The following is a 1,153,433-nucleotide window of genomic DNA, read 5'->3' on the forward strand; positions in this document are numbered from 1 at the left end:
AACTCACAGTACCTTTCTTCTCCGGGTCAGCATGATTATGATACCACATTTACATAGTTATTTTTGTGTTTTAATCTGGAAAAAAATAAAAACTTTGGAAAACATACATTTTTTTCTTTCATTGCCATATTTTGACCCCCATAACTTTTTTATAGTTATATCTATGGAACTCATTTTTTTGCATGAAGATCTGTAGTTTTTATTGATAGTATTCTGAAGTGTGTATGACTTTTTGATCACCTTTTTTTAATTTTTTGGGGGAGGCGAAGTGATGACGAAATATTGTATTTTTTTTCCATTATGCCGTTTGCTGCATGGGATAAATATTTTTATATTTTAATAGGGTGTTTTTGGACACACCAATGCCGATGATGTTTATTTATTTATTTACTTTTTTTAAGTCACCCTAGGTGACTATAACATGCAATCATTAGATTGCATCTTGTATTCTGCAATGAATATTAATCTATTACAGAATTCTGAATTCAGTATATTCCAATGCTGTGCTGCCACCTGCAGGCCTGCATTGGAAATGTACTAGTAATTGGCCTGGAAGCCTTGTATGGGCTCAGGCCTATTACTAGTATGGGACTCCTTCTCCAATCTTATCCAGGGAAAGGCAGCCCGGGCTCCCAGTTCTAACGCTCCCAGATGCTGTGATCACATTTTACCACAGTATCTGAGGGGTTAAATAGCTGCGGCTGGCATTACTGCTGATCGCAGGCATTAGCAATGTGTAAAACAGGAGAAACTTGACTGTTAACTTTAATGGCCAGACATTCGCCGCACATTTACGGCAGAGGTTCGGAAAGGTTTAAGTACGGTATCAGGCAAAAGTAAACATTGTATGGAACTGTGTACCAATCCTACCTCTGCACAACACAACTGATGGTCTCAAACACGTTATGAAGTTTAATGGTAAAGGAGGGTCACTGAAGATAAGGAAAAGGCAGAGTTACTAAATGGGTTTTTTAAGGTTTTTTTTTTAGTCTCCAGAAACGTCAAAGCTTCTTTACTGTAAGAACTGTGAATCTGTGGAATAGACTTCCTCAGGATGTGGTCACAGCAGGAACAGTGGACAGTTTTAAAAAGGGTTTAGAAGAGTTCTTAAAGTAAATTACATTAATACTTATGGAAATGTGTAGAAATCGAAGTCTCACTTCCTTTTGAGATTCGCGTCCCTACCTATCCCTTGGTTGAACTTGATGGACTTATGTCTTTTATCAACCGTATTAACTATGTAACTATGTAAGGCAAGTAATACCAAAAATGTACTCTTGACAATGCATTCCTGTTCATTCAGAACTGTTCCAGGTGACTACCATATGAAACGGATTGAAAGAATGGCAAGAGTGTGCAAAGCTGTCAAAGCAAAAATGTCTCTATGGAATCATTAAAACTAAAAGCATGATAAAATTATTGTAAAGTAATTGACACCTAAACCCAGACAAATAAACTCCAGACTATCCTTACTAGGTGTGATTATTAAAATCATAAAACACCTACAGGCACAATTTCACTAGTAATATAATACAGTTGTGTCCTTCCTTGCCTTTGATCTTTGTTCCCCGTATCCCAATATACTGTATATGACACAAGGTCACCAACTTGGAAAAATACATATACAATACTGTGTCATGAGATGTCTATCTTATATAAGTCTGTGTGGGCCACCCAGCGCTTGTGGTTGCTTGTTGCGATATTGTATTAAATTTATTCTGTAGGAAACCAAAGTTCTTAACCAAATTCAAGAAATTGTGAAGTTGGATATATCATTCTGTAGGTATAAGGATTGATTTGTTTTATTTCCCATGTTTGTACACTGTATTTATATTGTTAGTTTTTTAATTTGATATTTTATACTAAACAGGATTTAACAAATATGTAACATCCAAAAATCATTATTTTCAAATAAAATTGCATTAGTCAAAAATCAGCCTAGACCTTATTAATGCTGCCAATGGCCACATTAGGCTACTTTCACACTTGCGTTCGGGGCTCCGCTTGTGAGTTCCGTTTGAAGGCTCTCACAAGCGGCCCTGAACGGATCCGTCCAGCCCTAATGCATTCTGAGTGGATGCGGATCCGCTCAGAATGCATCAGTCTGGCACCGTCTGTCCGCCTGGCCGTGCGGAGGCAAACGGATCCGTCCAGAGTTACAATGGAAGTCAATGGGGGCGGATCCGTTCGAAGGTGAAACAATATGGTGCATTTTTCAAACGGATCCGGCCCCCATTGACTTTCAATGTAAAGTCTGGACGGATCCGTCTGAATACAAATTGTACTTAGACTTCTTTAGTAAAATATAATGCAGACGGTTCTGTCTGAACGGATACCATCGTTTGCATTATAGGAGTGGATCCGTCTGTACAAATACCAGACGGATCCGCTCCGAACGCAAGTGTGAAAGTAGCCTTAGACATACAAAAACCCAATTTTGGCAATCACTAATCGATTGTCTCTTATATAAACTACTCCTAGATGATCATGTAGAAAAGTCACGTGCAGTTATCTTAGTTTAGCTCAAAATCATTGTGCTGTTTTAAAGGTGTTTTCAGGATTTTAATATTGATGACCTATACTCAGGACAGGTCAACAGGTCCATTGTAATGAATGGAACAGCTTGTAGTTACCCCTGCTTATCACTGCGCTGTTGATGGCAAGCAGGTAAATAAACAAGGTAAGCTTGGCGGGGGTGCCGGGTGTCGGACACAAGCCGATCTGATATTGATGGCAGATTCTGAGGATAGGTCATCAATATTAAAATCCCGGAAAACCTCTTTAAGGAAGAAAACTGCTTTCTCTGGGCCACTTAAAAGGTTTTTTTTAATCCTTTAATTTTAATGAAAACATAGATCCTTGGAGTACCTCATGGCATCTCTCAAAAACGCAGTGGAACGATTCCAAGCGACCTGGCTACCCTGGGACTCCCGCCCGACATACTCCTAGAGGTCTCTTTCTTCCTCCTCCCTCCTTCTCTTCCCCTTGTTTTCCTCTACCTGCGCCTCCCCCCCCATGTTTTGTCGGTTGTCTTGTCTTTTGTCCTAGGTGCTTGTATTAGACTATTGATCATAAATAAAGAAAACCACAGAAATAAGATAATAATGCTAGTAAAGTAGATGCAAGCACTATATATGGACAAAATCCTCACTCTGATATGATAATATCTGAGACACTTAGTCAATATATTTTGATCAAAACACATCTAAGCCCGCCTACCGAACACCAAGGTGGTCTCAGGTCAGACGGGTCCTACGCTAAACCTACCTAAGCCGTTGGGCTTCTATGTTCAGGAGCGCAGACGCCGCACATATGGTGTGCCCTCCTAGTCACCTCCATGTGCATCAAGCAACCAATGGGAGGAGGAGCAAGCACAGCCATATGTACCACCTAATTAAGGCGCTCTATTGGATAGGGGAGGGAGCAAAAGTGCAGAGGAATGCTACTCCCAAGATAATAGGTGCGCATTCACACTTGAAGGTGCCACTCCCTCAAGCAAATACTCCCCTCCCCTATCCAATAGAGTGCCTTAATTAGGTGGTACATATGGCTGTGCTTGCTCCTCCTCCCATTGGTTGCTTGATGCACATGGAGATGACTAGGAGCAGCACACCATATGTGCGACGTCTGCGCTCCTGAACATAGAAGCCCAACGGCTTAGGTAGGTTTAGCTTAGGACCCGCCTGACCTGAGACCACCTTGGCGTTCGGTAGGCGGGCTTAGATGTGTTTTGATCAAAATATATTGACTAAGTGTCTCAGATATTATCATATCAGAGTGAGGACTTGATCCATATATAGTGCTTGCATCTACTTTACTAAGTGCATTATTATCTTATTTCTGTGGTTTTCTTCAATAATATGGCCGTGCAGGATGTTTTTAATTTAGTTTTTTCTGTGGAATTTTATTGATCATAAATAGGAAATTGTACTCTTCCCCATCTCAGTGGCCCTCTGAGTGCACGTGCATTGATGTACCATTCTTTGTTCTGTATTATTAAAAATATGTACATTTGTACTAATAAAAAAATAATAATAATAATGTAAAGATTGGCAGCATGAAATCCCAGGTTTCTCAACTAGAGTTTTATATGCCAGCAGTGGCGTACATATAGGGGTCATAGGGGTCGCAGTTGCGACCAGGCCCGGCACCCCAGGGGGCACGGCCGCCTGCGGACCCCTGGCCCTGCCCCCTGCAGCTGGGCATGCGCTAAGTAGTTCAGAGCCATCCGAATGAATCTCTCTTCTTGCGGGCAAGAGCGAGCACGGCGTCGGCGTCAATCCCGCGAGACCTGTGAACTCCTGCGGCAGGTCTCGCGGGAACAGGCGCGCACGCCTGAAATCACTCAGTGACGCAGCAGACGGGACCCGGACGGGAGAGCGAGAGGAGACAGTTCCCTTCCCCTAGTGCAGCGCCGCAGACCACAGCAGCCCCGTTAAGGAGGAGTAAGGCCTGAAGTTGAAGTAGTGAGGAGCGGGCCCTGGCAGATGACCAGGGGGGGGTTGAGCTGGCGGATCAGACCTCAGATGATCAGATCCCTCAGCACTGACTGGAGTAGTGAGGGCCCTGGCCTGCAATGACCAGCCCGGTTGGGGGGGCTGAATTTATTGATGGGATTGGGGTCTTTGGGGACTGGGCTGATGCTGATCTGAGGGGTCTTTGGGCTGATGATTGATCTTGTGGCTGATGGGGGGTCTTCTGGCTAATCTGAGGTCTGATGGGCATGGGGGATGACCGGGGGGGTCTTTGGGCTGATGATTGATATGGTGGCTGAGTTGGGGGGTCTGATGGGGGGTCTTTGGGCTGATCTGAGGTCTGATGGGCATGGGTGATGACTGGGGGGTCTTTGGGATGATGATCTGGTGGCTGAGTTGGGGGGTCTGATGGGTGTCTTTAGGCTGATCTGAGGTCTGATGGGCATGGGAGCTGAGTGGGGGTCTTTGGGCTGATCTGAGGTCTGATGGGGGTTGACTGGGGGTCTGATGGGGGCTTCGGGCTGATCTGAGGTCTGATGGGGGTTGCCTGGCGGTCTGATGGGGGCTTTGGGCTGATCTGAGGTCTGATGAGGGCTGACTGGGGGTCTGATGGGGGTCTGGGATGATCTGAGGTCTGATGGGGGCTGACTGGGGGTCTGATGGGGGTAGGAAACTAAGATGTCTTTCTGTCTGTCTGTCAAACTCTGCAGAGATGAGAGATGGCTGAAAGAAATCATCATGGTGGTCCGGTCTGAAAGGAGAAGATGAAGAAAGAGAACATCTACTGTACATCAAAGGAGACATCCCTGGATGCAAGAGGTATGGGCGCGATATATAGGTAGGGCTGTGCGTGGGTGTGGCTTGAGGGTGGGCGACTGGGCGGGGACACAGGGGCCCCATAATCTCCTATTGCCCGGGAAAGTGCCCCTCCCGAGACCAGGCTCTGGATCCACCACTGGGGGGGCGGCGACGCGGGGGGCCCATGGATCAGTTTCCTCACAGGGGCCCCATGGATTGTGTGTACGCCACTGGTTCTCTCTGAAGCCCATCACTTACTTATTGAACATTCCTCACATACCCTTGAAGAAACACTTCCTGCTGCTGATGCTTCATGTTCTGACGGCAGCTAGGCGCTTAATAGCCAGTTTCTGGAAACGCACAAATTCCTCCTCACAAAATGATCTTATAGCCAGCATAATGGAGGTCAGGAGAATGGAATACCTTTCCTCTACCCTGCTTAACCAGATTGATAGATTCGACCATACTTGGAAAACCTGGGATTTGGTATTTGGTGTCCCAGCCTAAATTGGGCTTTGTTCCTTAGCATCATGTTTCACAATGGAAAAATACCGTCTGTGCTACTGTTGTAATTGTGTCTGTGTCTGAAACTTTAATAAACAGACAATTGAAAAAAAAAAAGACAAAAAATCGGTGTACAGTACATGTACCCCCATAGTGTTGATACATCCCAGGCACAGTGAGAATTTTCTGCTTGGTGGTTCCTCTCCAGCTTCTTCCAGCCCTGCTTGCTCATGCAGCACAGTGAGTGTGGACCCATTGTGCCACTCAACACATTTGACTTGGGGCAAATCCTGAGGTCGTTGTCAAGGTGGTCCCCTGGTGTTCACCCTTTCCAACCTATATGGGAGTTTGAACTACACTGCAGGGGCAATCAGGCCATTACCTACAGAAGTAGTCTCCATTCAGGTGGGTCAAAAGACACCAGTGCATGGCACAAAGGTGACAGGCAGAAGCTTGTTCAGAGGACAAACTGAGGTCAGGACAGGCAGAGTTCATGTAATATGGTAAGCAGACAATAGATCATGGGAGGCGGCACAGAATACACATTAAACACACCTTTGCTCAAGCACCTTTGTATAGGGCAAGGCACCATATATTCCTCAGTAAATGCTACCCTAGGGAAGGGATAGATTAGCTTAAGTACGTGCTGGCATTTTAAAAGTCGAACTGCATGAGCCTTATGGGATTGTGCATCAGTCAGAGCAGGATGGAGGAGTTGGAGGGTAAGGCTGTGAATGACTTGGAGTATGATATCAAGAGAGGGATGAGGATTCTGGTGGCCATGCCCATTGGGAGAAAGAAAATGCCGGCAGATACAGACTGTCAGTATTACAGTTTGATTGACAAGTGTCTCCCTATATGAGAATAGGTAAAGATCTGTCAATCCAGCCCAGCCAGGTGGGGCTAAACCAGAGGGAAGCTTCCAAGCAGAAACTCCTACCCGTGCCCAGTTTGTCATTAAAACAAAGGGGGAATTTATAAACATATTTACAGTGTCAGTATCAACAGTAAATTGGCATTTAAAAGTCTCATATTTTGCACTGAAATTTGCCACTTTCACTCCTTTCATCACTTTTGAAGTGTAAAAAATGTTGGGATGGAAAGGGTGGGCCAGCCAGTTTCAAACAGATTTTTATCCTTTTTAAAGACAAAAGTGCTGCAAATTGTAGCTCAGATCTAGGCCTGCAGCCAAAGATTTCATTTTCTGGCTTTAAAACAGTCCAAAAAGCGCCAAATTTATTAAGAGGCATGTGTCTCATCATAGATTTGGCTCAATTCAAGCAACAAATTTCAGTTTAAGACTTCTCTATGAAATGCCAGTCTTAATAAATCTTCCCCTATGTTTTCTCTGAAACGTTGCAGCAATTCAGAGTAAAAAAACTGTTTATTGTAATAACAGAGCTTGTCAGGATTTCATGCTGCCTGTGGTTTAGCCACTCTATGGAACAAATTGCCAAAATAGATAATATAGAATAAGTCCAAACGGTGTTACAACAACGGTGAACGGTCTAAAAGGCTATGTACACTGTTGGGAACTTTTTCTCTTATTGCATTGCACTTATTTTGAGCTAAAAATTAGGGTTGAGCGAACCTGAACTGTAAAGTTCGGGTTCATATCGAACTTTAGGATTTTTGGACCCCGGACCTCAACCCGAACTTAAGTAAAAGTTTGGGTTCGGTGATTTAATGGCACTTTTTGAAAGGTTGCAGAGCAGCCAATCAACAAGCGTTTAACTTGTGTGCCCTTAGAAGCCATCACAGCCATGCCTACTAATGGCATGGCTGTGATTGGCCAGTGCAGCATGTGACCCAGCCTCTATATAAGCTGGTGTCACGTAGCGCTGCACGTCACTCTGCTCTGATTAGTGTAGGGACAGGATTCTGCTGCTGTGAGGGAGAGAATAGGACAGAATCTTTATTCTAAAGTGCTTGTTTACTTAGCGATCTACCTAGATTTTGTTTTGTGGGTGTAGTGCACAATCTTTTTACCCTGCCCTGCAATTATATTCTGGGTTTAAAAAAATCGCCCATTTTTGGCAAGACCCTACATCTGTGGCCTTTGCAGCATTTGTCAGTGTGCAATTTAACCACCTCAGCCCCCCTAAAGACCAGACCACTTTTTACAATTCTGCACTACACTAGTTTCACCGTTTATTGCTCGGTCATGCAACGTACCACCCAAATAAATTTTACCTCCTTTTCTTCTCACTAATAGAGCTTTCATTTGGTGGTATTTCATTGCTGCTGACATTTTTACTTTTTTTGTTATTAATCGAAATTTAACGAAATTTTTGCAAAAAAATGAAATTTTTCACTTTCAGTTGTAAAATTTTTCAAAAAAAAACGACATCTATATATAAATTTTTCTCTAAATTTATTGTTCTACATGTCTTTGATAAAAAAGAAAATGTTTGGGTAAAAGTTATAGTTATGGTACAAAAATGTGAATTTCCACTTTTTGAAGCAGCTCTGACTTTCTGAGCACCTGTCATGTTTCCTGAGGTTCTACAATGCCCAGACAGTAGAAAAACCCCACAAATGACCCCATTTCGGAAAGTAGACACCCTAAGGTATTCGCTGATGGGCATAGTGAGTTCATAGAACTTTTTATTTTTTGTCACAAGTTAGCGGAAAATGATGATTGTTTTTTTCTTACAAAGTTTCATGATCCACTAACTTGTGACAAAAAATAAAAACTTCCATGAACTCACTATGCCCATCACGAAATACCTTGGGGTGTCTTCTTTCCAAAATGGGGTCACTTGTGAGGTAGTTATACTGCCCTGGCTTTTTAGGGGCCCTAATGCGTGAGAAGTAGTTTGAAATCAAAATGTGCAAATAAATGCCCTGTGAAATCCTAAAGGTGCTCTTTGGAATGTGGGCCCCTTTGCCCACCTTGGCTGCAAAAAAGTGTCACACATGTGGTATCGCCGTACTCAGGAGAAGTTGGGAAATGTGTTTTGGGGTGTCATTTTACATATACCCATGCTGGGTGAGATAAATATCTCGGCAAAAGACAACTTGCCCCATTTTTTTATACAAAGTTGGCATTTGACCAAGATATTTATCTTACCCAGCATGGGTATATGTAAAAAGACACCCCAAAACACATTGCCCAACTTCTCCTGAGTACGGCGATACCACATGTGTGACACTTTTTTGCAGCCTACATGTGCAAAGGTGCCCAAATTCCTTTTAGGAGGGCATTTTTAGACATTTGGATTCTAGACTTCTTCTCACGCTTTAGGGCCCCTCTAAAATGGCAGGGCAGTATAAATACCCCACATGTGACCCCATTTTGGAAAGAAGACACCCCAAGGTATTCAATGAGGGGCATGGCGAGTTCATAGAAGATTTTTTTTTGGGGTACAAGTTAGCAGAAATTGTTTTTTTTTTTTTGTTTTCTCACAAAGTCTCCCTTTCCGCTAACTTGGGACAAAAAGTTAAATCTTTCATGGACTCAATATGCCCCTCAGCGAATACCTTTGGGTGTCTTCTTTCCGAAATGGGGTCACATGTGGGGTATTTATACTGCCCTGGCATTTTAGGGGCCCTAAAGCGTGAGAAGAAGTCTGGAATATAAATGTCTAAAAAATTTTACGCAATTGGATTCTGTGAGGGGTATGTGAGTTCATGTGAGATTTTATTTTTTGACACAAGTTAGTGGAATATGAGACTTTGTAAGAAAAAACTAAAAAAATCAATTTCCGCTAACTTGTGCCGAAAAAATGTCTAAATGGAGCCTTACAGGGGGATGATCAATGATGGGGGGGTGATCAGGGAGTCTATGTGAACGCGCCTGTGTGCACGCGTTCACAGGAAATCTCGCGTCTCGCGAGATGACGCATATATGCGTCACTGTGCCTGGGACAGCCGCCTCCGGACCGCGATCCTGCGTTAGGCGGTCCGGAGGCGGTTAAGCTTGAAATACAGCAATAATTTTCTGGGTTTAAAAAAAGCACCCATTTTGGCAATACCCTCCATCTACAGCCTATGCAGCATTTGTCAGTGTGCAATTCTAGCTTGAAATACTGCAATAATTTTCTGGGTTTTAAAAAACATCCATTTTGGGCAAAATACTAAATTTTACAGCCCTTGCTGCATTTGTCAGTGTGAAATACAAGCGTTATATACTGCTGTCATATTCTGTTATTAAAAAAACACCCATTTATTGAAAAATACTAAATTTGCAGCCCTTACTGCATTTGTCAGTGTGAAATACAAGCGTTATATACTGCTGTCATATTGCGTTATTAAAAAAACACACCCATTTAGGGCAAAATCCAAAATCTGTCATTGTTAAATGCAAGCCTAAAATACAGCAATAATTTTCTGGGTTTAAAAAAGCACCCATTTTTGGCAATTCCCTCCATCTGGGGCCTATGCAGGTTTTGTCAGTGTGCAATGTAAGCTTGAAATACTGCAATCATTTTCTGGATTTTATAAAACACAATTTTTGGGCAAAATACAAAATTTTACAGCCCTTGCTGCATCTGTCAGTGTGAAATACAAGCGTTATATACTGCTGTCATATTCTGTTTTTAAAAAAACACTCATGTATTGAAAAATACCAAATTTGCAGCCTTTGCTGCATCTGTCAGTGTGAAATACACGTGTTAGATACTGCTTTTATTTTCTGTTATTAAAAAACATCCATTTTGGGCAAGATCCTAAATTTGCAGAGAATGAGGAGAGCGTTGAATAAGGAATGTGGCCCCGGTCGTGGTGCTGCTGGTGGAGCTCCTGTTGCATGGAACAGAACAAGTACAGGTGATAGTAGATTGGGTGGCTGACAGTGCCTCTAGTTCCTTCACACTGTCTCCCACCCAGTCTGCAGCCGATGTCCATCAGTCTTTCACCTCACCCCCTTGCAAATCAGCCAAGCAGTCTGAGCCCCAAGTCATGCAGCAGTTTCTTCTGCTTTTTGATGACTCTGCTAGCAGGGTTTCCCAGGGCCATCCACATAGCCCTGCCCCAGAAGTGGAAGAGATTGAGTGCACAGATGCCCAGCCACTTATGTTTCAAGATGAGTACATGAGAGGACCACCGCAGCACGTCTCAGATGATGATGAAACACAGGTGCCAACTGCTGTGGCTTTCGAAGATGTGCAGACCGACAAGGAGGACAGGGGTGAAGACTGGGTGGAAGATGATGTGGAGGATGATGAGGTCCTCGACCCCAAATGGAATCAAGGTCATGCGAGTGACCTGTGTAGTTCGGAGGAAGAGGCGGGGGTCGCACAGAGCCACCAACACAGCAGTAGGAGCAGGGTGCAAAAGCGGAGCTGCCGTCCCCTAGACAGTAAGCCTGCTACTGCCCAACGCAGCAAGGGACCGAGCACACCAAAGCCAGCTCCAAGGAGTTCCCTGGCGTGGCAGTTATTTAGACAATGTGCTGACGACGATATGCAAGTGTTTTGCACGCTGTGCAATCAGAGCATGAAGCGAGGCATAAACGTTCTCAACCTGAGCACAACCTGCATGACCAGGCATCTAAATGCAAAGCACGAGCTGCAGTGGAGTAGGCACATGAAAAACCAAGAAAGGTCTCTGGCTCCTCCTGCTGTCTCGGCCTCTTCGTCCACCTCCTCAACCTCCTAATCAATATGGACCTCCACCTCATACATCAAGATAATTTTTTTTAATTTGTAAGTATTTTATTTTATCTTATGTCATTTCACTAATTTGTCTGTTACATTTTCGGGTGAAATTCACAAATTTTGGGCTGTGATATACCCCTGCTCTACCTAGTAGACAGGTTGATACATTTCACTAATTTTTCTGTTGCACTGTCGGGTGACATTCACCAATTTTTGGCTGTGATATACCCCTGCTCTACCTAGTAGACATGTTAATAAATTTTCCGTTCGATTCTTGGGTAACATTTTACCATTTTTGCCGTGAATATGCACTGCATAGGTGACAGGGACCAAAATTTTTAAAAATCATCTGTTACATTGGTGGGTGACATTAACCCATTTCTGGCGATAAAAAACCCCTGCTCTGCATAGGTGACAGGGACTCAAATTTCTAAAATTCGACTTTAATTGGCCCTTTCATTCGATCCTCCTGCTTTAATAACTTCTATCACATTTCAGCTTTATCACATTGCAGCCATTGACCTCCCTTGGATGTGGTCTCCCTTTCTCACACTACCTCTCCGGCGTGGAACCCTGATTCGCCGCTAACCGTGATCAACATTGTAGGTGCAGAAAAGATCACCGAAAGTAGATAGAGCAGATATCCAATTGGATTGTGGACATCACTGGGACGTGCGACATGGTGGAGCAGTATGTGTGCATACGCCTACACGTACTGACTGATGGGTCTGCCCCCTTTAACTTCTGGGTCTCCAAATTGGGCATATGGCCTGAGCTTGTCCTTTATGCCTTGTAGGTGCTGGCCTGCCCTGCAGCCAGTGTATTGTCCGAACATTTGTTTAGCACGACTGGAGGGGGTTATAACAGGTTATATTTCCAAATGTTTTGGGGTGTACCCTAATTTAAACATCCTCCACCGCAGCTTCCACCTACACCACCACATCCACCGCCTCCTCCACCTCCTACTCCATATGGACCTCGTCCTCCAAGTTCACGATTATATATATTTTTTTTAATGTATTTTATGTTATTTTAGGTCATTTCCCTATCCACACTTGCCATGCTCTTAACCACATTTTGATGCTATTTGCAGCCCTCTAGCCCTTTCCATTACTTTTTTACAGCCATTTTAGTGCTCAAAAGTTCGGGTCCCTATTGACTTCAATGGGGTTCGGGGTCAAGTTTGGGTCCCGAACTCAAACTTTTTTGTGAAGTTCGGCCAAACCCGTTGAACTTGAACATCCAGGTGTCCGCATAACTTTACTGAAAATGGGAACCACTGCGTTCCTGCAATTTGACGTAATAGTATATCATAGTGATCATGTGGGCACCGGAACGGTGTGCGCGATCACTGAAGGGGCCCTGCAGTCCGTGGTAGCCGGGCCCCTGCTGTATCTGCCGGCATCGCTGTAAAAGCCAATGCCGGCGGATTAACCCCTTCTATGCCGTGGTCCACACTGACCGCGTCATAGAAGGGGTTTGTGTCGGGTGAATGATTGCATCGAGTCCCCACGCTGCTATGGGGGGGACCTGATGCGACACAAGCATCGGGAACTGCATAGGCCTTGCACAGCATCGGGAACTGCCTTCTATGGGTGCCGAAGAGATCCAGCCTCAGGCTGGGTCTCCTAGGCAACCTGTTAGTGTATGACTCAGTGTCATACACTAACAGGCAATGTATTACAATACAAATGTATTGTAATGCACTGCAGAAGGGATCAGACCCCCAAAAGAGAATGTCATAAATAAAGTTAAAAGTAAAAAAAAGTGTTTTTAATAAAATTAATAAAGTAATAAAAATAATAAAGTTAAAAATAAAAAACGCCCCTTTCCCCTTATTTTATAATAAAAAACTGAAAAAACAAAACCACACATATTAGGTATCGCCCCATCCGTAATGACCGGCTCTATAAATATATCACATGATCCACCATGTCTGATAAACACCATAAAAAAATAAAAATAAAAACTGTTAAAAAAAAAGCCATCTTTGTCACCTTACATCACAAAAATTGCAATACCAAGCGATCAAAAAGGCGTATTTCCCACAAAATGGCATCAATAAAACCGTCACCTCAGTGAGCCCCTACCTAAGACAATTGCCCAAAAAATAAACAATAAACTATAGCTCTCAGAACATGGAGACACTAAAACATCATTTTTTTGTTTCAAAACTACTATTATTGTGCTAAAGTGAAATACATAAAAATAAAGCATACATATTAGGTATTGCCACGTCCTTAACAACAAGCTCTATAAGAATATCACATGACCTAACCCCTCAGGTGAATATCGTAAAAAAAAAATTGTAAAAAAAAAGCCATTTTTGTCACATTATATCACAAAAATTGCAACAGCAAGTGATAAAAAATAGTACCAATCAGACTGTGACCTCATCCCGCAAAAAATGAGACCCTACCTAAGAGAATCGGTCAAAAATTAAAAAAGCTATGGCTCTCAGACTATGGAGACACTAAAATATCATTATTTCGGTTTAAAAAATGCTATTGTTGTGTACAACTTAAATAAATAAGAAAAAGTAGACATATTAGGTATTGCCACGTGCGTAATGATCTTCTCTATAAAAAAGTCACATGACCTAACCCCTCAGGTAAACAAACACTGTAAAAATAAAAAATAAAAACGGTGTCAAACCATAAATTTTTTGGTTACCTTGCCTCACAAAAAACTTAATATAGAGCAATTAAAAATCATATGTACCCCAAAACAGTACCAATAAAACTGGAACCTTATCCCGTAGTTCCCAAAATGTGGTCACTTTTTGGAGTTTCTACTGAAGGGGTGCATCAGGGGGGCTTCAAATGGGACATGGCATCTAAAAAACAGTTCAGCTAAATTTGCCTTCCAAAAACCATATGGCGTTCCTTTTCTACTGCACCCTGCCGTGTTCCCGTACAGCAGTTTACGATCACTTGTGGGGTGTTTCTGTAAACCGCAGAATCAGAGTAATAAATATTGAGTTTTATTTGGCTGTTAACCCTTGCTTTGCTACTGGAAAAAATGGATTAAAATGTAAAATCTGCCAAAAAAGGGAAATTCTGAAATGTAATCTCCGTTTTCCATTAATTCTTGTGGAACACCTAAAGGGTTAACAAAGTTAGTAAAATCAGTTTTGTACACCTTGAGGGGTATAGTTTCTAAAATTGGGTCATTTTGGGGTGGTTTCTATTATGTAAGCCTCATAAAGTGACTTCAGACCTGAACTGGTCCTTAAAAAGTGGGTTTTAGAAATTTTCCAAAACATTTCAAGATTTGCTTCCAAACTTCTTTTAACGTCCCCAAAAAATAAAATGCAATTTTCAAAATGATCCAAACATGAAGTAGACATATTGGGAATGTAAAGTAATTACTATTTTTGGAGGTATAACTATCTTTTATGAAAGTACAGAAATAGAAATTTGGAAATTTGCTAATCTTTCCAAATTTTTGGTAAATTTTGTTTTTTTTATGAATAAAAATGATTATTTTGTACTCATTTTTACCACTGTCATGAGGTACGATATGTGACGAGAAAACAATCTCAGAATGGCCTGTATAAGTAAAAGCGTTTTTAAAGTTATCACCACATAAAGTGACACGTCAGATTTGCAAATAATGGCCTGGGCAGGAAGGTAAAAACAGGCCCGGGTTTGTGAGGGAATTCTGAACTAAAGGTCATGACTAAGGTCAGAAAATGCTTATGTCTGCCAGCCCTCTGCTCTGGTGAAATCTTGCGCCCCCTGCTCCTAGAGGCTAGTTAGCATATTATAAAAGTTAGTTACAGTAACTGGGGCATAGATAAAAGCAGGAATAGGCTAGTTAGGTTTAGCTGGCATTAACACATCGATAATGTCAGCTAGCTTAATAGGGTTAAATCTGATGACAAATTCCCTTTAAACAACTCTAATCTGTTTTTTATATGCTATATTGTGGCCAATTTCAGGCATTTCTTTGGAAAACCTGATATTATTCTTTTAGAACGTAATAGTTCCCCTACTAGTATGTTGTGGATAGCATGTTGTAGGTGGCACGAGCTGGCATATAAGGCATGAGCTGGCATATAATGTGGCATTGCCAGCTATAGGTTTGCTGTAAGTGCAAGTATGAATACAGTCTTTAACAGAGTCTGCAGTCAACATTCAGTCCCAAAAAAGAAATAGCATTTTTTGGAAAGAAAAAGTGTATGTCAGACCAAACAGATTTTTGTTTAGATAGTCTATTAAAGGCTGGTATGGCTACTACAGCAGAAGACCACAAAAAAAAAGTAGGTCATCAATGTAGCGGCCATAACGTGCCAGACTATGCATAAAAGGATTGCTGTCATAGTATGCATAAATATCTTCATATCAGGAGACAAAAAGATTAGCTACAGAGGGTGAAGATTTAGCCCCCATAGATGCCCCTTTTAGCTGTTTGTAAAAATATTATTAAAAAGAAAATAATTCAGACACTAAATACTGGAGAGCAGCAGTTAATAAAAACTGTACAAGATCATCAGAATAGCCAGAGTATGTGTGCAAATAAAATTCTACTGCCTTGATGGCTAGACTGTGGGGAAAGTAGGTGTATAGGCCGTAGATGTCTGCCATTATCCAATAGTAATGGTTATGCCAGTGAAAAGATAACAATAATGTGAGTACGTGTTTCATATCCCTCAACTAGCTAGGGTATCTCACAACCAATGGTTGGAGATGATAGTCAAGACATTCATACAGGCCTTCATTAACAGGGTTCTCTGGGAATTAAGAAAATAAAAATACTTAAATATCACTTTATTATTAGTGATGAGCGGCATAGGCGATATTCGTTTCTTGCATAATATTCGCAATAAATTAGCGAATTCTAGAATTCGTGATCTCGTCATAGTAGAAGTCTATGGGCTGCATAACAGATCCATCCCGTTTCCATTATGCTGGAGTCCTCTACTGCATAACGGAAACTGGATGGATCTGTTATGCAGCCAATAGACTTCTATTAAGACGGAATGAATAACGGAATGCCTCTAAACGCATTCCCTTATGCATTCAGTCATGGAATTGCGCTATGGTCCGTGGTAACGGAATCCATAATGCAATTCAGTAAATACCACAACACGAAGTGAAAACGAATTTCAAAATATGAAATTCGCTCATCCCTAGTGGCGACCCTAACAGCAACCCCACTCAGGATGTCTATAGGTCACTCATTGCAGCAAGCTAAGCCTCATCGTAAAAAATTATTTTTTTTCTTTTCATAGCAATATTCTGACCCTCATAACTTTTTTTTAGAGTTATGTCTACGGAGATGTGTGGGGGCTCATTTTTTGCGGGACGATCTGTCGTTTTTGACAATACCATTGTTGGGGTGTGTATGACTTGATCACTTTTTATTCAATTTTCTTGAGAGATAAAGATATGAAAACACGAATCTGTCTCTTTTTAAAAAAAATTATGTTGCGCCATTCACCATATGGGCTAACTTTTTAAAATATTTTAATACTATGGGCATTTTTTTTTTCTTTCGGGAATGTGGGGGATTTTAATTTTTAAGTATTTTTTTATATTGTCAAAACTTTTTTGTTTAATTTATTATATATTTTTTTGTTAACTCCCCCAAGTGGACCACAACTTATAATTTTGAGATGTAAATTGCTCCATTAGTCTGTGAAGAAATCACTATATCACAGTTCAATGCTGTCATACAGTGGTCTAAAGAGGACCTTTCACTGGATTTTTATAAATTGCCTGTACTTGCGGGGTACCACCCGCTGATGCAGCCACCCTGCCTGTTTTGTTAAAATAGTGTTCCTACGCCGCACTGTGCCCCCCGGTATTTTTCCCGCTCAAGAGCAATGGGGAGGAGACGCAGCTATTCTCTGTGGGCGTCTCCTTCTCCCCTGGCTGTTGCCCTGTCCAATCGCAGCACAGAGAAAAAACCTACCTTGCTGTGACGCTCTCCGATGCGATTGGATGGACAGCGCTACAGCCAGGGGAGGAGACGCCCACAGAGAAAGACTGCATCTCCTCACAATTGCTCTGATGCTCAGTATTTGCATACTGAGCTGGGAAAATACCGGGGGGCACAGCACGGCGTAGGAACACTATTTTAAATAAACAGGCAAGGTGGTAGCATCACAATTAATAAAATTGAAATGTCCTCTTTAACTGGGAATTATTAACAATGAGCCTGGAAGCCTAGTACAGGCTGTGGCTTATTTATAGAACAGGGTGCTTTCCCCAATCTCCGCTGGGGGAAAGCGTGCCTGCAGAGGAATCCCACACTTTTTAACACTCTCAGATGCCCTGATTGAGGGGAACTCATTGCTGGGAGGGAGCATGTGGCGTATTCTGGGGCCAGGAGGGTGCAGATCTGTGATGGGGGGGGCTTTATGGGGTGTAAATCTGTGAGGGAGGCTGGAATCGACAGAATGTAAGTGTGTTGTTAGTACATTATTACAAGATTTAGGGCCCCACTTTTGATTTTGCCCAGGGCCTGCATGGTCTGGTTGCCACCTCTGGCTTAGAGGAAGACAGGGAAACTGATAACATGATCAACACTTTTAAAGATGTAAAAGGGTTAAATAAGGTTCAGAAAGGAAGTGTTTTTAATAAGAAACTAAAAACGATACCAACCTAAAAGTAGTTTAGGGGAGATCAAATGCAGTGTCAGAAAATATTATTTTACTGAAAGAATAGTTGAGGCTTGAAAAAAACTTCCAGCAGATGTGGGAAATCTACAGTAAGTGAATGTAAACCGACCTGAGATTATTATAAGAGAAAAATTAAAATCAAATAATATAAGGGCAGACGAGATAGACCACAGTCTTTTTCTTCCTTCATTCTTCTATGGTTCTATGAATCTAAAGACATTTCACAAAGGGGTGTACTACTCACTTAACAAAACAGCAGAAGCTGGCTCTATTGATATATAGAAAGAGAAGTGGGAGCCCCCCGTACACAAGTGAGGCTGAGTTCAAACTTCAGTTATTTGATCAGTTATTTCCATCAGTTATTGTGAGTCAAAACTAGGTGGGGGTGAAAAACACAGAAGAAGTGCAGATCGTTCCATTATACCTGATCTCGGAGTAAGCTTTACTACTGGTTTTGGCTCACAATAACTGATGGAAATCACTGATCAAATAACTGAAATGTGAACTCGGCCTTAGCAAGAAGATGATAGATGGAAATATGACTGTAGAATCAGACTACAAAGGTTTTATTTGTAGTCTGTTACCACAGAGACACATATTACACTGTTAAAAACATGTACAAATATCTTTAATAAGGCATCTGCAAATCTTAATAAAATATTGGATTTATTACAAACATGACTTTAGTCAGCTTTGCAGAAAAAGCAAACATAGTGTCTGCATGTAAAAATAGAGGTTTTCACATTCTTTAAGTGACTGTAGGAACTACATTTTTCTTCAAGGCAATTACTCATGATTGACACTATATCACTCAGATGCTGAATAATTTTCACTGTTCATTTCATCTAAAGATAGGAGCTTGCATCTTAATGCCCACTCCATCACAGCCCATCATCTGCACGTCTGGAATAATTATTTGCCTCAGCAGGTAGTTTACGGTTAACAACTGATATATAGAAAATCTCAGATCATTTTCTCCTAGTTATAAAGTTACTGTAACATAATCGTGTAATAATAAAATCAAAAGACACTTTGCACAGGCTGCATATAATAAAAAAAAAAAAGTAAGCCAGTTAAACATTATTGTATGTCAATTGAGATGTGATCTCCTGCAAAGCATACATCTTTTATGCAATAACACATACAGTAAATTTAGGGGGTTTGGCATTTCTGGGTTCCCAAACAAAGTTAAAGAAAAGCACTGCCCCATAGCCCCACTCTCAACTTAGTAGTGCAGCCTGGGCACTTTTAGTACTGCTCTAAATCTGGGAGGCCCTCTCGCCCTGGGGGCCCTTTGCAGTCTATTTAGTCATTTTTTTCTACCAATCGTTTGTGGGCATTTGCTTGGTTTGTGTGTTGCCAAAGTCTGCTTCTAGAAGTGCTAAACTAATACTATGGACATGAGTGTAACGGCGCAGTGTGGTAAATACACTCCACACTGAGCAGAAGGGAAGGGAAAATGTATTAGGCCTGGAACCTAGGGAAAGGGAAATGGTCACACCTAGTGAGTCCCTACGCCGAGCCCTGACTGCTATCAGTATGAACTGACCTTGATAGTAGGAATGTTCATACGCAGTAACCTAAGCCCAAACTCACCCTAACAGGGCCCTGCAGATAGTATCAGGACACGGATGGCCTATTGCTTCCCAGATGAAGGAAATAGGAGACCCCCTCATGCCTAATATCAGGAGGTAGGGGAAAACAATAAACAACAAAGTAGATACACTTAACTTCCAGAAGTATGCGGACGAGCAGGAACTCAGAGAGAACCAACACCAGGACTTCCACAAACAAGTAGCTATCAATCGTATAGCATGATGTGTGAGGCCACACTAAATAGAGGAGAAGGAATGACCACTTAAAGTTATTTTTTTGTTCTTTCTATGTTCCTAACTAAGCAAATGTAACAGCTTTCCAATTAACTCACTTTATCTGCAGTGGCTGGTTTCTCAGCTTCTCTCCTTGCTCTGATAAAGGTCGTTTACAAGCATTTAAACAAGACGTCGCTGTGCAGGCCATGCCCCCCCTTCACTGCCGTCTACTCTCTGCTAGGATTCTTAACCCCTTCAGCTGCACAGACTGGGTAACTCTGCAGGCAGTGAGGAGACAATGCTGGGCACTGGAGCTGACATACTAGAGAGAGCATTGCACAAGAAGGTAGGGGGAAGATCCTGTGTGTATAAGCAGTGTCATTATACAAGTGGGACTTGTAGTTCTATACTTACAAGTTGCTGTTGATTCTCCCAGCACTCAGGGCAGCTCTTGTATCCACTCCCCTAGCAGTGTCATTATACAGCTTGGACTTGTAGTCCTACACATACAACGTGCTGCAGAGTCTCCCAGCAGACAGACATGTCACTCAGGGCAGCTCTTGTATTCACTCCCTTAGCAGAGCAGGGGAGGGGCAGAGATTGTTTTTATTGCATGTAAACAAAGGGCCAGATAAGAACCAGGAAAATGAGGAAATATATATATATTTTTTTTACATAAAACTTGCTTAGCTCAGTAATATATCAGATTTTCAGTGCTATATAATTTTTTTTCATAACTCGGACAACCCCTTTAAGTTACACCTGAGACAAGAGGTGTGGTTATCCCCAGCAACAACATAGAAAGGCGAAACCAGAGAGGCTGTCAATCACGTGCAGCCAGTCTCCTCGATCTTCTAGTCCCTGTCACAGGCGGGACCGTGACTGTACCACCCCTTCTACGGGTGGCCTCTGGACACCCAGGACCGGCTTTATCCGGATAAGCCCTGTGATTAGCATTAACGTTGGCTGCTGGAAATCACATCCTCCCCTTTGGTCAGTAAGGCCTCTTTCACACTTGCGTTGTCCGGATCCGGCGTGTACTCCATTTGCCGGAATTACACGCCGGATCCGGAAAAACGCAAGTAAACTGAAAGCATTTGAAGACGGATCCGTCTTCAAAATGCGTTCAGTGTTACTATGGCAGCCAGGACGCTATTAAAGTCCTGGTTGCCATAGTAGTAGTGGGGAGCGGGGGAGCTGTATACTTACAGTCCGTGCGGCTTCCGGGCCGCTCCAGAATGACGTCAGAGCGCCCCATGCGCATGGATGACGTGCCATGCGATCACGTCATCCATGCGCGTGGGGCGCCCTGACGTCACTCTGGAGCGCCCCGGGAGCCGCACGGACGGTAAGTATACTGCTCCCCCGCTCCCCACTACACTTTACCATGGCTGCCAGGACTTTAGCGTCCCGGCAGCCATGGTAACCATTCAGAAAAAGCTAAACGTCGGATCCGGCAATGCGCCGAAACGACGTTTAGCTTAAGGCCGTATCCGGATCAATGCCTTTCAATGGGCATTAATTCCGGATCCGGCCTTGTGGCAAGTGTTCAGGATTTTTGGCCGGAGCAAAAAGCGCAGCACGCTGCAGTATTTTCTCCGGCCAAAAAACTTTCCGGTCCTGAACTGAAGACATCCTGATGCATCCTGAACGGATTTCTCTCCATTCAGAATGCATTGGATTCTTCCGGCATAGAGCCCCGACGACGGAACTCTATGCCGGAAGAAAAGAACGCAGGTGTGAAAGAGTCCTAACCCTTCCAGTGGACAAGATACTGGAGGGATCTACGGAGAATTCAGGAGTCCACTATTCTGGGTATTTGAATTCTAGATGACAGGCGGGGGAGGCAAAGAGGACAATTCAACAGGTTCGACATATCTCTTCAACAACGACTTATGGAACACATTATGAATCTTCAAAGCCTGAGGAAGTTCAAGACGAAAGGCAACCGGGTTAACAATGGCAATGATTTTATATGGACCAATAAACCTTGGACCCAACTTCCAAGAGGGTACTTTCAACTTAAAATTTCTTGTGGACAGCCACACAGAATCACCCACTCTCAGGTCCGGACCATTCATACGTCTCTTGTCAGCCATACGTTTATACTTATTGCCTATTTTTTTTTTTTAGATTATTTTGAATCTTCCGCCAAATAGATGACAAAGAAGAGGAAAATCATTCCTCTTGTTTTATACTAGAAGTTTCCGTAACAGAAAATGTGCCACATTGCGGGTGGTACCCATATGCCCCAAAAAAACTGTGACTTATCAGTGGACTCCTGACTACGGTTATTTATGGCAAATTTGGCTTTACGCTGACTGATCTCATCGAAACTTGTTCCCAAAGTTTTCAATAATTGGAAAAGGGATATACCAGACCTTAATACCTCGGTAGAATTATTAGAGGGATGGGAAAGAGTGTGTTCAGCAACAACAAATTAAATTTGGAGAGAAACCCATTTCCGTATCATACATAGAGCCATATATGACTTTCCTGCTAGGAAAAACATGACGGACAGAATAACCAGTTGCCCCAAGTGCCATATGGAGGATACAAACCTCTATCATGGACTTTGGCAATGTCCTAAGGTGAGAGATTTATGGGAAGAGATACAGTACAGACCAAAAGTTTGGACACACCTTCTCATTCAAAGAGTTTTCTTTATTTTCATGACTGTGAAAATTGTAGATTCACACTGAAGGCTTCAAAACAATTAATTAACACATGTGGAATTATATACATAACAAAAAGGTGTGAAACAACTGAAAATATGTCATATTCTAGGTTCTTCAAAGTAGCCACCTTTTGCTTTGATTACTGCTTTGCACACTCTTGGCATTCTCTTGATGAGCTTCAAGAGGTAGTCACCTCAAATGGTTTTCACTTTACAGGTGTGCCCTCAGGGCCGGTGCAAGGATTTTTGCCAACACAAGCGAAGCTACATTTTGGCGCCCCCCCCCCCCCACATCTCATATGGCCCTGGTCCCATCTGCAGCAGCTGGCCTCTGTGTGGTCCTGGAATCTTCTCTCTGCTTCAGACAATCGCTGGTTTGAGGACCGTATTTTTCGCCCTCTAAGACGCACCTAGGTTTTAGAGGAGGATAATAAGAAAAAAATATTTTCCATTACACTTCAGGTCAGACCAGCAATCAGACCCCCAATGTTAATCAGACCTCAGATAACAGCCCCAATCAGACCCCCAATGTTAATCAGACCTCAGATTAGACCCCCATGTCAGACATCAACCCCCATCCATCAGCCCCCCATGTAAGCCGTCATGCCCCCATGTAAGCCGTCATGCCCCCCATGTAAGCCATCATGCCCCCATGTCAGCCATCAGCCCCCATGTCACATTTCTCCCCCTCCATGTCAAATCACCCCCCTTTGTCACATCAGCCCCACCATGTCACATTTCTCCCCCTCCATGTCAAATCACCCCCCTTTGTCACATCAACCCCCCATGTCACATTTCTCCCCCTCCATGTCACATTTTTCCGCCCTTCCCCATTGTGCGCCCTAAGGCAGCCGCTTGGTCTGCCTTATGGTAGCACCGGCCCTGTGTGCCCTGTCAGGTTTAATAAGTGGGATTTCTTGCCTTATAAATGGGGTTGGGACCATCAGTTGCGTTGTGGAGAAGTCAGGTGGATACACAGCTGATAGTCCTACTGAATAGACTGTTAGAATTTGTATTATGGCAAGAAAAAAGCAGTTAAGTAAAGAAAAACGAGTGGCCATCATTACTTTAAGAAATAAAGGTCAGTCAGTCTGAAAAATTGGGAAAACTTTGAAAGTGTCCCCAAGTGCAGTCACAAAAACCATCAAGCGCTACAAAGAAACTGGCTCACATGCGGACCGCCCCAGGAAAGGAAGACCAAGAGTCACCTCTGCTGCGGAGGATAAGTTCATCCGAGTCACCAGCCTCAGAAATCGCAGGTTAACAGCAGCTCAGATTAGAGACCAGGTCAATGCCACACAGAGTTCTAGCAGCAGACACATCTCTAGAACAACTGTTAAGAGGAGACTGTGTGAATCAGGCCTTCATGGTAGAATATCTGCTAGGAAACCACTGCTAAGGACAGGCAACAAGCAGAAGAGACTTGTTTGGGCTAAAGAACACAAGGAATACACATTAGACCAGTGGAAATCTGTGCTTTGGTCTGATGAGTCCAAATTTGAGATCTTTGGTTCCAACCACCGTGTGTCACGGCGGACTTACACCCAGTATCAAAGACAACACACCAACCAGGCTCTGTACAAGAGACAGGGGAAGGGTCACCTCCTAGCTTATTCCTGACCTCTTTCCCTGCACTGCTCAGCCCACAGTAGACCTTGAAGTTAGGTGTACTAGTGTCCTCCAGCCTGGGCTAACAAAAACCCTGGACTCCCTAAGATGGTGAAGTGGGGAGATAGGAGCAGTCTGCTCGCACAGAACCTGGATGAACAAGAAGACACAAACAACCGAACAAGCAATGACACTCATCTCTGAGAGCAGGAACAGACAGCCAACCTTCTCTCCAAACTTCCCAGACAGAATGAACAGTATAATCCGCTCAGGGCACTGGGCTGGTGTGCTATTCAACCTAAAGACCCCACCCAGTGCACCTGAGAGAGGCGGATCCAGCACGGCTCCAAAGCAATCACTAAACTCGTGCTGCTATCCTGGCTGACCTCCGCACATGGTCAGAGTGGGGCATGACACCGTGTCTTTGTGCGACGCAGAAAAGGTGAACGGATGGACTCTACATGCTTGGTTTCCACCGTGAAGCATGGAGGAGGAGGTGTGATGGTGCTTTGCTGGTGACACTGTTGGGGATTTATTCAAAACTGAAGGCATACTGAACCAGCATGGCTACCACAGTATCTTGCAGCGGCATGCGATTCCATCCGGTTTGCGTTTAGTTGGACCATCATTTATTTTTCAACAGGACAATGACCCCAAACACACCTACAGGCTGTGTAAGGGCTGTTTGCCCATGAAGGAGAGTGATGGGGTGCTGCGCCAGATGACCTGGCCTCCACAGTCACCGGACCTGAACCCAATCGAGATGGTTTGGGGTGAGCTGGACCGCAGAGTGAAGGCAAAAGGGCCAACAAGTGCTAAGCATCTCTGGGAACTCCTTCAAGACTGTTGGAAGACCATTTCAGGTGACTACCTCTTGAAGCTCATCAAGAGAATGCCAAAAGTGTGCAAAGCAGTAATCAAAGCAAAAGGTGGCTACTTTGAAGAACCTAGAATATGACATATTTTCAGTTGTTTCACACTTTTTTGTTATGTATATAATTCCACATGTGTTAATTCATAGTTTTGATGCCTTCAGTGTGAATCTACAATTTTCACAGTCATGAAAATAAAGAAAACTCTTTGAATGAGAAGGTGTGTCCAAACTTTTGGTCTGTACTGTACGTAAGATGATATCTGCCAAGATGCATGTAGTCATTCCAGATTCCCCAAATCAATGTTTTTTTCAGTATACTGATAAACAAAATAGTATGCCGCTGATTATACATCTTTTTATACTGGCTGCTGAAAGAAGTCTATTAGCACACTGGCTGAAACCGGAATGCCCACAACCCGAGGAGATAAGACCACATCTTAAAAAATGCTTACTTTTAGAGAAAATTGAAGTAGAAAATAATAAAACAAGACTGACAAGTAAGTTTTTCAAAAAATGGAAAACTTTTATTGAAAGTTTTGCTTCTACAGAAGAAATTCATTGTATCTCCTGGAAAATGATGCCAGCAGATTAGGTAGACTCCTAATAGATACCTAAATGGATATATTGTTAAGATAAGAAAAGGGGAAAAGTGACAACCTAGATACAGCCTGACCAAGAGGAAGACAGGATTACATAAAATAATAAAACAATATAAAACAATATTTACTATGAGCTGATAAATGTATTATGGGAAAGATGAATACATATAGAAGAGATGATTTTTGTGCTGAGAGATGAAAGGGGGGGGGGGGGGAATCCAGGAAATAGGATGGGGGGATTTTATTGCAAATTTTTTTACATCATAAATATTGTGTAAACGGAATAATATGAATGAGTGTAATATTGAGACATATGTTATGTACAAGATCATTGTAATTTGCTGCTTTATTCAATTGCTATATTGAAAATAAAAATTATCTTTACAAAAAAAATAAAAAAACACGAATAGGATTCCTGATGAAAATCACCCACCCTTAAATGGATGTCCTGCACCATCTGTGACAAAAATTTCTGAGTAAGTGGTGCGGAGTCTATTGCGAACACCGAAATATTTTTCTCTAATGCACTTGTTGTCAACCCATGCATATAGATGAACTGACCATCAACTAGGTTAACCCTTGCCCCACTGTCAATAAACACCTAAATTCCCACAGTTTTGGACTCTAGCGCCACCTTGGCAGACAGGAGAAATCGGGTAATACTAGTAAATGGCAAAAGTAAGTTATCTGACTCCCCACCCACACCACTAAGAGTGAGATGGGAAAACGTTTTCTTATTGTTTTCACCTTGACGCAGAACATAAGGACAAACATTAACAAAATGTCCCCTTTTCCCACAGAAAAAAACATACTCCCTTCTTATCACTAGAACTCTTGCAAGCAGGCCCAGGGGTAGATCCCCTTAACTGCATGAGTTCGTTACCAGGCATAAACTCAGGAGTCTCTCCTTCCAAGGTGTCAGAGGAAGAAGCCATGTTATATGATAGTTCGTCCTGAGAGTGAGGGACCTTTGATCTCTTTCAGACATCTATCCATATGTATGCCAAGGGACGTAACCGCTTCCAGTGACTCAGGATTTTCGTGAAATCCTGAGTCACTGGAAAGGCCAAGGCATCGTTTAGCCTCTCAGACATTCCCTGACAGAATTGACTACGGAGAGTAGGATCATTCCACTCCGTATCCAAAGACCATCTCTTAAATTCAGAGCAATAGATCTCTGCAGAACGCTCACCCTGTCGTAAACAATGTAACTTGGTCTCGGCCAGGAAGATCCGATCCGGTCATCGTAGATGAGACACAGAGCTCTGAAAAATTCATCTACCAACCGGAGGTACTGTGAGCCAGTCGGCAGAGAAAAAGCCAGAGATGAGCGTCCCCTTTAAGCAACAAAATAATAATACCAACTCTTTGACTCTCATTCTCAGATGAGAGCGGGCGTAACTTAAAGTACAAATTACACAACTCTCTGAACCAAATTAAGTTGTCACTCCCTCCAAAAAACCTGTCTGGAAGTGCAACCTTAGGTTCAGGACAGGCCTGGTAAGTACTAATGCCACCAGCAGCCTGTGATCCCTGGATCTGCATGTGGAGATCGGCTACCTCCAAAGACAGACCTTGAAATTGTCCAGCCAGTGCAGCTATAGGATCCATAGCTTCACTGACACAGGCAAAAAAATGATGGTTTGCGGCGATTGATAATGTCACGGCGCAGTGTGATAAATATACTCCACGCTGAGCACAGAAGGGAAGGGAAAACATAGGGAAAGGGAAATGGTCGCACCTAGCGAGTCCCTACGCTGAGCCCTGACTGCTATCAGTATGAAAAGACCTTGATAGTAGGAATGTTAATACGCAGGAACCTAAGCCCAAACTCACCCTAACAGGGCGCTGCAGATAGTGTCAGGTCATGGATGGCCTATTCCGTACCAGATGAAGGAAATAGGAGACCCCCTCAGGTCTAATATCAGGAGGTAGGGGAAAACAACAAAGTAGATACAGGTAACTTCCAGAAATACTGTATGCGGACGAGCAGGAACTCGGAGATAACTAGCACCAGGACTTCCACAAACAAGAAGCTATCAACCGCATAGCATGATGGGTGAGGCCAGACTAAATAGAGGAGAGGGAATAACCACTTAAGCTACACACGAGACAAGAGGTTTGGTCGTCCTCAGCAACAACACAGAAAAGTGAAACCATAGAGGCTGTCAATCACGTGCAACCAGTCTCCACAATCTTCTAGTTCCTGTCATAGGCGGGACCATGACAGTAACCTGGGATTTTTCCATATCTTGTAGTGAAGGGGTGTTTTAGGCTTGTATCAGTGAGTATGGCCTTCTTCATTAATAGGCATTTTGAAGTACTTTTTTAGTGAATTGCTGAAAATCACATCTGTGATTTACAGGAAAATCTTCTTGATTAAAGTTATTTTATTACCTGTGACATGGTCAATTATGGCCAAAAATAAAAATAAGAAACAGTCCCAGATAATCCCTTTAATATTAGGCCTCTTTCACACAGGCGAGATTTCCGCACGGGTGAAATGCGTGAGGTAAACGCATTGTACCCGCACTGAATCCGGACCCATTCATTTCTATGGGGCTGTGCACATGAGCGGTGATTTTCATGCACCACTTGTGCGCTGCGTAAAAATCGCAGCATGCTCTATTTTGTGCTTTTTTCATGCAACGCAGGCCCCATAGAAGTGAATGGGGCTGATTGAAAATCGCAAGCAAGTGCAGATGCGGTGCGATTTTCACGCACGGTTGCTAGGAGATGATCGGGATGGGGACCCGATCTTTATTATTTTCCCTTATAACATGGTTATAAGGGAAAATAATAGCATTCTTAATACAAACCGGATTCCAAAAAAGTAGGAACACTAAACAAATTATGAATAAAAACTGAATGCAATGATGTGGAGATGGCAAATGTCAATATTTTATTTGTAATAGAACGTAGATGACAGATCAAACGTTTAATCCGAGTAAATGTATAATTTTAAAGGAAAAATACGTTGATTCAAATTTTCACGGTGTCAACAAATCCTAAAAAAGTTGGGACAAGTAGCAATAAGAGGCTGGAAAAAGTAAATTTGAGCATAACGAAGAGCTGGAAGACCACTTAAGACTAATTAGGTCAATTGGCAACATGATTGGGTATAAAAAGAGCTTCTCAGAGTGGCAGTGTCTCTCAGAAGCCAAGATGGGTAGAGGATCGCCAATTCCCACAATGTTGCGCAGAAAGATAGTGGAGCAATATCAGAAAGGTGTTACCCAGCGAAAAATTGAAAAGACTTTGCATCTATCATCATCAACTGTGCATAACATCATCCGAAGATTCAGAGAATCTGGAACAATCTCTGTGCGTAAAATCAAGGCCGTAAAACCATACCGGGTGCCCGTGATCTCCGGGCCCTTAAACGACACTGCACCACAAACAGGAATGCTACTGTAAAGGAAATCACAGAATGGGCTCAGGAATACTTCCAGAAACCATTGTCAGTGAACACAATCCACCGTGCCATCCGCCGTTGCCAGCTGAAACTCTACAGTGCAAAGAAGAAGCCATTTCTAAGCAAGATCCACAAGCTCAGGTGTTTTCACTGGGCCAGGGATCATTTAAAATGGAGTGTGGCAAAATGGAAGACTGTTCTGTGGTCAGACGAGTCACGATTCGAAGTTCTTTTTGGAAATCTGGGACGCCATGTCATCCGGACCAAAGAGGACAAGGACAACCCAAGTTGTTATCAACGCTCAGTTCAGAAGCCTGCATCTCTGATGGAATGGGGTTGCATGAGTGCGTGTGGCATGGGCAGCTTGCATGTCTTGAAAGGCACCATCAATGCAGAAAAATATATTCAGGTTCTAGAACAACATATGCTCCCATCCAGACGTCATCTCTTTCAGGGAAGACCCTGCATTTTTCAACAAGATAATGCCAGACCACATTCTGCATCAATCACAACATCATGGCTGCGTAGGAGAAGGATCCGGGTACTGAAATGGCCAGTCTGCAGTCCAGATCTTTCACCTATAGAGAACATTTGGCGCATCATAAAGAGGAAGGTGCAACAAAGAAGGCCCAAGACGATTGAACAGTTAGAGGCCTGTATTAGACAAGAATGGGAGAGCATTCCTATTTCTAAACTTGAGAAACTGGTCTCCTCGGTCCCCAGACGTCTGTTGAGTGTTGTAAGAAGAAGGGAAGATGCCACACAGTGGTGAAAATGGCCTTGTCCCAACTTTTTTGGGATTTGTTGACACCATGTTGACACCATATTTTGTTCCGTGATTTATGTTCTATTCTGAATAAAATATTAGAAGTTGGCACCTCCACATCATTGCATTCAGTTTTTATTCACGATTTGTATAGTGTCCCAACTTTTTTGGAATGCAGTTTGTACAGAATGCTTAGTAAAATAGGGCTGGAGGGGTTATAAAAAATAAAAAATTATTGAACTCACCTCATCTACTTTTTCGCGCAGCCCGGCTTCTCTTCTTTATTCTTCTTTGAGGAAAAGGACCTGTGGTGATGTCACTGCACTCGTCACATGGTCCGTCACATGATCCATCACCATGGTGATGGATCCTGTGATGGACCATGTGATGAGCGCAGTGATGTCATCAAAGGTCTTTTACCCAGGTCCTGAAGAAAGAAGAAGATGAGAAGCCGTGTTGTGCGAACAAGTGGATTAAGGTGAGTTAAATTATTTTAATTTTTTTTTAACCCCTCCAGCCCTATTTTACTAAGTATTCTGTATTAAGAATGCTATTATTTTCCCTTATAACCATGTTATAAGGGAAAATAATTACATCTACACAACCTTGAACCCAAACCTGAACTTCAATGAAGAAGTTCGGGTCTGGGTACCACATTCAGTTTTTCATTACGCGTCTGCAAAACGCATTGCACCCGCGCGATAAAAACTTAACAACGGAACGCAATCACAGTCAAAACTGACTGAAATTGCGTACCTACTCGCACGGGTTTGCCGCAATGCACCCGGGACGCCTCCTGAGCCAAAACGTGACGCCCATGTGAAAGAGGCCTTAATTATGAATTTCCCTCATATTACACAGGGATAGTGCAATTTTTATCTCCTCATCTCTACTTGCTTCCTACCACATATACAGATTTTATCATTTGAAACCTGAGTAAATACTTTCATGCAATCAAATGGTAATCTGAATTGTAGATACAATGTAACAAGCGCAGTACATTTATATCTAATAACATTATAGCAGAAATACTAGCACTTCATCTAATAAACCAAATATTGCCACAACTGTGGAATACACCATCCCTAACTGGTCACTCTCATCAGACAGTACACAGCTAAGCCTTTGGTAGACCACTAAATATTACACCTATAAATCACTATCAGACTCCTTGTAATAAAACATAAATTTATTGCATGATTCCAAAGAACATATATAACATACATATTAAAATGGTAAGAAGAGAATACAAGTGCAGGGAAAAATGGCAACGCCTGGAGGGAGACCACATCAGATAAACAGTTCATACAAATGTCCATATGCTCAGTAACAAAGTGCAAGTGTATAAAGAACATACAAGAATCAATTAGACAAAGAACAGTTACCCATGTTGTGCTCCCTCCAGGATGGAATCATGCAATAAATTGATGTTTTATTACAAGCGGTCTGGTAGTGATTTATAGGTGTAGCACTTCACCTAGTGGGAATATTACATTCCACCCATCAGATAATCAATATGATCATCAATCAATATAATACCATTTGCTTATCAAGTAGAACGGTTCAGTAACCTCTTCTCACCCCAATAAACTGAATTAAAAATGAAGCATTTCTCAAGATCTATTTGGGTCCTTCAGTATCTAATTAACTGTTGTAAAGTCCTGAACCAAAAATATTCTAAAATACTGGTTACAGGGTTCTCACCCAAAAAAAGGCCATATATTGGTAAATCAAGTCAGAGAACAATTAGGTACAGTGTATAACTGATAGATCCCAGGCCTCCACTCCAGTTGTCCTTGCTGCAGCGGTGATATCATAAGTCAATGGTGATGGATCCGTTTTCTCTGACACAAAAGAAAACGGATCCGTCCCCCATTGACTTATAATGGTTTTAGAGACAAATCCAGTCATGGCTATTTTAGAGATAATACAACCGGATCCGTTCATAAGGGATGCAGACGGTTGTATTATCATGACGGAAGCGTTTTTGGTGATCCATGAAGGATCCAGCAAAAACGCAGATGTGAAAGTAGTCTTGGTACTTACTTACTGTATCTATTCTTCATTTCAGTTAAGTTCTGGGGGTTCTCTGGCTTCTTCCTGGAACCGGACAAGCCATTTAAGGTAAGTCTGGAGGTGAGTTAGCAGGTACTTATGTCATTGCAGACAAGTGAATATCATTACTGAAATTTATACCAGATATAAATGGTCAAACCTAAAAGATCTAAATTGGTTCACATATGCCTATGTGCATTACATGTTCTAGTAATACATGATATTTGGTAAAGATTAGTACTGATATGTAGAGATTGATGATGCTTTGTGATAGATGCCACATCCAAATTTTTATGAAGCACCATATTCTTCTTCTAAGACGCCCTCCTTATACCACCCTCAGACTGATAAGTATGAAGAGCACACACTGCTGTTAAAGGGGTAATTATGTATGAGATTTAAAGGGGTTGTGTCACTTCAGCAAACAGCATTTATTATGTAGAGAAAGTTAACACAAGCAACTTACTAATGTATTGTTATTGTCCATATTACCTCCTTTGCTGGCTGGATTCAGTTTTCCATCACATTATATACTGCTTATTTCACCCTACAATCCATCAGCGGTGGTCGTGCTTGCACACTATAGGAAAAAGTGCCGGCCTGTGGTCACTCCCATGGTCCCGGTCACCACTGATGGATTGCAGGGTGAAATGAGCAGTGTATAATGTGATGGAAAAATGAATCAACCTTGAGTTTTCCTAAGGTCAGAGGTGTAGCTAGGTTTTCCAGCAGCCGGGGCAAGTATTTAGCATGTTGCAACACACATACACACTTGCCACCCAACTTTATTAGATCAGAAAGAGGGACAATATCAGTGTCAAAATTCTTTTTTTATGCTAAGCCATGCCTCTAACTCTGCCTAGTGCATAACTATACTCACCCAATCCCACCCAATCACCTTAGAGTTATGGGTGAATAGCTTAAAATATAACTTTAAAATAATATCCTTAGGGCTCATGCACACTTGAATGGGTCTAAAATCCGGGAACAGAAGCACAGATTGGAAGCCCACGGAAGCACTACGGAGTGCTTCCATGGTGTTTCTGTCGGTACCCCCGCACCGCAAAAAAATGTTCTATTTTTTTACAGTGCGGATCGATCATGGACCCATTCAAGTTAAATGGGTCTCGATCCGCCCTGGCCGCCACACAGATGTTGCCTATGCTTAGAACGGCCGCACAACGGCCGTGTGCATGATCCCTTACAAATATTTTTACTCCTGTTTTAGGAGTAAAAATAGTTGCAAGCCCCTTTTTGCAGCCCCGACACATTTACTATCTTTTATGCCTAAAAATAGGTGTAAAAGAGGAGTAAAAACTACTCCTGTCAGTGGCCCAGTAGTTTTTACTCCAGGAGCACGGTCTGCCTGAGATGCACCTAATTCATAAATTAAGCTAATCCTCCTGCAGTGTAGAGGGAGAATATAGATCGGCGCAAAAAGTCAGTCTTTGTAAATGACCCTCAATATGTTACCTGGTAAAATCTGTCATAGAATACACAGCAGTACCACTACACCTTGTGATAAATAAAAGAACCAACTGGTCCTACTGCATCAAGGGTTTTGCTGGTGTATTATCATGATGTCCACTGCAATTGGAACAAGGTTGCTGTGGTCATAGAGCATAGACTAATCACATAATGCTAACCCTCCCTGTTAAATCCTTAACAGGGGGTACTGTGCTGGCTCTGTAAGACCTAGCCACCCCAATGTATAACAGGGTAATCTAGGGCATTGCGTTCCCCTTAGTGCTACCAGTACTAATTGCTACATTGTGCCCCCTCACAGTAGTTATGCCCACATTGTGCTCCCTCACATCAGTAATTTTTAAATTGTGTCCCCTAAAAGGACTAATGCACACATTGTGCCCCCTCACAGTAGTAATATCAACATTGTGCACTCTCACAGTAATAATGCCAACATTATGTCCCCTCACAGTAGTAATGCCCACCCTGTGCCCCCTCACAGTAGTTATGCCCACACTGTGCCTCCTTCACATCAGTAATGCACACATTGGGTCCCCCTCACAATAGTAATGCCCACACTGTGCCCCCTAATTCTGGTTATGCCCACACTGTGCCCTATCACAGTAGTTATGCCCACACTGTGCCTCCTTCACATCAGTGAGGCCCACATTGGGTCCTCCTCACAGTAGTAATGTCTACATTGTTGCCCGTCACAGAAGTTATGTCCACATTGTAGCCCCTCACAGACGTTATGCCCACAATTTAGCCCCTCTCTATAGTAGTGCCCACATTGTGGCCCCTCAGTGTAGTAATGCCCACATTGTGCACTGATAATAGTAGTTATGTTTACCTTATGCCCCCCTCGCAGCAGTAATGCCAACATATTGGCTCTTTCAGTAGTGCCCCCTCCAGCTCTGTTAAAAAATAAAATAGAAATACTCACCTGTTACCCTGATAAGCTGATCTCATCTGGCATTCCCAGATAATTATAATTAATATGAACTCTTAAATATCTTGCTTCCTTTTAAACCAATATTTTTGATATTTTATAAAAAATTTTTATCCTTATCATAATCATGACCAATTATAATTTGTAGAGATGAGCGAAGTTGAAAAAAAATTTATTTGGCTGCTTCGCCGAATTTTACAAAAAAATTTGCTTTGTGTAAATAGCGGGTGCAATGCAATGAACCCTTCAGGTGCCGCGTTCATCTCTGATTGCGACATCTGAGATTAATATTAAGGCTTTTCAGGGGTTGATCAACAAAAAAAATGTTAATCATACTTACCTCATAAATTTGAGTGCAAAGACGCTGCCGCGACCATTTTGCTTGAAAATCCATTGCGAAGTCTCGCAAGATGTCATCATCTGTTGGCTGGCATGGTAATGTCATACATCACAGTGCATGAGATGTAGCGTTGTATCTTCGCGCTCAAATGGATGAGGTAAGTACATTTTTTTTATATTTTTACTGCCATTCCAGGGAAAATCGATTCGTTAACACGAAGCACAAGGAAATTCGGCTTTGTGGCAAATTTAATTTTTCCTGAAATTCGGAACGAACTCCACTTTGTGAACTTTGATTCGCTCAAAACAAATTATCTGCACTAAAACATTATAAGCTACATAATGTTCAATTGCTTTTTATCCTCCTATATATGAAAATGATAAATAGGAAAAGATAAATACAGTAAAAAATCTATAGTAAAAATGCTTGAATATGTTAAAGTTCAAGTAAGAGGTATAGAGGATCAATTCAACCCCCACTATCTGCTACTCATCTCTAAAATTAAAATTGTGACACACATATTAATACTTAAAGTGTAACTAACTTTTCAATATACTCTGCATTAATTAATTATACCATGGGTGCAGATTTGCTGCCATCCATTGCAAACATATCCTAGAGGGGAATCCGCTTCACAACCTTATTTTACTCACCCAGAAGCAGCCCCAGGATCGTAAAGGCATATTTTAAACAGGAAACAGGAAACAAGGAGGTGGGGGGGGAGGCGGGGGAACAAACAGCTAATAACATGAGAACTAGATAGTTTTCTCTGAAAATACATATTAGAAAATTTCTTGTGGTACTATTAATCTATGTAAAGTTCTGTGAAAAGTTAGTGACCAACTAAATATTGTATTATGCCATACCTTGTAAATAACGCATTCATTGGGGAACTATGATTTTTGTAATATTCTTGCAACATAATAATCCGCCATAAATCTGTCCTTGGAAGCCTTGGAAGGCTTCTTGTCTTCTAAATAATTAGCATCGAACTATAGGAATGAATACTCCAGTAAGAACTATGGGGGTCATTTATTATACTGAAATACATCTATATTAGGCATATTTCAGGCACAGATGGTGGTGCAATGGTTAGTTATGCCACCATCTGTGATTTTTCCCCACTCATGTCAGGTCTAAAATTGTGGGCGTGGCATAGGCAGGGAAGAGTACGGGCCAGCAGGCCCATCTCATTGTTTCAGGGGTAGAAAAAGGTCTAAATGTAAGACAGTTCGGAAGCTGTCTTACATTTAGAACTGGCACTCTTCATAACTTTGGTGGAACCAGCTTAGGGCTTTATTAAGACCGTCATCTAAAATGATGAACAGTGAAGCATACTACAATTTTTTCTTGGCAACAGAAGACCTAGATATTTCTTTCTGAAAATATATATTACAAAGTTTTTCATGGTTTCAGAAAAATAAATAAAAAGCACTGACAAAATTACAAGTGTACACAAAAATTGTACCAATAAAAACTACCACTTGTTTCACAAAAAACACCCCTCGCACTGTTCAGTCAACAAAAGAATAAAAAAGTTATGGCTTTTAAAAACCATTTAAGCAATTGCCATGCTAGAAAATTCAGATGCTGCTCCTTCCCTTCTGAGCACTGCCATTTCCACAAACAGCCGTTTACAACCACATATGGGGTATTTTTGTGCTCAACAGAAATTGTATAATAAATTATGTCTCCTTTTAGCACCTGCATAAATGAAAAAAATAGGGCCAAAGCAACATACTATTGGAAAAGTTTTAGTTTTTTATTTTCATGGCCCAATGATAATAAACTCTATGAAACACCTGTAGGGTCAAAGCCATCATTATACCCCTAGCTGAATTCCTTGGGTGTTTAGTTTCAAAAATTGGGTTATTTCTTTGGGCTTCCACTGTTCTGGTACCTCACAGTTGATGCAAGTTCAACATGCCACCCAAACCAATTCCAGTAAAATCTGTTTTTCAAAAGCCAAATGACACTCCTTCACTTCTGAGCCCTGCTGTGTCTTCAAACATTTATTATTTCTACTAGAAGTTATGAATGAAATGCTAGCAGTCTGCAGTAAGGGTACGAGAGGGGTGTTTACCAGTTGGGGGTGTGTACCTGCACAGACTCACTCTATCCAATCAGATGAACACGGCATCTGAGGGATTTAATGATGGGGGGCGGCGCAATTGTTATACCCCGTCACTGCACCCACTACTTACAAAGAAATGCGCTTACAAAGTAATCTTTCACAAAGCAAATCTCTTTGTTAAATTCAACAAAGCAGCCGGATCGATCTTTTGTAAACTGCACTCAACCCTAGTTATGACCTTCAAGCAGTTTATATTGTGAACCTTGTACAGTATATTCATAATATATTTATCAAGAGTTCTGCCCCTGCCCAGCCATGGTAAAGCATGGTAGAACTGAGTACCAGTGTATTGGATTGGTCAAGGTCATCACTGAACATGTCAATGGGCTCCACCTGATAGACTCGGAGGGGCAGAAGTGCTCGACTGAGTGCCTAGTCCTCCAGCTCTAAACACAGATTGATGTACATGCTTATAGACCATCTATATCCCATAAACAGGTAACCTAGCCTCACCCAAAAGAGCAGTAATATGTCAACCAGAGCTAAACAATCGGACACCCACCAATAAATCTTTAGACATACTGTATCTATGACATGAAAGCAGTCTTTTTTCATTTAGAGGTAGTCCTTAAAATGTTTCCGCCTTCTGACTGGCCATAAATTCAAGTTCAACTATGTGTGATGACATCAACCTGTAAAAGAGATGTACACCCATCATTCACAACATTAAAAGCACATGCCTAATATTTTTTAGCTCCCTCTTAGCTGCCATCAAACAATGGACGCCACAAGTCTTCTGAATATGTCCTATGGCATCTGGTGCTAAGACATCAACAGCAAATCCTTTAAAGGGGTTGTTCAGAAATACTGATGTTTTAAGTGATGCCAGCAGCCTGCCACTATTGAAAAATACATACTTACCTGTTCCTCAGTGCTCAAGTCTTCTGTCTTACTTCCTTCCTCCCCAGTATGTTTCATCTGATCAGGTCCCATTGCTCACTGGTTCAGTTCTGATGCTCACGTCATGTAAGCGCAATCTTTATTTGTCCTCAAACTGATTCTATGTCCTCCTGACATGAGACAAAATCTACTAGCCGTTCAGGAAGGAGCAGTCATCAGGAGGACATACTGTAGAAACAGTTTGAGGACAAATAATGATTGCGCTTATATGAGAACAGGGTCCTATGATTTACTTCTCCAGCGACAATAGATGTTAGGAAAGGAAAACAAAGACATTGAATTGTGTTCATTATGACATAATAAAATTTCAGCCTGAGTTTCTCAGCTCCGGCAAGCACTGATTAAAGCAGAAACTGTGTTTTGTACTCCTTAGGTGACAGCTGACATTCTCATTGTCAGGGAATAGGTGAAGGAGTGGGAGATCGGTGCTGAATTACTCATTTCATGTTAGGATTGAAATGTCTCAGTAATAAAAGCATTAGTGCCAGCGACAGGAATACAAATTCAGTGTCGTGGAGGCCCTGCCCAACTCCTCAGCAGAGTAAAGTAACATAAACTGGTGGTGACAACAAGAATGAAAATGGCAGGAACTCAGACTCCATCTGTCAGGCAGTTCATGGATTCTTCCAGTTCTCATTTTTAAATATAGGTGCAGGTCCGACCTCTAGGTCCTGCTCCTTACTCCAGAACAGGGACCACGAAGTGAGAAGGAGAGCATACCATGCACGCACAGTGTCCTCTCCATTCACTGTTATGGAACTCTCAAAAATAGCTAACAGTATCTTTGGAAGTCCCATAGCAAAAAATGGAGACCAAGCCATGCAGGCACAGCCACCTCTCTAATTACTGTTATGGGACTGCTGGAAATAGCCAAGCCAGTGCTCGACTATTTTCAGAATTCCCACAGCAGTGAATGGAGGGTGGTTGCACTTGTGCCGCTGCTTTTCCTTCACTTCTGGAGATAGGAGCAGGCCCTAGAGGAGCACAATAAAATTAACATTTTATTTATCCTACACGCATGGTCAATTCTAGCTTTTCTGCCACTTGAGGTGAAAGTTGAAATGGCACACCTCTTCCCTGTACCAAATTATCAATATAATCCCTCCCCCCCAAGTCCTACATACAGTGGCATGCAAAAGCTTGGGCACCCCTGGTCAAAATGACTGTTAATGTGAAGAGTTAAGCAAGCCAAAGATGAAATGATCTCCTAAAAGCATAAAGTTAAAGATGAAACAGACTTTTCAACAGTTTAAGCAATATCAGTGTATTATTTTGGTTTTGTACAATTTTAGAGTGAAAAAAGGAAATGAGTACCTTGGGAACCCAAGGAGATTTAAGCACTCAGATAACTTTGACCGAGGTCTCAGACCTGAAACCCTTCAAGACAGAGCCATTTTTCACCTTACCGCCCAGGACATTTTTTTTAAATCTGTGTCACTTTATGTGGTAATAAATTTGGAACGTTTTTACTTATCCAAGCCATTCTGAGATGGTTTTCTCGTGACACATTGTACGTCATGACAGTAGTAAATTTTAGTCGATATATGTCACATTTATTTATTTAAAAAAATCTAAATTTACCAAAAATTTTGAAAAATTCTCAATTATAAAAATGTCAATTTCTCTGCTTTTAAACAGATAGTAATACCTCATAAAATAGTTATTACTTTACATTTCACATCTGAGGTATGCCTACTTTATGTTTGCATTATTTTGTGAATGTCATTTTATTTTTTTAGGATGTTGGAAGGCTTAGAATTTTACAAGCAAATCTTACAATTTTGAAGACATTTTCCAAAACTCACTTTTTAAGGACCAGTTCAGTTATATAGTCACTTTGTTGGGCTTACATAAACGCCCCCATTTTAGAGACTACCCCCTCAAGTTATTCAAAATTTATTTTATAAACTTTGTTAACCCTTTAGGTGTTCCACAAGAATCAAAGGAAAATGGAGATGAAATTTCAAATTTTTATTGCCAGATTTTCCATTTTTTTCTGTAACACAGCAAGGGTTAACAGCCAAACAAAACTCAAAATATATTACCCTGATTTTTTTGTTTATAGAAACACCCCATATGTGGTTGTAAACCACTGTATGGGCACACGGCAGGACGCAGAAGGAAAAAGGCGCCATATGGTTTTGGAAGGGCAGATTTTGGTGGACTGGTTTTTAGACACCATGTCACATTTGAAGACCCCCTCAGCCCTACAGTAGAAACTCCCAAAAAGTTTCCCCATTTTGGAAACTACAGGATAAAGATGCACATGACTGTTGTGATGCACATGACTGTTGTGTGTTTTGCGGTCCACAAATTGTGGATCCGCAAAACACGGATGGCGTCCGTGTGCATTCCGCAATTTGCGAAACGGCATGGACAGCCATTGATATAACTGCCTATTCTTGTCTGCAAAACGGACAAGAATAGGACAGGTTATATTTGTTTTTGCGGACTGTTCCGAGCAACGGATACCAAGTAAAAAAGGGGGTTGGGTGCGCTCACCTGCTGGTATATCATAGTTGAAGCACGGATTGTTGTCAGGAACCGGACGGAAACTTTTTCAATATAGAACAAAGGAAGGATCATCCAGCTTCATATGAAAAGTGGCAGCTTTATTGTTCAAAATAGTGCATTAAAATCCAGAGAAAAAGTTCATGTCAATGCATTTCGGATCCCCTTAATACTGATCCTTAATCATGACCACAAGAAGACTGTGTTCACAATTCGCAAGAGGAGATAGAATCGACTGCGTAACAGTTGCAATCTATCCAGTGCCCAGGGAATGAAGTGACAACAGATTTATCATACAGTGAAACCATACCATCATTATGTTTAACAAATCTTTTTTTCAGGAAATTGCTAATATTTCATGTATGCAAGAATCCCGCACTGCTCCAGACGTTGATCCATCTAAAGATTTTGCTTTCGATTTTATTACAAAAAATCACGATTTTTATCCAATTCAATCACGTACTCCGATTTTGGATCGATTTCAGGAACAGGTGGAGCGGGATCTCTTTAATCTGAAAAACATCCAATGTAAACATGCTCTTATGCAATCTTACATTTTTGGAACAACAGGCCTTACGGGACCCGGAGAGTATGGAAGATGTTGTAATTAAAAGGGCTGACAAGGGAAGAGCAGTGGTGGTCCTGGACAAGTTAATTTACAAGAAACAAAACATATTAACGTTGAATGATTCAAACACCTATTTACAACTTGCCCAGGACCCCACTCCCCTCTACCAGCAACGGCTCTTGTCTATCCTCTCTTTAGGTCTTGATAGAGGGTATTTAAACCAAAAACAAATAGATTTCATATTTGTACCCCATCCAATAACGCCTATTTTCCATTCATTGCCAAAATTGCATAAGGGGGGGGGGGTTTCCACCGCAGATGCGGCCAATTGTTTCGGGGATTGGTTCCTTCACTGAGAAACTATCAGCTTGGGTAGATAGTATTTTGCAATCTATGGTCCAAACTATTCCCATTTTTTTGTTGGACACAAAAACAGTATTCAAATTTTCGAGTTCCCCTGGAGGCCGGAGTATTGTTTCATCACAGGTGACGTCACTTCATTGTATACAGTGATACCTCATAATCTAGCAATTACTGCCCTAAAATGGTTTCTCAGTGTTTATTCTGACCACTGTTTTTCGGGACTACGTATGTGAAGTAGTATTGTTTTTGTTGCAACATAATGCATTTACATTCAATCAACAACTATACCTCCAGCGTACTGGAGTGTCAATGGGCGCTAAATTTTCCCCTTCAATGGCAAATGTATACATGGCCTGGTGGGAACACAAGTACTTATTCTCTGATGATAATGTGTGGGGTTCCTCGATCCGATGGTACGGCCGTTACATCGACGACCTACTTTTTGTGTGGTCGGGCGATGTGGTGTCTTGGAGATTACCTCAATTGTAACAGTGGTAATCTTAATTTTACATTGAATCATAACTACAGTATTCCCTTTCTTGACCTCATGCTTAAGGGTAATATTGAAAGCTCCATGGTTGACAATTGTACCTACCGGAAAAAAACATCAGGCAATACCACCCTTCTTGCTACATCTTGTCATCCTCGTCATGTCATCAAAAATATACCCAAAGGAGAATTTATACGCGTTTGTCGCATCTGTTCAGATGATGCAACATGTAGCAAGGAAATGGAGAATGTTGCCAGTAGATTAATAAATAGGGGATATGAAGAATACTCTTTGAACACGGCTAAGGAGGCAGCTCTCACTAAGGCCAGGGCAGAACTAATGCACTCGAATAAAAACAAGTATAGTAAAAAACATGTACCTAGTTATTCTTCTGCCCCAGCCTTTGTAATAAGCTATAGCCTGGAGTATTCGAAAATATGTTGAATTATTAAAAAACATCTCTCCATTTTAGAATATGATGAACAGTGGAAGGACATTGCTTGTTTGGGTATCAAGTGCTTTGCACGTAGAGCAACAACAATAGCCCAAAAAGTTAGGCCTTCACTTTTTCTGGACACTAAATTAAGTCCACACACTTGGTTAACATACAAAAGAAATTTTAAATGTGGACACAAAATTTGCACGTGCTGTAAAGTGATGTTAAAAGGTAGTCATATTCTCTCATATGCCAACAATAAATCGTATACCCTGAAACAATATATTAATTGTAACACAACATTTGTGGTATATTGCATTGCTGTAACGGTCGCGTGCACACACACACAGGGGGGAGGATAGTGACCACTGCGCTCCACCCTCACCCCTGGCCCTGCCTACTTGCCTCACGAGTCCTGAAGACAGGGGACAACTGGAAGGCAGTCCCTAACTTAGAATACTGCGGGAAGGACAGACAAGACAAATAACGGATAGTGAACGGACCGGGTCAAAACCAAGAGGACAACGCAGTACAGAGGGATAAGCAAAGAAAGGTCAGGAGAAGCCGGGGTCATAAATACCAGGAGAGTCGAGAAGTACCAAAGGAGTTCGCAAAGAATAGTCAGGTGGAAGCCGAGGTCAATATACCAGGAAGGATGCGCAGTACAGGAGGAGCAGGCAAAGTATTGTCAGGGAACAGGATCAGGTAAGTACACAGGTATACAACAACTGCCAGGAACCTAAATTAACAGGCAACCTGTGGCCAGCAGGCTGCCTGCATTTATAGTGGGGAGTGAGGATCATGTGACGTGGCCAGCGTCACATGACCGACAGACCGACCAGTCGAGCACCGATTGATCAGCTCGGCGCTCAAGGCAACCTAGGAGCTGGGAGCCTCCCAGCTAGCAAAGCTGCCCTGGGAACGAGGTCAAACACAGATCCTCGCTCCTGAAGCTAAGCAGCAGGTCTGCGGCTGATGGGAGACCGAGTGCGCCTTCGGCACCCCGTTACAATTGCATGCTCTATATGTCGCCTCCAATATGTTGGATGCACTACTAATAGGTTAAAAACTAGAATATGTAGACACATTTCGAACATTCCTCATGTCAAAACTAGAAATGTCTCTGCAGTCAGTGCACATTATGCGGTAGTGCATAGAAGCGACATAACGGACATGCAAGTTCAGGGATTAGAAAGGATTAATTCCCCAATACGAGGTGGAGACCACAGAAGGAAGGTTCTAAATAGGGAATCATATTGGATATTTTGTATGGAATCTAGTATACTGAAAGGTCTTAATCAAAGACATGATTTGATTCTTCATTACTGACGCAGTACACATGTATTTATTCGATTTTTTTGTTGTTATTTTTTAGCTATTTATATAAGATCGAATGTTTCTGCAAACTAGAGGATTGGATAATTGTGGCCACCTGCAGCTATCCATTAGGTAATCAAAAACTCTATGTGAACACAGTCTTCTTGTGGTCATGATTAATCAGTATTAAGGGGATCCGAAATGCATTGACATGAACTGTTTGTCTGGATTTTAATGCACTACTTTAAACAATAAAGCTGCCATGTTTGATATGAAGCTGGATGATCCTTCCTTTGTTCTATAGAGCAACGGATACGGACAGCACACAGAGTGCTGTCCGCATCTTTTGAGGCCCCATTAAAGTGAATGGGTCCGCATACAAGCCACAAAAACTGCGGCTCGGATGTGGACCAAAACAACGGTCGTGTGCATGAGGCCTAAGGTGAGAGTTTTGTTGGTACTTTTTGGGGTACATATGATTTTTGATTGCTCTACATTATGCTTTTTTGAGGCAAGGTAATAAAAAAAATTGCTGTGTTGGCACAGTTTTTATTTTTTGGTTTTTTACAATGTTCACTTGACAGGTTAGATTAATATTTTTGTTTCATTTTTACATAAAGCATTTTTGAAAAAAAATCATGTTTTTCTGTCTCAATTTTTTCAAAGCTATATTGTTTTTTTGCTGATTGTCTTCTGTAGGGGCTCATTTTTTGCAGGAAGAGTTGACATTTATATTGGTACCTTTATGGGTACATATGATTTTTTTCATTCAATATTACACTTCATGGGGCCAGGTGACAAAAAAATTGGCTGTTTTAGCACAGTTTTTATGTATTTTTTATGGCATTCAAAGTAGGGGGTAAATTTTATAGAACAGGTTGTTACGGACATGACGATAAATAATATGTCTACGTTTTTTTCATTTATTTTACAGGGAGTGCAGAATTATTAGGCAAGTTGTATTTTTGAGGATTCATTTTATTATTGAACAACAACCATGTTCTCAATGAACCCAGAAAACTCATTAATATCAAAGCTGAATATTTTTGGAAGTAGTTTTTAGTTTGTTTTTAGTTTTAGCTATTTTAGGGGGATATCTGTGTGTGCAGGTGACTATTACTGTGCATAATTATTAGGCAACTAAAACAAATATATACCCATTATAATTATTTATTTTTACCAGTGAAACCAATATAACATCTCAACATTCACAAATATACATTTCTGACATTCAAAAACAAAACAAAAACAAATCAGTGACCAATATAGCCACCTTTCTTTGCAAGGACACTGAAAAGCCTGCCATCCATGGATTCTGTCAGTGTTTTGATCTGTTCACCGTCAACATTGCGTGCAGCAGCAACCACAGCCTCCCAGACACTGTTCAGAGAGGTGTACTGTTTTCCCTCCTTGTAAATCTCACATTTGATGATGGACCACAGGTTCTCAATGGGGTTCAGATCAGGTGAACAAGGAGGCCATGTCATTAGATTTTCTTCTTTTATACCCTTTCTTGCCAGCCACGCTGTGGAGTACTTGGACGCGTGTGATGGAGCATTGTCCTGCATGAAAATCATGTTTTTCTTGAAGGATGCAGACTTCTTCCTGTACCACTGCTTGAAGAAGGTGTCTTCCAGAAACTGGCAGTAGGATTGGGAGTTGAGCTTGACTCCATCCTCAACCCGAAAAGGCCCCACAAGCTCATCTTTGATGATACCAGCCCAAACCAGTACTCCACCTCCACCTTGCTGGCATCTGAGTCGGACTGGAGCTCTCTGCCCTTTACCAATCCAGCCATGGGCCCATCCATCTGGCCCATCAAGACTCACTCTCATTTCATCAGTCCATAAAACCTTAGAAAAATCAGTCTTGAGATATTTCTTGGCCCAGTCTTGACGTTTCAGCTTGTGTGTCTTGTTCAGTGGTGGTCGTCTTTCAGCCTTTCTTACCTTGGCCATGTCTCTGAGTATTGCACACCTTGTGCTTTTGGGCACTCCAGTGATGTTGCAGCTCTGAAATATGGCCAAACTGGTGGCAAGTGGCATCTTGGCAGCTGCACGCTTGACTTTTCTCAGTTCATGGGCAGTTATTTTGCGCCTTGGTTTTTCCACACGCTTCTTGCGACCCTGTTGACTATTTTGAATGAAACACTTGATTGTTCGATGATCACGCTTCAGAAGCTTTGCAATTTTAAGAGTGCTGCATCCCTCTGCAAGATATCTCACTATTTTTGACTTTTCTGAGCCTGTCAAGTCCTTCTTTTGACCCATTTTGCCAAAGGAAAGGAAGTTGCCTAATAATTATGCACACCTGATATAGGGTGTTGATGTCATTAGACCACACCCCTTCTCATTACAGAAATGCACATCACCTAATATGCTTAATTGGTAGTAGGCTTTCGAGCCTATACAGCTTGGAGTAAGACAACATGCATAAAGAGGATGATGTGGTCAAAATACTCATTTGCCTAATGATTCTGCACTCCCTGTACACAATAAAAGCATTCTTGCAAAAAAAATCATGTTTTTGTGTCTCCATTTTTGGGCGATTGTCTTATGTAGGAGCTCATTTGTTGTTGGATGAGGTGATGGTTTGATTGGTACTATTTTGGAGTACACATGACTATTTGATCGCTTGGTATTACACTTTTTGTAGCGTAAAGTGACAAAAAGAGCAGATTGTTACGGACCTAATATGTCTACTTTTTTCAATGCATTTCAGTTTTACACAATAAAAGCATTCTTGAAAAAAAAAATCATGTTTTTGTGTCTCCATTTTCCAAAAGCCATATTTTTTTATTGTTTGGCCGATTATTTTATGTAGTGCCTCATTTTTTGCGGGTAGAGGTGACGGTTTGATTGGTACTATTTTGGAGTACATATGACTTTTTCATCGCTTGGTATTACACTATTTGTGATGTAAGGTACAAAAAATGGCTTTTTGGCATAGGTTTTATTTGTCAGTAATAGCCGGATTCCTGCACTGAACGGGCAACCACCGATCCAGTGGCCGCCCCCATCAGCATGATGTACTATTACGTCAAATTGTGGGAAGTCACTACTCGCTATGACATGATAGTACGTCATATGTCTATAAAGGCTTAAATAGCCTGTTAGGGTTAAGGCTTGTTTACAATTATCGTTATGAAAGGCCAGGTGACGCAAATTTTGAATCTTTATAAATACCCAGACTTCTTTAACCTTGTCCCAAAAAACTGCAGCCATAGGTTCTTCTAAGCAGCTACCTAACACTCTGAAAATGAAAATGGTCGAGGCCCACAAAGCATGAGAAGGCTATGAGATAGAAAAGCTTTTTCAGGTTGCCACTTCAAAATGTAATTAAGAAATGGTAGTTAACAGGAACAGTGGAGGTCAAGAAAGAATATGGAAAGCTATGAACATTTTCAAACACAGCTGCTCATAGGATTTGCTATAAAGGCAAATCAGAACCCCCGCTTGACTAAAAAAGATCTTCAGAAAGGTTTAGCTGACTCTGGAGGTATCACGTCTAATATGGCAGGTAACAGACGTGTGGCGCAGAGGGGAGGGAAGGAGAGTACCCTTTCACTAGGGAGAGGGAGATGTGGTGACCCCTAACTCACCTAGCACTGGCACCTGGCTGCCCTGATGTCCCTAGATGGGCTACTAACCACGTACGCCGATCATGTGCCTTGTCCCTGGCTTACCCTGATCTAAGCCCTAGGTAGTGAATAGGGCGGTGGAAGCACTAGTCCTCACTACTGACACCTAGGGTAACAACAGGGAAAGGACAAACAACCCAAACAATCCCCAAAGGGAGACAACAAACAGGAGACAACAGCAGGAGTGGACCAAAGATCCAACAGCTCCAGTTCCAAGACCTCCATACAGTGGCATAGCGTGGGTTGCCAGCACTCGGGGAAGCCAAAAATTGCGCCCCCTCTACCCCGGGCATGCCCCTTTTTAACACATACTGTAGTAGATCACTAGCAGTCCTATGTAACACCACAGATAACAGTGATAGCTCTCCGTGTTCAGATAATGTAAAAGATGTTCCCTGCAGTCCTATGTAACACCTCAGATAACACAGTGATAACTCTCTGAGTACAGATAATGTAGTAGATGTCACCTGCAGTCCTATGTTACACCACATAAAACAGTTATAACTCTATGAGTACAGATAATGTAATTGATGTCAACTACAGTCCTATGTAACACCACAGATAACAGAAATAACTATCTGAGTACAGATAGTCTAGGGGCGTGGCCAAAAATCGGAAGCACAATTGAGGGCCAGCCATCAGTAAGATAGGAAGGCTTCAGCCAACACACAAGCTTTCAATCAACATACAGACCTTGCAACAATATAGGAAGCTACAGAAAATTCTTATAATATCCTCAGTGGATCTCAACCTCCCCATCCTCCACACCCTGTACAGGTCAGTGCCCCCGAAATAGCACTCACAGTTCTCCAGCAACTCTGGCAAATGCCACCAATTCCGTACACAGGCGAACCACAACACCACCTGACAGCTTTTTCCTGGTCTGTCAAAGACAATACTCTATTGGCTGGGAAGTCTGCTGTGATACACAATTTCTGCTCCAAATTGAAAGCTTTGTTGGTAGCAGAGAATGCTGACACTCAGGTGGATGTTTGCAGAATGTGGAGCTAGCATACAGGTAATAAAATGTGGGCTGCCAAGAGAATATATATATATATATATATATATATACACCTTTATTAGACTCTATGGGTGGCATATACGATACAGGCTCTATAGGAGACAGGCAAATATGGGTTAATGGTGTACAGTAAGCAGCAAACTTTGAAAAAAAAACAACAACATTATTATAATATTATAACCTATGTATATTTATTTTACCCATGTTCTAAAATGGTGTTACTGAGTATTTGTTAACATGTTGATACACAGGACAAAAAAACTCCACTAGGGATTCAGTCTGATGTTACATCAACACATTCCACTAAATCATCTTCTGCATTTATTTGTTCTGTGTGTGTTGCCCCTGTACTTAGCCCTGCCATGGAATCACTTGAACTCTGTGGATAATGACTGAACATATCCGTAATTTTACCACATTTCTGACCATCGAGTTTCAAAGACTTTTTCTGCCTGATTTTTTCTGCTCCTCACTTTTGTTTTTTTGGAGACATGTTTTTATTGCCTAAGTAAAAGAATACAAATAATGTAATGCTTCGAACCTATCTTATGCTTTCCTAAGTTAACATGTAATTATTGAAACAGCATGCCCATGATATATCTGTTTAGACTAGGGCTTTATCTGCTGTTGAAAAGTCCACCAGGTTGTTTTGGAGGCTAGCTTAACCTTTGTATTCATGGTATTTATTTATTATTGAATTAGTTAAAAAGATGACAGGATGAATTATACTTTATTAATTCAACAAACTTACTGTCCGATTGACACAGTCAGCAGGAGGATACAGGCTGAAGAAATGGACCCCAGAAAGACTGGTAACAGGGTAGGGTTGGCTAGAGCAATCAGCAGCACTGTTCGTTCGTGCATAAGAAGAAAAAAAAAGAATTTGACTACGCACTTTGCATAGTATACTACATACCATGCTTATCAGAGGCAGAGCAGACAGATGTAAACGAGCGCCGGTCTGTCAGGTACTAGTGCAGTATGCATCAGCCTGCTCAGATGACCAACGCTCGTTTACATCTGCCTGCTCGTCCTCTGAGCAGGGCAATGACAGGGAGGAGCTACCTCAACATGTGCATCGGGCATAACGGCCGTGCCCGGGAAATGGAATAGCGGCCGTGCCCGGGAATAGCGGCCGTGCCCAGCCGAACACAATCAGGCTAACCAGGGGTCAAGTCCTGGGAAAAAAAGTGTGGGAACTCACCCAAGTGCCTCCGCGTGATGTCACAGCGCGCTGCGTTCGCAAAGGGCAGGGGAGGTCGGCTGAAGCAAGAAAGTACTGTACTTTTTGCCCTATTAGACGCACCGGCCCATAAGACGCACCTAGGTTTTAGAGGGGGACAATAAGAAAAAAATATTTTTCATTACACCTCAGGTACGACCACCAATCAGACCCCCAATGTTAATCAGTCCTCAGCTTACAGCCCCAATAAGATCCCCAATGTTAATAAGACCCCAATAAGACCTCAGATCAGACCCCAATATGAATGACCCCCAATCAGACCTCAGATAATAGCCCCATTCCTCATAGCAGCCCCCAGTAGACTCATAGCAGCCCCCAGTGCCTCTCCATCAGCCCCCCTGTGCCTCTCATCAGCCCCCCAGTGCTTCTCATCGGCCCCCCAGTCAGTGCCTCTCATCAGCCCCCAGTGCCTCTGATCAGCCCCCCTGTGCCTCTCAACAGCCCCCCAGTGCCTCTCATCAGCCCCCCAGTCAGTGCCTCTCATCAGCCCCCCAGTGCCTTTCATCAGCCCCCCAGTCAGTGCCTCTCATCAGCCCTCCTGTGCCTCTCATCAGCCCCCCTGTGCCTCTCATCAGCCCCCCAGTCAGTGCCTCTCATCAGCCCCCCAGTGCATCTCATCAGCCCCCAGTGCATCTCATCAGCCCCCCAGTCAGTGCCTCTCATCAGCCCCCCAGTGCCTCTCATCATCCCCCAGTGCCTCTCATCAGCCCCCCTGTGCCTCTCATCAGCACCCCAGTCAATGCTCTCATCAGCCCCCCAGTGCCTCTCATCAGCCCACTGCCCATAATATATAAAAAAAGAAATTAAAAACCACTTACCTCTCCTGCTCCTGGATGCAGACGCTCCTCTTCTCCTGACTCCTGCTGTCGGCTGTGCTGTGAAGACTGCGCACTGACAGCGTGACGTCACAGAGCGACTCACTGTGTGCAGCCTGCAGAGCCGACAGCCGAGGACCAGGAAGCGCCGGTGAGTACAAAGCATTCACCAATCACCGCTTCCTGGTCCTTTTGCCCTGAAACTTTGGGAACGGCGTTCCTGCCATGAAAAAAGTGCAGTTCAGGAACGCCGTTCCCACCCGTTCCCCCTCGACTCGAGCCCTGAGGCGGCCCAGCCCACCGGGCAAATGCCCTGCCCCCTGTATATTATAATGAACCCCTCTGTATTATTATTATTATTAATATAATGGCCCCCTCTTTATCATTAATGTAATGGCCCCCTCTTTATTATTAATATAATGGCCCCCTCTTTATTATTAATGTAATGTTCCTCTCTTTGTTATTAATGTAATGGCCCCCTCTTTATTAATATTGTAATGGCCCCCTCTTTATTATTAATGTATTGGCCCCCTCTTTATTATTAATATAGTGGCCACTCCACTCTTATTAGTATGATGTCCTCAGTGGTCCTCCTCTTTCTGCTCCTCCCCCACCCCCATAGTGCCCCTAGTACCTCTGCAATTAAGGTAGGGCACATAAAAAAAAACAATTATACTTGCCTCTCTCCATCACAGCTTATGGCATCCCGATGCAGGTGTTCACGCCTCACTGTAACTTTCCACGCCACGTCATCTCTCGAGATCCGACGCAGGAGGTCACAGTGAGGTAATCGAATCGCCATAGGCTCCTGTGGCTCTCATTGAAATTTCTGCTGCCTGGCGCCCCCTGCAAATAGGCGCCTGGGGCAACGGCCCCCACCACACGCAATGCCACTGCCTCCATAGCAACTCCAACTGCACCAGAGGTCAGAATAGAAGATCTGGAAAGAAGGTCTATATATGGCAACAAGAGAAGCAGAAAAGGAGAATATATACAGTTGAAACTCGAAAAATTTGAATATTATGCAAAGTTCATTTATTTCAGTAATGCAACTTAAAAGGTGAAACTAACATATGAGACAGACTCATTACATGCAAAGCGAGATATTTCAAGCCTTTATTTTTTATAATTTGGATGATTATAGCTTACAGTTTATGAAACCCCAAAGTCACAATTTTAAGATACCCTTTGCTCAGGGGGTATGGGATTAATTAGCTGACTGGAGTCTGACTCTTTGACCCTAGAATATTGAACCTTTCACAAAATTCTAATTTTAAGCTGCATTAATGCAATTCCTTTTCATTTGCATTACTCAAATAAATGGACTTTTGCACAATATTTTAATTTTTCGAGTTTCACCTGTAGTAGCTGTGAGCGGCTGACAGAGAACAGCTGAAAGGAAATGCTACAGATTCCTAAATGGTCTCCCCCCAAAAAGACATGAACTAGCAACCTGCTGTTTGTGGGATTCCCCTGAGGAAGCTGGCAAGCGAAAAGTACGTCGGGGCTGGAGGCACTTTGGTCTGTATTACACTATTAATTTGGGGCTATGCTTTGTTTACATAACATGTGATCCTTTGTATCTTTTTATCTTGCTACCTCTACCATCTATCATTTGTTTTGGGACTAGCACTATGCACTTTATATGTACCATTATATATGTATAAGATCCCTTGATAGATTTGGATGTTTTAGTAAGATTGATTAAGCCCAATACAGTCATGTAACTTCAGTACCATTGTACCCTCCTTTTTTGTATATGTATGCTACTGTCATAATTAATTTTATATGTTTACTATTTTGCACAAATAATAAAGTTATTTAATATTAGCATTTGTTAGTTATTTAATAGTGGGGAGGGTATTCATTTGATTTGGTGTATAAGATTCCTGGGACAAAAAGGATCGCAAACCTAAGCAGGAAAACCTGGACCGGAATCCATTCCCACCATTAGGTCATGGAGCAATCGCTTGGTGGTGAGTAGCCACCTGCTGCGACCTTCTGACCCCAGGCACAACAGGGTCAACGATAGATCGTGACATCCTCGTGACAGGTGGTTAAGTTTGCCTAGCTGTGTGAATCATACTTTCACTTTCTGCCAGTCATCTAATAAAGAATAATCAGTAAGATAAGAATTGAGCTATAATGATTGTTTGTAGGGTAAGAAATCAAAGATAAGGAGTTGTCAGCTGAGCTGTCTGACAGAAAACAGTAAAAATACAGAGCCTGCTACTTGAGAATCCCAAGGCTATGCAGAGAAAGGGGCTAATTTTTTTTTAATAAAGACCAATTGAAAAAAATATTTTTAGCTCTAAACGAGTACATTGCCATAAATAAAATAAAAATTGCCCCCAAAGGTGTCCATAGCCTTTAAAGGTGTTCCGGGTTTACAGATATGCTTACCTCATGTGCATCTTCTCCATGTTTTTTTTTTCAATTCAGACTCCACTGACCTGTTTTTACAATTACTCTGGTGTATTTCCATCTTGACTGTAGTCACGGATGAAGTTGCAGATAGCTGGAATTTATAAATAAACGACCGACTGGCTTGATCCCAAACTAAGGAGCATATGGGTGAGCCCTATAAAACCCTAAGAGCTCTCGTTGACTGCTATGCACATACAAGGGTCTCAATGGTCGACGATTGCATGCCCACGTACCTAACAATGTGCGACACCCGAAAACCCTATAATAGTGAGGGGACACGACCACTGGCTCCCTGCACTTAATACGGACGGAGTCAGGGTCACCTAGAATCAAGCCAGCAAGGAAACACAATAAAGGAAAAGACCTATCTTGAGCAAACAGCAGCAGCAGCCTCCAGCAGTGAACACTTCATCCAGGAAGTAGTATAAACCGCAAAGTGAGGCAGTATGGGAGGGAATATAAAGGAAGACGATTAGTCTAAATAAGTGACACCTGGCAGAAGGAAAGGAGATGACAAAGTGAAACCAAAACAAAGAACGTCATACAAGAGGTAGAGAAGAACGTCTGCCAGACCTTTATCACAGAACTGGCGGTGACACCAACCAAATGCATGATGCACTTCTCCTTTCTCTGCCACACAATCACGATTCTATAGGGATAGTGCAGCCCTAAACTCCACCCACTCCACTATCCCTACCTACTTGCATGGTCCATCCTAACCTAAGTGCGCAACTGGACGGCAGTCCCTAGCTTAAGTATGTGCAGGGGTCCACAGGGAGGGAACAAGGTGGGAGAAAACAAAAGACTAAGACAGAAATGTAAGTTACCAGGCTGGGTAGTAACCAAACAAGAAAATAACCACCCATAAGCAAAACCAGAATAAAATGGAAGCTGAGGTCAAGTACCAGGAGGTCACGTCAGTACAAAGGAATAACACAGGATCAAGGTCAAATACAAGCCAAGGTCAGGAGCCAGGAGATCACGTCCGTACAAAAGGATTACACAGGATTGAGGTCAAAATACAAGTCAATGTCAGGAGCTAGGAGGTCACGTTAGTACAAAGGGATTATACAGGATCAAGAGTCAAATACAAGCCGAAGTCAAGTTCACAAAATCACACATGCAGGAAAACGCTAGTGGAGTAGTAAGACCAATCACAGGCAACTTGTGGCCAGCAAGTTGAGTGTTAAATAGGCCAGGCTGAATGATCACATGATGTGGCCAGTCTCCCGTAACCATGCGTCAGCCCCAGCCAAAACCCTGAGCGTCAACGCCTGAGCGCCGTCGGCGCTCGTTCATGCCCCTGCTCGTTGCCTAGGAGATGGAGGACCTCCCCACCCCCTTGTTGCCAGGGAGATGAGGACGCCAGCCACGTCCGATGCTGGCTCTTCCTCTCTCTTTATCAGTGCAACACCGGCGGTGCTGCAAGGAGGGAGCGCAACGCCGGTTCCCTGTTACACACACCTCCAGCACCACCGCTAACAACGCCCAGCTGGTTCATAGCTCCTCCCTCCCAGCTACTTACATAAACATTCCCCTAGCACTGCCTCTGTTGGTGCTTTGACACACTCAGTAAAATAACCTAACAGGAAATAAGAAAGAGCTGCATGGACATAGTCATATGATCACAGCCCAGAATGGAAGATAGGAGCAATAAAGGGAAAAAGAAATACATTACAAAATTACAGCGACCTTCATAAATGGTTATTTTAAAGGATGGTGATACGAAATGGAAAATTTTTAAGTATAATGTTGAGTAACTATTTATCATGCTAGGGTGAGCCCTGTATGTAATTACGATTAAGAATCTGCACTTTGCATTTTTTATCACTGTAATTAAGGATAGATTGCCTGACTCCTAACCGTATGAGCCAACCCAGATGGTAGGAGGGCTCATACTCCGGAACCTCGGGGCCCTACTAACCCTCAGGAAATCCCTGGATTAGGAGCAGGGTAAAGACGGCCTGTTCCTCCACAACACGGATGAACAGGAGTCTCCACTGGCCAAGCTGCAAGGAGAGGGGAACACATACAGCATATGGGGATGGCAGGTAAGCGAAACCAATAACAAACTTACCTGCCACAGACACACTGACTGGAACCCGTGCACTAGTGCTGCAGTCCACATCAACATAGGACACAGCACACACCACAAACACACAGGGACCCAGGACACCCATAGCTGCAATAAACATAAGACAGGGGAATGTCTAGCCAAACATGCTGGACACCAAACACAACCAGACATGAAACACCAAACTAAACATACCAACACCCCGAACATAACCCACTCCATACAAATAAGGACAGGAAGGGAATGAGACACTGGGATAACATTGAACATCTATGACCACAGGGGTGGCTGTCACTGGACAGATGGAACAAGCCAGGAACCGTGAACCACCAGCATACACCAAGGCTGGAGAAACCCAGAGCTTCAGGCATCCAGCAGAGGCTAAATAGCCCAAGCAGCCACACCCACACACACACATAAACCCAGTGTTCACAAAACACTAGAAAGGGAGTTAACCTGTCCAACACCAGACAAGGGAAGGAAGCCACTTAAAGGGGAAGTGCACACACAAGCATACTAATCCACATGTTACCACCGGCAACAGCATGGGTGGCAATCATGTCCCGGCAATCACCCAGAAGGCCGAGACACTGCCACCGCATGCTCTCACAGCAACACATTGCCGCGGGCAACCGCAAGTGTGGCAACAGTGTCACAGCGCAAACCAATGGCCGTGACATATATACAGTATATATGTGGATCAAAACTTCCTCCGGGGGAAACTTCCTTTTTCCTTTGTTTGTTTTCTGCCATAGGGGCCTTCTCTCCTAGGATGTGCATGGGCATAATGGCCTTTGCCAGAGCACATTCACCAGTCCGGTTACCTTCTACCCGGGTTCTGATTTTCATGTCCCCACAGATCCAATAGATGTCACCAAGGGATTGCATCTGATTCTGTGTCTCTTTCCTGTCAGGTCACTATAGGTGCAACAGTACCCTAATGTGAAGTTCCCTAGGACCCTTTCCCTTTCCCATAGTTTGTGTAGCAGGTGTAATCACCAGGGTATATGGTCAGACCTTCACCGGGCTTCGGGGTTTTGGTAACTATGGGGTATTTAGCCTTCCAATCCTCACAAGTAGAGTGATTGGTTGAGGTGTTTGTGTAAAGACTCAGAAAGCAGCTTCCTATGTCCTTGGGAAAGTTCAGGGGGTACGGTACCTAGGTGGGGTACATAGCAGTTGGATTGGTTGTGTAAATTCGCACTATATTTCATCCACTCCAACCACAGGTTGATATCTGATTACCCTGTTTCTGAGTCCATAGTGTCCTCAAAGATGGGATCTGCTATGGCTATCATATCTTTGAAAGTGGAGACGTGAGGTTCTAGGGAATTAACAGGTGCACTTGTTGCCACGGGTTGCCAGTCTGAAGTTTTGTACATATCTTTTATCTGAAACTTCCCTTGTCTGACTCTAGTTCCCCCTGCCATCCAAACATCAAGAATATATGTACCTGCGTCGCCAGGACTGGGGTTTTCCATGTTTAGTGTAAGGTTCATGATCGTCCCAGTCCTTGATTTAGCTGAATGTTTCTGTGGGGGCTTCTTAGTGCGACCTGGATTGCATTTTGCACATATGGCACATGACTTGCAGTATCTGTCTGTTACTGAAGTTATCCCAGGGACCACATAAAGTTTGTTGATCAAGTCATTCATCAATCCCTTAGATAGGTGTGTAGCCCCATGTGCCCACTGGACCACTGCCGGGTAAAATGTCTGGGGGAGGCAAAGTCTCTTCCCTATCCTCCATATTTCTGTCTTCTTGTGCATAGGGGGAGTAGGGGGCCATTGTGGAATTTGTATTCCTGCCTTCCAAGGCTAAATCCCCCTCTTGTGTAAGTACAGGTTAAACATAGATATAAAATGAATAAGTATACAAAATAGACGCATTATAATTTCCCTCACCAGGAGGTGGCGGCAACAGCAGTAGCAGCATCAGGAGAAGGCCACCGAGTGGCACAATGACAGAGTGTGGAGGTAGCAGCAGCATGAGGAGGCCACTAAGTAGCACAATGACAAAGTCTGGAGGTGGAGGCAGCAGTGGCATCAGTAGGAGGCCACAGAGTAGCACAATGACAAAGTCTGGAGGTGGCGGCAGCATGAGGAAGCCACAGAGTGGCAAGGTGGCATAGTGTGGAGGTGGCAACAGCATGAGGAGGCCACAGAGTGGCATGCCAACAAGAGATTGCGGAGTTTGAGGCAGCATGAGGGGGCCACAGAGTGGCACGACGATGAGAGATTGCGGAGGTGGCAGCTAGTGATGAGCGGCAGGGGCAATATTCAAATTCACGATATTTCCCGAATATGTGGTAGAATATTCGTCATATATTTGCAAATATTTGTATTTGAGATTAAATCTGCAATGTTAGCGGTTTTTGTCACAAGTTAGCGGAAAATTATGATTTTTTTTTTTTCTCTTTTTTCCTTACAAAGTCTCATATTCCACTAACTTGCGACAAAAAATAAAAAATTCTAGGAACTCGCCATGCCCCTCACGGAATACCTTGGGGTGTCTTCTTTCCAAAATGGGGTCACTTGTGGCGTAGTTATACTGCCCTGGCAATTTAGGGGCCCATATGTGTGAGAAGTACTTTGCAATCAAAATCTGTAAAAAATGACCGGTGAAATCCGAAAGGTGCACTTTGGAATATGTGCCCCTTTGCCCACCTTGGCATCAAAAAAGTGTCACACATCTGGTATCGCCGTACTCAGGAGAAGTTGGGGAATGTGTTGTGGGGTGTCATTTTACATATACCCATGCTGGGTGAGAGAAATATCTTGGCAAAAGACAACTTTTCCCATTTTTTTATACAAAGTTGGCATTTGACCAAGATATTTTTCTCACCCAGCATGGGTATATGTAAAATGACACCCCGAAACACATTCCCCAACTTCTCCTGAGTACGGCGATACCAGATGTGTGACACTTTTTTGCAGCCTAGATGCGCAAAGGGGCCCAAATTCCTTTTAGGAGGGCATTTTTAGACATTTGGATCCCAGACTTCTTCTCACGCTTTAGGGCCCCTAAAAAGCCAGGGCAGTATAAATACCCCACATGTGACCCCACTTTGGAAAGAAGACACCCCAAGGTATCCAATGAGGGGCCTGGCAAGTTCATATAATTTTTTTTTTTTTTTGCATAAGTTAGCGGAAATTGTTTTTTTTTTTTTTTCTCACAAAGTCTCACTTTCCGCTAACTTAGGACAAAAATTTAAATCTTTCATGGACTCAATATGCCCCTCAGCAAATACCTTGGGGTGTCTTCTTTCCAAAATGGGGTCAGTTGTGGGGTGTTTGTACTGCCCTGGCATTTGAGGGTCTCCGCAATCATTACATGTATGGCCAGCATTAGGAGTTTCTGCTATTCTCCTTATATTGAGCATACAGGTAATGAGATTTTTTTTTCCGTTCAGCCTCTGGGCTGAAAGAAAAAAATGAACGGCACAGATTTCTTCATTCGCATCGATCAATGTGGATGAAAAAATCTCTGCCAAAAAAAAAAAAATGGAGGGGAAAGGCGTCTGCCAGGACATAGGAGCTCCGCCCTACATCCATACCCACTTAGCTCGTATGCCCTGGCAAACCAGATTTCTCCATTCACATCAATCGATGTGGATGAATAAATCATTGCCGGGATTTTTTTTATTTTTTTTTTATATATATATATATATATACAAAGTGCTTGCCAAAGCATAGGAACGCCGCCTCCTCCTCAGCTCGTATGCCTCGGCAAACGTATCTGTCACTGCAGAGGAGAAAATCCCGTCTTGCAGCGCCGCATACACCGACTTGCGTGTAATCTGACAGCAGCGCAATGCTTCTGTCAGAATGCACATCAGTGCTGCAGCTAATCGATCGGTTGGTCCACCTGGAAGGTAAAAAAAGAAAAAACCAGGCCGCAACGCAATAATTTTATTAACTTTGCAACAGAACATATAAACTTTAACTTTTTTAACTGAACATTAACGTGTTTGCTTACTGGTGTGTTTTTTTTTTGTTTTTTTTTGTTTTTTTACCTTTATAGAACAAACCTCTCCTTCCCCATGGGTCAATGTGCAAAGCGCAAATCGCCCAAAGATGTGGCGAAGTGCGTTATGCACTTTGTCCCATGTGAAAGGAGACGTTTGCAGCAGCAGTGAGTGAATGGGCCCTAATAGCCCTGTGTGCCTGTCCTGGTGAGATGATCCCTATGCTAATAGTGTACCTGTGAGTGGTACTTCCGGAAACACTCTCCAAAGCATAGGGCAGGGTGGTCCGGACAGTCAGGACAGAAATAGCGGGTGTCACGCCTTATTCCACTCCTGCTACAGACACGACATCTTTTTCGGGGTGACTGTTGGGTTGAGGTACCAGGAACGACATTGGGGAAATGTCGCTCGTGTAGACGGCTAACTACACTGGTGGTTTGGGCCACGGAACCTCCTGGATACAGGAGGTTCTCGATGATCTCTTCCTGAAATTTGAGGAAGGATCCAGTTCTCCCAGCCTTACTGTAGAGAACAAAACTATTGTACAGAGCCAATTGAATTAAATATACAGACACCTTCTTATACCAGCGTCTGGTGCGTCGGGAAACTAAATACGGAGACAACATCTGGTCATTGAAGTCGACCCCTCCCATGTGGAGGTTATAGTCGTGGACTGAGAGGGGCTTTTCAATGACACGGGTTGCTCGCTCAATTTGTATTGTCGTGTCTGCGTGAATGGAGGAGAGCATGTAAACGTCACGCTTGTCTCTCCATTTCACCGCGAGCAGTTCTTCGTTACACAGTGCGGCCCTCTGCCCCCTTGCAAGACGGGTGGTAACGAGCCGTTGGGGGAAGCCCGCGCGACTAGTTCGCGCGGTACCACAGGCGCCAATCCGTTCTAGAAACAAATGCCTAAAGAGGGCCACACTTGTGTAAAAATTGTCCACATAAAGATGGTACCCCTTGCCGAATAAGGGTGACACCAAGTCCCAAACTGTCTTCCCACTGCTCCCCAGGTAGTCAGGGCAACCGACCGGCTCCAGGGTCTGATCTTTTCCCTCATAGACCCGAAATTTGTGGGTATAGCCTGTGGCCCTTTCACAGAGCTTATACAATTTGACCCCATACCGGGCGCGCTTGCTTGGGATGTATTGTTTGAAGCCAAGGCGCCCGGTAAAATGTATCAGGGACTCGTCTATGCAGATGTTTTGCTCTGGGGTATAAATATCTGCAAATTTCTGGTTGAAATGGTCTATGAGGGGCCGAATTTTGTGGAGCCGGTCAAAAGCAGGGTGGCCCCTGGGACGGGAGGCGGTGTTGTCACTAAAGTGCAGGAACCGCAGGATGGCCTCAAAACGTGCCCTGGACATGGCAGCAGAGAACATGGGCATGTGATGAATCGGGTTCGTGGACCAATATGACCGCAATTCATGCTTTTTTGTCAGGCCCATGTTGAGGAGGAGGCCCAGAAAAGTTTTAAGTTCGGAAACTTGGACTGGTTTCCACCGGAAAGGCTGGGCATAAAAGCTTCCCGGGTTAGCGGTGATAAATTGTGTGGCATACCTGTTTGTTTCGGCCACAACTATGTCTAAAAGCTCCGCAGTCAAGAACAGCTCAAAAAATCCCAGGGCCGAACCGATCTGAGCCGTCTCAACCCGAACTCCAGACTGGGCAGTGAAAGGGAAAACTACAGGTGCGGCTGAAGTTGGGGACTGCCAATCAGGTTTTGCCAGCACCTCTGGGATTCTAGGGGCTCTACGGGCACGTCTTTGCGGTGGCTGCGACGGGGTCACTACTGCACGTGCCACCGTACCAGCTTCAACTGCCATTCTGGTGCTCGCTACTTCACCAGGTTGTACGGCAGTGCTGGTACTAGGTCCAGGGAGGGCTGGGCTGCTGGTGTATGCCTCACCACGTAATCCGACAGCACCAGCCCCACTCTGCTGCTCTTGAAGCGGATCCTGCGCAACCTGCGGTCTAGCGACACGGGGCCGGGTACGCCTGGTGGTATCAGGGACCTCAGCCTCCTCGTCCGAACTTTGGGTCAGAGAGCCACTGCTTTCTACAGGTTCGTATTCTGACCCGCTGGATTCATCAGATGAGGGTTCCCACTCCTCATCCGACTGGGTCAGAAGCCCGTAGGCCTCTTCAGAGGAATACCCCCTGTTAGACATGTGGGCAACTAAATTTAGGGGTATTCCCTGAGACTACCCAAGAAAAAAAAAGCAAGCCTGTCTTACAAAGGGGAGGCTAGCGAAGTACCGGAGGCCGCTGCGGTTGCTAAAAAATATCAAAACTGATTTTTTTATCGCCGCAGTGCGTGTAAAGTGAATGTGCAGTGATCAAAAAAAAAATTTTTTTTTGTCACTACGGTGGGGCGGGTGTGGGCGAACGCACGTGTGGGCGACCGATCAGGCCTGATCGGGCAAACACTGCGTTTTGGGTGGAGGGCGAACTAAAGTGACACTAATACAATTATAGATCTGACCGTGATCAATTTTGATCACTTCCAGATACTATAAAAGTACAAATGCTGATTAGCGATACGCTAATCAGCGAATAACGGACTGCGGTGCGGTGGGCTGGGCGCTAACTGATCGCTAACTACCTAACCAAGGGACCTAAACTATACCTAAAACCTAACGGTCAATAACAGTGAAAAAAAAAAGTGACAGTTTGCACTGATCACTTTTTTCTTTTCACTTGTGATTGACAGGGGTGATCAAAGGGTTAATTGGGGTTCAGGGGGGTGATCTGGGGCTAAGTGTGTAGTGTTGGTGTACTCACTGTGAAGCCTGCTCCTCTGCTGGATCCAACCGACGAAAAGAACCAGCAGAGGAGCAGGCAGCCATATAACAGATCATATTTACTAATATGATCTGCTATATGGCTCTGTGATTGGATTTTTAAAAAATCAGCAACCTGCCAGCCACGATCATTGGCTGGCAGGTTGCTGACGAAATACTGCTGTGTGAAATGCCGGCGCGAACTGCGCATGCGCGCGCGCATATTCGCGTCATCTCGCGTCTCGCGAGATGACGCGTATATGCGTGACTGTGCGCAGCGCTGCCACCTCCGGAACGCACATGCGCGTTAGGCGGTCCGGAGGTGGTTAAGGGCCCGGAGATCACGGGCATCCAGTATGGTTTTACGGCCTTGACCCTTACGCACAGAGATTGTTCCAGATTCTCTGAATCTTCGGATGATGTTATGCACAGTTGATGATGATAGATGCAAAGTCTTTGCAATTTTTCGCTGGGTAACACCTTTCTGATATTGCTCCACTATCTTTCTGCACAACATTGTGGGAATTGGTTATGCTCAAATTTACTTTTTCCAGCCTCTTATTGCTACTTGTCCCAACTTTTTGGGGATTTGTTGACACCGTGAAAATTTTAATCAACGTATTTTTCCTTTAAAATGATACATTTACTCGGATTAAACATTTGATCTGTCATCTACGTTCTTTTACAATTAAAATATTGACATTTGCCATCTCCACATCATTGCATTCAGTTTTTATTCACAATTTGTTTAGTGTCCCAACTTTTTGGGAATCCGGTTTGTATATAGCACTATAGAATATAGTGCTATATATTCTTTTTTTTTTTTTATATTCGTCATATTTTTTCCATCTGAAGTGAACAGTCATTGGCCCTCAAGCAACTTAAGAAGGAAGGAATCATGACTTCAGATGGAAAAAATGACGAATATTCTAAAAAACTAATTGAATATTGAATATAGTGCTATATATTATTATTTTTTGAATATTCAGCAATGACGAATATTCTAAAAAACTAATACCGTATTTTTCGCTTTATAAGACAAAAAGATAAAAAATATTTTGAACCAAAAGGTGTGCTTTTGGTGGATTTTGAACTAATGGTGGTCTGGGGATGACATTGTTATGGGGGACCTGTGGAAAACAAGCAAAAATTATACAGCACCAGCTTATATAACAAAACCTTGTATACATCACATGTAAATATCTAAGACTATGAGGAAAGGAACATAATAAAAAAGGGGGAGGATGGAAAAGGGAACAGAAAAAAAAACTGTTCTCTCCGGTATATAAATGAAGATCAGTATGGTGAGGATCCCAAAGGCCATTGTATGTGAAGTAAACCAAAAGGAGAAGAAACTGGAACTGCTTAAAACTTTTGTTTTGGGCGCTGCTCGGCTAGATATATCACGCAGGTGGTGGAATAAAAAGTAGTATTTTTAATTTGTCTACGCGTTTCGAGGGAATTGGACCCTCTTCTTCAGGACAATAAATAATGCAGTACAACACAATTTGAATTTATTTATACACTTATTATACACTTTTTGGCACCTTACCTCGATTGTAGGGGGCGTGGCTATGGGCGGAGTTAATTTAAAACCAGGTTGGACACACCTCCCCCAGACGTCCGGTAACCACTGGGGAGGAAGATATACACAGGTTATTAATAATGTATATAGGAGATGAGCGCTGAAGAGCGCTCAGCTCTCGGGACGGGTAGCTATGCCCCGCCCACCTTTGTGACGCAACGCTAAAGGGGGGGGAGTAGCTTGGTTTTGCTAATTGATGGAGCGCTGGGAAGCGCTAAGCTGTCCGGAGTGGTGGGACACGCCCCACCTCCTGACACGTAAGCTAATGGGGCGGGCCTAAGGAGATGCCGCTGGGTCCTATCTGACAATGAGGGAATGATAGAGAAGGCTACAGGGAACTGGGGGAAAGGGGGGGGGAGGGGGGGAAATGATGCTGCGCTCCCGGACGCTTTTAAGTGTCAGTGCGTTTAGAGTGAGCGTATATATGTGACATTAAACAAGAGCCTGTATGGCAGAAATAATATGCATAAAACACACGATTTTTGATAAAAAAAGGAGCCAGAAGGATATCTTGGCAATCGAACGTTATGTAGAAAAAATCAAATACACAAAATAAAAAGAAAATGACAAGAAAATAACATGTAGATAAAGGAACTAGCATAAAAAGTATATATAATATATAAAATATAAGGCATAGGCAGTGGCATATGCTATTGGATTAAAGTACTGTTTCGCTCAGTTCATTGAGACCATGGGGTGTTAGCGTATCTAATTGGTATATCCAGAAAACCTCCCGTTTCTGTAAGATGTCAAACCGATTAAAAGGGTTTTCGGGTATATGTTCTATGGGGGTGATTTTTTTGGGGTGTTTTTGCTTTTCTGTGGTTGCCGCACAGTGTCTTGACAAACTGTGTTTCTGATATAAGCGTCGTATATATATTATGTCTATGTTGATTTAATCAACAGTGTAGCTCCTGTGTCGTGCGCCCCACATACTGCAGGCCGCAACTACACTTAATTAGATATATAACATAGGAAGACTGGCACGTCATATATTGTTTTATGGGGAAGGGTGTTTTGTTACGGTTTGACATGAATGTGGCTTGATTATGAGTAATTGTTTTACAACATAGGCATCGCTTGGACCGGCATTTGTAGCTGCCCGCATTCTGTGCCGCAGTTTTACTGGGTTTGTTTTGTGGTTCATTATGTTGTCTAGGTTTGCTAGGGGCCAATATGCTTTTTATCGTTGGGGCTCGTCTATATGTAATAATTGGTTTGGGGGCTAGGTGTTTTGAGAGGTATGGATCTTGGAGTAGTATATGCCAATGTTTGGCTAGAATATTCTTAATATGCCCATTTGACGTGCTGTACTGGGTGATAAAATTAAGACGGTCTTGTTTTTCTTGTTTTTTGGAGGTTGTGGTTAGACATTCCTCCTGGGACACAATGGAGCTTTTTTTCAAAGCATTTTTTATCAGTTTAGCTGGATATTTTTTTGCCGAAAAACGTTTACGGATGGTGTCTGTTTGTTGTATGAAGTCTTCTTTGTATGTGTAATTACGTCTTATTCGTTTGAACTGGCTATATGGTATATTCTGTAGCCATTTTTTTATGGTGAAAACTAGAATAGTGGATATAACTGTTGCTATCTACCGGTTTGAAGTATGTTTTGGTGGATATGGTGTTGTTGTAACTCTGGATGATAATGTCTAGGAATTCGATTTCCGTTCTATTGAAGTTGAGAGTGAAAGTAATGCCCCAATCTGTTTCGTTAAGGGATTGGCAGAAGGTTTTGGCAGAGAGTTCGTCCCCATCCCATATAATGAATATATCATCGATATATCTCCTGAAAAAAATGATTTTGTTTTTATAGGTTGAGTGCTTGGTTATGTGTAGCTCTTCGAACTCCCCCATAAATAAATTAGCAAAAGGCAGCGCTACTCGTGTCCCCATAGTGGTCCCCTTACACAGGTGGTAGATGTCTCCATTATATATGAAATAGTTGTTCTCTAGTATGAACTGTAAACTTTGTAGCAAAAAAGAGACTTGGGATGATTTTAGGCTGATATCCCTTTCTAGCACTGATTGAATGCACCGGAGGCCTAGCTCGTGCTTAATGTTCGTATATAATGACGTGACATTCAAAGTAAGAAAAGCATATGTTTCTGCCCAGTTTATAATTTTTAATTCACGGATGAGCTGACTGGAGTCGTGTAGGTAAGTGGGCAAATTCTTGACATATGGCTGTAAATGAAGATCCATATATTGGGATAGGTTGCTTGTCGCACATTTGGTGTTGGAGACAATGGGCCTGCCTGGGGGGTTATCTTTATTCTTATGATTTTTTGGGAGGTGATAAAAATAGGGGTTGCACGGGATTTTGGGTAAAAGGAAGTTATTTTCTTTTTTTATTTATATAACCCTTACTATGAGCCTCTTTCACTAGGTTGGTTTGCCTAGTGTTTACATCTGTAAAGGGATTATGGAATATTTTTGAGTAATATTCGTTATCGCTTAGAATCCTTTGGGCCTCGTTTTCGTACTAGGTGTAGTTCTGGATAACTATTGCCCCCCCCCCCCCCCCCCCCCCCCCTTGTCAGCAGGGCGGATAATTATATCTCGGTTGTTTTTAAGCGTGTTTAAGGCTATTTGTTCCGATTTTGTTAAATTGCCATTATAATTATAAGTCACTGGTTCGATGGTTATCATCTTCAGATCAGCCGAAATTAAGTCGAAAAAAGTGGGTATGCAGTGCCCTTGACTATATGACGGGAAAAAATTTGATTTCGGGTGTACATCTATATATCTGTACCCCTGATCTGTTGGATTAATGTAATTCTTCTGTGGTATGGGGTTTTCTCTTGTGAAGTGTATTTTTATTGTTAGATTCCTTCTGAACTTCTGAATATCGATGAAAAGCTCAAAGGGGTTGACTTTGTTGTGTGGGCAAAAGGAGAGTCCTTTTTGCAGTAGGCCGGTCTCCTGCTTATTAAATTGGTATGTGGATAGATTGAATATTTTAATGGTTGTATTTAAAAGCGGTATTGTCTTCTTCTTTTTAGTTACTTTAATTTTCCTTTTTTGGACTCCTCCTCTCTTTCCTCTCCGTCTAGTTTTCTTTTTTATTGGTGTTGGTCTGAAGTATTTGGTTATTTGTTGGTGTTTTTTTTTGAATGGCACCTGTGCTCCTTGTTACCCCTAAAAAAGGAGAGTGGGAAATGCGGGGGGTTTGGTTCACCTGCTTTTATCGGTAGTGTGGCAGGATTTAAAAAAGGTGCAAGGCCCCCTTTATTGGGATCTGTATTATCAATTATTACATGACTTGTAGGGGTCTCAGTGGTAGGGTCAGGTGATAAATGCAGGGAAAAATTAAGTTCGGCCATTGTATAAAACCTGGGTTTTTAAGTCTGTTTGTTTGTCTTGATGAAAGGCTAAGGCCTCTTTCACACTTGCGTTGTCCGGATCCGGCGTGTACTCCACTTGCCGGAATTACACGCCGGATCCGGAAAAACGCAAGTGTACTGAAAGCATTTTAAGACGGATCCGTCTTCAAAATGCTTTCAGTGTTACTATGGCACCCAGGATGCTATTAAAGTCCTGGTTGCCATAGTAGTAGTGGGGAGCGGGGGAGCAGTATACTTACAGTCCGTGCGGCTCCCGGGGCGCTCCAGAGTGACGTCAGAGCGCCCCATGCGCATGGATCATGTGATCCATGCGATCACGTCATCCATGCGCTTGGGGCGCCCTGACGTCACTCTGGAGCGCCCCGGGAGCCGCACGGATGGTAAGTATGCTGCTCCCCACTCCCCACTACACTTTACCATGGCTGCCAGGACTTTAGCGTCCCGGCAGCCATGGTAACCATTGAGAAAAAGCTAAACGTCGCATCCGGCAATGCGCCGAAACGATGTTTAGCTTAAGGCCGGATCCAGATCAATGCCTTTCAATGGGCATTCATTCCGGATCCAGCCTTGCGGCAAGTGTTCCGGATTTTTGGCCGAAGCAAAAAGCGCAGCATGCTGCGCTATTTGCTGCGGCCAAAAAACGTTCCGTTCCGGAACGGAAGACATCCTGATTAGGGATGAGCGAACTCGAACTGTATAGTTCGGGTTCGTACCGAATTTTGGGGTGTCCGTGACACGGACCCGAACCCGGACATTTTCGTAAAAGTCCGGGTTCGGGTTCGGTGTTCGTCGCTTTCTTGGCGCTTTTGTGACGCTTTCTTGGCGCTTTTTGAAAGGCTGCAAAGCAGCCAATCAACAAGCGTCATACTACTTGCCCCAAGAGGCCATCACAGCCATGCCTACTATTGGCATGGCTGTGATTGGCCAGAGCACCATGTGACCCAGCCTCTATTTAAGCTGGAGTCACATAGCGCCGCCCGTCACTCTGCTCTGATTAGCGTAGGGAGAGGTTGCGGCTGCGACAGTAGGGCGAGATTAGGCAGATTAACTCCTCCAAAGGACTTGATTAACTGATCGATCTGCAGCTGTGGATCATTGAGCTGCTGATCCTCAATTGCTCACTGTTTTTAGGCTGCACAGACCGTTTGTCAGTCTCATTTTTCTGGGGTGATCGGCGGCCATTTTGTGTCTTGTGGTGCGCCAGCACAAGCTGCGACCAAGTGCATTTAACCCTCAATGGTGTGGTTGTTTTTTGGCTAAAGCCTACATCAGGGTGAAGCTGTCACACCAAGTGCATTTAACCAGCAATAGTCTGTTCATTTTTTGGCCATATACAAAATCAGGGGCAAGCTGCGCCTGTCACCAAGTGCATTTAACCCTCAATGGTGTGGTTGTTTTTTGGCTAAAGCCTACATCAGGGTGAAGCTGTGACACCAAGTGCATTTAACCAGCAATAGTCTGTTCATTTTTTGGCCATATACAAAATCAGGGGCAAGCTGCGCCTGTCACCAAGTGCATTTAACCCTCAATGGTGTGGTTGTTTTTTGGCTAAAGCCTACATCAGGGTGAAGCTGTCACACCAAGTGCATTTAACCAGCAATAGTCTGTTCATTTTTTGGCCATATACAAAATCAGGGGCAAGCTGCGCCTGTCACCAAGTGCATTTAACCCTCAATGGTGTGGTTGTTTTTTGGCTAAAGCCTACATCAGGGTGAAGCTGTCACACCAAGTGCATTTAACCAGCAATAGTCTGTTTATTTTTTGGCCATATCCCAGTCTAATTCTGTCACTAAATCCATACCGGTCACCCAGCGCCTAAATACTAGGCCTCAAATTTATATCCAGCTAAATCTGTCCCTAGTGCTGTAGCTGGGCGAGTTATTTAGTGTCCGTTCAAGCACATTTCTTGTTCTGGGTTGAAATACAATTCCCAATTTAGCAATTTCATAATTTAGTGGTTCCTGCTATATCAGAGCTATTTGAAATCTATCCCAAAAAGGGTATATAATATTGAAGGTGCACATTGGGTCATTCAGAATAACTTCACACACACCCGCTACTGTGTATTTCCAAGTCTAATTCTGTCACTAAACCCATACCTGTCACCCAGCGCCTAAATACTAGGCCTCAAATTTAAATCCCTCTAAATCTCTCGTTACCGCTGTACTGTTGTTGCTGGGCAAGATATTTAGTGTCCGTCAAAGCACATTTTTTGTTCTGGGTTGAAGTACAATTCCCAATTTAGCAATTTCATAATTTAGTGGTTTCTGCTATATCAGAGCTATTTGAAATCTATCCCTAAAAGGGTATATAATATTGAAGGTGCACATTGGGTCATTCAGAATAACTTCACACACACGCTTCTGTGCATTTCCAAGTCTAATTCTGTCACTAAATCCATACCGGTGACCCAGCGCCTAAATACTAGGCCTCAAATTTAAATCCCTCTAAATCTCTCGTTACCCACCGCTGTACTGTTGTTGCTGGGCAAGATATTTAGTGTCCGTCAAAGCACATTTTTTGTTCTGGGTTGAAGTACAATTCCCAATTTAGCAATTTCATAATTTAGTGGTTTCTGCTATATCAGAGCTATTTGAAATCTATCCCTAAAAGGGTATATAATATTGAAGGTGCACATAGGGTCATTCAGAATAACTTCACACACACCCGCTACTGTGTATTTCCAAGTCTAATTCTGTCACTAAACCCATACCTGTCACCCAGCGCCTAAATACTAGGCCTCAAATTTAAATCCCTCTAAATCTCTCGTTACCGCTGTACTGTTGTTGCTGGGCAAGATATTTAGTGTCCGTCAAAGCACATTTTTTGTTCTGGGTTGAAGTACAATTCCCAATTTAGCAATTTCATAATTTAGTGGTTTCTGCTATATCAGAGCTATTTGAAATCTATCCCTAAAAGGGTATATAATATTGAAGGTGCACATTGGGTCATTCAGAATAACTTCACACACACGCTTCTGTGCATTTCCAAGTCTAATTCTGTCACTAAATCCATACCGGTGACCCAGCGCCTAAATACTAGGCCTCAAATTTAAATCCCTCTAAATCTCTCGTTACCCACCGCTGTACTGTTGTTGCTGGGCAAGATATTTAGTGTCCGTCAAAGCACATTTTTTGTTCTGGGTTGAAGTACAATTCCCAATTTAGCAATTTCATAATTTAGTGGTTTCTGCTATATCAGAGCTATTTGAAATCTATCCCTAAAAGGGTATATAATATTGAAGGTGCACATAGGGTCATTCAGAATAACTTCACACACACGCTTCTGTGCATTTCCAAGTCTAATTCTGTCACTAAATCCATACCGGTGACCCAGCGCCTAAAAACTAGGCCTCAAATTTAAATCCCTCTAAATCTCTCGTTACCCACCGCTGTACTGTTGTTGCTGGGCAAGATATTTAGTGTCCGTCAAAGCACATTTTTTGTTCTGGGTTGAAGTACAATTCCCAATTTAGCAATTTCATAATTTAGTGGTTTCTGCTATATCAGAGCTATTTGAAATCTATCCCTAAAAGGGTATATAATATTGAAGGTGCACATAGGGTCATTCAGAATAACTTCACACACACCCGCTACTGTGTATTTCCAAGTCTAATTCTGTCACTAAACCCATACCTGTCACCCAGCGCCTAAATACTAGGCCTCAAATTTAAATCCCTCTAAATCTCTCGTTACCGCTGTACTGTTGTTGCTGGGCAAGATATTTAGTGTCCGTCAAAGCACATTTTTTGTTCTGGGTTGAAGTACAATTCCCAATTTAGCAATTTCATAATTTAGTGGTTTCTGCTATATCAGAGCTATTTGAAATCTATCCCTAAAAGGGTATATAATATTGAAGGTGCACATTGGGTCATTCAGAATAACTTCACACACACGCTTCTGTGCATTTCCAAGTCTAATTCTGTCACTAAATCCATACCGGTGACCCAGCGCCTAAATACTAGGCCTCAAATTTAAATCCCTCTAAATCTCTCGTTACCCACCGCTGTACTGTTGTTGCTGGGCAAGATATTTAGTGTCCGTCAAAGCACATTTTTTGTTCTGGGTTGAAGTACAATTCCCAATTTAGCAATTTCATAATTTAGTGGTTTCTGCTATATCAGAGCTATTTGAAATCTATCCCTAAAAGGGTATATAATATTGAAGGTGCACATAGGGTCATTCAGAATAACTTCACACACACGCTTCTGTGCATTTCCAAGTCTAATTCTGTCACTAAATCCATACCGGTGACCCAGCGCCTAAATACTAGGCCTCAAATTTAAATCCCTCTAAATCTCTCGTTACCCACCGCTGTACTGTTGTTGCTGGGCAAGATATTTAGTGTCCGTCAAAGCACATTTTTTGTTCTGGGTTGAAGTACAATTCCCAATTTAGCAATTTCATAATTTAGTGGTTTCTGCTATATCAGAGCTATTTGAAATCTATCCCTAAAAGGGTATATAATATTGAAGGTGCACATAGGGTCATTCAGAATAACTTCACACACACGCTTCTGTGCATTTCCAAGTCTAATTCTGTCACTAAATCCATACCGGTGACCCAGCGCCTAAATACTAGGCCTCAAATTTAAATCCCTCTAAATCTCTTGTTACCCACCGCTGTACTGTTGTTGCTGGGCAAGATATTTAGTGTCCGTCAAAGCACATTTTTTGTTCTGGGTTGAAGTACAATTCCCAATTTAGCAATTTCATAATTTAGTGGTTTCTGCTATATCAGAGCTATTTGAAATCTATCCCTAAAAGGGTATATAATATTGAAGGTGCACATAGGGTCATTCAGAATAACTTCACACACACGCTTCTGTGCATTTCCAAGTCTAATTCTGTCACTAAATCCATACCGGTGACCCAGCGCCTAAATACTAGGCCTCAAATTTATATCCCGCTAAATCTCTCGTTACCGCTGTACTGTTGTTGCTGGGCAAGATATTTAGTGTCCGTCAAAGCACATTTTTTGTTCTGGGTTGAAGTACAATTCCCAATTTAGCAATTTCATAATTTAGTGGTTCCTGCTATATCAGAGCTATTTGAAATCTATCCCAAAAAGGGTATATAATATTGAAGGTGCACATTGGGTCATTCAGAATAACTTCACACACACCCGCTACTGTGTATTTCCAAGTCTAATTCTGTCACTAAACCCATACCTGTCACCCAGCGCCTAAATACTAGGCCTCAAATTTAAATCCCTCTAAATCTCTCGTTACCGCTGTCCTGTTGTAGCTGGGAAAGTTATTTAGTGCCCGTCAAAGCACATTTTTTGTTCTGGGTTGAAGTACAATTCCCAATTTAGCAATTTCATAATTTAGTGGTTCCTGCTATATCAGAGCTATTTGAAATCTATCCCAAAAAGGGTATATAATATTCAAGGTGCACATTGGGTCATTCAGAATAACTTCACACACACGCTTCTGTGCATTTCCAAGTCTAATTCTGTCACTAAATCCATACCGGTCACCCAGCGCCTAAATACTAGGCCTCAAATTTATATCCCGCTGAATTTGAATACAATACATTGGGCCAAATAATATATTTGTTGTTGTGGTGAACCATAACAATGAGAAAAACATCTAGTAAGGGACGCGGACGTGGACATGGTCGTGGTGGTGTTAGTGGACCCTCTGGTGCTGGGAGAGGACGTGGCCGTTCTGCCACATCCACACGTCCTAGTGTACCAACTACCTCAGGTCCCAGTAGCCGCCAGAATTTACAGCGATATATGGTGGGGCCCAATGCCGTTCTAAGGATGGTAAGGCCTGAGCAGGTACAGGCATTAGTCAATTGGGTGGCCGACAGTGGATCCAGCACGTTCACATTATCTCCCACCCAGTCTTCTGCAGAAAGCGCACAGATGGCGCCTGAAAACCAACCCCATCAGTCTGTCACATCACCCCCATGCATACCAGGGAAACTGTCTCAGCCTCAAGTTATGCAGCAGTCTCTTATGCTGTTTGAAGACTCCGCTGGCAGGGTTTCCCAAGGGCATCCACCTAGCCCTTCCCCAGCGGTGAAAGACATAGAATGCACTGACGCACAACCACTTATGTTTCCTGATGATGAGGACATGGGAATACCACCTCAGTATGTCTCTGATGATGACGAAACACAGGTGCCAACTGCTGCGTCTTTCTGCAGTGTGCAGACTGAACAGGAGGTCAGGGATCAAGACTGGGTGGAAGACGATGCAGGGGACGATGAGGTCCTAGACCCCACATGGAATGAAGGTCGTGCCACTGACTTTCACAGTTCGGAGGAAGAGGCAGTGGTGAGACCGAGCCAACAGCGTAGCAAAAGAGGGAGCAGTGGGCAAAAGCAGAACACCCGCCGCCAAGAGACTCCGCCTGCTACTGACCGCCGCCATCTGGGACCGAGCACCCCAAAGGCAGCTTCAAGGAGTTCCCTGGCATGGCACTTCTTCAAACAATGTGCTGACGACAAGACCCGAGTGGTTTGCACGCTGTGCCATCAGAGCCTGAAGCGAGGCATTAACGTTCTGAACCTGAGCACAACCTGCATGACCAGGCACCTGCATGCAAAGCATGAACTGCAGTGGAGTAAACACCTTAAAACCAAGGAAGTCACTCAGGCTCCCCCTGCTACCTCTTCTGCTGCTGCCGCCTCGGCCTATTCTGCTGCTGCCGCCTCGGCCTCTTCCTCCGCCTCTGGAGGAACGTTGGCACCTGCCGCCCAGCAAACAGGGGATGTACCACCAACACCACCACCACCACCTCCGTCACCAAGCGTCTCAACCATGTCACACGCCAGCGTTCAGCTCTCCATCTCACAAACATTTGATAGAAAGCGTAAATTCCCACCTAGCCACCCTCGATCCCTGGCCCTGAATGCCAGCATTTCTAAACTACTGGCCTATGAAATGCTGTCATTTAGGCTGGTGGACACAGACAGCTTCAAACAGCTCATGTCGCTTGCTGTCCCACAGTATGTTGTTCCCAGCCGGCACTACTTCTCCAAGAGAGCCGTGCCTTCCCTGCACAACCAAGTATCCGATAAAATCAAGTGTGCACTGCGCAACGCCATCTGTAGCAAGGTCCACCTAACCACAGATACGTGGACCAGTAAGCACGGCCAGGGACGCTATATCTCCCTAACTGCACACTGGGTAAATGTAGTGGCAGCTGGGCCCCAGGCGGAGAGCTGTTTGGCGCACGTCCTGCCGCCGCCAAGGATCGCAGGGCAACATTCTTTGCCTCCTGTTGCCACCTCCTCCTTCTCGGCTTCCTCCTCCTCTTCTTCCACCTGCTCATCCAGTCAGCCACACACCTTCACCACCAACTTCAGCACAGCCCGGGGTAAACGTCAGCAGGCCATTCTGAAACTCATATGTTTGGGGGACAGGCCCCACACCGCACAGGAGTTGTGGCGGGGTATTGAACAACAGACCGACGAGTGGTTGCTGCCGGTGAGCCTCAAGCCCGGCCTGGTGGTGTGTGATAATGGGCGAAATCTCGTTGCAGCTCTGGGACTAGCCAATTTGACGCACATCCCTTGCTTGGCGCATGTGCTGAATTTGGTGGTGCAGAAGTTCATTCACAACTACCCCGACATGTCAGAGCTGCTGCATAAAGTGCGGGCCGTCTGTTCGCGCTTCCGGCGTTCACATCCTGCCGCTGCTCGCCTGTCTGCGCTACAGCGTAACTTCGGCCTTCCCGCTCACCGCCTCATATGCGACGTGCCCACCAGGTGGAACTCCACCTTGCACATGCTGGACAGACTGTGCGAGCAGCAGCAGGCCATAGTGGAGTTTCAGCTGCAGCACGCACGGGTCAGTCGCACTACAGAACAGCACCACTTCACCACCAATGACTGGGCCTCCATGCGAGACCTGTGTGCCCTGTTGCGCTGTTTCGAGTACTCCACCAACATGGCCAGTGGCGATGACACCGTTATCAGCGTTACAATACCACTTCTATGTCTCCTTGAGAAAACACTTAGGGCGATGATGGAACAGGAGGTGGCCCAGGAGGAGGAGGAGGAGGATGAGGAAGAGGGGTCATTTTTAGCACTTTCAGGCCAGTCTCTTCGAAGTGACTCAGAGGGAGGTTTTTTGCAACAGCAGAGGCCAGGTACAAATGTGGCCAGCCAGGGCCCACTACTGGAGGACGAGGAGGACGAGGATGAGGAGGAGGTGGAGGAGGATGAGGATGAAGCATGGTCACAGCGGGGTGGCACCCAACGCAGCTCGGGTCCATCACTGGTGCGTGGCTGGGGGGAAAGGCAGGACGATGACGATACGCCTCCCACAGAGGACAGCTTGTCCTTACCCCTGGGCAGCCTGGCACACATGAGCGACTACATGCTGCAGTGCCTGCGCAACGACAGCAGAGTTGCCCACATTTTAACCTGTGCGGACTACTGGGTTGCCACCCTGCTGGATCCACGCTACAAAGACAATGTGCCCACCTTACTTCCTGCACTGGAGCGTGATAGGAAGATGCGCGAGTACAAGCGCACGTTGGTAGACGCGCTACTGAGAGCATTCCCAAATGTCACAGGGGAACAAGTGGAAGCCCAAGGCCAAGGCAGAGGAGGAGCAAGAGGTCGCCAAGGCAGCTGTGTCACGGCCAGCTCCTCTGAGGGCAGGGTTAGCATGGCAGAGATGTGGAAAACTTTTGTCAACACGCCACAGCTAACTGCACCACCACCTGATACGCAACGTGTTAGCAGGAGGCAACATTTCACTAACATGGTGGAACAGTACGTGTGCACACCCCTCCACGTACTGACTGATGGTTCGGCCCCATTCAACTTCTGGGTCTCTAAATTGTCCACGTGGCCAGAGCTAGCCTTTTATGCCTTGGAGGTGCTGGCCTGCCCGGCAGCCAGCGTTTTGTCTGAACGTGTATTCAGCACGGCAGGGGGCGTCATTACAGACAAACGCAGCCGCCTGTCTACAGCCAATGTGGACAAGCTGACGTTCATAAAAATGAACCAGGCATGGATCCCGCAGGACCTGTCCGTCCCTTGTCCAGATTAGACATTAACTACCTCCCCATAACCATATATTATTGGACTCCAGGGCACTTCCTCATTCAATCCTATTTTTATTTTCATTTTACCATTATATTGCGATGCTACCCAAAGTTGAATGAACCTCTCCTCTGCCTGTGTGCTAGGCCTAAATATATGCCAATGGACTGTTGCAGTGGTGGCTGACATGAAGCCTGATTCTCTGCTATGACATGCAGACTAATTCTCTGCTGACATGAAGCCAGATTGTCTGTTACGGGACCTCTCTCCTCTGCCTGGGTGCTGGGCCTAAATTTATGACAATGGACTGTTGCAGTGGTGGCTGACGTGAAGCCTGATTCTCTGCTATGACATGCAGACTGATTCTCTGCTGACATGAAGCCAGATCCTCTGTTACGGGACCTCTCTCCTCTGCCTGGGTGCTGGGCCTAAATTTATGACAATGGACTGTTGCAGTGGTGGCTGACGTGAAGCCTGATTCTCTGCTATGACATGCAGACTGATTCTCTGCTGACATGAAGCCAGATCCTCTTTTACGGGACCTCTCTCCTCTGCCTGGGTGCTGGGCCTAAATTTATGACAATGGACTGTTGCAGTGGTGGCTGACGTGAAGCCTGATTCTCTGCTATGACATGCAGACTGATTCTCTGCTGACATGAAGCCAGATCCTCTTTTACGGGACCTCTCTCCTCTGCCTGGGTGCTGGGCCTAAATTTATGACAATGGACTGTTGCAGTGGTGGCTGACGTGAAGCCTCATTCTCTGCTATGACATGCAGACTGATTCTCTGCTGACATGAAGCCAGATCCTCTGTTACGGGACCTCTCTCCTCTGCCTGGGTGCTGGGCCTGAATATATGCCAATGGACTGTTGCAGTGGTGGGTGACGTGAAGCCTCATTCTCTGCTATGACATGCAGACTAATTCTCTGCTGACATGAAGCCAGATTGTCTGTTACGGGACCTCTCTCCTCTGCCTGTGTGTGTGCTGGGCCTAAATATATGCCAATGGACTGTTGCAGTGGTGGCTGACGTGAAGCCTCATTCTCTGCTATGACATGCAGACTGATTCTCTGCTGACATGAAGCCAGATCCTCTGTTACGGGACCTCTCTCCTCTGCCTGGGTGCTGGGCCTAAATTTATGACAATGGACTGTTGCAGTGGTGGCTGACGTGAAGCCTGATTCTCTGCTATGACATGCAGACTGATTCTCTGCTGTCATGAAGCCAGATTGTCTGTTACGGGACCTTTCTCCTCTACCTGGGTTCTGGGCCTAAATTTATGAAAATTGACTCTTACAGTGGTGGGTGACGTGAAGCCTGATTCTCTGCTATGATATGAAGACTGATTCTCTGCTGACATGAAGCCAGATTGTCTGTTACGGGACCTTTCTCCTCTGCCTGGGTTCTGGGCCTAAATTTATGAAAATTGACTCTTACAGTGGTGGGTGACGTGAAGCCTGATTCTCTGCTATGATATGAAGACTGATTCTCTGCTGACATGAAGCCAGATTGTCTGTTACGGGACCTTTCTCCTCTGCCTGGGTTCTGGGCCTAAATTTATGAAAATTGACTCTTACAGTGGTGGGTGACGTGAAGCCTGATTCTCTGCTATGATATGAAGACTGATTCTCTGCTGACATGAAGCCAGATTGTCTGTTACGGGACCTTTCTCCTCTGCCTGGGTTCTGGGCCTAAATTTATGAAAATTGACTCTTACAGTGGTGGGTGACGTGAAGCCTGATTCTCTGCTATGATATGAAGACTGATTCTCTGCTGACATGAAGCCAGATTGTCTGTTACGGGACCTTTCTCCTCTGCCTGGGTTCTGGGCCTAAATTTATGAAAATTGACTCTTACAGTGGTGGGTGACGTGAAGCCTGATTCTCTGCTATGATATGAAGACTGATTCTCTGCTGACATGAAGCCAGATTGTCTGTTACGGGACCTTTCTCCTCTGCCTGGGTTCTGGGCCTAAATTTATGAAAATTGACTCTTACAGTGGTGGGTGACGTGAAGCCTGATTCTCTGCTATGATATGAAGACTGATTCTCTGCTGACATGAAGCCAGATTCTCTGTTACGGGACCTCTCTCCTCTGCCTGGGTGCTGGGCCTAAATTTATGACAATGGACTGTTGCAGTGGTGGCTGACGTGAAGCCTGATTCTCTGCTATGACATGCAGACTGATTCTCTGCTGACATGAAGCCAGATTCTCTGTTACGGGACCTCTCTCCTCTGCCTGTGTGTGTGCTGGGCCTAAATATATGCCAATGGACTGTTGCAGTGGTGGCTGACGTGAAGCCTCATTCTCTGCTATGACATGCAGACTAATTCTCTGCTGACATGAAGACAGATTCTCTGTTACGGGACCTCTCTCCTCTGCCTGGGTGCCGGGGCCTAAATATCTGAGAATGGACTGTTCCAGTGGTGGGTGACGGGAAGCCAGATTCTCTGCTATGGAACCTCTCTCCAATTGATTTTGGTTAATTTTTATTTATTTAATTTTTATTTTAATTCATTTCCCTATCCACATTTGTTTGCAGGGGATTTACCTACATGTTGCTGCCTTTTGCAGCCCTCTAGCTCTTTCCTGGGCTGTTTTACAGCCTTTTTAGTGCCGAAAAGTTCGGGTCCCCATTGACTTCAATGGGGTTCGGGTTCGGGACGAAGTTCGGATCGGGTTCGGATCCCGAACCCGAACATTTCCGGGATGTTCGGCCGAACTTCTCGAACCCGAACATCCAGGTGTTCGCTCAACTCTAATCCTGATGCATCCTGAAGGACGGACTGTCCATTCAGAATGCATTAGGATAATCCTGATCAGTATTCTTCCGGCATAGAGCCCCGACGATGGAACTCTATGCCGGAAGAAAAGAACGCAGATGTGAAAGAGCCCTAAGATGTAATAGCCCGAAACGCGTCACAGCAATTTGTCCTGTTTGATGTCTGGATTTTATGGAAGTCGATTCAAAGCATATTTTATGTGGAGCTGTATTTCATTAGTTTTTTTGCAGTTCGTACCCGACCGAGTCCAGGTCTGATTTTCCGTGCTCCATTTGTGAGGTTGCAGGTGAGAGCTGCAGTGATTTTCCTTCACTACACCCCCAAAATAGTATCAATGACAAGTACAGATGCCCCACAAAAGAGAGCCATCACACAGCTCCGTGCACAGAATCACAAAAACCGTATAAGGGGTCAGGATATGGTGATGGAAAGAAAAAAAATAACTTTTTTCAAGTTTTTATTTTTTTTCAGTATTAAAACACAAGAAAGACTATAGAAATGTGATATCGCTTTAAACGTACTGACATGGCCATAAAAACAAACCCAGAAAACTGGCAGATTTGCATTTTTTTTCCAATTCCACCCCATTTTAAGAAAAATTCCAACTCCCCACTACATTGTATGCAATATTAAATGGAGGCATTAAAAGTACAACCTCAAAAAAAAAATCCTTACACAGCTATGTGAACCAAAAAATAACAAAGTTATGGCCCTGGACATGAAAAATCCTCAGGAGGTGAAGGGGTTAAATAGTGATGGTTTCTAACAGTGTAAGAGGGTATTTAGTACTATTATTTAGTACTAAATTGTACTTAGTATCTCCACTCAACACCCCTGATTCTTTTAGTTGCCATTTCTGTCCAAGGCTTGCGTATTCAAACTATTTTAAGACATCTATAAATCTTTGGGTCTCTATAGTTGTACTGTTTGTAATAATTAACAAATTTTTCATGAAGAGCAAAGTTTGTGTCACACTTACAATATTGATTTTACTGGTTCATAGTGGTTAACTTCAATAAACCAGAATCTGTGAGTACATACTTCCATATTTTGTCCTTAAAGGGGGTTCTCCGGGAATTAGGAATTAAGAAAATGAAAATACGTAAATATTACTTTATTATATATATATATATATATATATATATATATATTCCCAAATACCTTTCATTAGTTATAATGGCTTGTTTTGTCTAGGGAACAGTGATTAGGAGAAACAAAATGGCCGTTGTCCTATTAGTGCACACAAAGCCTGTCCTAGTCACACAACAGGATAAGTTACTTCACAACAATGAGGTAAAGAGCTGTCTCATCCTATTATTGTCAGGGATTATGATCCTGAATACAGATGAGAAGATCTTCAGCTGAATCTGTGTAGGAATGGAGTTCATGAGGAGACATGAAGTACAGAGAGGATGGACAGGACAGACTGTGGTAATGTGGGGCTATGGTAATCAAAACTATATAAGTGCTGCTGCTCATTAGCCACATCTGCTTATGAACTTCATTCCTACAGAGATTCAGCTGATGACCGTATTAAACTGTATTCAGGATAATAATCCCTGACAAGTACAGCGGACAGGAGGATAAGGCAGCTCTTTAGCTCAGCCCCTCTAAAAAAAAAAAAATATCATCTGTCATTGTAGGTGCCCAGATTCACAACCCAGCTTCATTCTCCACTGCTTTCAGTCCCTGCAGGTGAAGGTTTCTGGTCTTCAGTTATATAAAAAAGGAAAAATATTAAAACTGAGAGTGCTGGTTCTTTAAGTAGTGATGAGGAAGGGGTTGAGGATGAGGAGAAGGCAGATTTTTTTAAATCTTTTTTCTCCACTGTATTTACATAGGAAGATGAAATGAAGAGGGAAAAGGTATATTTCCCATTAGATAAGAAGAATGAGAAGGTTCCCCCTTTTCTACCTGTGATTTCCATATTTGCCTATAATAGAACTGCTATAACAGATGGGAGAAGCTACTTAATATACTGGAATCTGCTAGACCAGGGATGCTCAACCTGCGGCCCTCCAACTGTTGCAAAACTACAATTCCCAGCATGCCCTAATAGATGTAGTCTGTCCAGGCATACTGGGAGTTATAGTTTTGCAACAGCTGGAGGGCCACAGGTTGAGCATCCCTGTGCTAGACTGTCCTAATTAAAATTCTAAAAATGGACACTTTGGTTGTCTAAAGTTTAGAGCTTCATTTACAGGTTTTATAGCTCAGATATTTGTAAACTTCCATTATTCCCATACATCTACACACAATATGGGGCAGATATATCACAGTATTCGTACCTAGAATCCGTCAGCCATTGTGCCAGTTCTGGCACACATCCCTTGCATGGCATATACATATTAATGTGAGCTGCCTGTTGTTTCCAGTGAAATTTCCTTATGCTGTTTTCTATAATTAATATAACAATATTGTCAACCAAACATCTCAGCTCCTCTCTGCAGTGGGCTACAAATTGCACAATTGCCTGTGACATGAATGCTGCTGCATAAGGCACAGTCTGTAGCCTATTGTTTCCTTTCCTGTGCATCCGACCTGCATCTATCGCACCTGATCACTATTGGAATGATCTATATATCTTCCTTCGAATAGGTGTCATCTGATCATATCTTCCTATGTGATGCCTGGAAAAGGTGATTTCTATAGGCTGGACACTAAAAATGTTCTATTTGGGGTAGGTTAGGAGGGGGTGTTAAGAATGATTTCAAGTGTCTGCTGGAGACATACTCCAACAAATTATTGTTATTCAAACATTGAAAAATAATTGTTCTCCTCTGCAAGTTAAGTCTGATTATCTCAAAATTGCCGCTTTAAACCATCATAGCCAAATTGGGTTTAAAAATGGAAGAAGACAACTAGGACTGTCTTGCTCAAAGGGTGGTTGGTCCTACAAACAAGATATGGTATGGTCCAAAATTCCAGGAATTCTGCATCATTTTTTGTAATAAGTGGTTTTGAGATTATTTCTAAATAACTACAGAGCAGGGATTTCAGCATTATATGAAATATTGATTGGGTTCACATTTGACCAGAAATTCATTATTGTGATTTCTCCTGTAACACTTGGGTCAGCTGGGCCGCTGCCATGGTCAGTATTAATATGAAATTTCAGGTGTCTCAGACAGTGAAATTAATATTTTCAATAAGAGGTTAGTTGATCTGTTCGTCGATCTGTAATTCCAGCAGTCATGTCAAATCGTTTCATTTCACTCACCATACAAGTGCTTGTAATTTTCCTTTCCCCTCGGCTTTATGTTCTTGTTCCGTCCAGATAGATTTTTCCATTTAGAGGGAATTTGCCTTCTACGAGTATTTTGCTCATATCAGACATTTTGCTAATTCTTACAACTTCTGCAGTTACATCTGTGCTTTTCGCCTCTCACAAGTAGGTATCTGGTAATAGGTCAGGAAGGATATTGTTCTATTAGTTGGTCCTGCTCCAGATGCTCACACACTGTAGTTAGGAGCAGACATTTTAGCTGCCATTACACATGTGGCTGCTCCAAGAACTACAACTGACGAGTTGCAAAAACATAGTTTTACCAATATCTAAGTAGTGAGACCCCTAGAGGCCATACACAGCATATCAAATATTGCTGCATCCTTTCCTTTTTAAATGAAAGAACAATGAAATATAACTAAGGGTACTTTTACACAAGCGTTGTTGGTCTCCGGCAGTCAGTTCCATTGCTGGAAATGCCTGCGGGATCCGTCAAACCGCATGCAAACGGATAGTTTTTTCCACCCCGGATCCGTTAGTCTGTTGCCAGAAATACCTGCCAGATCCGGCAAACCATATGTAAACAGAGATCTTTTTCACAGGATCCATCCATTATCATCTGGTTTCAGACAAAATAACGGATCCGGTATTTACATTTTCAAACATCAAAAGAACCAATTTCACATGCAAATTATACAGTGGCTATAAAAGAAGGTCACATACCCCTCAGATGCGACCTCATAAGATAGCAAAGATGATGCCGGATCACATTCGGTTTGGATTTCAGGCTCTAATCCTTGTTTCCCGCTGGAGAAGACGCGATAGGGCTGGGGTGCGGTGTTGAACTTGCCACAAGACGCAGTCCACTTGTTTTCTGGCCTCAAACAGTTGGTCCGGCATAAACTGTTCCATCACGGGGAGTAACGATATCCACCGGACTCATTTGCGACGTCAACACCGCCCCTTCCTGAAGACGCCGCAAATTATCCTCTAAAGTGGCAACTCTATTTGTGAATCCCATCAAGGACTCGTAAACAAGTCTTGTGAGATCCTCGTAGTCTGCCTGACAGCTCCTACCAGTCCTCTGGTGACGCATGAGGGCCTCAAATAGTAGAGCTAATCGGGTCATCGTTGCGTTGCCAGAGGGCACAGGTAGGGGAACATTGAAGTCCCGACCAGTTGCTTGAGCTGGACGAGAGGGACCCACAGTGGTCGGTTCATCAGGGACCGCCTCCTGGGGAACTTTGGGCGCCCGAGTACTGCTTGATGTTCTGTAAAGCAAAGAATAAAAAAACACACTAAGCAATTGTATTTCAGTGGAGAACCTCTGGATAGAGGTGAGCAAAGCGATTTTTTTTTTATAGTTGAACTTTACTCAAGACAACAGACCAACGTAAATATTACTTACTTGTCATTTTTGAAAATGGAATGAAGGTGGGCGGGCTGTGTACAAGGTCGGAGGGCTGTCTGGCAGGCGGGCTGACAGGTGGGTGGGATGTCAGGTGGGCGGTCGTGCTGTGTGACCAGATGGCGGGCTGTCTGCAAGTTCAGTTTTTTTCTTCTAAAAAGTTAAGAAAAGGAGTGGTAGTCATATCCTTGTACGTATGACTACTACTCCTGGCATCCACTATGTACTTATACTACCTGCAGTCCCTATGTAGTTTTGCATAGGGACTGCAGGTAGTATAAGTACATAGTGGATGCTAGGAGTAGTAGTCCTAGGTACTGCTACTCCTAGCATCCACTATGTAATTATACTGCCTGCAGGCCCTATGAAAAAGTACATAGTGGATGCTAGGAGTAGCAGTACCTAGGACTACTACTTCTAGCATCCACTATGTACTTATACTACATGCAGTCCCTATGCATAGGGACTGCAGGTAGTATAAGTACATAGGCGATGCTAGTAGGAGTAGTACCTAGGACTACTACTCCTAGCATCCACTATGTACTTATACTACCTGCAGTTTCCATGCAAAAGTGCATAGGTACTGCAGATAGTATAAGTACATAGTGGATGCTAAGAGTAGTCCTAGGTACTACTACTCCTAGCATCCTCTATGTACTTGTAACATACAGCTCCTATATATGAGTACATAGGAGCTGCTTATATTTCATTTTTCTTTTGTTGCACACCAAAAAAACAACAACTTTATACTCACCTTCAATGGCGTGCTGCCTCCTCCCTCGCAGGCTGGAGCAAAGAGGCAAACAGGAAGCTGCGCAACCAGCTCCTCCTGTATCCCGGCGCAGAATGGAAAACCGGATCCGCCAATGCGGAAATTTCCAGAACACTTGGTACCAGATCCAGCATTAATACATTTCAATGGAGATTCTGGCAAGTGTTCCGGAATTTTGGCCAGAGAAAAAAACGCAGCATGCTGCAGTATTTTCTCCAGCCAAATATCGTAAAGAGACGGAACGGAAGACAACCTGATGCATACTGAACGGATTAAATTCAGAATGCATTAGGACAAACCGTTTTTTTTTCCCCGGTATTGAGCCCCTATGACGGAACTCAATACCGGAAAACTTTAACGCAAGTGTGAACGTACCCTAACACAAAATGGTGAACATAAACAAGTAGAACATAGCTATAAGTTAGATAAAATCCTTGAGGTAAGTTGGCTTTCTGATTGTTCTGCCAGCTCACGTAACATTTGAGGTTTCTTCACACAAATCTTGGTGTTCTTCTGATTCTGACAGTCTACTTTCTGGGACTGGCTGTCTCTGACCAGAAACTTCCCATGCTCCTCAGCAGTCTCTGTTTCTTTGTTGCCTATATTCATAGTCTCATTGCTTTGAGTGCCCATATACTGTTCCATAGGCCCTGTGCCATCTCTTTCTTGTGTTTTTCTCAGATGTCTCAGATTTTTCCTCAATCTTCTTCCTTCCTCTATTATAATTTCATAGGACCGTGGTCCCAATTTCTGGACGACCTTCGACTTTTGCAGTGTTTGTCATCTTTGACTATTGGCTGAATCCGTACATTTTCATTGCTCAAGAGAATAGGCAGATCTTTTGCAGATTTATTATAATAGAAAGCTTGCCTATCTTGATTCTTCGTCAGCTTAGCTTTAAAGTGTTTCTACCATCAGAAATACTGCTAATGTCAGCACTACATAACAGTATGTTTTTTACCTTTCTCACTGCAGCCATTCTGATAAAATATGCACTTTTATAATATGCTAATGAGCCTCTAGGTGCTATGTGGGCGTAGATTCAGCAACTAGAGGCATCTACTCACCCTTTATCCCGCCCAGGTCCCCTGTTCTGCCCGCCCCGCTCCTCTTGATTGATGTCACGGTTCGCAGAATCGCTCACGAAATCCTGCGCCTGCGCCGTTTACTTCTGTATTCGGTGCTCTGCTTAGGGCATCTGCAATCAGTAAATCCTTCCCAGGACAGTAACAAATGTAAAATCATATTTCTGAAACCTTAAAAGCATACACTGTAATCTTTTTGGGGCATTCAGTAGTGGCTTCTTTGTAATACTTTCTAAAGGCGTGTGATCCGAATGCACCACTACTTGTCGACCGTAGGTGTACTGGTGTAATTTCTCCAACCCAAATACTACAGCTAGTTCCTTCTCGATTTGAGCTTATCCTTGCTCTGTTAGCGTTAAAGCTCTCCTTGCATATGTGGTTGGCTGTTTATCCTGCATTAGTGTGGCCCAAAGGCCTGTTTCTGAGGCATCACATTGTACTACCACTGTTTGATCTGGATCAAAATATTTTAGGGTTGCTTTGTCTGCAATAGCATTTTTCACTGACTAAAAAGCAGTTTCATGGCTTTCTGTCCATTCCCAGAGTTCACATCAACGTTCAGCCTTTCCGTTCTTCTGTTCCGTTATAGGAGCAGGAGAACGGAAAGGAAGGATTGGGCACATAACTGAGCCGAACGGAGCCTATGGACCCCATGGAGTATAATGGAGTCCGTTAGGTTTCCGCTCAGAACTTTTGTCTCCGCTCCAAAATCATCTTCTGAGCGGAAACCTAAAGGACCCTATTATAATATCAGCCTTAGCTGTCTCAGTGGCTCACACATGTCTGATAAATGCTTGCAAAATTTAGAAAGATAATTCACCATGCCCAGGAATCGTTGTACTCCACGTATATCTGTAGGTGTAGGCATGTCCTGTATTGTCGTCACCTTTTCTGAATCCACTTTAACACTATTTGAGGTTAGAAGTAGTGTTGAGCGCGAATATTGGCATTGCGAATTTTTATCACAAATATCGGCTCTTTGAGAATTCGCGAATATTTAGAAAATTGCGATATATATTCGTAATCGTGAATATTCTATATTTTTTTTTCAACAACACACATAATCCCTCTCTGCTTCTTGCTCGTGGGCCAATGAGAAGGCTGCAATATCTTTGTCAGAGCTTAGCAACATCCCTAGCCACCAGTAGGAAAGGTCCCTTCCCCTTACAAGTGTTGATCGCGAATATTCTAATAGCAAATTTTTATCGTAAATTTTCCAATTGCCGATTTTCGCAATCAAGAAAATAATGACGAGATCACGAATTCTTGAATTGGCGAATATATGACGAATATTCGTGAATTCGAATTTGCCCCTGCCCGCTCATCACTGGTTAGAAGATGTCCAATATATGGTACTTCTGTCTTTTTCAATTAGAATTTTTCCAGGTTCAGTTTGATTAGTTTTTTTCTACATCTGTCCAAGAATTGTATCATCTTTTTATCGTGATTCTTTGTTGCCGATTCTAGATCATCACCTTCTCCAACTATTAGTATATAGTCTGCTATTATTTTTACTCCAGACAGTCCTTCCAAAGCTTGCATCAATTTTTGTTGGAGCACTTCTGGAGCTAGGCTTAATCCCATGGGCATTCTAAGCCACTTATAGTGTCCAAATGGGGAAGAAAATGCTGTCAATAAACTTGATTATCCAGTTCCACATGCCAGAACCCATTTTTCACATCACACACCGAAAATATTTTAGCCTTTGAGAGATCTGGGAGAATATCTTCTATTGTAGGCATTGGATAGTGATTTATTTTTGGGGGCTTGTTCAGTGGCTTAGGATCAATGCATATTCTTAACTTGCCTGATGTATTTTTCACTACCACCAAACTGATTATCCAGTCTGTGCTTTCGGGCTCATGTACACAATAGTATTTTGCATTCAGCATACTGGCCGTTTTTTTAGTTCAGTATGCGGTACATATACTGAACCATTTATTTAAATGGTTCAGCAAAAAAAAACTGAAGTGTCTCCGTGTGCATTCCGTTTCAGTATTTCCGTACCGTGAAAAGATAGAACATGTTCTATTCTTGTCCGCAAATCACAGTGCTTAACTCCATTCAAGTCAATGGGTCCACAAAAAAAACAGAACACATACGGAAATGCATCAGTATGTCTTCTGTATCCGTTCCGCTTTTGCAGAACCATCTATTGAAAATGTTATGCCCAGCTCAATTTTTTCTATGTAATTACTGTATAGTGTATATGGCATACGGAAAAACGGACCGGAAAAACAGAAAGGAAACGGAAACACAGCGGAAACAAAAAAACAGAACAACTGATCCATAAAATGGACCGCAAAACACTGAAAAGAGGGGGGGGGGGGGAAGGGTGGCATTGGATCTTGGGTGAGTTCCTACACTTTTTTCCCCAGGACTTGACCCCTGCCTATTAGGGAATATGGACTTCATAGTGGTATAGGAGCCTAGGGGGAAGAGCTGCTCCCAAATAGTGGTTCTCACCCTGGCAGGCTTCACCTATCCATATTACATGGTTGTTCATTAATGACCAGAGATGGCTTGCCCAGCTATAGCATCTGAATGCTGGGGATTTCTGAAGCCAGACCTACACTGATCACAGAGCCAGCCTCTGTTAATGGTTTTTTTTTTAGGCCAAAAACCCCTGTTGAGATGGTTGGACAGGGTGCAAAAGTTAAAGGGGTAGTCCAGGATTAGATAAACATGGCTGCTTTCTTTCAAATACATAGCCAAACTTGTCCACAGGCTGTGTGTGGTGTTGCAGCTCAGCCCCATTTTAATAGAGTTGCGCTGCAACATCGGATTCAATCCATGGACAAGAATGGGACTTTTTTGGAAGAAAGCAGCCATGGTTTTCAAATCTTGCACAACCCTTTTAAAAACAACTCTCACCTATCGCAGGTTCTGCAAGTCTAGCACCTATCTTCCTTCTCCTCTGCTTTCAGTCCTTGCACTTGAGACTTTTTTTTTTACTTTAGCACCCTACACGGCCATCTCAATAGGGTTCCTGGTCTTGGAGAAAAATGGTTAGTCTTCATGAGACATAATTACAAATATATGGCACTTACCCCTGATAATTGTACGCTAATTGGTGCATTTGATGAACAGTATATTACATATCCAGCATAACGGGACGGATCTGTTATTCAGGTCATAGACTTCTATTATGACGGAAAGAATAACGGAATGCCTTTAATGGTATGCATTCCGTCATGGAATTGCGTTATGGTCTGTGGTAACGGAATCCATAACGCAATTCAGTAAATACCACAACACGAACCCGCACACGAACTTCAAAATATGAACTCCGCTCATCCCTAGTAGTAGAGTCCGTGAGCAGAGATTACAGAACTGACTGCATATTATGAGCAGCAACGGACAGGGGGTGGAGTGGGTGACAGGGACCAACCTCTGGATTTTATACTGCTATATGCACTCCCCCCTTCCCCCAAAAAAGTTAGGAAAATACATATAAAGTGAATAAAATCAATAGGTGAATTAAACCATAGTATAAACCATAATCCAATGCTCAAATAAAAAAAGTTGCTAGTAATCATCACTGGTCCTATTCCAGCACATATCTCCAGAGGACCTCAATATGTGCTCATATAAAAAGAGGCAGCTCTGCTCGTGAACCTGTCACTGCTGGTATATTAGTATTGTATGCCCTGCTAATTCAATATAATTAAACTGTCCTGACGAGTCTCCCCATCGCTTGTCTGTCAAGGGGCTGTAACCAGGGGGCTGAGAAGAATGAAGACTGGGCAGATTTGTTTGCTGTTGGTGCCTGAAAGTCTTACTTATGTACATGGCACAAGACCGCTAAGGACAGTGACTGGCTGCAATAGTCACGTGCCATATACCATCATGTCACTGCTGCAACCTTGTATACAGTGAGATGAGGACTGGAGCTGCAGTGCAGAGAAACATGTGAGTATAGGTTTTTTTATGGCATGGGACCCCTTTTTAGTTACCATGGACATCATCCTTAGTGCTTTCACAGTTTAAGTGATATTTCTTATTTATTGCAAACCAGTATATATATTGGGGTGTGTTCTAAGTGGAACATCAATTAGCCAGACCTGAGAGCTGCCACAAAGAGCAGATCTCACTCTGCAGGACATCGTGCAACTATGTAGTTCATGGATGCCCATTAGTTTTAGTGGGTACCACACAATAAATACCCCCTTGTTGTGTTGGGCTTTACTATTCCTCTTGTTAATACAAGGCACTTACTAATGTATTGTTATTATCCATATTGTGTCCTCTGCTGGCTGGATTCATTTTTCCATCACAGTATACACTGCTCATTTCCATGGTTATGACCTCCCTGCAATCCATCAGCGGTGGTCGTGCTTGCACACTATAGGAAAAAAGTGGTGACCTCTCTGGTAGCCGGGACCGTGGGAGTGCACATAGGTGTAATGACCGGTGTCACGCACAGGGAGGAAAACAGGGAGAGCCCTGCCTAAGGGAGAGGGAAAGGTGGTGACCCCTAACTCACCTTGCGGCTGGCACCTGACTGCCCTGACGTCCCTAGACGGGTTCCTCACCCGTGCGGCGATCACGTGCCTAAACCCTGGCTTTCCCTGAAATGAGCCCTAGATAGTGAACGGGCCGGTGGGATCGCTAGTCCTCACCACTGCACTAAGAGGGAAACACCAGGGAGAGGACAGACAGACACAGACAAACACAAACACCCAGGTGGACGACAACAACTGTCCACAAAGGTCCAACAGGGATCGGGAGGGTAGCGTTCTGAATCAACAGACAGAGAACGCAGCAACACAGCTCCAGTGGGTCAGGATAGATGTCCAGGCAGGAAGCTCTATCTCTGGCAACCAGAGAAGTGTGAGAGAGGAATATAAGGAGGTTTGGGAGTGCTGGACAAGGAACAGCTGAGGAGAAGGAGCTACGGATCCCTGAGTGAGCCAAAAGGGTTTGCAAAGCAAACCCAGAAAGCTACCATAAGGAAAACAGCCCTATCTTAAATAGAGCGTGCAGCCAACCGCTGCGACTTCCTGACCCCGGGTATAACGGAGTCAGGCGTGGTTCTCGATACCCTCGTGACAGTACCCCCCTCTCTACGAGGGGCCTTCGGACACTCAGGACCAGGTCTCTCAGGATGAGAGGCATGAAAAACCCGAACTAACCTGTCGGCGTTTACCTCAGACGCAGGAACCCACATTCTTTCCTCGGGACCGTAACCTCTCCAATGCACCAGATATTGAAGAGAGCGGCGGACCCGACGAGAATTAACAATTTTGGATATCTGAAATTCTAGATTACCATCCACGACAACAGGAGGGGGTGGCAGCGGTGATGGTTCTAGAGGTGGAACATATTTTTTGAGTAACAACTTATGAAAAACATTATGAATTTTAAAAGTCTGAGGTAACTCCAGGCGAAAAGCCATGGGGTTGATGATGGCTACAATTTTGTAAGGGCCAATAAACCTAGGACCGAGTTTCCAAGAGGGAACCTTCAATTTAATATTCCTAGTAGACAACCACACATAGTCATTCACTCCTAGGTCCGGACCTGGCGACCGTCTCTTATCAGCCATGCATTTGTATTTACTTCCCATATTTTTCAAGTTAGCTTGCACCTTCTGCCATACCGATGAAAGAGATGACGAAAAATGTTCCTCTTCGGGAACCCCAGAAGACCCCCCCTCTTTGAAAGTACAGAATTGGGGATGAAAACCATATGCACCAAGAAATGGTGACTTGCCAGTGGATTCCTGACGACGATTATTTATGGCAAACTCAGCTAACGGTAAATATGATGACCACAACTCTTGGTTTTCAGACACAAAACATCTTAGATATGTCTCAAGGTTTTGGTTGGTTCTCTCAGTCTGTCCATTTGACTGAGGATGGAAAGCTGAGGAAAAGGACAAGTGTACCCCCAAACGGGAACAAAAAGCTTTCCAAAATTTAGAAATAAATTGGGTACCCCGATCCGAAACAACATCGGAGGGGACCCCGTGAAGCTTCACGATTTCACTGACGAATACCTGAGCAAGAGTCTTAGCATTAGGTAGTGCGGGTAACGCAATGAAGTGTACCATTTTGCTAAACCTGTCCACTACTACCAAAATCACTGTTTTACCCGCAGACAAAGGTAAGTCAGTGATAAAATCCATTGACAGATGTGTCCACGGTCTATTGGGAATGACGAGTGGTAATAGAGACCCTGCAGGACGTGTATGTGAAACTTTTGCGCGCGCACAGGTAGAACAAGAAGACACAAAATCCAATACATCCTGACGCAACCTTGGCCACCAAAAACGACGAGACAATAGCTCCAAGGTTGCTTTACTACCCGGGTGCCCAGCAAGTGCCGAATTATGATGTTCCTTTAATAATTCGAAACGTAGGTTCAACGGTACAAACAATTTCTCTGAGGGGCAAGAGACCGGGGCGTCCCCCTGGGCCTCTAACACCTTCCCCTCCAAAACAGAGTGTACCGCAGAGACAACCACTCCTCTTTGTAGAATGGGCACCGGATCACTCACATTACCCCCTCCAGGGAAACAACGAGATAGTGCATCAGCCTTGGTGTTCTTTGCCCCAGGACGATAGGTAATAACAAAGTTAAACCTGGTAAAAAAAAAGCGACCACCTAGCCTGTCTAGGGGTGAGACGCTTAGCTGATTCGAGGTACAGGAGATTTTTGTGGTCCGTAATCACAGTGACGGGGTGGACTGCCCCCTCTAAGAAGTGGCGCAACTCCTCAAACGCAAGTTTAATAGCTAATAGTTCCCTATTGCCAATATCGTAGTTCTTTTCTGCTGCAGATAGTTTTTTCGAAAAGAAAGCACAAGGACGCCATTTGCCAGGAGACGGACCCTGAGACAGCACCGCCCCCACTCCCACCTCTGACGCATCGACTTCAACAATAAAAGGCTGAGAGACATCAGGTTGGACTAGTACAGGTGCTGAGGTAAACCTCTCTTTTAGAGAGGAAAAAGCAACTTTAGCGGCGTCAGACCATTTAGAAAAATCAGTCCCCTTCCTAGTCATGTCAGTAAGCGGTTTTACAATAAGTGAATAATTTTTAATGTATTTCCTATAGAAATTCGCGAAGCCCAAGAACCGTTGTAGTGCTTTGAGGTTCTCAGGAAGATCCCAATCTAAAATTGCCTGGACCTTCCTAGGACCCATACGGAAACCTGAAGCAGATAAAAAATAACCAAGGAATTGTATTTCCTGAACGGCGAAGACACATTTTTCAATCTTAGCATATAATTCATTCGTCCGTAGGACCTGCAGTACTTGTCTGACATGCTCCTCATGTGTTCTCAGATCAGACGAATAAATTAAAATATCATCTAGGTATATTACCACAAACCTGCCGATTAGATGACTAAAAATGTCGTTAACGAAATGTTGAAAGACGGCAGGAGCATTGGTCAGACCGAAAGGCATAACTAGATTTTCATAATGCCCCTCAGGGGTGTTAAACGCTGTCTTCCACTCATCCCCCTCCTTAATACGAATCAGATTGTAGGCCCCCCTAAGATCAAGTTTGGAAAACCACCTAGCACCCGCAATCTGATTAAACAGGTCAGGAATGAGAGGAAGAGGGTATGGGTCTCGGATAGTTATCCGATTTAATTCGCGAAAATCTAAGCAAGGACGCAGGCCCCCATCTTTCTTTTTAATGAAGAAAAACCCTGCAGCCACGGGTGAAGAAGAGGGCCTGATGTGTCCCTTAGCCAAGCTCTCGGAGATATAATCTTTCATGGCTTGTCTCTCTGGACCCGAAAGATTATATAACCTGGTCTTGGGTAATTTTGCGCCGGGAATAAGGTTAACCGGGCAATCATAAGGACGATGAGGTGGTAACTTCTGACAACCCTTTTCAGAAAAAACATCCTCAAAATCTGAAATAAATGTAGGTAGGGTAGTTATGGAGGCGACTAAGCAATTGCTATTTAAGCAATTTTCTCTGCACTGCTCACTCCACTCCAATATCTCCCTGGCCTGCCAATCCACTACTGGATTGTGCGCTACCAACCAGGGAATACCCAGCACCACCGGAGTGGGAAGCCCCTCCAGAACATAACCTGAAAGCATCTCGTTATGGTTGTCCCCTACCCGAAGGTGTATATTATGAACAATGTGGGTGAGGTTTCTCTGAGACAGGGGAGCAGAATCAATAGCGAATATGGGAATGGGTCTCTGTAACGTACAGAGAGACAAACCCAAAGTGCGGGCAAAATGGGCATCTATCAAATTTACCCCTGCTCCACTGTCTAAAAAGAAAGAAATAGTCTCCGTCTTATCACCAAAAACAATAATCGCTGGCAAATTGCGATGTACGTATGGAGGAGACGTATACCCCCCGGCTGACATCCTCCACACAGCCTGGGGTTAGTAGTTTCTCCGACGGTCTTTTGTTTCTGAGGAAAGAAGGACAGACATTAATGAAATGACCCCTCTCCCCACAAAAAAAACAAACCCCACGCCTACGGCGAGCCTCAGGAGGACGGACCTGACGAGTAGTTCCTCCTAGCTGCATAGGCTCGTCTAAGTCCGTACAGACTAACTGCTGCTTGAGAGGAGTTACCAATTTCTCCGGTTCTTTCAACCTGTCCCTAAGGCGTCTCTCTATACGGATAGAAAGGGACATAACCGCATCAAGGGAAAAGGGGGTCTCATATAATGCAAGCGCATCCTTAACCCTTTCGGATAACCCAGAGCAGAACTGACTCCTGAGAGCCGGGTCGTTCCATTGGGTATCCGTAGCCCACCTACGGAGTTCAGAGCAATACTCCTCTACCGGCCGTTCTCCTTGTAAGAGTCTCCGTAATCTTGATTCAGCCAGTGCTACTCGGTCAGGGTCATCATATATGAGACCCAAGGCCCTGAAAAACTCATCCACTGACCGAAGAGCCTGGGAATCAGTAGGTAAAGAGAACGCCCAGGACTGCGGGTCCCCCTGCAGCAGGGAAATAACAACCCCCACCCGCTGATCTTCATTACCAGAGGAGTGAGGGCGCAGTTTAAAATATAACTTACAGGCCTCACGGAATGCCAAAAACTTGTCCCTTCCCCCAGAAAATCTGTCAGGGAGAGGGACCTTGGGTTCCGCAACAACCTGGTTACCAGTAGCAACCGCTGGGCTTGCGGTCAGTTGTAATTGCTGCTGTTGCTGGAGGACCGACGCCTTCAATCCTACCACCTCCAAAGACAGGCCATGAAATTGTTTGGACAGAGCAGCAATTTGATCCATACTGGATTCTAAGTAGGTAAAAAAATAATAATAATAATATAAATATATATATATATTTTTTTTTTTACCTACACAAAATAAGGGCCAGAGATAATGTAATGACCGGTGTCACGCACAGGGAGGAAAACAGGGAGAGCCCTGCCTAAGGGAGAGGGAAAGGTGGTGACCCCTAACTCACCTTGCGGCTGGCACCTGACTGCCCTGACGTCCCTAGACAGGTTCCTCACCCGTGCGGCGATCACGTGCCTAAACCCTGGCTTTCCCTGAAATGAGCCCTAGATAATGAACGGGCCGGTGGGATCGCTAGTCCTCACCACTGACACTAAGAGGGAAACACCAGGGAGAGGACAGACAAACACAGACAAACACAAACACCCAGGTGGACGACAACAACTGTCCACAAAGGTCCAACAGGGATCCGGAGGGTAGCGTTCTGAATCAACAGACAGAGAACGCAGCAACACAGCTCCAGTGGGTCAGGATAGATGTCCAGGCAGGAAGCTCTATCTCTGGCAACCAGAGAAGTGTGAGAGAGGAATATAAGGAGGTTTGGGAGTGCTGGACAAGGAACAGCTGAGGAGAAGGAGCTACGGATCCCTGAGTGAGCCAAAAGGGTTTGCAAAGCAAACCCAGAAAGCTACCATAAGGAAAACAGCCCTATCTTAAATAGAGCGTGCAGCCAACCGCTGCAACCTCCTGACCCCAGGTATAACGGAGTCAGGCGTGGTTCTCGATACCCTCGTGACAATAGGCTGGTGCTTTTTCCTATAGTGTGCAAGCACAACCACCACTGATGGATTGCAGGATGTTCTGTAACCATGGAAATGAGCAGTGAATAATGTGATGGTAAAATTAATCCAGCTAGCAAAGGAAGCAATATGGATAATAACAATGCATTAGTAAGTGGATTGTATTAACTTTGTCTACATGATAAATGCCATTTGCCTAAAGTGAGACAACCCTTTTAAGGTGATAAATCTGGTGCAGGTCTAGACAGCCTGGTCATGCCACCTTTACAATTAGTAAATTTGGGCAATTGTGATTTTTATGTAGTGACTTTCAAAAAAATGTGGTTCAATACATTAAAATAAATTTTTATTTTCTGGGGGGGAGGGGGGTTAATTTATTTGGGAACATTCACCATCATCTTTCTAATCTGTCTATAAACTAGCATATTTTGTTCAATCATCCAACAAGTTTCCAGAAAACATTGGGGATATCCAATGAGGAAGAGAATATTTTCGTAGACTAGAGTGCTATTAGCATAACGTTTAAGAATAATAATGTAGGGTGTGCAATTATACACAGGAACTGACCTCGTTCTGCACTGATTTAAAATATGCACCGTCAAAGTGATGCCAACTAAAAACTGCTAAGTGTACAAAGGTCATTACAATACACTGAGCCAGAAATCGTTAGCATATTAGCCAAATGGTTAGTTAGGAGATAATTGAAAGGAAGAAATCTACTGTACATCCAGTGTAGTGGAGAATAAAAGGGCTTGATCAGCATCAAAATAGAACAAGAATCAGCAGGAATCAGAAAGAAGTGCTGTGACATGACTTTCTTCTAAGCGAATGTAGACAATTCAAGCCTACCCCCGGCCCTGAATGAAAATCTGACACCTCAAAACTATTTGTTTCTATTTCTTTTATACCCATGTCAAAATCTCTTTTATAATCTGATTTACAGTCTCATTTTACATACCCAAGAAATTTATATGATCGGAGAAGAAAAGATTTCCTCAAGAAATCCAAAAATTAGAAAGGGAGAATGAACTTTACTGGGAATTCTATATCCTCCACCTTTATATTAGAGATGGGGGCATATCGCTAGGACACTGAGAATGAAGCAGGGAAGGTAGTGGCTGGAGGACCCCGGGTTTACTGGGGTCCAGCCACCACCAAGCGCTCTCCCCATAGCATTGAATGGTAGCGCACATCGCCAACGCTCGGCTATTTTCGGCAGCCTCATAGAAATACATGGTGGCCGGTTGCACTTGAACAGTGCGCCCTGCACAATAGAAACATAGAATGTGTCGGCAGATAAGAACCATTTGGCCCATCTAGTCTGCCCAATATACTGAATACTATGAATAGCCCCTGGCCCTATCTTATATGAAGGATGGCCTTATGCCTATCCCATGCATGCCTAAACTCCTTCACTGTATTTGCAGCTACCACTTCTACAGGAAGGCTATTCCATGCATCCACTACTCTCTCAGTAAAGTAATACTTCCTGATATTACTTTTAAACCTTTGCCCCTCTAATTTAAAACTATGTCCTCTTGTAGCAGTTTTTCTTCTTTTAAATATTCTCTCCTCTTTTACCTTGTTGATTCCCTTTATGTATTTAAAAGTTTCTATCATATCCCCTCTGTCTCGTCTTTCTTCCAAGCTATACATGTTAAGGTCCTTTAATCTTTCCTGGTAAGTTTTATCCTGCAATCTATGTACTAGTTTAGTAGCTCTTCTCTGAACTCTCTCCAAAGTATCAATATCCTTCTGGAGATATGGTCTCCAGTACTGAGCACAATACTCCAAATGAGGTCTCACTAGTGCTCTGTAGAGCGGCATGAGCACCTTCCTCTTTCTACTGGTAATTCCTCTCCCTATACACCCAAGCATTCTGCTAGCATTTCCTGCTGCTCTATGACATTGTCTGCCTACCTTTAAGTCTTCTGAAATAATGACCCCTAAATCCCTTTCCTCAGATACTGAGGTTAGGACTGTATCACTGATTTTATATTCTGCTCTTGGGTTTTTATGCCCCAGGTGCATTATCTTGCACTTATCAACATAAAATTTTAGTTGCCAGATTTTTAACCATTCCTCTAGTTTTCCTAAATGCTTTTCTATTTGGTGTATCCCTCCAGGAACATCAACCCTGTTACAAATCTTTGTGTCATCAGCAAAAAGACACACCTTATCATCAAGGCCTTCTGCAATTTTGCTGATAAAGATATTAAACAATATGGGTCCCAGAACAGATCCCTGAGGTACCCCACTGGTAACAAGACCATGGTCTGAATATACTCCATTGACTACAACTCTCTGTTGTCTGTCCCTCAGCCACTGCCTAATCCATTCAACAATATGGGAGTCCAAGCACAAAGACTGAAATTTATTGATAAGCCTTCTATGTGGGACAGTATCAAAAGCCTTACTAAAGTCTAGATAAGCGATGTCTACTGCACCTTCGCCATCTATTATTTTAGTCACCCAATCAAAAAAATCTATAAGATTAGTTTGATATGATCTCCCTGAAGTAAACCCATGCTGTTTTTCATCTTTCAATCCATGGGATTTTAGATGTTCCACAATCCTCTCCTTAAGTATGGTTACCATTAATTTACCCACTATCGATGTCAGGCTTACTGTCCTATAGTTGCCCGATTCCTCCCTACTACCTTTCTTGTGAATGGGCACACCATTTGCTCATTTCCAACCTTTTGGGATGTGATTGGTTAAATAAATCTGTTATTGGTTTTGTTGTTCACCGCTCTTTTAATAGCTTTGGGTGTATCTCATCAGGCCCCTGTGACTTATTTGAAAACATTTTAGACAGCTGACTTAGAACCTCTTCCTCTGTAAAGACACATGCATCAAAAGATTAATTAGTCTTCCTTCCTAACTGAGGTCCTTTTCCTTAATTTTCCTTAGTAAAAACTGAGGCAGTATTCATTGAGGCAGTCAGCTAGTTCTTTATCTTCTTCCATATACCTTCCTTCCAATCTTTAGGGGTCCGTTCTCGATGTAGGTGCGGGTCCCAGAGGTGAAACCCGCATCTATCAGACAATGGGGGCATTGCCTAGCGATATGCCCTCATTGTCTGAGATGGGAATTAAGGCCTTACTTGACAGTTTCCTTTGGAGAGAGGAACTATTCTCTACCTTGTGTGCTGGTTTTTGCTTTAAGCCCAGCAACAGGTGGATGAATAATACCAGTGTGCCTTTGCACCTGTCAGGTTAGGCCTCCCCTCTCTGTCGGAAAGCCAATTTAACACAGGGGGCCAACAAGAAGTTTTAACAGTATAGATATGTGGATGGGATGTGGAAGAGAGTTAAAGGTTTCTTTTTTAGATAACGTGTATGTGTGTGTGTGTACAGATCCAGCAATCCGACACATTAGTGCTTGGTCATAGGTCACAAACTTATTGTCCTATTCCCCCACCAAATGTTCATTAATAGCCAGACAAATGGCAACTAGTCCTGCAAAGATGTAGGTGATCGAGGCTGGGTTCAGAATATTCTTGAAGTGGCTGGTATGAATCCAAGAGGCCTTTCCTTACAGCTTTACAGGGAGCAGGACTTGGTACGGAATATCAAATCAAGGATCCAGACTCTTTCTGATGTGATTTTTGACCACTACTCAATGTCCAGGCTTGAGGTGATTGGTCTCCCTCTTTTGTGCCTGGGTCTGGAATGGAAGAAAATACATTTTTGTGAATTCTGGTGAGTTGACCATGCAATGCAGACACATAAGCAGTCAAATCCCCATGCTGGGCCTGCTACTGCTGGAGAAAGTACAGAACCATCTAAGGGAAATTTCCAAACAGCATTTCATAGGGAGTCAATCCAATTTTTCTGATATGAGTGGTGCATACTGCAAATAAAGCAAGGAGTAGACACTCAGTCCATGGTTTACTTGTCTCTGCCATGGCCTTCTGGTTTTTCAGCTTCAAAGGCCAGATTCAGCTGCTTTGGGGTGGTGCAGTGTGTGGAATGCTTGGGAGATACTGTACCTAAACTATCAAGAAATGCTCTCAACATGTCTCCAGTGAAGTGTGTACCTTGGTCACTTTTAAATACCTCTGGAAATTTCATAACTGCAGACTACCTCATTGAGAAGTTTCTTTGTAGCAGTTTTGGTGGTGGCAGTCTTAGGCTACTTTCACACTAGCGTTCGGGGCTCCGCTTGTGAGTTCCGTTCAAAGGCTCTCACAAGCGGCCCCGAACGCTTCCGTCCAGCCCTAATGCATTCTGAGTGGATGCGGATCCGCTCCGAATGCATCAGTCTGGCAGTGTTCAGCCTCCGCTCCGCTCAGCAGGCGGACACCTGAACGCTGCTTGCAGCGTTCGGGTGTCCGCCTGGCCGTGTGGAGGCAAACGGATCCGTCCAGACTTACAATGTAAGTCAATGGGAACGTATCCGTTTGAATATGACACACTATGGCTCAATTTTCAAACGGATCCGTCCCCCATTGACTTTTAATGTAAAGTCTGGACGGATCCGTCTGAGGCTACTTTGACACTTAGAATTTTTTTTACAATATAATGCAGACGGATCCGTTCTGAACGGATCCACCGTCTGCATTATATGAGCGGATCCGTCTCAGACGGATCCGCTCTGAACGCAAGTGTGAAAGTAGCCTTACAGGACCAGACTTCAGTCCAGCCTGAAAAAAGATCAATACAGACCAGGACATACATACCTTACTTGGGTAGTTGTATGAAGTCTATCTGCATTCTCTGAAATGGGTAATAAGGGTATACACTTAGCAGGTAACTTGACAGTTTTACTTGGGTTATGACAGGAACATATCATACAAGCCTACACAAACCTTATTGCAGCAGGATTGAACCCTGTGGCAAACTAATGGGAAGACATGATACTAAATATATCTTTAGACTGGTGGGTTGGTTTATGTGTCAAATGAGTCATCATGGGATACAAGTCTTGAAAGGGACAATGCAGGTTACCTTTGATCCTTGCACTGTCCTCACCTTGTTTCACTCCTTTGCTAACCTAAGTTTCCCTTTCCTATTTATTTGCTTATAACTGTACATCACTTTCACTTCCAACAGGAGGGCCTTGGCAGCCTCATCTGCTTTATGATTTCCCTTAGCTTCAGGGGTGTTGACTTTGGTATAAACCTATGCTTTTATTAGAGCCACAAGTTCTGGTTTACTGAAAGCTGTTAACACGTGTGAAATAGCCTCAGCATTCCCAATTGGCTTACTTGAGGACCCCATAAACTGCCTACTACGCCAAATTGGCCCAAAATCATGGAAAATTCAAAAATATACCTTCAGTCAGTGTACAAATTTGCGGTCTTACATTCAGCCATAATACACGCTATAGAGAGTGTCATCCATTCTGCCTCTTTTGCTGAACAGCTAGGAGGGAGATGTTTAAAAAAAAAAAAAAAAAAAAAAAACTCGAAGTCTGTGTTAGAAATTGGATTCTCAAAAACATTTCAAGACCCTTAGTTTCTGCATTCATAAGTTCTAAACAAAAAGGTACAGTGTTAGCCAATAGAAAACTAGTTTAGTGCCCTCATTAAGAGAAACAAAATAAGAGTATTGCAGGTTTGATACCTTTTAAAGGCTAGCAAAAATAGAAGTAATGATGTTACATAGCGAGCTTTCGAGACATCACCAGTGCCTTCATTAGGCTTACTACAAGAATATATGAAGAAACAGCAATATATATACAATAAAAACAGAGACATGGGGGAATGAATGGACATTTGAAAAATAACAGAACAACATATCAAAGATCTTGAGAATGAGTCCTTAATTATCTTACAGATAAAGGGTGTGAAAGTTTTATGGTCTATAAATTGATGTTATCTAAGAGATCTGGTGCCCCGACTATGTCTATTGAAGACTCTTTAGATCTTGTGGTGTGTCATAAATCCCGGGGACTCAAAGTCCAGTATTCAAAGTGTCAAGCAGTGTTATAAATTTGCATTCCCAAATTCTTCTAGCTCTTTGGGATTTGAAGTTACCTTTTAATATAAGAACTTTCATGTGTTCTTCATTGTGTTCTGGGCTACAAAAATGCTTAGCCACAGGAAAGTGTAGCTTCTTCTCTTTAATTGTGTGGCGGTGGGACCTCATCCTTGCATTGAGTTTCTGTCCTGTTTCTCCAACGTAGAGGCCTCCATTTAGTGCAGAGAATCAGATAAACAACATTAGATGTAGAACATGTGAATGTCCCAGGGATCTTATAGTCCTGCTGTGTGTTGGGGATACGGATCTAATCTTTTGTCATTATATGGGAAAAGGTTTCGCATCTTCTTATATTACAGGGATGGGTTCCTATTTCTGTGGTACATGGCCTTGAACTTGATCTGATCAGAATATTCCTTAGATTTGGAGGTTGTCGGTAAGCTAGTAAGGGGGGATCTGGAAAGCTTGTTTTTAGTCGATCATCCTTACATAGGACATGATGTAATTTTTGGGCAGTTTTCCTCAGCACCTCTAGTTGTGGGTTGTAGGTCACAACCAGAGGTACGTGCTGGTTCTGTTTCTTTTCATTCTATTGAAGAAGTTGACTTCTGGTGATCTTGGTGGCTCTTGTGATCTGATCTTCAATTGAAGCAGGATGATAGCCCTGGTGTAAAAATGTCCTTTTTAGATATTGTAAATGCTTATCCCTGTCTGATGGGCTGGAACAGATTCGGTTATATCTGATGGCTTGACTATAGATAATGGACTTTTTAATATGTTTGGGGTGGAAGCTGTCCCATTTAAGGTATGTAGGCCTAAAGCTGACTTCTGTGTGTAAATAATTGAGGGTCAGGTTTATAGTGGGATGGAATTTGTTGAATTGCTCATTAAATTTTATCAGTTCATGTTCAGAGTCGGTCCAGATTATTAGGATGTCATCAATGAAACGGAAGTAGGCTAAGGTTTTTTTTGGGGCAGGATACCAAAAAGTCATTTTCCAGTTTTGACATTAAGAGACTTGCATATTGCGGTGCCATTTTACTGCCCATGGTGGTCCCAGTGCACTATAAATATATCTTCTTGTCAAAAGAGAAATAGTTATGGGTGAGGATAAATTTAGTCAGTTGTAGTACAGACTCTGAGACGATCCCATTCGCCTCCAAGTATACTCGGCAAGCAGTTAATCTATCATTGTGTGGGATATTCGAATACAAGGATTCAACATCCATGGCGGCCAAGATTGTGCCTTTAGGGAGGACACCTATGGTTGGCAGTTTGTTCAATAATGCAGTGGTGTCCTGTAGATAACTTGTTGTGCTCCTCACTAATGGTTTGAGGATGCCCTCTATCCAACCTGAGATTTTTTCAGTGAAAAATGATCGGTCTCCCTGGATTACCTGCTTTGTGTATTTTGGGAAGCATGAAGAATACTCCGATCTTGGAATTCTCAGGTACCAAGTCTAAAAGTTGCGTTGATCCTGCAGGAAGACCCCCGATGACCTTTTTAACTCTCTGGCACTGGTGGACAAAAAACTGTCTGACTGGATCCCTCCACCTGGCCGCAATACCATTTTGGACCAGTACATTGACTCCTTTAGAAATGTAGTACAGTCTGCAATACTGGACAAACATATAAAAGAAACATTCAACATACATGAAAGGAGAGCGATTCAAACCTTAACCCCTTCACTCCCAGTGCCATACATGTACGGCACTGGGCGTGTGTTCAAAGATGGCACCCACTCCGGGCGCCATAGCCGCAGGTGGCTGTCTGCTTCATCTTGCAGACACCCAGGGCTAATGTCAGCAACCGGCAGTAATGCCGATCGTGGAAATTTAACCCCTCAGATGCCGTGGTCAATCTTGACCATGGTATCTGAGCGCGCTGAAAACTGAATGCTCTCCCGTGTGGCGATCGGAGGAGTCGGTGCATGTATGCAGCATCCCCTGTCTTTATGAATGACAGGAGGCTGCTGCATAGTATTTGCTATGGAGCCCTTGCCTGTCATAGGGCTGCATAGGAAAGTAGTGAAATCATTATCATTATGCCCAGGGCACAATGAAGAACACATAAAAGTTCTCATATTAAAAAGTAACTTCACATCCCAAAGAGCTAGAAGAATTTGGGAATACAAATCTATAACACTGCTTGACACTTTGAATACTGGATTGAATTTGTCTCTAGGATTTATCACAAACTACAAGATCTAAAAAGTCTTCTATAGACATAGTCTGGGCACCAGATCTCTGCGATAACATCAGTTTAGAGATCATAAAACTTTCACACCCCTTATCGGCAAGATAATTAAGGACTCATGCTCAAGATCTTTGGTATGTTGTTCTGTTATTTTTTAAATGTCCATTTATTCCCCCATATCTCTGTTCTTATTGTATATATATTGCTGTTTCTTCATATATTCTTGTAGTACGCCTGATGAATGGACTGGTGATGTCTCGAAAGCTCGCTATGTCAGTGTTTCCCAACCAGCGTGCCTCCAGCTGTTGCAAAACTACAACTCCCAGCATGCCTGGACAGCCTTTGGCTGTGCGGGCATGATGGGAAGTGTAGTTTTGCAACAGCTGGAGGCACACTGGTTGGGAAACACTGCGCTATGTAACATCATTACTTCTATTTTTGTTAGCCATTAAAAGGTATCAACCCTGCAATACTCTTATGTTGTTTCTCTTAATGAGAGCACTAAACTAAATTCTAAACATGGTCTTGGTGCTTTACATGTGACATCATTTGATAGTAATATGGGATGAAGAGAGAAGGGAAGCTTCATATTTAGTAGGACGTGTAGCAGACATACAGACGTGGACAAAATTGTTGGTACCCTTTGGTCAATGAAAGAAAAAGTCACAATGGTCACAGAAATAACTTTAATCTGACAAAAGTAATAATAAATTAAAATTCTATAAATGTTAACCAATGAAAGTCAGACATTGTTTTTCAACCATGCTTCAACAGAATTATGTAAAAAAATAAACTCATGAAACAGGCATGGACAAAAATGATGGTACCCCTAACTTAATATTTTGTTGCGCAACCTTTTGAGGCAATCACTGCAATCAAACGCTTCCTGTAACTGTCAATGAGACATCTGCACCTCTCAGCAGGTATTTTGGCCCACTCCTCATGAGCAAACTGCTCCAGTTGTGTCCGGTTTGAAGGGTGCCTTTTCCAGACTGCATGTTTCAGCTCCTTCCAAAGATGCTCAATAGGATTGAGGTCAGGGCTCATAGAAGGCCACTTTAGAATAGTCCAATTTTTTCCTCTTAGCCATTCTTGGGTGTTTTTAGCGGTGTGTTTTGGGTCATTGTCCTGTTGCAAGACCCATGACCTGCGACTGAGACCAAGCTTTCTGACACTGGCTAGTACATTTCTCTCTAGAATTCCTTGATAGTCTTGAGATTTCATTGTACCCTGCACAGATTCAAGACACCCTGTGCCAGACGCAGCAAAGCAGCCCCAGAACATAACAGAGCCTCCTCCATGTTTCACAGTAGGGACAGTGTTCTTTTCTTGATATGCTTCATTTTTTCGTCTGTGAACATACAGCTGATGTGCCTTGGCAAAAACTTCGATTTTTGTCTCATCTGTCCACAGGACATTCTCCCAGAAGCTTTGTGGCTTGTCAACATGTAGTTTGGCATATTCCAGTCTTGCTTTTTTATGATTCGTTTTCAACAATGGTGTCCTCCTTGGTCGTCTCCCATGTAGTCCACTTTGGCTCAAACAACGACGGATGGTGCGATCTGACACTGATGTTCCTTGAGCATGAAGTTCACCTTGAATCTCTTTAGAAGTCTTTCTAGGCTCTTTTGTTACCATTCGGATTATCCGTCTCTTAGATTTGTCATCAATTTTCCTCCTGCGGCCACGTCCAGGGAGGTTGGCTACAGTCCCATGGATCTTAAACTTATGAATAATATGTGCAACTGTACTCACAGGAACATCTAGTTGCTTGGAGATGGTCTTATAGCCTTTACCTTTAACATGCTTGTCTATAATTTTCTTTCTGATCTCTTGAGACAGCTCTTTCCTTTGCTTCCTCTGGTCCATGTCGAGTGTGGTACACACCATATCACCAAACAACACAGTGATTACCTGGAGCCATATATATAGGCCCAATGGCTGATTACAAGGTTGTAGACACCTGTGATGCTAATTAGTGGACACACCTTGAATTAACATGTCCCTTTGGTCACATTATGTTCTGTGTTTTCTAGGGGTACCATCATTTTTGTCCATGCCTGTTTCATGAGTTTATTTTTTTACATAATTCTGTTGAAGCATGGTTGAAAAACAATGTCTGACTTTCATTGGTTAACATTTATAGAATTTTAATTTATTATTACTTTTGTCAGATTAAAGTTATTTCTGTGACCATTGTGACTTTTTCTTTCATTGACCAAAGGGTACCAACAATTTTGTCCACGTCTGTATGTTTGATTTGAACCTTTAGGAGTATTTCCTGATCCAAAATGATATCTGTAGGTTTGTCCTTCAGAAGAGCAAAAGCTGCAACAACGTGGACACATGAAGGGCTGCCACGAATGACGGGAGTATTGTAGTAAGCCAGGGGCTGTTGTTTAACACCATGGGATTAAGAGTAAGAACTCCTTGGGCATAGTAGACCTACCAACAGAGCAGCCAGAACAGCTCTTCATAATCAGGTAGGCCAAGAGTGGGGGCTTTTGAAACAACTTGCTTCAGAGCCCTGAACACTGTTGCTGCTTCAGGATCAAGGGAAAAGGGATTGGAGTCCAAAGCATCATAAAGTGGTTGAATGAGACTATAGGTTGCTGGTATCCATTCTCTACAATAACTTACAAGTCAATTATTTAAGTTGGCTGGGTGACTGAGGTAAAGTTACTTGCCACCAGTGCCAGACTGGGGTGCCTAGGGCCCACCAGTAAAATTTATTCTGGGGACCCACTGTACAGCTTACATGAAAATATTAACTGACACAGCGGTAGGCAGCAGCAAGACGCTACAAGATGACTGATTAAAGGGGTCCCTGCAGCAACTTCGGCAGAGCAGGTCCTGGGGAAAGAGGATACTGTTTGGCATACCTCTGTACCTAGAAGTTATCTCAGCTTATATAACAGTAATCTGGGTTGTCTATTAACCCCATGTTCCTCAACTCCAGTCCTCAAGGTCCACCTGCTGGTCATGATTTGAGAATATCCCACAGAATGAATCCTGCTGCATTAACACTAATTATAACCTGCTCAATACAAAGGAAATCTCCATGAATGGCAGGTGGGTCCTGAGGGCTGGAGTTGAGGAACACAAGGTGTTATTTATCAAGGGACTTGAGACTATTTTAGGAGTAAAATAGTTTTCAACAGCGACCATGTGACTTTAATTCGCACGGCCAGTCAAAAAGACTGGCCGTGCAAATTAAAGTCACATGGTCGCTGTTGAAAAGTTTTCGACAGTTGGGCGGGACAGAGGTGTGTCTGGGTCAGTACTGGAGCCAGGACTCTGGCCCTGGCCAATTTACTAACATTTACCCCTGGAAACAGGAATACATTGGGTAAAAACTACGCCAGACTGGATTATCCAAATTTATGATAACGCGCACTCATCATTATAAATTATTCTCAGGCAGTGTAAAGGGGAAACACAGACCAGCGTGAAAATGTGCCCCGTTGTGTTAGCCTAGCTGCTTTTTTATGTGAACACAGGCTGGTTGAGACACTGTATATCTACAGGTGTAACTCCAAAAATTAGAATATCGCGCAAATGTCCATTTATTTCAGTAAGGCCTCATGCACACGACCGTTGTGTGCATCCGTGTCCGTTGTTCCATTTTCCGTGATTTTCTGCAGACCCATTGACTTTCAATGGGTCCGTTGAAAACTCGGAAAATGCACCGTTTGTCATCCGCGTCCGTGTTTCCTGTCCGTCAAAGAAATAGGACCTGTCCTATTTTTAATGGACAACGGTTCACGGACCCATTCAAGTCAATGGGTCCGTGAAAAAACTGCCAAAACAAGATTGCCATCCGCGTCCGTGATCCGTCTGCATACAGCTTTTTCAGAGCTGAGTTTTCACATCGTGAAAACTCAGATTCGACAGTATATTCTGACACAGAGGCGTTCCCATAGTGATGGGGATGCTTCAAGTTAGAATATACTAAGAACTGTGTACATGACTGCCCCCTGCTGCCTGGCAGCATCCGATCTCTTACAGGGGGCTGTGATCAACACAATTAACCCCTCAGGTGCGGCACCTGAGGGGTTAATTGTGCGTATCATAGCCCCCTGTAAGAGATCAGGTGCTGCCAGGCAGCAGAGGGCAGACCCCCCTCCCCAGTTTTAAATTCATTGGTGGCCAGTGCGGCCCCCCTCCCTCCCCTGTATTAAATTTATTGGTGGCAAGTGCGGCCCCCCTCCCTCCCCTGTATTAAATTCATTGGTGGCAAGTGCGGCCCCCCGGCCCCCCTCCCTCCCCTGTATTAAATTCATTGGTGGCCAGTGCGGCCTGTCGGATCTGAGTTTTCACGATGTAACTCAAATCCGATGGTATATTCTAACATAGAGGCGTTCCCATGCTGATGGGGACGCTTCAAGTTAAAATATACCATCGGATTGGAGAAAACTCTGATAGGGACTCCTAACTTTACATTGAAAGTCAATGGGAGACAGATCCGTTTGCAATTGCACCATATTGTGTCAAAGTCAAACGGATCCGTCCCCATTGACTTGCATTGTAAGTCAGGACGGATCCGTTTGGCTCCGCACGGCCAGGCGGACACCAAAACAACTTTTTTTGTTACTTTCCTTCATGTCTGGTGATCCTCCAAAAATCACGGAAGACACACGGAAGAAAAAACGGACACGGATCACAGAACAACGGAACCCCGTTTTGCGGACAGTGAAAAAATACTGTTGTGTGCATGAGGCCTAATGCAAATTAAAACTAATTGCATTAATGCAGCTTAAAATTAGAATTTTGTGAAAAGGTTCAATATTCTAGGCACAAAGTGTCACACTCTAGTCAGCTAATTAATCCATACCCCCTGAGCAAAGGGTACCTCAAAATTAAAACTTTGGGGTTTCATAAACTGTAAGCCATAATTATCCAAATTATAACGAATAAAAGCTTGAAATATCTCGCTTTGCATGTAATGAGTCTATCTCATGTATTAGTTTAATTTTAATTTGCATTACTGAAATAAATGAACTTTGCACGATATTCTTTTCGAGATTCACCTGTATATGTAGTTCAGTCAGTCTACTGTGTCATGTGCTACTTGTACAGGGGGTGGGGGACTAGGAGCCCACCTTGTTCAAGGGCCCACTGGGGGATTTATCTGTTCCTATGTAGGCCAGTCCAAGCCAAAACACAGTGTCTTGGCAGTATTGGAGCTTGGCCTTAGAAGATTTACAACCATAGTCGGTCAGGAACAGGAGGGAGATGGAATATGTGCGACAAGCCTGAAGAGAGAGATGAATCATTCAGATACTAGAGTAGGACATTGCCAGGGCTGGTAGTGCGCCATCCCAAGAGAACAGAATAGAACGCTGTACTGTATTGTGTTGGTGAGTTTTAGCCCATTGTGGTCGTACAGTCCAACAATACTGGTTGCCACCATATGAAAAGGCATACAACAACTTAGTGACGGGTGTAATGGGACTGAGAAGAATGCTAAGGCTACTTTGCGTTTTGTGCGGATCGGTCATCGACGGATCCGTTCAGATAATACAACTGTCTGCATCCATTCAGAACGGATCCGTTTGTATTTTCTTCAACATAGCCAAGATCCGTCTTGAACACCATTGACAGTCAATGGAGGACGGATCTGTTTTCTATTGTGCCAGATTGTGTCCCAATTGACTTGCATTGTGTGTCAGGACGGATCCGTTTGGCTCAGTTTTATCAGACAGACACCAAAACGCTGCAAGCAGTGTTTTGGTGTCCGTCTCCAAAGTGGAATGGAGACAGAACGGAGGCAAACTGATGCATTCTGAGCGGATCCTTTTCCATACAGAATGCATTAGAATGCAAACTGATCCGTTTTAGACCGCTTGTGAGAGCCCTGAATGGATCTCACAAACGGAAAGCCAAAACATGAGTGTGAAAGTAGCCTAAATCAATCACTGTGAAACAACAAGCTGAAAAAGTTACAACATTTACTGCCCAGTCTTTTTCAGAACTGGGTACAACAGGGTGTTATAAAATGAAAGACTCTTTCAGAACACGTTAGCCTCCAAAAACTGCTGTACCCGTTCACCCAAACCATCTTGTTGGGCAATACTCAGAGGGTAATGCTTAAGGCAAGGAGGGTTGGTCCCTGGTTTCACATCAACTCTCACCAGTGGGGCTGGCAGCTTCCCAATATCATATTTGATCAATGCCCATTGTTATGATGTCTGTTCACTGTGTTCCACTGTATGCAGTATTGGATGGTTGCTATGTTGTGCATACTGGCCGCGAATACTTTAGGTGTGAACATGACATCTTGTCTCGGTTCAGTAATGCATGTGTTAATCACCTCTTTCTTGTTGTGGGGTTAATGCCTCTTTCTGTTCATGTGCACCTTCATGTGTTCTGGGCTAATGAGCTCAGTTAGGCTTTATTCACACGTCCGCAATTCTGTTCTGCATTTTGCAGAACAGAATTGTGGACCCATTCATTTCTATGGGGCCGCACGATGTGCAGCCCGGATCCGGACCCGCACTTCCGGGTCTGCAATTCCAATCCTGTAAAAAATAGAACATGTCCTATTCTTGTCCGCAATTGCGGACAAGATTAGGCATTTTCTTTTAAGCGCCGGAGATGTCCGGTCCGCAAAATGAGGAACGCACATCTCCGGTGTCTGTGTTTTGCGGATCCGCAAAACACACACGGATGTGTGAATGGACTCTTACTGTATATGTTCTGTCTGTCTGTCTGTCCTGCCCCTAAGGGCTCTTTCACACCTGCGTTCTTTTCTTCCGGCATAGAGTTCCGTCGTCGGGGCTCTATGCCGGAAGAATCCTGATCAGTTTTATCCTAATGCATTCTGAATGGAGTGAAATCCGTTCAGGATTTTTGCTTTTTTGCGCTTTTTGCTCCGGCCAAAAATCCTGAAGACTTGCCGCAAGGCCGGATCCGGAATTAATGCCCATTGAAAGGCATTGATCCGGATCCGGCCTTAAGCTAAATGTCGGATCCGACGTTTAGCTTTTTCTGAATGGTTACCATGGCTGCCGGGACGCTAAAGTCCTGGCAGCCATGGTAAAGTGTAGTGGGGAGCGGGGGAGCAGCATACTTACCGTCCGTGCGGCTCCCGGGGCACTCCAGAGTGACGTCAGGGCGCCCCAAACGCATGGATCACGTGATCGCATGGCACGTCCTCCATGCGCATGGGGTGTTCTGACGTCATTCTGGAGCGCCCCGGGAGCCGCACGGACTGTAAGTATACCGCTCCCCCGCTCCCCACTACTACTATGGCAACCAGGACTTTAATAGCGTCCTGGCTGCCATTCAAATGCTTTCAGTTCACTTGCGTTTTTCCGGATCCGGTGTGTAAGTCTGGCAAGTGGAGTACACGCCGGATCCGGACAACGCAAGTGTGAAAGAGGCCTTAGTTGAGCATAAGTAACAGTTTCTGCATCTGCTTCTGTTGTTCTGTTTGCTGTTCAGTTCTTGCCAGTCTGAATGTCTGATCTATGTGTCATACCTGATCCTGTCTGTGTTGTCCTGCCGTAGTCTTTCTGTGTTACACTGCTTGTTTGGTCTCAGTTTAGTTCTGTTCATGTTTTGCCATGACAAAACATGAACAGTTTAGTTTATTCTGAGGGTCAGCTGCCAAGTATACTGAGACCATCCTAGTAAGTAGTGGTCTGGTCGGAAACCCACATCCCTGTATAGGGATTAAAGGCTGAATATCTGGGAGGTACCAGAATAATGCCCTTACGGTTTAGCCCAACGTCAAAAAGGTTACTTGGCACAGTGGATCAACTTGCAAGATAACAGGCTGAACTGGATGGACAGATGTCTTTTTTCAGCCTTCCAAACTATGTTACCACTGATCTGTCTTGATCCATATCAGTGGATCTGAAACACCCATAGAGTATCAGGCACCTGCTGAAGAAATGTACAGGCAGCAGCAGGAGTGGACAATGGTCCAAGCAAACCAAAGCAAGAGTAACCTAGTATCTGAACGTGGGGAGGTTACCTTCAAACTATCTTGAGTGTACTGCATAGTGGCCTGCTCATAAGAGGTTAATAGGGCAGGTGTCGATACTAACAGCCTGCAAACTAAATCTTGAGCAACATGAATTTTTAACCTGATTGGTCGAGTTCATCTTAGGGTTGTCACTTGTCCTTCCACCCTCACCCTTCCAACACACTCATCTGACAGCAGATAAGCAGGTATGTTGGTGGCATAAAAGGAGATTTTTTGTGAAACTCACCTGTAAAATCTTTCTCTCGACTTTTCCATTGGGGGACACAGACCATGGGTATAGCCTAGAGGTATTAGTAGGAGGGACACTATGCAAATACAAAAGAGCTCCTCCTCCTCGGGCTATACCCCCCGACTCCACCAGGAGGAACTCAGGCGTTGCAAAAGCAGTAGGAGAAGGAGCAAGAAAAATGTATGCAAACCATCGGACCAAGCCATAAGGTCCAACCACAAACAGAAACTGAACTGAAGACCCCTCCTACAACAGGCAGAATGGGTGGGAGCTGTGTCCCCCAATGGAAAAGTCGAGAAAAAGATTTTACAGGTGAGTTTCACAAAAAATCTCCTTTTATCGTACTTTTATCCATTGGGGGACACAGACAATGGGACGTCCTAAAGCAGTCCATGGGGTGGGAAAAAATCTCAGCACCGCCAGGAGGAACGTCCAACGGTCAAACAGGAACCACAGCCTGCAAAACCCTGCGGTCAAGACAGCATCAGCCGAAGCCAGTGAATGCAACTGATAGAACTTCGTAAAGGTATGTAAGGACGACCAGGAGGCCGCCTTACCCAGCTGAAACGCAGAGGCACGAGTGCGCCTTGTCCAGGAAGCCCCCACCGCCCTAGTGAAGTGAGCGGAAAACCGAGCGGGGGGAACCCTACCACGAGCGCGATAAGCCGCAGAAATAGCCAAGCGGATCCGTCGCGCCACAGTGACCTTGGAGGCCGCCAGACCCCTACGAGGTCCCTCGGGAATCACAAAGAGGGAATCTGAATGGCGGCCAGAAGTGGTAGCCGCGAGATACACCTTCAGGGCCCATCCGACATTCTGGGAATGTTGAGCGCGTTCCTTGAGGTTTGCCGGGAAAGGGCAAAAGGAGGGCAAGACAAGATCCACGTTAAGGTGGAAGGGAGAGACCACCTTGGGCAAAAAGGAGGGAACCGGACGGAGCACAACCTTATCCAGGATAAAAAAAACAGAAAAAAAACCAGAAACGGCTCCTGGCCGGAAAGATCGGCCAGCTCCGACACCTGTCTGATGGAAGTTATGGCCACAAGGAAGACCACATTCCAGGTGAGACAAGTCAGGGAGACCACTCTCAGAGGCTCCAAGGGGGCCATCTGCAGAGCGCACAGGACCAAATTAAGATCCTAAGGAGGCGAGGGGGGAACATACGGGAAACCGAATGTGCCACCCCCTGAAGAAGGTCTTCACAGGACCCATAAGAGCAAGGGACTTCTGAAAGAAGACGGCCAGCGCTGAAAACCTGACCTATCAGGGAGCTCAACGACAGTCCCATCTCAAGCCCGGACTGAAGAAACGACAGCACCATCGGGATGGAAAAACGAAGGGGAGGGAACCCCGAGTTCTCACAAAATGTCAGGAAGGCCTTCCAGGCACGATAGTAAATCCTGGAGGAAGCCGGCCTCCCCGCACTGATCATGGTTCTAATCACTGAATCCGAGAATCCCCTCTTCTTCAGGATGGCGGTTACAACAGCCACACCGTTAAACGAAGAGATCGCAAATTCCGGAGGAAGAGCGGGCCCTTGGACAGTAGATCCTTTCTGTCGGGAAGAGGCCATGGGGCGTCCGCCCACATCCGAGCCACGTCCGAGAACCACGCGGGGCGAGGCCACTCCGGGGGGATGAGAACGGTTGAAATCCCTTTCGCCTCGATCTTGCGTAGAACCCTCGGTAGTAGAGAAAACAGAGGGAAGACATAGAGAAGGCTGAAGTCCTGCCATGGAGACACCAGCGCGTCCACCCCGTACGCCTTCGGATCCCTGGAGCGAGCCAGGAACACCGGGAGCTTGTTGTTGAGCCTGGACGCCATGAAGTCCACATCCGGACGCCCCCATCTGTGGCAGATTTCTTCGAATACATCTGGATGCAGAGACCACTCGCCTGGATCCACCTTGTTGCGGCTTAGAAAGTCCGCTGTCCAGTTGTCCACTCCTGGAATGTAGACTGCCGACAACACTGGAACGTGCGATTCCGCCCACGTCAGAATTTCCGTCACCTCCTGCATCATCATCCAGCTGCAGGTCCCGCCCTGATGGTTGATGTAGGCCACAGCCATGGCATTTTTCGATTGAATCCTCACCGGGAGGTCCGCAAGGAGAGGAGTCCAATGGGAGAGGGAGTGGAAAATCGCCCTCAGCTCCAGAACATTGATCGGAAGGCGAGATTCCGCCTCTGACCAAACCCCCTGAACCGTGCGAGACTGGAGAACGCCGCCCCAACTCAGGAGGCTGACATCGGTGTTGATGATCGTCCAGAAGAATGGGAGAAAAGATAACCCCGACCTCAGGTTCATTGGGGACAGCCACCAAGGGAGAGCTGTCCGAACTCGCTGAGACAAGCGGATGCGATCGTCCAGACCCCGAGAGGGAAAAGGATCTCCTGTTGCAACAAGCGAGTGTGAAACTGGGCATATGGAACGGCCTTGAAAGAGGCTACCATAAGACCCAGGACCCGCATGCATTCCCGAATGGAGAGGCACGGGGAGCGCCGCAGATGCGACACTGGCCCCTGGATCTGGGAGGACTTGGAGGCTGGCAGGAATACTCTGGCGGTCAAGGTGTCCAAAATCATCCCCAGGAAGGAGAGCTTCTGGGACGGGAGTAGAGAGGACTTTGGGAAATTGATCAGCCAGCCGAACTGTTCCAGAGTCTGAACAGTGATCCGGACGCTGTCCTCGGCCTGCAGAAGCGAGGGGTCCTTTATCAGGATATCGTCCAGATAGGGCAGCAAAGGAATGCCCCTGGTAAAGTTTGTCCTGGGATTCGAACTCTCGACCTATACACCTCAGAGGCAAGGCATTTACCCACACAGCTATGAAAGCTGTCTAGCCATGAGCGGTGCCAGGATCTTGGTAAAGACCCGAGGGGCGGTTGCTAACCCGAAAGGAAGGGCGACAAACTGATAGTGTCGACCACCAATGGCGAAGCGCAGGAATCGTTGGAGAGATTCTGCGATCGGAACATGCCAATAGGCGTCCTGGATGTCCACGGACGCGAGGAACTCCCCTGAAAGAAGAGAAACAATAACGGAGCGGAGGGATTCCATGCGAACCCTCCACACCCGCAGAAACTTGTTGAGCAGTTTTAGATCCAGGATCGGACGCACCGACCCATCCTTCTTTGGGACCACGAACAGGTTTGAATAGAAACCTGTGCCCTGTTCCTCAGAGGGAACTGGGGTAATAACCCCTCGGTCCAGAAGGGATGATACTGCCATTAAGAGGTCCGAGGCTCGGGCCAGATCCTCCGGGACGCGAAAGGGAAAAAATGTTCCGGTGGTCTGGACGCGAACTCTATCTTGTAACTGGACGTTACAATCTCCAGAGCCCATGCGTCCTGAACATGAGCCCTCTAAACCCGCTGATAAGAGAGCAGACGGCCTCTGCAGGAGGGTCACAGGACTCTCTCAAGAAGCCCTCCTTCAAGCCCCAGCCTTCCTGGCGCACCGCCAGAGTACCGAGGGCACAGTCGGTCCGCCCTGCTGCTCCCAAGCACTCTTCCGCATGAAGGGGCGCCCCCACCCCTCGTGGTGGGGGCGCCCCTTCATGCGGAAGAGTGCTTGGGAGCAGCAGGGCGGACCGACTGTACCCTCGGTACTCTGGCGGTGCGCCAGGAAGGCTGGGGCTTGAAGGAGGGTTTCTTGAGGGAGTCCTGTGACCCTCCTGCAGAGGAAGCAGGAGCTAGAATGCGGGGAAGAGGAACCATTGTCCATGGAGGCCTCGCAAGGAACTTGGAAGCCTGGGACATTTGGAGAATCAATCCAACATGTCCGCAGATGTCTCTTGTTCCGCCAGGTCTTGGTGGAGGCGTCCGCGATCACACCGAGAAGGCTCTGGCAACCTGTGCCAAGGCAAAGGCAGGTCGCAGGGACGTGCCCGCCCCTGAGAAAATGTAACTGGAGAGAGAATCCAGGTGCCTGTCCACTGCGTCCTCAGAGAGGCACCGTCTAAAAACAGAGAGGGCCGTGTTTTTGGTTAACCTGGCCACCAGGGAAGCCATCTTAGCCTAGGACATTTGGAGAACCAAGGCCAGTGTGTCAGCGGACACATCTTATTCCGCCAGGTCTTGGTGGTGGTGCTGTAACCACACAGAGAGAGCTCTGGCAACCCAAGCTGAGGCAAAGGCAAGTCGCAGCGACATGTCTGTCAGCTAGTTGGACAGATAATCCAGGCGCCTGTCCACGGCATCCTGCAGAGAGGAGCCGTCCAAGACAGGGAGGTCCTGGATAGGACCTCGGAAATTTCCCCATGGGAAGGGAAACCCGTCAGTCTCCGGCTTTTTTGGGCGGAAAAAAGGGGGAAACTCCTAACAGTGAGGAGAATCCCTTTGGAGATTAAAGGTATCACGGACAGCCGCCACTAAGTCAGCCACATAGTGGAGAGCTTAGGCGGGAGGTCCCGCTCCATGACCTCGTCCGAGCCGACAATATCCCTTCAGACTGACGCTCCCTGAGGGAGGGGGGAGAGACGTCCGAATGCGCCCGCAGGCGAGGGGGGTGGAGACGGAGTCATCCAAAGGGGGAAGCTGCCTCTCACGCTGCCTCTTAACTGCCAAGCATCCTCTGTGGGTACCACTAAGAGGAGATGGAGTGGATGGTGCCACAGGGTTGGAATCTGCCATGTTTCATGGACAGACTGTCATGGCGAATAAGGCCAAATCAGTGGCCGCCCTAGACGTGGTGGATGCCCAGACGGGTGTCACAGGCCGTGCAGGGAAATGGGCCAGAGAAGGGAGTGAAGAGAAATTCTGTCCAGGGGCAGAGCAGGAGACACTATACCAGCGACAAAAGAGAAAAAACATCTCTTACAGGCAAAGAAAAAGTTTCCCACCAGCTGTGCAAGGGTTAATCGCTTCTCCCGGCCGGCAGCAACATGAAAAACCCTCATAGAACGTGCAGGCACGCTGCGACAGCCTCCAGCAGGAAGGAGGAGTCGGCAGAGCAGAGCGCAGAGTCTCCACCCCCCATGACGCGTCATCAAGGCGCGAAATGATGCTCGCGAGCTCTATGATAAAATTTCGCCGTATAGCGGGGGTTAAGGAGCCTAATGAAGAGGGGGGTCCGACGTAGCTAATAACCCTGCACCTGCCCAGGTGTAAGGCAGGAGCGGCTGCTTTAGGCAAAAAGTCCCCCGGTGCCGAGTGCGGCAATACGGGGGTTAATGCGGGAAAATGCTTGGGGGGGACCCCTAATGAAGAGGGGGGTCCGTAGCTGGCAAGCGCCTTGCCCCAGATGTAAGGTAGGGGTGGCATGCCACTTATTATAGCCTGGAGCTTGCAGAGTCTGCAGCTAAAACACTCCCAGAGGGGAATATTCTGTCTAATGCCAGCGGTCCCCTGGTTTAATGCCTCCAGACCTTCACTCTGTAGTTCACCCAGGCTGCCCATAGATATCGGGCAGGGAGAGGGAGGGGAGGGATGGAGGATGTCAGCCATACTTATCTGCTCCTGCTTCTGTCCAGGGGCCGAGTCTTCTCCCTCTGTTCAGGACCAGCAGGGTTCACCTCTTCAGACGTCTGACTCAAGGAGTGCAGTGCTCTGGGTGGAGGGCAGCATAGGTGACCCAAGGGCTGGTGGGATACCGGAGCTAACAGGTTGATCCCGGTTCCACTTTTCTTCTGGGGGGAAAAGGAGGCAGCCAGGCAATGTCCCAAAGCGGCGGGCACTCCCTGGGGGACCAGGAAAGCGCCATGCTGACCTGTGTCCCTATCTAGAAAGAAAATAACAAACCGGAGTAAAGACAGTGTAGTGTGTCAACCTCCTTCACCGGACACTAAGCAAAGACTGAGTTCCTCCTGGTGGAGTCGGGGGTATAGCCCAAGGAGGAGGAGCTCTTTTGTATTTGCATAGTGTCCCTCTAAGCTATACCCATGGTCTGTGTCCCCCAATGGATAAAAGTACGAGAAATAACAGTTCAGGCTGCCCTGGATATCCAACAAGCAAGAAACAGGTTTAAAGTCCTCAACACTGATTTGGATAACTGCAGATGGTTCAGAATCAAGTTGAAAAAAGAGTGGAGGCCGACAAACGGGTTTCCTACTTCTCATTGCTGCTCCTTTGTAAGGGTCGCATTGTTGGCCTTAGCCTTTGTAGAGTCCCTAGTAACCCTGTTTGCTGGAAGACACAATTTGCTCTAAGGCAAATGCCCCTTTTGACTTTGCATTACGCTTCTAAGCCTCCACTGAATGGGCAACTAATATAACATCTTCCTATTTCATGCTGTACGCTTGAGGGCACGGTTGGAGGAAGCCATCCCTAATGTAACGTGTTTTTGGTTAACCTGGCCACCAGGGAAGCCATCTTAGCCTAGGACATTTGGAGAACCAAGGCCAGTGTGTCAGCGGACACATCTTATTCCGCCAGGTCTTGGTGGTGGTGCTGTAACCACACAGAGAGAGCTCTGGCAACCCAAGCTGAGGCAAAGGCAAGTCGCAGCGACATGTCTGTCAGCTAGTTGGACAGATAATCCAGGCGCCTGTCCACGGCATCCTGCAGAGAGGAGCCGTCCAAGACAGGGAGGTCCTGGATAGGACCTCGGAAATTTCCCCATGGGAAGGGAAACCCGTCAGTCTCCGGCTTTTTTGGGCGGAAAAAAGGGGGAAACTCCTAACAGTGAGGAGAATCCCTTTGGAGATTAAAGGTATCACGGACAGCCGCCACTAAGTCAGCCACATAGTGGAGAGCTTAGGCGGGAGGTCCCGCTCCATGACCTCGTCCGAGCCGACAATATCCCTTCAGACTGACGCTCCCTGAGGGAGGGGGGAGAGACGTCCGAATGCGCCCGCAGGCGAGGGGGGTGGAGACGGAGTCATCCAAAGGGGGAAGCTGCCTCTCACGCTGCCTCTTAACTGCCAAGCATCCTCTGTGGGTACCACTAAGAGGAGATGGAGTGGATGGTGCCACAGGGTTGGAATCTGCCATGTTTCATGGACAGACTGTCATGGCGAATAAGGCCAAATCAGTGGCCGCCCTAGACGTGGTGGATGCCCAGACGGGTGTCACAGGCCGTGCAGGGAAATGGGCCAGAGAAGGGAGTGAAGAGAAATTCTGTCCAGGGGCAGAGCAGGAGACACTATACCAGCGACAAAAGAGAAAAAACATCTCTTACAGGCAAAGAAAAAGTTTCCCACCAGCTGTGCAAGGGTTAATCGCTTCTCCCGGCCGGCAGCAACATGAAAAACCCTCATAGAACGTGCAGGCACGCTGCGACAGCCTCCAGCAGGAAGGAGGAGTCGGCAGAGCAGAGCGCAGAGTCTCCACCCCCCATGACGCGTCATCAAGGCGCGAAATGATGCTCGCGAGCTCTATGATAAAATTTCGCCGTATAGCGGGGGTTAAGGAGCCTAATGAAGAGGGGGGTCCGACGTAGCTAATAACCCTGCACCTGCCCAGGTGTAAGGCAGGAGCGGCTGCTTCAGGCAAAAAGTCCCCCGGTGCCGAGTGCGGCAATACGGGGGTTAATGCGGGAAAATGCTTGGGGGGGACCCCTAATGAAGAGGGGGGTCCGTAGCTGGCAAGCGCCTTGCCCCAGATGTAAGGTAGGGGTGGCATGCCACTTATTATAGCCTGGAGCTTGCAGAGTCTGCAGCTAAAACACTCCCAGAGGGGAATATTCTGTCTAATGCCAGCGGTCCCCTGGTTTAATGCCTCCAGACCTTCACTCTGTAGTTCACCCAGGCTGCCCATAGATATCGGGCAGGGAGAGGGAGGGGAGGGATGGAGGATGTCAGCCATACTTATCTGCTCCTGCTTCTGTCCAGGGGCCGAGTCTTCTCCCTCTGTTCAGGACCAGCAGGGTTCACCTCTTCAGACGTCTGACTCAAGGAGTGCAGTGCTCTGGGTGGAGGGCAGCATAGGTGACCCAAGGGCTGGTGGGATACCGGAGCTAACAGGTTGATCCCGGTTCCACTTTTCTTCTGGGGGGAAAAGGAGGCAGCCAGGCAATGTCCCAAAGCGGCGGGCACTCCCTGGGGGACCAGGAAAGCGCCATGCTGACCTGTGTCCCTATCTAGAAAGAAAATAACAAACCGGAGTAAAGACAGTGTAGTGTGTCAACCTCCTTCACCGGACACTAAGCAAAGACTGAGTTCCTCCTGGTGGAGTCGGGGGTATAGCCCAAGGAGGAGGAGCTCTTTTGTATTTGCATAGTGTCCCTCTAAGCTATACCCATGGTCTGTGTCCCCCAATGGATAAAAGTACGAGAAATAACAGTTCAGGCTGCCCTGGATATCCAACAAGCAAGAAACAGGTTTAAAGTCCTCAACACTGATTTGGATAACTGCAGATGGTTCAGAATCAAGTTGAAAAAAGAGTGGAGGCCGACAAACGGGTTTCCTACTTCTCATTGCTGCTCCTTTGTAAGGGTCGCATTGTTGGCCTTAGCCTTTGTAGAGTCCCTAGTAACCCTGTTTGCTGGAAGACACAATTTGCTCTAAGGCAAATGCCCCTTTTGACTTTGCATTACGCTTCTAAGCCTCCACTGAATGGGCAACTAATATAACATCTTCCTATTTCATGCTGTACGCTTGAGGGCACGGTTGGAGGAAGCCATCCCTAATGTACTTTTGTAGATCATCAATGAAAGCTCTTTTGTGCTTATTTTCATCCGCCGCCAAAGCAAACAAGTACCCAAAGTCCACAAAGGCATTCTTTTCTGACCACATTTTTACTCACCAACATCCTCATCCTTCTTCTTCAGTATGTTAGTAAGCTGGTGGACTCCCATCTCTAGCTGCTCTTTTACCCATTCCTCAATAACCTGAAGCAACTCTATACCTGACAAGGCATTTTTATCAAAGAGGTCTCACGTAGCTGGGACCCAGCAGCTATTTTGGCATCTATTTGCAGAAGTAGTCTGTGGCCGCCTATATACAATAAGGACTCTACTGGGAGAAAAATAACCCAATACAGAGATATTGTTGGGTACGAGTACAATAAGCTTCTCTGCCAGGCAGCTCGTGACCTGTTTATTTCATAGAACACTATACAAAAAGTAGCCAATCATCATATTGCTACAAATCCTTGAAAATCACGATAAAACGGTTAATACTACATTTGCATACATTAGTTACGTGAACAAACTGGAAGTAAATCCCTTATATGGCCTATGTCCTGCTCATTAGCCCCCACCACTGAATGCTAGCACAAAGTGGCATTAACTGACCTTATCTTTCTGCAGGACAGAACGTACTAGAGTAACACTCCCTGGTACTGAAAGAATGTACCCAAATAACCCTCTCTCTCTCTGGTACATTAGAAACATTTTCTAGCTTGAAATATAATCATAGGGTTGTCACTTGTCCTTCCACCCCCAGGTTTAAATAATTTAAGGGGCGTTGGTTACATTATATATAATATAATCACAGCTAAACTTTGCTGTGTTACAGGAAAAAATGGAATAAAATGGAAAACAGCAAAAAAAATAACAAAAAAAAAAATCTCCTGACATGTCTGTTTTACATCCCCATGTAATAATTCTGGAGCATTATTATTATGACTTTATGTTGTGCCGTTCCTGTATTATTCCTGTTAGAAGACTACAAATAAATTGCCAGCAGTCTGCAGTAAAGGTACTACTGGGTGTTACCAGTTGTGGTTGTGTCTGTTCAATCAGTGCTGCCGGTGTCAGACTGTGCAGGGACACCTTCCCCAACTGGTGACACCCAGCAGTACCTTTACTGCAAGCTGCTGACAATTCATTCATTAACTTCTAGTAGAAATAACATAAGATTATTACATGGAGAATGCAAGTAGTTACTAAAATAGACATGTCTGAAGAGGTTACAAGTTTTCTTTAACAAACTTTCTAAAATCAGTTTTAAATCATTTGGGGGTGTTGGTTATATTATAGAAAAGAAACTTCAAAGAAACTTCAGTACTGAATTGGTCTTTAAAGTCGGTTTTTAAAATGTTCTATTAATTTTGGATTTTTTTTAAAATAAATAAAGGTAAAACATATTTACCCAAATTTACCACTAACATGAAGTACAATGTGATGAAAAGAAATCTGAATAGCTGGGGTAATTCAAAGCATTCAAAAATGATCACGACATAAAGTCACACATTTGAAAAACTAGTCTGTATCAGGGAGGTGAAAACTGGCTGTGTCTTGAAGGTGTTAAAATGCAAGTTCCCCTTCTGTATCCAATTTAACATAAATGTCCATTCTTCTTAGATCAAAGTGTTATATTGCTCACTCCAGGAAGAAGACCCATGCTTCAGCATAAATGTGGTAGTCTTCCTGCCTTGCTTTGAGCGCTTGTTCGAACTCCCGGTTCAGTTACACCTAATGCAAACAGCTGGGTGACTGCATGAAGTGTAAGAAATCTAAGGCTACCTGCATATGTCACGTATCTGTATACAGAAAATCTGCATGAAATCTGTACCAAAACCACATTAAAAATGCACGTAAATCTGCACTGTTTATAGCTGCTTTGATGCATTTTTTGTGCAGCTTTTGCTCCAGATTTTCTGTGTATGTGAACAATGCCATTGAAGTCTATGGGCAAATCACAACTGACATGCTGCAGATTTTATAATCCGCACAGCAGACCCATTTCTGCATGTAAAAAATACTCAAAGGTTACATGAGATTTGGCAAATCTTTGCTGATATTTTGCTGCATTTTTTTCTGCATGAAAATCAGGGTGGAAAAAAAAAAAACACACAAAATCTGCATGAAATGAATTACCTACTACAGTATAGAATCTATGGGGCCATACTGTTGAAATTTGAAAGTGAATGTCAACCTTTAATTTGAACCTGTTATTTTTTTCTCTCTAAATGGGTTGAAAATACAGTGATCTTTATAGCAGTTGGAGCTCCACTTTTTCAACTACTAAGCCCCTGCATAGACACATAAATTAAAAAATAACATGTGGGCTTCGTGCAGCAATCTATGTGACTAGCTCTACTAGAAGGTGAATATCCTGTAGACTCCAGGAATGTACCTCTTATGATGTGCCTGATGTCATGCATCCCGTTCTGAAGATGTTCATAAATTATAATTATCACAAATTGAAAGCTACCATGAAAGGCAGTCATTTTCATAGTTAATACGTCTCTGCTGATTGTAAAAGACATGTAAAGATGTAGCCGTAATCAATAAAAGAAGCTGCTACCAAGGGGCTTTTGGCAACTGATGTGAAACAAATCAATAGCGCGTAGCCTCATTGTATTAAACAGTGTGATCTGTAAATTAGTGATGTATGTAGTACTATCAACAGAAGAGCTTTGGGGCCTGGGATAGTGAGACATGAGCATTAGACTCATTAATAAGTATGACTGGGGAAATTTATAATAACTGTTGCTTTAAACGCTATGTACACATTCAGGGGCCATTTTTTTAAGATAGCATTTTATTCATTTTGGGCTAAAAAAATATTTAGCCATTCAGGGGGCGGAGCCAGGCTGCTGAGGAAGATGGCTGTTTAAGTCCTTGGCTCTCTCAACCACAGAGAGAATACACCGGCTCACAGCATAGGAACCAAGTGCAAAGTACCTCAAAACGGGTTGTTATTGTATCCTGTACCGGAGGACACCATTAGGGCCCCATTTCTGCATCGGGTGGGCGCCGGTGACACGCGCCCACAACATCACGCGCAGCAAGGAAGATCCGGTGTAGCACGGCAGAAGGTGAGGAGGACGGTGAAGCATTAAGCAGCGAGATCCAGCGCTGACACTACCGCTACAAAATCACTAAAGGACCAGCCCTCTAGAACGACACTGTTACGGGCGAGCAGAGAGCGACATTTTGGCCACATGGAGTGCATTGGATCATGGCCAGTGAGCAGAGGGGATATGCGGACTAAGGTGAGGGGGTCAACAAAGTGGGACATCTAGTTGATAATCCCAATATCTAACAACAGAAGGAGTGGTTTTCATATAGAGAAGTATAGTAAGCAACCATAATATAAAAACTCTCAGTGTTGGCGGCCATCTTGGACACGCTCGGCTCCTCAATTATAGCTGGGGAAAGTAAAATCAAGCCAGTGCTGCAGCGTTCTATACCCTGCTGCCAGATTCAGGGCTCTCACGCCAACAAGGGGGTGAAAAAATGAATAGAGGGTCTAAATCGACCAAAAAAAGGCAAAAGCCTCTGCTCCAAGGAAGCTGACAGATTTCTTTGACTCTGCAGACCCTTCCGGAGTATACCAAAATTAATCAGCGCCCTCCTCACCGTGGCCTATAAGCTCTACTTTATCACAAGCAGGTCCCCCGGGAGATGAAGCTTTCCCCTCTCTGATACGGGACAATATCCTAACCAACAGGGGAGTGGGGGAAGAAACTGGGAAAAGGAGTTCTGCCACCTCACCATCTGTGTCTCCTTACAGCAAAAGCCCAATCTCCAAAAAGAGCTATGTGCAGTGTTGTAGAAATATTAATACTTGTAATCAGCTCGCATCAAAGTTTCTGTAAGGAAAAAGGTAAATCCCTATTCCCTTAGCCGCAGTCAGAGACAGACCCAGGTGTCACCATATTGATTGAATTCTTGCTAAGCACTCCTCTCCTCCCTGCTCAGTCTGTGTCTTTTATTTACTCACAAAAGGTGTAAAAGGGGCTGTCCCAAGACAAGGATACAGGAAGTGATGACATGTCAAAGGACAGGGAGGGGCAATCAATGTGGCTGGACAGACAATGCACATACCCCATCCCCGTATAAGGAAGGATGAGTCATGTCCATTGTCTGACCAGCCAGGTGGCCGCCCACCACCCCGATCATTGTCAGCATGGACCTCATTCAATATTGCTCAAAAGTGATCAGTATCTAATAAAGATCATTCTACTGGTTCTTATAGGTTTGAGATTATCTGCGAGACATTGCTACGGCTATTGTCAGTATACGGTACGAGTATACCGACAAGGCAGATACGCATGTCTTAAAAGCAGATATGTATCCAGAAAGGGATAGCAAAGCCGCAGCAGAGGTATAGTATGTATCTCGTTATGCAGACTTCACTTCTCTAATGTGTATAGACATTTGAAGGGAAGAAGCCCAGTGCTTGCACTTAGTGCTCACAAACCGGCAAACGCCCCCTACACACTGAGAACACATCTCCAAGCCCATGAGAAGGTTTTCATACTGACGGTTTTACCACTGGTCCCGATTCAGCCAAAGTACCCTCTGCTAGAGCGCTCTTTGGCTAAATCCGACACAGGGAGATAGATGACAATCTATAAAAACACACACATATCCTAAAATAAAATGTCCGCATAATAAAATTTCCACAACAAAAGTGATGATAATAAAAATAATCTCTACAGTATTACCTCAATATAATATTTCACAATTTTTAACGTCCTCAGCTCCTGTGACAGTGGACACTTTAAAAGACATGCTCACTCTATTGCAAACTGGACTTAATACCTCTGTTTCGTCCCTTATTCGGAAAATTAATGTCGACGTCTCAGCCATAGGTGAACGCACTGACCACTTGAAATGTAAAATGGCAGAATTTTCTAACACACATAATAAGCTGGTGGACGCACACAATGCCTTAGAAAAAGAAGTCAAGTGGCTCAAAACCAAAGCTACAGATGCAGAAGATAGGTCTAGACATAATAACATTAAAATAAGGGGCATCCCGGAGTAAATCTCTACCCCTGGACTCATGGCTATCTTAAATGTCTTTTCCAGACCTTGGTGCCCAATCTGACCCCTATGGATCTTACTCTGGACAGAGCGCATAGGATCCCCAAATCTAAAGTAGCTCCAGAAAAAGCTCTACGGGACACACTAGTGAGGGTGCACTTCTATCATGTAAAGGAGCTTATTTTATTTGAGGCACGCAAATACGGCTCATTTCCTCCAGCTTATACTGCTCTTTCCTTGTTTCCGGATCTATCAGCATCCACGTTGCAAGCCTGTAGGCAGTTCTTCCCGGATACTAAGCTGCTCAGGGAACATAATATCAAGTATCGTTGGGAATTTCCAATTAAACTCCTGGTTTCGCAGAACGGAGTGACCACCATTATTTCTTCAGCGGCAGAGGGCATGAAAATTGTGAAGAAGTGGAACCTGCAAGACGGTAGAAAATCGCCCCAACGTTCCCGTCATCATCAGGTGCCCACGAGCGAGCCCGACTGGTCTACAGTTCTAGTTAGACAAAAGCCGGGATGAACAGTTGATGTTATGGGGCTCCAAGGCTCGAGTCTTTGATGATACCAATATAGTCTTGTGCTCTCTCTTTATTTTTTCTTTTCAGGTTTCACTAAGTATTCTGTGGGACTGAAATTCCGTCCCCCCCCCCCCTAGATGCTTAGATTTGTCTCACCCTTTTCCAGAGACTGGCAAGCTATGTAAGATGGTTCTTAGTAATAGTTTATGTTACTAGTCGTTATCTTTATGTTTCTTTTTTTTGTTACCAGGTACATCTAGCTATGCATTTATATTGTTAGAAGTGATGCGGGTTGGCATGGATTCTCGCGGGAGGGGAACAAGGACGGCATACTATATGCTTCCAATATGGTAATAACTATTGCCTCTTTGAATGTGAAGGGTCTTAATAGTTCCTTTAAATGGAGTATGGTCTGGAAGGAAGCTAGAAATCTCTGATGTGACATATTATTCATACAAGAAACTCACTTCCATAAAATGAAGATGCCCAAATTCACAGGAGATTCCCTCATATTTTCATGGCTTCTGCTCTAACCAAGCGTAATGTAGACCCTAGACTAATAGCAGATCAATTTAAGCACTTTTATGAATCCCTTTACAACTTACAAAACAATGAACATACCCCATAAGCCACCGGAGGGCCATTAATTCCTTTCTGGATTCTGTCCAGTTACCTCACTTATCCTCAGAACAGGCTGAGGCCCTTTCACTTCCTATCACATGTGAAGAAATTCAATTGGCAATAGAATCCCTACCATTAAATAAAGCTCCAGGACCGGATGGGTTTACCAATGCCTATTATAAACATTTCTCCCTCATGTTAGCACCTCAATTAGTGAAAATTTTTAACAAAGTTGCCGCAGAGCGCAAATTCCCAGAAGAGATGCTTATGTCCCATGTAGTCACCCTTCTTAAACTGGGCAAAGACCCAACTACTCCGGCAAATTTCCGCCCAATCTCCCTACTGAATTCCGACATTAAAATCTATGCAAAAATACTTGCAACTGGCCTCCTGAAATACATTTTACTCTTGATTCATTCAGATCAGGTGAGATTTGTAGCAGGACGACAAGCCTCTGATGGAACAAAAAGGTTCATCAATTTAGTTCAGTTAGCTGAGCGCACTTGGACGCCGTCTCTGTTCCTGGCGCTGGATGCAAAGAAGGTGTTCGATCGGGTATATTGGGGATAGCTCTCGGCCACATTAGATAAGTTTGACTTTCAGGGATTCATTAAGTCCGCAATACTAGCCTTGCACTCCTCTCCCTCAGCTAAGGTATTTACTTCAGGATTCTTGTCAGATCGCTTCACTATCTCTAATGGCACGAGACAAAGCTGCCCAATATCCCCTATAATTTTCAGTCTAGTCATGGAACCGTTTGCAGAAAGGATCAGACATACCCCCGATATTTTAGGCATTTCAGATAAGGGCACCTCGCATACGCTAGGATTATATGCAGAAGACGTCATTTTGTCCTTGTCCTATCCGGAGAGATCACTCCCAGGTGTGCAAAGAATCATTGACTTGTTCCAAGATGTCTTGTACTATAAACTAAACTTAACAAAAATCCAGGCCTTTACGGTTGGCGTGGAACCCTTGGAACAATCGGAACTTATCTCCCGTTATCCCTTCAGTTGGCAGGACAAAGGCTTTACTTGCTTAGGGATCACACTGACCAGTTCTAGTAAAGACTTATACTCAGCGAATTACACACTGCTGCTGTCAGAGATATCCAGTCATACTATATGTTTTCCGTACGGTAGTGGTACCTTGTGCTGGAATCGTGGATTTTGTTTGGGCTGGTAGAAAACCCAGGATAAAACTCTCTACAATGACTAGACCATGGGAATGGGGGGGGGGGGGGGGAACGAGTATCCCAGACCTCAGGAAATACTATTTGGTATGTATACTCGCTCAATCAAAAGATTGGTGGGTGAGAGATAGTGACAAGAGATGGGTGGGAGTGGAAAAGTCTGTGTCTTTTATTCCTCTTATGTCGTTGTTCAATTTATATCCCCGAAAGCTTCCAAGAGATCAGCAGCCTCTCCTTAGTATCAAAGCATCAGTTATTGCTTGGAAAAATCTCCTACCATATATGGGTCCACTGGCCAAAGTGTCAGTAAGGAGGCTGCTATTGCATTATTTGAATGTATGGGTCCCTGACATACAATTGGATGCTGGCATCTCCACAATCCAACATCTTTTCGAGGGCACGGTCATGTGTTCTTTCGAAAATCTAACCACTCAATATGTGTCCAAAAGAAACTTCTATAAGTACTTGAGGATTAGGCATGCCTTACTTGATTCACATAACTCTTTATTAGAATTCCCCAAACATATACAAGAATTCCTTTCTTCCATTAGGCCTTCCATAAAAGGAATCACCCTGTTCTATCACATCTTTATAACTCCTGCGAGAATTACAAAACCTCCCTTTGTACTTAAATGGGAAGATGAGCTGGAAGTTATACACTCTACGGAAGAATGGTTCTCAGCTTTTCCTATAGTGAAACAGGTATTTAAGAGTGCGTCTCATTGGGAAACCGCATTTAAAATATTGTTAAGATGGTACATTACACCTGCTCATATTCACAAAATTAATTGTTCATATCCAAATTGTTCCTCCAAATTGCTGGAGAAATTGTGGTCAAGTAGGTACCTATAAACATGTATGGTGGGAATGTCCTATTGTATCTACTTTCAGGGAAGCTGTGTTTCTTCTTCTCAAACATGTTGTGGGTTGGAGGATCTCTAAATCAGCGTCTCTAGCCTTGTGTTTTGTGGGGTTGGCAGACTTGCCGATGCAGATCAGAACAGTCGTTGGTCATATTATTATAGCAGCAAGAACGATGATTGCAAAAACATGGAAATCTAGTTCACCGCTGACTACTCGCAAACTGAGCTCATCTGTAAAGGCGAATTTCGAAAGGGAAAAACTTTATGCCCTCCATACCCATGACTGGTCTGAGTTAATGTCCAAATGGGAACTATGGACTCAATTTTGCAGGGAAAATGGCTCATCGTTTTTAATAGACACCAATTGGAAAAATTATTTTTAGCTCAAAATGAGTACAATGCAATAATAAATAAAAAATTGCCACCAAAAGGTGTACATAGTCTTTACGGCTTTTTACATGAGCCAAGGATGAGGGCAACTATCAGGAACAAGGATCATTCCATATAATTGCTCTGTGTAATTTATGTCGCTGATCACTCAACAAAAAAGTAAACTCTTGTTCGTAAATATGGTATGCAGTACTACAAGCATTATGACAAAGTGCTGCACATTGATGCTAGTAAAGCATGTCAAGTGACCACCACAGTCACTGATTTATGCTTGGAAAATAGTCCAGTAGAACTGCCAGAGCTTCAGCTCCTCAGAGGCAAGTTGTGGGTTGTTTTTTTTTACATTTGATTTTTTTTTACAATGGATAATAACTATCTTAATAAAAGCAAGCAATTTTTCTGCAGTCCACAGTGATAACTCTCTGAGTACAGATAATGTAGTAGATGTCACCTACAGTCCTATGTAACACCACATATAACAGAGCATAGATAATGTAACTGCAGTCCTATGTAATACCACAGCTAATACAGAGATAACTGGATGCAGATAATGTAGTAGATGTCACCTGCAGTTCCATGTAACACTACAGATAACACAGTGATAACGTAGTACAGATAATGTAGTAGATGTTACCTGCAGTCCTTTGTAACACCACAGATAACACAGTACAGATAATGTTGTAGATGTTACCTGCAGTCCTTTGTAACACCACAGATAACACAGTACAGATAATGTTGTAGATGATACCCGCAGTATTATGTAACACTACATATAACACAGCGATAACCGATTGCAGATAATGTGGTAGATGTCACCTGCAGTCCTATGTAACAACAGAGATGACACAGTGATAGCTCTCTCAGTACAGATACTGTAGTAGATGTCACCTACAGTCCCATGTAACACCACAGATACCACAGCATCAGAATGCAAGTGAGTATGAAGATAAAAATGATATAAACGGACTCTGCATCACTTACACTATTCACAAATTTCTCTAGTTTGAGGGGTGTCTTGGAGCCGACAAATTCCCTCTAACTTCTGTGATCTACGCAGATCACTTGAAACATCCAGAGAAAATGCACAGTCCCTTTTCATGGGTTGGACATCACTTGCACAGAAATTAGACTATTTGAAGAAGATTGCATTAGCAATGCTGTGAGCGGATCTCACATATAAATGCCATCCTCTGCCCATCATGAAGCAGACTTAATACAGACCACTCTGAGGTCTGTGTCCACCTGAAAGTCAGCTTATATGAAACATATGACTGCTGCTACAACAGCCTGCAAGCTAATGGTTACCTGCTCTGCCATAGGTTTCAACTCCATCTACAGCCTGAAGATGTGGCTATGAATGAAAGTAGCACATCCTGCAGAAATCCATGGCACCAGGCCAAAAGACTAGTGCTAGTGATGACAAGCAGGGTGCCCCTCCTAACTCTGGCCCTGATAGTGGCCACCTCTGTTGTTTTTCTCGGGTAGGAAGTCTCAGGCCCAGGGAAGTCACCCAACCCGCCCATATTATAACCCATAATTGCTTATAGAGCTTCAACCAATGAGCGTGTGAGGCTTTGCTGAGAGAGGGAGACAAGAAAGAGAGTAGTGTCTCATGTATAGGAGATTATTCTACAATATGTTAAATGGTGTCCCATCACATGCTAAATTAGAAATGTTATATAGACAGATACATGTGTGGGCACATCTTTGAAGACAAATGGCACCTTTGAGAACTCTTGTTTCAATGTCTAAACCACCTCTGGTCATACAGTTGTCCATAGTACTATCCCCATACCTACCTGGGCCACATTACTTCTTTGTGACAACATGTAAGGTAACTAACTTATCAGTACTAACTTCAGTCAAAACAATTCACCAATTCCAGCTGTTATTCTACATCTTTAAATTTGACTCATGTTGGACTGGTGGACGTAGACTTGGTTGGAATACTCATTCGTTGTTTCATTGGAGTATATACTGCCTTTCAGTAAATAAAAGCCTTCCTCCACATTTCAGATGTCCAGATTCAGAGCGCTAGTGTTCAAATTTTCTTTTTTATCTAATTCTCTTTTTCAGTAATGGCTTCTTGACGGCTAAACACCCTTTTAGACTCATGGCACTGAGTTGTCTTACCGTGGAATGACAGACAAACTCCTGTGGAGCTTTGTTTTCTTCCATATTTTTTTTTTTTACTGTTTCTTACTTTCTTTAAATCTCTGTTCACATCACATTAATGGTTGGAAAAGCTTCCAATGTACATGCCGAACATAAATTATCAATGTATGTAACTGTATATCATACAGTTGTATATGCCATCCATAGGAAATTATGTAAAACAAAATAAAAATAAAATAAAAATTGTGTGGTATACATACATCTTTTGCAAAGTAACATTACAGTCTGTAATCACAAGTCCTTTGTAACCTTTTTTTTGTTGATTATGCATTTTGATATTTTTGTCATTAAATTTCAGGTTTTTTAAATGTCCCAATGAAACAACAACTTTGCAAAAAGTCGTATTTATTAAAGTGACCCCTTGTCATATGATTTTGTTACAAATTATCTTTGTATATTTTTTAGAATCCTTGTAGAAACTCCTGCAGCTGCTTCACTATTTCAGTGTCTACCGTTTCCATCAGTGACCGGAATCCTTCATCTCCCATTAATACTTGCTGGGCCTTCAGTTTCTCATAGACAAACTGCTGGAGTGATACTGCATGGACTGGGTCTCTCAAAGCAATCTAGGAAGGGAGAAGACAGAGAGAAATCAGCATGATTATTCAGTGACGTCCAAACATTACATATAAAATAGTTCAGTGCCACACCACCATCACCATAGGGTGCAGGAGATGGGTCCCAGGCCAATCTATACAGTAGTATAAAGTCTCCACACTCCAAAAAGTAATAAGCAAAAACACATGATTTTTGGGGAGAAATTCCCAGTGTAATATTTAAACATTTTCGGCCTGTATAGTCTTCATCAGAAACAAGAATGCCACACTGTGGATGAAGCAGAATAAATTACATTTTTGCATATTATTTTTGGAGAGCAAAATCTTTATACATAAAACTATACATATACTCATCCTATGGGAGACTAGAGTACAATCTGTAAGTTTACTGGAAAGATTTATTTTGCAATTTTGTGCTCAAATGAGATTTTCTTAAACACTAGAAAACCTTTACCTTTGGCCACAAGCCATCTTAGAAAGAAAAAGAGATGAGTGGGAAACGCTAAGAAAACATAGCTAGGGCCATGTTATTATCCTAGCAAAGTCAGGCCTATGCAGTGCTAGTTATCTCCTCCCATGAGGAACCAGTAAGTTATGGTTTTGTGGTTGGCATGAGGGCGTCCAATTATCTACAAAAAAATATTTACAGTAGAAAAAAGATTGAGAGTACGAAACCTAAAATGTATCTTATCTTATGGCAGACTGCATAATGCATTATATTACACCTGTAGGAAGATTCATACACACAATACTGTTATTCATGGGGAATACTGAGAGGAGGGCAAATTAAATGTCAGCCCCTTGTCTACTCTTTTGTCTCTCATAATGATGTTATTAGCTCTTTTATAAGCTGTAATTTTCTAAACATAGCACTTTTTAGCCCTTTTTATCTTGGCCGACTGCAGATAGTCCATTGTATCCTAATAAGAAATGTTGTTCAGGCAAAAAAATATATATGTTTAAAATAGCTCAACGTTTTGTAACTGCATAAAACAGGCACACTCACCTTACTGATCCTGCCGCAATCCCAGCCGCTGATTAACTGCAGCAGTCATATGTCCCTCCATCGAGACCTTTAGACCTTATGACTGCAGTAAGAAGTAGAGAATTGGGGGGGGGGGGGTACTGGCTGCATCAGAAGTGGAGCAGCGGTGGGTGATCAGTAAATTGAGTATGCCTTAAAATGTATTTATACCATGCTGAGTGGTTTTAAGATATTTTTTTCATGGACAACCCTTTTAATAAATCAAGGGTACAAATAAAATTCACACGCAGCAACAGGAAATGCCAACCTAATTTATACATCAGGGAAAAGACTATAACACTTTATTTTTCTTTTACAAAACCAATCCACGTTCTATATTTTTTCAATAATACTGAGAATTAAGTGCAAGAAATATAGGATCCTGATTCTCTGGCCCTACAACAAGATACTATGGTGGCCCTTTACTCCACAACCTGATAAAGACAAAAGACAATTTGTGCTACATAAAAATCTGTTTCCTCCTGTCTCGGCTTTTATCTGTCCCTGCAAACAAAAAGATGAATAAGGCTCTGCGCCCTTGAAGAGTACTTCCATGTGACAATGAGGTTTTGCTGCTTTGAAGTCCCATGGTGCAGCCCAGGTAAAGAACCACATATATAGCATTTTAATGTCCATACCTTCCATTGATATAAGAAAATAAGAAAATTAACCAGTTCAAGACCAGACCCCCTTCCTGACCAGGCATATTTTCAGACTTTTTTTTTGTATATACAGTATCTGTCTTTGAAAGCCATAACTCTATTTTCTGTCCAGTTATGGCAATACATTTTCATCTAGGGCTTTTTATTTTTTAATTATACCTAGGAAAACAATGTTGTTTTTTTCTTATTAGCACAAATGCAACTCATATAGAGTCCCCTTTTCGTAACAGTCATTTTGAGATATACAGTGTATATAAAAAGTCTACACAGCCCTGTTAAAATGTCAGGTTTCTGTGATGTAAAAAAAATGAGACAAAAGAAAGAAATCTTTTAGGTGGAGGGAAGAAAAAATAAAATTATAATTGCATAAGTGTGCACACCCTCTTATAACTGGGGATGTAGCTGTGTTGAGAATTAAGCAATCATATTCAAAATCATGTTAAATAGGAGTCAGCATACACCTGCCATCATTTAAAGTGCCTCTGATTAACCCCAAATAAAGTTCTGCTGCTCAAGTTGGTATTTCCTGAAATTTTTGTAGTCGTATCCCACAGCAAAAGCCATGGTCCACAGAGAGCTTCCAAAGCATCAGAGGGATGTCATTGCTAAAAGGTATCAGTCAGGAGAAGGGTACAAAAGAATTTCCAAGGCATTAGATATACCATGGAACACAGTGAAGACATCATCATCATCAAGTGAAGAAAATATGGCAAAACAGTAACATTATCAAGAACTGGATGTCCCTCCAAAATGTATGAAAAGACGAGAAGAAAACTGGTCTGGGAGGCTACCAAGAGGCCTACAGCAATATTACAGGAGCTGCAGGAATATCTGGCAAGTAATGGCTGTGTAGTACATGTGAGAACAATCTCCCGTATTCTTCATATGTCTGGGCTATGGGGTAGAGTGGCAAGACGAAAGCCTTTCCTTACGAAGAAAAACATCCAAGACAGGCTACATTTTGCAAAAACACATCTGAAGTCTCCCAAAAGCATGTGGGAAAAGGTGTTATGGTCTGATAAAAACCAAGGCTGAACTTTTTTGGTTATAATTCCAAAAGATGTTTGGCCCAAAAACAACACTGCACATCACCAAAAGAACACCATACCCACAGTGAAGCATGGTGGTGGCAGTATCATGCTTTGGGGCTGTTTTTCTTCAGCTGGAACTTGGGCCTTAGTTAAGCAAGAGGGAATTATGAACAGTTCCAAATGCCAGTCAATATTGGCACAAAACCTTCAGGCTTCTGCTAGAAAGCTGAACATGAAGAGAAACTTCATCTTTCAGCATGACAACGACCCAAAGCATACATCCAAATCAACAAAGGAATGGCTTCACCAGAAGAAGATTAAAGTTTTGGAATGGCCCCGTCTGAGCCCAGGCCGGAATCCGCTTGAAAATCTGTGGGGTGATCTGAAGAGGGCTGTGCACAGGAGATGCCCTCGCAATCTGACAAATTTGGAGTGTTTTTTCAAAGAAGAGGAGGCAAATCTTGCCAAGTCAAAATGTGCCATGCTGATAGACTCATACCCAAAAAGACTGAGTGCTGTAATAAAATCAAAAGGTGATTCAACAAAGTATTAGTTTAAGGGTGTGCACACTTATGCAACCATATTATTTTATTTTAATTTTTTTTCTTCCCTCTACCTAAAAGATTTCAGTTTGTTTTTCAATTGAGTTGTACAGTTTATAGGTCACATTAAAGGTGGAAAAAGTTCTGAAATGATTTAGCTTTGTCTCATTTTTTTTTACATCACAGAAACCTGACATTTTAACAGGGGGTGTGTAGACTTTGAAGTGAATTTTTACTTCTTTTTACACATCGTGTTCCAATAAAGTCATACAAGACTTCTGGGGCACCCTAAACGTTAAATTTTTTTTTTTATTGCTGATTTCTCCAGTAATTGGGGCTGATATAGTAGCTCAGGTTACAAGGGAAATACAGCACCCAGAGAGGTTGTACAGGGCTATACAAACTCACTGCAATGCTGATCTGGGTCTGCTAAGACCCAGCAGCTCATGCAGACACTCATCCCCCGATGATCACATGACTGCTGGGACCAGAGCAGGAAGTGGCATTGCCATTTCCTGATCTCTATACACATCGCTCACAAAATACTGTGTATAGGGTGATGAGGAAGGAAGGGACGGTAAAAAACTGACTTCTCTATGGGAGGCCTGCTGTCACTGCAAGAACATTTAGTAACATCCATGCAGAGATAAGTGTCGGCCACCCAGACATTTATGGTCAACAGGACTCAAAGCAGTTGTCACTATTATTTTTACTGTCATGTAGCAATATCAATGTACATAGAACACATAGATAGGCTGGGCCGCCAGATTGTAAGCTGCTGTTTGCAGCAGCTCTTCATTCTAGGTAGGCTACTTGTCCATATACCCTGGTAGAGTATACGAAAAAAGGTCACCTTAATGAGACAACCCCTTCAAGATAATAAGGCAGCTTTACTTACAGTCCCATGTAAAACCAGATAATACAGCATAATAGAATAAATGGTACCAAAAAGTAAAATCTGCTACACCTACATCCATCACCATCATTACTGGTGATCCTTCTCTACTACTGGTATCCAGATCATCTCTAGATTTCCAATAACTAGCAGTAAAAACAGTTTCATGCTATCATAATGATGTGCTTGTATCCCAGTTATTATAAGGCACATAGCCCCGATATCTCCCGACCAAGGCTCCTTACAAAATGAACAAATGCAAAAACAATATCCAAAGGAAATAGTAAATCACGGTATAATATTAATGTCAAACAATAGAAAATGATAACGTTTTTAAAAAGTCAATAAAAATATCTCCAGCAAAGTTAAATATGTATGAAAAAGGCAGCGATATGTTACGCATATACAGCATGAATAATAATCATGAAATTTGTATTTGAGCCTGGGAATTTGCTTCATGACCCATATTTCACTTGTTAATTAATAATGCATTTTAATGACTCCAGTATTGTCTACCGGTTAAGTGTTTACAAAGTTATTAAACCGCGGAATAATTTCCAATTAGACACAAAATCAGAAAAACACAAAGTACACGCTTCAGTTATTCATAAAGTGATGGGTAACATATGGGACTAAACAAGGGAAAATGGAGAAAATAAGGATATGGAGAGACTTGCCATCGTTCTGGATTATTACACACCATAACTTTAAAAGACTGTTCAAATTGTGGTGTTTTTTTGTAGGGTTCCATAAACATAATCAAAACTCTATTTTTCACTCACTTATCTTCTTATCTGCAGAACTTTCTTCCCTTTATGTGAGTGCGCAGCAACTCACATTAGATAATCAAGCATCGGCATCTCCCATTAAGCACTGCAATTTGCTCTCGTTAAGCCCTGCATAGAAATGTTCATCTCATACAGTCCCTTCTCCACTGTCTAGAGAGAGATATCCAGTACTATGCATAAGTTTTAGGCAGGTGTAGAAAATTGCTGCAAACTAAGAACTCTTTTGAAAAATGTAAGTGTTAATAATTTATATTTATCAGTCAATAAAATGCAGAGTGAATGAGCAAAGGAGAAATATAAATCCAATCAATAGCTGGTGTGACCACCATTTGCATTCAAAACAGCATAAATTCTTCTAGATACACTTGCGCACAGTTTTTTTTAGCAACTCAGCAGGGCGGATGTGCCAATCATCTAACCATAGATCTTTTGTGAATGTAGGCTTGCTCAAATCCTTCTGTCTTTTCATGTAATCCCAGGCAGACTTGATGATGTTGAGATTAGGGCTCTTTAATCACTTATAGGACTCCTGGTTCTTCTATATGCTGAAGATAGTTCTTAATAACATTGGCTTAATGTTTGAGGTCTTTGACCTGCTGCAGAATAAATTTGGAGCCAGTCGGATACCTCCCTGATAGTACTGTATGATGAATAAGAATCTGCTTGTATTTTTCAGCATTGAGGACACCATTAATCCTGACCAAATTCCCAACTCCATTTGCTGAAATGCAAGCTCAGGCCCAAAATTGCTAGTAATTCTCACCATGCTTCACTCTTACACTCATTATTATACCGCTCATCAGCCCTTCGGTGGATAAACTGCCTTCTGTTACAGCCAAACATTTCAAATTTTTACTCTTCAGTCGAGAACATCTACTGCCATTTTTCTACAGCCCAATTCCTGTATTTTCTTGCATTGTTGAGTCACTTGGTCTTGTTTGCATATCAAGCGTATCGGCCTCAATTCTTCATGACGACCACTTCTGGCCAGACTTCTCTGAACAGTAGATGGGTGTACTTGGGTCCCACTGGTTTCTGCCAGTTCTGAGCTGATGGTACTGCTGGACATCTTCCTATTTCAAAGGGAAATAAGCAATATGTGTCTTTTATCTTCTGCAGTGAGTTTCCTTGGCTGACCACTGCTTCTATGGTCCTCAATGTTGAGACAAACATGCAGAACCTTATTTATCACGCAATACCATAAGAGAAGCATGTGGCCGGCTCCAAATGTACTCTTTAGCAGGACAACTACCCCTAGCATACTGCCAATGTCATTCAGAACTATGTTAAGAAGAACAAGGAGTCCTGGAAGTTATCTGGCCCCAAGAGCCCTTACCTCAATATCCTCCAGTTTGTCTGAAGAGACAGAAGGAATTGAGAAAGCCTTCATCAACAGAAAATCTGTAGTTAGTTCTCCAAGATGTCTGGAACAACTGAGTGCAAGTGTACCTACTGTAGAAGAACCGATCCTGTTTTGAAGGCAAGAGTGATCACACCAAATTTGATTTATTTATTTCGTATTTTGTTAATTGATCAAAATAAATTATTAACACTTCTATTTTTTAAAGCATTCTTACTTTTCAGTATTTTCCACAAATGTCTCAAACTATTTCTCAGAACTGTATAGCTATATATGTCTATGAATTTAGAAGAAAGGATGAATGAAAGGTGTCTGGACTAGTCACGTGCTTCTCTAAGAAACCACTATGACAGCACTGTGGTTAGCAAGGAAGTAGAGAAGATACGGAGCACATTAGTCCACCTCTGAGTGCAAAAGAAAGTGGGCCAGAATGATAAACAGCAGGTGGCACTACCAAATAGGAAAATGTAATGCATTGTAGTGTATTGGAGAAGCAAGTACCTTTACATGGGGAGTACCCTCAGTTGATGTTGCCAGAATTTTTATTTTTTAGAAAGACCCCTCGTCTGACCCCCTGTGAGATGTAGTGGGAAGCAGGAAAAAAATTCCAAATGGGGTACAGTTGGAAAAAAAAATAAAAAAAAATTCCGCCAGTTTTAAGTTTTTTACAGCATTCACTATGCAGTAAAACTAGCTTGTGCTTTTCATTCTCCAGGTCAGTAAGAATCTGGCAATACCATATATGTTTGCGTTTTACGCATACGTACGCGTTTTAACCACTTCAGCTCCCCTAGCTTAAACCCCCTTAATGACCAGACTACTTTTTACAATTCTGCACTACACTACTTTCACGGTTTATTGCTCGGTCATACAACTTACCACGCAAATGAATTTTACCTCCTTTTCTTCTCACTAACCCTGGGTTCACACCTGAGCGTTCCGAAAGGAGCGCTCTGTATGCGCGATTGTACGGGCGTTTACAATCGCGCATACAGAGACAGGCGAACACAAATTGTCGCGCGTTCCCGAAAGTCTATGTACGGGAACGCGCGACAAAACGCCCCAAAAAAGCTCAAGAACTTGTTTGAGCGTCGGGCGTTTTACAGCCCGATCGTACGCGCTGTAAAACGCCCAGGTGAGAACCATTCCCATAGGGAAGCATTGGTTTCTCCTTGTTGAGCGTTTTACAGCGCGTAGGAACGCGCTGTAAAACGCTCAGGTGTGAACTTAGTGTAATAGAGCTTTCATTTGGTGGTATTTCATTGCTGCCGACATTTTAACGTTTTTTGATATTAATCGAAATTTACAGAAATTTTTGCCAAAAAATGAAATTTTTCAATTTCGGTTGTAATTCTTTTTTTTTTAACTACATTTCTATATACATTTTTCTCTAAATTTATTGTTCTACATGTCTTTGATAAAAAAATAAAATAAAATGCAATAAGTGTATATTTATTGGTTTGGGTAAAAGTTATAGCGTTTACAAACTATGGTACCTTAGGATGTCTTCTTTCCAAAATGGGGGTCACTTGTGGGGTATTTATACTGCCCTGGCATTTTAGGGGCTCTAAAGCGTGAGAAGAAGTCTGGAATATAAATGTCTAAAAATGTTCACGGTATGGTGAGTTCATGTGAGATTTTATTTTTTGTCACAAGTTAGTGGAATATGAGACTTTGTAAGAAAAAACAAAAAATTATAAATTTCCGCTAACTTGTGCCCAAAAAACAGTTATTCTATGAACTCGCCATGCCCCTCAAAAGTGATCTTTTTATAGCACCGCAGCGATTTTACGGTGTTTTTGCAGTGATCAGAAAAAAAAAAATTCTGTCACTGCGGTGGGGCGGACTGAACGCAAGTGTGCGCACAAGATCTGGCCTGATCGGGCGAACACTGCGTTTTTTTGTAGAGCCTATAGAACATGTCCTATTCTTGTCCGCAATTGCAGACAAGAAAAGGCATTTTCTATATAGTTCTGGCAATGTGCGGATCCGCAAAATGCGTAAACCACATTGCCGGTGTCCGTGTTTTGCAGATCCCCGGTGTCCGTGTTTTGCGGATCCGCAAAACACATACGGATGTGTGAATGGAGCCTTACAGGGGGGTGATTAATGACAGGGGGGTGATCAGGGAGTCTATATGGAGTGATCAGGGAGTCTATATGGGGTGATCAGGGGTTAATAAGTGACAGGGGGTTGGGGGGTGTAGTGTAGTGGTGTTTGGTGCTACTTACAGAGTTGCCTGTGTCCTCTGGTGGTCGATCCAAGCAAAAGGGACCACCAGAGGACCAGGTATATCAGATGCTGTTAACAAAACAGCGTCCGATATACCTTTCAAGGGTTAAAAAAATCGCAATCTACAGCCTGCCAGCGAATGATTGCCGCTGGCAGGCTGTAGATGCACTCGTTTCCCTCTCGATCCTGTGAACGCGCGCTCCTGTGTGCGCACGTTCACAGGAAATCTCACGTCTCGCGAGATGACGTGCCGGCGCGTCAAGGAGGAACAAATCGACCGCCTCCGGAACGCAATCCTGCGTTAGGCGGTCCGGAGGCGGTTAATGTCATCCGGAAAAAATTAATCCAGCATTTATTTATTTTTACATTTTTTGCGCTCTGAACATGCGCAGACTGCAATGCCGGATCCGTTTTGCCGGAACACTCGGGGCCGGATTGCCGGCATTAATGCATTTCAATGGGAAAAAATGCTGGATCTAGCATTCCGGCAAGTGTTCCGGAATTGTGGACGGAGATAAAAACGCAGCATGCTGCAGTATAATCTCTGTCCTGAAAAGTCAAAAAGACTGAACTGAAGACATCCTGATGCATCCTGAACGGATTGCTCTCCATTCAGAATGCCTGGGGATATAACTGATCAGTTCTTTTCCGGTATTGAGTCCCTAGGATGGAACTCAATGCCGGAAAAGAATAACGCTAGTGTGAAAGTACTATAAGCCGAGCAGCATACTGCTGAGGAAACATGCCGGAAGAGGCCTGCACTGCATCGTTGACTGCCACATGGACGTAAGTATTTGTGTTTATAGCTTTTTATTTGGCACCATGCCACCATGGGTGATGGAGCACTATGGGGGCACTAAATAGGAGCTTTTTGTACTGGCACACAGAAGTGATTGTACTGGCATTTTAAAGGGGCATTTTTTGCACTGGCACAGATTATAAAGGGGCATTTTTTGCACTGGCACAGATTATAAAGGGGCATTTTTGCACAGATTATAAGGGTGTATTTTTTGTAGTAGTTCACATAATGAAGAGGTATTTTTTGTATTGGTGCACATTATAAACTGGTATTTTTTGCACTGACACACATTATAAGGGGGTATTTTTTACACTGGCACATGTAAGTGGGTATTTTTTGTAGTGGCACACATTATAAGGGGGTATTTTTTTAATGGCAGACATTAGGGGGCATTTTTCTGCTGGCACACAGAAGGGGAATTATTACTACTGGGAGACTATGGGGAACAGGATTACTAGAATGGGCACAATGGGGGAAATGTTAACACTAAGTCCCCTTTCAGACGAGCGGGTGTATTGCTGCGGACTTGCAGTGCAGCACCCAGCCTGACCTCCCAGCACTAAATGGGTCGCAATGCATTATATTGATTTATGATGCTATGTAACCCTTACAGTTCTGAAATGTATTGGATAACACTGACAGTATACTATTGGGGAGCACAGTAGGCACAGTATTGGGAGTGTCAGGATGTGGTGTTGAGAAGGTGGGGAGGATGATGGAAAAGTAGGGAACTATGATGTCTGTTTGTCAAACTCTGCAGAGACAAGAAATGGCTGAAAGAAAACATCATGGTGGTCTAGTCCGAATGGAGAGGATAAGGTAAGAGGACATCACTGGAAGTAAGAGGTTTGTAGTGCTGTATGTAATGTTTTCCAAGTATGTCTTTAACCCTTTTGCTACGAGTGATGGTCGAACAGGACACCTGCGGCTAATTAATGCAGATCGCGGTAATTAAAGGCTTTAGATGCTGTTATCAAGTGAGATCACGGCATCTAAATGCGCAAAAATCCGAGCTTCTTACTGACACCTCCTGCGGCCAATGGGGCTGTCGGTAGTTGCTCTGAATACTATAAACCTCGCTGACGAGGCTTATGGTATTCATGTTGCAATTCTTATTTTGGCCACCAGATGGCAAGCCAACATAACAAATGAGCAATTGACAGTCATAAACTCATTTTAAAAATCCCTGATTGTACAAAATAAAAATAAAAAAACTGATTTTATAGGCTCATATATGAGCTGTAAAATCATTAATCAAAAAATGTAAAAACAAATGTCAAAAATACATAAAAAATAAAAAAATATTAAAGTTTAAATCACCCCCTTTCCGTATAATCAAAAAATAAATACCTAAATAATAAATATAAACATCATGGGTATCACCGCGACCGAAAACGCCCATACTATTAAAATATAGAAAAATATTTCCAAAACGGAGAATGGTGCAATGGAAAAAAGGGTCAAAATGGGCGATTTGGCATTTTTTCATTGCTTCTCTTACTCAATTTTTTTTTTATAAAATGCGATCAAAAGGTCACACACACTCAAACGGTATCGATAAAAACTACAGATTGTTCCGCAATAAATGAGCCCCTATACAGCTCAGTAGACATAAGTATAAAAAAAAGTTATGTGGGTCAGAATATGATGATGTAAAAAAAAATTTTTTTTCCAAAGTTTAATATTTTTTTTTACACTCTTTAGACATACAAAACCTATACATATGGAGTATCGCTGTAATCGTACTGACCAAGAGAATGAAGGGCATGGGTCAATTTTGCCACAAACTAAATGCCGTAACCCATAAAACGGTGGAGGAATTGTTTCCCATTTGGAATTTTTTTTAACGCTTCCCACTACACTGTATGCTCTAATTAATGGTGGCATTAGAAAGTACAACTTGTCACACAAAAAGAAAAGCGCTCATACAGCTATGTGAACGGAAATATAAAAAAGTTATGGCTCAAAGAAGATAGGGAAGAAAAATTAAAACGCAAAAACCTCCGGTAGTGAAAGGGTTATCAGTAGGGCTGGAGGGAAGGGGTTAGGTTGAGAACTTTGCATGATGGGGCACTGTTTCAGTTTTTGCATCAGGCAGCAGAAAAGTTAGGGAAGGGGGGCTCAAGCTGAACTCTTTAGGTACAGCCCTGTGTACATGCCAGTGCCCCCTCCAGTGTATATTTGCTCCTTTTCACCTTTGTACAAGCTCAATTATATCTCTCAAATAAGAAACTAAAACCAAATTTACCATTTCCCCTATAAAGCCTGGATCATCCAAGACGGTGCCTTTCCCTGATGACAAGGCATTAGGCATATACTGACATACATTAGCTTAGTCCGGAATGCAGCTTATGAATTTTTACAACCCCTTAAACCTAATAACCATTCCTCTGACCCCTGTGCCTTTAGTTCCTCTTGCAGGAGCATTATGGAACGCGCGCTCCGTCTGTAACAAACTGTCCTACATCCATGAACTGTTCATCTCTCAAAACCTTTCCTTTCTGGGTCTCACAGAGACATGGCTGACACCCTCAGACACCACCTCCCCTGCTGCACTCTCTTATAGTGGATTTCAATTCACTCACACCCCCCGCCCTGGCTGCAAACATGGTGGAGGAGTTGGTCTTCTCCTATCAGACACCTGCTCCTACAGCCCAACTCCAGTGCCACCCTCCATTACGCTCACCTAATTTGAAGTACACTCTGTTCGCATCTACTCTCCCTCCAACCTTCAAGTAGCAGTCATTTACCGCCCCCCAGGCCCAGCCACCATATTTCTTGACCACTTTAACACCTGGCTACTACACTTTCTTTCTGCCGACATCCCCACTATCATCATGGGTGACTTCAATATCCCTATTGACACCTGCCACTCGGCCGCCTCTAAACTCCTGTCGCTCTCTTCCTCCTTCGGCTTATCACAGTGGTCTTCAGCTCCCACCCACAGAGATGGTCACACTCTGGATCTGATCTTTTCCCGCCTCTGCTCCCTATCTAACCTTTCTAATTTGCCTCTCCCCCTATCCGACCACAATCTACTCACCTTCTCTTCATTGGTCTCTTCTGCAGCTCCCCCAGTCCACACACTAGCACACCCCCGCAGGAACCTCAAACAGCTTGACTTTTGCTTGCTTTCTGACTCTCTTCTCCCACTCTCTACCATCTGTTGCCTCCAAGACCCAGAAGCTGCTACCACCCTATATAACACCACATTAAGTACAGCTCTGGACACTGTTGCTCCCTCACACACAACAAAATCCGGAAAATCAACAGACAACCCTGGCACACCAACCTGACCAAAAAACTCAGACAAGCTTCCAGGGCTGCTGAGCGGCAATGGAAGAAATCCCATTCTAAAGATCATTTCACCGCATACAACCAATCCCTCCTCATATTCAAATCCTCACTCGCTGATGCAAAACAGGCTTACTTCTCATTTCTCATATCTTCCCTGTCCCACAGCCCTAAACAACTTTTTAGCACTTTTAATTCCCTTCTCCGTCCCCCAGCGCCCCCACCCTCTCCTCTCTTCTCAGCTGAGGACTTTGCCAAATATTTCAAACAAAAGATAGTCCACATCAGAGAAAGCTTTACTACACAGTCCCCACAGACCCTCTACACAACTGCTCGGTCCTCTTCTCCCAAAACCCACTTCTCTACCATTACAGAAGGTAAACTCTCCACTCTACTCTCCAAATCTCATCTGACCACCTGTGCACTTGACCCAATCCCATCCCACCTCATCCCTAACCTCACTGCAGTGTTTATCCCAGCCCTAACTCATCTCTTCAACCTATCACTAAACTCTGGTGTCTTCCCCTCTGCTTTTAAACATGCTACCATTACACCCATCCTCAAAAAACCTTCACTTGACCCATCTTCCTTGTCCAGTTATCGCCCCATATCACTTCTTCCGTATGCCTCAAAGCTACTTGAACAACATGTCCATTCAGAACTGTCCTCCCACCTCTCCTCCTGCTCCCTCTTTGACCGCCTACAATCTGGCTTCCGAACCCACCACTCGACCGAGACTGCCCTTACCAAAGTCACCAATGACCTACTCACAGCCAAAACCAAGAAACAATACTCTGTCCTCCTTCTCCTTGACCTGTCCTCTGCCTTCGACACTGTTGACCACTCCCTTCTGTTGCAAACTCTCTCATCTCTTGGCATCACTGACCTGGCCCTCTCCTGGATCACATCATACCTCACAGACCGGACATTCAGCGTCTCCCACTCCCGCACCACCTCCTCGTCTCATTCCCTCTCTGTTGGTGTCCCGCAAGGCTCTGTCCTAGGACCCCTGCTCTTCTCTATCTACACTTTTGGCCTGGGACAGCTCATAGAGTCCTATGGCTTTCAGTATCACTCCTACGCTGATGACACACAAATCTACCTCTCTGGTCCAGACATCACCACCTTACTATCTAGAATCCCACAATGTCTATCTTCTATATCATCCTTCTTCGCCTCTCGCTTTCTTAAACTTAACATGGATAAGACAGAATTCATAATCTTTCCCCCATCTTGTTCAACCCCCCCTACAAACCTATCTATCACGATCAATGGCTGCACACTATCCCCAGTCAACAAAGCCCGCTGCCTTGGAGTGATCTTGGATTCCGCCCTTTCCTTCCGACCGCACATCCAAGCCCTTTCCACCACCTGCCGTCTCCAACTCAAAAACATCTCCCGCATCCGCGCTTTCCTTAACTTTGAATCTGCGAAAATACTTGTACATGCCCTCATCATCTCCCGCCTAGACTACTGCAACATCCTCCTCTGTGGCCTTCCATCTAGCACTCTCGCACCCCTCCAATCTATCCTCAACTCTGCTGCCCGACTAATCCACCTCTCACCCTATTATTCCTCTGCCTCTCCCCTTTGCCAATCCCTTCACTGGCTCCCCATTGCCCAACGAATTCACTTCAAAGTACTTACAAATACATACAAGGCCGTCCATAACCTGTCCCCTCCCTACATCTCTGAGCTAATTTCCCGATACACCCCCACACGCACTCTCCGATCCTCACAAGACCTCCTTCTCTCCTCTCCTCTTATTGCCTCTTCCCACAATCGACTCCAGGATTTCTCCCGTGCATCCCCCATACTCTGGAACTCGCTACCCCAACATATCAGACTCTCACCTACAGTGGAATCCTTCAAAAGAAACCTGAAAACCCACCTCTTCAGACAAGCCTACAACCAGTGACCCTGCTGCCTCTATACCGCCATGACCAACTTAACCCGCACCTACTGTGTCCTTCTCCCATACCATGTAGATTGTAAGCCCTCACGGGCAGGGCCCTCTCTCATTCTGTACCAGTTTGTAACTCATTTTGTTTATGATTAGTGCAATTGTCTGTATTATGTATGTGCACCGCTTATCATATGTACAGCGCTATGGAATGAATGGCGCTTAAATAATAAATAATAATAATAATAATAATAAAATCGCACGTGTTTAATCATATAAACACCAGGTTAATTCCCGACCTTTGCTAATGTTAGCAAATTTACAACTGAATATCGGCCCTGCAGCTTCCTCATTAGTTTAAGTCACCGTATCACAGCAATTAGACCAATCAATGTTATTGATCAGTGGCGGCCCACTGAAGACTCGGAGCTTCCATCTTCACATAACAGATCAACACCTATTTAATGCATGGTCATGTCAAACATCCTAAGTACTAGGCAGAGCATATGGCTCTTAGCCCTTAGGGAATACAGTTCACTAATACCCTACCTAATCTAGAAAAGGTCCACAAATAAGAGCGCTGTGTGGCCTCTATACTATATGTAATACAGAAATAGATATATAGATAATGCTATAGCTTACTACAACAGCCGAAATTACTATAAACATATATGGGGGTCTTCAAGCAACAGAACAGACTCATATATATGTATTATATGGCCAAATGTAGCAGAATACTATATGGTACAAAGAATGAGGACTGAAATACAGAAACTAAACTAGTAAAGGGGTTTTCCTGTACTTAGATATTGATGACCTATCCTCAGGATAGATCATCAATATCAGATGAGTGCGGGGCGCACCCAGTACCACCACCAATCAGCGGTCTCGGCAACATGTAGATATGGGAACTATATGGTGGACAGAGCCAGAAGCAGATTACTCAGGGTACTTACTGCAGCTCAGCTCCTATGCAGTATGGAGCCCTACTGATCTTCGGGTGAGATTAGCTATCTGCTAATTAGCTAACTTTTGATGACCCATCCTGAGGATTGGCCATTAATATCTAAAGCCAAGAAAACCCTCTAAACCATTTACAAAAACCAGGGTTGTAGCTACAGGAGACCAAAAAGCTACACAAAGGTGCCTTGAGGGGCCCTAAAGCTCCATTAATAGCAGTAAGGGTCCAATTACAAATATTGCGCTGGGGTCCATTTGCCTAATTTCCCCTCAGAACAAAAAGAGCAGAATTAATTTATTTTAATCTCGCCCTAAGGGCTCATGCACAAGTCTGTTGCACGTGTTGCAGTCTGCAAAACGTTGCAACATTTATAGTTAGATACATTTGCCTGTAATTCACGCATCTAGAATGTGAGACCAATTGGATTTTGATCCAAATAATCAAAAAAGTTATTCAAACCATATGGCTAAAAATATCATCCTAGGCTACCGCATTTATGGTCAATGGTGCCATTAAACCTCCATAGCCCGTATCTAATCAAGAGGAATAAGAAAACAAGAAAAGCTCACAGATATATATCATGTAAGGCCACGCTCACATCTCCGGGATTGCCGGATTCACTAGGTCAATGCCGCATCTACATTGATTGCAATGAGGACCGGCGGCAATCCGGCCACTTTCTGGCATAAATGTCGGGTTTCGGCCAGAAAAATATCGCTGTATGCAGCAGATTTTGTCCACCCGATAGCCAGCATTTATGCTGTATCATCTCTGACAGAGAAGTGAACAAAGCCTAAATGGTCTTTTATGTATGTATCTAGAGGGAGTTCCCTGATGTGGGTCAAAAATATATAATATATACTTATAGGAAGCATAACAAGACATATCAGAATAGATGGAACAATCACAGTGAAACAATACACTAAACTTAGAAAAGTTCATGGCCTATGATTCATAATCTATTAAAACCAGGGTTAAAGATAAGGGGTAAAAAAGATGAGCAAATGCACCATGGAAGAAGATCACGTCTGCCATAGCGTCCATGGGAAAGAATGGCACCAGCTAAGGCAAGGACAATGGGTAGAGAGGCCAACAGGAACTGAAACATTAGCAGATGGAAAACAAAAGGGGAACCACTCTGGTGTTATTTCTCTTCTCTTGAAAAGAGTAAAATATAAGGTTTGACTGACTTCTCTGAGATGGGACATGAACCAGCACGAGGACTGGGGCCTATTTTGCTCAAGAGTCGGTAAGAAAAGGTGTGTTCTCAAGCACTGCTAAACTTATTAGATTCCCCTTAACAACGGCTAAATACTATAGATCGTCACTGTGGTAGAAATGAATTATAAACTGCCTCCCCTATTCTAATGTATATGGATCATTTCCTTTCCTCGCTTGACAAAACGAAAGCCATTTATAAGCCTCTTTAATTGGAATGAATAAAACACTCCACTCACATTATCATGAGAGGATTGAATTTAATTAAAATAATTAAGCGTTGTTTAATCAATTGTTTTTTGTCGCGTTAATAATTCCTCAAAAGAATGTCAGGAGTGAGACGGTATTGCATGTGACACGCAGATTATCCCCTAGAAAGTGCAAAAGAGGCATCTGTATTCAGTGGACAACACATATAAACAGAGGCCCCACGCCTGAGATACACTAGCCTGAGGTCATAAATGACTTTCAGCTTCTTCATCATAATGAAATAAAAAAATGTACACAACTTTTACTCATACGTGTTTGATTATGCACGTCATGCTAGAATAACAAAACTGCAATACTAACTATTGGTGCAGTACAAGCTATAAGTAGAATAAGGTGGGCCTAAGATTCTCAGGAAATCCAGAGGTCACCTACGTATTTCAGTATCAGACTTTTTATTTCAAGTCTTCTTTGTTCATGTTAACCATGTAGAACAAGATACCATCTAGAAGCCTCAACTTTCTACTATGAATAAACCATGTTCTGCGCAAAGCTAAACACTGAGGAATAATTGGCGAACAGCTTTTAATGTACAGTATAGTCTGAAGCGTAAAATGTTCACTTTGTTCACTGTCTCCTCTATGCTTATACTCTGAACGTAGTTGAAATCCCCAAGTTCAAAGTAGGCCTCAGAGTCAATCTATTGTGACCATCAAAAGTGAGCTACCACTTCTCTGACGTATTTTAAGAAAATAAAATTTCTCTTGTAAGGATAAAATCTCTCTTCTACTCAAGAAAACCACATTAAAATCTATAATCCATCTGCTATGTTTTCTACAGGAGAAATGTCTCGCCAGATAAGGCTTCCTCCAGTGAGAACGGCTGGAGAAGTCAGACCGGTGGTGATCAGCTGGGTTTAAAAGGAGTTGCCAAGGATTAGGAAAAACAAGGTCTTTTTTCCCCCCTGAAGCAAAGCCACTGTTGTCTATAGGGTGTGATATTAAAGTACATCCCCGTTCAATATAATGGGGCTAAGCTGCTCTTCCACACATTGCTCCTGGAAAATTGGTGCTGTTTGTGAGAAAAAGAGAAAACCTATATTCTTAGCCTGGATCCTCATCCTTCAATGAAACATGCATCACCTTCTTCATGGTCCAAGGACATGCAGATGACGTCATGCTGATGTCCTAACAATATTTTATTTCTGACTACTACTTTCCCATTGTCCTAAGACTTGTGGGTTTATTTCTGACAAGATCATATTGATAGGTTAGGACTAGCCAAGGTCCATTGGTTGTTTACAGTTAATTAAAAGGAAGGCTAAGAGAATTAACAAAACTGAATCCATTTAAGAAACAGGTTTTACTGTATATCCAGGACACAATACAATTGTCCTTTTAGTCTAAGAGTATGGCCAAATGGATAAATGCGGTAAAATGTTTTGGCAATGAAATCAACACACGACTATAAGATTTCACCCTTTCCCATGCTAAGGGTGCTATCTGTGGCAAATCAATAGCATTTTAAATACAGAAACAAAATATGACCAAAATATGCCCTATTTGGTAAAAAGTCCATAGTGGATCTGGCACATGTGGATGTGCCAATCTGGCTATATTTGGAAAAGTCTTGTGTATAGCAAATGTCATAGTACAAAAAAAAACGATGAAAGGAGCTCAATAAATTACTAATTTCCCACTTCCATATTACCTATCGATAAGTAAAGTATGCATAGTTAAGCAAATCATAGACATGAGATTTAGTGCCAATCTCACGGCTATGATAGGCTTCCTTACGATGTCTACCCTGGAGGGGAAGCTGATGGGACAAGGTGTCCTGTCGCTGTCAGATCTTATTGTTTGCCTGCAAGATAAGCTGTGCCAAGTACAAATATGCCATTCCTACCTTTCATTGGGTTTCATTAAAGTTTCCAGTTTCTTACAATACAATTTCAATACATTCTTACACACACATATAGCACAAACAACATCCAACCAAGTAACATAAAATTTGTAGGTCACCATAGAAGTGACCTGAACAGGCAAGTTTATGTTGGAACCATAAAAGGAATAAACATCATTGAGCAGTTACAAAATCTCATGTCTATGGCTAAATGTACACTTTTAAGCATATATTAAACATGAAAGACTACAAAAGATAATACAATTCATTTTCTGCGACTCAATTACAGCAGCACACAGCATTCTTCAATTTATTAAATCATTTCATAACTCAACAATGGTTTTAAGGATCTTGAGAGCTAGGAGCTTTGGCTGTGTAATTAATGTAAAAAACGTCATGTAACTGAAGACCAAAAGGAATGAAGTAATTAAACTGAGTACAATGTGAAAATTGGATTATAAAGAGATAGTTGGGTGGTGCTGTAAACAGGGTGGAAGGAAGAAAGAAACTTGAGAATTTGGAGACGGGAGGTGAAGGAAGGAGACATAGAAAAACGTTAAAGAAACTGTCAACGACTTAGAAGAAAAGGGAACAATACAACAAAGACACAAATGCAGCAAGAAATGGGAGGTGATAATTGAAAAATTTTTTTTTTTTTAAGAAAAAAGTGCCACCATGAAGTTGGCAATGAAAGAAGTTGAGTGATGTAATGGAAAAATATTACACTGGGCAGGTTAAGCTTGAGTTTAAATAAAGCATTTAAAACATACCGGTCACAACAATCCTTCCTGAAGTTTATTAGATGGAGTACCACCACAAATGCTGTATCTATTCTACATTGCATATTTTGGGTCTTTTTACTTCCCATTTTCTCTGGTTCACTCTTTTAGAAAGCGTGAATAATCAGATATCCGTGCCCTTCACAGAATAAGTTTCAAAACTCACTGATGAAGCAATTTTGCTGCACCTCCTACCCCCAGGATTTATGCTATGACTCTAGATTGATTTTTGTTTGTATCTTTAAAGGTTTCTCAACATTTACAGCAAGCCTGCAGGGAAAGAAGATAGATCACAATGTTTCATGTACTTCAATGTACTTCTGGTTTATTCAAATGTATGAATAAGATATATTTCCACCAATCTCTCTCCTCTACTACACTATAGAAGACCAGCCAGAGGTATAGTGTAGACCAGAACATCACAATCTGTGGAATGGGCCTCAATGATGAGGCTTCCCCCAGGAGTTAGCAAGGTGCCGTTGGGGAGGCAACTGATCAAAAGTCTTCAAAGCCTTTTTCTGATTTTATCAATCGTTATTGCTATTGTACAGATTTTATGTTATGCAGCAGATAACTAAAAGATAAACTAGTGACTGAGAGACCTTGATTCAAATGCTGGGGTCACTTACGTTCTTTCTGTGCTGAGGTTTTCAAAGCCAGTTTTAAATGGCTCTAGCAGGAAATGAACGGTGGGGTCCACATAATGGTGTCCATGCTCTGGAGTCCTCCATATTTATGAGGTTCTGGCTCCACTTCCAAAAGGAAGAAAGGTGTCAATCACCCCTGAAAGGGCAGGGGAGCCAGTCACTTATAAATACCAGGGTTGCATTTATGGACGGTTTTCAGACGTCTCCCATGTTATTTATCAGTTTCAGTAACCATAAACCAGACATCATGACTCCCTGGTGATACGGGGGCTACTATCTCTCCTTGGCGAGAGAGCGCCTTAATCTGCGTGAGGAGACTTATAGGTCATACATGCTCCTCTGGAATTCTGGGAAGAAAGGGATGCAAATCAGCTCTTAACAAGCTGAGCCTCTAATGCCACCAGATGTATTGCAGCTATCCTATAAGTCGATGTTCGACCTTTCTTCCCTGGTGATATTCATCCTTGAACCTCTTCCTCTTATAGTGTTATGTTACAGCAGCAACGCCATTTGATTAAGCAGACTTCTATTGGGTTGTAAGGTGTCCTGTCGGAAGCAGTTTTATCTGCTCTATGGTTTACTGACTGTTGAGATTACTGATATGGCGATCCAATGCTGCTACAGCAAGTTACTTATTTTACTATCACGGTGAACTTGACTGCTTTGAGGTTTAAAAGACTTTAAGGGGTTGTCCAGCCTTTAGTAAGTGATGGCCTATCTTCAGGATAGGTCATCACTTGCTGATTTGCAAGTGTTTGACACCCTGCAACCCCGCCGATAAACTGTTTGGTGTAGTTCTGTTGCTAGAAGTCAATGGGTGCAGTGCTCTAGTAGTGAACTCCCTCCACAACAATGTTGAGGGTGCTGTGTTGCGCTGCCACTGACTTTTGGTGACTGAGCTACACCAAATAGCTGATCGGCAGGCATGCAGGGAGTTGGAACTCCTCAGTTAGTGATGGTCTATTGCTGAAGATGGGTCATCACTTACTAAATACTGGAAGACCCCTTTAAATACTGATGGCATATCCTTACGGTAGGTTGTCAATATCAGATCGGTCGGAGGTCCAACTCCTGGTGCCATTAAGATCAAGTCATAGTAGGAGTTATAGGATATCAGACCTAGAACAGCTCTGTACACTGTGCAGTGCTCAAGAAAGATACTGTAAGCTCAGTCCTATTCACTTGCAGTACATTTTAAATAGGGAGGTCTGTGTAAGGCTCAAGTAGATGGAATACTTTTATTTTTCATTATTCTTATAATGTTATTATATAACAAGGACAATTGTAATAATTACGATAAAGTGATATGATTAGAGCAAGTGCATGGGGATGAGATTACCAGACTGAAACTGATGAACAAAAAAGGAAAAAAAAACATAAATGAGGCAAAGCAAACCCCGGTGGAAACATTATTATTAATAGAATTCCATCCATTATACAGTAGATGGCTAAAAAGGCCATTTGTGCTTTGACTGTTGGTATGGAATAGCACAGGTCTGTATCTGTGTTTGTCATTTCAAACGCTTAGACTCCCCTGGAAAGACAAAGCTAATAATCTGCCTCAAATAATTGAAATTTTCACCAGACGAAAGCACCAATATGAGCCCACCAAGCCGTTCATATTGTACCTCAGCTGATACCCACTCCCACTATAATTGGTTTTCCCCTTCGCCGAACGATTCGTCTCCAATTCATCATGAACACAGCAAGACCCAGTTTGTCAATCTACAAAATTGCTCCCAATATTCTTGAGATTAAAGTCACTTTACCGTCAGCTTTTCATTTAAGATTCCAATCTAAGTCGCCTAATCTAAGCTTTATCATGGTAAAAATCAGCAATTACCCAGTGCTCTCGTTGCAAATGGAGCTTTCCTTTTTCAGCTACCCTTTAGTATTAGAAGTTTCCATGCACTCAATTTCAAAATGTCCATGTTTTCTAAAACCATGTCAATCTTCACCCCCCAAAAAAATCTAACTTTTCACTGCATACTATTTACACTTTGCGAAATGTGTAAATTGTCTCGTGGCATCAAATAAAGCCCAACAGTGTAAAGATTCTCCAATGCATTTCACTGTTATCAAGAAATAATATAGCCGCACTTTACTGTTTGTAACACCCTTGATTATTGCCCATTACCTCAAGTATAAAGAATAATACCATTCACATGGTAGTTCAGTAATTGGCACTAGGGATCTACAGTCGTGGCCAAAAGTTTTGAGAATGACACAAATATTAGTTTTCACAAAATTTGCTGCTAAACTGCTTTTAGATCTTTGTTTTAGTTGTTTCTGTTATGTAGTGAAATATAATTACACGCACTTCATACGTTTCAAAGGGTTTTATCGACAATTACATGACATTTATGCAAAGAGTCAGTATTTGCAGTGTTGGCCCTTCTTTTTCAGGACCTCTGCAATTCGACTGGGAACGCTCTCAATCAACTTCTGGGCCAATTCCTGACTGATTCTTTCATAATCACTTCGTGGGTTTTTGTTTGTCCACCCGCCTCTTGAGGATTGACCACAAGTTCTCAATGGGATTAAGATCTGGGGAGTTTCCAGGCCATGGATCTAAAATGTCAATGTTTTGGTCCCTGAGTTATCACGTTTGCCTTATGGCACGGTGCTCCATCATGCTGGAAAATGCATTGTTCTTCATCAAACTGTTGTTGGATTGTTGGAAGAAGTTGCTGTTGGAGGGTGTTTTGGTGCCATTCTTTATTCATGGCTGTGTTTTGGGGCAAAATTGTGAGTGAGCCCACTCCCTTGGATGAAAAGCAACCACACACATGAATGGTCTCAGGATGCTTTACTGTTGGCATGACACAGGACTGATCGTAGCGCTGAAGCCTTCTTAACAAGAATTGAACCTCTTTTCTTGAAGTTCTTGATGATCCTATAAATTGTTGATTGAGGTGCAATCTTAGTAGCCACAATATCCTTGCCTGTGAAGCCATTTTTATGCAACGCAATGATGGCTGCATGCGTTTCTTTTTGCAGGTCACCATGGTTAACAATGGAAGAACAATGATTTCAAGCATCACCCTCCTTTTAACAGGTCAAGTCTGCCATTTTAACCCAATCAGCCTGACATAATGATCTACAGTCTTGTGCTCGTCAACATTTTTACCTGAGTTAACAAGACGATTACTGAAATGATCTCAGCAGGTCTTTTAATGACAGCAATGAAATGCAGTGGAAAGTTTTTTTGGGGATTAAGTTAATTTTCATGGCAAAGAAGGACTATGCAATTCATCTGATCACTCTTCATAACATTCTGGAGTATATGCCAATTGCTATTATAAAAACTTAAGCAGCAACTTTTCCAATTTCCAATATTTATGTAATTCTCAAAACTTTTGGCCACGACTGTAGGTTGAATTTGACCAGGGACAACATCTGCATGGAGTTTGTATGTTCTCCCAGGGTTTGCGTGGGTGTTCTCTGGGCACACTGGTTACCTCCCACACTCCAAAAACATACAGCTAGTTGGATTTGGATTCCTATGAAACTGAGACTAGTGCATGTGTGTGTCTAAAAAAAGAGAATTGTGAGCCCCAATGGGAACAGAGACTGATAGGAGTGATGAAAGTGCTAAGGAATATGTTGGTGTTATATACAGTAAGTAAATCAACGAAATTAAGATAGAATCACACTAGTATTCCCGTAACTAATAGTTATCCTCTATCTACTAATTGATTGGTGGTGGTCTGACCCCTGGGACCCCCACTGACCTTGAGAACAGGGACCCAGTGCCCCCAAATAAATTAAGGGGTTGTTCGAACATGTGCACGGTCATTCATTCTCTATGGGACTGTAGAGATAGATGAGCACAGTGCTTGGCCATAATGAATGAAGCAGCATGCTCGGCCTGCCGCTCCATCAGAAAGAGGGTATGGGTTCTCAGGATCAGTGACGGCTCCAATGGTCGGGCCCCTACCGATCAGTTTATCATCCTTGGATAGGTGGATACATTTTAATCAACGGAATAACAGCTTTAACAGCTGGGATCAAGCACAGCACAATCAAAAATTCCAAGAAGCAAGTGTGGTCTATTCCTCTCTAGCAATGGGCAGGTGTAACTTCCCTTCCACTGTCTAAACAACCTGCATAGGGTACAAACAGCTAAAATATGTGAACTGCTACAAAGCTAATGGCAGACAATATAGATGCTATGGGACCAGCCCTGGTTGTTCCATCACTTTTCCTATTAGTTGACGAGAATATGTCCCCTCGCCATAGCAATTGCATTATTAGAAAGAGTTTCCTGTAGGTTCTCAACCAAAGCCAGAAGGATTTGAAAATATGAAGACAAGGGTGAAGATTTGGGTGAAAAACTTGCAGGAAAAGCTGCCTCAAAACATTCTCCAAAAAACCCTACCCATAGCAACCAAGGAGTATGACCCAAAGATCATGAAACAAACCTACTGGTAAAAGTAAGCACCAGGTTCCTCTGTGCTCGGTGACAAAATCAAGCAAGCAACAAAATGCAAAAAAAAAATATTACTTTTCCTATAGGGTCCTTCTTTTTTCTTCTGCACAAAGCACCAGGTTTCGAGACTGGATTCATATATCAATGTGTATATTACTTTAGGAGATTTCAAAAGAGAAAAAGAAGAAACACCAAAGAAATACCTTCTGGATTTTTGTGTTTAGTTTATTTCACAGTCCGTTAGTTTCTAAATACTTTAGGTCATTTTCCACATCCATTTTAGTCTAGCATCTCCTCTATCAAAAACAGGTTATCCTTCTACAAGGCACTTGCTACTTCATTCCATCTTCATTACAAAAGGCTGACAAGGTCACAGACTAAGCAGGTCCAATACATCAGTTACCAGCCTCCCTAGACAAAACACATTTCCGCACACATAGAAGGAACCACATTATCCAGCAACTGGACAGATAAAATCCATAGGATAAAAACTTTCGTACTGGAAACTGAATAAAAAATAAAATAAACCATATGTATTAACCATTTGTAAGACCCATGCCAACAGTACAATGAAGGCAGGCGTCCTATGAGGACCTGAGCTGTTCTTTTACGGTGCTTACATTGTGTGCCCATGCGATCAGGAGTAGCACGATGGCTGTAATACACAGACACAATCTCTAAAACAGGGATCAGAGACACCTCTGATCGCCGTTTAACCCCTTATATGCCACAATCATAGCTAATCGTAGTATACGAGGGAAACAAAAGGGATGATCCCCCTTTTGTCACATCACAGGGATTTGCACACCGATAACACAGGAACACGACACTGCCAATAGGTGTTTGACAAAGTTCACATCTTCCCCATTTCTCTGCTCAGTGACTTCTGCACATGTCAATGAGCATGCCCACAACAGTGTCGCATAGAAGTCAATGAATTACCGTATTTTTCACTTTATAAGACGCACCTAGGGGTTAGAGGAGAAAAATCTGAAAAAAAAAAAAAATTTTCATCAGACCTTGGATCAGTCCACCCATGTCAGACTTTGGATCAGACCCTCATATGGGACCTCAGAGCAGACCCCATATCAGATGAAAAAAAAATATAAATGAAGATACCTCTAATGCTCGGACGGTGCCGTCACATCCAGACGCTTTTGCTGCACTCACCGCCTCCTGTACGCAGTGAGGACAGTACAGCGCAGGCCTGGAGAAGACCAGGATGCAGCGAGTACAGCAGCACTACAGTAACTGCTCCCCCTGCCTCCTGCACACTAGTGAGCGCTTCCACAATGGAAGCGCTCACTAGTATTTGCTTTTTCAAATGCACAAATCCACTCTTACGGAAAAAAATAATTCTTATAAAGCGAAAAATAGGGTATTTTCTGACTGAGGTTTATTTTCCATGTGGCTGCTGTAAAGCAAATCTGTGAATTGCTATTTACAGCTCAGAGCGTCAGGTCAGGAAAAATGGCTTCCACATACTCATGTATATAAAATAGATTAAAAAAATACAATCAGAAAAAGAAAACAGATCAATAAAAAGAAATATGTTTCAGTATCTAGTTTTAATTAAGGGGAATCCTGTGTGTGCCGCTAGCAAAAGATATTTCCATCTTTTGAAAAAAAAAATAAGCGTCTGTAAGTATACCGGAGCTGTATACAGCCACTAGAAAAGTTACAAAAACACAGAAGTTCAAATGACTAAGAATCAAGCAGAAATTTAAAGAGGGAAGATCGGAGCCGAAAATATTGTGAAATTGTTATGCCGCATTCATTTCCTGGTTTTCATATCAAAGTAATAAACTCTTGAGATGACACCTGCATCTCAAGCACCAATCTAACAACATACAGCAGGCAAAAGTGAAGAAGAAACAAATAAACAGGAGTGGAGGAGATTTGTCACGTGCGACCCTCTCAGACGTGCTTAAACTGAATTTATGTGGATTATAATCAGTTCAGATTCACGTTTGACATTAATACTTGAAATTCACAGCAATTTTCTTAAATTTAAATACATACTTAGGCCCCTTTCACATGGACGAGTATTCCGCGCAGGTGAAATGCTTGAAGCAAACGCATTGCGCCCGCATGGAATCCGGACCCAGCCATTTCAATGGGTCTGTGCACATGTGCGTTGGTTTTCATGCATCACTTGTGTGTTGCGTGAAAGTCACAGCATGTTCTATAGTCTGCGATTTTCACGCAATGCAGGCCCCAAAGAAGTGAATGGAGTTGCGTGAAAATCGCATAGCATCCGCAAGCAAGTGCGGATGCGATGCAATTTTCATGGATGGTTGCTAAGGGTACTTTCACACTAGCGTTTTTCTTTTCCGGCACTGAGTTCCATCATAGGGGCTCAATACCGGAAAAGAACTGATAAGTTTCATCCCCATGCATTCTGAATGGAGAGATATGCGTTCAGGATGCATCAGGATGTCTTCAGTTCAGTCACTGAACGGCGTTTGTATTTTCTCCGTCCAGAATTCCGGATCAGTTGCTGGATCTGGTATTAATTTACATTGAAATGTATTAAAGATACCGGAAAGCCGGATCCGTCCTGCCGGTCTGAGTATGCGCAGACCGGTAAAAATGTAAAAAAAAAATAGAAACAGATCTGTTTGTCCGAATGATAAACAGACAGAGGGATTCATTCTTGCAATGCATTTGTGAGATGGATCCCCATCCGGATCCGTCTACAAATGCTGTCCATTTGCATACAGATTGCCTGATCCGGCAGGCAGTTCCGACGGCAGAACTGCTTGCCAGTCCACTTTGCCGCAAGTGTGAAAGTAGCATGTGCAGTGTATTATAGAAGCGATCAAAAGATCACCTGTTGAAGTCCTCTTGTGGGACTAGTAAACGTTTAAAAAAGTTAATAGTTTAATAAATTACTTTTTTTTTTGTACGGACCTGTCCCCTCTCCTGACCAGGGTTGCCAACCAGAATTTTTCTTTTTTCTGGACAACTTATCCCAAAATCACAGGCAGCAAACACTACACTATTTACAGACAAATTAGAAAACAATATTGAATGATAAAGATGAAATACATGCCTAAAGCTCAATATACTGATAAGCGCTCATTACCAGCATTTACTGTGAACTGTAAAATGATGAGAATTGCCTCCAAAATATTCAAATTTAAAAAAAACTTTATTTTTTTTTGTCACGGACACTGGAAAAAAAGTTGCCTATTTTTATGGACTGTCCAGAAATTTCTGGACAGTTGGCAACCCTGGTCCTAACATTTCGGTTTTAGTACGGTAACTACTTGCATTCCCTGTGTAATAATAATTCTGGAGCATTTATCCTTATGAATCTGTGCCGTGACACTGCTTTATTATTCCTTTTAGAAGTTTACAAATAATTGCCAGCAGTCTGCAGTAAAGGTACTGCTGGGTGTGACCAGTAGTGGGTGTGTCTGACTCTGTCCAATCAGTGCTGCTAGTGTTAGACTGTGCGGAGACACCGCCTCAACTGGTTACACCTAGCTGTACCTTTAGTGCAAGCTGCTGACAATTTATTCAGAACTTCTAGTAGAAATAATAAAAGAATGGCACATCATACAGTCATTAGTATAGATGCTCTAGAATTGTTAATACAAGGGGAATACAAATAGTTACTAAAACAGTCATGTCAGGAGAGGTGACAGGTCCCCTTTAAAAATGCCTCTTTTTCCACAGAAAAAATGCTGATTAATGGAAATAAGTGCAAAAATAAAATCCCCTCCACATATCTGCTATTGCCGCCCCCGTAACGATCCACACTATGCAATTATCATTAAATTTATCCCATAAGGTATGCGCCATTAAAAAAAAGGACCAGAATTGCTGTTTTTTGATTATTCACCACAAATAAAAAAAAGTCCTGCAAAAATAAAGCCCTCAAACAGCTCCATAGAAATAAAAATAAAAAAAGCTATAGGTCTTGGGATGTAATGATACAAAAAGTAGTAAAACGTAAACTATATAAATTTTGTATCGCTGCAATCGTACCTAGAGAATAAAAGTTATGTTATTAATGGCAAAAAATTAAGGTCTCAAAAAGAGTCCTCCAGAAAGAGTTAATAAAAGTTAAAGAGGACCTTTCACCGATTATGACACTGTGAACTAAATATACAGACATGTAGAGCGGTGCCTGGGGATCTCACTGCACTTACTATTATCCCCGGGCGCCGCTCCGTTCTCCTGCTATGCCCTCCGGTATCTCCGGTCACTAAGTTATAGTAGGCGGAGATTTCAGTCACTAAGTTATGGTGGGCGGAGTCTGCCCTTGTTCTGCTCTAGCGCAGGCCAATCGCAGCGCAGAGCTCACAGCCTGGGAGGTTATTTTCTCCCAGGCTGTGAGCTCTGCAATGCGATTGGCCAGCGCTACAGAAGAACAAGGGAAGACTCCGCCTACCATAACTTTGCGACTGGAGATACCGGAGGGCATAGCAGGAGAACGGAGCGGCGCCCAGGGATAATAGTAAGTGCAGTGAGATCCCCGGGCGTCGCTCTCCATGTCTGTATTCTTAGTTCACATTGTAATAATCGGTGAAAGGTCCTCTTTAATCAGTAATGTTTAATATATGCAAGTGAGCCGCTAGGAGCAACGGGGGGCATTGCTGTTACATCTAGAGACTCTGCTCTCTCTGCAACTGGCGCACCCTCGGCACTTTGAAAGGACCAGGTAGTGAAAAGGTCATCACAACTGGCCCTGTCAATCAAAATGTAGAGTGGCAGAGAGAGCAGAGCCTGTAGGTGTAACGGCAACTCCCTTGTTGCTCCTATAGGCTCATTTGCATATATTACAATGTTTCTTTTTCTCAGTAATGCAGGCACATATGAACATGGGACCAACACAGATGCCTTCAGCTGCCAAGTCCACATGTAACAGGTCAGCCAGTTTCAGAGGTACAAATCTGCTGACAGATGCCCTTTAAATAATATGCCATGCTTTGATGACCGGTTCCCATTAAACCAGATCTCAGTATAATATGCTGCTCTAGCTAAAAATTCAGGCCCAACGTGTTACTAGGATAGATAGCCAATAGATTATAGCCAAGAGTCTTTTTACTACCAGTGTTGAGTGCAGTATTGTTTATTATGCCATCCGGAAAGGTAGATTTTATTTGTATTTTTTTAAGATTTATACTGTATGGCCATATGTAACCTATAAATAAAAAAACATTTTACCTCCTTGTAGCTTAAACAATCAAAGAATGGCGCTTCCTGCAGGGAAATCTACACCGTAGCCACACAGCAGAGGTGTATAAATCTTTCACCACTGCGTATGCAATGCAATATTCGGAGCTAGAGTGGCTGTGGGAATTGGCTGCCTGACTACAAAGCAGGTTTTACCTTTATATGTATTTTTACTGCTAAGTATATTACCAACTCTTCAATACAATGAAACCTGGTGTGAAAAACAATCTGCCTGCAGACAAATGCCTGTGCATTGTATCCCTGCCATTTATATATTAGAAACCTTGACTAAGGGTCGTTTGGGGCACAGACGCAGTTTGTGGAAATCTAGCGTGCAGCATTTATTACACTTTTTGACATACGGTTGTGGGTATTTTAGATGGAGACGCACTTTGACTGCCCTTGCACATGTTACATCCCTTTTGTTGTATGCAGTTTATGTATTTGCAGCTTTGTAGACCAGCTGGAATCTAACGCGTAGAACGATGGAGAACGTGCTCAGACGTCACTTATGACAATTTACTGGCAGGAACTGTAGCTGAGGTTTAATACCGTATATTAAGGCCAGGGAGATCAAAAGAGCAACAAATACTTGCAGAAGTGCAATCCCTCTATGCGTTTGAGGTTACAGAGCTAAAGATATAATAGCTGAACCGTTTCCTATACGGGCAAAATAAGAGCGCCATTTCTACTCGTAGTGGGGCGTGAGTTTGCTAAGTTAGCTAAAACTGGCAAAAAATTTAAGTCTGTCCATGTAGATTGAGAAGCAGAACTTTATTATCAGACAAATCATTGAATGTAATGCTTCACGCACATGGTGGTATTATGGGGCTGGTAAAAAAGAGCCCATACATAGGAATCCACAAGAAAACAAATAGTGGCGTGCTCCATTGTATGCCAAATTAATTACGGATATGGACCTAGAAGAATTTTCATTGGGATCCATATAGAGCCGCCATATAGGACCTATGCACACAATAATGACGTATACCTGAACGATCAGGTACAACACTGCTATGGCACACTATAGGGCAGATTGATCATAACCCAGCAGCATACACCAGGCTATGATCACCAGGATAAGCGCAGCATCCACAAGTCAGTGCGCCCAAACTGAAGTCTATGTATAAAGTGGAATGACGGACACACTACAATGAAAACAGAGTGCAATGGCGGTTTAAGACAACAATAGTAACAAACACTGGCCCAAGAAAACCCCAAAAAGATGCACATCCACTGATTATAAAAACAATACAAGAATTTAATTGAGGCTACAAAAGACACACAAACATGATTAAAAAATTTTCCCCTGAGGAAGCTGGACTTTACCAGCAATACGTGTGGGGCGCACCTTGGTAGTCCTTGCACTTTTATCTTGTCCAGGTACTAGATTTTTTTGATGCCACATCATTATTTTCTATGCAACTAGTGTAGATGTGTTAGTCAATGTCTGTTGTACATTTGGATGCTGTTATTTTGGACTGCATGCACTTTGCCTATACTTTGTGGTTTTTGGTGGGAGCTGGGTAGGTATCTGGACTTATTTTGTACCAGCACTTGCTTTATTGTATACAATTTTTAATCATGTTTGTGTGTCTTTTGTAGCCTCAATAAAATTATTGTATTGTTTTTATAATCAGTGGATGTGCATCTTTTTAGGGTTTTCTTGGGCCATGAAATCTATGCCACCGGCCCTGCTTATTTCCTGCCATCGGGAAAGTGGCAAGGCTAGTGGACTAATGGCACTTGCGCAGAAATTATTGCACAAGTGCTGTTGAAAAACTCCCAAACATGCAAAAATCATAATATAATAATGTTATTTTTTACAGCGAACAGTGGGCAGGAAAATATTTTAATAGTTCGGAAAAATATTGAGCTGTTCTGTCACAAAGGGTTAACAGTTTTTCTAGCTGTGTACTAGTACTTTCACTTTGTGCCAGTCATCTAATAACCCTTATCTCTAAACTACTGAGAGGTCATAAACACTTATTTAAGCCACATTCTTATCAGTATTTAAGATCTGAGCTATAATGAGTGTTTATAATGTAAGAGATCAGGAATAAGGAGTCCGTCCGCTCCTAGTCTGATGGAAAAGTGACAAAATCCAAAAGGGTGCTACTAGAAAATCTCAGCTCTGTACAGAAAAAAGGAGGCCATATTTTTAACAAAGACCAATTAAAATATACACATATACAATATACACATCGTTCTCAAGTTGCTCTGAAAACGGCCATTACTCGGTGCTGACTCGTGTGGCGGATAACACGGCAGTACGGTAATGCACTTATAACTGTGCTTCATTAGCATTTAAGTGGTTCTGTATATAAGACTCGCCAAGCATCATTATTCTGGTATTTACATTGCAGTTTATACTAAGTAAGCAATTAATTCCTATGGAGACCCATAACAAAAGGATAATGGTCCCTAACACATATGGAAAAGGTTTCATGGTATTTTGCCTTTAAGGAGGGAGAGCAAAGTAATCAGAGCAACACTTTCAGAAATGAGAGAACAGAGGCGATAAGCAAAAAGTGAGCAAAAAGCTACGCAATATAAACAGCTGCACCGTATGTCACCGGAGAACGTTCATTCTCTTCATACAATCAATATCATTCTCTCAGTAAAACTAAAGGCTGGTTACTGTTCATGAGAAGATTATAAAGCACATAATTACTTGCCAACAGGACACAATTCTGAGCAAAGAATAATAGAACATAACATGTCAAACAATAGAAAAAATATGCTTAGAGTTAGAAGAGTGAAACCGGTTAATCATGACGTTATGTTGCCGGGCAGCTTGTAATACTTAGTACTGATAATAACTCTTAGTAGTGGGCAGATGTCCATGACATCTTCTGTTATGTCACATTAACTTGTCGGTGGGAGTCTGCGATCTAGGACTCCTAACAACGTTCCCTGTAAGCCTTTCTAGCTTGGAGGCAGGGAGGTTAGAGACCTGGGTGCTGTTGCTTCTAAACTGGGTGACCCAAAAAGGCAACAAACACATGATGCTGTACAGCACCAACTAATTAGCCATAATTAGCAAAGGTAGTGAATTAGGTTATGGTAACAATCCTGGGGTCCAAAACAGAAAAGGAATTAAAGGGGTTGACCGGGCTTTTAATATTGATGACCTATCCTTAGGATAGGTCATCAATATTAGATTGGCGGGGGTCCGACACCCGGCACCCCCTCCGATCAGCTGTATGAGGAGACGGTGCACGTGCCATCTCTCTTCCTGTTCGGCGCTGCTGTCCCAGGATAGGTTATCAATAGAAAAAGACCAGGCAACCTCTTTCATGTCTGCAAGCCTGGTGGTCTAGGGCAGTAATGGGGCTGATGCTTACAATCGATTAATCTAGGGTTGTAAACGGGTGAATGTCAGTATCCCTGGTGGCCTAGAGCAGAGAAATGTTTGATGATCCTCCACCGGTCCCATTCAGGGATGCCCGGTCCCCTGACGTTCTTCACTTCCTGCTCCAGCAATGACACCCGACGCAGGGACATGGGGCCACTGTAGCTAATCACTCTCGGTACAGTCACTGTTGCGGCCGGGGACTACCTCAGCCTCCTTGACTGCACAGTGGTTAAGTTGTAGTCACAGATCACAGCTCGATAATGTAGCTGAGCTAAAAGGCAGACAAGAAATAAGTGCTGAGGAAAATAAAGATCAGATACTCATTCTCTATACGTACTGACTTAGAATTTTTTACTTCGCATTAAACTAGGTAATGATACCTTTCATTAATTGATTCATTGCCTCCATTCTGGAGAAAGAGTACATTTAATTCATATGCAAATGAGCAGTTAAGTGCACTATGGGTGGACCCGAGCCATTCTGTGCACCCTTGCCTCTCATGTTTCCTCTGCCAGCCCTTCCCTCTCCTTCTTGATTGACAGGACCAGGTTCCTGCATAGTCATTTCACTTGGCCCTGTGAATCATGAAGGAGATGGAGAGTTTTGGCAGAGGAATCAGGGAGTAGCAAGAGTGCACAAAGTGGCTTGGGCCCTACCTTCATGCACTTAACTGCTCATTTGCATATGCATTAAAAGTATTTGCTCCCCGAAATAAACAATGGATAGCTAAATGAAAGGTATTTGCCGAGCTAGTCCTACAAGACATTGTGCCTGGTTTATCAGTGAATTTCCTGGAGAAAGATTCAATTTCTAAATATCGCAAAATATATCCAATCCTTTAGGTAGTTTGCACAGTGTCACATGCCTTTAAGAAAAAAGAACCCGAAGACCGAAGATTCAGAAATAGTGTATGAGAATCTTTTCATTTCTGTAGGAACGGGAGCACTCTGCACCTCTTGAGTTGTTCCTTAATGATTTCATTAGTTCCTGATGAACAACTTGACCACATATTGATTTTGAGCACAAAAAGTCTGCTCCTATTGAATGCATTCCAAAAAGCCTACTGCACATTATCTCACATCGTGTCCTGGCTTGTAGGAAGACAAACCACGCAATTCTATGGCTTATCCGGTTGCTCCTTTGAAGTGGAAAAAAATAAAAAATCCTCTAAGAAAGACACAAGATACCACATCACCAAGTAATTCTGCTCATCATTTTGGAAGACAGGTGTTCAATGGAGAACATCTGTGAAGCAGACAAACCATGAAATAGGTCTAATTAAGATGCAAAACCTATAAAAGACAAATGATTGTGTTTTATACTCTTAGTCGTCTGAAAATTTTTAATGTTTTTCAGCACTTATTGAATATTTTACAAGTAGCTAGAGATGTTTTCACCTCAACCAATCATAATTTACACCTGTCACCTAGTTTGAGACTATTAAGGTGTTACTCATGCCATGTACAATAAAATACCTTATTTCTAGCTGTAGTCTTCATTTTAAGTTTCATGGTTTTATTAGTGATAAAATCAACTTGATGTGTTATGCAAATGAGTGTCCAAGGTGCCCAGAGGGGCGTTATTATCCTAATCTGGAGCCCAGTAACTCCCCCGTACAGTGCCCAGCCCGCCTTCCTTTAGCCCAAGCACGCCTCTTCCAGCATAAGTAACTGCCAACACCGAACTCTTTACTGACGCCCTCCTCTGCTATGTGAAATCTCACGCAGGCGCAGTACCGTGGACTGCCTGCGCGATGTAGAAGCTCCTGAGGGCTATAGCTTTAAATTTGTCACTGGGCTCGGCGCATGCCCAGTGACACATTTGAAGCTGTTGCCCTCAGGCACTTCTACATCACGCAGGCAGTCCGCGGTACTGCGCCGGTGTGAGATTACACATACGAATGTAATAGTAGAAACAACTGTCTCAGGACTGCTGGATTTCATGTTAGACATTTTTGGTGATATGATACCCGGTTTGAAGCTTAATCCCAGGATGGGGCTAGGTGTACTATCACTGAATGATCTATGTATGGGGGATGGGGGAAGGGAGGAGGATGAAATCATTCAGTGACCTGATAGTGGAATATAGTCAACCTGTTTTACCTTCAGATATAGTGTCTAATAAATTCTCAGAAGTTATTTGGGGTCTTTGATCACCTTCAATAGAGGTTCCCAGAATTGAATAGATATATCGGTCAGATGGGCCTATATGTGGAGGTATCTCTATTATTTATAGAGCTCCTATTTTAAAGGATAGGGGTAAGCTCCCATACATGTATAAGTAGGAGCAAAATTTAGGTAAAAGCTTTTCAATGTTTGATTGGCAGCAAGCCTTACAATGGGCCAGTAAGGTCCTCCACTGTATAAATCACACAGAGAACATTCATAAACTGCAGTTGAAATGGTATCTAGCTCCAGCTGGGATGACTAAGCTTTCATTAACCCATATGTGTTTATGCTGGTGGAACTGCAGGATGTCCGGTAGCCTTTTCCATATTTGGTTTTATTGTCTAAAATTAAGGAGTTTTTGGGATGAGGTCTTTAGGCTGATATCCAGATTGTGTTCAATTAGTATAACACCACTTCCAGAGTTTGCATTGTTAGAGCTACCATTTAACTGCAGATGGGTGATCAAGCGATTGCTCATTGCAGCGAGGTGTTTAAAAGCAAAAAAATGAAGTGCAGAATATGTCCCATCATTGGAAGAGAACGTTTGGATGGTTAATAGCTATTATTCCCTAGGATTACGTATAGATGAAAATGTCACGTTGGAACTCCACACCAAGCACAAAAGGGAGGGAGAAGGTACCAGGCCTGAAAACTAGGGAAAGGTGGAAGGTCAACACCTAATAAATCCCAACCCAAGCCCTGACTGCTAACAGAATGAACAGACCCCGATGGTAGGACTGTTCATCCGCAGTAAACTAAGCCTAGCTCACCCTAGAAGGCCCTGAAGATAGTGATTGGGCCACAGACGCCTGTTCCTTCCGAGCTGAAGGAACAAGGGTCTACCTCAAGTCTGGTACCAAGAGACAGGAATATAAACACAATACAAAAAGGAAAGACACTTAACTCTGGGAAAATGGAAAGCAGGAACTCAGCAGAGATCCAGATACCAAACGATCCACAACCAGAATCAACCGCAAGGAGTGATAGGTAAAGCCAGACTAAGAAGGGAGTAGTAATGGTCACATGATCTACACCTGAAAAGGAGGTGTGGACATCCAGGCAACACATAGACAAAGTGAAACCAAAAGAAGCTGTCAGATCACTGACATGCAGCCAGTCTTTCAGATCTTCTACCACCTGTTACGGGTGTGACAGTACTCCCCGTTCTACAAGTGGCCTCCGGACACCCGGGACCCACTTTATGTGGAAGAGCCCTGTGAAAAGCTTTAACCAGACGCTTAGCATTAACGTCGACCGCTGGGACCCACATCCACTCTTCCAGTCCGTAACCCTTCCAGTGCACGATGAACTGGAGGGATCTACGGAGAACTCGGGAGTCAATTATCCTGGCATTTTGAAATTGCAAATTACCGTCCACCATCACAGTTTAACAGGTTCAACATAACTTTTCAACGACTTATGGAACACATTATGAATTTTCAAAGCTTGGGGGAGCTCAAGACGAAAGGCTACCGAGTTTACAATGGCAGTGATCTTATATGGACCAATAAACCTTGGACCCAACTTCCAACAAGGTATTTTCATCTTAATATTTCTTGTGGACAGCCACACAGAATCACCCACTCTCAGGTCCAGATCATTCATACGTCTCTTGTCAGCCATAAGTTTATACTTCTTGCCCATCTTTTACAGATTATTTTGAATTTACCGCCAAATAGCTGACAAAGAAGAAGAAAATATTTCCTCTTCAGGTATACCAGAAGTCTCAGTGCCAGAGAATGTGCAAAATTGCAGGTGGAACCCATATGCCCCAAAAAACTGTGACTTATCAGTAGATTCCTGTCTACGTTTTTTTCTGGCAAATTCGGCCAAAGACAAGAGGAAGACCACTCCTCTTGATTCTCTGAGACTAAACATCTCAAGTAATTCTCCAAATTCTGGTTCATGCGTTCAGTATGTCCGTTCGACTAAGGGTGAAAGGCTGAAGAGAAGGACAATTGTACCCCCAGATGAGTACAGAACGCCTTCTAGAACTTGGAAACAAACTGAGTCCCTCTATCAGAAACCACATCAGAGGGAATACCACGTAGTTTCACAATGTTATCGACAAACACCTGTGCAAGAGTTTTAGCATTGTGAAGACCTGGTAAAGCTATAAAGTGCACCATCTTACTAAAGCGATCAACAACCACTAGAATAACAGTTTTCCCTGATGAATTAGGTAAATCTGTGATAAAATTCATGGATAAATGAGTTCATGGTCTAGTAGGAATCACCTCCCCAGGAAAGCTATGTGAAAAGGCATCAGCCTTAATATTCTTAACTCCAGGGCGATAGGTGACAATGAAATTAAATCTGGTAAAAAACAATGGCCATCTGGCCTGTCTTGGGTTCAGACGTTTAGCTGACTCCAAGTAAGCCAGATTTTTGTGATCAGTGAGCACCGTAATAGGATAAATTGCTCCTTCCAACCAATGACGCCATTCTTCAAAAGCCAACTTAATGGCCAGCAATTCCCTATTACCCACGTCATAATTTTTTTTTCAGCGTCTGAGAGTTTCTTAGAGAAAAATGCGCATGGATGCCATTTACTAGGTGAAGGACCCTGCAACAGTACCGTTCCTACCCCTACCTCGGATGCGTCAACTTCCACAATGAACGGCTGTGACACAGCCGGTTGCACCAATATAGGGGCATAAGCTAAACACTTTTTCACCAATGAAAAGGCTTGTAATGCCGCATCCGACCAGACTGAGATATCCGAACCTTTCCCAATCATGTCCGTTAAAGGTTTAATCACAGTCAAGTAGTTCAAAATGAATTTACGGTAGTAGTTGGTGAACCCCAGAAACCGTATAAGGGCTTTCAAATTTTCAGGACAATCCCAGTGCAGCACAGCACAGAACTTCTCAGGATCCATCTGAAAACCTGAGGGTGAGAGTAGATAACCCAGGAATTGCACTTCCTGAACTGCAAATAGACACTTCTCCATCTTAGCATACAATTTATTCTCTCTTAGGATCTGTAACACCTGTCTTACATGGTCCTGATGGGTCTTTATATCAGGAGAATACCGTATTTTTCACCCCATAAGACGCACACCCCCAAAAGAGGGGGGAAAATGCCCCTGCGTCTTATGGGGTGAATTCTGCCATTTTACATCGCAGTCAGACTGCGATGTATCAGCTGGAAGGGCCGGTGTCGTGCAAATGCGGCGGGGCCGGTGCGGTCACTGTACTCCGGTCCCGCCGCTCACTTACTTTCTTAATGGCTAAACCTTTTATAATAATACCTTTAATTTAAGTTCCGATACGCAGCCCCATCTGTACTACTTACTAAATGTCCTGTAGCAGGCAGAGCAGGGCAGGCCGGAACTCACTGATGTCACGTGACGTGCCTGCGCTGCCTATTTTATGAATGAAGTAGGCAGCGCAGGCATGTGACATTAGTGAGTTACGGCCGCCTGCCCTGCTCTGCCTGCTACAGGACATTTAGTAAGTAGTACAGATGGGGCTGGGGATCAGAAATTAAATTAAGGTTATTAATATAAAAGGTTTAGTCAATAAAGCAAGGAGTGAACGGCGGCGGGGCCGGAGTACAGTGACCGCACCGGCCCCGCTGCATTTGCATGCCACCGGCCCCTCCTCCCTCCCCCAGGTTTAGCTCCGGTATATTTGGGAATCTGTGGATGCCACTATTATGGGGTGGGGGATATGTGGATGGCACTGTTATGGGGTGGGGGATCTGTGGGTGACACGTATATAGCAGTGCCATAAACAGATCCACCCCCCATAACAGTGCTGTTCACAGATCCCCCTTCATAACAGTGCCATCCACAGATCACCCCCCCATAACAGTGCCATCCACAGATCAACCCCCATAACAGTGCCCCCCTCAGATCCCCCCATAGCAGTGCCAACCATAAATCCGCCTATAACAGTGCCATCCACAGATCCCCACATAACAGTGCCATCCACAGATACCCCCATAACAGTGCCATCCTCAAATCCCCCCCATAACAGTGCCGTCCACAGATCCCCCATAACAGAGCCATCCACAGATCTCCCCCATAACAGTGCCACCCACAGATCCCCCATAACAGTGCCACCCACAGATCCCCCCCATAACAGTGCCACCCTCACAGTGCCAACCACAGATCCCCCATAACAGTGCCATCCACAGATCCCCCCATAACAGTGCCATCTTCAGATCCCCCCATAACAGTGCCATCTTCAGATCCCCCCATAACAGTGCCATCCACAGATCCCCCCCCCCCATAACAGTGCCATCCACAGATCCCCCCCATAACAGTGCCAGAAGATAAAAGGTTTGGGCAAAGAATTTATCTTCATTAAAAAATTAAAGTGTTTTTTTTTTTTCCGAGAATGACCTCATAAGCTATTAAGAAGTCACCTAAGATTTTTTTCTCTCTCTCCAGGCCTTGATTTGTAGACTTACAGAGCTATTAAGATTTTACACATGAAATTGTGTTAAGAGTTATATGTCTAGCTTCTTGCATTCTGTGCCAAAATATCATCAAATTATAAAAAAAAGAGAAAAAAAATGAGTCTATCCATCTACTATCTAATATGTATAATATCTATTTATCTATATATCTATCTAATATCTATCTGTCTAATATCTGTCTAAAAATGACAACAAGAGGCAGCACTTTAAGTGAAAAAGGTGGACTTCTTTATTCATCCATGCTTCTGCAATGAATAAAGAAGTCCACCTTTTTCAATTGAACTGGAGTGCTGCCTCTTGTTTCCATTTTTTGAATCCTTTGATTGAACTCCGTTATCTATAGAGGACTTGCACCAGGTATTTTCTGGAAGTGCTGCTTATCTTTTTCTTTATTCTATCTATCTAATTTCTATCTATATAATATATATATATATATATACAGCACAGACCAGTTTGGACACACCTTCTCATTAAAAGAGTTTTCTTTATTTTTATGACTATGAAAATTGTAGATTCACACTGAAGGCATCAAAACTATGAATTAACACATGTGGAATTATATACATAACAAAAAAGTGTGAAACAACTGAAAATATGTCATATTCTAGGTTCTTCAAAGTAGCCACCTTTTGCTTTGATTACTGCTTAGCACACTCTTGGCATTCTCTTGATGAGCTTCAAGAGGTAGTCACCAGAAATGGTTTTCCAACAGTCTCGAAGGAGTTTCCAGAGATGCTTAGCACTTGTTGGCCCTTTTGTCTTCACTCTGCGGTCCAGCTCACCCCAAACCATCTCAATTGGGTTCAGGTCCGGTGACTGTGGAGGCCAGGTCATCTGACGCAGCACCCCATCACTCTCCTTCATGGTCAAACAGCTCTTACACAGCCTGGAGGTGTGTTTGAGGTCACTGTCCTGTTGAAAAATAAATGATGGTCCAACTAAACGCAAACCGGATGGAATAGCATGCCGCTGCAAGATGCTGTGGTAGCCATGCTGGTTCAGTATGCCTTCAATTTTGAATAAATCCCCAACAGTGTCACCAGCAAAGCACCCCCACACCATCACACCTCCTCCTCCATGCTTCACGGTGGGAACCAGGCATGTAGAGTCCATCCATTCACCTTTTCTGCGTTGCACAAAGACACGGTGGTTGGAACCAAAGATCTCAAATTTGGATTCATCAGACCAAAGCACAGATTTCCACTGGTCTAATGTCCATTCCTTGTGTTCTTTAGCCCAAACAAGTCTCTTCTGCTTGTTGCCTGTCCTTAGCAGTGGTTTCCTAGCAGATATTCTACCATGAAGGCCTGATTCACACAGTCTCCTCTTAACAGTTGTTCTAGAGATGTGTCTGCTGCTAGAACTCTGTGTGGCATTGACCTGGTCTCTAATCTGAGCTGCTGTTAACCTGCGATTTCTGAAGCTGGTGACTCGGATGTACTTATCCTCAGCAGCAGAGGTGACTCTTGGTCTTCCTTTCCTGGGGCGGTCCGCATGTGAGCCAGTTTCTTTGTAGCGCTTGATGGTTTTTGTGACTGTACTTGGGGACACTTTTAAAGTTTTCCCAATTTTTCGGACTGACTGACCTTCATTTCTTAAAGTAATGATGGACACTCGTTTTTCTTTACTTAGCTGCTTTTTTCTTGACGTAATACAAATTCTAACAGTCTATTCAGTAGGACTATCAGCTGTGTATCCACCTGACTTCTCCACAACGCAACTGATGGTCCCAACCCCATTTATAAGGCAAGAAATCCCACTTATTAAACCTGACAGGGCACACCTGTGAAGTGAAAACCATTTCAGGTGACTACCTCTTGAAGCTCATCAAGAGAATGCCAAGAGTGTGCAAAGCAGTAATCAAAGCAAAAGGTGGCTACTTTGAAGAACCTAGAATATGACATATTTTCAGTTGTTTCATACTTTTTTGATAAGTATATAATTCCACATGTGTTAATTCATAGTTTTGATGCCTTCAGTGTAAATCTACAATTTTCATAGTCTAAAGAAAACTCTTTGAATGAGAAGGTGTGCCCAAACTTTTGGTCTGTACTGTATATATATATATATATATATATATATATATATATATATAAAAATATATATACACTCACCTAAAGAATTATTAGGAACACCTGTTCTATTTCTCATTAATGCGATTATCTAGTCAACCAATCACATGGCAGTTGCTTCAATGCATGTAGGGTTGTGGTCCTGGACAAGAGAATCTCCTGAACTCCAAACTGAATGTCAGAATGGTTAAGAAAGGTGATTTAAGCAATTTTGAGCGTGGCATAGTTGTTGGTGCCAGACAGGCAAGTCTGAGTATTTCATAATCTCCTCAGTTACTGGGATTTTCACGCACAACCATTTCTAGGGTTTACAAAGAATGGTGTGAAAAGGGAAAAACATCCAGTATGCGGCAGTCCTGTGGGCGAAAATGCCTTGTTGATGCTAAAGGTCAGAGGAGAATGGGCCGACTGATTCAAGCTGATAGAAGAGCAACGTTTATGAAGCCACAACACGCACAACCTTGAGGCGGATGGGCTACAACAGCAGAAGACCCCACCGGGTACCACTCATCTCCACTACAAATAGGAAAAAGAGGCTACAATTTGCACAAGCTCACCAAAATTGCACTGTTGAAGACTGGAAAAATGTTGCCTGGTCTGATATGTCTCGATTTCTGTGGAAACATTCAAATGGTAGAGTCCGAATTTGGCGTAAACAGAATGAGAACATGTATCCATCATGCCTTGTTACCACTGTGCAGGCTGGTAGTGGTGGTGTAATGGTGTGGGGGATGTTTTCTGGGCACACTTTAGGCCCCTTAGTGCCAATTGGCCATTGTTTAAAAGCCACGTGCTACCTGAGCATTGTTTCTGACCATGTCCATCCCTTCATGACCACCATGTACCCATCCTCTGATGGCTACTTCCAGCAGGATAATGCACCGTGTCACAAAGCTCAAATCATTTCAAATTGGTTTCTTGAACATGACAATGAGTTCACTGTACTAAAATGGCCCCCACAGTCACCAGATCTCAACCCAATAGAGCATCTTTGGGATGTGGTGGAACGGGAGCTTCGTTCCCTGGATGTGCATCCCTCAAATCTCCATCAACTGCAAGATGCTATCCTATCAATATGGGCCAACATTTCTAAAGAATGCCATCAGCACCTTGTCGAATCAATGCCACGTAGAATTAAGGCAGTTCTGAAGGCAAAAGGGGGTCCAACACCGTATTAGTATAGTGTTCCTAATAATTCTTTAGGTGAGTGTATATATATATATATATATATATATATATTAGGGCTGCAGTTAACGATTATTTGAATAATCGATTAGTTGCCGATTAATTTCTACGATTAATCGATTAATCAGCAAAAACGACAAAATTACAAAACAGAGGTTTATATGATCTTACTTGAAAAAATATGTTCAAAGGCCATATTAAAACAAATTGTGGACGACACTATTATGGGGGATCTGTGGACGACACTTATGGGGGATCTGTGGACGACACTATTATGGGGGATCTGTGGACGACACTATTATGGGGGATCTGTGGACGACACTATTATGGGGGATATGTGGACGACACTATTATGGGGGATCTGTGGACGACACTATTATGGGGGATCTGTGGACGGCGTAGTTATGGAGAGGGGGGATCTGTGGATGGCGTAGTTATGGAGAGGGGGATCTGTGGGTGGCGCAGTTATGGAGAGGGGGATCTGTGGGTGGCGAAGTTATGGAGAGGGGGATCTGTGGGTGGCGCAGTTATGGAGAGGGGGATCTGTGGGTGGCGCAGTTATGGAGAGGGGGATCTGTGGGTGGCGCAGTTATGGAGAGGGGGATCTGTGGGTGGCGCAGTTATGGAGAGGGGGATCTGTGGGTGGCGTAGTTATGGAGAGGGGGATATGTGCACTGTTATGGGCATAACAGTGCACAGATCCCTTTCCTCATAACAGTGCACAGATCCCCCTTCCCATAGCAGTGCCATACACAGACCCCCCCTCCCCATAGCAGTGCCATAGACAGATCTTCCCCCCTCCCCATAGCAGTGCTATACACAGACCCCCCTCCCCATAGCAGTGCCATAGACAGATCCTCCCCCCTCCCCATAACAGCCCCGGCCCCGATGCTTATAAGTCGGACTAATCACGTCTGCATCTTTATTTTACCTTTTTACAATGACGCTCCTGTAACAGCCAGGCAGAGCGGACGGCGGCGTAACGTCACTCACTCACGTGACGCACCTGCTCCGCCCACCTCATGAATGAAGGAGGCGGAGCAGGCGTGTCACGTGAGTGAGTGACGTTACGCCGCCGTCCGCTCTGCCTGGCTGTTACAGGAGCGTCATTGTAAAAAGGTAAAATAAAGATGCAGCGACCGCCCGCCCGCCCGCATAGCAACGAATCGGCGATTATTCGATAACTGGATTCGTCGACAACGAATCCAGTTATCGAATATAATCGATTACATTGATTAATCGTTGCAGCCCTAATATATATATATATATATATATATATATATAGAGAGAGAGAGAGAGAGAGAGAGAGTGATATTATATAATGAAAGTAGGGCATTCATGTAGAAGCATGCAATGGTGATTTTCTCATCTCAAACAATTTATTGAAACAAAAGCCAACAACAGTGCTGGATATAACCCCACAAAAATGGCAGTGTCTCAAAACCTTGACATGTGGCCTTGAGCATTAATTACAGCTTGACAATGACGTCTCATGCTGTTCACAAGTCGACTTATTGTCTGCTGAGGCATGGCATCCCACTCTTCTTCAAGGGCAGCCTTCAGGCTATTGAGGTCCTGGGGTACAGAGGTATGAGCCTCTACACGGCAACTCAGCTGATCCCATAGGTTTTCAATAGGATTCAGGTCTCGAGAAAGTGCAGGCCACTCCATTTGAGGTACCCCAGTCTCCAGCAGCCAATTGTCTAATGATGCGACCTTGGTGATCTGGCGCATTGTCGTCCATGAAGATGAAATTAGGCCTGTGATTTCATGCAGAGGCATAATGACTGGATTAATGATGTTATTCATATAGTATGGGCTTGTCACTATACCATTCACAAAGTGTAGGGCAATTCTGTATTGACTAGACACACCTGGACACACTGTAACCCCACCAACATCACCAAAGGCTAGTCTGGTGACAACAGTGGCTAATGCATAGCACTCTCCTTGACATCTCCAACATCATTGGCGGCCATCATTTCTGCTCAGCGTGAATCAACTTTCATCAGTGAACAGCACTGAAGGCCACTGGTCCCTCGTCCAGCGTAGATGCTCCCTGGCTCATGGAAGACAATGATGCTTGTGGTCAGGGTCCCTTGCAGGTCGTGTAGAATGCAGACCACACAGAGGAAAACAGTTTTGAATGGTCTGACAGGACACTTGGGTGGCTCTCACCGCCCTTAAATGCGCCTGGAGTTGTGTGACATTCATCATCCGATTCTGCAGGGCATTCTTCACAATGAAGAGGTCATCAGTGTGGAATGTGGCCAAAGGACGTCCACTTCTATGCATTTCTGTGACTCTTCCAGTCTCTCTGTTGCAACCTGCTGATGACACTCTGTGACACTCTAAGCTCAGTGGCCACTTCCATCTGAGAACATCCTGCTTGAAGCCACGCAATGACGAGGTACTGGTGATCAATTGTTGGGTGTAGTCTTGGTCTCATGATGTCAAAATGTGAACAACATGATGAGGAGGACTGTTTAAATACCAATTCCAGGAAAATACCAATTGAACCAGGAAATGGTGGGTGATTCATGGATCAAACACCTGTTGTGAATTTTGCGGTTAAGCTCCTTGTTAGGGTCTTTCACACTAGCGTTAAAGTTTTCCGGTATTGAGTTCCATCCTAGGGGCTCAATACCAGAAAATAATGCATCAATTTTATCCCAATGCATTTAGTATTCATCAGGATGTCTTCAGTTCAGTCACTTTTACGGTATATAGCCGGAGAAAATACCGCAGCATGCTGCAGTATTTTCTCCGGCCAAAATTCCGGAACACTTGCCTGATTTTCAGATCCGGCATTAATTTCCATTAGAACCGGTTTTCTGGCTCGCGCATGCGCAGACATTGAAAGATGTGAAAATTATAAATACCGGATCTGTTTTTCAGGATGACAAGGGAGAGACAGATCCGGTATTTTTATGCATTTGTCAGACTGATCCGCATATGGATCCGGAAACAAATGATATCTGTTTCCACACGGATTTCCGGATCCGGCAGGCAGTTCCTCTAATGCTAGTGTGAAAGTACCCTCAGAGAACAGCAAGTTGTGACAAAAGTATTGAAACACTGAACAGCTAGACATGTGCATTTAAAAGTTTAGAGAAGGTCACATTAAGGGTACATTCACACGACCGTATTATTTTTTCCGCGTTCGATCCGCATTTTGCAGAATAGAAGAGGACCCATTCATTCCTATGGGTGAATAAAATGTGCGGACAACATTCAGTATGTTGTCCACATCCGTGTGTCTTTGTCCGTACAGATCCGTCCGCAGCACCATTCAAGTCAATGGATCCGCAAATTGCGGATGACATACGGAATGGTTTCCGTATGTCATCTGTTTTTTTGCGGATCCGTTTCCGTATTTTTGAAGGCCTTAATAATTCTTTTTTTTTCTCTCTCTAAAAAACGGAAGACATACGAAAGTCATTTGTCCAAAAATGCGGGGACACGGTTCCATTATTTGCGGACCGCAAATCGGAAAGGATTACACACGGTCGTAGGAATGTACCCTAAGTTCACTTGTAAAGGTTAGAGGGCAATTTAGGTTCATCCTGAAATTTCACCCACAAACCAAATATCCCTAACTTTTTGTGAATAGTATATATATATATACAGGTCCTTCTAAAAAAATTAGCATATTGTGATAAAGTTCATTATTTTCTGTAATGTACTGATAAACATTAGACTTTCATATATTTTAGATTCATTACACACCAACTGAAGTAGTTCAAGCCTTTTATTGTTTTAATATTGATGATTTTGGCATACAGCTCATGAAAACCCAAATTTCCTATCTCAAAAAATTAGCATATTTCATCCGACCAATAAAAGAAAAGTGTTTTTAATACAAAAACAGTCAACCTTCAAATAATTATGTTCAGTTATGCACTCAATACTTGGTCGGGAATCCTTTTGCAGAAATCACTGCTTCAATGCGGCGTGGCATGGAGGCAATCAGCCTGTGGCACTGCTGAGGTGTTATGGAGGCCCAGGATGCTTCGATAGCGGCCTTAAGCTCATCCAGAGTGTTGGGTCTTGCGTCTCTCAACTTTCTCTTCCCAATATCCCACAGATTCTCTATGGGGTTCAAGTCAGGAGAGTTGGCAGGCCAATTGAGCACAGTAATACCATGGTCAGTGAACCATTTACCAGTGTTTGGCACTGTGAGCAGGTGCCAGGTCGTGCTGAAAAATGAAATCTTCATCTCCATAAAGCTTTTCAGCAGATGGAAGCATGAAGTGCTCCAAAATCTCCTGATAGCTAGCTGCATTGACCCTGCCCTTGATAAAACACAGTGGACCAACACCAGCAGCTGACATGGCACCCCAGACCATCACTGACTGTGGGTACTTAACACTGGACTTCAGGCATTTTGGCATTTCCCTCTCCCCAGTCTTCCTCCAGACTCTGGCACCTTGTTTTCCGAATGACATGCAACAGTCCAGTGCTGCTTCTCTGTAGCCCAGGTCAGGCGCTTCTGCCGCTGTTTCTGGTTCAAAAGTGGCTTGACCTGGGGAATGCGGCACCTGTAGCCCATTTCCTGCACACGCCTGTACACGGTGGCTCTGGATGTTTCTACTCCAGACTCAGTCCACTGCTTCCGCAGGTCCCCCAAGGTCTGGAATCGGTCCTTCTCCACAATCTTCCTCAGGGTCCGGTCACCTCTTCTCGTTGTGCAGCGTTTTCTGCCACCCTTGTTCCTTCCCACAGACTTCCCACTGAGGTGCCTTGATACAGCACTCTGGGAACAGCCTATTCGTTCAGAAATTTCTTTCTGTGTTTTACCCTCTTGCTTGAGGGTGTCAATGATGGCCTTCTGGACAGCAGTCAGGTCGGCAGTCTTACCCATGATTGCGGTTTTGAGTAATGAACCAGGCTGGGAGTTTTTAAAAGCCTCAGGAATCTTTTGCAGGTGTTTAGAGTTAATTAGTTGATTCAGATGATTAGGTTAATAGCTCGTTTAGAGAACCTTTTCATGATATGCTAATTTTTTTAGATAGGAATTTTGGGTTTTCATGAGCTGTATGCCAAAATCATCAATATTAAAACAATAAAAGGCTTGAACTACTTCAGTTGGTGTGTAATGAATCTAAAATATATGAAAGTCTAATGTTTATCAGTACATTACAGTAAAATAATGAACTTTATCACAATATGCTAATTTTTTTAGAAGGACCTGTATATATATATATACTATTCACAAAAAGTTAGATAGTAACTTTTGTTATGATAGTAAACTGAACACATTCATGTGCTCGAATATGAGTAAAAGTATAATGTTTATTATGTTAGAATACCATGTGACGATGTAGTCCTAGGTCATGTGACTGGATTGTTAACAGGTGTAACCACTGATTGTCATTCACTTGTATTGGAGTGTGGGTATATATACCCAGTTATTTGCACTGTTATGTAGTTTGATAAAGGCCTCATTGAGTAGGCCGAAACGTCGCTTGGATTAAAGTTTGGGGTCTTCACCCGTACACCTTAAGCTGGAAGTGCTGCCTCGTTATTTCACCTTTTGTATATCGTGGAGGAGTGGCCTACCTCTGTGGGGATTTGCACCCAGTCCACCAACTCTGACTGTGCTGCTGCACTATTTGTGTTTTATATCTAAGGACTTGGCAGCTTAGCACTGAAGTGACCAGAGAATGGAAACAACCGAGAGAGACCCCGCCGATGTGTTCTCCTACACCAGGCAAGATGAGGAGAGGATCCTCCACGATTTGGTGAGCGACTGCACGTTCTTATCTACCCCGTCAGTTACAGAGCTGAAAAAAGGCTATGAGGCGGATGGCAAACGACTGGCATCTATGGAGCTGCACCTGGCGACTCTAGCGGAGTATTATAAGTGACACAGAATTCCAAGGGGAATGCGCTCCCAATTGAAGCCAAGTCTGTTTCCAGCGGACAGTAAGTTTGCACATAAATTTACACAGATCTCAAATAAATATGCCCTCGATGTGATACTGTTGAATTTGGAGTTCCTGCAATATGAATTGGGCACCGTACGTGAGCACCTTGATGGAGCTCTGATTAGGCTTAAGGAAGCCCTCCCTGCACAGGACCTTGATACATATTTGATCAATTGCTCTACCTACTTGGATAAATACAGGAAAGAACAGGAGGCGATCAAACGACGCAAATGGCAGCGGGATGAAGAGGACTATAGACGAGGCAATGTCTATACCTGGCAAGAACCAAAAGGACAGAGACGTCAACCATTCTCTGCCAATCCTAACAATAACAAATGGAATAACTCCAACCCTAGGAGGAGAATGGTACCTACCAATGGAGAGGGAGCCACTCAAGTCACACAACAGCATGATGATTTTTTAGGCCCTGCTATGGATCCAAAAGGACCAGACGTGGTGGGCGGAGACAATTTAAATGGAGAAAAAGAACAACGGAGTGTAAGGAATCGGCCAACAAGGAAAAAGAATCCATAGTGGTAAATATATCTTCCCATGTACTGACCGATGCACAGACCGAACTTTTATCTAAAGGTCTATCTTTTTGTCCCGCGGTGGGAGTGGACTGGTTCCAACTAGAAGTAGACCTGCAAAAATTTTTTAGAAGCCTTAAGTTAAAAGTGTGGTTTTCTGAAACTGATAGACAAATGATTGATGTTGATACCCAACGTGGTTGTGAACTCTCCCTTCGCAGTGTGGGCTTATACGCCAAGGGTGACTTCACACCACAGATTAAGAATCCAGCCATTGACACGTATATTAATGCAGTGAGGGCTGACATTGAACTATTGAAAGAATCCATAACAGTGGGAGGGCTCAGACATCCCAACATGACATCTGCGGAGATGTGTGCGTTGGGTGAACTTTGCAACAACGGCTCCCTCACGGTTAAACCGGCCGACAAGGGGGGAGCCGTTGTTGTGATGGACACCCAATGGTACGTCTCCGAGATATTGAGACAATTAGGAGACTCCCTGGTATATAGGAGGCTTAATCATGACCCTAAATTTGAGGTGATTAAGGTTATCACGAGAATATTAGATGGAGCCTTATCAGGGGGTCTGATTGATGAAGCCCTGTACAAATATCTACTGATCACACAGCCCAAGACACCATTGATATATGTGTTACCAAAAATACATAAAAGCCTACAGAATCCCCCTGGGAGACCCATTGTGTCCGGGAGGGAGTCAGTGTTCTCCAATTTGGCCATTTTCTTAGATAAGATACTGAGATGTTATGCAGTTGGGGCTAAATCATATGTACGAGACACTGGTGATTTCTTGAATAAGATTGCTAATGTGCAGGTAACAGCGCATACGCTGCTGGCTTCATTTGATGTGGTGAGCCTCTACACCTCTATCAATCATGATAGAGGGGTAGAGGCGGTCAGAAGGTTTCTGGCTCAATCCCCGTATACTGACGAATGCAGGGAGTTCTTATTGGACCTGCTCGGTGTAGTTTTGAGATATAATTATTTTGCCTTTCAGGACGGGTATTACCTACAACAGCGGGGAACCGCAATGGGTTCAAACATGGCGCCAACTTATGCCAACATTTTCATGTCGGTCCTGGAGGCTGAACACGTCTATGTGTCCCACCACTTCAGCCTAGTGCGGGGGTGGTGGAGATACATAGACGATGTTTTTGTCATCTGGGAAGGCACTGAGGATCAGTTGACAGAGTTCCACACATTTTTGAACAAAATAGATCCTGAGATTCAGTTCACGCTTGTACACTCCACCGAGCAGGTCCAATTTTTGGATACCATGGTAAAGAAACAGGGCACAACATTGGTGACTGACTTATACACTAAGCCAACTGACGGTAACAAGTTATTGAGGTTTGAGAGCTGCCATCCGCGATCTATGGTTAAGACTTTGCCACGGAGTCAGTTTCTCCGTGTGCAACGTATAGTTAAAGACCCCGTTTTGCGTAACACAAGGCTGTCGCAGATGGCAGACAAGTTCATTAGGAGAGGGTACCCGAGAAGTTTGGTACACAGACAGTTGGATGGTATAGAAACCAGGAGGACTAGTGAGGCGATTAAACAGAGTAGGGTGCCTTTCATCTCCACCTTCAATGAGGGTAGCTATCAGATAGCGGGAGCCATTAAAAAACATTGGCCGATACTAAATAACAGCTTTAAAAAGGTGAAGGAGTTTGCTGTGCCCCCCCTGATGTCGTATAGGAGAGCAGACAGTCTGAGGGACAAACTGGTGAGAGCAGAAGTTGCTGGGGGTAAGGCCCCCGTTCAAACCTATATAGGCCGTAAGAAAAATGGGTGCTATCCGTGTTTAGGCTGTGTTAATTGCAGTTATATGCTAAAAGGGGATAAATTTATGCATCCGGTATTGAAGACCCAATTTGAAATCAGACATTTCCTGACCTGTGATAGTTCATTTGTGATATACCTTTTGTCTTGCCCCTGCAATCTCCTGTACGTAGGGGAAACTATCTGCGAGGTCAAGACCAGAATGAACTACCACAGGTACTCGATCCGTCAGAAGAGGAGAGACCTCCCGGTGCCGAAGCACTTTGTTGAAGCAGGGCACAAAGAAAGGGACCTTAAATTTAGGGTCATTGACCATATCCCCCCACTTAAAAGGGGAGGTAATAGGGAAAGATTGTTGAAGCAACGTGAGATCATGTGGATACACAGATTACACACACTGAAGCCGGATGGCCTCAATGCTGAGTGTAGGTGGGAACTATATGGATAAAAGATATGTGTAGTGCTCATCAACGTGGGGGGTTCTCGACCGTTGAGTCTGGTGTAGGAGAGACATAACAGTGCACGCTTTTTTGAATGTATTACCATTGACACTGTATTTCCTCTTTTTCAGGATGTTTTGATTAGCTTGATGAACTTTTATCTATGTATTGGATGGAGTCGCCCTAGTTCTTTGGATATGAACTTGATAATGAACTACGTGTGGAGACATGCGGGACGACGTCAGACGGCCTGGGACTGCTACATGATTGCACATTATGTCCAATATTGTCTTATAGTGTACAAATGGATTGATGGTGTATGCGCGTTACTGACCATACATTTGAGGGTCAGTGACTTGGCATACACGATATCTTAAAATATGTGTAGGTTGATGGGAGGAGTGTGTCCCATTATAGCCACACCACATGAAGTGGATGGCGATGGCCAAGGGGGATGATACAATCGCTTGAGCTATAGGCTGGGCTTGATTTTCCTCCCCCCTGGCCATTTCCAAACACGGTCTTTCGTTTGGATTTGTGCACATGTATTTGCTCTGGCCGCGTTAGGCTCGTCCGCTTGTCCAAACATGTTTACATCCCTATGGTTACAGCTTGGTCCCGCCTGTGGTGTGACGTGCGCTGAACCACATGGTCTGGCCTCCCTCCCCCAGCAGCTGCGGCTCCTGCGTGCGTTCCGGTGGAGGACGCTGCGGTCCATTGGAGCGTGACGTGGGTGCGCGGCGCTGTCGGGGGCGTGGCCAGAGGCGTCTGGTCCGGCGCATGCGCACCGCCGACTGGGGGACGCCAACGCTGTCGACATGTGATGTCTATAGGTGGTGAGCTCCGTCCGATTTTTAATAAGGTACAGCTGCAAGTGCAGCAGATGATTTTAACCCTTTATGCACTACACTATATAATGTTTCACTGTACAAAAGGGGCTTGGATCCTCTATATATTATATATGCACCTGAGTAGTTGTGCACATTGCTTTTGTTATGATAGTAAACTGAACACATTCATGTGCTCGAATATGAGTAAAAGTATAATGTTTATTATGTTAGAATACCATGTGACGATGTAGTCCTAGGTCATGTGACTGGATTGTTAACAGGTGTAACCACTGATTGTCATTCACTTGTATTGGAGTGTGGGTATATATACCCAGTTATTTGCACTGTTATGTAGTTTGATAAAGGCCTCATTGAGTAGGCCGAAACGTCGCTTGGATTAAAGTTTGGGGTCTTCACCCGTACACCTTAAAGGGATTCTGTCACCTCCCCTAAGGCAAAAAACGATTTAAAACCAGCCATGCAGCACAGCTTACCTGGATTAGGCTGTGCTGTTCAATCTTGAAATCCGTCCAGCAGTTAGTTCAAAAAACGAGTTTGATCAATGAGGAAATGCGTCCTGAAGGTGCCCAGAGGGGCGTTTTTTTCTTCTGAGAGAGCCCAGTCCCGCCCCTTTTTCAGTGCCCAGCCCGCCTTCCTTTTACTTCCTAACCGCCGCCCCCAGCCTGCCACAGCCTCTCCTGCCTCTCCTCCCCCTCCCTCTTGCCGAACGAAGTCTCGCACAGGCGCAGTACCCACTGAGGGCTGCGCCTGTGCGATCATCAGGAGACTGAGGGCGGCAGCTTCATCTTCGTCACTGGGCATGCGCCGAGCCCAGTGACGTCCGATGCTCGCTCTTCCCTCAGTCAGCAGGGAAGAGCGAGCATCGGACGTCACTGGGCTCGGCGCATGCCCAGTGACGAAGATGAAGCTGCCGCCCTCAGTCTCCTGATGATCGCACAGGCGCAGCCCTCAGTGGGTACTGCGCCTGTGCGAGACTTCGTTCGGCAAGAGGGAGGGGGAGGAGAGGCAGGAGAGGCTGTGGCAGGCTGGGGGCGGCGGTTAGGAAGTAAAAGGAAGGCGGGCTGGGCACTGAAAAAGGGGCGGGACTGGGCTCTCTCAGAAGAAAAAAACGCCCCTCTGGGCACCTTCAGGACGCATTTCCTCATTGATCAAACTCGTTTTTTGAACTAACTGCTGGACGGATTTCAAGATTAAACAGCACAGCCTAATCCAGGTAAGCTGTGCTGCATGGCTGGTTTTAAATCGTTTTTTGCCTTAGGGGAGGTGACAGAATCCCTTTAAGCTGGAAGTGCTGCCTCGTTATTTCACCTTTTGTATATCGTGGAGGAGTGGCCTACCTCTGTGGGGATTTGCACCCAGTCCACCAACTCTGACTGTGCTGCTGCACTATTTGTGTTTTATATATATATATATATATATATATATATTTGGCACACAGGTACCTCAGATGTCCGGGAAGGTTTTAGACCGGGTCTCAGCTCTCTAGGACTTACCGTTCCTGAGATATTCCCCCAAAATCACCTGCTTTAGCCAATAGAAGCCTGCAAGCCTTTCACTTAAATCCGAACTGCCATTTACACGGTCACATGTCCCTTATTAGCCAATAAAAGCTCACAGGTCCTACTCCAGGTTGTCATAACAACTAATCACAGGTTTTAGCAGTTCGCAGGTCCTTAAATATTCAGTCATATGACGTATGACGGCAAAACTACACTGCTACATGCATGGGAGGCAGGGGCCACTATTAAACGGACGGCCGCTGTGGAGTTCACTGTTAAAGAGGCGGGCACTGTAGGGGTCACTGTTAAAGGGGCAGGTACTGTGGAAGTCACTGTTAAAGCGGCGGTCACTATTAAAGTGACAGGCAATGTGGAGGTCACGGTTAAAGGGGCAGGCACTGTGGAGGTCAATGTTAAAGGGGCAGACACTGTGGAGGTCAATGTTAAAGGGGCAGACACTGTGGAGGTCAATGTTAAAGGGGCAGACACTGTGGAGGTCAATGTTAAAGGGGCAGACACTGTGGAGGTCACTGTTAAAGGGGTGGATACTTTGGAAATCACTGTTAAAGGGATAGGCACTGCGGAGGTCACTGTTAAAGGGGCGGGCACTGTGGAAGTCACTGTTAAAAGGGTGGGTACTGTGGAGGTCACTGTAAAGAGGCGGGTACTGTGGAGGTCACTGTTAAAGGGGCGGCCACTATGAAGGTCACTGTTAAAAGGGTGGTCAATGTTAAAGGGACGGGCACTGCGAAGGTCACTTTTAAGGGGGTGGGCACTGTGGAGGTCACTGTTATAGGGGCGGCCACTATGAAGGTCACTGTTTAAGGGGTGGTCACTGTTAAAGGGCTGGACACTGTGGAGGTCACTGTTAAAGGGGTGGGCACTATTAAAGGGACGGGCAATGTGGAGTTCACTGTTAAAGGGGTGAACACTCTGGACGTCATTGTTAAAGGGGCGGGCACTGTGCAGGTCACTGTTAAAGGGGTGGGCACTGTGGAGGTTTCTGTTAAAGGGGCGGGCGCTGTGGAAGTCACTGTTAAAAGGGACGGCCACTATGAAGGTCAATGTTAAAGGGGTGGTCAATGTTAAAGGGGCGGGCACTGTGGAGGTCATTGTTAAAGGGGAGGGCAATGCGGAGGTCTCTGTTAAAGGGGCGGACGCTGTGGAAGTCATTGTTAAAGGGACGGCCACTATGAAGGTCACTGTTAAAGGGGTGGTCAATGTTAAAGGGATGGGCACTGTGGAGGTCAATGTTAAAGGGGAGGGCACTGTGGAGGTCACTGTTAAAGGGGCGGTCACCTTAAAAGGACAGGCAATGCGGAGGTCACAGTTAAAGGGGTGGGCATTGTGGAGGTCACTGTTAAAGGGGCAGGCAGTGCGGAGGTCACTATCAAAGGGGCTGGTACTGTGGAAGTCACTGTTAAGCGGTGGGTACTGTGGAGGTCACTGTTAAAGGGGTGATCAATGTTAAAGGGACGGGGCACTGTTAAAGTCACTGTTAAAGGGGCAGGCACTATGAAGGTAACTGTTAAAGGGGCGCTCAATGTTAAAGGAGTGGTCACTGTGGCGGTCAATGTTAAAGGGGCGGGCACTGTGCAGGTCACTGTTAAAGGGGCAGGCACTATGGAGGTCACTGGCAAAGGGGCTGGCACTGTGGAGGTCAATGTTAAAGGGGTGGCCACTATGGAGGTCACTGTTAAAGGGGTGGGCATTGTGGAGGTCACTGTTAAAGGGGCAGGCAGTGCGGAGGTCACTATCAAAGGGGCTGGTACTGTGGAAGTCACTGTTAAGCGGTGGGTACTGTGGAGGTCACTGTTAAAGGGGTGATCAATGTTAAAGGGACGGGGCACTGTTAAAGTCACTGTTAAAGGGGCAGGCACTATGAAGGTAACTGTTAAAGGGGCGCTCAATGTTAAAGGAGTGGTCACTGTGGTGGTCAATGTTAAAGGGGCGGGCACTGTGCAGGTCACTGTTAAAGGGGCAGGCACTATGGAGGTCACTGGCAAAGGGGCTGGCACTGTGGAGGTCAATGTTAAAGGGGTGGCCACTATAGAGGTCACTGTTAAAGGGGTGGGCATTGTGGAGGTCATTGTTAAAGGGGCGCGTACTGTAGAGGTCACTGTTATGGGGGAAACTGTTGATATCTTTCTACGACACACAGAAACATAAAATTAAATAGATGAAATATACCCGTGCGAAGCCGGGTCCTTCTGCTAGTATATATATATAAAAATTAGTTTCTGTCTGTCTGTCTGTCTAGGCGCCTGTCTGGACGTTCGTTATGCGCGACCAAACAAATGGACAGATCTTCACCAAATTTGGCACACAGGTACATCAGGTGTCCGGGAAGGTTTTAGACCAGGTCTCAGGGACCAACATTAGCCAATAAAAGCCTGAAAGTCTTTCACTTAAATCCGAACTGCCATTTACACGGTCACATGTCCCTTATTAGCCAATAAAAGCTCACAGGTCCTACTCCAGGTTGTCATAACAACTAATCACAGGTTTTAGCAGGTCGCAGGTCCTTAAATATTTAGTCATATGACGTATGACGGCACAACTACACTGCTACATGCATGGGAGGCAGGGGCCACTATTAAACGGACGGCCGCTGTGGAGTTCACTGTTAAAGAGGCGGACACTGTGGAGGTCACTGTTAAAAGGGTGGGCACTTGGGAGATCACTGTTAAAAGGGCGGGCACTGTAGAAATCACTGTTAAAGGGGCGGGCACTGTGGAGGTCACTGTTAAAGGAGCGGGCACTGTGGAGGTCACTGTTAAAGGAGCGGGCACTGTGGAGGTCATTGTTAAAGGGGCATGTACTGTAGAGGTCACTGTTTTGAGGGAAACTGTTGATGACACACAGAAACATGAAATGAAATAGATGAAATATACCCGTGCTAAGCCGAGTCCTTTTGATAACATATATATATATATATATATATATATATATATATACACACACATACACCTAATCTAGCTACCTATCTATCCATCCAATATATCATATTAATTTTTGGATTAACATTTTGAGGCCCCTCGATAGAACATTATGCAGTAAGTGAACAATTAATGTATATTGTATCTGCATTGCGAATCAAGCCATAGAAACAGACACAGAATTCATGAGCTAATGGAATAAAAGGACAAAGTTAATTGGGAGCACACAGTGAATGTGGCAATGCTTTTTAGGTAAATGATAATAAATTACTTGGGAAACAAGCATATTCTGGCCATATCTGTGCATTGAATGCTACCAACTGGCTGCAAAGAGAAACTGCACAAATTCAGTAATCTGTGATTATCCCGAGCAGACAGTCTCTGAAGAGTTAATGGGGTACGCCGGAACATGTATGAGCTCACACAGACTTTGGAATAAAGGTTTACCCATTTCTGTGCATGAATCTCTGGTGAGAGACGGAAGCCTTTAATTACCTAGAAATACAAGCACGCTGCATCGCAGTGGTGACAATATGTTTTCTGATAGACAGAATCCTGCTCTTCAAAGGATTGAGCATTAGTTATACCTGAGAATATTTCAACTAAAGCCACAGAAAGACATAGTGCAAAAGATAAATAACCACGAAATGTGAATGGAAGAACAGATGAGCGCTTTCTATTGCATTATTAAATCTATATCGCCAGGATATGCCGCCAATGTCTGATAGGTGAGGGGCCCACCTCTGGGACCTGCACCCATCTCTAGAACAGAGCCTTCAAAGTGAAGGAAAGTGCACTGCGCACGAGCGACCATCCTCCATTCATTTCTTTTGGACTGATAAAAATAACCAAGCACGCCACTTGGCTATTTTCGGCACACTCTTAGAAATGAATGGAGGGCGGCCATACATGTGTTTTCCTCTCATCTTCACTTTGAGGGCTCTGTTCTAGAGATCAGTCCCACCTCTGTCCTAGCGATATGCCACCAATGTGTGAGATGGGACAACCCCTCAAATATCCAATAGAAATACTCCCTGCAGCAGACAAAATGCTCCAACATTATTTTCCGAATTATCAACAGAATACAGACTGTCATTAACAGAGTCGTGACTTCAGGTTGTTCCAAAGTGGTATGTGTCTGCGGATAAAGCAGCCATATTGAGTGTGAGGATTTCTGCAGCCCTATATGGAGTCCTAAAATTTAGATGAACGTTTCAGGACATTAGGGAACAACAAGGGAAAGAGAGACGTCTCTTGGGATGCCTTTGTTGAGGTAATCAATGGAGCTTCTCACAGGGTCAGTAACTACACAGGGTAAAACTTATAGGTTTCAATTCTTTTATATTTATGTCCAATTCTTTTATATTAATGACCTATCCTTGGGAGAGGCCATCCATATCTGAGTGTCCAGGGTCCGAATCCCAGACGATCTGCTTTAGCTCTTGAACTATACAGCTACGTCCATTGTGTAGTAGTCAGAGCTGGTTGCTGTAGCACTACTTTTATTGAAGTGAATGGGAACAGTGTCGCAGTAACCAGCTCCATTCAATACACAATGGATGGAGACATGTAGGTCCAGTGCTGGAGCAAATGCAGAACAGTGATCGGTAGGGGGAACAGAGTCAATTAGGTACTGATTGCGTACCCTGAGGAAAGGTCATCAATATAAAAACACTGGAGAATTCCTTTAATGATGATTTACAATGTTTTTTTTCGACTAGCCCCTCATGTGGAGAATGTCTCTATTCACATGTTACAGGTAGATCTACTAACCACAATCCAATCAATGCAGGCTAAATCAAGGTGAAGGGTCTAAGGCAGGAATACTCCACTAGATTTAGTAAAAGTCAGCTTCCCGGTGTCTGTGGCCAGGTGGAGCGCAAGCTGAACACCAACAAGTAAAGAGGTCTTGTTAACAGTTTTGCAGACTTTGTGAAACTAGTTACATTAAAATGTACCATTTGTTAGTTAGAAAATCCAGACCAGACCCCTAATTTAGACCAAACACTAAAACAAAAGGGGTTTGTTGAGACTTTTATACTGATAACCTATCCTCAGGAGTGGGGGTCCAACACCCAGGACTCACGTCGATCAGCTGTTTGAGAAGGCACCAGAGCGTGCAGTAGCACCACAGCCTTCCCTCAGCTCCCCAAGCACTAGAGTTGCACCAGGTATAGAATTATCAATATTTTTTCAATTCTTTTTTTACCCGGTTTGATACCAGGATTGGCATTTTTTCTATACTAAACCGTGCTATCAGACTGATACTAAACTGCTCCCAGCTCCCTACACTGTATAGCTTCTGGCGCTCATGGTTGCCCCAAACAGCTAATCGGACCCCCACCTATCTCAGGAGGATAGATCCTCTGTTTCTCTCGTTAGAACAACCCCTTTAACTATTTCTTTGCTGCAAGTGAAAAAAAAAAAACACATGTAATGGTAATATCCACCATTTCATCACTGTAGACATACCGCTTATACTGTAGACATACTGCTTATTGTACTAGATATCAGACTCTACATTAGCTTTCCGTCAGGTCGTGATAGACAGACATAGAGAACAATCCCAGATACTGCAGAAAACACTAGAGTTATCTATAGGCAGTGCCATATATCCTTTCACACATATGCCCATAGCTCTCTACTTCTCTCATTAGTGACCTTAATTAAGGAAACATTATGCCGACTTCCCTTACAAATCCAAAATAATTCACTCGAACGCTGCCCGGGATACCATTGGCTAATTGTAAATGCGGTCATTATCCATTCTGCAGAGCGTCTCTTTCGGCACAGATGTACATATTGTTTCAGTGATATCAATTTAAAACAAGACGCATCTAGGAAAATAACCCATCGCAGAAAACATAATGATCATGTACGTTAAACTGCGAGCCTTATAATGTGCAGTACCTCCGGGACATGAGTGATAATGTGGAGCCTGGCTTAGCAATTCCATAATAGGATACCAGACAGGGCTATAAATCCTGCAGCTGATCTGCTCATTATATTTTCTAGAAACTGAATATGCTAAGGTGTCGCCCTGGAATAACTAAACATCAGAGGACATTAAAATAATAAGTGGCTAGAACTAATACAGTCCATTAAAGCGTATGATCACCATTTGGATACCAGTTTACATTTTATACACAGATACTGCTATACATTGAGGGATTTTGTAAATTCTTTGGGTTGCTCACATAATCCAGTGGGATTGATGGTATCTTGACATTTCCCAGAATGCAAATCATCAGAGCAAAACAAATTTTACATATCCTATTAAAGAATTCTTAATTAATAGACACTATTATATATTCACAACCTTCATCTGGAAGCCAGCATCTGTTGCACTGGAGGACTCGGCACATCCATGCAATACATGAACAGCCCAGTGATTTTGACGAGAGCTGTGTAATGCTACATTTCTCCAGTGATGGCACTGTAGGGAATTTCTAAACTTACTGCACCACAGGTCACAGCTGATCGTTATGGGTTCCATTAGCAAGAGCCCCTGAAAATTAGTTTATTTCCAGAATAATCTTGCAATAAACAGGAATTGTCTAACGCAGACAGGTCCTTTAAAGAGCTGTACTTATCACTTTACTCAATTTCAGAAAATTATTCCTCTAAATATCCAGCTCCTCTGTTCTCAAGATAAAAATTAGAGATTTAAAGAGTCACTGTACTGTCACAAAATTTCATTACATATTATATAGAATGGTGTAACTAGAAAATTTCTAAATCACTTCATTTAAAAAATATGCCTGCAATCACCTGAAAAAAAGTTGTAAAGTCATGGTCAGTAGTGGTCTTACTTCCAGCTAATTTGCAGTCCACTTGTCAGGCAAGATCCATCCCATGTAAAAGAGAGACAGATGATGGCAGAGAGAAAGTGGTCTCAAAGCTACCTGAGCCTGATCAGCTTTCTGAGCTCCCTAGAAGAAAATATACATAGTGGGAAGTAAGGGAAATGCGGTCACTGAATACAGTGCTGGCAGAAGGGAGACACTTCCTGCTTTTGAGTGAAATGCATCTAGCTGTGCAGCTGAAACCGGGAATAACATGGCTGAAAGAGACTTTAGGGATGCCCCAAAAATATGAGCTCCTTCACAGTTATGATTGCACAAAGAAGGACAGCCATTATGCAAACTTCTTTGAAAACTCAGGTACTTTTTAAGCAAACCTGGACCCAAGCAAGGGCCTTATTATCTCTTTGATGCCCTTTACCTAGATAGGATGCTCTAATTAAGCTTTTATGCTAGCCTGCCATTCCATCGGCCAGCTGAGATTCCCCCTCCCCTTTCAGTTTTCCTGATTATCTCCTTTTTAATTTTCCAATCTGGCCCATGTGTTTTATGAAGGTATCTTATATATAGTCTTTATGAATGCTATTTGCAATTGCTATATGAATAATGGATATATATTTCTTTGATGAATATCCTTCTGGTTTATTATGACTGACTGTTTATAAAGGTTGCTGTAATGCTATAGCCCAGAAAAATTAATTGTTAAATTGCCTAAGAAAAATGGTCGTCACAAAAACACAAAAGACTGTGGTCATTAATGGGTTGAGGTTATACTGTCTTTGTTATCAATTAGCACAGTTACAACTGGTGTGGTGGAAGAATAGAACATACACTGTGCAGGAAATACATGTCTGGTGCAGAAGAATCCTCTCCAGCGTCCACTCTGATGTCATGACAACTTGTTCCTTCCTACTTGTTAATTGTATCAGCAGAATAACACAGAATGCTTCTCGAGCAACAGAATGGAGGACATGTGCATGGCCCAGGGAAATAAAGGCATTCCAGCCCCTAACTTGTAGCGCAACTGAAGAGTACATAATGTTTGCACATTTACCTGAGAATACATAATTCTGTAATTTCATTATTTTTAATGTGTAGGGACAGTGAGTGCATTAAAAAAAAAAAAAACTTTATGAGGGAAATGTTACTTTTTAGTAGAAAACTGCATGTAAAGTCTTCTCTTAGTAGCTCTCTAAGCAGATAAGGAGAATCCATCTTCATCATATGTATGATGCAGAGGCTTCTCAGCCTGTCTCTATTGCTGTGGGCACCCTGGCACAGTATAAGGTTAACATAATTATTTTTCAGGGGCACTATTTCTACCACTATTACTGTCAGGTGCTCTATTTGCTGTGTGTAATTATTTGTGAGGGAACTATGGGGCAATACTTATTGAAGGAGGTATTTTCAGGAGGACTATCTGTTTCTGCAGTATAGTATCGGGGAGCACAGCAGGCTCAAGAAAGGTTGTAGAGAAGGTGGGAAGGAAGGCAAAGTAGGAAAATAACATGTCTGTGTGGAAAACTCTGCAGAGATGAGACATGGCTGAAAGAAGTCATCATGGGGGTCTGTCCAAATAGAAAAGATGAGGAAAGAGAACATCTATATCAGAGGAAATGGCACTGAGTGTAATAGGTATGTAGTGATGTATTCTCCTGTATGTTAGGTAGCGCAAAATGTAATTTACAAATAGTCATCCATCAGGGGTCCCAAAAAAGTATTACTTTTTCTGTCAAATCTGAAGGAACTCCAGACAAAGCATTAGAACAGATCCAAAGACAGTGGTGTGAGAATAGCCTTATTTATTTAATATTTGTCACTGTTCACTCCTTGGGAGTACTAGATGTGAACTTCTTGTCACTAGGAAGTACTTGGGGGGAAAAGGTGGAGAACCACACAATACATTTAATGCCATGTTCCTAGCTCGCAGCAGAGAGGAAGTCACACATGGTAGTCAATATCTGAATGTACCATTGTCTATAATGGATACTATACGCATATGTAAAAACCGGCATACCACCATACAGCCCAATAGAGGACACTCTTTTGGCATCCATAAATGGATACATTTAATGCAAATGCCTACAGTTTTCCTAGAATATATGGCAAAACATAAAGGTGGAGCTCCTGATAGCAATGGACATGTTGTGTTAAACCAGTACTGCGTGGTGGCATTTGTTTTTGTGGTCCTGTGCTGGTGGGACCCAGTGCCATGGGTGGCATTGTTGGACAGCAGGGTTGCTGTTTGACTCCTGGGTCCCACCGCCTACTAGGGCAGTGCCGCTTTGTCATTGCATTGCGCTGTGCCTTTTTGTCAGAGTAGGTCCCACTCAAAGAAGCGACCTTGGCGTGGTGAGTGGGCTTATGTCTTTTGATCAAAATGTACACTAATGCCTCTTGTACAGCATGCAGTATGGGGGCTGTACACTTTAATATAGCGCTGAGAAGAGAGTTTAATTAGAACAAAGCATAGCATTGTGGATGTGCGATCCAGTTCTGTTTTTCTCCCCATGGCATGATAAAGATGGAGTTACACAAGCCAATTATAGGGAACGACCGTTCCGACGAATGCTCATTCCCGACAATCTGCCCATGTAACTGTGCCGTCGATCACCTGATGAACGAGCGAAACCCTTGTTCATGGGGTGATCCTGTTGTTCATGAAGCCACACTAATCATCGTTTCTGGCCAGCAGATTGTGCTGTCTAAACAGCGTTCTGCCGTCCAGAAAAAATAATTCCGTATGGGGACAAGGAAGGCTTCCTTCTCGACAATCGGCTGCTACATCTTGCAGTCTAAATTGGCCTTAAGACTAAAATGCTATGTGAACAGAGCCGAAGACCCCTGTTCTGAGGTCTTGGAATGCTCGTCTATGGATGACTGCTACTACCGCTATAAAAAAAAATAAGGAATCATTACACCATCTTGCTCCTTCTCAAACTTTTATAATGTCCTAAATGTTTTAAAGTATGAATTTCACTGGTAACAGACAATATTCTACATCAAGCAGGTTCCAACTTTCCCAAAGAACAGATCCGTTCTGTAGAACCTAACCTTGTTATGGACCAACGTTTTACATGTCCACCATACATTTTCAATCAGATTGAGAACTGAACTGTTTGCTGTAAATGTCATCAAAATCGACATTCAAATCACCAATCTCAGACCGCACCTGTCCAAGAGCTTACGTGGTCACCAATCGTCTCTACTTCCTGGTCCTGCCTCAACACCCAGGAAATGCCACTTCAGCCAATCATACTAGAAAAGACCTACTCCATGGTGCATGCCACAATTTTTTTTCTGCTGAATTCCATACAAAATTGGAGGCATGCGGCATAAATCTCTTTTTGGGCTGCAATATGGATTTGTACAACTTGGTGCAGATAGGTAACTATACTAATGCCATGTGTGAGGCCTTATATGAACATCAAACTAAATTGTGTATCTGAAAAGAAAATTATTCTGATGGGCAAAAAACACTCTAGTTTCTCTCTATGAAAGGCAAGTTCACATTCTAGTAGGAGACATATATATTTTTTTCAAGTTTCTGAAGTTCCAGAGTGTAACCAAATCACTTGTCTGCGTTTTACTGCAGACTCAAACATTCAGCCCTGTACCGGTGATTTTCTTATAATTGCAATCAAAGAAAGTACACACATCACCTAAGAGACACCGGGTCCTGTATCATTATGGAGATTAATTAACATAAAATTTTCATAGCATTACATGAAGGTACGACCACAGGGGGAAAAATGTTTAGACTTTACTTTAGGTAATTAATGTTATTACGCAGTTCACTGGCACATGAGGAGATGCCTGTCACTGCGCTGGTACACGTGGGAGGACCAAAGTATGTTATTAAAAGCCCGACCAGAGATGTGGGCAAATCCTAAAAAGTTCTCCATAAACAAATCAGGTATATAAAATTGCATTTAATAAAATAAAGCACCAGTTTAACCACCTCACAGTTTATCTGTATTTTTTGCCAACATAGCACCACTAAAAGCCCCCAAACTATCAATCACAGTCTGCAAAGGGCATGTCATGTTGTCAAAGGTGCATGTGATCCATCTTCACTACTGGGGAAATCCTGCTGACCATCTTACTTACATTTACAAGTAAATAATATGTTATTACCAGAGGCAGGTACCCAAATGATAGGGCTACATAGCTAAATTGACAATGCCCCCCCCCCCCCCATCCTGGTGTAATTGGACCTGGTGTTGTTTTCTGTCACTTTTCAAAGAATTCCTTCACTCGTAGTTTTTTTTGGTAGTGTTTTTGTCTCACCTGGAGAATACTGTGTTTTGGAAAATAAAACATTCTCCTGCACTAAAAAAATAAATGCTTGTAGTGCATCTTATATTTTCCTAGCCTTTGTTATGTGATGCTTCTCAATCTTCCAGGTCATGGTATTTCAGTAGTAATAAGTCAAAGCACCTGGACTTGTATTGTTTTTCTAGAAGGCGTTTTGCTAGTCATTCAATCATTACAATAACTCCTACAAATAATCTCTGGCATTAAATACAAATGACTAATGCATTTAATGCATAAGATTCTTTGTACAAGTTATTCTAATTGAGGCAGCCAGTTGGATGACTAGTGAAACGTCTTCAAGAATGAATACAAGCCCAGCTGCTTTGACCTATTACTTCTGGTAAACTTTAAAGGGGTTGTCCGCTTTTTACTATTGATGAACAATCCTCCGGATAGGTCCTCAATATCAGATCCGTGGGGGGGTCCAAATCCTGGCACCGCTGCCAATCAGCTGTTTGAAGAGAAGGCAGTCTTCGTATGAGTGCTGACTCCTCTGCTCTGTCTACCTGCTCACCGCAGCGGCGAGCAGCGTAATTACAAGTATCGCGTCCCCATTCACTTCTATAGGGCGGCTCTGTAGTATTCACTTGAACCGACAATGAATGGGGACGCCATACTTGTAATTAGCTCACCTCTGCAATTGCTGCGGCAAACAGGTAAAACGCACAGAGATGGCAGCTCTTGTATGAGCGCTGCCTTCTCTTCAAACAGCTGACCAGCAGGGGTGTCGGTAGTCGGACTCCTGTCAATCTGATATTGATGACTTATCCTGAGGCCAAATAGTAAAAAGCGAACAACCCCTTTAAAAGGCTTCTGTCACCCCACTAAACTCTTTTTTTTTTTTTTTTTTTTTTTTTTTGGGGGGGGCTACTTATAATCCCTATCCTGCGATATATCTATACATTATGTTATTAATCATTTTCTTTCTGTAGATAAGGCAAAAAACGTACTTTTATAATATGCTAATTACCTGTCTACCAGAAAGTAGGGCGTCTACTTGCTGGTAGCAGCCACAAAAAAATGCCCCCTCCTCCTGTTGATTGACAGGGCCAGCAGCGATCTCCTCCTCCTGTCTTGATTCGGCGCAGGCGCTCTGAGAGAAGGAGGCTCGCCTATTCAGCACTCCCTCAGTGCGCCTGCGCCGATGACGTCTTCTCTTTTGGTGACGTCATCGGCGCAGGCGCACTGAGGGAGTGCTGAGGAGGCGAGCCTCCTTCTCTCAGAGCGCCTGCGCCGAATCAAGACAGGCACGCGATTTTTGAAATGCAGACATGGCCAGCCGGAGGAGGAGATTGCTGCTGGCCCTGTCAATCAACAGGAGGAGGGGGCGTTTTTTTGCGGCTGCTACCAGCAAGTAGACGCCCTACTTGCTGGTAGACCGGTAATTTGCATATTATAAAAGTATGTTTTTTGCCTTATCTACAGAACGAAAATGATTAATAACATAATGTATAGATATATCGCAGGATAGGGATTATAAGTACCAAAAAAAAAAAAAAAAAAAGAGTTTAGTGGGGTGACAGAAGCCCTTTAAGCTAATATTTGGCTTCTGCAAAACCACACAGCTGTTATAGTCGGACTGATTCCCAACATATTTGCAAGGTTGCGAATGGATTTTCGCCAGTCCCTGTTATAGTGTATGGGGCCGGCGGGAGACAGGCAGTGTCCGGCAATGCTGTGTGAGACACAGTTATATATAAGAAAAATGGTGGCGTTCACACTAAACGTCATATTTTTCAATGCATTTATGGTATAAAACTGCAATAAATACACTGATTGATTTCCCCCAGTGTGATCCGTATGAAAAGTTTTAACTGCCAGCAGCCACCACTAGGGGGAGCTCAGCACATATGAATTCATAGCAATAGAACTCAATAGGAGCTGTATAAATCTCTATGCAGTGACCTCACTCTAGTTGTGACTAAGGGTACTTTCACACTTGCGGCACACTGCCTGCCGGATCCGTCGAAACGCATGCAAATTGATGGCATTTGTCAGACGGATCAGGATCCTGATCCGTATGACAAATGCATTGAAATGCCGGATCCGTCTCTCCTGCGTCATCCGGAAAAACGGATCCGGCATTTATTTTTTTCACTTTTTTCGCGGTCTGAGCATGCGCAGACCGCAATGGCGGAACACTTGGGGCCGGATCTGGCATTAATGCATTTTAACGGGAAAAAATGCCGTATCGGGCATTCCGGCAAGTGTTTGCGGAATTCTGGACGGAGATAAAACCGCAGCATGCTGCGGTATTATATCCGTCGTGAAAAGTAAAAAAAACTGAACTGAGGACATCCTGAGGCATCCTGAACGGATTGCTCTCCATTCAGAATGCATGGGGATAAAACTGATCAGTTCTTTTCCGGTATAGAGCCCGCTAGTGTGAAAATACCCTAAGAAAATTTATTTCAGGAGGCAGTGAAAGCAAATCAATTCTGGGCCCCCCTTTCACTCTGGGTCCCGCAGAAGTCATGTAGTCTGCATCTATGCAAGATACACCACTGGTATCACACTTACATAGAATCCAAAATAGTCAAATAGAGGACCATTCACTATCTCCTGAGCTCTTGCACTCACTGGAGACCTCGGTCTCTGTGGATAGGAGAGAAATTCCATCCACTCAGTTTCCTTTTAGAACTCAAATAAAAGGGCTGTCCTTTATTATTCCTGCTAGAAGTTTGCAATGAAGGCCCAGGTAGGGGTTACCAGTTGGGGATGTGTCCCCTGCACAGTCTGCCACTGGCAGCAATGATTGGATAATGTAAAGAGAGTAATATAGCGGCTCAACCGTCTTGATTTCTGGTTGCAGGTTCACTGTTATAGGCTTACCCCACAGCCTTCATATAATAAATGTCAAGGATAAGGAAGTTAGCAGGCACTCAATCACCCGGAACTGTATTAAGAATTCATGCTTTTAATAATCAGTACAACAATTAACAATAAAAATGATAAAAAGAAAGAGGGCGTTCTCACAGCAGGAATGATAATTCAGTTATCATACAGTCCTGATCAAAAGTTTAAGACCACTTGAAAAATGGCAAAAAATCATATTTTACATTGTTGGATCTTAACAAGGTTCCAAGCAGAGCTTCAACATGCAACAAGAAGAAATGAGAGTGAGACCAAACATTTTTTGGGCATTCAATTAATTGAAAATAAAGATTAAACTGTCAAAACAAGGGAAGTCAACTACTAGTTGAAGATTTCAATATACCGTATTTTTCGCCCTATAAGACACACCGGCCTATAGGACTCACCTATGTTTTTGAGGAGGAAAATAAGAAAAAAAATACTTTTAACCAAAAGGTGTGCTTTTGGTCGGTTTTGAATTAATGGTGGTCTGTGCATGACACTATTATGGGGGATCTGTGGATGACGCACTGTCATGTGGGGGATCTGTGGGTGGAACTGTTATGGGGGATCTGTGGGTGGAACTGTTATGGGGGATCTGTGGGTGGCACTGTTATGGGGGATCTGTGGATGGCACTGTTATGGGGGATCGGTGGATGGCACTGTTATGAGGGATCTGTAGATGGCACTGTTATGAGGGATCTGTGGGTGGCACTGTTATGGGGGATCTGTGGATGGCACTGTTATGGGGGATCTGTGGATGGCACTGTTATGAGGGATCTGTGGATGGCACTGTTATGGGGGATCTGTGTATGGCACTGTTATAGAGAATCTGTGGATGGCGCTGTTATGGGGTATCTGTGGATGGCACTGTTATGGGGGATCTGTGGATGGCACTGTTATGGGGGATCTGTGGATGGCACCGTTATGGGGAATCTGTGGATGGCATTGTTATGGGGTGGGGGATCTGTGGATGGCACTGTTATGGGGGATCTGTGGATAGCATTGTTATGGGGTGGGGGATCTGTGGATGGAACTGTTATGGGGGGGATCTGTGGATGACACTGCTATATGTCATCCACAGATCCCCCAATACACAGGCCCTCTGCTCACCGAAATAGCTGCGCTCTCCCGTGTTCCCCTGTATCCCCACAGCACTTACGAACAAGCTTCAATAGCAGGCAGAGCGGGCGGCAGCAGTAACGTCACTCACTGACGTTGCGCGCCTGCTCCGTCTGCTTCATTCATAAAGTGGGCGTTACTGCTGCCGTCCGCTCTGCCTGCTATTGAAGCTTGTTCGTAAGTGCTGTGGGGATACAGGGGAACACGGGAACATGGGAGAGCGCAGCGTTAGTTAAACTTAATAACAGGATAAGGATTCGTGTTTATAAATACTTCGGTGAGCGGCGGGGCCCGGTGTAAGAGTACAGTGACTGCACCAGGCCCCGCCCCTAGTTCCAGACTCCAGACCATCCTCTCTCCCAGCTCATACATCTCAGACTGTGATGTAAAATGAAATCATTCGCCCCATAAGACGCAGGGGCATTTCCCCCCCACTTTTGGGGGGGGGGGGGGGTGCGTCTTATGGGGCGAAAAATACTGTACCTTATGGCGCCACATGTCTTTAGACGCAATTTTGATCACAAATTTTATCTTATTTAGTGAAAGCAATGTTTTTTAATAGAAAGTGACCTATCAGTTATGATGTTTGGGTCGATTGTGAGCCATATACCCCAAAAACGCATTGAACACAAAAAACGCATCAAAACCGCAACCTCATTCATAAGCGTTTTTGAATTGGAATCCAGTCCATTATTTGTGAGGAACCCAGGAAGGAGGGATATAAAGACAGCAAACACCCTATACAAGCATTACCACTGAGGAAGGAGTAAAGTAACACTCCGAAACGCGTTTGGTGCTTAACCTATTGACTTGCATAGTGGGTACATAACCATAATCCGCACTTACTGGACTTTGCTTATTGGAAGAAGAAAAAAAGATTAAAGAGCACAGACTTCAATTACCCGAAAGACACAACACTTGGAGAGGAACGCCCATAGGATCGAGGAAGAAGCAAGCATTCAATCTTGCTGCACCCGAAAAAGACCTATCGAATGTGCCTGATTCAATTACTACAGTGCCTGGGTTAATTATCGAATCCGTGTTCGAAGGTAACAACACGTGGGACGCTGAAAGTTAAGTCCGCTACACGGACGCCGTACACAAAATCTTTATACCCTACAGCGGACAATCTGACCACTGCTACACCGTTTACCAGCAGAAGGCCTCGAATAAGCTCCTACGTATAAAGCTAAGTAAAGATTCCTATCGTTTATTTGTCGAACATTGCTGTTGTGCCAATTTTAATACCATTCGATTATGTGGGACGCCACTAAATGGTTTTAATATAGACGGCCTAAGACTATACAATTATATATTAGGAAAATATCGAAAGTCCAGACAACTGCAGATTTAGGACCCTAATCTGGATGCAACGTTGACCTGCGTTTTTTGTGGTACTGGACATTTTAATTGGAACTCCCTCCTCCCATTATTTTTAACAGGTCTAATTGCTAGTTTGATCGCCATTTATGCCTATATGATACGCTTTTTATTGTGTGTTTTACTTTTGATGTTTTTACTACTCCAGTTGTCTTTTTTAGATTATGTTCAATAAATCACAATATATTCGAATTCCCATATTTCGATGTGACTCCAAGTGTTGAGTGCCCTTCTACAGATCTTTATAATGATTCGACAATATCACACTGTGCAGGGGCACCCCCCTAACTGGTAACACCCATCTGGACCTTCATTGCATACTGCTAGCAAATCATTCATAACTTCCAGCAGGAATAATAAAGGAATGGCACATCATAGAATCATAAGAATAGATGCTCCAGAATTGTTGTCATGTAGTGAATGCAAAAAGTACCGTAACTAAAACAGGAGAGGTGGCAGGGCCTTTTAAAAAGTAATTTTTAGTATTTTTTTAAGCAGGCAGAGCTCTTGTTTTAGGACCATGACAAAAAAAAAAAAAAAAACAGATCTCAGCTTCGAGGACATCTTTGTCATATCAATTAGATTAATTGCACTAATTTTACAGGTTTGAAATAAATGTTATGATCAAATTCACGTAAAAACGACATAAATACTGAATTAAAGCAAAAAAATTCCACTGGATAAAAAGTCACAATGGAATTCATTAGCAAACTGAAGAACATTCACTAGTGTCCACACGTCAGAACTGACATTTTTTCCATCTTGAAAGCAAACCTCTAAGAAGATGTCTATAAGACGGAAAAGAAGTAAAAGTAATTCATTTTTAAAGACAATGTCATTCTATGATAATGTAGCTGAGATGAACAGGAGATTTTAGAGCCACCTCCGATCCCTGTGATGAAACTTTTACATGAAATGCGCCCTCTGGGAAGCAACGCTGTTGAGTTATTGGTCTCTCAAGAACTGACACCAAAATAATGTGTGAAGTGATCGGTTGTACAGACGGGATGACAATTATTCATGACATCATTAAAAAGCACAGTGGAGATGCTACCGAAAAACCCCAGAGCTGTGAGATGAAATTAGAGGCTCCTAAAGGAAAGAGAAGACTTTGGTGAGAAATTGGTGGGAATATGATGAAATGCCTCATCTCCTGTTCCTATGAGACCCGTTACATACTATGTTATGGGTGAAGAGAGGAACAAAAAAGAATTATAATAAGTCACAGAATCAAACTATTGTGAACTGCAAGTAGATTGACATATGTCAAACATAAGTACAAGACATAGACTAAAACTGGTCTATAAATTTAAAGGGGCATTAGAGTTACAGAACGTGGCTCTCGTGGGTCTGACTGCTGGGACCCCCTCCAATGACGAGAACGTGGCTCTCGTGTCCCCAAATGAATGGAGTTGCTGGTCAAGAACGCACGCTGCCGCACCATTCATCCCTATGGGACTGCCAAAGATACAGTAGCTAAGTACAGTGCTCGACTATCCCTGGCAGTCCCATTGAGAACAAATGACCGTCAGTGCGCATGCTCGACCTGCAACTCTGGATTACACAGCTGGGGCTCCGATCAGAAGCTGCCACTGCACCACCAATGAGGAGGGGAGAGGGGACCCTGTGGCCACTGCCACCAATGAGAAGGGGAGGGGACCCTGTGGCCACTACCACCAATGATTAATACTGGGGGGCTTGGGTGGGGGGCGTACTACGCCACTAATGTCTTTAATACTGGGGTTGGGGGGGGCGCACTGCGCCACCAATGTTTTTAATACTGGGGTTGGGGTAGGGGGGCGCACTGCATCACCAATGAAGATATCTCACCCATTAATTCATATACAGGAGGCAGGAGCTGGCTGCAGAATCATATAGCTGCACCCGACCTCTATGAGCGGTAGCTGCGATCTGCGGCAGTTAACCCCTCAGGTGCGGATGGCAGCTACTTGTCATAGAGATCGGGTGCGGCTATATGATTCTGCAGCCAGCTCCTGCCTCCTGTTGAAATTGAATGAATGAGTGAGTTAACATTATTGGTGGTGCAGTGACCACAGCCCCTACCCTCTTCCTGTCCTCTCTCCTCTCACTGGTGGCAGCGGCAGCAGTGGCACAGGGGGCAGGGAGACACTGCTTCCTTCTCCCCTGTGCTGCTGAGGGAACATGGAGAGAGCTGAGAGCAGCGCGATTCTTGTTCCCGATTCGTTATATGCATATAGGCAAAATAGAAGCCGATACCGATAACTTTGAAAATACTCAATATCGGCCGATAATATCGGTAAAACCGATAATCGGTCAATCCCTACCAGAAGCCTTTGGATAAACGTAACAGTTCTAGTCTGTACGTGGCTTAAGGTCTGCTGCTCTTCTCTGTGTCCTGTAAGTCAAAGGGAACTAATCCTAAAAAATTTGCTTTTAGTAGAAATCATAGGTTGTGACTCTCTCTTCTTGTACAATTTATCACACTGGCAGAAGAGAAATAATGGAGGTCAGGGATGAGATGGCATATACAGTAGGCGAGTAGAGAAAGCTTCCAAGGATGAAGCAGTTTCGTCTTTAATTTGTGGGCGCATTGCTTAACATTTGTCCAAAAGGTTATTTACCATTTATATCACTGTGAATGCCAAAGAAGGTTCCCTCTGTAAGCCCAGTACAAGACAGGATCACTTGGGAGTGTCCAGGAACTGGACAAGGCAAAAAACTCAGTGTTTTAAGCCCCTTACTAACTGCTATAATAATGATGCATTTGATTTGGGTTAATAAAAAGCTTAAATATTAAATGTTCTAATTTACCAAAGGGCCTTCCCTTACCATGGGCCCTCAGATACTGGCCTAATTGTCAGCCCGCCCTGAAATAGACTTTGCACCACTGAGGGGTAGGCACAATCTGATTTTGCTTCAGACACTATCTCCTCTGGCCAAGGCCTCATGCACACACCAAAATATACGGATAACCTCCCTGGGCATTCCATATTTTGCGGAACGGAACAGCTGGCCCCTGATAAAACAGTACTATCCTTGTCCGTAATGCGGACAATAATAGGACACGTTCTATTTTTTTTGCGGAATGGAAATACAGACATGCGGAAACTAAATGCACACGGAGTACCTTCTGCGGTACCCATTTTTGTGGACCTATTGAAATGAATGGTTCAATATACGGTGCGTAAAAAAAACGGAACGGACATGGAAAGAATATACGTTCGTGTATATGAGGCCCAAGACAGAGTAGTTTGTAATCCCCCCAAGTTATGCCCCTGAAAGTCAACATTTGGGTCAGTAGTGAGCAGCATCACTATGGCATCATCATAACTGTCCCTATTTCTCAGCCACACTGCTCCCAAAGGTCAGGACTTTCCACAGGATGGAAGGCTGTGGCTGTTGACATTTCTGGGCAAATGAAGATGGTGCCCCACATAAAAAAAACATGGACATGCAGATGACTTGGCGGTCCTTGATAAACATATACAGAAACTCTACTCGTCGTATGTCTCGTGGCCTGCACTACAGTAATTCTCGTTCACACTACAATATTTAGCAACCACGAGTATTAAAGAGAATCTGCCACCCATGACCTTCTTATCAAACTGCTAGACACATAGCTGTGATACGCCTGTCTAAAATGCAGTTTTTATTTTGTTGATCTGAGGCTTCGTTGCCAAGTTATGGCTGCTTTTCTTAATATGCAAATTAAGCCTTTGGAGCAATGAGAGCTTCACCATTGCTCTTGTATCACCCAAGCTCCACTCATTTCTGTGACCTCTCGGCTTTGCCGCTGCCTGGCCCTGTCAATCAACGCAGCCAGGGAGGGTCTGGCTTCAGAAAGGAGAGGAGAAGGAGCTTGGGTGCAACATGAGCAATGGTAATGCCCTCATTGCACCAAAGGCCTAAAAAGTATCATAACTCAGGAATGGAGCATTAGATCAACAAAAGAAAAACAGACTTTTAATCAGGTGGGCTACAGCTATGTTGCTGAATAGGTGGATCTCAGGTGACAGAATACTTTTAAAGCTCGTCATAAGAAAGTATTATGTCGGCCTCCACATAAACACCACAAAGGGTTAAAGGGGTTGTCCGGGTTCAGAGCTGAACCCGGATATACCCTCATTTTCACCCCGGCAGCATCCCTGAGTCAAGCATCTCATGGTCCGATGCGCTAAATCACGCAGGGCACGGGCTCTTTTGTTTTCAATAACACACTGCCGGGCGGTAACTTCCGCCCGGCAGTGTGTTCGGTGATGTCACCGGCTCTGAGGGGCGGGCTTTAGCTCTGCCCTAGCCGTTTTACTGGCTAGGGCAGAGCTAAATCCCGCCCATTAGTGCCGGTAACGTCACCGGGCTGCCTGTCAGCCCCATAGAGAGCCCGGTATGTCACCGGAACTCCTAAAAATGCCTTTGCCCTGCGCAATTTAACGCAGGGCAAAGGAGAGCATCAGAGCATGAACTGCTCCGTTGCTCATGTCAGGGGGGCTGCCTGGGTGAAAATAGAGGCATGTCCGGGTTCAGCTCTGAACCCGGACAACCCCTTTAAGTATGCTAAAGAAATTAAAATATTATGTACACTGAAGCGTTTATAAACTATTAGAACCATGACCTGGTGATAGTACGGTCAATCCGGCTTGGAATCGAATGGCACCATGAGAGAATATGGAGGAGATTAGATGAATATTGTCCTTCCAGCGATGCCTACGGAGAATGTTTACCACATGGGAAGTGAAAATGTTCTGCTGCAAACTACAAACTAAATTGTTGCAATCCATCCTGTGGTTGGCCTGGGGCAGGATTAATATATTGACATTAATGGATAAGAAGGATAATGTTCTGCGTGCCACCACTGATATCACTCACGCTCATGGCAAAAAAAATTAAAAATAAAACACAAAAATGAATCTCAACAGGATTCAAAACTAAATCTGATTTTATGCTCTGTTGAGGCTCTTTTGCATTGTTTGTCTGCATATTTCTGCTAATGGAACATTTGTATCTATCGGCAGCAGATAGATAACAAGATGGATGGCTGCATAAGCTTCCAGTAAGCCAAAAAACCCTTACCCCTTTCAAAGGGGTGAAAAAAACAATTGAAGAGCCATCGGCCACGGCAGCAGGAGCCTCTGAGCCATTTGTCTTAGCAAGCGGTTTGTGTAACTTCTACGTTAAGTGTTTGCCTGCTATTTGCAATCAACATAAATCTACTTGTCCTGCCTCATTTTCATAGATTGTTCACAGGGGATGAAGCCTGGATCGGCGGAGAAGCTGTGCGCTGGAAGCTGCAAATAGGAATAGAAATGGAAAAAACACAAAGATATATAAATAGGAGTGTGGAGCGAGGTAGGTGCCCAGAGCGAATACCTCTGAATACTATGAACTGCACTGATTACTTAATGTATACAAGAATGGGTACAAGTTGATTTAGTTTGGTGCCACAAACATGTCTGATGGATATCATATCTTTCCGTATGGATGATATTAAGAAAGGACAGGAGATAAGGGTATACCGGTGACATGGGGATGACACAGGATTCATAATATTACATATTGGTCCCATTTTCACTATTGTCCTTCTGCCGTCCAAGCTCAAACTCTACACTTCCCTCAGTTACACTAATTTGCCTGACAGCTCAGGGCTATATGCTTTTCATACAGTCAATCCATACATCCAACAGTTAAAGGGGTAGCCAAGAATTAGAAAAAACATTCTTTCTTTCAAATACAGGGCCAACCATGTCCACGTGTAATGACCGGCATCACGCAAAGGGAGGGAAAAGGGAAGGCCCTGCCCAAGGGAGAGGGAAAGGTAGTGACCCCTGACTCACCTTGCGGCTGGCACCTGACTGCCCTGACGTCCCTAGACGGGTTCCTCACCCGTACGCCGATCACGTGCCTAAACTCTGGATTTCCCTAAGATGAGTAGTGAACGGGGCGGTGGGATCACTAGTCCGCACCACTGACACTAAGAGGAAAACACCAAGGAGAGGACAGACAATACAGACAAACATATAATCCCAGGTGGGCGACAACAGCAGACCACAAAGGCCCAACAGGGATCCGGAGGGTAACGTTCTGGAACAACAACCAGGGAACGCAGCAACACAGCTCCAGTGGGTCAGTATAGAAGTCCAGGCAGGAAGCTCTATATCTGGCAACCAGAGAAGTGGGAGAGGGGAATATAAGGAGGTTGGGAGTGCTGGACAAGGAACAGCTGAGGAGAAAGAGCTACGGATCCCTGAGTGAGCCAAAAAGGGTTGCAAAGCAAACCCAGAAAGCTACCATAAAGAAACAGCCCTATCTTTCTACATAGAGCGCGCAGCCAACCGCTGCAATCTCCTGACCCCGGGTATAACGGAGTCAGGCGTGGTTCTTGACACCCTCGTGACAGTACCCCCCCTCTCTACGAGGGGCCTCCGGACACTCAGGACCAGGTCTCTCAGGATGAGAGGCATGAAAAGCCTGAACTAGCCTGTCGGCGTTTACCTCAGACGCAGGAACCCACATTCTTTCCTCGGGACCGTAACCTCTCCAATGCACCAGATATTGAAGAGAGCGGCGGACCCGACGAGAATTAACAATTTTGGATATCTGAAACTCTAGATTACCATCCACAACAACAGGAGGGGGTGGCAGCGGTGACGGTTCTAGAGGTGGAACATATTTCTTGACCAACGACTTATGAAAGACGTTATGGATTTTAAAAGTCTGAGGTAGCTCCAGGCGAAAAGCCACGGGGTTAATGATGGGTACAATTTTGTAAGGGCCAATGAACCTAGGACCCATTTTCCAAGAGGGAACCTTTAATTTAATATTCCTAGTAGACAACCACACATAGTCATTCACTCCTAGGTCTGGACCTGGCGACCGTCTCTTATCAGCCATGCATTTGTATTTACCTCCCATATTTTTCAGGTTAGCTTGCACCTTCTGCCATACCGATGAAAGAGATTACGAAAACCGCTCCTCTTCGGGAACCCCAGAAGACCCCCCCTCTTTGAAAGTACAGAATTGGGGATGAAAACCATATGCACCAAGGAATGGTGACTTGCCAGTGGATTCCTGATGACAATTATTTATGGCAAACTCAGCTAACGGTAAATATGATGACCACAACTCTTGGTTTTCAGACACAAAACATCTTAGATATGTCTCAAGGTTTTGGTTGGTACGCTCAGTCTGTCCATTCGACTGAGGATGGAAAGCTGAGGAAAATGACAAGTGTACCCCCAAACGGGAATAAAAAGCTTTCCAAAATTTAGAAATAAACTGGGTACTCCGATCTGAGACAACATCGGAAGGGACCCCGTGAAGCTTCACGATTTCACTGATAAATACCTGAGCAAGAGTCTTAGCATTAGGTAGTGCGGGTAACGCAATGAAGTGTACCATTTTGCTAAACCTGTCCACTACTACCAAAATAACTGTTTTACCCGCAGACAAAGGTAAGTCAGTGATAAAATCCATTGACAGATGTGTCCATGGCCTATTGGGAATGACAAGTGGCAATAAAGACCCTGCAGGACGTGTATGAGAGACTTTCACACGCGCACAAGTAGAGCAAGAAGACACAAAATCCATTACATCCTGACGCAACCTTGGCCACCAAAAACTACGAGACAATAGCTCCAAGGTTGCTTTACTACCCGGGTGCCCAGCAAGTGCCAAATTACGATGTTCCTTTAATAATTCGAGACGCAGGTTCAACGGTACAAACAATTTCTCTGAGGGGCAAGAGATCGGGGCGTCCCCCTGGGCCTCTAATACCTTCCCCTCCAGAGCAGAGTGTACCGCAGAGACAACCACTCCTCTTTGTAGAATGGGTACCGGATCACTCACATTACCCCCTCCAGGGAAACAACGAGATAATGCATCAGCCTTGGTATTTTTTGCCCCAGGACGATAGGTAATCACAAAGTTAAACCTGGTAAAAAATAGCGACCACCTAGCTTGTCTAGGGGTGAGACGCTTAGCTGATTCGAGGTACAGAAGGTTTTTGTGGTCCGTAATCACAGTGACGGGGTGGATTGCCCCCTCTAAAAAGTGACGCCATTCTTCAAACGCTAGTTTAATAGTTAATAGTTCCCTATTGCCAATATCATAGTTCATTTCTGCTGCAGATAGTTTTTTAGAAAAGAAAGCACAAGGACGCCATTTGCCAGGAGACGGACCCTGAGACAGCACCGCCCCCACTCCCACCTCTGACGCATCGACTTCAACAATAAAAGGCTGGGAGACATCAGGTTGGACTAGTACAGGTGCCGAGGTAAACCTCTCCTTTAGAGAGGAAAAAGCAATTTTAGCGGCGTCAGACCATTTAGAAAAATCAGTCCCCTTCCTAGTCATGTCAGTAAGGGGTTTTACAATAACTGAATAATTTTTAATGAATTTCCTATAGAAATTTGCGAAGCCCAAGAACCGTTGCAGTGCTTTGAGGTTCTCAGGAAGATCCCAATCTAAAATTGCCTGGACCTTCCTAGGGTCTATACGGAAACCTGAAGCAGATAATAAATAACCTAGGAATTGTATTTCCTGAACGGCGAAGACACACTTTTCAATTTTAGCATATAATTTATTCGTCCGTAGGACCTGCAGTACTTGTCTAACATGCACCTCATGTGTTTTCAGATCAGACGAATAAATTAAAATATCATCTAGGTATATTACCACAAACCTGCCGATAAGATGACTAAAGGAAAACACCAAGGAGAGGACAGACAATACAGACAAACATATAGTCCCAGGTGGGCGACAACAGCAGACCACAAAGGCCCAACAGGGATCCGGAGGGTAACGTTCTGGAACAACAACCAGGGAACGCAGAAACACACCTCCAGAGGGTCAGTATAGATGTCCAGGCAGGAAGCTCTATATCTGGCAACCAGAGAAGTGGGAGAGGGGAATATAAGGAGGTTGGGAGTGCTGGACAAGGAACAGCTGAGGAGAAAGAGCTACGGATCCCTGAGTGAGCCAAAAAGGGTTGCAAAGCAAACCCAGAAAGCTACCATAAAGAAACAGCCCTATCTTTCTACATAGAGCGCGCAGCCAACCACTGCGATCTCCTGACCCCGGGTATAACGGAGTCAGGCGTGGTTCTTGACACCCTCGTGACACCACGTTGCAGCTCAGTCCCATTCACTTTAACAGACCAGAGCTGCAATACCAGACTCAGCCCATGGGCAGAATGGGGCTGTTTTTGGAAGAAAGCAACCATGTTTTTTGGACCCTGGACAACCCCTTTAAATATGCATAACTACTGCATGTGAGCACTTAAAATACGCACTCCATAATATACAAAAACACACTGAAACTTCCCTAGTCAACAACCAGGCAATTAGGTACACTGGACAATACAGTTCAGTGGTGGAGGTAAAGTCAGAAGTTAAAGGGGTTGTCTCACTTTAGCAATTTATCATGTAGACAAAGTTAATACAAGTCACTTACTAATGTATTGTGATGGTACATATTGCTGGTTTAATTCATTTTTACATCACATTATACTCTGCTTGTTTCCAGGGTTTGTTGGCTGAAATTGCACGAAACTTCGATGAATGGCTACGGTATCCCTATCTGCGTATTAAAATTTTTTAAAAATATTCAGATAGGAATAACGTAGTCATTAATTGAAGTCTCACGCAACTTCGTTGAAGTTCGGTTACATGGAGCCCATACATAATAATGCTGTACGGAAACAGCATTACCAATAGAGATGAGCGAATTTCTCAAAAATTCAATTCAGCCGGATCGCTGAATTTTCCAAAAATGCGATCAGAATTTATTTGTGGCGAATCGCGTTAAAAACTGCTATTTCCTCGCTGCAGAAAGCCTGCATAGTGGTGTAGAACAGTGTGCCTTGCAGTAACATGCATAGAGAGTCTGCTGTGGCAGTGAAAAAATACTGCGAGTCCGTATGACATGCAGATGACAGGCATTGCTCTTAGAATCACTGCACAGTTCACTTATTTGGGCAGTTACGGGGCCAAAACTGACCAAATAACTCAAGTGTGAACTCAACCTTACATGTCAATGTTAGCGCCAGGTATAAAGAACCGTCAGCTGATTCCTCATAGATGTCTAGAGAACCTGTTCTAATAAACGCTTATACAAGTAGAGGCTCCCGACAGAGTGGAGAGGGTGTCAGCAGTAAGTTTGTTTTGACGTGACTGATTAATTTGCCCATCCTCTGATCAATCTTAACAGTAACCCCCAAAAAACTAATCCTGTCTGTTGAGTATCTACCTTCACTCGGTCAGTAATCCATCAGCATTACCAATGCAAAAAAAAACAGGAGTGGACCCAAAATAGAGATGACATGTGAATGGAATATTTGCATGTCTTCTGTGTTTCGTACCCACTCCTGCTTTTGGCTACCAAGTCATAAGCCAATTCTGATGGGACCATACTGGCCTTACAGCAGCTACATAGACAGGATCCATTTTGCATCTCATTTTTCCTTCCTTCTGACACATCAGAAGAAGGGTCAAATAAATGATGATGTCAACAAGGCCAAACAGGGACACAAGTGGCCCAGTCACAGAGTGGGGAGGGTGCGAACAGCATGAGAAGTCCAAAGAGTGGCCCAATGACATAGTGGTGAGATGGAAGCAGCATAAAGAGACAAAAGAGAGGCCTAGTGACATAGTGTTGAGGTAGCAGCAGCATGGGGAAACCACAAAGTGGCCCAGAGACACAGTTGTGAGTTAGCAGCAGCATGAGGAGGCCACAGAGTGGCCAGGTGACATAGTGTGGTGGTGGCAACAGCAGGAGGAGATCACAGAGCGGCACAATGACATAGTGTGGACATGGCAACAGCAGCATGAGGAGACCTGAGTGGTGAGGTGGCAGCAGGAGACTACAGAGTGACCCTGTGACAAAGAGGGGAGGTGGCAGAGTGACCTGCTGACAATGGTGGGTGTAGAAATGAGCTCTTGGCATCAGATGTGTGGCATCATCAGGTGGGTGGCAGCATTAGAATAGTAGCTGAGGCAGGTACCAGAAGAAACTGGTCTCTTTTATCAAGGTTTGGGTGAGGCAGCATGGATGATATAATCTGATGCATCAGGCATTGGTGGGTGGAAATCCTGGCTGATACACACATGATTCATCTTGACAAAGGTCAGTCTCTCCACATTTTGGATGGACAGGCGAGTTCTTCTTGGGGTAACTATGGCCCCAGCCGCACTAACCACCCGCTCTGATGCCACACTAGTAGCTGGGAAGTGCAGCTTTTCCTGGGCAAACTTGGCCAGTTGCGGCCACAAATCAAGTTTGGCAACCCAGTAGTCCAGCGGATCTTCAATGTGGGGTGGCAAAACTATGCTGTCCAACTATGCCACTACCTGCTGGTTCAGGTTATGCTCCAGGTCTAGCTGCTGCTGGTAAGTGGTTTCCTCACTAGGCAGGTGAAGAAAGCTGCTCATCATTGACTCTAGACTCTGCTGCTGTTGATGGAGCTGGTACTGCTTCTACCCCCCCACCCAGCCATGGCAGTGGAACGAGAGCGCAGAGGGCCACCCTGGAAAGACCTGCGAGAGAATGGATGATGGCGCAGATAGGCAGCGGCCAACTACATAGGATGTCTCTATGGTGGTTCAGTTTGTCCACCCTCTCAGCGGGTGTAAAAAAGGCCCCCCCATTTTGGACTGGTAGCCAGGGTCCAACAAGGCGGAGAGCCAGAAGTCATCCCTCTGTCGAATGGTGACAATTAGGCTGTTACTAAGCAAGCAAGTGAGCATGCAGAGGGCCATTTGAGCAAGTGACTCGGAGGGACTCCCTGTCTCTATCTCCACTGCATACTGCCACGGTGTGCCTGCGTCATCTACCTCATCTCCCTCTTCTGTCACCTGTGTAGAAAAATTTTGCTACACATTGCTTGTGCTCCAATGTCCTTCTCCTCCTCCAGTTCAGCCCCCACAGGGCTCATGTGGCCGTGAGATGTAGGCGCCACGTCTCCAGTCCCCTGACCAGCCAGATTTACCAGCATCTGTTCCAGGATATGAAGCAGTGGAATGACGTTGTTCATCCCATAGTCCTGGCGACTGACAAATAACGTTGCATCCTCAAAGGGCCTGCGCAAAAGGCAGGTGTCATGCATGAGCTGCAACTGGCTGACATCGAAGTTACACAGGGGAGTACTCCTCTCCGCTTGGATTATAAAGAAATCATTTATGGCCTTTCTCTGTTCATATATTCGGTCCAAAATATGGATGGTGAAATTCCAACGGGTGGAAACGTCGCATATCAGCCTATGTTGGGGGACGCTGTTCCGCCTCTGCACCTCAAGGAGGGTGTGCTTGGTGGTGTACGAGGGGCTGAAGTGCATGCAAAGTTTCCTGGCCATTTTTAGGATGTCTTGCAGATGGTTGGAAGAATTCAGGAACCGCTTGACAACCAGATTGAACACGTGCGCCATGCAGGGCACATGGTTCAGCCCTAGTTGACGCAGCGCCGACACCAAGTTCTTCCCGTTGACACGGTGCAGTTCCTCCCCTGTGTGACTCAGTTTGCTCAGGCAAATGAGGTGTACAACAACTTGACACCGTTGTGCCCTACTCATGTGAACAATTTATGATATGGGGGCACACCAAATAAATTATTACAGAGTGGCTGCCTCAGTATCAACAAGAAACCATGCACAACCACAAAAGAAAGAAATACCACATATGAAGGCCGCGCATCATGTTAAACTATATAATTTATTTAGACACAAAAATCCAAAAATTAAAATCATTGTATACAATTACAAAACTGTGTGTGGAGTATACATCTTGACCAAGACACCACTGCAACCATTAAGTTCAAAATTAGAACAAATATGTGCCGCCAAACTAGTACACAGTTAGGCTACTTTCACACTTGCGTTCAGAGCAGATCGGTCTGAGACGGATCCGCTCATATAATGCAGACGGTGGATCCGTTCAGAACGGATCCATCTGCATTATATTGTAAAAAAAATTCTAAGTGTGAAAGTAGCCTCAAACGGATCCGTCCAGTCTTTACATTGAAAGTCAATGGGGGACGGATCCGTTTGAAAATTGAGCCATATTGTGTCATATTCAAACGGATCCGTCCCCATTGACTTACATTGTAAGTCTGGACGGATCCGTTTGCCTCCGCACGGCCAGGCGGACACCTGAACGCTGCAAGAAGCGTTCAGGTGTCCGCCTGCTGAGCGGAGCGGACGCCAGACGCTGCCAGACTGATGCATTCTGAGCGGATCCGCGTCCACTCAGAAAGCATTAGGGCAGTACGGATGCGTTCGGGGCCGCTTGTGAACCCCTTCAAACGGAGCTCACAAGCGGAGCCCCGAACGCTAGTGTGAAAGTAGCCTTAGTGAATAAGACATAAAAAAATATATATAATGCACACTTCATATGTGGCATTTCTTTATTTTGTGGTTGTGCATGGTGCCCTGCACATGTGGTATGCTGGAGGGGCACTGTGAATTGTCGCTGCAGTGGAGGCTGAGGACACGGTGAAGGATGAGGAGGCAGAGGCGGACATTGTCGCAGGACCAACGGAGTGAGAACATGGAGGCGGAAGCGGCATCATCTGGCCAAGTTGCTGGTGTGGCTGGGCAGGAACAACATTCACCCAGTGGGCTGTAAAGGACATGTATTGTTCCTGACCCTAGGTAATGTTTCACATGTGAGTGCTGCCGTGCCCTTTGGCAGACACCGACAGGCTCAAGGACTGGTCCACCTTCTGTTCTACATATTTGTGCAGGGCTGGTACTGCCTTTTTCGCTAAGAAATGACGGCTTGGGACTCTCCACCTCAGCTCGGCACAAGCCATCAATTCACTGAAAGGTGCAGAGTCCACTACTTGGAAAGGGAGGGACTGCGATACAAGCAACTTGGCCAGGCGAACGTTCAGCTTCTGCGCCAAAGGATGACCACACGCGTATTGCTGTCTCTTAGCAATCACTTCAGTGATTGACTGCTGACGAAATGACTGACGTAGAGTAGGAGGATGAGGAGCAGGAGCATCAGGACCGGTAGATGATGGGAAGGACAGACAGCTCCCTTCGGCGGAGGTGGTTGAGCCTTGACTGCCTGAAATCGGGTGCATGCCACTGGGTGATGCAGCGGTTGCTGCGGCAGGCTGAACCCCCACATCTCCCAGGCCACTTTATGGTGACTCTGCATATGTTGAAGCAGGGCCGTGGTGCCAACATTGGCACCCTGGCCACTCTTCACCTTCTCCCCACAGATTCGGCAAATGGCCATGTTCACCTCCTCCGGCGGCTTAACAAAAAACTGCCACACCGCCGAGTAGGTGATTTTACCCCCAACACTCCGCGCTGACTGACTGCTATAGACGCTGCCTCCATGAACCCCTGCACCACTACTTTCGGGGCACGTTTGGCTCCCAACCTCCACTGCTGCCATCCTGCTGACTCCCGGCCACGCTACCGACTTGCTGGCTCCCCTGCTGCCTTAAGCAAAAGCTGCCACCTTCATAAAACAATGATGATGAGGCCCTTTCGTCTCCCAATTGCGATCGGCTACATCATCATTGAGTAGTGTCTGCACATTACTGATGTTCTCCTCAACGGTCTCTGAGCCAGGAGCTTGACCGCTCGCAACACCAGCTCCCATGCCACTCTCCTTATTACTACTTGCCAGCCTACCGGAGGAAGTGGCGGATGTCTCCTCCAGATCTTGGCTGGCCAGTAGATACTGAATGTCCTCTAGTAGCTCGTTTTCGCTGTCTAGTGAAGTTGAGCCAACAGCATATAATACTTGTCTGACTGAGGAAACAGGCGAGGGCACAGAGCTGCTCCCGGGCTATGCCAACTGTCTGACGAACCCACCGACTCTTGTCTGGGGGTGTCTGATGTCACTTGGGATGACCGAGTCAACCATTCAAGCACCAGATGAATTCAACCCTGGGCATTTCTTGGATGAGGATGGACAGTTCCGCACAAAGTTGGCATGTATGCCTTTCTCAGTAGGAAAGCGAGCTTGTCCTGGAGAACACCTGGCCACCATGCAACTCTTCCTGTTCTTCACCTCTCTGCTCCAGAAATTCACCTTCACCCTTCCCCCAGGGACAGAACGTCAGGACTCAAAATTCCTGAACCTAAACAAGTATCAAAGCACAGAGCTGCTCCCGGGCTATGCCAACTGTCTGACGAACCCACCGACTCTTGTCTGGGGGTGTCTGATGTCACTTGGGATGACCGAGTCAACCATTCAAGCACCGCTGGGTTGCTGGTCAAGACACGAACGCTAGATGACCCTGGGAGCTCAGACCTCTCGCTGCGACTCCTGCGGCCACGCCCCCTTACTCTGCTGCGACCTGTGCCAGAAACATTTAGGTCTTTGCCACTCCCCTGTCTGACATACTGTTAGATCAAAAAAATAAATAAATAAATTAAAAGGAAATTAATACTCCCCAAAAAAGGCTGTAATGTTGTCACTTTACCACACAAAGGCTAATAAGCCTTTTTTTATCCACTAACACACCCGAAAAAGGCTTCAGAACATATAACTGCACAGCTAAAGTGCTAATAACACTTTTTTCCCCCCACTAATACACTCGAAAAAAGGCAGTAATTTTATCACTTCACCGCACAACGGCAAATAAGCCCTTTTTTTCCCACTAATACACCAAATAAAAGGCTTTAACCCCTTAAGGACCCGCACCGTACATATACGGTGCTGGTGGACGTGACTTAAGGATCAGTGCCGTAAATGTACAGTGGGCTGATTGGGCGGATGCAGGAGCTGTGCCCGCTCGATCAGAGGCATGGACCCGGCAGTCACTGACAGCCAGGCCCCTGCTGCATACGCCGGCAACGGTGAAAACACAGGTGCCAGCGTATTAATCCCTTGTAAGCTGTGGTCAAAGCTGACCACGGCATGCAGAGTGTTTGCGGAGGGTATGCGTGCCCCCTGCATCTCCATCGGGTCCCTGCGCTGCAGTGGCGGGGACATGATGGCAGAGAAGGCAGCCCGATGCCTTCTACGGAAGCCTGTGAGATCCAGCCCCTAGGCTGGGTCTCACAGGCAGGCTGAAAGCTGACAGCCAATGCATTACAGTTTGTACTGTAATTCATTGCAGAGGGGATAAGACCCCAGATGTTAAACTCCCAGAGTGGGACAAAAAAAAAAAAAAAAAAAAGTAAATAAAAAAAAGCCCCTTTTTCAAAATAAAACATAAAACTGTAAAAAATAAATAAAATAAAAATTATAAAATCGAGAAAAAAAAGTTTCAAGTAAAAAGAAAGAAAAAAGGGTTAAAATTGTGAAGAAAAAATATAACAAATATAAAGAAAAACACACATATTGGGTATAGCTCATTCTGTAACAACCAATCTATACGAATATCACATGATCAACGCCCTCACCTGAACGCTGTAGAAAAAATTAAATACGGTAAAAACCGTGCTAAAACATCCATTCTTTTTGTCACCTTACATCACAAAAAGTGCCAACACCGAGTGATCAAAAAGGCGTATGCACCCCAAAATAGTACCAACCAGGCTGTCATCTCATCTTGCAAAACATGAGACCCTACCTAAGATAGTTGCTCAAAAAAAACAAAAAATAAACTATGGCTCTCAGTATATGGAGACCCTAAAACATACTTTTTTTTTGTTTCTAAAATGCATTAATTGTGTAAAACTTAAATAAAAGTACACATATTAGGTATTGCCGCATCTGTAACAACCTGCTGTATAAAAATATCACATGACCTAACCCCTCAGGCGAACACCATAAAAAATATATAAAAAGTATGTAAAAATACATTTTTTGTCACCTTACATAACAAAAAGTGTTATATCAAGCGATCAAAAAGTCATATGCATCCTAAAATAGTACCAATCAAACGGTCATCTCATATCGAAAAAACTAAGCCCTTACATAAGACAGTAGCCCAAAACTGAAACAAACAACCAAAAAAGTTGTAATTTTTTTTATTGTCGCGTCCATAACAACCTGCTCTATAAAAATAGCACAATCTAACCTGTCAGATGAACATTGTAAAAAAAAAACAAAAAAAAAACAATGCCAAAAAAGCTATTTGTCACCTTGCCTCACAAAAAGTGTAATATAGAACAGCCAAAAATCATATGTACCCTAAAATAGTACCAAAAAAAACTTCCACCTTATCCAGTTGTTTCCAAAATGTGGTCACTTTTTTGGAGTTACTTCTCTAGCCCCTTAAGGACACATGACGTATCGGTACGGCATGTTTCCCGAGTCCTTAAGGACACATGACGTACCGGTACGTCATGTGTTGTTCCGATCACTGCCGTGCGGCCGGCTGTGATCGGAACAAGGTGCCTGCTCAAATCATTGAGCAGGCACCTCGGCTAAATGCGCGGGGGGGGGTCCCGTGACCCCCCCATGTCCGCGATCGCAACAAACCGCAGGTCAATTCAGACCTGCGGTTTGTTGCGCTTTCTGCAGTTTCTGATCGCTGCGGTCCCTGACCGCGGCGATCAGAAACTTTAGTGTGGCGAAAATATATATTTATCACCCCCCCCTGCACCTCTGAATGATTTTTAGCCCGGTGGGAGGTGCAGGGGGGGTGTTGCGGGCGGTGGGGGCGGTGCGGCAGGCGGGATCGCGATCCCCCGCCCGCCTCCTATTGCGTAATCGTTGGTGTACAGTGGGTATACCAGGGTGCCAGCACATTGCTGGCACCCTGGTATAAACGGCTGACATCGGTGATGCGATGTCAGCCGTTTAACCCTTTCCATACAGCGGTCCGTACGGACCGCTGTATGGAAAAAGTTAACAGTAAGAGCTACCTCCCTCCATCTCCGATCGTGGGGCTGCAGTGCCTTTGCAGCCCCCCGATGGAGAGGGAGAGAGCCCCCAGACAGCCCCCCGCAGCCCCGTGCTCACCCTTCCCCGTCTGCGAAGTTCTGAGCAGACGGGGAAGGTTCCCATGGCAACAGGACGCCTGCTCAGGCGTCCTGCTGTCCATGGTGCTGAACAGATCTGTGCTGAAAGCATAGATCTGTTCAGTGTAAGTAAAATACAGTACAGAGCCCTATATAGAGTACAGTACTGTATTATACAGACATCAGACCCACTGGATCTTCAAGAACCAAGTGGGTCTGGGTCCAAAAAAAAGTGAAAAAAAGGTAAAAATCAAAAAACACATTTATCACTGATTAAAAATTAAAAAAATAAAATTCCCTACACATGTTTGGTATCGCCGCGTCCGTAACGACCTGATCTATAAAACGGTCATGTTACTTTACCCGCACGGTGAACGCCATAAAAATAAAAAATAAAAAACTATGATGAAATTGAAATTTTGTCCACCTTACTTCCCAAAAAAAGGTAATAAAAGTGATCAAAAAAGTCGCATGTACGCCAAAATTGTAACAAACCGTCATCTCATCCCGCAAAAAATGAGACCCTACTTAAGATAATCGCCCAAAAACTGAAAAAACTATGACTCTTAGACTATGGAAACACTAAAACATCATTTTTTTTGTTTCAAAAATGAAATCATTGTGTAAAACTTACATAAATAAAAAAAAGTATACATATTAGGTATCGCCGCGTCCGTATCGACCGGCTCTATAAAAATATCACATGACCTAACCCCTCAGGTGACCACCGTAAAAAAATAAAAATAAAAACGGTGTAAAAAAAGCCATTTTTTGTCATCTTACGTCACAAAAAGTGTAATAGCAAGCGATCAAAAAGTCATATGCACCCCAAAATAGTGCAAATCAAACCGTCATCTCATCCCGCAAAAAATGAGACCCTACTTAAGATAATCGCCCAAAAACTGAAAAAACAATGGCTCTTAGACTATGGAGACACTAAAACATTTTTCTTAGTTTTAAAAATGAAATCATTGTGTAAAACGTACATAAATAAAAAAAATTGTATACATATTAGGTATCGCCGCGTCCGTGACAACCTGCTCTATAAAATTACCACATGATCTAACCTGTCAGATGAATGTTGTAAATCACACAAAAAAAAACGCTGCCAAAAAAGCTATTTCTTGTTACCTTGCCGCACAAAAAGTGTAATATAGAGCAACCAAAAATCATATGTACCCTAAACTAGTACCAACAAAACTGCCACCCTATCCCGTAGTTTCTAAAATGGGGTCACTTTTTTGGAGTTTCTACTCTAGGGGTGCATCAGGGGGGCTTCAAATGGGACATGGTGTAAAAAAAAACAGTCCAGCAAAACCTGCCTTCCAAAAACCGTATGGCATTCCTTTCCTTCTGCGCCCTGCCGTGTGCCCGTACAGCGGTTTACGACCACATATGGGGTGTTTCTGTAAACTACAGAATCAGGGCCATAAATAATGAGTTTTGTTTGGCTGTTAACCCTTGCTTTGTAACTGGAAAAAAAAAAAATGGAAAATCTGCCAAAAAAGTGAAATTTTGAAATTGTATCTCTATTTTCCATTAAATCTTGTGCAACACCTAAAGGGTTAACAAAGTTTGTAAAATCAGTTTTGAATACCTTGAGGGGTGTAGTTTCTTAGATGGGGTCACTTTTATGGAGTTTATAATCTGGGGGTGCATCAGGGGGGCTTCAAATGGGACTTGGTGTCAAAAAACCGGTCCATAAAAATCAGCCCTCCAAAAAACAAACGGCGCACCTTTCCCTCTACGCCCCGCTGTGTGGCCGTACAGTAGTTTACGACCACATATGGGGTGTTTCTGTAAACAGCAGAGTCAGGGCAATAAAGATACAGTCTTGTTTGGCTGTTAACCCTTGCTTTGTTAGTGGAAAAAATGGGTTAAAATGGAAAATTAGGCAAAAAAATGAAATTCTCAAATTTCATCGCCATTTGCCAATAACTCTTGTGCAACACCTAAAGGGTTAACGACGTATGTAAAATCAGTTTTGAATACCTTGAGGGGTGTAGTTTCTTAGATGGGGTCACTTTTAGGGAGTTTCTCCTCTAGGGGTGCATCAGGGGGCTTCAAATGGGACATGGTGGAAATAAACCAGTCCATAAAAATCAGCCTTCCAAAAACCAAACGGCGCACCTTTCACTCTACGCCCCGCTGTGTGGCCGTACAGTAGTTTACGGCCACATATTGGGTGTTTCTGTAAACGGCAGAGTCAGGGCAATAAAGATACAGTCTTGTTTGGCTGTTAACCCTTGCTTTGTTAGTGGAAAAAATGGGTTAAAATGAAAAATTTGCCAATAACTCTTGTGCAACACCTAAAGGGTTAACAACGTATTCAAAATCAGTTTTGAATACCTTGAGGGGTGTAGTTTCTTAGATGGGGTCATTTTTGGGTGGTTTCTATTATGTAAGCCTCGCAAAGTGACTTGAGACCTGAACTGGTCCCTAAAAATTGAGTTTTTGTAAATTTCTGAAAAATTTCAAGATTTGCTTCTAAACTTCTAAGCCTTATAACATCCCCAAAAAATAAAATATCATTCCCAAAATAATTCAAACATGAAGTAGACATATGGGGAATGTAAAGTCATCACAATTTTTGGGGGTATTACTATGTATTACAGAAGTAGAGAAACTGGAACTCAAATTTTTGTTAAATTAGGTATTTTTTGGTGCAAAAAAAAATAGTTTTTTTGACTTCATTTTACCAGTGTCATGAAGTACAATATGTGACGAAAAAACAATCTCAGAATGGCCTGGATAAGTCAAAGCGTTTTAAAGTTATCAGCACTTAAAGTGACTCTGGTCAGATTTGCAAAAAATGGCCTGGTCCTTAAGGTGAAATAGGGTTGTATCCTTAAGGGGCTAGGGGTGCATTAGGGGTTCTTCAAATGTGACATTGCAAATTAAAATTATCCCAATGAAATCTGCATTCCAAAAACCATATGGCATTCTTTTCCTTCTATGTCCTGCCATGTACCCGTATAAATATTGAGTTTTGTTTGGCTGTTAACCCTTGATTTGTTACTGGAAAAAATTGATAAAAATGGAAAATCTGCCAAAAAAGATAAATTTGGAAAATTTCATCTCCATTTTCCTTTAATTCTTGTGGAACACCTAAAGGGTTAACAAAGTTAGTAAAATCTGTTTTGAATACTTTGAGGGGTATAGATTCCAAAATAGGGTCACTTTTTTGGAGTTTCTACTCTAGAGGTGCATTGGGGGTCTTCAAATGTGACATGGCAACCTCAAATTATCCCAGTGAAATTTGCCTTCCAAAAACCATATTGTTTCCTTCTGCGCCCTGCTGTGTGCCCGTACAGCAGTTTTCGACCACATATGGGGTGTTTCTGTAAACTATAGAATTAGGCCAATAAATATTGAGTTTTGTTTGGCTGTTAACCCTTGCTTTGTTACTGGAAAAAATTGATTAAAATGGAAAATCTGCCAAAAAAGCTTTAATTCTTGTGGAACACCTAAAGGGTTAACAATGGGGCCATTTACATTTAGGGGTGGTTTCTATTATGTAAGCCACACAAAGTGACTTCAGACCTGAACTGGTCCTTAAAAATTGGGTTTTGGAAATTTTCTTAACAATTTTAAGATTTGCTTCTAAACTTCTAAGCCTTCTAATGTCCCAAAAAAAGAAAATGTCATTTACAAAATGATCCAAACATGAAGTAGACATATGGGGAATGTAAAGTAATAACTATTTTAGGAGGTATCACTATCTGTTTTAAAAGCAAAAAAAAAAATGAAATGTAGAAAAAAATATTAAATTTTTGAGTAAATTTGGTATTTTCTCATGGAAATTTTTTTCATGAAATATTTTGACTCAAATTTACCACTGTCATGAAGTACAATATGTGAAGAGAAAACAATCTCAGAATGGCTTGGATAAGTAAAAGCGTTTTAAAGTTATCACCACATGAAGTGACATGTCAGATTTGCAAAAAAATTTCCTGGTTCTTAAAGGGGTTGTCCAAGTTATATTTATTGATGACCTATCCTCAGGATAGGTCATCAATATCAGATCGGCGGGGTCCGACACCCGACACCCCCTCCGATCAGCTGTTTGAAGAGAAGGCGTGCGCGGTGTCAGCGCTGCCTCCTCTTCACTGTTTACCTTCTAGCCGTTGCATCTGCAGTGGTGAGCAGGTGTAATTACACCCAAGCTTTCCTATTGAAATGAATGGGATGGCTTGGGTGTAATTACACCTGCTCACCACTGCAGATGCAACGGCTAGAAGGTAAACAGTGAAGAGGAGGCAGCGCCGACACTGTGCACGCCTTCTCTTCAAACAGCTGATCGGAGGGGGTGCCGTGTGTCGGACCCCCGCCGATCTGATATTGATGACCTATCCTGAGAATAGGTCATCAATAAATATAACATGGACAACCCCTTTAAGGTAAAAATGGCAGGGTCCTGGAAGGGTTAAAACATATAACTGCACCGCTGAGCGGCTAATAAGACTTTTTTTCCCCACTAAGGCCTCATGCACACGACCGTATTTTGTTTCCATGTTCGTTCAGTTTTTTTGGCGGAGAGGATGCAGACCCATTCATTTCAATGGGTCCGCAAAAAACACGGACAGCACACCGTGTGCTGTCCGCATCAGTATGTCCGTTCCGTTGCTCCGCCAAAAAAATAGTGCATGTCCTATTTTTTTATAGTTTGCGGACAAGGATAGGCATTATTACAATGGATCCGCAAAAAATGGATGCCATACGGAACGTCATCAGTTTGCGGACTGCAAAACATATACGGTCGTGTGCATGTAGCCTAATACACCCCAAAAAAGGCTGTAATTTTGTCACTTCACTGTACAATGGCTAACAAGCCTTTTTTCCCCCACTAATACACCCCAAAAAAGGTTTTAGAACATATAAATGTACCGCACAACAGCTAATAAGACGTAAATATATTTCCTAGTAATACACCGTGTTAATGGTTGTATCGCACAGCACTTGCACCCCAATAACAAGCAAGGTTGGCATTACAGAGGTATCATCTATTGCAAACCTAAAAGCAGCAGTATAATGCCAATTTGGATCCCCAGTCAGTGCAGCAAGGTGTAATAGGATAGTTCCTGTTACCCAGGCTGTACACTCCCCTATTGGACCCTGTTCTGCTTCAATACTATGGAATAAATCCTCCCTATCCTTTCCCTACACTTCTAATGATCTATTCAGCCCAAAAAAAGTTTCAAAGTCTTTTCTACCACTTTCCCTAGCGACTGCTAACATCTTTCCCTGCACTAAGTACACTGAAAAATGGCTGAATCCAAGATGGCTGAGGCTATTTATAGGGCTGTGACATCACAGGGCTGGCTGGCTGCTGATTGGCTGCATGCAAAATGCGATTCGTTACCACGAAGAGTGAGGAAATTCGGATTAGGTGCGAATCTAATTTTTCTTTGTCAACTTCGATTCGCTCATCTCTAATTACCAACTACGTTTTTTAACAAATTGGCTTCAGACGTGCCGTCTTCCTGCTCGCTGCTGCAATGGCTAGCAGAAACAGAAAGGGAGATGGCATGCAAGCACTGTGCGCACCTTCCCTTCATACAGCTGATCGATGGGGGTGCCGGACCTCTGCCGATCTGATATTCAGGACCTATCCTAAGGATAGGTCATCAATATTAAAAGCCTGGACAACTTCTTTAACTTTTTCTACATGATAAATGTAATTTGCTGAATTGAGACAAACTCTTTTAAGGGTTTAACTTTTTTTCTGGTAGATCTTGTCTTTTTCTATCCAGATCACTGGATTCGAGCTTTAGGTCATTCTCTCTTTCACCTTTAGCTAACTATAAATGTAAAGAAAATTCATCATGCCGCTACTTGTACGAGGCTGGTTTTCTTTTGTATTCTTTTGCCGTTAGTGCTTATTTTATTCGATACAGTGCAGTAAGTTAAGGTCACAGTAATTGCCATCTGGAACTGTCATCATGCCTGCATCTCCCAGTATCCACAAAATATCACAAAGACTTGACCTTTGAGAGCAAATAAAGAAACCCGTCTGTTTTCTAAAGAGGGATCGCCGTCCGCTGGGAATAAAGCAATTTCACCGCTACTTGCTAAGTACTTTATTTAACATGAACCTGATGAAGACTCTTCCGGTTATTTATTTCCCCTGTTCAGTAGTAACCTCTAAAACAGGACAGAAAATTTATAATTAGGTAATTCTGATTTTTACTTAAAGGGCCTCTAAATAAAAATAAAAATTAAAAATAAAAAAACACTCAGAACTATAGAAATGTCCTTCCCGTCTGTATTTCTCGGGTTAATTGGCTTACACACTATTTACAGAAAACACCTCTTGCTTCGATCTCATCCGATGTGTTGGTTAGAGGCTACATACAAGCTGACCTCGGACATGACATAAAATAGTGCATTTTGTTAAACTATCAAAGCACAAAAATATAAACAGCTTTTGAGCGGAAGGTAAGATTAGCAGAGCCCTGAAGTAGCTAGAGTCAGTAAATTCCATTATTCTGCAGATTATCAAGCACAAGATTTACAAGGAGAAAAGCATTTTTCTGTGGAAAAGCTTCAGAAGGTAACCATCTAGCTACAAATCGATCTATATATCTATCAATCATCAATTGATTTATCTATATAGACAGATATTAATCTATATTTTTTTATTTTTGTTTCTTTATTCAGTTTTCTTACACAAAATTACAAAAAAAAGAAAAATTTGACAGTGCAGAGTCCAAATACATCAGTACAACTTCTGCCAACATGGCAGACATAATACATTATATGTCCTATTATGCAGATGATAAAATAGGGATCAATGCACCATCTGAGTTGGTATTGGGACATTCACAAATCTTCCCATTCCCTTCCATATTGAATTGGACTCGATCTCCCACTGTCGATCCAGACTTATCTCCCCTTTCCCCCTTCCCCCCCAGTATGGTTGTCTTGGTGGTTGTCGCCAATGGTCACTCCAATCCCTCCCCCCACTCATTTCCCCAGTGGCCAGGTCAATCATGCGATGCCTACTGCGTATTCCTCGTATCTCTCAGTCCTTGCCAGAAGATTTTTCCATTTCCGGATACTGGGTGCTGTTTTTGCTCCCCATTCCCTTGCTATAACGACTCTTGCCACTATTAAACCTCTTGTCCAAATCCTTTTTTTTCCCTTTTTACCTGATTGATGATAACAAACACCCTAAGACAGCCACTTCCAGCTTATATGGGAGGGATACTGAAGACTCTGCACTTAAGAAGCTAAATACCCCTCGCCAGAACGATTGCATATTTAAACAGGACCATATCATATGGACATAGTCTTGACTACACCTCCAGCATTTTGGTTCTCGTTCTTTATAGATCTTACTTAATAATATTGGAGTCAAATATATTCTATGAATAATGTTAAAATAGATAATCCTAAAGTTACTAGATATCGTAGTCTTTTTAATATTTCTATAGATGTTACCCCACTCAATTATATCTGATCCAATATCCTTTGCCCATTTTTCAATACAGTTAAACTCTAGTGTTTTCGCCAATCCCTTTCTTATTAACCTATAGACCAGAGAAATGGTCACCTTTGTAGTCATGTGTTTATTACAGAAGTCTATAAATTTGTGATTTATTGTGATAAAATAATCCCTATTTTGTGTAGCTTCAAATGCGTGTTTTAACTGATAATACCGATATTGGCTCATTAAATCTGTGCTAATTCCAGGACATAAGTCTTTTAATGTTCTTATTATCCCACTTTACACTAATTGTTACCCCACAGAGGTGAAAAATTAGAAGTGTTAAAAATTCCCCAATTTTTTTTTATCTTTCCCCACGACAAATCCACCATTCGACAGATTGGGCATTTTTTACCTTTATTTTTTGATAAATCCAGTCTCCAATATGCTAAATATACCATATTTTGGGCCATTAAAGCCCCGTTCCAAAAATTATTTTATGTTATTTCCCCCTGACTTTATCCACTGAACTTGAGCAGCTAAATAATACCCCTGAAAAAAAGGAACCGATAGCCCTCCCTCATCTTCCGCCAACCAGAGATATTTTTGCTTAAGTTTTACCCTTTTTCTTCCCCAGATTACCGTATTTTTCGCCGTATAAGACGCACCAGCGTATAAGACGCACCTAGGTTTTTGGGGAGGAAAATAAGAAAAAAAATATTTTGAACCAAAAGGTGCGCTTTTGAACTAATTGTGGTCTGTGGGTGATGCACTGTTATGGAGGATCTGTGGATGACACACTGTTATGGGGGATCTGTGGGTGACGCACTGTTCTGGGGGATCTGTGGGTGACGCACTGTTATGGGGGATCTGTGGGTGACGCACTGTTATGGGGGATCTGTGGGTGACGCACTGTTATGGGGGATCTGTGGGTGACGCACTGTTATGGGGGATCTGTGGGTGACGGACTGTTATGGGGATCTGTGGATGACGCACTGTTATGGGGGATCTGTGGGTGACACTTATGGGGGATCCTCTCTGGATGGCACTGTTATGAGGATCTGTGTATGACAGTTATGGGGGGGATCTGTGGATGACACATATATAGCATCTTATGCTATGTGTCATCCATAGATCCCCTCCATAAGTGTGGGGGTCGCATTTGCTTTTATAATGGGGGTGGGGGTCGCATCTGCATTTATAATGACAGCGGGGCCCGTGCAGTGACTGTATTCTACTACACGGGCCCCGCTTACTGTATAATCATATCCCTAATAGTTAATTGTTGTGTGCACTGCATGTAAAAGCATAATGAGCGCTGTCTATTACTTACAATTAGAAGCGCTCGCCGTTCGGAGCAGAGAGGAGGGAGGAGGCAGGCCAGGAGGACGGGCGCTGGCAGTGTGAGTCATCCGTCATGCGCCCACGCCACCTGCTTCATTCATAAAGTGGGCGGCGCAGGCGCGTGACGTATGACTCACACTGTCAGCGCCCGTCCTCCCGGCCTGCCTCCTCCCTCCTCTCTGCTCCGAACGGCGAGCGCTTCTAATTGTAAGTAATAGACAGCGCTCATCATTATCGCTCATTGTGCTTTTACATGCAGTGCACACAACAATTAACTATTAGGGATATGATTATACAGTAAGCGGGGCCCGTGTAGTAGAATACAGTCACTGCACGGGCCCCGCTGTCATTATAAATGCAGATGCCGCCCCCAGCCCCTCCTCCCTCACAGCAGATACACCCGCCGCACGGCATCGCGGCGTGTGTATCATTTAAAACTAGGCAAAATCGGCTACATTCGCCGTATAAGACGCACTGCTATTTCCCCCCCACTTTTGGGGGGAAAAAGTGCGTCTTATACGGCGAAAAATACGGTAAGTCATTCAGCAATCGTTCCAAATGGTTGAAGAAGTAATCTTCTATCCAGACTGGACATGATGCCAAGATATACAGAATCTGGGGGAGCAAAATCATTTTTATTAATGCGATTCTATCCGCCTGTCCCATAGATAACTTCTGCCAGACTCCGATTTTACTTTTACATCTAGTCATCAGAGGAGTGACATTCAATCTCACAAAATCTAATATGTTTGCACTTAGCTTTATACCCAAATAGTCCATAGATTCCGTATTTTTTAATACCTTAATACCTAAGGAGTTTGGTTGATTTTTCTGATCCAGTGGTAGCAGTACTGATTTTGCCCAATTAACTTTATATCCCGAAATATCACTGAACTTATTTATTATGTCCGTGAGGTAGGGCAGCTCTAATGTTGGGTTCTCCAAGAAGACAAGAATGTCATCTGCGTACATGCTTATCTTATCGGATGTCCCGTTCATACCAAAGTGTGAGTCATCCGTCATGCGCCCACGCCACCTGCTTCATTCATAAAGAAGCAGGCGCGTGACGTATGACTCACACTGTCAGCGCCCGTCCTCCCGGCCTGCCTCCTCCCTCCTCTCTGCTCCGAACGGCGAGCGCTTCTAATTGTAAGTAATAGACAGCGCTCATCATTATCGCTCATTGTGCTTTTACATGCAGTGCACACAACAATTAACTATTAGGGATATGATTATACAGTAAGCGGGGCCCGTGTAGTAGAATACAGTCACTGCACGGGCCCCGCTGTCATTATAAATGCAGATGCCGCCCCCAGCCCCTCCTCCCTCACAGCAGATACACCCGCCGCACGGCATCGCGGCGTGTGTATCATTTAAAACTAGGCAAAATCGGCTACATTCGCCGTATAAGACGCACTGCTATTTCCCCCCCACTTTTGGGGGGAAAAAGTGCGTCTTATACGGCGAAAAATACGGTAAGTCATTCAGCAATCGTTCCAAATGGTTGAAGAAGTAATCTTCTATCCAGACTGGACATGATGCCAAGATATACAGAATCTGGGGGAGCAAAATCATTTTTATTAATGCGATTCTATCCGCCTGTCCCATAGATAACTTCTGCCAGACTCCGATTTTACTTTTACATCTAGTCATCAGAGGAGTGACATTCAATCTCACAAAATCTAATATGTTTGCACTTAGCTTTATACCCAAATAGTCCATAGATTCCGTATTTTTTAATACCTTAATACCTAAGGAGTTTGGTTGATTTTTCTGATCCAGTGGTAGCAGTACTGATTTTGCCCAATTAACTTTATATCCCGAAATATCACTGAACTTATTTATTATGTCCGTGAGGTAGGGCAGCTCTAATGTTGGGTTCTCCAAGAAGACAAGAATGTCATCTGCGTACATGCTTATCTTATCGGATGTCCCGTTCATACCAAAACCAGAGATCCCATCATCCGCAAGGGCGAAAGGGGGCATCCCTGTCTTGTTCTTCTATGTAGCTCCACCTGTTCGGATCATACTCCATTGATGTTAATTCTGTCATTGGGGTGACTGTATAGAATCTGGGTCCATTTAATAAAATATTCACCCAAATTCCTCTTATGCATTACTTTTCAGAGATATTCCCACTCCACCCTGTCAAAAGCCTTCTCAGCGTCTAGTGACAGGATGGAGCGGGAACCACCCCCCTGATTGACCTGGATATTTAAAAAAGCTCTACGTATGCTAGATTGTACCAATCTTTTAGGTATAAATCCAGTCTGGTCTGGGTGAATTAATCTATCAATTACTCCCATTAATCTATTAGCAAATATTTTTGAGCAAATTTTGTAGTCTGTATTTAGGAGAGAGATCGGGCGGTATGCACTGATCTCCCTCTCATCCTTCCCCTTTTTTTTAGGATAAGTGTAATTACTGCTTCGGATGAGGATGCTGGTAACTAACCTGTCTGATAAGTGTTGTTTAGGACCTGTAGTAACATTGGCAAGATTACATCCCCATATTGGCGATAGATTTCAAACGGAAGCCCATCGGTCACTGGGGAGGAGTTTCCCTGAATGGTCCCAAGGGCCGCCGGTAATTCCTTTAATACTATAGGACGGTTTAATATTTTACACTCCTGATCTGTTAATTTAGGGAGATTAATATTCTCCAGGAACATTTCAACATCTCCATCCTGCAGGTTTTTGTTATTAGTGTATAAGATAATTGTAATACTTTACGAATTCTCGCTCAATATTCTCCGGGCGCGCAATTATCTCTCCAGTTACACTCTTTATATTTTTTATTCTATTCTTATTTTTTTGATTTTGGATCAGGAGTGAAAAGAGGCTTCCCTTCTTGCGAGAAGTATTTAGCTTCTGTAAAAAAAGACCTTATTTTGTGCTTTTTCATATAGGTATTTTTTATATTCTAATCTGGCTTCCTCAAAAAGTGATTGTGTGGTAAATTTGCTAAAAAAAAACCCCTTAAGGACTGGTCTCATTTTCACCTTTAGGACCAGGCCATTTGTTGCAAATCTGATCAGTGTCATTTATCCGGGATAAGATTGAGATTGTTTTTGCGTCACATATTGTATTCATGACACTGGTAAAATGGAGTAAAAAAAATTCATTTTCATTTATAAAAAAATACCAAATTTGCAAAAAATTGGGAAAAAATTTCAAGTTTCAATTTCTCTACTTCTATAATACATATTAATACCTACAAAAATAGTTATTACTTTACATTTCCCATATGTCTTCTTCATGTTTGGATCATTTTGGGAATGACATTTTATTTTTGGGGGACGTTACAAGGCTTAGAAGTTTAGAAGTAAATCTTGAAATTTCTCAGAAATTTTCAAAAACCAACTTTTTAAGGACCAGTTCAGGTCTGAAGTCACTTTGTGGAGCTTACATGATAGAAACCACCCAAAAATGACCCAATTTTAGAAACAACACCCCTCAAGGTATTCAAAACTGATTTTACAAACATTGTTAACCCTTTAGGTGTTCCACAAGAATTAATGGAAAATAGAGATACAATTTAAAAATTTCACTTTTTTGGCAGATTTTCCATTTTTTTTTTTTTTTTCCAGTTACAAAGCAAGGGTTAACAGCCAAACAAAACTCATTATTTATGGCCCTGATTCTGTAGTTTACAGAAATACCCCATATATGGTCGTAAACTGCTGTACGGGCACACGGCAGGGCGCAGAAGGAAAGGAATGCCATACGGTTTTTGGAAGGCAGATTTTGCTAGACTGTTTTTTTGGACACCATGCCCCATTTGAAGCCCCCCTCATGCACCCCTAGAGTAGAAACTCCATAAAAGTGACCCCCATCTAAGAAACTACGCCCCTCAAGGTATTCAAAACTGATTTTACAAACGTCATTAACCCTTTAGGTGTTCCACAAGAGTTATTGGCAAATAGAGATGACATTTCAGAATTTCGATTTTTGGGCAAATCTTCCATTTTAATTTTGCTAGACTGTTTTTTTGGACACCATGTCCCATTTGAAGCCCCCCTGATGCACCCCTAGAGTAGAAACTCCAAAAAAGTTACCCCATTTTAGAAACTAAGGGATAGTGCAGAAGTTCTTTTGATAGTTTAGGGTACATATGATTTTTGGTTGCTCTATATTCCACTTTTTGTGAGGCAAGGAAACAAGAAATAGCTTTTTTGGCACCTTTTTTTGTTTGTTATTTACAACATTCAAGAAACAGGTTAGAGCATGTGGTAATTTTATAGAGCAGGTTGTCACGGACACCGCGATACCTAATATGCATACAATTGTTTTATTTATGTAAGTTTTACAAAATGATTTCATTTTTTAAACAAAAAAAATCATGTTTATGTGTCTCCATAGTCTGAGAGCCATAGTTTTTTCAGTTTTTGGGCGATTATCTTGGGTAGGGTATGATTTTTGCGGGATGAGATGACGGATTGATTGGCACTATTTTGGTGGGCGTACGCCTTTTTGATCGCTTGCTGTTATACTTTTTGTGATGTAAGGTGATAAAAAAATTGTTTATCTAGCACAGTTTTTATTTTTTATGGTGTTCATCTGAGGGGTTAGGTCATGTGATATGTTTATAGAGCTGGTCGATACGGACGCAACAATACCCAATATGTCTATATGTCATTTCCCTTTTTTTTTTTTTATTCTTGGAAAAGGATGCATTTTTTTTTTTTTACTTGAAACTTTTAATTTGTTTTGTAAAACTTAAATTTTATAAACTTTTTTTTCACTTAATTTTTTGTCCTACTATGGGACAGGGTCTGATGCTTGTTTCAATACAGCACAATACATCTGTATTGTACTGTTAGTGTCTTACACTGTAAGACGCTAACAGTTGCCTAGGAGACCCAGCCTGGGGGCTGGGCCTCTTAGGCTTCCGTACATGACAGGCCCCAAGCCTTGGAATGGCTTGGGGCTGCCATGGCAACCATCGAGTCCCCGCCACAGCAGCGCAGGGACCCGATGTATGAGGTGAGGGAGCGCAAACCTCCCATATGCTGTGGTCAGCGCTGACCGCGGCATATGAAGAGTTAATCCACCGGCATCGGCGTTATTGCCGATGCTGGTGGATGCAGCAGGGATCCGGCTGTCAGTAACCGCCGGATCTCTGCTGCTGATCGGGGGGACCACACGCGGGGGGAGGAACGACTGCAGGACTGCAGAACGCTCGTCCTCGAGCGCTAAGTGCCCGCGATTGAGGACGAACATTCTCGGCCTGGGTCGTTAAGGGGTTAAATAGCTCTCCCTGTAGGCACTGATCCCTTTTTTTAAGAGCGAGTTCTTTTGCGGCATATTCTTTCTTTTTCCCATTGATTTTGGTTATATGCACACCGCGCAAGAACGCTTTAAAGGAATCCCATACTATATGTATGGGTGCAGATAGAACGTTCAATACCCAAAACTCCCGGATTTCCTTTATTATTATTCTATATTTAATTAATCTATCAATTCATCTTTTATCTATCTTATATCTTTCTACTGTATCTATCTATCTCACATATATCTATCTACTTGTATTCATCTTATATCTATCTACCTCAGGCCTCCCAAGTGTCCCTCTTTTTGACCAAATCCCCTGGTCGCTTTTTAGTCCTTAAATGTCCCTCTTTTTGATCTGAGGTATAGATTTTCATTATTACATTCACAATATTGATCCAGTAGTGTTTCTCTGGTTTCTTTTAGAGCCCGCCTTGTATATTATTTCATTATTTGATGCAGTTTTATACATGATGATTTTAGAAATCTCTATAATACATACAATCGTGCGCTAATGTATAAATTGAAGTGTATGAATCTGCAGAAAAATGGATCTTTCACACAGTGAGCCAAGAGGTCCCTCTTTGACCATTCAAAAAGTTGGGAGGTAAGATCTATCTACCTACCTATCTCATATCTATCTATCTATTTGTATCCATCATCTATCTATCTAATATCTAAACTATTTATCTCTATTAACCTACTGGATTTCATACACATCTAGAATCAGGGGATGAACCTGTCTTTACAAACTACAACAGGTTACCTCTTAGTAATCACAGCTCATCTCCACTAGTGGGTAAGAAATTGTGGGAAGCAGCATTCCACATTCTCATAACGGCAGAGCAACCCCCATATTTAGCTGAGCCCCCCCCCCCACCCCACACATTTCTACTGTGGTCACAGAGGGTTTAATACCTGCTTTGTAAGTAGTCACTACACGCATCAGGCCCAGTTTCCCAGTAGTCCCATCAGTCACTTCACACACAAAAGCTTCCTCTGTTCACCCCTATGTCCCTACCTCCCTGGCACTCACACCTGGATCAGTGACCTGATCCTGCTCAAGGACTTTGGCACTTTTGCCAAATTAGTTGCCAGAGCCAATGTTAAAGTTACAAATCAAGTTTTGTCTAGCCCTGATTTCAAATTCCTTTCTCTACCCATTTACCTATCCCAGGGACCCATCTAAAGAATTGCTTTGAAGGGCTTCTCCGGGCTCTTATATCCGAACGAAAGAGCCTGCAGTTGGTCTGAAAAACATTGGTGGCACGATGGACAGGTAAGTAATGACCAAACTATCGTTCCTACACAGGACAGAACATACCAGAATTTTATGAAAAACCTAGAGAGACCCTTTAATATGGAATTCCAGGTTTGTGAAATACATGTCTCCAAAAATGTGCCCAAGCTGTAGATCATGGTCTTCTGATCAACTTTCAGACGGTGTTCAATCCGATGTGACAGCTCAAGGATTGCAGTTTACATTCAATGCACGGGGTTTGTACAGTCTTGTGCCCCCAAGGGAAGCTGCTTATAAAATTTCATTACAAGAGGAAAACAAAAAAACTCCAATGAACAATTTCCAGTGAGTTAGCAAAGCCTGGAAGGAAATGGAGCTGTGAAAACGGAAAGTTACAAGCTTGTATTTTGGATGACTTACGTCTTACACGGCAGTCACAAAGATTTACGCTATTGTGCCTCTGTTATATGGCGTCAAAGAAGCTGTCAGTCTAGGCGAAATATGGCGGCTTTTCCATGGGTCATAGACTGCCGAGAACACCGTTTATTTTATGAGGTCATGTGGAAGCTAAGAGGCAGCGTTACCACCTTCCAGATTCTGCTACGAGAACTAAAAGCAGGGACGACTGTCGTGCCTAATTGACTTTAAAACTGGGTCATAGCTCAGTATAGAAAGGCGCTAAATTAAAACGACTCTCTATAAAAGAGAATGTAATAGCACTCAGAGGACACAGTGCCTTCACGTGGGTAATTCCACCTCTATGTTTCAGAAAGTGTTTCACATTTTATGTACAGATATAGCATGGAAACTGTAATAGTCCTCTGTGTTACGGTTAGAATGGCCACCACCATGTAACAGTAAAGATTTCCCCTGAAGCAGCTGTAAAATGTGACCTGCTGTAGTCATTGAGGTCTTCTGGGCTGATGCCTGTAACATATGGCTGGCCCCACACACTCATCTCCCTCCCAGCTCTACCTACTCATTGTTACTGCTTGGCGCATTCATGATGTCCCATGATTTCTTTTGTGGTAGACCACTGTACTTCCTGAAGGTGGTGGGGTAATACTTTGCCAGGCTTTCAACTTTTACTTTTATGAAGGTCACACTTGGGTTTGTCCCTTGCATTGGACCTTGCAATAATTTTTCTGAAATCATGAGAGAATTGACTAAATTGTGTGTGTGGGAGGGAGGGTCCATCAAATAACAAAAGAATCAGTACTCAACCTGACAAAACTTGTCTACCATTTGACCACTGCAGCAAGTCGCTGGACTTGCACAGCAGAAGACCACTGGGGGCATGTCATCACTACAGCAAAGCAAAGACCGTCGGAGACCAATAAAGTATTGAGGGATTTATCAGGTAAGTAATGTTGTCCTAATCTCAGCAAACCCATTTAACCCCTTTGCTGCCAGAATTCAAAAGGAAGTAATTTCTCTTTTTTATGGATCCACTTCTGGCTTTGGCTCAAAAAAGTAATAAAAAACTGCAAAGGAGTTTTCCCCAAGACACGCTACCCTAAAAGTGGTCAGAGCTTCGTTTTTCTGGATCAGAGCTCTAAATCCCCGCACAGACCTAGAGGTAAATAATGGTATGTTGGCTGCTTTTATTCTCCACTAGAGGGAGCTAATTTGCTTTCTCCATATTGTATTACCCTGCTGTGTCACAGTAATACTGACCAAGTGACTGTATTTTCAAGACAGTGACAACAAGTATGTGTGACAGACATTGCTTCTCATCATCCACGTAGCCTTACAGCCTGAAAATGGCACAGTATTTTCAGACAGAACTGTGCATTTCATGCTTTGTTAGCAATTATAAAATTTGAGATGTTTCCAGATTAAATCATTTGTAAGTAGCAGATAAGGGGAATAAAAGGATAAAAGTCATAAACAGATTGAAATATTTTAAATTAACTCAATGTCACATTAATTTCAGAAAACAGATTGCTGGAAAAATGTCATTTTAGGACATGAAAATTAGTTGGTTGTATAAAGGCTTAATATCGGGTCAAACAAGGCTAAAATGGATGTCTGCATGTGCAGGAAAGAATCCTGAAGCCCCTGGGGTCCAATATAAACAGGATTGGGCCCACTAACCATGGCTGACGGGGGCTTTAGGCTACTTTTGGCACTAGGACCCAGGTGCACCTGCAACCTCTGAACCACTATAACTGCTTTGATTTTGTGTCAAAATGTTAATCTTCATAGTTGGCATATCTGGCCCTGAGAGATTAAAGGGGATGTCCTGGAATACATCATTTCTAGCAGGTGCTTCTGGTCCGTGGTTTGTTTCTTTCCTTCGTCATGCCACAACATTTAAAGGGCTTTTCCAGCCTTGTGGATGTTTTTAACTAGCCCCAGGAGCATTCTGTACCGGATGAAAAAAAATCATACCTGCTCCCCCCTGCTCAGGTGCTGTGGCTCTGTTCCACATATTTCCAGTCCCTGGATTGTCACTGCAGTGTCATATGAGGCTTGGGTACATGTCACCGCTGAGGCCAGTCAATGGCTGCAGAAGAGCGCAAGACCTGGTTTGAAAGTTTCAAGGCCTGGGACCATAAGATCAACAAGCTCCTGCAGGTAGTTAAAAACACCCAAAAAGCTGGAAAACCCCTTTGACATTTCTCCAATGACAAATGTAACATTTTGTAAGGCTGATAAAAGACATACGTTTGTCCAACTTTGGCTACCCCTGCCGAAATTATGGTGCAAAGTGCTGGCGTGGGGAAAACAGAGCCAGGCGAGAGGATGCTTGTCCTTGGCAGTCAAGTGGATGGAAAGTAGCCAGAGTTTAATAGCAAAGGAGCTAGCGTGCAACAAGAGGCTATGGTGCACTAAAGGATATTTTTTTCATTCTGTATGCAAATGAGCAGTTAAAGAGGACCTTTCATGGTTTTGTATTAATTGAGATAAATACCTTTTTTCTTCCTGGCTGTGACGCTCTCCGCTGTGATTGGACCGCGCTACAGCCAGGAAGAAGGAGACGCCCATTGAGAAACTGGGCAGCCTCCTCCTCCCTGTACCGATGCTCAGTATTAGCAGCATCAGCAGGGGGTACCCCGCAAGTAAAGGTATTTATCTTAATTAATACAAAACCATGGAAGGTCCTCTTTAAGTGCATCACGAGCAGGCCTAAGCCTATCTGTGCACCCATGTCCCTCCGGCCCTCTACCATCCCCTCCCTCTCCTTCTTGAGTGACAGGGCCAGGCAAGATGACTAAAATGACTGAATGATTCTGACCCATCAGATGAAGGATGGACTAGGGTTTGGCGATATACCGGTGTTCACGATATAACGCGGTATTAAAAAACTGCGATATCGCTGTTTACTAATTACCGCTGTATTTTGTGACGTCATCAAAATGGTCATGTGCGCTGACCGCTTCTAAATCTGCGTCCGCCCGCCCCTGCACCTTGAATAGCGCTGAGTAGTGAGTACAAACACATTACTTCCACTCGCTCCTGGCTCCTTCTTGCTCTGCCTCTCTTATTCAAGTCTCCAGACTTCACCCACCACCTGACGTCAACATCCGTCACCCTCCCGTGCCGGTTCTATGTGGCGAACTCTGTGTGGGTACTGGGTGTCTCTGGAGAGACTTTTCCTGCGGCTGCCTTGCTCGTGTGCTCTGATGACAAAATTAGAAATGTACTACTTCCCGCCGCTCCCCGGCTCTCCCTCCTCCTTGCTCCTATATTGAAATCTCCGCCCACCGACATCTGATGTCAGAATCAGAGCACACAAGCGAGGCAGCCGCGGGAAAAGTATCTCGTAAAGTATTACTGTATGTATGGTGGCCTGTGGCCACAAGACTTTATTATAACATCTCCTTGTGGCCCCCGTCCCCTACAGTGTAACGTCTCCTTGTGGCCTCCCATACAGTATAACGTCTCCTTGTGGCTCCCCATACAGTATAACGTCTCATTATGGCCCCCTACAGTGTAACGTCTCCTTGTGGCCCCCATACAGTGTAACGTCTTCTTGTGGCCCCCATACAGTGTAACGTCTCCTTGTGGCCCCCATACAGTGTAACGTCTCCTTGTGGCCCCCATACAGTGTAACGTCTCCTTGTGGCCCCCCATACAGTGTAACGTCTCCTTGTGGCTCCCCATACAGTATAATGTCTCCTTGTGCCCCCCCCATACAGTATAATGTCTCCCTGTGGCTGCCCCCATACAGTATAACGTCTCCTTGTGTTTTTTTCTTTTAAACGGGTATTTATTGCGATATATATCGTTATCGCGATAAATTTCTTAATATCGTTATCGTCTGAATATTTTTGATATCTCCCAACCCTAGGATGGACTGGAGATTCATTGAAATGACATCATAATGATGTCTGCTGTTAAACAGCAAGGGGTCTACATACTATTCTTGCATAGGGGCTCTTTACGGTCTATGCCATATCAGAGATCCCCCATATACATTCAATCAGCAGGATCAGCTGTATTTGTATGGGGGATCTCTGTCAGTCGCCCAATGCCTTAAATGGGGTTGTCCACTACTTCCTCAGAATAGGCCATCAATATCTAACTGGTAGGGTTGTGGGGTGTCAACTGTACTGCAGTGGTTCTCCAACTGGGACAGAAAAGATTTTTAAAAACCGCAGCACTCCCCCAATCTTGAGTCCAATCTTGTGTTTATTGACACCGAAAAAATAGCTCCACTGCCATATCTGGACCAAAATAAGTCATCTAGTGGTGCTGTCCTGTCTTCATTTTCTCCAACTGGGACTACACAACTCCTTCCATGGTGTAGTGGACAGAGCTTGTTACTGCAGTACCACAGTAACCAGCTCCATCCACTATATTCAGTAATGGACAATGCTGCATAGTTGTGGAGTAGAAGGTACTCCCAAACAGGTGATCGGCAGGGTGTGAAGTGTTAGATACTGGATAGGCTATCAATATAAAATTGGTGGACAACCCCTCAAAGGGTGGCCATCCATAATCAATAGCTGTAGGTCAAATCAGCTATCTTTCCCGACTCCTCCATACACACACATGGCGAACGGTACGTGCATGTATATTCAATAGGGAGAGGGGAGAAAGCCACTGCCAGGTGGCGACTTATTTCCAGGAAGAACAAAAGGATTGGACGAAAATATTCATTTCAGCCAATCCTCCTCTTTTCTGACATTATCTGTCAGTGGAAAATCGGGATCTCCTCACACACAGCAGGTTGTTGGTTGAACCTGCTGTTCTCAGCAGATTTGGCTGACTATACATTAATGTGTATGGGGGCCTTAAAGAGGTTATCCAATCATTATAATGTCCCCCCTAATTCCCGACCTCCTCATATAGGTTATACTTACCCAGCTTCCCGGCATGCAAGTCACTCCTGATGCCTGCACGGCTACCGCTGCATCTCCCAGGCGCATGGATCAAAATATCCGGCGATGGGGGGGCGGATGTAGCCAATAGCAGGCCGCGACAGGGACGAGCCTCCTTAGCATCACGGGTGATGCTAGAGGTGCCAGGGGTTGGACCCCCGCTGATCTGATAATGATGACCTATCCTGAGGATAGGTCATCAATAGTAAAATGCAGACAGCTCCTTTAATCCACTGTTTTGAAAAAAGGTTATAAAGAAAGCTACATTTTCCATCACATCGGGTTTTTCAAAATAAGCCTAATAAATCTGAACAGTAAATGTGGTCTCTTTCTCACCTGCCCCGAATAACACCAGAGGTCGGCATCAGAAGAACATACATTTTGATCTTTTCTTTGTACCGCTCCACTGATGCGCGGCGGTAGCGGAAATCAAAATACAGGGGAAAATAAATGCAGATCCCATATCAAACAATCATCGAGAAAGCTACTGCAAGGTTCTCATTAAACTTCACAAGTCACAACGTCATTCAGGGATTGACAAGAACCATTATTAGGAAGAAACGCTGGCTGACATATTTTACAATGATCAGGTCTAACTTATGATTTAATTGCAATTTACTTTAATTAAAGAACCACCGCAGCAGGGAAGACATGAAACCCTTCTAAGTCTTTCTCGCTCTCTATGTGAGCTCCGTAATGGAATTTAATTACAAGGTAAACGCTTTATGACAAATTCATTTAATTAACTGCCTATATGTAAGAAACCCTAAACAGTAATGAGTGCATTACACAGCCCCGACTGGAGTAAAACGACTGCGAGTACTGATGCCAAGAGCAGGCAAAGGCAAATAAAGATTAACCCATTACCAACTCAGCTTAGTGTTATATCATGTAAGGCAAACATCAAAACCAACAACACACATGCCCCTAAGAGATCAGCCGGCCCTAATGACCATGCAACTTTTTTCCCATTTGATTTATTCAACAACATAGCTGTATGTGTTTTTATGGGGTGAGTTGTATTATTAATTGGTACCATTTAGGGGTATATACAGTATAATGGGGGGCTTTTTTTTTATTTTTGGTGGACAGGATGGAGGAAAACAGCAATTTCAGAATTTTCGGTTATTGTATTTTTACGACATGCTGTGGATTATGGAAATAAACTGCGGTAGATTTGAGTGCAGAAAGACCAGCAATGTGAATGAGATTTTACAGGGAATCTGTCAGCTCCAAAGCACCCCCCAAAGTAGAGTAAGTAGTATATAGTGTAAGTGATGGGCAGGGTCCTCTACCCCTCTGTACCAGTCTGTTAATAGTTTCCTGTTTATTGTATTTTTATATTTGTGTAAGGCTACTTTCACACTAGAGTCATTATTTTCCGGTATTGAAATCCGTCATAGGGTCTCAATACCGGAAAAAAAAACGCTTAATTTTTGTCCCCATTCATTGTCAATGGAGACAAAAGGTAACTGAAGAGAACAGAAAGCTCCAAAGTGTATTCCGTTCCATTTGGTTGTGTTCTCATACCGGAAAGCAAACCGCAGAATGCTGCAGTTTTCTTATCGTCATGGGATGCAAAGCAAGACGGATCCGTCATGACTCACAATGCGAGTCAATGGGAATGGATCAGTTTTCTCTGACACAATCATAGTAACATAGTACATAAGGCCGAAGAAAGACATTTGTCCATCCAGTTCGGCCTGTCATCCTGCAAGTTGATCCAGAGGAAGGCAAAAAAAAAAACCCTGTGAGGTAGAAGCCAATTTTCCTCACTTTAGGGGAATAAAAAATTCCTTCCCCACTCCAATCAGGCAATCAGACTAACTCCCTGGATCAACGACCCCTCTCTAGTAGCTATAGCCTGTAATATTATTACGCTCCAGAAATACATCCAGGCCTCTCTTGAATTCCTTTATTGTACTCACCATCACCACCTCCTCAGACAGAGAGTTCCATAGTCTCACTGCTCTTACCGTAAAGAATCCTCTTCTATGTTTGTGTACAAACCTTCTTTCCTCCAGACGCAGAGGATGTCCCCTCGTCACAGTCACAATCCTGGGGATAAATAGATGGGAGAGATCTCTGTACTTACCCCTGATATATTTATACATATTAATTAGATCTCCCCTCAGTCGTCTTTTTTCTAAAGTGAATAACCCTAATTTTGATAATCTTTCAGGGTACTGTAGTTGCCCCATTCCAGTTATTACTTTAGTTGCCCTCCTCTGGACCTTCTCCAGCTCTGCTATGTCTGCCTTGTTTACAGGAGCCCGGAACTGTACACAGTACTCCATGTGTGGTCTGACTAGTGATTTGTAAAGTGGTAGGACTATGTTCTCCTCTTGGGCATCTCTGCCCCTTTTGATGCAACCCATTATCTTATTGGCAGCAGCTGGCTGACACTAGTTTTTGCAGCTTAGTTTGCTGTTTATTAAAATTCCTAGATCCTTTTCCATGTCAGTGTTACTGAGTGTTTTACCATTTAGTATGTACGGCTGACTTGCATTTTTCCTTCCCATGTGCATAACTTTACATTTATCAGTGTTAAACCTCATCTGCCACTTATCTGCCCAAGCCTCCAATCTATCCAGATCGCTCTGTAGTAGTATACTGTCCTCTTCAGTGTTAATTACTTTACACAGTTTAGTGTCATCTAGGAAAATTTACATTTTACTATGCAAGCCTTCTACAAGATCATTAATAAATATATTGAAAAATATAGGGCCCAATACTGACCCCTGAGGTACCCCACTAGTGACAGTGACCCAATCTGAGTGTGTACTGTTAATAACCACCCTCTGTTTTATATCATTGAGCCAGTTACTTACCCACATACAGACATTTTCTCCCAGTCCGATTATTCTCATTTTATATACTAACCTTTTATGTGGTACAGTGTCAAATGCTTTGGAGAAGTCCAGATATACGACATCCATTGATTCGCCGCTGTCAAGTCTAGAACTTACCGCATCATAGAAACTGATTAAATTAGTTTGGCATGACCGATCCCTCATGAAGCCATGCTGATAGGGCGTTATTTGGTATTTCCGTTGAGATGCTCTAAGATAGCATCTCTCAGAAAACCCTCAAACAGTTTACCCACAACAGATGTTAAACTTACCGGCCTATAGTTTCCAGGCTCTGTTTTTGGACCCTTTTTGAATATTGGCACCACATTTGCCATGCGCCAATTCTGTGGGACATTCCCTGTCAGTATAGAGTCCGCAAATATCAGAAATAAGGGTCTGGCTAAGAGATTACGTAATTCCCTTAGGATACGGGGGTGTATGCCATCCGGTCCTGGCGATTTGTCTATTTTAATCTTTTTACGTTGCTGTTGCACTTCTTCCTGGGTCAGACAGGACACTTTTAAAGGGGAATTTATTTTTACATTCTGCATGTCATCTGACAGTTTATTTTCCTCAGTGAATACATTGGAGAAAAAATATTTAACAGCTTTGCTTTCTCCTCGTCGCTCTCTGCAACTCCCCCCAATCGAAAATGGATCTGTCCCCCATTGACTTTCAATGGAGTTCATGACGGATCCGTCTTGGCTATATTAAAGATAAAACAACCGGATGCAGATGGTTGTATTATCAGTAATGGAAGCGTTTTTGCTGAACCCTGCCAGATCCAGCAAAAACGCTAGTGTGAAAGTAGCCTAACCCCGTCTGGATGTACAGCGCCATGGAATTAATGGTACTTTAAAATAAAGAATAATAATAAGGTCCAATTATGTATTTTTTATCCGTATACTCACTTGCATTCTCACACCTTGCTCTGATAATCCAGCAATAATATATTGATAAGACTCCTGTGCTCATGCACATAGTGGAGAGGAGTCCAGTGTCAGAATTCAAGTGAGTATGAAGATAAAAACTATATAATCAGACTCAGCATCACTTACATTATACACCGTTTACTCTAGTTTGGGGGTGTTTTGGAGCAGACAGATTCTCTTTAAGAAATTTCATCCACGTGCCTGCAGTGTAAATGGACATGCATTGCACATTTGAAATATGCCATTTGTTGTCAATGCTGCGGATTTCCACAGCAGATTTCACTCTTTTCAATGCAAATGGTAAAATCCACTGCAAATCCGCAACAAATCTGCATGTCAATCATGTGGACATCTCTGACTCAAATGACATCCCACATGGACCAATCCACACCTCATAACAAGTTATCTACTGAGTCTTTGCAGACATTTTTTACAGTGTGTGGATGAGATTTTGTAAGATCTCACCCACTTTGAAGCATTTCCACTAAATGCAGCTGTACCCTAAAACTGATGGGCATCCTATTAGTCCCTGCCCTAGAGGCAGGTACTTTTAGGAGAACAAAAATGGCAGACTTGGGGGCCTTCATTAGGCTCTTGGCTGTCATAGGGACACATTGACAGCCTGCAATCACAGGGGCACCTATGGGTTTATAGAGGGAGCTATCTTAGATGCTGCGGCCACTATTCTCTGAAGTATCTAAGGGATCATTAGTCATTGTTAGACAGCTGATCTCCTGTTCCACCTGGCATAGAACGCCTGTACAAAGCTTAGACTAGGCTACTGTATAAAAAAAAAAAAGGGGGGGTTTAGGGAACACCACTATTAAGATTTTCAGAGTAACACTGCATTTTGTCAGGATAAAGTCACTACCGGCCCCCAAAAAAGTAATGATCACGCCTTATGTGGCTATTGATTCCCCTGTAACACTGATGTATGCCACTGTATGAATATATTGATTTACCATCTAGTCCTTCTAAGCAATCACACCTAGGGCTGCAGTAAACAATTATTTCAGTGATCAAGTATTCCATTGATTATTCTTTACGATTAATCAAGTAATCTAATAAAAAATGAATTAATAGTAGGGCTGAAACGATTACTCGATTGAATCAAGTACTTCGACACACAAAAATAATCTATGCGAATTTTTTCGCATCGAGGATTCGTTTGTGTCATGTGACCACGGAGCGAGAGTGGTCACCCGCCGGCCCGTACCGCGCTGCACTGGATCCTGACACATCGTCAGGTCATAGTGCACGTAAGCGCGCACTATGACCAGACACTGTGTGACGTCAGGATCCAGTGCAGCGTCAGGGAAAGAGGAGGAAGGAGCTGTGGATCGGTGCCCCTACAGGAAAGGTAGTATTTTATTTCACGGGCGCTGGGGACATGGCACTGAAGGGGAAAAGCAGGCAATGGATGGCATGGAGAAGCAGATGGGAGAGGGGGAGATGGAGGGGCTGATCTTATGGAACTGGGGGACTTCTCCGCCCGTAATACAGCGTCAGGTCATAGTGCGAGCTTAAGTGCACTATGACCTGACGATGTGTCAGGATCCAGTGCAGTGCGGTACAGGGCCGGCGGGTGACCACGGATCGGTAAGTAAACGCAAGTGCTTCACTCCAGCTCCGTGGTCACATGACACAAACAAATCGTATATGCAAGAAATTTGCATCAATGATTTTCTTGTGTCTAATTACTCGATTCAATCGAGTACTCGTTTCAGACCTAATCACAGCTTTCCTTTTATTTTCAATAATCTAAAGAAGAATCATCTTCTCAATTTCTGATATAAAATGCTAGCATACTTTGTTTTCAATGGAGAGCGCAGAGTAAAGAAAAAAAAAGGGTGCAAATTACACTGGAGATCAGCATTCCTTATTTTATTTTTTTTGTTTTAAATGGGTTGACAAGACAGGTGATTAGTGACTATTTGCTGGGGGTCCCACTGATCACGGAGAACATGTGTCCTTTCTGCCATATTCGGAGAGGTGATCCGGCACGTGTGCTAATACTCCATTCAAAGTTTATGGAGTAAATTGGCTATCAACTCAAAGAGTTTGTCACTCAGCTTATAGGTGTGAAAGAAATTAAGTGGTTAATGAACATGAATGTGCTAATTGTACTTAATTGTCAAGTAGTCTCCATTTTTAAGTATTATGGTTAAATGTCTTGGGCTAACGTAACATCTATGAAGAGCATGAATTTTAAGTTGAATTAAGAAATCGGTTTTGTAACATATAAAGGAAGTTAGACACGGCTAATAGGGAACTACTTGGACACGGAGACATTATGAAATATAGACAGGGACTTTTTGCAGTATTTTGTCTCATGTCTGTAAGTGTACATGTATTATTTTTCCCATACCATTATGCTTCTGATTGGTTGCTCTAATAAATATTTGTGATTGGACATATTAAAATTGATGGCTAAAGGGGGGTGGGAGGGTTAGACCCACAATGCACAGCTAATAAAATAGACTTTACGGGCAAAGAGTCCTTTAACCAGCCAAGTGTCTGGGTAAGAGCTGCAGCTATCGATTAATTTAGTAATCAAGCATTCTATTGATTAATCCAACATTTAATCAAGTACTCTAATAAGAAAAAAAATAATTAAAAGAACGTTTTCCATCATAAAAACTCATCAGCCCCCCTGTACCATCATCAGCCCCCTGTGCCATCAGTCCTCAGCGCCATTAGCCTCCTCCATGCTATCAATCCCACCCATACCATCAGCTCCCCCCAATGCCATCAGGTTTCCCCATGCCATCAGTTAGCCCCATTGCCATCAGCTTCCCCTACTGCCATCAGCCCTCTGTGCCATCACCCCCTATGCCATCAGTCTTCTGTGCCATAACCCCCATGCCATCACCCCCCCATGCCATCAGTCCTCCATGCCCTCTGCTCCTTGCCATCAGACCCCCACCGCCAGTTTAATACTTACCTCTCCTGTAGGGGTGCCATTCACACTCCACAACTCTTGAGCCTCCTCTTCTCCGCACACACAGCGTCAGGTCATAGTGTGCGCTTACGTGCACTATGTCCTGACGATTTCTCAGGATCCAGTGCAGCGCGGTGCCAACCGGTGGGGGAGAGCGGAGCGTAAGCAATAGTAACACAAACAAATCAGATTTTTTTGTGTCGAGTTACTCAATTTAATCGAGTAATCGTTGCAGCCCTAGTCTGGGCCTTTGAATCTTAGGTTGACCGCATCCCCTGGCACATGGGGAGAACTTATTAACCAATTTGAATTCCACAGACAAGCGAGGTGTAGTCCCCTAGTTTGGGACTTGTCCAAAATTGCAGAAACATAGACGATATATCACATATGTTCATCGACAGACATGATCATATTCCATCCACTGCATATAAAAAACATTTTTAATGGTTATACTATTGCACACATCATACATCTTGTGAAGTCCAACCTAATTTGACCGACCTGTAAAGATGGAAGCAGTAACCGAAATAGATAGGATGATAAACAAAAACAAAAAAAGATTGCAACAGTTAATTACTCCATGACATTTATAATGTAGATTGACAAATCCCACCATCAGCAAGTAATCCATCTAATTTACAGTGTACGAGAGACCCACGCAAGCTTAGCCATGGGACGGTGCATTTCCCAGCAGCAGCTGAGTGTCACATCTTATTTAGCGGCTCCGCCATTAATACCGATGTATATTTTGTAGCTATGCTTACGCCAGATACATTTATAGCCTCAGTGGCTTAGGAAAACAGCTCAGAGCTGCAAGTGACACCGTTCGGATCTATTAACGCTTTCCCAATATTAAACTCATTAAAAACTATTCATTTTCACATTTGCCCTAATTAAACGGTTCGCTAACAGCCTTGACGTCTGCCTACACAAACACCCCACAGACCGAGAAGTGCCTCCTGCAAACAGAGCACAAGAATGGCGCGATTGCCGTGTACGGTACAAGCCTCTCAGCAGTGCGTTACTTAAGGCCCCCAAAAATTGTTTTCTTGGAAACGGTTCTAATTAATGTAGGGAAGATGAAGTCAGAAAGTAATGATTAGTAAACTTCAGCTTGTGTGTGTAATTGCGGTGGTGTTCGATATACAGCTGGATCCTTCAAAGCAGGGACTGTAATTCCTGTGTGCACTTATTTGACTGAAGAAGATGATTGATGATAGAAAATTAGCACGCAGGTTAAAGACGCCATTAAGGCACAGGCGGGAGCAGAAAATGGCTTGCCCTAGGGGGCTCCTGTGGCTCCTTCGCGAAGTGAAGAAATGTTTAGTGCATCTGAACGCTGAAGTCAATTGTTTTATCAATGCTAGATCTATGATGATAATGCTAAGGTAGCCTGATGAAGCATCTTTTCTATGGCCGATGACAATCAAGCAAACAGCAGGAAAGCCAGGAGGTAGAAAACATTAGAAGGTAACTTAAATTCTAGCTACATCCAGGAGCCAGCAGGGTCTTTAGAAAACAATAAGCTAATAAACTAAATGCATTTAAAAAGCAGTCTGAGAGGTAACAGGTTTATTTTTCTAAGCTGCCCCCATTCCAAGTAGTAAATAGTAAACTATGGCTACTTTCACACCGGTGGCACACATGGACTAGCGTTAGTACGGATCCGGCAGGCTGTTCCCCTGCCGAACTCTGCTAGCCCAAGTGTGAAAGTAGCCTATGTAATAGACTCAAATCCTAAATTATCCCCTCAAACCCTTCTCAAAGAGGTCACAAGTTTATATCAGTCCATGCAGTGTGGCGTGACATCACCATGGATGTAACATTGCGGCTGGCATAGATGACAACATATTGCTAGGGACAGATATAAAACCTGAGATTTCAAAGGGGGAAGAGCGAAAACTATATGTCAGTGTTTCTCCAAGTTTCGAATCTAAGTACCTCCTTATTTAAAATCTAAGGACTCCTAGGGTCATGATTATACAGCGTGCTGCCTAATAAAAGCACAGCAAGTACCACATGGAGACATGGCATGCATTGCATGGGGTTCTTGTACTGCAAGTTGAGAACCTAAGCTCTATATTAAAGTTGTGATTTTCCATGTTTTACTTCCTGCCATTCCAGAGCTATAACTTTTTTATTTTTCCATTTACATAGCCGTATGAGGACTTGTTTTTTTTGGGACAAGTTGTACTTTTACTATTATATATAATTGTCAGGGTCTCTCCTGGGATAGGGGTCAGAAGATCTAGGAGACTGGCTGCACGTGATGTGATCTGGCAGCCTCTCTGGTTTCACTCTTCTGTGTTGTTGCTGGGTATTACCACACCTCTGGTCTCAGGTGTAGCTTAAGTGGTAATTCCTACTCCTCTATTTAGTATGACCTCACCCATGCTATGTGGTTGATAGCTCCTTTTGGTTGTGAAGAGCTGGTGTCTGGTTCTTCTCTGAGTTCCTGCTAGTCTGCATATTTGAGAGTTAAGTGTCTTTTGCCTATTTCTTGTTTGTAGTTTTCCCCTATCTTTTGGTATTAGGCCTGAGGGAGTCTCCTACAATCAAGGTCTTTCATATTTATAGTAGACAGGGCTCGGGTTAGGGATTCACTTGGTGGTGATCTTTCCCCCTCTCCCTATTTTCCAGGCCTAGTACCTTTTCCCTCCCCTCTTGTGGTCGGTGTGGAGTTATCCTCCTACACTGCGCTGTGATAATAATTTAGCAGGAAACTGGAAAAAAAACTTTAAATCCCTATTGTTTTATAGGTTTCATTTTCTTGTATTTTAATCCTTTTTAAAAATAAGACGTACAATTTATTTTGCAGTGCCATATTCTGATCCCCATAACTTTTTCATATTGAAACCTATAGAGCTGTGTGAAAGCTCACTTTTCGTGTGGAGATCTTTATTTTTCATTGATACCACACCGGGTGAGTCTGACTTTTTGATTGCTTTCTATTCAATTTTTTTGGGGGGTGAGATGATCAAAAAATGGACTCCCCCCCCCCCCCCAATTACGTCTGTTAGGGCAATGGTTGTGGAACCACTGTGCCAACCAACCAGTTTGACTCTGGGCTAGGCCTAAGGCTGTTATCCTGGTGGTCCTACCTCTTGGAAAAGTCCTAGTGTGGTTAGCTGCTAACCCATGTGGTCACGGTTCATTGTTTGGGCATTTTGGGACGTGGCAATACTAATGATGTTTATTATTTTTATTTGTAACTTTTGTAATTTTATATTTTTATACACACTAGCAATGTGGTCCTTGGACCAGGATCTGTTGGCTCTCCAAACATGTCTGTTTAAGTAAACATCTGCATTTTCCATCTTGAAACAATGTGTTCTGCTATTCCTGTTATTTCTCCTGAAAATGTATGAATAAATTAACAACTGGGTGTTGCCATTTTTTTTTACAGAAAAGGAATAGTTGGTGGAAGAATTTCATAAAGAAAAAATATGGATGCCACTGAGAAGTTTAAAGATCAAAACACAAGTCATCACACTATGAAGAAATATCTCTAACAGCCAAAACCCGCTTGACTTCACTTAACGATAAGTTAGAATTGTTCTGATATCGCGGTAGCTAATAATTTTAAGGTATAAAAGAACAAAGTTGCAGCATGTCACTAAATGTGTTCAGTACAATCAGAGCTGTCAGAGATCTATCAGGAACATTTATTTCTGGCCCAAAATAGAACAAGTTCTTTACATTTGGAAAAAAATATCATTACTCAGATAACACCAACATTTATGCCAGTACAATGGGACAGCGTTAAAGAGACACCTATTTCATGCTGCCTGATCTGAGCGCAGCAAAAACTGGTGCCAAGTAACCTGAGCAAAAATGCTGAGTTACTTTTTGAACTGAGCCAGTCATTTTGTTAAAATCAGTATGGAGCAGCCTCAACTTCTGCTGAGCCCTGGAGTCCGCTCATTACACTGCAGAGCCTGAACACTAGGTCTCCTGAGCTCATGCACTATGTCGAGCTGACTTCAAGGCTCGGCTCGTCCCGGAGTTGCTTGATGCGGATTTTAGCGAAACGACTGGGTTAATTCAAGAAAGTAACTCAGCAGTTTATGCTGCCCTCAGAAAGAGCAACGTAAAACTAGAGACGGATTCCCTTTACAGAGGTTGCCATGATATCTTAAAATTTGTCTATGAGCAGGAAATTTGAAGAGGATTTGAAGAATCCGGCATCCATTGAAGTTTTTATTTTAAAATATCTATTGAAGCACAGTAGCTACTAAGGGAACAGGAAAATCTTTTTAGACTACACAAATTCGATCCTTTATTTACAACATTTCCATGAAATGTCTAAGACAGAAATAAAAGTCACTGCGTACGCATTTCAGACTTGTCTGTCTCTTAGTCACAGCATAAGGCCTCTTTCACACTGACGGGCCACAATACACGGGGGCATCACTTGAATGGGTACGCAAATCCGGAGATGCGGAATGGTGCGGAACGGAACCATGGAACAGAACCCTACGGAAGCACTACGGAGTGCTTCCGTGAGGTTTCTTGCCGTTCTTCCGTTCCGCAAAAAGATAGAACATGTCCTATCTTTTTGCGCAATGGCCGGATCGCGGACCCATTCAAGTGAATAGGTCCGTGAGCCGCTGCGGCTGCCCCACGTCAGTGTGGTGAGTAAAGTAAAGAGGCTTTAAAAAGTTATTAGCACAAATGAAAAGACACATGGCACGGCCGTGCTGCACTTGACATGCGGCCTTCCTGTGGTGACTACTTCGCGGCCATACATGCTGCAGTGATATCAAATTAACTGATTCGAACCAAATTGTTTATCTGATGTTTATTGCCACGTGATCGCAAAACTGGCCACGTGATCGCAAAACTGAGTGACCATAAATATGGAATAAACAATTTGGTTCTAAATCTAAAGCAGGGCACACCCCGACTGCAGCACGGTCACCGTACTCTAAGAGTCAAGTGATATGTATGATAGCATATGCCCTATCCATATATGAGCTATTGCCACAACAATAAAAAGAACAAAAAATCTATGCAAAATTAAACCAAAAACACAACAGAGGGCAGTCCAGAGACTGAAATGAAGTGGTAACAAAACAATGTAAAATCAAATAAAATAATAATCAAATTAATTATGCAATACATCACCGGATTTTCCATTCATGCAATCAGGGACACAAGTCTTTAATATAAAAATCCAGTAGCTTTCCCTACTGAATATCTAAAGTAACCATGTTAGTGCATAGTGTGAAGACACTGCCGAAATGTTTAAGATTCAGGATAATGACGTGTCTGAGCAGGAAATGTTAAGAAGTAGGCTATGCTCACCTATAAAATGTGCCGGTGCTCCAGTGCAGTTGGTGCCATTTCCAGTGAATATATTTGTGCACCAAGAGAACAAAAGCTTAATCTGCGTACAGGCAGAAAATAGACTTTGCTATTAACATTCAATCTGTCCTCACACTATGGTCACCGGCATCACACTGGGGTTCCTTGGGCCCACCACAAGAAATTATTCAGAACCTGTGCATGTCCACTTGTACGTTAATTGAAATCTTTGTTATTGTACACACATGACAGATCAATAAGATCTAGTACAGCACGTTAGGATCGGCAAATGAGAAATATACCCTAGTGACAACTGATTGGATCTGAACTCAGCGCCATATGGGGCTGTCTTCTGCTGGAACTCTGGGACCCATCATTCTGTCAGAGCCTATGTCCACCTGAGAATTCTTTGGTGGGGACATATGTCCACTGTAGCATGGGACAATTAAACAGGACAAGCATAGTATCCAACGTGAACTTTATTATTACATACCGTTCTTTTCCTCTTATCCTGTTCAGTTGGAGGCTCTTCATCCCCATTCACCTGAATGTCTTGGGGTTCATTTTGTGACATTAACAGACAACTGTAATCAAAATAACAAAAATGAGATGTTCTTCCAGACTGCTCACAATAAAAAACATATAAAATGTATTTATACAAACAGATTCCTGCCAGACCACAAAACTGATGAATGTCAATCTAGGCACTCATTAGTTTTGGCTTGGTCCACTAATGTAACAAAAACAAAGACAAAAACAAGGACCTTGCGCTCCTGTAATTCGCCCACTGGCTCCTGGTATTGCCCATACGGCCCAGGTAGGTTTAGCGTTAGGTCCCGAGCTACTTGAGAAACCTTGGTGCGGTGCTCGGGCTCACACATGTCCTCCAAGCAGGAGATGTTGGCTAATTCTCAATTTTGCACCAGTACGAGGGTTAGTAAGACAGCAGAGTGCACCTGTCTTTGTTATATTATTTTTACTGTTTATCACATCCACACATTTGCTATCCTGTGTAGGATGTCCATTGTGGTACTTGTGATCTGCTGCAGGCATCCTCCATTGTATGCATTTTTGCTGGGGATTGCCTCTAGCAGCTGGCCACAAGTGCAGGATCTGCACCACTGAATATGGGGTTGAGCACGCCCTGCTTTTTAATACCACGCCAATTTGTAGTTTGTATTTTGGTCCACTAATGGTCTGCTGTGTACTATATACAGTACCTCTTCAGCATTACACAAAAAAGGTCATTTTTTGTTGATTCTTTTATTTTCCACCTCTGTCCTAAATGAAAATGGAGAAGGATAAGAGGAGTGCTAAATGCAGAGACCAAAGACCTCAGTCCCTCACTGCTTCTCCAACTGTCCAAATCTTCATCCTAAGATCCCATGGACACAACCACATGGATTTTGTGGATACAGGCCGTGTGCCCGATTGTCAAAATGCCTATTCTCATCCACAAAACGTACAATAGGACATCTTCTATTTTATTTTTTTTGCTGGAGGAACATACAGATGCCGACAGCACAAAGCATTTTTTGCAGCCCCATTGAAATAAATGGTTCCTCATCCAATCTGCAAAAAACCGCGGATCAGATGCAGAAAAAAAAAATGCTTGTCTGCATGAGGACTTAAAGGGGTTATCCGAGCCTGGAAATGCCCCCCTCCTCCCCTACTGATTCTCCTGGTCCCCGCACGGCTGCCGCTGCTCCTCACCGTGTGCGGATGAAAACATCTAGTGTCGGCCTCCCTAACGTCACCCGCGATGGTAGGGAGACTCGTTCCCGTCACCGCTTGCCAATGGCTGATCCCACTACCCCACCAGATGTTTTCATCCACACACCGAGAGAAGCAGCGGCAGCCGTGCGGGGACCAGGAGCGGCGCGGGGTGCCAGGTAAGTAGAATCAGTGTGGGGGGGTCGCATTTCCAGGCTCGGATAGCCCCTTTAAGTGGATCTGTAATCATACTATGCATTCATGTTCACTGCACTATTAGCCCAAACGGTACAACAAATGTTTGCTTCTTTTGGCGAATAGAGCCTACAAGTCTCCTCCAGTGACAGATGATGGGCAAAATAAGGATCAGACACGTTGCATTTCAACATGCCCAATGATTTTTTGTTGCGGGAGATAAACCACTGACCTGAACAAGCATTCGGTCTATAGCAATTGATGGTGTATAGCTTCCTATAGATACGAGTCTACTGTATTCATAAGGAGAGCATGCCCCCCCGCCTCTCACCAGGGATCAATGGCTGCCATGTCTGTATGCACATACTCTCGCCTCTCTCCCAAAGAGCAGTTTTGTATTGGAAGGTCTGATGTATAGCACCACGTATCCCCTGTAGCAGCTGGGAGTGTATGACCGGCTACAGATTCACATGGCATTCAGCACATAGAGAATTCCAAGGAATCTGGGGGCATCGCTACCCCACTAAAAATCTTCAAAATGAAAATAGGAGGGTTAATTCTAATAAATCCAGAGGAAGATGAGTAGTAAGGCCCGGCACCTGATATGTAGAAATGAGTGAATCCCACAAAGTGGAATTAGATCCGAATTTCAGGATAAATTCAATTCACCTCAAAGCCGAATTTCCTCGTGCTTCGTGTAAGCGAATCGATTTAACCTGAAATAATATAAAAAACTAAAAAATTCATTCTTACCTCCTCCACTTGCTCGCGATGGGCCGCCAGCCGCCATCTCGATTGAAGATCTCAGCCGAAATCCTGTGCGTGGTGAAGTATGACGTCACCATGTCGGCCGGCGTGATGGCGTAATCTCGCGCCGCGCCAGATTTTCAAGCAAGATGGTGGCGGCCCGTCCGTCACGAGCAAATGGATGTGGTAAGTTTGATTACATTTTTTTAATGTTACTTTCACACAGTTTTTACACTCAGATGCCGCGGTCATGTATGAACGCGGCATCTGAGGGGTACAATGACGGGGGCGGCGCTGTCGCAGCTCCCTGTCATTGCACTCGCTACTTTAAAAAAAAATGTGCTTCGTGATTAAGTAATTCGTCACAAAGCAAATTTTTTTTTTTTATTCGGAAAATCAGCCAAATCGAACTTTTGAAAAATCCGCTCATCTCTAGTGATATGACATCCATGGTCAATCTGGTGAATTAAATAACATCTCACTAATGAGCTTTCTGTATAATTGGCTAGTAAAGAAGAATGAAGCAAAGCCGGCTCTATAAATCTACGGCGAAACATGACAACAACGCAGGACGCCATAGTGAAGTCTTCAGGGAAAACATATACCGTAAAGTCATCTGCATGGAAAAATCTTCTAATATACGCACAGAGGAAGAAGCCTGCATACCGCTGCAATTTTCACACTTCACATCATTTTATTAGTAGTGTCATGGTTGGAAGCACCACTCTGGGCTTTCCTTTTAACCCATAAGTGGCCACATACTTTTTAGAGACTTGCACATGGTGGTTTTAAAGCATTATCGGTGACACATATGGCTGTTTTTCATATCCACTGGAAATGGCATTTATTTAGCGTTTGGGACTATTAGGGTAGGTGTATTTTAGCAGAAATTTGAGACGGATCCCCGGATTTCTGCTGCAGATTTGCAGTTTAGACAGTGGTAGGTCGAAGATTGTCCCCATTTTAATTCAATGGGGCTAAATCCCTGACCTTTCCATGCAGAATGCATTCTTTATAGGCTACTTTCACACTCGCGTTTTGGGCGGATCCGTCATGGATTTGCCAAAATAGATCCATTACAATAATACAACCGCATGCATCCGTCATGAAGGGATCCGTTTGTATTATCTGTAACATAGCCAAGACGGATCCGTCATGAACTCCACTCAAAGTCAATGGGAGACGGATCCTTTTTCCAATGTGCCAGAGAAAACTGATCCGTCCCCATTGACTTACATTGTGTGCCAGGACGGATCCGTTTGGTGCAGTTTCGTCCAGCGGACAGCAAAACGGTGCAGGCAGCGTTTTGGTGTCCACCTCCAGAGCGGAATGGAGACTGATCGGAGGCAAACTGAGGCATTCTGAGCGGATCCTTCTCCATTCAGAATGCATTAGGGAAAAACTGATCCGTTTTGGATCGCTGGTGATAGCCCTGAACAGATCTCACAAACGGAAAGCCAAAACGCGAGTGCGAAAGTAGCCTTACTCCCATGTGGATGCTGACACCCTTAGAAGTAAACTGCACACATTTTTTTATTGTTATTGCACATTTAATATGGCTCTGTGAAAGTCATTAAAGGGGTTATCCAGCAAATAATAATGATGACCTAGGACCTCAGCATAATCAGATCAGCGGGGCTCCGAGTTCCGCCCCCCAGTGAAACCTAACCCCCCCGGATCAGCTGTTTCGGGGATCTGCTGCGTTCACCGAGCACAGTGCCTTACGTTGTATAGTGGCTGTGCTTGGTATTGCAGCTCAGCCCCACTCACTTCTACAGGGCAGAGCTGCAACTAGGCCATGTGATCGATGTACAGTGATGTCACACGGCCTATGAAGAGGCCGCCGCACTCACAGAGAGCCCAACCTCTTCTAACAGCTGATTGGTGAGGGTCCCAGTCCTGGAGATACGGCATCAATATAATTTACTGGATAACCCCTATAAAGACACAATTTTAAAGGGGTTTCCAACTTTAATAAAGCTTGAATAAGAAAAAATAAAAATAAAAAGTCCTTGAAGCATGGCCCCTGAAACAGAAGACTCATACTTAGCTGCTCCACGCTGCCCCCATTTTCATCTGGCTGGATACGGGCATGGTCACATGCACTGATCCAGCCAACGACTGGCTTCAAAGGTGATGTAACCACAAGCAGCATATCACTGCTTAAGGCCTCATGCACACGACCGTTGTTTGGGTCCGGCGGCTGGAATGCAGACCCATTCATTTCAATGGGGCTGCAAAAGATGCGGACAGCACTCCGTGCTTTTTTTAGCCCCGCTAAAGAAATATAACATGTCCTAATCTTGTCCGCGCTTTGCGGACAAGAATAGGCATTTATATTGCCGGCGCCCGTTCCATTTCGCAAACTGCGGAAGGCAACACTGGCGCCTAACGTTTTTTGCGGATCCGCGGTTTGCGGACCGCAAAAAACAGCACGGTCGTGTGCATGAGGCCTAAACCAATCGTTGGTTGGATCGGTGCATGCAGCCAGATGTAGGCAGTGCCAAGGCTGGAAGATGGGGGCAGCACGGAGCAGCGCAGTATAAATTTTCTGTTTTAGCTTCCACGCTGCAGGAACTTGTTACAAAATCATTTTTACCGGAAAACCCCTTCGCCTGAACATATTACGGGGGGCATCCTGACCTGACCACAGATCTAATAACCCGAACTTTGCTTAAAAAATACTGTATACTGTGCAGGATAAGTGATATTTCAGTCTCCCATAACATACATGGGGCTCGTGAGCCTGGTGGAGCAATGCGGGGCACATACAGTCCCTGCTGCTGCATACTACAAGTCTGTAGGCAATAGGTGTGCTGCCCTATGGTGCTCTGTGTGGCTTCGTAGTCTAATACATAGACGGAAAATCCCTTTTAAATTCAAGAGGAATCTAACAGAAATCAACCTCTCTATGAAACTGTAGGTATATAGCGGTACAGTAAGGTGCACTACTACTGCTCTATAAAGCTCAGTGCTCTCATGAACCTGTAGTATAGTCATGTAAACGAGGGCAGAGAGTGAGGGAGATTTTCTTCCTCTGGAGTCTGGCTTCACACCCCCTCCAGGTCCATCTGTAAGGAATAAATCAAGGCAACTGGACTTACTGCAGATTTCTTGAAAACGTTTCACTCGTTCCTCCAACGAGCTTTCTCAATTCCGAGTGACAGTACACTTCCGAGTACAGTCACTCGGAATTGAGAAAGCTCGTTGGAAGAACGAGTGAAACGTTTTCAAGAAATCTACAGTACGTCCAGTTGCCTTGATTTATTCCTTACAGAGATACCATGACCTGGATAAATGAGAACCTCCAGGTCCAGTCTCTGAATACACTTATCCAGGAGACTGGATGTGGCATCGAAAGCTTCCAATTCGCCAACCAAATAATTTGCATATGACGAGACTGCCCCTGAAGACTGGCATTGTGAGGCACACAAATGAACGGCCATTATTCCAATTGCCTAGGGTCATCCTTTTCTAGTCAGTGCCCTTCTGATATTATACAATAGTTATTGCCAGAAGCAACCAATACCAGCCTACCATGTATATAGCGCTGCACTTCACAGTATACAGATAACGGTGGCAGAAAAGTGGAAAATACTCACAGTCATAACCATTACCAGAACTGCTGGAATGAAAGGAATTACTGAAAAGAAAAACACACTTCAGAAACACCGCCACTCTTGTCCCCTGGCTCTGCCTGGTATTGCAGTTCCGCTTTATTAACCTGTACTGTAACTTGTCACTATTTTTTTAGAAAAACCCTTTCATAATCTCAGGCAATCACTAATTCTTGCTTTTCCAAAAAGTCTGTGCAGAGAACTTCGCATTAGTGTCTATGTCCCAGGCTAATACTCCCGCTGTAGTAAAGTCTACTTTCTCTGTATTCAATTTTCCACGTTTCCTCCAACCTAATTAGCTTTAGTTTATATTCTGCTATCACGGCTGAACAAATCACCTTCCCATTGAGTCCTTGGCTTCATTTTAGTGCAAAACTATGGAGGCAAAAGTTTGCAAAAATCCATTCAATTTCCGTGGAAAGCACCCACAATGCGCCTGAATTTGTATGCATTAAGCAGAGAACTGCCTGCAGCAAAACAGCTGTGTGACATATGATGGAGGAAGACGTACATCAGGCCAATAACATTGCTATCTCCCTTTATCATTACATTACATATGGTAAACCGAATAGGTGCATATGAAGTGTCGCACATGGTTCGCCAATTATCAGTAAAACTGAACAGAAGGGTAACATCAGAATGACAATCCATCTAAGACATCCATCTATTCTGTCACTTAGGCTGGTTTCACACGGGCGTTGCGGGAAAATGTGTGGGTGCGTTGCGGGAACATGCACGATTTTTCCGCGCGAGTGCAAAACATTGTAATGCGTTTTGCACTCGCATGAGAAAAATCGGCATGTTTGGTACCCAGACCCGAACTTCTTCACAGAAGCTTGGGTTTCGGGTTAGGTGTTCTGTAGATTGCTATTATTTTCCCTTATAACCATGTTAAAAGGGAAAATAATACATTCTGAAGACAGAATGCATAGTACAATAGGGCTGGAGGGGTTAAAAAAAAATATATAATTTAACTCACCTTAATCCTCTTGTTCGCGCAGCCGTCATCTCTTCTGTCTTCTTTCTTCAGGACCTGGGTAAAGGAGCTGTGGTGACGTCACTGTGCTCATCACATGGTCCATCACATGATCTTTTACCATGGTGATGGATCATGTGACGGGCCATGTGATGAACGTAGTGACGTCATCAAAAGGTCCCATTCCTCACAGAACAAGACAGAAGGAGATGCGGCCTGCGTGAACAAGTGGATTAAGGTGACTTAAATTTGTTTATTATTTGTTAACCCCTCAAGCCCTAATTTACTATGCATTCTGTATTCAGAATGCTATTATTTTCCCTTATAACCATGTTATAAGGGAAAATAATAAAGATCGGGTCCCCATCCCGATCGTCACCTAGCAACCATGCGTGAAAATCACACCGCATCCGCACTTGCTTGCGGATACTTGCTATTTTCACGCAACCCCATTCATTTCTATAGGGCCTGTGTTACGTGAAAAACACACAATATAGAGCAAGCTGCGATTTTCACGCAACGCACAAGTGATGCGTGAAAATCACCGCTCATGTGCACAGCCCCATAGAAATGAATGGGTCGGGATTCAGTGCGGGTGCAATGTGTTCAAAACTCGCCCGTGTGAAAGGGGCCTTAAAGGAGTTATCCCATGACAAATGCAAAAAATGTGATCATATAGTACATGAAAGTAAATCGCTTTCTAAAAAAAGCTAGAACCAGCCCTGTACCTCACATCCAGAGATCTCCACATTCATTGCCCTGCTAGATTTATATCAAGCCAAGAGCTTTTCTGCTCCATCTAAGGGTGTGTGTCTTTTCTGCTAGCGCTCTCTCTCCCTATCACAGCTCGGGGGGGGGTGTCCATGCTCTCCCTATCACAGCTCAGGAGGCGTGTCCATGCTCTCCCTATCACAGCTCAGGCAGTTGAAGGATGAAACTGAGCATGTGCGGCCATCTCAGTGAGCTGGACAAAGAGATAAGAAAAAGAACAAACAGCAGGTGGCGCTATGCAGAGAGATTTTATTGAATAACTTAGTGGCTATGCAAATTTTTTTATTACAAGCAGTTACATGCTGGTTTGAAAACTGTAGAATATTTTTTGTGGGACAACCCTTTAAACCAGGGGGAGATTTATCAAGTTTCTACACCTATTTTTAGTGAAGAAACGTTGCAAATTTTGGCTGTGACCTATTGCATGTGGACTTGGCAGCTGAAGGCATCTGTGTTGGTCCAATGTTCATATTTTCTCGCATTGCTGAGAAAAATGATGTTTTAATATATGCAAATGAGCCTCTAGGAGCAACGGTGCCTTGCTGTCACATGTAGAAGCTCTGCCCTCTCTGCAACTGCTGCGTCCTCTCCATTTTGATTGAATTTAGGAGAAATTAGGGCCAGGTGTGATGATTTCTTTACACTGGCTGGTCCTGTAAATCAAAGCGCAGAGGGCCTGGCAGCTTCAGAGAGAGCAGAGTCTCTAGGTTTAACAGCAACGCCCTTGTTGCTCCTAGAGGCTCATTTGCATATACCAAAACATCATTTTTCTTAGAAATGCGGGCACTTATGGACATGGGACCTACACAGATGCCAAGAGCACATGTAACAGATCAGCCAGTACAAATATGCTGACAGATGCCCTTTAATTGTTTTAAGAAAAACTTTTATTTTAGATTAAGCTAGAACCTAGGCATTAGTATTTTATCTACCAGGTCCTACTGCCAGGGAAGGGTGAGCTCTAATCCCATTGATTTCAATGGCAGACATGTCGACATGACTCAGATACAGAACTCTCCGAGTTATGACAAAGGGCACAGAGCTTAAAGAGGACCTTTTAAAGAGGTTTTTTTCTCCCAGGCTGTGAGCAGTGTGCTGCGATTGGCCAGCGCTGCAGCCTAGGAGAAGGAGACGCCCACAGGACAAGGGAAGACCCGCCTACTATAACTTAAGAAGCAAAGGTACCGGAGCCTATAACGGGAGAACGGAGCGGCGCCCGGGGATAATAGTAAGTGCAGTGAGATCCCCGGGCGCCGCTCTATATGGCAGCATACTCAGTTCACATTGTTTATACAAGTGAAAGGTCCTCTTTAACAGTGTCACGGCCCACTCCTTGGTGGCAGGCTGCAAGCCAAAACGAATGTCCATGAGCCATGACATCCTGTGACATGTCCAAAAGACATGTCATAAGATGTTTAAAAATGACCCTTCACTTGAATACTTACATTGGGGATTCATGAGCTTTATCCATCAGTTCCCCACTTCTGAAGTGTATTTCTGAAATTTTAGCAATTTTTCTTTCTATTTGTGCACGACTTCTTTTGTATCTGCTAAAATCCTATAATCCTAATTCCTTGCCTTTAGTGGATTTGGATTTCTGCATTTTCGGTTTCCATTACTATTGAGATGCAGAAAAGCTGTAATATTCCACTGTGCGTAAGTAAAAGATTTAAACAGTATGGAAGCTCTAGAGGAAATGTGCAGCTCTCAGCAACAATGTACCTACAGAAGGGTAAATGGAAAGCAGACAAATCCTAAAATACTGTCATTTACATTCTACAAATGCTACCCTGGTAAAAGTACTTCAGAGGAAATTAATTTAACTACTCAGCAGAATGTAATAATAAAATGAACTTTGCCTGTATTAAAGGGGTTATGCAGTGCAAAGATATTGAAGACATGTCATGGCTCCTGGTGATAGGTCATCAATATCTTTGCATTGCACAACCCCTTTAAATCATCTATTATTTAAAGAGGACCTTTCATCTGTTTTACTTATCGGAGCTAAATACCTGTACTTGCGGAGTATCCCCCTGCAGATGCTGCCACACAGGTTTTTTTTAAACATCGCCCCTACGCCCTGCTGCGCCCGTCTGAAGTTCTAGCGCTCATTATGCAAATACTGAGCATTCGAACAGGGAGGAGGAGACGCCAGGGTTTCTAAATTGGCGTCTCCTTCTCCCTGGCTGTGCCGCGATCCAATCACAGCGGAGAGCGTCACAGCCAGGGAGGTTTTTACTCCGCAAGTACAGGTATTTAGCTCCTATAAGTAAAACAGATGAAAATGTCCTCTTTAATACATAGAAACATAATATATCTAGACTTTGATGGGTTTTCTAAGCTTATAAAAATATTGAAAAGTGCATATACATGTCTGAATTCTCGCCACTATACATAGCTAAGTAGTAGGTATTTCTCAGTTTAGTAACCTTGACCACCTCTGCATAGCTCAGGTGTTTTTATGCTGCCAGAGCTTGCTGTGAGCATGATAACCAATGTAACAGGGAAGGCTATCAATATTTAAAAAGTCTCAAAAGTTCATTTAAAAAACTTTTCTTAGGCTACTTTCACACTTGCGGCAGAGGATTCCAGCATGCAGTTCCGTCGCCGATACTGCCTGCCGGATCCGTCAAAACTTATGCAAACTGATGGCATTTGTCAGACGGATCAGGATCCTGATCCGTATGACAAATGCATTTAAATGCCGAATCCGTCTCTCCGGTGTCATCCAGAAAAATGGATCCAGCATTTTTATTTATTTTTTCTTTTTTTGTGGTCTGAGCATGCTGCGGTATTATCTCCGTCCTGAAAAGGCAAAAAGACTGAACTGAAGACATCCTGAACGGATTGCTCTCCATTCAGAATGCATTAGGATAAAACTGATCAGTTATTTTCCGGTATTGAGCCCCTATGACGGAACTCTATGCCGGAAACGCTAGTGTGACAGCACCCTTATGCTTAGGCCGAATGCACACGGCCATGTTTCACGGCCGTGAGCAGTCTGTGGTAACACGGCCTGGCATCCTGTTGAGAGCAGGAGCGCACGGCGTCATTGGTTGCTATGACGCCGTGCGCTTCCTGCTGATGCCGCAGTACAGTAATACACTGGTATGATCTATACCAATGTATTAGTGTACTGCGGCGGCAGCAGGAAGCGTACGGCGTCATAGCAACCAATGACGCGGTGCGCTCCTGCTCTCAGCAGGAATCCAGCCTGTGTTACCACGGACCGCTCACGGCCATGTGCATTCGGCCTTACTCTGTAATCTCTCTTAACTGTACTGCATCTTTCACTTGCACGAAGTCTTGAAGCTCTCCTCTCTTACCAGTATGCAGGAGCCGGCCTCTTTTCTAAGGCCGTGTTCACACTACAGCCAATAGTCTTCCAATGTATATATTTAATAAAAATGTGCGGTATATGTTTATTTGTTTGCTTTTTACTAGATTGCTTTGCAAAGAATAGTGTAGAATAATATATTATTTTATATAGTAATAAAAGGAAAAGGTATGCATTCTGAACCAGTAGTCTATACTTTGGTTCATTTTTTTTTTTATTAGCCTTAGTTTAATAGGCTCTCGCTTGCTTCCCTACTCTCTTCTTTTCCCTGTCCTCTATGGTCTGGTTTGTCACTCTATAGCCTGGCTGTCCTCTCTACCCCGCACTCTATAGCTTGGCATTCTTCTCTCCCACATACACTAAAGACGTATTACTATGACTGGAGGGCAGACAGAGCGGCATGACATAGCGGCGCAGCTGCGTGGGCGTGCCGCGCGTCCGTGTGGGCGCCATCCCCCTGCCCCCCCCCCCCCCGCCTCCCCATGACCCTATCTCATTCCACCCCCTATCTCTATAGGCACATGTATTTATGGGGTCACTACTATTAGCATCGCTGACTGATACAGTGGCTGCAGAAGCAACGGGGTCCCGGATCTAACAGTGTGAGAGGCCCTGTAATACGAGGGTCCATCCCTTCTCTGGCCAAGTGCATCCACAGAGCCCCATGTATGACTAACTACTCTGCAAATGGTTCAATGTTGGATGCACTTGACCGGCAGAGTTTCCGTGTTAAGTGCCTGTGAGACGTCGTGTGCTGCTGGGGCTCCCGTTAGACCAGAGCCTCTTATCCATTCTACATCTATACTAATCCCATGGACTGATCACAGTTATTAACTCACCACACAAAAGCAATACCGGAACGGAACTGTAAATATCTGTGGGGGACAGCATCGTGTGGGGGGGTCTAGTAGTGGTTATACAATAACTCAACCACCATATTATCCCACTGGAATTGGTTGTGCTCATAAATTTCACAGATTATGTGGGCGATATGATGATACCTCCACAATTTAATTGCATTGAATATAAGTGTGAACGCGGGCTTCTACAAACCACTGAAATTTAGACATAACTGCATTTGCTCTACTTTAATGTTTGTGTTTCTATTTTCTGATTTATGTGTCTGTAGAATTTTGTTGGGGGGTGGAAAGGGTTGGGTGTGGGCATGGCCACGGCTGTCAGTAGGGGGCGACGGGCGACTTCACCATAGCTACAATATGTAATGAATGACAGAGTCTTAACATGGAATGTACGCGGGCTTGGGGATAGAACCAAACGGGTTATAATCTTTGATTTGGGAAAATACTTAATACTTTGACAGGGAAAATACTTAATACTCCGAGGGTTCTATGAGGAATCAGGGGTATTAGACATCTGGCGGGCGCTGTATGGCAACAAACAAGTGTTTTCATGTTTTAGTAAGACATACAGCGCCATGTCCAGAATTGATATTGCCCTGGCAAACAGTGAGATGATTGCCCTCACTTTAAAAATGAAATATGAGACCCACGGAGTCTCAGACCATTCACCTATTTTATTAACCATTAATATAGGGGGACAACCCAGCACTGTCAGACCCTTTAGACTGAATGCACACTGGCTAACTATTATAAAAAATAAAGAGAGGATAAATAAGGAACTCTCCCTATTTTGGCGAGAAAATGTTGGAACGGCGCACATCCACTTTGTGTGGGACGCTATGAAAGCATTTCTCCGCGGACTATACTACGGCATAATCAAAGTAAAAAGAACAGAGTTTTTTAAAGAAGAGAAAAGATTGCAAGAGAATGTAAAAGAGTTAGAAGGTATGATTAGAAGGCACAACGACGCGGACATACGAGCTAAGCTTAAAATAGCTAATGACCACTAAATAAACTACCTCACGAAAAAGGCACAGAATAAAAAATTTTTTCAAGGATATAATCATTTCTGTGAGGCAGGAACCCCAGGTAAATTGTTAGTCTCTATAGTATCCAACCAAAAAGCCCCTCAAAAGATTAGACAAATCCAAACTAGGGATGGCTGTAAACTAGACAAAGCAGTAGAGATTGAGAATTTGTAAAATATTTTAATAACTTATACCGAGTCAGACAACTCAGAGAGTCCTATAGAAGACTTTCTGCAACTAATCAGGATTCCAGCATTGGCCGAATCGGATTCAGCTAGTCTGAATGCCCCTATCCTTCTAGGAGAGCTGCAAGAGGTGGTAATGGGCAATCAGGGCTCTACAGTCCCTGAGTCGGATGGGCTTCCGTCTGGCATATATAAGAGCCATGCGGGGATCCTCCTGCCCGGGCTACTGGATGTACTGAATGAATCCTATACCATTGGGAAATTGCCCCCGTCTTTAATGGAGGCAACTATTACACTTAGTTTGAAGAAAGGGAAGGATGGAAATAAAGTTGAGGCATATCGACCTATATCATTACTCAACTCAGATTATAAGATAACAGCTAAAGTCCTCGCAAAAAGGTTAAAAAAAGGTAATATCGGGGCTAGTACATACAGACCAGACGGGGTTCATCCCTGGGCGGCAGATCCAGACAAATATACGGCGTACCCTTTTGAATGTGCAGGTGGGGGGGAACGACCGCTCCATCCTGTCTTTGGATGCCGCTAAGGCCTTTGACAGGGTGGAGTGGTCCTTTCTCTGGCAGACCATGTACAAAATGAACTTGGGAGAAAACTTTATTGGATGGGTCAGAATGCTATACAATGGCCCAGTGGCTAGAATTAACATTATTGGGGTAATTTCCCCCGCTATCTGTTTGCAGCGTGGTACCCGGCAAAGATGCCCACTCTCCCCATTGCTCTTTGCAATCTTCATGGAGCCCCTTGCCTGCAGGATCAGAGCAGACGAGGGAATTGTGGGAGGGGAGGAAGGGGGGAGTGGGACAAGATCAGTCTATATGCGGATGACGTATTACTCTACTTAAATGATGGGTAGAGAAATGTTCCACGTGTTATGCAAATTATAGATGCGTTCCGCCAAGTGGCCGGATATGAGATAAACTGGTCCAAATCTGTCCTCTTCCCTCTGAACCGCCTACCCCCACAAAACGAGTTAAGGGTAAAAGTAATATCTCCACTGGACCATTTGGAATACTTAGGGATAAGGATTGGTAGTTCAGTGAGGGACTATAATAAATTAAACATTCTCCCCATGGTAAAGAAAGTAAAGGAGAGGATCAGGGTCTGGCAGAAACTCCCCCTCTCCCAAGTTAACAGAATTGCATTGATCAAAATGGTCCTGTTGCCCTGGATACTTCATGTGATCGGCCCCTGTCCCATATGGATCGAGGATGGTCTTTTCAACTGGATCGATAGACTGATCAACGACCTGATATGGGGGAGGAAAAGAGTTTGCATCAAGCTACGATACTTATGCTTGGCTGAAATCGAGGGCGGCCTAGGCCTCCCATATTTTCCCTGTTTTTCTATGAAAGGAGGGAGATGAGCATTTATTTTGGGGGCTTCTTATATGTTGATTGGACCGGCAGGTCAAGGAGTCATACTGGAAGCACATCCATATGTATATAATTTAGAATACATATTTGAAGATGTAATATGTATACGCATTGTATTCCTCCCTCTTTCTTTTTATATATGTATATATTTGTATACTGTTTCTGTTTCAGGAAAAAAAATAAAAATAAAAACGTATTACTTTATATTTTCTTGTACTCTATTGCTTGGCTCTCCTCTCTTTCTCAGCTCTCTTCTCTTCCTCATACTTTATAGTCTGGCTCTATTGTCTTCCATGTACTCTACAGCCTGCCTCTTTTCTCTTCACTGTGCTCTATAGCCTCACTACTTTCCCTTAGACGGTTGCCTGGGTCCCTTTACTTCCTTGGACTCTATAACCTGGTTCTCTTCCCTTCCCTGTGCTCTATAGCTTGGCTCTCTTCTCCTTCTTCTGCCATACAGCCTAATTCTCTTCTCTTCCCTGTACTCTATAGCCTGCCTCAATTCTCTTCCCTATACTCTACAGCCTGTCTCTATTCTTTTTCCTATACTTTATTGTCTCGCTCTATTCTCTTCCCTATACTCTATTGCTTCGCTCTATTCTCTATCATCACTCTGTTGCCTGGCTCTATTCTCTTCCTTATGATCTCCTGCCTTACTCTACTCTCTTCCATGCACTCTATAGCCTAGCTCTATTCTCTGCTATGCATTCCATAAACTAGCTCTTCTCCAGTACTCTATTGCCTGGCTCTGTTTTCCTCCCTGTTCTCTACAGTCTGGCTCTCTTTTACTTTGTAGCCTGTCTCTCTTCTCTTTCTTGTACTGTATACAGTAGCTTGTGTCTCCTATCTTCACTACACTCTACAGCCTCTCTTCTCAATACTGTATAGCTGGCTCTTCTCCCTACACTCTATAGCTGGCTCTCTTCTCTTCCCCATACTCTATAGCTGCCTCTCTTCTCTGTTCCATACCATATAGCTATCTCTCTTCTCCATACCCTAAAGCGGTCTCTCTTACCTATACTCTATAGCTGTCGCTCTTCTCTTCCTTATACTCTATAGTGGTCTCTCTTCTCCATAATCTATAGCCATCTCTCTTCTCTTTCATACACTCTATAGCTGTCTATCTTCTATGTACTCTATAGCTGTCCTTCTTCTATTCCCCATACTGTATAACTGTCTCTCTTCTTAGACCCATACTGTACTCGTTAGCTGTCTCTCTTCTCTTCCCTGTACTCTATAGTCTAGCTCTCCTCTTCACCATACTCTATAGCTGTCTCTTATAGCAGTCTCTCTTATCTTTCCTGTACTCTATAGTCTAGCTCTCTGCTTCATCATACTCTATATCCTGGCTCTCTTCCCTATATTCTATAGTCTAGCTCTCTGCTTCATCATACTCTATATCCTGTCTCTCTTCCCTATATTCTATAGTCTAGCTCTCTGCTTCATCATACTCTATATCCTGTCTCTCTTCCCTATATTCTATAGTCTAGCTCTCTGCTTCATCATACTCTATATCCTGTCTCTCTTCCCTATATTCTATAGTCTAGCTCTCTGCTTCATCATACTCTATATCCTGTCTCTCTTCCCTATATTCTATAGTCTAGCTCTCTGCTTCATCATACTCTATATCCTGGCTCTCTTCCCTATATTCTATAGTCTAGCTCTATTCTATTTCATGTACTCTATATCCTGGCTCTTTTACTTCTCAGTGCTCTGCAGTTTCACTCCTTATATTTCCTCTACATTGTACCTCAGCACTTCCCTTTTACTTATACTTTGAAATCTAAGCTCTCCATAGCCCACGAATGGCATATAAATCTGCAATGTTATTCAGTCATAAATCTCCCTCTTAACATTTGGTTTCTCAATGCTCTACTCATAAATGTGTCACATTAGTCTTGCCATTTCTACTAATATACTAATGAATCAGGTAATGTAGCACAGGATGAATAGTGCTAAAAAAAACCTCTCTTTTACAACGCACAACATTGTAGCAGGAGATAAAAATTAATTGAAATTGTAAAATGAATATTTTTTTAATGAATCATTATTTTGGGTGGCAACGGCAGCCTTTATATAGAAGTATATTACATTATATTGCATGTTGCATTTTTTGTGTGATGTGCAATGAAATTTTTTTTTAAGGAAAATACAGATTAAAATAATGCAAATAATAATGCCAACCATAAAAAATCTTCTATTCTTTGCTGAAGACTGAACACTATGGGACGTATGGCAGCGCTTAATCATAATAATAATCGTAATAATCATTATCAAACCATGTTAGGCACGTTGTGACATTAAAGGGGTTGTCCGGGATTAAAAAAATAATATTTTTTTTAAAGTGTACTATTAACAGCTAATTAAAGTTCCCAAAGCCTCAGTTATGATTTTTTTTGACCGAGGTAGTGGACGGACAGACAGCAATAGAAATACCTGCCTAGCGCCGCATTCCTCTAGTGTGAGGTACGGAGCTGTAACTAACAAGCTACTATCCTGCCTGAGCTAGCAGCCTCTAGGTTGAGGCGCTGCGTGCTAGTATGCATGTGAATCGGCACAGATTACCCTCAACCAAAATGCCGCCTATTGGTGACTGCACCCCTATTGACACGTTTGTGTCCATAGTGTCCAATAAGCTGAGTCAAATTGGCGCGCATGGACTTAGCAGTGACAATCTAAATGAACAAGAAAGAGGGGCTTTGTGGTTGTTGCAGCAGGATAAGGAGTTGGTGATTAAATCATCAGATAAGGGCGGGAATATTGTTGTTCTTGGGCACGAACAATACCGCAATATGTGTATGAGTGTGCTCAAGGATAAACTCACATATGAACTACTCCCGTCTGATCCCACTCCAGCCTACAGGATGGAACTGTCCTGCATTCTGAACCAAGCCCTAGAGAAGAAACTCATTGACAAGACTGAATTGGCTTTTTTATTACCTGCACACCCAGTCACTGCGGCCTTCTATTGTCTCCCCAAAGTTCATAAGGGGTATGAACCTTTAAAGGGGAGGCCGATAGTGTCTGGGAATAACTGTCTGACAGCCAATATCAGTACTTATGTGGACACCATCCTGCGTCCATTTGTCAATAGTTTGCCCTCACATGTGAGGGATACTATGGATGTGTTGGGACGTTTGGATGGTGTCCAATGTGACAAGGGCACCTATTTAGCTAGCTTGAACGTGGAGGCGCTCTACAGCTCAATTCCTCATGAGTTGGGCTGTGGAGCGATCCTAACGTTCCTTCAGCAGAGAGGTGAACAATACAGGGATCATAACACCTTTGTCATGGAACTGTTGAGTTTCATACTCAGACATAACGTGTTTTTGTTTGATGGCTGCATTTTCCACCAGCTCAGGGGGGTCGCAATGGGCAGTCCCTGTGCCCCGACTTTTGCGAACCTTTACCTGGGCTGGTGGGAAAGAGAGGTGGTGTTCTGTGAGGACATGGAGCAGTTCACGGATGTGGTCCCCCTCTGGATCAGATACATCGATGATGTGCTGATCCTGTGGGGGGGGCGACAGTGAGCTGTTCCTTGAATTTGTTGCGGTCCTTAATAAGAATACTCTGGGACTGTTCTTCACCTCAGAAATTGATACGAAGATTATTTCCTTCCTGGATCTTTCCATCTCATTGTCTGCTGATGGGCATATTAGTACCAACGTTTTTAGAAAGCCCACAGCCGCGAATAATCTTTTGAAATGGGAGAGTGCGCACCCTTTGGCCCTCAAGAGAGGAATTCCTAAGGGCCAATATTTGAGGGTGAGGAGGAATTGTTCCCATCTTGGTGACTTCAGAGTGGCTGCTAAAGATCTTCAGCAGAGGTTTCAGTGTCGTGGTTATCCTCAGCAGTGTCTAAAACAGGCTTATCAGCACTCAATGAGCACCAACAGGGATCTGTTGTTGTCTCCGAAAAAGAGAGACACTGGCGATAACATCGCGAGGATTATCGGGACGTTTGACAGTGCCCATGATAGGGTGCGCCATGTTCTTGCTGAGCATTGGGACATACTCAAATCTGACCCAGATATTGGGTGTTTGATTCCAGCCAAACCCTCAGTCACATATCGGCGCAGCAACAATTTGCGTGATATGTTGACGCATAGCTTATATACTAGCCCCCGTCCGCAATCATGGCTACGAAACACACTTACAGGCACATTTCCTTGTGGATCCTGTAAATTTTGTGGGTTCATCAAAAAATCTAAAAGCTTTACCAACAGTATTGCGGACAGAACGTTTTTCATCAAGTCTTTCTATAATTGTAAGTCGATTGGTGTTGTGTACCTAATGACATGTGAATGCAAGATCAAATACGTGGGCAAAACCATCAGAGAGCTAAGAAGACGGATTGGGGAGCACATCCTGGACATCACGAATCTTAAAGATACTCCAATTGCACGCCATGTTCTTGATCATCACAGAGGGGACACATCATCGGTCAAGTTTCAAGTGATCGACTCTGTGAAGTTATCATCTAGGGGTGGTGACTGTGATAATGTTGTTACAAAAAGAGGCGAGATGGATTTTTTCTCTGAACACCATTAAACCATCCGGCCTCAAGGATGCGATCTCATTTGTCCCCTTTATATAATGACGAGGCTGGTTTTTGCTATATCGTGCAATGTATTGAAATAAAAGATTCAGATGGGTCCCTGTGTGTATGTGAGCATATGCGGCTGTTCGTTCATATACATCTCTCTGTTGTGATCCTGTTCCACTGTATACCAATGTAAAGGTGTCCATGCTGCGGTAACTGTATTCAAAGCCGCCTTGTTAATTCCCTTACATATAAATGCGGCGCTTCTGCGCTTTCCCTGAGACCCACTGAGTTCCTCCCTCTGTCAGCCATTGGTTTACCTTGTACCGCGCCTCCTGGCCGGATTGGCTGTGTGACGGAGGCGTGTCTAGCAGGGCGGGGCTTCACCCTGTAAAGTTCGGCGTTCTGTGGGTCGCTTTGCGGCCATCACAGTGCCGATTCACATGCATACTAGCACGCAGCGCCTCAACCTAGAGGCTGCTAGCTCAGGCAGGATAGTAGCTTGTTAGTTACAGCTCCGTACCTCACACTAGAGGAATGCGGCGCTAGGCAGGTATTTCTATTGCTGTCTGTCCGTCCACTACCTCGGTCAAAAAAAAAAATCATAACTGAGGCTTTGGGCTCCGCTCTAAGTTTGGTGCACATAGCTCCTGATGAAATGCATCCCCAATGCATGGAAACGCGTTGAGCTGTTACCACTTAGGGGTATGTCAGGGCAATCCTTGCTCCGCAAATCAACTTTGGAGTGATGGTTTATGCTCTGCCATAGTCCTGCACCTGCGATTATTAGTGCAGTGAGAGTCTGCGCGCCGGCTCTCTCTGTTTGGAGTGGTGTTTGGCGAATCCCCCATACCAGACATCCCCTGGATATAGTCCTCACCCCAGGTTACACACCTTGTACCCTGTGGTGTATCGAGCCCTCTTACGTGTTGGTTAGTTTGTGAGACTGTTCTGGTGTCCCAGATGGTGGCGCTGTTTGGCAGACATCATTGCTTTCTCACATACTTAGTACTAGTCAGTGTTGACTGTTACACTGACGGGTGATACCCTCTTTTTTAACCGTACATTTAATAAAGACATTATTATTTTGTTTTAGCGCCTATCTCCACATTATTTGCTTGAGTGTATATATAGGCGTATATTCAATAAACCACTCTAGTTTATTTTCTAATTAAAGTTCCCCCCATATGTTTTTAGGTATTTTTACCACCTCTACAGGGCTTCAACGGTCCCCCACGCATGGTTTACAACTATGTTTATCTTTGCCTAACTTCCTGCCGCACTGCCCTGTGGGTCCCAGCGCAGCGCGGCATCACGTGGTTACAGCTGACTATCATCTCCGCTGTAACTCCGCCCCCTCATTAATATTGCGCCTCCTTCATTCATTAGAAAGTGCAATGCCCGGTGACATCACCGGGCCGGAGGGTCGTGGCTTAGCACAATGTCTTCCAGCATAGTCACCGCCCCTCCCTGTGATCTGCATAATTACTAAGGCTGATGGTGAAGTCACCGGGCCAGAGGGGCGTGGCTTAGCGTGATGTCTTCCAGCCTAGTTACCGCCCCTCCCTGCGATCTGAGTAATTACTGAGGCTGTTGGTGACATCACCGGGCTCCCTGCGAAGCGGAAGTAGAGGCTTCGCTCTGCAGCAAGGGACCCGGTACGTCACTGACTATGAGAAAATAGGTACTTTTGGCTGAGAATTTGCGATATGAAAACGGGCATTAGACATGTGTGGCAAAGGTAGGACAGGCATGTGTATAATATTTGTGTCACTGTTGTACACTTAGAACAATGTCCCCAATCCCGTACAACCCCTTTAATGATTTAAAACGAGATAGAAATAAAAGGCATATTTATGATACTGTTATTGTGTGTTTTCATACTAATTTTTTATTTTAAAGATGATCCACTGTACGTCAAGTCCCTCACTTTTGCTGAAGGAAGCTCAGAATCATTATGAATGAAGCATTCCTTAAAGTCATTACAGCTCCTCGCAGGAAATTTTTCATGATAAAGTGATGCCTATTTTTACATCCTTGAAAACACAGATTGATATTCCTGCCCATTCAGTGTGCAAGGGACTGCATTAATAAAACCAGAGCAATATTCCAGACATGGCCACGTAGTCTCGTAGTGTTGTGCATCATGTTTTTTCGTTATCGATTGTGTTGTTTCTGAACATTTCTCATACAAAGAAGTCATTTTCTGTACCCGCAAGAGCAATGACCTATTGTGCAGAAAATGTGGCAGTCAACTATTCCTATTATCGGGGAGTCAGGAGCATGTCCCTCTTCTCATCCAGGCAAAGCTAAATATCAAGTATTAGGAACACAGTTAATTCAAGTTAGATAATGTTCACCTTTTCCACAAAGCCATGTTAATAATGTAGATCACCAAATCCTTTGAAATTTCCTCTTCATGACACTTAAAGGGGTTATGCCATGATTATTGTAAAAAATGAAAATCATACATCATATAGTACATGACAAAGCTAGAACCAGCCCTGTACCTCACATGGATCCAGAGATCTCCCCATTCATTGCTCTGCTAGATTAATATCAAGCTGGCAGCTCAGGGGAGTGTCTTTTCTTCTGCAGCTAAGGGGCGTGTCCATGCGCTACCTATCACAGCTCAGGAGGCAGTTGAAGGATGGAACTGAGCATGTGCGGCCTTCTCAGTGAGCAGGTCAAAGAAATAAAGAAAAAGAAGAAACAGCAGGTGGTGCTATACAGATACATTTTATTGAATAACTATGCAGTGACTATGCTAATTTTTTAATTACATGCAATTACAAATGTATTCAGATCCAGGTTCTGGTTTGAAAACTGTAGAATATTTTTAGTGGGACAACCCCTTTAAGGGCCCTTTTCACTGCCCGAGTTTTAGGCATATTATCGCTACCAAGGGTTTGTATGGACACTCATTAGCTAGAATCTGCCTAAATCTAGGACACCTAAATCATTGTTTGTCAATATCAGATTGTTGCATCTAAACAGCCTCTGCTAGTGGCAAATAAAGATTCTGTACAGGGGGCAAGCGATGACATTAGCGATCACTCCTCCCCAAACTGTGGAGGAGATCACTCAGTTAAATGCAGCTTTCTAATCTATTGACAAGAAAGCAATTGTCAAGAAGGAACGGTTCCTTCTCAACAATTGCTTTCTACATCAGGCCGTGTAAAGAGGACTTAAAGGGGTTTTCTCAAGACGCGGTTTTATACTTACCTGCTCCCGGCGAGTCGTCCACTTCCTTGTTTCGGCAGGGGGCGGGCTCCATCTTCATTGATGTCTTCTCCCGGCCGGGCCGCGCGCTGTACTGAACGCGCACGCCGAGTCCACGCATGCGCCCTGGTGACTTCTTCCTGGCCAGTATAGTATACTTGCCAGGAAGAAGTCACTAGGGCGCATGCGCGGATTCTGCTTGCGTGTTCAGTACAGCGTGCGGCCGGCCGGGAGAAGAAAAGAAGACGTCTGCGCACGCACGGCCACCGTGATTCCTGAGAAGAGCGGTGGCCGTAACCAGGGGAGACGGAAGACAACAGTCAGGTAAGTATAGGTTTATTTTTTTCTAAGGGGTGGGGATTTGTTAATTAAATATATTTAGAAAAATGATCACTGTTAAATCATTAACAGATTTAACAGTAATCATTAAGATGATAATACCCCTTTAAAGGGAACCTGTCACCAGTTTTATTGTGTCCGAACTAAGGGCAACATAAATAAGTGACTGATTCGCTTAGCAAAATGCTGTGTCACTTTCTTTAATTGACCCAGTCAATCTGCCAACATCTTGTATTGAAAAGCTCCAGCTGATAATGATGAGTCATGAATATTCATGAGCTCCTGACTCTCCCCGCCCACCTGCTGCTGAGTGACAGTTATTTTCCATATGAATCAGCAGCAGGTGGGCAGGGGAGTGGCTATAGCTGTTAATTAAATATACGCTGGACTCAATGACATCACGCTGGACTCGAATCAGCTCATTAGCATACGGCATCTTTGTGTGTATATTATGAGGTAACCATCTGTCACACCAGTAAGTGAATACATCTAAGGTACTTTTTAGTAGTTAATGATTGTATATAATTAGTTAGATTGTAATCAAATATCCACATGACAGGTTCCCTTTAAAAAAGAATACACAGGAAAGCCATTGCATGGGAACATAAAGAAAGCAAATACAACTGGCAAAAGGACCAACAAATATAGACAACTGATTTTAAAGTGGTTGGTCCACAAACAACATTTCTAATCCTCACCTGTGCACACGATAGGTGATAAATGTATGAATGCTAGGGGACACACAGCTATAAAAAAAAAAAAAAAATTGCGATCATGAGCATAGGCCCCCAGTGTGAGCGGAGCAGTAGTGTGAATTCGTGATCACTGCTCCATTCAGTTTTATGGGAAATATGGAGACTGCTGAGCAATGTAGTTATTCCCTGTACAGAAGGGGCTCAGGGGCATGAAGAAAAGTTGTGATCTGTGTTTTCACCATCTGCTCCAGTTTGCAGTGGATATCATTCCGATTGCTTGTCTTGTGAGTATATTGTCACTGACTACGGCAGCCCGGTATGTAATTTGCCTTTAATCCTCTTGCACTAATGACCGTGTATCGTGAAGGGTTACCAATATAACTTTCTATTTACCCTGCATTGGTGATACAAGATGTTTTGAGATCTGCATTATCATTATTTGTGGCTCTCTCTTGATACATACCCGGCATCATCTGGTTCCGCGACAATTGTCTTATACGGTGCACATTGTTGCACGTACACTACTACTGTTTATAGTATATTTGTCCCCTGAGGAACCCCCATAATTATCCTCCAATAATAAAGGGGGGGGGGGAGGCATCGGGATATACTTTAGCTAGCCTTCTCTCAGATAGGTTAAGGACAGCATAGTCCTAGGTACGAGAACAGGGAACACCTACCATCAAGTTGTGTCTCTGGGTTGACAAGTGTAAGGGATCAGTTAAGGAATAGTTTTCATCCTTGCATCTGACTGATTGTGCTTCGGCACTTCACTTCCTCAGCCCTTTTGTAGTTGATAGCTTGTTATTTTATTTATATATAATTAAAAGTTATGTTTTAGGATACTTTCAGTGATAGTTGGTGCCGTAACTACACAGATCCGTCCGTTGTGCAGTGGATGGAGCAGCACTCACTACATAAAGGATGGAGGTGTGTAGTTCAGGCATCGGAGCTACTCTGATAGCTGATCAGCGGGGGTGCGAAGTGTCGAACCTCCACAGATCAGTTATTGATGGCCTTTACTGAAGATAGGCTTTCAATATATAATTCCAGGAAACCCCTTTAAGAGGTTAAATATATGTCTATATATTAAGAAATTATTCGACACATTAGTTTGAACCTGTTTAGATAATAAAAAAAATGAACAATATGGAATATTTCCTGCCATCAGTGTCTATTAGTGCAATCTATTCACTCCCAGCTAAACCTCAAAAGATCAGGAGTTCAGCTTTCCAGCCTAGTGCACATGTTTTATACATGAGCTACATTCTTATACAGGAATCTATTCTATCATCTCACACATCATCGACCACAAAAAACAGTCACCAAAATGCTTCTTACACATTCCTGCACACATCAGTAGCAGTCTGAAATGTGGAGGTTGTGTAACATGACATGAACGAGGGATCCCAGTTTCTGCAAATATTCTTCACAGAATGAAATGTTATACAATTTCCTAATATACTTTCTGCATCAATTGCTTACAGTTTTCAAGATCATTTAAAAGAAATCATACTTGGATACTTCCAGTGGGACCTGTCCTGGCCACGTGATAGACACGTCAGAGGACTGCTCATCAGAAGACACAGCTTGGATAACCTGTGTGTCCATCCCATGACCAGGCAGGGAAATACTGCACCTAACTATATAACGGGATTGCCTCTGATGGCGGGTAGGAGTGTTAGAATAAACGGGCTGTTTGTACATAGACTGTAAGTTAACGTCCACCCTTGGTCTGCTCACAAATACGCAAAGCAGCAGCAAAGGCTGTAACTGTAGGGCTAAGGCTACATGATCACTATGGCCACGAGACACATGGTCAATGTCTTCGGTGTAGTGTTGCCTGCACACCACCATGACATGACAGTTGCAAGAAATTCAGGTAGTCTGTGTGTCTCATGACTGGCATGCCGTTGTCACAGCAGCTAGTGAATCACAATTCACTTTCAATACTTGGATGCATGCAAGTACTACACTGCCATCTTTAGCCTGCGCTAGACTAGGGGGTGCAGCGGCTGCTGTCACACATGGGCCATGGAGACCATGGGAGTGAAAACAGGTCCCTTTGCTCCATAAGAGACCAAACCAGTACTACTGAAAACGCGTGATAATTTGGTGAACTACGGGTAGGTTCACACCTCCGTTTAACTGATTTGGCAGGCTGTTCTGGCAGAGACTGCTGGAGCTCACCGGATCCGGGTTAGTCGGATGCTGCTGTTCACCGCAGGATCCCATTGACTATAAAATGATTCGGCTGCTTTCGGGCATGAATTTCGGGTTTCGGCTGGACAAAAACCACTGCAAGCATTAGTTTTTGTCTGACCGAAACCCGGCACTACTGCTGGACATCGGCCGGATCCAATTATAGGCAATGGGGTCCAGCAGTGAATGGTAGTATGAAGCTAGGCCGCAACCAGTGAGCTCCATCAGGCTGTTCTCTGCTGGATCAGCCTGTTGGATAAGTTAGATGGAGGTGTGAACCTACCCCTTAGTTAAAGATTTTGAATTTTAGCCCAAGAGTTGAGCCACTGAGCAGCACTTTTCTTACTGCCTGTTAAAAAAGTAATCCTGCCAACGATGTACATAGAATAGCAGCAGGAGAGACCCCAAGAAAGGACAAAGAGGAGACTGCAGAGTCCGTCGACCATGGTTATGTCTCTTAAAATGGGCAGGAATAGGCAGCAAGAGTTGATCCGTTCAGATGGTAGATTTGTGTTTCGAGATCCTATCTCTGATGTGTTGAGTGGTCTCACCGATGTAAATCAGTCCGCAAGGGCTTTTTATGAGATAGACTACATAAGTGGAATCGCATGTAAAGTATCCTTTAATAGAGTATTTCTTACCTGACTGGGGATGTGTAATAGTGTCACCCTTAATGACACTGGAGCACTGTGCGCAATGGAGGCAAGGAAATGTTCCAAACTTGGGGGAACCTAAGAATCTTTGACGTGGTATTTTGGATAGAGGGCCAGTGTCATCGAAACACAAATCTACCATCAGAACGGATCAACTCTTGCTGCCTATTCCTGCCCATTTTAAGAGACATAACCATCAGATCTCTTCCTTGCGGTTCCAAGTCCTGGAACAGGTGCCGGTCCCCCGGAGGGGAGGCAACCGGACACTATTACTCAAACAACGGGAGTCCTATTGGATACATCGTCTGGATACATTATCACCCAAAGGACTTAACAGGGAATGCGATTTTTACTCTAATCTCTGAAGGGTGTAATATACCAGGAGACTTATTTTATTGTGTTTCCGACAACATTATTTAATGTCACAATGTTTTCATAATATGTCTGATATATTGCCCCTTTCTATTTTCAGATTTGCTAGTCTTGATCTTGGTCCATAATGATCTAGCCATGGGTGAGAACCATATCCCCTCCCCAACCCACTCCCTTTCTTTCCCCCCCTCCCCGACCCACTCCCTTTCTCCCCCCCCCCCCACCCTTTGCCCTTGAAGCACACCTCCAGAGCAGACCTTGTATATCCAAAGTCCAAAGTCACAGGTAAGGCCCCCTGGCATATTCTTGCTATAGTAGTACATTAGCCATAATTCTCAAGGCCTTTATGACTGCTGCGTCTACATTATGCCTTTGCCTTAGGAACATCATTCATGTCACTTTATACTTTTCTTACACTGTCTCTTTTAACTACTCCTCTGGGTGCCATGTAATTGTATCCTTGTATTACTGGATCCCTTAGCTTCTCCATATAATGATTTATTCACTATGTCTATTACCCTCCATAACCATTCAGCGCTCCTCACCTTCCAAAACGGTCCCTGACTCCATATATATGCCTCCTATAGCTACTACTAATATCTAATATTTATTATTCAAATGTTATGATCACGAGTATTTCTTTATGCACAAAGGTATTAACAGTATGTTTTACACTCTATTATTGTAGATGTTGTATATATTTGCTACTTTTCAGTTCTCTTAGTCTGGTTTTGCTATTTTTACTCCCCTTATTTTTTTCCTTTCCGCCCTGGATCACTGAGCGGATGCTGTTTGTCGGTTCAGATTGAAATTTCTAAACTATATGTTGACACCATCCTACAGCGATTTATATTGTTTAGTTTAATTATAGTCTCTAGCTTTGCATCACTGTTCCGTCCACAATATTTATCATTTTACTATATATTCGTTAAAGATCCCTTGATAAAGGTCGACACCGACCGAAACGTTGGGGTTGTACTGCTTAATTAATTATATTGCTCGAATAATTGCTCTGGATGGAACAAAAAGATGATGTATAAACTACTATGAATTAAAAACCACTAATTGATGAAATGCAAGTGGTGTGCCGTGGATTTCTTCTGTGAATCAATTGACGCCTGTCCTCCACGAGCACCCACCATCTAGGGTGTGCAGATCTCATATTTTCTCTTGTAATCCTGAAAACCTTGTACCCAGGACACAATGGCCATATAGGGGTTACTTGTAGTACTTGTATAAGGGCAAAATGGAAAGTAAATTCATGTCAGTACCATCTGAAGCACGCCGACTCCAGAGTCACCTCCACCCCAACACCGTTTCGATCCCCGGAAGAAGCCTGTGTGGTGAATCAGCGTTGGGTGGAGGTGACTTACATTCTTTGGCTGACGGACTCTGCAGTCTCCTCTTTGTCCTTTCTTGGGGTCTCTCCTGCTGCTATTCTATGTACATCTTTTATATGTATTGTGTGAATCAAATAAAGTATATATATATATATATATATATATATATATTTTTTTTTTTATTTTGATGGAGGAAATCTTTCTTTGGTGGGGTTGCTAGGTATACTTTATTTCTTCCTATTTATGTATTCAGTGACGCCCTGGTTTAAATTTGGTGTGTACTGTGTACCCAGAGGATGGCCGTGCATGCTAGGCTGCTCTCCCTTCACTTCAGGGGCTTGTTTTGGAGATAGGAGGGGGTCCTAGAGGCGAGACTCACACTTGACATTGATGGCATATCCCAGCAATACGTCATCAATGTCTGAGATGGTACTAGCCCTTTAATCTGAAAGCTGCATATCACTGTAACACTTACTCCTTGTAAGAATTTGTTTCCGGATCTTCCGTCATTACATCATGAAGACTTTCCACGCAGATATTGATGACTCCACAGAACTTGTCTTGAATAACACTGTAAGGAAAGAAACGTACCTACATAAATTATTTGGTATCAGCAGGTTCAAAAAAATAAAAATCAACAAAAGTACTGGTATATTTTATTATACACATGCTTCCACTATGAATGATATGTATTAAGGAAAACCGGAATACAGTATAATATACCCAGAACAGAGACTGAAAGGGACTAAACAGCTGAAGAAAGGATAAAACAAGACGCTACAGAGACTATTCTATAACATAAAAAATCAATCAGATCTACAGTTCGCCCTGAGCTATATGACGGCAGTGCTGAGGTTCGGGGGGATAAATGTCAATGAAAGACAGAGAACCATGCATAATGAAGGATACAGTGAATGTGATGACGGCAGCCAGAACAGGTTAGACGGGGCCATTTATGACATATCGCTAAGATATTCCATAAAATGGCAAATATGATGGGTACTACATTGGGGACCTATCCCAAGAGTGGGGCCCTGAAGTGAACAAGGTTTTTGGAAGTTCGATAGCAATGAATGGAGAGCAAACTGTGCAAGAGTGCCCACCTTTCCCTTTACCACTATGGGACAGAGCTTGGCTATTTTCGTATGTCCCATAGGATGGCCACATAGAGGTGTGACCCACACCTATCCTAGAGATATGCCATAAATGTCCCAGAAGGAAATCCCCCATTGAGGGTAAAGCTAAACAGGGTAGCACTTATGCTGCCGAAAACTTCAGCGGCACACGGCAGTTTTTAAATTGGATGTTAAGGGGATGCTTCATTTTGCTGGGAAACAGCTTTTTCATCCGCAAATCAATGTGGTCGTTTGGCTCTCTTTAAATTTAAGGAGTTGTCCGGGAATACATAATTTCTAAAGATGTCGGCAGGTGCCTCTCCCTACTGAAAGGATCATACCCACTCCCCGGAGCTCCGGTCCTCCACGCTGGCTCCTGCATCTCCAGCTTCTAGTCGGGGGATTGTGTTCTTCCTCCTCGGCATGGGCATGGTCGCCTAATCCTCTACAGCCAATCACTAGCTTCAGCAGTGACATGTCCACAAAAGAAGCCAGCGGTTGGCTGAAGAGGGTCAGGTGACCATGCCCATGCTGGGGAGAAAAAAAACAAGCCCCAGACCAGAAGACGGAAACAGGGGAGCCAGTGCAGAGGATCGGCAGGGGGCTTGTGAGTATTATTTTCAGTAGGGGAGGCAGGCTGCTGGGACCTATAGAAATTATGTTTCTCGGATAACCCCTTTAAAAAGGACCTGTCTGTTTAAGTAACTACTTTCATGCCCCAAGTAATAACTATTCTAGAGCATCTATTCTTATGCCTCTACGGTGTGCCATCCCTCTGTTATTCCAGCTAGAAGTTATGAATGAATTGGCAGAAGCTGGCAGCAAAAGTACAGATGGGTGTTACCAGTTGGGGGGGGGGGGGGTGTCCCTGCACAGTCTGACACTGGCAGCACTGATTGGACAGTCAAGCACACCTGCTTATGGTAAAAACCCAGCAGGACCATTAATGTAGACTGGTGGAATTTTTTTTTTTAACGTCTAGCAGGAATAATACAGGAATGGCACAGCACAGAATGATACGAATAGATGCTCCAGAATTGCTATTACATGGAGAAACAGGTCCTCTTTAACGTAAAGATACATGGTTAATCAAAGGCTGTGAACACCTCAGCAAATTATTCTATTGCATTGGATGCATTATCAGATAAAGAACATATTTGCAATTATTTTATATTAAAAATGTTGCTCTGTTAGGGTCTATTTAGGCATCCGTAGTGTTTTGCGGTCCGCAAATTGCAGACCACAAAACACTGACACCACACATGGCCGGCACTATATAGAGGATTCCTATTCTTGTCCGCAGGTGCAGACAAGAATAGGACATGCTGTATTTTTTTGCGGGGTGGCTGACCGGAAATGCGGATACAGACATCACACTGTGTGCTGTCCGCCTCTTCTCCAGCTTTGTCTGGCTTGTCTGTCTCTGGCTAAGAAGACAGGAAGACGGAGGGGTGGTCCTTCACACTGCATGCCGGTGTTCTATCAAAAAACATTACCCCATGAAAATCCCTTACCCCTCGTGAGTTCCGGTGACGCGGCCGCACCGGACATGATGAAGATCAGCTGGAGGAGAGGGTGTGCGCCTCAGAGCAAGCGCACTACCATGCGTAAGGTAAAATTACAGGGAGTACTGCGGGAGAACCAGCGACCAAATGCGCATGCGCGACCACCAACAGCTAGGCTCCGGGAGACACTGCGCACGGAGCTATAGGAGGGGGGGTGCAAGCCGTGATGTACTCCCGTCGGCCACAAACGTAGGGATTAAACTGCGCGTCCGCTCCATCGCGCACTGAGGGGTAGGAAGTTCGGATGGTGGTTCGCTGTGCGAGCGCACTGTCTCCCGGAGCCTAGCTGCTGGTGGTCGCGCATGCGCATTTGGTGGCTGCTTCTCCCGCAGCGCTCCCTGTAATTTTACCTTATCCGTGGTAGTGCGCTTGCGCTGAGGCACACACCCCCTCCTCCAGCTGATCTTCATCATGTCCGGTGCGGCCGCAACACCGGAAGTCACGAGGGCCAAGGGATTTTCACGTGGTAAGGTTTTTTGATAGAACACCTGCATTAGGCTTCAGAGTGAGGGGTTTGTCTCTCAGTAATCCAATCTGATTGGCTGGCAGGGAGCTGCTGGCTACAGCAAGTGTGTATGGATAGTAGTAAAGGAAAGCAGTTTTGGCCTCAGAGAACTGGCAGAGGAGCCATCTTTAGAAGGTCCTCATATTGTAAATGTTTAAACAGCCGTAACTAAGTGAAAAACTCAAGGAAAACAGTGGTATATGAAGAAACTAAAGATTACTTTATGCATGATGTTGCTGCAGCAGTAACGTATGCTAAAATAGATTTTTTGATGAAAACATGACAGTTACCCTTTAACTCAAAAGAGCAGCCAGCTTAATAATCATTCAGAAGGGCAGAGTGAGAGGCTACAGACTCCAGTTACTTTCACATCTGCATTTTTGCTGGATCCGGCATGAGATCAGCAAAAGCGATTCCGTCATGATAATACAATCGGCTGCATCTGTTCTGAATGGATCCGGTTGTATTATCTCAAAAATGAACGAGACGGATCCGGTACTATAACCATTGTAAGTCAATGGGGGCCAGATCAGTTTTTTTACGTGTCTGAAAAAACGGATCCGGCACCATTGACTTACATTGTGTTTCATTCCGGAACCCTCTTGATCAGTATCCCATGATGCACACAAAAACGTTGCTTGCAGCGTTTTTTTGTCTGGCATGGGAACGCAACCAAACGGAACGGAATGCATTCTGGTGCACTCTGTTCTGTTCAGTTATGTTTTGTCCCCATTGACAATGGATGGGGACAAAACTGAAGCGTTTTCCTCCGGTTTTGAGATCCTATGATGGATCTTAATACCGGAAAGGAAAATGCAGATGTGAAAGTAGCTTAAGCATTCAGATAGTCTGACAGATTTCACACCGAATGACAAGAGCGTCACTAGGTCAAAACATTTTGGCCACAAACTATTCCGGAATTACTGCGGTGTGACAGGGGAGCCAATGGCACTGGGCCTGAGACCCATGAGAGAATAGAACAGTGCATGCGGTCACAATGTGATAACGTCATTGCGTGTCTGCGCTCAGTCCAGAAGCTGGAAACTCAGGCTGCTGACCATTGCAGGGAATCAGGGAAGTACCGTATTTTTTTTTTTAAACTGACATTTAGCATTGTAGCATTACGACTACAAGGGGGCTCTTTAAGTTCCAGGGACACAACAGGGGGTACTAAAAGTGCTGGGGGCACTAAGTGGGACATTATACCTACTTGGGCCCTATATAGGGGGGCATTATAAATATGGGGGGCACTATTAGTACTGGGGGCACTATGTGGGTGCACTATAGGGGACATTATACTTACTGAGGGCACTACAGAGGGCATTATAACTATTGGGCATACTAGAAGGAGGCATTATAACTAATGGTAGCACTATAAGGGGGATAATACCTACTGGGGGTACTACAATATGGAGCACACTACTACTAATAGGGGCACCCTCATACAGCATTATCACTGTAGGGGAACTATTACTAATGAAGGAACTCTGGGAGAGAATTATTACTATTGGTGAGACTTTTGTGAGCACTTCAGGGAATATCTGTATGGTACTATTATTTCTACAGTATAATATTTGGGACACTGAAAAGCATATAGGGTACGGTATTTGGGGTAGCAGCAGAATAATACCATTAGGGCACCAGATGCAGGATGAGGATGATCAAAAAGTGCCGAATCTAAGATGTCCATATGGCAAACTCTGCAGAGACATGAGGCAGCTAAAAGATGTCTTCATGTGTGGTCTGGGCTGAATGGAGGCCAGATGAGGAAAGACAATGTATACATCAGAGCAGCATTGGACTCGCCCAACAGAGAACTAGAGGATCCTCCGGTGGGCCCAGGCTCTGATACCATAGTGGGTGCCCAAGGTCCAGAGAAAAGAAAACACTTGGAGCTGTCTTTGGAGACAAAAATTGCCACAAAGGTCTATTTTTTAATCAAAACCTATTAGACTTCATTGACGATATAGGGATTGGGCCCAAGAACTATTTTCTCTGGTGGGCCCAAGCAACCCCAGTCTGACCCTGCATCAGAGAAGGCACCACTGGATGTATGAGGTATGTGGTGCTGTATCCTCCTGTCCATGCTCCCCCTATGGCAGGGGGTTGAGGCTTGGGCCCCGAATCTTTTGAGACCCTAACAATGCCACTGCTGAATGGTACTAGGCAGCGTGTAATGTATGAGAATACATGTGGGCTTCAGAAGACAAAATGCTTAATAAAAATAATTGCAAATTTTTTTTTTATCCCACAAAACAGCCAACACTAAATAAAACTATAATTCACTAGATGCCCTTGGCTTATAAAACACATTATACAATGTATACTTGCTCATGAATATTTTCAGAGCAGCAGATTCTGCTCCAGAGCTGAAATTTGTACAGGGAGTTACAGACATTGTAAACCATTTTGGAGCCTATGAGCAATAAAACATAATATATATATATATACTCCTACTCATTTTAAAATCCACTTACATTTACTGGAAGCAATCCTTAGTTTTCTGATCAAGGGGTTTCCCAGGTTTTAACATAGCTGCTCTATCCGGATAATCATCAAAGTATATTGATTGATCTATGCTAAGAAGCAGCTAGCACAATTTTTAGTGCAGCTCTGAATTCCTAAATATAAGACCTGACCTAAAATGATAATACACAACAGAAATTTGGCTTTGCATTCCTTTGATTTTGAGGAGATCTTGCCATCATCCTTAGGAGTATCCCAGTAGTCTCCAACCTGTTCCGCTTCTGCTTTTGTAAAACTACAACTTTCAGCATGCCTAGAAAACCTGAGCCCACCGGTGCCCGTTAATATGCTGGGAGTTTTATTTTCACAAGTGCGAGAGAGTCATACGTTGGAGACCGCTCAATTATCAACTTAACTTCCTTCTGTGGGAAAAAAGGGTTCGCCACGATGGAAATTATAACCTGCTCAATCCTTTACTTTGGTGACAAATGTCTCTGGTTGCCATGTTTCTTCATATTTAAGTTCAGCCAACATTATTCCAGGTCAGTAAGAGATATGTAAAGTATACGTGCTTATTTTATTTGAATCATCAAAAACATTTAATAAACAGATAAAATGCCCACTTACATTTTGTTAAAAGGGCCCCTTGTAAATAAGCTGAGCATAGGTTGTTGGGCTCCCATCAGTACAGGGAGTGCAGAATTATTAGGCAAATGAGTATTTTGACCACATCATCCTCTTTATGCATGTTGTCTTACTCCAAGCTGTATAGGCTCGAAAGCCTACTACCAATTAAGCATATTAGGTGATGTGCATCTCTGTAATGAGAAGGGGTGTGGTCTAATGACATCAACACCCTATATCAGGTGTGCATAATTATCAGGCAACTTCCTTTCCTTTGGCAAAATGGGTCAAAAGAAGGACTTGACAGGCTCAGAAAAGTCAAAAATAGTGAGATATCTTGCAGAGGGATGCAGCACTCTTAAAATTGCAAAGCTTCTGAAGCGTGATCATCGAACAATCAAGCGTTTCATTCAAAATAGTCAACAGGGTCGCAAGAAGCGTGTGGAAAAACCAAGGCGCAAAATAAATGCCCATGAACTGAGAAAAGTCAAGCGTGCAGCTGCCAAGATGCCACTTGCCACCAGTTTGGCCATATTTCAGAGCGGCAACATCACTGGAGTGCCCAAAAGCACAAGGTGTGCAATACTCAGAGACATGGCCAAGGTAAGAAAGGCTGAAAGACGACCACCACTGAACAAGACACACAAGCTGAAACGTCAAGACTGGGCCAAGAAATATCTCAAGACTGATTTTTCTAAGGTTTTATGGACTGATGAAATGAGAGTGAGTCTTGATGGGCCAGATGGATGGGCCCGTGGCTGGATTGGTAAAGGGCAGAGCGCTCCAGTCCGACTCAGACGCCAGCGAGGTGGAGGTGGAGTACTGGTTTGGGCTGGTATCATCAAAGATGAGCTTGTGGGGGCTTTTCGGGTTGAGGATGGAGTCAAGCTCAACTCCCAGTCCTACTGCCAGTTTCTGGAAGACACCTTCTTCAAGCAGTGGTACAGGAAGAAGTCTGCATCCTTCAAGAAAAACATGATTTTCATGCAGGACAATGCTCCATCACACGCGTCCAAGTACTCCACAGCGTGGCTGGCAAGAAAGGGTATAAAAGAAGAAAATCTAATGACATGGCCTCCTTGTTCACCTGATCTGAACCCCATTGAGAACCTGTGGTCCATCATCAAATGTGAGATTTACAAGGAGGGAAAACAGTACACCTCTCTGAACAGTGTCTGGGAGGCTGTGGTTGCTGCTGCACGCAATGTTGATGGTGAACAGATCAAAACACTGACAGAATCCATGGATGGCAGGCTTTTGAGTGTCCTTGCAAAGAAAGGTGGCTATATTGGTCACTGATTTGTTTTTGTTTTGTTTTTGAATGTCAGAAATGTATATTTGTGAATGTTGAGATGTTATATTGGTTTCACTGGTAAAAAGAAATAATTGAAATGGGTATATATTTGTTTTTTGTTAAGTTGCCTAATAATTATGCACAGTAATAGTCACCTGCACACACAGATATCCCCCTAAAATAGCTAAAACTAAAAACAAACTAAAAACTACTTCCAAAAATATTCAGCTTTGATATTAATGAGTTTTTGGGGTTTATTGAGAACATGGTTGTTGTTCAATAATAAAATTAATCCTCAAAAATACAACTTGCCTAATAATTCTGCACTCCCTGTATAACTTGTAGTATCACCTACAGCACCTCAGCAGGATAAATGAAGCATTACACCGTGCCTGCTGAAATCAATGGTGTGTCTGTGTACTGCACAGACAGCACAGGTTATCCAGAGTGAGAGAAGCTCTTTGTAGCTGCTTTCAGCATTGCTAATAGATGAGGTCCTGAATGTGAGACTCTCCACTAACTACTAACTCAGAATACCGTACATGATAACGGGTCTTCTAAAGCAGACAATCTGCAAACAGATCTATTGTGGAATGTACTAATTCTTTACTTCAGAGGCACATATATGCACTAATGGCGGGCCAACACTGCCTTTTCATTTGGGATGAGGTACTTGAGAGGGATGTCCCCTATCCCCTCTTTTGCTTGCTCTGGCCATTGAGCCGCATGCAGTGTTAATCCCGGGTTCTATTTAGGCCTCTTTCACGCGGGTGTTCCGTATTTGCTCCGGATGCGCCGCGTGTGCATTGCGGGAAAACCGCGCGAGTAGGCACGCAATTGCAGTGAGTTTTGACTGTGATTGTGTTCCGATGTTGTTTTTTCCACGCAAGTGCAATGTTTTTTGCACGCGCGTGAAAAAATACTGAATATGGTACCCAGACCCGAACCCGAACTTCTCCACTGAAGTTCGGGTTTGGGTTAGGTGCTCTACTCATTTTATTATTTTCCCTTATAACATGGTTATAAGGGAAAATAATAGCATTGTTAATACAGAATGCTTAGTAAAATGTGGATTGAGGGGTTAAAAAACAAAAAAAATGAACTCACCTTTCCAATTGATCGCGCAGCTGGCATTGTCTTCTTGCTTCTTCTTTCAAGACCTGCAAAAGGACCTTTGATGAAATCTTCTATCTTTAATCAGCAGGACCTGCGCTGACGTCATCAAAAGTCATTTTGCAGGTCCTGAAAGAAGAAGAAAGAAGACAATGCCAGCTGCGCGATCAATTGGATGAGGTGAGTTTATTTTTTTTATTTTTTTTAACCCCTCAATCCACATTTTAGTAAGCATTCTGTATTAACAATTCAATTATTTTCCCTTATAACCATGTTATAAGGGAAAATAATACAGTCAATACACATTAATGGGGTCCGGGGTTGCTTTCATCTCTATCATCTCCTAGCAACCATGCTGTGAAAATCGCACCGCATCCGCACTTGCTTACGGATGCTTGCAATTTTCACGCATCCCCATTCATTTCTATGGGGCATGCATTGCATGAAAAAATGCAGAATATAGAACATGCTGTGATTTTCATGCAACGCACAAGTGATGCGTGAAAATCACCGCTCACCTGCACAGCTCCATTGAAGTGAATGGGTCCGGATTCAGTGGCGTTCACCTCATGCATTGCACCCGCACTGAATTCTCGCCCGTGTGAAATGGGCCTTTAGGCCTGTTTCGCACTTGCGTTGTTGCTTTCCGATTTTGAGATCCTCTGCCGAAAATCTGATTTGCCCCCATTTATTGTCAATGGGGACAAAACTGATCAGGATGCATTCAGTTCTGTTTTGCAGCGTTTTTTTTTACCGGACACAAAATCGCTCCAAGCTGCTCTTTTTGACCAGATCTTAAAACCGGAATTGACGACGCAAGTGTGAAACGGGCCTTATGAAAATGACAACTTACTATGACAAATACTCGGGGCTCAGTATTAACTGGGATAAATCTGCCTTACTACTGTTAGATGCACTTCCGCAAGATGTGGTCTTGCCCTGCACTTAGATCCCAATTGATTTTGTGTTTAAGTATGTGGGGGTCCAGGTCTCAACCCGTCCACAGGACTATATTGTGTTAAACTTAATTTCCATCGTTGAGTAATGAAAAAAAGTACAATGCTTGGTGTAAATGACCCCTATCTGTAACTGGCCGAGTAAACGTAGTAAAAATGGTTTTGATGCCACATTTCCTATACACATTGCATTAATTCCCTCAGGTGGATTCCAATAATGTATTTTTATAAAATACAAGGACCTTTTAAGATCTTTAATCTGGAGAAAACTGTACGCTTGAATACATTTGGAAACCGTACAAAGAAATAATGATAATGGAGGTTTGGCTGTAATCCATCGCTCTACTTTTTGGTGGCACAGATTCAACAGCTTAGGGGGTGGGAGCAGGGGTAAGGCAGGGTCATTGCAGAAAGCTTGATTAAGTATATGACCAGGGACAAATCACCCTTAAATATTTTGGAAATTTGCACACAGATTAGGCCATCTGACATTGCTCCCACTCTTAATCTCTTGGCCAAAATTTTGGGTAAGATTAAGAGGGTTCAGGGGGAGGAGGGGTATTATCAATTCACCCCATTCTGGCGTTATGCTAGTCTGCCTGAACTTGCAAAACTATCAGCCTTTTAGTCGTCAGAGGCAGTGAATATACATATGGTTCCTCGGATTCTCGTGGGCGATACTCTCAAAAGTTCTAAACAACTCAGGGAAGAGTCTGACCTACCTCGTTGGTCCTTTTTCAATATTTGCAGATCAGGTATGCTGTGACTATGATATTGGATAGTTTTGTCTCCTCTACAGACAAAAGGTTCTTCATTTACATGCTTTATTCTCAACTACTGTGCTCCTACCATAAAGAAATGTCCTCTTTATATTAAAGGTAAATGGGAGAACGATGTTGGGCTCCTCACAGATGAGCAGTGGTCTGAAATCCTGGCTCTCATGCCTGGACTGTCCTTTCCGGAGGCCCATAGGTTGTAGCAGATGCTCCTCATACATAGGGTGTATATTACACAAAATCGGTTTGCACCCGTATGATAGCTGTCACAGTTGTGGATGTGGGAATGCCCACTTATTACACATATATGATGTAGGAGTGTGTGGAGCTGGGGAAATTCTCGATGGGAGTCCTAGATGTCATTATGAAGGTATATGGTAGTCGGATTCCCCTTAAACCCAATGTACTCTTGGTCTTCTGGGTGGCTGTGTCCTCAACTGGGATGCCACAATAGAAATGTAATGAATGTTGTATCAGGCTAGGAAGCTGATAGCAAGACACTTGATCCAACCGTCTACCCCCACTATTGTAGAATACATCAATAGTAAGATGAACACCATTATTCAAGACAAGAATGGGGGTGTTTCACAAGAGAAACACCATAATGAAATTTTTAAGTTATGGGGTCCATGGTTGAGTATTCCAGGACTCCCTTCCATATACCTACTTCGGGCTAAGATGAATCTTGGGTATGTGTTCTATTTTTATCATTTGCTCTACCTTGGCCCCTTACTAAGAAAAAAGTGAGCCCAAAATCCAAAAAAATGGGCAAGAGTGAAGGTGAAAAAAAAAACTGGTTTATGAACTAAACTTAAAACATCCAAATAATGAAGAGAAAATTAAGGCGGCACTCACCCACTTGGTATAAAATAAGTCCTCTTTACTGCTTCAAAAACTCACATAAAAGCAGAAGGTGAGGGGCGGACATGCATTTCACACAGTAACACTGCAGCGACGGCTGTTTAGCGCTTCTTCTTGGCCACTGACCTCACGACGCTAAACTGAGTCTCCCTTTATACGTCACTACCCAGGAGGCACCCCTGATCTCTGTGGTGTTAACCCTCGATAGTGACGCTATGTCATAAAATCAGCAAGAACATTACATATAACTCATAAAAATACACCCATGTCATTTTTATAGTTAAGTCCTAACGGGCCCATTGCTCCTGACCGTATAATCCACCTAGCTTCTTGTCTTAATAATGCCCACTACTCCCTGAGGGAGGTGGGGAACTAGCTCTATCCCTGCAAATCAAAGGCTTCTCCGATTTCCCCCATGTGCTTCATTAACATGTTTTATCAAACGGGGGCATCCCTTGTCTGTATTAATGGAATCTTTAGTGTTCCCTGAACCTCTCGCTTAAATTTCTGATAGTCTTTCCTATGTAGAAGCGGCCACACTGACATAACACTAAATATACCACATAGGTGCTTCTTCATGTAATCAAACTTGTTACTTTGTGATTTAATCCTCCAAACTTCAATGCTTTTTTCTGGACCTACATAAGGCACAATTGCCACATTTGTAATTACTTACTGGTCGTGTATAATTTAACCAAGTGATGGGTCTTTCCTCAACAAACCTACTCCTCACTAGACGATCTCTTAGTGTGTGACTTCTTCTGAATGTAATAATGGGTTCAGCAGTAGTGAATTCTTGAAGACTAGTATCTTTTATTAAGACAAGAAGCTAGGTAGATTATATGGTCAGGAGCAATGGGCCCGTTAGGACTTAACGATAAAAATTACATGTATGACGTGTATTTTTATGAGTTATATGCAATGTTCTTGCTGAATTTATGACATAGTGTCACTATCAAGGGTTAACACCACAGAGATCCGTGGTGCCCCTTGGGTAGTGACGTATAAAGGGAGAAGCAGTTTAGCGTCGTGAGGTCAGTGGCCAAGAAGAAGCGCGGATAGCGCGTAACCGCTGACGCCGCAGTGTTACTGTGTGAAATGCACGTCCGCCCCTCACCTTCTGCTTTTATGTGAGTTTTTGAAGCAGTAAAGAGGACTTATTTTATACCAAGTGGGTGAGTGCACCCTTAATTTTCTCTCATTATTTGGATGTTTAAAAAAGGATTGTGGGCAAAGCACCGCCTGTTGGATATACACCTGAAAACGGAGATTGCTGTACCTGGTAACTGTTATCAGGAACTAGAGTAGTGCCACCCCGCTGTTGACGTCTTATTATTTGCATAAACTTATAATACATCCCAGCCTCTGCTGTATGGAATAGTATTTCTTCCTTGGGCTCCGAGGTACATCGTTAATTACTCAGCGGGTTATAACAGAAAGCGTATCAATAATGCAGTACAAAGGGCATAGTTCACCACCTCGAGACCTCATTACATCCCACTTGCCATGTTTCATAGAAATTCATAGTCACACTTTCCACAAGTAGTTAAAGGTTTGAAACCGCGCTGCTAATGGTTCAGTCAGACGCTGCACAAGTGACAGAAATAGGGTATTAGCCTTCGTCCTCCTCTCTCAAGGATAGTACCCTATTTCTGTCACTTGTGCAGCGTCTGACTGAACCATTAGCAGCGCGGTTTCAAACCTTTAACTACTTGACTTTCAGTGTGAATACCCACCACACTACACCGGAACCAGCAGCGCAGATAAGTGTCCGTGTTTTGGGACACAGGACTGACATTTTCATTTTTATTGTATACACTTTCCACAAGTAACTGAAATTAACACAATAAAATATTAGTGTCTAAAAATATACGAAAAATTACAATAAATGTGCAGAAGAAAAAAAAAGAAAGAAAAGTATGGGTGGGCAGATTAAATGGGTATTCCAGGTGGAAGCATTTACCTCCTATCCATACATTCTACATCGGTAGGGTCTGGCTGCCATCCCTCGGCAGTTTCATCAGTTCCATAGACTTTGAATGGAGCATATGGGAGCATGCTTAAAGGAGTATTCCGGTTACAACAAGTTATCCCCTATCCACAAGATTGGGTATAATTATCAGGCGTCCCCCTGGACAGAGGGGTGGTCAGAAATGTGTTCCACCACTCTATTCATTTCTATGGGAGTGCCGGAGATAGCCTAGCACTGTACTTGGTTATCTCAGGAGCTCCCATACAAATGTATCGAGTGGTAGAGTGCTTTTCTGACCAGCCACTACGTACATTTCAGGGGGCTCTATGGGGTGGCTGGGAAGAATGTAGGTCAGCAGATGTTCAATGGAGGTCACCAGCAGCCAAAATCTCAGTGTATTCCTATAAGTAGCAGCTTCACACTGCGCTCCCTGGCTTCCTGCTAGTGATACGTTTTTCCCCGTCAGCTCTTATAAGCTTGAGGCAGAGGAGAGCAGTGTGAAGCTGCATGTCATAGGATACACTGGAGATTCTGCACAGCATAGATAGATTGTATAGCCAGGCAGTTTTATAGCTGCAGCTAATCATTGTAGGGACTCAGCTATTCTACCACTGCACTCCTAGTCCCTTAAATAGATCACAAATGGTAACTTCAGCAGAACTCTATACAAAGAGAGCAGATCTAGGCACAGGAAAGTGTCTGAGAGCTGCCAGGAAGGATCTGCAATCTTGAAGGAAGCTGGATGTTGAAACTAGCTAGGAAACCATGAAATTTTTGCTGCATTTGACAGATTTTAAGTATGACCAATAAAAGGCATTTTTAAGCAGCAGGAAACTACTTAAATGAAGAGAACCACGTGAAACGTCATTACTGCAAACCGGGAAGTAAATAGAGGTGAACACTAGGAAAGCATCGTCTGCTGAAAGAACACTGATTTAGCCGAAAGTAACCTAGGACAGGGGGATACGAGGAAAGCCGCACAATCCGACTGGGGACACTTTCAATACAAGTAGATACAAATTACAAGAAAAGTGGTAAGGAAAGTACAAGTGAGACGGTTGCCTTTCAGCTCTGGGATTAACTACACAAAATATGAGTTAGCATTGTATATCCAAGAAATTTGCTGGAGTGCTTCTTTACAACCCGATAAGTCAATAGTGTTACATCATAAATCACAAATACTTTCTATGGGCAGTGTAAACTGTAAAATGTTATTCAAAGCCAAACCCATATTTAAAAGAGAACGCTCCCGTGAGTCATTATTTCCCAGAATTCATCATCTATTATTTCATGCTCAAGAGCAACAAGTTTTGGGCTAACAAGTTTTTATTTTTAAGTCCTCTTAGAGGGTTTTTATGTTTCCTGTCTGTGACAAAAAAAAAAGAAAAGAAAAAAGTTTACTTTGAGAAAAATATGAAAGGCTTTTTTTATTCAGGACAGCAGGAAGCACATCATGAAATGTTGATAAAAAGCTAAAACACAAAGACGAAAGAAGAAAGAAATGTAATACAATGAAAAAAGTGATAAAGCACAAAAGAGTTTAATTTAATTGTACAGAGTCATGTGAATAACACACAGGAGACAGATGGAGGCACATACAACTGCTGTGTGGTACTGGAGATACCCCATAGTGCGGTACTGGAGATACCCCATAGTGCGGTACTGGAGATATCCCATAGTGCGGTACTGGAGATATCCCATAGTGCGGTACTGGAGATATCCCATAGTGGGGTACTGGAGATATCCCATAGTGCGGTACTGGAGATATCCCATAGTGCGGTACTGGAGATATCCCATAGTGCGGTACTGGAGATATCCCATAGTGCGGTACTGGAGATATCCCATAGTGGGGTACTGGAGATATCCCATAGTGCGGTACTGGAGATATCCCATAGTGCGGTACTGGAGATATCCCATAGTGCGGTACTGGAGATACCCCATAGTGCGGTACTGGAGATATCCCATAGTGCGGTACTGGAGATATCCCATAGTGCGGTACTGGAGATATCCCATAGTGCGGTACTGGAGATATCCCATAGTGGGGTACTGGAGATATCCCATAGTGCGGTACTGGAGATATCCCATAGTGCGGTACTGGAGATATCCCATAGTGCGGTACTGGAGATACCCCATAGTGCGGTACTGGAGATACCCCATAGTGTGGTACTGGAGATACCCCATAGTGCGGTACTGGAGATACCCCATAGTGCGGTACTGGAGATACCCCATAGTGCGGTACTGGAGATATCCCATTATATGGGGAAGGAACAAAAGAGACTACAGCGGCAAAACCCTGCACGCAACAAGAGCAATGGTTATGCCCTCTTTGCACTAAAGGCCTAATTTGCGTATTAAGAAAAAGTATTGTAACTTGGGAACAGAGCCTCGGATCCATAAAAGGGCCAGGTGTACCACAACTGTGTCTATGCAAAGAGCTGGATAGGGAGGTCTCTGGTGACAGGTTCCCTTTAATGGCCTAGTCTCAGAACAGCCCATCAGTATATGGCTGGTGGCATCTGAAAAGCTTGGGACTTCCACTGACAAGCAGAACAAAGTGCTGTGGCCGCTTCACTACAGTACCTGGCACAGCGGCTATGTCTGGTACTGCACCCATTTAAGCTACAACACCAGGCACAGGGGTGGTTTAACCTAGGAGTAGGCCACTATTGTAACGTCTAGCAAAACACCCTTTCCAAAAAAATGAAGGGCCTGGCAAAAGTTAAAAATTAAAACACTCATTTGGTCACATTTTAAAAATCCAAGAATGGAAATTCAAGTGTAAGAATGTATGAGATTTAGTTTGAAACAGATCATTGGAGCGTGGCAGGTCTGGAAGTCAGGGTCTTTGTATAGATCATCAGGCTTACTAAGGATCACTCTAATAACCGTGTACATGTCAGGAACCCCAAGGAGCAGATTACTGGACTTCAGCTGTAATCAAAGAGTTGATGGGACCTTTTCTGTCAGCAAAATATGACCAACAACACTTTACTATTATATCATGTAATGATCACCACCAACCTATAGGTGGCACTAGAAAGCCAATTCTCTTCCTTCTGGAGGACAGCTATTTTGCATACTTTTCTCAGAAGGAACTGCCTGTAAGACTCTATATACCAGATTATAAGCTGAACATACATTTTCGGTCATCAGATTATAGTACCCATTCTCTATCTTATGTGATGAAGGATTGTTCCATGTATAAGCACCATAATTTCCAAAAAATAAGCGATCGTATCAGCACTAAGTATAATCATTCACAAGTGATGTATTTTTGAGAAATTCTTTAAGGGAAAACGTGCAGGGAAATTTTCTTACTTATGATTGTCCGTTAAAATCTCTCCTGACACCTTAAAGCCTAAAGCCACAGTGTCCTCTTTAAATTACCAACCACAACACCCGTTTAAAGGTCAGTAGATTTGTACCTATGACACTGGCTGACCTGTTACATGTGCACTTGGCAGCTGAAGACATCTGTGCTGGTCCCATGTTCATATGTGTCTACATTGCTGGGAAAAATGATGTTTAAATGTATGCAAATGAGCCTCTAGGAGCAATGAGGGCGTTGACATTACACCTACAGGATCTGCTCTCTCGGCACTTTGATTGACATGGCCAAGCAGTGTAAGCATGATCAAGCCTGTCTGGTCCTGTCAAAGTAGAGAGGGCGCGGCAGTAGCAGAGAGAGCAGAGCCCCCGTTGCTCTTAAATACTCATTTACATATATTAAAACATCATTATTCTAAGCAATGCGGCACATATGAACATGGGACCAACACAGATGCCTTCAGCTGCCAAGCGCACATGTAACAGGTCAGCCAGTGTCATAGGTACAAATCTGACAGATACCCTTAAAAATAATAACCACGACACCCACTGTAAGGTGCCCAGCACAGTGCCCTCTTATTAATCTGTGGCTGTTAGGAACCTGAGTTTTTCTCGGCTGGCAGCACACTAATGGGAACTTGCTCAGGTATCCACACCTAAACCACTTTGGGTACCCAAGGGTGCTTGCATTACTACGGATGTAGCAGGGTTAACACACATGCTTTATGACACGTTATCTAAACGAAATGCGTTAAGCAATTGCTTTTCAATGGCTTTTGTTTCAAGATAACACAATGAGTTAAGAGATTTGAGTTAGGAGCGTGTGTGTTACCCCTGCTACATCTGTACTTCCTGTAGCCATCACTGAACCATTCATGAACGTAGGAGGACTCCATGAAGAGCCTAGTCTCCCGGGAGGACCTGCACAGTTCAGAAGCATAGGGATATGTACTATAATAATTGAATTTTAGATGAAACGATATCCTCTGCAAACAACAAGGCCACTCTATCGACAGATTTTACAATCTAAACATAATTACCGATTTGTAGAGCAAGTAAATTTAAGAATCCAGCCTCACCGCCTGCTCTCCTCTACATGGTAGGTTACGCACTTGTCACTGTCAGACTGAGCACCGCATCAACCCACCGATGAGGCATTTTTGTATTTGCGTCTGAAGAGTCTCGTAAACCTTTCAAGCAGCACCCAGCAGGTCGCTGGCTTTTCCCCGACTCACTTTTAAGATAAATGTCAATCTTGTGACAGCTGCCACTTTTACGCATCTCAATTTCTATTAGAATTTCACGTGAAAGTGATTTTCCTGGAAAGACATGCCGTTCAGGCTGAAGTCAAGCAAGTCAAACAGAAACGGAGGATTCTGAATGTTGCATTTACCAAGAACACACAAATCTTAACTAGGACGCATCTACGAAGACGCAGATCTGGTTAGAAAGCACTTTAGATACAATATGAGGGAATTGTAAAGGCAGGATTTCATATAATATGTTATTATTGGAATTTTTACGGTAAGGAGTGGAGATGGTCCGAGAATAGAGCAGGTGAAATATGCAATGCCCAGGGCAGGGACGAGCAACCGTCGGCACGCCAGCTGCTGTGAAACTACAACTCCCAGCATGCACATGTACTTGGCTGTTCTTGTAACTCCCACAGAAGTGAAAGGAGGATTCGTTTCAGAACAGCTGGAGTGCCGGAGGTTCTAGGGTTATGTAGTAGAGAGCCACAAGAACTCTGAAGGGTTCTGTACAACCTCTGCGTATCAAACTTAAAGGGGCTGTCCAGGATTTTACAAGTGATGACTATCCTCTGGAGAGGCCATAAATATCTGATTGGCAGGGGTCCAATACCTGTTCAGCAGTAGCTCATTGAAGTGAATTGGAGCAGATCTGCACATGACCGATAAAAACAGAGAAACGTCCCATTTTTAATGGCCATTTTCTAACGTATACTTTCTAAGAAACAGCCATTGAAACGGCTCCCCTTTAAACAACCTAGTGGGACATGTCCTATTTTTTGATGGCTGTTAAAAAAAAACTGTAAAGTGAATAGTCCCACAGACTTCCATTGTTCTGAAAATGGCCGTGTAGTTTTGGCGTCATAGCTACCGCAGAACTGCTTTGGCAGTGCAATTAGCGATGGTCTAGCTTGTGGTTAGGCCATCACGTATAATCTCCTGAAATACCCCATTAAAAAAATTGATTTGTGTAATAAACCCAATTTTTTATTGGTAAATATTAAACCAGTGGCCCTTTAAGGCCCGGAGTTGTTTTTTTTTTTTGCGTTTTCATTTTGCGCTCCCTGCCTTTCCAGAGCCATAACTCTTTTATTTTTCTGTTCACATAGCCATATGAGGGCTTTTTTTTTTTTTTTTTTGCGGGACAAGTTGTATTTTCCAACGCCACCATTTAATATTGCATATGATGTAGAGGGAAGCGGGAAAAAAAAAATTCAAATAGGGTGAAATAGCAAAAAAAAAGAAAAAAAATGCAATTCCACCACAGTTTTACAGGTTTTTTATTTACGACGTTCGATAAAACTGACCAGTTACTTTTATTCTACAGGTCCGGCGATACCTTATATGTATAGTTTTTCTTTTAAGTGGGAAAAAAAAATCAGTTTTATTTTGTTTGTCGCCATATTTTGACCCCTATAATTCTTTTGCAATTATGTGTACAGAGCTATATGGGGGCTCATTTTTTGTGGGGCAATCTGAACTTTTCGTTGATACCATTCTGGGGTGTGGAGGACTTTTTGATCACTTTTTATTAAATTTTTGTGTAGAAAATGAAGCGACCAAAAACAGCGAATTGGCCATTTAGACACTGTTTGCTGTTTGACGTATTGGGAATATATTTTTATACTATGGGTGTTTTCGCACATTGCGACACCCATGATGTGTATTTTTTTATTTTGGGAAAAGGGGGGTGATTTGAATTTTTACACTTTTTTTTATAGTTCCCATAGAGAACTATAACATGCAATCATTAGATTGCTATCATCATAGACTCCAATGCACTTGCATTGGAATCTATGATGATTTTACTACTTTCCTATGAAGCCCAATTACAGGCAAGGGCTCCATAGGAAATACTATGCAGCAGCCTCTTGTCATTCATAAAGACAGGGGCTGCTGCAAACACGCTACAGCTCCTCCGATCACCACTCGGGGGAACCGGAGCACAACCGAAAGCTTTCGGTTTCCAGCACGCTCAGATGCCGTGGTTAGGATTGACTATGGCATCTGCGGGGTTAAATGTCCACGATCGGCATTACTGCCGGTTGTGAACAATAGCCACGAGTGTCTGCTAGAAGCAGTAGGCGGACACCGGCGGCTATGGCGCACGAAGTGGGCGCCATCTTTAAACACCCGCCCAGCGACATACATGTACGGCGCTGGGCGTGAAGGGGTTAAACACTTTGGGGGTCATTTATTAACTGATGTACGCCAGTTTTCTGGCATATATCTGTCTGCAAATGAATCTGTAGGAGCAACGGGGGCGTTGCTGTTACACCTACAAGCTCCAGCACGCTCTCCACTTTGATTGACAGGGGTCAGGTGTGATGATGTTTTCACTGCCTGGTCCAGAGGGTGAGGCAGAAGTAGAGAGAACAGAGTCTCCTGGTGTAATGGCAATGCCCCCATTGCTCCTGGAGGCTCATTTCCATATATTAAAACTTTATTTTTCTCAAGTGTGCAGGCACATATGAACACGGGACCAAAACACAGAGGCCTTCAGCTGCCTAGTGCACATGTAACAGGTCAGCCAGTGTCATAGGTACAAATCTGATGACAGATGCCCTTTAACACTTTTCTTAGGAAAGCTCCTCCAGTTTCCCTTCTCCATCCTCCTACTGGAGTGAGATTGCGACCTTTCTTAAAAAAAAAAAGTCCCAGTGATCTGGAGTGCAACTCATCAAGATAGCGAAGGCTACTTTCCCATTGGCGTTTTGGTTTCCGTTTGTGAGATCCGTTCAGGGCTCTCACAAGCAGTCCAAAACGGATCAGTTTTGCCCTAATGCATTCTGAATGAATGAGGATCCGCTGAGAATGCATCAGTTTGGCTCCGTTCCGCTTTGGAGGCGGACACCAAAACGCTGCAAGCAGCGTTTTGGTGTCCGTCTGACAAAACTGAGCAAAACGAATCCGTCCTGACACACAATGTAAGTCAATGGGGGGGGGGGGGGGGAATCAGTTTTCACTGACACAATATGGCACAATAGAAAACGGATCTGTCCCCCAAACGAGAGTGTGAAAGTAGTCAGGATTGAAGGCATGATCAATCAGGGCCTATGTGCCTCTGTACAGCTTCCTCTGTCATGTGCTTAAAGAGTAACTAAACCTTTGTATACATTTTTTCTTAACCTGTCCTTAATGCCCTAATAATAATTTTTGTAATATAGTTTGTTAATGTTTTTGTATTTTTATGACACTTTTCCCTCCCTAAAGTGCAAGTTTTGCTGTTCGCTTAAAATCTACATCTCTGTACAACGCCGACTTCTCAGTAGAGTTTATGAACGGGGCTGCAGCGCAAGGAGTACGGACAGAAGGGCATATTGCTGCTTATGCCCGTGCCCCCCTTCCCCTCGAGGTTTACTAAATGCTGGCACAGCACATGGACAGGGGCGTTGCTAGGTTAAAACATTCGGGGCCTGGGCCCCTGATGTTTTGTCCCAGGCCCTGAATGTCCTGCCTGCCTGTTAGATATAACTGTATTGCCATCCTCAGGACAGCAATACAATTGAATCTAATGCCTTGCAAGAGCTGAAGGACCTGTGATGACATCACAGTCCATGTGATTCGTTCTAAATGCAGTAGTGAAAAGGACCCGGAGGAATATAACTACAGGGGGCACTGTGTGGGCATTATAACAGTAGGGGGCGATATAAATACTGGGGCACTTCAGGGTGAGCATTCTAACAGTAGGGGGTATTATAAATACTGGGGGCACTGTGGGGACATTTTAAATCCAGGGGACATTAAGTGTTCTTACTACTACTGGGAGCTCTATACGAGGGACTTATAGATCTGCATTATTTCTATTAAGAGCTTTATGGGGGGGCCTTATTACTACTGAGGGGTCTGTAGAGAGCTGTATTACCACTGGGATAACAATAGGGGGCCTTATTTCTACTACTGTTACTATTTGTAAGGACAAGGCTCTTCTACTAATGGAGGCACTCTTGGGGAGCACTATCACTGTAAGGGGCAATATTACTAATAAGGGCATTCTAGAAGGGAATTACTATTGGTGGGACTATGAGGAGTACTATTACTATGGGGGGAACTCATTCAGGATAGTATTTAGGGGTAATGAAAAGTGAGGAAGCTAAGATGTCTGTGTTTCCCACTCTGCAGAGACGAGGCGCGGCTGAGAGAAGTTGTCCGGACCGAATGGAGAAGATGATGACAGAGAAGATCTACATCAGAGGAGACGTCACCTGGAGGCCCTGGATGTGACAGGTATGTCCTGCTGTATAGCAAGTACAGTAAAATGTCTTCAGTGCTAGTGTTTGCAGGGGGAGGGGCGAATGGTTGACTTAGAGAATTGGGCCCCGGATCTTTTGAGACCCTAGCAACACCCCTGCACATGGGTACTCTGTAACTGCATGCTATGCCAGGATTAGCTAAGCGGCGCGGGCTCCTGCTTCTGCCTGCTCTGCTAAGCGTCCTGCATGTCAGCTCTTAGCTTAGTGAAGCAGGTACAGGAAGGAGCCGCTCCGCTCAGCTAATCCTGGCATAATACATGGGTAAAGGGTACCCATGTATTATGCCAGGAGTTAGTAAACTTCTGGGCAGCATGGGCAGGAGCAGCAATGTGCCCTCCTGCCCGTACTCCCTGCACTGCGGCCCCATTGATAAAAATGTCAACTCCGTACTCGGCTGAGAAGCCAGCGGTGTACAGAGAAGTAGGTTTTAAGCACACAGTGAAACGTGCGTTTTAGGTAGGGAAAAGTGTAATAACAATACAAAATACATTAATAAACTATATTACAAAAACTGTTATTAGGGACAGTTTAAGAAAAATTTTGTTACTATTTGAAGAGGACCTTTTCTCTCTAGACACATCTTTTTTACAATTTACATCCCCCATTTAATACCAATTCTGGAGCATCTATTCTTATGACTCTATGTTGTGTCATTCCTTTATTATGCCTGCTAAATTTTATAAATTAATTGCCAGCAATCTGCAATAAAGGTCTGGATGGGTGTTACCAGTTGGGGGGGGGGGGGGGTGTCCCTGCACAGTCTGACACTGGCAACACTGATTGGATAATATAGGACTGTGCCAATCAGGACACTGCCCCTCTCCTTTATTGCAGACTGCAGGGAATTCATTTCTAAACTTCCATTAGGAATAATAGAGAGATGGCACAACATAAAGTTATAGGAATAGATGCACCACAATTGTTATTCAAGTCCTCTGTAACGTTCTCAACATTAGGGCTTTTCTAGGAAAATGAGGCACAGTGACAAACCTGCCTGGTACATACGCAATGTAAGGTAGAGCTGGCCATACAAAGGGGAATTCTGTGTCCAATTAGTCACGGACTAGAAACAGAAAAACGGAAAGCACAGCACAGATGTTACCGTCGCCTAACAGGATGGTGAATGATTTCATTAGCTCGGCTTTCAGTGTCCGCGGTGCAATAATGTTGAACTCATTTGAATGCAAATTACCTTTCCTCCAGAAGGAAGAAAACTGTCTGTTCATTACCATCTATCGGTAGCTAGCCTGTAAGCCAACGTCCCACCCATAATAGAGGCTTGAGACATGACTAGGATAACCAGAGACACCCGTCTGCAGACAGCACTGTTTCAGTTCTGGTTGGCTGGGTGGGAGGCCTTTGAAGCAGCTCTTGGAAGGAACATTGCTGCTTAATGATCTGACTGGCGTCTTCGGTTTGGCTGCTATCTCTAGTCAAGGCATTAGATCCATCCTTCTGGTGGAGAACTATTTTGCATACTTTTCCCAGGGGGCACTGCCTGGAAAGGTGGGTTTACACGGGGCAGAGAGAAGCCGATTACGGGGAAGGAAGAGTTCCTTACCGTCAGTCGGCTTTTTGTTAAGTGGAAGTGAAGCACTGCATTTACATGCAGCGATCTCCTCCACAGTATAAGGCTTCATGCACGCGACCGTTGTTTCATTCCGTGTCCGTTGTACAATTTTTCGTGATTTTCTGCGGACCTATTGACTTTCAATGGGTCCATTGAAAACTCGGCTAATGCACCCTTTGTCATCCGTGTCCGTGATTCCAGTCCGTCAAAAATATATAACCTGTCCTATTTTTTTTCATGGAAAACGGTTCACGGACCCATTCAAGTCAATGGGTCCGTGAAAAAACGCTAAGGCACACAAGATTGTCATCCGCGTCTGCATCCCTTTTTTCCCCTATCATTTGCATGGCAAACTTGACTTAGACTTTTTTTCACTTTCCTTTATGTCTGGTGATCCTCCAAAAATAAAGGAAGACACACGGAAATAGAGACGGAAACAGATCACGGAACAACGGAACCCCGTTTTGCGGAACGGAACACAACAACGGTCGTGTGCATGAGGCCTAAGGATGAACAATAAGGTGCCCGAACGATTATTGAGGTGTCCGTACAACCGATCATTTCCAACACCTGGCACGTAGCTGATCAGCTGTTTGAAGAGGACGTGGCACTCCATGCCAGCGCTGCTTCCTCTACATTACACTGCCCGTCATCTCATAAGTCACGGTGGTACAGGGTAATGACAAGCAGTGATTGCCAGTTCGCATTGTTCGCCCGCGGACTGCCATCTTTTTTCACAAGTCCGGCGAGGCACAGGTAAGCCCTTACCTGTGCCGCGAGCCGGTCTGAAAACAAATGTGGTCACCGGGAGCAGGCCGTTTCCGAGAACAGACCGATAAAGGCCCCCGGTGGCTGTTCTCGGAACTGCCTGCTCCCACTGACCGCACTTGTTTTCAGACCGGCTTGTGCACAGGCACAGGTAAGGGCTTACTTGTGCATCGCCGGACTTGTGAAAAAAGATGGCAGCCCGCGGGCGAACAATGCGAATTGGCCATCACTAATGACAAGTACTCACTCCATTCACTTGAAGGGACCCAGCACTTGTAATTACACTGCGCTGCTGCTCCACAGGAGATGACTTGTAGTGTTGTGAAGAGGAAGCATCGCTTGCATGGAGCGCCACTTCCTCTTCAAACAGCCGATTGGCAGGGAAATCGGGTGTCTGACCCCCCCGCCAATCAGATATTGATGACCTGACAATAGGTCATCAATTTAAATGGCAGGACAACCCCTTTAAGACTCCACACAGCTGCTGGATCTCTGCAAAAAGAAACAGTTTTTTCCAGAAAAAAAGTCTAAGTGATAACCACCAGATGACTTCATACTTCAGAAATATATCTAATCTGATAAAAACAACAGCTTCTCCATCTCCGTGTGATTACACCAACGACCTTTCTTCTTCCTTTAAACCACAGATACACAACCCGCGGGACATATGAGGCCCCCACTGCCAAGGTTTGCGGCATTTTGGACCCAGCGATCACACGATCGTCGGGTGTCTCAGAGTCAGAGCAGAGAAGAGCTGCAGGGTCAGTAGACCTTGATCAGCACTGTCTTGCACAAAGCCCCCACAGGAAGCTGGTTTCATCTGTAAATGAGGCTCCTTTGGATGCAAAAAAATAAAAATAAAATGGGTCTGCATCCGTTCTGCAATTAGCCGGAACGGGTGCGGACCCATTCATTCTCAATGGGGCTGGAAGAGATGCGGAGAGCACACTATGTGCTCTCTGCATCCACATGTCCGGAGCGCGGCCCTGATCTGACCGTCCGCAGCTCCGCAAGAAAATAGAGCATGTCCTATTCTTGTCCGCAATTGCAGATCCCTGATTTAAAGCAAATGGATTTTAATTTAACATCTGAGGAGACAAATATTGGAAAATAATAAAAATTGTTTTTTAAACTTTTTTTTTTGCTATACTCCCAAAAGTTTTTTCGGCCTTCTGTTTCCAGATAAAATGGAAAATATAAATACATTCAACATAAACTACTGGTAATTTAAAAACACATTGGGGGTCATTTACAATGGCCCCACATCAGTTTTCTGGCATATAAAGGTCGCACAACCCCCCTGAGAAAGTGCACGCCCCCTGAGCTGCCATCCTGAAATAAATGTAGCACATCAATTGGAGCAATGAATGAGGAGATCCGGGTCTAGCTTTGTTAGAAAGAGACTGTCATGTACTATGTGATGTCTCATTTTTTACATCAATCATGGCAAAACCCCTTTAAAGAGAACCTGTCACCGGGATTTGTATGTATAGAGCTGAGGACATGGGTTGCTAGATGGGCGCTAGCACATACTCAATCCCCATAGCTCTGTGTGCTTTTATTGTTTAAAAAAGCGATTTGATACATATGAAAATTAACCTGAGATGAATCCTGTCCCTGACTCATCTCACATACAGGACTCATCTCAGGTTAGTTTGCATATGTATCAAATCGTTTTTTTTTTACACAATAAAAGCACACAGAGCTATGGGGACTGGGTATTGCGGATGTGCTAGCGGCCATCTAGCAACCCATGTCCTCAGCTCCATACACAAAATACCGGTGACAGGTTCCCTTTAAGTCAGTTTTCTGATGTAAATGATGATTCAAATGTACCGTATGTTAGCTACGAGCTGGAGTAGATTTCAATCTAAATGCAGAGATTTCCAGAAGATGTGCTCAATTTATCACGAGGGCTGCGCCTTGTCATAAATTGAGCACACCCTCTGGCGGCGCAGGGGATATGAAGGCTGGCGTAGAATTTTTAATCTGGCAATTTATGACACGTGCTACAATTACTAGTTGGATTTTGCGTGCATTTTTTGCAATATTTTTATTCAATTGATTTATTATTACAAATATCGTCCTAAATGCATTGTTATTAGAGATGCAAAATAATCTGCCAATATGAATCTAAGAAAGGGCAGATGATGTACAGTAGAGAACGAATAAAGTAAAGGTTCTTCTACATGGTACTATTCACAGGCAATTATCAGGAACGAATGGTTCATTCCCAACAATCACCGAATCTTAAGCGGAGGTCATAGCCCCACTTAGGCTACTTTCACACTAGCGTTCGGGCGGATCCGTTCTGAACGGATCCGCTCATAATAATGCAGACGGAGGCTCCGTTCAGAACGGATCCGTCTGCATTAAAATGGAAAAAAAAAAAGCTAAGTGTGAAAATAGCCTCGGACGGATCCGTCCAGACTTTCAATGTAAAGTCAATGGGGGACGGATCCGCCTGAAGATTGAGCCACATTGTGGCATCTTCAAACGGATCCGTCCCCATTGACTTACATTGTAAGTCTGGACGGATCCGCACGCCTCCGCACGGCCAGGCGGACACCCGAACGCTGCAAGCAGCGTTCAGCTGTCCGCCTGTCCGTGCGGAGGCGAGCGGAGCGGAGGCTGAACGCCGCCAGACTGATGAAGTCTGAGCGGATCCGCTCCATTCAGACTGCATCAGGGCTGGACGGCTGCGTTCGGGTCCACTCGTGAGCCCCTTCAAACGGAGCTCACGAGCGGACCGACGAACGCTAGTGTGAAAGTAGCCTTACATGTATGGGAGTGAGTGACCGGTTCACTGCTTGCTGGCACGACATAGCTGTTTTTTTTTATGGGAGACATGTTGATGCCAAACAATGATTTTATGTGACAGATAAAGATCCGATTCAGTGATCGGCCCACCGTTATACAAGGCAATTATGTGAAAAAAGCATTTGTATGAACCTCGGTCCATGTAAAAGGACCTTGATGATAGGTTCCAAATAAGATATTCTGAACTTCCACAACTTTTAGGGCTCATGCGCACGACCGTATGTATTTTGCGATGCGCAAAAAATACGGATGACGTCCGTGTGCATTCCGTATTTTGCGGAACGGAACAGCTGGCCCCTAATAGAACAGTTTTCGGTTACTTTCACACTAGTGTTTTTGCCTGATCCGGCAGGGTTTAGCAAAAACACTTCCGTTACTGATAATAAAACCATCAGTTTCTGTTATAAAGGGATCCAATTGTATTATCTTTAACATCGCCAAGACGGATCCGTCATGAACTCCATTGAAAGTCAATAGGGGACGGATCCGTTTTCTATTGTGGCAGAGAAAACAGATCCATCCTAATTGAGTTGCATTGTAGGTCATGACGGATCCGTGTTGCTCCGCATCCCAGGACGGAAAGCAAACAGCAGCATACTGCGGTTTGCTCTCCGGTATGAGAACGGACCGGAATGCATTTTTGAGCACTTCGTTCTGTTCAGTTACGTTTTGTCCCCATTGACAATGGATGGGGGCAAAACTGAAGCGTTTTTTTCCCGGTATTGAGACCCTATGACGGATCTCAATATCGGAAAATATTAACGCTATTGTGAAAGTAGCCTTATCCTTGTCCGTAATGCGGACAATAATAGAAAGAATGGAAACTGGATGCACACGCAGTCATTTCCGTTTTTTTGCGGCCCCATTGACATAAATTGGAACGGACATGGAAACAAAATACAGACGTGTGCATGAGCCCTTAATTAGTGAAGTTTCCTAACGGATTATCCATGCACAGTTGTCAGCACTTGTACATGTATGTTTTTTTTTGTTTTGTTTTTTTATTTAAATTTACAATGGGCCCTTATGGGTGACAGACTATGTATGGCTATATAGTGACATACAGAGATATACATGGGGGAAACATCCTAACGTACACATCCAATGAACACTGAAAAAGCATTGAAAAAAGACCCTTCTGCAGTAAATCTTCCTGCTGCCCAGTGGAATCGGTTAGAGAGCAGAATGCTCAAACAAGATGACCTGGGTCTGAGAATCTGATGGAGAGCGCTTCAACGGTCTTATTAAGTCAATATCAGGAGTGGGCAAGGGGTTCTGCGGTGGGAAGTGTATGGGATCTGTTGTCTGGTACCTGCCAGTCTGATAGCAGCTGTAATATTCCAGCACGCTGTCACCTTGGTGTTCTGGAGTCCTAAGTTTCCTTTTTAGCTGAATAATTTGATATACAAAAAAAAAAATGACAATACAAGACAGTATGAAAAATGAAAGCAAAATGTAGAAAGACTGGTGAAGGTCTTCTGATGTTGGCTCGCATATGACAACAGGTTTAAGGGACACAGTAACAATGTCTGGGGGTGTGGGGCTCACACCATTACTGGTTAGGTTCACAGGTGGAAAATGAAAGGCTATCTTCTCATACAATGAAATGTTAGTATTCCGACCTGGACTGCTACGTGCAATGTTAATGGACTCCGTAGATGTTGATTGAGCAAAGAATGTTCTATGGGTGCTCAAAGAGCTTAGGAGAGGTTTGAAAGTGACGCTTTTCATGTGGCCGTGCATCATTTCTGTACTTGTTGGTAATACACGAGACAACGTGGGTGATACATTTGTTGTATTGTCCATACAATTTCTAAATTCTGTCAATTTCACATTGCCCAGTGGCCGGTTCTGGAGCTGTGGTGGACTCTGACAATGCAAACTGAATCTAGAAGATGAAGAAAGGAGGAAGCTTCTCAGTGACAACAAATTGCATCCACAGTGCCACGGATTATAACTCGCCTGGAGATGACTTAGCGAGACAAGAGGTTGAAGCACTCGAGGCTGCAGAGAAGTCAAGTTATTAAATGCAAGGTTGAGAACTTTTAGTGAAGGACCCATTTCTTCAAAGGTGTCATCTGATATAGCCACTATGCCATTCCTGTCCAACTGTAGGTAAACTAATTGATTGAGGCTAGTAAAAGTCTTTGAATCAAGGGTACGTATCTCATTCCGGCTCAGAATCAACTGTTTGAGATTACTCAGGCCATTAAAAGACTGGTCACTGAATGCCTGAAGATTTGCATTCTCTAACAACAAGTACTGCAAAGAGTTAAGTCCTAAGAATGCAAAATTGTGTATAGATCCAATCTGGTTATTTGACAACGAAAGTCTTTTGAGACCTTTGAGTAATCCCAGAGCATTGGATGGGACTTGCATTAAACGGTTACCTTCAAGGTATAGATTTTCGAGGTTTTCTAAGTGACGCCATGCGGAGTCAGATATCTGTGAGATATTGTTGTTGGCTAAGTTTAGAGTATGAAGGTTAAACATTCCAAAAAAGAGATCGCTGCCAAGGATGCCAATTCTATTCTTCTGGAGGTATAAATTTCGGACAGATTTCAGGTGGCCAAACAACCCTTGAGGAAGGAGATCAATCTGATTTTGTTGAAGGTACAAATAATGAAGGTTGAGAAGTCCATCAAATATCGATGTATCTAAACGTTGGATGTAATTATCATTTAGGTACAATGAGTACAGTTTCTTCAAGGAGGAAAATGCTTTGGGATGTATGTATGAAATTTTTGAATTGTCCAAGAAAAGCACAGCTAGATGCTTCAGATCTGTCAGCTCATTGGGGCTTATATTTGTTATATTATTGCCACTCAAATATATGAGAGTGGTTGTTTTTGGAAAGCTCCTCGGTATAGTGGTTAGACCTAAACTTTGGCAATTAACCTGCTTTTCCAAACAGATGTGGCAAATGGTGGGGCAGCAAAGGATCCTTTCCTGCAGAAGCAACATAAAGACATAGCCACACAGGCAAAAGTGGAGTGGGGTGAGAAAGCGCTCACATCTGTGCACGTCCCCTTGTTTGCTGCTCATAATTGTTCTGGCAAGCAAAATGAAAACAAACAGTCAGAAATTAAGAATACATTTGGCTGAACAAGGTCCGTAATTTACTAAAACAAAACAAAGTTTCATGCTCTGCTGCTTTAGAAAATGAGTCAGATAACAAGCAGTATAACTTATCAAGCGGTGGCAGAATATTCAAGTGTTTAATGAAATACTGGCAGAGGACATGTCTTGGATATGCGGGAGTATTAATAGAAAAAAAAAAATGATAAGTGATCCATTCCAATATGGTGTACATAAGGTACAATGAGCTCCACATTCTGAAAAGGCATCGAGCATAATACTATGCAAAATAGCTAATGTAGGGAAAGCAGCAACAATGTAGTCATAAATCTACATAGAGAAATGCACGCACAGAAAATATTTCTCCTGTCTGTGTGACGTGATGCTACAAACTGTGTTCAATAACAGGCTCAGCTGCAATGAACATCTCAGGTCTGCTACATTATTTTTACCAATGTAATTCTATATGTATGTAGCCCTAACCTGATATATTTATATGGATATTTTCTATTTATGACAGATAGACAACAGATATATATTGTAGACAGAGAAAGGAAGGAGGTAAAGAAAGAGACACAGGAAAAGAGAGAAAATAAAGGGAAAGAGTAAGGCCTCTTTCACACTTGCGTTGTCCGGATCCGTCGTGTACTCCACTTGCCGGAATTACATGCCGGATCCGGAAAAACGCAAGTGAACTGAAAGCATTTGAAGACGGATCCGTCTTCAAAATGCGTTTAGTGTTACTATGGCAGCCAGGACGCTATTAAAGTCCTGGTTGCCATAGTAGTAGTGGGGAGCGGGGGAGCAGTATACTTACCGTCCGTGTGGCTCCCGGGGCGCTCCAGAATGACGTCAGAGCGCCCCATGAGCATGGATGACGTGCCATGCGATCACGTGATCCATGCGCGTGGGGCGCCCTGACGTCACTCTGGAGCCGCACGGACGGTAAGTATACTGCTCCCCCGCTCCCCACTACACTTTACCATGGCTGCCAGGACTTTAGCGTCCCGGCAGCCATGGTAACCATTCAGAAAAAGCTAAACGTCGGATCCGGCAATGCGCCAAAACGACGTTTAGCTTAAGGCCGGATCCGGATTAATGCCTTTCAATGGGCATTAATTCCGGATCCGGCCTTGCGGCAAGTCTTCAGGATTTTTGGCCGGAGCAAAAAGTGCAGCATGCTGCGGTATTTTCTCCGGCCAAAAAAACTGAAGACATCCTGATGCATCCTGAACGGATTTCTCTCCATTCAGAATTCATTAGGATAAAACTGATCAGGATTCTTCCGGCATAGAGCCCCGACGACGGAACTCTATGCCGGAAGAAAAGAACGCAAGTGTGAAAGAGCCCTAAGAAAGAAAGAAAAAAAAATCCAGATAGAGTAGACACATAGATAAAATGATTTATCAAGAGCAGGATTTTTTAAGTTTTTTGCATAATACACTCCTCAAAATTGAAACAGAAACACCAAGAAGGAAAAGCCGTAAGGTTATACAAATCAAAAAAGTAGCAGGTGTCGCTAAGATCTGCAGATGATCAAATTTTCAAGCGCCTAGCTCCAATCTGTGGTATTGAATGGAAAGTTTTTTAGCCAAATGAAATCTCAAATTGTGTGGGATGATTGAGGGATGCCTCCTGGTCATCAACGTGCCAGTTATTGTCATTTGTTGCAAATGGAGAGGGATAAAATCCTTGAACTGAGAGACCTTGGTTCATCACTCCTGCAGATTGCTGCCTGTCAGCACTGTTCAATGTTGAGTTTCTCAGTGGTGGGAAGAACGGCGATGAACTGGAATAATGGCAAGAGATGCAGAGAGGTGAACCTCTGCACGGATGGATCATCTGATTAGAAGAATGGTGCACATTATCCATTCTGTACTGCAAGTGAAATTGGACGTTACATCCCAAGCCCAGGGCGGCAAACAGGGACTCTACACAAATCATCAGAGGCGTTTACATGACATTAGGCTACGAGCCAGATGTTCAGCTGCAGGTGTTCCACTGACTTTAAGCCACCACTCTCAAAAGATATCCGGGTGCACAACAAGACTACAATGAAGGCCTAAATGGAGGTCTATCCTATTCAGAGATGAGTTCCATTTTTGTCTCAGACACAATGATAGCTAGAGATTGGTCTGGACTATATAGAGCTATTCACAAGGAAACATAACACCGCTTCTACTCCTGGGGTTATGGTGTAGGGTGTCATAACGTACAGTAGCCAGACCTCTCTAGTCGTACACAAATAGCTCAGCATCACATTGATTTGCTGGTGGAAAGTGTCCCAGGAGCGATTTATTAACAGGACAATGCCAGGCTGCATGTTGCTTGTGCTACTGTGAGCAGCCTGTATGGCCTAGACCTGCTATCATGGCCTGCAGTTCCTCAGGACTTGTCTCCAATCAAGCACATCTGGTAAGTCATTGGCTGGCAATTGCCAAGGGAGCTGCCAGCAGCAGATCTTGATGAGTTATGTGTTCAAGAGAATCCAGTGTGGCAGAACATTCCTCAGACAACCATTATTAACCCCATTGATACCATGCCTAGGCGTGTAAGTGCATGTATTTCTGCGTTCATACTCAATGCTGAATAAATTGAGATGTTTTGAATATTTTGTTTCCATTTTTTATCATTTGCATATCATTAACATGTCTATCGATCCTGGTATTTCCATAATTCCACAAGTTTTCCTTCTTGGTGTTGCAATTTTAATGTTGAGGAGTGTATGTTGGCCTATTGATAAATTTGGCTCACATTTAAATTAACATTTATGTCTAAAGATACTACTAGTTTTGAAGCAACCCCCGCCCCTGCAGTGAGCTTTTATAGGGTCTTTCCTCTCCATGTTTCAAAACTGCTAATTTTTGTTTAAAAATGTTGTGTGCCAACATCTGCAGCCCTACCTATCTATATATCTATCTCATATCTTATCTATCTAATATCTATCTCTCGCTATCTCTCTATCACCTCTTTCATTTTGTAACCACACATCAGTCATAGATGTTTGTTGCTCCATATATATAATTCTGTATGCTATAAAGTATGCTACAATGTATATTGCAGAAGATTAATAACTAGAGCATAAAAAATAACATTTACAACCTATGAACATATATTTAAAAAGGGGGTCTACCACATTAAAATCTAAGAGCTACGTTTAGTGAAAACATAAGTGTAGCTCTGCCATGCAGCACACAATGACACAGGAAAACGTATTACAAATTTGGCAGGACAGCTACAGATTTCTTTCCATACTAAATACACAAAAATACAGCAATAAAATTCATTTTCTTACCCCAAAAATGTTGTTCATTTTAGAAATAATCTTGCAGTTTCATGAAGGCATAATACTAGTCAGTGTGTCACTCTGGATTTTTTTTTTTTTTAAGAATGAACAGGAAATGCTTTCCTCCCTATTGGTTCGCACAGGCCTGACAGGATACGGGGTTGCTATGGATTCAGGAAACCGTACGCAGGAAGTCATTCCATCCTTGCAAGTGAACTATTGTCCAAAAAAAAAAAAACCTTGTAGCTCAAGTCTAATATATGTGTAACAAATCTCTAACATCATTGTCAAATACAGTTGTCACTCATAGGCAGTGAAGTATATTGTTGTCTCCATAAAGGGCTTGTCTATTTAAGGAGGTTCAGTGCATTCAAGGCATCGCACCGAACCAGCCAGAATCCTACTCCATACTAATGAGGGGCAAGGACCCCGAAAAAGCTGTCTACAGGTGGATATTTGGCTTGGCTATATACCCTGCTCAAATCCCAAGGCTTGTTGCAAAGTCGAATTTTAACTCATAGAGGGCCATTTCCAAGAGGTGGCGCAGGCGAGATGGTTCTCTTCCTTGAGTTACCTCTTTGCATATTAATTCTCTATGGAACATTGCCAATAAGTGTCCATACCTGTCACCGCCACTTCTGTGAGAAGGTCTGTTAGATGTTCTTCTCTACCTGCATGAAGTTCTTTGTTTTGGTTTCACTTTGTCATCTCCTTTCCTTCTCCCAGCTGTCACCTATTTACACTAATTCTCTCCCTTTATATTTCCTCCCATACTGCCTCACTTTGCGGTTTATACTTCTTCTTGGATTGTGTTCACTGCTGGATGCTGCTTCTGCTGATTCCTCAGATAAGTCTGTTTCCTTTATTTGTGTTTCCTTGCTGGCTTTATTGTGACCCTGACTCCGTCTGTATTAAGTGCAGGGAGCCAGTGGTCGTGTCCCCTCACTATTATAGGGTTTTCAGGTGTCACATAGTATGAGGTACGTGGACATGCAATCGTCTACCATAAAGACCTTTGCATGGGCATAGGAGTCAGGGAGAGCTCTAGGGGTTTTATAGGGCTCACCCATATGCTCCTTAGTTTGGGATCAAGCCAGTCGGATGTTTATTTATAAGTTCCAGCTTTCTCCAACACCATCCGTGACAATACCATGGAGTACTTCCAGTAAGTCTCCATATAGAACTGGTCTCTTTAAGGAAATTCAGTATCATGCCTAAGAAGATGTAAGCAGAAAGGGTAACCAAACGGCCATAATTAACCCTTTCAAAACCCTATAATTTTCAGTTTTTAATTTTTGTTTTTTATTCACGAAGCCATAACTTTTTTATTTTTCCTTTCACACAGCCATAGAACGGCTTGTTTTTTTTGTGTGTTACACTTTCTAATTGTACTTAATATTGCACATAAAGTAATAGGAAGCTGGCATTGGAAAAAAAAATTGATTCTGCCATTGTTTTATGGGTTTTGTTTTTACAGTATCCCTATGCATTAAAATGGACCTGTTCCTTATATTCTTTGGGTCAGTACGATTACAGCAATACCACATTTATATAGTTTTTCTTGAGTTTTAATATTTTTCAAAAAAAAGATTTTTTCCCTGCATCGCCATATTCTTTTTATTTTTTAATAGTTATGTCTACAAAGTTGCTTTTTATTGCCAACATTTTTAAATTTTTATGACTTTTTGATCACTTTTTCTTCTTTTTTTTTTTCAGGGTTGGGGGGGCAGTGTGAATCAGGCATTTTTTTTGTTCCCACTATGGTGTTCACTGTACGACATAAATACATTTAGATTTTAATAGTATGGGTGTTTAGAATCTTTATTTTTATTATAGGGGTAATTTGATTTTTTTTTTTAAATTTAATTTTTCAAAACTTTATTTTACACTCACTTTAGGCCCTCCTAGGGGACTTGAACATGGGATCTGCATAGTCTGCATTTCCATTTTAGCCTATAGGAGTTTCATTAGGTTCCTATGGAGCCCTAGATTGCTTTCCTTCTGGTAGCCTTGCAGCATTTAAAAAAGGCTTGAGGCTGCCACAACCAACAAACAGGCCCCCAGATCTCAGTGCAGGGGAGCTGTTCGGGTCTCAGGAGCGCAGCGATCCCAGGGAAAAGCATCTCAGACGCTGTGGTTACAATTGACCATGGCATCTGACAGGTTAAGTTCTGTGATTGGCATTATTGCTACTGTTTTAAAGGGAACCTGTCACCTAGATTTTGTGTATAGAGCTGAGGACATGGGTTGCTAGATGGCGGCTAGCACATCCGCAATACCCAGTCCCCATAGCTCTGTGTGCTTTTATTGTGTAAAAAAAAACTATTTGATACATATGCAAATTAACCTGAGATGAGTCAGAGCTGGAAAATATGACTCTTCTCTGGTCACACAAGTAAGATATGACTCTTATGTTAATTTGCATAAAAGGCAGGAAGTACAAAAATGCATAAAACCTATTGAATTTGTCTGCAAATGAAATTAAAAGTGTAATTTATATGTTTAGGGTAACACGATCAACATTTAGAAATGCTCAGTGAGGGTAGCATAGTAGAGGTGACAGGTTCCCTTTAAACAGCAGAAACCCAGTGGTCACCATGTTTAAAGATTCACCGTCCGCTGTACATGTATGGTGAAGGTTGGGAAGGAGTTAATGAGACCCTCCTGTTCAAGAAAAGAAAAAAAAAATAGGGGAACAAATTGAACACTTACATACTGCCCTCTTTTTCATCTTTTCAGCTGAAGATCTGCCAATTCCTGGGCTCCTCTCCTGCCATCCACTGGGGCATACTATGCATTTGATAGCCCAAGACTTCCTGCTCCCCCTGGATTGGCCAGCACTGCTAATATGAACATGGTTTCCAAGAGAAGGGTTGGACAAGTGTCTTGGGCTAATGATGCTCAGTGTGCATTAGGTAGTCTGAGAAGCGTGTGGCCATTACAGAAGAGAAGTCCAGGAATCAACGGATCTGCAACTAAAAAGATTAAAAGCAGGGCACCATGTAAGCTTTCTGCTTCTTCCCCAGATAATTTTTTTCTTGAACCGGGTGATTGCTTTATCTAAAAAAAAAAATATGCATGATTTTTTATTACACCAAAGGATCTGCACAACCCTTTTAATTAGTAAAACAGAAACCATTTACTTCATATAAGAAAAACTGCACAAGTCCCAACAAGTCTTCTGTGTCCCTATTATACAGTGACCTACCAAATATCTGGTATCAGCCCCAAAGATGCATGGGCCACTGTGTGTGTGTAAAAGGTGATAACAGAATAATAAGGTTGAAAATTGGTTTTGTAAACCTGCCAAGTGCCCACTAAAAGTAAACATTCGGATCCAAGATGGAGGATGGATTCCTCAACCATCTGTACCTCAACAGATACCATGAATGACCTTTGTGACCGTGCGGACACATACAAAAGTATGTTAATATGTTATAGGGTCTATAATTTTATCTACATTAAATAGATCCATAAACTCAAACATGCAGCCCTACAATATCTTTAGATATTGATTTGGAGTAAAAAAGCTAAGTACAATGCCAAACATCAGCTAAAGTGGTGTCTAAACCATAGCGCTATGGTCTAGGGTGGTGGAAACAGATCCTCTGAACTGATGAAATATTTATCAGCATATCTGAGGAATAAACTATAAAATTAGCTGGAGAAGTAATCATCCAGATTGAACCCTTTATTTCCAGTCAAGGGGATTTTGTTTCAAACCACTGGGGAAGATTCTTTCCGTATGATAATACCCTTCTGAACAAGCTCCATAAACAAATGGATCTGAGATTAAAAAACAACCTTCTGGTTCAAGAATTTTAACTGGGGAAGGACCAAAACACTTAACTAGTGACCATTCCTGGACTCCTTTTCTGCCATCCAAGATGGCCACATCGTTTCTCAGACTGTCGGATGCATAATGTGCATTTGGAAGCCCAAGACATATCTTGCTGTCCTTGGATTGGCAAGCACAGTTCACATGCAAAGTGCTGGCCAATTCAAGAGCAGGGCTACAAAAATATCAAGTGTCTTGCTCAACACAGTGCGCATTGGATAGCCTGTTGCCATCTTGGATGACAGAAGAGGAGCCCAGAAATTAGCAGATCTACAGATAAAAAGATGAAAAGGGGGCCACCAGGCAAGTGTTCTAGTCATTCCCTAGTTTATGTGAATATATACAGTACAGACCAAAAGTTTGGATACACCTTCTCATTCAAAGAGTTTTCTTTATTTTCATGACTATGAAAATTGTAGATTCACACTGAAGGCATCAAAACTATGAATTAACACATGTGGAATTATATACATAACAAAAAAGTGTGAAACAACTGAAAATATGTCATATTCTAGGTTCTTCAAAGTAGCCACCTTTTGCTTTGATTACTGCTTTGCACACTCTTGGCATTCTCTTGATGAGCTTCAAGAGGTAGTCACCTGAAATGGTCTTCCAACAGTCTTGAAGGAGTTCCCAGAGATGCTTAGCACTTGTTGGCCCTTTTGCCTTCACTTTGTGGTCCAGCTCATCCCAAACCATCTCGATTGGGTTCAGGTTTGGTGACTGTGGAGGCCAGGTCATCTGGCGCAGCACCCCATCACTCTCCTTCATGGTCAAATAGCCCTTACACAGCCTGGAGGTGTGTTTGGGGTCATTGTCCTGTTGAAAAATAAATGATGGTCCAACTAAACACAAACCGGATGGAATAGCATGCCGCTGCAAGATGCTGTGGTAGCCATGCTGGTTCAGTATGCTTTCAATTTTGAATAAATCCCCAACAGTGTCACCAGCAAAGCACCCCCACACAATCACACCTCCTCCTCCATGCTTCACGGTGGGAACCAGGCATGTAGAGTCCATCCGTTCACCTTTTCTGCATCGCACAAAGACACGGTGGTTGGAACCAAAGATCTCAAATTTGGACTCATCAGACCAAAGCACAGATTTCCACTGATCCTTAATATGGGACCTCCACAGCAGCCCACCCCCTTAACTTTGACCTTCACAGCAGTCTTCCCATTTAACAGAGTGTTCCACCGCACCCCACCCTGTTGACAGTTACCTCCACAGCACCCAGCCTTTAACACTGACCATAGGTTACAGTTCCCTTAACAGAGACCTCCACCATTCCCGGCCCTCAACAGCGACTGCCCATTTAACAGTGACTGGCACAGTACTCCGCTGCCTTAACAGTGACCTCCACTGTACCCCACTCCCTTAACAGTGACCTCACAGTACCCCGCTGCCCTTTTAATAGTGGCCTCCACAGTCCCCTCCTCCCTTAACAGCCGCAGTGCCCTCCCATTTAACAGTGACTTCCACTGCGGCCGCACCTTTATTATTGACCTCCACAGAGCTCCGTTCCCTTAAAATGTGACCTCCACAACAACCCGCCCCCTTAACAGTGACCGCTACAGCACCCCACCCCTTAACACTGATCTCTATAGCAGACCATGCCCTTAACTGTGACCTCCACCGTTCCTTGCCCCCTTATAAGAGACCTTCACAGCACCCGTCCCTTTAAGAGCGACCTCCACAGCATCGCACCCCCTTAACAGTGACCTCCACAGCAATCTGTTCCTTAACACTGATCTCCATAGCGGACCGTCCCCTTAACTGTGACCTCAACAGCAGCCTGCCCCTAGGGTGGCCAGAGGTCTGATTTTAGGCCGGACAGTCCGGCTTTCAGACTCCCTGTCCTTCATGCAGCGCAGGGCCTGGACGGACACAGGGATGTTCTTTTGAACAGCTCACTCTCAGACAGCAGCATTGTGCTGTCTGAGCATGAGCTGCAGGGAGAAAGTCACCCTCCCTCCCACCCCTTCAGCTTACAGAAGTTGATTTTTACCTTTCTTTTTTCAATCCCCGTCACCTGCGGAGTGGGAGGGGGCGTGACTAAGCTGGACCTGGGGCAGGGTTTTTAGGTCCGTCTTTTGAGGGTAGCCTACCTGCTCCCTTAACTGTTAACTGCACAGCACTGTGCTCCCATAATAGAGTCATCCACAGCACCCTGCCCCTTTAAAGCTGACCTACAGCAGTAAAGAAAAAAGGCTGGGTTGTTATGGAAACCTGGTGTAAAACTGTGTGTACCTGGACACTAAGGGCCTGCGAGCTTCTATTGGCTGATGAGGGTCATGTGACCGTGTGTATGGCAGTTGGGATATGAGGAGAAAGACCTGCAGACTTCTATTGGCTAATGCATTTTTTGGGAAAATCTCAGGAACAGTCCTAGAGAGGTAAGACCCGGTATAAAACCTTCCCAGACACCTGATGTACCTGTGCTCCAAATTTCGTGATTGTAAATGCGACTGTGCGGATTCCTTTAGCGGACATACACACACACTCAGCTTTATAGATTAGATTACCGACATCACTCTTAGGGCTCTTTCCCAAGAGCGGATCCCAAGAGGGTAATCCACTGCTTGAAAGAGAGCCAAGCCCTGTTCCGGACAGCAGAGACACCGAGCATTAACATGACTGATAACGCTCCGTGCCTCTCTGTGACCTTTTTGCTACAAAATCAAAGTGACAACTTTATCTCACTGTGATTTTGTAGTAAAAAGATCACAGAGAGGCACGGAGCGTTATCAGTCATGTTAATGCTCGGTGTCTCTGCTGTCCGAAACGGGGCTTGGCTCTCTTTCACGCAGTGGATTACCCACACAGGATCCACTCATGTGAAAGAGCCCTGATTGACTTCAAGCTCTACTGCGCCTAGTTTTATGGAGCTTTCCCTTTAATGCTACGTTAAATATTAATTTGCTATGCTTTTCTTTTTGCGTTTGTTTCACGAAGACAGCATTGTGCTGATTTGCTTCGAGATATTGTTGTATAAAATACATTCTCAAGAACATCATAAGTATTTATTGACTGCGCCCCACGGAGAATCAATCAGCAAATTACAGAGCGAGATGCATTACTCAATGTGAACATTATGCCTGAATTTAAGAATACATTCTTGCCAAAACTTAAGAGAAAGAGTCTTCTGTAACAAAGACTCATCAAATATTTGTCTCAGCTACAGTACAGATGGCAGAAGGAGGACGCAAAATAAAGCAAATGATGTTTTTCAGAGCCGCAGCTCAATTCATGCTGGTGTCTGGCAATATGGGTTAACGTAAAGATGGATAACTATAACCGCCAGGTAAGAGAAACTCCAAGGGTTTTTCCACAGTCCAAAGGAAAGGATTCTTTAGTATGTCTGCTGGGATAAAAAGCCTTTTTTCCGTAACAAATATAGGAATGCAAAAAGGTTATTAGACTGGCCATGTCAATGACGTCTCAATGGAACTTGAGGTGATACTGAAGCTACGTATTAAAAATATGAATATACAAAAATCACGTTGGGTAAGTTGGCAGTGTCTGGTATTGTAGCTCATCCTCACTGAAGTAAATGGGGCTTAGCTGCAAAACCAGGCAAAGCCCAAGTCAAGTGTGCGTTTGCATCCAAGAATCCAACATTGAACTTTTGGTGCTTGTTTCTAAAGAAACCGAGGGTAAAGGTGCTAGACTGGCCAAGCATGTGTCCAGACCTAACCCCTATTGAGCATCCTCAAACGGAAGGTGGAGGAGCACAAGGTTTCTAACATCCACCAGCTCCATGATATCATCATGGATGAGTGGAAGAGGATTGTGTGAACTCTATGCCCAAGAGAGTTAAAGCGAACCTTTCACCTCAATTTCACTTAATAAACTAGCAACAGTACCTTATAGATCATCTTCAGTGTGTTCTTATACATCCTTGTGCCGCTTTCATGCGCTGTATATGCCTGAAAAAAACGTCTTATAAAGTAATCATTTCCTGCTCCAACAGTCACGCTAGAAGTCAAGGGGGTAGCCCTTCCCTCACTTCAGGCTGTACCTCCCCTGCCCTAACCCCGCCTCTATGTACTGTAATTGACACCCGGCTCAGTCGCCAGGACCGCGCTTGTACGGGAATTACAGGATCGCGCTTGAGTCCGCGCGATAGACGGGATCGCGCGGCGAATGAGGAGGACGGCGCATGCGCAGCCTGTACAAGCGCGGTCCCGGTGACTGAGCCGGGTGTCAATTACAGTACATAGAGGCGGGGTTAGGGCAGGGGAGGTACAGCCTGAAGTGAGGGAAGGGCTACCCCCTTGACTTCTAGCGTGACTGTTGGAGCAGGAAATGATTACTTTATAAGACGTTTTTTTCAGGCATATACAGCGCATGAAAGCGGCACAAGGATGTATAAGAACACACTGAAGATGATCTATAAGGTACTGTTGCTAGTTTATTAAGTGAAATTGAGGTGAAAGGTTCGCTTTAAGGCAGTGCTGGGAAATAATGGTTGCAACACAAAACATTGACACTTTGGGCACAATCTGGCCATTTTCACTTAGTGGTGTACTCACTTTTGTTGCCAGCGGTTTAGTCATTAATGGCTGTGTGTTGAGTTATTTTGAGGGCACAGCAAATTATACACTGTTATACAAGCTGTACACTGACTACTTTACATTGCATCAGAGTGTCATATGTGCAGAGTTGTCCTATGAAAAGACATAATAAAATATTCACAAAATTGTGAGGGGTGGACTCACTTTTGTGTGATACTATACATACAGGAGCTTTTATGACATACTCCAGAAGAACATTTGTGAGGTCAGACACTGACGGGCATGAGGGCCTGGCTCCCAAGCTCCGTTCGAGTTCATTCCAAAGGTTTGGATGGGGTTGAGGTCAAGGCTCTATGCGGCCAGTCACGTTCTTCCACACCAAACCATGTCTTTATGCTTCCAAATGATTCCTAACAGACCCAACTGACTCATAATTAATCCATTAGGCTCCTGATTTATTTTTCTTAAAAGGTAAGAACACAACTTCTCATTAAGCCATTCTTGCTATCCAAAAGGATCCTGATGGAACAGAGCGCAACCCCAATGTGACCTGAGCCTAAAAATCTTTTACCTGGTTCTGGCAGCAAAAAGCATAGCCATTCAAACAAGCAAATGGCCAATCATTTCTTTAGTATTCTAAAGCCCCTCTATCAGAAACCCCTGAAAACATATTGGTCTGGCACAGCTGCAGTTAGTAGCCTGCAATTGCTGCATCAATATTCATTTTTCCAAGCCACCTGTATCTTTTCTATACCCGCCAGCTTCTACTAGATTAAAGCTAATATAATCCCCACTATGAATATTAACGAGTGCGGAGTAGCCATCCAGCGTGATTTATGCAGTGCAGAAAATATGCCCCAAGTTCACCACAATAAACAAATTGATCAGTCTCAGAACTGTTCTGGAAACACAAAGATTAAATATATTCAGCAGTGTTTTTAAGTGGCAATGCAACGTACAAAGCCTGCAATTACGGCAAATTGCCTGAAATTAGACACAATAGAAAATAAATGACTCCTATTGACATAATCTGCTTTTGAACTTTTTTTTTTGATCAATACAGTCTTTTTTTTTCTTAGGAAAAGGCTGTTAAGATGAAGGAATTGTGTACTGCTTGTTCCTGCATGTGCACTCAAATATCCCAGAACCTTAGGCACTCTGGGGGTTATTTTTTAAGACCGGCGTTTTAGACTCTGGTCTTAATAACCCCTTTATCTGGCGGTGTATCCGCTGAAGTTATGAAGCGGAGCCGGCCACTACATAACTTCAACGCATCTAGAGCCGGTCTAAATGTAAGACAGCTTCCTAGCGGGCTTAAATTTAGACCATTTGGAACCGAAACCGAGTTCGGGAAAAGGTTTTCAACAGTAGAAATTTGTAGAAGTTATAACCTGAAGTCTCGCGAGACTTCGTGAAGTAATAACTTTGGCTCATCTGAGCCAAAACATTCTAATACTGCACGGAGCTCTCGCTCTGTACAGTATTCCATTTTTTTTATTATGCAAATCGACTTTGGATGTTTCATCTGAAGTCGATTCGCTCATCCCTACTACTCACCAATGTATGACCCTGTGACTTCTGTTCCTATTTGGATTTTCTTTTTAATAATTATTTTCTAATATCCTCCCAAAGTCACCCACTGACCCAACCTTGCTGTGTCTGCTCCACTCCTACCAATTGGGTTATAGAGGTTTTCCTAAGTAATTTATACCGATGACCTGTCCTCAGGATAGGTCATCAGTATCTAAATCAATGAGAGCCCGACATATGGCACCCCCGTGATTTGCGCTTGAAGAGGTTGCAGCGATCCAGTGCCACCACAGCCTCCTTACAGCTTACTCTAAACTAGCGACTTCACGTACATTGGTCTATTCAAGTCCCAGTCAAGCACAGCCGCTATACAATGGACGGCGCTGTGCTTGGTAAGCTATGAGAAGGCCGCGGCGCTCACTGGAGAGTGCCTCAGACAGCTGATCAGTGGCAGGTGTCCGACACCCTCTGATCAAATACTGAAGATCTATAAAACACTCAGAAAACCCCTTTTAAAAACTGGTAAAAAAAAAACGAAAGTTCTCTCATTTCTTTTTCTAAGAACAATTTCCATTAATATTGGTTCCCCTTTTTAATCCATACAAATTTCTTCTTTTTTCCTGTCTACTTGGATTAGTAAACAAAAGAAAGGCAAAAGTCCACATCCACCTTGTCAGCTATAAACCTCCCCTCCTAAAGTTTCCATTTAGTTCCAAAGAAGTGAACACTAAGGCATAAAAGCGCTATAATAATACAGTAAAACATGCAAATTGCAAATAAAACAGACATATAAAATGCCAACAAATAAAGGGAAGTTTTAAAAGGAGAAGCTAATTTCCTGCCGGTTATTACGGCACATTTACATTCGGGAGATACATGTTATACCAAAGGGACGCCGGTGCACTTATCCCAGGGCAGAGCTATGCTCTGTTGAATGGAACGGTGCCTGCAGAAAAAATGCTAATGTTCAGCGTTTTAAGAAAGTGAAGGATGAGGTTTTCCATGGCCTCTACCTTTCATCTATCTTGTGCAATTAAAATCTGACTTTCTCATATCGAATAAAGCATGTGACCTTCTGCACAATGTCTTACAAATACCTGTACTTGAAAGAGATACATTGAGTTCCATCAGTGAACTTTAAAGGTAACATGATTTACAGCACGTCAAGGTAATATAAATGGAAAAGCATTTCCCAGTTAAAGGTGTGTTTCAGGTACATCAAGTTACCCCATGTTCACAGGAGAGGGTACAACTGTTAGATCACTGGGGGTCCCCATCAGCTCGAGCATGCGCACTGCCAATCTCCATTCATCTCTACAGGACTGCCTGAAGCAGTCAAGCACTTGTCCTCTGCTATCTCCGGCAGTCTCGTGGAGATGAATGGAGCAGCGCCATGTAATCTACCACTCCATTGCAGGCCGTGACGGGAACGAGCCTCCCTAACGTCACCTTAATTGCTAGGGAGGCTGGTCACCGTCACGGCCTGCTATTGGCAGATCCAACCTTTACCCCCCCCCCCCCCTCCTTCGCCGGATGCTTTAATCCACGAAACAGGCAGAAGCAGCAGCGGCAGTGCGGGGATCAGGGGTAAGTATAACCTATATGAGGGGCCCAGGCATTGGGGGGGGTCATTATAGGGGTTGGATGACCCTTTTAATGGTGCTATCAGAAAGATATGGGCACTTTGCAGTTTTTGCACTAATTGTTGACAACAAACTGTGGGTCATACATTTTTACTCAGACGCTTGCCATTTTTATGGATCATATACCGTATATAACATATAAGCTGCTGGGCCCGCAGCATTACTGCGTATATTTCTGGACTGCAATTTTCGTTGTATATTAATTGTATCTAGGATATCGATACATTATATCGCAGTTAGGCCTCATGAAAATCACACAAACGTATTTTGTTTCTGCGTCCGTTCATTTTTTTTTGCGGATAGGATGCAGACCCATTCATTTCAATGAGTCCGCAAAAAATGCAGACAGCACACTGTGTGCTATCCGCATCAGTATGTCCGTTCCGTAGCCCTGCAAAAAAAAATAGAACTTGTCCTATTCTTGTCCGCTTTAGGCATTGTTACAATGGATCCGCCAAAAAAAACAACGGATGGCATATGGATGTCATCCGTTTTTATTTGCGGATCCGCAAAACACATACGGTCGTGTGCATGTAGCCTTATATGCAAGTTTTATGTGAGGAATAAAACGTTTTCTTTATGTACTCCTTGTAGCACCAGACAAGAGAGATGCCTTGGACTATATTATAGGTAGAGTGATATCCAGCCAAATATAGTTACCATATACATATCATTTTATTTCATTATCAGGTGGGACGTTCATTATATATTTTAATAATCACTTGGGACCTGTGCAATTATTGTAGAGGAATCTGGGGGAAATTCACAGCATTTGCATGAAGAAACTACAGGAGAATACAGCGAGATTAGTAAATTTACTGCAAAGTCTCAATATCGCAGGAACTTGTTCAACAGAATGCGAATACGGTTTTGTAAAACCACACTCATACGAACGTACTTGGTGCAGAATCTGTCACAAATCTGTCTGATTTTAATGTATACACAGGACATGCCATTAATTCCTGATCGCTGAGGATGTATTGGGAGAACAAATGCCCGCCGGGACCGTTTCACAGTGACATTTTTGGGCACAATGATCACTTAATCGTTTGTCGCATCCATAAACTTGAATGGAGAGAGGTGAGCACACGGAGCTCCTGTTCTCCAAATAGGTGAGGGTCCAACAGGTTAAACCGGCAGCTTAATGGCCTATCCTGTAGATATACCATGAATAGACCAAGATGTGGATAAACCTATAAAATCCAATTTTCGCTTATTACCTACAGACGTTGTCTGAATAGAGGATCTACTATATGCAGATTGATGCACAACCAACAAATATAGGGGAAATGCAGATGCAGATTGCAAAAACAAAAATCTCATCACAGATCATAACAGCCGTTTTCTAAAAAGGTCCATGAGCGGTGTAACGGGAGCAAACTAAGAGCACTTTCACACTTTGCATTGTTGTTTTCCGGTATTGAGATCCGGCAGAGGATCTCAATACCGGAAAAAAACGCTTCCATTTAGTCCTCATGCATTCTGTATGAAAAGAGACCCATTCAGGATGCATCAGGACGTCTTCCGCTCCGGAAGCATTCCGTTTTGTTACTGGACACAAAACCGCCGCAAGCTGCAGTTTTGTGCCCGGTAATAAAAATGAGGGGGAAAAAAAACGGATCTGGCACTAAAAACAATGTAAGTCAATGGTGACGGATCAGTTTTTTTTAGGAGACTAAAAAAAATAGATCTGTTACCCATTGACTTTCAATGTATTTAGTGAAGGATCCGTTTTTTTTCCATTTTGATTTCACACAATCGCATCCTAACGGAACGGATGCATCCTGATGTGCAAAATCAAAACAAATCAAATTAATTCAGGAACTGAGATTCTCTAGCGGATCTCAATACCGGAATTAACAACGCAAGTGTGAAAGTAGCCTAGGGGTACCTGCACATGTTACAGAATACGAGCGGTATCGGCAAAAGTATAGGAGATTCAACAAACCTCATGTACACTTTTCTTTCTCCTTCTGTGCAGACTTTTAAATCTGCAGCATGTCAATTTTTGGTGCAAATTTCACCCTTTTCAATGGAAGGTGAGATCTGTGGCAACAATCAAATCTGCAAGTAACCAAAGCAGATTTTGATTTGGTATGGAAACAAATTTGTGTGGAACTTCTGCAAGACTACCCACTGCAGTGTGCAGGTAGCCTAATACATTATAGAAGAAACTACAAACTTCTGATGAAAAGCACTGGACCAGAACGTTTCCTCATCCTTACAAATGAGTATGCAGTACATTGTAAAAGGCAGGGAAAAAAAGTAAACTTGTCTTTACAGGTTAACACGTGAAGGAAACGTCGGCCGCAGAAAGGACGATTGCAGATCTAAGACTTCCACTATAAGAGAGCAAAATGTAATTTAACACTGTTATGCTTTGGAATAATTAACACTCGAGTCGTTCAAAGTGTCAGAGAACTTGTCGGCTTCCCATGGCTTGCAAAGCCATTAACAACAAAAAGGGATTTGCAAACCGGCGCTTGGTCCGAATACCTGTAAGACATCATACTTTGATCTAGTAGAACGTAGATTTGAATGGGGGGGGGGGATGCTACTTATGCCGTAGAACAGAACATTTTTCTGCTACGAATATCAGAATCACAACTTATCATTCATCCACAGGATAGGTTATAAATTTCTGATCACTGGAGATACAAAAGTTGGGACCACACACCGGTCGCAAGAACTGGGATCCGAGCCCCCTTTTTGAATGGAGAGGTGGTCACACGTGTGAACTGCACCTTCCTCCAAAGTCTAAGTGATTGATGGAGAAAGCCGAGTACAGACACTTGGTTGTTGGGAGTCCCAACGTTCAGACAAACACTGATGAGATACTTAACACCTATGTGTGATTCTGGACCACTGCTTTTACATGCAGTGATCTCCTCCACAGTATGAAAACGAGGGATCGCTGTTGCATGTCCTCAAAGTTGCATTGTTTCTCGGCAGCAGATCGCAGTTTTGACCACACAATCTGCTGCCCAGAAACAATAACTTAGATGCCTGCCCGTATGACAGGATCACCCAATAAACAAGCATTTTTCTAGTTCATCATGTGATCAGCTGCACCTTCAGACGGGCAGCTTGTCAAGAACGAGCATATGAAGGATCATTCGTTCCTGATAATTTGCCCGAATATCGGGCTGTGTTAATCCACCCTGAAGCTCATCACCCAGACTGAAGAGAATCAGATCAAAGCCCAAATCACAGTCTGTAATGTATTTTGAGACGGTAATGGTGTTGCAATGTGACATGCTGCTACTGTGACAGTCATGAAAAAAAAAAATCTGACTTGGAAGAATATATCACTACAAAACATGTTGCACAACTTTTCACCGACGGATGTTGTTGTGTAGACTTAGCCTAAAAGTAGCCACCTAAGGCTCGGCTTCCACGTTCAGGTTTGTTGATGCAATTTTTGAAGCCCAAAGACAGAAACAGATCATAACCTGAGGACATGTATAAAGGTAACACTGAGTCTTTCCTTATCTTTGAATCCACTCCTGGCTTTGGCTATAAAAACTTCTTAAAAATGCCTGAATGTGGAAACCCAGCCTAAATGATGGTCAGTAAAAACCAATAAAATAAAGTGGATATCCCACTAAAAGGCATCTGACAGCTGAGACACCTAGTGATCAGAAGAATAAGGGGTTTCTGAGGGCCCTCTTCTGAGTGGTAGTAGGCATGCCTGTCCACTGCTCCATTCACTTCTATGGGACTGATAGAGCTTTGTCTACAGTTTCTTAAGAAATGACTCAACCTAGTTAATTGGCTCTCTAGTGTTTTACTAGCACTCATCTCTCTATGCCTCATTTGAAAAAAAAAGCAATTGACAAGAGGGACACATTCAAAGATCAGAAGCACAAAACAGTAATCATGACAAGATGCAAAACTCAAGTCCCTGATACTATACATCTTCAGTTAGCCACGGACACTGGATGAAAGTTGGCTGTAACAAAGGATTAGCATTCACAAATTCAAAATGGACAGATTCCTTCCAAGCAAATGTATAGGAAAGGAGATCAGCCACTGAATATTCATAATAAACATTTCGATTCACTGACTGAAAAAAGTTAAACTAATTAGACATTTTAAAGTGTTTTAAAACTTTTCATATAATCTTAAAGGTGTTCTCCAGTCCCATAATGAAATTTCATTTTATATGCCCAGAGTAACCCCAACCACTGCATATTTTTGCTTCATATATCCGTTTTTCATGTCAGCCCTTTCCATTCCCTGTTCTCAGAATCACTGCATCCTGGCAGGATGTTTACATGCAGAACTTCCTGTTGTCATCAGCTTCCTGCTGGATTTTGTAACCACACTCAGCTTGCTTTGCTATGTAAAGTTTCACCAGGCTTGCTTTGCCTAATTAATATGGAGAGGGAAGGTGGTGCAGGGGCATGACTACTGCAGAGGGAACAGTGTGGCAGGTAGAGGAAACCCTGTGAAACATTACAGAAAAATGCATGATGGATTTGGTTAACACACCCAGTAAGAAGCTGATGAAAACAGGAAGTTCTGTATGTAAACATCATGCAACATTTAAAGGGGTTCTCTGATAACGAAATTTCCCCAAACACTGCACATTTTGGCTCCATATACTTTTTTTTTTCATGTCTGCACTTTCATGAACTTTTATTGTGCCAGATGGTGCTCCTGCAAGTGTCCAGGAGGCGGAGCTTCATTCTCAAGTGCTCTTTGAACTGAGCTGCTTCACAGGCCGTCACCTCTGCTCTGAGTAGTGGCTCTAGTAGTCTCATATTTGGATGCTACTCCTGGTAGTCAAAGCAGGGCGGAGGGGTTGAAAGGCATTCATCTCCCCAGCCCCTACCCAGTGAAGTCAGCAGTTTAGCATGGTCAAAACTGACAGATTTAATTTAAAAACCTAAAGTTCATTGAGTTTCACACTGGATCTTCTCCTTCTCAACAAAGGTTCATGAGGGGGGGGAGAATACATGTTACTATGAATGATATATGAGTGAATGATATCTTTGCAGCCTCATTTGCAGCAATGTCCAGTGCTGATAAGTTGATTTATACATAGGGGTTGGGTCAACAACAGCATGGCTGCTCCAACAGTATTCTCAGTTTTTCAGTATTTATCACGCCCCAATTAAGTAGTCATCTTGCACAGAAGAAAAACACTTACCTGTTAACTGTGGGCAGCAAAGAAACCAAAGCGAGAGCAGAGAGCTTCCGCCTCTCTGGCTGGGTAATGTTGTCCATCCTATCCACCCACATTTCAATCATATTTCCAAGAATCTGGTCGGCCTGCAAAGAAAGCTGAATGAGCTCAGAAATGTCTTGACGGTAGAGTGCAATAAACAGGAAGAAAAAATTGTGTTTCCAGATCAGCCAATGCCACCTGGAAGGATGTGATAGCGTCATTATAACGGCAGTAATTCCTGGGAAAACAGGTACAAGTGTTTTCTATCACAGCCTTGGGACCTTCTCCTTGTAATCACTTCCCCCGAATGTAAACAGAACTAGTTTCCCTGAAAGCTGTAGTGCACTTATGGGGCTTATCTTAAAAGGCTTCTGTAACCCCCCATTTAGCAATTTTCAGTATCAGACATTAGCTATTTGCTAATGTCAGTTGAGTCCATATATATCACTCTCACAATCGTACTTTTATAATATGCCAATTACTTCACTACCAGCAACTTGGACGGTTACTTGCTGGTAGCCGCCGCATCCTCGGACTATAAACACGCCCCCTCCTCCACTTGATAGACAGGGCCAGCGAGCGCTCTCCTCCTCCCGTTGGTCCTGTCTGCCCATGAAATCCCGAGCCTGCGCCGTACCGGTCCTCATTCGGCGCAGGCGCTCTGAGAGAAAGACGCTCGCTTGCCCGCTCCTTCCTCAGTGCGTCTGGGCCGCGCCGAATGAGGACCGGTACGGCGCAGGCGCTGGATTTCATGGGCAGACAGGGCCAACGGGAGGAGGAGAGCGCTCGCTGGCCCTGTCTATCAAGTGGAGGAGGGGGCGTGTTTATAGTCCGAGGATGCAGCGGCTACAGCAAGTAACCGTCCAAGTTGCTGGTAGTGAAGTAATTAGCATATTATAAAAGTACGATTTTTTTTAGACATTACAGCACAGAGCGAGGTAAGAGTGATATATACGGACTCAACTGACATTAGCAAATAGCTAATGTCCGATACTGAAAATTTATAAATGGGGGGTGACAGAAGCCCTTTAAGGTACAAGTCGAAAATCCGAACCTGACAATTTGTAATGTAAACCAGAAAATGTTACCTCATTGCAAACGTGTGCAGCTAGGGGCGTAACTACCATAGCGGCAGACCATGCGACTGCTATGGGGCCCAGGGCAAGAGGGGGCCCAGTCTAGGGATTATCTCCTCTTCTACTGGAGGAGAAAACTTGGTCAGGACTCTACCCTCTAAAGGAACAACTTTTAGCAAATGAGTCCGTGGAAAAATGTCCCAAGGGTCATTAAAAAGGGGTTTGGGCAGAAACTCTTCCGTCCTGTGTGGGGGGCCTGGTTTGATCCTTGCTATGGGGCCACTGTGTGCAGCACTAGAATAAACTGCTTTTAGATAGATGTAACTCTGAGCTACATACACACAATGCATTGGCCATAGGAAAATATACAAATGCTGTTATATACTTAAAGGGGTTGTGGCACAAAAAATATTCTACATTTTTCAAACTATTACCTGGATCTGAACACTTGCATGTAATTAAAAATGTTGTATAGCCACTGAGCTATTCAATATAACATATCTGTTTAGCGCCACCTGCTGTTTGTTATTTTGCTTATTTTTTATGTCCACCTTACTGGGGTGGTCAAACGCACTCAGTTTAAATCTTCAACTGTCTTCAGCCATATATTTTCTTACAAGCTGAGGAAATGACAAGGAAGGAGCTACAGCAGAAAAGGACACACTCCCGAGCTGCCAGCCTGAAATAAATCTAGCAGAGCAGATGGAGCAATGAATGGGGAGATCTCTGGATCCATGTGAGGTACAGGGCTGGTTCTAGATTTGTTAGAAAGAGATTGTCATGTTCTATATGTGATCAATTATGTCATAACCCTTTTTCCCATAAATTAAAAGTATAGAAGTACAAGAGAATATAAGAAACTTAATGCATCTCATCAGAGAAAGGATGCTTTCTTCTTCTCTTATCAGGCTCTTCTCCTGCTCTTCCTCTTCATAAAGGCAAGTTCTTTACTTCCATAATGGCGTGAATACAGTTCATTATAATCACAAGTGAGAAGGGAAATCACAGCATCATAAATCATTATGATGCTGTGATTTCACTTTAGAGGAGCTGTATTCAGTTCAGAAGATACTTCTGCCACACATAGCATGTTTCCCAGACTGAATACTGTCATGTTAAACTGGCCTAGCTATCAATTCACTGATCAGACCAGTCTTCAGAGAAGACAATCCATCTGCTCAGTGAAGAAGCCGATTACATAGAAGTCTATAGGAGGGGAAGGGCAGAGGAGAAGGGAGGGGCTACTGCAGACGGGCAGAGGCAGACACACTCACAGAGAGAGACTGCTGCTGATTTATAATTCATTTACTGTTAATTATCTGCTGGATGAAGACCAAAACAGCTTAGCTCTGCTGTGTCATGTTCCTCAGGATAGGTCATAAATATCAGATCAGCGGGGGTCCAAACACCTGGGACCCCTGCCGATAAGCTGTTGGACTGCAGCCTCTTCCTAGGCCAGTGACGTCACCGTACATCGGTCACGTGGCCAAGTTGCAACTTAACCCCATTCAAGTCAATGTGGCTGAGCTGCAATACCAAGCTCAGGTTAGCTTGGCGGCTCCCTGAAACAGCTGATCACTGCCAAGGCCAACAAGATAATGGGTTGCATCAGAAGGGGCATAGATTCCCGTGATAAGAACATAGTCCTACCACTTTACAAATCGCTAGTCAGACCACACATGGAGTACTGTGTACAGTTCTGGGCTCCTGTAAACAAGGCAGACATAGCAGAGCTGGAGAAGGTCCAGAGGAGGGCAACTACAGTACCCTGAAAGATTATCAAAATTAGAGTTATTCACTTTAGAAAAAAGACGACTGAGGGGAGATCTAATTAATATGTATAAATATATCAGGGGTCAGTACAGAGATCTATCCCATCAGCTATTTATCCCCAGGACTGTGACTGTGACTGCGCCTGGAGGAAAGAAGGTTTGTACACAAACATAGAAGACATAGAAGAGGATTCTTTACGGTAAGAGCAGTGAGAATATGGAACTCTCTGCCTGAGGAGGTGGTGATGGTGAGTACAACAAAGGAATTCAAGAGGGCCATGGACGTATTTCTGGAGTTTAATAATTTTACAGGCTATAGCTACTAGAGAGGGGTCTTCCTCTGGATCAACTTGCGGGATAACAGGCCGAACTGGATGGACAAATGTCTTTTTTCGGCCTTATGTACTATGTTACTATGTTACTGGGGGTGCTGGGATGTGAGGATAGGTCATCATTATCTTTTCTAGGATAACCCCTTTAAAAATAAAATAAACATTATACTGAATCTTTCCCCACAAAATCAATCTGTTAAGCAAGTCCTGCTTCGTGCTCTGTAACATGCTGCCTGCAGATTGCACTTCACTTTCATGACGGGTTCCCTTTAACCCTTTCGCTACCAGCGCCGTACATGTAAGGCGCAGGAGTGATGTGTAAACATGGCGCCCGCTCACACTTCCGGGCTTCCAATCGATGCCTCGCGCGGCCAATTGGGGCATCGGTAGTTGCGATGAACACTTTCAGCCTCGCTAACGAGGCTGAAAGTGTTCATGCTGCAATTCTTATTTTGGCCACCAGATGTCAGGCCAAGATAAGAAATGAGTAATATTCAGTTTAAATCGCATTTAAAAAATCCCTGATAGAACAAAATTAAAAATTAAAAAAAACATAATTTATAGGCTCAGATATGAGCCTCAATCATCACAAAAAAATAAAAAAAATGTAAAAAAATATAAAAAATAAAAAAATATAAAGGTTTAGATCACCCCCCATTTCGTATAATAAATAAATAAATACCTAAATAACAATAAATATAAACATCATGGGTATCACCATGACCGAAAACACCCATACTATTAAAATAGAATAAAAAAAATATTCCAATACGGCGAATGGCATAACGGAAAAAAGGGTCAAAATGGCCAATCTGCAATTTTTTCATTGCTTCTCTTACCCAAAAAAATGAAATAAAATGTGATCAAAAAGTCAGGCACACTCGGGGGGCGGAGCCAGCGCCGGTCTGAGATGGCCGCTTTGATTTGAGCTCCGTGGAAAGCCTAGACACAGCACGAGCAATCAGTAGCTACAGACCCCAAAATGGTTAAAATCGGCAACCCTAAAGCCGGGGAACATCCGAACTCTACCAAGAACCCTGTTCCAGGAGGTGAAATGGATAAGTTTATTAGAAAAGCGGCTTCCTCGTTTGTGGCACGAGATCCCAAGATGGCGCCGGCCCCTCCACAGAAGGCCGCGCCGCAAGATAAATCGGATGACGACAGTGAACCGGAGGAGACGCAGGGCAGGGGAGCGCTGCCGATTACCAGGAATTACCTGAAGTCCACACTAGGCAAGGCCCTGGAACCGCTCCTAAGTGAATTCGCTGCATTGCGACAGGACATGAGGCAGGTGGGCGACCGGGTGGAGGTACTGGAGACGCATCAAATACAAATACTGGATCACCAAAAAGCCGTTACATCCTCATTTCAGAAGTGCAGTGCTTACCTGAACGAACTCCACACAGCATTTGAGGACCAAAAAAACAGGGGGCGCCGGAACAACCTGCGCCTCAGAGGGATTCCAGAGACCGTCTCACCGGGTGACATCCCAGCGGCAGTCATCTCCCTCTGCACCATGCTGTTAGGCCCCGAGTTCCCACTGGAAATTGTCATTGAAAGAGCTCACAGAGCCCTGCGTCCGAGGCCCAAGCCAGAAGATCCCCCTAGGGATATTATCTGCAAGTTCCTGAACTTCCAAGTAAAGTCGGCCGTTCAAGAAGCTGCAAGGAACAGATCCGACATCATTTTTGAAGGGGCACAAGTGTCCGTATACCAGGACCTAGCCCCCTCCACCTTGAGAAAGCGTAAATCGCTTAAGCCTCTGACGGAATGGCTGCGCTCCAATAAGATCCTATATAAATGGAACTTTCCCTTCGGACTATAGTTCTCTCATGGAGGCCGCCGTCTCAACATCACTACTTATGCGGACTTAGAAGCTGTCTATAAACACCTGCAGATACCCCCCATGCAGATTGATAATTGGGACTTATTCCAGGACCTCGCTTCGCTGCCAGAAGTCCCCACTGTGGCTGCCTTCACTATGCTGCATACTCCCAAAGCACACAAAGTGGGTAAGAGGAGCAGGCACCTGACACCCAAGAGACTCTCTCAGGATTGAGGACTTCACAGGATCAGTCCTTCCACATGTTAGCTCCTTTCCTGAGGTCCTATTTTGTCTTACAGTCTCTTCCTATCACATGTTTGTGTCTGTCTCAAGTGATATAATCCTTATGGTGATGGGCCCTGAGGTCTGTGCATAACCTATTGCCTACTAGCTCTAGATCTCTATTGCTCCCTTCTCTTTCTGTTCTTGTTCTCCTTCTGCTCATCGTCTCTGCCTCATCTGCAACCCTCCTCCCTTGTCATTACTTACATGTTTTGCTTCCCTTTGTCTTCTTGCCTCCCCCTCCTGGGCCTCGGATGTGTTTTCTTACTATCCTGTCTCCCCTGGCTCCAGACTAAGCTTTAATTCGAGTTTACATGACATACTCAGCCCTCACGGGTTATTATCTACAATGCTGTTTGGCTTATTCTCTGGTCTATTGGCCACACTACCCCCATGTTCTATGGTATTGTGCAGAGATATTCACAATACTATTTTTTGGTTACATGTCTCAATCCCAGTTCCTCCCCTATCCCTTTGTTTTTGTTCAGGTACCAGACACGAACGCTCGTACTAGCAGATACAGGTTTCCAGGAACCAGTGACCTTTGACCTCCCTCCAGACGTGACCAGTTCATCTCAAACTGTAAGTGCCCTCCCCTGGGGGACCAGCACACCACACCCTTTTGCTCTACATAACCTTTTGCCATGGTTGATATTAAGGTAGCTTCCTATAATGTAAAAGGCTTCAACTCACCCTCCAAAAGAAGCCAAATATTTTCTATTTTACGTAAAGAGGGTTCAGATGTGCTGCTCCTCCAGGAGACACACTTTAGGTTTAACCATTATCCCAACTTGGAATTCTCGCATTATCCGCTCTGGTTTCACTGTGGTGGAAATTCTGCTTCGTCTGGGGGTGTGAGCATCGGTTTTAAAAGAAAGGTTCCTTTCAAGTATGCCACGCACCTACAAGATCCAGAGGGGCGATATATTATGGTTAAGGGATCTATTGGTTCCCAAACATATACCATCATAAATCTTTACGCGCCTAACCACAGACAGGTTCCTTGGCTATCGTCCATAGCTCAGATTATCTCCTCATTCAAGGAGGGTATAGTTATTTTGGGAGGGGATCTCAATGTAGCCCTGAATCCTCGTGTTGACTCATCCTCACATAAAACCTCTCATTCTAACCGCTCTTTAAAGCATGCCAGAAGCATCCTGTGGGATCTACACTTAATCGATGTCTGGCGAACACTCTGCCCTGACACTTTGGACTATACTTTTTACTCCCATGTCCATAACACATATCATCGCATAGATTACCTTTTTGTTTCCAAGGAACACCTCCAGTTATGTTCTGAAGCAACAATAGGCTCTATCCACATTTCGGATCATGCCCCAATCTATCTTAAAGTATCTTCTCCTGTACAGAAACCTAATGGTTTTAATTGGAGGTTAAATTAATCTATCCTGGGACATTCGGACTCTATCAAGAAAATAACCCTATCCCTGGAGGAATACTTTAAAATGAACACACTCCCTGACCTTTCCCCTCAAACTATATGGGATGCTCACAAACCCTTTATTAGGGGTGAATTCATAAGTATTGGCTCACATTTAAAAAAGACTAGAGAGAAACACATAAATGAACTCCTACTAAAAATAAACAAATTAGAGTCAGACCACAAACGCGCCCATTCTGCATCCCTATTACAAGACCTTTCTAATGCTAGAGCGGAGCTAAAAACCTTGCTGCAAGCTAAATCAGCCAAATACTTCCTCAACTCACAGTTTAAATATTATGCCCATGGCGACAAGGCCACAAAATTTGTTGTGAACAGAATTAAAAATAGAAGAGCGGATAACTATATACACCAGCTATCCTCCCCTGAAGGAGGCCTGGTTTTTGCTTCATGCAAAATTGCTAGGCAGTTTAGAGATTTTTACGAAAATCTATACAATCTCCCTCCCCCCTCACCATCGGATGTGCACTCCCCCTTAATAGCGGAGTTCCTAGCCTCTGCTTCTTGCCCTTCGCTATCGTTAGAACAGAAACAATCCTTGGAGGCCCCATTCACCATGGACGAACTCTCTTCAGCCCTTTCCCAGATACCCCTAGGTAAGAGCCCGGGCCCGGATGGTCTGCCCGCATCCTATTATAAAACCTTTAAAGCTCAGCTACTTCCACACCTCCTCTCTGTCTGCAATCGAACCCTATTGGGCTCGCCCTTATCTAGAGACATGACGATGGCCCACATAGTAGTGATTCCTAAGGAGGGGAAAGACTCAAAATCTTGCGCAAATTATAGACCCATATCCCTCCTAAATCTGGATCTCAAACTTCTGGCTAAACTGTTGGCCAATCGCCTAGCAAAGCTCCTCCCTTTACTGGTGCATATGGATCAGGTAGGCTTCGTCCGCAATAGAGAAGGTAGAGATAACACAGTAAGGGTCTTAAATGCTCTCTGTTATGCTAGACAAGCTTCTTCCCCGTTGCTACTCCTAAGCACAGACGCTGAAAAAGCGTTTGATCGCATAGATTGGAATTACTTAAGCCTTGCTCTAGAGGCTTTCGGCCTACCTGATCCATATATTAAGGCAGTCTTTGCTATGTATACACAGGCCACAGCTCGAGTCATGGTGAATGGGGACCTTTCCTCCCCTTTTCAAATCCATAATGGAACGCGTCAAGGCTGCCCCCCTTTCCCCCCTTTTATTCATACTAGCTTTGGAACCCCTTCTGTCCACAATGCGTTCGGACCCTGGTATCAGAGGATTAGACATTGGGAGTCACACGCACAAAATTGCAGCATTTGCCGATGATGTCATGATAATGACTACTAACCCCAAAACCTCCCTCCCTAAAATTCAAGAACACCTGAAGACCTATAGTGCACTTTCCAATTTTAAGATTAACGAAAATAAATCCATCATTCTATGCGCAGGTATCTCTCCCCAACTCAAACTCTCTCTAAAAGTTAACTCTCCATTCAACTGGTCATCCCCTACTATAACATATCTCGGAGTACAAATTAGCCCCAACATCTCAGACCTCTTTTCTCTAAATTACATCCCCTTAAGAGCCTCAATGTTTAATGCTATCGACAAGATCAGTAAAGCGGTCCCAACTTTATCTTGGTTCGGTAGGAAAAATCTCCTTATGTCTCTCATTATCCCTCGCCTTACATATCTCCTACAGGTCCTCCCCATCCCAATAGCCAAATCCTACTATGAGTCTCTTAGACAAAAATTCAGATCATTCCTATGGAACGGTAAAAGAGCAAGACTTTCTTACTCCTTTCTGTCCAAACCCTACCATTTAGGTGGCATAGGTCTCCCAGACCCAGAATTATATGGCAAATCCGTTCTGCTATCCAGAATTGTGGACTGGCTCAGAGATTCAACGAACAAATCGTGGGTGACGCTGGAACAAAGCATCCTAGGAATGCCAGCCAGAACATTTTGCCTGGGCCACTGTATTCCACCTAACATTAATTTACATAACTTCCCAGTAATTAAGGCCACATTGGAAGCCTGGAAATGGCTGAACCAATCGCACTCTTCTGTCCCTTTCCCATCTCCCCTCGTCACTATAAGCGATTTATTAGGTCCTACTTCCACTGGACTACGCCATAGTACCTCCAATCTACCCAGACTGACCACGATCCCGATCTCAAATCTCCTTGACCCTCCAGGCTTACCTCCTTCGTCGGAAGTCCTGAAAACCCTTTTAAACCCGAGTCCATGCGACTTCACCCTTGTTCATCTTATAAAATCTTTTATTCATAAGAATAATACGAAAGGTGAGCTACTACGCCCGATAACATGGTTTGAAGCCCTAATCTCAACTACCAAACCCCCTAGAAAGCTTATTTCACAAATTTATACCAAACTTAAAACTCCCCCCATGACCAGTAAACCTTCTTTCATTAGATTGTGGGAAAAAGATACGGGGGTTGATATCCCGTTTTCACACCTACCGGCACTTTTGGAGACGCCCCATAAATCATCCAGGTGCACCAGAATTCAAGAGAACGGGTACAAAATTCTGTCTCAGTGGTATATCACTCCGATTAAATCCTCACGCTTCTCCTCGTCTTCTTCTACATTGTGTTGGCGATGCCAAGAGTCAGAGGGCTCATTTCTTCACATCTGGTGGCTTTGCTCCCCAATAAAAAAATGGTGGTCCGAGGTCTTCCTGATATCTAATCTTATCTGCTCCACAGCAATAAGCCCATCTCCTTGTGGAGCTCTATTATCTTATTATGGTGGAGACGTTACTTCCTCCCCTCCACCCCTCTTTAAACAACTAATAATGGCTGATTCCTAAATATTGGCTACAAACTACTGTACCTACGGTAGAACAATGGAGACTGAAAGTCGACCAGTTACACCGATTTGAAGAAATGGCTTCATGGCAAGCTCGCACTCACCTTGCATTTATTAAAAAGTGGGCCCCTTGGTCAAAATATAGGTTCAATAAGACTTAAGCCTCAGCTGGCATGCCGAGATCGAGTCCTGTCCCATTAGCCCTCTAGGTGGCTTCGCGGTGACAAGATTCGAGACCCGCTAGGTGCGACCTCATGAGTCGAATCGTTAAAATGTCTAATCATTTAACCTGGTGACTGTTTAATTTTCTAAAAAAGGTGTATAGGGATCTTACTCCAGGAAATCCCTGTCTGTGGTTAGCCCCCATTCTGAATTACGTGATTGTCCCTCTCTCCTCATCTCCTCTTGTAAGCTATGAGTGTGATGAGAGCGGTAAGCCTCCATGTGCCACTCAAATACTTGCATTATATCATTGGTCCAATTACCTGTATCTATTGAAATATCACTATGTATTCTCACCAGTTTTGCCTCTTCCAGAGGATATATGTCTGATACCGACTGTTATACCGTTGTTGTTATGATGTGTATGCCATGTCTGTTTTCATACGCCTTTAATGGTGTATAGTGCTTACAATGTATATTTTCTGATCATGAAAGTATAATAAAAAATTTCAAAAAAAAAAAAGTCAGGCACACTCCAAAACGGCATCAATAAAAACGACGGATTGTCCCGCAGAAAATGAGCCAGTAGACATAAGTATAAAAAAAGTTATGGGTGATATAATATGGTAAAGTGAATATTTTTTTTTTTATATCAAAGTTTCAATTTATTTTTACACTATTTAGACATAAAAAACGTATACATATGGGGTATCGTTGTAATCGTAGTGACCCATAAAATGAAGGACATGGGTCAGTTTTGCCGCAAATGAAATATCGTGGGAACAAAACCCACAATATTTTTCCAATTCTGCCCCATTTGGATTTTTTTTACTGCTTCCCAATACATTTGATGTCATAATTTATGGTGGCAATAGAAAGTACAACTTGTCCCGCAAAAAAATAAGCCCTCATACAGCTATGTGAACGGAAATATAAAAAACTTATGGCTCAAGGAAAATAGGGAGGAAAAATGAAAATGCAAAAACTCAAAAAACCTCCGGTAGTGAAAGGGTTAATAAGGGCAGCATATTGGAATCACTGTCTATGGAGCAGTCTTTTCGGGACTGAGTATATATAAAAGCTTTTTGTTTTTAAGGTTAGATATTTTTTGGGGTATAAATTAGCAGTAAATGAGCTCAGAAAAGTCCTGACGGTAGAGTGCAATAAACAGGAAAACAAATTGTGTTACCAGAACGTCATTATACCGGCAGTAATTCCTGGGAAAACAGGTACAAGTGTTTTCTATCACAGCCTCGGGACCTTCTCCTTGTAATCACTTCAACTGAATGTAAACAGAACTAATTTCCCTGAATGCTGCATTGCACTTATGGGGCTTATCTTAAGGCACAAGTCGAAAATCGAAACCTGATCATTTCAAATATAAGTCAGAAAAGGTAACTTCATTGCAAAAGTGTACAGCACAGGAATACACTGCTTCTAGATAGATGGAACTTGAAGGTACATACACAGGTATTGGAAAATATACAAATGCTATATAATTTAAAGGTCTTGTCTCACTTCAGCAAGTGGCATTTATCATGTAGAGAGCGTTAATACAAGACACTTACTAATGTATTGTGATTGTCCATATTGCCTGCTTTGCTGGCTTGATTTATTTTTCCATCATATTTACGACCCCCCTGCAATCCATCAGCCGTGGCAGTGCTTGTACACTACAGGAAAAAGTACTGGCCTCTCTGGTGGCTGACACTGTGGGAGCTCACATAGGCTGGTGTTTTTTCTTATAGTGCGCAAGCATGGCCAACCGGATTGCAGGGTGGTCGTAACCATGGAAACGAGCAGTGTATAATGTGATGGAAAAATGAACCCAGCCAGCGAAGGAAGCAATATGGACAATCACAATGCATTAGTAAATGGCTTGTATTACCTTTCTCTACATCAGTGTTTCCCAACCAGTGTGCCTCCAGCTGTTGCAAAACTACAACTCCCAGCATGCCTGGACAGCCTTTGCTGTGCGGGCATGCTGGGAGTTGTAGTTTTGCAACAGCTGGAGGCACACTGGTTGGGAAACACTGCTCTACATGATAAATGCCATTTGCTGAAGTGCCACAACCTCTTTAACTCTTAGTTCACCACTCTTCAGAGAAGACAGGCTGCCTGCACACTAAAGGGGTTGTGCAGGATCCTAAAAATCCTACACAGCATAATAGTGTATCTGTCAACTTCTGTCTCCATGTTCCTGCTGAGCGTCACTGTTTACAACCTGAACTTCCAGGTTGTGGGAGTAGATGAGCAGCAGCCACAACACTTCCCATTGTGCTGTGTGCTGCAAGATCAGGTAAAAATATAAATGCCCACTACACCCTCCATCATCCCCTTGCCGACTCCTCCTAATTTTTCCTCCCACACAGCCTCAATATGACAAGCAATGGATTCCACCTACCCTGCTTGTGGATTGAGAGCATTGACCAGCCCATTCCAAGATCACATAGGTCTGACATCACAACCATTCGGGCGGGGATTCATAGGAGGCCTGGTCGTGATGTCAGAGGTAATCCAGTGTCCACAGAGGGTGCAGTCACAAGACCACTCTCCCAATCTCCGGAGAAGGGCAGACAAGGGAGTGCAAATGTATTAGTAAGTTGCAGGACCTGGCAGGAGAGGCACAGGGAAAGGGGAGAACTTATACCCTGATAACTCTTTTAAGGATCGGACAACATAGAAGTCTATGGTGAGGGGAGGGCAAGAAGGAAAAGAGAGGGGCTACAGCAGACAGGCTGAGGCAGAAAGACTGACACAGAGAGACTGCTGCTGGTTTGTATGTAATTTACTGTTAATTATCTTCTGGATTAACATCAAAATTGCCTAATTCTGCCATGTAATGTTCCTCACTAATGCTGCTGCTTCTGAGGGTGTGCTATAGAGAGTTTTTAACGTTAGAATTTTGCGGTAGAAATCAGCAGTACATGGGAATATATAAAACTCTGCATAAGAGACAACGGGCATCATCATCATCACTTCCTACCAGGCTATATGTTTAGACACCTTGTAGGTCCCCACAAAATCTGTCTAGAATAGTACAGCATACAGAAGACAAGGAGGTGGGGAGAAGAGGGGGATGCAGCTGCAATTTCTCCCCCTCAGTGAATGTCCTGTTGTGAGACGGGGGTCAGAGCAGCAGAGGGAAATGTTATTGGACCAGAGCACACACCACAGCTCTAACATCACACCAGGAGCAAGAGACCGCCAGAGAGAAAATGTACATTTACAGAAAACAGCAGAAGGAAGGAAAATACCCAAAATATTCAATGATGTTTTCTTCTTTGTAAAAATAGGTGCATTTATTCACACTTTCAGTTCTCTCATCCGGCAGGCTGTTGGTGAACAGCAGTAGCTGGCTAGGCTGGATCCGGTGAACTCTGGTAGGCTGCTCTGTGTCGGAAAAAGCCGAACCGAGGTGTGAACCTACACTAAGACTTTGTAAACGTTATGTCGACGGGCAGCTTCAGGTCCAAATATATGGGATCTTGTTTCTGTTTGCAAAAAAGCTTCACGCACATGCTTGTATTACAGATCCAAAATCTATGGGCTCATAATACACCTCCATACAGATTTCATTGAGGCAAAGAGTTTTCTCACAAATCCCTACTGAATATGTAAGAAAAAAAAAAATGGTGGCAAACTCCAACTCATAGCGTTTTATTGATCAATTCTCTACGAACAATGCTATAGTTGCTGCACATCTTAGAAGCTTCTTCATCATGTCTCGGTGAAGTTACTGGTTCCAAGAATTATATACATATTCATGACTTTTCGCTTGACCAAGCCCATTTATGTTAGATACTTGTATATCCAATACTAACCTCTTGACTGCATTCCTGGGCCATCTGATTTAATAATGAAGAAAAGCAAGCTTGGTTCTGCAGAAGGACACGTCCAAAGACACCAAGGTATGTAGCCATAACAACTGGATATCTCTAGAAGTTCACAAAAATGAAAAAAGTTCACAATTTGAACAGATTGCATGCGTAGAAACTCAAGCATAGTGGTACAATAAGTCCTTGAAAGGCTAAAGAAAATAAAAACAAGAAATAGACGGCCAAAAGTTGAAAATGGAGCTGTTGCCGTCCAAAAAGTCTGCGTGCAGCTCATCCATAATTACTATATATGTGTGTACTTATAGCAAAGACACATGTGAATAAAGCTGTCTCAGCTACGACTTGCTGTAGGAGGGAGTAATTAACGACCAACCACTAAGGGGTTGTTGACACATAAATTCCATGTTCTAGAGCTCTATGGCTGGTCTATGGCCAATGGAGGGCGCACCTGGCACACAGCTGACAAGCATTATTACGGAGAATGCATGTTAGCAGTCACTGTTTATGGGAGCAATGTGGTGTCAGGCACTGTTATGGGAGGCATTGCCGCTTTCATTACTATGCAGACACTGTGGCAATGGTGTTGACATTTTAGGCTTTGTTCACATCTGCACTGGGGGCTCAGGAGCCTTTGTTGCAGAGTCCATAAAAAATGTTGGACAAAATAGCACAGCATGCAGTTCCATTCTGTTCAGTGAGAGGAGGGATGCCATAACAGAAAACTGATGGACCCCTTGACAGTAAAGGTGGTCTGTTGGGTGCAGCTGGTCTCCGTCAGGTGAAGGATCCTCCACTACTGGTATTTTTTTACTTTGCTCCCATGGCAGAAAGGAACAGCACAGATGTGAACAGAGTCTTAATGAGCTACACGGCCATCTAAACATTAGTGGATGCATGTGCTAACCTAAAGTGGGTGATGTGCTGCAAAAAAGGACTCAAAAAGGTATATGTAGCAAATCTACAGAACAGTTTTTCAGCTTAAAGAAGCACTCTAGCAAAAATATTTCTTCTTGCCTATATAGTAAACTATAGCATATTAATAAAGAATAATGTGGAGGTGCTTGTGTATGCCAGTTTTAGTTGATAGGCCATTTATGGGTTGTCTGCCATCTTGATTGCTTCTTCCTCTCATATCTGGTTCCCCTAATGCAACCTACATTTCCCACTATGCCTATAGCTTTGAAGACTTGCTCTGCTCTGAGTCCTAAGGGCAGCCAGTGATAGATCAGAGGCGTAAAACCGCTGTCCCGAAGTCATCCTGCAGTCTTCTGTGATTACTGTGATGCAGCTTCAGCCTTCCTCACCTGCTTACTGCTTGTGATATGCTTTTCCCTGTTAGTTGTTGCACAAAAAGCAGGAGAGCAGTGCGAAGCTGCATCCAATGAGAATACACTGGAAAGACGGCAACCATTAGATTTAACGGTAGTTTGGGGAATTCAGTCACTATTACATCAACAAAAAACAAAAAAAAGATTACCTCTCCATCAAGAATGCCTCTGAAGACTGGTGGCAGCAAAGCATGAAATATCTGTGGGCAGACATCTGGATTCACCATGAGAGCATTCTCCACAACCTAAAAAAAAAAGGAGGTGCAAACAAATAACTATACATCAACTACTATAAAGCAATACAAACGAGGCAAACAAGTCAACAGAATACAACCAGCAGTACATTCTCTTATATTACATTGGAACAGATTCACGGGGGCCGGAATTGTGGCTCCTAATGTGCCAAAACTCATGCACAAATGCATTGCACCACATTTATCATATATCTGAGATACTTTTTGTGCCTTGCTAGAAACATTCAAAAGTGCCTAGAAAATAGGGTTGTGGTTTTAGAGAGCCATAACATGGCTTCAGACTGCTGGGACCCTCAGTAATCATGAGAACACCCGAAATGAATAGAGCGGTCATTCAAGCATGCACACTAGCCGACTGCTGCACTTGGCTGTCTCTGGCAGTCCCATAGAAGAAAAGTAGCAGCAGGACGCATGCTCAACCTGCTGCTCTGTTGTTCGTTTCAAAGGACCTGCGGGGAACAAGGCTCCTGGTCTCATGATTGGTAGGGACCCCAGCAGGATAACTTGATATCACTGAAATACTCCTTAAAGTACATGTTTTTTTGGTGCAAAATGATATAAGTAAATCAGATTTTTGCCCTAATTCATTCTAGTATCACCTCCAGATGATAAACAACACATTTGCCTTTAAACAAGGATATGCACTGAACTGATCAAGGGGTCCTGATCATCAGTCGGGGGTTACAAACTGAACAAAACCTTTACCAGATGCTAGATTCATAAAGGAGGGAGAAGTAAATGAAATTTAAATTTTTCCGACTGGTGAACAGTATAAACCAGGAAGGGATCTTCGCAGTAAAGCAGCTTCAGCACACTAGATAAATAACAATAAACCTTTCACCTTGGGATGGGCTTTACTCCGGGAAGAAATTGTTTAAATTCACACCTAAGTAGGTTTAACTTATGGGGCTCGGGAAAGCATTTATATCGCAGATTAATAGAAATGCCTTTGGTCGAAAGAATTCAATTTGAGGGCATCCAGCGGCTTATACATTTAACAGATTGAACGCGTTCATGTTTGAAAACAATAACAATGGAATAATTCAGCTTCCGCAGAAAGGAACTTCTTTCCTGTAAGTAGTAAATGCAGGTCGGGTGAAGGAAGCGTTTTCCTCCATAAGAAAAGTGGGGGGGGAGTTTTTCTTTCCACGAAGAACTGGAAATGCCTCACTTTGCTGATCGATTGGGCTCAGTTTAAGGCCCCTTGCACATGACCATATGGCCTTTTAGTATTTTGTGGTCCGCAAAAAATACGGATGACGTCCATGTGCATTCCGTTTTTTGCGGGAGAGAACAGCTGGCCCATGATAGAACAGTACTATCCTTGTCCGTTATGAGGACAATAACAGGACATGTTCTGTCTTTGAAAGGAAGTACAGAAACGGAAGGCATACGGAGTACCTTCCTTTTTATTTGCGGATCCATTGAAATTAATGGTTCTGTATACGGAACGTAAATGGAAAAAAAAAACGTTTGCGTGCTAGAGGCCTAAGTGTCTGGCTACATGGGAACATGTGTTGCGCGACTTTTACATTTCATCTAATGAATTTCAATAGTGTCACTACGGGACAAGCTCTGATTCAACAGTCGCAAAGAATCCACCCAAGTTGTATTTTTCTGCAACTGCCACGTCGCAACATGTGGCATGTCACATTGCGACACCATTGAAATACATTATATCAAATGTTGCACGACTTTCATGTCGCCATGAACCCTTATCCCTTTGAAGCCGGAACCTAAATCTTCAACTACTACCCACCATATGTTCTGTTAGGGCCGTTACAGGGAGAGAGCTGTAGCAGAAAGGACATGCGTCCTAAACTGTCAAGCTGAAGATAATCTAGCAGAGCAATTGGAGCAGTGAAAGGGGAGATCTCTGGATCCATGTGAGGTACAGGGCTGGTTCTAGCTTTGTTAGAAAGAGATTTTTACGTACTAGATGCTGTCTGATTTTAATTTTTTACATCAATCATGTCATAACCCCCTTAATTACGTCTGCATGAAGTTTGGTGAGCTGAACAAGTCCTTTTTACTATATATATATATATATATATATATATATATACAGTACAGACCAAAAGTTTGGACACACCTTCTCATTCAAAGAGTTTTCTTTATTTTCATGACTATGAAAATTGTAGATTCACACTGAAGGCATCAAAACTATGAATTAACACATGTGGAATTATATACATAACAAAAAAGGTTCTTCAAAGTAGCCACCTTTTGCTTTGATTACTGCTTTGCACACTCTTGGCATTCTCTTGATGAGCTTCAAGAGGTAGTCACCTGAAATGGTCTTCCAACAGTCTTGAAGGAGTTCCCAGAGATGCTTAGCACTTGTTGGCCCTTTTGCCTTCACTCTGCGGTCCAGCTCACCCCAAACCATCTTGATTGGGTTCAGGTCCGGTGACTGTGGAGGCCAGGTCATCTGGCGCAGCACCCCATCGCTCTCCTTTATGGTCAAATAGCCCTTACACAGCCTGGAGGTGTGTTTGGGGTCATTGTCGTGTTGAAAAATAAATGATGGTCCAACTAAACGCAAACTGGATGGAATAGCATGCCGCTGCAAGATGCTGTGGTAGCCATGCTGGTTCAGTATGCCTTCAATTTTGAATAAATCCCCAACAGTGTCACCAGCAGAGCACCATCACACCTCCTCCTCCATGCTTCACGGTGGGAACCAGGCATGTAGAGTCCATCCGTTCACCTTTTCTGGTGAACGGATCGCACAAAGACACGGTGGTTGGAACCAAAGATCTCAAATTTGGACTCATCAGACCAAAGCACAGATTTCCACTGGTCTAATGTCCATTCCTTGTGTTCTTTAGCCCAAACAAGTCTCTTCTGCTTGTTGCCTGTCCTTAGCAGTGGTTTCCTAGCAGATATTCTACCATGAAGGCCTGATTCACACAGTCTCCTCTTAACAGTTGTTCTAGAGATGTGTCTGCTGCTAGAACTCTGTGTGGCATTGACCTGGTCTCTAATCTGAGCTGCTGTTAACCTGCGATTTCTGAGGCTGGTGACTCGGATGAACTTATCCTCCGCAGCAGAGGTGACTCTTGGTCTTCCTTTCCTGGGGCGGTCCGCATGTGAGCCAGTTTCTTTGTAGCGCTTGATGGTTTTTGTGACTGCACTTGGGGACACTTTCAAAGTTTTCCCAATTTTTCGGACTGACTGACCTTCATTTCTTAAAGTAATGATGGCCACTCGTTTTTCTTTACTTAGCTGCTTTTTTCTTGCCATAATACAAATTCTAAGTCTATTCAGTAGGACTATCAGCTGTGTATCCTGACTTCTCCACAACGCAACTGATGGTCCCAACCCCATTTATAAGGCAAGAAATCCCACTTATTAAACCTGACAGGGCACACCTGTGAAGTGAAAACCATTTCAGGTGACTACCTCTTGAAGCTCATCAAGAGAATGCCAAGAGTGTGCAAAGCAGTAATCAAAGCAAAAGGTGGCTACTTTGAAGAACCTAGAATATGACATTCTCTTTAAATGAGAAGGTGTGTCCAAACTTTTGGTCTGTACTGTATATATGACACATTTTGGAATCTAAAATATATATTCAGGTATTTTAAGAATAAAATGGTTAGGAAAGACAATGAAATGCTAGAACTGGAGTACAGCGCATCCGGGAATCCCACAGTGAATGAATGGAGCAGTGGTGTGCATACGCGACCTGCCACTCCTTTTATATCGGGACATCCATTCTAGTCATTGACAGGGCTTCCAGTGGTCGAACCTCCATCAGATACTTTGCTCTTATGCTGTGGACTACTTGACACACAAAATATAATTGAGAGGCAGCTACAATCCATGGATTACTCAAAAAACCCAGCACACAGCAAATGTCTCTTTCTGTAACTCTAAGGCCTCATGCACACAACAGTATTTTTTTGCGGTCTGCAAAAAAGGGTTCCGTTGTTCCGTAATCCGTGTCCATTTTTGTTTCCGTGTGTCTTCCTTTATTTTTGGAGGATCTCCAGACATGAAGAAAAGTTAAAAAAAAATTAAGCCAAGTTTGCTATGCAAATGATAGGGAAAAAAACGTACGCGGACGACAATCTTGTGTGCCTCCGTGTTTTTTCACGGACCCATTGACTTGAATGACAGGTCATATTTTTTTCACAGACTGGAAACACGGATCACGGACCCGGATGACAAACGGTGCATTAGCCGAGTTTTCCTTGGACCCATTGAAAGTCAATGGGTCCGCAGAAAATCACGGAAAACAGAACAACGGACACGACAACGGTCGTGTGCATGAGGCCTAATAGAGAGGTGGCTGTCTCTCTGTAGTATCACACTAGGAAATGGTGACTGTAAATTGACAAACTGAGGGTAAAGGCATCCCTGTCCTCCCAAGAGTGGTACCACAGGTATTTATGGCATAGTCTATCGATATGCCATAAATGTGTGAGATGGGAATATCCTTTTAAATGGTATATATAATGTACATATTCCGCCCTAACATACAGCTCTGCTAACGTAAAGGCGACAAGCAGGCAAATATTGGGAAGTAGCAGTAGCCAATGCTCGTCCTCGTACAGATTCATTGTTTTGGTGATGTTTACACGGGTCTATAATCGGGATCAAGCATTCATAGTCCAACAATTGTGCAGTTTAAATCCAGCATTAGTTTTCTTTTTAGTCCTATTACCAATCAGGAAAGTGGGCAGCCCTAACCTAAGTGGTGTATTACAACAGTACTGCAGTGCTGACATTAAATACATGAAACCAGGATGCTCAGGATAAACACCTGCAGAGCTGGAGCAAGGGTACTTTGGACTATCAACATCTGGACTTATAGCAACAACGCAAAGCCATCAACTTTAGTGCACTTGGAAGAGTTAACTTGTAACTTGTACTATGATTTATACTGTTCTTTACACTTATACTGTTTTTTGTTGTTGAAATGCATTTTATAAGTTTATTATAATTTATCCTGTTCATTTGCACGGTTATTGAACTACATCTGCACTATGAAAAGGGTTAATGCACAGCCAGCTAATACGGAGAGACTTTAGGACTTTTTATCTATGTACTGAGAAGTTAGAAATCTTCCACAGTTACTATAAGTGACTATGTAAAGTTATGGAGGGAGAAAAACTAGACACACTGACCTTTTGTTTACTTCTGAAGACTAGTTTATGTCTGGAAAAAACACTTAGCCATTCCTATAAACTTGTACTGAAACTCTATACAAGTCTACGACAGGCTGCGATTGCAACTTTATTTTTGTTAAGGGGGTTTATCTTCACTACACCAGTCCCACTAGAAGGTTCTAGTTCAGCTAGAAACAGTATAATAAGAGAGAGGTCAGAACCCCTAGTTGTCTGTAGGACCAGTGTTTAGTAGAAGAGACTCTGCCAGACTGCAGAAGTGTCTGGAAAAACGACTTAGTCCTTCCTATAGACTTGTACTGAAACTCTATACAAGTCTATGACAGGCTGAAATCTCAACAATGTTTCTGTTTAGGCTATGCATCTCCACTACACCAGACCAGTCCCACTGGAAGGTTCTAGTTCAGCTAGAAACTGTATATTAAGAGAGGAGTCAGAACCCCTAGTTGTCTGTAACACCAGTGTTTAGTATAAGAGACTGCACAAGTGACCGGAAGAAGACGATGAGATAGGGATACCATGCCACAGACCCTGGGACACCAGCACTTTAACCACCTCCGGACCGCCTAACGCAGATGTGCGGTCCGGAGGTGGCAGCGCTGCGCAGAGTCACGCATATACGCGTCATCTCGCGAGACGCGAGATGACGCGAATATGCGCCCGCGCATGCGCAGTTCGCGCCGGCATTTCGTTCAGGACTATTTCGTCAGCAACCTGCCAGCCGTGATCATTGGCTGGCAGGTTGCTGATTTTTAAAAAATCCAATCAGAGAGCCGAATAACAGATCATATTTGTAAATATGATCTGTTATATGGCTGCCTGCTCCTCTGCTGGTTCTTTTCGTCGGTTGGATCCAGCAGAGGAGCAGGCTTCACAGTGAGTACACCAACACTACACACTTAGCCCCAGATCACCCCCCTGAACCCCAATTAACCCTTTGATCACCCCTTTGATCGCCCCTGTCAATCACAAGTGAAAAGAAAAAAGTGATCAGTGCAAACTGTCACTTTTTTTTTTCACTGGTATTGACCGTTAGGTTTCAGTATAGTTTAGGCCCCTTGGTTAGGTAGTTTAGGGATCGGTTAGCGCCCAGCCCACCGCACCGCAGTCCGTTATTCGCTGATTAGCGTATCGCTAATCAGCATTTGTACTTTTATAGTATCTGGAAGTGATCAAAACTGATCACGGTCAGATCTATAATTGTACTAGTGTCACTTTAGTTCTCCCTCCACCCAAAACGCAGTGTTTGCCCGATCAGGCCTGATCGCTCGCCCACACGTGCGTTCGCCCACACCCGCCCCACCGCAGTGACAAAAAAAAAATTTTTTTTTGATCGCTGCACATTCAATTTACACGCACTGCGGCTATAAAAAAATCAGTTTTGATATTTTTTATCAACCGCAGCGGCCTTGCTTTTTTTTCTTGGGTAGTCTCAGGGAATACCCCTAAATTTAGTTGCCCACATGTCTAACAGGGGGTATTCCACTGAAGAGGCCTACAGGCTTCTGACCCAGTCGGATGAGGAGTGGGAACCCTCATCTGATGAATCCAGCGGGTCAGAATACGAACCTGTAGAAAGCAGTGGCTCTCTGACCCAAAGTTCGGACGAGGAGGCTGAGGTCCCTGATACCACCAGGCGTACCCGGCCCCGTGTCACTAGACCGCAGGTTGCGCAGGATCCGCTTCAAGAGCAGCAGAGTGGGGCTGGTGCTGTCGGATTACGTGGTGAGGCATACACCAGCAGCCCAGCCCTTCCTGGACCTAGTACCAGCACTGCCGTACAACCTGGTGAAGTAGTGAGCACCAGAAGGGCAGTTGAAGCTGGTACGGTGGCACGTGCAGTAGTCACCCTGTCGCAGCCACCGCAAAGACGTGCCCGTAGAGCCCCTAGAATCCCAGAGGTGCTGGCAAACCCTGATTGGCAGTCCCCAACTTCAGCCGCACCTGTAGTTTTCCCTTTCACCGCCCAGTCTGGAGTTCGGGTTGAGACAGCTCAGATCGGTTCGGCCCTGGGATTTTTTGAGCTGTTCTTGACTGCGGAGCTTTTAGACTTAGTTGTGGCAGAAACAAATCGGTATGCCACACAATTTATAACCGCTAACCCGGGAAGCTATTATGCCCAGCCTTTCCGGTGGAAACCAGTCCAAGTTTCCGAAATTAAAACTTTTCTGGGCCTCCTCCTCAACATGGGCCTGACAAAAAAGCATGAATTGCGGTCATATTGGTCCACGAACCCGATTCATCACATGCCCATGTTCTCTGCTGCTATGTCCAGGACACGATTTGAGGTCATCCTGCGTTTCCTGCACTTTAGTGACAACACCGCCTCCCGTCCCAGGGGCCACCCTGCTTTTGACCGGCTCCACAAAATTCGGCCCCTCATAGACCATTTCAACCTGAAATTTGCAGATATTTATACCCCAGAGCAAAACATCTGCATAGACGAGTCCCTAATACATTTTACCGGGCGCCTTGGCTTCAAACAATACATCCCAAGCAAGCGCGCCCGGTATGGGGTCAAATTGTATAAGCTCTGTGAAAGGGCCACAGGCTATACCCACAAATTTCGTGTCTATGAGGGAAAAGATCAGACCCTGGAGCCGGTCGGTTGCCCTGACTACCTGGGGAGCAGTGGGAAGACAGTTTGGGACTTGGTGTCACCCTTATTCGGCAAGGGGTACCATCTTTATGTGGACAATTTTTACACAAGTGTGGCCCTCTTTAGGCATTTGTTTCTAGAACGGATTGGCGCCTGTGGTACCGCGCGAACTAGTCGCGCGGGCTTCCCCCAACGGCTCGTTAGCACCCGTCTTGCAAGGGGGCAGAGGGCCGCACTGTGTAACGAAGAACTGCTCGCGGTGAAATGGAGAGACAAGCGTGACGTTTACATGCTCTCCTCCATTCACGCAGACACGACAATACAAATTGAGCGAGCAACCCGTGTCATTGAAAAGCCCCTCTCAGTCCACGACTATAACCTCCACATGGGAGGGGTGGACTTCAATGACCAGATGTTGTCTCCGTATTTAGTTTCCCGCAGAACCAGACGCTGGTATAAGAAGGTGTCTGTATATTTAATTCAATTGGCTCTGTACAATAGTTTTGTTCTCTACAGTAAGGCTGGGAGAACTGGATCCTTCCTCAAATTTCAGGAAGAGATCATCGAGAACCTCCTGTACCCAGGAGGTTCCGTGGCCCCATCCACCAGTGTAGTTAGCCGTCTACACGAGCGACATTTCCCCAATGTCGTTCCTGGTACCTCAACCCAACCGTCACCCCGAAAAAGATGTCGTGTCTGTAGCAGGAGTGGAATAAGGCGTGACACCCGCTATTTCTGTCCTGACTGTCCTGACCACCCTGCCCTATGCTTTGGAGAGTGTTTCCGGAAGTACCACTCACAGGTACACTATTAGCATAGGGATCATCTCACCAGGATAGGCACACAGGGCTATTAGGGCCCATTCACTCACTGCTGCTGCAAACGTCTCCTTTCACATGGGACAAAGTGCATAACGCACTTTGCCACATCTTTGGGCGATTTGCGCTTTGCACATTGACCCATGGGGAAGGAGAGGTTTGTTCTATAAAGGTAAAAAAACAAAAAAAAAAAACACACCAGTAAGCAAACACGTTAATGTTCAGTTCAAAAAGTTAAAGTTACATGTTCTGTTGCAAAGTTAATAAAATTATTGCGTTGCGGCCTGGTTTTTTATTTTTTTTATTTTTTGTCTTTTTACCTTCCAGGTGGACCAACCGATCGACCAGCTGCAGCACCGATGTGCATTCTGACAGAAGCATTGCGCTGCTGTCAGATTACACGCAAGTCGGTGTATGCGGCGCTGCAAGATGGGATTTTCTCCTCTGCAGTAACAGATATGTTTGCCGAGGCATACGAGCTAAGGAGGAGGCGGCGTTCCTATGCTTTGGCAAACACTTTGTATATATATAAAAAAAAAAATAAAAAATCCCGGCAATGATTTATTCATCCACATCGATTGATGCGAATGGAGAAATCTGGTTTGCCAGGGCATACGAGCTAAGTGGGTATGGATGTAGGGCGGAGCTCCTATGTCCTGGCAGACGCCTTTCCCCTCCATTTTTTTTTTTTTTGGCAGAGATTTTTTCATCCACATTGATCAATGCGAATGAAGAAATCTGTGCCTTTCATTTTTTTCTTTCAGCCCAGAGGCTGAACGGAAAAAAAAATCTCATTACCTGTATGCTCAATATAAGGAGAATAGCAGAAACTCCTAATGCTGGCCATACATGTAATGATTGCGGAGACCCTCAAATGCCAGGGCAGTACAAACACCCCACAACTGACCCCATTTTGGAAAGAAGACACCCCAAGGTATTTGCTGAGGGGCATATTGAGTCCATGAAAGATTGAAATTTTTGTCCTAAGTTAGCGGAAAGTGAGACTTTGTGAGAAAAAACAAAAAAAAAAATCAATTTCCGCTAACTTTTGCGGAAAAAAAAAAATAATTTCGATGAACTTGCCAGGCCCCTCATTGGATACCTTGGGGTGTCTTCTTTCCAAAGTGGGGTCACATGTGGGGTATTTATACTGCCCTGGCTTTTTAGGGGCCCTAAAGCGTGAGAAGAAGTCTGGGATCCAAATGTCTAAAAATGCCCTCCTAAAAGGAATTTGGGCACATCTGGTATCGCCGTACTCAGGAGAAGTTGGGGAATGTGTTTTGGGGTGTCATTTTACATATACCCATGCTGGGTGAGAAAAATATCTTGGTCAAATGCCAACTTTGTATAAAAAAAAATAGGAAAAGTTGTCTTTTGCCAAGATATTTCTCTCACCCAGCATAGGTATATGTAAAATGACACCCCAAAACACATTCCCCAACTTCTCCTGAGTACGGCGATACCAGATGTGTGACACTTTTTTGCTGCCAAGGTGGGCAAAGGGGCACATATTCCAAAGTGCACCTTTCGGATTTCACCGGTCATTTTTTACACATTTTGATTGCAAAGTTCTTCTCACACATTTGGACCCCTAAATTGCCAGGGCAGGATAACTACCCCACAAGTGACCCCATTTTGGAAAGAAGACACCCCAAGGTATTCTGTGAGGGGCATGGTGAGTTCCTAGAATTTTTTATTTTTTGTCGCAAGTTAGTGGAATATGAGACTTTGTAAGAAAAAATAAAAAAAATAAAAATCATCATCATTTTCCGCTAACTTGTGACAAAAAATAAAAAGTTCTATGAACTCACTATGCCCATCAGCGAATACCTTAGGGTGTTTACTTTCCGAAATGGGTCATTTGTGGGGTTTTTCTACTGTTTGGGCATTGTAGAACCTCAGGAAACATGACAGGTGCTCAGAAAATCAGAGCTGCTTCAAAAAGCGGAAATTCACATTTTTGTACCATAGTTTGTAAACGCTATAACTTTTACCCAAACCATTTTTTTTTTGCCCAAACATTTTTTTTTTTTATCAAAGACATGTAGAACAATAAATTTGGCGAAAAATTTATATATGGATGTCGTTTTTTTTGCAAAATTTTACAGCTGAAAGTGAAAAATGTCATTTTTTTGCAAAAAAATCGTTACATTTTGATTAATAACAAAAAAAGTAAAAATGTCAGCAGCAATAAAATACCACCAAATGAAAGCTCCATTAGTGAGAAGAAAAGGAGGTAAAATTCATTTGGGTGGTAAGTTGCGTGACCGAGCGATAAACGATGAAAGTAGTGTAGTGCCGAAGTGTAAAAAGTGGCCTGGTCATGAAGGGGGTTTCAGCTAGCGGGGCTGAAGTGGTTAACCAGAGGTTAGGCCTTTCCTAAGCACAGAGTCTTCTTTTGGCAGGGAGGAGATTGGAGAAGCTAGCTCAGTGCCTTGCCTGTATTGTTTTGCACATGAGACCATCCAGTAAAGAACACACTAGATTACTGCAAACCCTGATTCTAAACCTATTTCCCATTGGGGTGTATAGAACTTTTCCATCCACTCTGGAACGCAGCAACACCTGGTGACACCTCAACAGTGTCCGGGGGACCCAGCATACCGTAGAGACCACCCCAATCCCAGTTACTGCACACTATTTTACTGAGAAAAGAGACATTACACAATAACATAGTATAAGAAAAATCTTAGCGCATGTCATAAAGGATGCTTTAAAATGTTGGCACAATACACATAAACAGAGAGGAAAACTTAGTTAATGTAATTTTGCAGTCTATTTAGAGCATGGGCACTGTGTTGTTCTTATCTGCAATACCCCAGAAACATGCAACCAACATAATATTCAGAACAGAGAAATTACCATTAGAACAAAAGATGGGAAACAAGTGATGCAAAAATACAATGAGCATTAGTAATCCAGAGTTTATATTTAGTGTGTGATTGTTCCAATTCATATAATCTCCTAACTCAAAGCGCACAAAACATCTGTGCTTTGTTCCCAAGGCTGGATCTTCAATGATGACAGCTTCAGAAGAAAACTATATGATTAGCAAACTGTGCAACTAGGAACAGATGTCCCTTTCCAATAAGCGATCTGCGATGCTGCATGATAGGAAAATCCCGTATTACAGCATAAGATGGGTGAAAATGATTATACAGTAAATATTGCACAGTGCAAGACATTAAGAATTTGCATATATTCTGAGCTTCTGAATCTAGTTTATTTTGGCTATATTTATTAAAGGGGTTATGCCATGATTGATCTAAAAATTAAAATCAGATATAATATCGTACATGACAATCTCATTCTAACAAAGCTAGAACCAACCCTGTAGTTCTTATGGACTAAAGAGATCTCCACATTCATTGTTCCAATTATTCTGCTAGATTTATTTCAGGCTGGCAGCTCTGGGGGTGTGTCCTTTGTGCTGCAGCTCTCTCCATGTCATAGCTCGGGGAGTATGTATTTTCGTTTGTAACTCCCTGCAACAGTCACAGCTTCTAATAGATGGATGGTGGCAGTTGAAGACTTAAACTAAGCCTGTGCAACCAACTCAGGAAAAGAACAAATACCAGGTGGCGCTATACAGATACATTTTATTGAATAACTCAGTGGCTATACAAACATTTTCCTTACATGCAATTACTAAAGTATTCAGAACCAGGTGCTGGTTTGAAAAATGTTTAATATTTTTCATGGCACAGAATCCATCATTCACAATAGGTGATATCACAACTTATCTACTCCCTCTTGATACCCCACACTGATAACAGAGCATGCATAGACTGATAAACTGATATATGAAGCACAAAGAGATATGTATAAATATACAAACTTGAGTTATGTACATCACACTCCTTCAGGACAAACGTCTTATCAGTGCAGAGCAAATAGAATCAGCTTTTCTAGTTGAGAGTCCTTGGGGGAACCTCTGGTTGGGTACTATTTCTATTATGGAGACCAGTTAGTATATATATATGGTATGGCTAATGTATGCTAGGCAATGCTCCTCTTGTTTTATGGGGAACACATTTGCAAATTAGTATGCCTAACAGCTGGCATCAGAAAGAATTACTTAATCTTATTTTTTTTTAAGGAAAGCTTATTTGCATTGCTTTTCATTTTTTGGAAAATATATTAAAATGATCTTTTCTGACGAAATGGATAAGAAAGGTAATTGTTTCTGATGCCAACTGATGGAAGGAAAGCTGAATTCCACATGTGGGTCTATTTCCTGATTTGCAAGATAATCCAAATTTGTTTGGTAAATTCAGGATGAATTCCATATTGATAGAATTAATTTGCTCATCTCTAGTATTTATATTTACACATATCTCCTTGAGCTTCATAGATCAATTTCCCCCTATTTTTTCATCCACTAGGTTTTTGGTGGTAGCCTCAAACTGTTCAATCAGTGTTTTTTCATAATAAGATTATCTATTACTGTGCTTGCATCTCCACATAATGCTTCTCTGTAAAAGAGACACACAAGCTAGTCTCTTTTCCAAAAGGAAAGGAAAACTGTTTCATACCAGGAATCCCGCTTTTTCTGGTTAACTACCCTTTAACAGAGCTGAGCAAACTTTGCTTTGTTGCCTGAGAGGCCTTGGTTGGGGTACTATTTCTTCTTATGGAGGGTGCCGTGTATGCATGAGGAGTATCATAAGCCAGTCAAAATTCATCTGGGTTTCTGAGAAAAATATATGAAAATTAGCACATCTCACATCTGCTGACATCAGATAAGCTTAGGAAAGAAATTTAAATATCTTTGCCAGAATCCCAGAGGGGCATTGCCTGGCCTACAATACTCTGCAAACATACTACGCTTACTAGGCGGTCTCTATAATGATAAACAGTACCCCCACAGACAACTCATCTATATTGGTAGGAAACTAAGAGCTGGTATATTACAATCTCTTTCTCTCTCCTTTTCTGATTCGCCCGAAAAGAATCACAAAAACATTCAGATTAGTTTGATTCTGAACTTTTTGGGAAATTTGGGACAAATTCTGAGTTGTTAGAATCAATTCACTTATCCTTAAAACAGATGTTTAAAGGTGTTGTCTACTTTGGACAACCCCTTTTAATGAGAAAGTTTCTTTGACATAATGCTTTTCTAAGGTTGTTTAGCTTCTCAAATTTCCAGCGATCAGTAGTTATATGTGGGTGACTCGTGCAGAAAGTGTTAAATTCCCCTGTAACGCCACCACAGGGAAAAAGAGGCATTACAACGTACCAATGAAAATCAATGGGCTGCCTGTGTAATGTTTGTACAGAGTATGGCTTCCAAAATGAGAGATGCTCTCCTGTGAATTATAAATGGAGGTCCTGAATAAGAGAACCTCCTCTAGTACCTTGAAATTCCCAGAAGGCTATTAGAAATGTGTGGTGCACTGTCCTGTCCTATTATATGGGTTGTTTCTCTGAAAGCTGGCTGACAAACAATACAGATAACTTTACAAATCTAACTGGAAGTCACCCAAGAGACCAAAACTCTGAACACCGCTGTACCAAATCGGAAGCATAGGGAGTACAAATTGGACCGCATAGAGTGGCAGATTAGAAATGTACAATGTAGTTGTGTGCAAGAGGCCTTTATGTACTTTTTTGTATTTTATCTATATGTGAAAAAAAGGAGAGAAAATGAGAGTTATTAAACTAAGGAGTGAAAAACACAGCAAATCAATCCCCGGAGGATAATGTCCCTTTGGAACAGATACATAACTGAAGTATTTTGACTTATTTAGGTTTATTGCCAATAGTTTGCTTTGCTTCAGAGAGATTATCGCTTTATGGATCAAAGGTAGCTTTTACAGAGAGAAAACATTTTTCAGAATCTTCCTGGGTCTCCGGGCGGCTGATTCTGCAGCACTTTACACAAAGAGCTAGAACGCAGCACATAAAGAGGAAGCCAGAGGAAAAATACAGATCTGAGGGTAGCACTGTGAAAATACACAGTCATGAAATTATGTATATGAAGTCTTCTCCACATGATCTAATAGATACAGCTGTGGCCTAAGGCGGCTATAAAATAGCGCTGTGCTTACCAAAAAAAGCCCTAAAATTGGAAGCATGCAGAGTACAATAGCACACTACGAAAGATGATTTACATCTACCTGACATACCAGCAATTGTGCATCATGGTACCATGCACATATGACACTACATTGGGATTGTACTAGAAAGCAGCTCCTCAAATAAATTCTGTCCATTTATTTTATAAGTTCTTTATTGACATGAAGAATAAATCAAAAAATTTTGGTGGGGTCTGAATTTCTTTTTGGATCTGGCCTGGGTTCAGAATTCATTGTATTGCGATCTGATTCCGTGGCTTGAATTAACTTTGCAGTCTAATGAAAGGGTTGTGATTCAAGAGCACTGGTTGGATGTGTGAACTATAAATGGGCAGGGATTATGCTAATGAGGGTCTGTCAGCAGTTCTTTTGGTTTAAAACTGCTGACACACATAGGTTGGTTCAGTGGCACATAGGGTAATACATACCTTAGGGACAAAGGCCCATAGCCTGCAAGTGCTCCAGGCTCAGTGCATGAGCCGCTCCACAGTCCTTCCCATTTCTGTGAGTAATGACTGTAGCGTTATCCAGGTTGGGTATTTTCTGGCTCAGAGGATTAGGGGAAGGTTTGCGGAGCTCCTTTCCTTTCAGAAGGTGCTGCCTATAGACCACACACTTTTATTGTAGCACACTACTATTTTTTCTTTAGTGCCATTTGGGTGGAGTAAGTGCATACTCAGACATTCAATAATAATAAAATAACTGCCGAGTGGAAGCAAATTCAATATAACATGTGCCGCTATAATAGTGCCCTGAGACATATCTATGAGAGATTCTGAACAAATAACAGGAAATAAAGGAGCGCAGAGCTGCACTTCAATCCGCTGCATTCGTCTTTTTCATCTAAAGTTTATTTTTAGCTGTAGATATTCATTCCAGGCATTTGTCAGCAATAGACATACTGCTTTGTATTGGAACAAACATCCAGTCTTGATAAACCTGAGAATTATAGATTTTTGTGCAATAAAGAAGCCCTTTCCCTCACAGTCTCATACCTGCCTGCCGTGGCAGTGGCCTTGTGATTTCTAGACATTACCACGATGCCAGCTTTGATCAAAGCAAAAGGTTCATTCAGCAGGAAAACAATATACAACAACTATACAAAGGCATGAGAACAAGGCCTCTCATACGGGAAGCGTGCTCGTCCTGCTCTTCCTCCTCACAGCTTGCGGTAAGATTGCTTCTGAAATGTATTTATTGTAAAGCAATTTTTACGTTCTAGTTTCCCAGAGAAGCAGGCATGTAAATACTCCATATTGATACCAAATTCTGTTAGACTGCCCCAAAACACTCAATGAAAATCCATTTGTAGCGGAGTTTACATGTGGCACCATGACATATAAGTGCAGGTAAATCTATGGAGTGGATAGCAGTGGTAGTAACTTTTGTGGTGCATTTGGACCTTGTATGTGTGACACTTTTTTGCAGCCTCTGGGCTGAAAGAAAAAATGAACGGCACAGATTTCTTCATTCGCATCGATCAATGTGGATGAAAAAATCTCTGCCAAAAAAAAAAAAAAAAAGGAGGGGAAAGGCGTCTGCCAGGACATAGGAGCTCCGCCCAACATCCATACCCACTTAGCTCGTATGACCTGGCAAACCCAATTTCTCCATTCACATCAATCGATGTGGATGAATAAATCATTGCCGGGATTTATTTATTTTTATTTATATATATATATATATATATATATATATATACACACAAAGTGTTTGCCAAAGCATATGAACACCGCCACCTCCTCAGCTCATATGCCTCGGTGAACGTATCTTTTACTGCAGAGGAGAAATCTCGTCTTGCAGCGCCGCATACACTGACTTGTGTGTAATCTGACAGCAGCGCAATGCTTCTGTCAGAATGCACATCAGTGCTGCAGCTAGTCGATCGGTTGGTCCACCTGGAAGGTAAAAAAAAAACTAAAGAAAAAAGAAAAAACCAGGCCGCAACGCAATAATTTTATTAACTTTATAATAACTTTTGAACAGAACATATAAACTTTAACTTTTTGAACATAACGTTAACTTTTTTGCTTACTGGTGATTTTATTTTATTTTTTACCTTTATAGGTCAAACCTCTCCTTCCCCATGGGACAATGTGCAAAGCGCAAATCGCCCAAAGATGTGGCGAAGTGCATTATGCACTTTGTCCCAGGTGAAAGGAGAGGTTTGCAGCAGTTCTGTGTGAATGGGCCCAAATTGCCCTGTGTGCCTGTCCTGTGAGATGTGATCCCTATGCTAAGTGTACCTGTGTGTGGTACTTCCGGAAACACTCTCCAAAGCATAGGGCAGGGTGGTCAGGGCAGTCAGGACAGAAATAGCGGGTTTCACGCCTTATTCCACTCCTGCTACAGACACGACATCTTTTTCAGGGTGACGGTTGGGTTGAGGTACCGGCAACGACACTGGGGAAATGTCGCTCGTGTAGACGGCTAACTACACTGGTGGATGGGGCCACGGAACCTCCTGGTTTTAGGAAGGATCCTGTTCTCCCAGCCTTACTGTGGAGAACAAAACTATTATATGCAGCCAATTGAATTAAATATACAGACACCTTCTTATACCAGCGTCTGGTGCGTCGGGAAACTAAATACGGAGACAACATCTGGTCATTGAAGTCCACCCCTCCCATGAGCAAATTATAGTCGTGGACACAGAGGGGCTTTTCAATGACACTGGTTTCTCGCTCAATTTGGATTGTCGTGTCTGCGTGAATGGAGGAGAGCATGTAAACATCACGCTTGTCTTTCCATTTCACCGCGAGCAGTTCTTCGTTACACAAGGCAGCCCTCTCCCCCCTTGCAAGACGGGTGGTAACGAGCCGTTGGGGGAAGCCCCGGCGACTAGTTCGCGCGGTGCCACAGCAGCCAATCTGTTCTAGGAACAAAAGCCTAAAGAGGGCCACACTTGTGTAGAAATTGTCCACATAAAGATGGTACCCCTTGCCAAATAAGGGTGACACCAAGTTCCAGACTGTCTTCCCACTGCTCCCCAGGTAGTCAGGGCAACCGACCGGCTCCAGGGTCTGATCTTTACCCCCATAGATCTGAAATTTGTGGGTATAGCCTGTGGCCCTTTAACAGAGCTTATACAATTTGACCCCATACCGGGCGCGCTTGCTTGGGATGTATTGTTTGAAGCCAAGGCGCCCGGTAAAATGTATAAGGGACTCGTCTATGCAGATGTTTTGCTCAGTGGTCTACAAATCTGCAAATTTCTGGTTGAAGTGGTCTATGAGGGGCCGAATTTTGTGGAGCCGGTCAAAAGCTGGGTGGCCTCTGGGACGAGAGGTGCTATTGTCACTAAAGTGCAGGAAACGCAGGATGGCCTCAAATCGTGCCCTGGACATGGCAGCAGAGAACATGGGCATGTGATGAATTGGGTTCGTGGACCAATATGACCGCAATTCATGCTTTTTGGTTAGACCCATGTTGAGAAGAAGGCCCAAATTTTTTTTTAATTCGGAAACTTGGACTGGTTTCCACCGGAAAGGCTGGGCATAAAAGCTTCCCAGGTTGGCGGATATAAATTGAGTGGCATACCGGTTTGTTTCTGCCACGACTATGTCCAAGAGCTCCGCAGTCAAGAACAGCTCAAAAAATCCCAGGGCCGAACCTATCTGAGCTGTCTCAACCCGAACTCCCGACTGGGCGGTGAAACTAATGGTGCGGCTGAAGTTGGGGACTGCCAATCAGGATTTGCCAGCACCTCAGGGACTCTAGGGGGTCTACGGGCGACGGGGTAACTATTGCACGTGCCACCGTACCAGCTTCAACTGCCCTTCTGGTGCTCGCCACTTCAGCATGTTGTACAGCAGTGCTGGTACTAGGTCCAGGGAGGGCTGCACTGCTGGTGTATGCCTCACCACGTAATCCGACAGCGCCAGCCCCACTCTGCTGCCCTTGAAGCGGATCCTGCACAACCTGTGGTCTAGCGACACGGGGACGGGTACGCCTGGTGGTATCAGGGAACTCAACCTCCTCGTCCGAACTTTGTGTCAGACTGCCACTGCTTTCTACAGGTTCATATTCTGACCCGCTGGATTCATCAGATGAGGGTTCCCATTCCTTATCCGACTGGGCCATAAGCCTGTAGGCCTCTTCATAAGAATACCCCCTGTTTGACATTTGGACTACTAAATTTAGGGGTATTCCCTGAGACTACCCAAAAAAAAAATGCAAGCTTGTCTTACAAATGGGAGGCTAGCGAAGTACCGGAGGCCGCTGCGATTGAGAAAAAATATCAAAACTGATTTTTTTTTATATCGCCGCAGTGCTTGGAAAGTGATTGTGCAGTGATCAAAAATAAATAAATTTTTTGTCACTGCGGCAGGGAGGGCGTGGGTGAACGCACATGTGGGCGACCGATCAGGCCTGATCGGGCAAACACTGCGTTTTGGGTGGAGGGCGAACTAAAGTGACACTAATACTATTATAGATCTGACTGTGATCAGTTTTGATCACTTACAGATACTATAAAAGTACAAATGCTGATTAGCGAATCAGTGACTGTGGTGTGGTGGGCTGGGCGCTAAACAATCGCTAAACTACCTAACCAAGGGGCCTAAACTATCCTAAAACCTATCAGTCAATACCAGTGAAAAAAAAAAGTGACAGTTTACACTTTTTTCCTTTCACTAGGTGATTGACAGAGGCGATCAAGGGGTGATCAAGGGGTTAATTGGGGTGATGGGGGGTGATCTGGGGCCAAGTGTACTCACTGTGATGCCTGCTCCTCTGCTGAGACCAACTGACGAAAAAGAACCAGCAGAGGAGCAGAGAAGCCATTTAACACATTATATTTACAAATATAATGTGTTAACTGGCTTCTGATTAGTTTTTTTTTAAATCATCAGCTTGCCAGCCACGATCATTGGCTGGCAAGCTGATGACGTGACCCCCCTCTAACTTTTGCCGGCCCGCGATGCGCATGCGCGGGCCGGCTAAGCGCATCATCTCGCGTCTCGCGAGATGACGCATATATGCGTGACTGTGCCTGGGACTGCCGCCTCCGGAACGCGATCCTGCGTTAGGCGGTCCGGAGGCGGTTAAAACGGATGCTTCAGACTGTGGCATCCGATCACCATAGAGTTCCGTTGTTAAAAAAAAAAAAAAAAAGGATATATATTTTTTTTACCGGGCTGTGCAGGATACTAGAACGTGATGTGCTGCGTTTTTGTATAATTTTTTTTTTTTTTTGTAACGTATGCATCAAACGTGATGTGAACACAGCCTAACTCTGACTCTTCTCAGGTAGATTTGACTCAAGGCCTGGGCTGTAATGATTATGATGCTGGTTCTCGACAACCACTTACTCTTAGCTCACGAGTGACACACCGCTGAAATCAGCGCGTCTGTCACTACTTTATAATGTCCTTGGTGAGTCCAGCATAAAATTGATGACTGGTTCCCTTTAAAGTATTCGCCATAAACACATGATGCTAAGAGCTCAATGACTGATTAAGCTCTGCTATATGTGTCTAAAGAACATGAATAAAAGCCGTGCACCAAAGACATTACCCTTAAGGCTGCATGTTAACAGACCTCATTGGCATGAAAGTGGGATGTAAATGATGCCTTTTAAAAGCAAAGGAGAACTCAACATGTCGGTGCTCTGAAAGGTCTAGCAGACTAGAAGAGAATGAAGCATTAGGGAATCGTTGCTGTATCTGATTTTGGTCAGGAACAAATAACCTGAAGGTATTTTATTCATATCCTGGTAAGAGACACCAGTGCGCTAAAGCTGGGCAGCCTAGTGACATGAATGCTAAAAACCAGCAGGCGTATTTGAGCTTTATCAACGAGATCTTGGGTTTTGCAATTTTTAAGAAGCCCACAGACAATGCATATGCCAACTGTCTTGGTATCTCACGTACAGAGCAAGACGAGTATGTAAACTGATTTGAAGGATTTGTCTAGTTTTCTCATATTAATGACCTATCCTAAGGATAGGTCATGGATATTAGATTGGCGGGGGTCAGACTCCCATCTGGACGATCTGCGGTTTGAGGAGACCAGTGCACTCAGCATCCCTGCCGATCTGATATTGATGATCTTTCCTGAGGATAGGTCTTCAATATGAGAAAAAATATATATAATGGATAACTACTTTAACATAAGGTTTAATTTTAAAGATCTGCCCAGTTTAGAAATACAATTTTCATATACCCTATTGGCTATTCTGGAGAGCAGCCACTAAGAGGATTTCTTAAAGGTGCCCATAAAACTTCAATTACAGTCAGCTGTACATTCATTTTACCGATCGCGCTCTTTTGGCTCCCCATACACAAATGGTTATCTGGTGGAGCCTTATCTTCTGGGAGAAGAAAAGGATTTGGTGGTGAAATTCAAAGGACCCGACCCTCTTCTCCCCTGATATCATCTGTGGTTGAGCAGGAGCTGCCTATACACATAAATAGCAGATTTGGCTGACAATATTCTAATGTGTTTGGGGGCTGTAAAAGGGGTTATCCCACGAGTGATGGAAAAAATCAGATAGTAAATGACAATCTCTTTCTAACAAAGCTAGAACCAGCCCTGTACCTCACATGGATCCAGAGATCTCCCCATTCATTGCTCTGCTAGACTTATATCAAGCTGGCAGCTCAGGGGAGTGTCTTTTCTGCTGTAACTAAGGGGCGTGTCCATGCTCTCCCTATCACAGATCAGGGGGCGTGTCCATGCTCTCCCTATCACAGCTCAGGAGGCAGTTGAAGGATGAAACTGAGCATGTGCGGCCTTCTCAGTGAGCCGGACAAAGAAAAAGATAAAAACAGAAGGTGGCGCTATACAGATATATTTCATAGAATAACTCAGTGGTTATACAAGCTTTTTAATTACATGTAATTACAAAAGTATTCAGATCCAGGTGCTGGTTTGAAAACTGTTGAATATTTTTCGTGGGACAACCCCTTTGACTCTGGAGAACCTGGTACAACCATGCATTACATGGAAATCTCATTTAGTGCAACGAGTACTGTGTAATGCTTGATTTCTCCTGTAGGGGAACTATAGGGAAAGTGAACAGTTGCTGCCTGGTAGAAATTAATCAATGCACTCAAGGCGGTTACATGAAATTGTTCACTTGTACATGGAATGCTCCCCTGTTACATGGGCTGTGTGAACATCTACTGACCAGGTCATGTACTCTACTCCCACGGAGAATTCCATCCTGAGGTGGCATAGCCATAACGGCGCATGGGTGCCATCCATGTGCTATTCACATGCAAATTATAGAACATATATGATAACTGGCTGCAAATTGCGGCCCCAACTAAGTCAATGGGTCTACAACAAAATGCACCATGAACAAAGCCGGTATCTATATTTTGTGGACCGCAAAACAGAAAGGCTGTGTGCATGAGACCTAATAGAAAAGGTTTGGGGGAGTCATTTTGTGTTAATAGTCACACAAGTACCACGTTTTGTGCCATTTTGATGCATATAGAATAAATGAATATCACTGACCACCTCAACGACATGTACTGTTTTATATACTCAACATACAGACTCAAGAAATGTGCTGATGGGTGCTCGCAAAGCTAGATCAAGGTGCCAATTATAAGATGATTTTCAAGAAGACTTTGTTGGCTACCAGTGGCCTCTACACTATTAAGCGGGTGTACATGTCAGTAGACAGGTAAAACATTACAGTAGTCATACTTTACACTGGTAAATTATCAGCAAATTCTGAAAATGATGATAGGCATGGAAAGATAAGACTGTACTTTCAACATGACATTTTATGGTAACAACAGGAGTATAAAATTCAGCAATGTCCCTACACATATTGACTTGGTGCCGAAAAACGACGTAATAGGCCATCTGTACTCCTTACATTGCCGAGCGCACTCATCCTGTGCGACAGTGAGACCGGGATGTTCTGATGGGAGCGTGCCCAGGTGTCACTTATGAAAAGTTACAAGGACAAACTAGGTTAAACTGAGCAAAAAAAGCATTTAAAGACGATTAAAGGCCATGTTTAGGAAATTGGGTACATACGTTTAGTTGAATTGCAATCAGGCACATGGGTTGTGCAAAATCGGCCGCAACCTTTGAAGTGTTGGCAGTGTCTTTGATCTTAGAGCTACTTACGTACTTCAAAAGGACAGCAAATACCATCTTAAAGAACGAAATTAAAGGGAAAATACAAGATACCGAAATATAACAATGCACTCTGTAGGATTTAACGGTTCATAAAGGAAGTATCTGACTTACTTATTAAGTTTGTGAACTTTAAAAGTAAGGTGGATTAGCAATTCTCAACTAATTTACGAGGAAGAGGAGGTTGAGGCTGCCTCCCGTAGACTTTACTTATGTAATCTACTGAGTGGAGTAGTTGTGAAAACATACTGTATGTGAATGCCCAGCACCACTAGACCTTGGATTATGAGCATAATTTCTTATTATTTATACCTCAGCATTATATTCTGCTTAATAATAAGAGAACATAGCCGATGCTTGGCCGATACTGTAGCCTAAAGGGGTTGTCCACCTTATGACCTACTCTGGAAAACCATATACTGTACAAGCCTGAGGAAGTTGAAACAAAGGCTTTTACTCTAAAGGCCCTATCTCATCTAACAATGACAGACAGGCCACTGAACACAGAATTTTTTTTCTGGCGCACTGTGGGAGCTAATGAGGGTGCTATCAGGGTTTTGCTGTCATTTGAACAGGGGTTATTCGGACAACTCCTTCTAATAAAAACATGGTTCTCATTTAATAGCAACTGTCTAAAGCAGTTTGGTCCCCAGATGCCTCTGCAATATCAGGTCTCAAATATTCTCAAAAATCTAGTACAGTTCTCGAGAATAGTTTGGGACATAAACTATCACTACATTCATCAGACTAAATTGCACCATCAACACTGAAACTTAAATGTGCACCTTTTTTATTCTGAGCTAAACAACATTTTTTTCAATTAGTCTAAAATATGGAACCTTTTTTGTATACAGAGCTGAGATGCTCTAGTAGCAGCCTCTGGATTTTTGTCTTTTCCATCATCTGGGGAGCAGACGGACTCCTTATCTCTGACCTTATAAACACTGAGAAAAGCTCAATCCTTATCTTACTGATAAGAATATGGCTTAAATAAGTGTTGACTATGTATGACCTCTTAATAATTTAGAGGAGGCAAAAACCGAAAGTGAAAGTACCAGTTAGAAAAACAGTTAACCCTTTGTGACAGAATGGCTCAATATTTTTACTAAAGGCCAATTAAAAATATGATTTTTAGCCAAAAATGAGATGCAATTATAAACAAAAATTGCCTCTTAAGGTGTACAAATCCTTTAAATGTGTTTTTTCCAAGACCTAATGGCATACACTTTTCTCAGCATTTTTCCTATATAATCTTATCAAAGTCTACAGCAAACATTATGTGTTTTTTTTAAATCAGATAATCTTTTATTATCAAATCTTTTTCCCGTTTTCATCATCAAATGACAGTCAAATCAAATCAAATATTCGGTCATCAAAAGACAGCATGTACAAGAGTACAAAATATTACATATGCACATTTTACATAATATACTTCCTATGACCATATGACATCGTAGGAATATACACATTAGATCCAGATCTTTATTCATCTAATTGTTTTCTCCCTCAACAAACATCCTTATAAACAGCCCGCCCCCCCCCCCCACCCCTCCCAAACATTCCAAGAGCAGGCCATCATTGCAATAAGAGCATAACTACCTCCAGATTCCATGTCTCCTCATTCTATCGGCACCAGTTCGATTGGACTCAAAAAACAACACAGGCTATGAGCCCCAAGTAAGTAGACTCCCACACAGACATAGCACTCAGTCCACATTCACATATCACACAGCAGACGCCAACAGTCATACACCACACAGTCCACCAAACACCAGGATGTACACAGTCACTTCCCCAGATCAGCCTTACCGGGCAATCAAAGCACTCCTCGTCAATGCTAGCCAAGGACTACAGCATCCCGATCTATCTATCCAGCTACCCCAAATAGCCTCAAATTTAGACAAGCATTTTCTTTTCTGGTACACACCCCTCTCAAGACGCACTACCACATTCATTCTAGCAACATACTCCGGTACTGCCGGGGGTATCCCCTGTATCCATTTTGCTGCAACAGTCTTCCTCGCCTGATAGAGCATCCTTTCTATTCCCGTAGCTACTGTAGACTGCAAATTGTCCTCTGGCAGTATACCCAGAATACATATTCTTGGATCCATTTTAAATTTAGTACTATGTACCTTGTTAATAAGATGTAGTATTGCTCTCCAATAAGAGGTCAATGAAGGGCATGACCATAACATATGCAGAAGATCAGCTCCGACGCTGCCACATTTCGGACAATTGGGACTATCCCTGCAACCCACTTTATGCAGAAATACCGGAGTCCTATATACCCTGTGCACTAGATACAGCTGGGAGAGACGTGCCGCCTCACTAAGAGATAGATCAGGAGTAAGCGCCACTATCTCTGACCATTGCGCATCTGTAAGCCCACCCAAATCTTTCTCCCATTGCTGCCTACATTTTAACGGATATCCCTTAAGAAAATCTTCTAGCAAGGCTTGATACATCACGGAGATTGCCCCTTTCACCGAACCAGCAGCCACCACCGTGTTTAGCGCATGAGTGGATGTGAACACTATTGGGGCCACTTTAGCCTGAGCGTCTAGTGCATGCCTGAGCTGAAGATATCTATAGAACTGCGAGGAAGGAAGCCCAAACTCCGAGCACAACTGTTGATATTGCTTCAATACCCCACCTGAGAAGATATGACCCAAATTCCATACTCCCTTGTTATTCCACCCAGAGAACCCAGTTAGACCTTCCAACTCTGGCAGTGCTGGGTTCCTCCAAATAGGCGAGATATTGACATATCCCTCTAATCCCAAGATATGTTTGGTTTTACACCAGACTTTCCTCATGAGCACTAGTATTGGGATACGCCCCACATCTTCCTTTACCCTACCTTCAATGGCCGTCAATGGGGGAGATCTATTCGATGCCCACTCCATCAATCGTCCACTCCTCATACCTGGGCTACCCCCCACTCCCCACCCCTTAAAATGCTGCAGTTGGGCCGATAGAAAATAGAGTAAAGGGTTGGGCAGAGCAAGTCCCCCTGCATCTTTGTTCCTCTGTAACGTCTCATACTTTATCCTCCCCCTATTACTTTTCCACAGAAAAAAACGAAACAGTCGTAAAATTTTGTGAAAGTAATGCACGGGAATCCAAACAGGGGAGTTGTGCAGGACATAAAGCAATTGCGGCATAAGGATCATTTTCAACAAATTTCCCCTTCCTATCATCGACAGAGGCAGTTTATGCCACACTGTGATCTTATGTTTGAATTTCTCCAACAAGGGTAGGAGGTTACTAGTAATATAATCTGCAGGGTTCATGGACACTATTACCCCAAGATACTTAAAGGATTGCACCACCTTAAGACCGGAGAAGACAGCAGAACGTGACGGTACTTGAGAGGATACTGGAAGAATAACTGACTTATCCCAGTTTACTAGTAATCCAGACTGGTCGCCAAACTGAGACACCACAGATATTACTGCATCCATATACTTTTCCAGATCGTTCACATATATCAATGTATCATCCGCATATAACGATACCCGCTCCTCCATTGAGCCCCGCAATAACCCACCAACAGAAGAAGTAGAACGCAGGATACATGCTAAGGGTTCAATGGCTATCGCAAACAATAACGGAGACAGCGGACAGCCCTGTCTTGTCCCCCTCTCCAAAGCAATAGTTGACGATAAATGCCCGTTAACTCGCACTTTAGCCCTGGGTTCACAGTACAAAAGTTTAACCCACTTCATAAAATCCAACCCGAAGCCCATTTTAGCCATGACCGCCCACAAGTAGTCCCACTCAACACTGTCAAAAGCCTTGGCAGCATCCAGAGAGACCACCGCGGCCCTGTTATCCGACACATCCCTACCCTCTAACTGGAGGTTCAGGAATAGCCTCCTAAGATTTAAAGCCGTAGACTTACCAGGCATAAAACCGGACTGATCATCATGAATAATGGTGTGAATAACTCTATTCAATCGGTTAGCTAGAATTTTTGCCAGGAGTTTGACATCAACTGTCAGGAGAGAAATGGGCCTATACGAATCTACCAAAGCTGGATCCTTACCCGGTTTGGGTATTACTACAACTATAGCCTCTCTCATGGAGGAAGGCAAAATACCTCTACCAAAAGCATGCTTAAATACTGCAAGCAGGTGCGGAAGTAGCAGTTCTCCATGTTTTTTATAGAATTCCCCAGGGAGACCATCCCCACCCGGTGCTTTCTCATTAGGCAAGGACTTTAGTGCCTCTTCCAATTCCTCCAACGTAATATCCTCCTCAAGGATCGCCCTATTCTCCTCAGACAGGACAGGCATGTCAATTCCCTCCAAATATCCAGACCTACAAGAATCAGTGGCGACCAGCCTGGACCTATAAACCTCCTTAAAATGTACATAGAATTCTTCCAGAATGTTCTCATTCCCCACCACCATTTGTCCATTCCCTCCCCTAAGTGAAGTGATGGAAGAAGGACCCTGCTGAGCCCTAGAAATCACAGCTAACAAATGACCTGCACTTTCACCTTCAGCGAAATACCTTTGGGTCGTAAACAACCGTTTATCCTCCGCTCTAGCCTGTATATGCTCCTTCAGAAGATTCTGGGCTTCCTTCCATCGCAGCTCCCCAGCTACCGTGGGCTGTGCAACATAATCAGCCTCTAAATGCGTAACCCGATCTGAGAGTTCCTTGTCCAGAGCACGACTTTTAGATTTTTTAATGCTGATATGTTTAATGTAAAGCCCCCTCACATATGCCTTCATAGCATCCCACACCACATCCAGAGACGTCGAGCCCACATTAATAGACAAAAAATCAGCCAAAGCCCCGGATATCACAGTACCAGTATCCACTATTGACAACCAGAACGGGTTCAGGCGCCAAATAGGTCTAATAACATGTGTCTGGGGACCTACTTCCAGAGTCAGCAATAGTGGAGAATGGTCAGATATGCTACGAGGTAGATACAAAATCTTCTTTGTCAGGGCCACTAAAGATAAGGATCCAATAGCCAAGTCTATTCTGGACAAGGAAGCAAACATTATGTGTTGGCGGATGTTGAAAATCCAGGCTAGTGCATAGTACAAAATGGATAATTGGAGCACTTCATATAAAACAATTACCATGACCGTGTTTTAGGTCTTGGAGATCCCTTTAAGGCCTCATGCACAGAGAGCAGGAGCACACGGCGTCATTGGTTGCTATGACGCCATGCGCTTCAAGCCGCTTCTGTGCTACAGTAATACACTTGTATAGATCATACGAGTGTATTACTGTAGTACAGCGGCGGCATGAAGCGCACGGCTTCATAGCAACCAATGACGCTGTGCGCTCCTGCTCTTAGCAGGATGCCAGGCCGGGAAACCACGGACCGAACACGGCCGTGTGCATGAGGCCTAAGAAAGTCCTGAGACGAATACAAATAAAAACCTCAAATAAAAACCTAAGTGTGAGAATATATTACTTTACTACTCTGTGACCAGGAAATCACTGAGAAATATTTTGTGGTGCAGAGGCATAGACCCAAAAGCGCTTCGTAATGTTTCCATGGGCTTACAATCCGTGCCTCCACTCCGCAAAAGACGGGACATGTCCTATCTTTTGCCATATCTTGCGGATCACGAATCAATTCAAGTCAAAGGGTCTACATCCACAGCGCGGAGTGCACAAGGCCAGTAGTGCCCATATATTGCAAACCTGCCGTTTGCGGTCCGCCACACAGGCTCGGAGCCCTTACGTTCGTGTGAATGAACCCTTAGCAATCCGTTCCTTCATTCTGGAGAAAAGGAGGCATTGTGCCTGGTTTATCAGTGAGTTTCCTGGTCACAGACTCCATTTTAAGGATTCGAAGATTCTCCTCTAATCTAAAAACGTACAAGTATTTGTTTGCTTTTGTATTTATCGTATGTTTTTTCATACAGAAAACTTGAAAGCATGTGTAGAACCGTTCCTCCAGGTACAGATCAAAGGTTTACATAAGAGCAAAATTTATTTGATTAAAACTACAAGCTGGAGCTGTGTATTGTACCGGGATGAACAGTCACGTCGTTCTCAACAAATGCTCCTTTGTTCAAAATGATCCTGTAAGAAGCGGACGGCACATCTCACACTCCCAGGGATTCACTTGTTAACGTCTCATTCATCAATGTGGCTGAAGTCTGCAACTTCAAAGGGTGGAAGTTTAACAGGCAGAAATCATAAGATGAGATTCCTTAAGCTACTTTCACATCTCCAGTCCAAACTACGGTAGTCTGTTCCGGTAGAGGAACAGACTTTTGGAGTTTGCCATATCCAGATGACGATGGGCTCCGCTGGATCCTCCTTGATGCAGCAGCTTTCCAGCATAAATGACAGCTTTCAGCCGGACAAGTACTGTTGACAACGAGAACCTATTGCTCAGGCACCTTTCGAAAGTGGAAGGTGCCCCTAAATACTCTAGGGAAGTCTACCATATGTTGGGACTTATAAGGTTGGGTGCGCGCTGGTCCTTTAGGAGCCTGAGAGAGCATACATGTTCACCCTATGAGTAGGGGAAGGCACACCAGGAAGGAGTGGGCCGCAGCCTGCATGGAGTGGACGATCATTGATGCAGAGAGGATCTCTGGCCGTAACCGCTGAGACTATGGAGTGGGGGACCAGGTGAGGATTCCCGCGGCCATGCTCACAGGGAGGAGTGAGGTGGCACAGTTTGCCATGCACCAATTTTTAATCCAGCCTGAGCCCCGTGATAAATTTGACAGCTCTCTAGACTGTCTACAATTTAATCAGGATTAGTAATCTGCCAATCTGTGAACCAAAACTATGCAGCTTATTCAGGAGCCTACTATCCGAGATAGATGTCAATGTAAGAGGGGACAGGTTGCAGGCAATTAAAGTTTTTCCTGGAATGTTGCTTTAAAGGAGATGTTCATTTTCTTTCAAAATTTGCCCCATGGCAGTGAATACTATAAAATAATCACCCCATATTCCATTGTTTCTCCCCCGCCATTCTAATGCCGCAGCCCTGGTCTTACTACCAGTGTTTGTACACAAAGCCGCTAATTTGGAAATTACATGGACAAACCCTTTAAGTCAGTTTCCTCCAAACACCTTCATTATATGAATGCCTAATAAGCGTTAACTCCTTAAACACATTCTACATTTTTCATACCAGCACCTGGATCTGAATACTTTTGTAATTGCATGTAATTAAAATTTTTGTATAGCCACTGAGCTATTCAATAAAATCTATCTATATAGCGCCACCTGCTGTTTGTTCTTTTCCTTATTCCTTATCAACTCCCTCCAACAATATGTTGATTTGGAAGCTGCAGCAGTGAAAAGAGCAACAGCAGAAAGTGCACACCCCTGAGCTGTCAGGCTGAAGATTATCTAGCAGAACAATTGGAGCAGTGAATGTGGAGATCTCTGGATCCATGTGAGGTACAGGGCTGGTTTTAGCTTTGTTAGAAAGAGATTGTCATGGACTATATGATGTCTGATTTTCATTTTTACAACATTCAGGGCATAACTCCTTTAATGTCCAATGATGTAAAAGTACATCCTAGCTCATGAAGAGAATGCATGATGCAGGCTCAGGAGCTGCCCCACCTATATAACGAGAATGGAGAGAACTCTGATCCCGGCCACTTAAACCCTTAGATGCCACAGTGAATAGTGACTGCAGTACCTGAACAGTTAGACAATGGGAGGGGGTTTCTTCTGTCCCCTGATCTAATGTCAGAATACCAATCGGCTGTAATGGTAGCCGGGGGCCTTCTGAAAGTCCCCAGACTTGCCATGTGACTGCTCCTACTCAGACAGGATGTAATAGATAATGACGGTAAAATCACTATACAATGCAAAACAGACGTATGCCCTGTTTAAATGCCGTGCATTATATAATTCAAAGGAGGTCAATGATGGATGGGTGCCCTTACTCTATCAGTGACCATTAACCGGAGGGAAATTTCATACATTCAGTGAAGAAAGGGTCAGTACTTCCAATATGAGGACATCAGGACAGATTCTACACCATAGCATATTGCTTATAGTGCCATTTATGGCACTTTTGGAAACATTTAGATAAATGCAAATCTATATGTCCGGTTCCGCACGACGCACAGACCTATCCCTTGCAGGTGTACCGTTAATGAGAGGTGCCCAAGAATACATACAGCATGTTACAATGATATTTACTTTGCTCCACTATGCTGTTCCTCCTGTCCACGCCACTTTTGCTCTCTAAGATGCCGGTACTTGGGAGTCTGACACTTCTAAGCATCCATGGTTCTCTAAGTGATGTCACTTAGTGTTTCATGTGAGCGCCAACACTGAATATAAGAACGGAGCTGAGCCACCAGCTGGGGCACCCTCCAAAAAACAGCACGTACCCATCACACCCTGGAGACAAGTATCGGCATCTTAGAGAGGAAGAGTGGCGTGGACAGGAGGAACAGCAAAGTGGAGCAAAGTATTGAAATATCATTGTAACATGTTTTATGTATTCACGGGCAACTCTCATCAACGGTACACCGGCAAGGGATAGGTATGAGCGCCGGTGCATTCATTTAATACAGCGGTACTGCTGCGAAAGTATAGGATGTAATAGGTGGTGTAAAAGCGCTAGTGTCTTTCAGATATATACTGAAACATTTAGATAAGCCGATAAACCCCTCTAAAAAGGCAAGCTTCTTAGATTTGGTCAGAGATGAGATTACCTTCAGCACTTGAACTTGACCTTCCATGGTTATATCTTTCAGGACTTCCAGAAAAGACAGGCAGAGGCCGGCTCCATATACCTGCCAATAGAGAGCAGCTTCCTGGTTATGAACATTACCATCCATTTTTACGCAAGTTACACCAATTTTTCTTGTTTATAAAACAGGCTCAATAATTGTCAGAATATTATGTGATATGAAAAACAGAAAAGCAGCAGATGATAGATGAGATCACATTACTGGCGCACTTTAATAAATCATTGCGGATGCAGCGACACCTCTCACATACATTAGTTGTATTTTGCTTTGTGCCTGTATATATCTTCATGTAACTCCTTATCAATTGTCTCATTTATTTCCATTTCAAGGGCACAAAAAGAGCAATAAACAAAATGATTGAAACTAAAGCGCTTTAATCAAACTTTGTGTTTTAATGCAATTTTTGAGTAAATACAGATAATAGGGGACCTTCAATGTGGCACTGTAAAACAGTTAATCTTTTTATTTTTTGGTTTATAATGTTAAAGGGATTTTCTGGAATTGAAATAACTGATGTCCTATCCTCAGGATAGTTAATCAATGACAGAAATGGGGGTTAGTCAGCACATCCAAGTGCGCAGGTGCACGTTGCCATGGCTGAAAGAGCAAAAGCAAAAACAAACAACGCAACAGCACTCTGCAAACACAAATAATAAAGTTAACACAATAGCGTCATAATCACTGTAGCAAATGTAATAATGTTAAGCTATAAATGTGAGATTCTTGGAAAATACATTTTGTACAAAATAATTTGTGCCTGTCCGCCAACGACAAGGCAATCTTTTTAGGACAGGAACCTACACTAAATACTACCTCTGCTGGTGCCATACTGGCTTCCATTAAATTCAGGGAATGCATGTGGAGCCTGCATTCCTACCTAATGCTAATAAAGTTGCTGAGCTAGCTGTTATGCATTCATCTCCACTACAAGAACAATTGCTCAACGTGTTTCTCCACTAGTAAAGTGATTCATTAGGAGCTAAACTAATCAGAGCATAAAGTCAGCTAAAGGAGAATAAAAGACACCTCCATATGGAATGTATGTGGCAGAGTTATCGATGCTAGTATGGCCGTAAGATGGCAGCCGGAACAGCTGATCTATAAAGTCAAGAAACCACCCCTTGGGCGGAGTTAAATGAGTGCATTAACCAATAGGAAAGGAGGAGGCGGGACACACCCACAGAATTCCTCCTCCTTCCCCGAGCCATGTTTGATGTGCAATCACTCACAAAGATGCCAAGGTAATAATAAGGACGATAGGTCAATCTCAAGGAAAAGAAGCTAAGGTCGCAAGGGGATAAAGCACAGATGAACTGAAGTGAACCCTAAATAAACTACTGATACTTGTGTATAACAAACCATGAAGGGAACTTTGCACACCAGCCAATGTCTTCCCTTACATAGCTAAAACTGGCATAATAAAATGCTTGCATCCTGAAGGCCATTACTGACACCGGATACCGCTGTATTGTGACAGCCAATGCCAAATGGAAGACCCCAGAATAATGTGACAGGGGCTAAACCTGTGCTAAAGCAGGCTATCACTGTGCAGAGGTAGTCAGTGCCAGAGGGCCCCTATATAGGGTTGGAACCTAAATGTGTCTTCCCTGATATGGATAGAACGGTGTCCTTCGATACCTGCACCAAGCATCTGTGCCCATCAAGGTAGGTACCAGGAAGGTTGTCATCTGGTGTCTTGTATCCAATTGAATGGGGTACTCGCTTGATCTACAGAATTAAAACAGGAGGCTTACTAGCAAACCCCACTGTGCCAATGGGGGTAAATGGTTGAGGCTGGGCAAATGTGATTGCCCCCGTCCAAAACCCAGTGGGAAGAGACCTACTGGTGGCAGAACTATCACAAGAAGCCGGGTGTTCGTACTACCATGGCGTTAATCGGACTGCCAGGATGGAACAGTCTCCGCCCACTATCCGATAAAACATGCATACGAAATGTGCTCATTAAGGCCCTTGGGTCATACCGTCTGCAGGTAGAAGATCCATTGGGCATCCTTCTGCAGTAGCTTCCTGTTGAAGTTGCCATGGGGATGGTCTGACAACCTCAAGGCCCTAAAAGTAAATGACATCGGTACTTCCTGAATGTTTAGGGCAATATGGCGTGTGATGGGGGGTATCAGATTTTTTTTTCCGAATGTCGTTAAGGTGTTCCCCTATGAGACGTCGGAATTCCCGGATCATTTTGCACACATATTGTAGGCCACAGGCACACATGGCCAAATAAACTAACCCAGGTGTTTTACAATTGATGAAGGTTCTAATGGAGAATGACTTCTGCATCACCATCCTGGTGAACATCTTGCCGGTGTCAGTGCTCCACTTTGGAAGATGCTGTGTACAAGCCTATCCTTTAAGTTACGGCCACGGTGGTAAGTGATGACAGGGCTGTCACTAACCAGATGTCCAACGTCTGGGTCGGTTTGAGGGATTCCCCAGTACCCAGACAGCAAATCCCTGACTTCTCTATGGCCTGCATCAAAAGCGGCCACAATGCGAATCTGTTCACTGTCATCTTCCGCAGTCCTAGGGTTCAGCAGTAATTTGCGGTCACAACCCAAAGAATGTTGGTATGCTTCATGGAGTAATCTCCTTGGGTACTCGCATCGTAGGAACCTATCCCTGAAGGTCCCTTATCGCCCTCTGAAAGTCAGTGAGTGCCGAGCAGTTATGACGCACTCTAAGGTACTGGCATTTGGGGATACCCTTTTTAAGGCAGTATGGATGACAGCTGTCCCAGTGTAAGAGATAGTTGGTTGCCGTTTCTTTACGAAATAAGCAGGTACTGATTTTGCCATCATTGCCCTTCAGGAAGGTCAGGTTCAAACACGTTATCTGGATCTTGTTATCTCAGAAGTAAAAAAGGAGCCCCAAAGAAATGACATTCAAAGCAGTCACAAAATTGCTGAACTCATCAGTAGACCCCTTCCAAAAAATGAGCATTTCATTGATATAGCGCATGTGAGACAGGAGATGCCTATTCTGTCGTCTACCATTCTTTTGCCATTAATAGCAAACCTTTAATTAATCACATATTGATTAATGAACATTTTCCAGCACAAAGGAGCAAATCACACAACCGTATCTGTTTTGCACTCTGCAAACCGCTACAGATACCGGCTGGGTGCATCCCGCACTTTCTGGGCACCCCACTGTAGAACTGCTTATTGTTGTTCACAAAATGGACAAGAATAGGACATGTTCTATAAATTGCCAAATTGCCACACAGATGCGGAAAGCAGATGACATCTCTGCGCTGTCCGCATTTTTTACAGTCCCATAGAAATGAATGGGTCGCCGCAATAAACGTGGATAGGACGTGGAGCCAGAATACGGTCATCTGAATGCTCCCTATTTAGTTTTTACTGTTAGTATTTCCAGGAACGCTCTCATAAAAAGCACGCATGTAAAAAGATAAATACAGCTCGTCAATGGGGTTGGGGTCGCCTTATAGTGCTTCCGGGGAGCAGTTTGCAGCTTAGATTCAATTTCATTCATTCACTGATCTGACGTCCAAGAAATCTCATTTATTGCTTGTCATAGATTTTATACTTCAGTTTGTTTTATCTATAATGGCTTCTATTTCTTAAGACCACAAAGTAAATGTGGGAAGTGGCATAAAAACGACAGTATTAAATACGGTATCACACAGTGGGGCTCATGCTGCATAAAGAGAAGTAGATACTTCAGAAGCCTTGTAAATTCATGAGCAACATCCGACATAATAATTCTCTGTAGTTCTGTGCCCCTTCTGGCGCAGACAGCGCCATATAAATGTCAAATGACAAAAAGCAAGCGCTCATCAATCATTGTAAAACAGCAAGAAGTGCTGTGTGGTGGGCAAATAACCAGAAAATTATAAGAAAACCGTGTTTACATCGTTCACCTGCGGCCTCTATTTTACTTGCCAAGATTCCGGTGTCATTTTTATATGCTCCCAACTTGTCTTTCAATAACAGTATGAAGGTTTATTAAAACCGCTACTGATCGGCAGTATAGATTGTGCACAGAACCGCCAAACAAAGCAGGTTACAGGGCATCCGAGATACGACGTACCTGAAGAAATTCGGAGGAATCAAAGAGAAAGTAAGCGTTGATGATCTTGAAGCAGATGCGGAGGTTTTCTGAACTTAATTCTGCAAGAAATGAAAAAATATAATAATAATACAATATAGAGCAAAAATGTATAAAACTAGTAGATTCCAATCAGCAAACAGACCAAACACACACATTTTTTGGAAGCGACTATATTAGGGCTCATGCACACGACCGTAATTGCATCCATATCCAATGTGCATTGTGCTGCAGATCGCACATGGCTCCATGGCTGTCCGCATCAGTATGTCCGTTTTGCAAAATAATAGAACGGGTCCTATTCTTGTCCGTACTGTAATAATAGACATTTCTATAGATGGGAGTGAGAAAAAAGCAGATTGTACACGGAAGGTAGCTTGCGGATCCGTGACGTGCAGCTCGCAATATGGACACAGTCGTGTGCAGGAAGCCTTAGCCTTTGTTCACATCACGTTTTTGTCCCACGTAAACGGATACAGCATTCATCATCATAGGGTTCTATTGTATATATATATATATATATATACATATATTTAAAAAATAATAATCAGTTAACGTACACATTTCTGGGGCTGGATTGTGCAGAACGGGAAAGTGTAGTGTACATGCGTTTGCATTCTTGTTTTTTTTTTTCCCCAACGTGTATGGCAAATGTCATGTGAACAGCCCCTTACACAAACAATTTTAAAACAAATCTGTCAGCAGTTTTGAACTGCGAAACTGCTGACAGCTAGGTAGAGGCAGGGCAAGTTAGGTAATCATACCTTATGGCAGCTTTTATTATCAAAAACTGAGCAAATAAAGTTTTGTTTCAATCGGTGCCTCTTCCACAAGTGTGGTCCCTCCCTGTACAGTGCTGTCTGCAGTAAACCTCTCTACAACCCATCCTCTCTGCCGACTGGGTCAAACCAGGAGACCACTACATAGCGCTGTCAAAACTGCTGACAGAGTCTTTTTAAGTTAACTCAAGAGATTATCCTTTTAGGACTGTCGCCTACTAGCCAGAGTGTCTAGCGATGGTGTACCTGGCACATCCATACATACCATGGACAGTCCATTGATTTCAATGAGCACTGTGTAATGCTTCATTTCACCTGTAATGGTGCTGTATGGGAACAAGAGATTACAGCTAATCAGTGAGGGTCCCAGCAGCAGGACACCACGAGAGCAGCTTACTGCTGAGGAAACCTCCTAATAAAAAGTGTTTTTTTTTTATTTAAAGCAGACAACAATTTTATAGGAGCTGTCCTGTCTATCTGTATACCACCACCTGCTGTTTGCTCTTTTTCTAATTTCTCTGTCCTGCTCACTGAGATGGCTGCACATGCTTAGTATCATCCTTCAACTGACATCAGCTGCAGCAGAAAGGACAAGCCCTCTGAGAAAGGACACGCCACTAAGCCGCCAGCTTGCAGATCTAGTAGAACAATTGATGCAATGAATGGGGAGATCGCTGGATCCATGTGAGCTACAGGGTTGGTTCTAGCGTTGTAATGTACTAAATTATATGCGATTTTCATTTTGACATTAATCATGTGATAACCCTTTAGCTTTATATTTTGGAATATTAAGGGCAAAAAAAAAAAGGTTTTCATGCAGAATCCAATAGAAACATGCTCCATTGGATGCCGCATTGCAAACAAAACATAACCCAAAAATAGGGTGCCATATAGCGGCACTGGAGATCCAACAAAGACCGAAGCCACGCACTAGCTCGCAGGGGGCTCTGCTCTGCTGCCTTAGGGTTCACTCAGATAATCCTCACGGTAAACTGGACCAATGAACAGATGGATGACTCAGTAACAAGTAAAGAGAAATATTTCATAACTGAATTAGGAAAACTTCTAAGTGAAAGTTACGTTGATGGTAAAGGTCATGTGAAACGTAGGCTGTAGGCCTGAAAATGAAGGTAATTCATCTATATTCCACTAAGCAATACCCGGCTATAAAACAATCAGTTATTAGAGATAGGCACAACTATAAAGGGCGAAGGAAGAAAACCAGAAACAAATAAAGACAGGCTTACTCAACCTCTCCGTAACGGGAGTCCAGCTGCTACTTCTACAGCCAGGAGCAGCATTTACACAAAGCTTTCATTCTCTAAAGCTTAAGATCTATATTACTGATTTTATGCCCCATATTGGTGCCTGCATTAATCAAACTCTTTCACTAAAAATAGAAAAAGTACGTTTGGGGCATCCCAGGGTTACCGAACAGAATCAACTGCAAATCAAGAATCATTCGGCATCGTCTTTTCATCACGCCGCGCCGCTGTAGGGCTGAAAATAGTTCAATAGTTCTGAAAATGCTCGACACGATGCCGCATTACTGATCGCCATAATTGAACTATTTTCTATGTTTTGATTACGCGATGAATGAGAGAAATACGGGTGGATACACCAATGGTTAAAAAGTGCCATGTAAAAAATACAACAAGGACCACCTACGGCTTGTACTGCTGCAACAAATACAATCAGATTCTTTAATCTACATCTGGAAACTATAGTCCAGCGTCCATAAGCGGTATTTTATCTCTAAGGCTGGCCATACACTAAATACTCGCCGGGCAAATCTCATTTGATGGATCGCCATCTTCCAAGTGTGTGTGTGTTCTGAAAATGGGGAAAACCCTCATCATACGCTTCTGGATCTCATCGGGAATAAACAGATCAGGCTGCAGAAATCCAACAGCGCCATACTATGTGTCCTGTCTTTGGGGTGGGTTGCGGTGTCGAGAGTCAGCCAGCTCCCATATACATTAGTTGGTCAGGCCCGGATCCAACCTAAACCTTTTTTCTAAGATTGCATGGGCAGGATTCTCTCTCCTATTGTATCTTTACTGGTTTTATTACACTTAGGGCTCATTAAGATGGCCGTAGTGTTTTGCACTCCCCAAAACACAGATACTGCCTGTATGCGTTCAACATCTTGCGGACGGCACATGGCCGGCCCTATGATAGAAATGACTATTCCTGTCCGCGATTGCAGACAAGAATAGGACCTGCTCTATCTTTCTTGCGGGGCCTTGGAATGGAACTACAGATGCAGCCAGCAGACGGTGTCATGTCCGCATCTTTTGCGGTCCCATTGAAATGAATTGGTTCGCACCCGTTCCGCAATTTTGTTACAGCTGTCTGAATGAGCCCTAACTGTTTGGTAGTTTTACAAATTTTTTTCATACTGTGTTGCAGAGCCCTTTAGAATGTGATGAAGCTATATTGATCATGATGGCAATAATACTAAACCTCCAGTCGGCTATTTTTATTGTCGTGTAAATTTCTTGGGGAAGCTGGCTCTTAAAGGGAACCTGTCACCGGGATTTTGTGTATAGAGCAGAGGACATGGGTTGCTAGATGGCCGCTAGCACATCCGCAATACCCAGTCCCCATAGCTCTGTGTGCTTTTATTGTGTAAAAAAAAAACGATTTGATACATATGCAAATTAACCTGAGTTGAGTCCTGTACGTGAGATGAGTCAGAGACAGGACTCATCTCAGGTTAATTTGCATATGTATCAATTTTTTATTTTTTTTACTCAATAAAAGCACACAGAGCTATAGGGACTGGGTATTGCGGATGTGCTAGCGGCCATCTAGCAACCCATGTCCTCAGCTCTATACACAAAATCCAAGTGACAGGTTCCCTTTAAGCCTGTAATTACACTGCTCGATTTTTCGGCAGAAAATCGCTAATAAACTTCCGCATTAACGCTAGTTAGCAATCATCTGGCAGTTTAATAATGCTGCCACTTGCCCGATGAACAAGTAAATGCTCGATCATAAGTCAATCCAAAAATGATCGTTTGCAGGCGGCAGATCATGGTGTCTAATAACGATCTGCCGCCAGCAAACTACTATACAGTAAGGGGGCGAGAGATGGCCTAGTGATCGCTCCTCCCCATGCTGCGGAGGAGATGGCTGCATGTAATAGCAGTGGTCTCCTACGCTAATGAGCAGGTGAATTACTTGCTACATCTGGCGGTGTAATACAGCCTTTAGAGTCATGACCTCGAAACTCTACATAGATAAGCAGTACAGTGCTCCTGACAAAAAAAAATACCTAGTAGCCATTGGCTCCTGAACTGAAAAATTTAGGAGCCAAATTAAATTTTTAGTCGCCAAATCGAAACCGAATCAAAATTTTGATATCGTGACAACACTATTTATTCGCTTTCGTCACCATAAAAAAGTATTGCGATACTCAATACCACGCAAAAAAAACACCAAAAAAAGCCGCGTGCATTTTGCATTTTATGAAACCTTCAGCCCATAATAGAACAGTCCAATCCTATTTTTTGGGTGACAAGGTGACTAAAAAATGGCGAACCGCATGGTTTTTATATATTTATTTCTGTTACGGCGCTCACCGCATAGAAGATATTTTTTAATAATTTAATAGTTTGGACTTTTCGGACGCAGCGCTATGTAATATGTTTATTTATTTATTGTTTATATATTTTATATGTAAAATTGGAAAAGGGGGGATTTCAACTTAATATGTTAGGCTGCTTTCACACTAGCCTTTTTTATTTCCGGCATAGAGTTCCGTCACAGGGGCTCTATACCGGAAAAGTACTGATCAGGCATATCCCCAGGCATTCTGAATGGAGAGCAATCCGTTCAGGATGTCTTCAGTTCAGTCGTTTTGACTGATCAGGCAAAAGATAAAACTGCAGCATGCTACGGTTTTATCTCCAGCCCAAAAAACTGAGGATTTGCCTGAATGCCGGATCCGGCATTTTTCCCCATAGGAATGTATTAGTGCCAGATCCAGCATTCAAAATACCGGAATGCTGGATCTGTCCTTCCGGTCTGCGCATGACGAGCGGAGAGATGGATTCGTTCTTGCAATGCATTTGTGAGATGGATCCGCATCCAGATGCGTCTCACAAATGCTTTCAGTCACATCCAGATTTCAGTCACATCCAGATCGGTGGATCCGGCGGGCAGTTGCGACGATGGAACTGCTTGCCAGATCACACTGCCGCAAGTCTGAAAATAGCCTTAGTGTTTTTTTTGTTTTTTTTACTTGCTATTAGCCCCCTTAGGGGCTGGAATCCTTGTCCTATTCGCCCTTAGGCCCCTTTCACATGGGCGAGATTTCTGTGCGGGTGAATGCGTGAGGTGAATGCATTGCACCCGCACTGAATCTGGACCCATTCACTTCTATGGGGCTGTGTACATGAGCCTTGATTTTCACGCAACGCAGGCCCCATAGAAGTTAATGGGGCTGCGTGAAAATCGCAAGCATCCGCAAGCAAGTGCGGATGCAGTGCAATTTTTCACGCATGGTTGCTAGGATGAAAGTCTATTCACTGTATTATTTTTTTCCCTTATAACATGGTTATAAGGGAAAATAGTAGCATTCTTTATACAGAATGCTTAGTAGAAGGTCAATTGAGGGTTAAAAAATAAATAAAAATGAACTCGCCTCCTCCAATTGATCGTGTAGCTGCCGGTCTCCTGTTCTTTCTTCAGGACCTGTGGTGACATCACTGTGCTCATCACATGATCCATCACTATGGTAATTGACCATGTGATGAGCTCAGTGACTTCACCACAGGTCCTTTGACAGGTCCTGAAGAAAGAAAAGCAGACCGGCAGCTACGCGATCAATTGGAGGAGTCGAGTTTTAACCCTTTATTTTTTTAACCCTCATTGGCACTGCGCCACCAATGTTTATTATACTGGGGTGTTGGGGGGGGCACTGCGCCACCAATGAAGATAACTGACCTGTTAATACAAATACAGTAGGCAGGTGCCGGAATCAAATTGCCGGCACCCGACCTCTATGACAGGGAGCTGGGATCCGCTGCAGTTAACCCCTCAGGTACGGTACCTGAGGGGTTAACTGCAGCGGATCGCAGCTCCCTGTCATAGAGGTCAGGTGCCGGCTATTTGATTCCGGCACCCGCCTCCTGTATTTGTATTAACAGGTCAGTTTTTTTCATTGGTGGCACAGTGGCCACAGCCCCTCCCCTCCTCCTCCTGTCTCTTCTTATTGGCGGAGGCAGTGGCAGCAGCACAGGGGGAGGGAGAGACTCATTCTCCACTGCGCTGCTGAGAAGAACATCGGCGGCGGGGCAGAGAACTATCATCTCCTGTGCCCCGCCGCTGTATTCAACTGCAGAGCTGCGGCGGCGGGTCTAGACGCAAATGGCGACAAGACTAAAAAGTCTTGTCGCCATTTGTAAATTCTAAGTCACATTGGCGACCATTTTGGTCGCCATCTGGAGCCCTGCAGTAATGGGTGAAGCACAGGCTTGCAGTTTGTCTTTAACATCAACTAGTATAGAATTTTGAAAGCAAATGCAAAGTAAAGGTATAACTCAGCCCTTGGATCTCCAGATGATGGTGAACCACAAGTGCCTGACACTCCAAGTCCTTCTTTGGGCAAGTTTCTTTTTCTGACTGCATTTTAGTCATTTTGGGCTCAAAATCATATTTTCAGTTGGTCTGTACAGTATTAAAAATGTTCAGCCTTTTCTGAGAAACAAGGGTTAAAAATCAGTCTGTTTGCAAGCTGTCACAGCCTGATTTCTTTAAATCCCGTCATCTGGCGGCCCACGTGTAGCTCTCATCTCTGATCTCCTGAGCTCATTAAACCGGGAGCAGTGAATATGGTGCTCCTAGTCTTGGCACTGGTATTACTCACCGTTCCCTGGTGTTCTTCTCCAGGCACCTTCACTGCACTAAATCCTGGCAGTGTACAGCTTCAGGAAGGGATGTAGTGCACGTAGGAGCGCACTATGACCTGACGCTGCACGACCTCAAGTAACAGTGTTGTACATGCCTAGACGCACAGCTGCGGGAGAGGGGGTTCGGGGAGTTCAAAAATGTGTGTGCAAGGTCCAGTCAGTTGTAGTTAAGATACTAGCTAAACGAGTTGTCAGATGACGGGATTCAAAGAAAACAGACTGTGACAGATTGCAAACAGACTGATTTTTAACACGTGTTCTCAGAAATGGCTGAACATTTTTAATACAGACAAACAGAAAAAAATTCCCTCATTTTTAATCAGTACCATGTAATGCTTCATTTCATCTGTAAAGGCGCTGTAGAGGGTACAAAATACTTGCTGCAAGATTCCCCAACAGATTACAGCTGATCACAGTGGTCCCAGCAGTAGGACACCATGTGAGGATATTACTGCTACCTTCTAACAAAAAGGGACTGTTCAAAGCAGACAACCGAGTCCGAGTTCTTCTCTGGGTAGATCACAAGAGGACTATAAAGCCACAGTCTGCAGAAAGACTTTCTAGACTCTCTCGTGGAGAATATACAACCTGTATCCTTCATCATTAATGCAATATTAGCAAAGTCACATTTCAAATAAAGAAAAATGATTGATTTCCTCAACCAGACTTTTAATTGAGAGATAATTACTACTTTGAAATGGTGTCAGCTTCCAACATAATCTCCATATTACTGCAAGGTTCCACGGCTATTACTGCTGCTTTCTGTTATACAAAAGAGTTTGATGGTATCTGGAAATAGGATTCTTTACTTCTAAAATGAGTTTTACCTTCGACGCTGTCAATCATATGCTGCAGGTAATATGAAGGCAATTTTACATCAAGTTAGCCTATAATTATTTCTTTCCAGCTTGGCTTTTCATGAATGCCCTCCATCATTACTGACATAATCTAAACAAGATAGCAGCGAAAATCCATGCAATTAACGTAGGTGATAACAGTCGGCTAAAACAATGCACAAAGCGTTTCCTATTTAACAACAGAGATTAGAAGTAATCAAGCTTAGATGCCATTGGGCTTTTTCTGGCATGGCTGTTCGGTAGGTCAATTTGCAAAAGTAAACATTCACAACTTGCAATGTCAGGCAATGTCTTTAGTGGATGTACTGTGGCTTTAAACCCAGCCTTGAACGGAGAGGTTCCTTGAATCCATAAAAAAAAAAAAATGAAAAAAAAAAAAAGATTCTGAGGGCCCATCATCTCCAATTTACTCTCTTATTGCAAATGAACCCATAATAGACTACACCAACTCCAAATTAGGTTGTCATTGGCTTGACCTTTGGGGCCTAATATGATAACCAAGCCTGGACCCAATGGAGGATCTTCTGGTACCTCAATGGCCCAGTCTAACTCACTCTAACCTCAGCCAGTAGGTAAACTTTTTGGATTTTTCAATCATCCTTTTAAATAGAATGTATTAGTTGAAAATGCATGGAATTTATTTCACTACATAAAGGATGGAGTACAACAATATTCATTCTATAGTAAGTACAGGTGTATGCCACCATGTCTACAATGTAAAAGGAAACACTATATACAACAGCACATCGCTCCATGCGCAAAGTGACATTCAAACCCTGGAACCATGGATACATCCGATTTGCATTACTGCTATACTTACTATACGGAAATTAAAAGCTCATAGCACTATACCTTTGATCAAAATTGTGTCAGCCTATCTACTGGCCACAAGGTGATTTTTTTCTACACTATCAGACTTGCTTCGACTGGTCCTAAGCCTATAAACATCTATCTATATCTCATATCAGGGGTGTCAGCAATAAGTTCTCACTTCAACCCTCTGCTTGTCAGATAGAGGAGGTAGTCAACTCCACAGGGTTTCTGGCTTCAAGGAGGCCACATGCGTACGAATTCACACCTCAACCAGTCAGCAAGGAACTAGGATAATGTGACAGGAAGAATCTCTCAGCATGAGGTCGAGGCGGTTCCCCAGTTCAATCAAATCTAGCAGACAGCATGAAACCGGCGATTTATAAGGAACTATGAATCGCCCAGCAATCACAGGCACAAACTGGATACATATTTGTGTCCCTGTGGTCACGATGAACAGGCCTGTGGTCTTAGTGTGGTGGTGGGAGGCCAGGGAAGGGAGATATACAGTACAGACCAAAAGTTTGGACACACCTTCTCATTCAAAGAGTTTTCTTAATTTTCATGACTATGAAAATTGTAGATTCACACTGAGGGCATCAAAACTATGAATGAACACATGTGGAATGATATAAATAACAAAAAAGTGTGAAACAACTGAAAATATGTCATATTCTAGGTTCTTCAAAGTAGCCACCTTTTGCTTTGATTTCTGCTTTGCATTCTCTTGATGAGCTTCAAGAGGTAGTCACCTGAAATGGTCTTCCCACAGTCTTGAAGGAGTTCCCAGAGATGCTTAGCACTTGTTGGCCCTTTTGCATTCACTCTGCGGTCCAGCTTACCCCAAACCATCTCGATTGGGTTCAGGTTTGGTGACTGTGGAGGCCAGGTCATCTGGCGCAGCACCCCATCACTCTCCTTCATGGTCAAATAGCCCTTACACAGCCTGGAGGTGTGTTTGGGGTCATTGTCCTGTTGAAAAATAAATGATGGTCCAACTAAACGCAAACCGGATGGAATAGCATGCAGCTGCAAGATGCTGTGGTAGCCATGCTGGTTCAGTATGCCTTCAATTTTGAATAAATCCCCAACAGTGTCACCAGCAAAGCACCCCTACGCCATCACACCTCCTCCTCCATGCTTCACGGTGGGAACCAGGCATGTAGAGTCCATCCGTTCACCTTTTCTGCGTCGCACAAAGACACGGTGGTTGGAACCAAAGATCTCAAATTTGGACTCATCAGACCAAAGCAGAGATTTCCACTGGTCTAATGTCCATTCCTTGTGTTCTTTAGCCCAAACAAGTCTCTTCTGCTTGTTGCCTGTCCTTAGCAGTGGTTTCCTAGCAGATATTCTACCATGACGGCCTGATTCACACAGTCTCCTCTTAACAGTTGTCCTAGAGATGTGTCTGCTGCTAGAACTCTGTGTGACATTGACCTGGTCTCTAATCTGAGCTGCTGTTAACCTGCGATTTCTGAGGCTGGTGACTCGGATGAACTTATCCTCCGCAGCAGAGGTGACTCTTGGTCTTCCTTTCCTGGGGCGGACCGCATGTGAGCCAGTTTCTTTGTAGCGCTTGATGGTTTTTGTGACTGCACTTTGGGACACTTTCAAAGTTTTCCCAATTTTTCAGACTGACTGATCTTCATTTCTTAAAGTAATGATGGCCACTCGTTTTTCTTTACTTAGCTGCTTTTTTCTTGCCATAATACAAATTCTAACAGTCTATTCAGTAGGACTATCAGCTGTGTATCCACCTGACTTCTCCACAACGCAACTGATGGTCCCAACCCCATTTATAAGGCAAGAAATCCAACTTATTAAACCTGACAGGGCACACCTGTGAAGTGAAAACCATTTCAGGTGACTACCTCTTGAAGCTCATCAAGAGAATGCCAAGATTGTGCAAAGCAGTAATCAATGCAAAAGGTGGCTACTTTGAAGAACCTAGAATATGACATATTTTCAGTTGTTTCACACTTTTTCGTTATGTATATAATTCCACATGTGTTAATTCATAGTTTTGATGCCTTTAGTGTGACTCTACAATTTTCATAGTCATGAAAATAAAGAAAACTCTTTGAATGAGAAGGTGTGTCCAAACTTTTGGTCTGTACTGTACATATCTCCCTACAGAAACCAAATAAAGGTACCATGCTTGGACTCTCATTGTAGCCGGAACCCAAGCGGGTCTATTGGTACCAGAACCATCTCCCGGTGACCTCCTGGTCTGGAGCTATGGGCTCTAATGGGTTTTGTGGGTTCTTGGCTGCCAGCCCAGAAGAGGAGGAGGGGACCCTTCCCAGGGGAGGGGAGGGACCAGGTACAGATCAAAAGCCCATGCAAGCCAGCGGGTGGTGTCTTTTCTCTGGAAGGGGGTCACATCGTGCCATGTGTTTGGAGAGACCTGGAAACTGCTGACATCACTGTCCCCAAGTGACCGCAGCCAAGGACAATTACACCCTCATAACCCAAAGGAACATTCAGGCGTAACGTAATTTCTTGGTAACCAGTGACCATACCACGGCTCGTGAGCTTGACGTAGTTGACGTCAAGCGGGCACAAGGGGTGGTATCCCTCACAAGGGGCATAGCTAAAGGCTCCTGGTGCAAGAGTTCAGCTTGGGCCCCCCTTCCCTCAGTGCTTTGGGGCCAGGAGAAGGGAAGCACATAGCCTTCGTGCTGCCTGAGACAAAAATTTAAACGGCAACCCCTCCCAAACCCCCCATGCCAAATTCTTGACCTCACCCCTTTCCTCCAGCCAGAGGTGTAAAATGATCAGCATGCACGTTCTATAATACCAGTGTCTTCTTATGTGGCACAAGGGTCTTTGAGCCCCTTTAGGCTCCTGGGCCCTGTAGCGACTGCAACCTCTGCACCCCCTATAGCTACGCTCTCACATCCCTCTTTAGCCATCTATCTCTCTAGTAACTAGCTATTATAGGTCGTTTTTCCAGATATGGGCCAGTTTGTACTCCATTTGTAGGCTCTTATGTCATTCCTCCAGATGCTGATATATTTCTCTTTGCCCTTGTGTATCGTCAGGCTGTAATGGTTGGTGGCTTGGTCAGGCTAGGTTTGGGTGATCTGTTCCATGGTGCTTGGTTTTTCTTGGACCCATAGTTGCAGCAAGGCTTTGTGATAGTAGTAGCTTTGACTGCTGCTATTTAGATAGGCCCATCATGATAGCGCCCTCTTTAGGATAGCAAATTGTAGTGGAAATCTGACCATTCTGCTCGCCAGGCGATGTTTGACGTGCTCCTATGGACTTGGAGAAGCTGTTCTCAGAATTCCTGGTTAAAAATTATGTTGGGCCAGAATCTGACTTTGACCAGTCTGTGTATGCATCCGGAGCCCACAGCTACATAGGATTGGGGCAATGAAGCTATCAAAGATTTTACACCAGTCTCTAGTGCTTTGAGTTGATGCCAAGGGTTTCTGCTGGCATAGAAGATTTTGCATGCTTTGTTATTTAGTATCTCTATGGCTTGTGTGAAGCTCCCTGATTGGCTGATTTCTAAGCCAAGGTGTCGGTTTCTGTAAGTGGACAGTTGTTTAGCAGGAAGGGAGGATGCTTGGCTTGTTTCTGGTTTCTCTTTTGGAACAGCATGGTGTTGAGTTTTTCTTTGGATTGATGGGCAGTGCTCATGTGCTGCTGAATTTCTCCAGGATTTCCAGGTTATCTTGGAGACCTTTCTCGGTTGGCGATAACAGCAGGAGTTCATCTGCATACAGCAGAAATTTCACCTCAGTGTCATGGAAGGTAAGACCTCATTGATGTAGATGTTAAAGTCCAACTCCCACCATGCCCGGCTGTAGGCTGATACCTGTAGGCAGTGTGGGAATGCTGGGAGTTGTAGTTTTGCAACAGCTGGAGAGCCTCGGGTTGGCCATCCCTGATCTATATCTAAACAATACATAAGTAAAGCTAATCATCATGAAGAATACAGTATGTTGAGTTCTTTTTTTTTTTTTTTACTATATATGCTTTTATTAAGTTTAACATTGTGTTTGCAAGGTGGATATTTTTTTTTTACATTAAGGATTTCCACATGCATTATACAGTATATGAAGCTTGAACCTAAAAATGGAAATCGCATACTGAAGGAAACTTCTGTGGATGCTTGCTACTCCCTTAAGGGCTCATCAATGCTACTTCAATGGCTAAGCACTCGAGTGCTAGAGGCAGGTTGCAGACCAGATACCATAAAGATATGGTGAGTAAAACGCTGAACCGTGTAAAGCACAGTGCTGAATAAATATTACATTACTTGCTCATGTGTCCCATACAGCAACACTCTGGTGTCTGCAGTCAAATGCCAGCTCATTTTACAGCTGATCAAATCAGGGAATGAAAAGCTAAATAACTTTACTTTCTAGAAAAGTTTAAACACAACAGCAATAAAAGCAAGAACAAGAAAACAACATGCGGCACAGTCATCAACAAGTCATAAGCTGAGAACTGGTAAAAAAAATAAAGTTTCTTAAAGGGGTTGTCCAAGATTTTTATTTATGTTTCAAAAGTATTTATTGGCAAAACTGCAAGTAGTTAAAGGGCTTCTGTCACTCCACTAAATTCATTTTTTTTTTTGGTCTCCCTACAATCCTTATGCTGCGATTTCTTAATATATATAGCTATTACACTGTTTGGTTCAGTAGTTCTATCAAAAAACTGACTTTTATATTATGCAAATTACCTCTCTAGCAGCAGGTAGGGCGGCTACCTGCTGCTAGCAGCCGCATCCTCCATTCATAATGACGCCCCCTCCTCATGTTGATTGACAGGGCCAGCGGACGCGCTCGTCCTCTGACTGGCCCTGTCTTCGTTTTAAATCTCGCGCCGGTCTTCAGTTGGCGCAGGCGCACTCAGAGGAGGACGCTCGCTCAGCCGCTCCATCCTCAGCGCGCCTGTGCCGATGACGTCACATGTACACCCGGCGCAGGCGCACTGAGGATGGAGCGGCCGAGCGAGCGTCCTCCTCTGAGTGCGCCTGCGCCAACTGAAGACCGGCGAGAGATTTAAAACGAAGACAGGGCCAGTCAGAGGACGAGCGCGTCCGCTGGCCCTGTCAATCAACATGAGGAGGGGGCGTCATTATGAATGGAGGATGCGGCTGCTAGCAGCAGGTAGCCGCCCTACCTGCTGCTAGAGAGGTAATTTGCATAATATAAAAGTCAGTTTTTTGATAGAACTACTGAACCAAACAGTGTAATAGCTATATATATTAAGAAATCGCAGCATAAGGATTGTAGGGAGACCAAAAAAAAAAAGAGTTTAGTGGAGTGACAGAAGCCCTTTAATTATGCATGAAACTACTTTAAGCAAACAAAAAAAAAATGAAAAATGACATGCATAAGGAATAATATACTTCAAAGCTAACAATCTAAGTTCAGTAAAACAGATAAACTGTTACATAACAGAACACAGAACATTCTGGAGGAGACATGTGTCCTTCAATATATGTTCTATTCTTGTTTATACTCCACGTTTAAGACCTAATAGGTAAACAGGTGCTGACAGAGGAATAATCCTACTAAAGACTTAGTCCCTTCTCAATGTACAGTAAATCCAAAACTGCTGAACTATATGGCAGGTCCATTATATGTGAGGAGTGTTACCAGTCTCTTGGGAACCTCTAAAACACAGAGGGGAGACCGTCAAGTAAACAAGATGTAATCTAGAGGGTACCATATAAACTCTATGACGTACTTTCAGGGATGTCTCCATCAGCATCACCTGCCAACTTCTCTTGCTGGTCACCGTACAGCAATCATGCCATTGTTCCAGGGTAAGGGTCTCCCCTAAATCCAATTCCCAGCAATACACAAAGGTCAATTTGGTATCAGAGAGTGTGGAATTGACAATGGAGTAGATGAAGTAAAGAGATCACTTATCCAATGATCTGTATTGAAAAAGCTGCTCAAAAGATGTATATTCTACGGTTTTCCCTTTCATGATCAGTGAGGTCAAGAAGTGGAAGACCTGATTAATTCGGAATACTTCAGTTGATGGAGGTGAAAAAAAGATCCAGGATTTTGTAAAGGAGTTTTCCAGGTGTTTAATATTGATGACCTATCCTTTGCATAGGATTCACAGAAGCACCACTTTTCTAAAACATAACCTTTAATAATATAATGTTAAAAGCCAATACACCCTTTGCATAGGTCTTCAATATCGGTGGCACCCTGTGTCCTCTTCCGAGGCTAGTCATGTCACGTTCAGTGGCCACATGGCCATTGCACATCTCAGTCCCATTCAAGTGAATGGGCCTCAGCTGTAATACTGAGCACAGCTGCTGTGCAATGGACTCTGGTAAGCTCAGAGGAGACCCGGCAAGTGACCTAACAGTGGAGTGCTGCTTGGGGACATGTCACTGAGACCAGTAGTTGTACACATGACCCCGTTCATGCAGAAGTTGACTTTGGACTTCATTGGACTTTGGGTACCTGCTAGTCAACTTCCATGCCACCATGCCACCATGCCACTGCTGGGTCACATGCTGAATAGGGACACGTCTACTGAATTGGGGGAGTGGGATTAAAAAAAAAAAAAAAGGATCCTGGACAACTTGTTTAAATCTATCAGAGGAGAAATGAGCGATTTCTTAAACTGCCACTAGCAGTGCGCAGTAAGGCCTCTTTCACACGGGCGTTGCGGGAAAATGTGCGGGTGCGTTGCGGGAACATGCGTAATGCGTTTTGCACTCGCGTGAGAAAAATCCTGCATGTTTGGTACCCAAACCCGATCTGTGTTCTGTAGATTGTATTATTTTTCCTTATAACATGGTTATAAGGGAAAATAATAGCATTCTGAATACAGAATGCATAGTACAATAGCGCTGGAGGGGTTAAAAAAATAAAAAATAATTTAACTCACCTTAATCCACTTGATCACACAGCCGGCATCTCCTTCTGTCTTCATCTTAGCTGTGTGCAGTAACAGGACCTGTGGTGACGTCACTCCGGTCATCACATGATCTTTTACCATGGTGATGGACGCACAAAGAGGAGCATGCTGCGATTTTCACGCAACGCACAAGTGATGCGTGAAAAACAACTCTCATGTGCACAGCCCCATAGAAATGAATGGGTCAGGATTCAGTGCGGGTGCAATGCATTCACCTCCCGCATCGCATCCGCGCGGACTACTCGCCCGTGTGAAAGGGGCCTAAAGGGAAGGGGTATATAATAAAAATAAAAGTACAAGTTTTTTTGCGGCTCCATTGTAATAATGCCTATCCTTGTCCGCAAACTAGAAAAAAATAGGACATGCACTATTTTTTTACGGAGCAACGGAACGGACATACTGATGCGGACAGCACACTGTGTGCTGTCCACGTTTTTTGCGGACCCATTGAAATGAATGGGTCCGCATCCTATCTGCAAAAAAAACAAAACGGATCGGCCACGGAAACAAAATACGGTCGTGTGCATGAGGCCTTAGGATAAGTCATCAGTTTTAGATGAGGGGTTGTGACTGAATCAGCTGTTTAATGAGCTGCTGCACCAGAAGAACCCGCTCCGTAAAACTGTGCAGTGGCGATGCCTGATAATTTCACCCCTGAGCCCAACGAGAGCAGCGCTGCACTACGTCCATTATATGGAGCTGTGTAGTTCATCAACAGTTAAGTCCTGAGAAACCCCGTTAATACAAGCCAGCTCAGACATAGTGTAGGTCAGAGGTGGATTGGCCATAGACCCTACAGGGAAATTCCCTGGAGGGCCGATGTCCCAGGGGGCCACCCAAGCTCTCCTCTCTGCATCTGACCGGGCACATAATGAGCTTTCAACAGTAAATAATGCTGTGGAAATCAGGTACCCATATATCCGGCCAGTGACCACACATGTCCTTCTGAATTCAACTTATGTGGCCTGCACCTCACCGCCTAAGCCCCCTGCTCCATATGTTAATCAAAGACAACTGGAGGAGGACAGATAATGGCAGCTTTTGATGGCCACCAGAGAGGGACAGGTTTTAGGGCAATATATAGTGCTACATTGTGTTATTTGGTTCTGCTGGGATGGTATTTTGCACTATGGTAATGTTGACCCTGCCTACTTGTGTTGCCCTGCCTTCTGTTAATTTGGACCGGCCAACAAAATAGGGGCCACTTTTAGATTTTTTTTTTCCAGGGCCACTTTAAGTTCTCAATCCGCCCCTGGTGTAGGTCATGTCTCTATTTCAGAACGTTTTAGAGGGCCCCTTCCATCAGGGGATTTGGATGTCACAGACAGGGGTCTCTGGGGAAAGACTAACCTCTATAAATCAGACCTGCTAAGAAAGAGCACTGACAGATCTGCTGGGCCCAGCTTATGTATTACAGTTACTTCAGTTTTTATGTAACGCGAAAACCTGTCTCACAAAGCAAAAAGATGACAAAACAGGGGAAAACTAATAAAAAAATGCAAATATTGGCCCACTTTGCTCACACAGCGATCCCATCATTGTTCAGTACACGCAATCTTACAAAACTCTGCTCCTGATTAGGATTCCAAATGTTTTGATTAGTGACATCTAATATATTAGAAAATTAATGGGTTGAGTGATTTGGCTGATTCTACATGATGGTTTTTGCAGCTGCTTTGGCAAGCAACATTGTTCTCTTTACCAGTTGTCTTACAAGAAAACATTCATTATTAACAGAAAAATAAGGCCTGATCTCAGCACGGCTGGCGATTTATTTTTACTTGAAATGCCTTCTTGGCACATCCGTACTGCAGATGTATTGTGCCAGTTTAAAACTGGCATGCAATTACGTTAAGTGTACTTGTCAAAAAATTAGGACACAAAAAAAATTAATAAAGGGAAAGAAAATTGTCTTAATTAGCTAGAGACATCACACAGAAAGTCATACTGTTTCACGCATAGCTTCACTTACCAAGAACGAAAACTTTTCCATCCAAAGTTTGTAAGTCAGGAGATGCTGAGGAGGCGGCATGTCAGGTGGTCCTTTTGTTAAGGCAACCATTGGAAAATCAGAGCCTACACTGAAGCTTTGTAGTTCAGGCTTCGGTGTCTGGCGCTTGCCTCGGGGTGCTGTCACACACAGCTTTTTATGGCAGTTTTTGATGTACTCTTTTGAGCCAAAGTCAGAAGTGGATCCAACAGGAAGGAGAGGTAGAAGTCATTCATATATTTTTCTCATTCCCTTCCAATCCACTTAAAGGGGTTTTCGGAGATTCTGATATTGATGACCTATACTCAGAGAATCTCAGAGAACCCCTTTAAGGATTTGCTGCAAAAAGGGGTATGTGACACCTTAACGGGATTCTGCCCTTTCTACAACCTTTACTTGTTACAAGGGTAGAGGGCCCTTTACAATTATAGGGAATGACCTAGACATTCTCAGGAATTGTGCAACGTAGGTAAAGAGGGAGTGTAGAATCACTATGAGTTTCCGTACAAAGATCAGGACATTGATTTTATTTACAGTTCCCAATAATTGCCTGATCATCTGCGATTGCTTGATCTCATCCAGGTTCATTGTCTCTGGGCTCATCCCTCGGGACGGCAGGGCTCTTTCACATCTGCGTTCTTTTCTTCCGGCATAGAGTTCCGTCGTTGGGGCTCTATGCCGGAAGAATCCTGATCAGTTTTATCCTAATGCATTCTGAATGGAATGAAATCCGTTCAGGATGCATCAGGATGTCTTCAGTTCCGGAACAGAACGTTTTTTGGCCGGAGAAAATACCGCAGCATGCTGCGCTTTTTGCTCCGGCCAAAAATTCTGAAGACTTGCCGCAAGGCCGGATCCGGAATTAATGCCCATTGAAAGGCACTGATCCGGATCCGGCCTTAAGCTAAACGTCGTTTCGGCGCATTGCCGGATCCGACGTTTAGCTTTTTGTGAATGGTTACCATGGCTGCCGGGACGCTAAAGTCCTGGCAGCCATGGTAAAGTGTAGTGGGGAGCGGGGGAGCAGCATACTTACCGTCCGTGCGGCTCCCGGGGCGCACCAGAGTGACGTCAGGGCGCCCCACGCGCATGGATCACGTGATCGCATGGCACGTCATCCATGCGCATGGGGCGCTCTGACGTCATTCTGGAGCGCCCCGGGAGCCGCGCGGACTGTAAGTATACCGCTCCCCCGCTCCTACTATGGCAACCAGGACTTTAATAGCGTCCTGGCTGCCATAGTAACACTGAACGCATTTTGAAGACGGATCCGTCTTCAAATGCTTTCAGTACACTTGCGTTTTTCCGGATCCGGCGTGTAATTCCGGCAAGTGGAGTACACGCCGGATCCGGACAACGCAAGTGTGAAAGAGGCCTCAGAAATGATTACTTTGGGTTCTGCATCAACAATAAACTCCTTGTACATGATCTACAAGTTGTCCAAGAGAAGAGAATTCTGAACGAGCCCTTCCACCTATTAACTGAGGATTCCATAAGACACTATATGGAAAAAAAATTTTTTTTTTACCTGTACAACCTCTTTAATGGGTTTCTCCGGGAATTAAGAAAATTAAAATACTTAAAGAGAACCTGTCACTGGGATTTTGTGTATAGAGCTGAGGACATGGGTTGCTAGATCACCGCTAGCACATCCACAATACCCAGTCCCCATAGCTCTCTGTGCTTTTATTGTGTCAAAAAAACGATTTGATACATATGCAAATTAACCTGAGATGAGTCCTGTCCCTGACTCGTCTCACATACAGGACTCATCTCAGGGACAGGACTCATCTCAGGTTAATTTGCATATGTATCAAACTGGTTTTTTTACACAATAAAAGCACACAGAGCTATGGGGATTGGGTATTGCGGATGTGCTAGCGGCCATCTATCAACCCATGTCCTCAGCTCTATACACAAAATCCCGGTGACAGGTTCCCTTTAAATAATATTTTATTATGAATATATTCCCAAATACCTTTCATCAGTTATAATGTATCCGTGTATCAGTTATAAAGTAACAAAACAATTGAAACTTTACGTACACAGGGGCACCAAAGCAGCTGTGATCAGCCGTTCATTAAGCCCCTCTTTGTCTACAACACAATGAATACATCCTGTGGAATAGATCAACAAGACATTAGTGCAATTAGCATTTCAAGTATATGGGGGTTTCAAATAAAATAGCTGTAATTCAGCCGTTCATTAAGCCCTCCTGGTGCGACTGTTTTCAGAGAAAAGATCCAAAAAGCCTCCTGTGGATCTATAACACATGACTTATTAAGTGTGTTGTGGATAAGGAGGGCTTAATGAACGGCTGCATTATAACACGCCCCATGTATGTTAAGTTTCAATTGGATAATTGTCCTGTTATCCAGGAAACAATATTTATGGCATCTTCAGGATAGGTCATCAGTATCAGATCTGCGGGGATGTGCCACCCGAGACTCCTGCCGATCAGCTATTAGACAAGACCTTAAGCATGGCAGCCTCTTCTTAGGCCAGTGACATCACTGGCCATTGATCACCATGCCAAGTTGCAGCTCAGCCCCATTCAAATCAACAGGGCTGAGCTGCAATACCAAGCAATGCCACGATACCATGTACAGCACTGTCCTTGGTAAGCTGCTGGGAGCCTGCATCGCCCCCCAGAGCTCAGCGGCTCCCTGAAACAGTTGATTGGCAGGGGTGCTGGGACTTGGACACCCGCTGATGTGGTAATGATGACCTATCCCGAAGGCAGGTTTACACCGTACGATGGTATTGCCGATTGTCGAGAAGGAAGAGTTCCTTCCTGACAATCGGCTGCTCATTCAGTGAACAAGCAGATTGTCGTGAACAAGCGTTCGCAGGAGCGGTCGTTCCCGATAATCTACCCGAAAATTGGGCGGTCTAAATCCACTTTCAGGACAAATCATCATTATCATTTCCTGGGTAAACCCTTTAATCTAGACTTCAAGACTGATAAGGTATTGCAATGTTATTGTGAGGGCGTCACTTCCAGTACGGCATGCATCACTTCGGGTCGGCGCACAGGAAACCTGGGAGCAATGGGCGCCTATTTCGAAGCATGATGTGTAGGTAAGCGATGACTGCCAATGTAGCATTGTATTACAGCCAGCTACATTGTTAGTTCAGGCTTGCGCCTAACCTCTAACAGTTAGCCTAACCTCTACTGACCATGATTATTGGTCAGCAAATCGTTCATATTACAGACCATTGACAGTGTAGATGTACGCTGATGAGTTAGACATACAGCGAAACATGGCATGTCGGGCGTGAAGGTCAAGTATAGGTGGTGGACAGGGTCGCCCTTGTCAGGCCGGGTGCTCTGTGGATAGGTTGTAGGGACTTAAGGACACAGCGGCCCTGATAGGGCATACTAGGGACACTGTAGGACAGGCCTTGTAAACTATTCATCTGTCCAATTCCCTAGCAATACCAGCAACAACTGGACCACGCTACTGGGCTTCCAACTGCGACACAGGAGGTGGAAAAACTATACTTTATTCATTATATTACCTCCAGGGGTTGTATATCGCCGAGCACCTACACGTGACCTACGATCATACTCAATATATTTTCCTCAGTGGCACTTACACATGAGATTAACGTTTTTTTATTTTAAATGTTTTAATCTTTTGACTATTAAAGATTAAGTTTTAGTGGTGCTGATTTACCCCTTTGATGGGTAGTGATTCTTGCTGGTGAGAGTACCATAATAGTTATGGATTGTGATTGTGTTAGGTTACAGTACAATTCCACAAAGTTTCACAGTCCAATAAGTGCACTTGGATACACTTCCAAAAGATCCAATGAGGGTTGCGTTTCGTGATCACTGAGTGGAGGTTATAGCTATATTCACATACAGCAATCGTCTCCTTTGTATGGGGACGAGCAATCGCTAGTTTACACAGGGCAACGTGCTGATGACCAACAAAGATTTTATGTGCTGCGTGAAAGATGGGATCACTAGACGAACAAGCATTTACTCATTGGTCAGGCGATTAGCAGAACCTATACATGGGGCAATTATTAGGAACAAGCTTTCGCACAAACGCTCATCGATGATAATTGCCCTGACATTTGACTCACGTAAAAGAGCCTTGAAGGCGTTGTCCAGGATTTTGATATTGATGGCCATATCTTATGGATTGGCCACTAACACCTGATCACTGACCAACGCTGTAGTTACCAGTTCCGTCCACTACACAATAGACAGAGTTGTGTCATTCTGGTGCCGAAGCTCCTCTGAAACAGGTGATCTATAAGGGTGCGGGTTCTCCGGGAACAATCAGTTTCCACCAGGTGCCCGCAGTGGTCCTCTGTGCTGCCTTTGCTATATCCACTTTCTGGTCCCTGGCTTGTTTTCTTCCAGGGCTGCATGGACATGGTCATATGCTCAGCTGCAGCCAATGACTAGCTTTAGCAGTGACGTGCTGCTTGTGGCCATCTCACCGCTAAAGCCAGTCATTGGCTGCAGCACAGCATGTGCCCATGACCATGCAGCTCGGAAGACCAAAGCAGCAGGCAACAGGTAAGTATAGATCTTCTATTTACTGAGGCAGGCTGCGGGAACAAATGAGTATTCCTAAAGAACCCCTTTAAGATCCTAAAATACCCCTTTAAAGGGGTTATCCAACACCTATAATGCCCCCCGAAATGCCCGGGCACCTGATACGGGTTATACTTACCCCTCTCCCTGGTTCCCGCGTTGCTCCCGATCCCTGCACGGCCGCCACTGCATCTCCCCGTCGTGCGGATCACAACATCCGTTGACGGATGAGACAGCCAATGGCAGGTAGCGACAGGGACGAGCCTCCCTAGCATGACCCGTGATGCAAGGAAGGCTCGTTCCTGTCGCAGCCTGCTCTTGGCTGTCAACCCACCCCCTCGTTGCCGATTATTTTGATCTGCACGATGGGAAGATGCAGCGGCCAGGTGGGGATCAGGAGCGACGTGGGTGTCAGAGTGTGGAGTAAGTATAATGTATACGAGGGGCCCGGGAATTTTATAAGTGTTGGATAACCCCTTTAAGGTTCTATACTTAGATTTTGAGGTTCAGGACTATAAAGTAATACAGTAACAAAACAATGAGGTTTATAGGAACATTTTTACATAAAATTTCCCTGCGTTTTTTGGGGTTGGATACTGTTTTCAGGATCACCAGATTTAGGCCTCATTCACACGACAGTATTTTTTCACGGTCCGCGATCCGTGACCGTTATTTCGTCCGTGGGTCTTCCTTGATTTTTGGAGGATCCACGGACATGAAAAAAAAAGTTGTTTTGGTGTCCGCCTGGTCGTGCGGAGCCACACGGATCCGTCCTGAATTACAATGCAAGTCAATAGGGACAGATCCGTTTGACGTTGACACAATATGGTGCCATTTCAAACGGATCCGTCCCCATTGACTTTCAATGTAAAGTCTGGAGTCCCTTTTATACCATCGGATCTGAGTTTTCTCCAATCCGATGGTATATTTTAACTTGAAGCATCCCCATCACCATGGGAACGCCTCTATGTTAGAATATACTGTCGGATATGAGTTAGATCATGAAAACTCATTTCCGACAGTATATTCTAACACAGAGGCATTCCCATGGTGATGGGGACGCTTCTAGTTAGAATATACTACAAACTGTGTACATGACTGCCCCCTGCAGCCTGGCAGCACCCGATCTCTTACAGGGGGCCGTGATCAGCACAATTAACCCCTCAGGTCCGCACCTGAAGGGGTTAATTGTACTATCATATCCCCCTGTAAGAGATCAGGGCTGCCAGGCAGCAGGGGGCAGACCCCCCTCTCTATTGTAATATTCGCTAGGGCTCCGATCGGTAACCATGGCAACCAGGACGCTACTGCAGCCCTGGTTGCCATGGTTACTTAGCAATAGTACAATAGTAAAAGATTCATACTTACCTGCAAGCTGCGATGTCTGTGTCCGGACCGGGAGCTCCTCCTACTGGTAAGTGACAGTTAATTTAGCAATGCGCCGCACAGACCTGTCACTTACCAGTAGGTGGAGCTCCCGGCCGAACATCGGATCCGTCTGTATGAAAGTAACCTACGGCCACGGATCACGGACACGGATGCCAATCTTGTGTGCATCCATGTTCTTTCACGGACCCATTGACTTGAATGGGTCCGTGAATCGTTGTCCGTCAAAAAAATAGGACAGGTCCTATTTTTTTGACGGACAGGATACACAGATCACGGTCTCGGCTGCAAAACGGTGCATTTTCCGATTTTTCCACGGACCCATTGAAAGTCAATGGGTCCGCGAAAAAAAAAAACGGAAAACGGCACAACGGCCACGGATGCACACAACGGTCGTGTGCATGAGGCCTAAAAGGCTTCAAAGTAGTAAAGTCACTACATTTACTGTATATATCACAGAGCAACAACTTAAAACAGGGCAAAAAAAAGAAAAGTATGGAAAATGGCGCAGACTAGATTAGAGGATGACATCAAATGTTTTAACCTATTAATAGAAAAACAAAAAGAAAGCAACTATAAGTTTTATGAGACTAAAACCGTTCAGTGTCAGCACAATGTAAATAGGTGCGATCCCTTATCTTTTCACAGCCGTGCCCCTTCCTACTTGCGTGTTATTTATCTCTTGGATATTGCACTGGCATGCCTCATCTATATTACAAGGCTGGGCGAGACATGATGTCAGCAGGCTCATAAAAGTGAATGAGGGGTCACGCTTCCCTTACAGTACTGCTCCAGTCAGTGAACAGAGACTGTATATAAATTACTAGTACAGCCTTCATTCGGCAACACGTATGGAACCACAATATGTCTTTGATCTAAAAGGATATAATGTATTCTGTAAATCTCCTCTTGCAGGTATCGGTCACAATGCACAGTAATAAATATAGAAGCAGCTGCGTCTACACAATGTATGAGGATCATTTTATACCTAACTCAACACATGTTCTTCATGACAAGAAAATATCCAGCTAAACGATAGGAGCAAAGTCTGGTTGCAGAATCAAGTAAATATTGATTAGTCTCCATAATTTTATACCAGTACAACATATACTGTACTGCTCTCGACCTGTACTACATATACTGTACTGCTCTCGACCTGTACTACATGTACTGCTCTATACCTGTACTACATGTAATGTACTACTCTCTACCTGTACTACATGTACTGCTCTCTACCTGTACTACATGTAATGTACTACTCTCTACCTGTACTACATGTACTGTACTGCTCTCTACCTGTACTACATGTACTGTACTGCTCTCTACCTGTACTGTACTGCTCTCGACCTGTACTACATGTACTGTACTGCTCTCTCCCTGTACTACATGTACTGTACTGCTCTCTACCTGTACTACATGTACTGTACTGCTCTCTACCTGTACTACATGTACTGTACTGCTCTCTACCTGTACTACATGTACTGTACTGCTCTCGACCTGTACTACATGTACTGTACTACTCTCTACCTGTACTATATGCACTGTACTGCTCTCGACCTGTACTACATGCACTGTACTGCTCTCGACCTGTACTACATGTACTGTACTGCTCTATACCTGTACTACATGTACTGCTCTATACCTGTATTACATGTGATGTACTGCTCTCGACCTGTACTACATGCACTGTACTGCTCTCGACCTGTACTACATGTAATGTACTGCTCTCTACCTGTACTACATGCACTGTACTGCTCTCTACCTGTACTACTCTCTACCTGTACTACATGTACTGTACTGCTCTCTACCTGTACTACATGTACTGTACTGCTTTCGACCTGTACTACATGTACTGTACTACTCTCTACCTGTACTATATGTACTGTACTGCTCTCTACCTGTACTACATGTACTGTACTGCTCTCGACCTGTACTACATGTACTGTACTACTTTCTACCTGTACTATATGCACTGTACTGCTCTCGACCTGTACTACATGTACTGTACTGCTCTCGACCTGTACTACATGTAATGTACTGCTCTCTACCTGTACTACATGCACTGTACTGCTCTCTACCTGTACTCCATGCACTGTACTGCTCTCTACCTGTACTACATGTACTGTACTGCTCTATACCTGTACTACATGTACTGCTCTATACCTGTACTACATGTAATGTACTGCTCTCTACCTGTATTACATCTACTGTACTGCTCTCTACCTGTACTGTACTGCTCTCGACCTGTACTACATGTACTGTACTGCTCTACACCTGTACTGCTCTACACCTGTACTACATGTACTGCTCTATACCTGTACTACATGAAATGTACTGCTCTCTACCTGTACTGTACTGCTCTATACCTGTACTACATGTAATGTACTGCTCTCGACCTGCACTGCATGTAATGTACTGCTCTCAACCTGTATTACATGTACTGTACTGCTCTCTACATATATTACATGTACTGTACTGCTCTCTACCTGTACTACATGTAATGTGCTGCTTTCGACCTGCACTGCATGTAATGTACTGTTCTTTACCTGTATTACCTGTACTGTACTGATCTCTACCTGTATTACATGTAATGTACTGCTCTATACCTGTACTACATGTAATGTACTGATCTCTACCTGTATTACATGTAATGTACTGATCTCTACCTCTACTACATGTAATGTACGTATCTCTACCTGTACTACATGTACTGTACTGGTTTCTGGCTGTACTACATGTACTGTACTGCTCTATACCTGTACTACATGTGATGTACTGCTCTCGACCTGCACTGCATGTAATGTACTGCTCTCTACCTGTATTACATGTACTGTACTGCTCTCTACCTGTACTACATGTAATGTACTGCTCTCGACCTGCACTGCATATAATGTACTACTTTCTACCTGTACTATATGCACTGTACTGCTCTCGACCTGTACTACATGTACTGTACTGCTCTCTACCTGTACTCCATGCACTGTACTGCTCTCTACCTGTACTCCATGTACTGTACTGCTCTATACCTGTACTACATGTACTGCTCTATACCTGTACTACATGTAATGTACTGCTCTCTACCTGTACTACATGCACTGTACTGCTCTCTACCTGTACTCCATGCACTGTACTGCTCTCTACCTGTACTCCATGTACTGTACTGCTCTATACCTGTACTACATGTACTGCTCTATACCTGTACTACATGTAATGTACTGCTCTCTACCTGTATTACATCTACTGTACTGCTCTCTACCTGTACTACATGTACTGTACTGCTCTCGACCTGTACTACATGTACTGTACTGCTCTACACCTGTACTGCTCTACACCTGTACTACATGTACTGCTCTATACCTGTACTAAATGAAATGTACTGCTCTCTACCTGTACTGCATGTACTGTACTGCTCTATACCTGTACTACATGTAATGTACTGCTCTCGACCTGCACTGCATGTAATGTACTGCTCTCAACCTGTATTACATGTACTGTACTGCTCTCTACCTGTCCTATTACATGTACTGTACTGCTCTCTACATATATTACATGTACTGTACTGCTCTCTACCTGTACTACATGTAATGTGCTGCTCTCGACCTGCACTGCATGTAATGTACTGTTCTTTACCTGTATTACTTGTACTGTACTGATCTCTACCTGTATTACATGTAATGTACTGCTCTATACCTGTACTACATGTAATGTACTGCTCTCGACCTGTATTACATGTAATGTACTGATCTCTACCTGTATTACATGTAATGTACTGATCTCTACCTGTACTACATGTAATGTACTGCTCTCGACCTGCACTGCATGTAATGTACTGCTCTCTACCTGTATTACATGTACTGTACTGCTCTCTACCTGTACTACATGTAATGTACTGCTCTCAACCTGTACTACATGTACTGTACTGCTCTCTACCTGTACTACATGTAATGTACTTCTCTTGACCTGTATTGCATGTAATGTACTGCTCTCTACCTGTACTGTACTGTTCTCTACCTGTACATGTACAGCTCTCTCCCTGTACTATATGTACTGTACTGCTCTCTACCTGTACTACATGTAATGTACTTCTCTTGACCTGTATTGCATGTAATGTACTGCTCTCTACCTGTACTGTACTGTTCTCTACCTGTACATGTACAGCTCTCTCCCTGTACTATATGTACTGTACTGCTCTCTACCTGTACGCCATGTACTGTACTGCTCTCTACCTGTATTACATGAACTATACTGCTCTCTGCCTGTACTAAATGTACTGTACTGCTCTCTATCTGTATTACATGCACTGTGCTGCTCTATACCTGTACATTTACTGTACTGCTCTTTACCTGTATTATATGTAATGTACTGCACTCTACCTGTACTGAATGCACTGTACTGCTCTATCTGTACTGCACGCACTGCACTCTACCTGCACTGCATGGACTGTACTGCTTTCTACCTATACTAAATGTACTTCACTGATCTCTACCTGTATTTATGCACTGCACTCTATCTCAACTACATGCAGTGTACTGCACTACCTGTACTGTACTTCTCTCTACCTGTACTACATGCACTGTACTGCTCTCTACCTGTACTACATGCACTGTACTGCACTACATGTACTGCATTGCTCCCTACCTGCACTACTTGTATTGTGCTGCTCTCTACCTATACTACATGTATTGTACTGCTTTCTACCTGTACTACACACAGTGCTGCTCTCTGCCTATACTACATACACTGTATGGATCTCTATCTGTACTACACGCATTGGATTCCTCTTTATCAGTATTGTACTGCTTGCTACATGTACATATAATGCGCTGCCCTCTACATGTACTACATGCACTGTACTGCTTTTTACCTGTATTACACTGTGTTACACTGTGTTGCTCTCTTCCTGTGCATGTACTGCACTGCTCTCTACCTGTACTGTTCCCTACCTCTACTACTTGTATTGTGCTGCTCTGTTTTTCAATATTTTGTGCACTGTACTGTTTTATACTTGTACTGTAACTGTTCTGCATTTACTGTACTGCTCTCTACCTGTACTACATGGACTGTGCTGCTCTCTACCTGTACCACATGCATAGTCCTGTTCGCTACCTATACTGCTCCCTACCTGTGCCCCATGCACTGTCCTGCTGTCTACCTGTGCCACATGTACTGTACTGCTCTTTACCCGTTCCACATGTACTGTACTGCTGTCTACCTGTACTACATGCATTGTGTTGCTATTTTCCTGTACTACATGCACTGTGTTGCTCTCTACCTGTACTGTAATGCTTTACCTGTGCCCCATGCACAGTTCTGCTGTCTACCTGTGCCACATGCACAGTCCTGCTGTCTACCTATGTCACAAGTACTGTACTGCTCTCTACCTGTACTTCTTACTTGTTCACAAGACTGCGCAATTAATATAATACTTTGAAGAGGGGGGGTAGAAGGAAGGGGCTGTGGCCACTGCGCCACCAATGAATATAGTTAATATGTCCGAATACAAACGTAGCCTGCATGTGCCGGCCATATCCCATACCTGGCCTCTATTACTGCGCGCCGGATCCGCCGCAATTAACCCCTCAGGACCAGGGGTTAATTGCGGAAGATCACGGTGAGCAGAAATAGAGGTCGGGTATGGGATATGTCCGGCATATGCAGGCTACGTTTGTATTCAGTCCCTCCCCTCCTCCTCCTCTCTGTTCTCATTGGTGGCGCAGTGGCCACAGTCCCTCCCCTCCTCCTCCTAGTCTGTTCTCATTGGTGGTCAGCGGCAGCCGCACACAGTGGGGAGGGAGGGACTCCCTCCTTCTCCACTGTGCCGGCTCAGGGGAACATGGTGAGTGCCGAGAGCAGCGCATGCCATGTTCTACTGCGATCTGCGACATGGCGATATGAACGAAATCTCTATCGTTGGTCAGATTTATATTGTTTATATCGCCCACACCTAGTCGGAAGAATAATATTATAAAGCCTGTATCAACACTGACATAAAACAAATATACAGAAATACACTCACCGATAGAGGACAGGAACCGAATGATTATGGCAAACAGATGACAGCACAGATGGATGAAGGATAGACGAAAGATAGTAATGGTATACACAGAAAGGATAAATGGCGGTGAACAGAAGAAATAAATGACACTGACAGAAACCGGCCCTAATCTGTAATATCACTCCAGGAAGATGGCAAGAAGAATCTAGGATCCAGAGACAACCAACTCAGCAGATAATTAACATAATCCATGGGAAGACAACAAACTTCAATGAAGGCAGCGTGAGGGGGCTATAAAGACTACAAGAAAAATATAGCTTAGGCACAGGATACAAGGAGCACTAAGGGAAGCTTTAAAGGAAGGCTAACCAGCAAGAACCCCTACTAAGTTAACCAAAGAGATCATACGACCCAGATTGGGTGTAAGGCAGCTGCACAGCAACTGCCCCAAATAATGTTAGTAAAGGAGCAAACAACAAACCTGCTACTCGTACTGCTCTCTACCTGTACTACATGCACTGTACTAATCTACCTGTACTACATGCACTGTACCGCTCTCTACCTGTACTACATGTACTGTACGGATCTCTCCCTGTACATGTGCTGCTCTCTACCTGTACTGTACTGCTCTCTACCTGTACTACATGCACTGCACTGCTCTGCCTTCTCTCCCCCTGTACTACATGTAATGTACGGATCTCTCCCTGTACTGCTCTCTACCTGTAATACATGTACTGTACTGCTCTACACCTGTACATGTACTGTACTGCTCTAAACCTGTACTACACGTAATGTTAGTCTCTCTCCCTGTACATGTACTGATCTCTACCTGTAGTGTACTGGTCCCTACCTGTATTACATGTACTGTACTGGCCCCTACCTGTATTACATGTACTGTACTGATCTCTACCTGTATTAAATGTACTGTACTGCTCTCTACCTGTATTACATGTACTGTACTGCTCTTTACCTGTATTTCATGTACTGTACTCTACCTTTACTGTATTGCTCTATAACTGTACTGCGCTCTCCCTGTGCATGTACTGTACTAATCTCTACCTGTATTACATGTACTGTTCTCTACCTGTACTGTACTCTACCTGTACTACATGTACTGTTCTCTACCTGTACTGTACTCTACCTGTACTACATGTACTGTATTGCTCTATACCTGTACTGCTCTCTCCCTGCGCAAGTACTGTAGTGCTCTATAATTGTACTACATGTACTGTATTGCTCTGTACCTGTACTGCTCTCTCCCTATCCATGTACTGTACTGCTCTCTAACTGTACATGTACTGTTCTATACCTGTAATACATGTACTCTACTGCTCTATACCTGCACAGCTTTCTCCCTGTACATGTACTGGACTGCTCTCTCCCTGTACTACATAAATTACACTGCCCTTTCCCTGTACAGCATTTACTTTACTGTCTCTCTCTGTACTACATGTACTGTACTGCTCTCTCCCTGTACACTACATGTACTGTACTGCTCTATACCTGTACTGCTCTCTCCCTGTACTACATGTACTGTACTGCCCTCTCCCTGTACTACATGTACTGTACTGCTATATACCTGTACTGCTCTCTCCCTGTACTACATGTACTGTACTGCTCTCTCCCTGTACTACATGTACTGTACTGCTCTATACCTGTACTGCTCTCTCCCTGTACATGTACTGTACTGCTCTATACCTGTACTGCTCTCTCCCTGTACTACATGTACTGTACTGCTCTCTCCCTGTACTACATGTACTGTACTGCTCTCTCCCTGTACTGCTCTCTCCCTGTACATGTACTGCTCTCTCCCTGTACAACATGTACTGTACTGCTCTCTCCCTGTACATGTACTGCTCTGCTCTTTTCCTGGTATATATACACTTTACCGATCTCTTCCTACGCTATATGCAGTGTATTACTCTCTGTACTACATGTATTATATTATGATGCTTCATGTGCTATTCAGAATTTTTGTATAACTCACTGACCCTTTCATTCCCATGGGGCCATGCACACATCCATGTTTTTTGAAGATCCATTTGATCGTTCCGCACATTATAGATTTTGTCATATCTTTATCCATACTGCGGATAAAAATGCCTTCTATTGATGGGAGTGAGAAAACTGTGGACTGTAGAAAAAGTGTCCAGATTTTTGCGGACTGAAATATGGACACGGCCATGTGAAGAAGCCTTTTACTGGTCTGTGCCAAGATGAGCTGCTCTATTTTATCTTTACTATGCACTATGGGGCAGATTTATCATGCTTTTTTAGGCCACTTTTATAGCATTAAAAAAAATAGCAAATTACGGCACACACTATATTTGAATTTTAATTTGGGACTTTTTACATTTTTTCTTGGCAAGAAAAGTAGGACAAGCCTACATCAGCTAGGACAATTACCTGTAATTTATGACAAAATTGGCATAAATTATAATTCAAATCTACGCGAGCATACTTAGAGTAGATTTGATTTTCTGGTGCATGGACTGCCAGAAGATGTGCCAAATTTATTATGAGGATGAAGAGCCTCTTATTCCAGTGCATATTTTATTAAGACTGTTGTAGGAAACGCCAGTCTTAAAGGGGTTATCTTGTCCCTATCCTTAAGGCAGGTCATCAATATCACACTGGCGGGGGGATTCAACTCCCAACAGCCCTGCCGATCAGCTGTTTGAAGGGGGGGAAGTGTTTAAAATGAAGCGCTATGTCCTCTTCAGTGTTTCAGTGTAATTATAATTACTACAGTTACTCTGCACAACTGTTACAAATTAGACGGCAAGCACATACAGCAGGCAACACTGAAAAGGAGGCAGCGCGCCGCTCGCATGTATGCCGTGACCACTTCAAACAGCTGATCGGCGGGGGTGCTGCAGCGCGTGACCCAGCAGTGATATGCTGCTAAAGAACACATCACTGTTGATGCCAGTCACTGGCTGCAGTGGCGCATATGACCCTGTCCATCCAGAAGTTTACAGAACAGGCACTAGAAGAACTCTGACGAAAGCTGGAACGTTGGAGCGGGTGAGGGGGAATGAAAAAGATTTTTTTCAAAAAGTGCAACACCATGGAGCTACCAGATGCTACCAAATGTTGCTCCAAAACATGGGCTAAATCAGATTGCGTTTATTCAGGAGCCATGAACCACTATTGTAGCAAACTTTACTGATATACTTCTGTGTACAAACCGTATAACAAAGGTTTAGTAAAGTCAACTGGACATCTGTCGGCCTGCCGTGTGCCTACACTTTATTAAATATACAATAGTTAAACCAAACGGACTGTGAATATAGAGAGGGGCTCTTTAGGTTATTATGAACTTTATGGCCATTGACTTGCAAGTCTTTAAAAAAAAAATAAAGAGTGCCAAAAACAGCCATTTTAAAGACTCAACACCGTACCACTAGATATGGATACAAAAAAAATCTGTTTCCAACATTTTATTTGAATTCTCCATTCAAAACAAAAATAAAATGGGAGCCAATATACTAAAGATTAATAGGGGAAGAGTAAGACCATTCATAAAGGTGTTTCTAAAGCCATGAATTCTTACGGCAGCTGAAGGGAAAATTAGCTGTGAATGATTGAGGCTGACAGAAACATAATGAACTAATAATTCATTTGAGATTTGGCAGTAACTAATAGGATGCAGAATGATATCAATTAATATAAATTGCATTTTGAAAGTCAGGAAATAGGTGATGTAAGGAAAAAGTCTGACTGATTACGTAACCACACCACCGCTATGTCTCTTTTAATCTACCTCCCCAATATCTAGGTTTATAAAAGGAAACAAGATAGGCAATTAATGTGGGACCTTATGATCTGCAGCACTAAGGGGAAAATGCTATGTCCCCCCATTCTTCCAGTCCAGGGGCAAGACCGAATATGCAGTTGTGCCTGGTACGGCAGCTCGGTCACATTTGTTTCATTGGTGGAGGTCCTGTGAGTTGGACATCGACGGATGACACATTGATATCTAAACCAAATATAAGCCTTCAATATACAGGTCCTTCTCAAATAATTAGCATATTGTGATAAAATTCATTATTTTCTGTAATGTACTGATAAACATTAGACTTTCATATATTTTAGATTCATTACACACCAACTGAAGTAGTTCAAGCCTTTTATTGTTTTAATATTGATGATTTTGGCATACAGCTCATGAAAACCCAAATTTCCTATCTCAAAAAATTAGCATATTTCATCCGACCAATAAAATAATTTTTTTTTTTAATACAAAAAAAGTCAACCTTCAAATAATTATGTTCAGTTATGCACTCAATACTTGGTCGGGAATCCTTTTGCAGAAATGACTGCTTCAATGCGGCGTGGCATGGAGGCAATCAGCCTGGGGCACTGCTGAGGTGTTATGGAGGCCCAGGATGCTTCGATAGCGGCCTTAAGCTCATCCAGAGTGTTGGGTCTTGCGTCTCTCAACTTTCTCTTCCCAATATCCCACAGATTCTCTATGGGGTTCAGGTCAGGAGAGTTGGCAGGCCAATTGAGCACAGTAATACCATGGTCAGTAAACCATTTACCAGTGGTTTTGGCACTGTGAGCAGGTGCCAGGTCGTGCTGAAAAATGAAATCTTCATCTCCATAAAGCTTTTCAGCAGATGGAAGCATGAAGTGCTCCAAAATCTCCTGATAGCTAGTTGCATTGACCCTGCCCTTGATAAAACACAGTGGACCAACACCAGCAGCTGACATGGCACCCCAGACCATCACTGTCTGTGGGTACTTGACACTGGACTTCAGGCATTTTGGCATTTCCCTCTCCCCAGTCTTCCTCCAGACTCTGGCACCTTGATTTCCGAATGACATGCAAAATTTGCTTTCATCTGAAAAAAGTACTTTGGACCACTGAGCAACAGTCCAGTGCGGCTTCTCTGTAGCCCAGGTCAGGCGCTTCTGCCGCTGTTTCTGGGGAATGCGGCACCTGTAGCCCATTTCCTGCACACGCCTGTACACGGTGGCTCTGGATGTTTCTACTCCAGACTCAGTCCACTGCTTCCGCAGGTCCCCCAAGGTCTGGAATCGGTCCTTCTCCACAATCTTCCTCAGGGTCCGGTCACGTCTTCTCGTTGTGCAGTGTTTTCTGCCACACTTTTTCCTTCCCACAGACTTCCCACTGAGGTGCCTTGATACAGCACTCTGGGAACAGCCTATTCGTTCAGAAATTTCTTTCTGTGTCTTACCCTCTTGCTTGAGGGCGTCAATGATGGCCTTCTGGACAGCAGTCAGGTCGGCAGTTTTACCCATGATTGCGGTTTTGAGTAATGAACCAGGCTGGGAGTTTTTAAAAGCCTCAGGAATCTTTTGCAGGTGTTTAGAGTTAATTAGTTGATTCAGATGATTAGGTTAATAGCTCGTTTAGAGAACCTTTTCATGATATGCTAATTTTTTGAGATAGGAATTTGGGGTTTTCATGAGCTGTATGCCAAAATCATCAATATTAAAACAATAAAAGGCTTGAACTACTTCAGTTGGTGTGTAATGAATCTAAAATATATGAAAGTCTAATGTTTATCAGTACATTACAGAAAATAATGAACTTTATCACAATATGCTAATTTTTTGAGAAGGACCTGTATATCCCCTGAAACTCCCTTCACCCAAAGTTGGGGCGACTAAAATAAGTGAGTGGGACAAAAACAAGAGCCAAAAAACTTTACACAAAATCATGAAACAAACAGACTTGCAGAAACCTGGTAACCATCTCCTGGTAAGTTTAGCTCAACTGCAAGCAGTTGGTTAGGCTACTGATGCAGCAGGATGTCTCCCAACCAGAGACAGAAAGCACAACTTTCCATGATTTAAGATGGCCATACATTTTTAAGGCCATGGACATCTTTTGGCGTATTTTTTTCATTTATTATTGCTGCAGTCTACTTATTCTAGACTAAAAATCTTTTTTTCAATTGGTCTTTATTAAAAATTTTCATAATTTTTCTCCACAGCTTACAGTGCATTTGTAGATTTCTTCATCTTTTCCCACAACTCTTAAACACTCATCATAGCTAAATTCTTATCAGTTTAATAAAAGTCTGAAATGCCCTTAAAGCTCAAGTGAAAGCTGTTGAGGAAAAACTTTTTTTTTAATAAAGACCAATTGAAAAAATGATTTTTATCATCTATAGCAGTTAATGTCACCAAACCACCCAATTTCAACAGGATTGGCTGATAATCTAATATAAGTAGGCTCAGCATGCATGTGGAATGTAAATTCCCAGTATTTAATGAAGGCCAGTACGGCACCAGAGGAGGTAGTATTTAATGTAGGTTCCCGTCCTAAAGAGATCGCCTTGTCGTTGGCGGACAGGCACAAATAATTTTGTACAAAATGTATTTGCCAAGACTCTCATGTTTATTTTCTATAGTGAGAATGGCACTATTGTATTTACTTTATTTGTGTTTGCAGAGTGCTGTTGCTTTGTGTTTATTTTTAATCTAACATATTTTTCGCCCCATAAGACACACCTAGATTTTTGAGGAGGGTGGGATTTGAACTAATGGTGGTCTGTGGATGACACTATTTTGGGGAATCTGTGGATGACACTGTTATGGAGGGGATCTCTGGATGACACTGTTATGGGGGCATCTGTGGATGACACTGTTATGGAGGATCTGTGGATGACACTGTTATGGAGGGGGGATCTGTGGATGGCACTGTTATGGGGGGGGGATCTGTGGATGACACTGTTATGGAGGGGGATCTGTGGATGGCAATGTTATGGAGGGGGATCTGTGGATGGTAATGTTATGGAGGGGGATCTGTGGATGGCAATGTTATGGAGGGGGATCTGTGGATGGCACTGTTATGGGGAGGGGGATCTGTGGATGACGCTGTTATGGGGAGGGGGATCTGTGGATGGCACTGTTATAGGAAGGGTGATCTGTGAATGACAATGTTATGGGGTGATCTGTGGATGACCATGCTATGGGGGGAGATCTGTGGATGACACTATATAGCATCTTATGCTATATGTGTCATCCACAGCTCCCCCCCCCACCACCACCATTACAGTGTCCCCACATACAACAGGCCCCGCCGCTCACAGCAGTATACATATCTAAACACTAATCCTTAACCTCCAGTAACCCCGTTGATAGATCGCTGCGCTGGGTTATGTATTAGCGTTAGCGATGTAAAAATGGCAGCATTCGCAGGCTGTTATTTTTGTTCTCAGGGGAAATAAGCTGCCACCGGAGGCTTTTGGCAGGGCATTATACACTGCTTGTTTCCAGGAGTTACAGCCACTGCTGAAGAGCAGATATGAGGTGGCCGGGATGGGAGCTGCTGCACAAGTGTGCCCATGGTCCCAGCCACCTGAAAGGCCGGTGCGTTGTGTATGAACGTCAACTGCTGCTGGATTGCGGGTGGTCATAACCCCTGGATATATGAGCAGTTTATAATGTGATGGAAAAATGAATCAAGCCAGCAAAGCAGGCAATACGGACTATCACAATACATTAGTAAGTGGCTTGTATTCACTTTCTCTACATGATAAATGCCATTTGCTGAGGTGAGACAACCCCTTTAGGGTCCATTCACACGTCCGTTGTTTCTTTCCTGATCTGTTCCGTTTTTTGCGGAACAGATCTGGACCAGTTTTGTACCCATTCATTTTCAATGGGTCCTGGAAAAAAAATCTGACATTGTGCTGTCCGATTTTTTTCAGGACCCATTGAAAATGAATGGGTCCAGATCTGGTCCAGATCTGTTCCGCAAAAAAAGGAACAGATCAGGAAAGAAACAACGGACGTGTGAATGGACCCTTAAGTCCCTACTCACACTTTGTGTAGTTTGGTTAATTATAAGTAGAACAACTATCGAAAAGTAAATCTCAGCAAAAATCAAATGCAACAACGGAAACTATCTGTACTTTTATAGCAACCAAGTGAATATATTTTCATATCTTTTAATTTCACTTCTATTTGGCATTTGAGCACGCAATATACGTTTTAGATTTATCATGGAGCGCGTATTTAAATGAATAAAATAAGAGCATAACAATGCAATTTTTTTTCTCTCGCAGATTCCATAATTCAGAATGTAAGACGCTGAGGTATTTTAGATAAGCGCTTATTCTCTAAACTGGAGCAAAACCCGCACTACGCCTGGCATTTAGCTCATTAAAACGAGAAGCTCTTAGTTAGCAGAAAGTAAAGTACTTCACAGCCAGAAGTGCGCGCAGAACAAAGTCACGAAGCAGCAGAAACACCTTTTTTGTCCTTTCTTTTTTTTTTATGTTCATGGCCACTCCAGGATGGCAAGACATATATCGAGGAGATGACTAAGAAAAAAATAAATAACCTACCTAGGAGGGCAGACATGTTCTGAAAAATCTTCAGCAGCTCCGGCGTAATGGATAGACAATTCTCCAGTGTCACTAACCTAGAAATGACAACAACTGTAGTGAGATCATTACCTCTTTTCTCATATGCATAATTGGTGACAGAGCCAAGTTAGTCTCTTGCATACATCAGCCTAACCTATATTCTCTGCAGTCACAGCACACAAATTTAAGTATATGGAAATATTCTACTGAAACCTTTGCTCTATAAAAAAAAATAAAAAAAAAATTGAATAAGTATGCAAAAAATCACCAGTAAATATAGGCCCTTGATTTGTCCTCTTCTGCCAGGTTGTGGTTGTTACAAATTCTGCCTTTTCTTGGGCGAGCCTGATGACAACCAATATGGCTGGTGGCAATCGGGGGTTGTCGGCACTTTTCCCCATATTCCTGGATGGCAAACTCTACCTGGTTATTGTGAAATATGCCCAATCCTGCATCACTGTATATCTAAACAGGTTGAGGATGGGGTTTTAATATGCCCAAGGAGGACTTAAAGGAAATCTTATCTGCCCGTTAAAATCAGATCAACTTTTTTTCATCTGTTTTTATTTTCTGATTGCAGATTTTTAAAATTCTATTTCTTGAACCTGATTATGGGGGCGGCCATCTTGCCTGAGCTGTTCTTAACATCATTTACAAAAGTATTAAACATTTTATTTAAGGCAGCCCCATGGTCCATAGACACAATGGTCAGGAGGGGACCTCACTGACTTCTATGGGAGAGTTTTCTGAGCATGCTCTGTGACCTGTGCGGAGGTCATTGTTCAAGGGAAGAATAGATAAGCTCTGACAATCACCTATTGTGAATGGAGGATCCTGACTTATCTATACACAGAGGTGGTATCATTACAGGCAGGATTACAATGAGTTAACTGCAGTAAAGTAATTTGTACAAACCAAGAAGAGACACCAGTGGTCAGTGCAAAAACTGCAGGAGTTTTGTTTTTAGTTTAAAAAGTGACATAGAAAATAACATCATCTAAAATTATTTAAAACTATGTTAAACATAAAAATGTGATTTAAACAGTAGGTCATTTTCTGATGACACAATCCCTTTAAATGCAAGAATCCAGTAGAAGTCTGCAGCATAAAAGTATGTTCACACGGCGCATTTTTACACTTGCGTTTTTTTCTGCTGTTTTGCATGCCGCTGATCTGGCCACTGCTTCAGTCCCATTGAATGGAGCTAGTCCATGAGTGCATACCTGCCTTGGTTTGAGGCTGATTCCTCTCCAGGAAGGGACATGTCCCTTTTTGACACGGTTTGAAAAACTGCACTGAAGTGTCCATATGGATAGCAACAATGGAGAGCGGTGTCGGTACAGGTCAATTTATAAGGCTGATTTAAAAAATAATAATAATAATTGCTGCTGATTTCAGAAAATATCATCCATTTTCCAAGCACTGTAAATCTATGCAAATTTACAAAAGGCAAATCCACTGTGGTAAAACTGCAGTGTATCCATTCCAAGAGAGCGTAACCTACAGGTCTCACTGCACGGAAAGGAAGCAATATATATAGGTTATATATAGGTTTTGTTTTTTGTTTTTTTAAAAGGAGGAAAACGAGACCAAAGCTGCAGCCCCATGATACAGAATATCATTTTTTTAAAGAAAAAAACGGGGATTGGTCAGCACATCAGCATGGCTGAAAGCAGAAACCAACACAACGCAACAGCACGTGCATGTGGAACCCGCATTCCCTGAATTTAATGAAGGCCAATACGGCATCGGAGGAGGTAGCATTTAGTGTAGGATCCTTTCCTAAAGAGATTGCCTTGTCGTTGGCGGACAGGCACAAATAATTTTGTATAAAAAAAATTGTATTTGCCAAGAATCTCACATTTATAACGTAGCACTAGCATTAGTACATTTTCTATACTGAGTATGGCACGATTGTATTTACTTTATTATTTGTCCTGTTGCATTGTGTTTGTTTTTGCTTTAGTATATCATTTTTGGAACAATCAGCTTTGGATTGCCATTGTATTTTTCGGTACTATAGTATTTTTTAAATCTTTTAAAGACAAGATCTAATCAATCACCATGATCAACTGTTCTACTCTTGGTATGTTCTACTATGTCTAGAGGCAGCTTCTGTGCCTGGATAAATATCCTTACAGGGCGTCCCCACAATCAGCCGTACATTAAAAACATACAGAACTCTATATCTCTGGTGTTCGAGCCTTTAGCCCAACATACACCATGGACCTTTTAAATGGGCAATATCCACTCATAGCACAGGTTTCATTCTGACCATCTCTAATGGAGAAGACATCAGTCAAACATGACCTCTGTTCCATCTTTTGTGTGTCAGTAAACCTTGCTCACAAAGTAAATTAAAAGACGGGCCCTGCAAGATGTCACCTCTCAGCTGCCAATGTCAAATCCCTGCAGAGGTATTACCCAAAGAAAAGCATGTTCTTACCCAAAGAAATAGAAATCAGATGAAAAATCTGCAGCTAGAACCTTCAGTCAGAATGTACCATTATACGTGAGGACAATATATTTCTACCTGTGTCTGAATGGAAAGGAATCAGTAACTAGGTAGCTAATGACAGGAACGGCTGTCTCATTAGTAATTTGTGGACCATTTGGGATGAGCGCACATCCAAATATCCTTTATATCAGAATCCTATTTACAGTGCACACAAATTTGCTCCAGACTGAGACCCAGCAATCCAAGAATCAATGCCAACTGCTGGCACAATAAGCATGCTTGTGCTGCCCTCCTCAGCTCCGTGCCAGTACTGCTTTGAATAAAACAATCAAATGTTTATATAAAAACACAAAACAAACACAGTAAATCACAAAAATGTAAACTACACAAAGAGCGTGCAATTCACAGAGTCTTCAGTTTCGATTTGAGCAATTTTTCGTGTGACAAAGGATGAAACCAGTTGTCCCATCAATCAATTTCGATAGTGTTGAGCGAAGCGAGCTTCAAATGCTTCATCCGAAGTCCCTTCGTTCAAAGTTTCGGAATAATACTGTAGGGAGATTTGCGCATGACTTCGTTGAAAAACTTCAGCAACTGATTTTTAAAGTGGAAAACCACTTTAAAACTTGAAACCGAACTCTGCTTCAGTTCCGAGGTACTAGGAGCCCATACATTCTAATACTGTACAGAGACGAATCTCCGTACAGTATTATTCCGACGTTTTAAACGAAGCGACTTTGGATCAAGCATTTGAAGCTCGCTTCACTCAACACTAATTTTCACAAGAGTCCCAAAGGCTGCTAACAACTATGGACACCTTTGGGGGCATTATTTAATCATTGAATTTTACTCATTTTGAGCTAAAACACAATTTATCTTGAAATTTTTTAACACTTTTTGTTCTACAGCCTTCACTTTCAGCATGTCTGCAGGAGTCTCATAAACTGTACTGCCATACTGCTGCAGAGGCTCTCTCTATAGGCTGTTCTGCAGTGAATAGAGGATCACTACACAGTGACCTAGCTATGGGAAGAGTGACTGAGCATGTATGTCCACCAACAGTCCGTTCATCAGGTGGACGTGCACATTGCTACTCACTTTGAACACCAAGTGACGCCACATTATGTAAGTAAGTGTCATAACTATTCACTGGGTCATTTTTTAACAGCAAGCATTATTTTTTAAGATCTCAACTAGCACAATGTGTTCTCTTACAATGGACTGCAAGTGAGACAAGTACTTAAAGGGCTTGTCTCACTTCAGTAAGTGGCATTTATCAAGTAGAGAAAGTTATTACAAGCCACTTACTAATACATTGTGATTGTAGATATTGGCACCTCAGTCTGATGGACACCAATGGGCCTAATGCATCCTTTCTCTTCTGGTGGAGAACTGAACTGTTGAGAGCTGGGGTTCTCATGGCAGTGCCCTACTTGTTAAAATTAAAAAAATCTGATTACATATAATGATAGGCACACCCCAAACTGGAATACATATAGATACATATTTATTCCAGTTTGGGGGGTGTGCCTATCACTATATATAAATGTATTACTATTAGATTGGCATTGGGTGACCCAGTGGATAGTGCACCCTCCGAAATATCATAGTGATGGAGAGGTGAGCCATTATACTACATATCTATACACAAATCAGATTAACTCGCTTGCATAAAAAGGGCATCATTTTAAAATGTCAATTTTCAGCTTTATTTTTCTTGTTCCTTACCCCACTGCCTCCTCTGATGATGGCTTGTGGGAGGGCAGCAAAAACAAAATGCTTACAGTATTTCCGGCCTGCAACTGTAACACCGCCCAGAGCCAGGGACAGAAAAAACAATGGCACATATGTGTCCACTACTGCTACTGAAGAAGGTGGACACAGTTATTAAGACACAATGGAAAAACTAGGTGTCGCTATTACACACAATTTTTTAATGCATTGATATTGCATTTTTACAACATTTACACCAAGTTTGAGGCAGGAACGGTATTAGGGGCTTCATCAGGATCAGAATTTTTTTTAAGGGTTTCACCTGCAGTAATAAAGTTGGGAAAGATTAGTCTAAATTGTAATGGGGTCTTCCAACTGTACCCTCACAACTATTTTCAACACGGCCAATGCCTTTTTCTGCCAAGCCTGCATGCTTATGCGGAGATCGGAGGAGTTAACTGCTGTTCGGACGACATCTATCTTATGTGTATGGTCGGTTTTAGAGTTATTTAGTGTTATTGACCTTTATATATATATATTTTTTTTTTTTACATAGGACATCATACATTAAAATGGACTGCCTGTATCTCTGTCTCAAATGGTTTGAGAAAGGCTCATGGGACTTAAAGGGTTTATATTGCTTATCGGACACATTTTCTGCCCTCAGTGAGGACCTGCACAGTCTTAAGTCATTGAAATGACACAATGTCAGTATTATATGAAGGTGTAGGAATGATGGGAACAGGCCAAGGGCAGACCGCCCATTCACTTTGACAAAAGGATTCATTACAAACACAAACATGTCTATATGATATGGACACTTGATATGGTTGAATAATTAATTGAAGTATTGATCGTGCTGTCTACTGCAGGACAAACAGTGCCGCCTATGAAAGTGAGGTAGGTTAACGTAGAACGATCAGCCATAACATTAAAGCCACTGACAGGTGAATGGCTATCTTGGTACAATGGCACCCATAAGAGGTGGGTTATTTTAGAAAGCAAGTGATCAGTCAGTTCTTGAACTGATGTGTTGAAAGCAGGAAAAACAGGCAAGTGTAAGGATCTGAGCGACGTCAAATTGTGACGGCTAGACAACTGGTCTGACAATATAAAGTGGATAGTACCTACCAAAAGTTGTCCAACATGGGAAAATCTATGAGCTGGCAACAAAGTCATAGAAGCCCAATGCTCAAAGAAGTATGTGGGAAGCCAAGGCTAGACCGCCTCGTCCAATCCCACAGAAGAGCTACCGGTAAGTACAAAATGCTGAAAGAGTCCCTGCTTGCTTTGATACAAAGATGTGAGAAAACACGGTGCATCAAAGCTTGCAGCAAATGGGGCGGCCAGTGTGCCCATTCTGACCCCTGTCCACCACCAAAAGTGCCTAAAATACAAGTAAACATCAGAAATGAACCATGGAGCAATAGGAGAGGGTGGTCTGGTCTGATGAACCACGTTTCCTTTACATCATATGGATGGCCGAGTGTGTGCGCCTCTTTTACCTGGGGAACAGAGGGCACCTAGAAGTACTATGAGAAGAAGACAAGCCAGCTGAGGCAGCGAGATTCTCTGGGCAATGTGGTGCTGGGATTTCTTGAGTCCTGGCAATCATGTGGTTGCTAGTTTGACATTAAACACTGTACTGACCAAGAGGTATTCCCTAATGACCGTGGCCTCTTTCAGTACGGTAATGTGCCTGACACACTGCAAGACTGCACAATGTGATCAAGCATTTGTGGAACGAGCTGGGTAAACGAGTCAGGTCGCTAGAGGCTCCATTATGCAAGACTTGATTTGCTGCATATACTACAGGACACCATCGGGGTGCTTGTAGAGTCCATACTTAGGCTCTCCTAGCCAGATCTCCACTGGTCCCTATTATAGTCAATAGGGTCAGAGACGTTCATGATTCTGGCAATGTCGGAATGCAGAGAGATCTGGCAGGCTGTTCCCTAAGATGGGTCCGAACTGTTTTAGTGGCAAAATACTAAATATTAACTATGGTGGGCGATGCAAGTCCTCAGTCTGCAGTGATGACTTTTGCATTGTTGCAGTAGAGTAGGGTTGCTGTCTCCAGGAGAGCTTCTGCGCCAACAGGCCAGGTTCTTAGTGCAGGATCCTGCTTCACAGCCAGGGATTGGGGGAAGCTTTAGTCCCTGCTGTTAAAGGGGTTGTCTGGATGTTTAATACTGATGCCCCGTCCTCAGAATAGGTTATAGACAGCCAAATCAATGAAAAATAAACTTATGGCTGCGAAACTGCAGAGTGGAAAAAAAAAAAAATGTTGCTGGTAATTACAGGGGTCGTCGCGTGTGGATCAATATTCTTTAAAATACGGTAACCCTTTATGACGGTGGCTGTAACTTTATAATGTATTTCTTTTCCCTTTATTGCTCCTATCTTCTGTTCTGGGCTGTGGTCACATGACTATGTCCATGTCAAGGCAGTAACAGGGGCAGTGTCTATGTAAATAGCTGGGTGGGAGGAGCTATAAACTAGCTGGGTGTTGTTAGGGGCAGTGCTGGAGAGGTGGCAGAGAAAGGAGAAGGGCATCATGGGTTTGGTGGGAAGTGAAACATACATGCATACAAATACATCAGAGATTTGTGTACACAGTGAAAACGGGTCAGAAGAGTCCAAATTGGGAAAAGCATGGTGAATATGTACCTGAAATAGGGCAACTAAATGAGCATATCTATAAAGTAATTGGAGGGCACTCAAATATCTGACCACATTCAAGGCAGGATATCAATAATCCTAATTTATTTGCATAAAACTAATGCATTGGCATAAAACTCATAAAATCTACATACATATAATATAAAACATATGTCCATGTAATACTCAGTCAGCCCTGTGACCATAAATCATCGCCAGGTCAGCATCAATCGTAAATGTCCACACTAAATATAATCGCCAGATGGCGCTTGAGTCACTTATGATTGTCCGCACTAGATCACCCGTTCAGGCGTCTGTATGCAATAAGAATCACTGGTATAAACTCTTCAAATAAGCCCCATAGGGCAGAGTACTTTACCCCTCTTCTGTTCCTGTGGACTCATCCAGCAGCAGCCGTTTAAACTCACCCGGCGTCCCGAGCGGTTAGCAGGTCTCAAACGCGGCGTCCCACTTGACCTAGCTGTGTCTCACGTAATACACACTGCTCTTGTGAAAGGCTGGTGATGCGCTGGGTCCTAGAATCCGGACCGTATATTGATCTTTATATCAGATGTCGTTCACAGAGGGTCCGAGGGGTGGGATGCCTGAAGCTATTGGCACCTCAATATTCCATAGTGGAGTCCTGTGCTGTCATGAACTGTATGCGTTACGGGGATCAAGCCGCTTCCTCAGCGGCATTGCAATGAGCATATCTGTTAAAGACCATAATAATCCTGGAAAAAGCGGTTTTCCAACAGTTTTTTTTTACTGATTGTTGGAGTTCCAACACCCGAGACTGTCGCCAATCAGCTGTGTGAGAATGAAACGGTACTCGCAGTAGACCATGTGATGTCAATTTCATCGGTCAAGTGGCCTAGGCGCTGCTCAGTTCCATAGAAGTCAATGGGGCTTAGATGCGACACCAAGCACAGCCAATATACAATGTACGGTCATGTGCTTGGTAAGAAGCAGGGGAGTAACTATAGGGGAAGCAGAGGAAGTGGCTGCTTTGGGGCCCTGACCCAGAATGGGCCCATCCAGGAGGAGGAAGACTAAAAGATTTTGTCAGGGCCCCCTCAACAGTATTACACAATGAAATTATATACAGTGACAGTATAGAGACAGACAGCTGCCGGGCCTGGTCTGAGAGAGCGATCTTTACTAGCCACAGGAATGGGGGCGGCATGAAAGGAAGGCGTTGCGAAAAAAGTACTGGGGGAGGGGGGCCCCATTCAAAAATATGCTGTGGGGCCCAGTCATTTCTAGCTACGCCACTGGTAAGAAGAGAGAAGACCACAGCGCTACTGCAAACTTTGGTGCCATCTCAAACAGCTGTTTGTCCAGATACTAATGACCTATCACTTGGGAAACCCCTTTAAGGCCTTAAGGCATGGGCAAGAATGGGTTAATAATTCACCCTAAGAAAGTCTTTAATCACAGAGGCAAACAGCACATATTGTCACCACTCGAAGGTGGCAGTTACCGTTATAGGTAGAACTGTGGGATCTCTACCAACTAACAGAATGAAGTAACTTGGTGATTCCCATACACTGAAAGCTAGTCTTTAGAGAAGAATATTAACACTGAAAGCACTTTCATCAACCAATATCGATGTAGAGGAAAACCAATCACGTAAAATGGGCATATAACTCACAAATGGAAAATGACAAGTCAGTAGCTATGATAGGTCTGCTTAATCAAAGTAAAATACACATTCTTAAGGGAATATACACACATACGGAGTATGAATGTATGTATGCATTGTATGGTTTCACTCTGGTAGATGAGGTAAGTGGACGCAGTACAGAGGCAAAAGACAAGTTCTTAACGCAAAACTTCAGTGTTTATTCACGTCTTGCAGGCTAAGCCAGGTTAAACCCCCACTGATGTACCCGCTGGGCCCGGACCAACATATTCACCCCCAGTTTTGCCAGAATCTAACCCTTTACTTTCTGGTAGTTGGCCGCTTGATCGTCCGGCAAGTCGAAATACACCCGCTGGGAATCGGATGCCAGGAATGGAGCGACGACCTCAGCCCACTGGTCTCGGGGTAGTTTCTCCCTTGTGGTCTCCTTCTCGTACACCACCAGGTAGGTTTAGACGTCATCTAAGTGTGTCATCTTGGGGATCGCCACATGTACAGCTTTCCGGGCATCATGGATGCTTTGGGATGTTCCTGCCGTCTGTATAGCCATAACGTGTTGTAACAGCAGCTGGTTTGTTTCTTGCTGCTGCCTGTTAGCCTCCCATTGTTGCAGGTTGGTTTCTCGCTACTGCTGGTTAGCCTTCACAAGAGCCTTCATTATGGCCTCCATTTTGTAGAGGGTCATGGGTTGAAATTTAGCGGGTTAAATGCAAGACATACAACTGTGCCCGGAGCAAAAATGAAAAACAACAATACTTCGGCGATCACACCTGCCTCACTGTGCTTGCCCGCATCCTCCAATTGTGGGGTTTCGCTCTGGTAGATAGGGTAACTGGATGTAGTACAGAGGCAAAAGACAAGTTCTTAACGCAGTCTTGGTGTTTACTTCACACACAATGGAAAGTACATCTTGGTGTTACTTCACTCAAATTGAAAAGTTCATATAAGACAAGTCACCTTGATGTCAGTTCTGCCTCCAGCAGTCTTTAGGGGGACTTTTTCCTCGGCCCATGGGTCTCAACCCTCCAACCTGGCACCAAGCTTCAGATCCAAAAACAGAGATCCTGCTGCTATGCCCAGCTGCCTATTTAAGGACAACTAGGTGCTGCTAAAAATCCGGACCGGTAATTAAAATCCAGTCCGTTATTTAACCCCACCTGGCTGCAAATCAGCCCAGCAGCACACGCTGGGAGGAAAACAACTGTTTTCCCAGACCATTACCCTCAATGTGTCACAGCAGCATGTGTATATATATATATATGTATATATATATATATATATATATATGTATGAAATCGGACAGCACTCCAAGACTTGAAAAAACTTGATGTCTTTATTCACCCATGTGGAACAATTGCAACGTTTCAGCTCGCAAGTGAGCCTTTCTCAAGCTCAGTTGTGAGCTGAAACTTTGCAATTTTTCCACATGGGTAAATAAAGACATCAAGTTTTTTCAAGTCTTGGAGTGCTGTCCGATTTCATACGTATTTCAAGGGTGAGAAGCTAATTCCCTTGGACCTTGCACCTGAGCCCTCACTGGTGCCGCCGAATTCCTTCATTCTCTCGCTCTCTCTCTCCAATATATACAGTAAATGAACTGTGTGTATATAAATAAATATATATATATATATATATATATATATATATATAAATATATCAATCAAGCCATTAAAATGAATGTAAATATTCTTATATAAATTATATCTAGGTGTTTGCATGTATTCCACCCACGTTGTGGCAGCTCTTGGCAGCTCTTTCCTAGCGTATCTTCCATTTTGCATATGCATCAACACCACCGAAATGGCGAAGCAAGAGCGGAAAAGGGACTTAACGTTTATTATGCAATATGCATTCCATTCCATTTTTTATGCATTTTTTTATGCATTCCATTTCTTGCATGTAAACAAAGGGTGCTGCCACACGTTCTGCTTTTTCGATGCGGTTTTTGAAGACAAAAGAAGGAACAGGCAACATACGGTAATATTCTAATGCCTTTTATGACCAACTCCTGACTTTAGCTTCAAAAACTGTATTAAAAAAAAACTACACATGTGGCAGCAGCCTAAGGTCAGACACGTATTAGGCATGACAAACCACAAACAACGCTAGCACTTTAAAAGAAAATTTAAAAGATCCTGCTCTCTCCTGACAAAATATTTCAATGGGCAACATCAAGACTTAAAATCAGGAAAGAAAAAAAAAAAAAAGTTTTTTCCTCCCTGCCTTCCAAGAGCCATAACTTTTTTAATTTTCCGTGGACAAGGCCTTATGAGGGGAGAAGCGGAAAAAAAAATAATAATACAATTCCATCATTGTTTTTGGGATGTTGTTTTTACAGCGTTCTCTGTGCTCTAAAAATTAGACAATATTATTCTGAGGGGTCGGTAATTACAGTGATACCAATTTTACATCGTTTTTACCATGTTTCACAACTTTTTAAAGAAATAAAAACCTTAGTTGGGAGTGTGCTCCTGTCCAGCACTGGCAGCACTGATTGGATAGTGTCAGACTGTGCAGGGACACACTCCCCAGCTGGTAACACCCAGCTGGATCTTAGTGCAGACTGCTGTCAATTCATTCATAAACTTCCACCAAAAATAACAGAGGAAAGGCAAAAGAAAGAGTCATAAGAATAGAATTATTACAAGGGGAATGCAAGTAGTTAATGAAACAAGGCATATGACGAGAGGTGAGAGGTCCTCCTTAACCTCTTCCTGGCCGCCAGTTGAATATATTTATGTCCACAGCAGCCCATGCTCATCTCTGCAAGGGTTGTATATACAGTTCTGGAAGTAGCAAAGCCCTCCCTGCTCCAGTCCTAGCTATTTAGATCTCTAGAGGCTGGTTGTCTTCTCAAGATGCTGGGTCACCCAGATCAGCTCTGCAGAGAGGCTTTACAGCATTGTATTCTCCCTGTAGCTGGGGCTAATGTGTCAGCCCTTGTTACAGGAGAAATTATCATACAAAAAAATAAAAAAAAGTTATGTTAAATGCCCACTCAAAGGTACAAAGTGTAAAATCAGAAAAAATAAGTTGAAAAAAATAATAATAAAGAAAAAAAAAAAAGAAAGATAACACCACCACAGCAGAAGAATAAAATCTCAACGTAATCTACTTTACCACAGTTCCAGGCCATCTTCCAGGAGGTATATGTGCGGTGGCTGTGAAACGTCCGTGCTCAGCTGAATTACAGGAAGCAGGAATGGATATAAATTCTGGCTGTCTCCACCTAAGCCCTATTTTCAAAATCAAATAAAAATAAATATCAGAGTGGCTTATATACAACCGATATACTGTAACACTGGGCAACCTTTATACTCTGGTTTCACCACACTACATATACCCAGAACAGCAGAGTCCTCCTCTGAATGTTTTTTCTCCATTACTGAACATTTATATTACATGAACTTTACATTTGCTCATCCCAACTATCCATTCAACTGGCAAGCGAAGTTCAATGTAGATAAATTGAGGTTACACGTTCAGGATGAGAAAGTAAATTTTAAAATTATGAAGTAAATATTAAACCACCAGCTGTAGCCAAAAGCGAGACGAACTTTTGGCTGCGGGGACCAGAGGTGGTGAGACTGCATACAGTTTTTAGTTTTTTTCTACAGGGCAAAGTTTAGGACCAGCTGGTCTAAAAAAAAATATATATATATAAAAGAAAAAAAGTTGAAGAGCAGCACACAAACAAAAAGTGGTGCAATACCGTGAAAAAGACCATATAGCTATCACATGGGTTAATAAAACACCCACTGTTTGACAGGGATACCTGAGTGCTGCCTTGGCTTCTTTTTGCACACATATATATATATATATATATATACACACATACTAGAGGTTTGACAAATCCAATAATTTTCGAATCCAAAAAGGTTCTCAAATATATCGAATAGGGATCGACCGATTATCGGTTTTAACGATATTATCGGCCGATATTGAGGATTTTGACTGTTATCGGTATCGGCATCTATTTGGCCGATATTCCGATAGCTTATGGGGAACACAGATCGCGCTGCTGTCAGCGCTCGCCGTGTTCCCTCAGCAGCACAGGGGAGAAGGAAGCAGTGTCTCCTCCCCCTGTGCTGCTGCTGCGACCAATGAGAGGAGGGAGGACAAGAGGAGAGGAGGGGCTCTTGAAGATAACTGTCTCATTCATTCATATACAGGAGGCGGGAGCTGCAGAATCACATAGCCGGCTCCCGACCTCTATGAGCGGTAGCTGCGACCTGCGGTAGTTAACCCCTCAGGTGCTGCGGATCGCAGCTACCGCTCATAGAGGTCGGGAGCCGGCTATGTGATTCTGCAGCCAGCTCCCGCCTCCTGCATATGAATTCATGAGAGATTTATCTTCATTGGTGGCGCAGTGCGCCCCCCACCCTAGTATTTAAAACATTGATGGCGCAGTGCGCCCCCCCACGCCAGTATTAAAAACATTGATGGCCCAGTGCGCCCCCCACCCAAGCCCCCCAGTATTAATCATTCGTGGCAGTGGCCCCAGGGTCCCCTCTCCCCTCCTCCTCCGATCGGAGCCCCAGCAGTGTAAGCCTGGGGCTCTGATCAGTTACCATGGCAGCCAGGACGCTCCTGAAGCCCTGGCTGCCATTGTAAGCTCCATGCTGCTGTGTGCACAAAGCACAGAACAGCAGGGACAGTGTGAGGTCCTATTCACCCTGATAGATCTCTAGCAGGGTGAATAGGACAAGGGTTCTAAAAGTCAGTTTAAAAAAGAAAGTAAAAAAAAAACCAAAATATTAAGTATAAATGAAAAAGAAAGATTTACAAAAAAAGAAAAAAAACTACACGTTAACAATAAACATATTCATTTTCAGCAGATTTGTGTAGGAATTATTTTATTTTTTCAAAAATGAAAATTCACAGAATATCGGTATAAATTATCGGCTATCGGCCTAAAAGTTCACAAATCATCGGTATCGGCCCTAAAAAAATCAATATCGGTGGATCCCTAATATCGAATCTCGAATCCTGTACATAAGAATTGTATGGGGGGGGATCTGTGGATGACACTGCTATGGGGAGGATCCGTGGATGACACTGTTATGGAGGGGGATCTGTGGATGACACTGCTATGGGGGGGGGGATCTGTGGATGACACTGCTATGGGGGGGATCCGTGGATAACACTGTTATGGAGGGGGATCTGTGGATGACACTGCTATGGGGGGGGATCTGTGGATGACACTGCTATGGGGGGGGATCTGTGGATGACACTGCTATGGGGGGGGGTCTGTGGATGACACTGTTATGGAGGGGGATCTGTGGATGACACTGTTATGGAGGGGGATCTGTGGATGACACTGTTATGGAGGGGGAAGTCTGTGGATGACACATACCGTAAATAGCATCTTATGCTATATGTGTCATCCACAGATCCACCCCATAGCAGTGTCATCCACAGATTCCCCCTCCCCCCACCACCATAACAGTGTCATCCACAGATCCCACCCCATAACAGTGTCATCCACAGATCCCCCTCCCCGCCACTAACAGGGGTGTACATTTGACAGTCACATTTTTAAACTGTAATCTATATCCTGCAGTAACTTTAAATAAGCGTCCACTCATCTCTACTAGTACCTTACACCACTCCTAAGTTAGCTTCGGTAACAGGGCCAGGCTACAGCCTACAGACAGTGCGTGGGCGGCACTCACAGTGACATCACGTGCCTGCGCCGCCTAGTGGGAGGAGAAGGCGCGCCGCCCGCACTGCCTGTTAGTTGTTACCGAACAAGAGCTGATTTAAAGTTAAAGTTAATGCAGGACAAGCCACCCCATCAGTGATACTCCGGGCACTGGAATTCTCATACAAACATTTACCTGTAGCAAGATACACAGAGATGATCCTACAAATCTGTCACAGATCATATCTGACTCCGAGAAGGGGGTTTAGAATGGGTATATATGACACCACCAATTGCTTTAAATGCGGGACTTTGGACGCTGGACTTTACCATTGTCTATGGGACTGTCCAATGATAAGAAAGTTCTGGGACAGACTCATCACCTTCACTAACGCACACTTGACCAATTTTACCCCACGCGACCCACTTTGGGCGCTGTTCGGTTATGTGGATAAGGACAAATACAACTGCACCCCGGGATGTAGGAAACTGCTACACTTTGTGGCAGCGGCGGGCACCAAGGCAATTTTGCAAGTCTGGCTACAGCCCACAATTCCCCCTTTTAAATTACACTACGTGCAGAATTATTAGGCAAATGAGTATTTTGACCACATCATCCTCTTTATGCATGTTGTCTTACTCCAAGCTGTATAGGCTCGAAAGCCTACTACCAATTAAGCATATTAGGTAATGTGCATCTCTGTAATGAGAAGGGGTGTGGTCTAATGACATCAACACCCTATATCAGGTGTGCATAATTATTAGGCAACTTCCTTTCCTTTGGCAAAATGGGTCAGAAGAAGGACTTGACAGGCTCAGAAAAGTCAAAAATAGTGAGATATCTTGCAGAGGGATGCAGCACTCTTAAAATTGCAAAGCTTCTGAAGCGTGATCATCGAACAATCAAGTGTTTCATTCAAAATAGTCAACAGGGTCGCAAGAAGCGTGTGGAAAAACCAAGGCGCAAAATAACTGCCCATGAACTGAGAAAAGTCAAGCGTGCAGCTGCCAAGATGCCACTTGCCACCAGTTTGGCCATATTTCAGAGCTGCAACATCACTGGAGTGCCCAAAAGTACAAGGTGTGCAATACTCAGAGACATGGCCAAGGTAAGAAAGGCTGAAAGACGACCACCACTGAACAAGACACACAAGCTGAAACGTCAAGACTGGGCCAAGAAATATCTCAAGACTGATTTTTCTAAGGTTTTATGGACTGATGAAATGAGAGTGAGTCTTGATGGGCCAGATGGATGGGCCCGTGGCTGGATTGGTAAAGGGCAGAGAGCTCCAGTCCGACTCAGACGCCAGCAAGGTGGAGGTGAAGTACTGGTTTGGGCTGGTATCATCAAAGATGAGCTTGTGGGGCCTTTTTGGGTTGAGGATGGAGTCAAGCTCAACTCCCAGTCCTACTGTCAGTTTCTGGAAGACACCTTCTTCAAGCAGTGGTACAGGAAGAAGTCTGCAAGGTAAGAAAAACATGATTTTCATGCAGGACAATGCTCCATCCCACGCGTCCAAGTACTCCACAACGTGGCTGGCAAGAAAGGGTATAAAAGAAGAAAATCTAATGACATGGCCTCCTTGTTCACCTGATCTGAACCCCATTGAGAACCTGTGGTCCATCATCAAATGTGAGATTTACAAGGAGGGAAAACAGTACACCTCTCTGAACAGTGTCTGGGAGGCTGTGGTTGCTGCTGCACGCAATGTTGATGGTGAACAGATCAAAACACTGACAGAATCCATGGATGGCAGGCTTTTGAGTGTCCTTACAAAGAAAGGTGGCTATATTGGTCACTGATTTGTTTTTGTTTTGTTTTTGAATGTCAGAAATGTATATTTGTGAATGTTGAGATGTTATATTGGTTTCACTGGTAAAAATAAATAATTGAAATGGGTATATATTTGTTTTTTGTTAAGTTGCCTAATAATTATGCACAGTAATAGTCACCTGCACACACAGATATCCCCCTAAAATAGCTAAAACTAAAAACAAACTAAAAACTACTTCCAAAAATATTCAGCTTTGATATTAATGAGTTTTTAGGATTCATTGAGAACATGGTTGTTGTTCAATAATAAAATCCTCAAAAATACAACTTGCCTAATAATTCTGCACTCACTGTATTCTTGGAGAAACTATCTTATATCATGCGCATGGACTGGGTGGAGGCGTCACACCAAAAAGACAAAAAAGTAGAACATTTCTTTCAGGTGTGGGAAAGCTTTATTAATATACTGCCGTTACATATCCGTAAGGCCATACACAAATGCTTTTCGGGGACCACATGGTTTCTGCAACAGATGACAGCTGGCGAGGAACCGGTTCTACTATCCTGATTGGGGGGGGGGGGGTCATTGAGCCCAAACAGTCCCGAGCATCTCCGTTTTTGTTCTAGTCTTTTCTTTATTTGTCTGTGTCGTTCTCTAATTCACTACTACAGGGTACAATAGGAATGAGACAATATCAGGGCATCTACCCCGGGAGCCCACTGGGGATCATATCAGTCTATAATATTAAGGCTCTCTCGGGGATGGCGGCTATTGTATCCCACGGAGGCGGACGGCTAATACTGACAGCTTAGTTGGGTTTTTGTCAGCCTCTGTATGTTCATGGACACTACAACTGGTAAATTACTTTGCACTTGTAAGAATGGATACCAATGGTAGCAGTGCGACACTGCCTTTGTTTGTATGTTTATTCTTTAAATATTTGAAAACTTAATAAAAACAGTTAAAAAAAAAAAAAAAAAGTTAATGCAGGACCAGGTCAGAGGATACCGATTACAGTTTAGAAGAAATGTACACTCCTGTGAGCGGTCAAAATAAATGGGAGCACATTTCAGTTAGGGGGGCATAGCGTGATGTAGGGGGGGGGCGTGGCCCCTTCTGGCCCCCCCTTGGCGACGCCACTGGTCTCGGGAGGCGGGTGGACATGATGTTGGGATTCATCGGATTCGAATTTCGTAGTACAACTGATGAGGGAGGCAGAAACTGACAACAGCGGCCAAAAAAGTCGCAATGGCATTGAAAAGTCACAAATCCTATGAATTTGCAAATCGTCTACCCCAAAAACAGGGGGAGAATGAATTTCCCCCTAACAATCCCAACATAAGCCAATGACATTGGTAAGGATTTTTTAAAATAAATCCATCATGGCATCTCTAAACAAAGAGGCCATGATGCCAATGTGAATAGAGCCCAAAGTTACTTAAAATCAGTTGACATTTACCTTAACCAGGTGAATTAACGTAGTCAGGATGGCGCATCGCAACATATTGTGTTCTTCGCTTTGCTTCCACAGTAGAGGTAAATACTGTACAAGACAGCCAACAAAAGGCCGAATCTGAGGACAGCAAACATATCACAACATGTCACTTTGTCAAGGTGAGAAAGGAAGCCTCATAACACAAACTGCACTGATACATCAAGGTAATGCGCTCCCTGCATGTAGGAAGATGAAATGATGCCTTTAAAAAGAAAACGCAGGAAATCCTCATGGTTGAAGATGCTTGTACTATCTACGTTCCAGATACAATGAAGCCATCACACAATGGTCTCTGTAAAGCAGCAATAACTTTCATGATACATTTCTATATACTCACAAGGTGAACAATATATAAACTAAAGTTGGTGGCAGGTTCCATTCACACCTGTCTAAGGCTACTTTCACACTCGCGTTTTGGGCGGATCCATTACAATAATACAACCGCATGCATCCGTCATGAACAGATCCAGTTGTATTATCTGTAACATAGCCAAGACGGATCCGTCATGAACTCCATTAAAAGTCAATGGGAGACGGATCCGTTTTCTATTGTGCCAGATAAAACTGATCCATCCCCATTGACTTACATTGTGTGTCAGGACGGATCCGTTTGGCTCAGTTTCGTCAAGCGGACAGCAAAACGCTGCAAGCAGCATTTTGGTGTCCGTCTCAAGAGCGGAATTGGGACCGAACGGAGCCAAACTGATGCATTCTGAGCGGATCCTTCTCCATTCAGAATGCATTAGGGCAAAACTGATCTGTTTTGGACCGCTGGTGAGAGCCCTGAACGGATCTCACAAACGGAAAGCCAAAACGCGAGTGTGAAAGTAGCCTTAAGTGACAGATGGATGACTTATCCTTAGGATAGGTCACCAATATGAGATCGTGGGGGTCTGGCACACAGCATCTCCCCGATCAGCGGCAGCCCCATGTTCGGGAGTTACAGTAAACCGTGCACACAGCTTGGTACATTCTGTATTCACCATTCTATGGTTACTGCAGCTCAGCTCCCATTTCATTCAATGGCAGCAGCACTTCAGTAACCGGCTCCATCCACTGCACAATGGAGCACCGGGGCTACTTCCAAATAGCAGATGGGCGGGGTGTAGGTTATCCGACCCTAGCCGATCTGATACTGATGAACGGTCCTAGGGATAGGTCATCAATTGTTAAATCCTGGAAAAGCCCTTTAATGGAACTGGCCATCATATATATATCAGTACAGGGGAGTAGGAAGGTGGAAGGGGGGTAGTGGGTGGGAAACATACCAATACTAACATACTAACGCATTAATAAACTTTGTGCCGTTTTCCTCCTGTCCTAAAAATGAAAATGATTGCTGATGGGGACACAACCCTCAGAGCAGCGCTGTGCTTCCTGAGGTCAGATCAGCTTGTGTCTAGTCTGAGGAGGTCTGAGACCCCCCCCCCCCCCCCCGAACTGTAGTCCACTGCACAAATGAGCAAGATCTGAGGAAAATTACCGGTGAGTTATCTCCAGAAGCATTTCTGAGTCGCTTTAAACTATGGGACCATCAGGTGTCACCATTCTGGATGAGAATCTAAGCACTGCCCTTCCGACAAGCAGGACGTTTAGGAATGAAACACATACACTCCTCACACTATGTAGATTGCTGGATTACAGATGGTTACCTGCATATTAACCCTTTCAATAACACAGGACAGTACATGGAGGATCTGCATCTTTGAGTCGCATTCTGTAACTTGCTGAAGAAGCTGGAAAAGCAGACTGAAGATGGACTCCAAGTACTGAAAAGGAGAAAATACTGCAAAAGTTATTTTTAAGCCAAATAAAATAAAAATGAAACAAAATAAAATCATGGATCAATTGGGATGAAAAGATTACTTGGTTTATGCATCCACCAGGGATGGACACACATTTTCCAATGATAAATATGATGGATGCATAATCCTGACTATATGTGACCATGCATGTCTATATCACTAAGCAGAGGGGGCACTTCTAACAGCTATTCCTACCGCTTACCAGAACGGAGAGAGGAGGTCCAGATGCTGCCGAACACCCCTAGCAACAACTTATCACCTCCAGAAGTAAAGGATAGCGCATGGTGGCATCCGCCGTCGTCAGGGGAAAGTCTGTAGGCCCCACTCAGACTGGATGGTCGGAAAAATGTATTCGAATTGCTGGGAGAAGCCAAACCTAATTTATATGGGAACTTTAAAGTGGTTCTCCAAAACCAGGAACCCCTTGCCATATTTACAGGTAGGGCGTAAAAAAAATAAAAAAAAAGAAATCTGTCATTGGCGCTTTGGTTCCAGCACTGAGCTCCATTTGCTTCCAGTCCACGCTAGACTGGAAGTGTGAGGTGCCAATGTGACCTGTGCCGGCATAGCATGTCACTGCTGCCACCGCTGAGGCCACTAACGGGCCAACAGCAGTGAAGTGTATGTAGAGAGCAGGGACCGGAAGCGGAGGAGAAAGTAGCGTGGCAGGTTTGGTGTTTTCCCAAATGTGTGATATGAAGAACGGTAACTTCTGACAAAAGCAATGGGCAATACTTGCAGTACGGAAAAACCTAATATTTTCTGACCTGTAGCTGTCGATCGGTCAGTAAACGCTCACAGTCCTTTTTTAATGACTACTTTTAACATCATAAAGTACTGTACTGTCCATGAATTAACAATATCATCAATTGGAAGTTACAAAGTAAAAATGAACGTCTCATGCTCATAAATCCCATCTCCTTTAGACACGAGAATGAGTGACGCAGACATTGTTCAAATCAATAATAGAAAACAGATCAAAAAGTCATTTATTCAGTCAATTTTTCAAAAAATGCAGAAGTGGCTATACACAAAGGACATCTGACTGCTTATCTGCCTCGTACAGCGAGACAGAGGAGAGAGAAGAACAGGAGCGGGTCACTGGGGGTTGGAGTATAATGGCACGCTGACACTCGGATCAAAGAATGGTGGCACATTGATCAGGGAGACTGGAGTATAATGGCACATTGACACCTGCGCTTCACTAAAAAGGCTCCTGTGATACGAAGGTGAAGAACAACGAAAAACTATCACTTCAAGACAATATCCATTTACAATGAAATGTGGGCAAACAAAAAAAAGGCAAAAAACCAACATAAAAAAGCCTAAGCTCAGTCCGCTGCATTTCCTGGACAGAGCCAAAACCAGACCACAAGCCGTGAAGCCCAACCGTCAGGGCAGACAGGGGTCAAATGGTCCGAAATATGGCAGAACTTCACAACGTGCATTTTACTATACTATAAAGAAAATAATACACTGGTTCCAGGTTTCTATGGGGGGAATTTATTAAAACTGGTGTAAAAGAAAACTAGCTTAGTTGCCCATAGCAACCAATCAAATTCCACTATTCACTTTCCCGAGGAGCTCTGAAAAATGAAAGGTGGAATCTGATTGGTTGTGATAGGCAATTAAGCCAGTTTTTCTTTACATCAGTTTTGATAAATCCAGCTTCATCAAGTCCAGAAAACAAGGCCAGTCTATCGACATTTAAGTGGTCGAGGGGAATAATATTTGAGAGTCCAAAAAAAAGTTCAGAGAGTAGAGGATATAATGGGATTAACTGCACCTACCGGCAAAAAATGCTCCGTCATGAACTCAAAATCATCAACTGGTAAATTGATAAATTAAGGAAAAACATCTATAATGGCTTATTTTATGAAGACCAGTGAAGTTTTATAGATGTATACACAGCCATTACCAAGAAAGCCTGTCATCAGAAAATTACCTACAGTACTGCAAGGGTACTTTCACACTAGTGTTATTCTTTTCTGGCACTGAGTTCCGTCCTAGGGGCTCAATACCGGAAAAGAACTGATCAGTTTTATCCTAATGCATTCTGAATGGAGAGAAATCCGTTCAGGATGCATCAGGATGTCTTCAGTTCAGTCTTTTAGACTTTTCAGGACGGAGATCATACCGCAGCATGCTGCAGTTTTATCTCCGTCCAAAATTCCGGAACATTTGCTGGAATGCCGGATCCTGCATTAAAAATACCGCAATGCCGGATCTGTCCTTCTGGTCTGCGCATGCGCAGACCTTTAAAAGTGTGAAAAAATAAAAATTGAAACAGATCCGTTTGTCCGTATGACAAACAGACAGACAGATCCATTCTTGCAATGCATTTGTGATACAGATCCACATCCGGATCCGTCTACAAATGCTGTCCGTTTGCATGCAGATTGCCGGATCACTCTGACGCAAGTGTGAAAGTACCCTAACTTTTTTATTTTATATTAAAACATAATTTAGACATTTTTTTGTTGATTTTTTTTTTTATATCACTATATTTAAAAAATAATCCTGATATTTTGCAGTTTTCAGGATTATAATGAAAGTTAACATCTATAAATACATAACAAGGTCTAACACTGGCAAAAAGTGCTTATCACACGCCCATCAATCCCTGCAAGGATCACTGCGCATGTCTAGAAAACTCTCCTATAGAAGCTAACCAACATCTCCAGCCTACAGGTGCAGATAAGAAGATCTCTATATGCTGCTATTAGGATCTCCGGCAAGATGGCTGCTCCCATAATCATGTACAGAAAAAAAACTGAAAAATCGACAGAAAAATTAAAGGTATATGCATAACCATTTGGTTTTAATTAGTTAAAATATAGATGGTACATTCCCATTAACATAAACAGGACACGATTATTAAAGGCCCGCTGTAGCATTAGTTTGACCTTAAAGGCAATGTACACCTTTGCATCCAGTTTATCATTTCATTGAATCTATAATGTAAATTGGACTTTTCACACGGTTTTGATCCAAAATCTCCAACAGTTTTTTCACCACATCTCCTATGTAGATTTAGATGGTCACAGACTACTACCACAGTCTGTCTGGTCTCATCCTGCAGTATTACTCCTATCTGTGCACTAATTTTTGCTATCAAATGGACGTTAGCACACAGTAAGGGCTCGTTCACACGAACGTGTGATGCCCGTTGCCGTATTGCGGACCGTGGCCATTCTGCATCACGGATGCTAAATCCATTCATTTCAATGGGTCTGCAAATCCGGAGATGCGGAACGGAAGAACGGAACACTACAAAACCACTACGGAGTGTTTTCTGGGGTTTCCGTTCCGTGCTCCCGCACCGCAAAAAGATAGAACTTGCTCTATCTTTTTGCGGAACAGAAGGATCGCGGACCCATTCAAGTGAATAGGTCTGCCATCCCCATGCGCCTGCCCCACGGATGGTGGCCATGCAATTTGCGGTCCACAGCAAGGGCTTCACACGTTCGTGGTTCAGACCCATTGACTTGAATGGGTCCACAATCTGCTAAACGGCAAAAGAAAGGACATATCCCATCTTTTGTGGTGCGGAAGCACAGACGCAAGAGCCCACGGAAGCGCTTCGTACTGCTTCCGATTCGTACTTCTGCTCCTCGCTGTACCTTTGCGGATTGTCAACCTATTCAAGTCAATGGGCATCCATGATATGGGATTCACGCGGCCAGAGCCTGTATGCGGACCTGCTGTTTGCTTGAATGAGCCCAAAGGGACAGAAGAAAAGGAGCATGACTACAGAATCAATCAGACTACTCAGACTTTGTTTGTAGTCTGTGACCATGGAGACACATGAGCCTGCGTGGGAGCAGCAGGCACTAAACGGTAGCACACTCTTAAAATCCTATACAAAGTTACTCCATATTTTATTGTAAATGCAGTGGAGAAAAAAATATGAAAAGTAAATACAGAGAATTAAGACATTGACTAATCTACAGGCTATAAGGAGGGGATGTGTCTAATGTTTATCTCCCGCAGCAGTCGCATTTTCTTTTAACACTACAAAGTTTTAAGGAAGGAAGCGGCCTTCACTTTAGATTATTAAAATGCTAATAGTAATAATTCTCCTACAGGGCGACCCTTGCCATTCATCATAATGGGACCCACGCAAAGTTTGGAAATTGTGGCGGCATTCAGTAAACAATGGCTGCGTTGTCATTGTCACCAGTCTTATTTGGTAATCAATTATTTCTATTTCCAGACGCTTAGCATGGTTTTAAGGGCAAAGTGGCACCGCGGTGCTCAGCAGGAGAAAAATGAATTTAATTAGAATGGCATTTATGAATAGAGCAAGGTATTTCCATTTGCAAACACATAGCCAAAGGATATCCAGCTTCAAGGTTGTAGCCGTCTCAATGCGAACCTGGAAGACAAGAACACAAAAGATTTAAAAAAAAACATTAAAGAGTAACTAAACTTTTATTCAACTTTTCTTTTAGAATGTCCCAGAAAATTATTTTTCTAAAATACTTTACTATTTGTCTTTGACTTTTTACTAAAAGAAATTTGCCTGCACAAACGACAGGATCACCCAATGAACGAGGGGAACATTTACACGGGCAGATTGTCAGGAACGAGCATTCACTCGATAATTGGCTCGTGTGGATCCACCTTAAGAGGTCAGTGACCGAGCCGGAGGATAGGTCTTAAGAAGTTGATTCAAAATGACATCTTATCACCTATAAAGGGGATAGGCGAGAAGTGTCTGATTAGTGGGTTCTGACCGTTACCAACCCCCCACGCCATCCCCAATCACGAGAGTGGGAGTCCCATGTTCTCAATTTAAGTGGAGAGGCTTTCGAGCATGTACGCTGTCACGCCATTCACAGTACATGGGACTGCTGAAGATGGCAGAGAACAGCGCTTAGACATCTCTGCCAATCTCACAGGGTTTGTAAGGAGTGGCAGTGCACTTGCTCAACCGCTGCTCCATTCTCATGATCGGTGGGTATCCAGAGATCAGACCACCACTAATCCGACGCTTATAATCTATCTTGTGGCGAGAAGAAACTGTCACACAAATAAGTAATTAGAAGACATGTATATGAAACATAGCTTCTGAGTACATTGGACACTTCTAGTAGATCTCCAACTACCGTATATGTGCTCTTTAAGACTGGGTTAGGGTACTTTCACACTTGCGTTCTTGGATTCGGCAATCTGTATGCAAACGGGTACCATTTGTAGGCGGATCTGGATGCGGATCCGTCTCACAAATGCATTGCAATACTGGATCTGTCTCTCAAGTTGTCATCCGGAAAAAACGGATCCGGTATTTATCTTTTTCACATTTTTAAAAGATCTGCGCACCGTACATTGACTGAACTAAAGACATCCTGATGCATACCGAACGGATTGCTCTCCATTCAGAATGCATGGGGATAAAACGGATCAGTTTTTTTTTCCAGTATTGAGCCCCTAAGACAGAACTCAGATGCTATAGATGGAGAAGTGGAGTAAGAGTGATTCTGTGACTGCAGCCTCCCTGCATTGTCTAATGGGAATTTGGGCTCGAACTCTATCTTCTCTTCAAATATTCATGGTTGTTGTTATTTTCCCTCATTCTTTACACTGCACTATTATGACTGCAGCTACTTACTTCGCACAGTCATTTCGGTGCAAGGAGAGCTCTTTTCTAACCAGATTTACTTTTCCTCTGCATGTATACTTGGTATTACAGCAAATACAAAATGGGGGGTCATTTAACAAGGGAATTGCAACTATTTTAGCCATAAAATCAGTGGCTAGTGCCTTTTTTGATCTGTTGGGCAACAATACTAAGTCACAAGGCTGGTGTCAAGAGGTTTTTGACAGTTGGCCGGGACGAGGGTGGAACGGGGGACGAGGCAAATTTACTAACATGTACACTTAGAGACAGACGTAAAGGCCCAGCCCCAGGTGTTTTTCAACTAGGTGCACGGCTGGCTTAGATTAGCCAAATTTCTGACGAGGAGCACACCTTGTCATAAATGAGCCTAATCCCCCGGAGGCACACGGGAAAACAATGACCTTTGTAAATGTGGCACAAGGATTATAGATTGCACACAATGACACCCCTAGTAAGAAAAAAGCAGGTAGGTTATTAATTAAAGGGTTTGTCTGAGTGTTTAATACTATTCTCAGGATAGGTCTTTAGTATCTGATTGGTGGCACCCCGCTGATCAGCTGCGCCACACCTCTTCCTATGCCAGTACCTCAGTCACAAGGCCTAGGTGCAGCTCAGCCCCATTTCAGTGAACAGGTGTGAGCTGCGATACCACAGCCACTAACTACTGGAAACTGCTGTGCTTGTTCTCCGGGAATTAAGAAAATAAAATGACAAAAAAATCTTAAATATTACTTTATTATAAATATATTCCCAATAACCTTTCATTGGTTATAATGGCTTGTTGTGTCCTATTAGTACACACAAAACATGTCCTAATCACACAGCAGGACAAGTTACTTCAGAGCACTGAGCTAAAGAGCTGTCTCATCCTTCTCTCTGCTTGACAGGGATTATGACCCTGAATACAGACGATGAGAATGGAGTTCATGAGGAGACATGAAGTACAGAGAGGAAGTGAGGATGTGGTAGTGAGCAGCAGCACTTGTATGCAGTCTCCATTACCACAGTCTATCCTGTCCCTCCTCTCTGTACTAATGATCGCTCCCTAGACAAAATGAGCCATTATAACTAATGACAGGTATTTTGGAATATATTTATAAGTAATATTTAAGTATTTTCATTTTCTTAATTCCCGGAGAATCCCTTTAAGATATCTTCAAAACAGCTAATCAGCAGGGGTGCTGGACAGTGGACTCCCACCGATCAGATACTGATGACCTATGCTCAGGATAGGCCATCAGCATTAAAGGGTAACTAAACTTTTATAATAATTTTTTTTATCTGTTGTCCCTAATCCCCTAAAAAATAAAATTTATAATATACTTTATTTATTAATTTTTTTTATTTTATTATACTTTTACATCCCTAAAGCGTGTGCTTTAATCTCAGATCTCCGTATGCTGATGAGTTGTCAGCGGTGTACGAAGTACGGAGTACACATTTTATCAATGGGCAGCAGCAGCGCAGCGAGTACTGTGCTCCCCGGACAGTTACTAACTCCTTGCATAGCCCATTGGTACCCTGTACCCATGTACTATGCCAGGATTGAGTGAAGCGGGCTCCTTATCTCCGCTCTCTCACATTATAAACACTCATTAAAGCTCAATCCTTATATTACTGATACAAATGTGGCTTAAAGGGAGTCTGTCCCCACTATATGGCCATATACAGTGCTTACATGGCTCTGTAGCACACCTATACATGAATGTAATGGTACCTTTGTTATTTTCTTTACACTTGCAGAAGCAGGAAAAACGACGTTTACTTCATATGCAAATGAGCACTCGCGGCGTTCAGTGCGTAGGAGCCCCGGCAGCGCTGCCTTCTTTCAGCGTTACTCCTCCCCAGCCTCTTCCTTAGCCCGCCCTACTATTCTCTTGGGTCATTCCTAGGTCCGGCCGAGATCCCGCGCCTGAGCACTGCTTCGCCAGGCCGGGGCATGCACACTGCGATGCAGATTGTGAGCACGGCATCAATTCAACTAGTTTTACACTAGCATTAAAAACATCAGGCAGGCTATCCCGTTGCCGTTTTGGAAGCCAAGATCTACTGGGATTTGGCCGAACAAAAACTGGTGCATTATAGTCAGTGGAGTCTGGTGGCGTATCCAGCATGGCCAAAAAAGTCCGGAGCGCCACCAGACGCCACTGACTATAATGCACCGTTTTTTGTCCGGCCAAATCCCAGCAAATTTTTGCTTCCCAAACGACATCAAAACATCTGATTGTGTGGCCGTACGCAATGTGTCCAAAGAGGGGAAGTCATTTAAAACTTAACTTAAAGATTCAAATGACTTCCCCCCTTTGGACAATTCCTACGTGTCAGAAGGGTCCCATCACAATAATAAGTAGATGACAAAGCGCCCATCTACTGGTACCCCTAGAGATCGGCTGCTATCTGACCCACCACAGGGCACTGCATGGTACCCATTCATATCAATGGGTCGTACATGTAATAGAGGACAGGACAGACACACTTTGTAACCGCTCTCCACTGAGGCCATGTGATGAGGATCCTGAACACGGAACTCCTCTATTAACTCAGAATTCCCTAACAGAGTAGGTAAAATGGATTTTCTAAAATGGACAGCCTTTAAAGTTACCTCCTGGGCAGCACGGTGGCTCAGCCCTGGGGTCCTGGGTTCGAATCCGACCAAGGATAATATCTCCATAGAGTTTGTATGTTCTCCCTGTGTTTGTGTGGGTTTCCTCCGTGTACTCTGGTTTCCTCCCACACTACAAAGACATACTGATGGGGACCTTAGCTTGTGAGCCCCATTGGGGACAGCTTGATGCTAATCTCTGCAAAACGCTGTGGAATATGTCAACGCTATATAAGTGTGTACAATAAATCTCTGTCTTTCAGAGATAGCACTAGCTTCCTGTACAGGTCAGCAATTCCATTCTTTAGACCTCTCTGTCAGTGAGGACTTTAAGGGGTTGCCGCATCTCGCCATTACTAAGGTGAAATTAGACGATCCCTTTAATTAACACACATTCACCAACATGAAGATCTGCTTCTAATATAAGAATTGTGCTTTGCCCTATGACTTGCATGGAGAATATATAGGTGTTTTGTATATCAATTGTGAAGGGATTTCTGACAGTTCGCCGTCATCTAATTAGACTGCCGATTCGGGCTGCAGTGAACGATTAAGTAATTGAGTATTCTATCGATTATTTTTTACGATTAATTGAGTAATCTAATAAGAAAAACCTTCTTAAAATAACGTATTGCTTTATAAAAATGTCCCCCTTTCCCAGTGCCTTCTATGCCATCCACCATGTCCCCCACTCCCCCAGTGTCAACAGATCAGCAGCCCTCCATGCCATGTCTCCCAGTGCCCCCATGATGGCACTGCCATCAGCCCCTCCATCCAAATTGGCATGATGTCCCCCTTCCCCAGTGCCTCCATGCCATCCACCATGTCCTCCACTCCCCCAGATCAGCCCCTCCATCTGCCAAATAACAGGTGCCCCTATTAACCCCTCCCCAATAACTTTATACATGCCAAATCACAGGTGCCCCCATTAACCCCTCTCCCCCCGCCAATAATTTTATACATGCCAAATCAAAGGTGCACTGGTGAAAGGTATTAGTGTAATATAACGGCACGCTTATCAGCTTCCATGTGACGCTTATCTTTAAATGTTCAAATTAATAGCAAGATTAATTGTCTTCAAAAGCGCACCGTTTGTCCTTCGCTATCTGCATGCCTCTACACCGCTAAATCCCCCTGCCTTCCCGCTCTTAATTAGCGGCACAGATGCAATGACATTTTAGAGGTACAAGGATTTTTTTTTTTTTTAAATCAGATTACGGTTTAATATCAGGAAGGAACTGAGCATTTTGGACAACAGCAAATTTACATATCCCAGTCTGTCAGTTTTAAATTAGCAGATTACAAAGTATTGTGATTAAGGGGAGAAACAGATGGGACATTGCAAAATATGCAAATGATGAGTAACGACATATAATGGCAACACGTTCCTATCTACTGCTGGCTCATGCGAGCACCGTCTATCCAGTCCACCAGGAGAGCGGACATATGGCAGCATATGGGGTCGGGGCAGCATTTACTCTACACACAATGGCAGTGATCACCATCTACATGAAATATCTATCAAAATGTGGAATTAAAAGAGAAAAATTCTGCAAACCTGCCAATCGGTGCTGCAGGAATTCTAATTCTAATCCAGCAAGGGATTAAATGCAGTCCCAGTGCCAAATTAGCATTAGGGCGCTGCCGCATGTTCAGGTTTTTTAATGCAGTTTTTGAAGTTGTATCTGCCCTCAATATCTTTTCTCCTGTTATGATCCACTTGCATGGGACTGAGCAGTGCCAAGGCCACGAGAACGATGAATGCAAAGTCACTGGCCTAGGGTAAGCTGCTAGAAGCCTGGGCGGACTGGAAACTTAGAGGGACCCTGGAAAAAGAAAACTAAAAGTGGTCCCATGTTGTAGGAGGATCCAAGCTGACAGACAGAAGGGCAATGCAAGTAGGCAGGGCCTGCAATACTGTAGTGCAGCACAAAATACCGCCCCAGCAGAACCAAATACCACAGTGCAGTACAATATATACTGCCGCCCTCACCACAGTGACGGTGATACAGTTGAGTTCAGGAGGGAACCTTTCACACAAGCGAGTTCCATGCATTGGACTCGCAGCGGGTGTCAGCGAGGGCACCAGTCCTGACCTCCCAGCACTGACTGGGGTCGCATAGCATTATATTGATTTTATGATGCTATGTAACCATATGTGCTGGGAGGTGAGGACGGGTGCTCTCGCTGACACACGCTGCGAGTCCAATGCGTGGAACTTGCTTGTGTGAACGGAACCTATATGCCTGATGATCCTAACATTAATTAATGCTGACAGCATTAGATTGTGATGTACCCGGCCAGTGGCCGTGAGGAGGGCTTGGGCAGCTCTCTGGTCATCGGTCCACTGGGAAATGTCCCTGTAGGGTCTATGGCCAATCCGCCCCTGGCTAGAAGGCCATGGCCCTCCTCAAACAGATGATCAGCTAGGGTCGGACCCCCACTGATCAGATACTGACGACCTATCCTGAGGATAGGTCATCAGTATAAAAATGATGGAAAACTGCAGAAAAAAAATCATATATTTTTCTTTTTAAATAAAATAACTACATCCTGAATCCAAAATGGGCCAGTGCTGAAAAATTTGCAAATATGAGTTGTAAGCATAGGAACGAAGCATCTTCAAAAGGGACACATGTTAAAATTTTGTCTATTAAAAAAAAATAAGCCAGGACATGAAGAGCACTCCCGCTGTGAAGGAGTTTACTTTATAATTCTGATTTGTCTGTAAATATGGCAATTTATTTTCCAATTACCAAGTTGACAAAACCATTCTAGCACCCTTGGGGAGAGCATCTGTGGCGCTTTCTATACAATACGGCGATAAGCAGACTGCATTGTGAGCTGCAATAAAGACAGACAAGAACACAAACTGTGGGGAGAGAGGACAATAAAGACCAGTAACAGAACGGCAGCTCACACATATACTGGCGCTGTACATCTGGTAAACCAGTGGGACGGTTCTGCTGCTGCTGGATTCAAAGTGAACTGCGCTTTATCAATGTCCACAGTCACGCTGCATTTTATGTTACAGCCAAAAACAAACTGAAGGAGTTGTGCCACCATTAAAAGCTAGTTTAATATAATTCAGCTATGTTTGTAATTTACTTTCCAACACAAAAATGCTCCAGTTGTATTCTCTTTGTTCCAGTATAATGGCACACCCTGGTGTTTCATCTGCATAGTAGTGTGTCCACTAACTGAGGTGGTCGCACATGATCAGTTCCATCCTTCAACTGCCACCAGCCACATGTACTGTTAGAAGCTGGGACAATTACAGGGAGAGAGCTGCGGCAGAAAGAACTTGCCCCTGAGCTGTGATAGGGAGAGAGTTGCAGCAGAAACTGGCAAAAGTGGCATTTATTCTTGGAGCATCAGTCTAGAAAACGAATTGATGACAATAGCTCTACATGACTCATGGACAGTATAGATAATAATGACAATTGGGAGCGTCTACGGTACATGTTATGGTATATCATTAAAGGGTCTCTTCTCTCTTTCCTCCCACTTAGAGCTTAGGTAACAACGAGCATCATAATGTTATAATTTTTCTGTTTGTTATATGTGAATTACCAGGTTAGGGGGAATACATACATGGTCATATAAATATAGTACATGATAAAAAACAGCCTGTGCATAAAAGGAATATATAGTGACTAATAATTGAGAATAATGAGGAAATTAATATACTTAAATAAATATGCATGATTCAATAATCAATAACATGATTTGCAAACTGTATTTAATAAGGAAAATCGAGAATTTATAGATAGGATTGAGTTTATAGAATAACTAAATAAAGGCAAATTCGTGGCCAACTCATTAGCCTCTAATAGTGTACGAATATTCACTAATATAAATATATCATGACCAAACAGTAAAATAACGGCGCTAAAAACTACAAAAATAAAAACTATAAGTGGACAGAGGTTAGTAATAGTGGACAACTTTCCATACTATCTACAATGACCTCCATAGATTAAAAGTAGCAATAAAGAAATTCCTAGACAGGAATAGTTGGCAAATCTAAAAGAAAAACCTAAGTCTAGTGACATGCGCAGTGAATACTAATGAAATAATCTATGGTAAAGTCTGGGATATGTGCAGAGTAAATCTAGAGTGAAGAAAACCTAAGTCTAGTGAAATGCGCAGTGAATACTAATGAAATAATCTATGGTAAAGTCTGGGATATGTGCAGAGTAAATCTAGAGTGAAGAAAACCTAAGTCTAGTGAAATGCGCAGTGAGCATAAGAAATTCTATGGAGAAGTCCGGGATCATGCGCTGGAGCCTGTGGGAGGAAAGAGGCTGAGCGCAAGGTAACACGTCATCTGTAAGGAGGGGAGAGAAGGACAGGACCGCTACAATCAGCGCTCCCGTAACTAGCCCCAATCGTACACATAATAATTCCTTTGAATCCAGAGGGAAAAAAGCAGGCTGGTTTCAGAGCTGCATTTATACAAGCAAGCAAATAACGCGAGTTTGTGATCGTTCGCGTGTGTGATTTCCAGTGTGTGTTTGTATAAGTGTGTGACTTTAGATTACGTGACTTCAGATTCAGAGACTTTAGGAGGGGACTACAGTAAGTTAGATTCCTATCACTGCATTGTATTGTATTTTTCTCTTTTCTTGCGTAATCCCCATTTAGTATGTGTTTCATTATTGACAGCGCAGTCCAGTGCACATCTTGCATTATGTATGCAGTCCTGGAACAACCGTTCGAGGGTGCATATCTTTGTTGAAAATGTGGGCAAATTGCCCGTTTGGAATCACACATAGAGTATCTAAACGGGAAAATTTCAACACTGGGAAGCGTTGACAATTTGGAAAAGAGTTTGCTGATCACTGAGAAAGCACTCTATGGGATAGATGTGGGGGAGGGTGATAGCGAGGAGGCTCAGGAAAGTGGGGCAGCTAGCTGGGTAACAGTTAGAAAGCGGGGTAGACAGAAGAGTGCCAGCCCTGATCTGACACACCCCTACAATTTTGCAAGTCTGCCAGTCAGGGGAATGTCAGCCACCGTAAGCAGGGGACCAGGAGAGCAGGGTAGGCCAGACAGGTGTCAGTATTGGGAGACTAAATTATTAGGGGAACAGATAGGGCAATCTGTCACAAAGACCGGGATTGTCAAACGGTGTGTTGTCTTCCTGGCGCTCAAGTTCAACACATCGCGGATCAGGATTCACAGATTACTGGGAGCGGCTGGAGAAGATCGAGCTGTCATGGTCCATATCGGAACAAATGACAAAGTTAGAGGTAGGTGGAGAGTCCTTAAAAAAGATTTTAGGGATTTAGGTCAAATGCTTAGGGCAAGGACCTCAAAGGTAGTATTTTCTGAAATACTACCGGTACCACGGGCCACACAAGAAAGGCAGCAGAAGATTAGGGAGGTTAACAAGTGGCTCAAGAACTGGTGTAGGAAGGAGGGGTTTGGGTTCCTGGAGAACTGGGCCGACTTCTCTGTCAGCTACAGGTTCTACTGTAGGGATGGTCTGCACCTCAATCGAAAAGGGGCAGCTGTGTTGGGGAAAAAGATGGCTAGAAGGTTGGAGGAGTCTTTAAACTAGGGACTGGGGGAGGAGGGAAATTACGTTATAGGATGGGAAGATAGTGCAGATAGAGATCGGGGCAAGGCAATGGAACTGGGGAGAAATAGAAGGAGGGACTAGAAGAGTTCAGAAGGAAAAGTGCAGGGTACAAAATATACATAAACCTCTTAAATGTATATATACTAAAGCCAGAAACCTGACTAATAAAACTGGGGAACTAGAATTAGTGATGTGTGAGGAGGACTAGGACATAGTGGGAATAACTGAGACATGGCTGGATGATAGCTATGACTAGGCAGTTAATATACATGGTAACAGTCTGTTTAGAAAGGATCGCAAAAACCGGTGAGGGGGAGGGGTCTGCCTTTATGTAAAGTCATGTCTAAAGCCCACAGTCCAAGAAGAAAAATGCGTCTTATGGGGCGAATGCTAATGAGCGCTTCCATTATGGAAGCGCTCATTAGTACCGGTGGACCAGGAAGCAGTGAAGGCTCTATACTCACCGCTTCCTGGTCCTCGGCTGTGCAGTGGCTGCGCACAGCATGAGGATGCTCTGTGACAGCATGCTGTGTGCGCCAGTTCATAGCACAGTCGACGGAGGAGGAAGAGGATAGCTTTGGAGGAGAGGAGCGGCGGCGTCCAGGAGCAGGAGAGGTAAGGCTAGTTTCACATTAGCGGCAGGGGACTCCGGCAGGCTGTTCCGGCGGGTGAACAGCCTGTCAGATCACTCCGGCCGCTAGTTCACGTGTGCCCCCGGACTGCCGCTCTGTCCTCATTGACTATAATAGGGGCGGGGGCGGAGTTCAGGCGGCAGCGCATGCCGAGAGGCAGCCGGACTAAAAGAACTGCATGCATTATTTTTAGTCCAGCTGCCTCTCAATGTGCGCTGCCGCCGCCGTAACTCCACCCTCGCCCCCCCTTTATAGTCAATAGGGACGGAGTGGCAGTCCGGGGACATACGTGAACTAGCAGCAGGACGGATCCGACAGGCTGTTCCTGTGGGTCCCCTGCCGCTAGTGTGAAAGTACCTTAAGTGGTTTATTTATTTTGTGATCTATGGCTGGGGGCTGCTGATTACATATATGGCTGGGGGCTGATTACATATATGGCTGGGTGCTGATTTAGAGGCATAGAGGACTGATATGAGGCATGGGGGTCTGATCTGAGGTCTTATTAACATTGGGGGTCTGATTGGTGGTCTGAAATGAGCTGTAATGAAAAATATTTTTTTCTTATTGTCCCCCTCTAAAACCTAGGTGTGCCTTATAGGGCGAAAAATACAGTAAGTGAGGGACATGAACATGTGGAGTCACTATGGGTAGAAATACATGGAGGCAAAAACAATAATACATTATTAATAGGAGTTTATTATAAACCACCTAATATACCAGAGTCCACAGAAAATCTGCTACTAAACGAGAAAGAAGAAGCGGCAAATCATAATGAGGTGGTTATTATGGGGGACTTCAACTACCCAGATATAGACTGGAAACAGGTTCTTGGCAATAACCAAAGACAATTACCTATCCCAACTGCTTCAGGACCCGACTAGAGGGACGGCCATACTGGACTTAGTATTAAAGGGAATCTGTCACCTATTTTAAGCATATAAAACGGTTAACATAGCAATGTGCAATAAAGTTCCTTCATTCCAGCATGTGTCTTCTTTCTTTTATTCAACTTTTCATTTAGATGAAAAAGCGATTTTTCTGATATGCTAATTAAGCCTCAAGGTCCCCAGAGGGGCGTTATTACTCTCCTCCAGTGCCCAGTAACGCCCTCCTGCCTTTCTTCCAAGCCCAGCACGCCTCTTAAGAAATAAATTTACTCCCATATCCTTGCCGAACGGCACCGCCCCCTCCTTTCTTGGCCTCCGAAATCCCGCGCAGCCGCAGTATCGCTGACTGCCTGCACCTGTACGAGGCTCCTGAGGGCAACAGCCTCAATAGGGTCACTGGGCATGCGCCGAGCCCAGTGACGTAATCAGAGAGCTGTTTTCCCTCAGGAGCCGGAGTATCGTACAGGCGCAGGCAGTCAGCGATACTGCGGCTACGCGGGATTTCGGAGGCCAAGAAAGGAGGACGCAAGGATGGTGGTGGAGGGGGCGGCGCCGTTCGGCAAGGATGTGGGAGTAAATTTATTTCTTAAGAGGCGTGCTGGGCTTGGAAGAAAGGCAGGCTGGGCACTGCAGGGGGGCGTTACTGGGCCCTTGAGGAGAGTAATAACGCCCCTCTGTGCACCTTGAGGCTTAATTAGCATATCAGAAAAATCGCTTTTTCATCTAAATGAAAAGTTGAATAAAAGAAAGAAGACACATGCTGGAATAAAGGTACTTTATTGCACATTGCTATGTTAATCGTTTTATATGCTCAAAATAGGTGACAGATTCCCTTTAACCAATAGACCTGACAGAACAACAGATGTGCATAGTGACCATAAAGCAATAACCTTGCAATTATCATTCAAAAGAGTGTTTCTTTAGGGAGGAACAAAAATACCAAACTTCAAAAAAGCTAAATTTAGCCAACTAAGAGAGGCCATAGGCCTAACTAACTGGGACAAAGTTCTCAAAACTAAAAATACAGCCACAAAATGGGATATTTTTAAAAGCATCCTAAAATCTAATTATGAGAGGTACATACCTTATGGGAATAAAAGGTTAAGGAACAAGAAAAAAACAATGTGGATAAAAAGAACTGTAAAGAAAGCAATAAATGACAAAAAGAAAGCATTTAAATCACTAAAACAGGAGGGTTACGAGGAAGCACTGAAAACTATAAAGAAAAAAATATAAATATGTAAAAAATAAATAAAAGCAGCCAAACTAGAGACCGAGAGATGAATTGCCAAAGAGAGCAAAACTAACCCTAAAATGTTTTTCAATTATATAAATGGTAAAAAGTATAAATCTGAAGGTGTCGGACCTCTACAGAGTAATGAGAGGGGAGTTGCAGACAGCGATAAGGAGAAAGCAAAGCTATTAAATATTTTTTTCGCCACTGTTTTCACTGAAAAAAATAAACTGTCAGATGAAATGCAGAATGTAAAAGTTAATTCCCTATAAAAAAAAAAGTGCCCTGTCTGACCAAGGAAGAAGTACAGCAGAGTCTTAAAAAGATTAAAATAGACAAATTTCCAGGACCAGATGGCATACACCCCCGTATCCTAAGAGAATTAAGTAATGTCATAGCCAGACCCTTATTTCTGATATTTAAGGACTCTATACTGACAAGGAGTGTTCCACCGGATTGGCGCATAGCAAATGTAGTGCCAATATTCAAAAGGGGTGCAAAAACAGAGCCCGGAAACTACAGGCCGCTAAGTTTAACATCTGTCGTGGGTAAATTGATTGAAGGTTTTCTAAGAGATGCTATCTTAAGTACCTCAAGGAAAATAAGCAAATAACGCCGTATTAGCATAGCTTCGTGAGGGATCGGTCATGTCAAACTAATTTAATCAGTTTCTATGAGGAGGTAAGTTCTAGACTTGACAGCGGCGAATCAATGGATGTCGTATATCTGGACTTCTCCAAAGCAGTTGACACTGTACCACATAAAAGGTTAGTATATAAAATGAGAATGCTTGGACTGGGAGACAATTTCTGTATGTGGGTAAGTAACTGGCTCAGTGATACTAGTGGAGTACCTCAGGGGTCAGTATTGGGCACTATTCTCTTCAATATATTTATTAGTGATCTTGTAGAAGGCTTGCACAGTAAAATATCAATTTTTGCAGATGACACTAAACTGTGTAAAGTAATTGACACGTAAGAGGACAGTATACTAATACAGATGGATCTGGATAGATTACAGGCTTGGGCAGATAAGTGGCAGATGAGGTTTAGCACTGACAAATGTAAGGTTATGCACATGGAAAGGAATAATGCAAGTCACCCGTACATACTAAATGGTAAAACACTGGGTAACACTGACATGGAAAAGGACCTAGGAATTTTTTTTTAGTGAACAGCAAATTAAGCTGTAGAAACCAGTGTCAGGCAGCTGCTGCCAAGGCCAATAAGATAACGTGTTGCATCAAAAGGGGCATAGATGCCGGTGATGAGAACATAGTCCTACCACTTTACAATTCACTAGTCAGACCACACATGGAGTACTGTGTACAGTTCTGGGCTCCTGTGAACAAGACAGACATAGCAGAGCTGGAGAGGGTTCAGAGGAGGGCAACTAAAGTAATAACTGGAATGGGGCAACTACAGTACCCTGAAAGATTATCAAAATTAGGGTTTTTCACTTTAGAAAAAAAGACGACTGAGGGGAGATCTAATTACTATGTATAAATATATCAGGGGTCAGTACAGAGATCTCTCCCATAATCTATTCATTCCCAGGACTGTGACTGTGACAAGGGGACATCCTCTACGTCTGGAGGAAAGAAGGTTTGTACAGAAACATAGAAGAGGATTCTTTACGGTAAGAGCAGTGAGACTATGGAACTCTCTGCCTGAGGAGGTGGTGATGGTGAGTACAATAAAGGAATTCAAGAGAGGCCTGGATGTATTTCTGGAGTGTAATAATATTATAGGCTATAGCTACTAGAGAGGGGTTGTTGACCAGGGAGTTATTCTGATTACCTGATTGTAGTCGGGAAGGAATTTTTTCTCCCTTAAGTGGAGAAAATTGGCTTCTACCTCACAGGTTTTTTTTTTTGCCTTCCTCTGGATCAACTTGCAGGATAACAGGCCGAACTGGATGGACAAATGTCTTTTTTCGGCCTTATATACAATGTCACTATGTTATATGATAACATTGAGGCCAGCAATATGCTGACAATGCGAGTGACGTCAGTATCAGTGGATTTAAAAGACCATTCTCGCCCCTTTCAAACATACTCTGCCCAAATTCCCTGGGGACGCCAGGTTAGCTAGCGAAACATGTCGGGGGCAGTGTTTAAACAATTTTAGACAGCAGGTGCACATAGATACAAGAACTTACTAAATCATTTATGAGATTCTCTATTTAGCGCAGGGATAGAAGAAGAGTGAGGTAAAACGGCTCACTCTATCCCCCAGCTTGCTAAATCACACTGTGATGTAAAGTGTTACAGACAGACAGGATAACAAAAGTAAGGCCTCATGTACACGAACGTTCCGTTTTTTGCAATCCGCAAAACACGGAAGCCACCTGTGTGCCTTCGGCAATTTGCAGAACGGAGCAGGCGGCCCATTGTAGAAATGCCTATTCTTGTCCGCAAAAAGGACAAGAATAGGACATGCTATTTTTTTTTTTTTTGCGGCCCCATTGAAGTGAATGGGTCCGAACCCGAGCCGCAAAAACTGCATCTCGGAAGCGGACCAGAACAACGGTCGTGTGCATGAGGCCTAACTGTGTGACACAGCTGATATTTTTTAACATTTTTATTTAGGTCAGTAGATGTTTACAATATGGAATTAATAAATGTTATGCTTTAAACATGTAGCAAATAGCACATGGAAGAAAAAGGCTTTATTGGTCTTAAAGAGGACCTTTCACCGATTATTACAATGTGAACTAAGTATACAGACATGGAGAGCGGCGCCCGGGGATCTCACTGCACTTACTATTATCCCCGGGCGCCGCTCCGTTCTCCAGCTATGCCCTCCGGTATCTCCGTCCACTAAGTTATAGTAGGCGGAGATTTCAGTCACTAAGTTGTGGTAGGCGGAGTCTGCCCTTGTTCTGCTCTAGCGCTGGCCAATCGCATTGCAGAGCTCACAGCCAAGGAGGTTCTTTTCTCCCAGGCTGTGAGCTCTGCAATGCGATTGGCCAGCGCTACAGAAGAACAAGGGCAGACTCCTCCTACTATAACTTAGTGAGCCGAGATACCGGAGGGCATAGCAGGAGAACGGAGCGGCGCCCAGGGATAATAGTAAGTGCAGTGAGATCCCCGGGCGCCGCTCTCCATGTCTGTATACTTCGTTCACAGTGTAATAATCGGTGAAAGGTCCTCTTTAAGGACCATTTGTAAAGATTTTAAGTAGTAATAGTGCCCTGACATGTGCTTGGGGTCAGTATCTGCTGAGACTTGCAGCAGAAAGGACGCGCCTTCGAGCTGTAGTACGCAGAAAGGTGTAGAAGAAAAGACATGCCCTGTGGGAAGGAACATGCTCCTGAATTGCCAGCCTAAAATAAATCCAGCTGAACAACTGCCTGGGCAGATCGGAGGGGAAGTCTATTGTGCAGATGGACTTAAAGCGAATGTGACATCAGGAAATGACCTATTGTTTGAATCACATTTTATGTTACACATTTTATTAGAATCTTTGGTGATTTTTTTGAAAATCTATGTCACTATCTATATTTTACATACATCCTAAAATCGTGCAGTTTTTGCAGGACTTCTTGTTCTGTACAGGTAACTTTTCAGTAGGCATTTCATTATCAGGATTAGAATAACAGATAACACCTCTGTATAGATAACACAGGATCATCCATTCACAATAGGTGATATCAAAGCTTATCTCCTCCCCCATTGATCTCTGGAAAGGTTACAGATCTTGCCTAGAAAACCCTCCTATAAAAGTCAATCGATGGGGAGATCTCTGGATCCATGTGAGGTACAGGGCTGGTTCTAGCTTTGTTAGAAAGGTGGTCATGGACTATATCATGTCTGATTTTCATGTTTTACATCACTCATGGCATAACCCCTTTACTCTGCACTTGTCGATCACCTGTCCTAAACCCCGGTAAGCTTCTCTTCTATTTCACACATAGTTTTTGCATTAATACCGGAAACATGTCGAGATGAAAGACGAGAAATAAATTAGGAGAACTGGCAACTTTTCAGAAGACAGGTTTGCTAATCTATGTAGTGTATGAACCGTCTTTGAAGAAATGTTTTTGTGCTGGAGTATTGATCTCTGAGACGTGGAAGATTTGTCTCCGTACTGCTGCAGAGAGTAAGCCACAATTTAAAGCCACGTTTGGCTATTCATTTTCTCTCCAAAGCATCCAATCTTTCACAATATCCCAGCTCCTGTTTGTTTCCACGTATGTATTTTATTACAGAATCAATATACTTGGGGTACGACCACATGGCGAGGCTGTAACGTGCGGCCATTAACAATGCAGACCAAATAACAATGTGCTCCTAATTAGTTAATTCAAGCCCACTGCACAGCCTTTGCGGTCTTGTGGTACTCGCCCTCATCATGGTCATGTCGCAGCTGCGTCATGATCATACAGTGTGGTCATACCCTTAGGCAAGTAAGAACAACATAACACAAGCCTGGGAAGATTGGAGGGGAAGTCTATTGTGCAGGTGCACTAAAATGTGACATCAGAAAATGACCTATTGTTTAATGTGGATTCAGTTACATATTTATTCCCAGAATTTTTGTACAGTCACTCAGAATTGAGAAAGCTCGTTGGAAGAACGAGTGAAATCCAGTTGCCTTGATTTATTCTAGGCCTAGTGTCCAGTTCAAAAATTGCATGACATGGAAAATAAAAAATAAAAATACCAGTTATTCTAAAAATAATTATGTAAAACTTGATATAAACAATAAGTTATTTTTATGATGGCAGCTTCCCCTTAAAAGGTGTTGTCCAAGTGATTAAACATATCCCCTAAGGCAGCAATTGTGATCAAATAAATAAAGACTGGATACTCACACCGCTCGGATCCTCCCCGCCAGGCTGCAACAATGAAATGCATGTATATTCACCATGACCGCTGCAGCCAATCACTGACATTAAGAGGTCAAGTGCCGTGGACCACTGAGTCCAGTGATTGGCTGCAGCAATGTCGAAGGTATACATGCACATCACCACTGCAGTCCAGAAGTTGACATCAGTGGAGGGGAGGATTGGAACAGTGACTCTCAAAATAGGTGAGTAAGTAAGAACTGAGTTCCTGTCACCATAACGTCAACATGTTAAGCCTCATGCAGACGTCCATGGAACACGGTCCGTGACATAGCGTACTGGCATTGCAGGAGCGCACAGAGTCATTGGTTGCTATGGTGCCGTGCGCTCCTGCAATGCCAGTCCGCTATCTCACGGACCGTGTTCCACGGACGTCTGCATGAGGCTTTATAGAGCAAGAGGAGCTGAGTAGATAGATATATCGTTTTGTGGGAAAAGATTCAGCATACATTGTATTTCATTCATTTAGATTCCTGCCCATTCTGGGCTTTGAAGTCGAGGAGCCGGTCCTATCAGTGATGACAGCCTTCCCTCTCTGTATACAGAGAGAGCTGTCAATCACTGATGGGACCGCCCTCTGCACATCACAGCCCAGAATGAGCACGGATATAAGTTTTACTGAATATTTTCCCACAAAATGATATATCAATCTGCTCAGCTCCTCCTGCTCTATTATATGCGGCCTTCAGCTCAGACACCATGTTTAACATGACAAGTTCTCTTTAATGTCTATCTATCTTCAAATATGAACCAGAAATGTATAGTGTAAGCAGAAACTCATGGCAAACACCTTTCCCCTCTGTTACAGTATACACACTTGTTGCTAAGACTCTGCTCGTCATGCAGCAATCATCTTCTCTGTACGGGCACCATGGAAGCAGATTCATTACTCCTGGGCAGCAAATCACAATCTGCCGCTCAGGAACAATGTTTTTACATAGGGCAATTTTTGGGTTACAAGTGTTCCTAGGAACTCTCGTCACGATAATTCGCCGAATTGTTGACCTACGTACATAATAGGGGCTTTACACTAAGCAAGATTACACACTCCCATTTTGGGAACTGGTTGTGTGATACCTAGTAAACCAAGGTGTTTAAAAGGGACCTGTCACCTCTCCCGACATATCCGTTTTAGTAATTACTGGCAATTCCTACTATTATAACAATTCTGGGGCATCTATTCTTAAGACTTTATGTTATACCATTCCTTTCTTATTCCTACTAGAGGCTTATAAAAAAAATTACCTGTCGTGTGCAACACAGGTCCATCTGGGTGTTAGCAGTTGGTGGGGGGATTCTGTGCACAGTCTGACACTGGCAGCCCTGATTGGACTGTGCAAAGACATAACCACAATAGGTAACGCTCAGTTGGACCTTTATTGAAGACTGCTGCCAACTAATTATACATTTCTATTAGGAATAACAGAGGAACGGCACAACGTACAGTCATAAGAATAGATGCACCAAAATTTTTATTACGCTGGGGGTGCAAATAGTTACTAAAAGAGACAGGTCAGGAGAGGTGATCGTTCTAATCTCCTTGAACTACACTGCAGAGTTTCTCCAGGAAAGGTGATTACGGATTCTGCTCATTGTACTTTGTTATCTTATTAATATTTATGTAACGCTTTATTCCGTATTTTGTAACGATACATTAAATTACTCCCTTACCTACTGTGTTTGACATCTTTATTCATACAATCCTTGAATACAATGGATTCCAGAAAATATGCATTACTTTATTTTATCCAAAGACATACTAATAGGGAACTTAGATTGCGAGCCCCAAGGGGATACAGCATGATGGTAATGTCTGTAAAGCGCTGCGGAAAATATAAGCGCTATATAAGTGAGCAAAAAAAATTATTGCTGTCTTAGAGGAGATTCAGGGGCTGACTGGCTAGAGATCTTACAGGGAAATTTCCAGATGGGCCGATGCTCGGAAGGGATGTCTGAGTCCTCCTCACAGATGCCGGCCAAGTTCATAACAATCTGATGATCTCATCATTAATTAATGCTAGTAGTATTGTTGAGCGAATCAAAGCATCCAAAGTGGAATTCGATCCAAAGTTTAAGAATAATTTGATTTGCAACAAATCCGAATTTCCTTGCGTTTCGTGGTAACAAATAGTTTTTTCTCTAAAATGGTGGCTACACATGTTACAAAGTAAAAGTAAGAAATCCGGGAACGCGAGATCACCCATAATGCCATGCAGGCAGCCAATCAGCAGCTAGCCAGCCCTTGTGATGTTCACTGTAAGCTGAGCATAGGAAGAGACGCGACAAGCCGTAGGAACAGTGTTGCTTAAAGCTTTTAATTGTAGAATATTGGATAAGGACAGTGTAGGGAGATAGTTGGGAGAGGTTTTACACACTGTAGGGTGACTGCAGGGACAGTACAGGAATGTAATCTGAAGCGGAAGGGATCCATAGGAGACAGCAGAGTCTGCATCAATCCCTGTGTAGGGCAAAGAGCTATCTAATTGAACAGTGCCCTCCTTGTTTAATAGATAAGCCATTCAATTACGCTTTGATTCTACAATCAGGATGCATAACCTGTTTAATTCTACTGTTATTGGGGTGTCCACATTGTTTAACAGATACAAAATTATATTAGGCCCTGATTCTCAAATTGGGGTGAATAACCTTTCTCCTTCTAGTGGCTAGGGCTTATTTTCGAAGAAACAGCAGACGGTGTAAAATGAGACAGCTCTTTCACTCTATAGTACAATCTTTGGCCACTATACAGTTATGTACATTATACCTGACGCTAACAGTGGCCTGTAAGGCTGAGTTCACACCTTAGGTATTTGGTCAGTTAATTCCAGCAGCTATTGTATATTAAGCCAAAATCAGGAGCCAATCCTATTCGCAGATAAGGTATCATGAAATCATCTGCACCTGTTCACTGTTTTTGAACAGTAACTGACCAAATAAGTGAAATGTGAACTAAGCCTAATAGTGACGCACAGTCATTTTACAGCTAACAAAAGTGATTCAGAACCATATATTTGCACTACCACACCATGGCTTAAAATAACTGTTTCTCCACTACTTTATTGGCATTGAGGCAATGCCTCATTCTTTTGTTCCACTAAAGAGTCCCAGGGAGACGGGTCTCGCAGGGGTGCACAGTATTTTTTTCTTCTTTAACTAAAGATTGCTGTATGCTTTTCTTTTGGTTTAGCTAGGGGTTAGCTACGACTGTTGGTAGCCTGCACGACGATGCAAACGTCCATATACTGTATGAGACCTGCCTGTCATACTGACACACAGTAATTGTTTCACCACCAGAAATGAATAGCCATGTTGCTGCTATGCACAGTGATGTACACCAAGATACACTCTCCTTGCAGGCCGGGATATAGCCGATTTTAAACGCTTTATGGCAAATTAATTTGGAACAAAGCTAATTTTTTTGAAAAATTCAGCGAAGCGTTCAAATCAAAAGAAAATTTCGCTCATCTCTAGCTCGGAGCATGAGGTACTTATGCACCTAGCCAGCAGCCCTCCTGATTTCAACAGTATGGCCATCCTCAGGGCTGTGACACAGGTTAATACTGCAGAGGGAGCGATAGTATGTTGTGCTGCTCTGTGGTATTTTGTGCTGCACTAAGGTAATGCTTGCCCTGCCTACTTGTGTTGGTCTGTCTTTTGTCAATTTAGCCCTGCCAACAACATGGAGCCACTTCTATTTATGTTTTCCAGGGCCACTTTAAAAGCTGGGTCAATCTCTTTCATTGCTTAGAGGAAAGAGTCTAAACCAGCCTTTGCAGCAAGCAGAGGAAGTCTACTGCACAGTAGTCGGCTGCACAGGAAAACAAATAGGTGCTATCCAGAAGTACCATAGCCTTGAAAATACTCTGTGGTGCTGCACGGACACCATTCAAAAATAGGTGTTTTGAATAGAGTGGTGTGTAATACTAATTAAAGGGGGTTACACTAGTGATGGCATATACCTAGGATATACAATGACTTGCTGGTTCAAGTATCGGGATCACCACTGATCATTAGACTGAAGAAGCAGCAAGGCTAGTTATAGGGAATATGTCACATTGTTCATGCAGTCCGATCTGCCAGTCCCAAGTTATATGAGCTGAGCAGATTGATTTATAGTTTTGCAGGAAAAGACTCAGTATAAATTGTATTTTATTGACTGAAAATGCTGCTCTTCTTGGACCTTGCAGTCTTATTAACGATTGACAGCTAGCACTTTATGCACATTCATATTAGAAAAGCTGTCAATTACTTTTTGAGACACCCCCCCCCCCCCCACCGGACTCCTAGGCATAGAAAGAGCCAGAATGCAATCAGTAAGTTTAAGTCATAATGAATCTTTTTCCCACAAGGCTATATGTCATTCTGCTCAGCTCCTCCTGTTCTACAGCATGATGCCAGTAGCTTTTTCATAGTATCAGGTACTGCTGCTCCCTCATAGATTTTCCAGCCAATGGCCGTGTAGGGAATACGATACAGCTCTGTTCACTTGAATGGAACGATCTTGGATTACCCTCTGGCTGAGAATCTCAAGTCACTTTATTCTTATGATCAGCAGGGCTCCCATACAGTAGACTCATACCGATCAAGTTATCGCATATCCTAGTGACATAAATATAACCAGATCAAATGAGTTAAAAATTTTAGACGTTACCAATATGACATGTCTGAGTGGCAAAAATATGTGAACCTTTAGGATTAGTAGATAATTTGAAGGTAAAATAAGAGTTAGGTGTTTTCAATTAATGGGGTGACAATCAGTTGTTAGTGGGCTTTGGGGCAATTTTATTTATTTATTATTGCATCGTACAACCCTTTTTTAATTGGTCTTTATTAAAAATTTTGAACGCCTGTCTATGTGCAGCCTTAAAGGGGTTATCCGAGTTATACAAATGTATGTTAATAGCTATTATATTAGTATTTTAAACTCTTTTGTAAATCACTTACTTTACTGATTTTGCTCTGTTTAGCCACTGCCCATGTGACCCCCGACGTCAACAACCATTCTCTGGCACTGACGTCTCGTTTACAGGCTTGTCCATGCTTGAGGGAGTGGCCAGGCTCTGTAAACGAGACGTCAGAGCATTTGGTGCCCGCCCCTCTCTCCCTCGCCTCACACACCCTCGGAGATTGTCAGAGATCGCTCAAACGCGATTTTCTTCAGCAGCAGGGTATGTGTCTGGCTCCTTCCCTCACTTCCATGAGCCAGTTTAAACGTTCCCCTCCAGCGTCTGGAGATCGTTACACTCTTAATACCACACCCAGGACACAAAAAGTTAATAATTGTCCATCATATAGATATAGCTATATCTAAGCTATTGCTATATCTAAGCTATATCTGCATCTAAGCTATATCCATATTGAATCTCTATCTGAATCTAAGCTTGAACTGTATCCATGATATATATGTATCTAAGTTATATATATAACTAAGCTATATCTATCTAATATAGATAGAGCTTAGATACAGATATAGCTTAAATACAGATATAGCTTAGATACAGATATAGCTTAGATACAGATATAGTCAAAATACATATACAGTCAGGTCCATAAATATTGGGACATCAACACAATTCTAACATTTTTGCCTCTATACACCACCACAATTGATTTGAAATGAAATTAACAAGATGTGCTTTACCTGCAGACTGTCAGCTTTAGATTGAGGGTATTTACATCCAAATCAGGTGAACGGTGTATGAATTACAACAGTTTGCATATGTGAATGTTATATCCAAGTCAATCACCTGACCTGAATCCAATTGAGCATGCATTTCACTTGCTGAAAACAAAACTGAAGGGAAACTGCCCCAAGAACAAGCAGGAACTGAAGACAGTTGCAGTAGAGGCCTGGCAGAGCATCACCAGGGATGGAACCCAGCATCTGGTGATGTCTATGTGTTCCAGACTTCAGACTGTAATTGACTGAAAAGGATTTGCAACCGAGTATTAAAAAGTGAGTTTGATTTATGATTAAATATGGGGGATTCAGCCCGCACAACCCTATGCAGGTGCAGATTGCTATGGCGAAATACAGATACAAACGCAAAAACAATAAGGCATTGGTGTACATTTTGGCCAAAGCGTAATAAGCCACTCACCACGTCAAGGTCGCCTTAATGAGCGGTCCCTAACACTAGTTCCTACCTGTTATGGGCCATGACAGCCACACAAAGGTGGAGCCGCATGTGGACCCCCTGAGTACGCTAGTGAGGCAGTGACCATTGTGAGAAGAATTGGCGAGCGGTGGCGGATGTGTGCTGGCATGAGCTACATGGTGCACAATATGTTTATTGATTTCTGCATGGTATTTGACAGTGAGCAAGACGTTGGAATCCGTGTATGCCATGATACTAGCCACAAACCTGGAAGCTAGTCGGTATACACATGTAACACCACTTTTAGGTGCAAGTAGATGGGAAGGGTTTGTCCCATTGGAGCTGCACGAAATTGTCCTGCGGTGTACTGGAGGGCCGGTGGGGATGCTGGGGTCGCCTTTGGCTACTTAGCCGGGCTTGATTGCTGCCGCCCCCCGGCTTTTCTCAACTCACTGAGGTTAAGGATATATTGTGTCATGTAGTTTTGTGCACTGTGTGCCTGTCCGGACACTTCCGCCATTGGCCGCACTGGGATACACATCCCACGTCTCCATGGCCACTGAGCACGCCCCCCGATGCTGCGTCGTGTCACATGACCTTGCCCTCCCCCCCTCCGCAGCTGCACCTGCGATGCGCTCCATTGGATGACGCTGTGGTCCATGGAGTGTGTGCGTACTTGCGCGACGGCGTCGGGGGTTGTGTGAGAGACGTCTGGCCCGACGCATGCGCGTTGCAGAAGGAGGGATTCCAGCGCTGGCTGACTCGGCGGGTCCACTGGCGGTGAGTTCCATTGCTTTTAAGTTTAAATATGATGCAGCTGCATCATGAATAATGGATTTTAACCCTAATGCACTGAGCACTTTTGCACCGGATTCACCATCTGGATTATGCATGCAAGGGACACGACTTTTGTATATCAAATTGTAAAGTACATATATAAATTGGAGTCACCTAAAGCTGGAAGTGCTGCCTCGTCATTTGTTAAGTATATATCGTGGCGGAAAGGCCGACCTCTGTGAGGAATTGCACCCAGTGCACAACGTCTGACTGTGCTGCTGCGATATTTGTGATTTTATTTATATATATATATATATATATATATATAAATAAGCTATATGTATCTAATATAGATATAGCTTAGATACAGATATAGCTTAGATAAAGGAATAGCTTAGATACAGATATTGGTTAGAAACAGATATAGATTCAATACAGATATAGCTTAGATACAGATATAGCTTAGAAACAGATATAGTTTATATACAGATATATGTCCATCTTATAGATATAGCTATATCTGTATCTAAGCTTGAACTGTATCTGAGATATTTATATATATAACTTAGATACATATATAAGCTATATCTATCTAATATAGATATAGCTTAGATACAGATATAGCCTACATACATATATTGCTTAGATAAATAAATAGCTTAGATACAGATATAGCTTTGATACAGATTTATGTTCACCTTATAGATATAGCTATATCTTAGCTATATCTGTATCTAAGCTTGAACTGTATCTAAGTTATATCTATCTAAGCTATATCTGATATATATGTATCTAAGTTATATATATATGAATAAGCTATATATATCTAATATAGATATAGCTTAGAAACATATATTGCTTAGATAAAGAAATAGCTTAGATGCATATATTGCTTAGATACAGATATAGCTTAGATACAGATATTGCTTAGATAAAGAAATAGCTTAGATACAGATATTGGTTAGAAACAGATATAGATTCAATACAGATATAGCTTAGAAGTTACCCTGTGTATCTGCAATGTGACAGGAAGATCTGTCTGTGTGAGCTAGGAGATGATCATGTGACAGTTTTTTTTTATGCAACGTTAGGATATGCAGAGCAGGGTGAGGGGTAGGTCAAATTGTTCACGCCCACAAATATTCATGAGGGAGAGCTCAGGCATTGTTGTTATACGCCCCCTCAGCATGTACTTCAGCATGTAAACACAGCAATAACAGAACTATGAAAAGGTTTAAGTATGGGTTTTTCTCTAAATCAAGCTTAACCAATGTATATGTAAGTCCTGATGAGTTTTATGAGGTTTTAATTTTTTTTCCCATAACTCGGATAACCCCTTTAAATTTCTCTAGTAGCAGGCTTTGAATTTTCACTCTGTTCCGTCAGGCAGCTCAAATGACGACTCGTTATCTCTGACCTCCTAAACACTCATTATGGCCCAATTCTTATCTTACTGATAAGAATGTGGCTTAAATAAGTGTTTATGACCTTTTAGTAATTTAGAGATAAGGTTTATTAGATTACTGGCACAAAGTGAAAGTAGGATTCGCACAGCTAAACAGTAAACCCTTTGTGACAGAACGGGTCAATATTTTTAATAAATGGGTAAAATGCAATAATAAAAAATTGTGACCGAAGGTATACATCACCTTTTTGGAACATGGATCTGTCAAAGTCTGATCTCTACAACATGTTTGTGAAAGTGTATCAAGGCACAAACATAAGAGATTTCTGAGAACCTCAGAAAAGAGTTGTTGATGTTCATCAGGCTGGAAAAGGTTATAAAACCATCTCTTAAGAGTTTGGACACCACCAATCCACAGTCAGACACATTGTGTACAAATTAAGGACTCAAGACCATTATTACCTTTCCCAGGAGTGGTGGGCCAACAAAGATCACACCAACAGCAAGACGTTTAATAGTTCAGGTGTTCACTAAGGAACTCAAGATAACCTCTAGCAACTGAAGGACTTTTTCACATTAGCTAATGAGTCCATAAGTTCAACATTAGGACAACATTGAACAACAATGGTGTGCATAGTAAGATTGCAAGGAGAAAGCCACAGCTATCCAAAAAGAACATTGCTGCTCATGTGCAATTTGCTAAAGATCACCTGGACAAGCACTGTTATTTTGGACGGATTAGACCCAAATAGAAGTTTTTGGATTACATCAAAAGCTTGAGAAATTTGGAGAAGGATAATACTGAATTCCAGCATAAAAACCTTATCCCATCTATGAAACATGGTGGCGGTAGTTTTATGGTTTAGGGCTGCTTATGGGCCAGGAAGGTTTGCAACCATTAATGAAACAATACATTTTACATTATTCCAACAAATTCTAAAGGAAAACGTCAGAACATCTGTTTGTGAGCTGAATCTCAAGCATGGGTGATGCAGCAAGGCAACGACCCCAAGTACACGTCTTACTACCAAAGAATGGTTAAAGATTTGGAATAGCAAAGCCCTGACCTTAATCCAAAATAAATGCTGTGGAGGGTAACAGAGGTGAAGAAGTTTTGTATAGAGGTATGGGATAAAATTCCTCCAAGAAAATATGCAGATCTAATCAACAATTACTGGAAATGTTTAGTTGCAGTTATACTATATACTGAAAGCAAAGGTTTACATTTCCCTCAATAAATGACCAAGTGTAATATTTGTGACTTGTTTGATTTGGTTATCTTTATCTACTCTTTAGGGTACTTCCACACTAGCGTTATTCTTTTCCAACACTAACTTCCATCCTAGGGGTTCAATACTGGAAAATAACTTATCAGTTTTAGGCCTCATGCACACGACCGTGCTGTTTTTTGCGGTCCTCAAACCGCGGATCCGCAAAAAACAGAAGCCGCTCGTGTGCCTTCCGCAATTTGCGGAACGGAATGGGCGGCCAATCGTAGACATGCCTATTCTTGTCAGCAAAACGGACAAGAATAGGACATGTTATATTTTGTTTGCGGGGCCACGGAATGGTGCAATGGATGCAGACAGCACGCGGAGTGCTATTCGCATCTTTTACGGCCCCACTGAAGTGAATGGGTCCGCACCCGAGCAGCAAAAACTGCGGCTCGGGCACGGACCAGAAAAACGGTTGTGTGCATGAGGCCTTATCCTAATGCATTCTGAATGGAGAGTAACCCGTTCAGGATGCATCAGGGTGTCTTCAGTTCAGTCTTTTTGACTTTTCAGGACAAAGATAATACCGCAGCATGCTGCAGTTTTACCTCCGTCCAAAATTCTGTAACACTTGCCGGAATGCCAGATACGGCATTTTTTCCCATTGAAATGCATTAATGCCGGATCCGGCCCCGAGTGTCACGGCAAAATGGATCCAGTATTGCGGTCTGTGCATGCTCAGACCGCAAAAAATGTTAAGAAAAATAAATGCCGGATCCGTTTTTCCGGATGACACCAGAGAGACAGACCTGGCATTTCAATGCATTTGTCATACGGATCCTGATCCGTCTGACAACTGCCATCAGTTTACATACATTTTGACGGATCCGGCAGGCAGTATCGGCGACGGAACTGCCTGCCGGAATCCTCTGCCGCAAGTGTGATAGTACCCTAAGACTGCGAAAATCGGATGCAGTTTTAGGTCAAATTAATGCAAAAATAAAGAACATTCTGAAGCACCACTGTCTCTACACAGTCTGGCTCTCTCTCTCTCTCTCGATGATACAGGAATTACACAGCAAACGTCCAATATCCACCGGCATGATATAGGACTGTGCTGTTCTTGTTTTAATGAATACAAGGGCAAGGTGCTGCATACAGAAGATTACAAGAATCATTTCCATAATGCCTTTGTTACTTTGACACCTATTTGGCATGATTGCTGTTCCAACAAGAGACTATTGTGGAAACATAAATTTAAATCAGATGGCCACGTGTAGCATAATTTGTATTTGAGCAACATACACAGATCAATGTGATGCTTTTATCTACTCAACCCGCACCTACTGTGTCCTTCTCCCAGACCATGTAGATTGTAAGCCCTCACGGGCAGGGCCCTCTCTCCTTCTGTACCAGTTTGTAACTCATCTTGTTTATGATTAGTACAATTGTCTGTTATGTATGTGCACCGCTTATCATATGTACAGCGCTATGGAATGAATGGCGCTTAAATAATAAATAATAATAATAATACTTCCTATTTTTTTGTCTACTGCACTTTTGTTGCTTTCATTGAGGTTTTTCCCTACACATTGAGCAATCTGCTCGGTCTAGTGCCACATCCTGGTGACAAGGGGAATGGTTACCCCCAATTATCAATTTATTAATACATTTCTAGGAGGAGTAAGGATCCTATTTTTGCCCCTTTAAACAAGCTAATGATCGGAGCAATTATTGGGAAGGAATGTTCATAGGAACGCTCGTTCCAGATAACTGCCTTATGTATAGGTGCCGCCGATCACGTAAATCATTGTTTCTGGGCGATCTACAGCCCAGAAGCAATGATTCTCAATGCAGATGAGTGATCACCATCATCATTATGCAGCTCTTAACGACTCTGACGAGCAGACAATTATTCAGGAACAAACTGTTTGTTCCTGTTAATTGTCTGCAAATGTGGCCATTGTAAAGAGGTCCATACAAAGGCCGATGCCAGGCCAATACGGCTCCGATCGGTGATATATAAGTGGACTGCTGCTCTTGTTGAAGTGCCTTTCAGACAGCATGATGCAAAGAGAAAGGGAGACAAACAATCATTACGATCGTTCATCCCCCATTTTGTTTGTACACTGTCAGCAGTGCATCCCCGATTTACACAAGGCCGACAACAAATCAGTTGCATCACTCGACAAATGAGCATTTTCACTTTATGTTGAGTGATTGGCAAAACCTCTACACAGGCCAATTATCGGGAATGAGCGTTCGAACTAATGTTTAATCTCGATGAGTGGCCTAATCCTCCTCCCCTGAGAAAAGATGCTCCAGTAATGTTATGTTACAGGGAATTCAAGCATGTACTAAAACTGATATGTCCGCACGGCTGAGAGGATTGTCCGAGATAAAAATCTTGGACAATAAGCACAGTGACATACATGGGTTCAGCATGGGACCACTGCAGCCAATCACTGTCCTCAGCTGCAGACAGCATCCAGGTACATCACCGCAACTGCTTAGAAGGAGTAACAAACCATTGCCACAGAGAAGAGCTTTGGAGAAATGGGCGAGTATATATATGTTTATTTTTTTTTAAACAACTGGAGTACTGGTTTTTACTCATCTCAGACAATGCTTTTAAAGGGCATCTGTCAGCAGTTTTGTACCTATGAAACTGGCTGACCTGTTACATGGGGGTTTGGCAGCTGAAGGCATCTGTGTTGTTCCCATATTAATATGTTCTTGCATTGCTGCAAAAAATAATGTTTTAATATATGCAAACAAGACTCAAGGAGCAACGAGTGCATTGTTACACCTAGAGGCTCAGCTCTCTCTGCAACTGCCGCTCCCTCTGCACTTTGATTGACAGGACCAGGTGTGATCACGTTTACACTTTCTGGCCCTGTCAATAAATGTGCACAGGGTGCGCCAGTAGCTGACAGAGCAAAGCCTCTAGGTGTAACAGCAAGCCCCCATTTCTGCTACAGGCTCATTTGCAAATATTGTAATATCATTTTATTTTCCAATTTCCGGCACATATGAACATGGGACCAACACAGATGCCTTCAGCTGCCAAGTCCACATGTAACAGGTCAGCCAGTGTCATAGGTACAAATCTGCTGACAGATGCTCTTTAAGTGACCTGAAAGCCCCCAGAAAATTTGCAAATGAAAATATACATAAATGTGTAAAGATTAAAGAAGATGGTGACTGGTTTGTAATAGCCTCTCATATTAAAAGGCAGTCTATGAATATTCACGTTCATAAATAGTAATTAACATTTAGCACCTATTACTTCAATTACTGTCATTATAAATCGTAAAAATTAATACTGCATAAAAGGCAAAAAAAAATTCTGCTGCAAACCTTAAGGAAACGCTTGACAGTCATTTAATGAGCAGCAGCTCACTGCCGTGAAATGTATTCATTATGCTGCCTGTCATGAACAATGCTGACAAAACGATACAACATTTAGCCAATTAAACAAATTACTGGCGTGATTTTTGTCACCCACTTCTTGTGCCTTGGTGACGGAAGAAGAGAATATCGCTAGAAACATATTAATAGCAAGACATATGTCATTTGTTAAAGTTCTGCTAAACCCCTACGCTCGGGATTGGACTTCAAGATAATTTATGAACACACATATTGCTCATTAGAAAAGTCGCCCTCTATGATGATAAAACTGCAAAATAATTATACTTTTTGTGTCTTCAATAGTTAAGGTCAGATTAAAAAAATAATAAAAATACTAGAGTGAGAGCTCACATCATGAACAAATTCTATGTACCTACACCTTGCACATTGTTATTTTTATTAAATTGTATGTGTCACATGATAAAAATCAATCGGATTTGTCTTCTGCAGCCTGCATGTGTTCATGTACATTGAAAGCTGCTCAGTCCCATTCAGAGACAAATCTGTCATACAGCTCCAGTCCTGATCATTTAGGAGAGCAGAGAAACACAATACAGAGTGAGCCACTAGAGGGCGCGCATGATGGATTTCACTTGGATTGAGACTGAGCAGCTTGCAATATATGAGAACTCATGCAGGCTGCAGGTGACAATTGGCTCAAAGTTTTTAATTATTACATAATAGATGCATTTGAATAAGATAGCCATGAAGGATGGATACACACATGCAGGATTTGGGGCACTTTGCAAAGCCAACAAGGGACTAAATAAACATTGAATGAAACATACAGTAAGGTCCATAAATATTAGGTCATCAACACAATTCTAACATTTTTGGCTCTATACACCACCAAAATGGATTTTAAATGAAACGAACAAGATGTTCTGTAACTGCAGACTGTCAGCTTTAATCAAATCAGGTGAACGGTGTAGGAATTACAACAGTTTGCATATGTGCCTCCCACTTGTTAAGGGACCAAAAGTAATGGGACAATTGGCTTCTCAGCTGTTCCATGGCCAGGTGTGTGTTATTCCCTCATTATCGCAATTACAATGAGCAGATAAAAAGGTCCAGAGTTCATTTCAAGTGTGCTATTTGCATTTGGAATCTGTTGCTGTCAACTCTCAAGATGAGATCCAAAGAGCTGTCACTATCTGTGAAGCAAGCCATCATTAGGCTGAAAAAACACAACAAACCCATCAGAGAGAGACTCTCCAGGAGGTAGGTGTATGTGTGTCAAAGTCAACAATCAAGAGAAGGCTTCACCAGAGTGAATACAGAGGGTTCACCACAAGATGTAAACCATTGGTGAGCCTCAAAAAGAGGAATGTAAGATTAGAGTTCACCAAACGACATCTAAAAAATCCTTCACTGTTCTGGAACAACATCCTATGGACAGATGAGACCAAGATACAACTTGTACCAGAGTGATGGGAAGAGAAGAGTATGGAGAAGGGAAGGAACTGCTCATGATCTTAAACATACCACCTCATCAATGAAGCATGGTGGTGGTAGTGCCATGGCGTGGGCATGTATGGCTGCCAATGGAACTGGTTCTCTTGTATTTATTGATGATGTGACTGCTGACAAAAGCAGCAGGATGAATTCTGAAGTGTTTCGGGCAATATTATCTGCTCATATTCAGCCAAATGCTTCAGAACTCATTGGACGGCGCTTCACAGGGCCGATGGACAATAACCCAAAGCATACTACAGAGCATACTCTTTGCTACCAAAGAGTTTTTTAAGTGGAATGTTATGCAATGTCCAAGTCAATCACCTGACGTGAATCCGATTGAGCATGCATTTCACTTGCTGAAGACAAAGCTGTTGTAATTCCTACACCGTCCACCTGATTTGGATGTAAATACCCTCAAATAAAGCTGACAGTCTGCAGTTAAAGTACATCTTGTTCGTTTCATTTCAAATCCATTGTGGTGGTGTATAGAGCCAAACATTTTAGAATTGTGTCGATGTATAAAGGAAAGATGGATCTATCCCCTTTTTTTTTTTTTTTTTACCAACAGAATAATCTAAAATCTTCCATTGAATGTATACGTTGGGCAATCATGCCAACATATAAATCCAATACATAAAAAATGAAAGAGGTTCTTCGAGCTACAGATATTGATGACTTCTGTTCTGAATAGGTCATAAATATCAAATCAGTGTGGGTCCATCACCCTGCACCCCAGCCGGGGTGTTTCGGGCCATCATGGCTCTGGGATCTATATTGTGTACAGAGCTGAAGAAAGACAGTTCCATACAGTGTGATGTGGCCATGCTGCAACTCGGCTAGCTTTTAAGTGAATCGGAACTAAGTTTCAGGATGCCAGTGATGAAAACAATAGTGAATGAATCCGCTCTGTATACCCCAAAATTCAAAGAGTTTAAAAAGTCCACAACAAAGTGCCCACCTGGTGTTGCTGTAGAGGCATACAGTTAGAGCCTCTAATGGACTTTTACTCATCACTTCAATAAAGAGCAGGTTCGAGTGATCTTTTTAGTTGGCTTTACTGTTCAACTGTACCTCCCCTGACGCGTCAGTCTTAGTAACTACATGCATTCCCCATGTAATAACAATTCTGGAGCATCTATTCCTATGACCCTATGTTGTAGATTGATCTGTTATTTCTACATACATTTCTGGCTGAATTGCCAGTAGTCGGCAATAAAGGTCCAACTGGGTGTTACCAGTTTGGGATGTGCCCCTGCATAGTCTATCCAACGAACTATCTAATCAGTGAGGCCATTGGCAGGTCCTGAAATGGTAATGCCCAGTAGAACCACATAGATGAAATAGATAGATCTATTGATCGATCAGTAGAGAAGTACATACAAATATGTCTGTCTCATATCTATCTACTTATCTACTGATCGATCAATAGATCTATTTCATCTATCTTCCTGCCTTCATGTCTATCTATCTCTTGTATCCATCGATCTCATATTTGTCTGTTTATGTCATTATATATCAATCCTATATCTGTTTATCTATCTCATATCTTCCATCCCACTTTTATCTATTTATCTCATATCTATATAACTCATCTATCTATACATCTTACGTCTCTGTCTGTCTATCTGTGAAACATGTACCCTGTGAGACATAAAAATATGTCTATCTAATATCTAAGTAAAGAAAAGAGACCCAAAACACTATTCACTATTCCTTGACATTGATTAGAGACTAGAAGAGCCCTTACGAGAAGCATAGAGAGACCTCATTAGTTGTGTCAGGGTACGTGTTTCATGTGCATATTGACAGGTAGTGAACAGCCCTGGTGCTCATTAAATACATATCTGGTTTCATTCCAGCCTCTGGTTCCTCCCAGTTTACTGCCAATTACTTCACTGACGAAGCCTTTGACATCTAACATATATTATCAGCAGATACATCGGTTTGACTGCCACTTACCATAATGAGCTGAATCACATTAAAAGCTCATCCTGCGTTCATTTCACAAATGTCCTTAATAACATCATCCTTGAAAAGCTGGACAAAGGGAATCTGTGATTTTCTACATTTGGCTGGATCCAAACATAACTTACAATGCAGCAATGTCTTTCAGAATGTTAAAAGGGGTTCTCCGCTTTTGTTATACTGAGGACCTATCCTCAGGATGTGTCATCAATATCAGATTGGCGGGGGACGACTGCCGACACATCAGTCGATCAGCTGCTTGAAGAGATGGTGAAGTTGTAACTACGTTACTCACCACTGCAATGTCAACGGCAAGCAAGAAAACCGAGCAGAGAAGGCAGCGCTCGTACAAGCACTGCCTTCTCTACAAACAGCTGATCGGCAGGGCTCCCAGGAGTCGGGCCCCCATCAATCTGATGTTGAAGACCTATCCTGAGGATGGGTCATATTTATAACAAAAGCGGACAACCCCTTTAATTAACAATCTATAGACGATGACGGACTGGGGTGGGGACATAGTGGAGCAGTTCATGTACTTACAACCAAGTCGTGATCTTGAAGCAATTGGAGAATTGCTTGATAGAGTGAAGGTCTCAAATCAGCTTTGAATTTTACAGAAACCCATTGTCCGATCAACCAGATGACTCTCCGCCTTAACAACTTGTACCTTTAGAAAAATAGTATATATCATAGTAAACATACTTAACAGATACAATTGTCAGCCTACTGTATGCAATATAATGGCCAGAGTACAATATTTCTTAAAGGGGTTATTCCATGATAACGCAAAAAATTATAATGAGACATCATATAGTACAGTGATGGCTAACCTTGGCACTCCAGCTGTGGTAAAACTACAACTCCCAAGATGCCCCCCTTGCTTGGCTGCTCTCAGAACTCTATAGAAATAAGTGGAGCATGCTGGGAGTCGTAGTTTCACCACAGCTGGAGTGCCAAGGTTAGCCATCACTGATATAGTACATGGAAATCCCTTTCTGGCAAAGCTAGAACCAGCCCAGTATCTGACATGAATCCCGATATCTCCCCACATATTGCACTAATTGCTCTGTTAGATTTATTTTGGGTTGGCAGCAAAGGGAGAGTGTCCTTTCTGCTGCAGCTCTCTCCCATTACGGCTGAGGTTGTGTCCTTTCTCAGGGGACGTGGCCTTCCTGTCTCAGGTCTCTTCCTGTGATAGCTCATGAGGCATGTCCTTTCTGCTGCCGCACTCTCCCTGTAACTGACTTCTTCTAATGGTAGGTATTTCTGGTGGCAGTAGAAGGATGCAACTGACCATGTGTGACCACCTCAGCAATATTACTGAGGAGGACAGAGAAATAAGGAAAAGTAGGTGGCGCTATACAGATGCTCTTTATTGAATAACTTAGTGCCTATGCTAAATCTTTAATTATAATGCATTAGGAAAGTCTTCAGAAGTTTTGCCCAATTATTCTTCACTCAATACCCCATAATGAAAAACTGAAAAGATAATTTTAGAAATATTTGTTAATTTCTTATGTAAAACTAAAATTTAACATGGACATAAACATTCAGACCCTTTGCTATGTTGCTTGAAATTTTGCTCGGGGGCCTCCCATTTCTCTTGATCATTTTTGAGATGTTTGTACACCTGGATTGGAGTACATCTGTGGTAAATTCTGTTGATTGGACATGGGTTGGAAAGATACAGCCCTGTCTGTATAAGGTGGCACAGCTGACAATACATATCAGAGCAAAAACCAAACCAAGAGGAGGAAAGAACTGCCTGTAGAGCTCGGAGACAGGACTGTGTGGAGACACAGATCTGCAGAAGGTACACAAAATGTGTGCTGCACTTAAAGTTCCCAAGAGCCAGTGGCCTCCATAATCCTTAAACTGAAGATGTTTGGAACAACCAGGACTCTTACTAGAGCTGGTTGTCCCACCAAACTAGGTAATTAGGGGAGAAGGGCCTTGTTAAAAGAGCTGACCAATTTGATAAGCTTCAAAGATCGTAAGTGCAGATGGAAGAAACTTCCAGAAAGTCAACAATCACTGCTGCACCAGACCAATCTGAGCTTTATGGCAAAGTGAGCAGAAAGAAGCTACCACTCAGTAAAAGACACAGGAAAGCCCACCTCCTTAACCTCCTAACAGTTCTGCCCGAGTAGTCTAGCAGCAGGGAGAGGGCTGCTTTAGCTGCTTATATCTATGGATTGTCTTGTTTAAAAGCTGCTATTCCAAGCTGTCAAACAATACCAGGATCACAGCATAATCTTCATCAGAAGAGATCCCTGTTAGAAATCAGGATGGCAGTGAATACAGCTGAAAGTTAACGTAAGCGTATATTTTACCGTGATTATTCCTGACTCAATTTCTAACTGTGATTCTTGTATTGGAATGCCAGCTTTCAAACAAGACCAGGTCCATATGTCTAGCTGCTACTTATCCAGCTATATGAGCATCTAAAGTTCGAGCAGAACTGTTAGGAGGTTAAAGGACTCTCAGACTGTGAGAAACAAGATTCTTTGGCCTGATGAAACCAAGCTTGAACTTTTTTGGCCTAAACTCTAAGCAAGTCTGGAGGAAATCAGGCACTCACCTGGCTAATACCATCCCTACATCGAAGCATGGTGGTGGCAACAACATGCCGTACAGTGTTTTTTAGCGGCTGAGGCAGGGAGACTGGTCAAGATTGAGAGAAAGCTGAATGGAGCAAAATACAGATATTCTATATGAAAACCTAATCCAATGTGCTCCTGACTTCTAACTGCGCAAAAGGTTCACCTTCCAACAAGGTAATGAACCTAATCACACAGTCAAGACGACACAAGTAGCTTAGGCAAGACTCTGTGAATGTCCTTAAGTGGCCCAGCCACAGTCCTGACAGGAACGCAATTGAACATCTCTGGAGAGACCTGAAAATGGCTGACCAGAAACAGCTTGAGAGGATCTACAGAGAAGAATAGCAGAAAATGCCCAAATCCAGGTATGCAAACCTTGTGACCAAAAATGAAAGGGGTCACCTATCTGAAAAATACTACTAGTGTCCAATTGGACTAATTAACACCTCTTGTTCCTACACCTTTGAATTCACTAAGACTTAACTTTTATTGGTATCCAACTAATATATAGTATTCTAAAATAAGTGATTTTAAAAACTGCCAGCTAGCCTCTCAGTACTCGCTGCTCTGTATATGCTGCGATTTCCTGCTATTCCTTCATAGCTAGGAACGAAACATTGTTTCCCTGCAGGCTGCGCGCTGCCAGTTCTCATATGGGTACAATGTTTCTTTAGCTTGCTATTCTATATGCTGATTATTAGTGCCACACTGAGTGCCTTGCTGTATTAAAACTTATGAGCAACACTGCCCCCTGACATGTTTCGCCGAGTACCGGCATCTTCAGGGGTTAAGGCCTAACGAGGACATTTCCGGGCAGGACCCTGGGCTGCTGAAAGCTTAGATGATGAAACAATAAATGATAATTCATGAAAACTCCAAAATTTGAATTAAGAAGGATAATAACACACCTTGGGGGTGGGATGAATTACCATTTCCCACACAAAGTGCATATAGATAAATGGCTAATGTCAAAACCAGACAATGCCGAGTTGGTATGAAGAAAAGGCATTTACAATGCACATTGGAGGGGGGGCTGCCCACCAAAAAGTGCATATAGACCATGGCTGTTATAGAAGCCTGATAATACCAAAATCAGATAAACCAACCAAAATGTAATTGCTCATTGAGTCCGTGGGGGCTGGAGGTATTCAATTTGAAGATCCACCAGCACTCCCCCTGTAGAATAAGTCTATGCCAATCGCCACCACGTGGTGATCTAGGGACACGTTCTATCCCTTCGAATTTAATTGCAGTAACCCGCCGGTCATGGGCTGCCTGTATGTGTCTAGCGACAGGGGAGTCTTTGTTCTTTCGTGCATCATTAAGATGTTCTCCTATGCGGCGGCGAAATTCCCTACAAGTTTTTCCTACGTACCGTATGCCGCACTCACAGGTCAATAAATATATCACCCCCATGGTGCAGCAATTAATAAAATCACATATGAAATGGACGTACTCTGTTGTGCCATCAGTGAAGGATTTTCCCTGTGCTATGATATCACAAAAGATGCAATTGCCACATCTAAAGCAGCCCTTGATCGGATTCTCCAGCCACGTACGTGGTCTGTCTGGTGCACTAAAGTGGCTGTGTACGAGGTTATCCCTCAAGCTTGCACCCCTCCTATATGTATTGTAAATGCTGGTTGGGGGCCTAACACATCCTCCAGGTCAGGGTCCATAAGTAGGGTTTTCCAGTAACTGTGTATTTTGTTTCTTACTTCCGTTTCTGCTGCGTCAAAAGTCCCTATTGCCCTCACTGTGTTAGGTGTGTCCTGACTAGAACGAGCTGTAGGATGTAGCAACGTTGTGCGTGTTTGTGCTCTCTGGTATGATGCGTGTAAGATTTTGTCGGGATAACCCCGTACCTGAAATCTTTCCCTGAGGTCTCTGGCCTGGCGTCTGAATTCAATTTGCTCTGAGCAATTTAGTTTTAGATTCAAGTATTGACCTGTGAGTATTCCGCGTTTAAGTGGAGTAGGATGGTTACTCTCCCACGTTAGTAGAGATTTAGTTACGGTGGGTTTTCGATATATGGTAGTTTATAAGCCCCCCTGGCCATCCTTGGAGATTGATATGTCCAAAAACGGAAGATGGTCCTCCACTAAGACAGAGGTGAATCTCGGGTTGACGGAATTTGCATTTAGTTTCCTGACAAAGTTGTCAAAGTCAATCTCTGTCCCGCTCCAAATGACAAAAATATAGTCTATGAAGAGGGACCAGAGTACGACAAAGTCAAGTCCCGCCACGGGGACCTCTCCAAAAACTATAGTCTCCTCCCATCAGCCCAGGAGCAAATTTGCATATGAAGGCACACAAGTACTGCCCATTGCAGTACCCCTGAGCTGGTGGTAGATACGACTGTCAAAGAGAAAATAATCTCAGCCGTTTAAGGACAAAGGTATTATGTGAGAGATATTGTTGGCCTCTGGCCTTCAAGAAGTACGCAGATGCACTTATGCCCTCGTCATGTGGAATGGAGGCGTACAGGGCCTCTACGTTCCACAGTGATACCCTCAAATTTTGTGAGGAGGTCCCACATCTCCCTAATGTAAGAGGGAAGGCTTTGTACAAATGGCCGTACAATTTGGTCTACATATACCCCCACATTTTTTTGTGATAGACTGCCTACCCCCGACACAATAGGGCGCCCCCTTAGGGGGGCAGTGCCCTTGCATACTTTATGTAGTCAGTAAAAGGTAGCAATAACAGGGTGGAGGGGATACAGGTAATCAAATTCGTCATTGCTGATCAATTGGTCGTACTTGGCCTTCATGAGAAACTCCCATAATTTAGCTTGAAATTGTCTAGTTGGGTCTGTCGCCATCATCTCATAGCCTGTTCTATCCTTCAAAATCTCAGTGCACATATCCCTATACTTGGATGTGTCAATCACAACGATGAAAAGAAAAAAGATAACACTTGGCACCTGCGCGTTGTGAATTATTTTACAAACTTTGATATGTAAACATCTAGGTGCCAGCACCATATTTTAATGGCTTCACATTAATATCATGACATCTTCAACAGATTGAAGGGGGGAAACGTGACATAAAATGCGAAAAATTGAAAGGGTCTGAAGATTTTCTAAATGAACTGTTTAAGCAATTGCAAAATTATTAAGACATAGGTGCTGGTTTTAATATTTTTTGTGGGGCAAATCAGCCATAACGATAGGCAGCAAGTGAACATGCAGTTCTTAAAACAGATATGTTTCAAGTAGAAGAAATGGACAAGCGCAAAGATCTGAATGACTTTGACAAGGGCCAAACTGTGATGGCGGGATCAGAGCATCTCCAAAATGGCAGGTTTTGTGGGGTGTTCCTGGTATGCAGTTAGTATCTACAAAAAGTGGTCCAAGGGAGGACAACCAAGGAACAAACAACAGGGTCATGGAAACCCTAGGCTCACTGATGCACATAGGGAACGAAAGATAGCCGATCTGATGAATAGTTGTTGATGTAGAGCATGGTTGGACAAGGTCCACCATAGCAGAAGCCGCTCTCACAGATCAATTTCTTAAAGATAGAGATGTCCTGAGAAGAGGACCCTACCTTTAATGTTCATATACCCTAGTTGAGCATATGGACAGGGATTGTTTTCATGAGCGAGCCCCATTAACTGTGCACAAAATAGGTCGGAAGAGCACCAATTAGAAAGCATTGACCCGCTTAAAGCTCATATGAAAGCCAGCATAATATACTCAACAATATTGTTTTCTATAACTACAATAATGAGTCTTATTTCCATTACAAAAATAAAGTCGTGCTCCTCACGGAATGTTCATTGGAAATCTTCCTGGTTACCAAGATATGAATATATCCTTAATATGAAGGAAATAAAATGCACTGTACGCTAAATATACACCAGAGAACAAAAGAGACGTGCAATAATTCCTTTTACTGCAGCGGAGGCACCATAAAGCCAGCTACACGTGTAATAGAAATCATAGATCACAAGAGAAATATAGCAGACACACAAAATAATAAAAGGGATTTCACATAGGAGATGGATGAAAGGTTCTTACCTATCGTGGGTAATTTGCAGTTCTCCTAGCAGCTGACTTTTAAACCATTCATCGAAGTCCACGGTATCAAATAATTCATATGCAGTCAGTCCTACAGCATTGTAAACTGAGGAAAGAGAAAAAAAAAATGAAAATTGTTGGTATTTACGGAAAAAAAGATGCTGCTGATATTCTGCAAGACAGAGCATATAATAAGAAACAGCTTTTCTACCCACTAAGAGAAGAGAACATACTTCACATTGCACCCACAAACAAGAGGCTTTCACATCAGTGAATCACCTATTGTATGTCTCCTGGCATGGAATATAAACCTCCTTGTGCCTCATCATCTTGCATATTACATTATTTAAAGTTTAACTTTGGGCAAAAATATATATAATTTGGCCTTCACCTTGATTAGGGTTCATTTTCCTCTACTGCAAAACCTACCCATCGGGGCATCGAGGAGACCTTGCACTATTAAAAGAAAATTATGGTCCACTCTGGTCTTCAAGTACTTTCTCTGCTACATAACACATGGTCCAGCAGTGAGAGTACCCCATTGAAAGGGTGTCCCATATGGGTATTTATGGCATATTGATAGGCTATTCCATAAATGTGCTATAGGCGCAGGTCCTGCCTCTGGGGGAAGGAAGGGGTGGCCACACAGCATGGTGCCCTCTCCATTCACTGCTATGGAACAATCATGCTTGCTTGGCTATTTCCAGAGGTCCTATAGCAGTGAATGAAGAGGACACCACCCATGTGCAGAGTGCTTACCATTCACAGAAGGGCCCAGCTCTTGAGATAGGAGCGGGTCTCTGAGTTGGGACCCACGCATATGGGACAGTTATGGCATATTCTATCATAATGCCATAAATGTTCAATTAGGATAAAGTAAAAAAATATATTTGTACAGTGTTAGCCGGGAAATAAAAGATAATAAAAACTATTGAGATTCCTGAGTGGTTGATACCTTTTAATGGCTACTTGAAAAGGTGATGGCTCAAATGTAAGGCTACTTGGGTCTCTTCCTCAGGTGTAATTTAAGACAGTATCTGAAGATTCACATATTTATACATGACAACCTTTGACACATCTAGATCAGGAATGAATGTGTCTTATGGAGGTATGTCCTTCTACATCTCTTAAAGGGGTTGTCTCACTTCGGCAAGTGGCATTTATCATGTAGAGTAAGTTAAGACAAGGCACTTCCTAATGTATTGTCGTTATCCATATTGCTTCATTTGCAGGCAGGATTGGCTTTTCCATCACAATATACACTGCCATGGTTATGGCCACCCTGCAATCCAGCATCGGTGGCTGTCCTTGCACACCATAGGAAAAAGCACCAGCCTATTTGACTTCCCATGGTCTCAGCCACCAGTGAGGCTGACACTTTTTCCTATAGCGTGCAAGCACCGCCACCGATGCTGGATTGCAAGGTGGTCATAACCATGGAAAAAAGCAGTGTATAATGTAATGGAAAAATGAATCCAGCCAACAATCGAGGCAATATGGATAATAACAATACTTTAGTAAGTGGCTTGCATTAATTTCCTCTACATAATAAATAATATATGCTGAAGTTAGACAACCCCTTTAAGAGATGTGCCCCTCAGACCTCTGGGGTTCATTGCATTCATGGACTGGATATCTATTAGAGGACAATAAAACTTTCACACTCCATAACTATAATCCTCATCTATAAGTGCTACAACTGTGTGCTTTCTCCTCCAATCATATTGAGCTGCTTAACATCACTTGTGTCATCTACCTCATTATTCCTAAGTACTTTGGTGTAAAAATCTGTGAATCTTCAGATATTGTGTTAAAAGACACCTGAAAAAGAGGCCCAAGTAGCCTCAAAGCTTGCAACTGTGTCATCATCTTTTCAGCTAGCCATTAAATGGTATCATCTGCTGAGGAATCTCAGTTAGGATAATCCCTTAAAGGAGGGATTCAAGATTGATAGGCAGCAGGTGAGGAGAACCCGTTAGATCCATGTCTCTACCGATGATAGATCCAGATTGTACCGCAAACAAACCCAATTCAAGGACTAAATAATGCCTACTCAGACATACCTTCTTCATTTCAATGGAAGGTAACATTCAATGCATGGCTGCCCTTCCAACAGGGAAGCGTTCCCTCTTTCTCTAATCGGAAGAAGGTGCAGTAGATGTACTTTACTTACCACACATTAACTTCCTTGGGTCTGATCTATTTAGGGCCTTCAGAGCGAAGTGCTTTTTTTATATTTCCATCAACACATACAAAAACACACAACCAATAGCCATAGCCCTTTATTTTCCTGTCAACAATTGAGTTGTATTTTTTGGCATAATTTTTTTTTTTTGGGGGGGGGGGGGTTTAAAAATAATAATATGTCCACTTTATTCTACATGCAGTTATAATTTCAACAGTAAGAGTGTAAGAGTAACAGTAAGGATTTATTATTTAATTGAAATATATATATATATATCTTTTTATTTTATTTTTTTTCATGAAAGAATGGGTCTATTTTAAGAGGTTGTCCGGCCTGGAGCTGACAACCCCTGGGGTCCTCCTCCTTCCCTGTGAACATAAAAAAAAAAAAAAAAAAAAGCACACACCTGTCCACAATCCAGGTGCCTCTGTTTTCCTAGCCTTTTCCGGTCCCTGCAGGACCAGGAAGCTGCTTGGTCCATGACCACTGCAGCCAATCCCAGGCCTCATCATTCACAGCGGCTTGAATGATATATTACTGCTGTGACATAGCGTTCAAGCTGCTGTGATTCTCCACCGCTGTTCCTAGTCCTGCGGGAGCAAAGCTGCAGCAGGACCGCAGACAGGAGATTGTGGGTTTTATTATGTTCAGGAGGACAGAGAAGGACCCCAGGGGTTGTTGGCTCCAGGGCTGGACAACCTCTTTAATCTATTAAAGTCTATGGACACCTTTGGGGGTATATTTTTTGTTATCATTGAAATTTACTCCCTTTAGGCTAAAAAAAAACCACAAAAAACATTGTTTTTCAATTGGTCTTTATTAAAAATATTCAACAGTTTTTCCTACTGCTTTCACTTTCAGTGCATCTACAGACCATTGTTTTCCATTGAATCTGTCTGAAGCTGCTCTGGCGGCTCAATCTTTAGCCGTTATTTCTGAACCCCTGACGGCTCCTAAACAACCATTTAAGGTAAATTCTTATCAAACCTTTTTATAAACTTAATTTCATTTTCTATCTCCCACTCGGGGGACTTGGAGACTGCGACCAGTCGATTCCTACTTAGTATTCCAAAGCCTCATTGCCGGCCAGTGATAAATTTATCTAATAGGCAGATGGCAAAGTTAGGCCCCCAGCTGCCATGGAAACATATCGGCAACCAGCGATCGGGTCGCATGGAGCTCTGGGTCTGACAGAGGTAGACCCCCTCCCCGGCCAAGCTACTCAGATGGCAGTTTGAGTTTCATGTTTCTCTAATCCTTGGTGTAACAGTAAGAGCTCATGATTCATAACCACAATTCCTAAATACATGCATTACCAATGAGACGAATGTGAAAGAATTAATGGTAAACTCGAGAAATGACATCATTTCTAAAAACTACTAATTTGTCATGAACACAGATTACCTACCAGTTTCTTTAATAAGTATCGCATTTAAGTCTTCTAACGGAGTGGGACCTGGAAAAAAATAGGAATCATTATCAACATACGGCAGAATATAAAATTGTCCTTCATAATTATAAAGGGGCACAAAAGAAATCATTTGTAATTCTGCAAAAGTCGTAGAAAAATCTGATACAGAAAATAGGACGTCCTCACCTCAGTATTCTCCACCTGCAGCTGGGATCTGACTGGGGTAAGGTTTCCATTGCAGGAAGCTACCACACAGAGACAAAGGTCCTAAAGTTGACCGCTGGTCAGCTGCTATCTCTCTAGACTCCAACATGTATGGTCCATTAGACCGAATATGCACGTTTATTCGAACAGGTAGGCTGGAATAAGCTGCTGCCACACACCCTGGCAGGGAACAAAGGATTGACCATGTAGAAATCCAACATGCCCAATCTTGCTTTCCCTGACATCTGAATCCCTTATCACTAATATGAACAGCAGGGTTAAAGGGGTTATCCAGGAATTCATCTCAGGATAGGTCCTCATTATCACATCGGCGGGGGTCCGAGTCCCTCACCCCCACCGAACCAGATGTTGCAGGGAGTCCCTGCGTTCACCGGAGCGCTGACTTTCCAAGCACAGCGTCGCACATTGTATAGTAGCTGTGATTGGTATTGCAGCTCAGTCCCATTGACTTGAATAGGGCTGAGCTGCAACTAGGCGATGTGGCCGATGTATGGCGTCGTCTCTGGCCTAGGAAGTGCCGGCCTCTTCCGACAGCTTATCGGTGTCAGATCCCAACCGATCAGATACTAATGACCTATCCAGAGAATAGGTCATCTGGTCATCAATATAAATTCCAGGGTAACCCCTTTAACTTTTGCCAATATTCCTACACTCTTAAGGATAACAGGGAATAGGCAGACGTAAAAACTGATCTCTCTTGGGTCACATATAAAAGTCTTCCTTTTTTTTTATTTTTCTGTTCACTTCAGATTTAATATCCTGTATCAGGTCCTCGGCAGCACAACATCTAATGTAAGTAACCATGAAACCTGCACAAGACAAATGCTATGAAGCATTTGCAGTTATTCATCCGCAGTCTTAGGCTTACAGAGGTTGAGCAGTGCAAAGATATTGATGACTTAGGCTACTTTCACACTCGCGTTTTGGCTTTCCGTTTCTGAGATCCGTTCAGAGCTCTCACAAGCGGTCAAAAACGGATCAGTTTTGCCCTAATGCATTCTGAATGGAGAAGAATCCGCTCAGAATGCATCAGTTTGCCGCAGTTCGGTCTCAATTCCGCTCTGGAGACGGACACCAAAACTCTGCTTGCAGCGTTTTGCTGTCCGCTTGACGAAACTGAGTTTTCTCTGACACAATCTGGCACAATAGAAAACGGATCCGTCCCCCATTGACTTTCAATGGAGTTCAAGACGGATCTGTCATGGCTATAGAAGACATAATACAACCGGATCCTTTCATGACGGATGCATGCAATTGTATTATCGTAACGGAAGCGTTTTTGCAGATCCATGATGGATAGGAAGTAGCCTTATCCTCAGGAAAGGTCATCAATACCAGAGCCGCGGGGGTCCAACTCCCAGCACCCCTCGCTGATCAGCTTTTTGAAGAGGTAACTGCACTTGTGAGAGCGCCGTTTCGGCTTTAAAATTACCTGTGCGCCGTCTCCTTTGCAGTGGCGGCACAGTGTAATTACAATACATTCACCTGAAGGGGACGCACAGGTGTAATTACACTGTGCTGCCTCTACAAGCGAGAAGACACAGGTAATTTGGAAGCAGTGTTCGCACAAGTGCCATTACTTCTTCAGAGAGTTTATCGGTGCTGGGAGTCGGCGATCTGATACTGATGAGTTATCCTGAGGATGGGTCATCTATATCTTTGCACTGCACAACCCCTTTAGAGGGAACCTGTCAAATTGAACATAGTGTTTGAGCTGCAGGCAGCGTGCTATAGAGCAGGAGGAGCTGAGCAGTCTGTTTAGTATACCTTCATTTACATCCCTGCTCCTTCTAGGCTTAGGAGTCCAGCGGGCAGCCCTATCAGTGATTAACCCCTTAGTGACCAGCCTGTTTTGGGCCCTACTGACCAACCATTTTTCTTCCTTTTTTCATCGTCGCCTTCCAAGAGCTATAAGGCCCCTTTTACACGGGCGAGTTTTTCGCGTGGGTGCCAAGCGTGACGTGAACGCATAGCACCCGCACTGAATCCTGACCCATTCATATCAATGGGTCTGTGTACATGACCACATTTTTCACACATCAGTTCTGCGTTGCGTGACAATCGCAGCATATTCTATATTCTGCGTTTTATACGCAGCCCTGGTCTCATAGAAGTGAATGGGGCTTCAGTGAATAACGCATTGCATCCGGATGTAACCTGGATGAAGTCCGGATGCAATGCGCTTTTTATTGATGGTTGGTAGGAGATGCTGTTTGTAAACCTTCAGTTTTTTTTTTTTTTTTTACACGTGTGAAAAACGCATCAAAACTGATTACACCTGCGTGGAAAAAACGGAAACACTGAACTTGCTTGCGAAATGGTGCGAGATTCACTGAACGCATCCTGAGAGGATCCGTATCGTCCGTGTGAAAGAGGCCTATCTTTTTTTATTTTTTTGTCTGTAGTTTTTAATGGCGCCATTTTGGGGTACACATAACTTTATGATTAACTTTTAATAACTCTTTTCTCAAGACCCATAACTTTTTTCTTTTTCTTTTTATGGAGTTGTGGGAGGGCTTGATTTTTGCGGGATGACTTGTACTGTAGCTTTCATTGGTATCATTTTGGGGTACATAACACTTTGTGATCACTTGTTATTATGTTTTTTCAGTGGCGACTACAAATAAATTAGCAATTCTGTCATTTTTTTATAGTGTTCACCGTAGGGGATAAATTACATGATATATGTAGTGCAGGTTGTTACGGACGCGGCAATCTCAAACATGTGGGGGAGATTAGATTTTTGCTAATTTTTTATTGAAAAGTATACACTAAAGTGTAAAAAAAGTACACTAAAGGTAAAAAAGTGTATTTTTTATTTTATATTTAAAAAAAATAACTTTTTTCAACCACTTAATATTCCCACACAGGAACTATAACAGTCAATCTTTTTATTGCTTCTAAAATACAATGCACTATCCCTATAGTGCATTGCATTTTAATGTCAGTGCTATACTGACACTAACCAGCAGGCTGCTTGGGGCCTACACCAGGTCCCAGCCTGCTACACACATATCAGCACCCCACGATCGCACCCTGTCTACACTTACAGCCTGTATAGGCACTCCTGCTGGTCCCGGCTGTTAGAGCAGGAGCACGGCTCTCATGTGATAGCCGAGCCCCTGCTCTCCTGCAGCGCTCAGACTGGGCTGCCATAAAAAGGCGGCAGCCCAGCCTAAGGCCCCTTAATGACCAAAGTAAAAAGGCGTATTGGTGGTCACTGAGGGGTTAACACATATCAGTGTACTAAGGAGACTGTCAATCATGAGTGAGATTGAGCACTGGACTCCTAAGCATAGAAAAAGCAGAAATATGATTTGGCACAATACAAGTCATATAATAAATATTTTTTCCAGAAAACTATACATCAATCTGTTAAGCTCTTGCTCCTTACCATGCGGCCTGTAGACATGACTGCATTTTTGAGCTGACAAGTTCCCTTACATATGAAGGGAGCGGAGCGCACAGTTGGGTTTACAAATTAGTGACACTTTGTAGCAGTAGAGTTAAGCCTCATTCACATGTCCTTGTTTAAATCTGTGAAAAGGTGGTCAGTGATGCCTCTGTGATGGATCCGTGTGTCCATTTTTTGCTATCTGCGTGTCACCCATGTTTCACTGACACTGAAGAGCTGAAAAATAATTTTCAAAGCATCTCTTCCTAATGATCCGTGAAACACGGATGAAACATAGACTATAATGGGCGTGCTGGATCCATGAACACTGACAAAATAGAGTGTGCATCTGTGCTAAAAACATGGACCCACGGACCATGGTAAAAAAATGATGTGCGAATACGCAGGTTAAATAGAATGGGGATGTGTGCTGTCCGTGGAGAACACGTACAGTGGAGGAAATAATTATTTGACCCCTCACTGATTTTGTAAGTTTGTCCAATGACAAAGAAATGAAAAGTCTCAGAACAGTATCATTTCAATGGTAGGTTTATTGTAACAGTGGCAGATAGCACATCAAAAGGAAAATCGAAAAAATAACTTTAAATAAAAGATAGCAACTGATTTGCATTTCATTGAGTGAAATAAGTATTTGAACCCTCTAACAAAAAAAGACTTAATACTTGGTGGAAAAACCCTTGTTTGCAAGCACAGAGGTCAAACGTTTCTTGTAATTGATGACCAAGTTTGCGCACATTTTAGGAGGAATGTTGGTCCACTCCTCTTTGCAGATCATCTCTAAATCCCTAAGGTTTCGAGGCTGTCTCTGTGCAACTCTGAGCTTGAGCTCCCTCCATAGGTTTTCGATTGGATTAAGGTCCGGAGACTGACTAGGCCACTCCATGACCTTAATGTGCTTCTTCTTGAGCCACTCCTTTGTTGCCTTTGCTGTATGTTTTGGGTCATTGTCGTGCTGGAACAACCATCCACGACCCATTTTCAGTTTCCTGGCAGAGGGAAGGAGGTTGTCGCTCAGGATTTCACGATACATGGCTCCGTCCATTTTCCCGTTTATGCGAATAAGTTGTCCTGTGCCCTTAGCAGAAAAACACCCCCAAAGCAAAATGTTTCCACCCCCATGCTTGACGGTGGGGACGGTGTTTTGGGGGTCATAGGCAGCATTTTTCTTCCTCCAAACACAGCGAGTTGAGTTAATGCCAAAGAGCTCTATTTTGGTCTCATCAGACCACAGCACCTTCTCCCAGTCACTCTCTGAATCATTCAGGTGTTCATTGGCAAACTTCAGACGGGCCTGCACATGTGCCTTCCTGAGCAGGGGGACCTTGCGAGCCCTGCAGGATTTTAATCCATTGCGGTGTAATGTGTTTCCAATGGTTTTCTTGGTGACTGTGGTCCCTGCTAATTTGAGGTCATTAACTAACTCCTCCCGTGTAGTTCTAGGATGCTTTTTCACCTTTCTCAGAACCATTGACACCCCACGAGGTGAGATCTTGCGTGGAGCCCCAGAACGAGGTCGATTGATGGTCATTTTGTGCTCCTTCCATTTTCGAACAATCGCACCAACAGTTGTCACCTTCTCTCCCAGCTTCTTGCTAATGGTTTTGTAGCCCATTCCAGCCTTGTGCAGGTCTACAATTTTGTCTCTGACATCCTTGGACAGCTCTTTGGTCTTTCCCATGTTGGAGAGTTTGGAGTCTGCTTGATTGATTGATTCTGTGGACACGTGTCTTTTATACAGGTGACTAGTTAAGACAGGTGTCCTTAATGAGGGTGACTAATTGAGTAGAAGTGTCTAACCACTCTGTGGGAGCCAGAACTCTTAATGGTTGGTAGGGGTTCAAATACTTATTTCACTCAATGAAATGCAAATCAGTTGCTATCTTTTATTTAAAGTTATTTTTTCGATTTTCCTTTTGATGTGCTATCTGCCACTGTTACAATAAACCTACCATTGAAATGATACTGTTCTGAGACTTTTCATTTCTTTGTCATTGGACAAACTTACAAAATCAGTGAGGGGTCAAATAATTATTTCCGCCACTGTATGTGGAACACTGACGTGTGAATGGGGCTTTAGCGTAACTCTAGTAATTTCTTCTAATTTCTGAGATTAGTTCAAGGTGCCTGACACCATCATACTAGGTGACAGATAAAACTACAGAAAAACCGGAACTTTCATGTTCGGATGTGGCAGAACTAAAAGGAACTGTGATAACACATGTCACAGGGAAATCTCGTTATAAATGCTGTTGAAAGCCATTGAAAAGGTTAATTAACATGTTTTTGCCATTGTTTACTTAATTTATTTTTAGTGCTGCTACCTCTGTATGTCATTGACAGGCTCTTACCTTGGAGGGTGTGAACCATCTCTAAGAGCACGGGTGTAAGAGTCTGGCTATATTCATGGAAAATGTCCATGAACAGAACTTCTGAACAAGGCTGATGAGGGAACAAGATAAAAAACGAATTAAACAACTCCCAAATATTTCATTCATAAAAATACATATACACACACAAACATATATATACTGTATACATAGACAGAACACTGATTACAATGTGTAATGCTTCACTTCCCCTGAGGAGGCACTGCAAGGAAAGTGAACACTCGCTGTGGGGTTCCCCACACTTTACAGCTGATCGATCGGGCTTCCAGCCACGAGACATCCTGAAGTCAAGCTGATTTTTGGGGACTCTTCTAACAATAAACTATTGTTTAAAACCCCTTTAAATAAGACCTGTCCCCTCTCCTGACATGTCTGGCTTAGTAACTACTTGCTTTCCTCATGTAAAAACAATCCTGGAACATCTATTCTTATGACTATGTTGTACCATTTGTTTATTATTCCTACTAGAAGTTATGAATGAATTATTAGCAGTTTGCAACAAAGGTCCGGCAGGGCGTTCCCAGTTCGGGTAGTGTCCTTGCACAGTGTCAGATAAACAGTGCAGGGACAAACCCTCAACTGGTAACACCCATGTGGACCTTCACTGCAAATTGCTAGCAATTTGTTCATAACTTCTAGAAAGAATAATAAAGGAATGGCACAACATAAGAATAGATGCTCCAGAAATGTTATTACATGGGGAATACGTGTAGTAACTAAACTAGATGTGGCAGGAGAGATTACGGGTGCTCTATTTAAAATAAGACCAGTGTTTATGCTAAGTGATTTATTGCTCTTTTGCATGAACAATTCTGAACCATCCACATCCAACTCATTGATCAAGTGACCAGTATGGAGCACCTTACTGCATTTCTTAAGGGGGTTTTCTGGGATTTAGAAACAAAATTACCTATTCTCAGGATAGGTCAACAGTATCTGATCGGTGGGGGTCCGACAACCGGGACCTTAGCTTATCAGCGGTTTGAGAAGGCACCAGCGCTCCTGTGAGCACCGTGGTCTTCTCGCAGCTTACCAAGCACAGCGTTGTTAATTGTATAGCGCCTGTGCTTGGTATCACATTCAGCCCCACTTCTACAATGCTACTGAACATCACAGGAGCCTCCTGCTTGTCTTTAAATGTTATTTCCCTCTCCTTATTTGTTTTGTGAGCTCCAGAGATGAAGACAAACATGTAGGGAAAGGAAAAAGATGTCATAGCAGTACAGTGCTGGCAGATTCCACAGAAGGGAGACATTGTCTGCTTCTGAGTGAAATGGATCTAGCTGTGCAGCTGAAGAGACGAATAATTAGGCTAAAAGAGACATTAGGGAAACCCAAAAAAGACCTGTTCCTTCAGTTATGATTGTACAAAGAAGCACAGCCATTATGCAAACTTTTATTTTTTTAACTCAGGTACGCTTTATAACACAGCAATATTTACTAATTTGATCTATATGGAAAGATCAAATTTCTGGGTTTTTGCAAGATTTGTGCGTCCACCCCCTACATCAATTCATGCATAATGTCATCTTTGAATTCTGGAATTCATCATCATTTTTTGCTTATGTTAAAACAATGAAAGAAGAACGCACTAGGTATTACTTTACAGCTTTTTATCATACTGCATATTATCATCTATCACATCTGGTATGTTATTCCTTTCCTTCGTAAGATTATTATTTTTTGTTTGCATTGGTGGTCTGCGTCTCCTCGAGGCACACAAACTGAGCTTTGATAGACAGTTTCCATGAGAGCTAAGTAAACAGTCATGTAGCTCTCAATTTATGTCTTCTTTACACAGGGAAGCTACATGTAAAGCCGATTAAAAGACACACAGTCGGCATATACAGACTTTTCATTAATATTCCAACAGAATAATAATAAAAATTGAATAATATTTCAGCTTTCCTACCAGTTTAATCAATCATTTTACCACCACAGATGCAGAGTATGAAACATGGGCCAGTAGTGGTTACCCAATGGTCAGATATAACATTTTTCATTGTAAAGGTGCTGCCACACATTGCAACTGTGCTGCAACAAAAAAAAACATACCTGCTTTAATAGTGCATAGGGAAGGCTGCGCTTTTCAGTGTCCCATTCCCCTGATGACGCCGCACAGGTGGCAAAAAATCTCGGTGGACACCAGTTTGTTATGTCTTAGACTAGGGCTACATGACTAAATTTGTTGTGCGACTATTTGTCACAGCAATGTCACGCAATATTTTTTGTAATGATAGTCAATTGTTTCTCACCGTGACCTGCTGCGACTGTAACACGACAGTTAAACAAAAATACATCCAAGATTTTTGTGCGACTTTCGCGTGCAGTGTTGATTGTCCCAGTGTGACACCATTGACTATCATTACAAAAAATGTTGTGGAAAATTGTCACACAACAAATGTCGTCGTGTAGCCGTGTATGCTAAGGAATTTTATGAATATATAGGGCAGGCTTTCCGGAGACCGATCCTCATAGTAGTAAAAAGATAAAAAAAAAAAGATGAGAATCTTATGATGTAAAACATCATCTATTTTTTTTTTTTATTGCACATCTCTCACACCTTTAAGGAGTTGTCTCACCTCAGAAATTGGTGGCATCTTGGCATCTCTAGAATGGGGCTCCAAACTGAACAAGAGCACACGGCGCATGTGCTCCTGCCCTCCATCCACTGCCATTCACTATCCCAGCTATTTCCAGCAGTCTCTTTAGAAGTGAATGGAGCGGATAACCCCTGCTTGCATGGTGCGCTCTCCATTCATTTCTTTGGAACTTCCAAAAATAGCTGAGCAATGTCCATAGAAGTGAGTAGACATGCTCAATGTGACCTTGTTCACTTTAGGGGCCTCGTTCTAGAGATAGGTGTGGGTCCCAGAGGTGGGGCCTGCACCTAACTGTAATGGTGGCATATCCTCGGGATATGCCACCTATGTCTGAGGTGACACAAGCCCTTTAAGTTTTAATATTCTGCTTATGAATGGGATACACTGTGTTGCCTTGCCAATATCACAGCAGGGAACTTTTGTGTTGCAAACACTGGGTAATCATGCCCCTCCGTTTTTATGGTGATAGAATACTTTAAAATGAATAAGGTTTTCCTTTGGTGGGGATAGCTAGCTGTATGGGTGGTTAGGCTGTGAGGTTGATTACTACATATACCCTATTACACCTCAGCATAGTGGGATCTATGACAAAATCTCAACCACTGCAAATCCATTCACCTTCGGTCCCTGTGTACCCTTGTGTGCGATTTATCAGACTTTATGACAGATGACTCGTTCTATCTTCCTGTATTATGGTAACATGGACATATACTTTTTATCTATATAATAGGGATGATTTTAGACTAGCATATTTACCCAATAAAATGTTTTATATACCTAGGCTTTTTGTCGTGAAGGGATTTTGTAATACAGTTCTAGGCACACATTCTCCTTTTTGGTCATCAGACATACAGTCAATTTGAACAAATTGAACCCGCAGCAAATGTAAATGAAAATCCAAGGCAGGACTCTAGAAGACCCATAGCCTCAGATCACACATGGAATCAGTAAAAAGGGGCTGTGTCTCAAAACATATTCTACATTTTTCAAATCAGCACCTGGATATGAATACGTTTGTAATTGCATGTCTCATTGAGCTAGAAAGGTATGGTCATGAACTATATGCTGTCTGATCTTCAGTTTTTACATAAATCATGGGATAACCCCTTTAAAATGTACCTGTCGCTTCACCATATATGTGTATACTGAGTGACAGCACTATATCTGACCATTATACAATATGCATATGGTAATTCTTAGCAGTTTTCTACTCTGAAGGCTACATCTTTAATTTTCAGTTCCCTCTGAGCTGGTGCGTGGAGTCTGCCCACAAAATACACATAAATACAGCAGATTATGTCAGCTGACTCAATCTGAATCACTAAAAACTACTGAGCAGTATAGATGTGAATAAACCACTTGGGTGAGAAATAACACTAACTATTGGCTGCTGCTTCCTCCCTCCCTCCTCCCCTCTCCCTAGACTTCTATTGGATGCTGTAAAGTGATCCTTCAGTGAGCTGATAGCCCTCCTTGGTTTTAAAGGAAACCTGTCACCAAGTAAGCTGCAGGCAGAATGCTATAGATTCAGTAAAACATGTATTTTATTCATTTAAAATCCAGTTCAAGTTTTACAGACTTTTTTAATCTGCTCAGCTCCTCCTCCTCTATAACATGTTGCCTGCAGCTCAGAAACCATGTTCAATGTGACAGGTCCCCTTTAACTAGACCAATTTCACAGAGAACATTAGTTTAGGGGAATAGCTGATAACTGGGGACCAATGCATTTTTCTCTGATAAAATATATTACAATGTTTTTTTTATTTGCCTGTACAATTGACTTTAAGGCTATGTACACCTTTGGGGAAAAATTGTTTTACTCATTTGGGACAAAAAATCTTTTTTTCAATTGGTCTTTATTAAAAAAAATATTGAGCTTTTCAGTCACAAAGGGTTACCTTTGTTTTACCTTTGTTTTTGTGTGCATCCTACTTTCACTTTGTGTTAGTCATCTCATAACCCAGATCTCTAAATTACTAAGAGGTCATAAACACTTATTTAAGCCACATTCATATCGGTAAGATAAGGATTGAGCTTTGATGACAGTTTATAAGGTCTGAGGGCAGAGATAAGGAGCCAGTCAGCTCCCTGCCTGACGGAAGAGAGAGAAAATTCAGATCCTGCTAGTAGAGAATTTCAGCTCTGTACAGAGAAAAGGACTGAATATTTTTAATAAAGAACAAATAGAAAAATTACTTTCAGCTCATTAAGAGTACTATACACTAATAAAAAAAATGTGGAATGCACATTGCCGGTGTCCATGTTTTGCAAAATACTTACGGATGTCTGAATGGAGCCTAATAGTAACAGTACAAAGAATACAGTGACTGAAGATTTAAATAAGAGGGACTAGTCTGATGCACCTATATATATAAAGGAGAAGTAGCTATTAGTAAAACCTACTGTATCACTAAGACTGTGTCCAGCTAGATTTCTGAATTACCATATTTTGTGAGAAGAGGTTATATACATGAGTTCTTAGGCTACTTTCACACTCGCGTTTTGGGCGGATCCATCATGGATCTGCAAAAACTGATCTGTTACAATAATACAACCGCATGAATCTGTCATGAACGGATCCGTTTGTATTATCTATAACATAGCCAAGACAGATCCGTCATGAACTCCATTGAAAGTCAATGGGAGACGGATCCGTTTTCTATTGTGCCAGATTGTGTCAGTTTGGCTCAGTTTTGTCAAGCGGACAGCAAAACGCTGCAGGCAGTGCTTTGGTGTCCGCCTCCAGAGCGGAATGGAGACTGAACGAAGGCAAATTGATGCATTCCAAGCGGATCCTTTCCATTCAGAATGCATTAGGGCAAGACTGATCCATTTTGGACCACTTGTGAGAGCCCATGACGGATCTCACAAACGAAAAGCCAAAATGCGAGTGTTAAAGTAGCCTTAACCAGCATTGCCTCTCATGCTACCAGACATAAGGCAGCTAACCTATAAGTCAATGTTCAACCTTTTAAACAGGGCTTGAGACATGAATTGGATAATAACGGTGCTCTCCCTAAGGAGATATAGTATCCCTTGTATCTTATGGGAGTCCCATTTCCCTGAACACTAAAATATACTTACTGGGATTGATAGATTTAATCTCCACCTCCATGTAAATTGTTAAGTAAAACACTCTTCAAAGCTAGGAAAATAATTTACTGTAAATGCCACTGTCCTATCCCCTGTGCAGTGAATTGGATGTGTATATGGGTCCTCATCCTGTAAGGAACTTGAGTACGTAATCTGTGATGCCTCTATCCAAATCTAAGCTATGTGGCCCCCATACACATTGGTGTATTGTAGACCGAACCTGCTATTGGCGTTTGTCCAGTCGGTGTAGATTTGTATTTGCTGATTGGTTTTTCTATACAGTGGCATACGTCAGCAGTATCACTTGGGAAATTCTCCCGATTTATACCTTTGACGTACTGTAGACTGCAAAACACAATGGTGCAGATTTACTAATACCATCTAATAGTAGGACAGTGTAGACCGTCAAACTGCGCCAGATTTATCATAGTGGTTGATGCTGAATGACACATCTACCACATCTATACAGTGTTTAGTCTAACTTTACATCACCTACTGTATTTGTTGGCTAAGAGCGACTTAAAAATGTCAAAATATGGTGTATCTTCAGTGTATGACTTCACATTTAAGCCAAACCCCCTTCCATGATGCCACGCCTCCTTTGTACAAGGTCACACCTCCTCGTGGGACAAGGTGTAAAAAGTACATTAAGATGCAGTGCAAAGCATGTATGCCAAAAAACAGGCGCCTTTCCAATGGTAAATTTTCTCTACTAGAAACAGACTTCTTCATACATTGCCATTTTAAATCCACGAAGATGCTCTTATGCCTTTGTACACAGAGGTATTGTACCGCTTCTAGATTTCAATGCAAAGGGCAGACTGTAATAATACATATAAAAAAATCCATATGGAAAATTACAGAAAGTATCGTGAAAAGGTCAATTTACTTTAGAACAGATAGGGATTAGGAAAGATGACATTCTGAAGAAAGACCCATAGGACCTAATGGATGTAATTCTATAATGTTTTCCTGTGAGTGAGCGCATGCGCAGCAACGACACCTATTTCATGCACTGGAAGAAAGGGCAAGGCTGAATTATTTAGAAAACATACCCGCAGACTGTACTTCCACGAGTCTCCACCACTCTCCTCTACGGCTACAAAGAAGATCAGAAAAATTAACATAAGGAATCTGACACTACTAGTACCAATACACACATAAATGACACAAACATTTCTCAGCAGAATGTAATGCTCACAAATCTCCCATAGACTTTAGTTAAGAACGACTGTGCATCCACCACTTGTCAAGAATATCTTTCAATCTAATCCCTAGGATTAGTGATGAAACTTCTCTGTTAAAAAATACCTGTCACCTCTCCTGACATGTCTTCTTTAGTAACTTGCATTCCCCATCTAACAACAATTCTGGAGCATCTATTCCTGTGACTCTATGTTGTGCTATTCCTTTATTATTCTTTCTACAAGGTATAAATGAATTGCTATCAGTTTGCAATAAAGGTCCAGATGGGTGTTACCAGTTGGGGTTGTGTCTCTGCGCAGTCTAACATTGACAGCACTGATAAGATAATAGCAGATTGTGCAGGGACACGCCCACAACTGCTAACACCCATCTGGACCTTCATTGCAAAATGCTAGTAATTAAAAAAAAAAATATATATATATATATACACATATAGGAATAGCACTTCACAGAGTCATAAGAATAGATGTCCCAGAATTGTTATTAGATGGGGGACGAAAGTAATTACTAAAACAGACATGTCAGGAGAGGGGACAGGTTCTCTTTAACAAGCTGTTAGAACCCTGAGTACACAAGAAGATACAATTTACTCAGAGATTCAACAGCTAGATCTTTTTAAGGTAATCAAAGTTACCCACTTTCCCCCAAGAAACTTTCTTAAAGGGAGTCAGTCACCTACAATTATATCACGTTATAGCACAGTTGCCCAACACAGAAATAGTACCTCTCTTGTGTCTGTCCCACGTCCAGAAGCTGAAAAAAAAAAAACACTTTATAAAGATATCCAGATAAGGTCCTGCAAGTGCCCAGGGGCAGCGTTATGGCCGCAAATGCCCTGGCCCCTCTCTGATGTGCCGACATAGGAGTCCTCTGGCCCGCCCTCCTCTCCTACTTCATCCTCCTCCTCTGACTTACAGTTCTCGTGAGAGCACCAGTCATCTCTGGGTCCGCGCATGAGCACTGCTCCGCCCATTATGAGCAGAGGCACTGATCTTAACAGTTCGCATGCGCGGGCCTGGCAGTGACCGGCACTCGAAGGAGATCTCTAAGCCAGAGGAAGAGGACAAAGTAGGAGAGGAGGACGGGCCAGAGGACTCCTATACCAGCACATCAGAGAGGGGCCTGGGCACTTGGGGCCATAATGCCACCCCTGGACACTTGCGGGACCAAATCTGCATATCTTTATAAAGTTCTTTCAGCTTCTGGATGTGGGACAGACACAAGAGAGGTACTATTATTATGTTGGGCAACTGTGCTATAACGTTATGTGAGCGGTCAAAAACGTTCAAAGTTGGTGACAGACTCCCTTTAAAGAAAATCTGTCACCCTGATTTACAGTGCAGGAGAAGCTGAGCAGAATTGAGTCTTAAGGGAAATGATTCAGTAAAATGTGTATTTTATTCATATAAATCTCAGCTCTATCTGTGCTTAAGAGTCCAGTGGGTGGTCATATCAGTAATTGACAGCCTTCCCTTTATGACTGCACATATAGAGATACCCGATTAGAAACTGCTTGTTAACCAAGGCCCAAAAGGCATACGGGGAAGAGGTTAACACTATATATCAATCTGCTCAGCTCCTCCTGCTCTATAACATGCTGCAGGCATATGAGACTTCATGTACAATATGAGAGGAACTGACCAAAACTACTGCCACCATGTCCCCCATACATATGACGATAAAGTAGGATTCTTGAAAGAACTGATGTCTGTTTCTGTACAGAAAGTTCTCACATTTATGGACAGAAGTTATTATCATCACTATGCAATATTTGGGGCAAGTAATATACCAAAACAGTTTTACTAGACCTAATACCACAGCAGAGAACAATGCCGTAGCAGACCGTGTAATCCGACGAAGGTGATTAAAACGATTCATCCAAGTGTATAATTGAATCTGCAATATAATTTGTTTAAAATCTCTAAAAAGAAAACTCCAAATATGGAGTTTCATCCAAACCATCCAGATGGTAGCTAGTAAATGTAATGTTCTTCCTCCTGGCCCAGCAAACAGCTCTTCCCAAAGCAGGTAAAATCCAATTCATTTGTACGTACATGTTAGTATGAAATACTTTGATTCTGAGAAGCTGTGCGTACACATTACATCAGTTTGGGAGCGTTATTGACACCTATGATGTTATTTATTGATACATTGCTGCTGCAGAGCTAATCCTTCACCTAACTGCTGATGCTGCTGAATATGATATAAATCTGCTATTGTTCTTGACAGCACTCAAGGCTTGACAAACATTGCAAAAACAAATACAAAAAGTTCTGCATCATAATCTAGAATAATGGCATTGTATCTAAACATCAATTCTATTTAAAAATAAAAATTCAAACTCTAAATATAATCACTTACATGCATGACTGTGTATTTTGCGGTCTGCAAAATACGTATACCATTTGTGTTCCATCCGTATTTTTCTGCGGGCCTATTGACTTCATTGGGTCCACGGCCTGCATTTTGCAGATCAGAATACGACATGTTCTATAATTTGCGGAACGGACATATGGATGTTATCCATGTGCTGTCCGAATCCATACGTCCATTTCACTAATTATTGAACATGTCCTATTCTGATCTGAAAAATGCAGGTCACGTATCCATTGAAGTAAAAAAAAAAAAATACATATGGTCCTGTGCATGATGCCTAATGCTTTAAGGGGTTGTTCACCCTCTGGGGCCTTTTGGACTCATGGATCTGTGGAGGGAATCATATTTACCTGATCCTCCAATGGGTTCCAATTCCTTCGCTCTCCCACTGCAGATCTCAGGTCTCCCCATATCAACATCCAGTTTGAAACGGGTTACGCAGATGCGGCAGCAACGTGTCTCCCATACGTCATGTCACGGGGTGACATGATGTATGGAAAAACAGAGTTCTGACCACTATATAATGTAAGATCAAGGGTGGGCATTCACTTTAAAGGGAGTCTGTCAGCAGTTTTGACAACACTAAACTGTTGACAGCAAAAGGTATGGGCTGGGGAGAGCAGGACAAACACATCCTTTGTGGATTTTTTTTTTATTATCAGGAGTACTGTGAATATTAACTTTCATTCTGCCAGGTATTACTCCTGAATATGACCAAATGGGGGAGCTTCACTGTGATATGCTCTCTACACAGAGCTGCCACATAGTCCCTTCCGTTTGCAGTTGTCCCATGGTTGGCTGCTACAGCTGTCACTCAGAGCAGCAGGGAGAGGCTGTGAAGCTCCACCTACTGGAGACTTGCAGGAGTAGAACCTAGCAGAATAAAACTTCTAATCCACACTACTCCTGATAATAAAAATTCCTCTGAAGGTATGTTTGTATTTCTCTCCCCAGACTCTATTTGGTGCCATCAGCAGTTTAGCATAGACAATAAACCTGGCAGATTCCCATTAAAGAAAGGGGTACAATGATTACCAATACTAAGAATACATGTAGGATGGCTACTTTCACACTAGCGGCACGGGCCTCAGGCAGGCAGTTCCGTCGGGTGAACAGCCTGCCGGATCCGTCCTGCCGCTAGTGACCGTGTGCCCCTGGACTGCCGCTCCATCCCCATTGACTATAATGGAAGCGGCGCAGAGTTCTGGCAGAGGCACAGCAGCGCACGGCGAGAGGCTGCCGGAATAAATGTCAAACATGTTGTATTTTTATTCCGGCAACCTCTCGCTGTGCGCTGGAGTTCCTCCGCCGGAACTCCACACCGCCCCCATTATAGTCAATGGGGACGGAGCGGCAGTCTGAGGGCACACAGTCACTAGCAGAAGAAAAGATCCAGCAGGCTGTTCACCCGACGGGAACAGCCTGACGGAGGTCCGTGCCGCTAGTGTGAAAGTAGCCTAATACGTGCAGATTTTCTGGTGACATGAAATTTTCCTCCTATGGAAGTCACTTTCGACATGCAAGGAGAATGCACCTCGTCTGCTGTTTCCAGTCACTGCCCTAATAAAATCCAGTGGACTGTATTACAGGAATGGGTTACACTGTAGACAAAATAAATCACAAATTGTACTAAGCACAAGTATACAATTCGGCAGCTTGGATCAGAGGGAAGCACTGGCCACATCAAGGCAGACCCCAGAGAAATGGTCGTAAACAATTTATCACACTCTGAAAGCAATTAACTGCTGGGCAGGAAACACGATAGTGAAAATGTATAAACTCGTTCCTCCAGAGAGCAGAGTCTGTAACTTGGAAATCCAATACCACTCTCTCAGCAGAGTGGAGCTGGTGCGTCTTTAGTGATCATCCCTTGTAACTGGGTGGCGAGGCTGTGATTAATGAATTCGGGATTCACTGAGCTGAGATGTACCTCTGCTCATCTCAATGCTGCCCTTCTGTGAATGTAGTATGGGCACGGATGGGCTTAGTAACATAGCTTATTATAAATGGGATGGTCAAGTGGGTGCTGCTCACTGAACATGATGGCCTCAGTAAGTCTCAAGACTGAGGGAAATTATAAGTTATCCATGAGAGGAAAAACAACAGATCTTTCCCTCCACACGAGATTAGAACATTTTTTGTTATTTATCTTTTTATTTATTTTTTAAACAAGTACAAAGGGCAAAAAGAAGGGCGTAAGAATGGCAAAATAAACATTTAAAGGGGTTGTCCCATGAAAAATATTGTACAGCTTTCAAACCAGCACCGGGATCTGAATTCTTTTGTAATTGCATGTAATTAAAAATTATGTATAGCCACTGAGATATTCAATAAAATATATCTGTATAGTGCCACTTTATTTCTTATTCTCTGTCCTGCTCACTGAGATGGCCGCACATGCTCAGTTTCATCCTTCTACTGCCCCCTGAGCTGTGATAGGGAGAGCATGGACACGCCCCCTGAGCTGTGATAGAGAGAGCATGGACACGCCCCTTAGCTGCAGCAGAAAAGTTACTCCCCTTCAGCTCCCAGCTTGATATAAATCTAGCAGAGCAATGAATGTTGAGATCTCTGGACACATGTAAGCTACAGGGCTGGTTCTAGCTTTGTTAGAAAGGTATTGTGACTATATGATGTCTGATTTTCATGTTTTAAATTATTCATGGAATAACCCCTTTAACAAAGTTTTTAGGTAATTTTGATGGCCTATCCTTAATATCTGATTTACAGGCGTCCAGCTCACAGCACCCCTTGCTGATAACACATTCAGCAGTAGCTCTGGCATCGTTAGTCGGTGCCTGAACTACACCGGTCCGTCCACGGTGTAATGAACGGAGCTGGTTACTGCAACGCCGCAACCACTGAAGTGAATGAGAGCAGTTGTGCAGTAACCAGCTCCGTCCATTACACAATGGATGAAGCTGTGTTGTTCCAGTGCTGGGGCTACTCCAGAACAACTGATTGGTGGGGGGTGAGGGTTGTCAGAATGACGACAACCAGCTATTGATGGCATATCCTGAGGACAGACCATCAATACAAAAGGACTGTTCAGTCTTTTAAAATTTAGGTATTCTATACTGCAAAGCTACAAAACTATCGAAAAGCTAATTCACACGACCGTGCCATGTTTTACAATTTGCGGAACGGACGGCCTATCCTTGTCTGCAAAACGGATGAGAATAGGACATGTTCTATCTTTGAACTGAGCAATAGATGCGGACAGCACACGGTGTGCTGTTCCCTATTTTTACGGGTCCATTGAAATGAATGGGTTTGCACCTGTTCTGCAAAACTGCGGAACGGATGCGGTCTCCCTTTATTCGGTCATGTGAATGAGCCCCAAGGCTGAGTTCACACTTTAATTATTTGGTCAGTTATTTCCAACGGTTATTGTGAGCCAACACCAGGCTTCACTACTGGTTTTGGCTCACAATAACTGATGGAAATAACTGACCAAATAACTGAAGTGTGAACTCAGCCTCACCCATATGGTCTTTATTTAAGCAATACGTTTGAGTGTTGCCTGTAACAACCATTTAGACCATTTTTTACATTCCCAACCATTCCCTAAAACTCACATCATTCATATACAGGATTTTTGCTTCAGAATCCACACCAAAAACCCACATAAAATACATCAAGTGTTTGGTAAAATGACTACATGATTCACAGTATGTATAAGGACGCTAAAAATAAAATAACAATCCAGCTTTATTAGAAAACTGCTTATAAAATAACTCAGGGAACCAGACACATATATCTCTCTGGAGGAACGATACCATACATCAGAACAATAAAGGGTAACGGGCAGGGCCCTCTCTCCTTCTGTACCAGTCTGTAACTCGTCTTGTTCATGCTTAGTGCAATTGTCTGCATTATGTATGTGCACCCCTTTTCACATGTACAGCGCTATGGAATGAATGGCGCTTTAAAGGGCTTCTGTCACCCCACTAAACCTATATTTTTTTGCTTACTTATAATCCCTACACTGCGATTTATGGCTACATGATCAAATTAATCATTTTGGTCCTGTAGATTTAGTTTAAAACAAGCTTTTAAAATATGCTAATTACCTTGCTACCAGCAAGTAGGGCGGCTACTTGCTGGTAGCAGCCGCATCCTCCGATCGTAAAGACGCCCCCTCCACATTGTGATTGACAGGGCCAGGGAACGGGATCGTTCTCTGCTGGCCCTGCCTGTTTGCATATAAAAACTATTTAGCTGCCTGTCATATGTTCATCACGTCTGGTAATGCTGGCTAATTTAACTCTGACTCAACGCGTTTCTGGTTATTGTCTCAACCTCATCAGGAGCGTGATCACTACATGTCCAAGAACACAAATCATCAGGAATGCAGAAATGTGAATGCAGCTCTGGAGTATAACGGGAGCTGTTTATAATGAGTATAAAATAATCGGCTTATAAAGCACAGATCTTTGCTGCGTATTCTTACCGAAGCCCTCGGGATCCTCCTCCCACATTGCCCGTTCTTCTTCGCTGAGAAGGAAGTAATGTGTGACCAGCCTGTGACATATCTCCATCAGCGTCGGATACGTGAAGAAAGACATTTTTATTTGGTGCGCACTGATGGTTTCTGGCTTGCTGTCTGGAAAAACATTCTTATGTCAGACATTTCAAAATGTAAAACTAATGTCATAAATAAGAGGCTTTGGTCGCCTTCTTTCCACTAAGACTTTACTACAAGAGACTTCTGAGGCACATAAAATACAGACCAGCGGAGATCAATATTAAGGGGAAAAAAAAAAAAAAATTAAAAATAAGGCTCTCCACCTTTCCGTTTTTTTTATTACTCCAATGAGTCTAAATTGAAGCATTAATAACCCCAATGTACAAGTACATCACAGGTGCAGGGAGTGTGTGGAACAGTACAGTATAGTATACTGCACTACATATGTATTGCAATGCATTTTACAAGCATATTCTCCCCCTCACCTAAAAAAAGGAAACAGCTTGAAAAAGCACGTGTCAGATGGAATGTAGAATGTAAAAGTAAATTACCCATTAAAAGTGCCCTGTCAGACCAAGGAAGAAGTACAGCGGCGTCTTAGCCAGACCCTTATTTCTGATATTTGCGGACTCTATACTGACAGGGGATGTCCCACAGGATTGGCGCATGGCAAATGTGGTGCCAATATTCAAAAAGGGTCCAAAAACAGAGCCTGGAAACTATAGGCCGGTAAGTTTAACATCTGTTGTGGGTAAACTGTTTGAAGGTTTTGTAAGAGACGCTATCTTGGAGGATCTCAATAATAATAATAAGCAAATAACGCCATATCAGCATGGCTTCATGAGGGATCGGTCATGTCAAACTAATTTATTCCATTTCTATGAGGAGGTAAGTTCTAGACTTGACAGCGGCGAATCAATGGATGTCGTATATCTGGACTTCTCCAAAGCATTTGACACTGTACCACATAAAAGTTTAGTATATAACATGAGAATGCTTGGACTGGGAGAAAACGTCTGTAAGTGGGTAAGTAACTGGCTCCATGATATAAAACAGAGGGTGGTTATTAATGGTACACACTCAGATTGGGTCACTGTCACTAGTGAGGTACCTCAGGGGTCAGTATTGGGCCCTATTCTCTTCAATATATTTATTAATGATCTTGTAGAGGGCTTGCACGGTAAAATATAAATTTTTGCAGATTACACTAAACTGTGTAAAGTAATTGACACGTAAGAGGACAATATACTGCTACAGAGGGATCTGGATAGATTGGAGGCTTGGGCAGATAAGTGGCAGATGAGGTTTACTGACAAATGTAGGTTATGCACATGGGAAGGAATAATGCAAGTCACCCGTACATACTAAATGGTAAAACACTGGGTAACACTGACATGGAAAAGGACCTAGGAATTTTAGTGAACAGCAAAATAAGCTGTAGAAACAAGTGTCAGGCAGCTGCTGCCAAGGCCAATAAGATAATTGGTTGCATCAAAAGAGGCATAGATGCCGGTCATGAGAACATAGTCCTACCACTTTACAAATCGCTAGTCAGACCACACATGGAGTACTGTGTACAGTTCTGGGCTCCTGTGAACAAGGCAGACATAGCAGAGCTGGAGAGGGTTCAGAGGAGGGCAACTAAAGTAATAACTGGAATGGGGGGACTACAATGAAAGATTATCAAAGCTAGGGTTATTCACTATAGAAAAAAAGACGACAGAGGGGAGATCTAATAACTGTGTATAAATATATCAGGGGTCAGTACAGAGATCTCTCCCATAATCTATTCATTCCCAGGACTGTGACTGTGACGAGGGGACATCCTCTGCGTCTGGAGGAAAGAAGGTTTGTACATGAACATAGAAGAGGATTCTTTACGGTAAGAGCAGTGAGACTATGGAACTCTCTGTCTGAGGAGGTGGTGATGGTGAACTCACTAAATAAACGCTTACGTGCACTATGTCCTGATGATGTGTCAGGAGGAAAGTGCAGCGCGGTGCAAGCTGGCGGGTGACCACAGAGCGGTGAGTAATAGCAAGCGTTTCACTACCGCTCCGTGGTTACATGACAAAAACGAATCCTCAATGCAAAAAATTAGCATCGAGGATTTTTTTTGTGTCGAATTACTAGATTCAATCGAGTAATCATTTCAGCCCTATTTGTGACCTATCCTCAGGATACGTCATCAATATCAGATCGGTGGGGGGTCCAAAACCCGGCACCTCCACCAAAACTTAAACAAACATTGATTATTGCAATAGGTTCCCAATTTTGTGATGATCGTTTTGATATATAACATGTATAGGTTTGAGTGACAGCATTTCTACTTTATTTTTTATCTTTTTATTATTCCGTTTATATATGTGCAGATAGAACGCATACAGCCAGTGGGCAGTCGGGAAGGGGTTAAAGTCTATGGGCAGCCCGGAATAATCCTGATCACTTGCAGTATTTATTGTTTTTTGTTTGTTTGCTTTTTTGTTTGTTATATTGGAGAAAAACAATTGATAGAAAATAAGAAGAAAGCAAAATAACTTTGTAAACCAGAAGGTGTAAAATAGCATAAAAAACAACACGAGCTGAGTTCATTTCTTGAAATGAAGAAAATAGATGCCTACCTTCAAAGTTTTTAGATGGCTTGAAGGAATCGTTCTTTACAATCATCTTGATGAGACTCATGCACTGAACTATGAAACGCTCAAATACAATTCCATCCCCGGCCTCTGTGAAAACATAGCTGACTGCAAACTCCAGCGCTCGCTGGATTAAGGGAATGAATGCAAATGGATGCTGGTCCAGAAAATCTAAAAGCTTGGGAAGAAAAGGTGAAAATATAGAAAGGAGAATTTAAAATGTAGTCTTTACAGACCTGGTGAATAATAAGAAAGAAAAAGGAATGTTAGTAGGCAAAACATATCGGTGAGCTCAGTGAGAACGTACCATGCCTGATTAGTTCACAAAAAAAGGTTGATGGTGGAAAAGTAAAACACGCAACAAAATTGATAAGGGCCATGGAAAACCTCAGTGAAGTGGAAAAAGTAAGAAAGTTACAGTATACTTATCAAGTCTTTAGAAGAGCCATTTAAAGGGAAGCTGTCAGACGTTTTGACATTGATAAACTGCTGACAGTACTAGGCAGGTCCAGGGGAGAGCAGTACCTATACCTAGGAACTTTTATTCTGCCAGGTTCTCCTCGTGCAAGTACTCAGGGCAGGGCTTTACTAGGAAATGCTCTCTACATTGATCTGCTTCACAGTTACCCACCCTTTCCTCTAGTCCTGTGTTCTCACGCAAGCGAGGAGGATTTCTGCTTGCGCAGTGAATCAGATGCTGCTTCCTGAGTTTGGGAGCTGCAGAAGATCCACTGCGTAAGTGGCGACTTGGCTTTCTGAGATCACCAGATCCACTGCACAGACGCCAACTCTGAGCCTCGGCGGTGTTGTTCTAGCGGTGCTCCAAGCACTATGGCCAGCCCCCCGGTGATACAAATAGAGGATTTACAAAAATATTAATAATAAGTAGGGTTCATATGTGGGGGATTTTTTTGGCTGCAGATCCACACCAAAAACTGCAAATCTAACATGCAGATTTTGCTGTAGATTCATATCTGCAACATGAATTAACATCCTACAGATTAAAAATAAAAATAAACACCGCAGGTCAATTTCCATGTGGAAAAACTCAGCAGCATTTGTTAAAATTGGATCCAATGCATGCTGTTTAAACCCGCTATGCATTTTTGCCTGAACAAACCAGCAGCAAAAGTCTACAGCATCTGCAGGATGTACTCAGTCTAAGGCTTAGTTCACACGAACGTGTGTGATCTGTGGCCGTATTGCGGCCCGCAAATCGCGGGCCGCAATACACGGCCACAGTTCCGTGTGCATGCCGCATCACGGATGCGGACCCATTCACTTCAATGAGTCCGCAAATCCGGAATCGCGGAACGGCCGCACGGGACGGGACCCCTCGGAAGCACTACGGAGTGCTTCCGTGGGGTTACATCCCGTACCTCCGTTCCGCAAAAAGATAGAACATGTCCTATCTTTTAGCGGAACGGGCGGATCGCAGACCCATTAAAGTGAACGGGTCCGCGATCCGATGCGGCTGACCTACGGCCGGCGATCGTGCATTGCGGGCCGCAGCACGAGCACGGGTCACACACGTTCGTGTGAACTCGGCCTAAGGCTACTTTCACACTTGTGGCAGAGGATTCCGGCAATCCGGACGCAAACTGATGGCATTTGTCAGACGGATCCCTCTGACAAATGCATTGAAATACTAGATCCGTCTCTCCGGTGTCATCCGGAAAAACTGATCTAGTATAAAAAAATGTTCGCACTTTTAAAGGTGTGCGCATGCGCAGACCGGAAAGCTGGATCCGTTTTGCCGGAACACTTAATGCCGGATCCGGCACTAATACACTTCAATGTAAATTAATGCCGGATCCGGCATGTGTTCAGTATTTTTGGCCGGAGAGCAAACTGCAGCATGCTGCGGTATTTTCTCCATCCAAAAATCGTAACAGGGACTGAACTGATGCATCCTGAACAGATTGCTCTCTATTCAGAATGTATTAGGATAAAACTGATCAGTTTTTTTTTCCGGTATTGAGCTCCTGTGACGGAAATCAATACCGGAAAACAAAAAACGCTAGTGTGAAAGTACCCTGAGGCCTCATGCACACGACTGTATCTTTTTTTCAGATCCACTAACTTCAATGGATCCGTGGACTGCATTTTGCCGACCAGAATAGTACATGTTCTATAATTTGTGGAACAGACTTACGGATGCGGACTGCACAGATGACATACATATTCCATATATTATAGCACATGTCCTATTCTGGTCCACAGACCCATGGAAGTCAATGGGTCTGCAAATAATGCAGACGGCAAACAGACTGGATCCGTATTTTCTGGATCCAAGTTTTGCAGCCTGCAAAATACATACGGTCGTGTGCATGACGACTAAAGTGGAGAGTAGCAGGTGAGAATTCAGATGCCAAGGACCACACCACTTGCAGCATCAGGACCAATACGTCAGGCTTTGTTAAAGGAGTTGTCCCTGAAATGAAGCACAACGCAGGTCCTATTAAAATACGCTGTTTCCGTAATGCATGGACCTGCTGAGAATTTAGACTCCGTGGGCCACACCACTTGCACCATCAAGAAAATTGCTTTTCGTAGCAGTTCTCAGCTTTGGCTGATGCCCGGAGGTCCTGAATGAGGTCTTACCTAAACTCAGATCTCCTTAAACTGCCCCCCCCCCTACACATGAGGAAAGGGATTGCATTTTAGGTCATGGTCGATAACGTAAATGGCAGCTATGGGCACCATTCAACTCTCTACTCCGCCACATTACATACATAAACTCTGCGTTCTCAAATGACCGAGGGAGGAATGCCTTAGCACAGACTTCTCAGGATAATTAGATGCCATAGCACAGGAGCACACCAGGGCTGCATCCATACCGAGACATTGACAGGGACCATCCGTATAGCAATAAATGAATATTTACTATGCATTATTTATATAGTGTGCACGTGTGCCACTGTACAGAAGGCAAGGCTGGGATGCAGAGAATGGCCACATGCTGGCATCATTTATATTTACTGGAAGTCTACTCTGGCGATATAAACGCAATTCTTCTCAAGTTCAATACATTACAATAGAAATAAATTCCATCAAGAAAATGCATTAAATATTATTAGATATAGTCAGACGACAGAGACGCCGGCTGCAATTTCATTTCTGCCCGCTCCTTTCTACATCTTCTGGAAACAAGGGGCAAACACATTACTGCATGATTTATGGCTCGCTCACCGAATCTGTCCCAAATATAAACAGGCAAAAATGACGGCCCATAATGTTCATAATGGAACAGGAGGACGATACACTGAAAGTGACTGCCTAGTCCACCACAGAGCGGGTGAGAAAGAAAATGTAATCTGCAAGTAAAAAGGTCCTATTTTAAAGGGGTTATGCATGATTAGAAAAATATGGTGAGCTTTTGCCAAAAACGGCACCACAATGGTCCATGGGTTGTGCCGGGTATTGCCGCTCAGCTCCACTGAAGTGTGCCGACGTCTTCTACATACACATTGGACGAACCTGCCAATTTTGGCGGGGCCGGGCAACCATCTAATGTGTGTCCTGACTCTCCTCCAATGGCAAATGTTTGAGAAAAGAATGATTGGGCAAGTTAAATAAGATAAGCCACCCCCACAAAAAAAAAAAAAAAACTATTGCGGAACGGATGTAGACTCACTCATACAGTTGTGTGAATGTAGCCTAAGACTATACCCAGTGAAATCGCTGTAGGATAGGTTCACAGCCATTCCACTAGAATTCATAGGAAAATCTGCAGCGACAAATGCACAGATTTTTTTACTCCCCTTCCCTGGTTCCCTTGCCTAGTCCCAACCCGGCCTCCTGCTATGCTGTAAATCCCACTGAAACGAGACGTCACTGCAAGAGGCCGGGTTCTACAGAGACCTGCATGAGACCAGACAAGGGAGCTAGGAAAATGCCATGAGGGAAGTTTTCTGGAGGTTTTTAAAAAAAATATAAACATTTAGGACTTGCAGAACGCCATATGGAAACGTATTCATGTGGATTTGGTGCTGACTGAAGTCGGTGGGGACATGGACATGAGATTTGGGAAATATCATTGGCTTTAATGCTACTTTATTAGTCTGCAGATTTTCCATCCATGAGACAAATCTGCGCGCCTCTACCAGGGCGGGCATTGCTGCCAATTAGGAAAATGGAAAGCGGTTATCCAAAGCAAATTAAAGGGCTAGGACCCCACCAATCAGACTGTGATAGCTTATGCTATTGCTATGTATTCAGCCTCTTTGAGGGGGTATTCCCATCTTCTGACATAGTGCTACAGGGTCAACCGTACCAGTGCAGCCAATGTCGCTCGGGGACACGTCACTGATGAGGCCAGTCATTGGCTGACAGGTAGGGACCAGAAATCCAAAGAAGACAGCCCAGGAGCCACAGGGCCGGAATAGAGTGGCAGGGAACGGGTAAGTACAGATCTCTTTCCCTTTAAGGCTAATATCCTTTTCATCTAACTTTACATAGAAAATATCATTGAATAGGCGGTAACACTAAAGTGTCATTGATTTCCTATGAAGAGAGAACAGAAATCGTAGCACAAATAAGCCATCCGCCTGCGCCCTCTTAATGGAGCTCACTATGGCAGCAGCTCTTTGGACTGCAATAATAATGAGACTTTCTTACGTCTGCCCGGCATGCCCCAACGGTAACTGCTCAGATCTGTAGGACATTAATGGCTGTTTAGAGATAAGCTGCTCTAATTAAGGCTGATGTCACAAAGAGCTGACGATTCCCTCTATGGACGAGATCTCTCTGAATATCTCTACAGGGATATTCTACAAAGGGACTGGCTTCCATTCACTGCACCGTATAAAAGCTCCACAAGTGTGCATTGAAGATCCCCTTTCTCAGTAATGCAGGGGGACAGACAGGAGCAGGTTCTCCTGGGTTTGGCGAGAACGTCAGAAATAGCTAATTCTGTGCTCCTAGTGTTCTAAATTTCATTGCGTTAGATATGGCCCAAGTTTACTAAACCCGAGGACCCTAGCCTTTTATTAAGACCTCATGCACACCGCCGTTGTTTTGGTCCGCATCCGAGCAGCAGTTTTTGCGGCTCGGATGTGGACCCATTCGCTTCAATGGGGCCACAAAAGATGCGGACAGAACTCCGTTGCTCCGTTCCGTGGCCCTGCAAAAAAAAATATAACCTGTCCTAGTCTTGTCCGTTTTGCGGACAAGAATAGGCAGTTATATCAATGGCTGTCCGTGCCGTTCCGCAAATTGTGGAATGCACACGGACGCCATCCGTGTTTTGCGGATCCACAATTTGCGGACCGCAAAACACACAACGGTCGTGTGCATGTAGACTTAGGGTCAATTCACACATCCGTATGTGTTTTGCGGATCCACGGAAAACACGGACACCGGCAATGTGTGTTCCGCATTTTGCGGACCGCACATCGCTGCCACTATAATAGAATATGCCTAATCTTCTCCACGGACAAGAATAGGACATGTTCTATTTTTTTAGGGAACGGAAATGCGGACCCGGAAATGCAGATACACATTTCCGGATCCGGGCAGCACATCGTTCGGCCCCATAGAAATGAATGGGTCCGCAATTCTGTTCCGCAAAATGCGGAACAGAATTGCGGATGTGTGAATGGACCCTTAGTTTGGTTTTCCTGGTATATTTAATATCCTCAGAAACAAGGGCCCAGAAGGTAAGCAGTCATGGCAGGTGATATGGGCCAACAACTCAGACAGAAGATGCAATTAGTGAAGACCATGGAAAGGACATACCCCATGGTTACCTGTGCTGAGTGCATTGTACCTTCTATGTGACATCAGTGTATCAGATCTGTAATGTGACATCATGTGGGCATCATACCTGCATGTGTCATCATTATATGTACAATACATGGTGACCTTTTTGTGTTGACCATGTCCCTGTACTGTGACCTGTTTGTTCCTTTCTTGTGCTGTGACATCACTGAGTAGATGATGTGATGACATCACTGTACACATTATCCCTGTACCGTGACATCATGTGTGCATTATACCTGCATTTGTCGTCATTAGGCCTCATGCAACCGACAGTTTTTGTGGCTCTGGTGCGGACCCATTTACTTCAATGGGGCAGCAAAAGATGCGGACAGCACTCCGTGTGCTGTCCGCATCCGTTGCTCCGTTACGCAGCCCCGCAAAAAAAAATATGTCCTATTCTTGGCCGTTTTGCAGAAGTTTTTTTTTTTCCTTACGCCATTTGCCAAATGGAATAAATATTTTTATATTTAAATAGTTCTGGCATTTTGGTGATGCCTATGATCTTAACGTTTTTTTTTTATTGTTTGTTTATTCTCAAAAATAATTAAATCACACTTTTTAATTTAAAAAAAAATTTTTTTTTGTTTACTTTTTTTTAACCCTAGGAGGTTAGAATATGCAATCTTTAGATCACTTTTTGCTTACACTGTAGTTCAATAGAACTACAATCTAAGCTCCATTTACAGTTATCCTATGGAGCTCTGCCACCTGCAGGCCTCCATAGGACCTACAGCTGTGATACGCTGGGCTTCTTCAGAGCATCAGAGTGAAGGAACAGCTCCCGATCGCCACATGGGGGAGTAGTTCCTGACCCGAAAGAGCACACACACAGTTTTTCTGCATTTAGATGCCATGGTCACATTTGACCAAGGCATCTAAAGAGTTAAGCGTCCTGCGCTCGGCGTTATTGCCATTCACAGACATCATCCTCGGGCCTCTGTTGTTTGAAACAGCAGAGACCCGGTGGCTATGGCGTCTGCTGCACCTATGAGGGGGACGCCCGCTGCACTCGCGAGCATGCTCCATATTTAAAACCCCTCCTTCCACCGTACATGTATGGCACTGAGATGGAAGGAGTTAAATGTAGTGCTCAGAATCAATGTGCACTGAGCCTTATTGTACTGCATATTCCAGCAGCACCAAGGGAAACTAAGAAATTATTTTCTAGCTGTAAGCCATAGAACGATGTAAGGAGATATTCAGTCTTGGTAGTATTTGCCATATTCTTAATAAGGTTTTTCAGGCTCCTGGTGATGTATCCTCAGGATAGGTCATTAAGATCCAATCGGTGAGGGTCCGACACCACACAAAAAACAGCTGTTCCCTGCAGCCTCAGTCAATGGAGCTAGCACTGTGAATGGAACAGGAGGCACAGCTCCGTTCAAGGTGCAGTGGCGGTGTCGGGTTACTGCAGCTCACCTACCACTGAAGTGAATGGGAACTAAGCTGCAGTAACCCAGCACGGCCACTACACCTTGAACGGAGCTGTGCTTCCTGTTCCATTCACAGTGCTAATTCCAGGGAACAGCTGATAGGTTGGGGTGCTTGAGGATACATCATCAATATCAGGAGCCTGGAAAACCCCTCTAAGCTAGTTATGTAGTATATGTGCATGTATTATAGAAGGCAGATCTGGAAAAACTGTGGGTATAAAACCCTATATAGTTCTCTCCGCATTTATGTGAAAAGACTATAGCAAATAGAAGTATAGGAGACAAAGCTTCACGCAAACAGCGAGGCCGGAGGAGAGCTGAAGTGGGAATTATGTGACAACAGAAAAGGGGAATTGCTTGCAGTAATTGCAGCTCTCCCACTTCACACTGCAGCCTATTAAATGTGCAATGTAATTGAGATGAAGCATAGGCCATGAACAGAGAAACATTAAAGAGAAAGGTATCCCTCGCGGCGGTGTGCGCGCCTCCCCCAACCTCTTCAAGCCCTGGGCCATTTCATTTCAAATTGAATGTTAAAAATATATTTCTAAAGGCAAGCGCAGGTGCCGGATGTAAAGGCTTCACTCTGCTCTTCAGATAAAGTGGACTAAGTGACGTTCGGAAAAAGGAATTAACACCGCGACGAGCGTCCGCAGTTTAAACAGACACTGATCAATCATGACTTAGATACAGATTAAGAAACACCATCGACGTGAAGATCAAAGCTCCTCTGACGTCTTACCACTTTAGTGAATAATATGACAACCTTCTCCAGTCTCTCCCTGCACGGATGCTCGGCTCGGACACCTCGGCCTAGAAAATAATATGGCAAATTATAAAAATACTGTTCTTGTCTGAGCACTATATAACGGTGTATATGACGACGTGTGATAGTACAAGTCCAAGATTCAGCACCAGTTATCAGTACAAGACTAAGGCCTCGTCCACATTTCCGTTTTTCACTGACGTGTGCTGTCCGCATTTTCCACGGACAGGACACGTACCCATTGATTTAAATGTGTTTCTTTACATGTCAGTAAAAAAAATCGCGGAGACATGCACTACTTTGATCCGTAATGCGGACCAAGCACGCTCAATAGAGTCAACGGGGCTGTGAAAATCGTCCGTTTTTTTACTGAAGACTGATAGGAGATTCTTTTAAAACTAATTTTCAGCTGAGCCACGTCAGTAAATTATGGATGACACACGGATGGTAAAAACAGACATGCGGACCAACCACGGATCCTTCACTGATAAAACATGTCCGCTTTTTTTTTTCACGGACATGACATTGACAAGGAAATGTGGACAAGGTCTAAAACTCACAAACCTCTCATGACATCCCCTAACATTAGTCACAAACGGCATATAAATGATTCCTAGAGATCATTATTTTGAACTCTGCTTTGTGCCTTTTCTCTCCTGTACTCCAGGAAATATATGAATAAATGGTCTATAGGATGTATCTCAACACAGTTGGACACTGTCACTCGGTACTGGGCGGTCTCAGGGAACAGTAACAGCCAGTTTTCAATTTAGGCTGCTTTCACACTAGCGTTCGGGTTTCCGTTCGTGAGCTCCGTTTGAAGGAGCTCACGAGCGGACCCGAACGCAGCCGTCCAGCCCTGATGCAGTCTGAATGGAGCGGATCCGCTCAGACTGCATCAGTCTGGCGGCGTTCAGCCTCCGCTCCGCTCGCCTCCGCACGGACAGGCGGACAGCTGAACGCTGCTTGCAGCGTTCGGGTGTCCGCCTGGCCGTGCGGAGGCGTGCGGATCCGTCCAGACTTACAATGTAAGTCAATGGGGACGGATCCGTTTGAAGATGCCACAATGTGGCTCAATCTTCAAGCGGATCCGTCCCCCATTGACTTTACATTGAAAGTCTGGACGGATCCGTCCGAGGCTATTTTCACACTTAGCTTTTTATATGCCTAATATAATGCAGACGGATCCGTTCTGAACGGAGCCTCCGTCTGCATTATTATGGGCGGATCCGTTCAGAACGGATCCGCCCGAACGCTAGTGTGAAAGTAGCCTTATTGACACATTTTCAGAAGTAATAACAGAGGAACTGCACAGTCACAGTTCTAAGGAAAGATGCTGCAGTATTGTTATTTTACACAAGTATTTAAGCTAGGCAACGTGGATTGTTCTTTTTGTTGCAACTATTTCATAAAAAGGTCGAAAACTAAATTTGCTGAAAATGAGACAAACTGAGCCATGTTGCATTTTACAACACCTTGTTGTTGCAGTTGTAGGCGCAATCACATCAGCCAACATGTTGGCATTTATTTTTATAATTAATTAAATTTTCACATTTTTGGTGGCCCGTGTTTTATGTAACATCAGACACAAAATAAATCTTTAAAAAAAAATCCGTTTACATACTGTCCTTTTGAGCTATCATAATAGGCTGGCTCTTTTTTATGTGGCTCAGTTGCCAGCTTTGCAGTATAGACTAGAGCAGAATGTGCAGAGTCATCTTGTTACCATTAAAGGTCGGGTAAATTCATGACTGCTCTATTGTACTGCTGGATACCTAGATAAGACAGACTAGCAATACTATACACACAGATAAATCTCTTTATGAAGACCTCCTGTCATTGACCTCTGGGGTCGGTGCTGTATTCCATCACTTCCTGGAAACTATGAGCTTCCTTTTACATGGGAAAGGGAAGTTCTCAAATGAGCACTGATTAATAACATAGGAAGACAACAATTGCCCGTTTTCACAGGGCAATTATTGGGCAGGGTTTGAACAAATGATTGTTTTTGCGATCATTCATTCAAACTTCTCCTCAAAGAATTACACTGTTTGTTGGCAGCACATCCCCTCTAAGGCCTCTTGCACATGACCGCATGGCTTTTTCAGTATTTTGCGGTCCGCAAAAAACGGATCCGCAAAACAGCTGGTCACTGATAGAACAGTACTATCCTTGTCTGTTATGCGGAAAATAATAGGACATGTTCTATCTTTGAACAGAACGGAAATACGGAAATGGAAGGCCTACTAATAATCATTGGTGGTCCAAAATTAATATGTTATATAGAGTCATTGGTGTCACTGGGTAACTGCTGGCATGTCAGCCCACCCGGAAGTGGAGGTGCCAGGGGCACTGGAAATATTTTTGGGGAGAAATTAGAAAAATCCTGCAATTCTGCCATTGTTTTTTGGATTTCGTTTTTATGGTGTTCACTGTGCACTAAAAATAACATGACATCCTTTTTCTGCAGGTCAGCAACACAAAATTTATATAGTTTTTATTTTGTTTTACTACTTTAAAAACTAAAATCCCTTGGAAAACAATTATTTGGATCACCATATTTTGCCACGCATAAGTTTTTATATTAGTGTCTACAAAGCCTTATGATCAAGCCTTGATTTTTTTTGCAGGGCAAGCTTATAGGGGTATAGTCACCATGACAATCATGTTTAAAAAGTTAGAAAACAACATAAAATAATTTTTTTCTTGTAAATTTTCTTTATTTTAAGAAAAATCCAATAGCATATCAGAAACTGATATATTGATATGAATCAATGAGTTTGCAACATTTTCATCAGATTATCATAATAGGAGTGTGATTGTTTCAAACAATACATTAGTACAGAATGTTTAGTCAAAGATAAATTCACTTTAACGCTGGGTTCCGCGTTTTATGCACGTTTTTTTTAATAGTGAACGCGCGTTTGACGCGCGTTTGGGTGATTGACAGCAGTGTTGTCCAAAGAGTCTATGGCTCAAACGCGCCAAAAAAAGCTCCTGTACTTGTTTGAGCGTCGGGCGTTTTACAGCGCGATTGTACGCGCTGTAAAACGCCCAGGTGTGAACCCTTCCCATAGGGAATCATTGGTTCTTGCCTGTTGTGCGTTTTACAGCGCGTAGGAACGCGCTGTAAAACGCTCAGGTGTGAACCCAGCGTTAGGCTACTTTCACACTAGCGTTCGGCTGTCCGCTCGTGAGCTCCGTTTGAAGGGGCTCACGAGCGGACCCGAACGCTTCCGTCCAGCCCCGATGCAGTCTGAATGGATGCGGATCCGCTCAGACTGCATCAGTCTGGCGGCGTTCAGCCTCCGCTCCGCTCGCCTCCGCACGGACAGACGGACAGCTGAACGCTGCTTGCAGCGTTCGGGTGTCCGCCTGGCCGTGCGGAGGCGTGCGGATCCGTCCAGACTTACAATGTAAGTCAATGGGGACGGATCCGTTTGAAGATGCCACAATATGGCTCAATCTTCAAGCGGATCCGTCCCCCATTGACTTTACATTGAAAGTCTGGACGGATCCGTCCGAGGCTATTTTCACACTTAGCTTTTATATGCCAATATAATGCAGACGGATCCGTTCTGAACGGAGCCTCCGTCTGCATTATTATGATCGGATCCGTTCCGAACGGATCCGATCGAACGCTAGTGTGAAAGTAGCCTAAATCATTGACAATAGCTTATAAGAAATCCAATTTGAATATTGAAAAGAAAAATCAATAACATATAAACTAAAGATGGGTTGTGGTGTAAGGGAGGGGAATAGAAGGGGATAAGAAAGAACAGGAGAAAAGAAAAACAAGGGATAACATATAAGACAGTACCAGTCGTCTATGTTAACAGTGTGATTAGATATCATATTGAAGATTCTCTATCTTTTATTACATGTCCAATATCATAAACTTGGGTTAGTAAGCAAGTGTAAATATTTCTCTGGAGTCTCTAATACATGTTTTGTTTTTTTTTTTTCTTAAATGCATGGTTTCTAGGTTAAAGCTGTGTTGATTATACCTTGTGACCCTCTAGTGGACTCCGTTTGTCTCAGCAGTTCCATAGCAGTGGAAGAGATTGTGCAGCTCTTCCTTTCAGCTTTGTAAAGGAGATGGCCAGAATATCGTGAACGCGAATGCTGCAGCATGAGCAGAAGCTCCCTAGCCGTCAACCTCCATTCCTGCGCTAAGCTGCGGTTTATCCAAAGAAGGTCCTGGCCTACACCTCCTGCATAACGCAATACAGATGAAGGGGATGGTTGGGGTATCATGACCATGCATGTGCAGAGGCTCACTGGCCGTCCATTCTTCATTTGTGAAGCTCCCAGGCTGGCACCTCATTCATAGTGCAGTACAGTATGGCCACAATCTTGCGCTGAAGCGCCAGGATGTCCATGGGCACGGATGTCCATCTGTATTTCATCCTCTTCATCAATGACTTTTTTGGAGCAGTAAGTCAACAGCACAAGAAATGCCATCAGGATATCTTCCTCCAGACACTCTTCGATCGTCTGCCTTGAGGTTAGTCGTACACAGAGGGAGGAGAAAGGTTTACAACTAAGGCTACTTTCACGCTGGCGTTTGGTGCGGATCCGTCATGGATCTGCACAGACGGATCCGTTCAGATAATACAACCGTCTGCATCCGTTCAGAACGGATCAGTTTGTATTATCTTTAACATAGCCGAGACGGATCCATCTTGAACACCATTGAAAGTCAATGGAGGACGGATCAGTTTTCTATTGTGTCACAGAAGACGGATGCATCCCCATAGACTTACATTGTGTGCCAGGATGGATCCGTTTGGCTCAGTTTGGCTGCAAGCAACGTTTTGGTGTCCGCCTCCAGAGCGGAATTGTGATTGAACGGAGGCAAACTGATGCATTCTGAGCGGATCCATTCAGAATGCATTAGGGCAAAACTGATCCGTTTTGGACCGCTTGTGAGAGCCCTGAACGGATCTTATAAACGGAAAGCCAAAATGCAAGTGTGAAAGTAGCCTAACATCATGGCACGTAGCTCGATGTGTGTCTGCAAAAAGATAACTTTATGCTGTTGATTTACTGGAACCAAAAAGTGTTGAGGAGGATGACATGCAGACGGAGTTGTGAGAACAGAGATTAGTAGAGAAGCCAATTCTACGTGAAGCAGTTAGAGCCCCTGTTAAGTGCATGTTAGGTGACTTTGCTGAAACCCAGTCCACAGCCCGGAATATCAGAGGGAAAAGAGACAGAAGTCCCGAGTGGGAGTGAGGCCACATGCACACGACCGTATGCCCTCCGAGACATACGGTCCTTGAGCGGGCCATATGTCCCGGAGCGGCGTACATCATGCGCATGGGAGCGCACAGCATCATAGGTTACTATGATGGTGTGCGAATCGCCCCACCCGTCGGATTATTGTCCCGCACGCATATAATCTTATATGTGCGGGAAAATAGCCCCGCGGGCGGCCCGATGCACACAGCATCATAGTAACCTATGATGCTGTGCGCTACCATGCACACGATGTATGCCGCTTTGGGACATATGGCCCGCTCAAGGACTGTATGTCTCGGAGGGCATACGGTCGTGTGCATGAGCCCTAAGGGCTCGTTCACACGAACGTATGAGTTCCGTTGCCGTATTGCGGACCACATATGCGGATCCGCAAAAAACAGACACTGTTCCGTGTGCATTCCGCATCACGGATGAGGACCAATTCAAGCAAATCCGGAGATTGGGAGCGATGCGGAAGGGAAGCACGGAAACAGGTTCTGTTCCGTACTGCCGTTCCGCACAAAGATAGAACAAGTCCTATATATTTGTGGAACGGAGGGATGCGGACCCATTCAAGTTGAATGGGTCTGGATCCGTCCCGGAGGCCTCACGAACGTTCTCCGTGCATTGCGGACCGCAAATTGCGGCCCCAATGCACGGAACAGAACCCATAGGTCCGTTTGAACAAGCCCTAACTGATAACAATAACTGTCCAAATAACTCAAGTGTGAACTCAGCCTTATCCTGGAATAGATATTGATATAGATCTGTGGGGGGTCCGACACTTGGGACCACCACCGATCAGCTGTTAGAAGAGGCCGGTGCTCCGTGAGAGCTCCTAGGCCAATGATGTCACCATACATTGGGGCTGAGCTGCCATACCAAGCACAACCGCTATACAATGTATGGTGCTGTACCTGGTAAGCTGCCAGAGCTCTGGTGAGCTTGGTGGCTCCTTAAAACAGCTGGATCCTAAGGCTGATCCTGAGGATAGGTCATCATTATCTTTTCCAGGATAACTGCTTTAAATAGCATTTATCATTAGGATCAACCCGATTAAGCCAGGCACAATGCTTTGTAGGGTTGATCGTGATGAGTAATACCATACCTTATTTGTGTGTCTCCATTTTGCCGTTCTGGAGATATATCACTTTTTATTGAACTGTAAATTAGTTTTTGGTGCACTGAGGGCAGACCCCTCGAAGCACCCGAGATCCTCCTCCCAAAAGTGTACAATATCAGCACATTTACAGTGCACCTGGCTCTGCTTCCTCAGCAGCGCAGAGGACGTCATCCTCCGCCCAGAAGAGGATACCCTTGGCTCCTCTACAGGTGGAGGATGATGTTATTGGAGCATGGCCAGTATTCATCTGCACTGGTGTGGGAGGCAAAGGCAGAGACAGATGCACTGTGCATGCGCCGTTAGCTTTGCTCGTCAGGATTAACTCTAGCAGGCATTATGCCTGGTTTAATGGGGTTGATCCTGCTGACTGATGCTCTTTAAATGGCTGTTTCACTGAAACTTCACAAAATTTTTAACTGATGAAACAAACAATGAGACACTAAAAAAAAAAAACATTATCTCACACTTGTACGTGTATCAGTTATGCCCCAAAAATTATGATTATTAGGTTTTAAGAGCATTACTATAATAGATACTTACTGCATTCCAAAAAGAGTCTCACACGGTCAAATATGGCATGAAGAAATCCCTGGAAAAATGAAATAAAAATAAGACCATTGTACTGCCATATACTGATAATCAAGCACTACGGCATCCAGACTACGAGAGCCACTCTGTCAGGCTAATTTATCTGTGACTTGTTCTATCTATCATCTTTCCGCAAAAGCCTCATTTTCTACACCGAGTCCTGGCCCCAGAACATCTCTGGAACTTCTATTTCAAAGTGTCGGTGGTTGAATGGCCGGCTGATGACATCTATAATAGATCTAGTGAAGCATTCAGTTCACAGACCCTTCGAGAAATTTTCTGTGCCTGCATGAGGTTAAGAAACAGCAAAGTAATTCTAAAAATTCTCGTAAATTTCTACACATTTTTTACAAAACATATTTACTGGTGGGAACTCCAGAATAAGTCAACGCAGACGCTAATTTTCTGGCTCTGTGCACATTCCCCTTATTTGCTTTCCTTAAGCATTTTTACAGCATTTGTAGGGCAAAAACAGTGTACTGAAACCACACCAGAAACCTGATCGACCCCATTAAAGGTCAATGGGATCCAGCAGAATTAATTGGGATCCGTTTCATAGACATGAGGTTAGTGTGAACAGAGCCTTACTCAATTGCTGAAAATTCTTTATAGTTCTTTTTTTAGCCGTTTTTAGACAAGATGTTATGTGTGTGCATGTAGTAGTGCTGTTTGTCATTTGCATGTTGCAGGGCTGTGTTTGTCAAGTGTGTATGCAGTAGTGCTGTGCTGTGTGTGTACGTTACTGACATTAGCCCCCCCCCCCCCCCCTACTTTATTAAATCACCAGGGAGGCTTTAAAGGGGTCATCCCACTAATGTAAAAAAGGAGGCAGTTAAAGGATGATACTGGGCATGTGCGACCATCTCAGTGAGCAGGACAAAGAAATAAGAAAAAATAAACTGCAGGTGGCGCTATACAGATACATTTTATTGGATAACTCAGTGGCTATGCTACATTTTTTATTACACGGAATTACAAAAGTATTCAGATCCAGGTGCTGGTTTGAAAACTGTAGAATATTTTTTTCGTGGAACAACCCCTTTCCTTATAATTTGTTGTTGTCTAAACTTGGTGCGTCTTATCGTCCAGTGCGTCTTATAGTGCGTAAAATTCTACTCATTTCCGTGTTGTCACACAGATAACAGATGTCCGTAGCTTCAGTTTCTAAGAAATGTTACACTTTGCCAAATAGCAGAAATCCTTAAATGTGTTCAGTACGCGGGCAGACGCCTGTGCGGTGACGTTTAATTGCCGCTCTGCAGGTATTCTGCCCTGTATAAAAGCTGTATTGTTTTCTGTCACCAATAGAGAACTGTCGAAGATACTTCGCGCTCTGTCGCCAAGATTTAGCATTCAGCGAGCGGTGTGTGCTAACAGAATCTAATTACCCATAATAACATTTTGATCATGTAGGTATAGCTCTAATAGTCAATTAGCACGCTGTCACTCAGCCGCAAATTGATTGACAAAAATAATCACATTCCATTTTCTATCGGGAGCGCAGCATCGCGTTTCCTGAGCAGAAGGATTGCTGAGGAGACTGGGGACGAAATGTTAAAGGCACAAGTAATAATGCAGCAGATAAGAACTGGACTTGTGAATGGTGGCTAGCGGACACTGCCTTTATAGCGCCAGATAGTCCACCACTGACATCTGCTTTACCGGGGTCAGATAGATTATCTATCTCTGGATCAACTTCAAAGACCAAATCTGCTGGGAGCTGAACTAGAAAGAATGGAAGAGAAGGGGGGCAGAGACATAAAGAGGCACAGAGATAGATAGATAGATAGATAGATAATGGATAGATAGATAGATAGATAGATAGATAGATAGATAGATAGATAGATACAAAGAACAGAGAGAAAGAGACAGAAAGATTAGATAGATCTGAGATAAATTTATATATAGAACGATTGATCAATATATAGATAAGATATAGACAGATAAATAGACAGATGACATGATAGATACATGAGATAGATAGATAGATCCGGATAGACGGATCAGTTCTTGCAATGCATTTGTAAGACGGATCAGGACCCTGATCTGTCTTAAAATGCAATCAGTTGGCAGACGTTTTGCTGGATCCGGCAGGCAGTTTTGGCGACGGAACTGCTTGCCGGATCACTCTGCCGCAAGTGTGAAAGTAGCCTAATAGATAGATAGATAGATAGATATTAGATAGATAAATAGATAGATAGATAATAGATAGATATTAAATAGATATGAGATAGATAGAAAATAGATATAGATAGATATTAGATAGATAGAGAGATAGATACATTAGACAGATAGATACGAGATTTATAGAATATAGACAGATAACATGGCAGAGAGCTAGAGATGCAATCATACTAAAATTTAGATAAACATTTTTGTGGGAGTGCTTCTTTAAATACATAAGGACAGCAAGCCATATGCTGGGGAAGAATTTGCACGCACTGGCCCTTTTAGATGCAGAGGAGCGCAGGCCTAAGCATGCAACAGAGGAGAAGGAGAGCAGCGGGCGCATGGAGAGCAGCGGGCGCATGGAGCGTAGCAGGTGACAGAAGAAGGGGTGCAGGCCTGGACTGCCTGTGAAGCAGCATGCAGGGCCAAGTGAGAGATGCCCGTGCCTGATCTAAAAAGGGGGGCAGTGGCAGACACAGACAGATATTAGATAGATAGATGGACAGACAGATAGGCAGAGAGATTAATAATGAGCGCTAGCGGACAGATTTATATGAGATAGATACAGTGGATTCGAAAAGTCTTTAGACCCTATCACTTTTTTCAGACTGTGATGTTACGGCCTTTGGCTAAAACTTAAAGAGGACCTTTCACCGATCCTGACACTGTGAACTAAGTATACAGACATGTAGAGCGGCGCCCAGGGATCTCACTGCACTTACTATTATCCCCGGGCGCCGCTCCGTTCTCCTGCTATGCCCTCCTGGTATCTCCGCTCACTAAGTTATAGTAGGCGGAGATTTCAATCACTAAGTTATGGTAGGCGGAGTCTGCCCTTGTTCTGCTCTAGCGCTGGCCAATCGCAGCGCAGAGCTCACAGCCTGGGAGGTTATTTTCTCCCAGGCTGTGAACTCTGCAATGCGATTGGCCAGCGCTACAGAAGAACAAGGGCAGACTCCGCCTACCATAACTTAGTGGCCGGAGATACCGGAGGGCATAACAGGAGAACGGAGCGGCGCCCGGGGATAATAGTAAGTGCAGTGAGATCCCCGGGCGCGGCTCTCCATGTCTGTATTCTTAGTTAACAGTGTCATAATCGGTGAAAGGTCCTCTTTAAAAAATCATCACATTTTTGCTTATTATTCTGCACTCAATACCCCATAATGACAAAGTTAAAACAGAATAAACCATAGTCATCAAATCCTAATACACAAAGCTGAAAATACAAAATCCAACACAATGCAACAGCACTGCAAACAAATCTGCCAGATTCAGTATAACCTATATTATATTCATTATAAACTCTGCTCTTTCTGTACTTAGGAGTCCAGTGGGCGGTCCTAACCACTGAATGACAGTTATCTTTGCTATGAATACCTCATACAGAGGTAGCTGTCAATCACATTGGACCACCCTCTGGAATCCTAAGCACAGAAACAGCAGAGATTTAGGGTGCATTTACATATGTATTTTGCTGGCTGCAAAACGCGGATCCGCAAAAAATACGGATGACGTCCATGCAGTGTCCGTGTTGCATCCGTTTTTTTTTTTGTTTGTTTTTTGTAGATCCATTGTAACTAGGGATGAGCGAATCGACTTCGGATGAAACATCCAAAGTCGATTCGCATAAAACTTTGTTCCAATACTGTACGGAGCTCCTGAATGTATTGGCTCCTATGAGCTGAAGCTATTGCTTCGCGAAGTCTCATGAGACTTCAGGTAATAACTTCAGAAATTATTTTGTACTATAAAAAAACATTTCCCGAATTCGGGTTCGGTTCCAAGGTACCACTTATCGCTTATCGCTAATTGTAACAATGCCTATACTTGTCGGCAAAACGAACAAGAATAGGACATGTTCTATCTTGTTTGCGGGGCTGCAGAACAGAAACACAGATTTTGTTGCAGACCCATTGAAATAAATGGGTCCGGATCATATCCGCAAAAAACGTGGATCGGATGCGGACCAAAAACACAGTCCGCAAATTACATATCTGCAAAACACGGATACCGGCCGTGTGCATTCCACATTTTGCAGAATGGATAAGTCCTATCCTTGTCTGTAATGCGGACAGTAATAGGACCTGTTATCTTTGCGGATGCCATGGAACAGACATACGGATGCAGACAGCACGCGGAGTGCTGTCCGCATCTTTTGCGGCCTTACTGAAGTGAATGGGTCCGCGTCTGACCCACAAAAAGTGCGGAACGGATGCGGACAAAAAAATAAGTTCATGTGCATGAACCTTTATACTGAATCTATGCCCATAACATTAGATATCAATCTGCTCAGCTCCTCCTGCTCTGTAACACTGGTGGCCAGAGCCAGGACTACATGTACAAAGCTCCACCAGCCAAATACTTTGGGCCGTTACAGCACGTACAGCTCATACTGAACATTGACAATTACAACATGAGCCCTTACCATGACTTCTGCGTTCTGGAGAGGATCAGCAAACCCATGGACAGTCAACTTACGGAGCACTAAAAATACAAAACAAAGCAGTACGCTAATAAGACCAAAAGAAGACGCGACCAAGATAAGAAACTCCTGCAAACTAATAATAAAATCGCATCCATAGCGGCATTTAGCAGAGGGCAGAAAGCAGAAGTGAAGACGAGATAACCGGAAAGGTCACTGGCCTCACAGAGAAGCGTCGTCCTAATGGAATATAAATGGCTGATTTTATCCACTTTGCTGCTGTTATTTGCATTTTGTTCATTCCTCCTTTTTTGTTTTTATTTATCGCACTTTTGTCTGGGCCTCATTATTCTCCTCCGCAGGTTAACATTTATTATGACCTCTTTCAATTTTCTAGAGTCCCACTTCATGAGAAATTATCATAACACACGGGCAGAGTCCTTCCCGTTGGAGAGAACAACTCTGTGTCAGCGCGCAGTGACAGCTTTCATGGATTCATCACTTGCTCTTTTCATCATTTTAGTGTCCGTATTGTCCTTTTTTTAGGCTACTTTCACACCTGCGTTTAGGTGCGGATCCGTCTGGTATCTGCACAGACGGATCCGCACCTATAATGCAAACGCTTAGATCCGTTCAGAACGGATCCGTTTGCATTATCATGATAATGCAAACGGATCCGTTTTGACTTTACATTGAAAGTCAATGGGGGACGCATCCGTTTGAAAATTGAGCCATATTGTGTCAACTTCAAACGGATCCGTCCCTATTGACTTACATTGTAAGTCTGGACGGATCCGTTTGCCTCCGCACGGCCAGGCGGACATCCGGACGCTGCAAGCAGCGTTCAGGTGTCCGCCTGCTGAGCGGAGTGGAGGACAAACGGTGCCAGACTGATGCATTCTGAGCGGATCCGCATCCACTCAGAATGCATTGGGGCTGGACGGATGCGTTCGGGACCGCTTGTGAGAGCCTTCAAACGGAGCTCACAAGCGGAGCCCCGAACGCTAGTGTGAAAGTAGCCTTATAATACATGAACAGATTATTACCTGAATGATTACAGAATTTAAAAAAAAATTGATGCAGGAGATGGGATTTTATAATGGTGAAAATAAGTGTGCTACAAATGTATTAGATGGCTTATGGTGGTATTATGTGGCTGTACTTAAAGGAGTGATCCCGATTAAGGTAAAAAAAAATTAAGATCAGTAAAAGTTTCTAACAAAACTAGAACCAGTTCTGTACCACACATGGATCTAGAGCTCCCGCATTCATTGCTACAATTGTTCTGCTAGAGTTATTTCAAGCAGGCGGTTCAGGGAAAGGCGTGTCCTTTCATGGGGAACGGGTCCTCCCTCCCTGTAACCATCACAACAGTAGGTATGGCTGGTGGCAGTTGAAAGATGTAACTGACCATGTGTGACCACCTCAGCGAGGTGGACAAAGAAGTAAGGAAAAGAATGAACAGCACTATACAGATACATTTTATCGGACGCTTAGATGGTATGCTGAATATTTAATACATCCAATGACAAAAGCATTCATATTTAGAAGTGCTGGCTTACAAAACTTAGAATATTTTTCATGGGACAACCCCTTTAAGTCTAAGACCAACAATTTTTTGGCAAAGACAGGTCAAAATACAAAAAAATTGAAGTTGGCGTCAGGATCACTGAAGAATTAGGCACACTTGTCTAATGTGTTTGCAGTGTCCATCAGAGATAGAGCGTGGGGACATATTACCTCCAAGGGATGCCACAGTATAGGCATACAATAGTATCTGTGGCCCACAGACTTTCATGTTAAATTAAAAAATATATATTATGGTAAATGTTTTTTTTTTTTATAAGATGTCTTTATATTGGGGGTGCACAGCTGTGGTTTATGGCTCCTATCCTGCTTTTCTCGGTGCATAGTGCTTAATGAGCGATATGCAGTGAATAGAATTAGTGGCTATGCCGCTTCCTCTATTGGACAGTGCTTGCCGGGCGTCTCGGGCAGAGCAGAGCTGCGGGTACTTAGCAGACCCTGATCAGCTCTGTTACAGTGTAAAAAGTGAAAAACACAAAAAAACGTAGTGTTAGTGTCCCCACAACAATCGTTCCCCGTCATTAACTTTACATCAGCTGATGCAAATGAGCGCAGATTGACATTTGAAATACACCAATGGCACTCAGACCAAAAAGAGGTTGTGCATCTCTGCTCTATATAGAATAGAGCAGCACACTTCTGCATCCCATAACAGAATATGGAAGTATATCAGCATAGCAACACTCTTTTGACCTCTGTTAGGTGAATGGAGGCTGTTGGATGCATCTGACATGTACGTCAGGTGCTTTCCCTGCATATATGTAAAAACAGTACAAATGAAGTGCAAAACCACCCGTATTTCCGAACCATTTCTGACTACTACTTTTGACCACACAGAAACATGCTGATCAAGGTAATTCCTAAAGTGCATTAGTCATCAGGATCATCCCTATTAAACCATCCATAACACTTGGTAGGGTTGACTCTGCTGATTAAAACCATACTTTTCATCCCCTGACCCGATGTTTTATTTTGGAGAAATAAGTATTTCTAAGAAAAAAGCAAATAAGGTCTTAAGGGGGCACATTCTAGAGACAGGTGGCCCGAGCAACTCGGTTCACCTTAGCTCTTCCATTGTGCTTCCCTGACACCTGGCCCTGTCAATCAAATGACGGAAGGAGTCTCCAGGGAAGCAGAGATGAGGAGCTAGGTGCACTGAGTGGCTAAGGCCCACCCACGGTGCACTTAAAGTGTTGCCCTAGCTCACAAGTTAGGATATGACACCAATGTCACAAACATGCGGATCCGCACCTATGTCTAGAATGGGGCCCCCAAAGCGAATAAGAGCATGCTGTGCATGCGTGGTGTGCTCTCCATTCACTTACTCAGGAGTTACGAAGTTATCTCCGGAACTCCCATAGAAGTGAATGAAGAGTGCACTGTGCAAACGTCGCCACATCGCCATACTCATCTGTGGGAGCTCCAGGAATAACGGAGACGGTGCTTGGCTACTTTCGGCACTCCCACAGAAGTGAATGAAGGATATCCACACTTGCATGGTGCACCCTTGTTTACTTATCTGACACTGGGGATACAGCCTAGCGATATGCCACCAATGTGTGAGATGGGCCAACCCTTTTAAACCCTAACTTGCATATTTAAAAAAAAAAAAATCTCAAATGCTGTGCTAGAAATATAACTTACAGTACGCCCTGAAAACCTGCAGCTGTCAGAGCATGCTGAGAGTTGTAGTTCACATGGCTGGAGAGCTGCAGGTTAGAGACCAGTGCTCCACGGCACAAGCCGCACTGGGTGAGGGATCTGGTTTCAATAGGGAAGTAGAACAAGGGTGGTCTGAACCAGTTAGCCCCTTCTGATTTACTAAATTAGACTTCAGCGCAGACCTTTCAGTGACAGTGAGGATCTTTCTAAGGAGCTGACGGCGGCCGGGTCCCCTTCAGAGCAGATCTGCTGCAGGAATGTGTCCGCGTGATGATTCCAGAGGCAGCAAGCAAAACTGTAGATCTCCGCGGCCAGCTGCAATGCAAACACAGGATAAAGTCAGGGGTGGAAATGATAGATCCGCGTGCAGATCCGAAGACACAAGTGCAGTAAAAGGCAGGGGAGAAAAAGGGCTTCTCGGGACTTCACTAAATCAAAGTTAAATTGGCATTCAGCATCCGGTCACCTTCCATTTACGGAGAGATTAATCTACGGGAGACTCCAGTCAGCGGCTTCTGAAAGTGACTGACAATGATGCATCCTGCGCACTTCAAAGAATTAACCTGAAAAATGACTGCCTTTAAAGTCCAGCAGAGCCGGCTGAATCACTTATGACTTTAGAGACAAATAAAACACAGTGGGGGAAATGAAATGCTTTCTACAATCAACGCAAAGGATTTTTAGAAAAATGTCTCCGTATAGGAGTGAAAGTCTTGGAGCACGTCACCTACTGAACACCTAATCCATATAAAAGAAGAGTAACCTTGTTACATTGTTCCTTGAGTTACAGGCTGTATAATACTTCATAGAAACATAGAAGAAACACAGCAGAAAAAACCTTGAGGTCCATGTAGTCCGCCCTCATGTTATCACTTATCTTTGGACAGATGTGTGTTCAGCCCAGGCATGTGAAAGGGCATCTGTCAGCAGTTTTACGAAACTGGCTGACCTGTTACATGTGCACTTGGTAGCTGAAGGCATCTGTGTTGGTCCCATGTTCATATGTGCCTCCACTGCTGAGAAACTGCTGAGAGGTCCTGAGAGTTCCAGAGAGAGCAGAGCCTCTAGGTGTAAAGGAAACGCCTCTGTTGCTCCTAGAAGCTAATTTACATATATTTAAAAATTTATTTTCTCAGCAGTGCGGGCACATATGAACATGGGACCAACACAGATGCCTTCAGCTGCCAAGTGCACATGTAATAGGTCAGCCAGTGTCATAGGTACAAAACTGCAGACAGATGCCCTCTAAATTCACTTACTGTCGCAACCACATCTTATGAGAGTTTGTTCCAAGCCTAAACTACTCTTTTGGCGTAAAAATATTGCCTGACATTGGTTCCGATCTTCCCCCATCTAATTTTAGACTGTGCCCCCCTTTTCCTTTAAGACACCTAAACCTGGCGGTGGGAAATTGTAAATGAGACAGGCCTGCCGGCCCATCCCCTTCCCCGCCATGCCCCCTTTTTTTTAGACCTGGCGTGAGCAGGGACAAGTCGCAGATTGCAGCGCAAAGGACCTTTGTACTGCAATCTGCACCAGAAATATGCCTAATTTAGGCATATTTCTGTTTGACAAATGACCCCCTAAGTCCTTTAAGTCTCTCCTAAAATGTTTTATGCTTCAGACCCTCCACCATTTTTGTAGCCCACGTTCACCCATTCAATTTTTATATATACTGTATATATTTTTGTAGGTTAGGTCTCCAGAACTGGACACAGGATTCCAGATGTGGTCTCACTAGCGCTCTATACAGTAAGATCACAATCTCCTTTCTACTGGGTATACCTCTAGCTATACAGCCAAGCATCTGACTTGCGTTCTCAGCTGCATGCCCACACTGTGCACTCGGCAGTCTGATATCAGGACCCCTAGATCCTTCTCTTCTGAATTCTTGTCTAACATAAAACTGCCAATATGATAGTCAGATAGATTTTAGCAAAACAACTGGGTCAATTCAAGTAGTTGACCTAAGTGTCTTGCTCGGGGTCTCTGTGAGCCGTTTATGCTGCCCTCAAATAGGACATCATAAAACTGGTGACAGATGTCCTTTAAAGGGGTTGTCTCACCTCAGCAAGTGGCATTTATCATGTAGAGAAAGTGAAAACAAGGCACTTACTAATCTATTGTGGATGGTCCATATTGTCTCCATGATTGATTAATTTTTCTATCACACTACACACTGCTCATTTCCAGGGGTTGCGACCACCTTTCGATACAGCAGTGGTGGTCGTGCTTGCATTCTATAGGAAAGAGTGCCAGGAAAGCGGGAGTGTTCAAAGGCACGCATGCACAGCATCTCCCGCTCGGCCACCTCGTGTCTGCACTGCAGCGGTGGTCGTAACTGTAACGGACCGTTTCAGCAGACAAGGGGTTAAAATCCGTTTAGGCGATATGCCCCTTTTTGAGAGACAGGCACAGCTACTGCAGAACACCAAACTCCCGAACTGGATACAAAATAGCACTCCAAACTGGAACCTCGTGAATAGCTGCCGGCAGACGAACAGGAAAAGGATACAATCAGCTTACACTCCTGGCAATCAGTCTCCAACAGCATACAGGGAATCCCCCAATAACGAGACAAGGCTCCGTGTTGAGGGTCAGCAGTGGTCTGACGTGCACTCAGCCTGGTTTTTATTACAGTTGTTGCAAATACAGGTCCGCCCACAGGGTTTTGAAATACAACCAATCAGTAATTCACAACACACACAATGTAAATACAGCAACCAATCGTTCACGCCCCCAGAGGACCAGAAGGGAGACTGCGACACAGGACAGATACAACATATCCCCACAATGCATCATGGTTTCCTCCTCTCTGTCCCAGAGACAACCGAAGGCAATCCAATTATCTCTCAGGACAAAGGGAGATCACCGATACACATGTGGAGACGACAGGACAGACATCACCATTTAAACACACAATGTCACACCCCCACAGCAAACACAGACATTTAACATATCCCCAGATAGCTCAAGTCTGAGTGCATATCATTAGGTGAATGGCACTCAGAATACACAAATACAATACTATTAGCTATCTGGGTGCCCTCACATAACATACAATTTAACCGAACGCATAATAACATAAAATACAATTCCACAGACAGATTTAAGCTGTGCGGCCGGTCTGTCTTCTCCTTTAAAGTTACTATGGGCCATAATCCTGAGGCAAGAGGCTTTTAAACAGCCCTCTCCAAAACCCAGTGGCGAGGTTGGTTTCGCCACAGTAACCCCTGGAAATGATCAGTGTGTAATCTGATTTACTGGTCACATTACATTTTTCTAGGTATCCAGAACTAATATATTTTATATTAAAGTTCAGTCCTCGTGGCTACAAATGTTTGAACATTAACATGATCGATGTCTCAAAAGCCAGTGTATTCCCAGTTTTCATCGGCGTCAGGTGGTAATTGTAGGCAATGGAAAAGGCAAATGAGCAGATACTTTGAGTGAACGGCACATGAACAGTGATCAGCCATCACCTAATATAAGAACTCGCAGGGACAGTTGGGCCCTGTTCTCAGATGACGCCAGTACTTCCAGGAAGAGACATTTCATCATGGTTTATATTACTTGCCGCTGCTATCATTTATGACTATTACTGGTAACAGCAATATCACAAGCCACTTATCCCGAATGCAAAAACATTCAGCGAAGTTAAACGGCGTACAAGAGGAACACAAACATTTCCCTGAATTCCAGAGGAGAGTGTATGGCCTATAAGTCTCCTCACGCCGATTAAAGCGCTCTCTCCTCAATAAGAGAAAGTACCCTCCAAATACTAACTTAGGCCTCTCACCCAGGTAAGCCAGTACTCTCTGCTCTGCACTGATGAGGGGCAATCAGCCCGAAACAGCTGTCTGCAGATGAGGTACTGGCTTATTTAATATCAGAGTCGTGTCTCGAACATTGATAGGATAGCTGCCTTACATCTGGTGGCATCAGAGGCAGAGCTTGTTAAGAGCTCATCTGTATCCCTTTCTTCCCAGAATAACAGAGGAGCGTGTATGGCCTATAAGTCTCCCCACGCCGATTAAGACGCTCTCTCCCTAAGGAGAGATAGCACCCCCCAAGTCATGAACCTGAGATATAGCATGCTACAAGAAGGGACACTTCTCATCGTAATCCCAAACTGTGTGGTTGTCTCTTTCTTATTCCCAGCTCTGCACTCCGCTTTAATCTGAGAAGCATAAAAAATAAGTACTCCTTGAACACGTACCAGACAGGTTTTTACAATATGAGGTGAAAATACAACAATGTGAGCGGAATACAGACATTACTTCAGCTCTTGACTGTCTTTTCTTAACCCATACGCGTTTTTACGGCGGTCACTAAGGGGCCTTAGGCTGGGCCGCCGCGTTTTTACGGCGGCCCGGTCTAAGCGCTGCACGGATCCCCCGTGCAGCGGGGAGCACGGTCCCGGCTCACACATGAGAGCCGGGACCCTGCTCTAACAGCAATGGCGCCCGCTGCATGTAAAGTGGTGACAGAGGGAGCGGACTCCCTCTGTCTCCCATCAGCACCCGAAAATAAGATCGCGGGGTGCTGATGTGTTCGGAAGCTTACCTTACTTCCGATCAGGGCCCCGGGCCTGTCTTCAGTTATCTCCAGCAGGCTGTGCCTCTCTGGCGAAGCCTGCTGGTCAAGGTTTGCATAGCATTGCTATTGAAATGTAATGCCTTATAGAGATAATGCATTACATTTTAAAAGCAATCAAAATACTGTATATTATAGTCCCCTTGTGGGACTTTTAAGTAGTAAAATTTTTTTTTTTTAAATACACATTTATTAAATAAAAAAATTTCCATAAAATAAAAAAATATGCTTTTTTTTCCATTGAAAATACGCTTTTCAATGAAAAAAATTGCAAAAAGAAAATATCCCCCATATGTTTGGTATTGCCGCGTCCGTAACGACCCGGACTACATAAATATTACATAAATTATCCCCTATGGTGAACGCCGTAAAAAATAAAAATAAAAAAAGACAGAATTTCTAATTTATTCTTAGTTTCCACCGAAAAAAACGCAATTGCGGACAAGAATAGGCATATTCTATTAGTGCCGGCAATGTGCGTTCTGCAAAATTGCGGAACGCACATTGCCGATGTCCGTGTTTTGCGGATCCGTGGATCCACAAAACACGTTATGGACGTCTGAATGGAGCCTTACAGCTGTAAATGCTAACCTGATCGTGGGTCTGATCGTCTGGTGATCAGATCTGCGACTGGGCTGGGATTTGCAGTCGTAGTGTGGGTGCAGAAATGCGACCTTGCAATACTGTGTAAAAAGATTTCTAGGGTGTATTCACATGCTTTGGTCAAATTGTGTTTTAGCCAATTTAATCACTGCATGTGAACGCATTGTAAGACCTTCCATCAGCGCCGATAGCGTGAAACCATGTAGCAAAACATTCTATTGATAAGACGAATGCCGGAGGAATGCAGTAGTACAGTAAGGCACATGCATCCCTAGAAGTGCTGTATTGTGGTTTTAAAAAATAACCTGTCTATAGGAGCATTGTGGCTCCTTAAAACAACTGATTGGCAGGGTCACCATGAGACCGATACCCACTGATCTAATATTGATAGCCGGGCCTTACAATAGACAATCAGTTTTTATAACCTGGATACCACCTTTAACTAAAGGTTGCCACACAGAGTGGGGTCGGCAAACAAATGTATCAGGGTTTTTTCTGACTCCCCCGTGACGGCAGGTGATGGGAGAAAGAAGAACCGGCCAAGTTTGATTTCAACATACCCAATCCTCCTAGGCGTGGCCTGGCAGTGGCTTATTTCCCTCTTCCCACCCAAAAAATTATAAAATTGTCACTACAGCTCCCTTTTTAAGAGGATCTGTCACCTCTCCTAACATCTTTTTTAGTAATCACTCACATCCACCATGTAATAACAATTGTGGAGCATCTATTCTTATGACTCTATGTTGTACCATTCCTTTATGTTTCCTGATAGAAATTAGGAAGGAATTTGTAGCAGTTTGCAATGATGGTCCATCTGGGTGTTACCAGTTGCAGGTGTGTCCCTGCATAATCTGACAATGGCAGACTGTGCAGGGACACACCTCCAACTGGTAACCCCCATCAGGACCTTCACAGCAAATTCATTCATAACATTTAGCAGGAATAATTAAGGAATGGGACATCATAGAGTCATACCAATAGATGTTCCAGAATTGTTAATACATGGAGAATGCAACTAGTTAGTAAAGCAGACAAGTCAGGAGAGGTGGCAGGTCCTCTTTCAGCTACGAGTTGTTTTACTTTCCATCCCTATAAGAGAAAAGAACTGGAATGGACCTTGCCAAAGCCATTTTTTTTATCTTCTCTAAATGTGTGATCTCACAATGGAATTTAAAGAGCAAAAATCCAGAGTAGCCCGCGTCCATCACTGCCCTGCTACTCCTATTAGGCACATTATTCAGTGAACTACTACTCCTCCTATTTTTGCCTTCCCCACCACTCCCCTGCTGGCTCTTTGTGCAGTTGCACACCTGCTTCTAATTGGTAATCTGCTTCTGCTATAAATGCTGGACAGCCCTCTCACACCTTGCCTGAGCTTAGGTTTCTAGTTTACCAGTGAAGGTGAGCTATTCTGATAGTCTCCCTGTTTACCGAACTTCTGCCTGTTAACCAACTACAATACTCTGCTGCCTGCCCTGACCTCAGATTAGTTTCACTGTATTGCATGTACTCTGGCTGCCCTGACCTCTGCCTGTTTACTGACTACAAGTATTGCCTGACCCCTTAGTGCTTCTCTATGACCTCCGTGGGTCAGCTGCCAAATACACCAGGATTATTTCAAGAGGTAGCAGCCTGGCAGGTGCTCTGCAGTGATGGCCAGATTCCTGTATAGAAGTTAAAGGGTAAAAACCAGGGGATAATCAGGATAACACCTTTAGGATAATTCCCTTAGGTCTTTGCAAAGATTAAGACTAGGCCTACATGACGACATGTGTCGCGCGACAGATAGGGCACAACTACACTGCAAAATTTGTTGCACGACATTTTGTCGCACCAATGTCGTGCAACAATTTTTATAATGATAGTCTATTATGACGTAATGCGACATGCTGCGACGCGACAAAACTCGAATGGATTTTTTGCAACTGTCGCGTCGCAGTATGTCACCATAGACTATCATTATAAAAACTGTCACGCGACAAATGTCGTTGGGTAGACATAGCCATAAACAGGCAGGCGTCTCCATTGGCTCCATATAGAACTTGCTAACCTACTGGACTGCATCATTTTCTAGGAATTAAATTCCTACTTGGTTTACACAGGTGGCTCCCTTTAAAACTGGTCTTCTCCGTGACTTTCTCCTAAAATTCAGATCGCATCCACAAATGCATTTAGCAAACTCCTGTTACAGCTCTCTAAACACACAGCAGGTGTACGCCTCAGAGTGAAATGTTTCATTGATGAGGATTTCAATTACTGAAGCAAAATAATTATCTCTGTACTCTCAAGAAGAGATGTGTGATTATACGCTTTCTACTTTATCTACAAAGGTAAGAGCGCAAAATATCAATAGGGATGTGGTGCAGCCATTTATCCACATTTTTAACTATCAACTGTAAAAGTGTTCATCAATAGACATCAATTATCACCGCGTGGTTGCAAACTGCATGGAAACTTGATTGGGCTAATGGGCCACTTAAGTGTAATGCAAGCAGGTATCACAGCGTCTGCTCTGGTTTTAGGATTCAGGAAGCAAGGGAAGTGCCCATACCCGTGTGCCGAGGATGCCAGTTGATAACATGCATCTTTCCGCTAAGGCCTGATTCACACAAATGTATTCAATATTGCCCGTGATGCAGCTGCACCACACATACTTTATAATATGGCAATTAGGTCCATATGTTCTTATAGGACATGGCCCTGGTGACCGCTGGAGACAACTGACCACAATGGTCTACAATGGTCTCCAGGTTTATTCCGCGAGACCAGGACCACAATGTGAAAGAGGGAGATGTGAATATCACTATCTACTTCTATGGGTCTTTTGGGGTCTGTCAGAGAAACATGTACGTAATGTAAGGTAGGAGGAAACATGGGGCTACATCCACGGGAGGTGGACGACTAATCAATATGTAATTCCAATATAATATTTGCACAGTGCAAGTATATATAGAGAGTCAATACCTGTGTAATAAGTGGAGAGATCTGGTATGTGCCATCTCACAAAATTAAATTAATAGGAATATTCTAGCAGCCTTCCATGGTATATAGACTGTCAATTTACCCCACTTTGCATAAACCAATAATACAAGCGAGGATACAATGGCCCTTCAACACACATTATTAAACCAAGCTACATCAGTATTAAACCAATGAGTGCTGGTCACTACTTTGTATGGCTTTTGGTCCCATCTTTATAGCTGCTGCCAATCCGGACTAATCAGTCTTTTTATTTTATGTTAATTAGCCCCTGGGTGCAACAAGGGTGATGCTGTTGCACTCAGAGGCTCCGCTCCCCTTCTCCTATGCTGTGCCTCCAACCACTAAGACTGACAGGCCAGGTAGAGAAAACATATTCATGCCCGGCCATGAAGCCTTGCGGGAGCGCGATTGGCGCACGCACTGTACAGGGAAGGAGCACCTGGTGGTCTCCACCTCTGTACAGTGCATGAACCAAACGGGCCCCCACTAGACTTCATGTCCAGGCATGAATATGTCAGTCTTAAGCCTCCTTCACACTTCAACGTTTTGGTCAGTGATTTCCATCAGTGACTGTGAGCCAAAACCAGGATGGAGCCTCCACAGACATGAGGTATAAGGGAAAGATCTGCGCCTGTTCTGTGTTTAGAGCCGCAACTGCTTTTGGCTTAAAATCACTGATGGAAATCACTGACCAAACACTGACGTGTGAATGGGGCTTTAGCGATGGGGGCGCAGCAAAGGAGACAGGGAGCCGAGCCTCTGGGTGCAACGGCACTGCCTTCATTGTACCTAAGGGCTAATATAACATAAAAATGCTTATTTCTCCGGATTGGCAGCATCTATGAGAATGTGAGCAAGGGTCATACAAAGTAGTGACCGGAGCGCATCTAGAATTTAGGTTGGATTGATACCGATCCATCTCATGACATATTACCTTTAATTGGTCCCGGCACAACTATTATACGTTAAAACCATAACTATATGGAAAACTGGCAACTCGTTCTGAAGCCTTAAAAATGCTGAACTGTCATAGGAAAAAAAGGAAAAGGAGCAAACTAAGCACAGAAATAATACAGACAAAGCAAGTTCTTACATTTAGTTTTCAGAAGGAGCAACTGGAAACTGGGTAATCACTTTCTACAAGGATGGGAGTATCTTTTGGGTATGTTCTTGGCACTTTGGTAATGTAAGGCATTGGGGGACATTATGGCTCACACTCTGATGGAGGGCATTGGCTGGCACAGTTAGGGTATAGTGGCTCACACTGTAATGGAGGGCATTGATTGGCACAGTTAGGGGGGTATAGTGGCTCACACTGTAATGGAGGGCATTGTCTGGCACAGTTAGGGGGGTATAGTGGCTCACACTGTAATGTAGGGCATTGTCTGGCACAGATAGGGGGTATGGTGGCTCACACTGTTATGGAGGGCACTGGCTGGCACAGTTAGGAGGGTATAGTGGCTCACACTGTAATGGAAGGCATTGGCTGGCACAGTTAGGAGGGTATAATGGCTCACACTGTAATGGAGGGCATTGGCTGGCACAGTTAGGAGGGTATAGTGGCTCACACTGTAATGGAGGGCATTGGCTGGCACAGTTAGGAGGGTATAGTGGCTCACACTGTAATGGAGGGCATTGGCTGGCACAGTTAGGAATAGCAATGTCCCCTGATCTGGTCTCCCGTCTAGCCGGCCCCTTTCACAGGTCAGTATTTGGTCAGAATTTTACACCAGTAGTTGTAAATCACAACCAGGATCCAAAACATGGAAAAGGTACAAATCTTTCCTTCGGGGTGGTGTCACACTCAGCATTTCTTTTAAATGCTTTGTTTTCTCTGAATTTTTTATTTTATTTTCTGAAAAAATGATGTTAGATGAAAGTCAAAATAAAATATAAAATGCAGTACAAACAGAAAGGTTTATTTTGGCATTTTCTTCCTTGCAGACAGATGGTAGCTATAATTGAATGGTGAATTCTAAAATGTACTACAAAGCCTGAGATGGCCGCACATGCTCGGTATTATCCTTCAACTGCCTCCTGAGCTGTGATAGGGAGAGCATGGACACGCCCCCTGAGCTGTGATAGGGAGAGCATGGACACACCTCCTGAGCTGTGATAGGGAGAGCATGGACACGCCCCCTGAGCTGTGATAGGGAGAGCATGGACACGCCCCCTGAGCTGTGATAGGGAGAGCATGGACACGCCCCCTGAGCTGTGATAGGGAGAGCATGGACCCCCCTTGAGTTGTGATAGGGAGAGCATGGACACGCCCCCTGAGCTGTGATAGGGAGAGCATGGACACGCCCCCTGAGCTGTGATAGGGAGAGCATGGACACGCCCCTTAGCTGCAGCAGAAAAGACACTCCCCTTCAGCTGTCAGCTTGATATAAATCTAGCAGAGCAATGAATGGGGAGATCTCTGGATCCATGTGAGGTGCAGGGCTGGTTCTAGCTTTGTCATGTACTATATGATGTCTGATTTCCATTTTCTTACATTAGACATGGGATAACTGCTTTAAAAAGGGTTTTTGTCGCCAGTATATATGGATGACCTACCCTCAGTATTGGTCATCAGTATCTGATCGGTAGGGATAGCACCCTTGCTGATCAGCTGTTGAAAGAGGAGGCAGCATTGGTACTAAAGATTACACTGCGCTTCATAGTAAAAGCTCTTGTAAGTACTCTGTACTGCTGAGACTTTCGAGACAACGAGCAATGTAATCTTGAACTGTAAGTAGGGCTTGTAGAAACACTGCCTCCTCTTTAAACAGCTGTTCGTTGGGGGTGCGGGGTGTCAGACCCCCACCAATTAGATATTGCTGACGTATGCTGGGGATGGACCATCAATATGTACTGGCTGCACAACCCCTTTAATGCACTGAAGGACAGGGACTAATGTAAGCGATTAGAACTGGAATATGTTGGAGCACTAGGCTGCTGCAATGGCCCGATACTTCAGCCATACATAAGCCATTGGAAACATACACAGTACAACAACAAAAACAAGGCTAGAAATGGATAGCTTTTGTATGATAAAGATTTGGGGGTATGCAGGTCATATGACAAGCAATGCTCTCATTTAATCCACAGAGGCTCACCATCTTAAACATTAAAGGGCTCTGAACCTGGAAATACCCACAATTTCACTCAGGCAGCCCCCCTGTTATGAGCATTGGAGCATTTCCTTTGCCCTGTGCTGAATCGCGCAGGAAAGGCATTTTATGGAGTTCCAGTGACATACCGGGCTCTCCATAAGGACTGCTAAGCGGAGGCTGCCCTGTAAAACTGCTAGGGCAGCGCTAACGCCCGCCCACCAGAGATGGTAATGTCACCAGGGACACTGCTAGGCGGGAGCCTCCACCCAGCCGTGTATTGTTACAAACAAAAAAAGCCCTTGCCCTGCGTGATACAGCACAGGGCAAGGGAGAGCATCGGAGCATTAAATGCTCATAACAGGGGGCTGTCTGGGTAAAATTGTAATAGCATATCCACAGGTGGGGGGGGGGGTCACAATTCTGCTTGTTTGGGTGTTTCGATAAGTCCCTATATTACTTTGAATGGTGAAAAGGGTAAATTTAGACTATTTTCTGACAACTGTGACACCTTTTCGACATAGCCGAGTGTGACAGATTCCTGTCAAAAACTTGATTTGTCTTGTCGGGAAAAACCCTAGGACAGGGGCTAGAGTAAGAAGCCGGAGCAGAGCCTACAGGTATGAGATATAACATGGCGCCTCCTTTATGGATCATTCTGAGTTTTAGGCTACATGCACACGACCATGGTGTGTTGTGTGGTCTGCAAATCGCGGATCCGCAAAACACAGATGGCGTCCGTGCGCATTCCGCAATTTGTGGAACGGCGCGGACAGCCTTTAATATAACTGCCTATTCTTGTCCGCAAAGCGCGGACAACAAAAGGACTTGTTATATTTTTTTTGCTGGGCTACGGAACGGAGCAACGGATGCGGTCAGCACACAGAGTGCTGCCCGCAACTTTTGCAGCCCCATTGAAGTGAATGGGTGCTGCATCCAAGCCGCCAAAACTGCGGCTCGGATGCGGACCAAAACAACGCCCGTGTGCATGAGGCCTTTGGAATATTGAAAAAAATGCAGAAAAGCCTTGTTCTAAAATTGGAACCTGCTCAAGACCTACCTAAGGGAAGCAAAAAAGCTTTTTGGAGAGAACGCAGCGCTCTTCACTGTTTCTTGCTTGCCGTCAACATTGCAGTGCAGGAGATGTAATTACACGGCGAGCAGGTAAACAGTGAAGAAAAGGCAGCGTTCGCACGCATGCTGCTTTCTCTTCAAACAGGTATCCAGAGGGTAGGTCATTAATATGAGAAAATCGGGCAACCCTTTAACAGATATGCTGTAGTAGTTGCCTACCTCATGTACATCTTCCCCATGCTTTTTATTTTTCAGTCTGGACTCTCCTGAGCTGTTGTCACCATGAAAACTAATCCCTCTGGTTTGTTTTCATCTTGTAGGTAGCACTTCCTGTTCCTGTATCCAACCAAACCCATGATGCACTTCTCCTTCCTCTACCACAGCTCAAGCTCCACCCCTAACAACGACCAGCTACTTTATAACTCCTCCCACCTAGCTGCTTACATAGACACTCCCCTATCACTGCCTCTGTTGTTGCTTCGACACGCCCATCGACATAATAAAATAAATAAGAAAGAGCTGTATGGACATGGTCATGTGACTGCTACTTTCATAAATGACTAACAATCTCCCTCTCCACCTAGACACATAAAACTTTATCCTAATATGCAAAGTAGGCGTTTGGTGCAACAAGGGCAACATTGTTGCTCCCGCCGCACCAAAGGTCCGATCCTTTGAGCAGCCAGCCCCTCCCTCTGTGCTTTGCCACAGCCCTGCCCTGTCAATCCAAGCAGTGAGGAATGTGCTGGCCACAGAAAGGAGCGGAGCTTGGGTGCAACAAGAGCAACAGCGGAGAAATTGTTGCACCCAATACTTAATTTGCATATTAAGAAAAAAGTATCTTACAGATGTCGCCACCACTTTTTTGACTAGCTTAATGTGTTGAAACACATAATAATAATAATAATACTACAACAAATCATGTTAAAGAGACCATCCTGGTACAGCCAAACAACTCGGGAACTGACCCTCGGATCAACTAAAGAAAGAGAGAACTTTAATCAGGTGAACCACAGATACAGTTCTATGCAAAATGCTGGATAGGGAGGTCGCTGGATGCTGATGCAAAGTAAGAAAAACCTTTAATGGCTTCCTAACAAACATAAATGCTCTTCCTTGCCTGTACATAAGGTTCACTATACTTACTCTAAAGATCTATTACTCTCTAGGTCTCATTGTTTGCACTGAACCTCCACAACCCTATATACCCGCTATACACTGTTTACACTTAATTATAAAAGGTTTGTATTTGCAAGCGCCAAATAACATAATAAATCTAATACCTAAAAGAACGTATTTTTTCCTTTGCCATACACACAAGCTTAGACCCTGCAGCCACAACAATTCTTTCAGTTCTACTTCATTTTTCTCCTTAAACCAAGCAGCAGCGTTCTTCCTTTCCATTTTATTTTTTTGTAAGGTTGTAGGATATGTAAATATCAGTAGTGGTTAATAAATTGCATTAATCCCGCTAAAATGACATTTTTACCCAGCAACTTAAATGCACAATTTATATCTATTTTTTTCTATTACAGCGACCTTAAAGAGCAGGTGTACATTGCATTTGAAAGGAAACTTGTTACACAGCTCCCCCATCTGGCTAACGCAGCCAATTACAGCTCTAAAGATCTAAGAGAACAATAATGGTTGTATTTCTATTATTAAAAAAATATATAAAAAAAACACTTTCAATAGGCGAAGACATAAATCACATTTGGTCACTGTTCTGTTTCCAAAGTGATAAGCAATGATTAGGTGGTTAATGAAGCTCCATGTCCAGTTGTTTTGACACTTAAAGGGGTTGTGTTACTCAGCAAGTGGCATTATTATGTGGAGGAAGTTAATAAAAGGAACTTCCTAATGTATTGGTATTACCCATATTGCTTCATTCGCTGGCTAGATTCATTTTTCCATCACATTATACGCTGCTTGTTTCCATGGTTACAGACCACCCTACAATCCATCAGTGGTGGTCGTGCTTGCACACTATAGAAAAAAGTGTCGTCCAGGATCGTGGGAGGTCCGATAGGCTGGTGCTTTTTCCTATAGTGTGCCAGCACGACCACCACTTCTGGATTGGAGGGTGGTCGTAACCATGGAAATGAGCCGCATATAATGGGATGGAAAAATGACTCCAGCCAATGAATGAAGCAATATGGGTAATACCAATACATTAGTAAGTGCCTTGTATTAATGTTCTCTACACGATAAATGCCCTTTAGTTAAGTGTCTCAACCCCTTTAAAGGGATATCCCAGTTTTTTTTTAAGTTATCCCCTATCCATTCATTGTTACAGGTGTTGAGGAGACAGCAGAGTACAGCTCTTGGCTATCTCCCGAATTCCCATAGGTAATGAATGGAGCGGCCACACACGTGTGAGACTGGCTACTCCATTCATTTCAGAGGGGCCGCAGGGGGTATGGGGTCCCCCTTCTTGTGATCAGTGGGGGTCCCAGAAGTAGGACCCCCACTGATCTAATAGTTATCCCCTATGCTGTGGACAGGAGATAACTTCAAACAACCAGAATACCCCTTTAAGTTCCTTGTGTCAAGGCCGTCACAAGCCCATTGATTTTGATTCATGTCACTCCCTGGCCTAAACTTCAATTACCTGAGTCTTACCGATGGATATATGATAAATCATTGGGACATAGTCTGCGGCAGGTAACACTTTAAGAACATACTGCATTTAGTTCACCATAGCAACTGGTTCCATGGGGAAGAAATATATTCATTACACAAGAAATTGATTCTGTACTCCAAACTAGCTTGGGACTGTCACCGCAGGACTCGAAAATAACTTCCTGGCAAAAAAAAAAAAAAAAAAGGTAAAAGCCAATTACTTAATACTAAGGATATTAGGGAACCGGTTGACGGCTGGCGCCGAGCCTCGCTTTGTCTCGTTGGACACCCCAGGTATAAGGATTGTGAGTTACGTGGCACTTCAATTCACCGGCAGGTCACGGAAAACAATTTCAAAACTCATTTAAAGCAGCTGAATAGAATATTTAATACGTGGAAAAAGTTTATACTGCGCAGCGCTCGGTTTCAATTATTTAAGCGAGTGACATGTTAATGAATGATACTGCTTTTCACTTGTCAGGATGCCTATTACAGATTTCTCCCATATAATGAATGTTTGTACCCAACAAGCAATCTATTAAGCTAACACAAGGCAAATAAGAAGTGCCCTTCAACAAATGAAGCCAGCTCGCATACTGCAGGGGAAGGAGGTGGCCATCTCGTTGGCCGGATTGTTAGGAACTAGGAATCCTTGAGGTATGGCATGGTCCTTCTCATAACTTTCTATGACAGAGGTCATGCAATTACTGATATAAAAAAAAAAGAAATTAGGAATATAAAAAAAAAAGGAAATTAGACATCATACAGTATATGACAATCTCTTTCTAACAAAGCTAGAACCAGCCATGTACCTCACATGGATCCAGAGATCTCCTCATTCATTTCCTCCATTGCTCTTCTAGATTATTTTCAGACTGTTGCTCAGGGGACATGTCTGCTTTCAGAGGGAGTGTCCTTTCTGCTGCAGCTCTCTCCCTATCACAGCTCAGTGTGTGCGTCCTTTCTGCTGCAGCTCTCTCCCTATCACAGCTCAGTGTGTGCGTCTTTTCTGCTGCAGCTCTCTCCCTATCACAGCTCAGTGTATGCGTCCTTCCTGCTGCAGCTCTCTCCCTATCACAGCTCAGTGTGTGTGTCCTTTCTGCTGCAGCTCTCTCCCTATCACAGCTCAGTGTATGCGTCCTTCCTGCTGCAGCTCTCTCCCTATCACAGCTCAGTGTGTGCGTCCTTTCTGCTGCAGCTCTCTCCCTATCACAGCTCAGTGTATGCGTCCTTCCTGCTGCAGCTCTCTCCCTTTCACAGCTCAGTGTGTGTGTCCTTTCTGCTGCAGCTCTCTCCCTATCACAGCTCAGTGTCTGCGTCCTTTCTGCTGCAGCTCTCTCCCTATCACAGCTCAGTGTGTGCACCCTTTCTGCTGCAGCTCTCTCCCTATCACAGCTCAGTGTGTGCACTCTTTCTGCTGCAGCTCTCTCCCTATCACAGCTCAGTGTCTGCGTCCTTTCTGCTGCAGCTCTCTCCCTATCACAGCTCAGTGTCTGCGTCCTTCCTGCTGCAGCTCTCTCCCTATCACAGCTCAGTGTGTGCGTCCTTTCTGCTGCAGCTCTCTCCCTATCACAGCTCAGTGTGTGCGTCCTTTCTGCTGCAGCTCTCTCCCTATCACAGCTCAGTGTGTGCGTCCTTTCTGCTGCAGCTCTCTCCCTATCACAGCTCAGTGTGTGCGTCCTTTCTGCTGCAGCTCTCTCCTTGTAACTGCCAAAGCTTCTTACAGTGCCTGGTGGCAGTTGAGGAATGGAACTGAGCATGTGCGACCACTTTAGTAAGTAGATGTGCACATTACTACACAGATTAAACATCAGGGGGCACCAGTATATGGAGCATTTTTGTAACAGAAAGTAAATTATGAAGGTAACTAGTTCTTCATGCCGAATTATATCAAAATAACATTTAATGGTGGCACAAACTTTTTAAGTGTGAAGTTAGAGAGATCTGCTTGAGAGCCAGGCCCCTGCTCTAGTGCTCACTTAGGCTCTTAAAGGGCCAGCATGTGCGCACACAAACCTTCACCAGCCATATCCATTGGATATTTCAGACATCTTTCCCAGTGGGAATGTGCCTGAGCAATAGGTGTCTTAGCTTACTAAGTTCCTTGCAAAAGTGTGATATTCTGTTTTCTGCCTGTGTACCAACCTCTGCTCAATACCTGATTCTAACCCTTTGCTGCCTGACCAGTTTACCGTTTGGACCCCCTGCACCCTTGACCTTGGATCTGTTTCACATATTCGCACGAACTCTGCCTGCCCTGACCTAGGCTCTGTTACTGCCAAGTTTTGCCTGATCCCTTGGTGACCCATACCAGTGTCTCTGACTTCTGTGGCTCTAGCTGTTAACCATACCGGACTACTCCAAGAGGTAGCAACCTGGTGGCTCCCTTGCAGCAAAGTCCAGATTCCTGTATAGGGGTTAAAGGATGAACACCAGGGGGTTGCCAGGATAATGCCGTTAGGTTTAGCCCAAAGGCTGGTTTACACAGTGGTTCCAGGCCCACTGTCAATTATTATGAGGTGCCTGTCTCTCTGGTGCATTGTGGAAAGTCCATGCACCAGAAGTTGAAACCTACTTCAACTAAGAGCTAGCATAGATTTTAGTTCAACTTTACGACAATTTTCTGGCCATAGTTATATTAAACGAATTGGACCTCACAGGCGATGTGTGTGGGGGGGGGGGGGATATTTATCAAGGCTGTCATTTGTAGTAAGTGGTGACATGAGACGCGCCACCTCTCAATTTTAGAATCTCCTGGCAGGTTTACACACCAGAATCTCTAATTCCTGCCAGCTAAGCACTGGCATCAACTTAAGGTAAAACTTGCTCTAAAAGACTAGCGTCAGTCTCACATCTGTCAGGCTACATAGGCCCATCCACTCCCACCCACATTTTTTTTAAAGTGCTGAACGCCATGGGAAAAAAAAGTCTAACATTTTTGCAGAGAAAACTAGCTTGGAACCATTAATGTTTTTTTTTCAAGATTTTTATAAAATTTGGCAGAAAGTAGAGGGCTGTGTAAAATGACATAAAAAAAATACTCACCTTTTAAGGTCCCACACCACAGCCCCACCACTCTAATCGTCGCTGGGCCTGCAGCCTTCACGTGCTGTTCATCGTAACATGACCACTGCAGCCAATCATTGGCCTTCGTGCTCACGTGTGCATGAACAGCACATGACCGCTGAGGCCAGAGATCAGCTCCAGCATTCATGTGAATGATGACCAACATGCGGCTGCTGCAGGTTCAGCAGTGATCCAAGTTGGGGGGGGGGGGGGGTGTGGTACAGGACATTTAACAGTCGAATATATTTTTATTTTATTATTGATTCACAGACCCTGCTCTCTGCAAAATTTAAAAGCATCTTGGAAAGCCTTTTTAATAAAATTTCTTCCTACGTTGAATGCAGAAAATGACAGTAAAATGGTCTGTATAACCACGGCAAACCTCCGTAATGCCACATTTTTTGCAAATGTCAAACAAGTGGGTGGCAAAGCAAGCAAGAAAGTGAACAATGGGAATCTTTTGGGAGCAACGTCTTCAGCAGAAAATGAGCAAACGGGAATTTTCCCACAATTTTAAAAAGCAAGACCTCAACACTTCCCATATAGTGGATGATGCAGAACGAAATGACGTCACGGGCAGCAGCAGGACGCTGGGAAGCCTACAGCGCTTACCCCGCCTCCTTTATTACATGCAGATGAGGACAATTAAAGGATTAAACCATGAGAGATTAGGAAAGTATGACTATATCAGTGACCCCAAGTGTGTACTGAGCTGCTCACAAGGAGAGAAACGTTGGCACATTCTTCACACTAAAGCCTCATTCACATGTCACTGTTTCACGGACGTGTGCTGTACGTGTTCTCCGCGGACAGCACACGTCCCCATTCATTTTAATGTGTGTATTCAGACATTACTGTTTTAGCACGGTCCATGGGTCCATGTTTTCAGCACGGATCTATACTCTATTTTGTCCATCACATCCATTATAGTCTATGGGTCCGTGAAAACCACGGATGCAACACGGATGCCTTCAGCTGCAAAGCACAGAGTCAGCCAGTGTCATAGGTATAAATCTGCTGACAGATGCCCTTTAACGGACCCCACCTATAATTGCAGTAGGGGAGTGTAGGGTGCCTGTTCATGGCTCCACATGCGGATTAACGCTTGAAACAGCAGCAAGTACTAGTGCAGCCCGGCAATTAGGGGTAATGCACCCCTTGCATGGGCACCCTAAATTATCTAGTTTTGGGATTTTTATAAAAAAGCGAGTGGACCTAATACAAAATGTCACCCTGAAAGAATGGGCACACCTGTATACATAAGGATGTAGCTCTCAGCCTCTGGAAGCAAACAAGCGTGCTCATGTCTGTGTGTGCTATTCCTGTGCTGTGACATCATATGTGCATTCATTCTACACTGTGACATCATTGTGCGCATAATCCCTGTGATGTAACTTAATTGTGCGCATTATGTCACTAATGTCCCCATCCATGCACTGTGACATCACTGTGTGAAAAATCCTTGTGCTGTGACATTACTGTGAACATTACTGTGTAAATCAGAAGAACGAGGATCATCAAAATGACAACGGGAGGGAAAAACAGCTCGCTGCTCTGGAAACTTCTCATTAAATAGGTTTATTAACACAAGGAAAACTACACGCTACGCTTTCCAGCGGCGGTCCGCCGTCTTCCTGTGAAGGATTCTTGTACTGTGACATTATTACTGTACCTGACATCACTATGTGCATTACACCTACGCTGTGCCATCAGTGTGAGCATTATCGCTAGATTGTGTTCATATGACCTGATTCAGGAAACAGTATTTTCTGTCCCCGTACTCTTCCTGACAACCCTGGGATTTCACATGGACGCATTACACTAAATGGTGCAATTCAAATGTCTGGTTTTCCTCATGTACAGTTGGTCTTTCAAACGTAAATCACAGCACGCACCATTCTTGCCCAATTTCTATGTGAGACTCAAATTTGGGGGGTACTATCTCTCCTTGGGGAGAGAGCTCATTAGTCGACATGAGGAGACTTATAGGCCATACACGCTCCTCTGCAATTCTGGCAAGAAAGGGATTCAAATGAGCTCTTAACCAGCTCTGCCTCCGATGCCACCAGATGTAGGGCAGCTATCCTATAAGTCAGTGTTCGACCCTTTAAATAGGCCTTGAGACATGACTCAGATATTAAATAAGCCAGTATCTCATCTGCAGCTGTTTCGGGGCTTATTTAATTTGCATCCCTTTCTTCCCACCCAAAAAAAGAATCTGATGCACCATGACACCATCTGGATGTCCAGTTACGTCCGTCTTTTGTAGACAGAAATCAGAATGGCCGTGACGAAAATAATCATAAGCTTTTAAACTTGCTGTTAAAGGTGGTCTTGGAGGAGTGAGGCTCCAAAACAGGCCCCTTGGTTACTTGTTGTATGAAAGCTGCAGAACATTTCATGAAGCCGTAAAAAAATTTTTACGGACAAAAAGGTCTGATTAACCCTTTAACTGAGCGCCACACACAAAACTGTACAGTAAATAAGATCCAACCTGTCCGCTCTAATCTCCCAACTAGGATCAGGCAACTGATTAGACATTATGGGGTTGCGTTACATTATCTTGTATCTGCCTGGAACATGTCCCTATAGACAGGGAAGTCAACATTAATTATTCCACAGCACGATCCCAATATGATGTACAAGAAAATGGGAACAACATATCTTGTGTGAAGAGATTCCGTTCCGGAGACTCTAGACATGTATATTATTTTATCACACTTCCACACATGTTGAGAGTGCTGACCTGTGAAATCCCTACTCAACTCCGCTTCATTCCACAAATAAACCTGAAGCCGCTTCACATCCTTGAGGACATCTTCAGGCAGAGCTTAAAGCAATGATTGAAACGACCACCCCTTCACAGTCATTTTTATGTGATAAACTGTAAATAGATTTAAGTAAATCAAAGAAAAAAATGTGCAAAATGCTTTTCTGCGGAGGGCGGTGGAGCCTGTACTACAAGGAATACGCTGGATTAAACGACAGCTTGTGCCAGTTTAAAGACCCCCCTTGAGAACACAATAAATATAAGGCTGCATATTGTTCCGACGATCTAATGTAGGGGGACATCAGCAAACATTAACACTGTTAGTGCTGGACACTTAGGCTACTTTCACACTCGCGTTTTGGGCAGATCAGTCATGGATCTGCAAAAACAGATTTGTTACAATAATACAACCGCATGCATCCGTCATGAACGGATCCGTTTGTATTATCTGTAACATAGCCAAGACGGATCCGTCATGAACTCCATTAAAAGTCAATAGAGGACGGATCCGTTTTCTATTGTCCCCATTGACTTACAGTTTGGCTCAGTTTCGTCAAGCGGACAGCAAAATGCTGCAGGCAATGGTGACTGATCGTAGGCAAACTGATGCATTCTGAGCGGATCCTTTTCCCTTCAGAATGCATTAGGGCAAAACTGATCCGTTTTGGACCACTGGTAAGAGCCCTGAACGGATCTTACAAACAGAAAGCCAAAACGCGAGTGTGAAAGTAGCCTAATATTGCAGAACTGCTGGCAATAAACTTGGTCACTGACCAGCCATGTTGAGAAATAGCCATAAGATCGTGGCATCTCAGTCTTTTACTACTGAGGCCTCAGTGATGTCTTACCCTCACCACTGCTCGTAGACCATGGCAATCAGTCGCCCATTGAATTGTTTGTATGAAGCATCCCACTAGCACCACGTGAGGCTACATTTGCTATGTGCCAGAGAGTCGTTTTTTTTACAACAATTGCAAATAATCGGCTGATCGTAGTCAATTATGCCATACATGTGATATAGGAGGCCCATTAAAGGACAACCCTGACACCCAGGGGTGAAAAAGCAAATCTACATGTCCCCTAGGAGTCTGGATGGTTTTACTAGTAATTTATGATGTCCTGTTAACTTAGGAGCCTTGGACCAGAAGGTCACTGCCGATCAATCATAAGACAATAGCTAATTTGAGGTTACATTGAGTCAATGTACAAGTGGTTGGTCTAACCTCTTCTTCAGAAAGTTCTTAGGTATCTAAGGCTACTTTCACAACTGCGTTTTTGCATAACGCTGCTTCAGTTCTAATACTACAACCGTTGTATTATTTTGAAGAAAAAAAATGTGTCGAAAAAATCACTTACATGGTTTTTTGTGCCGGTCCATAGTTAATACGGTTGAAAAAAGACATAAGTCCATCAAGTTCAACCAAGGGATAGGTGGGGACACAAATCCCAAAAGGAAGTGAGAGTTCGATTTCTACACATTTCCATAAGCATTTATGTAATTTACTTTAATAATTAATCTAAACCCTTTTTAAAACTGTCCACTGTTCCTGCTGTGACCACGTCCTGAGGAAGTCTATTCCACAGATTCACAGTTCTTACTTTTTCTTCTCTAGTCGGAGACAGTGCCCCCTTGTCATGTAACAGTTTTTCACCGTATTTTTTGTACGGCCCATTTATATATTTGTATAGGTTAATTATGTCCCCCCTTAGACGTCTCTTCTCAAGACTAAATAAATTCAATTCTTTTAATCTTTCTTCATAACTAAGCCCCTCCATGCCCCTTATCAGTCTAGTCGCTCTCCTCTGTACTTTTCCCAGCTGCAGTGCATCCTTTCTATGTACTGGTGCCCAGAACTGGACTGCGTATTCCAGATGAGGCCGCACCAGCGCTTTGTAAAGTGGTAATATTACATCCCTGCCTCGTTTAATGCATGACAATATCCTGGTGGCCTTAGAAGCAGCTGATTGACATTGTATACTGTAATTTAATCTACCATCCACAAGGACACCCAAATCCTTCTCTATAAGTGACTCTCCCAGTGCTACATCACCTAGGACAGTGATGGCGAAACTATGGCGCGGGTGCCAGAGGCGGCACTCAGAGCCCTCTCTGTGGGCACTCGCACTGTGAAAAAAGTCTATGGTGTACCAATATGCCTTAGACTTTTCCTGCAATTCATCAGCGCAGGGCGCACTATGAACAGCACAGGCAGCGCACTGAATGTAGGCAGGCTTTAATAGCTAAATGATAAAGTACATGGAATATATACTATATTGAACTATAGTATTCAGGTTAAATTGCCGTGTTGGCACTTTACGATAAATAAGTGGGTTTTGGGTTGCAGTTTGGGCACTCGGCCTCTAAAAGGTTCGACATCACTGACCTAGGACATATGAAGCACAGAGATTATCACTACCAAGATGCAGAACTTTACATTTATCCACATTGAACCTCATTTGCCAAGTTGATGCCCAATCACTCAGATGCCCAATTCAGCTTGTAGTTTATGGACATCTTCCATAGACTGTACAGTTCTACACAGCTTAGTGTCATCTCCAAAAATAGAAATGGTGCTATTAATACCGTCCTCAATATCATTAATAAATAAATAAAAAAAAATAAAGGGCCCAGCACTGAACCTAGGGGTACACCACTTATAACCTTGGACCATTCTGAATAGGACACGGTACTTCAGCCAGTTTTCAATCCAATTATAAACTATACTTTCTAAGCCTATAGACCTTACTTTACTTATTAAGCGTCTATGAGGGACAGTATCAAAAGCCTTTGCAAAATCCAGAAACACTACATCCACAGCCGTCCCTCAGTCCAGGCTACTACTCACCTCTGTCCTTGGTAAACCCATGCTGGTTATCACTTATAATATTATTTATAGTCACAAACTCCTGTATATAGTCCCTTACGAGTCCTTTAAACATTCCCACAACAGAAGTTAAACTAACTGGTCTATAATTACCTGTGGAGGACCTAGATCCTTTTTTGAATATGGGCACCACATTTGCCTTGCGCCAATCACTTGGCTCTGTACCAGTTCCTAGAGAATCTTAAAAAATTATAAACTGGGGCACAGCAATGACAGAACTGAGCTCTTTAAGCACTCTTGGGTGTAACCCATCTGGACCCGGAGCCTTGTTCATATTTGCCACTATATTTCTGTGATTTTGTTTTATATGTATTGAATGTGCCTTTTCCTGGCATCTAAACACTCTCCTTTGCACCTGGAGACCTCCATCACATGGTCTGATATGGGTGTGGCTCACAGTCTGGCTTTGTCCACATTGCATTAGTTGTCCTGCTATGCGGTTGTGTGGAAGCTTGGCTGTGAGCTGGATTTCATCACCTTCAGACCGTGTTCACACCATAGTTAGCGCAGTGGTAGGAACCCTTGCCATGCTGAGTGACCTTGACGTGGTGCATGATGGGCTCCGATATGTTCCTGACAGGAATATATTGGCAAAAGTCTCAGGTTTTAATATCTGCTTGTATGGCTAGCTAGTATAGTCAGTGGCATATCCGTTTGGTGCATTTTCTCTGTGACTTGTTCACATTTACCCTATTTAATGGCTCTTCAAGGCACGCATACATTGCACAGGACACACACTTAGAAGCATTGTCCATGGAGCACATGTTTAAAGGGAACCTGTCACCGGGATTTTGGGTATAGAGCTGAGGACATGGGTTGCTAGATGGCCGCTAGCACATCCGCAATATCCAGTCCCCATAGCTCTGTGTGCGTTTATTGTGTAAAAAACCCGATTTGATACATATGCAAATTAACCTGAGATGAGTCAGAGCTTGAAAATATGACTCTTCTCTTGTCACACAAGTAAAATATGACTCTTTTATGTTAATTTGCATATGTATCAAATGTGCTAGCTGCCATCTAGCAACCCATGTCCTCAGCTCTATACACAAAATCCCGGTGACAGGTTCCCTTTAAAAAGGGATGAACACTTAAGAAGGAAAACAGTAAATAGGAGTTAGAATTAGACCCTGTCTGCTGTAGTTGGAGGACTAGCTAAAATTAAGCCAACAACACACAAGGAAAATCTATCAAACCTTAGTTTCTTGCTCCTTATCTTAAATTCCGGTTCTTTAAACTCCACTAATTCAGAAGCCCACTTAGTGCAATCTGCCTTGTTCAGCTTCCAATGCCGCACACAAAAATGGTACTTGCAGCGATTTTGTGTCTGGCATGGGAACGTCACAAACCGGAACGGAATGCATTCTGGTGCACTCCATTCTGATTTGTTCAGTTTTGTTCCCATTGAAAACAAGTGCGGACAAAACTGAAGAGTTGCGCTGCGGTCACCGCCCATGTGTTTTCCGCATTTTGTTGACAGCACATGGCTGGCACTGTAAAGGAAATGCCTTTTCTTGTCCGTGGATGCGGACCCATTTTGCAGATGTGTGAATAGACACTAAACCAGTAAACCTCTGTATTGGTTTGGCCATTGACTGGCTGAACCCACTGAAACACCCATTTCTGTTCTTTACCTTATATTACCCATTAGGGTCCATTCACACATCCGTGTGTGTTTTGCGGATCCATGGATCTGCAAAACACGGACACCAGCAATGTGCGTTCCGCATTTTGCGGACCGCACATCGCCGGCACTTAGTAGAAAATGCCTAATCTTGTCCACAATTGCGGACAAGAATAGGACGTTCTATTTTTTTCGGGAACGGAATTGCGGACCCGGAAGTGCGGATCCACAATTCCAGATCCGGGCAGCACATAGTGCGGCCCCATAGAAATGAATGGGTCCACAATTCCGTTTCGCAAAATGCAGAACAGAATTGTGGACGTGTGAATGGAGCCTCATTGTATCAAAAGCAGGCCCCACGGGAGAATCCTCTGCTAATCTAATAAGCACTCTGATCCTCACCTTATGCAGTTAAAGGGGTTGTCTGAGCTAAAGATATGGAGGACCTAATCTGAGGATAGGTCATCAATATCAGATCAGTGGGGGCGTCTGACACCCAACATCCCCACCAATCAGCTGTTTTGGGCAGCTACAGCGTCAGAAACTATACAGGGTATTGAGCTGGAAGCAGAAAGCTCCATACACTGAAGTGGCCATGCCCTGGTGATGGAAAGGAGACCAAGCTTTCTGCTAACGTCTGTACACTAGTTTCAAGTGCTGCTGATAGGTGGGGTGCTGGGTGCCGAATCCCCCTGAGGATAGAGGTGAATTTACACGCACCAATGAGCAGCAGATTGTTGGGAAGAAAGCGTTCCTTCCCAACAGTCGCGTGCTCGTTCAGTTAGGGTGGAGAGCTGTATTTACCTTCACAATATCAGAACGAAGGATTGCTATTGTGATCGCTCGTCCTCGTACAGCTGCATTGTTTCTGGGCAGAAGATCACTGTTCAGGCGGCACAATCTGCCCAGAAAGGATCATTTAGGTGCCATGTGCATTCCACATTTTATGGAACGTCCGGCTCATAATCAAACAGTCCGATCCTATTTTTTGGGGGGGGCAACAGCGAATCGAAGAGTTTTTATTTATTTTTCTGTTACGGCGTTCATCGCATAGGAGATTTTTTTAAAGATTTTAATAGTTTGGACTTTTCGGACGTGGCGATACGTAATATGTTTATTTATTGTTTATATATTTTAAATGTAAAATTGGAAAAGGGGGTGATTTATACTTTATATTTTGGTGGGGTTATTTTGAACTTTTTATTTATTAACTATTAGGGGCTAGAACCTGGGATCTTTTAATCCCTTGTCTATTCACCATAATAGAGCTCTATTAGGGTGAATAGGATCTTACACTTTCCCTGCTGCCCTGGGCTTTGTGCACACGGCAGCAGGGAGTTTACCATGGCAGCCAGGGCTTCAGTAGCGTCCTGGCTGCCATGGTAACTGATCGGAGCCCCAGGATTACACTGTTGGGAATCCGATCAGAACTGCCACTGCACCACCAATGAAGAGGAGGGGACCCTGTGGCTACTGCCACCAATGATTATAATACTGGGGGAGGGTTGCACTGCGCCCCCAGTGTTTTTAATACTGGGGGGGGGGGGGGGCACTGCGCCTGAGGGGTTAACAGCCACTGATTGCAGCTCCCTGTCATAGAGGTCGGGTGCCGGCTATGTGATTCTGCTGCCAGCACCCGCCTCCTGTATCTGTATTAAACGTCTGATGAGATGACTGCGATGTGCTCTCTGGCCTCCGACCACAGCCTCACCATCAAGTCCGCGGACAAGGGTGGTGGGGTTGTGGTAATGGACACCAGTGAGTACATCCGGGAGATACATGGCCAACTCAACGACCCACAGGTGTATAAACGGGTCGCACAGGATCCGAAATTTGGCTTGCTAAGGGAGCTAAGAGATATTTTAAATCAAGCCCGTGAGGCGGAAATCATTGACGACAAGTTGTTCAGCTACTTGTATCGGGACAAGCCCTGTGCGCCTCTGTTATACACCCTGCCAAAAGTACATAAGGGGGTTTCGCCCCCACCTGGCCGCCCAATTGTATCTGGGAGGGAGTCCCTTTTCTACAATGTGGCGATTTTCCTTGACAAAATGTTGCGCCGTTTTGCCATCTCCACTAGATCATTCATCAGAGATACGGGTGATTTTTTGTCTAAAATAAATGAACTCGAGGTCCCTACAGGCTCGGCTCTTGTGTCATTCGACGTGTGTAGTTTATACACGTCGATTGACCATGAGCTTGGCCTGCAGGCTGTTAAGGCGTGTCTTAGAAGTTCTGATTATTCCGAAATTTGCCAAGATTTTTTACTTTCATTATTAAGATTTGTTCTGACGAAAAATTATTTTCTTTTTCAGGACGATTTCTTTGTTCAGTTGCGTGGAACCGCGATGGGGTCCAACGTGGCGCCCACTTATGCAAACATCTACATGGCCCACCTTGAGAAGTCGTCGATCTATGGCAGCCACCACTTCAGACATGTTCTGGGGTGGTGGCGCTATGTCGACGATATCTTCTTGGTGTGGACGGGCGACACGTTGGACCTCCTTGCGTTCCATGCTTTTCTCAACGAAATCGACCCCACTGTGAAATTCACTATGGTGCAGTCCATGGATAAACTACAGTTCCTGGATACAGAGGTCCGGATCATGGGACGGGGTTTGAGTACTGATTTATTTGTTAAACCCACTGACAAGAATACTCTGTTACGATATGACAGCCACCATCCTCGTTCCATGATCCGATCTCTACCCTACAGCCAGTTCCTACGAGTACAACGGATAGTTAAGGATAGACAAGTGAGACACACTAGATTTCAAGAAATGAGTCAGAAATTTGCCATACGTGGATATCCGAAAAAGTTGATCAGAAATACCATTGATAGATTGGGGAATCAACCCACTGATACTATTGTTCAGACTGATGCCCAATGTCCACGTATTCCCTTCATCTCCCATTTCTCGACTGACAGCACGCAAATAGCGAGTGTCATTCGGAGACATTGGAGGTTGATAGGGAATAGTTTTCCCCAAGTTGCGGAATTTAAATCACCCCCTCTTTTCTCCTATCGGAGAGGACGGAACGTGGGTGATAGATTGGTGAAGGCGGATGTGGGCAGTGCCAGGATCAATGTGAGGACAATGTGTGGTTCCACTCGCACTGGCTGCTACCCTTGCTATCATTGCATAAATTGCAAACTTATGATCAAAGGAGATACATTTTTAAATCCGGCCACTGGTGGGATGATGAAAATCACTCAATTCTTGACTTGTGACTCATCCTACGTGATCTACCAACTGACCTGTCCGTGCGGGAAGTGGTATGTTGGTGAGACCACGTGGGATGTAAAGACACGATTGAATCAACATCGCTATTCCATCAGGAAAGAAAAGATGGATCTACCGGTGTCTAAACATTTCAAAGATGCAGGGCACACACAGAGTGATTTGAGATTTCGGATTTTGGAACAGGTAGAATTGGGGAGGCGTGGTGGAGATAGACAGGCTATCCTTAAAAAACGCGAGTTATACTGGATATACACGCTAAAGACGTTAAGACCTAATGGGTTAAACGTGGACTTTAGGGTGGATTAGTGTAGTTTGGCCCTGGCACTGCCCATATCCTATGCCTTCTCCACTCTGCTGGATCCGTATCCCTTGCTGTAGGTCAAATGCACATGTGTGTATCTGCATTTGAATTATTTTCTCGAATCAAGTATTTATTCTTATGAGAATCGCTAAAGTTTTCTCTCTTTGTTTTTAGATTCATTTTGACCTCACTGCCTTGGTGGAGGCGCTGCATGATGTGACGTTCATCCTGGTTCCGGTTGGCTCCCCAATATCTATTCACTTTATCCAATTAATATACGTCTGGTTCATTGCTTTACCACTTGTGCGGAATTTGTTGTATATTGTGCTGGATGCCCACTCATACAGTTCATATATGAATTTTTTTTTATCTATTTGACCGTGGTCCCTGCATTATCATGGTTATTTTCCCCCCTTTTCCCCTGAATTGAATGCTTATATTCATTTATAGGTATCTATGTCGTTATTTTATGAGAGATTAGTGGCGTTTCGTGGGGATTCACCTGCGACGTAGGTTTTTTTTTCTCCCATTTTTTACGCCGATATCCCATTATTATGAATTGTCAACTCATATTGACATTCATATATATATATATATATAAAGTAAAACATTTTTCATACTTAGATTTTGGATCTACGGGACACTGTGCCTGGCTATCATACGTGCTTTGACATGTGGGTGGCCGCGCGACATTGCCCTAGGACCCAATTCTTTAATAATATCGGGTTCCATGGACTAGCAGTCCTATTGAGATCACTTTGATCATGTGGTATGTGTTGGGCGGCACCCAGTACCGTTCTGACATGCGCACAGTGCATTTGATCCAGTTTCGCCCATCTTAGCTGTGGGTGTTAGTCAGCCGCTCGAGGACTGAGATATCGCGAGATTTGATATTTTCGCGCATGCGCTAATTACGTATAGTATTTTCGCGCATGCGCAAATCGTGTATGGGGACGCCAAGGAGCACGATCAACGCCAAACATGCAGCTGCCCACCTGACAGTGAGTTTTTTAATTCACCTCATTAGGGTAATCACTGACACTCATTATGATATATTTCATATAAATCACGATATGTGGAATTAATGTTGTTTTAGTCTGATGCACTGTTTTTGCCAAATGAGGCCAATCTGATATATGTATTTTTCATGATCACATGTATTGTCCGATCACTGTACATTCACTGTATTATGTTCAATTGATGTTAATCTATCTTTGATTGATGCTCTTATTTAAAGTGTGTCTGTAACACATGTGCACTGTGCTTGATAAAGACAGCAACAAGCTGTTGAAACGTCGCCTGATTTTGGGTCCAATAAATCTTCAACATTTGATTGGATTTGGAGTGCTGCTGGCTATTTTTCACTTCCTGTATTAAACGTTAGTTATTTTCATTGGCGGCGCAGTGGCCACAGCCCCTCCCCTCCCTCCTCTCATTGGCGGCGCAGTGGCCACAGCCCCTCCCCTCTCTCCTCTCATTAGTGGTGCAGTGGCCACAGCCTCTCCCCTCTCTCCTCTCATTGGTGGCAGCAGCAGCGGCACAGGGGGAGGGAGAGACTGCTTCCTTCTCCCCTGTACTGCTGAGGGAACATGGCGCGCACTGAGAGCAGGCAAATCCCGGTATCGAATCAATACCGGTACAAAAGTATCTATTGGGTATCGATAATTCGATACCCGGTGCAACCCTACTTACATCTTTTTATTGGATAAAAGGTGATAGACATTCACTGGGACCCGTCGTCCTACACAGCGCCCTTCACTGTACAATACCAAAAAAACTAAATGCTAAGCTCTGCTCGCACTAGTGCCATTGTTTGACCAATCCAAATCCTGATTTTAATGTTGGTTGAGGTTCTGATATTTTTGACTGTAAAATACTGGTGAGCTTGATGAACAGATGTGAGCGTGTGACATTATGTCCTGTATTTGAAGTGCAGTGATGTCACCTTACTTCTGGTAAATCTCGCACAATGAAAGCTGCATAAAATTGGGTAATATAAAGAATCACGTGTCTTTGGATTTATTGTTAAAGTCACTTTGGTGTTCTGTAAATTGTGTGAAAGGACCTGTTTTTAGTCTTTGATTGCTTCATCGCGTCATATTTTATAGCACATACATTATTACAGTCCTTTTGAATCCATTTGGATGGGAGGACATAAAAAGGACATCTGTATAAGACGTTGGGCAGATTTGCTAATGCTGTATAAAAGACAATGTAAACTTAGCCACATCCTTTTTGCGGACTGTAAACCACAGATCCACAAAATAAGCACATGGGTCGTGTACGCCCCGCATCACAGCGCCCCTGACTCAGAAGGGCTTCTGTACGCTTCCGGGTCTGTGACTCTGTGCTGAAAAAGATGCACATATCCCATCTTTGGCCATATCGTGCGGATTGCGGACGCACTGAAGTCAATGGGTCTGCACCAATGGGTGCACACAGCCAGTGTCCACAAAACACAGCCATGTGAATACACCCTTAAACTGTGTCAGATTTATCACAGCTGGCTGGTGCACAGCGGCACACTATAGCCACGACCTTTTCATATAGGCCACGCCCCTTCCCTCTAAGGCACACCCCTTGGTCAGACAAGGCGTAAAATGTTAGAAAAGTGTCTAAACATTTGATAAATGCAGTGCAAAGCATGGTCGCCACTTTTTTGGCACAAACTGGAGGGAAAAAAACTGCCACAATTTCAATAGTAAATCTATACCAAAATTATTCCAAAACACATTCAGTTTACAAATAAAAATTACAATGACTGCCTACAGTACATGTACACTAAGGTAAGGCTCCACATATGTAGGTACTCTACGGAATATAACTGCGATTGTCCACTTTTGTTTTATTAATTCCACCTCCAGCCAGATGTACCTCTGGAAAAAACCATACACACCTGCCCTCCTCCCCCACCTCGGTTCAAACTCCCTGACTCCCTTTAGCGGTCTTGTCAGTAAAGTTCGATATGGATTTGATCACATGTGCCGCTGCAACCAATAACTGGCCTCCACAGTAAGGTGCGCCCAAGCAGCACATGACCCAGAAGTGACATGCCTCTTAGGAACATGTCACCGCTGAGGCCAGTCCATCTGAAAGCTTACAGACAGGAATCAGAAGACCAGTGAAGTAAGCTGGAACAAAGCGTCAGAGAGCAAGTAATTATTAACTATTTAAACACGTTAAAAAAAATGGACAACCCCTTTAAGGAATGGCATAAACAGCAATTCACTAATACGTCACTGCCAAATCCATGTTCCCAGCAATAACCAGCAGGTCTGTGGGTCTAACACATCCTCTAATTTTAGCTCTAGCTGCTTTTGACTCCATGGGTGGCGACTCCCTACCCTGATCTCTCCCAGGCCCCTATGTGAAGTGTTGTCTATGACCACCACAGTTCGGACTGTTATATCGATAGGATATGAAATGTGTCAGATAAGTGAGCCGCTCCTATCTCCAGAACAGAGCCCTGAAGGCACACAGTATTATACTTACATCTTGAAATAGTTTTCTGTCTGCAGCGAGCCGTTTAGAAGACAAGGTCTTGGTCACATGATAAAAGGTGAGTAGCGCTCGGTGCTGTCTCAGATCATCTTGAACCTTTACTGATTCAATCAGAGTAGGAATCAGTTCGGGCCACTGCTTGGGACAGTCCAGCCGTGCAACCTTAGCAATAAGAACAGCTGTCTGGGTGGCAATCTAGAAGACAGACATTTATAATACAATGGTGGTCAATGCAAATGGATGTATCAGGAGAGCGTACGATTTGAGTACTAAAGATACCTTACGCTCTTTTCTTACTAGACTTATGCATGATTACACATGACAGAATCAAATCCGACACGCATCTGTGGGTTCAGTTTTCAAAGACACCTCTTTCACATTGCCAGCAAAATATCCTCAGACCAGTTCATCTTTAAAAGTCCTGCGAAATGCGACTACTGATGGTTCTTCAGCTCGATCTATCAAGTCCTCACCTGTCTGAACAATTTCTGATGTTTCTTTGAATAAGGTCCGATAGGGGATGGTACTTAAAGAACTCCCGCAAAAATTTGTATTCTCTAACCTTTTAGAAAGGTTCATGATGTAATCTGTAGTGGATGTAATCTTCTCCTCAGTGACTGTATTTGTGAGTTATCCCGTCCCTTCTGATCCTCAGCTGTGTCATGTGACCAGCACTCTGATCTCCAACTGACAGAGGACAGTTACTTCTCTATTCATTCCTATGAGACCGACATTGCAGCTCCCATAGGACTACATAGAAAAACTGGCTTCCTGTCCACACATGAAAAGCTGTGTTATTTGGAAAGTCTGATTGCTGGTCACATGACACAGCTGAGGATCAGAAGGGAGGGAATAACTCACAAATAAAGACACTGGTAAAAAGATTACCTTTACTACAGATTACATCATGCACCTTTCTAACAGGTCAAAGAATAAAATATTTTGAAGGAGTTCTTCTTTAAAACCGAAAAAACCAAACCTTGAGGTCTCCCTACATCTATGTTCTGGAAATGGCAATGTTCTGCAATCCAAATTGATCGCCCATGGAAGCTTATCAAAGATTAAAGCTTCTCCATAACCCCTAAATCTCAATGTATCTGCCAATTCCAATGATTGTTCTAAAAAAAAAGTCATAATTACTATTAATCCAACGTAGCCTAACAAACTGACCATATGGCAAGGCTTTCTTCACCTGCATCGGGTGGAGCTCTGAAAGTGCAATAATGCGTTTGTAGCTCTAGGTTTCTAGTCATTAGATGAGGGGGACACACTGGAATTTTGGAAAGTAGACATTTATGTACGTCTACACCTTCCTCTTGGTTCAATAGAAGAGCCTTAGAATGGATAAACTTGACTGACATGAGACACTGGGTCTTTTTTCCTCTAAATCCACTATATGTGATTTAGCTAGTTAGAATAATCTCTGTAACGAAAACTCGAATGATAAAGACATGCATAAAACACATAGGAAATCGCATAAGTCCTGTTCCATAGGGATACCGATACAATGTGCGAGCTCCTCATCAGTATTAAAATATGCACTAACCTGATTTACTGGCTCACTGAAGTTGGCGATGAGTCCTGCGCGCAATGTTGATTTCTCCGCTTCTGAAATTGCACTGTTAAAAAGCACATAAAAACCCAAAAATGAGTTGTAAAACATGACAGCGATGGCACGGTGTTGGAACTAAAGCGAGCAATAATGCCATAAAAACAGTACAAACAGTGCTAAGCGCAAGTAAGAGATGACCCCTAGCTTCGGTTAATTTCTAGTAAAAATGGCCAATAGGGTTCTATGCTAAAAACAATGAAATATTTCTGCTCCTCAGGTGAAACTAAGGGCCCTCATACAAATTAAAAAAACAAAAAATTATTTCTCCCAAAAAGTTATACATTAAGCGACACGTACTGTATATCACTCAGCTACACAACCTACAAAAAACGATATCAACACCATAAACATATAAAAAAATATATTTTATTGGTAAATCACTTCATCGATTCACAATACACAACAATTAAAATATTAAAACAAAAATGACCGATAGTACATGACTGTTAGCAGGATAATAAAGTGCTAATGCAAATTTATCATGGTGAGTAAATACACTGCTCAGTGCAAAACGTACAGTGAGATTTAGTATCTACAGCCGAGTGTAGTGCCTAATAAATACCCAGGCTGTATACATATAGTGGAAAAATAATAAGAAATATGAATCACACCAGTGTACAATTAATAAATAACGGGACTAAATACATAAATACCATATAGTGGAACCTCCACAAAGGCTAATGGAACTGATGGTGATGCTGGGTATATGTAGGGCGGAGATGGCCATCGCATTAACGTATCTGGCCAATCGCGATTTGGCACATGTGCCCAAAGAGCACCGGTAGGTTGGGAGGTAATTAGCAAGCCATGCCTCACCTGGAAGTAAAGATTTAACTGGCACCGTTCACTGTATGGCCGTGGACCTCCCGCCACGCGACCAGGGAGCGCACGCCAACGCCGAAGTCCGGAGGGTCCATGTGCTGTCCGCCTCCGTAGTTCTGTTCTGCGGCCCCGCAAAAAAGATAGAACATGTCCTATTCTTGCCTGGACAAGAATAGCCATTTCTATCACAGGACCGGCCATGTGCGGTCCACAAAATGCGAAAGGCACACGGCCGGTATCAGTGTTTTGCAGACCGCAAAACACTTGCGGACATCTGAAAGGACCCTAATCAGGAAAGTGCTGCCGATAATGAGGGAGGAACGACTGCGAGCTCAGGGCTGGTGCAGATTTCAGGTTAGACGCACAGACTGCCGGAGGAGGTGCCTCATTTATGAAGACGCCTGCACCTCGTCATAAATGAGGCGCATGCTCCAGCAGCGCAGGGGATATCATAGACAAGCATAAAACACTCGTCTATAATAAATCCCTCCCATTGTTCTTACTAAATAATATATTTTAGCATGAAAAATGTAGATCAACTTGACAGTAAAATGGATATTATCCGTACAGGGCAATTCAGAGGTAAGAACACTTGGAATTTATGGCTGTAATTATAAAGTGGGCGCGCAAGGGAATTCAATGTTAAAGGTTTAAAACAAGCGGAAGACTTAATTCAATGGTAAAAGGTCACGTATACTTGAAAAGAATCATACAAAATGACAGGACTTCATATTACTGAAAGCAGGCGGCCATGGTCACTGCAGAATACCACTTCCCAGCAGGATGCAGACGAGCTGCAATGTCTGGGCTACATTCACATCTCAGCAGAGGCCTGCTGGAGTCCACCGTATCTGGCACAGCAGGATAAAGCCGCACATTTGACTACATTGAGATCCAACAGGAATCCAGCTGCTCTGAAAGTGGTCGAATCTCCATCAGATCCTGTTGTAGTCAATGGGGATCCAGTGGTGCGTAGGCATTACCCAGCTAAAAGTAGAAAAGTAGCTTGAGCAGAGCTCGGGCAGCAGTTTTCATGATCGGAGTCCATGATCGGAGACAACCCCAATCATAAACTTTTAAATCCTCTGATGCCGTGGTGGTCAATTAAAATGGCCTTTCTGAGACGTCTTCATGGTTTCTCAGGGCATACGGTACATGGGTAGGTGAAAAAAGATTTTTTTTTCCCTATGTAAAATACTATAATAAACTTTCCAGTACATTTACCATACCAATTCTTTCTGAATCCCCCCCCCCCCCCCGTAAGTGTCCTGCATCCCATGTCCTGGTCTCCCTAGGAATCCTTTCCTTGCATAATATGTGTATATACCACCCTACTTGTTTAAAGGGCATCTGTCAGCAGATTTGTACCTATGACACTGGCTGACCTGTTACATGTGCGCTTGGCAGCTGAAGGCATCTGTGCTGGTCCCATGTTCACATGTGCCCGCATTGCTCAGAAAAGTGATATTTGAATATATGCAAATGAGCCTCTAGAAGCATCGGGGGCGTTGCCGTTACACTTAGAGGCTCTGCTTCCTTTAACTGCTGCGACCTCAGCACTTTAATTGATCGGGCCAGGCGTGATGACTTTTACACTGCCTCGTCCTGTCAAAGTGCAGAGAGAACAGAGCGTCGAGGTGTAACGTCTACACCCCCGTTGCTCCCAGAGGCCTATTTGGATACATTAAAAAATAATTTTTCTCAGCAATGCAGGCACGTAGGAACATGGGGCCAACACAGATGCCTTCAGCTGCCAAGTGCACATGTAACAGGTCAGCCAGTGTCATAGGTACAAATCTGCTGACAGATGCCCTTTAATTAGTCGATAGCGTAAAAATAAAATCATGATAAATTACATCATGGGAGACCGGTATACTGACAGAACACATGGGACAGCGGCACCACGTACTAGACAAGGGAGTCATACCGACAAGCCAGGACTGATGTGACATCAGAAGTGAAGCGGGGGAATGCTAAAAATCCATGGAGGGAAGAGCTCCTCGCTTCTGTACAGATGTATCGTCTTCACTTTCCTCTAGATTGAGAAGTATCAGAAGAATAAGGACTGACAACTACATCAAATGGCTTTTAGAGCTTCTGTCCAGACATATCAAACATCTCTGCTTTTGCAAATGTTCCTTTCTTCTCCTCTTATCTTAACATCTAACGACTTGCCAGCTTTCTTCAATAGGCTTCTTGGCATTAAATGTGGGTCACTGTCAATCTGTGAGAAGCTACCAGGGTAATAAATAATGCTACCACTACGTACCTAACAAGAGAGCCAGCGGATGAAGGCAAACCCCATGCAAGTTATTTCCCTTAAACAGTTTTCTACACTTCTCTGTGCACATAAGATAGGATCATAACCTCCATTATCTTGCACATAAAGTCAACAAGACAATGATCTCGCAGTTCCACGCATCGGGAGAACGTCACTGCGGTAAAATGAATATAACGGCAACTGGGACACCCAAAGCAGCCCATAAATTGGTTCTAAATCTATGTTAAGACCCAGTGGGGACTTCTTGAAAATTGTAGGGAGGATTTATGCTTCATGTCACTACCACAAATCTAATTACCTTTACAAGCGAGTCTTTTAAATTATCTACAGTGAGGAACAGAAGTATTTGAACACCCCGCGATTTTGCAAGTTCTCCCACTTAGAAATCATGGAGGGGTCTGAAGTTCACATTGCAGGTGCATTCCCACTCTGAGAGACAGAATAAATAAAAAAAATTAAAAAATTCACATTGTATGATTTTTTAAGAATTTATCTGTCTTGCACTGCTGAACATAAGTATTTGAACACCTGAGAGAGAGAGGGTGTTAATATTTGGTACAAAAGCCTTTGTTTGCAATTACAGAGGTCAAACGTTTCCTGTAGTTCTTGACCAGGTTTGCACACACTGCAGCAGGGATTTTGGCCCACTCCCCCACACTGATCTCCTCTAGATCTGTCAGGTTTCGGGGCTGTCGCTGAGCAACACTGAGTTTCAGCTCCCTCCAAAGATGTTCTATTGGATTTAGGTCTGGAGACTGAAGAGGCCACTCCAGGACCTTGATATGCTTCTTAAGCCTCATGCACCTATCCGTGAAACACGGTCCGTGTGATACTGGCCTGGATTTCTTCTGAGTGCAGGAGCGCACGGCGTCATTGGTTGCTATGACGCCGTGCGCTTCCTGCTGCCGCCGCAGTACAGTAATACACTTGTATGATCTATACCAGTGTATCACTGTACTGCGGCGGCAGCAGGAAGCGCACGGCGTCATAGCAACCAATGACGCCGTGCGCTCCTGCACTCAGAAGAAATCCAGGCCGGTATCACACGGACCGTGTTTCACGGACGTGTGCATGAGGCTTTAAAGAGCCAATCCTTGATTATCCTGGCTGTGTGCTTCGGGTCGTTGTCATGTTGGAAGACCCAGCCAGGACCCATCTTCAATGCTCTGACTGAGGGAAGGAGGTTGTTGCTCAAAATCTCACAATAAATGGCCACATTCATCCTCTCCTTAATACAGTGCAGTCGTCCTGTCCCCTTCGCAGAAAAGCACCCCCAAAGCATGATGTTACCACCCCCATGCTTCTCAGTAGGGATGGTGTTCTTGGGATGCAACTCTTCCTCCTTTTTCCTCCAAACACGACGAGTGAAGTTTAGACCAAAAAGTTCTACTTTGGTCTAATCTGACCACATGACTTTCTCCAATGCCTCCTCTGTATCATCCAGATGGTCATTGGCAAACTTCAGACGGACCTGGAGATGTGATGACTTGAGCAGGGGAACCTTCCGTGCAATGCATGATTTGAAAATGACCTTTGATCCTGTGGTCCCAGCTCTCTTCATGTCATTGACCAGCTCCTCCCTTGTAGTTCTGGGCTGATTCCTCACCTTTCTTATCATCAGTGATACCCCACGAGGTGAGATCTTGCATGGAGCCCAAGTCCGAGGGAGACTGACAGTCATCTTTAGCCTCTTCCCTTTTCTAACAATTGCTCCAACAGTTAATTTATTTTCACCAAGCTGCTTGGCAATTGCCCCGTAGCCCTTTCCAGCCTTGTGGAGGTCCACAATTTTGTCTCTGGTGTGTTTTGACAGCTCTCTGGTCTTGCCCATGGTAGTAGTTGGCGTCTGACTGACTGTGGGGTGGACAGGGGTCTTTAAAGAGCTCAGACAGGTGCTACTAAGTTAGATTAATGAGTGGAGTAAAGGTGGACTTTTTAAAGGCACAGTAGCAGGTCTTTGAGAGCCAGAATTATTGCGGTTTCTCAGGTGTTCAAATACTTATGTTCAGCAGTGCAAGACAAATAAATTCTACAAATACAATGTGATTTCCTGTTTTTTTTTCTCTCTGTCTCTCAGAGTGGGAATGTCTCTACAATGTGAATTTCAGACCCCTCCACGATTTCTAAGTGGGAGAACTTGCAAAATCGCAGGGTGTTCAAATACTTCTGTTCCTTACTGTATATCCCCACGTAAAACTCACACTGCACACACAAACGCAGGAGACTTCTGATTCTCCTGACCTTAGCAGAGTTTTTGTTTACAAACCCATTACCCTCTGTGCCCGAGACCTGTCATATGCCAACAATATACCTTTAAGAACAACTCTTCTATTCTCCTGCGTGATTGAGATGGAGCGGAACATTAGTACCAGGGCAAGCCACAGAACCTGGATAAACAATAAGGAACTGGACTGGAACTGGCAGCAATGCCCTCATTCGGCTGATCGGTGGGGATCACACCTTCGCTGATCCCACATTAGTGGCCTGTCCTAGGAAAACACCTTTAATTAGTTATTAGTTATATTGAAAAGTATTCTGCCTGTAATATATTCGACTAAAACCCTTATAATCACAGCGGTGCAAGCTAAAAAAGGTCATTTTATCACCCATAAACCGCCACATGCTGTAACAGGACCCATCAGTGTTTCTCTGAAGGTGCCCTTAGATGCCGCAAAAGTGATAAAAACATGTTTTTAAAACGCTGCATGTTGTAGGCTAAGGACCCGTTAAGAGTCAAGTGGGCATTTACACTGTACAGCAGGTGCAGAGAGGTGTACCATAATGAAGCCGGATAGCTTGCTGTTCTGGCGCATGACCAGACAGTGTAAGGCAACGGCGCATGCATGAGATATGGAGAGGAGTCTGGGCTACAGTACCTAGGGGAGGGGATGTCAATCAATACTGGAGCATGACTTTTCCATACAGTGTGAACACCCACTTGACTCTTAGTAGGTCATTAACCTACCTGTACAGGGTGGTCCAAAAGTGTGGAGACGCCTGAATAAATGGAACAAGGTGATGGGGAACGTCATCCTGCGTGTGACATGTTGCTAAGGGGAAGTGGGTTAATCTGTAAAGGGTGGTTTCCAACACAGTGGCCATTTTAAAAGCCTCCATCTTGCAACCAAGTCAATATTTTCAAATGGGATAGGGTGCATTTGAAAATATCGACTTAGCTCCACGATGGCCACTGTGTTGGACATGGCCTCACAAATTTGCCCCTTGGCAACTTAGCAAAGGAGCTTCTAGGAGCAACGTGGCATTGCGGATTACATCTAGAGGCTCAGCTCTCTCTGCAACTGTCTGCACTTTGATTGAGAGGTCCAGGTGCGATGGTGTTTTCACTGCCTAGTCCTGCCAATCAAAGTGCAGAGTGTACGACAGTTGCAGAGAGAGCAGAGCCTCTAGGTGTAATGGCAACGCCCCCGTTGCTCTTAGAGGCTTATTTGCATATATTAAAACATCATTTTTCTCAGCAATGTGGACACATATGGACATGGGACCAACACAGGTGTCTTCAGCTGCCAAGCGCACATGTACCAGTTTCATAGGTGCAGATCTGCTGACAGATGCCTTTTAACGTTCACACTACACAGTCTCTACTGTCTCAGTTCTGATCATACCGTGTCAAGTGCAATTTTGGGATGATTTGCTTCTTGCATATTTTAACGTGCTTTCTGGCAGCTAATTTCAGTAAATTCAATCAACCTGATTAAAACGAAAACTCAGCAGCAAAGAAACACAATGCCTAGACAAGTGAAAATCAGCAAATAAACTCTTCAGTAAACAGGCAAGCCGCGTGAAGTGACAGAACTTTTGTGCCTTTTGAACACAGCAACTGTCTTGGGAAGTAAATTATCTATTTAGTGGCTTCTGCAAAACGCTCTCTCTTTAAAGCTCGGCTTGACACATCCTTAATACAGAAATTACTATGTGAGGAATTTAGGGAAGTTAGGATCACTTCTGACTGAGTCAGCGGGATACGGGGCTCATGATTAATGCCCTGTATCAGCCGGGATTATGGAAAGTCTTTGATGACAGGCCTGCACTGCTGCACTGCCTTCAGATGGCATACTGTTCAACCGCTAAAATGTAAAATAATATCACTGTGTCACTTCACATTACAAGTGCTGAAAAAGCTAAAGAAAGACACAAAAACTGCACCCAGGCAAAAGAAAGAAGCCAGGAAAAGATATGGCACTTACTCCAAAAAGTTGTACCGTAAATTCTGAGCTAATGTCCAAAATTCTGTGTTGGGCAACAACCTTGTCGCTGCGTGCTTGCCTTCAGATCAGAGGCTCCGTTATGGATATAGGTGCAGGTCCCACCTCTGGGAACCGCTTCTATCCGACATACAGGTGAAACTCGAAAAATTAGAATATCGTGCAAGAGTCCATTTATTTCAGTAATGCAAATTCAAAGGAATTGCAGTAATGCAGCTTAAAATTAGAATTTAGTGAAAAGGTTCAATATTCTAGGCTCAAAGTGTCACCCTCTAGTCAGCTGATTACGGTAATCCATACCCCCTGAGCAAAGGGCACCTCAAAATGGTGACTTTGGGGTTTCATAAGCTGTAGGCCATAATCATCCAAATTATAACAAATAAAATATCTCGCTTTCCATGTAATGAGTCTCATATGTTAGTTTCACTTTTAAGTTGCATTACCGAAATAAATGAACTTTGCACGATATTCAAATTTTTGGAGTTTCACCTGTAGATAGCATTTCATTGCAATATGCCATCAATGTCCGAGATAGGCAAACCACTTAAACGGAGTTTGTTACCCAGAAATTCAAGATTAAAACTTTCAGCCTCGGTGATTTTCATTTTTTTCATTTTTCACTGTGTGCCTTTATGGATCCATATTTTATTTTTATTTTTTTCTGTTAATATAGCCGTATGAGGGCTTTTCTTTTTGGCAGGACAAGTTGTACTTTCTAATGGCAACACTTAGGCCCCTTTCATTCGGGCAAGTTTTCCGCGCGGGTGCAATGCGTGAGGTGAATGCATTACACCCGCACTGAATCCTGACCCATTCATTTCAATAGGGCTGTGTACATGAGCGGTGATTTTCACGCATCACTTGTGCGTTGCGTGAAAATCGCAGCATGCTCTATGTTGTGCGTTTTTCACACAACGCAGGCCCCATAGAAGTGAATGGGGCTGCGTGAAAATCGCAAGCAAGTGCAGATACGGTGCAATTTTCACACATGGTTGCTAAGGAGACGAGGGATCAGCGACCCGGGTCCCCATTTACTTTATTATTTTCCATTATAACAGGGTTATAATGGAAAAAAATAGCATTCTTTAATACAGAATGCAAAGTGAGGGCCTATTTTTTAAACGATAATATTAAAGGCTACCCATTATTTGTGATTTGTTGTTTTAATTAAGGGTTTAGCTTTAAATATTAAGAATTTGGTTGACCATACTGATTTGGTTGTGTGACTGTATATTACATTCTTTAATACAGAATGCAAAGTGAAATATCACTTGAGGGTTAAAAACATTACTCCCCTCATCCACTTGATCGCGCAGCCGGGATCCTCTTCTTTGTTCTTCTTAAAGGACCTTCAAAAAGACCTTTGATGATGTCGTCGTACTCACCATGTGGTGACGTCAGCGAAGGTCCTTTAGCAGGTCTTTCAAGAAGAACAAAGAAGAGGATCCCGGCTGCGCGATCAAGTGGATGAGGGGAGTAATGTTTTTAACCCTCAAGTGATATTTCACTTTGCATTCTGTATTAAAGAATGTAATATACAGTCACACAACCAAATCAGTATGGTCAACCAAATTCTTAATATTTAAAGCTAAACCCTTAATTAAAACAACAAATCACAAATAATGGGTAGCCTTTAATATTATCGTTTAAAAAATAGGCCCATAAAGTTACAAGAAAAATATTGCATTGAAAACAACTGCTAGCTGCAAATGTATTACCTCATATATGCAGAGGAGTCAAAGAGGACCCAATCCAGGGATAGTAGTATGTTATAGTTTGAGAGGAAGAAATAGGCAGAGGGACACAATGCTGGGTCTCTTACACTAGGTGTCTCTAATTCTGCCCATATAAAACTTCACTATCAAACCCTAAAACATCCCTCTTGTCAGTTTTTGACTGCCCAGCTTCGTCAGACAGATGTGAATAGGGTCCATTCACCCCTGACGCTGCCGAATATCACAAAAGTATGCACCTTGACATATAAAACTTGTGCAACTGGGTGTTCCTGCCTAGCTTCATCAGACAGATATGGAGTCGCACCGATGTTGCTGTATATAACAAAGAGCAACCTATAATACACAAGTAGTGTTGAGCGAACTTGTGTTTTAAGTTCGGCGTCTAAAGTTCGGGTTATCGAAGAATCGCGTTATGGATTCTGCTACCACGGACCATAACTTATGGTCCGTCCGTGGTAGCGGAATCCATAACTCAATTCTTCGATAACCCGAACTTTAGACGCTGAACTTAAAACACAAGTTCACTCAACACTATACACAAGTCAATGTCCCGACGCGTTTCATCGGCATCTGCCAACTCCTCAGGGGACTAGTATGCTGTTGTGGCCAAACAATGCCAAATCATGTTACAAAGAGGGATAATCAATGCTCCAAAAATGTTATGGTCTGATGATCCCAAAACATGCTCTAAACAAGGATGATGGGATATGATCAACCTAACAAAGATGGTGTGCTATAGTCAATGCTCAAAAGTAATCCAGTGGTCAACCCTATATCGCGAAAACATGTTCCCTACACATTCAGTATAGTATGCACAACTGCGCAGAGGGATAGCCAGATGGCAGAAGATCCCTGTTCCAATAATATACTCATCTGTTCAATGTCTAGTGTGCATTGTTCAGAGAAAGGTGGTGCGGGTGTCCTCCACGGCGTCCTGCGTATGGCAGCGGCCTTCTGTTATTTTCCATTATACCCATGTTATAATGGAAAATAAGAAACTCTACAGAACACCTAACCCAAACCCGAACTTCAGTGAAGAAGTTCAGATTCTGGCCTGGGTACCACATTCTGTTTTTTCTCACGCGCGTGCAAAACGCATTGCACTCGCACGGAAATAACTAAACATCGGAACGCAATCGCAGACAAAACTGACTGCAATTGAGTACCTACTCGCGCGGGTTTCCCGCAATGCACCCTGAACGCATCCGGGCCCCTCACCCACGACGCCCGTGTGAAGGGGGCCTTAATATTGCATATGATTTAGTGGAAAGCTGGGAAAAAATTGGGGAGGGGAATTGGGAAATAAACGCAATTCTACTATAGTTTTATGGGTTTGTTTTATATGGTGTTCCCTATGTGGTAAAACTTACCAGCTCCCTTCATTCTCCAGGTCAGTATATTTACTGCGACACCAGTTTTTCTTGTGTTTTAATATTAAAAAAATAATAATAATCTTTTCATTGCCATATACTGACCCCCATAACTTTTTTATATTTACATCTACGGAGCTGTGTGAGGGCTCATTCCTGGGTGTGTATGACTTCTTTAACACTTTTCATTTAATTTTTTGGGGGAGGCAAAGCGATAAAAAAAAAAACAGCAAATCGGCCATTTTTGATTTTTTTTTACGTATATAATAGTACAGGCATTTTGGGACACGGCAATGCTGATTATTTTTTTTTCTTATGGCGAAAGGGGGGGATTTTTTTTTTTAAGTCCACTTACAGGACTTGAAATACTATTGCAGTGTATGGGAGATTTGTTATGCTCCTATGCAGTTCTGCCACCTGCAGGCCTACATGGGAACTACAGCTGTAATAGCCTTGGTTCTATCAGAAAGATCCAGGCTATCACAGAGAAAAAGCAGCTCTTCAGGCCCTGAGGGCACAAGAAAAGCCGCCTCAGATGCCGTGGTCGCTGACTGCAGCCATTAGCCCTGGGTGTCTGCTGTGCGTCATCCTTAAATGTACAGCAGATGTCATGAAGTCTTGTAGGACTAGCACAGTTGAATGTAATAATATCTTTTACAAAGCAATCTTCTACTTCATTCTGGAAAAAAGTACTTTTAATCCATATGCAAATGAGCATCTAAGTGCATTGAGGACAGCACCAAGCCTTGTCCTTGTCCACCCTTGCTCCTCCTGCTTAATCTGACAGCCCCTTCATCTACTTCTTGATTGATAGGTCCATGTGAGAGGACTATGCAGAACCTGGCCATTTTAATCAAAAAAAGGGCAGGGAACAGTAAGGCCTTTTTCACACGGGCGTCATGTTTTTTGCCCGGATAAGATGCGGATGCGTTGCAGGAAAATGCACAATTTTTCAGCGCGAGTGCAAAACATTGTAATGCATTTTGCACGCACGTGAGAAAAATCGGCATGTTTGGTACCCAAACTTCTTCACAGAAGTTCGGGTTTGGGTTAGGTATTCTGTAGATTGTATTATTTTCCCTTATAACATGGCTATAAGGGAAAATAATAGCATTCTGACTACAGAATGCATAGTACAATAGGGCTAAATTTTTAACTCGCCTTAATCCACTTGTTCGCACAGCCCGGCTTCTCTTTTGTCTTCTTTCTTCAGGACCTGGGTAAAGGACTAGTGGTGACGTCACTGCGCTCATCACATGGTCCATCACATGATCTTTTACCATGGTGATGGATCATGTGACGGGCCATGTGATGAGCGCAGTGACGTCATCACAGGTCCTTTACCCAGGTCTTGAAGAAAGAAGACAGAAGAGAAGCCGGGCTGTGCGAACAAGTTTATTAAGGCGAGTTAGAAAAAAATATTTAACCCCTCCAGCCCTATTGTACTATGCATTCTGTAGTCAGAATGCTATTATTTTCCCTTATAACCATGTTATAAGGGAAAATAATAATGATCGGGTCTCCATCCCGATAGTCTCCTAGCAACCGTGCGTGAAAATCGCATTGCATCCGCACTTGCTTGCGGATGCTTGCAATTTTCACGCAGTCCCATTCACTTCTATGGGGCCTGCGTTGCGTGAAAAACGCACAATATAGAACATGCTGCGATTTTCACGCAACGCACAAGTGCTGCGTGAAAATCACAGCTCATGTGCACTATAGAAATGAATGGGTCCGGATTCAGTGCGGGTGCAATGCGTTCAACTCAAGCATTGCACCCGCGCGGAAAACTCACCCGTGTGAAAGGGGCCTAAGGGCAGTAAAGGTTTCTCAAAGACAGCTCTAGAGGTCTCCTAGAAGGATGCTAGAGCAGCCAGCCAAGAGAAGACTGGAGTAGACTCAAAGCTGAGGAGCAGAAGATAATATAAAATTGATATTTAAGTCACTATGTTTGATTAGTGGTTGAATATTTGCTGTCTTCATACAAGCACCTCGGTCTCTTCAAACAGCTGATCTACAGGGTGCCAGGCATCGGACCCCAACCAATCAAATATTGATGGCCTATCCTGAGAAAAGTTTGCAAATACACTGAAAGAAGAAAAACTGTTGAAAATTTGTAATAAAGACAGACCAAAAAATAAATAAAAATGTAAGCTCCAAATAAGTAGAATTCAATGATGAAAACAATTGCCCCTAAAGATGTCCATAGCCTTTAAAGGCCGACTGCCCTTAGAGGCCAGAGCTGCTGGGTCTTGGTAGACTGTGCAGAGGGGGTAAATTCCCCCTTTCTCTCCATAACTAGGATTGATATGTCAAGTCTAAAACAGAATGTCCAACTGTGACTAGTCAGTAACAGGGAAAACCCCAGTAATTCAGTGGCTAATACACAGTAGATGTGTTAAAATGGAACATTAGGATTCAAGGGACTGAGCAAATGAACCAATATCTTCTCTAAAAGGCTTTTTAATACAAGATTGAAATTCCCCATCCCCTGTCAGTTTATTCCCCATCTTCCTGTCCAGGCAGAGAAAAGTTTGCTGATGGTTTTCTGTTGCTTGTTTCATCTTGTTTGGTGTAGGAGGTAATGACAAATCATGCTGAGACTTCCTGCTGGGAGAGAGGCAGCTTCACTCAGTGCCTGGACATTTCTGATGGATTTCATGGAGCTAAATGCACTTCTTTTTTATGGAAAGAAATTGTTTTATTTAAAACCCTTGAGGGGTTGTCAGTTTCAGAGACTCCTTTTTCTTAGTAGGTTCCCCAGAGAATAAGACATGGGCGGCCTGCTGCTGGAATTGATGGGGCGGCCTGCTCACTGTTCATTTCCTCTGCAACACTGAAAAAAAATGACGCATTAAAGAGCGCTCATTAAAATCAAGTACCGCACAGCATGTTGGATCCTCCAGAGGAGCAGATGCTATTTGTAGCCATTCTCCATTCTTACTGATAGATGGAGATCCCAAATGGATTTGGGCAACCCCTTTTCAAATGTATTAGAATATTTAAAAAAAAAAAATTAAATGCATTGTAATAAGAGCCCCCAAACCCCCCAAAAAATGGTCAACTCATGAATCCCCTTTTTTTTTTTTTTTTTTATCAAATCATTTTTATTACCAAAATACATGTTACAGATACACAATGTGCATATCACATCTTAACAGAAAATAAAGGGCATTTGGTACAATCCTTTGTGTTCTGTCTGATAATTTTATATTCATATATAATACAAACAAGGTAGTCTAACCCCCCCCCCCCCCCAGCTTCACTCTCCCATAACCCTCCCCCCCCTCCCAAGCCCTTACTCACTCCGTCAGTGGCACTCTGCCTACTTTCCCCATTAAATCCCCACCAGTCACTTCATAGTTTCTCAAATTTTTGGTGTACACCTTTTTTTTTGGGGGGGGGGGGGGATTATAGCTTTTTCACACAGCAACATATTATGAACTTTTGTCCGGAATTCCTCCAGTGTTGGAGGCCTCTCCTGTATCCAATGAAAATGCGGAACGCACATTGACGCTTTCCGTGTTTTGCGGATCCGTGTCTCCGCAAAACACATTGCGGACGTGTGAATGGAGCCTTAATGGGGGATTTCCCTCCAGCATGAATCCTCTTTTTATATTATAAGTGAGAAAAGGTGTATCAGATATGGGATGCAAATAAAGCCAATTAATGAATGTGTTGGGAGTGGAATTGAAGGGTTAAGAGCACTAGTTATCCCAAAAAAGAAAAGCAATATAAAACATAATCCAGTAAATGAAGTCAGGGCAAAAAACCTATAAAAGTATTGATGAAACACTTAAGATATTGATGGTCTCTCCTGGCAGCACACTGGTACTGCAATAAAGATCAAGCGCTAATGTAAAATCATCTCTTCAATCACTTTAACGACATCTTCCGTCTGTGGATTCACATACATCACAGGGTATGTTTTTTCTGCTTTTTAATTGCTAATGAATTAATGAATCTTACTGACAAGCCGGCTATAAACTACAGACATTTACAAAATGTCCTTAAGGGGCATCTGTCAGCAGATTTGTACCTATGAAACTGGCTGACCTGTTACAGAGCCAGGTGTGAGGGCGTGGAAGTTGCGTAGAGAGCTGAGCCTCTAGGTGTAACGGTGACGCCCCCGTTGCTCCTAGAGACTCGTTCGCATATATTAAAACTTCACTTTTCTCAGGAATGCAGGGCACATATGAACATGGGACCAACACAGATGTCTTCAGCTGCCAAGCGCACATGTAACAGGTCAGCCAGTGTCATAGGTACAAAACTGCTGACAGATGCCCTTTAAAGGGGTATTCCAAGATATTGCTATTAATCAATAACTGGTCAGCGGGAGTCCAGCACCCCACACCTCTGCCGATTAGCTGTTCCAGTGAAAGTCCAGTGCCGGAAGTAAGCGCTGGAAATACACAAATCCGTCCATTGTGTAGTGGACGAAGCTGGTCAATGCATCGCTGTTTCTGCTGAGTGAGTGGCAGCAGTGCTGCTGTAACCAGCTCCGTCTGCTAAACAATGGACAGAGCTACAGTATGTATTAGTGGGGTCAGAGCTACTCGGAAACAGCTGATCAGCAGATATTGATAGCCTATCCTGAGGAATAGTGCATGCTGGGTTTTCTGACGTCAAATTAATTTATTATACACGCCATGTTGTATATGATAACCTCATTGCTTTAAATATCTTTTGCATACTGGCCCCCTGATGAACCTCTTGGAAACGCGTTGAAGCAGTTGCCTTAGTAAGGGGTAGGTTCCTGAGCAGTCTGCATCCACCATCAAGGTGTTACTCCACATTGAGGGGTATTAAAGGGGTTGTCTGATCACAGACAATGGGGGCATATCGCTAGGATAAGCCTCCATTGTCTTATAAGTGTGGGTCCCACCGCTGAGACCCACACCTATATCAAGAACGGAGGCCCGAAAGTGGTGGAGAAAACACTGCGCATGCGCAGCCGCTATCCGAGAATTTGATATTCATGGCATATCCTCTTTCCGCAAACCCTGCCGATAAGCTGTTCAGAGGCCTCCTGCTAGGCCATTTCCTGCTGCCAATGCCTCACTTTGTCTGTAGGGCACCCTAATCTTCCCCAGCCAATGGCTGTTTACCCTGGGGTACTTCAGGCAACTTCTCTTATGGGAGGGTGCCTGAGCAATAGGTTCTAGTTTCACAGTCTCCTGCTGGGTGTGCCATGTGTTTGCTTGCCTGTTCCATGTACCGACTTCTGCCTGATTTCTGGATTTGACTGTTTGCCTGACCTGACCTCTCCGTCCTGAACCTGAGCAGCCCACCCTGACATTAGACTATTTTATCGAATTAGACGTACTCTGCCCATCCTGACCTCAGCCTGTCCCCGACTATGGTTTTGCCTGATCCCTTTTCTTTCATTCCCCCTTATTAAAAGACATCTGTAAGTAAATAAATTCCTTTTAACCTGCACAAAGCAAAGATTCTTTTTTCTCTTACTCATTGTTCTCTGGCATGGATCACCGAGTCGGATTTTGCCACTGTACAAAGGACGGGAGCATCCAGGGATTTGGAGCAACATAAATCACTGGAGTGAATTACCTCAGCCTGTAATGCAACTAGTTTCCATATCAGACGGAAAGCATGTAAAAAATGAGCTCAGACCTGGATATACATACTGCAAACCTACAGTGACATCTACTGGTGCCAAAGGCTCTGTCCATATATATTACTGGTAAAGTTTTACTATTTCATTTTAGTTGCGTAAACTTCGCTACAAAGCAATAACATGTGCTGGACAATGTAATATTTGAAGTGGTGATACCACAAAAATATGACTATGCAATTAATAGAGTTTTTCACATGAAGCATTATTACAATACACATATTGTCTGCTTTTCATGCAGATCAGATTTTTCTCTCTGGTAGCGCCCCCTGCTGTTTATCCTTCTGGTCCACCTTCTTCTGTATTCAGAGGAGGACTGACATGCTCCGTAAAGGCTGTATTACACAGCCCGATATGCCAGACGATTGTCGGGAGGGAAGCGATCCCTCCCAGCATTTGCCTACTCACTAGTGGAGGAGACCGCTGCAGTGATGACCTCTGCAGCACGGGGAGAAGCGATCACTAGGCCATCACTCGTCCCCATGTTGTATAGTGGTTTGCCGGCAAAAGATCGTTTTTAGACAGCACAATTTGCCGCCGGCAAACGACAATTTTTTAACATGTCAAAAGTTCTGGATTGCCCGATGGTCAATCAGCGGCAGTACTACACTGCAAGATGATCGCTAACGAGCGTCCATACGAACATTCGTTAGCGATCATCTGCCGAAAAATTGGCAGGCGTAATACAGGCATCCCTGCTCTTTCTCCTCTAGTGCTGGTATAGTGATCTCATAGGGAAGCAGGTCAAATGGTCTACACACCTTTCATTCATTTATCCCTACTTATAAATTCATGGAAATATATAACTATAGCTCTCTCTAGACAGTGGAGAAGGAAACTGTGGGGGCATTACATACCATATGTATCTCTGGGGCTATGTGTGAGGAATTGTTTTACATGCAAGAGAGGAAGGGGTTAACAACGGCTAATTGCAATGCATCCTGGCAGATACGGGTGCTTGATGAGCAGAAAGGCAAGAATGTCCTCCAGGACATATGCATTGTATTACATATGTATTGTATTAAATTATTGAATATTATGAAGGATGTCAATGGGTCTATTATGTTATATATTTCTCACTAGGAATGCATACACTCTGTAGAAAGGAACAAGGGGTCATCATTGATGGGCGGTATGTGTCACTGAGGTGAGGGAAGAGACTTTTTTTACCCTGAAATGTCCTTATTGCAGTCTGACACTTCAGCTGGTTAGTATACCTGTAAAGCTGATCCGAGACGGCTCTTACTGGAAGTAGCCAACGTGCTGGGTGGGTGGCTGCTCCCCACGTTCCAGGCCGGGTCTTGGGAGGCTTATAAAAGCAGTCAGCACTGTCAGGTGGGGTGGAATATCCTCCATCTCACAGTGAAGTTGTGGAGTCTCTGTGTTTTGAGATCTGAAGTTGTGTGCTGTGCTAAAGGGCTGAGAGCCGCATGATGGAAAACAGGCCCCTAAATCCTGATGATGATGAAAAACTGCTCACAAGGTGAATGTTTTTTTCTGTGGACTTTCCATAGTGTGAACAAACACCAAGACTGCAAACTCTCATTTTGTTTTGCCTTCTGTGTGAATAAACACTGAACTGTTTAAGTTGAAGACTTTGTGGTTGCCTCTATACTGCGTCCGCTAACCTGCCTACAAGAGCAAATCCCCACAACCACTAAAGCATGAATTTAAAGTGTAGACTGTGTTAATGAGTCCTCGTTCAGGGAAGATGGTGTTATTTTAACTAACAATCAATCATCCGTTGGAGTAACCGAGGAGAAACACATACAGACGTGGACAAAATTGTTGGTACCCTTTGGTCAATGAAAGAAAAAGTCACAATGGTCACAGAAATAACTTTAATCTGACAAAAGTAATAATAAATTAAAATTCTATAAATGTTAACCAATGAAAGTCAGACATTGTTTTTCAACCATGCTTCAACAGAATTATGTAAAAAAATAAACTCATGAAACAGGCATGGACAAAAATGATGGTACCCCTAACTTAATATTTTGTTGCGCAACCTTTTGAGGCAATCACTGCAATCAAACGCTTCCTGTAACTGTCAATGAGACATCTGCACCTCTCAGCAGGTATTTTGGCCCACTCCTCATGAGCAAACTGCTCCAGTTGTGTCCGGTTTGAAGGGTGCCTTTTCCAGACTGCATGTTTCAGCTCCTTCCAAAGATGCTCAATAGGATTGAGGTCAGGGCTCATAGAAGGCCACTTTAGAATAGTCCAATTTTTTCCTCTTAGCCATTCTTGGGTGTTTTTAGCGGTGTGTTTTGGGTCATTGTCCTGTTGCAAGACCCATGACCTGCGACTGAGACCAAGCTTTCTGACACTGGCTAGTACATTTCTCTCTAGAATTCCTTGATAGTCTTGAGATTTCATTGTACCCTGCACAGATTCAAGACACCCTGTGCCAGACGCAGCAAAGCAGCCCCAGAACATAACAGAGCCTCCTCCATGTTTCACAGTAGGGACAGTGTTCTTTTCTTGATATGCTTCATTTTTTCGTCTGTGAACATACAGCTGATGTGCCTTGGCAAAAACTTCGATTTTTGTCTCATCTGTCCACAGGACATTCTCCCAGAAGCTTTGTGGCTTGTCAACATGTAGTTTGGCATATTCCAGTCTTGCTTTTTTATGATTCGTTTTCAACAATGGTGTCCTCCTTGGTCGTCTCCCATGTAGTCCACTTTGGCTCAAACAACGACGGATGGTGCGATCTGACACTGATGTTCCTTGAGCATGAAGTTCACCTTGAATCTCTTTAGAAGTCTTTCTAGGCTCTTTTGTTACCATTCGGATTATCCGTCTCTTAGATTTGTCATCAATTTTCCTCCTGCGGCCACGTCCAGGGAGGTTGGCTACAGTCCCATGGATCTTAAACTTATGAATAATATGTGCAACTGTACTCACAGGAACATCTAGTTGCTTGGAGATGGTCTTATAGCCTTTACCTTTAACATGCTTGTCTATAATTTTCTTTCTGATCTCTTGAGACAGCTCTTTCCTTTGCTTCCTCTGGTCCATGTCGAGTGTGGTACACACCATATCACCAAACAACACAGTGATTACCTGGAGCCATATATATAGGCCCAATGGCTGATTACAAGGTTGTAGACACCTGTGATGCTAATTAGTGGACACACCTTGAATTAACATGTCCCTTTGGTCACATTATGTTCTGTGTTTTCTAGGGGTACCATCATTTTTGTCCATGCCTGTTTCATGAGTTTATTTTTTTACATAATTCTGTTGAAGCATGGTTGAAAAACAATGTCTGACTTTCATTGGTTAACATTTATAGAATTTTAATTTATTATTACTTTTGTCAGATTAAAGTTATTTCTGTGACCATTGTGACTTTTTCTTTCATTGACCAAAGGGTACCAACAATTTTGTCCACGTCTGTATCTGTGAGAGTACAAGGTCCATTATATTCTTATTGGTACATAAATTTAGTAGCTTGAGAAACGTCTCAAAAGGTGCCTAAACATCTGTGTTTTAGTTCCTTTATGTGTCAAAAATAATCCCTTAGCTCTGATTTAAGATTCCATACATTATTTGTATAGAATGTAAGAGAAATCAGACATGGACAGCTAACCCTGAATAGTAGATGCTAGTAGCTTATGCAATAGTGCCACCTGGGTATGAATAGGTAACATTGCACCAACAGCTGAAATGCATTCTGGGTCATACAGTGACATCACAGTCATTACCATATGTACACACCTAACCGACAATGATTGGAAAACTCCAAGTTAGGAAGGTGTGTCAACAACAACAACAGGGAGCAACACAGAGAAACAAGGAAAGAAAGGAGAGACCCAGGAGAAAAATCCCAACGATCAGAACAGACTTACTTTCACACAAGCGTGACAGACTGGCTCCGGATGCGTTCAGTGAAACTCGCACCATTTTGCAAGCAAATTCTGTCAGTTTTGTCTGCGACTGCGTTTAGTTGTTCAGTTTTTTCAGAGCGAATGCAATGCGTGATAAAAAAACTGCTTCCGGATGCAATGCGTTTTTCACTGAAGCCCCATTCACTTCTATGGGGCCAGGGCTGCGTGAAAAACGCAGAATATAGAACATGCTGCATTTTTCACGCAACACAGAACTGAAGCGTGAAAAAAAAAACGCTCATGTACACAGACCCATTGAAATGAATGGGTCAGGATTCAGTGAGGGTGCTATGCGTTCACGTCACGCATTGCACCCGGGCGGAAAACTCGCTCATGTGAAAGGGGCCTTAGAGCTGATTTCCCTAAGACTCTGCATATCATTTGCACTCTCGGGTAACGTATAATTTTATTACCGCATTTTTCGCCCTATAATACGCACAGGCCCATAAGACGCACCTAGGTTTTTGGGGAGGAAAATAAGAAAAAAAATATTTTTAACCAAAAGGTGTGCTTTTGGTGGGTTTGGAACTAATGGTGGTCTGTGGATGGCACTATTACTGGGGATCTGTGAAGGACACTGTTATAGGGGGATCTGTGAAGGACACTGTTATGGGGGGGATCTGTGGATGACGGACACTGTTATGGGGGGATCTGTGGATGACGGACACTGTTATGGGGGGATCTGTGGATGACGGACACTGTTATGGGGGGATCTGTGGATGACGGACACTGTTATGGGGGGATCTGTGGATGACGGACACTGTTATGGGGGGGATCTGTGGATGACGGACACTGTTACGGGGGGGGATCTGTGGATGGCACTATTACAGGGGGGATCTGTGGCTGGCACTGTTACAGGGGGGATCTGTGGCTGGCACTGTTACAGGGGGGATCTGTGGCTGGCACTGTTACAGGGGGGATCTGTGGCTGCCTTAGCAGGGGGATCTGTGGCTGGCACTGTTACAGGGGGGATCTGTGGCTGGCACTGTTACAGGGGGGGATCTGTGGCTGGCACTGTTACAGGGGGGGATCTGTGGCTGGCACTGTTACAGGGGGGATCTGTGGCTGGCAATGTTACAGGGGGGATCTGTGGCTGGCACTGTTACAGGGGGGGATCTGTGGCTGGCACTGTTACAGGGGGGATCTGTGGCTGGCACTGTAACAGAGGGGATCTGTGGCTGGCACTGTAACAGGGGGGATCTGTGGCTGGCACTGTTACAGGGGGGGATCTGTGGCTGGCACTGTTACAGGGGGGATCTGTGGATGGCACTGTTACAGGGGGGATCTGTGGATGGCACTGTTATATATGTGCCATCCACAGACCCCCCCAGCCCATAACAGTGCCATCCACAGACCCCCCAGCCCATAACAGTGCCATCCACAGACCCCCCAGCCCATAACAGTGCCATCCACAGACCCCCACCCCCTTAACTGTGCCATCCACGGATTTAATTTTATTAAATTAAAATTTATTACATATGCCCCCTCACTCCTAAATTCCTAATAGTACCTTATATCCTATTCCTAATAGGTTCTGTACAACGCCGGTTCTGTACAACGCCGGGCGGCTGGCGCGTCACTCACTGACGTCACTTGCCTGCGCCGCCTGCTTCATTCATAAAGTAGGCGGTGCAGGCACGTGACATCAGGAAGTTACGCTGCCGCCCGCCCGGCCAGCCTGCCGGCATCGTACAGAACCTATTAGGAATAGGATGTAAGGTACTATTAGGAATTTAGGAGTGAAGGGGCATATGTAATACATTTTAATTGAATAAGACATTTTATATTACTATACCGGAGCGGCGGAGCTATAGTACACTGACTGCACCGCCCCGCCGCTATTCCCGGCCCCCAGCTCCTCCTACCAGTCCCTCCCCCGGCCCCCACTCGCTCGTACATCGCATCATCCAGCGATGTTAAACTGTCAGCATTCGCCCCATAAGACGCAGGGGCATTACCCCCCCCCCCCCCCATTTTTGGGGGGGGAAAAGTGCGTCTTATGGGGCGAAAAATACAGTATATGTAGTATTGATTTAATTAATTAGCTTGATATTTAGGAAAATCCCCGCTTTATTGCGGATGTGTAATGTTAGATGTACTACATCAATATTATCACTATTCAATAAAGATGCATATTACTGAAAAAAAGATCCAATATTGATATCAAGAGAGAATCTTTGATTGGAATGTTTCATAGTCTGTATCAGGCTTGATAATTTAAAACTTATGTAACAATACTACCCGATATCCAAGATTAGTCATAGTTTGAGCAGAGCAAGGGTTCGTATCTGTCCTTATCATTATCGAGTTTTATATCTCACAAATGTGGTCGAGGCGGCTTGTATTACATTTTTGTTTGAGAAGTGTTATGGAACCCTGGTATTCTGTTAGAGCCATCTAGTGGTGAATTTTGGGTACTGCATATCACTGTGTGATATTGCATATTATTGAGTTTTTCTACTGATTTTTTGATTGTATTCTGAATTATTGTATAATAAATCATTTATATTTTGGCATAGACGCTTGTACCATGTTTTACTGATTGCACAACATAATTAAATTAACAACGATCTCTTTTTGAGGTGTTTTAAACTAGTACATGGATTGCAGGATAAAACTTACCAGGAAAGATTAAAGGACCTTAACATGTATAGCTTGGAAGAAAGACGAGACAGAGGGGATATGATAGAAACCTTTAAATACATAAAGGGAATCAACAAGGTAAAAGAGGAGAGAATATTTAAAAGAAGAAAAACTGCTACAAGAGACATAGTTTTAAATTAGAGGGGCAAAGGTTTAAAAGTAATATCAGGAAGTATTACTTTACTGAGAGAGTAGTGGATGCATGGAATAGCCTTCCTGCAGAAGTGGTAGCTGCAAATACAGTGGAGGAGTTTAGGCATTCATGGGATAGGCATAAGGCGATCCTTCATATAAGATAGGGCCAGGGGCTATCCATAGTATTCAGTATATTTGGCAGACCAGATGGTCCAAATGTTTCTATGTTTATATGTCCACCTCTAGGATGAACTCCCTTTGAAATTTTTCCTTTGATCCTATCTTTTATATTAAGCATTTGCTTTATCTCACCGACAAGACCAAGGAACAGACAAGGTCATGTGAATGAGACTTAATAGACAGCCTGTCAGTCTATAAGCGACAGATTATAATGTAATGGTATACAAAAATGAATGGGACACACCCCCATTTTTATCCAGGCAGAGGCCTCTAATATGAGCATCGGAGCATTTTATGCTCCGATGCTCTCCTTTGCCCTGCAATGAATCGCACAGGACAAAGGTTCTTTTGAGGAGATCCGGTGATGTACCGGGCTCTCCATAGGAGCTGTTTGTCGGAGGCTTCCACCTAGCAGTGAGCCCGATGACGTCACTGGCACTAATGGGTGGGCTTTAGCACTGCCCTAGCGTGTAAAACAGCTAGGGCAGTGCTAAAGCCCGCCCATCAGAGATGGTGACGTCACCGGGAACACTGCCGGGTGGAAGCCTCTGCCTAAGGCTTCATGCACACCACCGTTGTGTGTTTTGTGGTCCAGCAAACCGCGGATCCCAAAAACACGGATGGTGTGAATGTGCGTTCCGCAATTTGCGGAACGGCAAGGACAGCCATTAATATAATTAGCTATTCTTGTCCGCCAAACGCGGACAAGAATAGGACAGGTTATTTTTTTTGCGGACCACAGAAAATAGCAACGGATGCGGACAGCCCACGGAGAGCTGTCCTCATCTTTTGCAGCCCTATTGAAGTGAATGGGTCCGCATCCAAGCCGCCAAAACTGCGGCTCGGATGCGGACCTAAACAATGGCTGTGTGCATGAGGCCTAATAGTGTTAAAAACAAAAATGCCCTTGCCATGCGCAATCCAGTGCAGGGCAAGGGAAAGCATTGAATGCTCATATTAGGAGGGCTGGCTGGGTGAGAACAGGGGTATGACCAGGTTCAGCTGTGAACCCGGACAAACCCTTTAATAGTTCTAAATAAATGTATTCACTTTTTGTTTAAAGTGTTATAACAACAAACACACACATAGCTGATACTGCCATGTTCATCAGAACCTGCATAATAAAGATAACGTTATTTAAACGGCTGTACTCGAAGAATCCATTTTAGGCCAAAAATGCCAAAAAAATTAATAAAAAAGGCTGCACCAAAAAAGGTATAGTATGTGGGGCAGAACCCCAAATATGTTCTGTCTTCAAATGCTCATCAGCTCTTTTTTTACTATTATCGCTTGCCATGACACCAGAATATTTCCATGTATGCTCATATATAGTCCTGCAGATGTTTCTATATTTATAAAATGTCATTCATAAAAGATACAAGAATGTGTCCTCCTCCTACAAAACTGTCAGTGATTACATCAGAGCTCACACTAAGCATGAGGATTGAGACTGGACCAGCTTTGGTCTTTGCCATGACACATACTAAAATACAAAGACAACACCCCACCAAGATGGAAGCTCCAACGTGAGACAAATCAGACGCTTAGGGACCAAGAAAGAGAGAACGGGTGTGGACGGCGGGGCCATCACAGGGACTGGGAGAAGGTCACTTACTTTGGGGCCACCCTCCTCCAGTAGCGATCAATCCCATTCTTAAAGTAGAGCACGGCCAACCACCGGACATTGACATCCAGGGAATGATTTGTGAAGATATTCTGCAGATAAAAAAACAGGGAGTAAGTTATGGTATAAAAGTTACTTTTGAAATCAATGTAATAAAGAATAAGAAAATACACAATGACCGCATCGAAATCTTACAGACAACCCACAATGTGATCCTAAAACTATAGCAAGCAATTAGGGAATTGTCATGTAAGCAATACCCCGACATGCCCTGGTAGTCTCTCTTCATTATGTGAGCGTTAGGGTATGTATGTCACTGCCTGAAGGGCGGTTAAAAATAAAACAAAAATTCTTTATTAGTAAATTATATTTAAAAACGGCGAATCTGTAGTTCTCTTAAATCAGAGACAGGCAATTGTGGGATTAGGTGTGTAGCGGGATAGAGCAAATAATCTCCCACTACCAAACTCACAGACCCCACACACAGAGGAGGGTCTGTATAATCACTTCTTGACCCTGACCTGAAGGTGTTAGGCTTATTTCTGTGCAGTGTGGGGTACCGAAGTTGCTGCCCACAAATATAATAACGGATGCCAACAAGTATGAGGTGTGTATTCAGCCACCACTTGTCGCACTATCCGCAGGATGCAAACAGGATCAGCCCGTCTCAGAATGAAGATGGAATAATTACTTGGTTGATCAAGTGCATCCAAAATTGTCACCCCACATCAGTCAGTGCCCCTCTACCCGGCCAACTGAGACAGCAAACCTCACTTCAGTCAGGTTCCTGTATAGGCATACAGTGGGGCGCAATATTGATCTGGACTACTACCAGATTGGCTACCTAAGCTTGGCTCTCTCAGCCCGCTCAACGCGATTCTGTGTCCATTGGGCCGGACACTTCTGCAGGAGCTGGGCAAGGGTCTGAGAGGCAGTAATCTAGCAAAAAATCGGCTCCGTTCTCCTGGTATAGGCTCCGGTATCTTCATATGTTCGCCTCAACTGGGTGGAGCCTGCCGGCGTCTCCTTCTCCCAGGCTGTAGCGCTGGCCAATCGCATCGCAGAGCTCACAGCCTGGGAGAAAGAAAAACCTCTTAGGCTATGAGCTGAGCGCTGCGATTGGCCAGCGCTACAGCCTGGGAGAAGGAGACATCGGCAGGCTCCACCCAGTTCATCTGAACATATGAAGATACCGGAGCCTATACCGGGAGAACGGAGCGGCGCCCAGGGATAACAGTAAGTGCAGGGAGATCCCTGGGCGCCGCACTTCATGTCTGTATGCTTAGTTTAGATTTTTTATTCTGGTGAAAGGTCCTCTTTAGTCCCATTACTTTTGGTCCCTTAACAAGTGGGAGGCACATATGCAAACTGTTGTAATTCCTACACCGTTCACCTGATTTGGATGTAAATACCCTCAAATTAAAGCTGACAGTCTGCAGGTAAAGCACATCTTGTTTGTTTCATTTCAAATCCATTGAGGTGGTGTATAGAGCCAAAAATATTAGAATTGTGTCGCTGTCCCAATATTTATGGACCTGACTGTATATTTAATCAGTAGGTAAACATTGAATAATAAACACCTGTGAGTCTCGAGAGTTAGGGTATGGCCACGCGGAGCGTCTGTGATCCGGTCAGGTAGTGGCCGTGCTGCGGCCAAGAACTGCATGGCCAATTAGCCGCAGCTGCCTTTCATTTAACTAATGACCACACTTATAGTCCTTCTTTATTGAAGGTGCCACGTGGTGAAAAACAATGAAGACGGACTATACAGTGCATTCTTCATTAGTTAAATGAACGGATGCCGCGGGCTAATTGGCTGCACGGTTCTTGACCGCAGCAAGGCCATTACCCAACCAGATCACGGCTGCTCCTTGTGACCGAACACTTAGACTATGTGAAGATTAGAAATGCACCAGAAGGATTTCCCCAGGTATAACAGATTGTCCACAGGCCACAAGGTTTAAAAAAAAATAATAATAATAATATGAAAACACTACTTTTTGGGGGCGGCCCTCTATCTAAGAAAGCGCAGTCTGTTGTGCTGAAAGGAAATTCAATTTTTTTTTGCAATTAAACAAAACATCTAGGAAGTGAAATTTATCCAGTCCTGCCATCCGGAATTCTTACTTCAAAAAGTCTGAGTCTGCTGCTCCATTCAATAGGGAAGCACGGGCCCTCATTCTAGTTACCGGCAAGGGCCCCAGCAGTCAGACCCCCGCCAATCAGACACTGATCCCTTATCCAGCAGATGGAGGATAAGATGTCCTACTGGGAGAACCCTTTATAAAGGACCTGTCAACACTCCTGACATGTCTGGTATTCGTATTCCCCAGAAAATAACAGTTCTAGAGTATGTTTACCTATAACTCTGCGTTGCACTATTCCTCAGTTATTCCTCTTAGCAACTTAGGAATACATTGCCAACTGGGTGTTACCATTTCTCTTGCCATAGGGGTATGTCTCCAACAGAGTCTGACACTGCTAGCACTAAATGGACAATGTGAGCGTGCAGAGACGCACCCCGAACCGGCCACACCAAGTTAGCACATAAATTTGATGCGGGAGTAACAGAGGAACGGTGCAGAGTTCTTAGAAAGGATGCTGCAAAACTGTTTTAACATTGTTTTTTTTTACTAAAACAGACATATTAGGAGCGGTGACCAGATGCACTAAATGTATCACTGTGCCACATTTGATAAATTTGGCCCAAATTCCAGCAACACAGACTCCTGCAAAACTGACCTGGAACATTCCCCTCGTGATAAGTTTTCCCTCTAGACTGCAAGCTTCCAAATTAAATTAGATCAGACACAACACAGGGACGTGGCATCATCCAAGCTCCTCGCAAAATGAGCAGCAAAGTAAGCTGTCATTTGCGAGGTGCAATTACATGCCTCTTAGAAATGGCCTCCGCGCCGATTACATGGCGAGATTTCCGGTATAATGAAAGAGAAAGGCCAGACAGCCACCATTATCAAAATTACCGGCCTGCTATCTGCATTTTAAGTGAATGTTCTGGGCGAGTGCCGAGGATAACAGAGGCGCAGCTTCCAGTGGCCTCCTGTCTGTGTGCAGCTTCTGCATTCATCTTTTGTGCTTAAAGCCGAATATTTAATCCCTGGCTGAATTGTATTCCCACATCAGCCGCACACAGATAAACTCCACAGCCACGCCGGCGACTCTAAATGCTGGTGGAAGACATTTCCCTGAGAGAGAAGATCGCTTCGGAGCGGAAGAGGCCACGGCGTGTCTCCTAGGAGAATGATATCGGCAGTACCACGTGCGACGGGGCCAATCCAAAGCGATAAGGATCATCTGGATGCCCTCCATCCTGATCCTGCGCAGAATTCGGGGAAGGAGGGGAATAGGAGGGAAGAGGTACAGTAGAAAGAACCCGTCCCATAGCGGCACCAGTGCATCTACGGCGCACGCTCTGGGATCTCTTGTCCGAGAGAAGAAGGCAGAGAGCTTGTTGTTGAGTTTGGATGTCATCAAGTCCACTTCCGGCTGACCCCAACGGAGACAAATAGAGTCGAACACCTCCGGGTGTAGGGACCATTCTCCCGGGTCCACAGTCGTCCAACTGAGGAACTCCGCAGTCCAATTCTCCACTCCTGGAATGTAGACCGCCGATAGAGCGTCTCTGCCCACTGCGGGTTCCCCCTTGATGATTGATGTAAGCCACAGCCGTAGAGTTGTCTGACTGGATCCGAATCGGCCGGCCCCTCAGGAGAGGGGTCCAATGGAGGAGGGCCAGATGAATGGCCCGGAGCTCCGGGATGTTGATTGGCAGTCTGGATTCCGACTGAGACCATAAGCCTTGGACTGTCCAGGAAGACTCAGCCCCAACCCTAAAGACTGACCTCGGTTGTTATAACCGTCCATGAGACCGGGAGGAGGGATTTCCCTGACTCCAAAATTTGGGCCGAGAGCCACCACCTGAGTACCGAACCAGGACGAAGTAATGGTCCAAGGATTCTGGTGATTTATCCCAGGACGACACAAATCGCCCGTTGAAGGGGACGGTTGTGAAATTGTGCAAACAGAACTGCCTCGAAGGAAGCGACCATTGCACCCAAGACCTAAAACCGAATTGATGTGCACCTGCGCCGGAGGAGAAGCCGGACTAACCGCAGGAGGGCTAGCCGCTTGTCCAGAGGGAGGCGCACTAACGCCATGTCCATGTGAAGGACCATCCCCAGGTACATGCTAGGGTATCCAGAGTGATACGTAGACTGACCTTGTTTCGACTGAAAGGTGCTGCTTGGCCAAGATGTCGCCCAGATAGGGAATCAGGATGATACCCCTGGGACGAAGAAGGGCCAGGAGAGGAGCGAGCACTTTCGTGAAGACTCTCAGTGCCGTTGCCAAATCCAAGGAAATTGCGACGAACTGGAAGAAATCACAGGTAGGCCCGAGGTTGTGAGGTGGCCGGCCTGGATAACGGTGGCTTGAGTGAAGAGCGGGAGTCTCCTTAGGTGCTTCCTGTGGCGCAATAAGCAGAGGGAGGGGGGTAAGTATCCCCCTGTGGTCCAGTGGAGAGGATGAGACCCGAAGGGAGAAGGGGGTAAACTACTCACCCAGCAGGGTCAGCAGGGTCACCTCTTCAGCAGCTGGCACCAAAGTGGCAGGAGTCTGGAATGGCGGGAGGGTCTTCACAGATCCAGGTGACCCTTTGGCTGGCGGGATGCAGGGGAGCGAGGCTGCCCTGGACCACCTTTTTTTCTGTGGGGAGGTCGGGCGGTGAGGTAAAACGACACCGGTCTTGCTCCACGGGTAGACAGAGAGGCTAGGCGACTGTCTCCCATACCTAAAAGGGAAAAGAGAAAAAAAAAACTAAAGGAAACCGCCCTATAAGCAGGAAGGTCTGCCTCCTACGACACTAAGCTAAAAACTGATATGCTCTCTCCAGGCTGGAGGGGATATAGCCGGCAGGGGGTGGTTATCACTTTCAGCCTAGTGTCACCTCCTAGTGGCAGCAGCAGCTATACCCCCTGTGTCCCCAAATGATAAGAGCGAGAAAGATACATTTTATTAAATGGCTCACTGCCTATACTACATTTTTAATTACTTGCAATTATAAATATATTCACATCCAGGTGCTGGTTTGACAAATATACAATATGCTTCGCAACCCCTTTAAGGAAACGGCGTAGGTCGCAGTGCTGCCTGACACTGCATTTATATACCTCGGCTGGAGCTTAATGGGGTTATTCCCATCTCAGCCTTTCGTCCTAATGACAGAGCATCGACTGAAAACTCCAGAAATGCCCTTCAACAAAGTTTGAGAGCGTGTTTACATAAGCAGTCTAAAACATCAAGCTGTCTATAGTCATTGATGTCAAGTGTCTGCAGGCTGAATGCAAAACTAAATATGATAAAAGAATATAACAAAAAAATATATGTGATGTATAAAAGAAAAGAACAGTGGAGGTGCCGGAACGCGTAAGAACAGCAAGAAACCGTTAAAAAGTGCCACTTGGATGTAGATAAAGTGTGACAATAGAGCTGACAGCAGAAGAAAGGACTGTCAATACAAAATAAGATAAATGAAGCAAATGCGGCTCCCGGAAAGTCAAGTGAAAGGCGGAAATCTCAGTGGATCAGGCTGACATAAGGAAATGCACACGAGATACAAAAATCCATGAGCTGGAGCCTTTATTAACCCATTTAGCAGAACAGGAAAAGACCCATCGTGTCATGGGTACCAGCATGTGACAGGAGCGCAGACGGATAGAGAACTGGACCATCCATGTAAGTGTACACAAAGCAAATGAAATGAAATCCGAAGAGGAACTGTCTCACTTAAAGGGGTTATCCCATGAGTAATGTAAAAAATGAAAATCAGACATCATACAGTACATGACAACCTTTTTCTAACAAAGCTAGAACCAGCCCTGTACCTCACATGGATCCAGAGATCTCCCCACTCATTGCTCTGCTAGATTTAGGGTCAGCTGTTTGAGAAGGCAGCGGCGCTCCAGCAGCACCGCAGCCTTCTCACTGTTTACCGCCGCCCCACTGACGTCACGACTAGTATCAACTAGCGTGGGTGGGGCTAAGCTCTGTTCACTTTAATGGAGCTTAGCTCCGCCCACGCTAGTTGATACTAGTCGTGACGTCAGTGGGGCGGCGGTAAACAGTGAGAAGGCCGCGGCGCTGCTGGAGCGGCGCTGCCTTCTCAAACCGCTGATCGGCGGGGGTCCCGGGTGTCGGATCCCCGCCGATCAGAAGCTGATGATCTATCCAGAGGATAGATCATCAGTTAAAACAAGGTGCAGAACCCCTTTAAGTGGATAGATCCATCATGGTATATGTTTGAATACCATCCTCAGGTATTGTCGTTTTTTGCTGTTTTTTTTAATACTGATGGCCTATCCTCAGGATAGGTCATCAATGCTATATCTGCGAGGGGCCAACTCTTGGCTCCTCCGCCGATCAGCTGTTTGAAACAAGTGTTGCCTTCTCGTCACTGTTTACCTGATCGCCATCGCAGCTGTAGCGGCGATCAGCTGTAATTACAACTGAGTCGGCCCTTCTCCCATCTGATATTGATTAGTCGATATTGATCTCCGTACAGTATTAGACCGTTTGGGCTCCAAAGAGCCAAAGTTGGCGTTGAATAACTTCGGTAGTTGGTTCGTAAAGTGGAAAACCACTTTCAAACTTGGAACTGAACTCAGGTTCTGTTCCGACTAGTACCTTGGAACCGAAGCAGAGTTCGGTTCCAAGTTTTAAAGTGGTTTTTCACTTTAAAAATCAACTACCAATTTATTCAACGCCAACTCGTGCGACTTTGTGAACAACTAACTTCAGCTCATTGCAGCCCATACATTTTAATACTGTACGGACACGGATCTCAGTACAATATTATTCCGAAGTGTTGAACGAAGCAACTTCGGATTAAGCATCCCAAGTTCGCTTCGCTGAACACTATTGATGATCTATCCTGAGGATAGGCCATCAATATAAAAAAAGCGGACAACCCGCTTAAAACATGGAAGCCAAGAGGAAAGTAAACGCAGTGTGAACATGGCCTAGGCTCCATCAGCAGTACATGGGCGATGTGTGAGCATTCTGTATTCTGGGAGTGAAGTGTTATTGTTGCAGGGCTGTCATGAAAAAATTCAATCCCCTGCCGGGTTTTGCTGCGCCAGTGATATATGTGTAGGGAAGCAGCTTTCTGGAGACCAGACGGCTGTCAGCAAGCTGAACCTTGAACCACAGTCCCATACAACAGAAAAGTTGCAGCACTGTAAAAGATGTGGTGAAAAACACATAATCTATTCAATTGTGTTTAAAGCAAAGCAAATTAAAAAAGGCCCTTGTATAGGGCTGAAGCTACTGCGCTGAACACAACTGCCACAACTTCATAACATATATTATATATACATACATACATACATACATACTGTCATGCTTCAGTGTGGGAGAGAAACACCACACCGAGCATAAGAGGGAAGGGGGGAACCGGGGAACAGGGAATCAGGTCTGAGAACTAGGGAAGGAAGATGGACACCTCCTAGTAAAACCCTAACCAAGATCCTGACTGTCTATCTACCAGTATGAACAGACCCCAGAGGTAGGAGAGTTCATACGTAGGAATACCTAGTGTCCTATCTAGCCCTATAGGACCCTGGTACGAATGGCAGGGACGAGAACTACCTGTTCCTCCAAAAGGAAGGAAGAACAGGAGTCTCCTTCAGGCCTAATACAAACAATAGGAAAATGCAACACACAGAACCCAAACAAAATACAAAAGGGAAAAGAAAGACTTAACTTCAAAGGGGCTATGGAAGCACCAGGAACTCCGCCGAGATCCACACACCAGCTATCCACAACTGAAACTGAAGCTATAAACCACACAGCAATGAGGGACAAGCAACAATAAATAAGGAAGGTAAAATGACCACATTAGCAACACCTGAGGCAAGGAATGTGGCCATTACCAGAAACAACACAGGCGCCTATTGATCCACAGGGAAAAACCTGTCAGATCAAACCACATGTTGCCAGTCTCACCGATCTCCTGCCACCTGTCGCGGGAACGTCCGTGACACATATATACACACACTCATTAAAAGAAAAAAATATTGCACCAAGAAAGAACTGTCGGACTGCTGCAAATCTCGGCATGCAGTTATGTCTCAGGCATATAAGTAAATGGTTACAGGTGTGTCTTGCCACAAGGGGGTTTAAAAGTGCTCCCCTCGCTGTCCTACAAAAAGGCTCTCAGAGGCCACATTGGGGTAGTGTACCTATTGGTGAGAGATCGTTGACTACTAGACATGCCTCTAAGATGCACTTGAAGACATTTTGCCCAGTTAACAGATTTTGATAGGGAGAAGATCACTGGACTGAAAGAAGCAAGATGGTCGTTTCAACAATTTTCCCGCCATCTAGACGGTTCTGACCTCTCGCTGTTAGGAGGTGCTGGGAGCAGTGGTGAACAGGCTCCAGACAGACCACTAGTAGAGAGGCTTGTCTGACCTGCCTACAAGCACAGTGTTTGGGTTCTTGCACACAAATGTATTTTCTGTCCACATCCGATCCGCATTTTTTGCAGCTCAGATGCAGACTAATTCACTTCAATGGGGATACAAAAGGTGCGGACAGCACACCACGGCCTTGCAAAAAAATAGAACATGTCCGTTCTACAGACAAGAATAGGACAGCTCTACAGAGGGTAGGATGCTCCGTTCCGCAAACCGTGCAGAACACATTGCCAGTATCTGTGTAACAGCAAAAACGGTAACAGCCATGTGCATGAGCCCTTAGGTCTGTGGTTCGTGTCCTCTGCTCGCCTGCTGAGACCTGTGGGAGCATGCATAGGCACACATGCACAGCATTTCCCGCCCCGGGCACCGCAGCGGTGACCGGAATCCAGTGTATAATGTAATGGAAAAATGAATCCAGCCATCAAAGGAGGCAATATGGACAATCACAATACATTAGTAAGTGCCTTTGTATTAACTTTCTCTGCATGATAAATGCCCCTTACTAAAGTTAGACAACTCCTTTAATAGGGTTGATCCTGTTGACAAGTTCTCTTTAAAGTGCACCTCCCATATGCCCATATTACCCTCTCCCATACCACAAGAAAACAGAAATTAAGGGAGACTAGAGGTAAGGGCTCATGCACATGACCATTGGTTGTTTTGCGGTACGCAAATTAAGGATTCGCAAAAACATGGATTCCGGCGGTGTGTATTCCACATTTTGCGGAATGGAACAGCCGGCCCACAATAGAACAGTCCTAGAGGCCGGCTCCTCCTCATAACTTTCTCTTAAACATCGGTCTTAACAAAATGACCCCCTAAGTTTATACCACACATTACTTGTTTACTTTATTTTGCTAAAAAATGTTGGCACATATTGTTGCAGTTTAAAGCGACCCCCCGGTTCAAGGAAGAATTTGTCTCATTAAATGGGAACTAAACACGACACTTTCATGGCGCCGTCATTTTTCATATTTCCAGCTGCCGAACCACCGACTTCTCTTCTGCCATCCAAAATGGCCGCACTGCTTCTCAGACCACCTGACGCACACTGTACGTTTGGCAGACCAAGACACTTCCTGCTGCCAATCCAAGAGCCGGGCTGGACAAACGGGAAGGGTCTAGGACTACCAAAAGCACAAGCAGTCTGAGAAGCGGTACGGCCATCTCGCATGGCGGAAGATGATGGAGGATCTGCAGCTGAAAAGATGGGCACCATGTAAGTGTTCTGTGCAATCCCCAGTTAAGCCTCATTCACACGTTAGTGTACCACGTCCATCTTCTCCGCGTACAGCACACAACCCCATTCATTTTAATGTGTGCATTGACACATCAGGATTTTAGCACGGTCCGTGGGTCCCTGTTTTTAGCACGGATGCACGCTCTATTTTGCCCGTGTTCACGGATCCATCATGCAGTCTATAGGTATGTGAAAACCATGGATGCCATCCGTGTTACATCCGTGCTTCAGAGATCATTAGGAAGAGATGCTTTGAAAATAATTTTTCAGCTGTGCAGTGAAACACAGAAGATACACGGACAGCAAAAGACTGACACATGGACCCAACACTGACCACCTTTTCATGGATTTAAGCACGGACACGTGAATAAGGCTTTAATGTGTTTTTTTCTTGAACTGGAGGGTCGCTTTAAGATGTACCCCCTTTTTCCAGAGGCCACAACCCATTTACTACTCTCTTCCAGATGAGCTGAAAAAAGTATCTAAAACACTAAATGTGGTGCACAGAATATGTGTTCCAGAATTCCCCCACATTATCTACGAGAGATCCAGTTCTGCACCTGTATGAACATTAAAACCACTAAGCCACGAGGCTAATGGGTTTTGCAGTAACAAGTAAGCAAACAGTGTATGGATCAGCTCACCTAGTTATCTTAGCCACTTTCAAACAGTCCGTGTTTGCTCAGTGTTTAATCAGTGATTTTCATCATTCATGATTGTGAGCCAAAAATCAGATGGAGGTCCAAAACACAGAACAGGTGCAAATCTTTCCATTATACCTTATTGCAGTGAAGGCTCCAATCCTGGTTTTGGCTCACAATCACTGAGGCCTCGTTCACATTTCCGTATGTCACTGACGTGTGCGGTCTGCAATTTCCACAAACAGCACACGCACCCATTTGTTTCAAAGTGTCTGTTCACACATCAGTATTTTTTAACTGACTGTGGGTTAGTGAAAAAAAATCACCGAGACATGCACTACTTTGGTCCATGATGCGGACCAAATATGCCCACTGAAGCCTATGGGTCAGTGAAAATCACGGACACAACATGGATGGCGTCTATTTTTCACTGACCGCCGATAGGAGATGCTCTCGAAATCGATTTTCAGCTGAGCAACGTCCGTGGAATACGGATGACATGCGGAGGGTAAAAACAGACGCTTCAATGACGTCTTCACGGATGTAATATAGACATGGAAATGTGAACGAGGCCTGACAGTGTGAAAGAGGCCTTAGAAATAAATCCTCCTGGTGCACAGAGAAGCAGGGTTGGCTACCAGGAACAAAGTCAGCAGCAAAGTGGGAGACCTCCAACACTTAGGGATAAAGGGAGTCAATTACAATCAGAAATACGGTATTATTAGGCGTATTTCTGGCGCAGATTGCAGCGCAAAGGTCATTTGTGCTGCAATCTGCTATTTTGCCCAGCTCACGCCAGATCTAAAAAAAATTGTCCGTGAGGGGGAAGGGGATGGGCTGGAAGGCCCGTCTCATTCATCATTTTCTACGCCTGTTTTAGGGGTAGAAAATGGTCTAAATGTAAACCAGCAAGGAAGCTCTTACATTTAGACAGGAGATGGATACGCCAAAGTTATGCACAGACCAGCGCCTCTACATAACTTTGGCGGATCCAACGCCAGCTATAGGGTTATTAAGACCAGCGTCTAAATAAATGACCTCCAAAATCTTTAGGACACGTAGAAAAGTAAAAAAGGAGCTGTCACCTGACATGTTTGTTTTAGTAAATAATTGTATTCCAAATGACTATTTTGTGCTGTTCTGCTAGTATTCCTACTAGAAGAATAACTGGGTGCTATCATCTGGGGGGGGGGTCCAGAATTTGAATTGCCTGGGGAACACAAGTAGTTACTGAAATAGACATGTCAGGAGAGGGGACAGGTCCTCTTTAAAATCCAAGCTGCCTACATGTTTCGAGCGTGCAGCATGCTAAGTTATAGCGCGCCTCAACACACGCAGGCAACTTGGATTTTAACTTTCCTAAGATTCCTAAATAAAGTTATCGGATCCTTTTGTCAGCGCGCAGGCTGCCTTCCATTATTACAGCTAACGGAGCACGCCGCGCAGCATGGCTCTAACTTGTCTTGATCCTGCGGCATATTAGCAGCACCTACCAAGAGGACGCTGTAGAAGCCAGGCTGGGTCTCCCACTGCTTGAGCTGCTCCTCGGCCGGCTTCAGAACTGCCGAATCTTGGCTGCTTGCCTGGGTCAGGACCTGAAGTACGACGCTGCTGGCACTGTTCAGATCCATAAGGAACCTGCAAAAGAAAGTATGCATAATTCAGTAAACCTCCAAATTTAACCAAGCGGAGAACAGAACATTGTGTGCAACTATGTCCAAATTTTTTAACGAGGAGAAGATAGCCAAGCCTGGGAGATACCTCTCGTATACTGATGCAGTTTTTGAAGAAAAAAAACTGGAGTGGATTTAAAGGGCCATCACTAGCTGATCGGTGGTGATCCGACATCCTACACCCCCTGCCGATCAGCTGTAGCACCGGCGCCAGGAGTACACAGCTTTATCACTCACTGCAGCGCTGCTGTTGTACCCATCTCCCTGAGGGTCGCTGCGTAATTCCAGAACCGACTTTCAGCGAATCAGCTGGCAATATCCTATTCTGAGGATAGGCTATCACTTAATAAAAGCTAAACAATCCCTTTAAGAAAGAGGAGAGGTAGTCTCTGGTCTTTAGGGAATGGAAATATACAGTGGATATAAAAAGTCTACACACCCCTGTTAAAATGTCAGGTTTCTGTGATGTAAAAAAAAAAATGAGACAAAGATAAATCATTTCAGAACTTTTTCCAGATCAGTGGGATCTTGTTGTTAAAAGGTATCAGTCAGGAGAAGGGTACAAAAGAATTTCCAAGGCATTAGATATACCATGGAACACAGTGAAGACGTCATCATCATCAAGTGGAGAAAATATGGCACAACAGTGACATTACCAAGAACTGGACGTCCCTCCAAAATTGATGAAAAGACGAGAAGAAAACTGGTCTGGGAGGCTACCAAGAGGCCTACAGCAACATTAAAGGAGCTGCAGGAATATCTGGCAAGTACTGGCTGTGTGGTACATGTGACAACAATCTCCCGTATTCTTCATATGTCTGGGCTATGGGGTAGAGTGGCAAGATGAAAGCCTTCTCTTATGAAGAAAAACATCCAAGCCAGGCTACATTTAGCAAAAACACATCTGAAGTCTCCCAAAAGCATGTGGGAAAAGGTGTTATGCTCTGATGAAACCAAGGTTGAACTTTTTGGCCATAATTCCAAAAGATATGTTTGGCACAAAAACAACACTGCACATCACCAAAAGAACACCATGCCCACAGTGAAGCATGGTGGTGGCAGCATCATGCCAAGGGGCTGTTTATCTTTAGCTGGAACTGGGGCCTTAGTTAGATTTCAGGCGTTTCTCCATGCTGAATCGGAGGGCAAAAAATATTCTGCATGAACTAGTCCTAAGGCGTCATGCACACGACTGAATGTATTCTGCAGTCCATAACATCTGTGTTGCATCCGCATTTTTTGCCGACCCAATTACTTCAATGGGTCCGTGGTCTGCGTTTTGCAACCAAGTATAGGACATGTTCTATCTTTCTGCAAAACGGACATAAGGATCATTTTTCTGCATCTGTATGTCTGTTCCGTAAAAAGATAGAATAAGTCCCCAAAATGAGAACCATTCACTTCAATGGGTCTGGAAAAAAACAATACAGATGGCACATGGACCGAATCAGTTTTTTGCAGATCTGTGGTTTGCGGGGCGCAAAATGGACACAGACGTGTGCATGAGGCCTAAGCCTGGGCTCCCACGTTCAGTTTTTCATTCAGCTGTGAACTCAGAAAGCGAAGACGACCCAGGGGAAGATTTATTTCCAGAAACTAACGTTAATTACAGCTGGAGGATACGCCAGGCCCTGGTTGGCACAGATTTGAGTTTCTGGTGCAGGGATTTATTAACAGGCATCTGTCTTTTAATAAATCTGGCGCATCTCACTCCGGCACACAGCAGATCAAGCCTGGCAATAGATAATGCACCCCTTCAGCCTTTCCTTTAAAGCTTCACGCACACAGACCCCTTAAAGGGGTATTCCGGTAGGTACAAGTTATCCCCTATCCACAGGATAGGGAAGAACTATAAGATCGGTGGGGGTCCTATGGCTGGGACCCCCACCAATTATGAGAAAGGGGGCCTTGTACTCCCTGCGGGTCCCCTGCTCCCCTAAAATGAACGGAGCGGCTGGTCACACATGAGCAGGGACTATCTCCGGAATTCCCATAGAAATGAATGTAGCGTCAAAGCACATGTGCGACTGACTGCCCCGGTCATTTCAGGGGAGCAGTAGGGACCCCCTTTCTCGTGATTGGTGGGGGTCCCAGTGGTAGGACCCCCGCCGATCTGATAGTTATCCCCTATCCTGCATATATGGGATAACTTGCACCTACCGGAATACCACTTTAAATAATGGATCCGCAAAATACAGACACCTTCTGTGTGTATCCCACTCACATCACTAGAAAAGGCTATTCTCATCCACAATATGGAGAAGAATAGGACATGCTCTATAATCTGCGGAACAGGTACACAGATCCGTGGCCCCATAGATACACTGCCCATCCAAGAAAAAAAGTTGCCACCAAAAATATTTCGTTGGACCGCCTTTAGCTTTGATTACAGCACGCATTCGCTGTGGCATTGTTTCGATAAGCTTCTGCAATGTCACAAGATTTATTTCCATCCAGTGTTGCATTAATTTTTTACCAAGATCTTGCATTGATGATGGTAAAGTCTGACTGCTGCGCAAAGCCTTCTCAAGCACATCCCAAAGATTCTCAATGGGGTTAAGGTCCGGACACTGTGGTGGCCAATCCATGTGTAAATGATGTCAATCATGCTCCTTGAACCACTCTTTCACAATTTGAGCCCGATGAATCCTGGCATTGTCATCTTAGAATATGCCCGTGGCATCAGGGAAGAAAAAATCCATTGATGGAATAACCTGGTCATTCAGTATGTTCAGGTAGTCGGCTGACCTCATTCTTGGAGCACATACTGTTGTTGAACCTAGACCTGACCAACTGCAGCAACCCCAGATCATAGCACTGCCCACACAGGCTTGTACAGTAGGCACGAGGCATGGTGGGTGCATCACTTCATCTGCCTCTCTTCTTACCCTGATGCGCCCATCACTCTGGAACAGGGTAAATCTGGACTCATCAGACCACATGACCTTCTTCTATTGCTCCAGAGTCCAATCTTTAGGCCTCATGCACACGACAGGATTTTATTTGTGATCCGCAAAAAGGGGTTCCGTTGTTCCGTGATCAGTGTCCGTTTTTATTTCCGTGTGTCTTCCTTTATTTTTGGAGGATCTCCAGACATGAAGGAAAGTAAAAAAAAAATCTAAGTCAAGTTTGCCATGCAAATGATAGGAAAAAAACTAACACGGACGCGGATGACAATCTTGTGTGCCTCCGTGTTTTTTCACGGACCCATTGACTTGAATGGGTCCGCGAACCATTGTCCGTGAAAAAAATAGGACAGGTCTTATTTTTTTCACGGACTGGAAACACGGATCACGGATGACAAACGGTGAATTAGCTGAGTTTTCCACGGACCCATTGAAAGTCAATGGGTCCGCAGAAAATCACAGAAAACGGAACGGACACGGGACACAACAACGGTCGTGTGCATGAGGCCTTATGCTCCCTAGCAAATTGAAGCCTTTTTTTCTGGTTTGCCTCACTGATTAGTGGTTTTCTTACGGCTACACAGCTGTCCAGTCCCAATCCCGCATTGTGCATGTGGAAATGCTCTTACTTTCACTATTAAACATAGCCCTGAGTTCTGCTGTTGTTTTTCTTCAATTTGATTTCACCATACGTTTAAGTGATCGCCGATCACGATCATTCAGGATTTTTTTCCCGCCATATTTCTTCCTCGAATACGATGGGTCCCCACTATCCTTCCAGTTTTTAATAATGCATTGGACAGTTCTAAACCCAATTTTAGTCGTTTCTGCAGTTTCCTTAGATGTTTTCTCTGCTTGATGCATGCCTTGTCCCTTCTCAAACAGACTAACATCTTTTCCACGACCACGAGATGTGTCTTTCGACATGGTTGTTTAAGAAATGAGAAGCAACTCATTGCACCAGTTGGGGTTAAATAACTTATTGCCAGCTGGAAGATAATCGCCCCTGCAGTAATTATCTAATAAGAGGCTCAGAACTATTCGCTTAGTTAAATCCAGGTGGCGACTTTTTTTTTGGACAGGCAATGTATGAATGGCTTAACTTTCACACTTGCGTTCGGAGCGGATCCGTCTGGTATTTGTACAGACGGATCCGCTCCTATAATGCAAACAATGGTATCGGTTCAGAACGGATCCGTTTGCATTATATTTCAGAAAAAAGTCTAAGTGTAATTTGTATTCAGACCTTACATTGAAAGTCAATGGGGGACGGATCCGTCTGAAAATTGCACCATATTGTGTCACCTTCAAACGGATCTGTCCCCATTGACTTCCATTGTAACTCTGGACAGATGCGTTTGCCTCCGCACGGCCAGGCGGAAACACCCGAACGCTGCAAGCGGAGCCATACTGATGCATTCTGAGCGGATCCGCATCCACACAGAGTGCATTAGGGCTGTACGGATCCATTCAGGGACGCTAGTGAGAGCCTTCAAACGGAACTCACAAGCGGAGCCCCGAACGCTAGTGTGAAAGTAGCCTCCACTGTCGGCAAAAAATGTGGATAGCACAGAGATGAAAAAGGCAGTTGTGAGTTAATCAGTGTCATTAAAGAAGTTATTCATGGCAAATTATGTCCCACTATTAAAAATCTTGGAGAGGGATCTTGATAAATTGGCCAAGTATGAGGTGTCTTGGGTAGGTCGTATCGCATCCTTTCAGAAGTTTACCCTCCCAAAACTCCTGTACATATTTAGGACACTACCTATCATCCCCCCAAGTAGCTTTTTTCAGAAGTGTTCCAAGCTGATTAATGCGTTAATTTGGAAACGACATAAACCTAGAATAGCAACTGCAATAATGCAGAGACCTAAACTTCGAGGTGGACTAGGTCTCCCGAATATCTATGAGTATTTCTTAGCCTCGCAGGTATCACAATTAAGGAAATGGTGGGTGGGCAATGAGGTGAAACAATGGGTACATATAGAATCAATATTATCTCCTGGTAGGAATTAAAAAACCCTCCTACTCGCGGCTCTTTACCCGACATTCAATTGGCCACCCCTCCCGACGTTAGTACGCATAGCTTTGGAAAATTGGCTTCGATTCCATAGATCATGTACTTTGGGGTCTGGACCCTTTCCGCCCAGCGCCCAAGTAACTGTACTCAATTTTCTTATTCCGAATATTTCGGTGTCGTCTTGGGCGCTGGGCGGATTGGACCTTCTCTCCAAATTATTTATTTCGGACGCCCTTTGCCCTTTTGAATATCTTCATGAGCGGTTCCTGATCCCACACACAGATTTCTATAAATACCTGTGTATTAGACATTTTTTTTAAAGCTAATTGTCCGTTTAATCTGGTGTGCAATCGGGAAGTGTTTAGTTTGTGGTCAGTGGCTCCGCCACAAGGTACACGATTGAGGCCTCTGTATATGATGATGGGAGATAAGGGATTATTCGTTAAAACGACACCATTGGTTTCCTGGGAAAGAGATTTGGGGTTGGAGTTCACTGATGAGCAGTGGTCTATGGCCTTCACCTGTATAAATAAAAATATTAGATGTGCTTTACATTATGAATCCTTGATGAAGACCACACTAAGGTGGTACTATACACCGGATCGCCTGAGCCATATATTTCCCGACCGTTCATATCTATGTTGGCGGGGATGCGGCGATAGGGGTACATTGTACCACATTTTGTGGTCTTGCCCGAGGTTGCGGGATATCTGGAGGGCTACATTCTATCTTGCCTCGGATCTAATGGGCTTCCAGCTCCTGCCATCTCCCGCATTGGCTCTTTTATGGATTGATTTGGTTCGGATACCATGTGAGGGGAGGGTGGTATTGGGACACCTTTTTCTTTCAACCAAACTGGCCATAGTTAAAAATTGGAAGTCACGGTATGTTCCTTGCCTAACGGAGATCATCCGTAGGCTAAATTCTACTTATATACATGAGCGTGCGCTGGCGGGAGCTGGAGAAGCGGCTGCGAGGTTTGAGAGGGAATGGGGGGTATGGAGAGTTTCTCCGCTTGCTTTATCATTCCCTGATTGACACATTTAAGTATATTTAATATATGGTCGATCCCCTGCTATATAAAAATATAAAAGTATATATAAAAGTATACCTATATAAAATTATACCTGTGCAAAAATTGCCTAACGATTGCACTGTATGTTTTTGTGTCCTTTTTATGTTTTTTGTTTAGTCTAATTTTGTTTGTTTGTTATTTTATTGTGTATGTATATCGGCTAAGCTAATGTCGTTAACGTGACCGTGTATAGGGCTGATTGTGTAGCCGTTTGTCTTTTATTATGTTTAACAATGTACGTCTTTTTCTAAAAACTAATAAAATACGGAATTAAAAAAAAAAAAAAAAAGGCAGTTGTGTGGTTGAGGCCTTATACGTGTCCTCCCCATTTATGATTTGTTCCCAGATTTCATCAAAAAACCTAAACATGGAAACCCAGCCTAAAAATGACATCATCCCGGGCTCCCCTTCCTGCAATGAGGCCTGTGCCCAAAGCAACCAATCACAGGGTAGCTTTCATATTTCCATAGCACTTTAGGAGATGTACGCTAAGCCCTGATTGGCTGCTACGGACAACAAGGCCGGCTTCGCCTCATAATACGGACCTGTTTTACGTAGGACTCCCCCACTGCGAATTGTATGATACTGAGGGTTCAGGTCCAGTTCTCCACATTCATTACACATACACATGGATTTAAACATGTGTATTCACACATCTGTGGGTCAGTGGAAAAACAACGGCGACACGGACTACTTTGGTCCATGGCGCAGACCCATTGAAGCCTATGGTTTGACACGCATGGCGTCCATTGGTAGAAGATGCTCTGGATATTGATAACTGCCCCACATTTGACAGGACTGTCCTTAATTTTCAGAGACAGTCCCGGCAAATCTGTGCTGTCGTCTGCTGAAAATGGGCATAAGTGGGTGTTCCCAGGCAGGGGCGGGGTCTAAATGCCCCAATTTTACCAACTGAAACATTGGTAAGTATGGGTAAGGGCTCATGCACGTATTTTCTTTCCGTGACCATTCTGTGTTTTTGTTTGGGGACCATATGCGGAACCATTCATTTCAATGTGTCCGGGAAAAAAAAAAAAAAAAAGCTGAAGTTACTCTGTGCGCATTACGGACAAGGTTAGGACTGTTCTATTAGGGGTCGGCCGTTCCACAAAATACGGAATGCACACTGACGTCATCCATATTTTTTGCGGACTGCAAAATACATATGGTTGTGTGCATGAGCCCAAATACGGATGATGAAAAAACTGACACACAGATGAAACACAGACGTCATCACGGACACAGATATGTGTAAGGGGCCTGAGACAATTAACCCTACGTTGGATGCACATGGTTACACTATTCCATACTGCCAATGCCTACCAGCCTGACGGAGGCCGAAAGGACGCTCTTTTAAAGGGGTTCTTCTGTGACAACTTATCCCCTGTCCACAGGATAGGGCCTAAGTGTCTGATCAGCAGAGGTCTGACCTCTGGGGCCCCTGACGATCACTACAGAGAGGGCCCATGTTGCATGTGGACACACAGAAGCTCTCGTACTCGTCGAGTTGAATATAGAAATGTCTGCCAATCCATTGAAACAGGCAGCACACGCCCCGTTCTAGTGACTGGCGGGGCCCAGAGGTCAGACCCCCGCTGATCAGCCAGTTATAGAGTATACATCGCTGTCACGGGCAGAGGCCGCAATAAAGCCCGTACAAGCGCCATAGACGCCTGTTCAGACCATTTCACTCCTTGAAAAAAGTCTAAGACGTACCAATATGTCTTAGACTTTTCCCCTACATTCAGCAGCTCAGGGCGCGCAGTGAACAGCACAGGCAGCGCGGCGATGCTGCCTGTGCCTGACATAACCAATAACAAAGCTCCTCACAGCAAGCAGCTTTGTTATTGGTTGCTTCGACCATTCGGCACGCTACTGTAAAGCTGCAGCGCGCGATCTATATGTGCACACCATCTGCACAGGGCAGCCAGTGCTGCCCACACTCTACAACACTCGGGCACCATGCGCAGAAACTAGAGCAGCGCTCGTCCTTCGGTCCCAGCTGCTGCTCAGGATGAGCCCAGTAAGTTATCTCCTCTTCTCTTGTGGTGAGACGCGCTGTAGGGGGCACCAGGTATCTTCCATACAATGTGTGCCACTGACAATGCGCCAAAAGAATGTTCTGAGGATTACTGGATGCTGTGAACTTGTATAATACCGGACTGTGCCAAGCCTTTCATCCTGCGACTGGGTGACATAAAGGTATTGCTCTATCTCAGTCAAAACCTGGGCCGATTTCCTGCTCTGGATGAGCCCAGGAAGGTAACTCCTCTTCTCCTGTGGTGAGAGGCGCTGTGGGTAGGGGGGCACCAGCTGTCATCTCTACAGTGTGTGTATTCATCCATGGTGTATGGGCACAGAGGGAGCTGTGGCACGGCAGCCTCCAGTACGTGTATGCTCTGAGGGTGTTCTGACGTTGCCCTGTTCTGTACATGTGGGGTGTGTGTGCGGCAGGCAATGGCAGGAAGGCCAGGGCCCTGCTGCGGCTCTCAGGCCTTTCTGAAGTACTTAGGCTGGAAGAGAAGCTCTGCTTCACTCCCGTGTGACATGTCATAGGATCCACTGGTTCGGACAAGGACAGGGTCCCAGTGCTAATGGGACCCAGCCTGTAGATCCCATAGATGCAGCTGTATGCCACCTATAACCAGAGGGCTGCTGCGGCCTACTCGTTCTGTCAGGGAGGCCGTCCCTTTTATGACTGACCTGTCTGAATTGTGATTAAGTATGGGGAAAAGCCTGGAGGGGTTTATGGCCACAAAGGCCTTGATTGTTAAATACTGGGGCACTAAAAAATAGCCCTACCTTCTGCGAGTGGAGGGCCTTGATGGATACCATTGATTCCTATAGAATAATAGCAAGAAAATGAGAGCGGCGTTGAAAGGGTAGGTTCTCCGCCCAAAAAAATCCTGGACATCTGTAGAGTAATTAAGGTACGGTCGGATCCCGCAGAAGTGAATTAAGGGAGGGGGTGGGTAAAAGGGGTTAATTGTATCAATCTGTGTATAATTATTTTTCATTATTTATTATTCTGAAATTGGATGTTATGGAATTTTATACATTTGGCTCAGAAAACAAGAAGGAAGGAATTAAAAATAAAAAAAAGTACAGGGAAAATCCACTATATGGAACTGTACTTTATCACTTCGCTATAATTGCCTGCCGTAACAAGTAATAGTACCCGGGCATAAATACCCCCTCTTAGGGCACGTTCACACCACCACTATTTATTTCTGTTGTTCTGCAAGTGCTGGATCGGACACATAACTGACCCAACCAGAACTGAACAGACTCCATTGACTATCATGGAGTCCATTCAGTTTTTGTCCAGTCTTTGACAGAATCTGCGACAGAGCCCCGTACAATGCAGATGCGGACAAGCCCTTAATATTATGTAGGCCTACGTATTAGTTATTTCTATTACTGCAGATTTGGTACTCCTCCTCACCTAAAAATACTCCTCAAAAATGGTAAGAGGAGTATTTTTATTCTTCCGGAAAAAATATATCACGACCTCTGGTCACGGGACAACCCCTTTAACAGTCTCCAGGCCTGCTGATGCATAAACCAAATACAGGGCCAAAACATAATGTGAACAGGCGCTAACTGTGCTCCATTGCTTCTGATCCATTTCATTACACCTTAGTCACTCACTGAGGATTGCTCTGAGGGGCGCCATATAATAAGAGGGGGCCATGGATTACTCCGTTTTTTGCCCACGTGGCTTGTTATAGGTGGAACTCACAGTAAATAAAAATCCTTGCAAAACCAGCACTGCTGTGTGTAATAGGCCTCGAGATTACACCCCAAAACCTCATCAAATCCAACATTTCATACCACCCCAGGGTGTAGAAAGCGTACCGATCACACAATTCTAGGCTCTGTATACCAGTTATGTGTACAGCAGTGTATACAGAAGCGGCGGTCTGAACGCATATAAATGTCCATATAAGATACCGGCTCCTATACTGACCCCGATTCTTCGTTTGATGGCTACGTTTTGGCAACCTCTCTCTGAGAGGGGCGGTGCTATTAACTTTCCCATCATCCCCCGCCGTGCTAATTACTATATCAGAGAAGTAATCACGCCATGCAGGACGGTGGGTGGCTCAGTGGTTAGCATGGCTGTGGGTTTGAATCTGATCAGAAAACCTTTGGTAAGGAGACTACATTCACAGGAGATTTATCCAGCAACTGCACCAAGATTCTCTTGCAAACTTACCCCCCAAAAATCACTACAATGGATTCCGGGGGCACTGTGGCTAGATATGGTATGGAGGTAATGGATCTGGCATTGTTCTGGGGGTGCTGTGGTATGGAGGTAATGTGGCTGGCACCGTTATGGAGGTAATGCCTTTGGCATTGTACTGGGGGTACTGTGACTGGCACTGATATGGAGGTAATGAGTCTGGCATTGTACTAGGGGCACTGTGGCAGGCTGGGGTATGGAGGTAATGAGTCTGGCATTGTACTGGGGGCACTGTGGCAGGCTCTGGCATTGTACTGGGGGCACTGTGGCAGGCTATGGCATTGAGGTAATGAGTCTCGCATTGTACTGGGGGCACTGGCAGGCTCTGGCATTGTACTGGGGGCACTGTGGTATGGAGGTAATGAGTCTGGCATTGTACTAGGGGCACTGTGGCTGGCTCTGGCATTGTACTGGGGGCACTGTGGCAGGCTCTGGCATGGAGGTAATGAGTCTAGCATTGTACTAGGGGCACTGTGGCTGGCTCTGGCATTGTACTGGGGGCACTGTGGCTGGCTCTGGCATTGTACTGGGGGCACTGTGGCAGTCTGTGATATGGATGTAATGTGTTGTGTCACACTGTGTGATCCTCTGCACTTAGAACCGCCTTGTGTGCCCCTGGCAAGTTCCAAGAACTACAACTACAAAACTCCCAGTGTCGCGCTGGTTATACTGGTTTATCCCGGCATAGGCTGCAGAGCTCCCACCTCCGTGCACAGACCGGGTCTGCTCTGCAGCACTGGGGGGTCCCGGCGGGGACATGCTGCTGGGATGAGGACGGGCTCACTGATCACAGGTAGCACTCACCTCACTGCTCCAGTCCCGGCGTGCGCCAGTCTACTAGGCTGAGAGCCGCGCGAGAAGAGTGAGTATCGCGAGAGTGAGGCCGTCCTCACAGCTGAGGGACGCTTTCTACCAGGAGAGACCCTACTCCCCCATTATCTCGAGCAGGATAGTCCAGTCCAGTGTTATCTACACCCGCGGTATAGTATGCCCTGTTTTCATCGCAGTACTCCCCTCAATCAAAATTCACTTGAGAAGACCAGAACTACACTTCCCGGCATGCCGCTGGCGAGAGTGGCTGCGTTTGGTGACGTCATCTCCTCGCGCCGGACAGAAGTTCAGCACGTTGTTGGTGTGTACTCGGGGAAACTGTATTAAGATGCCGAAAGTCAAGTCCGAGAAGAAGAGTCGTAAGCACCAGGAGATCAGGAGCCAGGGTAGGTGCCCAGGGGGTGCTGATTGCCGGGCAGGCCCCGTGCTATGTATAATGTAATCAGAGACCTGTCACCTTCCTGTGATGCTGTTGTGGCAGGCATAGTGCGATTATGGCCATAGACTGCGGCTCGGCGTATTTAGGAATGTTAGTAGGAATGTTAGTGCGCCGCATATAGCTGACAACTGGAACTTGTCACAGCTGACAACTCTCAAATTTTGGTATCGAGATCCGTCAGAGAAAGCAATTAAACGGATCCGTTTTGATTTTGCACATCAGGACGCATCCGTTCCGTTTAGGATGCGGTTGTGTGAAATCAAAACGGAAAAAAAACGATCCGTCGCTAAATACATTGAAAGTCAGTGGGTGACAGGACCGTAGTCTCCTAAAAAATGCAAAAAACAGATCCGTCACCATTGACTAATTTGTTTTCAGTGCCGGATCCGTTTTTTTAACCAAACACAACACCGTAGCTTGCCGTGGTTTTGTGTCCAGTCGCAAAACTGAATGCTGCCAAGACGGATCTCTTTCCATTCAGAATCGGGGCTCCAGAATCGGGGCGCCATTTGCGCCTAGACCCTCCGCTGCTCTGCCGCTTTAAGAAGAAAGGTCTTGCAGACAGCAGTCCAATAACAGGGCTCCGTACAGATCTGTTATCAGTGAGGAGGCTGCTGATTGTGTCAGTATCGGCTTGCTGCCGTGCCATTGGCTGCTGCTCCTCTCACCCCCCCTTCTCCCCCGCTGAACACAGCAGCTTGCTTTTCAGTTATGAAAACGGGGCGTGCGCCACTGCCGACTGCTCCATAGACAAGGGGCAGCTAAAGTCGACCAGTTTTTCAGTCATGTGGCGCACGGAGGTGAGCGTTCTGCGTACACTGCGCCATGTGCTGAGGGTGCCCTGTGGCCCCCCCATGTAAGGCTACTTTCACACTCGCGTTTTGTGCGGATCCGTTTTCAATTGCACCATATTGTGTTAGGCTCCGCATAGTCAGACGGTCACCAAAAAGCTGCGTTTTAGTGACCGTCTAAAAAACGTAACGGAGACCAAACGCAGCCAAAGTGATGCATTCTGAACGGATCCTTATCCATTCAGTATGCATTGGGGCTGAACTGATTCCTTTTGGGCAGCAAGTGAGAGCCCTGAAACGGATCTCAGAAGTGGACCGCCAGTGTGGAAGTAGCCTTAGGGTAAGTGGTGGAGAAGAGAGGGCAATGATGGTGGGCGGCTGCAGTGCGCTCAGCCAGTAACGCTGGGCTTTGTCTCCTCGCACTAGCAGTTCTGTCCCCGGCCTGGTGCACTTTATGTCTGTGTGCCAGCACGGCCAATCATCGTAGTGTAGGGCAGGGTTTCAAATCGTGACAGTGAATGGGGTCGCATTGCAACCCTACAGTTGTGAGGATTATTGGGGCTGTCATGACAATGTGCAGGTCCCAAAATGACCCCTCTCACTACTGGCCATGCTGCACTGTGATGTTTGTCACAGCCAAAGGCCCCTTGCAGACGAGCGTTCCTCCCGCAGCGAGTCCGCAACGCAGCTCCCGGCCTGACCTCTCAGCGCTGCCGGGGGTCACATCGCATTATATTGATTTATGATGCTATGTAACCCTTAGGCCTCTTTCACACGGGCGTGAGTTTTTTTGCCCGGATAAGAGCCGGGTGCGTTGCGGGAAAATGCGCGATTTTTTTCTGCGCAAGTGCAAAACATTGTCATGCGTTGCACTCGCGTGAGAAAAATCGCGCATGTTTGGTACCCAAACCCGAACTTGTTCATAGAAGTTCGGGCTTGGGATTGATGTTCTGAAGATTGTATTATTTTCCCTTATAACCATGTTATAAGGGAAAATAATAATGATCGGGTCTCCATCCCGATGGTCTCCTAGCAACCATGCGTGCAAATCGCACGGCATCCGTACTTGCTTGCGGATGCCATCCGATTTTCACACACCCCATTCACTTCTATGGGGCCTGCGTCACGTCAAAATCGGAAAATATAGAGCATGCTGCGATTTCAAGTGATGCGTTAAAAACATCGCTCATGTGCACAGCCCCATAGAAATGAATGGGTCAGGATTTAGTGCGGGTGCCATACGTTCGCCGCACGGATCGCACCCGCACGGAAAACTCGCCCGTGTGAAAGGGGCCTTACAGTTCTGGAATGTATTGGATAACACTGACATAATGCTGTCCGTGTTCTCCAATACATTCCAGAACTGTAAGGCCCCTTTCACACGGGCGAGTTTTCCGTGCGGCGAACGTATGGCACCCGCACTAAATCCTGACCCATTCATTTCTATGGGGCTGTGCACATGAGCGATGTTTTTAACGCATCACTTGTGCGTTCAGTTGAAATCGCAGCATGCTCTATATTTTCCGATTTTGACGTGACGCAGGCCCCATAGAAGTGAATGGGGTGTGTGAAAATCGGATGGCATCCGCAAGCAAGTACGGATGCGGTGCGATTTGCACGCATGGTTGCTAGGAGACCATCGGGATGGAGACCCGATCATTATTATTTTCCCTTATAACATGGTTATAAGGGAAAATAATAGCATTCTGAATACAGAATGCATAGTAAACCAGCGCTAGAGGGGTTAAAAAAAAATCTAAAATAATTTAACTCACCTTAGTCCACTTGCTCGCGAAGCCGGCATCTCCTTGTGTCTCCGCTGCTGATGAACAGGACCTGGGGTGAGCTACTCCATTAAATAGAGTTTAAGGACCTTCGATGACGTCACTCCGGTCATCACATGTCTTTTACCATGGTGAATCACCATGGTAAAAGATCATGTGACGTACCATGTGATGACCGGAGTGACGTCATCGAAGGTCATTAACCTGTATTTAATGGAGCAGCTCACCCCAGGTCCTGTTCATCAGCAGCGGAGACACAAGGAGATGCCGGGCTTCGCGAGCAAGTGGACTAAGGTGAGTTAAATTATATATTTTTTTTTTTTAACCCCTCTAGCGCTGGTTTACTATGCATTCTGTATTCAGAATGCTATTATTTTCCCTTATAACCATGTTATAAGGGAAAATAATACAGTCTTCAGAACATCAATCCCAAGCCCGAACTTCTATGAAGAAGTTCGGGTTTGGGTACCAAACATGCGCGATTTTTCTCACGCGAGTGCAACGCATGACAATGTTTTGCACTTGCGCAGAAAAAATCGCGCATTTTCCCGAAACGCACCCGGCTCTTATCCGGGCAAAAAAAATGACGCCCGTGTGAAAGAGGCCTAAGGGTTACATAATGCTATGTGATTCCGTCAGTGCTGGGAGGTCAGGCCGGGTGCTGTGTTGCGGACTCGCTGCGGGAGTAACGCTCGTCTGCAAGGGGCCAAAGTCACCATGTAGCCCCAGGCTCATCTAATTTGTGGTTATGTAATTAATGGCCATTTGGGACAACCACTTTACACCCCTCCTTTTTGTATGCACATTTCGGCTGATGTGCAGGAGAGGTCGCACGGCGCTCCTCATTACACTATGGCTGTTACCTGCCAGGCTTCAGGTGGAGTCTCGACAGAACAGCAGGGTTAGGCATGCAGCGTCGCAGACATGGTGAGCGGGAGAGGTCGCAATTAGGGAACAAAGTTTTATGCAAATCGACTTCGGCTGGTTCATTCAAAGTCGATTCGCTCATCCCTAGTCACAGTAACGACTGTACAAGCGTCATGGACGCCTGTACGTTTTTTCTCCCTAAAAAATGTCTAATGATTATGAATACGCACGATAATTTAACTGCCATTTATGGAACAGGGAAGCACGCACCACTGCCGACTGCTCATGAAGTGCCAGGGACAGAATGGCGGAACGGAGCCTCTGCGGATTAAAGACCATGTGCCCAGGTGGTGTCACACCAGAAGCGCCAGCTGCTATCTGCTGCTGGGAGCTCAATGTGGAGGTTTATGAATGAAAAAACTAATAGCCAAGAGGCTAAAGAAAACCCAGTTTCTGACCCTTATGTTACAACAAAAATTTGGCGACTAAAATATTTAATTTGGCTCCTAAATTTTTCCGATTAGGAGCCAATGGCTTCTTGATGTTGTTGTTTTTTTTTTTTGTTTGTTTTTCTGGAGCACTGAGAATGCATGAGGACGAAACGAAAACGTTTTTTCTGGTATTCAGATCCTCTGCCGGAATGCAAGTCTGAGACAGGCCTAAATGTCATTTTACTACCGGCTTCTTGCAATCAAAAATGGGGCACAGTTTAGCAGAAGCACCGCAGATGCAGACAGGTTCAAGAATTCGTTGCCCACTCTATAGGCCGAAATGTGGCAAAATCAATAAAACATTGCCCCATTTTATCCGCCCTTGGCACCCAGTTAAAGGGGATGTTTCTTTGCAACCATTTTGGAGTTTTTTTTTTTTTTCCAAGTCTGAAAATCCTGGACCATTTACCCCCTCCTCCTTCGAGACCAGCCTCATTTTCCATTTTTCAGGAGCCATGGTTTTATCTGTGTTAAAATATGTTTGTTTTTTGAACTAGGGGAAAATGTTAAAAATACCCGATTATTAGCTCAGGTATTTGATTCTTTTCCTTATAAGCTGATTTCCCCTATAACTTGGGCCTGATGTATTATAGCCCCAGAGAGGTTGTAAAAGGCTGTACAACCTGACTGTAAAGCTGATCTGGGTCTGATAAGATGCAGCAGCTCATGCAGACTTCTGGCGTTCAACATGATCTCTAAAGCCCCATTCACACTTACAGTGGAATCCAGACATTTTCTGGAGTTCACCTGGAGGGGCTGTATGTGTGAATGCAATATCTGTCCCGGATTTTACCCAAACTTTTTCTCCCCAGAGCCCTAGTACTAACTCTGTGTTATTTCCAAATGAGAGCCCCTTGTCTAAGCACCTGGAACATTTCCTCTGCAGTGAACACACCCGACATGGAACATCTCTGGGGTGATGGCTACTGGTGTGAAAGGCCATCTCTGGTAAAGCTGCGGACTTGATAATCTGGAAATAAGCTGGAGTTTAGGTGTGAATACACCTAAGGGTACTTTCACACTAGCGTTATTCTTTTCCGGCATTGAGTTCCGTCCTAGGGGCTCAATACTGGAAAAAAAACTGATCAGTTTTATCCTAATGTATTCTGAATGTCTTCAGTTCAGTCACTGTACGGTTTCTGGACGGAGAAAATACTGCAGCATTTTCTCCGTCCAAAATTCCGGAACACTTGGCGGAATGCCGGATTCATTGAAATGCATTAAGGCCCCAAGTGTTCCGGAAAAACGGATCCGGTCTTGCGGTCTGCACATGCAAGACCTTTAAAAATGTGAAAAAGATAAATACTTGATCTGTTTTTTGGGATGACAACCGGAGAGATGGATCCGGTATTGCAATGCATTTGTGAGACAGATCCGCATCCAGATGCGTCTACGAATGGTATCCATTTGCATACAGATGTGCACAGTGCTTGTTGTATGCTTTATATACAGCAATGGATAAGGCAGGAGCAGTAAAAACAAAAACCTCCATTTTCTCAATGGCTTCTGCTCCTGCACAACCCCTATACAGCAGCTAACTTTGGAAGGAACATCTATGGGGAGTTAATGTAAATGTGTATAGTCTATGGGAGGTCTGTAACTGGTTAAAAATGAATTTGCTATTTTGTGTCTCCAGCTCCTATGTAGACCAATGTGTCGCCATGGTTACAGACTATAAACCTGTGTAGTCTGATCCTGTGCTCATAATCCCTTTTATCTGCCTCCTGGCGTGCTCCATCAGCAGTACATGGGCGCTGCCTGAGGAGCTCTGTATTAGACATATCCCTTGTGAATCCTAACACTAGAAATCTAGGATCCAAATGATATTTTCCGTTGCCATCTGGAGCCCTGTTAAAGGGCGTCTGTCAGCAGATTTGTACCTATGACACTGGCTGACCTGTTACATGTGCACTTGGCAGCTGAAGGCATCTGTGTTGGTCCCATGTCCATATGTGCCCGCATTACTGAGAAAAGTGAAGTTTTAATTTATGCAAATGATCCTCCAGGAGCAACGGGGGCGTTTCCATTACACATAGAGGTTCTGCTCTCTCTGCAACTGCTGCGCCCTCTGCAACTTAATTGACAGGACCAGGCGTAATAAAGTTTTCACTGCCTGGTCCTGTCACTCAAGGTGGAGAGGATGTGGCAGTTGCAGAAAGAGCAGGACCTCTGGGAGTAAGGGTGACGCCCCTGTTGCTCCTAAATCTTCATTTGCATTTACTGAAACATCACTTTTCTCAGCAATGCGGGCACATATGAACATGGGACCAACACAGATGCCTTCAGCTGCCAAGGGCACATGTAACAGGTCAGCCAGTGTCATAGGTACAAACCTGCTGACAGATGCCCTCTAAGACCAAAATGCATAAAATTGATATCTGAAGAACTAACGCAGCTTTCTGGATTTCCTTTCTCCCTTTTAGGGGTTATGTTCAATACAGGTATTGGGCAGCACATCCTGAAGAACCCGCTCATCGTGAACAGCATCATTGATAAGGTTGGTACAATCCCTGCACCACATATAGGCAGAGGTGACACATGGGTGCTGACTGGTGTACTGTACATGTCTTCTAGGCCGCCATACGACCAACCGATGTCGTGCTGGAGATTGGTCCTGGCACAGGGAACATGACTGTCAAGTTATTAGAGAAAGCCAAAAAGGTAAGCTATTTATTAGCGTGCCCCCTGGAGTCCACATCTGATATACCTACGGTCTCTACATGCAGAGGTATTGGCATATCTACCCAGTTGTCACTTCTCCAGTAACCTCTCAGGAACTGAAGGCTCCTTCTCACCTGCTGTTGATGGATCTTGCACTATATCATGAATTGTGCACACACCTTTAGATGGTGCTTATGTATACATGCTGGATAGCTTAGGACTAGCCCTATATATATATTTATCGCCCCTGTTGTCTTCAGGGTGCTGTATCCCATAGAGCCTCGGCGATTGTTCACAGATTATTTATTTTTAAAGGATTTGTCTGTTTTCCTCATTTAAATCCAGGATAACTGTCCCAGAAATCTGCACCTTAGTTCTCCGAACATGTCAATTCTTGGGTGGCCACAGGGGCATTGCCCATTTTGTGGGGCTGTGGATGCAGGGGTCAGCCTGAACGTGGCCTTAGGAGTAAACTTTTCCAGCATGAAGCCTTACCATTGTAGATGTCACAGGAAGAGGACTAACAAATCGGTTTCTCCTCTCCTGCCTCCAGTGGGGCAAAGAGCAGACAGCTGAAAGGTCTGTAAAGGGGTATTCCGATTGCTACAAGTTGTCCTCTATCCAATGGGTATGGGATAACTAACTGATCGGTGGGGGTCTGACTCTTGGGATGCCCACCAATTCTGCTTGAGCATGCACCCTGCCACTGTTTATCTCTACAGGACTGCCAGAGATACCCGAGTACAGTGGATGGGGGATAATTGCCAGTAGCCAGAATACCCCTTTAATAACGTTTATGTATCACCAATGTAGGAAGCCGTGATCTGGCTTTGAAATGTTTTCACGCTTGTTGTTGTTTATCATAGTTTTTGCTGCAATTTCTACAAAACTAAGGCAACACAAATCAGCAGAAACGTCTCATAAGTGCAACTTTTTTTTTTTTTGTCCCAGTTTTGCTAGTATTGTAGTGTAAAAAGCTGACGGTTTTAGCTGGAGAAGTTCACAAGATGCTGGGAACATCCTGGGCGCCCACTTGGTGTCCGTTGTGAAATATACGTGACCCTAACACCGTAAAAAAATCTCTTATCTGATTTGTTCCAGGTTGTTGCTTGTGAACTTGATACACGACTTGTGGCGGAGCTCCAGAAGAGAGTCCAGGGCACGTACGTATCCATTGTGCTGGAACTTCGCCGCCTTCTCTACATCGGTCGGGGTTTTCCCAGAATGTTTTACTGATGACCTATCCTCTGGATAGATCTTCAGTATCTGACCGGTGGGGTCCAACACCTGGGACCCCCACCAATCAGATGTTTGAGAAGGCACCGGTGCTCACAGTAGCGACGCACCCTTCTCTCAGGTCACCAAGCACAACGACTTGCATAGTATTGCAGCTCAGCCCCATCACATCTATAGGGGTTGAGCTGCACCTAGGCCACGTGAGCGACGAACGTGGAGTCTCTCAGCCTAGGCAAAGCTGTGAGAAGGCCGTGATGCTACTGCAAGTGCCAGTACCTTCTCAAACAGCTGATCAGTGGGGGTCCTGGGTGTCGGACCCCCACCGATCAGATACTGATGACCAATCCAGAGGATAGGTCATCGGTTAAAAAAATCCTGTAAAACCCCTTTAAGATGTCTGATGAATTATATAACAGTACTTGTACCTCTTATTGCATTACTACTATACATATTGGTTATGTGACTGTGTGGCTGGATGTCATTGACTGGGTTAGGCTACTTTCACACTAGCATTCGGGGCTCCGCTTGTGAGTTCCGTTTGAAGGCTCTCACAAGCGGCCCCGAACGCATCCGTCCAGCCCTAATGCATTCTGAGTGGATGCGGATCCGCTCAGAATGCATCAGTCTGGCACCGTTTGTCCTCCGCTCAGCAGGCGGACACCCGAACGCAGCTTGCAGCGTTCGGGTGTCCGCCTGGCCGTGCGGAGGCAAACGGATCCGTCCAGAGTTACAATGGAAGTCAATGGGGACGGATCAGTTTGAAGTTGACACAATATGGCTCAATTTCATACAGATCCGTCCCCCATTGACTTTCAATGTAAAGTCTGGATGGATCCGTCTGAGCAACTTTCACACTTAGAATTTTTCTAAACTATAATGCAGACGGATCCGTTCTGAACGGATCACATCATCTGCATTATAGGAGCGGATCCGTCTGTGCAGACACCAGACGGATCCGCTCTGAACGCAAGTGTGAAAGTAGCCTTAGATGGCGCTATCGCAGTGTGTACAAATATAAAAGAACGGCCCCTTGGGGAAAACTACACCGCCTCACTGCAGAACTGATAGAACTGATCTGGCTCTTCTCTACAGCGAAGGGGGGGGGGGGGGGGCAGGGATGGTGTTTTTTTACGGTTGACGTGCAAACTCTACAAGGACATTCAGGAATGTCTTTGCAGAGATTAGTGCCGACCGCCCGGAAGGATATTGTCATTGGGTGGTCAGCACACAGTTAAAAGGGGCAGCTGAAAATTAAGATCTGGAGGCTGAATGGTCATTGTAAGCAATACTCCTATTTTTTCTTTGGACTAGTTTGATAAATCTCCACACTACAGATGAAAACAAGTGTTATACAGTAAAAAAAACTTTTATATAGAAATCTAGGAAACCAATGGACAGTGCTATATTAAATAAATCCTAAAACCTATTTATAAAAAAAAAAAAAGTTTCAGTTCCACAGGAAGCCACTAGATGGCGCATTCTGCTTGTCATAATGACATGCACTGAGATGAACACTGATGTCATTTCATGTATCTGTTAGAGAACATTTGGTGATTTGGGCTTCTAGATGAAGTGTCGGCACTGTGACCCCATTGTTAGTAATTTCCCTACTTGTTAACATAACATTTTTCAGGCAGTTTTATTTGAACCTTATTTTTGGGTCTCTTGTCCGATCAGAGCACATAGGAGTGACGTATTGTCTGTATTCTTATCTTCCAGACCTGCTGCAAGTAAACTTCAAGTCCTGGTTGGAGATGTGTTAAAGACTGACCTGCCGTTTTTTGACCTGTGTGTGGCCAATTTACCTTACCAGGTACTGTAGGTGCCCCTCCCCCATCCACATATGGGATCTTTCACAGGCTCCGTTTTCACTGTGCTCTCTTTCTTCTTCTGTAGATCTCCTCTCCCTTTGTTTTCAAGCTCCTTCTTCACAGACCGTTCTTCAGGTGAGTTCACATACTGTATGGTTAACACTGTATGACAGTACACCTGGTGAAGGGGGGGCATCTACAGAAAGCTTTATTCAGGTGTACCATCCATCCCCAGCTAGCCTTCTCAGGCTAAGGCCTCATGCACACGGCCGTTGGGCGGCCATGGTCGTATTGCGAACGGCGGGTCGGCAATCCACGACTGCCGGTTGTGTGCACCCCATCCTCTTGAATGGGTCCGCAATTCCAGAGATGTGGAACGGAACTACAGAGTGCTTCCATGGTGTTTCTTTCCGTTGTTCCGCACCGCAAATAAATATGACGTGATATTTTTTTTTTTTTTTGCGGTGTGGACAGACCACAGACCCATTCAAGTTGAAAGGGTCTGGCCCGCTGCACGGATGTTGCCCGTGCCTTGGCAGTCCCCAATGCACGGAACGGCCGCATGCATGAGGCCTAAGAGTGCATTCACACATCAGTATGTATTTTGCGGTCCACAAAACGCGGATCTGCAAAAAAATATGGATGATGACCATGTTGCATCGTTACGGTCTTCTGAATAATTCTTGGCTCATGGACCAAATTGCTGAAAGATCATAGAATGTGGAAATTTTGAAACCTAAAGATCTGTTTTCTGTAGATGTGCGGTGCTGATGTTTCAGAGAGAGTTTGCAATGCGGCTGGTGGCCAAGCCAGGAGACAAGCTGTACTGCCGCCTGTCCATTAACACCCAGCTACTGGCTCGTGTAGATCACCTCATGAAGGTAAGGCGGCTCCGTCACCTCTGTGCTGCTCTCTTCTGAGGTTCTTCTGAGAGGGATGTCTACCTGAAGATGGTGTATAAGGCCTCCTATGAACTGTAGGCGCAGTACTTGGCGGAGTATACCTGCCCTTTTGTTCTAGTGGTTTGTGAACCTCACTGATAAGTTTCTGACTTGTCTGTATCTGCACCAAGCACAGTTTACATGTCGGCAGGGTAACGTTTCCTAATATTCTTCTATTTTGTGTCGTAGGTTGGGAAGAACAACTTCAGACCCCCTCCAAAAGTGGAATCCAGTGTTGTTAGAATAGAACCAAGAAATCCTCCTCCTCCCATAAACTTTAAGGTAAGATTAATAAGCTGTTAAAGGGGTTGTCCGGCTTCCTATGTTGATGACCCAGATGTAGATACACTCGGTCCCATTTAAGTGAAGGAGCTGTGATTACACCTGCGAGCGCTGAAAAGTCGACGGTAAGCAGTGAAGAGAAGGCAGATCTCACATGAGTGCTGCATTCTCTTAAAACAGCAGATTGGTGGGGGTGCCGGGAGTTGAACCACCTTCGTTCTATCCCAAGGAAAGGTCATCGATATATCAATTGCGGAGAATCCCTTTAAATCTCTGGCACTCATTATAATGTCTATAAAATGGGTAAAATAATGTTATATGAGATTACTGCAAATACCAGGATCATGCTGCTACTTACACATCCATTGTATCCTGTACACATGGATCAATACAGAGAAATAGACTCATAGGGTAACTGCTATGGAAGCCCTGGGAATAAATGTCTTAAACTTTCACGGATTAAATCATTAAAGGGGTTGTCCCATGATTAATGTAAAAATGAAAATCGGACATCATGTAGTACATGACAATCTTTTTCTAAGAAAGCCAGAACCAGCCCTGTACCTCACATGGATCCAGAGATCTCCCCATTCACTGCTCCAATTGTTCTGCTAGATTCTCTTCAGGCTGGTAGCTCGGGGGACGTGTCCTTCTGCAGCTCTCTCCCTATCACAGCTCAGGGGGCGTGTCCATGCTCTCCCTATCACAGCTCAGGGGGCGTGTCCATGCTCTCCCTATCACAGCTCAGGAGGCAGTTGAAGGATGGGGCTGAAAAAGTGTGTCCACCTCAGCACGGTGGACTGAGAAAGGGGAAGAACAAACAGCAGGTGGTGCTATACAGATAACATTTTATTGGATACCTCGATGGCTATAAAAAATGTTTAATTAAATGCAATTACAAAAGGTATTTAGATCCAAATATTTTTCATGGGACAACCTCTTAAGTCTATAAGCGGTGGGATTTATTCCTGAAATTGCCCATGCTCTGTGGTCGTAGTATTTATTTACCCATGTGTGTTGTACAAGGTTATGTGCTCATCTGCGGCCTTGGCTAATATTCTTACTTCTCTGTTCAGGAATGGGACGGATTGGTACGAATTGCGTTTGTAAGGAAAAACAAAACGCTTTGTGCATCATTTAAGTAAGTATTGTCTCTAATTCCTGAATATAAGCCGTCAGTGTCTGGCTTCAGGAACTGCCATTAAATTCTGAAGAATATTAAATGGGATGTAGACTCATTATGGCTGCTGGCTGAACAGTGCCTGTTCTCTCATGATGTATTCAGATACTGCATGTTGGCAGGGGGGAATAAGGGGTGCCAGGAGTCTCTGGGGTTAAAGGGAACCTGTCCGCAGGAAAGGCACAATGTAGGGCTGGCTCAGGAATGATACCATTCACTTACAGATCCATTGCTTCATTCTGGACAAAAAGTACGATATGGAAATAACCAGTAACGGGCACCGAGGGCGGGACCAAGCCTCTCTGTGCACCCTGGCCCCTCCTTCTCGATTGATGGGGTCAGGCAAGATGACTATGTTGGAGCCTGGCCTTGTTTAAGAAGGAGAGGGGGGCTGGCGGGATGCAGGAGGAGCATGGGTGGACATGGTGACTTGTGACCTCCCTCATGTACCTTGTATTTTTCTCCAGAATGAAGCAATGGATCAGTAAGTGAAAGGTATCACAACATTCAGCTGAGATGGCCATATGAGGCATTATGGGATAAGAAAACCTTCTATGGAGCCATGCTCTTCCTCACCAGCCTCTGTAATCTGTTGTCTTGCAGATCCAGCGCAGTCCAGGAGCTGTTGGAGAAGAATTACAGGATACACTGCTCCCTCCACAACATTGTAAGTAGGGATAAGCGGACCTGAACCTCACCGGGTTCGGGGAGTGAAGGAATTCCGTTACGGAATTCGATGACTGAATGCAAAACTGAAGCCTACAGTCAAGCATAACAGATCAGTCTGGTCTCCGTCATGCAGGATTGTTTTCCGTCCTGCGTAACGGGAACCAGACGGATCCGTTATGCATCGAATTCCTTTGTTGCCCGAACCTGGTGAGGTTCTGGTCCGCTCATCCCTGATTGTAATTGGTAATACGCTGCAGGGTTCCCCTGTGTTGTGTATTCAGTCTTTTCCTGTATCTTTTATATCCGCTGCAACTTCTTTATTTCTTGAAATGTATTATTTAGAATCTGGATGAAATAGGTAATAGAAAGGATTCAAGTCACCGGCAATGAATGACTAATGAGTTGTCACTTTATTACGGTCATGTATCATTTCTTTACCACAGCAATGTTGTATCCAAGACTTGGGCTCCATTTACCTGACCCTATTTTTGTTCTACGTCTGATCCGCTTTTTTTGTAGATGCAGATCCATTCATTTCAACAGGGCAAACAGCAGAACACGGATACCGGCTAAGTGCATTCCACATTTTGTGGATCAGCATGTTCCGTGCCCTCTGTTAGAAATGCCTATTCTTGTCCGTAAAACGGACTAGAATAGGACCCTTTTTGGCGAGGCCGCAGAACAGACATATGGATGTGGATCTTTTGCGGCCCCATTGAAATGAATGAGTCCACATCCAATCTGCAAAAAAAGCCGATCAGATGCAGAACAAAAATACGGTTGTGTGAATGGGGCCCTAGGCTGAGTAGAACAGAACAGAAAAATAACAGATCCATCTTTTTTTTGTGCATTAGTTGAGATCAGTTTGTGTCAGTTCTGTCAAACATCAGTTACTTTTGCAAAAATAACTGGTGTCTGATACAAACTGATCACAATTGATGCTATAAGGCTACTTTTACACTTGCGTTTCTATTTTCCGGTATTGAGAGCCGTCACAGGATCTCAATAACGGAGAAAAACGCTTCAGTTTTGTCCCAATTCATTGTCAATGGGGATAAAACGTAACTGAATGAAACGGAATGCTGCAGTTTTCTTTCCGTCCTGGGATGCGGATCAAGACGTTTAACTCTGACACAATAGAAAACGGATCCATCCCTCCCATATTGACTTTCAATGGCGTTCATGACGGATCCATCTTGGCTATGTTAAAGATAATACAACCGGATCCGTACGTAACGGGTGCAAATGGTTGTATAATCAGTAACGGAAGCGGATCCAGCAAAAAACGCTAGTGTGAAAGTAGCCTAAGTCGGATCAGTTATTTTCCATTTTCTGTTCTGACATCAGAGTAACGGAAAGCTTAAAGCGGATGTGAACTCGGCCTTAGTTTGCTGCTTGTATCCAAATCCACTGGCCAAGGCAGAGCAGCCCCTCATGGGGCCCAGCATCTAGGGCACCTCCCCCGAGACCTTCTGTCTATACAAAGACCTTGCCCTACCTGCAAAACGTAACGCAAACGTTCACTTTCTGACACAGGAAATACCAGAAGATTTCAGCATAGCCGAGAAAATTGGAAAGGTCCTCACAGACAGCGGATTTAGTGAAAAACGGGCCCGATCTATGGACATAGATGATTTTATCAGGTGACTTTACCGTTAAGAACCAGATCTTTAAAAAAAAAAAAAAAGGCAATTTTATTTACCTTTTATCTAAATCACCTGTGTTTTTGTTTTTCTTGTCCACAGATTACTTCATGGGTTTAATGCAGATGGAATCCATTTCTCTTAAATTATTTGGCTTATTCTTTCTACACTTATAATAGGGTATAATGTTCTAGTATCTGTATGGGCACGGAGCCAGTAAGTGGCTGGACACGGGTGAAAATGCTCCACTAGTCTGACCTCAGATGTGTGACTGAGGCCTCAACTTGTACAGGGAGCTTACACTCTACAGATGATTGTAACCCCACATGAACTGTGAGTTACAGATATTTTGCTTGCAGGTCAATAAATAATGTAAATTTCCATAAACTGTCAAATGTTATTTCAGAGAGTAAAACTCCAGTTTATAAGAAAGAACAGTGTGTGGCATCTCTTCATGATGGAGTCTGGTACATTATAATTATTATCATAGGTGTTTGCTGCCATCTTGTGGAGCTCGGCCGTGTCTGTATAAAACAAAAAGAGCAATCCTGAAGTCTTGCAGTTTTCACACTGACCCCTGAGCCTCATGTTATGTTGACACTATGGGGGAGGTTTATCGTGAGAGGAATTCTTAGTCAGTTTTGCAGAAGTCTGTGTCCCCAAACTCATGAAATGTTGCACAATAAATTTGGTGCATCTTTTAAGTTTTAAGGCCACCTGCACACAGTGCATATTACAATTGGAATTTCAGCTGTAAGAAGGTTCCTGGAATCATCGTGGATGGAAGGTGTGTGTCACCGAGGTTCCCTGGCCTCGGTGAAGTAAGAGCTGGTATTTTGTGTGTCAGCAGCAGCTATTGCTGATTGACACCTTGAGAGTTAGCATGGCTATCATAGCTGATCCGGGACGGCTCTTACTGGGAGTAGTCAAAGTGCTGGGTGGGTGACTACTCCCTATGTTCCAGGCGTAAAAACCAGCCAGCACTGCCAGGTGTGGTGGATTTACCTCCCTCTGACAGTAGAGCTCAGGAGTCTGTGTGCTGTGCTGGGATTTGTGGTTTGAGCCGGGCTGGAGGACTCTGGCCCCTCTAAAGGCGAACAGGCTGTCTATGGACTTGATGAGGCTGAACTGCTAACAGGGTGTGAATTAACACCCAGGAGAAAAGGTAACTTTTATTGTTTATGGACTTTCCTTGTGTGTGAACAAACACCAAGCCAGCTGCGTTTTGTGATACATATTATCTGCATTTTGTTATACACCAATGTGTGAATAAACTCCGCTGTTTGATTCAAGAACTGTGTACTTTGCCTCTATACTGCATCCGCTAGTCCTAACGACCAGAGCGAATCCCCACACAGAAAATGTTTCCATGCAGAAAATCAGCAGCGTAATACAGTACCAGCTAAGTGGATTACATTTTCAATATCTCATCTTCACGGTGCAGACATTTTCAGAATGGAAAAATTACCAGCAGTGTGGATTGTGGATTCTGCAGCATGTTGACTGTTTGTGCAGATTTCACCCTTTGCATAAACCCATGTCAAAATCCACAAGTAATATGGGGATTTTGGTGCAGGAAATTCAACATAAACTACAGCGCCTTGTGCATGTAATCCAAAGGTATGTGTACACAATAATACAGTTTATGGCGATCTTCGTGTGGTTTTTGCTGCGTTTCTGGTCTCTAAGGGGATCTGCACACGGGTGCGGGTAAACATGCAGAAGGTCCACACATTTCCATGTTGATTTCTGTGCATTTCTGCACTAAATTCGCACCTAAATGCACACATATTACTCGCTGTCTTAGGTGCGGATTTGATGCAGTTTTGCCACAGATCTCATTTTTCCATTGAAAAGGGTGAAATCCACACCAAAAATTGCTAATATAATTGACATGCTATGAATTTCTAAATCCTCACAGCAGGTCCATTTCTGCACAGAAAAAAAGAAGCAGAGTACTTGACATTTGTGTTATCTCACACTTTGCTGGTGCTGTATCTTGTTGAGATTTTTCTGCATGGGAATCCGCGTGGGGGGGGGGGCGCGTAATCCGCCACTTGTGCAGATATTGTAAATCTGCACCAATTTAGGGATTTGCTCCAGATCTCGCCCTTTGCAATGCAAATCTACCCTCGATAGGTGATTAGTACCTGATCGGTGGGGGTCCAACGCTGTTTGAGAAGGCACTGGTGCTCCTGTGAGCGCCACGGCCTTCTCGACGCTTACCAAGCATATTGTATAGTGGCTGTGCTTGGTATCGCAGCTCAGCCACATTCACTTGTAGGTTTTCTAAGATGGCACTAACAACCTCAGTGGAAAATCCTAGGTTTAGGCTTCATGCACACGACCGTATGTATTTTGCGGTCTCCAAAAAATACGGATGACGTCCGTGTGCATTCTGTATTTTGTGGAACGGAACAGCTGGCCTTGGGCTTTTATTACCCAGGTATATTGTCCTGGAGGGAGTGGACATGAGCTAGGTATGGCCCATAGAAGAACATCTATTGATGAATTAGGAGATTAAACATTTTCATGGCATAGCAAATGGACACTTTGAAGTGACATGCCCCTTTCAGAATTGAGTCACCCCTCTCTGATGACAACTTATTTTCTAGCTGGTGAGAGTTTATGATGAAACCAGGTACTTAGCTCCTGAGGTGGCGATGAGGTGTGACTGATCTGGCAGCCATGATCTTATAACAGCTGCATGGTTGTGTGCAGAATCAACAAAGGTTATTTTTTGATGGACTCCTTCGCCCAACAATCGCCAAGGTATGGGATAGCAGTCACGCCTTGCATCCTTACGGACCCTGTTTAGAATTACTGAAGTCTTGGTAACAAAATTCTGGGAGCAGATGATATGCAGAATGGTCAGCAAGATGAACAATGTCTAAGATTGTTGTTGCTATCATTCAGAGAAATTTCCTGTGGCTGAGTAACATGGACATGTACAGGTAGGTATCCGTGAGATGTATTGTGGTCAGGATATCATCCCTCCAACAACATCCTGACAGATCAAATAGTCTTCATTTTGAATTTCCTTTTCACCAGGAAACTTTCTCTTAAGATGGAACTTCTTCTAATACCATCTTTTTCCTAAAATTCCTGGAGATGAAGAAAGACTGAATTCTTATGTCTTAGGGGAAAAAGGCACCTGGAAGGAAATCTCTGAACACAAGCACAGACCTCCGAAACCAGTTCTTATGGCAAAGGCTGTTGGCATTCCCTGTAGTGTCTGAATTTTCTAGACTCTTCCTGGAGTCTCCACGAGAGCCAGATCTCTAATAAGAAAACATACACTTAGGGTCCATTCACACGTCCGTAGTGTGCGGATCCGCAATACATCCGTCCGGCACCCCCATAGAACTGCCTATTGTCTGCAAGAATAGGACATGTTCTATTTTTATTTTTTTTTTTCTTCCGGAGCCGCGGATCGGAAGATTGGGGGGTGCTCTCCGGAAATGTGGATGTGGAGAGCACATAGTGTGCTCTCCACATCGATTCTGTTATCATAGAGAATGAATCTGGACCCATTATATGGACGTGTGAATGGAGCCGAGAACTCTGGAAGTGACCATCATGGCCACAACTGAGACATCTCCCAGAGTACAGCAGCCATAACTTTGCTGCTTGTTCTGCAATAACATTGCTCTGGTAAGTGCACTGACATTGTCTGCTTAAGGCCTCATGCACATGGCCGTGCCTGTATTGCGGCCCACAAACAGGTCCGCATTATGCGGGCACCGGCCGCGTGTTCATCGCATCACAGATGAGAACCCATTAAGTTTAATGGGTCTGGAAGGTGCGATGCGGAACAGAGCACAGACCCATTCAAGTTGAATGGGTCTGAATTCGTTTGCGGAATCCATACAGATGTTGCCCGTGCATTGGGGACTGCAAGTCGCGGTCCCTAATGCATGGAACGGCCAAGGAACAGCCATCTGCAAATCTGCATGAGGCCTTACCTGCATTGGTAAGTAGAGGGCACAGTTTGCTGGCTGAGTGCAGCATCACGTCGGCATAACAGCAGTTAACATACAGTAAGAGCAGCAGAGTAAACGCAACTGGATAAATGCACTGGCGTAGTTTGCCTTACTTCAATAAGCAGCGGCCACCACTTGCTGGCTGAGCACACCCTGGGTTCATACAGAAGTCACATCCAGCATCACACCAGGTAATTCATGCATGCACCGTATCATTAGCTCCCCTCCACCTAACAGCACATGCTCAGGTCACAAGCCACATAGACCAGCATAGGCTTTAGCGAAGCACTGCACCTAATTCTCACTGAAGGGAGTCAATAGGCAAGCAGGAAGCCAAGGAAGGGCTTTGAGCGCACTGGAAAGCCAGCATAATGCCTCGTTCACAAATCAGTGATTTTGAGCCCAAACCAGGTGCGGCGCTAAACACAGAACAAGTGCAGATCTTTCCCTTATACTTTATCTTTGTGGAGGCTCCAATCCTGGTTTTGGCTCACAATTACTGATGGAAATCACTGACCAAAACATTGACGTGTGAATGAGGCTTAAGAGGTGAATGATGCATACCTCCCAAGTGTCCCTCTTTTTTACCTGAGGTATAGAATTGCATTATTACAACCAGGTCCATAAATATTGACACAATTCTAAATTTTTTGGCTCTATAAACCACCTCAATGGATTTGAAATGAAACAAACAAGATGTGCTGTAACTGCAGACTGTCAGCTTTAATTTGAGGGCATTTACAACGAAATTAGGTGAACGGTGCAGGAATTACAACAGTTTGCATATGTGCCTCCCACTTGTTAAGGAACCAAAAGTAATGGGACAATTGGCTTCTCGGCTGTTCCATGGCCAGGTGTGTGTTATTCCCTCATTATCCCAATTACAATGAGCAGATAAAAGGTCCAGAGTTCATTTCAAGTGTGCTATTTGCATTTGGAATCTGTTGCTGTCAACTCTCAAGATGAGATCTAAAGAGCTGTCACTATCAGTGAAGCAAGCCATCATTAGGCTGAAAAAACAACAAACCCAACATAGAGATAGCAAAAACATTAGGCTTGACCAAATCAACTGTTTAGAACATTCTTAAAAAGAAGGAACGCATCGGTGAGCTCAGCAACACCAAAAGGCCCGGAAGTGAAGCATGGTGGTGGTAGTGTCATGGCGTGGGCATGTATGACTGCCAATGGAACTGGTTCTCTTTTATTGATGATGTGACTGCTGACAAAAGCAGCAGGATGAATTCTGAAGTGTTTCGGGGAATATTATCTGCTCATATTCAGCCAAATGCTTCAGAACTCATTGGACGGCGCTTCTCAGTGCAGATGGACAATGATCCAAAGCATACTGCAAAAGCAACCAAAGAGTTTTCTAAGGGAAAGAAGTGGAATGTTATGCAATGGCCAAGTCAATCACCGGACCTGAATCCGATTGAGCATGCATTTCACTTGCTGAAGACAGAACTGAAGGGAAAATGCCCCAAGAACAAGCAGGAACTGAAAACAGTTGCAGTAGAGGCCTGGCAGAGCATCACCAGGCAGGGGCGTAGCTAGAAATGACTGCCCCCCCCCCCCCCTTTTAAAGAAATGCAGCTGCGCCTGCCAGGATTGAGCAGGTATATGTGTCTGTGAATAGGGATTAGGGAAGATGCTGACTGAGATCCGGCTGTACCACACACAGATGAAATAACTCCACAATCTCCACTTGTCCACTACACTACACTAGTCTCCATTTACAGTACTCCTCCACGTCTCCACTGACTGATGCTGCCACGTGCCGCCTCGGTTGGACACACCCCGCAACAGTGACAGACTCAGTCCCACTCCCCAGCTAGCCCTCACCTCAGCCACTTGAACTGACCGGGACGACACCGATGACCGAACCATACCTGTACTGCACGCGCCGCCAAGCCACCCACCCACCCAGGGCCGGCTCCAGGTTCATGTGGGCCCTTGGGCGATAACTCTCTGAGTATAGATAATGTGGTAGATATCACTTGCAGCCCTATGTAATAACACAGTACTGGCTATCTGAGTACAGAAAATTTAGTAGTGTTACCTGCAGTCCTATGTAAAAAAACACAGATAACACTAGAGCTGATAATGTGGTAGTATTACCTGCAGTCCTATGTAAAAACCACAGATAACACTAGAGTTTATAATGTGGTAGTGTTACCTGCAGTCCTATGTAAAAACCACAGATAACACTAGTGTAGATCATGTGGTAGTGTTACCTACGTCCTTAGTGTGCCTCCCTGTGTCTCTCCCACGGACTCCATGCTGGTGGCGCTGCCTCCTCTTCCATCTTCTTCTTGCAGCTGCGTCAAGACATAGGAACACTGGGCATGGTGATGGTGACACACAGGGAGAGACACACAGACACACGCACAGGGACAGACGCATACATATTGACAGACACTTATACGATGGTGAGATCGTCACAGCACCTGCTGTGTATGGGGCAGGCTCACCGCCGCAGTCCGCTCCATCCATTGTCTCAGCACTGCATAGTGAGTGGAGCACAACACTGCCTGCATGGCCGGGCTTATCATAAGCCGGGACATGCAGGCAGCCGCCCGCGACATTTGGGACCTATGCAGCTGCAGGAGGGAGCTGGCACAGTGGGCCCCGGACCCACCCACACTCCAGCAGCTTCCTATCCTTGTACGTGCCGCTCCAAGTCTGCGACTCCACTTCCGGCGAACCACCTCCCAGACTGCCTCTCTACCTCCGGCTCCGAGTCCGACCGCCCCCTATCACCGCACCACGCCCAGCCCACTCGCCACATGAATTTTATTTTAATTTTTTTAATCCTCAGTCGGCGGCAGGCCCCATAGCCATTGCTATGGCGATCCTTACGCCACTGTCACCAGGGATGAAACCCAGCGTCTGGTGATGTCTGTGCGTTCCAGACTTCAGGCTGTAATTGACTGCAAAGGATTTGCAAAAAAGTGAAAGTTTGATACATGATTATTATTCTGTCCCATTGCTTTTGGTCCCTTAACAAGTGGGAACCACTCTTGTCCCAGACTAATAAAACATAACTTTTACTTATTCATGTTAAAACACGAGTGAAATAATAAATTGTGAGCTACCTATAGCGTTAAAAACACTGAGCACATGAGACTTGCTGTATATTATGGGTCACTAAGGTGTATGGATTGGCGGGAGTGCACTAACACCCCTCAACCACACACCAGCATCCCTGCTGTATAACCAGATTCAACCTGTGCCTGATAACTACTTGGCCCCCGTGTCTGGGGTATAAACACCAAGATTGAGCAAGCCTAATGGCAGCATATGTTGATATGTCAGGCACACAGATCACTGCAAAAGCTCAATGTGGTCAGCAGATTAAAAAACTAATTTCCGCCCCCCAACATGTTTCGCCAGCTATTCTGGCTTCATCAGGGGTATCAGGCACTGCAGACCCCACGAACCGCCGCAGCTTGGTTGGGGTCTCGCCATCTCCTACCCACCCTGGACCTACGACAAGGCTCCAGGCTCCAGTGGGTGAACTTCTCGTCCTTCAGAGAGCAATGCAGGAACAAGGAACAGGAACAGCTCTTACAAGAGCTAGGGATTATAGCCAGGGGAGTATACAGCGTATAGCAATCCCCACACACATAAGATGAGGCTCTATGTTGAAGGTAAAACAGGAACTCTTTAATAACCACACAAGCATTGCCTTTTATACACATTTTCCAACAAGGTTACCACCCACGTGGACCTGGTTGGGAACTGAGGGCATAACATAGCAGCCAATCCTTTACAGTTTTACAGTTTAAACACATCCATTCATCTGCTTGGGAAATAGTTGAGTTAATTTTGGTATCAGCTTAAATATTTCCAAGTGAACAATATACTTTTACACACATTTCTGTAACTCTAAAACTATACATTCAACAAACACAATGGCATTGCCTGTGACACAATCAACAACACAATGGCATTGCCTGTGACACAATCAACAACACAATGGCATTGCCTGTGACACAATGAACAAACACAATGGGTATTGCCTTTGACATATTTAACAAACACAATGGACTCTGCCTGTGACATATTTAACAAACACAATGGACTTAATCACTTACAGGCAGAAAACACACATTTTTCCCAACCACAGAAAACACCCCAAATCCCCATAAAAGTCACACCCCTTGATAGCCTTGATCTTGGTGAACAACCTATCCAAAAATCACCCAGATTGGTTCAGAGGTTCAGGAATTTGCTGTAAGTCTTATTTTTGCCTCACCGTGCACATGGTCCCATTCCCCAAATAGTTCCAGTAAAAAGTCCAAGGGGCAGAAACAGTGTCTTTGAAATCCAATATGCCTAAATAGTGTCCCAGGGGCCATAGTCACAGGGCAAGAGGCTGGCAAGCAGGCCTATCCAACTCCCAGTGACGAAGGTGCTTTCGTCACAGGGACCTGTCCCTGTATACAGCTCGGTATGCCGTCAGGATCCTGTGATTTCTTTATGTTGTAAGACCTTGTCCTCATCATGACCTAAAAAGAAATAAAATACACTGGCTCCTTCCTACTGCTCAGCTTTACAGGGTCCCTGGGGATTGAATGATTGATCATAACTGCCTATTAATCTGTCTCTGGTTGTACCTAGAGGGATTTAACCCATTTGTGCTTATGCTGCCATAGGAGGTCCAGGAAACTTTTTACCTACAGCTATCCAAACTTTATAGCATAAATATCCAAAATAGGAATGACCCGAGGAATGTGATGGTCTTTGGCCTAGATGAATTTAAAGTGTATGTTAGTAATATTAATTGTAGGCTGTAAGGCACTTTGTTATAATAATTTACTAAAAAACGACAAACGTTTTTCAGTAAATTATTATAATAAAGTTTTTTGTTTTAATTTGAGTGTCCCTAAAAAGAAACTGTGATCTATATCTACCAGTGACACGACTGTAACTACACCCTGTTCCAAATTATTGTGCAAATATTTTTTTTTTTCTAATTGACCTAAATACCGTAATTGATGTAAATAACAGTCAGCATAATTCTCATGTTATCAACTATTAAGAGTACAATTCAAATTTTATTGAACCAACCTAATGATACCAGTATTTTTTTTAAACATAAAAAACTTACAATGTACTGTTCCAAATTATTACGCTCAGTAAGTTTCAAAACACTTTATAGGTTGTAAAGAACTGAAAATTGTAATTTGTTGTGTTTGCAGCATAATTACTGAAATCAAAAGCTATTTCAATCAAACTTTTAACAACATTTTAACTTTTTAACAGGTCGCGTTACATTTTAACATCGGACCCCTTATTTGATAGCAGCTTCACAAGTCTTGCATCCATTGAACTTGTGAGGTTTTGGACAGTTTCTGCTTGAATTTGTTTGCAAGATGTCAGAATAGCCTCCCAGAGCTGCTGTTTGGATATAAATTGCCTCCCACACTCATAGATCTTTTGCTTGAGGATGCTCCAAAGGTTCTCAATAGGATTGAGGTCAGGGGAGGATGGAGGCCACACCATGACTTTCTCTCCTTTTATCCCCATAGCAGCCATTGATGGAGAGGTATTCTTTGCAGCATAAGATGGTGCATTGTCATGCATGAAGATGATTTTGTTACGGAAAGCATAGATCTTCCTTCTGTACCAGAGAAGAAAGTGGTCCGTCAGAAACTCCACATACTTTGCAGAGGTCATCTTTACACCTTCGGGGACCCTAAAGGGGCCAACCAGTTCTCTTCCCATAATTCCAGCCCAAAACATGACTCCACCACCGCCTTGCTGACGTCGCAGCCTTGTTGGAACAGGGTGGCTGTTCACCAACCATCCACTTCTCCATCCATCTGGACCATTCAGGGTTGCACGGCACTCATCAGTGAACAGGACTGTTTGAAAATTAGTCTTCATGTATTTTTCTGCCTAATGCAGCCATTTTTGCTTGTGAGCATTGGTTAGTGGTGGCCGCATAGAAGGTTTATGCACAGTTGCAAGACTCTGGAGGACTCTACACCTTGATGTCAGTGGGACTCCAGAGGCACCAGCAGCTTCGAATATCTGTTTGCTGCGATGTAATGGTATTTTAGCAGCTGCTCTCTTGATCCAATGCATGGATCTGGCAGAAATCTTCCTCAATGTGCCTTTATCTGCAGGAACCCGTCTGTCCTCTGAATCAGCCACAAATCTCTTAATAGTGCGATGATCACGCTTACGTTTTCATGAAATATCTAATGTTTTCATACCTCGTCCAAGGCATTGAACTATTTCTCTCTTTTCGGCAGCAGAGAGATCCTTTTTTTTCACCATATTGCTTGAAAATGGTGCTCTGCTTAATAATGTGGAACACTAACCTTTAGTAGTTTTTCCTTAAGTTGGGCTCAACTGCCAATCTAATTATCACAGGTGTCCGAGATTGTTTTCAGTGATCAAAAGAGCCCTGAGACACAATGCCATCCATGAGTTAAACTGAAAAACAAAATATTTAATCTTTGTTACACTTAAATAGAATTTGCATAATAATTTGTATTTATTAGTAATTACGGTGACCTGTAAGGCACTTTGGCAGGATTATTTAGATACTGTTTGACTACTATCTTGGAAACTGAAATACAGAAGTTGAGTATTTTATGGCAGTTTTACATACACACTTACCTGTTCCTGTGCGCGAGCCGGTCTGAAACAAATGTGGTCACCGGGAGTAGGCAGTTCCGAGAACAGCCGCCGGGGGCCTTCATCGGGCTGTTCTGGGAACTGCCGGCTCCCGGTGACCTAATTTGCTTCAGACCGGCTCCCGGCACAGGCACAGGTAAGCACTTACCTGTGCATCGCCGGACTTGTGAGTTAAGATGGCAGCCCATGGCCATCACTTCTTATAATATACTTTCTAACATAGAAAGTATATTATAGTGCATTTGTATTGTGCAACAGTTGTGTGTGGTTCTGCTGCGATACCACAGCTATATAGAGGAACAAACACTATTGGAATAACTAATTGCAAGTGGTGTGATATACCTGTTGCCGCAGAAAAAAAAAAACGATTGAAGGGTGCGATACACCTGCTTCCACCAAATATCGATTCAGGGGTTCTATATACCTATTTCCACAAAATACTGATTGAGAGGTGCGATATCCCTGCTTCCACAAAATACTGATTAAGGGGTTCTATATACCTACTTCCACAGAATACTAATTGAGGGGTGCGATATACATGCTTCCACAAAATACTGATTAAGGGGTTTAATATACCCGCTTCCACAAAATACAGATTGAGGGGTGCGATATACCCGCTTCCACCAAATATTGATTCAGGGGTTCTTTATACCTGTTTACACAAAATACTGATTGAAGGGTGCGATCTACCTGCTTCTACAAAATACTGATTAAGGGGTTCTATATTCCTGCTTCCACAAAATACTGTTTAAGGGGTGCGATATACCTTCTTCAACCAACTATTGATTGAGGCCTGTGATACACTGTCTTCCACAAAATACTGATTAAGGGGTGCAATATACTTGCTTCAACCAAATATTGATTGAGGCCCACGATACACCGGCTTCCACAAAATACTGATTGAGGGGTGCGATATACCTGCTTCCACCAAATATTGATTCAGGGGTTCTATATACCTGTTTCCACAAAATACTGATTGAGGGGTACGATATACCTGCTTCTGCAAAATACTGATTAAGGGGTTCTATATGCCTGCTTCCACAAAATACAGATTGAGGGGTGCGATATACCTGCTTCCTCAAAATATTGATTAAGTGGTTTGATATACCTGCTTCCACAAAATTCTGATTGAGGGGTGCGATATACCAGCTTCCACCAAAAATTGATTGAGGCCTGTGATACGCCGTATTCCACAAAATACTGATTGAGGGGTGCGCTATACCTGCTTCCACCAAATATTGATTCAGGTGTTCTATATACCTGTTTCCACAAAATACTGATTGAGGCCTGCGATATATCTGCTTCCACAAATGCTGCTGTTCTCTAGGGACTTTGGCACAGGGTCATTTTGAAAATGACAGGCAGAGGAAGAGGCAGGTCGTTCTGCAGGGGTGGTAGGGGTCGGGCAGGTGCACCAGGCTTTAGCCTAAGTGGGAAGTTGGAGAAGGTGCGTGCGATTACGTCAAAGGACGCACCAGACTTGGTTGAGTGGCTCACTCAGCCTTCCGCTTTTGCACCCTCCTCATCCTTTGTATCTGCACCCTCCTCATTCTCTGCTGTGTGCACCCCCAAAGACACCACCACCACCATAGCCCCTCCACTAGTCAGAGGAATTATTTTCCCATCCATTCCCAGACCTTACCGATGCGCAGCCATTCTTGGCATTGGATGAGGAAGAGGAGGTAGCAATGGCCGCCACCCAGCTGTCTGACAACAGTACCCAGATCAGCCCAAGGATGGTGGTCCCCGCTGTTGCTGCCTACTCCGAGATCTCTAATGTCAGTGATGGTGAAGGTGACGATGATGACGTGTCGATGGACGTCACGTGGGTGCCCACAAAAGAGGAAGAGGAGGGGAGCTCAGAGGGAGAGACGGAGCAGCAGATAGGGTGGAGAAGGAGGAGAAGCAGGCAGAACTCTCAGTGCACAGGAGGCAAAAAGCAGACTGCAAATGTATCTGGAGCGAGCCATCCACCATGCACGGTCACATCTTGCGCTCCCAGGACGCCGGCACATGGCTCTGCAGTGTGGGCTTTTTTTAACGTGTCAGCTGCTGACAATAGTGTTGCCATCCGCAGCCTGTGCTGTCAACGCATAAGTCGCGGTAAGCCCAACACTCACCTAGGGACGACTGCCTTAAGAAGGCACCTGACCTCCCATCACCAAGCCCAGTGGGAGCAACTCCGTCAGAACCCACAAAGCCACACTCCTGGCGCTCCACTTCCTGCCTTTTCTCCTTCTCCTCTCTCCTCCCATTTGTCATCCACTCCAGCTTCCACCGTGCCGTCGTCACGTTCATCTGGCAGAAGGCAGGCTTCCGTGGCCCAAATGTTCGAGCGTAGAAAGTTGATGACGCCGGATAACCCTCTTGCCAAACGGCTGACCGCCGGCTTGTCAGAACTGCTAGCCCGCCAACTACTGCCATATAAACTGGTAGACTCTGAGGCCTTTAGAAAATTTGTGGCCATTGGCACCTCGCAATGGAAGGTCCCAAGAAGGAAATATTTCTCCCAGAAGGGCATCCCAGAGCTATATGGGCACGTTCAGAGGCAATTGAATATATCTCTGGCAGACAGTGTCGGTGCCAAGATACATCTGACCACAGACATGTGGTCTAGCAAACACGGGCAGGGAAGGTACATAACTTTTACTGCCCACTGGGTGAACCTTCTGACGGCCGTCAAGCATGTAACCCGTGGCACCCATGTGGATTTGGTGTTACCATCACGGATTGCATGCAGGCCTGCTTCTTCTTCTCCTCCTCCTACTCCATCCTCCGTCTCCTCCTCGGCTGACTCCTCCTTTTCCACTGCTACCGCCTCTTTTGCTGCAACCCCCAAGCTCCCCAGAACCTATACGACGTGCCAGGTGAGACGTTGCCATGCTATGCTGTAGCTGTTGTGCCTGGAAGCCAAGAGCCACACCAGGTCCTGCACTGCTTTCAGCTCTGTGGTCACAGGCCGATCAGTGGCTAACCTCTCTCAATTTGACAGTTGGTAAAGTGGTGTGCGACAACAGTGCCAATCTGCTGAGTGCATTGAAACAGGGCAAAATGACACACGTGCCGTGTATGGCACATGTCTTGAACTTAGTCATACAGCGATTCGTTGCCAAATACCCCGAGGTCCAGGACGTCTTGCGGCAGGCCAGGAAAATCTCTGGCCATTTTAGAAGAGCTTACACGGCCATGGCTCGCCTTGCTGACTGTCAGCGGCAACACCACCTGCCTGTCAGACTTCTGATTTGTGACAGCCCGACGCGCTGGAACTCCACCTTGTATATGCTTGATAGGCTGCTCCAGCAGCAACGTGCCGTTAATGACTACCTGTACGAACACTGCAGCAGGACAGGTTCTGGGGAGCTTGGTTTCTTTTTACCACGCCAGTGGCTGCTCATGCTCGACGCATGCAGACTTCTAAGGCCATTTGATGAGATCACCAAACTGGTCAGTCGCATCCAGGGCACCATCAGTGACATTGTACCTTACGCCTTCTTTCTGGAGTGTGCATTGCGTCGTGTCATTGATCAAGCCATCGAGGAGCAGGAGCTGGAAGATGAGGAAGTCGCAATGCTGAATGAATTCCCAGGGGGGGCTACTCCATCTGAGACAAGTCAGCAGGAGTCAGAAGTAGAGTTGAGCGAACACCTGGATGTTCGGGTTCGAGAAGTTCGGCCGAACATCCCGGAAATGTTCGGGTTCGGGATCCGAACCCGATCCGAACTTCGTCCCGAACCCGAACCCCATTGAAGTCAATGGGGACCCGAACTTTTCGGCACTAAAAAGGCTGTAAAACAGCCCAGGAAAGAGCTAGAGGGCTGCAAAAGGCAGCAACATGTAGGTAAATCCCCTGCAAACAAATGTGGATAGGGAAATGAATTAAATTAAAAATTAAATAAATAAAAATTAACCAAAATCAATTGGAGAGAGGTTCCATAGCAGAGAATCTGGCTTCCCGTCACCCACCACTGGAACAGTCCATTCTCAGATATTTAGGCCCCGGCACCCAGGCAGAGGAGAGAGGTCCCGTAACAGAGAATCTGTCTTCATGTCAGCAGAGAATTAGTCTGCATGTCATAGCAGAGAATGAGGCTTCACGTCAGCCACCACTGCAACAGTCCATTGGCATATATTTAGGCCCAGCACCCAGGCAGAGGAGGGAGGTCCCGTAACAGAGAATCTGTCTTCATGTCAGCAGAGAATTAGTCTGCATGTCATAGCAGAGAATGAGGCTTCACGTCAGCCACCACTGCAACAGTCCATTGGCATATATTTAGGCCCAGCACACACACAGGCAGAGGAGAGAGGTCCCGTAACAGAGAATCTGGCTTCATGTCAGCAGAGAATCAGTCTGCATGTCATAGCAGAGAATGAGGCTTCACGTCAGCCACCACTGCAACAGTCCATTGGCATATATTTAGGCCCAGCACACACACAGGCAGAGGAGAGAGGTCCCGTAACAGAGGATCTGGCTTCATGTCAGCAGAGAATCAGTCTGCATGTCATAGCAGAGAATCAGGCTTCACGTCAGCCACCACTGCAACAGTCCATTGTCATAAATTTAGGCCCAGCACCCAGGCAGAGGAGAGAGGTCCCGTAACAGACAATCTGGCTTCATGTCAGCAGAGAATTAGTCTGCATGTCATAGCAGAGAATGAGGCTTCACGTCAGCCACCACTGCAACAGTCCATTGGCATATATTTAGGCCTAGCACACAGGCAGAGGAGAGAGGTCCCGTAACAGACAATCTGGCTTCATGTCAGCAGAGAATCAGTCTGCATGTCATAGCAGAGAATGAGGCTTCACGTCACCCACCACTGCAACAGTCCATTGGCATATATTTAGGCCTAGCACACAGGCAGAGCAGAGAGGTCCCGTAACAGACAATCTGGCTTCATGACAGCAGAGAATCAGTCTGCATGTCATAGCAGAGAATGAGGCTTCACGTCACCCACCACTGCAACAGTCCATTGGCATATATTTAGGCCTAGCACACAGGCAGAGCAGAGAGGTCCCGTAACAGACAATCTGGCTTCATGACAGCAGAGAATCAGTCTGCATGTCATAGCAGAGAATGAGGCTTCACGTCAGCCACCACTGCAACAGTCCATTGGCATATATTTAGGCCCAGCACCCAGGCAGAGGAGGGAGGTCCCGTAACAGAGAATCTGTCTTCATGTCAGCAGAGAATTAGTCTGCATGTCATAGCAGAGAATGAGGCTTCACGTCAGCCACCACTGCAACAGTCCATTGGCATATATTTAGGCCCAGCACACACACAGGCAGAGGAGAGAGGTCCCGTAACAGACAATCTGGCTTCATGTCAGCAGAGAATTAGTCTGCATGTCATAGCAGAGAATGAGGCTTCACGTCACCCACCACTGCAACAGTCCATTGGCATATATTTAGGCCCAGCACCCAGGCAGAGGAGGGAGGTCCCGTAACAGAGAATCTGTCTTCATGTCAGCAGAGAATTAGTCTGCATGTCATAGCAGAGAATGAGGCTTCACGTCACCCACCACTGCAACAGTCCATTGGCATATATTTAGGCCTAGCACACAGGCAGAGCAGAGAGGTCCCGTAACAGACAATCTGGCTTCATGACAGCAGAGAATCAGTCTGCATGTCATAGCAGAGAATGAGGCTTCACGTCACCCACCACTGCAACAGTCCATTGGCATATATTTAGGCCCAGCACCCAGGCAGAGGAGGGAGGTCCCGTAACAGAGAATCTGTCTTCATGTCAGCAGAGAATTAGTCTGCATGTCATAGCAGAGAATGAGGCTTCACGTCAGCCACCACTGCAACAGTCCATTGGCATATATTTAGGCCCAGCACACACACAGGCAGAGGAGAGAGGTCCCGTAACAGAGAATCTGTCTTCATGTCAGCAGAGAATTAGTCTGCATGTCATAGCAGAGAATCAGGCTTCACGTCACCCACCACTGCAACAGTCCATTGGCATATATTTAGGCCCAGCACCCAGGCAGAGGAGGGAGGTCCCGTAACAGAGAATCTGTCTTCATGTCAGCAGAGAATTAGTCTGCATGTCATAGCAGAGAATGAGGCTTCACGTCAGCCACCACTGCAACAGTCCATTGGCATATATTTAGGCCCAGCACACACACAGGCAGAGGAGAGAGGTCCCGTAACAGAGAATCTGTCTTCATGTCAGCAGAGAATTAGTCTGCATGTCATAGCAGAGAATGAGGCTTCACGTCAGCCACCACTGCAACAGTCCATTGGCATATATTTAGGCCCAGCACACACACAGGCAGAGGAGAGAGGTCCTGTAACAGACAATCTGGCTTCATGTCAGCAGAGAATTAGTCTGCATGTCATAGCAGAGAATGAGGCTTCACGTCACCCACCACTGCAACAGTCCATTGGCATATATTTAGGCCCAGCACCCAGGCAGAGGAGGGAGGTCCCGTAACAGAGAATCTGCCTTCATGTCAGCAGAGAATTAGTCTGCATGTCATAGCAGAGAATGAGGCTTCACGTCAGCCACCACTGCAACAGTCCATTGGCATATATTTAGGCCCAGCACACACACAGGCAGAGGAGAGAGGTCCCGTAACAGAGGATCTGGCTTCATGTCAGCAGAGAATCAGTCTGCATGTCATAGCAGAGAATCAGGCTTCACGTCAGCCACCACTGCAACAGTCCATTGGCATATATTTAGGCCTAGCACACAGGCAGAGGAGAGAGGTCCCGTAACAGACAATCTGGCTTCATGTCAGCAGAGAATCAGTCTGCATGTCATAGCAGAGAATGAGGCTTCACGTCAGCCACCACTGCAACAGTCCATTGTCATAAATTTAGGCCCAGCACCCAGGCAGAGGAGGGAGGTCCCGTAACAGACAATCTGGCTTCATGTCAGCAGAGAATTAGTCTGCATGTCATAGCAGAGAATCAGGCTTCATGTCAGCCACCACTGCAACAGTCCATTGGCATATATTTAGGCCTAGCACACAGGCAGAGGAGAGGTTCATTCAACTTTGGGTAGCATCGCAATATAATGGTAAAATGAAAATAAAAATAGGATTGAATGAGGAAGTGCCCTGGAGTCCAATAATATATGGTTATGGGGAGGTAGTTAATGTCTAATCTGGACAAGGGACGGACAGGTCCTGTGGGATCCATGCCTGGTTCATTTTTATGAACGTCAGCTTGTCCACATTGGCTGTAGACAGGCGGCTGCGTTTGTCTGTAATGACGCCCCCTGCCGTGCTGAATACACGTTCAGACAAAACGCTGGCTGCCGGGCAGGCCAGCACCTCCAAGGCATAAAAGGCTAGCTCTGGCCACGTGGACAATTTAGAGACCCAGAAGTTGAATGGGGCCGAACCATCAGTCAGTACGTGGAGGGGTGTGCACACGTACTGTTCCACCATGTTAGTGAAATGTTGCCTCCTGCTAACACGTTGCGTATCAGGTGGTGGTGCAGTTAGCTGTGGCGTGTTGACAAAAGTTTTCCACATCTCTGCCATGCTAACCCTGCCCTCAGAGGAGCTGGCCGTGACACAGCTGCCTTGGCGACCTCTTGCTCCTCCTCTGCCTTGGCCTTGGGCTTCCACTTGTTCCCCTGTGACATTTGGGAATGCTCTCAGTAGCGCGTCTACCAACGTGCGCTTGTACTCGCGCATCTTCCTATCACGCTCCAGTGCAGGAAGTAAGGTGGGCACATTGTCTTTGTAGCGTGGATCCAGCAGGGTGGCAACCCAGTAGTCCGCACAGGTTAAAATGTGGGCAACTCTGCTGTCGTTGCGCAGGCACTGCAGCATGTAGTCGCTCATGTGTGCCAGGCTGCCCAGGGATAAGGACAAGCTGTCCTCTGTGGGAGGCGTATCGTCATCGTCCTGCCTTTCCCCCCAGCCACGCACCAGTGATGGACCCGAGCTGCGTTGGGTGCCACCCCGCTGTGACCATGCTTCATCCTCATCCTCCTCCACCTCCTCCTCATCCTCGTCCTCCTCGTCCTCCAGTAGTGGGCCCTGGCTGGCCACATTTGTACCTGGCCTCTGCTGTTGCCAAAAACCTCCCTCTGAGTCACTTCGAAGAGACTGGCCTGAAAGTGCTAAAAATGACCCCTCTTCCTCCTCCTCCTCCTCCTCCTCCTGGGCCACCTCCTCTTCCATCATCGCCCTAAGTGTTTTCTCAAGGAGACATAGAAGTGGTATTGTAACGCTGATAACGGTGTCATCGCCACTGGCCATGTTGGTGGAGTACTCGAAACAGCGCAACAGGGCACACAGGTCTCGCATGGAGGCCCAGTCATTGGTGGTGAAGTGGTGCTGTTCTGTAGTGCGACTGACCCGTGCGTGCTGCAGCTGAAACTCCACTATGGCCTGCTGCTGCTCGCACAGTCTGTCCAGCATGTGCAAGGTGGAGTTCCACCTGGTGGGCACGTCGCATATGAGGCGGTGAGCGGGAAGGCCGAAGTTACGCTGTAGCGCAGACAGGCGAGCAGCAGCAGGATGTGAACGCCGGAAGCGCGAACAGACGGCCCGCACTTTATGCAGCAGCTCTGACATGTCGGGGTAGTTGTGAATGAACTTCTGCACCACCAAATTCAGCACATGCGCCAAGCAAGGGATGTGCGTCAAATTGGCTAGTCCCAGAGCTGCAACGAGATTTCGCCCATTATCACACACCACCAGGCCGGGCTTGAGGCTCACCGGCAGCAACCACTCGTCGGTCTGTTGTTCTATACCCCGCCACAACTCCTGTGCGGTGTGGGGCCTGTCCCCCAAACATATGAGTTTCAGAATGGCCTGCTGACGTTTACCCCGGGCTGTGCTGAAGTTGGTGGTGAAGGTGTGTGGCTGACTGGATGAGCAGGTGGAAGAAGAGGAGGAGGAAGCCGAGAAGGAGGAGGTGGCAACAGGAGGCAAAGAATGTTGCCCTGCGATCCTTGGCGGCGGAAGGACGTGCGCCAAACAGCTCTCCGCCTGGGGCCCAGCTGCCACTACATTTACCCAGTGTGCAGTTAGGGAGATATAGCGTCCCTGGCCGTGCTTACTGGTCCACGTATCTGTGGTTAGGTGGACCTTGCCACAGATGGCGTTGCGCAGTGCACACTTGATTTTATCGGATACTTGGTTGTGCAGGGAAGGCACGGCTCTCTTGGAGAAGTAGTGCCGGCTGGGAACAACATACTGTGGGACAGCAAGCGACATGAGCTGTTTGAAGCTGTCTGTGTCCACCAGCCTAAATGACAGCATTTCATAGGCCAGTAGTTTAGAAATGCTGGCATTCAGGGCCAGGGATCGAGGGTGGCTAGGTGGGAATTTACGCTTTCTATCAAATGTTTGTGAGATGGAGAGCTGAACGCTGGCGTGTGACATGGTTGAGACGCTTGGTGACGGAGGTGGTGGTGGTGGTGTTGGTGGTACATCCCCTGTTTGCTGGGCGGCAGGTGCCAACGTTCCTCCAGAGGCGGAGGAAGAGGCCGAGGCGGCAGCAGCAGAATAGGCCGAGGCGGCAGCAGCAGAAGAGGTAGCAGGGGGAGCCTGAGTGACTTCCTTGGTTTTAAGGTGTTTACTCCACTGCAGTTCATGCTTTGCATGCAGGTGCCTGGTCATGCAGGTTGTGCTCAGGTTCAGAACGTTAATGCCTCGCTTCAGGCTCTGATGGCACAGCGTGCAAACCACTCGGGTCTTGTCGTCAGCACATTGTTTGAAGAAGTGCCATGCCAGGGAACTCCTTGAAGCTGCCTTTGGGGTGCTCGGTCCCAGATGGCGGCGGTCAGTAGCAGGCGGAGTCTCTTGGCGGCGGGTGTTCTGCTTTTGCCCACTGCTCCCTCTTTTGCTACGCTGTTGGCTCGGTCTCACCACTGCCTCTTCCTCCGAACTGTGAAAGTCAGTGGCACGACCTTCATTCCATGTGGGGTCTAGGACCTCATCGTCCCCTGCATCGTCTTCCACCCAGTCTTGATCCCTGACCTCCTGTTCAGTCTGCACACTGCAGAAAGACGCAGCAGTTGGCACCTGTGTTTCGTCATCATCAGAGACATGCTGAGGTGGTATTCCCATGTCCTCATCATCAGGAAACATAAGTGGTTGTGCGTCAGTGCATTCTATGTCTTTCACCGCTGGGGAAGGGCTAGGTGGATGCCCTTGGGAAACCCTGCCAGCGGAGTCTTCAAACAGCATAAGAGACTGCTGCATAACTTGAGGCTGAGACAGTTTCCCTGGTATGCATGGGGGTGATGTGACAGACTGATGGGGTTGGTTTTCAGGCGCCATCTGTGCGCTTTCTGCAGAAGACTGGGTGGGAGATAATGTGAACGTGCTGGATCCACTGTCGGCCACCCAATTGACTAATGCCTGTACCTGCTCAGGCCTTACCATCCTTAGAACGGCATTGGGCCCCACCATATATCGCTGTAAATTCTGGCGGCTACTGGGACCTGAGGTAGTTGGTACACTAGGACGTGTGGATGTGGCAGAACGGCCACGTCCTCTCCCAGCACCAGAGGGTCCACTAACACCACCACGACCATGTCCACGTCCGCGTCCCTTACTAGATGTTTTTCTCATTGTTATGGTTCACCACAACAACAAATATATTATTTGGCCCAATGTATTGTATTCAAATTCAGCGGGATATAAATTTGAGGCCTAGTATTTAGGCGCTGGGTGACCGGTATGGATTTAGTGACAGAATTAGACTTGGAAATGCACAGAAGCGTGTGTGTGAGGTTATTCTGAATGACCCTATGTGCACCTTCAATATGATCTACCCTTTTAGGGATAGATTTCAAATAGCTCTGATATAGCAGAAACCACTAAATTATGAAATTGCTAAATTGGGAATTGTATTTCAACCCAGAACAAGAAATGTGCTTGAACGGACACTAAATAACTCGCCCAGCTACAGCACTAAGGACAGATTTAGCGGGATATAAATTTGAGGCCTAGTATTTAGGCGCTGGGTGACAGGTATGGGTTTAGTGACAGAATTAGATTTGGAAATGCACAGTAGCGGGTGTGTGAAGTTATTCTGAATGACCCTATGTGCACCTTGAATATTATATACCCTTTTAGGGATAGATTTCAAATAGCTCTGATATAGCAGAAACCACTAAATTATGAAATTGCTAAATTGGGAATTGTATTTCAACCCAGAACAAGAAATGTGCTTGAACGGACACTAAATAACTCGCCCAGCTACAGCACTAGGGACAGATTTAGCTGGATATAAATTTGAGGCCTAGTATTTAGGCGCTGGGTGACCGGTATGGATTTAGTGACAGAATTAGACTTGGAAATGCACAGAAGCGTGTGTGTGAAGTTATTCTGAATGACCCTATGTGCACCTTGAATATTATATACCCTTTTAGGGATAGATTTCAAATAGCTCTGATATAGCAGAAACCACTAAATTATGAAATTGCTAAATTGGGAATTGTATTTCAACCCAGAACAAGAAATGTGCTTGAACGGACACTAAATAACTCGCCCAGCTACAGCACTAGGGACAGATTTAGCTGGATATAAATTTGAGGCCTAGTATTTAGGCGCTGGGTGACCGGTATGGATTTAGTGACAGAATTAGACTTGGAAATGCACAGAAGCGTGTGTGTGAAGTTATTCTGAATGACCCTATGTGCACCTTGAATATTATATACCCTTTTAGGGATAGATTTCAAATAGCTCTGATATAGCAGAAACCACTAAATTATGAAATTGCTAAATTGGGAATTGTATTTCAACCCAGAACAAAAAATGTGCTTTGACGGACACTAAATAACTTTCCCAGCCACAACAGGACAGCGTTAACGAGAGATTTAGCAGGATATAAATTTGAGGCCTAGTATTTAGGCGCTGGGTGACAGGTATGGGTTTAGTGACAGAATTAGACTTGGAAATACACAGTAGCGGGTGTGTGTGAAGTTATTCTGAATGACCCAATGTGCACCTTGAATATTATATACCCTTTTAGGGATAGATTTCAAATAGCTCTGATATAGCAGAAACCACTAAATTATGAAATTGTTAAATTGGGAATTGTATTTAAACCCAGAACAAAAAATGTGCTTTGACGGACACTAAATAACTTTCCCAGCCACAACAGGACAGCGTTAACGAGAGATTTAGCAGGATATAAATTTGAGGCCTAGTATTTAGGCGCTGGGTGACAGGTATGGGTTTAGTGACAGAATTAGACTTAGAAATACACAGTAGCGGGTGTGTGTGAAGTTATTCTGAATGACCCAATGTGCACCTTGAATATTATATACCCTTTTAGGGATAGATTTCAAATAGCTCTGATATAGCAGAAACCACTAAATTATGAAATTGCTAAATTGGGAATTGTATTTCAACCCAGAACAAGAAATGTGCTTGAACGGACACTAAATAACTCGCCCAGCTACAGCACTAAGGACAGATTTAGCGGGATATAAATTTGAGACCTAGTATTTAGGCGCTGGGTGACAGGTATGGGTTTAGTGCCAGAATTAGACTTGGAAATACACAGTAGCGGGTGTGTGTGAAGTTATTCTGAATGACCCAATGTGCACCTTGAATATTATATACCCTTTTAGGGATAGATTTCAAATAGCTCTGATATAGCAGAAACCACTAAATTATGAAATTGCTAAATTGGGAATTGTATTTCAACCCAGAACAAGAAATGTGCTTGAACGGACACTAAATAACTCGCCCAGCTACAGCACTAAGGACAGATTTAGCGGGATATAAATTTGAGGACCTAGTATTTAGGCGCTGGGTGACAGGTATGGGTTTAGTGCCAGAATTAGACTTGGAAATACACAGTAGCGGGTGTGTGTGAAGTTATTCTGAATGACCCAATGTGCACCTTGAATATTATATACCCTTTTAGGGATAGATTTCAAATAGCTCTGATATAGCAGAAACCACTAAATTATGAAATTGCTAAATTGGGAATTGTATTTCAACCCAGAACAAGAAATGTGCTTGAACGGACACTAAATAACTCGCCCAGCTACAGCACTAAGGACAGATTTAGCGGGATATAAATTTGAGGCCTAGTATTTAGGCGCTGGGTGACAGGTATGGGTTTAGTGCCAGAATTAGACTTGGAAATACACAGTAGCGGGTGTGTGTGAAGTTATTCTGAATGACCCAATGTGCACCTTGAATATTATATACCCTTTTAGGGATAGATTTCAAATAGCTCTGATATAGCAGAAACCACTAAATTATGAAATTGCTAAATTGGGAATTGTATTTCAACCCAGAACAAGAAATGTGCTTGAACGGACACTAAATAACTCGCCCAGCTACAGCACTAAGGACAGATTTAGCGGGATATAAATTTGAGGCCTAGTATTTAGGCGCTGGGTGACAGGTATGGGTTTAGTGCCAGAATTAGACTTGGAAATACACAGTAGCGGGTGTGTGTGAAGTTATTCTGAATGACCCAATGTGCACCTTGAATATTATATACCCTTTTAGGGATAGATTTCAAATAGCTCTGATATAGCAGAAACCACTAAATTATGAAATTGCTAAATTGGGAATTGTATTTCAACCCAGAACAAGAAATGTGCTTGAACGGACACTAAATAACTCGCCCAGCTACAGCACTAAGGACAGATTTAGCGGGATATAAATTTGAGGCCTAGTATTTAGGCGCTGGGTGACAGGTATGGGTTTAGTGCCAGAATTAGACTTGGAAATACACAGTAGCGGGTGTGTGTGAAGTTATTCTGAATGACCCAATGTGCACCTTGAATATTATATACCCTTTTAGGGATAGATTTCAAATAGCTCTGATATAGCAGAAACCACTAAATTATGAAATTGCTAAATTGGGAATTGTATTTCAACCCAGAACAAGAAATGTGCTTGAACGGACACTAAATAACTCGCCCAGCTACAGCACTAAGGACAGATTTAGCGGGATATAAATTTGAGGCCTAGTATTTAGGCGCTGGGTGACAGGTATGGGTTTAGTGCCAGAATTAGACTTGGAAATACACAGTAGCGGGTGTGTGTGAAGTTATTCTGAATGACCCAATGTGCACCTTGAATATTATATACCCTTTTAGGGATAGATTTCAAATAGCTCTGATATAGCAGAAACCACTAAATTATGAAATTGCTAAATTGGGAATTGTATTTCAACCCAGAACAAGAAATGTGCTTGAACGGACACTAAATAACTCACCCAGCTACAGCACTAAGGACAGATTTAGCGGGATATAAATTTGAGGCCTAGTATTTAGGCGCTGGGTGACAGGTATGGGTTTAGTGCCAGAATTAGACTTGGAAATACACAGTAGCGGGTGTGTGTGAAGTTATTCTGAATGACCCAATGTGCACCTTGAATATTATATACCCTTTTAGGGATAGATTTCAAATAGCTCTGATATAGCAGAAACCACTAAATTATGAAATTGCTAAATTGGGAATTGTATTTCAACCCAGAACAAGAAATGTGCTTGAACGGACACTAAATAACTCGCCCAGCTACAGCACTAAGGACAGATTTAGCGGGATATAAATTTGAGGCCTAGTATTTAGGCGCTGGGTGACAGGTATGGGTTTAGTGCCAGAATTAGACTTGGAAATACACAGTAGCGGGTGTGTGTGAAGTTATTCTGAATGACCCAATGTGCACCTTGAATATTATATACCCTTTTAGGGATAGATTTCAAATAGCTCTGATATAGCAGAAACCACTAAATTATGAAATTGCTAAATTGGGAATTGTATTTCAACCCAGAACAAGAAATGTGCTTGAACGGACACTAAATAACTCGCCCAGCTACAGCACTAGGGACAGATTTAGCTGGATATAAATTTGAGGCCTAGTATTTAGGCGCTGCGTGACAGGTATGGGTTTAGTGACAGAATTAGACTTGGAAATACACAGTAGCGGGTGTGTGTGAAGTTATTCTGAATGACCCAATGTGCACCTTGAATATTATATACCCTTTTAGGGATAGATTTCAAATAGCTCTGATATAGCAGAAACCACTAAATTATGAAATTGCTAAATTGGGAATTGTATTTCAACCCAGAACAAGAAATGTGCTTGAACGGACACTAAATAACTCGCCCAGCTACAGCACTAGGGACAGATTTAGCTGGATATAAATTTGAGGCCTAGTATTTAGGCGCTGGGTGACCGGTATGGATTTAGTGACAGAATTAGACTGGGATATGGCCAAAAAATAAACAGACTATTGCTGGTTAAATGCACTTGGTGTGACAGCTTCACCCTGATGTAGGCTTTAGCCAAAAAACAACCACACCATTGAGGGTTAAATGCACTTGGTGACAGGCGCAGCTTGCCCCTGATTTAGTATATGGCCAAAAAATGAACAGACTATTGCTGGTTAAATGCACTTGGTGTGACAGCTTCACCCTGATGTAGGCTTTAGCCAAAAAACAACCACACCATTGAGGGTTAAATGCACTTGGTGACAGGCGCAGCTTGCCCCTGATTTTGTATATGGCCAAAAAATGAACAGACTATTGCTGGTTAAATGCACTTGGTGTGACAGCTTCACCCTGATGTAGGCTTTAGCCAAAAAACAACCACACCATTGAGGGTTAAATGCACTTGGTCGCAGCTTGTGCTGGCGCACCACAAGACACAAAATGGCCGCCGATCACCCCAGAAAAATGTGACTGACAAACGGTCTGTGCAGCCTAAAAACAGTGAGCAATTGAGGATCAGCAGCTCAATGATCCACAGCTGCAGATCGATCAGTTAATCAAGTCCTTTGGAGGAGTTAATCTGCCTAATCTCGCCCTACTGTCGCAGCCGCAACCTCTCCCTACGCTAATCAGAGCAGAGTGACGGGCGGCGCTATGTGACTCCAGCTTAAATAGAGGCTGGGTCACATGGTGCTCTGGCCAATCACAGCCATGCCAATAGTAGGCATGGCTGTGATGGCCTCTTGGGGCAAGTAGTATGACGCTTGTTGATTGGCTGCTTTGCAGCCTTTCAAAAAGCGCCAAGAAAGCGTCACAAAAGCGCGAAGAAAGCGACGAACACCGAACCCGAACTTTTACGAAAATGTCCGGGTTCGGGTCCGTGTCACGGACACCCCAAAATTCGGTACGAACCCGAACTATACAGTTCGAGTTCGCTCATCCCTAGTCAGAAGAGAAGTCAGAGGTGGATGGTGGCTGGGGGGAGGAGGAGCAAGAAGAGTAGGCTTTGAGGGGGACTTTAAATTGGGGATCTGTGGTGTTGTCCGTGGCTGGGGGGGGGGAGGAGACTGAGGACGACATTGTCCTGGGCGATGAGCAGGAGCAAGGGCGCTTCACTGCTTCCAATTTAGTGCAAATGGGGGCCTTCATGCTCCAGTGTTTGAAGAGGGACCCCCGTATAAAAAGCATAAAAAGCAAGGACCAGTACTGGGTGGCAACGTACTTAGACCCCCGGTACAAACACGATGTGGATGCTCTGAGAAGCGAGGAACCCCTGGACTACTGGGTGTGCAGGCTTGACCTGTGGCCAGAGCTGGCACAATTTGCCATGGAACTCTTGGCTTGTCCCTCGTCGAGTGTCCTGTCTGAAAGGACGTTTAGTGCAGCTGGGGTCATCATGACCGATAAGCGCCCTCGTCTAGCTCACGACAGTGTGGACTACCTCACATTTCTAAAAATGAATGAGGCCTGGATCTCGGAGGAATTCAACACCTGTGACGACCACGTGTAATTGAATTTCCTCATGCCAGACCACACATATCTGCCACAACCCAGAACAACGAATGGTCCTTGTCTTATGTATACACAGCAGCATAAAAGGCCTTTTCTGTCAGGTGAATGCGTAATGTTTGGGGCCTGTACTCCACTGGCCTGCAGTAAAATTGTTATCCACTGACCGTCTAATATACATGTCACGGTGGGGTGTGGGGGGGGGAAACCCCCCACCGTACCATATCTGAAATTAAGGAGAGCAGCTAGGCCTAGCAACTGGGAATGGCAGATACGTGCCGATCCAGTAGCTGTGCACTAAGAGCCAAGAACAAAAAGCACTTACCTGCTGCAGCAACAACGATGGCTGTACCCTATGAAACAGTACTGGAACACTAACACCTAACAGGACACAGCACAAACAACTCATGCAGAAATCCAGCACACCAGTAACTGCCTGGACCCCCATGCGGACAGGATGCATGGTGGTCCCCGGCAGAGCTGCGCACTGACATTTGGTTCCCCCTCCGAGGAACACCAGGGACCCCCTTCCGGAGGTACAGACAAACAGAGGAACATCTAGCATCCATGCTGGACAGAATACACCAAACAATGACCAGACACGGAACAACTAGACGTACAACAACCCCAGAACATATACCCACACCAAACATAACAACAGGTAAGGTAGGGAAAATGGAGGAGACATAAGGAAGACATCGCTGGAGACATTGATGTCCCATAAGGTGGCTCTCAAGGACTGGGCAGATGGAATAGCACCAGCTCCTCAAGACACTGAAGACAAACTAAACACAGGCTCACAGTTCAGAACATAAGAGCCATGAGGCCACACCCAGCTCCACCTTACACACCACTTAACCCCTTGCTTACCAGAATGGGAAGGAAGACAGCCTTAAAGGGGAAATACACACGCATGCAATACAACAACACGTTGCCGCTGGCAACCAGCATGCGCGGCGAAAGTGTCATGGCAAACTATCACCAAGCCATGACAATACCTCCAGCCACATAATCACTTGTTCTTTTCTGTCCGGTGAATGCATATTATTTGGGGCCTGTACGCCACTGGCCTGCAGTAAAATTGTTATCCACTGACCGTCTAATATGCCTCCAGCCACATAATCACTTGTTCTTTTCTGTCTGGTGAATGCCTAATGTTTGGGGCCTGTACTCCACTGGCATACAGTAAAATTTGTATCCACTGACTGTCTAATATAGTCCAGCCACATAATCACTTGTTCTTTTCTGTCCAGTGAATGCATAATTTTTGGGGCCTGTACTCCACTGACCTACAGTAAAATTGTTATCCACTGACCTCCTAATATACCTCCAGCCACATAATCACTTGTTCTTTTCTGTCCTGTGAATTCCTAATGTTTGTGGCATTGACTCCACTGGCTTGTAGTAAAATTGTTATCCACAGACCACCTAATATACCTCCAGCCACATAATCACTTGTTCTTTTCTGTCCGGTGAATGCCTAATGTTTGGGGCCTGTACTCCACTGGCCTGCAGTAAAATTGTTATCCACTGACTGTCTAATATACCTCCAGCCACATAATCACTTGTTCTTTTCTGTCAGGGGAATGCCTAATTTTTGGGGCCCGTACTCCCGTGGCCTAAAATAAAAAATTTCTAGGCTACAGCATGGCACATTTTTGAGAGCTTCCCTTTAAGACGCATAAAAATGGCGCAAAAAAAATGGTGCATAAAATACATATTTTTTGTGGGAATTTTTGCCATTGATCCCCCTCTGGTATGTCACTGTCCATGTTGTGGGACTATTTGTGCACTTCTAGTAAGTATTTGGTGGCTGCAAATATGACCTGAAGGTTTTTCAGGTTTGCCTGCCTTTAAAGTGAATGGGGCCTGCCGCGAATGTGCGGTTCGCAAACATTTAATCGCGAACGTGCACACGCGAAACGTCCCGGCCGATGTTTGTCCATCACTAGTGCAAATATTGCAAATATTGCACAAATTCCAAAGTAAATTGTCAGTAGCAGTGTCTTCAGTGTTTTTGCAGAAAGGGAGAAACCTTTAATTGTGCCTCTCTGTCTTTAAATTCCAGAAAACAGAATTGCAAACCATTCCATACTTTGTGTGACTGTGTACATTAGATCAAATACAGTAATACAGAAGGGTTCCAAACAAAAGACCCAGGGTCAGACCTTGTCCTCCTAGAGCCAGAATGTGGGTAGTAGCAGCACCAACTATCTGACCAGAAGTAGTAGTAGTAGCAGCTTTGGAAAGGCTCAACATTATCATTAAGGAGAAAGAGGGATGACATTGTGGATTCGATGGCTTACCTCTCCTCTCAGCCACAGAAGAATGAAAAAGAAGTCACTTCTGAATCTGACATTGTGCCTTGGCACCTCCTGCTCCTCCTCCTTGCAGCCCCAGAGAAGCCTTTCAGTGCTGTCCTCTCTGTCCTCCTTGCCTCTTCCTAGTGGGGCACAATCTTTTTTTTCCTAAGAAGCAACAAAAACCCACCACGTCCTATGGCACATAGTCAAGACAGCCTCCCATGCCGTGGGCAAACAGAAGTGGATGCTAGCTACCACAACAAGAGTTTCCACCTTCACCTGGTTTCCCTTGTGGCAGCCAGCCTGATCCAGGGGCAGTACGGTGTCTTTAACATCGTCGTCATCTCCTGCTCAGACTCCTCCTCCTCCTCCTCTGCTCGTATTATTTCTACCAAAAAAACATCCCTGCATTGTACTATTACATGGCATAGAACATGGGCTGCTCCTTGCAATTGTCATTGTGCAGCAAGGTGGACACCTATAGCAGCTGTTAGAGGTAAGCATAGTACATTTCTTTTCACGGCCCATTGGGTCAATGTGTTTTTGCGCCAGTGGCAAGGTATCACCCCAGCAATACAGCCAGGTCTTTTTGACCCGCCGCGATTGTGTCAGCCTGGCTCCCACACCAAGCACTTATCCGTGTCCTCCATGGACACTGATGCTCCCACTACCCCTCATTCCTATGACATGTGTTAAGTCAATCGTTGCCATGCAGTGTTGTTGCTAATTGGCCTGGGAGCGAGTAGCCACACAGATGAGTAGTTGTTAAAGTACATCAAGCAGCAACGATCCCGCTGTCACCCCGCCAACTCTAACTGGACAAGGTGGTTAGCGACATTGGCTGCAACATAGTGGGCGCGATGAACCAGGGGGAACTAACACATGTGTAACACCCCTAGTGGCAGTACCACTCCTGCTCCCTTCTTCTGTCTGTATATGCAATAACCATGTCATCTTATGCCTTTATTCCAGGTCCTCCAAGTAGTGTGCATCTTCTCTTATGCATTTGTTATTGTTAATGTGATAACCTGGTTCACCAGCAGGTGGCAGCAAACTTGGCAGTGCTAGGCAGCAGAGTCTGGAATCCTTCTGCAAGCTATCTGACTCTCCTCTAAGGAGAGAGTACTATCTAGTTAGAACTTGTTAGTTCCTGTACTCCATGCTGTAGGGAGAAAAGCAGACGCCCGTCGGTGTGGGACTGAGCTCTCCCTTAAAGCCAAGCTAAGTAAGCTTAAAGCCAAGAAGAAGTTCCTAGGTTCCTACAGTAAGAGACAGACTACAAAGAGTGAGAAGTTGTAGCCGAAAGAAACACATTTTGCTGTCTGCCCTGTAGCTGTTGGACCCACAAGGAAAAACACCCATGAAGGTGGATGATGATGATGATGACACCAGGTACAACACCCAATCGTCTTAGTGTGGGACAGAGCCAGGAAGAACTGGGTCCTTGGGAACACTGGCCAGAATGGCGAGCTGTATGCTTGCGTGTGCACTAACATTCACATCAAGCAGTCTGATGATTATTGGATAGCCATGCTTTTAGACCCTTGCTATGAAGGAAAAGTAGGGGAATGTTTTCCTCCCAATGAAAGGCCAAATTATGTTATTAGCAGGAAACAGTGTTTGTCGCAGTTTTCTGCAAGCAGACACCTGCCACTAGCGTGTGAAAGGGAGGCCCCCCTCTGCCCCCCAGTCACCCACCTCCTGCCGCCAGTTGTCTCCTCAACATGATGGAACAGTTTTTTCACAGTTCAGGCCTACCTACACTCTGGCCTGTCTGCAGCAGATACCCTGTTCCCTGACCCATGAACTTCTGGGCAGAAAGCCTAGAAAAAAAGGCCTGTGCTGGCCCAGTATGCTCTCTGTCTTAATTCTTGCCCAGCCTCCAATGTCATCTCGGAGAGGGTTTTCCATGCCGCAGGGGGTGTGGTGACATCAAAACGGACCAAGCTATCCTCTGCTAGGGTCCAAAACATCACTTTTGTCAAAATGAACCAGGCCTGGATTCAGAATTTTCACACTCCTCTGGCTGAGGCTGATTAATAGATCTGGCCTTGCTGATGGTGCCCCATTTTACCACTGTTGCTGTGTGCCTGCCTTCCTACCATCATGTTCTGTAGGGCTGCTGCTGCCACCATCATGCCACTACTGCTGCTGCTTGCCTGCCAATATGTACCATATGGCTGCTGCTGCCACCGCCATCATGCCACTACTGCTGCTTGCCTGCCAACATGTACCATATGGCTGCTGCTGCTGCTGCCGCCACTACTCCTAATCCCCTACTGCCACTAATGCAATGCATCCGCTGCTGCTACTACTACCCATAGACAGCTAATCTACTGTGTTATGTATTCCATGCTATGCTGCCACCTGCCTCTATTAGCCTGCCCTTTCCACATCCACACTGTCATATGGGCGTCGGCCAGGTGCCATGTTGGGAACTGGTTGATGGTGAACTCGCTCATTTGTCTACGGCTTTGGTGACTGTTACTTTAATCATAGTTTAGTAAACTTTTTATGCACCTAAGCCTTGTTAAAGGGGTATTCCCATCTTAGACAATGGTGGCATATCGCTAAGATATGCCCCCATTGTCTGATAGGTGCGGCTCCCACCGCTGGGACCCGCACCTAAATCTAGAACAGAGCGGGGAGCGCTGTGGCTGGAGGAGCCCAGATTTCCCGGGGTCTGTCCACCACCAAGCGCTAATCCCCACCTCTCCCATAGAAGTGAATGGGATCATGCCGCGCATGCGAAATGAATGGAGGGCGCCTGCGCAGTGTGCTCTCCTTCACTTTCGGGGCTCCATTCTCGATATAGGTGTGTGTTCCAGCGGTGGGACCCACACCTATAAGACAATGGGGGCATAGCCTAGCAATATGCCCCCATTGTCTAAGATGAGAAAACCCCTATTTTTTTTCCAGATCCCAGAATTCACGGTAATACATGCATACACCTTAGTCTACTTTCACACTGGAGTTTTGGCTTTCCGTTTGTGAGATCCGTTCAGGTTTCTCACAAGCGGTCCAAAACGGATCAGTTTGCATTCTGAATGGAAAAGGATCTGCTCAGAATGCATCAGTTTGCCTCCGTTCCGTCTCCATTCCGCTTTGGAGACGGACACCAAAACGCTGCTTGCAGAGTTTTGGTGTCTGTCTGAGGAAACTGAGCCAAACGGATCCGTCCTGACACACAATGCAAGTCAATGGGGACGGATCAGTTTTCACTGACACAATAGAAAACGCATCCGTCCTCCATTAACTTTCAATGGAGTTTATGACGGATCCGTCTCGGCTATGTTACAGATAATACAAACTGATCCGTTCTGAACGGATGCAGATGGTTGTATTATCTGAACGGATCCGCACAAAGCGCGAGTGTGAAAGTAGCCTTACGTGTAGAGAGACATGTAGCGGCCATTGTCCAGGCATGGTTTTTCCACAAAGCACAGGGAAGATAAAAATAAAACGTACCCACAAAAGCACAGACACCAAGAATTATTTGAAATGCCTGGATTTGCTGTAAAACCACAGGACAGCCGGGTGTTGATGTCTGCTACATGTGCATCAGCAAATTGGGGGAGATTTATCAAAACTGGTGTGAAGTTTGATAAATGTCCCCCACCGTTTCCTATTTCAGACGCAGATACCGGACAGCAATAAGACGACAGACCCACAGCACGCGCCGTACTTGCCAACATTGTTCGGTTTATTGTTAACTCGTGTGCGAAAGGCAGAAGTTAACAGCATGAACATAAGGCAGTGACTGTATACGTTATATCATTGTTCAATAGTCGTCTGTATGATGAAGAGCATGGTCCAACTGCATACATTGGAATCTAAACAAGACAACATGGTGCAAAAGGAAACAGCGCCATCACTCTGTCAGTGAAGCAAATGCAGCAACACCTAAACTTCATTAACGGCTTTACTCTTTTCTAATATAAAAGTAAAAAAAAACAAATGAAAATCTTAATAATACAGTAATAATTCAATGTGCATTGTACAAGTGGAAGAGGACAGCCACTGATGATGACAGGAGAAGCAGGCACCATGGACGGGCCTTTCCAATCACCTGAACAACATAGAGGGGGGGGGGGGGGGGCAAGGAATCAGTGTGCAGACTGGCACGGACAGCACCACCCCGACATGGGCAGAGCTGTGTGCGCGCAGTTTGTATGGAGGCCTTTCATAGGACACTACATGGGAGCTCTGTGCAGAACCATATTATGTAGGAGCAACTCTCTAAGTGCAGATCTTGGTAATACAGCATCCAATGGAACATGGCACAACTTGTCAACAGAATAGGACTTATGGCAGAAAGTATCATTATAAAATCAGCGGCATGCAGGGTTGTACGGTATAGTCCCACAGACTGCTATCAGTGCCATATTACAGCATCGCACAACTGAGAGCTTGTATGTAGCTGTAACATGCGCCCGAGCATAAGTTATGTGCTTCTCGTGTGTTCTCTTTCTAAGGCCTCATTCACATGGGCATATCTTACATCCATAGCAGTTCTGCAGTTGGAAGCTCCAGTAATATGGAGCTCATGTTAGCCAAAGTGGCTTCACAGCTTCGTCCACAGTGGTACCGGATTTGAGGAAGGTAGGGGTGAATGATACAGAAATTAACCTAATTTGGCTATGTAATTTGGGTTAAGTCTGGAATAAAAAAAATTGCGGACCGTATGCGGAACCATTCATTTCAATGGGTCCACATTAAAAACTCTGTTACTCTGTGTGAATCCCGTTTCTGTATGTCCGTTCCGCAAAAAATAAAATAAAAATAGAACATGTCCTATTATTGTCCACATTACGGACAAGGATAGTACTGATCTATTAGAGGCCAGCTGTTCCATTCTGCAAAATACAGATCGCACACGGACGTCATCTGTATTTTCTTTGCAGATCCGTGTTTTGAGGACCGCAAAATACATACGGTCGTTTGAATGAGGCCTAAAGAGGTGATCTCCAAACTATGGCTCTCAGCTGTTGAAAAACTAACTCCCACCAGGCCTTGATAGCTGAAGGCTGTCAGGGAATGACGGAAGTTGTAGTTCTGCAACAACTGGACAATGATAGGCGGGCGACCATTGACCTAGTGCCTAAAACAGAGGAGAGATCTGACAAAATGTATTCCAGGTCTGCAGCTACCCCTGTATGTGAATGCTCATAATGTATATGTCAGATTTCAGAAAAAGTGCAAATAAATAAAATGTTCCATTGAAATGCCATATTACTGAGGAATTCTTCCCTAAAAGGCTACAGAGGCACCATACAGAAATATTCAGGGTGTAGCTCTAGCATGTGCTTGACGCCTTAAAGAAGCACTCCCACAAAACGGTTTTATTCTCTGAAGGTATATGATGTAAAACATAATGAAGGTAATTTTTTTTTTACCAGTGACTGTATTTGTGAGTTATAACCTCCATTTTGATTCTCAGCTGTATCATGTGACCAACACTCTGACTCTCCAACTAACACAACATCTTATGTGCGGACAGGAAGTCAGTTTCTCTATGTATTCCTGTGGCTGCCTCAATGTTAGTCTCATAGGATTGAATACAGAAGTTACTGACGTCCTGTCCTGTGTCAGTTGAAGATTAGAGTGCTGGTCACATGACACAGCTGAGGATCAGAAGGGAGGTTATAACTCACAAATACAGTCACTGGTAACAAGATTAATTTCATTACACTTTACATCATGTACCTCCCTAACAGGTGAGAGAATACAACTTTTTGTGGGAGTGCTTCTTTGAGGGGGTATTCCCACCTAGGACAATTTTGGCATAGACATGTATGGCATACCCAGTGCATAATACATGCAGGTTCCACCACTGGGATACGCACCTATGAGAAGAATGGGTGCCCCATACTGACCTTGTGAGCTGGCTGGCACCCAGACTGAGAATTAATAGAGGGGTGGGCACTAGGGATGAGTAAATAGATTTCTCTCTTCAGCAAGAGTTCTTCACCTGTGAGGGGCTGTCCCCGCACGTGAAGAGGCACCCATCTGCCTTTTGATTAAAATGACCAGACACTGCTAGGCCTTGACAATCTCACGTCTGCGCCACTGCTCCAAGTACAGAGGCTCTGCTTCCGGAGCAACTAATATATATTAATATATATATATATATATATATATATATATATATATATATATATATATATACACAGGTCCTTCTCTAAAAATTAGCATATTGTGATAAAGTTCATTATTTTCTGTAATGTACTGATAAACATTAGACTTTCATATATTTTAGATTCATTACACAACAACTGAAGTAGTTCAAGCCTTTTATTGTTTTAATATTGATGATTTTGGCATACAGCTCATGAAAACCCAAAATTCCTATCTCAAAAAATTAGCATATCATGAAAAGGTTCTCTAAACGAGCTATTAACCTAATCATCTGAATCAACTAATTAACTCTAAACACCTGCAAAAGATTCCTGAGGCTTTTAAAAACTCCCAGCCTGGTTCATTACTCAAAACCGCAATCATGGGTAAGACTGCCGACCTGACTGCTGTCCAGAAGGCCATCATTGACACCCTCAAGCAGGAGGGTAAGACACAAAGAAATTTCTGAACGAATAGGCTGTTCCCAGAGTGCTGTATCAAGGCACCTCAGTGGGAAGTCTGTGGGAAGGAAAAAGTGTGGCAGAAAACGCTGCACAACGAGAAGAGGTGACCGGACCCTGAAGAAGATTGTGGAGAAGGACCGATTCCAGACCTTGGGGGACCTGCGGAAGCAGTGGACTGAGTCTGGAGTAGAAACATCCAGAGCCCCCGTGTACAGGCGTGTGCAGGAAATGGGCTACAGGGGCCGCATTCCCCAGGTCAAGCCACTTTTGAACCAGAAACAGCGGCAGAAGCGCCTGACCTGGGCTACAGAGAAGCAGCACTGGACTGTTGCTCAGTGGTCCAAAGTACTTTTTTCGGATGAAAGCAAATTTTGCATGTCATTCGGAAATCAAGGTGCCAGAGTCTGGAGGAAGACTGGGGAGAGGGAAATGCCAAAATGCCTGAAGTCCAGTGTCAAGTACCCACAGTCAGTGATGGTCTGTGTTTTATCAAGGGCAGGGTCAATGCAGCTAGCTATCAGGAGATTTTGGAGCACTTCATGCTTCCATCTGCTGAAAAGCTTTATGGAGATGAAGATGTCATTTTTCAGCACGACCTGGCACCTGCTCACAGTGCCAAAACCACTGGTAAATGGTTTACTGACCATGGTATTACTGTGCTCAATTGGCCTGCCAACTCTCCTGACCTGAACCCCATAGAGAATCTGTGGGATATTGGGAAGAGAAAGTTGAGAGACGCAAGACCCAATACTCTGGATGGGCTTAAGGCCGCTATCGAAGCATCCTGGGCCTCCATAACACCTCAGCAGTGCCACAGGCTGATTGCCTCCATGCCACGCCGCATTGAAGCAGTCATTTCTGCAAAAGGATTCCCGACCAAGTATTGAGTGCATAACTGAACATAATTATTTGAAGGTTGACTTTTTTTGTATTAAAAACACTTTTCTTTTATTGGTCGGATGAAATATGCTAATTTTTTTAGATAGGAAATTTGGGTTTTCATGAGCTGTATGCCAAAATCATCAATATTAAAACAATATAAGGCTTGAACTACTTCAGTTGGTGTGTAATGAATCTAAAATATATGAAAGTCTAATGTTTATCAGTACATTACAGAAAATAATGAACTTTATCACAATATGCTAATTTTTTGAGAAGGACCTGTATATATGCACCGATATCCAGAAGTGCAGTGGCACACGCACAGTCGCTGCTCCAGGAGCCTCTGCACTTGTAGTGCTACTCGGGGCAGATGTGAGGTTGTCAGGGCTGGGCAAATGTCCGGCCCTGTCAATCAAGAGGTAAGTGGGCTCCTTTTCACCTGCAGGGGCAGCCCCTTTACAGGTGAAGAAATACAAATTGATTTGTTAGAATCTATTTCCTCATCCCTAGGAGGCACAGATGTCCATGCTTCTCTCTATTCACTTCCATGGGGCGTTATGTCGGGGTACCACCATTCTCCACATAGATGTTGGTCCTAGAGGTGGAACACACATTGTTCAGACAATTATGATCTCAAAAAGAGAAGAATGAAGAAAAATGAAATAAATAAGAATTTAATACAAAAATACGAAGGAAAAATAAAATAAAAAGACAAACAATGGATAAATACACAACTGTATGTATGGGAAGCTGAGCAGTCTCAGCCGAACAGTGAACTGCCACCGTCCGGCTACTCTGTTATACAGTAAATCCTCTGTACTTCCATATGGCACATCCTACAGCAAAAATAGATGTGTGATCAATTTACATCGACAAAGAACGCTTGTATTTTATTAAGGCTGTGCATAAGGAAAACATGTCGGGTCGGGAGCCTTCAGAAAGGCACATAGGAGGTGTGCACAGCGAGTCCATAATATCTGTACCTGTACAATCACGGATGAATAGGCAAGCATGCAAGTAGCTTACAACCATCATTTCTCATTCTGCAGCAATATGGAGTCTTGGATGATGAGAAGATGGAGGCTTTCCTCCAGTACACAGTTTTAAAGTTATTTATTAAAAATAAAAAATAAAATAGACAAACATTTGGAAAGTAAGACATTGAATGGTGTATTTTGGACAAAGTGCCTGGTAGTCCCTACCGATAAGTTTGTGCCGTTCGGGTCTGAAGCTTGTCGCGGCGTCAGTGTAGTGGTTAGCCCAAAACAGTTATCCATTCAAGTGAAAGAGGAGGAAATTCCCACTGACATTATAAAAAGTTGACTTAACGGTTCAAGTAATGGGGTTTTACGGCCACAGTTTAATAATAATGCTATGTTACAGGAGAAAGTTCTTTGTAAGGTCATCCTTCATTAAAGCCTTCTCTTAAAGGGCCCGTGGTCTCTTGGGGTTTATCTGCTTGCTGGCTTGTTCCTCCTCTTGTAAAGCAGATCGGAACGATTTCACTTTGTCTGAAAGAGTCAAAAGAACTCGCATCACCCGGATGATAATTAAAAGGTTTAATAATATTGCTTTATGCATATCCTCTATGCACCACTCATGTTTTACGGCGGGTAATGGTCCAGAATTGTGGTAACAGATTCCGTCACCTCTCCCGACAGGTCTGTTTTAGTATCTACTTGCATTCCCCACGTAGCCATTCTAGACCATCTATTCTTAAGAATGTATGTTCCTGACATTCCTCTATTATTCCTACTAGAACTTTGAATAAATGCACTTACACACACAAACTTGCTGTTCCCAGTGGGAGGTGTGTCACTGGCATCACTGATTGGATAGTTTCAGACTGTGCAGGGTCACCACCCCCCAACTGGTAACAGACCTCCAATGGCCTATCCTAAGGCTAAACCTCCAATACTGTATTCTCAGATAAGCCCTTTAGAGATTTGCAGGAAAATCTGATTTGGTTTCCCAGGATATAATGTGAACCCGCTGGCCATCTACAGATAAATGAACTCTGTCTGGCGTTCTGCAGAACTGATAAGGGTAGGTTCACACCTCCGTTTAACTGATCCGGCAGAGAACAGCCTGCCAGAGGTCGCCGGATACTGCCATTCACTGCCGGACCCCATCCTTCAGTTTTCCTGCATGAGTGCCGGGTTTCAGCTGGACAAAAAAAAATGGTACATGCAGCGTTTTTTGCCCGGCCCAAATTCGGGCGGCAGTATCCAGCTAGACCGGATCAAGTGAAATCCTGCTGGTTGTTCTCTGCCACAACAGTTAAACCTACCCATAGCAGTTAAATACACACCTCGTAATTCAGTAAGGATGTCAATCTTCTGCTCTAGGATTGCTTCAAGTTGTGTAGCGTAAGAGTCCACATCGTAGTCCACCTCTTCAGCCATTTCTAACAGCACTTTCTCATCTTCAAGCCATCGTATAGATTCCTGTGCATAAAAACAGCAGCTCCTGAGATTATGCAGTGTTGTCGGGCCAAGGGCCAGTTCACAAAAATGGTTTTTTTTTTTTTTTTGCACAATTCGTTGACACATATTACGCGCATATTTTGATGTGTAATACGTCTGTAAACTGCCTCGCATTTATTTCAATGGGACTCAGCAGTTGCTTCATTTTTCCCACGTTCTATCTTGGGACAGAATCAGCGCCGATTTTCCCATTATAATTAAATGGGAGGCAGAAAAATACACACACCCCACAAAAAAAAAAAAAAAAAATAATAATAATAATAATTTTGAGGCAAAAAATAAAAATTGGAGTCCGCAATGATTTTTTACACGTGTATTTTAGAAATCAGCCGTGTGAACCGACCCTAAGAGTCCATGGAGCAAAAGAACCTGAGAGTGAGGGGCAGCTATAGGAATCGGGTCCGGGCACCTGAAGAGTGACGGGTGAAGAAAATACAGACATCAAAAGCTAATATGGAAGTAACAGAGAGACATCTACATCCAGCCACAGGAGGAGGGAGGGCGGCTCCGCGGCTGAGCCTCACACGGGCAGACTGCGCCCACAAGGATGTAAGATTTCATTTATCATGGGAGGCAAAACAAATGCAATAATACTGCTGCACCAACCACTTACATGCACCTATAGACCCCAATTAAGTCCCACACAAGAAACGTGTATACAGTATGTCACACCTACCTGAAACACGGCTCTGTGATCTTCTACGACCTGTTCCTCCATCTCCACCATTTGAGACACTGCTTCATGGAAGGTGAACAGTTGTGGGGAAACCTCTTCCTCCTGAATATCACAGAATGAGGAGAGTCCTATTCAGTAATCTGAATGAAGTCAATAGACACTATAGGCACGTAACGTAACGATAAAAGGCTAAAGATGTCTCAGCTTCAGGAACAGAAAGGGAAAAAAGAGCCACTAAAGACGATTCTTTTTAGATCCTGCATCACTTTGCATTTTTGTGATTGACATGTGGGTGACACTTCCAATATGGCCGCCTTTCCTATTGTCAGTGTACAACTGACAGGCAACCTTTTAGGCCCTGTGCGGTACATTTATGACACTGGATGTTAAGTACCAGCTGCCAGGAACATACATGTATAGCACCGGGCAGGACACAGTTAAAGTGGTTGTCTCACTTTAGCAAATGGCATTTATCATGTAGAGAACGTTAGTACAAGGCACTTACTAATGTATTGTGATGGTCCATATTGCCTCCTTTGCTAGCTTGATTCATTTTTCCATTACATTATACACTGCTCGTTTCCATGGGTATGACCACCCTGAAATCCATCAGTGGTGGTCGTGCTTGCCCCATCCTCTCTGGTGGCCGGGACGGTGATAGTGCACATAGCCTGGTGCTTTTTTCTATAGTGTGCAAGCATGACCACTGATAGATTGCAGGGTGGTCGTAACCATGGAAATCAGCAGTGTATAATGTGATGGAAAAATAAATCCAGCCAGCATAGAAAGCAATATGGACTATCAAAATACATTAGTAAGTGGCTTGTATTAACTTAGTCTACATAATAAATGCTATTTTCTGAAGCGAGACAACCCCTTTAATAGAGATATTGGTATTTTTTCCTGTTATGATGGACATTTTTGAAGTGCACCAGAGTGCGTATTTAAAGGGGCTGCCTGGAAATAGAAAAAAGGGTCTGCCGGACACAGCCATGGATAGGAGTGCTATGCTTTCTGAGAACAAGCAGGCCCTATTCCCAGTTCTGAACCACCCCTTTAAGACATGATTCACTCTCAGTCTGCGGATGTGTTTCACGCTTATATATTATCCATTCGGCATTTACAGCCAGGATTTTTTTTTAGGTGCTTTATATCAAATGACCTCTGATGACACATCACGTTCAAGTTACAGGAGACCTCATACACCAGGGGTCAGCAACCTCCGGCACTTCAGCTGTTGTGAAACCACAAATCCTGACGTGTTCCATTCCATTCCCTTCTATGGGAATTCCGAGAACAGGCGAGCAAGTATGCATGCTAGGAGTTGTAGTTTCACCACAGCTTGCTGAACCCCAGTGTACACAAGGACATGTAGATCATCAGGCTGTGTAGTACACATATCCACCCACATTTTGTTCACATAAGAGCTTGAGGTCGTCTCTCTGAGGGGAGCTGCCCACTCCCCACAGTGACTCCAAGTCATCCAGCTGATTCTGGGCATGATGTAACATGGGGCGGAGGTCTCCTGCCGCGGTCGGATCCACGGTCAGTTCTTTCACTCTGAAAAGAGAAGCAGTTCATTAGTATGAGGAACAGCTCAGATGGTTCTCTGTCCTGCCAGATGTTCAGGGCACAAGAAAATAAAATAAGAAGCCACTAGAATAACAATCCAAATGCATAGTTGTCAGCTTTAAGATCTCCTTGTTCTAGATCCAACACAATCATCATTTACCCAATGTACCATACAGGGGCACGTATCTACTGGCAGTATATGAGGGAAGTGCATTCAAGGGTTTTTTCTTGGACTTAAATATTGATTATCCTCAGGATAGGTCTTAAATATCTGATCGATGGGGGTCTGGGCAATTAGCTGTTGGAAGGGGCCATGGCACTGTGCGAGACTGCAACCTCTTCCTTGGCCAGTGACATCACGTCCAGTGGTGACATGGTCTCAGTCCCATTCAAGCGACTAAAACCATGCACAGCTGCTATACAATGTATGGTGCTGGGCTTGGAATACTACGAAGGAGCCATAGTGCTCATCCGAGCACCACAAACCCTTCAAAAGGGAGGATAGGTTATCAACATTTAATTCCTGGAAAACCCCCTTTAAAACAAACAGACTTGGGCTCTGGCACAGGGAACCAATTCTTCCCAGGTCAGAAGTTCTCAGATATGCCGGAAAGACACAGTGGACTTTTCTTCTAGAACGCTACATAAGGTCTTATTCAAATGATGCAGATTGCACTATTTGAATAAGCCCTTAAAATTAGACTTTCACCCCAAATATCTGGAGTTTTAGTGTTCTCATCTTTCAGATGCCCTAGTGCCAATTAGAGTAGCCCTCAGCTGTGATGCCTATTAGTATACTTCACATCCCCCAGAGCTTCAGGAAGCCCTCTTGGGCACTAATAAGGGTTGAGAGTCCTCACATGTCATATGTAAAGGACATCTTATGCTAATCATTGAGGGTCTGACTGCAGGGCATCTGGGATCCCAAGAACGTTCTAGATTGGTTCTTGGCACCAGTTTTGTAGACCACACATGCACGATGGCCATGGAGATGAATGCCAGTGATGGAAACTGCTGAACAAGACCACACTAGACTTTCTGTAAGTCCCATTCATCTCGAATTGAGATAAATCTCACATGCGTGACCTCTTCTCTTCTGGTACCAAGAACAAAACTTAAGTTTTTTGGGGAGATCCTTAAAGGGGCTGTCCCAACAGTCCATGCCCATATGCACTGAAGTGGGTTCCTCCCTGTGCACCCCCTATATTTGCCATAGAGAAGAGCAGCTGCAAATACTGGCTCTGGCACTGCCAGACCACAAGGTGCAGCTGCCCTCATCAGCGGTGACAGCCTCTTCAAGGGTCTTCTACACACGACCAAGGAAATCTCTACCAGCTGACAGCCAAAAATAAATGATCCAAACTAAATGCATGCTACCAACTTATGATGACATTCTAGAAAACCATGCAACACAGTCAACTGAAAGTGTGAGCAATAAATAAAAAGGATGGTGCCAATGGCTCAGACCACGAGAATACATGAATGCACATGACAAGGTTCTGGAGGTTAGACCTGGTGAGCGTAGGAGAGAAGTCGTCATACTCATAGGAAGGAGAGAGATCAGAGCGACTTCCGCTACCCTGAGAGAAGGGAATATCCGATGGACTAATCCCAAATTCCTTTACCCTGGAGCCCGAGACACAGCAGGAAGATGAAGCAAAGTTGATAAGCATAGAAGAGAATTTAGCATTAGCCTATCCATGGTGGAAGGCTGAGAAGAGATTCAACAGAACATTACAAGGTACAGAAATTAAGACTTTGCGACATAGAAACGTACTGCAGAGAGATACATCATCTGTAATTTACAGAAATCTGAGCTGGGGAGGAGTATGGCTTATGGCAAGTCACCGATCATTGCTGGTCTGTCCATGAGCATTAGGTGGCACATGATGGGCCGGGTGTTGGGTAAAAGCCATGCTCCGGTGGTTATTGTAAGGCTGTCTGTTCCTACAATGAATGGCAGCTCATGGACAGACTGGCAGCGAACAGAGAAAATAAAGTTGCAGCTCGCGCAGAGCTCTGGCGGATGTACCATCTGCATCAACGTTATCCAGAAATGATAATGATAGTGGTCATCACACTTAGTACAGATATAACCTAGAACATAGTGAGCCATTCTTAACATCAAAGCAAAGGGACTACGTTGGGAATGCCATGATATTTCCCAGTTTCCTGCTGGCAGCTAAGTGCCAAGCCAGAGTATGGCTATATTCACACCGCATCTGGAGTGCGTCAAGAAAGAGCCCAGCGTAGACATCAGATGCATGTTTGCCACCATGAGGCTTCAGCCAAGCAATTAAAATATTCTGATTGGTGGGGGATAAAACCTCTCGGACCCAAGTCTATTCTGGAAAAAAGGGAACAAAGTCTCTTCAGCTTTTCTTCTGACTACACAGTTCCTTTCAAAGGAATGGGGCCGTGTTGTAATTCCCTCCACTTCTTGTGAGAGTATCCTTGTGCAGGGAAACCCTAAATACCCCCGGGTGCACCATTATGTATGTTGCAACTCAACCCTATTCCCTGTAATAGGGCTGAGCTGCAATACCAGACAACCCATGGACAGGTGGGGTGCTGTTTCTAGAAGAGAGAAGCCTTCCGGCAGAGAAGGGCCTGCCAGTGTTGTCTGGATCTGGCGTTGCCGGATGTTAACCGTAATGGGTTCCGGCGGAGATCCGACTGCTACAGGATTCTATGCAGGAACAACCTGCTGGAAAGGTGTAATGCAAATGTGAAAGCAGCAGTCTCAGAGCAGAACTAAGGGCAGAGGAGGCCGGCCATTACTGAAGCCTCACTACTCTTTTACTGTAGGTCTTGTGATTACAAAGAATGTTCTCCAACTTGGGCTACTTTCACAGTAGCGTTAGCAGGGTCCGGCAGAGGAACAGCCTGCCGAATCCGTACTAACTGTAGCCCATGTGTGCCGCTGGAAGTCCGCTCCCGCCCCATTCACTATAATGACAAGCCAGAGGTCCGGCCGCAGCACGGCAATCATGCTGAGAGGCGGCCGGCCAAAAACTGCAGCATGCCCAGTTATTATAGTGAATAGGGCTGAAGCGGACTACCGGCGGCATACATGGGCTAGGGTTAGTACGGATCCGGCAGGCTGTTCCCCTGCCAGACCCCGCTACCGCTAATGTGAAAAGTAGCCTTAACTAAAAAAGCACTTTATACCTGGATCCTAAGGATGTAAATACGTGTTCAGAAGAGAAAAATAAAATTACCTGTTTGCATATCTTAAGGTGTTTAAGGTATTTTCACAAGATGCCATTCCAGGGGAAATAGTAGCAATCTGCGAGGGAATGCACAAGAGATTACTCATCTTTAAACAAGGAAATTGGGTTCCAGTTTAATGTACATAAAGCTTCATCATTGTAGAAGGTGCACATTCCCCTTCAATCTGTCTCCTGACCGACACCCCCCCCCCCCCCCCCCCCATACTTGCAATTGAAATTTAAAGCGGTTGTGTCATGCCAAGTGCTCAAGTTAGAGGGCTAACTAACATATCTGTGGAGGTCATACCACTGAGACCCACCACTGATCACGAGGACCCGATATCCTGTGGAACCACTCTAAATATACAGAGCACTGTGTACTTGACCATCTCCTGGACGCCCAGAAAAATGAACGGAGTGGCTGAGCGCATCCCCGACTGGCTCCTTTGTTCATTTCAGGGGTTCCACTGGCTACAGGGTACCCCTTCTCCTGGCAGCAGGACCCCCACCGATCTAACCATTATCCCCTACCCTGTGGATAAGGGAGAACATAACTGGAATACCCCTTTAAATGCCATCTCCTGTATAAAACTCCTGACTGCACTGATATGTAACAAAATAAATGTACTGGAAACAATGGGTTAAAGCTTACCATGCACGTCCGAGAGTTTTCACCAATGAAAGAGTCCCGCAGAACCTGTGTCAGTTTACTGGCCCTGAACGGCGTGTGGGGCTTATTCCGGCCAAGTGCACGGATGCATTCCTGGAAACACAAAGCAGGAGCCAAGCTTAGCAGATCCTCTATCGAGAAAGTATTGTATTTAATCACATTTTATATATAAAAATGTACAGTGCAATATTATACTCACTAGCTCACATTTATGTCCAAAAATAGCGCACACTGAGACATTAAAAAGGGTTATCCATGCCAATGGCCGGGCCCCTTGTATGGATTATACTTACCTGCTCCCTGGCGCCCACATCTAGCTGCTGCATCTTCCGGTCGCTCGGATCAAAACATCTGGCGATAGCCAATAGCAGGCCACGAAGACGACGAGCCCCCAGGAGGCTGGTCACCTTCATGGACTGCTATTTGGCGCAACATGTCAATAAATTGATCTAGCTGTAAAGGGGTTATCTGAGATGTATTTTTCTTCATCTTTCACCCCTTGATGTGATTTAACAACTGCTGCATTGATGATTTCTGACTGACACAGCCGCCGAGGCTGTCCGACTGTGCAGACGCAATCCGCATACACTGTGTGGTGTAACGGGGCTAGGATCACATTCACAAAGTGAGGCATGTGTTCCCGTAAGTGCCTGCAACCTAATTTGAGCGCAGCGCTGGCACGATAAGGAAATTTTAATCATCAGTGAAATGGTTGTAATTCACTTTAAGGCTACTTTCACACTAGCGTTCGATCGGATCTGATCATATTAATGCAGACGGAGGCTCCGTTCAGAGCGGATCCGTCTGCATTAAATTGGCAAAAAAAAAGCTAAGTGTGAAATTAGCCTGAGCGGATCCGTCCAGACTTTTACATTGAAAGTCAATGGGGGACGGAGCCGCTTGAAGATTGAGCCATATTGTGGCATCTTCAAACGGATCCGTCCCCATTGACTTACATTGTAAGTCTGGACGGATCCGCTTGCCTCCGCACGGCCAGGCGGACAGGTGTCTGCCTGCTGAGCGGAGCGGAGGCTGAACGCCGCCAGACTGATGCAGTCTGAGCGGATCCGCATCCATTCAGACTGCATCAGGGCTGGACGGAAGCGTTCGGGTCCGCTCGTGAGCCCCTTCAAACGGAACTCACGAGCGGACAGCCGAACACTAGTGTGAAAGTAGCCTAAGAGAGGCAAGATGAAATAAAAGAAAAAACACATCTTGGAAAACCCCTTTAACTTGTACATTGGCTAAATTGATGATGTTCTTTTTGATAGATGTAGGCCAGTGTGTTTAGTATTAATAGGGATGGGTTATATTTGGCAGAAAGCATCCATTATCTGGCGGCACTTTACCGCTGCTTACACGCACCCTAAAAATCACCCAAGATCTGTCTAATAACACATTTTTTCAAAATGTCCCTGTACTTTGGAAAAACCTTTAATATGTCATAGCAGCATATCAAAAGTGTTGATTGGTGGGGGTCCCCCCACTGATCAGTAGAACGAGGTCAGAAAAGCACTCGCATAGCATGCTCTCCATCCTCTCAGCAGAGGATTGGAGCGAGACAGATTCCATAGCGCCCGTCTCGTTCAGTCTCCTGCAGCAAAGAGAGAGCACGATAGGCGAGCGCTTCTGTCCTCATTGTAGAGATCGGCAGGGGTCTCAGCCCTTGGCCCCCCAGCAATTAAAACTTTTGATATGCTACTATGACACATGAAACATTTTTCCCAGATTACAGTGCCGCTTTAAGAACGACGACTTTTCTTGCACGTCATTCAAGAGCTTACATAAAAACCCACCTTTAGTGCTAATAAACTCTTGTTTATCTCAGCCCCTTCGAGTCGGGTTTGTCTGTCTGCGCTCGAGGTGTCAGCGCCTCGTTCATTTCCAGCCAAGTCAATCAGAGAAAATTTACCATGGAGCTTCCCTTTCCGTCGTAAGATTATCTGGAACACAGCGTGACTTCTAGAAGAGTGTGCATTAGCCGAGGTCTGACCTGACGTCCTAAAGCATGGGGGGGAGGTAAAAGAACCAGTCACCTATGAGGAAATTCCATATAACAGCAGCAAATACGTTGCATCATAGTAATGAGAGTCAACACCTTCAACCAAGACATGTAAAAAGCAGTCTCATTACGTAGCCTACCTGCAGCTATTGCCAATCTCAATGAGCTTGAGAACATCTTCTACACATTTCACTTCTCTCTCCTGTAGGCCAACCACCTGCACCTGCTGCTTGCCATCTTCCAGGACTCTTAATTTGGTTTTCCCGTTCAATAAGTCAAAAACCTTAAAAAAAGAAAAACGGGATCCCCCATTAATAGAATGTATCACTTATCCTTTGGTATACAAGACTATGGTAGATATGGAAACAGAAGAGTGAGAACATCAAACAACTTCTCCCCCACTGCTCCCATCCACAAGAGGAACATGGCCCCCTGTCCTAGTGATTGGCAGAAGTCTCAGGCTGGGTTCAGACCTGAGCGTTTTACAGCGCGTTCCTACGCGCTCTAAAACGCTCAACAGGCAAGAACCAATGATTCCCTATGGGAATGGTTCTCACCTGAGCGTTTTACAGCGCGTACGATCGCGCTGTAAAACGCCCGACGCCCCAAGAAGTACAGGAGCTTCTTTGGGGCGTCTTGTCGCGCGTTCCCGTACATAGACTTCAGCGGGAACGCGCGACAATGGGCGTTCGCTTGTTCCGGAGCCGCGATTGTAATCGCGCATAAAGAGCGCTCCATCCCGAACGCTCAGGTCTGAACCCAGCCTCAGAGGTCAGACTAGCTATCATGTCTGACCCTATACTGCGAGTAGGTGATAATAGTGAGAAATAGTCAGCATTCACCTACCGCCCAAGTCCTAGGCCAGTTTCAACCATAACGACAGCCCGCACACCCCAGGCCAGTGAAATTCAACTACTGACATTTTGCCCCCACCGCCCCTCTTGTCTAAACTCCAAGAGGCTGCATGGCTCCTATGTCTTATACCCAAGTGCATTTAACGCTTCCACTGCCACGGCAATGTTCACACTTCTGACAAACTAAACCTGATTATGAACCTCATTATTCCCTCATACCCATACATTCCACTGAAAGTCACGGGCACCATCATTCAAGTTTGCCCTATTTAACATGCATAAAAATTCACATTTGTCATCCAGTTTGTCCCAAGAATCACCTGAGATGCAAAACACTCTAAAAAAGATTGGTACGTACATTTTGTGGCCTTGTGCTAAAATTGTAAAAAATAAATAAAAAAAATTCAAGTTTTTCCCATCAATCTGCACTCAATCTTCCTTAATAAGAAACTTAAAAGAGAATTTTAGAAATTTTTGCAAATGTATTAAAAAGGCGATGCTAAAATTTCACATGGACCTAAGCACCGGGAACGCAAGGATCGCGAGAACTACAGGGAGCGCTGGAAATACCCAAGATGGCGCTGCCTAAGCAGCAGAAACACAGAGGCGCACATGCACAAACACCCAACATTGACGCCGAGGACTCTGACGCGGACGATGGCAGTGAGCTGGAGGTCACTCCAACCCTCTGAAATGACCAGCAAATATCCAGATCTCTCCTAAAAGAACTAATGACAAGCACAGGAGCCTCTGATATGCGAGTTAAAAGATATAAAGCACGACTTGAGACATATGTATACCAGATTGGAGACTATGGAAACAACCCAGGCTACTTTAGTAGATTTTAATAATTAAGGGGCGCATAGTCTGGGAAACTGTCAAGCACATGTAAAGTACTCATATTATTTGATTGAAGATCAGGAAAATCGTGGTAGGAGGAATAATCTGAGGTTAAAGGGGTTGCCTGAATTAGTCACGCCAGACTCACTGACCTCCACCGTTACTATTATTTTCTCTTATATGCTGGGTCAGGACTCAGGCAATCTAGAGATGGAATGAGTCCTTAGGGCACAACGGCCTCCTCCGAAGCGAAATGAAGCCCCAAGAGATGTTATCTGTCACTTGACACATTACCAGACTAAAGAAAAGATCCTCGCAGCTTCTAGATCCGCAACCCCAATTTTGTATGAGTGTTCCAATATCACTATAAAAATCAAGACTTATCTAATCTGACTTTACGTAAAAGAAATCATTTACGACCACTACTTGAAAACAAAAAAATGACATACCGATGGCTACATCCCTTTGGCTTGCTGATTAACTCACCAGGTCATAAGTTGGTAGTCCGGACCATATCCGAACTACAAAAAGTATATGAAGACTCTAGAAATTACTGATTGGCACTCTGCTCAAGACATAGCCGCTTTGCCACCTTTTCCAGTTTTGGCATCCCGGACTGCGGTGACTTGCGCCAAACAGCAAAAATCCAATGTTTCATCAAGTAAAAGAACTCCCAAGAAAACCCCATCATTGCAGGAGAGTATAACAAAGGATTGTTGATGATAAAAAGGGGGGAAGGGAAAGGAGAAGAGAAAAAAGGAAAGGAGAAGAGAAAAAAGGAAAGGAGAAGAGAAAAAAGGAAAGGAAAAAAAAAAAAAAAAAAGTGGGAAAAAAGGGGAAGAAAAAAAAAATGCCCACATCATAGCGTGCCCGGTAAGATGGCGTTAGGCCACTAAATGGAAAGTCCTACCCCCTGTAGCTAATAGATTGGGCCTTTGGCCCTATATTGTTGTTATAGAATTGTATTTCTTTTTTGACAGTTTTTAAATATCATTATATGTGGAGTAAATTGATCTCAACAAACTGTCATTATATTCTTCAAATTAATAATTGTAACTTTCTTTTTTTCTTCCTTTCCTGTCATATTCTCAAAGAAAGTACTCTAATGAATATTGTTAAACAGGCCCATATTTTTCCAACAAACCTCTCAGCGACCCTTACTTTCTTCTTACTGTAAAAATGTTGATACTTTCCTAAGATCATTTTTTTTCCTTTCCCCCCCCAATGACCACGGTTAAAATTTGTACCTTCAACGTCGGAGGGATGAATGCACCGGCAAAGAGGAGCCAAATAGATAAATCCCTGAACAAACACGAGGTAGGAATAGCTTTGTTTCAGGAAATGCATTTTAGACAAACATTTACCAAAATTAGCACACCTGCATTACAACCAATGGTTTCATAGTACATCTCCTAGATCAGCCTCTAAAGGGGTTAGTATAGCTTTTCATGCAAAACTTCCCTTTGTGGTACGCTCATCCAAAATTGACTCCAAGGGAAGATTTATCTTTCTCAAGAGGGAAATAGGTTACCAATAGCGCAGCGCGATATAAATGTTACAATAGATTCGATATTGGACTCCTCGGGCTCCTCCACTTCCATCTCTAAGATGGCCCTGGATAAGCTGAAGAGGTCCTTGGCAGACTTTGCCTTAACAGACGTCTGGCGAACATGTCATCCGGAGGATAGGGATTATTCTTTTTTTCCCCCCATTTTCATCAATGTTATCATCGACTAGATTACCTGTTTGTTCCAGCACAACAGCTTTATGTCATAATGCAGAGATTGGAAATATTACTTTATCTGATGACGCGTCCGTATTCTTAACATAGATTACAGAGCCTCTCCAAGACGACCTATAAATGGCGATTAAACTATACGCTAATACAAGAGGAAGAGAAGCGTAAACAAATTGAAAAAAAGTTCTGTTCGAAAACTTTACCATCAATGACTCCGAAGAAGTTCCTCGGGGTACCCCTTGCACGTACAGAGCTGAAAAATCTTTTAAATATTAAAAACTAAAAAATTATTTCAAACTCAGTTCAAATTTTACGCACATGGAAATAAATCCACAATAATGTCACAAATTAAGAAAAGGAATGCTAAAGCATATATACCAAAAATTAACGGCCCTTCTGCTCAAATACTATACACCACGGAGCAAATAGCCCAACAGGTCAGTGTTTACTATAGGGATTTATATAACCTCCACCCACTCAGACTACACAGTCTGATTTAGAACTCCATAAAAAGGTTATTGATAATTGGCTTTCTAGTCTATCATTACCAACTATTACAAAAGAACAGGCGGAGTTGTTGAATAAATCCTTTACAATGACTGAACTGGATAAGGCCCTGAAGGAATCTCCACTCAATAAATCTCCAGGCCCAGATGTCCTACCAATATCTTATTTAGGCATATCCTCCTCCCTCGTCCGCTTGATGTCTGTAATGCAACTTTGGATGGCTCACCACTACCACCTCAGATGCTATCCACACATATATCGATAATAGCAAAGCAAAATAAAGATCCTACCCATTGTGCAAACTATCGTCCCATTAAAATATCTATCGTCACCTTTAAATAAGGACCTAAAATTGTTCGCTAAACTTTTTGCTAATAGACAAACTATTCCTTCCATCAATAACCTCTCCTGAACAGGTTGGATTTATCCCCGGTAGGGAAGGCGAAATGAATACCACACGTATTTTACATTTACTTAAATTCGTAAGGAAAACAAATACTCCCCTGGTCTTACTGAATACAGATGCAGAAAAGGCCTTTGACCGAATTGATTGGCTGTTTCTAACCAGGACTTTAAATCGTTTCGGGATTCTACTACCTTTTATTAATGCGATAATGGCCATGTACAAGACATCTGCAGCCCAGATTTGGGTAAACGGAACACTCTCTCCTCGCTTTGGTATCAGTAATGGCACTAGACAGGGATGCCCATGCTCCCCAATTCTCTTTATTCTAGTATTTAAAACTATTTTACAGGCTATTCAACAAGACGAGAGAATAGAGGGGGATTACCCTGGGAAACAGACAACATCACCTTGCTGCGTTTGCAGATTATGTTCTATTCTTTTTTACAAATCCGTCAAGCGCCTTTCCTGCAATAATTTCAAATTTAGACATTTTGGTACATTTTCAAATAAATCTGAATAAATCCCAGGTCCTAAATATAACATTATCCGCTTCTACAGCCATTAGGCTTCAACATTTAGCTCCGTTTATGTGGACTTATTCTATAAAATTTTTAGGTAGTAATATAACTTCTAATATAATAGACTCCTCTAATATATTTTGAGAAACTCTCCCTCCTGAAGCATATAATATTAGTCTCCCTCTATCGGACTTATGTCCACTGGGAACCTTGCCTACTATGTCAGAGATTAAAATCAATCCTCGGTTGAAAAGTCTCTCCCCTTTTCACATCCAGCATCTTAGGGTACTGTCACACTTGCGTTTTTCTTTTCAGGCATAGAGTTCCGTCCGAGGGGCTCTATACCGGAAAAGAACTGATCAGTTTTATCCCCATGCATTCTGAATGGAGAGCAATCCGTTCAGGATGTCTTCAGTTCAGTCTTTTTGACTGATCAGGACAAAGATAAAACCGTAGCACGCTACGGTTTTATCTCCGGCCCAAAAAACGGAAGACTTGCCTGAATGCCGGATTTTTTTTTTCCATAGGAATGCAATAGTGCCGGATCCTGCATTTAAAATACCGGAATGCCGGATCTGGCATTCAAAATGCCGGATCCGTCCTTCCGGTCTGCACATGCGCAGACTGAAAAAAAAATGCCAGACCCGTTTTTCCGGATGACACCGGAAAGACTGATCCAGCACTTCAATGCATTTTTCAGACTGATCAGGATCCTGATAAGTCTTACAAATGCCATCAGTTGGCATACGTTTTGCCGTCACCGGAACTGCTTGCCGAATCACTCTGCCGCAAGTGTGAAAGTAGCCTCATTCATTATATTAGACCTTATCTCACATTTCTGGAAACTCCTATAGAATACTCTGAATTTGAGAAATTAGTTACACAACAAAAAGAGCCTGCTAAAAAGATCTCGACTCTATATGTTTTATTATTACCCAGAAATACATTAAATGAATTTTGGTTCATTACAAAGTTGGAAGAAGAAATTTTCAGATGGTAAAAAACAAAATCGATAATGTCTCAAACATCTAAAATCTCTAGATGCGTAAAGCTTCAGGAAAATTATGATAAAGGTATTAACGAGATGGTATTATACACCAGAAAGGATAAATACTATACAGAAAACAATCCAATGTGGAGATGTAGGGGAGAGATAGGTTCATTTTTCCCATATCCGGTGGCTGTGCCCTAAAATTAAAGAATACTGGACGCTGATATGTAGGGAAATATCAGTAATGTGTAATATAGATGTGCCGATCTCCCCTAAGATATACCTTTTGGGCCTTTTTTCTGACTTACAAATTCCATCTGATGTTAAAAAAATTGGCTCAAATATTAATGGGAGCGGCCAGATTAATAATCGCCAGTCTATGGAAACAAATCGAGGCAACGACGATCTCATACTGGCAAAACAAGGTGGACCAACTATACCGATTTGAACAGTTAGCTCTTGATACACCGAAAAAATGTTCTGCTGTCTGGAACCCATGGCTGAAATATTGGGGTCTGGAACTATCTATCTCCAATATTTAATGGAGATGGTAGCTCTAGAATGTTGTTTGTTTCACTCATACTCGTATTAAGGCTGGTTACAGCCTGCATTTGTGGGCGGGGCTGCCGGCTACTTATTCCCACGCGACCTCACCTCCAGGACAGTCGCTTCAGGCTGGCTCGTTCGTCCCGCTTCGTCACTTCCGGTTTGCGGACTCGTCACTTCCGGGTAAGTCTCGGCTCGCTCGGCTGCCTCGAGCGTGCGGCAGCATCCGTCCACCGCCCGGTCGGTCTCCCTCTTCTCTCCGGCGCCAGGGGAACCTCTTCTCTACAGGTCTGTTCTCCTCAGCAGGGTTCGGCGATACCGGCGTCGGCGGCTCTCTAGGTGGGGGGGCGATCCGTTCCACGGTCATTATATTGATGTTCACCCAGCTGTGCGCTTGATCATGTTGTGAATTTCTCTCAGTAGGAAGTAATTTTCAGTGTCATAAATTGCAAACTCATAGCTAGCGATAGTCAACCATACTGCAGTCCTCTTATATTGAGGATAGTGAAGTATTATCTGCATCCTCCTTAAAAGAAGATTCATATAGACATTAGCAGACCATATAGTAATGTAGAAGCACTCCCAAATCCACGATTGCCTGTTACTTCTTGTGAGTTTCTGATATACATATCCCTAGCCACAATGATTCAGTGGATGCAGAGCTGGGGAATGAAAAAAAAAAAAAAAAAAAAAAAAAAGAAAAAAGGGGAGCCCCGCTCTGTTTATTTTGTGAATGTGTGTTCTCCAGCAGTTTCACTGATCCAATAGGATTCCTCATTTCATGTAGACATGTCCCCAACGCCATGCCCGTGCGATGCTCCAACTGCCATGTCCTCAATTCCTGTTGTGCCGCCCTCCTGTGTGCATTTGCACCTCCGCATCGCATGCTACCCTCCTGTGCCCTAGTTTGTGGCGCGGCGGTGGTGTCGCCTCCCGCGCGCGCCTGGTCGGCTCCACTTACCGCCTCCTTTCTGGGCGTTTTTCATGGCTTGGTGGCGTGGGCTGCCCTCCGTGCTCGGGTTCCTGGCATAGCGGCCGCGCCGCCCCTTTGTGCACAGGCATGTGGCTCTGCCGGCTTCCCGGCCCGGCGCATATGTGGAGGGGGGCGGCAGTTCACTTAGACGGGCCTTCCCTTCTGGGTCGCAATGCTGCTTCCGGTGTCATTTTGTGAGCTCATTGTCATACTTGGGTGCTGATACGTTTTTCCCCAATAGGAGCAGGATCGCGGCTAAGCTTGTCCAGTCTTCCCGTTCAGCCAGGTAGCTGTTCATCAAGTTCCTGGGTTCCTCAGGTATCTTATACAGGTTGTTTTACTATTTCTACAGTATCATTTTGCTCCCACTCGCCATACGTAGTCTACCTGGACCGCCCAGGCTCGCTTGTGTCCTTCCTCCTGGATCACCCAGGCTCGTGTCTTTAGTCTTCCTGGTTCACTCAGGCTCATCTTCTTGCTGTCATCCTGGATCGCCCAGGCCCGCTCTGTCTCTGTCGTCCTGGATCGCCCAGGCCCGCTCTGTCTCTGTCGTCCTGGATCGCCCAGGCCCGCTCTGTCTCTGTCGTCCTGGATCGCCCAGGCCCGCTCTGTCTCTGTCGTCCTGGATCGCCCAGGCCCGCTCTGTCTCTGTCGTCCTGGATCGCCCAGGCCCGCTCTGTCTCTGTCGTCCTGGATCGCCCAGGCCCGCTCTGTCTCTGTCGTCCTGGATCGCCCAGGCCCGCTCTGTCTCTGTCGTCCTGGATCGCCCAGGCCCGCTCTGTCTCTGTCGTCCTGGATCGCCCAGGCCCGCTCTGTCTCTGTCGTCCTGGATCGCCCAGGCCCGCTCTGTCTCTGTCGTCCTGGATCGCCCAGGCCCGCTCTGTCTCTGTCGTCCTGGATCGCCCAGGCCCGCTCTGTCTCTGTCGTCCTGGATCGCCCAGGCCCGCTCTGTCTCTGTTGTCCTGGATCGCCCAGGCCCGCTCTGTCTCTGTCGTCCTGGATCGCCCAGGCCCGCTCTGTCTCTGTTGTCCTGGATCGCCCAGGCCCGCTCTGTCTCTGTCCACCCATTCACATTCTTTATAGGCACTTCTGAGCACGCCAGGTCCACCCAGTGACGCCTCTTCAGTCAACCCCTGCTGCCAGGGTAATTTTCCTTCCCGGACCGCCAGGTCCTTTTCTCGCCTCCCTTTTCCTGCGTCACGTGGGTCCCCCTTCGGTCACGACACGCTCCCATTCTAAGAGTTTTCACCCAACTCATCCAGGTCCTTCAAGCAGGCACCAGAGGCGTTCAGTTCCTCTTCTCGCCTGTTCACCCACCCCGCCCTCGGCACCCCTAGGTCTTCCTTTCTCTTCAGCTCTCCCAAAAGCGGTGTTCATTCGTGCCTATCTTGCTTATGTCCGCAGGTAATTATTTTTCCCCGTACTCTCTCCAGTACCCTCCTGTAGCAAGGTCCAGTTCCGTGCATTCGGGTAGGATCACGTTTCCTTCTCGCCTCTCTCCTCGTTTCATGCCAGTCCTTGGTTGTATTTAAAATTATTATTTTTTTTTTTTCTCTCCCCATCTGTCGTTTTGACTTTTCTTTAACAGGTGCGAGATGTCCCAACCATCCGATATTGAGGACTCCCTCTCGGGCCCCGGCTCATCAGTTTCAGGGCACGCTGGTAGCCCATCACTCAGGCGTTGGACTGTCCCTAAACTCATCGCCGAGTTGAGTAAGAGAGGTATTCCCCATCCAGCTTCGGCCCGGAAGGCGGAGCTCTATCGCCTCCTGAGGACAGAGCAAGGGAGCGGCAGTTCGCAGTCCTCCCTCTCATCTATCCAACTGTCGCTGAATCAGCTGCAAGCCACCATAAGCGGCCTCGTCGGTTCTTTGGCGGACGTCCAATCCAGAGTCACAGAGCTGGAATCACGCGGTCCAGGGGATCCCCCGGCCGCAATCACGGCGGTCGTGCCCTCGTCCTCCCAGGAGCCAGTATTGGGTACGCTCAGTGCTGGTCCTGTCGTGGCCCCAGCCCACTTTGTTCCCGAAGCCATCAAAAAGGACATTTTAGCTGGGAAGGACGTCAACTTGGCGTCCATCCTGATAGCTTCCCAAGATGTGGCTGAGAACAGAGTCATCAATTGCGGGGAGGTTGCAGTACTACTCAGGGCCAAAGATGCCCGCCTGAATAGAAAGCTTTCTATTCCGGAGTTTGTGCTGGCATTTAGCCTTTACCGCGATGTGGTCTGCTCAGCCCACCCGCTCAGGCGGGAGGAACTGGACACTTATCTGTACCGGCTGACGGACCTAGGATACAAATATGGCGGCGCCAACTTTTATGATTATCATCGTTCATTTTCCGCCAAGGCCGCGGCAGCCTTAGTCCAGTTTCAGTTTGTTACCAACTGGGCTATATTGGACATGGAGCTCTTTTTCCGACACTTCGCCGGGCTGAGAGCTCCCACCTGCACGACGTGCCAGTCCATCTCGCACACGGCCGACTGGTGTCCCTTGCTGGCCACTCCAGGTCTGGACCGGGCCCTCCCGGGTCCTTCTGGCCTAAGAAGCCAGCCGTCCGTGGACAAGTTGGGCAGGCCCATTGTGTTTCTTGGGCAGAGCCAAGTATGTAACAATTTTAATGCAGGAGGGTGCGGCTTTGGTAGCTGCAGAGCTCTACACGTTTGCTCGCTGTGCTTCAGGGCTCACCCCCGTTCTTCCTGCCCGAAAAAATCCTCAAAGCCATGACTAGCCGACATCAACATCGAATTGTTGGCTGTTCTCTTGCAGGAACACCCCGATCAGCATTTGGTCCATCCTCCTCCAGCTGTTTTCCAGTCTCCAGGTTCCAGTCGCCACTTCCAAGACCGAGGGCCCTAGCACGAGGGTCACCTTCCTGGGCATCGTGTTAGATTCCATCTCCATGGAAGCAAGTCTGCCGGAGGCGAAATTATCTAGGATCAGGTCTGCAGTCTCCATTGCGGCTTCCTCCCGGGTTCTTACCAAACTGGAGTTGCAGTCTCTCCTGGGTTCCCTTAATTTCGCCTCACGGATCATGCCCCAGGGGAGATCCTTCGTGTCTAGGCTCCTCTCTCTTCTTCCCTCGGCACAGGACCAGGATTCCGTCATCCATCTTGACAACCAGGCAGTGGCGGATCTCCTCATGTGGCACTCCTTCCTCACTTCCTGGAATGGCATTTCCCTTTTCGTGCCCTCCTTGGATGCCTTTTCCCCGAGGATCCAGTCCGACGCCGCTGCTTCTCGCGGGTTTGCGGCCATTTTTCACCCCCACTGGCTGGTTGGCAATTGGCCGGCGGAGTTCTCCCTCGATGGCGAGTCCCTCAAATCTTCCCCTCTCCTGGAACTATACCCGCTGGTGGCGGCCGCCCAGGTCTGGGGCCCCCTTTGGGCCAACAAACCCGTGGCTTTCATCACGGACAGCCTAGTCCTGGTAGAGGTTCTCTCCAAAGGCAGGGCCAAATCACCAAGGATCATGTCCCTCCTCCGCAGGTTGGTCTGGTTGTCCCTACGGCACAACTTTCATATTTTCCCTTCCCACATCGCGGGGGCTGAGAATGTAGCGGCGGACGCCTTGTCCCGTTTTAACTACACCATCTTCTTCCAGGCTATGCCAGACGCAGATCCGGTGGGCACGCCCGTTCCCCCCTTCAACCTCCTGACCATGGACTAGGACAGCTGGTGGCATCCGCGAAGAAGTTGGTCCAGGGATCTTTAGCCAAAAACACCGCCAGGAACTATCTCACGGCGCTTCAGGCTCAGCCACCCGCAGAAAGGCCAAGACTATGTGACCTTTGTCATGGCATTCATCGCCCACTGCCATCTCCACCTGCACCTCACCCACAACTCCATCAAGGGGTACCTAGCGGGGGTCCAGCACTACAGACTGCTTGCTGATCCTTCTTGCCAATCCATCCTAGCCAACCAGGCGGTGAAGGCAACCCTCAGAGGCATACAAAAAAACAGTCCAAGCCCAGCGGCGCAGAGACAGCCAGTCTCTGGGGAGCTATTTCGAAGTCTGTCACTAGCCCTAGATGGTTCCCCCTTTGGGCACCCAGCAAGCCTCGTCATCAAGGCTGCAATATATCTCGGGTTTTATGGTTTCCTAAGACCAGGGGAATTTACTTCCAGCGCCTTGACACGCTCCACCCTCCTTAAACGCCATCTCATTCGCCAAGGTGACAAGTTTTCCCTATTTCTGCCTTCTTCAAAGACTAGCCAATCGGGTCCTCCGGTCGAGATTAGGTTTTTCCCCACATCTAACTCCTGGTGCCCCGTCAAGGTCCTGGGGGCCCTGGCCGAGTTTCTCCTTCCTCTCGCTCCAGAGGATCCGCTGCTTCCCCTCCAGGGCAGACCGCTCTCCGCGTCCCAGTTCATGTCCCACGTTCGCGCATTAGCAGCAGGGCTAGGGCATAACCCAGACACGATTTCAGGGCATTCTTTCCGTATAGGAGCCGCCTCCGCGGCCTCTAAGCACCAGGTTCCCGCGCATATTATCCGCAGGATGGGGCGCTGGCGTTCTTCATGCTTTGCCAGGTATATACCTAACCCGCAGGTCGAGATTGCCAGGGCTTTTGGTTCACTGGCCTTGTAAGTTGTCCCGTTTACTCAATAAACATGTTTCACTCCTAACGCGTGGTATCTTCTTGCCCACATATACAGGCCTACCCCGCTCTGGCTCCGGGCACAGTTCAGCCATAATAGGTCTTGGAGGGTGGTTGGCCCCCCCTCCCCCCAACTCCAAGCTGACGTACACCTCAGCCCCTACCACAAATAAGAACGTAGGAATACTTTGACAGGACTTCTTATTTTTTTCCTTTTCTTTCTCTTTCTAAATACGTGGTATGAAAACGTGGGTTTTATTAAACTTAAATAGTTTATGACTATCTTCTAGATGGTTCAAAATGTTTCTTAAACAAAGGATTAATCAGACCACTACTCTATTGCCCTTCATGTTTATATAATGTCTAATAAAATATATTAAAACCAATAAGAGACACATGAAAGCTACTTAAAGTTTGCCAAAAAAAAAAAAGCACCTAAAGGACTGTGAGAAACAAGATGCTCTGGTTTGATGAAATCAAGATCAAACTTTTTGGCCTCAATTCTAAGTATCATGTTTGGAGGAAACCAGACACTTAACAATACCACCCCTACAGTAAAGCATGGTGGTGGCGGTATCAAGCTGTAGGTGTTTTTCAGTGACTGGGACAGGGAGACTGGTCAGGGTTGAGAGAAAGGAGAATGGAGCAAAGTGCAGAGATACTGTTAATGAAAGTAACAGTAGTGCTCCGGACTTCAGACTGGACCAAAGGGTCATCCTCCAACAAGACAATGACTCTACAGCCAAGACAACACAGGAGTGACTTAGTGACAACTCTGTGAATGTCCTTGAGTGGCCCAGCCAGAGCCCTGACTTGAACCCAATCGAACATCTCTGGACAGACCTGAAAATGGTTGTCTAACAGTCCTCATCCAACCTGACAGAGCTCGAGAGGATCTGCAGAGAAGAATGGGAGAAAATCCCCAAATCCAGGTGTGCAAACCTTGTGGCATCATACTCAAGACGACTGGAGGTATAATCACTATGGATGAGCGAATTTTATATTTTGAAATTCGTTTTTGGCTCATGTTATGGGTATTTACTAAATTGCGTTATGGATTCCGTTACCACAGACCATAAAGCAATTCTATGACGAAATGCATAACGGAATGTCTTTAGAGGCATTCTGTTATTCATTCTGTCATAATAGAAGTCTATGGGCTGCATAACGGATGCGTCCGGTTTAAGTTATGCTGGAGTCCTCTCTAGCATAACATTATGGTCCGTGGTAACGGAATCCATAACGCAATTCAGTAAATAACACAATACGAACCGAAAACGAATTTCAAAATATGAAATTTGCTCATCACTACCAAAGGGGCTTCAACTAAGTAAAGGATCTGAATGTTTAAGTTAAAGATTTTAGTTTTTCTTTTTCAATAAATAAGAAAAGATTAGCATTCGGTTTTCACTTTCTCATTATGGGGATGAAGAATGCAGAATGAAGATAAACTTTTTTTTATATTTTAGCTCAAGTCTGCCACCTAAGAAAATGTGAGAAAAGTGAAAGGATCTAAAGACTTTGCGAATGCACTGTATACAGTTCATACAAGACACTCATGTCTACATGTACATATATCCCATAATCACCAGAATTAAATAGAGAATAAAAAAAATGTCCAGGATTCAGATACCAGCAAACATTTGATTCACAGAGCTGACAAATGTCCAGAGTAAATGGCGATCATATGTGCTCACCTTCTCACCGTTTTTGACCATCTTTTTACACAGTCAATGATGATCAGTTATTATGAGCCAAAGCCAGGTACAGATCTTTCTATACCTGTCACAGTGTAGGGTGAGGGGAGGAACACCAGAATGACAACAGAAGGAAAATAACCAGGAACTAGGCCTCAAGGCTAGGGGAAAAGGGAAATGGTGACCACCTACGGAAACCCTAGACCTAGCCCTGACTCCTGTCGGTATGAATAGACCCTGAAGGTGGGAATATTCATACACCGTAAACCTAGGCCCTAGTAACCCTAAAAAGCTCTAGGATTAGTGACAGGGTCTGAGACTACTGGTTCCTTCCAAGATGAACGAACCAGCGTCTCCCCGAGGCCTAGTAAACAACGAGCAAATGGGAGCAACAAAATACCAAGAGAAGCAAACTTATCTTCAATAGAAAATGGATGAGCAGGAACTCTGATGAGAACAACACACCAGCTCTTCCAACTCCAGGCAGAGAATATCAACTGCATGGTATGAAGTACGAGTCCAGACTAAATAGAGGAGCAGTAATGACCACAAGCTACACCTGAGACAAGAGGTGTGGTCATTACCAACAACAACACTGCAACAAGTGAAAACAGATAGGCTGTCAGATGACCTAACGTGCAGCCAGTCTCTCAGATCTTCTAACCTCTGTCACTGGAGGGACCGTGACAATACATAATCTCTGTACAGGGTCCACCCCTGGTTTCAGTTCTCAATCACTCATGGAAAACACTGACATGTGAATAAGGCCTTAGCATGCTGTCCCACATAGCCATGGCTGTAAGTCGGTAAAATACCCAGTTAGTAAAGTGTGCAAATCCGCATCATAGCCACCGTATGTGGGACATGGCCCCCAACCCAAATGTGACAATGAGTGTTGAACTTCCACCCTCTTCTCTTCCCAGTGACACAAAAGCACAAAATAAAACTATTCCTGCTGCTCCCGACTCCAAATAACGCTACGCCTTAAATATTTTACCCAGAATATGTAAGGATCATCTGAAAGCAAATATTCTAAATATCATTGCAATTCCAAAATCTCAGCTCAAGCCCTACTATTCTATTCTAGCTGCAGCAATTGCTTAAAGTCATGCTGTATCACACAAGTTCTTAGCAGCGAAAGGGTTAAACTGAATAAACCCCATAATAGAGAAATATGAGACCTTTTCTACTTCTGCAAAATGAAGCATCCAAGACAGTAACGATAAAATCCGCAAGACAAGGTAAGCTCCTTACACTCAGCAGCACTGCTGCCGCCACGAAGCCAAAGCATAAATTCTGCTGGAAATTATATTCATTTTCAATCAAAAAGCCACTTGAAAGGTTTCTTTATATTGAAAATCCAAAGACATTAAGCACTTACTTTACCGCTGTAGATTTCAAAAAACGTAGCGTATACTTGAAGCTCTAGTTTCTTATAATTTGGTTTCTTTTGCATCTGAAATACATCTCTTGCTGCAGAGAAAGGAAAATCAGATTAGAATTATTATGACTAAAGATCAGAGCAGGCCTGTAAGGTGGAAGAACATAGTCATAAAAACTCCAAATACTGGCCTACAGGTCAACACAACCAGCAGAAGTCCTATCTCCATAGCAGTCGTCTCATGCGGACAACACCTGACTATAGGTCCTGTTATGGTGCACGTACATCAGAGGGGAGGTCAGTCATTCGGGATCCCCCTCTACGAGCCAGGAAAGGCTTCCGATCTGGTGGATTCCAGTCGTCCCTGTATACATCTTCATAAAATCAGCCCAGTTAGCTTTAATGTGCATCTGTCAGCAGATTTGTACCTATGACACTGGCTGACCTGTTGCCTGTGCGCTTGGCAGCTGAAGACATTTGTGTTGGTCCCATGTTCATATGTGTCTACATTGCTGAGAAAAATGAAGTTTTAATATATGCAAATGAGCAACAGGGGCGTTACTATTACTCCCAGAGGCTCAGCTCTCTCTGCAACGGATGGGCAGTCTGTATTTTGATTGACAGGGACAGGCATTATGACGTTTACACTGTCTCGCCCTGTCCAAGTAGAGAGGGAGCAGCAGTAGTAGAGAAGGCGGAGCCTCTAGGTGTAATGACAACGCCCCCATTGCTCTTAGAGGCTTATTTGCATATATTATAACATCATTTTTCTCAGCAATGCAGAGACTTCTGAACATGGGACCAACACAGGTGCCTTTAGCTGCCAAGTGCACATGTAACAGGTCAGCCAGTGTCATAGGGACAGATTACTATGATCCAATGCCTCCGGTTTTACTGCAAAGGAGGGAGAAATGTCATTCATTTTAATAAGGTGTTCCAGGGCAAACATGGCCAATAGCCCACCGAACCTGGGACCCTGACGAGACCATTTCTGCTGATCCATGACTGATAGGGCTCCCAGCTGACAAAGTAACCTGACTTATGACTGACAGGTCATCGAAAGTTATAATAGGGAAACCCTTTAAATATTTTGCTGGATATATGTCAGGAACATTTCCCAATGTATATACCACTGTAGGGGGAGAAAACAAGACACGAGACGAGCCCGAGCAACATTTCAATGTGAGCTGTGGTCAAGGAATCCTACATAACCTCCCGTACATGCCTGCTTTCAGGACTTCTCTCATATGACAGACCATGACGCAGAACACACCTTACATGGCTGACAAACTACATCATATGCAAAAACCTACACTTTTTAATAGCAGACGTACCTGCAAGAGCATATATTCCTTTTGAACAGTCTTGATTCTTTCCAGAAAAATCGCCACCCATAGTCTTTAATGGAAATGAAGGAAAAAATTAAATAGAAAACTTTTTCTACACCAATGCACACCTGAAAAAAATATTATAATCCTTAAAGGAGTTGACCAACCCTTTACAAGTGAAGGCCTATCCTAAGAATAGGTCATCACTATCTGAAGGGGGTGGTCTGACACCCCGCACGTGCGCAGACAGCACTATATTGCACAGTGGAGGGTGCTGGTGACTGTAGCTCTGCTCCCATTCACTTCAATGAACAGCTGATCGGCAGGGACGCGGGGTGTCGGACCCCCACCGTTCAGATAGTGATGGCCTATTCGGAGGTCATTGCTTGTAACAGGTTGGACAACCCCTTTAACATAGGTCATAACATACATTGTAATATATTCCATTAACTTCCTTAGGACGCAAGATGATGCTGTAAGGCTCTATCTGCATTGCTTTTAGGGATTCTGACGTATACATTGGAAAATATCATCTGATGGGTGACTGACTTATGCTGTAGGAAACCTTAAGTTTTTATCTTGCGGTGTCCCATTGGCATAGGAAAATACTGCATTCCCTTACGCCATGAAAAAAAGCATACCGTTCTTTACCAACCCAATCGATGCCATAAGGACCATAGGGGTCTACTGAGTGCTAAAAGGGGTTGTGTCACAGCAAATAGCATTTATTATGTAGAGAAAGTTAATACATGGCACCTACTAATGTATTGTGATTGTCCATATTGCCTCCTTTGCCGACTGGATTCATTTTTCCATCACATTATACAATCGCTCATATCCAGGGGTTATGACCACCCTGCAATCCATAAGCAGTGGTCGTGCTTGCACACTATAGGAAAAAGCACCAGCCTATGTGCACTCCCACGATCCCGGCTACCAGAGAGGCCGACACTTTATTCTATAGTGTGCAAGCATGGCCACCGCCGATGGATTGCAGGGTGGCCGTAACCATGGAAACAAGCAGTGTATAATGTGATGGAAAAATTCCAGCCAGCAAAGAAAGCAAGATGGACAATCACATCTTTGCTGGCTGGAATTTTTCCAGTCACTACTAGAGCGGGGGGCTGCAGGGCAAATGAACGGGCAGGTTTCACAGTCCATGCACAGACTGATCAGATATATAAAAGCTTAGACGGACTTACGGCCTCATTCACAGCCACAAGGCATGACCTGCACTACTACATTTTCATGAAGAGGCTGAATACATACATGGGTTTTTCCACTTCCAGTCTGCCCATACGCAAAGCAGGTGGCCATTCCCCTCTCAAAGATCGTTTCTACAAGAGGCCGCGCGGTGAACCTAATGAAAAAAAATAAGTATTAAAAGGTCAGAGACCAGTCTACTATCCAAAGGCAATGTTATATGCAAAATTCAGTGTGTACACCGACTAGCAGGCATTAAATACTATACTACGCTCCTACACCACCCGCTGACATCATAAAAGTAACAAGGGGTTAATCCAACCCAGCCAAACTGATAAATTGACCAACGCATCGACATTTGTTTAAAATCTGGATTCCGAAAATGTTGAACGTCTCAGAATACTACAATATAATGTGAACCATCTGAGAAATAACTTGGTAGTTTATGGTGGGTTTTCTCCAATATAAATGTATTATCTGATAAACTGGCACCAGATCCGATCCCACTGCTGCCACAAGGGATCTGCATAAGCGTCTTCCACTAGGCTCCATGCACATACGTATGCAGGGGCCAATGTCACCATCTTAGTCTCAAAAACAATGAGCTGATTGCCCCCAGGTCTCGCTGACAACATCCCCAAAAATCAGGAGAGTTTTCTGGGGGAAGCCATGGACAACCAAGCATTTACTGTGTAGCAGTACAGGAGAAACGTAGAATTACATTTCAGCCATTCAGAATCTTACTTCATACCGATTAAGGGCAAACACCCCGAAAGAGGCGACTACAGAAGGATATCTGGCTTGGCCATATTCCTGGGCTTGTTGGAGAGTCGGATTTTGACTCATAGGGGGCCACTTCATTGGTGAGACGGTTCTCTTGCTTAGGAGACACCTCTTTGCATAGGCATTCAGATAGAAATATGTCCCTACAAGGAATTCTAAGTTACTCTTATAGAGATGCTCTCCAGTCTGGCTCATAAAAGGTGGGATCCCGAGTGGTAGACCCCTCTAAGTCCTATCAGAACCTATGTACAGGGGGCAGTCTTCTTGAGTCAACTCCTTTTAAGGTGCTTTCTGAAGGAAATACATAAATACTTGAAAGCAGCAGGACATGTTTAGACATCCAAGGTCTTATGCACAGGGTCCTACCCAATTATTCATCCACCCAAAAAAAAAACGGATCTGCGTGCACTCCATTTTATATGCTCATAGAGCCACAGCTGTCGTTGCTGGAATAACATAGTAACATAGTACATAAGGCCGAAAAAAGACATTTGTCCATCCAGTTCGGCCTGTCATCCTGCAAGTTGAATGATGGAATAAATGGGCCCTGGGTGTTGTAGTAAATGTGGTTTGACCAAGGTGTGAGTCCCAGGACTTGAGGGGCCTGGATGTATTTCTGGAGCGTAATATTGCCCGATTGGAGTCGGGAGGGATTTTTGCTTCTACCTCATGAGTTTTTTTTTGCCTTACTCTGGATCAACTTGCAGGATGACTGGACGGACAGATGTCTTTTTTCAGCCTAATAAACCATGTTACTTGTAAGAGCAGAGAACCTCCTGTAAGAGAAGGTATCGCGGGTCCCATACCTGTACACCATTTCATTTGGCGCAGTCTCATCAAAGGCATAGTCAAAGCGAAACGTTTGGTTTTCTAAGAATCGGGTCAGGTCCACTTTCTGCTTGGGTTCGTGCACCATTACCACATCTTTACTAGGAATTGTGAGCACATCCAGGTCTTTCATAGTGTTCTCTGCAAAAAGAAATGTGACAATTAATCTCCACAATAATCTCTGCAGAGTAACTGGTTAATAACAATTGTCCGCTGTAGGATCATAGTCCTTCATCTGCCCCTCGGCTGTACTGCACCTGCTGAAGTTGGCAGGGGGGTGGCAGCAGTGAGCAACAAAAGGAGGTGATGGCGCAATCATCATCTGGTCATGAAGTGCTGAAACCTCTCTGCCGTATAAGAAAGGCTTTGGTAGGATCCTCACATGTCCCCGGGTGCTCCCTGACAGCAGCAGAATGTGACTGATGATGTCACCAAGCCCATGAAAGTGCAGACACAGCAAATATAAAGCTCCTTGTGCAATACTGTTCGGGAGCAAGCAACAAGATGTCTCCAAGCAACAAGCTGAATAATAGGAGCTGCAGCCGTTACATCAGGGCTCCTTACACTTCTGAGGCCTCATCACTAGTCAACATCCATCTCCCAAAAAAAAAAAAAGAGACATGTAGATGTGGTGTGGCTGAAGGCAGCACCGCACTTACCAAAAAACGTCTAGTCATACAGATAAAATGTGCACCGAGATGAGGTAATCCATTATAGATCACTTCTGCCAGGACAGAAATTATTTCACAGACCCCCACCAATCACCGTCTCCTGTGTGGATGGAGTGGAAAAGTACAAACGTGACCACAACTCCATGCAGTGGCATAGAAGTGAATGGAGCAGTGGTGACCCCTACACACTACCACTCCGTTGATGCAGGGGATTTAAGGACCCTCATTCTTGTAATTAGTGGGGGTGCCAACAGTGCGACCCCCAGAGATCATACATATATCACCTATCTTGTATAAATTTAAAGGATTGGAAATTTAAAAGAGAAAAGAAGAAAGAGCCAAAAGATGCTGAAATGTGGAAGTGCATACAACGTATGGGGAAGTCATGCACTATATACACACAGCATATCCCAAAACCAGGGTGGATACAAATCAATGATTTAAAAAATAAATAAATAAAATAAATAAATAATGCTTTGTGAGGAAAAGAGAGTTTTTTGTGAAACTCACCTGTAAAATCTTTTTCTCGTCTTTTCCATTGGGGGACATAGACCATGGGTATAGGCCATTACTAGGAGGAGACACTATTTAAATAATAAAAAACAGCTCCTCCTCCACTGGCTATACCCCCATGCTCCAACAGGAGGACCTCAGTGCGTGCAAAAGCAGTAGGAGAAACCAAATATTAATAAAGAAAAGCAGAACCAAGGAACACAGCCATCGGGCCGTAAACCATAAAGTCCCACTAGAATAGAACCAACCCCTCCTGCAACAGACAAGAATGGGTGGGAGATGTGTCCCCCAATGGAAAAGACGAGAAAAAGATTTTACAGGCGAGTTTCACTAAAAAATCTCCTTTTCTTGCCCATTCCATTGTGGGACACAGACCATGGGACGTCCTAGAGCAGTCCATGGGGTGGGAAGACCAGCACCTCCAGAGGGAAAACGTCCAACGGTTAAACAGGAACCACAGCCTGCAATACCTTGCGCCCTAAGGCAGCATCAGCCGACGCCAAAGAGTGCAGCTGGTAGAACTTTGTAAAGGTATGTAAGGACAACCAGGTGGCCTTACAAAGTTGTGATGTAGAAGCTCGATTGCGCCTGGCCCAGGAGGCCCCCACCGCCCTGGTGGAGTGCGCGGTAACTCCCACTGGGGGAACCCTACCCCGGGATCGATAGGCCACGGCAATAGTCGACCGAATCCACCGAGCCACAGTGACCTTGGAGGCCGCCAGACCCTCAGGAACCACAAAAAGGGAGTCCGAGCGGCGAAATGGGGCAGTAACTGACAGGTACACCCGCAAAGCACGGACAACATCCAGAGAATGGAGAGCACGCTCCTTGGGGTTCGCAGGAGCGGGGCAAAAGGATGGCAGGACTATGTCCTCATTAAGGTGGAAGGCGGAGACCACCTTGGGCAAAAAGGAAGGGACAGGGCGCAGTACCACCTTGTCCTTGTGGAAGACCAAAAAGGGCTCCTTAGAGGAAAGGGCGGCCAGCTCCGATACCCGCCTGATAGAGGTGATGGCCTCCAAAAAAGACCACCTTCCAGGTGAGAAAACTCAGCGAAATATCCCTCAGGGGCTCAAAAGGAGCCGCCTAGAGAGAAGACAGAACCAGGTTCAAATCCCAGGGGGGCAGAGGAGGGACCGAATGCGCCACCCCCTGCAGGAAGGTCCTCACCGGATCTAGCAGAGCCAGAGAGCGCTAAAAGAAAATGGCCAGAGCGGAGACCTGACCCTTCAGAGAGCTCAGGGACATTCCCATCTCAAGACGCGACTAGAGAAAGGAGAGGACCACCGGAACGGAGAAATGAAGGGGAAAAAAGCCCATCTTCTCACAAAAGGCAAGAAAGGCCTTCCAGGTACGATAGTATATCCGGGAGGAAGCTGGTTTCTTGGCTTTGATCATGGTCTTCACGACAGAGTCCGAGAAGCCCCTCTTCTTCAAGATGGTGGTCTCAACAGCCACGCCGTTGCAGCTGAGAAAATCCACCGTCCAGTTTTCGACCCCTGGGATGTATACTGCAGACAATATTGGAACGTGACCCTCCGCCCACTGGAGGATCCTCTTCACCTCCATCACCGGCCGGCTGCGGGTTCCGCCCTGATGATTGATGTAGGCCACAGCTGTGGCATTGTCCGACTGGATCCTTACTGGGAGACCCGTTAGGAGGGGGGTCCAATGAGACAGAGGGAGGAAAATTGCTCTGAGCTCCAATATGTTGATCGCAAGGCGGGCTTTCACTTCTGACCACACCCCCTGAACCGTCCGAGCCTGGAGAACGCGCCCCAACCCAGGAGAGGTTGGCATTGGTGGCGACTACTGTCCACGAGATTGGTAGGAAGGATTTCCCCGAAGTCAGATTCTGAGGGGACAGCCACCACGGGAGTTCCATGCGAACCCGAGGAGGAAGGCGGATCCGAGAGTCCAGACCCCTCGAAGTCCTGTCCCAGAAGGACAGGATCGCCTGCTGCAGAGGCCGAATGTGAAACTGGGCAAATGGGACTGCCTCGAAGGAGGCCACCATAAGCCCCAGAACCTGCATGCACTCCCGGGCTGCAGTCGTGTCCATAATCATCCCCAGGAAGGTCACCCTCTGGGAAGGTTGGAGAGAGGACTTCGGGAAGTTGATCAGCCAGCCGAACTCTGTTGCAGAGTCTGAACAGTGATCCTGACGCTGTCTTCGGCCTGGGGACGAGAGGGAGCCTTTATCAGAATGTCGTCCAGGTAGGGCAGCAGAGATATGCCCCTGGTACGGAGAAGCGCCATGATCTTTGTGAATACCCGCGGGGCTGTCGCCAGCCCAAAGGGAAGGGCAACAAACTGATAATGACGGTCGCCAATGGCGAAGTGCAGGAACCTGTGGTGAGATTCTGTGATAGGGACATGCAGATAGGCGTCCCGGAGGACTGCTTGGGAACTGCCGAGCGGGCAGAATTCCCCTGGAACTGTGCCCGCGGGCGCCAGGAAGGTTGAGGCTTAAAGGAAGGCTTCTTGCGGGAGTCTTAAGAGCTGCCGGAGGAGGGGGCTGTTGTAGACCTGGAGGAGGAGAAGCGCCGAAAGGACTGGATTCTAGAGCCAGAGGGGCGAGCAGGCTCCGAAGGGGCGGAGGAGGGACTGGGCTGGTTTGGTGGAGGGGGAGGAGGCGGTGGATGATCCTGTCCCGAGGCAAGGCAAGAGTCACAGGAGCCTGTAACAGATAGTGGCAAGCAGCAGACCTTACAGGATCCCAGTGGGACCTGAAGTGTCGCTTTTGATTTTTGGGAGGCCCCAGGTCTTGGCATGATGGCGGCAATCACAGAGTTAGGGTCTCCTAAAGTTTTGCAGAACAGTCCTACCGTGACCTGTGAGGAGCTGGAGTAGCAGTCAAGCGCGCAGAGGCGCTGATGCAAAGCGGAAGCTTCGGAGATTACGCGATGGGGGTATAAGCCAGTGGAAGAGGAGCTGTTTTTATTATTTGCATAGTGTCTCCTCCTAGTAATGGCCTAAGCTATACCCATGGTCTGTGTCCCCCAATGGAATGGGCAAGAAATATATTACCATCCAAAGGTTTTTTTCATCATGAAATAAAGTTTAGTTTTTTAATTATGTAGAATAAGGCTGTATATGTTTAATTTTTTTGGTAAATAATTTCCATTAATCCATTCACAATGTCATGCTCTTCCAGAGGTTTTTGTAAGATTATTGGGCAGTTTCTCAGCCTACAAGATATTATCACAGATGCTTGGTTTACTTTTGCAGTTCTTAAAACTGAATTTGACTCCGCAGAGATCACATGCCTCTTCTTCACAGCAAAAATGTTATAACATGAACAGAGTTGAGAAAAAGACCTTAATCCTAACTTCTACAAAGCTATGAATATAGAATCAACCTAATATGAAAAGTTGTTATTCTAAAGATCTTCATCTACTTGCATATTATAAGTTATACAGATGTTATAAGTTATATAGATGTTTCTATAAGGACCTTAACATGTATAGCTTGGAAGAAAGACTAGACAGAGGGGATATGATAGAAACTTTTAAATACATAAAGGGAATCAACAAGGTGAAAGAGGAGAGTATTTAAAAGAAGAAAAACTGCTACAAGAGGACATAGTTTTAAATTAGAGGGGCAAAGGTTTAAAAGTAATATCTGAAGCATTACTTTACTGAGAGAATAGTGGATGCATGGAATAGCCTTCCTGCAGAAGTGGTAGCTGCAAATACAGTGAAGGAGTTTAAGCATGCATGGGATAGGCATAAGGCTATCCTTCATATAAGATAGGGCCAGGGGCTATTCATAGTATTCAGTATATTGGGCAGACTAGATGGGCCAAATGGTTCTTATCTGCCGACACATTCTATGTTTCTATACCAGCAAGAATTAGTCTTTATGTAGAAAACTATGATTTACCGTATTTTTCGCCGTATAAGACGCACCGGCGTATAAGACGCACCTAGGTTTTTGGGGAGGAAAATAAGAAAAAAAATATTTTTAACCAAAAGGTGTGCTGTGGGTTTGGAACTAGGTGGTCTGTGGATGGCACTATTACTGGGGATCTGTGGATGACGGACACTGTTATGGGGGGATCTGTGGATGACGGACACTGTTATGGGGGGATCTGTAGATGACGGACACTGTTATGGGGGGGATCTGTGGATGACTGACACTGTTATGGGGGGGATCTGTGGATGACTGACACTGTTATGGGGGGGATCTGTGGATGACGGACACTTATGGGGGGATCTGTGGATGACGGACACTTATGGGGGGATCTGTGGATGACGGACACTGTTATGGGGGGAACTGTGGATGACGGACACTGTTAGGGGGGAACTGTGGATGACAGACACTGTTATGGGGGGATCTGTGGCTTTCACTGTTACAGGGGGATCTGTGGCTGGCACTGTTACAGGGGGGGATCTGTGGATGGCACTGTTATACATGTGTCATCCACAGACCCTCCCAGCCCATAACTGTGCCATCCACTGATCCCCCGCCGCTCCTGTATACTAATATAATATGTCTTATTCAATTAATAGTTATTAAATATGCCTCTTTATTCCTAAAAGTACCTTAAATCCGAAGCGCTTCAGTACAATGCCGGCAGGCCGGGCAGCCGGCGCGGCGCGTCACTCACTGACGTCACTTGCCTGCGCCGCCTGCTTCATTCATAAAGTAGGCGGCGCAGGCACGTGACATCAGGGAGTTACGCTGCCGCCCGCCCAGCCTGCATACTACTGAAGCGCTAAGGATTTAAGGTACTATTAGGCATAAAGGGGCATATTTAATAACCATTCATTGAATATGACATTTTATTAGTACACCGGAGCGGCGGGGCGGGCCTTTAGTACAGTGACTGCACCGCCCCGCCGCGATTGCCGGCCCCAGCTCCTCCTCCCAGTCCCTCCCCGAGTCCTCGCTCTCTTTACATCGCTGCCAGCGATGTAAAACTGACTGCATTCGCCGTATAAGACGCAGGGGCATTTCTCCCCCATTTTGGGGGAAGAAAAAGTGCGTCTTATACGGCGAAAAATACGGTAAATCAAATCCACCCTGCCCAAAACTGGTACGTTTCGGATCATCATGTGCCTGCGTCGGCATACCAAGGAAATATAACACTGAGCTTTGAGCCCAATGTCACAGGCGTGTGAAGAGCATCATGGGTCTCTTCCTACTAGTGACTGGAGGGGGCCCCACTGATAAAATCTAACATGTCCCTATGAAATGTCAGGAGCTAAAAGGAGAGCCACAACATCCAATCAGTGCTCACCCTTCTTGTTCAGAGGACGCTTTCTAACACACACACATATCCGATGCTCATCAATCTGTAGGGAAAACAAAAAAGTAAACATCTTTAGTTCTGACTAAATGCAAAATCTATTAAAAAAAAAAAAAAACAGCAAATTAACTTTAATGGGTAACTGTCCACAGAATGGGTCCGCATCCGCTCTGCAAACTGCGGAACGGGTGCGGACCCATTCATTCTCTATGGGGCAGGAATGGATGCGGACAGCACACAGTGTGCTGTCCACATCACGGAGCGTGCCCTTGATCTTCCAGTCGGCAGCTCCGGAAAAAATTTCCTATTCTTGTCCGCAGTTGCGGACAAGAATAGGCAGTTCTATGCGGGTGCCCGCCAGCTGTATTGCGGACGTGTGAATGGACCCTAACAGCTTTCATTAATGTCCCCTGTCCCTTTCCACTGCTCCTTTAAAGGGGTTGTCCGGGGTCAGAGCTGAACCCGGACATACCTCCATTTTCACCCAGGCAGCCCCCCTGACTTGAGCATTGGAGCAGTTCATGCTCCAATGCTCTCTTTTGCCCTGTGCTAAATCATGCAGGGCAAAGACATTTTCTGGAGTTCCGGTGACAAACCGGGCTCTCCATGAGGCTGCCAGGAAGCCCAGTGACGTCACCGGCACTGATGGGCAGGCTTTAGCGCTGCACTAGCCAGTAAAATGGCTAGGGCAGCTCTAAAGCACGCCCATCAGAGCCGGTGACATCACCAAACACACTGCCGGGCAGAAGCTTCTGCCCATCAATGTATTATTGTAAACAAAAGAGCCTGTGCCCTGCGCGATCTAGCGCAGGGCAAGGGAGCATGAGATGCTCCGATGCCAACATCAGGGGGACTGCCAGGGTGAAAATAAGGGTATGTCCGGGTTCAGCTCAGAACCCGGAAAACCCCTTTAAAAAGACAGTTGCTGTGGCTCATCTGTCTCCGGCAAGGAAGACGGAGGGGCGGTCCTTCACACTGCATGCCTGCATTAGGCTTCAGAGTGAGTAGGCGTGTCTCTCAGTAATTTATTCTGATTGGCTGGCAGGGAGCTGCTGGCCACAGCAAGTGTGTATGGGAAGTGAGGGAAAGCAGTTTTGGCGTCAGAGAACTGGCAGAGGAGCCATCTTGAGAAGGTCCTCATATTGTAAATGTTTAAACATCCGTAACTAAGGGAAAAACTCAGAGTAAACAGTGGTATGTGAAAAAACTAAAGCTTGCTTTATACATAATGCTGCTGCAGCAGTAACGTATGCTAAAATAGATTTTTGGATGAAAACATGACAGTTACCCTTTAATTCAATAACTATTTTCTCCACACTTTAACCTGTGGTTTCAGAAAATGTTTGACAAGTCCTAGTGACATTTCAGGCAGTGAAATCGAATAGGCAGAAGCACTCATCTGAGCAACGTGCTCAGCTGCATTAGGCTCTGCCTTCCTCAGACATGCAAGCAGGGGGTTTAACTGGCACAAACTATGAGCCTGTAAATTGCTACACCCCCCCAGCATGAAAACACAGCTGAAAAAGTATGGTGCTCCTCCAGCCTTCTTTTAGAGATTGCTGCAAGTCTCAGCAACTGGACCCCCCACCAAAAATACAAATATAAGACTTCTCAGGTAACTAAGATATATAAAAATAAATATTTTTCAAAACTGGGAATCACATTTTAGTGTCTATATTGTCCCCAAATATCTGGACTTCCACAGTCCTACTGAACCCTAGACGGTTGGTTCAGCTGGACTGTAGGTAGTCAGGGTGTTAGGGCCATATTGTGAAGACTGAAAAGGGGCTGCATTTTGGTCCTCTGAAACGGACCTTACAATGTGAACATTCCCACATAAATACCATAATATTAAAGGAGGTTCACGTGATAAACAAAGGCTTTCTTTCCAGTCGGAAGAACCCACTGCAGAATCCATTCCAGAAATCGGAGACTGTCCGCCTGATCTCCTCTCTTGTACAAACTGCAGATGTGCACAAGTGGAAAATGCTGCAAGAACTGACATGTCCACTCTTTTTAACCCCGCCACATAAAATGAATTGTGTCAACAGTTCACACGCAGTTCAAGGGGACACCGATTTCATGTGAAAGATCCACCGTGGGCACACAAAGCTCTGACTTACAGTGTCTGCAGTAGTTAAGGGCCGGTAATCCAAACTTCCTCTGAAATCTCTTATCATACACATTATTTCATAATTCGGGTAAGTGGTATCAATGTCCTACGATGGGAGAAAACAACATATTAGGGACCTGTCACTTTTTAATGGTGTAGGTGGGCTTGCATGTTTGCCATCATTAACATTTACAACTTCACATGCTTATTAAAAGGAGTTATGCCACGAAACATTCTACATTTTTCAAACCAGCACCTGGATCTGAATACTTTTTTAATTGCATGCAATTAAGTTACTCAATTAAATGTATCTGGATAGCGCCACCTGCTGTTTGCTCTTTTCCTTATTTCTTGTCCACCTCACTAAGGAGGTCTCCAGCGGTATCTTCTGTAAGAAGGAAAGAGATGCAGCAGAGAGGACACCTCCCTCCCCCAGCTGTGATAGGAGAGAGCTATAGAAGGGATACTCCCCCTGAGCTGTAATAGGGTGAGAGCTGTAGCAGAAAAGACACGCCCCTGAGCTACCAGACTGAAGTAGATCCAGCAGAACAATTGGAGCAATGAATGGGGAAATCTCTGGTTCCATCTGAGCTGCAGGGCTAGTTCTAGGCATTGCCATGTACTATATGATGTTAGTTAGTCAAGGCATAAACCCTTTAAAGAGAACCTTTCACCGCTCCTGACATCTGTATTAATACCTTCATGAATTCCCCATGTAATAACATCTGGAGCATCTATTCCTATGTCTCTATGTTGGGCCATTGCTTTATTATGCCTTCTAGAAGTTATGAATGAATTGCTAGCAGTCTGAAGTAAGGGTACAGAGGGGAGGTAACCAGTTGGGTGTGTACCTGAACAGATTGACTATCCAATCAGTGCTGCCATAGTCAGTCTGTGCAGGTACACCGCTCCCCCAACTGGTTACCCCCCTCTGTACCCTTACTGAAGGCCAATAGCAATTCATCCATAACTTCTAGAAGAAATAATAAAGGAACGGCACATCATAGAGCCATAAAAATAGATGATCCAGATGTTATTACATGGAGAATGCATGAAGGTATTAATACAGATATATCAGGAGCGGTGACAGGGCCTCTTTAACTAAAGTGCACATAGGGATGTAAAATAAGAACACTCAGGAATAACTTTGCAAAACGAGATTTTTGTATTACTTACCAGTAAAATCTCTTTCTCGCTCTTTCCTTGGGGGACACAGAAGACCTTGGGTATAGCTCATCTCCATAGGAGGCGTGACACTAAGTGAAGACTGTTAAGCCCCTCCTCCACAGCTATACCCTGAGCCTGGAGAGAGAGACTGCCAGTTGCGTGTCCAAGCAGTGAGAAAAGGCAAAGTCCAACAAGGAACCAACAAGCCAAGAACCCGATGGGTAACAAAAAACTCGGAAACCGTACAGAGAAAAAACAATGAATGGGTGGGTGCTGTGTCCCCCAAGGAAAGAGCGAGAAAGAGATTTTACTGGTAAGTAATACAAAAATCTCGTTTTCTCGCCCCCTTTTTCCTTGGGGGACACAGAAGACCTTGGGACGTTCAAAAGCAGTCCAAAAGGGGGAGGGACCACAGCCCAAGGTGAAGCACCCGAAAGGCATCAATGAACCGCCGCCCGCAACCCCAGGCGGGGCAAGGCAGCATCTGCCAAAGTCAGAGTATGCACCCTGTAGAACACGGCAAGGCGCAAGGAAGACCCTGTGGCCGCCTTGCCCAAATGCATGGCCGAAGCCCAATGCCTCCGGCCCAGGAGGCACCAACCGCTCTGGCGAAATGAACGGTGACACCAAAGACAGAATCCTGCCCTCGGTGCGGTAACCTCAGCAATAGCCAAACTGATCAAGCGGAGGAAAACCACCCTGGAGTCAGTCAACCCTATGCACAGACCTCCTGGAAACCCAAGAGGCCGAACGGCTACAAGAGTCGGAGATCCCCCAAATAAAAGCGGCAAGGCCCAAACAGGTGAGGTGTTGAAGCGAAAGGCAAACACCACCTTCAGAAGGAAGGAAGGAAGGAAGAAACTGAACGTAGAACAGCCCTGTCCTGGAAAAGACAGAAGGCTTGGAACAAAAAAAGGACCATTCCGGCACCCGTCAGAGACACGACTGATACGGAACACAACCGTACAAGACAGAAGGGGTAGAGAGAACTTCTGTAACGGCTCCAAGGACAAGATTGGAGCACCGAGAGCTCAGTATAAAGTCCCCAGGGCGATACCGAAGGACAGCACAGAGGAACCAAAGAGCCACTCCGAGGAAGAAGGTCTTGGCAGGCCCAGGGGGCCGAGAACGCTGGAAGAGGAAGAACAGCGCCGACACTTGACACCTCAAGTAACAGACCGAACCATGGGGAGAGAAATTCAGAGTGGGGAATGCACAGCTTCCCACAGAACCCCAGACAAAAAAACCTAAGCCCTACGACAGATCCTGGACGAAACACTGCCAGGAGTGGACAGTAGCGAACCCGCTAGAGTCGCCTGGCAAGCGGGCGAAAACCCAATGTGATCAGGCGCAGACCAGCAGCACAGGCAGAAGGGTCGACAAAAATAGCCCCATCGGCCCTCGAACAACGTTATCCCGTATCCACCCGAATGGGGAAGCAGAAGGACAGATGGAAAGAACCCAAACGATCCGCCAGATGCCAGGAGAAGACAGGCTAAAATCCATGCTGACGTAACCACGTCGTACCGTCCCGGTGTGGGAGATCATGAGAATCTGGAATGAAAAGGTAGTCCCCCCAAGTTATCGAGAAGGTAAGTCTACAGCAGGACCATCGTCTTAGAATGGGCCACGCAATCTGCACTCAGCGGGAGAACAGAACGTGGTAGACTCGGTAAATAGGCACACAGCTAATACAGCCAGTGTGAACAAGGGAGACAGTACGAGGCCAAAAGGAACACCGGAACCACCCACATGAACAACCATGCTCTCCCCAGAAGGGAGGACAACGAAGAACAGCCTCTGAAGTCAGGCGGGAAGCCACATTGGAGCGATCTGTACCGAGCGGGAGCCAAACAAGGCCGGCGAGATAAGGCAGTCGAGACAGAGGCCGGCATAACACCCTCCCACCGAAAGGAGGAGGAGTGGGCAACAGGGAAGCCATAGGACAGCTCAAAGCAGAACCCACTATACTGTGAGACGCCCGGTCCACCGCCTCGCAGAAGGCGAATACCGTGAAGAACCCAAGGCGGAGGTCCTCCGGACCCGGGTAATCGAGCACCCAAGAGAAGTCGGGTGACCTTCCCGAGAAGAGCAGCCCGAACCTGGTAGCAGATCAGACAGAAGCGTAGAGGCGCCAAGAGGAAGGACTCACACCACACTGCATCCGAAGAGGAGGAAATTGCAGCAGGCAAGGGAACCGCAGTCCTGCCAGAGCCAACGAAGAATTCGAGAGGCGCTGCAGACAACAGCACTCTCGACCATGTGACCACCAGCGCAGGGAAGCAATGCCGCAGAAGGACGAATGGGCATGCATCTAGGACCCACGAACACTCCCTGGAATGAAAAGCCAACGAAATGAATGAGCACCACCCAGCTCGGTGCAGCAGAGAGCAATAGAACCTGTTCGGTCAGGAGGACAGAATGAACTCCTTAGGGACGAGTGCAAGGCTTGCGGCAAGCATCGCAAGGTATGAAACAAAGGTATGCCGCAGGAAGCAGGTGAGGCATACGTACGAGCAGCCCCGTAAGCAGCGGGAAGGCCAACCCACCTAGAAAAAGGGGGGCCCGCCCCAGAGTGCCACAGCATGTACGGAATTGCAAGTGCAACCTGAAAGGGAGTTATGCACAAACCTAGCATAGCATGCGATGGAACGCAACCAGTCCACCCCGAAAGGGGGAAATGTACCAGGTCAACAGCAGTCGGTAACAGTGCAAAGGCCCGTCCCAAAAGGAAGTGATGCCTAAGGCCGTACCTACTTCAGAGAAGCAGGACATACCCTATAAACCAGCAGGGACGCAGGAGGTCCACCTAGCGAAAGGGGAACATGCACAGGGTATCCCAGCATTAAGTGAGTGTGCCACAATGCACCAACACTGAACTCAGCGAGAGTGCAACTACTCTGCCAACGAAGGGGGACATGTACAAGTCCAGCACAGCCATATAAGGACAGCCGTGAATCTCATGAGCGTGCCAAATTCTGCCCTTGAAATGAGAGGTGGTCACGCACAAGGCCAGCACCGTATCCAATGGAAGTGCAAGCGTTCCACCCCTGTTAGAGGGCCATTCACATGGCCAGCAAGGTATCCGGTGAGAGTGTAGCATGCCGCCCAGAAAAAAAGGGGGTAAAGCACATGGCCAGCATCTCATCCAGGGAGAGTGCGAGCACACCGCCATGCATGGGAGTCATACACATGGCCAGCAACGTACTGGCGAGATACAAACACAGTCACTAAGAATGCGTGCATGTCGCCTGAGGAAGGAAGGCAAGCCCCTGGCTGGCAGCGAATCCAGCAAGAGTGCGTACACCGCCACGGAAGAGAGGTCATGCATATGGCCGACAGCGGATCCAGCGAGAGTGCAAGCACCCTGCCATGTATTGGGCACACGCACATGGTCAGTGACGTACCTGCGAGGAAACAACCACAGACAGAGGGATGTATGTAAGCTGCCTGAGGGAAGGAGGCATACCCAAGGCCGGCAGGGAATCCAATGAGAGTGCAGCATACCGCCTAAGAAATGGCCGGCAGCGAAACCAGTGAGAGTGCAGCATAATAACATAGTACCTAAGTACAACATAGCACATCAGTGAGAGTGCAGCCTTCCGCCTATAGAAGGGGGTCGTGCACATAGCCAGTACCGTATCCGGTGAGAGTGCAGTATTCCGCCTAAAAAAGGGGGTCATGCACATGATCGGCAACAGATCCAGTGAGAGTGCTGCGTTCCGCCCAGGAAGGGGGGTCACGCACATGGCCGGCTCACGCACACGGCCGGCAGCGAATCCAGTGAGTGCTGCGTTCCGCCCACGGAAGGGGGTCACGCACATGGCCGGCAGCAAAACCAGAGAGTGCAGCGTTCCGCTTATGGAAGGGGGTCGTGCACATGGCCAGCACCGTATCCGGTGAAGATGCAGTATTCCGCCTAAGAAGGGGGTCATGCACATGGCCAGCCAGGGAGAGTGCAGTAGCCCGCCTAGGAGGGGGGGGGGATGCACATGGCAGGCACCATAACTGGAGAGACGATGAATGCTGCCTACAGAAGGGCCGAACGCACTTGGCCAGCGCCGTACCTGGAAGAGGCAAGAAAACCGCCTAAAAGGGGAAAATGCCCTAGCAGCGACGCAGGCTGGGAGCGCAACACCATGCCGCCCGTGGAAAGAGGTCATGCCGACATGCAGCATTACTGATGAGGCTGCAGCGTCCTGCGCAGTCTAATAGAAATCATGATCTATTATTATTTAATTCATATATATTCTTCTTTCTTTCTTTTTTTTTTTTTTTTTTTAATTTATTTATTTATTGAAACACAGCCTCTGAGGCTAAAGGGGAGCCACCATATAGGGGCACCTGAGAGGCAGGAGAAAAAAGGGGGCCAACTAAACAGACCCATTTTTTGGGGGCCGGCCTGTACCCAAAGGGTTAACAGGAATCCGGCCTGGAGGGCGGCGTGCGATCCCCTGGGGGCGGAGGAACCTCCAGGCGGGAAAAATACGCGCCCGGAGAAGTTCCCGCCCCCTCCACCAGAGACCGGAATATTGCGGCCTAGTAGGCCGCGAAGCCGGGGGCTAAATTGCGGCGCCCGGCCCGTTATACCGCCGGGACCTGAGGCGGAATGCTGCAGCGACCTGCCGCTTTAAACCGGCCGCGGGAGCCCACCCCGCGGGCCGGTCGGAAATGCGGCCCAGCAGGCCGCGAAGCATGGGACCAAATTTGCGGAGCCCCGCCGACCGGCACCCGCTGGGGCACAGTTAAGCCCAATGCCGGCCGTGGGAGCCCACGCCGGCCGGAAGAGACAGGGACCCGGAATGGCGGTTTGCCGGCCGCGGGAGCCCACCCCGCCGCCGGACGAGACAGGGACCTGGAATGGCGTTTTCCGGCCGCGGGAGCCCACCCCGCCGCCGGACGAGACCGGGACCCGGAATGGCGTTTTCCGGCCGCGGGAGCCCACCCCGCCGCCGGACGAGACAGGGGCCGGAATGACGTTTTTCCGGCCGCGGGAGCCCACCCCGCCGCCGGACGAGACAGGGGCCGGAATGGCGGCTTGCTGGCCGCGGAACCTAATTTTCGCGGCGCCCGGCCGCACCGGAATATCAGTGCTGGCCGGAGGCGAGGCCTTACTCCACTGCAGCGTCCTGCACACTCCGGTAAGGCCCAATGTGATCAGGCGAGATGGGGACGTGACCCAGAGACGGGATGCCCGTGAGGAGAAGGCAGGCGACGGCCGACAGCCACTAGCTGCATCGCCGTATCCTGGTCCTATGAAGGCCAGGAAAAAAAGGCAGGGAGCAGATTGCCGCACTGCGGCACCCCAGGGGCCAGCTTAGGTCCAGCAGGGGAAGGGTCCAGAGGCCCAGTATGGGGGGGGTCAGGCACGCAGGAGACCATTGGGTAGGGGGTGGGGGACGTAGGGCTGGAGAAGCCACTCTCTTACCACAGCCGTCTTCACCCTCGGTCCACTCCAGCAGGGTCGCCCCTTCAGCTACTGGCACCGTAGTGGCAGGACGCTGGAAGAGGGACTTGGCGTGCGGGCGACCCTTGCGCTGGCGGGATGCAGGGGAGCTGGGCTGCCCTGGTCCACCTTGCCTTCTGTGGGGGAGGCAGCAGTGCGGATGACCGGCACTGGCGCAGCTCAACCCCGGGAGAAACAGAGAGGTCTAGTGCGACTCTGTTGTCCCTGATGTTCTGGAACAAAAAGAAAAGAAAAAAGTAAAAATCAAAAATTTAAACAAGGAGAAAAGAGCCCTGCAGAGCAGGGAGTGTCTTGCCTCCTTGGACACTAAGCAAAAACTGGCAGTCTCTCTCTCCAGGCTGAGGGTATAGCTGTGGAGGAGGGGCTTAACAGTCTTCACTTAGTGTCACGCCTCCTATGGAGATGAGCTATACCCAAGGTCTTCTGTGTCCCCCAAGGAAACTGGGCGAGAAATATGGGTTTCTTGCATTTTCTTGATGGTCCTGGTCTACTGGTTTTTGTATTGTTACAAAGCATCTAGAATGAAAAAATGAAGCAAATTGCCCCAATTACAATTCTATTTTGTATACAGCTCCTATGCAGACCAATGTGACTCTGATCCTGTAATAATGTTGTCCGTTCCCTTATTGTTTCTAAGCTACCAAATGTACGCCAGTGAGGGATGTACGCAAAGTACGACTGCAGGATCAGATGGTGACCACTAAACACACCGGCCTGCAGAGGAGCTGCAGACACAAGACAGAAAGATAATTAGGAGTATCTGTAAAGTTGCTTTATTTGGCCATGAATATGTACCGTCCCTTTAAGGTGGCCAGACCCCTCTCCATACTGCAAGGAGATTCAGACGTATCCGTTAATGGAGATTATATACGTGACAGCCGCTGTGAAATGTCCTCACCAGAGCCTTTTTCTCTCGCAGTTCTTGCTGCTGTAACCGTCTCCTCTCTCGCTTCTCTTGCAGCTTTTCTACTTCCTTCACACAATTAGACTTCCTCCTGGCTGGAGTAGAGAAGAATAATCATGTCAGATGTAATATTAAGAAATGGCTTTTCTATGAACGATCATCAGTAGCAGTACTACGCTCATAAACCTTCTCCTGTCTCATCCAGAGGTAACACCGAACAACAGACTGTGAATACAACGTAATAAAAGAGCGCTCAACTGCAGACTGCGATATAATAAAGCCAGGACCGCTCGCCTGCAGACTGCGATATAATAAAGCCAGGACCGCTCGCCTGCAGACTGCCATATAATAAAGCCAGGACCGCTCGCCTGCAGACTGCCATATAATAAAGCCAGGACCGCTCGCCTGCAGACTGCCATATAATAAAGCCAGGAGCGCTCGCCTGCAGACTGCCATATAATAAAGCCAGGAGCGCTCGCCTGCAGACTGCCATATAATAAAGCCAGGAGCGCTCGCCTGCAGACTGCCATATAATAAAGCCAGGAGCGTTTGCCTGCAGACTGCCATATAATAAAGCCAGGAGCGTTTGCCTGCAGACTGCCATATAATAAAGCCAGGAGCGTTTGCCTGCAGACTGCCATATAATAAAGCCAGGAGCGTTTGCCTGCAGACTGCCATATAATAAAGCCAGGAGCGCTCGCCTGCAGACTGCCATATAATAAAGCCAGGAGCGCTCGCCTGCAGACTGCCATATAATAAAGCCAGGAGCGCTCGCCTGCAGACTGCCATATAATAAAGCCAGGAGCGCTCGCCTGCAGACTGCCATATAATAAAGCCAGGAGCGCTCGCCTGCAGACTGCCATATAATAAAGCCAGGAGCGCCTGCAGCTGCCATATAATAAGCAGAGCGCTCGCCTGCAGACTGCCATATAATAAAGCCAGGAGCGCTTGCCTGCAGACTGCCATATAATAAAGCCAGGAGCGCTTGCCTGCAGACTGCCATATAATAAAGCCAGGAGCGCTTGCCTGCAGACTGCCATATAATAAAGCCAGGAGCGCTTGCCTGTAGACTGCCATATAATAAAGCCAGGAGCGCTCGCCTGCAGACTGCGATACAATAAAGCCAGGACCGCTTGCCTGCAGACTGCGATACAATAAAGCCAGGACCGCTTGCCTGCAGACTACGATACAATAAAGCCAGGAGCGCTCAACTGCAGACTACGATACAATAAAGCCAGGAGCGCTCAACTGCAGACTACGATACAATAAAGCCAGGAGCGCTCAACTGCAGACTACGATACAATAAAGCCAGGAGCGCTCGCCTGCAGACTACGATACAATAAAGCCAGGAGCGCTCAACTGCAGACTACGATACAATAAAGCCAGGAGCGCTCAACTGCAGACTACGATACAATAAAGCCAGGAGCGCTCGCCTGCAGACTACGATACAATAAAGCCAGGAGCGCTCAACTGCAGACTACGATACAATAAAGCCAGGAGCGCTCAACTGCAGACTACGATACAATAAAGCCAGGAGCGCTCAACTGCAGACTACGATACAATAAAGCCAGGAGCGCTCAACTGCAGACTACGATATAATACAGCCAGGACTTAAAAAGAAGTAAAAAAAAATAAAAATAAAATACAGCCAGGACCGCTCGCCTGCAGACTATGATATAATAAAGCCAGGAGCGCTCGCCTGCAGACTATGATATAATAAAGCCAGGAGCGCTCGCCTGTAGACTGCCATATAATAAAGCCAGGACTGCTCGCCTGCAGACTGCCATATAATAAAGCCAGGACCGCTCGCCTGCAGACTGCCATATAATAAAGCCAGGACCGCTCGCCTGCAGACTGCCATATAATAAAGCCAGGACCGCTCGCCTGCAGACTGCCATATAATAAAGCCAGGACCGCTCGCTTGCAGATTGGGATATAATAAAGCCAGGACCGCTCTCCTCTAGACTGCCATATAATAAAGCCAGGACCGCTCGCCTGCAGACTGCCATATAATAAAGCCAGGAGCGCTTGCCTGTAGACTGCCATATAATAAAGCCAGGAGCGCTCGCCTGCAGACTGCCATATAATAAAGCCAGGAGCGCTCGCCTGCAGACTGCGATACAATAAAGCCAGGACCGCTTGCCTGCAGACTGCGATACAATAAAGCCAGGAGCGCTCAACTGCAGACTACGATACAATAAAGCCAGGAGCGCTCGCCTGTAGACTGCCATATAATAAAGCCAGGACCGCTCGCCTGCAGACTGCCATATAATAAAGCCAGGACCGCTCGCCTGCAGACTGCCATATAATAAAGCCAGGACCGCTCGCCTGCAGACTGCCATATAATAAAGCCAGGACCGCTCGCCTGCAGACTGCCATATAATAAAGCCAGGACCGCTCGCCTGCAGACTGCCATATAATAAAGCCAGGACCGCTCTCCTCTAGACAGCCATATAATAAAGCCAGGACCGCTCGCTTGCAGATTGGGATATAATAAAGCCAGGACCGCTCTCCTCTAGACTGCCATATAATAAAGCCAGGACCGCTCGCCTGCCGACTATGATATAATAAAGCCAGGACCGCTCCCCTGCAGACTATAATATAATAAAACCAGGACCGCTCGCCTGCAGACTATAACATAATAAAGCCCAACATCAGGCCCGTACAGCCTACAACTATCAAGGCATGCTGGGAGTTGTAGTTGTGCAACAGCTGGAGGGCCATGAGTTAGACATCCCTGATCTAGGCGTTACCAGTGAGGGCTCAAGATACACATCTTGGGATTGGTAAGGATCTCAGTGTTCAGATCCCCAAAGGCCAGATGTCACATATGTGGCAGATCATGTGTGCAAAAAATAAATAAAAAATTAAGCTCTGTCCGTCCATTATGAGGAATACCTTGGCAGAGAATTATGGAATTGCTCTGCTAGGTCCACATGGAGCTTCTCTAAGGATGGATAGGAAAAAGGATTCCCCAAATGAGTAAAATCTTTGTCACACAAGGCAGATTTGTAGCAGCTTTTATAGATTCACCCATAGCAAAGAGTGAAAGAGAAGCTAAACCTTCCATCAACTTTATGCAGCCCGAGTGCTAGTTAACTTCAGCGCTGGTCACTCATGAGCTAAAAGTAAGGTTCCATTCACACGTCCGTTGTTTCTTTCCTGATCTGTTCTGTTTTTTTGCGGAACAGATCTGGACCAGTTCTGCACCCATTCATTTTCAATGGGTCCTGAAAAAAAAAATCTGACATTAAGCTGTCCGATTTTTCAGGACCCATTGAAAATGAATGGGTACAGAACTGGTCCAGATCTGTTCCGCAAAAAACAGAACAGATCAGGAAAGAAACAACGGACGTGTGAATGGACCCTAAGTGGTTGTCAGAACCAGCGTTATAATGATGGCAGCTTCAGCCTAGAAAAGAGTCCTGGCCGCCTAGGAAGAGTCTCGTGACCCATGATCTCCAGCTGCCTACCGAGGATAGTTTTCTCCCTAGGGGAGAACTGGCAAAGAAACTAAAACTGCCATCAGCAAGGGGGTCAAGAAGGCAGATCATGAGTAACCATGATTCAGGCAACCAGTGGTCTTCCAGAGCTGCAATCATAATGCTGGTTCTGGAATCTACTTTCAGCTGACGACACAGCATTAAAATTAGCATGTCTGCCACTAGGGCTAGGCGAATAGGACTAAAAACTAAATCTCAATTAATTTTCACCAGAATACTCAGAGAGGAGCAGTGCTGGCTGCATCTAGAATAATTGAAGAAAAGAACGTTCAGTAGCTCTCACCTGCCCTACCTTCACCTGTGAGCACGGAGGAAACCGTGTCAGGCCCGGGTAACGTATTGCAATATGGTTGAAGAAATCCAGCTCCACAGCTGGATTTCTTCAACCATATTGCAATATCTAGAATAGTTGAAATAATTCACAGGGGCAAGATAAAGTTGCATTTCACAAATTTTTCACTGCCACTTCTTTATGCTGCTGGGGCTCAGGCCTGGCATAGGACATCAGTGCAGGGTCTCATGTGCTATACAGAGCTTTTAGCAAAGCTCACTGCGGCCCCACAGTCGAATCTGTACACCGCTGACATGAGAGTGTACAGAATCTAAAACGCTACTGACACCTAGGAAGACAATTTTGTCCCTAAAACGAAAACAAAAAAACACAGTATATTACAAAATTTATAATGGAGTGTTTAGTTTACTTTAAAATGAAAGATTTCTTTTTGTGAGATTTTATTTATAATTAAATATACATAACTAAAAAAAATTTTTTTGTATTTTTATAAATCACTTCTATGGGAGCAGCGCGGAAGTAACCAGCACCATCAACGGACGGAGCTGCTCCGGCACCACAGCAACAGCTGATCTGTGGTGGAGCGGGGTGTCCGCTGATCAGATAGTGATGGCTTATCCTGAGAATAGGCAATCACTTGTAAAACCCTGGACAACCCCTTTAAACAACCTGTAGAAGTCTCCCTCCCTCTTTGCCCCAGCAGCGCTCGGTGTATAGCGAGCTACCAACCTTTTCAATAGGGTAACATTTTCCACAGATTATTAAATCAGCAGCTGAAAGTTGGCAATATCATGAACTGGAAAAGCAACTGCTCCTCACTTCTCAGAACTGACCGCCATCTGTCTGTCGTCCCTGTTACACAAATGTCCAGAGAGACAGCTAGGCCGATGGGAGGCAGCCATACTGTCTAGGGGCAGAGACCAGGCTTAAAGTGAGCATCCAGGAGATGAACCACTGAACCAGAAGAGACACATGAAGCCATCAGAGAAAGGTCACATTGGGAATTACGCTGCGGCTGCAGTCCGATTTGCTGGCAGCGACGCTCTGACGCTCTCGAGTTTTGCTGATATCCAGCTTTGTATAAACCTCCCGGCTATAATTAGAGGTTTCAGGAATCATGCGGCTAAACCATGAGTAAGCGAATTGGAAAAAGTTGGGGTCATTCCTAGATTATACTGAACACCAAGCGGATTAATGATCCCATTTCTTCAAAACCATACACAAAGGGTATGACTCCAAACCCCATCACGAGGACACGGACAAGAACGTCAGCAATTCCGAGGCCCCTCACTTACAGCCTTGGTTTAACCCTTATCATCCCAGCCTCCAATGCCCTCTGTGGCATACATCTACAGTCCTAATGTTATTGCCTCATGAATACAACACCCATCCATACACCCATTTAGGGCACACTGACCTCATACCCCCGTGGCAGAGACGAGCAGATATGAACCATGAATGTCTGCCACGTGATGCTACACCTCCACTGCACCAGGGAAAAGGTCTGCCGGGCCATGGCTTCACACTGCTAAGCCTGTGGCCATCAGCCTGGTCCTGGACCGGGGCTACCCACCGACTGCCCCCAAAGGATGCATTTTGTAAGGGGTTGTCTCTGATGAGACTACACCTTTACTAGCAGTGGCTTTCCTGGGGAGACAGGGGGCTAAAATACTCTGCAAATAAATTGACGACTAGATGTCACCATTTACCGCGTCAATAGGGCATGTTTCTACACAGTCTGAAAGCGTACAATAAGTGCCGACTGTGCAGGACCAACCCTATGGACAAGGGGAATGGACGCCCCAGTTGTCAATTTAATCATACATTTCCCGGAGGAATAACAGCGGACTGTCGCAATGCTAAGATCTAAGAAAAGATACAGCATTAGATTAGGGGAAGTAGTTACTAAGACAGACATGTCCATAGAGCTGACGGGGTCTTTACAGAGGAGTCTGTTCAATGGGTTGCCCCATGAAAAATATTCTACATTTTCCCAACTAACACCTGAATCTGGGAAGACTTTTGGCAAGTACAAAGTAGCCACTGGGTTATTCAATAAAATGTATCTGTATAGCGCCACCTGCTGTTTGTTTCTCTTTCTTATTTCTCTACCCATCGCGCTGAGGTGTCCGGACATGCTCAGTTGTAGCCTTCAACTGCTACCAGCTGGATCTACAGTTACAGAGTGTGAGAATGAGGACACCCCCCAAAAGAAAGGACATGTCCCCTAAGCTGCCAGCCTGAACTAAATATTGCACAGCAATAGGAGCAATGAATGAGGAGATCTCTGGATCCATGGGAGGTGCAGGGCTGGTTCTAGCTTTGTTAGAGATTGTCATGTACTACAACCGTATGCCCTCCGAGACATACGGTCTGTGAGCGGGCCATATGTCCCGGAGCGGCATTGATAGTGCGCACGGGAGCGCACAGCACCATAGGTTACAATAATGCTGTGCACGTCGGGCTGCCCGCGGGACTATTGTGCCGCACTCATAGGATCGTATACTCCTTTAAAGAACATACAACTATCCACCACCATACTACTGCCCTCATGACTCAGAACCAGTATAAATCAAGCATTCATAGAAAAAATAACCAAAATAATTCATTACATTATCAATAGCTATGGCTCCTTGAGATGGCAATGTGCATGGCCCAACCACAATTACTATAAAACAGAAAAAAATTGCACATGCAAAATAAAAGTGACAATTACATGCAAATGAGTGTGCAATGTCACAGCAGATATGGGGGTTCACTAAAAAAAACAAAAAACGTAAGCGATGCTTCATTGTGTACGGGCCCATGAGTCGGCTGTGTACGGGTTTAACACCGAGTGCTTATGATTTCTACGTAGCATGTGCACATATAATATGAAGCAATCCTAGACATATGTTACATACAAGGAGGGCCAAAGTCCTTTTTTCCAGGTTGATCTGGAGATATATCTGAAACACTACCATTCTGTGCAGAGGCCGGCTGTTCTGGCGGTTGGCTTGGCCGTGCCCGGGCTGAACCGACTGCTGCAAGGGAAAAAGAACAGAACATTAGACTCCGAGGGCAATGCAGAATAGGAGACTGATGGGTGAAGCAAAAACCACAGTGGATCCTTCCGTGTAATGACTGGTGTGCAACTGGGTACACGGTGTGAACTATACAGTATAAGGAGGCAGAAAGGCGCCATACGCTGTGTAATTTCTGGCGCCATGCAGCTCAGCTCCCAATCACATTAATGAGCTGCAGTAATCAGATATGGCCACTACATATCTTATAGAAGCTTCTGCTTCCAGTTCCACACACTTTGTTAATGATGCGGCTGGGTGTCAGACCCCCACCAATCTGCTATGATGACCTGTCCCGAGGATAGGTCATCAATATGTGTAGCTTGGACCACTCGAGGGGTTTCCAAGATTTTAATATCTGATTGGTGGGGGTCCGACACCAGGGACGCCTTCCGATCAGCTGTATGAGAAGGCACTGGTGCACCTGGGAGTGCCACGGCCTTCTCACAGCTTTCCTAGGCCAAGTGACGTCACATTTGTCTGTCACGCTGCCCAGGTGCAGCCCAGTCCCATAGAAGTGAACGGGGCTAAGCATGATAACAAGCACAGCCTTTATACAATCTACGGTGCTGTGCATGGCAAGTCTTCTCACACAGCTGATCGGCGGGGGTCCCGGGTGTCGGAAATACAGCGACAAACAGAACCCAATAACCATCCTCTCCGGGCGTCTGCTCTTACCTCTATTGTCCCTTGCAGGTGTTTCGCTCTTAGCTGGAGCCACTGTACGGCGATTCTATCAACGGGAAAAAAAACGTGAACAGCAGAAGAAAATATTCAACACTTCCACTGCATTGGGTGAAGCTGTGCTTTGTGGCCAATTCAAATTCATTATTTTTCTTGCCATCTCTTCAAACTACCATTTGCTGCGCTGTTAGCACTAGGGCTGAAACCATTACTCGATTGAATTGAGCAATTCGACAAAAAAAATCATTGATGCAAATTTTTTGCATCAAGGATTCGTTTGTGTCATGTAACCACAGAGCGGGAGTGAAGCGCTTGCTATTACTTACCAATCCGTGGTCACCCGCCAGCCCGCACCGCGCTGCGCTAGATCCTGACACGCACACTATGACCCGCCGCTGTGTGACGTCAGGATCCAGTGCAGTGCGCGGAGACTGATGGGGGACATGGAGGGGCTGATCCGATGGCACTGATGGGGGGACATGGAGGGGCGGGCAAGGCAATGGATGGCATGATGGCACTGGGGGAGTGGAGCTGAAGGCACTTAGGTGGGGCGGAGCTGATGGCACTGGGGCAACTGATGCACTCGGGCTGATCGCACAGGGGGGAACGAAGGGTGTTGGGGACTGATGGCAGGGGTCTGATGAGTTTTTATAAAGGAAACCGGTCTATTAATTCATTTTTTCTTACTAGATTACTCCATTAATCGTAAAAAATAATCAATAGAATACTCGATTACTAAAATAATCGTTTACTGCAGCCCTAGTTAGCACCCCTTCCCCATCTGTAAGGAACTGCCGGGATCACAGAGAAAGAGAGTGATGTCTCCATACACTGCTGACAAGCAAGAAATCAATCTGACAGAGAGCATCATTGTGTAATATCAAGTGCTTGTCTGCAGTTCAAAGGTAAAAAGTGATTGGCTGGAGCAATCACGTGCAGATATGTGGCCTCCATGCTGCAGCAAGGTCAACAGAGATCAGCATATGTGAGGTGTGGACTGTGCTGTGGAATTGTCGCAAAGGTGCGACGCAAATATTCTTTACCCTCAGGTCCCATTCACACAACTGCATTTTTTGCACATCGGACATGGACCCATTCACTTCAACTGGGCCACAAAAAAGCATACAGCAAACCGCGTGCGGTCCGCATCTGTATGTCCATTCCGCAGTCCCACATAAAAGACAGAACATGTCCTATTGTCCGTTCTGCAGACAAGAACAGGCATCGTTCCACCCTTAGAACAGACTGATTGAGGAGGGCGACAGAATTTAACAGGCAGGTACGTTACACTGATGTATGGACGCAACTAACCTTCACAATCTTGTTCACTTTTGTCGTCGGTGTAGGGGGAGGAGGCATTTCAGGGCTGGGGTCAATTTCTTCATCCGGAGCCAGAGCAGGATTAAGTGCGAATATACTTTCCAAATCAATCTTAGAGAGAGAAAAAACTAAAGTGTATTAACATACGTATTACAGACATCATGCACATGTATGGATATCCGTGAACATGGAGGCATCACAGAGACGGACGCACTGCTGCCACTAAAGAGGACCTCTAACCTCTCCTGACATGTCTGTTCTAGCAACTTCTGCCATTCCCCATGTAATAGGAGTTCTCGAGCAGCTGGTCTTATGGCTATGTTGTGCCAATCCTCTGATATACCTACTGAAAGTTTATGAATGAATTACCAGCAGTTTGTAATAAAGGTCCAGCTGGGTGTTACCAGTTGAGGGATGCCCCTGTGCGTCCCCTGAATTGTTATTACATTGGGAACGCAAGTAGTCACTAAAACAGACAGGTCAGGAGAGGGGACGGGTCCTCTGTAAAGGGAAACTGCTCATAAATAAAATGAATGACGAGAGTTCACAGTGTTTGATCGGTGGTTTCCATCAGTGACGGAGCCAAAACCAGGAGTGAAGCCTACAAGGTATAAGGAATAGATATTTACCTCATCTAGGCTTTAATTTTGGCTGACAATCACTAATGGAAATCACTGATGAAACACTGACGTGTGAACTAGCCTGTAGGAATGTGTCACTGGCTGTCTCTCTCGTCAGTGTAGCAGTAGACTGACTCAGGCTCGGGTGACATGCTTTCTCTTCGTGAGTCATTGGAGATAAATGCGGCTTCAGGTCCCAGAACGTCCGGAATGACAGAGGCCCAGATTTACTAATGAGAAAATCCACTGCACCTAGATCGGGTGGTGGGGGGCTTAGAGGGCGGGGCCTAAGTGCGCCACAATTCTGGTGTAAAGTTCTGTCTCGACATAAGACAACCAATGGCTGGTATAGACATCTAGTGAAGAGTCCATCCCTGCACCACATTCATCCCCCCGCCTGAGCCCCTAAATCTAGTGCAGGTCTAGTCAGTCTAAGGTTATGCGGTCTACAGCGCTAGAAAATCAGCGCCCATGTTTCAATGCATTTTCTCTGGTGTTTTTGACAATTTTTTTTATTTGATCATCAGACAATTTTAGGCTACTGTCACACTAGCGTTTTGGCTGTTTGCGAGATCCGTTCAGGGCTCTCACCAGCGGTCCAAAACAGATCAGTTTTACCCTAATGCATTCTGAATGGATAAGGATCCGCTCAGAATGCATCAGTTTACCTCCGATTCATTTTGGAGACAGCCAAACGGATCCGTCCTGACACACAATGTAAGTCAATGGGGACGGATCCGTTTTCTCGAACACAATAGAAAACGGATCCGTCCTCCAGTGACTTTCAAAAGGTGTTCAAGACGGATCCGTAATGGCTATGTTAAAGATAATACAAACTGATCCGTTCTGAACGGATGCAGACGGTTGTATTATCTGACGGATCCACACAAAACGCGAGTGTGAAAGTAGCCTAAGATTTGCTGAGGCCACGAGGTTTTGTCCGGGCCTGAAAAAGCTGGTTTTCCAATGCACGGGCTGAAGACGCCGATCACCCTTTCTAGTCCTTACGGGTCAGTATTACCTCTTTTCCTTTAGTGTCCCCATTTTCAATCCACTCCACAGTGATGCTCTCGCTGTCTTCATTCAGAGATGTCACCATGGCTTGATGGATTCGACCTAAGAGAAGAACATTTACATCACTTAATGGAAACTGATGAAAACCAGCTTTTCCATGTAAATACTCTGCCGTCCCATTTTATACCCATATTAAGGGGGTTTTCCAAGAGTTTTATACCGATTGTATCCTCGGGATAGTTCATCAGTATCTAATTGGCAGGAATTTGAGGGCCGGGACCCTCGCCAATCAGTTGTCCGAGAAGGCACTGGCGCTCCTGTCAGTCACGCTGCATTCTCTCTGCTCACCAGGCACAGCGCCGCACATTGTATAGTGGTTGTGCTTGGTATCGCGCTCAGCCCCATTCACATCTATGGGGCTGAGCTGCACCTAGGTCATGTGACTGATAAACATGAGGTCACATGGCCTAGGAAAAGCAGGAGACGGCCACAGCAGTACTGCAAGTGCCTAAACCTTCTCATACAGCTGGGTGTCGGACCCCCCCGATCAGATACTGATGACCTATCCAAAACCACTATAAAATTTCCATTGCGCCCACATTCTACGCCTTCCCCAGGGAAAGAGCAGCAGATCTGCACTCTTCTGAATTCACAGCTTAAAAGGGTTTAGTGGAGGTCCGGTGCTCACGGTAGTGCTGCGGCCTTCCCCATTTTTTCTAGGCGGTGTAACCTGATGTTCATCAGTCACCTGGCCTAGGCGCAGCTCAGCCCTGTTAAGACTCCTTTGCCAATTGTTCTTCATTATCTTCAGGGCCCCGTTCTTGAGACAGAAGAGGGTCTCAGAGGTAGAACCTGCATCCGACGAACATTTATGACATATAATCAGACATGCCGTAAATGTCCAGAGAGAAAACCAGAGAAACCCAAGCCAACACATGGAGACCATACAATCTCCATGCAGATGATGGAGAACAGTGCTAACCACTGAGCCACCTTATCACAGAACATATTCCAGCTATCGATTTCATAGAGATGATACACGAGTGGAAAACCATGATACTAATTCATAAATGAACATGTCTGAAGCCCCAGTCATCTAACAGGTTCCATCACACCCTGTCCCTACACGCCACATACGACTGTTGTTTCTTATCCATACTATGGATGTCGTAAGACACGGATTTCGTTTCTTGACGTTTTTACAGATGACGTGCTTGTATTCATACATGTAACCAGAGAGCTTCTTTGTTAGAGGGGACCTGAATCAGCCAATATCAGATGGCCTACAGATTAGGCTACTTTCACACTAGCGTTCGGGCGGATCCGTTCTGAACGGATCCGCTCATAATAATGCAGACGGAGGCTCCGTTCAGAACGGATCCGTCTGCATTAAAATTGCAAAAAAAAAGCTAAGTGTGAAAATAGCCTCGGACGGATCCGTCCAGACTTTCAATGTAAAGTCAATAGGGGAAGGATCCGCTTGAAGATTGAGCCACATTGTGGCATCTTCAAACGGATCCGTCCCCATTGACTTACATTGTAAGTCTGGACGGATCCGCACGGATCCGCACGGCCAGGCGGACACCCGAACGCTGCAAGCAGCGTTCAGCTGTCCGCCTGTCCGTGCGGAGGCGAGCGGAGGCTGAACGCCGCCAGACTGATGCAGTCTGAGCGGATCCGCTCCATTCAGACTGCATCAGGGCTGGACGGCTGCGTTCGGGTCCGCACGTGAGCCCCTTCAAACGGAGCTCACGAGCGGACCGACGAACGCTAGTGTGAAAGTAGCCTTACTGACAATATGTTGGCAAGCCTGGTAGAAGTTCCAGCAACTCTCACAGGGGGGTCAAATGCAAACATATTTAAGCCAGTTTTTTGTTGGTTGTTGTTTTTTTTGCATAAAATGAGTCTCAAAAGTCTCACAGACGTTTTCTGTGACGTGATCAACACTTTGTCAGGGCCCTGACAAAATTTACTGACATCTATGCCTGTAAACAGGCATAAAAGAGGAGAGAAAACCACTCCAGTCACTGCGAGAGGTGCGCCTCCTTTATGATAAATTTATGTCATAAATTAAGCGAATCCTCTGGCAGAACGGGGGGGGAAGCAAAAATGGCTGGTCTTTGTAAATGATCCCCACAGTGTGGGATATATAACAGTGCCCCAAAGCCTTGGAACCACATTTTAAGACCACCTACAAATAAGAGATAGCTGTTGGCCAGACAAGCCTTGCCAGTTATCTCCAGAAACTCTGATTTGCATGCTCAATCTACCGAGCGTGCGCGTGCCCTGATCAGAGTTACTGGCAGACACCGCTGACTGTATCTTACATCCCCGGGAACCAAAGAAGGATACGAGAAGTTGAAATCCAACTTCTCATTTCTTATCTGCACCGACATCTGAGGCTTTGGACGACATTTATCTAATGTGTATGAGCGGCTTCAGACCAGAGATCACAATGAGGTGTCCAAACCGAACTATCAAGAAGAGGCGACAGCATGGATAATACAAGAATCACCGTTCAGTCGTTGCCTCATCACTGGAAGGGTAATTAGCGCACCTTAATTACCAACCTTAAAATAGCATCTAACTGCTACTTGTCTTCTTGGAGAAGTCAGATGTGTGCACGGTGATGGCAGTGACACAAGTCTGGAAGTCCCCACATGTTCCTCCATACAGAAGTTCAGCCGCCATGAAATACATCAACAGATTATCATCTTCTCATAATCTGACAATAATCAACCATTTTCTAGATAACCTGGCAACGTCCCTGTTGCTCCTAGAGGCTCATTTCCATACATCAAAACATCATTTTTCTCAGCAGTGCGGGCTAGGGTTGGACGATATCAAAAATATTCCCACGATAACGATATTAAGAAATTTATCGCGATAACGATATATATCGCGATAAATTCCCATTTCGAAGAAAAAACACTCAAAATATGGACTTGTGCTTCAGATCTTTAATTGTAAAGTATTAAACATTTTACAATTGCTCCTATTAAGTAGGCAGAGGATTTAAAGGAAAAACTATATTTCTTTACATATCCTTTTACCAGATAATAACAGTAACAGTAGTGAAAATTCAGTTTCAGTGTAAAAGAAACAGATATGACGAGACAAACTGTCTGCTGTAGTCATAGACATTTATGTTTTTATCAGATAAAGTGGCCAAGTTAGGCGTTCTAAAAGTAGTCACCGTTTGTTGATCATTGTCTGGATGGTGGTTGATTTGTCAGGTTAGATATTTTCAGCTGACGGACATCATGCAGAAAAGGTTCTGAACGTCACCTGAGCCCTTGTACAGACTAAATTCTCTTAAAATTATGCAAATAAACTAAACTGCCTGAATGATTGGGCAGTTCGATACTGTGGCATTCATAGGAACCAACCCAGCATCTCAGCGATGTCGGATTCAGAATGGCCAAATGACAGACATTTGTTATCTTATGTGACAAGAACAAACAAGCTCAAACAATAACTTAGGAATCTATCCATATGCAGTCTGACTCTGAAGATAATTAGCACCTACAAAGACGTTCTTTTTTTGTTCCCTTTGGGACCGTCTTTGTAGTTTGTGGGTGCTCTTTCATGTGTATATATGGCTACCTTAAAGCCTTTTTCAGACAAGCGGGAATCATGATCTGTTGTGGTGTGTTGGTGTGGACTCACTGGAGTCTGGACACTGTTCATTTTGCAGGATTGCACAGCGTTATTATACTGATTTATAATGCTGTGCGTCTCTGCATGGCCTTACTTCTACAGAATTATACTGACAGCATAACCAAACCATCAGGGATTCTGTCAAAGTAAGGTCAGGCCCTAAGACACACAGCATTCTTCTAAATCGGTACTTAGAATGTGCATTCCTGCAACACAAGCAGTGTCCAAATCCAATTGAGCCCATGTATGGTCATAAATATATACCACACAGTGACAGACAGTCCTGCTTTTTGTAATCATGTATGTTTGATCTTATTGTTTACCATATACTGTTTGGGACATTCTTTTTTTGTTCCCTTTGGGAACGTCTTTGTAGTTTGTGGGTGCTCTTTCATGTGTATATATGGCTACCTTAAAGCCTATTCACAGACAAGCAGGAATCATGATCTGTTGTGGTGTGTTGGTGTGGACTCACTGGAGTCTGGACACTGTTCATTTTGCAGGATTGCACAGCGTTAGTATACTGATTTATAATGCTGTGCGTCTCTGCATGGCCTTACTTCTACAGAATTATACTGACAGCATAACCAAACCATCAGGGATTCTGTCAAAGTAAGGTCAGGCCCTAAGACACACAGCATTCTTCTAAATCGGTACTTAGAATGTGCATTCCTGCAACACAAGCAGTGTCCAAATCCATAATAGAGAATCATGCACAGTGACAGTCACACACACAGAGCATGATTCCTGCACAACAGGACACGACACACTGGTGACGGTCTCTCGTCTGACTGCACTGACTGACTGAACTAGCCAGGTCTAAAAAATTAGTCCTATTTAGCCGACATATTGTTTTCTTCATTGGTTATTTTGCTCTCCCAGAATGGGATTTAAAATGCTTTACTCATTTTTACTAAGAAATATTAAATTTGATACAGTACTGGGTTTCAGTCTTCCACGCAAACCACCTGTTATCAGCCCACCCTTGGACCACATTCTTTCACTCGCTACTGCAGTTGCTTGAATTGCTAAATACTTTTTGGCCAAGACACATAGCAGCGGCAGTCTTTTGATTTCAGAGGAATGTTTCCACCACTGCAGTGGTTTAGTGTTTAGAGGTTCCACTGCAAGAGAGAAATACAGCTCCATTTCAGCTGTGGGGTTTAAAGCTGCCTCGTCACACATCTGAGTATTGGCATTTAATTTATTGTTCTTAGACAGAAAAAAAGCGAGACCTCTAGCCCTATCAAAACTGTTTTCATTGGAAGTACTGGAACTTTCACCAGATGGCAATGACTGTGACTTAGACGTAATGCTTGACTGAATCTGAATGAGCTCATTTTCAATGCACTGTTTAGTGAGGCTAGGATCAGCACTGACATTTAATTTATAACGGGGATCAAGAGCTGTACAAATCTCAAGTACAGACATTGTTTGGCTATCACTATACTTGTCTGTAAGTTTTACTTTGGCTCTTCTTTTCATTTTTTCCAACATCTCTGTATCCGTATCCCTTTGATTGAACACACTGCTGTACAGTGTATCTAGCAATGGCAAAAGAGAGCTGCTGGTTACCTCCTCCTCCCCACTTAACAGGTCAGTCAGATCACTAACTTCTTTTAGGAGAGACAAACACTCAGACAATACATTTCTGTCTGACCAATTCAGCTCAAGATGGCCTGTTTGTGTGTTTTCTGTAAGAACAGCATTGATCAAATCTTTTTGATCCCAGATTCTGGACAGCATGTTATATGTCGAACCCCATCTAGTTTTGCAGTCACCAACTATTTTCCGGTTAGGTAAATTTTGCTCTGTTTGCTTCTCGCATAACCTAAGCTGAAGTTTCCACGAGGAACTAAATGAGGAAACTATTAAACGGCATTTCCGGATGACTGCTTGACAGCGATCATCATCTAGTGAAGCCATTACAGCTAAATGTAGGCAATGGCCAAAGCAAGGTATTCTTTTCTGACTTATCTCCCTCAAAGCCTTTACTATATTTGAACCATTGTCGGTTGTAAACGCAGTTACTTTGTCTTGAGGGATTTCCCATTGGGATAAGACATTTTTAATAGCCACAGCCAAATTAGCTGCAGTATGTGCTTCAGGCATATAGAATGTATCAAGCGAACGACATACAAGGTTAAAGTCGTTATCTACCCAATGGCTGGTCACAGTCCAGTAAGGATCAAACGATCCTTGGGACGTCCACCCATCACATGTAAGTGAAATGTTGCTGTGGTTTAAAGTTTCACTAACTTCAAGTTGTACTTTTGTAAGTACATCATGGTACATTTTTGGGATAGCTACAGATGAAAAATATTTTCTATCTGGAATTTCATAACGGGGATTAAGTGTTTTGATCATGTTATGGAATGGTTCTTTTTGTACTGTATACATTGGCATCATATCTTTAACCAGCCATTTAGTGATGGCGTGTGTACATTTTTTCCATTCTGGGGAAGAGCGGTCATATGGACGTCTTTTGTCCCACATTTCTTTAATATTTGTTGTTGGTTGTGTTAACTGACCTTTGTCAGAATCACACAGCCTTTTTCCTCTACCTATTTTTAATGGATTTTTATTTTTTTTCAATTCAGTTACTATTTGGTACTCTTTTGGGTGATGGAATTGTAAGTGGGAGGTCAAATTTGATGTATTACCACCCTTGGCTTTTACATGTTTCCTACATTGGCGGCAAATTGGATCACCATCAACTATACTGTTCTTCTCCCCGCCCCCAGCATCCCTTTTTTCAAAACCAAAAAATTTCCATACTGGAGCTGAGCAATTTGGTTTTACTACAACCTCTTCTTGGCTGGTTTGCTCTGTTTCATCTGGTAGAAGAACTAGAACACCTTGACTGCTGGAAGTCTGGCTCTGATGAATCTGACTGTTGCTGGTCATGTTTCTCCTTTTTCACGGTATTCTGGTAATGGTCACGGTCACCTTGTGGACAGTGGACTAACCGTTGTCCTTGATCTATGATGTAGTGGTATACTAGTCTCTCTCTCTATCTATTTGGTGTTTGCTGGTTAGTTAACTTTCCTATAAAAACAAAAAGATAAAACTTCTTAAAAAAAATTCTTATGGCTCTCTAGACTGTCATTACACAGTCTAGTGTCAAATCTGCTTTACTGTCTAGTTACTATACTATAAAACCTTTGCTGTGTGTGGATGTCAAGATTGTTGCATCTTTTCATTTTGTTTAGGATTATTACTTACTCAGATATTCTCTGTTTTCTGGGTGAGGCTCAAGTGCCAACTGTAACTTCAACACGCAGCAAATTTGGTGACAGACTGGATCCCTTTCACTGTCCTGTCTGGTGGTGGTCGTGGGTGTCTGACTGGTGGCCGTGGTCCTCAATCCTCCTCGGTCAGTGGGCTGGGGAGGCCCTCTGTGTCTCTGGTACAAGGAGACAAGACACTATAGTCCTTCTGACTGACTCTTTATTCTTGCAATCGTTGCGGGTCCAAATTTGGGACCCTCAACGATCAACACTTTTGATACGTCACTATGACATATCAAAAGTGTTCAAGTGCAGCAGTTACTATTACTAACTTACTAGGGATTATTACTTACTGAGATAGTCTCTGCTTTCCGGGTGAAGCTCGCTCAAGTACTGCCAACAACACGCAGCAAATTTGGTGACAGTTGGATAACTTGGATCTCTTTCACTGTCCTCCTCACTCCTGTCTGGTGGTGGGTGTCTGACTGGTGGCCGTGACCGTGGTCCTAGTCTCGTCTCGTCCTCCTCAATCAGTCAGGGGAAGGCAGAGGAGAGCGGGCTGGGGAGGCGGCGGCCCTCTGTGTCTGGCAGCTGGCTCAGCCTCAGGCTTGCTATACTAAAGGCTAGAAGGAGTTCAAGGAGACATATACTGTTTGTATGGTGGCAATAGGAGACATTATACGTATGGCAGGAGCAGGACTCAGGATGCTACAAATAGTAGCCTCCGTCCGCTCCTCCCATACAGTATGATGTTTCCTTATGGACTGAGTCTGACTCCTGTCCTGAGTTGACCATCCTGTGTACAGTTCACTACAGTAATATCTCCTTGTTGCTTTGCCCCCAGCCACCCGCCAGGGGGCCACAACAAGTCGAAACATTATATACTACATGGCTGGGAGGATCGATGTGGGGCTGCTGCATGGGCTGTGGCCCGGCCGGTGGGATGGGATCATGGGAATGCTGGGCAAAGGCAGAAAAAGAGGCCAAAAGCAGTCACTTGCCGGGGCTGGCAATCGTCCAGTCCAGAGTCCAGACTCCAGCCAGGGGACTCAGGACTCGGAGACATTATACTCTCTCTGGACTACTATACTAGGGGCCACAAGGGGACGTTATACTGTATGGGGCGGCCGGCCAGCCAGGCCACAAGGAGACATTATACTGTATGGGGCGGGCGGTCAGGCGGCGGCCACAAAGAGACGTTATAATGTATGGAGTTGGACGGACTATGGGGCAGCAGCCAGCAGGAGACGTTATACTGTATGGGGGGCCAGCAGGAGACGTTATACTGTATGGGGGGCCAGCAGGAGACGTTATACTGTATGGGGGGCCAGCAGGAGACGTTATACTGTATGGGGGGCCAGTAGGAGACGTTATACTGTATGGGGGGCCAGCAGGACACGTTATACTGTATGGGGGGCCAGCAGGACACGTTATACTGTATGGGGGCCAGCAGGAGACGTTATACTGTATGGGGGGGCCAGCAGGAGACGTTATACTGTATGGGGGGCCAGCAGGAGACGTTATACTGTATGGGGGCCAGCAGGACACGTTATACTGTATGGGGGCCAGCAGGACACGTTATACTGTATGGGGGCCAGCAGGAGACGTTATACTGTATGGGGGGCCAGCAGGAGACGTTATACTGTATGGGGGGCCAGCAGGAGACGTTATACTGTATGGGGGGCCAGCAGGAGACGTTATACTGTATGGGGGGCCAGCAGGACACGTTATACTGTATGGGGGCCAGCAGGAGACGTTATACTGTATGGGGGGCCAGCAGGAGACGTTATACTGTATGGGGGGCCAGCAGGAGACATTATACTGTATGGGGGGTCACAAGGAGCGCAGCCGCAAGGAGCCATTACATACAGTTATAATGGGGTGCAGCAGTCACAAAAGGAGACATTACTTAGAGTATATGGGGCAGGGGGGCAGCAGCTGCCCCCTCCATGTCTTATGGCTACCTGTGTGACTGTGACATAAGTTGTCACCGGTGACCTGTCTGGCCAGTGTGCCGGGTGCCCAGTGCCCACCATAATTCCTTCTTGTTGGTCAACCGTCATGCTCATCATGTCAAACAGTCATGGGGGAGCCGGGAGGTACTGGAGGGAGACAGGAGTGCAGGGACTCATGATGGCTCAGGAGCATGCAGCTAGTGGCACTGGTAGGCGGCGCAGCCAGGCATGAAGGACCGACTGAGTGGGCACTGGGCCTGGGCCAAGTCATATAACTGGGGTAATAGGCAGAAGTTAGAACTAAGTGGAGTGACATTTTACACCTTTTAATAGCTGCCCGTCGACAGTCACTCGAATCTCTTCTCTCCGCAGGGGGTGGGTGGGACGGGAGTCGGACGGAGCGTAGCAGGTTCTTCTGAGTCTGACTAACTTTCCCGCCACTCGCTGCTGCTGTAGTCTGTAAGTGTACTGCGCTCAGCTCTGCTAGTCTCGGCCTGGGGGCGTGCTGATTCCGACGTTAGAGTAGACGTCGGTCGGTGGGTGGAGTCGGAGACAGCGCATTCAGAACAAGCAGGAGGAGATATAGCTAATGATGGGTGGGGGCAGCGCAGCGGTGCCGCGGACTCTGTTTTTAAAGCTGTGACGTAACGAAATATACCGCGGTATTAGGAAACGGCGATATCGCCATATCGCCGTTTTTTTAATACCGCGGTATATCGAAAAACCGGTATATCGCCCAACCCTAGTGCGGGCACAAATGAACATGGGACCAACACAGATGCCTTCAGCTGCCAAGGGAACATGTAACAGATCAGCCAGTGTCATAGGTACAAATCTGCTGACAGATGCCCTATAAGCAGATCCATGGAGCAAGTTTCAATGGTAGAACATAGTCCAGCACCTCAGAATCCATAAATTGTGGCTTCATTCAAGAAAATCCATACATAAGGGGTTGCAAAAAGATCCAAACGACGCCTACGTGTTTTAGACGGCTTCTGTGTCCCCACCCCTGGCTTGAACAAAGCAACGTTTTATGGATTCTGAGATGCTGGACTATGTTCTTCTGTAGTTTTTCACATTTACAAGCAGAGTCCGTGCAGCACAGATCATGGGAGCACAAGGAAGGGCGAGTTGGCAGCAAAGCTTTTCATCTGCAACAGGTTTCTATGGTCACAACGTGCCGTGATACCAACATACAGTAGCTAAGAGGAAAACCTTTGTAAACTGTTTTTGTGCCCTAAGCTAGCTAGGCTAGTAAAGGTAGGTGGTCATATATAGTCTGCGGTGTACTGTACGAGACACTTGAGGGGACAGGAAAGGAGAACCATTTCTCTGTACGCTAGTAGTTGCCAAGTGAATGGCCATGCTGCTCAAACACAATTTTTTTTCTATAAAGCACATCTCATTGTTTTTGGATGGATTTACTATAATTGCATGTGTATGGGTGCCAACAGGACCAAGCCAACTGGGTGTGGTCAAAAAAATAAAATAAAATGCTCAGTCATCTCCTCAACACAGAAATAAACATATGTGTAAAGCTGGTATAACACAGTATTTTGCTGGCATTTTGTGTGGTTTTTTTGGACATTTTTTGGTGGCAGGAGTTTTTTGCTGCATCTTTTAGATGAAAAGTATTAGCTCCAAGCTATACAATGTACGGCGCTGGGCTCGGTGAGCCGAAAGAAAGCCGCAGCACTGCTGTAAGCTCCGGTGGCTCCTTAAACAGCGGGTGTCGGACCCCCATATACAGAGTAGTTTGGATGACTGGGTTGGGAAACCTGGAACCCTAGCCCTAAATTTAAGAAAAAGCATACCTTGCTAACATGCTGGAGCTTTTGGGCTTCACTCTCTACTACTACACACTTTGTTTTCCAAGTCACCCAGACATAAAACGGATTAGGTCTTGTAGCTAGGTCCACTAAACAGCCAAACAGATATGGAGCTGTCCTCTGGTCACCCAGACTTCACAGTAACACATAGTCCCCTCTCCTCAGTCCGTGGCTCCCGATAACCTTCCCAGCTATAAATGTAAAGTCCTATCCACGTGTCTTAGCTCGGAGATTACAGATTTCATACTAAAACACAACACGATATCTTCTTGTTATACATCTCCAAACAATGGGCACAGTTAATGCACTCTGAAGTCAAGCCCCAACCGGTAAGACATCAAAGTGAACGTTGTGCCAGCCTCTCACGCTGGCAAACAACCTCGCTGCTAGGAAACCGGCGCCCATAATTTTTTTTTTTTTCAATTACAAGGTCAATCAACGCTTGAAAAACAGGCTTTACAGAATCACACATAGGATCACGTGTGGTCAACCTCCTGAAATACATTAGGGAAATGAGCATTTCTAGCCAAAACCAATAAGCAGAAGCACAAGTCCGATTCTCTCGCTTGCGAGAGAGACGCATGCGCTGCGGGTTCTAACCCCAGGCTGGGCTTATGTGCCCACCATACAACACCACCAGATCCCAGAAGTAGCGGCTGTACAGGATTGTAGCGCATCTGGGATAACCCTTTTAACCTATCCCATAAAGTGGTTGTCCTTGGCATTGCCGCTCACTCCCATTTCCTTGAATGGGACAGAGCTGCACAAAAGCTACGTGACATCACTGGCCTAGGAAGAGGTCGGAGAGATCACCAAAGCCCTTTCAACAGCTTCAGGAGTGCAGGGAGTCGGACCCCACAAAACCGATAACCTAGGATAGGTTATCAATATTCAAGACCCTGACGGACCTTCCAAGGATTATAAAGGGGGGGGGGGGGGGCTCCATGTGTGTCACAGCTGTATATTAGCCACAGTGCCCGGCCCCCCCCACTCTGGTATATATAGTATGACTATGTGTTACATGGCTGCCCGTTCCTGCAGACACGGAGTCATTTTTACTGCCGATCAACGCAAGCTCACCAGTAACAATGACCCGTGGACATCTTAAGAAGCACGTGGTCAATGGCCAGTCACAGGCCAGCGGTGATATCTTTAGTAGTTGGCTGGAGGTGGAGTGCCGGGACAAGGAGACCAAGTGAATTTCTAGGGCCACGTGGATGTGACAAGACAGCATATAATCTCCATTATTATGTCACCTGGGGATTAGTGCATTCCTGTAGCGCATGGCTCTGAACTTCCCCATGCGTCACCTGCTGTATTTCTTCCTGAAATCAGTGTCTCCATCAACTGCCTGAGGAAAGAAGCCAGTGACAGGTATCGGGCGTGGAGGAGAACGATACCGGCCGGTTTATTTTAGTTTATCAGGTGAATACTGAACCAATTTATCATACCGGAGAAACCTGCCCAACTCTCCAGTGGCCTGCGGCCGTCCCATTCCGGTCAACACTGGGACTGTCCCTCAGCCATGCAGGGATCTCATAACTGTAAGCCAATGAGATAGGGCATAAAGGTACGTCAGAGGGCTCTTTACTTAAAGGGAACCTGTCACCGGGATTTTGGGTATAGAGCTGAGGACATGGGTTGCTAGATGGCCGCTAGCACATCCGCAATATCCAGTCCCCATAGCTCTGTGTGCTTTTATGGTGTATAAAGGCCGATTTTATACATATGCAAATTAACCAGAGATGAGTCAGAGCTTGAAATATGACTCTTCTCTGGTCACACAAGTAAGATATGACTCTTTTATGTTAATTTGCATATGTATCAAATCGGGGGGTTTTTTTTACACCGTAAAAGCACACAGAGCTATGGGGACTGGATATTGCGGATGTGCTAGCGGCCATCTAGCAACCCATGTCCTCAGCTCTATACATGAAATCCTGGTGACAGGTTCCCTTTAAAGGGGTACTCTGGTTATAACAAGTTATTCCCCATTCACAAGATGGGGATAACTATCAGATAGGTGGGATCCTACTACAGGGACCCCCGTACCCTGTGAACCCCCTCCCCGATAGGGATGGAGTGACTGATCTAAAATGCAGGCATCTGCTCTATTCATTTCTATAGGAGTGCCGGAGATGGACGTTGTACTCAGCTATCTCCGGCACTCCCAAAGAAATGAATGGGGCCCCCGTTCTCATGATTGGTAGGATCCCCACCGATCTGTTATAACCGGAATACCCCTTTACGTGAATCATAAGGATCCCGACTCAGGAACTCCCACAAACACTAACTCCTGGGGGTAATGTCTGACAAAGCCGAATGTTAATTGGAAAATTGGGTAGGTTTAAGGCGAGCTCTGAATGGGGGGGGGGGGGGGTTGTCATATTAGGGCATATGCAGGAGTCTTATTGTGGCCCCCTCTGTGATCCAGAGGGACTGCTGCAAAGAGTGCTCCTGTTCTGCGGCGGTTAAAAGCGGATGTTGACAGCGGGGGATCTAAGCGAAGCAGCCGGGGGCAGGGAGCCGGGCAAGTATGCTTCACTTTGCAGGTCTGGCCAGGAGAAGGATTTGGCAAATAGCCCCCAAAAGGTGGCCGATCGTGTTGAGCAAAGTGAAAACACAAAGATAAAAAAGTCCAAGGCTGCGCTCACCTGATATAACTCGTGATGGAAGCACGGACTGTGCTTCCAAAAGGCACAATATAAGGAGCTTCCAAAAAAGATGTTGAGCAAAGTGAGCGTCGGATGTTACATCCGAAGTCGCTTTGTTCAAAACTTCAGATTAATACAGTATTAGAATGCATGGGCTCCAATGAGCCGAAGTCAGTCATTTGCGAAGTCGCGCGTGACTTTGTTGAATAACTTCAGTAGTTGATTTTTAAAGTGGAAAACCACTTTAAGACTTGAAACTAAATTCAGGTTCGGTTCTGAGGTACCAGTCAGTCTGTTCAGGGAAAATCTGTACATGTCATGAAGTTGACTTGAATTTCCACCAATCAGAGGACACCACAACCCAGAAGAACCAATTCGAGCCACCCACGAGTAATGAGTCATGCTGACTGTGATGTCATAAAGCAGGATTGGATCTTCACCAATCAGAGGGCAGCACTGCCCAGAAGAAGCAATTAGAACCACCCACGAGTAAGGAGTCATGCTGACTGATGTCATAAGGCAGTCTTGGATTTCCACCAATCAGAGTGCAGCAGTGGCTATCACTATCAGCGCCATCACTTCTCCTCCTCATTCTGGCTTATTGTCTTGTGCAGTAGCCTTTCTGTTCCTTGTGAGAATGTCACGTAGCTGAGATGGCAGAGGAAAGAGCAGAGCCAAAGCCAAGATCAGCAGAACATCTAGACCAGGCCTAAAGTTTCTAAGGAAAGGGAATTATGGCAAACGCTTCAGTGCCAATGCTCAAGTGTTCCTGGCCGCTGGGATGGAGTTTATGACTAGGGAGGTCATCTTCTTGGCTGGGTATGAAGCTCTGTCATGGAACACCCGCCGCATTACTCCTCCTCATCTACAGCTGGCAATGCATGTAGATGTGGAGCTGGATGAACTGGCAAAAACTGTCAGCATACCACAGGGGGGCGCTGTGTACTTTTCTTCCATCAAGGAAAGTGTACCAGTGCTTCATCCAGATACTGCCACCTGCAGACCTCTAAATGCCTCTCTCACTGACCCAAAGGGCCACCCACGTGTCAAAAATAGAGTTAATATACGCCTTATATTGAGAAGGAAAATAATTGTACAGGAGCCAAGGGTGTATAAAGCAGCAAAGGGACCCCACAGCAAAGATAAAACAATGGCCCTGTTTTGGGGTCTTCCAAGATCACTAAGGCCAGACATGGGTGAGTTCAATGCGAGAAACTCTCTGCATACGAGTTCCCTTTCTGACCTCTGACAGGATTGCAAAGCATTTATAATGATTTAGAACGCTGTGTGACCCTGACTGCGAGTTTCGCCTGTGTCTAAGAGCACACAGGCCCAAAAGCAGTGGGTTGCAAAAATGAACACCCCCCCCCCATTCATATCCCACCGCTCCAGCATCATGCACTGGTCCCTGCAGCCATGACATCACGTCCATGGTTCATGTGATCACTGCCGCCAAAATCCTGGCCTCAGCAGTCTCATGCTATTCAGAAATACATGACTGCTGAGGTCACATGAACATTGGATGTGGCATCAACTATGCAGGACTAGCGTGTACCAGAGCGTGGCACTGGAGATTTGGGCCAAGTTTTTAAAAATCTTGGAAAAACTCTTTTAAAAGGAGGTTGTCTGGGAATAAGAAGTTATCAACTAATGCCAGCAGAAAGATTCGTACTTACCTGCTCCCCAACACTCTGATGTGTCCAACCTGCAGTCCCTGGCTTGTTTTCTTCCACCACAGAATGGTCATGTACTCTGCTGCAGCCAATGACTGGCTTCAGCGTTGACGTGCCGTTTCTGGACATAACATGGCTGAAGCCAGTCCTTGGCTGCAGCGGAGTATGTGACCATGTCCATGATGCACTGGATGTAAACAAGCCAGGAACCGGAAGATAGACACACCAGAGCGGTGGGGAGCAGGTATGAATCTTATGCGGACTGACACAGGCTGAGAGAATTAGGTAAAAACTACTTATTTTAGGACAAAGCTAAGGGCTGGAAAGAGCAGGACAAACATACCTTTCGTTTAACTTATATTAAAAGGAGTAGTGTGAATATGAAATCCTGCCCTAAGTGTTCCGGAAAAACGGATCCGGTTTTGCAGTCAGCCCTGGGGACCTAGAAAGGACTGGAAGTTCAGTAATCCTGCCGGGCACACTGGCACTGTCCTAACCGCAGCCTGTGTTGTGCACAGAGCATAATGTATTAGGACTCCTGCCACCTCAGAATCTGTGATCGGTGCCTGCTGTGCTCAGGAGTGGGCGCTATTTTTAAAGAACGGACTTCTGCTGGACATGTACAGCGGATGTCCTGATGGGATTAATCACGGAGAGGCAAACAATGAAAATGATTCACATTTATCACAGTTAGCATTTATCCCCAATCCAAAGGATAGGTGATCAGATTGATTCACTGGGGTCCAACCTCTGGGACCGCAGTGATGAGGAAAATGCATGGATGACCGATTGATGGTCGAGCGCTGTACTCGCCACTCCTACAGAAGCACATGGAGTGGTGGTCACTCATGGGGACTACTGGTCCACAGGGAACTCGGTTGGGCAGGAAATGAAGCTGACCCTCCCTCAGAAAGAGAAAAGCAGCTGTAGCTTTCCAGCAGGAAAAGAGCTTCAGAAAAGTGATTTAAACAGGAAATAAATTAGAAATTTAGACATTTTAGTGATGACAAATCGGAGACCGTCGAGGACCAGCTTCAGTCAGTGTGGCCAGAACTACACAGCGCCAACCTACCGCGCTGGTCCTATACTTGCGCAGATTTCGAGCATGCTGCAGCAGTACTTGGGCTTCGTTCACATCTCCGTTAGGAGACCAGACAGGGGTTCAGGAACAGAGCAGCCTGCCGGACCCCCTACTTCACCCACTGCAGTCAGGTCCGGCGGGGATCTGGTTTCAGGCAGACAAAAACCATATGCAGCGTTTTTTTTGTCTGGCTGACAGCCGCCATTTGCACTGGATCTCCAAAATGGAGAAGTGAACGGGGCCATACATCGAAGCTAGAAAGATCTTCTACATCAGGGATGCCCAACCTGCGGACCTCCAGCTGTTGCAAAATTACAACTCCCACCACATCCCAATAGCTGTAGGCTGTCCTGGTCAAGATGGAAGTTGTAGTTTTGCAATAGCTGGAGGGCCGCAGGTTGGGTATCCCTCTTCTACATGGATCCATCCTTCCAGGTCTCCTCTAGCTAGGATGCATTTTCCATACAGGACATCGCTCCATAGCGGAACATTCCTGCACAGATCCCAAATACCTTCATTTGCGCATCTTGCAGAAATCTGATAAATTCGACACAGAATTCCTGCCACAATTGCAAAGTTGACCCTCAGATATCTGCAGCAGGTTTACAGTTTACAAGCCGTGGATCCGGCCACGGATTTAGCACCATTCAAATGGTATTACTCTGCCGGTGGCTCCCGGCATGGCGCCCGTATGGAGACTGCAACGAGAAAGGACAGACTCCTCCTAATATTTTGCCATATGGAGTTAATATTGGAAAACCACGGAAGAACAACGGGAATCGAAATACACATGGTTTTTGGCAAAAAACGCACACTAAAACCCGCTGTGTGAACATATGCTAAGGGTATGCCCTACCCAGGACGTAAAACTTAGCAGATTTTAGTGCAGAGTAGGCGGTGGATTTCACCAAACTGCAGACCTTCTCACAATCAGGTCAGTCAGGACCGCTTTTCTTCTCACAATGTTGCAATAATGTGGCTGGAGCTATCTGCAGGACCTTCACCCCTTAGGCCTTGAACATGTAGGTCTGAAGGAGACGAGGGTACACGCCATTGATTATGTGCTACATAGTAGTCAGCTTAGTTTTGAGGTTTATAATGCAGATCAGATGAGGAGCAGAAATACAGTCGAGCGAACGGGGCCTAACGGAAACCCTTCAAAGGGGTTATCCCAACAAATGTCAAACTCGTTTTTGCTGCAATATCTGGAGGTCTCTCTTCCCTTTCTGTGGGTGGACAGCAGCTCATCAAGCATCTGCATTTCCTGGGAAACATGGCAATTAGCTCTCATTAACCCCTTCCGTCCCTGCATTGAAAATAGTCCCTCACATACAGCCCCCATGGTCTGTAATGCCCCTCAGCTGTCTAGAGAGATAACACTGTAGATTTCCGTAAATTTAGAAGTAAGGATGAATGAACGGCAGGCGCCTGGGCCACGTCATCTGCTTCTCTATGAGATCTCTACCCCAGCACTAAGGGTGCATCCACACGACTGTACTTCTGGGTCCGCATCCGTTCCGCAATTTCGCGGAATGAGTGCAGACCCATTAATTTCAATGAGCCCGCAAAAGATGCGGACAGCACACGGTAGTGTAGTTCTGTTCTGAATCCGCGGCCCCGCAAAGAATATACAGCAGGTCCTATTCTTGTCCGCAATCAGAGTGAAGAATAAGCATTTCTACCTAAAGGAGGCGATCAGGGAAGTTACTGGGCATTTTAGTCCACCTCGGAATGGCAAAGAAGGATAAGCAGCAGGGGGCGCCAGCAGCGAGTTAAATGTCATTACATAAAAAAAAAAAAAATTACAATGTTTTTATTGCAATACTTCACTTGTACCATCCATTGCATGGTCATAGTTTTCATGGGCCGACCCCTTTAATTACATGTCCATACAGGTGTGCTATAACGCCAACATATACCACAGCGGTGTACAACTATATTTCACCACGAGACCCTACAGATTCTTTTCGTGAGCGGAGCAGACCCAAAACGGAAATGGCGGCCAGAACCACTAAGCAGATCACTGCCCCTACTTTACAGCTTGCACCAAAAGCAGGAATCCTGTTGCTATAGGCAACGGCGTCACATTTCCCTTGCGCTGGGTCGTAGACGAGGCCCAGAACCAATGGCTGAACGCCTCACTGAGAAGGTCAGAGGAACCTGTCGACTGGGTGGCGCAATAAAAGTTCACGGCGAGGTTTACGGCTTCCTTAATAAGCTGTCTGTGGCACATGATCAATACCGTGCACGCCCTAATTACACTGACGTAATACAGGATGCGGGCATCACCTCCTCACCCTGGGGTTTCCTGCCATGGTGCAATGAGATGTTCTCCTGGATGATCCAGCAGAGGTGGTAACATTCACAGGCACCATGAACTGTAACACAAGTGGTACCCCCCCCCCCACCCAACCTGGCCATAGCAACAAGTCTTGGCACTTGCATGTGGTGCCAATCATAGGATGATTAGGAGATGCCGACCAATCAGCAGGCAGGGCTGGGCATCCTGATGCAGCGCGCTGCACGCCGCGTGAAGGAGAATCTCGGCTTTGGTCGCTTGCTGCTGTCTGGAGAGAGAGCGAGAGGAGGGGGAAGGGGGGTACTCCGGGGGTAGGTGCCAGTCACTGCTCCTGGCATTTAACAAATACATAAAAATAAGAGGCCACAGCATTTCCTCCAGGTCATGTAGGGGTTAACAGTTCTCTGCTAGATCTGCACCCACAGGTCCCAGGACAAACATTACAGCGGCCAAGCCCATTCAAACCCACCCGGCAGCCTTGTAACGTACGCAGCGAGCGGCTGACACAATTAAGTCATTCATTGGAGTGATCCCGGTTACCGTGGCGATGATACATTCAGAGGGAAGGGGGGGGGGAGGCGCAAAGTGTCACCACAACGTGCTGCAACTGCAAATCCGCTGCTCGCACAGACAGAGAGGACCCCTCATCCGGCGTGATGGATTATACCGGGGGCGCACAGCCGCAGATTACCGACTGCAGCATGGGCCACGCGGAGTTAACAGCTAGCACTAGGGGACTGCTATGTGTGACATGGCCGGCATGTGCTCCGAATGCCAAACCGGCAGGGGAGAGAGGACAAAGCCTCTGGAGCACAGGGAGGAAGGGGTTAATGCAACTCGAGCCGCTGCTGCATCCACCGCACACCCAGGTGGAGCCTGTCTGTCAGCCGGCGGTTGCTAGGAAAAGAGACACCACAACATACACCTAGCAGCCTACCCGCCTGTGACCTGCCACCTGGGGGAGGGGGGGGGGGGGGGACAACTACTCTCAGCGGCTTCATCAGCATCAAGCAAAGACGACATACCACTGTCATTGCAGGGGGTGACCAAAAACTGCAGATAATGAGAGATGTCATCAAAAAGTGGCCATGTCCCAGACTTGTACATCACTGGTATACACAGGCCGCCTGCGCCACCCCTCCCCAATATATACCAGCGATTCATCACCTTTCAGAAAACAGTCATGACAGACAGCCCCCCCCAGTCTAACCAAATTATCCACACTGTCCGTCCCAAGGGTGCCAGTCCAGCGCCCACACTGTCCGTCCCAAGGCTGCCAGTCCAGCGCCCACACTGTCCGTCCCAAGGCTGCCAGTCCAGCATCTCCTCCTGTCCCAAGCTGCCAGTCCAGCACTGACAATCGATCCCAGGCTGCCAGTTCAGCAGCCTAATAGCTGGTCCCAAGGCTGCCAGTCCGGCGCCCACACTGTCGGTCCCAAGGCTGCCAGTCCGGCACTGACAATCGATCCTAGGCGGCCAGTCCAGCGCCCACACTGTCCGTCCCAAGGCTGCCAGTCCAGCGCCCACACTGTCCGTCCAAGGCTGCCAGTCCAGCGCCCACACTGTCCGTCCCAAGGCTGCCAGTCCAGCGCCCACACTGTCCGTCCCAAGGCTGCCAGTCCAGCGCCCACACTGTCCGTCCCAAGGCTGCCAGTCCAGCGCCCACACTGTCCGTCCCAAGGCTGCCAGTCCAGCCGCCCACACTGCCGTCCCAAGGCTGCCAGCCAGCGCCCACACTGTCCTCCCAAGGCTGCCAGTCCAGCGCCCACACTGTCCGTCCCAGGCTGCCAGTCCAGCGCCCACACTGTCCGTCCCAAGTCTGCCAGTCCAGCGCCCACACTGTCCGTCCCAAGTCTGCCAGTCCAGCGCCCACACTGTCCGTCCCAAGTCTGCCAGTCCAGCGCCCACACTGTCCGTCCCAAGGCTGCCAGTCCAGCGCCCACACTGTCCGTCCCAAGGCTGCCAGTCCAGCGCCCACACTGTCCGTCCCAGGGCTGCCAGTCCAGCGCCCACACTGTCCGTCCCAGGGCTGCCAGTCCAGCGCCCACACTGTCCGTCCCAAGGCTGCCAGTCCAGCGCCCACACTGTCCGTCCCAAGGCTGCCAGTCCAGCGCCCACACTGTCCGTCCCAAGGCTGCCAGTCCAGCGCCCACACTGTCCGTCCCAAGGCTGCCAGTCCAGCGCCCACACTGTCCGTCCCAAGGCTGCCAGTCCAGCCCCCACACTGTCCGCCCCAAGGCTGCCAGTCCAGCCCCCACACTGTCCGCCCCAAGGCTGCCAGTCCAGCGCCCACACTGTCCGTCCGGCACTGACAATTGATCCCAGGGGGGCAGTTTAGTGGCCTTATAGCCGGTCCCATTCTGCCAGTCCAGTGCCACCCCTTGCTCCAGCACCCCAGGTGGACATGCCATCCTCTGCATTTTCCTGCTGATCCTCAGCCACATCCTGGGCAGTGCTGCCCTGTCAGACCCTCCCCCATCCTCTCAGTGCTCCACTTCCCCAGGAACCAGAGCCCAATCCTGTCACAGTTGTCATCATCCCTCCGCATCCCCCGCAGCCGCCCAGCCCTCCCCGGGAGACTCCGGCACAATGGCGGCGGCCGAGCGCACGAATGAATGGGGGTCGCGCACTCACCATCGCTCCTCTTGATCTCCACATAGATTCCGATCTGGATCTTGCCGAAGCTGGCTGCCATGCCGCCGCCGCCTCCTCCTCCGCACCCCGGTGCCTTCCTCTGCTGCCAGCTGCCAGCTGCCGGCCTCTCTCCCGCTCCGGGCACACACTGCCTGTTATTGTTTGAAAAACGAGGACAGCTGACGCCAGGCGATGCCGGGGAAACAGGAGGAGGAGGGGAGGAGGACGGGACGGGGCTCTGGAGGAGGTGGGGTGCGGGCGATGAAGCGCCTCTGCCGGTCACATTCACAGCCAGAGAGGGAGGAGACCTAACTGAAATTAGGAGGAACCGGGAGCGCGCATGCGCGGTGACGTCACCAGAGCGGCTGGTAGGCAGAGCATGCGCAGAACACCAGACCGGGCCTCACAGGACGCGCGTACACGAGATGGGCGGGGGCGCGCGTTTACTGTCAGTCATGATGCCCTCTTCACAAGTCCAATTCATAGTATATACTCCTCTTGCACACGAACGTTGTGTGGCCGTGGCCGTATAGCCGCATACTGCGTGTCCGCAATACATGGGCACTGGCCCCGTGTGCACTCCGCATCACTTGAACGGACTGCTTCTGCGGTGTTTCTGTCCGTGCCGCCGCACTGCAAAAAAATAGAACTTAGGCCTCATGCACACGGCCGTTGTTTTGGTCCACATTCAAGCCGCAGTTTTGGCGGCTCGGGTGCGGACCCATTCACTTCAATGGGGACACAAACGATGTGGAAAGCGCTCCGTGTGCTGTCCGCATCCGTTGCTCTGTTCCGTGGTTCGCGAAAAAATATATAACATGTCCTATTCTTGTCCGCGATTCGCGGACAAGAATAGGCAGTTATATTAAAGGCTGTCCGTGCCATTCCATAAATTATCGGAACGCACACGGACACCATCCGTGGTTTGCGGACAGCAAAACACAACGGTCGTGTGCATGAGGCCTTGCTCTATTTTTTTGTGGTGCGGACTGATCACTGACCATTCAGGTTGAATAGGTCTCAATCCGTCCCAGCCGCCGCATGGACGTTGCTCGTGCATTGGGGACCGCAATATCGGGCCGATATATATCATTATACTTTTTAACAACCTGCTTTTTTAAGGTCCATTCTTGCAGATCCGCAAGCGGACAAGAATAGGACATGTTCTATTTTTTTCTGGAGATGCCGACTGGAAGATTTGGGCCGCGCTACGGAAATGCGGATGCTCTCCACATCCGTTCCTGCCCCATTAGAATGAATTGGTCCGCACCCGTTCCAGATATTGCGGAACGGATGCGGACTCATTCCACGGACGTGTGGATGGACCCTTAAAGGGTTTTTCCAGGGGAACCTAAAAAAAAAGAAAAAATTCCCACAGGCTGAAAATGCTTTAAAAAAATAATAGGTAAGGGCTCGTTCACACGGTCGTGTGTCTTTTTCAATGTTTTGCAGGCCATTTTTCCTGGATTTGTTTTTTTTTTTTTTTTTTGTAGTGTTTCCGGTTCCGTTCCGTTTTTCCGTATGTCGTATACAGTAATTACATAGAAAAAATTGGGCTTGGCAAAATTTTTTACATTTTCCGCAAAAGCGGAACAGATACAGAAAGACATATGGAATACATTCCGTATGTGTTCCTTTTTTTTGCGGACCTATTGACTTGAATGGAGCCACGGAACGTGATTTGCGGGCAATAATAGGACATGTTCTATCTTTCGACGGAACGGAAATACGGAAACGGAATGCATACAGAGTACATTCCGTTTTCCATTGAAATGAATGGTCTCGTATACAGACCATATACGGAACGCAAAAAATGCTCGTGTGAACATTTCAGGTATTTGATCAGTTATTTCCATCAGTTAGGCTACATGCACACGACCGTATGTGTTTTGCATTCTGTATGGCATCAGTTTTTTTTTTTTGCTGATCCGTTTTTTTTGCTGATCCATTGTAATAATGCCTATCCTTGGATAGGACATGCACTATATTTTTTTGCTGAAGGGAAACACAGGACAACGGACGCGGAACACAAACAGATGAACTATCAGCATTTTTTTGCTGACCAATTGAAATAAATGGGTCCCCATCCTATCCGCAAAAAAAAACGGAATGGAGGCCGAGAAAAACAACTGCCTTCTTTTATTTTTGGAGGACCACCAGACATAAAGGAATGTAAAAAAAAGTCTAAGGCTGGTTTCACACGGGCGTTGCGGGAAAAGGTGCGGGTGCGTTGCGGGAACATACACGATTTTTCCGCTCGAGTGCGAAACATTGTAATGCGTTTTGCACGCGAGTGAGAAAAATCGGCATGTTCAGGTACCCAAACCCGAACTTCTTCACAGAAGTTCGGGTTTGGGTTAGGTGTTCTGTAGATTGTATTATTTTCCCTTATAACATGGATTATAAGGAAAAATAATAGCAGTCTTAATACAGAATGCATAGTACAATAGCGCTGGAGGGAATAGGTTAAAAAAAATAAAAAATAATTTAACGCACCTTAATCCACTTGATCGCGCCGGCATCTCTTCTGTCTTCTTCTTTGCTGTGCACACGAATAGGACCTTTGATGACGTCACTGTGCTCATCACATGGTCCAATCACATGGTTTATCACCATGGTGAGGGACCATGTGATTGGATCATGTGATGTGACGTCACCACAGGTCCTTAGCCTGCAGCTCAACATTACAGAAGAAGACAGAGATCCACAACTACACGATCAAGTGGACTCGGTGAGTTCATTTTTTTTTTAATTTTTAACCCCTCCATCACTATTATACTTTGCATTCTGTATTCAGAATGCTATTATTATACAGATCGGGTCCCCAGCCCGATCGTCACCTAGCAACCATGCGTGAAAATGGCACCGCATCTGCACTTGCTTGCGGATGCTTGCGATTTTCACGCGGCCCCATTCACTTCTAAGGGCCCTGCGTTGCGTGAAAAACGTTGAATATAGAGCATGCTGCGATTTTCACTTAACGCACAAGTGATGCGTGAAAATCACTGCTCATGTGCACAGCCCCATAGAAATGAATGGGTCAGGATTCAGTGCGGATGCAATGCGTTCATCTCACGCATTGCACCTGCGCGGAATACTCGCCCGTGTGAAAGGGGCCTAAGACAGGTTTGCCATGCAAATGATAGGAATAAAACGGATGCGGATGACAATCTTGTGTGCTACCGCGTTTTTTAGCGGTCCCATTAACTTCAATGGGTCCGCGAACTGTTTTCCACGGAAATAATAGGACAGGTTATATTTTTTTAACGGACTGGAACCACGGATCACGGACGCGGATGGCAAATGGTGCACTATCCGAATTTGCAACGGCTCCATAGAAATGAATGGGTCCACACCTGAAACGCTAAAATCGGCGGAACGGACGAGGAAGCAAACAACGGTCGTGTGCATGAGGCCTTATTGTGAGCCAAAACCAGTAGCTGTTCAAAAGCATAGAACAGGTGCAGATTTTTCCATTAGGGCACATGCACACGAACGCTGCCCATGCTACAGTCCGCAATGCACAGGCACCGACCGTGGGGCAGCTGCATGCGGATCACGGACCCATTCAACTTTTTTGCGGTGCAGAGGCACGGCTAGAAACACTATGGAAGCACTCCATAGTGCTTCCGTGGGGTTCTGATCCGCGCTTCTGCACCGCATCTCTGGGTCTGCGGACCCATTCAAGTGAATGGGTCTGTATCCGTGATGTGGGGTGCACATGGCCGGTGCCCTGTGTATTGAGGACCCGCCATATGCCTTAGGCTGGTTTCACATGGGGGTGTTGCGGGAACATGGGCGATTTTTCCGCGCGAGTGCAAAACATTGTAATGCGTTTTGCACGTGCGTCAGAAAAATCGGCATGTTTGATACCCAAACCCGAACTTCTTCACAGAAGTTCGGGTTTGGGTTAGATGTTGTGTAGATTGTATTATTTTCCCTTATAACATGGTTATAAGGGAAAATAATAGCATTCTGAATACAGAATGGTTAGTAAAATAGGGATGGAGGGGTAAAAAAAAAATTAAAAATAATTTAACTCACCTTAATCCACTTGTTTGCGGAGCCCGGCTTCTCTTCTGTCTTCTTCTTTGAGGAATAGGACCTTTGAAGATGTCACTGCGCTCATCACATGGTCCATCACATGATCTTTTTTTACCATGGTGATGGATCATGTGATGGACCATGTGATGAGCGTAGTGACGTCACCACAGGTCCTTTTCCTGTACACAGCAAAGATGAAGACAGAAGAGAAGCCGAGCTGCGCGAACAAGAGGATTAAAGAGGACCTTTCACTAGTTTAAAAACTAACTATATCAGTGGGCGGAGCGGCGCCCAGGGGTCCTCCTGCACTTACTAGTATGCCTGTGCGCCGCTCCGTTCGCCCGGTATAGGCTCCGGTGTCTGCAGCTCCCTCTGTTGTACTGGGCGGAGTTTTTGTATTAGGGTTGTCCCTTGCTGCAGCGCTGGCCAATCGTAGTGCACAGCTCATACGATTGGCCAGGATACATAGCCGTATCTCATCTTGTATCCAGGCTGAAGGTGGTCCAACAGGGTCCTAGAGATTGCTTTCAATTGTACTGTTTTGACCAATAAACTTATCACGTTTTATTTGATTGCAACAACTCCTTCTTGGTGCGTCCATTTTTTGGGCAAAGAGTGTATATTAGAAAGCTGGATAACCCTTAAACTATACTGGCCTACCAGATGTTTTTATTACAAGATCACCATACCCTGGCCAAAGAACATTATGCATGATGAAAATTGGTAACATGTGACATGAGTCACGTATCTTTATTCAGCACTGGAACCATCTGCCATTCACATACTGGAGCTCCACAACTTGGGATGGCCGAGGAACAGCAGGTTGATGACTAACCACCTACTGCCGATTGGTGGGATGAGTGAGACGAGCAGGAATGTAGCAGCAAGCACCACAACGCGTATTTCCTTTGGTGGAAGTTAGAAAAAAAGATTTTCCATTTTGATTCATTGGAAACAGATTAAACGCCGATAGAATAACATTTCTATCATTCACTTTCCATAGATTTTATATGTTTCACAATCATAAAAGCGAAGAAGAACAAGCACACAAAGCCTGGGGTGCAGAAAACTATCCAAAATAAATGTGTTTTCTGGCTTAAACATGTCGATTCACGGAATAATCCCAAATGCCTAAAATATTACTTTTATTACATCAAATAAGGCAATAAGAAAGCAGCGTTCAATGGGACCAATGGGATGTGCAGTCTAACGAGCCAGTAAGTTGACCTGATATTATTAAAGGGGTTGCCCAGTTTTTTTTTACTTTTTAAAGGGGACCTATCACTAGAGATGAGCGAATCGAATCCGACAAAGAGAAATTCTATGCGAATTTCAGGATAAATTCGATTCTCCGCAAAGCCGAATTTCTTCGTGCTTCATGGTAGCGAAACAATTTAACCTGAAATAGTGCAAAAAAAAACTATAAAAATCATACTTATCTCCTCCATTTGCTTGCGACGGCCGCAGCCATCTTCATTGGAGATCTTGGCCCATATCCCGTGCGTGGTGACGTATGATGTTACCACACCGGCAGGCGTGACAACATCATCTCGAGCCGCTCAAGATTTTGCGCAAGATGGAGGCAGTCGGTCCATCGCAAGCAAATGGAGGCGGTAAGTATGATTTATTTTTTTTCTGTTAATTTTACACAGTTTTACTCTCAATCATGTATGAGCGCGGCATCTGAGGGGTACAATGAGGGGGGGCGGCGCTACTGCAGCTCCCTGTGATTACACCCGCTACTTACAAAAAAATGCGCTCAAGTAATTAGTCACAAAGCTAATTTTTTTTATAAATTTCGGCGAAGCAGCCGAATTGAAGTTTCCAAATCTCATCTCGACCTGTCACCATAAAAGGCAATTTAAGCTACAAGGAGAATGTTATAGAGCAGGAGGAGCTGAGCAGATTAATATGTAGTTTTGTGGAAAAAGATTCAGTAAGGGCTCATGCACACGACAGTATGGCTTTTTCAGTGTTTTGCGGTGCGTTTTTTACAGATCCGTTGTTCCATTTTTTATTTCCGTTTTTCCGTATGCCATATAAAGTATACAGTAATTACATAGAAAAAATTGGGCTGGGCATAACATTTTCAATAGATGGTTCAGCAAAAACGGAACAGATACGGAAGACATACAGATGCATTTCCGTATGTGTTCAGTTTTTTTTGTGGACCCATTGACTTGAATGGAGCCAAGCACCGTGATTTGCGGACAAGAATAGGACATGTTCTATCTTTTCACGGTACGGAAATACTTAAACGGAATGCACACGGAGACATTTCAGTTTTTTTTGCTGAACCATTGAAATGAATGGTTCAGTATATGTACCGCATACTGAACTAAAAAAACGGCCAGTATGCTGAACGCAAAATAATGTTGCGTGCATGAGCCCTAAAACTTGCATTTCATTCAGATTCTTGCTGATTCTGGGCTTTGAAGTCCAGGGGGTGGTCCGATCAGTGATGACAGCCTTCCCTCTTTGGGCTCGTTCACACGACCGTATGTCTTTTTAAGTGTTTTGCAGGCCATTTTATACGGATCCGTTGTTCCGCTTTTTGTTTCCGTTGTATTTCCGTTTCTGTTCCGTTTTTCCGTATGGCATATACAGTATACAGTAATTACATAGAAAAAATTGGGCTGGGCATAAAATTTTTAATAGCTGGTTCCGCAAAAACGGAACGGATACTGAAGACATACGAATGCATTTCTGTATGTGTTCCGTTTTTTTTTTTACTTGAATGGAGCCACGGAACATGATTTGCAGGCAATAATAGGACATGTTCTATCTTTCATATGGAGTACATTCCGTTTTTTTTGCTGAACCATTGAAATGAATGGTTCTGTATACGGACCGTATACGGAATGCAAAAAACGTTTGTGTGAACGAGCCCTATGACTGCGAAGGAAGGGATGCAGATGAGCTCTTAACAAGCTCTCCCTCTCATGCCACCAAATGTAAGACAGCTATCCTATAAGTCAGTGTTCGACCCTTTAAATTAGCCTTGAGACACGACTCGGATATTAAATAAGCCAGTATCTCATCTGCAGACAGCTGTTTCAGGGTTATTGCCCCTCATCAGTGTATACAGAGAGAGCTGTCAATCACTGATAGGACCGCCCCCTGGACTTCAAAGCCCTGAATAAGCAGCAATCTAAATGAATGAAATACAAGTTTTACTGAATCATTTCCCATAAATCTAAATATATCAATCTGCTCTGCTCCTCCTGCTCTATAACAGGCTGTCTTCAGCTCAGACACCATGTTCAACATGACAGGTTCCTGTCAGTAGCAGCCGTGTTGTTAAAAAAAATCATACTCACCTGCTCCATTCCAGCTCTGTGGGTCCTGGCTCCCTTCTGCAGTCTGGACTCCATCCTGTAATCATATGGACGGACGGGGCCATGTTTGCTTCTGCAGCCAATGGCTGACCTCAGCAGTAAATCTCCAAGCAGTACATCACTGCTGAGTCACTTGCAATTTGGGGACACAAAACTGCTGAGAGCAATCATTGGCTGCAGAGGTGCATGTGACCCTGTCTGTTCAGAAGTTTACAGGACAGGGAGAGGAAGACTGCAGAAGGAAGCCGGAACAGAGCAGATGAGTATGATTTTTTTCAAAAGGTGGGCGTCTCCTTCTCCCTGGCTGTAGTGCTGTCCAATCGCAGCGGAGAGCGTCACAGCTAGGGAGAAGGTGAGGTTTTTTTCTCCCTGGCTGTGACACACTCCGCTGCGATGGGACAGGGGAAAAGGGGACGCACACGGAGAAAGACTCAGTCTCCTCCTCATTGCTCCGATGCTATTAATTAGCATACAGGGCGGGAGAATACAACGGGGGCCACAGTTGGCGAACGGAGCGGCGCCCAGGAAAAATAGTAAGTGCAGTTAGATCCCTGCACTATCCTCTACGTATCCTGATACTTAACTTATAATGTTTGGACCCATGAAAGGTCCTCTTTAACCACCTCCCGACCGCCTAACGCACCGATGCATCCGGGAGGTGGTTGATTTGTTCCTCCTGGACGCATCGGCGCGTCATCTCGCGAGACGTTAGATTACGTCACAGCCGGCCCGCGCATGCGCATCGCGGGCCGGCATTTCGCAGCAGAGTATTTTGTCAGCAGCCTGCCGGCCACGATCATTGGCTGGCAGGTTGCTGATTTTTAAAAAATCCAATCAGCAGCCATTTAACCCATCATATTAGTAAATATGATGGGGTTATATGGCTGCTGTGCTCCTCTGCTCCTTCTTTTGGTCGGTTGGTTCCAGCAGAGGAGCACACATCACTGTGAGTACCCACTACACCACACTTAGCCCCCAGATCACCCCTATTAACCCTTTGATCACCCCTTTGATCGCCCCTGTCAATCACTAGTGAAAGGAAAAAAGTGATCAGTGCAAACTGTCACTTTTTTTTTTCACTGGTATTGACCGTTAGGTTTTAGGTATAGTTTAGGCCCCTTGGTTAGGTAGTTTAGGGATCGGTTAGCGCCCAGCCCACCGCACCGCAGTCCGTTATTCGCTGATTAGCGTATCGCTAATCAGCATTTGTACTTTTATAGTATCTGGAAGTGATCAAAACTGATCACAGTCAGATCTATAACAGTATTAGTGTCACTTTAGTTCTCCCTCCACCCAAAACGCAGTGTTTGCCCGATCAGGCCTGATCGCTCGCCCACACGTGCGTTCGCCCACGCCCGCCCCACCGCAGTGACAAAAAAAATTTTTTTTTTTTGATCGCTGCACATTCACTTTACACGCACTGCGGCGATAAAAAAATCAGTTTTGATATTTTTTATCAACCGCAGCGGCCTCCGGTACTTCGCTAGCCTCCCATTTGTAAGACAGGCTTGCTTTTTTTTTCTTGGGTAGTCTCAGGGAATACCCCTAAATTTAGTTGCCCACATGTCAAACAGGGGGTATTCCTCTGAAGAGGCCTACAGGCTTCTGACCCAGTCGGATGAGGAGTGGGAACCTTCATCTGATGAATCCAGCGGGTCAGAATACGAACCTGTAGAAAGCAGTGGCTCTCTGACCCAAAATTCGGACGAGGAGGCTGAGGTCCCTGATAGCAGCAGGCGTACCCGGCCCCGTGTTGCTAGACCGCAGGTTGCGCAGGATCCGCTTGAAGAGCAGCAGAGTGGGGCTGGTGCTGTCGGATTACGTGGTGAGGCATACACCAGCAGCCCAGCCCTTCCTGGACCTAGTACCAGCACTGCCGTAGAACATGGTGAAGTAGCGAGCACCAGAAGGGCAGTTGAAGCTGGTACGGTGGCACGTGCAGTAGTGACCCCGTCGCAGCCACCGCAAAGACGTGCCCGTAGAGCCCCTAGAATCCCAGAGGTGCTGGCAAACCCTGATTGGCAGTCCCCAACTTCAGCCGCACCTGTAGTTCCCCCTTTCACCGCCCAGTCTGGAGTTCGGGTTGAGACAGATCAGATCGGTTCGGCCCTGGGATTTTTTTAGCTGTTCTTGACTGCGGAGCTCTTAGACTTAGTTGTGGCAGAGACAAACCGGTATGCCACACAATTTATCACCGCTAACCCGGGAAGCTTTTATGCCCAGCCTTTCCGGTGGAAACCAGTCCAAGTGTCCGAAATTAAAACTTTTCTGGGCCTCCTCCTCAACATGGGCCTGACAAAAAAGCATGAATTGCGGTCATATTGGTCCACGAACCCGATTCATCACATGCCCATGTTCTCTGCTGCTATGTCCAGGACACGATTTGAGACCATCCTGCGTTTCCTGCACTTTAGTGACAACACCGCCTCCCGTCCCAGAGGCCATCCTGCTTTTGACCGGCTCCACAAAATTCGGCCCCTCTTCTGCGTAGACGAGTCCCTTATACATTTTACCAGGCGCCTTGGCTTCAAACAATACATCCCAAGCAAGCGCGCCCGGTATGGGGTCAAATTGTATAAGCTCTGTGAAAGGGCCACAGGCTATACACACAAATTTTGTGTCTATGAGGGAAAAGATCAGACCCTGGAGCCGGTCGGTTGCCCTGACTACCTGGGGAGCAGTGGGAAGATAGTCTGGGACTTGGTGTCACCCTTATTCGGCAAGGGGTACCATCTTTATGTGGACAATTTTTACACAAGTGTGGCCCTCTTTAGGCATTTGTTTCTAGAACGGATTGGCGCCTGTGGTACCGCGCGAACTAGTCGCGCGGGCTTCCCCCAACGGCTCGTTAGCACCCGTCTTGCAAGGGGGCAGAGGGCCGCACTGTGTAACGAAGAACTGCTCGCGGTGAAATGGAGAGACAAGCGTGACGTTTACATGCTCTCCTCCATTCACGCAGAAACGACAATACAAATTGAGCGAGCAACCCGTGTCATTGAAAAGCCACTCTCAGTCCACGACTATAACCTTCACATGGGAGGGGTGGACTTCAATGACCAGATGTTGTCTCCGTATTTAGTTTCCCGCAGAACCAGACGCTGGTATAAGAAGGTGTCTGTATATTTAATTCAATTGGCTCTGTACAATAGTTTTGTTCTCTACAGTAAGGCTGGGAGAACTGGATCCTTCCTCAAATTTCAGGAAGAGATCATCGAGAACTTCCTGTATCCAGGAGGTTCCGTGGCCCCATCCACCAGTGTAGTTAGCCGTCTACACGAGCGACATTTCCCCAATGTCGTTGCTGGTACCTCAACCCACCCGTCACCCCGAAAAAGATGTCGTGTCTATAGCAGGAGTGGAATAAGGCGTGACACCCGCTATTTCTGTCCTGACTGTCCTGACCACCCTGCCCTATGCTTAGGGGAGTGTTTCCGGAAGTACCACACACAGGTACACCTAGCATAGGGATCATCTCACCAGGACAGGCACACAGGGCTATTAGGGCCCATTCACTCACAGCTGCTGCAAACGTCTCCTTTCACATGGGACAAAGTGCATAACGCACTTCGCCACATCTTTGGGCGATTTGCGCTTTGCACATTGACCCATGGGGAAGGAGAGGTTTGTTCTATAAAGGTAAAAAAAACAAAAAAAACACCAGTAAGCAAACACGTTAATGTTTAGTTCAAAAAGTTAAAGTTTACATGTTCTGTTCCAAAGTTAATAAAATTATTGCGTTGTGGCCTGGTTTTTTCTTTTTCTTTTTTTACCTTCCAGGTGGACCAACCGATTGACTAGCTGCAGCACCGATGTGCATTCTGACAGAAGCATTGCGCTGCTTTCAGATTACACGCAAGTCGGTGTATGCGGCGCTGCAAGACAGGATTTTCTCCTCTGCAGTGACAGATACGTTTGCCAAGGCATACGAGCTGAGGAGGAGGCGGCGTTCCTATGCTTTGGCAAACACTTTGTATATATATAAAAAATAAATTAAAAAAATCCTGGCAATGATTTATTCATCCACATCGATTGATGCGAATGGAGAAATCTGGTTTGCCAGGGCATACGAGCTAAGTGGGTATGGATGTAGGGCGGAGCTCCTATGTCCTGGCAGACGCCTTTCCCCTCCATTTTTATTTTTTGGCAGAGATTTTTTCATCCACATTGATCGATGCGAATGAAGAAATCTGTGCCGTTCATTTTTTTCTTTCAGCCCAGAGGCTGAACGGAAAAAAAAATCTCATTACCTGTATGCTCAATATAAGGAGAATAGCAGAAACTCCTAATGCTGGCCATACATGTAATGATTGCGGAGACCCTCAAATGCCAGGGCAGTACAAACACCCCACAACTGACCCCATTTTGGAAAGAAGACACCCCAAGGTATTTGCTGAGGGGCATATTGAGTCCATGAAAGATTTAAATTTTTGTCCTAAGTTAGCGGAAAGTGAGACTTTGTGAGAAAAAAAAAAAAAAAAATCAATTTCCGCTAACTTTTGCCAAAAAAAAAAAAATTCTATGAACTTGCCAGGCCCCTCATTGGATATCTTGGGGTGTCTTCTTTCCAAAGTGGGGTCACATGTGGGGTATTTATACTGCCCTGGCTTTTTAGGGGCCCTAAAGCGTGAGAAGAAGTCTGGGATCCAAATGTCTAAAAATGCCCTCCTAAAAGGAATTTGGGCACCTTTGCGCATCTAGGCTGCAAAAAAGTGTGACACATCTGGTATCGCCGTACTCAGAAGAAATTGGGGAATGTGTTTTGGGGTGCCATTTTACATATACCCATGCTGGGTGAGATAAATATCTTGGTCAAATGCCAACTTTGTATAAAAAAATGGGAAAAGTTGTCTTTTGCCAAGATATTTCTCTCACCCAGCATGGGTATATGTAAAATGACACCCCAAAACACATTCCCCAACTTCTCCTGAGTACGGCGATACCAGATGTGTGACACTTTTTTGATGCCAAGGTGGGCAAAGGGGCACATATTCCAAAGTGCACCTTTCGGATTTCGCAGGCCATTTTTTACACATTTTGATTGCAAAGTACTTCTCACACATATGGGCCCCTAAATTGCCAGGGCAGTATAACTACGCCACAAGTGACCCCATTTTGGAAAGAAGACACCCCAAGGTATTCCGTGAGGGGCATGGCGAGTTCCTAGAATTTTTTATTTTTTGTCGCAAGTTAGTGGAATATGAGACTTTGTAAGGAAAAAAGAGAAAAAAAAAATCATCATTTTCCGCTAACTTGTGACAAAAAAAAAAATTCGAGGAACTCGCAGTGCCCCTCACGGAATACCTTGGGGTGTCTTCTTTCCAAAATGGGGTCACTTGTGGCGTAGTTATACTGCCCTGGCAATTTAGGGGCCCAAATGTGTGAGAAGTACCTTGCAATCAAAATGTGTAAAAAATGGCCTGCGAAACCCGAAAGGTGCACTTTGGAATATGTGCCCCTTTGCCCACCTTGGCAGCAAAAAAGTGTGACACATCTGGTATCGCCGTACTCAGAAGAAGTTGGGGAATGTGTTTTGGGGTGTCATTTTACATATACCCATGCTGGGTGAGAAAAATATCTTGGTCAAATGCCAACTTTGTATAAAAAAATGGAAAAAGTTGTCTTTTGCCAAGATATGCACCTGAAGTTGCAATGGGAATACGGATACGCACCTGAAGTTGCAATGAAGTTGTGATGGGAGTACGGATTTTGCTGTGGCCACACTGAGCACTGTACAAGCCGAAGCATCGCCGCTCCTGCCTTTGCCAGCACTGCTCCGCTAAAGGCTGGCATACATGGGTGAGCGGAGGACAGAAGCAGAAGAGCGATGTGCAATGTGAAGCCCCTGCCCTGCGCTCGCTCAGCTCTGCTAATAGCCTGCATACTACACTGGTGCAGGCTATTAGCAGAGCTTAGCGGAGAAAGCGCAGGGCAGGAGCTCACATAGGAGATCACTTTCCTGCTTGTGCCCGCTCTGCTAAAACCTGATAGAGCACATCTATGTCAGACTTTAAAACTATATATTTTTTTGCCAAAAGAGCTGTGTGGGGGGCTTATTATTTTTTTTGGGGGGGGGGTGGTTGAGCTATAATTTTTTATCCCATATTGGGATACCTTTTGATAATTTTTTATTCAATTTTTTGGAGTAGGTGAGGTGGCAAAAAGACTTATAACTAAATGAAAAACAATATATATATATTTTTTTTAAATGTTAAAAAAATGGGAGAACTGAAAAGAACTGGGTGGTTGTGGATGCAGCAATACCAATTATGTTTATCATTACGTATAGGAATTGGAAAAAGGTGTTTGATTTTTTAATATTTTTGTTTTTAAAATATTTTTACAAACTTTATTCAAAGTCCCTTAGTGGATTTAAACCTGCAATCAGGATGTAATAGAGGCCAGAACATGGCAGGACAAACACCCGTCAGACGCAGGAAGGTGTCAATACCTTAGATTCTGAGCCCTATCAGACAGTAGAGATGCTGCCCCAAAAGCCTCCCCACAGAGTTCGGTTATGCCAAAATGCCACTTAGTTGGATGCCGCTGTGTGCCTCCCTTCATGGCTGCTAGGCCACTGCATTTAAGGGATGTTCCGACTACCTGGAGCTGGCGGTGTGCAGCGTGTGTAATGCCCAATACTCAGAGCACACAAGTGTATGGTCCCAAGTGACCAGGTAGCTACTACAGTCCAAGTTATTCAGATAAGGAGTGCTGTCTTTCTGGTACATCCACAGCCCGCACAGAACCAGCAATGGCTCCCCACCAGCTCACAGGTTTATGTCTCAGCAGCTGCCTTGCTACGTAGATCTTCCAGCCTGTGACTCCAGTCTACTGACTTATCCCATGGCGGCTCTCCTCTGCCCTTGCGGCACAGCTTCACCCAGCATTTCTTTTATTCTTTAGCACATCTGTCAGTTTGACTTGCAAAGTGCCCCCAAGCAGGCCCTATTGGCACTTCACAGGGCTGCACCGCAGTCCCTCCCATTGGCGCCAAACACTTCCTTTCTACGATCTCTCCTCCCACTACTCCCGTCGTAGCAGTACTCAGACTTTGCGCTCAGGGCTTCAACGCTAGTCAGTAGTCAGCATCAGGCTCTGTGCAGACTCGCTCTTACACTCGCAATCTCTTCCTTCTGTGAGCTGGCGGCGAGAAAACTTTGTTTCCTGGTGCCAAGTGATGCTGGAGTCTAATATGCCACTGTGCACACCAGTCAGAAGTTTACTCCAGCATACAGTGGTCCCTCAAGTTACAATATTAATTGGTTCTGGGATGACCATTGTAAGTTGAAACCATTGTAACTGGAGTCCATAACTCTATGGAAAACTAGTAATTGGTTCCAAAGTCAAAATGCCATCCCGAGATAAGCAGAAAGTAAGATTTAAGAAAAATAAGCAGATAACTAAGACAGATAAGGCACATTATTATTATTACACGTAATAGGATTCCTGGAAGCTGATGGGTTATGGCAATTAGTTAGACTCGGTTGTATTGAGAGCCGTTGATGGCGAATTGTAGTAATGGTAGGATCATGGTAATCGTCTCTTCGCTAGGGGTTGCGTGGGGATCCTGGGATACAGCTGTTGGCTTTGTATATCTTTTCTATCCATTGATACAGTTCTATGTGAGATGCTGCTGTCCCTGTTGTTTGTATAATTTCAAATAATGTTTAATAAAAAATTATCTGATAAAAAAAAAAAATCCTGGAAGCTGTAGATCACTCTCTATGATGCGGACAGGAGCTTCTTCAGGATCAGTACTGTACACAGTGTACCTTTACTTGACATCCAAATGAACAGTTCATCCTGGCACAGAGTGTAGTACAGTATGTAGTACCGCACAGTACTCTATTGAAGAACTACTACACAGCCAATACAAGAATTTTACCAGAGAAATGCCCAAGGAACTGTAATTGGTTGGATCTGAATCTGAGGCATTGTATACGATGGCCCATCAGAGACCATTGTATGTTGAAAATATTGCATCCTGAGGCCATTGTATCTTGAGGGATCACTGTATAACACAACAAGGCAAATGGGGTAACAGTATGGTTGGCCACATACAGCCAAGCCATGTCCACCCATGGCATCCAAAGACCGCATGAGTTTGCCGTTGATTAACATGGGTGGGCAAGGGCTGGCCACTTGCGGCCAGCCCTACAATAGAGTCACACCTTAAAGAGGAACACATAATTTAACAGGGGAGACTTCCCTTATTTCTCATGTAGGAAAGGGATTAGCATCCCACTGCAACTATTCCATTTTCCTTTAAGTGAATTGTAATATACTAGCCATGTCTGAAGGTTTTGGAGATCAAATTCCCATTAATACATGTGATTAAAGGGGTATTCTCATCTTAATGATCACTGTTAAATCTGTTAATGATTTGACAGTGATCATTTTTCGAAATACATGTTATTAGCCAATTCCCGTCCTTTTTTAGAAGATAAGTCCCCTCTTTTTTTTATTTTTTTTTTTATATAAACTTTTTTTTTTTTTTTTTTAGTTATCATACAAAAAGATACATGACAATATACCATTTACAATGCAATAAGATCCAAGTGTCCGTCAGTTCTAGTCCATAAAGCATAGTTAAATATGATTTCATGCAAATACCCATAATTAAGTAGATATTGACCAAACTCAGATAGAGGTCTCTCTGCCTGAGGGGGAAGCAGGACCCACCCGGCATTGAAGGGTTTAGAATTACAGATAGAAGGAGACATCTTATTTATTATAATTATCTCTATACTGGGAGGGAGCATAGGCCCGAGGCCCGGGGGGCCCGCCAAGCAGCGAACACGCACCTGCCACGGCCTCTCTCAGACGTAAGCAAGCGCCACGGACAGGACCAAGACCCGTGGGGCGAGTCCTCTGATACACACCTATCCCATCTGGGGCAGGCTCATAGCGATCTTTAATCGCACCCTTCCATAGAACCGGAGAAGAACAAAAGGGGGTCCAGCAGTCTTCTATCCCAGTGGTATAAAACCCACTCCCAGGATTTCCTGCCTCATCCCCATAAAGTTGGATTAAATGATAATAGCCTGTTTAAGCATAACTCGCATGGGTTCACCGCGGTATCTCGTGAAGAGAGGACACAAATCAAAGTGTCACTCAACAATCTCCAGCACTTGAGAAGACAAGAAAAAAACGTAACCAGCCAGCACTGTCTCATTAAGAGAACCGTGCCCAGCATAAGCTCCAGTTCATTAAGAAGGGACAAATGACGGGACCCAAACCACACCCGAGTCAGCTCACTGCCCGTGGTAGAAACTCACGTCCAAGAGAAAAAGCCGCATCCCGGGTCACACCCGATGCCCGGACCCCCCAAGGTCCTGAGCCCCGTACCCTCACCAGAATATTAGTCCATAATTTAGATTAATCAAGAATTAACCAATATCCAATGCCGGTAAGTCCTGCCGGCCCCCGGCATTTCAAAAGATGCTCCATTATAGCTTCACATTCTGCATTAATACATTGCATACAAACAAAAAGCCGGACAAATTGGATCTTCCCCCAACAAATCCCCTACCATACCCCCCCCCCCCTCCCCCCACCTTGCAGAGAAAAAAAAAAAAAAAAAAGAAAAAAAAGATATATATATATATTTAAATTAGTTGATCATATCCCAGTCTTTCCACAATTTTTCCCACTTTAAGTAGGAGCCTCGTTGTTTATGCAAGATCTTCTCGTAACTTTTCACCTTCTCAACCAGACCCAACCAGTTATTACAATCTGGAGCGGAGGGGCAAAACCATGCTCTAGAAATGAGAAGCCTGGCCAGAAACATCACCTTAATCAACAATCGACCATTTGCGGGTTGATAATTAACCTCCGATAAATCTCCCAGAACCCATATCCTGGGAGTGAAGGGAACCACAATGTTGAGTTTACGAGCCAGGTTGGTTTGAACCGATCTCCAGTACCTGCTCACCATTGGGCAATCCCAGAACAGATGTAGATGATCTGCCTCGGGTTCACCACAGCGTGGGCAGCCAGAGGAGGTACTAAGTCCTCTCCTATATAACCATATAGGTGTCACATATATTTTGTGCAAAATATTGAATTGTACCACAACGTGATTAAAATTGTGCGAGACCAATGTTAAGCTTTCCCCTATATTCTCCCAGTTCGGAGAGCCCGTCGCTGAGAGCGAGGATGACCAGGCTCTCTGTCCTGGTGAAAGAACGTCAGAAAAAAACTTTTTCATTAAGTGTCTATAACAGTGAGATACTTTAATTCTCGTGACTATTTTCTTGGAAATTAAATCGTGTAAAAATTCTGGAGTTTCTATAATAAGAAGATAGCGATTCACAGTGCTAGAAAGTGCTGACCTTAATTGAAAATATGCATACCAAGCCACCTCACCTAAATTTGCCCCTTGCTTTAAATCCGCAAGGGACAAGATGTGTCCACCACTGACCACTTGATGCAGGTACTGAATATTCTTGGTCCTCCAATACTGGCTGCAACTCAGGTCATTTAAATTCAAAAGCTTTGGATTGTGCCACAATGGAGTACAAATAAGTGATGCCCCAACTCCACACCAGTTCCTTATAATTCGCCAAGACTTTATAGCCATTCTGCAGAAGAGTGTATACCCACTCACTGCATTTAGTAAATAGTCAGACTCAAGTACTGCAAAGAAATCTGCAAGGCCTGAGTCTTTCACCACCCTGCTGCAGAACTGGCTATTTTCCCATTCATTAAACAAGCAGAGTTGGGAGGCCACAAAGTACCCCCTAAAGTAGGGGAGGTTAAGACCTCCCCGATTATAGGGCATAGAAAAATAGAGTACCTTCAGTCTCACACGCTTCCTCCCCCATATTAAGTCATTAAGCATCCGCTCTATCAATCTAAAGTACTTATCTACAATCCATACAGGCGAGTTGCGCAAGATGTATAGAACCTGGGGCAGCACCACCATTTTTATTAATGAAATTCTGTCGGCTCTCGCCGACAGAATTTTTTGCCAAATCTTTATTTTAACCCTCAGCTTTATCAACAGAGGGAGCAGATTGAGTTGAAGATATTCCTGTGGTTTGGCAGAAACTATTATACCCAGGTACTTTATTGAATCTGAGATCGTTAGCTGGTTGTACCGTTCGCCCCGCAGTTCATCTATGGGGAGGAGAACGGTCTTATCCCAGTTGATCTCGAGACCGGAAGGACCGGAAAAGAGACCAACCAGGTCCATTATGCGAGGAAGAGTCGTATCTGTCTGATGCATAAAAATCAAGATATCGTCTGCATATAATGATACTCGATCCTGATTCCCCATTGTACCAAAACCGGCCACCCTCGGATCCAGCCTAATACTAGCCGCTAGGGGTTCAATGTAAATATTAAATAACAGAGGGGAAAGAGGACAACCCTGACGGGTGCCTCTTCCTAATATAAAGCTCTCTGTAATCATATCATTGATCCTTATCCTAGCGACTGGGGAGTTATAGAGGAGCTGTACCATCGCCAAGAATCTTGGGCCAAAGCCCATTTTTTTCATCACCTCCCAGAGAAAGGTCCACTCCACCCTGTCGAAGGCTTTAGTAGCATCCAACGACAGGATGGAGCGGGCGCCACTCCCCGGGGACTGAATATTCATAAATAACCTATGCAAGTTATGATGGGTGCCCCTTCTTGGCATAAAACCATTTTGATCTGGATGAATAATAGTGGAAATAACCCGCGAGAGCCTCCTAGCCAAAATTTTTGATAGTAGCTTAACATCGGTATTTAATAAAGAAATTGGTCTATAGGAGCTCAATTCTGCCGGGTCTTTATCCTTTTTCGGAACCAGAACAATAAGAGCCTCCATCATAGAACATGGCAAGCCCCCTCCCTGGGCCGCTTGGGAAAACACCTCAAGTAGCTGGGGGAGGAGCGTCTCACCATACCTACGATAAACTTCATATGGGAGGCCATCCAACCCTGGCGATGAGCTCCCCGAGATAGACCCCAAAGCCTCCTTCAACTCGGAAAGAGACAGATCCTCCTCCAAAAATTCCACCTGAACTTCATTCAAAGTGGAAAGTGGAATCTTCTCCAAGAATCGCATCGCCAGTTCGGATGTCGTATCGAGAGGGGGTCTATATATCTGAGCAAAATATTGTAAGAAGGCATCCCTAATCCCCTCTAAATTTGTTATAGTTTCCCCCTCTAAATTTCGAATTAAAGTGATGGATTGATTTTTCCTATCTTGTTGAGAAATTATTCTTGCTAAGAGCTTACCAGGACGTCCGGACTCCGAGAAATATTTAAGCCCCTTAAAGAATACTCTATGATTTGCTTTCTCTACTAAATACTTTTCCAAGCAACAGCTAGCCTTCTGCATCTCTTCCCTGTTGTGTTCCGTGGGTTGACTGGTAAAGCATTCATTGGTAAGGATAGCGATCTTAGCCAGTTCCTCCTCTTTACCCCTAAATGTTCGCCTTGCTGCAGCAATCTCACTGATGAAGACCCCTCTTAAATACGCTTTCAAAGCGTCCCATACTACATTGATGTTGGCAGAGGGAAAATTTACCTCCCAAAAGGAGGATATCAATAATGTAATAGACTGAGGATTCTCCATAACGGCAAGCCAATATGGGTTCAACTTGAATCCTAGCCCCCTTATGTCCTTATTCTCCCCAGTGCGAACCTCAATTAGTACGGGTGAGTGGTCCGAAACGGTTCGTACTCCGTATCGGATCTTGCTGATGTTGCTCAAATTGCTCTCATTAGTGAGTGCTAAATCAATCCGAGACATTGCTCTCCCCCCCCTGCTGACACAGGAGTATACTCTCTTTCCTCCGCCGAGGTATTCCCATATATCTACCACTCCTACCTCTAAACAGAACTGGGGCAGCAAGGAGTTGCAGGGGTTCCTCCCCCGGTCTGCATCTAACGTAAGTCTATCCTTATTGGGGTCCATAACCGCATTGAAGTCCCCCATCAGGATTAACCGGCATTCTGATCTATTTTCGGCAAAAAGCAATAGCTGAGTCAAGGGATACATTGAGAATGGAGGGGGAATGTAGAAGAAGGCCAGAATGTAACTATGGCCATACAGCTTACCATGTAGGAAAATGAATCTGCCCTGATCATCTATATGAGATTTTATGAGGATAAAATCTACAGAATTATGAATCAGGACTGAAACGCCCCTAGAAGATCCGCTAAAAGTCGAGTGATAAGACTGGGAGTGCCATCCCGTCGTCAGACGGCGCAGGGTTTCTTTAGTAAGATGAGTTTCTACTATGCATATAATTGCTGGAAGGTATCTCTTTACTGCATCCATAATAGCTTGCCTTTTAACCCTTTCCCCGAGCCCTCTGACATTCCAAGATACAATTCTAATAGACATCAATCAAAAAAATAAAGAAAAACAAAAAACACAAAAACCCAAAAAAAAAAAAAAAAAAACCCCAGCCTGCAAGGTGAGTTCCCAACCCCCCCCCACCCCCCAACCCCTTCTCCATTGATCCGCCCGATCTAATCAGCGAACCTCTAACCTCCGGCCGCTCTCCCCAAGCCAAGCCCCACCCCCCAGCATCCCTTCAAACATAATATTACGCAATTTCAGATGCCCGTTTGATCAATCCAGTCTAACGCTTGTTGTGGAGTCTCGAAAAACAGGGAAGTCCCATTATAGATCACTCTTAATTTCGCTGGATACTGTAGAGAATATTTGATATCCTTTAGCGCCAAGCGCTTCTTTATCTCTATAAAATTGCGTCTCTTTTCCTGAGTCTGACGAGCAAAGTCAGGAAAAAAGAGCAACCTAGAGCCCTGATATTCAATGGGAGTACATTCTCTAGCTCTTCTTAATATCATATCTCTATCAACGGACAATAAAAGTTTCATTAAAATTGTACGCGGTGGCCTCCCTGGAATAGATTTTCCTCCTGGAATTCGATGAGCTCTTTCTATTTGAAACATGGGAGAAAAATTCTCGCTGCCTAGATTATGTATAACGACATCTTTGAGTTGCTCCTCTAACTGCCGGCCCTCAGCCCCTTCTGGGAAGCCAATTATACGGACATTATTTCGCCTTGACTTATTCTCAAGATCCTCCAGCTTATGTTGTATCACTAGGTTTTCTGAGGCGAGAAGCAGAGTTTGGGATTTTAATGTGGCAATCTCGGTTTGCAGTGAAGCAGCAGTTTTTTCCACATTGAGAACTCGATCCCGGATCTTTACTAAGTCTTCCCTGATTAGGGTGATATCACTCTGTACTGAACCCAATTGAGTGGACATCCCCTGCACCAGGGAGCCGTTGTTTTCCACGGCGGAAAGGATCTTATCTAATACCGATGGATCATATTCTGTTCGCGTTTGTGCTGAAGATCCCTCCTCTACCGCCTCCTGGTCTGCCTCCATTGATCCGTCTTCAGAGGGTTCCTCAAACTGGGGCGTTTTAACATTTTTCTTCACATTAACAGAGGTTTTAACTTTAGATGGATTTTTTTCAATAGGGAATGGTGATTTCAAAAACTTATCGATCTTATTTTCTGGTGTTTTTGACCCCAATTTAGTTGTCGAGGAGTCCACTGATCGTCGCTTTGGGGCCATTCTCTTCCCTTCTTTCCCCCGTTCGCCCTCTCCCTTTTTTATTAATTTCCAGTTTATTTATATTCCCCCCCCTTTTTTTTTTTTTTTCTCCCCTTTTTTCTCCTGTTTGTTGTTTTCACACCCCACTGCTTCTTTCTTTTTCCCAGCTTATGTTCTCCTTTAAACCTCCTTATAGCTTCCTTATCGCCTTATTTTCCCCCCTTTTAACCGCTTCCTCACCCCCTATCTAATCCCGCAGAAGGAAAACGGGAAAAAACAAGGCAAAGCAAAAAAAAAAAAAAAAAAAAAAAAAAAAATACGTCCTCCCAGCAACACAGCAACACAGAAACCAGCGCTATGTAAAAAATAAAGTCAACCAAGGCTATGTTCTCACGTGTCCAGGGGTCCAGGAATGGCCGACAGTCCAGGTTACAGGCAGACAAACAGTAGAGGAGAAGCCGTAGGCAAAGCGGTAAGACCTCCTTAGATAAGTCCCCTCTTACCTGATGTTGTCTTTGGTCTCCCCTGGTTACGGCCACCTCTCCTGTCGAATCCCGCCGGGCCGCGCTTGCGCAGAAGACTGAAGATTATCTCCCGGGCCGGGCCGCGCAATGTCCTGAACGCGCACGCCGCCGCACATGCGCCATGATGACTTCTTCCTGGCCAGTATAGTACAGAGCCGCGAACTCGCACGCCGGCCCTGTACTGTACAGACCAGGAATAAGTCACCATGGCGCATGCGCGTTCAGTCTTTTGCGCAAGCACGGCCCGGCCGGGAGAAGAATCCAGGAAGTGAACATCGCGCTCAAGGAAGGTAAGTATGAAAAGGGAAGATGAGAATACCCCTTTAGTGATGCCCATACACATTATATACAAGCATACATTACTCCTAGTCCTGATACTGGTGGAACAGTCTTGTCAATATCATGGCGGTGCACTGTGCATCTCACCCTCCCGCTTATTGGGGCAGGCATGGGCGCTACAGTACTCAGCCAACTTTTGTCCGATGGGCGATCCCTGCTAGGTCCCCCGCGCCTTCCAGCAGTAGAGACGGTTGCTGAAGTCCTTCCTCCAGTGAATGTCCCTCACTGGAGGCCGCAGCCAATGTCATACTGCAAGGTCTCTTCCTGTCTCGCATAGGCTGCGAGACAGGAAGCCCCGGCTCATAAAGGGCCCGTGTACTTTAGCTCCAAACTCTGCCAGCTGGACATCTGTGGGTACTTCAGATGCCTTTTTCAATGGGGAGGTGCCTGAGCTTAGGTTCATAGCTTGCTAGTTATCAAGAGATGCAGTGACACAGTGGATTACTGTTAAAAGGATGTATTATTGTGGATCACTGTCAAAAAGAGTTAATACTCAAGATCACTACTACAAAATGTTTTTTTATTTTTTATTGCCGGACTCCTCGAGGGAAGCCTTTTTTTTTTAAATTAACATTTTTCTTTATTTTTCTATTTACACATATCATTTCAGCAATCATAGTTCGGTATCCACGGGAAATAGTTACATTTTCATTTTCTCCAGAACCGACTGCTTTTTCTGTACATACAAAATTGTTTTTACTCCCCTTTTTCCCACCCACAACCCTTGTGGGGGGAGGGAGAGGAGAGGGACATAAAAAAAAATAAAAAAAATTATATATTAAATTTTCCAACAATCCAGCCCTAAAGTATCCAGTTCTTCCAAACTTCATCAATACTTTTAGGTTTTTAATTTTGGCCCTCCATCACCCGTTCTTCTTTAATCAGGTTATCCACTGCTTTTCTCCACTGTACCACTGTTGGAGAGTCCACCCCAACCCATTTCTTAAGTATAAGGAGTCTAGCTTGAAACAACACCTTACAGAGAGCCGTTCGTATATCTCTATTTAAATTCAGATGTTCGGTTGCACCTAGTATGCAAATCACAGGATCTTCAGATATTTGAACCTTCAAAATTGAGTTAACAGTCTCTACTATTTCTGTCCAATATCTGACCAATCTTGGGCATCTCCAAAAACAGTGTATTAAATCGGCACTCTCTCTCCCACATTTTATACATTTATCCGAGGCTCTCAGACCCATTTTTTTCAATATCCATGGGGATCGATGCAACCTGTGAACTACTAAAAACTGTGAAATCTTGTGTGAACCCCTATCAGAGACCCCAGAATAACTTCTGAAAGCGTCTTTCCATTTCTCTTCCGTAAAAGATTGAAGTTCATTTTCCCATTTTTTTTTGGCAAGTATTATAATCCGTTTCTTTTTGACCTCCATCAATATCCTATATCTTTTTGCGGTTGTTCCTCCACTTTCGCCCTCTTTAGTGAATTTATACATTAGATCTGATTTTTCTATTCTATATCTATCGTCCTGTACAACTGTCCGCAGTGCATTCCTAAGCTGAAAGTATTTATAGATATCTTTTTGGGGGATCCCGAATTCTCTAACCTGTGTATTAAAGTCTTTCGTTTTACCCTGTTCGAATATCTGGCCAAGGTATTTCATCCCTTTTTTTCCCCAATCTATATAAGACTTAATCGTTTGCAATTCCTTAAGATTTATATTTTTCCAGATAGGTGTATATTGCAAAAACCCTGTAATATCTAGTGTTTTTTAAATCTCTACCCATATATATTCCAATAAATTTAATATTCTGTTCCCTGTATTCTTTTTCCCCAGTGTACCCGATTCCAACACCTCTAAATAGTTGCATTCCTCTTTCCACCCCAGTCTGTTTATAACCTGTTTACCTACTAAACTATTTAAACTCCCTTTTATGTGAGCATATTGTGATATTAAATAATAAAAAAAACAATTCGGGACAGCCAGTCCACCCTCTCTCACTGGGAGCTGTAACACTTCTTTCTTTATCCTGGGGATAGTACCTATCCAGAGAAAATCCCCCATTAAATTATCAAGTAACTTAAAGATACTCTGCGATAAACTCAATGGGGCGTTTTGAAGAACATTATTTTAGGGAGAAAAATCATTTTTATTAAATTTACCCGACCCTGTATTGACATTGGTAATCTTCGCCAAATGTGTATTTTAATCCTAAGTTCTTTCAGTAAAGGGAGTACATAAAATTTTTTATATTCTGCTATATTTCCTGAAATTTGTATACCTAGATATTTGAAATTCTCGTGTTTCTCTAACACATGCACCCTTAAATCTCCCTGTGGTTGTATATCACCTAACATCAACATATGTGATTTCCCCCAATTAATGTTTAATCCAGAAAAGGATCCAAATTTATCTATTATATCTATTACTCTATTAAACTGATCTCCAATATTATGCATGAATAATAAGATATCGTCCGCATACATTAGCAGTTTTTCTTCTCCTCCCTCGTATTGAAAGCCTTTAATTTCCTTATCGTTTCTTATTATACATGCCAGCGGCTCGATCGCAATAGCGAATAATAGTGGAGAGAGAGGGCATCCCTGCCGAGTGCCCCGATACAGGGCAAGGGGCAGGGACAAGCTCCCGTCCACCATCACTCTAGCCCTAGGATTGTAATATATTAGCTGGATCCATCTTATAAATCCCTCCCCTATACCAACCCTTTTTAATACTGCCGACAAGTATTCCCATTCAATACAGTCGAATGCCTTTTGGGCGTCCAGTGAAAGTACCGCTTTCTCCCCTGATTCTAATCTATTAGCGTCAATATTTAGGAACAACCTTCTTATGTTTGAATATATCGTTCTCCCGGGTATAAAACCTGTCTGATCTTCATTTATAACTCCACTAATCACCTACGATAGTCTATTGGCCAAAACCTTCGCCAAAATTTTAACGTCCGTATTTAGAAGAGATATTGGCCTGTATGATCCGGGGTCTAGTTGTTCCTTACCCTTTTTTGGGACTACGGTAATAATTGCCTCTTTCATGGAGTCTGGTAGATCACCTATTTTTTGGGCCTCATTCAGTGTTATTTTTAACTCTGGTACTAACACCTGAGAAAACATTTTGTATATTTCAAAAGGGAGCCCATCACAACCTGGTGCTTTATCAGGTTTTACCTTCCCCAGAACCTCGTTTATTTCCGCCATCGATATTTCTTTTTCTAGATTTTTTGTATATTGTACCCTAGATTTATATAGTTCCTGGAAATATTCCAGAAACACTTCTTTAATTCCTTCCGGTGTACTAATTATTTCACCCTTTTTATCTTTAATCCCTATCCAGGATTTCCCTCTTTGGTTTCTTACTATATTTGCCAGAATTTTACTACAAAATGTTTACTGTGATGATAATCTATGCACTATGAATCCCCAAACGTTTTATATAGAAAGGAAGTAATTAGCCTGGCAGTCTTTATTTGGTTGCCTGGAGAGTGGCTGGACCTGCATGTGGAAAGGGTTATTTGCTTCTGGCGCCTGTCACACTTCTGAGACAGACTGGCCCTCTGGATCTAGGGACTGCACCCTGACTGGGAATTGCAAAAAGTCTTAATAAGAATGGAATTGCATGACTGTGGTTAATTTGGAAAGATTGCATAGTATATTCTAAAGAGAAATTAAGGGAGTACTACTAGTATTGTTGCCACCTCCTATTTACAGCCTTTTGGAAAAGTCTTCTCTGTGCACTGAGAACTCTGCCTGTTGCTTGCATTTATACTGTAATTCCCGTCATCTGCGCAGTAAAGAGAGACTTTGTATATACTAACCAAAGGGGCCTAGTGTTTGCCTCCACTATCCGCCAGCCCCATCAGCTTGCCCTTCTGCCTTGCACCCTACTACTCATCCATCCTGCATCAAGGGCACCTCAGCAACTTTTGGGGACAGGATTCCCCAAAAGTCCAGGGTAAGCCCCGAGGGGAGAAAGGGTGTGCCCTGCCTTCACTGCATGGCTCAGGGAGCGCCCAAGTGAGAACTGCCATTGTGGGTACAGTGTCCCTACCACCACTCTTGTCCTTTGCCCTTCTTTTTTCTCAGGCTCGTTGCAGAACTCAAGTGTTATGATTTTAGGAGTAGAAGTGTTGGTAGGTATGTGCATGAGAGTACAGTATCACAACTAAAAAGAGATTGTTCATGCCTGATTATTTGTTCGTCTTGGAGAAAAGCCTCTTCATAAAAATAAAGATATCCATACATACTAAAGGAAAGTCAGCTGAACCTGCCAAAGTCAGCACGACTGCCACTCTATCTATTGGCCAAGTCGAGAGAGTGGTAGTCAGGAGGAATAAAGTTCAGATTGAGGTGAGTAACGCAGAGACCAAGATTTTCTGCATTATGGACTTCCATAGAGCACCGTGAAATCTCTTTGTGGGTGAGGGGGCTTAGGCGTGTCAGTCACTATACTGTACTCCTTAGATGCCATGGTCGCCATGACTGGGACTGGAGTTATCTTCAATCCTGGCCTTAAAAAGTGGGAGCTTTGCTGTCAATCATGGCCAGGCTACCTCAGCACCATTACAGACATATGGCTATTTTACAGAGTCATAATATAGACGCATAGAGGTGCGTGTGTCCACTTCAATACAGAGGATTTTTTTCTGTTGGGTTTATATGTATCCATAAGAAACTAAAATTGTGACACAATCCATCTGTCCATTTGCTTCTATGGGAGAATATCTACATAGATATGGCCCAATTAAATTTTTACAACCACCCGAGATCTTCTAAATAATCAGGAGACCTTCCCCAGCAGCCTCCTTCCACAGGGTGTATGAGAGACTCAGCTGTACACATGCCAGCATTGTGGTCATAGGGTGCAGTATCAGATGTTTAGCTGTTTCCTTAGTGAGGTCATGCAAACTAAATTCAGGATATTGTGAAATCTATTTTGAGGAAGAAGAATTTTCAGGCCTAAATCTGAAAAAAATTGGGAAGTGTTTATTGCAGAAAAGAAACTATTTTTCTAGATTGGTGTTTTGAAAAAAAAAAAAAAGGTATCAGGATGGAGAAAATAATGAGTGACAGAAATATAATGAATATGAATAGAATTTTACAGTGAATCCCCATAAACCCCTAAAAAAGAGTCCATTTTAATTCTTGCATTTGAAATTTTTCCTTCCTACATCCCAAGAGTAGCTGTTGTAGAGCGGCGCCTCTGAGCTGACCATCTAAAACATTAGGGTTGAGGGCCTGCTGCTGAGCTGACCATAAAAATAAATTATGGTTGAGGGTCTGCTGGTGAGCTGACTCTCTAAAACATTAGTGGCGAGGGCCTGCTGCTTATCTGACCATGGAACAAATTATGGTTGAGGGCCTGCTGCTTAGCTGGAAGAAGAAAAAAAGACAATGCAGCAGCACCCTGCAAATCAGATAAAGTACAACAATGCCATAGTCACAAAAATAATGATTACAAAAATGTTGGTGCTAATGCTACGCTTATTTATAAAGTGAGAAGCTTGGCCAATGCATTTTGTACAAACACTAAATACTACCTATTATGCGGAGGTAGGTATCAGGATGGAGAAAATCATGAGTGACAGAAATATAATGAATATGAATAGAATTTTACAGTGAATCCCCATAAACCCCTAAAAAACTGGGTCCATTTTCATTCTTGCATTTTAAAATTTTCCTTCCTACATCCCAAGAGTAGCTGTTGGAGAGCGGCGCCGCTGAGCTGACCATCTAAAACATTAGGGGTGAGGGCCTGCTGCTGAGCTGACCATAAAAATAATTATGGTTGAGGGTCTGCTGGTGAGCTTACTCTCTAAAACATTAGTGGCAAGGGCCTGCTGCTTATCTGACAATGGAAAAAATTATGGTTGAGGGCCTGCTGGTGAACTGACCATGGAAACAATTATGGTTGATGGCCTACTGCTGAGCTGACCATCGAAAAAATCATGGCTGATGGCCTGCTGCTGGCTGACCATTGAAAAAATTATGGTTGAGGGCCTGCTGCTGAGCTGACCATCAAAAAAATTATGGTTGAGGGCCTGCTGCTGAGCTGACCATCGAAAAAATTATGGTTGATGGCCTGCTGCTGAGCTGACTATCGGAAAAATTATGGTTGAGGGCCTGCTGCTGAGCTGACCATCGAAAAAAATTATGGTTGAGGGCCTGCTGCTGAGCTGACCCTCTAAAACATTAGGAGCGAGGGCAGCCTAATAAGCATGTTGATATGATGGAAGAGGAGGACGAGAAAAGGAAGATTGAACCATATACCCTTTTTTGTGGTGGAAGGGGTGCATGGGAATACAGTGTATTCAATACACCATAAAAGCCATATTTAAAGTGCCTTTATGTTCAGCCACTTTCCTCTGGTGGAGTAGAGAAGTCAGGGGCAATCCAGGCCTTGTTCATTTTGATAAGAGTCAACCTGTCAGCATTATTATGCCCCCAGCAGCACTAAATAACTGCTCTGTCAAAACGCTGGCGGCAGGGCAGGCTAGCACCTCCAAGGCGTAGAGCGCCAGTTCGTGCCACGTGTCCAGCTTGGACACCCAATAGTTATAAGGCACAGAGGGATTATTGAGGACGATGACACGGTCTGCTACGTACTCCTTCACCATCTTCCAAAACGTTTCTCTCCTTGTGACACTAGGCCGCGCATCAGGGTGAGGTTGCTGGTGGGGTGTCATGAAACTATCCCAGGCCTTGGAGAGTGTTGCCTTGCCTCTGTTGGAACTTCTGTGTGTTCCCCTCGTCTCCCCTCCTCGGTTGCCCAAGGAACTATGTACTCTGCCACCAGCATTGTCAGCTGGAAATCTTTGGAGCAATTTTTCCACAAGGACCTTCTGGTATTGCACCATTTTGCTAGTCCTCTCCACCACAGGACTGAGAAATGAGACGTTCTCTTTGTAGTGGGGGTCGAGAAGGATGAACAACCAGTAATAGTTGTTGGCCAAAATGCGTATAATGTGAGGGTCACAGGAAAGGCAGTATAATAAAGTCATCCATGTGTGCCAGAGTCCCAACAGACAAGACTTTGCTGTCCTCATCAGGAGAATGACTCTCAATCTCCTCATCCTCTTCCTCCTCTTCGGCCCATCCACGCTGAACAGATGGAATAAACCTGCTGTGGGTACTACACTCTTTAGCGGAGGCAACCGTCTCCTTCTCCTCCTCATCATCGAATTTGCGCTGAGAGGACGAACAGAGGGTGGTCTGGCTATCACCCTGTGTACTGTCTTCCCCCATTTCCACCTCTTCCACATGCAAAGCGTCCTTCATTGTGAGCAGCAAGCTTTTCAGTAGACACAGAAGTGGGATGGTGACGCTGATAATAGCGTTATCGCCACTCACCATCTGTGTTGATTCCTCAAAGTTGTGGAAAACCTCACAGAGGTCAGACATCCATGCCCACTCGTCTCCGGGTGCCCTGCCGCCGGCCCCACTTGTCACCAGGGCCGCGCCGCCTGGGGCCATCTGTCACACCGGTGACAGGTTTTAGAAGGTCGGAAAGATTATCTGCACATTAGTGATCTGAAAGCCTCTTTTGGTTTCACTTTGTCTGTGTGTTGCTTGTATGTCCACACCTCCTGTTCAGGTGTGGATCATGTGACCTTTACCTCCCCCTATTTAGTCTGACTTTACCCATCACTCCTTGCTCTGGATAGCTTCATTTTGTTTTTGGAAGAGCTGGAGTGTGGTTCTAGTTGAAGTCCTGTTCATCCATCATCCATCATCCTCAAAAGTCAAGTGTTCCGCTTGTTGTATTTTGTATCCCCCCCACCTTTGTTATTTACTAGGCCTCAGCGAGACGCTGTTTCCTTCACCAGGGAAGGAGCGGGTTGTCTCTGCCCTGTCATTACCATTAGGGCATCCGAGGGCCACCAGGGTTTTCTAGGTTCCTGTGTATGGGCATCTCTACCATCGAGGTGCCCATACGGATAGGAGTTAGGGCCAGGAGCAGGGTTTTATAGGTGGTGACCCTTTTCCTTCCCTAGCGGTTGTCTTTTGGTGTTTTCCCCTACTACATCCGTGACACCATCGCTTTACTTTGCCTAATTGGCGGTGCGGCCCTGCTAGCACCCCCCGGTAATTTTGCGCCCGGGGCAACGGCCCCCCCACGCTATGCCACTGGCCAGCAGGGCCCAAGAGGCAGCTGCCTTGGGCCCCTCAGGAGCAACTGGGCCTGGGGCAGCTGCCCCTTTTGCCACGCGTTAAAGATGACCCTGATTGCCGTTCTCCACCGTCATCTTCTTGTTACTGTGGATGCTAAAGAGTTTGGGCATCGGTGCACACAATCTCCTCATGTCCCTCTTCAAGCGGGCTTGGCGAGAGGCCTAAATCAAGGAATGGTGATGAAAAGAGCTCCTCGGAATTTCCAAGTGTAGGATCAGTTGTTTGGCAAGACTCTCCATGGTGGGAGGAAGGAGGATCAGGGTGAGGATTCTGTTGACCAGACTCTTGGCTACTGAGACTAGACTTTGTGGAAGACAGGGTGGTGCTTAAACAACTGGAAGCATTATCTGCTGAAATCCAAACCACCACCTGGTCGCACTGGTCTGACTTCGAGAGTGGTGTCCTGTGCCTCCCTGCAAACTGGTACATGAAGCTAGGTATCGTGGTTGAATGTATTTCTTCTGCTCTGGCAGCAGGCATAGTTTCACCACGCCCAGGGCCACGGCCTCTGCGTGCACCATCAGCAGCACGGCCACTTCCCCGTCCCTTACTGCTCGCCTTCTGCATATTAAATGGTATATATGCTTGCAAGTATGTCACACGTACAGTAGCGCAGGTTTTGTAAGTGTATGTGCAAATAAATTAAACTGAATGTCACTGATATTTAGGATGTGCAAATGTTATACAGGTGATCTAGCACAGATAATGTCGCTGCTGTCACCAGCGGCTAATAAAAATATTACAGAGAATGTCACAGCTATTTGGGATGTTATACAGGAGATGTAGCGCAGCGGACACTGTCTACGCAACTGTCCGCAGCGGACACCGTCTACGGAAAAATACACTGGATGTCACAGATCTTTTTAGGATGCGTAAAGGTTATACATGAGATGTAGCGCAGGTAATCTCACTGTCCGCAGCGTCTATGGAAAAAGTACACCGGATGTCACAGATATGTTTAGGATGCGCAAATGTTATACAGGAGATGTAGCGCAGGCAATGTCGCTGCTGTCACCAGCGGCTAATAAAAAAATTACAGGGAATGTCACAGCTATTTGGGATGTGCAAACGTTATACATGAGATGTAGCGCAGGTAATGTAACTGTCCGCAGCGGACACCATCTATGGAAAAAGTATACTGGATGTCACAGATATTTTTAGGATGTGCAAACGTTATACATGAGATGTAGCGCAGGTAATCTCACTGTCCGCAGCGTCTATGGAAAAAGTATACTGGATGTCACAGATATTTTTAGGATTCGCAAACGTTATACAGGAGATGTAGCGCAGGTAATGTCACTGTCTGCAGCAGACACCGTCTACGGAAAAAGTACACTGCATGTCAAAGATATTTTCATAGCATCACCACGACGGCAACACAAGGAGATTGACCCCTGACCTCTGTAGGGGCAGGAAGCAGAGAAAGGTTTAAATACCCCCCTCCCACCACCAACACCAGTGTTTCCTGTCCCTACATAGGACAGGGGCGGAGAAAGGTCTCCTTGTGTACCTCGTGTCGGGGAGATGAAGATATTGCGCACCTGGAACACCATTTCCACATGGTGGCTCCCTGCCCTCCCGCGGTCCTCGTACTAACGCTGGGCAGGGAGCGGATTGGGAGGCTTCGCTCCGGTCCTATCTGGGGCATGCTCCTGGGGCTGCTGTCTCCCGACTGGGCTCCGATAGTTCCAGCTGGGTTGCGCGCCCAGCGCCGGCTGGCGCTATATAAGTTAGGTCACTTCCGGCACCGGGATGACATCACCGGAATTAACGAAGGCGCCGCATATTTGGCGGGACCGGAATCGAATTTGAATCTCTCTCCTTCCCCCAGCGTTCCTGGTTGCGGTGAGTTGTGTGTTCTCTATCCCTCCAGAATGTCCGCACCAGAGCACTCAGAAGCCCCTGCGCCGCCTTCTGTAAGTCCCCCTGTGGGGGAAATTTATTCCCATGTTATTTTTTTCTGGTTCTGGTCTCATGTAGAGTATGTTGGGCTTCTTTATCTTTCTAATGGGGTTTTCCTCTGCCCTTACATTTCTAAAGAAGCACAGAGGAAGCCCAAAAAGTCCACAAAATGCATTTCCTGCCTTAAACGTCCTCCTGATGAATATCTGAAAAAGTTATGGGGTGATTGTATTACCAAGATTATACGAGACGAACAACCGTCCTTAATGGATGAGTTCAGAACCATGATGCAGGAGGAAATCAAATCCTCTTTGGCATCCCTGTCCGGATTTCACAAGGATACCCCTTCTCAAGCTGAGCCCCCACACAAGCGACCGAGAACAGGGGATTCCTTTTCATCTGAGTCAGACGAATTTGACGGTGCCTCTTCCTCCAAAACATGGGAGGAGGAGGACAATCTCTTCAAACCCATGGGCGCTAAAGATCATCAAAACAGGCTACAGAATTCACTTTTCTTCCCTCCCCCAAAAAGATTTTTAATCTCAAAACTCCCTACTCCAACATATCTGAGTCCAATTTGGAAAGGAGTTCAGGAATTATTATCCAAACACGTAATAATAGAGGTGCCCCCATCGGAAAGAGGGATAGGTTTCTATTCGACTCTCTTTCTGGTGAATAAGAAAGAGGGTTCCTTTCGAATCATCATAAATTTGAAGCTCCTAAACAAATTCATTTCTTATCAGAAGTTTTGTATGGAGACATTAAACTCAATCATTCCCCTCTTACAGAGAGATTCAGTGATGTGCACAGTGGATTTAAGCGACACTTATTACCATGTCCCAATATACTACAATTCCCAGCAATTTCTGAGGTTTGCAATAAAGGATCACAGGGGAGTTGTTCTCCACTACCAATTTACCTCTATCCCTTTCGGCATATACTCAGCACCTCGGGTGTTCACAAAACTCATAATAGAAGTTGTAGCATATCTGAGGAAAAGAGGATTAACAATCTTTCCGTATCTGGACGATTTCCTAATAACCAACAATTCTCCTTCCCAACTACAGGAAGACCTGGAAGTGTTTCTGATAACATTGGACAGACTGGGATGGATGATCAACAGGTAAAAAAAATAAAAATCGAATCTCGTAGCTTCAACCAAAATCAGGTTCCTAGGAGTTATCCTGGACTCTCAAAAACAGCTGACCAGTCTACCTCGGGACAAGATATCCGACATCCAACAGAAGATCAAGGTATTTACATCCAAGAGAACCTTTTCCATCAGAAACTCTATGAGTCTTTTAGGTGTCCTCACTTCCTGCATCCCAGCAGTTCAATGCTGTCAAATTCACTTCAGACCTCTTCAAATGTGGGTACTCAGAGTATGGGACAAAAATGTTTTCTCGTTAGATAACATGATTACCATACCTCAGAGGATAAAATCCTCACTTCAGTGTTGGAGGATCCAGGAAAACTTGACCAGAGGGGTAACATGGAGTACACCCAAATCACCACAGATGCAAGCCAGTGGGGCTGGGGGTCGAAAGTCTGAGAGATTTATTACCAGGGACCTTGGTCCAGTTAAATCAGGAGTCACTCGTCGAATTACCGAGTGCTGAGAGCGGTTTGGGAAACTCTAAAAATTGCAGGTCGTCATTTAAAAATACTATCAGAATAAAATACCTAAACCATCAAGGAGGTACAAATCTATGAGTCTGCTAAAACTATCCTCGGAAATTTTCAGTTGGGCGGAAATAAACATAAAATCCATTTCAGCGGTTAACCTAAAAGGATCCCTGAATATAGAGGCCGACTACTTAAGCAGGAAAAAGATAGACCAATCGGAATGGTCCTTGAACTAAGAAATCTTCCTGATGATAACAGACAAATGGGGCACACTGGAAGTGGACCTGTTCGCCTCTCGGAATAATTCAAAAGTCCCAGCATTTTGTTCCCTAGACCCCAGGGACAATCCGTGGATCCTAGACGCCTTCTCCTTCACGTGGGACCAAGCACTGTACTATGCCTTTCCGCCAATTCTGATAATACCAAAAGTGGTGCAGAAGATCCATCAGGACGGAGAAAATGTCATACTGATAACACCTTGTTGGCCGAAAAAGAGCTGGTTTCCCGTTATTCAGAAGATGGCCATCGAAGGTCCTTGGTCCCTTCCAAGGAGGAGGGACCTTTTACATCAAGGTCCAATTCTTCATCCGGACCCGGACCCGGACCTTGGATCCTGAAACCCAAATCCTGAAATCTCAGGGTCTTTCGGATCCAGTGATCTCTACTCTAAAGGCCTCCAGGAAGAAAGTCACCTTCGCCATTAATTTAAAAATCTGGAAGAAATTTTGTTCCTGATCAGGATCACCCTCTCCTAACAAATCCGCTCCTAATATACAGTCAATTCTAGATTTCTTACAACATGGTTTCGATATGGGGTTAAGACCTGCTACCCTCAGGGTTCAAATATCCGCTTTAAGTTGTTTCTACGACACTGAATTAGCGAACCATAAATGGATTAGAAGATTTATGAGAGCGGTTACCAGAATACGTCCAATGTTAAAATCTCGTATCCCTACTTAGGGCTTAAAGGGAACCTGTCATGTGGATATTTGATTATAATCTAACTAATTCTATACAATCATTAACTACTAAAAAGTGCCTTAGATGTATTCACTTACTGGTGTGACAGATGGTTACCTCATAATATACACACAAAGATGCCGCATGCTAATGAGCTGATTCGAGTCAAGCGTGATGTCATCGAGTCCAGCGTATATTTAATTCAGAGCTATAGCCACTCCCCTGCCCACCTGCTGCTGATTCATATGGAAACAAACTGTCAATCAGCAGCAGATAGGCGGGGAGATTCAGGAGCTCATAAATATTCATGACTCATCATTATCAGCTGGAGCTTTTCAATACAAGATGTTGGCAGATTGACTGGGTCAATTAAAGAAAGTGACCCAGCATTTTGCTAAAAGAATTAGTCACTTATTTATGTTGCCCTTAGTTAGGACACCATAAAACTGGTGACAGGTTCCCTTTAAACATAGTTCTCACAGGATTATCACTTCCCCCCTTTGAACCGTTGAGTCAATGATCTTTGAAACTAAAATCGTTCAAAACAGCTTTCCTAGTGGCCATCACTTCCGCCAGAAGAATTAGTGAACTACAAGCATTATCCATGAGGGAACCTTACCTGCAGATAAAAAACAATAGATTAATCCTGAGGCTAGACCCAGAATTCATGCCAAAGGTAGTGTCTAAATTCCACAAAGATCAGGAAATTACGCTCCCATCCTTTTATGATAACTCTTCCGACGACAGAACTATCTTTCCATTCCCTAGACGTTAGACGAGCTGTACTGGAGTACATAGACTCTACAAAAGAGATTAGGAGGTCCGACTGTCTCTTCGTTCAGTTTGGGGGCAAAAACAGAGGACAGAAAATCCAAATCTTCAATCGCTAGATGGATTAAGAACGCTATCTCTACTTGCTATACTATTCAGAATCTCTCTTGCGCAGATAATCTGAAGGCTCACTTTACCAGAGCGATGTCTTCCTCCCAAGCGGAGAGAGTGGGTGTTTCCTTAGAGGAAATTTGTAAGGCCGCTACTTGGTCTAGTATCCATACCTTTATTAAACATTATAGACTAGACCTTTTCAAAGAATCAGACATGTCTTTTGGACAAAAAGTCCTCCAGGCTGTTACCCCCCTTTGATCATATTTTGTATATCTCCTTGTGTTGCCGTCGTGGTGGTGCTATGGAAAACCGGAATTAGTACTCACCGGTAATTCTTTTTCCATGAGATCACCATAACGGCATATAAATTCCCTCCCATTATATTCTTGTTTTTTGGTATTGTTATGGAGTAATACTTTCCCTTCTTTTTTGGTTTTATTCGGATGTTATAAAATCACAGGGTTTCCACCACCTTCCTACTCTTGTATTTTGGAATCACTGGTGTTGGTGGTGGGAGGGGGGTATTTAAACCTTTCTCTGCTTCCTGCCCCTACAGAGGCCAGGGGTCAATCTCCTTGTGTTGCCATCGTGGTGATCTCTTGGAAAAAGAATTACCGGTGAGTACTAATTTCGTTTTTTTAGGCTGCGCACACGTTACACAGGGGATGCAGCACAGATAATGTCGCTGTCTGCAGCCGCCAAACAATTGCAAGCTATTTAGCGCAGGTTGCGCTAAAAATATATATTGCTGCCAGACACAACAATAATCCTTAAAAGGACTTTTGGGTCTCTAACACCAACCCTGCCTAAGCCTAACAAATTTTTTTTATTAAATTCCCTACACTATCTGTCCCTTCTACAGCACAGCTGTCAGGGTGGGGAGTGGGGAAAACTTGATAATGGATAAGCGGGGACGCAGCTAGGCCAGGATGGCGGGATAAGGGAGCAGGTCACCTCCTAAAGCGTCCCTAATCCTCACCCTAACTCCTCACCGTATGAGCGGACCTGGATGGTTGGACGGCTCATACCCAGGATACCTAGGACCCTGAGTCGCCCTGATAATCCCTCACATAGGAGCAGGGGAGAGACGACCTGTTCTTCCAAGAAACGGATGAACAGGAGTCTCAACCGGCCAAGTTGCAACGGCAAGTGGAACGGCAGGTAAGTATCCAGTGGCAGGGATAACCGCAGCTGCTGGACGGCAGAACTGCTAGGGCTGAACACCGCGATGTGCCGAACATCGCTATGCTCGAGCCAAACTGGTGTTCAGCCGAGCATGCTCGATCAACACTACTCGGTATTCGGCCCTAGCAGTTCTCCAAGGTGTTGTACCTTTCTTTCCAGTAGCAATCACCTCTGCTAGTTTCTGCAGGAACAAACACTGGATCTGTCTCCATCAGCCACCACAGGCTCACTCTTCCATTTTCTGTCTCATACTGGACATTAGGCATGCATACCACTTGTATCTTTAATCCCTTAGATAGGCTTCACTACAAGTGAAGGACCTTCCGAGGGGAGGTTTCTTCAACAGTCATTTTCCACACAAGAGCTCAGCTAATTAGGTATGGCTACTTTCACATTTGCGTTGTTGTTTTCCGATACTGAAATCCGACAGAGGATCTCAATACCGGAAAAAAATGTTTACGTTTAATCCTCATGCATTCTGAATTCCAATGCAAGCTGCAGTTTTGTGTCCGGTCATAAAAACATGGAAAAAAAAGGATCCGACATTGAAAACAATGTAAGTCAATGGCTCCTAAAAAAAACGGATCCATCACCCATTGACTTTCAGTGTATTTAGTGGCAAGTCGTTTTTTTTCCGTTTTGTTTTCACACAACAGCATCCAAACGGAACGGATGCATCCTGATGTGCAAAATAAAAACAGATCCGTTTAACCCCTTCTATCCCGGGCCAGTTTTCACCTTCCTGCCCAAGCCATTTTTTGCAAATCTGACATGTGTCAATTTATGCGGTAATAACTTTATAACGCTTTTATTTATCCAAGCCATTCTGAGATTGTTTTTTCATGACACATTGTACTTGAAGAAAATTTCCAAAACCCACTATTTAAGGACCAGTTCAGGTCTGAAGTCACTTTGTGGGGCTTACACAGTGGAAACTCCCCATAAATGACCCCATTGTAGAAACTACATCCCTCAAGTTACTCAAAACTGATTTTACAAACTTTGTTAATCTTTAGGCCCCTTTCACATGGGCAAGTATTCCGCGCGGGTGCAATGCGCGAGTTGAAAGCATTGCACCTGCACTGAATCCTGACCCATTCATTTCTATGGGGCTGTGCACACGAGCAGTGATTTTCACGCATCACTTTATGCGTTTTTCACGTAACACAGGCCCCATAGAAATGAATGGGGTTGCGTGAAAATCGCGGATGCGGTGCGATTTTCATGCACGGTTGCTAGGTGACGATCGGGATGGGGACCTGATCATTATTATTTTCCCTTATAACATGGTTATAAGGGAAAATAATAGCATTCTGAATACAGAATGCATAGTACAATAGCGCTGGAGGGGTTTAAAAAATTATAAATAATTTAACTCGCCTTAATCCACTTGCTCGCGCAGCCCGGCTTCTCTTCTGTCTTTTTCTTTGCTGTGTGCAGGAAAAGGACCTGTGGTGACGTCACTCCGGTCATCACATGATCCATCACCATGGTAAAAGATCATGTGACGGACCATGTGATGACCGGAGTGAAGTCACCACTGGTCCTTTTCCTGCACACAGCAAAGAAGAAGACAGAAGAGAAGCCGGGCTGCGCGAGCAAGTGGATTAAGGCGAGTTAAATTATTTATAATTTTTTAAACCCCTCCAGCGCTATTGTACTATGCATTCTGTATTCAGAATGCTATTATTTTCCCTTATAACCATGTTATAAGGGAAAATAATACAATCTACAGAACACCGATCCCAAGCCCAAACTTCTGTGAAGAAGTTCGGGTTTGGGTACCAAACATGCCTATTTTTCTCACGCGCGTGCAAAACGCATTACAATGTTTTGCACTCGCGCGGAAAAATCGCGCATGTTCCCGCACCCGCAACGCACCCGCACCTTTTCCCGCAATGCCCGTGTGAAAGAGGCCTTAGGTGTTCCACAAGAATTAAAGGGAAATGGAGATGACATTTGAAAATTTCACTTTTTTGGCAGATTTTTCATTTTAATCAATTTTTTTCTTTAACACATTGAGGGTTAACAGCCAAACAAAACTCAACATTTATTACCCTGATTCTGAGGTTTACAGAAACACCCCACATGTGTTCATAAACTGATGTAAGGGCGCACGGCAGGGCGCAGAAAGAAAGGACTGCCGCATGGTTTTTGGAAGGCAGATTTTGCTGGACTGGTTTTTTAGACACCATGTCCTATTTGAAGCCCCCCTGATGCACCCCTACAGTAGAAACTCCCAAAAGTGACCGCAGTTTGGAAACTAGGGGATAAGGTGACAGTTTTATTGGTACTATTTTGGGGGTACATATGATTTTTAGTCACTCTGTATTATGTTTTTTGTAAGGCAAGGTAACCAAGAAATGGCTCTGTTTTTAATTTTTATTTTTTACAACGTTCAGCTGACAGGTTATATCGTGCACAATTTTTATAGAGCAGGTTGTTATGGACGCAGTGATATCAAATATGTCTACTTTCTTTGTTTTTTTTCTGAACGCCATATTTTTTTAATTTTTCGGCCAATCGTCTTGTGCAGGGGCTAATTTTTTGCAGGAAGAGTTGATGTTTTAATTGGTACAATTTTTAGGTACATATAATTTTTGGTCATTCATTATTACACTTTATGAGGCAAGGTGACCCAAAAAATTGGCTGTTTTGGCACTGTTTTTATTTTTTATTTTTACAGCGTTCACCTGAGGGGTTAGGTCATGATTTTTTTTATAGAGTAGGTCGTTACGGATGTGGCAATACCTAATATATATACTTTTTATTATTTATTTATGTTTTACACAATAATAGCATTTTTTAAAACAAAAAAATGATGTTTTAGTGTCTCCATAGTCTGCGAGCCATAGTTTATTTTAATTTTTTTTTAGCGATTGTCTTAGGTAGGGGCTCATTTTTTGCGGGATGAGATGTCGGTTTAATTGGATCTATTTTGGGGGGCATACGCCTTTTTGATAGCTTGGTGTTGCACTTTAAATGATGTTAGGTGACAAATGACAGAAAATTGCTTTTTTTGGCACTGTTTTTATTTTTGCCTATTTAAAGGGAACCTGTCACCCAAAAATCGCCTATTAAGCTGTTTACAGTACCTTATAGTGCTGTATACTCGTTTCTTGATGCACTTTTTGTTCGTTTTCCCGCATGTCTGCTCATTCAGAAATCGATGTTATATTCAGCTGCTGCCCCGTGCTTCAAGTCAGGCTTGAAGTCACGGGGGCAGCGGCCTCGGCGTCTTACATGGCCCTCTCCCCGCCCCCTGCCTCTGTTACTGACAGCCGAACTCCGAATCCGGGACCGCGCTCAACGGCCGCATGCGCAGTAAAGGGCGGCAGGAGCGCGGTCCCGGCTGCCGCGCGTACTACGCGCCGTCTTACTTTCGCCGCACTGCGCATGCGCCCGACATCCTGTATCAAACGCGCCCGCGCCCGGCATCTGGGCGCGGGCGCGTTTGATACAGGATGTCGGGCGCATGCGCAGTGCGGCGAGAGTAAGACGGCGCGTAGTACGTGCGGCAGCCGGGACCGCGCTCCTGCCGCCCTTTACTGCGCATGCGGCCGTTGAGCGCGGTCCCGGATTCGGAGTTCGGCTGTCAGTAGCAGAGGCAGGGGGCGGGGAGAGGGCCATGTAAGACGCCGAGGCCGCTGCCCCCGTGACTTCAAGCCTGACTTGAAGCACGGGGCAGCAGCTGAATATAACATCGATTTCTGAATGAGCAGACATGCGGGAAAACGAACAAAAAGTGCATCAAGAAACGAGTATACAGCACTATAAGGTACTGTAAACAGCTTAATAGGCGATTTTTGGGTGACAGGTTCCCTTTAAGGACAGTGTTTCAAAACCCGGACTGGCACTTAATCTCTGGTCCGGTATTTGACCTCACTTGGCTGGAAACCAGCTCAGCCGCACATGCTGTGAGGAAAATACCTGCCTTGCCAGACACAACCCCTCACTGTGTCACATACCCCCCTTTGTTCAACCCTGAGGGGGTGGAAACACGCCAGACAAAGCAGCCGGCACAGGGCATCGGAGTTTCCCTGCAACCGGCCTGCTCTGTGTTCTACTGAGAGCTTAAAGTTCTGCAGAGACAAAAATCATATGGTGACCCGGGTATTCCTGTCTTTGGCCTGGCTCATCCACTTGAGAGGGGAGTGGTTGGTCACCAGGCGGACCTTTCTCCCCAACAAATAGTTGCCCACTTGATAGCCAGGCACTCTCTCTCCACTATACTGTACCTGGTTTCGGCTGGGGTGAGCTTGCGGCTTAGGAAGACAACGGGATGTTCCTCCCCATTGACTTCCTGAGCCAGTACAGCACCGAGGCCTACTTCAGAGGCATCTGTTTGCACCACAAACTCCCTCTTGAAGTTGGGTGTCACCAAAACCAGTGACCCACACAGGGCCGACTTCAAAGCGGCAAAAGCCTCTTCCACCCGATCATCCCAGCGAACCATCACAGATTTTCGTCCCTTCAAGAGCCCTGTCAAGGGTGCGGCTAGAGTAGCAAAGTGGGGAACAAACCTCATGTAATAGCCCACCATTCCCAGGAATGACTTTATTTGCCTAGTGGTGACAGGTAGAGATGGCCTTGCGGTTCGCCCGGCGGTCATTTCGTGGCGAACTTTGTGTGTTTGCGATACGCCGAACATGCGAACATATGGAGATGTTCGCGCCCGTTATATTCTTTTACATTGTGAAGAACTTTGACCCATGACACATCTATCAGGTGGTACAAGACAGCCAATTGAGACGTTTCAGCACATGGACATACCCCTCACCTTATAAATAAACCTGATCTGGCCGTCATTTTACATTCAGTGTTTTGCCAGTGTAGCGTTTTTTCGAATATTCGTAATATTCTAAAACAAGAATATATAGCAATATAGCGAATATTCGAAAAAAACTAATATAGAGCAATTTAGCTAATATAGTGCTATAATCTTCTTTGTCTAATAGTTGTAATTTTTTCTCATCTGAAGTTCAGATTGGAAAAAAAATTCAACTATTGAAAAACAAGATTATAGCACTATATTAGCTAAATTGCTCTATATTTGTATTTGTTTTTTTCGAATATTCGCTATATTGCTATATATTCTTGTTTTAGAATATTACGAATATTTGAAAAAACTAATATTTTCGATATAGTGCTATATATTCGTTTTTTAGAATATTCATAATTTTTCCCATTTAAAGTCATGATTCCTCCCTGCTTCTTGCTTGCGGGTCAATGAGTCATTGGCCCACAAGCAAGAAGCAGAGAGGAATCATGTTTTTGCATGGCAATTGAAAAATGTGCGATAAAAATTTGCATCACGAAAATTCGCAATAAAAAAAATCTAGAATATTCGAAATTACAAATATAAATCACTATATTCTAAATATTTGCGAATTTTCAAAGTACCTATATTCGCGATAAAAATTCGCAATTAGAATATTCGTGATCAACATTAGAAGTCAGGGGGCTAGGGGCTTACTATGGCCATTTTTATATAGGGTAAGGTTCCAGACGGGGTCGCTCTTATCAGGGCAGGTGGTCTGTGGTTAGGCTATCAGGGCCAGAATAGCACCCCCCTGTAGGGCAATATCAGGGACAGCACCTGATTTAGTTCCGCTGAGCACTTGTTATTGCCTACCACATATATGCTTTTTGCTTAACTTTAATAATTACATTTATTTTCATTTTGAGGGATATCTTTTCCATTCACACGTCCGCAAAATGGGTCCGCATCTGTTCCGCAATTTTGCGGAACGGGTGCAGCCCCATTCATTTTCAATGGGGCCGGAATGTGCTGTCCGCAACCGCATTTGTTACATTTTATCTTTATGTATATTCTAATGGATTGCCTTCTGTGTACAATGTTATAATATACTTTCTATGTTAGAAAGTATATTATAGTGCATTTGTATTGTGCGGCAGATGTGTGCGGTTCTGCTGCGATACTGCAGGTATATAGAGGGACAAGCGTTATTGGAACAAATAATTTCTACTGTGATATACCAGTCGCCCCCTAAAAAAACTGATTGAAGCGGGGTGTTATATACCAATATACTTTTTTTACAGTGCATTTTGGTACTGTATAGTGCGCGCAAATTATATTTTTTGATATTTTGCGGTGAAAAAAATAATGGATGGAGATCGCAAATTCGAATAATACGTCTGGTATGTCACTGTCCATGTTGTGGGACTATTTGTGCACTTCTAGTAATTATTTCTTGGCTGCAAATATGAGCTGAAGGTTTTTCAGGTTCGCCTGCCATTAAAATAATGGCCTGCACTTTGGGTAGGTGACTTTCCCAGTCGGTACTCTGGATGACAATAGTGTCCAGGTAAGCCGAAGCGTACCGACGATGTGGACAAAGCACAATGTCCATTATTCGCTGAAAAGTGGTGGGGGCGCCATGCAGACCAAAGGGTAAGACCTTATATTGATACAGCTTCTCAGGTGTGATGAAGGCAGTTTTCTCTTTGGCAGCCTCCATTAAGGGCACCTGCCAGTGCCCTTTCATGAGGTCCAAAACAGAAAAATACCGGGCTTGTCCTAACCTCTCGATGAGCTCATCCACCCGGGGCATAGGATATGCATCGAATTTGGAAACCTTGTTTTCGAAAGTCATTACAAAACCGCAAGGTTCCGTCCGGCTTGGGTATCAATACTATAGGACCGTTCCACTCACTTTTTGACGTCTAGCTGCAACATTAGCTGCACCTCCTCCGATATGGCTTGTCGCCAAGCCTCGGGTACCCGGTATGATTTTAATTGGACTTTTGCCTGAGGCTCAGTGACAATGTCATGCTCGATTATGGAAGTGTGTCCAGGGATGTCCGAGAACATATCCGTGTTCCGACTAACAAACTCTCTGGCCTCCTGAGTCTGTTTAGAGGAGAGGCTGTCAGCATATTTTACTGTGGCAGCCGCCTCCCTTGCATCAGACAGAGGTGCCAGTACCTCTTCTCCTAGAAAACCCGGCCGCGGGCTGTCTTCTGTACAGGTTTCCCTATCATTCCACAGTTTGAGTAAATTCACATGGTAAACCTGCTCCGGCTTTCGCTGACTTTTACATCTCCAATTTTCTTGAGTACCTCATAGGGCCCCTGCCACCTAGCCAGGAACTTAATGTCCACAGTCGGCACCAGAACCAAAACCCGATCACCCGGGTTAAAGATCCGGACCCAAGCCTGCCGATTATAGACCCGACTCTGGGCTCGCTGAACTGCCTTCATATGCTCCCAAACAAGAGGCAACACTGTCTCTATCCGATCTTGCATCTGGCTAACGTACTCAATGACACTTATGTGGAGTTGGTTGTTGTTCCCATGCCTCTTTGGCCACGTACAAGAGACCGCGTGGGTGCCATATAGCAGTTCAAAGGGCGAGAACCAGTAGACCCCTGGGGTACCTCTCACACTGCGAACATGAGATAGGGCGGAAGGAGGTCCCAGTCCTTACCATCTTTAGATACTACCTTTTTCAACATATTTTTTAATGTTTGGTTAAACCGCTCTACCAGACTGTCCGTTTGCAGATGGCAAACGGACGTCCGTAGTTGTTTTATGTGCAGCAACTTACAGAGTTCCCTTATCACTTAGGACATAAAAGGGGTCCCTTGTCGGTCAGAACCTCTTTAGGTAGTCTTACTCGGGAAAACATCTCCATTAACTCCTTAGCTATGAGTTTGGCCGCGGTATGTCGCAGTGGCACCGCCTCCGGGTATTAACTTTCTCTGCATGTCCTTCTTCAAGGATGCCTTCAATGAATTTCAAATACTCATTCTTGAGTTTGGGATCTCTTCCCATCCTTTTCTTCAAACATTTCAATCTTGCTAGGGCAAGATTTCTGTTATTTGGCAGACGAGGTTGTCCTCTAAAAGGTAAGGGCATTTCAAGATTACCTTGTTGATTCTGCTGAATACTTTCTTCTATAGTGTGTACGAACTTTATGTCTTCTTGGGATACACTCTTTTCTTTAGAAATTATGTCTGCAAAGTCGGATTCAAGGATCTTGATTACTTTTGCTGGACTTACAGTTGGTAACTCTTGGACAGATATTCGATGACACAATCCTGTCACCTGTCTTAAAGGGAACCTGTCACCAGGATTTTGGCCATAGAGCTGGGGACATGGGCTGCTAGATGGCCGCTAGCACATCTGCAATATCCAGTCCCCATAGCTCTCTTTAAAAAAAGTTTTGATCCATATGCAAATGAACCTCATATGTGTCCTGTATCCGGAGATGAGTCCAGAGGAAAGGAGCCCAGCACCGCCCCGCGTCCTCCGAATCCCCTCCTTGCTGGCTGACGTCACAGAGCTGGAGTGCTGAAATCTCGCGATGCGCGAGCTAGCGCATGCGCAGTGTCGGCATCATGTTCATTCCCTGTGCACTTCTAGTAATTATTTCTTGGCTGCAAATATGAGCTGAAGGTTTTTCAGGTTCGCCTGCCATTAAAATAATTGCCTGCACTTTGGGTAGGTGACTTTCCCAGTCGGTACTGTGGATGACAATAGTGTCCAGGTAAGCCGAAGCGTACCGACGATGTGGACAAAGCACAATGTCCATTATTCGCTGAAAAGTGGCGGGGGCGCCATGCAGACCAAAGGGTAAGACCTTATATTGATACAGCCCCTCAGGTGTGATGAAGGCAGTTTTCTCTTTGGCAGCCTCCATTAAGGGCACCTGCCAGTGCCCTTTCATGAGGTCCAAAACAGAAAAATACCGGGCTTGTCCTAACCTCTCGATGAGCTCATCCACCCGGGGCATAGGATATGCATCGAATTTGGAAACCTTGTTTTCGAAAGTCATTACAAAACCGCAAGGTTCCGTCCGGCTTGGGTATCAATACTATAGGACCGTTCCACTCACTTTTTGACTCCTCAATGACGTCTAGCTGCAACATTAGCTGCACCTCCTCCGATATGGCTTGTCGCCGAGCCTCGGGTACCCGGTATGGTTTTAATTGGACTTTTGCCTGAGGCTCAGTGACAATGTCATGCTCGATTATGGAAGTGTGTCCAGGGATGTCCGAGAACATATCCGTGTTCCGACTAACAAACTCTCTGGCCTCCTGAGTCTGTTTAGAGGAGAGGCTGTCAGCATATTTTACTGTGGCAGCCGCCTCTCTTGCATCAGACAGAGGTGCCAGTACCTCTTCTCCTAGAAAACCCGGCCGCGGGCTGTCTTCTGTACAGGTTTCCCTATCTTTCCACAGTTTGAGTAAATTCACATGGTAAACCTGCTCCGGCTTTCGCTGACTTTTACATCTCCAATTTTCTTGAGTACCTCATAGGGCCCCTGCCACCTAGCCAGGAACTTAATGTCCACGGTCGGCACCAGAACCAAAAGATAGGGCGGAAGGAGGTCCCAGTCCTTACCATCTTTAGACACTACCTTTTTCAACATATTTTTTAATGTTTGGTTGAACCGTTCTACCAGACTGTCCGTTTGCAGATGTCAAACGGATGTCCGTAGTTGTTTTATGTGCAGTTCCCTTATCACTTTGGACATAAAAGGGGTCCCTTGTCGGTCAGAACCTCTTTAGGTAGTCCTACTCGGGAAAACATCTCCATTAACTCCTTAGCTATGAGTTTGGCCGCGGTATGTCGCGGCCCCTATCCTAAATGAGTGTGATGCAAAATCCTTCGCAGGAAAACCCGCAGCCGACAAACAACTCCTAAAAACAGCCACAAACTGAAACCGAGACAAGCACAAACCATCCACATGAACCAGCAACGCACCCGGCAAACAACCGACTCCGCAAGCGGCCTAAGCCATACAACCACACCCTTACCCTCCTGATCTGTCTTAGACTTGCGAAGCAAACATCTCAAAGCACCATCCACCAGCACAACATATTCCCACAACAAACCGCCCCCACTTGTGCGACTTGCCGCCACCAACTCAGAAATCCGAAAAAAGCCAATACAAACGCCGCCCTAAACAGACACACCTCGTACCCCGACTGACAGACCACCCCCGCTTCCTTCCACAGCAACTGCAACACTGCAAAAGAAACCGGCCTCCTACTATCCTTCCATACCACACTACGACGGTAACCCTTCAAGGCCTGCCGTACCATGAAACACCTAGACACGTCAGTCAAGCCCCTCAAGCGCAACCAGAAGGCAACAGCCGCAACCCTCTTTGACGCAACTGAAAACGACAAACCATCTGCATAAAACTGACCCACCCAAAAAACCAACAACATCCTAAATTCCTCAAAAGAACTGCAACCACCCATCCGTTCAATCAAATCCTCCCACATCGCCAACACTGAAGAATAGGCCAACCTCGTACCTCTACTCAGAGACTGTCTAATCAGGCCGCCGACACCCCAAGGCCACGCTCCAGAGCCACTGGGGGCAGGGCAACCCCTTGACCTCGGCACCCGGCGCCAGGCCGCGAAAACGATCCCACTGAAAGCGAGAAAGGGAATCGGCAAGTGAGTTATCCACTCCAGGCACATGCATCGCAACAAAACATGCATTCAACTGCAAACCCTGCAATACTAGATGCCGCAGCAAATTCAACACCGGAGGCGAGTTCGCCGTCTGACTGTTAATCGCCTGAACAACACCCATATTATCACAATAGAAACGAACCCGCCGATTCCTAAGCCAGTCCCCCCACAACTCAGTAGCCAAAACAATAGGAAAAAGCTCCAACAAGACCAAGTTAGTAAGGAAACCGGCCTGCCGCCATTCCACCGGCCACGCACCCGCACTCCACTGACTCTTACAAAAGACCCCATAGCCAAACGAACCCGACGCATCAGAGAACAATTCCAAATCAACACTGCCCACCACCGCCTCCATCCATACAGACCGGCCATTGTACTCCGACAAAAAAGCCTCCCACACCACCAAATCCTCCTTCACCGCAGCAGGCAAACGCAAATAATGAAAAGGCACAGCAACGCCCGCAGTTGCAAGCCCCAAGCGATGACAAAACACCCGCCCCATGGGCAAGATACGACATGCAAAATTCAATTTACCTAAAACCGATTGAACCCGCTTGAGATGGACCTTCTTCGCCTTCCGCAAAAACAACACCTCATCCAACAGATCAGACACCTTATCAACAGGCAGACGACACAACATGGCCACACTGTCAATCTCGATCCCCAAAAACTTTATAACCGTGGAAGGGCCCTCAGTCTTATCAGCCGCCAGCGGAATACCAAAACGCGCAGCCACCCTCTCCATGGTATGCAACAAAACAGAACACACCCTAGATCCAGCCAGACCCAAAAACAGAAAATCATCTAGGTAGTGCAAAACCAAGCTCCAACCCGCTTCCTTCTTTATCACTCATTCCAAAAAAGAACTGAACGACTCGAACAATGAGCACGAAATCGCACAACCCATCGGCAAACAACAATCAACGTAATAACAACCATGCCACTGAAAACCCAGTAAATGCAAACTATCAGGGTGAATAGGCAACAACCGAAAGGCAGCCTCAATGTCCGTTTTCGCAAGCAGAGCTCCCTGCCCAAAACGTCGTACCCACCGCACCGCCTCATCGAAAGACGTGTACGAAACTGAGCACAACTCATCCGCTATACCATCATTCACCGACCCACCAAGCGGATAGGACAAATGATGACTAAGACGAAACTTGTTAGGCTCCTTCTTAGGAACTAAACCCAAAGGAGAAACCCACAAATCCGGCAAAGGACACTCCGCAAAGGGGCCTACAACCCTTCCAGCAGCAATTTCCTCCGCAATCTTGTCCCTTATCACAGCCGGATGGCGCAAAGCCGAAGACTAATTCCGCAAAGCCCGACTCACACCAGCCAAACCGCATAGAATAACAAAACCCTTGGTAAACCCTACCAACAACAACCACGCAGCCTCCTTATTTGGATACATCCTTAAATATGGCTCCATCTCGTCCACCTTTACCGGCGTCACCCCTCTTCTGCACAACCTCGGATCCCTTACCCTTACCCCGCTTGAAGCACCGGGACAAGCTATGGGAACCACCACAACCGCAACACTCATGTTTGTACCGGCAGTCGGACAAGAACCTACAATGCCCCTCATTGTACTGCCAACAACAACCCCTCATACCTAAGCCATGCCACACCCCCATTCCGATGCGCCTCACCGATAGCATCCATATAACAGAAGAGTGCAGAGCAGTGCTCAGGCGCCTTCTCCTCAACTACACCAGCCAAAATTGCAAATGCTTGAAGCCAATTCTGAAAGGTATGCGGAATCAGCCTGTACCGCCTCCTTTCTTCCTCCTCCTTCCTACTCTCGTCCGGCCTACCCCTATCCAAATAAAAAATTTCCAAGGGAAGCAACAAAAAAATTTCCACATATTCATCTCTCAGCGGCCCCTCAAAACACACAGAAATCTCCCCTTTAGCCGCATCCGCCAACCGAACGCCATCACCCACTTCGCCCACAGCCTTCGCCACCACACCTGACCCAGATGCCTGGGAACCCTCTCCAATTCCGCCCTCACCAACCCCTACAGAACCCCCCGACGGACCCTGCTCCTAATCCAAAGCCCGCACCGGAACCCAGACCGGTACTGTAGACGCCGCAGGCCCGGAAGGACAACATACCCGACAATACCTCTCGCACCAAAACATCAGAACCCCCCACAGTATTAACAACAGCGCCCCCACCCCCCCCCAACATGACATTGACCCGCCGATCTCTCACTTGGCCATCACCGGACAATATCACCGGCAGCCGCGGAACTCCTCCCAGACGTCCTCAGTGGCACAGTCAAACAGCAAGGCACGGCTTCACCCCCCAGAGGGACGTCCATAGCGCCTGCCGCCGAATCTTCACCCGGATCAACCTCTCCTTCCTCCAATGGCGACAGCTCCACATCACCCTGCACCTGCAGGTGACCGACATCCCGGAAATCACTCGCCGCACAGGCTTCCACACATGGCCGCACACTGTCCTCCTCCATCAACCCCATCATCACCTGCTCTCCAGCAGGATTGCCGAAAGCCGTGTCCTGTACACAGAGGTCAGGGGACAGAGCAACCACCCTGTTCCCCTCCACGCTGCCATGTCGCCGGCCCACCGTCAGGGGCCGCGACGCATCCACATTACGCCCCCTTCCTCCACGCTCGTCTGTCCTCGAGCGCTCCAGCCGCCGACCGGAAGCCGCCGCCGCGGCGCAGAAGACCGCACTGCCCCGCTCACAGGAAGGCCCAGGCTGCCAGACCGCCCGACCGCACTGCCCCTCTGAACCTCAGGTAAGGCCGCCAGGGTTTGCTCACCACTCCGGACTGCACCAAGGGAGACACCCGCCTGCCCACGCTCACAGCCCCTCGTAGCCTGAGAGACGGGACCGGGGTTATCCCGGCCCTCTCCCGCCGCTCCACCACGCACAGAGGAAGTCCTCCCGCTGCACCTGGGTGCAATACTGGGCACAGGCACCACAGGCCGCAGCGGAGGGTTCACAGGGGGACTCCGGAGACGCCGACGTACCCGTGGGGTAGACTCCGGACTCAGCCGCTCCGGGGGGACTGACCTCCTGGCCCGGTAGGGACGCTTCGCCGCCACTGCCACGGGAGATGGGACGAGAGCCGCCTGAATGGTCTCATGCAGACGCTCCGCACCATGTTCCTGAACTGCAGCCCTGACCGCTGCCAAAAGATCCTCGAGTGACGACATCTTGCCCTCAAACACTCTGCCTTGCACTGACGCCTGTGTACCAAACCACTCCCCCAGACCCTATATACTGCCCGCGAAACCTCACTCCTCCCCCAACCTACTTTCAAACCTTAACCCCTTCCTAGCCTGAAGACTTTTACCAAAGTCAAAGCGCACTCCGCTATGTCTGCGCCCCGCTCCATTGCTGTTAAGATTTGTTAATTCTGTCTCTCTACTGATCCCAGTAGTGACTTTGAACTTGCTCTCGTAGGTATCTGGACCTTTAGCTGCTGTGTTGGTTGCAAAGCTAGTTGCTCTTGCACATCTTATCTCTCTTGCAGGCCTTTCTTCTAAGGATTAAGACGTAAGATGATGTTACTGGATTACATGCTATCCGTGCTTCCTCTGAACTCAGAGAACTCTTTAAAACTTGGGAAGTTCTTGCCTAGATCTAAGTGTTCAGTCACATAGCGATTCCATCTAGAAGCCACTCCTTCAGGTAGCTTGGTTAGCATCCTGTGGTTTTCTAGATAATCGTTCAGTACTTCTAGTCCTCGTACATGTGGAATGGCATTGCTGCATGCTTGCAGGAAGTCACCATACTTTTAGAGTTTGCAGTGTTCTTTAGGACCTATTTTAGGCCAGTTATTCAGTTTCTTTTTAAAGGCTCTTTGTACTAAGAAAGGATGACCATATCTTGCATTCAATTTTTCCCAAGCTTTCTTTCAGACTTCTTTGTCTTTTCTATAGAAGTTACCTTCAAGAACTTCCTTGGCTTCTCCACCAACATATCTCTGAAGGTAGAATAACTTGTCAACTAGACTGAAGCAATGATGCTCAATGATCATCTCAAAACTTACCTTCCACTCTATGAACTTCAGTATGTCTCCCGAAAATACAGTAGGTTCCGGAACGGGAAGTATAGCTAGGAATGTTCTCTGTGGTCTTGCTGGGACAATGGTTGTAACATTCTCCTGAGCATTGCCGTGGCATCTAGGAATTGAATCATCCGGTTCTATTTTCTTCATCTTTTCCGGTAGAGATAGAGGGTAAATTCACACACCTTTTTCCTAACACTGAACTAGGCCTCTCTTTGTTTTTCTGAGCAGGGATGGAAGGATAATGACTTATTTCCTCACTACAAGCTGGAGATTTCCTTTCATTCTCCTGGGCGTATAAAGGAAAGTAGGAGTCTGTTTTTTCACTTAGTACAGATTTGAATCTATGACTACTCCGACTCATATCTTCCTCATGTACTCTGAGTTTGGCTTCTATGATCTTAACTTCTTTCTGCCTTTCCAGACTTTTCATCTGTTGGCGCTGGGCTTCCATTTCAGCTTCCATCTGATGGCGTTGTGCATCCATTTCAGCTTCCATCAGATGGTGTTGTGCATCCATTTCAGCTTCCATCTGATGGTATTGTGCAACCTTTTCAGCTTCCTTTTCAGCCATCAGTTGGCGCTGCGCCTCGACGACAGCCTCCATCTCAATCTCTGCTCTCTTGACAGCAAGTTGTTCAGCTAATTCCTTTCTTTTGGCTAAAGTGTTTAAGGACTCTGATATGTGGGTGGCACTTCTGCTAGGGAAGGAAGTCACACTTGAGATTGTGGTACCACCTAAGGATTTAGCATAATCTCTCATAAAAAGCTTGTTCATTCTACTTCTTGCTTTAACTTCATTATAATTAGCTGCAGATGAAAGTTCTCTCATGACCTTTACTGAATCTTTAGGGACTGCAGTACATGTGTCCATGTTCCTTACAATATCCTGGGAATGTGTCGTAGACGACCGCAGGTTGCTGCAATAAGCTCTGATTCAGATTCTTCTACCGTCTCTACCATATCACTCAAGTTCCTTTTTATACTTTTTTGCTTTAGCTTTCTATGAATGTCTTTAATGTATGATTTCCACCTATCATACATGCGGGCAAATTTTTTCTTTTTTAATGCTGCTTCTTGCTCCAAATTTTCCAGCATCTTTGAGGTCGGTTTTCTGGCACCTGATGAACGTCTTAATTCATCTGTTTGGGCTATATTTGTTTGAGGCAAGACTAATGCTGCATCAGACTCTTCTACCTCAGACAGGTTCCCTTGCTCTTCAATTTCTACTCTGTCTATTTTTGTATCCTCTAACAGTGGAATGGTAATACTAGGCTCAGACATTTTACTTTAAATGCTATAACACTCAATAATAATAAAATGTCTTTCACTTTAAATGCAATATTGACAAATGCAGAAATAAATGACTTTCACTTTAAATGTAACAGCGATAAATGCAGGCAATAAATGACTTTCACTTTAAATGCAATAGAGTCCGTGTATTACAAACTGTCCTTTGTCTTTTATTCCTGAACACAAAAATGTCACTTTATACCGAAACCTATGTGCAATGATAAGTTATAAGGAAAGCTATGACCTTATTCTGTCAGTCTTAAAGGAGACTTGTCTTTTCTTGCTGTGATGCGATGCTCTGCGCTGACTTGCGATGCTCTGCGCTGACTTGCAATGCTCTGTGATGACTTGCGATTCTTTGTGCTGACTTGCGATGTGCTGGCTTGGATACGCTGCTGCAGGATTTTGGCCAAGTGGCGAGAAACTAGCTGGCTGCAGTACATGGTCTCTCTGTGGATAGCGGTGCGGGCACTCTAGCTCTGGACTTTGTCCTCCCACCATGCGTCTGTTTCTCTCTCTAGGAATCGCAGGAGGGTTGGCACTCTTTCTTTGACTATTTTGCCTTTGCCGTTCTGCCACTTTAAGAGTCAGCTGCAGTTTGACTAACACAAACGTTCTATGGCCTCTATGGTAGCTCCGCTTAGGGGTCTTTGCTTGCTCACTCAGAGAACAGTTGCTCTGCGGCGGTATATGCTGGCGCTTTGCTGCTTTAATGCGCTCTTTACTGTGCAAGTTGAGGAGCCCTATCGCTTCGCCCTCTGAGGGTAATAGTTCCACTGTCGCAGGGGCAGCACTATGAAGTTCCTTTTGAGCTGTGGCATTAGAAGAATTATGATATCTCTGACTTTTTAGTCTAACCAGACTGTCTATTACTCTGTAATTCCTCTGTAAGATCCTCACCTGCTTTGCACTCCAGGGGAACCAAGAGGGGTCCTCATGGAGTTGCGGGACAGGTTATGCGTGTCACTGATGCACCAGCGCTGACCCCTTTGCGAGCCAGTGCGGAGATGCGTTCGCGTGGACATCGGAGGGGAGGACCGTCGGAGTCCCGGGGACAGAGTGGCCAGGCGAGTGACAAGACGCCGCGGCCAGGGTTGTCTCCGGTGTCTCCTGCGACTTCCGTTTCCGCATCTGGGTCCACGCGCTTGCATACTCGCGCTGAGTCAATCATGCGTCCGTGTGTACGCACGAGGGCAGGTTCGCAAAGGGATACACGGTCGCGAGTACGCGCTTCTTATGCACTTCGTCGACCAGTGGCGCATATTATACTGACTCACAAGAGCAAAGTGGATTAGGGAGCCAGCCATGGGTTAATCAACTTGTGATTGCCTTAGGCCTTGTACTCAGGTGCAGGGCAATTTGTTCACCTATGGTAGTGGACACTTGGCACCCTGGGATTGGTCAGCAGGCATTTAAAAGGAGGTCTCTCAGGGTGATCAGTGCCCACTGTTATTTTCCCTCAACCAGGTATAGGTCACAACTCCTAGTGACTGAAGACTGCCAGGAACCTTGTCCTTACAGCGGACCCAAGATCTGGAGTGACTCGACTGCCAAGTGCACAGCATCATTCAGCACTGGTTGGGACTATTCCTGGAATCTCCTTGCCTGGTTTTTTGTTATTATTCCTTGTTACCAGCAAGTGTCCTGGACGTTTATGTTTCTGGTGAATAAACACCTTTTTGCTTTCATCACTGGTCTGTTTGTTGGTGCCTTGCATAACAGAACAGTGGGCCCAACTAACAGTTGCCATGGACAAGATCCAGCAGCAGCTGAATGAATTAACGGGAGCCGTTAACCTGCTGTTCCAACGACGCCCAAATATACCAGCAGCCGCTGCAGCGCAAATCCAGGAGCAACTGACAACTGTGATGGAGGAGGTTCAGCAGCTTATCCAGGGAGCCTCAGCACTACCCGTCACTATCGCAAGGCATCAAACAGAACCTAAGATCCCTCTGCCTGACCCCTTCACAGGAGAGCGACAGGAGTTCTTAAACTTCAGGGACTCCTGTCTCCTTTATTTCCAGTTACGACCGATGGCTTCTGGCACTCTCAGGCAGAGAATTGGGATTGTAATGTCACTGCTACGTGGAGACCCCCAACATTGGGCATTTAACTTGCCTCAAGACCATACAGCTTTTTCGTCAGTGGATGCCTTCTTCGAGGCTATGGCTGTGATTTACGATGACCCTGATCGTACTCGCGCCGCAGAGACCAATCTTGAGCATATTCAACAAGGCCACCGCCCAGCTGAAGAATACGCTGCAGAATTCAGGTGATGGGCAGCTTTCACCACCTGGGGCGACGCAGCCCTACGCCATCGCTTCCGTTTGGGACTTTCGGATGCGGTCCGGGATCTTCTTTTGGCCTTGCCTACCCCCTTCTCGTTGGAAATGGCTATCTCTCAGGCAATCGATGCCGACAGGCGAATCCGTGAGAGGCTAGTGGAACGGTCGTCTCGGTTTTCATCCTCTCGACCACATCCAGGCCTCTAAAATCGGCCGAAGAGCCAATGGAGGTTGGATCCTCCCATCTCACACAGGCAGGACGAGCTCATCGCCAACAGAAAGGCCTGTGCCTATTTTGCGGGAAGTCTGGACACCTCGTTAAAACCTGTCCCCTCCTGCCGGCGGGAAACGAATGAACCTAGGGGGCATAGAGGAGAACCCCCTAGGTGCTATTATCCCTCCTCCAAGCCGGGTGATGGTATCCATATCCTTACGGTGGCAAGACAAGGTCCATGAGTTGTCAGCACTAATCGATTCTGGGGCCGCTGGGAATTTTGTGGACTCAACCTTGGTTCGTCGACTTGGCATCCCGTTGATCCAGCCGAAAACCACCATGTCAGTGACCGCGATTGATGGTTCCCCTCTTCAAGATGGTCGTGCAGTGTGGATGACTCCGGGAATACAGGTAACGGTGGGGGCTGATCATCGGGAGACCTTAAGCCTTTTTGTCCTTGACATGCCATCCACTCCCGTGATTTTGGGTCTCCCTTGGTTAAGGCTCCATAATCCAGTAGTGGACTGGCGCTCGGGTCTTATCTGTCAGTGGAGTACGGAATGCCTTACAAGGTCCCGACCTGTCACTAGCCTCCATGGAAGTATTAAGTGCTTTACCACAGCAGTATCATAATTTCCGAGATGTGTTCAGTCCTCAGGGGGCTGATGTATTACCTCCCCACAGGTCATATGATTGTCCTATAGACCTGTTGCCAGGCACCATGCCACCACGAGGGCATCTTCATAATCTCACTGGGCCTGAGGTTCAGGCTCAGTGGGAGTATATTAAAGAGAACCTTGAGAAGAATTTCATTCGTCCATCCACTTCCCCTGCTGGAGCTGGATTCTTCGTTGTGGAGAAGAAGGATGGAGGCTCGAGACCTTGCATCGATTATCGTGCCCTTAATCGGATTACGGTGAAGAATCGGTATCCACTGCCTCTGATTGATGATCTGTTTTCTCAGGTGGCAGGGGCCCGAGTCTTCACCAAACTCGATTTAAGGGGTGCTTATAATTTAGTTCGCATTAGAGAGGGTGACGAATGGAAGACCGCATTTAATACCAGAGACGGGCATTACGAGTATCTCGTGATGCCTTTCGGTCTCTGTAATGCTCCCGCGGTCTTCCAGGAGTTCATCAACGATGTTCTCAGAGATTTCTTGGATAGATGTGTTGTTGTCTATCTAGATGACATACTAATCTACTCCTCGGATCTGGTCTCTCATCGGAGACACGTGTGTCAGGTTTTCCAGAAGCTGAGGGAGAACCGCCTCTATGCCAAACTTGAGAAGTGTCTGTTTGAGGTGAAGGAGTTGCCTTTCCTGGGGTACATTATCTCAGAAAAGGGATTGGCTATGGACCCATCCAAACTTTCTGCTGTCTTGGATTGGCCTCAACCTAAGGATCTTAAGGGGTTGCAGCGTTTCTTAGGCTTTGCCAACTTCTACCGCAAGTTTATTAAGAATTTTTCTGCGATAGTAGTACCTCTCACCAACCTCACTAAGAAGGGAGCTAATCCTTCTAAGTGGACGAGAGAGGCAGTCAGAGCCTTTGAGACGCTGAAACAGGCCTTTTGCACGGCACCAATTCTTACTCATCCAGACACCTCCAGACCTTTTGTTCTTGAGGTCGATGCCTCAGAGGTCGGTGTAGGGGCAGTTCTCTCACAGTATTCTGGGGACCCCGAGAGGTTACATCCCTGTGCCTTCTTCTCTCGGAAGCTCTCTCCAGCCGAGTGTAATTATGATATCGGCAATAGAGAGCTTCTGGGAGTAAGATTGGCTTTTCAAGAGTGGAGACATTGGCTAGAGGGTGCAGAACATCCCATCACGGTTTACACTGACCACAAAAATTTGGAGTATCTAGAGAGTGCCAAAAAGACTCAACTCCCGACAAGCCAGGTGGGCATTGTTTTTCACCCGCTTCAATTTCCGCCTCACTTATAAACCAGGTTCCAAAAACGTGAAGGCAGATGCCCTGTCCCGCTGCTTCCCTGAGGCTGCTTCCGTCCTGGACTCTGAGCCAGAAACCATTCTCCCAACTAAATGTTTTCTTGCTGCCCTGGGGGCCGCAGAAGTAATGGAGGACTTGTCCTCTCTTCTTGAGCCCTCACAGGCAGAGAGTCCACCTGACAAACCCGAGGGTCGATGGTTCGTACCCATTAACCTTCGATTGGAGGTCATCCGACAGCTTCATGACTCAAAGTCTGCCGGGCATTTGGGTGTTAAAAAAACACTTGCCCTTGTTAAACGTCACGTGTGGTGGCCCATACCCAGTGACACAAAAGATCAACCGAGTTACGTACAAGGTTGCTCTTCCACCGTCGATCCGAGGAGTGAACACCTTTCATGTTTCACTTCTCAAATCGGCAGCCGACTCCGCTCCCTTCATTCAGACCCCATCCCTGCTGGAGGTCCAAGGGGTACCGGAGTTCGAAGTGAACAGAATTTTGGACTCTCGTTTTGTCCAAAGGTCTCTTCAATACTTGGTGGACTGGAAGGGTTTTGGTCCAGAGGAGAGATGTTGGATACCTGCTCGCCAGGTGCATGCGGATGAGTTGGTGGCAGCCTTTCACCGGGATAATCCGGGGAAAGCTTGCTTGGAGTCTTCAGAGCCGCCTCCTCGAGGGGGGGTAATGTAAGATCCTCACCTGCTTTGCACTCCAGGGGAACCAAGAGGGGTCCTCGTGGAGTTGCGGGACAGGTTATGCGTGTCTCTGATGCACCAGCGCTGACCCCTTTGCGAGCCAGTGCGGAGATGCATTCGCGTGGACATCGGAGGGGAGGACCGTCGGAGTCCCGGGGACAGAGTGGCCAGGCGAGTGACAAGACGCCGCGGCCAGGGTTGTCTCCGGTGTCTCCTGCGACTTCCGTTTCCGCATCTGGGTTCACGCGCTTGCATACTCGCGCTGAGTCAATCATGCGTCCGTGTGTACGCACGAGGGCAGGTTCGCAAAGGGATACACGGTCGCGCTTCTTATGCACTTCGTCGACCAGTGGCGCATATTATACTGACTCACAAGAGCAAAGTGGATTAGGGAGCCAGCCATGGGTTAATCAACTTGTGATTGCCTTAGGCCTTGTACTCAGGTGCAGGGCAATTTGTTCACCTATGGTAGTGGACACTTGGCACCCTGGGATTGGTCAGCAGGCATTTAAAAGGAGGTCTCTCAGGGTGATCAGTGCCCACTGTTATTTTCCCTCAACCAGGTATAGGTCACAACTCCTAGTGACTGAAGACTGCCAGGAACCTTGTCCTTACAGCGGACCCAAGATCTGGAGTGACTCGACTGCCAAGTGCACAGCATCATTCAGCACTGGTTGGGACTATTCCTGGAATCTCCTTGCCTGGTTTTTTGTTATTATTCCTTGTTACCAGCAAGTGTCCTGGACGTTTATGTTTCTGGTGAATAAACACCTTTTTGCTTTCATCACTGGTCTGTTTGTTGGTGCCTTGCATTACATCCTCTAGCGTCGTTCTATGGAAGCAGTAGGTTTAAAGAGCACGCCATATGCTTGAAATAACTTATTTATTAACTTCAACTTTTCTTCATATATAATACTGCCGCCTCCGCAGCAGATAGTCCATGTACAAAACACGTGTTGAATAAAGTATCATAAAATGGCGTTATGTATAAGATGGTGGATATATTTATCTCTTCATTATTTGTACTCTCACTTTAAGTTATTTAAGCACTTTATGATCTCTCTGAGAGGTATATCTGAGGTCTAACTAATAGTTCACTTGCTGAATTTGGTCGCAATTTGCAGTATGCAGTTAGCAGTAACTATTTGCTAATTGGTTGAGTATGATCTGGTATGGTTGTATGCAATTTGGATTGCAATATGGAATTTGAATTTAGATTGTGAACTTTGTAGTTTGCAATTGGTGGAACTGTAAGTAAACACACATATAACTGGTTCAGTATACAGTTCTAATCACTATATTACAGTAGGAACATTATACTGTATAACAATTTTAAATATCTATTTTGGCTTCTCTGCTTCCATAAAAAACAGCTCTTAGTGGAGTGAATGTGTGTTCAGCTCCTCTCTCTGGTAAATAATGATTCTATCAGCTCCTGCTAGGGGGATTTCCCACACAGGCTGTGTGTGAGGCTGGCTGTGATTGGTAAAAACTCTTGCTGTGTGTGAAGCTGGCTATGATTGGTCAAGACTCCTGCTCAAAAATAAAAGTTTAACTCTATGCTTTCTGTTGTTTCTGCTGTGTCATTGAGCTGACCTTACATTATATAATGAATCTTAAAGGCATATTATTTTTTCTGCTTCTGTGAACACAATATATATAACAGTTATATGACATCCAAACATAAAGTCACTGTAAATAACTCTTTTGTCTTTAACACACAAACATAGGAATTGCATTAAGGTTATTGGCAGGTCTAGCTGTATAAACGCACAATCTATATTAGCAACCTAGGACAGGTCTTAGCTGGCCAGCTACAGTTATCCTCTATTATCCCTGCTAGAAGTTTATGAATAAAGCTTCCTCTGGGTGTTATTAGTTGAGGATTGGGAAGGGGGTGTCCCTGCACAGTCTGACACTGGCAGCACTGATTGGAAAGTGTCAGACTGTGCTACGAGACATTCCCATCTGTTAATATCCATTTGTACCTTTATTTGTAAATCACCAGCAGGAATAATAAGAGGAATGGCAAACTATAACGTGATAATAATAAACACTTTTTCATGTTTAACCTGTCACCTTATCTCGTAGTTTCCAAAATGGGGTAACTTTTTGGGAGTTTCTACTGTAGGGTGCATCAGGGGGGCTTCAAATGGGACATGGTGTCTAAAAACCAGTCCAGCAAAATTTGCCTACAAAAAAACATATGGTGCTCCTTTCCTTCTGCGCCCTGCCGTGTGCCCATACAGCAGTTTACGACCACATATGGGGTGTTTCTGTAAACCGCAGAATCAGGGTAATAAATATTGAGTTTTATAAAACACAGTGGCCAGCTGCTATACAAAAGTACAATAACTATTTAATATACCATACACAATATAAAAAGCATAAAATCAACTCATTAATATTGATAATACATATAACACAGTCCCTCTATTCCTCACTAGTGAGGAGCTCACGCACTGATAGTGAGGGTAATAAATGTCCTGTATATCATTAGATGTAAATTTCTCTATGTGATCTTTAATGGATATTCACAGATCTATTCAACTCTGTAGTGTTCCGTATATGGACAGTTTTTGTATGTAGCTATTGATTACGCTTTTACATCGAGTGACAATAGTAGCGGTTTACAACACTTATATCCAAAGATGCAGATAACTGCTCTTACCGACCCATACGTGTGAGTTGAAACTTCATGTCACGTCTCGCTGGTCGGTTAAGTGCGCTGTGATTTCCTGCGCATGTCTCTTTGCAGTACGGAGACGCCGAGTTTGCCTCGTGGTGTTGAAATATTGCGTAATCGTGGCCAACCTTGGATATTTCAATACATAAGTTGTTTATGGAGAATATACAGAGTTATAGACGGGAAACAGATAACCAGACGCGTTTCGAAACTAATAATAGTTTCTTCCTCAGTGGTATATTCAAAATGAGGGACAGGATCACTGGTTTTATACCCTTGATCCAAAAAGTGGGCTGGATTTTGTAATCTCAACGTTTCTATCAAACTCCGGGACTGGATACTATTTGCAACATATTACAAAATACGTAATATACAGACATAGATAACTACAGTACACGTATAATAATTTTTTTTATATAATAATAATAATCAATAAAACAACAAATAAAAATAATAACCCTTTAAAAGACTTTAGGACATACATTACTTATACTATTTTCCTATTGCCTGCTGAGTAGAGACGTACGAACTAGAGACCCGTGGGGGAAAAATAAGGGCAATTTAACTCAAGGGGAAATACAAGCTATAAAGGATTTACAACAAAATAATGCAATAACAATACATCCTGCAGATAAGGGCGGGCAATAGTTATCTTGAACACAATCAAATATGAGGAAGAATGTCTAAGACAGTTATCTGATACCCACACATATTCAAAACTAGTGAAGAATCCGCTGGAACAGTTTGAAATTCAATTGAGAGTGATGTGTGTAACGGCTAGAGAAAAGGGGCTCATCAATAGCAATGAATAGGATTTTATATTGGGTACACAAAAAAAAAATTGCCTGTCTTTTACTGTATCATCAAGGTGCATAAAGATCCATCAAATCCACCAGGGAGACCGATTGTCTCTGGAATTGGTTCAATTACCTGTAATTTGTCTCACTATCTGGACAGATTTTTACAGCCGTATGTTTGAGAATTTAAGATATGAGCCTGGATGGATTATGGCCACCTTGGATGTGAGTTCTCTGTACACCTGTATAGAACACAAATTGCGACTAGAGGCAATTTCCAAAAATATTAACACAAAATAATAGTTTAAGGGGAGATCCAATTCAGTTCCTTTTAGATGGCATAGAATACATATTAACTCACAATTATTTTTTATTTAAAACAGTTTTTTATTTACAGACAACTGGGACAACCATGGGCAGCAGATTTGCCCCCAGTTATGCCAAACTTTTCATGGCGGCATGGGAGCAGGAGGCAATAACACCTAAACTGGGGGTGAGTCTGGTGCTCTGGCAACGTTATATAGATGACGTGGTATTAGTTTGGAAAGACACACACGAGGAACTTATAGCTTTCATAGAAGATCTTAATAGAAATGAAGTAAACCTAAAATTTACATCAAATGTGAGTAAAGAAGCAATTTAATTTCTTGATCTCAATATAGAGGTCAAGGAATCGAAGTTTGTATGTAGTACGCATCACAAACAGGTGGCAAAAAATAACTTTATATTGAGAACTAGTTGTCACCTGCCGGTGGCTCCTCAATGTACCTTATAGCCAATTTTGGAGGCTTAAAAGGAATTGTACTTTTAATGAACAATTTGAGAAAAATATCCGGCAGATTTAGTCAACGATTCTTTGAATGAGGTAAAAAAACTGAACAGACATGAGTTTTTTCAGGAAATAAAAAAAACAAAGGATGAGGTAAATACTTCCAAATTGGTTCTACCAAATTGCAGTAGAAATGGTTCAACGAAAACTATAAAAAAGTATCAAAAATAATAAATAAATATTGGCATTTGTTGGGAGAGGATACAATTTTAGCACCAACTCTCCCCCCAAAAAACAATAATATACACTAGGGCCCCTAAAAAATACAGCAAAGGACAAAAATAGATCTATAATTACCCCATGGGAGAAATTGAAAAGGCTTCTATGGGTGTGGCCTATGCAGAAACTGTAGATCAACTAAATTCGATAGGAAGACAGAGATGGTAGAATCTAAGACAAATACGTTCAAGTGGTAAATTAGAGAAACATTAACTTGCAATACAGAGGCAGTAATTTACCTACTGGAGTGTCCCTGCTCCAAACAATATGTGGGATGCACAAGTAGAACTTTAAAAATCTGAGTCTCAGAACATATTAATAATATAAAAAAGGGTATATTAAACACTCGAAGTCAAATCACTTCAAATTGTTCCATAACAGTAACCCAACAGGATTAAAATAATTTGCACTCCAATCGGTAAAAAAGGATTGGAAGGGAGGTGATTTTACGGCAAGGATGTCCAGTCAAAGATGATATATGAATTTGGGTCGTTGGCACCTTGGGAACTGAACTCTGAAATGGAGATCTTCGTCTTCCTTTAGGGGACCTGTGGTGGATGTCCACAGCATGCCTGAGCCATCTTCTGTCCCGGGCATGCTTTGGTTGTCCCCCACGGGTCTCTAGTACGTACGTCTCTACTCAGCAGGCAATAGGGAAATAGTATAAGTAATGTATCTCCTAAAGGTTTTTAAAGGGTTATTATTTTTATTTGTTGTTTTATTGATTATTATACTTTTTTTTTTTATATACGTGTACTGTAGTTATCTATGTCTGTATATTACGTGTTTTGTAATATGTTGCAAATAGTATCCAGTCCCGGAGTTTGAGCTTTTGTCCTAACACCAGCACTGATTTGCTGCAACTTGAAGCGGATTTATATCAATTTTTCTGCAGACTTAAGCTCAAAACCTGGTTAACTACACATTCGTCACAACAGAAAGAATGTATCACCACTGAATTAAGATTAAGTGATTTTGATTTATTCAATAAAAGTAATTTTATTCCACCTGTATCATCACTGGCGATTGAGCTATTTATAGATGCAGTCATAAAGAATGTGCATGTTCTGAAATCTAGTGGTAGCAATCGCTTCCGACACCCCAACATGACTCAAGTAGAGTGGCGTACGATTGATGAGTTGGTCCATGACCGCAGTCTCACTATCAAGTCTGCCGACAAGGCTGGTGCGATTGTGGTCATGGACACTCAGCAATATATAGCAGAAGCACACAGACAATTAGAGGATGAGACGGTTTATCAGAAATTACATACTGACCCTAGATGGGATATAGAAAGAAAGATCCAAAATTTGCTTCAAGAAGCATTAACAGCTGGTTTTATCGATATAAAACTAAAGGAGTTCCTTTCAAGTTACACATCCAATGACACCTTCTCTTTACTTATTGCCAAAGATACACAAAGATCTTAAAAACCCGCCAGGGATACCGATCATCTCAGGGAGGGGATCACTACTCTGCAACATTTCTATCTTTCTAGATAAGGTTTTGCGACAGTATGCCGTGTCATCCCAATCTTATATTCAGGATACCTCAGATTTCCTTAATAAATTGGCAGATACTATGCTTCCTCCAGATATAATTTTAGCATCTCTTTACATAACCAGTCTATATACAGTCCTGGCCAAAAGTTTTGAGAATGACACAAACATTAGTTTTCACAGTTTGCTGCTAAACTGCTTTTAGATCTTTGTTTCAGTTGTTTCTGTGATGTAGTGAAATATAATTACACGCACTTCATACGTTTCAAAGGCTTTTATCGACAATTAAATGACATTTATGCAAAGAGTCAGTATTTGCGATGTTGGCCCTTCTTTTTCAGGACCTCTGCAATTCGACTGGGCATGCTCTCAATCAACTTCTGGGCCAATTCCTGACTGATAGCAACCCATTCTTTCATAATCACTTCTTGGAGTTTGTCAGAATTAGTGGGTTTTTGTTTGTCCACCCGCCTCTTGAGGATTGACCACAAGTTCTCAATGGGATTAAGATCTGGGGAGTTTCCAGGCCATGGACCCAAAATGTCAACGTTTTGGTCCCCGAGCCACTTAGTTATCACTTTTGCCTTATGGCACGGTGCTCCATCGTGCTGGAAAATGCATTGTTTTTCAACAAACTGTTGTTGGATTGTTGAAAGAAGTTGCTGTTGGAGGGTGTTTTGGTACCATTCTTTATTCATGGCTGTGTTTTTGGGCAAAATTGTGAGTGAGCCCACTCCCTTGGATGAGAAGCAACCCCACACATGAATAGTCTCAGGATGCTTTACTGTTGGCATAACACAGGACTGATGGTAGCGCTCACCTTTTCTTCTTCGGACAAGCCTTTTTCCTGATGCCCCAAACAATCGGAAAGAGGCTTCATCGGAGAATATGACTTTGCCCCAGTCCTCAGCTGTCCATTCACCATATTTTCTGCAGAAGATCAATCTGTCCCTGATGTTTTTTTTTGGAGAGAAGTGGATTCTTTGCTGCCCTTCTTGACACCAGGCCATCTTCCAAAAGTCTTCGCCTCACTGTGCATGCAGATGCGCTCACATCTGCCTGCTGCCATTCCTGAGCAAGCTCTGCACTGGTGGCACTCCGATACCACAGCTGAATCCTCTTAAGGAGACGATCCTGGCGCTTGCTGGACTTTCTTGGACGCCCTGAAGCCTTCTTAACAAGAATTGAACCTCTTTCCTTGAAGTTCTTGATGATCCTATAAATTGTTGATTGAGGTGCAATCTTAGTAGCCACAATATCCTTGCCTGTGAAGCCATTTTTATGAAACGCAATGATGGCTGCATGCTTTTCTTTGCAGGTCACCATGGTTAACAATGGAAGAACAATGATTTCAAGCATCACCCTCCTTTTAACAGGTCAAGTCTGCCATTTTAACCCAATCAGCCTGACATAATGATCTCCAGCCTTGTGCTTGTCAACATTCTCACCTGAGTTAACAAGACGATTACTGAAATGATCTCAGCAGGTCCTTTAATGACGGCAATGAAATGCAGTGGAAAGTTTTTTTTGGGATTAAGTTAATTTTAATGGCAAAGAAGGACTATGCAATTCATCTGATCACTCTTCATAACATTCTGGAGTATATGCAAATTGCTATTATAAAAACTTAAGCAGCAACTTTTCCAATTTCCAATATTTATGTAATTCTCAAAACTTTTTAACCACAACTGTACATTAGATACAGCTTTGGGATAGAGGTAGTGAAAAAGGCCTTGACAGGTTCCGCATTTTCTGCGGGGTGTCAGGACTTTATTCTACAGTTACTTCACACACTCCTGACATGCAACTATTTTCTTTTTGGGGATTACTTTTATCTTCAGAGGAAGGGGACCGCCATGAGGTCCAATGTGGCCCCTACTTATGCCAACATGGCGGTCTCCTTCCTTGAGGAGACATACATCTTTGTATCGCCTCTTCTGACATGTCCTGAGGTGGTTGCGATACATAGATGATGTTTTTCTAATTTGGACTGGATCTGAGGATCAACTTTTTGAATTTTTTCATTTTCTCAACACTATTCATAGTGACATCAAGTTTACTTTAGATCATTCGAGAGAACAGATTAATTTTTTGGACACCCTCATAACAGTGACAGATCATTCGTTGTTCACAAAGTTATATTCCAAACCAACAGATCGGAACACATTACTATGCTACAATAGTGCACATCCAAGGGCAATGAATAAATCATTGCCCTTGAGTCAATACTTACGGGCAAAACACATAGTGAATAATGACCATGAATTAACTGGTACACTGAATCAGATGTCTAAGTCATTCAAGGACAGAGGTTTTTCTCTACCTTTATTAGAGGAACATTTGAGAACAATACAAGATACGGTAAGTCTCGCACTAAACTCCTTAAGAAGAAAAGAGGGAATAGGAAACACACAAATAGAATTCCACTGGTAACTACTTATACGGAAGACAGTACACGGATCTCTAGGCATTGGCCCATTCTGAGGAGCGGACATGGGGAGATTGAGGAATTCAAACTTCGTCCCCTCATGTCATATAAAAGAGCTAGAAATTTAAAAGATAAACTTATACATACTGATATAGGCCCACAAAAGACTTCAGGCCAAACATTTTTACGCAGTCAAAAGTTGGGGTGTTTCCCCTGCTTGAACTGCATAAATTGTCGATATATACAGAAAGGAAGCTTTTTTTCACATCCCATGACACAGAAGGGACACTACATTAAACACTTTTTGACTTGAAAATCTACATTTGTCGTGTATATTCTGTGGTGTCCATGTCAGAGGTTATATGTAGGTGAGACCTCTCTGGATTTCAAAACCAGAATAAACCAACACATATACACGATCCGGAAGAAACGTATGGATCTCCCAGTTCCTAAACATTTTGTGGACCTGGGTCATAAAGAAGGAGATTTGAAATGTATGTTAATAGACCATGTCCCTACCCCTGGGAGTGGTGGAAATAGACACTCACTTTTGAAAAAATTTGAGATTCGTTGGATCTCTACATTGAACACATTGAGACCTCATGGGTTATTGTCCTGAGTGAGCAGTATGTGGATTCTGTTTCTCTCTTTACTGGGTGATATTGTTGGTGCCCCTTGTTAACAACAGGGTGATTTTAATATTTGTTTTCATATATGGGGAGGAGTTGGTTTCTTTGTGAAGAGGAAGCGGTGGAATGTGGGTCAACTGGGATGGCATGCTTCTCTATTTAAAACATGATTAATTGATTATGTGGAACGAATAGCACTTTATTTTAGTGCCTTAATGTAATTGAACAATTTATTTTATCATGATTTGTTCCCTGTAGTGACATCGACGATATGTAGTCGTTCATACTAATTGTACGAGATTCACTGGATATGTCTACCACTGAGGTAGCCGAGTGCTTAATTTTGTATGGCACCGGTGATCAACTGGGGATCGATGGGGGGGGTGATACATGTCCGAAATATGAATATATGAGACACAATGACATTGCCCCCGGAATCAAGAGGATGTTACCCCACAATGTCTGGTTGGACATCCAGGAATGGCTGCCTATTGACAGTGGTGGGGCTCTGACTTGATGCCGTGTGTAACCAGCACACGACATGCATGTTGTACTCCTCATATGACTAGGGGGCAAGATGCCATCAGCGATGGAGGATATCCCCTTTTTTTAATTAATATAAATACCATTCTATGGATCCATTTTGATCCTTTGCATTGTCTAGAGAAATACTGATTGCCAATATGGATCCAGTCTCTCAACAGATAATGCGATGTGCTATATGCGGTACTTCTGCTATTCTTTTCATGTTTATACAGAGTAGCTATAATGAGGACTGTGATATCACCGTCAATATATCGACTCTGTGTTATCTCCGTGTGTACTATTATCATTTACCCACATGACCTATTACATGAGTCACATTGAGCGCTTCTTGAGCTGGGATGTGTGATTTACAGACATTCTGTGGACCGCATATGATTGGACTTTCGGTCTCCATAGTGAGGCTGTCACGCTGGACAGGATACAAGATACACAGAATACAACAAAAGAAATGTCTAGGCAAGAAGCTGGGGATAAAGGTCACCTCCTGACAAATCCCTACCAGCTCTCCCTAGACTTCTATGCCCACATTCAGACCCTGAAGGTGGGAATGAACGTGTCCTCGTGTCTAGGCTGAAGATTCCCTAAAATCCCTAAGATGGTGAAAGGGGGAAAGAGGCAGCCTGCTCCCTCAGGACCTGGAGGGGACAGGCATCTCTCTAACAGCCTAGACAGAAAATCACAAGAAAACAAAACCAACTTATCTTGTACTGAGCAGGAACAGCAAACCTTCCCTCCTTCCTTCCTCTGAACAAGACAGAAGCTATAACCCGCACTGGACACTGTGAGTAGGCGTAATTTAAACTCATACCAACAACCCCACCCAGTGCAGCTGAAGGGAAGCGGATACAGCTCAACTCCAAAACAATAATAAAAGGCTACACATGTGCTGCTAACCTAGCAGACCTCCGCACATGACCTGAGCAGGGCATGACAGTACCCCCCCTTCTACGGGTGACCTCTGGACACCCCGGCCCAACTTTATCCGGGTGGGATCTGTGAAAAGCCCTCACCAGTCGGCTGGCACTAACATCCACATCCGGAACCCACATCCTCTCCTCAGGGCCATATCCCCTCCAGTGTATCAGGTACTGAAGGGAATCCTGAAGAACTCTTGAGTCGAGAACCCTAGAGATCTCGAACTCTAAATTTCCATCAACCAGAACAGGGGGAGGAGGCAATGGCGATGGTTCCACCGGTTTCACATATTTCTTCAGTAAAGACCTGTGGAACACATCATGGATCCTCCAAGTCTGCGGAAGATCCAGACGAAACGCTACAGGATTGACCACCGCAGATATTTTGTAAAGTCCAATAAATCTTGGAGCCAGTTTCCAAGATGGTACTCTCAGTTTAATATTTTTAGTAGATAACCACACCAGATCATACACACACAGGTCCGGACCATTCGCTTATACCTCTCACCCATCTTCTCCAAATTCACTTGGATCCTCCGCCAGATAGAAGACAAGGCAGAAGAAAATCTCTCCTCCTCTCGCATCCCAGAGGAACTAGTCCCACTAATGGTACCAAACTGAGGATGAAAACAGTATGCGCCAAAAAATGGCGACTTACCCGTGGACTCTTGTCTACGGTTATTCAAAGCAAACTTTGCTAGGGATAAGAATGAGGACCAGTCCTCCTGATTCTCAGCCACAAAGCACCTCAAGTAGGTCTCCAGGTTTTGATTAGTACGCCCTGTCTGCCCATTCGACTGCGGATGAAAAGCAAAATAGAACGAAAGTTGAATGCCAAGCCGAGAGCAGAACGCCCTCCAAAACCTGGAGACAAACTGCGTGCCCCTATCAGAAACCACATCTGAGGGAATGCCATGTAATTTCACGATATTATCAACAAAAATCTGAGCAAGAGTCTTGGCATTGGGCAGACTAACTAATGATACAAAGTGAGCCATTTTACTAAACCGGTCAACAACCACCAAAATTACTGTTTTCCCGGAGGAACTCGGGATCCGTAATAAAGTCTATAGACAAGTGCGTCCAAGGACGAGATGGAATAGACAAAGGAAGACGTGAACCAGAAGATCGAGTGTGAGCAACCTTTGACCGTGCACAGATTTCACAAGCCTCTACGTAATCCTCAACACTCTTACGTAACCCGGGCCACCAGAACCTCCGGGACACAAGATCAAAGGTGGACTTACCACCAGGATGTCCAGCAAGGACAGTATCGTGATGTTGCTTAAATACCTTGTATCGCAGTCCATCGGGAACAAACAACCTCCCTGGGGGACAAGAACCAGGAGCCCCCTCCTGGGCTCCCAACACCTCCATCTCCAATTCTGGGTACAGAGCGGAGACCACCACCCCATCAGCCAAAATCGGAGCAGGATCCTCTGAATCACATCCCCCAGGAAAACTGCAAGACAACGCATCTGCCTTGACGTTTGTAACCCCCGGGCGAAAAGTAACCACAAAATTGAACCTGGTAAAGAACAGTGACCATCGAGCCCAGGGATGTCAAACTGGTGGCCCTCCAGCTGTTGCAAAACTACAACTCCCATCATGCCTGGGCATACTACAGCTATCAGGGAATGATGGGAGTTGTAGTTTTGCAACATCTGGAGGGCCATGAGTTTGACATCCATGGGCTAGATGGATCCTGTCTAGGATTTAGACGCTTGGCAGAATGCAGGTAAGCCAAATTCTTATGATCAGTATATACCGTAACGGGATGAGACGCCCCCTCCAACCAGTGACGCCATTCCTCAAAGTCCAATTTGATGGCCAGCAATTCCCTATCTCCTACATCATAATTCCTCTCGGCGACCGAGAGCTTCTTGGAAAAAAAAGCACATTGAACCCATTTGCCAGGAGATGAACCCTGCGACAGCACTGCTCCAACCCCCACTTCTGATGCATCCACCTCCACCATGAATGGCTGAGACACATTGGGCTGCACCAGAATGGGAGCAGACGCAAAACATTCCTTAATAGCCGAAAAGGCCTGCAATGCCTCATCCAACCAGACAGAGACGTCGACGCCCTTCTTAGTCATATCGGTCAGAGGTTTTACAATAGTAGAATAGTTCAAGATAAATTTTCTATAATAATTAGTAAACCCCAAAAACCGCATCAAAGCTTTCTGATTCTCCGGTCGGTCCCATTCCAGAACCGCCCGGACCTTTTTGTTGTCCATACGAAAACCAGTGTCAGAAAGTAGATATCCCATGTGGATGATTTAGGAATATATGAATTTATGATTGCTATTTTCTTGGTAATAATGCCCAAATCACTGCACTGTATTCATTGGAGTCACGATTTTGTTATGTATATTATGTAATGTTGACACATGATGTTTTTTATTATATTTTGAGATGTTTTTTAATTGATTGGATTAAGACAATCATCGATTGATTATGTGAAGCTGTATAAATATGCACATTGCACTTCCATATGTTGTCACTGCTTGAGAAAGATCCGAGGAAGCAGATCGAAACGTTGCATGTCTGTTGAATAAAGTCTTCTACTTATTTTTACTCGTTGGATGTGCCGTGGAATTTCTTCAGCCTATTATTTGGAGGGGGATCGCCTCCGCAGCCACTGGCACTCCGCCTGTACTTTGGATATAGCTGTGCTGCCCAACTCTCTTTTCCCAGTCCCGGAGTTTGATAGAAATGCAGAGATTACAAAGTCTGGCCCACTTTTTGGATCAAGAGTATAAAACCAGTGATCCTGTCCCTCATTTCGAATATACAACTGAGGAAGAAACTATTATTAGTTTCGAAATGCGTCTGGTTACCTGTTTCCCATCAATACCTATGTATATTCTTCATAAATAACTTATGTATTGAAGTATCCAAGGTTGGCCACGATTACGCAATATTTCAACACCACGAGGCAAACTCGGCGTCTCCGTACTGCAAAGAGACATGCGCAGGAAATCACAGCGCAGTTAACCATAGTGGCGGCACTTATGCGAAGGAGACTAACCGAATTCATCTAGCGGGACACCACCAACGGAACCCGACCAACGAGACATGACATGAAGTTTCAACTCACACGTATGGGTCGGTAAGAGCAGTTATCTGCATCTTTGGATATAAAGTGTTGTAAACCACTACTATTGTCACTCGATGTAAAAGCGTAATCAATAGCTACATACAAAAACTGTCCATATACGGAACACTACAGAGTTGAATAGATCTGTGAATATCCATTAAAGATCACATAGAGAAATTTACATCTAATGATATACAGGACATTTATTACCCTCACTATTAGGGTCCATTCACACGTCCGTTGTTTCTTTCCTGATCTGTTCCGTTTTTTGCGGAACAAATCAGGACCAGATCTGGACCCATTCATTTTTAATGGGTCCTGGAAAAAATCGGACAACACAATGTGTGCTGTCCGTTTCCGTTGTTCCGTTCCGCATGTCCGATTAAATATAAAACTTGTCCTATTCTTTTCCGCAAAAATCGGATCCTGGTACAATACAAAGTCAATGGTTCCGCAAAAAACGGAAGACATTCGTATGTCATTACGTATGTCATCCGTTTTATGCAGAATCCGTTCCTGGAAATTAAATCCTGCCCACAGAAATCACTTATTCCATTTTTTTTTCCATATTTTTTTTCAAAGAAATCCAAACAACTTTATTTGCTTTGTGAAATTTATACGTTTCCATTTTTTGTGGATCCGAAAAAAACGGATGACATACGGATGACATACGGAACATTTTCAGGAACAACGGATCAGCAAAAAACGGACCGAAATTCGGGATATAGAAAAATACTGACGTGTGAATGTAGCCTTAGGCCCCTTTCACACGGGCGAGTTTTCCATGCGGGTGCGATGCGTGCGGTGAACGTATTGCACCCGCACTGAATCCTGACCCATTCATTTCTATGAAGCTGAAGACTTGCCGCAAGGCCGGATCCGGAATGAATGCCCATTGAAAGGCATTGATCCGTATCCGGCCTTAAGCTAAACGTCGTTTCGGTGCATTGCCGGATACGACGTTTAGCTTTTTTAGAGTGGTTACTATGGCTGCCAGGACGCTAAAGTCCTGGCAGCCCTGGTATAGTGTAGCGGGGAGCTGGGGAGCAGCATACTTACCATCCGTGCGGCTCCCGGGGCGCTCCAGAGTGACGTCAGAGCGCCCCAGGCGCATGGATCACGTGATCGCATGGCACGTCATCCATGCGCATTGGGCGCTCTGACGTCACTCTGGAGCGCCCCGGGAGCCGCACGGATGGTAAGTATACCGCTCCCCGCTCCTACTATGGCAACCAGGACTTTAATAGCGTCCTGGGTGCCATAGCAACACTGAAAGCATTTTGAAGACGGATCCGTCTTCAAATGCTTTCAGTACATTTGCGTTTTTCCGGATCCGGCGTGTAATTCCGGCAAGTGGAGTACACGCTGGATCCGGACAACTCAAGTGTGAAAGAGGCCTTAGTCCACTTGATCGTGAAGCCGGCATCTCCTTGTGTCTCCTCTGCTGAACAGGACCTGGGGTGAGCTGCTGCATTAAATAGAGGTTAAGGACCTTTGATGACGTCACTCCGGTCATCACATGGTCTTTTACCATGGTGAATCACCATGGTAAAAGATCATGTGACGTACCATGTGATGACCGGAGTGACGTCATCAAAGGTCCTTAACCTCTATTTAATGGAGCAGCTCACCCCAGGTCCTGTTCAGCAGAGGAGACACAAGGAGATGCCGGGCTTTGCGATCAAGTGGACTAAGGTGAGTTAAATTATTTATTTATTTTTTTAACCCCTCTAGCGCTGTTTTACTATACATTCTGTATTCAGAATGCTATTATTTTCCCTTATAACCATGTTATAAGGGAAAATAATACAATCTTCAGAACATCAATCCCAAGCCCGAACTTCTGTGAAGAAGTTCGGGTTTGGGTACCAAACATGCGCGATTTTTCTCACGCGAGTGCAACGCATGACAATGTTTTGCACTCGCGCGGAAAAATCGCGCATTTTCCTGCAACGCACCCGCCTCTTATCCGGGCAAAAAACATGACGCCCGTGTGAAAGAGGCCTTAAGGTCCATTCACACGTCCGTCTTTTCTTTCCTGATCTGTTCCATTTTTTGCGGAACAGATCAGGACCAGTTCTGGACCCATTCATTTTCAATGGGTCCTGGAAAAAATCGGACAACACAATGTGTGCTGTCCGTTTCCGTTGTTCCGTTCCGCATGTCCGATTAAATATAAAACTTGTCCTATTCTTTTCCGCAAAAATCGGATCCTGGTACAATACAAAGTCAATGGTTCCGCAAAAAACGGAAGACATTCGTATGTCATTACGTATGTCTCCGTTTTATGCGGAATCCGTTCCTGGAAATTAAATCCTGCCCACAGAAATCACTTATTCATTTTTTTTTTTCCAGTTTTTTTAACAACTTTATTTGCTTTGTGAAATTTATACATGTTTCCGTTTTTTGCGGATCCGCAAAAAACGGATGACATACGGAAACATTTTCAGGAACAACGGATCCGCCAAAAACTGACCGAAATTCGGGATATAGAAAAATACTGATGTGTGAATGTAGCCTAACTGCGTGAGCTTCACACTAGTGAGGAATAGAGGGACTGTGTTATATGTATTTGCAATAATAATGAGTTGATTTTATGCTTTTTATATTGTGTATGGTATATTAAATAGTTATTGTACTTTTGTATAGCAGCTGGCCACTGTGTTTTATATATTTGCTTATTGAATCTATTGAGTGGAATAGCGGGCTTAGCCCTGCTCCGGTGAGCGCTCTATCGTATTAAATATTGAGTTTTGTTTGGCTGTTAACCCTTGATGTGTTAAAGCTAAAAAATGGATTCAAATGGAAAATCTCCATTTTCCTTTAATTCTTGTGGAACACCTAATGGGTTAACAACGTTTGTAAAATCAGTTTTGAATAACTTGAGGGGTGTAGTTTCTACAATGGGGTCTTTTTTCGGTGGTTTCTACTATGTAAGCCCCACAAAGTGACTTCAGACCTGAACTGGTCCTTAAAAAGTGGGTTTTGAACATTTTCTTAAAAATTTTAAGAATTGTTTCTAAAATTCTAAGTCTTCTAACGTCCTAAAAAAATAAAATGACATTTACAAAATGATGCCAACATAAAGTAGACATATGGGGAATGCTAAGTAATAAATATTTTATGAGGTATCACTTTCTGTTTTAAAAGCAAAGAAATAGAAATTTAGAAAATTGAGAATTTTTCTACATTTTTGGTAAATTTGGGATTTTTTCATAAATAAAGGTAAAATATATTGACTCAAATTTACCACTGTCATGAAGTACAATGTGTCACGAGAAAAAAAATCTCAGAATGGCTTGGATAAGTAAAAGTGTTCCAAAGTTATTACCACATAAATTGACAAATGTCAGATTTGCAAAAAATGGCCTGTGCATGAGGGTAAAACTGGCCCGGGGTAGAAGAGGTTAATGTGAAATACAATAATTTACTAGAACAGACATGTCAGGAGAAGTGTCAGTTCTGTTTAGTGTAGACATATGGCAGTAGAAATAACCTCATGGCTGAGTGTGGTTTTATTCAGCACCACTAGATGGCAGGCTCCTTCCATCCAACCAAGCCCAACGCATTTCTTTTTTTACTAATTCAGCTAGAATATTAGACGCCGGCTATAGAAAAGCAAATACAGATGCCTGCACCATTGTAATGGGTGCGAATACGACGCATATACTATATGTCTGGGGATTGTGAGTAGAAAGAAGATTGTGCCCAAAGCACAAGGAGATAATAGGTCACTGTTGTACCATTTCATGAATCCCTGGAGTAACTTGTAAAGAAGATGCTATATCCGTCATCTATTATTACTATTTATTATTTATTTTTAAGCTCCATTACGCCATGGTGCTGTACATCCAGACCGGGTAACACACATATAAAAATACAAGAAACTAGTAACAGACTGGTACAGAGGGGTAGAGGACCCTGCCCACAAGAGCTTACAATCTATTATTATGCACAGACAATGCAAGCAAGCAGCGACTTCAAGAAGGCAGGATACCTGATGAAAAGGATGCCGGCCGTCTTGCATCTAACGTAAAATTAAAGGGGTTGTCCCATTAAGACAAATTATCCCCCTAAGCGCTCATGCACACAAACGGATTTTCTTTCCTTGTCCGTTCCGTTTTTTTGCGGACCGTATGCAGAACCATTTACTTCAATGGGTCACCGTATGTCCGTATTTCCGTTTCGCAAAAAAATAGAACATGTCCTATTATTGTCCACATTGCGGACAAGGATAGGACGGTTCTATTAGGGGCCAGCTGTTCCGTTCTGCAAAATACGGAATGCACACGGACGTCATCCGTATTTTTTGTGGATCCGTTTTTTGCGGACCGCAAAATACATACGGTCGTGTGCATGAGGCCTAAGTGTCTGATCATCAGGGGTCTGACCACTCCTTTTAACTCTATGGGACTGCCAGAGATAGCTGAATATAAGCGCTGAACTATCTCCGGCAGACCCATAGAGCTGAATGGAGCAGCCTTGCACATGTGTGACCACCGCTTCATTCAAATAGGGGAGCATGGGGCCCTGTCCAGTGGTTGGACGCCTGCCGATCAGACACTTATGTCCTATTATCTGGATAGTGGACAAGATTTCTTATTGGGCCAACCCCTCTAGAAAGATGGTAGAGGTAGATTTATCAAAACATGGCAACCAATTAGAATGATCCTTTCATTTTCCAAAAGTGCTCTGGAAAGTGAGAGGTGGAATCTGATTGGTTGTTATGGGCGACTAATCCAGTTTTCCTTTATACCAGTTTGATGAATCTCCCCCATGGTGTGAAAGAGGTATTAAGGTGCATTCACAAGATCGTATGTGTTTTGCTGTCCGTGTGACATCTTTTTTTTTTGGGTGGACCCATTGTAACAATGCTTATTCTTGTCCGCAAAATGGATAAGAATAGGACATGTTCTATCTTTTTTACGGGTCTGTAGAACAGACACACAGATGCGGACAGCACATGGTGTGCTGTCCATATTTTTTACGGCCCCATTGAAATGAATGGATCTGCATCTGATCCGCAAAAAAATGCTGATCGGATGCGGAGCAAAAATACGTCTGTGTGAATGAGGTCTTAATAAATGTCAGAAGATGTTCAAAGGTGTATATACACTTACAGGGGTTTTGCCACTTCAGCAAATAGCATTTATTATGCAGAGAAAGTTTCCATGGTTACGACCACCCTGCAGTCCAGCAGCAGTGGCCGTGCTTGCACACTATAGGAAAATGCACCAGCCTACGTGAGCTCCCACAGTCCTGGCCACCAGAGAGGCTGGCATTTTTTCCTATAGTGCGCAAGCACGATCACCTCTGATGGATTGCAGCGTGGTTGTAACCATGGAAATGAGGAATGTATGATGTGATGGAAAAATGAATCCAAACAGCAAAGGAGGCAATATAGACCCCCACAATACATTAGTAAGTGCCTTGTATTAACTTTTTCTACATGAAAAATGCCACTTACTGAAGTGAGACAACCCCTTTAAGACCGCCCCCGGTCAACTATCAGTGACTGAGAGCTATGTACATATGTATACACACTTAGGCCTCAAGCACACAAACGTATTTTCAGTTAGCATTTTTTATGGAGCAGATGCGGAGCCATTCATTTCTAGGGGGCAGCAAAAAAATGTGGACAGGACACGAGAGTTATATGTGTGCTGTCCGCATCCATTTATCATGTAGAGAAAGTTAATACAAGGCACTTACTAATGTATTATTATTATCCATATTGTTTCTTTGCTGGCTTGGTTCATTTTTCCATCAGATTATACACTGCTACTTCTATAGTGTACAAGCACGGCCACCGCTGCTGGACTGCAGGGTGGTCGTAACCATGGAACTTTCTCTGCATAATAAATGCATTTTTTTGAAGTTGTAAAACCCCTTTAAGGCCTCATGCACACAACCGTATTTAGCATCCGAGTCTGTTCGCATTTTTTGCGGATTGCACACGGACCCATTCATTTCTGTGGGACTGCAAAAAAAACCCTGACTGCACACACACAGATGTTATCAGTCTGGACCAGGACGTACAGAGCAGCGGAGACCGAAAGAGTTAGAGCAGCAGGGGATTGGTAAGTTGAGCAATAATTATTTTTATATGTAATCCATTATGGCCATTTAAAAAAAAAATATCCCTCCCAAACAACCCCTAGAATTAAAGGGGTATTCTGGTTGTAAAAAGTTATCCTATAGCAATGGAATAAGCAGGCATAATTATTAGATGCGGATCGGCTTTCCGACCCCTGGGACCCACACTAATCACGAGAATGGGGCCCCCGTACCATGCAGAGCCCCCAAAAATAATGGAGTTGTAGGTTGAGCATGTGCCCTGCCATCTCTATGGGACTGATGGAAATAGACGAGCCCTGTATTATCCTTTGGCAGTCCCATGGAGATGAGATTCATTTGTGTGGGCCCCTGCAGGTTATGGGAAGGGGGGGGGGGGCCTTCTCATAATCAGTGAGGGTCCCAGGAGTTATAATTGCAATACCCCTTTAAATATTCCTCAGGCTCTGCTCACATCTACCTTTTGGCTTTTTCTTCTGGGATTTGTTGGGGTTTCTATAATATTTGGGAGAAATAATATCCCAGCATGCAATGCTGTCCACCCAAACGTCCTGTCCAGAAGATGGCCGCTGATGGAGGGTCATGTGACCAGGCAAATCGCCTCCATGTGATGTCTCCTCCATTCAGAACCACTGCACCTGCGCTAAACTCCCAACAGAACATGTACAGATGGTGGGTACAGTGTACTTGAATGGAGGAAGCATCACATGAAGGTGATTTTCCTGGTCACATGACCCTCCATCAGCAGCCATCTTATGGACAGGACCTTTGGGTGGACAGCACAAAAGACTTTGTAAACAAGGAGGTGTACCATATCAAAAAGGGTGCAGAATTTCCACAAAGGCTATATTAGTAAGTGCCATATAATCATCTCACAAACACATTGGTCAACACTAACCAGAAAGTGGACAACCCCTTTAACGGAACCCTGGCAGACCCCATCACGAGTCATTTGGGTCAGTTTCATGGCTTTCGGATTAGCTACATGATAGACTGAACACGTTATTTGGCTTCAATTATAAAAAGAAGCAAAACACAGATAAATCGAAAATGATGGTGTACTATTTTCAAATAGGCGAAAAGTGTACCCCTCCGAATCTTTTCTTGAGGCCATGGAACCAGTCGGACATTGCGCCATCATATCAGCAGGTGGCAGTGCGTGCCTATTCTTTCTACCAGCAAGAAGCCGCTAGAACACAAAGAGCTCCGAGCGTCTATGTGATCTGTTGTTCTATGAACCAATAAAGCTTATTTTCTTCAAAAGAAAAAAAAAACTAATCTAATTATTGGTAAATAAAGAGACAGATTGTTCTCACATGTGTTCATTATTTCCCCAGCAGCTGTAGATTTCATGTGCTGAATATTCATACTCTGGTTACAGTAAAGCAGATAGGTGAATGCAGCATGGAATTAATATGGATTAATCCATTCTGATGGAAAATAATAACTTAAAGTGCAGTTCCACAGTTAACTATATCGTTATTTATAGCTAAGGAAAAAGTTTGGTACTCTTGGAAATATAATTCTTTAATCGTTTTGTACCTATTTACATTTATTTTACACTGTTATGTATGTTTGTAGAGAGATACCGTAGCTGCTTTTAAAATTCTGCTGGTTGCCCTTGGAAACAGACAACAGTGTATCTCCCCTCTGCTGTCAGACACAGACATGTAACCTAACAGCCACCTGAGCACCGACACCGCACCCAGAATGCATTACAGTCTGGGAGAACATCAAAGTAATGGTGCAGATTTATGAAACCGTCTAGAAGAAAAAGGGTAAACCACTGGCCAAACCATGGCGGGATTTATGGTGCATTTATGGCAGGAGACAAGTGCTGGCACATTGAGTTCCTGGTAATGAGGAGTCCCTGCACTATGGAATCCCCTACTTTTGCTCTGCTTAGGAGGTACCTGCCTCACTACTCTGACAATGAGGTGGAGGGGAGGTGACCCCCAAGCACTATTGGAATTTTATTTCATTTTTATTCTGTCTTCTCTTTCAGATTGTCAGGGTTATCAAAAGAAGGATAATCTTGATATTGTCTGTTTTTTGTACAGGTGTATAATTTTTTGTAATAATTGGAAAAGTGTAATGATGCAAAATAAATGACCATAATGACAAATCCGTCCATTATAGGAGGAGAACAATTAAAATAGTGGGAGCAAGGTGGTGACGGAAATGAACACCACCTGACCAACCCCACTGACTGTAACTGGATCTGGTTTCCATTACAAAACCTGTCATTTTACACAGCCTATTCTGACCTATTCTGTCTCTATTTTTGACAAAATTTGCAACAGAGGTTCTTGTAAATTCTTTTATTTTGCAAAGTTTTAAGATTACAAACACGAGAGTAACGTCACTCTCAGTAAACATAAAAAACGCATTTATATAAATAATGCAAATCACATAATTCTGAAAAATGGGTAATAAGAAAACTACATCACAAAAATATATAGTGGCCAATATGGGGGACTGTCTCAACCACAAACACTGTAGCGTGTCTTTCATTGGGCGAGCAGTCCCACCGCATGTGAACCACTAAATTACCGTGGCAAGTATGGGGGAGCTGCTCAAACCCCAAACACTGTAGCATGTTTATCATTGGGGGAGCAGTCCCACCGCATGTGGACCGCAGCTAACAACCGTCCCGAGCAAGTAATGCGTACAAAGGAGGATGCCAGCGCGGTCCACATGCACCACAAAAACATCCTACACAGGCAGAAGCATTGTGCGGATGAAAATCATGTAAATCACTGAAAAAAAGCACCAAACAGATATACCTCTGACTATACTAGCTGGTCATACAAGCAGATATTAAAAACGGAGACTTTTGCCAATATATTCCTGTCAGGAAGATATCGGAGCCCATCATGCACCACGTCACGGTTCTCAGCATGGCAAGGGGTCCTACCACTACGCTACCTATGGTGTGAACAAGGTCTGAAGGTGATGAAATCCAGCTCACAGCCAAGCTTCCACACAACCGCCTAGCAGGACAACTAGTGCAATGTGAACAAAGCCAGACTGTAAGCCACACCCATATCAGACCATGTGATGGAGGTCTCCAGGTGCAACAGAATGTTCAAATGCCAGATAGAGGCACATTCAATACATATAAAACAACATCACAAAAATATAATAGTGGCCAATATGGGGGACTGTCTCAACCACAAACACTGTAGCGTGTCTTTCATTGGGCGAGCAGTCCCACCGCATGTGAACCACTAAATTACCGTGGAAAGTATTGGGGAGCTGCTCTATCTGGCATTTGAACATTCTGTTGCACCTGGAGACCTCCATCACATGGTCTGATATGGGTGTGGCTCACAGTCTGGCTTTGTTCACATTGCACTAGTTGTCCTGCTAGGCGGTTGTGTGGAAGCTTGGCTGTGAGCTGGATTTCATCACCTTCAGACCGTGTTCACACCATAGTTAGTGCAGTGGTAGGACCCCTTGCCATGCTGAGAACCGTGACGTGGTGCATGATGGGCTCCGATATCTTCCTGACAGGAATATATTGGCAAAAGTCTCAGCTTTTAATATCTGCTTGTATGACCAGCTAGTATAGTCAGAGGTATATCTGTTTGGTGCTTTTTTTCAGTAATAAGAAAACTAGGGTAAGTGATGGGACAGTAGAAGGTTGGGGAAAGGGAAGGGAGGGAAAGGAGAGAGGGGTGAAGGAGGGAAAGAGGAAATGAGGAGTAAGTACCAGTCAGTAACCCAATGATTAATTCTCATATTTCGGAAAAAGCATTAAACAAAAAAAAAATTATATTAAAGATGTTGAAAACGTACAACTTACAATCACAGAATAAAGAAAACAAGCAAAAACAGTTAATAACTAAAATGGTAAAGTTCCATTGCAAACCACAATGTAATATACCAATAAACTAACTAAATGTGACTAAAGTTCAAACAGTTGGAGTGCTTTAGCGGGAGTTAGAAACTCAGTCCATTTGCTCCAAATACTCTCAAACTTCGAAGACTTGAGTAGGACTCGCCATCTTTTCCTCTCAAAACCTTGTATTTTCTGTAACTCAGTGAGCCATTCCTGTATCGTGGGTGGATCAGTTTGTAGCCATTTCCTTGGAATCAATATCTTAGCGACGCTAAGGAAGTATGTGCATAACTCTGATTTCACAGATGATTGATATACATCATATAGGTTAAACAACACCAGATTAATAGAGAGCTTAATTTTTGCCCGAATACTTCATTGATGATGTTATTAAGCTCTTTCCAGAAGGATGAGATTCAGGGGCAGCAACAGAGGTTCTTGACGGATGCTCGGATACAGATGAGGGTGAAGCCTAACATGAACCTTCAGTGCATGTAATCAATCCCCCCATCAGTCACAGCATACTTGTATCCTCATGAACTCCATTCCTACAGAGATTCAGTTGGAGATCTTATCAGCTGTATTCAGGATCATAATCCCTGACAAAAGAGCAGAGAGGAGGATGAGGCAGATCTTTATCTCAGTGTTGTGAAGTAACTTGTTGTCCTGTGTGATTAGGACAGGTTTTGTGTGTACTAATAGGACGGCGGCCATTTTATTTCTCCTAATCATTGTTCCCTAGACAAAATGAGCCATTATAACTAATGAAAGGTATTTGGTAATATATTTATAATAAAGAAATATTTAAGTATTTTCAGTAATTTTAGTTTCTTAATTCCCGGAGAACCCCTTTAAAGTGCAAGTATAATTGTACATAAATAGACACCCCAGTTTACACTGATTCAATTTATACTGTATTGTGGTAGCACTATCAGCTTCTTTCTTCTCATACAGAAATATTCAGGGGAGAGTTGGAAGACTCCATACACATTAGGGCGCCTTCACATGCAGAACAGTTCTGCAACCTAAAATCATTTGCAGTTACCTTAATAGCACTTGCAGAAATCCATGTGCTTGACGCCAAAACAACCCCATTCAGTCGAATGGAACAGATTTTTAATTGCAGTCTATATCGGAAGTGACGCGGCCGCACAGGAATCAGCTGGAGGAGTTTTTTTTTTTTGTTTTCTTCCCTCTACCTAAAAGATTTCAGTTTGTTTTTCAATTGAGTTGTACAGTTTATAGGTCACATTAACCTCCCTGATGGTATTCCCGAGCGTGACTCGGGGTTAATTTTCACTGCCAGGAGCGGTAACCCTGAGTCACGACGGGGGTAACATTGCAGAGTCCCTTCACCTTCTGCCAGCGATTTGGTGATATCCTCCGCTTGTGTTCTACCAGATCTCTCTATACCTTGCGAAAAGTCTATACCGGAAGTGACGCGGCCGCACCGAAAGTGATGCGGCCGCACAGGAATCAGCTGAAGGAGGGTGTGTGCGGCGCTGCGCAAGCGCACATCCACTGGCTTAGGAGAGAATCGTTGCAGCGCCGCGATATGGGTATAGAGATTTTGCCGCGCAAAATGTTGCATCAGATCTCCCTACCCCTGAGTGCGCACGCACGCACAAATCATCAGATCAAATCAGGATGAACTGCAACTGATGATTTGTGTGCGCGTGCGCAGTCAGGGGTAGGGAGAAAGAGGACTGTGCACAGGAGATGCCCTCGCAATCTGACAGATTTAGAGTGTTTTTGCCATGCTGATAGACTCATACCCCAAAAGACTGAGTGCTGTAATACAATCAAAAGGTGCTTCAACAAAGTATTAGTTTAAGGGTGTGCACACTTATGCAACCATATTATTTTATTTTTATATTTTTTCTTCCCTCCACCTAAAAGATTTGTTTGTTTGTTTTTCAATTGAGTTGTACAGTTTATAGGTCACATTAAAGGGCTTCTGTCACCCCACTAAATGCATTTTTTTTGTCTACTTATAATCCCTATCCTGCCATATTGCCATACATTATGTTATTAATAATTTTCGTTCAGTAGATTTAGCCAAAAACGTACTTTTATAATATGCTAATTACCTTTCTACCAGCAAGTAGGGCGTCTACTTGCTGGTTGCAGCCGCAGAAAACTGCCCCCTCCTTGTGTTGATTGACAGGGCCAGCCGCGATCTCCTCCTCCGCCCGGCCCTGTCAGCATTTCAAAAATCGTGCGCCTGTGTTGATTCGGCGCAGGCGCTCTGAGAGAAGGAGGCTCGCCTCCTCAGCACTCCCTCAGTGCGCCTGCGCCGATGATGTCTTCTCTTCCCTTTAAAGGTGGAAAAAGTTCTGAAATGATTTATCTTCATCTCATTTTTTACATCACAGAAACCTGACATTTTAACGGGTGTGTAGACTTTTTATATCTACTGTAAGTGGCCAGTTTTGTTGAAATCAGTGGGTTCGACTGATAATAGTCTAATGTGTATAGGAGCCTTTAGGACCCTTTCACACAAGCGAGTTTTCCGTACGGGTGCAATACGTGATGTGAACGCATAGCACACGCACTGAAACCTGATCAATTCATTTCAATGGGTCTGTGTACATGAGCGTTTTTTTTCACGCATCATTTCTGCGTTGTGTGAAAAACGCAGCATGTTCTGTATTCAGTGTTTTTCACGCAGCCCTGGCCCCATAGAAGTGTATGGGGCGTCAGTGAAAAACGCATTGCATCTGGAAGCAAGTGCGGGTGCGATGCGTTTTTCACTGATGGTTGCTAAGAGATGTTGTTTGTAAACCTTCAGTTTTTTATTGTGCGTGTGAAAAACGCATCAAAACGCATTGCACTCGCACAGTAAAAACTGAATAGCTAAACGCAATTGCAGACAAAACTGACTGAACTTGCTTGCAAAATAGTGCGAGTTTCACTGAACGCACCCTGAACGCCTCCGGACCTAATCTGTCACGTTTTTGTGAAAGAGGCCTTAGGCTAAATGCACACGGCCGTGTTCCGTGGCCCGAGAGCGGTCCTTGGTAACATGGCCTGGACTGTTCAGATCAGGAGCGCACAGTGTCATTGGTTGCTATGACGCCGTGCGCTTCCTGCTGCCGCCGCAGTACAGTAATACACTGGTATGATCTATACCAGTGTATTACTATACAGCGGCGGTAGCAGGAAGCGCACGGCGTCATAGCAACCAATGACACTGTGCGCTCCTGATCTGAACAGTAATCCAGGCCGTGTTACCACGGACCTCTCTTGGCCGCGGAACATGGCCGTGTGCATTCGGCCTTAGACATCTCCCACTGAGTTCAGTGTGAGCTGTGGAAATCAATCTTCAGTAAAAATGAGTGAATTTCTTAGGCCTCTTGCACACAAGCATGACGGATTAGGTCTGGATGCGTTTAGTGAAACTCGCACCATTTTGCAAGCAAGTTCAGTCAGTTTTGTCTCCAATTTCGTTCAGTTGTTCAGTTTCTTTCACGCGGGTGCAATGCGCTTTGATGCATTTTTCACGCACGTGATAAAAAACGGAAGGTTTACAAACAACATCTACTAGCTTCCGGATGCAATGCGTTTTTTCACTAAAGCCCCATTCACTTCTATGAGACCAGGGCTGTGTGAAAAACGCAGAATATAGAACATGCTGCGATTTTCACGCAACGCAGACCTGATACGTCAAAAAAATGCTCATGTGCACAGACCCATTGAAATCAATCGGTCAGGATTCAGTGCGGGTGCTATGCGTTCACGTCACGCATTGCACCCACACGGAAAACTCGCTTGTGTGAAAGGGGCCTTAAAATTTGATTCTGGTCTGAAATAAATTTAACCCAAATTGAAAGTGCTCTGATTGCTTGGGAAAGTCTGTCTCTCTGTCTTGTCGCTTAGGGTACTTTCACACTAGCGGCAGGACGGATCCGACAGGCTGTTCACCCTGTCGGATCCGTCCTGCCGCTATTTCGCCGTGGCGCCAGACCGCCACTCCGTCCCCATTGACTATAATGGGGACGGGGCGGAGCTGCTGCGCAACACGGCAGTGCGCGGTGAGAGGCCGCCGGACTAAAAAGTCGGACATGCAATACTTTTCACTAATTTCTAATCTGCAGGTTACTGACTTTTCTTATTTCTGCTCCATTGAAAAACACTGCAGCAATGCTCTCTAGTTCCGCTTATAGGGAATAAAAGATTGCATTCAATTCCATAGCAAACGTACAGAAAGTTTAGACTTGAGGTCCATTTACACGGGCCGATGCACAGGACAGTGACTGGGAATGAGACATTTGTTCCCGGCCATTGCTCTCTTGTTCTTTTGCATTCACATACAGCAGTCATCTCATCTACTGTACATTAGGATAAGTGATCACTTCTTTGATTGTTCATCCCCCTACAGGTTCCCTTACTTTTTTGGGCAACACCTCCCTTTTTACATGGGGCGATGCGCTGCCGGCAAACAATGATTTTATGCAGTGCTTTAAGATGTGATCACTTGATGAATAACCTCGTTCGCGGGGCGATTGACGGCACTTACAATCACCATCCCCAATATTTGTCCTAATCCTCGACCCATCTAAAAGGACCCTAAGATTCCCTGTTGGGGCCAATGCTGTCGTATAAGTCACTTCTAAATGTCCATGTGTTGGACAGAAAATCTAGAGGATTTAGAATTATTACATTCACAGTGCTGGACATTACCTTTCTCTTGCTACTGCGACTGTATCATTCAGTGAAAAGTCCAACAAGGCAAATGCAAGAAGTGAATGAATTATTTGATTTCCAAAATCCTTCCTAAGAATCTGGCAGTAGAGTAACATTTACCTTAAATCCATCTGCAGCATTTATAACCTGCTATGCCATTTACCTTAAATCAGACCAACAGTAACAGGAAATCCTAATGGGTTCTGTCCATGTATACTGGATATTGTAAAAGGAAACTCAACATTTTCCAACTTTTAGTAATAATGTTTTGGTATCGCAGTTAAATTCAAAAAGGGATTGTTTAGTTTAGAAAACCCATTTTCAGATACCTTACTAGAGAATTCTACATCAAAAGAAAGAGATCCCTTTTCAGGAATCTATTGAGAATGGTTACAAATAAGGCATCTTTTTCTTGAGCACTTGAGGCATGACCTTGCATTGTATGGACAGCTTAAAGTGTGTAGACATTCCCCCTGGGGTGGCACCGCAGGAGAATTGATACCAGGTTCCCCAAATTTTAGCTGATTACTAGGTAGCTTCAAGCTTAAAGAGGACCTTTCACCGCTCCTGACATGCCTGTTTTAATAGCTTTAATCATTCCCCATATAATCCCAATTCTGTAGCATCTATTCTTATATCTGTATGTTGTGCATTCCTTTGTTATTTCTACTAGAAGTTATGAATGAATTGCTAGCAGTCTGCAGTAAGGGTACAGAGGGGAGGTACCAGTTGGGGGGGGGGGGGTGTACCTGCACAGACTCACTCTATCCAATCAGTGCTGCAATTTTCAGTCTGTGCAGGTACACCCCCCCCCCAACTGGTTACCACCCCTACACATGCGAGCTGCCATCTTAACTGACGAGTCCGGCGAGGCACAGTTAAGTCCTTACCTGTGCCTGTGTGCGAGCCGGTCTGAAATGAAATGCGGTCTCCGGGTGCAGGCAGTTCCGAGAACAGCCTCTGGGGGCCTTCATCGGGCTGTTCTCGGAACTGCCTGCACCCAGTGACCTCTTTTCATTTCAGACCGGCTCGCACACAGGCACAGGTAAGGACTTACCTGTGCCTCGCCGGACTCGTCAGTTAAGATGGCAGCTCGCATGTGGCATTAATTTTTTTTTTCTGCTAGTTAAAACCAGATAGTAACACATCTCCTTTTTTTAATCTGCTTTTATTTTCTGTTTGTAGATTTTTTTATTCTGTTTCCTGAACATGATTATGGGGCGGCCATCTTGCCTGAGCTGTTCTTAACAGCATTTAGAAAGCAGTAAGAAAATTGCTTTGCGGCAGCCCCATGGGCCATAGACATAATGGACAGGAGGGGACCTCAGGGACTTCTATGGGAGAGTTTTCTGGGCATGCTCTGTGACCTGTGCAGAGGTCATTGTACAAGGAAAGACTAGAGAAGCTTTGACAATCACCTATTGTGAATGGTGGATTCTGTCTTATTTATACACAGGGGTATAGAAATGTTGGCCCATATTGATAGGATAGCATCTTGCAGTTGATGGAGATTTGAGGGATGCACATCCAGGGCACGAAGCTCCCGTTCCACCACATCCGAAAGATGCTCTATTGGGTTGAGATCTGGTGACTGTGGGGGCCATTTTTGTACAGTGAACCACCACCAGCCTGCACAGTGGTAACAAGGCATGATGGATACATGTTCTCATTCTGTTTACACCAAATTCGGACTCTACCATTTGAATGTCTCAACAGAAATCGAGACTCATCAGACCAGCCAACATTTTTCCAGTCTTCAACAGTCCAATTTTGGTGAGCTTGTGCAAATTGTAGCCTCTTTTTCCTATTTGTAGTGGAGATAAGTGGTACCCGGTGGGGTCTTCTGCTGTTGTAGCCCATCCGCCTCAAGGTTGTGCATGTTGTGGCTTCACAAATGCTTTGCTGCATACCTCGGTTGTAACGAGTGGTTATTTCAGTCAACGTTGCTCTTCTATCAGCTTGAATCAGTCGGCCCATTCTCCTCTGACCTCTAGCATCAACAAGGCATTTTTGCCCACAGGACTGCCGCATACTGGATGTTTTTCCCTTTTCACACCATTCTTTGTAAACCCTAGAAATGGTTGTGCGTGAAAATCCCAGTAACTGAGCAGATTGTGAAATACGCAGACCGGCCCGTCTGGCACCAACAACCATGCCACGCTCAAAAATGCTTAAATCACCTTTCTTTCCCATTCTGACATTCAGTTTGGAGTTCAGGAGATTGTCTTGACCAGGACCACAACCCTACATGCATTGAAGCAACTGCCATGTGATTGGTTGACTAGATATTCGTATTAATGAGAAATAGAACAGGTGTTCCTAATAATTATTTAGGTGAGTGTATATATTAACCTGGAAAATGAAAAATAACATCAACATTTCTTTCAAAATATGTTAAACATAAAAATGTGATTTAAACAATAGGTCATTTTCGGATGACACCCTTTAACTTCTTTGGAATGTGCTAACAGGGGGAACAAATATGCAAATTGGCTTATACCAACACACCAGACACCCATGTGTAAGACTGCTGTTTCGAAGCTTCTTACCAGTACAGAGCAGGGTACTGATATACTGGATGCAATTGCAGACTGGGAAGTGGGGTACTGTTTTAATCAGTGGCGTAACGTGGAGGGGGGGGGGGGCAGAGGGGCAGTAGCCCTGGGCGCCAGACTACATGGGGCGCACAGCTGTTGGGGTATTGTTTATAATGCCATTCACTCTGTCTGAGGCAGGCTGTACATTCTGCAAGTGCATCCGCCATGGTCATTCAGTGAATCACTCACTTAGTGGGGCTGACAGAAAACCATACTGCGCGGTGCTCCAGCGCACAGGGTTACAGTAGCAGTGACGTGAAGCCTGTTCCTCCTCCTTCTTCTGCACTGCCTCTATGAGGTGGATCTCAAGGGGGGGGGGGAATGAGGGGGTGGTCTCCATCTCCCCCCTAAAGCTGTGCTGGTGATTGAGATGCTCAGGACGGGGGAGGAATCCATCAATATAAAGGCAAGTGAGGACTACAAAGTCTGAGGACCACTGAACTGTGCAGAGCACCTCCCACTGGGAGTTTTACTTGTACTACTCTGAGTGGGGTTGGTCGGGGCATGGAGTCTAAATGAGGATTGGGAATAGAACCCATTTGTGACCCCTGATGCAATAGTATGATAGCAGAACATGAGAGCTGTGTGGAGATCATCAGCTGGTCCAACCTCATAAGCGGCTGGGCCGTGGTTCTGCAAAAACATGTGTGTCCCTAGGTTAGAGGGGGCGCAATACGTGGCTTGCCCCGGGTGCTATCAACACTGTGGCGAAACCAACCTCGCTACAGTGTTTTGGAGGGGGCTGTTTACCAGCCTCCTGCCCTGGGATTATGGTCCCTTAAGTTATTGGGTCTTAAGGCACTTGGGACGGAGCCCTCTGTCCCTGGATTGCATCCTCTGCCTTACTTGCTTGGATGAAGCACATGGTGAGAACAATAGATAGAGGCCATTTTAGCTCACAGACACTGTTCTGACTTTCCAACACGGTGCTATCTTGCCTGTATTTGGTGCACAGAGACATCATTCAGTAGTTTGAAACTACCAAACAGGGGACACATTTATTTGTGACTATTTTCGGTATAACTTGTATATTTTCAGTGTAACTGTATCTTCCAAACTACTGAACGGATGTGGGTGAATTTTGGACATGTGGTTCACCCAGATCCCCCGGTTCCGAGGATATATTGGTTATGGGGTTATTGCATGTTTTGGGGTTCCTGTGATATGTTTTATAAAACTGTATTTCTCTGCCTTTGATAATTATATTCGCCCTTGTGTTCAAATAATCATCATCGGCAGAGGGGAGGATTTTGTGTGGGTGTGTTTCTATTGTCCCATTGTGTGTTTAAATGGTGATGTCTGTCCTGTTGTCTCCACATGTGTATTGGCGATCTCCCCTTTGTCCTGGGAGATAATTGGATTGCCCTCGGTTGTCTCCCAGGCAGAGGGGAGGAAACCATGATGCATTGTGGGGATGTGCTGTATCTGTTCTGTATTTGCAAAACTGTAATAAAAACCAGGCTGGGTGTGCCAGCACGTCAGACCACTGCTTGACCCTGATCACGGAGCCTTGTCTCGTTATTGGGGGGATTCCCTGTATGCTGTTGGAGACTGATTGCCAGGAGTGTAAGCCGACTGAATGCTTTTCCTGTTCGTCTGCTGACAGCTATTTGCGAGGTTCCAGTTTGGAGTGCTATTTTGTATCCAGTTCGGGAGGTTGGTGTTCTGCAGTAGCTGTGCCTGTCTCTCGGAAAGGGGCATATCGCCTAAACGGATTTTAACCCCTTGTCTGCCGAAACGTGCCGTTACAAACACATGATACGCCACTGGTTTTAATGCATCATAGTACAAAGATGATGCGGTAAAATCCTTTTACTGTAGTAATAAACTATAAAACAATTAGTATTACTTTTTATCTTACATGTTTTTGTCATAAATAAACTGGAATTGAGAGTAACTATGTAGCAAAGTTAAAGAGCACCTTTTAGCAGGGTCAACTCCAAGAAATACTGGAGGGTAAGGTTTATCCTGCTGAATAAATGATATCTGTCTCTTGAAAATCGGTTGTAGTGTTCCTAAAAGAAGACTTTATGCAAATTAGGGCTTCAGTGCACCCAGGGTTGGGTCTGAGGAGCTGAGGTGCACTGAGGGGCTGTGCGCTTATTTTCGCTCAGGAACGTTGTAGCTGATTTTCACAAGACAAATATCATTTTATTCAGCAGGATCAATACTAACAAGCAGTGTGCAGCGAGAAGAATAGAAAAGGCGGCACTCACCAGTGCTGGTAAAAAAAATCCTTTATTCATCCAGTAAAATATTCGGGCAGGAGCATACACAGAAAGAATACGCGGTGACGGCCGTTTTGCGCTAGTTTGCGTTTCGTCTGGCCACTGCAGAACAGCTGGCCCCTAGTAGAACAGTCCTATTATTGTCCTTAAAGGGAACCTGTCACCAGTTTTATGGTGTCCTAACTAAGGGCAACATAAATAAGTGACTGATTCGCTTAGCAAAATGCTGGGTCACTTTCTTTCATTGACCCAGTCAATCTGCCAACATCTTGTATTGAAAAGCTCCAGCTGATAATGATGAGTCATGAATATTCATGAGCTCCTGACTCTCCCCGCCCACCTGCTGCTGAATGACAGTTTTTTTCCATATGAATCAGCAGCAGTTGGGCAGGGGAGTGGCTATAGCTGTTAATTAAATATACGCTGGACTCAATGACATCACGCTGAACTCAAATCAGCTCATTAGCATGCGGCATCTTTGTGTGTACAGTACAGACCAAAAGTTTGGACACACCTTCTCATTCAAAGAGTTTTCTTTATTTTCATGACTATGAAAATTGTAGATTCACACTGAAGGCATCAAAACTATGAATTAACACATGTGGAATTATATACATAACAAAAAAGTATGAAACAACTAAAAATATGTCATATTCTAGGTTCTTCAAAGTAGCCACCTTTTGCTTTGATTACTGCTTTGCACACTCTTGGCATTCTCTTGATGAGCTTCAAGAGGTAGTCACCTGAAATGGTTTTCACTTCACAGGTGTGCCCTGTCAGGTTTAATAAGTGGGATTACTTGCCTTATAAATGGGGTTGGGACCATCAGTTGCGTTGTGGTGAAGTCAGGTGGATACACAGCTGATAGTACTACTGAATAGACTGTTAGAATTTGTATTATAGCAAGAAAAAAGCAGCTAAGTAAAGAAAAACGAGTGTCCATCATTACTTTAAGAAATGAAGGTCAGTCAGTCCGAAAAATTGGGAAAACTTTGAAAGTGTCCCCAAGTGCAGTCACAAAAACCATCAAGCGCTACAAAGAAACTGGCTCACATGCGGACCGCCCCAGGAAAGGAAGACCAAGTTTAGTTGGACCATCATTTATTTTTCAACAGGACAATGACCCCAAACACACCTCCAGGCTGTGTAAGGGCTATTTGACCATGAAGGAGAGTGATGGGGTGCTGCGCCAGATGACCTGGCCTCCACAGTCACCGGGCCTGAACCCAATCGAGATGGTTTGGGGTGAGCTGGACCGCAGAGTGAAGGCAAAAGGGCCAACAAGTGCTAAGCATCTCTGGGAACTCCTTCAAGACTGTTGGAAGACCATTTCAGGTGACTACCTCTTGAAGCTCATCAAGAGAATGCCAAGAGTGTGCAAAGCAGTAATCAAAGCAAAAGGTGGCTACTTTGAAGAACCTAGAATATGACATATTCTCAGTTGTTTCACACTTTTTTGTTATGTATCTAATTCCACATGTGTTAATTCATAGTTTTGATGCCTTCAGTGTGAATCTACAATTTTCATAGTCATGAAAATAAAGAAAACTCTTTGAATGAGAAGGTGTGTCCAAACTTTTGGTCTGTACTGTATATTATGAGGTAACCATCTGTCACACCAGTAAGTGAATACATCTAAAGTACTTTTTAGTAGTTAATGATTGTATATAATTAGTTAGATTATAATCAAATATCCACATGACAGGTTCCCTTTAATGCAGACAATTATAGGACATGTTCTATCTTTTTTGCGGAAACATACGGAAACGTAATGCACACGGAGTAACTTCAGTTTTTTTTTGCTGACCCATTGAAATGAATTGTTCAGCCAAAAAAACTGAACGGACACGGAAAGAAATTTACGTTCATGAACATGAACAGGTGTTTTTTAAGTATACAACAACTATAACTGCAGTAGTACTTCTGAGATTATGATATTTCTCCTAATTAGTCTCTTAGTGTGATTAAGGGTTCAGCAAAAAATCTGCAGCGTTGGATTTTTTTGTGATTCGTGTGCCACGGTCGAAGTAAATGTGAAAGATACTTGGGCATGTGACATGTGTCTTACCCAAAATTGCCGTGAAGCCGAACCCTAATGGAGAGTGATAAGATGCTGGAGGTGTCACTATTACCACATACAGTACACCAGGGTGACAATGACACATTTCCTAGCCAGACTCTGAAGACTAGATCTAGCTCCAGAATACAAATAAGTAATACATTTTATTTTTTTCCTATATGTCAAAATAGTGAAAGTGGTGATACATTGAAATGCGCCATCATTTTCCCCCAGTTCTCGAGCTGCTGCTGATATATAGTCAGAAAGACTTCTTTTTTTACAATGCAAAACTGAAAATCCTCAAAAGAGACATAAAATGCAGACTAAATGCCCGTAGATCAGAGGCAGAGGCAGGCGATAAATTATAAAGAGCAGACACATGTAAAACAGATAAATTTTTAAGATGGAAAACTAGGGGAGGTCTATTTGGGTATAAATGAAGGATTTAACTCCGGTGTAAGACTCAGAGTATTCATCCCATAACATGCCCAAAACTGCAAAGAGGAAGATTTGGCTCATAATATTTCTACATAAAGGGAACTTGTAACCACGAAAATGCAATGTAAACTATAGGCACCAACTTATAGAGCAGGAGATGAGCAGATTGATATATCGTTTTATGGTAAAAGATTCAGTAAAACTTGTATTTCATTCATTTATATTCCTGTTTATTCTGGGCTTTGTAGTCAAGGAGGGGGTCCTATCAGTGATTGACAGATCTGTGCCGAATCTCAAAACCGGAAACCAAAGTGTAGATGTGAAAGGCCGGCCATGACTGTGGCCAGTGATTGGCTGAGCGGCAGTCCAAGACATTTCCAGCAGATTGAGCCCAAGACCATGAAGTGGAGAGGAGCAGTCAACAGCATCGGTGGGGGTTGGTAAGGTGCTTACTTATGGGATTACTACAATCACAACTGTATTTAATATTATCCCCAGAATACCCCTAATAAGAGTGTATGTTCCAACAGGAGGAGTATGGCAGAAGCCTATTCCCCTCTTCATTTAAAGAGGACCTTTCACTGGTCCTGACATTAAATATTACCTACCCCAAAAATAAGCCCTAGCTTGATTTTTCAGGGTTTTTGGGGTAGGCTTGAAATATAAGCCCTACTAAAAAAAATATGCCCTAGTTACAGTTCATTAAAAAAAAAGTGTCCTGGCAGCTATATATGTAAAAAATAGAATTCAGCAGGACAGAAGACCCTTTGAAAAAAAAAGCAGAGACCCCCAAAAAAGAATACAAAAAAGGGTTACATAATGCAGGGTACCAGTAGTCCCACTTGCATCACTCCAAACCCGAGCCTGCTAAGGCTGTCACGCGCAGAGCGGGTAACAGTAGTCCCACTCGCATCACTCCACTCCCGAGCCTGAGCATTGTGGCTGCTTCCGGTCACCAGAGGGGGCTGTTGCAGTAGAACACGGTGATGTGCCTTCGATGGGAGTGATGTGTGTGAGGGCCAATCGAAGGAGGTCTGCTGAGTGAGTGTTCATGGATACCAGTTAATGTAGACTGTTGTATGGTACATGGACATAGGATCTTAAGAAATACATGATAGAATTCATGGTTTGGAGAGTTATGCTGATGTTCCAGAATGTAATGGCATAATTATATTTGAATAAATGTAGATTTTTTTTTCAAGAATAATTGTGTAAGTGTGAAAAAAAGACATCTCCTGAAAATAGGCCCTTCTTTTTTTTTTGGAGCAAAAAATAATATAAGACCCTGTCTTATTTTAGTTTTGGAGAAATATGGTAGTACATGGCAGTAGGGGTGGGCGGTATAGGCGGTATAGGCGATATAGGCGATATGCGATATAGATTTTTGCCACGATATGGATTTTGTGCATATCGCCTATATTGCCAGACCGCGATATCATGGAGCGGCAGTTCCGATCGGAGTCCCAGCAGTGTAATGCTGGCTGCCATGATATGTCAGTGAGAAGCATTATACTCACGTGCGCCGTGGCTGCCGGGCTCTCCTTCTCATAGGTCTGTGCGGCGCATTGCTAATGCTATAGGCATTAGCAATGCGCCGCACAGACAGAAGAAGGAGCTCACAGACAGAAGAAGGAGCGCCCGGCGGCCACGGCGCACGTAAGTATAATGCTGCTCACTGACATATCATGGCAGCCAGGACTTCTGCCACCCATGATCAATACTAGGGATGGGGGAGGGGGCGGCGCACTGCTGCTGCTGCCACCAATGATATGGGGGGAAGGGGGCCCCTGCCACCAATGATCAATACTGGGAGGGGGCGCACTGCTGCTGCCACCAATGATGTGGGGGGGAAGGGGGCCCCTGCCACCAATGATCAATACTGGGGGGGCGCACTGCCGACTACCACCAATGATGAGGGGGGAGGGGGACCCTGTGGCTACTGCCACCAATGATTAATACTGGGGAGGGAGGGGGGGTTTGAGTTACCAGAGGGGGCTGATAAGAGGGAGAGGCTGGGGGGCACATGAGAGGCTGGGGGGCTGATCAGAGACTGTGGGGCTGATCAGAGACTGTGGGGCACATGAGGCTGGGGGGCGGATCAAAGGCTGGAGGGCGGATCAGAGGCTGAAGGGCACATAAGAGGCTGGGGGCACATGAGAGGCTGGGGGGCACATGAGATGTTGGGGGGGGCACATGAGAGGCTGGGGGGGCACATGAGAGACTGGCAGACATAGTCAGCTCCCTGCTGCTGTGTGCACAACGCAAAGGGCAGCAGGGAGAGTGTAAAGTCCTATTCACCCTAATAGAGATCTATTAGGGTGAATATGACAAGGGTTCTAGCCCTTAAGGGGGCTAATAGTTAATAAATAAAAAGTAAAAAAAAAAAAAAAGTTTAACCCCTCCCCCAAATATAGAAAACAATATATCGCGATATATATCGCACATGCTTAAAATTATATCGCAATATAGATTTTAGGCCATATTGCCCACCCCTACATGGCAGTATGGGGCATGATCAGTAGATGTCAGCGCACTTTTTTCTTTTTTCAGTTATTCTTTTCCGTTCCCTTGCTGTGCCCCCTGTTCTCTTTTGCCATCCTGTATGCTAATTAATAGCATCGGTACAGGGAGGAGTATTTCAAATCTTTTACAGGAAAGTAGGCCACAGCACTCTATTCATAGAATGGCGAGGGTGGGTGCACGTCCGGGTTGTGTTCTAAAGCTCCACCTCCAGAACTTGTAAGTGTCACAAATATTTAGACAGCACTCCTTTGTTAGTGATAATTAAATGATTTTATTTCAGCTGGCTGTATACCTAGTGTGGTCCTCAGAGTGCCTGATGAAGGGCGATTATTAAGCCTGAAACGTTGCAACTGACAAACCACCTATTCCGGCTGAAATAACATGAAATAAAATCATTTAATTATCACCAACAAAGGAGTGCTGTCTAAATATTTGGTACAGGGAGGAGGAGTCGGCAGCTTTTCTGAAGGGGCGTCTCCTTCCTTCTGGGAAGCTGCCCAGTCTCAGCGGAGTGTGTCACAGCAGGGGAGAAGAAATGCTCACCTTCTCCCTGGCCGTGACGCTCTCCTCTATGATTGGACAGCTCACTCTGAACAAAAAGTATAGTGCACTGACATCTACTGATCATGCCCTACACTGCCAGGTTCTAACATTGTTAGTCAGGACCAGTGAGAGATCAGAGAAATAGCATTCTGCTGTTTGGGGATGATAAAGACGTCTGGCACTTCTGGTACTTTAAATAAAACATGTAAATGAGCAGGGCACTCAAGGAAAACCGTGACCATGTATTTGAATGCAATGATAAGCTTTTATTACTGAATAAATAAAACTGATAAACAAGATAAGGTTGGTAAAACAATGAATCACAATAGAATATACAACATGCAATAAACTTCACATCAAATAAATCGATTGCAGATCTAATAATTCGATTGACCAGCTTGCAAATGATCGATATCTGATCGAATATACTCCAGTCCAATAATTAGTATCCGAAACACACTGTCAATAATTCTGATCGTTATTTAGCGAATCCAAAAAGTCCTGCAATGTTCCAATTTAACACGGTGGCGTCTCACCAAAACAACGTGGGTAGCGGCGTCCCGCTACTGAATAGCTAGCAAGTGAAAATGATCCGTTACCTTTATAGCGACCTGATGTTCATCCGAAATTATCGCATGAGCCTTCAGATATACTCACTCCCAGAATATGCCTTTTGATGTTTGTAGCACTATTCAGTCAGGATATTGAAGACGGCTCACTGTTCGGTTGCGGTCGATTTGTTGATACGGTAAACGTCTCAGTACAGCAATGGGGTGTAGCACCACTGCTGTACTGAGACGTTTACCGTATCAACAAATCGACCGCAACCGAACAGTGAGCCGTCTTCAATATCCTGACTGAATAGTGCTATAAACATCAAAAGGCATATTCTGGGAGTGAGTACATCTGAAGGCTCATGCGATAATTTCGGATGAACATCAGGTCGCTATAAAGGTAACGGATCATTTTCACTTGCTAGCTATTCAGTAGCGGGACGCCGCTACCCACGTTGTTTTGGTGAGACGCCACCGTGTTAAATTGGAACATTGCAGGACTTTTTGGATTCGCTAAATAACGATCAGAATTATTGACAGTGTGTTTCGGATACTAATTATTGGACTGGAGTATATTCGATCAGATATCGATCATTTGCAAGCTGGTCAATCGAATTATTAGATCTGCAATCGATTTATTTGATGTGAAGTTTATTGCATGTTGTATATTCTATTGTGATTCATTGTTTTACCAACCTTATCTTGTTTATCAATTTTATTTATTCAGTAATAAAAGCTTATCATTGCATTCAAATACATGGTCACGGTTTTCCTTGAGTGCCCTGCTCATTTACATGTTTTTGTGCTTTCTTGTATTGAGTGAGTGGTCTCAGTTTGCAGGAGCACCTGGTGTTGTTTCAGTGCCTTAGTGCGACATTTCATTCATTTTTCAAGCTACTTTAAATAAAAGTCTCTTGTCTCACAGAGAGCAAAATTTTAACGCAGAGAGTCTATTGAATGTAAGAAATTTTTCACGGATACTAAAAGAGATTAAGAATAAAAAATAGAAATAAGTAGAATATATGCGAGGAGAACCCCTCTAAACTGAGATGGTCAGAGTTCTGGCTTGTTGTCTGAGCCATGGGGCTTTTAGGCCATTTTTCTAACCACATGAAAGTTCTACTTACAAATTTTCATGTTGTTCACATTTTGCACATTATTGTCAGTAGTTAGATGCATCATTGACTAGAAGGATTATACCATCTAGAGTGCCACCGTCGTCTCCGACCATCCCTTCTGCCTCATCCTGGTGCCTCCTTAAAGAGGACCTGTCCCCTCTCCTGGCTTGTCAGTTTTAGTAACTACTTGCATTCCCCATGTAATAACAATTCTGGAGCATCTATTTTTTTCAAAATAAATTGCCAGCAGTCTGCAGTAAAGGTACTGCTGGGCGTTACCAGTAGTGGGTGTGTTTTACTCAGTCCAATCATCGTTGTTGGTGTCAGACTGTACAGGGACACCCCCCCCCAACTGGTAGCACCCTTCTGTACCTTTACTGCAAGCTGCTGACAATTCATTCATAAACTTCTAGCAGAAATAACAAAGGAATGGTACAACATAGAGTCATAGGAATAGATGCTCCAGAATTGTTATTACATGGGGAATGCTATTAGTTACTAAAACAGACATGTCAGAAGAGGGGACAAGTCATCTCAGTATGTCATTAATAGCACTACCAAGGCCATACCATAAATGCCATCCTTGCACATGTAGTAAACTTCCTTACTTTGCTTAAATTAGCAGTCAAGTCACATTATTATGACCACTTTCTACTTTCGAGGTCGGCAGCTCGTAACTCATGAAGGAAGTCACGTATCGTCAGGTGGCTTGTTGGGTACGTATGGTGTGTGATAGGCTGTCTGCACACATATCCATACCTTGTGGATGTCATGGGTAAAAGGAGCGATTTATCAGAGTTGCAAAAAAAGGTGATTATTGGCTTTCAGGCCAAGGGTGGCGGTATTTACGAGAAGCATGAACTGTTCTTGTGCTGCTGTGGTGATAGTGTATAGTGAGTGGACAAATGGCACTAGGGGCCAATTGAAGCTACTATAAGGGAAGAAGGGGACGAGGCTGCTACGAGGCCCAAACTCAGAAGGGGCCCACCCAGGAGGACTAAAAGAGTTTATTGTAAGGGCCCCCTCAACAATATTATACAATGATATTAGATACAGTAACATTATACACGGTGATGTGACATACAGCATATACATGCATGAAACAGTCGGCCTAGTCTGAGAGAGCAATATTCCCTGGCCATAGGCGTGGGGGTTGCACAGGAGGAAGGGGTTGAAAATTTGCTGGGGATACTTGTTCAAAAACTTGCTGTGGGGCCCAGTGATTTCTAGTTACGCCACTGAATGGCACCATTGTAAATAAGCAATGTGGAAAATGCAGAGTACCATGTGCCATATATGTGAGAGGTGAACGTCAGCTACTAAAGAGCAAGAGAGTGGACCAACATGCTACAGTGGAGCAGCTCACTGATAAAATGAACGTGGGGACTACCAGACGTGTTTCTAAAACAACAGTTCAGTGAACCCTACTAAAGGTTGGTTGCTGCACCTCTGCTTACAAAGTTGCATTGGCAGAAAAGGATTCAAGTTTTCAAGGCAGTATTGGAATTTGACCTCCTCTGATTGGCTAAGGGTTGCCTTCTCACATTTTTGGCTTCATCGAACTGATGAAAGTTGGCACCTCAGGCAAGAAACATCAGAGAACAAACACGCTGAAACCAATGCTGGAAGAACACAAGCTGGTGGTGGCAGTGTTATGGTCTGGGGAATGTTTTTGTGGAATTTTCTGGGCTTACTCATCAATGTGGGAAGCACTCTCAACCACTTTGGGTATGAATCCATTTTGCAGATCACGTACACCCATACAGGCTTATTGTCTTCCCTTGAAGGATGGGATCTTTCAGCAAGACAATGAGATGTCACATGGCAAGAACTGTACAACATCGGTTGGAGGAGCATGACCAAGACATCTAAGCACAACCTTGGCCCACTAATTCCCCAGACTTGAACCCAATTGAGCATCTGTGGGACCACCTTGATCATTGTGTCTGTTCTATGGATCCTCCCCTATGCACCCTCCAGAAGCTGTGGGATGCACTGCAGTCACCATGGCTCCAGATACCTGTGACAACCCACCAGGACCTTATTTTATTCACTCCCAGCCCATCTAGCTGTTGCCAGTGCTGCACACTGCAGTTACTCTGGATATTAGCAGGTGGTCAGAATTAGGGATGAGCAAATTTCATGTTATGAAATTCGTTTGCTCTTCGTTTGGTGGTGAAAGCCGAATTGCCTTTAGAGGCATTCCGCTATTCATTCCATCATAATAGAAGTCTATGACCTGCATAACGGATCCATCCCGTTTCCATTATGCAGGAGAGGACTCCCTTGCATAACGGAAATGGGACAGATCCGTTATGCAGGCTATAGACTTCTATTATAATGGAATGAATAACAGAATGTCTCTAAAAGGCATTCGGTTAAGCATTCCGTCATGGAATTGCGTTATGGTCCGTGGTAATGCAATTCTGCTTTTACCTTCAAATGAAGTGCAAACGAATTTCAAAATATGAAATTAGCGCATCTCTAGTCAGAATAATGATACTAGATAAAGATGAGCGAATTTCTCAAAAATTTGATTCGGCCGCTTCGCCGAATTTCCCGAAAAGATTAAATTTGATCCAAATTTATTTGTGGTGAATCACGTTAAAAAACACTGATTTCCTGGCTGCAGGGAGCCTGTATAGTGGTGTAGAACACTGGAATGGAATATTTGCATGTCTTCTGTGTTTTGTGCCCACTCCTGCTTTTGGCTACCAAATCATAAGCCAATTCTGATGCAATATAGGGACCATGTCATACAAGCCTTACAGCTGCTACATAGTCAGGATCTGTTATGCGTCTCATTTTTCCTTCCTTTTGACAGATCAGAAGAAGGGTCAAATACATGATGATGTCAGCCAGGACAAAAAGGCAAAATAGTGGCCCAGTCATGGAGTGGGGAGGGTGGGAACAACATGAGAAGTCCACAGAGTGGCCCAGTGACATAGTGGTGAGGTGGCTGCAGCATGAGGAGACCACAGAGTAGTGATGTTGCAGAAGCATGAGGAGACCACAGAGTGGTGATGTGCAAGCAGCATGAGGAGACCACAGAGTGGTGAAGTGGCAGCAGCATGAGGATACCACAGAGTGGTGATTTGGCATCAGAATGAGGAGATGACAGAATGGTGAAGTGGCAGCAGCATTAGGAGACCATAGAATGGCAAGGTGACATAGTGTGGAAGTGGCAGCAGCAGTATGAGGAGACCACAGAGTGGCCCAGAGACAAAGTTGTCAGTTGGCAGCAGCATGAGGAAACCACAGAGTGGCAAGGTGACATAGTGTGGAGGTGGAAGCAGCATGAGGAGGCCACAGAGTGGCACAATGACAGAGTGTGGAGGTGGCAGCAGCACCACGAGGAGACCACAGAGTGGCACAATGACATATTTTGGAGGTGGCAACAGCAGCATGAGGAGACCACAGAGTGGCAAGGTGACATAGTGTGGAGGTGGCAGCAGCATGAGGAGACCACAGAGTGGCACAATGACAGAGCGAGGAGGTTGCAGCAGCAGCATGAAGAGGCCACAGATTGGCAAGGTGACATAGTGTGGAGATGGCACAGCAGCAGCATGAGGAGGCCACAGAGTGGCACAATGACAGAATGTGGAGGTGGCAGCAGCAGCAGCATGAGGAGGATAGTGCGGAGGTGGTAGCAGCAGCAGCATGAGGAGGCCACAGAGTGGCGCAATGACAGAGTGTAGAGATGGCAGAAGCATCATGAGGAGGCCACAGACTGGCAAGGTGACATAGTGTGGAGGTGGCAGCAGCAGCAGCATGAGGAGGCCTGAGTGATGAGGTGGCAACAGCATCAGGAGACCACAGAGTGACCCGGAGACAGAGTGGGGAGGTAGGTGGCAATAACAGTACCCGCTGATGATGGTGGGTATAAGAAGGAGCACTTGGCATCAGATGTGTGGCATCAGGCTGGTGGCAGCATCAGAATAGTAGCTGAGGTAAGTAGCCAGGAGAAACTGGTCTCTTTTGTCAAGGTTTGGGTGAGGCAGCATGGATGATCTAATCTGATACATCAGGCAATAGGCAATCCTGGCTGATCCACGCCTGATTCATCCTGACAAAGGTCAGTCTCTCCACATTTTGGGTGGACAGACGATTTTTCCTTGGGGTAACTATGGCCTCTGCCGCACTAAACACCCACTCTGATGCCACACTACTAGACAGGCAGGACAGCTTTTCCAGGGCAAACTCGGCCAGTTGCGGCCACAAATTCAGCTTGGCTGCCCAGTAGTCCAGTGGATCTTCAATGTGGGGTGGCAGGGTGCTGTCCAAGTATGCCACCACCTGCTGGATCAGGTTCTGCTCCAGGTCTAGCTGCTGCTGCTGGTGAGTAGTTTCTTCACTAAGCGGGTTAAGTAAAGCTGCTCATCATTGACTCTAGACTCACGCTTCTGCTGATGGAGCTGGTACTGCTCCTACCCCCCCCACCCCACCACAGCAGCCATGGCAGTGGAACGAGAGGGCAGAGGTCAGACCTACGAGAGGATGGGCGATGGCACAGATAGGCAGCAGCCAACTGTATACATAGGATGTCTCTATAGTAGTTCAGTTTGTCCTCCCTCTCAGCTGGTGTAAAAAAGGCCCCCATTTTGGACTGGTAGCGAGGGTCCAACAAGTTGGAGAACCAGAAGTCATCCCTCTGCCAAATGGTGACAATTCGGCTGTCACTAGCCAAGCAAGTGAGCATGCAGACGGCCATTTGCGCAAGTGACTCGGAGGGACTCTCTGCCTCCATCTCCATTGTATACTGACACGGCCTCATCAAGCTCGGCAGGCGGCAGTCCAGACATCATGGGGGCACCTCACTTGTGAGATCTCTTTTCATCAGGAGAATAAGCGTGAGTCCTCTTCTCTTCCTCCTACATGGCCTGCCCCATGGCATCTACCAGGACACAGTAATTATATCAAACATTATCTGTTTTATTATCCTGTTTTCTGATCCATGATGTTATTTATAACAATTACTATCTCTTAACTGACCCCCTGATGAACCATAGTGGGGAAACGCGAAAACTGACATCATTAATTGTGTAAAAAATTCCAAATGTACAGGGTTGTACAGGGCTAGACAGGGTAGGCACGGGGACAGGGTGATCCCACCATCAGGGTTCATCCCTGGGCAGAGGATTATCTTAGGGCGGGTACAGGGAGAAAACCATCCCCAATACCCATAATAAGGTGCTCCATCCTCTATCCATTTCCCCAACCTCCAATTAATGTCATTAATGCCCCTGGAATTTACACTTATCTTACTCATCTTATTTATTTACTTTTTTCACCAATTCACGGTGGTAGCTGGGCAACATCTTGTCCTGTTATTATTTTGGATACCCGGTTATCAGAGGGTGTTTATATATTTTTGCTTTTTAAAGTAAACAAAAAAAAAGCTACATTTTAAAAGGGTCCAATCTCCAGGCTAATATATACTGACACGGTGTGCCTGGGTCATCTGCCTCGTCTTCCTCATCTCCCTCTTACAACTACGGCTGCTCCTGCTCCTCCTCTCCTGTCACCTGTGTAGAAAAACCCCACATTTCGCTACACATTGCTTGTGGTCCAATGTCCTCCTCCTCCTCCAGTTCAGCCCCCACAGGGCTCATGTGAGATGTAGGAGCAACATCTCCAGTCCCCTGACCAGCCAGATTTATCAGCATCTGTTCCAGGATATGAAGCAGTGGAATGACGTTGTTCATCACATAGTCCTGGCGAATAACGTGGCATTCTCAAAGGGCCTAAGCTAATGGCAGGTGTCACGCATGAGCTTCCACTGGTTGACATCGAAATTACACAGGGGAGTACTCCTGTCCACTTGGATCAAAAATCATTTATGGCCTTTCTCTGTTCGTATTGTTGGTCCAACAAATGGAGTGTTAAATTCCAACGGGTGCATATCAGCCTATGTTAGGGGATGTTGTTCTGCCGCTGCAGCTCAAGGAGGGTGTACTTGGCAGTGTACGAGTGGCTGAAGTGCATGCAAAGTTTCCTGGCCATTTTTAGGATGTCTTGCAAATGGGTGGAACCGCTTGACAACCAGATTAAACATGTGAGCCATGCAGGACGCATGGCTTAGCCCTCCTTGACGCAGCGCCGACACCATGTTCTTCCAGTTGTCAGTAACCATGGTTCCGATTTTGAGTTGTCGCAGAGAAAGCCAGGATTCGATTTCTTGATGAAGGATACGGAGCAGTTCCTCCCCTGTGTAACTCCGTTCGCCCAGGCAAACATGGTGTGGAACAGCGTGACACTGCCGTGCCCTGCACATGTGGTATGCTGGAGGAGCACTGTGAATTGTCCCTGCAGTGGAGGCTGAGGACACTGTGGTGGATGAGGAGGCAGAGGCGGACATTGTGGCAGGAGCAACGGCGTGAGAACGTGGAGGAAGCGGAAGCGGTGTCATCTGGCCAAGTTGCTGGTGTGGCTGCACAGGAACCATATTCACCCAGGGGGCCGTAAAGGACATGTATTGTCCCTGACCGTAGTTACAGCTTCACACGTCGGCTCAAGGACTGGCCCACCTTCTGTTCTACACATTTGTGCAGGGCTGGTACTACCTTTTTGGCAAAGAAATGACAGCTTGGAACTCTCCACCTTAGCTCAGCCCAAGCCATCGTTTCTCTGAAAGGTGCAGAGTCCACCATTTGGAAAAGGAGGGACTGCAGTACAAGCATCTTGACCAGGAGCACGTTTAGCTTCCGCGCCATAGGATGACCACACGCGTATTGCTGTCTCTTGGCAATCGCTTCGGTGATCGACTGCTGATGAAATGAGTGATGAAGAGTAGGAGGACGAGGAGCAGGAGCATCAGGACCGGTAGATGATGGGAAGGACAGACAGCTCCCTTCAGCTGAGGTGGTGGAGCCTTGACTGCCTGAAATCGGGTGCGTGCCACTGGGTGATGGAGCTGTTGCTGCGGCAGGCTGGACCACCACATTGGAGCCACGGTTTTCCCAGGCTACTTTATGGTGACGCTGCCTATGTTGACGCAGGGCTGTGGTGCCAACATTGGCACCCTGGCCACACTTTACCTTCTGCCCACAGATTTGGCAAATGGCCATGTTCCCCTCCAGCGGCTTAATAAAAAATGCCACACTGCTGAGTAGGTGATTTTACCCCCAATACTACGCACTGACTGACTGCTACCGCCGCTGCTTCCGTGAACCCCTGCACCACTACTTTACGGGCAGGTAGGCTCCTGCGAAGTGGGCTCCCGACCTCCCACTGCTGCCACCCTGCTGACTCCTGGCCACACTAGGGACTTGCTGGTTCCGCCGCTGCCTCACAGGCAAGCTGCCACCCTCTTCTCCTGATGATGATGAAGCCCATTCGTCACTCGGCTCCCAATTATGATTGGCTACATCATCATTGAGTACCGTTTGCACGTCACTGATGTCCTCCCCAATGGTCTCTGAGCAGGGAGCCTGACTGCTCACAACACCAGCTCCCACACTATTCCCCTCATCACTACTTGCCAGCCTACCGCAGGAAGTGGCGGATGTCTCCTCCAGATCTTGGCTGGGCAGTAGCTGCTGACTGTCCTCTATGTCATGGAACCATGAACCAGACGTACAACAAGAGATAAGTGGAAAATAAGAAGGCTTTATTGAAAAGCAAGCCGTAAGCAAAAGTCCAAACGGATGGCTAAACCGAAACAGGGTCTTGCGTAGACAGAGGTCAGGAACCAGAAGGGTAGTCAGACGAAGCCTGGATCAGGAACCAGCAGGGTAGTCAGACGAAGCCAGGATCAGGAACCAACGGGGTAGTCAGACGAAGCCAGGATCAGGAACCAACGGGGTAGTCAGACGAGGCCAGGATCAGGAACCAGAAGCAGCAGCAGTCTTAGAAGCATGTGAACACAGGAGGACCAAGCAAGGAACTGAAGCCACAGACCTCCTATATATATGAGCTAGGCATCCAGCTCCTCCCAGTGGGAAGGAGAAGCCGCAGGGTGGGAGGCTACAAGAAACCCAGAAACCAAGATGGCCGCCAGCACATGTCAAACGAAGGAGAACAGTAAGAAGGTAAGACCATGACAGTACCTCCCCCTCAAGGGCCCCTCCTCCGCGGAGTAAGGAACGGTTTCTGAGGGAAGCGTGCGTGGAAGGCTCGGAGCAAGGCAGGAGCATGGACATCTGCGGAGGGAACCCAGGAACGCTCCTCTGGACCATAACCACGCCAATGGACCAAAAACTGCAACCGACCGCGGACCAGGCGTGAGTCCAGGATATTGCTCACCTCATATTCCTCACGATTGCCCACTTGGACCGGACGGGGCCGAGGAACCGAGGAAGTGAAACGATTACACACCAATGGCTTCAACAGGGAGACATGAAACACGTTGGAGATCCGCATGCCAGGAGGAAGCGCAAGGGCATAGGCTACCGGGTTTACCCTGCAAAGCACTCGGAAGGGACCAACAAAGCGAGGCGCCAGCTTGGGAGTGGGCACTCGAAGGTTGAGGTTGCGAGTGGACAACCATACACGGTCTCCGACCTGGTAGGAAGGAGCGGGCGCTCGTCTGCGATCAGCCTGGAGTCTCTGGCGCTGCGCAGAGACCTCAAGGGACCTCTGGATCTGTACCCAAGAAGCACGTAGGACGGAAAGGTGATCCTCCACAGCCGGAATATCCTGGGGAGAGAATACCTCCGGTAACACGGCAGGTTGGAACCCATAATTGGCCATGAAGGGAGACGTCCCAGAGGAAGAGTTCACTGCCGTGTTCCTGGCAAACTCAGCCCAAGGCAGGAGGTCAACCCAATTGTCTTGGTGATCGGAGACATAGCAACGAAGGAATTGCTCCAAGGCCTGATTGGATCGTTCTGCGGCCCTATTGGACTGAGGGTGGTAGGCCGAGGAGAAAGAGAGATGAATCCCCAACTGGGAGCAAAAGGCGCGCCAGAACCTGGACACAAACTGACTCCCCCGATCCGACACAATCTCCTTGGGCAAACCGTGCAACCGGAAGACCTCCCTGGCGAAAATCGTGGCCAACTCTTGTGCAGAGGGTAACTTCTTGAGAGGAACACAGTGGCACATTTTGGAAAACCGATCCACAATCATGAGAATGACCGTATGGCCTCGGGATGCAGGGAGGTCCACAATGAAATCCATCCTCAGGTGTGACCATGGGTGCTCCCCGGTGGCTATGGGTTGCAAAAGGCCCAACGGAAGGTGCCAAGGGGACTTACTCTGGGCACAAACGGAGCATGCCGCTACATATGCGGCGATGTCGGAACGTAGAGAAGGCCACCAGAACAGACGTGAAACAGCCCAGGACAGCTGATTCTTTCCAGGATGCCCCGCGGCCTTGGAGTTATGGTAGGTTCGCAACAACCGAATGCGCAACTCCTCAGGCACAAAACACCTGCCGTTGGGTCTCCCAGAGGGAGCACCAGATTGAGCCGCCAAAATCTGCTCACCCAGGGGAGAGGTCAGGCTGGTGCGAATGGCGGCCAGGATCTGATTCGGAGGTATGACCGAAGTCGGAATCGACTCCTCCCCGGACAGCTCGGAGTACTGCCGTGATAAGGCATCCGCTCTGATGTTCTTGGAACCGGGTAGGTAGGAGACCACGTAATTAAAACGTGACAAGAACAGAGCCCATCTGGCCTGACGTGGTGTCAATCTCTTGGCCTCAGAAAGGTAGGTCAGATTCTTGTGGTCCGTCAGGATGAGAACCGGAACCACCGAACCCTCGAGCAAGTGCCTCCATTCTTTAAGGGCCTGCACGATGGCCAATAACTCCCTGTCACCAATCTGATAGTTGCACTCCGCGGAAGACAGTTTCCGGGAGTAAAACCCACAAGGAAGCAGAGGACCCTCTGGTGTTCTACGCTGACACAGGAGGGCGCCTACTCCCGTCTCAGACGCGTCCACCTCGAGGACAAAGGGCAACCCAGGGTTGGGATGTGACAGAATCGGAGCCGACACAAAGGCGGACTTTAGAGCCTCAAACGCTCGGATGGCCTCGAGCGGCCAGACCTGGAAATTACTGCCCTTCCTGGTCAGATCCGTGAGCGGCTTGGCTAGCATGGAAAAGTCCCTGATGAACTTGCGATAATAATTGGCGAAGCCCAAAAAGCGCTGCAGGGCACGGAGACCACTGGGCTGGGGCCATTGTAAGACAGCCGAAACCTTCTCAGGATCCATGGAGAACCCCTCAGCGGAAATGATGTAACCTAAGAAGGTTACCTGGGATCGGTGAAATTCGCATTTCTCAAGCTTACCGAACAGCCTGTTCTCTCGTAACCGTTGCAACACTCGTCTGACATCCATAATGTGGGCCTCCATGGATTCAGAATATACCAAGATGTCATCCAAATAGACCACCACACACTGCTGCAACAGGTCACGGAAAACATCGTTGATGAATTCCTGGAAGACTGCGGGCGCATTGCACAACCCAAAGGGCATAACCAAGGATTCATAATGACCGGTCCTGGTGTTAAACGCGGTCTTCCACTCATCGCCCGCCTTGATCCTTACCAGGTTATATGCCGCCCTCAGGTCGAGTTTGGTAAAGACCGTGGCCCCTTTGAGGCGATCGAACAGCTCGGAAATCAAGGGTATCGGGTAAGCGTTCTTGATCGTGATGCGATTGAGACCCCTGTAATCGATGCAAGGCCTCAACTCACCGCCCTTCTTTTTCACAAAGAAAAATCCAGCCCCTGCCGGGGACGAGGATTTGCGAATGTGTCCGCGTGAAAGCGCCTCCCTCACGTACTCCTCCATGGCCTCATTCTCCGCTACCGACAGTGGATAGACTTTGCCACGAGGAGGAACGGCACCAGATTGTAACTCTATGGCACAATCGTATGGGCGGTGCGGAGGTAGGGCAACCGCGCGCACCTTATCGAATACATCCCGGTACTCTTCGTATTCAGGAGGCAACAGAGAGTCCGAGGAAGTACACAGCAACTTGACAGGCCCATGGATGCAACTAGCCCCACACTGCGGTGACCACGAGAGGATCTCGGCCGATCTCCAATCGAAAGTCGGATTATGCTTCTGGAGCCAGGGGTACCCCAAGACCACCGAGTAGTGTGGAGACGAAATCACCTGGAAACAGACCGACTCTCTGTGAACGGCACCAATGGCTATCCCCACTGGAAGGGTCTCATGAGTCACGTGTGGCGGCAGAAGGGGTCTGCCGTCTATCGCCTCAAGAGCCAGTGGGGAACCTCGAGGCTGCAGAGGAATGGAATTGGCGGCAGCGAACACACTATCAATGAACAAACCACCAGCACCAGAGTCCACCAACGCCTGGGTCGTCACCGAGCCCCCGACCCAGGAGAGGACAACAGTGATCAGTGGTTTGTCAACACGGGAAACCGGGGACGAGGAGACTCCACCCAAGATCTGCCCCCGACAGGATCTCAGGTGCGAGCGTTTCCCGGACGGTTCGGACATGCCAACCGAAAATGCCCACCGAGACCACAGTACATGCATCGGCCCTCGCGTCTCCGGAGTACCCTCTCCCCCTCGGACAGGCGAGCAAACCCCAGCTGCATGGGTTCACCCCCAGACAAGTCATCCCCAGGAGGCGTGGGAGGAGAGGGAGGCACGGGTGGGACAGCAAACATAGGCGCCAATCTGTTAGAAGACCTCCGCAGGCTCTCCTTAAAGGAAGGTCTCTCCCTGAGTCTGGTGTCAATCAAAATCAGGAAAGAAATAAGAGACTCGAGCTCCACTGGTAGGTCCTTAGCTGCAACCTCATCCTTCAAGGCATCCGAAAGACCATGAGAGAAAGCAGCGACCAGAGCCTCATTATTCCAGCCCACCTCTGCTGCCAGGGTACGAAACTCAATGGCGTATTCAGCTACGGATCGTGAACCCTGTCTGATGGACATAAGGAGCTTCGCAGCAGAGGCAGCACGAGCCGGCACATCGAATACCTTCCGAAGAGAAGCAACAAAACCGGAAAACTCGGCAACCACCGGATTGTTGTTCTCCCATAAAGGGCTGGCCCAGGCCAAGGCCTTGTCCGAGAGCAGCGAGATCAAGAAGCCCACCTTTGATCTCTCAGTAGGAAAGGCATGTGGCAGCAACTCGAAATAAATGCCCACCTGGTTAAGGAAACCTCGGCACTGAGTTGGCTCTCCCCCAAAGCGCTGTGGAAGGGGGGCAGAACCGGTCATACCCCGAGACACCGCAGGCGCAGCAACAGGTGTCGGGGTAGACTCTGGCGCAACAACCGGAGCGGCAGTAGGAACGGGCCCAGGAGCGACAACCGACCCATCGGCAACGGAAGCGAAATGAGCCGTGCGTTCAAGCAGGGTTTGCAACGCCACAGCGAACCGACCCAACAGGTGATCCTGCTGATCAAGTCTGGCAACCAGCGTAGGTAGCGAGGATGGCCCTGTACCGTCAGAATTCATGGCTTGGTCCTAATGTCATGGAACCATGAACCAGACGTACAACAAGAGATAAGTGGAAAATAAGAAGGCTTTATTGAAAAGCAAGCCGTAAGCAAAAGTCCAAACGGATGGCTAAACCGAAACAGGGTCTTGCGTAGACAGAGGTCAGGAACCAGAAGGGTAGTCAGACGAAGCCTGGATCAGGAACCAGCAGGGTAGTCAGACGAAGCCAGGATCAGGAACCAACGGGGTAGTCAGACGAAGCCAGGATCAGGAACCAACGGGGTAGTCAGACGAGGCCAGGATCAGGAACCAGAAGCAGCAGCAGTCTTAGAAGCATGTGAACACAGGAGGACCAAGCAAGGAACTGAAGCCACAGACCTCCTATATATATGAGCTAGGCATCCAGCTCCTCCCAGTGGGAAGGAGAAGCCGCAGGGTGGGAGGCTACAAGAAACCCAGAAACCAAGATGGCCGCCAGCACATGTCAAACGAAGGAGAACAGTAAGAAGGTAAGACCATGACACTCTAGTAGCTCACCCTTGCTTTATAGTGGAGCTGGGCCCACAGCATATAATACTTGTCTGGCTGAGGAAACAGAAAAGGACAGAGGCAGGTTGAGGAAAGGTTAGGGCACAGGGCCTTCTCCCGTGCCATGCCAACAGCAGGGCATGGTGGGCGTTGTAGTTTTACAACAGCTGGAGGGCCGCAGGTTGAGCATGCCTGTTGTAAAGTAATGCATATTTCTAGCATATGCCATCACTTTGTGATTGATGGGGTCAGGGGTGGACTGGCCATAGACCCAACAGGGAAATTTCCCAGTGGGCTGGTGCCCAGGGGGTTGCCTGAGCCCTCCTCACTGCCATCAGCTGGGTACTTAATTATGCTGTGAGCATCAGGTACTTATGCACCTGATCAACGGCGGCAGGTGCCCTCCTGAACTCAACTGTATCTCCACTCCCGAGCGGTCTGTGGTATCCCGGCCTGCATTCCTCCTGAGAGCAGGAGCGCACGGCGTCATTGGTTCCTATGACGCCGTGCGCTTCATGCCGTCGCTGCACTACAGTAATGCACTCGTATGATCTATACCAGTGTATTACTGTAGTGCAGTGGCGGCATGAAGCGCACGGTGTCATAGCAACCAATGACGCCGTGCGCTCCTGCTCTCAGCAGAAATCCAGGCCTGGATACCATGGACAGCTCACGGCCGTGTTCCACGGCCGTGTGCATTCGGCCGAATGCTGTGGTGAGGATGGCAGTATTTTGTGCTGCAGTGTGGTATTTGTGTCTGCTGAGGCAGTATTTAGTGCTGCAGTGTGGTATTTGTGTCTGCAGTGTGGTATTTTGTTCTGCTGGGGAAGTATTTTGTGCAGTCCTATGGTATTGCTGGCCCCATCTACTTCTCTTGTCCCTGCCTACTTGAGTTGCACCATCTCTTGTCAATATGGACCCACCTACAACATGGAGCTGCTTTTAAAAAAATTCAGGGCCACTTTAAGTTCCCAGTTTGCCCCTGTGCGGGGGCCTCTGGATCCCTCACCAGTCCTGAGAATGAAGAGGTTGCAGCACATGGGGCCAAAGGCAGTTCCCTGTAGAGCCAGGTGGCGAGAACCCCACTGTCCTGACAATGAAGGAGCAGCAGCATATGAAGCTGAAGGCAGTTCCCTGTGTAGTCAGGTGGCGGGAACCCCACTGTGCAGCAAAAAGATTAAGGGTGGCAAAGCTCTGAATCAGCAATGCCACCTCTTCATCCTCAGGATTGGTGGGTGTCCCAGAGGTCATCCTAGGGATATAGCTCATCACTTTATGAGTATACCCCTTTAAGAAATGTTGCCTGAGCAAAACAACCCTTTATAGCAAAAATAATATTTCTCTACTGCTGAGCGTTTCCAGTCTATAGATGCTTGATAAGTGTTCATCTGAGGCACGAGTTATTTCTCTGGAAAATTCGAGAATATTTTTCAAAATACAAAGTGGGTGTAAATGCACAACAGGATTTCTATGAAATGTCTGCACGCTTTATGTGTCCTTGCAGTAGAGAAGTGTTTTGAATTATTGAGCAGTCAACTTCAGCCTACACAAATTATTTTACTGCAATCATGAAATTATCCCCGGCATTCATTACATAATTCCCACAGTAATCAAGACACATTATATTAAATATGTTTTTATTTCACATAATAATCCACCTCCTTGATGTATTTTTTTCTGCCTTTTTTCCAAATGTTTCTTTTTAACTCTTTTGCTATTGAAATGTGATTTTCTTTTGTATGAGTTGTGTAATTGATACTTCTTGCACTACAATTTAGTGTCAATAGGCGTCTGCCAGCTGCGTCTGAGGAAACGGAGAAAATGTGTTTAGGGCTCATGCACGCAAACGTATTTTCTTCCTGTGTCCGTTCTGGTTTTTTTTCGGACTGTATGCGGAAACCATTCACAAGTTACTCCGTGTGCATTCCGTTTATGTATGTCCGTATTTCCGTTCCGCAAAAAAATAGAACATGTCCTATTATTGTCCGCATTACGGACAAGAATACTACTGTTCTATTAGGGGCCAGCTGTTCTGTTCTGCAAAATACGGAATGCAGAAAGATATCATCCGTATTTTTTGCGGATCCGTTTTTTGCGGACCACAAAATACATACGGTCGTGTGCATGAGGCCTTAAACTGAGACAGCACAAAGCTAGTCATGGCAGGAACAAGTTCAGCCACAGTGGTGCACAATGATAATTTTGACGCATCCTGCTAGGCATGTTAAAGTCCCTTTACACAGGATTATTATTGGGCTTATTATCGTGAATGAACATTCGTATGAATGCTCGTTCCCAATAATTGGCCTGTGTACAGGAGCTGTCTCGATCACTCGATAAACAAGCAAAGGCTCATTCATAGGGTAAAATGATAGTTGATGTGGACACCAAAATAATTGCTTCTGGGCAGCAGATCGTGCGGTGTAAACAGGGATCTGCTGCCTAGAAACAATGAATCCCTATGAGGATGAACGCTTGCAGTAGTGACCCCTTGATCCCATACAGTGGAGGAGATTGCTACATGTAAATGCTCTCACGTCCTCTGATGATCAGGCAATTATGGGGAATGAACTGTCCCTTCTGGGTCATTGCCTGCTCAGTCGGTGAATGCACTTGCACCTTTTGAAAAAGCAGGGAATTACAGGTTTTTGGTGCAGTTTAAGGGCTCATGCACGCAAACGTATTTTCTTTCCGCTTCCGTTCCGTTTTGTTTTTTTGTGTGCACCGTATGCGGAACCATTCACTTCAATGGGTCCGCAAAAACAACGGAAGGTACTCCGTGTGCATTCCGTTTCCGTATTTCCGTTCTGCAAAAAAATTGTGCATGTCCTATTATTGTCCGCAAATCACGTTTCGAGGCCCCATTCAAGTCAATGGGTCTGCAAAAAATACGGAAAGCACACGGAACACATCTGTATGTCATCCGTATTTCATCCGTTTTTTGCGGATTTATACTGTAGAAATGCTATGCCCAGCCCATATTGCTCATGTGTTTTGTGATTAATAAGTTACAGTTTCCACAAAAAACGTATCGCATACGGAAACCATACGAATATGCTTTTGTGGAATAACAGAACGGAGGAGGACTTAAATTAGAGAAAAAAAACTAAAATTACATGGCACGGATACCGCGCGTGCGCACTCAATGGTAAGGAGATCTGACGGTCTTTTCTCCTTACCCTCACACTGCGCACATGCGAGCATACTCAGCGCGCTTCGCTTCAGATGCATTGCTGGCTGGCTTCTAACATGATCAAGTCAGTCTCTCCCTGCTCCCAGTACTATCAGCCATCCGGGGGATGGGTGGTGGGTGCAGCATATTGGGGGGCATTGCTCCATTTGGGGTGGCGGGTGCACACCCCCAGAAGTTGAGGCGCACACCCCTGGAAGTCGCGAGGGGTAAGGTATTTTGATGAAGTAAGGATTTTTGGCAGAACACCGGAAACAGACCAGGTACTATTATGGTCAATGGGGCCTGGAAGGGCTTCGGCAGACCGTTCCTTTGCCCGAACAGCCTGCCAGAAGATTTTAGCGGTAGTGCAAAACTAGCCTAAATTTCACCCATTGTATAAAGGGGTATTAAACCTATTTGATATACTCTATTAAGAAATTCTAAACTTATACTGGGTAAGAGGCAGCGGCGGGGGTCGAAAACAGGACAGTAATCCAGGCCGTGGGATGGGTGAGAAAGAAAAAAATAAGTTTTTTTAGGGTCTGTTCAACCGATGTCAGATAACTGAGAAACAGAAAAGATACATAAAAACTACTGATTAGAGATGAGCGAATTTCTCGAAAATTTGATTCGGCCGGTTCAGCGAATTTCTCGAAAAAATTTGGTTCAATCTGAATTTATTTGTGGCAAATTGCATTTACAAATGGCTATTTTATGGCTGCAGAGAGCCTTTATAGGGGTGTAGAACACTGTGCCTTGCAGTAACACGCATATGGAGTCTGCTGTGGTAGTGAAACAATAATGTGAGTCAGTATGACAGTATGACATGTAGATGACAGGCGTCGCTCGTAGAAGCACTGCACACTTCACTTATTTAAGTGTGAACTCAGCCTTACAGGTCAATGTTAGCATCAAGAAGAAGCGCACTCCTTTTACACCGTCGTCAGCTGATTCCACATAGAAACATAAAATGTGTCGGCAGATAAGAACCATTTGGCCCATCTAGTCTGCCCAATATACTGAATACTATGGATAGCCCCTGGCCCTATCTTATATGAAGGATGGCCTTATGCCTATCCCATGCATGCTTAAACTCCTTCACTGTATTTGCAGCTACCACTTCTGCAGGAAGGCTATTCCATGAATCCACTACTCTCTCAGTAAAGTAATACTTCCTGATATTACTTTTAAACCTTTGCCCCTAATTTAAAACTATGTCCTCTTGTAGCAGTTTTTCTTCTTTAAATATTCTCTCCTCTTTTACCTTGTTGATTTCCTTTATGTATTTAAAAGTTTCTATCATATCCCCTCTGTCTCGTCTTTATTCCAAGCTATACATGTTAAGGTCCTTTAATCTTTCCTGGTAAGTTTTATCCTGCAATCCATGTACTAGTTTAGTAGCTCTTCTCTGAACTCTCTCCAAAGTATCAATATCCTTCTGGAGATATGGTCTCCAGTACTGCGCACAATACTCCAAATGAGGTCTCACTAGTGCTCTGTAGAACGGCCTGAGCACCTCCCTCTTTCTACTGGTAATGCCTCTTCTGATCTGTCAGAAGGAAGGAAAATTGTAGATGTCTACAGAACCTGTTCTATTAAACGCTTATACAAGTAGAGCTCCCCCCGACAGAGTGGAGTGGGTGTCAGCAGTAAGTTTGTGTTGACTTCGCTGATTATTTTGCCCTTCCTTTGATCCATCAGAACAATAACCCCCAAAAAACGGATCCTGTCTGTTGAGCATCCGCCTTCAATCGGTCAGCATTTGGTCAGTAATACATCAGTATTGCTAAAACAAAAAAAACAGGAGTGGATCCAAAACAGTGTTTTGTACCCACTCCTGCTTTTGGCTACCAAATCATAAGCCAATTCTGATGCAAAATAAGGATCATGTCATGCAAGCCTTACAGATGTTACATAGACAGGATCCGTTGTGCGTATCAATTTTCCTTCCTTCTGACAGATCAGAAGAAGGGTCAAATAAATGATGATGTCTGCCAAAATAGTGGCCCAGTCATGGAGTGGGGAGGGTGGGAACAGCATGAGAAGTCCACAGAGTGGCCCTATGACATAGTGGTGAGGTGGAAGCAGCATGAGGAGACCACAGAGTGGCCCAATGACAGAGTCTGTAGGTGGCAGCAGCATCAGGAGGAGGCCACAGAGTGGCACAATGACAGTATGGAGGTGGCATCATCAGCATCAGGAGGCCACAGAGTGGCACAATGACAGTGTGGAGGTGGCGGCAGCAGCATCAGGGGGAGGCCACAGGGTGGCACAAAGATAGTGTGAAGGTGGCAGCAGCAGCGGCAGCATAAGGAGACCACAGAGTGTCACAATGACAGAGCGTGGAGGTGGCGGCAGCAGCAGCATCAGGAGGCCACAGAGTGGCATGGTGACATAGTGTTGCGGTAGCAGCAGCATCAGGAGACCACAGAGTAGCAAGGTGACATAGTGTGGAGGTGGCAGCAGCATCAAGAGACCACAGAGTGTCAAGCAGCATCAGGAGACCACAGAGTAGCAGCAGCATCAGGAGACCACAGAGTGGCAAGGTGACATAGTGTGGAGGTGGCACCAGCATCAGGAGACCACAGAGTAAGGAGGTGGGTGGCAATACCAGTACCAGCTGAAGATGGTGGGTGAAAGAAGGAGCACTTGGCATTAGATGTGCGGCACCAGGCAGGTGGCAGCATCAGAGTAGTAGCTGAGGCAGGTATCCAGAAGAAACCAGTCTCTTTTGTCAAAGTGTTGCCGTGGCACCATGGATAATCTAGTCTGATGCATCAGGCATTGGTGGGTGGAAATCCTGGCTGATCCACGCCTGATTTATCTTGACAGAGGTCAGTCTCTCCACATTTTGGGTGGACAGGCGAGTTCTTCTTGGGGTAACTATGGCCCCCGCCGCACTTAACACCCACTCTGATGTCACACTACTGACCGGCAGGAGAGCTTTTCCAGGGAAAACTCTGCCAGTTGCGGCCACAAATCCAGTTTGGCTGCCAGGTAGTCCAGAGGATCTTCAATGTGGGGTGGCAGGGTGCTGTCCAAGTATGCCACCACCTGCTGTTTCAGGTTCTGCTCCAGGTCTAGCTGCTGCTGGTGAGTAGTTTCTGCACTAGGCGGGTGAAGAAAGCTGCTCATCAGTGACTCTAGACTTAAAATGCTGCTGATGGAGCTGGAACTGCTCCTACCCCCCGACTCTGCCAAAGCAGCCATGGCAGAGGAACGTGAGTGCAGAGGACCCCCCCGGTCAGACCTGCGAGAGGATGGATGATGGTGCAGATAGGCCAGTGGGTGTAAAAAAGGCCCCCATTTTGGACTGGTAGCGAGGGTCCAACAAGGTGGAGAGCCAGAAGTCATCCCTCTGCCAAATGGTGGCAATTCGGCTGTCACTATGCAAGCAATTCGGCTGCCATTTGTGCAAGTGACTCGGAGGGACTCCCTGCCTCCGTTTTCACTGCATACTGCCACGGTGTGTCTGGGTCCTCTGCCTCGTCTTCCTGTAGTTCCTCTGACTGCTCCTGCTTCTCCTCTCCTGTCACCTGTGTGTCTGGTATAGAAAAACCACCCATTTCGTTACACATTGCCTGTGCTCCAATGTCCTTCTCCTCCAGTTCAGCCCCCACAGAGCTCATGTGGCCATGAGATCTAGGCGCCACGTCTCCAGTCCCCTGACCAGCCAGATTTACCAGCATCCCATTGACATAAAGCAGTGGAATGATGTTGTTCATTCCGTAGTCCTGGTGACTGACAAATACCGTAGCATCCTCAAAGGGCCTGAGCAAACGTCAGGTGTCACGCATGAGCTGCCACTGGCTAACTTCGAAGTTAAAAATAGGAGTACTCCTGTCCGCTTGGATCATCAAGAAATCGTTTATGACCTTTCTCTGTTAGTATTGTTGGTCCAACAAATGGAGAGTAGAATTCCAACAGGTTTAAACATCGCATATCAGCCTATGTTGGGGGATGCCGCTGCAGCTCAAGGAGGGTGTGCATTGTGGTGTACGAGTGGCTGAAGTACATGTTTCCTGGCCATTTTTAGGATGTTTTGCAGATGGGTGGAAGACTTCAGGAACCGCTTGACATCCAAATTGAACGCGCATGGCTCAGCCCTCCTTGACTCAGGGCTGACACCATGTTCTTCCCGTTGTCGGTCACTTTGGTTCCGATTTTGAGTTGTCACAGAGAAAGTCAGGATTCGATATCATGATGAAGGACACAAAGCAGTTCCTCCCCTGTATGACTCTGTTCGCTCAGGCAAAAGAGGTACAGAAAAGCGTGACACCGCCATGCCCTGCACATGTGGTATGCTTGAGTAGCACTGTGAATTGTCCCTGCAGTGGAGGCTAAGGACACTGTGGAGGATGAGGAGGCAGAGGAGGACATTGTCGCAGGATCAACGGCGTGAGAACGTGGAGGCGGAAGCGGCGTCACCTGGCCAAGTTGCTGGTGTGGCTGTCCAGGAACCACATTCACCCAGTGGACCGTAAAGGACATGTATTGTCCCTCACCATAGTTACAGCTCCACGTGTCGGCAGTGCTGTGCACTTTAGCAGACACTGCCAGGCTCAATGACTGGCCCAACTTCTGTTCTACATACATGTGCAGGGCTGGTACTACCTTTTTGACAAAGAAATGACGGCTTGGGACTCTCCACCTTGGCTCGGCACAAGCCATCAGTTCTATGAAAGGTGCAGAGTCCACCACTTGGAAAGGAAGGGACTGCAGCACCAGCAACTTGGCCAGGGGCACATTCAGCTTCTGCGTCGTTGGATGAGTGCACGCATACTGTTGTTTCTTGGCAGTCGCTTCTGTGATCGATTGCTGATGGAAGGACTGACGAGGAGTAGGAGGAGGAACATCAGATGATGGGAAGAACAGACAGCTCCCTTCGGCTGAGGTGGTGGAGCCTTGACTGCCTGAAATCGAGTGCGTACCACTGGGTGATGCAGCGGTCGCTGCGGCAGGCTGGTCCACCACATCGGAGCCACAGTTCTCCCAGGCCACTTTATGGTAATGCTGCATATGTTGATGCAGGGCCGTCATGCCAACATTGAGACCCTGGTCATGCTTCACCTTCTGCCCACAGAGTCGGCAAATAGCCATGTTCACCTTCTCCGGCGGCTTAACAAAAAACTACCACACCGCCAAGTAGGTGATTTTACTCCCAACACAGCGCACTGACTGACCGCTACCGCCTCTGCTTCTGTGAACCCCTGCACCATTACTTTCCAGGCAGGTAGACTCCTGCAAAGCGGGTGGTCTACCCCGGGCATATTTGGCTCCCGACCTCCCACTCCTGCTGACTCCCGGCCACGCTAGCGACTTGCTGTCTCTGCCGCTGCCTCACGGGCAAGCTGCCACCCTCTTCTCCCGATGATGATGAAGCCCCTTATTCACCCGGCTCCCAAGTGCGATCAGCTACATCATCATCATCGAGTACTGTCTGCACGTCACTGATGTCCTCCTCAATGGTCTCTGGGTCAGGAGCCTGACTGCTCGCAACACCGGCTCCCACGCCACTCATCACTACTTGCCCTCCTACTGGAGGAAGCGGCGGATGTCTCCTCCACATCTTGGCTGGCCAGTAGCTGCGGACTATCCTCTAGTAGCTCGTCCTCACTGTATAGTGGAGCTGAGCTCACAGCATATAACGCTTCTCTGGCTGAGGGAACAGGAAAGAACAGAGGCAGGTTAAGGACAGGTGAGGTCTGCTCCCGAGCCATGCTAACTTAGGGTTGTGTCTGACGAACCCACCGACTCTTGGCTGGGGCTGTCTGATGTCACTTGGGAGAAAGTGGATGACCGAGTCAACCATTCAAGAACCGCTGGGTTACTGGTCAAGACACGACTGCTCGATGACACTGGGAGCTCAGGCCTTTCGCTGCAACTCCTGCTGCCATGCCCCCTTACTCTGCTGCGACCTGTGCCTGCACCAGAAACATTTAGGCCTCTGCCACTTCTCTGTCTGACATACTGTTAGATCAAATAAATAAATAAAAAGGAAATTAAAACACCCCAAAAAAGTCTGTAATTTTTTCACTTCACCACACAACGGCTAATAAGCCCTTTTATTTTTCCACTAATACATGACAAAAAGGGCTTTAGAACATTTAACTGCACCGCTGAATGGCAAATATATATATTTTTTTGCCACTAATACACGCCAAAAAGGGCTTTAGAACATATAACTGCACCACTGAATGGCAAATATATATATATTTTTTACACTAATACACGCCAAAAAGGGCTGTAATTTTCTCACTTCACCACACAAAGGCTAATAAGCCCTTTTTTCCCACTAAAACAAGCCAAAAAATACTTTAGATTTAGAACATATAACTGCACCGCACAAGGGCGAATAAGATGTAGAAATATTTCCTTGTAATAAACCCTGTTAATGGCTGTATCAAACAGCATTTGCACCCCAATAACAAGAACGGTCTGCTGGAATTACACAGCTGTATAATGGCAATATGGATCCCCAGTCAGTGCAGCAAGGTGTAATAGGATTGTTCCTATTACCCAGGCTGTCACCTCCCCGACTGAACCCTGTTCTGCTTCAATGCTGTGGAATGATTTCTCCCTATCCTTTCCCTACACTTGAAATGATCTTTCCCTGAACTTCTATTCAGCAAAATAAAAGTTTTAAAGTCTTTTCTACTACTGTCCCTAGCGTCTGCTGACGTCTCTCCCTGCACTAAGTACACAGGAAAATGGCTGAATCCAAGATGGCTGAGGCTATTTATAGGGCTGTGACATCACAGGGCTGGCTGGCTGCTGATTGGCTGCATGCATGGCATTGTGAGTGATCCCTCGTTCCCAGCGTTCCGTGCAGCAGCCATTTTAGGAAGCGTAAGGAAATTCGGATTTGGTGCAATTGTAGTTTTCCTGAAATTCGGATCAAATTCCACTTTGTGAACTTCGATTCGCTTATCTCTAATACTGATAATAGTCATAAACTGCAGATTATTAATTGATCTAAACGTGTCCTTAATACCGCAGAAATGGACTTAGTACACAAAGGTCTCTCCTTTATCCCTGACTGCAAATACAATCGGTTTAATTGGGTTTAAGGATATTAACCTCTTTATTAGAAAGCTAAAATGGTGCAAATTCTTCTTGACACATGACAGAGAACAGTGTCAGAAACTAGGTATAGAACAGGAGGTATTAATATGTAAGAATATTAGCGGATCTTTTTGAAGAGGGGCAGAGGGACATAGGGACATGGCCATTCACTGAACTACGATCACCTTCTAGAAAAAGTCGCCCTGTAAATGAATACACAGCCCTTGATGCATTTTTGGTAGTGACCACGGAGAAACCTAGGTCACTTCAAATTAATGGATTAAATATGCCTAACCTGACCATCGAGGAACGCGATGCCTTGAACTCTCTGGAAACTGACCAATCGATCGTAATTAAACCATTGAATAAGGGTGGTAATGTTGTGGTCTTAGATGATACAGGATATATGGAAATGTGTATGCGTATCCTGAATGATGAAACATATTATAGAAGACTGGAGCACAATCCCACTGAGAAATTAAAAAAAAGAGCTGACCTGTATCCTTGATAAAGCCAGAACACACATTTATGCTACCACAATACCCAATATTAGCATCATTTTACAGTCTTCCCAAAGTTCACAAGGGGATGTCACATCCTGAAGGGCAGACCAATTGAATTGGTTATTGGTAGCCTCACAGAAAAAAATCGGCATCTATGTAGATAAAATACTGAGACCCTTTCTAGCAAGTCTACTCTCTTATGTAAGGGACTCAATGGATGTATTGAGACGTCTTAATGATGTATACTGTGAGGAGGACATTCTTCTGCCCAGTTTAGATGTGGAAGCTCTTTAAAGCTTTATCCCACACGATAGGGGTTGTAAAGCTGTGAAAGCATTTCTAGCACACTTCTCCCTGCATAACCAATTTGTGGGGGAACTACTCCAATTTATTCTACGACACAACATTTTTTCTTTTGATCGTAGGGTATACCACCAGCTCAGGGAGGTGTCAGTGGGGAGCCCTGTGCTCTGACTTTTGCCAACCTTTACCTGGGCTGGTGGGAAAAAGAAATAGTGTTCGGAGAAAGGATGGAAAAGTAGACCTCATTATTTTGTGGATGAGGGTCAGTGGCCATATATTCATCCTTAACCAGGATACTAAAACCAGTTTTGAAGTTTTTGTCTCTCTACTCAGTAGCAATGACCTAGGTCTGTTCTTTACATGTGAGATCAATGAGACTCATCTCACATTTTTGGACCTCTCCATCAGCATTGATCGCTCTAGGAAGATAATAACAAAGGTATTCTGGAAGAATACAGCTACAAATACCCTGCTTAAATGGGACAGTGGCTACCCGATTACGTTAAAATAAGGTATTTAAAAAGGCCAGTATTTCTGGGCCTGGCGTAATTGTTCCGAGTGGATTGAATTTAAGCTAGCTTAAAATGATCTCCAGATACAAATTCATACAGAGAGTCTACTTATCAACATGCAGAAACGTGTGAAAGGGAGGGTCTGTTACATCCCAAAATACGTGAGACGGAAGATACAAAAATACGGATTATAGGAACATATGATGTGGCACACAAAGAGGTGCATTAGATCCTAAAAGACTATTGGGGTATCCTGAAATCGGATCCAGATGTTGGATATCTTGTCAGGGATTATCCATCAATCAATTACCGACATGGGGGCCATTTGAGAGACAGATTAGTGCACAGTACTTTCAATAACCCGATAAATGAAACCTGCCTTCCTAAAAGACCACATGGCACTTTTAAATGTGATAATTGTATTGCCTGTGGAGCAATCAAAAAAGTAAGAGAAGTTACCAGCTCTACCACCAGTTGCAATTATGAAATTAGATCATTTATCAACTGCAGAGCGGTGGGCATCGTCTATGTCGCCACATATATATGTAATAATATGTGGGTAAGACAAAATTAGATTTTATAAGGCGTATTGGCGAGCACCTATCAGACATTAAAAGACAAGAGGACACCCCATTAGCACAACATATTCTTAAGCATCACATTGGCACAAAGGAGTGCATTAGCTTCCAGGGGATTGAGCATGTAAGAATGTCCCCAAGAGGGGGGGACATTGACAATCTATTATTACGCAGAAGCGCAGTGGATATTTACACTCCAAACTGTAAAACCTCTTGGGCTAAATTATTATATTTCCTATACCAGTTTTCTATACAATTACACTGGTGGATCCCCTATCCAGGATCAATAATATTTTTTGGGGCCAGAGCACACATGTAGCATCTCTTGTTCTTTACACAGACAGCCCATTGATTTAACTGGGAACCGTGTAACTGTGTAACAGCAGTGATGGGAGTGCACAGCCTTTCTTCCCACCCTGGTTTGGGGTCTTCTGCCTGGTGGTAGGCGGTCTGCATATGAGGTGCTGGCTTGTTTAATATCTGAGCCATGTCTCAAGGCCTATTTAAAGGGTCAAACATTGACTTATAGGATAGCTACCTTACATCTGGTGGCATTAGAGTCAGAGCTTGCTTAGAGCTCATTTGCATCCCTTTCTTCCCAGAATTCCAGAGGAGCGTGTATGGCCTATAAGTCTCCTCATGCTGATCTCTCCCCCCAAGGAGAGATAGTACCTCAGAAATTCTCAGCTATGTGTATCAGTATGCCCCAGAGACAGTAAATGATAAGAATCTCTAGGAAGGAGCAGTCCAAGTGCTTAAGGGACTTATGGTTTTGGACAGTTGCTGCCTTCATCTGGTAATGTACTTGACCTGAGCGATTTGACCCCTAAGATATCGGTCACTGAGTCACACTGGGGCATTCATTATTTATGCATAGTTTATACCTCTACACAATATCATATGTTTGAGGGTGTGATGGTGGTAGCTGTGTTTTTCTCGGTGGCAAGGACTTTCTAGAGTTCACCAGCTTAGGTTCCAGACATGGAATCACCTTGATCAAGATTGGTATTCCATTCGAGGCATGGCTGAACCATTCAGGAGACTGGAAAAGCTGGTTGACCTCTACAGCTATTCTAATTGCTGCCATTTATTGCCACCATCAGAAAAGGAAGAAACATATATACTATGGCTAAGAATAGGTTGAATAGAACTTGATAGAAGATGATGGCTCAAGAACTTATGGACCAAGTGGAAAAATATACCTAAATGTGTTTTTTTTACATAGCACTTTGTGAGCAGCTAGTTACAACCCAGTAACACCTGGAAGACGAAGGGCAAGGCAGAAATACATGCAGTAGTTAAGCAAATTGACTATAAACATAGGGCTGAAAGAGATGACTAATTGCTTTCCAATTACTGTATGTGTTCTGGAAAATTAGTGCTGAACAGAATCAAGATCTGAAAAATACCATTTTAAATTCTACTCTTGACGTCTTTTCTTCTCTCTCCCTGTTCTTGCCTATGACTTTTATTATCATACAACCTGATAGAAACATAATTAGCCTTTAAAACAAAAAATGTTCCAATTTGCAGAAGTGTCAGTAAAATAAAACTATGTTTCCATCTTACGCTGTTCTCTTCCAAATCTATTTCAGACTTTGTTTTGTCAGAATGAAATGGAAAGGAGCGACTATAAATTATTTTTTACGCTAAGTCAAGCCGTGATTTCAATATTTTCAGATGCAGGACTGAAGGCAGCAAAGTTTTGTGTCAATGTCTTTTAACGGTCACTCATTTAATAGATTCACTCTGTTAGACACCGAGGCATCTTCCGTAGAAGTGTGCATAACATCTGATCTCTAACTTCTAATAAAGTTGTGTATATTAAGTCTAAGGGTACGGTCACACAGCGCGGCTGATTTGCAGTTGACCACTGTGCAGCTGTGGGACCCACAGCAGTTTCATATTAACTACCTAGGACCACATCATTTTTTCAGTCTTCATTGTTAATGGCTGAGCAATACCACAAAACCGCACAGCTATTACCCCTAAGGACAGAATAAACAATGCGGTCCTAGTAAGTTATTTTGATCCTACTGTGGCTAGTATGGCTGCATAGTACCCAGGAACTCAGCTGAGAACCAAACACAAGCTAACCACAGGTCCAACAGAAGCTATAAACCGCATAGCTTAGGGCTCTTTCACACTTGCGTTGTCCGGATCCGGCGTGTACTCCACTTGCCGGAATTACACGCCGGATCCGGAAAAACGCAAGTGTACTGAAAGCATTTGAAGACGGATCCGTCTTCAAAATGCGTTCAGTGTTACTATGGCAGCCAGGACGCTATTAAAGTCCTGGTTGCCATAGTAGTAGTGGGGAGCGGGGGAGCGGTATACTTACAGTCCGTGTGGCTCCCGGGGCGCTCCAGAATGACGTCAGAGCGCCCCATGCGCGTGGGGCGCCCTGATGCCGCACGGACGGTAAGTATACTGCTCCCCCGCTCCCCACTACACTTTACCATGGCTGCCAGGACTTTAGCGTCCCGGCAGCCATGGTAACCATTCAGAAAAAGCTGAACGTCGGATCCGGCAATGCGCCTAAACGACGTTTAGCTTAAGGCCGGATCCGGATTAATGCCTTTCAATGGGCATTAATTCCGGATCCGGCCTTGCGGCAAGTCTTCAGGATTTTTGTCTGGAGCAAAAAGTGCAGCATGCTGCGGTATTTTCTCCGGCCAAAAAACGTTCCAGTCCTGAACTGAAGACATCCTGATGCATCCTGAACGGATTTCTCTCCATTCAGAATGCATTAGGATAAAACTGATCAGGATTCTTCCGGCATAGAGCCATGACGACGGAACTCTATGCCGGAAGACAAGAACGCAGGTGTGAAAGAGCCCTTACTGGGAGAAACAACAATAAATGGAGAAGGTACAATGACCACAATAGCCACACCTGGGGAAAAGAAGTTGTGGCAAGGACCAGAAACAACACCGACGTCATTTGATCCAAAAGGAAAACATGTCAGATCAGAAGATCAAACTACATGTTGCCAGTCTCACCGATCTCCTGCCACCTGTCGCTGGAACGTCTGTATGTCTCGGTATGTCCGTGACAATTGCACATTGTGTGCACTTACTGTTTTTATATTGTTGATCTGCATTTATATGTTTATTGTAATATATCCTGTTTATTTGCAATGTTATCACACTATAGCTGCACTGCGGAAATAGTTAATGCACAGGCAGCAATACTGAGAGACTTTATGACTTTCTACCTATGCAAAGATTTGAAGAGATAAAAACAGGTAACAAGGATACTGTACTGTATGTGGATCCAGCCTGCCTGCCTGCTACAAGGAGACTGAGAGAAGGAGGCATTGTTACAATGGGTCCCCAAAAAAAAATAATTTGATGCAACATGGACGTCACATGGAGGTCATCTGTATTTTTTGCGGATCCGTGTTTTGCACACTGCAAAATATATACGTTCTTCCGGCAGTGTGGAGAAAAACTGCCAGATGGTAGATACTCACACTGCTAGCAACAGCCAAGCTTGGCTTAGGTCTGGCACTTTTTGAGCCTGTGCCCACAGTATCAGTGGCATCACCTGTTCCTGAGTGCCTATAAAAAAGCAGATCTGGCCCTGGCAGTTTTTTGGGAGGTTCTGGCCATACGTTGCCTGTACCCTTTCTTGCTGCTGCTGCCACCACCCTCCTCCTCAGCACCCTAATCCGGCTGCCAAGTTCTGTCCAACACCATCACCATAGTCCTCCCCACCACTTTCATCACACTGGTATATTTCATTGTCAGCTCCTTGGCCCCCCTCCTGATGCCCTGCTCCTTATTTTTCACAAGTTCAATTGTCGCTAGCACTGCCCATACCACCACCACCATGGGTGGCTACAGGTGCCTCTACTAACAAATACCAACACAGCTTTTCATGGGGTCTCCCACTTCCCCCTGAACCTCTTGGGCATGGCAGTCCAAACAATGACTATTCTCACACAAGGCATAAACAGGAAGACTCTCTTTAGCATATTCTGTAGCGCATGGTGGGGTTTTGTTACCTCTTAAGAAAAAATAAGGCGCAATGCTGTGACTAGTGTTGAGCGAATTTCTGCTTTCAAGTTTGGCATACAAGGTTCGTGTTCTCGGATATCTAAGAATTCCGTTATGGATTCTGCTACCATGGACCATAAGCTATGGTCCGTGGTAGCAGAATCTATAACGGAATTCTTAAATAACCCGAACCTCGTACGCCGAACTTGAAAACAGAAGTTCGCTCATCCCTAGCTTTGACCTACCCTAACTCTTCCACTGTGCTTCCCTGGACACTCCCCATTTCACCCGTAAACCTGACCCTGTCAATCAAATGGAGGGGGAGTGCCCAGGCAAGAATTGAAGAACTAGGTGCACTGAGTGGCTATGACCTGCTAATTTGCATATTTGATAGGATTGATCCTGCTGAGCGATGTCCTTTAAAAGCACACATTGCTCTGTAGTCAGTAAGGTTACAGGAAATAAAATAAATAAATGATGGAGCTCATGAAAGGGTCGGAGGCCCTGTCAGTCCTGTGCTTGATGTTCTGTGGATAGGAAGATAAATTTCACATATCTCTGACTTTAATTGGATGAATTAGACCACTGGCATTTCTGTTATTGCCGCCATTTAGCAATATTTTAAGGAGACTGCGAGGCATATGACTAATTTATTCAGACCGGCAGAGCACATTGCAGGATAATTACATTCTAAAACAGAACGAACGACTAATAATCACAGCTTTCATAAAACATGGAGAATAGAGCCGGACAATTGACAGGAGAACATCGTACTCATAATCCAGCAACAATGGATTTCACGGCTAGCAAAAAAATACTAATAATTTCCCCGATGCTACGTCGTCTAGTTAGCACTGCAGTCATTCAGGTGAATCGGCGTTATGTGGGGTAAATGAAACGAAAACGCCGCAGTTGAACGTTAATCTATTCTTTTTATTACATCTGCTTTGTCAGCTGTCTGTATATCACTACGCTGCATTTTCCATGTCAGGTTTATGGGCAATTAGATGAGCAGCGTCCAGCTTTTATTATTTATATGATTTTTTTTTAAAAATTCCACCAATAATTCTTGGAAACAATTGCCCATGGCTATATCGATCCCGGAAAGGAGGGAAGGACTGTTGCAGGTGGAAAATGATCTTTTTTTGCAATTGATTAAAAGCCTAGCAATAATAAAGAAAGCAAGATGTGCGCTTCTTCCTTTTCTATTATGTTGCACAAATTGAGCCTTGTAACAAAATTAAAATATCACCCACCCCCTATTCTAAGGTTGCTACCTACCGTAGAAACCCAGCACCACGTATAGTCTATCCTAGACAACCTGGCCCTACCATATCATACTTTTCATAGTCTGGCACTCATCCAAGGTCATGGAGTGTTGTCCTTGGTCTTTGGTACAGGACACGAGGGGGGCTAGGTTAGGTCATTTGAGGGGTCTCACAGCTGGGCAGCACATCTACAGCATGGATAATACCACCAGAGGATGATGGTTTGTGCTTGGTTACACCTCTGCAGTCCAGCTTAATGATGTCAGTGCCCTCCTTATGGCCTGCTAAGAGGTAAGGAAGTCCCCAGCTGGCAAGCGTCCTTCCTTGCGCAGGGGCAAAATTTCACCCACGCTCAGGGCCAGGCAAAATGTTGTGAACACTGGCCTGGCCCTGTCAATCAAGTCTAGCAGGGTGTGGCCAGAGGTGGGGGAACGGAGCCTCTAGGATCAGGAGCAACATACTGTATAATAAAAGTTCTTTTTTCTCAAAAACGGGGGGCACATAATGAGACAGTTTTTGACAGATTTTGAATGTGGTGGTGCAAGATGTGCAACTCGGCTGGTTCATGTGAAAGAAATCTAAGAACTATGACAGCTAGGGGCTAGTGTGTGTTTCAGGCATCACTTTGCCGAATTTCACAAAGAAATTTGATTCATGACGAATTACTTTGTCACGAAGCGCATTCCTTCATATGTAGTGGGCGCAATGACATGGAATGGCGATCGCGCCGCCTCCCTTCATTAAACGCCTCAGATGCCACGTTTATCACTGAGCGCGGCATCTGATGCTACAATTGAAGCCTTTCAGTGGTTATTCTGGTTAAAAAAATACATATTCACCTTATCGACTTGCTCGCAGAGAGGCCTTCCCGGCCATCTTGATTGAAGACACGCTGGCCTGGCGCGGTGATGTCATCACTGACATCTTCACTGCGCTGGCGTGGTGATGTCACACGTCACCCCGCATGAGATTTCACATGGCCTGAGTATGTATTTTTTTACTGCCATTTCAGGAAAAATAGATTCGTTACCACGAAGCGCAAGGAGATTTGGCTTTGCAGCAAACACTAGCTCTGGGAGAATAATAAATCTCCCTCGTTGTATTTTGGAACATAGTTTAATTTTTCATCATATAAAAAGATACATTTGTTTGCTGAAAAAAGAGACCTCTTTAAGAGGTAGCCTAAGGGCTCATGCACACGAGCGCGAGTGCCCTGTGCCGTGGACCACAAATAGCAGTCCGCAATGCAAGGTCACCGTCCTTGTGCACGCCATTTGCAGATGCAAACCCATTGACTTAAATGGGTCCACGATCCGACAGAGATGGTCCGCACCACAAAAAAATAGGACATGTTCTATTTTATTGTGGTGCGAAGGCACGGCCTGAAGTCCCACAGAAGTGCTTGTTATTGCTTCCGATCCGTGCCTCCGCTATGTATCTTGAGGATTGCTGACCTATTCAAGTCAATGGGTCTGTATCACCTCACGCATTGCACCCGCACGACATTCTCGCCTGTGTGAAAGGGCCCTTAGGCCTCTTTCACACGACCGTATGTTTTTTTCAGTGTTTTGCGGTCCTTTTTTCAGGGATCTGTTGTTCCATTTTTTGTTTCCGTTGTATTTCCGTTTCTGTTCCGTTTTTTCGTATGGCATATTCAGTATACAGTAATTACATAGAAAAAATTGGGCTGGGCATAACATTTTCAATAGATGGTTCCGCAAAAACGGAACGGATACGGAAGACATACGGATGCATTTCCATATGTGTTTTTTTTTTTTGTGGACCCATTGACTTGAATGGAACCACGGAACGTGATTTGCGGGCAATAATAGGACATGTTCTATCTTTCAACGGAACAGAGTACATTCAGGTTTTTTTGCGGAACCATTGAAATGAATGGTTCCGTATACGGAATGCAAAAAACGGCCCGTAAGTGGACAACAACAAAAAAAAACGGTCGTGTGAAAGAGGCCTTACTCTGTGCAGTAAGCGGGAGATCTCTTTAATATGCGTCTGCAGGGCAGCGGTGTGCCTTGGGTGCACTTTGTATCTGAGCACAGCTTTAGCAAACAAGCCAAAATGTAATTAATAAAACTCATTTCCCAGCTTAATCTTGGCAATGTGCATTTATTTTGTTGTCATCTTTCCCTTTACTCCCTGTAGTCAGAGGTGTCCCTCCCTCCGAGGACAGTTTTTCCGTAGGATCTCTTAGGACAATAATTGAAGGGACTAATTAAAAAAGGCAGAGTTCAGTAATATCAATGAGTCTTGGGAGGTGTAATATAGCAAAGCCAGCGATCATTAAAATGCAAAGTCTCCTGAGGTTATTTCTTAATTAATCTGTAAGTCTAAATATACTGAATTATGAAAGGGACATTTTATTTCATTATCCAGGTCCAAAAAGAAAAAAAAATGGAATCTTTCTGTCCTTTCCGGAGAAAGCCTAATAAGCAGACGTGAGCGCTATGAGGTTGGTGGGTCAGGGCTGTGACTATTTAGTTTTAATCTCAAAGATAAATGGTTAACATTTATCTCTGTTTAACAAGATAAACTTTGAGACTGCCCGGCTGTGTTATACATGGTGAATATTTTTTTTTAATCAAGTAGTCCAGGTCAGTTCTAGAAAACAGATATAAGACCAGGTTCACACACATAGGGCCAGATTTATCATGACTCTGACAGCTCACTCCACTTTAACATATGGCTAAAGTCAGTTTTAGCCAAGTCAGATTTATGATCGGCCTTTTAAGACTGTAATAAATGTGGTTTGACGGTAGCAGTTTATCTGTCAGTAAGCAGCTTTACAAAAGTCGCACATCTTTACGAAAAAGTTGCAAGTTTCTATGAAAAAGTCGCATGTTCTATTAAAAAGTCTCATAAGATAAGCATGGTCCTCACTGGAGTGAAATTGCGACTTTTTTGCGACTTTTTAAATAGTCCCAATAGTAAATCTGTCTAGAGAGTCATTTACATAAGAAAACACGCCCACTTTCAGAAAACTGGCGAGCATAGTGCAGAGCAGAAAAAAGTCGCAAATTTGTGCACAGTTTTAGCGTTTGGGACTTTTTTTTTGGGACTTTTTCACTCCATTATTCTGACCTGAGCTAATGATAAATCTGGCCCAATGAGTTTTGCCAATGCCAAAGTCCGTTGGGGATTCCATGGCAGAAACCATCTGGATTCTGTCGCAGTATTTCTACTTGAATACGGCTGATCCTTGGACAGTTTTAGCGCTGTTTACAACTAACCCCGGAGGTGTCTGCGCAGAAAGTGCATAAAGAATGGACAATCGTCCAATCTTGGCAAGGTCTGGAAAACTACGGGTAAATAATCTGCAGCTGCATGAACAACGTGCAGACTCCCATTGAAAACAATGGGAGGTGTGGGGTGTGGAATCGATGCTGAAATTCGCTGACAAAATCCACCTCGTGAACACAACCTAAAAATAAGACACCAGCCATTACCTTTTTTTCTAAAAGGATCTGCATGGTGTAAAATAATACAATAAGTGATACCTTACCAGTCCCCTACAGCCAATCTGCTCACCTCCCCAATCCCTTGCCATTCAGAAACAGCTGCCATCTTTTCTCACAAGTCCGGCAAGGCACAGGTTAAGCCCTTACCTGTGCCTGTGCGCGAGCCGGTCTGAAACAAATGCGGTCACCGGGAGCAAGCAGTTCCGAGAACACCCCGATGAAGGCCCCCGGTGGCTGTTCTCAGAACTGCCTGCCCCGGGTGACCGCATTTGATTTCAGACCGCCTCGTGCACAGGCACAGGTAATGTCACGGCTGAGGATGGGGGAAATCCTCAGCCGTGTGTTGTTGGAGGATGTCCGGTCGCTGCTTGGCCAGGACCACAGCATTAGGGAGCAGGTCACCTCCTATTGCGTCCCTAACGCTGACCCTGTCTCCTGTCAGTATGAGCCGACCTTGATGGTAGGAGGGCTCATACGCCGGAACCTAAAGTCCCTACAAGCCCTCAAGTCGGCCCTGACCTAGGTGACAGAGTAGGACAACCCACTCCTCCAAGACAGGGAGGATCAGGAGTCCCAATGGCCAAGCTGTAGGGAAAAGGGGAACACAAATGCAAACCAATGTATATGGCAGGTGCTGCACTAGTTCCAGCCACCTGCCACAGCCCTGCTGACTGGACCAGTGTGCAGGAAATCTGAAGTCCACAAATACATCCACACACCGGAACCCAGATACATGGCAGCACAGAAATATACAAGAAAGCATAAACCGAACATCACACAGACAAAGACAAACTGAACATAAACTTATGACCACAGTGGTGGCTCTCACAGGCAGATCAAATACACAGGAGGCTGCTCCAGCTAGCAGGGCTGAAGCAACCTACTGAAGCCTGCAAGAGACTCAGGCTATATAGGCCAAAAGGCCACACCCACCGGTCAACCACACCCAGTGACATCACACACACTGGGAGGGAAGTTAACCCTTCCAGCACACAGAAGGGAAAACACACATATAAGGGGAAGTGCACACAAAACATAATACACCGTGCACACAACACACACACCTAACAAAAAGGGAGTCAGGTGAGACCGCATGCCAGGGCAGCAAGCTGCCTAGCGACGCTCAAGCTGCTCTGCTGCAAAATACCATGCTAGTTGCCTGCGGCAACCACAAGTGAGGCCACACACCAGCGGCCCTCACCCATGGTTGAATACCCATACAAAACCGCAGGCAACCGCATGCGGTCAAGGAGTCACGGTCATGGGCATGGCCGTGACAGGTAAGAGCTTAACCTGTGCCTCGCCGGACTTGTGAGAAAAGATGGCAGCCCGCATGTGTTCGCGGGCAAACAATGCGAACTGGCCATCACTGTTCAGAAATTGAAGTGTTTCATTCAATCCCGTTGCCACAGGTGTATGAAATCCATGCAGTCTGCTTTTACGAACATTTGTGAAAGAATTGCTCCTTCTAAAGAACTCACCGCTGCAGTTCATGACATTTTTTTCCTCTTAGATAATCCACCATCAACTGTTTGGAGTATATTTGTAAAGTGGAAGTATTTAGGATCCATAGGAACTCGACCACCCTTGCTCCTCCTGCTCCCTCTGCCTGCCTCTTCTTGATTGACAGGGCCAGGCAAAATGACTATGCAGGAAGGGGCTGGTAGAGGAAGCAGGAGGAGCAAGGGTGCACAGAGTTGTTTAGTCCCGCCCTCAGTGCACTTAACTGCTGGTTTTTATATGGATTTAAAGTATTTTTCTCTCCAGAATGAAGCAATAGATGACTAAGTGAAATATATCATTATATTCAGCTGAGCTAGATCTACAAGGCATTGTCCCTGGTTTATCAGTGAATTTCCTGGTGATAAAATCACTTTAAAGAGGACCTGTTACCAGGGACGCACATAGAAATCATTAGGTCCCATAGCAAAAATCTGAATTGGGCCCCCTAACTCAGCCCACTACCCATGCCTGGCCCATCCCCATCTTTGTCTGGCAAAATTGAAAAACAAAAACAACAGAATTCTGCCAAGGTTTTTGGGGGTTTAACAAGACACTGTGCGCTAAACATGACCTGATACCCTTAGGCCCCTTTCACACGGGCGAGTTTTCCGTGCGGGTGCGATGCGTGCGGTGAACGCATTGCACCCGCACTGAATCCTGACCCATTCATTTCTATGGGGCTGTGCACACGAGCGGTGATTTTCACGCATCACTTATGCGTTGCGTGAAAATCGCAGCATGCTCCTCTTTGTGCGTTTTTCACGTAATGCAGGCCCTATAGAAATGAATGGGGTTGCGTGAAAATCGCATGCATCCGCAAGCAAGTGCGGATGCGGTGCGATTTTCACGCATGGGTTCTAGGTGACAGTCTATTCACTGTATTATTTTCCCTTATAACATGGTTATAAGGGAAAATAATAGCATTCTGAATACAGAATGCTTAGTATAATAGTGCTGGAAGGGTTAAAAATAATAAAAAAGTTAACTCACCTTCTCCTCTTGTTCGCGTAGAGGCCAGTCTGTTCTTTAGCTGTGGCTGAAGGACCTTTGATGACGTCAGATCACATGCTCCATCACCACGGTGATGGACCATGTGATTGGAGCATGTGATCTGACGTCACCTCAGGTCATTCAGTCCACAGCTAAAGAACAGACCGGGATCTACGCTAACAAGAGGAGAAGGTGAGTTAACTTTTTTATTATTTTTAACCCTTCCAGCACTATTATACAAAGCATTCTGTAGTCAGAATGCTATTATTTTCCCTTATAACCATGTTATAAGGGAAAATAATACAATCTTCAGAACATCAATCCCAAGCCCGAACTTCTGTGAAGAAGTTCGGGTCTGGGTACCAAACATGCGTGATTTTTCTCACGCGAGTGCAAAACGCATGACAATGTTTTGCACTCGCGCGGAAAAATCGCGCATTTTCCCGCAACGCACCCGCCTCTTATCCGGGCAAAAAACATGACGCCCGTGTGAAAGAGGCCTTAGGCCTCATGCACACGACCGTTGTGTGCATCCGTGGCCGTTGTGCCGTTTTCCGTTTTTTTTCACTGACCCATTGACTTTTAATGGGTCCGTTGAAAAATCGGAAAATGCACCGTTTGGCAGCCGCATCCGTGATCCGTGTTTCCTGGCCGTGAAAAAAATATGACCTGTCCTATTTTTTTCATGGCCAACAGTTCACGGACCCATTCAATGGGTCCGTGAAAAATCACGGATGCACACAAGATTGTCATCCGTGTCCGTGATCCGTGATCCGTGTCCGTTTTTTCCTATCATTTTAATGGCAAACTTGACTTTAAATTTTTCATTTTTCATGTCCGTGGATCCTCCAAAAAACAAGGAAGACCCACGGACGAAAAAACGGTCACGGATCACGGACCTCCGGACCCCGTTTTTGCGGACCTTAAAAAAAAAACGGTCGTGTGCATGAGGCCTTATTCTGTGGCTCAATACGAATATAGCAATACAAAAATGGTGTAGGTATTTTTTGTTTTACTACTTTAAAAAAAAAAAAAAACATTTGAGAAAATTTTCTTTGCATCGCCATATTCTGACAGCCATAACTTTTTTATATTTCGGCCTACAGAGCTGTATGAGGGCTTGTTTTTTGCGTAATGAACTGTATTTTTTTTTTGGTAACATTTTTGTGGTATGTATGTCTTATTTAATTTTTGGGGGGGCAAGATGACAAAAATTGACATCTTTTTTTTGTTATAGTGTTCACTGTACAGGATTTAAAAAAAAATATTTTAATAGTGCAGACATTTTCGGACACAGCGATAACTAATATGTTTATTTTTTTGTTGTTTATATGTTTTTATATGTAAAGTTGGGTAAGAAGGTGATTTAAACTTTTAATATATTGGTGTTTTTTATTCTATTTTTTTCACTTATTTTCATTTTCACAGCTGGCGTTCCGATCGGAAGGCAGAGGGAACTGCATCCCTCTGCCTTCACTCACAGGTGCCACGATCAGTGTTGATCGTGGCACCTGAGGGGTTTAATGATGGAGGTGATGCACTGTCCTGAGTCCTCTGTCTATATGATAATAGGTCTTATAGAACAGTGTCCCCACCCTGCAGGAACTCTGCTTGCTGCTGCCCTCTTCCCCCCACTAAACATCCCTCCATGACACTGTCCTCTACATTAGCAATTAAACAGCAAGAAGAGTTTGCTGGGGGTGGGGGGTCCACTATATAATAACCCTAATAGAACAGTGGTCCCCTGGGCGCCAACCCTGCCGAAACTCTGCTTGATGCTGTCTGTGAAAGTTCTTATTTATTCAGGTCATGGTATATCTGTATAGAATAAATCAAGGCAACTGGACGTACTGTAGATTTCTTGAAAACATTTCACTCGTTCTTCCAACGAGCTTTCTCAATTCTGAGTGACTGTACAAGAATTCTCTGGGAATAAATATGTAACTGAATCAACATCTCGTAATTATACCCAGCATGGGGTCAGAGGTCATTATACCCAGCATGGGGTCAGAGGTCATTATACCCAGCATGGGATCAGAGGTCATTATACCCAGCATTGGGTCAAAGGTGTTGAATCCATTATCCTAATTGGAGTCAGTAGGTGATAATGACCTCCCAGAAAAAGGTGTCAAGGCAGCATTGTATGTGGCAGACAATAGATGTCTACCCCCCCCCCCCCCCCGCCTTTATTCAAGCTTGGCTTCTCCATTTTTACGTAGATAGCCTCCTTCACGCCTCGTTTTTGGCCTCCTTATCCAAAACACGTACTTGACTGTCTTCAAAGGTGTGACCTGTTTCTTTTAGATGTAAGTACACGGCTGAATCTTGACCACCGGTTTTGGCTCTTCTATGCTGAGCCATACGCTGATGTAGTTGTTGTTTAGTTTCGCCGATATACAGTTCTGAGCATTCCTCATTGCACTGGACTGCGTACACAATGTTGTCCATCTTGTGTTTAGGCGTTTCTGGACTGTCTTTTAACAGTTGAAGAGGGAAGGAAGCTGGGAACATTTTTTGTCCAACTGCTGGGAATCTCACTAAGCATGAAAATGGGGGTTACCAGATTCATTGGGTGGTAGGCAGTCCCATAGACAGTGAAGGGAGCGGTAGCCATGCATGTGTATGACAGCTCCATTCACACAGGGTTTTTGTGATCAGTGGGGGTCTCAGCAGGTTGACCCCTTGAGTTCATACATTTATCAGCTATTCTGCAGAGAGGTGATTAAGGTTGTTCATGGGACAGCTGCCTTTAAAGTTGATATAAGTTACTATTTCAAATGTAAAATGTGCAGCCACTTATTGGTCATGTACAACTCAGGTATCATTACCATTTGCTTCTATTACCAGAACCCATAAATCACTGCCACAGGTCCACCACAATGATATGCAACTGACACACATTATCCACACATTATCCCATCTTGTCTAGGATGCTCTTGTGATGCATGTGGTCCGCTGCCGAAATCCTCCATTGTATGCATCTCTGCTGGGGATTGCCGCTAGCAACGGATCACCTGCGGAAGGAATTGCTCCCCCGGTTATAAACACTCCACAGTGTTTGGGGTTTTTGAGCATTTCCTCTCATTTAGGCCACTTTATTTCAGTTCTTTTTCTTGATATGTTTAGAATGTGCCATTGCGTACTGCTGGTAGCATTCTGTGGCACCCGGTAGCCTGTGTCACGTGGAGTGTTATAGGTGGGGCTTACAGCCTTATCATCTCTCCCACTACCTGAGTGATCTCACTATGGAGGTATGTGGGAGCTTGGCTGTAAGTTGTATCTTAGCACCTCTCAGACCGTGTTCACACACAGTAGGTAGTCCAGTGGTAGGAACCCATGCCACGCTGAGATACCTTGACGGTGGTGCAAAATGGCTCCGATGTGTTCCTGACAGGAATGCATTGGCTAAAGTCTCAGTTCTTAACATCAGCTTGAGGGTTTGGCCAGTGTTGCCAGTTGCATATCATTGTGGTGCACCTTTCGCAGTGATTTATGTATTTTTTATATTCGCATCCACACATTATCCCATCTTGTGCAGGATGTTTTTGTGGTGCATGTGGTCCGCTGCCGACATCCTCCATTGTATGCATTTTTGCTGGGGATTGACGTTAGCAATGGATCACATGCGAAGGAATTGCTCCCCCGGTTATAAACACGCTACAGTGTTTGGGGTTTTTGAGCATTTCCCATTTAGGCCACTTTATTTCACTTATATTACCAGAACCCAAAGAAATCTGCTTTTCATGAACATTATAGGAAAATGCTTAAGGAGAGAATTATAATATTTCACTAGCTTCATCCATTGTAAGCTAGTAAGGTCGGATTGTTTTGCTGCTGGCCATACGCTTCCTGCACAATGAGGCGTCCTGCTAGTTTTCACGTATAAGCATCTTAACATTGTTCAAAAGACAGGAACACAGTAATAGCCCCCAAGTGCTTTTCTCCTGAGGTGTGCATGCTATTGATCCTTAAGTTTCTTTCAGTTTTGCACCCCTGGCGTTGAAATGTGCAGAACTTAACTTGGGACAATGCTTACCGCACTTAGGGTCATTTGTCATTTCTTAAAACCTCCTGTAGATTTTGTCCCGTTGAAGGTTCATGAGTAGTCTGCAAAAAGTCAGATTTCCCTTCCAGCAAGTCAGTAATGTCCCTTATAAAGACATTATAAGGCACCCTGTCCCTGTGCTATGACCTGGAGCCTTAGATCAGTCATTTACTTGCCTACAGGACATCAAGAACACAACACATGTAATTATTTTCTAACTTTATGAAAGCCACAAATCATCTTTTATTACCTTCATAAGCATTTAAGTCGTTGCAGGCTCATTTTAAACAGGTATATAGAGAATATTAAAAAGACACACAGAGACTGATTACATTCACAGGTATTGCGTAACATGAAAATTAGTTAACTTTCACTGAACCTCCGTGTTAGTGACTGATTTCTTTTACTTTGTGCAAAATATCCAGTTCTCCTTTGTACATCAATTCAATACAATGTTATTAACCCCTTAGGGACTGGGCTCATTTTCACCTTATGGACCAGGCCATTTTTTGCAAATCTAACCAGTGTCACTTTATGTGGTCATAACTTTAAAACGCTTTGACTTATCCAGGCCATTCTGAGATAGTTTTTTTTGTCACATATTGTACTTCATGACACTGGTAAAATGGAGTAAAAAAAAAATCATTTTTATTTATTAAAAAATACAAAATTTGCCAAAAATTTTGAAAAATTTGCAAATTTCCAAGTTTCAATTTCTCTACTTCTATAATACATAGTAATACCTACAAAAATAGTTATTACTTTACATTCCCCATATATCGACTTCATGTTTGGATCATTTTGGGAATGACATTTTATTTTTTTGAGGTATGTTATAAGGCTTAGAAGTTTAGAAGCAAATCTTGAAATTTTTCCGAAATTTTCAAAAACCCAATTTTTAGGGACCAGTTCAGGTCTGAAGTCACTTTGCGAGGCTTACATAATAGAAACCACCCAAAAATGACCCATTCTATAAACTACACCCCTTAAGGTATTCAAAACAGACTTTACAAACCTTTTTTAACCCTTTAGGTGTTCCACAAGAATTAATGGAAAATAGAGATAGAATTTCAAAATTTCCCTTTTTTGGCAGATTTACCATTTTAATATTTTTTTTCCAGTTACAAAGTAGGGGTTAACAGCCAAACCGAACTCAATATTTATGGCCCTGATTCTGTAGTTTACAGAAACACCCCATATGTGATCATAAACTACTGTACGGGCACACGGCAGGGCGCAGAAGGAAAGGAATGCCATACGGTTTTTGGAAGGCAGATTTTGCTGGACTGTTTTTTTTTACACCATGTCCCATTTGAAGTCCCCCTGATGCACCCCTAGAGTAGAAACTCCAAAAAGTGACCCTATCTAAGAAGCTACACCCCTCAAGGTATTCAAAACAGATTTTACAAACGTCGTTAACCCTTTAGGTGGTCCACAAGAATTAATGGAAAATAGAGATACAATTTCAAAATTTCACTTTTTGGGCAGATCTTCCATTTTAATATTTTTTTTCCAGTTACAAAGCAAGGGTTAAAAGCCAAACAAAACTCAGTATTTATGGCTTTGATTCTGTAGTTTACAGAAACACCCCATATGTGGTCATAAACCACTGTACGGGCACACGGCAGGGCGCAGAAGGAAAGGAATGCATACGTTTTTTGGAAGGCAGATTTTGCTGGACTGTTTTTTTGACACCATGTCCCATTTGAAGCCCCCCTGATGCACCCCTAGAGTAGAAATTCCCAAAAAGTTACCCCATTTTAGAAACTACACCCCTCAAGGTATTCAAAACTGATTTTACAAACTGTAACCCTTTAGGTGTTCCACAAGAATTAATGAGAAAAAGAGATACAATTCCAAAATTTCACTTTTTTGGCAGATTTTCCATTTTAATATTTTTTTTCCTGTTACAAAGCAAGGGTTGTCAGCCAAACAAAACTCAATATTTATGGCCCCGATTCTGTAATTTACAGAAACACCCCATATGTGGTCGTAAACTGCTGTACGGGCACACGGCAAGGCACAGAAGGAAAGGAATGCCATACGGTTTTTGGAAGGCTGGACTGTTTTTTTGACACCATGTCCCATTTGAAGCCCCCCTGATGCACCCCTAGTTTAGGGTACATATGAATTTTGGTTGCTCTATATTACACTTTTTGTGAGGCAAGGTAACAAGAAATAGCTGTTTTGGCACTGTTTTTATTTTTTGTTATTTACAGGTTATATCATGTGGTATTTTTATAGAGCAGGTTGTCATGGACGCGGCGATACCTAATATGTATACTTTTTCTATTTATGTAAGTTTTACACAATTATTTCATTTTTTAAACAAAATAAAATCATGTTTCAGTGTCTCCATATTCTGAGAGCCATAGTTTTTTAAATTTTTGGGCGATTGTCTTAGGTAGGGTCTCAGTTTTTGCAGGATGAGATGATGATTTGATTGGCACTATTATGGCGGGCATACGCCTTTTTGATCGCTTGCTGTTGTACTTTTTGTGATGTAAGGTGACAAAAAAATTGTTTATTTAGCACAGTTTATATTTTTTATTTTTTACGGTGTTCATCTGAGGGGTTAGGTCATGCTTATAGAGCCGGTCGATATGGACGCGGCGATACCTAATATGTCAACTTTTTTTCCCCCTAATCTTTACCAATTTTTTTAACAATATTTTGGGAAAATTACGTTTTTGTTTATTTTTACTTGAAACTTTATTTTTTAAACTTTTTTTTCACTTTATTTTTTGTCCCACTTTGGGACTTCACCTTTTGGGGGTCTAATCCCCTTTATAATGCGTTCTAATACTTCTGTATTGGAATGCATTAGCTGTATGAGTTATACAGTGTGTATTACTAATACAGCTTCCGGCCTGTGAGATCCAGGGGGCTGGATCTCACAGGCTCATCACCGGAAGGTAGCGTGATGCCTAAGGAAGGCATTGCGCTGCCTTCCATGCCATCGTGTCCCCCCTACAGCCGCACGGGGACCCGATGGCACCGCCGCCCCGCAACCTGTAAAAGCCGCAAACAGCAGGTCTGAATTGACCCCCCCGCACCTTGTTCCGATCACCGCCCGCCGGTACTGGTACGTCATGTGTCCGGAACAGGTTAAAAGGGTAGACTGGGAAAACACAATGATGGTATCATGAAGTTACCTAATCATGAACCAATGATGTCTGTCTCTCTGCCCAGCAGGTGCTGCTCCGGGTTGTATGGCAGTGCTAGGGGAGATCAGGAGCAGCATGTGCACCAGTTGCGTTGCCTTACTGACCAGCCAAACCCTAACTGGACATCAAGCCAATTAGGGCTTTCGCTCAGCAGCTAATCAAAGAGCTAGAGGATTTAAATCAGGGACTGACTCTAGGTCAGTGGCACAGTGCCTGTAATTTTGTATGTGTCCTGGCTCCTGTTCGTCCATCTGTAGTTTGTGCTCATGTCCTATTCCTTCTTAGATATCCTTCATGCTTTGCTTGGCTCCTTATTAACCTCATGTCTACAGATTTGGCTTTTATTTACTCTACTGGTTTTGAACCTTGCTAGCTAACTACTCATCTGTTTCTATTTTAGTCATCCCAGTAGGTCTGCTAATTGTGAGCTTGCACCATTTTCTGTCACCTTACTTTGCAGGAATAGCCTGGGCAGCCAAGTCTATCTGGCCTAGCGATGGGCTCTAGTGCACACCTAAGGCTAGCCTTACATTCTACTAACCTGAGTGGTGAATGAAGATTGGTAGCAGTTTCTTTTAAAATTTGCTGGCTGTGGTTCAGGACGGCGACCTCCATAGTTTACCTTACAGATAACCTATCTTTAAGACAGACCATGAACGTGTGATTGCTAAAGGTCCAACCTCTAGGACTGCCACAGTAGACAAAAGAACAGTAGCTGTCACCGCCAGTTCTGTGAGAAGGTCTAGCAGACGTTCTTCTTTACCTCTTGTATGACGTTCTTTGTTTTGGTTTCACTTTGTCATCTCCTTTCCTTCTGCCAGGTGTCACTTATTTAGACTAATCGTCTTCCTTTATATTCCCTCCCATACTGCCTCACTTTGCAGTTTATACTACTTCCTGGATGAAGTGTTCACTGCTGGAGGCTGCTCCTGCTGTTTGCTCAGATAAGTATTTTCCTTTATTGTGTTTCCTTGTTGGCTTGATTCTAGGTGACCCTGACTCCGTCTGTATTAAGTGCAGGGAGCCCATGGTCGTGTCCCCTCACTATTATAGGGTTTTCAGGTGTCACACAGTCTTAGGTACGTGGGCATGCAATCCTCTACCATTGAGACCCTCGCATGTGCATAGCAGTCAGGGAGAGCTCCTAGGGTTTTAAAGGGCTCACCTATATGCTCCTTAGTTTGGGATCAAGCCAGTCAGACGTTTATTTATAAGTTCCAGCTATCTGCAACTACATCCGTGACAGTAGCCCAGGGACTTGTACTGTTGCTAAATCCATTCAACCCACCTCCTTGTTCTTCCAGGGCTCAAAGGCCCACCAGTCTCATGAAAATGGCTTATCCTTAGCATAGGTCACCGATTTGCTTTCCCAAGTTTTCCATGATTAAAGAATTTTCCAGGATTTACATGCTGTTTACCTTTCTTTTGTTGGATTGTTTTTTGCCTTGCCACTCAAGTTATAGGGCAGGCATAACTTGTAACCACTTGCCACGCACCCAACTATGAAATCACAAATCATTCTGCATTCTTAAAGCAGTTGAAGTCAAGCAATGTTATTGAAGTGCCCGTTCTTTCATTACTACCCCTGTGATGTCAGCACTACTGCCCTACAATAAGTTCATAAATATATACAGGTACTTGTCATCCCTTCCACATTGCAGCATATCCTTCCCTTCCCCGCTGCAGCACATTCTCCTACCTATTACTGCCTTATTGGTGAAGCTATCATCGGTAATTCAGAACTGCCAGTACCCATACCCACTCTGTCTGGTCTGTGAATGGACTGATGGTTCTTTTTTCCTGGGAGATACCTCTTTGCATATACAGAGCAGAGAAACAAATGGAAATCCAGATTTCATGGAAATAATCAATCCTTTTTATTTATAATTAATTAGTTTCATGCTAGTGATTCAGACAATAACAAAGGTAACTAGCTAGTAGCAACGTTCCAGCCCAACGGTCCATCCTCAGGCCTATCCGTGGTGTAAAAAAGAATAAGCAATCCCTTGGAAACATTGTTAGAGGCACTTACTGCTCAGTGAGGGACCTTATTTGTAGTACTGGGACCACACTGGTCATGGGCATTTGCCATTTCTGGGAAGCCACTCAATTTGGTTTCAGTCTCTTGCATGTTTAGCGCTACAAACACCATCTCTCTTTGCGCAGTAAGCACTTCTAGCTATCTTTCCAATAGATTGCCTATTTACATTACAGCTTAGCCTGAGGAAGAACCATTGGTCCAAAACATTGCTACTGGCTAACCTGAATTACTATGGTGAAGCTCACATGAATTACAAAATAAAAAGGATTGATCGGGTGCATCATATCTGGATTAGTGCAGTTTTTTTTCTTTGTTCTTAGACCTACATGAGTTGTAGATTTATGGTCATTAATGGTAAAAGCAGGAAAACTCTTCCAAAAATAGGCTTGAAGAAATTGTTTTTGTGAACTCACTGGTTGTAATCTGACCACATCTTTGGCTCCTGCATTGAGCTATACTATACCTGTGCATAATTTATTTTGGCTTCGTGCACATAGCCATATTATAGATTTGTGAGGCAAATCAAGTTGCGTGTGTCTCCTTTTTTCTAGACTAAAAAAGTCATGCTCTATCATGTGGTGCTTGTTTAGGAGAATACAGTGTGCTTCACCCCTTGGTAAATGAGACTGCCTGGTCATTCTTGAAAAGTTATAATCTTGGAATAGTCTGCGGCAGTTTGATGTTACCCTCAAAAGGACCATTTGGCAGCGTTGTGGCTAATTTGCTTCTTGCAATGGTTATGGGTCCATATTGATCTAGACATATCTTACCACCTTCCTGAAAAAAAGGAGCAATATCACAACCACCAAAATGACAAACATAAGACTTCAAAATGCAATCGCAAGAGAAGACAGTGTAACAGAAGATTTCTGAAGCAAACAGATCATTTCTGACTGTGTTGGAATAACAGCGTGGGGCATTCATCTTGTAATGTGCAATATAAAAGATGTTTTCTACTGTTATACTTCCTCAAACTCTTAAGTCATATGTTCAGTTTCATTGACAACAGCAAGATACCTTCTTCTTCTGTAATGGTTTTCAAAGACAGCAAAGAAAGACACCGTTCTGCTCATCAGCCGCCCACAGGGCTATAACTAACCCTTTCTGCTTCACATTTTTGATTTCTGTTGAAGTAGCTATATTTCCAGCAGGGAGCTCTGCACTGGAGTAGGGAACAGGGCAAGGAACAGAGAACTCAGGAGACAGAGTGGGAGCCTCATAACAGAACAAGTCAGGCTTTGAATCTTCAAGATGCTATAAGTGTAGCTCCAATTCTTCTTGCCGGGTCAGTGTCTACACAGAGTTTGATCTGTTGATTGCCCTTCTGGAATGTCTTATCTTTACGCCAGTCACTGTGCAGGAATATAATGTACAAATCACTAACTGTCCGGTTGCTTTGTAGGAATCCTGCTAACAAACTTGTTGACTGTTACCAGTGACGATTGTCAGAATTGTGAATGCAGCTCTGGAGTACAATACAGGCAGGTTTTAGTTCAAGATAAGTACAAGATAAGTAATGCAACATATTTATAAAGGTATTCAACATTATATAAAGATTAGATTTACAGTGGTACTTGAAAGATTGTGAGACCTTCAAAATTTCCTATATTTCTGCATAAATTTGACCTGAATCTACATTAGACTTTCCCACAAGTCGTAAAGGTAGATAAAGATTACCAAATCAAACAAATTACAAAAAATATTAGACTTGGTCATTTTTTTATTGAGGAAAACGATCCAATATCACGTCTGTGAATGGGAAAACTATGTGAAACTTAGTAGATAATTAGATAATTAGCAGATAATTTGAAGATGAAATTAGAGTAAGGTGTGTTTAATCAATGGGATGAAAATCAAGTGTGAGTGGATGAACATTTTTATTTAACAAACAGGGATCTTTACAGTCTGATCTTTATAACACGTTTGTGGAAGTGTATCATGGCATGAACAAAGGAGATTTATGAGGACCTCAGAAGAAGAATTGTTAATGCACCTCAGGCTGAAAAATGTTACAAAGCCATCTATAAAGAGTTTGGACTCCACCAATTCACAGTCAGAAAGATTGTGTACAAATAGAGAAAATTCAAGATCATTATTATACTATTACAATATTACATTATTGCTTCACAAAGGAACGTAAAGTTACCTCTACTCAACCAAAGGACTGTCTCACATTAGCTAATGTTAATTTTCAAGAGCAGGAGCACACAATAACAATGGTGTGTATGGCAAGATTGCAAGGAGAAACTTCTACTCTCCAAAAAGAATATTGCTACTGAAGTTTGCTAAAAATCACCTGGACAAGCCAGAGGGCTATTGGAACAATGTTTTGTGGACAGATGAGACCAAAATAGAACTTTTGGTTCAAATGAGAAGTGTTGTTTGAAGACACGGTGGTGGTAGTATCATGGTTTGGGCCTGTTTTTCTGCATCTAGTCCAGGAAGGCTTGCCATCATTGATGGACCAATGAATATTGAATTATACCAGCAAAGTCTAAAGGAAATGTCAGGACAACAATTAATTGCAGTGTATGAGAGATTCGTTATGTTCATTTGGAGCCCTTAAGAGAGACAGAGGCTATTACAGAGAAAGAATGGCCCCCCTGATCTCTGTGTGGGAAAGCCACCTTAGATGCCATGGTCACAATTGACCATGGCATCTGAGGGGTTAAATGTTTGTAATTGGCGTTATTACCGATATAAGACATTACTTCCATGTGTCTGCTGTTTAAGACAACAAAAATCCAGCAGCTATGGCACCCACTCCACTCTGGAGCAGATGTTTTCCGCATTCGTTGTCCGTGGTTCCATTCCGCCAAAAAAATAGAGCATGTCCTATTCTTGTCCATTTGAGGACAAGGATAGGCATATACAATGGATCCGCAAAAAAAAAAAAGGATGCCATACGGATCTTTTGCAAAGATTCAGATACTTTTACCACTCACAGATGTGATATTGGATCATTTCCTCAATAAATAAATGATTACGTCTAAAATCAAGTCTGGAATTGTTGGCAGAATTTTGGGACATGGCCAGCACTGGAAAGCTGGGTAGCCTAGGCTAGGTCCTGCCCTTCAGTGCATTGTATATCTCATTTCCATGAAGGATAAAAGTATATTTTCTTGGGAACACTCCATCAAATTTTCACAGGACAAGTATCACTTTAATCAGCAGGATCATGTTTACCAGAGAGTATGTGTACTTTCATAGGGTTGATCGGCACTCTGTTCCCCATGTATTCTCCAAAATTCAAACATGGTGAATTGAATTGAAGTGAATTTGATCATCTCTATTGATCACTGCAAAAATAAACATAATTAAAAGAGTCCAGGGAGAGGGGCATATACATACAGGAACAAAGAGCATAGTAGCACGATCAAATTTTAATAGCATTTTGCAACCTTTACTGTTAATGAGATCCACAAAAGCTGCTATTTAACTCTCAGCAATGTGAACAAAGCAACCTGTCTCATATAACCTACCACAGAGGAAAGAGCTGACCTTAAGTAAATGTCATCCATTAAGATATGGTCTCCTGGCTTTGAATGATCCATTTCTGCTAGATTTGGAAATAGAAAAATCCAGTGTTCTCCATGATCATATTTGGTGTTCACTGTCCTCAGTAATCAGTCTATCAATCACATAATGAACTAAAAGAATGGAAAACATAGTGGATAACTACTAGTTACACATGCACTACACAACATACAGAATACTTACCAACATTTAAAACATAAGATCGGAACATTTAAGCTCACAAACCCCCCACAGTGGAGTAGTCTGATAATTCATGGGATTATTCGGGTAAATTTCGGGACTGTTGGCAAGTATGTATGGTGTAGTTCCAAAGGGTGTGGTAAAATGTTAGAACTCTAGGAAGACCACCGACCTCTAGTAAGAGAGTCCATACAGGGCCGTACTTACATTGTTAGCTGTATCCGTAATAGCAACGTTTTGAGCCCTTCATCAGTTTAGGCAGCATAAGTCTTGTATACACTTGTAGCAGACCTTTCCATATATGACGGTGGTGAATGATTCACCACTGTGACATAATGAAAAGATTGCTGCCTATAAACAGTTCAGTTAGATTATTATGACCACCAGCTAAGCACAGACAGCAGCTAGACGGACTGGAAGGTCCTGGTAGGTTGTAACAGGTATCTGAATCCATGATGACTGCAGTGCATCCCACAGCTGCTGGAGGTTGCATGGAGGAGGATCCATAGAGTGAATACAACAATCGAGGTAGTCCCAGAGATGCTCAATTGGGTTCATGTCTGGGGAACTGGGGGACCAGGATAGTACTTGAAAGTCTTCGTCATGCTCTTCCAACCAATGTTAGACGATTCTAGCCATGTGAAATGTCACATTGTCTTGCTGGACGATCTCATCCGCCCCAGGGAAGACAATCTTTATGTATGGGTGTACATGATCTGCAAGGATTGATTTATACCCAATCGGTTGAGAGCACCTTCCACATGGAAAAGTGAGCCCAGAAAATGGCACGAAAACATTCCCCAGACAATAATACTGTGTTCTTCTAGCAATGGTTGCAGCAATGGAAGCCTTTTCTGCAAATTCAACTTTGTTAGCAGAGGTGCAGTGACCATCCGTCAATAGTTTTCAGAACTGTTTTAGACACACGTCTGGAAGACCCCTGGTTCATTTTGGTGGTGAGCTGCTCCACTATAGTGTGTCAGTCCACTCTTGCACACCTTCATAGTCGACGTTCACCTCTCACATTAATGGCACGTGGTGCTCTGCAGTTTCTACGTTGTTTATTTGCAATGGTGCCATTTGTCCACTCATGATACACTTTCACTACTATAGCAAGCAAACAGTTCACAAACGATTTCAGAACTACTGCCACCCACAAAGCCAGCTCACAATACGTGACTTCCTTGACGGGCTACACTCAGCTGTCCTTGGAATTAGGAAGTGGTCATAATAATGTGACTCGACCGTGTATGATGGCGAGTCAGTTGTTCACCATGGTGATATTGGAAAGGACTGCTACATTTGTGATTGTGACTGGTTTACCAATATGACGTACTGAAGAGGACAGCTACATTTATGATGTTGAGTGGTTTACCACTGTGACATTGGAAAGGACTGCTACATTTATGATGGTGAGTGGTTCACCTCTGTGACATAATGGAAGGAATGCTAATGAATTATCACAGTGGTGTTTTGTGTAACATACAATATACATTAAGAAGTTCACCTGGAACCTGGAGTTCTGACCTTCCTTTTCTTTATTTTATATCTATTATATGGACCTGGGTACCATTCTCTGCCTGCTCTAATACTAGTATGGGGGTCCAGAAACAAGCTGGTTTGAATGGAACAGTGGTCGAGTAAACACACTGAGAGATCATACAACTCGGTGGAAGTTATGTCAACAGCCAAGGGTTCTCAACCATCTGTTCCCTACCATTGTGTTTAATATCATTCCCATAATGTTTCTGCTGGTATTATGGAAATCTATGTTTTAGGCTATAAGCACACGACTATTGGTGTTATGTGGCCCAGCAAATCACAGATCTGTGAATCCACATTTTTGTCTGTTGTGCTTCAGTTGTGCTTCTACATCCAAGTCTGTAAGAAAGGCTGCCTTGTTTCTGTCTGCAAAAAAAAAGAAAAGAGGAAATTGTCATCGTTTTAGCCCCCAATCCCCTGATCGCTTCAGTGCCGTTTTCTACTGCTTTCACAGCGTAGAGAGCTCTGTTACATTCCTCTGCTTGGCTGGCATTGGTTTCTTGCGATTTCTGGCTGATTACCATGGCAAAAAACTCTGTGGATGAGATCCTCCTGTACTGGCTTCTTTCTCAGTGCTACGGACAACAGTCTGCTATGCTGGACAAAGAACCAAGGAGGAGAAGACACTGGGTTCACCCCATTGTCTCCCAGTGGTCCAGGACAGGCCACGTCAGTACACTGCACACCGTCCTGAGGCAGCACTGTAACAAGTTCTACAGCCTATGCCATATGTCAGTGAACATTTTTTACCTTTTGCTGGTGTCCCTGCATCCTGGCCTTACCTTCCAGGGCACCACCATGAGGTGCTGCATATCACCAGAGGAAAGGCTGATCATCACCCTGAGATAAGAACCCAGAACATAACCCTATCACCCTTGTTGCATGCCTATCTTGTTTGCACATTTTCCCCTTGTTGACATCTCCTTTTCTTTCTTTTTTCCCCAGATTTTTGGCAACCAGGAAGTGCGGGAACTCATTTGCATTGCTGTATTTTGAGTTCCTGCTGGGGATCTCTATGATTTCTTGGATCGTCCGTCACACTTGTGAGGTCATCTGGCAGCACAGTTTAAAAACGTCATCGGGGTGATGGATGGCAAACACATCAGTGTTAGGAAGTAGTCTCACTCAGGGTCCCGGTACTTTAATTATAAACAATATTGCTCATTTGTGCTGTTGGCCTTGACTGACAATGCATACCGGCTTATAATTGTGGACATTCAGATGTTTGGAAGCACATCTGATGCATGCATCTTCCATGCTTCCAGCATGGGTGAACGGCTTCAGACCAATCAGCTTGCTCTTCCAGAGCCATTCCAGCAAACTCTGGACACTTTAGTTTACTAGTTTTTTTTTGTTATTTTTCCTGTTGTTGTGAGTTAATGTTTGGTCTTGCAAGAGAATGAGGACCTTTGACATGGGCTTGCAAGGCAGAGCAATTTTACAGGCCAAATTCCACTTTCAATACGATTTTTAGGATTCATTGTGTGCATGCAATGTAATTCGTTTTTTAGCGTGGCAACAGATTATAGAATTTTGTGTAAAATAAGCTCTAATACTCATTACAACCCACCCCTCCAAATCATAGCTTTCAATAACTAAACATTAACTTTTTTTTTTTGTACATTTGGAAAATTAAAAGAACATTTGGATTCTTAGACTTTTATCAGGATAGGTCGTCAATATCAGACTGGTAGGGGTTCAACATCCAGCACCCCCAATGATCATCTACATCGGCAGCTGCCAGCGTGACAAACTGTAGAGTGGACATAAGGCTCTAGTTTTTGACACCACTGTACTGCAGCTCAGTTCCCATTCACTTAAATGAAAGCTGAGCTGTAGTACTCCAGCACAGTGAATAGAACCTTCTGCTCCTGGTTCCATCTACTATATAGTTTCTAGTTGCCTGAAATAATTGATTGGTGCAGGTGCTGGGTGTCGGACGCTCACAATCTGATATTGATAACCTAAGGGATTCCATCAATATCTAAGTACCAGAATCCTGGCAAATGGTGAGGGTTTTCATTTGCAGTGACAAGCCAGAGCATGTTTAAGCAAACATTTGTGATTTTTCACCATTTTCCACTACTATGGGCACTGTAGGAAGGCGCAATAGGCCGTCATTGATGGAAGGTATGTGTCACCGAGATTCCTGGCCTTGGTGAGGTAAGAGCCGGTAGTTTTAAGTGTCAGCGTCAGCTAGTGCTGACTGAAACTGTTTGTTGTTAGTATGGCGGTAAAGCCGATCCGGCTCTTACTGGGAGTAGCCAAAGTGCTGGGTGGGTGGCTTCTCCCCACGCTCCAGGCCGGGTCTTTTTTGGCCTATATAAAACCTGTGTTTTGGGACCTGTGAATTTGTGCCGTGCTAAAAGGGCTGAGAGCTGCATCCCGGGAAATCGGCCCCTAAAGCCTGCTGTGGACTGCGGTTGGAAAACTGCTAACCTGGTAAAGATTTTGTTCTATGGACATTGCATGGTGTGAACAAACACCAAGACTGTGAACGGTTATTTTATTTTTCCTTATGTGTGAATAAACACCGAACTGTTTAAGTTAAAGACTTTGTGATTGCCTCTATACTGTGTCCGCTAGCCTGTCTACCAGAGCAATACCCCACAATTGGTGTCAGATGCGCGCAAACGCAGTGAGGCAAGCCTGAAGGCCGAAATCTTTTTTTTGTTTTTCCTGGACACAAGTGCATGTCCTATATTAGGCCGGCAAGGTTACGACCCGTGTCCCTAGATATGGAGGCGGTCGTGAAAGCCCTCATGGAGGCTAACTTGCAGCAGTGGGAGGCTAACAAGCAGCAGCAGGAAACTAACCAGCTGCTATTAAAACATGTAATGGCGTTGCAAGTGGCCGGAGCGTCCCAGAACGTCCACGATGGCTGGAAAGCTGTCCGTGCGGCGATCCCTAAGATGTCCCCCTCGGATGACGTTGAGACCTATCTGGCGATGTTTGAAAAGCTGGCCATGAGGGAGAAGTTACCCCGAGACAAGTGGGCTGAGGTCGTCGCTCCGTTCCTGGTGTCTGGACCCCAGCAAGTGTTTTTTGATCTCCCCGATGATCAAGCGGCCAACTAACCGACCGTGAAAGGTAAGATCCTGGCAAAACTGAGGGTGAATGTATTGGTCCAGGTTCAGCGGGTGCACCAGTGGGAATTTAACTCGGCTGAACCCGCCAGACCACAATATAATGACCTGCTACACCGGTTGCAGAAATGGCTGCAGCCTGACCTATTGACTCCCACTGCTATACTGGACCATCTGTTGGCGGAAGTGTTTTGGAGGGCTTTGCCGTACCCTCTCCAGCACTGGATCGGCCAGGTGTCTCCTGGTAATGCCTTAGAGATAGTCGACCTGGTGGAGCACTACGAGGCAACCAGAAATCTGCAGGGGGGTTCTTTTTGGAGGGAGCCAGTCAAACCCCGGAAATCTCCACCCTAGACCCGGCGTCCAGTGCCAGCAAAACCTGCCCGGGACGTATCCCCTGCAGACCCAGCCCCAGTGGTTTGCAGGTGGTGTCACAAGCCTGGACACATAAAGGCCGACTGTCCCCATTGGGGTGAACCCATGGATACCAACTATGGCTACCTTCACTCATTGTATGCCAGGAAGCTGTGTGCCACAGCTACCTCCGAGACTGTAGACAATAGCCCAGTACCAAAGTCTGCTAGAGGACACCAACACATCTTGGTTGTCCTCGACTACGCCACTCAGTACCTGGAGGCAGTGCCACTGCAGCATACATCAGCCAAACTCATAGTTAAGGAGTTAATAGAGATGTTTTCTCGCGTGGGTCTGCCTAAGGAGGTGTCACAGCTGAGGATGGGGAAGACCCTCAGCCGTGCGGTATCAGCAGATGGGTGGTCAGAGCATGGCCAGGACAAGAATCAGGGAGCAGGTCACCTCCTAACACAACCCTAATTCTGACCCTGTCTCCTATCCGTATGAGCCAACCCTGAAGGTAGGAGGGCTCATACTCCGGTACCTGATATTCCTGCTCGCCCTCAGGGTGGCCCTGGACTAGGAGCAGGGTAAGACGACCCGTTCCTACTAGACACGGAGGAACAGGAGTCTCACTGGCCAAGCTACATAGAAAGGGGAAACATAAACAGACATATGGCAATGACAGGTAAGTGAGACTAGTACCAAACTTACCTGCCACAGACACACAACCTGGAACCCACGTGCAAGTGCTGCTATCCACAACCAACACCAAGGACACAGCACACAACAAACATCACACAGGAACCCAGTAAACCATATGCTGCAATAACTGATAAACCATAAACTAACGCCAGACATAATGTTTATGACCACCAGGGTGGCCCTCACTGGCAGATGGTAAATAACCAGGAGGATGTCTCCAGCAAGCATGGCTGAAGCACCCTCTCTGACTACTGCCTTCAACTGAGGCTTTATAGGGCCAAGTAGCCACACCCACAGTCAGACACACCCAGTGCACACACACACACTAGGAAGGAAGTTAACCCTTCCAACACCAGGGAAGGGAAGACATCAACTTAAAGGGGAAGTGCACACAACACATATAACACCCCGTGCACACCGATAAAAGGCACACCTATAAGAGAGGTTGCCAGGTGCAACCGCATGCCTATTGCAGCAAGCTGCCTAGCACCGCCCAGGCTGCTCTGCTGCCACATACACAATGTTGCCAGCGGCAACCACAGGTGAGGCAACATACTTCAGGCCTCACCTGTGATTGACAACCAGACCAAAACCGCTGACAACCGCATGCGACCACAAGAGTCACGAGAATAACCATGGTCGTGACAGGAGGTTCTGACTGACCAAGGGACCCCGTTTATGTCCAAGGTCATGAGGGAACTCTGTAAGTTGCTCCACATAAAACAGCTACGGACGTCTATGTATCAAACGCAAACGGATGACCTGGTAGAGAGGTTTAATTAAACATGAAAAAATATGCTAAAAAGAGTGGTCTCTAAGGATGGGAAGGACTGGGACCTTCTTGTGCCCGATCTCATGTTCGCAGTGCGAGAGGTGACCCAGGCCTTTACTGGGTTCTCACCCTTACGGCAGACACCCTCGCGGTCTGTTGGACGTGGCCAAAAAAGGCGTGGGAACACAAACCCACACCTCACAGAAGTGTTGTTGGGTACGTCACCCAGATGCAAGGACGGATGTTACCTCTGGTTAGGGAGCATATGTAGGCAGTGCAGCGAGCCCAGAGTAAGATCTATAATAGGCTCGGGTCCGGACCTTTAACCCAGGTGATCGGGTATTGGTTCTGGTACCAACCGTAGACAGTAAGTTCCTTGTTAGTTGGCAGGGGTCCTACGAGGTGCTTAAAAAAATTGGAGCGGTAGATTGCAAGGTACACCAGCCAGGGAGGCGAAAGCCGGAGCAGGTGTACCATGTGAATCTGCTCAAACCCTAGATAGGGTAACCTATACGGAAGACAGCCCACGACCAGGGTTCCTATGGGAAGCGGTTTCGGCCCCTCTGTCTGAAGCTAGGGAAGTGGCTGCCACAGTGAAAATTGCTGACAGCCTTTCCTCTAAACAGCCTCAGGAAGCCAGGTAGTTCATTAGTCGGAACACGGATGTGTTCTCGGACCTCCCTGTTCGCACTTCCATAGTCTGACATGATATTATTACTGAGCCTCAGGCAAAAGTCTGGTTAAAATCATACCGGGTACCCGAGGCTCGGCGACAAGCCATTGCGGAGGAAGTGCAGCTAATGCTCCAGCTAGCTGTCATCGAGGGCCAGTCCGATAGTCTTAATACCCAAGCCGGACGTGACATTGCGGTCCTGTAACAAACTTCCGCAAACTGAATGAGGTGTCCAAGTTTGATGCATATCCCATGCCCAGAGTGGATGTGCTTATTGAGAAGTTGGGCCAAGCCCAGTATTTTTCTGTGTTGGATCTCACCAAAGGGTACTGGCAGGTACCCTTGACTGTGGCTGCCAAGGAAAAAATGGTTTCATCACGCCAGATGGGCTGTATCAGTACAAAATATTACCCTTTGGTCTACATGGTGCTCCCGCCACGTTTCAAAGGCTAATGGACATTGTACTCCGTTCACATTGGCGGTACGCTTCGGCGTACCTGGATGATATCGTTATCCACAGCACCGACTAGGAAAGTCACCTACCTAAAGTACAGGCTGTAGTGGACTCCCTTAGGAAGGCTGGCTTAACCGCTAACCCCAAAAAGTGCGTAATAGGTTAGAAGAGACCAAGTACCTGGGGTATGTAATTGGGCGCGGAATTATTACAAAATTGAGACAATTAGGAATTGTCCCCGACCTGTCACTACTTGTCAAGTAAAGTCGTTCCTGGGTATGGTGGGGTACTATATGAGGTTTGCCCCCAATTTTGCTACAGTCGCCGCACCGTTGACAGACCTTTTGAAGGGACGCAAGTCAGTGACGGTTCAGTGGAATGAGCAGGCGGAAAAGGCTTTCTCCACTTTGAAGTCTGCCCTGTGTCGGTCCCTGGTATTGGTGATGCCTGACCTCAAGAGGGAGTTTGTGGTACAGACCGATGCCTCTAAAGTAGGCCTTGGAGCTGTACTCTCTCAGGACTAGTGATGAGCGGTAGGGGTCATATTCGAATTCGCGATATTTCGCGAATATTTTTTTAGAATATTCATCAAATATTCGAAAATTTGAAAATTCGCGATTTTTTTCTTAAACAATCGGCAAGGTAATGATCGTGTAATATGCAAATTTTCCTAATTCGAATTTTCGAACTTACAACTATTAGACAAAGAAGATTATAGCACTATATTAGCTAAATTGCTCTACATTCGATTTTTGGGTTATCAATAGTTTTTATTAATTTTAAAACATACATGATTATGAAAGAGAACGGCTACACAATCAGCGCTTTTCATAGCCACATTGGCAGCGCCAACTGTAGCCGAAATCAATACAGCAATAAATTTACAACAAACAAAAGTAGACTAAAAAAGGCATACAGTGCAGTCATTTAAACAATATCTATACCGTTGTCATCTTGTACAGCAGGTCATCATTCTTCTCATAAAGGCATCTTAATCAGGATATGATATTGCAAAAGGAGAAGATCTCTAGAGGCTCCATTCCCTCTCAAACCTTACTGATGCATCTCCGGGCCCCGCCACCACCATCTCATGTATATAAGTGGAGTTTAATTTTCGAATAACCTCCGTCAGCCTAGGAACATTCCGTGATTTCAAACTTTGGGCTATGGCCAATTTGGTTGAAAGGAAGAGGTGTCCCAATACCACCCTCGAATCATAGGACATCTTAATCAAATCAATCCATAAAAGGGCCAGTAAGGGGGAAGGCAGGAGCCGGAGACCCAGCAGGTCCGAGGCCAGAGAGAATGTAGCATTCCATATATCTTGTAACATAGGGCAGGACCACAAGATGTGGTATAGCGTACCTCTTTGTCCACATCCCCTCCAGCATAAGAATGAGGAACCAGGGAAAATATGACTTAAACGATCAGGGGTATAATACCACCTTAGTATAGTTTTCATCAAAGACTCATAATGCAAAGCGCATCGAGTATTTTTAGAGATAAAGGATGGGAATTTTCGGATTCAAATTTTTATTGCAAATTTTTCAACTTACAACTATTAGACAAAGAAGATTATAGCACTATATTAGCTAAATTGCTCTATATTCGATTTTTTTGAATATTCGCTATATTGCTATAACTTTGTTTTTTCGAATATTCGTAATATTTAAAAACAAGAATATATAGCAATATAGCAAATATTCGAAAAAAACGAATATAGAGCAATTTAGCTAATATAGTGCTATAATCTTCTTTCTCTAATAGTTGTAATTTTTTTCTCATCTGAAGTTCAGATTGGAAAAAAATTACAACTATAAAAAAAAACTGATTATAGCACTATATTAGCTAAATTGCTCTATATTGTTTTTTTTTCGAATATCCGCTATATTGCTATAACTTAGTTTTTTCGAATATTCGTAATATTTTAAAACAAGAATATATAGCAATATAGCGAATATTCGAAAAAATGAATATAGAGCAAAATTCGCAAACAGTACTACTCCTAAAGTCAAGTATATTGCAGCCTTCTTATTGGCCCACAAGCTAGAAGCAGGAAAGGATCACGTGTACTGATTAAAAAAAAAAAATACGAAAAAAATGGGGGGAAAAATGGGGGGAAAAATGGGGCAAAAAATGGGGCAAAAATGGGGAAAATGGGGGGAAAAATGGGATAGAAAAAATGGGGGGGAAAATGGGATAAAAAAAATGGGATAAAAAAATGGGATAAAAAAATGGGGGAAAAAACCTGTCTACCAGAGCCATACCCCACAGCACTTTCATGGAAAAGTAGGTGGTGCTTAGCGTGAAGGGTCGTGGTCTCCTACATCTGGAAAGATTTTCTGATGCACGGACAAGCAAAGATGCAACCATTTTATTAAACAGTCTATACCTCTTATTAAGTTTGTCACATCTGTCTCCAGCACAGTTTAGACTAAGGCTACTTTCACATTCGTGTTTTGGCTTTCCGTTTGTGAGAAACATAGAAACATAGAAACATAGAATGTGTCGGCAGATAAGAACCATTTGGCCCATCTAGTCTGCCCAATATATCTGAATCCTATGAATAGCCCCGGCCCTATCTTATATGAAGGATGGCCTTATGCCTATCCCATGCATGCTTAAACTCCTTCACTGTATTTGCAGCTACCACTTCTGCAGGAAGGCTATTCCATGCATCCACTACCCTCTCAGTAAAGTAATACTTCCTTATATTACTTTTAAACCTTTGCCCCTCTAATTTAAAACTGTGTCCTCTTGTGGTAGTTTTTCTTCTTTTAAATATGCTCTCCTCCTTTACCGAGTTGATTCCCTTTATGTATTTAAAAGTTTCTATCATATCCCCTCGGTCTCTTCTTTCTTCCAAGCTATACATATTAAGGTCTTTTAACCTTTCCTGGTAAGTTTTATCCTGCAATCCATGTACTAGTTTAGTAGCTCTTCTCTGAACTCTCTCTAGAGTATCTATATCCTTCTGGAGATATGGCCTCCAGTACTGCGCACAATACTCCAAGTGAGGTCTCACTAGTGATCTGTACAGCGGCATAAGCACTTCACTCTTCCTACTGCTTATACCTCTCCCTATACATCCAAGCATTCTGCTTGCATTTCGTGCTGCTTTATTACATTGTCTTCCCACCTTTAAGTCTTCTATGAGATTCATCATGGGCTCTCACAAGAATCAGTTTTGCCCTAATGCATTCTGAATGGAAAAGGATCCGCTCAGAATGCATCAGTTTGCCTCCGTTCAGTCACCATTCCGCTCTGGAGGCGGACACCAAAACACTGCCTGCAGCGTCTTGCTGTCCGCTTGACGAAACTGAGCCAAACGGATCCGTCCTGGCAGACAATGTAAGACAATGGGGACGGATGGGGACACAATCTGGCACAATAGAAAACGGATCCTTCTCCCATTGACTTTCAATGGAGTTCATGACGGATCCGTCTTGGCTATGTTACACATAATACAAACGGATCCGTTTATGACGATGCATGCGTTTGTATTATTGTAACGGATCAGTTTTTGCAGATCCATGACGGATCAGCCCAAAACGCGAGTGTGAAAGTAGCCTAAGACTGGCATGTGAAATGTAGTCTTAGTAAGCCCCCCTTTTTAAGTCCTGTCAGGCTTCCTTGCAGCATCACTGCCTTCAGTTCAAAGGGGAGTTCTGTATTGGGCTGTAGGCAGCAGTAACCAGAAAAAGAGTGGTTGCTAGGGATCTCTATTGTAGACTGGTTGCTAGGGATCCCCATTGTAGAGAATGTGGTTGTTAGGCAATGTATCCCTAGCAACCAGATTCTCAATTGTTCAGTTCAAAGCTCGATTGACAATGTGCAACAGAAAATAGGAAAGCATGTTGGCAACAACGAAGCCATGAAATTTCCATCTCATAAATCTGAGTGGAGAAAGCCTGTTAACTGATCAGTCATATAAAGTCAGTCAATGTCAGTGAACAGATGTGAACCTATATTCTTTGCATTCGTTTTCATACAAATCAGGGAAAGTGTGAAAAAATAAGAATTCATAGGTTCATTACATTCCAGGTTTAATTAGCAGCCTTGCATTATGCATCACGTGAATCAACCAACAGCTGCCTGACATAGATATATAGTGATGCGCCATTCTCCGCCGCTCCGATATGTGTGCGCGTTGCTCTATATCAGTGCGTTTTATCACTTTATCTTGGCCGACTATAAGAGCAATCCATAGTAGGGATGTTATCTAAAAACACAGACATGATGTGATGTCATCAGCGCCATGTTCCATTGTTATTTTCCCAAGACGCATTGCCGTTAGAGGAGGATAATTTCGTAATATGATGCCGCACTAGACACTGAGGGAGGTTTTTTAAATCCCATATGCCAGAAAATCGGTCGAAAAAAGTTGCAAACCCCGGGTTTGTGACTTTTTAAGCGCCATTCGCACAAAATGTTTTATGCAAATGCAATTTTTAAGCTGCCCTCGCCACTTTCTGAAAAGGGCGAATAGCATGGGTACGGTGTGATTGGGGCCACCGGCCCCCACATTTATTGTGATTTACACCAGATTTCTGGCATAAAGGATGACTGAAATCTTTACTCTGGCTCTGATTTCATTCTATGCGCTCGGACCACAGCAGGCTGTGCTTAGATTATGACCAGGCTAAGGTGGCCAGACGTCAGGTTTTAGGCCGGAGAGTCTGGTTTCCGATCTCTCTGTCTTCTGTCTGGTGCGAGGCCTGGACAGACACTGGGGTTGTCCTCCTTTTCGGTGGTTTCATGCTCTGAGCGTGCACTACAGCTACAAACTGGCTTTCTCTCACTCCCAGTCAGTCACTAGAGGTGACCAACATGTCTATGTGTGACTAACCAAGAGTAAGAGAAGGACTCCGAGGCGGCCAGATCCCTGTGGCTCCATAGTACGGTGCTATAGTGACTCCATATGCTTCCGTATAGGCCCTGTGCACATATCTGTGAGGCTAAATAAATACACGTGTAGCACGTATCTGAAACGTGAACTTTTGGGAGATTTATCAAAACTGGTGCTAAGGAAAGTGACTTTGTTGTTGGTAGCAGCCAATCACCTTTCATTTTTCACAGCTCCTTTGGGAAATAAAAGGGTCAATCTGAATAGCTGGTTATTGACAACTAAGCCAGTTTTCCTTCCAACCGGTTTTGATAAATCTTTCCAATTCAAAATCTTTTTGAACAGGAATTCAAACTCTACTGTTGTAAGCATTCAAAGAACATCCTGTAATGTCTCAAACATACCAGAAGGAGGAGCTGTGTTCAAAGTAGTAATCCATATTACTCAGTGTATTTCTTGTATGTTATCTTCTGTCTACCTGCTAGAGAACTTTGATGGGAACATTAAAGATATATGTGTGTATCACTGCTTTAAAAGCAACTCTTGAAAGGGAAATTTAGTAAAATTGTAAATATGACATAGATTTTCCTATTGTAATTATTCATTTAAGGATCAGTTCATGCTCCTTGATTAATTTATACACTGTATATAAATTATACATATATACCATATGTGTGTGTCTGTAGGGTATCACATCACATCAGCTATGGAGCCTCCAGTGCAGATTCCTTCAAAAATGCCAAAGTATCATAGAACGCCAGCATATCGGATGGAGTCCATTAGGCAATGGCCATCATGTGATGGGTCCGGCACAGCCATTATTTTCGTTGTTCTGTTCCTATAACACAGCTAGAGTTGAAGAAAGGAAGCAGCTTGTGTTATAATATAACAAATGGTGCTCACCTCTAAAATGTCCTACTCTTCTAGCACTGATGTTACGGGACCTCCACCGGTTTTTATTTACAGGCCGCGAGTGATAATATGCCATAGCGGATCAGGATGACTGCAGCCAAGCACTGCCCTCCGCAGTCCCGGGCCATAAGGGTATCACCAAGAAATGTACCGTTACATCCAGCCATAAAAACAAATGTCACTGGAAAAAAATCCCAGGAAAACGTCCTGTGTGAATGCAGAATAGCATGAACTATTCCAGAATCTGATAGCAAAGCTTATTTCTGATAATATTCATGATTTACTGTATGTACTGTGTACATTATATCCTTTATTTGCAATGATCACGAGTTTCCCTAAATGATAATGAAGTCTCCTTGATTTACATATTTTATCTGCTCCTTTCCATTGGTTTATTCACTTCATTTTTTCCTCTCAAGCAGAAAGGTGAACTGCGATCCTTTCCTCCTGCTTTACCCAATGAAATTTTAATCATGCCCGATAAAGCATACTAATGCATTAATGAATGTCATATGCGCAGTTAATTATTCCTGTGCCATGACAGCGAGGAGAAGGAAATCAAAGTGCTGTATTTTTCACTGTGATGCATTGTGAATGCACAAAATATTTGCTGTGTCACTAATAACTAAGATGGCCATGTTATATATATATATAATATTTACATATTTTTTCTAAAATGTATTTTATGAATATGTAGTGATCATCACAATATATCATATTTTTCAGGCTATATGACACTTTTTTCCAAAAAAATGGGGGGAAAGTGGCAGTGCGTCTTATAGTCTGAATGCTAATGCCTGGTCATTAGCAAGCGGGAGACACGGGGAGTTGAGGGCAGCGCTGCGCTGGCTGCACTTACCTCCCCCAGTCTTCTTCCGGGTCCCGCTGTGGTGCCTTGACCGCACACAGTGGCAGGACATAGTGCACCTAGGTGCGCACTATGATCTGATGTTGTGTGCGTCAGGTCATAATACTCTGCAGGACCCGGAAAAAGAGAGGGAGCGGTCAGTCCTGGCTATATGGCACTGTCCGGAGCAAGAAAAGTAAGTTTATTATTATTATTATTTTGTTTTTAAACGTCTGATAAGGGGCTGTGAGTCCGATCAGAGGCTAATATGGTCTAATAGGGGGTGTGAAGGGGCCTGGGGGGCTATGCAGGCTGATCTGAGTCTGATGGGGGCCAGGGGGTCCAATCTGAGGCTGAGTTAAGCTGGGGGGGATCTGATCTCAGGCTGATAGGGTCTGATTGGGGATCTGATCTGAGTCTGATGGGGGCTGCGGGTCTGATGGGGGCTGATATTAGGCTGATGGGGCCTGTGGGGTCCCATCTGGGGCTTATTGGGGCTGAGGGGGTACAATCTGAGGCTGATTGGGGTCTAATCTGAGTCTGATGGGGGCTCTGATCTGAGGCTAATAGAGGCTGGGGGGTTTAATGGGAGGCTGATCTGAGGCCAATTTAGGCTGGAAGGTCTAATGGGAGGCTGATCTGAGGCCAATGGAGGCTGGGGGGTCAAAAATGTAATATAATTTCATGTCCACTTCTAATCCATCAGTTAATTGGTTTAAATTTAGCATGAGGTGAAGCTGTTTCAATTTAAAATTTGAAAAGTACCACATTTTAGTTAAAAAAATATATTCATATTAATTTGGTGGTTTATACATATTTTTATTTTGTGACTATCTACATAAAAAATATATATGTATAAAAAAATAATCCAAACAAGAAAAAAAGAAACCTTTAAATACTTTCCACTAGGGCACACACAATAAGCTGTCCCTGTTCTGTTTACTGCAGTTTACTTTTCAGCTTTGTCATGCAGACTAGGACAGAGTCAACATTTATTATCATTAGCAGGATATTTAGACTACGTTCAGTGTTTGGTCAGAAACCAGGATTAGGCCCAAAACACAGAGGAGGCACAAATATTTCTGTTATGTACATACCGCCCTAGTACGTAATGCCGGCATGACTGCATGGAGTTAATTTACTCCGCTCACTCAATTTTGCAATCACCTTCCACTCAAAATGTCTATGGTCCTGAATTTGTATCTCCCCTCAGCAAAAGAGATGGAGCTGAGAGGACAACCCCCTCAATTCTGGCCCAGGCCTCGGGGAGGTTCTTCATTATTCATGCTCAACCCACCTCCCTATCCAACTGGCAGATATAAAATATGTCTAGGCACTTTATGAATCTCCATGGGACTGATTGTTTTGGGTGTGTGAGGACCTGTGCATACCTAATTGCACAGTCCAAAAAGGCCCACAACAAAGTAATGCAGATATAGCGGCAGAGAGGAGCTTCTATTACCATCCAATATACATAAGACCAGCTCATTAGGAGACATACTACGGGATATATGACACAATACATCAAATCACATAGCATAAAATGTATGATATAAGATGTCCATCTGCTTATCACAATTTCCATTATACTTTTCTCTGTAGGTCCAACTACTGATTTTGGCTTACAAATACTGATAGAAAATACTGACCGAATACTGATCATGTGAAAGTGACCTTAATGACAGAAAACAACCTAATTGTACTGCTGGAGGCCTTAATTAAGTTGGAGAGCAACATTGTACACATAGCCTGAAATCTATCACAGCTGTATGCCAGGTTTTTTGGGCATTTTTGTGTGACTATTGGGGATTTTCTATCACAGCCCCTCAAGGGAATGGCAGCAGTGCTGCAGTAACCAGGAACAGCCACTACACGGTGGATGAACCTCTAGTTCTGGTGTCTGTTTCCAGCACCAGAGCTTCGGAAAACAGCTGATTGGTAAGGGTGCCAGAATTCGGACTAACGCCAGTCTAAGTTTCGGAAAACACTTCCATGGAACTATGGAATTTCATCATGAGTGATTTGCTATAGACATTTATGTAATAGAGCATTAAAGGACTGAAGAAATCAAATTTATCAGTGCTACTACCACCTTTATCAGAATACAGGGGTTGTTTATGGCCATTATAACATTGGCTGCTCTCTCTATGCTACCAAGTATACACAATGGCCATCATAACCCCTCCCCAAATTGTCAGAACACATACTGAGCAGAGAAAGCAGCTGCAGTACCTTGAAAGAGTATTCATACCCCTTTAACTTTTTCACTTTACACCTACAAACTTAAATTTATTTTATTGGGATTTTATGTGATAGGCCACAGATGCATGCCACAAATTTTTATTTATTAAAATTTTTTAAAACCATGTATCATTTTCCTTTCACTTTACACATACTTTCTACTTTGTGTTGGTCTATCACATACATTTAAGTTTGTGAAAAAAATGTGGAAGGGGTATGATCACCTTTTCAAGGCACTGTAGATAGAATTTCTCCTACTGCTGTTCTCAGGGGTGGACTTGCCGTAGACCTTACAGGGTAATTTTGCGGTGGGCCGACGCACAAGGGCCACTTGAGCCCTCCTCATGGGATACCTATGTGATCTGATCCTCTGAGTATTAGTCCTGATTGTGGTGATACAGTTGAATATTGCAGCCGGGGTGGTAGTATTTTGTACTGCACTGTGGTATTTGGTTCTGCTGGGTTGACATTTTGTACTGCACTACATTATTGCTGGTCCTGCCTACTTTTGTCATCCTTGCCTACTTGTGTTGCCCTGCCTTCTGTCAATTTGGACCTGCCTACAACATGGGGCTTCCTTTAGGGTTTTTTTCAGGGCCACTTTAAGCTCCTAGTCCACCCTTGGCTGTTCTCCTCTATTACCCAAGTGTGATAATTGTTTTGGTGGCTCCAAAGATGGAGCTTCACTTTACTTTAAATGGCTGTATGGTAATACTATACTTCCCTTATAGTGGCTGCTGAAATAGCCCACTGCATCTTCCCTTAACAAAATGAAATTAATTTCTGGGGATTTAGAAGTCTGGTCTGTGGTGGCTCTCATTTTAAGGTGAGACCTAGACGTAGTAGACAGCTATTTCTTTGAATCAGTTAATGAATCAGCCATGCATCTGGCAGCTGAGAACTGTGATGTAGACCGGCACTTGGTGGGGAAAAGATGAGAGGCTTAGAAAAGATATTAAAATGTAATGACATCTCTATAAAAACAAAAGGTCAGAACTGTCCAACTGCTGTCCATAGTATTTTCTGTGGCTCTTTATAGATGTGAAAGACTATAAAGAATCTGGACAGCAATAGTATTGATGCATTTTAACTCTGATGCTGAAGATGTTAGAGAATACCATGGAATGGAAGGAAAATTAACCATACCCTTGAGTAACTCTTCTATGCTTCCCCGGAAATAAAATAAAATACAGGAATGATGTATTTAGTTAGTTGAAGACAATTATGCATACAATGAATCAAAGAAGAAAAGGACAACCAGCGAAAGGAAACAGGAATTATTGGCATAACATAGAGAACCCTGAAGACTAGAGAATGAGGACCCGAGAAACCAAATTCATGTGGTGGCCAGAAGCTGAACGCCATAAAATAAAACATAATAATAACCATACTGTTGTCACCGCCACTTCTGTGAGAAGGTCTGTTAGATGTTCTTCTCTACCTGCATGAAGTTCTTTGTTTTGGTTTCACTTTGTCATTTCCTTTCCTTCTCCCAGCTGTCACCTATTTACACTAATTGTCTCCCTTTATATTCCCTCCCATATTGCCTCACTTTGTGGTTTATACTTCTTCCTGGATTGTGTTCATTGCTGATGGCTGCTTCTGCTGATTCCTCAGATAAGTCTGTTTCCTTTATTTGTGTTTCCTTGCTGGCTTGATTCTAGGTGACCCTGACTCCGTCCGTATTAAGTGCAGGGAGCTGGTGGTCGTGTCCCCTCACTATTATAGGGTTTTCAGGTGTCACATAGTATGAGATACGTGGACATGCAATCGACTATCATAAAGACCTTTGCATGGGCAGAGCAGTCAGGGAGAGCTCTAGGGGTTTTATAGGGCTCACCCATATGCTCCTTAGTTTGGGATCAAGCCAGTCGGATGTTTATTTATAAGTTCCAGCTTTCTGCAACACCATCCGTGACATCTGTTTCCCGCTTTTTGCCCCCCAAATAGCCCTATTAATTGAGTGTACTCTTGATGCTGTCAGGAACTTACCTAGTTGCTATCCCGTCGTCTTCCTCTCCATCCAGCAGCCATCCCTTCAGTTTGTGTAATGGTGCTGGGGAGATCTGGAGAGGCACACGTGCCAGTCTCATGACCATTCCCAGAAGGTTACCATGCTGACCAGCCAAGCTCTGGCTGATCGGCCTATTAGATAGAGGGGATGCTGAGCCAATCAGGCTTTGGCTCTGCATTTAATGAGAAGGCTGGGTGGGAGAATTAAACCAAGCAATGATTGTGAGTCGTTGCCTGTGCTTGCTCATTTGTCCTGGCTTTTTTACATTGTGCTATTCACCTTACAACTTTTGGTGAACTGACTCAAATTGTTTCTGGATTGACCCTTAGTTTGCTGATTTGGCTTCTATAGATTCTCCTAGTAAATTACATTTTTGCTTGTCTTTGGATTTGTCACTTGCCTACTGTTCCAGCTATATCTGTCTCTTCTGGTTGTGACCCAACTTGCCATATGAACGCTTGTTAGCAATTATCTGGTGGTGTTCATCGGTTAATCGCATCATTCATGCGGTCATCTAAATCCTTGTTTGCCAGCAGCAGATTGTGCTGTATAAACAGTCTCTACTGCTGGCAAACAACGAGTCTGTATAGGGGCTAGTGATCGGCATTAGTGATGGCTCCTCCCCATATTGTCGAGGAGGTCAATGCATGTAAATGCAGCGTTCTTCTCCACTGATGAGCAGGTGATTGCTGAGAAGGAACTTTTCCTTCACAACAATCGCCATATAAATTGTCCTGTCTAATGGACCCTTTACTCTGCAGACATAACATTTTTTAAGTTTGCTACCTAAGATTCTGGATGGTGACCTTTGTACTTTGTTACAGATCTTGTTTCACATGGACCACTTCTTATAGCCCACCGTAATCTCATTCATGTAAAATAACCTTTGTAACTTTATGTAAATTAACAGATACAAGTCAAGAAGGTGGAGAACTAGCCACACAAGTCAAGCTCTCCACACTCCTAATCCAGTCCCTCTGGCTTGACTGATGTCCCAGAGTGGCGGAAACATCAGTTCAAGTCTGTACAAAATCTTGTGCATGTGCTGTTATGCTTTATTGCTCTTCAACTCTAGTGCATGCGTACTATACTCTGGTGAACTTGCACTGCCCTCAGAAGTGTATAGTGCATGTGCCAGAGTTAAAGAGTGACAAAGAATAATGTTATACAATAGCACATGTGGAAAACTTTGTACAGGCTGGTAGCAACAGTTCTACCACTCTGGGCCATCAGTCAAGTCAGAGGGGCTGGAGTACAAATGTGGAGAAGTTGACTTCTGTGACTAGCTCTCCACCCTCTTGCTTTGAAACACCCCTTTGACATATAAGTTAGGCTACATTCACACGTCAATATTTTCCTATATCCCGATTTTTGGTCCGTTTTTTGCGGATCCGTTGTTCCTGAAAATGTTTCCGTATGTCATCCGTTTTTTTCGGATCCGCAAAAAACGGAAACATGTATAAATTTCAATAATCAAATAAAGTTGTTTGGATTTCTTTGAAAAAAAATTGAAAAAAAAAACAAACAAACAAAAAAAAAACACATTTGTTATGTGTTTCCAGGAACGGATTCCGCATAAAACGGATGACATATGGAATGACATCCGAATGTCTTCCGTTTTTTGCGGATCTATTGACTTTGTATTGTACCAGGATCCGAATTGTGCGGAAAAGAATAGGACATGTTTTATATTTAAACGGACATGTGGAACGGAACAACGGAAACGGACAGCACCCATTGAAAATGAATGGGTCCAGATATGGTCCTAATCTGTTCCGCAAAAAACGGAACAGATCAGGAAAGAAAAAACGGACGTGTGAATGGACCCTTATTAAGTTTTTTTTACATGAGTAATAAATGATGGGCTATAAGGAGGGGACTATTGGAGACAGAATCAAGTGCTTCGTCATATATTGGGGGCCGTCTTGAGGGCAAACAACATGTGACAGGTTCCTGCTTGCCTAATCACGAATGCCACATCTCTTTTTTGGTGTCTTTGCTGTGTCTGGTCTCGCTTTTTTTTCTCCTTTTGGTATAATTTTTAGCATATTTAATTTAATGCATTTAATTCGTATTCATATTTTTTAAGTAGAATGTAATAAGTCAACACCACCACTGTTAAATTATGCTTTAAAGTTATTCCACAGGTTGTAACAATATGCCTAAGACTGGGTGCTTTTTGTTAGTCCCAGGGTTGTTCCTTAAAACCATCATCCAGTGCAATCGCTATTGTCAGGTTTAATAGTTAAGAGAAACAAGGAGTCCCTTTCCCTATGAGACCACAGCACCATAAATGTACGGTACTGGCTTCGATCGATGTCCAAGGTGGCATGGGATTAATAAAGTAAAATAATTCATACTTTTTGATAATACACCCAAATAAAAAAAGGTCTCAGAGAAAGTTTAGACTTGTTACTAATAGAATCTAATCATGGTTCATATTTCAATTTTGGAAACAAGCGTTAGACCAGAGAAGATTTTTAATGTTAAGGACCTCTAGTCATTGGACCACTTTTAATGATTCAGTGTGTTTGTGTCAAGTGAATGGAACTGAGCTGCTATCCAATGGACAGCATTATGCTTGTTAAGCTGCCAAGAGGCAGTGGACATTACCACAGTGCTGTGGTCTCTTCAAACAGCTGATTGGTAGGAGTGCCAGGTGTTGTACCCACACCAATCAGGTGAGGATAGGTCATACAACCAGAAAATTCCTTTGAGCACAGGGCCCTACATCTTACTGATTTTTAATGACCAATTTTTGACCATGTACTGTACATTGAAACCTCTTGGAGATCGCCACAGAAATATTGCAGTAATACCCTCAAAGAAGAGACCAATATGCAAAGAAGTTAAAAGGAATTGGAAATTCATCACAAAAAAGTCTGGTCTAGATGGGGAATGGTCTTTTCAAATAGGTGGTCTTTTGAAGAGGTGCCAGTGTCTGAGTACTGTTTCTTCTTAAATTACAGAAGAAGCTTTATCAATATTCTATCTTGTATTCTAGCATACTTCATCTTCTGCTAAGTATACAAATGCCAGGGCTAAAAGCCAAAGAGGCAATCTCTGCTCTTTAGAAATTGGGAACTATACGTTCTTCAAATATGAATGAGGATTAGAAACAAGTGAAAAGGCAGGGGCTAGGTTTGCCAAATTTTACAAAATATTTCCCATGATTTATTATGCTCCAGCAGCCACTAAGGTTACTAAATAATTTATCTAATGGGTTAAACTGGCAAAAAAAATCCAAAATAGCAATCAGTGTCACTGCCCTTCCCCCCAACAAAAGATCCCCTAAAGCTACGGTTCTTCACTGGAGAATGGACACTAAGCTGATGTTCTGGCAACCATTATTGCTGCCTTTAGGATATTATCTATATTATAATATATATTATATATTGTATATAGTGTGTATATAGTGGTTGTAAATTAAAGGCTATGTACACATTATATTGTTAAAAGATGTTCCAAGACTCAATACCTTCATTCTAGTGATCGGTGCGGGTTTGTTTATAACTGAAATCTAATTTTTAATAGTATAAAGCTGTATTAAAAGAAATTTTTAACATGTGTTCCTCTTCTAATTTGTCATTTTGATATAGGGGATGTATAATTTTGTGTCTTTGGGGGAAGGGCTGTCACTGTGGTTTAGAAATAATATTTTTGAAAAATAGATAGATATGAGCTAACCACCCCATTCCTACCCTCTTGGTAGGAGTGGGCTGGTACTACTTTCTGCCAGGAGATGGGAGTGATAGCTAGGACTGTGAGGAGTGAGAAAGCATGTCTGATTGCTCCTGCCTAGGGGACCAGAGAACCAGCTCGTCTTTGAGACCACTGCTCAAGAGTGACTTCAAAAACAAAACTACAGGTATCTTCAAAGCTCCAGTGTTCACAGTCAGCAGAGTAACGAACAACCATAGCTATCCAGACTGCTGCAGGTGAGGGATTACATCTCAGACACCCATCATCATAGATCACATCCAGGCCAACTTAAAAAAGCCTGCATTACACAGTGGACACATACAGCCACAAATGCCAGTTTTCAGTTGTTAGTCAGAAGTTCAGGATTAAGACATCAGCAAAATAGCATACCAGAGGTGCCGTTATCAGCTACTTGACCAGCCACCATACCTCAAAATGTGGGGAGAGAATTTGCACTATGTACATCTACTGCTAGATGTACTACAATTCCTATATTGGACTTAGTACTTCTGGCCTGATTCCTTATACCAGCTTTCCACTGCACAAATCCCCAGCGAGCAACTGCGGGAGTACACTATGACAAATTATCTCATCAAGGCCACTACTACTCCCATCCTCTGTACTGGCTTCTCAGGGGCTCGCTGCAGATAGATACACCATAAATATTTATTTATATATATATATATATATATATTATATAGATAGCATGTAGAAGGGATCACAGCACTCCAGGGATGTGAAAAAAGTAGATGTATTCCTCTATATCCATTTTTAAGCACACCAAAAAAAGCTCCAATTGGGAGCTTAAAAAAGTGTTTTTATGGATACAGAGGAATTTATCTACAACTTTTTTCACATCCCTGGAGTGCTGGCTGTGATCTTAATAGATTGATATGAGATATATACAAACCGGATTCCAAAAAAGTTGGGACACTATACAAATCGTGAATAAAAACTGAATGCAATGATGTGGAGGTGCCAACTTCTAATATTTTATTCAGAATAGAACATAAATCACGGAACAAAGGTTTAAACTGAGAAAATGTACCATTTTAAGGGAAAAATATGTTGAATCAGAATTTCATGGTGTCAACAAATCCCCAAAAAGTTGGGACAAGGCCATTTTCACCACTGTGTGGCATCTCCCCTTCTTCTTACAACACTCAACAGACGTCTGGGGACCGAGGAGACCAGTTTCTCAAGTTTAGAAATAGGAATGCTCTCCCATTCTTGTCTAATACAGGCCTCTAACTGTTCAATCGTCTTGGGCCTTCTTTGTTGCACCTTCCTCTTTATGATGCGCCAAATGTTCTCTATAGGTGAAAGATCTGGACTGCAGACTGGCCATTTCAGTACCCGGATCCTTCTCCTACGTAGCCATGATGTTGTGATTGATGCAGAATGTGGTCTGGCATTATCTTGTTGAAAAATGCAGGGTCTTCCCTGAAAGAGATGACGTCTGGATGGGAGCATATGTTGTTCTAGAACCTGAATATATTTTTCTGCATTGATGGTGCCTTTCCAGACATGCAAGCTGCCCATGCCACACGCACTCATGCAACCCAATACCATCAGAGATGCAGGCTTCTGAACTGAGCGTTGATAACAACTTGGGTTGTCCTTGTCCTCTTTGGTCCGGATGACATGGCGTCCCAGATTTCCAAAAAGAACTTCGAATTGTGACTCGTCTGACCACAGAACAGTCTTCCATTTTGCCACACTCCTTTTTAAATGATCCCTGGCCCAGTGAAAACGCATGAGCTTGTGGATCTTGCTTAGAAATGGCTTCTTCTTTGCACTGTAGAGTTTCAGCTGGCAATGGCAGATGGCACGGTGGATTGTGTTCACTGACAATGGTTTCTGGAAGTATTCCTGAGCCCATTCCTTTACAGTAGCATTTCTGTTTGTGGTGCAGTGTCGTTTAAGGGCCCAGAGATCACGGGCATCCAGTATGGTTTTACAGCCTTGACCCTTACACACAGAGATTGTTCCAGATTCTCTGAATCTTCGGATGATGTTATGCACAGTTGATGATAGATGCAAAGTCTTTGCAATTTTTCGCTGGGTAACACCTTTCTGATATTGCTCCACTATCTTTCTGCACAACATTGTGGGAATTGGTGATCCTCTACCCATCTTGGCTTCTGAGAGACACTGCCACTCTGAGAAGCTCTTTTTATACCCAATCATGTTGTCAATTGACCTAATTAGTGTTAATTGGTCTTCCAGCTCTTCGTTATGCTCAAATTTACTTTTTCCAGCCTTATATTGCTACTTGTCCCAACTTTTTGGGGATTTGTTGACACCGTGAAAATTTGAATTAACGTATTTTTCCTTTAAAATGATACATTTACTCGGATTAAACATTTGATCTGTCATCTACGTTCTATTACAAATAAAATATTGACATTTGTCATCTCCACATCATTGCATTCAGTTTTTATTCACAATTTGTTTAGTGTCCCAACTTTTTTGGAATCGGGTTTGTAGTAGAGATGAGAAAACTGTGTTCTTGAGCAGTGAAGGGCTATCCCCTGACTACGACTATCTCTGTCACTGCTCTGAGTAACAGAATAAGTGCACAGGCTCTGCTACTGCTACCAGAGCAGCAACTGTGCATGCGCCGCTACAGCCCCTCACTGCTCAAGAACTCTGTTTAATTAGCAAATTGATTCTACAAATTGATTTGTTCATCTCTAATATACAGTTAGGTCCATATATATTTGGACAGAGACAACATTTTTCAATTTTTTGTTCTGTACAATACTACAATGGATTTTGAACAAAACAATTCAGATGCAGTTAAAGTTCAGACTTTCAGCTTTAATTCAGTGGGTTGAACAAAATGATTGCATAAAAATGTGAGGAACTAAAGCATTTTTTTAACTCAATCCCTTCATTTCAGGGGATTAAAGTAATTGGACAAATTAAATAATTGTAAATAAAATGTTAATTTCTAATACTTGGTTGAAAACTCTTTGTTGGCAATGACTGCCTGAAGTCTTGAACTCATGGACATCACCAGACGCTGTATTTCCTACTTTTTAATGCTCTGTCAGGACCTTTACTGCAGCAGTTTTCAGTTGCTGTTTGTTTGTGGCCTTTCTGTCTGAAGTTTAGTCTTTAACAAGTGAAATGCTCTATTGGGTTCAGATCCGGTGACTGACTCGGCCATTCAAGAATATTCCACTTCTTTGCTTTAATAAACTCCTGGGTTGCTTTGGCTTTTTGTTTTGAGTCATGGTCCATATGTATTATGAAACGCCGACCAATCAGATTGGCTGCATTTGGCTGGATTTGAGCCCACAGTATGTCTCTGAAAACCCCAGAATTCATCCGGCTGCTTCTGTCCTGTGTCACATCATCAATAAACACTAAGGACCCAGTGCCACTGGCAGCCATGCATGCCCAAGCCATCACACTGCCTCCGTCGTGTTTTACAGATGATGTGGGATGCTTTGGATCATAAGTTGTACCATGCCTTCGCCATATGAGTGGCTTGCACGGTGCAGTGAACCCTCTGTATTTACTTTCATGCAGTCTTCTCTTTATGGTAGATTCGGATATTGATACGCCCATATCCTGGAGAGTGTTGTTCACTTGGTTGGCTGTTGTGAAGGGGTTTCTCTTCACCGTGGTAATCATTCTGCAATCATCCACCACTGTTATCTTCTGTAGGCGTCCAGGTCTTTTTGCCTTGTTGAGGTCACCAGTGCTTTCTTGCTTTCTCAGGATGTACCAAACTGTAGATTTTGCCACTCCTAATAGTGCAGCAATTTCTCGGATGTTTTTTTTTCAGTTTTCGCAGATGAAGGATGGCTTGTTTCACCTGCATGGAGGGCTCCTTTAACCGCATGTTTACTTCACAGCAAAATCTTCACAATGCAAGCACCACACCTCAACTCAACTCTCAGGCCTTTTATGTGCTTAATTGAGAATGAAATAATGAAGGAATTGCCCATGAAACAGCCTTTGAGTCAATAGTTTAATTATTTTTGGTCCCTTTAAAAATAGGGTGCCACATGTAAAGGGGCTGAAACTCTTAAACCCTTCATCCAATTTTAATGTCGATACCCTCAAATAAAAGCAAAAATTCTGGATTTTATGCCCATGTCCATTATATAACTATAACTTGAATATGTTTTAGTAAACATGTCAGAAAAACTAAATTTAGGTCAGTGTCCAAATATATATATGGACCTAACTGTAAAGATAGATATATAGACAGACAGACATCTGGCTATATCTAGTGTGGATGCACAAGTTCAATATTCTTGCATTTTGTTGCATGCTTATTCGAGAGTAATAAAATACTACTTACTAGTATTTTCTCTGTAAATGTGGTTAGATCTATCAGCAAATTAGTCCTGTACCATACAGTCTGCTTCAGTCCAGTCTATTGACCTTACCACCTTTACAAATCATTAAAACAAAAAGGATTCACCAAATATATTGCTTCCCTGAACCAATACAAAGCTTTAATTAAGGTCGCGGCAAATTGTCTCGATTTACCCCTAATCTCATTGATGACTTTTAAGAGTCCATCAATATGGAGGTAATGTAATTTCATTTGTTCAGATTTTATTTTAGCAGAGCTGAATTTTAAGCAAACATAATGAACATCTTGTTCAGCACATTGTACATATTTGCTTACTGTTTTACAAACATAGGTTCTATAGATTTAACACAGATCATTTAAAGCACTGAGTTTGCATTACTTGTGAATGGTCAGACACTGTGTTCAAATTCCCAGATTTGGACTCCTGGGAGCTGATTACAGGGAAAAGTCTGAGATATGATTTCATTCACACACAGGCTCAGCATTTATTAACATAAAAATGTGGCTTTATGGATATAAGAATAATCTTTTCAATTAAAATGAGTTGCATTTCTTAATCTAAGAAAGAAAAAAGTACCGATATATTGTTTTAGTAACAGTAATAGTAAACTTTACTTTAGCAACCAGTGCCAGACAGCTACTGCACATCGAAGACCTTTAGGAGGGGATACAAGGGGCCAGGAAGCTAGATAACATCTAGCTATGTAACAAAGAGCTCAGCTCCGTGGAACACATCACCAGGACAAAATATGTCTTGCTACTACCAGCTCTTTGTATCATATCGGCACCGGCCAGGTGCCATGTGGAGAACTGGTCAATGGGGTGCTGGCTCATTTGTTCACGGCTTAAGCGACTGTTACTTACTTTACTCTGTATGCTATGTATTGTGTGTATATATATAAAAGTGAAGATATGGCAGCACCAACCAATAATGGGAGTGGGTGCTAGCTCCAATTGAGAGGCTTACCCAAAATGTATAACTGAAAAATAGAGCAGCACTCCAAGATTGCGGTAAAAAAAAGGTATTTTTTCACCCATTAGTGACGCGATGTTTCGGCTCCAACATGAAGCCTTTCTCAAGCAATGTGAACAATGCAAAATAGACATACACTCACCTAAAGAATTATTAGGAACACCATACTAATACGGTGTTGGACCCCCTTTTGCCTTCAGAACTGCCTTAATTCTACGTGGCATTGATTCAACAAGGTGCTGATAGCATTCTTTAGAAATGTTGGCCCATATTGATAGTATAGCATCTTGCATTTGATGGAGATTTGAGGGATGCACATCCAGGGCACGAAACTCCCGTTCCACCACATCCCAAAGATGCTCTATTGGGTTGAGATCTGGTGACTGTGGGGGCCATTTTAGTACAGTGAACTCATTGTCATGTTCAAGAAACCAATTTGAAATGATTTGAGCTTTGTGACATGGTGCATTATCCTGCTGGAAGTAGCCATGAGAGGATGGGTACATGGTGGTCATGAAGGGATGGACATGGTCAGAAACAATGCTCAGTTAGCCCGTGGCATTTAAACTATGGCCAATTGGCACTAAGGGGCCTAAAGTGTGCCCAGAAAACATCCCCCACACCATTACACCACCACCACCAGCCTGCACAGTGGTAACAAGGCATGATGGATACATGTTCTCATTCTGTTTACGCCAAATTCGGACTCTACCATTTGAATGTCTCAACAGAAATCGAGACTCATCAGACCAGGCAACATTTTTCCAGTCTTCAACAGTCCAATTTTGGTGAGCTCGTGCAAATTGTAGCCTCTTTTTCCTATTTGTAGTGGAGATGAGTGGTACCCGGTGGGGTCTTCTGCTGTTGTAGTCCATCCACCTCAAGGTTGTGCGTGTTGCGGCTTCACAAATGCTTTGCTGCATACCTCGTAACGAGTGGTTATTTCAGTCAACGTTGCTCTTCTATCAGCTTAAATCAGTCGGCCCATTCTCCTCTGACCTCTAGCATCAACAAGGCATTTTCGCCAACAGGACTGCCGCATACTGGATGTTTTTCCCTTTTCACACCATTCTTTGTAAACCCTAGAAATGGTTGTGCGTGAAAATCCCAGTAACTGAGCAGATTGTGAAATACTCAGACCGGCCCGTCTGGCACCAACAACCATGCCACGCTCAAAATTGCTTAAATCACCTTTCTTTCCCATTCTGACATTTAGTTTGGAGTTCAGGAGATTGTCTTGACCAGGACCACAACCCTACATGCATTGAAGCAACTGCCATGTGGTTGGTTGACTAGATAATCGCATTAATGAGAAATAGAACAGGTGTTCCTAATAATTCTTTAGGTGAGTGTATATAGTGAAGGGAAGTGACATCATCAGATTAAAGTGCTTACAAAAAGAGCCTACATTAACCCATGCTGGCGTGAATGGCAATACAAATACATCGAGATATTACAATTTATCATAAAACATGTGCAATTCATTCATAGTACAGTACAATAAAACAGTGTCCATACATGATTAGTGCAAAATCAATGTGCACATAAAGTGCTTTAAAAATTGATCCCAGCATTAAATGGTTTAAAAGGTTATTCCAATTCATTATGTATGGGGAATGGCAGGAACACATGGTGATGGGCGTGAGTAAAGGCACATAACAAGGCAACTTACATACCCCTATTGCAGATCAACCGCTGAGCACGGCGTGCCCGGTCCTCCAGTGCGCATGCGCCACACGGGGCATCATGCAAATGTCATATAGAAGCGTCATCACAAACATGCGCCTGCGCAATATTCAGTATTCCTCAACAATCGCCATCTTGGAAAAGGTAAAACATAGGTTAGACGCAGCTGTTGCACAGCGTCCCCACCCATGTAAACTACCATTCAGACATTGGCAAAACAAAAACATACTATTCATACATTAAAAACACCGTTGCTTATAAGATCATCTGTATTCAACCAAAGATACCATCAGGCACCAACTGTTGAATCACATACAGGGAGCACCATGTGGGAGGAGCCGAGTCACCAGCAATTCCACACAGTGTTAACCCTGCTGATCCCGCAACATTATGAGGGATCTCATCGTGTCATCACAATCATACTAAGGAAACTGAACAACCATACTATCGCAGGCAATCGCGCATGTGAAAAGACGCCTAGAGAATAATTCTGGGGTTGAAGTTGCATTGATTGTACATCACACCGCTCATCCGTCATGTGGTCCTTGGTCACTCACCACAATAATCTGTGTGTAAAAATGAGAAGAAAAAAAAAGGAGAAAAAAAGAAAGAAAAAGAGAAAAGTAATATAAATATATCCTCCACATATTGCAGTTTAATAATTACATTGCAACCTAACTCGAAGGTATACCTATCCTAAATTAAAGTCTGCATTGAGGCCATATGGTCTCAAAAAGTTGAGGGTGTATATCTAGCATATTTATTTTTTCTTTAACAGTGAAATCCTATTGCCACCCCTCCTGGGCATTGGTACATGATCTATAATCCAGCATTTGAGATCTCTTTCCTTGTGATCGAGATCTACAAAATGCTTGGAAACAGGCAAATCCAATCTTTTTTGTCGAATACTTAACTGATGGTTATTCATCCTGGATTTAAAATCTGTAGAGGTTTCCCCAACATATCAGATATTACACGGACAAGATAATACATAGACAACATGATCTGAAATGCATGTCAAGTGGAAACGAATGGGATAATTCTCACCTGTGGATAGATGAGTGAATGTAGTAGATTTGCACATACAGTACAGACCAAAAGTTTGGACACACCTTCTCATTCAAAGAGTTTTCTTTATTTTCATGACTATGAAAATTGTAGATTCACACTGAAGGCATCAAAACTATGAATTAACACATGTGGAATTATATACATGACAAAAAAGTGTGAAACAACTGAAAATATGTCATATTCTAGGTTCTTCAAAGTAGCCACCTTTTGCTTTGATTACTGCTTTGCACACTCTTGGCATTCTCTTGATGAGCTTCAAGAGGTAGTCATCTGAAATGGTTTTCACTTCACAGGAGTTCCCTGTCAGGTTTAATAAGTGGGATTTCTTGCCTTATAAATGGGGTTGGGACCATCAGTTGCGTTGTGGAGAAGTCAGGTGGATACACAGCTGATAGTCCTACTAAATAGACTGTTAGAATTTGTATTATGGCAAGAAAAAAGCAGCTAAGTAAAGAAAAATGAGTGGCCATCATTACTTTAAGAAATGAAGGTCAGTCAGTCCGAAAAATTGGGAAAACTTTGAAAGTGTCCCCAAGTGCAGTCACAAAAAACATCAAGCGCCTAAAAGAAACTGGCTCACATGCGGACCGCCCCAGGAAATGAAGACCAAGAGTCACCTCTGCTGCGGAGGATAAGTTCATCCGAGTCACCAGCCTCAGATATCGCAGGTTAACAGCAGCTCAGATTAGAGACCAGGTCAATGCCACACAGAGTTCTAGCAGCAGACACATCTCTAGAACAACTGTTAAGAGGAGACTGTGTGAATCAGGCCTTCATGGTAGAATATCTGTTAGGAAACCAGTGCTAAGGACAGGCAACAAGCAGAAGAGACTTGTTTGGGCTAAAGAACACAAAGAATGGACATTAGACCAGTGGAAATCTGTGCTTTGGTCTGATGAGTCCAAATTTGAGATCTTTGGTTCCAACCACCGTGTCTTTGTGCGACGCAGAAAAGGTGAACGGATGGACTCTACATGCTTGGTTCCCACCGTGAAGCATGGAGGAGGAGGTGTGATGGTGTGGGGGTGCTTTGCTGGTGACACTGTTGGCGATTTATTCAAAATTGAAGGCATACTGAACCAGCATGGCTACCACAGCATCTTGCAGCGGCATGCTATTCCATCCGGTTTGCGTTTAGTTGGACCATCATTTATTTTTCAACAGGACAATGACCCCAAACACACCTCCAGGCTGTGTAAGGGCTATTTGACCATGAAGGAGAGTGATGGGGTGCTGCGCCAGATGACCTGGCCTCCACAGTCACCTGATCTGAACCCAATCGAGATGGTTTGGGGTGAGCTGGACCGCAGAGTAAAGGCAAAAGGGCCAACAAGTGCTAAGCATCTCTGGGAACTCCTTCAAGACTGTTGGAAGACCATTTCAGGTGACTACCTCTTGAAGCTCATCAAGAGATTGCCAATAGTGTGCAAAGCAGTAATCAAAGCAAAAGGTGGCTACTTTGAAGAACCTAGAATATGACATATTTTCAGTTGTTTCACACTTTTTTGTTATGTATATAATTCCATGTGTTTTATTTTTTTTATTTTTTTTTATACATCTCTTTATTGAAGTGAAAGGAACCATACAATAAGCACGCCAGTTACTTGATATACATGATACAAGACATTATCTGCGGGTTGTACAGACAAATAACACTGCATAGTTCCCCACTCATTTTTTATTAATTTTTCCCAGTAAAGTTACCATCCTTTCTCACCCCCCCTCCCCTAACCCAACCCTCCTCCCCCCTCCCAACGCCCCCCAACCCAGAAACACTAGTCTGGTCACTGAATGCCACTTTACAGAATGCTCATTACGCCATGAGTCAGCAGGTCACCCAAGATACATTATATTTCCAGCTTCCCCAACCTGTTTGCAAGTTGCGCTTCTAGGTACCATTTTGTCAGCTTGAATGGGGCCATCAGCTCTCTGATCTCGCAAGAAGACAAAAACTCCTCTACAAAACCCTTCCATTTTTTGATGAATTTCCCCACCAGTTGCTCCTTGTCTTGTTCCACCTCCAGCCTTTCCAAATAAAGGACATTCTTCATCGTCCCAACCACCTCGTCCCATGACGGCACTTCCACTCCCAACCAGTGTCGCAAAAGAGACTTTTTCACTGACATCAACAAAAGATGTACCCCTCCCTCATTAACCACTGCCCCTAATTCCTCCTCCTGATTTTTCGGTATATAGCGGAAATAATTCCACGTGTTAATTCATAGTTTTGATGCCTTTAGTGTGAATCTACAATTTTCATAGTCATGAAAATAAAGAAAACTCTTTGAATGAGAAGGTGTGTCCAAACTTTTGGTCTGTACTGTATATATATATATATATATATATATATATATATATCTATGTATGTAGAAATGGACAGCACATCCAGTAGAAAAATATATTCAAAAATTTTTATTCAGCCACAGTGGCTATCTATATATATCTACAAAGGAAAAATGGCGGCACTGGCTGTAATTAGATGAAAAATAGGGTGCACGATCCTAGGGTATAGACTTCTCACCCCACAAGTAGAATCCAGAAAAAGGACGGCACTCCAGTAAGATGAAAAGAAAAGGATACCTTTATTCAACCATCCGGTGCAAAGTTTCGGCTCTGAATGAGCCTTTTTCAAGCTTGAAAAAGGCTCATTCAGAGCCGAAACTTTGCACCGGATGGTTGAATAAAGGTATCCTTTTCTTTTCATCTTACTGGAGTGCCGTCCTTTTTCTGGATTCTATATATATATCTATATATATATATATATATATATATATATATATATATATATTTATCATAGTTTAGTACACTTTTATACACTAAAAGAGAACCTGTCACCAAGAAATGCAATACAATCTGAAAGCACCATGTTATAGAGCAGGAGAAGCTGAGTGGATTGATGTATATGTTTATGGGAAAAGATTCATTAAAACTTGTAATTTTTATATTTATATCTGCAGCCCCTTTGAAGAGCTATCGGTACAGGAGGGAGGTGTTATCAGTGACTGACAGCTATCTCTCCATGTACATTTATGCACACAATGCTGTCAATCACTGGTACCCCCTCCCTCCTGTACCGATGTTGTTTATAGACAGTAGAAAAAGCTGAGTTATAAATGTAGAAATTACAGGTTTTCCAGAATTTTCCCGCAAAACTATATATCAATCTGCTCAGCTTCTCCTGCTTTATAAAATGGTGCGGTCAGATTGTATTGCATTTTTTTGGTGAAAGGTCCTCTTTAAGTCGTGTTAAGCCTATTTATTCCTGAATCTCAGAATTCACTGTAATATAATCAGATATGGCGATACCAGTTATGTTTATTGTTTTATTATTTGTTTTTTCGGGATTTGGAAAAGCAGGGTGATTTGAATACTTGTATTTTATTTTAATATTTTTAAAAACATGTACTTACTAGTAACTATTTCTTTTAGTCCCCCTAGGGAACTTAAACATGTAATCATACCTTTGTTATACCAGTATGCCCAGTCTGCCTACAGCTATCAGCCTACAGCAGGGTATGATGGGATTTGTAGTTTTACAACAGCTGGAGAGCCGCAGTTTGCCCATCCCTGGCTTATACCATACAATGCAATATTTTTATACTGCAGTTTATGAAGTTTGTGATGTCTGACTATTGAGCCCTGCAGGAGACAGTGCTTAAGAGGAGGACTACCATGGCATACTCCCTTGCTGTCTTAATAATGAAAATTTGTCTCAAATGTCAGGAAGGGGTCAAGGGACAAGACAGGGCTGTTAACAGTCTTTTGATTTAGGGAGAACTTCAGATGTTGGTTCATCAAGATTGCGACCTCTGAATGTGATTGAGCTAAGATTAAAAAGTGTATATACTGCTAGTGGTGCTCTGTCAATGATCACACAACTGAGATGGTGCACCCTTTCTGTTGGGTTCTGCAGCAGGGTATATGTTGAGGCAGGGTCAGATTAATACTTGGTGGCATCTCCCCTTGCTGCCATACCAGCTGTCACTCTGGCAAGGTAATTGTCACATAGATGCTGGATATTTTCTTGTGGTGTGTCATTCCAAGCTCTTTCAACAAGGACCCATAGTTCATCAAAGGTGATACCCTGAAGGGCATGTTTTGTAGTGCAGGCAGTGTGTTATCTTGTGGAACACCAAGTCTCCTAACTGAGTCTGGTTTCAGGATGTCCTGGACATATCGAAGGCTGGTCAATGTTCCAGTTGAAGGAGCTTGGAATGACTTACCACAGGAGGGTATTCAGCAACTGTATGGCCATTACAATGTCACAGAGACATTGCAGCAAAGGAGATGACATCCTGTATTAATGTGACCCTTTAACTTATACCCTGCTGCAGAACCCAAAATAAAGGATGCACTGTCTTGATTGTATAATGATTGACCAAGCCCCTCTAGCAGTTTATATGGTTTATACTTGTCAATCTCAGCCCAATCGCATTAAGATTTCCAGGTGTTCTTTTGTCATTTTCCATTATTGTATAAACAGTACATAGTCGTCACCATGCAAATTCAAGGCTATTGGGGGAGATTTATTAATAGTGCCGTATAGTGTGCAAGAAAATTTTGCCTCCACCATTTTTATTTTGTGTGTATTTATAAATAATGTGCTAAATGTGTTGTAAATTGTGAGATATGTCGAATTTTTTTTTGTGCAAGGCAGTCTGTAGGGAGCATATGACAAACTGCACTATGTGATGGTGTAAGTGGAAATCGTGCACCACAGGGATGATTATTTGCAACACAATGTGCCACAGGGATGTCTCATCACAGAATTTTACACCATTTTTATACCACCTTGGAGCTGGTATATTTTTAGAAAACCAGATATGATTTAACATTACTTAGACAAGCACAAGACAAGGAGTGAATTACTGTATGTTTAGACAAAAAAATGTGGACAAGAAATGACCAAAAAAAGACGTGTCTAGTATGGCACACTGCATAATAGGCACAGTATGTTAATATACGCCATGCTAACGACATGGACAAGAAAAACTGGCACAATGGCTGACGGAGTCTCATGACAACAAGTAATGTCGTACACAGTCGTGTTACATTATTATGACCACCTTCTACTTTCGATGTCGTGAGCTGGCTTGGTGGGTATGTAAGGTGTGATTGTCTGCACACATATACCTTGTTACTGTCATGGGTAAATGGGGCAATTTATCAGAGTTGCAAAAATAGATGATTATTGGTCTATGCCCTAAGGGTGGCAATATTTCTAAAACTGCGCAGTTTGTGAACTGTTCCCATGCTGCTGTGGTGAAAGTGTATTGTGAGCCGACGAAGCAGACAGATGGTCACTGCTAACAAAGTTAGGCTTCAATTTTCGTGGCAGCATCAGAATTGGACCTCCGCTGATTGGAAAGAGTTTCTTATTCCGATAAGGCCTCATGCACACGGCCGTTGTTTTGGTCTGCATCCGAGCCACAGTTTTGGTGGCTAGGATGCGGACCCATTCACTTCAATTGGGCCGCAAAAGATGCAGACAGCACTCCGTGTGCTGTCCGCATCTGTTGCTCCGTTCCGTGGCCCCGCAAAAAAAATATAACCTGTCCTATTCTTGTCCGAGCTTTGAGGACAAGAATAGGAAGTTATATTAAAGGCTGTCCGTGCCGTTCTGCAAATTGCGGAAGGCACACAGGACGCCATCTGTGTTTTTGCAGATCCGCGATTTGCGGACCGCAAAACACACAACGGTCGTGTGCATGAGGCCTAAGACACATTTTCTGCTTCATTGAATAGATAGACCTTGGCGTGTCAAGCAAGAGAACAAACATTCTGCAACCGTTGCTGGTTGGTGGCAGTGTAATAGTCTGGGGAATGTTTTTGTGACATTCTCTGGACCCATTTATCCAAGTGGAAGTTACTTTCACCAGAATTGGGTATGAATACATCCTTGCAGATCACGTACACCATTACATGAGGATTGTTTCCCCTGGGATGGATGGAATCTTCCAGCAAGACAATCCGACATGTCACATGGCTAGAGATTTCAAATATTGTTTGGAAGAGCATGACCAATACTTCCAAGTACTACCCTGGCCCCCTAATTTCCCAGACTTGAACCCAATTGAGCATCTATGGGTTTACCTTGATTATCGTGTTTGCTGTATGGATCTACCCCCATGCACCCTCCTGCAGCAGCTGTCAGCATGGCTCCAGATACCTGTGACAACCTACCAGGACCTTATTGAGTCACTTCCTAGCTCCTGTCCATGCTACACTTAGCAGTAAGTTTGTATATTAGTTGGCTGTCAGAATAATGTGACTCGACTATGTCATACCTTCCAACCGTCCCGTATTCTGTAGGACAGTCCTGGATTGCAGTGGCTGTCCCACTGTCCTGGTACGGGGGAGGTATGTCCCGCTTTCTGGCAGCTGTGCCTGCTTCCATAGGAAGGAGACAGTTGCCTGTAATGATGAAGCAGAGAGCCAGCATCAGCTCCTTGCTTCATCATTCCTCCCCCCTGCCGACTCTCCACACCTCTGGTCTGTGCGGGGGGCGGGGCCGTCCAGCAGTCAGCCTCGGCTCCTCCTCCTCCACGGACCAGAGAAGCCGATGTCCTGCTGCTGCTAGGAACAAGGTAAGTATGTGGTGTTTATTTTTTTTGCTTTCTGTGAGGGGGCACATAACAGGGCATATTACTTGGGGCACAGCTGGGCATATTACTGTGGGCACATAACAGGGCATATTACTGGGGGCACAGCTGGGCATAATTCTGTGAGGGGGCACAATGTGGGCATAAATACTGTGCGGTGGCATGAAGGGAAAATAACTACTATGTGGGGACATTAAGGGGACTGGTATTTATGTTTTGGGCGGAGTTACAGGAGTGGCCTAGTGCGGAAAATATTTGTCCCTCTTTGTTTAGAAGGTTGGGAGGTATGCTATGTATATGTGCCTCACTGTTCACATAACTGTATAATATGCACTATAGTGACAAAACAGCAAACATATTTAGCACATGCCCCGGGCACAACTTACAGGGGAAATTAACACTTTTTGCTGACAGTTCCCCAAATATTACAGCTGATTACTTGAGGTCCCAGCAGTAGGAAACCCTGTAGCCAGCCTATCTGTCACGAGGTAGAGTCACGGGTATAAAGATCGGGGGTGCACCCCCTGAGTGGCCACCCGGTCCCCTGTCCCTGCCTACTTGCACCAACCGCCCTAAGTGACGGGGCACAACTGGACGACAGTCCCTGAGTAAGTGCAAACAGAGAGATAGAGACAGCAGGGAAGTGGACAGCCAATGAGAGGTAGCACTAGAGCGGACAGAGAGGTGGAACAAGCAAGGTACCACCAAAAACGGAAGGGTGAGGCGGGTCAACTAGCCGGGGTCAGTCCAGGAGGTCACATCAGTACAAGGGAAGAGGCAAAGACAAAATCCAAAAGCAAGCCGAGGTCAAAATCCGAGAGGTACCGTCAAGGTTCAGGGAACAGGCAGAAGAGGTGTCAGGAAGCAGATCAAGGGTCAAATCCAAAGGTAAGCTAAATACGAGAACGAGGCTGAACACAGATCCTCGCTCCCGAAGCTAAGCAGCAGGTCTGTGGCTGATGGGAGACCAAGTGAGCCTTCGGCGCCCCGTTACACTATCAGTGGGTGGTGTTTCTAACATAAAGAGATTGTTGAAAGTGGACATCTCTTTCATTCATCTTTCCATTAGAATTTTTCACAGTTTGACAGAGGAGGACAACTCAATGTCAGTAGGTGTTGGTGAAGCACCAGCATTCGATATCTTCTGCTCTACACACTTTCTGGATCCTGGCTTAGATGAATGCCTTATACTGTAGCTCCCACCACTCCTCTCCATGCCGCAGAGTGTTCAGATGCTTAATTACACTTTACAGAGGCTAGTTTGAGCATTATTAACAGACATTTCAGGTGCCGAACAATCTCATTTGTCTCCGGATATTCCACAGAGCTGAATAGACGGTACTTTGTTTTAGAGCAATGCTTGTTTGTTCTCAGGTTTCATCTCCCCGTATACTACTCTTCTCCTAGATAAAAAGAATTATTATAAACATTATGCGCCTTTATGGTATAACATAAATGAAAACAGCCTGGCTAATTTAATTCAGATTTCTCTTTTATCATACATTGATTTATTTAGTACCATTAACAACATCACATTGTGGAATGCTCGTTCCTGTACGGGGAAAAGCAACAGTAATTAATCATTTTTATCATGCTCACATTAGAAATGTGTTTGCATTGAAATGCGCTCTTTACAAGGTGTTTGCTATGCAGATACTCATCGTGGTTACAGCCCCCCACCCCCCAAAGTGACTTACAGCGGGTGCCTCCTGAATTACTTGATTTTTATGAAACTGCTGTGCATATTGATTAAAGGTCTTTTTGGTCTGCACAGGTTCTGGCATAGATCTCGTTCTGCAGTAGATACTGAGGGGAGCCAAGATTTCTGATTGACAGTAAGAAAGTGTAGAACATACCCTAACTGTATTGTATCTTTATTATCTTTTTATTGTCGATTTCGCATATTTTCATTATATCGTATGCAGTGTAGAAAGATCTGTGGTTATACGGAAACCATCAACAAGCAGTCTAGCTGTGCAAATGAATCTTAACCAAGTTTTTCAAGATATTATATTAAAGAGGTTGTCACAGATTTTGTTATTGATAGCCTATTGTCACCTGTGTGTAGACACTTGTACTAGAAATAGGGGAAGACTGGCAATAAACACTAGAGGTAAAATTCCCTGTGGGCCACCGGTGCTCTCCTCATTTCCCTCTTGTTAGAAATACTGTAATAGACCTTCACGGCCCACTGGCCAAGTACATAAGAATTTGACGTTTTCAGCGTCAGGACATGATGGACCACAGGCAGGAGTATAGCTAGAATTGACTGGGCCCCACAGCAAATTTTCTACAGCCCCCTGCTGATATAGATGACCTATCTGTGGACAAGTCATCCATAGTAAAGAGCGGATTTTTTTTAAAACAAGTATCTGTCGCAGTATCAGTGTTCTAAATATCTGGATAGGAGTAGTAGTGCTCTAATTCATATATATATATATATATATATATATATACACACTACTACCCATATACAGATATCACCTATATACACAATAAGCAGATGTTGACATAGATACACAAACACTCACATACTAACACATGTACACACACACAGATAAACACATATGGACTGCCAGGGATTGCCTTCATACAGGGGGTCACACTCAGATATCTTCACGGACACCAGGATTTAAGGGCCAAACCGTGTTTTATTGTGGCACATGCACGTAAACATAAACAGTTATACAAAATAAACTCCTGCCCGACTGGGCTCTACCTAAACAGAATCACCTATAATCTTAGATTTATGCTCAGGGTCTCAGGCTCCAAGCCTCAGTCGGTCCGCTCAACAAACACGGTTCCACACCTCCAGACTGAGACCACCCACAGAGCCTCCGCTCTAGGTTAATACACACTTTCCCAGACAGACACACTGAGGGTGGATTTCTGCCAGACTGATTAGGGTAGGCTTCACCTGCGCTCACCTCAGGTATGAGGGAATACCCGTGCTGGAAGGGTGTGGTTCGGCAGCTCCCACTACCAAGCCTAGCTGACAGTCCAATTAACCCCTTCAGGACCCTGCCATTTTTCACCTTAACACCTTAGTGACCAAGCACATTTTTTAAAAATTGCCTTCCAAGAGCTAGAACTTTTTTGTTTTTTCATAAATGTACTTGTATGAGGTCTTATTTTTTGCAGAACAAGTTATAGTTTGTAATGCACAATTTTAAGTACACGTAATGATTGATTAAAGCCAGCCGTTTAGCTAAAACCCCCTTTTTTACATCAGTAAAAACACGTATGGGTGGTCACTAAGGGGTTAAGGGCCAGGCCATTTTTTGCAAATCTGACCTGTGTCACTTTATGTGGTGATAACTTTAAAACGCTTTTACTTATTCAGACTATTCTGAGATTGTTTTCTCGTCACATATTGTACTTCATGACAATGGTAAAATTGAGTCAAAAATTTGTTTTTTATTTATAAAAAATTCAAAATTTTCATTTTTTTTTAAAAGATTAGCAAATTTCCAAATTTCAATTTCTCTACTTTTATAATAGTAATACCTCCAAAAATAGTTATTACTTTACATTCCCCATATGTCTACTTCATGTTTGGATCATTTCGTGAATGCCATTTTATTTTTTGGGAACGTTAGAAGGCTTAGAAGTTTAGAAGCAAATCTTGAAATTTTTCTGAAAATTTCCAAAACCAACTTTTTAAGGACCAGTTCAGGTCTGAAGTCACTTTGTGAGGCTAAGGCCTCATGCACACGACCGTTGTGTGCATCCGTGGCCGTTGTGCCGTTTTCCGTATTTTTTCACGGACCCATTGACTTTCAATGGGTCCGTGGAAAAATCTGAAAATGCACCGTTTGGCAGCCGCATCCGTGATCCGTGTTTCCTGGCCGTGAAAAAAATATGACCTGTCCTATTTTTTTCACGGCCAACGGTTCACGGACCCATTCAAGTCAATGGGTCCGTGAAAAAACACGGATGCACACAAGATTGTCATCCGTGTCCGTGATCCGTGTCCGTGAACCGTGTCCGTTTTTTCCTATCATTTCAATGGCAAACTTGACTTAGATTTTTTTTTTCATTTTTCATGTCCGTGGATCCTCCAAAAATCAAGGAAGACCCACGGACGAAAAAACGGTCACGGATCACGGACCTACGGACCCCGTTTTTGCGGACCTTAAAAAAAAACGGTCGTGTGCATGAGGCCTTACATAATAGAAACCACCCAAAAATGACCACATTTTAGAAGCAACACCCCTCAAGGTATTCAAAACTGATTTTAAAAACTTTGTTAACCCTTTAGGTGTTCCACAAGAATTAATGGAAAATAGAGATAAAAATTAAAAATTTCACTTTTTTGGAAGATTTTCCATTTGAATCCATTTTTTCCAGTTACAAAGCAAGGGTTAACAGCCAAACAAAACTCAATATTTATGGCCCTGATTCTGTAGTTTACAGAAACACTGCATATGTGGTCGTAAACTGCTGTCCGGGCACACGGCATTGCGCAGAAGGAAAGGTACGCCATATGGTTTTTGGAAAGCAGATTTCACTGGGATAATTTTAAGCTGCCATGTCACATTTGAAGCCCCCCTGATGCACCCGTTGAGTAGAAACTCCAAAAAAGTGACCCCATTTTAGAAACTACACCCCTCAAGGTATACAAAACTGATTTTACAAACCTTGTTAACCCTTTAGGTGTTCCACAAGAATTGATGGAAAATAGAGATTACATTTCAGAATTTCACTTTTTTGGCAGATTTTCCATTTGAATCTATTTTTCCACTAACAAAGCAAGGGTTAACAGCCAAACAAAACTATACGGGCACAGCTATACGGGCACACGGTATTGCGCAGAATGAAAGGAACGCCATACGGTTTTTGGAAGGCAGATTTTGCTGGACTGTCCGATTTGAAGCCCCCCTGATGCACCCCTAGAGTAGAAACTCCAAAAAAGTGACCCCATTTTAGAAACTACACCCTTCAAGGTATACAAAACTAATTTTACAAACTTTGTTAACCTTTTAGGTGTTCCACAAGAGTTAATGGAAAATATAGCGGTATTATATATAGTTTTGGCACCGTTTTAATTTTTTGTTATTTACAACATTCATCTGACATGTTAGATCATGTGGTATTTTTATAGAGCAGGTTGTTACGGACGCGACAATACCAAGTATGACTCCTTTTTTTGGTTGTTTGTTTCAGTTTTACATAACAAAGCATTTTTGAAAAAAATTTATTTTTTAGTGTCTTCACATTCTGAAAGCCGTAGTTTTTTTTTTTTGGGCGACTGTCTTGTCTAGGGGCTAATTTTTTTCGGTATGAGATGATGGTTTGATTGGTACTATTATATGGGGCATATGACTTTTTGATCGCTTGCTATTTGTGATTTAAGGTGACAAAAATGGCTTTTTTTACACTGTTTTTATTTTTTACGGTATTTACCTGAGGGGTTAGGTCATGTGATATTTTTATATAGCAGGTTATTACGGACGTGGCGATGCCTAATATGTCAACTTTTTTTATTTATGTAAGTTTTACACAATGATTTCATTTTTGAAACAAAAAAATCATGTTTTAATGTCTCCATAGTCTGAGAGCCATAGTTTTTTCCGTTTTTGGGTGAATATCTTAGGTAGGGCATGATTTTTGTGGGATGAGTATGCGGTTTGATTGGCACTGATTTGGTGTGCATATGACTTATGATCGCTTGCTATTACACTTTTTGTGATGCACCATTTTTTGTTTTCTTTTCATGGTATTCACCTGAGGGATTAGTCCTTGTGATATTTTTTTACAGCAGGTTGTTATGGACGCGGTGATACCTAATATGTCAACATATTTTTGGGGGTTTTTGGGCGAATGTCTTAGGTAGGGTATGATTTTTGCGAGATGAGATAATAGTTTGATTGGCACTATTTTGGAGTGAGTATGATTTTTTGATCACTTGCTATTACACTTTTTGTGATGTAACATGACAAAAAATGGCTTTTTTTTTACACAGTTTTTATTTGAATTTTTTTAAGGTACTCACCTGAGGGGTTAGGTCATGTGGTATTTTTATAGAGCAGGTTGTTACGGACGTGGCAATACCTAATACATATACTTTTTTTTACTTACTTACGTTTTACACAATAACAGCATTTTTTAAACCAAAAAAAGATGTTAGTGTCTCCATATTCTGAGCCATAGTTTATATATTTTTGGGTGATTGTCTTAGGTAGCGGCTCATTTTTTGTGGGATGAGATGACGGTTAGATTGGTACTGTTTTGGGGGGTATACGCCTTTTTGATCGCTTGGTGTTGCACTTTTAGTGATGTAAGGTGACCAAAAAATGGTTTATTTAGCACAGTTTTTATTTTTTTACTGTGTTCACCTGACGGGTTAGGTCATGTCTTAGTTTTATAGAGCCGGTCGAAACGGACGAGGAGATACCTAATATGTGTACTTTTCTTTTTTCCCCTATTTTTGACATTTTTTTCCTTTTATTTTGGCAAAACGATATTTTTTCATTTTTTTTACTTGAAACTTTTTGGGGAAAAATGTTATTTTTTCCCACTTTTTTTCACCTTTTTTTTGTCCCACTCTGGGACTTCAACTTTTGGGGGTCCAATCCCCTTTACAATGCATTCCAATACTTCTGTATTGGAATGCATTAGCTGTATGTGTAATACAGTGTGTATTACTCATACAGCTTCCTGCCTGTGAGATCCAGGGGGCTGGATCTCACAGGCTCTCCGCCGGAAGGCAGCTACGATGCCTAAGGAAGGCAACTGTCTCAGCAAACTATCCTTTACTGAGACCACTGCACACTTCTGGATTTTAGTTTTCTCATCCAGCTGAGGTATCTGGGTGAGATATAAATGCCCTCCTGCACTGTACACCTGGCCACAGTACATACACACACAGACACATACATACACACAGATATATACACAAACACATATACACATACAGATAAACACACAGATATTTATACAAACACATGTAGACCTACAGATAAACACATACACAAATACACACATACAGTATATACACACACACACACACTGTCATATACCTAATAAAGATGTGAGTCTCCTCTACCCCTTTGACACTTGCTGTTAATCCGCAGGATAGGCGATAAGTGTCTGATTGCTGAGGGCAAGGGAATCCTCAGCTGGGACCCCCATAATCACTTAAGTGCCCATGCCTGAGACTTTTGAATAGAGTGATGGTGCTCTGCTTTCTCCGGTATTCCTTATAGTCAATACTGGACAATGACGTGTTATGTTACTGGCTCTCCATACAATATTATGTCTTATGAGCCAGTGTTCTGGGTGTGGTTCAGCCAGTGTATTGCCTGCTAGTGGGAAGGTGCAACATTTTGTAACCTGTGGCGCTGTAAGAGAGGAAATAATCAGACATCAGGTTATTGAGAAATGCTCCTCTTTGCACCTCAGGAAGCTACTGATGGAACCTAATTTGACACTTTCTGGTCTGCAGGATATTGCTAGAACAGTTAGGACCATTGAAGTGTCTGAGCTACAGGCTTTGCATATTGGAAACAAATAATCTTCATCAGTTAATATGATCTCCAAACCAACATATTATAACAGGAATACCCAGAGAACAAAAGCACATTTTCCAAAGAGACTTACCTCTGCAAACTGCAATAAATGTGGCAGAGAAGAGCACGTGGGTCAGTGGCGTGCCTAGGGTGTTTGGCACCCGGGGTGGGTCCTTTCTCTGGCACCCCCCCAATACTTTAATAAAATGGTACCTCTTAACTTTAAAAAAATGGTACCCCCTCACAGTAGTATTCCCCTCATTGTACAACCTTCACAGTAGTTTTGTCCAGATATGTGCCCCCTCACGGTAGTTATGCCCATATTGTACCCCCTTGAGGTAGTTATGCCCTCAATATACAATTTTGTGCCCCCTTAAAAATTGTGCCCCCTTAAAGTACTTATCCCTTCATTGTGCCTCCAGAAAGAACATTGTTGCCCATCTGCATGTTAGCTAAAGATCCCCTGGACAAGCCAGAAGGCTATTAGAACAATGTTTTCTGGGCAGATGAGATTTAAATAGAACTATTTGGTTTAAATTAGGGGTTATATTTGGAGAAAGGAAGACACTTTATTCCAGCATAAAAACCTCATGCCATTTGTGAAACATGGTGGTGGTAGTATAATGATTTGTGCCTGTTTTGCTGCATCTGGGCCAGGACGGCTTGTAATCATTGATGGAACAATTCATTCTAATTATACCAGCAAATGATAAAATAAAATGTCAGAACATCTGTCCGTGAGCTGAATCTCAAAAGAACATGGGTCATGCAGCAAGATAATGACCCTAAGCACACAAGTCATTCTATCAAAGAATGATTAAAGAAGAATAAACTTAAAGTTTTGGATTGGCCAAGTCAAAGACCTGACCTTAATCCAATAGAAATGTTGTGGAAGGACCTAAAGAAACCAGTTCATTGGATAAAACTCACCAACATAACAGAGTTGAACCAGTTTTGTATGGAGGAATGGGCTAAAATTCCTCCAAGCCGATGAAACAGGACTAATAAATAGTTACCAGAAACGTTTAGTTGCAGATATGGCTACACAAAGCAGTCACACCAGACACTGAAAGCAAATGTTCAAATACTTTTCACATAATTTTCCTCAATAAATAAATTACCAAGTCTAATATGTTTGACTCATTTGTTTGCTTTGGTTATGAATATCTACTTTTAGGACTGTGAAAATTTGATGTGGTTTTAGGTCAAATTTATGCAGAAATATAGAATATTCTGAAGGGTTGACAAGCCTTTTAAAGGGTTTCTACCACCAGAATTACTATTATGTAGCTGACTGACATTAGCAATCCGCTAATGTCAGCACTTCATAGCAGTATGTTTTTGACATTTTTCCCTGCAGCCGTTCTGATAAAATAAGCACTTTTATGATATGCTAATGAGCCTCTAGGTGCTATGTGGGCGTAGATTCAGCACCTAGAGGCTCCGTCTACTCACCCTTTATCCCGCCCAGGTCCCCTGTTCTGCCCGCCCCGCTCCTCTTGATTGATGTCACGGTTCGCAGCATCGCTGACGAAATCCCTGCGCCTGCGCCGTTCACTTCTGTATTCGGCACAGGCGCAGTGAGTGAAGGCCGCTCTCCTGGTGCTGGCTTCCTTACTGTGACTTAGTCGGCGCAGGTGCCTGCGCCGAATACAGAAGTGGATTTCGTCAGCGATGCTGCAAACCTTGACATCAATCAAGAGGAGCGGGGCGGGCAGAACAGGGGACCTGGGCGGGATAAAGGGTGAGTAGACGGAGCCTCTAGGTGCTGATTCTACGCCCACATAGCACCTAGAGGCTCATTATCATATTATAAAAGTGCTTATTTTATCAGAACGGCTGCAGGGAGAAAAGTAAAAAACATACTGTTATGTAGTGCTGACATTAGCACATCGCTAATGTCAGTCAGCTACATAACAGTAATTCTGATGGTAGAAACCATGTAAGCAGTTAAGGCACAAGCCACTTTGTGCATCCTTACTCTTTTGCTTCTTCGGTCTGCCCTTATGTCTCCTTCCTAATTATCAGGGCCAGGTTCCTGCATAGTCATCTCACCTGACCCTGTAATTCAAAAAAGGAATTAAAGGGGATCCTTGAAACCCTTATTGTGGTGGTCCCAGTGTTCGGCGATCAGTTGTATAAGTGTTAAAAGACTTTTATGGGAAAATCCCTTTAAAATGGGCCCTGTCAAGGCCACCTAACAGCACCCACAAGTAGATCACTGTACCCTCAGTGGGAGGACATCAGCCTGTAAGGGTGCATTCACACTGCATTTGCTTGAGACAGAGGCTAAAGAGTTCCATTGGGATAGTATATGTTGGTATACCTCTTTTTTTCCATATAGAATAATGTAGTCAAAATTTATACTGTGCATCGAGGTACATATCAGGAAATCTTAGGACAAACAGTATGAGGCCACATTTAGAATTTTTTCCAGGGCAACTTTAAGGGGGTTGATGGTATGTGGTATTTTTTTTAGCCCATGCACTGCCACACCTATATTTTTTTAGAAATTGGACAAACCCTATAAGTTATCAATCCACTGCTGACAAGACAGTTCTCAGCCATTAGCTGGTTCGTATAATCCACTCAGACTGTCTGTTCTTCAGAGCAGCTACCTGTCACGGACATACCAAGACATACAGACGTTCCGGCGACAGTGAGTGGCAGGAGATCTGTGAGACTGGCAACACGTGGTTTGATCTGACAGGTTTTCCTTGTGGATCAATAGGCGCCTGTGTTGTTTCTGGTAATGGCCACACTCCTTGCCTCAGGTGTTGCTTATGTGTTCATTTAACCTTCCTTATTTATAGTTACTTCTCACACTATGCTGTGTGATTTATAGCTTCTGCGCCTGTGGATGTTTTCTGGTTGGATCTCCGCTGAGTTCCTGGTGCTCCCATAGCCTCTTTGAAGTTGTCTTTCCTTTCCCTTTTGTATTTCATTTGGGTTCTGTGTGTTGCCTTTCCCTATTGTTTGTGTTAGGCCTGAAGTAGACTAATGTTCGTCCTTCCTTTTGGAGGAACAGGTAGTCTCGTCCCTGCCATTAGTACTAGGGTGCTATAGAGCTAGATAGGTCTCTAGATATTCCTGCGTATGAACTCACCTACCCTTGGGTCTGTTCATGCTGGTAGTCAGTTAGGATTTTGGGTTAGGATTTTCACTAGAAACTGTCCATTTTCCTCCCCTAGTTCTCAGGCCAGATTCCCTGTTTCCCCCTTTCCTCCTATGCTCGGTGTGGTGTTTTCCTCCCACACCAAAGCGTGACACTACCATTCTCACCACCCAACAACATGGCCACATGTTCTCCTCAGAAACCTTGAGTTTCTGCCCCACCGCAACCAGGTTAAGCTTTGTTAACTGTGGGTCTTTTTCCTTTGTGTGGGCTCCTGCACACATCTGTGGCAGTCACCACTTCCTTCCCAGTTGCTTGAAAAAGCCAGCTTGACAGGAAAACCCCAACGCTGAAACTTTGTATGCAACTGGGATTACAATTTACTGGGCCAATACCCTATTTCATGGATTACCATTTTTCTATACTGTGGATTGCAAATGTGGATGGTGAATCATTTAGACCACATTTAGAAGGAAAGAAAATGGGCTTTTCAGAAAAAGATTGATCCCCATTATCATATTCAGTTTACTTTTGGAATTTTTGCTTTGGATATTCATGCACCTCGGCATCAAGAAGAGCTTATTACATCTACTTAAAGTTATAACATCAATGCCCCTATTCAAGTTGAGGGAAGACATATAGTAGTCTTGCAGCCAAGAACAGGGACTGCGGCCTCCTTTTTTGCAGCAATGGTGAGGGTCTCAGATTTTGGACCCATACCAAACGTACTCTTTATAGCCTGTTTGAGTGACAGCACTTGCATCATCACCAAGATGTAATAGTATGGTGGTTCGGTATGGAATCACCTGCCTACTACCAGTGGCGTACATAGAGAAGTGAGGGCCCCATAGCAAGGACCAAACCAGGCCCCCACACAGGACAGAAGGGTTTCTGCCTAAACCCCTCTCAATGACCCTTGGGCCATTTATTCCACTGCCTCATTTGCTAAAAGTCGTTCCTCACAAATTTCACCACCAGTAGAAGAGGGGGTGATTCCAACTAAGACTGGGCCCCCTCTTGCCCTGGACCCCATGGCAGTCGCATGGTCTTCCGCTATGGTAGTTACACCCATGCCTACTACAACCTTCTATGGGTTGAGTTGGAATGGATTAATCACATGTATTTTTTTGTAAAAACACTCAGAAAAACAATCTATTTTAGCGGACATGCACTAAACAAAGAGCATCAATACATTGAACAGATGATTTAGAGACTTCTAACCAATTCCTCAGAAGTAGCCAATATGATTTATATCAAGGAATTACAGCAGTAGACTACCTCTCACTACTGCAGGGAGATTTATGTTCATTTACTTACCAGACATCTGCTTGAAGACAAAGGTCAGAAGGAAATTCAGGATAGCTGGAAGAACAGTAAGGAAGTTATTGAACAATGCACTGGGGGTCACTACGCTGGAGGAACCGGTAGCTTCTAACTATAGCCAATCAGTCATTTTATCTTTTATATCTCTTGTTCTGGTAGCTGATATATACTAATCTAGTGTGACAGCTACACAGTGCAGGGTAGGATCTGGAGGCTGGTGCATATTATATAATACAGAACATATCATAATGAGCAATTCATACATACAGTATGCAGGGATTCAGTGCCCACTCCCAAATTTTTTGTAACAAGTAATTCCTAAATTGTTGTATTACTTGGTGCCTATTAAAATCTGTGAGAAGATATGGGTCATCCAGAAGAGAAACTGTTCTTTAGTAGTTTTCCACTCTACTACTGGAGGGAGTAGGGGAGCACCTTCAAATGCATGCTTATAACCAGGGCCGTTTCTTGTACCGGGTGGGCCGGGTGGCCGCCCGGGGCGCTGTCAGAAGGGGCGCGCCGGCAGGGCACAGCAGGAGATGAGTGCTGCGCTTTCATTGTGGAAGCGCTCACTCATCTCCATAGTCATCTGTATCGCCGGCCTCAGGACGGCAATACAAATGTCTGTGCTGCGGCAGGGGAGGGAGAGGTGTGTCCCCTCCCTGTTCCTCTGATAGGCTGCCAGCACTAGGCTGGCAGCCTATCAGAGGCCGGTGCAGGTAGCGCAATGACATCATTGCGCCGCCTGAGCCAGCCAGGGACACAGGCCGGAAGAGGTCTGCATCGCATCGCTGGTGGTAAGTATAATTTTTTTTTTATATATATATATATATATGTACAAATCACAATACTGGCACATAAGGGGGGCTGCTGGCACATAAGGAGAGCTACTGGCACATAAGGGGGGCTACTGGCTCATGATAGGGGGGACTACTGGCACATAAGGGGGACTACTGGCACATAAGGGGGGCTACTGGTACATAAGGAGGGGGGCTACTGGCACATAGGGGGGCTACTGGCAATTGATAGGGGGGCTACTGGCACATGATAGGGAGGGCGACTGGCACATAAGGGGGTTACTGGAACATGATAGGGGGGCACTCTGGCTACTGGCACATGATTGGGGGGGCATCTATGGGGGCTCTTATTACTGGCACACGATTGGGGGGCATCTATGGGGGCACATCTTACTGGCACATTATTGGGGAGCATCTATTAGGGCACTTATTACTGGCACATTATTGGGTGGCACTATAGCGGCATTAATTGAGGCTAAAAAGAAGGGGTATTTTATATGGGGGCTCTGTATAGGGGCATTTTATACTGGGACCAGGGGCGTAGCTAAAGGCTCATGGGCCCTGGTGCAAGAGTTAGACTTGGCCCCCCCTTCCCTCAGTGCTTTGTGTGTCTTCTTATGCAGCACAAGGGTATTTGGGCCCCCTCAGGCTCCTGGGCCCGGTAGCGACTGCTACCTCTGCACCCCCTATAGCTACGCCCCTGACTGGGACACATTATGGTGGGTACTATGGGGAAGAGGGGAGAGGAGCACTATGGGGTCATCTACGGGGGCACTGAGAAGGGGTATTTTATATTGGCACATTATGGGAACATTAGCTCAACTGGGGGTATGTTTTGCATATTATAAGGAGAATTATTTCTACTGTGGGGGCATTATGGTGGGCTTTATTACTCCCCCATGGTATGACCCCCTAGTAGCAGCACCAGCCTCTCCCTGCTCTGCTATCCCTCTGCCATTTCTCCAAATCCTTATTATGAAATCTTTCTCATTAGGATAAAGCACAACATCAGCTCCACCGAGCCCCCGGCCAAAGTGTTGAAGTGGCGTCCGAGATCCCCAAGGGCCAAGCCAAGTCATTGTAAGTTTTCATGTGGAGTATGTTTATGTTATACACATATAGCCTACACTGTGCCACACAATATGCAGTATACCTCTACACTGTGTAGGGGTTATACTGTTTATTGTACAGCACAGAGGTTATATTGTCCAGCATGGTGTAACCTCCATACATTTTATGTACAGTATACAGTAATCCGCCTTGCCATCTATGCTTTGAATCTGGTTTTATATGTTACTTGGTTTTTGTACATTTACTTGCGTGTGCTAGTTGAGACCTGCTGTGATTGGGTTTTAGTTAGTTATTAAATGCTAACATGACAGTTTTTTGGTTATGCACATTATTGATGAGTGTATTTCATCACTACTCTTCTAAGGGTATTGCCTTCCTTTATACTGCAGTTCTCCTGTACCACTCTGCCTGCGACTTTTAGCATTTTAAGCAGTAATTTATGATTTTCTTTTGCTCTCAATAAATCTTGTGTTAAGCATTAAAAAAAAAATAATATATATACAGTATATGGTGAGACGATTGCAAGTACTCTTCTGATATGATTTCATCGAGCAGTTTTGATGGGGGGGGGAGTTTTTTTGACACTTGCCCTGAGAGAAATTTTACCTAGAAACTGCATTGCTTATAACCTAACAGGCCATATCCAAAGGGGTTCTCTATGTCATAGTATTTAGTACACACCCTCAATATCAGATCAGCTGGGGTTTGACTCCTGGAACCCTTGCCAAACAGCTGTGTGCGGGAGCTGTAATGCACCACATCTAGAACACCACTGTGTGCCAGACCTAGCACAGCTCCGTACACTGTGTGCCAGACAGCAAATTGGTGACCGCGGCACTCACTGTCTTCAATAGTGTAGAGATTTGTTCATCAACTATGCAACATTTCGACTTCACAGAGTCTTTATCAAGCAAGTGTATTACAGCAGTGCAAGGCATATATATATATATACCTTAAATCCGATAGCTAATTAAGGTGAGGGACCGCCCTAAGTGGGTCAGCCCCACCTATTCATGATATCATCTGTGTACACATATTTATCAACAAAACATAACTCCATATACAGAACATTTTGTGCATAATTAGATCACTGAAATACCCATGTGATACAGAGCAAAAAATGTTACATACCACACTCATGTTTTTGGGGGGGAAGCAGGAGGAACGTAAGTTGGCGTCTCCAAATGTCCACAGAGCATGCGTACTCATGTCAGGGAGGAGCACGTAATTTTCCCGCTTAGATGCCTAATGCTGATTACAAACGGCGGTCATTTCGCGGCAAACTTTGCTCGTTCGCGATTCGACGAACATGCGAACATATGGCGATGTCTGCCGGCGCCATATTCTTTTTCATTGCGCTGAATTTTGACCCATGACACATCCATTAGGTGGGACAGGACAGCCAATTGAGACTTTTCAGCACATGGACACACCCCCGCCCTATTACAAACACGATCTGGAAGCCATTTTACATTCTGTGTTTTGGCAGTGTAGGGAGAGGTTGCTGTGTGGAGCAGGGACAGGCTGTTAGGGACACCAAACGCTAGCTAATAGGGCCACAAAAGTCCTTTAAAGGACTGGTATAGGTGTGCTATGGATAGGTGTGATATACTGAGGGGTGTGATACACTTATAATATACTTTCTAACAAAGAAAGTATATTATAGTGCATTTGTATTGTTTCCCCCTTCCCTCCCGTTAAGGCCTTTTTTCAATGAGTTGTTGTCCTTATGTATATGGAAGGTGCCACTTTATTTTGTTGGTAACATTCTTTTGCACCTGGTAGCTTCTGTGTCACATGGTCTGTGTGTATACAGTATATATATATATATATATATATTTATATATATATATATGTTGTATATATATCTATATCCAGCAGTATATAGGATGAGAGTATATAGTGTATATACAGTACAGACCAAAAGTTTGGACACACCTTCTCATTCAAAGAGTTTTCTTTATTTTCATGACTATGAAAATTGTAGATTCACACTAAAGGCATCAAAACTATGAATTAACACATGTGGAATTATATACATAACAAAAAAGTGAGAAACAACTAAAAATATGTCATATTCTAGGTTCTTCAAACTAGCCACCTTTTGCTTTGATTACTGCTTTGCACACTCTTGGCATTCTGTTGATGAGCTTCAATAGGTAGTCACCTTTAAATGGTTTTCACTTCACAGGTGTGCCCTGTCAGGTTTAATAAGTGGGATTTCTTGCCTTATAAATGGGGTTGCGACCATCAGTTGCCTTGTGGAGAAGTCAGGTGGATACACAGCTGATAGTCCTACTGAATAGACTGTTAGAATTTGTATTATGGCAAGAAAAAAGCAGCTAAGTAAAGAAAAACGAGTGGCCATCATTACTTTAACAAATGAAGGTCAGTCAGTCCAAAAAATTGGGAAAACTTTGAAAGTGTCCCTAAGTGCAGTCACAAAAACCATCAAGCGCTACAAAGAAACTGGCTCACATGCGGACCGCCCCAGCAAAGGAAGACCAAGAGTCACCTCTGCTGCGAAGGATAAGTTCATCCGAGTCACCAGCCTCAGAAATCGCAGGTTAACAGCAGCTCAGATTAGAGACCAGGTCAATGCCACACAGAGTTCTAGCAGCAGACACATCTCTAAAACAACTGTTAAGAGGAGACCGTGTGAATCAGGCCTTCATGGTAGAATATCTGCTAGGAAACCACTGCTAAGGACAGGCAACAAGCAGAAGAGACTTGTTTGGGCTAAAGAACACAAGGAATGGACATTAGACCAGTGGAAATCTGTGCTTTGGTCTGATGAGTCCAAATTTGAGATCTTTGGTTCCAACCAACGTGTCTTTGTGCGACGCAGAAAAGGTGAACGGATGGACTCTACATGCCTGGTTCCCACCGTGAAGCATGGAGCCAGCATGGCTACCACAGCATCTTGTAGCGGCATGCTATTCCATCCGGTTTGCATTTAGTTGGACCATCATTTATTTTTCAACAGGACAATGGCCCCAAACACACCTCCAGGCTGTGTAAGGGCTATTTGACCATGAAGGCGAGTGATGGGGTGCTGCGCCAGATGACCTGGCCTCCACAGTCACCGGACCTGGACCCAATCGAGATGGTTTGGGGTGAGCTGGACCGCAGAGTGAAGGGAAAAGGGCCAACAAGTGCTAAGCATCTCTGGGAACTCCTTCAAGACTGTTGGAAGACCATTTCAGGTGACTACCTCTTGAAGCTCATCAAGAGAATGCCAACAGTGTGCAAAGCAGTAATCGAAGCAAAAAGTGGCTACTTTGAAGAACCTAGAATATGACATATTTTCAGTTGTTTCACACTTTTTTGTTATGTATATAATTCCACATGCGTTAATTCATAGTTTTGATGCCTTCAGTGTGAATTTACAATTTTCATAGTCATGAAAATAAAGAAAACTCTTTGAATGAGAAGGTGTGTCCAAACTTTTGGTCTGTACTGTGTGTGTATATATATATATATATATATATCCAGCAGTATACAGAATGGGAGAATATAGTGTATATATATCCGGCAGTGTACAGGACAGGAGTATATAGTGTATATATATATATATATATATATATATCTATCCAGCAGTATATAGGATAAGAGTATATAGTGTGTATATATATATATATATATATATATCCAGCAGTATACAGGATGGGAGTATATAGTGTATATATATGCCCAGTAGTTTACAGGAGGGGAGTATATAATGTATATATATATCCAGCAGTATACAGAATGAGAGTATAAAGTGTGTGTGTATATATATATATATATATATATATATACAGCAGTATACAGGATGGAAGTATATAGTGTATATATATATATATATATATCCAGCAGTATACAAGATGAGAGTATATAAAGTATATATATATATATATATATATCCAACAGTATACGTGACAGGAGTATATAGTGTGTATATATACAAACCAGATTCCCAAAAAGTTGGGACACTATACAAATCATGAATAAAAACTGAATGCAATGATGTGGAGGTGCCAACTTCTAATATTTTATTCAGAATAGAACATAAATCACGGAACAAAGGTTTAAACTGAGAAAATGTACCATTTTAAGGGAAAAATATGTTGAATCAGAATTTCATGGTGTCAACAAATCCCCAAAAAGTTGGGACAAGGCCATTTTCACCACTGTGTGGCATCTCCACTTCTTCTTACAACACTCAACAGATGTCTGGGGACCGAGGAGACCAGTTTCTCAAGTTTAGAAATAGGAATGCTCTCCCATTCTTGTCTAATACAGGCCTCTAACTGTTCAATCGTCTTGGGCCTTCTTTGTTGCACCTTCCTCTTTATGATGCGCCAAATGTTCTCTATAGGTGAAAGATCTGGACTGCAGACTGGCCATTTCAGTACCCAGATCCTTCTCCTACGCAGCCATGATGTTGTGATTGATGCAGAATGTGGTCTGGCATTATCTTGTTGAAAAATGCAGGGTCTTCCCTGAAAGAGATGACGTCTGGATGGGAGCATATGTTGTTCTAGAACCTGAATATATTTTTCTGCATTGATGGTGCCTTTCCAGACATGCAAGCTGCCCATGCCACACGCACTCATGCAACCCCATACCATCAGAGATGCAGGCTTCTGAACTGAGCGTTGATAAAAACTTGGGTTGTCCTTGTCCTCTTTGGTCCGGATGACATGGCGTCCCAGATTTCCAAAAAGAACTTCGGATCGTGACTCGTCTGACCACAGAACAGTCTTCCATTTTGCCACACTCCATTTTAAATGATCCCTGGTCCAGTGAAAACGCCTGAGCTTGTGGATCTTGCTTAGAAATGGCTTCTTCTTTGCACTGTAGAGTTTCAGCTGGCAACGGCAGATGGCACGGTGGACTGTGTTCACTGACAATGGTTTCTGGAAGTATTCCTGAGCCCATTCTGTGATTTCCTTTACAGTAGCATTCCTGTTTGTGGTGCAGTGTCGTTTAAGGGCCCGGAGATCACGGGCATCCAGTATGGTTTTACGGCCTTGACCCTTACGCACTGAGATTGTTCCAGATTCTCTGAATCTTCGGATGATGTTATGCACAGTTGATGATGATAGATGCAAAGTCTTTGCAATTTTTCGCTGGGTAACACCTTTCTGATATTGCTCCACTATCATTCTGCGCAACATTGTGGGAATTGGTGATCCTCTACCCATCTTGGCTTCTGAGAGACACTGCCACTCTGAGAAGCTCTTTTTATACCCAATCATATTGCCAATTGACCTAATTAGTGTTAATTGGTCTTCCAGCTCTTCGTTATGCTCAAATTTACTTTTTCCAGCCTCTTATTGCTACTTGTCCCAACTTTTTTGGGATTTGTTGACACCGTGAAAATTTGAATCAACGTATTTTTCCTTTAAAATGATACATTTACTCGGAATAAACGTTTGATCTGTCATCTACGTTCTATTACAAATAAAATATTGACATTTGCCATCTCCACATCATTGCATTCAGTTTTTATTCACAATTTGTTTAGTGTCCCAACTTTTTTGGAATCCGGTTTATATATATATATATATCCAGCAGTATATAGGAGGAGAGTATATAGTGTGTGTATATATATATATATATATATATATATCCAGCAGTATACAGGACATGAGTATATAATGTGTATATATATATATATCCAGTAGTTTATAGAATGAGAATATATAGTGTATATATTGTGGGGATTTGATCTGGTAGGCAAAAAAACCGTTTGTAAAGCAAAACTTCAGTGTTTGTTCACACATAAGGCAAAAACAAAATGACACTTTGCAGTCTTGGTGTTAGTTTGCACAATGGAAAGTCCACAGAACAAAAAATCACCTTGTTGGCAGTTCTATCTCCAGCGGTCCACAGCAGGCTTTAGGGGCCTGTTTCCCCAGCGTGCGGCTCTCACCCCTCCAGCCAGGGCAAGTTCCAGGGCCCAATGCTCCTGGGGTGGGGGGGCACTGAGCTGCTATGAGCACTTCCATCAATACAGATGGAAGCTCTCATTGCTGTCATTTCACTTACGCAGTACCCCTTTGGTGGGCCCTCTGAGTCACATGAGGCCGGCTGCTGCAGAGACTCAGACACGCCCCTTCTACACAGGACATGCTGCCTGAGGAGAGAGACCGTCAGGGCCGGAGCAGAAGTGTGAACACAGGTTGTCAGTGAGTCTGCACTGTGACTCTTCTCTGTGGGACAGGATGGGGGGGGCTCTTCGATCTGCTGCTGGACGCTGCACCATTCTATTTAGCTGTTTTACTGTTTCATTAAGCAGTTTGCCTCCATGACACCTGCCCCCCCCCATCCTGTCCTATCTTATCCTCATGGAGCCCCTGCTGTCTCCTTTCCTCCCTCATGTATTCAGAGCTCCTGTTCCACCCTCCTATCTCCTATTGCTGCCGTGCACAGACCTCCTGCCACGACTTCTTGTATGAATCCCCCTCATAGCCCCTTCCACCTACTTGCTGTTTCTACCCCTCCTGTCCATCCAGGGCCCCTGTCTCACTCCTCTGCCTCTCATTATGGTGGCATCTGAAGTGCATTCACCATGAGGACCTTCTAACGTTACAGGGTGATGTGATTGTGCCTCCCACCCTGTGCTGTGCCTCCCACCCAGTACTGTACCCCTCACCCCGTACTGTGCCCCTTTATACCCTGTATTTTGCTCTCTTACCACACCCTCTGCAGTGCCCCTAGACATTTCCTGTACTGTGCCCTCTTATACCCTTTTATCCGGTCACTGTATGGTGGTTTTATCATTGTATGGCGGTGGTATCCAATAACTGTATGGCCATAACTGTATCCCCTTCCCACGCCACTTTTTTTTAGACCTGGCATGAGCGGGAAAAGATACAGATTGCAGTGCTAAGGACCTTTGCACCACATCTTTGTCAGAAATACGCCTAATATAGACGTATTTCTATATAATAAATGACCCCCTAATTGTATTATCATTCGGGGCTAGGGCTAATATCTTTATATTATATAGATTCTAGTGCATTATACTGTGTCCTGTATTTCCCAATAGATAAATGATCCTTGGGAAACACAGTCCTCCTCCCTGTCCACCAGGACTAGGTAGCGCTCTGTTAGTACATGGCGGCCTCCCCTCTCTGCCACGCTGCTCCACTGTGTACTGGTGCTTATTTGGACACTAAGGCTGGGTTCACATCCTATTTGTGCCATCCATTTAATGTATACCAAAAATGTATACATTAACAGATACCTCAGACTGATGCCGTACAGTGGCGTCCGTTCACCATACAGTTCCATGGTAGAAAAAATTTACGTTTTTATTTACGTATGCATTTTTTTACTGGGCTCTGCAGGATACAAAACGTGGAGTGTTGCACATTTGTATACATCTAACCGATCGGAAAAATGTGATGTGAACCCACTGGGGGGGTGGGGGAGGGCGTACTAAAATTTGCTGTGGGGCATTCTAGCTACATCACTGCACATCTTCTTCTCTCCTCCAGGCCCGGCCCAGGGGTGACGTCATGACGTGTGTTTCACTGCTGCAGCGGGCCTGAGGAGAGAAGGAGCGCAGGGTGCCTCTGATTAAACCAAATAAAGTTCAGCTGCTCTAGTTGGTCTTTCCTGAAATTTTCTGAGTCGCATCCCACAGCAAAAGCCATGGCTCCACAGAGAGCTTCTAAAGCATCAGAGAGATCTCATTGTTAAAAGGTATCAGTCAGGAGAAGGGTACAAAAGACTTTCCAAGGCATTAGATATACCATGGAACATAGTGAAGACAGTCATCATCAAGTGGAGAAAATATGGCACAATAGTGACATTACCAAGAACTGGATGTCCCTCCAAATTGATGAAAAGAAGGGAAGAAAACTGGTCTGGGAGGCTACCAAGAGGCCTACAGCAACATTAAAGGAGCTGCAGGAATATCTGGCAAGTACTTGCTGTGTGGTACATGTGACAACAATTTCCCGTATTCTTCATATGTCTGGGCTATGGGGAAGAGTGGCAAGACGAAAGCTACCAGGCTGCAAAAACACGTCTCCCAAAAGCATGTGGGAAAAGGTGTTATGGTCTGATGAAACCAAGGTTGAACTTTTTGGCCATAATTCCAAAAGATATGTTTGGCCCAAAAACAACTGCACATCACCAAAAGAACACCATACCCACAGGGAAGCATGGTGGTGGCAGCATCATGCTTTGGGGCTGTTTTTCTTTAGCTGGAACTGGGGCCTTAGTTACGCTAAAGGGAATTATGAACAGTTCCAAATGCCAGTCAATATTGGCACAAAACCTTCAGGCTTCTGCTAGAAAGCTGAACATGAAGAGGAACTTCATCTTTCAGCATGACAACGACCCAAAGCATACATCCAAATCAACAAAGGAATGGCTTCACCCGAAGATTAAAGTTTTGGAATGGCCCAGCCAGAGCCCAGACCTGAATCCGATTGAAAATCTGTGGGGTGATCTGAAGAGGACTGTGCACAGGAGATGCCCTCACAATCTGACAGATTTGGAGTGTTTTTGCAAAGAAGAGTGGGCAAATCTTGCAAAGTCAAAATGTGCCATGCTGATAGACTCATACCCCAAAAGACTGAGTGCTGTAATAAAATGGTGCTTCAACAAAGTATTAGTTTAAGGGTGTGCACACTTATGCAACCATATCATTTTATTTTTATATTTTTTCTTCCCTTTACCTAAAAGATTTTAGTTAGTTTTTCAATTGAGTTGCACAGTTTATAGGTCACATTAAAGGTGGAAAAAGTTCTGAAATGATTTATCTTTGTCTCAATTTTTTTACATCACAGAAACCTGACATTTTAACAGGGGTGTGTAGACTTTTTATATCCACTGTATTTATATATATATATATATATATATATATATATACATACACATATATATATACCCACACACTATATACTCCTGTCCTGTATACTGCTGGATATATATACACCATATACTCCCGTCCTGTAAACTGCTGGATATATATATATATATATATATATATATATATACTCTATATTCTTCTGTCCTGTATACTGCTGATATATGTATACACTGTATACTGCTGTCCTTTACATAGATAAGAGATAGATAGATAGATGATAGATAGACGATAGATATACATAGATAGGAGATAGATAGATAGATAATAAATTAGATATGAGATAGATAGATAGATATGCAATGTGACAGGAAGATCTTCTTCCTGTGTGAGCTAGGGTGGCCATTGACTTCACCCAAGAAAGCCAGACCTCACTGGCCACGCCTCCAAACCGACAAACCATGCCCGTCATGTGAAAAAACTGGGGGAGGAGAATCTCCTTATATGATTATATATGTACAGCTATACATCTAAATAAGATGCATAAGTTATACCAGGCCAGCTCATATATATATATATAATAAATTACCAACTAGATTGGCTGCCTCGGCTCGTGTGGGCAGCGCGCTCTGCCTCTGGGTCTGGCTGGGTGGAGCTGGCACTAGTGAAGGGAGGCTCAGCTCAGTTAGTATTAGACTCGTCGCTGACTGGCTGGCTTGGCTGGCAGAGAGAGACTAGAGACTGAGAGTGCCCAGCGCGAGGCTAGGCAGGGTGATGGGGTGAGTTAGAGCTGGGCAGTGGCAGTCAGACTCAGAAGAGTCCGCAGCACACAGGTCCCATCCCGTCCCGCGCAGCCGCGCTCCTCTGTCTAGTTTTCCCTGCCTGCAAAAACCAGAATGAATCGGCCGATGCAGCTGCAGCGTGAACTGACGTAAGCGTGCAGTCACAGTGATCCAAACGTGGCCCTGCCTCCTTAAAGTGACCATGCCTGAGCGGTCCAGTCCCGTCACCCACGACAACAAAAAAGGAGGATTTCTGGCCATCTGTCCTGGCCTTGCGCCAGACGGAGGACCAGAAGTCTAAAAAACGGACTGTCCGGCCTAAAACCGGACGTCTGGTCCCCTTAGCGTGTGCTTGGAGATAATCATGTGACAGTGTTTGTATGCTAGGTTAGGTTGTGCAGAGCAAGCCCTGCAGTGCAGGGGGCAGGGAAGGGCAGATTAGTCACACCCACAAATATTCACGAAGGAGAGCTCAGTCATTGTTGGTACACGCCCCCACAGCTTTGCTGCAGCATGTAAACAAAGCAAGAATATGCAAAGGTGTAAGTATGGTTTTTCTCTTAAGAAATCAAGCTTAAAGGGGTTCTGCACTTTGTTTAAACTGATGTTCTATCCTCTGGATAGATCATCAGCTTCTGATCGGCGGGGGTCCGACACCCGGGTCCCCCGCCGATCAGCTGTTTGAGAAGGCAGCGGCGCTCCAGCAGCTCCGTGGCCTTCTCACTGTTTACCGCAGGCCCAGTGACGTCACGACTAGTATCACTGGCCTGGGCGGGGCTAAGCTCTGTTCACTTTAACCTATTAACACGTTAATAAATAATGACAGATAAACCTTTTATGGTGAAATAATGGCCGCGGTCCTTTATTAAGGGTTAATTTACATACTGAATACAAATGAATAAATAATTAAATCAATAAATATCAATTAAAACCAGTCAATACTGTTCCCCCAGCAAATCTGGGTGACTAACGCACCAGACATGCGGGTATTAACCCGCATGTCCCCCCTGAAAACCGTGGCTTTTCTGTCACAGGGCGCCGGCGGCGTGCTTCTCCTCTTCTGCGCCGCCGGTGCCTGGGGATGACATGGCGGCAGACACGCTCGCCGTGTCTTTCTGTAGCGCCGAGCGGGGAGCCGCTCGGCATCTTGGTTGCCGGGGTAACGGGAGGCGGAGGGCACCCGGACGCACGCTTCCTCTCTGTGCAGCCGGCGTTCCCCGTTATCATAGTTACCCTCAAGGAGTCTGAGTACCGAGCTGGGCACTCGGCGCTCGGCTACAGACAGGGGGGAGGTCATGTGGCGCTGGCCACATCACATGACCTCTGCTTCACACTATATAAACAGGCAACCTGCTAGCCACAGGTTGCGTGGGATTAATTGTCCAAGGCTATTTGTTACAGTGAACCCTGTGCTATTTTGATTTTGACCCATGCCTGTTTTTGACCCGTTACTGCTTGCTCCTTTGTTCCTGATATGACCTCTTGGCTTGACCTTCGGCTTCTCCTGACTATTCGCTGCTTTCTCCATTTGCATGTCCATTCACTATCCGTTGTTTGTCTTGTCTGTCCTCCCAGCACGTATTCTAAGCTAGGGACTGCAGTCCAGTTGTCCCCTGTCATCAGGACTTGCGAGGCAAGTAGGCATGGCTAGGGGTAAGGGGTGGAGCGCAGTGGTCACTATCCTTTCCCCTGTGTGTGCATGTACGTGACCTTGACACTTTTCTATTATCTCTTGAAGACCAACATTGAAAATATCCATCGTCCCGATATAGCCCTAACGCAAAGCCTTCCAATTCGGTATGTCTGAAGCTCCAACCATTTAAACTTGAAAGGTATTTTTATATACACACGATTAACTATCTTCCTAATCTTATTAATGAAACCAAATTGATCACTTTTCCAGACAAGTCGTGGAATAATTTCTGAAAAAATCAAAGTAACTTTAGGTAATAAAGCCCTTATATAGCTCAAGTCCGCTTTCATCCGATTTAAAAATTCTATAGTTCAAATTTTCCCCAAATCATTCCCCCCAGCATGAATAATCAAATCATCAGGCTGGGGTAAAGATTGTAACTCTCCTCTTAAAGGGGTTGTCCGGGGTCTTAGCTGAACTCGGACATACCTCAATTTTTACTCAGAGAGCCCCCCTGACTTTAGCATCAGAACAGTTCATGCTCCCATGCTCTCCTTTGCTCTGCGCTAAATCGCGCAGTGCAAAGGCATTTTGAAGAGTTCCGGTGATGTTCCGGGCTCTCCATGGGGCTGCCAGGAAGCCCAGTGACGTCACCAGCACTGATGGGCGGACTTTAGCTCTGCGCTAGCCAGTAAAACGGCTAGGGTAGCGCTAAAGCACGCCCATCAGAGCCGGTGACGTCACCGAACACACTGCCGGGCGGAATCTTCCGCCCGGCAGTGTGCTATTGTAAACAAAAGAGCCCGTGGGAGCACATTGGAACATGAGATACTCTGATGCCAACATCAGGGGTGCTGCCTAGGTGAAAATAAGGGTATGTCTGGGTTCAGCTCTGAACCCGGACAACCCCTTTAAAATTGGAATGATCTGGTTCCTTTTCAAGCCTATAAATCCTAACTAAAAAACTGAGATAAATAACAAACCAATAAATGGATTCTGAGAATAATTACGCTCCACATAAGATTTGTATCTGTTAGACTTCCACCTACCGATTCTTTTAATTACTGTCTCATTTAAACCAAAATTGGTAGCAACTTAAAGAAAAAGGAAACACCAGAAAAAGGAAACAACTTTATGAACAGCAGAATAACCTAAAACACATTCCTGCCGGAACAAAAAAGATACCACCTCTTCCATGCTAGGGAATATCCATACCATGTCCGCGGAGCTAAAGACTTCTGAATAAACATGCTGATCATTCCTGGATAAGACTCTAAACCTGATCCCGAAAAAGGAATCCCCATTCTCATTGCTTCTGGCACTAGAGAAAATAATCTTTCCCACTGAGCGCGGGAAAGGGAATCAGCTATTGAATTATCTTTACTGGCAATATATTTAGCTTTAATCCACACGTTTTACTCTAAACAACAAAAATTACACCTAAAGGCCGAATGCACACGGCCGTGTTCGGCGGCCGAGAGCGGTCCGTGGTATGCCGGGCTGGATTCCTGTTCAGAGCAGTCCTACTCTGAACAGGAATCCAGCCCGGCATACCACGGACCGCTCTCGGCCGCCGAACACGGCCGTGTGCATTCGGCCTTATTATCAGAAAAAAATCTAAACTCTTTTATTCCTCAAAACATTACCCCAAATCACTAATGAAACAACGATAGGAAATATAACCAAATTTTTGACTAAGCCAAGCTCCTTCAACCATCCTGGCCAAGGCTGATCCGACCACTGACTACTGAAAAACACTCCATAACCCCAAGAACCCGATGCGTCAGTGAATAAACTTAGAGCACAAGCCTCTTTGAAATCTTCTTGCCATGTTCTGTGCCCGTTAAAATGAATTAAAAACTCCTCCCAAACAGCTGAATCATCTCTTAAATCTTTGGTAATTCTAATATGCGCATAAGGGGATTTTAACCCTTTAGTCGCCATATATAGTCTCCTTGAAAAAACTTAGGATAACTCTTGACGCAAAGGCTTATTAGCCCAACAGACTCTGTAAATCTCTCAACTATTTTTTCTTTATAAAATGGCTAAGAGGGTTTTATCTATTTTATCCATAGAAAGCCTGAATTCTTTATTAACGGAATCAATTACGATACCTAAAAACTCAATTTCTTTACAAGGCCAAACTGTCTTCTCATGAGATAAGGGAACACCAAATTGCTCGCAAATCCGCATAAAACCAACTAACAAACTTGAACACTCGCTAAATGAACCTACAAATAAAAAATCATCTAAATAATGCAACATACTTGACAACCCAACCACTTCTGTAACTACCCAATGTAAAAAGGAAGAAAATGTTTCAAAATAAAAACAAGACCAAGACAACCCCATAGGGAGACATTTGTCAAAGAAAAACTCACCATTAAATTGGAAACCCAATGAATTAAAACCATCCGGATGAACTGGTAGTAGACGAAAAGCAGATTTAATATCTGCCTTCTCCAAAAAACAACCTTCGCCAGAAGAATTCAATAAAGAAACTGCATCATCAAATGACATATAAGAAACCGATGCTGTCTCTTTAGCCAAAGAATCAATGGTGAATTAATCAAAAATCATTAGGATTTTTCTTTGGAACTAAACCTAACGGGGACAGCCTAAAATCAGAAAAGGGTGTGTGGAGGGGAGCCCTCAGCCCTCAGCCCTACCTTCCATAATTTCTTTGTCAATCTTCTGTTTAACTATATACATATTACAGTACGTTTAACTGATGGCAAATTGTCAAACCAAACACAACCCTTGCCTAAAAACTTAGGAACATAAAAACCAAACAAAAAACCACTAAGAATTATTTCCGCCTTCAGACTGGAAACAATTTTAGCCAAGGCCACATTTTTTTTCAATTTTGCTGGCGTCTGAGTTTTTTGAAAACTCTCTGATATTTTGGCCTTGTAAAAGAGGATTGAGTTGATTTTTTAAAGCAGCGAAAACTGGGGTGGGAGCCTGCACAAAACTGAACACTCGTGACGGTATCTGCAATTAACTAGCCACTTGCAGGCTTATTCATTGTATGCAAAGCATACTTCTTTTTTAATATTAGCACCAGGCGCCAATGAAATATTTGGCTTAGCTTGAAAACCAGCTTTCTGCGGTAACATCAAACTAAGCCAAAGTCCAACATCTTTCAATCCCATTTCATGTTGCCATGAATCGCCAATTTCGGGCAAAACATTTCATCATACGCAAACCATGCGAAGCCGCCAAAATTTCGATAAGCATGTAGAATAGAATCCATATGCTGGAACAGGCCAATGGCAAAATGCGGGTGTTTAGCACATAATATTGAGGAGTATATGTAAAAAGCATGCAGCCAATTATTTAACGTCCATGGTGCAGGCCTTTTCCTATCCTCCTCCTTCTCCTCTCCTTTCTTAACAAATTAAACGGCTCTTTGGAGGAAAAATATCTATATACTCCTTCCTCCAAATTTTCTCTTTCATAGACTGGGATAAGTGAAACCCCAAATGAGAGCCCTCACAAGTCATAGCTTCCTTAGAGCAAATCTCAGATACACCAGCACCAACATCTAAAACAGTCCTGCAACGTGAACTCTCCGCAGCTGCGGCAGTTGGAATATCTCGCCGTGCTGCCGCAGGCTGATTATCCTGACTGGGCATTGACGCTTCAGCCCAGTCATAAAACAATTTGGCCAAGCTGAAAAGCTAAATATTATTATTAAAATCTAAGTTTGAGGGCACAGCATTGCTAAGCCCACATAGCATCTCATCTGACTCCTGGGCTGGGACCGAGGGGGCTGCAGTGGAAGCTGGCTGTGGCGCTCTACTCTGTACCCCAGACTGCGATGCAGCCCTTCCGGGGGAGGAGCGCCTGCTGCCACTTCTTCTGCTGCTTTCTTCAGCCGGGGAGTATGATCTCCTCGGCCTCTTTGCTCTTCTTGACACCCGGCATGGTTCTTCAGCACTCAGCAGAGCGCCATCTGCTGCTCCTGACGTCGCACTTCTGGTGACGTCACTCCGCAGCACGACATCACGTGGTCCCGCCTCCTCACTCCGCTTCGGCACGCCGTCAGCCAGACAGTGCTGCAGCCAGTCTTTTTCTCCTCTTGACTTGGCGCGCAGGATGAGCTGCTTCAACAGGTCCTCCATCCCGATCCTCCTGTAAGAATCCTTCTCTTGATTGCAGGCTTCCATCTCTGATCTTTAAACGAAGGTCACTGACTTCAGCTTCGGATCTTCTGCCCTTTCCTTCTTGAAGGCTGGTCCTCGCTGCTTCTTCGCCGCCGCTTGAACTTCAGCGCCACTTCAGCGCTACTGCCGTTGATACTTCTTCAGCCCAGAAGTGCCGGCATAGCTAGTTATAGCTCTTTTGCAGCTGCGCCAGCAATCTTCTGGGGGCTTTAGACGATGTCTTCTTTCTTCAGTGTTCAAGTACAGACAAGCTCTGGACCTGCGGAGCACCTGTATAAATACTCAAATTTCCCGCCTCTGCAGCTTGGCTGACCAATCGCTGATGGGCAGAAAACAGGTACCCAGCAACAGGTAGGCAACCAGAGGACCAATCAGAACCTTTTTCTAGAATTCACCTCAGATAAGTAGAAATACCTATGATATAGGGAAACGCAGTATCACAAATATTCTAATATGCTCAATGTCACTATAGTGGTGACTTCGGCATATGCCTACGTGCCCACTAACTATTCTACTATGACGACCATATAAGAGGTAAATTGCAGCCATCCAGCCTTTCTGTATATTCCATACTGGTGTCAGAAAATTGCACTTGGAATCAGCTGCTACTGAATGTACCTGAAGTTCTACTTTGCACTTAGTGAAAGAGGCTTTTATAAGTTTACTTCTGGCCTCATTCTTCAAAACACTACTTCCACTGCACCAATCTCCAAGGAGAAACAACCTAAAGGATTACACCGTGACATAACACTTCACCAGGGCCACCCCCACTCTCATCTTCTGCACTGGCTCCTCTGGGGCTTGCTGCAACTGCAGTGGTAATATGTACTGTGACCCGCAAGCGGGAAGCCAGGAAGAAGGGAATGGTAGTTGTGGCACTGATAAGAGTGTTTCTAGTACAGTGAATGCCCCTCATCCCTGGAGGTACACCCTCCATTTTCTGGGGCTTTTGCCTGGTGTTAGGTGGGTTGCCCTAGATGTTAAGTAGATGGGTGCAAGCCAGGACTCCCTCATGGGGCAGGCAATGCAATGGTGACAGCAGTACAGGTGTAGAGTGCAAGGCAAAAAGGAGACCAATAAGGTAACGAGCCCAACAACCATTACTGAGGTAATCTTGGCAAATAACACTTGTGAGTAAAAGGTCAGTCTCTCCAGGGTACACACACAATATTTCCATGGCTGTATATGGGAAAGCAGGCTGTATGTTAATTGTAACTCTGAGTCTCTTTTTATTAAATTCCATTCTCAATAACTCTTTCTGCACTTCCCTGGCTGAGGGGTGAAGAACTTAGATTGAATGGTCAATCCATCTCCAAAGTGTGGTGGGTACTGAGGCTATATTCCCGTTCTACAAGCAACAAAGACCAAAACTATAACGTTATAACACGCACTGTCCCTTGCAATCCTAATCACTCTATAGATTCTTTCCTTCCTTCTCTCCGAGGTTTGGCACTTATATTAGGCCTCACTCTGCACAGTAATAATGTGGAAGGGGAGCAGTAGTAATCATTAAAACATAACTTTTAATGTATAAAGGCTAAAAAAAGCATATAATAATACCATTAAATAAAAAAAAAACATTATAAGACAGAGAACGCCAAAAACATGTATACCATCTTGCGCATATATACATTAACCAACAAATTGAAAAAAGGCTGGTAAGAAAGTAGATGAACCTTACCAATCCTGTAGTTCTGCCTGATGTGAGCGTAGCTCGAAATGGAGTGCAGCAAATCTCTCCTGACGCTCCTTATCAAGATGCTTTTCTTTTGATGTCACGTAAGTCTTCAACATGTGATGGGTGGGGGCAGGGACCTATTCTGTTCCTAGTAGTCCCTAATCAAGCTGTAGGACCCTAATGACCTCCTAATACAGAGTAATCGCCCTGAAAAGAGCGGCCCCGTCCGGGACCTTGCCCTGATCTCAAGGCCCTGGGCAGCCCTCACGCTGTAGTACAATATATATGCTGAAATGTGGTATATTGGATAGAACCAGAAAGGTGCACCCAAAGGAAATAAATAACAAATATAAAGTGCAAAGAAAACAACAGAGAAGTGCAAAAAGAAACCTATAACGTGTCCCAATGCGTTTCATCTAATTATTGCTAACCCTAGAATCATCAGGGGACACTGGGCTAATGTCTCCTGAAATACAAACATATACCAGGAGAAAGATAGGACAATAAGTACTGGATATCTTCATATAGGCAAAAAGGTATATCCCTGTACCATTATACAGAAACAAGCAATGCACTTACTTCTAGCAAGGAGTGTAGGTAATCCCAAAAGAAGTCCTTGAAGGGGATGCAGAATCGCAATCCCACTTATGTGCCATAGATTAGAGCATGCATGAGATAATTCTCCTTAGGTAGGTAGGACACTACCTGGTTTTCAGTGTCCCTGGTTAATGCTCTGCACAGACCCATGCAGCTCCTCACACTTCAGCTGCCAAAGGCTAGACTCACTGGCTGATGCAATCAGACTACCCAGCTCCACCCTCAAAGGGGGTAGGGACAGCTTTCTTCTATTGAGTAGGGCATGATAACTAAGCTGTTTTCCCATTTTCAGCTTTTGGAACCACATTCAAAACATTGAAAGTACATTAACCTTTTATAGTAGATGTTAACAGTGAATTAATTATTTAGCAGTGATCCACTGGGTCACTGCATGTGCCCAAATGCCACACATGACTGCTGCAATTATTGGCCTCAGTGGTTAATAGTTGTCTGCAGCAGTCACATGCAGTATGTGGGCATGTCATCGCTGCAGCCCAGAACATGATATTTTAATTGTTGACTTGTTTGCTGCTGTTATTTATGACTCTGATTATATATGAACCCCCTGATTGTAAAGTGCGGCAGAATATGTTAGTGCTATATGCATATTATTATTATCCCTATTATTAAATCATGGCTGCAGTGGTGGGAAAGATCAGAGTGGCGATGCTAAATCAGAGGTGGTTTACTTTAAGTGTAACTTACTTTATTGTTTTAACACCTTTCCTTGCCATTTTCCATACTGGAAGTTCCCCCATTCAAGACCATCACAGCCAAAGTGGATACAAAAAATAAAGGCATATTTACACACATCAAGGATAGGGTCTATTATTGGGAATGCTCATTCCCAATAACTGACCCATGTAAGGCGAGTTTCACACTAGCGCTGAACTGTTCTAGCAGGCTGTTCTGGTAGAGGAGCAGCCTGCCGGAGTTCATTATATCCAGCATAGCTGGATACTACCTTTCCTTGTTGACTATAGTGGGACCCGCTGGGGATCTGGTCTCTACCGGAACAGCCTGCCGGAACAGTTAAGCGCTAGTGTGAAACTAGCCTAGAGGTGTTGCCATTTGTCCAACAAATGAGCTCCTTTGTCAGGTGATTATATCTTTCTTGCAAAGCTTAAAATCCTCGTTAGCACATCTCACTGTATAAACAGGGATGTGTGCAACATGCCGGTCCGCAGGGGAGAACACGTGAGGTTCACGGTGGGATGACAGGTGCAACAGTTCATTGGGTACTCATGGTTAGCAGATGTCTCCCTGGGCCAGCAGTGCAGTGAAGGGGAGAACAGCACTAGATTCTCTGGGGCAAACTCTATTACAGGGGACACCGGCCTGGTGTCCATGGAGGTGCCCTTGATGGTGATTGGGTTTCTGAGTGCTTGTGCGGCTGGGCCCCTGACTTATGTATGGTCGTGAGGCCAACACCTTGATGGTGCAAAGTTATGAGAGTAGTGGTGATATGGAGATCGAAGAATGAGGCAGGGTTGAATCCAACTAAGAACTTTAATGTAACCCGTATCTTGACAACAGTTTACATCCAGTTATAAAACAGTCTGTTATGAACATGCAGGTTGGATGTGGAAAATCCCAGTAACAGGCTGTGCACGTGGTTATGTCTCAGGCTATAGTGGGAGGTTGTGTACTCACTGATATTCAGCTCTTTGCCTTGCTTCAGTCTCAGTAAAGGTAGTTCAAGTCTTTGTCTTCTACACACAAGTGATGCAAAAGATGTCCTATCTGTCCTTGAAGTAACGGTGAGCCTACCAAAAGCTAATAAACCTTCACCCTATTACAAAGGCGCCTAAAGCCTAGAATATTGGCTATTGTCCTTCCTTTGTCTTTCCACAATAAACTTAGTAAAACCCACTTGACACTCCGGAAGAGTGGCGGTAGAATACAGACTTCCCCTCTGCCTATGTTCCTGGCTTGTTAATGAGACCATGAATTGGCTCCTCTGGGCTGTGGAGCTCAAGAGGGAGAGCTGAAAGGAGAGGGGTCCTCTTCTTCCCCCTGGCTCCTCACTCCATCTCCTCCTAACTCTAACTCTCCACACTGCTCACTAGGCCTGAACTGCAGTATATATATTGTGGTGCTATCCCCATCTAGTTGTGTAATGTGTGTAATGCACCTAACAGCCTGGTAACAGGGATTCCACATAAGAATGAAATACACCATGATATAACATATGACTTAACAAGCTATTGCAGTGCCCACGTACACTAGTGGGACGCTGCAAGTGCTGCCGGCAAACAAGGAAACTGTATTGGGATAATTGTAGTAATGATTGCTCATCTGCATACAACCCCAAACCATTGTTGCATGTAAATGCTGGTAACAAGTGGGCAATGATCAGAACATATTTCCTATGAACATTTGTTCCCAATCATTGACCAATTTGTCAGCTCATATAAAAGGATCCTATCCTGCCCATGGCTTACACTGACAGATGATTTATTTAAACAGGAATTATGTAAAGCTTTATTTTTCACATAGGAACTCTGAAAGGAAACCTAAAGGGGTTTTCCAGGTTCAGAATATTGATGGTTTATCCTCAGGAAGGCCATAGGTAGAAAATTGGTGGGATTGTGACTCTTGACACCCCTGCTGATCAGCTATTTCAAGGTGGCTCTCATGTGAGTGCTGCTGCAGTTCCACATTTCAGGTTTTGTTAGCGGCACTTAACTATTTCCAAGTTCAACTCAAGTTCAGCTTGGCAGGACAGCACCGGATTGGCAGGTTGTGTTACCTTTTCTATCTCTCACTCTCAACTTCTCTGTGGGTTCTCCCCTCCTCTTAGCTTCAGGCTCATCAGCTGCACCAGATTAGTAAGCCACTTGCCCTTTATATTGCTGGCCTGGTGGGAAAGACTCCATCATATATAACTTAGAGTTAATGCCTTTGTGCTGAAGTGTCCCCACACTGGTTATTTGAGGGGTCACACCTCTTGCACCCTTCCAAAATGACAACTAGGGCCTCTGGGAAATAAAGTCACCCGGGCTTTTATTAGCATTAGCCTTGTCTAACAAGGTCTCACCTCATACAAGTGGCTCGTAAAAACATCACACCTCTAAATATGTGTTACCAAACTTCAAAAGCTTGTCTGGATACTCAACTGGACACTGCACTAGCTCCTAAAGTCCCCTCTTGTACCTTTTAAGTATGCTCTGATTTATTGGGTATATTGAAAATATAGGAAGTAGATCATGTTAACACTCTCCAGGGGGTTCATGTACAGCTATGTCTCCCCTCTTTTCCCTGCAGCCTGTCAGCACCTTACCAAATGACCCCCTCTCCTCCTTCACCCTGGCTGAGATCATAGCCACTGAAGGGGAAGGGGGTCTGCTCTAGCTCAGGTTTTATAGCAGCTAGAGTTATGAATAAGGTATTGTTGCAAAGCCAAGAATCTAAGCTTTAAATCAAGACTAGCAGCAACGCAGCAAACATAAATGCAACTGTTGGAACAAGTTTTGGCTGTGAGATTGTCACCACCAGACATCTGAGAATCTCTGACAGATGCCTTTCAGAACCTCCTCCTTGAGGTTCCTTTGTTTTGCTTTCATTTTATCATCTCGTTAGCCTCTCTCAGCTGTCATGTAGTTGCACTGATTGCATCCCTTTAAATCCCTCCTCATAGTGCATCAGTTTGCGGTTTATATTACTTCCTGGAGTGTGTGCATGCTGATCCTACTTCTGAGTCTTCTACAAGATAAGTTTTGTTCATTCATTTGTGTTTTTCTGTTTGCTGGATCCCAGGTGACCCTGACTCCCTCCGTATCTAGTGTAGGGAGCCGGTGGTCGTGTCCCCTGACTATTATAGGGTGTTCAGTTGTTATACATTCGAGGTACGAGGATATGCGATCATCTACCATTGGGATTTTCGCATAGGCTGAGCAGTTAGGGAGAGAGCCAGGTCTGATGCAGGGCTCTCCCTTTTTGTTCCTTAGTTTTGGATCCAGTCAGTCGCATATTCATTTTGTGTTTTCTTGTTTCCTGTACACCTTCCGTGACATTATAAACCGCCAAAACTGTATCAAGCATGAATCCGGTTTCAACCTTGATTGACCGCATGCAGGGTCTTTCACTGAAGGTAGCAGATCTCCGGAAAACTGTCTCTCAGTTTGAGGTGACCGTTTCTGCTTGCGTTCATGGAGTTTGTTCTGAGCCTAAGATCTCGCTCCCGGATACGTTCTCCGGGGGTAGTGAGAATTTTGTTCATTTTAGAGAGGCTTGCAAACTCCATTTTCGCCTACTTTCCCATTCCTCTGGTGATGAGGAACGGAGGGTGGGGATCATCATATCGCTGCTCAGGGATAACGCTCAGTCCTGGGCCCCTCCGTTCAGTGGATGAATTCTTTTTAGCCCTGGGTCAGATATATGATGATCCGGATCGTATTGCTCTGGCTGAGTCTACACTACGTCTTTTATGTCAGGGTAAACAATCCGCAGAGATATACTGCTCAGAATATCGGAGATGGGCAGCTGATACTGGTTGGAATGATGCTGCACTCCGAAGTCAATTTTGCATTCATGGTCTTTCAGAGGGATTGAAAGATGCATTTGCCTTTCATGAGAGACCTACCTCCTTGGACTCGGCCATGTCTCGGGCCGTTCGTATTGACAGGCGTCTTAGAGAGAGAGGAGAGATCACTCCTTCCTGTCATACTCAATCCCAGGACAGTGCGGCGGTCTCATTCAGTGAACAGGGGTCTCAGTCGCTGTCAATCCCTTCTGAGCAGAAGCCCATGCAGCTGGGGTTGATTGCCTCTGACAATAGAAGATTCAGCCCTCATGGGAAGGTTTGTTTCTGTTGTGGAGGTATAAATCATTTGGCAAATGTTTGTCCCTCTAGGAGATTCAGGCAGTTTTTTGGGAGTAATAAAGAAACAAAAAGAAAAAATTCCTTTAAAAATGTTCCATCTGTTACCATTGGCAGGGTTGAGGCGGAAATTGAAGGTTTTCCGTTTGCTTGTAGTTCCCGTTTTGTCCTGCCTGCCAGGGTGGCGCTAGAGAGCAAGAACATTTTTTGTGAGATTTTTGTAGATAGTGGAGCAGCTGTCAATCTCATTGATAATCAATTTGCTATAACTCATGGTTTCCAGGTATGCACTTTGGGAAAGGATATTCCTGTTTTTGCTATTGATTCCGCTCCACTTTCTCAGAAATCATTAAAGGGCATAGTTCACAATATCCGTTTGATTGTGAGTGATGCTCATGTTGAGGATGTGTCATGTTTCGTCCTTAGCGGGTTGCCTACTCCTCTAGTGTTGGGGCTACCCTGGCTCACTAAACATAACCCCACCATTGATTGGCAAGCGAGGCAAATAAATGGTTGGAGTGACTTTTGCAGAGAGAATTGCCTCACGACATCTGTTTCTGAGGTTTCTACTAAGACTGTACCATCTTTTCTCTCTAGAATTTTCGGATGTCTTCTCTGAGAGTGGTGTTCAGGACTTGCCCCCGCACAGGGAGTACGATTGCCCTATTAATCTCACCCCAGGTGCCAATCTGCCTAAATCTCATTTATACAATCTCTCCCAACCTGAAAGGGTCGCTATGCATGCTTAAATCTTTGAGAGTCTGAGAAAGGGACACATACGACTCTCGAAGTCACCTGTTGCCGCTGTTTTTTTCTTTGTTAAGAAAAAAGATGGTTCTTTAAGACCATGTCTGGATTTCAGGGAGCTGAACAGTATCACAATTCGTGACCCTTATCCGCTTCCTCTGATCCCGGACCTGTTTAACCAGATTGTTGGGGCTAAAGTTTTTTCCAAGTTAGATCTAAGAGGGGCATACAACCTGGTCAGGGTGAGAGAAGGAGACGAATGGAAGACGGCCTTCAATACCCCTGAAGGCCATTTTGAGAATTTGGTTATGCCTTTTGGTTTGATGAATGCTCCAGCCGTTTTTCAGCATTTCGTGAACAGTATTTTTTATCATTTAATGGGGAAATTTGTATTAGTGTATCTGGATGACATTTTGATTTTTTCTCCTGTTTTCAAAACTCATAGGGAACACTTACGTCAGGTCTTGCTCATCCTGCGGGAGAATAAATTGTACGCTAAGGCCTCATGCACACGACCGTTGTGTGCATCCGTGGCCGTTGTGCCGTTTTCCATTTTTTTTCGCGGACCCATTGACTTTCAATGGGTCCGTGGAAAAATCGGAAAATGCACCGTTTTGCAGCCGAGGCCGTGATCCGTGTATCCTGTCCGTCAAAAAAATATGACCTGTCCTATTTTTTTGACGGACAACGGTTCACGGACCCATTCAAGTCAATGAGTCCGTGAAAGAACACGGATGCACACAAGATTGGCATCCGTGGCCGTAGGTTGCTTTCATACAGACGGATCCGAAGATCCGTCTGCATAAAAGCTTTTTCTGATCTGAGTTTTCACTTCGTGAAAACTCATTTCCGACAGTATATTCTAACACAGAAGCGTTCCCATGGTGATGGGGACGCTTCTAGTTAGAATACACTGCAAACTTTGTACAAGACTGCCCCCTGCTGCCTGGCAGCAGCCGATCTCTTACAGGGGGATATGATAGCACAATTAACCCCTTCAGGTGCGGCACCTAAAGGGGCTAATTGTACTATCATATTCCCCTGTAAGAGATCAGGGCTGCCAGGCAGCAGGGGGCAGACCCCCCCCTCCCCAGTTTGAATATCGTTGGTGGCACAGTGTGCGCCCACCATCGCCCCCCCTCCCTCCCTCTATTGTAATAAATCATTGGTGGCACAGTGTGCCCCCACCATCGCCCCCCCTCCCTCTCTCTATTGTATTAAATCGTTGGTGGCACAGTGTGCCCCCACCATCGCCCCCCCTCCCTCCCTCTATTGTATTAAATCGTTGGTGGCACAGTGTGCCAACCACCATCGCCCCCCCCCCTCCCTCTATAGCAGTAACATTGGTGGCAGTGTGCGGTCTCCCATTCCCCCCCCCCCATCATTGGTGGCAGCGGAGTTCCGATCGGAGTCCCAGTTTAATCGCTGGGGCTCCGATCGGTAACCATGGCAACCAGGAAGCTACTGCAGCCCTGGTTGCCATGGTTACTTAGCAATAGTACAACAGTAGAAGATTCATACTTACCTGCTTGCTGCTGCGATGTCTGTGAACGGCCGGGAGCTCCTCCTACTGGTAAGTGACAGTTCTTTAGCAATGCGCCGCACAGACCTTTCACTTACCAGTAGGAGGAGCTCCCGGCCGGACACAGACATCGCAGCAGCAAGCAGGTAAGTATGAATCTTCTACAATTGTACTATTGCTAAGTAACCATGGCAACCAGGGCTGCAGTAGCGTCCTGGTTGCCATGGTTACCGATCGGAGCCCCAGCGATTAAACTGGGACTCCGATCGGAACTCCGCTGCCACCAATGATGGGGGGGGGGGGGGAATGGGAGACCGCACACTGCCACCAGTGTTACTGCTATAGAGGGAGGGGGGGCGATGGTGTGCCACCAACGATTTAATACAATAGAGGGAGGGAGGGGGGGCGATGGTGGGTGCACACTGTGCCACCAACGATATTCAAACTGGGGAGGGGGGGGGGCTGCCCCCTGCTGCCTGGCAGCCCCTGATCTCTTACAGGGGAATATGATAGTACAATTAACCCCTTTAGGTGCCGCACCTGAAGGGGTTAATTGTGCTATCATATCCCCCTGTAAGAGATCGGGTGCTGCCAAGCAGCAGGGGGCAGTCTTGTACAAAGTTTGTAGTGTTCACGAAGTAGCTCATATCCGACAGTATATTCTAACATAGAGGCGTTCCCATGGTGATGGGGACGCTTCAAGTTAAAATATACCATCGGATTGGAGAAAACTCCAATCCGATGGTATAAAAGAACTCCAGACTTTACATTGAAAGTCAATGGGGACGGATCCGTTTGAAATGGCACCATATTGTGTCAACATCAAACGGATCCGTCCCCATTGACTTGCATTGTAATTCAGGACGGATCCGTTTGGCTCCGCATGGCCAGGCGGACACCAAAACGACTTTTTTTTCATGTCCGTGGATCCTCCAAAAATCAAGGAAGACCCACGGACGAAAAAACGGTCACGGATCACGGACCCACGGACCCCGTTTTTGCGGACCGTGAAAAAAAACTGTCGTGTGCATGAGGCCTAAACTGGAGAAATGTGTGTTTGCGGTTCCAGAAATTCAATTTCTGGGGTTTCTTCTCTCCGCTTCTGGTTTTCGCATGGACCCCGAGAAGGTCCGCACTGTGCTTGAGTGGGAGCTTCCTGAGAATCAGAAGGCGCTGATGCGTTTTTTGTGCTTTGCCAGTTATTACAGGAAGTTTATTTTGAATTATTCCTCTGTTGTTAAACCACTCACTGATATGACTAGAAAGGGGGTAGATTTTTCCTCCTGGTCGGTAGAGGCGCGTAAGGCCTTTTCTAATATCAAGGAGAGTTTTGCTTCCGCTCCCATCTTGGTACAACCTGATATTTCTCTACCCTTCATAGTTGAGGTTGATGCTTCTGAGGTGGGTGTGGGTGCGGTCTTGTCTCAGGGTCCCTCTCCTGCCAAATGGCGACCATGTGCCTTTTTCTCGAAGAAACTCTCCTCCGCAGAGAGAAATTACGATGTGGGAGATAGGGAGTTGTTGGCCATCAAGTTGGCTTTTGAGGAATGGCGCCATTGGCTAGAGGGAGCCAGACACCCTATTACCGTGTTTACTGACCATAAAAATCTGGCCTACTTGGAGTCAGCCAAGTGTCTGAACCCGAGACAGGCCAGATGGTCTTTGTTCTTTTCAAGGTTTAATTTTGTTGTCACGTTCCGCCCTGGGGTTAAGAATGTGAAGGCGGATGCCCTGTCACGTTGTTTTCCGGGAGGTGGGAATTTTGAAGACCCGTGTCCCATTTTGGCTGAACGTGTGGTGGTCTCTGCTCTTTATCCTGAATTGGAGACAGAGGTTCAGGTAGCCCAGTCAGAGGCTCCTGATCTTTGTCCTCCTGGGAGGTTGTTTGTGCCTCTCGCTTTAAGACACAAGATTTTTAAGGAACACCACGAAACTGTCCTTGCTGGTGGCCGGCGCTTCTTAAGTCGGTTGAGGGTTTTATGGCAGCCTGCGAAACCTGCGCTCGTGCCAAAGTCCCTCATTCACGGCCATCAGGTCCTCTCCTTCCCTTACCCATTCCTTCTCATCCTTGGACACATCTGTCCATGGACTTCATAACGGACCTGCCTCGTTCCTCGGGGAAGACTGTGATTCTGGTGGTGGTGGACCGTTTTAGCAAAATGGTGCATTTCATCCCTTTTCCTGGCTTGCCCAATGCTAAGACGCTGGCGCAGGCATTTATTGATCACATTGTCAAATTGCATGGTATTCCTTCAGACATAGTCTCTGATAGGGGCACGCAGTTTGTTTCCAGATTCTGGAAGGCTTTCTGTTCTCGCTTGGGGGTTCGGTTGTCATTCTCTTCTGCTTTCCACCCGCAGTCGAATGGCCAGACAGAGCGCGTCAATCAGAATCTGGAGACATATCTGCGCTGTTTTGTGGCGGAGAATCAGGAGGATTGGTGTTCTTTTTTGTCCCTTGCTGAGTTTGCTTTAAATAACCATCGTCAGGAGTCCTCTGATAAGTCACCATTTTTTGGTGCATATGGGTTTCATCCGCAGTTTGGGACATTCTCTGGAGAGGGGTCTTCTGGTTTACCTGAGACAGATTCTCCTCGTCTTTGTCATCTATTTGGCAAAAGATTCAGGATAATCTAAAGAGCATGAGTGAGAGATATAAGGGTGTGGCGGATAAGAGACGTGTGCCTGGTCCGGACCTGAATGTTGGTGATCTGGTGTGGTTGTCTACTAAGAATATCAAATTGAAGGTTCACTCCTGGAAGTGGGGTCCTAAGTTTATTGGGCCTTACAAAATCTTGTCTGTCATCAATCCTGTTGCCTACCATCTTGATCTTCCTCAGACTTGGAAGATCCATAATGTTTTTCATAAGTCCTTATTAAAACCTTATGTCCAACCCATTGTACCCTTGTCTTTGCCTCCTCCTCCGATTGTGGTTGATGGTAATCTTGAATTTCAGGTCTCTAGGATTGTGGATTCTCGTGTTGTCCGCGGTTCTCTTCAGTACCTTGTTCATTGGGAGGGTTATGGCCCTGAGGAGAGGATGTGGGTCCCAGTGACGGACATTAAGGCTACTCGTCTCATCAGGGCTTTCCATAGGTCCCATCCTGAGAAGGTGGGCTCCGGAGTCCACTCGTAGAAGGAGGGGTACTGTCACCACCAGACATCTGAGAAGCTCTGACAGATGCCTTTCAGAACCTCCTCCTTGAGGTTCCTTTGTTTTACTTTCATTTTCTCATCTCGTTAGCCTCTCTCAGCTGTCATGTAGTTGCACTGATTGCATCCCTTTAAATCCCTCCCCATAGTGCATCAGTTTGCGGTTTATATTACTTCCTGGAGTGTGTGCATACTGATCCTACTTCTGAGTCTTCTACAAGATAAGTTTTGTTCATTCATTTGTGTTTTTCTGTTTGCTGGATCCCAGGTGACACGGACTCCCTCCGTATCTAGTGTAGGGAGCCGGTGGTCGTGTCCCCTCACTATAATAGGGTGTTCAGGTGTTATACAGTCGAGGTACGAGGATATGCGATCATCTACCATTGGGATTTTCGCATAGGCTGAGCAGTTAGGGAGAGAGCCAGGTCTGATGCAGGGCTCTCCCTTTTTGTTCCTTAGTTTTGGATCCAGTCAGTCGTATATTCATTTTGTGTTTTCTTGTTTCCTGTACACCTTCTGTGACAGAGATGTGCTGGTAATACTTGCAGATCTTGCTCCCGACCCGATTTTGAAATGCTCTATCCCTGGCTGTATTGCTGCTAGCACCTAGTCTTATTTAAAAACTTAGATTCTTAGCTGCTATACCAACCGGAGATAAAACAGGCTTTCTTCCCCTTCTGCTGGCTATGATTTTAGCCTGCAGTAGGGAGGAGAGGTGGGCCAGTAGGTGAGGTGCTGACTGGCTGCAGGGAGAGGAGAGGCAAAGACTAGGAAAGCAACAATACAGACAGAGATGCATCGCCGGAGTGAGATGTTGGCATAATACTTGCAGATCTTACTCCTGACATAATTTTATATCTCTAAAGCTTGATCTTATCTTAAAGCTTAGATTCTTAGCTTCATCTATCTATCTATCTATCTATCTATCTATCCCCAATAATGAATCCCCCCCCCCCCCAGTGTGTCCTGTGATCATAGAGCAGGTTGCTTTATTTTAAAGGAATGAGCAGCCTGGTGGTGTTTTACAAGGTTCCTTATTGTGATGTCATTAAATGCCATGATATCTTGGAATGGAATGTCCTGTACTCATTTGCATATGCAGCTGTCAATCTGCTGTCTTTTAAATTGTGGAAAACCCCTTTTATTGCCTCCCAGACTAAAAGCTTCCCACCCATTGGATCTTATGGATGCAATGTGAAAAAAGCTCAATATCAGCTATTAGTGTCACGTTCCGGAGGCCCAAGGCAGACCTCCGGAACGTCATGCAAACAGGACACAGGCAAAACAGACCAAGGACCCACAGAGAACTTTATTACAAGTGTAATAAAAACACATGATAGTGAGCAAGTTAGGAAAAAGTGGTAGACCTACCACAGAACCTTAGGTTCCTCATTGTGATGTCATTAAATGCCATGATATCTTGGAATGGAATGTCCTGTGCTCATTTGCATATGCAGCTGTCAAACTGCTGTCTTTTAAATTGTGGAAAACTCCTTTTATTGCTTCCCAGACTAAAAGCTTCCCACCCATTGGATCTTATGGACGCAATGTGGAAAAAGCTCAATATCAGCTATTAGTGTCACATGCCGGAGGCCCAAGGCAGACCTCCGGGACGCCACACAAACAGGACACAGGCAAAACAGACCAAGGACCCACAGAAAACTTTATTACAAGTGTAATAAAAGCACATGACAGTGAGCAGGTTAGGAAAAAGTGGTAGACCTACCACAGAACCAAGTGCATCGTCAGACCAGAGGAAAAACCCAGAGGGCGGAGAGCCAGTGAGCCCCGTTCTTTACAGAGTCCCTAGTGGTGGGGATAAACTGGGCAGTGGACTCACTGGTCGTACCTCCAGGAAGGTCCCGGTACACTTGGCCCCTACCTGCAGAGAACCAGGCTGGTGAAAACACCAACGGAAAGACAACAAAACTGGAACCCAAGCAAACATAGGACATGGAACAGACAACAAGACAAACAGGAACCAGCACAGAAGCAGATGCCTGGACCCCAAGCGGAATGGAAGCATAGTGGTCTCAGGCGGAGCTGTACACAGACTAGAGATTCTCCCTCCGGAGAACCTAGGGGCCCTCTCATGAAGGCAGGACAAACATGGGATAGGAACAGAAGCAAAAGGAACTACAGGCAGACAAGAACAGACAAAGATAGGAAGCAGTAGGCACTGCCAGGCAGGACATAGGAAGGGATCAGACGCAGTTATAGCACTGCTAGGCTAGACATGGCACAGACAAGGATTCAGACAGAAAGCAAGTACAGAAGGCAAGGCATAACATAAACAACCTCACAGAACAGGTGCAGGAGATCAGACAAGGCAATAACAACAATGCATTACCAGGTGACACCAAACACAAGGGCAGATGGCAAAAAAAACCTGGGTCAGCAGCAGGGGCGTGGCTAAAGTTTTGTCCCAGGCCCCGAATGTCCTGCCTGCCTGCTAGCTACAACTGTATTGCCATCCACAGGATGGCAATACAATTGAATCTAATGCAGTGGAAGAGCTTAAGGACCTGTGGTGACAGGTCATTGTGACGAGTAAAACAGTCAGTGGTTGAGAAGGAACTGCGATGATGTCACCATCATGTGACCAGTGCAGGAGAGTGTCTGTGTGTCACACTCTGCAGAGACCAGGCGGATGAGAGAAGTTGCAAGGACCAAATGGAGAAGATGATGACAGAGAAGATCGACATCCGAGGAGACATTGCCTGGGAGGCCCTGGATGTGAGAAGTATGTGATGATGTATAGCGAGAACAGCAAAATGTGGTGTGTAGGGGGAGGGGGATGACTTAGACAACTGGGCCATACCCTGGATCTTTTGAGACCCTAGCAATGCCCCTGGTCAGCAGCAAGGGGCTACACCCAGTAAGGCACAGGACAGAAGATAGACTGACCCCAAGCTCACAGCTCACAGGTGAGGACACCTGATAAGCCACACCCAGGAACAGACCAGGGGAAGTTAACGCATCAGAACCAAACAGGCAGGGGAGCCTGCATGAACAGGGAAGTGATCACACAGGCTGCAGTACTGAACATTGCCCCTGGCAACCAGCATACACGGAGTCCACCGCAGCCAGTACGCCAGAGCAGAAACAACCCGTGACACAACAGAAATGCATCCATACTAAGGCCATGTTCACACACAAGGCCACAGCCAGCATGGATCACAGAACCAGCATGCATGGAGATACCCACAGCCAGTACACAAAGCACATGCAGCCAGTCTGCATGGCACCAGAGACATGAGCCACAGAGATGCAGACATGGGAATCCACAAACACAGGCCACAGTTTACACACTACACCGCAGCCAGCACGCAGTCCCAAGCAACCAGCAAACCAGCATACACAGGTGTCAGCCTGCAGCCAGTACGTGAGGGAGCCTGCACAGCAACAGTAATAAGAACTGCACAGAGATGCAGACACGGGGAGAAAAAACATTCACAGGCAGCAGTTTCACAAAACATCACAGCCAGCACGCAGCCCCAAGCAACCAACATACGCAGGAGACAGCCTGCAGCCAGTACGCGAGAGGGCATACAGCCAGCCTACACGGCCAAAACTGTCACAGTTAATCACACCATGACAATTAGCTACTAGATAGTACAGTGCATCTCATATCTATCTAAAATCTCATATCTATCTCATACTCAGCATCAGACTGTCCCAGCAGAGTAGCAGAGGATCCTTCAGTGGGCCCAAGCTCTGATACCATAGTGAGCCCCAAAGGCTAAGAGAAAAATAACATTTGACCCTGCCTTTGGGGACAATAAATCAACACTAGGGTCTATTTCTTTAAATCAAAAACCTATTAAACTTTATTGATAATATGGTGGTTGGACCCCGAAAATAATGGTCTGATGCTCTCTACGTTAATTAACGCTGGGAGCAACAGGTACCTATATTCCTGTCTCGAGGCTGCAGGTGCCCTCATGAGTACAATTGTATGGTTGTCCTCTGGATGGCTATACAGTTGAGTACTGCAGCGGGGCATGATTTCCTGCCCTTCTGTTGACTCTCACAGGCCACTATATAAGTCATTGTACAAATGAAGTAGTGAACAAATGGAGTCATTACTAGAGGAAGTCCAGGCAGCATGCTGAGGGTAGGGCTAGCTCAGAGCTATGGTCCACATCTCAACTCCCAAGTCCCCTTCTCCATATTTGAATTAGAGACAACTCAAGAAGGAGGAAGAGGAGGACAAAACATGGCAGCTATTTATGTCCACGACAGAGGGACAGCTTCTGGGAGGTATTTTATGCTGTCTTTGGTATTTGGTTCTGTTGAAAAAGTATTTTGTGCTGAACTGTGGTATTTGGTTTTGCTGCTACAGGCGCTGCCTACTTGTGTTGGCCCCATCTACTTGTGTTGCCCCATCTGCTTGTGTTAGCTCTACCTATTTGTGTTAGCCCTGCCTGCTTGTGTTGGCCCTGTGTACTTGTGTTTGCCCCATCTACTTGTAAGACAAAAATATGCAATGCAACAATTAACTGCAATATAGAGTACAAAATTGCATAATAATAACAAGTGCTACACTATAAGTGCGAGATACTTGGCAAATCGTTTTGTTCAAAATTATTTGAGCCCGTCTGCCGAGAGTCAAGGCGATCTCTGTTAGACGGGTTCCTACTCTAAATTCTACCTGTTAGGTGCCATGACGGCTACCATACACTTCAGGGAGTGTAGGTTCCACATTCCTACATTGAATTCTACCTGTTAGGTGCCATGACGGCTACCATACACTTCAGGGAGTGTAGGTTACACAGCAGGCCCACTCCACAACACCACCGGCGCCATGGCTTCAGTGAGTGAGGGGAAGCAGGCCTGACTATGTACTAACACTAATTAAAATCAGCCTATAGGGCAGACAGGGTGGTCAGGAGTGCATGACCGAGGAGGCAGCCACACCCCCAGCACAAACTGCAAAGAAAAACCAAAAAAGGGGGTCAGTCAGCACATACCAAACCGCAGGAGCACATTGCTATGGCAGGGAACAACATTGAAAGACAGAAATATGCAATGCGACAATTAACTGCAATATAGAGTACAAAATTGCAGAATAATAACAAGTGCTACACTATAAGTGCGAGATACTTGGCAAATCGTTTTGTACAAAATTATTTGAGCCCGTCTGCCGAGCGTCAAGGCGATCTCTGTTAGACGGGTTCCTACGCTAAATTCTACCTGTTAGGTGCCATGACGGCTACCATACACTTCAGGGAGTGTAGGTTCCACATTCCTACATTGAATTCTACCTGTTAGGTGCCATGACGGCTACCATACACTTCAGGGAGTGTAGGTTACACAGCAGGCCCACTCCACAACACCATCTACTTGTGTTGACCCATCTTATTGCCCCACTTTCTGTCAATGTGGGCCTGCCTATCTCATGAGGGCCAGTTTTAGCTATTTTTCCAGGGCCAGTTTAGGTTCCCAATCTGCCCCTGGTAGATAGATAAATAGATATAAAATAGATAGAAAGTTAAATACACAGATATGAGATAGATTGATAGCAGACATTTAACCCCTCAGATATTGTGGTCAAATGCATCTGTAACAGCTTCCCTTCTCTGAGTTCGGGGAAGCTATGACCTGGTAATGATAGGCGCAGAGTCTGCAGGAGACTTCAATGCCTATCACACAGTGGCGTAGCTATAGGGGTCGCAGCGGTCGCAGTTTACGATCAGGCCCTTAAGCCAAGGGGGCCCAGAGGTTCTGTACTTTTCCCTTTATAAGATGCAGTGCATCTTATAAAGGAAATACTAGTGAGTGCTTCCATAATGGAAGGTAGTATGCAGAAGGAGGAGGCGGGGGTGAAGCGCTGTGAGCGCTATACTTACCCCTCCTCCTGCTTACTCTTCTCAGGTCCCGCGCTCCTGTGTCCTGGTTGCTTGCAGAGTCAGGAAGTACAGAGCGCACTCTGAACTGACCCTGCAGGAGGTCAGGTGACTGTGCAGCGTGGGACCTGAGACGAGAACCAGGACAGGGACAGTGGCGGCAGGAAACAGGAGAGGTACGTTTTTTTTTATTGTTTTACAGTCTGATCTGAGGTCTGATATGGAGGTCTTATTGGGGGTCTGGAGAGGTGTGATGGGGAGTTGAAGTCTTACTGGGGTCTGAAGTGGTCTCACTGGGGGTCTGGAAAGGTCTCACAGGGGGTCTAGAGGTCTGGAGAGGTCTAATGGGGGTTCTGGAGATCTCATTGGGGGTCTGGAGTGGTCACACTGGGGGGGTCTGGAGTGGTCTGACTGGGGGTCTGGAGGTCTGACTGGGGGTCTGGAGAGGTCTAATGGGGGTCTAAAGGTCTGATTGGGGGTCTGGAGAGGTCTAATGGGGGGTCTGGGGGTCTGACTGGGAGTCTGGAGAAGTCTAATGGGGGTCTGTAGGTCTGACTGGGGGTCTGGAGGTCTGACTGGGGGGTCTGGAGGGGTCTAATGGTGGTAAAGACATCTGATTGGGGGTCTGGAGAGGTCTAATGGGGGGTCTGGAGGTCTGACTGGGGGTGTGGAGAGGTCTAATGGGGGTATAGACATCTGATTGGGGGGTCTGGAGAGGCCTAATGGGGGGTCTGGAGGTCTGACTGGGGGCCTGAGGAGGTCTAATAGGGGTATAGATGTCTGATTGGGGTCTGGAGGTCTAATGGGGTCTAGAGGTCTAATGGGTGTCTTATTTGAGGTCTGATATTGGGTCGAGGTCTTACATGGAGGTCTAATGGGGTCTGATCTGAGGTCTAAAACTGGGGTCTAACAGAGGTCTGAGATGGGGGTCTCATTTAGGGTTTTATATTGGGGTCTGATCTGAAAGGGGTATTTTTTGTACTGGCGCACAATATAAAGGGGTGTTTTTGTACTGACGCTCTGTGTGGTACCAGTATTTTCAGGGGGGCTGTTTCTGCTGGAAAGTATTGGGGAGCACAGTGGGCACAGTATTGGAGGTGGCAGGATATGGTGTTGAGATGGTGAGGAGGAGGATGGAAAAGTAGGAAAGTAAGATGTCTGTTTGTTAAACTCTGCAGAGACGAGGCGCGGCTGAAAGAAGTCACCATGGTGGTCTGGTCTGAGAGGAGAAGAAGAGAAAAGAGAATATCTACATCAGAGAATGGAAGAGGTACATATGTGGCGCTGTATTTTTTGTATGAGCGCTGCCTTCTCTTCTCTGTTTACCTGCTCATCACTGCAAATGCTACTGCGAGCAGGTGAACAGAACAGATAAAGCAGCTCTCATATAAGCGCTGCCCTCTCTTCAAGCAGCTGATCGGCGGGGGTTCTGGGGGACTCTGCCGATCTGATATTGTAGACCTATTCTGAGGATAGGTCATCAGTAGTAAAAAGAGGACAACCCCTTTAACAGTAGGACTGGAGGGAAGGGGTTAGGTTGAGAATTTGGCATGGGGGGGGGGGCATTTACATTTTTGCCTCAGGCAGCAGAAAAGCTAGATGCACCAGCACTGAGTGAAGGAGGGGGGCAAGCTGAACTCTTGCACCAGGGCACATGAGCCTATAGCTACGTCCCACTCCCTGCTATCACAGGTATATTCTAATACATAAGGTAATATGTAAAGTGAGGGGGCACACACACCAGAGAAACAGTATGGAAACAATTAACGGATGAATAATTAATATTTATTACTCTAAAAACACTCCCCTAAAAAGATATATATAAAACATACATAAAATAATAACAACCTATAATTAATTGTCATGTGAATCCACTGATATGGATAATAATGTCGATTGTTCAGCTGCAGTATTCTGGATAGTACTGTGGGTATAGTAAAATAAAGTTCATCCAAATGGTATCCCACTTTGTACGGTACTGTGGCACAAACAAGTATGCAATGTCCAGAAGGTAACTCCAACAGGTGTATTTTACTTTCAATGCAATGGAACAATGCTGCTGGCTATATATCAATGTCCAGTATTCAAAATAGCATGTGTGAATGTTTGCACAGATCCTCAGATTACTCACAGTGTCCAGCCGCTTGCAGTCTCCCGGTCTCACCCGGTCTCACCCCTCCTTATTGTACGGCTGTAGCGCTGATTTTCCAGGTAGCCGAACACGGCCGTCTGTGGCGTCCCACGTGACCTGATGCTCTGGGGTTCCGGGCGGACGCTGCGATGACGTCACTGCTATGCGGCGGTAATTTCAAATCTGGTAGCGGATCTCTTCTGCTGGCAACTTGATATTTAATTTCTTTATCCTTTATTCTTTTGTTGAATCCACGCTCACTCCACAATGCCAGACGCGTTTCGGGGTCTTGCGCCCCTTCCTCAGTGGCCACCGAGTGAGTGGATTCTCACTCCTTATATATGGTGTATACCCTCCCACAATAGCGCTTTCCTCAGCTTGTTTCAATATGGGGGGTAGGATTTAATTACTGCTGCTTTTCTTGTGTTAAATTCAGTATTAAAACAACATAAAAAAGTACTTAATAAATACAAATTAAATATTTGCTCCCCATTCATTAATTAAAAACCATATATGTTAACATATATATAGAGAAATATAAAAAAATATATAAACATATATATATAAAATATACCTATTAATATGTGAAAGATATTCTTGGCTTAGGGCTGCAGGGTCAAAACTGCGTTTTTCAGGAAAACCGCAATGAAAACGCAACAATATGAATTGCGCTCTCCCTGCGGTTTCTGCATTCCTATATTGTATAAAGTCAGGCAATCTCCCAAGGGAACAATTTGGACTCGGATTCGGTCACTATAATCTAAATATTATACATGGCTTGGACATTTATTTCACATTCCTAGGGTAGTTGATCGTTGTATATAGGAGGAGTTATCTGGTGGGGAGGAGAATCACAGTGTCCATTACTGACCCTCCTGCGATATCTCATCTCCACCAGACAACCCCCCCACACTCACAGGAACCCGAACACCTCCATCTCAGCATTGAGACCCTTCGGCATGATGGTGTCATATTCAAAAATTCTGCGGGACTCCTGTCGTGACATGTGGGCAATGTGGTTCCCTCCTCTCCACATTTTCTTAACTCTTTCTATGGCAGTAAATTTTAAACCAGTTGGGTCGCAATTATGTTGAATTTTAAAGTGTCTCGATAGGGAATGCGTTTCTAACCCTTTTTTGATATTCGCCACATGTTCAGCTACCCTCTTTTTAAGTGTCCTTTTGGTTCTGCCTATGTATTGTTTCCTACATCCACATTCCAATAAATATATCACATCGGTAGAATCACAGGTTAGGCACTCTTGTATTTCTACACTAAATGGATTTGTTGTGGACTTCACCCTTGTTGTTTTTTTGGGGAAACTAGTGATCTTACAATTTGTGCATCTACCACATCTAAAAAATCCATTCGTTATCAGCCAGTTCTTTTTTTGTTGCTGTTGAGTGTCTTTCCTGCTTTTTACAGTTGGAGCTATTTTACCTGCCAAATTATTTGCCCTCGTGTACGTTATTTTTGGTACATCACTCAGAAGTGGGCCAATTAGTTTGTCATTTAACAAATGTGCCCAATGTTTTCGGATGCTTCTTTCCACTATTTTGTGTTGTGAACTAAATGGGAGAATAATTCTCAGCGTTTCATCTCGCGGTTGTGGTGGGCCTGTTTGAAAGAAGCCTTTTCGATCCATCTTTTTCACTCTCTCCAAGGATTCATCTATTATCTGGGCGGGATAATCTCTCTCCAACAATTGTCGTTTCAAGTCTGCAGCCTCTTCATCAAACTTGCTGTCAACCGTACAGTTTCGCTTGAGCCTGCGAAACTGGCTGGTTGGTATGTTGATCAGCCACCGGGGAAGGTGGCAACTAGCAAATCTGATGAAGCTATTCTTGGCTACAGGCTTGAAAAATGTGTTACATTGTAACTGGTCTCCTCTAATCCATATCTCCAGATCCAAGAACTCCACTTTTTCTTGGCTCACAGTTGGACTAAATATAAGGTTCTTATCATTTTTGTTGATGTTACTGAGAAATAGATCAAGGGATTCCGCTGTATCGCGCCAAATAAACAAGATTTGTTTATTTGGCGCGATACAGCGGAATCCCTTGATCTATTTCTCAGTAACATCAACAAAAATGATAAGAACCTTATATTTAGTCCAACTGTGAGCCAAGAAAAAGTGGAGTTCTTGGATCTGGAGATATGGATTAGAGGAGACCAGTTACAATGTAACACATTTTTCAAGCCTGTAGCCAAGAATAGCTTCATCAGATTTGCTAGTTGCCACCTTCCCCGGTGGCTGATCAACATACCAACCAGCCAGTTTCGCAGGCTCAAGCGAAACTGTACGGTTGACAGCAAGTTTGATGAAGAGGCTGCAGACTTGAAACGACAATTGTTGGAGAGAGATTATCCCGCCCAGATAATAGATGAATCCTTGGAGAGAGTGAAAAAGATGGATCGAAAAGGCTTCTTTCAAACAGGCCCACCACAACCGCGAGATGAAACGCTGAGAATTATTCTCCCATTTAGTTCACAACACAAAATAGTGGAAAGAAGCATCCGAAAACATTGGGCACATTTGTTAAATGACAAACTAATTGGCCCACTTCTGAGTGATGTACCAAAAATAACGTACACGAGGGCAAATAATTTGGCAGGTAAAATAGCTCCAACTGTAAAAAGCAGGAAAGACACTCAACAGCAACAAAAAAAGAACTGGCTGATAACGAATGGATTTTTTAGATGTGGTAGATGCACAAATTGTAAGATCACTAGTTTCCCCAAAAAAACAACAAGGGTGAAGTCCACAACAAATCCATTTAGTGTAGAAATACAAGAGTGCCTAACCTGTGATTCTACCGATGTGATATATTTATTGGAATGTGGATGTAGGAAACAATACATAGGCAGAACCAAAAGGACACTTAAAAAGAGGGTAGCTGAACATGTGGCGAATATCAAAAAAGGGTTAGAAACGCATTCCCTATCGAGACACTTTAAAATTCAACATAATTGCGACCCAACTGGTTTAAAATTTACTGCCATAGAAAGAGTTAAGAAAATGTGGAGAGGAGGGAACCACATTGCCCACATGTCACGACAGGAGTCCCGCAGAATTTTTGAATATGACACCATCATGCCGAAGGGTCTCAATGCTGAGATGGAGGTGTTCGGGTTCCTGTGAGTGTGGGGGGGTTGTCTGGTGGAGATGAGATATCGCAGGAGGGTCAGTAATGGACACTGTGATTCTCCTCCCCACCAGATAACTCCTCCTATATACAACGATCAACTACCCTAGGAATGTGAAATAAATGTCCAAGCCATGTATAATATTTAGATTATAGTGACCGAATCCGAGTCCAAATTGTTCCCTTGGGAGATTGCCTGACTTTATACAATATAGGAATGCAGAAACCGCAGGGAGAGCGCAATTCATATTGTTGCGTTTTCATTGCGGTTTTCCTGAAAAACGCAGTTTTGACCCTGCAGCCCTAAGCCAAGAATATCTTTCACATATTAATAGGTATATTTTATATATATATGTTTATATATTTTTTTATATTTCTCTATATATATGTTAACATATATGGTTTTTAATTAATGAATGGGGAGCAAATATTTAATTTGTATTTATTAAGTACTTTTTTATGTTGTTTTAATACTGAATTTAACACAAGAAAAGCAGCAGTAATTAAATCCTACCCCCCATATTGAAACAAGCTGAGGAAAGCGCTATTGTGGGAGGGTATACACCATATATAAGGAGTGAGAATCCACTCACTCGGTGGCCACTGAGGAAGGGGCGCAAGACCCCGAAACGCGTCTGGCATTGTGGAGTGAGCGTGGATTCAACAAAAGAATAAAGGATAAAGAAATTAAATATCAAGTTGCCAGCAGAAGAGATCCGCTACCAGATTTGAAATTACCGCCGCATAGCAGTGACGTCATCGCAGCGTCCGCCCGGAACCCCAGAGCATCAGGTCACGTGGGACGCCACAGACGGCCGTGTTCGGCTACCTGGAAAATCAGCGCTACAGCCGTACAATAAGGAGGGGTGAGACCGGGTGAGACCGGGAGACTGCAAGCGGCTGGACACTGTGAGTAATCTGAGGATCTGTGCAAACATTCACACATGCTATTTTGAATACTGGACATTGATATATAGCCAGCAGCATTGTTCCATTGCATTGAAAGTAAAATACACCTGTTGGAGTTACCTTCTGGACATTGCATACTTGTTTGTGCCACAGTACCGTACAAAGTGGGATACCATTTGGATGAACTTTATTTTACTATACCCACAGTACTATCCAGAATACTGCAGCTGAACAATCGACATTATTATCCATATCAGTGGATTCACATGACAATTAATTATAGGTTGTTATTATTTTATGTATGTTTTATATATATCTTTTTAGGGGAGTGTTTTTAGAGTAATAAATATTAATTATTCATCCGTTAATTGTTTCCATACTGTTTCTCTGGTGTGTGTGCCCCCTCACTTTACATATTACCTTTTGAATCCTTTGGGGTCCTGGGGGTAGGACCAGAGGGTGAGCACCTACCCATACGTGACAGGGGTGAGCCGCTGTATTCGATTTACTGTATATTCTAATACATGCCTGAAGGTGGCTATTCATTACTGAATAGGAATGGTAATCTGATGATTGCTTGTTATAGTTACTTAAAAATAAAGTTTAAAAAAGTGTAATTTTTTTTAAAAAAATCATCCCTTTCCCCCAAATTAAAATGAATAAAAAATAAACAATAAAGAATAAGCATCATAGGTATCACTGCTTCCAAAAACACTTGTACTATTAAAATATAAAAATCTTTATCCTGTACGGTGAAATATGTAACAAAAAAATTTGATGATTCACCATTTTTTTTCATCGCTTCCCCTCCCAAAAAATGTAATAAAAAGTGATCAAAAAGTCATACACACTTCAAAATGGTATCAATAAAAAGTACAGATGGCCAGCAAAAATTAGCAGCCAGCTCTATAGACATAAATATAAAAAAGTATGGGGGGTCAAAATATGGTAAAATAATTTTTTTCCCCCCAAAGTTTATATTTTTTCTTTGAACAAAATCCATAAAACTGTGTTGGAATTGTATTTTTTCCCCCGATTTCACACTACAGGTCCTTCTAAAAAAATTAGCATATTGTGATAAAGTTCATTATTTTCTGTAATGTACTGATAAACATTAGACTTTCATATATTTTAGCTTCATTACACACAACTGAAGTAGTTCAAGCCTTTTATTGTTTTAATATTGATGATTTTGGCATACAGCTCATGAAAACCCAAAATTCCTATCTAAAAAAATTAGCATATCATAAAAAGGTTTTCTAAACGAGCTATCAACCTAATCATCTGAATCAACTAATTAACTCTAAACACCTGCAAAAGATTCCTGAGGCTTTTAAAAACTCCCAGCCTGGTTCATTACTCAAAACCGCAATCATGGGTAAGACTGCCGACCTGACTGCTGTCCAGAAGGCCATCATTGACACCCTCAAGCAAGAGGGTAAGACACAGAAAGAAATTTCTGAACGAATAGGCTGTTCCCAGAGTGCTGTATCAAGGCACCTCAGTGGGAAGTCTGTGGGAATGAAAAAGTGTGGCAGAAAACGCTGCACAACGAGAAGAGGTGACCGGACCCTGAGGAAGATTGTGGAGAAGGACCGATTCCAGACCTTGGGGGACCTGCGGAAGCAGTGGACTGAGTCTGGAGTAGAAACATCCAGAGCCACCGTGTACAGGTGTGTGCAGGAAATGGGCTACAGGTGCCGCATTTCCCAGGTCAAGCCACTTTTGAACCAGAAACAGTGGCAAATACAGGTCCTTCTAAAAAAAATTGCATATTGTGATAAAGTTCATTATTTTCTGTAATGTACTGATAAACATTAGACTTTCATATATTTTAGATTCATTACACACAACTGAAGTAGTTCAAGCCTTTTATTGTTTTAATATTGATGATTTTGGCATACAGCTCATAAAAACCCCAAATTCCTATCTAAAAAAATTAGCATATTTCATCCGACCAATAAAAGAAAAGTGTTTTTAATACAAAAAAAGTCAACCTTCAAATAATTATGTTCAGTTATGCACTCAATACTTGGTCGGGAATCCTTTTGCAGAAATGACTGCTTCAATGCGGCGTGGCATGGCGGCAATCAGCCTGTGGCACTGCTGAGGTGTTATGGAGGCCCAGGATGCTTCGATAGCGGCCTTAAGTTCATCCAGAGTGTTGGGTCTTGCGTATCTCAACTTTCTCTTCCCAATATCCCACAGATTCTCTATGGGGTTCAGGTCAGGAGAGTTGGCAGGCCAATTGAGCACAGTAATACCATGGTCAGTAAACCATTTACCAGTGGTTTTGGCACTGAGCAGGTGCCAGGTCGTGCTGAAAAATGAAATCTTCATCTCCATAAAGCTTTTCATCAGATGGAAGCATGAAGTGCTCCAAAATCTCCTGATAGCTAGCTGCATTGACCCTGCCCTTGATAAAACACAGTGGACCAACACCAGCAGCTGACATGGCACCCCAGACCATCACTGACTGTGGGTACTTGACACTGGACTTCAGGCATTTTGGCATTTCCCTCTCCCCAGTCTTCCTCCAGACTCAGGCACCTTGATTTCCAAATGACATGCAAAATTTGCTTTCATCCGAAAAAAGTACTTTGGACCACTGAGCAACAGTCCAGTGCTGCTTCTCTGTAGCCTAGGTCAGGCGCTTCTCCTGCTGTTTCTGGTTCAAAAGTGGCTTGACCTGGGGAATGCGGCACCTGTAGCCCATTTCCTGCACACGCCTGTACACGGTGGCTCTGGATGTTTCTACTCCAGACTCAGTCCACTGCTTCCGCAGGTCCCCCAAGGTCTGGAATCGGTCCTTCTCCACAATCTTCCTCTGGGTCCGGTCACCTCTTCTCGTTGTGCAGCGTTTTGTGCCACACTTTTTCATTCCCACAGACTTCCCACTGAGGTGCCTTGATACAGCACTCTGGGAACAGCCTATTCGTTTAGAAATTTCTTTCTGTGTCTTACCCTCTTGCTTGAGGGTGTCAATGATGGCCTTCTGGGCAGCAGTCAGGTCGGCAGTCTTACCCATGACTGTGGTTTTGGGTAATGAACCAGACGGGGAGCTTTTAAAAGCCTCAGGAATCTTTTGCAGGTGTTTAGAGTTAATTAGTTGATTCAGATGATTAGGTTAATAGCTCGTTTAGAGAACCTTTTCATGATATGCTAATTTTTTGAGATAGGAAATTTGGGTTTTCATGAGCTGTATGCCAAAATCATCAATATTAAAACAATAAAAGGCTTGAACTACTTCAGTTGGTGTGTAATGAATCTAAAATATATGAAAGTCTAATGTTTATCAGTACATTACAGAAAATAATTAACTTTATCACAATATGCTAATTTTTTTAGAAGGACCTGTATATAGTCCAGCTCAGGCCTAGTCTGGGTGTGTCAGTTTAGAATAAGAGTTCTGTCCAGTTCAGTCTGGAGGCTTGAGCCCAGAGTTGAAGTGCTCCATATACTCAGCAGGATATTAATTCAGAGAATACTAAAGAAGGAGACCCCCAAAGGGTTACGGCCATCTCTACACGCGCCTTAGGACCTTTGGATTTAAAAGCGAAGGATTTACCAGCCTTCGGCAGCCTCACTAGCCTGCACTGGGATAACCAGGAGCAGCTCAGAAGTCCTCTACCAGTAAGCATAAAAATGTATATAATTTAATAGCCTTAGAGACAGACATCACACCTGTCAGCAGTGGACCTGTTGCAGCTTTACATCTTTGGACCTTTTGTCCATCTTAAAGAGACAGTTTTCTATATGGATGTAACTGTTACTAGGAGCAACGTTCAGTAAAAGTTATCCTTCTCTCAGTCTCCAGTTCCTCAATTAACACTACTGTAAATGGTTGTACCACCACAAAAGTACTGGCGTCACGACTACAAGGGACCTTGCCATAGGCACATTAATACAGACTATCAAGGGCACCTCGCACCACCATCTGGCCTGTGTCCCTTACACCAGAGTGTGCCCCAGAGAATCCTTGTGCCGTTCTCCTTATCACTTATACGAGCCTGCCCAGGGACGACATAACCATGAGTAACCAGAACTGTATTTACCTCGGCCCACCTATTGCTCACACCGTGACCTCATGTATAATTCTCCTGTCGATCTGGCATACCGCATAATTAACCTTGGTATCACAAACAGGATTGCGATAAATTCCGTTGTGCCATTAATGAACTGTGTGAACAGCATTTGCAAAACTCTGCATCTTTATAGACTGCCTATTGTGAATGAGCCCCAACTGTTTATTGCTTTTATTGGGCCAAAAGACTGCTCAGATTGCTTAGAGACTGTCTGCATATATTGCGCTATCCTTCTACTACAAAACCGCATCGTTAAAACTGCAAAATTGTGGATTTTTCAAGAGTCAGTAGTGCTGCTTGCTGTATTTGAATGGACTGTTTTGCACTTAAGATGGCTGCCTAAGAGACTTGTAATTGTTTGCTGCCCCATCATTCAGCAGCCTGGCGGGAAAAGCTAAGTTACACCCCCTCTCAGAGCAGAGAAAGTTGGTGCACCGCCCCATATGCAAGTAATTATTGAAAGTGCCGCCTACCACTCCTGTAGCGATCCGGGGAGTCCGGGCTGTATGCAAAGTGTAGCACCGCCCCTTCTGGCTGTGGATCGCGTTGAAAGGACGCTGCGCATAGGACTTGTGTGTGACGTACTCTCGCGCATCGCGAGATCTCGCGTGCGTGCAAGAGAGAGAAGGATCGTTGCATTGCCAGCCAACCTCTACGGGGATAAACGCAAGTAAAAGCCCCGACTTTACTCCTCAGTCTGTGAAAGATCCTCTATCAGTAACAAGGGGACACTTAAGAATTTTCCTCAACAGTGACCTCCGGTCTGTACCGATTGCTCGTCTTAAAGGGCCATACACCCGCAACGGTTGTCCATAGCAACCCTATTCCAAAAGTACATAAAGTCAAATTTAGCCTGCAACATTTAAATAAACCGTCATTATCATGTCTGCCCCAGAAGAAGCCGTGCAGCTTGACCTCAGAGGATCCCCTGCAGCAGCCAAGGCTGGCTCCAGTACACCGCCAGCCACTGCAGCATCCTGCATGATGCCACTAACCATGCCCTACTACTCTGGAGCCCCTTAGTTCCCCGATACTCTGGGGGAGCTCACACCCTAAGAGACTTTAAAGAGAAAATGTGTGCCTTGTTCAGATTGTACCCTGTCTCCACAGAGCAGCAAATGGAAATACTCCTAGTGCAACTAGAGAGACACACTCCGGGAGGTGAAGTCCTGGCCTAGCTCTGAAAGAAGAACACTGGGACAGATCTTTGAGAGACTCTACACCACCTTTGAACCCAAGAGCTTGTCCGAGGTCAAAATAAGGTTCTTCAGCACGAAACAACAAGCCGGTGAGTCACTCAGAGACTTTACATTGTCTTTACAAGAAGCCCTTAGAGCTGTGGTTCAGGTAGACCCCCGTGAGGCAGAGAACGAAGACAAAACTTTGAAAGAACAATTTATTGAAGGTGTTAACACTGACAACCTAAAAAGCCAGTTGAGAATGTTAGCTGCACAACACCCAAGTGTCACCTTCTTGGACTTTAAAGAGCTAGCCATTAGCATTCTGGGAACGAGTCCGCAGCCAGAGCCTGCTAAAATTGCTGAAACTCTTGTCCACATGCCTGCTACCCCTTCCAAGTGTTGTCCGGTAGCCAGCCAGGCAGCTCAAACTCCAGTCCCTGATGCCGTAGCAGCCTTGACAGAACAAGTTAACTTTTTGACAAAAAGCCTGGAGAAGGTGTGTCAGAAATTAGAACAGTGGGAGAAGCCTTTATTATTAGAGGATGAGACACCTGTACGAAAATAACTTTTCCCTCCTGACTACAAAGATATATATCCCAGATATATATCTGCAGCACGCCAGACCTGCAGGGTATAGCAATAGTGAGGTCACGGTTATGGGCAATCGAGGGTTACTCACTTTTTAAAGGGGAACCCTGGGCAGGCATGCGGCAGTGAAGGAGAGGTAGACACTAGTTCCTCTGGGGCACACTCCGTAAATAGGGACCAGGCCTGATGGTGTGTGAGGTGCCCTGGATGTTGCAGGTATTTTGAGTGCCTGAGGTAAGGTCCCTTTAAGAATCGTGACGCCAGTGCCTGTAACGGTGGCACACCGATTTGTAGGAGGATTAAGAGAGTACACAGATGGTAAACCAAACGTTGCTTTACTTTGGAAAACAGTCCAACTTTGTACAGGCAGTTACAGTAGATGATGATGCAGTCCTTTACAGCACAAATGCACATCAGGTTTAAATCTTGCAAGATACTTGGAGGGTAAACAGTTAATGCTTCGCAGTACAATGCTTCTCTATCCCCACAGCTATTCTAGCTGGCTGGATCCCAAGGCCCGGATGCCTAATTGCTGGCTTTAATCCTTGGTATAAAATCCTTCCTCCAGTATTGACACTTGCTTTATATATTACAGTACCTCTGCCTCTCAGCTTACTTCTCTGCTGGGTTGGAGGGTAACTGCAGGTTTCTCCCAGGAGGTCCACTCCTTCTACTGGGGTGTCTCTACTGAGCTAAGCTTAGCCTCAGGAGCTTCAGGCTGACTAGGTGGCACTTCTAGTCCCCTGGCATAAAACTATCTCTCCCCTGTCTGGGCCTACCTATATATACTTAGGGCTCTCTAGCTCCCTCTAACGTCTGGGAGGCTAAACTACACCCTGACAGGCCTGACACCCAGATAATACAGGGAAATGCACATTAAACATCACATTAATGCAATAAACATATTAACCCTTGTGTAGTGCCCACCTTTACCTAGTGGGACACTACATATCCCCTAATGACCACTCCAACGCCTGCAGGCAACCTATTTGCACCTACAGTCCTAAGTCGGGACATACAGAAACAATGTGCTGGCGGTTAAAAGAGAGACCCTCGAGGCTAAGGACAGCCCCTCGAGAGGTAAACCAGTAGGTCCACAAGATCCCAACTGGATGCCCAGATACGTAGGATCCCGTCCGGAAGTAGCAATCCGAATTAATGGAATTCTCTTTGTCGCCCTAATGGACACCGGATCTCAGGTCACTACCATCCTACGGCCTGCATTTGATAAATACTGGGACCAGAGCCAACTTACGCAACCACCAGAATCCTGGTTGGATTTTACAGTGGGAACCCGTTCCAATACATGGTTATTGGGAGCCAACTCTGCAAGTAGGAGAAACCACCCTACCTCGACAAGGTATTATTGTTGTACAAGATGGAGATAAAAGTGGCTCTTCAGTAATCCTAGGAATGAATGTCCTTAGGAATTGTTACACCGAAATGCTTGAGGTATTACGCCAATCTATGCCTACTGCCTCACCTGCCTCCAAAAAGCTCATACAGCAGACCATCCGAGTGTTAAGCGCACAACAGAAATTCGCCGATGAGAAGGGAGGAATCTGCTGTGTCTGCATCCGAGGTAACCAGCCTGTGGTCCTTAAACCAAATACAGAGACACTCATATGGTCACCCTGGGAATTGAAGGTCAAGACTACCAAGCCATGCTAGAGCCCTTTGCGCTAGATGATCATCCTCTAGTCAGAGCTGCAAGGAGCTTAGTGACTGTTTCCCAAGGTAAAGTGCCTGTCCGTCTCATAAACCTGAATGATCACCACGTTACCCTCACTAAACATTATCCTGTTGCTCAGTTATTGCAAATCTCTTTCCAGGATCTTATCAGCATGCCTGCAATTAAAGTAGAACAATCTGCACAAGGCTCCAGTACTCCAGAGCAGGCTACGCCTGCCTCATGGTGGGAAGAACTTAACGTGGGAGACAGCTCTACGCCCAAAAACCAAATTGAAGGAGTTTTGAACATTGTGAAGGAACATCATCAAGCCTTCAGTAAGCACTCTACTGATTATGGAAAAGTCTGTGGGATCAAACACACTATCCCTACCAGCCCTCACCCTCCAATAAAAGAAAGGTACCGGCCTATACCACCAACATAGAAACATACATAGAAACATAGAATGTGTCGGCAGATAAGAACCATTTGGCCCATCTAGTCTGCCCAATATACTGAATACTATGAATACCCTATCTTATATGAAGGATGGCCTTATGCCTATCCCATGCATGCTTAAACTCCTTCACTGTATTTGCAGCTACCACTTCTGCAGGAAGGCTATTCCATGCATCCTCTACTCTCTCAGTAAAGTAATACTTTCTGATATTACTTTTAAACCTTTGCCCCTCTAATTTAAAACTATGTCCTCTTGTAGCAGTTTTTCTTCTTTTAAATATTCTCTCCTCTTTTACCTTGTTGATTCCCTTTATGTATTTAAAAGTTTCTATCATATCCCCTCTGTCTCATCTTTCTTCCAAGCTATACATGTTAAGGTCCTTTAATCTTTCCTGGTAAGTTTTACCCTGCAATCCATGTACCAGTTTAGTAGCTCTTCTCTGAACTCTCTCCAAAGTATTAATATCCTTCTGGGGATGTGGTCTCCAGTACTGAGCACAATACTCCAAATGAGGTCTCACTAGTGCTCTGTAGAGCGGCATGAGCATCTCCCTCTTTCTACTGGTAATTCCTCTCCCTATACACCCAAGCATTCTGCTAGCATTTCCTGCTGCTCTATGACATTGTCTGCCTACCTTTAGGCAGACAATATGGGTCCCAGAACAGATCCCTGAGGTACCCCACTGGTAACAAGACCATGGTCTGAATATACTCCATTGACTACAACCCTCTGTTGTCTGTCCCTCAGCCACTGCCTATTCATCAATATGGGAGTCCAAGCCCAAAGACTGCAATTTATTGATAAGCCTTGTATGTGGGACAGTATCAAAAGCCTTACTAAAGTCTAGATAAGCGATGTGTACTGCACCTCCACCATCTATTATTTTAGTCACCCAATCAAAAAAATCAATAAGATTAGTTTGACATGATCTCATTGATGTACCAATCTGTGAAACAAATGATCCAAGAGATGAAGAATTTCAATATTATCCAAGACAGCCACAGTCCATGGGCTGCACCCCTAGTTCTTGTCCAGAAAAAGGATGGCAATATCAGATCCTGTGTGGATTACAGAAAAATGTATCAAATCACCCACAAGGATGCCAGAATTGAAGAATCCCTAACAGTACTGGCGTCATCAGCCTATTTCTCTACCGTTTATCTGACCAGTGGATACTGGCAAGTACCCATGGCTCCTGAAGACCGAGAGAAAACAGCTTTTACCACCCCCAAGGGCCTATTCGAGTTTAATTACATGCCCTTTGGACTTTGTAATGCACAAGGAACATTTCAAAGACTAATGGAACGCTGTTTAGGCCATAGAAACTTTGAGACTGTCCTACTCTACCTGGACAATGTCATTATTTATTCCAAATCCTACGAAGACCACTTGAAACACCTTGCAGAAGTCTTCCAAGTCCTCATTAAACATGGATTTAAGATCAAACCATCTAAGTGCTACCTGCTGAAGCCAGAAGTCAAGTACCTGAGACATGTTGTCAGTGCAGAAGGTGTTAAACCAGACCCGGAAAAGTTTGCTGCAGTCCAGAATTGGCCTACTCCTACCACAGTAAAGGAGGTAATAAATTTACTTAGTTTTGCAGGGTACTACAGACGCTTCATCCCTCACTTCACCCAGATTGCTGAGCCAATTCAGAAACTCCTAAGAGGACGCTCAAAGAAGTATCAGAAGACACAGATACCTGTGGACACAGATACCTGTGGAGTGGAATGAAGACAGAGAAATTGCCTTTCAGCTCCTGAAAAAGAAGCTGACCGAACCACCTTTTTTTGGGATATCCAGATTACCAACAGCCCTTCCATCTCTATACTGATGCCAGCCATACCTGGGAGCTATCCTGTCTCAAGTGCAAGAAGGTAAAGAGAGAGTAACTAGGGATGAGCGAACTCGAACTGTATAGTTCGGGTTCGTACCGAATTTTGGGGTGTCCGTGACACGGACCCGAACCCGGACATTTTCGTAAAAGTCCGGGTTCGGGTTCGGTGTTCGTCGCTTTCTTGGCGCTTTTGTGACGCTTTCTTGGCGCTTTTTGAAAGGCTGCAAAGCAGCCAATCAACAAGCGTCATACTACTTGCCCCAAGAGGCCATCACAGCCATGCCTACTATTGGCATGGCTGTGATTGGCCAGAGCACCATGTGACCCAGCCTCTATTTAAGCTGGAGTCACATAGCGCCGCCCGTCACTCTGCTCTGATTAGCGTAGGGAGAGGTTGCGGCTGCGACAGTAGGGCGAGATTAGGCAGATTAACTCCTCCAAAGGACTTGATTAACTGATCGATCTGCAGCTGTGGATCATTGAGCTGCTGATCCTCAATTGCTCACTGTTTTTAGGCTGCCCAGACCGTTTGTCAGTCACATTTTTCTGGGGTGATCGGCGGCCATTTTGTGTCTTGTGGTGCGCCAGCACAAGCTGCGACCAAGTGCATTTAACCCTCAATGGTGTGGTTGTTTTTTGGCTAAAGCCTACATCAGGGTGAAGCTGTCACACCAAGTGCATTTAACCAGCAATAGTCTGTTCATTTTTTGGCCATATACAAAATCAGGGGCAAGCTGCGCCTGTCACCAAGTGCATTTAACCCTCAATGGTGTGGTTGTTTTTTGGCTAAAGCCTACATCAGGGTGAAGCTGTCACACCAAGTGCATTTAACCAGCAATAGTCTGTTCATTTTTTGGCCATATACAAAATCAGGGGCAAGCTGCGCCTGTCACCAAGTGCATTTAACCCTCAATGGTGTGGTTGTTTTTTGGCTAAAGCCTACATCAGGGTGAAGCTGTCACACCAAGTGCATTTAACCAGCAATAGTCTGTTCATTTTTTGGCCATATACAAAATCAGGGGCAAGCTGCGCCTGTCACCAAGTGCATTTAACCCTCAATGGTGTGGTTGTTTTTTGGCTAAAGCCTACATCAGGGTGAAGCTGTCACACCAAGTGCATTTAACCAGCAATAGTCTGTTCATTTTTTGGCCATATACAAAATCAGGGGCAAGCTGCGCCTGTCACCAAGTGCATTTAACCCTCAATGGTGTGGTTGTTTTCTGGCTAAAGCCTACATCAGGGTGAAGCTGTCACACCAAGTGCATTTAACCAGCAATAGTCTGTTTATTTTTTGGCCATATACTACATCAGGGGCAAGCTGCGCCCGTCACCAAGTGCATTTAACCCTCAGTAGTGTGGTTGGTCAAGCTGTGACACCAAGTGCATTTAACCAGCAATAGTCTGTTCATTTTTTGGCCATATACTACATCAGGGGCAAGCTGCGCCCGTCACCAAGTGCATTTAACCAGCAATAGTGTGGTTATTTTTTGGCCATATCCCAGTCTAATTCTGTCACTAAATCCATACCGGTCACCCAGCGCCTAAATACTAGGCCTCAAATTTATATCCCGCTAAATCTCTCGTTACCGCTGTCCTGTTGTAGCTGGGAAAGTTATTTAGTGTCCGTCAAAGCACATTTTTTGTTCTGGGTTGAAGTACAATTCCCAATTTAGCAATTTCATAATTTAGTGGTTTCTGCTATATCAGAGCTATTTGAAATCTATCCCTAAAAGGGTATATAATATTCAAGGTGCACATTGGGTCATTCAGAATAACTTCACACACACCCGCTACTGTGTATTTTCAAGTCTAATTCTGTCACTAAACCCATACCTGTCACCCAGCGCCTAAATACTAGGCCTCAAATTTATATCCTGCTAAATCTCTCGTTACCGCTGTCCTGTTGTAGCTGGGAAAGTTATTTAGTGTCCGTCAAAGCACATTTTTTGTTCTGGGTTGAAGTACAATTCCCAATTTAGCAATTTCATAATTTAGTGGTTTCTGCTATATCAGAGCTATTTGAAATCTATCCCTAAAAGGGTATATAATATTCAAGGTGCACATTGGGTCATTCAGAATAACTTCACACACACCCGCTACTGTGTATTTTCAAGTCTAATTCTGTCACTAAACCCATACCTGTCACCCAGCGCCTAAATACTAGGCCTCAAATTTATATCCTGCTAAATCTCTCGTTACCGCTGTCCTGTTGTAGCTGGGAAAGTTATTTAGTGTCCGTCAAAGCACATTTTTTGTTCTGGGTTGAAATACAATTCCCAATTTAGCAATTTCATAATTTAGTGGTTTCTGCTATATCAGAGCTATTTGAAATCTATCCCTAAAAGGGTAGATCATATTGAAGGTGCACATAGGGTCATTCAGAATAACTTCACACACACCCGCTACTGTGTATTTCCAAGTCTAATTCTGTCACTAAACCCATACCTGTCACCCAGCGCCTAAATACTAGGCCTCAAATTTATATCCCGCTAAATCTCTCGTTACCGCTGTCCTGTTGTAGCTGGGAAAGTTATTTAGTGTCCGTCAAAGCACATTTTTTGTTCTGGGTTGAAGTACAATTCCCAATTTAGCAATTTCATAATTTAGTGGTTTCTGCTATATCAGAGCTATTTGAAATCTATCCCTAAAAGGGTATATAATATTCAAGGTGCACATTGGGTCATTCAGAATAACTTCACACACACCCGCTACTGTGTATTTCCAAGTCTAATTCTGTCACTAAACCCATACCTGTCACCCAGCGCCTAAATACTAGGCCTCAAATTTATATCCTGCTAAATCTCTCGTTACCGCTGTACTGTTGTTGCTTGGAAAGATATTTAGTGTCCGTCAAAGCACATTTTTTGTTCTGGGTTGAAGTACAATTCCCAATTTAGCAATTTCATAATTTAGTGGTTTCTGCTATATCAGAGCTATTTGAAATCTATCCCTAAAAGGGTATATAATATTCAAGGTGCACATTGGGTCATTCAGAATAACTTCACACACACCCGCTACTGTGTATTTTCAAGTCTAATTCTGTCACTAAACCCATACCTGTCACCCAGCGCCTAAATACTAGGCCTCAAATTTATATCCTGCTAAATCTCTCGTTACCGCTGTCCTGTTGTAGCTGGGAAAGTTATTTAGTGTCCGTCAAAGCACATTTTTTGTTCTGGGTTGAAATACAATTCCCAATTTAGCAATTTCATAATTTAGTGGTTTCTGCTATATCAGAGCTATTTGAAATCTATCCCTAAAAGGGTAGATCATATTGAAGGTGCACATAGGGTCATTCAGAATAACTTCACACACACCCGCTACTGTGTATTTCCAAGTCTAATTCTGTCACTAAACCCATACCTGTCACCCAGCGCCTAAATACTAGGCCTCAAATTTATATCCCGCTAAATCTCTCGTTACCGCTGTCCTGTTGTAGCTGGGAAAGTTATTTAGTGTCCGTCAAAGCACATTTTTTGTTCTGGGTTGAAGTACAATTCCCAATTTAGCAATTTCATAATTTAGTGGTTTCTGCTATATCAGAGCTATTTGAAATCTATCCCTAAAAGGGTATATAATATTCAAGGTGCACATTGGGTCATTCAGAATAACTTCACACACACCCGCTACTGTGTATTTCCAAGTCTAATTCTGTCACTAAACCCATACCTGTCACCCAGCGCCTAAATACTAGGCCTCAAATTTATATCCTGCTAAATCTCTCGTTACCGCTGTACTGTTGTTGCTTGGAAAGATATTTAGTGTCCGTCAAAGCACATTTTTTGTTCTGGGTTGAAGTACAATTCCCAATTTAGCAATTTCATAATTTAGTGGTTTCTGCTATATCAGAGCTATTTGAAATCTATCCCTAAAAGGGTATATAATATTCAAGGTGCACATTGGGTCATTCAGAATAACTTCACACACACCCGCTACTGTGTATTTTCAAGTCTAATTCTGTCACTAAACCCATACCTGTCACCCAGCGCCTAAATACTAGGCCTCAAATTTATATCCTGCTAAATCTCTCGTTACCGCTGTACTGTTGTTGCTGGGCAAGATATTTAGTGTCCGTCAAAGCACATTTTTTGTTCTGGGTTGAAATACAATTCCCAATTTAGCAATTTCATAATTTAGTGGTTTCTGCTATATCAGAGCTATTTGAAATCTATCCCTAAAAGGGTATATAATATTCAAGGTGCACATTGGGTCATTCAGAATAACTTCACACACACCCGCTACTGTGTATTTTCAAGTCTAATTCTGTCACTAAACCCATACCTGTCACCCAGCGCCTAAATACTAGGCCTCAAATTTATATCCTGCTAAATCTCTCGTTACCGCTGTACTGTTGTTGCTGGGCAAGATATTTAGTGTCCGTCAAAGCACATTTTTTGTTCTGGGTTGAAATACAATTCCCAATTTAGCAATTTCATAATTTAGTGGTTTCTGCTATATCAGAGCTATTTGAAATCTATCCCTAAAAGGGTATATAATATTCAAGGTGCACATTGGGTCATTCAGAATAACTTCACACACACCCGCTACTGTGTATTTCCAAGTCTAATTCTGTCACTAAACCCATACCTGTCACCCAGCGCCTAAATACTAGGCCTCAAATTTATATCCCGCTAAATCTGTCCCTAGTGCTGTAGCTGGGCGAGTTATTTAGTGTCCGTTCAAGCACATTTCTTGTTCTGGGTTGAAATACAATTCCCAATTTAGCAATTTCATAATTTAGTGGTTTCTGCTATATCAGAGCTATTTGAAATCTATCCCTAAAAGGGTATATAATATTCAAGGTGCACATAGGGTCATTCAGAATAACTTCACACACCCGCTACTGTGCATTTCCAAATCTAATTCTGTCACTAAACCCATACCTGTCACCCAGCGCCTAAATACTAGGCCTCAAATTTATATCCCGCTAAATCTCTCGTTACCGCTGTCCTGTTGTGGCTGGGAAAGTTATTTAGTGTCCGTCAAAGCACATTTTTTGTTCTGGGTTGAAATACAATTCCCAATTTAGCAATTTCATAATTTAGTCGTTTCTGCTATATCAGAGCTATTTGAAATCTATCCCTAAAAGGGTAGATCATATTGAAGGTGCACATAGGGTCATTCAGAATAACTTCACACACACGCTTCTGTGCATTTCCAAGTCTAATTCTGTCACTAAATCCATACCGGTCACCCAGCGCCTAAATACTAGGCCTCAAATTTATATCCCGCTGAATTTGAATACAATACATTGGGCCAAATAATATATTTGTTGTTGTGGTGAACCATAACAATGAGAAAAACATCTAGTAAGGGACGCGGACGTGGACATGGTCGTGGTGGTGTTAGTGGACCCTCTGGTGCTGGGAGAGGACGTGGCCGTTCTGCCACATCCACACGTCCTAGTGTACCAACTACCTCAGGTCCCAGTAGCCGCCAGAATTTACAGCGATATATGGTGGGGCCCAATGCCGTTCTAAGGATGGTAAGGCCTGAGCAGGTACAGGCATTAGTCAATTGGGTGGCCGACAGTGGATCCAGCACGTTCACATTATCTCCCACCCAGTCTTCTGCAGAAAGCGCACAGATGGCGCCTGAAAACCAACCCCATCAGTCTGTCACATCACCCCCATGCATACCAGGGAAACTGTCTCAGCCTCAAGTTATGCAGCAGTCTCTTATGCTGTTTGAAGACTCCGCTGGCAGGGTTTCCCAAGGGCATCCACCTAGCCCTTCCCCAGCGGTGAAAGACATAGAATGCACTGACGCACAACCACTTATGTTTCCTGATGATGAGGACATGGGAATACCACCTCAGCATGTCTCTGATGATGACGAAACACAGGTGCCAACTGCTGCGTCTTTCTGCAGTGTGCAGACTGAACAGGAGGTCAGGGATCAAGACTGGGTGGAAGACGATGCAGGGGACGATGAGGTCCTAGACCCCACATGGAATGAAGGTCGTGCCACTGACTTTCACAGTTCGGAGGAAGAGGCAGTGGTGAGACCGAGCCAACAGCGTAGCAAAAGAGGGAGCAGTGGGCAAAAGCAGAACACCCGCCGCCAAGAGACTCCGCCTGCTACTGACCGCCGCCATCTGGGACCGAGCACCCCAAAGGCAGCTTCAAGGAGTTCCCTGGCATGGCACTTCTTCAAACAATGTGCTGACGACAAGACCCGAGTGGTTTGCACGCTGTGCCATCAGAGCCTGAAGCGAGGCATTAACGTTCTGAACCTGAGCACAACCTGCATGACCAGGCACCTGCATGCAAAGCATGAACTGCAGTGGAGTAAACACCTTAAAACCAAGGAAGTCACTCAGGCTCCCCCTGCTACCTCTTCTGCTGCTGCCGCCTCGGCCTATTCTGCTGCTGCCGCCTCGGCCTCTTCCTCCGCCTCTGGAGGAACGTTGGCACCTGCCGCCCAGCAAACAGGGGATGTACCACCAACACCACCACCACCACCTCCGTCACCAAGCGTCTCAACCATGTCACACGCCAGCGTTCAGCTCTCCATCTCACAAACATTTGATAGAAAGCGTAAATTCCCACCTAGCCACCCTCGATCCCTGGCCCTGAATGCCAGCATTTCTAAACTACTGGCCTATGAAATGCTGTCATTTAGGCTGGTGGACACAGACAGCTTCAAACAGCTCATGTCGCTTGCTGTCCCACAGTATGTTGTTCCCAGCCGGCACTACTTCTCCAAGAGAGCCGTGCCTTCCCTGCACAACCAAGTATCCGATAAAATCAAGTGTGCACTGCGCAACGCCATCTGTGGCAAGGTCCACCTAACCACAGATACGTGGACCAGTAAGCACGGCCAGGGACGCTATATCTCCCTAACTGCACACTGGGTAAATGTAGTGGCAGCTGGGCCCCAGGCGGAGAGCTGTTTGGCGCACGTCCTTCCGCCGCCAAGGATCGCAGGGCAACATTCTTTGCCTCCTGTTGCCACCTCCTCCTTCTCGGCTTCCTCCTCCTCTTCTTCCACCTGCTCATCCAGTCAGCCACACACCTTCACCACCAACTTCAGCACAGCCCGGGGTAAACGTCAGCAGGCCATTCTGAAACTCATATGTTTGGGGGACAGGCCCCACACCGCACAGGAGTTGTGGCGGGGTATAGAACAACAGACCGACGAGTGGTTGCTGCCGGTGAGCCTCAAGCCCGGCCTGGTGGTGTGTGATAATGGGCGAAATCTCGTTGCAGCTCTGGGACTAGCCAATTTGACGCACATCCCTTGCTTGGCGCATGTGCTGAATTTGGTGGTGCAGAAGTTCATTCACAACTACCCCGACATGTCAGAGCTGCTGCATAAAGTGCGGGCCGTCTGTTCGCGCTTCCGGCGTTCACATCCTGCTGCTGCTCGCCTGTCTGCGCTACAGCGTAACTTCGGCCTTCCCGCTCACCGCCTCATATGCGACGTGCCCACCAGGTGGAACTCCACCTTGCACATGCTGGACAGACTGTGCGAGCAGCAGCAGGCCATAGTGGAGTTTCAGCTGCAGCACGCACGGGTCAGTCGCACTACAGAACAGCACCACTTCACCACCAATGACTGGGCCTCCATGCGAGACCTGTGTGCCCTGTTGCGCTGTTTCGAGTACTCCACCAACATGGCCAGTGGCGATGACACCGTTATCAGCGTTACAATACCACTTCTATGTCTCCTTGAGAAAACACTTAGGGCGATGATGGAAGAGGAGGTGGCCCAGGAGGAGGAGGAGGAGGAGGAGGAAGAGGGGTCATTTTTAGCACTTTCAGGCCAGTCTCTTCGAAGTGACTCAGAGGGAGGTTTTTGGCAACAGCAGAGGCCAGGTACAAATGTGGCCAGCCAGGGCCCACTACTGGAGGACGAGGAGGACGAGGATGAGGAGGAGGTGGAGGAGGATGAGGATGAAGCATGGTCACAGCGGGGTGGCACCCAACGCAGCTCGGGTCCATCACTGGTGCGTGGCTGGGGGGAAAGGCAGGACGATGACGATACGCCTCCCACAGAGGACAGCTTGTCCTTATCCCTGGGCAGCCTGGCACACATGAGCGACTACATGCTGCAGTGCCTGCGCAACGACAGCAGAGTTGCCCACATTTTAACCTGTGCGGACTACTGGGTTGCCACCCTGCTGGATCCACGCTACAAAGACAATGTGCCCACCTTACTTCCTGCACTGGAGCGTGATAGGAAGATGCGCGAGTACAAGCGCACGTTGGTAGACGCGCTACTGAGAGCATTCCCAAATGTCACAGGGGAACAAGTGGAAGCCCAAGGCCAAGGCAGAGGAGGAGCAAGAGGTCGCCAAGGCAGCTGTGTCACGGCCAGCTCCTCTGAGGGCAGGGTTAGCATGGCAGAGATGTGGAAAACTTTTGTCAACACGCCACAGCTAACTGCACCACCACCTGATACGCAACGTGTTAGCAGGAGGCAACATTTCACTAACATGGTGGAACAGTACGTGTGCACACCCCTCCACGTACTGACTGATGGTTCGGCCCCATTCAACTTCTGGGTCTCTAAATTGTCCACGTGGCCAGAGCTAGCCTTTTATGCCTTGGAGGTGCTGGCCTGCCCGGCAGCCAGCGTTTTGTCTGAACGTGTATTCAGCACGGCAGGGGGCGTCATTACAGACAAACGCAGCCGCCTGTCTACAGCCAATGTGGACAAGCTGACGTTCATAAAAATGAACCAGGCATGGATCCCACAGGACCTGTCCGTCCCTTGTCCAGATTAGACATTAACTACCTCCCCATAACCATATATTATTGGACTCCAGGGCACTTCCTCATTCAATCCTATTTTTATTTTCATTTTACCATTATATTGCAAGGCTACCCAAAGTTGAATGAACCTCTCCTCTGCCTGTGTGCTAGGCCTAAATATATGCCAATGGATTGTTGCAGTGGTGGCTGACGTGAAGCCTCATTCTCTGCTATGACATGCAGACTGATTCTCTGGTGACATGAAGCCAGATCCTCTGTTACGGGACCTCTCTCCTCTGCCTGGGTGCTGGGCCTAAATATCTGACAATGGACTGTTGCATTGGTGGCTGACGTGAAGCCTGATTCTCTGCTATGACATGCAGACTAATTCTCTGCTGACATGAAGCCAGATTGTCTGTTACGGGACCTCTCTCCTCTGCCTGGGTGCTGGGCCTAAATTTATGAAAATGGACTGTTGCAGTGGTGGGTGACGTGAAGCCTGATTCTCTGCTATGACATGAAGACTGATTCTCTCCTGACATGAAGCCAGATTGTCTGTTACGGGACCTCTCTCCTCTGCCTGGGTGCTGGGCCTAAATTTATGAAAATGGACTGTTACAGTGGTGGGTGACGTGAAGCCTGATTCTCTGCTATGATATGAAGACTGATTCTCTGCTGACATGAAGCCAGATTGTCTGTTACGGGACCTCTCTCCTCTGCCTGTGTGCTAGGCCTAAATATATGCCAATGGATTGTTGCAGTGGTGGCTGACGTGAAGCCTGATTCTCTGCTATGACATGCAGACTGATTCTCTGGTGACATGAAGCCAGATCCTCTGTTACGGGACCTCTCTCCTCTGCCTGGGTGCTGGGCCTAAATATCTGACAATGGACTGTTGCATTGGTGGCTGACGTGAAGCCTGATTCTCTGCTATGATATGAAGACTGATTCTCTGCTGACATGAAGCCAGATTGTCTGTTACGGGACCTCTCTCCTCTGCCTGTGTGCTAGGCCTAAATATATGCCAATGGATTGTTGCAGTGGTGGCTGACGTGAAGCCTGATTCTCTGCTATGACATGCAGACTGATTCTCTGGTGACATGAAGCCAGATCCTCTGTTACGGGACCTCTCTCCTCTGCCTGGGTGCTGGGCCTAAATTTATGAAAATGGACTGTTGCAGTGGTGGGTGACGTGAAGCCTGATTCTCTGCTATGACATGCAGACTGATTCTCTGGTGACATGAAGCCAGATCCTCTGTTACGGGACCTCTCTCCTCTGCCTGGGTGCTGGGCCTAAATTTATGAAAATGGACTGTTGCAGTGGTGGGTGACGTGAAGCCTCATTCTCTGCTATGACATGCAGACTGATTCTCTGCTGACATGAAGCCAGATTGTCTGTTACGGGACCTCTCTCCTCTGCCTGGGTGCTGGGCCTGAATTTATGACAATGGACTGTTGCAGTGGTGGCTGACGTGAAGCCTGATTCTCTGCTATGATATGAAGACTGATTCTCTGCTGACATGAAGCCAGATTGTCTGTTACGGGACCTCTCTCCTCTGCCTGGGTGCCGGGGCCTAAATATCTGAGAATGGACTGTTCCAGTGGTGGGTAACGGGAAGCCAGATTCTCTGCTATGATATGAAGACTGATTCTCTGCTGACATGAAGCCAGATTGTCTGTTACGGGACCTCTCTCCTCTGCCTGGGTGCTGGGCCTAAATTTATGAAAATGGACTATTACAGTGGTGGGTGACGTGAAGCCTGATTCTCTGCTATGACATGAAGACTGATTCTCTGCTGACATGAAGCCAGATTGTCTGTTACGGGACCTCTCTCCTCTGCCTGGGTGCCGGGGCCTAAATATCTGAGAATGGACTGTTCCAGTGGTGGGTGACGGGAAGCCAGATTCTCTGCTATGGAACCTCTCTCCAATTGATTTTGGTTAATTTTTATTTATTTAATTTTTATTTTAATTAATTTCCCTATCCACATTTGTTTGCAGGGGATTTACCTACATGTTGCTGCCTTTTGCAGCCCTCTAGCCCTTTCCTGGGCTGTTTTACAGCCGTTTTAGTGCCGAAAAGTTCGGGTCCCCATTGACTTCAATGGGGTTCGGGTTCGGGACGAAGTTCGGATCGGGTTCGGATCCCGAACCCGAACATTTCCGGGATGTTCGGCCGAACTTCTCGAACCCGAACATCCAGGTGTTCGCTCAACTCTAAGAGTAACTGCTTATGCTAGTAGATCCCTGAAAGGAGCTGAAATAAATGACCGGAATTACATATTTTTCAAGTTAGAGTTCCTCGCACTTGTGTGGGCTGTCACCGAAAAATTTAAGGACTACCTTGCAGCAACTCCCTTCATAGCTTTTACCGATAAAAACCCACTGGCGCATCTCAATACAGCCAAGCTAGGTGCCTTAACACAAAGATGGGCATCACGCCTTGCTAACTACAACTTCACTGTGAAATACAGAACGGGCAAGTCCAACGAGAACGCAGATGCCTTATCTCGCCTGCCTACCAAGGAAGAGTCTACTGCAAAAGCAGATGTCTGGGAAGAAGTGGAATTGCCCAATTTCTACAAAAACTTCGCCCAGCAAAGTGTCCTCTCCATCAAAAACAAGAGTCCTAAATCCCCATCTACAGAACAATCCAGAATCTCAAATTGAAAAGGAGAGATGGATCAAACTTCAGTCAGAAAGTAGAGTAATCGGAGAACTACATGACTTACTCACCAGTGGAGGAACACCTGAGAGAATCCGCAGAAGAAATGCAGACCCAGAACTGTTGAAGCTGTGGAGACACCGGAAACAACTCTTCCTGCAGAATGGCCTACTATTGAAAAGAAGCCTGGATCCAGTTACCTATGACAGGGTATACCAAATCCTAAGCATCATTCTTGAGATGTACCATGACAAATCAGGACACTTTGGCGGGCAGAAGACAAAAGCTACCGTCCGTAGACGATTTTATTGGATTGGAATGCGAGGAGACATTGAGAAGTGGTGTTGAGAGTCTTTTGCCTGTGCTATTGGACCAGGTGAAAAGCATGACCAAAAAGCACCCTTACATCCTATTGAAAGCCAGACACCGTTGGAGATCGTTGCAATTGACCACGTGAAGCTGGAACCAAGTCGTTCAGGCTACACTTACACTATGACCATCATTGACCACTACACCAAATTCGTTGTAGCCGTACCGGTTAAGGACTTGACCGCTAAAACAACTGCAGATGCCTTCTGGAAACATTTCCTGTTACCATACAGATGTCCAGAGAAAATTCTTACAGATCAAGGATCTGCCTTTGAGTCACAACTCTTCAAAGAACTGTGTTCACTTCACAATTGCCAGAAAATCAGAACAGCTTACCATCCCCAAGGTAATGGACTTTGTGAAAAAATGAACCAGACCCTAATAGAAATGTTTAGAGCTGTGCCACCTGCTACCAGGAATGATTGGCCTACTCTTCTACCTCAATTGATGTATACCTATAATAATACCATTCACTGTTCCACGGGGTATATACTTTACTACCTCATGTTTGGCCGACAAGGCAAACTACCTGCTGACCATACTTTGAACGTACAAGTGCCTGATGCCATCAATCCATTGCCAAAAACTGATTGGGTGAGCGAGCATCAAAGACGTCTAGCTGATACACAAGAAATTGCTCACCACCGCATGGAACATGCTCATAAAAGGCAACAAAAAGATTATGAACAATCTGCCAAAGCAACGCCTCTTGAAATTGGTGATTATGTGTGGCTAAAGAACAATCATCGCACCAGCAAGTTGGAAAGTAAGTGGGAAAGAGACCCCTACATCGTTTCAGCTATCCCTAATACAGCAACTGACACCTATAAGATAACCAGAGAAAACAAATCACCTCAAATAGTACATTGCTTAAAACTGTGTAACAAGGAGAAAGATACTCCAGGAGGAATCCTTTCGGATGAGACTGTTACAGAGGAACATTAGCCTCCAATTTAAGTGCCTGAACCACCAGTTAAGTCTGTAAAGCCTATGCAAACTGTTGAAAAACGAATGACGGAAACAGATCCTGTAAAATGGTTCCTTACACCATGGTTAAATATTGCTGTGCCTGCTCCAGTCAGTACAGTGTTACATCATCCAGAGGAACCACCTCAGGAAGAAGTTTCAGTAGTGCAAGAAATTCCAGATGTACCAAGTCCCCTTGCGCCAAGGTCAGAAAAAGGACCGCCACTTCGCAGATCCAGTCGGATTACAAAGGGCAACCACCTGCCCGTTATAGGGAGTATTTACTTCAGAATCAGTGGAGAATGCTTCCAGCTATCCCAGTTTAATGTAGATTACAATTTCACCTTGGTGAGACTACAGAGCCTGAGTAAGAGACTTCTTGACTCTGATTATTTGCCTTACTCCAAGGACTCTCTACAGTCCTCTTTGTTTTGTTGTCGCAACGTTCAAGCCTGTGCCCGGAGATAGACTCAATCGTACCTGAGCCTCTGTGTTGTTCATCATCTTTACTTCCCCTATGCTCAGGGAATGGATTCATGCCCTGTGAGCCTCCTGATTTTCACCCATGCTCAATATTTCCCCATTATGGACTATCCTGGTGTATAATTGTTTTGCTGTGCAAGGTCAGCACCCCTGTTCATCAGTCTCCAGAGGGAAGAAACGACTCCCCTTTTTACTTGTTTATTACCATTTTTGATGTTTGCCTGATATTTACAATTGTGCTTAACCAATTGCTTTTCATTCTCAAGAAAAAGTATTGTTATGGGTTATAGTACTGTTCTTCATGCCTGCCGGATTGTTCTCTTTTTGTATATTTCAGGAGACCTTCATCTTCGTGTCGAGGTCGACACGGATTAAACAAGGAAGTTATGCAGTGTCCCACTACCCTTGTGGCTACTGCAAAGTTGTTGTGTTATGCTTTGTATGTTTTACATAGCCTGTTTTATGCTGCAGTGCATCTTTATGTATAATCCCTGCTTACAGGTGTATTTAGATTGTATTACACTGAGCCTACCACTAGAGGGAGATAATACCTCCCATATATATATAGTCCAGCTCAGGCCTAGTCTGGGTGTGTCAGTCTAGAGTGAGAGTTCTGTCCAGTTCAGTCTGGAGTCTTGAGCCCAGAGTTGAAGTGCTCCTTATACTCAGCAGGATATTAATTCAGAGAATACTAAAGGAGACCCCCAAAGGGTTACAGCCATCTCTACAAGTGCCTTAGGACCTTTGGATCTAAAAGTGAAGGATTTACCAGCCTCCGGCAGCCTCTCTAGCCTGCACTGGGATAACCAGGACCAGCTTAGAAGTCCTCTACCAGTAAGCATAAAAATCTATATAATTTAATAGCTTGAGAGACAGACATCACACCTGTCAGCAGTGGACCTGTTGCAGCTTTACCTCTGTCCATCTTAAAGAGACAGTTTTCTACATGGATGTAACTGTTACTAGGAGCAACGTTCAAAGTTATAAGTTGGATTGCACCATCCTTGCCTCAGTCTCCAGTTCCTCAGTTAACACGACAGTAATTGGTTGTACCACCATAAAAGGTACTGGCGTCAGAACTACAAGGGACCTTGCCATAGGCACATTAATACAGTCCATCAAAAGCACCTCAAACCACCATCTGGCCTGTGTCCCTTACACCAGAGTGTGCCCCAGAGAATTCTGGTGCTGTTCTCCTTATCACTTATGCGAGGCCTGCCCAGGGACTACGTAACTGTGAGTAACCAGAACTGTATTTACCTCGGGCCCACCTAATGCTCATACCGTGACCTAACATATAATTCCCCTGTTGGTCTGGCATACCGCAGTATTATATTCAAGAGAGACGGTGTGTGTAGTACTATTATATTCAGGGGGCAAGATATGTGTAGCATTATTGTATTCAGAGGACAGAATATGTCTAGAGGTATTGTATTCAGATGGCATGGTTGTGTAGCACTATTATCTTCTGGCGAACGGTGTGTGTAGCACAATTATATTCAGGGGTATGGTTTGTAGTACCATAATATATGGGGGCACAATGGGGGCCATTTACTAACAGATATATGCCAGTTTTTGGCATATATCTGTAGCAGTTTGACGAGCTAGGATTTTTTTGCGCCGCAGTCTGCTCCTTTCCCCGCTCACACTAGATCTAAAAAAAGGGCATTGCATAGGCGTAGAAAATTGTCTAAACCTACACGAGCAAGGGAACTGGCGTAGACTTAGATAGGCAGTGGATAGGCCGAAGTTATGTTGAGGCCGGCGCCAACTAAAGTGGTATTAAGACCTGCGTCTAAAAAACCCCCACAAAGTGGCATATATCTGTTTGTAAATTACCCCCTATGTACCTCTATGTAGACATGTAGTTGTCCCTGATACTACAGACTGATTTTTATGTAAATTGTGGACAAGCTGTAGGCAATGGAACGACCACTTCCTCGGAACCATGCGCCAATAGCAGCGAGGAAGCAGTAATCTTATAGACCTTTCAATCCCCTCATTTTGAAGAGGGAAACAGCTTTCAGGAATATATGCCAAGGTTCACTAGGCAGACATAAATTAGTGCTAATCACACCATGTTAACTAAACAGAAACAGCAGTTAACTCCAGATTTAAGATGCTAATTATATGTAGAAATAATTTTAATTAAAAAATAATTAACATGAAGAATGTGGTTTGAAGAAATGTGTAATTTATAATTAGAAAGTATTTAGCTACTGTAACCATGTTAATTGACTACAATTTCAGGAATTCATAACTTGCATTTTGTTCATTTTCTTGTTAAATTCAAAATACAAAATTTGAAGTATACGGTATATTAATAATGTCAGAGTACTGTAATTGGCTACTAGTAAGGAGTCATTCTATTCCCCCATGGGGATGTTCCTATAGTAAGTAAAAAAAAAAACCTTCATGATTTTCGCTTTCAAATTCAAGAATTTATTGACATATCATAAAACCACAAGGCACAACTAAAATATACAATAGATACAAGTATGGGAGAGTTAACAGGGTTGTCCTATGAAAAATATTCTACATCATCAAAACCAGCATCTGAATCCTTTTGTAATTGCATGTCATTAAAAATGTATGCGTTTTCAATAAAATGTATCTGTATAGCGCCACCTGCTACTTATTCATTTCATTATTTCTCTGTCCACCTCGGTAATATCTCTAAGGTGGTTGCACACGCGCAGTCCTGTCCTTCAATTCCCACCAGCCATACCTTCTGTTGTGACATTTACAGGAACAGAGTTGCAGAAGAAAGGACTTGCCCCGAGCTGTGTGATAGGGAGAAAGTTACAGCAGAAAGCACCCCCCACCACCATGAGAAATGAATGCTCTGAGCAAGGACATGCCCCCCATAAATAAATCCGTACAAAAATAAAGTCAAAGATCCACACTGCCTAAATGGTCCAGGATAATACAGGCGTATCACATAGGAAAAAACTGCGCTGTTCACACCGCTGTTATGCACTAGGCTGTGTTTCCTGATCCCCGGTGCAGATCTTGCTATAAGCCCCTTCTACAAAGAGAATACAAGACCATATAGTGTTCAATATTCTCACAAATTTTCTAAATTAAAATCGCATATCACTAAGGTAAAATGCCGGCTGAGATCCACCCAAACTAGGTTTCGCATGACGCTTTCTCAAAGCCGCCGATCAGCTGTTTGAGAAGGTACCAGCGCTCCTGTGAGCACCACGGCCTTCTCGCAGCTTACCAAGCACAGCGTTGTACATTGTATAGCGATTGTGCTTGGTATCGCGCTCAAGTGAATGGGGCTGAACTGCTCCTAGGCCACGTGACACATGAATGTGTCGTCACTCCGCCTTGGCACCGCTGCCTTCTCAAACAGCTGATCAGTCGGAGTTCCGGCTGTCGAACCCCCGCCAATCACATACTGATGATCTATGCTGAGGATAGCTCATCAGTATAAAAATCTCAGAAAACCCCTTTAACTTTACGTGTTCACTGTGTTAATGTTAATGTGTGGCTGTACCCTATGTGTAATTTTAGTTGGCGGTATATGTTGGGAATATTTCCAGTGTATACCTCCAATGTATGGTGTTGTGAAGAGAACTTTAGTCCACTGCTATTGAACAGGGCTTATCTATGGCTTTTCTGTGACAAATTTATGGCTGTAATAGACACATGGATTTTTAAATCCACAGCACAATCATTAGATTTTTTCTGTTGCATTGAATGGGTTACAAAATACTCCATTCAATTGCATTAACTGCAGAATGGCATACAGCCCCATTTGTTCCTACATCCAGGTCACATTGTGTATAGGGGTATGGCCACATGGTCAGGTTTCCAGATGCATTTTTGGAAGTCAAAATCAGGAATAAATCAGTAAAGAATAGAAAATATAAAGCTGGGGCTGCACAAGAACATGTGTCACACGACATAAAAGTCATCAGACATTGGACCTAATGGTTGTCAGTAGTCTTGCAGTGCAAAACACAACATGCCTCGACTTCGACAGTCACAAAACATCCAGACCTAATGGCGTTTGTGTTGCAAGTTGTATGCAACTTTTACTCCATTGACTTTAGAAGAAGTCGTGTGTAACAGATAACTCGCCTGTGACAGCCAAACAAGGCACTAAAATAGTCAAGTGACTGCAAATTGCACATGTTTTCTGCAGAGCCACTTGCTGTCATGTGATACATGTCGCCATGTAGCCCAAGCCTAAAGAACAGATATGACTTCTCTTTTTCTAATTTGCTCCTGGCTTTGGCTTCGACTTCCAAACCTAAATGCAGAAACCTGACTGTGTGGCTGTACCCTAAATGTAACTGAAGCATCTACATATTAGAATGTCTACATGATTGTCCATCATCAGCCATATGGTCTGAGATGGTGTCATAAACAATCGCATTCAGCATCAAGAGTATGATCAAAGTCAGGTTTCCCGATGTAGTTTTGGAAGCCAAAATCATGAGTGGATCATAAAAGGAGAGAAAGTATAAAGGACAGATACAACTTCTTCTTTTTGAATTCACTCCTTGTTTTGGCTTCCAGGAAACCTGCATCAGGAAACCTGACCGTGTGGCCATGACCTAAGACAACAGCTAGGAACATTGGCCGGAATCTCAAGGATCAGGAAGACTAGTCCATTGGGTTTCTCTGGATGTGGACTGTTTATTTAAAGGGGATTTGCCACTTCAGCAATTAGCATTTATTATGCAGAGAAAGTTTCCATGGTTACGACCACCCTGCAGTCCAGCAGTGGTGGTCGTACTTGTACACTATGAAAAAAAGTACCAGTGTACGTGAGCTCCCGCGGTCCCGGCCACCAGAAAGGCCGGCATTTTTTCTTATAGTGTGCAAGTGCAGCGTCCCACTAGTGAACGTGGGCACTGCCATGTTGTTGTATTGTATACTGCATATATTTGCTTCTTAATCTCTGTTAACAGGCTGGTAGGGTGCACTACACACATTCCACCTCTAGATGGGGATAGCACTAGGATATATATACCTCAGTTCGGGCCTAGTTAGTCAGTTGAGAGGAGGAGTAGGAGTTGAAGGAGTAAGAGTGCAGCTGCTTACTGTGTTTAGTTGAAGTCAGATCAAGTAAGAAAGAGTGGATAAAGACACAAAGGACAACTTACCAGGCTTTGATGACCTTTGTGACCAGGTGAAGGATTCATTAGCCTCCGGGAACCTCACCAATTTCTACTGGAAGGAAAGGAACGGGAAGATAGGACCACCTACCAGTAAGGACAATTTCATAACTTGAATCCATTACATCCCTATTTTACAAAAGTCTGTTACCTGGGATTACGATTTATTACCTCTGCATACAAGAGAGAGACTGTGTTATCTGTGAATGTCATTGCTGCTGAGAACCAGCAAAACAGTTGTGAGTTGGATTCAACTGCTGTCTTACTCCTTAATTCAACTACTACTCTCACCATTGTTCTACCACGACGGTACTGGCGTCACAACACTACTTAAGTCAGAGGTCCAGCCGCACAAGCACTCAGAAACCCAATCACCATCAAGGGCACCTCAATCACCACCAGGCCGGTGTCCCCTGTAATAGTGTGCCCCGCAGAATCCAGTGCTGTTCTCCCCTTCACTGCACTGCTGGCCCAGGGAGGCGTCTGCTAAACCGTGAGTAACGATGAACTGTTTGTACACTTCGGCCCAGCGTGAACCTCACGTGTTTTACCCCTGCGGACTGGCACGTTGCATATAAAAATTAGCGGCACTACGAACAGGATATATTCCACTGCACCTAATTGATAACAGGATTTGTGCATTGCTGAATTTTGTTAATAAATTGGCGCTGTGAACATGAAATATGTTGAATCAGAATTTCATGGTGTCAACAAATCCCCAAAAAGTTGGGACAAGGCCATTTTCACCACTGTGTGGCATCTCCCCTTCTTCTTACAACACTCAACAGACATCTGGGGACCGAGGAGACCAGTTTCTCAAGTTTAGAAATAGGAATGCTCTCCCATTCTTGTCTAATACAGGCCTCTAACTGTTCAATCGTCTTGGGCCTTCTTTGTTGCACCTTCCTCTTTATGATGCGCCAAATGTTCTCTATAGGTGAAAGATCTGGACTGCAGACTGGCCATTTCAGTACCCGGATCCTTCTCCTACGCAGCCATGATATTGTGATTGATGCAGAATGTGGTCTGGCATTATCTTGTTGAAAAATGCAGGGTCTTTCCTGAAAGAGATGACGTCTGGATGGGAGCATATGTTGTTCTAGAACCTGAATATATTTTTCTGCATTGATGGTGCCTTTCCAGACATGCAAGCTGCCCATGCCACACGCACTCATGCAACCGCATACCATCAGAGATGCAGACTTCTGAACTGAGCGTTGATAACAACTTGGGTTGTCCTTGTCCTCTTTGGTCCGGATGACATGGCGTCCCAGATTTCCAAAAAGAACTTTGAATCGTGACTCGTCTGACCACAGAACAGTCTTCCATTTTGCCACACTCCATTTTAAATGATCCCTGGCCCAGTGAAAACGCCTGAGCTTGTGGATCTTGCTTAGAAATGGCTTCTTCTTTGCACTGTAGAGTTTCAGCTGGCAACGGCAGATGGCACGGTGGATTGTGTTCACTGACAATGGTTTCTGGAAGTATTCCTGAGCCCATTCTGTGATTTCCTTTACAGTAGCATTCCTGTTTGTGGTGCAGTGTCGTTTAAGGGCCCGGAGATCACGGGCATCCAGTATGGTTTTACGGCCTTGACCCTTACGCACAGAGATTGTTCCAGATTCTCTGAATCTTCGGATGATGTTATGCACAGTTGATGATGATAGATGCAAAGTCTTTGCAATTTTTCGCTGGGTAACACCTTTCTGATATTGTTCCACTATCTTTCTGCGCAACATTGTGGGAATTGGTGATCCTCTACCCATCTTGGCTTCTGAGAGACACTGCCACTCTGAGAAGCTCTTTTTATACCCAATCATGTTGCCAATTGACCTAATTAGTGTTAATTGGTCTTCCAGCTCTTCGTTATGCTAAAATTTACTTTTTCCAGCCTCTTATTGCTACTTGTCCCAACTTTTTGGGGATTTGTTGACACCGTGAAAATTTGAATCAACTTATTTTTCCTTTAAAATTATGCATTTACTCGGATTAAACGTTTGATCTGTCATCTACATTCTATTACAAATAAAATATTGACATTTGCCATCTCCACATCATCGCATTCAGTTTTTATTCACAATTTGTTTAGTGTCCCAACTTTTTGGGAATCCGGTTTGTAATTGTTCAAAACGTTTACCAAGTGCCTGACAGTCCTGCGCTAATAAAAAACGCATCGCTGAGATTAAGAAATTGTGGATTTTGCTTGTGTTAGTAACACTGCTTGCTTTAACTGAATGGGCATTTGTTGCATCCAAGATGGCTGCCGAAAGTGCTTACAAATATCAACTGCACCATCACTTTGTAGTAACGCCCTGTCTGGCGGGAAAAAATTGAGTGCCATCCGTTTGTGCAGAATAGTCTGGCCGGCCCCTCCTACCTCTACAGTAGTGATCCAAGGAGGCCGATCTTGTATGCTGAACGCAGCGCTGCCTCGCCTGTCAGTCAGTCACACTGAAGGGAGGAGCTGCGCACGAGAGGAGAGCGTGACGTGCATATGCACACCCAAGAAGACGCGAGTCTTCGCATGTAAGTGACGAAAGATTTTTTTTTTTTTATAAAGTAAATGCGATCACCAGCCATTTTATACGGAATAATTATATGTTTAGTGCTCCGATACCCCTGCAGCCTGAGAACTCTCCAAAAATAACATGGAGCGCTGCCAGAAAGGTTAACTTAAATAAGAACTGCTTAAGCATTATATTCAGCCGGCCCACGGTTTGTTTGTTTTTAAACAACAGGCGACAGTCATGTGATCAATAAGTGTTGACCTGGTGTATGCATCACCCGTTTAAACTTAATGTGCCTTATGGTGTGTTTCAGTCAGTATGTGTTCTGTCACCAGTTTTATGGTGTCCTAAGTTCCTAACTAAGGGCAACATAAATAGGTGACTGATTCTCTTAGCAAAATGCTGGGTCACTTTTTTTTAATTGACCCAGTCAATCTGCCAACATCTTGTATTGAAAAGCTCCAGCTCATAATGAATGAGTCCTGAATATTCATGAGCTCCTGACTAACCCCGCCTACCTGCTGCTGATTGACAGTTATTTTCCATATGAATCAGCAGCAGGTGGGCAGGGGAGTGGCTATAGCTCTGAATTAAAAAAACGCTGGACTCACTGACATCACGCTGGACTCAAATCAGCTCATTAGCATGCGAAATGTGGCATCTTTGTGTGTATATTATGAGGTAACCATCTGTCACACCAGTAAGTGAATACATCTAAGGTACTTTTTAGTAGTTAATGATTGTATATAATTAGTTAGATTATAATCAAATATCCACATGGCAGGTTCCCTTTAAGTACGATCAGGAACCCCTTATTCTGTTAAACTAGATATTTAGGGCCATATATGCGTGTGCCGGGACACATGGACTTGTACACACACTCGGCACCTTATGAACGTTCTTTTCTCCTCTCCCCCGAGGTAACCAATGGTAATTAATAGCGATTGATGACGTCTTGGAATGCAGATAATCCCTGCTTGTTGTGTGCTTATCGTATGCACAATGACATCTACATAATATGTTACTATTGTGTTCCGTCGGTTCTTTGTACATATCTTTCTATACATATTTCTGTACATATATTTCTATATCCCATCCAGCGTTACAGGCATTCGCCTGTGTTGTGTCAAGTATTCCTCTATACATACACACCATACTTAGATGCAGGCATCGCTTACTTCGTTCCATCCAGCGCGATGTGGGAGGTTTACAGGCGATCCGCCCCTCCAACTCGTGATTGGCTGGAACACGACTCCTGCGTCATCAATGGGGGAGGGCTTTCCTCCTTAAATCAGAGCGCTTTCGGCCGCCGCTTCATGTTGTTGCTCTGAATGAGATAGCTCAGCTTATCCATATAGGTAGGTTATTTGGCTCCTGATGACTCTTATATAGAAGAAACTCGTTGAGTAGAGATATACTGCGATAGCGCGAGCAGGGCCAGGTGGAACATTGCAGGGTACCCACAGCTGTGTTGCAATACCATGCATTATACAGCATAGTGGGATCCATGCGTGCTACAGTGTATCACTATCTCGTAACACTGAGGCACCCTGATCCACACCGAACCCTGTCTTTCCCATCTTAATCACTGCAGCTGGTCAGAGAGCACTGAGACACTGTAGTGTCAATAATCCCATGTACACTGGTGTCTCCAAGTTCTCTATGTGCCAGGGCAGTATCAGCTGCGGGTGATTAGTTCCAATTTTATTCCCATCTCAGTAAAGAATAAATGGTTGAGATCTTTTTGGTAGGTTCTTTCTGTTGTAGGGTCAATTTCTCAAACAGAGAGTGCTTATCATGGGTGGCTAGGATGGAAGCAAACGGTTTAAGGTAGTTAATGAGATGCTGTATGTGGAAGAAGGAGAGGCTCTTTAACTGGGGACAGGCCTTGAGCTCAAGCCAAGCTGGGAAAGACCCCTGAAGACAGAGGTCCAGTATTAGAGTTCACTTGTTGAAGGCCTCTGGGGGGAGAGTGTCCCTGAAAGCTTGCGGAAGGTCTAGAAGTGCATCTGCAACTTATACTAGTGCTCAAGGGCCTGAAGACAAAGTTTTCCGCATTCCACCTTCATGCCAGTGGCGAAAGGTATTTTTAGTAAGTGAATTGTATATGTTGTTGTTTGTGAGTAAAGAATGCTGCTTCCTAACTAATGCTGACCTGAGGGGTAAGGGTGCCATTGCATTTTTGGCCTGGATATCCAGTCTCTCACCTGAAGCCCTCAACCAGCCTAAACATCTAGTCCATTGGATCTTTTTATAGTATGTTTTGAAATATGGGAGGCCCCCCACCCCCCTCTGCACAGATTGGACCAAAATCTAGCTCCAGATCACTTTAGTAGAGGTGATGTTCTTACTTGTACTTGGTTCCTGATCTTGATTTTGTTACTCAGCATTTCAATATCAGTTTAGATCCTCTGTAAGTGAGTATTCTGACAGATGGCCTTTCTGTCCTTAGTCACAGTGGGCAGCCAGTAGCTTAGAAACTCTCCACCTAATGCAAAGGTGCTTCATTATTTTAAAAGGTTGCGTTCCTCAAAATGATAATTCATTTTATACCCCGGAAGGGTAATCCTACTGGCTCAGATAGTCCTAATCTTGGACTCATAGGTTGAGGTAAATTGGTTCGCTGGACTAGGCCCAGGAGAACAGAGACAAGCCTGTCTCCTCTCCTTCCTCCTAACTCCCAACTCCTAATCTCCCTCTAACTTCCTGTGGCTGCACTATATAAATGGGGTTATGGTGACCTTTAGTGGTAGTATGTAATGCATGTTATCAGCCTGCAATATGGATTCAGCAGCATAGACAAAGGAATAGTGCAAAATGACATCATACTATACATAACAATTTGGAGTGGACCATACACATATGTGGGACACTACATAATAAATGGCCTAGTTAGGGCTGGCTAGAAGAGGAGCTCAGCAAGCAGCATGCATCTGGCTCAGCTTCGAAACTCTGCCCCATCATGAATATACTCCATTGACTACAACCCTCTGTTGTCTTTCCCTCAGCCACTGCCTAATCCATTCAACAATATGGGAGTCCAAGCACAAAGACTGCAATTTATTGATAAGCCTTCTATGTGGGACAGTATCAAAAGCCTTACTAAAGTCTAAATAAGCGATCTCTACTGCACCTCCGCCATCTATTATTTTAGTCACCCAATCAAAAAAATCAATAAGATTAGTTTGACATGATCTCCCTGAAGTAAACCCATGCTGTTTTTCATCTTTCAATCCATGGGATTTTAGATGTTCCACAATCCTCTCCTTAAGTACTACCTTTCTTGTGAATGGGCACAACATTTGCTAATTTCCAATCTTCTGGGACGACTCCTGTTACCAGTGATTGGTTAAATAAATCTATCAATGGTTTTGCTAGTTCAACGCTAAGCTCTTTTAATAGCTTTGGGTGTATCCCATCAGGCCCCTGTGACTTATTTGTATTAATTTTAGACAGCTGACTTAGAACCTCTTCTTCTATAAAGACACATGCATCAAAAGATTCATTAGTCTTCCTTCCTAACTGAGGTCCTTTTCCTTCATTTTCCTTTGTAAAAACTGAACAGAAATATTCATTGAGGCAGTCAGCTAGTTCTTTATCTTCTTCCATATACCTTCCTTCTTTTGTTTTTATTTTGGTAATTCCTTGTTTTAGTTTCCTTTTTTCATTTATGTATCTAAAGAATGTCTTATCGCCTTTTTTCACTGACTGAGCTAATTTATCCTTTGCCTGTGCTTTAGAAGCTCTTATAACTTGCTTGGCCTCTCTCTGCCTAATCCTTTAAATTTGCCTGTCATCCTCGTTTTTTTTTTATTTAAAATGACTAAATGCTATCTTTTTGTTTTTAATGATTTTGGACACTTCTGTTGAGTACCACAGTGCTCTCTTCCTTTTTTTGCTTTTACTGACAAGCCTAATGCAATTTTCTGTTGCCTTCAATAGTGCCACTTTTAAGTAGTCCCATTTCTCCTGGACGCCATTGAAACTGTTCCAATCTGATAGGGACTCGTATATCACTAATCTAATTTTAGAAAAGTCAGTTGTTCTAAAATCTAAAACTTTTGCTTTTGTGTGGTGTGACTCAGTCACTGTACTTATAGTAAACCACACTGACTGGTGATCACTAGATCCCAAGATTTCCCCTACAGTAATATCAGATACCAAATTCCCATTTGTGAATACTAAATCTAAAATGGCCTCCTTCCGGGTTGGCTCCTTAACTACTTGCTGTAGAGATAATCCCAGTAGGGAATTTAGAATATCTGTACTCCTGGCAGATCTAGCTATTTTGGTTTTCCAGTTTACATCAGGAAGATTAAAGTCTCCCATAATGATAACTTCCCCTTTCAATGTCATTTTAGCTATTTCCTCAACTAGTAGATCATCTAATTCTTTGACTTGGCTAGGTGGTCTATACACGAGTTACCTTATGATTATCAAGCTGCAAAGTAACCCAAACTGACTGTAAATTGGTCTTGCTAACTTGTATTAAATTATATTTTATGCAATCTTTCACATACAGGGCCACCCCTCCCCCTTTCTTGCCTTCTCTGTCTTTCCTATATAGAGAGAACCCTGGTATTGTTATATCCCAGTCATTACTCCCATTGAACCATGTCTCAGTAACAGCCACTAAATCTCTATTCTCAGATGCCATTATAGACTCAAGTTCATTAATCTTATTCCCTAAACTGCGAGCATTTGTAGACAAGACTCTGAGCTTGTCATTTCTTAACCTATGTGCTACTGGCATCTTCTGGCACTGTTCCTGGGGGCAGTCGGACTACTGGATTATCACCGTTTTGCCCCCCTTTCCTAGTTTAAATGCTCCTTAGCAAATACTTTGAACTGTTCACTGAGGACATTCGTTCCCTTGAACGAAAGATGCAAACCATCTTTCTTGTACTGTTCTTTTCCATTCCAACGAGAGCTAACATGAAACACAAAGCCAAACCCTTGGTTCAGACACCATTCACCAAGCCATACATTGAATTCCTTAATGCGCATCTTCTTGTCATGCTGAAGGTTATGCACAGGCAAAACTGCAAAGAATGAAACAGTTGATGCAACCTCCCATATATCATTTTCAAGTGTGTGAAAAGCTTCCTTCACCTTTGAAACCTCATTGCAAGCCAGATCATTTGTCCCTTTCCTACTTTGCTTGCCTAACAATATTAAGGATATGTCGTCTATCCCTGCTAGCGGTAGCACCAGGGAGAGATCTCACAACACGATTTTTCTCAAACTTCACACCTCTTATGATAGAATCGCCCACCAACAGCTGCTTACTATCAGTCCTCACCTTATCCTTTTTGTCTTTGGCTGCAGTCTTGCATACTTTAGGCATGGAAGATGATTGTTCCTCACCCACTGTGCCTGAGCCATCCTCCATGTTGCTCTTGCACTCTGAAAGTGCTGCAAATGAATTATGGAGAGCCACAGACTGTTGGACATGTCTTCTATCAACAACTCTCAGTCTACCAGAACCTGCAGTAACCCATCTTCCATTTCTAGGGGGCCTCTGTGGCAGTGGCATTGCAACATTCCCAGCCTGAGTTTGTTGAACAGTTCATTTGCAAATCTAAGATTTCAGAAATGCAATTACAGTTAATTTACAAATCTCAGATTTCAGAAATGCTATTTCCTGCTGCATTATGGAGAGCTGTCTACAGATCAGACAGTATCCAAACCTCTGAAGATTGGAACCTGAAATAAAGGCACAACAATTTCTGCACAGAACCAGGTCTGCCATTTTAAACAAACAAATCTTACTCTTTTTTAGATTGTATCCACCTCCAGATTACCTCCTGAGTATCTCCTGAATATCTCACTGGAGATATGCACTTATAAAAGCAGCACTTTGAGAATGCAGCAAGCTATAATTAGGCATGCTAATACTATGTGGCTATATATACACCCACAAAAGCTCCTTCCCAACAACAAATGTAACATCTTAATCACCTATGCTCATTTGCAATCAGACAATAGTGAGAACCTGTCTAACAAATTCCTTACCTGTTTTGAAGCAGTGTTTGAGTATCCACCAGAAACACAGCTGAAGTTCTGCTGTTTTGAAGCAGTGTCTGAGTATCCACCAGAAACACAGCTAAAGTTCTGCTGTTTGAAGCAGTGTCTGAGTATCCACCAGAAACACAGCTGAAGTTCTGCTGTTTTGAAGCAGTGTCTGAGTATCCACCAGAAACACAGCTGAAGTTCTGCTACAGTGGAAAAGCTTTAAGTTAGTCTAAGTTAGTCTCCTGAATATCTCAGTTGCACTTATAAAAGCAGTACTTTGAGAATGCAGCAAGCATGGGGCGCCTTGGGCTCCGATATGTTCCTGACTGGAATATATTGGCCAAAGTCTCAGTTTTTAACATCAGCATGAGGGTTTGGCCAGTATTGTCAGTTTATATTATTGTGGTGCACCTTTTGCAGTGATTTATGGATTTTTTTACATTCTCATCCACACTGTCACCGCCGGCCCTGGGAGAGATCTTAGAAGTTCAGATAAACGGAAGACTCAGGAATCTATCTGACAGATCTCCCTTTTTTTTCATTGTTGCTGACAGGTTTCCACCCCTTCGCAGATGCTGCTCATTATCAGTCAGGTGGCTCTTTATATGTTCCGCCTCTCACTTGTTTCCCTGTGGCTAATAGTTCTTCTGTGAGTGCTCTGCTTGTGTGGTGGTTTTCCTGTTCCAGTTGCTTCTCAAGCTAAGTACTTTTTCCTTTCCTGTTGTGTCTGTTCTGACTAGGCCTCAGGGAGACACTAGCTCCTTCAGTTTGGAAGGAGCCGGTTGCCTCTTTCCCTGTTCCTTAAGCTGAGGGTTTGGTGCAGTGTTTCAGCAGTCTCAGGCTCCGGTGCATGTGCATTTCTACCTTTGAGATTAACACAAGTTGTTAGCAGCTTAGGGAGAGCGATTCAGGCATTGCTAGGAGGTGACCTCTTTTCCCCAGCGGATCACATGCGGAGGGATTGCTCCCCTTGGTATAAACACACTCGGTGTTTGGGGTTTTGAGCACTTCCTCCCATTTAGGCCACTTCATTCTGTTATTTTTTTTTTCTTGATATATATGGAATGTGCCATAGTTTATCGTTAGTAACATTCTGTGCACCTAGTAGCTTATGTCACATGGCCTGTTATAGGTGGTGCTCGCAGTCTCCTCCTACCCTCCCATTGTATTAGTGATCTTACTATGGAGGTATGTGGGAGTTTGGCTGTGAGTCGGACCTCAGCACCTATCGGACTGTGTTCACACACTGTAGGTAGGTTAGCTGTAGGAACCATGCCACACTGAGATACCTTGATGGGGTATCTTGGGCTCCGATATGTTCCTGACTGGAATATATTGGCCAAAGTCTCCGTTTTTAACATCAGCGTGAGGGTTTGGCCAGTATTGTCAGTTGCATATTATTGTGGTGCGCCTTTTGCAGTGATTTATGAAGTCCAGGTATAAGACATTGATTGATTCACCACTATGAAGTCTAGAACTTACCTCCTCATAGAAACTTACCTCCTCATAGAAACTGATAGTTTGACATGACCAAGCTCTCATGAGGCCATTCTGATATGGAGTTATTTGCTTATTTTCATAAAGGTACTCCAAGATATCATCTCTTAGAAAATCTTCAAACAGTTTACCCACGACAGATGTTAAACTTACTGGCCTATAGTTTCCGGGCTCTGCTTTTGGACAGTTTTTGAATATTGGCACATTTGCTATTCGCCAATCCTGTGGAACACTCCCTGTCAGTATAGAGTCCTTAAATATCAGAAATAAGGGCCTGGCTATGACATTACCTAATTCTCTTAGGATACGGTGGTGTAAGCCATCTGGTCCTGGCGATTTGTGTATTTTAATCTTTTTTAGACGTCGCTGTACTTCTTCCTGGGTCAGATAGGGCACTTTTAATGGGGAATTTACTTCTACATTCTGCACTTCATCTAATATTTTCCTTAGTGAATACAATGAAGAACAAAATATTTAATAGCTTTTCTTTCTCCTCATCGCTCTCTGCAACTCCCCCCTTATTACTCTGTAGAGGGCCGACACCTTCAGATTTATACTTTTTACCATTTATATAATTGTGGAACATTTTAAGTTTAGTTTTGCTCCCTTTGGTAATTAATCTCTTGGTCTCTAGTTTGGCTGCTTTTATTTATTTTTTACATATTCCATTTTTTTCCTTATAGTTTTTCAGTGCTTCCTCGCTACCCTCCTTTTTTAGTGATTTAAATGCTATCTTTTTGTCATTTATTGCTTTCTTTACAGTTCTATTTATGCACATAGTTTTTTTCTTGTTCCTTAACCTTTTATTCCCATAAGGTATGTACATCTCAGGATGCTTTTAAAAATATCCCATTTTGTGGCTGTATTTTTATTTTTGAGGACTTTGTCCCAGTTAGTTAGGCCTATAGCCTTTCTTAGTTGGCTAACTTTAGCTTTTTTTTAAGGTTGGTATTTTTGTTCCTCCCTGAAGAAAAACTCTTTTGAATGACATTTGGAAGGTTATTACCTTATGGTTAATATTTCCAAGGTGTCCCCCAACCTGCACATCTGTTGTTTTGTCAGGTCTATTGTTTAATACTGTGATGACGGACAACATCCCATTAGCACATTTGGAGAATGCCAAGCTCGGTGCGCTTGAGCAGAGGTGGTTGGCTCGTCTTTCTAAGTACCAATACCGCATCAAGTTCTGGTCAGGTAGGGAGAACGTCAACGCTGATGCACTCTCCCGAGTCCCTGTAGGGTTGTCAGCTCAGAGTGCCGATGAGGAGCTAGAAGACACTGAAACTCCTGACCTTGGTCGATTACCCATGTTCCAGGACGTGGCACATTCAAGTGGGGTGGCATCCGGGATGCCAATGGTGCTGGGAAAGAAGTTGACTGATTGTGAGAGGGTCTAGAATGGCTGCCCGGACCTGTGGAAAGTGAAAGAATGGGTTTAGACTAAGATCTAGCCTTGGTCAGAAGAGCGGGCCCATCTGACTCCAGAGGGCCAAAAGTTGTTGAGGCAGTGGGATAAGCTGTTACCTAGGGCCTCCTGTGTCGGACCATCTACTTGCAATCAGAGTTGCAGATTGTCATCCCCATGTCATTGAGACCGGAGGCTGCCCGGGAAGCCCGTGAGAGGGGTGCCCATTTTGGGAGTGATAAAACGTTCAAGTGGCTCCAACGGCTGGTATACTGTTCAGATTTGGCAGACATGGTGGCCGAGGCATGTCTTAAGTGTCGGCCCTGCGGGCTGAGTAAGAATGCTGAAAAGTGGGCTCCTGTCCAGGCCATCCAGACCTCAGCGCCCCTAGAGCTCCTTATGATCGATTATGTACAGATTGGGTACTCTACCTCAGGACACTCGTACTGTTTAGTAATGACAGATCATTTCACAAAGTATCTGGTGGCTGTACCCACCAGACACCAGACTGCAGAGTTGGCCGCTGAAGCGTTCTGCAAACGCTTTATACAGGTGTTCGTGTGTCCACGGGGGATACATTCAGACCAGGGTACTCTAATGAATAAGCTATACCAATTGTATGGGATCGAACATTCCCGCACCACCCCGTGTCAGCACCAGGGAAACTGTGCGTGCGAGCGGTTCAACCGCACCTTGCGCCAGATGCTGCGGACTCTGGAGGACAGCTAAAAGGCTCGGTGGCCCTGGTACCTATCTGAACTGATGTGGGCCTATAACAAAAGGGTACACAGTACCACAGGATACTCTCCACATATGCTCATGTTTGGGAGAGCCAGAAGTGAGATTGAAGATCTCCACATGCCCGATCCGATGAACTCACCACCGATAAATACCACCGCATGGGTGCAAGAGCAACGCCGCCGGCTGAGAGTGATCCACAAGCTTGTGGGGGAGCCCCTGGGACAAGTGGTACACCCTAACCCAAGACCAGTGCAGAGGAATGGGTATGCCCCTGGTGATTGAGTGATGGTCAAAGCAAAGCGGCCGTCTGGGAAGTTGGATGGGCGGTGGGAGGTGGTCCCATACATGGTGAAGAGGAGGGTAGACCCTGCCATCCCGGTCTATGAGGTAGAGACAATAGGGACTGGGGGGCTCTCACTAAACTTGCACTATAACATTTTGGAGCATTGTAATTTTGATGAGCCAGTATGCGTGGAGGAGATGCCTCCTCTTGTTCAGAGTACTGAGGAAATCCCCTTAGAGGAGGAGGATTGGTGGGTTGTCCCTGCCTCGGTACCCACAGAGGGGTGCGGTTGCCCCGGGCGCCAAATTGCAGGGGGCGCCAGGCAGCTGGAACTCGGTCAGGAACTATGGGTATAATAGTCTATATTTTGTTTGTGACGTGTGCGCAGGGCCCTCCAGAGTGGTGCAATGTCTCTGTATGGTGGTAATAATGGTGTCAACGGTGTCTCCTACCTGGGTACGGCTGGACTCCTGGCTCCTGGCTTACTTAAAGCGTAATAAATTGAGGGTAGTGATCGTGGGAGTAATAGAGGAATTTGCAGCAGAAATTGAGATCCAGACTGGGAATTTGATCAATGTCTCAGCATGAGACTTGATCCTTGCTGTCTTCCCTATGCAGGGTTCTAACAGTTTTTTTCTCTTTTGCTGCAGGATGTGGGAAACTCCACTTCCCTTCAGCAGGGGGGCAGAACAGAACAGGATCATTCCACTCTGAACGGCCATAACATTAAAAGTATCCCTACCAATGATGCTGCCACCTGCTGGTCAACCTGGAACATTACAAGGAAAAATTACCTTTTAACATGGTTTTATGCACATTCGTGAATGACATAATCAAAATCACATCAAATTACAATATAATGGCTCCTGAAGGGCAGTAGCGGGGTAGAGGAGTGTAGTAACACAACTCTGGGGTGTTACACTATCTGTATGGCTCTAGCACAGTATTGGGGGCAGTAGGATGAAAGTGTTGAGACACCAGGAAGGAGAGGATGATAGTAAAGTGAGGAACCTAAATTTTTTTCTGTGAAGCTCTGCAGAGACGAGAAGCAGCTGAAAGAAGTTATCATGGCAGTCTTATCTCTAAATGAAGACGTTGAGGAAAGTCTACATCACAGAAGACGTCACTGGATTTAACAGGTATGGTGCTGTATTCTACTGTATATAATAATGTCCATCCACATATCTGTTTCACGGTAGGGTTGGGGGAAGAGATTGAGAATTTGGCCCACCCTGCCACATCCTGGCCCTAGACTTCAGGTCACACTGTGCGTGTTTTGAATTTTGGGGCCTCCCATCCATCTACTACATTATCTGTACTCTGAGAGTTATCACTGTGTTATCTGAGGTGTTACATAGGACTACAGGATACATCTACTACATTATCTGTACTGAGAGAGTTATCACTGTGTTATCTGAGGTGTTACATAGGACTGCAGGTGACATCTACTACATTATCAGTACTCAAACAGTTATTACTTTTATCTGTGGTGTTACAAAGGACTGCAGGTGACATCTACTAAATTATCTGTACACAGATAGTTATCACTGTGTTATCTGTGGTGTTACATAGGACTGCTAATGATCTACTACATCCACAGACTTGTGGGAGGCCCAATTTTTGTCTTGCCCCAGGTGCTGGCAACCTACGCTACGCCACTGGCCTGACGTCCCCAGTGCTTCTGAGCCTATATCTCTATGAAGGTCAACGAGGCCCAATGCTGGTGTGCCCCCACAGCATTATACCCAGGATGAGTTTGTATTGGGAGGGTTGCCGAGGACCACAACCTCTAGTGGGGTGGTATGTGAGATGGGGAAACAGCTCTCATTGTCTGAACATGTTTACATAGATTAAATTTAATGATCTGGACTGACATTCTGCCGTTTGGCCACAAGATGCCGCTGTTTCCAAAACACAGCTAACAGACTGCATATATTTTCATATTCATGAGAGGTGGAGTTTCAGAGCCTGGAGAAGAAAAGGAAGCAGCCATCTTAGAGAAAGCTGAGACTGAGGAACTATGTGAGCAGAGAATCCAACGGCATCCAGGTGTGAGAGCATCCCTCAGTGACCAGAGCTGCAGCTAAGTGAAGCTGATCGTGTTCAAGACCCTGATCCTGTCCAGAGGAACGAGGATTGCTTCCAGGAACGCTGATGAGAGCTGAGGAGCAAAGCTACATGCACTGTGGTACTGCATGCTTGTTGGAGAGGCATTTGTTCTGTTTAGAGTCACCAGCGGATGCAGAGCAGACCTGGGTCGGTAAGATCGTGCACGCACCTCATTACAGTGTTGGCGCCTAGAGACTGAGACTAGGCCTGTAGTTTAGTGGCAGTTTAGTTGTGGACGTCAGTAGGTAAATTACTGCACTTCCCTCCTGCATCCATCGGAGGGCGCCGTCCTCTGCAGCACAAGGGTCTCAGCCTTCGGGCTGGGTGTACACGGCTTAAACAATCTATAGGGTGGAGCTTAACGATGCTTCAGGGAGGAGCTTAGCAGTGTATCAGGGGCACTAGAAATGCCAAATCTGCCCCTGGCCTTTACGATCATGCTAAGGAATACTAGGATATAAAAATAAAAAAAAACACTGAATAAAGTGGCCTGAATGGGAGGAAATGCTCAACCCCAAACACTGTAGCGTGTTTATAATCGGGGGAGCAATTCCTCCGCAAGTGATCCGTTGCTAATGGCAATCCCCAGCAAAAATGCATACAATGGAGGATGCCAGCAGTGGACCACATGCACCACAAAAACATCCTACACAAGATGAAATAATGTGTGGATGAAAATATAAAAATACATAAATCACTGAAAAAAGGTGCACCACAATAATATGCGACTGACCATACTGGCTAGACCCTTACGCATGCGTGGGATCTCCGAATGTCAGGGACAGGAAAATACCGCCCAGCGAAGTGAATACTAATGAGATGGGCGTGTCTAAGGATCCGGCAGTTGGGGCGCGGGCTGGGCACAAATGCGGCACAAAGAACGCCCCTTGGGCAGAAAGGAGAGGTGATCATAAAGATGATTTTTCACGTTTAACAATGCGCACAGGGATAATACTTATATAAATTGGGAACTTATTATAAGACCTAGGGGGGCATATAAAGAGCTAATTATCCTCAGAAAGCCTGTCAGTGTCCCTTAAAGTCTCACCTTTTACCATAAGCGTGAGGGTTGAGCCAGTATGGTCAGTCGCATATTATTGTGGTGCACCTTTTTTCAGTGATTTAGGAATGCTAGGATAACCCTTAAAAGTAGGCGTTCACTCATAAATGGTCAAACATATGTGTGTTATGACATGGTGTCCATTCACTGTACCAAATATAATTTGATAAAATTAAAGTTTTTGCATTATTGCTGGTCACTTCACAGAGCTGATGGGTATAAGCCTGATACATAGATGGGTCAGATATAATGAGTATAGATTAATTAGCTTGGAATAACCTTTTCAGAATGATAAATACAGTCATTTCAGTTCTGATCCTGTATGAAAGTAAAATCATGGGCATATGCTTCCTTCGCCCTGCCCTTCGGGTGGCCTGGCTCCGGATTGTACAATGGTCCCTGTTGCTGACAGTTTGATTAACCAACTTGACTTTTCTTTTACCCTTGGATTGCATGACTTCTTCTTCTGTTTCTTCTCTCCGCTCTTTCAGATCTCATCAGTCAGTGGCAGCTAAGATGTAAACTCAAAAAAATGTATAAACAAACACGACTAAAACACGAAAAAAAGAAAACCACCTGTATGTTTTCATTGTGTGTGACTTCATCAGGGTTCGATCAGGGTTCATCACACATTATAGGATACGTTCAAGAAGTTTTGTTTCCAAAATAGTTCTTGAACCACCGATGAATGGTTAGATTTTACATTTCTATGTTTGTAGGAATGTTTGTTCAGCCAATCATCAGCCCTTCTAAACACCCCACCAGTCACCCGACAAACAAGCAAACACACGTTTATATTGGCCCTGTTATTACCGCAATCTGCACTCGTGATGGGTTGTGTAAAAGGACCCTTAGTCAGAAGAGGAAACAAATCCTAAATTTACAACACAGTAATTGTAAAAGTAGATAAAAATGAAGCACATTCAATGGGTCGTCCTCTTCCAGGGAGCTCCTCTTGTAAATGTACAATAGGAAACAGCCTGTGATGGTGTCTCTGCATTCCTTTGACACCCATTGATTTTTCTATTCCTCCAGCAAAATAATCACACACTAGCACATGCAGTTGCAAAGGGTCAAATCTCCTATCCATTTACCGCCAATGTACAGTCAACTGATGTTTTAATATATGCAAATGAGCCTCTAGGAGCAACAGGGGCGTTACCATTACATCTAGAGGCTCTGCTCTCTCTGCAACTGCTGCGCCCTCTCCACTTTTATTTACAGGATCAGGCAGGTGTGATGATGTTTTCATTGCCTGGCTCTGTCAATCAAAGTGGAGAGGGCGCGGCAGTTGCAGAAAGAGCGGAGGCTCTAGGTGTAATGGCAACGCCCCCGTTGCTCCTAGAGACTGATTTGCATATATTAAAATCATTTTTCTCAGCAATGTAGGCACATATGAACATGGGACCAACACAGATGTCTTCAGCTGCCAAGTGCACATGCAACAGGTCAGCCAGTTTTATAGGTACAAATCTGCTGACAGATGCCCTTTAATTTACTACGGTATTGTACAGCAATTGTTACAATGTACAAGTTTCTCTGTATATTCCTGTTTTCAGAGTTGTTATTTGAGAACTGTGTAGCGTTGCTGTTTAGGCACTGTACAATGTGTTGTTTTTGCAGTTTATAATGGTAGTGAAACTATATAGAAGTGTCACTGGAGCACTATGGCATATGTATGGAAGTGTTATACTATATGGTGCTGGTTTGGATATTTTTACACTGTATGACAGTACCCATTTGGGGATACCGAGGGAAGGCTTTGCCCAGGGCATCATCCAATATGAAGCTGGTCCTGCTTCTGATCAGTCCTGGAGCATAGGAATTGAAAGGAGAGGTGACTGACAACCAATCTGCTTACCCTTTTTGTCCCTGGTAATTTCTACATTGACCGGTGGGTGGTGAGCTATCAATTACTCATGCAAAATTTTTTAGCATATTAATACTAATTTACTGCAGATATCAAAGTTAATTCTTCCCACAAAGCAAAAAGATAGCGTTATTTCATTCATATGAGAATAATTCTGAATGGGTAATAATTTGATTAATATTCTAGGCCCGGCAGTATATTATGTATGAGGAAAGTTGATATAAATGAAATGTAAAGCTTAATGATGTATGGCTCTCTCACCAGATCACTGTGGGATTCAGCTAATGATTAGTTCATTTTCATTTTAGAAGATTAAAAGAAAGATGGTTACTGCACAGAAAATGTACTAATTCTAAGCCAGAAGCTTTCAATTAGCATTTTGCTTAATGGTTGATTTATGTAATTGCCGTATTTTACATGCTATGTTTTAAATATAATAACTGTTTCGACTGTTTATATATCTATCCACCCAGTCCACGGATTCGACACTAGAGGCAATGACCTCTATCTGTGGCAACCTAGAGGATCTAGGTAGGCCATATGTCACCACTAGGGTCTATTGACGGTCTATGGGTGAAACACAACCTCCTGTATCTCATTGATGTGTCCTGTATGTACAGTGATTAACAACGTTCCCACTGCCATTAAAGGGGATGCACATGTTCTGTAGACATGGGCGTAGGGATCACCATAGCAGCCATAGCAATGGGGCCCTACACCACTGGGGGCCCGGGCAGTCGGCTGAGGATTATTATGTTTTTTAAATTCATGTGGCGTAGCTACAGGGGTCGCAGGCCCCTCCAGGGCAGACAGAGAAAGCGCTATCTGCAGGGCCTGCAGGCTGTGGGCGGTGCGATAGGGCGTGGCTGGAGGCAGAGAGGCATACCTGCAATGAGGAGATGGAGTGGTCCCGCTCCCAGTCTGGGTGGCAGTCCAACTGGCCGGAAGTGGAAGATGCGGAGCATACAGCGAAGCGAGTGTGGGCGCGCAGACGTTCAAGTGGCTGTGAGGTGAGGGCTGGCTGACTTTGGGACTGGTAAAACTTACTCTGGAGTCCTGGTCCATTATATCTGGGAAGGAGGGGGGAGCAGCATCCTGGAGGTCTGGACCAGTACATTTAAGGAGAAGGGGGAGGCAGGACCCTGGAGGTCTGGTCTGGACCATTATATAGGCGGGAACAGGACACTGGAGGTCTGGACCATTATATCTGGGTAGGAGGGGAGAGTGGGATCCCCGAGGTCTGGACCATTATATCTGGGGAGGAGGGGGGAGTGGGATCCCCGAGGTCTGGACCATTATATCTGGGGAGGAGGGGGGAGCAGGACCCTGGGGGTCTGGACCATTATATTTTAGGAGCAGGGGGGATCAGGACCCTGGAGGTCTGGATCATTATATTTAAGAAGGAGGGAGCAGTACCCTGGAGGTCTGGAACATTTTATTTAAGGAGAAGGGGGAGCAGGATCCTGGAGGTTCGGACCATTATATAGGTGGGAACAGGACAATGGAGGTCTGGACCATTCTATTTAGGGGGAGCAGGACCCTGGAGGTCTGGACCATTATGTAGGGAGGAGCAGGACCCTGGGAGGTCTGGACCATTATATATTGGGAGTAGGGGGAAGCAGGATCCTGGAGGTCTGGACCATTATATATGGGGACTAGGGGGAAGCAGGATCCTGGAGGTCTGGACCATTATATATGGGGAGTAGGGGGAAGCATGAACCTGGAGGTCTGGACCATTATATAGGCAGGAGGGGGGAGCAGGATACTTGATGTCTGGACCATTATATCTGGGGATTGGTGGTGGGAGATTTAGGGAGGGGGTGGGAGGTCTTGGAGGGGTGTGGGGATGTTGGGGTGGGAAGTCCTGGAAGGGTGTTTGGGTGGGAGCTCTGGAAGGGGTGGGGGTCTGAGAGGTATGTGGGGGTGGGAGATCCGGGAGGGGGGCCCATAAAATTTTTTGCTATGGGGCCCAGTCATTTCTAGCTACGCCCCTGTCTGTAGAAATAAAGGGTGGGCCCTCAGAAGAATTTGGTGGGTCTAAAAAGCCTCTGTCTGACACTATTTATAGAAGTATAGAACAAATTTGTTCACACCGGGTGTCTGCTGTGTATAGGGTTCCCACCCCAATCGTAATATAGAAAAAATCACAGCAGTAAAGGAGATTCCTTAAATTGCGATTTATTGTGTGGTAGTGAAATGCGACAATAACGTGTTAACGCGTTTTCGGCAATAATAGCCTTCATCAGACACTATGAAAATAAAAGCAATATAGTCATATACATGTACAAGGTATTGACATAAAGATATAACATATATACCATACCATGGACGACAATTAACATCAACAAAACTTAAAACATAAAGAAAAATGGCAAGCAGATAATCCAGTGAGACGATATAATATAATATACAAAGCTGTGATTTTGCAGCTACATAGTGTCACACTAGTAAACATAATCAGATATGGATGTATTGCAGACTTGGTTCCCAGGTGGATGAAATGGTCCTTGAGATGTATAGTCAAGGAAATAGTCATAGGATACAAGGTATAAGACATACATAGATTACTACAGTTCTAGTGTAGTGGGGGTTAAATCCTTATTATTTAGCAGACAGATAAATCAGGTAGATATAGACAACTGGTCATAATAATACTTATGTTATATACATGAAAGAGCCTCATTCCCAATCAGGAGGACCTAGCAGTGCCGCTTGATGGTGGAGTATTAGGATAGAAAGACACACATACAGGTAAGGTGCTGTCAGCACCAGTGGTTCCATGTGGGCCCATAGCAGTATTCCACACTGCTTTAAAATATGGCGGGAAGCGTGCCTAGACGATGGTCGGGCCTGGAGGCTGGTGCACGTGTGACGCCGTGCGTTCCATTTGCCGGAAGTAGATCGGCAAATGGAATGCATCGGGTCATGTGATTGCGTTCCACAGACCAGAAGTAGTTCGGTCTTGGAATGCAATTGCCTGAAACATCACTGGGGACCTGGAAAAAGGGTAAAGGAGATAAGAGAACGAGGAGTATAGTATGTATTTAAGAGAAGAAATGGTATGAGAATATGTGATTTGTAGTATATAAAACCGAAACTTATGGTAGAGATGGACTATATGAATGGATCAGATGTATATGAGCTAAAATAGGTTAGTGTATATGAATTATACGTGGGGTATAGTATGTATTTAAGAAATGAGATGATATAATCATGAGATTTACAATATATGAAGTGGAGACATAGAGTAGAAATGGACTATGTGAATGGAACCAATGCATATAAGCTATAATAGGATGGTGTATGTGAGTTATACCAGGGTATAGTAGTGTAATGAGTAAATGTAAGATGTATATGTGTATGTTGTGAACGGAACGGGCATGTAATGTGTATCTACGTTGTGATATTATAGAGTATGTGTGTAAGCTGTATAGGGAAGAAAATATAGGTAAAGGATATGAGGAACGGCACGTGGTCCAGGAAATGGGGATCAGGAGGCCTGTCAGAAAAAAAGGGAACTACTTCCGGTCTGTGGAACGCAATCACATGACCCGATGCGTTCCAATTGCCGTTCTACTTCCGGCAAATGGAACGCACGGCGTCACATGTGCACCAGCCTCCAGGCCCGACCATCGTCTAGGCGCGCTTCCCGCCATATTTTAAAGCAGTGTGGAATACTGCTATGGGCACACATGGAACCACTGGTGCTGACAGCACCTTACCTGTATGTGTGTCTTTCTATCCTAATACTCCACCATCAAGCGGCACTGCTAGGTCCTCCTGATTGGGGATGAGGCTCTTTCATGTATATAACATAAGTATTATTATAACCAGTTTTCTATATCTACCTGATTTATCTGTCTGCTAAATAATAAGGATTTAACCCCCACTTCACTAGAACTGTAGTAATCTATGTATGTCTTATACCTTGTATCCTATGACTATTTCCTTGACTATACATCTCAAGGACCATTTCATCCACCTGGGAACCAAGTCTGCAATACATCCATATCTGATTATGTTTACTAGTGTGACACTATGTAGCTGCAAAATTACATGATTTTCCTAATTTATGTCGTAAAGTCATGATTTTATAAACGACACGGAGGCGAGTATTGCAATCTCATTCTTTACTGAAATCCACAGCAGCAAAGAACAATCCATAAAAAAATGAACCAACAGAACACCCCCACAAGGGGCAACCCCTCCCACAGTCCAGTCCATAAATATATCCTCCCACCGGAACACTTCCTCTTTCTTTGTAACAATGAATCTTTTCAATAACCGGGCTGGAACGACTCCCACCAACATGCTCCAACGGGAGAACACTTAAAGAACACACGAAAACGAAAATTCCCATCAGGAACTCCACCGGAACCAATAACAGCCGGAAAGAAGGAACAGCAACTCGAAACCCTCGGAATCAGTGGCTCAGGGCATCAGCCTAAAAGGAAGGGAAAAAACAGAGGTACATGGTAATCGACCAGATCCAAATCAAAAGGATAACGGAAGAAGGAATAATGGCAAAAAAAAACAAAAGCATAGCCTAAATGCAAGCAAGTTCAGCAATAACAGTGTCTTGGAGAAAAAAGGACATATCAGAGCAACAACCAGGGAGGGTAAAAATTCTTAATTAGATAAATAAACAATCGGGAGGGGCAATACTCGCCTCTGTGTCGTTTATAAAATCATGACTTTACGTCATAAACTAGGAAAATCATGTAAATTTATGTCACGACACGGAGGCTCGTATTGCAAGTTTAAAGCGTAGAAATCACTGAAGTGAAGGCATGCGGAGGAGGCCTAAAATAAAATTCTCTGAACGTAGACGCCCTGGACCAATCCGCCAACCTGAGAATATCTTCCAGGTGAGCACCCGTGACAGCCATGGAAGTCGCAGAGGCCCCTCTGACCGAATGGGCCGTGAACACAGATGTGTCAATACCAGACAAGGAAAGGATCCATTTTACCCAACGGGAGAGGGTGACACTAGTGACCGGACGAAATGGCCTGCGAAAGAAACAAATAACTGAGGTGAAGAAGTTGAAGGTAGAGCGGATGTACGAGACAAGTATTCCCTCAGACACCCCACCGGGCAAAGAGCTGTAGAGTTGGGAAACGGCGGATATGAAACGGATTTAATGCCGGTCTTGGTGCGGCGGGAGATATTGAAGGAAACCCCCTCCGGGGAAAAAGAAAGAGCATCGAAGTCCAGAGCTCTAACATCCGAAACTCCTTTACAAGAGATAAGACAGAGCAAGGACACCAATTTAGCTGATAATTGGCGATGAGAAAGATCCGAATTGGGAGACCACCGTGAAAAGAAGTCCAGGACCAAACGAACGTGCCAAGAAGTGGAGAACCGAGGTCTAGGAGGGCGAGAAAGGCGAGAGCCCTTGAGGAGACGGCAAACCAAAGGATGCTGACCGGCCGGGCAACCAGCGAAACCCTGGTGGCAAGAGGATATCGCTGACCTGAAAACATTCAATGTCCTATACGCCTTACCTTCGTCAAATAGAGAGGATAAAAACTGTAGTACATCCGTCACAGGGGCCAAAAGGGGATCCAGACTCCGGCCCACGCACCAGCGAGACCAAAAGCCCCAAGCTGAACGATACGCCCGTCTAGTACCGGGGGCCCAAGCGCTCTCCAAGAGGAATCTAGTCGTCCCCGATATTCCAGCGACGTCCCAACGTTCCCCGACACTCTGCACGCCAGGAGGCGGAGGGATCCGTCCACCAGGAGAGGATGATGCTGGCCTACCGGACCGAGGAGGAGATCCAGGGAAAACGGGAGGAGACGAGGATCCTCTATCAGGAGCTCCAGGAGCTGAGGAAACCAAACCTGGGCCTGCCAGAAGGGAACCACCAGGACCAATTCTGCCGACTGGCGGCGAATCTGTGATAGGACGCGAGGAATCAACGCGAACGGAGGAAAAGCATACGAGAGCGGTCCCAACCAGTCCTGCAGAAGGGCGTCCACTGCCTCCGAAAGTGGATCCGGTCTCCAGCTGTAGAACCTGGGCAGCTGGGAATTCCATCGTGAAGCGAAGAGGTCTACAGCAAAAGGGCCACAAATCGATTCGATGGAGAAAATCTCCAGATCCAATCTCTAATCGCTGAAGTCCGACATGTACCGCGAACTCCAATCCGCGAAGGTATTGTGAAGGCCCGGGATGTATTCTGCGATCACCGTGAAACCCTTGTCCAGACAAAACGACCAGAACTCCTTTGCCAGATGAGTCAACATCGCGGAGTGAGTACTTCCCATGGCGTTGACGTACCGAACAGCCGACACGTTGTCCATCCTGAGTCTGATGCACGCCGAGACCGTGTTGCTGGTGAAACTGCGGATGGCGAAGGATCCAGGCAAGAGCTCCAGCGCATTTATGTGGAGTCGGGACTCGTCCGCTGACCAAGGCCCTCCGGTGGAAATCCCATTGCAGTAGGCACCCCAGCCGTGCAGACTGATGTCCGCCTCTATGACAAGGTCTGGTTGAGGACCCACGATGGCTCTGCCCTTCCACGCTTCGAGATTGGAGATCCACCGCGTCAGCTCGTCCCTCGTCTCCTGATCCAGGACTACTATGTCCGCATATGATGCTCCTGCTTGTAGGTGGGAAATCTTGAGCCGTTGTAGCGTCCGATAATGGAGTGGAGCCGGGAAGATCGCCTGGATGGAAGAGGACAACAGGCCGATAATCCGTGCCAAATGACGTCAGGAGATCCGGGGAAGCCTCAGCATATGCCGCAACTCCTTGCGGATGGCTCTGACTTTCGGTCCTGGAAGACAAATAGTCTGTGCGGTGGAATCCACCACGAAGCCCAAGAACTACATGGATCTGGAAGGTTGAAGAGATGACTTCTCGGTGTTGATGATAAAACCTAGGTCGGTGAGTAGGGAAATTGACATCTGCAGATGAGACAGAAGGATGGAGGGGCACTGGGCCAAGATAAGAATATCGTCCAGGTAAATTGCCAGACGAACACCCTGGAGGTGGAGCCACGCCACCACCGGTTTCATCAGTTTGGTGAAACACCAAGGAGCTGAGGAAAGGCCAAACGGAAGGCAAGTGAATCTCCAAACCTGTCCGTTCCACAGGAATTGAAGTAGATCTCTGGATGGCGGAGCTATCGGAACCGTCAGGTAGGCATCCTTCAGGTCCAACTTCGCCTGGGATAAGGAGGTCCCTGAGCAGGTGGATGCCCTCCATTTTGAAATGGCGGTACCGAACAAAACGGTTGAGGTTCTTCAGATTTATCAGGGGTCGAAACTGACCCCCTTTCTTCTCTACTAAGAAGATGTTGCTGATGACTCCTCTGTCGGGGGTTGGGGAACGTTCCACCGCCCCCTTTACTCGGAGAGACTGAAGCTCTGCGTCTAAGCAATGTTGGGCCTGTCCCGAAAGAAACCTCTGGCGTGGATTTGGGAGGAACAAAGGAGAGTCTATTAGTTCTATATAGAAACCCCGGACCGTGGAGAGGACCCACGGGTCAGACGTGATACGGGACCAAGCATTTAAAAAATGATGGAGTCTGCCCCCTATGCAATGGGTTGAAGAAGATAGTAGATTCTGGTGACTCACCGAGAGAACGTCTTTATCCTGAATAACCTCTGAAGGACCTGGATCTTCCGGCGGAACCTCTGGAGGGAAAGAACGAGGACTGTTGTCTTTGGTCCTGGAACGCCGGGCGTTGATTGAAAGGGCCTCGACCATTGCCACCGGTCTGGAAATGGGCACGGCCGGACAGACGGCCCCTGAAACTGCCGGCCCTGGAAGAGACTCTCCCATGAAATACCTTTCGCATGGAACTCTGCGCCTTATCCAAGGCGGTAAAAGCTCAGACGAATTTGCCCAGGTCTTTTATGAAGGTGTCACAAAAAAGGAGCCCCTGTGCCTCGTTGCCAGACTCGGTAAGAGCCATGTTGGCCAGCTTCGGTTCAATCTTAATGAGGATAGCTTTCCTCCGTTCAATGGAAAGTGAAGAGTTCACGTTCCCTACCATACAGATGGCGCACTGAGTCCAGCCACAAAGCTCATCTGGGTCAATAGGGGTGCCCTCCGATCTGGATGCCTCCGCCAGTTCAAAAATTTTGGTCAAGGGACCTAAGCTATCTAAGAGCTTGTCCTGGCAGGCACGGAGGGCTGAATCCAGGCCCCTGCGGGGATTTAAAGCCTGTTTTGGCAAAAAACTGGACCATCTTGGGGTCTACATTGGGGGTTTCACAAACCTTGTTTGGGACAAGTGGGCGCGGGCACTCCTGCCCTCAATTTGTTTAGTGTCTCCTTAGACAGGGGTTTTCTAACCCTGTCTTCCAAATATCGGGACACATGTGGAGCGGGTAACCACTCCGCTGACCTAGGGTGATGTAAGCTGTCCGGGTCAAATAAGGGTTCGCCCAAAGGGTCTGTAAGGCAGGTAAGAGCCGACCCATTGGCCTCCAGGGCGGCACTAGTTGAAGGGCGTGACAGAGGGGCTTCAGACACGTAATCCTCATCCTCCACTAAGACCCCTTCAAGGTCAACATCAGAGGTACTCTGGCCGTCACTCAAAGCCTCCTCCTCAGACTCTATCTCTGAGTCGGAACTAGGGATGGACTGAGCCCGAGTGGACTTCCAGGGGCGCGCTTTTTCCGCCTGGCGCGGGCAGGCTCTTTTGCGTGTACTAAGCATGCCATCCTTTGATAGAGCTAAGCTATCAGATCTAGTAATTCTGGAGGCATCAGTGGTAGGAGGGATAGGGGCAGGGGTCTGAGCCCTTAGAGCTTGGGAAATAAATTGGGAAATAATGGAGGACATGGAGCCCATAGCATTATTAATAGCATCCGCAATGGATTGCTGTAAGGCAGCAGACTGGGGCTGAGCAGGAGAGGGGCCGGCAATGGTACCTGCTGGGGCAAGGGTAGGCACCAAAGCAGAGGAGACCTGCAAGGGGGGAGGCACAGAGGGGGAGACCTGCACAGGTAAAGACATGGCGAGGAGTTAGTCACTCCAGGAGCTACAAACAGTACCGGAATGACCGCCGCGATATTACGTTTAACAGGCAGGTACGATGGCGCCGATGAGGAGACTCCACCCCCCAGCGCTCGCGGGAATCAGGACAAACTACGCCCCCCTCGCGGCAAACTCAATGAAGCCGGCCGCAGAAGAGAGGACCAAGATGGCGCCCGAGAATCCCGGGGCCGCCGAGAGGATAGGAGCGGCCGCCGAAATCTCGCAACTCGCGAGATTTTGGGAAGAGGAGCGCACGCAAGGCAGAAAAAAGAAACAATGGCGCTGGATGCGCCGAGGTAAGATAGAAAAGGAGGGGAAACAGCCGGACACAAGAAAACCCGCCCAGGGCGGACGGGGGGGACGGCAAAGCGGCCGGTATGAACCCCAGGGGACAAAGAAAAAAGAGGGGGGGGGGGAAAGAAACAAGGGAAAGGACAATAAAACCAATAAAAAACAATATAAATATAAGATTAGAAATACCGGAAAAATGTGGGAACTAAACCCAAACCCCCCAGAAGAAACAAACTCCTCAGAAAGACAATAAAATTGGGGTACAAAAAACAATAGGTCTGAGCCATAACGTTATACTTATCTGCCATGGACAGCAGCAAAGAAAGAGGAAATGTTCCGGTGGGAGGATCTATTTATGGACTGGACTGTGGGAGGGGTTGCCCCTTGTGGGGGTGTTCTGTTGGTTCATTTTTTAATGGATTGTTCTTTGCTGCTGTGGATTTCAGTGAAGAATGAGATTGCAATATGAGCCTCCGTGTCGTGACATAAAATCACAGCTCTGTATATTATATCGTCTCACTGGATTATCTGCTTGCCATTTTTCTTTATGTTTTAAGTTTTATTGATGTTAATTGTCGTCCATGGTATGGTATATATGTTATATGTTTATGTCAATACCTTGTACATGTATATGACACTATTGCTTTTCTTTTCATAGTGTCTGATGAAGGCTATTATAGCCGAAAACACGTTAACACGTTATTGTCGCATTTCACTACCACAAAATAAATCTTATAGAAGGTAATTCATTGGGTCCATAGACCCTGCTATGTGCACTTATAAATACAAGGGAAGATTTGCTAAGGCTGGTATGTCATATGCTAAAAGCTGAAAGAGTAAGAGATAGCAAATTTATTAAAAGGTGTATGTCCTTAAAGGGGTTATGTCATGAATCATGTAAAAAATTAAACTCATGCATCATATAGTACATGACTCTTCCTAACAAAGCCAGAACCAAAGCCAAATCCTGTACCTCACATGGATTTAGAGATCTCCCCATTCATAGTAGTTCTTGGAGACCAAGTTTCAATATGCAAAAGTAATAGGCACATTCGTTATCTAAACCATTGCTGAAACCAGAAAGGTGTAGCACTGCTACCCAGAACTCTCTGCACTAAGGATGAGCGAACCAGTTCGGACCGAACTTTGCTATTTTTCAGATGACAGACGAGCCTGAATCCACTAAAACCCATTTTAGTGCACATGTCAGCGGGTAAAAAGCAATAGGGAGGAAGAAGAAGGGTTCTCACATGACCCTGAGAGGAAGTGGGGGTGGGGGGGGCTTGCCCTGATTGGCTCCCAGGCTGACAGACAGTGTGGATGAGCCAATCAATGCTGCAGCAGGCAGGGAGGTGCCCTAACAGAATGAGCAGAACGCCATTCTGTGCCGGGCTGTGCATGAGAGTGGTTGGTTCTTACAGTGTCTGCAAGCAAAATATTCATAAGAAACAGTGAAAAATCAATCAATCAAGCTTATTGCCAGGGACAGTGAGGATTCCAAAGAATAATTTGTGTGTTGTGTACAATAGTGAGAAGCAGGGCAGCTGACAGACAGGGAGAGAGGAGACGGGAACTGTGGCTATGCCCGCTATCAGAAGTGCAGGTGCACTTCAAAAGCAGCTACCTGCAAGCAAATACTTTCATTTTGTTTCCCCATTTTCACAGAAATTCTTTTTTTTGTAGGGTTCCAAATAATTAAGCATTACACATATATATATATATATATAATATATAGAGCTGAGTGTATGTATGCATGTATGTCCGCTAAAGGAATCCGCACCGTTGCATTTACAATCGTGGAATTTGGCACACGGGTACATCAGGTGTCCGGGAAGGTTTTAGACCAGGTCTCAGCTCTCTAGGACGTACCGTTCCTGAGATATTCCCAAAATATGCATTAGCCAATAGAAGCATGGTCACATAACCCTTATCATCCAATAGAAGCTTGCAGGCCCTCAGACTCCACATACACACAGTTTTACACCAGGTTTCCATAACAACCCAGCCATTTTTCTTCACTGCTGTAGGTTAGCTTTACAGGGGCAGGGCACTGTGGATGACACTGTTAAGGGAGCGGAGTGCTGTGGAGTTCACAGTTCAGGGGGCAGGCAGGCTGGCCCTCAAAATACGGACGTAAAAAGATGCCCCCTCCAACTCCGCAGCTGACTGGAATTTAAAAAATGAAGGTAAAAATCTACTTTTGTCAGCTGCAGGGGTGGGAGGGAGGGTGACTTTCTTCCTGCAGCTCACGCGTAGACAGCACAGTACGGCTGTCTGAGAGTGAGCTGTTCAAAAACACATCCCTGTGTCTGTCCAGGCCCTACGCCGGACAGAGGACAGGGAGTCTGAAAACCGGCCTGTCTGGCCTAAAACCGAAACTCTGGCCACCCTAAGGGCAGACTGCTGTGGAGATCACAGTTAAGAGGATGATCCGCTATGGAGGTCACAGTTAAGGGGCATATTGCTGTAGAGGCCACTGTTAAGGGGATAGGATGTTGTGGAAATCACTGTCACAATGTAGGGGGGGGGGGGGGGGATAATCACCAGAATGACCACAGAAGGAAAATGACCAGGAACTAGGCCTCAAGGCTAAGGAAAGGGAAAGGGTGACCACCTAGGAAACCCTAGACCTAGCCCTGACTCCTGTCAGTATGAATAGACCCTGAAGGTGGGAGTATTCATACACCATAAACCTAGGCCCTAGTAACCCTGAAAATCCCTAGGAGTAGTGACAGGGTCTGAGACTGCTGGTTCCTTCACAGATGAATGAACCAGCATCTCTATGAGGCCTAGTAAACAACGAGCATTAGAGAACAACAAAATACAAAGCAAAGTACACTTATCTTCAATAGAAAATGGATGAGCAGGAACTTCGATAACAACCACACAGATAATATCAACCACATGGTATGAAGTGTGAGTCCAGACTACATAGAGCAGCAGTAATGACTACAAGCTGCACCTGGCAAGAGGTGTGGTCATTACCAACAACAACACTGCAACAAATGAAAACAGAGAGACTGTCAGATAACCTCACGTGCCGCCAGTCTCTCAGATCTTCTAACCTCTGTCATGGGAGGGACTGTGACAATCACTGTTAAGTAGATGGGGTACTGTGGAAGTCATTAATAAAGGGGCGGCTGAAGTAGAGGTCACTGTTAAGGGACGGGTTGCTGTGGAGGTCACTGTTAAGGGGGTGGGCTGCTGTGGAGGTCACTGTTAAGATGGCGGGATGCTGTGTAGGTTACTGTTAAAGGGGTGGGCGCAGTGGAAGTCTCCGTTAAGGGGGCAGGGAACAGTGGAGGTCACTGTAAGGGGACAGTCCGCTATGAAGGTCAGTGTTAAGGGACAGGGTGTTATGGAGGTCACATTTTAAGCGAACGGAGCTCTGCAGAGGTCACTGTTAAGGGGGCGGATTATTGTGGAAATCACTGTTAAGGAGACGGGCTACTGTGGAGGTTACTAATAAAGGGGCGGCCGTTGTGGAGGTCACTGTTAAAGGGGAGGGGTACTGTAGATGTCACTGTTATAGTGGATACTGTCGATATCTTATAACGACACACAAACATTAAATGAAATAGATGAAATATACCCGTGCAAATCCGGGGCCTTCTGCTAGTACATATATATATGTGTGTGTGTGTGATTACTGCAGCAATACCCACCATGTCGCAGTAATCTGCTTGTGTGTATTAAGTTGAAATTGAGCATCAAGCATCAGTTGTCCTTTTTCGTATTTTCAGTTTCCATACAGTTGAAATTAAAAAATTTTGGGGGATTGTTACGCAATTAAACCAGCATATATATGTGATTACTACAAGACACAAGGTGTAGCAGCAATCTACCTGTGTGTGTTAAAGAGGACCTTTCACCTGTAAAAACAATGTGAATGAAGTATGCTGACATGGAGAGCGGCGCCCGGGGATCTCACTGCTCTTACTATTATCCCCGGGCGCTGCTCCGTTCTCCCGTTATGTCCTCCGGTATCTTCGCTCTGTAAGTTATAGTAGGCGGTGTCTGCCCTTGTCCTGTGGGCGTCTCCTTCTCCTAGGCTGCAGCGCTGGCCAATCGCAGCACATAGCTCACAGCCTGGGAGAAAAAAAACTCCCAGGCTGTGAGCTGTGCGCTGCGATTGGCCAGCACTGCAGCCTAGGAGAAGGAGCCGCCCACAGGACAAGGGCAGACACCGCCTACTATAACTTACAGAGCGAAGATACCGGAGGGCATAACGGGAGAATGGAGCAGCGCCCGGGGATAATATTAAGTGCAGTGAGATCCCCGGGCGCCGTTCTCCATGTCAGCATACTTCATTCACATTGTTTTTACAGGTTAAAAAGTCCTCTTTAAGTTGAAATTGAGTGTCAAGCCTCAGTGGTCTGTTTACGTATTTTCAGTTTCCACGCGTTCGTAATTTAATTTTTTGGGGAATTGTTAAATGTAATTAAACAGAATATATATGTGATTACTATACCAATGGAAAGGGTAGCACACAAAAGTATCTGGGAGTGATAATGAATTTAGGCCTAAATCCATTTCACCATTTCACAAGTTTTTAATGGATTCAGTTTTATTTTTACTTTTTGGGGAGGGGGTTGATTATATTCAAACTAGCAGCATATATATTTGATTACTGCACCAATAGACCGGGTAGCACACAAACGTATATTGGAGGGATAACAAATTTAGGCACAAATCCGTCTCCCTTTAATTACATGATTTTAATTTTTCTTTCTTTGGGGGATGGGGCTTGTAGATTATATATAAACTAGCAGCATGTATACTAGTAGTGGAAGGCTGCAGTTGTCCCTGCTGGCTTCAGAAAGGCGCAACATTGTAGTTACAGAGAAAAAGGATGAGATTGTGGATTGGATGTCGACTCCTCCGCTCAGTTGGAGCAGGATGACGGGGAGGTGACTTCAGAGTCGGACACCATGCCATGGAGCCAGGGGTCACAGCGTTCCTCCTGCTCCTCCTCCTTGAAGCCCAAAACAAGGCTTTCAGTGGAGTATTCCCAGTCTTCTATGCCCCTTCCTACAGGGGCACCTTCCTTTTTCCTAAGAAGTGGCAAAAAAAAAAACACTGCGCCCTACAGCAGATAGTCAAGAGAGTCTCCCTGTTAAAGACTTGTGTGAGAGCCCTCACCGTTTGGGCTGCCCTGAGGAGGAGGTTGGGGAGAAGGCTGGTGACCCCATGCATAACTATGTTGACGGTGGTGGTAAAAGTGGCAGCTGTAGCCATTACATTGGTGGTTGGGGTAGTGACAGTGGCAGGGAAAAGACAGAGCAGGCAAAGTATGCCCAGGATCCCACTATGATATCTCACAGTCTCAAAAAAGCAGCGGGGAGGGTGAGGATGATTGTGTGCTGGACAGGGACATGGATCGGGTGCTAAAGAGGAGGCAACATCAGTGGAGAAGGTGGTGGCAGCAATAATGAGCAGAGGCCACGTACCTCCCAAAAAACAACCAGAGCCATGTCTGACTGTTAGGGACACACAGAGGGAATCTGCCATGGAGGAGAAGGATGACGAAGATGAGGATGAAGAATTTGAGGATGAGAAGGTGCCACAGCAGAAGGAGTCAGAGTCGGAGGTGGAATAGCAAAAAGACGATGATGAGGACGGCACCGGCCAAAACACCCAAGCATCTCAGTGCGGATAGAGTCAGACAGAAGTGGCTTCTCGGGCTTGCTTGCCAGAATAGGGACCTGTATGCTGGCTTGCCTACGCAGTGACAGGCGTATCATTGATGTCAATTAGTCTGATGATTACTGGATGGCCGTGCTTTTAGACCCTCATGACCAAGGAAAAATGGGGGAATGTTTTCCTCTGGCGGAAAGGGAAGACAAATTACGTTACTACCAGGAAACACTGTGTATGCTACCTCTGGTGATCGGTGATCAGCCATATAATCAATGCAGGGCAACCATGTGCAGAGGGCCTAGGAGAGTGAGAGCAAAGAAGAGGATAGGGTTAATAGTATGAATGGTGGTCATATTACTCCTATATATGTGTAGAAGTTGGAAGATGGGACGTCATGGGGAAGGTGCCCCGCTTGTATATGCTCTGCTTTTAGGCAGGGGTAGCCTACGGGGCATTGTAAGTAAGAAGTGCCATTATATATTGGGGCCCCATCGATACACATTACGTTTGCATTCCTGTCACGTACATATGTGGCGTCCCTGAATGATACGGATTTAAGATTATCGTATGATACAATATTTTTATTTATTTGCTAGTTTATTAGAGATGGGCATGTATACCTAAGTTAGTCTGTCAATGATTGTCAAAAGATCTGTAATTACCTTATAATAACAGCTTTCATTAATGTCCTATGTCTCTTTCCACTGCTCCCTTAAAAGACAGTTGCCATGGCTTGTCTGTCTCTGGCTAAGAAGTCATGAAGACAGAGGGGCAGTCCTTAACACTGCATGCCTGTGAAGTGAGGGAAAGCAGTTTTGGCCTCAGAGAACTGGCAGAGGAGCCATCTTGAGAAGGTCCTCATATTGTAAATGTTTAAACAGCCATAACTAAGGGAAAAACTCAAGGAAATAGTAAGTGCAGAAACTAAAACTTGCTTTATGCATAATGCTGCTGCAGCAGTAACATATGCTAAAATAGATTTTTTTATGAAAACATGACAGTTACCCTTTAAACTGAATGCTACTGATCATTTAATTGTTTGATTTAGGGGCTTTTCAGAGTTATTTTAACTGGTTGTTCAAAAAAGTTAAGTTTTAAGTAGGGTGGGTGTTTCCTCTGAATACTTTTATGCTGGACAGTATATTACTAATATTCACAATGATATGTGATAAGATAAGAGAGGCTATTGAGTGTGCACCATGAAGCAGGCTGATTATACTTGAATTTGAATCAAAATCAATTAGGAATCTTTAAGAGAGCCAATGCGAGTGCATTCTGCATCTGCTTCTTTGTGTCTCACTTTGTTATCCATAAGACAGCCATTATGTTGTCTGAATTGTACCATGTTAATCACAATGTAATCCCTTGCCCTGGGGCATATCGCACAATACATGATTGCTGGATTATTGTTATCACTTATATGTCATACAACATTAGCACTTGAAGTTCATATTCGTGGCCTTTATAATTAATTTGTTTTAATTGGTACTTACATAAGAAAACACAATAAGTCAGGTCACTGATGGCTCGCCATTGTTTTCCATTTCTTCTAAAATTCTTTTAATAACTTAACGGTATTTCCAAGCCATTTCTGCATCATGCTTTCCTAGAATAGTTAGTTCCTACCTAGTATTTAGCGTCTTGTTCATACCTGCAGCTTTACAGTCTTATGCTGCTCATTCTTTTTAACAGTTCTTTAAAAAAACAGCGCTACACTTTGGTTTGTCTATGACATTGCATCTGATTCCTATATAGCGGAGCAATACAAGTTACAATCCATGGACAGGTGTGACACTGTTACTGGAAGAATTAACCATCATTTTTTAACCCTGTACAGTCGTTGCCAAAAGTTTTGAGAATGACACAAATATTAGTTTTCACAAAGTTTTCTGCTAAACTGCTTTTAGATCTTTGTTTCAGTTGTTTCTGTGATGTAGTGAAATATAATTACACGCACTTCATACGTTTCAAAGGCTTTTATCGACAATTACATGACATTTATGCAAAGAGTCAGTATTTGTAGTGTTGGCCCTTCTTTTTCAGGACCTCTGCAATTCGACTGGGCATGCTCTCAATCAACTTCTGGACCAATTCCTGACTGATAGCAACCCATTCTTTCATAATCACTTCTTGGAGTTTGTCAGAATTAGTGGCTTTTTGTTTGTCCACCCGCCTCTTGAGGATTGACCACAAGTTCTCAATGGGATTAAGATCTGGGGAGTTTCCAGGTCATGGACCCAAAATGTCAACGTTTTGGTCCCCGAGCCACTTAGTTATCACTTTTGCCTTATGGCACGGTGCTCCACCGTGCTGGAAAATACATTGTTCTTCACCAAACTGTTGTTGTATTGTTGGAAGAAGTTGGAGGGTGTTTTGGTACCATTCTTTATTCATGGCTGTGTTTTTGGGCAAAATTGTGAGTGAGCCCACTCCCTTGGATGAGAAGCAACCCCACACATGAATGGTCTGAGGATGCTTTACTGTTGGCATGACACAGGACTGATGGTAGCGCTCACCTTTAGTGATGAGCGGCAGGGGTCATATTCGAATTCGCAATATTTCGGGAATATTTTGTAGAATATTCATAGAATATTCGCAAATTCGAATATTCGTTATATTCTACGATTTTTTTTACTCGAAAAAAAGGCAAGGCAATGATTGTGTAATATGCAAATTTTCGCAACTCGAATTTTCGCTATACGAATTTTTTATTGCAGATTTTTCAACTTACAACTATTAGACAAAGAAGATTATAGCACTATATTAGCTAAATTGCTCTTTATTCATTTTTTTTTCGAATATTCGCTATATTGCTATAACTTCGTTTTTCGAATATTCATAATATTCTAAAACAAGAATATATAGCAATATAGCGAATATTCGGAAAAAAAAACGAATATAAAGCAATTTTGCTAATATAGTGCTACATCAGGGACAGATTGATCTTCTGCAGAAAATATGGTGAATGGACTGCTGAGGACTGGGGCAAAGTCATATTCTCAGATGAAGCCTCTTTCCGATTGTTTGGGGCATCAGGAAAGAGGCTTGTCTGGAGAAGAAAAGGTGAGTAGTTTCGCATTTTTATCGCGACTATAGGTACTTCGAAAATTCGCGAATATTTCGAATATAGTGATATATATTCGTAATATTGAATATTCAAATTGTTTTAATCAGTACACATGATCCCTCCCTGCTTCTAGCTTATGGGCCAATGAGAAGGCTGCAATGTATTTGACTTTAGGAGTAGTGTTGTTTGCGAATTTTCATAATGCGAATTTTCGTAATACAAATTTTATATTGCAAATTTTTCAACTTACAACTATTAGACAAAGAAGATTATAGCCCTATATTAGCTAAATTGCTCTATATTCGATTTTTTTTCGAATATTCGCTATATTGCTATAACTTTGTTTTTTCGAATATTCGTAATATTCTAAAACAAGAATATATAGCAATATAGCGAATATTCAAAAAAAACAAATATAGAGCAATTTAGCTAATATAGTGCTATAATCTTCTTTGTCTAATAGTTGTAATTTTGTTCTCATCTGAAGTTCAGATTGGAAAAATATTACAACTATAAAAAAAAGATTATAGCACTATATTAGCTAAATTGCTCTAAATTTGATTTTTTTTCGAATATTCTCTATATTGCTATAACTAGGTTTTTTCGAATATTCATAATATTCTAAAACACGAAAATATAGCAATATAGCGAATATTCGAAAAAAAACTAATATGGAGCAATTTAGCTAATATAGTGCTATAATCTTTTTTTATAGTTCACTTCAGATGAGAACAAAATTACAACTATTAGACAAAGAAGATTATAGCACTATATTAGCTAAATTGCTCTATATTCTTTTTTTTCGAATATTCGCTATATTGCTATATATTCTTGTCTAAGATTATTACGAATATTCGAAAAAACAAAGTTATAGCAATATAGCAAATATTCGAAAAAAAAAAATATAAATATAGAGCAATTTAGCTAATATAGTGCTATAATCTTCTTTGTCTAATAGTTGTAAGTTGAAAAATTTGCAATAAAAAATTTGTATTATGAAAATTCGCATTATGAAAATTCGCAAACAACACTACTCCTAAAGTCAAATACATTGCAGCCTTCTCATTGGCCCATAAGCTAGAAGCAGGGAGGGATCATGTGTACTGATTAAAAAAATTAGAATATTCAATATTACGAATATATATCACTATATTCGAAATATTCACAAATTTTCAAAGTACCTATAGTCACGATAAAAATTCGAAATTCGAATATTCGTGATCAACACTACTCACCTTTTCTTCTCCGGACAAGCCTTTTTCCTGATGCGCCAAACAATCGGAAAGAGGCTTCATCTGAGAATATGACTTTGCCCCAGTCCTCAGCAGTCTATTCACCATATTTTCTGCAGAAGATCAATCTGTCCCTGATGTGTTTTTTTTGAGAGAAGTGGCTTCTTTGCTGCCCTTCTTGACACCAGGCCATCTTCCAAAAGTCTTCGCCTCACTGTGCATTCAGATGCGCTCACACCTGCCTGCTGCCATTCCTGAGCAAGCTCTGCATTGGTGGCACTCCGATCCTGCAGCTGAATCCTCTTTAGGAGACTATCCTGGCGCTTGCTAGACTTTCTTGGACGCCATGAAGCCTTCTTAACAAGAATTGAACCTCTTGGCTGCACGCATTTCTTTGCAGGTCACCATGGTTAACAATGGAAGAACAATGATTTCAAGCATCACCCTCCTTTTAACAGGTCAAGTCTGCTATTTTAACCCAATCAGCCTGACATAATGATCTCCAGCCTTCTGCTCATCAACATTCTCATCTGAGTTAACAAGACGATTACTGAAATGATATCAGCAGGTCCTTTAACCCCTTAAGGACTTAGGACGTATCGGTACGGCATGGGTCCCGAATCCTTAAGGACCCATGACGTACCGGTACGTCATGGCTTTAATTTGCTATTCCGGAGCCGTGGGGGTTAATCGGAACGGGATTTCGGCTGAAATCATTCAGCCGGCATCCCGTAACAATGCAGGGGGGGGGTCATTTGACCCCCCGTATCGACGATCGCAGAAAACCGCAGGTCAATTCAGACCTGCGGTTTGCTGCGCTTTTAGCCGATTCTGATCCCCGCGGTCTCTGACCGCGGGGATCAAACGTTAAAATGCCCGAAATTAAGTTTTATTAACCCCCACTGCACCCCTGAATGATATTATGTGGGCGGCTGGTGCAGGGGGGGTGTCGCAGTCGGTGCTGGAGGTGCGGGAGGCGGGCGGTGCGGCAGGCGGGATCGCGAATAATCGTTGGCTTCTAGTGGGTATACCAGGGTGCCAGCACATTGCTGGCACCCTGGTATAAATGGCTGACATCGGTGCTGAAGGCAGAGATCTGTTCAGACAAAGTGTAGGTAAAATACAGTACAGAAACCTATATAGGTTCTGTACTGTATTATACAGACATCAGACCCACTGGATCTTCAAGAACCAAGTGATTCTGGGTCAAAAAAATGTAAATAAATGTGAAAAAAGTTAAGATAAAAAAAAACATTTATCACTGAATAAAAATAAATAAATACACTACACATATTAGGTATCGCCGCGTCCGTAACGACCTGATCTATAAAACGGCCATGTTACTTTACCCGCACGGTGAACGCCATAAAAATAAAAAAATAAAAACTATGAGAAAATTTAAATTTTGCCCACCTTACTTCCCAAAAAAGGTAATAAAAGTGATCAAAAAAGTAGCATATACGCCAAAATAGTACCAATCAAACCGTCATCTCATCCCGCAAAAATCATACCCTACCCAAGATAATTGCCCTGAAAAACTGAAAAAACTTTGGCTCTTAGACTATGGAAACACTAAAACATGATTTTTTTTGTTTCAAAAATGAAATCATTGTGTAAAACTTAAATAAATAAAAAAAAGTAAACATATTAGGTATCGACACGTCCGTATCGACCGGCTCTATAAAAATATAACATGACCTAACCCCTCAGGTGACCACCGTAAAAAAAATAAAAATAAAAACGGTGTAAAAAAAGCCATTTTTTGTCATCTTACGTCACAAAAAGTGTAATAGCAAGCAATCAAAAAGTCATATGCACCCCAAAATAGTGGCAATCAAACTGTCATCTCATCCCGCAAAAAATGAGACCCTACTTAACCACCTCAGGACCGCCGTACGCAGGATTGCGTCCTGCCAGCGGTCCTGCTCTTCTGGGTGGACGCATATACGCGTCCTCCCGCGAGAGCCGAGATTTCCTGTGAACGCGCGCGCACAGGCGCGCGCGCTCACAGGAACGGAAGGTAAGCGAGTGGATCTCCAGCCTGCCAGCGGCGATCGCTCGCTGGCAGGCTGGAGATCCGAATTTTTTAACCCCTAACAGGTATATTAGACGCTGTTTTCATAACAGCGTCTAATATACCTCCTACCTGGTCCTCTGGTGGTCCCTTTTGTTAGGATCGACCACCAGAGGACTCAGGTAGGTCAGTACAGTAGCACCAAACACCACACTACACTACACCCCCCCCCGTCACTTATTAACCCCTTATAAACCCCTGATCACCCATGATCACCCCATATAAACTCCCTGATCACCCCCCTAGTCATTGATCACCGCCCTGTCATTGATCACCCCCCTGTCAGGCTCCGTTCAGACGTCCGTATGATTTTTACGGATCCACGGATACATGGATCGGATCCGCAAAAAGCATACGGACGTCTGAATGGAGCCTTACAGGGGGGTGATCAATGACAGGCGGGTGATCACCCATATACACTCCCTGATCACCCCCTGTCATTGATCACCCCCCTGTCATTGATCACTCCCCTGTAAGGCTCCATTCAGACGTCCGCATGATTTTTACGGATCCATGGATACATGGATCGGATCCGCAAAACACATGCGGACGTCTGAATGGAGCCTTACAGGGGGTGATCAATGACAGGCGGGTGATCACCCATATACACTCCCTGATCACCCCCCTGTCATTGATAACCCCCCTGTAAGGCTCCATTCAGACGTCCGCATGCGTTTTGTGGATCCGATCCATGTATCCATGTATCCGTAAAAAATCATGCGGATGTCTGAATGGAGCCTTACAGGGGGGGTGATCAGTGACAGGGGGGTGATCACCCTGAATACCCTGATCACCCCCTGTCATTGATAACCCCCCTGTAAGGCCTCCATTCAGACGTCCGCATGCGTTCTGTGGATCCGATCCATGTATCCATGGATCCGTAAAAAATCATGCGGATGTCTGAATGGAGCCTTACAGGGGGGGTGATCAGTGACAGGGGGGTGATCACCCTGATTACCCTGATCACCCCCTGTCATTGATAACCCCCCTGTAAGGCTCCATTCAGACGTCCGCATGCGTTCTGTGGATCCGATCCATGTATCCATGGATCCGTAAAAAATCATGCGGATGTCTGAATGGAGCCTTACAGGGGGGGTGATCAGTGACAGGGGGGTGATTACCCTGATCACCCCCTGTCATTGATAACCCCCCTGTAAGGCTCCATTCAGACGTCCGCATGCGTTTTGTGGATCCGATCCATGTATCCATGGATCCGTAAAAAATCATGCGGATGTCTGAATGGAGCCTTACAGGGGGGGTGATCAGTGACAGGGGGGTGATCACCCTGATTACCCTGATCACCCCCTGTCATTGATAACCCCCCTGTAAGGCTCCATTCAGACGTCCGCATGCGTTCTGTGGATCCGATCCATGTATCCATGGATCCGTAAAAAATCATGCGGATGTCTGAATGGAGCCTTACAGGGGGGTGATCAATGAAAGAGGGGTGATCAGGGAGTCTATATGGGTGATCACCCCCCTGTCATTGATCACCCCCACCCCCCCTGGTAAGGCTCCATTCAGACATTTTTTTTGGCACAAGTTAGCGGAAATTTTTTGTTTGTTTTTGTTTTTGTTTTTTCTTACTAAGTCTCATATTCTACTAACTTGTGTCAAAAAATAAAATCTCACATGGACGCACCATACCCCTCACGGAATCCAAATGCGTAAACATTTTTAGACATTTATATTCCAGACTTCTTCTCACGCTTAAGGGCCCCTAAAAAGCCAGGGCAGTATAAATACCCCACATGTGACCCCATTTCGGAAAGAAGACACCCCAAGGTATTCCGTGAGGGGCATATTGAGTCCATGAAAGATTGAAATTTTTGTCCTAAGTTAGCGGAAAGTGAGACTTTGTGAGAAAAAAAACAAAAAAAAAATCAATATCCGCTAACTTATGCAAAAAAAAAAAAAATTCTAGGAACTCGCCATGCCCCTCATTGAATACCTTGGGGTGTCTTCTTTCCAAAGTGGGGTCACATGTGGGGTATTTATACTGCCCTGGCTTTTTAGGGGCCCGAAAGTTTGTGTTTTGGGGTGTCATTTTACATATACCCATGCTGGGTGAGAAAAATATCTTGGTCAAATGCCAACTTTGTATAAAAAAATGGGAAAAGTTGTCTTTTGCCAAGATATTTCTCTCACCCAGCATGGGTATATGTAAAATGACACCCCAAAACACATTACCCAACTTCTCCTGAGTACGGCGATACCACATGTGTGACACTTTTTTGCAGCCAAGGTGGGCAAAGGGGCACCTTTCGGATTTCGCAGGCCATTTTTTACACATTTTGTAAAGTATGTGTTTTGGGGTGTCATTTTACATATACCCATGCTGGGTGAGAAAAATATCTTGGTCAAATGCCAACTTTGTATAAAAAAATGGGAAAAGTTGTCTTTTGCCAAGATATTTCTCTCACCCAGCATGGGTATATGTAAAATGACACCCCAAAACACATTACCCAACTTCTCCTGAGTACGGCGATACCACATGTGTGACACTTTTTTGCAGCCAAGGTGGGCAAAGGGGCACCTTTCGGATTTCGCAGGCCATTTTTTACACATTTTGATTGCAAGGTACTTCTTACACATTTGGGCCCCTAAATTGCCAGGGCAGTATAACTACGCCACAAGTGACCCCATTTTGGAAAGAAGACACCCCAAGGTATTCCGTGAGGGGCACGGCGAGTTCCTAGAATTTTTTATTTTTTGTCACAAGTTAGCGGAAAATGATGATTTTTCTTTTTTTTTCTTTTTTCCTTACAAAGTCTCATATTCCACTAACTTGCGACAAAAAATAAAAAATTCTAGGAACTCGCCATGCCCCTCACGGAATACCTTGGGGTGTCTTCTTTCCAAAATGGGGTCACTTGTGGGGTAGTTATACTGCCCTGGCAATTTAGGGGCCCAAATGTGTGAGAAGAACTTTGCAATCAAAATGTGTAAAAAATGCCATGCAAAATCTGAAAGGTGCACTTTGGAATATGTGCCCCTTTGCCCACCTTGGCAGCAAAAAAGTGTGACACATCTGGTATCGCCGTACTCAGGAGAAGTTGGGCAATGTGTTTTGGGGTGTCATTTTACATATACCCATGCTGGGTGAGAAAAATATCTTGGTCAAATGCCAACTTTGTATAAAAAAATGGGAAAAGTTGTCTTTTGCCAAGATATTTCTCTCACCCAGCATGGGTATATGTAAAATGACACCCCAAAACACATTCCCCAACTTCTCCTGAGTACGGCGATACCAGATGTGTGACACTTTTTTGATGCCAAGGTGGGCAAAGGGGCACATATTCCAAAGTGCACCTTTCGGATTTCACCGGTCATTTTTTACAGATTTTGATTGCAAAGTACTTCTCACACATATGGGCCCCTAAATTGCCAGGGCAGTATAACTACGCCACAAGTGACCCCATTTTGGAAAGAAGACACCCCAAGGTATTCCGTGAGGGGCATGGCGAGTTCCTAGAATTTTTTATTTTTTGTCGCAAGTTAGTGGAATATGAGACTTTGTAAGGAAAAAAGAGAAAAAAAAAAATCATCATTTTCCGCTAACTTGTGACAAAAAATAAAAAATTCTAGGAACTCGCCATGCCCCTCACGGAATACCTTGGGGTGTCTTCTTTCCAAAATGGGGTCACTTGTGGCGTAGTTATACTGCCCTGGCAATTTAGGGGCCCAAATGTGTGAGAAGTACCTTGCAATCAAAATGTGTAAAAAATGGCCTGCGAAATCCGAAAGGTGCACTTTGGAATATGTGCCCCTTTGCCCACCTTGGCAGCAAAAAAGTGTGACACATCTGGTATCGCCGTACTCAGGAGAAGTTGGGGAATGTGTTTTGGGGTGTCATTTTACATATACCCATGCTGGATGAGAGAAATATCTTGGCAAAAGACAACTTTTCCCATTTTTTTATACAAAGTTGGCATTTGACCAAGATATTTTTCTCACCCAGCATGGGTATATGTAAAATGACACCTCAAAACACATTCCCCAACTTCTCCTGAGTACGGCGATACCAGATGTGTCACACTTTTTTGCTGCCAAGGTGGGCAAAGGGGCACATATTCCAAAGTGCACCTTTCGGATTTCACCTGTCATATTTTACACATTTTGATTGCAAAGTTCTTCTCACACATTTGGGCCCCTAAATTGCCAGGGCAGAATAACTACCCCACAAGTGACCCCATTTTGGAAAGAAGACACCCCAAGGTATTCTGTGAGGGGCATGGTGAGTTCCTAGAATTTTTTATTTTTTGTCGCAAGTTAGTGGAATATGAGACTTTGTAAGAAAAAAGAAAAAAAAGAAAATCATCATCATTTTCCGCTAACTTGTGACAAAAAATAAAAAGTTCTATGAACTCACTATGCCCATCAGCGAATACCTTAGGGTGTCTACTTTCCGAAATGGGGTCATTTGTGGGGGTTTTATACTGTTTGGGCATTGTAGAACCTCAGGAATCATGACAGGTGCTCAGAAAGTCAGAGCTGTTTCAAAAAGCGGAAATTCACATTTTTGTACCATAGTTTGTAAATGCTATAACTTTTACCCAAACCATTTTTTTTTTGCCCAAACATTTTTTTTTTATCAAAGACATGTAGAACAATAAATTTGGCGAAAAATTTATATATGGATGTCGTGTTTTTTTGCAAAATTTTTCAGCTGAAAGTGAAAAATTTCATTTTTTTGCAAAAAAATCGTTACATTTTGATTAATAACAAAAAAAGTAAAAATGCCAGCAGCAATGAAATACCACCAAATGAAAGCTCTATTAGTGAGAAGAAAAGGAGGTAAAATTCATTTGTATGGTAAGTTGCATGACCGAGCGATAAACGGTGAAAGTAGTGTAGTGCCGAAGTGTAAAAAGTGCTCTGGTCATGAAGGGGGTTTCACCTAGCGGGGCTGAAGTGGTTAAGATGATCGCCCAAAAACTGAAAAAACTATGGCTCTTAGACTACATTTTTTTTTGTTTTAAAAATGAAATCATTGTGTAAAACTTACATAAATGAAAAAAATTGTATACATATTAGCTATTGCCACGTCCGTGACAACCTGCTCTATAAAATTACCACATGATCTAACCTGTCAGATGAATGTTGTAAATAAGAAAAATTAAAAACGTGCCCAAAAATCTATTTCTGGTAACCTTGCCGCACGAAAAAGTGTAATATAGAGCAACCAAAAATCATATGTACACTAAACTAGTAACAACAAAACTGCCACCCTATCCCGTAGTTTCTAAAATGGGGTCACTTTTTTGGAGTTTCTACTCTAGGGGTGCATCAGGGGGGCTTCAAATGGGACATGGTGTCAAAAAAAACAGTCCAGCAAAATCTGCCTTCCAAAAACCGTATGGCATTCCTTTCATTCTGCGCCCTGCCGTGTGACCGTACAGCGGTTTACGACCACATATGGGGTGTTTCTGTAAACTACAGAATCAGGGCCATAAATTAAGAGATTTGTTTGGCTGTTAACCCTTGCTTTGTAACTGGAAAAAAAATATTTAAATGGAAAATCTGCCAAAAATGTGAAATTTTGAAATTGAATCTCTATTTTCCATTAAATCTTGAGCAACACCTAAAGGGTTAACAAAGTTTGTAAAATCAGTTTTGAATACCTTGAGGGGTGTAGTTTCTTAGATGGGGTCACTTTTATGGAGTTTCTACTCTAGAGGTGCATCAGGGGGCTTCAAATGGGACATGGTGTCAAAAAAACAGTCCAGCAAAATCTGGCTTCCAAAAACTACAGGGAGTGCAGAATTATTAGGCAAGTTGTATTTTTGAGGATTAATTTTATTATTGAACAACAACCATGTTCTCAATGAACCCAAAAAACTCATTAATATCAAAGCTGAATATTTTTGGAAGTAGTTTTTAGTTTGTTTTTAGTTTTAGCTATTTTAGGGGGATATCTGTGTGTGCAGGTGACTATTACTGTGCATAATTATTAGGCAACTGAACAAAAAACAAATATATACCCATTTCAATTATTTATTTTTACCAGTGAAACCAATATAACATCTCAACATTCACAAATATACATTTCTGACATTCAAAAACAAAACAAAAACAAATCAGTGACCAATATAGCCACCTTTCTTTGCAAGGACACTCAAAAGCCTGCCATCCATGGATTCTGTCAGTGTTTTAATCTGTTCACCATCAACATTGCGTGCAGCAGCAACCACAGCCTCCCAGACACTGTTCAGAGAGGTGTACTGTTTTCCCTCCTTGTAAATCTCACATTTGATGATGGACCACAGGTTCTCAATGGGGTTCAGATCAGGTGAACAAGGAGGCCATGTCATTAGATTTTCTTCTTTTATACCCTTTCTTGCCAGCCACGCTGTGGAGTACTTGGACGCGTGTGATGGAGCATTGTCCTGCATGAAAATCATGTTTTTCTTGAAGGATGCAGACTTCTTCCTGTACCACTGCTTGAAGAAGGTGTCTTCCATAAACTGGCAGTAGGACTGGGAGTTGAGCTTGACTCCATCCTCAACCCGAAAAGGCCCCACAAGCTCATCTTTGATGATACCAGCCCAAACCAGTACTCCACCTCCACCTTGCTGGCGTCTGAGTCGGACTGGAGCTCTCTGCCCTTTACCAATCCAGCCACGGGCCCATCCATCTGGCCCATCAAGACTCACTCTCATTTCATCAGTCCATAAAACCTTAGAAAAATCAGTCTTGAGATATTTCTTGGCCCAGTCTTGACGTTTCAGCTTGTGTGTCTTGTTCAGTGGTGGTCGTCTTTCAGCCTTTCTTACCTTGGCCATGTCTCTGAGTATTGCACACCTTGTGCTTTTGGGCACTCCAGTGATGTTGCAGCTCTGAAATATGGCCAAACTGGTGGCAAGTGGCATCTTGGCAGCTGCACGCTTGACTTTTCTCAGTTCATGGGCAGTTTTTTTGCGCCTTGGTTTTTCCACACGCTTCTTGCGACCCTGTTGACTATTTTGAATGAAACGCTTGATTGTTCGATGATCACGCTTCAGAAGCTTTGCAATTTTAAGAGTGCTGCATCCCTCTGCAAGATATCTCACTATTTTTGACTTTTCTGAGCCTGTCAAGTCCTTCTTTTGACCCATTTTGCCAAAGGAAAGGAAGTTGCCTAATAATTATGCACACCTGATATAGGGTGTTGATGTCATTAGACCACACCCCTTCTCATTACAGAGATGCACATCACCTAATATGCTTAATTGGTAGTAGGCTTTCGAGCCTATACAGCTTGGAGTAAGACAACATGCATAAAGAGGATGATGTGGTCAAAATACTCATTTGCCTAATAATTCTGCACTCCCTGTATACGGCGCACCTTTCCCTCTACGCCCCGCTGTGTGGCCGTACAGTAGTTTACGGCCACATATGGGGTGTTTCTGTAAACGGCAGAGTCAGGGCAATAAAGATACAGTCTTGTTTGGCTGTTAACCCTTGCTTTGTTAGTGGAAAAAATGGGTTAAAATGGAAAATTAGGCAAAAAAATGGAATTCTCAAATTTCATCCCCATTTGCCAATAACTGAAGTTTGTAAAATCAGTTTTGAATACCTTGAGGGGTGTAGTTTATAGAATGGGGTCATTTTTGGGCGGTTTCTATTATGTAAGCCTCGCAAAGTGACTTCAGACCTGTAGTGGTCCCTAAAAATTGGGTTTTTGTAAATTTCTGAAAAATTTCAAGATTTACTTCTAAACTTCTAAGCCTTGTAACATCCCCCAAAAATAAAATATCATTCCCAAAATGCTACAAACATGAAGTAGACATATGGGGAATGTAAATTCATCACAATTTTTGGGGTTATTACTATGTATTACAGAAGTAGAGAAACTGAAACTTTGAAATTTGCTAATTTTTCAAAATTTTTGGTAAAAATTAAATTTTTTAATGCCAAAAAATTTACTTTTTTGACCCAATTTTAGCAGTGTCATGAAGTACAATATGTGACGAAAAAACAATCTCAGAACGGCCTGGGTAAGTCAAAGCGTTTTAAAGTTATGAGCACTTAAAGTGACACTGGTCAGATTTGCAAAAAATGGCCAAGTCCTTAAGGTGAAATAGGGCTGAGTCCTTAAGGGGTTAATGACAGCAATGAAATGCAGTGGAAAGTTTTTTTGGGGATTAAGTTAATTTTCATGGCAAAGAAGGACTATGCAATTCATCTGATCACTCTTCATAACATTCTGCAGTATATGCAAATTGCTATTATAAAAACTTAAGCAGCAACTTTTCCAATTTCCAATATTTATGTAATTCTCAAAACTTCTGGCCACGACTGTACATCCTAGGATGGCCATAGATCATACTCTCCAAGTTTGGCTTGTGGGAGACTATACAAAGCATGCCCCCCAAATTTTACTGGTGGTGGACATGTAGTGCCCCAGACCTGGGGGTACTACAATTGTAACTAGTTATGTTATTTAATGTCATGTATTATAATGCATGTGTTTAGCTGTATCTTCCACTTAAAGGGGTTCTCCATGAAAGAAAAAAATATGAAAATACAGAAAAACACATTATTGTAAATACACTTTTAAATAACTTAAATTTTTTATAAGGGCTCGTTTTGTCTGGAGGACAATAAGTGGAGGAGTTAAAATGGTCGCTGTCAGATTCCTGGACGTGGAATCTGTCCTCCTAATGGCACTGCAGGACATCCTGTGGGACACAGCACAGAGCAGGAGCCCTTTGCAGGCTTGTTTCTCTGCCTGTATGAGCACTGTAAAGCATGACATTAAGTGCAGATGACAGCTGAGATAAGCACTTATCTACCTCATAACGGAGCTGAAGTCTCCTCACCTCAAATACACAAGCTGAAGTGTTTTCTAATGATACTCCTCCATCCACAGCAGCGTATGTCTGGTCCTCATTCCTACACATCAGTCTGTGAGTAGAAGTATCTTTCCCAGACAACCCCTTTAAGGAAATGGATGGCAAGGTTTAACCAGGAAAAGGGATAACCTTCCTGTTTCTCCCCTTTTAGTAGGAGAGGGCTGGTACTGCTTCCTGCCAGGAGAGGGAGTTCCTGTCCAGAGACGGAAGGGAGATGATGCACACTGCAGAGCTCCTGCTCCTAAGCTCCTGTTACAGATTCTTCAGAGCTCTACCTATTCATCAACCTCAAGTGAAGTCTTGAGAGGCTAGAGCAGAGTAAGATGGGGGACTACGGCTAATACACCTATCACCAGATTATCACAAGATCAGTACTACATAGTGCTAATCTGTAGTCATCCATCCTGCCCTCATATTCCTTAATGGTGACAGAGTGAAGATTGCACTTAATCTGCTGCTACTGAATGTATTTAAAGTTTTACGTTGCACTGAGTGAAAAAGACTTTTCCATGTTTAACTCTGGCCTCATTCCTCAATACTACATTTCCACTGCACTAATCTCTGGGGAGCAACGACCTAAGAGAGAACACCGTGATACAACACTGCATCCTCTATACCGCCTCCTCTGGGACTCACTGCAGACACGTCCCCTTTTTGAAGACCCACCCATTTCTTCTATAGCTCTCTTTTAAGACATGTCATGCTCCTTGGGCACCAAGGCTAAAAAATCTGGGTGCCACATCCAGATCCAGTTAGTGCTCATGGAGAGCTGTGTTCTGGGAGAAAGCAGCTCTCCTTAATCTGTGTTAGAGCTATGCCAGCCCTTCCAGTAATCCCAGAGATCTCTCCTTTTTCCAGGAGTCTCTCGGATATTGCCAGGAGAGTTGGCGAGTACATCATAGATGAGAGATAATTGTCAGCTGAACCATTATGCTAACAACTTACAGATTTATGAAACTTGTCTTGGTTACCCATAGCAACCAATCATGGCTCAGCTTTCATTTTCAAAGGCCACTCTAAGAAATCAAATCTGTGCTGTGATTGGTCACGATGGGCAACAAACAATTTCACTTTGAGAGTTTCATAAATCCGATTTGCACAATTTAAATAGGCCAAATACTCATTACTTTGGTGTAAGCAGGAACTCTTATCAGGAAAAATAGGATCAGCCCAGTTTAGGGTCATTTATCAAACTGGTATCAAATTTGTGTGGCGGACAGCATGGATCACAGCAGAATTTAATATCTATGTGACCAGCAGAGCATCTCCTGCTGTTTAAGTAAACCAGGATCGGGCACATTAATTATGGGGTCATTTATCAAGCTGGTGTAAAGTAGAACTGGCTTAGTTACCCATAGCAACCAATCAGATTCCACCTTTCATTTTCCAAAGAAGATGTCAAAAATGAAAGGTGGAATCTGATTGGTTGCAATGGGCAGCTAAGCCAGTTCTACTTTACACCAGCTTCTCAGGCATCCTGCTGTCCATGGTGCTGAACAGCATAGATCTGTTCAGACAAAGTGTAAGTAAAATACAGTACAGTACCCTATATAGTGTACGGTACTGTATTATACAGACATCAGACCCACTGGATCTTCAAGAACCAAGTGGGTCTGGGTAAAATAAAAGTAAAAAAAAAAAAAAAAAAAAAAACATTTATCACTGATTAAAAATGAAAAAAAAAATATTCCCTACACATGTTTGGTATCGCCGCGTCCATAACGACCTGATCTATAAAACAGTCATGTTACTTTACCCGAACGGTGAACGCATAAAAAAAAAAAAAAACTATGATGAAATTGAAATTTTGCCCACCTTACTTCCCAAAAAAAGGTAATAAAAGTGATAAAAAAAGTCGCATGTACGCCAAAATTGTAACAATCAAACCGTCATCTCATCCCGCAAAAATCATACCCTACCCAAGATAATCGTCTCAAAATTGAAAAAACTATTGCTCTTAGACTATGGAAACACTAAAACATGATTTTTTGATTTTTTTTTTGTTTCAAAAATGAAATCATTGTGTAAAACTTACATAACTTAAAAAAAGTATACATATTGGGTATCGCCGCGTCCGTATCGACCGGCTCTATAAAAATATCACATGATCTAACCCCTCAGATGACCACCGTAGAAAAATTAAAATAAAAACGGTTTAAAAAAAGCCATTTTTTTGTCATCTTACGTCACAAAAAGTGTAATAACAAGCGATAAAAAAGTCATATGCACCCCAATATAGTGCCAATCAAATCGTCATCTCATCCCGCAAAAAATGAGACCCTACTTAAGATAATCGCCCAAAAACTGAAAAAACTATGGCTATTAGACTATGGAGACACTAAAACATTTTTTTTGTTGCGTCCGTGACAACCTGCTCTATAAAAATACCAAATGATCTAACATGTCAGATGAATGTTGTAAAAAAAAAAAAAAACGGTGCCAAAAAAGCTATTTCTTGTTACATTGCCTCACAAAAAGTGAAATATAGAGCAACCAAAAATCATATGTACCCTAAACTAGTACCAATAAAACTGCCACCCTATCCCGTAGTTTCTAAAATGAGGTCACTTTTTTGGAGTTTCTACTCTAGGGGTGCATCAGGGGGGCTTCAAATGGGACATTGTGTCAAAAAAAAACAGTCCAGCAAAATCTGCCTTCCAAAAACCGTATGTCATTCCTTTCCTTCTGCGCCCTGCTGTGTGCCCATTTTTTACGACCACATATGGGGTGTTTCTGTAAACTACAGAATCAGGGCCATAAATAATGAGTTTTGTTTGGCTGTTAACCCTTGCTTTGTAACTGGAAAAATTGTATCTCTATTTTCCATTAAATCTTGTGCAACACCTAAAGGGTTAACAAAGTTTGTAAAATCAGTTTTGATTTTTTGATATACCTTGAGGGGTGTAGTTTCTTAGATGGGGTCACTTTTATGGGGTTTCTACTCTAGGGGTGCATCAGGGGGCTTCAAATGGGACATGGTGTAAATAAACCAGTCCAGCAAAATCTGTCTTCCAAAAACCAAACGGCGCACCTTTCACTCTACGCCCCGCTGTGTGGCCATACAGTAGTTTACGGCCACATATGGGGTGTTTCTGTAAACGGCAGAGTCAGGGCAATAAAGATACAGTCTTGTTTGGATGTTAACCCTTGCTTTGTTAGTGGAAAAAATGGGTTAAAATGGAAAATTAGCCAAAAAAATGAAATTCTCAAATTTAATCCCCATTTGCCAATAACTCTTGTGCAACACCTAAATGGTTAATGAAGTTTGTAAAATCAGTTTTGAATACCTTGAGGGGTGTAGTTTATAGAATGGGGTCATTTTTGGGTGGTTTCTATTATGTAAGCCTAGCAAAGTGACTTCAGACCTGTAGTGGCCCCTAAAAATTGGATTTCTGAAAAATGTAAAGATTTGCTTCTAAACTTCTAAGCCTTGTAACATCTCCAAAAAATAAAATATCATTCCCAAAATAATTCAAACATGAAGTAGACATATGGGGAATGTAAAGTCATCACAATTTTTCGGGGTATTACTATGTATTACAGAAGTAGAGAAACTGAAACTTTGAAATTTGCTAATTTTTTAAAACTTTGGGTAAATTAGGTATTTTTTTATGCAAAAAAAATAATCTTTTTGACTTCATTTTTCCAGTGTCATGAAGTACAATATGTGACCAAAAAACAATTTCAGAACGGCCAGGATAAGTAAAAGCGTTTTAAAGTTATCACCACTTAAAGTGACACTGGTCAGATTTGCAAAAAATGGCCTGGTCCTTAAGGTGAAATAAGGCTGTGTCCCTATGGGGTTAAACAGATTTGAATTTGAAAATTTAGAATTTTTTACAGTTTTTTTCATCTAGCAATTAATGGAAGGCCTGAAGTGTCTCACAGCTTTTACATCAGCCATAAAAGTTAACACACAGTTGTCCAGTATCTTTAAAGGGGTATTCCAGCTTTTGAGGTGGAAGTGCCAGCTGTTGGACCCCCACCAATCGGATATTAAACCTAAATTTCAAAAACCTAGAATGCCCCTTTCATTCAGTTAATGTGGAGAGCAGCTACAATAAGTAACTTCTGCTCTGGAAGACCTGGTTTACCTTTGCATTATATGAACATTGCATTGGTTTAAATAATATTAATGTAATGCCTCATGTCATCTGTGGTGGAGCTGTCGAGAGATCAGATACTTACAGCTGGTTTCCTCCACCAATTACAGATGATTAGTGAGATTTCCTGCTTTGTTCGTCAGAAATGAATAGTTCTTCCAAAAAGAAATTATCTAAAGCATGCTGCCCCATTAATTTTGAATATATCATCCTGTTACTCATGACTAGAAATTAGTGAATTTCAGACTCTCCTGCATAACGGAAACGGGACGGATCCGTTTTGCAGCCCATAGTCTTCTATTATGACGGAATGAGTAACTGAATGCCTCTAAAGACATTGTTATGTATTCCATCATAGAATTGCGTTATGGTCCGTGGTAATGGAATCCTGATCATTCACCAGCTTACCTGGCACTGCCTATGTTGCTCTAAATAGCTATATTTGTTCATTTGCTTCATTATCTTCCAATGTTGAGTACAAATATGTTTGTCTTCAATGTCTTTTTTGTTATGTGGCTGTGTTTTGGCTGGTGGAGCGCATATGCGTTCCACCATGCGTTCCACCAGCCGATCATGTGACTTACACTTCCGGTTCCTTGTCTTGACTGGAATCTGATATGCTCACGCACTGACCACAGCTCCTGCTGCACAGGTGAACGCAATTATAGTTTATTCAATACCCTATATTAACTGACGCTCCAACACACAGTCCTTTACCCCTGAGGAAGCCGGATTGCTCCGGCGACACGCGTTGGGCGCTTGCTATGCTTCCAGGTCCACTGCACCAGCTGGCTATGTAGGTTTGGCTCTTGATATTTGCCCCTATGTCGGTCTTTTTGCACCTTTAATTCTAGTGGTCTTACCTTACCTTACCTTACATTTGCTATATGTGATTTATTGTATTGTTTTATATGCTGGTTGATAACGCATACATTTTCATGTGATAATTCAGTGGACCTGTGTGTGTCGGTTACATATATTTATTGCATACCGCACTTTGTTCTATATTGTATACAATTATTTAATGCGTGTGTGTTGTTGTGTCCAATAAACTTTATATATATATTTTTTTACCCTCTCTCTTGGGTCAGATTATTTGTCATATGTAGTTTTACCACCCCTTGCACTCCTTTAAGCATTTGGTGTGCCCCCTGTCTCTTTAAACTTATGGAATCCATAACGCAATTCACCTTTTACCACCAAATGAAGTGCCAACGACTTTCATAAGCGGAAATTCGCTCATCTCTACTCATGACCAGTACAAGATATGTAAATCAAAGTGTATACAGAGACACTCTACATTTATATTTTAACTGTGTACTGTTGTAAGGTCCCCTTTTAATAAGACAGTAATTTTCACTCGGAGTGACAAATCCACAGTAAACGTATAGTATTCTTGTTAGATTTCAGTGGTTAATCTGAGAATATTTTCATTAGAATAAGAACATTGCAACAATTTTTTTAATCCGATTTATGGTAAAATTCACAGAAATGATGATAAATACTTTTGCTCAATTTTAGGCTTAATATTTAGTGCAGCTCCAGTAACTTCCCCAATCTGTAATTAGCAATCACTCACAATTATAGAGATGTCAGGTTTGCTTTCTTTACACCAGATACAATGAAATTACTTTTATGACAGTTATAGAAGTCATGTCATAGTCATTTCTTCATGTTTCTTATAAAAGGGAGTCTGTCATCAGTTTCGACCATGCTAAACTGCTGGGGCAGAGTAATTACTGTTACAGAGTGCAAAAATGCTTTTTGTAGAGCTTTTATCATCAGAAGTAGTGTTAATATGAACTTTTTTTCTACCAGGTTCTAGTTCTGCAATTGCTCAGGGCGGGACTTCACTAGGAATTGTACTCTGCTCTCTGTTTTGAGCTGCTTCACAGCTCCTCCCCTCTGCTCTGAGTGACAGCTGTAGTGGTCTCCTGGTTGGATGCTACAGCTGTCACTCAGATCAGAGGGGAGGGGTTGTGAAGCAGCTCAGTGGAGAGAGCACTTCACAGTACAGCTCCACCTCCTGGACACTTGCAGGAGTAGAATTTAGGAGAATAAAACTTCATATTCTCACTATTCCTAATGATAAAAGCCCCACAAAGGTAAATGTTTTTACTGCTTACCACAGCCCCTGCCTAGAGATGTCTGCAGTGTAGCATGGTCAAAACTTCTGACAGACTCCCTTAAGTTAAAACTTGGCAAATGATCATAAGGCATTTCATGTAGTTCTCCTTCACAAATAACATAGTCTCTGATTTATCATTCCTTTACTCCAGAATGCTGGCAATCACTCAAAAATTTTGTGACTTTTTGCCTTTTTACATCACTCACTCCAGCTTTGTAATGTAGGTAGAAAAGTGGGTGTGGTTAGTTATGTTAATGAGCTCCACTCCAGATTTATCATTGAGACTTTTTTTAAAAGTCACAAAAAAAGTCACAATCTCACTCCATTAGAAGGGTGGAATAGGGAGGAGCTTTTCTACACAAAAGTGTTAGGTTTAAGGATAAGACAAATTTATCAAACAACATGAGACATTTGATAAATGTGGTATAAGGTAATACAATGCAGGCTCAAGCAAAAGTGACTTCAAATATGCCCCTCATGATAAATTCCTCTCATAGTTTATAGCTCTTTATATACAGAAGCACTAAGGCTGTGTTTACTGTACATCTCAGTTAGAGATGATCCTGCAGCCTGATCTGGCCTACATGCTGGCTGTCGGCTGGATCACCAGCAGATCCCATTATAGTCAATAGGGATCGGGTAGTGATCTGTTGAACCTGGCAATGCCAGATCTGGTTATAGCCTTGCTATATAAAATTATATTATGGCACACCTTTACTCATAATCTAATTGACTATTTCTGTCTCCAACAGAAATGTATGATCAAATAGTTTTTTCATGTTCACATCATTGAGGATCCTTACAGTAGGCCATTAGTCAGTGGATTCGACTTTAGGTACTCCAGCCAATGTACTGTATAAAGGAGCCCTGGAGCTCTGATGAGAGAAAGTGCAGATAATTACTGGGTAAAGTTCTGAGACTTTGCAGAGCCTCTACTATGTACATGTTGTGCAGGGTAGACAATGAAGAAGGCAGCAGCACTGGCACAAGCACTGTGTCCCCTCTAAATAGATGCTCTGCAGGGTGCCAAGAGTCAGATCCTCACTGATCTAAGAATGGCCTATAGTAAGGAAACCTGGAAAGCCATTACATTTTTGCTAGTGCACCAATATCCCAAAATTAAACCATGTTGGAGGCTGGCTAGACCATTCATTTCTCAAGATTGAACTGTAGAGGAATGTGGTCCACAAGGTTATAGCCACCCTTTGCAAGCTTTGGATGAAAACACTGCAAGTGACCGCAGAAGTAAGGCTTGATGTAGTCGAATTTTTCTAGATAAACCATGGATTTCATCTCTATATACGGAAATGTACCCTGAACATCCTCATAACAAAATGAGCATGCTGTGTTGAAAATCCACAGAATGCTAGCTTTTAGAAAATTTCAAAATGCCCGGAAGATATTTTCGAAACTTCATCCATGGTAATTTGCTGAAACCTGCACGGCAAATCCATCACTTCTGAACTTAGACCCACTTCTGGCCAAAGAAGAGCAGTAGCCTGGACACTGATAGGGCCAACCAGTCCTTGGTACTGGCCAATAGAGATGGCCTTGCGGTTCGCCCGGCGGTCATTTTGCAGTGAACTTTGCGCGTTCGTGATTCACCGAACATGCGAACATATGACGATGTCCGCCGGCGACATATTCTTTTGCATTGCACCGAACTTTGACCCATTACACATCAATCAGGTGGGACAGGACAGCCAATTGAGATGTTTCAGCACATGAACACACCCCCACCCTATCAAAGAACTCGATCTGGCAGCCATTTTACATTCTCTGTTTTGTCAGTGTAGGGAGAGGCTGCTTTTTGAAGCAGAGACAGGCTGTTAGGGAAACCAAACGCTATCTAATAGGGCCAAAAAAGTACTTTTAAGGACTGGTATAGGTGTACTATCGATAGGTGTGATATACTGAGGGGTGTGATATACTTATAATATTCTTTCTAACAAAGAAAGTATATTATAGTGCATTTGTATTGTGCCGCAGTTGTGTATGGTTCTGCTGCGATACCGCAGCTATATAGAGAGACAAACGCTATAGGAACAACTATTTGCAACGGGTGTGATATACCTGTTGCCCCAAAAAATACTGATTGAGTGGTGTGATATACCTCCTTCCACAAAATACTGATTGAGGGCTGCGATATACCTGTTGCCCCAAATAAACCGGGTGGTATGATATAACAGTTGTGACAAAAAATAATATTTTGAAGGCTGTGATATACCTGCTTCCACCAAATATTGATTGAGGCCTGCGATATGCCTGCTTCCACAAAATAATGATTAAGGGGATTGATATACCTGTTTCCACCAAATATTAATTGAGGCCTGCGAGATACCTGCTTCCACCAAATATTGATTGAGGGGTGCGATATACCTGCTTCCACCAAACATTGATTAAGGCCTGCGAGATACCTGCTTCCACAAAATACTGATTAAGGGCTTTAATATAACTGCTTCCACCAAATATTAATTGAGGCCTGCGATATACCTGCTTCCACAAAATACTGATGAAGGGGTTTGATATACCTGCTTCCACAAAATATTGATTGATGGCTGTAGTATACCTGCTTCCACAAAATACTAATTAAGGGGTTTGATATGCCTGTATCCACAAAATACTGATTAAGGGGATAGATATACCTGCTTCCACCAAATATTGATTAAGGGGATTGATATACCTGCTTCAACCAAATATTGATTGAGGCCTGCGAGATACCTGCTTTCACAAAAAACTGATTAAGGGCTTTGATATACCTGTTTCCAAAAAATACTGATTGAGGGCTGCGATTTACCTGCTTCCACAAAATACTGATTAAGGGGTTCGATATACCTGTTTACACCAAATATTGATTGAGGCCTGCGATATACCTGCTTCCACAAAATACTGATTAAGGGGTTTGATATATCTGCTTCCACCAAATATTGATTGAGGCCTGCGATATACCTGCTTCGACAAAATACTGATTAAGGGTTTGATATACCTGCTTCCACCAAATATTGATTGAGGCTTGCGAGATACCTGCTTCCACAAAATACTGATTAAGGGGTTTGATATACCTGTTTCCACAAAATATTGATTGAGGCCTGCGATATACCTGCTTCCACAAAATATTGATTAAGGGGTTCGATATACCTGCTCCCACCAAATATTGATTGAGGCCTGCGATATACCTGCTTCCACAAAATACAGATTAAGGGGTTCGATATACCTGTTTCCCCCAAATATTGATTGAGGCCTGCGATATACCTGCTTCCACAAATACTGCTCTTCTCTAGGGACTTAAGCACAGGATAATTTTGAAAATTTCAGCCAGAGGAAGGGGCAGGCCGTTCCGCAGGGGTGGTAGGGGTCGGGCAGGTGCACCAGGTCGAAGCCTATATGGGAAGTTGAAGAAGGCGTGTGCGATTACTTCAAACGAAGCACCAGAGTTGGTTGCGTGGCTCATTCAGCCTTCCGCTTCTGCACCCTCCTCATCCTCTGTATCTGCACCCTCCTCACTCTCTGCTGTGTGCATCCCCAAAGACACCACCATCACCAACATAGCCCCTCCAGTCGAGTCAGAGGAATTATTTTCCCATCCATTCCCAGACCTTACCGATGCAAAGCCATTCTTGACATCAGATGAGGAAGAGAAGGTAGCAACGGCCGCCACACAGCGGTCTGACGACAGTACCCAGATCAGCCAAAAGAGGGAGGTCCCTGCTGTTGCTTCCTACTCCGAGATCTCAAATGTCAATGGTGGTGAAGGTGACGATGATGACGTGACGATGGACGTCACGTGGGTGCCCACAAGAGAGGAAGAGGAGGGGAGTTCAGAGGGAGCGACGGAGTAACAGAGAGGGAGGAGAATGAGGAGAAGCAGGTAGAGCTTGCAGGGCACAGGAGAGAAAAAGCAGACCGCAAATGTATTTGAAGCGAGCCATCCACCATGCTTGGTCACTTCTGGCGCTCCCAGCACACGGGCACTTTGCTCCACAGTGTGGGATTTTTTTAACATGTCAGCTGCTGATAATACTGTTGCCATTTGCAGCCTGTGCTGTCAACGCATAAGTCGCGGTAAGCCCAACACTCTCCTAGGGACGACCGCCTTAAGAAGGCACCTGGCCTCCTATAAACGAGCCCAGTGGGAGCAACACCGTCAGAACCCACAAAGCCACACTCCCGCTGCTCCACATCCTGCCTCTTCTCCTTCTCCTCTCTCCTCCCATTTGTCTTCCACTCCACCTTCCACCGTGCCATCGTCGCGTTTATCTGGCAGAAGGCAGGCTTCCGTGGCCCAAATGTTCGAGCATATAAAGTTGATGACTCCGGATAACACTCTTGCCCAACGTTTGACCGCTGGCTTGTCAGAACTGCTAGCCCGCCAACTACTGCCATATACACTGGTGGACTCTGAGGCCTTTAGAAAATTTGTGGCCATTGGCACACCACAATGGAAGATCCCCATAAGGGAATATTTCTCCCAGAAGGGCATCCCAGAGCTTTATGGCCATGTTTAGCGGCAAGTGAATATATCTCTGGCACACAGTGTTGGTGCCAAGATGCATCTGACCACAGACATGTGATCTAGCAAACATGGGCAGGAAAGGTACATAACTTTTACTGCCCACTGGGTGAACCTTCTGACGGCCGTAAAGCATGTAACCCCTGGCTCCCGTGTGGATTTGGGGTTACCGCCACGGATTGCATCAAGGCCTGCCTCTTCTTCTCCTACTACATCCTCCGTCTCTTCCTCAGCTGACTCCTCCTTTTCCACTGCTACCGCCTCTTCGGCTGTGTTCCCCCAGCTCCCAGAATCTATTCAACGTCCCAGGTGAGATGTTGCCATGCTGTGCTGTGGCTGTTGTGCCTGGAAGCCAAGAGCCACACCGGTCCTACACTGCTTCCAGCTCTGCTGTCACAGGCCGATCAGTGGCTAACCCCACTTAATTATACAGTTGGTAAAGTGGTGTGTGCGACAATGGTACCAATCTGCTAAGTGCGCGGAAACAGGGCAAAATGAAAAAACTTAGTTGTATAGCGATTTGTTGCCAAATACTCTGTGGTCCAGGACGTCTTGCAGCCTGCCAGGAAAATCTCTGGCCATTTTAAAAGATCTTACATGGCCATGGCTCGCCTTGCTGACCTTTAGCGGCGACACCACTTGCCCGTCAGACGTCTGATTTGTGACAGCCCGATGCGCTCGAACTCCACCTTGTATATGCTTGATAGGCTGCTCCAGCAGCGTGCCGTTAACGACTACTTGTACGAACTCTGCAGTGGCTGCTCATGCGCGACACATGCAGACTTCTGCAGCCATTTGATGAGATCACCAAACTGGTCATTCGCAGCCAGAGCGCCATCAGTGACATTGTACCTTACGCCTTCTTTCTGAAGTGTGCATTGTCAGAGCAGGATAGTGGCCGGGGGGAGGAGGAGCAAGAAGAGCAGGCTTTGAGGGGGACTTTAAACTTTTTCGGGGATCCCTGGTGTTGTCCGTGGCTGGGGGGAGGAGACCGAGGATGACATTCTCCTGTGCAATGAGCAGAAGCCCGGGCGCTCCACCGCTTCCAATTTAGTGCAAATGGGGGCCTTCATGCTCCAGTGTTTGAAGAGGGACCCTCGTATAAAAAGAATAAAGGGCAAGGACCAGTACTTGGTGGCAACGTACTTAGACCCCCAGTACAAACACAAAATGGTGGACATGTTATCAGCATCACAGAGGGCTGGCAAAATGCAGCATTTCCAGGCCTTGCTGTGAGAGAGGCTGCATTCTTCTGTTGCGGGCGCTGGCCGAGGTATTTCCACCCAAAGCGAAACAGGTGCGGGTACCAATCCTACCGTGCCTGCCAGAAGAGGGTGGTTTGAAGATGTGTTGGTCACTTCGGATATGAGATCATTCTTGCAGCCAACCTATCGACAGCCACCCTCCGGGAATGCCTAGACCGACAGGTGTCCGACTTAATCGGGTTAACGGCCAATGTGGACGTTCTGAGAACCAAGGAACCCCTGGACTACTGGGTGTGCAGGCTTGACCTGTGGCCAGAGCTGGCACAATTTGCCATGGAACTCTTAGCTTGCCCCTCGTCGAGTGTCCTGTCCAAAAGGACGAAAGGACATTCAGCGCAGAAGGGGGGGATCGTGACCGATAGGCACTCACCTAGCTCACGACAGTGTGGGCTACCTCACATTTCTGAAAATGAATGAGGCATTGATCTCGGAGGAATTCAACACCTGTGATGACTACGTGTAATTGCATTTCCTCATGCCAGCCTACACATATCTGCCACCACCCAGAACAAAGAATGGTCCTTGTCTTATGTATACAGTATACAGCGGCATAAAAGGACATTTCTGTCAGGTGAATGCCTACTTTTTGGGGCCATTACTGGCCAACAGTAATTTTTTATCCAGTGACCGTCTAATATACCTCCAGCCATATCATCACAAGTTCTTTTCTGTCAGGTGAATGGTCAATTTTGGGGGCCTGTACTCCAGTGGCCTACAGTAAAAAATGTATCCAGTGACCGCCTAATGTACCTCCAGTCACATCATCACAAGTTCTTTTCTGTCAGGTGAATGACAAATTTTGGGGGTCTGTACTGGCCTACAGTAAAAAATGTATCCAGTGACTGCCTAATGTACCTACAGCCACATCATCACAAGTTCTTTTCTGTCAGGTGAATGCCTAATTTTTGGGGCCTGTACTCCCATGGCCTAAAATAAAAATTTTCTAGGCTCCAGCAGGGCATATTTTTGAGAGTTTCCCTTTAAGACGCATAAAAATGGAGCCTGATTAAAATACATATTTTTTGTGGGGATTTTTGCCAATGATCCCCCTCTGGTATGTCACTGTCCATGTTGTGGGACTATTTGTGCACTTCTAGTAAGTATTTGGTGGCTGCAAATATGACCAGAATTTTTTTCTGGGTTCGTCTGCCATTAAAGTCAATGGGGCCCGCCGCGAATGCGCGGTTCAGCGAACATTTGATCACATTCGCGAAATGTCCTGGCTGATGTTCGTCCATCACTACTGGCCAATTATTTAAAAAAATTTATTGTATGGGGACTTCATGTATACATACCCAGGCTTTCACCCCTGTAGACTCAATACTGCACCACTGACTATTGTGGTTTTTTTTTCAAAATGGCATGTTTTGGAACGCTTTTACATATTGCAATTATAATCATTGCTACTGTGTTTATAGACCAATATTAAGGGACGGCATTAGTTTTGGGAATAGCAACGAAGAGTCTCATTATGCATAATGGTGATGTTGGCAGAGCGTACCAAATGGTTACATCTAATGTAGCATACAGTTTCATTAAGGCACTACAAAATGAATCTCTCGTCTCCCACCAGGAGGCTTAAGCAAAACCAACAGGGAAGAGGACGCATGTAAAAAAATAAATAAATAAAAAATCTATTCATTAATGAAATGCAGACATGTTAAATAATTAGGCTTATGACAATTTATTCAGGGACTGCATTAACTTCTTGAGGTGGGATTTCAAATGAAAATGCCATGAAAATAAAAACTCGGAAGCGCTGTGACGTGGAATGGTGTTTCTCGGGTAGAAAGAACATGTTTCAATTAAAATATTATAATGCGCTTACATTGAAACTATCCGTATGGCTGTTTTCTGAAACGACATGAAATTTGATGATAAATAAGTCTAATATCAACAGAATAACATTTTTTTCACAGAGGAAAAAAAAAGTTAATATGGGACTGTGTAAGGAATATCTATCTCCAAGGAGCTAATTTAAAGCACCAATGACATTAATATTTCCTTGGCACGCACAATTATGGCAGTAAAAAGGAACAAAGAAAGCATACCTGCAGTGTTCTACAGAGAATAGATAGCAATCGCAGAAATATTCATTAAAAAGGGAAATTTTAATGGTCTCAGATAAAGACGTTTCCTTTGTCTGTGTGATTATTAGGCAAATATATTTTGATAACACTGTTATTTGCCTCTCATAGGTCCTAAGGTGCAGGGTGTATTGCTGAATGGCATTTACAGCACACAGCTGCCACGTAGAAGAATTGTCCCATGAAAAATATTCTGCAATTTTCAAACCAGCACCTAAATCTGCATACTTTTGTAATTGCATGTAATTAAAAGTGAAGTATATCCACTGAGTTATTCCATAAAATGTATCTGTATAGCATTACCTGCTCTTTGTTCTTTTTCTTAATTCTCTGTCCGCCTTGCTAGAAGCTAAGCCCCATTATTTACGGTGGCCTCGTCTACACACTCCACAGGTCTCCTGTGCAGCGGAGTGCAGGGGCTTGGCTCTCAGATGAGAGTCGGGCTCCTGCTCTAACAGCCTCAATAGCCAGAAGCATAGTTTAAGCCCTTAGATGCTGCAGTCAATAGAAACCATGGCATCTAAGTGGTTTAGAGGGAGGGGGCTCCCTCTGTCTCCCATCAGCACCCCGTGAATGAGATTGCGGGTTGTCGATGTATTCCCATGGTAGCCTAGGATCTAATGAAGGCCTCAGGCCTGCCTACACTATGAAGCACTGACGGTATAATACTCTGTACTGCATAAGCAGTATGTCCAAATAATACTCTGTACTGCATAAGCAGTACAAGGAATAAAAGATGCAACAATAAAATCCCTTCCACATATTTGGTAATGCATATTCGCCACCAAAAAAAGCAATCAAAAAGTTTGTTATTTACCCCAAAATGATATCAGTGAAAGCAAGCCATGGCAAAAATCAAGTCTTCACACAGATCCATTGGACAAAAGAAATACTATAGGTCTTGTAAAAACATTTTATTTGTCACGTAGGGCTGACACATGTTGGCATGGAAAGAAACACATGTAACAACTGGTGCTACAATGTAGATGTAAGAATAACAGGGAGCGCCAAATGATTTCAATGTGACAGTAAGACAATTAGGGCCCATTTACATAGGCTGATTATTGAGATCAAACAGCACTGGTTCTTGATCATTGTACCGTGTAAACATGCCTCTCATTTGTCGACTGATCTATATTTATTGCAGCACCAAAAATAGCCATTTATGAAAACTGTACAGGGCAAACAATTGCGTTATTTGTTTCTTCATATACTAAAGATAATTGCTGCATGTAAATGCAGGTAATGAGCTCCAATCAACATGCCTGCATAAAAAGGACCCTTACTTATACAAATAGTACACAATAGCCAGCTTTTCATTTATGGCTGTAGTATTCCTTTAATTTCTCTATTCACTTCTGTCTCCCTAATCCTCCTTTTCAGCAGTAGCAGCTAACTGACCACTAAAATCTTTTCATCTCAGAGGCTCATTTAATAGTTGTGAATGCCTTCTACTCTGATGAATAGCCCCTGGAGATAATGGGGGGGGGGGGGGGGGGGGATGTATCATGATGGGACTTTTTGAAGTCTGTTTTGCTTTGCATTGAATAGGCAAAAGGTTTGCTGAATTTATCTAAAGATGATGGATCTCAATACTGGAACGGAGAAAAGGAGATGTGAAAGTAGCCTTACACTTGCAGCACCCCAACTGCAGTTAAATTTAGACCTCAAACTTGCAAATTGTTCTTGATTTGATGTTATTTAATCTGTTCATGCTTTGTATTATGCTTTGTATGTATTCACAAAAGCTGTCTGTAGGTGGTACTCTTTAATTAATCCAGCCCTGACTCAGCAGAGGGAATCAGCTTTCCCCTCTAAGGGAAGAGTTAAATAGTGAGTATTGCATCAGCCACTGCAGTTTTAGCTCCGTCTGACATTCAAGGCAGATACTAGTTCTGCTCCAGGCAAAACATCATTCCTGTTGAGAGAACAATTCCTGAGAGAAAGCTGTTAAACGGTACCTTTCACAATTATATAATGGTTTGGCAGAGCAGGTTGTGAGACTTATTGCATGTGCATGGTTTGTAGTATCTGGTACCTGGTTTTTAGTTTGGGATGCCTACATTTTGGAGAGTTTTTCACACCTGTGATCATCTTGGAAAGGTTGCAAAGTGTATAAATGGTGCTCATGTGCTGCTACTACTATTATCATCATTGTCGCTAACTATTGGGAATAAATACCTACAAAATGACACTAGAATCTAAATGGCTTAAATATAAAAACATCTTTATTACATGATTAAATATAACATAACTTGATTATCAGAGATAACTACAGTAGAAAAAGTATGGTTCCCCTGAGGGACTGTATGGCACTACAATAGTATTCTATAAATATTGTAACAGGGGGAGTCCATAATATAAAGTCAACAATAGAAAAATCCTGTATATCATTAATAGATACTCACTACCTATTAGTAAGTGCAAGTGCCAGGACAAAACAGTCAAACAGGTATATAATTCAAAAGAAGAGGGGGCTCCCACCCAGTACAACTTATAAACCACAAATAACATAGGCTACATACCCATCATGTTATGAAGACCCTCAGGAGAACCGCACACCGCAACACACTTTTTGGCAAAGCCTTTCTCTGGGGGCGCAGCTCTCCTTGAAAGTCTGTATTTTAAATACATAGCTAACCAATCAAAAAATTGTATCTGAATCATGACAATTGCCTACCGATGTGTAGTGGCGACATGAGACGCATACATACCTCCCCCAGCATGATGTGCCACCTGCATCAAAACTAGAAGCGCATCACGGTCACGCGACCGCAAGCATCCTCTGGTTACTAAGATACAGGTACGAGTGGAGATCAGCGCATATCAAGCGTCCCATCAGTGTAGCAAGATTGGTCATTATATATCAATGCAATAATAAAAAGATATATATATATATATATATATATATATATATCACACACAGGCATCACAATAATATAATTTTACATATGTGCATTACAAGCATTACAACGAAGAGTGTATGTTGAAGTGTTATAAAAATAATGTGCTAGTGCATTAGAAGCATATAATAAATATGCTAATAAATAATGACAAAAACGAAGTAATTAATAAAGAAAACATACACAAATATATAAATGCATATATAAATTAAGAAGAACAAAAAAATATACATAGAAAGTAAAGTGACAAAGTGCAAGGACATGTAAACAAATGAATTACCGTAAGCAAAAAGTGTAAAGTGACAAAGTGCAAATACAGGAGAAATCAAGACCATAGAGGATCAACTCACCACGGTACTACCAGCAGACGAATTTCAACAGTTACGTACCAGGATCGAATTCACCCTACAGAACCACAAGAAAGAAGTCGAGTCCACAAAACAGAACAAGTTTCTACGTGACACCGAGGATTATAGACTCAACAGGGTCTACAAATGGCCCGATTCCACCAGCTCCACCAACAGTCGATACAGATACCGTTCCCAATCAAGGGACTCATTACAATCAGGTTCCGAAGGCGACCCCTACTCTCAACAGGACATCTACACTTAACACTCCTTCAGAGGCCGACGCAGAAACCGGGGAAGATCCGCAACGACGACACGGGGACAAGCCAACATGACAACAAGATCCCAGGTACCGTCTTTAGTCGTTAACATTTCATCACACTCACTAGGACCTGCAGAGATATCCCTTCTTGAGATGGGATTATCATTCTGTCCATCTAACCAAGTGGACACCTTCCAATTGGCTTTAGACTTACACAGACTTTATAGGAACATTCGCCTAAAGGCACACTTTTCTGAACTACAGGAGCACAGTAGGACTATCTCTTGTAATCCTAGCCCACAAGTTTCCATAGGGGACTTGGGACTAAGAAACAAGAGCTACTTCATGCCACTCAAGACCAAACCGGCCATAGAGACCTTCATTTCCTTGGTCCAAAAAGATATGACCCAATTTAGGAAAGATCTCCACATGGGCAGGTACAAAACAATCTCAATAATGTCCAAAAACAGGCCCTCCTCTCCTTAGCTAAAAGAAAAGACCTTATTATAAAACCAGCCGATAAAGGGGGAGCACTGGTACTAATGGACAAAGCCCAATACAAAACAGAGATATACCATCAATTACAAGATACAACCATTTACCGTAAACTTACCTCAGACCCTACTCCACAGATTAGAGACAAAATACACAAGATCTTGCAGCAATATCAGATGCTGAACATCATTGACAATGCCACGGTCACGTTCCTATCCAACAACAATCCGGTCATCCCGGTTCTATACACGCTACCTAAAATCCACAAAGACCTACACAAGCCGCCCGGCTGACCAATCGTGGCCTTGACTAATTCGATACTGTCACCTCTTTCCATTTTACTGGAAAAATCACTTACCCCGTTGATCAAACAAACAAAATCATTCGTACTCGATACATCAGATTTCCTAAAGATAATCCACAACCTTCCCCCACTGCCACAAGAGACACTACTGGTCACTTGGGATGTCTCAAGCTTATATACATCGATCCAACACAATAAGGGACTACAGGCCGTCTCCAAATGCCTTAGAGACAATTTTAACAATCCAGACACTATATCGTTCTACATGGACATACTGGAACTTGTTCTTACTAACAATTTTTTCCTTTTTGAAGACTCCTTTTATTTACAGTGCCAGGGGACCGCAATGGGGTCCAATGTGGCCCCTCCATATGCAAATTGCTACATGGCCGAGTTCGAGGAATCCTTTATTTACCCTGACAGTCATTTTTCGGAACATGTCCTCATTTGAAAACTTTATATTGATGACATTTTTTGCATATGGAGGGGCTCCATAGAGTCCCTGATCGACTTCCACACATATCTCAACAGCATATACCAAGAATTACAATTTACTATTTATTCCGATCCCGTATCTATCAGCTTACTAGACACAACAGTCACCAAGACACCCTCAGACACCCTCTCCACAGACCTATATCGTAAACCCACAGACCGTAACAATTTGCTACACTACAACAGCTTCCACGCATTGAATACAAAAAAATCTCTCCCTACCTCCCAATACACACGGATCAAACACATTGTTACATCTAGCAACCAATTACAAACCCGTCTCACTGAAATGAAAGACAGATTTAAAGAGAGAGGGTATCCAGAGCACCTCCATCAGGGAGAAGATTACCATCACACCCAGGAAACCCAAAACCAAACTCAACCGCATACCATTCGTTCATACTTACCACCCTACTACTAAAAAAATACTGAATAGCATTAGAAATCACTGGTCTATCCTACAGAAAGCCTTTCCTACAGTGGAAGAATTCAGAAATCCCATTTTAGCCTGCACTCGTAGACCCAAGAACCTAAGAGATCTTCTAGTCAAAGCCAACATTGGCCCAGTATAAACTATTCCAAGACAGAGGTTCCTCACAACACAAAGAACAGGGACCTTCCCATGCATTCATTGCCAACAATGTAGCAATGTCTTAAAAGGGACCCATTTCCATCACCCCCAGTCAGGATAAAAGTTTCCCTGTAAAAGGCTTCTTCACATGCGATTCGGCCTTTGTGGTTTACTTACTTAAATGCCCATGTGGTAAAATCTATATAGGAGAAACGACCCAAAAAATACGAGATTGCATATGTCAGCACAAATCTTCGGTTCGACGCAAAAATCTCTTACTCCCAGTACCGTCCCATTTCGAAGCAGCCGGGCACAACCTGTCACAACTCAAATACCAGGTTATTGAACAAATTCTACCCCACAGGAGGGGGTACGATCGGATTACACAATTAAAAAACCGTGAAGCTTTCTGGATCCATAAAATGGACTGTTTGGAACCAAAGGGACTCAATAGAGACTACGAAATACAATGTTTCACATGATATTCCGGAGTAACACAGATTAGTTCCATGGAGAATAATACTGATTTTTTAACATGGATGATTATGTACCTCTAATCATATACCTTTTCCTTTTTCCTCAGGTTATATAATGAATGTCGGGCTGCGACATATGGTTTGATATCCTTTTCTTGATATAGAGCTATAAGCCTTACTTTGTTCCTTTTATAGACCCTGGGATTAGTTTCCTTATGCATACCCCCATTCATTCAGGTACACCACACATTAGGCCATATATCATGATTCGAATATCTCTATTAATGCAAAAAGTCAGGCTATATTAAATTGAATGCACCCCATGTACTTTGATTCTGATTCTTTCATCAGTTAAATATACTCCAACATGTCAGCATCAATGCCTCGCTTAAACTATCACATCGAGACACCGGTGGTGGAACGCACCACTTCCGGACTCCTATGGAACGCATGGCACTTCCGGCCATGGGTCATGCCACATCCGCCCGGTCATGGACCGCATTCACCCGGAAAAGAGCCTAGGAGCTCTCGGCACACAGCGACACGCCCCCCCCACGCTACATAGAGGCGCGCAGAGTAGACACCAGAGCGCATCCCCAGTTAGACGTGTGGACACACGCCATCACCTATCAAGCGCAATAACAACTGACCCAAGGGAGAGTCATGAGAACCACCCCATATATGCACATCCAAAATCCAAATTTATCAAAAGATATAAAGTTTATTAGACACACCAACAAATACAGTTTAAAAATGTTTGTATACAATTTAGAACAGAGTGCGGTATACAGTAGATATAACCGACACACACAGGTCCACTAAATGCCACAAATAAGCATGTATATTATAAGCCAGCACATAGATGTACAATATCAATCATAAGGCAAATAAAAGATAAGGTGAGACCATGAAAGATACAAGCAAACCAGAATAAAGTCTGAAATACATGAGAGTCAAACCTAAATGAATCGCTGGTATAGTGGACCTGTAAGGATAAGAACGCAACGTTCTTGTATCTTTCATGGTCTCACCTTATCTTTTATTTGCCTTATGATTGATATTGTACATCTATGTGCTGGCTTATAATATACATGCTTAATTGTGGCATTTAGTGGACCTGTGTGTGTCGGTTATATCTACTGTATACCGCACTCTGTTCTAAATTGTATACAACATTTTTTAAACTGTATTTGTTGGTGTGTCTAATAAACTTTATATCTTTTGATAAATTTGGATTGTTGGATGTGCATATATGGGGTGGTTCTCATGACTCTCCCTTGGGTCAGTTGTTATTGTCCTATGTTTTTTTACCACCCTTTGCACTCCATATTCTATCAGGTGTGCCCCCTTATTTGTGTATCACCTATCAAGCGCAGCGCAGACTGGCACATTACTCAACATTGGCAGTGGGTAAGTTTTCCATAATACATAGCAATTAGGACTGCTTATAGATATACTAGGTCTGCTCCACTAATCGCCCTGGGCCCACCACACCATAGCCACTCTCAGTATGATGACATACAACCCGACCTCTCCACTCCTCCTGTGGTCACTGTAGTACTAGCACATGAGATCATACTGTGTACTCTACCTCTATATCATGGTCACCAACATAGGTTTCTTTTCCTTAACATATATGTCCTATATACTCCTATCACTGGAGATGTTGACTTAAGTATGCTGCTATTTTTTTCTTTTCTTTTTCTTTTCCTTTTGTGATTATTTTCTCCCAATTTTTCTTAGTTTTTTTTATGTTTATTCTAAGTATCTGTTTAGTCTAAGAACTTGGTTGCAATTAATACCTATGTAAGATGTAACTAGTGTATGCGAAATTGTCCTATGGATACCAAGTTAATTATTTACACCATGTGTTGGTATATATATTTCTACAGGATTATAACTGTCACTTTTTCAATTGTATTGTCACACAGTTTGATAAAGGCCATCTGGGCCGAAACGTCACATTTTGACGCTGCACTTCAAATAAACAGAATATCATTTGACGCACAAAGCTGGAGTTTTTCTATTTCATTACTATACAGGGTGGGAACCCGACTCCAAGCGACAACTTCCAGAGTACCAGAGGGTTGACATCTCTTCTAAAGTGCAAATACATAAAGACAACCCATTGAGCAAAGCGTGTATATAATAAATATAAAAAATTAATTAACATAATATATTTCATATCACCATGTGAGTGAAAAATAAATGTATATAAAAATGAAAAAGACTTCCGGTTCCGGCGCCAACATGGTGAGACGTGCCTGATCACTCCTCTGTGAAGAGATACTCTGCACAACCTTAATCCCCTACTTACCGGAGATATTTTCGGGATCACCGCTTCCAGCGATCAAGCGTCTTTGTATGGAGCGCTACGTACGGAACATGGGGAGCAGAAACAAAACCAAAAGCCAAAGTAAGCCGCAGAAGCTGTCAGCGCGGGAAACCGAAATGGCGGATGACGAGCCAGACATAGTAGAAGAAACTGACCTAGCCGAGAGCGCAACTGCGGTATGTGAAGACTCGAAAGTGGAAGGCAGTAACATAGATTACGTAAAACTAGCTATCGAAGTAGCTAAGAGGATTCTTCCAGATCTACAAGAGTCGCTATCTAGCACGGTGGGAGTGAAACTACAAGAACTTCAGCATACCGCTGCAGAACATGGCAGCAGACTAGATGCGGCGGAACATAAGCTGCAGGAGATGGATGACAAGTGCCACAAGCTGCAAATAAAGTTGGAGTCAGCTCTCAGGGATCATAGATTCCTAAAAGATAAAGTGGATGATCTAGAAAATCGCTCACGCAGAAGCAATTTAAGGATCGTGGGTTTACCTGAAAGCGTGCCGTCACAGGATCTTATTCGCATCTGTGAAATAGTTATACCAGAAGCGCTAGGAATACCCGCAAAATGTAAAGCAGAAAGAGCGCACAGATTGGGCCCAGATTTAAGGCCTGGTAAAGATGAAAATAACCCCAAGCTCTCAGGCGCCCTGAACCGCCGTCCTAGGGCAGTGATTGTGAAGTACCTGGACTTTACAGATAAAGTGGCAATCTTAAGAGCCTATAAGAGACGCAAGACAGCGTTAGAGATAGAGGGCCAGAGACTGTTAATATTTGGAGATTACTCTATGGAGGTACAGAGGAAAAGGAGAGAGTTCTCAGCTGTCTGCACCGCGCTGTATGAAAATCATACGAGATTCGCATTACTTTACCCAGCCGTCTTGAGGGTGTTTCAGGAAGATGGCCAAACGCTCACATTTACAAAAGTGCAAGACGCCATAGACACCTTGGGATTACACATCCCACAGCAAGCCCCAAGAGGAGTATCCAGACAAGGAAGATCGCAGGCGTCCTGGGTCCAAGAAGGGGATTGATCATTTGCCTGACTTCGGCGGGATAAAGAGGACTTTGGTCCCCCACGGCAACGTGCACGCTAAGCAACCTTTAACATTTTTAGTTTCTTTCGTTTTTGTTTTTTTTCATTATGCCTGCTTAGCTGACATGTGAGGGGTCACCTTATATTGAGTTAAACCCGTATGTTCAGGTCGCATGTTCGGTAAGCTTAGTGCTGACTGACGTAATGTTAATGTTTTGAAGACCTATGAACATGAATCATTTGGTTTTAAATGTAGAAGAAGTGCTGCATAGCAGAGTAGAAATGGATGTTTTTTTTTTTTTTTTTCACCATGTTGGAAAAAATGGAAGTCGATGACAGTCAAGGGAAAGTAGGGCTAATGGAAGTCATACTATCTTTCCTGGACTGGTTTCTAGAGAGTCTAGTTCAGTTAGAATGTATATGTCTAGAGAGACAGTTTGTTCGGGAAGTTCTTGGGAGGGAGGGAAGTTGGGGTGGGATATGTTGGGTGCTGCCACGCTTACATGCCAGATGCTATCCTTTTCTGTCCTTCACAGTATTAGAGAGCACTACACAATCTTGGAGCCAAATCAATAATGGGGATACAATAGAAATATGCGAATAATAACCTGGAACGTGAAGGGGTTGAAGTCCCCTCAAAAGAGAATGAAAGTGTTACGTCACTTGAAACGGTTGAAAGCCGATATAGCTTTACTACAGGAGACACACCTAAGCGTAGCAGAAAGTATGAGATTGCGTAAACTATGGGTGGGAGAGATATTCTGCTCTTCATCAGTAAATGCAAAAGCAGGAGTGGTCACACTACTTCGGAAAAACCTCCCTTATACAATTAGAGAGGGGTACAAAGATAAAGAGGGAAGGCTGCTTCAGGTATACTTGGATTCACCCTCTGATGCACTTAGTATATATAATATATACGGACCAAATGAGGCAAAAGTGGCGTTCTATAATGATTTAGGGGCTAGAATACAGGCGGACGAGTACACAAATCAGATAGTAGCGGGTGATATGAATGATGTATCTAATGTCCTTGAAGACAGGCGAGGGGTACGAGATAAAAAATCCTCATTAAAAGATAAATGTACTTCACTGAAACAACTGTGTACTACAAACAAATTAGGTGATATATGGCGGGCGAAAAATCCTGAGGGTAGGGAATATACCCATTACTCTCACTCACATGAGTCTTGGTCCAGGTTGGACTACATACTTATGTCCTCTTCAGTACAACTTAGAGCGGAATCAATATCAATAGAGGAGCTAGTAGTCTCTGACCATTCGCCTGTACTTCTCAATATGGCTGACACGATTCCCAGAGGATCAGATTATATCTGGAGGTTCCCCTCAAATTTGATAGGAAATGAAGAGTTTGAGGCTGCTTTGTCTAACTGGTGGGATGAATATATGAGTTTCAATGCTATAACTGAAAATACGCAAACACTATGGGAAGCAGGTAAAGCTGTTTTGCGAGGGAAAATAATAGCATTTACGGCATCCCTAAAGAAAAGGATATTGGGTAAGCTGGATGAATGTAGTCGCAAACTAAAAGAGGCATATACTCTGTTCCAAACCATCCCAAATGAGCTTCATAAAAAGGCATGGAGTCAGGCGAAATTAGAATATGAGGAGTGGATAAACAAAAATGAAGCAATGTTTCAGACGACATTTGAAGCCCAGTTATTTAAATATGGGAATAAAGCAGGGAAACTGATGGCGAGGTTAGCAAAAGGCCCATATAAAAGTAGCCCAATATTAGCACTAAAAGACAACAAAGGGGACACGCATACATTACCTGCGAAAATTAGCGAGGTTTTAAAGGATTATTATAAGGAACTATACTCTGACAGTCCGAGATGTAAGGCATTAGCAGAGAAATGGATACAAAAAGTGACATTGCCAAAGATTACAAGGGAAGATCTAGAGATCCTGAATAAACCAATCACGCAAGAAGAAGTCATAGAGACCATAAGTCACCTAGCAACGAATAAGGCACCTGGACCAGATGGTTACGTTGCTGAATTTTACAAAGTGATGAAAGGAAAGTTAGCGCCAATTATGGTAAAATTAGCAAACGATTATATGTCAGGGAAAAAAATGTCAGAATCGGCCAAAACTGCGTACATTAAAGTGCTTCCAAAGCCAGGGAGGGATTTACTTTCCCCAGCTTCATACAGACCAATCTCCTTGATAAACGTGGATATAAAAATAATATCCAAAATTTTGGCCGGTAGGTTGGCGAGACTAATGCCAGATCTCCTGTCTACTGCACAGGCAGGATTCACACAAAATAGAGCAGCGGTAACTAATATCAGAAAAGTGTTAGCGATTCTTGACGAATTGAAGATGAGACCTAGGTTGGGCCAGTCCCCGGCCATTGTGGCAATAGATGCAGAGAAAGCATTTGATAATGTGGCCTGGGACTGGCTAAACCGGGTTTTGGATTCAGTAAAACGAGTGGGCCCTTTTAGACAATACCTCACAGCATTATATGAGTCACCATTTGCGCAAATTTATACGCCGGGGTATCTGTCATCTAAAATTGCCTTACAAAAAGGAACACGACAGGGGTGCCCGCTGTCCCCTCTATTATTCAATCTAGCCATGGAACCGTTATCCAGAACCATAGCCGACAATGAAGATATCAGAGGGATCAGAGTGGGCAATGAAACGATTAAACACGCATTGTTTGCGGATGATCTGTTAGTCTTTTTGGCTCACCCTCATAATGATATACCCAAACTATTTGAACTACTAGACAGCTTCGGCTCAGTATCTGGCTTCAAAGTCAATGTGTCGAAATGTGAAATGCTTTACCTTACAAATAGTAGGCACTCTGTACTTAAGAAGGATATTCCGGTAAAAATTGTACCGACGTCGATCAAATATCTGGGAATTCACATTGGAAAGACGCCGGAATCCTTATATATGCTAAATTACCCCACTTTAATCAATCGTATTAAAACAGACTTAGAAAGATGGTCACATCTTCCATTATCACTGATGGGAAGATGCCACCTGATAAAAATGATAAGCTTTCCACAATTATTATACCAATTGCAGACAATACCTGTACTGTTAAAGCACTCGGATATTAATACCCTACAAAGTGCTTTTCGTAAATTCATATGGGCCGGAAAAAGGTCAAGGATAGCACTGAAAACTCTCATGCTTACTAGGGAAGAGGGGGGAATAGGCTTTCCTGATATAAGACATTATAACGTGGCTAGCTTGTTGAGGTATGGAATAGACTGGATTAGACAATCCTCATATTTCTCTAACTTCTCTCTGGAATCACAATTGGCAAAGCCATGGAGTCTTAATGCTTTATTGCATACTAGATATTCGGCATTCCCGTCGCTGATTAAGCATAGTGTACTAATTAAGGACACTGTAGCGGCTTGGAAGGTAGCCAGGAAACTGCATAGACTCCCTTTCCTGATGTCAAAATACTTGTCTCCATGGCGGCATCCAGAATTCCAATCAGGGTCACTGAACAAGCAATTTATAGAGTGGGAAAGTAAAGGGATAAATAAGGTTTCGGATTATGGGATAAACAGAAAGCGCAGTACTACTCATTCATTGACTTACAAACAATATATGGTGTACCCTCGAGGCACTTTCTAGCATATCATCAGATCATGAGATTCTTGAAAGAGAGACTCAAAAATACTGTGTCTGAGTTTTCACTAAATGAATTTGATGGTATAATATCTCCTAGCTATGGCAAGCCTTCAATAGCCTCCCTATATCAGAGGGTGAGGAAGACACTCTCCTCAGGCATTGTGGATACTCTCTTTAAGAAGTGGACGGGAGAACTGAGCATTAAAGTAGAAGCCGAAGATGTATTGAGGGGATGGGAAAATGTTCGTACAGCAGTATCTAGTGAAATATGGAGGGAGACCCATTTTAAATTGATACATCGAGCGATATATGGCTTCGATATCAAAGGAAACAGTACTGTTGCCGCTAGGGAAAGGCTAAACGCCTGCCCTAAATGCTCGTTACCAGATGCAAACATGTATCATTGCATGTGGGAATGCAGGGACATTGGGGAGTTGTGGCAAAGGATAACCAAAGAACTAAATAATAAGTTAAAAACAAAACTCTCTATGGATCCGAAAGAGCTGTTGTTACAAGCTACAGGCCCACGGGTTCCCTTGGCAGTGCAGGTAGTTCTGTTAGCCACCAAAAGATGTATCCTAACGCATTGGCTTCAGTCAACGGTCCCGTCAATTGAAGAAATAATAAAACATACAAAGAAATGCATACTGGCAGATAAATGGGCGGCGGACAGGGAAGGTCAGAAAGCCACAAAAAAATACCAGGCAAAATGGCTTACGTTCATACTTACATTCTTCTCGGGAGATGACACTAGGGATTTGATATAAAGAAGGCATAGGGGCTAGGGTCACACAATGGTTATATTCACAAAATAATTTAACTGAAAAGATTGTAACTGCATGAAACATGAGTATAGGTTTGAAGGATTACATTCTATTAACCCAATTGGGTTACTAATATATACTGTAGGCTTAAGCACTTAGGGAGGGGGGAGGGGGGAAGGGAGGGATTGATGTTTGTTATTCCTAAATGATCTGTATTACACGATTGTCTTGACCACATGTGGATATGTAAACTTATGCAAGTTATGTATCACAGATAATTTTGTGGAAATTAATAAAATTATGTTACAAAAAAAAAAAAAAGCACCAAACAAGGAAAACACAAATAATCAAAAAATAAATATATATATATATATATATATATATATATATATATATATAGGATGCCAAAGGATAAACTAGATTAAAATAACAACTAATGGGAATAGCCTTCATTGAGACTTGCCTTGATATCTTCGGATGTACTTCCACTCTCATTCTGAATTTTAGCAAAAAAAAGAGAGACTTGTTTATTTTCCACAATCGGCCTGGTTACTTTCTACATACAACGGACACAGCTCCTGTCTTGCCCCCATACAACACTCATAGCACTAAGGGCACCCCAAGTACCATCAGGCAGGAGCCCCAAATTTAGGGTTTGCCCAAAGGGAAGAAAAGGTGCAACCTCCTATCACTCCCCTGGCCCTACGGCGTATCAGCGTGAGGATGTCACTGTGAATGATTATTGCAGCCAGAGCCTTTACCACTCTGCTCCCACTCCTCCATGGCTTGTGGCCCACTTTTGTCTAGAAATACTGCAATACACCAGTCCTGTAGGGTGTGCGATTGTGAGGTCACAGAGGACAGTTAACAGACCGAGGGTTGCTATTGGTACTCACAGTTTTTAATATACCCTGGGCAGGCATACAGCAGTGATGGAGAGGCTCGCACATAGATCCTCTGGGGCACTCTCTGGGTATAGGGACCAGGCCTGGTGGTAGGTGAGGTGCCCTGGGTGTTGTAGGTTTAGTGTGCTGGTGGCAAGATCCCTTATAGTTTGTGACGCCAGTGCCGGTAACGATGGCACACCGATTTATTGTAGGAATAATTGAGGTACACACAGTTGCAGTGAACCAGAACTTCTTTTTACTGAAACAGTTCAACTATATACAGGCTTCAGTTAGTTCCACGTGCAAAATCTTGGCAACAGGCAGGCCTCACATAAATGGCAGGCAAAATCTTTGCAAGGTACTCAGAGGGAATAACACTCACAGATCAGGCTGTACTTTCTTTAGATCCTGTCTGGCTTTCTCTGGCTATGTCCTATAGTTGGCTTTATCCTTGGGTAGGGAAACCTTCCTCTGGTATAAATCCTCTTGCTGTAAATATCCTTCTGCCCTTTAACTTTCTACTTGGCTGGATGAAACTGGCTCTGCTCTATACTTGCAACATCCGATATCCACCTCAACCGAGGGATGATTACTCTATCCAAGTAATTGACTAAGCCTATGGCAGCTATCATATATATATAGAACCTACACAGAGAATTGCCAGACCGCTTATGCTATTCAAAATCTTTATCACAAATATTTGCATGATTAAACATAAAAACAATACAGTGCAGGAGATAAAAACGACATCACTGGAGGAGATCTACAGCGGATCTAAGTCCATAAGTATTCAACATGATTTTCACTTTTTTACTTTTTTAAAGTGCATGTGCAGCAGAATGACAAATAAATGTATAACAAATCTTAAGTAAGTCTTTGGACATTTACCCATGCTGTTTCTCCTCCAGGATGGCGCCAACCCCTATCTCCTGCACTGTATTGTTTTTATGTTTAATCATGCAAATATTTGTGATTTTTTGTAATAAAGATTTTGAATAGCATAAGCGGTCTGGCAACTGCTCTATACTTGGCACGATGCAGGGAACTTCAGGAGGCAACCTCTTCTCCTGGGTGCAAGCTAGAACCCTGGGCTATCTAGCTGCATGTTAGAAGCTGCACTTCAGCTACTCTCTAGCTAAAGTGCACACTGGTTTCTAACTACACCCTCCCCTTCACTAACGCTCCCTGAACTGGACCTGACTATATATACTAGGGTTCCCTAGCTCCCTCTACTGCCTAGTAGGAGGAACTACACACCTAACAGGCCTGGTACAGGAGATAACAGGAAAATACACATTAAAATACAATACAAAATACCATGACCATGTTCCACAAAAGGTGGGGAACAACGTGGCCCAATTGACCCTTGAGTAGTGCCCTTACGTAGTGGGACACTACAATGCTACTCCATTTTTAGTGATTTTTTTTTGAAAGTTGCAATGATAAATCTGGTATGAAACTCACATACCTAACCATGCCCACTTTTAAGCAACTTTTTAAAAGTGGCCAAGGTGGGGGAAAACAGCAAAAAGTTGCCTATTTTAGCATAAAACAATAAATCTTTAGACTTTTGAATGCCAGTTTTTTACAAGCTTGATATATCCCCCCATGTTTTTTATGATTCTACTAAGTTACTTAACTAGGTTAATATTAATGGTATATTTTATTTCTGCAATGGACTGGCGGATGTTACACAGAAATGCAGTATCCTCTGATGGTATAGTTCTCAACTGCATAGGTAATCATAGGCCAAAAAGTATCTCTTTAAAACTGAAGCCATCTTTCTTATGGTACTTTCACACTAGCGTTTAAGTTTTCCGGTATTGAGTTCCGTCATAGGGGCTCAATACCAGAAAAAAACTTTTCAGTTTTGTCCCCATTCATTGTCAATTGCGACAAAACTAAACTGAACAGAACGGAAATGCTCCAAAATGCACTCTGTTCCATTTAGTTGCGTTCCCAGACCGGAAAGCAAACCCCAACATGTTGTATTTTGCTTTCTGTCTTGGGATGTGGATGCAAGACGGATCCGTCATTACCCCAATGAAATTCAATTGGGATGGATCTGTTTTCTCTGCCACAATCTGCCACAATAGAAAACGGATCGTCCCTCATTGACTTTTAGTGGAGTTAATGACAGATCCGTCTTGACTCTGTTAAGATATGTTAAAGATAATACAACCGAATCCGTTCATAACAGATGCAGATGGTTGTATTATCAGTAAAGCAAAAACGCTAGTGTCAAAGTACCCTTACTCTGCACTTTGCTAACTAGCTTGCGTCTTAGCATCCAGATATGGGATGTAATACTTTACTTTAAGCAATAACTTGCAACCATTAAAGGGGTTCCCCTCCGCTGTAAGCATACACTCCTGCTACAGGCTGTTAATCCACTCCTCCACCTTGGGATGTGGATAACTACATAGGTGGGCCCAGTGTGAACTGTGCTCAGGCACTGCAGACTTCTCCTGAACACCGTTGCTGTAGAGTCAATAAAGTCCTTTTTGAGATTGGTCTCCTCCTCAGGTCTTTGTCTACACCTTTCTTGCATCTGGTCTGCTTTCTGGAGATGTTCTGGCTCTCTCCTGGATGGTACCAGGGCCAGGATGAGCTGGCCGGTCAGCTACATACTTGTGCCCTTGGCTTGGCACTATCCCCCCCAATAGACTACAGTCAAATGACCATATTTTTCTGTCTGCATCCGTTCTGCAATTTTGCGGATCGGAGGCAGACTCATTAATTTCAATGGGGCCGCAAAAGATGCAGACCACATGCCGTGTGCTGTCCACATCCGCACTTCCATTCCGCATATCCGCACAAAAAAGGAGAGAGCATTTCCTATTGTCCATTTTTGTGGACAAGAATAGGCAATTTTATCATGGAGAAGGATGTTCTGATCTACAAAATGCAGAATGCACACAGCCGGTATGCTTTGTAAACCCACAATTTGCAGTCTGCAAAAACGGATATGGTCATGTGAATGTAGCCTTATTCTCAGACTCCTCTCGTATAGACTACCCTTTTTTATATAGAGGGTGACACCAGTCCCATCTAGTGGTGGCTACAAAAATGGCCTGTGACTACCGTGTGTACAGTCATGACCAAAAGTTTTGAGAATGACACAAATATTAGTTTTCACAAAGTTTTCTGCTAAACTGCTTTTAGATCTTTGTTTCAGTTGTTTCTGTGATGTAGTGAAATATAATTACACGCACTTCATACATTTCAAAGACTTTTATCGACAATTACATGACATTTATGCAAAGTGTCTGTATTTGCAGTGTTGGCCCTTCTTTTTCAGGACCTCTGCAATTCGACTGGGCATGCCCTCAAATAACTTCTGGGCCAAGTCCTGACTGATGGCAACCCATTCTTTCATAATCACTTCTTGGAGTTTGTCAGAATTAGTGGGTTTTTGTTTGTCCACCCGCCTCTTGAGGATTGACCACAAGTTCTTAATGGGATTAAGATCTGGGGAGTTTCCAGGCCATGGACCCAAAATGTCAATGTTTTGGTCCCCGAGCCACTTAGTTATCACTTTTGCCTTATGGCATGGTGCTCCATTGTGCTGGAAAATGCATTGTTCTTCACCAAAATGTTGTTGGATTGTTGGAAGAAGTTGCTGTTGGAGGGTGTTTTGGTACCATTCTTTATTCATGGCTCTGTTTTTGGGCAAAATTGTGAGTGAGCCCACTCCCTTGGATGAGAAGCAACCCCACACATGAATGGTCTTAGGATGCTTTACTGTTGGCATGACACAGGACTGATGTGGCGCTCACCTTTTCTTCTCCGGACAAGCCTTTTTCCTGAAGGAGGCTTCATCGGAGAATATGACTTTGCCCCAGTCCTCAGCAGTCCATTCACCATATTTTCTGCAGAAGATCAATCTGTCCCTGATGGTTTTTTTTTGGAGAGAAGTGGCTTCTTTGCTGCCCTTCTTGAGACCAGGCCATCTTCCAAAAGTCTTCGCCTCACTGTGCGTGCAGATGCGCTCACACCTACCTGCTGCCATTCCTGAGCAAGCTCTGCACTGGTGGCACTCCGATCCCGCAGCTGAATCCTCTTTAGGAGACGATCCTGGCGCTTGCTGGACTTTCTTGGACGCCCTGAAGCCTTCTTAACAAGAATTGAACCTCTTTCCTTGAAGTTCTTGATGATCCTATAAATTATTGATTGAGGTGCAATCTTAGTAGCCACAATATCCTTGCCTGTGAAGCCATTTTTATGGAATGCAATGATGGCTGCACGCGTTTCTTTGCAGGTCACCATGGTTAACAATGGAAGAACAATGATTTCAAGCATCACCCTCCTTTTAACAAGTCTACCATTTTAACCCAATCAGCCTGACATAATGATCTCCAGCCTTGTGCTCGTCAACAATCTCACCTTAGTTAACAAGATGATTACTGAAATGATCTCAACAGGTCCTTTAATGACAGCAATGAAATGCAGTGGAAATTTTTTGGGGGGATTAAGTTAATTTTCATGGCAAAGAAGGACTATGCAATTCATCTGATGACTCTTCATAACATTCTGGAGTATATGCAAATTGCTATTATAAAAACTTAAGCAGCAACTTTTCCAATTTCCAATATTTATGTAATTCTCAAAACTTTTGGCCACGACTGTACATACATACATACATATGTAAGGATGTGGGGCAAGGGACCCTAAATGTATTACTCTGCAGGTGTAAATTGTATAATTACTGCAATGTCTCACTTTGGTCAGTAGAAGGCAGCAAAGGATAACATGCCAAAAGTCTATATGAGCTGCCTATAAGAGTAACGTTATTAATCTGTTTTGTTAGCAAAGTTGGTAATTAACTAATTTAATGCTGTTTCTATACCCCTACAAGAGTGATAGCAGGCTGTATATGCAGGTTTGACACAGCACTTAACAATTGACTTATTGCATCACACTTTCCCTGCGTGGGGGATGAGGGGCAGAGAGGAGCAGGAAGTTAATAGACGGAGGTTGTGCTTGGTGCTGCTGGAGACCAGAAGAGATATTCTCTGCAGATTCTGGAAGGCAATGGATTGGCTCACAGTGGAGACTGGCGAAAGCATGAAGGGGAGGTTTGCAGCGACGACCCCAGGAGTGTCGTGTCTGTAGGATGCAGTTCTGGAGTATACCAGGAAATAAGTTAAAGCCCCAAGAACCTGCTCAAGGAACTGTAAGTGCGGCTCTGCCGTGTCACATTGCACCACACTGGTAAAGTGGCATTTGGACAATAGACAGACAAATATGCTCCAAACACAGTTGGATTGCGGTGTACGAGCTGCAAGCTAATGCACCACCCTAAGGGACTCATACGCTGACACCTTCCTATTTCACTGGCTGCTCATAGGGTGTTATATACTGGGAGCTGGAGTAAGAATTATAGCTGCAATCTAAGAGGCAGACATCATTTACCTGTGGATTACAAATAGTATTGCGCAATACCTAGGGTGCACCCTAACGAGGAACTCGTCCAGGAACATACAAGTGCAGCTAGGTTGCTTAATGGACTTTGGGGAAAACATTGCATTTATTGGTTTATAGTTAAGCTGTGTTAAATTCACTGTTGGTTTATTTTCTGTTCACCAATCTGTTTTATATATTCTCAGCTTCTTGTTCATTATATTGTTCAACTGCTGGGAAAGAACCGTTGTCTGTGTATGTGTGGCATCGTGTACCCTCTGTACCTGTGGGCCCAGCCCTCGGTCTTCTTTCACATATGCAAGTATTACATATTAAAGCATATACATTTTGTGAACCCTCTGTAGTTAAAAACATAGCAACATGTCTTTAATGATTTCTTATTCTAACACATGAGTGATTGCCTCAGTGGAGCTTACAATGTTATTTACCTGTCACAGGCACACATGCAAAGCACCATGGGCCAATTTACATAAATTAAAGTCACACATCTAATTAACCTTCTATTATGCTCTTGGACCATGGGGGAAAACATTGGAGAACACACAGAACTCCCTATTGGCTGAAATTGAACTCCATTGTTGCCAGCAGTAATCCCGGTCAGTATGTGGCCACACTGGTAATGAACTAATCGGTGGTGGTGCTTGCTAACTGCTGTAGGTTCTAATCCTGTCAGATTTATTATTGAAAATAGAAAACAATGTCTATTATATGAAATAATGTAGTCTGCCATATAATAAAATATATAAGAAGCAAAATCAAGATGTAAATAAAATCCTGCGATTACTAAAGACAGGACACTGCATGTATAGGCAGCAGTTTTGGCGGCGATGAGTAGCATACAATACAGAGGGTAAAATCTACAACCATTTCAACTTCTGTCATGTCAGCCAGATCTATACCAGACTCTATGCATGCTGGACCAATAAGTGGGTTTTTTGGGAAGGGGCTGTGAACAGGGCCAGAACTATTTGTCTCCATGGTGCATGCACAGATGAAGCAGATCCAGTAGTTTTCAATAGCTCTGGCCCCATCCACAGCACTTCCCACATCATAGGCTGTGAAAGTATAAATATATCAACCACAGCACTCATCCAACTTGGGGCTTTTGTAGGGTGCTCGTCCTGTTCTGGTCCTGCTCCACCTAAGGACCTTGTAACTGGCTGAGTTCTAATCAGCGTTCAGCCTTTTCGTTCTCCTGCTCCGTTATAGGAGCAGAAGAATGGAAAGGATGGATTTGGCACATACAGTTGCAAGAAAAAGTATACGAACCCTTTGGAATTATATGGATTTCTGCACAAATTGGTCATAAAATGTGACCTGATCTTCATCTAAGTTATAACAATAGACAATCACAGTCTGCTTAAACTAATAACACACAAAGAATTAAATGTTACCATGGTTTTATTGAACATACCATGTAAACATTCAGAGTGCAGGTGGAAAAAGTATGTGAACCCTTGGATTTAATAATTGGTTAAACCTCCTTTGGCAGCAATAACTTCAACCAAACGTTTCCTGTAGTTGCAGATCAGACGTGCACAACGGTCAGTAGTAATTCTTGACCATTCCTCTTTACAGAACTGTTTCAGTTCAGCAATATTCTTGGGATGTCTGGTGTGAATTGCTTTCTTGAGGTCATGCCACAGCATCTGAATCAGGGTTGAGGTCAGGACTCTGACTGGGCCAGAAGGCGTATTTTCTTCTGTTTAAGCCATTCTGTTGTTGATTTACTTCTATGCTTTGGGCCGTAGTCCTGTTGCAACACCCATCTTCTGTTGAGCTTCAGCTGGTGGACAGATGGCCTTAAGTTATCCTGCAAAATGTCTTGATAAACTTGGGAATTAATTTTTCCTTCGATGATAGCAATCCGTCCAGGCCCTGACGCAGCAAAGCAGCCCGAAACCATGATGCCCCCATCACCATACGTCACAGTTTGGATGAGGTTTTGATGTTGGCATGCTGTGCGTCTTTTTCTCCACACATAGTGTTCTGTGTTTCTTCCAAACAACTCAACTTTGGTTTCATCTGTCCACAGAATATTTTGCCAGTACTGTTGTGGAACATCCAGGTGCTCTTGTGCAAACTGTAAACAGTGCAGCAATGTTTTTTTTTGGACAGCAGTGGCTTCCTCTGTGGTATCCTCCCATGAAATCCATTGTTGTTTAGTGTTTTACGTATTGTAGATCCACTAACAGGGATGTTAGCATATGCCAGAGACTTTTGTAAGTCTTTAGCTGACACTCTAGGAATTCTTCTTCACCTCATTGAGCAGTCTGCGCTGTGCTCTTGCAGTCATCTTTGCAGGACAGCCACTCCTAGGGAGAGTAGCAGCAGTGCTGAACTTTCTCCATTTATAGACAATTTGTCTTACCTGTGGACTGATGAACAGCAAGGCTTTTAGAGATACTTTTAGAATCCTTTCCAGCTTTATGCAAGTCAACAATTCTTAATCATAGGTCTTACTAGAGCTCTTTTGTGCGAGGCATCATTCACATCAGGCAATGCTCCTTGTGAAAAGCAAACCCAGAACCGGTGTGTGTTTTTTTATAGGTCAGGGCAGCTGTAACCAACACCTTCAATCTCATCTCATTTATTGGACTCCAGTTGGCTGACACCTCACTCCAATTAGCTCTTGGAGATGTCATTAGTCTAGGGGTTCACATACTTTTTCCACCTACACTGTGAATGTTTACATGGTGTGTTCAATAAAAACATGGTAACATTTAATTCTTTGTGTGTTATTAGTTTAAGCAGACTGTGATTGTCTATTGTTGTGACTTAGATGAAGATCAGATCACATTTTATGACCAATTTGTGCAGAAATCTATATCATTCCAAAGGGTTCACATACTTTTTCTTGCAACTGTAACTGAGCCAAACTGAGCATTTGGACCCCGTAGACTATAATTTATTCTGTTAAGGTTCCACTCAGAGGAAGAATTTTGAAGCGGAGACAAAAGTATCCTCGATATTTGACAACTAATGGCTGAAGATCTTTGTCCACCCACTCACTAACTCCCTCATTTAAAGAAACAATAAGCTCTTCTAGCATCCAATAGATGTAATTTAGTGTAGATAGGGCCATTTTGTTGAAAGATACTTCTTGAATATTTTTCCAAATATTTATCAACTATCCACGAGATGATAGATGGATTGCTGGAGGTCCATCTGCTATTCCAAGAACAGGACTCAAAAAGTCCCTCATTTGAATAGATTGGTAGTGCACATGTAGATCCACTGCTCTATTTACTTCTATGGGCCTGTTGTAAACAGCACTCTGCCAATTTCATAGAGGTGAATGAAGTGACTTGCGCATTCAAACGGGGGAACCCTGTTTTCGCAATCTCTGTGCGTTCCAGCAGTCAGCCTCCCAGAGTTCCTATATTTATTTCCTGTCAGTAACAGAAACCCCCTTTAAATATTAGGTTTAGGGAAATACAGGAAGAGACTCTTAATATAGTAGGTCCCATATTATCTCACAATAATCCTAGATAAACCCAAAGAACCTTGAAATCTGAAGGTGTTCTTTATACGCCAAAATAACTTTTCTGCCCTTATTTTGCTCAGCATCTCTATCTTAGCAACCACAAGCACAACTCTAATTCCTTAAACTCTGCATGTAGGTAGATAATTTATTTAACGCTCTGAAGAAAATTAATTAAAAAGCAAAGTTCACTTATACTTCTATTTGCATATTTATTGACATGTCACCATTAATCCACTTAACAATTCTTTTTAGATGCATAGGTTTGGATTAATTGACTACATTTATTTGTTAACTGTATCCACAGTAGTAAACTGTTGGCAGTGTACCCACAGTATGTCCTGAAAGGTGCAGTGCTTCTAAGCAGGGACTTAGTTGTAGGGGGTTCAGAGGTCTCGGCTACATAGTTCCTCAGAGGACCTAAAGAAGACTGTAGGCTTATAAATACCATACAGGAGGTGGGACTCTGGTAAAGATTTTGCTCTGGGGCAAGAAGTGATGTCTCGCTACAATGTTCTTAATGGAGAATCTTTGATCCTAACTCCGGTGATGGCTCTTCTATCTATTGTACCTTGTCCACTTTCTAGGATTTGAAGGGGACTTTTGGGATCTTTTATTTTGGCGACTCGCCAGATCATTCCTAGGATCTGGAAATCTATCTCCCCTCCCTCAAGTTTGCACTGGTTTGAGGATCATGACGATGGAAGAACTCAGGGCTAAGGATTTATGGGCACAAGACAAATTTACCAAAGCCGGTTGCCATGGTCTAGATTCCGAACCTCCTCTTGGTATGCTCCTTGGGTGGAAAGAGGTTCGCTCCCGAGCAGTTCATAGCTGATTAGGCCTTTGGTTACTGGCATTATTACCTTGAATATTTAGTTCTATTGGAACAGTTCGGAGCTTATATTGCTGTCGTCTTTACTGTAAGAAGCAATAAGGACTATTTTCCTTGGTTCCCCCCACACCTCCCTCATTTTCCCTCTTGTTTTCCTCCTGTGTGGTGTGAATGTCTATTCTTGACTGAAAATATCTGCATCATCGTTTTTCTTTCTTCTTCCTGGCTTTTGAGATTCTTGTCATTTTTATACTGACATATTGATGTTATTATTTGTGCAGATTATCAATAAAAACTTTTTGACCCTAAAGATTTTGCATTGGGCCTGGGAGTAGAGATGAGTGAATTTCTGTAAATTTGATCTGAGTCCAATCTGACTGAATCAACCATCCAATTTGATTCGGGCCCAAATTGATTCAATCTATATTGAAAGAACTGGCCTTAAGAGCTGTGGATGACATTCTAGTTGTTTTTCTCTCTCTCTCAAGCTCTACAAGGATTCTCCTCAGTCAATTCACCAAAAATTCTGATTCTATAAAATATGATTTTTTCAAGAATTTTATTTTATAGAATCAATTCATTCATCTCTACCTAGGAGCTTGACCTCTACTTCTGGCTTAGCTGATCAGCTAAGAACAAATGTTTGCTCATTTATTGGCTGATGGGCATCTCTCATCAGGATGATACTCGATTATCGGCATTTGTTCTCATCCATCGACACTCTCACTGCCCATACATTGGCCAGTGTAATAGTATCCTAATACTGATGTTCACTTATGTGGCCTGGGTGCCCACTCAGTCACCAGGATCTGGGTGTGACTGCTACCTCTGCACCCCTCATATCTATGCCTTGCATCTTCAACATTTAAGGCATCCTGAAGTAGGGAAATGTGAGTGCTATGGCGTAAAAACAGTAGTGTTGCCTATAATAACCAATCAGATTGCAGCTTGAAGTGATCTGTTGGGGAGTGCTTAATCCTGCTACAGTGCCACCACAAAAGAAATGAAGAAGTACATAGCTTTCATTCAAATTTATATCTGTGTAATGCAAATATATTGTGCATTAATAATTAATGTCAGGTAATCTGAAAACTTTTCAAATCCAAACATCTTTAATCATTTTGATTATTTACCCAATTTTGAGGGTCTTTTTTCCATGCAATATTTCTGGGTGTTACCACTTCTGCACCTTGCTACTGTCTTTATTGGTCTAACCTCATGTCATCTTATGCATTTATTCCAGGTCCTCCACACTGTGCATTTCTAATGTTATGTAACTCTTAATGTAATGTGCCTGGATCACCAGAAGGTGGCCGCAAACATGGCAGAGCTATATTTAGATAGAATGGAACATTCCATTCTAACCCCCCTTTGGATCGAAGTGGGCTAGCCCTATTTCCTGCAGGAAGGGTGGGGACCAGTTAGTTCCAGTCTAGTTTACCCCCTGCTATGGGAAAGGTGTACAGGGGCTCTGCTGGCCATAGAGGCCAAAGTTTGAAGCCTCAGGAGCGAAGAGGAAAGTTCCCTGGCATAACCTAGAGTCAGACTACAGAGATAAAGTTCAGATTACAGAAGAAGCTGAGTTATACAGCCAGCCTGTCAGTACAGCAGATTCAGAGAGAAACAGATGTAGCAGAGTGGAGTTTACCTGCCAGTTTCATGCTAAAGCCTGCTTGAACCAAGACGAAGCCTGTAAACCGTTTTGCAGAACGTTTATGCAAAGTAAAGCTGCCGTTGAACTTCATCTCAACGTCTGGGCTCAAGTTATTCTTTTATCCTTCAATTATTCCCTTTATTTATTGCTTCGGAACCAAAGCCTGGGTCCAGCGGTATCCAGGTAGGAGTACTGTGACACACATAAAGAGACATTTTAGGCCGGCCGCAACATACCACTCGGCATTTCCTACACCTGGGACGCGTGATATATAGAGGGCCCTAGGGGGAGGCACTCGTTGCATGGGTATTTTGACAAAGTTGAATTTTGCCTATTTTCATCTTGCATAGCATATTTGTTCTAGCTTGCATTTTATGCCTGGATGTGTCTGGTAGAGATTTATGTCTTCTATACCTGAGCCTGCTTTTCAGCTGGGTAATGTCACTCTCCTTCTCACTGCAATTTCTGTTCACTCTTCCAAAGTAAGGATCTGTGAAATAAACTGTCCAACTGAACTGACACTTTCTGCAGAGTAAGAAAAAAACTAAGAAATCATTTTTGCTAAAGTCTAAATAATCTTTAAAAAATTAAATGTGTCCATGTAGCACAGTCTGTGTGATGGTTGCATCGCCTGAACCAACTACGGCTCGGCTGACTTGAACTCAAAGTGTATCAAAGTGATTTAGGAAGCTGTGAGTTCCAGCCTGTACTCACGGCATCATGTAAATACAGAACCGCAGACCTGCATTTGGACTGGTACTCTCAGCATCATATATCACCGTGAGCGAATTTGGGTCAGCTGAGTAGTGGTCAATCCAGGAAATGCATTCATAACATGGACTGTGTTTGTGGACCACAGAACCCTCATCTAAAACTGGCCTTACACAGTGCAGCAGTCTGACTCGTGCCTTATGGTGAGTCATATAAAAAGGTGTGAGGGGTATAAATATCAGGCGCTTTTGTCCTGGGTGGTAAAACCTTGCACTAAAATGGGATTAAGACAATTTTGATCTTTAACAGTCCTGTAGACCTCTACTTATATAAATGCTGGTCCTGGATTGTATATGTTTGCTTTGGATATCTGACTGGCTTTTGTAGTGCCACGGAGCAAGGGTGCTTTGGAGACTGTATGTTTGTGGATATTTGACCCTATTGCTGCTATGTGCAAACCCATCAATTCACAAATTTAATGCACTTTGTTTACACCAATACTGTTGTATACTGTTGAATTGTATTTTATATTATATATCTTGTTCATTTGTAATTTTACTGTATTTGCACTAAATTTTGGAAACAGTCAATGCACAGCCATTTCAAACTAAGAGACCTTGGGAATTTACAGCCTGTACACTGAGAAGCTAGTCATTTTCCACTGCTGTCATAAGGAACTATGCAGAGCTGAGTTTTGGAGGGAAAAACCAAACACAATCAAGATTTGACCGTCTGGTTTATCTCTGTCAGACTATTGTTTATGACTGGTTGCTAATCCTATTAACTTTTATTGAGACCTAATACAAGTCTATGACATCCTTGATCTGCAGCATTGTGTCAGTTAGGCTGTCCTTCTCCCTCCCACTAGAAGGTTCTAGATCAGTTAATAACTGTATAAAAGTAGGGCAGTCAGAGCCTTAATGGCCTGCAGATAGAGACCAGTGTTTAGTAGGAGAGACTCTACCAGACTACATGAGTACCCAGAAGAAGATGCTAAGATGGGGATCTTTGCCACAGACCCATGGTCACCAGCCCTTTGACCAGGGAGCCAGCCAACTGAACCACAGACCCTGGGCCACTAGCTCTTTGGCCAGGGTATCAGCCTTCTAAGAAAGAGAGGGACACCTAGCTCAGGCCTTACTTCAGCGCAGAACCTACTGATACCAGAGGGGAGACTGGAAAAGCCAGCTCAGTGCTTTGCCTGTATTGTTTTGCACTTGAGTTCCTCCAGTAAAGAAGCGCCCTGGTTTACTGCAAATCCTGACTCTCTGGACTTATTTACCATTGAGGTATACCATGCCTTATCATCCTTTCTGGAGAGCAGCAACACATAGTGACTAGTGATGAGCGGCAGGGGCAATATTCTAATTCACAATATATCACGAATATTTAGGCAAATATTCGCCAAATGTTCGTAATTTCGTGATATTCTTTTATTTTGCTTCATTATGCGCGCGCGCACGCACACACTATTAGCTACATAAGTGATAAAAATGGTTGGCAGCAACTTTCGAGATGGTGAGGAAGAATTCCTGATCACGGTAAGTAATTGTACATTACAGCACTGTTTTAGATTTCAGATTCCATGCATGTCATAACAATAGCTTTATATGCAGATAGAGTTTTTCAAAGTATTCAAGATCGTGCAAATCGTCACTATTGATTTGAATATTATAGCGCAATACATACAACTTTACCTTTAATCAGGTCTGACAACATAATACTGATTGTTGAACTTAGTATTATTGGGACATCACAGCACTATGGCAGTAGCATGTACTGTATGGACAGCAGAGAAATCTCTCTCACATGCACATTGCACATTTATTCTCCTGCCACACACTATAACCTATACTATCTAACACTAACTATATGGATTATATATTTCAGCTAACTATCTCTATAACCTACATTACACCCTGCACTGGACCCTAACAGCTGTTCAGCTACACAATTCCCTATTACTATCTAACACTAACTATCTGGAATATTTATATACCAGGGATGGCCAACCTGCGGCTCTCCAGCTGTTGTAAAACTACAAATCCCACCATGACCTGCTATATGTAGGCAGTCTGGGCATGCTGGGAATTGTAGTTTTGCAACAGCTAGAGAGCCTCAGGTTGGCCATCCCTGATATGATTTGGAATGTAATTTGAAAAAGCACAGCACAGTATTCAAGCTCCTCTCTCACATGAAACTCCACAAAATGCCCCCTGGGGAGTGTCTTAATTTATATAGTGATGGGGTAGGCAACTTTTCTATTGGTTGCTAGGGATGTTGCTAAGCTGTGACAAAGCCTTCTCATTGGCCCACAAGCTAGAAGAAGGGAGGGATGATCACCTGATGTGTACTGTGTTAAAAAAAAACGGGTCATCAATGGGTCATCAATATTGAAAGCTCAGAGAACCCCATCCCATATGAGTTCTATGAAAAAGCCATATGCATGGAAGTAAATATCCCATTTTATTCAGCTTTTTATCTAGGTTTTAACTAGGTTCCATCAAATATATCTGTGTAGAGAAGGACAAAGCACACCCTGTGAGGCAGAGGTTATAATGGTGAGACTGATTAACATGCAGAGTAGAATATACAGGCAATATACTTTGTTTTTAGCATTTCACATATATTTGGTATTAACAGCCTAAGTAAATGACACATCAAATCTTGTCACACCTAACAAGCTATCTGCCATACCTATTCCCCACACTGCTTCTCTTGTATAACATAATTAGCTAAAAAAAAACATTTTATGTGCACAATCATTATCCCGGGAAAACATTGTTAATTAAAAAGAATAAACAATTTCAGGACAACCATTCAATTATTTTTATAGGCATGAATAGAATGAGATTGTAAGTTATTGGATGAGGCTGGTGCCATTTTCACGGCAGGACATAAGCAGGCTGTTCTCTTCTACAATGTCTGTGTTTCAGACTATGTATGTATGTATCTATCTTATATCTATATTGCATGCCTGTCCATCTATCTATCTATCTAATCAAAGCACTGGAAGTGACAGGATGGCAAGTGCAGTACAGTGCAGGTCTACAAAGAAAGTGAGTGATTTGGAGCTTTGTTCTGTGATTAAATTCTTTACAAAGGAAGAAAAGAATCCTAAAGAAATCCATGAAAAGGTGATTGCTGTTTATAGTGATGATGCACCTTCCTACTATTAAGTATAGTTTTGGGCCAACACCCCCTTCCAGGGCAACCTATCAAAGCATCTTCAGAGTAAATGTGATGTAAAGTTGAGGCCCTAATTTTGGAAGATCATTGGGTTAAAGTCAGTGTTCTAGCTCATGAATTAGGAATTTTATTTGGCACAGTTTCCAGCATCATTCATGATTAGAGTTGAGCGGACACCTGGATGTTCGGGTTCGAGAAGTTCGGCCGATCTTCCCGAAAATGTTCGGGTTCGGGATCCGAACCCGTTCCGAACTTCGTCCCGAACCCCATTGAAGTCAATGGGGACCCGAACTTTTCGGCACTAAAAAGGCTGTAAAACAGCCCAGGAAAGGGCTAGAGGGCTGCAAAAGGCAGCAACATGTAGGTAAATCCCCTGCAAACAAATGTGGATAGGGAAATGAATAAAAATTAAAATTAAATAAATAAAAATTAACCAAAATCAATTGGAGAGAGGTCCCATAGCAGAGAATCTGGCTTCACGTCACCCACCACTGGAACAGTCCATTCTCAGATATTTAGGCCCCGGCACCCAAGCAGAGGAGAGAGGTCCCGTAACAGAGAATCTGTCTTCATGTCAGCAGAGAATCAGTCTTCATATCATAGCAGAGAATCAGGCTTCACGTCACCCACCACTGCAACAGTCCATTTTCATAAATTTAGGCCCAGCACCCAGGCAGAGGAGAGAGGTCCCGTAACAGACAATCTGGCTTCATGTCGGCAGAGAATCAGTCTGCATGTCCTAGCAGAGAATCAGGCTTCACGTCAGCCACCACTGCAACAGTCCATTGTCAGATATTTAGGCCCAGCACCCAGGCAGAGGAGAGAGGTCCCGTAACAGAGAATCTGTCTTCATGTCAGCAGAGAATCAGTCTTCATATCATAGCAGAGAATCAGGCTTCACGTCAGCCACCAATGCAACAGTCCATTGTCAGATATTTAGGCCCAGCACCCAGGCAGAGGAGAGAGGTCCCGTAACAGACAATCTGGCTTCATGTCAGCAGAGAATCAGTCTTCATATCATAGCAGAGAATCAGGCTTCACGTCACCCACCACTGCAACAGTCCATTTTCATAAATTTAGGCCCAGCACCCAGGCAGAGGAGAGAGGTCCCGTAACAGACAATCTGGCTTCATGTCGGCAGAGAATCAGTCTGCATGTCCTAGCAGAGAATCAGGCTACACGTCAGCCACCACTGCAACAGTCCATTGTCAGATATTTAGGCCCAGCACCCAGGCAGAGGAGAGAGGTCCCGTAACAGACAATCTGGCTTCATGTCAGCAGAGAATCAGTCTTCATATCATAGCAGAGAATCAGGCTTCACGTCAGCCACCAATTCAACAGTCCATTGTCAGATATTTAGGCCCAGAACCCAGGCAGAGGAGAGAGGTCCCATAACAGAGAATCTGGCTTCATGTCAGCAGAGAATCAGTCTTTATGTCATAGCAGAGAATCAGGCTTCACGTCACCCACCACTGTAACAGTCCATTTTCATAAATTTAGGCCCAGCACCCAGGCAGAGGAGAGAGGTCCCGTAACAGACAATCTGGCTTCATGTCAGCAGAGAATCAGTCTTCATGTCATAGCAGAGAATCAGGCTTCACGTCACCCACCACTGTAACAGTCTATTTTCATAAATTTAGGCCCAGCACCCAGGCAGAGGAGAGAGGTCCCGTAACAGACAATCTGGCTTCATGTCAGCAGAGAATCACTCTTCATATCATAGCAGAGAATCAGGCTTCACGTCACCCACCACTGCAACAGTCCATTGTCAGATATTTAAGCCCAGCACCTAGGCAGAGGAGAGAGGTCCCGTAACAGACAATCTGGCTTCATGTCAGCAGAGAATCAGTCTTCATATCATAGCAGAGAATCAGGCTTCACGTCACCCACCACTGCAACAGTCCATTGTCAGATATTTAGGCCCAGCACCCAGGCAGAGGAGAGAGGTCCCGTAACAGACAATCTGGCTTCATGTCAGCAGAGAATCAGTCTTCATATCATAGCAGAGAATCAGGCTTCACGTCACCCACCACTGCAACAGTCCATTTTCATAAATTTAGGCCCAGCACCCAGGCAGAGGAGAGAGGTCCCGTAACAGACAATCTGGCTTCATGTCAGCAGAGAATCAGTCTTCATATCATAGCAGAGAATCAGGCTTCACGTCAGCCACCAATGCAACAGTCCATTGTCAGATATTTAGGCCCAGCACCCAGGCAGAGGAGAGAGGTCCCGTAACAGACAATCTGGCTTCATGTCAGCAGAGAATTAGTCTGCATGTCATAGCAGAGAATCAGGCTTCACCTCAGCTACCAGTGCAACAGTCCATTGGTGTATATTTAGGCCCAGCACCCAGGCAGAGGAGAGAGGTCCCGTAACAGAGGATCTGGCTTCATGTCAGCAGAGAATTAGTCTGCATGTCATAGCAGAAAATCAGGCTTCACGTCAGCCACCACTGCAACAGTCCATTGTCAGATATTTAGGCCCAGCACCCAGGCAGAGGAGAGAGGTCCCGTAACAGAGAATCTGGCTTCATGTCAGCAGAGAATTAGTCTGCATGTCATAGCAGAGAATCAGGCTTCACGTCACCCAACATTGGAACAGTCCATTGGCATATATTTAGGCCCCGGCACCCAGACAGAGGAGAGGTTCATTCAACTTTGGGTAGCCTCGCAATATAATGGTAAAATGAAAATAAAAATAGGATTGAATGAGGAAGTGCCCTGGAGTACAATAATATATGGTTAAGGGGAGGTAGTTAATGTCTAATCTGGACAAGGGACGGACAGGTCCTGTGGGATCCATGCCTGGTTCATTTTTATGAACGTCAGCTTGTCCACATTGGCTATAGACAGGCAGCTGCGTTTGTCTGTAATGACGCCCCCTGCCGTGCTGAATACACGTTCAGACAAAACGCTGGCCGCCAGGCAGGCCAGCACCTCCAAGGCATAGAAGGCTAGCTCTAGCCACGTGGACAATTTAGAGACCCAGAAGTTGAATGGGGCCGAACCATCAGTCAGTACGTGGAGGGGTGTGCACACGTACTGTTCCACCATGTTAGTGAAATGTTGCCTCCTGCTAACACGTTGCGTATCAGGTGGTGGTGCAGTTAGCTGTGGCGTGTTGACAAAACTTTTCCACATCTCTGCCATGCTAACCCTGCCCTCAGAGGAGCTGGCCGTGACACAGCTGCCTTGGCGACCTCTTGCTCCTCCTCTGCCTTGGCCTTGGGCTTCCACTTGTTCCCCTGTGACATTTGGGAATGCTCTAAGTAGCGCGTCTACCAACGTGCGCTTGTACTCGCGCATCTTCCTATCACGTTCCAGTGCAGGAAGTAAGGTGGGCACATTGTCTTTGTAGCGTGGATCCAGCAGGGTGGCAACCCAGTAGTCCGCACACGTTAAAATGTGGGCAACTCTGCTGTCGTTGCGCAGGCACTGCAGCATGTAGTCGCTCATGTGTGCCAGGCTGCCCAGAGGTAGGGACAAGCTGTCCTCTGTGGGAGGCGTATCGTCATCGTCCTGCCTTTCCCCCCAGCCACGCACCAGTGATGGGCCCGAGCTGCGTTGGGTGCCACCCCGCTGTGACCATGCTTCATCCTCATCCTCCTCCACCTCCTCCTCATCCTCGTCCTCCTGGTCCTCCAGTAGTGGGCCCTGGCTGGCCACATTTGTACATGGCCTCTGCTGTTGCAAAAAACCTCCCTCTGAGTCACTTCGAAGAGACTGGCCTGAAAGTGCTAAAAATGACCCCTCTTCCTCCTCCTCCTCCTCCTGGGCCACCTCCTCTTCCATCATCGCCCTAAGTGTTTTCTCAAGGAGACATAGAAGTGATATTGTAACGCTGATAACAGCATCATCGCACTGGCCATGTTGGTGGAGTACTCGAAACAGCGCAACAGGGCAGGGCACACAGGTCTCGCATGGAGGCCCAGTCATTGGTGGTGAAGTGGTGCTGTTCCGCAGTGCGACTGACCCGTGCGTGCTGCAGCTGAAACTCCACTATGGCCTGCTGCTGCTCGCACAGTCTGTCCAGCATGTGCAAGGTGGAGTTCCACCTGGTGGGCACGTCGCATATGAGGGGGTGAGCGGGAAGGCCGAAGTTACGCTGTAGCGCAGACAGGCGAGCAGCGTCAGGATGTGAACGCCGGAAGCGCGAACAGATGGCCCGCACTTTATGCAGCAGCTCTGACATGTCGGGGTAGTTGTGAATGAACTTCTGCACCACCAAATTCAGCACATGCGCCAGGCAAGGGATGTGCGTCAAACCGGCTAGTCCCAGAGCTGCAACGAGATTTCGCCCATTATCGCACACCACCAGGCCAGGCTTGAGGCTCACCGGCAGCAACCACTCGTTGGTCTGTTGTTCTATACCCCGCCACAACTCCTGTGCGGTGTGGGGCCTGTCCCCCAAACATATGAGTTTCAGAATGGCCTGCTGACGTTTACCCCGGGCTGTGCTGAAGTTGGTGGTGAAGGTGTGTGGCTGACTGGATGAGCAGGTGGAAGAAGAGGAGGAGGAAGCCGAGAAGGAGGAGGTGGCAACAGGAGGCAAAGAATGTTGCCCTGCGATCCTTGGCGGCGGAAGGACGTGCGCCAAACAGCTCTCCGCCTGGGGCCCAGCTGCCACTACATTTACCCAGTGTGCAGTTAGGGAGATATAGCGTCCCTGGCCGTGCTTACTGGTCCACATATCTGTGGTTAGGTGGACCTTGCTACAGATGGCGTTGCGCAGTGCACACTTGATTTTATCGGATACTTGGTTGTGCAGGGAAGGCACGGCTCTCTTGGAGAAGTAGTGGCGGCTGGGAACAACATACTGTGGGACAGCAAGCGACATGAGCTGTTTGAAGCTGTCTGTGTCCACCAGCCTAAATGACAGCATTTCATAGGCCAGTAGTTTAGAAATGCTGGCATTCAGGGCCAGGGATCGAGGGTGGCTAGGTGGGAATTTACGCTTTCTCTCAAATGTTTGTGAGATGGAGAGCTGAACGCTGCCGTGTGACATGGTTGCGACGCTTGGTGACGGAGGTGGTGGTGGTGTTGGTGGTACATCCCCTGTTTGCTGGGCGGCAGGTATCAACGTTCCTCCAGAGGAAGAGGCCGAGGCGGCAGCAGCAGAAGAGGCCGAGGCGGCAGCAGCAGAAGAGGCCGAGGCGGCAGCAGCAGAAGAGGTAGCAGGGGGAGCCTGAGTGACTTCCTTGGTTTTAAGGTGTTTACTCCACTGCAGTTCATGCTTTGCATGCAGGTGCCTGGTCATGCAGGTTGTGCTAAGGTTCAGAACGTTAATGCCTCGCTTCAGGCTCTGATGGCACAGCGTGCAAACCACTCAGGTCTTGTCGTCAGCACATTGTTTGAAGTAGTGCCATGCCAGGGAACTCCTTGAAGCTGCCTTTGGGGTGCTTGGTCCAAGATGGCGGCGGTCAGTAGCAGACGGAGTCTCTTGGCGGCGGGTGTTCTGCTTTTGCCCACTGCTCCCTCTTTTGCTACGCTGTTGGCTCGGTCTCACCACTGCCTCTTCCTCCGAACTGTGAAAGTCAGTGGCACGACCTTCATTCCATGTGGGGTCTAGGACCTCATCGTCCCCTGCATCGTCTTCCACCCAGTCTTGATCCCTGACCTCCTGTTCAGTCTGCACACTGCAGAAAGACGCAGCAGTTGGCACCTGTGTTTCGTCATCATCAGAGACATGCTGAGGTGGTATTCCCATGTCCTCATCATCAGGAAACATAAGTGGTTGTGCGTCAGTGCATTCTATGTCTTTCACCGCTGGGGAAGGGCTAGGTGGATGCCCTTGGGAAACCCTGCCAGCGGAGTCTTCAAACAGCATAAGAGACTGCTGCATAACTTGAGGCTGAGACAGTTTCCCTGGTATGCATGGGGGTGATGTGACAGACTGATGGGGTTGGTTTTCAGGCGCCATCTGTGCGCTTTCTGCAGAAGACTGGGTGGGAGATAATGTGAACGTGCTGGATCCACTGTCGGCCACCCAATTGACTAATGCGTGTACCTGCTCAGGCCTTACCATCCTTAGAACGGCATTGGGCCCAACCATATATCGCTGTAAATTCTGGCGGCTACTGGGACCTGAGGTAGTTGGTACACTAGGACGTGTGGATGTGGCAGAACGGCCACGTCCTCTCCCAGCACCAGAGGGTCCACTAACACCACCACGACCATGTCCACGTCCGCGTCCCTTACTAGATGTTTTCCCTAATTGTTATCGTTCACCACAACAACAAAAATATTATTTGGCCCAATGTATTGTATTCAAATTCAGCTGAATATAAATTTGAGGCCTAGTATTTAGGCGCTGGGTGACAGGTATAGATTTACTGACAGAATTAGACTTGGAAATGCAAAGTAGCGTGTGTGTGAAGTTATTCTGAATGACCCTATGTGCACCTTGAATATTATATACCCTTTTAGGGATAGATTTCAAATAGCTCTGATACAGCAGAAACCACTAAATTAGGAAATTGCTAAATTGGGAATTGTATTTCAACCCAGAACAAAAAATGTGCTTTGACTGACACTAAATAACTTGCCCAGCCACAACAGTACAGCAGTAACGACAGATTTAGCGGGATATAAATTTGAGGCCTAGTATTTAGGCGCTGGGTGACAAGTATAGATTTACTGACAGAATTAGACTTGGAAATGCACAGTAGCGTGTGTGTGAAGTTATTCTGAATGGCCCTATGTGCACCTTGAATATTATATACCCTTTTAGGGATAGATTTCAAATAGCTCTGATACAGCAGAAACCACTAAATTAGGAAATTGCTAAATTGGGAATTGTATTTCAACCCAGAACAAAAACTGTGCTTTGACGGACACTAAATAACTTGCCCAGCCACAACAGTACAGCAGTAACGACAGATTTAGCTGGATATAAATTTGAGGCCTAGTATTTAGGCGCTGGGTGACAGGTATAGATTTACTGACAGAATTAGACTTGGAAATGCACAGTAGCGTGTGTGTGAAGTTATTCTGAATGGCCCTATGTGCACCTTGAATATTATATACCCTTTTAGGGATAGATTTCAAATAGCTCTGATACAGCAGAAACCACTAAATTAGGAAATTGCTAAATTAGGAATTGTATTTCAACCCAGAACAAAAACTGTGCTTTGACGGACACTAAATAACTTGCCCAGCCACAACAGTACAGCAGTAATGACAGATTTAGCTGGATATAAACTTGAGGCCTAGTATTTAGGCGCTGGGTGACAGGTATACGTTTACTGACAGAATTAGACTGGGATATGGCCAAAAAATAACCACACTATTGTTGGTTAAATGCACTTGGTGTGACAGCTTGACCAACCACACTACTGAGGGTTAAATGCACTTGGTGACAGGCACCGCTTGCCCCTGATGTAGTATATGGCCAAAAAATAAACAGACTATTGCTGGTTAAATGCACTTGGTGTGACAGCTTGACCAACCACACTACTGAGGGTTAAATGCACTTGGTGACAGGCGCAGCTTGCCCCTGATGTAGTATATGGCCAAAAAATAAACAGACTATTGCTGGTTAAATGCACTTGGTGTGACAGCTTGACCAACCACACTACTGAGGGTTAAATGCACTTGGTGACAGGTGCAGCTTGCCCCTGATGTAGTATATGGCCAAAAAATAAACAGACTATAGCTGGTTAAATGCACTTGGTGTGACAGCTTCACCCTGATGTAGGCTTTAGCCAAAAAACAACCACACCATTGAGGGTTAAATGCACTTGGTGACAGGCGCAGCTTGCCCCTGATGTAGTATATGGTCAAAAAATAAACAGACTATTGCTGGTTAAATGCACTTGGTGTGACAGCTTCACCCTGATGTAGGCTTTAGCCAAAAAACAACCACACCATTGAGGGTTAAATGCACTTGGTCGCAGCTTGTGCTGGCGCACCACAAGACACGAAATGGCCGCCGATCACCCCAGAAAAAAGTGACTGACAAACGGTCTGGGCAGCCTAAAAACAGTGAGCAATTGAGTATCAGCAGCTCAATGATGCACAGCTGCAGATCGATCACTGGATGGAGTCTTTTGGAGGAGTTAATCAGCCTAATCTCGCCCTACTGTCGCAGCTGCAACCTCTCCCTACGCTAATCAGAGCAGAGTGACGGGCGGCGCTATGTGACTCCAGCTTAAATAGAGGCTGGGTCACATGGTGCTCTGGCCAATCACAGCCAGGCCAATAGTAGGCATGGCTGTGACGGCCTCTTGGGGCAAGTAGTATGACGCTTGTTGATTGGCTGCTTTGCAGCCTTTCAAAAAGCGCCAAGAAAGCGACGAACACCGAACCCGAACCCGGACTTTTACGAAAATGTCCGGGTTCGGGTCCGTGTCATGGACACCCCAAAATTCGGTACGAACCCGAACTATACAGTTCGGGTTCGCTCATCCCTATTCATGATGTTTTGATGATGTCAAAGCTCCGTTCCCAGTGGGTGCCACAAATGTTGATGCCTGAGCAAAAAACTTGTCATCAGCAATTTTGCCAAGATAATTTAGATGCTTAGAGAAAATCCAGGAAACTTCTTTTCTCTAACTATTATGGGTGATTAAACATTGGTCCACCACCATGAGCCTGAGACCAAACAAGAGTCCACACAATGGAAGCACAAGGGGTCACCCCCTCCAAAGAAATTTTGTGTGCAGCAGTCAGCTGTAAAGATCGTGGCAACAATCTTTTGGGATACATAAGAGGTTTTATTACTAGAATTCACACAACAATTACTGGAGACACCTATGCTTCAACAATGAAGGCATCACAAGAGGCAATCAAAAAGAAACGCTGTGGGAAGTTGTCGACAGGTGTGTTGCTGCTTCATGACAACCTGCCAGCTCACAAGTCTCACAAATCACAAGCTGCTATCAGGGAATGCGGCTTCATGGAGCTTAACCATCCAGTCTACAGTCCAGACCTGGCTCCCAGTGATAAATTTCTCTTTCGGAACCTGAAGAAATTTCTGCATGGGTAACGATTTCCTGATAATAATGCACTCAAAGAGGTGGTAACAGGGTTCCTGCAGCAGCAAGAAGTCTCCTTCTATTCTGATGGTATGCGATCACTGGAGGTGAAGTGAAATAAGTGAAATGAAGTCAAGGGGGATTATATTGAAAAACAGTAAGTACAATTTTCTCAGATTATTTTTTTTTCATATTCAGGTAGATAATTTACTGAACACCCCTTGTATCTATTGTAATAATAATGCAATGCATTATGCTTACTTCGAAGTGTGCTCCTATTTCTGCGTTCAAGTGTCTTGAAGATGGTTGATGACACTTGTACTGGGCCTGTTGGTGTAGAACCTTTCCATAAGTCTTCTCTGTTAGATGGATCTGCCTTTACTGAGAACATCCATAACTACCAGTTCAGAAGAGCTCCATCCTATCTTCCAGTTCATTGGTAATACATATTCTGTGAGGTAGATTATTACTCTAGTTTGTCACACTTTTATTATAGTTAAGAGTTATCTGAGGTTAAAATAAAGGATCACATTTAATAAGACCAAATGAAAGTATGATTTTTAGTGCAAAATAAGTAAAATGCAATCATAAAAAAAATTGCCCTTCAAGATATATAGCCCTTTCTGGTAATTTCAAATAATCCCCTATTCACAGAGCCCCCTAAATGTAGAGAGCGGCAGAACATGCTCACTACCACTCCGTTGATCTCTATGGGCCTACTGGAAATAGCCAAGCGTATGCATTCCCTTCATCTCCCACAATTCCATAGAGATCAATGGATTGGTAGTGTGCATGCTTGACCCGCAGCTCAGTTTTTTTCAGGGACTCCTTTGGGCTACAGGGATCCTGTTCTCTTCATTGTTGGGGGTCCCAGCAGCAGGACCCCTCCCCACCGATCTAAAAGTTATCCTTTACCCTGTGGATAGGGAATAACTTGAAATTACCAGAATACTCTTTTAACCACATCATGACTAATCTCTAGACACAGCTGAAACACAACCTCCAAGCCTTTCTTCTGTGGACTCTTCATCATTATTTGCATCTAAAGTGGTGCACCACACAACTGATCCTAAATGCAGCTTACAAAGCTGTCGGCTCCAGTCTCCAGCTCCTGTTCAGTGGCCATGTTTTTATAAAACAGCACTGTGTCCTATAACTCTCAGTTTTATTGATTTTTTTGGGACATTTTTTTTTAAAACTTTCTAATAATCTAACTTAGAATTCTTTATATTTCATAATGATCCATAAACATAAAAATAAGAATAAAAATCAAAGGTATGAAGAAGACAATGGGCTTAACTATAAGATTTCTAGCAACCCCCAACCCATTGAGAGTAATGGGCTGTTCTTTGTCTTCAAGGCTCTATCCCTTTAAACATATGCACCCTGGTGGTTTCTTATGAGAAAAATTCTCCATCACTGTCATTGAGTGTCATTACAATGTTCAGCTGAGACGCTCCCATCTGATATATCGGGATTGATAACTTTATTGCTTCCTGAATATATACACATAAAGTAATTTCTTGGAAATTGCTTTGCGGCAGGAGCACATGGCAAGTATAGGAAACCTAGGCGTGCACGGCGCATTTCATTAGGATATGCAGCTAGTAAATTGCATTATTTATTATAATTGAGCTCCTCAGAGGAGGCGGAAGAAGCCTCAGAACATCAGGGGGGCAAATTAACTTACATTTTTATTAATTGTCCCATTATTGATTCTCATCCACTTGGGCTATAAATAGGCTTGGGCTGATGTACGATGTTAGTGCTCATTCCCTGTAAGTTGTAGAATGCTTATATTCATCAATGTTGATAATACAAGATTGCAAACTATAATCTCCGATATTGCCTTCTTTGGAATTAGGTGTGAGCACTTTCCTGAAACACAGGGATTGGCACAGTAAATGCAGTAGATCATGGAGCTAAGCATTTAACACAATTATTGGGAAGGTTTTGCGAGATGCAGAAATTTCAGAAGGTCCAGCATGTGAAATAGGAGCTTGGAATAAGCAAAGCCTACTTCATTATATTGTATTGGTCAGCTAGTAGGAGAAAATCCAAGTCTTCCAAGGTACAGTAAACTGGCCATACACATTAGATAAATGTCAGGCAAACCCCATCTAATGAGTATGTGTGCCCAGGAGTGCACCAAGCTTTTCTGCTGCCTGAGGTGAAAATTCAAATGGTGCCCCCACTTCCCCGTGCCAAATGCCAAATTCTCAATCCAACCCCACCCTCCCAGCCCTACTCTTAAAGACTTATGAAACTGGGCATACAGTGCTATGAAACATACAGAATGATACAGCAGAGGTATAGCTAGGCTTTCCAGAACCCGGGATAAGGATTCACCACGGCACCACACCGCATAGCTCTGCTGGCTGTGTCAGAGGCTGATTCCCGGCCTTCTCCACTCCTCATGATGTGTGGACTGCTGGGGAGCCCCAGAGCTCTGCGGAATGGCGAAGCAGGGAGTGGACGGCTCCCTGCTTTACCATGTAAACAAACTGCTTGGTCGACGTGCCCTCAAGCCTCTGCCTCTGGGGCACAAGCTCCGCTTGCCCCCCTTGTTAAGCCCCTGAATACAGCACTACATACCTATTATAGTACAGAACCCCCCCTCCCACCACATAAACACTCCCTCAAAAAGTTAGAAACTCAAGTCACTGCACTGCACCTATGCGCTCAGTGTACATGGCACTTCAATGGTGGAAGGGGGGGAATTAACCCCCAACCTCAAATATCTACACTGCACAGTCACTGTAGGACCAAAAAATAATTTCGTTAAATTCAGGTCTGCAAAAAAATCTACTAAAACTATTTTGTGCCATCCTCCTATCATTTACACTCCTCTTCTTGAAAATCACTAATATATCTGCATTCAGGCATGTGTCCTTCCTCAGCATACCGTAGTATTAGCTTGCTGGCAACTTAGTTTTTTTTATATTTCCAGCAATGCTCCTTACTGGTCAGAAATTTAGTTAAAGAGTAATTACTTAGCTGGTACTGGTAATTAGGAAATTTTCACAAGTGGCGTAAACACTATGCATTTGCAGCAACGGATTTGTATTCAGCAAATCTGCAGCGTTGTACAATACCAGCAAAGTGGATGAGATTTTTAAAAATCTCATCCACATGCAAAAATAAAAATCTGCAGAGTATTTGAAATCTGCAGCATTTCAAATTATTTTGCAGATCTCCAGCGCAAATTTCACCCTTTGTAATTTACAGAAAGAAAATAAGGAAAAAAATATATTTCTCATCAGACCTTAGATCAGACCCTCGATCTTCATCAGACCTCAGATTAAGCCCCTAATTAGACACCCTGATCTTCATCAGACCTCAGGTCCATTCACATATCCGCAAAACGGGTCAGCATCCACTCCGCAATTTTGCGGAACAGGTGTGGACCCATTAATTTTCAATGGGGCCGGAATGTGCTGTCTGCATCCACATTTGCGAATCCGCACTTCCGTTCCGCAAAAAAAATAGAACAGTTCCTATTCTTGTCCGCAATTGTGGACAAGAAAAGGCATTTTCTATGAGAGTGCCAGCGAAGTGCAGTCCACAAAATGCGGAACGGACATTGCCGGTGTCCATGTTTTGCGCATCCGCAATATTTAGATCCGCAAAACACATACGGACGTGTGAATGGACCCTAATATATCTTCACAGTGGTTGGAGGACATAACTACAAATTCCCTGCCTAGACTGTAGATTTAAAACATAATAATCTGGCGACCTGCAACCATCACTGCATGCATATTCTGCATGATGTTTATACAAGGTTTTCAATAATAATACAGAATGCAGTCAGTTCCTAAGCTCCCTCTAGTGGTGGCTCCAGGTATTCAGAATGTTATTATTTGACATGTGTGTCTAGGCAAGGAATTCGGAGCTCTGTATCAGAAAACTGGAGCTGCAACCACAATAAAGCTATGTCAAAAATTGTATCCACACAGTTTTTGACCTGAAAAGGGGCAGGGTGTTAAAATCAGCCTATAGGGAAACAAGTAATTAAAAGGGTTCTCCAGAATCAGAAAAAAAAGATTTATTTCAAAACCAAAAACAACACTGTGCCTTTCTATTGGCTGTGGCTGGTAGTCCACCTCAAGTGAATATGGAAAAACTGCAATAACTGACACAGCCCCTATGGCGCTATTTCTTTAGGAAAAAAAAAATCTTACCTTTTTTCAAATCCCGGACACCCCTTCAATTAAGGGTTCATGAAAAAAATAATTCTGCTTAGTGTTAGTGCAATACTTGACTCATCAGGATTTTGCATATATTAAATTTTAAGTTTATATGCAACCTTCATCATGAGCCATAAATTACAACACATATTCTCGACCTATTAGGACAAAGCTTTTCCTTATTTAATAGTATTTTTTTTACCTATAAAAATAATGATAATGAAGAGATGAAGCAAATATGTATATTAGATAATATAGAATTTAATGCAGAATCACAATTTTTCTTTATTCAAATTTTAGCAAATCCTATGATTCCCAAACATGCAGCATAAGTGAGATTCCGCCTAATATAAAATGATGGAGTCATTAATCCTGCACCATTAATGACACCCAGCCCCCTCTGCTATTATTGATATCAATTCCATTGTCTCTGACTCCCCAGTTCATCAGTATGCAAACTGAGTGTCACTATGATGGGTGGTGACTTGGTTGGATGCACTTTCTAGATTTCTGGCAAATGAGTATAATTATTTTCAGAGCTGCGGGCAACTCATGCATGTTTTATCCTCCATCTGGACCTGCACGATACACAATAGTGATAAAAGATTATATCCCTTCCTGAATGCTCGCGGACCGTTATCAACCAAGCACTGATGAAATGCTAGTGTATCCCCTAGCACTTTTTATTTGTGTCACAGCTTGACAACGCATTTATTTCCCAAAAGTGCAAAAAAAGGAAAAAAAAAACACTTGAAATATTCAAACCTTCTGTGCATACGTTTGTGCTTGTAAAGCATTTGGCATTAGCATAATGGAATGATTTTGAAATTGACAAAATAAGTGTGTAGAAATTGTGCAAAGAGAACATTATGGTTATCTAGTCCTTAGTCATATAGACGTTGTGGTGGTCTTTGCAGCAAATGCTTTCAGGCCTTTGTCTTCTTCTATTAGAGGATATCATATGTATGTGTATAATATTTCAAGAGAAGCAAAAATCAAATAGATAAAAAAATATACAATTAAAAAATGTACAATAAAAAACTAAATGTACAATTAATAAAAAAAAATATATATATATATATGTACACATATACAGTACAGACCAAAAGTTTGGACACACCTTCTCATTCAAAGAGTTTTCTTTATTTTCATGACTATGAAAATTGTAGATTCACACTGAAGGCATCAAAACTATGAATTAACACATGTGGAATGATATACTTATCAAAAAAGTATGAAACAACAGAAAATATGTCATATTCTAGGTTCTTTAAAGTAGCCACCTTTTGCTTTGATTACTGCTTTGCACACACTTGGCATTCTCTTGATGAGCTTCAAGAGGTTTCTCTACCAGGATGTTCTTTTCATTTTATGGTGAATAAATGTGGGAGAGGTTGCAGCAGGTCTAAGCATACAGTTAGAGACAGGGGGCAGTACTATCTATGCCTACCTCATTTAGATGGGGAGACAGAGAGGCAATATGATCTGATCTGAGCCTACACCATGTACAGGAGCCAAAAATATCTGTGCCTACATCATCTACAAGGAAAAACAGGGAGTCAGTATGATCTGTGCCTATATCATCTACAAGGAGTTAGTATATTTTCCTATATCACCTACAGGAGCCAATAATATCTGTGCCTACATGATCTACACGGAGGCAGTATATGTGCCTACATCATCTATAAAAAGAAGCAAGGAGTCAGTACAATCTGTACCAACATCATCGGCAAGAAAAAAAACTAGGAGGCAGCACTATGTGGACCATCATTATCTACAAGACGATACAAAGAGGCAGTGCAATGTGTACCTACATCATCCAAAGTGAGAGACAGGGAGGTATTGCAATATTTACCTGCAGGGCCGGTGCAAGGAATTTTGCCGCCCTAGGCAAAGATCCATTTTGCCGCACCCTAATGTCACTCACTAACAGACACACACACTGACAGACAGACACGCACTCAGACACTCATTGAATGACGTACACAGAAACTCACTGACAGACACACATACACTCACTGACAGACAGACACACACTCACTAACTGACAGACACTCACACACTCACTCACAGACATTCACTGACAGACATACACCTACCCACTGAAACACACACACACAGAAACTCACCGACAGACACTCACTCACTGGCAGACAAACACACACATATACTCACTGACAGACACACATACACTCACTGACAGACAGACACACACTCACTCACTGACAGAATCTCACACACTCACTCACTCACTCACAGACATTCACTGACAGACATACACCTACCCACTGAAACACACACACACACAGAAACTCACCGACAGACACTCACTCACTGGCAGACAAACACACACATATACTCACTGACAAACATCCACATACTCACTGACATACACTCACTCACTGATATACACACACAGACACTCAATGACAGACACACATACATTTACTGACAGTAAGACAGACATACATACACTCACTCACTGACATAAATACACAGGCAGACACTCACTCAGTGAAACACTTAAACACTAACCTCCCTGGGGTCCAGTGTGGTGCAGCTCCTCAGTCCTCCAGAGCGCCGTTTAGTATGCCGGGGCCGGAATGACATCATATTCCAGCATCACAGAGGGCGCACGGGGGAGGAGTGGGGAGCTGCTAGAACAGCCTCCCTTGCCTCCCGCCTCCTCTACTATGGTAATTTATTGGCATCAGGGTAAGCAGATGCCTGCTCTGCCATATTTAAGAAGGACCTCTACCTCTTGGCCCCCCTGTAACGGAGCTGGGGGTGGCTCAAGAGCCGCTTGCCCTGTCGCCCAGGGCTGCAGCCCCAGTCAGGGGGAGCCCACCAGGGCGCCCCCAGCAGGCCGGCGCCCTAGGCAAACGCCTAGTTCGCCTATATGGTTGCGCCGGCCCTGTTTACCTGCAATCTACAGGGAGACACAGGAAGACAGTTCAAAAGGGGAAGAGTCAGAACGCTTTGTTTGGTGGTAAAAGCAGAATTGCGTTATGGATTTCGTTACCACAGACCATAACGCAATTCTATGACGGAATACCTTTAGAGGCATTCCGTTATTCATTCCATCATAATAGAAGTCTATGGGCTGCAAAACGGATCCGTCCCGTTTCCATTATGCAGGGGAGTCCTCTCCTTCATAACAGAAACGGGACGGATCTATTATGCAGGCCATAGACTTCTATTATATGACCTGCATAATATGATAGAAACTTTTAAATATATAAAGGGAATCAACAATGTAAAAGAGGAGAGAATATTTGAAAGAAGAAAAACTACCACAAGAGGACATAGTTTTAAATTAGAGGGGCAAAGGTTTAAAAGTAATATCAGGAAGTATTACTTTACTGAGAGAGTAGTGGATGCATGGAATAGCCTTCCTGCAGAAGTGGTAGCTGCAAATACAGTGAAGGAGTTTAAGCATGCATGGGATAGGCATAAGGCCACCCTTCATATAAGATAGGGCCAGGGGCTATTCATAGTATTCAGTATATTGGGCAGACTAGATGGGCCAAATGGTTCTTATCTGCCGACACATTCTATGTTTCTATTATGACACTGCGTTATGGTCCGTGGTAACGGAATCTATAACGCAATTCGGCTTTTACCACCAAACGAAGCATGAACAAATTTCATAACATTAAATTCACTCATCTCTAGTCAGAACTATCTGGAATTCTGGGATGCAAATGAGCCCCTAACAAGCTTTCCCTCTGATGCCACCAGATGTAAGGCAGCTATCCTATAAGTCAATGTTTGAACCTTTAAAGAGGAATTGGGACATGAATCGGATATTAAAAAAGCCAGTATCTCATCTGCAGACAGCTGTTTTGGGATGAGATGGTATCTTCCCTCACTTTATCTCCTTTATTCGGCCCGACACGTGAATAAAGAGTCTAGCAGATTTCCTGAAGTCTTTAGTCCTGATGACTATGTACTCCAGAACACATCTGCATACATCCAACATATGAAATTTCCTTTCTCCCTCAGAAGAGGGATTAGCACAGAAAGAGGGCAGCACCACCTCTTACGACATATGGAAGGTGTTGACCACTTTGGGTAAAAATGCTGTATCTGGGGGGCGTGGCCGGAAGCTGATATGAGAGGACGCATGTAGGAGAGCTCCGAGCCTATATCCCTAACTTCTACGTTATCCTGACACTTACCGCCGCAAAAATTACCTCCAGAACCGGCAGGAGATCGGGGAAGTCCCGCAGTATAAGCATGTCACGTAACAAAGCGCAGTCCGCTACGGAAAGGCTCCGGGAGTTTGCCCGCGTGGACGACCAAGATGGCGCGGGCTCACGTGCCTCACCACCAGCAGAGATAGCGGAGGATCCTGCGCATGTGGGAGCGGAGCAGGCGGCTGCCGAACCATCCTTAAAGCAAGTTACCGAACAGCTACTACACGCAATATCTACCTGTCGCACATCGATGGTGGGGAAGCTGGAAGAAGTGAAGGTAGACATAGGCCTACTTCGCCACGATATGCAGGCTATTCGGGAACGGGTGAAAGAGACCGAGACCAGGATCTCTGATGTGGAGGACCGCTTGCAGCCGTTGCCTACGAAAGTACAGGAGCTGGAGCAAAAGATCAGCTTCTGGCAACAAAAGTGTGACGACTATGAAAACCGCACGCGCCGTAATAACTTGCGGATAATTGGAATGCCTGAAAAAGCTGAGGGCAATAATCCGTGCGAGTTCGTCACCACATGGCTGCGCAGCTCCTTTCCAGAGGCGTCCTTCTCAGCAGCGTTTATAATAGAACGCGCACACCGAGTACCCGCCAAGCCCTTTCCACCGGGGAACCCACCGAGACCGCTACTAGCAAGACTCCTGAACTCGATGGATAGAGATCATGTGCTGCAAATGGCGCGCACCAGGCGGCAGCTCAAATATGAGAACAGCACCATCATGATTTTTCCGGACTTCTCGTCTGAACTACAGAAGAGGAGAGCGACATTTAGCACAGTAAAAAGAAGGCTGAGAGAGAAGAATCTGCCCTATTCTATGGTATACCCGGCCCGTTTGAGAGTAGTGGATGGAGAAGTGAGCCGTTTTTTCAATAACCCTGAAGAAGCCACTGCCTGGCTGGATGGTAGGGGGAGAAATGCAGGGGCCCCACGATGAAGATGTGAATGTTTCAGTCTTGCTGACGGCATAGCAAGGAGAGTCGGGGACTTGAGTACCTTGTCTGTGGTAAAGTTCTATATGAATATTTAGTTGGCCTGTGGGCAATTGAGATATATCTGGACCCTGTCATAATGTTTAAGCTCTGTTACTATTCATGTTCATATTATATCTGTGCGGGATCAGTACAGAGGTGACAGGAAGGGAGTGTACTGAATAGTACTGTTAATTTAGAGGTTATATTGAAACACAGAACAGGCTGAGAAACATCGGGGAAGGGTTGGAATCCCCTGTTGCTTCAACGTCCCAAGTCCTGAGTCGGCTCTCTGTTAGAAGTTAGGGAGTGAGCTCATGTTTTGGTTATAGTTTTCTTTTCATTCCTCGTATCAGTTATAAGATCTTTAGTGCGATTGGTGATTTACCAAATGCACACCCCGTTTATGTGTAGTGCCACCTAACAAAAGTGGCATATACACCGAGAGTGCAAGGTACGATTCGCAGTTACATCATGCGAGCACTCGCAGATTATGGCAGGAACAGCCAGACGGTTCAAGTTATGTATGTTATATGCTGTATCAATCATGAGGTAACAAGGAGAGGAAGACGGGAGTTGCATGAGGTCTTTGCGAACAAACCACTATGTCAGAATTACGTATAATGTCTTGGAATGTAAGGGGACTGGGAACGACAAGGAAACGTACCATGGTATTCTCGGCTGTCAGGAGATTCAATCCCCATATTTTATGCTTGCAGGAGACTCACTTGACAGCCGGGAATACGGGGAGGTTGCAGAAGCCGTGGGTGCAGTGGGCACAACATTCATGCCACACGAATTTGTCCAGAGGAGTATCAATACTGGTGCATAAATCCCTTAGGTGGGAAATGGAACGGTATCAGATAGACTCAGCAGGGAGGTATGTGTTTGTGGCGGCATATATAAATTGCACGTTGTATGTAATACTGGGTATATACATTCCACCGCCTTTTTCCATGCAAGTGGTACAACAAGCTGTGAGCTTCGCAGCTTCTTACCCAACAGCCCGTATAATAAGTCTCGGAGACTTTAACATGACTTTAGATAGGGAACTGGATAGGTATCACCAGGCGGGGTCAGTGGATAATCAGCTTCATAATAAAACGCCACTTGCGGAGCTGGTAGAGGAGGTGGGCTGGTCTGATATGTGGCGCCTTAAACATCGGATGTTAGGCAGTATTCCTGTCATTCAGCTAGTCACAACGCGCTGTCACGAATAGATTTCGCCCTGGGTAACATTCATATGTGCTCTTTGGCTTATAATGTGGAGTACGGGTCTAGAGGTGTATCCGATCACGCACCAGTGCAACTGAAGCTGATTTTAGATGGGGGGGTGATCAGACGCTCAACACGGATTAACCCCTTCTGGTTGACCCTTTTTGGACCGTCTGATCGCATTCCTGATCAGTTAACGTTTTTTTTTGGAAGGCCATGAGGAAGAAACAAATAATATGTTGCTGTGGGAAACTATGAAGGCATACCTTAGAGGATGCCTGCGTTCCTCTATATCATATATTAAAAAAACGGCAGCTAGACAGGAGGAAGGAATGGCAACAGAGTGCTCACGGTTGGAAACAGCATATATAGCTGATCCCAGTGATGCAAATCGAGAGGCTTGGCTGACGACAGGAAGGCAGTATTTAACCTTACTTAAGGAGAAAGCTCAAAGGAAAATGTTCTTCACCAAACAAACATACTTTGAGATGGGGAATCAATCTAGTAAGCTTTTGGCCCACATAGTTAGGCAAAATCAAACCTCCCCTGGTGTGTAGAGGATAAAAGCAATAGATGGACGGATACTCTCTGAACCGGAATCTATAGCAAACAGGTTTCAGGAGTACTTTAAAGATCTGTATGAAACTAGGGTGAACTATGAGATTGAAGATGTCATGCGATATCTCGAGGATCTGGAATTCCCTACTTTGTCGCAGGAGGCGATGGAGAGCCTGGAGGTTCCTATAACCGCCCTGGAGATGCAGGAAGCCATAGCACAGCTGGCCAGGGGGAAAGCATCAGGTCCTGATGGACTTCCTCTAGAAGTTTATATTAAGTACGCTTCCCATATCAACCAGTTGTTGTTGCGTATGTATAATGAGGCATTTAGGGACGGTTGTTTTCCACCGTCTATGTATGACGCAACTATTGTAGTACTTTTGAAACAGGGGAAAGATGCGGATCAATGTGGATCATATCGTCCGATATCTCTATTGAATATAGATTATAAGATTATAGCAAAGATTTTAGCCATACGACTTGGGAAAGTGGCCTGCACCTTGGTGCATTCAGATCAATCCGGATTCTTACCAGGCAGATCCACCACTGATAATATTAGGAGGGTACAAGTGGTGACCCAGATTGGGCTCCAGAGACAGGAGGAGTGGGCCTTGGCGTCTTTAGACACAGCAAAGGCATTCGACTCTGTTGAATGGCCCTATCTATTTCAGATTCTCAAAAAATTTGGATTTGGCCCTAGATATCTGAAGTGGGTGGAATTGCTATATAAAGACCCAAGGGCGGACATATTGGTGAATGGGATGCTCTCAGAGAGGTTTAGTCTAGGGCGGGGTACAAGGCAGGGATGTCCTCTGTCACTTCTATTGTTCGCTTTAGCCATAGAACCATTGGCTATACGAATTAGGGCAGACTCACAGTTTCAGGGCACCCGTATAGGGGAACAAGAAGATAGAGTGGGCCTCTACGCTGATGACATGGTACTCTTCATGTCGCAGACTGAGTCCACACTCCCTAGGGCAATTGCTATTATAGAACAATTTAGCCAGTTCTCAGGATTGAGAATAAATTGGTCCAAATCGACTCTGTGTCCACTGTACCAAATGGATGGTGGCGTTGCCCGAGGGGAATTACCCATTGTTAGTAGCTATAAATACCTAGGTATATATATAACAAAGGATGTCATAGCCTATCATGATCTAAATATTCAGCCGCTTATAACATATTGCAAAGAAAAATGCAGGGTATGGCAAGGCTTGCCTTTATCAGTTTCAGGGAGAATAAATCTGATAAAACTGATCATTCTGCCAAAGTGTCTGTACATTCTGCAGCATGCTCCGTATTTAGTCCCGAAGGCTGTTTTCCTAAAAATTAACTCTTTACTTTCACACTTTATATGGGGAGCTAATAGACCCAAGCTGTCAATGAGGAATCTAACCCGCTTTAAAAAAGAAGGAGGTATGTCTCTACCAGATATTTACTTGTACTACCTTGCAGGGCAACTGAGGAATATTAAGTCATGGCTGAATCCGGAAGGTCCTCTCTGTAGACAGGAGAAACAATTGGCTGAGTTTCTGGGCCTCGCTAACCTATGGCCGGTTCTGGAACAACCGAAATTGTTTGATCTCAAATTGTTACCGATCCACAGGGTGGCAGTCCAGGTGTGGACAGCCTGCAGGCGTTTGCACAATGTGGAAACGGAACTGTTGGAGACCCCAGTTTGGGATAACCCTATGTTCCCTGATTTGTTGACACTACAAGGTAAAACATTCTGGAAGGAACATGGGGTTATCACAATGGGAAACTTGTATACTGATAATGCTTTCAATGATTTTGAATCTATGAGCCGTAAATATGAGTTACCGAGACAGGCATTTTTTAGATTCTTGCAGTTGAGACATGCCCTACAGACACATTATCGTAACAGTCCAGTCCTCTTCTCCTCTTTTCCAATGATAGGTATTATACGTTCGCAAGGACCACGTGGCTTCATTTCGGCATTATACACTCACCTCTTAGATGTCAAGTTGAAAGGAACCCCTATGTTAGCTTTAGATAAATGGAAAGCTGTGATTCCTGACTTGTCCAAAGAAGAAATAGAGGATGTGCTGGAATCCCCCACATTAGTGTCGCCGGCCATAAATAACAAATTTATTCAAGTGTGTATAATACACCAAAGTTACTTGACTCCTTCCAGACTATTCAGAATAGGCAGACGCACACACTCTGAATGCCACAGGTGCACGTCAGAGGGCGCTGATTTTTGGCACCTCATCTGGGCGTGCCCAGTTTTACAAACATTTTGGGGTGAAGTTACAAACTTGCTCTCAGATCTTATAGGCATCGCACTTTCACTAGACCCGAAAATCTGCATATTTGGAATACTAGATGAAAATGTACATTCGCATCACACTAGGATTTTTTTGAGAGAGACATTATTTTTAGCACGTAAGGCAATAGCCATGAGATGGATGGGGGATAGGGCACCCACTCTTGCGCAGTGGAAACAACTGGTTAACACTGTCATACCATATGAAAACATAGTGTATAAGAATAGGGGCTGCTCGCCCAAATTTCAAAAAGTGTGGGGAGTGTGGTGTGCGTCCTCTAGGAAAGCTTATTCTGCTAGAAGACTAACTGAAGCACTAAATGCGGAACAAGTTGGATAAGTGTGAAATACCTTGACATATGGAAATAGCTGGTGCAGGTGTAAGTACTGGAAATTATGAGGGGAGGTGTATTAGAAGATTTTACACGACCGTGCAAATATCTCTTGTCTAGGAAAGAACAAGCAAAGGATTGTATACAGCATAGGAGTTTATTGTGTTATTGTCTTTATTCTTTTATTGTGCAAAGTCGTGTCACTTTTGTGTCATTATCAACACTACTGATGTACATTGTGTATATGTGTACAAAGATTGACATCATAATTGACTTTGTGTGTTCAATAAAAAGAATAAAAAAAAAAAAAATGCTGTATCTGGCTTAAGGCCTCATGCACACGACCGTTGTTGTGTTCCGGTCCACAAAATGGGGTTCCGTTGTTCCGTGATCCATTTCCGTATTTGTTTCCGTGTGTCTTCCTTTATTTTTGGAGCACCACCAGACATAAAGGAAAGTTAAAAAAAAATCGAAGACAGGTTTGCCATGCAAATGATAGGAAAAAAACGGACGCGCGGACGCGGATGACAATCTTGTGTGCCTCCATGTTTTTTAGCGGTCCCATTGACTTGAATGGGTGTGCAAACCGTTTTTCCACGAAAATAATAGGACAGGTTATATTTTTTTGACGGACTGGAACCACTGATCAAGGACACGGATGACAAACGGTGCATTAGCAGAAAATCACGAAAAATGGAACAACGGACACGGAATAAAACAATGGTCGTGTGCATGAGGCCTAAGGATAATTCTGTCCTCTAAAAATTGGGTATAGGGTTCCACGTGCTAATGTTATTGCAACTAACATGGCAGTTTTCTGAGCCAACACTTTGAGGGGTAAATCAGATAAGGGCTCAAAGGGAACTATACATAAGGACTGGAGAACAACCTATAAGTCCCAAGATGGAGCACGCATTGGTACGAATAATTGCAGTCTCTTGACAGACTTAAGGAATCTGATAATCCAGGGATAATCAGCGATCTTCTGGCCAAACAATGCCCCTAAAGCTGATACATGAACTTTGACGCTGGGTTCAGACCTGAGCGTACTGAACGTATGCTCTGTATGTGCGATTGTACGGGCGTTTGCAATCGCGCATACAGAGACAAGCGAACGCCCATTGTCACGCATTCCCGCTGAAGTCTATATACGGGAACACGCGACAAGACGCCCCAAAGAAGCTCCTGTACTTCTTGGGGCGTCGGGCGTTTTACAGCGCGATCGTACGCGCTGTAAAACGCTCAGATGAGAACCATTCCCATAGGGAATCATTGGTTCTTGCCTATTGAGCGTTTTACAGCGCGTAGGAACGCGCTGTAAACCGCTCAGGTCTGAACCCAGCCTGAGAGTGGCCCTTGTCAATCCCTTCTCCAGACCTTTCTGCAGAAAGTCCAGGATGTCCGCCATGTTAGGTCTTTCTAGGTCAAGGAAAGCAAGATTTATCCTAGAAAATAATTTTTCCCAGATTCTAAAGTAAATTTTAGATGTCACATTTTTTCTAATGGCTTGTAAGGTGGAGATAACTGCATCAGACAACCCTTTATTCCTTAAGGTCTGTCTCTCAAAAACCAAGCAGTCAAATAGAGATTTTGTACGTCTGGATGACATATTGGGCCCTGCATAAGTAGATTTGGAAGCTCCGGAAGGACCCAGGGATCCCCCAGAGACATGACCCTCAGACAGGAGAACCAGGCTCGCCACGGCCAGAAGGGAGCCACAAGGATGACTCTTGCTCTCTCTTCCTTTTTCTTCTTGATTACCCTGGGAATAAGTGCCAGCGGGGGGAAGGCATACGCTAGGTCCCAATCCCAACTCTGACATAGAGCGTCCACTTCTAGAAGCCTGTCTTGCTGGCGATAGGTAGTAGAAATTGCTGACCTGTTTGTTTATCCTTGTTGCAAAGAGATCCACCTGAGGCTTGCCTCATATGGCCGAGATCTTCCGGAACACTTCTGGATTTAACTGCTACTCTCCTTCATGAATCAGATGTCTGCTGAGATAGTCTGCCCTGAAGTTCAGATCTCCTTTTAAGTGGGTCACTGATATTGAATTTAGCTGGGATTCTGCCAGGGAGAAAAACTGATAAGACAACGACATTAGAACTGGACATCTGGTAGTTCCTTGTCTGTTGATCAGGGATACTGTAGTAGTATTATCGGACAAAATTCTTACATCTTTACCCTGAATAGAAGGGGCTATAGACTGAAGGGCCCTAAAAACCGCCAGGGTTTCTTTGTAATTTAAGGGTTTAGCTTGAACCTCTGGTTCCCAGCACCTCTTGCAATCTAGACTGCCCATGTGCGCCCCCCAACCATAAAGGCTAGCACCTGTGGTTATTACTACTGAACACTTCTGGATACATTATCTTCCTGTAACCACCAACCTAAGGACCAGATTACCTCATTAGACAATCTAATTTTCCTATCCAGGTCTATCTGAGTACCAACCCAGGTTTTACCAATTCTAATTGTAACCTCCTGGAATGCAACTGACCCCATAGAACCGTGGAAAGCGGCGGTAAAAAGACCCAATAGAGACATCCCTTTCCTAATAGTAATAAAGGGAACAGAGGAAACTTCCTGAATTAAAGAAAAAATCTTTTCAATTTTCTGCCTGGGAAGAAAGAACCTCTGAGCCGCAGAATCTAATTAGATTCCCCAAAAAACTTTTTGTTTTGTAGGGAGAGGAGAAGATTTTTCCCAGTTGATTACCCAACCCAAAGCGACAGCAATCCAAAATAGCAGGGCACAAAATTGTAGGTGCATCAAACGGGAATTTATCTGAACTGGTAACCTCAGGAACTTCTGGAAGTCTTTGTGGATGGGTACACGGAAATAAGCGTCTTTTAAGTCTAGATACGCCATATAACAAACAGTCCTTTGTCAATAGATTTATTGCTGACCTTAGGGACTCCATTTTGAACCGATGGTAAACAAGAAACGGATTCAAAGACTTCAGATTTATAATGACCCTGGGCGTTCCATTTGGTTTTCTTACAAGGAACAGAGTGGAATAAAACCCCTGATCTATTTCATTTACCGGAACCGGAACCAGAACCCCTTTTTCAATCAGAGACAAAACCTCTGACTCCAGAAGAGACTGACCTGAGGGCCCCGAAGAGCACTTTGTGACTATGTAACGGGTAGGTGGCAGACTGATGAACTCGAGACGGAGACCCTCTTTTATGGTCTCTACAACCCACAAACTTCCTGCTATCAACTGCCACTCTGCAAAGAAGTTTTTCAGTCTGCCACCCACCCGCAAGACCTCGTCATTGTGAACTGGGTTTCTTGAAGGTCGAAGAGGGTTGGTTGAACATAAGGCCACTACCTTTATGGGGCCCCCCTCCATCTGTTACTCTGCTTGGCCTCTGCCTCTAACCTAACCCCCCTTCCCTTAGCATGAAAGGGCCGATACTGTCTAGAGGACTGCGGAACAGGGAATCCCTTCTTTTTATCTCCTGCTTTCTCTAACAAATCAGTGAGAACGGATCCAAAAAGGAACTCTCCCTCACATGGGATGGAGCATAATTTATTCTTGGAGCTGAGATCCCCTGACCAGCTCTTCACCCAGAGAGCTCGTCTAGCAGAGTTTGTTAAGGCCGCAGCCCTAGCTGACAGTCTCAAGGTATCAGATGAGGAATCTGCCAGAAAAGAGGCTGCCTTCTTAATTGCAGCGAGAGAGGCCAGCAGCTGATCCCCAGGCACATTATTTTGGATATCTGTTGAAAGCTGATCAATCCACAACATCATGGACCTAGCCACTGAAGTACCCGCTATGCCTGGTTTAAACTCCCAAGCTCTCTTAAGGAACCCTTCCGCCTTCCGAGTCTTTAAAAGGCAAGGAACCTCTTATAGCAATTTTGGCTATAAGCCACATCAATTTTAGGCGGACGATCCCAAGTTTTGGTCTCCATCTCATCAAAGGGATACTTCCTTTTGATGGCCCTGGGAATAAACGACTTCCTGTCTGGGTTCTCCCATTCTGATTTAATAAGTTGGGACACAGTCCGGTGAATAGTAAAAACTTTCCTTTTCTTTATCTCAAGTCCTTCAAACATGATGTCCTGGATAGACTTCTGTTCCCTAGCCTCTTCTAGCCCCATGGCTGATCTTACTGCCTTGACCAACTGATTTGTATATTCACACTGAAATAACAGTCTTCCTGATAAATCATCCTCAGACCTGCCAGACCCCTCTTCTGAGTCTGACTGAACCATAATTAAACCGTCTTCTTCAACGTCAGATGGTACTGCGACAGAGGGAGAAACTGCCGGCTGAGGTATAGATGTTACAGGCGGTGAACAAAATCCTTCAGCAGCAGTGAAGGAGCTTCTTGTGCCATAACCTTGTTAGTACAACTGATACAATGAGGTTTGCTATAGTCAGCGGCAAGACTGACTCCGCACATGGCGCACTCCTTACTTCTAGACCTTTTAGATCTTCTGGAACCCTCATCTGTAGTTGGGACCTTGGAGGAAGATTCCGAGCGAACCTTCTTGGAGCTCATATCCTTGCTGGAAACACTCATTTTAGACACAGCACCCCTCTCCTGGAAGCAGATAACACCTAATGGCTGTTCACTTCACACACGGAGGCGACTGCAGCAAAAAGCACTTACTTTTATATCTGCCGCAGAGAGCTCCGGTAGACTCGGCGTCTGACATCATAATTCTGCGCCGGCATCCTCCCCGCTCCTCCCAGCCATCATCATGTGACTCAGACTCCACCTCCAGATGGCCACACCCGCCGGAGCTCCGGACCCTCTCCTAATTCCACCGGCCTCCAGCTTGTCACCGGAGACTCTCCTAACAGGTGAACTTACCTTAACTGCCACAGTCTCCCTCTGAACCACAAGCGGGCCACGGCGGTAGAATGGAGCGGGCGGAGGGGGCGGGAGGCGGGCGGCAAGTACACGGACCTGCTGCTGCGGGTGAAGGACCCGACTCCACACTGGGAGCCATACGGGGGACCCAGCCACCCTGAACCACAGGAATTTTTCACCCAGCCATATACACCACCACCTGGCTATGGAACACTCCAGGCTTCCTAGGGACAGGAAACCACTGATGTTAGGAGGGAAGTACTTCCTTTTTGTACTTTAGGTATCCTGTCCCTAGGGGAGGAGTCCATCTCTGGTGGTGCTGTCGTGACATGGGGGAAAACAGTAATATTCAAGAACATATGGCAGAGGAGGATTGTAATATAGAGGAACAGATTTCAATTCTTTGAGAACACTCCTCACCACACCACCATGGTATATATTAAAGGATTTGACATCAACAACATTTATCACCTATCAACAGCATAGCAGATAAATGAATAATCTCTGGTGGCCATGGCTGGGACCTCCACTGGTCAAATGAACAGAGTTCCCTTGTGTGAATACAGCAGTAGTATGCATGTGTGACCACCGCTCCATTCACTTCTATGGAACCAAGCAGTTCCATGTATAGTTAATGGAGTAGTGGTCACATATGTGAACTGCAGCTCCAGTCACACAGGGGTCTGGGGATCCCTGTATTCCCTGGGGATCCCAACAGTTGGACCACCAGTGATCATACATTTATCACCTATCCTGTGAATAGGTGATAAATGTTACTAATGGGAAAAGCCCTTTAGGCCTCATGCGCATAACCATATGTATTTTGTGGTCCACTAAACGTGGATCTGCAAAATACGGTCGGTGGACATCCTATCTTTTTGCACAACAGGCATACGCATATGAAAACCTTTTATACATTTGTTTGTCCATTACGCAAAAAGATATGTCTGCAACAAAATTGCCGGTGTCAGTGATGACATCACCGCGCCCAGACAGCATGACGACGTCATCACGTCACCGCACGAGATTTTGCTCGGTATCTTCAATCAAGATGGCCACGCTGGGATAAAGTGAGTATGTTTTTTTTTTTTTAAACCTGATTAACCCCTGAAAGGCCTCAATTGTAGCATCAGATGCCATGATCAGTGAGGAATGCGGCATCTGAGGGGTTTAATGACTGGGGGCGGGGCCATTCCCCATCATTGTGCCTGCTACTTACAAAGGAATGCAATTCGTGACAACTTAATTTGCCACAAATCGAATTTCTTTGTGAAATTCGGCAAAGCAGCCGAATTGAATTTTCATAACTTCGCTCATCACTAATAAAAATAATATAAATAATAACAGTTTATATACAACCAACATATTCTAACAGAGATGAAAATGTCCTGTGATGTGGGATCTTCTGGTTAGACAACATGCCTTCTGTATATATATCTAATATATAAAGCTGAGTGTATGTGTGTGTGTGTGTGTGTATGTCCGCTAAAGGAATCCGTACCGTCACATTTACAATCACGAAATTTGGCACACAGGTACATCAGGTGTCCAGGAAGGTTTTAGGCCAGGTCTCAGCTCTCTAGGATGTACCGTTCCTGAGATATTCACCAAAAATGCATTAGCCAATAGAAGCTTGGTCACATGAAACTTATCAGCCAATAGAAGCTCGCAGGTCCTCCAGCCTCCACATACACAGTTTTTCACATCAGGTTTCCATAACAACCCAGCCATTTCTCTTCACTGCTGTAGGAGAGCTTTAAAGGAAATCTGTCCCAAGGATAATTGCTATTGAAGTAAAGCCATGGCCTAATAGCACTTAGTATCTTATTTCAAGATGTGCCTTTGTTCCAGCAATAGATGTTTTTATCCTCTGAAAAGCCAGTTTATTTGGTATGCAAATGAGCCACTAAAGTGCCCAGATGGGCGTCACTCTTGCAGGAAGGAGCCCAGACACGCCCCCTGCCACAATGTGTCCACCCTCAAAAGACTTAAAACCTCACCCCCAGGTCCTACTAAGCCACGCCCCTGATATGGTTAGACCACACACCCTCCCACTCCAAACCAACGGGGATTGAAAAAATGCAGGTAAAAATCAACTTCAGCTGCAGGGGAGGAAGGGTGACTTTCTCCCTGCAGCTCACACTCAGACAGCACAGTGCTGCTGTCTTAGGCTCCATTCAGACGTCCGTAGTGCATTGCGGATCCACAATACACCCGGCTGGCACCCCTATAGAAATGCCTATTCTTGTCCGCAATTGCGAACAGGAATAGGACACGCTCTATTTTTTTCCAAGGCTGTGGACCAGAAGATCGGGGCTGCGCTCTGGAAATGCGGAAAAGCTGTTCAAAAGGACACGCCCTGATCCGGTTAGGCCATGCCCCCTCCCACCCCTCAGCCGACTATGATTGAAAAAATGAAGTTAAAAATCAACTTCTAGGTCATGCTAAGCCATGCCCCGATCTGGTTAGGCCATGCCTCCTCCACTCCTCAGCCGACAGGGATTGAAAAAATGAAGGTAAAAATCTACTTCTGTCAGCTGCAGGGGTGGGAGGGAGGGTGACTTTATCCCTGCAGGTCACACTCAGACAGCATAGTGCTGCTGTCTTAGAGTGAGCTGTTCAAAAGGACATGCCCCCGATCCAGTAAAGGCCACTGTTAAGGGAGCGGGCCCCTGCAGACTTCACTGTCAAGGGGGTGGTATGCTGTGAAAGTCACTGTTAAAGGGAAAGGCTGCTGTAAAGGGGGGGGAGTTAGTGTTAAGGGGTGGGGGGCTGTGGAGGTCACTGTTTTGGGGGCGGGGTGCTGTAGATGTCACTGTTATAGTGGATAGTGTTGATATCTTTTAACGAGACACACAAACATTAAATGAAATAGATTAAATATACACTAGCAAAGCCGGGGCCTTCAGCTAGTCTAATATATAAAGCTGAGTGTATGTATGTGTGTGTGTGTGTGTGTGTATGTATGTCCGCTAAAGGAATCCACACCGTCGCATTTACAATCACAAAATTTGGCACACAGGTACATCAGGTGTCCGGGAAGGTTTTAGACCGGGTCTCCGCTCTCTAGCACGTACCGTTCCGAAGATATTCACCAAAAATGCTAATATGGCACATTACATGACATACATTAGCCAATAGAAGCCTACAGGTCTTTCTCCTCATATTCCAACTGCCATAAGCATTGTCACATGACCCTCATCAGCCAATAGAAGCTCGCAGGTCCTTCAGTTTCGACATGCACACAGTTTTACACCAGATTTCCATAACAACCCAGCCATTTTTCTTCACTGCTGTAGGTCAGCTTTAAAGGCGCAGGGCGCTGTGGATGACACTGTTAAGGGAGCAGAGTGCTGTGGAGGTCACAGTTAAGGGGGCAGGCTGCTGTGAAGGTCACAGTTAAGAGGATGGTCGACTATGGAGGTCAGTGTTAAGGGGAAGATTGCTGTAGAGGCCCCTGTTAAGGGGGCAGGGTGTTGTGGAAATTACTGTTGAGGAGCTGGGGTACTGTGGAGATCACTAATAAAGGGGCGGCCGCTGTGGAGGTCACTGTTAAAGGGGCAGGCCACTGTGGAGGTCATTGTTAAGGGGTGGGATGCTGTGAAGGTCACTGTTAAAGGGCAGGCGCTGTGCAGGTCTGTTAAGGGGGCAGAGAAAGGTGGAGGTTACAGTTAAGGGAAAGGTCCACTATGGACGTGTTAATGGGCGGGGTGCTGTGTAGGTCACTGTTAAGGGGGTGGGTTATTGTGGAAATCACTTTTAACGAGACGGGGTACCGTGGAGGTCACAAATAAAGGGCCAGCTGCTGTGAAGGTCAGTGTTAAAGAGGCGGGTGCTGTGGAGGTCACTATTAAAGGGTCAGCTGCTGTGGAGGTCACTGTTAAGGGGGTGGGTTATTGTGGAAATCACTGTTAAGGAGAGAGGGTAATGTGGAGGTCACTAATAAAGGGGTGGCCGCTCTGGAGGTCACTGTTAAAGGGGAGGGTGCTGTGGATGTTACTGTTAAGGGGGCAGGCCGCTGTGGAGGTCATTGTTAAAGGGGCTGGCACTGTGGTGGTCACTGTTAAGGGAGGAGGGGACTGTGGAGGCCACTATTAAATGGGCAGCGGGGTACTGTGAGGTCACTGTTAAGGCAGCGGGGTACAGTGGAGGTCACTTTTAAGGGAGAGGGGTGCTGTGGCACACACTGTTAAAGGGGCTGTCGCTGTGGAAGTCTCTGTTAAGGGGGCCGGGAATGGTGGAGGTCACTGTTAAGGGGCGGGCCCGAATCGAGGTCACTGTTAAGGGGCGGGCCCCTGTGGAGGTCACTGTTAAGGGGATGGGGTGCTGTGGAAATCACTGTTAAAGGGGCAGGCTGCTGTTAAAGTCATGGTTAAGGGGGTGGGCTGCTGTGGAGGTCCCATTTTAAGGAGACTGGGCACTGTGGGGGGGTCAGTGTTAAGGGGTGGGGTACTGTAGAGGTCACTGTTATAGTGGATACTGTCGATATCTTTTAACAACACACACAAACATTAAATGAAATAGATTAAATATATCCGTGTAAAGCCGGGTCCTTCTGCTAGTATATATATATATAAGTTAGGTCAAGTTACTAGTTAGTGAACTAATATTTATTTTCTCCAATTTTCATAGAATATTATCTATCTATCCATCTATCTTTTATATAGTATAGTTCTTCCTTTGTCTAAATATTATTTTTGTATCTGTATAACTATTTCATATTTATCTACCTATTTTTCTATTATCTAATCTATATCTATCTCCTATCTATCATTTATCTATTATCCATCTATATATTATCTATCTATCCATCGATCCATCCATCCATCCATTATGTATTGTGCAGACACAACATTGATATTATTTCTTCTAGAAGATTGCTGGTAACAGGCGGATGAAATGAGCTCCTGCGTCTCATTGGATGAGAATGAATGGGTTTTTTCTCCTCTGACTTTTCTGCTGTCCTCATCATATCTGTGTGATGACTGGCGCTCGGTACATTAAATTGCTGGCGGCATTAAATGATTTGCACATCCAGCATGGTGATACATGACATCCCTCTCATCTAACCTATTCCAGCTCGTGCTTTCATTCTGCACCCATGCGTGCAGCATAATCACACAGGCTCATATTCCATGCACTGCCTCCTTTCATATTGAATGGTTTGTACCATGCTACAGGGGCTTACCAAACATCAGACGCTCTTTATCAGCGGTGGTGCCAGGGTCTCCATGGCAACAGTATAATAGATTTGCCCTTATTCAGTCCCAGAGGCCACATTGAAGAGCAATGCAAAATTTGCTGGAGCTTGAATTCCTTTCAACTCATAGCTCATGTGTCAGGGAAGGAGTCGAGGAGCGGACAGCGGTAAACATCTCCATGCAAAGGAGCCTTAATTCTGAACCCGCCAGCCTAGGAGGCTTCCACTTGTCACATCAGCTTCCAGGATGCAGGTGGCTACATGGCTGGTGCTAGTTCGGAACCACGCTAGGAGAAAAAAAAAGGATGTATTTCAATTTTCCAAGGTGAATTTAGATCTCTGACAAAAATAAGATGCAGCGTGGAAGCTCTGGAGAGCTGAGTCACTGCAATTACCTAGTAAAGCCAGAAACGAGAGCCTCATTTAACAGCGTTTAGACACAAAAGCCTCTTCGAGCACAAAAGTAAACACAATTGTTGCTGAAGATCAGACTGGAGCGCTGCCGGAATTCACTGCCCTGCAGCAATTCAATAGGAAATTCCATTATGTGTCCATCGCAAAGCCCAGAGCAAACAAAATGCACAAAAAAGGAAAAGAAAAGAAAAACAACCACTAAAACCACTAAAATGATTTTTGTTTTTGGTTGGTGTTCCTGGAAATTGTTCCTGTATTGTATAAGCGCTTGTCTATTGGTCACCAAATTAAATAAATTTGCTATTTAAAATGCTTAGAAAAATTAATCTAAATTTTATCTTAAATCCAAGATTAGTCGGGGATATTTTTTTTCCTCTAGGTTGCTTTGTGGATTTAAAGGGGTTTTTCTGGTTCACATCAACATCCTTTAAAATAATCCTTTATGAAGGTCACTGTAATTTTGTAATGTATTTCTTTTATCTTTATTGCTGCTGCCTTCAGTTCTTGCCTGTGGTCACATGACTATGTCCATTCAGCTCTTATTTCCTGTGATGTTATGTCAATGGGTGGAGCAGTGATAGGGGAGTGTCTATTTAATTATCTGGGTGGGAGGAGCTATAAATTAGCTGGGCGTTGTAAGGGGGGAGCTGTGGCAGAGAAAGGAAAAGTGCATCATGGGTTTGGTTGGATACAGCAACAGGAAGTGCTACATACAGGATGGAAATACACCGGAGTGATTTTTTTTTTACATGGTAAAAACTGGTGAGAGTCCAAATTCAAAAAAAGGTATGACGAGGATGTATCTGAGGTAAGCATCTACTTGAAAATATAAATTATAATGTTGGTAAATGTGGCCTAAATGTCACTTCCTGTTTGGGTGACCGCCATTTGAGTACATGTAGCTACAAAAACAGAAGTGGTCACAGCAGTGGCATATATAGAGAAGTAAGGGCCCCATAGCAAGTATCAAACCAGGCCCCACACACAGGACAGACCCTGTCTTTCAATGACCCTGGGTCCATTTTTTCCACTGCCTCATTTGATAAAAAGTTGTTCCTTTTGAGCAGAGGTGCACAACCCGCGGCCCGCTAGCCGCATGTGGCCCCCAGAACCAAGTTTTGCGGCCCCCATCCTGCTGGGCAGAAACACAGCTGATTGTGCGGTCAGCTGTGTTTCTTTCTGAAGCGCCGCAAGACGACGGATGACAATTCCTGCCCCTGCACTGTAGCAGGAGCAAGGCAGACGACCGGCTGTAAGTGACAGCAGAGAGCCGAGGAGAGGCGCTTCTGGCTTCTGCCTTCTCCTCAGATAGATGAGCGGCACGATGAGCGGATGGAGGCAGAGGAGCGCAGAGCTGCAGGGTCAAAAGACCCTGATCAGCTCTGCCTTCTGCAAACTCCTACAGCAGGCTGCTTTCTAGTAATGAGCAGCAGAGGCAATATTTTTTTTTACGATATTTCGCAAATTCTTGGCCCAATATTTGCAATAAATTCGCAAATTCAAGAAATCGTGATCTCCAGTCATTATTTTCTTGATTGTGAAAATCGGCAATGTAATAAGCGCGTATTGCGCACGCAATACAGGTGCGGGTCACTTTTGCTACATTTTTCAAGCTGTTAAGTTTCCTGAGACTAGAGAAAATGCACAGCACAGTAATCCCTATCACACTACCTAACACCCTGCATTGGAACCTATCAGCTACACTATATCACTATCTAACCTACACTGACTATCTCCCACTAACTATCTGTATTATATATATGAGCTAACTATCTATCTAATGTAATTGACTCAACAATGTAAATGTCTCAGCAAAGCACAGAGCACAGCAATGTCACTGCTCTCTCTCTCAGAACTGCAAAAAACAGCAGAAAATGGCTGCTGGGGAGGTTCTTATATAGTAAGGAATAGACAACTTTCCTATTGGTTGAGATATTGAAGCCTTCTCATTGGCCCACAAGCAAGAAGCAGGAGGGTACTGATGAAAAAAAAAACTAGAATATTCGATTACGATGATATAGCACTATATTCTACATCTTTGCAAATTCTCGAAGTGCCGATATTCGCAATAAGAATTTGCGATTAGAATCTTTGCGATCAACACTACTGGTTTCCCTCCTTTGGATACCCCAATTACATTTGAAATAGTACAAAAAAATGTCTCTCATTGTCTCCCAAAGGTCGGGCGGCCTCCGTTTTTTGCAGATCCGCGGTTTGCGGACAGCAAAAAACCGGAACGGTCATTTGCATAAGGCCTAAAAGAGTGTTCACTGTCCCCCAACAGTCTTTTTATGACCATTTGGGGAACATATTATGTGGCAAAAATATATTTAAAAAAAAATTATAGAAAGTTCTATAAAAAATAATACAAATAAAATAAAAAGGAATTGAAAAAAATAAAAATACAAATAAAAAATAAAAAGGAAAAAGTGCAAAATAATAGTGTTTATTGTCCCCCAACAGACTTTTTATGACCTCTTGGGGGACATATTATGTGGCAAAAATATATATAAAAAAAAGGAGATAATAAATCAATTATAAAAAAATAATACAATAAAATATTAATAAAATACAAATAAAAGTAAAAAAGAAAAGGTGCAAATTAAAAAATAAATGGTCAGTGTCCCCCAAAGGTCTTTTTATGAGAAATATATTAAAAATGAAGTTAAAAAAAGAATAAAATTCATAAAAGAAAAAACACCCACACCAACCAAAACCATCACCATTACCGCCTTATTCACGTGAAACAATACATATTATATAACAAAATGGCCTACACAAAATAGGGAACTAATTATAATAATTTATTTCGGTGTCAGTTTGCATATTTAAAGAATAAAGAGCTATAGTTTGAAATAAAATACTTTAAAAAAATGTTTTGTACAGTTTCCGCCAAATAAAACGACTGTACTAAAAATTAAATTACAAAGCCCTATGTGTCACGTAAAAAATTGTTGCAAAAATGATTTTGGTAGTTCAACAAATAATAAGATAGTTACAGCCGTTTGAACCAATTGTGCTAAATCACAAAAAAGTGTCTGGTCATTAAGGCCTTTTCAAGCCTGGTCATCAAAGGGTTAACCAAGAAGCTCCTTCCCCACTAGTAAGTTAAAGCGCTTACTGGTTGCAGGGCTCCTATAATTGGGGGCAAGAGGCACTAATAACCAGTGAGCGCCGGCCTCTGCAATGAAGGAAAACGCTGATTTATGAATAGGAGGCAGGATGGAAGGAAATGTCGGAACTTTTCTGGTAAAAATGTTTTTTTTTACCAGTTCCTGCAGCACGGCCCCTGAAACAACATGTTCATAATTACCTGCTTCCCGCTGCTCCGGTCTTCTGCGCTGTCCCCACTGCCTCCATCTTCTGGTCTCTGCGCTGTTTACACATGGCAGTGCATGGCCATGGTCACATGCACCTCTCCAGCCAATGACTGGCTTCAGCAGTGACATGCTGCTTGTGGCCACATCACTGCTGAAGCCAGTCATTGGCTGGAATGATACATGGGACCATGGCCATGCACTGCCAGTTGTAAACAGCACAGGGACCAAAAGATGGAGGCAGTGCAGAGGACCAAAGCGGCGGGGAGCAGGTAAGTATAATTCTTCGGTTTCAGGGGCCATGCTGTAGCACGATATTCGGAACAATTACTGGGAAGGAGTGTTCATATCTTCTATCTGGCTGGTATAATCGTGCTGCTGATCAGTCGATAAACAAGAAATCGCTCGTTTGTCGGCTGATTTGCATATTTTTATCAGGATGAAAGGTTTACAATTATCAGAAGCACATCTCCCTGTGTAATCAGGGATGGGCTACCAATAATCAATATAACTAAATGAAGGCGGAATGACTGTGATAGTGATCATTCCTCCCCAATCACTTTGCATTGGCTTGTGTAATACGCTGATGCAAATGAGCGTCGATCGACATTTTTTTTATTTGCAGCCCCTTGAAATAGAGCGATGTGACAGTGAGGCCCTCAGACCAAAAAAGGATGTGCACCCCTGCTTTAGAGGGTAGAGTCCTGACCAAGTTTTCACCCCGAGTAGAAGATGAGATGATCTCTTGTCCTGGGCCCCATAGCAGTCACATGGTTTGCCGCTATGGTAGTTACGCCCCTGGATCACAGGAAGTTCTATCTGTAATTAACTGCCCCTCCATGAATATGGCCTAAAATGGATGGAACCACTGGTGGTAAAAAATCATTACTCTTTAAAGGGATGACATTTCAGACCAAGCTGTTTTCAGGTATTTATTACAGGCAAATTATTAATTTCTTAATATGTCTTTATTCAGAATCAGGGCTCCAAGTCCGCTTTATGGTGTAGACATCGATTTAAAACATTACAGTGCCTGCAACCATCAGTAGAGGGAGCTTTGGAGCTATCCATGGTGTATTGTTTTTGAGCTCAATGCATAACCAGTATGTATTTTTATTTTCATTTTAAATATCATAATCATCCCACTCCCACCCCTCTGGTCCAGACATGGAGAAAAGTTAAAACAAACAAACCAAAAACACCCCTATATCTTGGATAATTTACCAATTTGGATATTACTAAAACTAAATTATATCGGTTTTCCAAACCCAGTACTGTGTGATTCTGGTGTTCCATGTGTGTCAGCATCTCCCCGCGGCTCCACGCTGTGCTCTGTTGCAGGCCGTCCCTGCCTGCTTCCTGCAACTCGTTCCCTTAGTGCATGTGTGAACACTTTTACTGGTTATTAAAGGGCCCAAATGCACGTGGCTAATTTGTCCCCATCCAATGGCAGAGTCCCCTGGGGTATAAGGGCACCTTCCCTATGGGTAGATGTTTGAACTATAGGTTCCTAGCTAGTCTAGTCGTGCAAAGGTGTTCTATTGTACAGTTCGGACCTCCCATGCCAAACTGCCAAACCTCTCCACTTGTTTACTGGATTGACTTTGTGATGCCTGTTGTGACTCTTGTCTGATCACTTTACTGACCCTGTGCCTCCTGCTCTGACCTATTGCCTCACTACAAACTCTACCTGCCCAGATCTCGGCTTGTTCCCTGACCACATATTTGCCTGCCCCCTTAGCAAAATGCATCGGTGTCTCTTGACCTGCATAAGTCAGTAGCCTCTAAATAAAGACTATCCCCAGTAGTATTGGCCTGGTGGCCCTAGCAGTGAAGTTCAGATCCCTGTATGGAGGTGAAAGGGTAAAAACGAGGGGAAAAGGTAACTAGACAATGCCCTTTAGGAGTATCTCAACGTCAAATCAATTCAGTAGGCACAGTGAGTCCACACCTGCTGTGTTACATACTGATTCAGAGAGCCAAACCCTTACAAGCAGTTATCTACAACTAGTATGCATTCAGCTCATAAGCTCCCACTAGTGGTGGCTCTGGGCAGCAAAAAAATTGTGTTTTGTGATATATTTAGAAATTAAATCAATGTTTTGGAAACCCTCAGTCTAACATAAATTTGACACAACATAGTAGTCCGTCTCCTTCTCTTCACCTTTGGCTGGGGTCAGATTAGGGGACTGATCTGAATTTCCCAAACCTGTTCCCATGGAAACCCAGCAGGTCATAAACTAAGGTTTTCCTTAATGTTGCACAAATGATTTAATTAGTTAAACTCTATGACATGACCTGATGGGTCTAGGAAACCTGGTTTAGCTAAAGGTGTAGGGCCTAGGCTGGCTTGTGCATGTTAGCCCTCCTGGACTTTATGTTGGGGGGGGGGGGGGGAGTTAGAATGTCTGAAAACAGTATTCAGATGTATACCATGATAGGAACATTCACTTCAATGAGAGAAACAGAGTCCAAAGGATTCATCTTTGTGCTATCATTTGGCCAGCTTGCTGTTCATTTCCATCTTTTTAACTCAGAATAGCATAGTCTACTGGCAATTCTGTCCAGCAAAAAGGAAGAACTGTGCATATTGCAGGTGTAAATGTATATTGCTACACATTCTGTGACGTTTACAGGTGTATATCCTTCCTGTGTTTCCAGAGACCTAATATTTACACATACCCATTCACGTGACATAGCCCTTGGTGATCTACAAAGTAGAAGACACATTTCCTATTTACTTTCTTGGCCTCCTCTATTCATTTTTTATTGTGCATCTTTACACACGTCATGAGACCAGTGAATTTATTGCTCATTTATACATTCCCGCTTTGCTCAGTACGTTTATTTTGGCCTCGGTTCAGCTCCTCATATTTTGGCATGGATTGTTGTTCCTTGATCAGTTCCCAAACAAGTTCCTATAATGATCACAACATACTGGAAATGAGCAGATTTCATATGTTTACAATGCCCTAGCTGAAACAGCAAACAAATTATTCTGAAATATGAGCTGGGAGCATTCCAGTATATAGTGTCATGTATCCTAGTCAACCCTATACAAAACGAACATAAAAACAACCAGAAGAAGTCAATATAAAAGGGATAAAAATATGGAATGATGAGCCTAAACATAGAATAATGTAATTGGTATTACTGAATTATTCAATGCCAAGCGGCAGAGGTGCACGGAAGAATCTGGGATTATTGCTTGCTTGTAGAATACAATTAATCTGGTTTTCTACTAATATTACATAGGGGTACATGACGTAGGAACATGTAGAGCTAAAGCTGAGAAGATGATTGAATGTAGTAATTGATCCATTGTTGTTGTGTCCTGCAATCATCTACTTCCTCTTCTTTTCCTAATGGGGTATATACAGTATATCAGTATATCAAATGTAAGAAGAGGAAAGAAAAGAAGGAGCCGGACTTAGGGCGTAGCATAGGGGGAGGCGAACATGACAGGGGGTGGTTTAAGGAGACCCCTCCCTGTGAATAGTTAGGGATTGGTGGGTTTGTTTTATGTGGGGGGAGCCAGAGGGGTTAAAAGGGGGAGCGAGGCAGGAGATAGGGGCCATTTTGGGTGTACTGACCCCGGCCCACCCACCCTTGTGTTTTGGGAGGGGGAGGGGGCTGGGGGCCCATGGGAAATAGGAGTCAGTTTTAGGATTTTTGGGTTGAGTGTTGGTTTGCACATGATGAGGGTTTTTTAATAAAAAAAATAAGGAGAAAGAAAAAGGGTGAAAAGGGGAGGCTTTTGTCACGGCGGCTTAAGGTGGCGGTGGGAGGTCCTTGGAGTCGGTGGGTTTATTAGAGGATGAGGATGGGAGGGCCCCACGGTGGGGGCTGGACTCCCATGGTTGCTTGGCAGCTGTGGCGGGAATTGTTGGGGTGTGTCAACCGTGGTGCTTCCGAGCTAAGGTGCAACGGCTGGAGGTAAGGTCGGCCACCCCGGCATGGTTTCCAAGGTTTTCGGGCTTCAAGGACCTTCCCCTGGGTTAGGTTAATGTGGGGTTAATTTTATATGTATGTTTGTTTAATAAAAGGCTGCTGTGGCCAATTTATTCCATCCAGGTGTCAGTGTTTTATTTGGAGGGATGAAGGTTGGAGGGTGAAGGAGAGGCAGGATGGTGTGGGGAAGGCAGCCTGAGGAAAAAGGGGGCTCAAGTGGGAATAACCAGTACCCTGTCATGACTAGTTAGGGCCTGACCACCATCATCCACCATCTTCTACTAATTGAAAGGCTGATACACGAGCCACTAGTGCAATGTTATGATTTAAAATGTTTGTGTTGCTATATTTACCTATACCTATATGTACAGGCTACTAAAGGTCCCTTTACATGGGAAACGTTCCCTCCCGGCAAGCGCATGCTTGTCAGTGAAGGAGACTACTGATTTTAAATGCAGCGATCTCCACCACCGTATGGGGAGAAGCGATCGCTAATGCCATCACTTGTCCCATACAGAATCATTGTTTGTCGGCAGCAGAGGCTGTTTAGACTGAATGATCTGCTGCTGGCAAACGACAATTTAGGTGCCTGCAAAAATGAGCATATTAACCGACAAATGAGCTTTTCGCACATTCATTGTGTAGTCACAGGAAACTTTACACCGTCGAATAATCACTAACAAGTGTTCCTATTAACTAGTGTTGGTTAGCACCCGAGCACAATGGAAGTCAATGGGAGAACCCGAGCATTAAACCAGGCACCCCCTGCTCTAAAGAGGGGAGGGTGTCTGTTCACATAAAAAGGTCAGAAATTGATGGAAACACCACTGAAATGGTTTGGGAACAGCATGGGGGGGGGGGATGTCTGGATGCAACTTGGACTCCCAGGTATGATGGGAACGATGTTGTCCGAGTAGTACGCCACTTTTACAGACTGACAATAATACGCACAAAACTAAAGATAAAATGGATGTTAGAGGAAAAATTGTTAGGAAACATTTTTTCCTGTATATTTACTTGTATATAAAGTGCAAGTGCTGCCAAAAATTACAAGGAAGAGGCACTCCGATACAACCTGTATATCACATAAATGACGGCCTCATTCACATTGTGGTACAATTGTTAAGGTAGTGGGACTCCTACACTCATAAAGCCTATGCACTAAGGGAAAGGGCTGCCAAAAATTACAAGGAACTGGCACTCCAATACACCCTTTATTACACATAAAGGAGGACATCATACACACCCTTGAAAAATTATGATTGATGGCCTGCTGGTGACCCTATAAAACATTAGGGGTGAGGGCCTGCTGCTGAGCTGACCATCTAAAAAATGTTGTGGGCGAGGGCCTCCTGCCGAGCTGACCATTTGAAAAATGTTGTGGGTGAGGGCCGGCTGCCGAGCTGACCCTCTAAAACATTATGGTTGAGGGCCTGCTGGTGACCCTCAAAAACATTATGGGTGAGGGCCTGCTGGTTACCCTCTAAAACATTATGGCTGAGGGTCTGGTGCTGAGCTGACCCTCTAAAACATTAGGAGTGAGGGCAGCCTAATAAGCATGTTAATATGATGGAGGAGGAGGATGAGAAAAGGGAGATTAAACCATATACCCTTTTTAGTGGTGGAAGGGGTGCATGGGAATACAGTGTATTCAAAACACCATAAAAAGCCAAATTTAGAGTGTTTTTATGTTCAGCCACTTTCCTCTGGTGGAGTAGAGAGGTCAGGGACAATCAGGTCTTGTTCATTTTTATAAGAGTCAACCGGTCAGCATTTTCAGTTGACAGGCGAATATGCTTATCAGTTATTATGCCCCCACCAGCACCTCCAAGGCATAGAGCCTCCAGCTTGGACACCCAAAACTTGTAGGGCACACAGGGATCACTGAGTACACTGACGCGGTCTGCTACGTACTCCTTCACCATCTTCCAAAATGTTTCCCTCCTTGTGACACTAGGCCGTGCATCAGGTTGAGGGTGCTGGCGGGGTGTCATAAAACTGTCCGAGGCCTTGAAGAGTGCTGCCCTGCCTCTGTTGGAACTGCTGTGTGTTCCCCTCATCGCCCCTCCTTGGTTGGCAAAGAAACCATATTCTGCCGCCAGCGTTGTCAGCTGAAAGTTTTTGGAGCAATTTTTACACAAGGATCTTCTGGTATTGCACCATTTTGCTCGTCCTTTCCACCACAGGAATGAAAGATAAGAAGTTCTCTTTGTAGCGGGGGTCGAGAAGGGTGAACAACCAGTAATCGGTGTTGGCCAAAATGCGTACAATACGAGGGTCATGGGCAGCCTAACATAAAGTCAGCCATGTGAGTCCTCAACAGACAATACTTTGCTGTCCTCATCAGGAGGATAACTTTCAATCTCCTGATCCTCTTCCTCCTATTCTACCCATCAACGCTGAACAGATAGAATAAAACTTCCATGGGTACTACCCTCTGTAGCGGAGACAACCGTCTCCTGCTCCTCCTCCTCATCATCATCAGCCAATTCGCACTGAGAAGACGAACATAGGGTTGTCTGGCTATCACCCTGTGTACTTTCTTTCTCCATTTCCACCTCTTTCACATGCAAAGCGTTCGCCTTAATTGTGAGCAGCGAGCGTTTGAGTAGACACAGAAGTGGGATAGTTATGCTGATAATAGCTGATAATAGCGTTATCGCCGCTCACCATCTGTGTTTATTCCTCAAAGTTGCGTAAAACTTCACAGAGGTCACACATCAATGCCCACTCGTTGCTTGTGAAGAGGTTGCAAATGACAATTCTTTTATCGTCCGCACTTTCCTCAAAAAAGCACCAGACTGGGAAACACCTACCCCTTGGCAAGAGAGATTGCCGCAAGGGGGTGCTCCGGGGAACAGTTGTGGGCTTGTTTGGTGTGGCTCGCCTTTTCCCTTTTGCCACCCCACTGCCTCTTCCAGCCTGTTGCGGTGCTGCGGATCCCTCCCCCTCTGTACTGCTGTCCTTGCTCGGCTTCCCAACTTCCCTGGTTGGGTCAGTGACTTCACTATCCAGCACCTCCTCTTCCACTTCCTCACTCTGGTCCTCCTCCTGACTTGTTGACATAACAACAACCTCAGTTATTGACAACTGTGTCTCAACCTCATAATGAACCTCTTGAGACACTAATTACGGTTGACTTATTGGCAACTGTGTCTCATCATCATTATCCACCTCGTGAAACACTAATTGCTATTCCCCACCGTCATCTTCTTCTGACTGTGGATGCGCCAGAGTTTGGGAATCAGGGCACAAGATCTCCTCTTGTCCCTCTTCAAGCGGGCTTGGCGAGAGGACCAAATTAGGGAATGGCAATGAAAACAGCTCCTCTGAATATCCAAGTGTGGAATTACTTTTTGCCAAGACTCTCCATGGTGGGAGGAAGGAGTATAAGGGTAAGGATTCTGTTGACCAGACTCTTGGCTACTGTGACTGGACTTTGCGGAAGACAAGGTGGCGCTTAACCAACTGAAAGCATTATCTTCTGAAATCCAACCGACCACCTGGTCGCACTGGTGTGACTTCGAGAGTGGTGTCCTGCGCCACCCTGCAAACTGGACATGAAGCTAGGAATCGTGGATGAGTGTGCGGACACCGTCTACAGAAAAATGACACTGGATTAGTGATGGGCGAACATCGGCCGGGGCGATTTGCGAACGTGATCGCGTGAACGTGGTCAAATGTTCGCGAACCGCAAGTTCGCGGTGGGCCCCATTCACTTTAATGGTAGACGAACTAGAAAAACCTTCAGGTCATATTTGCAGCCACCAAATACTTACTAGAAGTGTACAAACATTAGGCATTCACCGGACAGAAAACATCGTGATTATGTGACTCGAGGTACATTAGGCGGTGACCGTATAACAATTTTACTGTTGGCCAGTTACATTACAGGCCCCAAAAATTATGCATTCAATATACAGAAAAGATCAAGTCATTATGTGGCTGGAGATATATTAGGCAGTCAGTGGATAACATTTTTACTGTAGGCTAGTGGAGTACAGGCCCCAAAAATTATGCATTCACCATACAGAAAAGATCAAGTGATTATGTGGCTGGAGGTACATTAGGCGGTCACCGTATAACAATTTTACTGTTGGCCAGTTACATTACAGGCCCCAAACATTATGCATTTAATGCACAGAAAAGATCAAGCCATTATGTGACTGGAGGTACATTAGGCGGTCACCGTATAACAATTTTACTGTTGGCCATCTACATTACAGGCCCCCAAAATTATGCATTCAATATACAGAAAAGATCAAGTCATTATGTGGCTGGAGGTACATTAGGCGGTCAACGTTTAACAATTTTACTGTTGGCCAGTTAGATTACAGGCCCCAAAAATTATGCATTCACCGTACAGAAAAGAGCAAGTGATTATGTGGCTGGAGTTATATTAGATGGTCATTGTATATCAATTTTACTGCAGGCCAGTGGAATACAGGCCCCGAACATTAGGCATTCACCGGACAGAAAACATCAAGTGATTATGTGGCTGGAGGTATATTAGATGGTCATTGGATATCAATTTTACTGCAGGCCAGTACAAATACATGTCAAATACATATGTTTAAAATAACAAAAAATATAAAATTGGATTAAAGACATGGCTAACGAAATCCCCACGAAATCCCCACTAACGAAAGCAAAGGAAATAGGTGAAATTAAATGAAACGTGGTCGTCACAGGTGTTAAATTCCTCAGAGATCCATGCCTCATTCATTTTTATAATTGTCAGGTAGTCCACACTGTCATGAGCTAGGAGAGTGCGCTTATCGGTCACAATCCCCCCTGCTGCGCTGAACGTCCTTTCGGACAGGACACTCGACGAGGGGCAATCCAAGAGTTCCATGGCAAATTGTGCCAGCTCTAGCCACAGGACAAGCCTGCACACCCAGTAGTTCAGGAGTTACTCGCTTCTCAGAGCGTCCACATCGGCCATTAACCTGATGAAGTCAGACACCTGTCAGTCTAGGCGTTCCCTGAGGCTGTATCCAGATGGCGGCTGTCGATGGGTTGGCTGCAAGAATGATCTCATATCTGAAGTGACCAACACATCTTCAAACCGCCCTCTTCTTGCATGCGCTGTAAGATTGGTACCTGCAACTGTTTCTCAGTGGATGGAACATCCTCTGCCAGAGCCCGCAACAGCAGAATGCAGCATCTTTTGAAGCAAGGCCTGGAAATGCGGCATTCTGACAGCCCCCTGTGATGCTGGTAACATGTCCGCCATTTTGTGTTTGTACCAGGGGTCTAAGTACGTCGCCACCCAGTACTGGTCCTTGCCCTTTATGCTTTTTATACAAGGGTAACTCTTCAAACACTGGAGCATGAAGGCTCTCATTTGCATTAAATTGGAATTGGTGGAGCAGCCTGGCTCCTGCTCATCGCCCAGGAGAATGTCGTCCTCGGTCTCCTCCTCCCATCCATGGACAATACCAGGGATCCCAGAAAAGTTTAAAGCCTGCTCTTCTTGCCCTTCTTCCTCCTCCCCCCAGGCAGCATCCTCTTCTGACTCCTCTTCGGACTCCTGCTGACTTGTCTCAGATGGAGTAGCCCGCCCTGGGAATTAATTCAGCATTGCGACTTCCTCATCTTCCTGATCCTCCATGGCTTGATCAATGACACAACGCAATGCACGCTCCAGATGGCGTAAGGCACGATGTCACTGATGGTGCCCTGGCTGTGACTGACCAGTTTGGTGATCTCATCAAATGGCGGCAGAAGTCTGCATGCGTCGCGCATGAGCAGCCACTGTAGCGGTGAACAAAAACCAAGCTCCCAGAACCTGTCCTGCCGCAGAGTGCGTACAGGTAGTCATTAATGGTATGTTTCTGCTGGAGCAGCCTATCAAGCATATACGAGGTGGAGATCCAGCATGTCGGGTAGTCCCAAATCAGACGTCTGACGGGCAAGTGTTGTCGCCGCTGAACGTCATCAAGGCGAGCCATGGCCGCGTAAGGTCTTCTAAAATGGCCAGAGACTTTCCTGGCCTGCCGCAAGACGTCCTGGACCCTGGGGTATTTGGCAATGAATCACTGCACAACTAAATTCAGGATGTGTGCCATACACGGCACGTGTGTCATTTTGCCCTGTTTCAGCGCGCTTAGCAGATTGGCATCGTTGTCGCACACCACTTTACCAACTGTCAAATTGAGTGGAGTTTGCCACTGATCGGCCTGTGACCGCAGAGCTGAAAGGAGTGCAGGACCGGTGTGGCTCTTAGCTTCCAGGCACAACAGCCACAGCACAGCATGACAACGTCTCACCTGGGACGTCGAATAGGTTCTGGGGAGCTGGGGGGTGCAGTGGAAGAGGCGGTAGCAGTGGAAAAGGAGGAGTCAGCCAAGTAGGAGACGGAGGATGGAGTAGGAGGAGGAGAAGAATAGGCAGGCCTGCATGCAATCCGTGGCGGTAACACCAAATCCACACGGGTGGCACGGGTTGCATGCTTGACAGCTGTCAGAAGGTTCTCCCAGTGGGCAGTAAAAGTTATGTACCTTCCCTGCCCGTGTTTGCTAGACCACGTGTCTGTGGTCAGATGTATCTTGGCACCGACACTGTGTGCCAGAGATACATGCACTTGCCACTGAACATGGACATATAGCTCTGGAATGCCCTTCTGGGAGAAATATTTCCTTCCGGGGACCTTGCATTGCAGTGTGCCAATGGCCACAAATTTTCTAAAGGCCTCCGAGTACACCAGTTTATATGGCAGTAGTTGGCGGGCTAACAGTTCCGACAAGCCGGTGGTCAGCCGGTTATCCAGCGTCATCAACATTTTACATTCAAACATTTGGGCCACGGAAGCCTGCCTTTTGTCAGATGAACGTGACTATGGCACGATGGAAGGTGGAGTGGAGGACAAATGAGAGGAGAGAGGAGAAAGAGAAGAGGCAGGACGTGGAGCGCCAGGAGTGTGGGTTTTGACAGTGTTGCTCCTATTGGGCTCGGTGATGGGAGACCAGGTGCCTTCTTAAGGCGGTCATCCCTAGGTGAGTGTTGGGCTTACCGTGATTTATGCGTTGACAGCACAGGCTGCAGATGGCAACACTATTGTCAGCAGCTGACACGTTAAAAAAAGCCCACACTGCGGAGCCATGTGCCGGCATCCTGGGAGCGCCAGATGTGAACGTACATGGTGGATGGCTTGCTCCAGATACATTTGCAGTCTGCTTTTTGTCTCCTGTGCATTGCGAGTTCTGCCTGCTTCTCCTACTTCTACCCACTATCTGCTGCTCTGTCTCTCCATCTGAACTCCCCTCCTCTTCCTCTCTTGTGGGCACCCACATGACGTCCATCGACACGTCATCATCGTCACCTTCACTGCAGTATTTGTGGAAGCAGGTATATAGAACCCCTTAATGTTTATTTGCTGGAGGCAGGTATATCAAACCCCTTATTAAGTTTTTTTGGTGGCAACATGTTTATAACACCAGCTGCAATTAGTTGTTCCAATAGCGTTTGTCCTTCTGTATAGCTGCGGTATCGCAGCAGAACTGCACACAACTGCTGCACTACCCAAATGCACTATATAGAAATTATATTAAAGGTATATCACACCCCTGACTCAATCAGTTTTTTGGGGGGGCAACTGGTATATCACACCAGTAGCAATTAGTTGTTCCAATAGCATTTGTCCCTCTATATAGCTGTGGTATGTTAGCAGAACCACACAAAACTGCTGCACAATACAAATGCACTATATAGAAATTATATTCTAGGTATATCACATCCCTGCCTCAATCTGTTTTTTTGGGGTGTAACTGGTATATCACACAGTTGCAATTAGTTGTTCCAATAATGTTTGTCCCTCTGTATAGCTGTGGTATCGCAGCAGAACCGCACACAACTGCTGCACAATACAAATGCACTATATATAAAGTATATTATAGGTATATCACACCCCTGCCTCAATCTGTTTTTTTGGGGGGCAACTGGTATATCAAACCAGTTGCAATTAGTTGTTCCAATAGCGTTTGTCCCTCTGTATAGCTGCGGTATCTTAGTAGAACCGCACACAACTGCTGCACACTACAAATGCACTATAATACACTTTCTATGTTAGAAAGTATAAGTATATATCACACCCCTCAATATGTCACACCTATCGATAGCACACCTATACCAGTCCTTAAAAGGACTTTTGTGGCCCTATTAGCTAGCGTTTGGTGTCCCTAGCAGTCTGTCACTGCTCCACACAGCAACCTCTCCCTACACTGGCAAAAGACTGAATGTAAAATGGCAACCAGATCGGCTTTATTTATAGGGTAGGGGGTGTTTCTATGTGCTGAAATGTCTCAATTGGCTGTCCTGTCCCACCTGATGGATGTGTCATGGGTCAAAGTTCTGCACAATGCAAAAGAATATGGCGCCAGTGGAAATCGACATATGTTCGTCTGTTCAGCAAACCTCGAATGAGCAAAATTCTGCGCAAAATGACCTCCGGCAAACCGCAAGGCCATCTCTACACTGGATGTCACAGATATTTTTAGGCGGCCACACGTTACACAGGAGATGTAGCGCAGATAATGTCGCTGTCACCAGCGGCCCAAAAAATTACACTGACTGTCACTGATATTTCAGATGCACTAAAGTTACCCTGGAGATGTAGCGCAGGTAATGTCGCTACCACAATCAGCAAAAAAATTAGACTGAATGTCACTGATATTTCGGATACGCAAACGTTATATAGTAGATGTAGCGCAGGCAATGTAACTGTCCGCAGCTGACTCCGTCTACGGAAAAAGTACACTGGATGTCACAGATATTTTTATGCTGCGCACACGTTACACAGGAGATGTAGTGCAGATAATGTCGCTGTCTGCAGCGGCCAACAAATTGCAAGCTATTTAGCACAGGTTGCGCTAAATATATATTGCTGCCACACACAACAATAGTCCTTAAAATAGCTTTTTGGTCTATAACAAGTATAAAACGAAAATATTCCAACATTGCTACGGCATTACAGTGAATGGCAGTACTTACCTGCACGTTTATTGGCTGCATAGCAGCCAACAAACATGCGGGGAGGAGACTCAAGCATCGCGCTCGAACACACGCAGTATTCTGTCGAACACCGCGATGTGCTGAGCATCGCGAAGCTCGAGTAAAATGAGTGTGCGGCCGAGCATGCTTGCCCAAGACTACTATTAACTCTCATTAGCCATTATCTAGCGGATTCTTGGACTGTTTAAGAGTTTAAACCCTAAATATATGAGGTTGCTAGTGTTATCGGCTCAGATCCACCCCTAGTTAACGAGAGAGAGTCTAGAGTTTGCAGAGAAGGACAAAAGACATGTGTGAGAAAGCTCTGTATGCAAGGGCCTCAAGTTCCAGAAATCTGCTAATACCGAGGCTTCAATTGATAAAGAACAACTTCTACATCACAGTACCCCAGAGAGAAGGAGAACAGACATACAGACAAAAACTTGTCCAATGCAGATGAAAACAAGCAATATTCACTCACAATGGATATAACATATCACATCTTTATGAAAGGGAATTGTAATTAAAGGGAACCTGTCACCATTATAATTGGCCCCCAGACACCAGGAAAACCTCACAAGTCTGATTATCATGTCCCCAGTAATGTTTTTGGGTAGTTTGTCTGATGGATAACCTTGCAGCGCAAATGGACCATTTAAAGTCAAGGGGCGGTGGTCCTGATGCTCCAATTCAAGCTTAGTGCACCCCCATCCCGCCTCTCCACTCTTAATGGACGTTTCTCTTCCATGACCTACTTCCCTTCCCTGTGCTCCACCATGAATATGAGCAGTCGGGATCTTCTGGATGCTGTTGTGCCGCCATGTATATTCCTTATGTAAGAATATTATACATGTATACTAGAGATGAGCGAATTTCTTCAAAGTTCGATTCAGCTGAGTCGCCGAATTCCGCAAAAAAATTAGTGTGTGTAATGACAGAGAGCTGCGATAGCGTCACCCCCGTCATCAGGGCTGGGACAAGGTCCACCACCAACAGAGGCTGAGCTGCCCAAGTGCACCCCCCCCCCCCCCCCAACTTGTTGAGTCTTTACTAAATACTGACTTACTAGGATGGAAGAATTCTCCTCCGGCTAGATTCACCAAACCCCATTACTTACCAATAACCACACTGACACCTTCTTGCTTTGTAAAATGACAATTACGGCCAACTTTATTATCCATACAAATAATAATAATAACAACAAACACTTTAATACATCCTTCAACATTTTGAGCAATTATACCATAACAAGGATCCTGGAGGGCAACCCCAACAAGCGGTATCTTCCGTAACCATCTCTCCTTATACTTCAAAGTTACCCTTGGCCGCACTCACCGACCCAAGGGCACCAAATCCTTGAAGTATCCAAGTATCTCCTCCTGTAGGCCTTTTTAGCCCAAACAGGAGCCCCATCCTCGGCATTCACAAACCACATGAGATACAGGCTCCAACATGTCCTGCATCTCTTAAACCATTGTATTGCTCCCCCAGGATCTCATATCAATCAGCCACCAGAAGACCACCGGTGACACCTCACCTGTGGGCGTCCTGCCACACCCTCAGAGCAGTCTCCAACCCCTCCTGAATACCTAAGGCCCACATGTCAATCCCCACATTGTTGAGGTGCACGCCATCAGATCTCAAGAATTGAGGCGACGCCGCCTCCAATTCCCGATGACGAACCACCACGCCACCTTGCCTGCGAACAAAATGCCCCACCTCCTTGTTTAACTTCGCCCAAGCCTTGTTGATCCTCTCCACTGATCTTGCAAAACGCCAACTACTCCGTGCCACCACCTCCGACCATACCAACAGCAAACCCGGAAAATCCGATAACAAACGCAACACGTCCAACTTAATGTCCCGAATCACGTCCCGCGACCGACGTACCCCCAAATCATTGCCACCCACATGCAAAACCAAAACATCAGGCGGGCGATCCAACAGGACGTTCGTATGAATTTCAGGCAAAACCCGCCCCCAGAGAAGCCCCCTTATACCAATCCACCGAACTTGCAATTCCTCCATCGAAAAACCCAATTGACGGCCGTTCCTCTGAACGTCAGCTCGCAAAGCCCCCCAGTAGACGTATGAATGCCCAAAAATCCATGCCAGACAAGGAGCCGTCCCTGCAACAAAACAAACAAAGTCAAAATAAAACAAAACCGTCCCTGACAACTCCAACCACACAAATCAGCCAATAAAACAATTCCACCCCCAAACATCATAAGAGATGAGGCCTAACATATGAACGGAAACAATCAGACTCCCTCGCCCTATACGCTTTATAACCTCCTCTCCAAGCCCCCACCTGGAAGCTTTGGTCGCGGCCCCGATCCTAAATGAGTGCGATGAAAAATCCTTAGCCGGAAGACCCGCGGCCGACAAACACCTCCTAAAAACAGCCACAAACTGAAACCGAGACAAACATGAACCATTTACATGAACCAGCAACGCACCCGGAACGCCCGGACGCAATGCTAAAAATTCCTTGACACATCGCACCGGGCAAACAACCGACCCCACAAGCGGCCTAACCCACAACACCACACCCTTACCCACCTGATCCGTCTTAGACCTGCGGAGCAAACATCTCAAAGCACCATCCACCAGCACAACATCCTCCCACAACAAACCGCCCCCACTCGTGCGACTGGCAGCCACCAGCTCCGAAATCCGAAAAGCCCCGAAAAAAGCCAATGCAAACGCCGCCCTAAACAGACACATATCGTACGCCGACCTACAAACCGACCCCGCTTCCTTCCACAGCAACTGCAACACCGCAAAAGAAACCGGTCTCCGACCATCCTTTCGCACCACACTACGATGGTAACCCTTCAAGGCCTGGCGCACCCCTCAAGCGCAACCAAAAGGCAACAGCCGCCACCCTCTTTGACGCAACTGAAAAAGACAAACCAGCCGCATAAGACTGACCCACCCAAAAAACCAACAACATCCTAAAATCCTCAAAGGAACTGCAACCACGAATCCGCTCAATCAATTCCTCCCACAATGCCCACACTGAAGAATAGGCTGACCACGTACCTCTACTCAGAGACTGTCTAATCAGGCCCGCCGACACCCCAAGGCCACGCTCCAGAGCCACTGGGGGCAGGGCAACCCCTTGACCTCGGCACCCGGCGCCAGGCTGCGAAACCGATCCCACTGAAAGCGAGAAAGGGAATCAGCAAGTGAGTTATCCACCCCAGGCACATGCACTGCAACAAAACACACATTCAACTGCAAGCCCCGCAATACTAGATGTCGCAGCAAATTCAACACCGAAGGCGAGTTCGCCGTCTGACTATTAATTGCCTGCACAACACCCATGTTATCACAATAGAAACGAACCCGCCGGTTCCGAAGCCTGTCCCCCCACAACTCGGTAGCCAAAACAATAGGAAAAAGCTCCAACAAGACCAAGTTAGTAAGGAAACCGGCCTGCCTCAATTCGACCGGCCATGCCCCCGCACTTCACTGACTCTGACAAAAGACCCCATAGCCAAACGAACCTGACGCATCAGAGAACAATTCCAAATCAACACTACCAACCACCGCCTCCATCCACACCGACCGGCCATTATACTCCGACAAAAAGGCCTCCCACACCACCAAATCCTCCTTCACGGCAGCAGGCAAACGCAAATAATGAAAAGGAGCGACAACACATGCCGTAGCAAGCGCCAAACGACGACAAAACACCCGCCCCATTGGCAAGATGCGACAAGCGAAATTCAATTTCCCCAAAACCGATTGGACCCGCTTGAGCTGGACCTTCCTCGCCTTCCGCAAAAACACCACGTCATCCAACAAACCAGACACCTTATCAATAGGCAAGCGACACTCCATGGCCACACTATCAATCTCAATCCCTAAAAACTTTATTACCGTGGAGGGGCCCTCAGTCTTATCAGCCACCAGTGGAATCCCAAAACGCGCCGCCACCCTCTCCATGGTATGCAACAGAACAGAACACACCCTAGATCCAGCCGGACCCAAAAACAGGAAATCATCCAGGTAGTGCAAGACCGAACTCCAACCCGCCTCCTTCTTTATCACCCATTCCAGAAAAGAACTGAACGCCTC

The 1,153,433-nt window shown here is 44.2% G+C and overlaps 4 protein-coding genes across 7 annotated transcripts; 1 reads left to right on the top strand and 3 right to left on the bottom strand.

Moving 5' to 3' along the window:
* Window positions 1-130,158: 130,158 nt before the first annotated feature.
* Window positions 130,159-612,527, bottom strand: IPO11 (importin 11). Of its 2 annotated transcripts, XM_044276158.1 has the most exons (30): window positions 612,410-612,527; window positions 601,179-601,323; window positions 589,298-589,398; window positions 564,696-564,768; window positions 563,141-563,344; window positions 530,971-531,103; window positions 527,543-527,601; window positions 522,901-522,949; window positions 515,970-516,040; window positions 508,017-508,209; window positions 505,381-505,533; window positions 498,401-498,444; window positions 491,611-491,701; window positions 485,620-485,667; window positions 482,027-482,132; window positions 475,940-476,066; window positions 442,000-442,033; window positions 439,446-439,486; window positions 437,503-437,619; window positions 435,815-435,928; window positions 430,057-430,172; window positions 418,439-418,515; window positions 380,892-380,971; window positions 376,782-376,862; window positions 345,270-345,365; window positions 343,778-343,891; window positions 330,219-330,340; window positions 280,412-280,507; window positions 252,241-252,331; window positions 130,159-130,726 (listed from the first exon to the last, which is right to left on the bottom strand). In XM_044276158.1, exons 2-30 carry the CDS (start codon window positions 601,314-601,316, stop codon window positions 130,562-130,564), a joined length of 2,934 nt encoding a protein of 977 aa, XP_044132093.1. In that variant the 5' UTR covers window positions 601,317-601,323; window positions 612,410-612,527; the 3' UTR covers window positions 130,159-130,561. The 2 variants fall into 2 exon arrangements, with proteins under 2 accessions (XP_044132093.1, XP_044132094.1); XM_044276159.1 differs by lacking the exons at window positions 130,159-130,726; window positions 252,241-252,331; window positions 280,412-280,507 and adding an exon at window positions 327,012-327,127.
* LRRC70 (leucine rich repeat containing 70) lies at window positions 307,013-313,646 on the bottom strand. Its single transcript, XM_044276160.1, has 2 exons — window positions 313,545-313,646; window positions 307,013-310,223 (listed from the first exon to the last, which is right to left on the bottom strand). Exon 2 carries the CDS (start codon window positions 310,214-310,216, stop codon window positions 308,345-308,347), a length of 1,872 nt encoding a protein of 623 aa, XP_044132095.1. The 5' UTR covers window positions 310,217-310,223; window positions 313,545-313,646; the 3' UTR covers window positions 307,013-308,344.
* A 111-nt stretch (window positions 612,528-612,638) lies between the features above and the next one.
* Window positions 612,639-628,121, top strand: DIMT1 (DIM1 rRNA methyltransferase and ribosome maturation factor). Its single transcript, XM_044276161.1, has 12 exons — window positions 612,639-612,822; window positions 619,232-619,305; window positions 619,383-619,469; window positions 620,571-620,632; window positions 622,425-622,518; window positions 622,602-622,651; window positions 623,274-623,397; window positions 623,647-623,739; window positions 624,816-624,880; window positions 625,523-625,586; window positions 627,125-627,231; window positions 627,334-628,121. Exons 1-12 carry the CDS (start codon window positions 612,765-612,767, stop codon window positions 627,374-627,376), a joined length of 921 nt encoding a protein of 306 aa, XP_044132096.1. The 5' UTR covers window positions 612,639-612,764; the 3' UTR covers window positions 627,377-628,121.
* Window positions 628,122-664,953: 36,832 nt separating this feature from the next.
* Window positions 664,954-742,012, bottom strand: KIF2A (kinesin family member 2A). Of its 3 annotated transcripts, none has more exons than XM_044276163.1 (21): window positions 741,706-742,012; window positions 720,698-720,792; window positions 719,048-719,167; window positions 717,731-717,785; window positions 716,951-717,013; window positions 710,190-710,290; window positions 702,668-702,763; window positions 700,536-700,590; window positions 694,085-694,247; window positions 692,562-692,652; window positions 691,299-691,362; window positions 689,965-690,056; window positions 675,054-675,196; window positions 674,708-674,912; window positions 672,894-673,004; window positions 672,251-672,318; window positions 670,542-670,655; window positions 668,867-669,017; window positions 667,458-667,559; window positions 666,607-666,742; window positions 664,954-665,806 (listed from the first exon to the last, which is right to left on the bottom strand). In XM_044276163.1, the coding sequence occupies exons 1-21, from the start codon at window positions 741,764-741,766 to the stop codon at window positions 665,721-665,723; spliced, it is 2,172 nt and encodes a 723-aa protein (XP_044132098.1). In that variant the 5' UTR covers window positions 741,767-742,012; the 3' UTR covers window positions 664,954-665,720. The 3 variants fall into 3 exon arrangements, with proteins under 3 accessions (XP_044132098.1, XP_044132097.1, XP_044132099.1); XM_044276162.1 differs by having other exon boundaries at window positions 716,894-717,013; XM_044276164.1 differs by lacking the exon at window positions 670,542-670,655 and having other exon boundaries at window positions 716,894-717,013.
* Between the last annotated feature and the right edge of the window lie 411,421 nt (window positions 742,013-1,153,433).

The sequence above is a fragment of the Bufo gargarizans genome, chromosome 1, assembly GCF_014858855.1.
Source record: "Bufo gargarizans isolate SCDJY-AF-19 chromosome 1, ASM1485885v1, whole genome shotgun sequence".
Lineage (NCBI taxonomy): Eukaryota > Metazoa > Chordata > Amphibia > Anura > Bufonidae > Bufo > Bufo gargarizans.

Bases quoted from the DNA above. Each gene is read 5' to 3' on its own strand.
- DIMT1 (XM_044276161.1), top strand. From the start codon at position 612,765: ATGCCGAAAGTCAAGTCCGAGAAGAAGAGTCGTAAGCACCAGGAGATC. The intron at 612,823-619,231 runs GTAGGTGCCCAG...TCTCCCTTTTAG, and splicing joins CCAGGAGATCAGGAGCCAGG to GGGTTATGTTCAATACAGGT. The intron at 619,306-619,382 runs GTTGGTACAATC...CATGTCTTCTAG, and splicing joins TGAACAGCATCATTGATAAG to GCCGCCATACGACCAACCGA.
- LRRC70 (XM_044276160.1), bottom strand. From the start codon at position 310,216: ATGAGCAGCAAACAAGGGGACGTGCACAGATGTGAGCGCTTTCTCACC.
- KIF2A (XM_044276162.1), bottom strand. From the start codon at position 741,766: ATGGCAGCCAGCTTCGGCAAGATCCAGATCGGAATCTATGTGGAGATC. The intron at 720,793-741,705 runs GTGAGTGCGCGA...TTCTTCTCTTAG, and splicing joins GGAGATCAAGAGGAGCGATG to GTCGAATCCATCAAGCCATG. The intron at 672,319-672,893 runs GTAAGCTTTAAC...ATTCCCTCGCAG, and splicing joins AAAACTCTCGGACGTGCATG to ATTGCTACTATTTCCCCTGG.
- IPO11 (XM_044276158.1), bottom strand. From the start codon at position 601,316: ATGGATCTGAACAGTGCCAGCAGCGTCGTACTTCAGGTCCTGACCCAG. The intron at 252,332-280,411 runs GTAAGTGTTACA...TTTTGATTACAG, and splicing joins GAAACAAATTCTTACAAGGA to TTGTCTGTTAATGTCACAAA. The intron at 130,727-252,240 runs GTATGTAATAAT...CTCCCTTCCTAG, and splicing joins AGGATAAGAGGAAAAGAACG to ATTGCTTTGAGAGACCCAGT.